Below are 1,153,433 nucleotides of genomic sequence, written 5' to 3'. Positions count from 1 at the left end.
TAGACGTGCCTGCTTGGCTACTTTGAGTGCAGTGAAATAATCCGGTTTTAATTGAAACATGGCATACAATACTCGTGAGAGTGATCAAACTCACTGATAACACAGCTACCCTGAAGGATTATTCCCAGACGTCACAAACATTTTTCGCTCTTTCTTGAACCAGAGAATCACTGAAGCTGCAATGGAGTCCCAGAGGATTGAGGCCCAGATGTCCATCCAGGAGAGGAAAGAGCAGATAGAAGCTCAAGAGGAGGCCTGGAAGTCGAAAGGTCACGGCGCTGCTAACGATTCCACCCAGTTCACTGTGGCCGCACGCATGGTGAAGAAAGGTGACAAGACACGCATTTCTCCATCCTTTACACACGTTTCAGTGCACAGCCCTTTTCTTAGCGGGTAGCTTGGGAGGCACAATATGCTTTAGTGGTGGATTTTGCACATGTAGAATGGGCAGTGGCCAAGGCTCATATAATGGGAGTGGGAAGCACCGCAAATATTAGTCCTCATTGGAGTGTTTAGTCTACAACATATTAAAGTAGGAAGCAATAAGTGTCCTTGTTACCTCTTAGTACTTATAAAGTGTGCCGTTGCTACACCACTTTCATGGCTAATTCAAGTTTTCAATTCTTTCTTGTATTTAGTCATTTTGTTTTTGCATGTACATTCATCAGGGTTGGCCTCCCCTGCTACGCCGCAATCTTCATCTAAACCCAAGAACAGTAGCCTCGCCATCTCCAAACCACAAGATGGTCAGTTTTTTTCATCCCTCGTTCAAATGATTTTCGCCTCTCTGCACCACCTGTCATATTGATATGAGTTCTATTTTAGAGCTGAAATCGTGACGAATTTAACTGGAGTATATTTTATTTTATTGTACTATTAGTAATCCCTCAAGGATAAAGTTCTATTTACACTCTGCTGTGTTTTGTATTTATCTCTAACAGATGTGGAGGACATGGGTGATGTCGAAGGTTTACTTTTTTTTTCTTTCAGTTTTTGCCATATGAAACAAACATAATTCCACAAACACGAACATGTCTGCTGTGATTGCTTTATTTTACCAGTCCAGTAGGCTATCAACTATTGGCATAATTATAGATTTGTCATTAATTGTTACAAATTCTGTAAATTGTGTGAAATTACATCTTAATAATAATGAGTGCACTATTATACTTGGCTGCAACAAGGAGATGTGCTGTTCATAGTCAGTTTGCGGTCTGCAGAGGAACATATTGTTAAATTGTTTTTGTTTAACTTTTAAAATGATTATGAAAAAAGATGGTCCGTGTAAAAATGTGGACAAACATATTTTCAACCATCTACAATGTATAGAGAAATATTTAAAACCTAACAATTGATTAATTGATCATGTGTGAATTTTCTTTTACGAACAGTTGGGACCAAATACATGTGGATGGCTTGTGTGATATTCATTGTTAAACGACAACAACATGCATAACATAGTGACTGCCTGCTCTGAGATGGTATGCGAGCTAAATGGAACACTGCTTAAATTTATGGTTCTGAAAGCCGTTTTCATGTTTTTGTGCAGAAATCAAGGCTGTACCGGATCTGAACCTGGAGTCGGACAGCAAACTGGAAAAGCTCGAGTCGTTCCTCGGCAAGATCAATAGTAAAGGTCAGACCTCAGCCTGGTGTACAAATAAAGAAAGTGGCTGTACTATTTTTGCAGTTTAGGGGGGTTCTTGGTTTACAACGGAGTTCCATTTCTACGGCCACAACAAGCTAAATTTGTACACAAGTTGGAAAGGACTGCAGTCTATCACTAATCTATGCTAATGCAATAATGAAGTAATTAATTACAGTACATATTTGGATGAAAACCATTTTGAGGCCCTTTATGTTGTCGCCTCAGTAGCAGCGCTGCCAGAAGCTACTGTGACAGTGACAGAGAAGAAAATTAAAGAAGTCATGACACTGGAAGATGAGACTTTTTCCAAGTTCTACCGCCAAGTGGAGGAGCTGCCGACCGTCGCCAACAAGGTGGAGCTTGTTGACGACTTTGACGCCATCTTCGGGCCGCAGGTTCCAACGTAAGTGTCACTGTTTGACATCATCAGTAATTACAGTTTCCTGCTAGAAAATCCCAACGACTGTGACCTCTCCTTAGGCTGATGTCGGACATGGTGCAGCACAAGCGAGCGGTGCGCCCAACGCGGAATGTTCAAGCGTCTAAGAACCCGCTAAAGATGCTCGCTGCCAGAGAGGACATCAGACACGAATACACCGAGCAGCGCCTCAACGTGGGCCTGCTGGAGAGCAGGAGAATGAAGGCTGAGAAAAGTGAGCAGAATTAGAATACGGTCAACCCCTCCCTGCTCTCCAGCATGTTACGACACAACGTGGTAACACACTGAAGGCTCGTGACTTTAAATTCAGAATTGCGGAAGTATTCTGTAAAATTTTAAGCACCACAAAAGTGTTTGGATATCCAAATTGTGTGTAAGTAAGATACAAATCTGAAATATAGCAGGTGTGTGACGAATGAACTGCGGTAGGAGAAATGTGGGCCATTGGTAGCAGCTTGCATTAAAAATAAATAAATAAATAAATAAATTCTCCCTCCAAGGAGCTATTCAAATAGCCCCGTGATTGAGTCAGCTGGAATAGGCTCCAGCCTCCTGTGACCTTGAGCAGGATAAACGGTAGAAAATGGATAGAGAAATGTACCGCTGTGTCCTCTTCAGCAAATTCCAAAGACTCTCAACGGGGTTAAGCTCTGGACTTGCTGGTAGCCGAGCCATGTGTAAAAATGCTTTCTCATGCTTCATGAAGCACTCTTTCACTATTTGAGCCCCATGAATCCTGGCATTGTCGTCTTGGAATATGCCCATCCCACCAGCAAAGGGGGGAAAAAATGTAAAAACTAAATCTATGGATTGGAACGCCATCTTCTCCTCATGTAATCAGCTGGCCTAAACGGTGATTGTGTGGTATGTAGGCACTAGGCATAATCCTGATGCAAACATCAGTCTAGAACACTGCAAAATCGGTACTCATCAGACCATGTGACCCATCGCTGACAAATACATAATACTGTGATGTTTAAAAACTCCCTGCTGACACGCATTGTAAAAAGGAAAGGCTCAACAGACACAAAGCTCCCACAGGACTTCAAATTACCGACATCTGTTTCCTGCCATTGAACAGAGCAGTCATCGGAGGATCAGGATTGTTTTTAAGCTACATGAACTGCAAAAGTTTGTTTTGAGAGTGTGACACCATCAGGGCCCCTCTTGTAATTTCCTCCTACATCTCTCGACGGCAATAAATCAACTATCTTGAGTGGTCTAGATTTACTTCAACCAGACAGATCCCTGAAATGTGGGCACTCCAAGGTCATGATCTCTTCCACGGATCATATGTAATGATTTAAGATTGTATGTTGTACAGATGTACTACTTTAAAGTGAATGCAGTCTGTGTGTTGTCCCCACCGCAGTGAACAAGAACTCCAACTTATCCGACGTTGCCCTGGCCGGTCTTGCCAGCAAAGAGAACTTCAGCAATGTTAACCTGCGCAGCGTGAACATCTCTGAGCAGATGTCCAACAATAGTGCCGTGCCCTACAAGAAACTGATGCTCTTGCAGGTCAAAGGTCAGTCACATATCACTCTTGGCTGTTGACATACACTCACAGCGGAGTTATAGGGGATCTTCCTGGAATGATTAACCATCGATGTTTGGTGGTGTTTGATGAACTGCCATATAGTGAAGGAATACTGTAATTCAAAGGCGTCGCCTTGTGTTTCCTGCATTTTGGATCATGACAGTTTTATGTTTTTGTGCTCTGAATGTTGTCCTGAGTACAAAGCGTAACAATTTATTGATGAAGGCTTCTAGTGAAGCCTCGCAATTGCCTGGCGACCAAACCAGTGTGTACCCGGCCTCTTGCCCAAAGTCAACTGAGATAGCGAATGAGGAAAAGTGGTATAGAAAATGGATTGATGGATGGATGAATGAATGGGCTTCATACAAGCGATACGTTGTATAGAAAAAGCCGTTCACCTGGACCTTTTTAAAAGCAATTTACCCTATGGGAATGTCCTCTCTTAGTTGTTTTAAATACCTTTTTTTTTTTTTACACAACTCTTGACTTAGTTATACATAGACAGTGGACAAACTATGTAATACTTGAGCCTTTTGTCTTTTTGCTTTGTGACTTAAAAAAAGTTATAATAATAATATTTTTTTAATTGGATTTCTACTAAGGTATTGTTTTACCAAAAAAATATATAATGATATCCTAAGATATTTGCAAAGAGCTTCAAACATATACACACATAAATATTGAGATTTAAGTTGTGCGGGGCAATACTTAGTCAAAGAATCAAATAAAGTATGGGCAAGAAGTATTTTTCCTTATCCTTCTTACATCTTATCATGATGTATAACATTCCATGTGCTGTTGATAGTGACTGTAGTACCTGTAGAAAGTTAATTGAAGCCCCCTCAAAACCCCCAAACAAACCAGAGAAGAGGCCGTATTTAGCAACTGTCCCATTCATTACTTGCGCAAGATGGAACTACAGATACCTACTGTTCTGGAGGATTCTGCTTCAAGTGTAACCTTTGCAGAGGAAATCTAAAATAGGCAAGAGACTGTCTATTTTAGTGTCTTTGCACCTCCTCCACGTGTCTGTTGGTGACAGCTGCGGCTCTAAATCCTTCTTCTCCCCAGCTCAGGTCACACAATCCCACGCTGATCCACTACGCCACACGCCCCTGTGGATAATCTAGAACAAATCCACTAAAACGGGGCTACCACTTTGTCGGGTGGTTAACTTGACGTTGTAGTTTAAGGTTAGCTGCTGTTGTAAACTGTCATCAACGCTCAGAGGGGGAAAAAAAAAAAAAAAAGATGATATTCCAATAAATGTTTGTTACACAAGGCCGCCGGCATATCCAGACCAGGCTAGTGGAGCCAAGAGCGTCATCACTCAACAGCGGTGACTGTTTCCTACTCATCACTCCTCATCACTGCTTCATTTGGACGGGAGAGTTTGCTAATGTCATTGAGAAGAACAAGGTGAGGCCCAATTGTGACCCAAAGCACTGCGTTTTGTGACCACTCTTAGTTGTATCAACATCAGTGTTGGAGCGTGCGTGCCGTTATGTAAACATATATTTTTGGTTATTTTTGATTTTGTATGTGTGTCAGGGGTGGCTGCAGGAAGCTGAGACACAAACAAACACAAAGGCGCAGTTCCCTCCGCTGGTCTCGCGAACTGACCAAACCGGCCGTTGACCTCAATCTGACACTAAACAAAAATTCGGAGCTTCCGATTTGGTTACAGTTCACAAACCTGTGTATTCTGTCTGAAATTATACTGTATCTTAGTTTCTGAAATGTTTTTTTTTTTTGAGTTTTTAGAAAATGTCTTTCAGAATTTAATCTGCTATCCTGTATTACCACTTACTGTCATTTGAAAGTTATTTGTTATACTTTAATGAACAGTAAATGGCAACAGCAGATGCCAAATTGTAATTGAAATGCACTTTGCTGAGATTTTGGCATGTCTCATTACCAAAATTTTATTAGTGATTCAATGATACATTACTGTAATTGTTTCTTTTTTTTTTTTTTTTTTTTTCCCAACGTTTTCCTTCCTGCTCTGTTTGTCATGAGCTCCATAAGACTGCTTTTCTGTGCTTTCAGGCTTCAGAGTTGGGCAACTTCATCCAGAGCAAGAAAGATCTGGGTTGCCGTGCCGACTACGTCCAGGTCATCGAGGAAGGCCTCAGTACTCACAGCCACGCTGTCAAGGAGTTCTGGAAGATCCTGGGAGGCCACTTGAGTTACCAGTGTAAGAGTTCAATTCCAAAGCTGATCCCTGTCCAAATGCCAATTAAGTTAAAGCCCACATCAGCTTCTAAGTCCCTCGTCTTTGTATGCATGTGTAGCAGTGGGCACGCCGGATGAAGATGAGCTTTACGAGGCCGCCATTGTAGAGACAAACTGTATTTACCGTCTTATGGACAACAAACTGGTGCCGGATGACGATTTTTGGGCCAAGATACCTCGCTGTTCCTTACTCAAACCAAAGGAGGTCAGACATTTACAAGTCATTAAACCAAATGTGTTTCCAAGTTACTGTTTGGAACAGACATTTATGTTGAAATGGGGAAATTGTGTCGTCTGCGCAGGTTCTGGTTTTTGACTTTGGCAGTGAGATGTACATTTGGCATGGGAAGGAAGTGACACTGGCATCAGAGGAAGGTGGCCTTCCAGCTGGCCAAACACCTGTGGAACGGAACATTTGACTACACAAACTGTGACATCAACCCGCTCGATCCCGGAGAGTGCAACCCCCTCATTCCCAAGTATGGAAAGTTAACGCATGTCCAGTAATGCAACAACACTGATGCGTCAGAATAACACACATTTTTCGAAACGTGTTTTGATCTTTCCAGCTACACGCAAACTGCACTGTAGGTGCAGTGTGTGCCATTATCACCTTTCTTGTCTATTTTATCAACTTTATATCAGAGTGTAATATTCAATGTTAAAGACACTTAACAAACAGTCCACAAGTATGATTTCCCTCGGATTTTATTTTCTATGCTTTGGGGGTCTAATTAATGTTATTTTTTTTAAGACGACGTAGCTGTGTATGCACCGTTTGATTACAGTCGAAGTGGCATTGTTACTACTTTTTAAGATTGTACATTGTCAATGTTCGAGTGCAGTTGACTCCATACTGATTTAAAATATTATGGCATTTGGTTTAGTTTTTAGTTTTAAATGTAAATACCACTTCTATTTCAGAAGTGCATCAAAAAGATTGGCATGGATTAACATGATGTATGACTACTTTGTAATATAGGAAAGGCCAGGGGCGTCCTGACTGGGCAGTGTTTGGCAGATTGACTCACCACAATGAAACCACCCTGTTCAAAGAGAAGTTCTTAGACTGGAGTGATTCCAGGAAAACCCCCAGTCCCACTAAAACCAGCAACAATCACATCAATGATCACAAGGTAGCAGAATGTTCTGTATAAAAGCGGGGGTGTCATTGTAGCGTATGCTCCACTCTCCTATACTCTTTGCTCCACTCGCATGCAAGGAGCAGCCCACCTCAGATCAGCCCCACGCATACGACGCCGCACTAATGATGCCACTGCACCAGGCGCCCGTCTGCACCGTAGTGGACGGCTTGAATGTAGGGCGGGGCTACGGTCTGGTGGAGGGGGACGACCGGCGCTGCTACGAGGTCACCACCCTTGCCGTGGAGGTGTGGCACATCCTGGAGTTCGACTACAGCCGACTGCCACGCCAAAGCGTCGGCCAGTTCCACGAGGGTGATACCTATGTGGTGAAGTGGAAGTACATGGTCAGCACGGCAGGTCAGTACTCAAATATGTGTTCTTTTCTGAGGTTAGAAACAGTCCACTGGAATCGCAGGGAATTTTCCATTATAACGTCATCACAGTATCTCTTATTTACAATGTCCTCTTACCAGTTGGGAAGCGGCAAAACCCTGAGCAGCTGAAGACTGCGGGGCCCGGCAAAGAGAAATGCTGCTACTTCTTTTGGCAGGGTCGCAACTCCACAGTCAGCGAGAAAGGAACATCGGCGCTCATGACTGTCGAGTTGGATGAGGAACGAGGAGCGCAGGTAAATAAGTTTGGCCTTCTATTACCTTGAATTTTTGCATTTCTGCCTTTTTAGTTGAAAACCTGCTAACTTTGCCGTCTAGATTCAAGTCCTGCAGGGAAAAGAACCCCCGTGTTTCCTGCAGTGCTTCAAAGGAAGGATGATCGTCCACGCAGGGAAGAGAGAAGAGGAGGAAAACTCACAAAGTAAAATCCTAGAATCATTCGTTCACCACAACATTGGGTCCACGTTCACAATCTAATCCGGTCCAATACAAAAGCTGCAGGTACATCAGAGGAAAATGATCTTCAGTTTTTATTCAATTCAACTACATGAGTGGAACAAAATATTAGTGGAACAGATCTCAGTATGATGCGGTGTAGATCTACTCCACTACATGAACATATTTTTAAATGTAATGTTCCACTAGCTATGACAACAATCATTACTATATTTTATCAATTTCTCAATAAGACAATTATCAACTAATATATCGACATTAATACATACAGGCACCTCTTAATAAATTAGAATATTGTGGAGAATGTCATTTAATTATGCAGTTTAGGTTTTACATTTAGTAGTGGGCTTGTCTTACTAATGTGGACATAGAGCGTACTAGTACGTGGACCTTAAGATGGATATCAAGTATATCAAATAAATGCTCAACAACTTTCCATAGCTCGCTGGTTGAACCTACTGCCTTGCGACCTTTCACCCCAGATGACTGGCGACTGTACTGTGTGCGAGGGGAAGTGGAGGTGGAGAGCCACCTTGCGGAGGTGGTGTGCCACTGCAGTAGCCTGCGCTCCAGGGTCTGCGTGGTACTGCTGAGTGTCAGCCAGTCCCTCATCTACCTCTGGCACGGCTGCAAGTCGCAGGCGCACACGCGGGAGGTGGCGCACACCGCAGCCAGCAGCATCAAAGACCAGTGAGTGGAAATGGAACCCAGAAATTGACATGACTGATTTTCAACTGCTTTGTTTTTTTGTTTTGCTCAGCTGTCCTCTGGAAGCAGGCCTCCACAGTAGCAGCAAGGTGACCATACGGGAATGCAATGAGGGAGCCGAACCTCTAGGATTCTGGGAGGCCCTTGGCAGGAGAGACAGGAAAGCATATGACTGCATGCTGCAAGGTGGGTGATCGTTATCGGTCCAGCTATTATCACAATGACAGCCAGGAGAGTGCAGACCTCTGCCAAGGCCAAACGACCTACATTTTTATTAGTACCAACTTGTATATCGTTATCCCAACTTCCGTATATGCCTGAAATGTTTATCATTTAAAACCAAAATGTTACTATTGCACTTAGATGAAATAAATACTTGAACAGATTTAGTAGAATCCGGCAAGGTTTCAAATTCTTATTATAAAGATTTATAATTTAAAGATTGTTATGATAAAGATTTTTCTGACTGAGTGAGTAAAATTTGATCAGCAGCTCTGTATTTATTACATTTGGAAGGGTTCACATTTGATGATACAGCTACAATGTACAAATGTTTTGAAAGGTGAAAAGTTGCGCACGATGAAATAGATATCTTTATTTTTTTCTCTGCCCCTCAGATCCTGGCAGGTTCAACTTCACGCCGCGTCTGTACCAGCTGAGCAGCAGTTCAGGGGACTTTGTAGCCGTGGAATTTCTCTACCCAGCCAGAGATACCCGGAAGGTTAACTCCATGCCCTTCCTGCAGGAGGACCTTTATTCTACCTCCCAACCAGGTACACATTTGTATACATGTATGTATGTAATCTGGTTTTATTTCGTCTGTGTCTAGAGGCCTTAAGATGAGAGGAACTCTGTTTACATCACAAGATGGCTGGTTTAATAAATAAATGAACTAAAATAGTCACAAAAGTTCTCTTTAATGCCTCGTGACTAAAGATAATTCCGTTTCGGAAGCAAAAATGTTTTTGTCCACTTTCTGGTGTGTCAGTCTGATTTGTGAATGTGTCTCATTAATGATCAGTTGTGATCCTCAAGTAAGCATTGCTTGAAAGATTGAGACAATGTGTCATTGACACAGAATTCATTCAGTATTATAATGTCAGCATAACAACACAGCGTTTGGAACGCTTGAGAAGGACGTTTTTATTTTCCCCCCGTAGGCTCCATAGGTCAACCAACACACAACGCTTTTTTTTTTTTTAATAAATATAACTGTGTGCTTTATAAATCGCACATTAGCTTGTAAACACGTTGTTGTCTTGTGTCCCCACCCTCAGCTTTGTTCCTGGTGGATAACCACCATGAAGTGTACCTGTGGCAGGGTTGGTGGCCTCGGGACAGCGAAAGCACCGGCTCAGCCCGAATCCGCTGGGACTCGGACAGGAAGTGTGCAATGGAGACGGTGCTGCAGTACAGTAGAGGTATTCCACTTCCTATAGTGACCTTTGCGCCGTGATGTCACAAGGGTGGCAAAAGACGAAAGTAAAAGAAATAACTTCATGTAATTTGAACAAGGCAACTTGATTGAGAAAATGGAGTAGATGGCTTGAATGATGATTTTAGCCTTCTTCTCCACCGACATAGATTGAATGTGTGCAGTCTCAGTCGGAAAAACGTGACGTGAGGTAAATTGCTTTGAAGGGAGATGACTGTAATTTACTTTTCAACAGATACATTGATTAAAATTTAAAAAAAAAAAAAATTGACCTTGTGGAAATTCAGACCAGATCATGGAGGGACTGGCTAATTAATGGACTTTTCTGTTGCTTCCACAAACCCGATGATGGTTTGGTTCCCAATCTGTCCCTTTAGAAGGAGATGTTAAGTACATAAAAATGCAAATCCAGGAACTAAGCTGATGACGAAATGTCTTGACATTTCTGTCAACGAATTTAAAATGAGACTGAAAGTGTCACTCACAGACGAGATCACATAAACTAATTTTGTTTGAAGAGGAGAACCAATCAGACCGACATGGTAACACGCACAGGTGAGCATGAAAACAGTTAGTTAAAAATACCTGTATGACTTTTTAACAGTCAGGTAGTGTATATGAGTCTGCTAGTCCAGTGACTTTCCCGCTGTTTTGCTAACCCGCCACCATTTGAGTTTGTTTGAGAACCGCTGATGTAGGTGAAAGTCACGACTTTCAGAAAGGGAAGCGAAAGTTGACTTACTTGTTTTGGTCGACTAAACCTACTGCAGGTTTCGTCAACTAAAACCAGAGTAAACCTTAAACAGTTTAGATGACAAAATTATGACTAAAACTAAAATTGGAGTCAAAAGACTTTGACAATCAAAATCTGCTGTCAACATTAACACTACATAAAAGCTAACGATCTGCACTTTTATCGGATTGTGCAGAAAAGAATCCGAAAAAGGCCCCGAAGGCGTATCTGATCCACGCTGGCCTGGAGCCGCTCACCTTCACCAACATGTTCCCCAGCTGGGAGCACCGGGAAGACATCGCTGAGATCACTGAGCGGGTGTGTGGATGAAATGACATTATCTCACCATCGCGCTGCGGTCTGATACGAGCCAGTGCAATGCTCATACAGTGAAACACATGCACATGCACGGCACTATTGTACAGAACAGATCCAAAGTGCAGGTCAGCCCATGTGGAAACCATTATCACTACTGATTTTCCTAATTCAATTTATTAGCCGCCATTCGACTCTTCTGGTGCTTTTAGCTTTTGGCATTAAAACGTGTGTGTGTGTGTGTGTGTGTGTGTGTGTGTGTGTATTGTCAGGAGGCCGAGGTGTGTAACCAGATCATCCTGGTGGAAGATGTGTTAGCCAGACTTTGTCAGACCACGTACCCTCTGGACGATCTCCTGGCCCGGCCGCTGCCCGAGGGCGTTGACCCCCTGCGCTTGGAGGTCTACCTCTCGGACGAGGACTTCCAGGTAAAAACCTGCACTTAAAAACCTGCCCTTCCTTTAATACAACTGCCCTTTTCCCATCTGAGTAATATTTTGAATCAGAATCATCTTTATTTGCCAAGTATGTCCAAAAACACACAAGGAATTTGTCTCCGGTAGTTGGAGCCGCTCTAGTATGACAACAGACAGTCAATTTACAGAACACTTTGGAGACAGAAAGACATTGCCAAAGAAAAAGTACAAACATTGCTATAATTTTGTTTTATGGTTTTAAAGTTGATTAGGGCTGGATGATATGGCCTTGAAATAAATTGCTTTACTTTAATCCTCCCCCTAGCCCCACTTATAGAAAATCAAATGGCACTTTTCCTGATACCAAACTATTTCGTTGTACAGGTGAGGCAGGCGACGCCAACAAAATCTTTGCATCTTTAAATACATACCTCTGGTCTCAAAATTCGTGCATGTCCAAGTCACTGCTTTTGAAACGTATAAATGGATGCCATGTCTTTGGCAAGGTTCAGCGAGACTGCTCTGTGTTTGCCTTCCATTGGCCTCCTTTCTTGTCGTATCGAAAACAATGTGATAGAGTCAGCTCACTCCCGTCTGAAAAATAGTCACTAAATATAATAACCAAGTAGCTTAGTGGGCAACACTGAGGAGGATTTTGTAAATTACCTCCTCTCTGTTAGCAGCTATGTTGTTGGTGTAAACAGTGCAAGTCAACAGAAGCGGGCTTTGAACTATGTAAGCAGAATTTTTTTTTAAATATATATCTATCCGCCCAGACAAAAACAAAACTTGAATTATAGTGAATAAGGAGCAAGTCCTGCCAGGAATAGTGAAAAGTCTGTAGATAATTGACACCTACCCAAGAAGGTTTGAAATTGCTTATGAAATCAAAAAGAAGGCTGCAAAGCACTTTTTCTTATTGGACAAGGCTACGACTCAACTAAATAAAGTTCCTCCCCTCATTTCAACATAGTTCCTTGGCCACAAGATGGTACCAAATATTTTTATATTTAGCATGGCTTTGGCCCGGAATGGGTCCCCCCCCCCCCCAAAAAATGCGCCAACTTGCAATTGCTGAACCGAGAATATGCGTGAGTTCGCTTTAAGTGACAAAATTGCCCAGCCCTAGTATTAACTGGTTCAGTTATTTCTAGTGTTATGCAACTGTTAAAGTGTTTATTACCTTAAATGCCTGTGCAGTTCTAAAGTTGTTTTGTTTGTTGGTGACCATTTGACCCTGGAACGGATTATCTTGATCAACATTTTATACGGGGACAAATCGTCGGACGTCTTATGTTCGAACTTGGAAGTTCGACTGTATGGCGTTTCTACTCTTGCGGGTAGCCTTACAACAATATACTGGAGTGTGTCATTCATGCAGAAGAACATTTGCAAGCGACAGGAGTTGCTAATGTTCGACCAGAGAGCCTACTGTTCTCGTCCCAAACTCATCCTGTCATGCCTTTGTGGAGCCCTTGTCCAACATATCTCTGTAAGATGATGAATTAAGAGTTAGGGGCCCAGCCCAACCATTGATTGATTAATTAGGCTTGTGGATTTTTTTTGTCAGTATAGTACACCTCCAATCCCACTGATTCCTTCTCAAGACAAATCCATCAAACTGGAGAAAAACATTTTGTTTTTTAGTCTAATTTCAGCTGTGCTTGAACACAATGTCACAAATAGTGATGGATGGCATCATCTTGTTTACCTCCACTCTCTGGAAAATATTATTTCATAAATGCCGTGACTCTCCTGTCTGCCTCTATTGATTATTTAGTAGCTCATCAGTTGTCTGTCTTCCATCATTCTTTGTGGATTCATTTTTCATTCCAAGTTTCCATTCTGTCTCCATCACCGTCCTCTTATCCTTTTTTTAATGTATCTGTTGTTCATTCCACTCTCCAGGGTGTGGGGGCTAGTGGAAAGGTGAGTGGTCAGAGATCAGCATGGAGCATCCTCACTTTTTTTTTTTTTTTTTTTTTTCCCCCGTGAACTAAAACATCCCTTTTGTTTAGCATGTTAACTCATCTAGCAGCTGGCGTGGACACCAAACTGACTCCGACATACGAGATGCACGTGTCTTCTCACGGCCTCCTGTAGGGGTTCCTTTTAATCTGATGCTGATTTGTGTGCCATTGCTTCCACAGAAAGGCTTGCAGATGACCAGAGAAGAGTATGCCAGGATGCCCCCGTGGAAGCAAATGAACTTGAAGAAAACCAAAGGGCTTTTCTAAATGTAGCAGTAAGCATGTAAACAGACACATACACCAGGAAAAGCCAGCGCCGTTCTGTATGAGGGTTTCGAGGCTCAGGAGCAGCCTCTCCTGAGTCGACCCTCTAATGGGGATGACATCGACAGATGAGGATGAGAGGTGTGCCAGCTTCTCATTTATTTGTTTGTCTTTCTGAGCTTGTGTTTGTATAATAAAACTGCACTTGGGTATCTGAGAGGACTATTTTACAGTGTGCATGCATGTACATACGATGTAGCATAGATGGGACACAGTCAGTGCCCTCACATTTGTCAGCCTCTTGTCTACATGTTTGACTTCTTGGTGCAAATAATTTATATTTATATTCATGTAGGACAAAAACTAAGCTAATGAAAATGTTATGAGTATAGAAAACTATGGTCGTGTTTAAAAAAAATGTTGTAATCCTCCATTGCTGTACAGGTATAACATTTTGCCATTTAACCATCAAAATAATGCAACTTTTATTATGCCTTTTTTTAATTGACCAACTAAAGACTGTTTGAGATAATGAAATGTATTTGATTCATAAAACCTACACTGTAGTGCCTTGCATTTGTGTACAGTTTATATACAGATCACAGTCTGCCTTTTGAGGACTTTTTGTGACAACTGTAATTGAAATAAACCCTGGATGTGGAAATGGATGGCAGATAATGTCTCAACTGTTTTTTTTTTTTTTTTTTTTCACATTTGAAATTTTAACTCACTAGTTTGTTGTGGGACAATTGCACTTGTCCAAATGGTTTTAGAGTGCTTGGGGGTACACTGCAAGTTATTTGCAATTGATGTGCAGCTGGGCCAGAAGCTGAGTAATTTCAATGCAGAGCTTTTTCATGTCAATTGGAGGGAGTAGGTTGTGCAATAATGAATTTGTAATGCAAGACAATAGAATCGTGCTGTGGCTACAGGGGAAAAAAAGGCTAAGTAACATTTAAATCATGTAGTGTTTTGTATTTTTGAAATCGGCCATGGATTTATGAGTGCACTTTTCTGAACCAACCACTAGATAGAAGCGTTGTATCACATTTGACTCATTGGTTAAGACGACAGAAAAAGGAAAAAAAAAAAAGATTTTACCAATCAATTATTTCTACTTGCTTACCTTCTGTTTATCTGTCCTTTTGGGGAATTGATGTAAACTATTATCAACATTAACCTGGACAGGTAATATTTTAAAACGACAACTACCTCAGTCAAAGAGGGTGTGCGTTCAAATGTCAGCTCGGTTATATGAAGTTTGCGTGCTTCCTGCCACATTCCAAAAACATGCATGCTCGGCTCATTAGAGACTAAATTGTCCATAAATGTGTAAATGTGAATCTGAGTGGTTGTTCGACCACTATCCTGCTGCGGTGCACACCTAGCTGTAATTATGTCATGAGAGCATGAACATACGTCTGCATGTAAAATTAGTCAAAATATAGATTTTAGTACAATTGGTTACAAAGTGGTTGACATGGACTGTGTCGAAATGTCATACAGTAGTGGAAAGAAACTCATAAACTATCTAGTGACAGCTGTGTGCTATTAGTGACATTTTATCCTCAATAGTAAGAATTCTACACCAGTAGAACTGTCTTACATTATAATTGTTTAATAGTATTTCATTTTTTAAAATGTAAATGTTATTTTCTATTCAGTGATTTAAAAAAATAATAATAATAATTTCCAGTAGAGAAAACCCGCATAACACTGGTGGTACTTGTACCACACGTTTAAAATGACTGCTCTAATCACTGCTTTATGTATATCCATGTACAACCCCAATTCCAATGAATTATTTCCCATTTTTGCTTGATGTACAGTTTCAGCTGTTCAACATTCTGGGGTCTCCGTTGTCGTATTTTACACTTCATAATGCGCCATACATTTTCAATGGGAGACAGGTTTAGACTGCAGGCAGGTCAGTCTAGTACCCGCACTCTTTTACTACAAAGCCACGTTGTTGTAACACGTGCAGAATGTGGTTTGGCATTGTCTTGCTGAAATAAGCAGGTGTGTCCATGAAAAAGATGTTGATTGGATGGCAGCATATGTTTCTCCAAAACCTCTATGTACCTTTCAGCATTAATGGTGCCTTCACGGATGTGTACGTTACCCATGCCATTGGCACTAACACAGCCCCATACCATCACAGATGCTGGCTTTTGAACTTTGCGTCCATAACAGTCCGGATGGTTCTTTTCCTCTTTGGCCCGGAGGACACGACGTTCACAATTTCCAAAAACAATTTGAAATTCAACCCTCTCATCTCCTGCCCCTCCCTGGAGCAGGAGATGAGAGGGTTGAATGTAGTTGTTGGCTTCAAAGGGAGAGGTTGGCTGGTTGCTGTAGAAAGACTCAGTTTGTGCTGTATGTGGGGAGTAAAGTGACATGACTGGTTCTCATCTCCTCATCTTGTTTACCTCACCCCCACAATATCTTTAAAAGCCTTTAGACAAAAAGCCACTAGTAGAACAAATAGGCCACTATTAGTGGGGGAAAAAAATATCTTACTCTTTAGACACAGTCTCCATAATTGTTCTATTGTTACGCTGAATTGTCTTGGTCGTGAGAACAAAGAGCGTACTAGCACATGTAGCTTAAACTGGATATCAAGGATGGCAGAGAAATCTTCAAAGGTCATTCCATACTTCCTCTCATTGTTCCAGTCCTGCATGTGTAGGATTGAATTGTCTGTTTTAGTGTTCACATCTCAGATGTTGTCAGTGTCAGCAGTTGGCCTGCGATGAGGAACAAGAGTAATTAGAGGGGAATGTTCCTGCAATCACACAAGAACAATATACACAGCAGGTTTCTGTTGATGGAGAGCCTGCTCTGCTCATCCAACTGTTGCTTGGAGTGTTGCTCAATATTTGCACAAGCTTCCTGACAGCTTGTCTTGAAACGGCAACAAGAAAGAAGATGTTGACCCTTTAAAAAAAAAAAAGGAAAAAAATGCTTACATTGTGGTTCTCGCTGTTTTTCATCATCCTGCTTTCTCTTCCATGCTCACTCGTTGGATGCTTCTACTGCACATGTGAACTCCTGTGGCCTGTGAGGAGTTTGATGTGTGACATGGTGCGTATCCTCCCTCCTACTCCTCCACGCCCACTCAGGGCAGCATGCTCCAAACTCCCCATCCCCGTCTCCTCCGTGTCTCCTGGAAGTGTGTGTGTGTGATCTGAAAGCCCATTTTGACTCTGATCCAAGTTTCTGTGGATTGCGCCTACTAGCATCTCTTGATACAATCCAATATGCAGCATGCAAATAAGGTACACGAATGCAATGTACCAGAATAAGGGGCAGCAAGCTCAGAAGTACAGTACCAAACACATTACTGATGTTCAATGCTACTTTTTTTCAGACTGATACCACTACGAGTATTCACTCTTGAGTACTCACCGATACCGAATATCGATACTACTAGTATTTTTTTATACATACAATTTAAATTAACACAATGACTTGTAATTGTGAGCAAGGACCTTTGTTTCTTTTTGATGCACGTGAGGATTCACTGATCTGGTGAAGCTGATGAAGATGAAATAATAATTAAATTACGCAGGTGTTAACTCCCCCTCCTTGAGCCGTCACCTCATCGGGGTGGAGGCGTTTGTGTGTCCCAATGATCCTAGGAGCTAAGTTGTCTGGGGCTTTACGCCCCTGGCAGGGTCACCCATGGCAAACAGGTCCTAGGTGAGGGACCAGACAAAGCACGGCTCAAAGACCCCTTATGATGACGACAAAAAATGGACTCAGGTTTCACTTACCTGGACGCGGGTCACCGGGCCCCCCTCTGGAGCCATGCCTGGTGGTGGGGCTCGAAGGTGTGCGCCTGGTGGCCGGGCCTGCACCCATGGGGCCCGGCCGGGCACAGCCCGAAAGGGTAACATGGGTCCCCCTTCCCATGGGCTCAACCCCTGTGGGAGGGGCAATAGGGGTTGGTGCAGTGCGAGTTGGGTGGTGGCCGAAGGCGAGGACCTTGGCGATCCGATCCCCGGCTACAGAAGCTGGCTCCAGGGATGTGGAATGTCACCTCTGGCAGGGAAGGAGCCCGAGCTGGTTTGTGAGGTCGAGAAGTTCCGACTAGATTATAGTGGTACTCGCTTCCATGCACAGCTTGGGCTCTGGTACCAGTCCTCTCGAGAGGGGTTGGACTCTCTTCCACTCTGGAGTTGCCCATGGTGAGAGGCGCCAAGCAGGTGTGGGTATACTTATTGCCCCCCTGCTCGGCTCCTGTATATTGGGGTTCACCCCGGTGGACGACAGGGTAGCCTCCCTCCGCCTTCGAGTGGGGGGGGGGTGGGTCCTGACTGTTGTTTGTGCCTATGCACCAAACAGCAGTTCAGAGTACCCACCCTTTTTGGTGTCCTTGGAGAGGGTGCTGGAGAGCGCTCCAGCTGGGGACTCGTTCTGCTGGGGGACTTCAATGCTCACATGGGCAATGACAGTGAGACCTGGAAAGGCATGATTGGAAGGAACGGCCCCCCCGATCAGAACCCGAGCGCTGTTCTGTTATTGAACTTCTGTGCTCATCACAGATTGTCCATAACGAACACCATGTTCAAGCATAAGGGTGTCCACATGTGCACTTGGCACCAGGACAGTCCAGGTCGCAGTTCGATGATCGACTTTGTGGTCGTGTCATCGGACTTGCGGCCGCATGTCTTGGTCACTCGGGTGAAGAGAGGGGCGGAGCTGTCAACTGATCACCACCTGGTGGTGAGTTGGCTCCGATGGTGGGGGAAGATGCCGGTCCGACGTGGCAGGCCCAAACGTATTGTGAGGGTCTGCTGGGAACGTCTGGCGGAATCCCCTGTCGGAAGGAGTTTCAACTCCCACCTCCGACAGAACTTTGCTCGTGTTCCGGGAGAGGCGGGGGACATCGAGTCCTCGTGGACCATGTTCCGCGCCTCCATTGCCGAGGCGGCCGACCGGAGCTGTGGCCGTAAGGTGGTAGGTGCCTGTTGTGGCGGTAATCCCCGAACCCGTTGGTGGACACCAACGGTGAGGGATGTCGTCAAGCTGAAGGAGGAGTCCTATCGGGACTTTTTGGCCTGTGGGACTCTGAGGCAGCTGGTGGGTACCAGCTGGCCAAGCAGAATGCAGCTTTGGTGGTCGCTGAAGCAGAAACACGGGCATGGGAGGAGTTCAGTGAGGCCATGGAGAAAGACTTCCGGACGGCTTCGAGGAAATTCTGGTCACCATCCGGCGTCTCAGGAGGGGGAAGCATTGCACCATCAACACTGTGTATAGTGCTGACCTCGACTCGGGACGTTGTGAGCCGGTGGAGAGAATACTTCGAAGACCTCCTCAATTCCACCGACACGCCTTCCCATGAGGGAGCAGAGTCTGGGTTCTCTGAGGCGGGCGCTCCTATCTCTGGGCTTGAGGTTACCGAGGTGGTTAAAAAGATTCTTGGTGGCAAGGCCCCGGGGGTGGATGAGATTCGCCCGGAGTTCCTCAAGGCTCTGGATGTTGTATGGCTGTCCTGGTTAACACGCCTCTGCAACATCGCGTGGACATCGGGGACAGTGCCTCAGGATTGGCAGACTGGGGGTCCGGGGACCGGAGGGTGTGTTCCAACTACAGGGGGATCACACTCCTCAGCCTCCCTGGTAAGGTCTATTCAGGGGTGCTGGAGAGGAGAGTCCGTCGGGAAGTTGAATCTCAGATTCAGGAGGAGCAGTCTGGTTTTTGTCCTGGCCGTGGAACAGTGGACCAGCTCTACACCCTTGGCAGGATCCTCGAAGGTGCATCGGAGTTCGCCCAACCAGTCTACATGTGTTTCTGCACATCGAGAGGAGCCAGATGAGGTGGCTGGGGCGTGTGATTCGGATGCCTCCCAAACACCTCCCTGGTGAGGTGTTCCGGTCACGTCCCACCGGGAGGAGACCCTGGGGATGACCCAGGACACGCTGGAGAGACTACATCCTTGGACTGGCCTGGGAACGCCTCGGGATCCCCCTGGAAAAGCTGGATGAAGTGGCTGGGGAGAGGGAAGTCTGGGTGTCCCTGCTAAAGCTACTGCCCCCGCGACCCAACCTCGGATAAGCGGTAGAAAATGGATGGATGGATGGAGGTGTTAACTCATGAAGTGGCCAATACACAGTATTATTACATACCTACAATATATACACTACTGTGCAATACAATAAATGAACGCTTAATGGAATTAGTGAATTCTTCATCAGTCTGTTGACACATTTGCTTTTTAGCTCTGAAGAGGTTCAGGTCAGTTTCTCAAGTTGCACGCAAATGCTCAGATGAGGCCCAAATGCTGTCAGTTTCATGCAGAATAAAGGGAAAATTGTAATCAGGAATATTTATTTAAGTGTAGTATGGCAGTTCATCCAAATTACAAAACGCATATTTCATCGATTTTTCTTCTCCTCAGTGTTCCTCCCCTCTGGCCTCACGATTGCATTCCTGACTCCACTGCCTTGCAAGTTCACCTCATGTCTTTGTGTTATAGTTACGACACTATTTATCCTTATGAAAAGAGTTCTTCCTTGGACATCAAACAATAATCCCTTAAAGTTTGACAGGCCTTCAATTACAACCTTGAATGCACTGAGAAGAATTCCATTAAAAGGCAGGCAATGTAAAAACAGTGCACCCCAGCATAATTGTGATTCAGCATTCACAAATTCACATTTGCCGTTTTTATTTTTTTTGGAACCTATCCAATTTTTTGTTGTTGAAAAACTCACCTCCATCTTGTGGCTTTGTGCCAAGGAACTATGTTGAAGAGAACTGAGGTTGAAGAGCTTCATTTAGAGAAAAAGTAGAGCGTTGGTGCCAAGGATGTGTGTTGAAGTGAGTTAAGGATCTTCATTTTGACAAAAGTAGTGCTTTGATGTCATCATGAGGACTCTACAGGCAAAATAAAACCTTTTTAAAAGGTTGCATCAATTACTCACAGATTGTCACTCTTCCCTGAAGACTCGATGCCCTTTCCACTGCGAATAGTGGGGGTTCACGACATGGGTAAACCATGTTAGTTAAACGTCATGGGAAACAATGATGTTCATAACGTTCGATGTTATGTTGAAGATGCTAAAAATCGGCGTGTTTATCTCGCATTACTTTTACTTATTGTACGGCCGCTTCAGCGACTTAACTTGACGTCTAGTCACACATTATTTTGCCATAAGTGTTGCAAATAGCTAGATAAAAAGCATAACACATGCATAGTTAATCATTTTATGCTTGACAAACTGAGCTCTTATCAGTTACGAGCCGTTGCTCTGTCAAGTTTGATTCTTTTGCGGCATTTTGAGCTTCAGAAACCTTTCCACAGCAAACTTCACAACATCCGACCACCATCAGTTTGCTTGATTAGCTCGCTGGGAAAATACAGGTGGTGTTGTGTTTTGTGCTTCCAATTTCCTGTTGTTGTTTTTTGTTCTTTTTTGCAACTATTTTGCCAAATTTCTTTTTTTCCCAACTATAGTTCCTAAGTGCTGCGAAGATTTCCATTGAGGCAAAGCTTGAAATAACAGAAAAGCATGATCAATGTGCGCATGTAGTCTACTTGGCAAAGCAGCGTGTGCATAGTCGTTCGACCATATACTGTATACTATACTGAAGCAGAAGACGTCGATAAAGAAGTTGACGTCTGGGGGGGGAAGGGGTGGGGGTGTTGGTTGCAGGTGTGTGAATTTCCAAATCACCATTATCTTCATTCAGATTATGATTGAATGCCCACCTCAAATTTGGATGCCTGGGGCCACCATCCCGTCGCCCCCCTCTGCACGCCACTGGAACAGATAAATGGCATTTCTATTCATTTCAATGGGGAAGGTTTATTTGATATACATGTGATTTGTGGGCACGTGGTGACTGGTTAGAGCGTCTGCCTCACAGTTCTGAGGACTGGGATTCAATCTCCGGCCCCGCCTGTGTGGAGTTTGCATGTTCTCCCGTGCCTGCGTGGGCACTCCGGTTTCCTCCCACATCCCAAAAACATGCATGGTTGGCTAATTGACAACTCTAAATTGCCCGTAGGTGTGAACGTGAGTGCGGATGGTTGTTTGTTTGTATGTGCCCTGCGATTGGCTGGCAACCAGTTCAGGGTGTACCCCGCCTCCTGCCCGATGACAGCTGGGATAGGCTCCAGCACGCCCGCGACCCGAGTGAGGAGAAGCGGCTCAGAAAATGGATGGATGTGATTTGAGTTAGAAGCATGGTCACGGAACAAATGAAGCTCATGAGTCAAGGTATCACAGTATTGGAGAACAAGGCCCGGCGCTCTTGACTGTGACCTTGGGCGAGCATATGACGAGAGAGTTTGGAGCTTGTTAGCCATGATGTACCGCAGTGGAAAGGTGAAACTAATGTGTGTGATTAATAATTAGATTATGCAAAGAGTAATTAAAATATCAGTCAATATTTACTGGGCCATATGCCGAGGGCACATTGGCGCCTTGGCTCACCTGTGAATTCTATCACGCCAAACAAGGGGCGAGCGGCGCCCTTTGGCAGCTCTCACGCTAATGCTCTTAACCATCTGTCGACGCTCATCGTAAAATAATGTTTTGTTTATGATAACGGTGTTAATTCAGCAGGCTTAGGTGAAAAGTGGCACATTGGGCTTTAGTGTCATTTATTCGCCAGTATTTGCATTTTGGCGGCGTGCCTGATGCGTCGTCCCCTCTTTGCTCTCGTCATTGCGCAGAATGGGACAAGTCGTGAACAAAGAGAGTCCAAATAAGGCTTAAGCGCATATTATTCTGCATGTTGTGTTTGCATTTTCCCCACTTTCTATTTATGTGTGGATTATCACTTGCTCACGGCATCACAATGCAGGTACGCTTTCCTCTCTTCTTCTCTCTTCGTCTTTAGGTTGGCAACGCTCTAAGCTTCAGACTTCCTGTCCAAAGTCGAAGAAAGCCACTTCAAAGCAAGGGGGCCCAGATGGCTTATGGGAAATGAATTTCAAGAAAGAAGACTTTTTTTCCCCCTTTTCTCCGGTGCCCTGGGCTCTTAGTGGTAAGCTTTGCTTGTTAACCCAGATTTAGATCGCTACTGTGATGAAGGCCATAAAAGTGGTGTGGATTTATTTTATGTGGAGCGCAGCCACGTGCCTCGGGTCCTCTCAGCTCGCCGCCACGCTCCTCGCCGTTGTCCAATTTCAACCTCGGACGGTCTCTTTTCAAGCTGGACGCAGTCACCAGAGGCTGCTCCTCTTTAGGAAAATGGGACCACACACTGCAACCTGAGCCCTACACATGTTTGGATTCACTTACACACAGATTTATGGCAGACTTCAAAGTGTTCCTCTGCCACAGCGTTGATTAACATGAAAAATTCTGCAATATGGGAACCGAACAGGATTCGAGATGGAGCTGCGGCGTTTTTATAGGGATAAAATTGGTGGGACAAAAACCATGTAGGTAGGCTGCATAGGAAAATGCGATACTAACTATTACTGTTAATGTGCTTTCTTAATACAGTCGGGGTTATATTCTCCCCGTAAAAGTTGAAAATCTGATATATAGAGACCATTTTGAAAATCTTAATCTTAATAAAACAACACAATTTTTAGAGTATCCTGAGCGCCTGTTCTTACTCTCTCTCATCCCAAAAACATGCATGAATTGGAGACTCTAAATTGCCCGTAGGTGTGAATGTGAGTCCGAATGGTTGTTTATTTGTATGTGCCCTGCGATTGGCTGGCAACCAGTTCAGGGTGTACCCCGCCTCCTGCCGGATGATAGCTGGGATAGGCTCCGGCGTGACCCTATTGAGGGGAAGCGGCTCAGAAAATGGATGGATGGATGGATGAAATAGAATTAAATGTGTTTCGCCTGGTCCTTCATGTTTTCTTTCTTCAAGAATTGTACACATCTTACAATTTCTGCCTAGGTAATCAAACATATGAGCACAACTGTGTGTTTTCTAATTTATTAAATAAAAGTAGGGCTGTGAATTTCAAAATAAGAGCAAGTAAATTAAAAAAGGATTAAGTGTTCAAACCAAGTGCTTAACTTCAGAATAATTCTTTGAAAAAAAACTGAACAAAATACAGATAATACTTCATGTTTTGATCATATGGGTAGAAGCAAAATCATGCATTGAAAAAATGCATTATACATGGGAAGAAGGGATTTCCAGAATTTTAGGGTCTTTGGGGGTGCGTATTATACATAGGTGTGCATTACACACAAGAAATTACGGTAATTTTGTCTAACGAAAGTCTGCTAGCTTAATGCTAACATATGATGCAAAACCCCGTAGACAGGCTTACGGAAATTAGTGCAGATGTTACGGTAATAATAAACCTATAAACAATTGCTACTATAACACATAAGAGCATCAACACAAACAGTAACAAACTGAGCATGAAACAATTTGACGTTCCCCTTTGCATTTAGTCACCTTGTGAGTAACACTGAAAAAAGTTAAGTTAATTTTAACATGTACATTGCTTATATTTAACAATAAAGTGCTCTTTTTCTTTATTAAAAACAATAAAAAAATGGTGTATTCCGGGAGTGGGGGGGGGGCTTAATGGACTAATGGCATTTCGATTCCTTTCGACTTACAATATTTACAGTAATATAAGTAAATTTAGTTGTGTGTTTTGCCACAGAATGAATTAAACTTGTAAGTCAAGGTCCCATTGTATCTCCAAACTAAAGCCTTTGGACCAGAGTCAAGCGACTGCCCGCCCACCACCACCTGGCATCACTGGCGCATCTGATCCTCTATAATCAGAACCACCAAACCACACTCCCTCATACCTCCTGTCCCTCCATCATCCCCGCCCCCCAATCCTGTGGCCCAGCCCCGGGCCTGGAGAGCAGACTAGTTGAAGGCTTGCGGAGTGCAGGGTGAGGGGGAGTCTGGCGTCATGGGCTGCTTACCAGGTGGGCGATGATGAAGGCAGACAACATGCCGGGTGGTGGTGAAGATGTGGGGGAGCAGTTGACTATAATTGCATTACCGCCTCCATGGCATGAAGGTTGCATTTTCCATTTCACAATTTACTGCAGACATGTTTGCCTGCTGGACTGCTCAACCTAAAAGTGGATTTGCAAAGTTGGAAGAGGTCGCTTGTGTCATCTCGAAAATACGCAGCTTGACATCAAACATTTCAGAGGAAAGGGGGGTGACACTTTTTTGGGTTTTTAATAATTTGAGACACATGAGGATCCAAACAAAAACATAAAGCGGTGTAACCAAGAGGAGAGAGTGACTCAGCCTCAGGGCACGTTCTGCTCGCCTTTGTTCGGTCAAAAAGACAATCGAAGCTGGGGAAACAAACACAAAAAACACAGCTCCTCTCTCTACTTCGAGAGAAAAAAAAAGACGCCTGTCATCTAGTGCCAACTGCTCGTGGTGATGAGGACACAAACACAAACACACTTCCATTGCTGTTATGGCAGAGATCACCCTCAGGTGGTGAGCAGGCTCATTTAAGCCCCCCCCTTGACCTATAAACACACACACACACACACACACACACACACACACCACACATACACTATAACTGGAGGGAAAGCTACATTGTGTAAACAGCAGGCTGCTGTCTGAAGGACAATTATTAACTAATGCGAGAGGCTAACAAGGACTCACCTGCATTACTTAATGGATGGCAGAACATACCTGTACAATTGAAATATAGAGTATAATTCTGTTTATATTTAGAATTGTAATATTCAGCAAACACCTGGATACAAATACAGCAAATCAAACCTCCACCTTTCGCAATTGTTCTTGAGCAGACAGACTGGAGTCACTTTTAGTGTATTCTAATTAAACCAAATGTCAAGATTCACTATTAAAAGTGCAAAAAAAAAAAAAAAAAAACCCACTAAAACCAGTTATACAATATCAAATATGAAAAATGGGTCCTCTTGATGACACCCTAGCGCTTGGAAAAGACGAAAAATGACACTCAGTCAGGTCGAGCGAATAGGGAGGCTACTCCAGCACGGCGTGAATCTTCTCAGCCAAATGTTGCAGGCGCTTTGTCATGGTCAAGCAGCCTCTTCTCATGCACTGAACTAAGCTAATGCCGCAGGATCTCCCTGTAGATGTGCTGTTTGATCGTTTGGCCTGCATTGAAGGAGAAAAAGTTTGTCTTTTGGTTGGGAAATATATCTGTAATGATGCCAGTCCCGGGACCTTTCTGACACATTTAAACATTCATTTTTACTTTTGTCAACAGTGGCTCCACACCACATCTCAGGGTTAAACTCCCGCCCCCCCCCCCCCCTTTAAACCTGATCTTGATCGAGGTCTCTAACCTTAGCTTAACCACAACCTCATTGCTTTTCTTTCCACGCTTCCAGCTCTGTGTGCTTGCTGGTCTCTTGTCCTCATCGAAGCTCCAGACCTCTGCTGCCATTTATTTAATGGGGCCAGAACTCGTAAAAATATATTTTAATATGTGAGAAATCCCACCATCTATGAAAATGGTTCAAACCCCAACTTATATTGATTTCTACAAAGAACTGGATACCCACTCAGGTCTCAGCCATGACCTGTGGAAATACTCGATTGTACCTGGGGCCTAGGACTATTAATTCTCCAGCGGCGGTCTTCGAACCCAGCTTGGTGTTATAGCTCACGTTTGCTTTATGATCACTCACTAAGCACTCATTCAGCCAAAATGATGCAAGCCAAAGCAATCCGCTGAGTGTGGCTGGTGTTTGTCGCATTCCCATTTACCAGATAGCTGTGATCCTGCATTGTCAGCTTTTAAGAGCTAATCAGCAAGAAGGTTATATATAAATGCAGTGTTGGACCCGAGACACAAAATAAGAGGACATTACTCATTTTAATAGTGTTTGAAGACCTTTGTGAGCTTGTGAGGATCGTGTTCGGCATGTTTTCTCCATGGTGATGTCATTGTTGTTAGGCAAACAACTGTGGCTGGTCAGCAGATGACCTTTTTCTCATGCAGGGATTTCATTGCCTTATTTTAATAACTGTAAACAAGAGCTATCTATCGATCTATCGAACAGTCGATCGATTGATCTTGTCCGGCTGTTGTTTACATCTACAGTGAAGCTTTGTTAATCACGGGGGATATATTCCAGACCCACCCGCAATAGCTGAAAGTCTGCGATATATCCACCATAAAATTATTTCAACACAATTTGCCCTCTATCACACACTTTAAACACATTTAAACTGATTGAAGCACTCCTAAACTTATTACAACGCACTTTAAAAAAGTATTCCTTAGTGCCAGGTCTCAGTCTTTTGCCAGTACAGTTCTCCAAAATGTTCTCTGGCAAAATGTGCTTGCTTTAAACTTTTTTTTTTTTTTTTTTGTCACTTCCAGTTGAATATGTCACAAAAAAAAAAAAATTTGCTGCATGAAACAAAATAAAATTAGACATTGTATATTTCAACACCTAAATGTTCCACCAAATCATATAATTTCATTTAACAAACTTCTGCTAGCTTATTGCTAACATATAATGCAAAAGACTACAGACTGGCTAACTGAAATTAGCATAGTCATTACAGTAAATATAAACGGTAACTATAAACCTTGGTACTGCACTGAAGGCGCGCAACTTTAAATTCGGACTTGCCTATTTCCTGTAAAAACCCATAAAAAACGATCACATAAAAATCTGTGACAGAGCAGGCCGCGGGGAACACTGTAATATGGTCCTGAAGTATACAAGCTCAACAAACATGCACGTGTGTTGAAAACCTAAAACAAATTATATTAAACATGAAAAAGTGAACGCCTCAGGGAATAGAAGGCAATTGCATTGCCAAATTAAGCATCATTCCTGTTGTCAAAGTCATCCTCCGCTTTATTGGTATTTTTAAGTCTGTATCAACCTGAGGGATGGAATAACCACGAAAGCAAACAATGCTTGTGTTTTCTCTGGCTGAGTGAGATATGCTGTTCAAAGGGAAGGAGAAGAGGGAGAAAAAATAATGAATGAATAAAGGAAGGAAGGAAGAAAGAAAGAGAAAAATAAAACACACGTGTCAGCTTCTCTTGTACAGAGAGGCGTCAGATGCGATGGAGGGGAGCCTGGAGTGCCTTCTCGTGCCAGCACATCCACATGTCATCTCTGTTTAGACACACCTTGGAGAATGTGACCTCTTTCCAACAAGCTTGGCCTGGCAGGAGGTCCGGCCCCAGATTGTTGCTAACCTGCATGCGTGCAAATGTCTGAGTCACCACATGGTTGCTAAGTGCGCGTTTGCTTGCAGTTTTTTACAGCTTGATGACGTTTGTTCTGGCATTTGGAGCAGTCACGGGGTCCTGCTACAGAAAAAAAAACTGTCCATCAAACTGTTTAGATGGTGTCAAACTCATTCTCGTCGTGGCCACATCGTAGTTACAGTGCCGTGAAAAAGTATTGCCGCCCTTCTCAAATTCTTACATTTTTGCAGTTCCCCCACTGTGTTTAAGATCATCAAGCAAATGTAAATATCAGACAGATATAACCCAAGTGATCTTAAAATGCTATTTTTAAATGGTGATTTCATTTATTATGGGGGGAAAAAAATCAGTTGCCTGGCCCTGTGTGCAAAAATAAGTAAATGACTGAAATCAAGCGTTTTCTAGAACTGGCAATGGGTCGTTCACATCTCTGTGGAGATATTTTGGTCCACACTTCCTTGCAGAATTGTTTGAATTCAACAAAAATGGAGGGTTTTCGTGCATGAACGAAATTATTATTTTTGTTGACTTGCTGGTGTGTTTCAGATAATTATGTTTGCTGCAGAACCCAAGTGCGCATCAGGTTGAGGTCACAAACTGATGGCTGAACATTCTCCTTCAGGATTTTCTGTTAAAGAGCAGAATTCATGGTTCCATCAACCACTGCAAGTTGTCCAGGTCCTGAAGGAGAAAAGCAGACCAAGACATCACACTACCACCACCATGTTTGACTGTTGGTATGATGTTCTTTTTCTGAAATGCTGTGCTATATTTACACCAGATGTAACAAGACAGGCACCTTCGAAAAACCTCAACTTTCATCTCGTCAGTCAATATAATATTCTTCCATTCTTCCTTCACCTTGGAGCTCGGTCATGGATGCCATTTTTGCCCAGTCTCTTCCTTATTGTTGTGTCACGAACACTGACCTTAACTGAGGCAAGGCAGGCCTGCAGTTCTTTAGAAGTTGTCCTGAGTTCCTTTGTGGCCTCCTGGGTGAGTCATTGCTGTTCTCTTGGGGTAATCTTTGCAGGCTGGCCAATCCTGGGAAGTTTTCTCCATGTGAGGTTAATGGCTTTCCCCATGGTTCGCTGGAATACCAAAGCTTTAGAAATGGCTTTGTAACCCTTTCCAGACTGGTTTGTCAGCTGCACTGGAATTTCACTGGATCGTGTCGTTTTGTTGCAGATTATTTTTAGAACTTTTTTTCCGACTTTATTTTGTCAGGACAGATTCTGGTCAAGTGACTTCTTGATTGAACAGGTCTGAAGGTAATCAGGGTTGGGTGTGATCAGTGAAAATGAACCAAAGAATGTGATTAGCCACAATGAATGAATAATTTAACAAGGGGGGGTAGTTAATTTTTCACACAGGGTCAGGTAACTTTGAAAAGTTTTTTTCCCTTAATACAGGAAATCACCATGTAAAAACTGAATTTTATGTTCACTTGGGTGCTATTTGTCTAATATTTTCATTTGTTTGTTGATCTTATACACTAAAGTGGGGAAACTATGCAAACGAATTTGAGAAGGGGGTAATACTTTTTCACGGCACTGTATGGTTACTCTCAGAAGGCCGGTTTGACTGTGAAAACCATCTGAATGTATGCAGTCATTAACATATTATTACCTACAGTGAACCCTCATGTGGGTGGAGCATTTGCAAATTCGCCTATTAGCGGATTTTTCCTCCGTTATCCACTGAAAACTCATCTATTCACTATTTTTTTGTGCTCACGCTAAAGCAATCGAAGTATTACTTTGGAATCGTGTTATTGTTTTCGCTGGGTTGAATTCTTTGATGACATATTTTTCGTCTGCATTTTAGATGCCCTTTTTTGTTGGCGGTGCTTGAATGCACCTTGTGCACAGTCACAGTGGAACTGAAAGTGAAGACCGTGTGGTCGACTTTGCCGTTCCAATTTGCCTTCGTTCCTATTTTTGTGTTCAAATGGCAAAAAGTGAGTTTAATGGCATACCATTTGTGTAACGTGTTTGTGCGCACATTTGTTTGCACGTATGTGCTGTCACCTCAGTTTGTGTTAGTGTGTTATTTAGGTTAGTATGCGCTCTAATGCTATTGATGAGCCTCATGTGAAGGTTATTTTTTGTTGTTGAATAATTTAACTACTGAATACAGCCGTTCGCGTAGCATGTGTTAATGATTTTGTCCACGTTAGATGTATGCTGTTGATGCTTTATGAGCCCCTTCATTTTAAGGGCTTTTGCCGCCATCTTGTGAGATTTATACGCAATTACAAACTCCTTAAAAGGAGGGGGTAGTTAAATATTTGCAGATTTTCGCTATTTGCAGCAGTGCCTGGTCCCTGTCCCCGATGAATAGCGGGGATTCATGGTGTACAGAATTGCCCCTGCGATGGGCTGTTTGCAAATAATGCTGTGACAACCGTGTGTGCATTCAAAGTCGAGTAATTAGCAGAGAATGGGCCTTATAAAAGATGTTTTTCCCCAAAAGCAGCACAAACAATACCATGAACATTGTTGTGTTACAAAGAACACGTCATCATCCAAATTCAACGGCGTCTTAATCAACAACGGATTTCCTATTAACCACAACATTTGGACGAATATTGACTTCTACTTTTATATCGGTGGGTTTAAGAAGAAGCATTCATCTTCAGGCACTTCTCTAAATTACTGTTTGGTGGTTCGTAGGAGGACGAGGACGATGTACGTCTGTGATGGTTAGTTTGGGTAAGTCCATTGATTGTTATGTTTATTGCTAACAACAAATTGAATGCAAAATCAGAAGTCATGAAACATTGTGGCATGCAAATATTTCAGTATTGTTCAATTTATGTTGAGAAAGGATTCGATTAAAAAATTATTGTAATATCTGCTATAAAGGAGGAAAATTCCAATTTTCATCCAGCTGTTCTGCCAAAATGAATAGAACAATACCATTTAGCAAGAAACATGAAGTTGACACACCTTCTTTTTTTTTTTTTTTTTTTTTTTTACTTTACTGGGCCACATAAAATAATGCGGTGGGCCAGATCTGGGCCTTGACCCTTGAGTTTGACACCTGTGGTTTAGAATGAGCGTTTAGTAGTAGTGACACTTGCTTGGAAACAAAGGTGGCATGAAAGAACACACTGCGCTTGTGGTAAAATTCCTGCGGGGAAACCATGTCTGAATGAGCTTTTTACACCGTTGGATATAAGATGGCAGCTTAGCAGCAAGGGGGCATCCACGATGGCCCGAGGCGTGTTGAGAGTTGTACTGGAGACAGGCAAAGCAGAAAGGCATTCACCTGTGTATAAAAGAGATAAGCAAAGCACAGACACAGCACAATCCTCCTTCCTGCCTGCCATTTGGCCTCCGGCATTGAGGGATAACTGAATTACAGTAGCAACAAAAAGCTCATCTCACTTCCTCTCTGTGGGGGTCACAATATGTGTGTGTGTGTGTGTGTGTGTGTATATGTCTGTTTGTAAGGCCATGTGGCCATTAGTTCAGGCTCAGCATGGATTTGGAAAAGCATGTTGTCCAGACAGTGAGAGTTTATGTTTACAAGATAAAAACAAAGACTGATATCTGTGTGGTCGTACAGTGAAAAGGTGTGTGCGTGCAGCTTGATTCCATATCGTGTGCACGCGTCCACACGGGTTTGAGCGCCGCACTTGTCACTCAACTTGATGCGCTGTCATCTGAAATGAGTCGACCGGCATTTGGAAATGCTCTGCACATGGCCAAGTGCAACAAAAAAAAAAAAAAAATCCCAAATCCAAAATAAAAATCTACGCGGAGAACCAAAGTTTCTGTTAACTTCTTTTGAAGGGAAATGCATTTTTTTTCTTACATTCCAAAACTTCTGGACTGACCACAATAAATCGCGACCATCTAATGTTCCATTTCATCACTGTCAAGTTTAATTCAAGTTTTTAAGGCAACAGGGGAACCTACGGTGCCAACCGACTGAAAGAAATGTCAAGAAAACCACTTCATTACTGTGATTTTTTTTTTTTTTACACACGTAATGGCATAATTATCATTGTACTTGGAAAATACAAAAAAGAAATGAGAAAAGGGGGACAACGAAATAAAAGGTAAGAAAACAAACTGAAAAAGAACTTGCAAGAACTTGGTGGGTGACTGTAATAATAGAATCAACGTCGCTTCATTTGCTCAGTAAAGAAAAAAAGCAGAAAATGACGTGTGAGTGAAGGAGCTGATCTCACTGGAAACTTTCAAATGTTTTTAAATAACTAAAAGCAGACACGGGCAGCACAGTGTGTAAGTGGTCAGCACATCTGCCTCACGCTTCTCTTGTTAGGTTCATTGAAGTTTCTAAATTGTCCACAGTTGTGAGCGTTGTGTAAATGGTCGATATGCGCCCCGCGAGTGGGCATATCGCCACTCGCTCGAAGTCAGCTGAGGTCGGCTGCAGGTCGCCCGTGACCCGAACGAGGAGAAACGGATAGATAAAAGCAGAAATATTCATTTGTTAACAGTGTCTTAAGTAACTCCTGGTGCAACATAAAATATTCTCATTAAAACACAACAAGACGAAGTCACAAATCCTAACGTGCGTGTGTGCTGAGTTAACCTCCTGTGGCATGTTGGAAGCATTCTGTTTCAATAAAGGTTTCAGGCTTCGGTGTCAAAAAGCATCTCGACGTGGAATTCAAAGGCAGGCAGTGATTTGGAAAAGCTTCATGTTGAAATCTTTGTTTTCTTGAGGTTCTGTTTTCCATCTGTCTCTCCAATGTGGTCAGGACCGGTTGACTGGGTTAGGCTGGAGCCCAGGTTCTCTTCCAAGCCCCTGAGAAGTGCTCTAGTTTGAGTTCGGTTGCATCTGTGGTTTGCGTTCTGAAGTGGAGCACGTTGGCTTCCACCCATGTGGCTTTTCCTTTTGGGTCGATACGGTAAGTTGGGATCTTCGCAGCTCCGTACGTGTAAGCAGACACGGGTGACCTGCGGGCCACAAATCTTGCATTCCAAACCACTTGCTTGGCAAAGAAGTGTTTGCGATGGTACTGTCATCCTGATCCAAGAACTAACCTGCTGTGGCATGGAAACATGAAAATCCTTCCAGAGACACAAACACTGAGGCTTCCCGGTAAAGGAGACATTGGTGCCTTGTCTTCGTTTTGCCAAAATCTCAAGTGTCTTACGATAAACTCAGGTCGAATGCTAGGATACTCCAATTTCTTTGGATTTTTGAAAGAAAATCCTATATTAGTCATTGGAACTGCTCTAAGTGCAAGAGGACCCTGCATCTTTTGCACAATTGTAAAAAAAACAAATAATAATGTACCGGCTTTACCAGATAACTAGCAACCTTTTATTGTTCAGTTTTTCTCAATGTCTTTATGTCCCAAAAGTGTTCTCTGTCAATTGACTGTCTGTTGTCGTACGAGAGCGGCTCCAACTACCGGAGACAAATTCCTTGTAGTTTTTTTTTTGGACATACTTGGCAAATAAAGATGATTCTGATTCTGATGACGACCAGTGTAAATGTAGGACAGTAAGACAGGTTCCATTAAATTTCCACAGGACGTTAAGCTCGAGAATTTCGGAAACATTCGGAATTGGAACCTTTCCATTGGAATTATGGGAATACGATAATTGAATGGAATGTCATAAGCGGACATCCATGCCAAATAGATATACACGGAGCCCACCTTGCCCACATGCGAGGGCGTTACATTGTTTTAGGGACTTTCTCTGAATGATTTTCCAGATTCTCTCAGCCTCACAATTGGTCGTTTTTCACCCATAGACAACCCTTTGGTTGTCATGCTAGCTATTCCTCTAACTAGTATGAATCCTTACTGGAAAAAAACCCAAAAGGAAACTGAGCAGAACAATTCAGCGCTATGTATTTCCATACCCCCACTAGCAGTCAAATGTTCCTATAATTTTGCTCACATGAGAAATGGGTTGGTCCAAATTGCTGTGTATCCGATCCAGATGTAAATACCTGGAAATAAACGTGGGAATGTTGATCTCTTGTCTCATATTGAACTTTGTATATCAAACCCAAAGGTTTTCAATCCACAGCAAAAATAAAGGAAGTGGCCTCACTGATCCAAAAGTTTTGGAGTGGAGTGTAACTATTGGAGCAGATCTTTATTTTGAGGGTTGCAAAAAAAAATACCCAAAAGTCAAATAAAAAGCAAAATCCCATCTCGATGTTTGTTTTTGGACTGATTAGGACGTATGTGCAAATAATGAACTGTCAACAAACCCCTTTGAGGGCCCTCATGAAAAGAATCAGTAGCAGCAGCACGATGGCTGCTTTAACGCTTGTAAGTGTCGTGAGTTGACTTCCGTGATTCAACACAGTATAAATCAAAGACGGGCAGAAATTTGGAGTGAGAAGGAATTTTCAGAAGTCAGTTCATCTATTTTTCACCCTACTTTCGCGTGTCTGATAAAACAGCTAAAAGCTGCCTCTCACAGAAAGCCTTCTGTCTTTGTAACAGCCAGACTGAGGGAAGAAAAAAATATTTCACGCAAACCTCCGTGAGATAAAAATGTCCAACTTTATCTTCCATTTCAAACCACAGCAGAAGGGGCCCTTTTTCCATTAAACGTTTTAGCCAGCCTATTCAGAAGTGGCAGCAGATGGAGGCTGTGTTGACGCTGTTGTGAGCAGTCTGGTGGAGACATTCTGTCACTGTTGTCATTCCTGCATGTGCATGCCTGCTGGTGTACATCGGCACACAAAAAGAACTCTTACAATTCATGATGTACACCACCGATGTTATTAGACTGTGTTTCAATAGGTCTGTGCTTCTTTCACTTACCTCTCTTTTCTACTTTACCCGCTTTGAATACGGGCCAAGGGCGGAATTTATGCAACGACTGCTCTTTTTTTCTTTTGCCTGCTCTGGTACATTGCATCAAAGTGAAGTGAGACAGAACCAAAAGAGCGAGCAAGATAGTGACGGTTAAGCCTTTACGGGACAAGGAACGTCTTCCGTCCATCTTCTATTCCGTTTATCCTCATTAGGGTCAAGAACATGCACACAACCTGGATTAATTGAATTGGACCATTCAGCTGAAGTGCACCTCAGTCTTCAGGCGTTGTTTGTGTAAATTTGTGTTTTATGGAGACCCCTCATCAGAGTGTTTGTGAGAGATGCCTCTCTCTGCACTTCTTTTTCCAGTACAATTTCTATACATTCGCCACTTGTCTTCCTTTTGCATACTTAGATGAAGAGAAGTAATGAAGAGCTGACGGCAGACAAGAGGCCATTTAGTCAAGTGAGGAGCATTTATTTCTTTTTTTGGGGGGCGGGGGGGGCACTTCAGACTTAATCCCAGAGAGATCTCAACTCACATCATCTGCTTTTGTGCCTGATTCAGCATTTAGCTCCCATTTATAGTGCAGCCTACCAAAAGTAAAAGCAGCGAGGACTCTCCATGAGATAAGACAAGATGTGGAACAATGAAAGCAAATCAAATCAATTGAGCTGAATTATGGCAGCATGGTGGACTAGTTTTTAGCATGTCTGCCTCATAGTTCTGGTTTTCCTTGCCTGTGTGGGATTTTCTCTGGGTACTCCCCCCTCACACACACACACATTCTTTCAGAGTAATAAAGGGCTACTACCCTAAATAACAGTAGAGGTGAACATGGGTTCAATACAGTGGAACCCTAAGTTTGAACACAGTCCCTTCCCTGAATTATTTTCCCGCAGTGTGGGGGGGGGGGGGGGGTATTTGCGTTTGGTGATATGTCCTCATATGTAGACCCTCACGCTGAAAAGTGAATTTATGGTTAGTCATGGAAATCTATACTCGCCCTTGACCTGGAAGTATGTGGGCAGAGGTGAGCCATGGATCACTTATGTGAACACGGGCTAATTTCAGCAAGACAAAAATAGTGTGTGTAAAGGCATTTTTTTATTAATGCAGCTCTTCTATGGGCTCGCATACGTGCTAAGGATACTTAATGAAGTCGTCTGGCAGAGGTCGCAAAAGTACTCACAAGCTGCCCTTAATAAGAAGAAAAGATCGTGTAAAAATGTGACCAAAGTAGAAGCACAGGTTCAACTCAAGTAAAGGTTTGAAATGATTGAAATGTGCTTAAGTACAATAGGGAAACATAAACCATATTTGTTTTAGCTGTCAATTATACAGGATACACATTTTAATAATAACATATAGAATAAAAATAATAATAAAAATAACACAAGGCAATAAAAAAAGCTAGCTAGCTTGCCTTGACTCAGTCGTTTATGCTATTGAAACAATGTGTTCCCGTCGCTTTGCTAACATTGTGAACTGGCTAACAGCAAATGAGCTAAATGAACTCATGGTTACAACAGAAAAAAATTCCGCTGGTTATTAGGCTAGCAGACACAAATCCTTCCAATCGATGTTTATTTTTCCTAATCTTTGCTGTCCTTTTCTCAGTTTTGCAAGATAATGTGGGTTGGAAAGGCCCACAATGTCCTTTTTCAAACCATTCCAGTTGCTCTTTATACGCCTGGCAGTTGAATAGGTCGGATTTCCCGCTAATATGCCACATGTAAATAAGCTTTGCTCGGATTGGATCGCTTATCTTGCATTCAATCGAAAAAGTGCGTAGACGTCGCTAAGACGACTTAAACCACGTCACAGACTCATTTTGACCTACCGTATGTTATGCATAAAACAGAAGAAAAAACGAATCTCTGCATCTGTTGCCGTCGTCATTATTGCTCCCTGGTTCATGTTTTTCCCGCCTTGTAAGACCCCAAGATTTCAGTCAATTAATTTCCATTTATCTTTCACTATTTACACCTTTTTGACGTCGCGTCATCATCCGCGGTGGTCGGAAAAATGATCAAATCTATTTTCGACAAAGGAGTAGAAGGTTCAGATCGCTGTTTTCGTATGTAGGTAGTAAAAGTAACAAGCCAAGCGCTCTGAAAAATAAATACTCAAGTAAAGTAATCAGTTAAATGAATTCCTTTTATAGATGGCTTCAACCAACAAAACCAAACTTTTAAGGCATTTCTGATGATTTCTGATGTATCGCATTGGCGCTGGTGTACCTAATGAAGTGTCTGGTGAGCGTACTGTGTAGGACGGCTCTTTTGAGGAGATTTTACTTCCCCTGCTATGTGAGAGTCGAAAGTGCAGGACGGTCAGCGGAAGGCTCCCGCACGCTCTTCTTATCTGCAGTCACCGACTTACAAGGTGAGCTCAAATCAAATCAGGGCAGGCTGAAGGGAACAGGGAGTGCTGCTTAAATCCTGTTAAATGCGTCTAATCTAATGTCAATGAGAAATGAGTCACCTCTGAACCTCTGAGTGGAGGTGGCGACCCAGATCGTCCATATGTCTCGACAGCACCTATGGGTCCTTGGAGAGGATCCGAGCAGAAGTCAGGAATTCTGTCTGACTGAGTGTGTGTCTATTAGATAGCCGTAACATCTGTCTCCCGCAGAGCACTCCGGGGAACGGCTGTTTTCTTTCACCGTCAACAGATGCAATTTTGGCCATCACTCACCTCTGCTCAAACTTGGCTGAATAAACATCAATCTGAGGGGGATTTGAAAGCACCCTAACATGGTTTCCCTGTACGTGAGACTGTCGAAAGGCCAAGTGATTAGCATAATGTTGTCACGGGCCCATGATGGATCCCGGCAGGAAAATCATCATAAAAAAAAAAAAAAATCTATTGCTCCTTCTGACAAGAAGCAGTTTCTCTATTAAGATGGCTCAATAGAATATATTTGTTCGTTCCAGCGATTCGTGTTGCAGTTAGTGAATCATACCGAACACATTTTTAAATGAATAATAATAATTTGAATTTACATTACATACGGACAAGATGCAGAACTCAAAAACATACAGCCGTGATTATGACTTTCAACCGAACAAGGTCATACTATTTTTGGTTTTACCAATTCAATTTTCTGGGGTAAACCAGATGAAGACAAGATGGAGATATAAAAGGCTCCCTGTTATAAGTGTTAATTATATTATAGAGGGAACATATGACAATGGTGTTGTTGAATGTCAAGCTTAACACATCTACGCTGACATAGTGAAATATCAATTTATATATATATATATATATATATATATATATATATAAAAGCCTTTTTTTTTTTTTTTTTTAAAAGCAAGCAAAATGGCACGTTTCTTTTTAACTGTGAGAAAAAGAACAACGGCGGATAGAGGCTCCTTGTTTTTAGTGTGATCTGGGGAATGGGCTCTTACGCCCCCAAGCCTGGTAGAAAACAGGTGCGCGCTTAAGTTCTTCTGTCCTGTCGCACTTCTTGTGCTCCGAAAGTTGAGCCAGCACCTGTTTGGCGTTCCAGAGTGCTTGTGAAATTGAAATGCTGACAGGGGAAGTAAAAAGAGTCAGAGCTTGTAAAGAATGAAAATGTTAACTGAAAGTAAATCACACCTGTTTCTCCTTGTCACAATGTTCCGCTAAACGCTTTTCAAGTGAATTCACTGTTTCATTTTGGGTTTGAAAAAAAAAAAAGCTCTTGAAAATGTTCTAAACTAGAATAAGACTCATTAGAACATTCACGTCTTACAAACCAAATCCTGTAAGGCAGATGCTCGGTTAATGACAACATACCGCATTTCGAGGTTTTGAATGTCGTGTGGCGTAAAAATGCAATGTCTTCCTTCCTCTTTGTCTTGCTGTTATTTACGCCGCATGTCTTCCAGTAAACCCGAGTGCTGCCCACGTGGTACTCCACTGAAGGCGCGACTCTAAATTGGGATTTGCCTTTATTACTGTAAAAACCCATGAAAAACTATCGCTTGAAAATCCAACATATTATTATTTCATTATCTTATGAAAGTTGAACCGGGTTCATTGTATGTGCACTTTTATTCATTTACAAATGATCCAAACCTCTCCACTGGTAAACAATCACAACACCAGTGCATTGTGGGTGATTCTGTGCTCTGGTCTCAGCTGTAGGGGCATTCTGATGTCATTTATAATGGGCGTCCATGGGGACGCAGGGAAGAAGGGATGAGAGAAACCAAATCCTCGAGGTGCACTCTGCTGCTCAGAGTGTGGGGTAAGGTTAACATGGAGCCACCTGCTGCATTCATACAGGATACTGCTTGTGCGATACACAACACAACATGGTTGCTTAACATTCTGCCACCCCTAAAAAAGAAGCTGATTATGCATAAAACATGCTTCTTCTTCTTCTTCTTTGTGTGTGTGTGTGTGTGTGTGTGTGTGTGTGCGTGTGTGTGTGAAGGAAGGAAGAAGACTGACAGTTACAGTGACTTAATACCACTTGATATTTCATGGCTGGGGGAATGCGGCGGCACTCCCTGCTTTATGGAGCTGGGCTGGATTATTTAGTTGGATGGAGTCGTGCCCAGAGGAACAGCTGAATGATGTCATGCAACACACACACACACACACAAACACACACACAGAGACAGACATACTCACGCTTACAGACACACACACACAGACACACAGATGCTTTGAGACTGTAATTCAAACTTGACGTGTTCGCCAGTATTGGTCTTCAGCAGGCATGTCCAAAGTCTGGCTTGCAGGCTGTAGGTGGCTTGTGGTGTTTGTGAAAATCAAATCAAATATCAACAATCATTTTTAGACTTTTAGAATACAAGAATATGTCTTTATTAGTTCCGCAAAGGAGAAAAAACAAAACAAAACATGGCTGCATTGTTCTTTTGACACTGGGTGGTGACTATTCAGAGTAAGCGTTCAGAGAAGACATAAAATAACACATTTCACTGGGGGGGTTTTTTCAATTTTTTTTTCACTTACTGTATGACAAAAGGAAGTACAAGTGTTTATTATGCAAGGATGTTTTTGTTGTTGCTACAGTAGACCTACAATTTTATTTGTCTTATTTTATTGATCATTGCTCAGTCTGAATGATGACATTCAACAATAATTGACAAATCCCACAACAATATTATTGGTAATAAAATCAGTAAATAGTGCATTTTTTGTGTGTGTCTAAACCATGATAAATCCAGATCTAAACTACTGGCAACAAAAGTGAGTACACCCTGAAGTGAAACTGTACAAATTCTGACATATTTGTATGTACAAATTTGGATTCTATCACTGCTGTAGGAAAGGTACCGAGGACCCCCTTATGCAGATATATTGATTGGTTTGTTTAATCAACTCAAAAGTGAAAAACATCAAAGTAGCGGTGGAAAAAGTTTGGACACCCTGATCTAGAGCATTTGAGTGGTTGGGGTGTTTTGGAGCTGAGGGATGCTGGGTAATCAGGAGGGAGCGCAGAAGTGGGTCTGGGAGTGGTGGGGTTTACTAATAAGTGCCTGGGTGGATTTCACACAGGAAAAGGGGTGGTGGCGGTGGTGGTGGTGGTGAGTTGATGAGAGCAGGGGCGCTGGGGAGCAGACGTGCATTTGGAGAGAAGGATGAAAGACGGAGGTGGGTGGTTTCAAGAGGGTCTCACTTTGCCGGTAAGCTGACCTCAAGGGGGCACGTGCTGTGCCACTTACACGCGTGCGTGCGTTTATTTGCGTGCGCATGATCAACGTCCGAACGCTCGATGGATAAAATCCTCTCCGCCGCACAGCAAGAAATGCGTTCTAGCGTCGCTCCTCTCCTTCATATAAGAGCCTAAATATGGAAACTGTGATTGGAAATTGTTTAGACAACCTGAAATGGTTTATCCCGAGGCTGAGCACAGCTCACAGATCAAAGCAGAGGAAACATGAATCATACAGTTTCTGTACGGGAAACAAGGCCTTTCTTCCTTTGACATACACTACATTCTGGCACAATGTGAAGGAAAACAAAGAGGGAGACCCCGACTTTATTTGCTCTGACTTTTTCTTCTGTTTGATCAGTCTGTTTGTCTCCCGTCACTGAAAGCTCTCACATCAATAATGTGTGCGCAGTCACCCAGAGCGACCCGCAAAGGAAAGTGATGATTCCCTTAAGAGATCACATTTCTTTCACTTTAAACGCCTCAACTCGCGGTCTACTCTTTCATATCTTCATCCCCTTTGTCATCCGTCCTCTGCTCAGCTCTCCAGGGGCGTAGCATCTATTGCACAGTCTCCATCCTCGACTTTAGTGATCACTTACGCGCTGTCTAGAGGCCTTTTCCCGCTCCGCCAACCTCTCTGCTTTCAGTCTCCTGGGATGGACCGGGAGAAAAAGTACGCGCAACCAATTGGACTGAATGACAGCCCGATTCCTCCGCAAATCCTCTCCACTGGCAAACCTTCACGCATGCATAATTACCTTCCTAAAAGGATGAAAGAACTCTACAGTGTCGTTTTTAGCACCTGTCTTTATGGTTCCACAAAAACACATCGCTGATTTTCATGAAACTTTGTGCTGGTGAATGAAGTGAAGCCCTGACGCAAAGAGCAAAACATCCACAAGTATTTGATGCCCCCGAAAGGAATTGTAATTGCCTAAAGATGCCACATGTTGGCGGCAAATGACGACTTTTGTCTAAATTAAGCTCCTCAAATCACTTGAAATGGTTTCCTTGCCACTGAGATCCCTTTTTAAGCAATATTATTGCTTTGACTTGAGCAGGTGAGTTTTTTTTATAGGTTCCCCCCAAAATCTGTGACTCGACAAATTGGCAAATGTTAAAGCATGAATATGCAGGGTTCACTGTATATACAGATAAAAATGTAGCTCGCGAAATGTATTTTCTCTGTTAGCCAAAAATGGTACGATCCTGTCAGCTTGTGTCATCCTAAAGGCTAACATACTGACAACAATTGCAGCACGTAAATATTATCAACAGGTGAGGCATAGGACTACCTTTATGCTTTATTGATCCTGAAGTAAATATGTTTTTTTTTTATATTAAAATATATATATATATATATATATATATATATTCAATTTATGTAATCATTTCTTTATTATTTGTAATTGCATTTACAGTTAACTCCAGCTATAGCACGCATTTTCATGTCCTTGTTTTTAAATGGGTTTTTACAGGATACAGACAAGTCTGAATTTAGAGTTGCGCGCCTTCAGTGTCGTATCACGTTGTCGCGCAACACTGAGGTCTACAGGATGTAGGTGCAGCATTATTAAGAGAACAAAGAAAAGGCAGAGAAGGTCTCCAATAGTTGTTCTTCCTACAGAGCAGAGAGGATTTAGGCCTCTACGTATCGCTGTATGCTCTGTTTGTATGTGTTGCTGCTCCGTGTGTATGTGAAAGTAGCAGTTGTTTGAAGGTTAATAATTACTGTAACATTTATGCTAATCTCATGAGCTCATCTATGACGTATCGCATTATACGCTAGCTCTAAGCTAGCGTACTTTCATTAGGTTAAATTATGTTGTTGTTTTTCTTAACATTTTGGTTTTTAAATATATAATGTTCAATACATTTTGGTTTTCCACTATACTATCTAATTCACCTGTTGTCAGCCTGTCTCCAAGTTATGTGTTCTAAATGCGGGTTTTCTCAATCTGGAGGTTATTTCCCACATTTTGAGGGTGTGAACTCTCAAAAGGTCAATATAGGGGAAGAATGCTTGGCAGTCAGCCTTGAAACAGCTGCACGTTTACTTGAACTGGGCAATAGACGTGTAACTAACATGTTACACAAGTCTCACGGCAACAGTGGGAACACAGTGAGAGTCATCTGGGGAGTACCAGCGCACAGAAGTGTAATACAGAAAGTCCAGCTTAGTCACGTCTAAACTTAGACAAACAACTAAAAGCACAGTTGATGTTCTTCTGCTTGAGTTAAGATCTTCCCGCTTGAATGTGGATCTTCTGCAGACTGGCATCAGTCATCTTAACCCCAAACATTTTTGCAACTTGTGATTTGGACCAAGTCGCTGATGGTGTAGTGGTGCACTCGCCTGACTTTGGTGCGGGCAGCGTGGGCTCAGTTCCCACTCAGTGACGGTGTGAGTGTGAGTGCGAATGGTTGTCCGTGTCTATATGTGCCCTGCGACTGACTGGCGACCAGTTCAGGGTGTAGTCCGCCTTTCGCCTGAAGTCAGCTGGGGTAGGCTCCAACCAGGACAAGCGGTGTTGACAATGGATGGATGGATGGATGGATGGATGTGATTTGGACCATCTCTTCTAACGCTCATGCTTGCTTCTTTAAACGTTTTCGAAGTTGACTCAGTTGTTCCAGCAAAGCCAAGCGTCATGGATGTCCTGCTGACAGGTGGAGCGGTGCAGCAAAGCAGGGATGGTGTCATCACACCGGCACGTCACTTCGGGCTGATGTCACCGGCATAACAGAAAATGTTAGGAAGCCAGCTAAACATGCACTGCATACAATATATAGCCTACTGTTTGTTTGTAATTTCATGTTGAATTCCCACCCTCCCTTGTTCACATATAATGTTATTACAGTGTATTGAATCATAGGACTACTGCAAGCCAGGGTTGTTTTTCATCTTAAAACATTTTTCTTGTTATCGTTTTAATGCTGAGCAACTGTCTTTCCTCATATAGTGGCTGGATGCATCAACATAACGTACCAGCTGTCTGTATATAAAGGTAGGACATGTAAACTTAAGAAAATACGCTTTTTAAACACATTGTGAATGTATTTGAACACACTAATACATAAATAAATAAAATAAAAACGCAAGCATAAACTGTATCAAAAATACTATACAAAGTGTGGTCTGTGCATGTGCCTCTAAGAGGCGGGGCCAGGTGGGATGGTGTGTGACATTGTGGAATCTGCATGTTAGTGTCTAGATATGAACTGTGAGCTGCTCCCCCCACAAATAAATAACACAACACAATAACACAACTTTTCTCAGGTGAAACATTTACATCTTTAAAATATTCCAGAAAACCAGCGCAGTTACTTCCCATGGAATCAGATTGCTTCAATGACAACTTTGTGCTGCTCACAGACACTCGGGCGCTACGCCGTGATGTGCAGTCCTCACTTCATCAAGTACATCCTCCTTCATTTCCCGAGAAGCATAAGATTTCTATCCAATCTATCTACATTTAGCGTCTTGTGGAATTGAAACTCTTGCTTGATGGATAAATTGGCCGCTTTAATCTAACAAAGATAATGTCACATGTCAAAGGTCAAGGCAATGCTTGTCATGTAGACATATTAAGATGATCGTAAATATACACTGAGTTCTGCTGGTGTTTCTCACATTTTACAGCAAGTACCACCTGAAGAAAATACTTATCTGTCCAAGTACCTCCATCATGACTAACATTAATATACAGTAGCGTAAGTAGGTCAAAGTTTTTTTGTTGAGTTAAATATATTTTTAAAAAAACTACTTCGATAACAATTGAATTATAATTTATTGCACATATAAGTTAAATAAAAACTGAACCTAGATAAAAGTATAACAAAGAAAAAAGGTTGATACTTAAAAGTTAAATACAACCGAACTGTACCGAGGCAGTGATTCTTTCGTGTACCACTAGAGGGAGCCTGCATACCACTTGTGGTGCTTGTACCACACTTTGAGAATCACTGCTGTACAAAATTGGCTTGGCTCTTTTAGATTTTGACCATTTCTTGGTCACTTTCCGCAGCTATGGAAAGCTGTTTAAGCTTTTGTTTGATAACCTTCATATCCAACTTAAGGTTGATATGCTCTTTGTTCTCAGTGGTAAGAAAATTCAGAACGCTAGTAGAATGACAGTGTACTTACTAATAACGTTTTTTCCACTATTTAGTGTCACTTTTGGCCTACTACTTACTAGTAAACTACTGTGTTGCACTAGTAACATTATTTGATGCCCATCTAGTTGGCATGTTAGCACTAGTAGCCTCCTGGACCATACTAGTAGCATCCAAATGCCCACTTGAATTTTTGCCTCACTAATAACATTTTGCTGTCATTTTGTTGATCAATATGCCGAAGTCGCCCCACTAGCGCGCTGAATTGGAATTGCCAGTGAGTACAACAAATAGGATAGGATATCGGCTTTCCATATGATGTCAGTTTGCAGACTTCAAAGTGTATTATATTTCCAAACTGTAGAGGGGGTCCTGGAGCAAAAAGGTCACTTGGTGGTTTCCTGAGTATGAGCAGGGACGTTCATTGTATTCACTGCCCTCTGTTAGCAACGGTTACCTCCGACCAGATTGTAGGCCACTTCAAGTATAGCTCTGCAGATGGTCATTTCATGGTCACTTGAACATACGAGGCGTTTCAGATTTACTGCCTGATTGTGTCACCTCTTTGTGATGCTCCAGTAAAGCAGCTTCAGGTCCGAATGAATTCAAGTGGTGAACAATGTCCTGCTTTGTATCTGCAGCAAGCGGTGGCTGAGCGTCACACGGTCATGGCGCTGACTAGGTCACGTGTGCCGAACCCTCTGCTCAGCCACACGCGCGCACAATGAGGGGTCATGTGGGGCTATGCTCAATCAATTTCAACAAATGGCCCTCCTCTTTTTATTTCTTGCAAGTATGTTATATCAAATTGAATGCCTTTGATCAAATTTGAATAAAATATAATGACATTGCATAAGTAACGTGCACCAATAAACTCTCATGATCCATAGAGTCGGTTTTTCTCTCACTTGTACAGTTCTCGAAATAGGAGCAAAGTGTGCTTGCTTCAAGCTGTTTGGCACTTCCTGTTGAGGTTTACTGTAAAACCTGACACATAAAACAACCAAGAGAATTAAACAGTGTATATTTAAACATCAAAATGTCGAATTGAACCATACAACTGAATGCTAACATGCAGTGCAAAAAGTCATAGATAGGCTAAGAGAAATTTGAACGATATAGCAGAGGAATACTGTACAGTAAACCATTTCAGGTTGTCTACCAGCTTCTTTATTTTTTTAACATGTACTATTTTTTTCACTAATCCTTAATGATTTTATTTGTCAATGTTAAAATTGCTTCAATTCATTTGGTATTGCCTGCACAGGCCTGTGTATTAAGCAGCCCTCTATATCGTAGAAGTCTGGAAGTAATTTCTTTCAACAGCACGAACGACTTCCAATTACTGTACAAGGCCATCAGCTCCTGCTTTTCCATTCAAATTGTCTTATAGCCACGGTTGGCATATACCAATTATTTCATTGGCCAATGTGGCAGTTTTGATTAAGGCCTATTAGCTCTGCCTAGCAACAAGTGGTCATGCAGGAAAAATACTCCGATAAATTGTCCATCTCCACATGGCTGTGTCTACTAAAAAGCTCAAATGTTTGTTCACTTGTAATGAATCACCAATGTAATTTCTTGTCTGCCATTAGAAGGTAAATTGGAATTAAAAAGAGAGCGAGTAATGTAATTTACCTGGTATGGAGCCAACTAAGTGGCTGAGCTAAGTGGTTGGTGCCCTACCAATTTATTTCATATTATATCGCCACTGCAAACACTCCTTTATTCTCTTATTCTAATACAGTAAATGATCAGCCAGTGGACAACAACACGTATTTGTTCATGTGTGCCCCCAAAATGTGGCGCCATGGTCGCCACTCTTCAACGTTTGCCTTGTCTTATTTGCTTCACAGTAAAAAGGGTCTTTAAATATTGAATATATGGCGTCCACCACATGGCATCAGGTGTAACTCACTCCTATAATCTCTCCCAGTTTGGTCGCACGACAGTAATTATCGTCAAATTAGCTGTGAGAGGCAGAGAGTCGACGCCAGGCGAAGCATTGTTGCTTTTATGTCTGCTTGCGAGGTTATGGATGTGCTGCTGCTTTCGCTTGCAAGCGCACTTTGCATCCGCTCTCCCAAACATTATTGCTTTGTCTTCAGATTAAATAATTAGCGTACATTCTGAGTGTAATGAACACGTTAAGCGGGGTACAGACATATCCGTAAACGGCCCAAATTTGAAAAAAGATTTTCCCTGCATTTGATCAAAGTAAGCAAAATTCCCGATTTATCAGTTGTCACTATAATATTATCATGATTGATTATCCTGTGGTGTTTTGAGTGAGTTTTACTCCCCAACAATTGTAAATGTTAAACCTGTTAAATAGTGCTGTGTGTTAGTGTAGCAGTTATTTGAAGGTTTATTCTGTAATTACCATTGCATCTATGCTAATTTACCTTAGCCTGTCAATGGTGTTTAGTATTAGATGTTAGCATTAAGCTAGCAGACAGGAGGTAAGGAAGTTTTGATAAGTTTGTGTTTAAAGCATGTGGGAGAGGTAAAACTAAAAAAACAAAAAAAGCATCATTATTATCAAAGATGTGCTTTTTATTTATTCCACTTGTGTGACAAATAAGAGCGTTACAAAGTACAAAGTGAGATTTTTGAGGCGTATCGTCATTCTTCTTCTTCTTTTTTTTTTACTGTTAAAAGCGGTTAATTTTCACATTTTGGACACGTGAGACAGTAAAGAATGTTAAAATCTTACTTTGAAACTTCCTTTAACGTAATTGTAATGGTGACAGTTTGACCCAAACTTCCATTATTCCTATGGGAATTTCAAATTTGGAACAAATTGTGAGCTTGTGTCTAACCTTTGAGGTTCCACTGTATAAATAAATATGCAATTAATCTGTGTGGTCCACATGCACACCTATTAACGCTATTTAGTGTTCCAAATTATTCATACCCTGCATGAATTGAACACTGAATTTGTATTTTTACAAGTCAGGTGGCGGCATCTTTTACCAGAAATGACACCAGAAAGTGTGTGTTTGAAGTTGTGCGAGAAGATCATAATTAAAGGTATGCGCAGTTTTCACTGTACTGTATTTTACGTTTGGAAAAGTTTTCATATCCTTGACAATTTCAAGGAGAAACATACTTAAGAATAGAATGTTTGAACTCAAATAAAAGAGTAAAACGCATTAAAGATAAATGATTCTCCTCCTGAAGAGGTGCACTGTTTCCAGCATTTCCACCAAACTATGAGCAGCATTCTTAATCAAGTCACTCCCAACAATATGATCCGCAGCAATGAGAAGAACAATAGGTGGCAGTGTTAAGCGTTTCCAAAAATGGGAGCCTAAAAAACCAGCGAGCAGACAATTGTGGCGCGCTAAAACAGTGACAGTGGGCGTCTGGTTGAGCATCAAAGCGTGCACTCAAAAAGACACAGAGAGGAGGATATATGCTTAAATGTCTGTTTTCATAAAAGTCGTGAATTTAATCCATTTAGGTGCAGAGCTCCTCCAAAAAAGATCCCTAAATATGTAAAGTGAGTAATAAAGCAAAAGGAAGGCACATGCTTTACCTTAATCCCACACATTCTCATTTTCTGTCAGTAATCTGACAGATTAACAGCCTTTTATTACCTGAATACGCCGCCTTCGACATCTTTTACCTCTTGCAGAATCCTGTTTAGAAGTATTTAAGTTCTCGGAGCATTTCTTCATGCTTCCTGAGAACCTGTTATCTCAGACAACAGATGAATAGAATGTGTGGAAAAAGGTAAAATGCTACCTCAACTAACCAAGGGAGAGACCTTTTAACTTTTAAAATCCTGCCAAGTGTTATACCAGAAACCCAACTTTAAATCCACATCATTATATTTCAGAGAGGATAACTTTCTTTTTATTTTTTCCTCTCAGGGATGAAGACAGTAAAACGCTGTTAAATTAGGAAACCGAGGAACTTTAAAGGTGCAACATAAGAGGGAGAACTCATTTTTCCAGCTATTTTGCCCAAATGTGAAAAGCCTTGTTTATCAGTAATTACAGTAATCCTCCTGCATATTCGCAGTTCACGCTTTACAAATTCACTTCTTCGCAAAATGTCATCAAAGCTAAATAGGAATTGGTGTCAAGGAAGTTCGCCGAAGTGATACATCTCGACTGAGAGACAAGCTTTGGATGTCGGGGGAGGAGTTAAATTTAGCTTGTGTTGTCAGTGGAAGTCTTCAACGTGATTTTGTTGTTGTTGTTGTTGTTGTTTCTGTTTTTTTGGAAGCTATCATCCTTTATTCACTGAAAAACTCCCCTATTTGCTTTTTGTGCTCAGGCCAAAGCCCTGTTTAATATAAAAGTAGATTTGACACCATCTTGGTAGCAAGGAATTATGAATAAATCCTTATGTTGACAGGCCATCGTATAGTAAAATAGTTCTTTTCTGCCATCTTGTGGCATCTATAGGCAATACAATCTTTTTTAGGGGCTCATTCATTACTTACGGATTTTCGCTGTTCGCGGCAGGGCTCGGTCACTATTATTCCCCAAGGTTAGCAGGGGTGCACTCTGGTCTCTGACAACCACTCATAATTTGCAAAAAAAAATGGCCACTTCAAGCCAAATTCGTAAGTGGACTACACACATACCATTTTTTAGCGTCTTAGCCAATTTTTTTAAATGTGAGAGACACCACACATGACAAGCAAAGCGGGTGGTGTACTGGCGAAGCACACCGAACACGTTATGATATATCCACCGACAATTGGGAAGTCCAGCGTGGTACTAAGACTGACCTGTGAGAGGCAGCATGGTGCTACAGGGGCTGCAGAAAAATATAAAGAAGAAGAAAGAGGAGTAGAAGTAGTAGTAGTAGGAGGAGTAGTGGAAGAAGAAGTAGCTAGACTGCAAACTTTCTCGTCATCTTTATTGTGGTGAATGACTTGGGAAACCTTTTACAGTTTTCCGAGCAGAGGGGGAAAAAAAAAGCCCTTTTAACATACTTTAGACCACAGCATAATAGCTCAGGGTAATCTTTCAGAAAAAAATATGAGACTGGCCTTTGCTGACTTTGATTGCAACAGAAGGAAAATGGTCAAATTTGTCAGTATATGTTCGTGTATCTCGCTTTAGGCACTGAGCAAGTGCTTCCCCCGGTGACTTTTTCTGGCTGCTTTTCATGCCATCTCATTATCTGAATGGATGATAGAGGCACCACCGCACAATCATTTCGTACTGTACCTCGAAGGTAGACTGGCACTGTATATCCAAAAATGAAAGGTTATCGCAATAAACATTCTCAATGAAAGGAGAAGTTGTGAATGATTCACCGCGGGTGCTATCTCGCGAATTGAATAATCACAAGATGAAGATTTCAAGGGAATGACCACATAGAGACTGAAAGTGCTTGACTGAGGTTCTTTCCAGGGGGAACTGACAGGCCTGTTTGTGTCAATGTTTTCACCGCACTTTCAGCATTGCCTCCGATGCGCAGCTTGTTCACATGAGCTCTGAAAGATGATAGAAAATCTCCAAGGTTGGATCGAGTGGGCGGAGGTGAGTTTTCGTGAAACAACTGTGGGAGAGGTGCTTGTTTCCCACAAGTCTTCAGGGATTCCCCTCTCCTTCTCTGCAGTAAAAGCACCACTGATGGACCTCTGTTTGGCAGGTGCTCATATATACTTGGCGCCTACCATTGCCCACAGCGGTGAGGCTGTCAGGACAGAGTGCATTCCAAGAGAGCAGAGAACATTACAATTCACATTATCTTGCAACAATAGGCTATTTGCTGCTTGTTGCAATCCAGAGAGGCTCATCAGGAGCTGCCAAGCGCCAGGAAAGGAGAGCTTGGAATCTTCACGAGGTGAATGATGGGGTGGGTGGTTTTAGAGTGGGTGGAAGCTGAGCTAACCTGTTAATGTAAGCAGAAAGAGCCATGAGGTTTATTTCAGGTTTAGTGGGAACAGAAACCATAACGCAGTCGTAACTCCAGCAAAATTAAGAGCAAGATCTATAAAGGTTTGTGTGGAAGAACCCGACAGACTTTTTTAACTTCTTGTAAGTGTTCCAAAGCTTTTATCCCGAAAGACAGTTTTTCAAAAGTAGCACAAGTACAGTAATAACCACTTTTGACATAATTGACACCCCCCAAAAAGGGTAACACTATAGCAAATCACTACTTTTCTTTTAAACAAGGTGATAGCCTGCCTAAATGAAGTTCCTCCCCTCATTTTAAAATAGTTCCTTAGCACCAAGATGCCACAGACGGCACCAAAGCACTACTTTTTATTAGACAGGTCTTTGGCCTGTGCTAAAAAAAAAACAACACACACAAATAGGTGAGTTTTTCAGCAAATAATAGAGGATAAATTAAAAAAAATAATAATTGGGTGAAATAGGTCAATTTGGGACTAGTGAATCGCAAATAAGCGGGGTGAACACTGTGCTACATTTTGAAATCCATTTTAGAAAGCAAACAAATAGAAATCACAGTCATAAAATTCAGTCATTAACTGTACAGGAATTTTTCTTTCAGTCCCACTTGGCTATTCCGCAGCTGTTGATATAGCATATATTATATAGAACATGTACCTTTTATAGTTTGCACACAAGTAGTTGGGTGTCTGGAGTTCCTGCCCATCCATCAAATGTGAAATTACAGTAATCAACCAAATAAATCTTTAGTTATAATGATTGATGACTTGTCCATGTGCCCTATACAAACAGTTTAGTGTAAGAACCGAAGTTTCCATGAGTTAAAATGCTTGTGTTGTCTTTATGGGTTTCGCCCCTTTGTTGACCCTACGATTGCACCATAACATTTGATTTGACGAGGGAAGGTCAGCATTTATTTATTCACAAGCATGTTTGCTATTGCGTGCATTGTTGCACATCTGCTCGCAAGGTTGTCCATTCCTGACCTGTTGATTTCGATGCCGCATCGTAAACATGATGTGGCCAGTCGAAGTACAAGTAGTAACTCGGATTACATAAACAACAAGGAGAGCGGCCGTGGTCCTTGGCTCACCTTGCAGCTCATCAGAAGCGTCCAGATATTGAGCCAAATACTTCACTCACTCACACATCTCTGGAAATACCTTTTCACTGAGTGCCCTTCTTTTTTTTTTTTTTTTTTTTGCTTTGTGTTGCGTAACCACTCTTGTGTTGTATTATTGAAACGTTTGGCTCCGATTAGAGGAGCAGATGAAACGGCTAAATGCTAATGTGTGATTTCCCGTGGGGCCGCCCGGCTTCATGAGCTGCAGGTGTTTGTCGAGGAGGAGGAGGTCTTTTAAAGCACATCGATGCCAATTACACCCGCCTTTGTTTGCATTTCGCGTTACTCGTCGGGCAGGTGGTCCAGGTTTGCATCAGAAATCCTTCAAACGGATCGACCCCCCGACACCGACCTGCTGTCTGCCCATGAAGTGGAGTTAAAATCAGTCATCTGTTAAATAAGAGGACAGTTGGGCGTAGCAGAAAACCTCTGCTTTAGCCCGTAAAATGCTATTGATTATCTTCATGTAAACTCAGAAAAGTAAAAAGTCCATTTTGTTAACGAAGGTAAGAAATCAAAATGTCTTTGTTTTAAGTCGGTAAATGTGTTTTTGTGCTCATTTACAGTCCATGGTAGGAGGGACGACTACTTTACAGACTGCTTTTGTGTTTTGGAAGGAAATGGAAAAGGAAGAAGAAGAAAAAAGAAGCAAGGACAGGGGAACGAAATGGTTTGAAGAGAAGAAAGGACTGGAACAAGGAAATTAGAAAGGAGTCAATAATGGGAAATAGGAAACGGGGATGAGGAATGATGGACGGGTGGTTAGCATCTCTGCTTCACAGTTCTAGGTCCTGGGTTTGAATCCTGGAAGCAAGGAATGAAAGGGAGGGAAGGTCAGAAGGGACTGAAGGAGTGGAGGAAAGAAGTTAGAAGAAGGAGGAATGGAAGAAACAGTCGTCAAAATTGTCTCTATAATAAATTATATTTTGTACTTTGTGTTCATGTAAATTTCTGATTAAGGTAAAAATAATACTATAGATTAATAAGTCTAAAATACAGGCGCAACAATTAATCAATTACTCGACAACTAATTGATCATCAAATTAATGGACAACTCTTTTGATAATCAATTGATCATTTATAGAGACCTTGTTTAATTTAAAATTGTCCAAATCTTCTCAATTTCAGCCCCACAAGAGTAAATATTCTCCGATTTTAGATGATCTTTGCCTTGAATGACAATATGACATTTGGAAACGTCTGCTTTTACTTTGGAAAATAATGATAATGATCAATATTTTACAGCTCTAACCAGTACCGGTAACTCAATCATAATCAAATTATCTTTGTGCATTTTCTGCACTGTCAATTAGAAAAAGTATGAATAATTTGAGACAAATTATGAATTCAGTTGTCACAAATTAGAGTATCGTTTTTTTCAATGTACACAAACCCTCCCGCATACTGTACTATATCAGCCATACAGAGAATTGAGTTTCACTGTTATTATTACAAAAATGCAGGGCCACATTTGCATTTTTTATTTTTTTTTTAGATCTCCAACCAAAAGGGAGCGCAGGCAGCTTCCACCTCTAAAATTTTCATTCAGCAGTGAGGCTCCGTAGGTGAGTTAGTGTCTCTTTAGTGTCCTGTGTCATCGTGACACTCCTCTTTTAACCTCCCTTCCTCATCTCTGCCCTTTAAGGGACGGCGCAGCCTTTTTTTCTTGCTGTGCTGAGCATGCAAAAGTGCCTTCTGGGGTTCCTTCTCTTCTCCTTCATTTATTTTCACCCCCCCCTCCTATAGTACATCACTGCAGATTTATCGCCTCACACTGTTTTTTTTTCTTTTCTTCCCGAAAGCATGCAAAAGGAGGGGAATTACTCCTGGATCCTGACAGGGGAGCCTCAGGTTTGGACAGAGTACGGGGGGGGGGGGGGGGGGGGCTAGGTGCAAGAGGTGTGCGCACAGTAAAGGGAAGAAGGAAGGAGTCTGAAAAAATGTGACTCATGTAAATGCTGCTGAGGAGAGGAGAAGAGGGAGAGGAGAGGGGGATGAGTATAATTGATTCTGACGACCCAAGTCAGATGGCGTTCTTCCCAGGGGGGAGACGGTGAGTGGATCCCAGCCAGAGTCACCGTTACGGAGGGGGAGGGAGGTAAAAGGGATGAGGTAGGATGAAGGTGTGGAGAACATCCCACTTCTAGTCAAATGCAAGGACATATACTAAAGGTGCGTTTAAATGCTTTTTTTTTACGTGACACTGGTAACGGTGTTAAAGAGGTAGTGCAACAGTTGTAAGGACTGTCTGTGTTTCCACCACATTTGCTCAGGTTCCTGCAGAAACATGCATGTTGGTCTTTGAAGGTTCATGGGGGAATCTCAAAACAGCGAATGAGCAAAACAGCATAAGGATCTTCATACATAAACAACATTGTTTGATAGTATGTCAAAATGGACCACTTAACATTCAATGTGGGCATTGAAAAGGAACAGTAAGTTTTCAGGAACACTAATGCAACCACCAAATGTCTTGCCATTTTCAGACAGGAAGTAAAATATTCAAAAAAGAAAAACAAACAAAAAGAAAAATCACAACAACAAATGGAGGATAATGCACCTAAGTATGTCTCCTACATACTCATGCAAACATTCAAACACATTTCTATGCAGAAAAACACTCCGCCTCTTATTACCCACGCACCCACGACTCCTTGGAGCCGGAGCCAGACTATAGAAGTGAATTAGCCATTCAGATGGCTTCTGACTTGCAAACCTTGTTAGCTTTTGCGCTACAGCAAACACAGACATCCTTGTTGTGAGTTGTGTCTACTACTATTGTATTGACGATGGTTCTTAACCACGCGTGTGGGAATATACGTGCTGCTCGTGTGGAGAGCGTGTTCGCCCTTCCAGCAGGCCTAATTCATTAACCTCATGTAGGAGACAACTCGGTGAATGTAGGTTACTGCTCAGTAATTCCCCAAAGGCAAAGTGTCGGCATTAGCATCCGGTTATCTCGCCGTATTCCCCCGAGCTGAGATGACGCCGGAAAGATGCTCTCCGTCTCATTTAAAGCGTTGTTGGACACACACGTGGAAATGTTGACTTTCACATGAATAGAAGCAGAAGATGTGATCCGAACTGGAAAGGTAATGGGGAAAAATGTGGCATGAAATAAATGTTTTCATCAGCACGTTTTTTTTTCAGGACAAAACATGACGGAACGAATCCATAAATAGTGTGAAAGATACGAGCCTGTACATGAAGCGGTTGGCAGACTTTGAGTCATATGAGAAGTAAGGGGAAGATTGGAACAGATGGCAGGAGTTCCCCTGGGCGAATGGCGCCTGCCCCGCTGAACACCGGGAGCGCTTGACCATATGGACAGAAAGGCAACGAGCGGCATCCCAGAGAGGATTCCCCACTGAAGCGACATGGCGAAGGAGAGAGGGGGCAGGCCCGTTTGGAGCAATGTCACCATCATAATGTCCATGAGCCATGTGAGAATCGGGTGACAAGTGGCATGAGGAGCCAACCACATTCAGCAAGGGGCGCTGTCTCTAAATGCGTCCATCCATTTTCTATACAGTAAACCGCCGCTATATTGTGGTTCATCTTTCACACCTCCGCTATGTTGCAGATTTTGATGGTGTTATGCTAGCATTACACTTGTGGACTTCTGTTATTAAATGGTTTGGTTCAACATTTTGGTGTTTAAATATGCATGTTTAATTCTCTTTTGTTGTATGCGCCAGTTTTTCATTAACTTCAAATGGGAGTGACATAAATAGCTTGAAGCAAGCACACTTTGCCTCTTATTTGGAAAACTGTGCGAGTGAAAGTATTCTTTTCCTCAAAGTGATGTGATACAAGAGTCTCACATTTCTTGGCATGAAGGAATACTTTAGAACGTGTATCTTAATGGGTTTAAATGGGTTTAAAGTGTGCGGGTGGGCTAGCTATATAAATCTTTTTTGATACGGTCTCTCTACAATGGGGATTTTCACCTGTCGCAGGTTGGTCTTGAAAGTAGCCTACGTAATGAACGGGGCGTCACTGTATTTCACTTTTTTCTTTGTGGCTTTTTGTATTACGTATATTAAAAGGTGGAGCACAGACATGCAAGATGTCCCGTGAGACTTGTACTTTGCATCGGATAAATTGGAATGAAGCTTTCCTCGTTCAGAGCCTACCTAAGTGTGTGCTGCCCAACCATTTTTTTAACATACACGCGCAAGGTTGAGTGATGCAATCCTATGCATTGGCAAACTCATGCTGGGTTACAGATGGAAATCAAATTGAAACTATAGCTACATTCAAAGAGTTGACTTTTAAAGAGTTAAACGTGACGTTTCACACACGCACACGTGCTGAGCATTTCTTGAATCTCAGTTGTGGAGAAGAAAAAAGCCGTAGTTCTGAAGCACGCACGACGGAAGGAAATCTCAGTAATATTCTGTCAACTGCCCATCACCTCGTGTAGTGGAAGCACTTGCTGGAATGTATGGAGCCAAGCTTGGCAGAAATACAAATCAAAGGCATATTTTTGGTTTTGGCTTCGTGAAGCGTGCAGTCGTCTTTCATGCTCCTCAGGATACTTTAAATGGATCCAGACTGGAAGTCAGGTGGGAGAGATGGTATGTTTAGTTAAGGTAGATGATTTGAACCAGAGAGTTAGTTTCTCTTGTCTTTCTATCATGGTACTTCTACACAAGGCGTCTATGAATATATAAACATGGAAGAAGGAGACGGGAGCTTCCGTTTTGTGCCTGGTTCATTTGAATTGTTTTTAGAAGCGCTTGAATGTTGATTTTAAAAACAATGTATCCATTCAGCCATAACCCAGGTGCTGCAGCACAGCCACCACAGCCATGATACAAGCTGCTACTATTCTTTACAGTTCTAACTATGATAACTACGGATGGGCAAGTATCAATACCAGGTATCAGTATCGGGTTGATACTTGCCTTATTTCAAGGTATCTGGTACCCGTGAATGCTGCCGATACCAGGCGCAGATACTTAAGGCAAAACAATCGGACATCGAGTCAGTCCTCCTTGCCGGTATTCGGCGCTACACTGTGGCAGTTTGACACAGCAGCAAATCCTCAAGTAGTACTTCAGGAAGAAAGGAAGGTTTTTGTTCACAATTATCTGTCACCGTGTCAATCGAAATGTTATGGATCAAAAGTTGATTTGATTGTCAGTATCGGTGAGTACTTACTAAAGTGGTATCAAACATCTCTAATGGTAACCGTCCATTACTAACAAATTTGTTTCTATACTGTGTTGAGACATGAATACTTTCTGAATACTTTTAGGAACTTCTTCTGGGCATCGTTTTGACCTGCCGTTTTGTTTGGACATTGTTGTAAAGTGAGCAATGTTGTTTGACACATACGTTCATTGGATCCAATTTCCGTCAGCTTGGCATAAAATGTATGAATACAAGTATTATTAGTACTTGCCATTGGTTGGTCGATTTTTTTTCTTTGTGTGGAAAGCCTAATCTTCAGATACGCCGCCACTCAAGTAAGGTGAAAAAAAACGACAAGATGACCTTTCAGTCATTTCTTGAATGATAGTCAAACACACATATACAACATGAGACTAGTAGAAAAAAAAGCTACAGTCAGCCTAAAGTCACATCCAGATGTTCACATGAAGACAAACCAGCCATGCATCTGATTTCACTCACGAGGCCCCGCCCCTTAAAGGAACACATACAAAATAACAATGCAGTCGTTGACACTCGGTTTGTCCCAACGTATGCTATTTACATGTTTTATACAACGCAGGTTCTTTATTAAAACGTGTTTATGGTATTTTGAATGGATTTTAAAATGGACTTTATACACCAGTCAATTGAGGTTTGAGTTCGGTCATGACACTAATTAAACTCGTGAGTGAAGGTACCACTATTTGGAACTAAAATGACACAAAGTAGTGTACAGACAGAACAGCGCTAAACATGATGTGCATGGCAAATTGGCAAAAGTGTTCACTTTCACTCCACTCCTGAAGGTGGCGTAATGCTGATTCTGACAGGTCCGTTGGTTGCATTGCAAGTGAATTGTCACAGTGAAATGTGTTTCAAGATCCGGATTCCTTGGCTCGTGCGCCAGCTTTTCATTTTATAGATGTCAGAAGCTTTATATGCACTGCGGTTGGCTGGCAATCAGTCCAGATTGTACCCCAACTATGTTCAACGTCTTGCTCAAAATCAGATGAGATACAGTAGGCTGCGGCTCACCTGCAACCCTAAAGAGGACAATCTGCATAGAAAATGGTTGGATGTAATCCAAGTGTTTCTAGGCCTCTGGCAGACAAAGGCTTTGATTTGGTGGTAGCCGTGCCAGCTTGGGCTCCTGAGGTGTTTGCCTCTCTCCTCCATTTGGAGCTCCAGCGGATCGATGACATTTCTCCAGCCGCCCGTCATCAATTATTCACCTGATCAGCCCTGCTGCTCATTAGATGACTAATCTTTGAGGGCCAAGGGAGACGGGACACTTTGAAACCTGAGACCAGTACAGAGGTAGCAGGGGAAAGGAAGGGCGGCTCACGGCTCCATATTGAGAAAGAGAGACGCAGGGAGGGAGAGGTCCTAAATATGGGCCTAGCGATTTGTACATGTAGGTCCTGACATGAAGAGGCTTTATAAATCTTTCATGTAACCATAGAATCACTTTGATGAATGTGCGCACATATCACCGACACGCCGCATGTGCCGACAGAGTCGTCACACATGTTAGCATATCAAGATAGACTGGCAACCAACAGTGGGGAGTGAGCGAAGAGGAGTCGAGCTCATGTTCAACAAAACACTGCATGTTGCACTCACATTACACCGCCACTTAAGATGTTCGCAATGGTCGGTGGATCACATTTTTATGCACCTATAAATCTCTGACGTTTCTCTCCAGTAACGCCGGCTTTCTTATTTCGAGTCTCGGCACGGATTGGTTGGGGTTTTACTTTCACCCTGTTGTACATATTGGGTCAGCAGACCCAAATAGACCCTTTCGTAATGTTTGTCAACAATGGGTACCAAGATATTTCCGGGGGGCAGAAAAGTGAGCTGAACTGAAACAATGACAAAAACTTGTTGTGTTTGGGGTCACTTATAGTCGTACTTTGTTTCCCCCGTTTTCTTCAAAGAAATAAAAATGAATTAAACGGAACCGGTTGGTGAGTAGGAGAAGGCGAGTGGCCATCGTAAATAGTTGTATGAAGATAATACCGTCTGGTGGTTTAGTAGAACCATAGCGTCACCATGGGCTTTGTGGAAGGTGTTTTCTCACAGGCATGTAAAACATGTTTAGTAGGGTTTGCTTTGAGTGATTTAGGTAAACAATAGCTAGCTTGGGCGGCACGGTGGACGACTGGTTAGAGCGTCAGCCTCACAGTTCTGAGGACCCGGGTTCAATCCCCGGCCCCGCCTGTGTGGAGTTTGCATGTTCTCCCCGTGCCTGCGTGGATTTTCTCCGGGCACTCCGGTTTCCTCCCACATCCCAAAAACATGCATGCTCGGTTGATTGAAGACTCTAAATTGTCTTCTTGAATGTGAGTGCCAATGGTTGTTTGTTTGTATGTGCCCTGCGATTGGCTGGCAACCAGTTCAGGGCGTACCCCGCCTCCTGCCCGATGATAGCTGGTAGAGGCTCCAGCACGCCCGCGACCCTCGTGAGGACAAGCGGCTCAGAAAATGGATGGATGGATGGATAGCTAGATTGTTAGCTAACGTCAGCTACAGTTTATGCAGTAGTAATACATTCAATCCATTTCAGCGTCAAAAGGTACGCTCCATGCCATTAATCCAAGCAGCAGAAAATGTAGGTATCATTGCCTTCCTAGTTCGATAACAGGGACCATCTTCAGTCACCAAAAGAAGCACTCATTGGTAGAGGCTATGCTAGCTTTTTGGCTACATCTACCATGACCAAGGTTAAGGTATTTAATATATTGCTATCTCCTAAATTCACGAGCCAGCCTCTCAATGATGTTTGCATTTCCACCACATGTATTTTCAAATCAACTTCAATGTTTAAAAGTAAAGTACGGCCGACGTTCTGTCTCCTTTCGAAGCAATTTACCTCATGTAACATCTTCTTTTCGACACATTCAGACTATGACGGTAGAGAAGAAGGCTAAAATCGTGATTCATGCCTTTTCCTTGGTTTTCGCTATCGCTCTGCCTTGGTCTAATGACTTGTTTGCTAGTAGCGCCATCACAGAAAGCTCAAGGATTTTGCCACCTGGAAGTACACGGGAAATGTCCTCTAGCCACCAAAAATACAGCCTCCATCAAAGGCCAACGCATAAGGCGTGCAGAAGCAGAAACCACACAAAGACTCTGACCCAAAGAAAGGAAAAAGAAAGCTCCACTTCTTCGTTCTCACTGATCTCGGAGTAGAGGGGGCTTTGATCAGACGGGCCCCCCTGAGAGCCACGCGGAGGTGAGAGCGCTTGTGTGATGGCGGTGCTGCGTGTTAACGCTGATTAAAGGGAAATATGCATCAATGTATAGCACACTTCTTTTCATCTGCGCCTGCCACGTGTCGCACCTTCAGCGGCTCAAGCACCACCTGAAGTCGCTCATTTACAACCTTTTGAGTCTTTGCGAAGTAGAGGAAAATAAAAGAGAATAAAAGACACGGTTGAGGAAGTTTTGTCTTTGACGAGCTGCAGAAATCCTGCCTTTGACCTGTGACACGGAATCATGTGCTTCCAAAACAATTAATGTCGAGGACCTGCATTCTACACGGCGGTGGCGAGGCTGTCGCTTCCACCCCTTTGACTTATTTCCCCCTCTGCTATCTTTTGGGACTTGGAAAAAAAAGTGGAGTTTCATGTCGCTCGAGAACAAGAAGACAAGCAGGCATCGGCTCTATTCATTAAATATGAAGCAATCAAAAGGAATACTGCTATTGTTCAAATGCTCCACTTAGATAACCTGATACCCTCACATTGCTCTGAACCTCTCCTTTTCAAGACAATTTTAAGCATAGAAAGTCCTTCTTTGACCCGTTTTTTTTTGCTGCGCAGATGGTAGTAGAATTAGTCCATCCCAGGGTCAAATTATTGCCACTCACCAGTGTTGTCACAATTTGAAACAGGTGCCTTAATCCTCTGGGTTTTACGCTGGCCGTTTGTGACCCCCCTCACTTCCTTTTTATGAACCATTTTAGCTGTGTTAATGCAATTCGAATGAAACTTCCCAAAACTTCCCAAGGGTGAGGGTTTTTTTTTGATTGTGTCATTTCCAACTTCAACTCTGTAAATATATCAATAATGTGGCCACGTTTGGCCAATTTAAACCCCACGAAAATAATGTTTTAATTCCTGGATTGAATCATAAAATTTAGGTAAATGGGTTTCATTCTCAACTTTTTAGTGTTTTATATTTTCCAACAGATATCATTTATCAATTTTTGGACAAGGGAGAAATTTAATGACATTCCAATGGAGCACTGTAGAACGACTGTACTACTGGCACATAAAAAAGCACACACAAGCCCCCATAACAGACAGTAAAATCAATAGGATTTTGACTCATGGAGGCAACACTTTTATCACCAACTGACATCGCCAAACGCATTTGTAATGTCACAGTTCGGCAAAATCTGAACGGCATTTCGCTCGCAGACACATTTTATACCCAGAAAAAGACTTGAGAGTGCAATTTAAGTCAGATTTACCTCATGTCCTCCCTTATGACACGTAAAAAAATAAATTAACTGTCATCACTTTGATGACAACTGATGCATGCATTGACCTATATAGGGTAGAGGAGACGCATCAACAATTAACAAGTTAACCACTGTTAATATTTAAAAAGTACTGAGTGAAATGGCTTACCGTGAGGGGTCTCTTCACATAAAGACCGAACAGATCTTGATATTTGACCCCAGTCATCTGGTGTCATATTTAAAATCAATAGTTCTAGTTTTGGATGTCAATACCTTGAAGCCTGAAGATCTGTTGAAAATTGAGCATCTGGCATTGAAACATAAAGTTACATGTGACCTATCTAATGCAGCCATTTTGTATCATATCCTTAGGTTATTGGCTTGACAAGACAATTTTATACCTAAAAGGTAGCAGTTGTAGTTAAAATAGTACTTTTTATTTTAATCCAGTAGAGTGCCTCGTAAGCCAAATAAGTACTTAAAAATGAAACACCATTAGCAGCAAAACGATCACAAAATTTCAGTACAGATCGCCATTAACAAATTAAAAAGATTTACAGCACACGATTAAATGAGTCATACGAAAACTGTCTCAGCAAAGCATTTCTTTATTTTCATAAACAGATTCTCAGGGTACACAAACACATTAAGCCTTATTTTTGGTTTTCTTGTGGATGTTACTCATTGATGCAGGATTCAAGCCACCCCCCCTCCCCCCCAAATTTGTTTGAAATTCAAGTAAGTGTGCCCCTCATTTCTACTACTTGTTCCTTATTGGTGTTGAGGCTTGAGAAGACATACACACACACACACACACACACACACACACACACACACACACGGGCATTCCATGAGGACTTGTGCACTGCTGTTTAGCCACTTCACAGTTCCATGTTTTGTGTCAAACTGAGGGCAACTTTGTGTTCTGTTGTGACCAAACAGAGCAGCAAATAATCTAAATTTATTTGTAAATATATATTTTTCATTTTCATAATATATCTATATATTGTATCTAAAGATGACATATATGGATACTATAACTAGGATATATATATATTTTTAAAACATTTAGGTACATTCGTTTGACCCTGTCATTTTTTTCTCTTCATATGAAAACAGACAGAACTCCCAACAAGTCCGTGTCTCGATGACACCTCATTTAACAACCATACTAAAAGACCTCTGTTTTAATCTAGTATAAAATAGCATATTTTCTGGACAACAGTACATGAAAACAAGAGACCGAGTCAATAGATTTCCTCAGGTGCATATGTGAGCTGGCAACATTTACTAGCTAAAACAGTATTGTGTCAGTGGTTAAAAGATAAAACACAGATGTACAATCACTTATATGAATAGAACCTTGGCATGTCACAGAATACACAAATAGGCAATCAACAAGTAAAGAAGTCTTGGCCATCAAACTGAAGCCACGTAACACATGGAGTACTTTTAACTATTCTTTTCAAGGCCACAAGGCAGTCACATGAGTGCTGGTCAGGTGTGTCGTTGGGTTCAAGTTGACAGCTGACCCTACGAAGGAGTATTTGAGGCATACTGAAGATCATTTTTATTTTTAAGTTCAAATGTCACTAAAACTATGTCAATATAAGAACAAATTCATATGGTAATAAAGTTGTAATATTGAGGAAAGAAAAAAAATTGTTGGAATATGAAGGAAAAAGTCATGACCATAAACCCATACCTGCATTATGAGGACTCTTGAGAAGCTTGTCAAGTTACACTACTTACAAATTTTACAAAAAATATTTTTGGCTCATTGAGACTGTCATCAGTTTAATGTGATTGTGCAAATGTTTGTTGATGAAGACCTACACTTCAGGTTATCATGTTAAACCAGAAATATTTTCATTAATACTTGGTATGACCAAATACATTTATAGTATGCTGCTGTTGTATTGCAAAAACTCACTCATTACAATTTCAACGCAATCCTTGTAATATCACAGTTTTTTCCCTCTCAAGTGTTGCCCAAATACTCCTACGTATAACCCCACATACCGCCTTTAATTCTGTTATTTTTTTCTATTACAGTAACAATATATAAATTCTGTCTTATTTACCTGTATGAATCCTAGACTAACATTAAATGATCTTCCAGTGTAGATAATCTCTTAGCTACACTACTTACACCCTTCGTCTTATACAAAGGACAACAAAAATAAAAATGAACACTTCCCCTATTGAGGGTGTCACACCATGCAAAGAGTTTAGGGTTGGTTTGCGATACCGTAAATGCACAGAAAGAAAAAATAAAAAAAAAGTCCTGTTTTCCTGAATTAACCCACAGAATAATCTGGGACCCTTTGTGGACTAAGGTGCTGTCGTATAACTACATAGAGAACTACAAGTATTTTCAAGAGTGTGAATGGAACAGTGTTAAATGCAGAAGTCCCAAACAAGTCGGACCAAATTTACATTCATGGCGACCACTACATTTATTTATTGGAAATAGAATTATCACATGAACATATCTATAAGAGTTTTAATGTTAAACAATATTTAAATAAGCATTAAATAAAAATAAAAATAAACAGTGCAACATATAAACTGAACAAGACCTTTGTTTATAAATGTGGAATCTTTGAACCGGATGTCCTTATAATTTTTCCACCCCGCCCCCCGAAGAATGGGAGTAGTTGTGAAACATGAGAGAAACAAGAAATCCCTGCCTTGCTAACAGTTACAACTGAGTGAATATGATGACAAGCTCCAGTAAATGAGCTCCATGGCCATTTTAAGGGTTGGGCAGGCTAATGTGGGCTTGGAACAGGAGTGTCAACATCCCTGTCGGCCTCATCGTCTTCCAGACCGGAGTAGGTGCTCAGGGCAGCCCACAGTAAACTTGGTTGCTTACAGTGGTGGTGATCCCTCCAGTGCTTCAGAACCCCTTCTTTTGTATCCAACACCTTACTGCAAAGTACACAGTTAAAGGCAGAACCTGCTGCAAGTACCCCAAGGTATCCGACAGCAGCTGATGTTGTGACAGTCTTGCTGTCCTGCCCTTCACTTCCACAGTGATGGAACATCATATGCCTCTTGAGTTTAGCAAAAGAGAAGAACTCCTCATCGCAGTTGCCACACTTGACCAGCTTGCGCTTCTTGTTGAGCTGTCGCCAGTAGTGTGCGGCGTGTTTTACCAGCTCTTTCTCAGCCTTAAGACGACCCGGCATTGGTTGATTCCCCCGAGGCTGGATCAGGACCTCCTCCCCATGAACATACAGAAGGTGCATCTTCATGTCGGCAAAATTAAGAGTGACCACTTGGCAGCGGCCGCATTTAATCTGCAGCTCGACAGATTCCTCAGGATCCAGCACATCTGATGCTTCAGAGTTGTCCCTATTGGGACATAATTAGTACATATCTGATCAATACTGACTAACACAGACAAAAGTGACACGTGACATAGAAATACAGTGAACTCGTATTTATCGTGGGGGATATGTTCCAGACCTGCATGGTGTATGTGGTAATTTAAACATTTCATGTGAATTGCCATAAATGGGTTAAGGTCAATTAGCATCAATGCTACGATAATTATAAACCAAACTGCTATTTCAACACACACAGCGCAGTAACACATACAAACAGAGCATACAACATTACTCACAAGCTTATACAGTATTCACGCTGCTATGTGGGAACGACTTAATGTTGGGGACAACAGTTTTGGTGGGAACCTTTTTCCAGTAGACCTCAGTGCTGCTCGGCATGTTGCGGAACAACATGGTACTACACTGAAGGGGCCAATTCGAAATTCGGACTAGCCTGTATCGTGCGAATTTCAAGTGGCTGCCATCTTTGTGGACTTTTTTAAACAGGGAATGAGCACTTCAAACGCCTCCATATTCCTCCATAACAAATTTACGAAAAAAACAATTACCGTATTTTCACGACCATAAGGTGCATGCATGCTACCGTGTATTTTACCATGCCTGCGCCCAATAATACGGTGAGCCTTAAGTATGTGTTAAATACAGAAATAGACCCCGTAACTGAGACTGCGCCTTTTAATACGGTGCGCCCTATGGTCGTGAATATACGGTACTAAAAACATGACCTATTCTACTGCCCGCACTGCTCTCCTCACAAATGAAACATTTGTGCTACTTAAGTCGAGTTATTAGGGCAAGTGACGGCATTTGAAAGGTTGCAGTAATTTTGACGCATCAACTTTGAGAACCCCAGAAATGTCGGCCCGTACGAGCTTATTGGTGGATACTTTTCACTGAAATTTGTCAGCTAACTGGAGAAGAGGTTCCCCGAGTATCAGACGAAACAAAAGGGTTGAGGAGCTATGTTGAGAAAAAACGGTTTTACTGTAATTTGAAGGTATCTTTTGACCAGATTTTCTATAGGCGATAGCACACAAAAACATTCCCCAAAAGGCAATTTTTTCCCCCAAACAAAAATCTCCTTTTCTTCAGAACCCATCATTTGATTTTCAAAATTCTTGTTGCGTTCCAACTTGTATCCAGGTTGAAGTGGCCATTCCAACCAGACTCGGCATTTATTTTGACTGAGTGTAATTATTGGGAAATCTTGTCACGCAGCTAGTGTAAAAACAAGTCCACGATATAGCGGGGGCGCGAAAATGAATCGCAATAAAAAGGGTGTTCACTATAGTCTGGACTATTGCTGCAAAAATGTTACCCATCCATGATGATTCCTAAGAGCTATATTGTTCAAAGAACTGGATAAAATGACGTTAGCATCATCTTACCACTCAACAGTCACATCCTCCTCATGATGTCGAATGGATGGCTCCACTGTAAGCAAGACCTTGTGCACCTCTCGCAGATGCCTGAAATAAACACCCACATATCCAAAGGCCTTTTCGCAGAACTCACAGCATAGAGACCGACGAGATGGAGCCTCAGAATGGTGAAGCTTCATATGGGTGCTCAGGCTGCCAGAATGCGCGTAGGCTTTGCGGCATACCGGGCAGACATATGGTCGACTGTTGGTGTGAATGTTCATGTGGCTCTGGAGGCGATGCTTAAACTGGAAGCAGCGGCTACAGGTGGGGCAACGATGGACAGAGCGGCTAGCTCCAGGAATTCTGGAATGGGACGTACCACTCAGGTTTAGAGTGACTGGGGGATGTTGGGGAGAACAATCTAGGTCCTGAGTTGCGGTGGAAGTGGGGAGCTGATGACTCGGTACATGGTCTGGTTCTTGACCATCTGAAGTACTAGCAGGCAAGCTAAGTAGATGGGGAAGTGCCTCCATCACCAACACTGGCTTGGGCTGAATGCTACGGTACTTCTTTGAAATGTCAACTTCTTTTTGCTTGGAACCAGAAATGACTATTGTTTTTTCAGGGACCCTTCTACGAAAAAAGGACAACGACCTCTTCTTTCGGGCTTCATATGCTAAGATGTCTTCCATTGTCTTTCTCTTTCTTCCTCTCTTCTTTCCTGGCAGCTTCTGAAGGTTCCCCAACACCGGGATGAGAGCGTTCTTATTCTGAGGCTGATGAGATGAGTTGGGCATCTGGCTACAACCCAGAGCTTCAGATTTCTCATGGATTGAGGATGTAAGATCTTTGGGGCTCATGGGACCTGACTGGCTTAAGCAATCCTTATCTTGGGACAAGTTGAGCTTGGCAGCTGGAATGAGTGTGGTCTTCATTTTAGAGTAGGGTAGAATGGGCAGTTTACCCTTGGGAGGGGAAGGGATAATGTGCACTGCTTTGCCGAAGATGGCTGGAGAGATAACAGTGATGCTGTTTGGAGGCTGAGCCGATGCAGGCTTAGATTGGCAGATCCTGATCTTAGGACCACTTTGCTCCTTGGATTTTCCTGGGGATATTTTGAGAGCAGTTGGGAGAGTAGAATGTGGGGATGGATTTTGAGTAACGCCTGTTGTTGCAGATTGTTCAGCTTTATCTGAGGCTTGTTCGAATCGGGAACCCGGGTACAGGACAGCATTGTCTGGCAAAAGGGCAGGGACAGAGATTTCAGAATGGGCCGGGTCTATAAAAATGACCTGCTCCGACACCTCCTCTTTTGACTTTTGAGTTTGAGTGACCGCACACGCCTCTCTCTTTTTCTTGATCAACGCCGACCTGCTGCTCACCAGCGTTTTTGTCTGTGGTGTCACAGCAGTTTTCACCCTTAGAGATATTGGTGGTGATCTAACTTTATCTGTAGTCCCTGCTTTCCGCACAGGCTTGTATCTGGGTATGGGCAGCTTGAGATTCTTTTGGATGGACTGGGTTTGTGGAGATTGTTGTCGCTGTGTTGTTTGAGAGGAGACAGAAGGGGGCAGTGCCACCAGAGAGAATGTGCCATCCTGACCAGCAATTTGCATCAGTGCATAGTTTTGAGTCGGCACAACGATGGATTTAGGGCTGGATCCACTATTAGCTTCAGGAAGGGCAGTGGGAGGTTGGCAGGATAGGACTGCAGATGATGGGCAAGGCACAATGACTGGGGCCTTGGGGGCGATGCTGCGGAACTGAAGACTCTTCATTTGAATGGCTGGATTCACTGGAAACCAGCTAAAAGACAAAATCGTAGTATTAGATATTTGGAAGTACACGTTCAAAGACTGTACCATAATAGCCTCGCAACACTACTTCTGTAACCTTTTTGTTAGACTAGCATTTTAGAAATGTCTCTGTGAATTTTTTTTAGGAGCATTTGGGCATCAATTCAGGTCATGGTGTACACCTCAAAGTCAAATACAAGACAACAAAAAAAGAAAGCATCTGCACGAGGGTGACAAGCTGTCCGTTTAGCCACATCTCTTTAGTCACACACACCAGTTATCTTGTCCCTGAGACTCAGGACAGAATGCCCTCTTTGATTTAAACTCGGCATGTAGCCATAGTTCCTGCTGGGCCATTGCAGTGGAGTCTTTGCATCACCCCCCCAACTCACTTCCTGGAAGGTACAGCTAGTAGAGCCTGATGGCTCTAAAAAGGCTTCCGCTGTCAGCTCCTGAACAGCAATAAGGATGACCCGTAAATCCATCCATCCATCCATCCATTTTCCGAGCCACTTCTCCTCACTAGGGTCACGGGCGTGCTGGAGCCTATATCCCAGCTATCATCGGGCAGGAGGCGGGGTACACACTGGACTGGTTGCCAGCCAATCGCAGGGCGCATACAAACAAACAACCATACGCACTCACATTTACACCTATGGGCAATTTAGAGTCTCCAATTCATGCATGTTTTTGGGATGTGGGAGGAAACCGCAAATATGGACAAAAAAACAAACAAAAGTCCAAATTACACAAAGTATAAAGTAACATTTTACAGTTGTCAATGAATTATACTTTTTAAAATTGATTTCATGGCTGTGGTGATATGTGACAAAATACTGATAAACTGTGACACAAATTAACAATCCTTTACAATCTCAAATGTACCCAATCTAACCACCTAAAAGCTAAATTCAAACTATTCTCATAAATCAATACTATATACTTATAACCAAATAATGACGGGGATTACGTTGGAATGCATCAAGGCCTAATAGTAAAAAGATGCAACACTGTATTTCATATCCGGACATTGATTTTCATAGAAGCAATCAGAACAGCCATTATTCTAAATCCACACGATAACATTCATTCATTTGCCGTCTCGCTTATCCTCATCAGGGTCCCAGCTGACTCTGGGCGAGGGGCGGGGTACACCCTGAAATGGTTGCTAGCCAATCGCAGGGCACATATAAACAAACAACCAGTCGCACTCACATTCACACATACGGGCAATTTAGAGTCTTCAATCAACCTACCACGCATGTTTTGGGGATGTGGGAGTTGTAATTGTAATGCAACAATCTGATGACAGTTGCCTTGATATTACGATTCATAATTAATTAGTAATTAGAAATGTTACATCGCTACTCATATGGGAACATAAGCCTCAACCAGTATTTATTAGGGAAGTGAAATAAAAGAATAGTTATAATTCTGGCGCTTTCAGTTGATAGGGAAACACAGACAAATAATACTCTACAGCACTGCTAGAACTGAAAGCGATATCCAAATGTAACCAGGGTTTTTCCTGCGTACAAAATTTGGAGTTGGCCGCCTTCGGCTCCAAAACTGCCTAATTTGACTAGAATTGAACTAGATGGGTTTTATTTTGAACTGTAATTACGAAAACTGTATGAAGCCATTCCTAAAACCAAAGACAAGAGCTGCAATGGATTTGTTTTCGTACTTCAAAATGTGTTGAACAATTTTGTGGATTTTTAAACAGGCAAATATTGTTTTTTTTTTTGTAACCAAGCATTTGTGACTTTAGAAAAGGAGAATTACACCGTGTTTTTGGCTTTTTCAAAGCAAAGTGGCAATGAAGGCAGGTTAAAACACAGACACTATAATTACAAACGCTCAATAAGATAGAATTAATGTGATTGAAGAAATGCAGCCATTTGTCAGGTCACAAAGTAGTAATCCTCATGAAAATGGAGTGGAGGTGGGGGTTTAAGACAGGACATGGAGGCAACACAAGGGTATTCAGTTGAGATTACATTAACGCAAAGCAGACGTTCATAACGTGATGTCAAAATCCTGCACTTTACGGTGATTTTGATGTTGGATGATATGATCAAATTACGCTGTACTGTATGTGGCCCCTGAACTACAATGAGTTTGCCACCCCTGCTCTAATTCGAATGTCAAAACACAAATCAGCCACTGATAATGTAGAGTATAATGAAGAGTGCTTTCTTTGACATTTTTCTTCAAAATGTGGGTTTGGAGTCAAAACAACAACAATAAAAAAACAAAACAAAAAAGAGGAAAAAAAAAAGGAAACTGACCTGAAATATGTTAACACATTTACCCGTGAGTTTTGCATATTTGCTGCTATCCGAACACCTCCTTGTGAAGCTAATTTTAAACCTAATTGCCGAAAAGGCCAATGCTAAATAACGAAAGAAGGCATGTACATCCATCAGACAGACTTGCAGTCTCCTGTTACCCTGACAGAAACAGCTGCTGCCAATCAGTCAGTCAAACCACCTTTGACTCAATACGTGCAGTCTGACATTTGCTCATCTTTTCCTATTGGACACAAATCTCTTTTAGCAGTTGAATGAGATCTGGATGAGGAGCTTGTTTGTTGGGATAGAATATGATCAAAACATTTTATCAATTCGAAATAGGTTAAGTACATTTGATATAGTTGTCCAAGAGTTTCTGTCTTTCTCTGTGGATTTTTGAGGCTCAAAGTCAAATCTAACTACACTTTTAGTTGTTGTTTTTTTTTTGCTCTCCACACTTCTTTTATTTCACTCCAATCTAAAGCAATCTTCCCTTGCCCAGCGCCAAATTTTATTGCAGGGGTTTATGAGGTGTCCATTGTGAAATAATACAGCAAAGCATTGGAATACTTGTGTAAATATGAGGTTTCAAACCGAAAACAAAATCGTGTGGAAAAAGAAAGGGACTGAATATCTTACAAAGTCAACAGTGAGCAGAAGAACGGTGTGGTGTCACATAACTTGTAAGGGGATCCAACCTACATGATTATTGGGATCTAACTGGGGAATCAAATCAAATATAGGGAATCAAATCAAATATAGGGGTTAAAAGACAGATACATGCGGAGGTCACAGATTCCACTCAATCTACCATGGGATTTGAAACACCATCAGGTTTAATCTGACTGGGGTCATAGGTCAGGGATGCAGAAACCCTGTTTTTTTTGTAGAGAATGCAGGGGACACAGGGAAAGGGGAGACAGATTAACAGGTGAAGCCAGAGGGTGAGAGGTGAGGAACGTATGTTTATGCATGGAAGAGGTCAGGGTTGAATAGGAGGGCAGTGTGTGCAGACCAAGCATGAAGTGAGCATATATAAAAAAAAAACAAATACCTCCCAAAAAACATTGGCTCACGTATTCAAACAAGTTGGGACACATGCAAAAATGTTGTCCTTGCAAGAAAAATATGATGGCAGACAAAACTGGCCTCACTTCGTAATATTTTCAAGCCAGGTAAAGTTGTGCTTCATATGGAATGCGTCGCCTTCCACAGTGCATTTTTTCCAGGAGATATAAAATTCCAAGTGCTTTAAAATACCACCATACTATATATCAAAATCAGTACAAGACAATTTACTGGAGACAAATTCATGATGGTCATCTCACTAATTGCCCTCAATGCGGACAACTTACAATGTATTATTTTTAAAACATCTTTAATTGTTTGGAAGAATCTGAACTTCTGTTTCGCAATCAATGTATGTTGAGCCTATTCCTCGGAAAACTATGAAACGTTGGATCCACTATGTTCGTTGGATCCACCGCCATGATGGTGGCCATCATAGTAGGTGCTTTGTACCTTTAGTTAGGTGCAGTGTTGTTTCACCTAAAATATCTCTTTTCAAACGATTCATCAAACATATCCTTCTGTAGGCCTCTTGGGATCCTTCTGAACCAGTTTCCTTTTATCTGTTAGTTTACTTTGAGGGGTTGACCAGTTCTTGAAATTCAGATGTGTCCTGTTTTATTTACTGATTATGGTCTTCACAGTGATACGCGGTGTCTGCGTGGTGCCTGAAAATGATTTAGTACCCTTCTCCTGACCGTTACCGCAACAAATACTGTAGACCCCTTTGAAGCTTTTTATATGGACCATGACTTGTTATGAGATCTAAGTTAAAGGTGATAAGCAAAAGTGGCACTTCTAAAGGTTGAACATAATTCATGACGGGATTTTCGTTAACTTCCAAATTGTTTGGCTTAAAAAACAAAAAAAAGAAATTTGCAAAATAGAATTAATCTATTAATCTGTTCCACACTCAAACTGTTGCCATCATAAAACATTCAATAACTGTAAAGGTTAACTTTTACATTCATTGGTAAGTAACATTTAAAATAATTTGTATTATTACCACTGTAATATCACTTAAAAAATTTTGATGATGAGGGTATGACCTAACTTTTTAAAGCATCATTTTCAGGTAATTAGAATTTAAAAAAATTAAGACATTTAGGGCATTCAAATTTAAAGGTTTTACTTTATTTACGGTGCAGAGCTGCTTGAATTGTTGGTGTGAACTGTCTACTGTTAGGCATGAGTTTATACATGATTGTGTAATTGGGTGAAAATTCTCTCTCGTGCAACCACACACTGTCAGTTCTTTCGTTTTCAAATTGAATTGTACTGATATTCCCAAATTTCTTTTAGTAATTTAGAATAACCAACTTAACTTTTTTTTTTAAATAATTTTTTTTAACCATTTTACTGAGTCTTGCTTTATATTCAATGTACATGTCCATTTCTTTTTAGAAAATAGTGTCATTTGCCACATTTTATTTTAATTTATTTTTTTATTTAACTTGTATTCTGAGGAGAGGACAGTAGAGAGTATAGTTGTGAGATTTGTTATCTGCTTGGTAGGGTAGAGCCATGCTCATCAGGGACCGAAAGATAGGACCTGGAGATGGAGCTGGTCTGGAATGAAATGTGTGTCCATGTTTGTGGGAGGGAGGGGTAAAAACACAGCAGAGGCCAAACTCCCCCAGGTTTTGGCGCAGATGAAAGGCCAGGATCTAGGCTAGATAAGAGGGCAGATCATGGGGGGGTCGGGGCCAGCCGGCTGTGAGAAGCCATGTCTCGCACCCATTTTTGACAATCCCCCTCCTACATGCAAACATGTAAGAGAGGTCAATACATGTAAACATTTTTACCAGTTGGTCTTTTTAGCTAAAATGGTTCAGTTTTATTCCACCTGAGCAAACTTGGGTTTATCTGTGTTGAAGGTGTTTTCTGTGTGAGATTGCTTTTTCCTGCAATCACTGCAGGAAAACTGCTCAATCACTGTTGGTGAAAACAGTCTTCAACTTAAGCTCAGTGTAAAACTAAGTGTGTATGTACATGCAGTGTGCGTGTGCGTGTGTGTGCGCGTGTGTGTATGCAGGAGAGTTAAGCTCTCCAGTGTCCGGAGCAAGGGCAGTCATGAGGAAAATCTGTGTTTGCAGAGGTCCTCGATTCGTCCCACAACTCATGCTGGATGAAACGGCTAGAAAGACACAAATACTAATTTGATAGCACCCAGCTACTACTACTGCTTTTTCATTGGACAACAATGAAAGGTGCTGCTCTCTATTACAGCACCACATGGTATGCATGGCATGTACAAACAAACACACAACCATATGTCATCCACTGTCACTCGAGCAAATCAAGGCACAGGAGAAATCCATTGCAATTAGGTCCATGCCGATTTAGCCTGCATGTGGATGAAAATGAATCGATATTGAGACCACACTGCACTACTCCTTAAAAAAAAATAAAAAATCTTAAATGGACTTACCTGTGCCTGTTATGCCACAGACAAATACAACTGTTCAAATAAGTTGTATAAATCAAAGGAATATGCATTTATGTGTGTGGCCGTTGGTCAAAAGCTGTGCCCTAGCAAAAACAACAGTTGCGGTTATTGAAGGCATGATGCTGTAAACCCCCTAACGACCAGTAACCTTTGACTGGCTGTTTAGCAAAGCATCCACAGGAAGTTTAATAATCAGTGTTCACAGATGAAGCAAATAAGCATATTTTAAAGCTTGAACATTTACAGTTAACATGGCAAAAGGATCTGAAGGTAAGTGGCTTCGATCTGGAGTGGAGGTGACAGCAGTGAGTCCAAGAGCATGTCTGGAAATGCATGTTTGTGGTCTCAAGTGTTAACACCCTATCCCTCCCCAGGCAGCTAGACTGTCTTCGTCATCCAGACTTTGCAACGCTAAACCTTTACCTGACCTTTCCTTTCGCGGTGACATTTGGACCCATTCGAATAGGTCAAACAGCACTAAAGAGTGTGGAAGAAAATGGAGAGGAGCTGGATGAACATAATAAAAGATGAGTGAGCGCTGTCGGCAGTGACAAGCAGAGGTGGACAGAGTAGACAAATATTGTACTCAAGTATGAGTACTGTTACTTGAAAGTAATGACAAGAGTATTCCTCCCAAAAATTACTAAGAGTAAACAAGTACTCAGTGAAAAAACAAGTACTGAGTAAATGGTGAGTAATTTGTCAGAGGATGAACATCAAATAAAATACAACTGAAACTAACTAAATAAAATGTGAATGTGCAGAGTGTGTGTGTGTTCAGTGCGTGCGAGATTAGCACGTTCCCCAAAATATGCATGTTTTATAGTTCATTCATTCATGCTTATCCTCATAAGGGTTGCGGGCATGCTGGAGCCAAGACCAGCCGACTATGGGCGAGAGGCGGGGCACACTCTGGACTGGTCGCCAGCCAATCGCAGGGCGCACATAAAAAAACACATGCACAACTGTGGGCAGGTTAGAGTTTCAAATTAACTTACCATGCATGTTTTGGGATGTGAGAGGAAAATGTAGTACCCGTAGAAAACCCACGCAGGCACGGGGAGACCATGCAAACTCCACATAGGCGAGGCCGGATTTGAACCCGGGTCCTTAGAACTGTGAGGTACGTGCTAACCAGTCGTCCACTGTGCCGCCATGTTTTACAGTTATGACCATGAAAATAGGGCTAATGTGGGCTAATATGCACAGCCAAAACAACAACAAAAACAAACTTAACCCAAGCTGTTTTTTCACTTAGAAGTGGGTTAGAATAGCCACATTTGGGCAGACAGTGCCAGGCAAATGTTTTTGTCGTCTGAAATGTAAACACAGTTGCACGCCATTGCCTTCCATGGGAACGGCGACCTTCCCAACATGGCCGCCACGTAAGCAGGTCGATTAGCCGGGCTGGCGTATCTAGTGTATATGCTTATGCCCTCAAAGTCCAATAGAAGACGTTCTGTCTTCTCACATATGCAGTCATGTGACCGTTTTGTGTTGTTTGATTGGTGAACTAGAGTCAAAGCGTCACTTGCGGTTATGTTGTATTGGAGCAAATGGCGCCAAATGTAAAATTCGTAGTCTAAACAGATTGCACACAAAAAAATAAGCAATAATTGATAAATAAAAGTAGCGAGCAGCATGTAGATCATTGTCACAGAGTAAAAGTATCGTTTCCTCTTATCATAAATACGTGAGTAAAAGTAAAACGCATGCAGTATTAAAACTAATCTGACAAGTATACTTGATCCAAAACGCTACTTGAGTAAATGTAGTGGGTTCCTACCCACCCCTGGTAAGAAAAGGTGTGCATGGACCGTCCAAGAACATAATACAAATTCCCAAGATTGAAACATCAAAGGGACAAAACGTGAGTTCTCCCAGAACATATTTTGTCCTTTGTTGTTGCCTATTAGGCTGGAAACAGCAAAAAGACCATTAAGTGTGACTGCATGGGAGGATGAGTGTAAAACCATTTTCCTGGATGCATATCTGTGAGAATGAGCACTCCTCAAAGGGTCTGTCATTGATGTTGACAAGTTGCCATAGGTGTTGTGCAGGAAATGACAATGATGGGTGGTTATTAAGCAAATTAACTTCACTGTTACGTCACAATCCGGCAAAATTCAGAATGGCTAATGAAAAACTTCAAATACGAGCTATGGTGGCAAAGTTCCAGGACTTGCATCATAAATAATGTAGTTCAAATTCAGACTCCTCAATACAAGTTTTACCCTTCAACTAATTCCCAAAACGCACTTTGTCAGCATTCACTTGCTCAAATTGAAGCAGCATCATTATCACAGTCATTTTGTTTTCGTCCTTGAGAAAGAGAGGGAAAAAATACACACAGCCAGGTAGAGTGAGTAGGGAGGTTGCTCCAGCACAGTTATGTTGTTTTCAGCCAGGAACTGTCAGATGCTCAGGACATTGTAAGCAGATGAGTTTCATGGGTGAAGCAGCCACGAGTTGTCCTACCACAACTCTCTTCTCACACACTGAATGAAGCAAACGCTGCAGGATTTCTTTGTAGATGTGCTGTCTGATCTTCTGGCCCTGTGGCAAGAACTCACATTGGATGACGCCCCTCACATCGAAGATTGTGATTGACTTTGAACTTCGACTATCGTGCTTTCTTTGGCCTCGGAGACGCTGAACTCTTCCACTGAAGCCTCTGGAGTCTGGTCTCCAGCTAGTACACGAACGCTCACGGCTAATCACTGGTGATTTCAAGACGGTCAAGGATGTCCTGACACACTTGCATGCATCAAGCCTTCTGGTCATCATTAGTTTCATCACCTTGCGTGGACTTTCCGCATGCCCACATTTTCAGTAATAATCTTGTAGACATTGTCCTGGTTCATGCCCAGCTCATTTGCGATCAATAGGATAGTCAACCGATGATCACCAGGCACCATCTGCCTGATGCGTTCCACGTTGGCCTCACTCCTGCTCGTGTAAGGCCTTCTGCTTCTGGAGTCGTTTTCTAGGCCATTGTGTCCCTTTTCAAAAAAATTGCAACAATCAAAAACATGTGAGCATGACACTGTCTCCTCTCCATGCACCTGCTGCAGCAATCCCAGTACTTCTGAGTTTTCCACTACCTGGCCAGGAACTTCAGGTTTGGTAATTAGCCCTGCACTCACTGCTTCATGACCTGACACAGATACATATAAAAAAAAAGTGGGGAAAATAGTTCTATAGCTGCAGAGATCCAGGATCACAGTTATATAATCCAATGTGATTACATTGAAGGTGAAAGCGGGTGTGGGGTTGGTTGAATAAATAAAAAATATTTGGGGTTTTTGTACTTTCTTTGTGGCCAGGCTATCCAGAGAACCATTAACAATAATTAATTTGTATAAAAGCAATTAAAAGGTCAATTGTTCTATATGTCCTCTAAGACCTGTAGAGGTCATTTTTAAAGTAACGTCTACCATTTGTTGCTGTCACGCGATTGTGAATTCAGGACTTCAGGGGAATTTGACTATAAAGATTATAAAGAACGGGAGACAATTTGGCCGTAGCCTGTCAACTTTAGTGAATGTGATGAAAATAATTCCATTGATACTGTATAATGACAATAACGTTTTACAGATTAACAGTCTTGCGTTTCATGTTCCTGAGGATACAAAAAGCATCAAAACTCTTCCCCTTTCTACCAAGCTCACAACCACTTTAGATTCATCAGCAATTCTTTATGCTGTTCTCCAAAACAAGCGGGTGCATTGTGTGATGTAGATCTAATATTTTAACGTTACAATATTTGAAATAAACCCTCCAACACAGGATCTTAGAGTTTTGTTCTTATTGGCACAGCCGAGGTGCAGGAGGGAGTCATTGCAAACTCTACTGGAACACAAACATCTTCATGATCGCTTGAATCAACGAGACAAATTCAATGGGGAATCTGAGAGGAAGGAAGCTGCCACCATGCTAATTTTAGTCCCTCTGCATCTCAGATGAAACACTGGAAAACGCAGTGGGATAGAGAAGTGGGAAAGTTCTGTGCATCTAATTTTTGACTTTTTGCATCATGTCGTTCTTACTATCATTATCTCATGCATCCAATATGAAAGAGTCCCTTTGATTTGGTGAATCATTCCTCCCAGTCTTCCTGTTTTCAGCCCTCATCACCTCTTCCTTTCCTCAGCTTTCTGGTTCCGACGAGCTCTTTCATTCTCACCACCCTCCCCTTCTCTCAGTACCTGAGTAAATAAACAGTGTTGTGTGAATGCTAATTACAGCAGGTTCAGGGACATGGAGGGCCCAGAGATAGATAAACAGCAAGGTAGGGAGGAGGAGAAATAAGAGGCAGCGGTGGGGGTGAAGGTAATGCACCTCAAGGGCAACCCAACAAAGACACACATCACCTATGTAGCGTAGGATAAACAAATATGGTTTAGAGCTTTTAACCCAACTTACAGTGACTGTGAAGAAAAGTGTGCATGCAAAGGCTTTATGGACTTAAATGACTTACAGTGGAGTCAAGTGCCAACCAGAGAAGGGCCACATGGTGGATTGTCAGCTTGAGAAACAAATGGGAATGTTATAAAACTTTAATGACAGCTGCTCCTAAAGACCGTGCAAAAATCAAAAGACTATGCAGAAGATCCCAACAGTTCTCGTGTTGAGGTGAGACTGGGCCTCTAAATGTAGGTAAACTGAAGACTACTTTATCTTTAGTTTAAAAAAAAAAAAAAAAAACATTCAAAGAAAGCCAACTTTGCAACTGTATCATCTTGTAAAGAAATGACCTGCTAGGCATAAATTGTGTTAACAATGGAGAATTTGTGGACTGGATCTAGACTCAATTTGTAATATTTGACATCTATGACAGCAAACTATTCAACAAATATGTTCGGAAACAGATCTGGACATGAAACAATGCAAAGATCTACATATCATGTTTCATGATTACTTTGATTCAAGTTGATAGGAAGCATATCTCCACTGTGTAAGCATTAAAGGTGATACCTGGATATAAATATTTTAATGAAAATAGATATAATGGATATAAATATATAAAAATATAATATTTATATTACATAAATATTTTAATGAAAATAGACTTTAATTCACAGCCCTATCTTTATTTAGTAAATGAGAAAACACACAGTTGTGCTCATATGTTTGATTACCCAGGCAGAATTTATAAGATGGGTACAAATCTTTAAAGAAAACATGAAGGGCCAGGCAAAACATTTAATTTTATTTTAACGGGATTCAAATTAAACTGTCAAGCATTTCAGAAAAGCATTGTCATCAAACAAAACATGACCATAAAGAAATTAATGATGGTTGTTGTTCAGTCAGTCCTATTTAAAACTAACAATATTTCACAAATTCTGCCAAGATATGCAAACTTATGAGCACAACTGTACATATTGTGCAGTCGTACGTACCACTGTCATATTGGAATGAAACTGTAGGCTTTTTCGTAACCTCTAGGTGGCGGTGGTGTATTAGATTGAAAGTGTACACCTCTCTCATAACCTCTAGGTGGCGGCATATGGGAAAGTTATTTTCATTTCCCCCTCTACCTATGTATAATGCACACCATTGACTTTTGACATTTTTTGAGGGGGAGGGGGGAAATGAACATTATACATGAGAAATTACGGTAGTCAACTGGTAAATGCAGAGGTTATCAAAACCATATCTGACAAAACATCAAAGACATGCTTATCCAAAATACTGTTGCCGCTAATTAATAAGGATGTGAGCACTCCAACGGCGGAAAGGAAGGTGAAAAGATGCAGGAGACCAGATAGAAGAGACGGTGAAAGCCCAAGGATACACAGCAGATTGATTTGTAGCTCGGGGACATGGTTGGCACATCACGGAACCACTGTTTTTAATGCTATCCTGAGAGGTTTCTTGATTAAAAGAAATCTTATGATCCCAGATTAGGACTAGATTGGTAATGACAGGTGCAGGAGAAACCTTAATGTTACAAAGACTTGCATAAGCTTTTAATCTTGTGATAAATCCACTGCAAACACTGACAGAGACAAAGTAGAAAGAGAAAGGTAGAAAGGATCACAATGTATAAGGGATTGCAGAGGAGAGGGAAAATTGAAAAAGTGATGGGTGGATAGATGAGCTATTTTTATAATGAGGTCAGTGTGAGCTATGGGATTTTTTTCTCTTGGGAATTGCACACACATACATACATACACAAACTGTAGTGATGTATCCTGCTGTGCAGGGCTACCTCCATCAACAGAAGAAATAGGCAAAAGGTAGATGATGCAACTGTGCAATACATTTTTAACAATGTCCTTTATGTAAGGCCAAGTCTTGTAAATTATGACAAATTCGACCCTCTGTGTTTGGGTCTATTAAATCCAGTTCAGATTAAGCCTATAGAAGATTACCTACTTGATGAGTTCCTTTGTCATTAGGTGGAGCCTAGATCATGGTCCTGCCCCCCAACTCTCCACACTCCCCCTGCAGAGAGATCAAGTATTTAACATTTTGAGTAAAAAAAGCAACAACAACAACAAAACAAAAAATCACCAGGTCAATTGTGAATATATGCGTACGGACAAACTTCAAATGGAAATGAGTTCACAGAGCTATGCTCCGGTACCAAGCATATGTTCTTCCTGATCAATGTCATTTACACATGGTCCAAACCAACCTACCAAATTAACTAAAATAAATAATTCCATAATGGTTGTAATGACATAGCTCACACAGGCTTTTCTGCAAGCATTCAACAAATGTTCCATTGCAGTGTGTTAGGCCGTAAAATTGTTACATTCACGAAAGCGACGATGACAAAGGTGAAAGATCTGTCATGCGATGTATTTGCATCAAAGTGTAAAGAGTAACACAGTGGGGCGACGAGTACATTCAGTGGGGACATGATTCGCACGTAGCTTTGCACATACACACAAAGGCACACTCCATTTAACAGAATGAGCGCTCGTTTAGCCAACAGTGTCTCGGCAGGCAGGGACACAGGCTGCCCACTCAGTCAGATCCATCCATATTAAATAAATAAGGAGCGCTCGTGTGTGTAAATTATTCATTTAACACGCCTTATCCTCTTCCAACAACCTTGTTAGAGCAACTCAGGAGTGGAAAGAGGGGTGTGCGTGTGGAAGGGGGGTGAAGGGGGGGGCACAAAGTAACGACGAGGCAGACACTGTGGCTCATGAGCGACTCAGCAGAACCTGTGGTGCATCTCTAAGCTTTCTGGGCATTCAGTCATAAGGGGGCTAATTCGGCCTGACACCTTTGTTTCAAGCACAAAAAAAAAAAAAAAAAAAGAGCAGCGTACACACAGTATCACACACGCGTAAGGGCACACAATTTAGTTTACATTGGCATGCACAAACTTGAAGAGAAAGAGCACAAGAAATGAATTTTTAGTGCATATTCATAGAATAATCATTCTACTTGTCTGGATAAATTATTGAAGTATGGGAGAGCAGGACACGTAATGCGGTAATGCAGCGGATGTTTTATTGTGCCGCAGATTGGAAAACACAGGAAGTCATCAACAGTTCACAAACTGATTCTAACAAGCCGCACAGTTAACACACTGTTTTACCTGTACCATGTGAGTTGTGCAAAAGAGGGAAAAAAAAAAAAAAAAAAAAAGCTTCATGATTTGTTTTTCCCCCACTTTTGTTAAAAGGTTTAACTTTTAACCTATTCCCTACTGATTGCCATTGTAATTTTCATCATGGAATTAATTTGCAGTGCGGATAGGCATATAAAATCGATTAATTCACCTGTAAAACTTTGCTCGATTGTATGGAATTGATTGTTGATCAATCGTGTCTTGAAGCAATTGGGGCAAAATTAAGTGCAGTACTTGGCTGCAACCAGTAAAAGCGCTGTTGTGCCAGTCTCAAGTTTGCAGTCTAAAAGTAAAGCTATGTCGGATGTCAGCTATGGGAAGTCAAAGCTACGTCTTCGCAGTCCTCAGATATGCAGCTATGCCGGGCAGGATTATTCTGCTCAAATCCTGTTTGACAAACAATATTTAAAACAATATATTCAAAGGATAGATTTTGAGAATTTATGACGTTTTATTTATGAAACAGACAAAAGAATGCATGTCCATTTTGTTTCTGTCCTGTAAAACCTTTTTAGTTTTACAGGACAGATTTTAGTTTTAGGATCAAGCTTTTTTATTTATTTATTTGGAGTTCACCAACGAATTTAATGGTCTATATTGTGTTCTCTTGGAATAGGAAAACTTGAAAGCTTTTGTCTGGTCAGATTTAGGATTTTAATTTAAAAAAATATATATATACACGACCTGACCTCAGATAAGCAGAAATAAATGGATGGATACCTTTTATTTGTCTAACACAGTTGTATAACGTTCCATGTCGTGCTCAACTTTGGACAGAAAATAAAAATGTAAATAAAAAATAATCTAATACCTTCAAATCTCAATTAAATGTAACAGGATCCATTTAACATTGGAAAAAAAACTTTCGATTTTTTAAACTATATATCTTCATATTTATCAATAGACTAATATGAAAAAAAAACACCGTGATAGCATTTTTTCCCGCATATTGCCCAGCCCTATGCACAATATGACACTTAAAATCAGGTTTGGAACATTGGGACATTTGCCTACACATACCATCAAAAAATATTGTTTAAACATTGTAATTACATAATCATTTATTTTCCCCAAAGTTGATTAGGGAAATATTGTTGAATGCCATCAAGGTATATTCGAATTAAATTTGTTCTTACTTTCAAATTGAATGTTAAGATTTAAGGTTCATTTTCGACTTTGATAATGGGTTTCAGATTACGGTACATCCACCAACACATTTTATGAATGGGATGTCTCACTGTATAACGAACCGATTTTGGTGAGCTGTGACAGTCAGTCCGGCTAAAATTCCACATTAATAGCAAAATGTATATAAAGATTTTAAAACAATTAAAATCCTGTACAATTCAAATGTTACCTCACTTAGTCTTGCGTTTTACTTTAGTGTTTTATCTCCGAGTGGGTGGTTGTTAAGTTAAGTCTGACAGTGCTCATTACAGGCCTCTACGAGCCGACTGGTTAAAAGACGCATGTTGAAACTCAATCACTCACATATTCTGCCAAATCACACTATGAGGTCTTTTTACATTACACACGTTCGAATACAAAATGAGTAATGACATCCACATCTTATTTTAATTTTCACATTAACATCTCAAACTGGAGGGGGTGATTTCGTCATCCTACAGGCCAAAAGCGGCTGCAAGGCATTTGACAATGGCTTGTTAAATAGGTGGTTTGAGAAGCTGCTCTGAATAGGCTTGCACGAATATTATATGTATTGCAGTTATATTAATGATGTGGTAAATTTGAGTAAAACTAAACAATAATAGATTAGCTGCTCATTAAGCATTACGAGGGTTTTTGTTAAATGACGTCATGACACTACCAAATTAAGTGCACTACTTGGCTCAAACCAGCAGAGGTGCTGTTGATTCAGTCTAGTCTCAGGTAGTTCGATGCAGATCACTGCTATTGCAACTCCACGACACAGGACAATATCTTCAAAAGAGAAGTTTAAAACATTCAAAGAGATTCTCGCATCCCTTTGAAAGTGATATTTTATTCATTGTTCCTATAGCCAACCACTTAAGATTTAGTGAAATGCTCATCCCAATCTAAAAATACCATTTCATTCACCTGGTCCACAGTCTCCAAGGTGGCTTACACTGGAGTCAGATGTGAAAAAGAAAGGAAGCACTGATTTCTCCACTGAATTCTTTTAAATGTAAAATTCCATGTTAAGGTAAAAACAGACTTTTCCATATTTTTATTATTATTATTATTTTTTTAATACAAAGGAGACATGGGGGGGCGGGGCGGATCGGTGTCCCACAGCTGCAAGACTGCAATCTAAATTTGCTGGGACCACATGAAAACATCGTCTCTATTCCAGGACAGGGCGGCAAAATTACAGCCTTGCTCGTTCTACTCTAGCATTAAACCTCAATTAGCACACAACTTCGCCAATGATGTCATCACACTGGGACTCAAGAGTCCCGAAGGTAAGGGTTACTTTTCTTTAGAAAGACAAATGCTTGTATCTGAGCCACTTCAAACTTTAAAGTTTTTCTATCTATTGTGGTTCTACAGCTGAGAAAAGTTGACTCTGAAGGAAAAAAAAAAAGGTGCTGTTCTTCAAATGTGGTTTTGAAAAAAAACAAGTTTGTGGTATGGTTTGGCTAAATTCACCAAGACTGGGAATACTACCGTGACAGGAATTTTCCAAGGAGAAAAACGGTCAGTTAGGTAAGACAAAAAACAACAAAAACAAAAACACATGTTGGACCTATAGCAATCTGACAGAGTGGGATACCAACCGCTATGGTAAAGTACATCTAAGGGAAAGTTGAGCTCCAGCTAAAGCTAGTCTTGTTATAATAAAGAACAATATACCAAAAACAATTATCACTAAACTCTGGACTTCATTATTGTTGTTTGTTATACTCAATTGCATTTTTCTTCTTCCTTGTTGAATTCATTGGAGAATTATATTTCGGTGTGCATGCTGTAAGAAAAAAAAATAAAAATACAACTGCTGCATTAAATGGATTGAAACCAGCTTTGTTAATGTTAACACTCTTTAAAAGCTGCAGTACACAATGAGGCCATTCGATTTGAAATCAAATTCCTCTTGCATGTATCAACTTAGATCTATTTGACTTAAAAGTTTTGAGTTAAAAAGTTACAACCAATCGGCTTGGTACCAGCAAGCCCCAACTTCTTAGCTTTGAAAGAGCTCCGCTACTAAACAAGTACAAATGTACTGAATGAGTTGAACAGGTAAGTTACATTATGTGATGCCACTCTGAGGTGGCAAACTAAAGTGAACTGTAGTAATAGATGGAATCTTGGCATTTTTAAGACTCCTAACAATAACCGTGACTGAAATTCTTTGAGAAGGCAATAATTTTCTAACTACGTCATAGATTAGACTAAGTGCAATGTTTAGCCAACTGATATTAAAAGGGGGAAACAAAACCTGATACAATTAACATTTTTTAAAAATTCTAGCAAGTAATAGAAAAAAAAGAAACCCCTGATGATTAGAGTGCGATAATGTAGTCCCTGTTGATGAAGGTGTAAACGACTGGCTGTCCCTATATGGTGAACAAAGGAAGACGTGACATCAACACACTCCTTCAGGGCAGCGCCTCCTACCTTTCTCTAACTGTTTCCTCTCACTGTAAATTATTTATTGCAGCTTGCAGCAACTTCTCACCCAAATATCACCTGCTGTAGAAGAGGGGGATCATTCCCACATCTTCAAAGAGAAATCAGTTATGTCTAAGATTTATTTTATTTTTTATTTTTTTTTAAAACACCTAGTGGCTTTACAAAACTTCCCCATCAGTACTTGATCACTCGCAGGTGCAAAGCAATGGGTTGGGAGGGGGGCACTTTTCACAGAAAGTGGAACAGACTTTTCTTCAAGCCAAGCTCCGGCAAAAACTTATAGAAGTTGTGGGTTTGGAGAGGCTGAGATCAAAAGCCTGCAAGTTTCTGGTGAGCGGATCCAATCAGTCGAGAGGGCCAAGGAGAGGCGGAGAGACAAGTATTTCCTTTTTAAATTGATCCCACTGAGACCCTCAAGGTTCTCCTTGCAGGACTCGCAGAAAAGCGCTAAAAATCTGGCCCCGTGGATCTGATGAGGAACTGGGAGATGAGGGGGAAAGAAGAAAGACTGTATTGGGTGGGGGAGACACAGAAAGAACAGAGAACTGTGAGGGAGTGACGCCAGTTGTGGCAGATCAAGAGAGGTGAGGTAAACAAGGAGGTGGGTTCATTCGCCAAGGGTGCATCCATGCATCAATGTGTTCCAGCAAAGAGGCAGTGTGGAGAGTGCAGGTGGTATCAGCTATCAAACCAGTGGTACACGTATTATGATGTGCTCAACCAATCGCATGTGCATCTTTATTCTGCCCAGGTCTTGGCATCCCAGACTCCGGATGGTTTCACGCTGGACTGAGATCAGACCCTGGACGAAGCTGGTGACATTACACGCACCATGTTCCGCTCTCAAAGGAACAAGCACTATCAGACAGACCCAGAGACTGCAGCCTGCCAGGATTGACAACAGACGATCCATTTGCCAACATGTGCACAAAATATACACAATGAAGGTGTATAATGTGTGTGTTTCCGTCACCTAGATTTTTTTCCCATTTTTTTTCAGGCCACTACATTTCCAGCAATCATCAAAGAAAGGAACATCCAAAATACAGTAATGCCAAATGAGAAATCAATCCTCTTGTAATTGTATGGTTAGGCTGGTAAGCTTTTAAGAGTTTGTTTGAAGTGTATTTAGGTTATTCGAGTTGTCAAGAAGAGTACATGCATGTTGGATGAAGATCAGGAAAAGTCCTAAACTGGCCACTGTGAGAAGTACCTTTAAACCAGACAAAGATTTCTACGTCAATTTCAAGTCTACTCATGTATTGAGCAGTGTACTGCAGGAACAAGGGATGATTTCCAGCTCCCTACCGGTGAAAATGAAAATCTGGTGACAAACAGTTGGCTGTGAAAGTGAACTTGCAGTTACAGCAGAGTTACAACCAGAAGTTACGATAGGCCTTTAAGGCCAAAGTGGCAACTTGCTGCCATTATTGCATTTTGTGTTCAAGTTATAAAAAAATAAAAAAAATAAAAAGTAACACCACTTTCTTGTTATTTAAGAACCATTTCGCAAAAGAGATTTATCATGGGGAAGAAAGCCTTCCAGCGCTCCCAAATAAAACCCTCCTTTCACCAATGTGGCAAACAGCCATAACATAATCCTAAAAAGCAAAACCAGCAAAAACACTACTCAGTATAGTACAGTGAAAACGTGTGTCGGGATGCACGCAAGCACATGCAAGTGAGCAACATTACCTCACCATTGCGAGGCTACAAACAGTATGCTCGCAAAGGGAATTGGCCACTAAGTTTAGAGTCTTTACACACCGGCACCAGAAAGTTATGAGAGACACACAGAGAGACTGGAAGAGTCACAGAAAGGCAAAGAAGTGGACATCCTTGGAAATGTATCGGTCATCCAAAGGTTTAGGTCAAACAAAGTTCACCTGTAAAGCGTAAAGTGGATTTTAAGGTTAGGGTTTCAGGTTCAACCTGAAATTTCATCCCAATGTCCAATAACCCTAACTCTTTGTGAGTAGTCTAATGGTGAGCAGGGTAAAAGTGCTAGGAAAAAGTGTTGTTGCTTGTCTGTATACACATGCTTTTCTTGGTCTCATTTGATACGGATTGAGCACAGTGATTTGTTAAACTTGATGTAGTATTAGCACACTCAGTGCACAAAGGGCAGAAACGTCTTCAATATTTGTTTTGCCACACTGAATACAGCTGCAGGACCTAAGAGGATCAGCAAAGATTGAAACAAACGAGAACTCAAGACGCGGGTCTCTGTTGGTCCCTACTTTGAGAGCACTTAAACTTTTGGTTTTGATTTGTCACTGCCAGTTTTTGTGAACGAGAATTTAAAAATACACCTCTAAAACTGAGGAATGTAAAGCGTTTCACAACAGACGCCAACAAAAATTTGGATAAAAACTGCTGAAGCGGAACTTGAAACAGACACAGCATCCTAATCAAGCCCATTTTAAATCCTACATGAAATGTAATTGAGTTGACAGGATAAACAAACATTTTCAATTATTTGATCAGAAACTCTGGTAGCACATTACTAGCTCTGTGACATTTATAGCCTACAATATACCACCTTAGCTGTGATGGACAGCATAAATAACTCGCAGCCTAATAAATAAGCAGATCTTTACTAATATCATTAAAGTACCCTTAGGGTAGCCACACCCCCTTATTCCTGATAGCCACACCCCCCAAGACAAATGCTCTGGAATCACATGACTAATCAGCGTCAATAATGTGACATTTCATTCAGCTGACCGTCCCGATGAAGCCATTTATTTAATTAGCTGAAAAATAATTGGCAACATAAGCAAATTCAAGTTACATGACCAGGATTCAATTGGCACAGATAACCTTTTGTGGTGGGAGACATGGCGTGGCCAATTCATTGCTGAGAGAGCAGGCTCATCGTGATTGCTAATTTTCAGCAGCGTACACAGTCTAGTAAAGAAATAAGATGATCTATTTATAACGGGGATGCAGGAGAGGTGGATTAGCTTGTCATTAGAATAAAGAATGAAGACAATCAATTCAGGCTTAAAAAGCTGCCAAATTCACTTCACTTCACTTATTCTTTAATGACACTTCTTTTCCTGTTCCTCAGAACTTCATGATTAAACAGCCTGCAACCCACAAGCAGAAGAATGCTAGGTCATCAAGTGTCAGTGTTGATGACCAGTTTATTCAAATTGTTTTTCCACTCAACAGGCTCAAAGCCATAGTTTCCATGCATACTAATGATACTCGTCAGAGGTGCGTTTGTTTTCTGCAAATAATATCCCCAGTTGTTACTCATTTCTAGTTTAAGAACACTAATCATACTCACTAGTCTTGAGTTGATGCCAAACTTCCAAAACAGCAACAAGTCAGAATTCCACGCAAAGATGATACCAAATGATCAAAAGGTTGGATACTATTGGCTGGATCAGAGGACCAAGGCACTGCCACGAATAGTGAAGCCTCCTCCCAAAACAGTTTGATATAATTTCAAACTCATTTTACAACTTAATCCTTTTAAAAAATATATCATAGATTATTTGATTTTGGAAAAACATACATTGGACTGAGTACTTCTAACAACCCAGGCTAATCCTAGCTCACATACAAAGCTTCTCTCTGTCAAGATAAAGCACTTTCACTATAACTAACATACTACGTTCCCATTTAGACAGGGCTTAAGCGGCATCTTAGGGCACCCAAAAATTGCAAATGGGCGACTTTTTTTTCCAGCAAATAGATTTGGGGGATAGATTTTACAGGGGGAAAAAAAAATCCTTAGAAGTGAGTCACCTTTGCATGTGATTCGCGTTGTATGGACAGAAGCCGCATTCGACCAAACAACAAAATGGCGACTAGAGCAAGCAGTCGCTGCAGTAGCAGTGTGAGGCAAGCAACCTCTACTTTTAAGTCTGTTGATTGTTGAGCTTTTAGTCAGAAACGGCATTATATTTTCATAATTGCCAGTCCATCTTGTCTACCTCCAGTTATTGACTTCCTTTTACACATAATGGAATAAACCTTTGAATGACCAGATATCCTTTGGGAACGTCATTAGAAAGGAAATGTGGTCATGCTTTTAAAAAGGTAACTTCTGCAGGAGCCCAAGCTGTCCTTTTAAGCCTACTGCCCTAAACCATTAAGAGTGATCACATTTGACCAAGGGCAAGTAACCAAACATGAAATAGCACAATTTCAGAACAACAGGACCCTCACAAAGCTTCCAGCAAAGTGAGAACATACAACAGATAGATATTGAACAAAGCAGGCTAAGCTTTTCAAACTTCAATTTTAGCAGGCCAGGAATGACACACGTATGTAAACTGTCTGGAAGATGATGATAATCCAGCTGTTTTGCCAAACCTCTATAAAATGAAACCAATACAGTGGTAGAAAAGTTTCACAACTATTGACCCCACAATCCGCTTACAGCACAGCTAATGAAATACAAGGAGGAAGCATATTATTTGTCTTGTCTGTGGAGTTCATTGACAGGCCCATTGATGCTGACATCTCTTTAACATGAGGTTGGAGGGTGTTTGGCCTCCCCTTCAGTCAGATGTGAGCTGCAGAGCCTGGAAATGATTAGGCCTGGGAGGGCAATTAGCCTGAGCATCGCTGGGCTAAATATAGTGCAGCTTGGCCCAGCTCTGCTCCTGGGTCATGTCCACAATGCGGCCTCCACGCACATATGTTAGCACAATCTGGATTGTTTCATGAGTGATGCGAAGGCTCCGCTGACTCAGACGAGATAACATAATTCAGCTGTCGATCAGGTGTCTCGTGAGGGAAGGAGGGAGAATGAACCCAAAAAGGAAACACTTCCCCTATCCTCTATATCTTGAAGTCAAAAAGGCTTATTGAAATAGTTTCTGAAATTGACTAATTATTCCTCTTTGCCAATTTCTTCAAAATTGCTATGGTTTGGATATCATACTTTCTCACACTTTTGCAGAAACGTAGTAGAAAGCAAAGAAAGAATGCTTTTCATCTCAGTCTCCTGATCCTTCAGTCCCTGTATATCCTGCCCCTGTGAGAATTTTGTATTTTTTTTAAAAGATTTGTATCCTTAAAAACAGGAGGTTCGCCCACTTGTTCACCTGGGACAGCCGTTGGACGGCAGAGGCAAACCAAGAAGGTTATAAGAGCCTGGGAATGTTTAACATCTAGAAAGCAATCAGAACATAGCCACTGCTCAGGGAATTGGACAGGAAATACGGAGAGTAACCCTGTCCTGCCTGAAAGGAAAGACAAGAGGAAGTCATTTAGGCTATGACAAATATGCAAACCGAAAGAGAGCCTACAAATTAAACACAAAGTAGAACCATTTCACATCAATACATACAGTGCAATGAAAAGTATTTGCCACACTCCTAACTTGGGATTTTTCTGCACATTTATCACACTTAAAGGGGCCTCGCAAAAAAAAAAGTTCAAACTGATATCATAAGTCTCATAAAGAGGTGCAACGATTAATCGATTAACTGACAACTAAGCAATTATCGAATTGATAATGATATTTGATAATCTATTAACCTTGCACTTTAGACATTGTTTAACTTAAAATTGTGCAATTTCTCGGAATTTCAGCCTCTCAATAGTAAGTAAGTATATTTATTAGAACAATAAAGTGGTAAATAATTATAAAATAAAGCAGGCTGATTATTTTTGTGTTTCATCAAAATAATATTTTACTTTGGAAAAGAATTATCAAAATGTTTGCCGATTTTCTGACACGTTACGGACCAAACCTGTAACTGAAGCATAATCAATTCATGTTTGTGCATTTTCGGCACTGTCAGTATGAAATAACTATATATAGTATATATAATAACTATATACATAGTGTTTAATATAAATTCGTTTTTGAATAAAGGGATGTAAATTGAAAGTTTTTTAAAAACAGTGACTGATCAGTTTGCATTTTAAGATGCCTGATGATTTTTTTGTTTGATATGGTGATGAATTGTATTTTTTCCTGACACAAGATGGACCTTCCCCGAGTCAGAAGACAAATAGAGGATTTTCTTCTCCAAAAGTGTAGCTGCTGACGACTCTCCTTCTCTTCCTCAAACAGGCTTATGTGGCAAGACTCGCGCGTGTGTATAGGTGATAGGAAGTTTCGTTTCCGTCCTGTGTTCCTTTATTTTACAGTCTTTTGCTCACTTTTATGGTGTATATAAACCATTTTACTTTACTGCTAATGAAAAGACAGTTGTTGGAAATACTTCTGTGAGGATCGTCCCTATTAATCCATCCACTAAGGTTCATAAATTTGCAACATTATTGTTTAGGCAACATTGCCTGTTTTAGATTGCAATGTATAGCTCCAGAAAAAGCTACAGTTCTGATATCACTTCCGTCAAAAGTTGCTTAAACTAAAGATAAAGATAATTTGCTGTATCTCGGAGCTTGTGTAGAGCGATTTTACCTGGGGGTATTAAATTTAGTATTACCAGGTACAATATCTGTTATCAGGTATAGACTTATTTTAGTTTTAAAGTTTACTGTAGCACCGCTGCCATTTCAATGCCCAAGACAAGCTGCTTTCCAAATATTTTTTATACATATGGGGTCTGTTTACAGTAACTTCACAGAGACATTGCTTGGATGATTAGAAAAAGTCAATATTCTACGGACAAATGATCAAGAGAAAATGACTAAAAGTAGGGGAGAGCAAAACCAAAACACAACCATAAAAAGAACACTGATCCTGATCAGATTTGAAATCCCTTCCACTTTTACCCACTAAATTCAATTCCCTGTGCACACTGAATTCATACGCAGCAATATATCTGCAGCCTGTAGCAACAGAATAAGAGAGACACATCCATCCATCACATGATGAGGTTATTGTGCCAGTGTGAGTTGTTGATAAAATGTGCTCAGTGCCCTCCTAAAGAAACTGTTTATTATTATCTATCATTTGCCACAAGAGAAATGAGATCATGCGGTTTGGCTTACAGTCAGTGTTGCCTCGGCAAGATCGAACAGTGTCCTTGGAGTGACATTATTTATTGAAATACGCCAAAATATGTGTAGCAAATGCATTATGAACAGAGCTTCTGTTGGAGCAATGTTGGCTGTAGCTCGGCTTAACATTGGCTTGCTTTTTCTCAACAGATGTCCCTTGTGCAACACGGTGGGGATAATAGTGGAAAGGGTCTGAACGGTTGATTTTACCCCTTTCATGAAAGGAAGGGATTTCCTTTTGATGGCCTATTAATGTATAGACAATTTATGGTCCTTCCTTGAGCAGAGATTTTGATCTTAATTACTTTGTTAATTAGCTGTGATTCACAGGAGAAGTCTTGGTCTATCGAAGTCCCTCAGCATTGCTGAGAAGGCTTCTCAGAATCTCTCACATCCTCTTTCCCATTTTAAAAAACACCCATCCTGCACTTGTGACCGATTTGCAAGTCTGCCTCTGCTGAAGGTGTATTTTTTTTCTTCCTTCAAATGTCAGCAAACTCCAGAGAGCTCCAGCTATCAGTTTCCACTGCCAGAGGAAAGCGTAGAAGAACCTGGCTCTCTTTCCCTAGCTCCTTATGTCCACGCAGTAGACTTGAATCACATGGACGCAGTCCACAGATTTACGTTTATTGTTTTCCAATGAACGAGTCAGAGATGTGCTCCTCTCCCTGGATGATGAAATGGCTCCCTTATTCCGGGTGCCTTACCTTAGATTCATGGATTGAAGATTTAGCTAATAAAAAAAGAAATAGCCACTGTTAAAACAATACAAATTGTCATAATCACAGGTGTTTTGTGAATTTGCCAGTTGACGCAAATGATGACGCGCTAATGAACACCGTGATGTTTACTTCAACACTTCAGTGTTGTCTGATCACCAGCTTGCAACACATTAAAACAGGTTGTTCGGAACATGAACAAGAAGTAGGCGTATTGGCACCCAGGCCTTCTTGAGAAGAACATGCTGAGAGCGAGGAAAGGCCAGGTCCAGCTGAAGCAGCTGCTTGCTATTACTCTCAAGCCCCCGCCCCGCCCCCCGGCAGGAAATGAGCAATCATTTAGTACTGACAGGTACATGCTGAACCACTGCTATCTCTGCTCTAAAACCACCCAAATAATGGATTACAGCAGTTTAGTATTCACTTTAAGCCTCTCAAGTATCAATGCGTAGGTTCATCAGTTTATAACTTTGCACGTTTAAAAGTGTGTTATTCTGAGCAGGCCAAATCATGAAGTGCTGTCGTCGTTAACTGAGAGAAAGTACGCCCTTGCATCAGAGGTATATCAGAATCTATATCTGCATGTGTAATGCAGGCTCAAAGAAAAAAAACAGCTCTTGAAATGTGACTCAAACATGTGAGATGCTTTTCTGGTTGTGAAAAGCAGTAATTTCGAAGTCTCTGGAGAGTTGCGGAGGGCTTAGTGGGTCCAGCTGGATCTGGAGTGTAGCTGTGGACCTGCCTTAATGCCATGGCAAGTAACAAGACCAGTTCACTTCCCTGTGACACAGGGTGCATGAAGAAGGTGGCAGTACAAACACCAAGAGCAGAGAAGACACTATATACTTGGGGTTGAACATCGTAAGAGTTTTTGTAGTAGACTATAATGAGATGAGAGTCAGGTTGCAGTCGATGAATTGACGTCATCGATAGTTTTTCAGCACAGTGGTCCCCAACCTTTTTTGCACCACGGATCAGTTTCTCGAAAAGGCATATTTGGACAGACCGCCACAGAAACAAAAACAAATCAGTCAAAAAAATAACTCACCATTACACGAAATGTAATAATAAGTGGTAGCGGTGAGCCTGTCATGCCGATGGAGTCGTAAAGTCGACTCGACTAACCGGTTAAACGCTTCTATAGACCAACTCAAGTTTGTTACTTTTGTAATCTGTACACTGCTCCCACTTTTTCTCTTGCTCAATGGAATGAGAGGAAAGCGGAGCAGAACCTGGCTTTCTTTCCCGAGCTCCTTATGTCCACGCAGTAGACTTGAATCACATGGACGTAGTCCACAGATTGACGTTTATCGTTTTCCAATGAACGAGTCAGAGAGGTGCTCCTCTCCCTGGATGATCTGTACACTGCTCCCACCCTTTCTCTTGCTCAATGGAATGAAAAACCATTATGTGATAATTCATACTTGATTTGTCCCCTACGACGTGTAAGACAGCGGGTGTAGGCTTCTGAGCCCCTCTGTGACTATGAACAGGATGAACAGTAGAGAAAAAGGGTGGGTGGATGGCTGGCAGGTAATAAGGGCTGTTCCTTTTCCACAGGCGTACATAACCACTTGTGAGGAGCTGCACTTAATCTGTATGTGGATGTACTCCATAATATGATATTGCCTGCAGTGAAATTCGCATTGTATCATATTGTGATACTATCGCAAGTTTAATTAATCGTTCAAGCCGAATCTAAAATATCCAGGTCCAGGAACTTGTAAACAAGCAGAGAGCTCTGTTGTTTAGTCTCTGACAGTCCTCTACAAACATCTCTGTTGTGCAGCCCCAGATGTCTCATTACTGCAAAACAAGCAGCAGGATGATCAACATAGAAGCCACTGGCGCTCAACGATGCCTCTTTTTCAATTAGAGAAGATTATCCCAGCCAGAGCGGGTCTTCCTGTGCAGTGATATGCTAGCTTGCCACACACAGGACGGCTATGTGTCATGTCAAGATAAATTTAGTGAGGAGGGGAATTAAAGGTGATTGTGTGAGGGGAGTTGTGGCTCCACATGAGTGCACAACAAGCTTAATAGCAGGAGGTTGCTCTGGCATCTATAAACTTTACAACCTATGAGAATGCATAGGCAGCGACACAGTTACACACTTACTACACCTCACTACCTCATAAATAAAAAGGGATAGCATCCCACAATTCCTTACAATATACAGTAGCTTTACCTGGCAGGCATTAATCACATTATAAACTTAAGCCAAGGGAATTTCTGCAGGGCCAAGCATTAGCTAAAGCAGGTAGATACATTCATCCTTAAAAGCCCAATGGAACACCACTGCCCTCATACCACTGCCTGCATCACTCACCTTTATGAGAATGTTGGGATTAACAAGACATTTAACCCATCAGGCAAACTGACATGACATGCACATAAAACAATGAGGACTACAAATTCATCAGCAAAAAAAAAAAAGAAAAGAAAAAAAGGAAATTCTTACAGAGCTGAAACATGATCAGCTTGTTGTGCAACCAAAGAAGGCTAGGCTTGAAATAGAAAATGCAGCTGTAAAACATTGTAGCTCACTGCCTGACACTAACTCTACATAACTTTCCAGAGAGGCTGCGCCATAGCTGGACCAACTCCACTGACCAGGGGCGTCTGTGGTTAAATTGTGCTAGTCTACAGGTCCGGAGGAGGCATTCAGGCTCCACTACTGCTGACATGGAGCACCATTGCAGGGGAATGACTGAGTAATGGCAGGGTAACGTGATCCAGGGCTCGAAGGGAGTGGGAACCACCATGACGCCTAAATCATAGCTCTGGGAAGGAGAAAGGGAGACACAAACTGTGTTTGCAAGACAGATATGTAGGGAGATGAGAGGTTGAGGAGACAAAGGGTGGAGTAATGGAATAAATTAACAAGGGGGAAGTATATTTGGGAAACCGCCACATAACACTGGATGCAAGGGAACACCTTTCTGTTGCCATTCATGAATGTACTGCACCTCTTGAAGTGGGAGGACCCTCAGAGGAATGACGAGGTGTGGTTTGGGTTTCATACTTTTTTTAGATTATGTCGGACAGAATAAACTTGAGGTCCAAAATGAGTTACATTTTAACTGATTTCTAGAGCTAATTGAAAAATTTGGCCTGGAAGTCATACCTCAACCTACAATACCTCTATTCATATAGCTAATTTAGATTCTTTGCTTCCTGTAGAAATGAATGGAAATTAATATAATCAATACCAGGGTCATAATGATGGCATCCAGGGTCATAATGATGGCATCATGAAATCTCAATTTTTTTTAGAAACATTTGTGTAAAAAATAAGTTAAACACTGAATTGTAATAAGCAGATAGAATAGAGACCCATGGACCGTTTTCATACTAGCACCCTCAATATAATTGCACTACCGAGAGTTGATTTCACCTCCTTGCTAACGTTTAGCATAACATAAACCCCTGGTTTAATATGTTGTTGTCTACCCTTTGCAGCTGTAAAATATTCAACTCTTGTGGGAAGGCTTTCAACAAAGTGTAGGAGTGAGTTTATAGGAATTTTTGCCAATTCTTACAAGAAGTTATTTGCGAGTTCACACACTGATGTTGGATAAGAAGGCCTGGCCACTTCCTGTTCAAACATGACTGTGCATCAGTACACAAATCAAGGTTCATAAAGATATGGATGAGGGAGTTTGATGTGGATGAACTCGACTGGCCGGCACAATCCTGACCTCAACCCTATAGTACACTTTCGGATGAATTTGAGCGGAGACTAAAAGCCAGGCCTTCTCGTCATCAGTGTGCAACCTCACAAATGCAGTTCTGGAAAAATGGTCATAAATCCCCATAAACACACTCATAAACCTTGTGGAAAGCCTTTCCAGAAGAGTTTAAGATGTTTTAACTGCAGAGGGTGGACCGATGTCATATTAAACCCTATGGAATAAGAATGGGATGTCACTTAAATTCATATCCGAGTCCAGCCAGGTGAGTGAATACTTTCGGCAATACAGTTGTGTATACCGGATTTCCATGTGATTGTAGTATGGCCTATGGATTATTGTGCAACCTTAGAGGCGCATTATCTCTGAAATGTTGAATTACAAATTGTAGGACTTAACCTTTGATTTCACTGTATGTCATCCTTCATGCATCAGTTCATAGTTCCTATTCCGCCTGGACCAGCATTTCTACATAAAGTGCATGTAAACATACACTGGAGGTGGAATAAAAATGGATGTTGAACTTTGGGTGATGTTATGTTTACAAAGGTCCCGAATCAAATATCGAATAAATAGCTGGCCAGCACTGTCACAGAACATAAGATTCTCTGAACACCTGGCTTGATGGTTCTACACAACAAAAAGTGGTTTAAACACACACAGACACACCAAACACAATTACACCATGAAGGCAGAATCTGGAGAACAATGCCTTGCTCAAGAGCAGGTTTGAAAGAAAGGCTAGGTACTGTACTTATAACCTAAAAGATTATACAAACACTGGAGTCTATTAATATTATGGCACTATCACACAATAATCTGACTTGTTGGATGGAACATAGCCGGTCCTAAAGAAGCACCTCAATAAAATGACTAAAGACCATCATTAGGTGTCGGATGTCATTTTCCTTAAAACACGTCTATGAAGACTTAGCTGAGAAAAAAAATATTCACGAACTATTACTGAGCCACAAAATAATTTTTCCCCATCTACCATATGGTCTTCATTCATTATTCAGACTTGAGATGCGCTTTCCTTGTTCTTCAACCATCTGCTCATGACATATTTGGGCAGCACTTACCCGACATGACACGTATAAGCAGACTAGTATAAAAAAAATAAAAATAAAAAAAGATGTTTTAAAAGGGACAACTTCAACAGTTTTGAGCAATTAGCTCAGAGCAGGGATGTCCAAAGTTCTGCCTGTGGGCCATTTCCGTCCCGCCACTCGCTGGCCACCCCACAGTATACATAAACATAATATAACATACATAGTGGCCGATGTGTCATCTCACTGGTGTGAAATATATGTAGTGGGTACAGAAAGTATTCAGACCCCTTAAATTTTTCATTCTTTGTTATATTTGCACCCATTTGCGAAAATCATTTGTTATTTTTTTTCTCCTTCATTAATGTACACACAGCACCCCATATTGACAGAAAAAAAACTGAATTGTTGAAATTTTTGCAGATTTATTAAAAAAGAAAAACTGAAATATCACATAGTCATAAGTATTCAGACCATTTTCTCAGTATTGAGTAGAAGCACCCTTTTGAGCTAATATAGCCATGAGTCTTTATGGGAATGATGCAAGTCACCGGGAGAAGCGGGAGTAGAAATGAAAGTCACCAGGAGCAGGAACTATGACAACAAAGTCACCAGGAGTGGAAACCACGACGGGAGTCGCTACCATGGTTTTCACACTATTCCGTAAAGTTTTGGTTCGGGATTAGGAGGGAATGGGATCGATTTCTGTGTGAGCGGGATTTTATTTTATTTTTTTAAACATTCAGTGTATTAGGTGGGAGTGATATCAACCTCTGTGGGGGTGGTCGTCAAATTCCACTCCTGTGTCAGCATCTAGCGTGCACGCACGTGCACGCACGCGCGCGCGCACACACACACACACACATACACACACACACACACACACACACACACACACAGAGAGACAATGCAAAGTCAATTGCAAAATTAAAAACCCGCGGTCCATTAAGGACATATTCGCCCATGCAGAGCGTATGGAAAGTTATTCTGTTTTAGCCCATAGTATTAACAAGTGATCCCTCCTAGACTTGAGGTCAAAAGTAAATTGCATTTAGCTTTCTTATGCAGAAAATAACTATCACACCTCTGCTGTTGACAAAGCAATAGGATTTTCCAACATTTTCAGCTCTTTCTTGAATAATTAATACTACCGAGACTTTCTTCAAAGCTCTGTGATTGAGTGGCGCCTGAAAGAAAAGTGTGCGTGCTTGTGTGCGTGTTATAGTAATATGATCATAGTTATGATTAAGCGGAAACGTTAGACAATCATCTAAGTTTCCTTTGCCTGCTTCCACCCTCCTCATCTCGCAACATGAGAAGCCACTGTGGAACTGTTCATTAGCCAAAGACAACATTAAAACCAGCTGTATGGCATGGATTTTGTTTATGCAAGGTGCCATGTTTACATGCCAACCCCTTACTCATGCTCAGAGGGATGAAAAATATGACAATGTTACTCTTCCCTTACAGCCATTGTATGTGACGCACCCTTAGAAGTGTGAGCACTTTGCCAAGGTGAGCGTGATAAACGAGGCTGTCACAGTCCGACTGTGACCAACTCCTCCAAAGAGCTGAGAGCTGCACTGGGCCTGTGAAAACTCTTATAAATGTGTCTGCTAACCAATTTTCCACGTGAGCAGTAAGCTGCTTTGAAATAAACCATAAAGCTAGAATCTAATTGTACGTCCATACTTTACGGATTGTGATTTAACTGACTTATTATATACTAGAAATGCATTCAGTACAGCGTACAGACCGAAGAAAGCGTGTGAATGTCCAACTATCCCCATCAAATACATTAGGTTATTCATTTCCTAAAGTGTGTTCCAAATTATATATTTTTCTCTGGTTTTCCTAAATAGTTGATAAAAATGACAGCCGGCATAATTTTCAAGTCATCAATGGGGGAGGGGGGCACAACATGACTCGCTCTCCTTCTATGCCCACAGCAGCAAATGATGCAAAGGTATACCTTGCGGCATGAGATTGTCCACTGAGGAGTACCGTGCAAGCATGGATGGTCCAGATGGATGGAGTAGTGGATGGTTAGTGAAAGACCACCATGTCCCAACAAAGCTGTGATGTCAGAAAAGCGGCGGCGGCGGCGGACTGGCGAAGTCATGTATTTGACCAGAAACATGTCAGGGAAAAAGATTGCCGACCCCTCTAGGGTCCCTAAATGACTTCTGAAAAGTCTGTGAACCCTCTGACTGACCACTTTCTGCCATTGTACCAAAAGAGGAACTGTGCTTCCATTACCAAAATCATTTTCAAGCATGACAATGTACCATATCAAAAGAAATTCAAGCAGAAACTCTTCCAACATTTAGGTTTAATGGAATGAAAATGGAATGAAACTGTAGAAAAGCTGAATCACAGTAGATTGACAAGAGACCCCACCGATGCCAGAGCTCAACAGGAAAACAAATTAGCAGGGGCAAGTGACGGTAAGTGTAGAGTACCCTTTTGGGGGCAACATGCGATGACAGCTAAACATTGAAATGGCAACAGCTCAGAAAATTGTAGGTCGGAAGGGGTGCGAAATGAAAACTTCCTCCCAGAGTTGCAGCATGTGGGCTTTGCTGACCTTTACGGCTCGTTATAATGTGACAAAACCTGACTTCCTGGCAGTGGTGAAAATAATATTTTGTACCTGGAAAGGGAAACCAAAACCCCCTCTGGAATATACACCACAGCGAGCGCTATTTCCAGCTTCAATATGTTGACTCTGCGTGGAGGGGAATTTCTCCTTCACTCTTCCTCCCCACAACACATCTTTACTTTATTACAGCTGATCATTAATATCTAGGATACGTTTCAACTATCACTACTACACTAACACATTACAAACATTCTAACAAAAAAAAATAAAATTCTTACGCCTATCAAGAATTGGAAAATGTAGATGTCCGCCCTCACCCCCACTGATTGAGAGAAACATCCATGCTGACATACTGCAAGCTCACAGTTGCCAACCGTGGCTGATCAGGCAGAAAGCTTCCAGTCATCAATCGATGAGGAAACTGATACAGCAGATGGCTTGTTTCACAAAATAATTTGTTTCACATATCCATCTGGTAAAGAGCCAATATAAACTACAAAAGGCAGACACTTCAAAAGACAAACTTGGAAGGTGATCGGACAAATGTTCTGTCTTTTACATCAACTGTGGGCCAAACAAATCAACAACATGACATAGTACGCAGAAACATGACAACTTGACAAGTAGCCAGTCAGTACTTTTGCGTGAATATTAAATTGGATGACATGCATTCTTCAAGTATTTAAAAAAAAAAAGAAAAAAAAAAGAAAAACACCATGCAAATTCCTTACCATCCCCCCTTTTTAGCAGACATTTCTGGTGAAGCTAGTACATCAAAAAAATATGTAAATAATCATACAAGGACAGGAAACTGCTATGACAGTAAACTAATTTGGAGAATGTAAACCTGATCATTTTATACATCATTTACACATTATATTAGGCCTCTTATTTTGAAGCCTAAACTGGTGGTCAGGATCCTGATCTTATAGCCAATTTGTAGACTGCCAGTCATTTATTTATTTCTTTTTAGTCAGTCAATCACTCAACTTGCTCTTAGTATAGCATGTACTGGGGCTTCAACTAACGATAACTGTGATAATTTATTAATCGGTTGATTATTTTTTTCGATAATTGATGAATCGGACAATAAAAAACATCTTTCAATTTCCGTCCCTCTATTAAAAAAAAAACTACATTATTTCAAACAGGTCGCTGCGTGAATGACCCAGAGCTCTTAAAGTAATAAATTATGACTAATTGAAAACAAAAATGTTGAGGTCAAATAGCTTTACAATAGGCCATGGACCGACACACAAAAACATTCAAATGTATGCTATAAAACAAATGCTAAAAATCTTTTTTTTTTGTATCAAAGTGCACAAAAAATAGGTATTTTGTGTTGTTTAAAAGTGACCTGAGCTATCAGACGACATATGTTGTGGAACCTCAAGCTTGTCCCGTCCGGGATGCCGTAGGACTACTGACTTCAACTTTTTGGCTGGCCTGACCGCAATGGGACTAAAGTAAATGGTATACGGGAGTAAACAGAGAGGGAAATCACAACTGTCGAGTTCTGAGCAGTTTGTGACCGTGCCCGACTGACCAATGGTCAAGCAGAACAACGGAGACGTGCCATCCTTGACAATTCACTATTATGACGACGGGGATTTTCAAATGAAAAGTCGGTGCTAGCAGCCTAATGTTATTGCGTTTTATGCATCAGCTGCATTTGCTTCTAGAAAGTTGCAATTCGTGATTGTACTTTGTAACACCATATTTATTGAGTTAGCCCTTGGTAAAGTAGTACTTTTTTTTAATTATTATTATTATCTATCATTTATTGTTATTTAAAGATGAATTGTGCACTGAAAACAGTCTACATAGTTTTTGGAAAAGTAGTACAATAAAGATTTTTCCCAAACATGAGGAATACTCATGATTAATAATCGTGATTACAATATCTATCAAAATAATCCTGATTATTATTTTAGCCATAATCGTGCAGCTGTAGACAGGTAGCCAGAAGCGCTAAATAATACAATTTTTTTTGCTTTGTGTCCCAGGCCTACGTTAGTTACGAGTCAGCTTCAGACACGGCGGTACTTGAGTGAAGTGGACAAAAAAAAAGAGCCACAGTGCATAAAAACAGACAAACCAAAAAATTGAAAACGACACCACAAGCAGTTACAGTAAGCCAAAATCTCACATCCAGTCACTCACACAAAGATGAACCAGCCATGTTGCTGCTGAAATCACTCACAGTAGCAAAGTGATAAGTTGCCACCATCTTTTGTCAAAAATAAATAAATAAATACTAAATAAAAACAACATGGAGTGAGCACTTCAAACGCCTCAAAAATCCATCCATCCATTTTCCATACCGCTTATCCTCACTAAGGGTCACTGGTGTGCTGGAGCCTATCCCAGCTGATTCTGGGTGAGAAGCGGGGTACACCCTGAACTTGTCGCCAGCCAATCACAGGGCACATATAAACAAACAACAATTCACACTCACATTCACACCTACGGGCAATTTAGAGTTTTCAGTTAACCTACCATGCATGTTTTGGGGATCTCGGAGGAAACCAGAGTACCTGGAGAAAACCTAGGCAGGCATGGGGAGAGCATGCAATGTCCACACAAGCGAGGCCGGATTTCAACCCAGCCAATTGGAAAGAGGTTCCCCGAGTAGCAGCCGACACAGAAGTGTCGAAGAGATATGTTGAGAAATAATGAAGTTAGACTGTTTTATTGCAATTTCAAGTTTTTTTGTTTTATTTTTTAAAGATTTGTACTGACGAAATCACACAAAAACGCTCCCCCAAAAAGGCAGATTTTTTTCAGACAGAAGAAATTAATTTCTCCAGAACCCATAATCCGATTTTCAAAATTAATGGTGTGTTCTACTCCAGTTAGTCATTCCAATCCGACTCAGCATTTTGAAATGTTGTCATGTTGCTACTCATTGTACAGACTAGGTTACTTCTTTGTCCATCCATCCATCCATTTTCTGAGCCGCTTCTCCTCACTAGGGCCGCGGGTGTGCTGGAGCCTATCCCAGCTATCATCGGGTAGGAGGCGGGGTACACCCTGAACTGGTTGCCAGCCAATCGCAGGGCACATACAAACAAACAACCATACGCACTCACAGTCACACCTACAGGCAATTTAGAGTCTCCAATTAATGCATGTTTTTGGGATGTGGGAGGAAGCCGGAGTGCATGGAGAAAGCCCACACAGGCCCGGGGAGAACATGCAAACTCCACACAGGCGGGGCCGGGGATTGAACCCCGGTCCTCAGAACTGTGAGGCTGACGCTCTAACCAGTCGTCCACCGTGCCGCCTTACTTCTTTGTATTCTTTATTATTATGTTTTAATAAAATTAAAAGTTATTTTCCTTGTTTTAAAAAAAAAGGGGGGTGCAGTTTGGGGGAAGCTGGAATGAATGAATGGCATTTTTAATTTATTTCATGGGGGGTGGAGGGTGATTTGATATGAGAGTACATTGAGCTTGGTCCTGAAACAAATTTAACTCGCAAGTCAAGGTACTACTGTACCTAATTTTGCCAAAGAAAGAGTCAACAGTCCCGTTGAGCATTGCCTGTACCTTGCAGTGGCAAAAGGGCAAGAGTTATTCATTTTGGTATCAATTTGACTGTGAAAACTGTCTCGTGGAAACTTGCTTCATTTAATAATTGTGCTGAAAGTGCACTAAAATAATAATAAGCGCCTGCATCTCATAAGCATGGTGCACTGGTTAGCACAGGCCTGCTCTGCACTAACTGTACACAAACTGGCAGACCGTTCGATAGCGTTCACCAACACGAAGGTCGTTGCATGTGCATATTCACGTCAGTTGTATAGTGTTGCATGTTGTTGTTTCTCAACTTTGACAGTGTTCTTCAAACAGAAAATGAAGACTCAATGCAGACATTCGAGCGACATGTACAAGCTATGGTGACAAACACTGCAAACTAAGCCCTGTTTGGCTTCGGTGACGAGACTCAAAAGCAGCGGGCTCCATGAAACTGTTGGATTAGCTCAGATTATGTCTCACCTGGATCTCCAGAGACCTGGAGGCTGCACCGTCACTCTATAGACGAGGTCATTTTCAAATAATACTTGGCAAAATCGTCGATTCTCATTTCTGCTTCGCTCCAGCCATTTTGGGTCAAACCATCAATGAGCTCATATGGGGGTGCGCAATATACGGGAGCTAATTACCCTCTCGTGTTTCTCGGATTAAATAGGCTCAAATACATTTTAGTCAGATAATATTATATCTATATTAAGTAGCTTGATTATTTTTTTGTTACAGAGTGGTCAGCGAACAGTGCTTTGAAGTACGTGTGCGTCGTACAACACCTCCCATAGGAAGACATGGTACAGCCCGCCTGTTGTGTGAGTCTGCTGTAAATGCAGTCAATGAGCTCAGCTGCTGAGTGAACTATGTAGCAGTGTTCCACACTTCCACTCAATGGCACGCAGTTGTGAAGCACTCAGAGATGCGAACCCGAGGCAAACTCGATCACGGGGCTTTCCACTTCCGTGTAATGGAAAGATTTGGGATATTAATGTTTATCCTCTACTTAAAAAAAAAAAAAAAGTGTGAATTTGAGAAAAATCATTCTATTTCCTAAACTGGATAAAGTCTTTAAAAAACCCTAACCCTTATTATCATCAAACAAGTGAATCATCTCAACGGTTTTACTGTAATTGATGAGAATATATAGTGTAGTTTCCCATTTTGACTGCTTCAATGCTCACATCTGGGCGACTCGAGTCACTCTCCACTAATTTCTACTGCAATTCTGCTCCTCAGCTGACACTGACAGCAGTGCTACTGCAACTGGCAAGTGTCTCTGGCCCTTGCTGTTATTGGTTACTCACTTTCGGTGTCGTGCAAACGGTTGAAACCTTTGATAGTTTTGATTTTATGTTTTTTTTTTTTAAACGGCTTTCCTCTCTCCTACTCCTTTTCCCCACTGGAATAATGTTCATTTTCCTCACGAGGTGGCAACAAGTTTGGAACTTTGTTTTGCTCCCGTCTTTGTGAATCAAGTCTGCACATGCGCAGTAAGAAAATGAAGTAGTCCATTGCATGAGACAGGAGGGGGGACCACTCAAAACTATCACGATAAATTAAGCATTTTAAAGTGTTTTTAAGATCTCGAATCAAGACAAACATGAATAATTGCTTTAAATCAGTTTTTTTGTTGTTGTTGTTTTTTTTTTAAATCAGCTTTTCTGAGACATTCGGGGGGGCCTGCAAATTTTGTTTTCCTAACGGTAAGTGTCCTGCCCTGTGAACAAACCATAACAGTAAAGTTTGTATTTTTTTACCTGCAAACCTTGCCAAAATGTAATTGAACATCACACATATATCACATTAACACAAAGCTTATGCAATACTGGGGGGGGAGGGGGAGTCGTTGCTGCAAAGAAACAACAAAATCAAGGTTCAATCAATAACTGACAGTGAACAGTGTAACGACAACACATCATAAACTGTCATGGGCAGAACAGTAAGTCTGCCACTGAATGTAACGTTATGTACCGTTGCAGCGCGACAATTAAATGGGCCACACACTTTTCTTGTAAGAATAAATAGACCAAAATTGAAGTCTGGTTCAATAAACGTGCAAACGTCAAACTATCTGATCAACTCTGATGTGTGCTATAATTCTAGACATTTTTCTATTGACTATTGTTTTGATTGGCTTGGAGTGGAGCTAAGGCCCAGCGCACATCAAGCGACGCGGCCGAAAGCGACCGAATTGTCGCGCAGTGTGAGCGGGGTCGTCAATTTATGTTGTTGTGCTAAAAAGGCGTTGAAATGTCCCAGATGTAACGGCAAACCAAAAATGTCATTTCGTATCACGTGAGCACGTATTTTATCGCGAGATCAACTTTCATCAGTGACATAACTTCTGTCTGCGATATTTAATTTGTGTTTCAATAATTCAAGTAAGGACAGTATATTACATGGAGCACTAATGATGCTTACTTTTTCTTGACATCTATTGAAGCCATAAAAAAAGACATTTAGATACATGTAAAGGTCCAGATACATTTACGCACCCCCTTTTTACTAGTGTTTCACACCGCGCTGTTTGGGCAGTGAAGCATAATGTTGTTAGTTTTGCAGTTTGAGTCACCTGGGGCTCCACGTGTCTTCTTCTTTTAACCACTGTCACAGCCTACAGAGTATAGTCTGTGACAGGTGCTCTCTGACAGTGTCAGTTTGTGTGTGTTGATGACAAACGGTCAGAAAGAAGACAAAAAACATGCATTTATGCAACTTAAGGATCTTTTTCTTGTTCTTTTAATACACTCACTCACAAAGAGGCAGCAGTGGTAGAGTGAAGGATTGAGAAAGCAGAGAGAAGCTCGGTTGCCTCTGTTTCATGCTGATAATGCTCTGTGACTCATATCAATATTTCTCATCTCTCTAAATAGGATATGAAATAGCTTTTTCTGTAAGCCTTGATGAACGACACAGTTATCACTTGCCAGCATTTGCCGAGCCGCTAACTGTAACTCTTGATTAAATCCTCTAAGTATCGCTGTGAAAGAGATGTTAACGCATTTCAAATTATATTCTAAGCCATCAGTAGTGCTTGGCTATATATTGAGCTACAAAGGCCACAGAAGCACATTGAGGTCTTAACCATCCAAAAAGTAGTCATGTCATCTGACTTTGTGATCAATAAAGGGATTTTTAGCTGAGGTCCAAATAGAATTAAGAATTGCTTTAGGATAATGACATTATCGACCAACATTCGGTAAGGCGTTTTAAGCTGTGTCAGGTTCATTCCCATCTATGAAGGTGTGCAGGGAGCCGGTCTGAATCGCATGGGATGGTCGATATAATTTTCTCAAAGATGGTGCCACAGTAGCAGCACTATCCTGCTACAGAACGATCTCTTCTACAACGTAGCCATCTGAAGCTATTGCAGTGTGTATTAGTACCTCCAAAATCCAATGTCCCTTTTTGACAAAATTGAAATAAAAATTCTTCAAACTGCGTTATCTCAGTATGTTGCGCAAGATCTCAGCATACCTCACGAGAGCTACGAGAGAGAGAGTGTGTGTGTGTGTGTGTGTGATTTTTATTCCAAAAGAAGGGCTACCTAATCTCAAACAAGGAAGGTGAAATGTTTCTTTTCACCCCGTAAATTAAAAGTGACCCTTTTACTGTTTATTTTCCATACACACATTGTATGTTCCGGGTCCTCGTAATAACTGTTTACATCAAATTATGAACAACTGAGCTTTTCAAAATGTATTTCCAGACGATAAATCTATATTTCAGTGAAAAAGAAAAGTGTCATTTTGCGTGTACTTGTTTTTGCAAATGTAGATCTCCCACCTGTGTCAAGGCACCTCTGTATAACTTCTGGTCCTTATATTCTTTTAGGATGTATGATCATTGTTATGCTGTGTTAGTCTTTCATTGTTTCAAGATTCCCCTAAACCCTTAAAAGACCAACAGGCGCATGTTTCTGCCAATGCGACCTGCGAAGTGCTCCCGAGCCCCCTTGAAAACAATAAAAGCATACATTTTATTTTCACTTGTGGAGGCGACATCACCACACCGAATTACACTCAATTAGCATTCCTCTTGTAGCGGATACATGAACAAACACGTTTTAGTGGCAACTTCTTTCTAGACTTGACAAGAGACAAGTAAAAATATTTGTTTTAAATGCATGATGCATGAAACGGACCTTAAATGCAAATATTGCAGATGCACAACATAACACCCTTGCCAGTTATCAAATTGTTTTTGTGTGTTAATATTAACAATGTTTTTGTTGTGGTTGCTATGCTTGAATGACCATCAGGCAAAGGGAAACAACTAAGAAGTCCTGTTTCATCTCTTCCATGTTTGTAGCTCCTATGGACAGTTAATAAAGATTTATTATAACCACGATGTCCCTGCACACATTACTTATTTTGGGAAGATCTGCATGAGTTGAGATACAGGAGATTGGGCAAAAAGAACTAGCAGTGACACTAATATTATACTAATCTAATCTTATGAACAAAGTTAACGTACAGGGCAAAAATCTCCCTCCCCCCTGAGGATGCATTACATTATGTGACAGCTTGATCTAACTTTAAAATAAGTTGCAGATGTGGATCCATTTCTTCTTTTCCTTTCTCTGCCAATAATTATATATATATATATTTTTTAAGGGAATGCACTCGGATTGACCGCCTCTTGTTTTGTATTCCCTCAGTGAATAAAAGTGATGTACTTTGGTTATTATGAGGGACAGAGGGATGTTTTGATGGTTGGGGATAAAAAATGCATTTGTTTAGTTGGCTTAATTATTTATGTATCCACTGTCGAGTTGAAAACTGCCGTTCATGTGAGGGATGTTTCAAGCATACCTTTTCGCCACTGGCACAGAATGCATTACTTTCTTATTACCGGCATGCTTCACGTTCCCTCATATGCAACCTTATGGAAATATTAAATGAAGTGTCTGCACACCTCAGTGGACACATTGAATAAGCATGAGCATTCTTGCTCATGGCCCACAATGTGAGGCTTAAGTTGATTGCCATTTTGGACTCGTTTTAGTTGACAGACTTCAATACCTATGAAAGTACAATATTTTGTGTTTTTTGGATGAAAAAAATAAAAGAAAATCTGATCCAATTTTGCATACATGCAATTAAAAGTAAAATTTTCACAATATGTCTACTTTAAGGTACATTTTACAGCTCAGGTACAACTCAGATATAAAGTGAATATTTTCTGTGAGGTTTTTGAAAAGGTTATCAAACTATCTACAATCTAATAAACCATGGTGTATGCATACACCGTGCATACTACAGCATGCCGGGTGAGTAGCTGGCAATGTCACTTGGTAAGGTAACTGGGTTCGTCGTTCTGGGTATTCTCTAAAAACATCTTTTTGGACAGATTTACACTAAGTGATAAAACTCAGATATTTTTCTCAGAAGTGACAAAGTTCAGATATGCGTCATGGCATCGTCAAATGCATGAAAAAGACAAAAAACAATTGTGTAGATGTTAACATGCAATTTGGGTATCTGTGTATGCGGGTTGTTTCATGTGTGATGGAAATGTCAATACGGTGATATCGGATATGCGTCATTTCAAATGTACTGTACATGTAAATAGAAAATGAGATGTAGATTGGAATTGGACCTGCACTGAAAATCCAGCCTTTAATACTCTTTGTCAATTAAAGGTTGAAATTTTGAGTAAGTAGTGCAACTCTGTTGGACACAGCAGCAGTGTAGTTCAAGTAAATGTACACTTTGCTGGAGAGGTGTAAAAAGCACAAACACTACAACAACACTTTGGTCTTCCATTAGAGTTTTGTCTGTTATTCAGTCACGCATACTAATCAGGAACACTTCACACCCGTGTGCATGTCCTCCATTTTCACAGACTAATGTTTTTAGCATTTACACAGAAATTGTCAGTCTTTTGTCAAAAATCTAAAAATATTTTGAGTGCATAGCAGTGTTTTTAGTCTACAAAATGCTGCTGTTAACATGGTCAAGCGTAAACAGATGGTAGAGGCAATAGGAAATGGTACATTTTTCAATAGGAAATAGACAGGTACCTGGACATCTGACCATAATGTGGATGGAGGAATGATGAATGCTTTCCTTTCAATCTTAAGTAACTCAAATTGACACATTTTAATCAGGTCTAGCAGACAAAAACTGTGTTAGGGAAGTGTGGGGAAAAAAACCAAAAACATTTGAATCATGTTAAGTGACAGAAGTCGGTCCAGATGATTTTAACCAGATTATTCAAAACAGTGGGGCCTTCAATTGTGTAGTGATTCACATGGCTAACATTCACGCGGTTTGAACGGCTTCCATTCATACTCAATGTCCCCATTCACAATCATCACGCAATTGACTAGCAACCAGTCCAGGGTGTAGTCTGCCTTTGGCCTAAATCAGCTCTCATAGGCTCCTGCTTCTCCTGTAACCTTGAATAGGTATCGGTAGCATAGCGAAGAGATGGATGGATGGATCCAAACAGTGTACTGTTTATGAAAAAAAGAAATAAATACTGGAAGGTATTCATTTCTGTTATAAATGTAATGGTATACACAGTATGTTGTTTGACAAGCCTCATTGATTGAACCCAATGTTGCCACATGATTTGTACAAGGTAAAATAGTCAAGAGACAATATGAGAGAGAGGTGTTTGAGGAGTAAGAATTTAACAAACCACCCTTTTTTTGGTCAATCGGAGTATCAAATGACTAAGGTGGTTGATCACCAGTTTGAGTTCAAACCCGAACTGATTATCAAAAGACGAAATTTGCCTACAAAAGTACAATTTGCAACCTGCAATATTGAAGCTTGAATCAAAATTGTGCTCCCGTGGTGCTGCTGTACTGTAATTCTGACCAATTATATGCCACCTCCATATTTTGCCATATTTAGAGATTGCTGTCATTTCATATATTTCACGTATTATACTGTATGTGACATCAGGTTAGACTTTCCTGTGTTGCGAGATTAGGTTGTGGCTAAAGGTAGTGCGGTTATGTGTCTGGATTTCCTGATTAGCCATATGCTGTCAGTGTGCCTCCACCTTCTTATTTTTGTGTCTTGTCAGATGCTTACTGCTCTGGCACTGTCACTGGTGTTGTTTACAGTAAATTTGAGGTAGCAGCTACTGAGGTCAACTTGGCAAAATTCTTTTACATAAGGACTAAGCATTATATCAATAAGTCAACATAATGTATTGCCCCCCCCCCCCCTTCCCCCTGAAAATCCTTATTCCTTTGAATGAAGAACACAGAATAAAAGCTTAAGCACACTATTTGTTTTTCCCATAAAACGAGAAATGTGCAAACTCAAGTACTTTCTTCAGCCAACTGCAGCCATCACTTACAGTTCTGAATCTATTTTTTGTGAATGAGTCAAACAAAGCAGCATACTGTATGTGACATGCAGATGTAAGATTTCCTTTTGATGTTTTAAGGCATGGACAGTGTAGTCTGCCTTTCGCTGGGATAGGCTCCAGCTCCCCGTGAACCTGAACAAGATAATGGATGGATGGGTTTTAAGTTGTGCGCTTGAGCTTTTTGGGCACATTCAATTCTGCTGTGGCTGTAACACCGTAACACATTTTGGTGTGAAATGCTCTGCATATGTTTCTAATAGTGACCTTGGCTCAAAACGTTGCGTTCAGTAGAAGATCCAAAGTAAAATTTTTAGTGTAGGGGAAGGGGGAATAAAAAAATAAAAACAAATATTTCAAAATTTGTTGTGCGTGATCTCCGTAGCTCTTACAAGACCTGAAATTGGGGTCTTCTGTTAGCATAACGTGTTTTTGGAATGTGGGAGGAGACACCTTTAACAGAAGATAATTAAGTTCCCCCTGTTGAGTGAGTGTCCCTCATCTACACAAATGAGGCCCCTCCCTCTACATTTTTCATTTCCAAAGCCTAAATGTTATTATTGCAGTCATTTCCTGGACTGGGGCTTCATTTTGGGACTCCCTTTTCACACCTAAAACTTACTAGCAGTCTGTCACCTTTTCAGCACCTCTCTCTGGCTGTTGTAAAGGTGTGGGTGGCCACTATTGGACCCTGAAGTGGTCACAGGGACGCTGGGCTATGAAATTACATGAGGCCACCAGCCTAAGGTCCATGCAGTCGCCCCTTAATGAAAACTGTTTCACAGTGCAGGCTGCTCAGAGTAGCGGAGACAATCTGTTTGACAACCAGGGTTTAATATGCAAAGGTTGAGTTAAGGGACACCCATAGTAATTGCTTGGCATTTTCAATGTTCATTTATAGTACTGCGCCACTATTCATGCATCTACCGTAGACAAATGTTCTGATGTACTGCGAGTACATGTGGGAAAAGAGTAGGTGTTTGGTATTCATATTCATCCAGTGAAAACAGTGTTGGCCTATCACACATTGAAACATAAGCAAACAAACCACCTACACATTTCTCAGATTGAGCCTTAGACGTCTACCAATAAACAACAACAAGGAAATGAGAATGCACACTTTCGAATCCTTGTGTCTCGATATCAACTGTGGAAAGATCACGTAAATATTATTTTCTGTAAAAATGTAGCTTTCATACCTTTATGAAAGTGTTTCCTTGTGAAGGTAAACCAAAAGCCTTTTCAGCATAACATTCATACTCAAGTTGGTATTTTTCCCCTAGTTCCCCCAACATTTAACTCAGTGGAAGGTTTTACAGTAGAACCTCCTAATTCGAAAAAGACAGAGATTGCACAATTTGTAAATCAACATTTTCAGGAGAGACTATGCCTTAAAAGCCACACAAATAATTGAAGGTCAAATCGTCATCATGAATGATAAAACATTAACAAATGTACAGTAAATCAGGTATTGCTTTTTAGTTGTGGTCCAAAAGTATTATTTTAAAAAACAAACGAAACTGACCTGAAAAAAAAAAAAAAAAAAAGGTCCCCTTTACTTTTGCACCACCTTTTGAGGGAAACACTGCGATCAGCTGATTTCCGTAACTCAATCAAACTTGCTCACCCGTTGAAACATATTTTGGCCCATTCGTCGTGAGCAGATTACTGTGCTATTTCAGAATACAGTGAACTGCCGCTATATCGCGCTTCACCGTTCATTTCCCCACCATATCGCTGATGTTTTTAAGCAATCATTTTTCAAGTTAGAGTTGTGTGCCTTCAGTGTAATACCATGTTCTGTTGCAACAATGTTCTGTTGCAACATAAGCAACACGATGATCTACTGGAAGAACTGCAGTGTGATTACGAGCAAGAAGAAGAAGCAGAGAAGGTCCCCAACCTCCAAGTGGCAGTAATAAGTGTTGTTCCCACACAGCAGAGAATTTATATATACATATATATATATATATATGTATATATTATATGGATTAGTCGAACATTCTAGTGTTTATGTTCTAGTTAATGTATAATTCTCTTTGGTTTTATGGCTGAGCTTTACAGTAAACCTCTACTGTGAGCGACAAACGAACAGCGACACATTAGAAGTATACGATTTTATACATGCAAAAACAAATTAAAGATAGTTATTTTATTAAGGTATAGGGTTAAACTAAATCCAGACAAGTCATTGCCATATCACTGCAGATAAACACCTCAGTTCACACAAATAATTTGACAGCACACTGGTTTCTAGTGCGTGATGTATCCAGAAACAACACCTTGATACTTTTGCAGTTTTTTATGCTTTGTTTGGTGTACACAGAGCACATGGACGCATCATACCCAAAATATAACGTTCCAATAAATACAATCTAAACGTAAATTGGGCTTTCTACAACTGACCGCCGTAAAACACGACTGGGGCAAGGCTTTCTGGGCCATTGTGGTTGTGTACTGTGTGTGTGTGTGTGTTTGGATAACACACACACATCCTCCTAGCCAAAACAAGTATATATCTTGGATCTCAGTGCAGACAAGCAGCGTTACATTCACCCGCAGGTCAGGAACTCCAAGTTTTGTGGCCACCCACCTTTGCAGAACCGTATGATCAGGCTACATACGTTTTTCGTCTTCAGTGTTATTCCGGGTGTCAAAACGTATATTTGGGTTCACCTTTCCTCTCCCGAACTGTTTGGGGTGTGGCTGCCCTCAACCTTTGTGTCAGCAACTTCCTGTCTTGAGAAACAAAAAAAAAATACAGGAGGAAGGCGGAAGTTCGCTAAAAAGTTGCTGGCTCGATGGGGGAGGAAAACAAAAAAAATCTGATTGACATCTCGTCCTCAAAACATTGTATTGTTGGGTTTCACATTTTGACAGCATCCATTCAACTGGAGCTGAATACTTGAGCTAATATTTGTTTTAAGAGTTTCCCCCACGGACGCTACACCCCCCAGAGGGAGATATATGAGAAAATTCTCAGGCCTGCAACAGGATCTGTTTATTTGCTGCAAGTAGGATCATTAGATTAGCGATTCTAAGGAGAGAGAAAAAAAACCTCACTGATCATTCTCACAACTCATTTTGTGCAGCGTGGCATAACACTTCACCAGTAGGCTAAAATGGATTCTTTCTCTCGAATCAGTTGAAATGTAGGCTCCACTTGTGCACTTTAGAAGTTTGCGCTTGTGCCTTTCAGCAGTATATCAACCTCGACTGCATTTGATCAGAATGCCAGTGTTGTGTGTGTGGGGGGGTTGGTGGTCTGCAGAAAGCACAAGAGCAGAACCTCACATTTAGCCGCCGTCTCTAGGGAGAGATTAAGCAGTTTAGTCTGTTCTGTGTCGCTCTATCACTGCCACAGCTTCTTGTTCCTCCTCACTGTATGGAGTAGTGCAGGGTGTACCTTTTTCCGTCATCCTCCTTGTTGCACTTTCTGTTCCTCTTTTCTACTTTCATTTCCTCTGTTCTTTACCTTGCTCTTCATTCCATTCATCCTGCCTGCCTGTGACACATAGCTGTTTCATTTTTCTCCCTCCAGACTGTTTCTATTTGACGTGCTCTGGCCCCCTTACCTTACCTCTTAACCTGTACATCCAGCTCCTGCTCTTAGCTGAGAGCCCAGATGGCAGTAGTTTAGTGAGGATGTACAGAACTGAATTGCTCCCCACCCTCTCTGCACTACTGCACCTCTGTCACCCATGGCTCAGCTATCCCACTGAGTTGATCCCCCTGGTCCTGGTGGAGCACTATGGAGCTCAACCACTTCTCACATTAATCTCCTAAACGATCCTGCACCTAAGAGGATCAATACTCATTTTCAGGGAGCAGCATGATCCCTTAATGTAGAAGAGGATGGCTGCTTATCCCGCTCTCATCCTTTCAGTTTCAACTCCACACAGAAAGAACAAGAGTCTGCCTTTCATTCCATTTCGTGGCTCGCATTAGTCATTATCGTGATAAAAGTATGCTTATATTGGTAGGGGTTATAGAGTGAGGGTGCTTTTACACTATCACCCAAGTCAAGTACGACCACACAAATCAAACTCGGGTGTGGACCAACTCAACCGGTCAGTGATCTCGGTGCAGTTACCAAACCAATCCAACCTCAATTTGATCAAACTGGTAAATGGACCCATCAGGTTTGACGAGAGGTGGGCAGTAGTGCGCTGGATTTACTCCGTTACATCTACCTAAATAACGTTTTGAATAAATTGTTCTTGTCAGAGTAGTTTTAATGCAACATACGTTTTACTTATTTTTGTTAAGATAATACACTGCGCTACATTCTGTTCGCTACATTTGTTTTTGTCTATCTGTTATTGCTCTTGTGCGATCTGTTTGTTTTCTTGCATCCAAAGCGGAGAGACTTCCGCCTTGGATCATGTCACATGTTTCACAATCCACCGTACCCACCAGTGACATTTGACTCGATCAGCAGAAACAACGGAGCGCGACTTTCAGTCAGAACAGGCATTCAGGCCGCAAATTTAATCTATGTTTACTTTACAGACTGCAAAAAGAACAGCTATGTCATGCGCTGAAATGCCTTGTCATGCCACGTAAATGCTGAACTTATTGTGTTGTAAAAAAAAAAAAAAAAGAATGTCAATTGCATTTGTTGAGAATTGGCATTTATGTTATTTTATGAAGATTACATATTTATACTGTTGATATTGTTTCAGTTAAAGTGATATCATTGGTCAGTATCTGAATTTGCACATTCCTATTTCACAATTTTGTCTGTTTGACGTTCATGCTCTCATTAAAAAAAAAAAAAAAAAAAAATCAGAAGTTACTCACCAATTACTCAGTACTTGAACAGTTTTTCCCTTAATACTTTGTCTTACACAAATAATTATTTGAGCTTTACCTTTGACTTTTACTTGAGTCATATTTTGAAGTAACAATACTCTTCGTTGAGTATTTATTTAAATGTGAAATACCATTACAGGCGGTAATTGTCTTGATGACACTGTGAGCATTGTGGAAACATGTTGTGAGAGGAACATAAATGGCTTAACTCATCATTATATTGACCCTTATTTAGAGTGATGACTGTGAACAGATAAATTCAGGCTACATTTTATGAACTACATTACTGTAAAACTATTTATTGTTCTCCAAAAACTGACATGCAAATATTCTTCATATTCAGTTTCTGCGATAGGGTCGAAAAAATTTTTATTTACCATCCATCCATCCATTTTCTTTTCCACTTGTCCTCTTCATCATCTTAGCTGCACCTATCATGGATGTTTTTGGAATGTGGGAGGAAGCCGGAGTACATGGAGAAAACCCACGCAAGCATTGTGAGTCAGTTTATTAGTTTTACATTTTGCATTTATTTTTATATTGTAAATTTTACAATATACTTTTATTTTGCAGCATATTTTAGTGTTGAATTTTGTTTATATATGTATGTATATATATGTTTGAACATACAGTACCTACATCGGTAGTAGTGCTGGAGTTTTATCGCTGCCATCAGTCTCCTATTGAATAATATTCCTCACCTTACACTTACCATCTCTCGACCTTGTTCATACAAAACAAGAGACATCAAAAACCTTGCATGTACCTAACAATTGCAGTCCCCATTTAATAGTGTATGACTGATCATGCCCGGTTCAATATTTGCCACAGAAAATAAATTATCCAGCTTTTCGTAAATCAAATGGTGTCTTCGGGCTGTTTTACATTATGACTAGTCGCACAATTGCTATTCCTTGTTTTCCACAGGCGCTGTCTTCATGCTAATAGTGGTGTGTTCCAAGGAAAATGGCAAAAGATCTGACTTTCCATTGGGTAACAAGCATCTTATTTTCCATGCTCAGCGTGCAAGGAGCCACTGCTATAGGACCACGTGGTTAGCTGAGAGTTTCACCATTGATCTTTGCTGATTCAGATAGTTTCTGGGGGCTTCTTTCAGCAAGCTATGCAGAGTCTGGGCAACCGCCCCTCCCCTTGTCAGACAATTATTGGAACAGTGCAAGTTTGGAGGTGTTGTTTATGCTAAAGCTATTACTCTCTGTCTGGTCAGACTGTCCTCAGAGCTGGCCTGCTCTGCTCTTACTGAATTATTCAGAACTGCCAATCGTCTGTGGGTATACAGTACATGTAGCTGAATGATGAGTTGCACTAAAATGGAGACTATTGCCTGGGGCCTGCAGATTTTTAGCAGCGCAATTTCCTCATGACATAAAACAAACTCATCGGCCACAACTTGAGGTACAACTGCACTATTTAATGGAATCCAAAGCATGAACAGTATCATAATTCTACCTTTATAAAGATAGTAATGCAGACTTCTGATTGACACTGTCAGAGATGTATTCATGTAACAATATGTTAATGATTATTGTTAATGTTTTCACAGGTTTAACACTGCACTACATCATATAGAGAGATGTTTGATATTATTTCGGTTGTGTTTTTAAGCCACACAAGAGCTGTAAAATTTTACCAGCAACTTTGGGGTGGACAGATCCATTATATCTCCTGAAAAAGCACCATTTTCCAGATCTTACCAAAATGAACTGGTTCTTCCTTGGCAACATGCACCATCCATCAAGTTTTGCGAAAATCAATTTTGCATTTAATCTCTCCGCACTACTACCCAGTAGCTACATACTTTACTGTCATAATGACATGCTGTGAAAAGGTAGTGTTGGATTATCTCAGTATTGTACATACATTCAGTAGTACTGTCATGACTAAGAAGTGAATAGACCACAAGAGATGCATTAATGTTGACTGAAACAAAGTATCACAGTGGAATCCATCCATGCATCCATTTTCTGAGCCGCTTATCGTCACTAGGGTCGCGGGAGTACTGGAGCCTATCCCAGCTATCAACGGGCAGGGGGCGGGGTACACCCTGAACTGGTTGCCAGCCAATCGCAGGGCACATTTAAACAAACAACCATTTGCACTCACATTCACACCTACGGGCAATTTAGAGTCTTCAATCAACCTACCACACATGTTTTTGGGATGTGGGAGGAAACCGGAGTGCCCGGAGAAAACCCACGCAGGCACGGGGAGAACATGCAAACTCCACACAGGCTGGGCCGGGGATTGAACCCTGGTCCTCAGAACTGTGTTGGCAGACGCTCTAACCAGTCGTCCACCGTGCCTCACAGTGGAATGGTATGATGAAAATCAGGTTTTGGCCTTGGGATATTTCTGCATAATGCATGAACAAATGTGAATCAGTTTAACATGGAAAGAGTGCAGTTTTGTCTGTAAAACTTCACTTCAATGATGACAAATCACGCTGGAATGACTACAGAATGTCATGTACCCATAAACCAATCACATTTGTCAAGACAGCATATTAAAGGTAATTCTCCTAATCTGAAATGGGTAACACAGTCCACCTCCAACAAAAATCTGACTGGTGATGAAACAGGCAGTAGAAACGTTATAGTTGTCTGCTTTAAGAATAGCCACCACCACACAGCAACTGCAGCTCCTTCGACCTATAAATGTATATGTGATTGGACCTTCATGCAGTCGATAAAGTTCACCTTTCCTTGAACAAAAACAATTCACCTCAGACTCAGGGTTTACAGTTTGCTCAGAGCGTGGTGTGATAAGCATTGTGTGTTTGTGCCCGGAGGTTTCATCTGATTGGAAGCAGCCTGAACCTGCTGATTGCACTGGCATGTCTGTGTCCTCCTCGTCTGTGGTAAGCGCTACTCAGAAGAACAGCGGGGTCTTTCTTTATGCAGAGGATTGAATCAGTGATGACAGTCTCATGACTTCTTCCTCTCGCTAACACACATTTCACACACACAAACACAGGTCAAGGATGGGTACAAAAATAAATAAAACACTTTAAAGGCGTTTACAGCATATGTGTAGGTAGAATCTAAGAAATTTGGCAGATAAATGAACTACAATTTTGCTAGTAATGACAAAACTACATATGACCAACTTAAAAATTACCGTAATTTATCACAACCAAATGTGTTAGTTTCTCTCAAATTGCGGTGTCCCTGTCATACGCCTTTCATCATTGATTGCTTTCTAATTTCCCTCTTAGACTCCCTTCTGAGCTACAGAATTGTCCTTTTTCCTTCCTTTCTTTCTCATTTCTTTCTTGTCATTGCTCAAAACAAAAGCAGTCTGTAAAGTAGTTATCAATCCTACCACTAACTATAAATGAGGACAAAACATGCATTTACCAACTTAAAACAAAGACATTTGGACTTCTTACTTTCGTTAACAAAGTTTCCTCGAGCAATGGAAATCTTTACTTTCTTTGGGATGTAATGGCCGACAGCAGAATGGGCTTTATGATCCACCCGGTGTGGCGTCACATAGTCACGGGACACAAAAACCTTTGTTTTGAAGTGATTATATCCATTCATTCGGTTTGAGAGGAGTGAAGTTTGCTTTCAGTATAAGTGAACACAATTTTCAATTAAACATGGTCATTTAATTTTTTTTCAGTGTAGGAAGAGTGTAGAACGCCCAACAAGCACAGAAAATATACACTTTTATACCACAAAGGAGTGCTAAGACCAGTTATAAGAGAGAAAAAAAAGCATACAAGAATAAAATCGACAATAAACTCCAGACTGACTTGCTGCTGCTGATATCACTCATGATGCCGTGCCCCGTAAAGGCACATCGACACATGGATGCAAGATCAATGTGATCATGAACTTGTTTAGGCATGTGGTTAAAGGACCGAGGGCGTCCAGATGGCCTATCCATCCATCCATTTTCTGAGCCGCTTCTCCTCACTAGGGTCGCGGGCGTGCTGGAGCCTATCCCAGCTGTCATCGGGCAGGAGGCGGGGTAGACCCTGAACTGGTTGCCAGCCAATCGCAGGGCACATACAAACAAACAACCATTCACACTCACATTCACACCTACGGGCAATTTGGAGTTGTCAATCAACCTACCATGCATGTTTTTGGGATGCAGGAGGAAACCGGAGTGCCCGGAGAAAACCCACGCAGCCACTGGGAGAACATGCAAACTCCACACAGGCGGGCACGGGGATTGAACCCCGCACCTCAGAACTGTGAGGCTGACGCTCTAACCAGTCGTCCACCGTGCCGCCCAGATGGCCTATATTTCACTAAAAACTTCTCTATGTATTTTTTGCTCAAGACAATGAAACTGGCAGTCATTTCCAATAACATCCATTTTGGAGCAATCGGTAAATGATTAATTTCCCTGGGAACGCCCCCTTTTCGCCAAAATCGATACGCTGCCATGTCTTGGTGTGACATCAGTGATAGAACTGGACACCATATTCGCTGTATAGGTGGTGTGGACAGTGGAATGCTCTATAGTACTGTAAAGCGGCACTATTTACTCATTTTATGTATCATCACTGTCGGGCAGAATCCCTGCACCTCCAAAACAACAACTTTTCAGGAAATTAAAGGGGAAAAAAAAAAAAAACATCTTGCTTGAGTTTTCAAAAACTGCTTTGATCAAGTTGGTATTATACCTTATATTGCTATCATATACAGTTGCACGCTCAAATCAACACAACAGCACCCCAAAATTATGCTCAATCATTAATATGCTTTAAAAAGAAATGCTAATTGATTACGCTGTTATTTATTAAAATGGTACGAACACGACAGCACTAGTCAGCCGTGGCCATCAAAGTCTGCAGAAGTCACACAACATCACCGACTGTACAAAAGGCCTTTAACTTCACAAATGCAAACGTGTTACATCATCTCCACACTCTTTTCCAAAGGTGAGTGATGCAATCAATACAACAATGAACTGACTAAACCTGATAGGTTGAAATTAATCTGCACGCACTTACCTCATATACTGTATCTAATGTGGCTTCATTTCTTTTGATGTGATGGATTTTAACAAAACAAGCCTACTCAAATGAATCTAACCTCACTATTTTCACTCATCGTCTAAAAAAAAAAAAAAAAACATCCAGACATTCAATACAGGCAACAAATACATTGCAGGCTTTCACAGAACGAGGGAATAGTCGAAGTTTTACAGCGCTCAAGCTTTTTTCACCATTTTAAATTGATTAATATTGCATAGAACTCAAGTGGAGACAGACCAGTAGTATTGGTTTGTGAAGCAACGAAGAACATGTGCTAGTATAAGGAAATATGCTTGCACACAGGTTTAGACCTAAATGTGGGTGGGACAATATCTGATCAGACAACAAGCCTACAGTTACTACTGAGTCAATTGCGGGAGGGGATTTTTTTCCCCTGCAGACATCATTTTTAAGTCCAGAACTATGGAATAAGTGTCAGCGCTCACACTATTAGAGAGGTCCTTTATGTTGTGGCCAGGCTAAAGTGTGATCGCTAACATTACTCTTTAACTATACCACTGAAGTTGTTGTGACTTTCAGCTTGTCCCATCAGGGGTGACCACAGCTAAATACTCACAAGATTTGTTTTACACCGTTTCTATGCCAGACGCCTTCCTGGCGCAAGGTACCCCTTTTGTCCAGGCTTGGGACCGGCTTTCATCTTCATCTATTTTCCATGCCGCCTTTCTTCATTAGGGTCGCGGATACTTCGGGCGAGAGGCGGGGTACACCCTGGACTGGTCGCAAGCCAATCGCAGGACACATATTGACAGACATAGACAAACAACAGTCTTCAGTGAACCTAACATGCATGTTTTTGGACAGTGGGAGGAAACCGGAGTACTCAAAGAAAACCACACAAGCACAGGGAGAACATGTAAAGTCAACATAGGAAGGCATGAACCCAGATTTGAACCCCTGACCTTAGAACTGTGAGGTGGATGTGCTAACCACTAATGTATGAGTAGACATAATTTTTTTATTGTATTGTATTATTGTATGAAAAAATACTTGAATGGATCCATCCATCCACCCATCTTCTATACCGCTTATCTTACTCGGGTCACGGATGATATGCTGAATATTTATTCCACCTTAAAGATCTCAATATGTTATCTTTAATATTTAATCATGCAATATGTTTCATATATTTAAAATGATTAGTAATTCAGCATGCATACTTTTCTGTGTGAAGTTATCTCTCTCCATCTTATATTAATATTAGAAAGGTACTTTCGATACCCAATTTTAAGACTTTTACTCAAGTAATATTCTACAAGGGGTGCCATGTTTTCTGTCGCTTTCATGTACTTTATTACAAGACTGGTTATACATAATGTTCAATAAAAATGTAACAGATATTTAAAAACAACTTTTTTATTTATTTACTCCAAATAAACAAAGACGAAATTTTCACCTAATGTTTGGAGGCAATTAGAAAAAAAAAAAAAAAAAAAAAAAAAAGTTTAGAAAAAGTGTCCCCCATGGTCACACATCTCCATGTGGCGAGTTGCTTTATGACGTTAACAAAGTGCGTCCACCTTCACCTTTGATGACCAAAACAAAGGCAGCCCTAAAAGAACAAACCTCAAACGCACTTCCAAGAGGCTGGTCAGGTATAGCGGTACACACAAGCTAGCGTCTCTCTCTTTCTCTCTCTCTTTTTCTCTCCTCCCTTGTGACTTGCAGTACTTCCTTCGACGGGACCGGTGTCGGCAAGTTAATGTCGGTCCGGGAGGTACACGAGAAGGTGATGTCGTAAAGTGTTAGTGTCGTAAACCAGGTGCGGTGAAGGGGAGGGAGGACGCGGAGGGGGAGAGTGGGTGAGAGAGGAGGTGACTCTCCCGCACCATTTAGACACAACGAAAGGATCATGGCGGATGGCCCCAGGTGTAAGCGCAGAAAGCAGGCCAACCCGAGGAGGAACAACGGTGAGTAAAAACTACTTCTGACGCGGAGCTTCGCGTTCGGGCGGACAGTTGGGAGGTTGTTGTGTTCCTCGGTTGTTGGGCTGAGAACTTTGGATGCGCAAAAGTGTGTTTTTTTTTTTTTTTTAGTGAGCGAAAGTGCTGTGAAGTAGCAAGTGAGCGCTGTATGCGGTGTACCGTTATACCTGGGTCGTGTCTCGCCCTCCGCCTAGCGGTCCACTGCACTCCAGACCGTTATTCGCACCTCACCCTTTTAGAAACGGACTCGCTCTTATCTCGTGTTTACATTCATTTTAGTTGACTTCCCCCCCCCCCCCCCCCCCTCTCTTTTGTAGATCCACTATTCACTTGCTTGAAGAACATTCTGACGAGTTTTTATCCCTCTTCACCGGTCCGCTGCACCCGTTATCCGCACCTCACCCCTGTGATAAAAGGGACAGCGCTTTTATCTCATCTTAACAAGTGTTTGTTCATTTGTGTACCCGTTTTCGTTATAGAAAGAGACACCATTGGTCATTTTTCGAGTTATAACCATCTTTGTCAAAGTCGGACCTGTTTCTATTTGGTTGTTCTCACAATTCTCGACGGGTTGTTTGTTTATTCCGCAAACGTTGTTGTGCTTCCGTGGACGGAAATATGTCTATCAAAGTTAAAAAAACAAACAAACAACACGACTCTTGATGCGCTTTCTTTGGTTAGGGAGCAGGTAACGTGAGGGACACTGTTGCTGCTCGGTTGGGCGGAACAACTCGTGCTCCCTTATCGACGCCAGTCAGCAATGTCCATCGGCGCTTTCAATAACTTTATCGAAGATACCGTAGTCTTTTTTTTTTTCTTTTCTCGATAGAAGTTATCAAAAATTGTTTTGACCACTTCTTTCCATCAGTCGTCCAACTCAATCGCCGTCTACCTCCGTCTTTCTTTTTTTAAATAAACGTTTCTTTTGTTTATTTATTCATTTATTATAATTTTTAAAACATTATTATTCTTATTTCTATCACGGTAAACAAGATACAGGAAGCTTATCAGAACCACGTCAAGGTTTGACTGAGGTTCCGGAACGCGAGGCACAGCTCACGCGCCTGTTTATGTGAGCTGCGCACAGTCCATATAAGGACAGCGGCTCTGCGGCTGTGCAGGCGTTGGGAATCCTTTTGATTCCACTGGGACAGTTGTCACCTAGCCAGCGTTGAAAACACAATATTCTTCATTTGGCGCATGTGTCTATGTCACTTATGTCACTGTCACACATACTTGCACACACATAATTTCCCCTGATGCTTTGCAACTGACACAAAAAAGTAACTGCTTCCACACGCTCTACTTTCCCAAATATGTGGGTTACACTTGCATCCTTTGCATGCCATTCTGCTTGTAAATGTGGAATAGTGACAAGTGAAGCGTTTCTTTTGCATGATGTATTGTGTATTGTGCCACCCAGTGTAGCATCAAGGAAGTAGGGTGATGCTGGAAATAATATATGTATATAATATATATTTCTTACACTCAGAATCACCTTTATCGGCCAAGTATGTTGAATCACACAAGGAATTTATTTGTCTTGGGTAGTTACAGCCACTCTAGTAAAACAGCTTTTAGGAAACAAAAGAGAGCCATTAAGAAATATAAAGTGTCCAGTAGTGTAGTAATACTGATTTTAAAAATAAATAAATAAATAAAGTACAAATAATGCAGAGTGACGGAGCTACGACGAATACAGTAATAATGGCACTACAGTTATGTGCACATTGGCAAAGCGTCACTCTGAAATTATGAGTCAACTGTTTAAGAAGTTGATGGCAAGGGGAAAAAATGGTATTGGAATGTCTGCTGGTTTTGGTGAGCATTGAAGGAGCTGGAAAAGTCAGGCACGATAGCTGTTGTGGGAGGAAACATGCAACCAAACCATGTTTATCACTGCTGTTTCCATTGGTGATTCGTCAGTGTTCTCCAAAAGTGTCTTATTTTTTTCCCACTGTCATCTTGGTTTGTTATGAGGCGTGTTGCTGCTTCGCCTCTGGAGATTGGGTGTAAATACGTGGACACGCCTTAGAAAACTGCACAGCTAATACGCGTTTTTTTCCCTTTTTTTCTCTCTTTGGGACGATCACTCTAGGACAGTTTGACAAGCTTGGGGTTTGTAAATGCCTTTTTCCCATTATCATCAAGAAGGCTTTTTCATTAGCTTTGTAAATAAATGCATGTTTCTCGCCTTCATCATTCATTTCCACAGTGCTGATTTGTGGAAATGCTGCCCAACAAACATTCAGAATGTGTACTTGTCCCCTTTAAATTGACAGGCTTTTTACACAGGCCTATTGATATTGAAAGTCTGTGACCAGGCAGATGTCTTGTCTGTTACTTTGACCTCATTTGCCTTAATATCCATACTTTCTATACTTTGTGACCTGTCATGCAAACCAGCATAATGGAATTTAATGGAATGCAAACCAGCATAAAGGAAGTTATATTTGAATCGTTTTATAACAATGTGAAATCCTCAACTTTTCCACTAAAATTAAATTAGTCATTGTTTGTGCACTTATAATTGTGCCCACATTTCCCAATTCATGATGGTCAGTGGCTTAAGCTAGGTCGCTCGCTATCATGTGTAGCGGTGATCAAGGTGAGCTCCATTCCCTGCTGTAAACAGAGAGGTGTTAACAGCTTGCAGGATGACAGGAGTTTGCAATTGGTGGGATACTACTGCTCCCTTTGTCGCTTCTCTCCATTCCGCTCCCCTCGGGAATAGTTGCCATTCCCCGCAATGGTAATTTAACACAGCAATTTGGGAATAGAGGAATGTGACCGGTGTTAACATTCTTTGCAAATATAAACAGGGCGTCACTGGGACGATTTTTGGACTCTTTCTCAATAGCTGTTGCATCAAAACATCGAATAAAGTGCAATCCTCCTTTCCTCTGCACTCTTTTATTTCACTCTGGTGAATCACCATCAAATAAGGAAAATGAGGTCGGCACTTGGCAACTACTTTGTGTGATGTTAAGCACTTGTTTATTGGCTTGATGAAACTACAGTATACTGAGTGCACTGGACTCTGTCACCACGCCTAAAAACTTTTGAATACAACCACATGCTGTAAGTTTGCATGGGAACAATACAAGCTGTGGATACAGTTTGTCAAGTGAAACATGGAATGGCATCGGAGGTGGTGGGGATATGCTCTGTAGCTCCACATGTTCACATTAGTGTGTTTAAAGACATGTTTACATTTAAAAGGTCCACCCCTGTTGTGTGAAGACTTTAGCAGAGGAGGAAATATTTCATTTATCTCACAGCTTTTCACCAATTTCCCCAGCAGCTTCATTTGAAAGTGCCAACTAAGAAGAAGTTGCCCCCGCCTCCTCACACTCTCCTCTCTCCCCAAGATTCTCTTTTATTTTGGGGGAGAAAGGAGGCGGAGGGGTTAAGACACAGTAGCCAGGGGTGCTGCTGATTGCCCCCTGACCTAGGCACCCAGCGTGCCTAGAGTATGACTTCACTTTCCTCCCCTGTGCCATTGTGAGGCTTCCAGCATGTCCAATTGTGTTTGTGTTTAAGTCTGTTCAATGAAAGGAGAAGAGCGGGGAAGGAGAGGGAGGGAGTTTTGGAGTCCTCAGCCCTTTCTCCTCTCCCTCCTTCTCTGTCCATTCTTTGGTGACCCCTTAAATTGTGGGCTATGTGTTCCCCATGGTTTGGCAAGTGGGGGATGGATGGAGTTGGTGAGAAGCGACTGAGGTGTCCAAAGACGTTTATAACAGGTGACAGCTGAAAGACTCGGTGACGGCAGATAAAACGCATGACACATGGCAGCAGCAGTCTCGCACAGTAGATGAAGACTGTGTCCGAGTTATGCTTTATCTCTTGCTGGTAACATTTTTAGAGGGAATTTTTTTTTCCCGGCAAACTGATATTGTTGAGCGAGAAGAATTACTTTTCTCAGTGAGCTGCTTCTTGAAATTTGAATTTTATGATGTACTATCCCACCTCTGTTAAGGCTTCTTAATGATTAGCTGCCCCCATGGAGGCAGAGAGCATTAGCCTATAAAAAGGTGCTCTTCCTGCATAAAGGAAGAGTTTTAAACCCAGAGTCAGTTTCAGTAACCCCCTTAACTGCGCTTGGATGTGCTTTATTGTGGTTTGTGTGGTTGAATGCGTAAATGAACCATTGTGTGTTGAGGCTTTAGTGAGAAAGCCTGAGGAGAAAGAGCCTAGTTACCTTTGCAGTTAGCCTGCGCTACCTCATTCACTTTCAGTGGCAGAAGAAAAGGCCCATTCAGCGGGCCTGGCATGGGGAGGGAGAGCCCTTTTCACACTGGGCTTGTGGGAAATTTCTCCTCCATACTGTGCATGCCATTTGCATATGACCCATTCTTTTCCTGAAGGTCCCCGCGAGGGAGGAATCCATGGAATATAAGCAGAATTCATCAAATCCTTCCCACAGCCTAAGGCCCTGAAGACCCACATTGTAGCACTTTGACATTTTTATCTCGTAAATGTAGCTTACATGTACGTCACGCCTGTTCCCCTTACATGCTGCTCATTACATTTCTATCCTGTGTATTTTAGTGGGCACATTGGTGGTGCCCAACAAGCTTTTTTTTAGCGCCAGGGTGAAGGCTTAATATGGCCCAGTAGGTCGGAGTTTTACTGAATCTGAAGCATGAGCCATGAGGACAATGTGACGGGGAGGGGGCTCACACCTTGAACCCTCCCTACACGAGGCTGAGGTACCCATCCAGAGAGCAACAATGTTTCTGAAAGGATCGTAATATTCTGGAGTTTGCGGGGTGCGGTGGGGGTAGCTTGTAGCAGCAACACGTCAACTTGATGAGCTGAACAAAACAACAGCCGTTGCGCACAAGCCAAATGTGCCCCCTCCCCTGCCCCCCTTCTTCTTGAAGGGAAGCATGTGGGCTACTTCTTCCCAGAGATTCCCTGCCCGTTGAGTACAGTCCATGATATCGTAGACCAGTGTTTAGAAATAAAGTAATTACATCAAACATACCGTAAGTTTATAATAAAATCAAAGAGTCAGTTGCTAGGAAATTCTGTGGCGATCAATAAAAGGCATTTTAAACTGACAATAGGTGACCCAAAAAGAATAAATTGCTCCGTGACGCCTTTTAGGCCCCTGGTTCTAAGCTTGGGAAACCGTCCAAAACAGCCACGACCCTGATACAGACACACGTAGTGATGTAGGCAGCGCAGCACAAGAAGCAGAGCTCAGTTAAGTGTATCATGTAAGCCTGACACCAAAGCAGTGAGTCATGGGCACAGGTGGGTTCGCAGGATGACTTCAGCTGCACAAAACTTGCCAACTTTTCTTTAATTTTCTTCACTCCGCCCTCTTAGCCGCTTCCAACAGGTGCAAGGGTGAGATAATGTTCTCGAGTGATGTGTATACTTAACGAGTGATTACCTCTTAATTGCCATCCTTAGTGGTAGAAAGTGTACAGTCATTGTGTATGGTGTCCCTATCTGTGCTGTCTGTTTATTTTTAATCATGCATTTGGTAGGCCAACAGTAATTCCCTTTGGGTCTGTCTGCAGACCCCTCATTGACCACCCCCCATCATTTCCACCACCTACTTTCTTCGCTCCCTCCTGCCCATCCATCCGTCCGTCCGTCCCCTCCCTCTTGCTTGTGGTCCTCAGTGGAGCGGTTAATGAAAAAGACTGGACGGACACAATAGGCAGAAGGCGGGCTCAGTAAGGCGCTCACGCCAGCTTGTGTTGTGTGAGGCAAAAGCTCTTTAGGGCAAACCTCTGCTAGAGCATCACTTCCTGATTGTCAGTTTGTCAACTTTTTTCTTTCACAAAGACGTTTGTCGGCGAGCCCCCTCTAATGTGCTTGACCTTATTATAATCCCACAGTGGCTGGGTCCACAGGGATGAAATTGGATGACATCAGATGAGAAGTAATCCGTTGCTGTGCATTGTGCTTTGAACACAGCCTACTGGCTGGCTTTTTGCCAGCCCATTATGATGACCATATTGATTTTCCTCTCCATAGCACACACAACTGATAATGGCCCTCCTGAGGGGGCACACATTCATATTCACACACTGATTTTAGTTGCGCAGCCTGACTTTGATGTCCCAAGGGTCACAATGACTAACAAATCGAGAGTACGCCTGTGTGTCCCCCCCCCCCCCCCCCGAGCTTGTACACTGAACGCAGGCGAGAGCCCTATGACAGCTCAAGCAAAGAAAACCTTAGTCACTCTGTTTGTTAGTCAGAAAGAGGGCCGTCTGCTATGCTGAATGTCAACATGGATAAACATCCACACAGGATTAATGAGAGGAGAATGGTCTGCCTGAAAGCAGAGGGAGGGTGTAATAGGGAGCCATGGAGCAACCGCGTCGCCCCATTTAACCCATAAGTATTTTTTGGAGCTCCCAGTGGCCCCTGAGTGTGACCCAATCTAAGAAAGCCAAGACTAGGCACACTCGCTACTGTAAATACTGTATGCTGTAGTGTGTGCTTATGAACTAGAAATACAAAGCAGTGTAGAAAGTGTTTTTTAGTGCAAGATGCGAGTATTTAGTTGGTCTGTAATCATCTTAAGTATTCCTTAATCACTACCCAGACTGACTGACCCATTTAACACTGCTACTGTACATGAAACATGTATGTGAAATTTGGCTTGAATTTTATCACTGCCATGACACCATTCTTTCAGCTCCACAGTGACCACTTATTCACACTAAAAAAATGACATGATCCATTAATATGAATATTGTGTAAATGTAGCAGGAGGATAAGGGATGGTACTCAAGCTATTGTACATCTGTCCTTTTATTCATGCTGATGAACAAGCCCCCCACCTCTCCACCCTCACCCTCACCCCACCTAGTTATTCTGGCGCCAGTGCTTTTGCCTGTGAGTCAATGAAGCGTGGTCTTTAATTGATTATGTTCTGAGTTGTACAACACGATTAATTAGCACTTCTTTGTCACTTGTTTATTTTGTCCTTCTGTTCCCATCATAATAACCTTCATTAGCTGCATAAGATGTTAGCTCAGCGGCAGTGTAATTTAACATCACCACATTATTACCCCAAACATTTTCAGCTTTCCTCATTGTTTTCCGACATAAACTCTCTTGCTCGTTGGCTTGTGCTAGATAGAGCCCCAAGTAGTCTTTCTTTCTACCCCTCTCTTGTTCTCTTATTCCAGTCTCTGGCAGCTGCCTTGGCTCGGATTCGCCAACACCAGCAGGTGCTGTAGGCATGCAGCTACTCAGCTATACACCACTCATAAATAACACCTGACAAAAGTATGAGAGAGCCACAGCTACAGCCAGAGAGCGAGGTAGAGAGGAGATTGAAAGTTTCCTCTGGCAACAGAACAGGGTGTGCCTCATGGTCGAAAGCTGGCATTCCAAATAGAGAGTGGAATGTGGACTTTCTTACATTAAGTGTGTTTCTCATTCTTCTCATGTGTGTACTCCTCCCCGATGCCAGCTTTCAATAAAGCCCTTTAATGCAAATATCTCGTAAATACATCTTTTTAAGCACAAGGCTCTTGCTAAGTGACTAAGGAGGAACTTGAATTTGGAGGAAGGAAGCACTACCTTTAATTAGAATGTAAGAGCTTGGAACAATGTTAATTATGCTTTAAAAGCAACTGAAGGGGTCAGAAAATAAACTATATGCACACTTTTATCATCATCACTGATGAACCAGCACTCAGAATAAATGAATCCACAAATCACCTCAAATCAAGGACCTTTATTATAATCGCAGTCATTCTGGCAGTCTCTTTGCTATTTAATGCTTATCAAATGCACAAATGCCAGACACACATCCGGCTTCATCCGAAGTTATTGATCAGCCTCTTGTGGCGAAGGTTAGTTTGTCATTTTCTCTCGCCTCGCCTTGAACAAAACCAGGAAGTGTGTGGGAGATTACGGCCCAGGATGCAACCTGAAAGCCCTTTATCTCTGTGAAAACAAGAGGCTTCCTGCGGCCCTGCTCCCATCCAGGCTACCACCCCTCCTCCTACACACCAGCCCCCAGCACCTGTGGCAACCTATTTAAGGCTCCTCGTCAGGCGCTGAAAGGACCACAAACCAGGATGTTACTGTACATTACATTTATGGCTTGGTAGTCCTTTATAAAACAAATCATGACAAGCTTGGATTCTCTCTTTCTTGGCATACTTTAAAAGTAAATGACGCAAACCAAGTGAGAGAAACAGGTTAGCTCAGCACCATGTGATCAAGATCAATTGAGCTCTAATGGTGGTAATCCTTGATCTTTGTCTTCACACGTGTAGACTGCTGGTCATGGTAGGTTACATAAGCTATGTAAATAGTATGGCATTGAACAATCATAAGAGTTTAAATTATTCATCAAATCAGAGGAACATGACATGGTATAAAACTGTGTGGTAACCTGAACTCTAAAACGCAAAGAACAACCTCCATGTTGTAATCTATTAGACTTTTAAAAATGTAAACTTTTGTGTTATTCCTGTTGATGATTCTCTGTTGATCAAGCAATGAACTAGAGCTACTGGATCTCCATCCTTCACGTACTGTGCCTGGAATGGAAAATTGGCGCATCAAAGGCATAACGGTACATTTATCTGCATATCCCGTTCGGAAAGATCTCATTGAAGCAGGACATCGCAATGTCCAAGTGAGCACTAACACAGCCGTTGCGGCCTCACGCTTTCCGATAATTAAATTATATGGCGCTTGAGCAACAGTAACAGCAACACAAGCTCTAGTCAGTTGAATGTACTGAAAGCTGAAAATTATTTGTTCTTGTTTTCCGTTTTTATGTGCATTTTACACAAACTCCCATCTTCATTGGAATTGGTTTTGTTGCTCGGAGGCCGGCAAATTCGCATAGAGACTTTTATCTGTAATCCCACATTGGTACCTTACACACGTGGTAGTCAGACAGGACAAATATGTCTTAGATGGCTGGTGTAAAAGTGGCTTATGACAGCCACTGGTACCCCAATGGGACTGTACAAAAAAAAAAAAAAGGTTCAGTGCAGAGCAGTTGATTTTGGTACCCCCTTTGGTACCCAGTCACAGTGGTACACTGTGAAGGGGTGATTGTAGACGTTGCTGTCCAGTGACTGACTGGCAGTAAATTGTCCATGGGAGTTGTTTGCCTTACCCCTCCTGTTTTTTTTTCTTTGCTTATACTATGATATCGAATGGTATGGTGTAATACTATAGCTAACACAGATATCACCATCCCAACCTTACACCATGCAATGTAAACGCAAGGTTGATCAGGGTTAACAGAATTAAATCATTATGTGGCAAACTGAACTGTACCGCTAGCTTGATGAAAATGTTGTTTGATAAAAGTAGTTATCGAGTCGTAATGTTGTCCAACAGTAAAGTCAAACTTTTACCTGTGGTTTATCTTTTGGAGTGTGCTTATTGTGAGTTGAGCAGACCACATTTTGCAAAAGGAAAATCATTGAGTACCACTGTTGCTGGTATTAAGATAGAGCTGCACTTATTTGGAACATTTGCACAACAAAACAGAAGATGCTAAAATGTCAACAATATGTGAACAATAAACAACAATGATCCTCAGAAAGCACTTTTTTTTGTCAGTCTCCTTATAAAAAAATTATATTTGACTGAAGGGTGACATGGAAAAAAACTGACTTGAAATCCTTTATTTATACAGACGGCTGTCCGGTAGTGACTTTTAAACACGAATGAAGGACACTGTTACTGTCGTGTCTATCCGTCTCTCTCAGCACTTACAATCACATCCACACAGAGCAGAGTGTCTTTACACAGTATGACAGACGCCGAACAGAAAAACAATAGCCTGGCCTGTTTGCCTGTCATTTCAGTGTCATCTTCCTCGGGAAATTCACGGCTTAAATGAGTCACATTTACAGTACATGGCTGGCTGGTCTACTTTAAATTCTGTCTTTTGAACCACAGATTACCATCTCGGAGCTAATATTTTTGCTGATCAAGCAGTGTCAGATCAATGATTCCTTATCTCCCAATGTTATGACTATAAACCAAAACTTGAGCCTTGTTAAACACCCCCACGCTCCATTGAGTTGCTGCCACAGCTGGCAATGGTGCTTGGTCTTGACAGTAGCCTGCGCAGAATTTCAATGACCTGGGTCCTCCCCCCTCACTCTTTATTATGCCATCGCTGCTAACTGGCTCCTATTCACTGCTGTGTCCTGACTTCCCAAAGGGACCTAGACAAACAAGGGCTATTGAGCCACTGAAAAACCCACCCCCTGCCCGCCTCGGTCCCTCCGTGTTTCAGTGCCAGGCTGCAGTGAGTCTTGCTTGCCACAGACGCCAGCAGCAATGGGCAGCGTGCCATTGATTCTTCTGCTCCTCACAGTCTTCTTTTAAAGGGATTAAACATAGACTTAACTCAGTGGACTGATAAATGGCTGTCGTTAATGTAACATCTGAATGATGAGGGAGGTCGGAACAGTGTTTGTTTGTGCCTTCCTCTACTTGGCTGAGTGTGTGTCTGTGTTCCAATGTGATGTGTGCGCGAGGGAGAACTCACTTATCTGTAGGTGTGGTGTTGGTTGCAGGCCGATTGCAAGCTGACTTCCTGTTGTTACGGTCCATCAGGGGGATCATGGGTGGGGGATGCTCCCATGAGATTAACCCGTGAGAGTCACATGGTTAGACTGTAATGTATTTCAAGACAAAGCTTTATGTTTATTTTCTCTGTTTGTGGTTCTGTTTCATAAGCAATCTTTCTGAGTGGATTTCTGGACCTCCATATGAATTCTGACCGGATTGTGACCATGTTACTGGCTCGATTTATCCTTTTTTGTATTATTCTCCTCTTCACTCCTCTCTTCTAATCAGCCAATCGTTATAGAAAATCACTCCTTTCCCTAGGGTGTGTAATCATCCAAAGTAAAACACTTTAATAGATGCATATAGTATAAAAACTGTGTACAATATAGTTTTCATGGTCAGTATCAAGTAATTCCAATTAATTTGTATCCCGCGTCCTCATTTTGCCATTGTTTTTATTATGCATTTTCCAAATATGGCTTTCTTAAGGCCTCTGATTGGCTAAAAGGGCCTCACTGTTTGGGGCTAAAGCATCACCGTTGGAGTCTGTAAATGTCTTCATGTGGATAGTTTTTTTTCTTATTTTTATTTTTATTTTTTTAAAATTGGTGTTCATGTAGACTGTGTGTGTGTAGGCTAAATGATTCCAGGCATGACAGAAGGGAGCAAAGACATCCATCCATCCATTTTCTGAGCCGCTTATCCTCACAAGGGTCGCGGGAGTGCTGGAGCCTATCCCAGCTGTAATCGGGCAGGAGGCAGGGTACACCCTGAACTGGTTGCCAGCCAATTGCAGGGCACATACAAACAACCATCCGCAATCACATTCACACCTACGGGCAATTTAGAGTCGTCAATTAACCTACCATGCATGTTTTTGGGATGTGGGAGGAAACCGGAGTGCCCGGAGAAAACCCACGCAGGCACAGAGAGAACATGCAAACTCCACACAGGCGGGGCTGGGGATTGAACCCCGGTCCTCAGAACTGTGAGGCAGATGCTATAACCAGTCGGTCTCCGTTCCACCGGAGCAAAGACAGTTGGTATTATTAGTGCCTTTTCCACATATGACTTTCTTCCGGCCTCTGATTTGCTGAAAGGGCCTCACTGTTTGGGGTCACAGCATCACTGCTGGACAGTCTTTTAAATGTCTTTTCATGTGGATAGTTTGTTTTTTTATTGGGATTAGTGTGGACTGTGTGTTTGTGGGGTAAATGATTCCAGGCACGACTTAAGAGGCCAAAGACTGTTGGTAAGAAGGCAGGAGTATCCAATGTGGTAATCACCCTGTGGTCTAGCCTGCCTTCATCTCCTTCTGACTTGCCTGCTAATTCAAAGCATTGCCCTACTGATCGAACGTCTTTCTGATAAAGCTATGGAATCAGGACTGATGTCCAGCAGGGTGTGGCAGTAATACAGCGTCTAGACAGGTCAAGAGGTGAGCAGATGACTCTTAACGTGATTCAGATCTTAAGGAATCTCACCTCTCCGCTGGTCATGTTAGGTGATGTGGAACGGCATTTGCTCCTCTGGAGTATGTAAGGGTCAGCTCTTCAGGAGGACAGGGAGTGTTTCTCACGGCGATGCACATTATTATGGACACGCACAATGAATCTTAAGTGCACCCTCAGAAATAACAGAGATGAGTGAAGCATACACCCTGGAAACAAGGTAGCAGGTTTATATTTCGGTCAGGCTTTATCTAGCCCTCTTCATAGGAAAGGGCAGAGGCCCAGGGGTGGATTCCACACAATAATTGTATTGGACCATGACAGATAACGTTGATGTAAAGCTGTTTATTGTTGGCGATGAGTCTATTCAACACAGCCATGTTCTTTCCCTTGGCCTTGTGGATCTTATCCCTCAGGCTGTGGTGACTGTGTTTTTATTAAAGTCCGGCTTTAAATGGACCAGATCCTCTGATCGACAAGCAGATTAGCCAACTAATAAAACATACAATCGCAATCACATAGATAGTCCGCCCCTGAGACTCTTGCTATTAATATACAAATACGGAGGATTACTGTCTGCTTGTGTCCATGGTCGAGGAGAAGGGATTAATGTCCTGGTCCAGACAGATTGGATTTAATGTGTGTGTAAGGCTAAATGATTGCTGTACTGCAAAGCCTTCTGTGGATGTACGGTCTGATCTCTGCTCTCTTCCTGTGACTTCGTAGCACCCTGCAATGTTTCTGGATCAGTTTCATTCAATACATTTGGGTCAGTTTGGATGTTCCATAGTGTCACAGATTATCACTCTCTGATTTCATCTGTAGCAACCAATCAGTCTTTTGGAAGTCAAAATGTGTTTGGATTAGTGAGAGAAAATGTTGTAGGCTTTTTTTTTATTTGTTGATTTAAAGTAGGCCTACTAAGTACACCAAACGACATTATGACCACCTGCATTAAAAAATGAGAAAAACAGATGTCTCAAATAATATGACTTTACAAAGCTTGTGATGCTTTGTCAGAATTTTGCAGATTTAAATCTTTATTTCAAAGGTTTTTAACATTTAACTAAACTTGACTACAAATTGTATTATTCCTTTGGATATGGCAGATACAACAACAAAGTAACACTTGTTTTATAAAATATACATTCTAAGTTACAAGGTTAGTGCAATGTGATAACTAATCATCAATTTCATAGCGTAAAACATACTTGACAAAGAGAAATTGGAGTCAGTCTGGCATACAAATCTATCAGACTTTTTGATTAACTGTTGCTCACCCTAATGCACTATTGAATTGGACAATTAAAGGGTACCACATGAAATAAGATGTGGATTAAAACAGTAACCTATATATATATTTATTTTTTTTGCAGAATATGCAGATACAAAATATAAGAATTAGTTTGTTAGGAAGTATGAGTTATGAGCATGTGCAAACTTCAAAACATCATCCTTACAACCAAGTCCTAACCTCTTCAGTCATACATCTTTTTGGAAGGTGCATGTGGGTATACTTTAAATAAATAAAGGAGAAAACGTGCAGGGTCCTACACCAGAGATGTCCTAGTGATAGCACAAGATATACAGTATGTCCTTTACCTGTTTTAACATGTGGACCACACACACACACCCTAGGCTATTTATTCCCAAGGGCAGCCAGCTAAAGGAGAGAGAGCCCCTTAATCATGTCCCTGTCCGATGTCCTCGTTATCACTCACGATTAATGAGCTCTCCATTAATGAAAAAAAAAAACAGAAGGTGCCAACCTCTTATGGAGGAGGGAGGCAGGTTGTGTATGTGTGTGCGTGTATGAGGGGCACTGATAGTAAACGTTCCCCAGGTGCAATGACATCACCTTCCAAGGTAGATATGATAGCTGTCACAGCTCAGCATTGTTAGAGATAACAGGACGTGTGTTTGTGTGTGTGTCTCCGCATCCTTGGCACTATGGTGTGATTGGGCCAGCTCAACCTCTTGGGTCTAATCTGTCATGGCTTTGTATATCTGTCCTCTTTTGTGTATCAGGAGGGAGAGAGGTATGGGATAGCAAGTGCTTGATGAGGCACTGGAAGAGGAGGAGGGCGGCAGGTGCAATGGACACCGGGCGCAATCACCGGCACTCTGCAAAAACTGTGACAGGAAATCAAGGTTGTCTTGGCAACCTGGCACTATCGATTAAGCGTGGGCCATCTCTGAGCTTCCATCAGAGTCCCGGTGGAAATGTTGCTCTGTTGGGGGAAAATGTGTTCAAGAAAATAAGAGGGCTGAGAGGAGTTAATGTCAGGGGTGTGCAGAGAGCAGAAGCATGCTGGAGCGGGTTGGGTCGTTAGAAGACTCACTCACAATTAGCCACGCTTGACCATTTTAGACATCCATTTAAAGCCGATGGTCCCAAGTCTCTTCTAGATTCATGAATATTGCTCATGGACAAGTCATTTCCATGGGTTAAACACTCTGAGAATACAACTTTACACTCTTCTCCATGTGAATGGGTTAATGCAAGCAGTTCTGTTTTTCCAGGGCAATGGGTCACATTGTGTAGTTTGATTTAAAGAGCATGTGGCATGCATGAAAGGTTTACCTTGCTATCTCTGCTTTGCAAAGCCCCACCTGCACACTGTGATTTCACCATAGTTGTACACCGAGGTGGGGATGTTGCATAAGCACAGTGGAGATGTAATCAATAAACTGTATTGATTTGTTAGGAGGTGTATTTTCGGCTTGACTCTCATGTATCGGAGGCAGACTGCGTTTCTCTTTCTCTCTGCCCCCTTTGTCTTAAGTCTCGCGTGACATGAGGTGAAAAAGCCCTGTTCCAAATCCCAAACAGATGTGTCCTCCCTCTGTGTCCTTAACACACGCAGGTGTATGGTCACAGGAAGAAAGCGGGGGATTTTCCTCTTGTATCATGTGTGACTTTTTACTTGTAGCCCTCAATAACCTCCCGCCACACACATACACACAAAATCAGTTGACCAGGCCAGTTTAACCCTCAAATGTCCCAACACCATTTTACAGTGTTGTCACACTTCATGCCTTAAACTGTAGAATGTCAGCATGCTATCTGATTTTGTCGCTGGCCACATGTGGTTCAAGATTCAGATCATAACTGTGAAACCATTTAAATGTATAATCGTCAAATCATATTGTTACATATAGACAAGAAATTAATGTATAAATAATTTTGAAATCAGAAGTCAAAGAAAATAGTATAAAATATTGTCCCACTTCTTGGAATTTGGGAATTGGGAATTTGGATTTTAGCAAGAAACAAAGTAGAAGCATGTGATTTGCTTTAGCGTGCTACATAAAATGAGTGGCCGGCCGGATCTGACATCTGTGATTTAGAGTATCATAAATAATTGGAGGATGTCTTTTGGGATGCATTGTGGTTATCAACAATGACTATTACAACAAACTGGGGGGTAAAAAAAAAAAAAAAAAGTTTAAGAAAAAATCCAAATATATAAATAAATATTACAAGAAAATATTTTGGAAAACCAATATTATAATTGTAATATTTCTTGAATATTTTGTATCATTATTGTGTTGTATGGTGTTGCCCCAATCCTCCCAGCAACTTACAATGGGTAATAACAGAATTGAACTGAATTCAATTGAGCGGATCATGGATCAGTAACATCTTACAGGAATATAGCAGGCGCCTACCCTCACCGCTCCACTCCCATCTCTCTTTATTTGGGGCTATTCTGGGCTGAACGAATGTGGTGGCAATGCTGCGTGCTGAGTGAGTCAGCGGTCATTAGGGCGTGCAGACAGTGCTCTGCCGGAGACCACAGGAGCCAGGCAGTCTAATGATGAGGCCATTGAAGAGCCAGGGTCCTGAGCAATCAGGACTGCCTCGAGCTTCATCCACTTAGCCCCTTTCCCTTGGACCCAAACTGTTGTTTTGTTATATTACTATATACAGTAGCTGCGACAGCATTTTTTTGTCATCCGGTCTGAGTGACTTATTTTCTAGCATGTGAATGCAATGCATGTGTAATTTAGTGGTGGCATGCTTATATTAAATGGTTATTTAGATCATTTGAATGTGTCAGTCATTGTGATCTGAAAGTGACTTGAGCCATGGGGAAGGGAGGCTCAGCCACACCGTTTGGTCCAGTCATCCTCCCCCGGGAGAGGCTGCCTCAACTGGAATGTAAACATTGCAGCTAAATAAACTGCTGCACACACAGAAGAATACAGCGAGGGCGAGAGAAAAAGAGAGCGGCTCAAACAAAAGGATACCCTATTTGAAGTGGACCGCAGTTTCCAGGAAATGATCGGGATCAGGACAAATGTGGTTTAGGCCTTGAGAGGTTGTAATCGAAACATTTAAATCAAGACGGCGACGCATGCGCGGTGCATGGAGAAGGGCCTACAAGGACAGCTCAGCATTCCTCTCCCTCCCTTCCTTTTAACATCTTATCTCAACCTCTCACTCTAAAATAAGAGGCACTCACACCATGTCACATGGCACCGGCAGTCAATCACAGCTCCTCAAATTCTCCATTGAACAAGTCAGAGGATATATTCATATTATTTTTCCAAATTGAGCAAGTGATGAGCATACAAGTAGAGTTCCAGCACTTTTTTTGCGTCGGATAAGGACCGACCCCTGCCGTAAGTAGCGAAAAATCCGCAAGTCATTGATGCCCCGCAAAAAAGGTTTGCAATGGCCTATATATGCCACAAGATGGTCTAATGAAACTCTTAACTCACTTCAACAAAGTTCCATGGCACAAGTATGCTGCAAAATGGTGGTAAAGCACTACTTTTGTCGATATGAAGCTACTCAATTCACTTCAATATAGTTCCTTCGTACCAAGATACTATAAGAGAGCGCCAAATAATTACTTTTATTGCTTTTGCATTAGCACAAAAATAGTGAATGAGTTTTTCAGCAAATAACGGGGGACAGGTTCTGAAAAAGATCTGAATTGTTGAATTTGCCTAAGTGCAAATATTTGAGGTTCACTGTATAGGCTGATTAAATTTGCTACGACAGATGCTTAACCATGTGGTGCCAGGGCAGTGACAAAAACATCTTGTGTGTATTTTGACTACGCCCCTCGCTCCCAGTAATCCCCCAACCTTGTTTTGATGTGGCAACTTGACAATTAAGCACAGGTGCCGCCAGCTGCTGTTACGAGCTCCCGTTATTTGCCGTAACTCAGGGCAGGTGGCAGCCATTACGGCTCTATCTCAGGCCGCAGACTGGCAGATTCTGTCGTCACCGTGCCAGATTCTGTTCTCGGTCCACTCTCCGCACAACTATTGGCGTAGCTACCGAAGCTCGGCCGACCAAGCACAGACTCCCACTACCACCAGTTTCTTTACAACATCACCAGGATTTTCCCAGAGGCACTGCTTTAGATCCCTCTGCTCTGGTGCCTGCTTTCTCTTGTATTGCTTCCCCCCCATGGCAGATCAAACAGTAGAGGTCCGTGCAGGCGTATGGTAGCAGATTCAATGCCAACAAGTAGCTTTTTATAACTCTGTATCCCATCTGTATATCCTCGTCCTGCTTGAATTTACTGCTGGAGAAGAACTGTGTTAGCAACTTTATTGAGAATAGTTACCGAACCAGAGTTGCACACAATGCATTTCGGGATGCTGGCAAACCTCTGATGTGTCACTTAACTTTTCAGTGGCAATAATACAATTAAAGGCATGTTTACTTGTAACATTTTTAAAATGTAAATACAGTGGTACCTTGACTTGAGTTAAATTCATTCAACGGCCAAGCTTGGACCACAATTTACTCATATCAAATTTATATTCACCATTGAAATTATTGAAATGTCATTAATCCGTTCCAGCCACCCAAAAACTACCACAGTTTTTTGGTTGTTTTTAATAAAGAAAAGTAGCGGTTTTGTATAAAAACATACAAAAATAAAAGAATGTAAAAACATAAATAGTTGTAAGTGTGCCTTTAGTGGCATGTGAGTAGTGAGTTATGTCACATGGCCAGTTAGTCTTCGTGTGATTGTTTGAATGTGAGTTTTGGCTCACAGTAGCTGCTTGCGAGTGTTTTCATTCTTACTTTGTGTGTGTGGCTACATTTGTTTCAATTGGATTCAATCGATGAGCATTCAGAAATTGTTTGTATCTCCGCCGATTTATTGAACAATCATAAGCAATTTGCCAGCCCCTTAATGAATCACAACATTCCACCACATTTTGCTGATTTCCTGCCCTTATCTCTGTCTTCGTCTACTCTGTACCATCAGCTCCTCCAGAACATGGCATCAAGCCAGAGGTGCTAAGCAGCCTCTTAACCTGGTGTCTGAGCCTCGACTCATCCTTTATTCATTCCCATTAAAGTAGCATGAGAGTTGTTCTCTGCCTGTAGACGCTGCTGTTTCCCCCTCCATTAGAAAGACAAACGGCCACAGTGTGAATTTCCCTTGCTCGTCTTCCATGCATAACTAATGTGCAGACATGAATGAAATATGCAGGCTAACCTACCCCCAATACCAGATACCTGTGAGCTTCATTTGTGACAAGACAAAGCGGATACCGACGCATTGATCTAAATACAGTGCTGGATTAGGGATGTTTTCAGGCTCATATCTTGACATTTCTTTAGACTGATGTCTTGCAATTATCAAAAAAAAAAAAAAAAACTGTCATATTTATTAAAACTGTCAGTAAGGCCTGACCGTTGTTACATTAACATTTAGTGTCATAGTAACACTCCATCACTAATGTGTTTTTCTGGGGTAACATGGTAACAAGTCAGCGTGAGGCCGCAGGGGGTGTGCATGCTATGAATACCCACGAAGACGCTACAAATGATGACACCTCGTCAGTCACGCCTTCTGTTTCTGGAACAAGATGGGGCGAGAGAGGGCGGACTTTTTTATTTTTTATTTTCCACGGACCATATTAGTCATGTACCAATGTGACATCATACTGACAATTTTAACAAATATGACAAAAAGTGATTTTTTTGGAAAATTGCAAACTCCCTTTGTCTTGTTGGGATAATTCAGCAGATACAAGATACACCATTTGCCTTCACATAGAGCATGCACATTTTAACTGACTATCAGAAGAATGTAAGCATCTTCCCCCTACAGTACAGCTCTTTTTTTCCCCGTGTTTTGGGAAAATGCACTAAAGAGAAAAGGGCAGCAGATGATAGGTGGAGAGGTTGCACATAGTGATGAAAATTACAATAAAAGTGCTATGCCAGCAACTCTGCCGGGGTGATGGACAGGAGTGTGCATTTTTGCCCTGCTGGAGGAATTTTGAGCAGGGAGGAGTGCGTGTGTATGTTCAGTGTGAGGGGAAAGCAGGTTAATTAAATATCAGCATATCACACAGGCTACCATTCTGAATTGTGTCTCTTTCACTGCCTCTGGCTTGTACAGGCTGCATGTCAATAACATGGATGGTAACAGCACAACATTTGCTGATCTGTGATGTAGAGCAGAAGGCAACCGGAGCTGTAATCCAGCTTTGGAGGAGCTGTTTAAAATGAGCGGAGCCATTTAAGAGAGGTGGATGAGGAGGTCGGGATTTTCCCTTAATCCTCACACTGCTGCTGGCAGAGAAGAGTGACGGGAGCAGACAGGCGGTAAACTTCACCGCTGTGACTGTGTGTCTAGAGAGGAGGGTCAGGCTGGCACTGTGCCACTCTTGCGCTAAGTGTCAGGCTGGTATTGTGATCGTTCAGCATGGCATCGGGTTATTGGCTTTAGGAAACTGCACAGACATGACCAAGGGGCTTCGCTTTCAACTCTATCTTGTCAGTTAGCATCTGCCATCCTATTATTTCATGGAGACATCTCATATGAAAACATGCAAACTCATGCAGTGTTTGTAGCACTAATCACTATCCCCATGGATAACGGGTCTTAGAGCAACATAGCAGGTGCATGTCCATTGATGATAATATATATTTTTTGTAGTGGGATCAAAGGCTCACGGCTCAAGCTTTAACAGGATGACAACGTATTATTGACATGTGGTGGTATACTGTACAATGAAAACAAGTATTTGTATGTGAGCAGGGAATGAGACACACACACATGAAACGTACAGTATATATTATATGCATTTATCCATTGTCTGCACCACTTGTCCTCACTATGACTTGTTCTGACATAACTCTGTGGTGCAAAAACAGATAAACTTGTGATTGACGTGTACAGATAAGGGGTGACTGGTTACTACAAATCTTTTAAAATTAAAATCCATCCATTTTCTATACCGCTTGTCCTCAAGAGTCATGGGTCAGCTGGAACCCCGAGGTGGGGTACACCCTGAACTGGTCGGCAGTTCATCACAGGACAAATAGGTTAAGATCCACACGCACATTAATTTTTTACAGCACATCTATATTTAAAAGTAGGTGGTTAAGGCGAATGCAGCAAAATGCGACAAATGTACAAGATTTATATTAAAAAAATAGAATAAAAAATATTTTATTTGTAACGTATCACACTGTACAGTTTGTCATCTATACTTGTTTTTATTTTGCCGTTTTCGTTGCTGTCGGCTGTCAGGTCGGCATTGCAAATCGCTGGTGTCACTGTCCAAATTTGGTCAGTCACCATATGGGTATGTTATTTTTCAAATTATTGACAAATATAAAGTGTTAAAAATGGCTCTCTCTCTTTTACAAAGCAATGCTAATGGCTTAACAAACACGTTTTTTGGGTTTCCTGAAAAGTGGTGGTTTTGGAGATGGCAAGGTTTCCACCCGACGTGAGTGAAATGTGAATCTGTTCTCAGTTGCTTTACCTGGATGAATAAAGGTGAAAAATTGTTATAGTCAAGCCAATGTAAAGTACATTGGATTTTTTGTTACATACATTTGCATTACTTACCATGATTCACCCAACATATCCAATAGACTTTACACCGACCTGATGGGCTTATTCGGTATCGGAATTATCATTTTATGCTGATGGGCTTTCGTGTCATAATTCACCGATCCGATCAATGATGTCAACGATCGGCTCCGCAAAAGACATTTTCTCCACGTCACCGTCACGTATGAATCCAAAAGCTAGTTTATTTTTAGCCTTGTCACGTGTCTTGTGGCGCAGTACTGTAACTATCTGACGGCCAATAAAGTTTTTTAAATCTTGTCGGTGAAAAAACACATCGTCGGTGGGGGACTATTTTGCAATGTCTCAGACAAACAACACGCAAGTTATTAGCAGCCTGTGCACAACTGAAGTACATCGTGGGGGATGTCATCTAAATGCGTCAGCACAACAAATTTGATCAGGCACCTGAAGAATGTACACGTGGAGCTTTCCGCGTTCAACCAACGCAGCGCTGCGTGGGGGGGGGATAAAATAAAAAAAAACTGCATGTACTGATGAAGCCTGCTCGGATGAGAGGCGAAACGTCTTCAAAGACACTGAGTAGAAAAGAAAAAAAAACTGGCAGTGCATTTAATCTACAGAGCAGAGTGAGCTCTCAATCACTTTTGAGGCAAACGTTCGGAACCACTTGGGGCACAACAGCTGGTCCATGATTGATTGTGCTGCTCCAACATGCTTTTTCAAACTCATGATGCATTGTGGGACATTAGCGTTAATAAAATAATTAATTTTTAAACTGTGATTGAAAAAGTGAGGGGGGCATGGTGGACGACTGGTTAGAGCGTCTGCCTCACAGTTCTGAGGACCTAAGGTTCAATCCCCGGCCCCGCCTGTGTGGAGTTTGCATGTTCTCCCCGTACCTGCGTGGTTTTTCTCTGGGCACTCCGGTTTCCTCGCACATCCCAAAAACATGCATGGTAGGTTAATTGACGACTCTAAATTACCCGTAGGTGTGAATGTGAGTGCGGATGGTTGCTTGTATGTGCCCTGCGATTGGCTGGCAACCAGTTCAGGGCGTACCCCGCCTCCTGCCCGGTGATAGCTGGGATAGGCTCCGGCACGCCCGTGACCCTAGTGAGGAGAAGCGGCTCAGAAAATGGATGGATGGATGAAAAAGTGAGTTAATGTTGGGCTGCAGTACTTGCCGTTCTCACCAGAGCTATTTGGTTGCTAACGGCTGTTAACTTGTCACAGTCATTTGTGTAACATGGGTGGATGTGCAATTCACGATGTAATGCTGCATCATTGTTTTGTATATTGTTTCTATTGAAGAAAGTGAGCAGTATTTATTGGTGAAAATCTAATGTTATGAAAATGTACCTATTACTTTGCAAAGAAATGCACAACTGAAATAAATTAGATTATAAAACAAACTTCTTGGAGTTACTTAGGAGCAAATACTTTTTTGGCTTAATTTTTATATCTTGTGACAGTCAGGCAACTCTGCTTAACACTGACATAAATTGTCTTCAGTATGACAAACTAGTTTAGAAATTCCCCTCTCTATGTCCAACTCAAAAATCCCCTCGTTTAAAATGAGAGCCTGGGCAGTGGGAAATAATTACGGTGCAAAATGGGCTGGTCGTTTTCTATAGGTAGTCACATTTCAGAAAAGAAGACAGTCTTCCTGTGTGTTCTAATGAAGACTTTTTTTCCCTTAATAAAACTGCTTCCATAGCAGCATCCATGCCATTTTTTTTTTTTTAACATGCTATTATTTACATGCTTTTAGTGTTGCTTTTGCAATGGGTAACCACTTCCTTTAAGGGACTGATTGGACTGCACCTTTTTGGATAGATTTGTCTAAAACTTGGCAAAATTGAGTTGTGAGATTATAATTTCAACATGTATGAAAGGTATGATGTCTTGTTGTATTTTAGTGTATTGTATGAGTTGGTTTATCCAGTGGCACATTTGGTAACTCGGCCCTTCAGTGTGGACTTCGGCCTGACTTAATCCAAATTGTAATAACACACATCACAAGCATAGAAAGCATAAATACTATATGAAAACACAACTGTGCCGCATATATCATCTGGAGTAATTCAGAAGTATTATTGACCTCTAATATAAAAACATTTTACTAAAATACCTCATACTCACCAGAGATGCTAATTATTACATATATTAATTTGACAGCATGTTTGCCAGTTCAAGTTGGCTGTAGCAAGTTTTGCTCAGAACGATGCTGACTGAACAACAGAAGACAGAAGACCCCAGAGCAGATTAAATTAACATGGCAGTAAACAGAGGGGGAAATATGATTGGGCAAAAAAGTCCAACTTCAACATATACTACTGGAAGATGTGCAGCCAACAGAATTTTTTTACGAAATTAAGAGAATAGACTGTTGGAAATAAATTCATACATTTTCACTGAGTAAACATTAGAATTTGGTTTATAAATATAGGTCAGTGCATCTGATAGTTTTCAAGCTGACAGAAGGCCTTGCTGGCCCTGACCACTCACCACTGGTATTACCCCTTAAATCCCTAAACATTTCCTTAATTTAAAATCTTGTCTAGGAATGTTAATGAAACCAACCTGGGCTCATTTACCACTTCCCTGCCTTGTAATACTATATTTGTATGATTCCTCAAACAATACTATAAAACCAAGGATATTTAATGTACAGTATTTTATGCTCCCAAATGAATTGTTCCTCACAAAAAAGAAAATCATTGTCCACGGCATAGATAACCTCATGTTGTCTTGCCTCACCTGTTGATGTGCTGTTATTGAGCAAGTCAACACAATGTCTAACAGGATTAAGAGAGAGTCGAGCTCCCTCCAAAAGTAGTCACCATCCAGTCTCCTCGGGCAGGCAGTGGAAGTGTGGTGTCAGCTCTCTGACGCCTCCCCACCCCCACCCCCACCCCCACCCCCTCAACTTCCTCCTGTTGCAAAGATAAAACTTCCCCCAAGCCTCCAGGTTTGGCAAGAAAAGTGTTGTCTTTCTTCTGTATTCAGAATATAGAAATGAAGGCTAATTATGAACACAGGCGGCAGTACCTGACCTATAATAGTCTTTCTTTCTAGAGAAGTCTCTGCTTTTTCTATTCTTCTGTGCTGTGCGTGTCTCCCTGTCTATGTCCAGCACCTGGGAGGAAGCCGATGTAGGTGGTGATTACAGTTCAGAGACCCCAAAATAACCTTCCCTCTTCCCTTGCTTACTTTCTTTCTCTTACCATTTTGCTCAGACAATGGCGTTTCAAGTCGTAGATTTTTTTTTTCAACATTCTTCATTAATACAAGTGTCCAAAAACAGTAACCACTGTTAATAATAAAACAAAAAGTTAAAGGTGATTTGCGCTGAAGTTGTGCCTCTCGCATGCTACATCCATTTTCTACACTGTTTCTCCTCACAAGGGTCACAGCTGGGTTTGGGTGAGAGGCGAGATACACCTTGAACTGGTTGCCAGCCAGTCGCAGAGCACATACTGTGTAGACAAACTCACATTCACGCCTATGGAAAATGTTGTCTTCAATTAACGTGGGAGGAGGCCAAAGTACACGAAGAGAACCACCGTAAGAAGGCCATACCCGAGATTTGAACCCCATACTTCAGAAGTGTAGCAAACATCCTAACCACTAGTGCTCATCTGACATCATACATACTAAAATTCTTACTCATCAGACAAGTGTAAATGCAAACCATGATTGATAGTGAAACTATACTAGTTAAGCTTAGATGAGATGACTGGCTGGAATCAATGTAATCATGTTCTACTACACTTCTAGCACAGGTTTGAAGATGTACAGTGATGCCTGATAGTCCAGATAATTTTCTCACAATTCAGAATAGACCTCAGGGGCGATTGAGCAGAAAACATTTTGTAGCAATTTGATTCAAGATTCAGTAATGGATGACCTTGTTTACTGTGCACACACACCAAAGGCTCAGCTCACTCAGATGAGTAACATTAGCTGAGCATTGCTGAATATGACCATGCAAGTTTTTTTTTAAACCTCTTAACCCACCTCCAATGTACAGACTTGTGTGCAGGAGTGCCCCTGTTGCTCTGTAGAAGCACATCAATCATGCAGCCTGGACCTTTCAACAAGATGCACGCACGAGACAGTAAAACATACACACGCCTTTGGAGTTTATTAAAAGCGTTATCACTGATCTGTCTGCAACAGCTGCGCACAGGAGTGCATAAACACAAACTACATATTGGATATAAACATATGTCTTCAGTCACACTCATGCTAGTAGAGTAGCAAAAATGTTGCATCGATGTCCATGTCAAATAACAAACACACATGGACAGAAATGTCTATATTTCCCTTTCCTCTGGACCTCTGCACATCAGAGTTGAACAGGAAGACCAATGTTTCGTTCATGCGCTATCCAGTGGAATTCCCCATCCATCCATCCATTTTCTGAGCCGCTTCTCCTCACTAGGGTCGCGGGCTTGCTGGAGCCTATCCCAGCTGTCATCGGGCAGGAGGCGGGGTACACCCTGAACTGGTAGCTAGCCAATCGCAGGGCACACACAAACAAACAACCATTCGCACTCACATTCACACCTACGGGCAATTTAGAGTCTCCAATTCATGCATGTTTTTGGGATGTGGGAGGAAACCGGAGTGCCCGGAGAAAACCCACGCAGGCACGGGGAGAACATGCAAACTCCCCACAGGCGGGGCCAGGGATTGAACTCGGGTCCTCAGAACTGTGAGGCTGACGCTCTAACCAGTCGTCCACCGTGCCGCCAATTCCCCATAAAGTACAAATCTCTATCACATGCGTTGAGAAAAAAAAAACATTATTTGACGCATTTCATTCAGCCTCCATACTAAACAACTTCAACCTTCTTTTGATTTCACTCAGATCGCAACATCTCCTGGTGCTTGTCATCAGTGTGTGAATGAGCGGTTGCTTTCCCATCACACTATATATTCCATTGTGAGACTGAGTGAATGAGGTGATGGTGTAAAATCACTTTGAATACCTTGAAAGTAGAAACGCATTATATAGTACAATTGAAGCTCATTTACCATCTGCTTGTCCTTGTAAAGTCCAGCTCTCCTCACAAAGGGTAAAACTCTCACTGGTTGCTCTAGGAATGTGTGTTAGGAAATGTGTCAAGAAGCTTTAACAACAACCAGAATGTGATTGGTCAGTATCGTTGCTGTTGCTGCTGAGGTTGGGTTACAGGGTCTCCTTGTGTGCCCTTAAACCACAACTAGGTGGTTAGTGTTTTGTAACAGTGGGTACTGCAGCCAATAGTTTTTTTGGTCATATTTTTTACTTGAGATGGCACATTACTTGGTACACTCCACATATTTTTTTTTTTATTAAAACATCTGGATGTTCCCTGACTAGTTACGCTATTGATGACATCACATGAAAATCCAGCCCAATGATTGCACTGTGCTATGTGTCCTGGAACCACCCTGTTGGCTGTTGTATATTGGAAAATATTAGACAGTGGCCTTCATCTTTTCAACGTTTGGGACTAGAAACTTGCATCAAGCGAATACTGGAAAGAAATCACAATTCTGTATATATGACCTTAATATAATATTTGAAACTTTAATTACACTTACCCGTCTATTACATTTTTCTTTGGAGTCTGGTTGACTAGCATGTATTCTCTTTTGGAGCACAAAATCAACAGTTCATTTTTATACATGCATAATACACAAAGGAGGAGCTTTTAACTGAAATGGAAAAAGATGCTGTTTTGGTTGATTGTTTGGCCCTTTTTTGAAAACAAAAGCAGCATCTTTTCCATCAAAACCCTATTGAGGACAAGCGCTATAGAAAATGGATGGATGGATCAACTGTGTCATTTTTTCTTTATTTTACTTTAACATACTGTAAGTGATGTGGTATAACACAGTCCTGACTAACTGTAAGCCCATTATCGTAGATGGCACTTTGGTAGTGAGAGATCTGTGACTATCGATTTGCCCCGGACTGTCAATACACCCGATGAATTCCGACATGGTGGACTAATGGTCTCCCGGGCCGGTGGCTGCCAGCGTACACACGCGCACACACACACACACGCACGCACGCACGCGCGCGCGCACACACACACACACACCCAACACTTCGGGGTGTAATGAACAAAACAATCCATTAATACATCAATACATGACAACCGGAGTTTACCTGCTGCCTCAGCCATTTCACATCTGACCAATGCGTTGGCCTATCAGGGCAACATATGTTACTCCAGCTTGTGAGTTTTCCTTTGTTTGGGCTGATGTTGCATATCACAATAAACCAATGAAACCAAGAAAGTGCAATGAGGTGGTGCTGGTTTGGAAGGGGGGGATCGGTGGGGCTCTATTGCGGTCTAGCATACAGTATACAATCACTCTCTTCTCGCCTGGTTTAACAAGATTTATTCCTGTAACTGTCCAACAGACAAGTCGTCTGCAGTACACACTCATGGTCATATAACAGCAGGGTAATGGTGTGTATGGTGCTGCTTGACTGCTCCTCAGCTCCAGTCGCCCTGGAGAAGGGTGTTAGGGAACATGGGGGCTGGAGGGAAGGTTTGTGGGGGGGTGGGGGTTAACCCTCCCTGATCACATGGGCAAAGACCACTTTGTAAGAGAGAGGATAGAATGAGGTGACAAAAGACCTTTTGTGGATGCAAGTTTACAGCATTAACCTCTCTCTCCCCCAGCATCACATGAAGGACAAAAAACTACTGTGACAATTTAGCAGTAGCCTGAGGCCACGTGTTTGATTATGCGGATTGTGTGTGTGTCTGTGTGAGGTTGTGTGTGTGTCAGGGGGTGTCCAGGATGTTTGCCCCCGGGAGTCTTGTGACTGAGCTGACATTCTGAGAAATGGGGAGTGTGGTCAGCTGTTGTCAAAATTCACAAAGGAGAAGATTTGCTCTGGAAGGGAAGAGCTCTCGCTGCACTTTTTGTACATTAGTGTCAGAATTAACAGAAGCCAAGCTGGGTTGTCAACATGCATCTGGACCTCCGCTTCATGAGAGGAGAAATAAGTGATGACATTTATAATTGTAAAAATAACTAATGAATTATAAGGGCAAACAGTCATTTCTGTGCATTCACCTGTCCGGTGCTTGCCTTGTTGCCTATGGCCTGTCCTCCCAATGAGACATGTGTCAGCCAGAGCCACAGCATCAACACCTGACCTTTAATAGAAGCAGGCAAGTAGAAAATGTATATGTAGCAATGTTTATTAATGTTTTTTCACCTTCAGTCTTCTGTCATGTACCATTGATGCGTGCTTTCATTTTATTAATAAGCACTTAGATTTATGCTTTCTAAAGCTCCATTTATTTCAACCCATTTAGGATCTCTTTTTCCAATCAGTCTCATCTGTGTTCTCTCCATCTTTACTCGTCGTCGTCTCGCTCTGACATTTTGTGACACTCCCTCCCTGGGGCAGCCATCACTTCAGATGAACATCGGGTTTGACAGGCCAGCTTTGTCTTTTTAAGCCATTAGCACTTCCTCTCCTCCTACCTTGCCATCATCCCCCACCCGTTTACATTTTATGCCCTCCTTTTTGTTAGGGTGAGCACATCTTTCACTTCTGAACTGACATTTTTTTGGGATGCTTCTAAGGTGGAACCCAATCCGTTTTGGGATGCTGGCCTCTGATTTTAAATTAATTCTTACAGGGGGTGAAGGCAATAGAAGTAATCGATTCCAGGTACTAATTTACACCATCATAAAACCTTAACTGTCAGGGAATTTTACATTTTAAAATGATCTGGTGTTGTACAAGAGTAAAAATAATTTATAATTATTAGCACTTATACACTAATTTAACTGTCATGATGAAGTATGTGTTGCAAAAAAAAAATATATATAACAATGTAGTGCTTGATTAACTGAGACCTTACATGGTATATTCAAACTTCTGAAGATTTTTTGTGGTTTAAGAGCTTTATTTTTCCTTGAAATGTTTTGTCTAATTCTAAATTGTATAATCTCAGGTGCATTAAACTTTCAAGTTAGAACGCTAATCTACGTTAAAAAACCACAGTCTACGCGAGGCCAGAGTTGACATTGCTGATGGCGACATTTAGTCTCTAGTTTGACTTTATTGATAGCCATGTCGAATGTGGTTTACTTCCAGGTAAGCAAGATTTAATGAGATTTTCCAGTTGGAGAGTTATTTGGCACTGTTACCTCCCTCCCCCTTAGACCCGTGTAATTCTCCTTGCTTTGCACTCCCCCACAGTAAACTGTCAGGCCTAATACAGGAAGGAATGTCCAGTCACCTGCTCCTAAAATGCAACAGCCCTGTGCTACACTAACCTAATATAGACCTGCACCACACAAGCAGGTTGGATAACGCTGTTACTGCTCATTGCGTATATTTAAACACACACCTCATCGCACCCCAGCCCAGCTGTAAGGCACGATCTAACACTGTGGAAATGAAAATTACAATGGGTAAATGCAAAGCACTGACTTGATTCTAAAAGTCAAATAAAATAAAACCTTTTATGACCCTAAACCCGGTGAATTTTCAGTATGTTTGTGTTTTGCCTTTGACACATTAGGAGAGAAATTGATTGGAACAACATTATCATAATTGGGGCATTGAGTCGAGAATTGATCCCACACAACCTGCACAAGTCATACTACCTAAGTCAAGAAATATTCTTGTCTGACAATACGGGAGAGACCATCTTCCTGTGCTGATGACAAAGGATAGAATTATCACATACAGTATCTTGAAGCTTGACAGTACAGGATGAATGTGTGTTACCCATCACATCACTGCAAGTCCATCTGGCAAAATCATACAGCCATTCCACACTCTTAACAGTGTGATCCAACTGGACAAGCACCCCAAAAACCAGAAGCAGAGGAAGCCGTCTACATGTTCTGTGTGATTTCTATCAAGAAAATGAGGACCAGCTGAAGACCGATCTAAAGGTGTTCCATTCCAGCTTTCCCTTGAAAAGCCTGCAAGAAATTCTCGCCACAGTGAAGGAAAACACTGGCCAGCTTATCTTTCCAACATTTGCGAAGATGGCAAGAATCTATGCAACACTGCCAGTGACAACAGCTTCAGTGGAAATATTTTAAAAACTGAACATCGTAAAGAACATGCTCGGGATTCTGCATGGGAAGAAAGACTGAGTCCTTCTCCTACTTGCCATTCAGCAAGACATAAGTGAGGCCATAAAAATCTTCCAAGAGATGGCACCAAGGATGTCAATCTCGATCCTGCTCCCTTCATTTCCCTTGTAAATAGCTGTATTTTATAAAATATATTGGATGATTTATTTTTAGCCCAACGATTGTGTGATGTCTAGCCCAGGATGTCAGATGGGTTAGGCTCCAGCAGACCCATGACCCGAGTGACGATAAGCGGTGTAGAAGATGGATGGCTATATTATATTTATTCAGAGCAGAGTTTTGACAAATGCAGAATATTTTTATGATTATTTGTTGCCTGTTATTCATTTATTCATTCAACTGTCATTATGTTTGTGATGTTCTGGTCCAATCGGGTTCAACCGCATTGCGCGGTGTGCTGCAGGCCTAAGATTAACTGAAGACTAAATTGTCCTTAGGTGTAACTGTGTGTGAATGACAATCTGAAACAAAAATATAAAATAAAGTTAAATATATCCTACTGTGTTTTTTCTTTAGTCTATTTTCTGAATAATTTTGGTGATGGGTGCCCTTTGTTTTTGGATTGAGCATCTGCTCCCACGCTTGACTAAATGATCTTCACATGCTCAGTATCTGCCAACCAAATCATATAGCTGTCATTTGTGCTGAGAATAAAATAAAATATGTTATGTAATGGATGCAAGTGGCTATTTAAACAGTCTGGATACCTTTAGGCAATGACTCTAATAATATCTTTACAGGGCGTCCACTCAAAATGTCAACCTGAGACAAAATTCAAAAAGGAGAAGGGCACCACTATACTACTCTGAAGCTTTCATAGTACATTAGACTACAGCTGCAGCCTGAATGGAGTTTGACAGCAGAGGTGACAGGGACATTTAATTTTCCCCAGGGCACTCAAATGAGGTTTGATGGAGACAAGCTCAAACTCAGATGAGCTTGTGGTTGATTTTCTGCTTGGAAATATAAAAGGTGATTTAAAACACTAACAGCAGTTTTACATCATTATACTTTCCAACTTTACTGTTCATATTTTGGTATCAGGTTTTATGAATTTAAGAGTCCTCATCTTTTATACATCCCAACCACCTTGTAAGCAATTTTTTATTTTATTTTATTTATTTTTTTTAATCACATGCCTTTACCGTGAATAGCCAGGTTAGCTTAGTGGTTGCACATTCTGACACCACCGATAACAGCAGCAGGCCTCTCCACCAAGAGTGGCACAGTTATAAGTAGGAGGTAGCATAGGGTTTAGGTGTTTGCTTTGGCCACTTGTAATGACCTCTGTTTTTTAAACGTTCTACAAGAACACACGGTAAGTGTCACTTAAGTGTTGCCATTATTATTATTACCATGGATGGTGCGGTCTCATTTCCAACATAAATATGGTCGTCATATTGCTACCTTCGAGGCCAACCAGATCTTATTTAGAGTATCCGTAAGTGAAACCTATTGAAGGAGGCACAGTGCATCAGAATTAGTTTTTTTTTGTCACTGTGCTTATCTTGATATAACAATACCATCTACTGTGCATAGGAGTCATTTAACTACACTATTAATACCAATTACTATGGGGACATAAGCAAAGTACATAGAGAATAGCAATGAAACCTATTAAAATAAAAAAAGGCATCCCAATATGCAACGTAAACAAAGGGAACGGCAAAGGGTATGGCTTTTCCTAACAAATGCCGACTTCACGGTGTCATCATCACGCAGATTAAGAGAACAATAGCTGCCATTAACATTAGTCTTGTCATGGAAAGTACTCTTCAGACAACAGATGAACGACCCACAGAGGCCAATTAACTACTGTGCTAAAACCTTGATCTGTGTCATTATAAAGACAAGAGCACTTGTCTTAACTCATTAAACCAAGAGCACAGCTTAATAGGTTGTTGAACTGTCTTAGGCAAAGTAGCCAAGCCATTTAAATAAGATGCCAAAACACACCAATGGGAGACAAGAGTATATCTTCCAACTGTAACATGTTTGTATTCTAAATTTCTTCAGAGACATTCAGAAAAGGGTCTTTCTTCATTCACTTGTGTGTTAATTCAGATCTGTACTAGTGCCTCAGTTAATCAATTAAACTTAAATGTACAATAGGTTAACTTGCAATGTTACAAGAATAAAGTAAAAAAAAAAAAAGTCATATGGCGAGAATAAACTGCAATATCGAGGTTAATGCACAGGGTACTGTTACCTAATTTTTTCCAAATTTGAGGTTTACACAAGATTCATGATTGGATTTCATGCACAGAATATTCATTTAAGGCATTAGTCTTGTAATACTTAACCTTTTCAGGCAAAAAAAAACAACAAGCACTTAATGTTCATAACATTATGACCTATTTCTTTTCAGTGTGGCACTGATATTCCCTCATAGAAAAGAAAGTAATGCATTGTAAATCTAATAAGATTGCCATTTGCCTTGTCTGATGAGACTTTACAAGCGCAAAGGGTAATTGGCATGGTTTCAGTCAGAAGGAAGGTATGTGTGGGGTTGTGAAGGGCTGCTGTTATTTTTTCACAGCTACATATGTTGCTGCTACTTGAAATACATATTGTCAGAATCAAATGAGCCAGCAAATTGGAGGTGCTCTCAGAAAAGGCTAAGCATGAAAAGTCTCCCAATTCTTTGACTTTGTTATCGACTCTTGAGTTGACCTTCCTGACTCTGTTGAAGGAAGGCTGTTATTTTAACAAAATCAGTGGCATTTACCTCGGCGCCTCACCTTGAGACGGAATACTTGAGGTTTTGAATGGCACTGCTTTGTTTTACTTTGGTTTGTGCTTTTTTTTTTTTTTTTTTTTTTGTCTGTCGTGGTTAGCTTCCCTGAGAAAATAGCATTGCCGAGCTCCAAGGGCAGACTCTGTGACGTCAAAATCTGTACTCTTAAGGAATGTCTGTGGTAGTTGCACCGCGACCTGTCTGCTGGCCCCGAGTGAGCCCCTAGAGTTTGACAAGTTGCCCGCCTCAGAGGGATCCAGTACTTAAAGAACACAGGAACTTGAAGGACAGACCAATAGTTGATTCTCATGATGATGAAAATACATGCCATTTAGAATTAGCAGCAAAGAAAACCCATCATTTGGTGTTCCTAGGAGCTGAAATGTGTCACGGTGCTGCACGCAAGACATAACATTTCAGATGTTGATGTTTGAAGACTACGTTTTCTCTCTGAGTTTTGGGTTCTTTTGCCTCTAGTCACTATTACTATTCATCAATCAGACCTGTCCTTAATCACATCAATGTATATGATTTGCGTTATCTGATTTGAAACATCTTCTGAATGCACTTAATTGTACGTATATATCATATCGGCATGTGTCTTAACTGATCCGCCTCACATCTCTGAGGTTTGGGGTTTGAGTCCAGGCTCCATCCAGCCTTTGTGTGTGGAGTTTGCATGTTCTCACCCTTGTACTCAGGCTTTCTCCCACATTCCAAAAATAATGCAAGTTAAATTCCTTGAAGACAAAAATAATCCTTAGGTGTGAATGTGGGCCTGAATACTTAATTGTCTATACAGTATGTGCACTGAAATTGGCTGGCAAACAATCCCTGTCTCTTGCCCAACATCAGGAATATGCTCCAGCTCACCAGCGACCCTAATGAGGATAAGCTGTTTTGAAAATTGATGGATGGATGGCATAATACCACACTTCAGAAAAAGTTTGTTTCTGGAAAAATGTTAAAAAACAAACATCCACAGTCATGTTCTCTGTTTTTATAGACTTCAGTTTTCAGCATTTAAACTACATTGCCATATTGTCATACAAACAAAAGTGTGCTTTTGTCTGCTTGCCATTAATAAAAGTCCTGTCTGAAAAGTGTCAATCATGGTGATCTCATGGTTGCGGGAACAATCGAACTTGGCATCAGTTCAGTTCATTTACCCGATAAAGACAACATCACAAGCTACACTACTAATCTGCGGAATCTTAAAGCATCATATGTCAGAAAAACAAATAGATGCATTTGAAACTAGGATGCCTGATCCTGCAATTGGGATATCCGTGGTCAAGTCATGTTTGGTTGAAGTTATTTAGCTTGCATTGATTGTGGCACATTAGTAAAATCAATCAATGCTTCAGTGAAGGAGTAATGTGTGATCTACGGCCACAGGTCACGGACTACACTTTCAGACTATTATTTTCGCTGGTGTTTTAGCGAGGGTTGCAAAGGGTTGGAACATTTTCATGGGAAGTTAAGCTGGGGAATTTTAGAAATAATTCCACATTGGTAAACTTTCTGTGGGAATTATTGTATGGTAATTTATGGAAATTAATGGGAGTTGAGGGTTATTTAATGGAATAGTATCACATCCATCCATCCATCCATTTTCTGCACCGCTTTATCCTCACAAGGGTCGGGGGCGTGCTGAAGCCTATCCCAGCTATCTTCGGGCGAGAGGCGGGGTACACCCTGAACTGGTCGCCAGCCAATCGCAGGGCACATATAAACAAACAACCATTCGTGCACACATTTACACGTTTTTAGATTCTACAATCAACCTACCATAAATGTTTTGGGGATGTGGGAGGACACCGGAGTGCCCGGAGAAGAAAATCCACGCAGGGACGGGTAGAACATGCAAACTCCACACAGGTGGGCCTGGGGATTTGAACCCCGGTCCTCAGAACTGTGAGGCAAATGTGCTAACCAGTCGTCCACCGTTCCACCAATAGTATAACATTCAAGCATAAATGTAAACATTTAGTTTTGTCGTAAATAGGCATCCTGTGCAAACATCTGTTTTGCCGAATGCGCAAGGTTGCTCATATACCAGATTCCCATGGAACCTTTCCAACTTTGAAAATTCCCAGAATGTTGTAAGACTACTTCCAACACAACCTAAGTTGAAGCAGTCTATGCATCACCTCTTCCACCTACCAGTGAGTTCTCTCTTGCATGCGTAGGAGTGGTCCTCCTGTTGTATGTTAGCATGCTAGCGCTAATGAAGGCAGCTGTCCAAACGCTCAGCCGGTCGGCCAGAAGGGTCTACAGCCTTTGTTGGTGCTAGGTGTTACATTGGCTGTCGGAACACACTTGTTGTGAGACCGACAACCATTTGGCACAGGAAGATTACACCCGCCACCACGCGGAGACACCTAACACTATCTACCGATCCTTTACTCTTCCCCTAACCCACTTGCGTGTTTCTTCATTCCACTTTGTGTAATCCTGCTGCTTTTGCCACCTCCCATCTACGTATTGATTTGCTCTCCACAGCCTCACAGTTGATCATTTTCTCTTGACACTGCTGGAGGGGAGAGTGTTGCTTTGTAATCGTTCGTGTTCCTGAGTGTTGTGCTCTTAAACAGCCGTTAGAAATAAAGTACTGGTATTTTCTGTTCCAGCATAGAAATGCCATCCGCCTTTTAGGCCGCTTAATTTTGCATCAGTCAGATTTAGGCAGAGAGGGAAGAAGGCATTGATATGAATCCATAAACTTAAAACCATGCATTTGTATTTACTACCTGCTGCAAGGAAGTTTTGTCTAGATTGCTAACCAGAGGACACTGTACTCCCTCTTATTTTAACGTAAATGTATATTTATTGGAAATGCAGTTGGGCAGAACAAACGGCAGATGAGGGGCTGGGGGGGGGGCGTCAATTAGATTTTTGCCATTCGCGGCAGGGATCGGGTCACTATCCAATGGACAATGTTTTATGCTGGGTCCCTTTCGTGACGCAACACTTAACATTTACAGTACAGCTTGGTACTGGCACTAGAAATACACTGGCTTGTGACCTTTAGTGGAGAGTTTCTCAGCCACATCAGGAAAAAAAAATAAAAATCACTTGAACCACATAGTATATGCTCTTAATGAAAAGATCCAGACATACAGTATGTAGGTGGTGTTTATCTTTGAAGTAATCCAAAGTAAGATTGTTCAGTCAGTGCTCCGCTGAGTGTGTTGGAAAGTCTCCCCGCTAGTTAGTTGTAAATGCATTCTCTTGGATCTTTTGGCTTTCTTTGGAAAAAACACAGCGGAGCCAGAGCTGGACCCCCCCAGCTGACTGGCTGAATGAGTAAAGGTTCTTGGGATTGCGTCATGGTAACACAAAGCAGATAATAGTGTAAAGTAGAAAAGAGATTGAGGGATGACAAAGCTCTCCTGATGAACCTCACTCCCTTCTTGTGACTGCAGCACAGCGTGATGATTATGAAAATACCACCGCTTCTTCACGCTCCTCCTCCTCACACACCTTTCATCTCAACACCCGCTAGACACCTTCAACCTCCTTGCCTCCCCCTCACTGAACCCTGCGTGATTCACTTTTGCACCCCCACCACTTGCGATGACCTACACGATGCAAAGAAACCTCCCTGAAACTTCATTGATTGAGACAGAGGACGGTGGTATTCCCAGATAAACCTCCTACTGACATTGGAAGGCTCTCCAGAGAAGAAGTGGGCGAGTGCAGGAAACCAAATGTTCAGGTGGTGCATATTCACCAAGTGAATCCAGATGGTGTGTGTGTGTGTGTGTGTGTGTGTGTGTGTGTGTGTGTGTGTGGTGTGTCAGAGAGTGATAAAGTAGCTTGGCCAGATACTTTTGAGTGTAGCGCTGACTGAGCCACTCTCACTAGAGAATTGGTTCGACCTGTTGAGTAGGCCGCTTAGAGGAACACAGGGATGTGAGATGGGCGGAGGAGTGGATGGAAGTTACACAGGTGACGGACAAAATAAAAAGTAGACAGCAACACATGCTTGCCAGTCAGGTGAATACACTCCAGCTAAAACCCCCTTTTCTGTGGGGGGGCTGTCCGTGTCTGTCTCATTCAGCTCATAACGCCACCAACAAGGTCACGTCAACTCCCACACAACACACGCATAGCACTTCAGACTGCAAGCTAATGAAGTCACACTCACACACAAACGCAAACACACGTGTTGTGTGAGTGTGAAGCCATCATGCCGCCTGTTGTTCCAAAGCTCTGTACTCAATTACAGTTTACTTCTTCAAGAGTTTAGAATATTTTACTTTATAGCTGCAAATTCTGTAAATTTCAATTAGTTCTGAGATGCTCGTCAAGCTCAGATTTATTGGGATTTTGAAACTACTGCACAGTGTAATCTTAACTTTTGACTGTCTCACCTTAATATAGCAGTCACTTGTTTTTTGTTTGCTTTGTATAGGTAGCCAAAATGTAAGTTACAAGCTTCAGATACATCACAGTGCTCGAGTAAAGTAGGGGGGAAAAAAAGGAGAGGTAGCTGATGGACTGTTAGCCATTTACCGAACGGAAAAAAACAGCCAAGCACACAATTACAAAATGAAAGCACTCACAAGGAACAGATACACCGAATTAATCGCATTGTAAGGCCAGCCCGAGCTGAAAGTCAGCGCTCCAGATGTCAATCACTAGGCCACGCCCCTTAAAGGCACATCAACACACTGTCATAGTCTGTGTTCTGACTTTCAGCGTAATTGAACTTAATAAAACCAGTTTATTTCTTTACATTCCATTTCATCATGTTTTTATATTTACATTTTACAATACAGTGCTATTTCTTCCTTGAAAAGCAAGAAACAAAAATTGTAGATTTTTGGGGGCAAAACATTAACGGCATTTCATTTTACTGATTGTATACAGAAGTAAATTGAGTTACGAGTTTCATCATGGAAGTTAGGTCAAGAATTTCCCGATTAGAAAAATGGAAACACCATTATTAATATGTCACCATCATAGTACCTGTATTAACTGTAGAGGCAATGGTTTTATTCCAAAACAAAACAATGCAAAAATAGTCATCCAGTGTGAACGGTAAAATAAAAACAATTGACTAAAGAAGTTGGACTACTTAATAGTTTAAACTATAATAACAGGAATTGTAATTCCATCAGAAATATGATTTTTGAGAAATGTTGAAGAATGCCGGAAAATGCGTCAATCCATGTAGATGTGCTCCCTAAGGGCTATGAGTACCATAGGGGATGATGACATCAGAGCAGTCCAAATGGACATTTAGTAAATCCAGCAGCCTGGTTGGATGTGTAATGTGCGCTATATTAGATGCAATGGCCCCATTAAAGTTTTTATTTAGATTAGCATACATTGTCCTGTGGGGAAAAAGTTGAATATTTCACATCGACTCACTTTTACTAATAACACTTTTGACAAATTGTTCTTTGATAGTTATTGAGAAATGGTGACGCTATTGTGCATTAATAACACTATTCACACGTTAAAAGTCAGCCATTGCCTCGGAAATTGTTATTTTCAGTTGAATACCTCCTCCTCTGTCCCTCCGTAAGCCATTTATCTGAGTAGTTTGGACATTTAATATTGTCACTTTTGGCCTTTCAAACTGCTCATAGAGTACAGGAGCACTGAACCAAGGACCACTACATTTAAAATCGACAAAAATGCTGATTATGTTTCACCTGTTTATCTCTTTAAAAAAAAAAATTATAAGAGAGAAAGCCTGCAATCTAGTCAGACTTCTTGTCTTCTTCCACCCATTTAGTGACCAACTACAATAATGTGGTGGAAGCTGGCACAGACTCAGATGATGAGGACAAGTTGCACATCGTGGAGGAGGAAGCCAGCCTGGCGGACGGGGCGGACTGCGACAGCACCCTACCAGACGACGAGCACCCCAGGGAGCACTGGGATGGAGGTGAGACCAGCTGCATGCTTGTGGGCCGCATTCTCACACGATCCTACCCACCATCCTCAGTGTGTAACATGTTGTACTTCACTCCGCTGACGAAATTTTTTTATGCTGCATCTCATTTCACCATTCTTATACAGTGATTCTCAAAGCTACCGCTTGTGGGACAGAAAGAAATCATTGCCCAAGTACAGTCTAGTTGTATTTCACTTAAGTTCAATACAACAGCATGCAATCTTAAAGAACTGTTTTGTTATTAAACATTTATAGTGGATATAGCCTACACTACCCTTCTTGAACTACATATCTTCAAACATTATGTATTTACAAACAAATCAATTTACAGGGTCTTTAAGAGAATTGGAAAATAAATATCTTTCTCCATATGAGAGCATTTCTTCATTCACTGGTGTCTTTGTGCAACAGTGCAAGGAAACAGGTACTACAGGCAGTTGGTTAGACAGGAAGCGCAATATTAAACAAAGACAATGCCAACAGAGGAGAGACCTTCAACTATACAAAAAAGCCTCGCGAGCAAAGAACCACTGGAGAGGTTTATGACACTGGTGGGCATTGTAGTGCCGCTATGAACGTTTTTTTTTTTTTTACCTCGACTTACTTGACATGACGTCAGAAGCAGCCAGACCCAGAGGAAGGACATGTGTCACCCCCCTCTAAAAACAATGATGTTGGTGTTTCAAGCTTGGAGAAGGGAATACAACACCATACTCATCGGCAAAAATATCGATGAAGTAGATTTTACATGGTACTTGTATCATTTTGTTGAGTTGGTTGGATTTCCAACAAAAAATTCTTTAATTCTCTTCAACCAACCCCAAAGGAAAATAATGATTGATGATGATATGACTAAAATATGGAGTTACTTTTCAATCACCCTGTAGAATGTGGGCCTCAAAACTTTGTTTGCCAATAGGAAAAACCAGGGGTTGCAGTTTTCCCATTGCAGCGAGTTAGTACCGTATGTGCGCGAGGGTTAATCTCCAGGTGTGCGGGTGTAGGTGGCTGACTAATTTGCTCGCGATTGCCCAGTTCGGTCACAATCGACTGGGTCACTTGGCGTGCTTAGGTTAAGTTGTGTTTTGCTGTAGTCTTAGGTTGAAAACTCAAACCAATTACCATTTGGTTTTGTTTAGCTGTAAACGCACACATTCCTATATAAAGTCAATTCCAGAGCTGTGGACAGTGTTACGGGCTAATCCCAAAGATGTGATGTCATTCCTCTGAGCAGCTCTCCAGCTGTATCTCCTTGCGTAAAAGTTGGAGGAGGAACAATGTCATTGGTTTTGGCCTGGAACTGCGAACATTAAACATTTTGAAAAGCATGAGTTACAGTGACACAGCTCAGCAGGCTGGCTCTGTGCCGCAGTTCGGCTTGTGCAAATGTTCATTTTGCCTCCCTTGTGTGTGCTCACACACATTTGCACACATACGTTTTCGCTCTTTGTTGCCTCAACTTTAACAGAAACGTCTTTTGCTTCGACTGATGAAACTCGGGGAAAGCGCCAATCCTTTAATTATTATTTTTTTGCCTAATCATGCTGATGGTTTCACTCCTAAGAACAGATTCCTGCCTTGAAACGTGAGCACCACCCACTAATCTTCTCAGCGTAGCCCGGTTTGCTTCAAATTAAAGCCGCGACACCTCTTCTCGCGAGACCGTCGTGCTCCAGTTGTTTTTTTTAACCTCTCTTCCCCTCCTCCTCTTTTTACACCCTTCTTCTCCCTTGTTGTTTCTCATATTCTGATTCATTCCTCTTGATTATATGGTATCATGGGCGCCTTGCTCGCTGTCATTACTCATTCCCTCCTAAGTGATTATGCTTTGGTGGGGCAGCCCAGTGTGGATGTACTCGAACCTAGTCCAAGATCAGGCTGAGAAATTCAGGGGAGGAAAAGGTAGAGAGAGTGTATTGGACACTCTCCTTTATTTTTGATGATTTGTAGAGCATGATTACATCTCAGAATGAACAGGGTGGAGTCGCTGTGCTTTAATATCATGAAGCACTTAGCCACTTTGAGTGTGCAAAGGCAAAGGCCTTCAAAAGATGAGCAGGTTGTATGTGTATGAGTTTGATTTGTTTGCATTAGCGCGCCGTAGTGGAAAGTAATTAAATACAAATACTTTGTTACTGTACTGGTCAATTTTTCAGGTTGAATACTTTACTCAAGTATTTATTTTTCCAGTACTGGTCAATTTTTCAGATTGAATACTTCACTCAAGTATTTATTTTTCTGTTTATGGTACACATCAGTTTATTTGAAAACTGATGTGTACTTCCCACTCCCTACTTCATCAAAAAGGCTTGTTATTTTACCCCACTAAACAATGTAAAAAAAAAAAAAAAAGACTAAAGTCAACCGCGGTTGAAATCTTGTTGGAGATTTTGGAGACTCATGAAGCAGGAGGAGGGGCGGGGAGGGGGTGGAGAAAAAAAAAAGAAAAGAAAGGGACAGCAGCGCAACAGAGGAGTATGAACCAAGGAAAACTATCGATGATGACGCAACTGATTCAGAAGCAAGATATTCCCCAGCCATGGCCATAGTTAGAATTGTTTGATGTTGTCAGCTCCGGCAATAATTTGTGGCGAATAAGTAATGCCTTGCTACAGCCTAAAAACCAACAGCTACTGGCATTCAAACATGTTCCATCTAATCTGAAAAATTACATTTTATCATTACCTAATTTTGCATTTTTGGTCAGTCAGTTGACAACACTCGCAAAACAATGGGAACAAGTTTTAATAGCGTCTTGAGATTTTTTCCCCCCCTTTTCAGTACTTTAAGTAACATGTTGGCATGACATGCATAGATGACATCGGTGTACTCTTTTTCAAATCTACCTCTTGTGCAGTAGGGACTCTCAGGAAAAAAAAAACCTACATTCCTGTGTGCATTATGTCATGATGTGGTGTAAAAGTGAGCCACCCCTCTTCATAGGAAGGGAATAATTTCATGCGAGCTGAAAAGACAGTCTAGCATAGACACACAACAATAGTTTGACAGAACAAAGCTAATGATAAGAGAGTGCATTCCTGTTGAGGAACATCTATTTTTGACATGGACGTTTTGCAGTCTTGCAAATGATAACGGCACATCAGAGCTGTTACTTGCATATTCTTATTGCTGTGACACAGCATATATGGAATGGTGAGGAACTGCAAATGAATCTGGATGCATAACCACAAGTGGCACATACCATCATGTGATAGAGAAGGAGAGTTTTTTTTTTTTTTTTTTAGCTGTAGTTTACCTCTACATACAAAACAGCACCAAATATTTTTGCAACATTCTCAGATTTGGTTTTTTTTCCCCCCCACCTTTAGTGCAGCAGTGCATTCACATGTCTGCGTCAGCACATAAACGGCCCGTGTGAGGTTTCATGTCAGGGGAGGCAGCCTTGATAACACGGAGCCGCTTCAGCCCTCTGGCCTCACTCGGCGCTTAACAAAGAGATGAGACCCACACACAAGGAGGAAAAATAAGAACTTGTCGCACCTTTTTCGGAGACCCCCAGCTGGGACCGCACTTCACACTCAAGCGCAACATTTTGGAGCCAAGAAGTGTGTTTTGGAGTGTGTGGATAAGCAACACACAGCAACATCAGCACTTCCCCTCATGTTTCCCATGTTTACCCACAGCCAATTAAAAAAAAAGTTTCACTTAGTCCAGGTTTCATAACTAATGGACATTCAAGTCAAAAGAATTTATAATGTAACTATTATAAAATGGACAACATTGTGTCACACAAAAAAAAGTGTTGCCTCTTTATATCGCAGTTTACCTATTGGGGATTCAGTGAATTGTGGATTTTTTTTCCGATTCATATCGTGGATAATTCATCATAATGGGGATTTTGAGTGTATGCTGTAATTTTTTTGTGGTAAAATACACAGTTGTTTTCAATAGATAATATCACTACTATCACTACTAGATATAATACGTACACTGGATTAGTCTCAATCGGATATGTGATATTGTATCTACCTATACTGTCACTATTCGTATAAGTTAGCCTGCCATAACAGCAATTGGAATGAATTGTTTTTAAGCCGCAGGAAGCTGGAGTTAATGAGTGAGCTCTTTAAACCATCTATAATCACTCCATATTTTTATCATATAAAGTATAAACCATTGATTGTAGCCTGTATTACATGCGAAATAGAAGTGCAAAAATGTCTTGGGATGTTCTATTGTTAAGGTCATGGGAGAAAAGCAGTGTGGTAGGGTGAGCAAGCACCTTGTGTTCCTGACACTCCACTGTGGGAAATGAATTCTGCAATTCTCAGCTGTTACATATCCGCACTCACGTTCGCCATTAGACAACCTCTTCTCTGGATTGTGGCTCGAGGTTTTATTACGGGGCCAGAAGTCCTTGTCCAGTGCTCCTAATAACCATAGCAACAAATTACTGTGCTCATATTGTTTTCACGGCTTTGTTATGGCGCACCGCAGGAAGCGCTTGGAAGATGACGGATATTCGAGTGTCGGTGCTACACCTGTTACCATCTCAAAGGAGAACACACAGCTGGCCTTGTCTGTCAACACACATAGCCCACTAAACACTATATTGAAGTCAGGGAGAATCGAGGAAGCGGAGAAAACACTGCAATTGAATTCGTACAAGGACACTTTTGCTATGGTGTCGAGACAGGCACGCAACATCTTCATATATTGATTCCCAAGCACATTAGGGGAATTTCACACATTTGGACTGTAAATTATTTATGCATCATTGTTCAACTGTCTATGCCAGTGACATATAGTGACAGACCAAATAATTAAATACCCTTCCACTAGATGGCAGGAGGAACATAAGTAACCTGTTCATCCCCTTTTGTGAGATTTGTTTTCAAATGTAAAGGTTGGGAAACATTTGTCTTAATAGACCAGGTGTGTCCAAAGTCTGGTCACGATCTTTATTGGAGCGGCACATATTTTAATAATAAAATTAAACCCAGCCCGCATCAAAGGGTTACAGGATCTTTATTTTAAAGCATTTTTTAAGGTATAACTGTTCAAAAATGGTGCATGGCTTGCACTTTGAATATTACTGTATACCACACTTTTTATTAAATGCCTAATGTTGAATGTTTCAAGAGAGAGTATTTTTGATGCCCAATAAGGTTAGGGTACTACTGGAAGAAAAATGGTCGCCAGACAAAATGGTGACCCTGCGTAGAATTTGGATAGTTTCACTTAGGGGTGTACTCACATTTGTTGCCGGCAGTTTATCTATAATAGCTGTGTGCCGAGTTGTTCACATATTTACACGACAGACTGCATTGTAGCAAAGTGCCATTTCTTCAGTGTATCCCATGAAAAGAATCAAATATTTACAAAAACGTAAAGAGTGTACTCAGTTTTGTGAGATACTGTATTTTATTTCAACAATATTTACTATTTATTACTTTTATACAATTAATTGCTGTAATACTAGCAACTGTTTTGTTGCCGATGAAACCAAGATGAGATTTTGTTTTTTTTGTTTTTTTTTTAACTGCATAACATGACAACCCAGAGCATATTAAATAGTTTTTAGCATGTTTCATAAACACAAGGGGCAATGGCCCCGCCCTTGTATTTTTCTGTATGGGGCCTCAGTGAGAAACGTTTGAACTTCCGTGTAATAGACAAAATGCTGGAGGTTAATAGCACACTAACCATGAGCAAGGCAAGAACAGGAAATAGAAGCTTGCATGCAGACACAACCTGAGCTGCAGGGTGGTGATTAGTGCTTGTTGTTAGGCTATTCTACTCATGTGATGGGAACAACAAGCTGGTTCAGAAATACTAAGCACAGACCTCTCAAGAGGGCAATGTGTGTGTGTGTGCGCGCGCTTCTATTCTCATGTGATGTACATACATTCATATACCAGAGGAAATGATTTCTCAAATTGTGTGTTCCAGACTAAGCGAGGACCTTAGGTAGTAACATTGTGAATACTGGTTTGCCATTCAGTTTTTTCAAAAGAGCATGATGGTCATACTTTGTGCAGTTTGTACAAAGGCCAATGTAGCTCATCCAGCCTTTTGTGGATTTAAAAAAAACAAACAAAAAAACATGGTGTTAGATTCTGTGCGAATGAGAGATTCACCATTAATAAAACCATGACATTGAGCGTGGCAATCACATTTCTTATGTGGTTACGGTTTCATAACTGCACCTCATGTCCACCCTTGGGATCTCTAACCAGAGTGCATTCTGTCACTTCCTAGTGAAAGAAGACTGTGTGTCAGACGGCGAGGATGACGTGAGCACAGACGCTTTGGTGGAGGAGATGCTGCAGCAAGGGGACACAGCAGTCATTTACCCAGAGGCCCCGGAGGATGAGCTGCAACGCCACGGGACTCCGGACGGCGGCATTCATGATGAAAATGGTACGTTTTTCACAGTGTAGAAGTGTTTGATTTATGCAGAACACGGAAGTGATATTTTTCTGCCAATTAATGTATGGCTCCACGATACATGCTATACAGTACTCCAAACAAAAAAAAGTTGTGAAAGTTGAATATTTTGGGACAATTTACAAAATAGACAGTATTGAATTTCACTGATCAGTATGAGAGCGAAACACCAAATTAAACACATCAGCGCCCCGTTCACACCTCGTACCACTAATGAGTCTGGGGGGGCTAATTGGGCACAATTTTGACATTTTCACTTAGGGGGTATACTCACTTTTGTTGCCAAGGAATGGTTGTGTTTGAGGGGACAGTACATTTACAGCTGTTTTAAGAAGTGTACTCACTTTTAAGAGAAATACTGGACAGTTATAAATGTACAAACTAGAGTCATTAAGCAATATAAAGTGTCCATTAGGGCAGTTCTACTGAGCAACAACAAATGATGCAGCGTAACAAAGCAACAACAATTAACACAGTAATAATGGCACGAAAGATGTGAAAAAGTATTTCTATGAAATATGAGTCAACTGTTTACAAAGTTGATTGTAAGGGGAAAAGGTTGTTTGCTGGGTTTAGTGTGCATTGTTCAATAGCACCTACCAGAGAAAATGAGCTGGAAGAAGTGGTGGGGCGACTCCCAAGAGAATTTTGCCTACCTTTTATTTAGTTTTTGCAGCATGAAAGTCCTCAAGAGTGGGTAGGCGAGTACTGATGAACCTCTTGGCAGTCTTAACTGTCCATTGGAGCCTGATTTTTGTCCTTTTGTAGCAACACCAAACCAGACTGTGATGGATGAACACACATAACTGACTCAGTGATCGAACAATCAATGTACTGTACTGCTTTGTAGAAACAAGGCTTTTCAGAAATTTGTTGAAAATTGTGTTCCAAAATACTGTAAAACCAAGTCAAAACTGTTTCATCTGTTTTCAGAAAGAATAATCGTGCGCAAACTACAGCCTGGGGGCCGTCTGCTGCCTGTTTATTCGGCTCCTGCGGCGTATACGAAAACAAACATTCAGCATGGCCTGTGTTGATGGCTTGCATTGTATGACTTACTTTGTACACTTGGTGGCAAAGTAGGAGAGGTGAACGTTATCGCTCACTTCCTTGTTTTCAACCAATCACACATTCGGTACGACGCCGGTGATGTATTGCAGCGCCGGCTCCTACTGCTTCCAATAACGATAATTTAATATAGCGTTTCAAGATTTGAAAAAAACAAATTCTTTCACAACTGAAATACAAATAACATTTCTATTCATGACCACCTCAATTTTTGAGATTGGGTTTTTGTGGTGTCGGTGCAAAGGCCCCGTTTGCAGGAAAGCGTTTTTGTGGTGTCGGTGCAAAGGCCCCGTTTGCAGGAAAGCGCGGCAGGTATGCAGGAGTCTCAAACAGGAATTTAATTTAAAAAACAAAAAAGGATCATGGAAGTAAACACTAAATTAACAAAGTCCAAAAATCTAAATTCCAAGAAACAAACACTCACCACAAAGAAACATGACATGAGAAATGATGACAATGCACCAACACAGAGTGAGTGAAAACAGGGCACTAAATACAAGCAAAGTGACAGGCAACGAGAAGCACCTGGACAAGATATGAGTGGCTGCAAGCAGCGAGAACAGGTGGAAACGAAAACCTAACGAGTAAGACAAGCCATGGCCAAGGGAAAATATGACATGACAAAAAAAAACTAAATCTAATCTAAACAAAATCAGCAAAATCACAGATCATTCCATCACAACAGCAAAGAGTGTGAAGAGCGATTGTGTGCTCCTCCTCCTGCTTCATGTCGAGGTTAACTTGTTAGATTGTTCTTGTTTTGGTTCAGACGTGGAGATGTGATTCTGTTGCTGCTCATACAGGGGTCAGGGCTCAATCTGGTAGCATACATGGCCGCTGGCCACGCCAAAATCCTGAAAGGTTGACTATATATACACACACACACAATATGTCAATCTTTACCTACACCGGTGGATTGGTTACCGGGTAATATATTTTAAAGGTGAAGAATGTCAAAGTAGCCCTTAATCCTTTGATTTTTCGGTCTGCAGCCCTTGGCAGAAAAAGTTTATACACCCCAATTTAAATTTAAAATGAAAATTCACACCAAATGCTAGCTGCAGTGGATCTCACACTCTTAATTCTCTATCTGGTTGCACCTCACTTCCAGCGCCTTAACAACACTTTGCAACATAATTACCCACGCCACGCTGCTATTTGTAATAGCAGCACACAAGTGCCTTTTATGGCCCCTAGGCATTTGGCTTTTACCTGCTACAACAAAAGGGAGGGGGGGGGTGAGGGAGGAAAAAGCTTAGCAGAGAAACTGCAACACCTGAACAAATCTGTCACATCTGTGAGAGCTCTGACTCATGGCTACCTGTGCGATAAGGTGTGTGCGTGTGTGTTCCCATCCCAAGGCCCTCACCTGTGCCGCAGGGAAACTTAATACATCACCTGTTAACAAAGTAATGTTTCACCTGTGTGGGAGCTGGGCTACTGCGAGATTCAGTCCTTATAGTTTAGGAGGCATAACAAAAGTCTACAAATAGTCAGTGGAGGAAATTACAAGTAGGAATACTTTGTAACTGTACTAAAGTAGAATTTTCAGGTACATGTGCTTTACTTGAGTGTTTACTCCTCTGCCAACCTTTTTCTTTTAGCCATTTGAAAACATTTGTACTTTCTACTCCTTACTTTGTCAGCATAACTTTTGTCAAAATAGGCTTGTTACTTGTTTTTAACCTCCATGGATGACGACAACGGGAAAAAAAATACATGAAGAGAAAGAGGTAAACTCAACCGCGGTTGAGATCTAAGAGGTAAACTCAACCGCGGTTGAGATCTTGGATTAATTTAGAGCTTAGGGTTTGCAAGGCAGAAAAGACAAGGACAGAAGCTACATGGAGGAACGTCACCCGATTGGGAGAACTAAAATATTTCCCATTCATGGATCCTTTAAAAGAATTATTTCATGTTGAAGAATGATACGAGAGACATGCGTTGTCTCGTGCCAGCCTAAAAAGCACCAGCTTCTGGATTTTGAAAATGTCCAATCTGGAAAAAAAAAAAAATTCAGGAAGTGTAGTGATTCAGATGATTATTATCAAATTTAACAGTTTGTTTTGGTAGACTAAAAGCTTGTGCCAAAGCGAAATGGCTATCAAAACAGGTATTGTGTATAACAGTTAAAATTCATTTTTTACTTTTGTATGTAAATACTTTTCAGAATCAGTACTTTCTTACTTTTACTAAAGTACAGGAGTTGATTCAGAACAAGAAAAATATCTGTACTTAGGTACAGCGTGTGAGTACTTTGGTCACCTCTGCCAGTGGTAGAGGATTTTGTTTGGTGCAATTTGTGAGACCAAAAGCCAAAATGGCATCCCCATGTTGTTTTTGCTTTTGGCTCGGTAATCAACTTGGAGCCATTTGGGTACCTGGGTGGTGTGGGGGAGGAACACTCACTGGTTGGTGAGAAAATGTAGGGGTGTTGTGGTGTTCTTGTTAAGCCACCTTCACCCTCTTTCACTCCACTTCACATCATTACGGCCTTTTTCTGACTTTTAATTTTTTTTATTCCGTCCAGGAACTCCCGATTCCTTCTCTCAGCTGCTCACCTGCCCCTACTGTTCACGTGGCTACAAGCGTTACAGCTCCCTGAAAGAGCACATCAAGTACCGGCACGAGAAGACAGAGGAATGCTTCAGCTGCCCCGAGTGCAGCTACACTTTCGCACACCGCGCACAACTGGAGAGACACATGACGGCCCACAAGCCAGGAAGGGATCAGGTAAAAATCTGATTGACAAGACAGTAATGATTAAAAAAGGAAAACAAATTAATAGTTTCAAGAATGTGTCTTGTCTATTAAGGTTGCTTGTTTGAATCCTTAAATTACATTGGAAATCATACCATCATTTGTCTAGACAAGGTTGCCCGCTATAGGGCTAGTAACAGTATGAACTAACTTAGTAATTGGAGTTGCAATATATAATTGAATACATTTATATATAAAATATTTCTTTCCCAAATGAAAGTGGAGAAGATTTTTGTCTGGGCCTCTACTGTGAAGTAATCGTCCTTCGACAAAGTGATTTGAAATTATACACAACCATCCATGGAAACATAGTGCCTCTTTTATTTTTTTCCAAAACATGACGATCAAACATGAACTTTTGTCCCCGATTGATTGATGACACTGTGTCATGAATTCGTAGCGGTTCAAAGGTTATGTTGTCATCGTGTATCTCGCTGACTGACCCTCTCTTTGTCTGGTTCTTCAGAGACACATCACACAGTCGGGAGGCAATCGGAAATTCAAGTGCACTGAATGTGGCAAAGCGTTTAAATATAAGCACCATCTGAAGGAGCACCTACGCATTCACAGTGGTGAGTGGCCAATCCTCTGTCACCATGGAAGTGGAGCGTGTGTGTGTGTGTGTGTGTGTGTGTGTGTGTGTGTGTGTTTAGCCAGTTCCTATAATTATCCTTGATGTTTTCCATCGAATGTGTACGCCTCGTTAATGTGCTATAACTGTTTCTTTAAGCATTATGATGGTGCAATTAAAGAAGGGCATTTCCCAACTGTGTCATTACATCAGCACTCCAACATCAGTGTAATGCATGAGATTTTTTTTCCATCTTGCTTCTCTAGCCTCGCCTGCTCATTTAGCTTCATTAACTAATAGATACACATCTTCTCTCTACCATTGCAGGAGAGAAACCCTATGAGTGTTCCAACTGCAAGAAGCGGTTCTCCCACTCGGGCTCATACAGCTCGCACATCAGCAGCAAGAAGTGCATCAGCCTCATCTCTGTCAACGGAAGACAACGACAGGGCAACAACAAATCCCAGACCCAGGTTCAGACTCCAATCCTTCCCACATCACCCTCTGTCCTCCGCACGCAGATTAGAGAGAAGCTAGAGCACAGCAAGCCCCTACAGGAGCAGCTGCCCCTCAACCAGATCAAAAGCGAGCCTATGGACTATGAATACAAACCCATGGTAATGACATCCCCAGCTGTGGCTGGCATGAATGCTGGCGTTTACAGCGGAGGGGCTGCAGCTCCTCTGCAGGGCACAGTGCAAGCTGTGGTCCTGCCCACGGTGGGGCTGGTGTCACCCATCAGCATCAACATAGCAGACCTCCAGAATGCTCTCAAAGTGGCCGTGGACGGTAATGTTATTCGCCAAGTCCTGGAAAGCAACGCCAAAGGCCAGGGCCAGGCCAACTTGGGGTTAACCACTGGAACGCTCCATCCTTCCCAGCAGCAGCTCATCTCAGCCATCAGTTTGCCTATTGTGGGTCAGGATGGCAATGCAAAAATCATTATAAACTACAATTTAGACCCCAACCAAGCCCAACTTGCAGCGCAAAACCTTAAGAAAGAGCATGAACCATTTTCAACTGCACAGCCAACCACAGAGCCGTCCAAGTGTCAGAAACTCCCTGAAGATCTGACCGTCAGAAGCAAGAGGGCCACTGATACAAAAGAAGAGGATAAAACCACTAAGACTTGTCTCCTGTGTGATAGTTGTCCTGCTGGGCTGGAAGCACTCCATGCCCTCAAACACTGCAATAAGGAGAGTCTCAGACTCAATGGAGAGTCTGCTGTTGCTGCCATGCTGTCAGAGGGAGGACTTTCCAGCCAGCCCAAGAACCTCTTGTCCCTGCTCAAGGCCTACTTTGCCTTAAATGCAGAGCCCAGCAAGGAAGAGCTGGCCAAGATCTCCGACTCAGTCAGCCTACCAATTCATGTTGTCAAAAAGTGGTTTGACAAAATGCAGGAGGGTCAAATATCACTTGGTGCCCCAACACCCCCTTCAGAGGAAGAGGATGCCTGCGATACCAACAGCGTAGTATCGCTGATCCAGGGGAAGGGGATGGCCTCCATGAGTCCTACTGTGACTCAGGACAGTCCTACAGAAGCAACCCCAGCGGAGGTCAATGGCTCCCACAGCTCTCCGGGCTCTCCTTTACCACTAAACCCGAGCGGTGACGGTCTCCTTCAGGACCGGACCCCTCACAGCACTGACGCACCACTGGACCTGTCCCTGCCAAAGTCTGACAAAGAGGAAACTGAGGGCGTGGTTGTAAAATCCCGCAATTACCCCTCACCTTCCTCATTCCGTACCAATCTGGATGAACCGTTGAACTTAACTTGCACAAAGAAAGATTCGTCGCCACTCTCATGTGTGGGCTCCGGCCCTGTCGCACTGTACGCCAGTCCGCCAAGTGCCAAACCCCTCAATATTGTGACCACTCAACTCCCCACGCTGGTGGCCATTGCCGACCAGAGCCCTATGCAATGTCTAAGGGCACTGACCACCAATAACAAACAGACTATCCTGATCCCTCAACTGGCTTACACCTATACCACTACAGCTAGCAGCCCTGCCGGAACCGAAACGCAGGAAACCATCCACCTCAACGGAATCAAGGTTTGTATCGTCCCGATTTCAAACACTCTGAAGGATTCTCTACCAACTCATTGACGGACATCCATATGCCTTGTTCAATCTTAACTCACACACCTTGTACTTCATAACTAGCTGGTACACCAATGGAAGGGTGTCAATAAGTGTTATAGTTTGGAATAATTTACTTACCCTACCCGTCACATGTGAATCAAAATGTGAACCAAACTACTTCTACCCCTACTGGAAAAAAGGGTTTTAGTGTTTTTAAGATGGAACAGGTGGTAGGATTTTGTTGCACACTACATCTGTTTTTCAGACATCTGAAAGCTAACTGATACACAAGTGTTTTCACCTTGAAAGAATACATGGGGTACTTCCATTATTTTCGAGATCTCGTCATGCATTGTTGTTTGACTTCAAGCAAATTCCTTTTTTAATTCCTTTTCCCTGCGGTGTTCATCCTCAGCAAACACCTTCATGTGGTAGGAAAGGGATGAATGTCTTACCATAGTTGATCATCATAGCAGTCCCAATCTTCAGTGCATGCCTTTTTATTTTCATTGTTCACCAGCTTCGCTATCCCGAGCTGTAAGAACATGACACATAGCCTGACACCAGCTAAAACTCATCAATAAGTCATATATAGAAATAATAAAATTCATCTCTTTATAAAAAAAAAATAATAATAATAAAAATAACAACATCGGTCAGTAATGGCTATTCATTGTGCAGGGACACCTTAATGGGCCAGCAGTGATGGATGTAAATGTTCTGGTCCGTCACCCAAAGGACACGAGGATGCACTTTACTGCTGAGACCCTTATTGATCTGCGGGAATCTTTTTAAATGCTGCACCTCTGCCTTTCTCATTGATTTATTGTTGTTGTATTTTACGTTTGTGTTAAGTGAATTGGCACAGGACTGCCCTGTAAAAAGAAACTTCCGTGTGTATTGGTTTCTTAATCACGAATCATTGTCTTTTCCAGCACCATTGGGTGGGTTTTAGAGGCTTGAAAGTGAATTGTGAAATGATTTTTTTCTTGACACACAAAATGCTTATTATGCCCAGGGTCTAAGATCTTACACCTTGGAAGGGTCACTGTTAAGATACCGGTTCAAGTTAAACATTTTCAATTAAGTGCATACTTAGCTCAGAAAGTAAAATTTTCTGTAGCCAATGTTGGTGTATTGATACTGTACCAAATGACCGATAACAATGAGATATATTGAGCTATCTTGTACCCCACTACCCTGAATCGTTCCCCTGTCAATCGGAGGGCAATTGTGAATGAGGCATTAAGTGGGAATTGGTCCCACACCAGCTACACAAAAGTCAGCTCTCTGAACCACCACAGCGGGTCCTCCGTTTACAACGGAGTTACATTCTTACCGCAGTGACATAACTAATTTTGTCTGAACGCAGCATCAATAATCTATGCTAAGGTAGTATAGCCATAATTACAGTAAGTAGGCGTAGGAAAACTTTTCTAGGCCGTAAAAATTAAAGTAACTGTAACTGAGCTTGTGCATTCTTTTGCAACTGCGCAAACTAGTTCAGTTGTCGCCGTTCGCATCCCGGTATCTCGGAAACCGGGGCCCTGCATTACATTACCACTGGCTTCGAGACAACTATTAGTTGTCATGACACAGTTTGACTCAGCACCTTCCTTCACTGTAGACGTACGCTGAGTCATTCAATGTTTTTTCCACTTTTGACTCCATCAGCGTTGCTAATCATGTCTCCTTTTTCCCCAGGAAGAGAAGCAGGACACAGGCTCAGAGGGCACGTCGGCCATGGAGGAACACAACGACTCGGACTCGGGGCCTCTGAGGAAGAAGATGAAGAAGACGGACAGCGGCATGTACGCCTGCGACCTCTGTGACAAGATCTTCCAGAAGAGCAGCTCACTGCTCAGACACAAATACGAACACACAGGTAATAAATATGAATGGTTTCATTTTCCAGCCAACAAAAACAGATCGCGTCTCACCATCAGTCAGCTTCAGGGGCTAGGAACATTGAGTCAGAGTGCAAGTGAAGGGGGATTTTACAGCGGAAGGCTGGACACCTCCTTCCAGCAGGTATTACTCAACATGCACAGAAGAGGTCTGAGGAGCTCTTTCCGCCAACTCCCCAACATCTGCACTGCCAGCTTTTCGAATGAAGCATCAAATGTTGTAAGAGGCGAGCTCTGGTAGTGATTTGGATTGCTTTGAGTCAAGTGCAAGTCAACGCTTTCAGAGGCTTTTTACCATTTTCCCCTCGTTTAGTTCCCTGATACCTGGCTAGCAACTGTTGTTTTCATCTCCAAATGAGCTCAGTTTAGGTGAAACTATAGCCCTTCCCCACCCTGGATTTAGTTTCCTCAAGACTGAAGCAAAATTGTTTTGCCTTCATTCCTTTATTTTCAAATTAAGTTCAAGTATTTTCCGCCCAATGGTACTTTTCTTTTTTTACACAACAATATTTTCCAAAATAAATTACACTCACAGCAGGGCAACCCATTAATTAAACCAGCACAATCAAATATGATTCAGTACAAGAGCTGTTATAAAAATCCTGCCTTTACGAATTTAAAAGCCCTCAGACTTAAATGACACTATCCTTTTTTTTTTTATATATATACCTCTTTTTAGGTTGTGAGGGATTACTTTAAAAATGTATTCTTACTAGTGTCAGTAATTACCACTTACCATAATGCAGTATTAAAATAATGTAACTTGATTACCTTCTATTACTTTTAGATTACTTCAATACCAAATATGCTAATAGAGACAAAACAGATATTTATATATATTTGCCTGGTTGGGAACACCCGCATTTCAAATCCAGGACCTCAAAACTGTGAGGCAGATGTGCTAACCACTAGTCCACCATACCGTGCTGCCAAGCTTCATAACAGTGGTTTTGAAACCCATCCACAGTGTGTTTTGTATCAGTTTAAATGGGGCGAGGGGGGAATGAAAGCTTTTGAAGGCAACCTTTGCAGTTAGCGGTAGCTTAAACTAACCAATCCCCAATGCCTGTACACAAGTATACTTCTGTTTAAGTACAGAGTGTGAGTGCTTTTGCAAACTGTGAAAGTGATTTTTGTTGATCCAATTTTATTTTTCTTCCCTCAACAGGGAAACGACCACACGAGTGCAGCATTTGCACCAAGGCTTTCAAACACAAACACCACTTAATCGAACATATGCGCCTCCACTCGGGGGAGAAACCCTACCAGTGCGACAAGTGCGGCAAACGCTTCTCCCACTCGGGCTCGTACTCCCAGCACATGAACCATCGCTACTCTTATTGCAAGAAGGAGTCTCAGAGCCAAGGCGGAGGCAGGGAGAGCCCGGACGAGGACGCCCTGAGACGGGCGCGGGGCTCGCAACGCGCTCCCTTCCAGATGGACTCGGACGAGCGAGGGAGCAGCACCAGAGAGGACGAGGAAAGCGAAGAGTTCGAGGAGGAAGAGGAGGAGGAAGGCGCGGTCGACATGGATGACATCCAGGTGGTGCAGATAGGGGACGAGGGAGGGGATGACGACAACCAGGCCGAGGAGAAGACGGCGGAGACCGAGGAGGAAGCCGACACGAGACAAGAACACGAAGAGGAGGGAGGCGAGGCGGCGGGGGATGAGGCGATGGACGGAGAACAAGGCGTGGCGAGCGAGAGAAAAGACGAGGTCATGAGAGAGAGCGGGGGCGAAGCGAACGCAGCTTGTGAAGAAAATGAGAGGCAGGAGAAAGGAGAACGTGACTGAAAGACGAGAGGAGCCATCAGACTCCTGCTCACTCGTGACAGCTTGCTTCATTCAGTTCACTACTGTGTAGAGATCCAGGTGTGCCTGAAAATTGAAAACAAACAAAAATACTGGTGACTTTTCCACAGGGGAAAAAAAAAATTTCTCAAATCCATTTGTAAAGAGAAAAATATGAAGAATGCAAATTTTACTTAAGGAAGGAAATGCATTATACAGACTTTGGAAGCTAGAGCCGACAAGTTTTAGATAATGTTTTATTACTAAAACACCTTGGTTCATTTCTTTGTATCAGTGTTACTAATTTTGCCACTCATATTTTAACCCTTAAATGCTGTACAGTTGGGAGATATTTCTATACCTTTTTATTGCTAATGAACATGAAAAAAGTCAGTATTTTATTAAGTTGGAAGGAAAATAAGACAAATCCTGTGCACTACAAGCGGCTTGGTTTACGTGAGGATCGAGCAGTTCAGTTGTGTTTTCTACCCTTCAGTATTAGCGCACTCGAGATACCACAACGTCACGCTTATTTTGGTTTCTACAAGTTTTCCGATCGGATTGTGAGCCTTAAGAATAAAAACATCGGTGAGAGGACGGGTCTTTACAGCCATTTAGACTTTTCAGGGGACTTTTTCTGTACAAATTGACATTTTGGGACAAACGCTTATTCGCATTCTTTCTCACACAACCACCACAGGCCAACTAAAGAGAGACAAAATATGACAAACCCAGACAAAAAATTACATTAGCAATAGTATTTTTATGAGAACCAGGGAAGATTTGTTTTTTTTTGTTTTTTTTTAATTTGTTATTATTTTTAAGTATTAAGGCAACACTCAATAGAGAATTCCAAAGATAAAGTTGAAAATAGAAGCATGAAGTTGTAATACTGTATTTGCAGCAGGAAAACAAAGAATTATATGAAGATTATAATTACCAGAGTTAAGTCAAAACAATATGGGAATAAAGTTGGCATATTATGTGAGGGAGGGAAAAAAAAATAAAAAAATAATCACATTTAATATTAGTCTCCATAATGTTGTTCTTGGAAAAGAACTCCAGACGCACAGGTCTAAGTTGCATCAACATTTGTGTGGGAATTTTGACATTGACTCAAAAAACAGCATATTTGTCATATTACAGTATTGCTGCTTAATTCTTGTAACATTGTGACATTTTAATTTGGTAATTTATAACGTAATTTTCCTAATTGCTTTTTTTTTTTTTTTTTTTATTTACAAAAAAAAAAAAAACATCTATTCTTACAATGTTATTACGGCTGTCTCCTGATACTTTATGCCAACTTTTTTTTTTGTTTGCTGCTTTTTTTCCAGTGTGATCCAGATACTATACTTTTGTATCGGGGGACCCCTGATCCCCCCCCCCCCCACACACACAATAGTGAAGTGTATTTGCTTTCATTTCCTTTTTACAATACAGTGACAAAATCCAAGAGAGTAGTACGCATGCATTTGAGTTGCCATGGCATTGATACTTATTGAAGCTGTCAAAAGGTCAACTATATTGTTGTTTAAAGGTTGATTACAAACAACAATTTTGAGCCTGAACTCTTATCACAACGGTGACATTTTGCCATAAAAGATTTGGAAGGATGTTCATCATATTTTACATTAATAAGCTTGTTAGTGTCCAGGGCAACACGATCATTCAATAACGTTTAATGAGTGGCCAGAGGAGGATGTCGCAAAACCTTACAAATCATTGAAACGTCTTCATTTTGTATCTTTACAAATGAAATTAAGATGCAACGTGTTTTTTGAATTCCGTGAGGCTTTTTTTGTGTGTGTTACTTTTCTAATGAAGCCTCATGGACAAGAGAGTCAATGGGCTTTTTTCCCAAAATGTCAAAACATGCTAAAAATGGTTGGACGCTAGCAAAAAAAAAAGATGGAGGGATTTGTTTTGCTTTGTTTTACATTTTTTAGGCATAGAACCCCCACCTTCTGAGCCTTATGCAAAAATAAAGAAAAGAAACAAGTGAAAGCTGCAGATGAAAAAGTGCCATTATGCTGTGGGAGTTGAGCAGCTAAGATCAGGTATGAGCAGATCCCAGATCAGCCAGTCAACGGAGTACAACCTGGCCTACTACAGTGTTACGTAGTACAACCAGAGCATCATTTTGGAAACGTATTTCTTCATTGGAGCAAGAATTAGCACACATGACTTCTAATTGTTGTAATTGTTTTTCTGCCTTCTCTAAGCTTGTTCAGTGCACTTGTTCAACACACAGCGATCAAACGTCTCTTCAGGTAACGTAGGCAAATTCCAGGAGTTTAATTCAACATGTCAGTATTATTTTTGACCTGTTCTTTATTATTTTTTTGTTCAGTTTTGTTCAGTGTGTACTGTATGTTCAGCAGTTGCAGTATTATTACCCCTTCCCCAAAAAGAGATGGGTTTGTCTGTTTAGTCATAGAGAACTTTTATATTTATGTCTTATTTTTTTATATTTCTTTATGGTTTATTTATTACACTATGTAGTGTACAATACTGTAGTTTGTATTAATACGATAATATATTTTAGTATGGGAAGAAAAAAGATTCAAAGGTAACATAACCACAAGCCTGAAACAAATGAGACTCCGGCATACTGAAGTGTTTTTTTTGGGGTTTCCCCCCCCCCCCCCCCCCTTCCCCTCCAACGAATAACCCCCTCCAAGCCTGAAAAATTGGAACCTGTGACCTCTTTGCATCCATGCTCATGTTACTTTAGTTCTCCTCTCTAGTATGAAGCTACTGAACTTTTTGAACAAATAATTGTATGTCTAATAGCATGAGTGTGCTGTTGTATTGAAGGATGAACCGTAACCACCCAAACTGTCCTGTTTGCCAAGCCAAAATAATATTGTTCCAATGCTTTTCTTTTTGTGCCAACATGTTACTTTCTACGTCATTGTCAAGACCATGCCCACTTTTATAAGCCCCTCTACCCCTTAACACCCTCATTTTTTTTATTGTGATTGTTTTCTTTCTTTTCCCTTTTTTAATGACTCCCCATCTCACAATAAAATACACCAAATACAAACTTGTGGGTTTGTGCTGATATCGTCATTGGGTTTACATTGTGAATTTATATTCCAATGTGGATTTTTTGATAGTATGTATTTTTTTTTAAGGACAGTGAGACCACTAAGGTTGAACACAGCCCATTAATGGCAAGATGCTTGCCAAGCTTTAAGATTCACTTAAAGCTTGGCACCCCAGATTCACTTATTAGTGGGTTTTTTTTCAAAATTGTTTTTCATTTTGTTTCTATTTTTGCTTTTCTTGTTTTGGGAGGGAAGAAACTCTGAAAATGCTTATTGGAGGTTTATCCTAATTTATTCAAGAAAGTTTGGGGTTTCAATTCTATACAATTATAATGGGTGTCAATTATCCGCAGACTTTTGCTATTGGCGGTCAGGCGCGTTCCCTATCCCCTGCGAAAAGCGGGTCCACTGTATTTAAAAACAGCATTTCCCATAGGAAATAATGGAAATTTGACAGTTTCTATAAAGGCTGAAGTTGAATTGTTAGTCAAATTAGCATGTTTTGCTAAAAAAAAAAAAAAATTGGTGGGGGGGAGACGGGGGTAGGTTCTACTAAGAATCTTCCTTTTTTTTTTTTTTTTTTTTTTAAAAATCAGAAAATGTTTGGAGATATGACTTCCTTGTATTCGCCGAATTGTCTATTCGTAGATTTGTATTTATTTTGTAAAGTTATCCATTATTCACTGAAAACTCATCTATTAAGTTTTTGTGCACAGCCCAAAGCATTAACAGTATTCCATGGCGCCGTCTGGTGGCATCTTGGTGCTGAAGTGAATTGAGGAGCTTCATTTAGACAACAACAGCGGTCCTTTGCTGTCATCTTGAGGCATTGATAGGCAATTGTACTGCACACAATTTGTCAACGCTAGCACCAATATTTTGGAGCACGAAAGACCAGGGTTGCCATGGCAATGATGCTATTCTCCTTGGTCCATTATGCCATCCTCACTATTTTGACACTTTTTAAGGTACAACCACTACATACTGTTGCTTCAAACCGCATCAGTGATCGATCTGTCCCATTCAAATCGGTGCAGTCTGCTTGTTAGCAGCCCTGCCCAAGGTCAACCCTATTGATCCAGATTAGGTTTCGACTGGGGTCAACCCTCCCCCCTCCCCACCAGCATCCAGCACGTTCCGCCTAACATGAATTAATAATGGAATGGACAATAAGAAATCCATAGTCCTTTGAGGAGTTGAAATTGATACAATAGTTAGTGGTCATATTTGATAGATGGTCTCCCCAGAAGGCCAAAGTACTTCTAATGTCATGTTTTTAAATGAAAGTAAAGGGTGGAGTGGATTTATTACAGATATACACCTGCAATAGGTAAAAAATCTTTCCACTTCTATATACAGATTTATATATACCCTCGCACACACTAAAGACATTTCAATGTAATAAGACACACTTGTTAAAACGTTTTATAATATATTCCGTAGCGCCTATCCACACCCTTTGGGTGTTAAAAAATGAGAGACTATCAGATAACATCACTTTGAAGAAAAGAAAACATGAAGACTCACACACAGCTCTCCCAAAAAAGAGGAAAACTGTGCTTGCTTCAAGCTGTTTATTTGTCATTCCCAGTTTATGTTGGTAAAACTGACAAAAGAGAATTAAACCTTGTAGATAAGCGCTAGAAAATGGACAGATATTTAAACGCCAAATAACGGAAGTCCGCTATCTTAATGCTAACATAATGTAATGTGAAAAATTATCGTAGATGTTGCAGTAACAATAAACCCTAAAACAACTACTTTTAACGACAACACATACAAACAGCCTACAAAAAAAAATACAAAAATGTTCTCTTTGCTCTGTTGGAACAAAGGAGATAAGTTGGGGGCCTTCTCTGCCTCCTCATCTTCTCATAGACCTCAGTGCTACTCAGCATATGTTCATGACGTTGTACTACACTGAAGTTGTGCACCTCCAAATTCAGACTTGCCTGTATACTGTACAAATCCATTAAAAAAAAAAGATGTCTTCAAAATCGGATACAGTGGAGGACGACTAACTACATTGCTGGGCGACCGTGTGTTTGTGTGCGCGCGCACCGTGAAGATTTCTTACCTGTTACAGTACGAGTCGGGATTGTGTCGGCTCGGCGAGAGAACGATCTGTCGGAGGTTTGATCCCGCCATCATCATCATCATCATCATCATGCCCAGTGGTTCCCCAGAGACTGAGCTGCGGGAGTGGAGGAAAAGTGGAGAGATAATGCTTTATAGTACAGCCCGCAGCATAACATTACTGTGTCAAACTGTCAAGCTGCATCTTGTAATTGCGCCTATTATCAACGTCTTGTAACAGCGGGCACAAAGCGTCGCTCTAAGCTCCGGAAAGGTCAACGGGTGTGTGGCCTGCAGCCGCACGTGCGAGTTGTGTGTGGATTTAAACAGGCTTTCACTGCCATCCAAAACTCAAAACATGGATATATTGCAGTGTGTTCTGCTGGTCTCAGCATTTCAAAGGAAAATTGAAAAGCTATAACTGCTAAGAGGATATGGAGCGCGCTTGCCAATAATGGCGCAACGGCCTGATGAAGTATGACGTGTGCCGGGACTCTGACACGGCGCTGAGCCCAGGGGACCGTGGCTCCCCGGGGAAATTTACAGAAAAGCCAAGAGGATGAAGGAGGAGGAGGAGGAGGAGGAGGAGGAAAGCCAAGCTTGAGTTGAGGAAATAGCAGTCACTTCTGGTCATGTTCATTTAGTCCGGCGCCAAATTCCGGGACGCAAACGGTGACGTCTCAAGCGTGTGCGGAAGCGTAATAGGGGCCACGTTAATCAAGCACCTTCGGCTGACCTGATGGATTGTTGCCATTCCTAAACGTAGCGGTCAGCACAAGCTCACTGAACATCGACAAATGTACCGATAAAACTAAAGACAACACAGCTCCCGGACAAAAATACATATACTGTACCATACTTCTTTAACTGATCACGTATATCACCAAGGCTTTAACCGCACATATGTCGTATATAGAGCCAGTACAGTTGTACCTTGATTTATAAATTTCATTTGTTCCGTGACCAAGTTCTAACACAATCGACTCATATATCAAATCGATACTCCCCATAGAAATGAACAACAATTGCATAAAAGGTCAGAGGACAAAGGATTTTAACATTTTTCTTGATAACTCATCGGGACCTCAACCGCCAGCAAGAGAACTAAATCTCGCAGCAGCGAAGCGGCGCAGGAAAGAGGTGAGGATTTCCTTGTGTATACCGACGACTCTATTATGGTTACTATGCACTGGGGAGTAGGAAGAAAAGACCCACGCGGTACTTTTCAGTACTGTCGTCTGTGCTTTTGCCCAACAGCCACAGCAAAGACTTTTGCGTGTTGTAACGCTGCCGAGTTCAGTCGGGTGCTCCTGGACGACGTACAGCATTAAAAATAGTAATAATAATGCAGGAGACAGTAGGATAAACAAGACAATAATGAAATAGCAATAAAACATATGGTGACAGCAACATCTAAACTTAGTTTAAATGAGTCAATAATGAAGGCGGAAGGCCCCCAGGAAAGGATCTCAGCATAAGGCAAAGCAAAAAAAAGCCCAACAAAAACTGAAATAAGGAAAGATGACATTTGACCGGGTTTTCCCTCTCTGAAATGTCACGATGACGAGTGCTGTACTAGCAGCGGTATTGTGTAAAACAGCATATTGGAAGGTCAGACCAACATTGATTGCTGGAATTAATGGTCAATATACAGCACAGACGTGCGCTGTATGTGAACATGTGAAGCGGTCCAAGGAATCCAGGTCACCACATGCTTGTGTGCGTTTGTGTGGAGCAAAGGCTTGATTGGATTGTCATTGTGCAGCATTGTGCAGCATTTAGCTCATACCTTCAACATCGCCGCAGCGGATTTACCCTTCAGCCCAGCAATATGACACCGATCGTTAAACAAGCAGATCCACCGCGGTTTCAGGTGTTGATCTGAGGTATGAGGTCATCATGCACGATCCTGGTCACACCTGTTCAGTGCCGTTTCAGTTTTGGCAAATAAAGCTGGCTTGGCTTTTGGAGAAATCGCTATAATCGACACGAATGGGGGAGAAAAACAACAACAACAACAACAACAAAACATACCTTCCAGCTGTGTCCTAGTCTTGTGTTACCATGTGAGCAAAATCTTTCAAATCTATAAAGTCCATGTGCTGCGGTCTATGCATCAAACATTTCTGCAGTGTCAAACTGAACGTTACTCTGTATGAAGCTGGGTAACACACATACACACCGATTTTTAACATCTTAACCAATTGTTTTTATTTTATTTTATTTTTTTTAAAAATCTAAGACACCCTGCAAAAAAACTGGCATGTGCGCGCTTATTGCCTCCTCTGTTTGCTTATCAGAAGCTCTGACCTCATTTCTATTTTGTACTTTAGTAAATAATTATTTGATAATGAGAAAATACATGTAAATATATCGACAAAGTGATCGTTTGAGCCGGTGAGGGACTCGGCCCGTGCCCACATGTGAACGGTCATCATGGTGCCACCTCTGCTTCAATCTGTGCCAGGAAAAACCCTGACACATGTACACAAATCACACGCACGCACGCACACACACACACACACACATCGCCATTGACAAATGTGTGTCCTTCCATGGCAGAACTTCTAAGGTTCGACACAATTTGTACACGTTTCCCTTCAAAACTTTGAAGCCGTTATTTTAAAAAGGTAAAAACGACTGCATGTTATTTGAAGGCGACATTTCTGCATGTTGTTGCTTTAGCGTTGAAGGCAGATTTTCATGCTTTTTATTTCAAGGTGAGGCTCAGGTTTAACTTTCACCACTTCCTCCCCTCGTTACCACACCGTGACCCGAGTAGTGCAAGAAAAACACCAACGGGGACCACATACTGTAGTACACATCGCAAGCCCTGCCTTGGTCTCACTTGGTCTCACTTGGTCTGTGCGTGTGTGTGTGTGTGTGTGTGTGTGTGTGTGTGCGTGCGTGCAGGTAGAGCCAGGCCTCCCACACTGCTGGGACAACTTGGAACAGCTCGCAGTCCTGACTGGAATAACAAGGAGCTGAAAAGAATTCAATTAAATAGTCCGCTCTCTGAAAAGCTACCGCCCACCTGCTTGTGCGCACACACGCACACACGCACACATCCTCCCCATGACCAGCTTTGGTCCTCCCACACACACACACACACACACACAGGATAATTTCACCTCACTCCTGCGTCCTTGTTCAGTGTGTGTTGTAAGTAATCGCATTGTCCCGTCATCCACCTCCTCAGAGAAGCCCCCCCCCCCCCCCTCACCCCTCCCGCCTCTTCTCTCATGTATCATCTCAAAAGCTGACACTTCATTGGCTGCTGGAGGTCATGGGATAAGCCCATAAAAAGGTCTCTTTACACTCCTTTAAAAGTTCACCTTTTTGTCCTTAAGATGTCTCATCGCTACGGGGGACCATTTTTTTTCATATTTTCCTGGTTTAACCAGCACTAAACTGTTATGAATTCATGAAAACTCTTGACTTTTACCGTCTGCGTCATTTTAGTCATGGCAAACGTTTAAAGCGATCCAAGCTCTTCGTCGTGCAGCGAGCTCGTACGTTACTCGGTAACGGTTTCAGGCCTAGAATTACGACGACACCGAGTCGGACGCAGAGAAGAATCCCGTACTTTTGTGATTCTTTGTTCATCTGTTTGTTCGTTAGCGGGCTACTTCCTGTTTCACGGCAAAGACGACCCTGAAGAGTTCATTTTCGTGCCGTAGAAAATCAATTCCTGCATCTGGAGCCTTATCCAGATGCTCATTCTTAACTTAGTTCGTGTTTTATTTCTCTCTTTTGTCAGAAGGCATATCCCATGTTTACACACTGCAAAAACACTCAATTTTACCTCGTGAATTTATCTTATTTTTAGAGAAACCAGTTCCCCCCCCCAAATTCTCAGCAAGACAAAAAGAGTTGTTTAATCACAAAAGATCTTATTTTAAGAATCTTATCAAGTCTATTCATACTAAATTGACATTTTTCAAAATGTCACTTGTTTTGAGGTCCAATGTTTTCCAGTGCAGACAATGTGCTAGTTTGAGATAGAGAGAGTGGAAAATTCACAGAAAGGGGTATGAAAGTGGACGTCCTTGGCAATTTTTACGCGTCAAACACCTGTTGTGAATCCAGCTCCTTTTTCGAGAACAGCAAGTCGTGCAAAAAGTACGGCAACGAAGAACAGTTGTTCTCGAGGATTCCAAAGTTTAGAGAAGTTCACCCGTAAAATGCATTTTAAGTTGAACGTCCTGAAATGTCACCCTATTTCCCGATTCCCCTAACTTTTTCTGACAAATGGAATGAGCACCAAAAACAAAAACAAAATTGATGATTCAGTGATCTTTTGATAATTGTGACAATAGTTTGAAAACGGTTGTCGATTTAATGGAGTGCGTTCGTCAGCAGTGGCGCTCAACTTCTTTGTCACCTGAAGAAGAACGACAAAACCTCGATCATTCTGCTCAACACAACATTGGCATAGAAACGGGAGTTCAGAACATTCAGAGCGCTTCCCCCACCCTTTGATTGCAACCCTACAAACTGAAAGGGGCCAGAAAGAGTATCGTGTTCAAACATTGGTGACTAATAGTTTACAAGGTCAAACCTTTGAATTATTACACATCGTCGGGTGAGCGATTCGAGTCGATGCCGCGGGCCCGCCGTCGTCCCTGTGGACGGGAAGTACTGCGCACCGACGGGAGATGCGAGCAACGGTCGTGCACCAAACCCCCAGATGGGATTCAAGCTTCTGAGTCAGCAGATGAAGCGGTTTTCAGTCCGCTCGCCTTTGGGTTAAATCATCCACCTCCTCCGTTTATCTGAGCATGTCTACTTACTGTCGCGCTGCGCTTGACATTTGACTCCTCCCCCCGTGTGTCCACCTCCAACCTCGGCCTTTGTCCGACTCTGCTGGGAATTGTCGGTGTACGGTATCTCGCTGCAACTCCCCTTTCTGGCTATTTATTGCTCTTCAGCCTGCTTCCACAATTAACCTATTACGAGTTGAACAAAGCTAGGTTTTGGATTTAAATGTCAAAATGGACAAGTACGACAAACCATGAGAGGTGCAAAACGACTCCTTGTGTAAAAAAAGAAAAGTTGACTCCATAGTGAGAATCAAATCAATGCTATCTTTGTGGGGGCTTGTGTGAACTTTGCAGTTTGCGCAGTCCCCATCCCTCCCTCCCGCCCCCCCCCCCCCCCCTCGACAACAAGTGGCTCCCCTCCTTGTCATGATGGTAACGAAAGCGGTCCTTACAATAATCCAGGGAGTTGTGGCTTTAATGTCTCCTTTAAAGGTTTATAAATGTTACTGTTTTCGAAATTCACAACGGCTAATAAGAATAGTGTTGCTTGAACGTGCTTCAGGAGAAGAAAATAACAGCTCAAACTCCACTTTTTCCAACTAACTCTTTTTAATGTGCATCATAAATTGTTGACGGAAACACCAGCATTTGTTAGCCACTGTCTTAGCTCTCTTTGCAATGACACCAAAACGCCTTTAAAGAACAAACAAGACCAACTCCTCAGTGGGTTGTAAATCAAAACAAATATTTCCAAAGCACATCAAGTTGGGTTGACAGTGTGTTTTTCTGCCTCAGGTGTTCTTCCCCCCTCATCTTGGACAACTTGTTTATTTCAGAAAATAATCAGATTTTCAGTGACGCACCACATCGTGAACATTCTTAAACCTTAAATGAAGTCATCATCAACTTGCTCCAGGGATGCCAAAATCAACTCGTCTCACTTCTTCCGCTGACAGTTTGACTGCGGCGTCCGCTAAAACGTTTGTAATGCTTGAGGGTTTAAAGAGTTCCCTTATTTTGTACTTGTCTGTGTTAAGAACGTTAAAATGTTACTTCAAGTAATTAATTGCCTGTGGACTTACAGGTTTGAAAGGAGATTATGATGCGATTTTTCTTTTACCATTTAAAACGGTTCCCGGTTGTTATAATAAAAGGTGTCTGAACAGCACACACTTGTCACAATTTGATTCGAGTCATGCTGTTTAGGGAGGGCTGTTCTGTCTCACGTCAAGGCAGAGTATGGCTTTCGTCACCATGACAACGGGGGCAGAGCTGGGTGTGTGTGTGTGTGTGTGTGTGTGGGGGGGGGGTCGCCTTCATTATGTAAATTAGCCCCACGGTTACGAAACTGTAGGGCGGGAGTGCAGAACGGCTTTTTCAGAAATCAAGCAAATGAAAAGTCCGCACACTCCGGTTCAAATGTCAGGCCTTTGCAATAAAATAATAACAATAATAATAATTTTTAAAAAATAAAAAAAATCAATACAAAAATCAAGATAAGTGATTTCAGATTTTTCGCCACTGTAGTCACATGTGCGTGTATGTCATAAGTTTCAACTCCTTGGAGAGAAAAAAAATAAAAATACTTGACTGATGACTTGCTTAACCAAAGTAATGCTTTGACTTGCTGAACATTTAGTGGGGACTCGACTTGCTTGATTTTAAGACTTGAGACTTACGACTTGCTTATGTGTGACTTACTCCCACCTCCGCTATTTGTGTACAGCCCATAGAGACAAATAACCATTATGTTATATACGATATCTATGATACATAATTAAAAAGTCAATTTTCTGTATTATAGTTTGACAGACAGCCCCCCATTATTTCCCATGGCAAAAACTTCTTTCCAAATCCAAACAAACTGGAGGCCAAATAGTGTTTTGAGATAAAGCGTGTTCGACCTTAGACGTTCGCGTGACGTTTGTCTGGATCAACAACTGTGCTTTCTCACATCATCTAATAAAACACAAATTCAGAAGTTCTTTTCTCTCGTTGCCATTTAACTCGCGGACATTTTCATTTGTGCTTCTTATCGCAACCTTTCAAATGAGCTAAAATGAGGCTGCAGGCCAGAAGAAATGAAGAGAGGCAAAATGGGGGGTGGGGGGGGGGGGGATTAAAGGAGATGAGGGCGATCCTAATCAGAGCAAGCAGCAGCCAGTCGTTCCTTCCTTCTCCATCTGTCCCCATTTCCTGCAGCTCTTTTCATTAACACACCGTAGGGCTCCCCCCATTAGCACCAGTGACCTTTTGATCCCAGACAGACCCAACCCACCCCCCCCCCCCCACCCTGCGTTGGGGCTCAGAGTTTTGAGTGTTTCCTACGTAGCCGGGGGTCCGTGCCCTCCGGGCAGTGTCATGCCTTCTGCCACCCTTGTCATCATTCAACTGAAGGGACCAAACAGTCAGTGTTGAATAGAACACAGACCGAGGAAGGCGTACTTAATTCAATAAGGTGTGATTTGGGCAGGGGGTGAAGGGGGGGGGGGTAAAAAAAAAAAAATTAAAAAATAAATAAATAAATAAAAGACCATAAAATTGAAAATATTCTGAGTAATCTGACCCGCCTTTTACCCCCTCATCCACCACTGGGAAGAGAACAGGTTGCAGGCCCATTTTTGCGTGCCAGATGGTTCCACATTGACAAATCAATTAAGCTCCACCTCATCATCAAGGGGGCCGGGGGGCTGCGAACGCTAGCCGCCCCCGCCACCCTGGGGTCTACTCGGTCAACCACTCCTCTGCCTCTCTTCGCCTTAATCGCTACCCCCTCCCCACCCCCCCCCCGCATCCCACAAAGCTTAGCCTGGGTGACAGAGGGTGAGGAGGCATGAAAAAAAGAAAGAGAAAGAACAAAGCAATTGGCAGCACATGAATCACCTGGGTGACTTCCACACTAATGTACCAGTGGAGAGGATAGGTGGCAAAGAAAATCGTGTGTGTGTGTGTCTTTGAAAGACATTTGCCAAGAAGCTCTACTTGTTGTGCTCCTCAGTGGAGGTGGTTGATCAGGAAGGAGGATCCTAGGGGAGGATAATCCAAGGAAAATAAGCAGAACAGCCTACAACAAAGTTATGGAAGTGAACGCATGTTCTTCACTACCCCCTAGCGGAACCAGAGAAACACAACGAGGTGACGACGGGATGGCAGTGGAGGACGGAGACGTGCCTAACATCGCCTTGGTAAAATGAAACCGACATCAATCCCCGTTACTGCGGCTGACTTCGGGCGAGAGAAGGCGTACACCCTGGACCCGTCGCCAGATTTCATATTCACGCATATGGACAATTTAGTCTTCAATTAACTTCAGCTGACCAATTTGCTGTTTTTGTGCCCAGGATAAATCGTCTTTATTGGCCAGCATGTTAAAAAGACACAAGGAATTTGTATCCAGTAGTTGGAGCCACTCTTGTACTACAGCAAACAAGCCACTAGAGCGAAATACACGTTTAGGAAAAATAAGCAATGTAAGGTGACCAGCAGTCTGGTCGTTCAGATACGATGACCATTGTGCAAATACGGCAGAGAGTCGGGGTGGAAATAAAAGTATTTATTTGGCGCTATGTTGGTGCCAAGGAACTACGCTGAAGTGAATTGAGGAGCTTCATTTAGACAAAAGTATTGATTTGCTGCCATCTCGTGGCAAAACAAACATTTTAGGTGGGGGGCGTCAATTTTCGCTATTTGCGGCAATGGCTTTGTCCTTATCACTGTGGTTTTTGTCGTGACGGGGACTCTGGGAGTAACTGGAGCCTATGAAACTCCTCACCTCACTTCAATAAAGGTCTACTGGCACCAAGATGCCAGAAGATGGTTGCAAAGCACCACCTTGGTCTAAATGAAACTCCTCAACTCACTTGGACATAGTTTAGTGACACTAAAATGCCACAGGATGGCACCAAAGTAATACGTTTGGCCAGCGGAATTTCAGCAAATAATGGAGGATACAGGTAAAAAAAAATAAAGAAATAAAAACGGAGAAAGGGTTTCGTTAATGGCGAATCGCGACTATGTGGGGGTTGGGGGGCTCCACTGTATTTTTCATGTCATCCCGTTGAGGTCGAGCAAACACGTTAGATCTTACCACAAACACTCCAAGTCGAGGCCCGGAGCGGAAGGTGGGAGGCAGGTTGATACGGGGAGGGCTGCGTGGGTGCCCTCCTGGCTCGACTCAATCCCCGCGTCCTTTTACTCATGCAGTCTGGGGGCCGCAACGAGCGAGAAGGCGAGAGCTGCTGCCGAGACCCCTGGGGAGAGATTAGCGCTGACAGCACAACAAAGAAGAAGGATGCCAGCGGCCCTCGAGCTCCTTCGACAAATTCAAATGTAATGTATGGCTTCGACTGTGCCAAGGAGGATCAACATAATATATGATCGACCCACTTTGCGGCGCGCTCCGTTGGCAGTGATGTAAAAGCGATTTATGCCCATAAAAGTGTGCAGGCTAATTAAGTAAGAGGCTGGCACGGGAGCAAATCCAATGAGCTTATTCGAGCGCTGGCGAAGTCGTTGAGTCCGCCCTCTCAAAGGTTTACCTGCAGCGAGGAAAAGGAAAACTTTCTTTGATTTCACATCCCAACTCTCATCCTCGACGTCCGTGTGTCACGGGTTGATGCTTTAATTCAATTCTTGTGTGATTTGTTTGGGGGGCACCTCCTACTCCCCCAGCCTGACAGCATTGCGGTGGTCTGTGTAATTATGCTCGGCCGTTTTCCTCCAATCAGGCGGCAGTGTTGAAGACGAGTCCTAATTACAGCCTCGGTGGAGGGAGTCTGCACCGGGGGGAACATGCGCCGTTAACATTCTGAAGCTAACAGTGCTAATGAGACAAAATGGGGCAGAGGTGGGGGGTGTCGAGGACAAGAGCGAAGCCCCGTTTTACATGAGCCAGTGCGCAGAAAAAGGCAAAACTGTCTTTTCGGCCGCAGTGCGAGTTGAGACGCCGCAACAGGGCAGCTAACGCAGGCAATTGCTGGAAGCTCACAACTTTGAAAGTGGTTCTCAAGCGTTGTACACCAAGTACCACCCAAATGATACTTAGCGCTCCATGTACCGCCATGATCTACATTCAAATAGCGTTGAGGCAGACGTATTCCGTTGAAAGCCACTGTAAGATGTTGCTCAGCTTGAATAAAAATCTATTTAAAAGTACATGGAATTTTTCAAGTCTTAAATAATGATGCCATTAAAATGGATTGCACTAAAGTTGTACCCTAAGCAATATTAAAAAATAAATGGTTCTACAACATAAAATGTCAATGCATTGAATTTAAAAGTTAAACGCAACCGAACTGTACGTAGGCAGCGATTTCTTTCCGCATGGGGGAGCCCGCATAGCACTGCACTTTAACAATATCTGCTATTGTCCGTTTATAAAGATTTTTACGATTGTTTGCATTTGACCTTGAAATGGATGAAATTAATTGAAATGGTTTCCTGAAGGAAAAGTTGTTGGAATACAAACTGTTCATGTGATTTGCACTCCTTAGTTTTAACCTTTGGCCAAGTTCACCCTGGGGTGACCACAAGTTTAAATGATTGAAATATAGTCATTACTTCTAGTTTGTCAAATGTTGTCACCGTGACACCATTTGACTGGATCTGGCCCCTTTAAGTCCTCCACAATATTTACCTTTCTATGTTATTCTTTTCGCTTGACTTGGTTAGAATGTAGAGCTCTTTGCCTGTAACTTTACTGGCCACAAGTATGACTTATTGTTGCTATTTTTCATATTTTATTCTTTACTTTTCCAGGAGGAATGACCCACTGCTGAATGTTTGATGAGCCAAAACCGAATGTCGGCCAAATCCCGCATTTCTGTGTCCAAACCACAGGTGCCTTCCTCCGTCTTCCGATCAGCGCCGTTGCTCTTTAAAGTCCTCCTCAACCTCAAACTTCAGGTCTGGCTCTGTTTTGACTGGACGGCCCGCCTCAGAATCAACAAACGCGTCGGAGGTTGGCGGCGCCGAATCTCGTGCCCCCGTTGGAAACCACAACCCGTTCCGACTGCAGACGCGAAAAGGAGGGCCTTCACAATTTCCAAATGAGAAAACAATTAGATCATTTCTATAATTCATGGGTGCGACCGCAGCCTGGGCGCGGAGAAGCTGGCTTTGAGTGTTTGAAGTGCTCCATGTGCTCGCGGTGGTTTCCCGGCCAGATCTCAGCACCGGCTCGGTCCGCTCGGCGGAGGCCGAGGTGTGGGCAGGTAATGTGAACATGCCATTATGGAACATTAAAGATTAATGGACTCTGTGATTTCTCCGAGGCCCTCCTGCCTTATTTGCAGGCGGGCTCTCGGCAAAGTGGCTGCGTGAAGAGACGAAATGCTCGGGAGGTTTTAACCGCGCAGCGATTAAGAGCTCGGTACCTTCGGCGCTACCTTTTAAAGCACGAGTCAGAGCTGTGGCATATCCCAGAGAAGGTGCTTGAACAAAAAAAGATTTGAAAGTGCAGGAACGCTTTCAGATGTATTGCAGTACGTCACAGTGCTCAAGACGGGCAGGTTAAGTGCATCAATCAATGGAGTACATTTTAATGATGCAGGATATTGACGCTGCGTGTGTGTGTTTTGGTGTGAAGGTTGCTGGGAGTTTCTGTTATTGTGTGAGAGAGTTCCTATGGTGGGTGTCAGAGGTAAATGTTATTTTTGACCCATAAGGTACCTCCTATTTAGACAAACAACCATTGACACGCACACGTATGGACATATTTAGCCTTCAAAGTTCCTAACGAATGTTTTTGGAACCTGGGAAGAAGCCGGAGTACCCATAGAAACGTAAGTGTGTGCTTTGCCCCCCGTCAATCACCCGTAGCACTGCTAATTAAACTGCTGTGTAAACTTGTCACCAGGAAGAAAAAAAGTTTTTTCCCTCTTTTGCATCAAAATTACGATGGTGGGAACAAAGGTGTGTGTTGTTGGGGGAAGAAATCAGAAAAAAGCTACCAACAACTCCATCGTGCAAATAAAACGAGCGCTGTTGGCCGCAGTGATGCTTTTAAAAACAACTTTAAGTGCAGTCCTATCTGTCCCCCCCCCCCCCAAGCCTAACATCAAACCAACACTCACTTTCACATTTACGTGCGCGCGCGTGCACACACACACACACGCACAATTGGAAACCACAAAACTCCAACAATATGCAGGGCTGCTACAAATTTATCAGTTTAGAGTCTTTAAAGAATTGCACTTGAGAATGGTGTGCTTGTTTACATGTTTAGGTACTTACTATATTTGGCATGTCAAGTTTGCACTAATGTAGCTCATTTAATGTGGCTTCAACTACACGAATATTCAAAGTTATTGGTTCATGTTGATGACATCATTCTGTAACCTGTGTGGTCTACAAGTAACGTGTACAGTTACGCGAATGCTCTTTTTGTACTGTGGTTACGTGATGTATACTTGGCAGCTGATGAAAGTAACTAAAAAGTTGCTTGCCACTTAGTTACTTTTGAAATCAAGTAATCAGTTAAAGTAACTAAGTTACTTTTTCAAGGTAACTGTGGCAACACTGGTTATTCCTGCCGCCCATGTAACTTTATCGACTGGAGCGTCGCAGCCATATTTCCCCCCCCCCCCCCCCCAATGCTCTCATCAGGCTCGATTGCATGGCAAACTACCGTGTGGGTTGCGTTCTCGCACGCATGCCGCCACAAGTAAGTATTCCAAATGTCAGGCCGGCTCCTCGTTGTTTTTAATGAGCTTCAGGCGGCGGGAGTGGATCATTTTCCATGGAAATCCAATGCATTTTAAATAGCAGTGGATCAACATTCCAGGACAGGATTTACATAAGGTAATTGCGAGGTAGTTGAGAGTACCTCCGAGCTGGCAGTGGATTTCTTTCCCTTTCTTACCTTCAGTAATGCAATCAAGTCCATTAAGTAGGCAATAAATACGAAGCAAGACTGTATCAGCGCTCTGTGACGGATAATGGTTCCGCTTCATGGTATCTCTATATTTATCTTAGGCAGTTACGGCAGCTTTTTGAAGCAGAGGGACCGTACTTCTCTTGCCTTTGTGCGATGTGTATTGGCGCTTCTTCCTCACTGTTGCTACACATTGTCTGAAAGAGCCAATCAAAAAATAGAAAGGAGATTATTCTTCGACGACGAACGTACAAATAATTAATGCAATGCAAACTGATTAAAAAAAAAAATCTATTGTTTCTGGATCTTTTGAAAATATACTGTATATACAAGGCAGCCAGTGATCAATACACCCTGCAAAGACAATACATATGTAAAGCTAAATGCAGTTTTTCTCCAAGGGCCGAAGAGCAAGCAGCTTTGCTCAGCACTCCACAGCCGCGTGCTTCTTAATCAAAGCTGGCACACTGGCAATTACCTAATTAGACATCAATTAATCCGCAGCCTTCAGGTCGGCAGCCACGTATGACCTGCGGAGTAATGACAAAAAATGGAAGCGCGGAGATTAATGGAAGCAGAGTGGCAGAGGTTGCCATACATTTCAGAAATATAGAGAAATATACTTAAGTGCTTTTCATAATTAACAGGTAGGAAAATAATTGATTGCGACAAGAAACCTTAATCACTCCACTCGATAACCAAGATATTAGTGTTGAGTACATTAATTCAATTATGTAATTAAGGCAGAGAGGCGAGTGTAGCTTTAGAGTTGATTGAAGTCGAACGGCAAACTCACCTTTGTGTCTTTTACATTTATGGTTTCCATCCACGCCACGCTTTTATCACGGAGACAGGAAATGCGCGGGAGCCTCTGCATTTTGTTTGTCTTTTTTTATTAGACAGAGCAATTTCACAAACAGCAGTTAGCCTGAAAAATTACATTCAAATGTGCAGCTGATCACACGGTAAACACTGCAGGAACAGGAGCAGTCTCTTTTTTTTTTTTTTCCTCTTTTTTTCCACAATCTGCATTTTGCCATCTTTTAATTCAAATGTACAACCTGGAAAATCAGCTAAACACACACAAACGTCAGTCACTAGAACCCTTTGTAACAACTAGCTTCCGTCAGAGTCAATGAGCTCTGAAATATCTTAAAAGGCTTCCATACAGGCCATGAAGCACTCTTGGTAACGCATCCAACCAACACCCCCCGCCCCCCGGAATACTTCAACATTAGCTGAGCGGAGGCTTATCACCGCAGAACACAACACAACATCGCACAACTCACTGTGGTTTTAAAAGCGACCGCAGGACCTCGGCAATGCATCCTGCCACAGGACAAACCAAACTGACACACATTTGAGTTCAAAAGAGCACATACCGCGCAGACGTCACCGAAGCACGCTGACACGACATTTCTGTACAAAGTGGCAAGACGAAAGATGCTGCTGTGCAGGTTTTAATTCACTGCCATGAACAAACACTGTTTTTGATTCCTCCATCGGGTTAACACTTAAAGGGTGAGGGTGAGGTTTAATGGGGGCACAATGTGAAACACTGCTCCAGTTCAGCCAAGTGCAAAAAAACAGAAACAACAACAACAAAAAAACATCAGCCTATCAACAACACTGATTATGGCATTACCGGCGTCACAGACGAAGCGCCACGACACAGAAGACCAACACAGTTCAGGCAACATCACGAGGTTTGCGTCTGCCTTTCAACGCCACCGGAGCAGCATCCATAAACGCTCCCCTACACAAGGAGGTTTTACAGGATTCAGTGACTGCGGCACCAAAAACAAAACAAAAAACCTGAATACTCCAAATTCACCAAATCATAAGAGAGGTTGTCCGTCTGCAAAGGAACCGCAGCGGAACGGAAAGGTGAGGGAGCTGTTGCCCTTGAAATTCTATTCACCTCCACAACTGGTAAGTGCAATGCCTTGTCATGCTTGTGTAAACGTTCATGTCAATGAGTTGTTGGATTTTCCAGCTGTCAGGTCCACAGCAACACTGAGTTCAGTCAAAAACAGCAACAAAAAAATTAAAAGGGCAAAAAGTGTGGAGCCCCTTTCTGTCTACCTGCCAAAGATGCTTTCATACTCGAGCAATATGAGCTCCACTATCTGGTTCTGGTAGACCATGTGGACCGCGATGTTGCCCGTCTCCGTCTCGGGCCGGAGGAGCGTGGGTCCGAAAACAATGGCCACGCTCTGCGTGGTCATGCGGTTGGCTTCGCCGTGGTCTATCACCCTGTGTGGGAGGGAGGGAGATGTGTTATAAACGGCTTTAGGTGAGGGTTTAATTTACCTACGGATTCAGCTTCAGGGTTTCATCTACAAAAACAAGATTACAAGCACTCCTACAGTCTCAACACACATCTGCAAGGCTCAAGATTGAGCGCGAAGACAAGCCTGCTGACGCTTCGGGCTGAAGGAGCGCAATAATAGTAGTTTTAAATAGAAGCTACATCCTTCCGTGTAGATGCACAAAACAATCACATATTTATGGGGGAGAGAAAATAAGATCAAATCCGCCCGCTTGATATAACGTAGTCCTCCATACACTGAATGTCACGCTGTAAATTTTGCCACTTCATAGGTACTAAATTACAGCAAATGCAGTGCCATATAAATGCAAATGGGAAGGCTAGGCAAATGTCACTGAGAACATACGATGTTGATGCTGGTGGGTAGAAAAAAGAAAAGAAAAAAAACAGCTTATGTGGAACCTCTTTCACGCGGAAAACCTACTATTCACTTGAAACATACTTTGAACTAACGCATTACGTTATAATTTAATCAATCGCGCTTTCTTCTCCCCATCAGGAGGATATTTGTTACAGTCAAACACCTAATGATGCAAATACGTTTAATTGAGGTCAACATTGTAGAGGAAGCTGCTATTGAAATAAAAGCGAGGATTAAAAAAAACATCTGTATTACATTTCTTTTTTTAAGGAATACACGTACAATGTGACGTGCAGGGCAATGGAAAGTCGTTAGTACATACATACATAAATGCTCCATGTACTAGTACACTCGTCCTCACTAGTAGGCCAATTAAGCACACTCGTAGAGCAACTAGGATGTACTAGTAGAACAACTGTGTCACTACTAACTTTTTTCCACTGCTGTATGACATTTCTGCGCACTAGTAGAATGGCTGTCATATATGAGGACAACTACATGTTACGAGTGTGGCAAAACTACTAGTGTGCATTTGGTGCTACAAATAGGGTCCATGAGACTACAAGTGCGTGACACATGCCTACTAGATGGGCCTAATAGTGTTACTAGTGAAGCACAGTAGTTTATGAGTAAGGCTCAATTGCACACTGGTAAGCCAAAAATTGCCGTAGTCATAGAAAAAAAAAAAACAGTTGTCCTAACTAGTGAGACACAGTTCTACTGGTGCGATGAATTGTCTTACTAGTGAGGACAAAGAGCGTACTAGTTCCTGGACCTTAATCTGGATATCAAGGATATCAAACAAATGCTCCAACGGCTTTCCGTAATGAGGCACCAATTCGTTAAACATGTAAACCGTATAATAATTGTCATGTGGGGGCGGGGACCGTAATTTACCGACAAAAAGGACTTACATTAAAAGAGTTTAGTAACATTATTATTTTTATATATATTATGAATATATTTATATATTATTAATAATAGGAAAACTAGAAACACATGTTCGTACATTACCAGTGTGTATACCACCTAGCATACAAACGTACCTTAAAAGTTGTTCAACAAAACAACAAGCTTCCAACGTCGGTGCAACCCAAATTAAACCTTTAACTAAAATAGTATAGCATTTTCCAAATTAAGGATAAGCTGCATTTGTTTTTTTTTTTTAAATATATAGTGCTATTTACAGTAAAAAAGATTCTTGCTCATCAACAGTTATATTAGCTTCTATAAAAATGGGGATTTTACTGGTAAAAAACAAAAACCAAAAAAAACTACAGTATATATTTTTTCAAAAATACTCAAACTGTATTTTATTGTATTTATTTGATTACTTCTTTAAAGCATTTTTATAAAGAATTCGTCATTAATTTCTTACTAATGCTGTGACTTTTTCCATGAACATCTGGTTGCATTGCTTTCTTTTTTTAAGTCATTGAAAAAAGTACTGTAAAAATATTAAGACTTTTAAGACCAAGAATTTGCGATGAATGTATAAAGGATCATTGTGTGAACATCTGACCTGCGCAGGTGTTTGAAGAGGACTTGCATTGTGTCGTGGTTAGGTTTTGGCAACTTCTTGATCAGGTCTTTGATTGAGTTTACTCTCTGCTTGTAGTCAGAACATTCTGGAGCAAAAAGACAGGCGCTGTTGAGTGAATTCATGGGCGTACAGCACCACCTTGTGGCTACGTTGGAGACCCAAGTCATTGCAGGTGGAATAGCTGAGGTCAGATTTGAAAGTTACTCACTAATTGCATTCACAAAGTCATTGAAGGATCCGTAAGTGAAGAGAGGTTCCGGAAGTTCCCTGAATAACATCTTGAGTGCTCCTGTCGTGACGTGGATGTCCTCCCACTTGCTGTCATCCAGCTCCACCTTCTCATCTGATGCAGGGAAGGAAATGGGACAAGACGTATTAAAAGACCGATCATACGGAAGACATTTGTGAGACATGTCAGCATATCTAGTAGTATTGTGTACCATTGAGTGTAGATATAGTAGTGATTTCGTCCTACCGTGGTTCACAGCAAAGCGTAGCTTCTGTATCACTGCCAAGTTCCCACTTACTCGATACAAGCCATCGATACTGAGACCTGCAGGACAATGATGGGGACAAAGACAGGGTGGAGAGACATAATGCTTTGTGAGAGTAAAGTCCGCCCGTCCACCCCCCAAAGGGAAAAATATATTGTAGACCACCAGGCATTGAAAGAAGGGGGAAAAACAGTTTTGGGGAAAAAATACAAAATTCAAGCTGTTTATTGGCGAATTATTTATCTTTTAAACTCTCTCAGCTAACTTCAGCTAAAAAAAAAAAAAACTATGTCTAAGAATCTCCACACAATTATACATTTAATGGTGAGCCGCTCTGGTGTCTTATTTCAATCATTTATGTTTGTGTCATGTTATTAGATAAATGTTGATTCTCAACTGCTCCAGATGAACGTGGTAGCACTGTTGGTTTCTGTAATTGTGACACAATAGTGGTGATACAGTACAGAGAGGTGGAATAAATTGGGTAAGTCCCCACCGAAGGGGACTGCCCACCATACCAAATGCAATGCCCATCACTGTAAAAAATAGAATATGATGCACATGAATGCTATTATGGCGCTGAAGGAATGTTACTTCAGGAAAAACAAAAGCATTCTATTGGGAACTGTAAATAAACATTTCTAACTGAATATTTGGTCATGATCTCAAAAAGAGATGAACCAGGTGATGATCTGAATCATACCCGTGTTCTCCACATGGTCAATACACATTTTGACAAATTTGGGCACAGACGTGTTCTCCCGCTGGCAGAGGCTGCTTAGACTGCAGCCAAAAACTTGATCTGAAAAACAGAACGAAATATGACATTCGTAAACTCCTACATTGTGTTCAGCGGAACACGCATTTCAAACGTGGTCCCGCTGGCATCGACCGTTCTTCCTGCACTGCTCTAGTGCGGCTACCTTTGATGTAGCCTTTGTCTCTGACCGCCTGGTAGGTAGGTCGACGTGTTAAGAACTTCTTGAGCTTCAGGCGAGTTTTTTTCTGGTCTGATGAGTCCATACTGACAGACGTCTTCATCACAACTAAAAGAACCAAGCAGATACGTGTATGTGAGTGCATATTTAAAACTATAACAAATACAAAAGTGTATTAGCGGTTGGCCTCACCTCTGTTCTTCTTAGAGTCTCGCTGATCTTTCTCTTTGTCCTGTTTCTCAGCTCCTGGAGATTCTGGCATATCCTCTTCAATGGCCTCATCCGACTCCCATGCCTGCGCAAGAGCCAAATTCGCACTTTTAGATGAGGTTACACTTGTTAAACCAATCCACCAGTATGACTAACTCCACTCACATGTGTGTTAATGGTCTCAGTCAGGGCCCGGTACCAGTCGTTGATGACACTGTCAATTTCAGACTGGATCAACAGATCAGTCCCCTGGCGTGTCTTCAACTAAGGAATCCAAAGGTTGGATTTCAGAGGAGCAATATACACTTATTCACTAAAAGTTAGGGATATTCGACTTTGGGGTGAAATTTCAGAATGAACCTAAAATGCCGTATATAAGAGCTGAGAGAAGGTCAAATCAAATTTGTCCGTAAAGGTTATAGTGCATTTTTGGTATTTCGCCCAAACGTCGAATATCCCTAATGCATTCTGGGTCAAAGTGTCTCTATGTTAGATACCTCAATGACGTGCTTCTTGCTGGACTTGTCCTTGGAAGCCCATTCCACCGAACCCCCGCGCAAGTCAACAGTGAACTCTGGCTTCGATTGGTTGCTGCCAAACTTCTGAAATGCAGTGATGCATTATTAGCGATAATGTCGTCAAGATGGGACCATAAGAGCAAGCCCGTTTGAATAAAATAACTGTGCTTAAAAGAAATTTAAATAAAAAAAGACAGGCCATTAAAAAAGGTGTGTTTAGGATAGAAATAAAGAATAAAAAGGTTAAGCTACTGTATTGAAGAAGTTACAATTATATATATTGTAAGGCAGGGAAATCACTGTTAGTAATGTTATTATGTCAAGTTACTCAGACACAAATATGGCCGCCACAATGATTTTTGGCACACATACTACATTATTAGTGCCATCTCTGGGTTGAATTAAATTGTTAACTATCATATGAATGACATTGAATTTACAAGAAAAAAACTGCCCTAATATTCATGTGATACCATTCTTTGAACATGTAGATATCTTAAATACACACAAAAACACGTATGACCTACGGCTCTGAAAATTGGTACGATATAAAGGGGACCCAGACGCACAGAAAAAAGTCAGTGCGGCCGATATCGTAACTCCAATAGGAAGTGACCTATGACCTTTTGAAGGAAAGAAGTGCAACATTTTTGCATTTTTTCAGGGTTGATACTTTTGCGAACTCCTACAGCTTTCACCCGATTCACTTCAAACTTGGTATGTATCACCATAACTCCTAAAGCGTGATGTTCAACCTACTACCCGGGGGAAATTTGCGGCCCTTCATCGTGCCAATACCCCAACCTGCCAGGACCTCAAACTGCAAGTACACCAACGGGGCCCGACTATAGCTGCGCAAAGCTCTAGTTAATCATGAAGCTTACATACATAAAGATGTAAAGGTGGTGTGAATGCTAATTCTTTCCCCAAAAAAGAGGCAAATTCTCTTCCTAAATTTTGGCTGACTTCTTAATTCCGCGTTTCTGTAGTTTTCATTTTGGAGGCAATCCTAACCATTTACAACCCAACACCATGCAAATGCACAGAAACAGAACATGTGACAACCAGTTGAATGTCACGTATTTATGATGTGCGCTTTCATGACATTGTATCACTTGTATAATCAAACCTACTAAATTGTCGTGTTTGGTTTCCTCCCACATCCCAAAGACATGCATGGTAGGTTAATTGAAGTCTCTAAATTGCCCCTAGGTGTGAATGTGAGTCGTATGGTTGTTTGTTTATGTGTGCCCTGCGATTGGCTGGCGACCAGTTCAGGGTGTACCACGCCCCCCTGGCCGATGATAACTGGGATAGGCTTCAGCACTCCCCTGACCCTTGTGAGGATAAGCGGCTCAGAAAATGTATGGATGGTACTATGCCAAAATAAACATTTAAAAAGTGGCACACATATTCAAAATGCTTAAGTCACATGACATAGAGCTCTCCTGAGTTAATAGTAGCCAGGTTTGTATTTTTATAAAGATGCAGTTAATATTAAAACTGAACCATTAGCACACAGTGACACACACACTAGTCTGTCAGTTAGCCAAAGCAGCGGTGACTGAAAGTAGGACGGGCAGCAGCAGCCTTTGCAGGGCTATAGTTTACATAGGAGACAGCAGGACGGGGCTTGACTGAATGCTTCCAGTTGCTAAGAAGAGTGAGGAGCAGCTCGGGGATGGAGCCATTGCGGTAATAAGACTTCAGGAAGGAGGAGAGGAGAAAGCAATGAACATAGGATGAGAATATTCTTTGTACGGATGCCTAAGAAAACTATGAAGATAGAGCTTGGCCAAAACATGAGGACCCATGAATACGTACCCAGCTCGTGCTTCCTCCTTGACCTTTTGCAAAGAGGAGGGAGGAGCCCTGTAACACCGTCCATGAAGATGCCCAGTTCTTCCTGCGTGTCAAAACCATTAAATATGCTTAGAAGATTACAGCAAAGTCCTTCAGCCCGGTGCTTCAAAGCTTCCTACCTGACTTTTTTCCCATTCTCTGTGATTTTGGTGACATTTAGGACCCCACACTTCTCTGATGGCTGAGGAGGAACAGATAAGCAAATCAGAACCCCGACACATGCATGAAAAAAAACATTCAACAGGCTGACTGACACGAGATGGGACCGCGTCTCTATACATATGGTCTGAAAAAATGGATTTTTGCTGGTAATACAGTGGAACCTCAAATGTATATGTGGGATGCTAGTTGACCAATTAGTTCATCTTTTGAAGTCATTTTTCCATACGAAAAAAATAAATGTATTACAACTGTAATAACTATTTTCAGTCATTAACTGGAATTAGGCATTCAATAAAAATGTGAGCTTACCAATAACTTCAATGACATGCAATCAGTGTGGAGGTGGAAGGGGGCGGATGCAAGTTGCCTCATGCCTGACATTGCAGTGTACAATCTGTTCTTGTTTTGTTATTATTGGCTTTTTTTTCCCTCGTATTGTACTGAGCAGCCTGGATAGAAATGTGTGTAACGACCGACGACAGACCATGAAGTTTATTTGCATACGAGATCATGTCGACTCAACGCAGAGTTATTTAATTGCAGGGACGGACACACACCACCGGTGCTGGTGGGCGGGTGTCGGGGTTTGATTCCATTCTATGGCTGCCGTCAATTCTTCTACTGAGCTGTAGTTTCACAAACTACGCTGAAGTCACACAAGATTTGCTGCGGTTCATGTGTGATGCCATACAAGCCTGCTGTTCAAATGCCAGGTAATTGCACAACTTGAGTTGTACACTATTCACAAAAAGCTAGGGATAGTCGCCTTTCAAGTGAAATTTCAGGACCCTGGTGAGGATAAGGGGTACAGAAAATGGATGGGTGCATGAACCTTAGATGCACTATACCCTTTACAGGGAACTGAATGTGACCTCATCAGCAGCTTGCAACAGAGATACAAAGAGACAAAAAGGCACAGAAAGACTGAAGTGGATATCCTGTGATAGCCTATCCCTGTTGAGAATTTTGTCTTTTAGCTTCTTGTTAGAGAACAGCAAGTTATACTGAAATGATGAAATGCTGAAACATTGAACAGTTGGATGTGTGCATTCAAAAGTTTAAAGACGGTTAGAGTAGGTTCACCTGTAAAGATTATAATGCATTTGAGGTTACTCCTTAAGTTTCACCTGAAAGTTGAATACAGTAATCGAATATCCTAAATTTTGTATGATTAGTATATATTTTTTTTAGACAATTTTTATTTATTTTTTCCTCCGTACCACATCACAAAAACATGCAGGGTAGGTTAATTGAAGACTCTAAATTGCCCGTATGTATAGTATATATTTTGCCCTAAAACTGTAAAGCAATTCAAAATCTGAGGTTCCACAGTAGATGTAAGAAAAAGGTTACATGTGGTGGTGCAGTTAGCTAGAGACGGGGACATGCGGAAGATGACCAAAAAGTCAATGCAAAAAAAGACGGGTTTCATGAGAGAGAGCAAATGAGAAGAAAGATGTGTTTGTACTTGGATGATGAGTGCAATGCAGTGAAAGCTGGAATACTAACAGTTGAGGGGTGCTTAGGAGATGATGGGCAGGAGTCAGAGTCAGGAGAGCTCTGCTTGGGCGCCGGAGCACACTCCTAACAACAAGAGGCATGACATGAAGATTTTCTGAAGACTATCAGGCAACTACAGAAGTCAATGAAGACAGTAGGTTAGTGGGGGAGAAGGAAATGGATCAGAAACCAGCAGTAAAATCAGAACATTAGGTTGCGTGTTACATAATAAAGAGGAACAAACAATGTGGATTTTGATTCATACAGAGGATTGTGTGATTTTTCCTCCTTGTGTTAGTTCTGCTAGAGTATTACTTCTTGAGCTTTACTTTCAAAGACTTGTGACTAAATTAACGAGTTTTTTTTTTTTTTTTTTTTTTTTTACAGAATACTCGGACACTGTATCAAGCAACGATCGTGTGGTACCAACTTTAGCACGGTAAAGAAGAGAGGTCAAACGTCCCCCAGAGTTTGAACGAGAACTGCAACAAAGCCATGAGAGCGTTAGCCACCCAGATGCTCTCCTACATCCCCAAACTATATTCCTGAAGAATATTTGATTTATACTCAGAACAAACAAGTACAGCTCATAAATATTACCAATTTTATTCACTAGAAATTACTACATAGCAAATTTCAAAAGGTAGGAGGTATCTATTTAATTATCTGCAGAGAGCACCACTTATTTATAAGTGGAGTTTATTAGGGAAGTGTGTGAATGACTTTTTGGGTCAAGCAATGTTAAACAGTTTTTGCTTTGGAATGGTCCTCTAGATACAGCGGCACTTATAACCCCGAGTATGCTTGCTCTTTGCTCTCAGGCCGTCAGTTTTGTAGTCGCAACGCCCCGAGGAGAAAAAAGGAAGTGTCCACTGAATGTGCTGTTTATTTGTTTAAATGTACAATTAGGGTTGGACATTGTTTGAATTTGAGCGATTCCAGTTCTGATTCCGGTTCCAAACGATTCTCGATTCAGATTCAGTTAGGGGGCTGGGTCAAAAACGTTTGCATGGTTTAAATAAAGGGTGTCCAAATTATGAACATCCATTTTCTTAGTAGGCCGCAGCATAGACTAAAATGAACATTTGACTCAAGGTTCTCTATAAGCAGTATCAATATCAATCCAATGAACTAAAAGGAAATGTGTGTGGAACTAACCCAATTGACTTAATATTCATTAATTAATTTTTCAGCTAAAAGTTCAATATAGCATTGTTAAAATATTTATTTGGAACTGTTTCATCACATCAAATGGTTTATATGTGCAAGTTTTAACCTGACTTCGTGTTTTAAGCTTGTAGCCTTTTATTTTGAAGGGTACACACCAGAACTCAGCATTTTGGTATGAAAAGTAAATTCACACAACACCAGTGATTATTATTATTATTATTTTTTTTTAATCGATGGAACTAAATGCTATAAAACGCTGATTCCTTTCCCTGCCCACCGATGAGGCACAAGGTTAGGGTTTGTGATACTGTGAGACAACGTTTATGTAAAATTTCTCCCAATTCATTCATGGTAAAGTTTTAGGCCAATGTTCAACTTTTTTTTTTGTCATCGGCGCTTACGTTGGTTTGAAGACGCAAATAAACGCTAAAAACCATCAGTGCAAAAGTGCAAGTGTTAGCTGTCTCAATGTTGGCACAGACGTATTTTATTGTTTCACTCACCCACTTGACAGTGTTGACTGCACCGAAGCTCTGCACGGTGGAGGCTGAGGCTCGGAGCGCCTCAGACGCTACACATCGTGAAAGCCTCCTTTGCACAATGCAATCTTACTTCAATTGTTGCACTGAGGCGACTGGTCATTAATTTTAAGAAAGTTAAGACACACTTTTGTTCGCCGCAGCCACCGTTGGTCAAAGCCATGTCATCGCGCGCTTTCTTCTTCATTGGTTTACGCCGCTTCATTGTTTTTCGCCACTACTTCTTCGCGGCTGGAGGACTAGGCATCGAAACTGGGAACCGAAATTTTTAAATTTGAACGGTTCCGGGAGAACCGGAACGCTAGTCCTGTTTACTAGGTTCTTGACTCTCGATGCCCAACCCGATGTACAACGCACCTTAACCTTATTAAAAAATATATATAGGTAAGTATCTTATATCATAAAAGCAAACAACGAATTCCAAGATTCCAATACTTGCTTGTTTGGAGAAGCAGCAGCCAGGATAAAGAGTAAGCAATGTGCTTTGCTTTCAGTTATGACAGTCAAACAACGGAGGTCAAGATGACTTTCTGAATGAGCAACACCACTACTTCGGTTCACAGAGGCAAGTCAAATGTCCACTTAGCTGAAGGAAGATCTTGCAGATGCGTGTCAACGGTGACGCAATGCCTGAATAACGACGATCGTAGTACAATAATCTTTTCCCTGCACCTTAATAGTAAAACCAGTAAGACTTCAGACATACAGTTGGTACTACACTAAGTCTTACGAAACTGGCTGGAGAGAACTTGATCATCAGGCCTTCTACTATGGACCATACCACACGTAGGATTCTTTTAAACATTTTGCTAACTGAAATTTTACATATTGGTTTTAATTTTTAATTTGACGCCACGTTACAGGAGGCCTACCTTGTCGTTGAGATCAAGGACATATGTGCTGTGTCTCCACTTCGTGAGGATGATGGGGTCCGGCTGCTTCCTCTCCAGGCTCCGACTCTTGGGGGCCTCACCAGACTGAGGGGAGATGTTGTACTGCGTGGAGAGAGGATCAGACCATAAAAAGTTTTAACTCCACTGAGTGCCCCATCAGCACCTGCACCCTCGCCCTACCTCTCCTCTTGCTGTCCACAGCAGCATTGGAGAGAGGGGTCTCTCCCACAGTCTACCACCATCACCTGTGAGGACCTCTAAATGTGCCCATGTCCGATTTTCAGAGTAGGCACTCAAACAATGGAGGTGCCCACTCCAATCTACTCTAAAGCCTCCAGATTAGTCGTAGCATGAGCCATTAATAGTCCTGCAGGAGGAGTTCAATTACAAAAGTGGGTCCTGTGAGCTTGCCAGACACTCATCCACTTACATAAACGGGCCTCAGATGGCACGCCAAGGAGACGAGCTATACTAAAGGTGATGTCATTTGAGAAGACTTTCAGGTGCATGGTGTGATGTAAACAGAGTGCAGTAAAAGAACATTTGGAAAGGCAACGTTAATATAGTAAACTCACCTTAGGTAATTCCCATTCAGACCTGGATCCGTCAGCATTGTAGTAATAAGGTCGGCCTTGCTCATCAATGTGCTTTATCCACTACAAAGACAGTCCGCATTTAGTAAATCCACTGCAGTGGTGTCATTAAGCAAGGCAGCAAAGCCTTAATTGCTCAGGCGTGTCTCAAGTCCTATAAGTACCGGTGGTAGTAGTAATATCTGCCTTCTTCTATGGATGAGTGATCACAATGAGCCATAATAAAATACATGACCTGGATCTAAATTCTGACTATAAAAGCAATCCAGTGCTTAATAAATGTATTTTAGACTACCATTATGTCAGGATTATGACACAGTTGCCCTAAATTATCCACATTGGTAATTACCAAATTCATTGCTTGTTCATGTTATAGAAGCCCTTTACCAAAATATGTTTAATGCTAAAATATACATTATTCATGAAATTTTCAAGTTGACACTTTTCCAAAACATGGGAAATTAGTAAAGCACATCATCATTTCTTGATTAAGATGTAAAATTACGAAGGACTACCTGCATCCCTGAACAACAACAAAAAAACGTGTTTTAGTGGTTGAATATTATCCTTCAGTTGCTCAAATTTGGGTGTAAACAGGTGAACTCAGTTTGAAATTTCTTTGCAAAAGGGCGGTTAAATTTTGTTCTTGAAAGACTTAAAATAATTCCGTTTGCTCAGAAAAGATACACATGCAGACAAAAACTAAATAATTGAAGAGAATTTAAATAAATATGGACACTAAAAATATCAATATTAAATAAACATGAAAACTGTCCGGCCTTTCCGTGTGGAGTTTGCATGTTCTCCCGTGTGAGTTTTGTCAAAAACAAACAAACAAAAAATAAGTACAGTACAACATTTTCATCAGAAATGCTGATTTAAAATGTATTAATGGCTGCAGAACACTATTGACGTATTTTACAAGTTGAACTTGGCTGAAATTAATTTTGCTGTGATGAACCAATCAGGAAAAAAAAATCAAAACAAAAAAATGCTAAAATGCTGACCATCGAGGGCCAACTCACTTTCCCCGGCTGCAGAGAGGAAACTGCTGGGAATAAATTAATAAAATGTTGTTGAAAAAATATTAGATATTTATTATTTTTTTGCCTCTGATAGCGTTGAATGTTAAAATGTCGCTGCACCTTCTCTTGTGTGTATTCCGAGACGTAAAGGATGTGTCCATGCTCATCAAGTTCCTCAGACCAGCCTCTTGGGGGCGACCCGTACTGGCTGTCAGACTGACTGGAATAGGTGCTGTGGCAGTTTTCTTCAGAAGAGAGCAGCTATTGAGAAAAGATCAAAAGGGAACGAGCGTATGTAGGTATATAATAAGACCAGGACACAACAATTTAGCAGGAAAACTAGAAAATGATATCACTATACATATACTGTATGTCTCTGTAAGAAGACCTAGGAGTTTGCGGACCTTGAACAGAATGTGAAAAAAAGGCCAGTCCAGTTTTATTCCAAAACAATCTAGTCTGCATGATCCAGAGCCCAAATAATTGTGATGAATAAAGATAAGAATAGGGAGCAAACCACTTTAATTTTGTGGCTGAATTGTTGTTGGCAAATAATTTATTCAGTCATAATTTAAGACTGCCTGACTGACTAAAACGAGCTTGCATTATAATCTATTAATTAAACCTTTGTCGGGAGCACAATGTTAATAAATGCCTTTCTCGATTACATAACGCAATGTACCAAATTACCACATGGTGGTGCTGTCGAGTAAGAATACAAAATTGCCCCCTATCTAATCATTCTACGCTTACAATAACCAAAAACTAACATTTAAAGTTTTGGTTTACAACCAGTATGCCAGTATTTCTAAGACTACCAATCATGTACAGCATTTAGTGTGGTCTTAAAAACTGGAGTCAACTGAATTCCTAATGTCCTTAATTTTGAATTTCAATTGGCCCACGAGGAATAAAATGTTCTGACTCTCAATGTGGCATCATATCTATTATGCACATTACAACACGCCTCAAAAGGACCCTCAATTGATGTTTTTGTTTTTCTTCCTCCCTTACCTCACTCTCTGCCATGCCTTGGCTTTCTCCTCGGAAGCTGTTAGTGCTGCCGCTGGTGTCCCGGGTGCGTGGCGGTTTCCACGTGCGCTCCCCCGTGGTCCGGTTATAGTAGAAATGTCTGCCACTCAAGTCTTTGTGGGTCTCCCAGTCGCCGAGGATGTGAAGAGGTGAGCCCGAGGGGACGGGCGGCAGACTGGACTGAGAGATCTTGAGCTCCTGGAGGTTGGTGTAGACAGGAGAGTCCGATCTGCCCTGACCCGCAGGCGATGTAGTCTGAAGAAGGACACAAGAACGAGAGAGGACGTCCGATTTGAGTCTTCAAATACCTCTTGATCACACTGGACGTACAGACACACAAGGAGATTCTCTGTGAGAAGGGTATCATGTTGATGATTTCAACAGCAAGCATTTAAGACGGAGATATCATCACACAATGACACAATTTTATAGGTTTTAGTTGTTTGATTTTTGTCAAATCACTATTACAGGAAAAAAAGGCACATTAAAATTACAATATAACACCTGATACCATATTAATGCCACAAATCCAACAAGCGTTTTGCTCTCAGAATCAGAATCCTGACAACATCCAAAGGTCACGCTACAAAAGCTAGAAAGCAAAATTTCTATAGCTATAACTTATTGTGTTCAAAGCTCTTCTGAATGCCTGCGAAAATTATCTTGGGGCTAGAGACCGATGCCAGTGCCAAGTATACTGTAAACGGTCGAGCAGGAAAAAAGGACAATCAAATGGTTCAATGCGTGAACGCAAAAAAACTTCTAAAAGGACTTTACCAAATCTCAGTGCTCTTGACATATCAGGAATTCAAACACAATTATAATTTTACAGTTAGCTAAACTAGAATTAATTGTTGATTAATCCTGTCTACGAGGCCAAATTTCATTTACACACATCGGGCCAAATAGACCCCCCGATGAATAAATGTATCATTTTGAAACTACATTTTGGATTCATTTGGGTTGCCAAAATTGGCTTGATGATTAGAAACATTTAAGTTCAATAATTATAATTAATTCGCACTCACATTCACACCTCGGGTCTTAGAGTCTTCAATTAACCTACCCTGCATGTTTCGGGGATGTGGGAAGAAACATGAGTACCCGGCGAAAACCCACGCAGGCACGGGGAGAACATGCAAACACCACACAGGCGGGGCCGGGATTTGAACCCCGGTCCTCAGAACTGTGAGACAGATGTGCTAACCAGTCGCCAGTCACCGTTGCCGCCCCACTCAAAATTGCCAATTCAAAATGGGTACAGTTGATACACTTTACAGATTATTAATGTGCAGGTTTACTTACTGTTGTCGAGCCAGTGAATATAACTAAATGAAAACCATTGGGCAGCTGTATTCTTAAAACCAAGGTCAAATTCAAAATAGAAGTGACGTCAAGACGACAATGGGTGCCCTCTTTTATATAAAGTGACTGTTCTTTATCGAATAAGGATAACGTGCTTTAAACCTGATGCACCATATGGTGAGACAAACCCCCAGTATAAATGTTTATTATTTGAAGTCAACATCAAGTATTTTCTTGGCAGACTGTAGTCTAATGCTATCTGTTAAGATATCAGTAAGGATCCCTGGAATTCAATTTAACAATTTACAGAGAACAAAGCTGGTGAAGGTATTTGTCTGACTGAAACTTAATAAAATGGAAAATAAGGGAAGGTACCAAACAAGACACCTGGAAATTGTTATGCTGTCAAAAATTCCCTCTGTGTCATCAAAGTCCTGTTCTAAATCCCTGTAATACACACATAACTGCTAATTACAAAAAAAATAAGCACTTTCATGAAATGTTATATTCATCTTTTCCTCTGCAGATCACCTTGTATTTGGAGATCCTCACAAATACCTCATCATCATCCTCGCCGGCCCTCCTGTAACCTTTGAATGCACGATGCATAGTGATGAGTGGTGGCTGCCAAGCAGGACGGGCAACACACTGACCCTTGCCTTCACCTCTCTAATGCGAGTAGCCGTCGCTGTGCAAGACAGAAAATAGAGGGAGCGGCAAGAGCGAAGAGGAATAGGCTCTATCTCTCAAGTGCACACTGCAGTGACACAACAGGAAATAGTGCTGAAATATTAAGATCCTTTCTTGCAAGATTTGGTAGCCTTTTATGGAGTGAAGAACCATATTTGGTAACTTGAGATGGTGTTGAAAATTAACCTCACGTCTCATTATGAGGTAGGGAAAGGGGATAATTTCATGCAGCTAATCTGAGAATACCCATTTTGAATGATTTGCATACAAATATAATCATGATATATTACGGGCTGGGCGATTATGAAAAAAATAAATCACAAAGAACCCCAAAATAAATTTGCAATAAGTCAAATAACATTACAAAATCGAAATTAAAACAATAAATACAGCCATGGTTAAAAACATGGGCACGCCTGGAGTGACTGTATTGTCTATATGAATGCCCCAAAATCGTCTCAATATTCGGGCATTTAACAACTAGAAATAATGTTGGTAATCCTAATTAACGTAAAACAGGAACATTTTAGTCTGATTTCATGTCAGCGGAAAAAAGCGTTTGTCTTTTTATACAAAGCCATGACTGCATCTGCTGTTCCTGCTCTGCACGCCTTGGCCTCTTAGGGGCGGTGTGGTGTGACAAATGCATGGAGCTACATATTTACAGTGAGTTAAAAAAATGTTTTTAAAAAAGAACTAAACTAACTTGTTTTTCACAGATAGGGAAGACTATATGCCTGTGAGTATTGTTACCTTGCCTGTATGCGTTACTGTGGCGTTTGTGTGTGAATATTCGTTATATGAAAAGTAAATCCTTTCATCTAATACTAATGTTGGCTAGCCCGGCAACAGGGTTTTCCATTGGCTGTTAGTATAAGCTGGCGGTCTAAAACGATGTGTGTCCTGAATATACAGTGGGCACAGAAAGTATTCAAACCCCCTTTAAATGTTTCACACTTTGTTATATTGCAGCCATTTGCTAAAATCATTTAATTTCATTTTTAGTACCCCATATTGACAGAAAACAAATGGAATTGTTGAAAGTTTTGGAGTTTTATTAAAAAAGAAAACTGAAATATCACACAGCCATAAGTATTTCGACCCTTTGCTCAGTATTTAGTAGAAGCACCCTTTTGAGCTAATACAGCCATGAGTCTCCTTGGGAATGATGCAACAAGTTTTTCACACCTGGACTTGAGGATCATCTGCCATTCCTCCTTGCAAATCATCTCCAATTCTGTCAGGTTGGATGGTGAACGTTGGTGGACAGCCATTTTCAGGTCTCTCCAGAGATGCTCAATTGGGTTTAAGTCAGGGCTCTGGCTTTGCCATTCAAGAACAGTCACGGAGTTGTTCTGAAGCCACTCCTTCGGTATTTTAGCTGTGTGTTTAGGGTCATTGTCTTGTTGGAAGGTGAACCTTTGGTCCAGTCTGAGGTCCTGAGTGCTCTAGAGAAGGTTTTCGTCCAGGATATCCCTGTACTTGGCCGCATTCATCTTTCCTTCGATTGCAACCAGTCGTCCTGTCCCTGCAGCTGAAAAGCACCCCCACAACATGATGCTGCCACCACCATGCTTCACTGTTGGGACTGTATTGGACAGGTGATGAGCAGTGCCTGGTTTTCTCCACACATACCGCTTAGCATTTAGGCCAAAAAGTTCTGTCCTCGCCGCAGCACAATTGTTTTTCTTCTATTATGTTTTTATGATCGTGAGAAGCCATAATCGACCAGCCCTATAATACTGTATATCATTATAACTGAATATAATTTTTACAATTAAAATAGTCTTGGCGTCAACTCCAATTATCTTTCAACGATTCAGATTGTGGCCACGGACTCATTGGCACTTTTATAGAAACTGACTATTCCCACCATTGACTTTAAATGAAATAAACTGGTGTATTTGGTGTGCTACGTTTTTGTTAGTGGGCCTTGTAAGTGCCCCACACAGCACTGTATCGTTTCCATGTTTGTTTGAGGCAAATGAGATGGTGCAAATGGGCTGGAAGCAACTGATCGACACCTCAGGTTGCTGGCAGGTTATTGAATGTGGAAAGGACACGTGGGGGAGGGGAAGTGTAAATGAGGTGTGGACGGAGTCAGATTCAGGGCAGCAGTGAATAGAGAGCAAGGTGTGCATTATTGAACGCATAAGACGCGGTAAGATGCCTGTAAGGCATCTGCTGACAATTGGCCAGCAAATGGAGCCCCTGTGTGTACTGTGTGTGCTTATTGCTAAGAACATGGTTTCTGTAGTTATTGACATGTTGGGACAAATTATTTTCCCAGCCTCATGTCCCACAGTGCTTGTAGAGTCAATGAAAAAGACTGGTGCCTCACACTGCGTTGTAAATTAAACCATAAATAACGAGTGTAAAGAGGAGCAGGTCAAGGTAAGGGCAGTGGGGATGGTGTTTTGTAGTACTATCACATGTCCACTTGGTGACTCACGCGAGCTGGGGTTAGAGGCCCGGGGAGCAGCAGGGTGTGTGTGAGTCTGCTTCCAAAGATTGTGGCCATGCTGAAGCAGTGTGAGGGGGAGGCGCTTCTATATATGCACACATCGAAAACCACTCTGCTGCATCAGTGTGCACTATTTGAGACACGTGGTGCTAGTGCAGCATTTTACACAAGAGCTCATACTCATCACTTACCTTGCTGCAGTAGAGCAGTTCTCCTTTCTACATTTTAAGTGGATGGACTGCCACATATTTAAAACATCTTGCTGTGACTATTCATCAGTGTAACTTTCAGCCTAAAATGCTTTGTGTCTTCAGTTGGCCACAATCTAATTTATTCACAATCACAGTGAATGGTGTGGCATGAAGCATCAAAAGCTTGTGGGGGTGGCAGTGGGAGGATTGACAGGTGGTCCCATCACAGTCGCATCATTTATGCATGACGAATTGAACAAATGGGGAGAGAGCTTGTGAGATTTTAAATGTGTCACTTCAAATACTTTACGGTGTTTGATGTAGTCACACAAGAGAAACACAAGAGTACGCATGAATGACAGTCATTAAAAATTCTGCTTTACTGCTCAGTATGATTGCCAGCATGTGTGGATAGACTGGTGAACCTACCACATGCAGCCCTGCACCCACATCTCCTTGGAAACATTGCAAGACAAGCACCTTGTTCCAAGCATACTGCTGCCAAATGCAAAAATAGTCTATGCCTGTTGATTGTGTTGCAGGATGCAACTGCACTGAAAAGCATGAATTGTGTTCTTATTTCTACATTACATTCAGGGCACCCTGATAACCTACCATCCACCGATCTATAAGTGAAACTGTCAAAACATCACAATATAAAATTAAGTTGTTGGTGGTTCAATTGTTTTGATATTGTCAAACCTCAGCTCAGGCAAGTACCAAAGTATTAATTCTGGTCACATGTTCTGAATAAGAACATTAGATGAGAAGACTATACAGAACGTTTTCGAAAGTAAGGGGATTCACATTCAAAGCAAACTAACTCTTTGAGTCTAATGATTCATTGTTACTTAAAAAGTAGCTGCAGTTTTAAAAGAAAAAACTGTCACTATATCCTGACAGTAGTACATGAGTGAAATTATCTGTTGGAGGAAAAAAAACAGCTCTCTTTGGCCCCAGCTTGTAACTATAATTACATTTTTAAGGAACCACCACACCAGAGGAAAAACAACCAATCAGAGACAAATGGCGTGACCGACGAGGTGTCAATCACTCGCGGGCACACCCCTGCAGCCTTACACTGACCTGTTACCTTGGGCTTCAGGAGATTTGCTGAAACTATGGTGGAATATCCACTTCCAGAAGAAACAAAGGGGAAAAAAGCTAATTTTTGCCAACAACTGGGCATAAGACTAGCAAACAGAAGCAGAATGACGATCCAACAGGACAGATCCCGAGACCAAACAAGGGTGAACATAGTTGTTACGTTCCAGAGGTGGAGGAAACCGATGATTCGTGACGTGGAATTAGCAACAGGTACATTTAGCACTTTTTATTTTTACTTGACTGTCCATTCCAAAAAACAACAACAACATTACAGTGATATATTGAAACTCCATTATGTATAAGTCGTGCTACCAATGTACAGCCGCGGCTAACATCGGCTTATATACAGTGCATTTTATGTACAGTACAAGTCTCGCGCGTGTTAGTGAGGGGTGTGGCTTTGGTCAGAGACTCGACGGGGTAGAGATTAGTGAAGTGAGGCTACATTCATATTTTGCTAGCAGTTTTGACACTGTAAATTCTCCCTTTAAACAGGGAATTTCATTTTTCAAATCCTAAAAAAAAAACAGAGGTCCATCAGCTTCAGGGGAATGGATCATGTTGGACCTTCCAGTTTCTACTGGAAGCCATGTAAACCACTTTCTTTTTGGAAATGTCAACACAGCAGGAACAAAATATTATTCTGCGTTTAGTGAAGGGTCTTCCAGATGGTGCCAAAATCAGTGTCACAGCTCAGAGCATGTGTTCATCTCTCCACTAACCATTTTGCATAATATGCCTGTGTAATTGAATTAGATGAAAACTGGTTAAAGGAAGAGTGGTGGTGTTGGCTAGTGTAGATTGAGGGCTTTGTGGCTATGGAGACATCCAGTAAACGAAGCCGTTTCCCTCCTAAGTGTTTGAGGATGGGCTGCAGGTTTTCAGAAGAGAATGCTGGGGGCACGCCCCCACCAAGGCGATACAGCAATCAACTTGGTTCCCTTTGTTCTTTTGTCCTAAATTGTAGCTTCTTTTTTCCGCACAGGTCTTCACCACTACCTTCTGTATATTCTCTCTACAAATAAAATGTGCCTTTTATTGATGTAATTCAATATAATACCTTGTTGGTCATTTTGTGCTTCCCTTTCCCCTAAGACAACGCCCCACTGCGCCCTCGCTTCGCTCTCTCCTGATGCTCAAGGAGGTATGATGGTCGTGCCCATATGACCGGATTAACCTACATTTCCACCTCGATGAGCATCAGTCAGACCATATTTGCCTACTCCCCCATCACCACATTTGTGGCATTTTGCAAGCCAAACCCCCTCCAAGCCAGAATGATGTTGAAACGTTAGCATGCACATGTGCACGACAAAGCATGCTTGGAAAACACAGACTGTTTAACAGACATCGCTAGCCCTACACTGCAGTTTTAAATCAGTTTGCATGAAACAGGTTGAACAGAAAAATACTATTTATATTCAAATATGGACTTCACTCCATCTGCAACTTCAAGCATATGGCAGTCAGAAAGACTAGGGTGCATAAGTTAAAGAAGCTGAAAGTGAGTCTGCATCTTTTCAGCCAGACTCTGCAAGATGACGACAGCTAATTTAATTTCACAGATCAGAGCATGTGACAAGGCTCACAACTTGACTGTGATGTGCGCAATTAACCTTTTGGTTTGAAGCTGATAGCATAAAATGTCAGTCAACACACAGTTGAGTTGAGTGAGAGTGTTGTTGCTTGGATACTACAGACAAAGCATCTTCAAGCTTCTAGAAAATACTAACAAAATTGAACAAACTATTTATGCTAAACTCTGAAAGCAATTGATAGTTTGCTCGAGCAACATTATTTCCCTTGCAACATCCATCCAATTAGCGTTTCCCCTTGAAATACAGGCAGGGATAGATTTTGAGGACAGGGGGAGCCTGCAGCCATGTTATATGTGCATATGGGCATACCGTTGTTAGTCAGGGAGCACAACATTCTTGCAGTGAAGCTGTCAGTTCCGCAGTATGCGTAAGATACACTGTGGCAAACACCCAATTTATATCTGGGACAAGATGTTCATGGTTATTTCAGAAGCACCCAATGGATCAAAGATTCTCACTTCTATTTGGGGCTAAGCGTAAAATCAAACGTCAGTGAGCCAGATTCTGACTGTCACCTCCTCTTGAGTACCGTTCCTCTTTTTAAAGCATTATGGAGACATTCCTTAGGCATTTAGGAAAATCTGGGTGAATGTTTCAAATATCAGTGAGCAGCAAAGGACAGTATAGCTTATGGTCCAAGGACCCACACATACAATAGAATTTGTCTGAGTTATTCTTGCAGGCGTCTGTCTGTCTGTGCATGTTATTTGTGTGACTGTCTGTCAGACCGTCTGTGTCTCTGTGAAACAGTTTCATACACAGCTTCCAACCAAGAAACACTGAAACATAATGTGTGGGTGACACGATGTACAAATGACAATAATCATGAACATATGCACACACTACGCTATTCCCTCTCTGGGGATGTCTCGGGCTGAAGATGAACACAGAAGGGAGTTATGCACGCACACTTCCCTCTCTATGGGTACTCCTCCTCTTCCTCCTCCTCTAATATACTCCATCTTTAAAGCTGTGTGGAAGCATAACAGCCACAAAGTACCGTCTGTTCTCCAAATAGTGAGAAAAAACAGCCAGACAGACATGGAAGGGGGGCAGGATGAAAGAGCTACACTGCAATCTGTTCCTCACATAACTGGACAAACAAAATAGACGAGCAGGAAATTATTATTATTATTTATTTATTTATTTTACACTATATAATGCTCAGTTTTGCAGTCAGGATTAGTAACTGCATCAGTGATACTACAACTACTTCTACAAACATAGTTATTGTAATAATTAGGGATAGTCATTTGATTAAATGTTCTTGATGGATAGCAGGGGAAGGAGTCAATTGTTATTTCTTTTTTTATTTAATTGGAGGTAAGAATCTCTCTCTAGATGTTCTTCTTTTGCTGCCAGTGCTGTGTTAAGCAGATGTACCTTAGCAGATGTCTGCACAGATGCCCGCCGTTGATGTTTACACATTTACACTTACGATGTTGATGATTGCTATGATCTCAAGCACTCTACTGTTATTAACACAAGATTTTAAATTTACATCTGGTGCATGATCCATCTACTCATTGCACAGGCTATAAATGGAACAATTCTTATTTTCAGTGTTTACTTTTAAAATAACTGTCACCTTTGTGGCAGGAATTGTCAAACGGATGCAGACCTAGCAGAAATCCACAGCAGACAGCTGAGATTTTAAGCCTCCAGTTAATGACTAATCCTGACCTCAAGTCTACAGCGTGATTGGTTTGAGCCAATTATACAAGGTCCCCTCCCTATTTGCTGATTGGCTGGTGAGAGGCAGAAAGGGGGTTGATAAAACTGGAGGTCCTTATGGTAAAGCTCAGACAATTAATCAATGAACATAATAATCATTAGCAATTACATTTGTGACAGACCATTTTTCATTTTCTTCACTGAATATTTATGATGCGATTGTGTCTGAAAAACAGTCATTCTGAATCAGTACTACATATCGTCACTGTCAGGCAGAAGGTCCAAATTTCGCAAATTGATACTATTGGTGAGTTTTGAGTTGGGTCTTTTTTGTTTGTTTGTTTGGTTTTTCTTTAAAAAAAAAATAAAAAAATTATTGATCAATATTAAGTATTGAAAATGGCTTGCTCCCTTTGATTATGTTATATAATGGCTCAACAAAATGAATTGCAAAATGATGATTATTTTTTTTTGTTTTGTTTTGTTTTTTTATTGTCCTGCAAAGTGATGGTTTGGAGATGCAAGGATTCTGCCCAACGCCAGCGAGAAAGAGAATCATTAAGATTGCTATTTCGTTTACAGCAGTCCAGCATCGTTAGGTAGACATGATAAATATTTTTGAAGTTATTGAACAAAAAACTATGGGGTTTATATAATGCAGCAAGCTGCATGCGGGTGTCTGGGCTGAGCCGGCATAAGTGTGCTCATTGCGTATTATAGTTCACCCAGCGTTCAATAAATGGATGAAATGTTCAGTGGTCACCGGTGGTGAATCTCCTTTTGCCACATGCGAGTTTTCCACTCGACAACGGGGAGTCACACAATAGACAAGTTGATGCGCTCTACAAAAAAACAAACAAAACAAAACAAAACTGTGATACAGCTAGCTGCGGTATAACACCATATACTGTTGAATTTGAAATGATGCCAAAACTTCCTAAAAGACTAAAATCTTGCAAAAGTACAATGGCGGGAAATGCCCAGTGTCTGAGGTGTGGGATAACGCTATCCCACTAAGCACTGAAGCCTTCAAAACTTTAGAAATTCGAATTTAAAAACTGGAAATCCAACGCTTGTGGGAAAGATGGAATTTTTCAAGTGACAAGAAAATGGACTATAGATACAGAAACAATTTGTTGAACAAAAATTAACATCGCTGAAGCAATTGCGTAATTCATTTGCAGAGGACAAAATTTTCATTTGCACTTCATTTCAATTTTATTTCTACAGTTTATCTATTTGAAACCATTATTGTTTTTATATAATGTTATTTATCAAATTGTTTTTTTTTTTCTAATCAGATATTTTAGAATGCTTCTCTTTTTCTGTGTAAAATCTAGTTAGTTATTTCGGTGTTAATAAGCCTGATTCGAGACTTTAAATGACAAGCTTTTAGCTTGTTAAACTGTAGCTAGCTGTGATTTAGTAAATATAGAATACTAATCAAACTTGAGTTACATCATTTAAACCAGTACAGTTTTAAATATTTGAATGGGCCCCTTTGCACAGGAAAAGTTGGGCCCCGAGGTCAAAAAAGTTGAGTATATTCGACCTAAATACATTTTGTTAAGGAAGCTGTAATGGAAAGCAAAGGGCATAATAAATAAATAAAACACAGGAATGTAGGAAACCATTTTATAGTAAGTTATTGTTTGTTAGGGTAACAAAGTACTGTAAATGGAAATCTAGGGAAACAGTTGATGATATTGGTCAATAGCATGTCAAAACATGTCTAGAATAAAAAAAAAAAAAGGAATGACTAAATACATAAAGGAACATTAAGAGTTTTAATTTACATTGAAAGTGGGGTTGATGATAAGGAAATTGAAATACCAATTGGATGCGTTAGGCAAACACTGAAGGAAATTTTGGAATTGTGGTTGTGTCTTCACGGTACACAACCGCTTTGGGAGCATATCAAGGGAGCTAGCTGTAAATAATGTTTATGTTATGTTTCAAATTATAAGATTTCAAGGCATAAGCAGCCGATCCCATCAATGATGCTCCGCACAAGACATTTAACTCTGTGTCTTTGTCGCATAGTTTATTTTTAGCCTTGTCACGTGTCTTGTAGCGCAGTACTGTAACTATCTGATGGCCAATAAAGTTTTTCAATCTTGTCGGTGAAAAACCACGTCGTCGGTTTGGGAATATTTTGCAATGTCTCAGACGAGCGACAGTTATTTGCAGTCTGTGCACAACGGAAGTACATCGTGGGGAACGTCATCTAAATGCTTCAACACAAGAAATTTGATCGAGCACCTGAAGAATGTACACGAGGAGCAAGTTCAAGCAACGCAGCGTGGCGGCGCGGGGGGAAATAAATAAATACATTTTAAAAAGTCAAACGGACTCAAACTCTGGACAACACCCATCCATATAGCTGGGACAATGAGAAAGTTAGAGTAAGCATGTCATTAACAGTATTTATTAAAGTAATTTAATTGCAATAAAGTCATTTAATTACAGTAAGTTAGCACCCATTATTTCTGTCATGTAATGTTGATTTGAGCTAAACATATGTCAGTGGCCTTGAATGCTCCCTAGAGGTCATTGGTGTTTTAACTTTTGTCTAAAATGCTAGAGAATAATTTGAGCTGGGACGGCTCCAGCACGCCCGTAACCCTTGTGAGGATAAGCTGACCAGAAAATGTATGTATGGATACAGTACACAATTATATACAATAAATGAACAAGTCATGTAAATAGACACATTGCTCCATCTTGTGATCGGATCGGATCGGTGATCAGTTATCGTTTTTTTTTTTAAGATGCGTGATCGGCCCCAAAAATCCTGATCGTGTAAAGCCTAGTGGACACCAAGTAGTGAAATAAGATAGAACCAACACATCATAACGTTGTCGAGGACGATGACCTATGTGTAACATTTTCAAAAATGGCTTAACCATACAGTACATATCTTTACCACTTTGATTAGATGTGTCGGTTTAAAAAAAGAAATGGACTGCCATTATCATTGACTATTTATCGACAGTGAATGATTTTGATGCATTATAGATTATCAGTAAAATAGTAGCTGCGTTGACCCTCTGGAGCTGATGAGACAGTATCTGCTCAAGGACATGCTGGCAGAGTTTTTGATGGTATGACGACATCAGTGACAATAGAGTGAGGCGATGTGAATGCAGAGACAGCGAGGGACACAAAGGACTCTTGGTACACAGTAAAACAATGGTAAGTCAGCACTGGTCATTTAAGATGGTATTAACAAGACACTGCAATATTCATACCAAGTGAACACTGTTTCTCTATGCATTTGTTTTCCGAAAGGTCAAAACAAAGCTTCGCCAATACAATTGGAGTAGATGCATTTAAAGGCCTTGTCCACACCAACATGGGTATTTTCTCAAAGTACATTTTTCAATGAGTCTCGCACCTTCCGTCCACACGCCAAATGCATTTAAGGGCACTCAAAACCAAACTTTAACAGTGAACAGAATGATGAAGAGGAGTTCAATAATTCTAATTGAACCTGGAAATGTAACTATGCAATTGTTTGAGGTGGTAGCTTAACACTACTGGCCCTTGCATTTTGTTTCTCTTTTATACAAAATTGAAAAAAAAAATTGAGGTCGTTTAACAGGTTGTTTGACAGAGGTGGATGGACAAGAAATGCAGGGGGTAAAGAGAAGTAAGTTTCACATGGGCCATTGATGGACCTGGGTAGGAATACAGCAAGATTGGAACTAATCGGACAATAGAGAGACTAACAAAATCACAGAAGGCAACCTTAACAGCTGCGGTTACTGTGTAGAAACAGGGATGGACAACATGGCTGTAAATAATTACTTGAGAGTAAGGTAAAAGGTCTGTCTAGCTTTTCTCCATTTACTGTGCCCGAAGGAAGGAAGCCAGGCAGGAGTGCCTGTGACTGGCCAAATGAATGTTTAGCCTCGTCTATGTTGAAGAAAAGCTTTCAATGCTGTGCCCTAAAATGAATACAATCACCTACACAGACATGAAGGCCCACACACACTACCTCAGGGCATTGTCACATCTCACAATATCAGCGCTGTTCACTGACAGAGTCGTTCCTCGTCAGCAGACCATCCAAGTTGAACTGCATTTGCACTGTAGTCAAATGAAGGGTACATCCTCGGTGTAACCCATCAGTTATGGACTCCTTTGAAAGACACCACCACAAAGAACTGTCAACCTCTTCTCTGATGGAACCAAACACCTTGACAAACAAACTGAAGTTACCAGGTTCTTTCAAACACACCCAGTGACTATTATAATATATACAATAATAATGTTTATAATATTTTAACCTGATTGGCCCATGAATTACCATTAGAGCAACATGCGACAATCACCGTTAAAATACAATTTGAAGAAGGGTTGCGCATGATAACTCACAAATTGATCATTAGAAATGTCTGAAGTACAACAACATGACATCAGATCAGGGCAGATGAGTTACATCCACCCTGTAGCACAACGCCTCCAGGTAACATTGGCAGCAAAATAGAATAACTATCAATAATGCTTACGCACTTAAACCATGTAGCTAAACCAATGAAAACATGTTTTAAACAAATATTTCCTCTGGCCCATGTATTTCGGCTTCAGATCACACCTCACCTTTTCACTGTGTTTTGAAGACAAGTAAAGACCCACAAGACAAGAGTCAATCACCCACTGTTTTAATAAACAGAGTGCTGACAACCTTGGAAAAAACAATGTGTGGCAAAAAAAAAAGTGGATTTCTCCAAAGCTGCATCTCAATTACACATGCGTCTGAAGATTCGGAGCAAATTTCCCACTATACTTTGCATTATGCTGATTTGAAAGTAAAATATCAATGCAGTTCTTTAATGGCATTGTAAGCATTGTGGAAACATGTTGTTCAACCAGGTACCCAGACTGCATGTCCTTTATTGAACAAGGGATATTCCAGACACATCAGCTTTAAACATTTCACTGAATGTGAAAAGATAAAAGCGGTCTAATAACATTGATTTGTTTGAAAGAAAGAATAATCTGACATACAGTTGTCACAGCGATATTACTTTAATTTTATGCAAACACCAGGAACTTGTAACAATGATTAAATGAGACTCTGTAAGTAATAATTACATCCAAGACACAGGTGCTCAACTGAACTTTACAGTCATGGCAATAAATGGTCACAAGACCAACTGACACCTGTTCTACTTTTACCTCACCCAAACAGCTTAAGCCTTACAGCACATTCACTCAGCAGCTCCTTGGACATTACAGAATGGTTGCTACTCACAGTGTAGTGTGGGCTCCTCAGGTAGGAAAACATGGTCCAAAAGTAAATTCTGGTGACAACAAAGGATATCCAAACAGGTACAAGGAGGCTGTGGTGGCTTATTCGCATTCAGAATGAGAAGAGACGACAGTGGCTGATTAAAGGATCTTAAGAGATCTATTTAGGACCATGGTGCTTAAACGGGAACACTCATTAGTAGACTGACCTGACTACCTCACACAGAAGGAGACAGAGAGACAGAGAATAAAAGAGATGGAGAAAGACATAAAAGTGAAAAAGAGAGAGGATTGCTTGACAGGTGGCCATGCTCAAAGTTCACTCAAAAGGCCAAAATAAGTCAGAGTTTGTGACCCTGGATCCATCATGTCTGAGGTTCACGCACTCTATTCGCACTCACAACTGATATCGGCACAAATTTAAAGGAACAATATATTGGCAAATGTACTGAAAGAGGATTCTTATTGTCATTTGGGTCAGTGTTTGGAGTTTGGTTTTGCCACTAGATGTAGGTAAAATGTAATGGAGTAAGTTATCATGGTATCTACAGTACTCTAGGGCTGGGTAATATGGCCTAAAAGTCATATCCTAGTCTTTTTTGGGCTGAAATGCGAGACAATGTATAACCTGGTATTTTCTCAAACGGGGAAAGTGTTAAAATTTAAGTCAACACAGCATGTAACAAATACTGACAGCTTTATTCCATATTTGATGCTTAATTGTGAAATGTTAAGTGACAGCTCACTCAAATAAAAATGTTCAATCTCTGGGCAAAATTTTCCATCTTTCCAACAACAACAATGATGGAGTGCAATTGCAGGTTTTGAAATCACCACATAAATAGCAGATAGCGATTAATACTTTGCAAAGAGATTATGACTTATTGCTGCTGTGAACAGAGTGGAAGCGTTTTAGACCATTTACATGCCAGTTGCGGCACAGGTGGAGAGGTGAAGCGAGAAAACAAATGCATGTGAAGCCGAAGTGTGAGTCAGTGTGTAGCATTCGCTTTGTGTCATGTTGTGTTTGAGTCATGCATATGTATCAGTGAGTCTGCTCTCGCCAATTTATGTTTATTAATCCACCTCTTGCGTATGTGACCCACATAGATGCCACACTGCTGCCTTGGAGGCTCCATGGGCATAATTCCACAGCCCTCCTCCACAGTGAAAGCACTCCGGTGCACTGCAAAGCCCCTTCACCCAACTTGAAGCAACATCAGTTACCATTCAGTACATTTGCAAGGGGTGTGATGGTGTGTCTACATGGCAACATAAGACCACAAGCTGAAACATTCATTTATTGGCTGCTCGCCAAACTCGGACTACATGACAGCCACCCACAAAGGAAATGAAAACGTCCTCACAGGCAAATCCCTCAAAACCAGCAGGTTGTGGTTACACATTATGAACACACATCAAGCCTTCGAACACATTTATACTAAAGAAGTGGTTGGCTTGAGGTACAAGATTGACAATTGCTTGGTATGATTATTTAAAAAGTACAAAAATACAACATTCATTTAAATTCAATTACTAGTAAATCGTGCATTGATTAGCTGGCAACCAATTTCTGGTGTGGCCTGCCCTTCGCCCAAAGTCAGCTGGCATTGGTTCCACTTCACCTAAGACCCTAATGAGTTATTATAGGAAATTGATAAATTGTAATTTGTTTTCTGTTAAATACAGTTTAATTTTAGTTTTGTAATATCATACAGTAGAGTGAAGAGGAGGCCTAACGCTTGGCAATGAGGAAACAGAAACAAGGTGGTAACGGAGTTGAGTGGACAGAATGGATTAGTTTATGAACTAGCACATTTCGGCTGAGAGAGGCTGTCAGCAGAGACCCCCTACTGAGTGGGCCGACATGTTCACAGCTCGTCGGCAATGAGGAAATGGAATTGCCTCATGCAGAGAAAGAAACCCCAGAACACAGTAGGCGGTCTGGTAAACTCATTTTAGTCCGCTCCCCCTTTAGGCATGGCATAGAGACCAAATAAATAACAACAAAATCATGACTAGCACAAATTTACCTTCAAGTACAAAATAATTTCCTGTGTCACCCAGCTAACTAGCAGGTCCCCTCCTCTCCATGCCGTATCCCTCTTCAACTAACCACAGTAAAGTTCCAGCAAGCTGCTACTATAAAACTATTGTTGAGGATGGTCCCTGCCAGAGAGAGGGCTGCCTTGTCATCTATACTGCCAGTCACATGTTCAGTTAGAAAAATAAACTGCATCATCAGTGCACCACAGCCAACATATGAGACTAAAATCAGGTCCACATACAGTATTTATTCCGGCGTCGTCACATTCTTCATGCTGACACTTCCTGCTCGACGATACTAATTTCCACACAAAACTTGCATTGATCTCAGATCATCGCCCAATTTCAATTACGAGTTTATGATGTTACAAGCTATTCCCAACATGACTGCTTTGACCTCCCACTGAACCATAAAAGGGCCATGCTTGGCAAGCAAATTACCACAGAACTGTTTCAGCACAGAAATATTCAATTACTGCTACCCGTCTTCTTGCACCAATCTTTCAAAATTCTAGTCTCCTCTACATGTAACATCCATCCAATTTATATCCCTTTCACATCACCAAAAATTTTTTTTAAATGCATCAAAAGCAAATGTGGGGATCTGAACTTTACACCAGGGTTGTGTCATATTTTAGATATGAAATATTATGTATCTTGAAACAAATGTATTGGTAAACGGGGGGGTACAAGCAAAGGTGCTACATATACCCTCAAAAAAATTCTGTCATTCGGTCTTTAAAAATCAACTTAACTAAAATGGTCACCCTAACCTTTCCCCAAACATGTAGCATCAACACCAATGGACTACACTATATACTGTAAAGGAAAGATTGCTGGACCATGGTGCGTGATGACATTAGTTTAAAGGGGGGTTACAGAGCGGTTTAACACAGGAATGTGTTGTACACAACCCCTTAATCCAGATATGTAAGAAGATTGCATTCTAGTATGAGTGTGAGGACGGTGGGAGGGTTTGCAGGGGTCTGTCGAGGCTCGGGCTGATCTGCAAGCTTCTCTGTCCCATGGCTGGTGATGCATGGTGCTCACCAAGAGCCTATAACACATTTTATATGATTATATAAAATCTGGTTTGGCCTTTGTGTGTGGTTTCATCCATAGATAACAATGCTTGGGTCAGAAGAAACAGTACAGAATTAAGTAGAAAACTAACTGTACACACTGACCTTTTCCATCACAGTCTGCATGTAACAGTTCATGACTGCTCCTTCTGGTTGCAATATTTACAATGTTTATAATTTACAATACAGTATATGTAGATACTGTAAATAATCAAAAAGGCTAGAAAATGATGTACCCCGAAAGAAGAGGTACAATTATGAAGTAGGTAAAGGCACCTGTTTGCTGAATCGGCAATAAATCTTTTAATAGAGTGTCTAAAACAAAGCGGCACGGTGGACGACTGGTTAGCACATCTGCCTCACACTTCTGGGGACCCGGGTTCAAATCTTGCCTTGCCGGTATGGAGTTTGCATGTTCTCCCTATGCCTGCGTGGGTTTTGTCCAGGTACTCCGATTTCCTCCCACATCCCCAAAACATGCATGGTTAGTTAATTGAAGACTCTAAATTGCTTGTAGGTGTGAATGTGAGTGTGAATGGTTGTTTGTTTAACCTGCAATTGGCTGGCGACCAGTTCAGAGTGTACCCCGCCTCTCACCCAAAGATAGCTGGGATAGGCTCCAGCACGCCCGCAACCCAAGTGAGGATAAGCGATACGGAAATGGATTAAAACAAAACAGGCAATTTGTGGCCAGAATCTCTGACACGGCGTTGTATAGTGCTAGGATAAGGCTCTTGTATGGCTAGAGAAAGGGTAAGATAAGGATTTTTTTCCCCCCCCTAATAGTGGCTACTTGCTATTGGTTAAATGGTGATGCCGTACATCAGGTAAATAGATTCTGAGGCCTTGCTTTGATTAAGTATTTGAAAACACACTATTATGTAGGCCATACTTTAAAAAGCATTCATCAGTTAATGTTAACGATGTCTAAATTGTTGTATATGGGCAGTTCTTATGTGGCCAAATAAAGTTTGATTATTATCAGACTGCTGTATTTTTTGCAGATAGTTTCACTGATTGAGCTGGGCAATCAGAGACAGTTGAAGAAACGTGCCGTTTTCTCACTAGAGCATGCTTATGTGGTTCCCATTGACTTCCACGGTCAACCTTTTCTCATTTTGCTAGGATTAGGGTTAGACAATACCTTATCTCCATTATCTCATGTCTTATTGGCATTTGTGAATCAATTCAAAATGGTTCACATGCATTGTGAAGCATCTAAGAATTGACCACCCTAAAGACAATAGATATTAGTATATCTTGGAAAGAAGCTTAGTAATTTTTTATTTTTTAACAGCTAAACTGTTAACCAGCCATGGCACAAGCCACCTAATTGTGTTATGGTGCCTTCAGAGTATGAAGTGCACAGAGAAATCTCTTACCGCTGGCACATTCATAGCCTTTACGGAAACTGAGAGTGTCGCTCCGTCAATCAAACACAAGGACACTGAATAATTGATGTCTTTGTGCGCTCGAGACAACTCTATCAGCCTCCCAGTATCTCTGTTTTAATCCATGAGCTACTTTGGTCAGCTTTAAGGAAACCTGCAGAGACATGTACTGTATCCCCAAAAGGCCGGGCTTTAACAGGTAGACCCCCTTGCCATCTTAAAGCCCAGCTGAATGCAATTATGCAATGTGTGCTGGTATAGTATTAGAATTGGATTTGCGGAGAAATAACTGCTACGCTACAGAACTATAAAGCTGGTGGTAGGCTCGAGACCGATCCACAGTATTGTCATTGTTTAGTGACAGGTGATTGGTGGAAATTTCTGTCTTCTAAAACACAGAGGCCCCGATTAAATTATAGCATTTACAGACACTGATGACATATAGAAAGTTAAGAAGGAAGTTAATACCTTAAAACCTCAAGGTGGGGATATTTTTTAAGTGGTTTTGTACTTTTGTCATAGATCCAGCTACCCCTTTGACACGTGACCACATGTTTGTATTTCAACAGTCGTGTCGGTGTTTAGCGGCACGGTGGAAATTGGATGGATGGATGTCTGTGTTTATCACATCAGACCAAAAGGACATATCAGCAGTCGATCCTACGACTCATTAGTAGTCCTCTGTCCAATAAACAAAGATGACAATGACTGAAAAATAAATGCAAGTTAGCAAATAATGGATATACCTTTCCACTTTACACCACTGCTCCCACAAGCTGGAACCAAACATGTACCCTTCCCAAAGATATAAAACATACCCCAGATACTGTAAACGGAAGATGGCTCAAAATGTTTCATTCAAATGTAACTAGATCATGGAATTTTAAATCTCTCTATCCAAAAACAGAGTACAAGCGGTCAAGAGAGTCAAACTGATGAGAAACCCAAGACAAGAAGAGATTGTTCAGACTTTCAGTATACAGACATTCCTAAATGACTTTATAGGCAACATCCTTAAACATGTTAATTATGCTATCTCAATCATTTACTGAACTGATTTTGGAAGGAAAAGATATGGATAAAAACACAAAACAACCATTTGTTGATACACCATATGAGGATCCTTTATTTCTTTGAAAGCAAGATTTGCAACAATATTGAAATTCCTGCGTAGGCAAAAGAAACAAAAGTAAAACTGAATTTTTGTAACCTGCTAACTCTGATCACTCAAAGTGCATTCAGAGAGGAGTAATTGGAAACAACGCACCACACAAAAAGCTTGGCACGAGGCAGCCATTTAGGGAAAGCTTATATAGCCCAAACACCATTGCTAAATGACTTCCAGTTCTCATGATTTATAGTTTCACAAGACAAATAAGGGAAAGGGAGAATGCAGAAGGCTGAGTGTACAAATAGCCTGACCTGTCTACTCACCCAAAGAGTTGGTCACTGGGGGAAAGGCTATCAGCTGTTCAACAGGCTGTGACAACATCTTGCATCAGTTATGTAATAGAGCTGTGAGCACCCAGTGTCTTGGGCATCCCTAATTACACATATAAACACAAACCTACTGTATGCTAGCGGGAAGCTACAAAATAAAGCTCTCACTGTATGAAACATGGTCTTGCATGTGACACACCGTGATGTGCAATCATCCCACTACCTAAGATTTGTTACACTGATATACCTACTACAACAAGGTATTTTGGATCAGAATGTGAGACACTCTAGTTACCTTGCTGCAGGTTGATCGCTAAGAAGGGCAGCAGCAGGAAGAAGCTCAGGGAAGATAAATCACTGCGCTATATCAAAAGCACATCAGCCAGGTGCCCTTACCTTCTCTGGATACATGCTTTGCCAGTCCACCAAGTTGCATTGGTGAGCCAGGCCCAGAGAGACTCACCATGAGAGACAGAAGAGGGGCTGAGTGACCCACATAGAGTATTGGGGGTGAGAGGAAAAAGAGAGAGAGACAGAGTGATGCTTCACCATCATTCGATCCCTAAATCAACACAAGGCTGCACCACAACTCGGTAGGCAGAGGGGATTGATGGAAAGCAATTAAGAGCACACAAAATTAAAACATCAAAGTCCAGGAAAATTGTCTCAATATCACTTCCAAATATATTAACAGACAACTAAAACAAACATCAACACTGATTGTATTGCTTGGTAGAGATTACATTATGCCCACAGCCTTGCATTTTGGAATTAGGCTGTAACGCAAAATGTAGAAAATGGATGCACTGGGAATTTTCTGGATGAACTGTACCTTGCATGACATTTGATGACATTAAAATGTTACAGAAATCACTGCCTGTACAGTAAGTAAAGGTTTCAAAGTTTAAAGTCAACTGAATCACAGTTCAAAACAGCGTCACGGAACAGATGGCGATCAAACTTTAAGGCACCACTATTTTTTTTCAGTCCAAAAGAATTCAAGTTTTGTGGAGGATTCTGAATTCTGGATTGTCAGTGAGATTCAAAACAGTTCAGGTCAAGAGAAGCCTAGTAGCTACATTATGGCTGTTGTCCTTCCCTTCACCAAGATTACTTCAGACAAGATCGTCAAAAAGAATGATTCAAGGAGAGAGGTGGGAGGTTGCAAAAAGGAAGCAGTACAGACAGCAGGACGAGTAGAAAAGAGCCTAACAGGGGTTCCAGACAGAAAGAGGAAAGGGGAAAGGAGGCAAGTGAGCAGACCGGAAAAAGCACTCACAGGAACACAAAAGATGCACTATTAGCTCAATTTTATATTGGATTAGATTATGGCCAGTCTGGTGCCTCACTTTTGAGGAGAGAACGGACTTTCATCGACTTTCTTTTCCCTCACTGTACAGTACTGTGTGTGTAGGCACTAAAGCAAGAATGTCAAGTATGCACTGGAAAACAAGCTCAGGCCTCCTTTTCAGCTGCCCTGGGAGTAAGCCTATTGGCTAAACAGAGATTACAGGGCACTAACAGACAAGACATTAATAGATGATATCTTTTTTAAAACCTTGCCATTGTGTAAGAGTATGTATTTGCGAGACCTCACTTCAAAGATGTGCACTTCTTGGAACATGGCTGAACCGCCCTATAAAATTTCAGAAACCTGCCAAAGAATACGTTTTTGTAAAAACGTGCACGAACTGTGTCGTTCCGTATATTTCGGACCATCTTGTTTCTATACAGTACACCAGAAACTTTCCCTGGAGACTTCAAGTGTTTCTGCCTGTTCGTTTTAAAAGACCAATACACCACTTCACAAGGAAACACTTCACCGCTTCACTTTAATTGTCCAATTCACTGCTTCAGAATAGCAGCAGTAAATTGTTCCACTGTTTCAAAAGGAGTGCATATATTTTCAGTGTGCACCTAGGCGAACTAGCAAACCCCAGTCTACATAGTAGTCTATTCACGTACACTGTTAATCCAAGACTAACATTCTTAGTTCTTAGTTAATTAAGCAATAAAATATGTGCCATATTTTAATTGTTTTGCATTTACATGAAGATCTTCGAGAGAGTTAAGAACAAAAAAATTGATAGGAGTGAGAGAACGAGAGAGAGAAAGAGACCGAGACAGTGCAAGGCCAGCAGTGATTGTTAGGAGTTTGATTGCGTGAGACTGTACTGTGGCGGGGGTGGGGGTTGGCTTCTCAAGGTCGTACACAGATTCACTCACATAGGGGAATGAGTGAGTGCACGGCTGACCACTGGCCCCATAGGCCGAAGCCACAGACAAAAACTCACTTTGGACCACCACATCTTCCCCTTGGTGACATCTTTGAGAGTGGAAAAATATGATTTGGTCTCTCACACATCACCACAGGGAACAGTGTCTCCATTCATTATGTCACTGTGCTTTGGAAAGAAAGCATGATGAAAAGATTCAAATCACACATATAATTTTCAACATGTAAAAATGATCATCCAAAATCAACAACCTCCATGGTGATCGTGTGCAACAGGATTCGAAAGCGAAACTAAAGTTAACATGTGACCTCAAGAGACCAAAGAGTGCATCATCCGCCTCTGCTGTTGCCAGAGCATCAGCGAGAACAATTACTAAAAGAAAGTGTGGTGTGACACAGTGGAGTTATTGGTCACCTGGAGATCAGATCTACCGGTATATCAATTACATGTGGCCAGATTGCGCTGCAGCAGAGGCATGATAAATCTTACGATCAGAGCAATTCATCCAATGGCTCCTACTGAGGCTTACAAAATGACAGCCACGTACTGGCTAAATCAACACTTGATTTGACTTCTACTAAAGCTATAAAAAAAAAATAAAAAAAACGTGACAACAACAGCACTTGAACTATTAAATTTTTGTTACTCTCCATTGTTGATGATTATTAAAAGACTTTTTCCAAAACAAAATGCAGTTAAGAGTTGTTAATATAAGGGGTCAAATACTCAATATTTTCTTGAATAAAAAAATTCTGGTGTAATGCTAAGGGCATTTACACAGTCTCAATTGTCATGCAAGTGTAAAACTTTAAAATCAAAAAACAAATTAACCATGCTAGCAGGTGACGATCACATAACTTACTGTATATAATCATCCTTTGTTGAGGATGGTCGCAACAAAAGGCACCAAAACCAAAGAAAAAGCTAAGTTACTCATTTGATGCTGGCTGAAATGAACTTCCGTGAGATACGTAAGGTATAGGGTAAATTACAGCAGGTGACATTTTGTGAGACTTTACAGGCACAATTGCTGGGGTAATTTTGGTTCAATTCCGAATTAGTAAGCACCATTACTGTATATTACACAAGATTACCGTATATAAAACTCAGTGCAGGATGGTATATATACACTGTTAGTGTGTTGAAAAAGCTTATTTTTCCATTTGTTTCAGGAGTCAAATTTTTTTGCGAAAATGATATTACAATTCCACAAGAAATCTATCAAAAATTTGCAAAAACAATGAAAATACCCCCTCACTTACAACTCCACCAGCCAGAGCTTATCTGTAACTTGGAGAAGCAGAGTAAAACCATTTGGTTTTTCTGCAGGGTCGCTCCCTTGCCTGGCAACAGGCCAAAAAGGACAAACTAACACAAGACTAGAAAGGCAGAACAGAGGAGGAAGGGGGAGTGGGTTCCACCTGCTGCGCAAACTACATACAGCACTGAGCTTCACACGGACTTTTGGCTGAAGCTGTCTGCTTTTTATCCGGCACTATTGAAGGCTGACCAACAAACAAATACAAAACAAACACAAAAATACACTCTTATAAGTTGGCCATGCAAATGTAACTGGCTATGAGGAAAATGTGTTTATTTTGGCACAAGTGGTTTGACCGGCGTGAAATTCAAAAAGGTTGGTGTTGGGCAGGCAGCAGCACAAAAACATTCATTTGCACGCCCCTTGGGGCTCTTTTGAAGGACGTCAATAATGACCTAGCTAACTATATGTTGTGGCTAAACCGTGATAAGAGTGCGTCCATTCTCACTTTTCTTCACTTCACGACATTCACACTTACACAGCCTCTTTCACACAGTGGTCCCCAGTGTGGACGACTGGGGGCTACAGACTGATCCTCCCTCTGATATGACCTACTTTCCATTCAAGCCTGCCTCTCTTTGTTCGTACCATGGTGGAGGAGGCTTCTGCTGCCTGTGGAACAAAGAGCACAAGGAGCATTTGGAGCCTTCACACAAGTTGACCCTGCCTGGATAAGCCTCCCAAAAATTGGCTTACATAGGCAGTCCTTCACATTGTCTGGACCACTGCTGCATTTTACTGAGGATTGGCCTGCAGTTTCTACATCAGTCTCTTTCTCAAACTGTCCAAATTCAGGGTTAGGACATATCCTCAAGAATGCAAAAGGGACCAATGTGAATCCAGAAGTGAAACTGCATCACCCAAACAAGCAAAGGAGAAGCTTTGGCTGAACATGGCTGTCAGGGAGGAATTATTCCTCCCATCCACACAAGGCCAGTATTGGTAGTCAATCGTTATTCACCAACTGCCCAATTTGCAGCTGCAGAGAAAATCAACACGAACTGAAATGGATCCAAAGTTGCCAGGTAACCAGTACGCTGTAGCACTAATTCTTGAGCAGATAAGTCCTGTAAATCACTCCCAACTGCACAAAGAAAAGTTTGAGAAATCATCACATTTAGTCACGTGTCCATATCTTACCTGCATGTGTTCTGTTGAACTGCTGCTGAGCTCATCGCCCGACTCAGAGTCGTTGCGGAGCTTGCTAAGGCCATTTCCTGGTAGGTCACATTGTGGGGAGCTCTTGTCACTGTCTGGACTTCTGTTGTGGTTGTTCTCCTCTTTGAGCGGCGGCGAGTCAGCTCGGGTCCGTGGCAGAGTTGAATTGTTGTTGTTATGAAGAAGCACCAGTTCGGCCACCACCTTGCAATGATGGGGACTTCCCAAATTCTGGTTAGCATCCTTGGGCAGAGCCGGCGGTGTGACACGGTCTGAGGAAGGTGATGGCGTAGAGGAAGGCGACGGACGCCCAAAGCTGGACATTTCAGGCTGTGGCCGGTTAAGGTTTTCATTTGATGCCATGCAGATATCAAGAACAGTAGGCTTGGCCCTCAGGTTGGGCTTCAGAGGGGGCATCAGGGCTCGCCGCACCTCTCTGACATACTGGGCTGGCACGTAGAAAGCCTTTGTGCCCTCATCCTTCCTCACCTGCCACCAGTCCTCGTTGGTTTTCTTCAGTAGCATATAGCACTCCCCCTGCCGGATGGTGACCATCTTGTCTTTCGCCTTGTACTCATAGTCATATTCCACCTCAACGTAGACTTGACCCGGAGCAATAGGAAGCCCATCTCTATCAGCCATGGCTGTCAGGACAAGTGTTTTTAATGCCGACCTCAGCTGCTCAGCGTTCCAGGCCTGCAGGGCTCTTCATGTCTGACCAGGGAATTGCTGGGCTGTGGGAGATAACGCAGCTTAATGTCAACAGCTATAATTTGACATAAAACAGTCAGCAAGGTCAGAAACAAGTACATTCAACTAGAGATAGGCAGAGCAATCCATTAGTTTAATGACTGTTTCTTAAAACTGTTTCAATTTTTTTTACTCGTATTTCAGGCTATACTTTATAGTAATCTACATCTTGAAGCAATGCAGACAAAAAAGGTATACTAGCTGGCAGCTCCAGCACCAGCAGAGGGCACAGACTCAACTAGTTTGCAGATTGAAAAAGACAAAGCCTGTTGTACTCAGATAGCAATACTCCACCAACAAAAAACTCTCTGAGGAAGACACTCCATTCTCCATTGAAATGTGATTAGACTACTTTAAGGACTGCAAGCGAATATATCTCAATTTATCTCAATCCTCGCAACGATTTTCAGCAGCTACTCTGACTTGTCATGTGCCTTTTCTTCAACTAGAAGTAAGTGGTGGAAATGGCAATGTTTTTTTGGTTTGTAGGTTTAATGTTCTAATTTAAAAAAAGCAAATCTACAAGTCACTTTCATGTAGCCCTTTGTGTAAGCCGGTGTAGTACAGAAGAATGTGGACCCCCTTGAAAATGGACCGCCGTAAAATAAATATGGAACCCCCACCAAGATTTGCATGTAATGCAAATAATGTTCTTGACAACAAAATCTACCAAATTTACCAAACTTAAGTAAATAGCAATATTAGGGTTACAGTTGTCTGTCAACATTTGTATATTATTACAATTATTACCATTTCTGTACATTTTAAGAGGGATGGGGGCATATTGTTGTTTGGAAAATGGACCCCGAAGGTCTATATACAATGTTACACTGTTCTCTTCTTTTGGTCCACGTATTTTATTGTAAGCATTTTATGTTAAATTGTTAAGGCATTTGTTGGAAATGCATTAGTGAAAATATATTCTGTATATAAATATAGTTATTTGTAATTATTGGAATAGTTTAGTCTCCTAAAATTACACCAAAAAAATGACATTTGTCTATTAATTTTCCCAATTGTCAACCAAGGAAATGTATTCAAACAACATTCACAACCTTCAACAAAACTAAATGACCTCAACCACAAAGTTAGCACACTCATTGACTGTGAAAGAAACATATTGTACACATTAGGCAGAGAGGTCCTCATTCAACAGACACCACAGTCTCCGGTGAAACAATACAACAGCTAAGGATATTTAGACGGGTAATTGATCCCCCTGTGTGGCGCTAAATGTGATGACAACATGATCCCACATACAGACCGCACGGAATTCCTGCACTGACCGCATCCCAAAATAACAGTTTGTGTGTCATCAGGTGTCCCTGTTGTGCAATTCCACATTATTACTCATCATCGAGGCTCATAAAAATGAAAGGGTTTTATTTGTATATCACCTCAAGTTAGTATGGTAGGTGAGGGGACAGGTGAAAGGAGGCAAGTCATTGTAAAATGTGGAAGACAGTATGCTTTTGTCAGTTTAACCCAGTAAATACTGGGGCTCTCCAAGAGCCAAACAGCAGCTAGTGACTCATTGCACCACGCAGATCAGATTCTCCCTCCTCCTCCTCCCGAAAATAGCAGCCACTAACATCCTTGATGTGTAGGCAGCAAAAGCAGGTGCTTTTAGTGAGGCGTGAGAACATGCCACTCTGAAGCTCAGACTGACAGCCTCACACCAAGAATAGATCGAGTGGGGAGAGCCGTCTGCGCCTCGATGTTTCAAGACCATGGGCAACACGCACAGTATTACATAAGGACTAGTCTTTGTGTGTGTGCCTTTCAGTAGTCATACATGCTCATGCCTCGATGACTAACTGTCTCAAGCGACGGGAGGTAGATCCTCATGCAACCCCCTGTCCTACCACACAGACAAGCTCTTACTTCAGTGTCACAGCCTCACAAAGTGTGAAGGAATTGCTGTTGATTTCCTAGAACAGTAGCATTGACATACAGTACAACAGATAAAACTTCGCAGTGATACGTAAATGTCGCGCTGTTAGTTTGTCTCACGATACCTTTATCGGTTTAGATTGCCAGCAGCAGTCCTCCTCATACCGCGAGCATCTGATCATGGATTCACATATCCTCGTACAGTGACAGCTCTAAAGTGGAACAGCACAGAGGTCCTACATTTCGAAATTCAACAAAAAATGTTTGGTAAACAAAGAAAATGCCGTAAATAAGTCACAAAAGTATCCAGCAGTTGAACTGCCGTTGAGCCAATGGGAAAGATTATATAACAACACTCCCATTTACACCTATGCTCAATTTCAGTCTTCAGTTAACATAACATGCATGATTTTGGAATGTGGGAGGAAGCTGGAGAAAACCCACAAGAGAGAACACGTAAGCTCCACACAGGAGGCCTCCGAGACCTCCCGACTGTGACGTAGACGTGCTAACCACGACTTCGCCGTGCTGCCCCTTGAGCAACATTGTACATCCATCTGTCCATTTTCTATACTGTACATATCCTGATCAGGAGCCTACGCCAGCTGACGTGGGCAAAAGGCGGACTACACCCTGTACTTGTCACCAGTTAATCAGCACACAGCCATTCACATATTACATCACCTATCATATTTACACCATCACCAAGTGGGACCTGAACCAACATGCTTGTACAGAAGTCAGGTGACTGAAGCACTACATCTACTACCATCAGTGACTACTCTGAGCAATATTTTATTTTTTCATATTGAAAACCATGGAAACCAGGTGCTCTGCAAGTGTATTATTTGCACAGAAACTACTGTTAGCATAAACAAATGTGAGACGGACACAAACAAACCAGAAAAAAACTAAATAAATACAACCCCCGTCAGTATTAAACCTGCTAGAGTGTCTATTTCTGCACCGCCCAGAAAGCAGATACGACAATTTTATGGAAAAACTAATCCCAGAGTGTCAACAAATAATGTAGCGTAATGGGAATTGAACAACAGTCTGGTGAGGAGGGGGGAAAAAAAAAAAGTTGTCTTTATATTTCCTTGTACAGTACTTTAAGATGATTCGCTTCCTTAGAAGTTAAAGTGGATTTAAAGGGGACATACAATGACAAATGTATTTTTTTTAATATTAGTAAATAAACAGTTCAGTCTGTCCAGTGTACCTACCCATTAAGTGTGAAATTTTAAAAAAACAAGTAAATATTTGGTTATCTGCCTCATTTTGAAAATGTGTAAGTGAGCCGTTCTGCTCTTCTGCCCCACTGTTACATAACAGGAACATTTGGTAGATATAGTTAAATCAGTTAGTGGTGGCAGATAAGCGTTATAACAGTATTACTTATTAGCTTCTAATAAACACAACACTTAGTATACATGATTGCACCGGGAAGTTGCTGGCAGGCTTGGGGGTTGTTTTCTTTTTGGCAACGTGTCCACACACAAAAATGTTTCGCCTTAGGCACTCACTTGTTCTCGACACTCTGGGTTCTGCTTACGCTAGTAAGAAGCAAAGAGCGTTCGCCCCTGCGAACACAACGTTGTCAGGGCAAAAGAGATGGACAAATGCTGGCACAGTGGAGATCCAGTCCACTGGTTGTCAATCGAACGAAAGCCAGAGTTACCATTGGTCCAGCAGGTGATGTGGCTGGTTGAGGGCTTGCATAACACATGAGACGGCTTCGCCCCTAAAACGGGTCCATTTAACCATGGCAAGAAATGTGCTATAAAGTCTGTAGCTCTTGATGGGTATTTGATTGGGTACTTTGACGAAAGCATGGCACAGACAGACATGTTATTGCAACACTTGGGAGCTCTTTTAAAATGTCAAAAAAAATGCAGAGTATTTAATGTCTCCTTTAAAGAGACCGAAGCTTTATCCTGACAGTCCAGCGTTATCTGTGTTGACTTCTCACGTTCCTGGCGGTACATATTTTTTTTTTTTTTAGTACTCCGGTTTCCACCCACAATATGACAAGCATACATGAACATAAATAAATACTTAAATGAAGACTGAATTGCCCGAAGTGGAAATGCAAGTGTTAATGCGCATCCGTCTCTAGTGACGCTTTTACTATAGCACAGATTTTTAAGCAATCATTTTTTTGCGTGCGTTTATTTGGTATACAGGCACATTTGGCTCTTTTTAATTTTTTTGCTCCCACAGAGCAGAGAGAATGCATGCCTGTGAGTAATGTTTTATGCTTTGTTTGTATGCGTTGCTGCTCCATGTGTGTCAAAGTAGCAGCTGTTTTAATTAAGGCTCATATTTACCATAACGTCTATCCTAAATTTCGTTACCCCATCTAGGGAATTTCACATGATATGTTAACATTAAGCTAGCGGCGTTTCATTCGGAAAAATTTGAGTTTGGTGTTTAAAGATACAATTTTGAAATCGCTTTTGTTTTATGTGCTGTACCAGTTTTACAGTAAACTTCAAATGGGAAAATAAACAGCTTGAACAGAGCAAGCGCCGCCTCTTCTCTTCGTTTCCTCAAAGTGATGTTATGCATTATCTTCCATTTCTTGACAGCGAGAGAGTGAAAACAGGTGCTAAAGAATAATTCTTTTTTTTTTTTTTAATGTGGCATGTACCAAAAGCAATGTCACGATACTTGGGGGGGGTGAAATAGAAGAAAAACAGGACTGCATCAACACTGGGATCACATCCTGCGCCTTTGTCTGCAGACATCTGCAGCTCGGCCACTGTGGCAGCATAAACAGCCTGGGACTCGGGCAACCTTTTGTCCCTGCGCTTCATTCAAAACAGATGTGGCTGAGCACTGAGCAGCATCGTCCACTCCAACATGTGCTCCGATATTACTGCGCGTGGATTTCAATCAGTCTCTGCAGGTTCACGGGTCGCGCTTCCAGCCCGACAACAGACAGCGGGAATATGGCACAAAGAAGTTTAATCCATGCGATTTCGTAACAAAGGCCACTGAGTCGACATCCCCCGGGGGCGAGGGAAGGGCCGCCGAGGAAGTCGCACCCCGAGCGGGCGCAGGCGCTCGAGGAAATCGCCTCGGACATGACCGCTCGGCGCGTGCCGCCCGCACAAAACGCCATCCCCGGGAATGTCCACTTCACATTTGCCATTTTGAACATTCGAAAGCGTCACAACTCTCAATTATATGATCCGTAGGTTGACTCATTGGGAGAACAAACACTCGACCTGCGGCAAAGTAACTCAAGACGCGAACCGATATTGGTTGAGCCCCACGTCGGCGACAAAATGAGCCGTACTAACCTTAAAGAACTCAAATGGCGTCTCTTTACGGGTCTGAAAGGTGATTGTAGAGGAAGCGTTTCTTCCTAAATGAATGTGGACAGTTCCGAGCTCCGTTTAGTCCTTCAGCGGATCTCCAAAGCTTTTCGGTCTGTTCACAATCCCCCGCCTCGCCCGCTAGCTAACAAGCCGCGTGTGGCGACGCACATCATATCCGGTCATTACTTTCACAATAACTCGACTTAAAAGTTTACGCACCAAGCGAGTGCCGATTAAAAAAAGAATACCTTTGACATATGATTACTAATAACTTGTTGTGTTATGCAAATCCTCAAATTCAAACGACCTTATAGCCAAAGGGGCATTTATTTTCGATGTCAACAATATCAAAGCCATTTGAGCATTTATTCTATATTCTTGATATCCAGCTCGAGGTCGTACAACTAGGCCAAAAGTGGCACTGCTAATAAAACAAAACAAAAAAACAACAACAACACATTACTAGTAAGACAGTCATTCTACCGCTGTATTGAATTGTCTTACTGGCGAGGACAAAGAGGAGGCTACAAGTACATGGACCTTAAGCTTGATATCCAGGAAATTGAATAAATGCTTAAACGTCTTTCCAGAGCAACGCGCTGTCATGGTGTTTTTAAAAGACGTTGCATTGGTTTATTTTGAAGGTGGGTTTACTGAAATTCCGGAACTAGTTGTGCTGTATTTTGTGTTTGGTGGAAGGCAGTACACTGGTGGTTTGTCGCCTCCACAAGAGAAGCGGGTCCGTCAATGTTGTGGACGCCACCAGGCGCTTTGCAAACCGGTCTATGCACATTTCCAGTTCTTTCCCGGTGGTGCTTTCTCCTTGTTTTGTTCAGGACCGCTCTAGTCACACAAAATACTCATTGTCAGTGACGCATAACAGGTGCTTCGCTGTAATATTTGCCAGTGGAAATGCGATCCATATTGGCATTCCTACTTCCCCCTTCCCCAATTTCCATACTTTTCCATCAAAAGCGCGTCTCAAACATGCAAATGGTCTCCGTGGTCTGATCAGTGTATTTTCTGTATCTCGTTGTTTGGCATGGAACGGTCCTTTTGTACGAGAGCGCCCCCTTTCGGTGAAAGAAAGAAAGTGACGAGAAATTTTTATTTTTATTTTCCTTCCTCGACCCCACTGAGTCGCACCAAAATGCCCACTAGTAGCTTTGCCTCATTAGTCACATGTAGTTTTCCTACTAGTATACCAAAGTTGTCCTACTGCTGTGCCGAAATGTGAGACAGTAGTGGGAGTCTGTTGTGTAGAGAGAGAGAGAGAGAAAAAAATATTACTAATAAAACGGAGAATTGTCTTATAAGTGAGGACAAAGAGCGTACTCGTACATGGACCTTAAGTTTGGATATCTCGAATAAATGCTCAATCAGCTTTCCATAGAAACAAGTATTGGCACTGACAAAGATTGCATTGAAAACTAAAATAGACACTTTTTTCCCTATGTTTTTAATGTCAGTCTTGATTTCTTCTTCATCTGCAAACAACAAAAACATCTTTAGGAAAAAAATTAAGAAGAGGCCCACTTGTGTATATTGATGATCTCACTTTGTCCAAATAGTCCCAGGAAATTGGGGTACTGTATAAAATGTCTGTCATTTCTCAATGTTAAATGTTTTGAGAAATCGCAAAAGTTTTTCTTGAAGACAATCTGTCACTGTGCAAATTGTTTTGGAGCCAACTTCATATACCAGTTAATTCTCTCGCTATGTTCTTTTATACAGAAATAAATACACACAGACACACACCACATTGTTTCCTGTGTAAATATATTATTTATTTAGTATAAATATGATTCCTAATCCACCAATGAGAATCAATATTCTGAATTGTGACAAGTGCAGATATTAAGGGTCAGTAAAACCTACTGCAGAGGACTAAGATGCGATTATTTCTCACAATGGTGCTGATGTGGCTCTGGAATCTGTATCCCGCATCCATTTGTTTCCAATTTATTTTTACCCAAATGTTAAAATGAAAGCACAATGGATGCTATAATCTCCCGGGCAAAATACAAGGAAATGTTGGGACAATGTTACGTTACATTTTTTTAATTTGCTATTAATAACTATGCATAAGGAATCAAATCAAAGCAGATTGATTTTGAAGGACAATGGTTTGTACAGAGAAGTGGAAGTTTGAAAGCGTAACTTGCACAGCCAATGCATGCAGGAAGTATACAGTATGTACACCTGGATGGAAAAAGAATGGCGCGTCTGAGGCTTTATCGTCATGCTTTGCGGTGAGCTGACCTTCATGAGCTGTTGGGATAAGAAGACACGAAGGATGACAATAAAAGTACACTCGAGGTCTCGTTTTGATAACGCATGTATAAATTGTGCAAAAGGTACCAAAAACAATTCTTCCGGAAGGACATTTGGCTTTGGGAACATCCACCCACTTATTAAAATATCTATATGGCCACTTAACTGGAGGATCAAACAATTGTATTATTCTTTAAGTGCAAAAGACAAACATTTAAAGTTCTAGTGGAATTACAGGCAGTTAAAATATTATACACAGCTAAAAAGAATAATTAGGGCTGCAAGTACCGATTATTTTTAAATAATCCATTAATCTGTATATTATTTTTGATTAAATGGATTAAAGAAAAGAAAGCGATTATGATTCAGTTACTGGTTTGCTCCGTAAAATATCAGAAAATACGCAGGGATGTTGATATTCGCAAATGTCATATTTTCATTAAACACACAAGATAAGTCTGCTTTTATGGAGAATTACAGAATTGTTGAGGCTTAAATCAGAGCATTTGGACAATTTTAAATTAAACAGTGCCTCTACACGATTCATCGATTATCAAAATAGTTGTCTCCCAATTGATTCATTGTCCCGCCTCTAATAGTAGACCAGTTTAAGTTCTTGTGTCATGTTTAACATTAACCATAGTAAAAAAAAAAAAAAAAAAAAAAAAAATTGTTTCTATTTGGTTGTCAGGCTTTACCCTACTCCCAAATGTATAAAACCCAGTCACCCTGGCAATTTCTGTTCAAATCTAATGACGGAAAAATACATACAGTACTGTACACATGAAACAGAACCTTGTGGAGCTTTAGCGAGAAAAACATTCCAGAATACATGTCTAGCCAATCCCACCCCTAAAAATAAATAATCGATGATGAATCGATTAAGTATGTTATTCCTCTCTTGCCTGTCATCCCCTTCCTTGATGCCACCATAACACTGGATGAGGTTGGACCTGTTTCCATTGGGGTTCAAGAGCGAGGCGCCTGGCAGCTGGCCTGGTCGAATGGGCTTGGCTGGGTTGGACACACAGAAAAGATTAGTCATGTATGCAGTCATGTTTGACGCATTGCTATTTTAGTTGAATATAGGATAAAAGTTCTCTCTCCGAATGCTCCTCTCTCTTGAAATGTCAAGTTTTCCTCACAAAATTCCAAATGTGTACGTAATGTGTGAATGTGGTGACGTTCGACGTGTCATTTTATTGTTGCCTTGCAGCGATTTGTTACTGCACCACCACTGCCCACAGCGACACACTATGTGTTCTGGGATTTGGTTGTTCCTACCTATCTGAGCAGAGCCTCTCCTCGCCATGTTTTTGGGCTTGGTGGCCTCCCTAATCCGCTCGACTTCCTCCTCGTGGCGTTTGCGGTCGCGGGCGGCACTCTCTTTGGCCTCCTTCAGAGCGTCCTCCAAGGCTTTGATCCGCTCAACTGTATTCCGCAGGCGCTTCTCCATTTTAGGAATCGCAGACTGGAGGGCAGCATTGTCCTGGAGTAGCTGCATGGAGGTGAACATACATTACAGGACAGAATAAATGGAGCTGGCACAGTTGCATGAAACAGGCCTGGCAGGCCTTAAACATGGGCTGATTTCAGCAGGACAAGAATTGAAGTGTGAAAGCTACGCTATAATTCTCGATCCTTAGTGTATTTTGATGAAAGCGTGCTAAACACACATGATTAAAAGAACAGTTATAAATTGTGATTTTAAAAAAACTGCATAAATGGTGTCCTTTAAATGGTCCCGGATACAAAATGACAGAGGGAGCCAATGTCAATGATCATATCATTTCTGCTCTAACTTCACTTTTCTATCAGTGCAACTGAAGAATAAAGAATGCAAAAAAAAAAAGACCAAAAAGCACAATTCTCAGGTTTTAAAAGAACATTTATAATGATGATGAAACTGTCAACAGCGATAACAAAGGACGAAGTACAAATAAACATCACCGCAACGCCGGAACCAATATCACAGCAAAGCTGGAAAAACAAAACCAGAAAAGTAAAAACACAAAATAAGAGCAAAGCTGGTAAAAATGAGGAACAAAGGTGGCGACAAAAGTTCGCTGCAAAGCCGGAGACAGAAACAAACTCAGGAAGCACTAGGAACAAAAGCATTAACGTGACGCAGAAATGCTTACGACGATGGCTGGCTCAGTATGAGACGGAAGACAAAACGTTCCGACAAAGGATGGCTAGATGCGGACTATTTATACAGGAGGAACTGGGACACAGGTGGAGACAACGAGCAGCGAGGCAGACAATCACGATGACGAGGAGGCATCAGGGCAGGAAGAAAAGCATCTGAAATTCGAGGCTTCAATTACTACAAAAAAAAAAGACAGGACTAAAAACTGTAAAACAGTAAACTGGGGACTTAACATAAACCACATGACTAACTTTCTTCAAAAGTGGGAACAAAATATTTACAGCGGATCTACTGTAAGTTGAAGTCAAATGATCCTGAAGTCATAATTCACGAATCAACCAACATTTTCTGGGGGAAGAAAAAAAAAAAAAAAAAAAAAGTCTTGTAGGACTTGAGGGCTCAACTACGCCTTTGGGTTTCCGAGTTTTTCTCAACACTTGCAGTTTTTGCACTTACTTGTTTGTGAGCTTTGGTGAGCTGCTCCAGGTTGTTTTCCAGGAAGCAGATCTTCCGTTTCTGCGCAGTGCTCACCTCTCTTTCTTCTGAGCTCACCTGAGCATTCTGCAAAGAAACACATTTATGTTGTACAAACTTCTTTCAGTAATTTTAATAATATATGCATCAAATAATAACCGGTTTATTTTACTCGAATTTGAGCTAATAATGACAGACCTTAGATGCAACATTGATGGCATCTCATCTCTATTTTCCAAGAAAGCTTGCTGTGCCCCTGCTTTGCTTGTCAAATCAAGCTTCATCCTGAGGCTTGGTGGATATGAGCGCCACGCTAAAGGCCGATTCCCTATTTACAGCTGCCACCTTTGAAGAATCAGATGGCCTACTCATTGCAGAAACTCTGTTGTGCGCCCCAGAGCCATTAACATTTCATCATGGTGCCGTCTAAACGAAGCAAATTTGGAGCAAGAACATAAATATAGGGGAAGGATTTCTCATTAGGAAGCCTCCTAGTACTTATATAAAATCAAAGATCTGATGGAGCTACGTAGTTTGATTTGGAAAAATCGACCATCTGCTGGGGGAAAAAAGCTTCCCTGGGGCTGCAACTGATTAATTCTATTTGCGTTCATTAAAATGGGGAAAAATGACTTGAACGGAAATGTTCTCAAATTAAGTTCACGGACTGAGGTTTGACTGTATTCGCCTCCCTCCAAGTAGACGCCTGCCGTTCCCCTTCAAAAATAAAAATGTGTGGCAACTTTACCAAAGCAGGCTACGCACGTACTGAATTGAGCCAAATTTGAGCACTTTTACCCCACTTGGTTGAAAGTCAGCAAAGGCCCGATTTTCGGCTTTCCCTATAGTACTGTGGCTTGTGGGTTTTATTTTAACTAATGTAGAACTGGACTAATATACTAATCTATATCATGTACGTTGCACTGACCTTTTTGACTTTAATGACCGAGTCTTGGACAAAAAGTCTTCTGAGGTTGTGAAGTGTCTGCAGCTCCCGACCCTGTTTAACACACAAATGGAAAGAAAAGGAATTTAGTGTGTGGGGATTAAAAGCATGGTTCATGTAAACATTGTAATTTTGGAGCAAGCAAACATGTAATTACACTTCTGCTCTGACTTTGGGACAGAAAGGGTAAAAAGCATGGAGCAGCTAGAAGTTACATTTAGTCAGCAGTTTCACATCTTCCTCTTTATAATATTGGTGTATTGCTGAGTCATTTGTTTGCTCCACTAAGCAGAAAATGGCTTCAGAATTATGTTTGCAACTTTTAACAGATTTTCACAGACTCTGCTGATGACTGGGCAATGGGCCAAAGAAGAACCCATTTAACCAGAATTTGTATTTTATTCTTATTTTTTTTTCATTTAGACCTTTACTACAAACACCTTGAGGATACAGAATGGGTTTTGTATAATTATGTCCTGCTAGCACACACACAAAACAGAACTAGTTGTTTTCACTGTCACTTGTTTCATAATAAATTGCAACAACAACGTTTGCCGAGCTATTTCAACAGCATAACCTTCACCTGAATTTGGCTCTCCGACACAAATATTTTCCATGTTTTGTCTTGAATTCAACTTAGTAATTTGTTTCAGAAGAGATCAAAAATATTTCACATAACAAATACTGTGAAACTGAAACTATATGAATTATCCGATGCCACATTGTGGGTTGTAATTTCTGTTTGTCTATATGTGCCCTGCCCAAAGTCAGCGGAATGGGCTCCAGTTCCTGTTTTAGTTTTGTTTTCATTTTAGAGTGTACCTTGATTGAATAGACACCATTTCTGACAGTTTATGTGGAGGTTTAGTTACACTGTAGTTTAAATGGAGTCCTCAAATCAAACATACGCCACTCACAAACGTTACAGCATATTGGGCTTTGGGGTGAAATTTCAGGATGAACCTGAAGTGGTCACTGAGCTTAGAGCGTCGTCAAGAGGTTGCAACAGAAATATAGGGAGACTGGAAGAGTCACAGAAAGGCATAGAAGTGGTCATTTTTCGAAGTGGATTATGGATTAAACACCTGGTGTGAATTTGGCCATTTAGCTCCTTGTTAGAAAACAGAAAGTTGTGGGGCAAAAAGTATTGGAATATTGAGCAGTTTGATTTGTCAAGTCAAAGGTTTACAGAAGTACAAATGAAGTTCACCTGTAAAGATTCTAGTGCATTTGAGGTTCACCCTGAAATTTCAACCCAAAGCCCAATATCACAAACCGTAACTTTCTGTGTCCACATGCTGGTAACTAACCACAGTTTCTTCCAGTCCCTTCAGGTCCTGCTTCGTTTGCTCCCGCTTGTCCTGCAGCTCTCTAGCAGAGTGGAATAAGTGTATGACCCAAAATAAAACCAACCCCATTGTAGTGATCGAGAGGCGGAAATGTTACGTGAGTTCTTGTAGCTGGCGACTCTTCTCCTGCTCCACTGTCTTGAGTTTCTCATGCTCAACTCGCCACCTCTCCTGTTCCAGCATGATCTCCTGGTTCTGACTGCACATGTGTCAGCAGCAGGATTTAGCACTTGTTGCGTTAAAATGAGTTTGAGATTAGGGAAGTCGAGGTGGTTTTCTTACTCCTGTAGCTCAGTGATCATCTTGTCTTTGCTGTCCACCTCGTCTCTCAGATTACTGATCTGCCTCTGATGGGCTTCTCTGTGAGACAGGATCTGTTTCTCCACAGCTTCCTAGAAAGGATCCAACAAACAGCTTGCGCATCCTCACAGCACAGAATACAAAATAATGGGGACATTGGTGGCAGAGTACCTTTACTTCATTGGCCGACTGGATCTCATTTTCCATAACATTAACTCTCTCTGGGGGGGGGGGGGGGGGTTAGAAAAATATAGAGAACATTTTTAGATAGTTCATATGCATTTTGGTTACCTTATCTAGATTCCAGAGGATGAGTAAATGGTAAAGAAAAAAGAAAAACAAAGACGAAAAAAAAAAAAAAATTCAAACTACCATACATTCATTAGTAATCTTGGGATTACAAAAGTAAGACAAATGAAAATATTAGTATGCAATAATTGGACATTTAAATGCAATACATACTCCTCACCTTGGGCTCTGATCCTGACTATTTCTTCACTAAGAGAGTCCACATTTTCCTCCAACTGTCTTTTCTTCTGCTCCACGTTCTGAAGACAGTCTGTCAGGGATTTTATTTTAGCTTCATACTGCCCGCAAACAGGCAAAAGCAAAAAAACACATGGAAAGAACTGTAAACATAAACTTGGACAATTGCAGTGACAGTCCTTTTTAAGCCCAGAATGCAGAAAACAATGTCAGTCAGTTGCGTAGCATGGGAGATTGTCAAATACGAAACTATTATAAATAGTAACATGACTAACTAGACAAATTGCTTATGATTGTTACCTTGAGTGTTTCGGCTCAAATCCTATTCAGGGATCGCTGCAGAAAATCATTGTCCTCCATCTCTCCCTGTCCTCTACTCTAGTTCCAGCTTTCTGCAACTCTTCTCTCACCACATACTTGAATCTCCTCTGATCTTTCTCTTGGCCTCCAACCTACCATCTCAATTTCCAGCATCCTTCTATCAATATATCCAGTGCCTCTCCTCTGCACATGTCCAAGACGTCTTAATCTGGACTCTCTTTGTCTCCAAACCTTCCAGTCTGTTACTGGCTGAGCTCATTCCTGATCCTGTGCATCCTTGTCACTCAGCAAATTCAATTTAGGTACTTCCAGCTCTGTATCCTGTCTTCTGGTCATTGTTGCCATCGGCTGTTCTCACTACCATCCTAAAAAAAAAAATTAAAAATAACAAAAAAAAAAACACTTTCTGTTGTCACAGATCACCTCCTGACACTTTCTTCCACTCCAGTGTCCTTCCTGTACTCTCTTCTGCCCTCTCTATCACATACCCCATTGCTCTGAACAGTTGATCCCAAGTACTTGAACTATTGCACCTTCTCCACCGCCACCCCTTGTAACTTTACCATTTCACACGCATACAGTCATGCCGCAACTGACCTTCATTAGTCTCCAGTGCATACCTCCACTTCCCTAGGTTCTATACCACCCGCTCCTTACTGTCACCGCACTTCACATTGACATGTGCAAACTTCATAGTCAATAGGTAATCTTGTCTGAGATAGTCTGTCAATCTGCCCATCACCATAGCAAACAAAAAGGGGCTCAGAGGCGATCCTTGGTCAGTCCCACTGCCGCCTTGAAGTCTTCTGTCACTCCAGCTGTACACTTTTCCTATGTCTTACTGTTCTCATCCATGTCCTGTCCAAGTCTAACTACTTCTCTGCCCCTCTAGATTTGTTCATACAGTACCACAGCTTCTCCGTTGGCACCTTTTCATCGGCTTTTTCTGAATCCAAAGACGAGACAGCTCCTTCTGACCTTCCGTGTACTTCTCTTTCAGTATTCTCAGGGCAAATGTATTTGTGGTATCATACTGTTGCTCTCAAATCTCCACTTCTTGTCTCAAACCTGGCATCTCCTACTTTTCCCAAGCTTTCATTGTAAAACTCATCAACTTAATTCCTCTCTAGTTGCTACATCTCATCACATTACATCCTTTCTTATCTGGCCTACCACCAGTTTCACAGTTTCCATCTCCTCTGTTCTTCTATGTCTTTCATTTTCCTCATTCGTAAACTCCTGAAAGTGCTCCTTCCCCTCTTCTACATCATCAGCTTGTTCGCTCGACTATTTGCTAAAAATGCTGGATATTCCGCCCGCACTGGCATCCCACACTACACCACTGAGGACAGTATCCATCCAACTTGACAGAGGAGATGCTGATAAGTTACCTGAGAGATACGCAGCTGGCGGGCAGTTAACTCCCTCTCAGTCCCCTCCATCTTCTGGGTGCTGTCAGCCTGGGAGCTCTCCAGCTGTTTGCTGCGTTTCACCATCGTTTTCACCTCCGACTTCATCTTACTGATGTAGAGTCGAACCATCGTGAACTCCTCGTCAATGACACCGCTGCTTTCGTGTTGCTGGTGGTCCAGAAACATACATTTGAGATGTCTGCAGAAACAACACGCTTCCTGTTCTGACATTGAGCCATTAGTGGTGATTTTTCTTGTTGTTTTTTGTTTCAAAGAAAACACGAGGTAATTTAGAAGTCTGGGAGTATTTCGATGATTTAAATTGATGGCAATGTAATAAACTGACATGGACCAAAGAGAAATAAATCGATACCAGACTGATTATTTCAAAACTGGTTCTGTATTAAAAATACAATATTAGCTTGAAATTATATATATCCATCCATCCATTTTCTGAGCCGCTTCTCCTCAGTAGGGTCGCGGGCGTGCTGGAGCCTATCCCAGCTGTCGTCGGGCAGGAGGCGGGCTACACCCTGAACTGGTTGCCAGCCAAATCGCAGGTCACATACAAACAAACAACCATTCGCACTCACAGTCACACCTATGGGCAATTTAGAGTCTCCAATGAATGCATGTTTTTGGGACGTGGGAGGAAACCGGAGTGCCCGGAGAAAGCCCACGCAGGCACGGGGAGAACATGCAAACTCCACATAGGCGGAGCCGGGGATGGAACCCGGGTCCTCAGAACTGTGAGGCCGACGCTCTTATTATATATATATATATATATATATATATATATATATATATATATATATATATTTTAGTTAACGCCAATAGACTTGCCAAATCAGAATTTTCACTGAACCATCTTGGCACAGGTATCAAACCAAAATAATTCCTACTTTGAAACTGTCGTGATCCTGTGATCCTGCCAAGTTGTGTTTGCCTCTTTTTTTTTTTTTTCAACCAGTTGGATGGGGGGGAGCCTCCTGCACGCACTGGTTCCACATTGTCCATCCGTTTCGCTCCATCCATCCACTTTGGATGTACTGTCCCAAACTGTACCACGCTGGACAAAACTACTCTAAATCCTACCACTTTGGTTTAACCTTAACTGGAATAGCGGGTTACCTTAATGTCATTGCTTCCCACCGCAAGGCCTATCTCTGTTAGGTCCTTTAGTAACGATGACATCATTTCTGCGACCCTTTTCTTCTGGTGGTTGGTCATCTCCTTCAGCTTCTGGAGTTCGCAGTCAATTGAAGCCAGAGAGCTCTGGTGAGGATATGAAAAACAGAATGGCAGTTTGATCCGTTTTCTTTTTTTTTTTTAATTTTATCCACAGTGTGAAAGACACGACGAACTGTTTACCGATTTTTCATTCAGTTCATCGCTGAGGGCTTCAAACTCCTGTGTTTTGTTCTCGACCTCCTGGCTTTTGAGGTCATAGTTAACTGCAAGCTCCTCCAGGGCCTGCAGCACCTCCTTCACCTCTTCCTTGGAAGCTTCATTCTCGGTCAACATCCGTTTCAACTCTGTCTGCAACCTTTCATGGTCTCGCCGGGAAGAGGCTAGGAGCTTAACACAGAGAAATAAGCAAAGAAGGGAAGACGGCATTGCTTGTGTTTGTCTTACAATGACAGCATTTGACAAGTAAGGGCATTGCCAGGGATAAAATGAGATAAATCAGAGGTGAGAGTGTGGTGTCACCTCCTCCTGGTCCAACATCTGCCCCTTAAGTGTCTCCACCATTTGAGACTGTTGATTAATCTCCTCGTCCTGGAAGAGGTGAAGGATGAATGGACAAGATGATCACTGCTAATTTTGTAACGAAAGTGTCCAAAAGAGACATCTGCTGGCCAAAAATGAAGAGGCACAATAATTCTGCGACAGTAACAAAACAAAATACATCAGTAATGTGTGATATTTGTATTGAAGTTTTTTTTGAAAAAAAAATTAGAACAATGTGTGCCTTTAAGCCAAACTCCTCATTGACACTAATACACTAATCACACTACGTTGGGGATAGAGTATTCAAATGAGATTTCAGTATGAACCGAAAATGCTTTATAATCTTTAGTGGTGAATTTAATTTGACCTTCTCTTCACTTTTGAATGCACAACGGCCAACTGTTCTTTGTTTCTTTCTGCACAACTTGCTGTTCTCTAACAAGAAGCTAAATGGCAAAATTCACAGCAGGTGTTCGATACATGACGCCGCCACCAGTGACTTCAAAATATCCGATGTGGTTAATTGCCTTGAGTTGAGTCTGATTTGTGACATTCCTTAACTGGACACGAGCTGAATGAGATTTTGAGAATCGAGTTACCTTGTCGTCCAACTCCTTGTAGAGCTTCGCTATCTCTGCCTCATAATGTCCCGTCTCTGCCGGAGTGAGTTTGACGCCAGGAAGGCTGCCTTGTGCCGGTGATGCTCCCGTCTTATCATTGTGGACAACGTCTGCAGCCTTGGCCTCCTCTTTGGCCTTTTCCTTGTCAAACTGTTCCTCCACTGGCACAGTCTCTCCTGTTTCAATTCAACGTCGTTATAGGATGTTACTACAAATTTGAAAAACTGCAATGACCACGAGCAGGTTTAGGACCATGTTCCCCCTCTAACCCTATGACCTAACATGGGAGCCCCTGCATGAGAAAGAAGCTGCCTGTATAGGTAATAAATGTTTCACCGTTTAAAATCGTTTCATATGGAAAGAATGATTAGTTCTTTTTAATTACATATTTCCATATCGGTGGATTGTTATACTTCCCAATTATCCGTCTGATGTAACTTTTCAAAAAAGAAAAATGCAAAGATACAGTGGCCTCAGGCTTGGTCCTGATTGTACATTATTCGAAACAATAATAATTATATGATCTCCTCACCCTTCCTCCAGCGGTTGATTTCAGTTTCCAGCCAGGTTACACTGGTCCTCAGTACCTTGTTCTTCTCCTTCTCTTTTTCATATTTGCTCTTCCACTGCTCCGCGGTGAGCTCCACGTTCAGCGTCACTGTGTTCTTGATGGTCTTGGCCCTGGTCAGAAAGGAAATTTAAGTGCAGAACTTACAGAACGTACGTATAAATGTACATACACGCCATGCACTGAAATAAACCATAGTCATTATTTGGCACGAGGAATATTAGTGTAGATGACTCTGTCTTAGCTGTGTTAGCTAAAGCGCAATTCCCAAGTGATGAGATGAAAAACAATTCAAATGTGGGAGATGTACCTTTGTCCAAACAGCAGCGTAGAGCGGGTCTCAGCATCATTATAAGAAGAGGGGGAACAGCAGATGACCATGGTGGTCCGACAGTTACCTCCCAGGGAGTCCTGCAGGATTCTGGTCATTTTACTGTCCCTGTATGGCACATACGTCTGGCCCCAAAATGTTTTCCAAAAACAAATGTTCATTAGTTAAAGAATCAGAATGAAATAATGCTTCTTTTCATTTGCTTTCATTGATTAGTAGTCATTTTAATCATTCACAAAGAGACAGTGGTAAGGATGCATTTGTTATAAAAGACATGGTCTAAAGCTAAACAACCCGAATACATGTAATAACATGTCTTGAAGTTAACATTGCCTTGGTATACTAGTATGAGCTAAATGTTGTACAAGCACCGTACACAACTGTGAAGATGCTACTCATTCCATAATTTGGGTGCTGAAATGTGTGAGGACAAAGAGCGTACTAGCACGTGGACCTTAAGATGGATATCAAGAGTATCAAATAAACCCTCAAATGGCTTTTGGGAAAGCCATGTATTAGTATGCACTTGGTCCTCACAAGTAGGACAGCTGCGCTTCTCTAGTCGTACGAGTAAGCACGCAACCTAAGTTATCTCAGGATATTCCCCATCAAGTATTCCTCCCACCGCTTTGAACAACATGTGCAGTTCCTTGAGTGCCGCAGCCCTAATGCCACAAAAAGTCTTACTGACCGAGCCCTCGGCCAGAGCTGAAATAACATTCCCAAGAGAAGACAGGGACTTGTTGATCATCTTGGCTTCATCCAAGACTGTACCCTCTGCTCCAGTTTTCCCCACCTTCAAAAAAGTGACCATTGTGACAAGCCATTATTAGCCTTTCCTTATACACACTCGACAACTTCAGTGGCAGGTTCCTACTTTTTCACTCCCAGCCAGATCGACAAGGTAGAGTTTGCTGGTGAGTTTCTGCTCGGTCTGAGTGTGCTCCTGCTTGATGTTGATTTGGAAGATGCTGTGACTCCTCGAGCTGTGCTCGTTCATGTCTGACGAAAACACAAAGACGCGCGCGGGGAATATCATCGATGTCATTTTATGCAAAACTACCATACATTGACAGGACAGCTTATGATAATTCTTTGTTGATTTACTAATCTGATTTAACTGTAAAGGCATATTTAAAAAAAACAAAAACAAAAAAAAAAGGGACCAGCCGCAAATAATTGACATCCCACACTAAAGGGTTTGCAATTGCCTATGAATGCCGTAAGATGGTGGCAAAGCACTACTTTTGTCTCAATGAAACTATTCAACTCACTTCAACATTTTTCAGCAAATAACAGAGGATAGGTTCTAAAAAGAAGATTTTGGATTCGCGAATGCCAGTCCGTGAATTTGTTGTGGTTCACGCGACTCCAAAATAAAAAAAAGGAATGTGTTCCTCAAGTAATCTCCGTTTACCTTCGTATTAATAAAGCGATTAACGGCAATTCCCAACTCAAATCATTAAAGCCAGGACATTTTGCACAGTTTCGAGCCAAGTGTCTATCATTCGAAATAATACCACATGACTTGAGCTCGCCTCGCCTCCGCAAAGAGCCAAGCCTCCTTGACTGCAGTTGTGCACTGAGGGCCTTTATCTGGCGGGGAGCAGTCAGGAGACTCGGTGAGGCTGAACCCATGAGAGGCAGGAGCACCGCGCCCGGCACACAGACTCACTTGTGACAGCCACGCTTCTGCTGTTTTTGCCTTCATCAATGGAGTCCATGACTTCTTCGGGACTGCACACGAAGCGCTCGGTACACCCCTGGGGACACATGCGCATCACAAGGCACAGGGAAGGCGTGTTCAAGAGCCCCTTTTGCAGGCTAGCTTTACAGAAAAGTGTTTATCAGTACTGGGACAGCGCGACCAACCATATTGTGTCTGGGTGATGTGACGCTTGTCAAAGGGAACATGAAGATGGAAATATTTGAAATTCTACAATCTATCACACTGTAGTTATTAATGTATCCATACAATCTAATGGGCCACAGTACCAACACTTCATATTCATCCTAATATATTATACCGATTCCTATCAGTACACTACTGTATATTCCTATCATTGCGCTCTCATTAACATGTACGTACAGTATATTATTAGAAAGTTCTTTTTATTTATCTATTGTATACAACCTAATTTACAATGCCCATTAACATTACTGCAACATTGTAGATGTCACATCACTTCATTGTGATGTACAATATATATATATATAAAAATACACAGTTTATATATAGTGTACTGTGCAAAGGCACTCGCTTTGTGGTTTTCAGGACCTTTTTTGCAGCAATCTTTTCAACATAGTAAAAGGGTCAATGTGGCATTAATGGATCTGTCCATCATCCCAAGAATCAAAATGGCAGCCTCTGTCTGTAGAACACCTGTCCGGAAGCATCATGCTGAAACTAACAAACAGATGGGCAAGTAAATTTAATTGTGACACCCTACAAATGTTTTTTTTTTTTTTTTTTTTAACCCCCCACCCCCCCCACTTGCTGTTAAAAGTTAAAATCAGTCTGGGCTCAAGTGAAAGATTTTATTGATGTTCAACAATAATATCAGGGGTGTCAAACAAAGTTTTTGGCAACGTCGTAGTTATGGTTTCCTTCAGTGGAAGTTAATAACAAATCAAATATGAAATCAGAAGTGATGAACAATAGTGGCATGCAAATATTTTAGTATGCAACTATTGTTGAGTTTATGTTGTTATGATTTGAAGGGGAATCAATTACTTAAAAAAATAAAGAAAATGTGCAATTTCGACAAAGATTTTCTGACAAAATGAGAAGAATAAACCTATTTAGCAAGAAACATGAAGTTGATATTAACATTTTTGGACACCTGTGCTATACATAGTTTGGTGTGCTTGGGGGTACGCTGCATAAAATGGCTTTAATGGTACGGTAGATTCTATAGTTATGTGTAAGCTAAATGTCTAGAGCAAAATATATCGTGAAATTCCGAAGCGAGAAATAACATCACACACATTTTACCTTGACATAGGGCACTCTGTTTTTGTCTTCATGGACTGAAAGATTGGTCTTTGTTGCTGTAGAGCAGGAAAAAAAGTAAAAATATCAGACAAAATGTATTGTGTCAAAAATGGGAAACCGCTCTGTTATGCCGTTTGAGCGTTTTTTCGATATCCTTGATATCCAGCTTAAGGTCCATGTTCTAGTTTGCTCTTTGTCCCCACTTGTAAGACTATTAGCTAATGCAACACACTAGTTTACTAGTTAGGTTTAATTGCTTACCAATAGGCCAAAAGTAGCAATAGGTATGAAATAAAGTAAGACATAATCGCTCTGCTAGTGCGCTGAATTGTCTCACTGGTGAGGACAAAATATTCCACTAGTACATGGACCTTAAGCTGTATATCAAGTATAATGAATAAGGGCTCAAACGACATTCCATAAACAGTAAGTCATTCGTACCATCCAGCAAGTCTTTGATTTTGTCCAGATAGATTTCAAAATAAGAAACCTAATAACGAGATGATTCTCATGAGATGTTATCAAACCAAAACAAAGAAAATTGCAGCCATTTGATTTTGGAAAAACATGAATGACCTACTTTGATGTGAAACTCCAGGTTTTCATCCATAGAATAAATATAATTAAAGATGTCCGTGACAATTCTGGGAATGATTCCCATCATGTCACCATCATGGAGATTGCCCTTTAGCAGAAAGAAAGAAATACGACCACATAACAAGCAATACAGTCGCTGTGCTATTCCGTTGTAGAAATGACATCATATGGTACAGTATTACCTCCATTGTGTGCGTTTTACCAGAGGATGTCTGTCCATAGGCAAATATCGTACCATTGTAGCCCCCGAGAACATCTATAATCACCAGAAAATATGTGTTATTGAGGCAAATGCTTGGACTTTGTGGATTTACACCAATACAATGGCTGTATAACAGCTGACCTTTGACAATCTTCTGAGCCACAGCATTGTAGAATTGCACCTGAGTAGTATTGGACTGGAACACACGGTCAAAGTAGTAGGGCTTGCCCTGTAAACGAGAAGAAGCGTGCACAGCATGTATACTGTATTATTACGTATTCTAACTCAAAAGGGCAAAAGGGCCATCAAAGGTCAAAGCGGATGACCATCAATTTATTGTTTAAACAGCTTATTGCACCGTTAATATTGGTACTGTAGATAGTTTGAGTGACCACAGACCTTTTAGTAGAGCAGGCACGATCACTGTATCAATATTTGCACATACACTTTCATATATTTCCTTTTATTTTGGTCGGGGTCAACGGATTAAAAGAAACAAATAGGTACAAGCAGGGTGTTGATGTACTTATTTCATGCAATGTGATAATAAGATTGCTTACAGATTACTCTGAATAGTTAAAAAAAAAAAAAAAAAAAAAAAAGGTAATGTGAAGGTGGTTTGTTTTATTGTACTTCAAAAATGTGTTCTGTTTGTAATTCTTGGGTTGTTCAAGTCTCAATTTCCTAACATTTGCTTATAATGGTGTGAAATTTGCATCTGGTGACTCATTCTGTCGCAACAATGCTTCTTACCCGCCAAAATATGCAGTGAACCCTCACTATTTGCAGGGGACAGGGACCACCCGAACCCTGCCACGAATAACAAAAATGCAAAAGTAATTGACGCCCCCCCTTAGAAGGTTTGACATTGCCTATGGTTGCCACAAGATCGCAGCAAAGCAATACTCTTGTCTCAATGAAACTCCTCAGCAAAAATCAATGTAGTTTCTTGGCACCAAGATGCCACAAGATTGCGCCAAAGTTATACTTTAATTAACTGAGAAGTAAATGTTGATTTCTTCACAGTATTTTTTTTTTATTCCTGATTTCGTGGGTTTTATGAGCTGGAAGCCCAAATTATGTAAAAATAAACAAATAAATACTTGAAATTGTTTAAATTGTGGGCCTTGAATCTATAATCTTTGAAAGTTGAACTTTTTCAATGGAATTATGGAAATAAATCAACTTTCCCATGATATTGTCATTTTTTTGGAAAGGGTCTGTTGGTGATTTCTAATTCTCCACCAATAGAGTGAGCAGGTGCATCTGTGTCAGTTGCGGTTCTTTAAAAAACACTGCTCTGAGCTTGTCGTGCTCCGTTATCTTCACGAAACATGAAACTATGCTTTATTTTACTACCGTTGACCATCTCTTGATGGTCTTGCCTGACTTTGACGCCCTCTGATTTCACAAACATACAGTAGGCAACAGTCCAACCAGTCAACATCCAGTATTAAGCAGGTCACTTGCGTGAGACGTGCAGTTGTAAGAATGAACCCGCTCGACTGCTAACCACTATCCACTGCGCTGCCAGTTCAAAACAAATAATAGTTGGATTTATAAAGTCTCGCTTCTTCCTTGTTACTGATAAAACTTCAATCATCCAATCTCCCACACACTGCGCCAGTGGCGGTAGCAGAGGCAGTGGATGCGTGTTCCTTACAAATGCTGCGTCATTTCAAATGAAAATGAGCAGGCTTTCCAATAGTGTATCATATACAGTGGAAATAAAATATTTACACACCCCTGCTCAAATGCCAGGATTTTGTGATAAACTAAAAAAAAAATTAGATCATTTCAAAACCGGTTAGTGTGGCCCTTAATTTGTATAATTCAGTTTAAAAAATGAAGTGTTTTAGTCCAGCTAAAGAAAAACAGCCCCAAAGCATGATGCTGCCACCAACATGCTTTACTGTAAGTCTGGTGTTCTTTTGGTGATGAGCAGTGTCAAACAGATAATATTAATTTGGGGTCAACCAGAGGCACTTTACTGTAAATGGCGGCAGGTTATTGCCCATTCCCATCTGACATGAGTTGGAATGTGATTGGTTAATTCCAATCTCAACACAGCCACATCTCAATGGAGAGGGTGTGCACACTTATGTAACCACATTATCACAGTTTATTCTCTCTCTCTTGAAAAAATAAAGCGTTGTACAGGTTATAGGTGACATTAAGGGTGCAAAAAACATTGGAAATGATTGATTTCGGTCTCATTTTTTAATATCATAAAAAATGGCATTTGAACAGGGGTGTGTACACTTTTTATATCCACTGAAAATCAAATCCACCAGAGAGGGAAAATACCCAAACTTTTACAGTGACTATAAATATATAAATGTGAAATAATATTAAAATTCCCCATTTTGTCATGTTAAAACCAAATACCAAAGTACATTAAATTAAAATGTCCCCTCAAAAATGTACACACAATACTCCATAATGACAAAGCAAAATGTTTTTTAACATGTTAATTCGTTTTAGGAAATTTCTCCCATATAAACAAGTGACTCTTAAAACAACAACATTTGTTTACACTTTGTCATTAAGGGACATTGTGAGTAGAATTTAAAAAAAATATATATCCATGGCTGGAAAGTGTAAGGCTGGAAAACCTTAATGGGGTGAATACTAATATAAGACAAGCAAAATATAAATAAATTTGTTTTGGGATTGAAGTTAGCAGCCAGAAGAAAACAACTTCTTCTTTAATAAGACTATTAACTGTTTAAATGTCACATAAAAAAAGAGCATGATGTATAAAAGAAAGACATGTTGACGAAAAGTCAGACTAGCAAAATAAACATTAAGTTCAGACCTTTAAATGCAAACATTAAGGTAAAAAAATAATAAAGATTAAAGGTGAAAACGACAACAGATAAGTCGTCATTAAAATCAAGAATCAATAGCTTCTTTGTATTACTTGTGTCTTAAGGGAGATGTAGACTGCCCAGTGACTCAGCACGTCTGATATCCTAAGGCAAAGCAAAAGTGTAGGCCCTAACAACACATCAACCGTACTATTTATTCTACCATCAATTTTAGCCAGCTGATCCTAATGAGGCCAGCCGATATGGAAAATGGATGGATGTATAGTCAATAAGTGAATGGGAATTTTTTTTTTTAGGTAACATGACCAAATGATTGTGTGGGGCTTAAAACAGACCCCTGGGGGACACCAAAGTGGATATAAACCAGGAAAAAGATACTCATACTGTAGTCAACTGTAATTTAATGTCTCAATAGTTAAATGACCCTCTTAAGGACACTTCAGGTGGTTTAAGAGGACTGTGGGAACACTTAACTGTTATCTATTGGAGAAATGAGTCACATTTGCTCGCTGAGCCAAAATTCTAACCAAGAATCTTTGACTGATCAGGCAGACATGCTAACCACTAGCCTACAGTGCTGAGGTGTCCAATTTAAATAAAATCCATCAATCAAATTATAAATGTAAATATCTAATGTGTGGCTAGTAAAAGACTGGACAAGGACATACAGAGCAATCATGTGGTAATGATGTCATGGCATCAAAACCCATAGGGGACAGCCAATCAGATTTCCTCGATGTCATTCCTGTCTTGATCCCAGACCCTAGAGGTGGGACCCTTAAGGGGGGGTGGGGGGGGGGGGGGCATATTTAGACAATTTCGAATACCTTAACTTCACGACAAAATCAATATATTGGTCAATTGGTACACTTATGGCGGCCATCTGGTTAGAGCGTCTGCCTCAGAGTTTTGAGGACCGGGGTTCAATCGTCTTCATCTTCCTTTCTCGGGTTATGGCGGGGGGATCACTTAAGTTACTATATATTGTACCTGAGCAAAATATTAAAAATGCCTCTCAGTATGAAACATGACAGTATCAGTCAAAACCATTAACATCAAGTCTGAATTATTTTTATACTGCTCTTGGATTTCCTCAGCCTATTCCGGTGTACCTTACGTACCTTAACTTTTATTCCTTTTCATAACTGTGAAAGCAAAAAAAAAAAAAATGTTGAATAGTGTCACCAACTCACCGCAATTTGCACGCAGTCCTCCCCTTGAAACTTTGGGACGCATCTGTCTCCGCGGGCGACCTCGGCTTTGTTCAGCGGCCTGAAACGACACACCACCTTGATACTGCACTCCGCCGGGTCCGCCATCTCCGCCGCGCCGCAAGGATGGAGAGCTCCGTGGTGCAAGTATTGCTGAGAGGAGGCCGCGCCCCTACAGCACAGTTGACGGTTGACGTCCTGGGTGAGTCTCGTGAAGGAGTCCTCTATAAGTTGACATCAGTAAATAGATAGAAAAGCAAACAACAAAAGATGGAGATGCAGGCGGCATCCAATGAGTCAAATCAGAGCTAGGAACGGAGACAAATGCAGCAGTTGATCATGTTGGAACGGGAGTGTAAAATGGTTGGGAGGAGGTCACAGGGTGTGAGGATCATGAGATTCAACCTCACTTTTGATTGAGGAACTCTGAGGTCAAGGTTGTTAGTGCTATTAATAGATCATACTTTCAAAAAACAAAACAAAATAAAACAAGCATTTCATTGTTTCACATTCACATTCATTCACTCCAGGAGGTGAACATTCAGTAAAAACAGGCGTGTAGACGTGTGCGTGTGCGTGCGTGTGTGTACGTGTCATTGCAGGAATAGCAAACAGTCATATGAGCTGCAAGAATAATAAAGGCATTGTCGAAACATGGTGTGCTCCAATCCCCCTCCAGTCAACCATCTCTTGTTCAAAAACCTGATGATATGCATCAAACACAAAATAGCTGTTTGACTTCTGTGTTTTTCTGCCGCAGAATTCACGGAACACAAAACTGTACTTGTGGCCGAAGTTTCCGCATTAGAAACGTACCGGACAACATTTTCATTGAAGCATGTCATACATGTACTGCTGTGTTCAAATCATTGGCACAGACATCGTACAGCTATCCTAGAATGGAGAGATTATACTTATGCCAGACTTTTAAACAAAGGTATTACTTCAGAGGAAGCTATACTAAGATATCTTAAGATATAAATCATTTATATCAACCAGACTTAAGCATTTGCCCTGACATCCAATACAAGACATGCATAACAACAACAACAACAACAACAACAAATCTCCGTTGACAAGATTTCAGTGCTCTGTTTGAATTGGTATTAATTAACATTGTGTTTCTCATCTACAGTATGGAATTTTGTATGGCGTGGCATAAATCAATATCATTGATATCCAGTTGAAGGCACTACTAACGCTGCAAAGCCCAACTAGTCGGCATGTGTCACACACTAGAACCTACTAGTTGCACCAAAATGTCCACTAGTAGTATGAAGTTGAAGTTCTGGTCCCTTTGCAGAAAAGCCGCCCCAAAGCACAATGTTTCCACCTCCATGCTTCACACTAGGTATCGTGTTCTTTGGATGCAACTCTTACAGGCCTCTCTCATCTTTTTAAGTGGGAGAACTTGCACAATTGGTGGAAAAAAAAAACCAGCGCACTGATGCTCTTTCCATACTGCGGTGTAGAACTGCACTGTATCATGTTGAAAGGCATCTAAATTATTTCCATAAACAAGGTGATTAACGTATGAAGCACAAATTACAACAGCAATAATCAATTTTATGTTGAAGAAATACATCTCTGACAGTTTCACTCAAGCGAGCATTTTTTTGTTGTTGTTTTGTCTGAGTGTACCTAATAAAATACTTAGTAAGTACATTTTCTAATATATACCAGAGGCATACCACAACAAAATATTTTACACACATCATGAAGACTATAACGCGGTAGTATAACACGACAATGATAGTTAAATCAAGTGGCATTGTTTTGGTCATACTCGTTAAGTTGAAACATATGCTGCATATGGTGCAGTATCGAACAAAGCCAGCAGGGGTCAGCAGAGTCCAACACATTTTGTGAGGCAATGAAGCGATGGAAATGTATTCCTTCGCATTGAAACAAATATAGTGTTAGTTTAACCATCATTATGGCAGAATGAATGATGTGGTGGAAATTGACTTCGACTTTTATTCCTCACCCAAAAATAATTACCAGGATTATCTATTAACTATTATTTTGCATAAGAGACCTCAACGACACCAAAAGAAATAACAATGACAGCAAAGTGCACATATATTTTTTAATATATATATATATATTTAAACGCTGGACAGCAAGACATAGCAGGTGTTCATCTTTACACACAAGTAAAGCATTTGTCAAAATCTCATGGGTTACCTAGGTTACACTATGAGGGTACCGTTACTATGTGTGTGCGAGGAGGAGGCTTAAAAAAACAGCAACATGGCTTCTAGTTGCTAAGTAACTAGTCTCTGACACAAAAGAAGCATTTCTTTGGAGGTCGTTTGAGTTCTAAATTAACAAGTTGAACGCTACCTCAACACGTCCACATTCTATTGCCCCCCCCCCCCCCCTGAACTGTTTGTAAATGATGGCAAAGTGTGTGTGTGTGTGTGTGTGTGTGGGGGGGGGGGGGGTAATTAAATGCACACTCCCAGTCCCCAAACTAAATAGTAATCGTAATATATGCACAATTGGCAAGTGAATATTTAACTAAAAATGACTTACAACTGTTGGAAATAAGATGACTGCTCACTGCAAGTTTGAGTCAAGAACATTGGAAGCTTAAAGCTTTTACAATTACAAAGCAATTTAGAGATACATGATCGTTCAAAAAAACAGTGTGTGATTGTGTGTGTGTGTGTGTAAAAAATAAAAAATAAAATACACCTTACAGACCAGGGTGTTTCAAACCATTCTATTTTATAGACGGGAAATATATGGTCCAGCTTATATTGTCCCAGGTCGCGTACACTGCATCTCTGTCCATGACGTTTCAGCAGCAAACAGCAGACAAACAATAAATACCTGACAATACTCATGAAAAAAGGTTCCGGTTATTATAATTCTTTTACAAACAAAATACATACAGTACTGCTTATTTAGACAAATATGTTGTTCCTTTGATGATACAACCATATGTACATTTTCAGTAGTTGTTACATAGCATAACGTTGTTCTAAGAAAGTTAAACCACACAGGGGAAAAGTGATGCATTAAAAGAAACAACAACAAAAAAACATCAGAGATGATGCATCATAGTTTGGCTGACATTTTGCTGAATTTTAAATACAAATCACATCTCAATTATGAGGAATTAGAAATGTGTAAAAAAAAAAAAAACCCTTCAACTTCCAATCCGTGATTGAATTACTAAGAAGAATTGTCTGTTTATAAAAAGCATTAGATGGGATGTTATTATAGAGGCTGAATCTCAATATTAAGGAATATCAAGACTATTTTAAATTATCTGTTTACGTTAGTGACAGTCCTTTCACTAAAAGGACTATGGGGTTAAAATGAACATCAATGGATTGTTTAACTCCTGTTTCGTTGCTAGTGATGCTGCTCAGCGAGTTCCAGTCTATATGGACGGCGCTCAACGAGCATAGCTGTTGCGTTGTCAACAGCGCTTCTGTTAGTTGTAGCCAAGTAGTGCATTTTGCCTCCATTGCTTCAAGAGAACATTCATCGCTAATACATTTAACACGTTTAACACAATTCTTAACGATCAACTAATCCAATCTGGGGCATTTTGGTTTGCAGAGGAGCCTTTTTCATTGGAAAACTGCCAGTCGTGTCCGGAATCCTGGTTGATGGGAAAGAGTCCGGAGACTAGACTGAAAGCCAATGAATCGAATGAAACAATGTTTAAAGCACTCCCAAAACCCCCCCCCCCCCCCCCCAAAAAAAAACATTTATGTGCTAGCCACACTTCTACGGAAGACAAAGCAGCAGAGCAAAATAGCGTTTAACACCTTGGACATTTGATGAAAGCAATGCTGAAAACAGTGTACATAACAATAAACCTAACAAGTGACCCTTCATACAGCACCATACGCTACTGTACCTCAATGCAACAGTGTTCCATTGATTTTTGCCCATTCAAAGTTGCATGTGTCAAACGGGCTTCATAAAAATGACACGATTATATTTTCTTGCAGCATACTTATCGCTCAATTCAACTACAGTAGAACCTCTAAAGTGGAACAGTTTTAAAAATGTAAACCAACATTTCAGAAACAAATACGCCTCTTGCAGAAAACGCAGCGTTTTCGCGAGGTCTCATCCGTAACACCAACTATGGAACCGAAAATGTCCCACGTCTGTGCTGGCAGCTAAGTAAAATATGGATAATTTGACAATTATTATTTTTTTACTCTTGTATGACAGTTGGAAACATCAAAATGTTGAACAATTGTCTTCAAAGTAAATAAAAGTTCTATGGTGGATCCTTTAACAGATTCCATTACCGTTAGTTGCCATTATTATGTATAGGAATTTAAAAACACATTTTTTTTATTCCAAGTTTGAACAAAATGGATGTCAACCAGCATCCCAGTGTTCTGTTCTGTTTCTATTGTAACAGTTAAACAGGGTATCCAACTTTATCTTAACCATTGAGATTAGAAAATTAAAGCTGGATTTAAACCGCATGATTCATGTGACACAATTCCGATTGCGACACATTTCGTCTTCTTGGTTGTAAAAAGCGACAAATACTGTTGAAATCGGATATCCCCAGATAAAAATGAGGTCTTTTCCAAATGTGGATAAAGATCACATATGTATCAGATATCTGCCAATCCAACTGCAGTGTAAACGGAGAGATCGGCTACACGCCATGAATGTTGTATGCCTGACCTCATGGAAATACGCTGATGAGTGACATACGCAGACCAGCGTCAAACACATCAAAAAGCACCTACTGTAAATCTTAAATACAGCGAAAAGCATAGACTATTAAATAGGGTCTAAGGGTACATTACAATGAAACATTACATGAGGAAAGTAATGCAGAGGTTACCTTCATTTAAACCAATGCGGGGGAAGAGTCTGTCCAGGCCAAGTAAACTGTAAGTAATGTTTCATATTGGTTTTCTTATTTATCATTGTTCACTTCTGTGCCACTGGGATATGAGATCTGGGTCACTAAAACTACAATTCCGATGCAGGCACTCTCTCGGGATTTGGCATTTAGAGCCTCATTGTAAATCCAGCCTAAAACTCAGCAAATGACATCTTGCATACGATCGAAGCAGAGGTTCAAGCCTACTAAAAATCCCACCAGCTAATCAACTATTGATTGCTCCCTCTCTTGTGTCACACAAAGAGAAGAAAAGTTGCCTGAAGCACACTTTTTAAGAAAAATTTAAACATTCACTTGGCAAACCTGTACAGTACATGGTATTATAGCAACATTACAGCAGTACGACACTCATCGCCGTAAGGACTATTGTCCTCCCTTGGCTGGTCTCACTCAAACTCACGAGTGCGTCGTGTTGTCTTCGGGAGGTGAGCGGCGCGATACCCCTTTGGTAACGGACAACACAGTTGTACTTGGATCTGGACAAGGTCATGCTTTCAGAAAGGAAAAAGAAAGGTTTTCTTATCAATAAAGATTTTGGATGACTAATGAATTGTTTTTCTTCTCCTGCTGAGGCAGAAACACCTTTTAGCACCGGGATTGATCCGGCCAGTGACAGCAACAATACAGATTTGACAGCACCAAACATACCATTGAGGTCACTAACGACAGACAGGGATAGCAGTGCATCGAAAACTTCAGCCGGAGACTTTGCCCCTGAATTGAAGGCAAGTGGCTGGATCCTAACAGTAGAGTGACATCCGACTGCGCCGCATAGCCTCGCTGATCAAATAAGCCGGGCTGACCTCTGGCTCCTCTGTCATAACCACAATGTTCTGCCAATCTCCACATTGGTTGGATTTCTTGATGGTATCCACCACACAGAGAGCATAGAGACAATCCTCAAAGGTGGCCGCCATCGTCAGAGGCCTCCCGTCCCACGTCCGCCGATCGTCCTGCTCCTGAAAGGCCTGCCGAACGGCCTGGATCATTCGGATCATTCCGGTGAGATATGGAGAAGGGATGTCACTGAAGGCTTTCTCTGGTAAGGAAGCCTTTTCAAGAGGTGTAGTGTCTTTGAGGAGACGTTCTGGGCCTCCTCCCCCATTGTTCTTCTGTCCGTACAAGTCCGTCCCCATGACCGATAACCTCCCAACTGTTCCTACGATGATCACTTCTTGTCGAAATTCACCGGGGACATTGAAGTTGAGTGTGACGGTGCAGCAGGCCCCTCCTTCCAGCACCATCTGGAATGTGCAGAAGTCGTCGCTGGTGATCTGCCGGATGCCTCGGATGTGGTCCGTCTGTTTGACGAAGGTCTTAAGGAAGCCGTGAACTTTTGCCGCTCGTTGGCCCGTCAGGAACGTTAGCAGGTCGATGATGTAACTGCCTACTGAGTGCAGGCCCCCACCTCCCATTAGATCGTCACAGCTCCAGTTGTATTTCTTCCCTAGTAGACTGCCGCTGTGGACCTTAAAACAAGCATAAAAACATATTCTAGTAACATAGTGAACCTTTTGATAAGCAAGAAAAAACATTTTTTGAGTTCTCTCCTGGAGTCAAACCAAATCATGATGCTACCGATTCTTGGGCTTGAATGAAAATGATTCCTGGTCTCATCATTGCTAAGAAAACGTAAATACAGTATGAGAAAAAGTAAGCGAAAGTAAATATGAATACAGTTGAAGCCCTGCTATACTGTATTGCGGTTCATCTGCATATGTCGGTGAGTAATGTTGTACCCGCTGGTTTGGTTGAACATTTTCATATTTAAATACCAATTTTTTCACTCTCTTTTGTTGTGCGTGTTGCTCCTCTGTGTGTGTTTAGTAGCACTTATAATAACCATACAGTCTATGTTAATTTCCATTACCACATTATATTAGCATTAAGGTCGCGGGCTTTTGTTATTTTACGGTTTCGTTGAACATTTTGGTGATTAAATATACGATGTTTAATTCTCTTATTTTATGTGTCAGTTTTACAGTCAAATTTAAATGAGGGGGACAAATCAACTTCAAGCAAACACGCTTTTGTCTCTTATTTGAAGAACTGCACAAGCTAAAGAGTGAGAACTAAGGAATACTTTAAAAAGTGCAACTCATATTATATGATTACTAATACTACAATACTACTAAGGAACACTAATAAAATGTGTTTAGTTTAAATGTGTTTTAAGCATGTGGGAGGGGTTTTAAAATCTCTATTTTCACCTGTCGTGGCTGGCTCTGGAACATCCCCGCGATAAACGCGAGTTTCCTTACAGTTTGATCATACCTGCGCCTCGCAAACCAGAAGCTCCCCAATGTAGCCTTCCTCCAACAGCTCCTTCATTCGAACAAAAGCTGGCAAGAAGCGTAGGACATTTCCCATGATGCTCAGCAACTTGGGGTAGTACTGGGCTGCAGACATCATTCGGAAGGCATCCAAAGGCGTTGCTGTCCTGTCACAAATCACGTTCTTTCCTATACCTTCAGAAAAAAGAGCAGAGTTTGCCAGTTAGGTTTGAAAGATATTGTATTGATCCACACGGAAATGAAACTTTCCTGTTGTATAGCAAAACACGTTCCAGCATGAAAATTCATACAGATCAATCATGTTTCATCACTAAGCACTCAAACAGGTTATGTAAAAAAATTTAAAAAAATAAAATAAAAAAGGTTGATTGATGACTCTAAATTGCCCATTGGTGTGAATGTGAGTGCGACTGGTTGTTTGTTTGTATGTGCCCTGCGATTGGCTGGCAACCAGTTCAGGGCGTACCCCGCCTCCTGCCCGATGACAGCTGGGATGGGCTCCGGCACTCCCGCGACCCTTGTGAGGAGAAGCGGCTCAGAAATGGGTTAGTACTTTTGATTACCCTGAAAAATTACAAGTCAGGATTTGAAAATAGCCCAGGAATTATTCTGATTAACTCCACTAAGGAGGTCAAATTTTCTGTTGTGTGGTAGTAGGATTAATCAATGACTTGTAAAACCTTGTGAATGGACAAAGGAACAAACCACTAAGTGCTATAGACTTTCCATAGATTTTTCAGAAATTTGATAAAGATTTTTTTGGGCAGAACTTTCAGCAAAATTTTAACGAAAAATAACATTTTTGTCTGTGCACATAAGAAAAAATACAGTGGGGTCTGTGCCAAGCTTAGCATTTTGGGCATGTGACATCTGTGATATATTTCTCCACCTCTACAAAATAGTCAGTAGATTTCGTATAAATGTCAGACAGAAACCAAGTCTTGGGGGGGGGGGGGGGGGGGGGGGCATAGTGGTGGCAGTATTAGCTAAGGGCTAGTTGTGAAAGTGAAACTTCCCATTCTAATCTGTCATTAGAAGCAATTGTCCAAGCATGGAAACTAATCCTTTTGACCCACATCTGAGAAACTCAGAGGGAGAACCAACCCACCACCCCAGCACCCCACCACCCACCACCCAAGCCTCACAGACACACAAAATACACACGCTTGTGTGCTCCATCCATTTCTGCTTGTCAGCAAAGCACACAAAGATGCATTAATTTGGGTAACACCCTCTGCCACAAGCCCTCAAGTGAATTGAACTCGCTCGGGTAAAGTGCTCGAGGGTATATCAGCAAACAACATGCGAGCCTACTTTGTTAGGTCACAGATTAAAGTGCAATTTAGGATACGTAAAGCTCTTTGCGCTGAGGAGGTGGGGGGCAGTCAAAGCAGCACAGACTGGTCAGTCTGGTAAGATATCTTCATGGAGATTCGTGTGAAGATAAAAAGGAAGGCAATGAGGCGTGTACAGATATATATATATATATATATATATATATATATATATATATATATATATATATAAAATAATATTTAGGCCTCAGTTTGTCTGGGAGTGCTTGTTTTGAAGTCGGCTGTCACTTTGCTGCCATCAGATTTGATGACGCAACGTGAGATTCAAACGAGTAGTCATCTGGCAAGCTTAACTGGGTGACAGCCAGAGTGGTGCTGTGGGGGAGTCGTAATGGAGCTGAAGAAAAAAAAAAAAAAAAAAAAAAAAAAAAAAAAAAAAAACTCCAGCACTGCAGCTTGGTCCCCAGACATCAATAATTTACAGACAGGACATACCGTTTATAAAAAGGACTGACTTGAATGACTAGAGACTCAGAGATGGAAAAGCATCAACTGCATTGTTTTATCAGAACTATGATTATAGATGGATGGATTAGAGTAATATAGTGATGAACACACATTAATTGCCCAATTGTCTGGTATTACATAGGTTGTCACTATAAATGTTTGACCCTGTGTTTCAACTTTGAGAAAATAAGCCCGTTCTAGCACAGGTCTTCTCGTGATGCCTTCAGGTACCGTTGATGCGTACAAAACGGACATCCTGAGCTGACCTCACAGATTGAAATCCCATGAGGCTGTTTTAGAGTAAAAGCCAGGTGCTGGAAACAAGTTACCATAAGCAGTAAATTGATGCATATCTGTTGAACATCTTTTACAAGTTACGATTGAGGATTTCGAAAGACATTTAGTCACAGACACAAGGGAGAGCAGCTGCGTCATTCTAAGTAAAGGCTGACTCTGAAGTCAAGCGTTTCTCTCAGCTGGCTTCCGTCCAGACCACCTGGGTCCCTGTGCATGGCTCCAATAGATCCTCCTGCACACTAATACTCACCAGTCCACATGCAGGACATGGTGACATAACAGCCTTTGTGAGTGTATGACACAGGGTGTTGAGAATGTAAGCGTTGATACCTCAAACGATTGTGCACGTGCTTATTGTTGAGGGAGAATGGGTTGGAAGTAGTTGCTGCGCAGGAAGTGAAGGTTGAGCAGAGGCCGTCTTATGGCGTCTTATGAGTCATGACTCATCTTTGTTTACTAGAGCGGCATAGAACGGCCATCTGCATGAGCCAATTCAGAGGCAGTGATTGTAGAGTTTCTCGGTCTGAAAACCAGAGATATAAAAATGATTGTCTTCCCAAAATGCATCCGAGAGACAACAAAAGCTGAATATCACCACAGGGGGGAGCCACGTGGATTAGGAAAAACGCTGCAATCTTGACTGGGACACACAATAGCCATCTGCCATGCAGTGCAACAGCATCTGGTGGGCCAGGAGGACCAAGTCCGGGTGGAGTCTTTGACATTCCTGCATAGTCATTGTTAACATTCTAACGAGTTAACTTTCCATCAGAATCCAGATTCTTAACTGTTAATGTATTAGTAGGTTAGTTCAGGGTCAAATATTGATTTTAATGCTGTACTCAATGTCACGCAGTAACTGCCATCAAACAATGGATGTCATTCAAGTCCATGCACTATATTTTAGTTTAGCATATATTTCAAACAATTTGGTTTTCTGCATTATAGCTTAGTAGCGGACAAGTAATTATTGAGCAATGCACAATTTAGTTCTCATAAAAAGTAACACACAAGAATGTAACCCAGGGCATTCTCATCCTAAATGTTTCAACAGTGATGTCATTGTTTCAGAATGCATTTGCTTTTGTAAAAGATTCTCAAGGTTGCCACTGGAAAGTGAAAAAACAAGTATATTGTGACAAATTTGATTAATGAATAATGTGCATTATATATTTAGAAGTATAGATTTAAACCCTTATAGTGTACTCATCAAAATCTAAATTTTAACCCAAGAAAGACCCTTTTTAAATGGTGGCAAATAATATCAATATAATGTAGTTGAATTCCATTACCAAATACGGCTCCTATATCACAGAAATAAATGACAACCTATGTTAAAAAATGAAAAATAAACCAAGTTTGTGAATAGGCTGAAAGGCAATTCAGATTAGAGACAAACCAGGACCCTCTTGCAGATGATTATCCCAAATTGAATTGATCTTAAATCAATTAGAAAGCCAGGAGGGACCGACACAGAGGAACAACATTAGCTCCACCTGCAATGAACACAAAATAAAATTCATAGTAACCATCTAAAATCTAAAACTGAACAATATAATCTTTGCAAAGGCTGACCAGGTGAGTGATGTCATGTTTTACACATAAACCAAGACTTTAAAATTTTATGTTGGGCTCTGGGTTGGAAATAAAGCAATTCAGTTATCTCCTCAGAATACATATAAAGACTGCTCTCCCTGCAATGACATAAAGTTCTACTAAATGACATATTGTGTCAGGGAATGAAAGATGTTTACGAGAACAAAGAGAGAATAAAGCAGTACGTCCAAAAGAGTATACGCGATGCAGCATAAAACACATCATGTATTGTACGCACACAATCAGACACCTAAGAGACCAGAATGACAGGATCTATTCATCTGATGAACTGACTAAACCAGATAACCAGGTTGCCTTTGAGAGATGTGTTTTACATTGTCTATATGAAGCTCCATCTCCAATTGCACACACATCAGAACAATGCAAGTATGAATGATGAATGGCATTAGTCTCACGCAGCCGGCTTTCCCCTTCAGCTAATGCCCTTGATTTGCGTGATTAGCATTCCTAAAAGTGCTGCCATTAACCCCTGCACCAACCCTGTTCACTGGAAGATGATGGCCCGATGACTAGTGACCAAAGGAAGGCTTTCATTGCAGGCCTCTCACAGCTAATGGGTGCACTAAAAGCATGCTAGTAATGGCAGAGCACTCGGCATGTTGTAAATGACACCATTAGGCTACATTGCATTGAGCCAAGTGAAACTATCAAAGTGTAGAGTATGTGCAGGTTGAAGGTCCAGGTCTTAAGACCAATTTGATTAAATTGAAGACCTCTCGTTCGTGACAAAAAAATGCTTTTAACGCTAGCACAACTAGCTTCTTTTCCATTAATTGTTAACAGAGTCATGTTGTAACCAAAATGTACTGTAATTTCTCGTGTATAATGTGCATTTCCCCCCCCAAAAAATGTCAAAAGTCAAGAGTGCGCATGATACATAGGTATAGGGGGAAATGGAAAAAAACGTTTATAAATGTATGCCGCCATCTAGGTGGTTATGAAAAAGCTGTATACTTTCATTCTAATATGCCACCGCCACCTAGTGGTTATGAAAAAGGTGTAGCCTACAGTTTCATTACAATATGACAGGGGTACGTATGCATATATGTACAGCTATGCTCACAAGTTTACAGAATTTGTGAAATGTTTTTTAAATATGACTGAACAACCACCATCATTCATTTCTAATTTCGAATTAATGATCATGCTTTTCTGAAATGCTTGACCGTTTAATTTGAATCCCATTAAAATAAAATGAAATGTGTTTCGCCTGGCCCTTCATGTTTTCTTTAAAGAATTGTACCCATCTTACAAATTCTGCCTGGGTAATCAAACATATGAGCACAACTGTGTGTTTTCTCATTTACTAAATAAAAGTAGGGCTGTGAATTTCAAAAAGGGAGCAAGTAAATAAAAAAAGAAAGTATTATGTGTTCAAATAAAGTGCTTCACTTCAGAATAATTCTTTGAAAAAAAACTTCATTTTTTGACCACTGAATGCAGTCATTTACTGTATGTGACATGGGTTCATGATTGTGTACATGCTAAAATGTTAGTGGTAAATTCTTGCACTGTATTGAGTGGTGTCATGGCAGGAGCAGGGCATACTAGCTTTTAAAAAGAAAAGAAAGCTGCAGTACAGCAGTTAATAGTCATGCCAAATTGTAAAAAGTGAACCATCCGGTTGCCCCAGAGCAACAGAAGTGCGTTATCAGGCTCAAACCTGCACCTCCTGTGGTGCCGGGGTCGCTTGGGGTTTAATTAACTGCGGAGCTGCAAGTCCTCCTTTCTAATCACTCTCCCACAGACACGTGCATACTGTACTGCATCCTAATCAGCGCACTTGCGCTCACAGCCTTCAGTACACACCAGTGAAACGAAAGTCTTCTGCCTTTATCAGGCTGAGGTCAAGCGCAACAAAATGATACACACCAGCATGTATTTTATTTTTTTCTTCTTCTTGCAAATGAAGAATGAAAGTGTCTAATTTGAATAATTGTTGGTTGATGTAGTACCAGTAATTCATTAATAAAAACACAGGAGTATGTCCCTTGAGTCTCAACAATTAGTATCATTTAAATAAGGAAGAATAGAAACTGAAAGAGATAAAGTAAGAAAGACTCAAAGCAATAACACAAATGATGCAGAATTAAATTTCATACAAGATGTGAAAGAGCAAATTATCAAAAATTAAAAATGCCTTATCAACTGTACTGGTTACAATTGTCAAAGAGTAATTACATTGTCAATGTTCATTTAAAAATGGTTAAGCAAGAACACTATCCATGTTTTAACACTAGCCAAAACTCTAAAAGGCCAAGACCATCAAACTCGTATCAGTATGTTTGTCGTCAGCTCTAATGATTTTCAAAGAGGTTAGATAAAAGATGACCGATAATCACATGACAACACTCAGGCCAAAGGTTAAATGCTTATTCATACATATTTTGGAATACATTTCATGAGGGGTGATTGTATCGTTGTTGTTGATAACGTGTTTCTCTCAATACACTGCAAGTCGTCACGAGAAGAAGAAAAAAAGTGCATTGACAATTCCATCTGCTACTTCAGCACCACAGACAGTGCCATGGAATTATCAATACACGGCTCAGTTAGGCAATTATGACATATTCCAGAGCCATGGTTGAGGTCAGAGACTCTTAACTTGTGAATCAAATGAATGAGTCATGCATTTTGGGATGTTAATAGGCTGCCGGGCAGTTCTAATAAATTTGTGTTTTGATGTTTTTGGATTTTTTTCCACATTCACAACCAAATGCAAAGTGGTCATGTCAAACCATTTGAGTTTCTTTATCTTCTGAGGGGTTCATAATGAGAAGAGAAGTTGAGTTAATTTAACATGAAATTAATCTCGAGAACCAAGAGTGATGTGACACCGAAGAGAGAAGACCCAATCTGATACGGCAATTAAAGACGACACGTCCACGTTTCTAATAACAGTAAACTAATAACCATGAAAACCCTTGGGCAGCTGGGTGACATCTTCACCACGGGGCCCGTGACACCTGTCCTATTTAGCTCGGTGTGAGGCTCATATCTGTGTGAGACAGATGAACTTTCGTAAAAGAGGAGAGCACACATTGCTGCTTGGTTAAATCTGGAGTGTTGTCATGGTGACAAAACCCCCTGACGCCCTCTCTTTCTGTCAACCACTGGGGTCTACAGAGGAAAGAGAAGACAAGGAAGAGAGAAAAATAGGATAGCATCATACGACTGTACTGAACGGGGTTGCACATAATGTTTGCAGTATATATAGTACAAATGCAGCAAATCAACATCAAGAAGAGGCACAGAAGGTCCCCCCACAACTTAAGGTCGGGTAATATTACTTGTTTCCTCAGAGCAGACTGAGTATTGTTGTATGCATTGTTTCTATGTGTTTTTATGGAGGGTTACGATTAGTAAAAATCTATGCTAATTTCCCTTGGCACATCTATATTGTTTTGCATTATATCTTATCAGGCTTTCATTCGAAATTAGATGGTTTAGTTGAACATTTTGGTGTTTAAATATACAATGTTTAATTGTCTTTTGTTTTATATGTTAGTTTTACAGTCAACAACTGTGACTGACAAAGAGCTTGAAGCAAGCACGCTTCACCTCTTATTTGGGAATGTGGGGTAAAACTATGTTAATGTTACGATTCTGTGGCGATGGTGAAAAAAAGATGAGGACCCCAGCGCAGGGAAGCAAGGAGGCGAGGCAGGATGAATCACAACAAAAGGATTCATTTTTAAAAACCAAAAAGCCAAATAAGGAATGTGGAAAATGTAAGTAAGTACATTAGCAAAGTCCCAAAAATCCAGATACAAAGAAACAAAACTAGAAAGATAACTTGCAGAAACAACAATGATCCAACACACACTCAACAAACACAAGGACCTAAATACAACCAAATTGACGTGACAATGAGGCACGCCTGGACAAGACGGGAGTGGCTGGAGGGAGCTGATTGGTTAACAATAGGTAGAGGGCTAACGAGAACAGGTGCAGACGAAAACTAAACGAGCACAAGGCATGAACATGTGACACAGAAAAACCTGACAAAACACGAAACAAAGTAAATCTAATCAAAACCAAGTCAACAAAAACATGTTTTAAGCCAAATAGTACACACGGTTAATTTGATTTTTGAATCATTGCTTATTTTGGTCTATTTCTCTCATATCAAAAACTAGGAAGCAGTTGATATGCGGTATGATGTGTAGACAATGATTTGTGAATCACAACTTGACTTTTTGGTTCAGATCTTTCTTTTTTTTTTTTTTCTTATCTTACACAATCGAAGACCAGATCTAGTTGAGTCATGGCAGGCAGCTGGAATGTATTCAAGGCCAGACAGAACCACACTAAAACTTGAGTCATGCATGAGAAGGACGGAAGAAGATATGAATTGTCTCATCTGTCTCCCCCTCCATCTTATTTTAAGAGGGAAGTTATACTGAATGATACAGGAAAGTCTTCATCAGAAACAGATCAAAAAAACCTCAAATTCACCAATTTGTGCATGCAACAGGAAATGAAACAGGCTCAAATAGAATTTCCTGTTGTGGATGGAAAGCTCTACTATGCAGTGAACAATTTTTACAATTTTTATTTTTTTTCTTCACTATTCACATCGAACCTTAAACAGTATTACTTCAGTCAGTATCAGTCTGAAAGGAAGGCTCCCTCCTTGGATATTCATGTTGTCCTTCCTGCCCCATGTGGCCAATTAAAAAAATCACAAAACAAGCCGATTCATGAATGCTGGAACATAAAAGACATCTGCACCTTTTTCTCATTATTATGGGCCAGCTTTGCCTTCAGAATAAAGTGTTCCCCTGCTACATCGCAGTTGTCCCCGCTGTATCGCAGATGTTAAAGTGATTGTTGTTTTGCGGGTTTCTATAGTATACACGCAAGTCCGAATTTTGAGTTGCATGCCGTAAGTGTAGTACCATGTTGAGTTCTACTGGAAGAGAAGCAGCGTAATTAAGAGCAAGTGGAAGAGGCAAAGACGGTCCCCAACAAAACTCCAGAAATTGTTGTTGTTCCCGCAGAGCAGAGAGATTATATGACAGTGAGAATTGTTATATGCTCTCTTTGTATGTATTGCTGCTTCTGTGTGTTGAAATAGCCATTTATAGTTACCGTAACATCTATGCTAATTTGATTAGCCCGTATATGGTGTTTTGCATTATATTTTAGCACTAAGCTAATGGACTTTCATTAGATGAAATTATATGGTTTGGTTAAACATTCTGGTTTGTAAAAACAACTTTTCAATGTTTAAGTCTCTTTTGTTGTATATGTTAGTTTTACAGTTAACTTCAACTGGGAGTGAAAAAGAAAGAGATTATAGCAAGCGCTACAATCTGTGCTTATTTGGAGAACTGTGTGAGCAAAAGAGTTTGGGTTTATGAGTTTAAATTGATTAAAATTCAAACTAGTATGAAAGGGTGAGAACGGGCGCTAAGGAATACTTTCAAGTTTGTTTGAATAAGTTTAAATGTGTTTAAAGCGTGTGGGATGGTTAAAAGCAATTTTTTAAAAACAGTTGCTATATCGCAGATTTTCACCGAGCGATAAATGATCAGAAATAAATTTAAGGTAACGAGAGCGAGATTGTCTGTTTGGCGTTTTGTGATCAGCCTATGAACTAAAATCCTAATCGTTCCATATCAAAAACATGCTCTCCCTGTTGGATCCTTAGACTCTGTGTTTAGTAGCACAATGAGATCCCTCAACCAAAAAAAGCACCGAGTTCACCACCATACACAACATTTCCTCCTAGTAGGTCCATGGTAAAGAAAGACACGGCTTAAAGGGGGCGGTGATCGGGAGGTTTTCTCCTTAATACAAGAATGCTCACTTGTCAGCGTGTCTGAAAGAGCGTCCCCTGCTCGGCTATTCATCAAACAGACAAAGGCAATTTCACAGGACGGCAAAGCTTTCTCCTCTTTACTCCCCGTTGTCACTCCATCATCATTTTCTCCGCCTCTGGGGCTTTTTCGCGAGCATGCTCCTAGAGCAGTCATTAGCATGTAAATAGACGTCTCGGAGAACATGAACGTTAGCCAGTGAGAAACTCATAGAGCTTACTTCTGCCAGCTATCCTGTGACATTCTCCTGGCTGGCTTTGAACCGAAACCCCCTAAACTAAGATTACTGATGAATGTAAGGTAAAGTCAGGCATAGCAAGTTTGTCTCAATGGCAAATTCCATACACAAAGGCAATTCGGTGTGCTTCAAGACCCAAAATATCCATCCGTCCATTTGCTATACCTCTTGTCCTGAGTAAATTGGACCGTTCCACCTAATCAGATGCCACTGCCAGATCGCCAACCAACGATAACCACCCAGAATAAAGACCTAAGAGAGCCCTGCACAGTTCCAAACACAGCGCACTTCACCTTGACCCTGGACTTTCTACCCCGCCCGGTAAGACTGTTGCAAACAAGATATTTCATGGACATCTCATACTCTGATACATCAAAATATTTCAGACTGTAAACTATGTGAAAGTATTGTGGGATCAGAAGGTAAACCCAAAGCGTTTATTTGGTGGCCATTAAACTCGAAAAAGTGTCAAATTTCATTTTACACAAATGATAAGTAACCCAACAAGAATTACACATAAATACAATCTGATAATTTAAAAACTGGAATTTCAGATTATAATCTCACTCTGGTTGCATGCAAAACGTATTATAACTAGAAACAAAATATAGACAGAAAACTGATACTTGTGCATGAGGGATTATAAAATGTGCAGATGGTCTCTACCAAATAAACAAACAAACAAACAAACAAACAAACAAGGGGTTAAGAAAACAATAAAATCTATCATGTTGGGACATTCTAATAGATGTTTTGCGTTTCTTTAAAAGAGTTCAATTCTCTGTCAAGGACCTCATCACCGGTCGGAAGTGCAATTGCACAACACCATCTGCAGTGAGGACACGTATTTATGATGACACCGACTTGCCCTTTCCGGCCAGATTATAAATAGCTCTTTGGGTAGTCTTTAGAGCAGGTGTCTCTGAGCTGATATATAAACATTTCCATGCCAATGCACAATGTTTAACTGTTGGCGTGATTGTCTTTTATTAAATACTGTGTTATTTTAATGCCAGATGTGACAGGCCGCACACCTTCCAAATAGTTCAACTTCTGTCTCGTTGATCCGCATTAATATACCTCCAAAAGTCCTGGGGATCATCAAGATTCCTGGATGAGTTGTAGTTACACTCCAAGTAATTTTGGTTGGCCAACCACTCTGAGGAAGGTTCACAAGTGTCCCGTGTTTTCTCCTTTAGTGGGTAATGGCTCTGACCGTGGTCTGCTTGAGTCCCAAAGCCTTGGAACTGGCTTTATGACATTTTCCAGACTGATAAATCTCAATCAGCTTCTCATCTGTTCTAGAATTTCTCTCAATTCTGCCATGAAGGATTTCTTTTTGACATCTTGTAGTCTACACAACCTTTGCCAGGATGTACTATTCATGTGATTTCTTGATTCAACAAATCTGGTGGTAATCAGGAATGGTGAAAAGTGAAAGTGAACTCCGTTTCCAAAAACTGTAGTGAAAGAGTTCACTCAGCATTGAAATAGGGGGTAATTACTTTTTCACACTGTCCCAGATACATTTGGATTTCTTTTATCCCCTAATAAATGAAGTCATCACTTACAAAATGCATTTTGTGTTTACTTGGGCTGTCTTTGTGAGGTATTAAAATTGTCTTAAGGATCCAAAACATTTAAGTGTGATAAATATGTGAACGCAATCAGAAATCAAGAAGGGGGCAAATGCTTTTTGATAGTGGCTGGAAGGCAAACGTCTGCCTCATGCACTCAAAGGACTGAGTCTTTGATCGCTTCCATGAATACATGACAATGATGTGAATCATGTGCATATCATTCAGAAAGGTTAGAGGAAGTGCTCTCTGTCAAGTCTACCCCTGATCTATGACCGCATTCATTATGAGTCACCAGATGGATATATTTTGAATCACTAAATTGTCATCACTCTAGTTCAATGGCAAGTTTGGTCCTTTCCGGAAAATATAACTTCAGCCTCAAAATATTGCAGAAATGATCTTATTACACAATACTGTACATTATGGAACAATGTAGGGATTTTACACTTTTGTCACAAAGTGGTTTTGACTGTTGTAGTAGTGTGTAGTAGCACGCAGCAAACACAGTACTGAAATCTTTCTACTTCCTATTTCAGCCCACAATATCTAAACGGCAGAAATAGCACCTGAAACGTCTTTTTGCAATGTTACTCTTCAGCACTAGTAGAGCGAATGTCACTAATAAAAAATGTTTTCCACTACTAGTGCTACTTCTGGCCTACTAGTATGCAATCAAACCTTACTTTCAAACTACTGTACTGCACTAGTAACACTACTAGGCCCACCTAGTAGGTACAGTATGTGTCAGGCACTAGAAGCACCAAAATGCCCACTAGTCGTTTTGCCTCACTAGTAACATGGAGTTGTCCTACTAGTATGGCGTGCAGAAATGTCATAAATGGTGGCATTTATCTAATGTGCTCCCATTTAAGAAGTCCTATTTTCACACACAGGAAAGATATTCTAAGGTCAATCTTTAAACACGCCCAAAAAGCTTGAGTGACATCAAAAGCTCGCGGAATGTCATAGTAGTGCGGCGGGAGAAAAAAAGTGAAAGGAATCCCAATTGGAAGGAGAGATGATGTTCAACAAGATTGACCAGTTTGGTGCGAGGACAAACCCAGTCAAGTAAAAACCTGAAAAACACGTGCAACGTGTTGATGACCTCTCTGATGGCTTCTTGCTCCTTGTCACCATGACTAGCCCTATTCTGCCTCTACCTAAGAATATTACTCCTAAATTAATGGTGCGGTGCAGGTATTTTATGGTCAACGCTGAAACTGTACCATACATGGCCAACAACAGTCATGCTACAAGCAAACATGACAGTCTTACTATCCTATATTTTTCTCACATCTGCAAGGAATCAACTAGCAGGCAAATTACAGGTGGGAGTCTGTACGTACAGATTTCAAATTCCGATGTCGCAGGACTCAGATCACACGCTTGTGTCGGCCACATGGAGATCACAATCACACGCAACAGGAAGTGAGACTGCCTTCTTACAATAGCGTCACTGCCTGCGTTTTCCATGGGCGTTGCGCATTTAGGAGATGTAAGGCAATTACAGAAGCTGAGGAGGAGAGGTGGCTGGGAATGAACGGGCAGTGCTCGCACAAAAAAAAGCTGCGAGGAAATGAGCAGGGAGGAAGGGGATGCAAAGAATGGCCACTGACAAGCAGCTACAGTTTACACGTTGTTCACTGGGACATGACTGAAGCTCATAATCTGGCTCAACGGCACTATCAGCAACGTTAGACAAGAACCCCCATAAAGACACCCAATAAATCACATTTTATGTAGCGTTGGCATGAGCAGATGTTAGTCTAGCCAGTCTGTGATTTAATGCACTGCAGATATTGACATAAGTGTAGCAATGGGATACCACCTATTGTGCACCAGTCCAGTCACTTGTGTTGGCACTCCACAGTGTTTAACCAAAGTCAACAAGGCTACAAGTGTGGGAATGCAAGAAGTGCCAAAGCAATTTATTTCTTTATTTTCTAACAAACTTGCAACACTCTCTTGCTCCCGCCTACCAAAATTGAATTTCCTAATTAGGCAGACACCGTGACTTGCAGTTGATATCAAAATCACATGCTTGACTGCGCGTGTGTGTCCAAACATAGTCATGTGATTTAAAAGAGTTGGGTGGTTTTCACATTGGCTGCAGTGACAAGATCCATTTCATGAGTGCCACTGGCATGACAAGCTGCTCTTTCTGCCATCGCTCACACATACAGACACACAGGCAGCAGAAGAGACTTTTTTTCTTTTTTTCCCTTTATAAATGAGCAGCAGCCACATTAACTTCACATGCTACCAAAACAACCTTACTTGTATGTGTTTTTCAGATAAGATGGAGAATTTCTGAATAACAGACGTTGGTGTTTTTTTAGGTTGCCATAAGACACAACACGTGCCAAAAATCTTTTTTGAAGCCGACAACATCACACAATTCTCTTAAACAATGCCACGGATGGTGAATATCTTGCTTCTCCGAAGCCGTTTCTGCTCCCTGGTACACTCTCAAATTGGCTATCCTTGTTGCGCTGCACCCAGTTGTAAGATAAGAATTAAAATTCAATTCGAGGCATTAGATGGGGCAGAGCAGGGTGATTTTTCAAAAGATTACTTTAATAACATTCTACTGCCAGGTCATATAGACAGTTTTAACATATATAACAAAAAGTGTTCCTTTAATTTGCACCACTGCTTACGAGCGTGGGAAAAGAATAACATACATGGACCTTAAGCTAGTAGTGTACATCAAGTACAGTGGACCCCAGCTATTCGTGGGGAATAGGGACTCAGATGAAAATCCACAAATAATTGATTATAATTGCAATGGAAAAAAAAATCAAAAAATAATTTAAAAAAAACAAAAAAATAAATAAATTCCTGAACAAGCATTGTCGGGGTTGGAAAAAATAAATAAATAAATAAATAAATAAAACATTGGTGGGGGTGGAATGTGTAAAAAGGGGAATCAGCAGATGCCGAACCTTGAATATGCAGGGGTCCACTGTACACTGAATAAATGCTCAGAACGCAACAACTTGTGTTCGTGGGTCAAACTCGCCTGCTTGTGGATGTCAGTAAGTCCACATTGTAATGGCTGGTGCGTGTCAACAGAGTGGGAAAGTTCATTCGTTGCGTCGTCTCACAAATCAACCATGATATATTCCAGCCACACCTATTTAGTCAAGCACACTGACCGTTCGTATCAGTCAAACCCCCAGCAGCGGCAGCATCCACGCCCCCCACCCTCACCACCACTCACCCAGGGTTTTGACGGCGATCTGCCGCGTCAGAGGCGGAGGCAGGTTGATGCAAACCAGATCCACGTCCTGGTGCAGCAGCACGTCGTCGATCCGGTTGGTGTAAAACGGGACGTCCATCTCCTTGGCGAGCTCCTCCGCCTCCTCCTGCGTGCGGCCCCAAAGCGCTTTGACGGCGAATCCCTCCTTCTTCAACAGGGGGACGATCACCCTGGCGGTCAGGCTGGTGCCGAACACGCCGACACCTGGAAGCATGATTGCGCTTGAAAAAGGTCCGGTGGTGCTTCTGGACGGTCGGTATTACAGAAGCTTTGCGTCAGCTTGGCCATCCACCTGCTGACAAGCACCCGCCGACGTGCTGCATTGCGAATCACCTTCAATCTCGCAACGTAAATAAACCGGCAGACCAGAACAGAAGCCGAGTCGTCCTCGGTGGTGTCACAAGGCAAAAGACAAACGCACCATTGCGGTGTTAAGCGCGCCCGTCCGTCCGGCGGACTGCACCAAACGGCGGCTAGCTTGGCACCTCCTCCTCCTCCTGCTCCTGCTGCTTGGCGCAAAGTAGACAAGAACGAGCCACAATAAGGACAAGTCGTCAAATGTGTTGTCATTGATGGAATAACGCCTCTTCTCCTTACGAGTCTCAGGCAGAGGCGGCGGCAGGCAAGGTGAGCGGGAGGCGGCGATGTTGCGGCTTTCAACCGATAGTCAAGTAGGCACGACTTACCGGAAGTTGCTGCTGCCGACCTTTCATAATAAGGATCCGAGGCTCGGGCCAGAATTGGAAATACAATTTTAAAGAATCCATCCATCCATTGTCTGAGCCGCTTCTTCTCACTTTTTAAGCGATCTCGAACAGTGATACAAGTGCCAAAAGTGGTATGCGGGCTTTCTCTGGTGGTACACAAAAGAATCACTCCCTTACGTACATGTGAGCTGGAGTTTTGAACTTGTAAATTCAAAACATTTGCATTTCACCCTCAAAAATGTTTTATTTTTATTTTTATTTTATTCAGGTATATTGTTCTTTAACTTTAGTGCAACGTATTTTAACTAAATCATTAAGTATTGTTTTATTTTCCTACATCTAAGTGCAGGGTAAGTAATGGTGTTGTTAAAATCTTGAGGAGGAGGAGGTATATGAGCTTAGCAATATCCATAGTGTTAGTAGAGCAGGCTTTTATTTTACTTTTTGAAAGCGTCCTTAGCGTTTTCCTGTCAATGCGTACTTGACACCTTCAGCTTCTCATTTAACCCTTCAACTTCCGGGTAAAAGGAAACCATAAACTACTGAGAGAAGGAATGACAACTCAACCCATCCATCCATCCTCACCCACCCATCATCCATCAATCGTTCTTCAGTCATTAGGTAGTAACAGTCTTGTAGTACAACCACTTTGTGGCTGTAATCAAGTTGCTTTGTCATGTGTCTGTACTTTACATTTTTATTTATATATCTGGCAACTTTCACTTCTACTCCCCCCACATTTCGTAGATAAAATGTATATTTTTACTTTAATACATTCCCCCATCTTTATTTATTAAAATAAATTTTAAAAAAAATCAAAAGACTAAATGCTCAGTTTTTCTTTTTTTTTTTGAAATAGAAAATTACTTTTGATATTTCTACAAGGTGACTGGCTTCTACCAAAGTTATTTTCTGCTACATAATGTAACATAAATGACCAGTGCAATTATTATTATTATTATGAAACAGTAGTGGGAAGTAACAAAGCGCATACTTCGTTAATGTACTGTAATAGATTTTTCAGGTATTTGTACTTGGGTATTATTTATTTTTCTGACAACTTGTAACTTTTAGTCCCTAGATTTGAAAACATAGACTTTCTATTCATTACTTTGTCAAAGTAGTCTTTGTTACCTTTTTTCAAACAACACCGATGACGCATTGAGTAAAAATAATAATAATAATCAAAATAATGACTTTTTTACTTCCGTACAACTCGCTGTGGCAACCTGTGACGGGACAAGCCGAAAGTCACAACAACTTAAGTACATTTCAGAATTTGTGTAGTAAATGAGTTGAATCAGTACTTGTACTTAAGCAGAATATATTTTTACATATACTGTATTACATTGATACAACATTTCTGCATGTGAGTACTTTTGCCACCTCCGTTATCAACTATCCACACCTGCTACAGTACCAAATACATGCATGCCCATTGTTTCAGATTTAATATTGATCAGTTAAAAGATGAGCAGATTATGAGACAAACCTAAATAAATCATTACGCTTCTGTGTGCCTTCAAGTTTTCCAACTTTTACACAATCCTTCGACAGTTAGGCATGGCCCCTATCGATTTGGTCAACAAGGGAGAGGGCAAACAAAAGACACGGGAGTGACTGTCGGTGAACACAGTTCAGTTCAACGTCCTGTGGACATGATACCAACTTCATGGAGGACTAATGCATCCTAGTTTACATGGTGGAGGACATTATTGCACGTCACCTATGGAAAAAGCTGTCATAGCCTTCATTATTAATCATGTTCAGTCAGAGCCTTGAACATTGTCAGTCATGTGGAAATTAATTTATTCGTTATTATTGATAAGCAGCTTGGGGTCCAATAAGGCCTACTGTACTTCTATGCTCTTTGTCCACACTTGCAAGACAATTCACTAGGATGCACTAGTAGAACAACTGTCTTACTAGTAAAAAAATAATTTCCACGAAAGCCTGGCTGGCTGGCTTCACCTACTGCATGACATTTCTGCAGACTAGTAGGACAACTTTGTTACTAGTCAGGCAAAACTGTGCACTAGTTGACATCTGTGTGATACTAGTGCTACCAGCGAAGCACTGGAGGTTAACTAGTAGAATTTTACATCACGAATAGTACTATTAAGCACCCAGTTGTCAACTAGTGCAGTTTTGCCTCACAAGTAACATGTACAGTGTGTTGCCCTACTAGTTAGGACAACGATATTGAATACTGTAAAGGTTGAACATATCTAGTAGAACAACTAGGGTACACTAGTAGAAAGACTGTGGCTTACATTTTACACTATTGTACTGCCATCCACAGTACTAGTAAGAAAAAATTACTTGTGGCCATTTTGGTAGGCTCAAGAGGCTTCCAGTGTGTGACCTGTGCAGTTGGGCCTAGTTCTGTTTCTAGTGCAGAACTGTAGTTTACTAGTACAGAAAATGGATGAATGGATGCATAGGCAAAAGGTAGGACTAGTAGTAGAAAAAGATGTTACTCGTAAGACAATGGTTCAACTAGTGCGCTGACTTGTCTAAGTAGTGGGGAAAAAGAGCATACTAGTACATGAAGCGTAAACTGAATATCAGAACTAGCAAATACATGCGCAAACGGATTTGAATGAATAATGCTGCTGCTGTTACTGCAACTTACAGTACTACAAATAATGTCGCTCATTTGGCTGTTTGTACCTCACAGTACAGGAAATCATACAAGGAGAAAGGTTAGCTAAGAAGAAGTGGAACACTGAGAGGACCGAGGAGAGGCGAAAGGAATACATTGAGATGCGACATACGGCAAAGATGGAGGTGGCAAAGGCCAAACAAGAGGCATATGATGACATGTATGCCAGGTTGGACACTAAAGAAGGAGAAAGGGATCTATACAGGTTGGCCAGACAGAGGGATAGAAATGGGAAGGATGTGCAGCAGGTTAGGGTGATTAAGGATAGCGATGGAAATATGTTGACTGGTGCCAGTAGTGTGCTAGCTAGGTGGAAAGAATACTTCGAGGAGTTGAGGAATGAGGAAAATGAGAGAGAAGGGAGTGTCGAAGAGGCAAGTGTGGTGGGACCAGGAAGTGGCAATGATTAGTAAGGGGGAAGTTGGAAAGGCATTAAAGAGGATGAAAAAGGGAAAGGCAGTTGGTCCTGATGACATTCCTGTGGAGGCATGGAAGCATCTAGGAGGGGTGGCTGTGGAGTTTTTGACCAGCTTGTTCAATAGAATTCTAGCGCATATGAAGATGCCTGAGGAATGGAGGAAAAATGTGCTGGTGCCCATTTTTAAGAACAAGGGTGATGTGCAGAGCTGTGGGAACTATAGAGGAATAAAGTTGATGAGCCACACAATGAAGTTATGGGAAAGAGTAGTGGAGGCTAGACTCAGGACAGAAGTGAGTATTTGAGAGTAACAGTATGGTTTCATGCCTAGAAAGAGTACCACAGATGCATTATTTGCCTTGAGGATGTTGATGGAAAAATACAGATAAGGTCAGAAAGAGCTACATTGTGTCTTTGTAGAGCTAGAGAAAGCCTATGACAAGAGTACCCAGAGAGGAACTGTGGTACTGCATGCGGAAGTCTGGAGTGGCAGAGAAGTATGTTAGAATAATACACGACATGTACGAGGGCAGCAGAACAGCGGTGAGGTGTGCTGTAGGTGTGACTGCATCAGGGATCAGCCCTGAGCCCCTTCCTGTTTGCAGTGGTGATGGATAGGCTGACAGATGAGGTTAGACTGGAATCCCCGTGGACCATGCTGTTTGCAGATGACATTGTGATCTGCAGTGAAAGCAGGGAGCAGGTGGAGGAACAGTTAGAAAGATGGAGGCATGCACTGGAAAGAAGATTAGCCGAAGTAAAACAGAATTTTTGTGCATGGATGAGAGGGGTGGTGGGGGAAGAGTGAGGCTGCAGGGAGAAGAGATAGCAAGGGTGGAAGACTTGAAATACTTGGGGTCAACAGTCCAGAGCAATGGTGAGTGTGGTCAGGAAGTGAAGAAGCGGGTCCAAGCAGCTTGGAACGGGTGGATTAAGGTGTCAGGTGTGTTATGTGACAGAAGAGTCTCTGCTAGGATGATGGGCAAAGTTTATAAAACAGTGGTGAGGCCAACCCTGATGTACGGATTAGAGACAGTGGCACTGAAGAGACAACAGGAAGCAGAGCTACAGGTGGCGGAAGTGAAGGTGTTGAGGTTCGCTCTCGGAGTGACCAGGTTGGATAAAATAAAAAATGAGCTCATCAGAGGGACAGCCAAGGTTCGATGTTTTGGAGACCAAGTTAGAGAGAGAAGACTTCGATGGTTTAGAGATGGGCTTACATGGAAAAGGATGGCACGCTGTGGCGACCCCTAAAGGGACAAGCCGAAAGGAAAAGAAGATTTGGCTGTCATAATATTCGGACGCAATGCTGCTCTCTGGTGGACAAATTTACTAACTTGACCTTTGGTTTGAAATTTGTTCTACCGCTAAATGTAGTCTTTGCAGCCATAACCCAAATCTATTTATTGTTCGCATAATAAAAGTATAAGGACACATGCGGGCAAAACAACAAACCTGTCACAAGCTCCAATTAGTTTTGCTGATATGGAAAAAAGGGTCGGTGAAAAGGATAGATGAATAACCCCAATACTATAAAATACCCAATAAGCAGAATAACACCAACGATAACGTAAGGTTTATTTCAGCACTTTTAATAGTTACTCAGAGAGGCACAAATATCATTTACAGGGCTACTGTCTCTCCGTTTGCTCCCACAAAGTGACTTCCTGTTCCAGCCAGTGAGGCCCACCAGCAGTCGGGCAGGACGACAGCAGAAACACAAATAGCTTCTTCACCTCTCAGAGCACACACACAAACACAACTTTGACGCTCACCTCACATAGCCAATGTTTTTTTCTCTTCCTCTTTTCCCTCCTGAGTGAAACTGCAATGTGTTTCCACAAGTTTTTTTTTTGTTATTTTAATTTTTTTCTATGTCTTCAAGCCTCCTTGACACCTTTGAGGTAGATAACATTCTCCAGTCACTTCCCTGCTCCCACTGAAACACACCTCCAGCACCACGTTCAACTCTTTGGACCATCTTTTTGCTCAAAGTGAGTGATATATTTGAGTACATTTGAAATAGAATTAAAAATAAAAATCAACTTTAATACCATCAGCTTGGTTTTAATTCCTTAAAACTAGACGATGTTTATTTCTTTTTTGGGAGGCTAGAAATGACAAAGAAAGACTGTAACAGTGTCATTATGTTTTACCCTGTTTGCTGCTGTATTGTGAAGGTAGCATTCGTGGCAAGTTAAACAAAAATAAGTAGCTGTACTATAAAACAGCTGTATTCATTTGCACATACTTCCTCTTCCTTCCGCTTTTGATAAAAATCAAGACACACAAAGTAACAGAAGTTCAGTTCACGTAAGAAAACACCTACAGAGACCATGACTATATCATTACACAGGCATACGACAACAACAGAACAAAAACACAACACAACAAAATGTGATAATAACCACTGGACTCACAATTTTAACATTTTCCTGGAAAGAACTGCAGGAAAATACAACTGTTATCACTTAAAAAAATACTGCTAATCGGAAGAAACTGCGGAGGTACAAATGACTGAGATATTTCTTTTGCTTTAAAAGTTGAAACACTTGCATTTTGTGAATAACAGCATATGAAAGAAACTGTTGCTCTTTATGTTGGATAATTCTATTTCAATTTTGGGGGGCAAAATTAAGACTTCCACAGTTTCCTTTTAAATTATTTTGGCACTTTCTCTTCCTATCTATTGAGCTAAACAATTCAGCGAATTCAATCTGGTGCTCAACGCTTGAATCCTTTTCGTCTGGTAAAATATATATTTAAAAAAAATGTATATGAGCAGTAAATAGTAGCTTTGTAGTTTTGACATGACCTAACAGCATACATAGCAAACTTGTGAGATTATGGATAGTGCAAAAGTCTGTGTATGATGCAATATGTGCTTTCGTTTACAGTGAAGGCCAATGTTGATGTCATTGAATAAATGATAAATGCATAAAGTAAATACATTTTCGGGCCATTACTACGTGATCTAGATGAGTGTGTTCGCATGTGTGTGATAAATAGCTTACAAAAGCCAGCAAAGGGTGGGGATGACCAATCACAGAGCCGTAGCAAAACAACTACCCACGATGCTTCACTTCACTGGGGGGGGACAAACTTCTCATGCCTCCCAGAGTAAAAGAGACTAAGAGCTTCAACATCAGTCAACAGTGAATGTTGACCTCATGACAACAACGAGGGAAACAAGGTGAAAAAACAAAATGACCTCGTCAAGAGTTGAATGAAAAATATAAAGTGTCTATGCTCTATTTCTGTTTGTTTGTGGGTGCACGGCGGCCCAGCGTGGGCGCGCCACGCTCGCTCGTTCACAAGCCCGCAACATGTCCCCTGCTGCCTGAAAGTCCTGCTGACTACCCATCAATCACTAGTGATTCCGCCATCACATCTCAGTAAGAACCCAATTAAGCGTCCCCCCTCCCTTCAAAATAAATGCCAGGTGACTGGTATCCAAGGCGACAGCCCATAATGTGCATAATGGGGTGGGAGTTTCTTGTTTTTTTCTCTCCCCTTAAGAATAGATGGTGATAACTTCCCGTCCACCGCCTCGGACAAGTAGTACTCGGTTCAGACCCTCGAGCAAAACCTCGAGGAATTCCATATCTGAGAGGAAGGAAGTGAAGGAGCTGGTAATATCAGACTACTGATTAGATTTTTTTTTTTTAACAATATCCGGAACAATCAGTCCGTAACGAGTCAAGGTTCAGTGATTTCCGTAAAAAAATATGAACATTCCGTAACATTTGGAAGCACTGGTGTTCCCCCATATATTCACGATTTGTGACTTTTAACTCTTTTAGAAAAAGAAAAAAGAAAAACAAAACTATGCTCTCTTCACCAGTTAACCTTTACTCCATTATTTACTGAAAAACTCACTTATTGACTGTTTTATTACTCAGGCAAAAATACGATGTAATATAAAGTATTGCTTTGCAGCTATCTTGTGGCCTCTTGGTGCCAAGGACCTATATTTTTATAGGAAATAATAAACCTCTGTTTGGCTGGTTGTCAATTACTTGTGGATTTTCTCTATTCACGGCCGGGCTCGGTCCCTATTACCCTCGGAAATAAAATAATTAAAAATTAAAAGTCACATTCTAAGGTTTCTGCACGAAGCAGTGAAGAAGACGTGACTTAAAAATACAATGCTTTTGGTCAGACAATAAAAGGTGCAAATAAAGGATACAGTTTTCATCTCCTCCTCGGTTCTTCGGCGGTCCGGGCATGTTGAGCAGAACGAGGTGGGCTCCCTGCGACTTGTTGACCACCACCTCATTCAATTTGATGGCCGTGTGCATGCGACGAACGTTACTCTGGTTCCTAGTTTGACACAAATAAATAAGCAAGTAAATTTTAATTATATAGCACTTTTCACAGTGAGGACTCACAAAATATTTCACATTGAAACTTAAAATACAGACAAATATTTAAAAACAGAATGAAAGAAGACTAGACAAACATGAGGCTCACAGTGAGGAGGGAGCGCCAATAAAAATGTGAAGGCAGGGAAACTTCATTGGAGATGTAATGAGCATTTAAAAATATTTTTTATGAATGAATGGTCACATTTAACTAAATTTAAAAGAGAAAACAAAGTAGATAGTGGTATGTATATTCTTTAAATACTGCATGTTAAATTAGGAAAGTTCGTAAAGAGAGTGGCTGCCAAAAACCTTCGGCCTCCACTGTATGTTAGTAATGGTTGGCCTCAAACACACACACACACACACACACACACACACACACACACACACAAACAAAACCAAAGTAATTGGAATTTTGATGCATTTGCTGACATTTTGCCATCGTCACTTGTCTGATGCCAAATAATATAAACACTTCGAGAAAGGATTATATGAAAAAGATAACAACGTTCTGCTTTCCATTGTAGTGAAACAGATAGATCACCAAATTTCAACAACGTAAGCAATTGTATAGTTTGGGGATGGGCATGAAATACTGTATATATTTTTTGCCCATATCATGACTTTTCTATGAACAATCGTTGAATTCAGTAATCGGCAGTGACCAACAGGGGGAAACGTAGGCCCAATTCGTTACATATTATGACCACTTATAAACTCTCCCCTTAAGAATAGATGGTTATGACCTCTAATAAACTCAAATACAAGAGCTTTAAAAAAAGAGAAAAATAATAATCTTAATAGGTAATACACAATGCTCAGTTTTCATTGAGATTGTCACAGAGGTATTCATTTAACAATCTATTTATTATTGTGGTTATAGGGCAGTATGGAAATCTGTTTAAGCATTTATTCGATAGCTTTGATATCAAAGTCAAGGTCCATGTATTCTTGTGCTGGATCCTACTAGATTGTGGTTATAATGTTGTAAACCTATAAAAAAAAAGGTGGAAAATGCATGGATTAAAGGTTCCCTCAGGTGGAAAAGTTAGCACTTCAGTATATACAGTATGCTGAACTATATTACGGTACCTTTGGAGCAAGTGTTTTCAGCTGCTAGATTGTTGTTCATATTTAGCAAAAATAATCAGTTAATTTTCTTAACTCACCATTGGCCTGTGTTTTTTCAAGTTAGGGTCATGTGATTATTGATCAAATTTCAAGGGACTTTATTCAAATTCCCATCCAGAGTATAGTTTCGCATTTACTCTGTTAAATGAGAAATGGAAAGCACAATTTTGCTCAGATAGTCATATTATATGCAAGTTAATCAAGGGATGCTCATGCACGGGCACACGATACAAATACAAACATGAAGGACACTGAGCAGAGTAGCAGACATACACATGCAGTTCTAGGGCAAAAAGAATGCAACTTACAGGTTCCCCCACTCTCTAGAACAAGAAAAATGGAACAGAACAAAGACAGGCTTTAGATGCATCTAAAATCAGCACCACTATGCAACCACTACTTATGCAAGCTTCTAACTGTCCCCGAAGATGACCCGGCTGAGAACCAGTGAGTCGTAGAAAAGAAGGTCTCTTTTTTTTAAGGTAATAATAGACAAGGGGTTAGTCCACATTAGTGCGCACATGGGCTGAGGGGGCTAGCCGTGCACTAAGACTGAAACAGCCGAAAGTGCACACACATGCATGCACGTTCAGTAGTGCAGCCTGAATGCGCATGCCATGCAAACTTGTCCCATTTGACTCTCGTCGTGATCTTTTTACCATCATCATGACCACACAAGCTGCTTTGGCAGCAGCCACGTGTTTTGTCCATATCAGTCAACAATTGCACTAATACTGCTATTGATCTGTATTCGGCAAAATGGGCACACAAAAAAAAACACCAATTTGTTCTCCCTACACCAAGGTTTTTTTGTATCATTTTGTTGGTCTGTTCCTTTTGGGTAGTGTGGATGAGTTTGTCTATAGTACTGAAAAATACCCCCCCAAAATCAGACTTTGACCAGTGTTCTAGAATGGACTGCGTTTGACCTAAGAGATTCAACTGTATTTTAAATATCAACTTTTATTTGTTATGATGGGTTTTATGTAAGTTGTTGTATGTTCCTCTACATTCTCGACAATGCAATTTGAACTTAATGTAATGTGTATGCATTGTCAGAGGTCAAATTGTAAATATCTATTTCAGGACCTGGACCAGGTGATCCAGATTCTATATTTGGCAGCAATGAAAATTCAACATAGAAAGATCAAATTTAACAGGCTTGGATTCTTATATTATTGTCAAATATATCAGATGAGGTTTTAATTTGTTGTGTTTCTATACGATCACTTTTTTACATGAATCCGGAAGTTCTGGATTTGGATGTAACATAACTACTTTTAGCATTTATTAGGACAAATGAGGTCTATACTCTGAGCGGTGAGTGTGCTTGTTCCTTAAGGCTACTTTCTGTGTATATCTATCTGGTCTTGACCTTAGTGAAAAGAGTCCATAATTATCCCAAAAATACAATTGTGTTAGAAAGCACAGTGCAGTAATCTTCAATAACATAACACAATTTATAATTTGAACATTGATACCATTAGTGAATGTGTCAAAGCAACCCTTTCATTAAATGTATTGTATTTTAAGCCTCCATGCATCAGCTATCAGCAACTTACGGCTTCATGTTGAAGAGGTCTCTCATGGCCACGTTGGAGTTGCACTCGCGGTTACGATGACGCTCCGTGAAAAGCTTGTCCTTGGTCCAGGTCATGTGAACCTGCTCAGGGCCAGTTTCGGACTTGTCGTTCATAGAGGCGTGGGAGGCTGTGTTTCTGTCATGGATGAGTTGGGCCTAGCAGAGACAGAGATGAGTTGAAGACATACGCAGTGGGTTGGCAGAGAGGCAGTCCATAGGTCAAGATTAGATATGAGAAGAGAGGATACACGCAATATGTAGCACAAAGAGAGAAAGACAAAGAATGTCCAAGAAAGATGAAAAGTTGAAAGAATGATGGACTGATTGGATGATTTCCCACAATTCAGAGAGGGATGGCAACCGAAGGAACAAACGCAAAATGGTAAAATGTATTGAGGGAATAAAAAACTGAGGAGGAGAACACTGGGTAATAGAAATTCTAAAAAAGTACATTACACATCAAACAAAGAGCATGATACAATATTAAAGAAACAACACTAATATTTCCACCAATTATTTTCTTATATTTCGAGAAAAATTAATGATGCAGTGTTGTTGATGACAACATTGTTCTGACAACAAGTTACAATTACAAATTGGTGGGGGGGAAAAAAATGGGGCGTTGACTCTGTGTATGATAAAATGGACAGTACTGTCAGCTCAGACGAAGGTTAAACCAACCAGATTACTATTTATTAAGTTGACATATAGGTTAGTAAATGAGGACAAATTAACCTGAGATGTTGCAAATTGCATTTGACATTAAAAAAATATTTGAGGTCACTTCTGGTAACAATACTGTCGATTCTTTCATCAAGGTATTTTGAGGTGATTTGAATGTGGGTTGGATATAAGGGCTTGGGCTGCAGTCTTGGGGTGTGACATGTTGGTATTCACAAAGCACAACAGAGCTCTTCTTGTGTTCAGTATAGAACAAACTGCTAAGAAAAGCTCAGCATGGCTGATTACAGCAAAACAATGAAAGAATCCCGACTGAAACTGAGCACACCTGATCTAACTTCGGCATATCCATTCACTTTGAAACGGTCATTATTTATTTCGTATATTTTGATTAAAAGTACTCTTGCGGCAATATCTACAAAAAAGGCTGTGTTCACACTTAATAATTTGGTTCTCTGGTCTGGACCATAGCAGGAAATGCAACCGTGTGCAGTACAGTACTTATTTTTTAAACCTATTTGAATACAAGCTGTAAATAATTGGACATTAAAGGTTTATGTTGAAAATGCAAATCAATATGGAAAAACTGCTCAATGACAAGCAAGGGCAATTGTAGCCAAAGATGATACTTTGTGAAGCCAGGCCATTAATCGTAAGGGTCAGTGGGGTTGACGACATAGACTACCTCATCCTCCTGCGTGTCCTCCGTTGGAGAGGACTGCCGACTGAGACTTGTGCACTCAGCAGCACCTTGGTTCTTCCTCCGGATTGAGTTACGTGATTCATCAGTGATACTCTGAATCTGAGTCGTGCGGCATAGCCCCGAAAGGCAGATAAACAGGGAAAGGGGCCAACTTTCAATGAGTGACACTGATGTTGATGATAGATATAAAGTTGAGACCTTAGTTATTTTTAACTGATTGTACATCCTTTTTGTACAATAATCAGGTGTGATGATGCTGGATGTGTGCTACTTATCAACAGCGAGAAAAATGCAAACACATAATCACGTAACCAAAAAGCTTTATTCAGTTAGTTTGCAAATTGTAAAGAGCGTAACAGAATTAGTAATGGTGGGCCTTACCTCTCGCTCCCTCTCAGTCTTTGAAAGCTGCATCTGTTTCAGCATCTGAGACCTCTGCTCCATCACGAGAGTCTTCTCATAGGTGAAGGCTGAGATGTCATTATCATGCTGCACACAGAGAAGTAACAAAACATCACCAACACGAGTCACAATGATGGCTTTCCAGTTTTAATCAAGTTTCATCAGTTCAGTTCAATGGCTGATTTAAAAAAATAAACCACAACATCGACTAATGTTATATGAAACCACATTTCAAGAACTATTGTTTTGTGTCATACATTCGTTAATGGCAATTACTCAAACAGGTCTTACCATTTCCACCACTTCAACCTCTGCGTTCAGCCGCAGGTGGTAAAGGAACGTCTGTAGATCTTTTTTCATCTGGATGCTGTTGTCATCCATCTGGGCCACAGTGAAAATGCGCATCTTGCACTTTCTCCACACCTGAGGGAGAATTGTTGAGGATGATGGGAAGACAACATTAACATTAAAGTATTATAAATGGGCTTTATTTGCTGTATACATTATCTCCCTGCATTTTAAGCATTCGGCATTCAACCTGTTTAGTTGTGCCATCACTTCGCTATACAAGACTGCATTACTATATGCTATTTTCCCCCCTCTGGATTAGCTCAAGTCGTTCTGTTTAATTTTATTGTGAAAGCCGGCAGTTATCATGATGATGAGCATTAACAATAGGACATATTTATTGCACTTGCATATGCTTGTGCGTGACCATGTATTTACGGCATTCATATTAAGCAAGGCTGCGATCATTACTATGGTAACTTGCAAGGTGCTATCATAATACAGTAAACATATGACAAGCCTACACTGTGGACGAATGTGCGTGTGTACGAGCAATTGTGTCACCTCTTCCAAGTGTGCCAGGGGAGGGAGACTGCACCGATCTTGAGTACCAATGGTTCGGATGCTTTGCTGGCATCAGTAGGCAATTATAAACCTTTTTAGAGGGCATGAATTACTTGCGGATTTTCGCTATTTGCGTCAGGGCTTGGTCACTAGCCACCAGAAATAGCAGGAGAACACTGCACTGTAGCCTGTGCCAACACGCAATTTCCTTTCTGTTACCATGATGGGGCGGAGCTGTTCTGAGCCTCAAATCTACATTTTACTTTCTAAGAAAAGTAACCTGAACTCCCATAAAAGCATCAATTGTATTTTCAGTCAGAGGCACATCATTTAATCACCAAGCCGCAAAATCACTCAGGAGAACGTGTGAGGGCCCGTGCATGCAGTGCAACAAACAAATATGCCCAGCCTATCTGTCAAGTCATTGCTAGAGAAAATTGGTGTGGAAGTTGTATTATTGTGACATCACAATCGGAACGAAATACGAACAACTTTGTTCAAAGACACATTTTCAGAAACAGGAAGTTCACAAGAATCTACTTCGTCGTGTAATTTCACACTTTACGGGTGAGCAGGCACTCCAGAGGGCCTCTTTAAAACATGGTCATGTTATCACCAACCTTGTGCTGTCGCAGGAGGAAGGGCAGCAACATCAACAGGCCTCCGTCATGAACCACCCACCACACATCGATGGTGCCCTCGCCAAGGCGGTCTTGGTTGGAAGGGAAGCTGTCCACATTCTTAGCTACAAGCAAGGCTTGGTGGGCAGATGTGGTCTCCCGCACCGTCTCTGGATGGACACAGGATGAAAGCATTGATGAGAACCTTCCTAACCTTGATTAAGAAGCATTCCAATATTTTGCTTAAATCCATCTATCCATCACTCAGTTTTCTTCTGCATATCTAATTCAGAGTAGCATGTGAGCTGGAGCCTAACAAAGATGACTTGGGTGCTCACCAGATACCACAACGTGCCACACTTTTCATACTATACACTCACAATAATTGAATTGCACTTAAGATCACATTTAGGTCAAAATTTCAATGTCTATTCCCATTTTCACTGTCTGGTTCTGTACCTATGAAATTCCTCCATGACTGTGGGTCATTGGACTGCTTCCAGGTTCCCGGCCAGGCCATTAGGACTGTGTTATGCTTCATGCCTCCCAGCCCGGCTGACTGGACAAGATGAGAGACTCCATCTCTGAGGTTGGAAGAAACGACAACATGGCAGAAACCCTTGGTCCGCTCTGCTGTCATGGAAGACTTTATGTTCTGGAGAGGATTACAGTTAAGAAAATAATAATAACAACACAAACACTTGAAAAGATATACACTGTATATGAATATCCTCTTAAGTTGTGGTATTATCTTGTACCTGCTCTGCCTTCTTTGCCTCAGCCTCTTTGGTGAGAAAAGTTCCCTCCAATACATTTCCCACAATGGTTAGGCCTTTCCCTGCCTTCAGCTGAGAAGTGAACGACAGCAGGCGAGGATGCTTGACCGCTTGGTCTGAGTCCAGGTTCAGCAGCACCAAACACTGAGGCCTGGATTTATGAAAAAGAATAAATAAATCATTTTTCGTTGCATTGGTCATTTTGTTTAGTTTAAATATTTAAAAACACCCACCAGTTACATACATAGTTAAACTATTTAAAACATTACTAACAGGACATACTGTAAAAAAGGCATGACTCAATTTCGATTTGTAATTAATTGGACCCAGCAAAGCAATTAATATACAGCTACAGTCTCAAAGATGAAAGGAGGTGAAGTTTCCTTAAAGGTCAGAATTCGCTCTGGATCCAAAGCAATAAGTTGGACTGTTGGTTTCAGTCTGCATGCCAGAACAGGTCTGTATCAAGGTTTATCAAATCAGTCCGTTTAAATTAGATATTGAAGAATGAGATTACTCAAATTCACTCTGAGTCTATTCTTGTCTTGATTTTATCTACGCCAGTCTAGCACAGAAACAGACGCCACAGTGATATACAGATGTTGACTCAGACTATACTGTACCTCCAGTTCTTGGTGTGTGGGGGAGCCTCCTCAAGACGAATGAGGGCGAAGCGGGCTGCATTTAGTGACAGGCCGCGGATGCCGTCACCCCATTCCTTCTCTGCCCTGGTAAAGCGCACAAATAACAGAATTACCACTAATGTTTAACCTCATGTTTGTGTAAATGGCACCACAAGTCTTATCAATTGAAAAATAGTAGATGAAAAGTTTTTTGTTTTTTTTGTTTGTTTAAAAGAAAATGTGAATATTCAGATAACAGAACTGTGCATGCAGATTTCCACAAAACTGAGTAAAAGATTGTGGGATGCACATCGGTCCAGTAGCTGACAACTCTCTACCAGCATTAGTTACTGGCCCGTCTACTCTCATTCATAATATTGGGCATTGGTGATTTGTCAAGGGTTCACCTAGCAATGTATTTTGTTGTGTCAAATGGTGAATATGTATTACTTGATTTTTGACTCTCTAAATAGATTGTTTTTCAGGGCGTATAAAGTATTTCAATACATATTGAAATTGTACTCCATTACTTTCTTTCTTTCTTACCCTCTATATTCAATGTATTTGTAGATGCAGCCAGCAATTGCCATGGCAACAATGGCGTAATACCAGGACGAAATGAACATGAGAGCCAGACACAAGCTCATTCCCAGAAAAGACAGAGCCCTGTGGAAGAAAAAACAATTAACAACTCTCCTCCACTAATTACAAAATCCCTCTATTTATAGAACCGGTGTCATGTTTTTGCCTCATTAGTGGAGAAACAAATAAACCCATTTCAGAATGGACAGCTGAAAACTGCTTAAAACTGGAGTAAAATGATGAAATTTTTCAGGACACAAGGGTGTTGACTGGTATTGTCTGCAGCCTTTGTTGTGGAATTAATCTTAATGGAGAGTTGTTCATGTCTGAGTGTGACTGAAAGTGAAAGAGGCGATTGGCAACACATTATAAGGAACATCAATTAAGTCAATGGTTGGAAAACTGACAAGTTTAAACGGACTTAATAATAACTCAATAACTTCTCCATATTGTAGGGTCTAAATATCCTTAATTATAGATCACTGACCAATGGTAATATTTGAAGCGTGGTCTCCAGTTTGGTGTTCGCAGTAAAGTCTGAACTGCGCAGGCCAAGTTGACAAACAAGTAGCACATAAGGAAAAACCTGTAGGAAGGTTAAATGTTTTTATCATCTTGATTCCCATTTTATGACTTACTGCATTAAGGCTCAAGAAGATGGAATGAAAACCTATGCAAAAAGACACCTACATGGAGAGGATCGGAGCTACAGCATCCAAAGAGGCAATGAGTATTCCTATCTCACAAATTCCAGTGGTCAACAGGAGAGCCCAGGTAGGTTCTCCGTTGGCTTTCCCGTGCCCAAATACCTAAAATTGCACATGGGAAAGTTTAAAAGCAAAGTGCTTGTCTGCTTTGACTGCACAGGGGTAAGTGTCTCACCTGTAAGAACGGTACTATGCCATCTCGTGCGATGGCTTGCAGCAGGCGTGGGGCGCCGGTCAAACTCTGCAGTCCCGCACCACAGCAAGAGAAGAAGGAGCCAATCACAATGACCCAAGGTGAAGGCCAAGACAGCGTGCCAATAACAAGGTTGCCTTTGACAGAGTCACCAAACCTACAAGAAAAACAAGGCGAGTGTAGCTACATGACGTGTGGGAATGGCATGTTGGCAGTATTCCAAATAGATCACTTGAACATTAGAAGAAAGGTTTTCTTCACCCTATCGGTGTTATATGAACCTTACACTTGATTTACATCCGTTTTTGTCATGTGACATTTGAGAGCCCGAACGTTGTACCTCGTTCATTTTATTTGCAAATATGAATTGTATTGAGTTGTCTCACAACCTCAATTTGACCTGATAAGAGCCTCAATAGGATTTAACACATGAGCACGTCAGCCACACAATTGAGAGGTTCTTCGTTCAGTTCTTGGCTGTGGCCGTATTTGTGTGGAGTTTGTATGTTAGGTTACTTGAAGGTTTAAAATTGACCAGTTGTGAATGTGAATGGTTTGTCTATATGGGCCCTGTAATTGACGAGCGAGCAGTCCTGCCTCTCGCTCAAAGTCAGCTAGCATAGGCGCTAGCTCACCTGTGACCCTAACCAGGGCAAGGAGGAGAAAGTGATTGAAAGAGTATTTCAATACAAAGGATACATCATTTGCAACAACCTTGTAACTCATCAGAAAACGGCAAATATTTCTGCGTACTGGGATGGAATTCTCATGAACATAAAGCGCCATGTCTGGAGAAAAGGTCAAATAAATGACTCTAATCAGCAGATTTTGAAATGTGTACAGAATATTGCAATGTGTGTTAAAGTCTTACTTGTCTCGAAGTAGAACACCCTCGATACAGGCACCAAATAGCACGACACAGGTGAAATCTGACGCAAACTGTTAAGGAGAATACATTGCTTTCACATGCACAGGCGATACAATTGTTCTGCTTCAGTATATTGGGGCTCTTTTCAAACAGTAACTTGTTCCAAGTTCTCCTGACAACAAAATATAAGCCCAGCAAATTGAAACATTACATCACAGTGACAGGAAATAATAGTTGCATTTTCTATTGGAAAAACTGTGGATTATGATTAAAAAAGTCATTCCATTCTAAAGCAACCTTCTACACCTCTTGGAAGGCTCGCCATTTCTTTTTTTCACCCGTTGAAGCTTGATTCGTACCTCCCACCAAACACACAACTGTTCCAGAGTACAGTGTTATTTCCACTACTTCACATGACACAAATGATGATGTAATTCTTCAATGCAGTTACTGAGTCACGCTGTGCAGTGTTTTTATCACTCAATGAACACTTCCCCTTAGCAACAAGACCACTTACATAAGAATAAAGAATATATCGAGAAGGAAAGACAAGAATATTCATGTACAACTCTCAAATTCATTGACTCACTTTTTCCACAAATGTTTAGAAAGGTAAAATGCATTGCTAGGTGTTTGATTTTATACAAGTGTGGTCATTGGACTCTATGAAACAAGTAAGAAATGTATGTATGCTCTCTTTTAATCAGCATAACTGGTCATCCGTCTAACTAGTTTCAGTATCAGAGTAAAAAAACAAAAGGATACAGATGACAGAGGTGGTAAAGATGGCCAGGATGGTTCCAACTGGGATGGACCTTTGGGCATCTCGCAAATCACCTGATCGATTAGAACCAGCCATGATACCTGAAAGGTCACAAAAAGGTACAATCTAAAAGCACAAAGCCCAATTTTGAACAACCTTGACCACAATCCTAAAAATAAAAACTACTGTCCAAGCGGTATTACGTGTTCATGGTTAGTACCACTCTCACCAGTGACAGAAGGGAAGTAGATCCCGACAAGCAGTGTAAAGAAGGAGGCAATATCATTGACGACATAGGGCAGGTAGATGTCCTCGGTGGGCTCTCTTCCTCCCACAGACAACAACTTCTTGCTTTCAACCAACATACCCAGAGGGCCATATTCTGACCACATATTTTCTGAAAGGAGTCAGAGAAACAAATTAAGAAACCCGTGTATTTCATGAATGAATCACCATGCATTTATAGCCCCTGCAAACAAATCTCACATCATCACTGTAATCCTTTTTTTTATTTTTATTTAATTACAACTAAATGTCCATGTAAAACATTTAGATAAAGTGATGGAGGAGTTTGTAGGTGAGAAGCTAAAAGTGTATTTTTTTTATTTTAATCAAAATGAAAATAATGGTAAAAAAGCAGAGCACATATATTGCAATAGAAACTGGAATTGCATGGTCAGACAACCACACTATATCCCACTTGGGATTCATCAGTGGTCTATAATAACACTCCGTATACAAATGTACCATGACATTGAATAGGTGACAAACATTTTCACACTCCAATCAAATCAACCAAACACATGTGTTCACACCTGAAATAACGCCACTGGTAAGTCCGGGAATGCCTTGAATCTCGGTCACGTTGTTGTTGAGGAAATACTCGTTGCAGGTAGCATTGAGCTCGGGTCCGTTACAGAACAGCTTCCAAAGCTGGGTGGTAGTGGTCATATTATCGAATATGTCCATCTTAAGACACTTGTCAAAGTTCTGGTTCTGCAGGGTACGGTTTCCCAACATGCAAACCCTATGACGTGAAAGAAGAGAGAAGCTGCACTACTCACGTACTGCACTTTGCTAGATTTAATTGGCATTGATGAAACTCGCTTGACAGCTATAATCAGTGCCAGTTTGAAATTGTGGCTCGTAGACAGTTGTGAATGCATATGCACTGATGTAAATTTGACTCACGGGAAGTCAGGTGGCTCGAAGATGGTCTTGATGACCCCGGCGTAGATGGCAAGGATGGAGAGAATGACACAGGCCAGGAAGACGAGAGCAAGTTTGTTGACATATTTGACTCCCACAAAGACAACCACGGACATCAGTATAAGGCAGCACGTGCCGTAGACACGCATGTTATTAAGGAGGGCATCAACTGCATCCTCCTTCTTTTCTGCTACAAAGATGGCTGCCTTAGGCACAATGTAGGTCTGAGCAGGGAGCGGAGACATGTTGCAGATCAGCATAGAGGTAAATAATTAGTGATAACACTGTACGGTGTGTTTTCTCACCAAAAGAATCTCTATAGTACCCAGGATGTACATGGAGCCAGCAAAAGTTGTACCCAGGTAGAAACAGAGACCTACAGCTCCACCAAACTCAGGGCCAAGAGACCTGGAAATCATATAGTAGGAACCTCCAGCTGTGGAAGAAGTTGAAGTCGAAGTTGGAAAACATTTTAAACTATTACTCATTAATGAAAGAGTAAGCAACATACCTGGCACAACGCCATTTGTGGCAATTGCACTCATGGATATGGCTGTCAGCATGGTCTGTAAGGAGAACGCAGGAACAAAATCACAAATCAATTATAGATGGTTTTTGTAACCATTCAATTTAAAACATCTAGATTGATTGTTAATTTTGTTTTATTTTATGTCTACTCATGATTGAACTGTGCTATTTGGAACATGGTTAAAAATGTTCACCATCAACAACAACATTCAGCTCTCACCTTGATGCTGTCAATACATTTTCAATGCTGGCATGCTTATATAATACATAAGAGTTGGGATCCTCCTGGGGTGTTTTAGGCCATCATTTAGTCTGTTCAAATACATCTTAAAGGCTTATGCTCTAAATCACTTGGATTGGTAATGGACACAAGCTTTTCTGTGAAATCAGCCCTTGTGTAGCCAACATTTTCGTCAGCAGAAGAAGGACAGGTCACAAGATAACAGTGACATGGAGCTTAACTTGACTTAATAACAGAACAAGAGGGAGGTGAACACGTGAAGGTGAGATAATAGAGAACAAAAAGTGGAGAAAGAGAAAGCGGACCACAGTAGGGCCAACAGGGGGAAAGACGTGACTATCCATGACCGAGACAAACCTCCGGCTCTTCATCAGCCATCCGGTTTAAAACGGCAGACAAGCTGGAGTAAAGCCAATTAGCTGTTAATTTTACCGCTCACGTCCTCTTAAATCCAAAGCAGCTATACAACTATACTTGTACTCTACCAGGAATACCTGACTCAATATACCACAAAGTAGGAGGAATTTTGATAACACGCACAAAACAATTTCTGGTTTACTAAAGTCTCACATTTCATGTCTAACCCGATATGACATTTATTTTATTCATGTGAAAAATACAATTGTAGCACTCGTGTACAAAACACAGTTGACCTTCGATCACATGGCACTGTTATTCTTTCTTTCTCATATGTATTTTATATTTACTACATAGCAAGGATTCAATTGTCAAATGAGCAATATAAGTAAACATGTCTCATCCTTATGGTTTAATTTTTTTGAGAACAGTAATTTCCTAATGGGGCAATTTTAAGTCAGTGTGATTGAATTCTGCCAGGCAAAAAGTGACTTGTTGAAAGTAACCAGGAAAAGAAATCGAGATAAATATTGTTCCTATACGTTGTTGCTGCTCTTTATTTTTTAAACATTGGTTTCAATTTAACATGAACAATAGAAGAGTTTGAGTAACCATGTCTTGTTTAGGGATAAATAAAATAAATTGTTTTAAAGCTTTGACATTTGCTTTTACCTTTGCTCTTTTTCCCCCACCACTAAAGGTTAGTTGGACTACACAGCACAAACTATGACCTATGAGCAGGTAGACCATGTAGATACTGTACCCAAAGTGGTCCAAGAAGTGAAAATGAACATTACTCTATTGGACGAAGCTCAGTCCTGTTATTATGTAATAGCAACAATGTGACACACAGGGATCCTTTCAAATGCACTTAATCTATGCAGTGGAAGTTTACGCCTCACTAAGGTTCCACACCAAAGATTTAAATCGCATATCAATGTGTCTATTACATCTCCTTTACATCTCCTTGAGTGACTCTTTGGCAAAATCAATAGATCACACACATTTTTCATGACAAAATTAAAAGTATGGGATTTTATCCTTCTACAGTTTCGACCTGTTTGTTTCATTTGTATTGTGTCATTTAAAATGCGATCATTTTATTTCACTCGTGGCGAATGCAATTGGCCATGATGTGTTAGGAAACATTCCTTCAGGAAGGCGGGGGAAAAAAGCTTTATGCTGAGATTGTACACAAGATTTCTGCATGTACTTTCCCTGATTAATTTGAGGTAATCCATTGTCTGCGGGAATTGGGAAATGTCAGCAAGGGTATGAGAGTGCACATCGCAGTTTTTCTGACACTTCGCAGATGGAGAGGGATTATGTGTTAAGCACATCGAGTGGAAATGTTGGTCCTTCATTACGGCACACAGAAAGACAAAAACCCATGCACTTGGATTTATATAATCTTCCATGTGACTGCACTAAATCTGTTGATAAAATACAAATGTTAAGAGAGAGGCCAGCGTGCTATTAGTTTGTCATCTTTTCAGTAGCCCCTTTTAAACTGCCTGTAAAATATTTTTCCACCGTTCTGGGGGGGTGTAATAAAGTAGACCCAACAATTTGCAGACTTTGAAGGTAGAGTCCAAACCATGAACGAGATTGGCTACACCCAAGCATGTAGGGAAAGAGAAAAAGGTGTAAACACTTTCGGGCGAAATTTCAGAATGACCCTAAAATGCACTGTAACCTTTACTTTGTTGTTACCGTCTGTTCAGTGATAAATGAAACAATTTGCTGTTCACTAACAAGGGACTTAATGGCAAAATTCACAACAGGTGTTTGATCCCAAAAAAAGGTCTAAGGATATCCACTTCTATTCCTTTTTGTGATTCTTCTAGTCTCTTTGTATCTCTGTAGCCTGGAAAGACGAGGAATTGTTGATCAATTGATAGGTGTCATCTTGGTTTCATGTTGTCACAATGTGAACGGCATGATGAAGAGGATTGTTTTAAGCGTTACTGAATATGGATGGATGGATAATTGAGCCAGAAAATTTATTTGTCCATTCATGAAACTAGCACCTGCTGTGAACAGGAACAATTTGCTTTGGGTTCTGTGTAAAAGGCAGATAAAGGCTGGAGCTTCTGTTACAGCTGTAATGCAGCAACGTTGCAGCTGAAACAAATCCTTTTGGTTGAATACTCACACATGAGCAGCACAAGCCAACAATAGCCAGAGATTCTAAGATGCCGGCCGTGCCGACTATCCAGGTAAGGCGAAGAAAAAGGATGACCCCCAGAATGTTCTGGAGGCAGGGGAGATAGACGCCCATGAAGGTTCCCATTTGAGGGCTCTGAAAAGAAGGAAAGGTCAGGGAAATAAATGCAATGTTGAAACCAGGCTTTATAGGTGAGTACTAATTTAAGCCCACTGAAAGATCCTCATTAGAAAGAGCTCAGTGTATGAAAAAAAAAAAATCTAACACACAAGCTTGCTGACTCAGTAATGAACTTCAGAGACACTGTAGACTATGACCTCTGTCTCATGACCTATATCACAGGGTCACAGGTCAAACCAAGAATGTGCATAACCCCCATATCAATAAAACAAAAACAAGAAACAGATAAGATTATTGGTAATAGATTGTGTTACGTTATACAGGTCAATAAAATACACAATAATTGCCTATGTAGAAAAAAAACAACAACCTTAAGATTCAAACATACATAGAACAGATGGAGCTACTCTAGTTCACCTTGACAGCTTTCTTCTTGGTGCTCTCATCGTCATCGGCCTCCTCATGTTCCTGGGCTCCCTGGGTGAGATTGGTGTAGTTTGCCAGTTTATTGAGAAGTGATGACACCATGGGGTTGCTGTCCATCTCCTCCTGCAACATGAAAAGGAGGATTTAACATACAAAATAATAAGATAAGCGAAAACTTAATGGTTTTCACTTCTCGTTTGAATGATTTCTTAATTCCTATTTTAATAATGAACACAAAAACATAATTTTCACATTGTTTGGGGTGAACGAAATATGATTGATAAATATCTTCAGTCGTACTGTAAGTGTAACTGTCTATATACAGTATAAAAAGAGCTTACTTCAAAAAGTGCCATGTTGGTCCCATCATAGCTGCTGCTCTTATCATTGTCTGTATTGTTGATGAAGGGGCTGTTTTCTTTTGGGACACCGTCACCTATGGAAACACAAAACAGTTTCGTCTTTAGGGGCTCCATCTGTGTGTGGCATAGAGCAAAAAGGTCATTTCCCCCCCCCCCCCCCCCCCCCCCCCACACACACACACTTAGGGCAGGAAATACTCTCCAGTTTATATATAAAAAAAAATTTAAATAAAAAAAAGACCAGTCAAGGGACTGGGTGTTCACGCTGGCGTGGCCGCCTTATTGTGCACCGTTGTCGGCTGTGACCACGTGCACACCACAGGAGAGTGGGAAGGAAATAAAAGAAACTGGGATTTTCTGACAGCAGTCAGATTGGTATCCAGTATGGCTTTCAAGGTCACAAATACAATATCCAACTGGCACAAGGAAATAATGCAAATCAAAAGTAAATGTAAAGCTAATGCACAGAGTTTAAGTGAACCACCCCGATGCCTGATGACAGACAAAAGACATGTTAATGAGCAACACTTCCTGTAAAGCTAGTAGGTCTGTATTTACTATTACAATCATTAAAGAGAAAAATGCTACACAAACATTGCCGACAGAAACACAGAGCAATCTTCATTAGCTTAGCAGGTCAAGCTTGCTACTAGTGCTGAGGATGCCTCGCGTTGGCATTGTTCACTATAATTACCTTTTAAAATAAAAGTAAATATTTATACAAAATGTAAAAACTAGTCAAATGCATCATCACTCAACAGAGCAGAGAGGTGCTGGACCTCTGTTCTGTAACCTCTCTTCAAAATTAATCTTAGTGCCGAACTAAGTCAGTCAAAAAAAATTGAGTAATGTAGATGCAACAACAAAGATGAAATACAAAGAATAATATTGAAGAGGATGATGAGAACAGCACTTAAAAACAATTAGGTGCATTAGGCACATAAAATGTTACTCATTTTATAATTTATTAACTAACCACTAAAATCAAATTCAGGTTGAGCTTTGAAACTGCCCATTGTTTAACTGGATTTGTTTTTGTCGCATAATTTTTTATCCAATCACCCCAATTTTGAAAGATATTCTCCATGTATTAAATTGTAAATGTATTTGCTTGGAAACTACCGCTGTGTACTGAGTATATTTCAAAATCAAATTAGGTACAAATTAGGTAGTATGGTAAGAAAAAAGCTTTTGCAAGCTTGCTGATGACATCAGTTGAGGAGCATACACAGGTTGCTTAAAATAAATTCAGGGAATGAAATATTGGGCAACATGGTTGGCTAGTTATTAGCACATCTGTCTCACAGTCGAGAAGTTCCAGGATCTCATCTTAAGAATTTCTGTGGAATTTGCATGATCTCTTGGGGTGGGTTTTCTCCTGTTATCGGAGTACTAATTGCTTGTTAATTGAAGACAGAATTGTAAGGTGTGTATGTGAAGGTGGATGCTTGTTTGTCTCTTCATGCATCTCACACAAAGACAGCTGGGACAGGCTCAAGTTACTCAAGATCCTAATGAGGACAAGTGGTACAGGTAATGGCTGGATGGCTGGATAGATTTGTCCACTGAAACACTGCCATTCATTTTTAAAAGATAATCTAGTTAAAAATAGACATATTTTGGTTTCATTCAAATTTCTGTAATATGTCAAACGCAGGCGGCACGCTGGCTGACTAGTTAGCATGTCGGCTGACTGGTTCTGAGGACCGGGGTTCAAATCCCGGCCCCGCCTTTGTGGAGTTTGCATGTTCTCCCTAGTGCCTGCGTGGGTTTTCTCTGGGTACTCCGGTTTCCTCCTACATCCCAAAAACATGTATGGTAGATTGATTGAAGACTCTAAATTGCCCGTAGGTGTGAATGTGGGTGTGAATGGTTGTTTGTTTATAGGTGCCCTGCGATTGGCTGGCGACCAGTGCAGGGTGTACCCCGCATCTTGCCCGAAGAGTTAGGATAGTCTCCAGCACGCCCGCGACCCTAGTGAGGATAAGCGGTAAAGAAGATGGATGGATGTCAAAAGCACCAAACTACACATGAATAAACTGTTGGTACCCCTCTGTTAATTTAAAAAAAAAAAAAAAAAAAAAAACACACACAAAGATCAGTAATATAACTTAAACCTGACAAGAAATAATAGATGAATATTTACTGGAAATTAATGAATAAATATAAGGCACTGCTTTATATTTGTTGTACAACAGAATAATTTAAAAAAAAAAAAACCTAATGAAAATTGCATGGTCAAAAAAGTTCGGTACTACTTAACTTAATATTTCAATTGCAAAACGTTTTGAGGGAATCACTGCAATAAAATGGATCCTGAAACTCTCATTGACACTTGTACCATATCTTGACAAAGTGTTTTGGCCCACAATTCAAGAGCAAAGTTCTCCAACTTTCTCAGGTTTGAAGGGTGCTTATCCAGACTGTATTTTCCAGCTTCTTTCACAGATGTCCAATAGTATATTATTATAATAGTATATATAGTTTACATTATGACTCTTCAGAATAGTCCAAAATTTTGTTCTTAGCCATTCTTGGTTTTTATTAGCTGTGCGTTTGTGTCTTTATCCTGTTGGAAAACCCACGACTTGCAACTGCGACAAAGCTTTCCGACACTGGGCAGCACATTTCTTTCCAGAATGCCTTGATAGTCTTGAAATAATTCACTGCACCCAGCACAGGTACAAGACACTGTGCCAGATTTAGCAAATCAGACCCAGAACACAACTGATCCTGCTGTTTGTCTCAAATAAGGTACAGTGTTCTTTTCTTTGTACACATGACACAGGGGAAAATTGTTGGTACACTTTTGTCACACCCTTTTTGGGTCTTGAACCTGCGCTGGGTGCAAAGAAGTCTCAAGACAATCAAGGCATTCTGGAATGAAATGTGCTGCCCAGTGTCAGAAAGCTTGGTCATAGTTGCAGGTCATGGGTCTTCCAACGGGCTAAAGACACAAACACACAGCTAATAAGAAAAAAAAATACATTTAATCAGAAACTGGAAGGTTTGTTGAACATTCAATATCATGTTTAAGCCAATGAAAGTTCTTTTATATACAAACAAAATGCAAACGTTGCAATGTAACCTACTTTCAGCACACGTAAAATCTGCCGTAAATATTATGTACCCGACTCAAATGAAATTATTTTCTTTTTACCTTTCACTTTCTACAGTTTTCAACATTTGTGAAACAAACTGTCTGCTTAATTGTTAACCATATTTTAAGAAAAGTAGATGGGTTATTTCTGCCAAATCCTGAAAAAGAAGGTAGCTTTTTAGGGATTCAGACATGTTAAATCAACTAGTTCTCCACCATGTGCTGTTTTTCTCTCGTTTCTTTTTTTTAAACAGTGCAGTCAACTGCAGAAGTCTGGCTGCAGTGGGGATTTTGTGGATATCTTTTACTGTTTGATGGAGGTGCACAGGGAATAAGAGGCTTGCACCATGGCTTAGTCTGGTTTAATCACAGGGAAAGTCACTATGTCCTTGTACTCTGCAGCACTTTCGACTTTTGTCAGTGGTCAATGAAATCAGAATTCACAACAATATTTTAAAATCAATACAATGTAGCTCTCTTATCAAATGTAGCACATTTGTAATATGACACGTGCCTATCATTTAACAGTGGTAACATTATACTCAATGAAAGCTGGAAACTAATTGCTCCTTAGCATACCAAAACATATCTGCATGGTTCCACCTCAATAACTATTCTAGTGACCTTGAGTTGCACTTATAACTGTAATAGGAGCCAGGAAAAAGGGCCAGCATCAACAAATTCTGTCAGTGGAGGCCAAATACCATAGTTAATGCAATGCGATATTAACACAAAGAAAGGACATTAACAACAGTGGCTATGAAATAACCAGGCTATGGACCCTATTCTAAATACAGTAGAGTAGCATACTTCTACTACATGTATGTTATTTGACTGAGTTATAGTATATAACAGTCATGATGACAGTTTGACATGTTACAGCGCATACATACATTCTATTGCAAACTGACACTATACACAAAGACATAAGAACAAACAGGACAGATGCTGTGTGCTGTCAGCAGTTTTAATACCCCGGTCAGTCAACACACACATGCAACAACGTGCAAAAGTCCTAGTGACCCAGCTAGCCTTGCAATCTACTAAATAACGGATGTAATAATGAGCGGGACAAAGAAAGAAACCCAAAAAAATATTACTTCCATGACTAGTAGGACTAGGACTTGTAGGAGGACTTTTTTCATATTCTGAGTGCATTTGTTTGATCTGTCCATCTACCATTGCTATTGTAAATATGGAGTCAGGCAATTTGGAGGTAAAAACAATGACACTGACGACCCTCCAGAAAGTTGAAACTGAGAAAGAGAGAAGCGAGGGTGTAAATTCTCAATCACTAAATCAATCAATGTAAATCAGGAGGAAATTTGTGACCAAAACCTTGAGTCTTTGGCAGAAAAATGCGCATATGTTTAAACAGGCCATTTTCAGATTTTTCAAAAGGTGGCGTCTGCTCGAGCCATCTCATTCCAAGCCACATCGAGAGCAAGAGACTCATCAGATGTACTTCAAACTTCACAGAAAACAAAAATAAATAAAATCGCTAACTGGAAATGATATTGTTGCATATGTGCAATAACGAAGCATACTTCATAAACCTTTGTTTGACTATATTATTTTGAATGCGCATTATCAAACACTGCGGCACCACCTTGCACCGACCTACCCACCACCACAGGTAAATTCTTAACATAGGGGAAACACTGCTGTATGCATTTATTGTGCTTGCGGGAAGCGCTACGAGGACCAGCTACACACAACTCTGACATCAGGACACGGACAATATATATTTATGTGACGTATCAAATTACGTTTGATTTGACTGCTTGGTGGCCGCTGTACTTCCATGTTGCACTTTTTCCGTTCCGCCAGCATTGCATTACAGTATTTGGTAATCGATTATTGAAATGTATTACGAGATTCATTTATGTCTTCATCATGATGGATCTAAGAATCCATTATTTCTCCCGCCTTTAAATGGCAATGTTAAGTAAAGTCTATGATTTTGCATAGCAGCTTTGAGAGGACATTGCAGGACTGCAAGAGTTTCTGACTGCAATTTGACAATTGCAAGACATTCTACAGACAAGTAATACAGCTCAGTAGTGCATTTGTATTGTTTTACAGATATAATTGCAAAGTTTTTTCAAATTTTTCACATTAATCACCAAGAAAGAACAGTTGTAGGAGACGGATATGCGCTGATGTGTCCTATGACATTATTTATCAAGACAATAAATAGCGCAAGATGTCTATGCAGGTTGTTTTTAATAACCAACAGTCAGACTTCAAATTGGTGTTGAAGATTGGGGACCTCCGGACTCCTACCTTAAGATTAAAAAGCCAAATGTAACTTCTGGACAAATTAAATCTCTCAATAAACACATCTGTATAACAAAGAACAACTGCTGATGGAAAAATGTAGCTTGTGTTTGCTTGCACACTTGTACCTCGTACATATGTATACATATGTTCCACTTGGGTTGTGGAGAGTCTCTTGTGCTAGTGTGCATGGGGTGACCCCTAAAATACGCTATTGTTTGAATCATATGTAGAAGTAGTATTATATAAACTGGCACAGAGAAATAACCCAAAATTGATGCAACATGGCAATATTGATTCAATTTGTACATAATTTTCAAATTCTGCAGATAAGCATCGGGGGACAATGGTGTTGACCGGCAAAATTGAAATGAGTCTCACTTTCAAATCTGAGCTCTAAAGGATGTTTACATTACAGTCAGTCTTTTTGCATAAGGGCATGGTATGTCCAGGATCTGACAACTAGGGCTATACAGGAATCGGTGGTGACTGGAATTGGGATTCGAGTGGGCATGGAAATGTGATCAGCGGCTCAGAATTTTCTAACTTGAATCAGAACGAATCTTAGAATATCCATCCATCCATTTTCAACGTCACTTATCCAGGTTAGGGTCACCGGACGCTGGAGCCTATCCCAGCTGACTTCGGGCGAAAGGCGGACTACACCCCGAACTGGTCGCCAGTCAGTCGCAGGACACATATAGACACAGACAACCATTTGCACTCACATTCACACCGTCACTGAGTGGGAACAGAACCCAGGCTACCCGCACCAAAGTCAGGCGAGTGTACCACTACACCATCAGTGACCTCTTAGAATATCATACTACTTATTTTATTCTGATAAGAACTGAAACTGCTGCCATGCTGCATTTAAATTTTTAGCCTTTTAGCCTCTGTTTACAGCCGACGGCATTTTGACTTACTGCGCCATAGTTTCTGCGCATTTGGCCTCAGTGGCTGCAGTGGGGACGGTGATGAAGTCTACAGCCCTCCATCGAGACGATGAGCTCCACGGAATTAGACATCCGATAGCCGAGCCCAAGGAGCTGCACGGATATTCATGGCAGCACCACAACAAAAGCCGCAAAGGAGAAATCGGTGGAGGAGGTGACCGTGGCCGAATCAATGGGAGAAAGTTGAACCGACACAGTGTGGCAGATAACAAGCCAGCTTGTCAGCCAACTAGCTAGCCACTGAGATAGCTAGCTAGCTGTTCCCAGCCAGCGAGAATTTACGGCACCTAATGGGCTCAAAACCAACCAATGTTCTATCTTTGGCCACAGTACTGCAATGGATCCAGGTTAAAGTAAGCCATTTTAAACTAAAAAAAAAAAAGTCCCAGAGCGAGAAGTGGAAGCCAAAACGGACCAGTGTAATCTCTTTCTGGTTCAATAGATCAAATTGGATTTTTAATTTGTTGAACTATGACGTCTTTATTTCAGAATAGCACAAGGAGTGACAATTCGATTGTGATTCAGAAGTCATACGTTACTGTGAACACGAATAACAGGATTTAGAGTGCGAGTTCAAGCATGACAATTATATTTTTTTTCTTCAGTTTTGTGTTAATTACAATATTCCTGATTAAAAGAGATATTGAATAGCTCAAGCTAGGGACATAGTCCATTAGCCCAGTGGTTACTGATTGGTACAGTTTCGTCATCAGGTAGAGGGAACATTGAAGATCTGCTAATGGACAGGTCAGCTTCTCTGGTCACTGTGGTAATAAATGACCAGGCATCCTATTTATATCGCCTAAGCTGTGCACTGTGATGATGCCTAAGCTGCCTAACGCTGCCAGAGTTAGCTCATGATGCACTCTACAAAGTGACAATACACTCAGCATACTGAGAAACATTACGACTCCCAGATATTGTTAAGAATCAAAAATCACTCCCATCAAGATAAAGTTTAATGGAGGATTTAGGTTCAAACTTGGTGTTAGCATCATTAGCAAGTTTTTAGCCAGTATAGAGTTGCGTGTCAGTAACAAGCTCATGTGTATCAGTGCAGTATGTAAATTGTTTAGATAATTTGTCAATTAAAAATGTTACAACTCTTTGTTGTCTAAGCCAAGATTTTGTGTAGTGTCAGTCTAGACGCTACTAAGAAACAGCGGACAGGATAGTTACGGTAGAACACCTTTGAGTAGAAATTCAAAACCTCAAAAAGAAGAAGCAAAGGATGCAAACTTTTTTTTTTTGCCTGGTCCATTAATCCATGCATGCGTTAGCGGCATTACAAAAGATTTTAAGGATTTCTATCGCTTTATCATTTTAGAGAAAAAAAACAATGCTTTAATTTCAAATACAGAATATGTTAGTGTTAACAATCATTGAATCAAGAATCATGAAACCTAATGCATGCAATCAAGGCCTAAATGATCTGACAAATTATTCCAATAAGATACAGGGAACATAAACATATTACCTGTACTATTCAGATAAATGTAATAGTGTCAGTAAAATGAAAATTTAATAAACTTACCCCTCCGACGAGAGCCTCCCCTGTGCTCCATTTTGAGGAGCAGGGCTTAAAAAGGTTCACGAGAGGAGGGGTCCTGACAGCGGTCTCAACGGAACTCCAGTAATAGGGGTCCAAAGTATAGTGATATTGTTTGTGAGGTGCAGAAGTCAGGAATGCTGCCTGTGCTGTGTGGATAATGTGAGGATCAGCTATTTCTGTGACTGGGTACGTGCGTGTGTGAAAAGTGGCCTGCGATGACGATGTCAGTGACAGCAATACATCACAAAGCACCCGTTACCCTCCCACCGAGACCAGCTTGCTCGCGCGCCCTCACGCACGCTCACACGCATGCGTTCCCTCAATCACCCTGAGCTTCTGATCCCTTCTACTCACATTAACACTTGGGTATGTATGTGTGAACGCACACACTGAGTGGGAGGAGCAAAGAAAGTGAGGGGAAACGGAAGGCTTTCGAAAAGCAAGAGTGTCAGGACAGGAAGGCACATGCATTAAAACTATGGATGATTAGTTCATTGATCAGCTGGCGAAAATTCATCAATCAACTAATCCAGGGGTTCTCAAACCTTTCATACCAAGTACCACCTAAAAAATAATTAGCCCTCCAAGTACCACCATCGTGACCAGCATTAAAATACAGTAGCACAGACGGCCTAAGTGCTAATCACAAATGAGACAAGTTTATTCCTAAAAGTATATTTAATAAAACTGAACTTAAATAATGATTGCAGATCAAAGTTAAATAAAAAAAATGCACCTAAATACATCTTTTAAAACATGAAACAGAAAAACAGGAATACAAATTTGAATGCAAATAAAATGTAGTTCAATTATTTTTTGCTTCATAAATAAAACTTTTATGAAGCTGTGATCCTTCAAAGTAAAACAGTATAAAATTTAAAAACAAAGAGCTATTTCAAACCACAGGCGCTGCCTGAGTGAGCAGTGTCATTGAGGTAACTAGGGCAACAGAGGTTGAGGGGGACAATCGATTGGTGAAACAGTCAGTGACACTTTGCAGAATATTAAAACCATATTGACTTTAACTGGATATTCCACACAGCAAAAAATGTCCACACTCTAGAGTCTAACTTGTGGACTCTAGAGTGTTCAGTCCCTAATGGACTGTCAATCATTCCAGACCATTTCAGTCCCATAGCAACAAGAGACGATGCAACATTTAACCAGACGTTGATTGTCACTGGCCAAATAAATGATGAGCACAGTGAGGCTGAAGAGACTTTAGGCAGCGGGGTTGAATGTTAGCTGCTTGTGGAATATTTTAGCTAGCTAGGTGTCAATTGGCTAGCTCCTATAGGTTTTTCTTTCAAAAGGTAATATTTTATCGTTCTTTCATGTTTTCAAGTGGTTACACTTGTTTGATAATTAATGTTTATTTTGAAATTAAATCAAATTGAGATGTACCACTGTATATCACAGACAGATTCAAGCAGTGCATATATAATTGCATTGTTATCCAATTAAGTTTTCCATTGAAAGTGTACACACACTTTCAAGATGGGACCTACATTTCTTGAATCATGCAGTGCAATATGAACCCATTTGGCATACATTATTGGCTAGGAACAGCCAAAGACTACTTGACTGCTGCAGGAACTCATCCCTTGGCTATATGACGCTACCTTTGTTTTAGCTCCTCATTAATCTCTCTGTCTAAGAGCATGTGAAGTGGACTCAAATCACTTAACCAGATTAGGTTAATCCTGAACTTTTTATAAAACACAGAAGCCACACCGGGGCTACAGTACAGCCAAATACTCCTTGAATGTGGACTTGTGCTTCAGTTCTCTGGCTACCTATCAGTCAGGTGAGTGTGTTACACCATGCTGGGTCACTGGCCTGTTTTCAAGGTGAGACACTGAGCCATGACCTCAACATGAATGCATCTTTGAAAATGAGAAAGTGCTTTGTGACCGCTGAGCCAGTTTGCTTTGAGAAAGCATGCAACAATATAGACAGTAATGCATACTATTATGTTTTAAATTTCAGCCATGGAAAATTGACCCACTGTTAATTGAATTCACAAACTAAAATGTCTACCAAATCACCAGCCTGTGTAGCCATTGAACATCTGCTGAAGGTATCATTAGATGTGTCAAAGCTTGAGCTTTAAGAGGGTCTATCCAATCACTCAGTAAGAAGGATTTAATCATATCAAGCTCCACTTGGTTTGGTGTCAGATGGCTGCAATTTCAGTGTGTATGAGTGCATGTGCGCGTGTGTGTACGTTCCACTTAATGATATCCTTGGCCCTTAAACCTTAATGCAAACAACATTGCTATGTAACACATGCCACAGTGTACTGGTGTCTCTTTAGGGTTGTACGTTCAGTAGATATTAAATGTGACTACTCCAGTGGTGATTTTAAACCATAGAGCCTGACGCACACTGCGCAAGGTGGTCGAACCAGACTGAATTCAATTTTGTTTTACTGAAAAATAACGAAAGTACAGTTTCATGAAAAACATATTTGTCCCCTTTCTGGTTTCAGTTTTTTTCCTTCCAATATATCACACTTAAACGTTTCGGAGCATCTAGCCAATTTTAATACAGGTATTTCGCAAAGACAATCTAAGTAAATACAAAATCCAGTTTCTAAATAAAAATCTAATTTATTAAAGGGATAAAAACTGTAAACCTATCTGGCCCAAAACCAAAAAAAGAAATCAATATGGGGCAAACACTTTTTTAACTTCTATTATCATAACTGTAGGCTGGTGTACAAACAGAGGGTGGCGCCAATGTACCAAATTTGCCAGCCATAAATAATACAAGGCTGACAAAATATAAATATACTACTACACTGGATTTAAAACATTATGATGTTGGGAGCTGCTATGTTTAGCAACACCACATTCAACTGTTCATCATATGCATATGCTATTCTACGAGCATGTTTCCAATGTTATCTGTGTTGAATGATGGCATTCCTTTACTACTTCATATTTTCATTCACAAATTCAGAAACTAATCACAATGAATTACAGTCAACAAGTCCTAAAAGACAAACTAAATCTACCAATGCATGAAATATTGGTGTGTAAATGAAGACAAAACACTAATGACGGATTGAATTATAATAAATGATTTATCTTTGGTCACTGATGGTGTAGCGGTACACTCGCCTGACTGTGGTCCGGGCAGTGTGGGTTCAGTTCCCACTCAGTGATGGTGTGAATGTGAGTGCGAATGGTTATCGGTGTCTATATGTGCCCTGCGACTGACTGGTGACCAGTTCAGGGTGTAGTCCGCCTTTGACCCGAAGTCAGCTGGTATACGCTCCAGCATCCCACGACCCTAACCAGGATAAGCGGTGTTGAAAATGGATGGATTTATCTTTGGCCAGCACGGTGGAAAGTGCTGTATCTTTGGCCAGGCACGGTAGTCGACTGGTTAGCACATCTGATTCACAGTTCTGGGGAACGGGGTTCAAATCCTGGCCCCGCCTGTGTGGAGTTTGCATGTTCTCCCCGTGCCTGGGTGGGTTTTCTCCGGGCACTCCGGCTTCCTCCCACATCCCAAAAACATGCGTGGTAGGTTGATTGAGGACTCTAAATTGCCCGTAGGTGTGAATGTGAGTGCGAATGGTTGTTTGTTTATATGTGCCCTGCGATTGGCTGGTGACTGGTTCAGGGTGTACCCCGCCCGAAGATAGCTGGCATCGGTTCTAGCAGCACGTGACCCGAGAGGATAAGCGGTAAAGAAAATGGATGGATGGATGGATTTATCTTTGGCAAATAGCTCTTGAAGATGGCTCTGAATGTTAGCCTCGTAATCAAGTCAAAAGGAAGGAAACAAAGAAAATGTGGATTCATAAGGGCCTCCTGCAAACATTAACAGACAAAGAAAGAAGAGGAGAAATAAAAACAGCAACTAAACAGTGTGTGTGAGTCTTATCACACGGACCACATTGACAGAAAGAAGCTGGTGAGGAGGAGGAGATCTGTGAAGTGGAAACAGGAAGTAGCAGTCAGAAAGCTGTACACTCTGCCTTTTTTTTCCCCTTAAAAATGCAGCTCACTGTAGCTCATGTATAAGTTGTTAAGTATTGGCAGTGATGCGTATACGTATATTGTATTTCTTCATCAAGCACAAAAGCCAGAAGGTCAGATTTTCAGCTGTTTGCGGGTAACCTGATCACATCCATCCATCCATCCATCCATCCATTTTCTACCGCTTATCCGGGTTGGGTCGCGGGGGCAGTAGCTTTAGCAGGGACGCCCAGACTTCCCTCTCCCCAGCCACTTCATCCAGCTCTTCCGGGGGGATCCCGAGGCGTTCCCAGGCCAGCCGGAGGACGTAGTCTCTCCAGCGTGTCCTGGGTCGTCCCCGGGGTCTCCTCCCGGTGGGACGTGCCCGGAACACCTCACCAGGGAGGCGTCCGGGAGGCATGAATCAGATGCCTTCGGCCACCTCATCTGGCTCCTCTGAATGCGGAGGAGCACTCGGCTGCGAACTGCTCCAGTGAGAGTTGGAGCACACGGCTTGACGAAGCCAACAGAACCACATCATCAGCAAAAAGCAGAGATGCAATACTGAGGCCACCAAACCGGACCCCCTCTACACCTTGGTTGCGCCTAGAAATTCTGTCCATAAAAGTTATGAACAGAATCGGCGACAAAGGGCAGCCTTGGCGGAGTCCAACCCTCACCGGGAACGAGTCCGACTTACTTCCGGATATGCGGACCAAACTCTGACACCGGTCATACAGGGACCGAACAGCCCGTATCAGGGAGTTCGGTACCCCATAATCCCGAAGCACCCTCCACAGGACTCCCCGAGGGACACGGTCGAACGCCTTCTCCAAGTCCACAAAACACATGTAGACTGGTTGGCCAAACGCCCATGCACCCTCGAGGACCCTGATCACATATCCAGGTAAAGTATTTTTAGTTATCATTCTAACAACTACAATCAACAGAAGACAGCTGTTGTTACTGATACTACTACTACTTCTACAACTGAAAACAATAATAATAATAAATAATAATTGTAATCATAATAATATTCATATACCATGCCTTTCAAGAGACCCAAGGATGCTTACCACCACCGGAAACCATAGGAAAAATGGTCACCTTTTTTAATATTCTATTCCCTGATGAGGCCAAGCAGCCCAGATGAATTTGGTTATTGAAACTGAGGAAATTATATACAAGTCATACAACAGCGTTAGCAGGGACGCCCAGACTTTCCAGCCACTTCATCCAGCTCTTCCGGGGGGGATCCCAAGGCGTTCCCAGGCCAGCCGAAGGATGTAATCTTTAAGGGAGAGCCCGGAGACCCTGCGGAAGAAACTCATTTCGGCCGCTTGTATCCGGGATCTTGTTCTTTCGGTCACGGCCCACAGCTCGTGACCATAGGTGAGGGTAGCAACGTAGATCGACCGGTAAATCGAGAGCTTCGCCTTCCGGCTTAGCTCCTTCTTTACCACAACGGATCGATACAAAGTCCGCATCACTGCAGACGCTGCACCGATCTGGAGGAGTTCAAGTATCTTTTTCCAAAGTACTCAATTAAAAAGCTAAAATAGTGACGAATACCATTTGTGATTAACTTTAAAATTGTAATTTTGACAAATGAATGAACTGTAGCTCATCAAAGTAAACCTAAATAGCAGCCAAGCAATTAGAATAATATTAGAATAATGACGACCCCCCCCCCCCACACACACACACACACAGTTGCACAAGTATGTTGACATGCTCATATTTTGCAACATGAGGATTTATTTTGTTGCAAATAGATCCATTTTTTTAACCTTTCTGTTCAAATTTGCAAAAAGATGTCAATGGTTTGCTGCATCTTTTTTTAAAACTCTGTCCAGAGTTTATTGGCAGGATTTTCCATTCTAAAGTTGAAAATATCAGTCATTCAACACAGAGTATTTTTTATTGGACAGCTTAAACGTAAATGCGACCCACTTGGTAAGACAATGCTCCAAGGATAGGAGAGTGCATGTTACAAACACAAGAGGGAGGTGGGGGAGACACACACAAATTATGAAAAATAGTATTAAACAGAACCAGATTTGATTAGAGAATAAACAGGAAACATGCCAAGGGCAGATGTACAAGAGTCGGAAAGTAATTGCGTGACATGAAATAACTTCCCTTTAGCCGAAACAAACGTGAGGGTTAAAAACAACCAATGCTTACATGTTTGCTGAAAGTGATCCTATCTTTTAAACAGCATAAATCAATAAGGCTTTATGTGGGTAATGAAGGCTAATTTGTCAAGAGGGTTCTGAGTGAACATAAAAAAAACAAGAGTGCTGCTTAGATGTGAATTGTTGACCACACCTAATTATGTATAATTTCAAGGGTATGTTTTTTAGACATGCGACTGATAGACGACCAGTCCAGGGTGTACTCCGCCTAAAGTCAGCTGGGGTAGGTTCCACCTCATCCATGTCCACATCTTTTGAATGACCTAATACACTGTACACGATGTGCCTCAGTACACAATTGCAACCGACCCCAGAAACATTTGCTAAATTGCGTGGATATGGTCCGCATAGCGTACTTGAGCAAATAAAGGCAGTCTGAAATGTTTTGCAACACATACTTTTTAAGTTTTCACGAACAAGAATTTGTTACTCTTATGGCGCAAGCATGTCATTAATTTTACTAACATTTTAACTCAGGGTGCCACAATCCCTACTACTGAAAGTAGCAATACTATCAGGACTTTACACAACTAGAAATGACACCACTTTAATTTTCACACAATATCTGTGCAAAATAACATAAAAGAGGCATTGATAACATTCAAACGTGATAATTTTAGCTAAAGCAAAACATGCTGGAAACTCCTCCTCCTCCGATTCCACTTGTCGGCCTTTCTCGCACCCTAAGCCTTCTGGGTATTGTTATATTGAAATATTTACCATCACAGCATATACAGTATCCATGTGAACATCTGTTCTTCTGTGATGAATATTAACAAAATATCACATAAGAGTCTTCTCTCTGATGAACACTTGTTAGTCCATCCTGAGAATCAAGGAAAAAAATGCTAATTATCCAGTTCTGAAAAATTGCATGAAAGCAAAGAACCTTGAAAGTTTTGATTCATTGTTTTTTTTAAACTTTAAGTACAAAAAAAAAAAAAATAATAATAATTTATATATGTATGTTAAAAACATTTTATTTTAGGTTTGTTAAATAATTGTTTATCTTGTTCGGCCCACGACTTAAAGTGTAGTTTGAGTTTGACACCCCTGCTGAGCGTACACAAATGTTTTTAGTCATCTTTTTTTTTTTTTTTTTTTTTAACTTTTAAAAAGCAAAATTGAGACCATACCAGTTCAACCACACTCAAGATGATACAGTCAATGGGTACACAGGCAAAAAACTAACTAGAAAGGGGAAACAAGACAAAGAGGGAAGAAGAAATAATACTGCTTCATGCTCTGGATATGCATCATGAGGTGTGGTTTCTCACCTCCCCCCACTCAACCAACAGGAAGCCATCCAGCAGGATAATCAATAGCAGTAACTGCTATTTAACAACCATTCCACCCTTCACTAATGCTCATGAGGCAAGAACATGCTTTCAGACCCTCCCTTGGATCTTATTCATATCGGATTTAACTTCCAAATCTGAACCTAGCCCATGACTTTCACTGTATCTGAAAATAAAAGTAAAACCCTATGGTTATTGTTTTTGGTTTTGTTAAATTTTTATTTGAGTATGATTCCACTGTACATGCCTTAAAGAGAAAGAATCAACCAAGTTGTACAACATTCAGTAACTGTTATTCTTCAATTTCCAACAGCAACACAAAATGTTTCTGAAAGCTGATGAGATTAAGGGGTCACATTAAAATACTGCTCTCTCACCTGAACTCTGTAAATATCTCTACCAGTATGAAGCCGTAATTGTGGCACCACAGTACATACTTAACACTGCCATCTGATTTACCCAGCCAAATGTGTCATGCTGCAAATACAAGAACTTCACCAACTACAATCTGATGTTACACTGTCGTGACAAAATATTACACATTAAGCAGTAGTTTAAGTTGGTTGTACAAGTTGGTCAATAGACAAGGACCACACTCCACAAAGTGACTCAAGTCTAATAGGCTGAGTGCTAAGGTTTGCAAAATGTCATGTGTATTTTTTGTCTTGACCCTGCTGGTTTGGAACGTGATTGTGTCATGTCTGAACCAAGACATTATGTAATGTTTGCATAACCTGAAATTCAGATGACCAAGGTCCTCCGTACTATGAGAGAGGACTGAGGAAGATAATCTTTACAGAGTTTTTGTTCATAGGAAACTGGTAATGAAAATTGTAATACGATGAGAAATGAGTAGAAAGGGAGTTGTAAAAGAGTAGGTACAGAAGAAAAAGATTGAGGCCAGAGACAGTCCGCCATAGAAGAACGTGCACGGCACTTGCTAGTAGAAACCCAATCGAGGAAATGATGGTGAAAAAATATATTTATATTATAACCTCTGACCTATAATCTCATAACAAAAGCAGTATTAAGCAAAAAAAAGAAAGAAACACCTTGGAAAACATGAGCCAGAAAATTTAGAGACTGCCCCCGCGCTCAGTAAATACAGTATGTGTTAAATGGCCTAAACATGGTTGTGATGTCAATCGGAATATCACATCAAAATAAATTACTAATTTAACTTGAAGTATTTACTACTAATCATCCATCCCAAAGATGCAACAAATATCTGCTCTCACCTGCAGCGTCTTCGTTCTCTTCCAACTCATTGCTTTCATTCCCATCTTCCTCTTCAATCCTCTCCTTTGCCTTTTCTGCGCTGTCTTTTACAGGGACCACAGTGAAATTAGTAGGCATTTTACACCATGTGCTTCCTCTCAATGTCTCCCTGTTGCCACAGCCTTATCTTCTCTGCCTCTCGCTGTTTTAGCTGGTCAACTCCCTTCAACAGCCCAGCTGTTTTCACTTTAGCCTTTGCTCTCTTTTTTCTTCCAAATGGGATTTTCCCAATTAGCTCAGTTTTAGCATACGTATGTTCCCATGGTCTTCAAAAGTTCTGTGTCTATCAGTAGGAGACTGCTCTGTTCCGTGAAATCCACAAACCCGTTATCCAAATAAGGAAGAGCAGGATTGGCCCGCCCCTATGGGAGGCAGTACCTACACACAGACACACACACACACACACACACACACACACACCACACACACACACACTAGCGAACAACATCAAACACATGTATGCTTGTGTGTATGAGAGCATGTCTGCAATTTTTTTTTCTGTGCCTGAGGGCAGTGGTCAGCAATGTCAGCTTTTGTTCAAAGAGAGAAGGAAGTCCAGAACGTTCCACAGAGGGACATTTCCTACACTAAGGACACACATTGAGTATAAAATTTCCTCACTTCCGATGCCGTGTTATTTTACTCTACTTGCATTTAAACAGTGGGCAGGGAAAATCAGTAAATGCTTTGGTTTATCACACAAAGTTCTGCATTGCTCATACTGTACAGTAATTCTTATTATTGCACTTGGAAAATGACGGCAACGTCAATGCGTCTATCGATTTCCCATACCACTTACCCGGTCAGGGGGAAGCATAGCCTGGCTGACAACATGTAGACTACATCCTAGAGTTGTCATCAATTCCAGGGTGAATATGTGGAGTTCATTTTGTGGGAGTCAAAGCTATGGGAACCACTACACTGCAAATGGCCCACTCCCAACTAATTACATCACTAAAACGGGATAGGAACGTACAGTTTACAAGTTGTAATACAGGTATGTGCCAAAAAATGTGACTATCGAGGGAAAGTCAATTTATTTCAATGATTTGTTTCAAAAAGTGAAACTTGTATGTTATATTAGTTCACCACACACAAACTTTAAATATTTCAAGCCTTTATTTGTTCAATTTTGATGATTATGGCAGAAAGACAAAAAATAAACCAGTATCTCACAAAATTAGAATATTTCATGTGACCAACAAAAAAGGATTGTTGTTCTTGGTTCAGGAGTGGCTTGACACATGGAATTCTACAGCTGTAGCCCATGTTATGCAGACGTCTGCATGTGGTGGTTCTTGATGCACTGACAACAGCCTCAGTCCACTCCTTATGAAGTTCCCCCAGATTTCTAAATCACCATTGCTTGACAATCCTCTCAAGGCTGAGGTCACTCCTGTCACTTGTGCAATTTTCCGGCCACATTTTCCCCTTCCTCTTAACACTCTGTTAATGTACTTTGATACAGCACTCTGTGAGCATCCAGCTTCTTTTGCAATTTCTTTTTGAGACCTTTTCTCCTTATGGAGGGTGTCAATGATGGTTTTCTGCACAACCGTCATGTCAGCAGTCTTCCCCTTGATTCTGAAGCCTACTAAGCCAGACTGAGACCATTTAAAGGCTGTGGAAAACCTCTGCAGGTGTTTTGCGATAATCAGCTGACAAGATTGGGACACAGGGAGCCTACAATGTTGAATTTTGTCGTGACATTAAAATTTTTGGAAATACTGCATTTGTTTTTTTTGTCTTTCTGCCATGAAATTTCACTTTGTGTGTGGTAAACTAATATAACATACAAATTTCACTTTTTAAAAAAATTACTGAAATAAATGAACTTTCCCTTCCCTTCTAATTTTTTAGCAAATACCTGTATTTGTGGACCTGCCTGCAGCGCATTGACTTATTCAAGTATTTGTTTGCATACAAGCCATCTTCTCCCCCTCCAAGCAACCACAAGGCTGTGATGAGCATAGCTCACATTCGGTTACGGTTCCCTCTATCATAGTCATTTCTATAACCCTTAAGAGCATCATCAGGCCCGCAGCACACTGAGTGATGCGGCCGAATGCAATTGAACTAGTTTATCATGAGTGGCTTACCGTCCACAACCGGTTTTGCTTCAATTGGAAATTTAAATCGCAGATGGAAAGTAGTGCAAGTTCATGGATATAACGGCCAGTGTGTTGCAGTTTTTCCGTTGCAGCAAGTTAGGATGTGGGCAAAGGTCAATCGGCAGGTGTGCGGGAGTGAGTCGCTAACTAATTTGTTGGCAATTGTTCACTTCAGTCACGTCGCTTAAGCAGCTGCATACTCATCCTCATACTGAAAATCATAAGGTGACAGTCACACAATGTGTCATTTGCTGGAAGGGGTAGAGTGAAATCTTCTTGGCCTCTGATTTCCCACCAAGCAACCAAAAGGGACAAGAAAATCCTGGATCCACACTTCTAGTGTGGCACCCCAAAGTATGAGGACTAACTCTTTGTGCAATCCTATTAATTAACAAACCAATAATTATAACCTTCTCCTAACAGGAATGATACTATTTAGAGCGCAGACATTTGCCAAGGCATAAACAATCCAACATGTTTTTCATGACTCATGAAAAATAGTTTCCTCTTCAGCCTTCTTTCCTCTTCAGTCTTCCACTTCAGTCCGGTAGGTGGCAGTAAAGCACATTACAAAATGGGTGGCGAATGCCACACAGTTTTTTTTCTTGCAGATCCATCCATTAGCACCTGGCCCAAATTCAAGCAGATTGTGAAAAGTAATCTGTCAATGTCTACCTTTATCTGGATCTACACAACATTGTATACGTTGTTTCTTGCCCCATACTCTACCTCTCTTCATAATTTGTTTGTTTATACAGTACTGCTACAAGTATGTACTACCCACAATGTAATTTATCAACCAACATGTGTTTCACTGTTAAAAGTTGGGTTATGTAGTAGGTCAGCAGTCAGACTCACAGGGAGATTTAACAAAGGAACAAAGGGGAGGAAAAAGGACTACAGTACTGTACAGTACATGCAGAAAGTATTCACAGGACTTCACATTTGGTTACATTCCAGCCTTATTCCAAAATTGATTGGATTACTACACACAACACCCCATAATGACAATGTGGGAAATATATGTGTGTGTGTATTTGTTGTAAATTTATTTACAAATATTTAAAAACTAAATTACATGAATGTACATGCAAGTATGCACAGCCTTTGCCATTAAGATTAATTCCACTGATCTTTCTTGAGGTGCATGTATCAGTTTCCATGATAATGCAATAATTGTGGTCACTCTAATTGTGATGAGATATTTTTATGTTTCATCAAGAGACGGCACTCATCTATGAGTAGTGACGTAACTGGCTAAGTGGCCAGACACTCTGACTACTTCTGGACAGTCAATACATCAAGGCCAAGGCAACAAAATCTATATTTAGATATGAGGTTACAAAAATGCACTGCAGTGACCGTGTACTTTTATGTATCAGCCAGTCATCTAAACTGTATGTGTCATCATATCTGGAATATTTATTTAACATGTAAAGGTCACGCTAGACCCTTTCATGATATGAACAGTATCTCAAATGAATGCAAAGGTTCTAGCTAGAACTAATCGTTGCCTCTTTGCATGATATTATGAAAATAAATAAAAGCATAAATCTCTGATAAATTAAGGCCTTAGTTTTAGTCAGTTAGTTAGTTAGAGCTCTCAATGCCATGAGGCGCATTAGGCCGCAACTGCGGTTTCAGTAATGTGTAGATTTTTTGCTTTTCTCCCAAAACAAATGCACTGATTGAAGTTAAAGAGGAACCATAAGAAGAGACTACATTTACAACAGAACCCGCAGTAAAGTTGACTCGCTCCTACCTCGTACAGGATAAGCAATATAGATGTTTAAGGATGCATGTGTAATGTTCCAGGAATATCAGACAACAATCCTTCTCCAGAGACCTGTGTCTACAGAACCCTTCCCTGTGAATATCAATGTAATCAATCAATCTATCAATTACACAAAAGTCGACAGTTAAGTCCTCATACAATTCTCTTTTAGTTATGTTGACTACGTATAAACACTTTTTGCAAATATACAAGTATTGAGGGTCATAAAGATATACCTTTAACACAACTGAAGGCACTGTTATTCAAGTTGGTTGACTCATACTTGAGCTGCTGTGAAGGTCTCACACACCATACAATTTAGTCGGCATGACTCTTTGTTGCCCTCTTGTGAACACTCATGGAAATACTGTACTATGCAGCATCACGTGACATAAGATGGCTATATAACCGGAATAATTCGTAGACTGACTAATGTAACAGGAAACAAAAGCTACTAAGCACACTGCACGTCTGTAAACCAGCAAACCAACCAATAGCAAACCAATTTCTCCCAGCACTGACTGTGAATTTGACGGATAACACCAGACACTTGTCTCAGTCAGAGTTTCCAAATCCCAGACTGGGAAATAACTAACTGAGCCATTTGGTTACATTAAAGAAGAAAAAAACCTTTATGACTTGCTAGTTGCTCATGGAAAAGGAACTTGTATACAAGCATAGCAAGCAACATAGTGTAAACACTACCAGTCATCAGCCTGTAAAACAACTCGTACAAATGGCCTTTTCTTTTGTGTTTACTGTTTAGCTGTGGTAAATTACATATTTACACAAATGATTTAACAATTCATTGAAAGGTAACACTTTCAAATGTGAAGACCTAAATCATGTCATAAAAGTCATCCAACCATCCCTTTTCTATGCCGCTTATGGAAAGTAGGAAGTATGTCACCAGTTTTTCCTTGTAGCTTACTTATTCCTCCTTGGTTGTATACAAATATATAAATTGACCACACCCGAGAGAATGACCATAAATATGCTTCAAAACATTCTGGACAGGCGGCACGGTGGGCGACTAGTTAGAGCGTCAGCCTCACAGTTCTGAGGACCCGGGTTCAATCCCTGGCCCCGCCTGTGTGGAGTTTGCATGTTCTCCCCGTGCCTGCATGGGTTTTCTCCGGGCACTCCGGTTTCCTCCCACATCCCAAAAACATGCATTAATTGAAGACTCTAAATTGCCCGTAGGTGTGAATGTGAGTGCAAATGGTTGTTTGTTTGTATGTGCCCTGCGATTGGCTGGCAACCAGTTCAGGGTGTACCCCGCCTCCTGCCCGATGATAGCTGGGATAGGCTCCAGCACGCCCGCGACCCTAGCGGCTCAGAAAATGGATGGACATTCTGGACAAATGATATAAGCAAGTAAACTGTGTACGGCGATATTATTGCCGGTGCCTCATGTTGCAGCAACTTGCAGGCCTTGGGGTGCCATAATCTCTGGACAATATTATCAGCCAGTGTCAAAAACAAAACAAAAAAGAGGTGTTTTTTGACAGTTCCAAATTCTTTTGGGCAGACAGCTCAGCACAAGTCATTAGAGTTGATGAAATGGAAATTAATGAAGCTCGAGTTCTACATTTGGCAACGGTGGCCTTACTTTACCGGACCCATTTCAGCAGCTCGTGACATGAGGGAGGTCAGGAGACTTAGCCATGGTCCCTTCATTCAGACACGAGCAGAACATGATATGTCTCCTTACACATTTCTGACATCTGATACTTACTGACGACATAGCTAGGAACCCTTACTGTCCCCTATTTCCTATTGCAGTTATTAATAAATTGTCTTCAACATGGAGCAAACACAACAAAGCCTCAAAGCCTTAATCAAATTTGCAGTTATTACAGGAAGGTATATTTATACCTCTCAGTACATTCTTGTTTGGTGTTGCTATAGTAAGATAAATGATCCAGAAGTAGTGTGTGTGAGGATTTATTACAATTGTGGTTGTGGAGATATTTTTTTACACCGATTACCAGCATTCTTTTCCAATGACCATTTTTCAAATTCCTTGTCAAATAATAATTTTCATTATGACAAATCCCAAGCAAATGTGCATTCATCTGGATTATGTCTTGGCAAATTTTACACTGATATGAACCAAGAAACTCAAATTTTCACATTGACCATATAAATCTAATTTCCAAAATGTTGACTGTTCTCTGAAAATGTCATTGTCAGACCATTGGGTGAGCCAAACCTTCTTGTGAACTTTGCATATAAACAAAAGCGAGGGCAAAAAACATGCCATGCAGAAAGGAGGCCACACAAGAGTAGGAGCAGATAAAGTGGATGCCAGGGCCCAGTTGGTGTGCTGATTGCATGGCTCCAAATAAAGCAAAGGTCAGCACATGACACCTAAGGTGCGTGCCTTTTTAAATAGGAATACAGTACGCACGCACGCATGCATACATGCATAAAGTGCATCTTAAATTGCATACAGGTACATAACTTGCATATCAACATAACTAGTATGCTCATATCACAGAACCACTTGTCGATAATTTGACTGTCTCTTGAATTAATTATTCTTTGATGTCTCTGAATCTCTAAGGGATGATGCATACAGAACAGTTAATGCCTACTTGACAGATATTAACCGTCAGCAACCCAGAGTGGTCGTGTACTGAGTTTACCTAATCAAAACTCGATGAGTCAGCGGACTGATAGGACAACTGGAGGGATACTTTATCACACCATCGCTTAAATCTCGTTCCTTGACGTGCTACGGTGCAGTTTATCGCCTCGACTTGGTGACGGGAGCACGGCTAGCTGTTGGAGCCGAGCAGCACGAAACAGGCAACGTGGCTCAAACAACGAGTGGAGTTGACCCATTTTACAGAGCATAATTAGCAGTCAAATAAAAGTGTTGTCATCCGTGTTTACCTTAATGTATCTCCGTTAATGTATCACACGACTGACATGCCTCCTACTACACCTGCACAGAAGCTGTATGTCTGGCTGGTAAAGCGGTACACCAGAGTTGTTGTATCGGAGCATTTTTACGAGTACTAGTATCAGTACTGATACCAGTAACATGGCATACCAGAATCAGACTATCGGTGGTTATGTGGTACCCTCAAAGGTTATTCTTTTGTACCAATGACATTTCTATAATTTCGGGATACACTTTTGGGGTCGTAAAAATAGAAACAATTACTTTGGAGTCCAATAATTAACCTTGTGGGGAATGACTGTCTAATAGTAACTAAGGGACAGAAATTGATGACTACTGTACTGCTGACAAGTATGTAGGTACCAAGGCAAGCAGAGTCTGGAATGTCCATAAGCTCTTAAGTGAAGGATCTTGCAAATTCTAGGCATTCATCATGTTTTGGAAATTTAAAATACGTATAATTCCGATGTGCAATTTTATTTGAACATGAATTCATTCACGTTCTACCGCTAATCGTGTTCACGGTTGCAAGGAAAAGGGAGTGTATCCCAGCTGACTTTGGATGAAAGGTGACTGACTGAAATTAGTCATTCTACTATTTGATAGGTTTATCTTATGTCTGTACATATGTCTGTCTATTCACATACACACATAATATAACTCAGTGCCCATGTCAGTCTGAGTCTTACAGCTGGCTACAGCTATGCTTAAAAGTAAACCATATTGTGCCTCAATCGTAACAGGAAATGTACACAAGTTCAACTACCTGTTCTGTCTTGTCCTATATTCCAGATTGAAAACTAAAACAGTTTATCTTCCAGTGCCTGTTAAGTAAATTATTTTACTCTATATTTGAGGAAACATTCCCTTCAGTACCAGTATCCTGTGATCTTAAATTAAAACTTAAAGTAAAATTAACTCGCACGTTGTTGTTGCTGTTTTATAATCACTTTCACTTATCATGTGTTACTTATTTATCTCAATAGAAATGTCCATTGTGTAATGCTCATAATGTACCAGAAATTGGTCAGACAAAATACTCCAGATGCACTGAGAAATATGACAGCTGATTTTGAAGATTTTCAGAATGATAAATTAAGTAGTGATACTTTTTTAATAATCACAATGTTAACTGACAATATCACCTTATTCATTGACAAAACAGAATAAGGAGGAAGAGAATTTTTGAATCGTCTTTAGAGCTACAAAAGGAATTAATCGCTTGAATAGCCACTATGCTTCAGTCAATCGTGTGTTTTCATCAATCGTTTCCATTTTCTGAAAACCACTGCATCCTCCTTACAACACTTGTTAGTCTCTCTCCCCACAGACCTTCTTTTGCAACCCTCAGCATGAAGGCAAAACAATTTTACACTTTAATTAATAACCGGTGTTATGGCATGACCGCAATATTTAGTGGCGTGAAAATAAAATTGTCTGTGTTGCATCATATAAAATAATAGCATATTAACATTCTCTCAATCAGAAGATCTTTGGGGTTCTTATATGATGCCTATACATTTACCTATTGACAAGGGATATTGGATCCAATGACAGATGATAATTTAAACCCAGGTGTGCATGGATCCATGGAGCTGTGATGATAACATCATCATGTGGAGATCTTCACCAAGTCTGACTCACGTCGAAAACCTAAGAAAAGCCCTGTGGCCACTACACGACGGTCACAGTCTTGTGTTGACTTTACAGACCATCCAACTAAACTCATTACCAGCCATATTTACCAATTTTACCAATCAAAAATGTAATTTGGCAGAGGCATCCAGGGGATACTACCAGTAAACGGATTAAAATAAATTATTAGGAACATAATTTGACCTAACCAACTGGTTACCACATCAGCCTCACAGTTCTGTGGACACAGGTTCAAATCCAGCCTCGCCTGTGTAGAGTTTGCATGTTCTCCCTGTGCCTGCGTCTGTTTTCTGAATGTGAGTGCGAAAGGTTGTTTGTTTATATGCGCCCTGCAATTGGCTGGCGGCCAGTTAAGGGTGTACCCCACCTCTTGCCCGAAGATAGCTGGGATAGGCGCCAGCACCCATGCGACCCTAGTGAGGATAAGAAAGAGATCTTGACACAGTAACGAGAACTGTCTGGGTTCCCACAACATTTGCACAGGTTCTCGCAGAAACATGCAACTGTTGGTGTTTGAGGGTTTGTGGGGGAATCCCAAAAAGTGGAAGCGTTAAACAGCATAAGAATGATTATACATACATACTGAACAGAAGTCATACAGAGGTCTGAGGGTGCTTTTACACAGGCACGAGATGGGCACCTGCAAAAACAAGTAAACCTGCAATTTTTTCTCTGAAACATTGGTGAAGGAATTACCATCCATTAATTAATATTACACAAGTTATTAATGCATTTCAAAAAGCTCTGTTCATAATTTGATATAGGCTATTATTATTAAGATATTCAATCAGCCCTGGTCAAATTTGACCCAGAAAATACTGTGTATAAGGAAAATGAACAGTATGCCCAAAGCACATCAAGTTTCTTTTTTACTTCTATATTTGTACCTCGTGTAGTGAAAAAAAAAAACAATTGCTGTTATTTAGATATGGCTAACACGGATGCTAACACAACGTTTAAATAGTTATTAGCTAGTTTGATTGTTTGGTTCCACAAAATAGCCTTAACGCCACCACATTAACATAAACATATTTACCAGTGTGCAGACTTTGAATGCTTTGCCTCAGAGCTCTGTCATAATGGAAGTCTACTGAAAGTCCAGCTTATGACACTTTGCATCTCACAGTAAGAAAAGACACAAAGACCCAGAGTGAAAAGCACACGGCTAATCCTAGAGTGGTTAGGAGAGATAAGAAGTGGGACACTGGAGTAATGTCCCGGCTGACTCACCGTATTTGTTGGGTTCCCTGTTGTACTCCAGAATGGGGACAACGTGGTTGGGGTCCTGCGTCTCGACCGCCGTGTCCTCCTCCAACTCCGGTTTCACCTCCCGGCCAACGCCGCCGGTGAGCCGTGTCGCTTGGACGACAACCGAGCCCGAGTGCTGCTGCCCTTCGTCGGCGACATCTCCTCCCCCGTCAACCGGGACCACTACAAACCTGTCGCCCATGTATTTCCCCTTATCTGTCGCCTTGGACCCGAAAAAATGGCAGGGGCGAAAGTCGGCCACGACAACGCGTGTGGCGGCAACAGGCGCGCACACTGGCAGCGAACAAGCAAACCCACGCTGACTCTCAGCACTTGATCGGCGGTTTTGATTACAGTTCGCACGTGCACGCCCCCGGCATTCATTCAATGGACGAGAGGACCGGGGAGCGCTGTCAATCATCTATCCCCGCCCCCGCCCAAAAAAAGTTTGCTGAAAATGTCACCATGACGTCACAATGGAAGAAACGCCTCTTTAATTAACGGTCAAGGCTTTAGGGGCGCTCATCTCTCGGCCAGGCAAGATACATTTCATTGTTTTGTTCAGTAAATTTTAACGCAATTTCATTTATGAAAGAAAAACAATACTTTTTGGGAAGGTTGGTGACTAAACTGTCAAATCTGATAAAGCTTGTTTCAATTTTTAGCCGCAGCAAAATAGAAATGCATTGGAACCATAAAATAAACATATTTTAACCCTACTTTCTGGGGTAAGGCAACTTATTTTGATACAGAAGCAGCTGTAAATGTAGATTTTTAGTATACAGTTATTTTCTGGATTAAACCAGCACACTATAGTGAGTTTTTTTTTTTAAATGGACCTTGGATTTATTTTTTGACTTTAAATTTTTTTAAATGCAATGCACAAAATGTAAAATACAATAAGAGAAATTGAGTTTTGTGAATACTCTTGAGTATTCTTAAAAGAGTAACAATGTCAATGGGATTCTAGTCAGTAAGCAAACCAGTAACAACCTTTCTAACAACATAAACAAATATAGTCAAATATAGTTCTTAATCCTACTTTCTTTAATTGATGTGTTAATGACATCCTTTAAGTTGAAAAGGTTGATGAACCTGTATATAAGTTCTTTATTTTATCAGCCACACTTGTCTCCCACTAAGTAAAGCAACTACTCTCTAATTGGGCTTCAATTCTGTAGAAACTGTATTGTGCCATGCAAAACCCTCGACATTTTATAATTGTAATTGCCACATATTGGAATCCCCACCACAAAGAAATGATCTAGTTCTGTTAAAATAATAACAAGTAATATCACTTTTTAATTTGTTTGTTGATTTTAAGCCTCAGGGCCCTCCGACCTGGAATTGACGTTTACAAATACCAGTTAGCAGAAAACAATGTGTTCAGGTTATGTGTTCAGGTGAATTCCATATTTGAGTTACCAGGTAGGTGACAAAAAAAATTCAGACATGTTTAATTTTCACAGTATCAATGGTATTTATTACAAAAAAAAGATCAACCTGTTACATCCTTTTCACCCATGACCTCAACCTACCAAGATTCAACTTGCCTCTAAACAATGTTGGCAGCCTGACATTTGCTTTTTCATCCCTCCAAAACCTCTCAAGTGAAAATATTCTGGAAAAATTCCAAGAAGCCACTCAGACAGTAATCACTTGAATGCATGTTACATCTAAAATAGACAGCTGGCCAACCAGTTGCATGACGGAGGAGTGGGAGTGAAAGTGTTGAATAACAGCTAAAGTTAATCCAGTTTTTGATTGCTCTTTGATTGTTTTGATAGAAAAGACCAAGGAAAAATTGGTAAGTAGTGCACACTGACAAAATGGAGGCTATCTATGCTACTGACTCACAATACTGTCACAAACTGTCTTGAGAGATGAGATATATGATATGTGATTTTGAATCTTGTCCTGGGTGGGTTTAATGGTTTGCGTTTCCATTGATCAATGTTCTGTTTAGTAAAATCACGAAAGATCTTTCAACTGGGATAATTTTGCAAAGATCTGGAATGTGTGATCTAAATGTTTGCTTTATTTTGAACAGTAACTGAATCTGTTGAAAATACACTAAGGTACATATTGCATTGAATGCGAGCAGTACCACATAAGTTCCAATTTTCATTGTTTTTTTTTTTTTTTCAATTTTAAAGAGAGTAATGGCCGAATAGGGTTTGTAAAATTGTGCTGGTATTGTGATATTCGATTTGTCGCACAGTCTCCATTAGCGTTCCTGTGAGCCACATTTTACCTTCTTGACCTGACTCTATTTACAAACAAGGTGAGTTATTCAATGAGATGATTCCAAAGGAGTCAGAAGTTGGACATGAGGCTCCGTGATTTATTTTTACGCATGGCTGTTGTGTTCATTCACTGTAGGTAGCCACTGATTAAAGGCTACCCGAAAGCCCAAAGACTGTTGTTGAAATTACTGGAGCAGTGATGTGTGCAAGTCTGGAACATACAGGATGTGGGTCAGTTATTATGCACCAATTGATGCTCCCTTTGTCACAAAAGATAGATGTGGGTAATTAATGGCCCATCTTTGGTTTGATTGTCTGAGGTTAGTTTCAGATTAGGGTAAAGTGTAAAAGCAAAAGTCCCAGAATATATATGTACATTTCAACATAAGTAAAATCTGTTTGAAAATTATAATGACATTATAATGACATGGAATAATGACATGACAGCTACTGCCCAGGGCAGCATATACGTGGAGTGGGTACATCTGCCTCAAAGTCTGGATGTGTGAATGTGAGTGTGAATGGTTGTTTGTCTACATATGCGCTGCAATTGTCTTCTGACCAAACCAGAGTGTACCCAGCCTGGCACCTAAAGTCAGTTTGGGATAGGATCCATCTCAATTCTCATCCGTCACCCAAATTAGGACAAGTGCTATAGAATGATAGAAGGAACAATATTTTAATAAGGAAAAAACTCATCTCTTTTAGGCAATGGTCTGCTGGGGCAGTTGCATCTCAGCTGCTGACGGGCAAAAATGGAAAGTCTCTAAAGAAGGCCAACTCAACTTTGTATGTTTTTGTTTTCCAGGGGAAAATGCCAAAATATAACAAATACAGTATGTCAGTGAATCAGAGCACATCGAACGTAAAACATTCTCCGAAGTGAACAACAGCAGCGATAGGGGAAGCACAAAGTCAACTTGTTTTTGTTTGCCTGCAGATGTCGTGCTGTAACGAGATCCCTTGGGCTGCACTATTCCATGGAGATAGAGTTGTGCATGTTAGAGAGAAATTGAGTATATTAGCACACCTGGATGGCTCTGCGTCCAAAAGTCATGTTGTATAAAACAGTATACATTATAGTGAGATGTGCTCATGTGGGTCACATATGGCTTCTTCTGCTGTCTTTAACAGCAAAGCGGCGAAAAAAACATTTCGATAAATATCAACAAATACAACCCAATGGTGCCTTGAGATAGGAGTGACTCAACTTCCAGGTTTTTTCGAGGTACGAGCTGCCGTTCGACAAATATTTTGCTCTGACGTGCGAAGAGACAAGAGATAGATGCGGTGTATGGTGGGAGTGACTCAACTCACTTCACAACAAGCTGCAGTTTGGCAGATACAATTAGTGGTCCATTGTACAATATAGCGTATAAATAGCTGCAAAGATAGATGATAACTACTGGTATACTGTATTATTAGTGGCCCTAGAGTTTGGCCATGTGGAAAAAAGAAAAAGAAAAAGTCTGTTTCAGCCCCAACATGTCAATGCTGTACTAGTACTATTTTGTCATGGGCCCTTAGAATCATCACCTTTTTACAGCGGCCCTGTATACAACCCCAACCCACAGTAAGGAAATTCACTGGTTACAGTACTTCAAGACAGTAAAATAATTGTCAAGGGGAATTGTGGTGTTTGAAAGTTGTAAAAAAAAAAAAAAAAAAAATGGATTCATTTTTGACATGATGGCCCATGGTGTGTCATCTATTCACGCGAGTTTATCCTGAAGCACATATTTAATTTTATCTAATCCAAATCGCGTAAAAAAATACGCGATTTAAAATATGCGTAGTGACTGCCCCCTACTGGCAACACAACATAGCGCTGACGGTCGTTCGTAACCTCGAAACGTGGTCGGGATGTCGTGATCCCTGCGCTCACTTTACGACTTTGTGTACTGCATTAAACAACCAAGAGGTGGCAATAGAAGTCTGTTTAAATTTACAGTCAAATGTTTCTCTCCAATAGACTATTTTGTCTCGTGACTGTTATCCTTTAATCTGACGCATGGGAGGTCATCAATCTTGACATACATTAGCTCAATGATCATTTTTTTAATACTAATTTTAAACCTTGAAAGGAAATTATTTTTCACTGCCTTATACAGAATATTGAGTTGCATAATTTTCACCACATAGAAAGGCAGCTCTCATACATGCAGGAATTCAGGCAGAGTTGTCAGAGTTATGGAAAGCATTTATTTGATATCCAGCTCAAGGTCCATGTACAACCCGAATTCCAATGAAGTTGGGACGTTCCAACTTCATTGGAATTGGGGTTGTACTAGTGTGATCTTTGTCATCACGAGTAAGACAATTTAGCATACGGAAGAAAGACTAGGCCTAGGCACACTAGTAGAATGACTGTGTAAGTTTTTTTTTTTTTACTGCCTTTTACTACTGTATATGACATTTCTGCACACTAGTAGGATAAGTCAAAGTCATTCCACGAGCGCACCCTCGTTGTTCTACGAGTGCATTGAATTATCTTACTATTGAGGACAAACTTACATGGACCTCAAGCTGCATATCAAGGATATTGAAAAACATTCTCAAACAGCTTTCCAGAATGTTTGGGTGACCCTGAACTGAGTGTGTGGGATTTGGTGCCTTCCTCATGGGCAACGTCCATTTGTTTGGTTTGTTTATTGCTTTCAAGTTTGACTATTAATAACAGTTCCCTGTATAACTTATTTTTGTACTGACATGATAATTAAATATGACATCTTTATGATATCTCCCTCTATTTCTTAGAGGGGAAAATGCTTTTTATAATCCAAAAAGTTGACGAGCTCCAAAGGTCTATGTTAGTTTTCTACCACTGTTGTGTACTGTATACAAACTGAAACACTCAGAAAATTAATCCCTCAAATGTCTTCAGCATCATTTTATTAAGGTAAAACAATAAACATTTCTGCTTTAAGAGAGAAATGAGGACAGACAAATCATATTAAAACATGGTTGCGTTACTAAATAAAAACACCGGTCTATTATTTATAATTTCAAAATGAATATACAGTGTGTTTTATCCCTAAAAACCCGTCTGCTGTGACGTCATGGCCGTCATCTCCATGGCAATCGCGATAGGAATGCATGTTACTCTAGTTTGTGTTCGCTTCCCCTCCACTGTTCATTGGCTAATGCGTGCATAGCTTACATAATCGGCACTTTTAACATGCACATTGTAAAACATTGACACACAAATAAAAACGGTTTTAGATTTCGGCAATTCCTTTTTGTCACGCAAGTGAACAGTTGCTATTTACTTCCACACATACAAAAGCCTTTTAAAAGATGTCGTACATTTTAACATGAATGAAAAGAAAAAAAGACTACAGTATGTGTTTACAATAATACTATTTATTTGACCGTTTCCTTCTGGAAGTGATATCACTATGTCCGGAATTTGTATATAAAGAACATCCTAAATTGTATATTTTGTCACATTACTTCTGTATAGTTTGGTTACCATGGTACCAAAGTGGTATCCTGGATTGTTTGTGCGAAGGATCCGGTATCAGACTGTTTGCACTCGGAACCGTGTTGCCTTTCGTGTAAAAACATTCCCGCCAAGAGGGCAAGCAGAGCATGCTGTGTGCCAGCGGGTTTACCACTAACTGTGCGGATACGGAGCATCCTGAATCCTGCATGCCTGTCAATGCTAAGCCTTAGCCATGGAAATGTCTCATGGGATTGGCAGAAGCAATCACCTCATCTTTTTTTCGACACGTAGTGTAATGTGAAATAAAAGGCTACGGATTTATACGCAACTAAGTGACTTAAACGCAAATCGGCTAAATTATCTGGGCCCAACTGCATAATCTAAGTGAACCCGCATATTTGCGGTTCGGCATTTGTGAATTTGACGTGTCGCAAAATGTTTTCGAACCTATTTGCACCTATTCACTATTTTTGTACTCGGGCCAATCAACAACAGTATTGTTTTGGTGCAATCTCGTAGCAGCTTGGTATCAAGGAACTGTTCAAATGAGTTGAGGAGCTTCATTTCGACAAAATCCTTTGTTGACATCTTGTGGCAATTTTAGACAATTGCAGGACAGTTTAAACACTTTTGTGGGGGGCATCAATAACGTATAATAGCAGGGCTCAAGCTATTTTTGGTCCGTGGCAAATTATATGATACTTTTGTTGTTAATATTTTCAGTTCTATTTTCATTATTTTTTTCCATCAATACAATAACAGTTCAATTATATATATGTACCCAACATGTACTTAGATGTGTATATTTTTTAGATTTAAAATGTACAACTGCCTATGTGTTGTCTTTCCCACGGTGTCAGACAAGTCAAACACAAAGCCTCCTTCCCACTCTCACTTAAAATAGTAATACCACCAAAATAGCAACATCTCCTAGACCTCTGCATAAGTGCCATTGTAAAAGAATGGCTTGTCTGTCACACAATGACCTATGACCTCTGGTGTCCACCGTTGGACTTTGGGCTTCCCGTCCGGTCCTGGTCGGACGATGACCGTGCTTCTGGATACTGTCGAAGGGTCCTCATCGAAGAAGTTAAAGGGTCGGAGGAAGAAGCCCACCGCGTTGCCTGGTGTTGCCGTGTTGGGGATGTCTTCTGAATGAGGCACATGCAGGAAGCCCACCGTCACCCAGGCAACCAGATCCTACTCACAGGAGAGTAAACATTACTCTCAGATTTGTCATCAGCCCACATAACATGTTCAATTTATGTGCGTAAAAGTGCAAACAGAAGAAAATGTCAGCATTTGCATTGACTTTGCAAGACCAGATATGACTCATGAAGTGTTCCAGACAGTCCCAGTAAAATTTAACCAATGTATACAAACAAACAAAAAACGTTTTCCTCTGACCAACTGTACCTCTAGACATGTGCATCAACAGTAATGATTCGTTTTGTGCAACTATAAGAAGGCATGTGTGTTACTTTTTTGCAACGGCGTTTTACAATGCAAAAATTGGTAGGGCCAAACTCTTTACACAGGCTTTAATGGAGTTCCTGGGCACCGGGGACTGTTACCAGGTGATACAAACACTTGTGAAACGAGTGTTATGTCATTATTATTTATTTATTTTTGTAAATAGGTTCAATTTAACCAAACTTAAATGTATATCACTTCAGATTTCCATTCAACCATTTTCTATAGCGTGTCGTTATTTGGGCCATGGGTGAGCTGGAGCTTATCCCAGCTGATTAACACTACCTAACATGCTTGTTTTTGGAATGTGGGAAGGAGTACCTGGAGAAAACCCAAGCACGCACTGGGAGAACATGTAAACTCCACACAAGAAGGCCAGAGCCCGGATTCAAACCCCCAACCTCAGTACTGTGAGGTGGATGTAACCACTCGTTCACCGTGCCACCCGAAATTAAATATATATATATATATAGAGAAATGAGGTATATATATATATATATATATATAGGTATATATATAGAGGTATATATGAGTATATATGACATACATATATTTTACCAACCAGATGCTATGCTGCGGTTAAAATACCATAAGCAGTACTGCACATATTAACAAAACCATCCACAGAGCTCCAGATGTGTCCTTATGCTGCCTGCCGACACAAAAACTACTTCCTGTAATACTCCCATCAGTTAGAATTAGGAGTGTTAAAAATCACACTTCAAATGTCTTCATGGTTAACAAGTTTTTTGATGCAGACTATGGAACTAATAAATTGACTTGGACGTCAACCAGCATCTGGGCATGGATTAGAGGTTCCACTACACTACAAAAACATTACCATAAAAATTGTAAAATACATGTCCTTATCTATTTTTTAACAGTGTTTGCATATTTATACTGGTTTAATGCTGGACTTAGGGACATTCTTGATTTTTGACATTGTTCCTCTCATGTGAACAAAATGGCAATGTTCATCAAAAACACGACTGAGTAATCTATGTATATGATGTTGATATTAGTTTTTTTGGTGTGTGTTTTTGGTTTTTGTTACCTGGTTGACGATCTCTTCATTGTTGCGAATGTAGTCCTCAAATGCCACCACAGGTTTCCAGGGGTCATTCTGGTTATAAATACTGCTGCTGGTGGCCTCACTGTCTTTATGGCGAGTAACAGCCAGAGGATATCTGCGACAAAAAATGTGTTTATTGTATTATCTGTCCGTCATAGACAGAACAAATTCATGGTCCAACACATGCTAAGTTACGGAAAATAACAATCGTGTTTTTCTTGCGAGAACTGTATTGGAACAGTCACAGTCCAAAATCAAGTTTGCATCCAAATGTTCAAGTGAGGTCCATTGAACCCCAAAATGTAAATGTACTTTTTCGCATATGTAAAGTAATTACCTTGACCAACTGATGCCATTTTCTTCTTGCCAGCCTCTTGGAAGCACACTGTCGCCGTGCGAGTTTAACTGAATACGGTAGCCCTTTTGATGTCCCCACTTATTTTTCTCATTAGGGTTGTAAAAATGTACATAGCGAGGGAACTTCTTGCCATAGCGGAATGCGGCAGAACGCTCCGTCTTGCGTTCAGTCCAACTGAGTTTGGACTGGACGATGAAATTCTTGGGGCTCCAGGGATTTGTGAAGTTGACATATTTCAAATCCAAAGTCTGAATGCTGTTCTCTCGACCTGTGTCAAAGCAAACATTGTCAGTAGAAATACACTTAGAAGCATCAGCCTTTACATTGCACACTAAAGCATCCATGGTGGTCAGCGCTTATCTTTTAGCAGATCTTCTCAGTGATTAGATTTAAGTTGAATGCGTGTAGTTTTGTTTTCAGCCTAGTGCTATGTGAGAACTCTGTAATCTTTATGACTAGTCAAATCAATCTTATTTGGACTGGGAACAATAATGCACTTCGTGTCCTTTCATTTGTACTATTTAAATGATTTGATTAAAAGTAAAAGTGAAACTTTGTTGGCCTCATGGAGCCAAGGACTTATTTTGAAGTGAGGGGAGGAGCTACATTTAGTCAGGCAATCAATCACATTATCTGATTGAAAAAAGTGCTTTGCCGCCAACTTGTTGCATCCTTAGGCAACTCCAAAAGTTTTTTGGGTGGATGTCAATTATTTGATTTTCGCTATTCCCAGCGGTGCTTGGTCCTAGCGGGGGTTCACTGTATTCTGATCCGTTTTTTTTCTAATATTGAATTAACTAATTTGAACAAGGAATTAGTTTATAAGACAGTTTTAATATTTCCTTCTTACCAGCAATATCCAGGTCAACTTTGTAATTGATAAGATGCGTGTGCAGGTTTCCCAGCACATAGTTGTACACCTTGTGGCCATACTGAAGTCCATTTGGCGTAAAGAAAGTAGCATGGATATAACCAGTGGCGCTGACCTTTACCTCCATCACCCCATTTTGATAGAAGATGAAATCCCAGATGTAATCATAGTTGAAAACAGTTGAAGTGGTCCGTAATACCAATACAGTGTTGTCTAGTCCTCCATAGAAGTTATACCCTCCACTGAATGCGTTGAAATGTCTTCTCAAAGGCAAAGCTGTGGTCATCTCAAAAATACAGAGTGCATTTCTATAGCGCACTGGTTTGTCTGTGTCAAAGTAGTGGTGAAGGTCAACAAAGGTGGCAATTTCTGGACAGTCGATTCCAGGGGCTAGCTCAAATGAAACGGAACCCATGGCCCAACCAGCATCAATGTATTTTGTTTGCATGGCTGCAGGGGTGTCACCAGAATAGAAAGCAATAGCTTCTTGGAGGCTGACCTCATAGGCAATCCTTTCTCCATCAAAACGGACGTCAAAGACCTGAAGACCGGCTGATGAACGCACTCTGTAGGCGAACGACCATCCGGCATATTCAACAAAGTTGCGATCAACATGATAGCGATGGCCCTGAGGTTCTACAAGTTTTGGGCCGTGGATATTAGTGGGAGTGTTGCTTTGACCCCGTGGAATGTAGGTGGAGTAGTGATCATTGTCATCATGATGGGGTAGACTGACCTTCTCCACAGCTCCTGATTCATACTTTTCTACCAACTCCTCCACAGTATCGAAGAACATACTGTTGTACCACACCTTCTCAACAGACCACTTATCTGGATCCAAGTCTTTATGGTTGAGCAGTATCTCAAATCCAATTGGATGGATATAATATCCTTCCACAAACTTGACCAACATTATCCAGGACCTCCTCTCACCCGATGCCAGCCCTCTTGGAGCTATGTCGATATAATACAAACAGCGATCAGCGCAGTTTGTGAATGTAAATCCTCCCGTGGTCTCGAACAGAAGCTTGTGAGCTTTAGCTGTGATTTTGCCAATGCTGTGATTGAAGTAATGATACTCTAATGTAGTCAAGGGCCTAGACTCAAATGGGATAGGCCTATCTCCTTTGAACCTCTTGACCTCATGAGAATTTGGAGACGGTAGCGGGCCGACAATAAACTCAGTGATATTCGGCTTGGCTTGGTTCGCAAACTGGATAATCACACGGGCTTGACGTGGAGGTTTGGCCTGACCACGGTCCAAAGCTCTCAAAGCTTCGTGTTTTCTCGGCACTTGGAGCTCCATCATCAAGATGCTGTTCTTTTTGAGAGACGAATTTTTAACATCAGCGAGTCCAAATTCTGCAATGCCATGGAGGTAAGCCCGGACGGCTTTCATCTCGCGAGGTGTCAGGTCAGCAAACATGGGCGCACCATGATGAGCCCAGTCTCTTCCTCTGGAAGCCACACAAGCAGCCAAGCAGAGCAGATACAGCAGATAGAGAAGCCTCATCGCTAAAAGTGGATAGAAAGAACAATTAGGAGAGACAAACAAAAAAACAAAGAATAATATCAATTGTACAATAGCAAGGAAAACAATCTCTCCCTATTTACCTCCTCTTCTGATCTACATTTGCAAATAAATTAACATAAGTGGATGTTTCACTCTCATAGTTGATAGTGTCATTGTCAAAAACAACAATCGAAACATTTCACTGTAAGTCGACGTGCTAAACACAAGTTCCACTCTGGCAGTATGCTTGATATATTCTATATAAATGATCATTTTTTTATTTCAAAATGGATTTTTATAGATTGCCATGCTATAACTTCACAACCGGAAAAAAAAAAAAAAAAAAACAGTTGGTAGTCACAGAACTACAGAATTGTTTAAATTCCCTTTCCTCGCTGCTTTTTGCTAGGCAGAATTTGTGGTTCACAATCATTTGTGAACCAAAGGCCAATGGTAAAAAAACAAAGAAAAGAAAAAAAACTGCAAAAACAGACTGTTTGACTGTCAAAACAGCTGCTGATGGCACTGTGCCCCAAGACAGTGAGTCTGCAAGAAAACACAGACAGACTTTGCATGGAAAAACTATTTTTATAACAGCACATGATTAAATTCTATTAATACACATTGATATCACAATCAAATCACATCTCTGTATTAAATATATATTTGAAAGCAAAACAGCGACTGCCTTTGTCGTTTATAAAGTTGTGGAAAAAAAAAAAAAAGACCATTACGTGGATACCGACAGAGCCCTTCTGGGAATAGCGAAAATCGGTGAGTAATTGATTCCCACCCAGAAAGGTTTGGAATTGCCTATAGATGTCACCAGATGGCGCGAAAGCAATATTTTTATCATGGACACGGCTTTGGCCTGAGCCCCCCACATAAACAATAAATAGTTTTCAGCAAGTAATGGAGGATAGGGCCCCCCAAAAAATCTGTAACAAGGCAAATTCGTGAATGCCGAACTGCAAATATGTGGGGATATGAGAGCAGTCACTGTTCACATTTGTAGCATAAGCACTGTAGCAATTCCTTTCAAATGACAATAACGAGTAATAATGGAGTATATTTTGAAAGTAACTTCTGTTACAATAAATAGTGGGGACGGGCCCAAACAAAGTGACCACTTAAGTGACCAAGTATTCAATTATGGGGATCTGATCTCTTTGAAGCTCACTTTTCAACAGTAGCTTGTCCTTGCTCTACTCTGCTAAAGTAAGGTGTAGGGTGGTGACAGCTGTGTTTGAGCCCTCATTCTTAGGCTGGGAGGTCAGACAGAATAGATTGGACACTCCCTCGCTCCCCACGCCTGTTGACAAGCTTCATTCAGTAAATGGCCCCATCACCCTTCCCCAAATGCCCCTTTTTACAGGATTAAGCTTGGACAAACATGTCTTTATTCTGCGACCGAGGCGCCGCTACCCCTGACCACGTTCTATAACGTTTGACGCTGTGAGGTCACGGGATGCGTCCGTCACAGAGCCGGCATCCAATTCCAGCGCTCAGGGCTGTGACCTTCCGCTCTTACCCAATGACTGAAGGCTCAGATGCTACTGTATATCCTTCAAGGCAACCCCCGCATTTAAAAACCATGCTTCCATCTCCTCAATAGGTAAAATATTACTTCACTGGAGACTGAATAACAAAGAAAAATAGTGTAAGAAAATTACAATTGAAAAAATGTAGATTAATTGCGGACAGCTAAAAGACGAAAGACATTCTGTGGGGAGGAAAAAAAAATATCAAAAGCACTTTGAAGGTAAGAATATTTTGATATTTGTTTGAGAACATTAGAGTAATATCTTTAATCTACTTACAGTATTCACATAGCTCCGGTGTCCCACATCAATTATGACATTAGTTTTCAGAAATTTCAAAATGATAAAGTTATTTCCTCTCACAGTCTGATTTGGTATTTTGCTTTTAATTATTATTTGCCTGAGACCTACCTATTATGAATGTAGTGTTTATTTTCTTTTTTCCCTCAGAGTGATTTAAGCATGCGTTGCTGGACTGTGGAGGCACTGCTCCTGACCCTGCTTGGACTGCAGACAGTAACGGGAAAAGGGTAAGCTTCGAAATACATATTGTAATAGGAGAAACATTGCATGCATAAATAAATAATGAAAGAAGGTCATCAAAATCTAACATACTAAAAATGGTAAACCGATACTAAAAGATAGTAAACAAATGTATTCATTTGATAGTTTTCCTGTAACTTTCTGTTGTTATTTAATGTACTGTGCAGTAAGATGTGCATTGGACGATGCATCTCAGTAAAATGTTATTCAGAAATTAGGAGCTCTGTATCCAACAAATCGGAGAAAGAAAAACTATAACGCACTTGATCAGTGATTCTCAAACTTACAACAAGTACCTCTTTAAAAAATACTTAGCGCTCCAGTACCATCATCATGAGCAACATTAAAATACAGGTGTGCAATAGGACTAAGGATTCATAAGAAAAATAGAGACAGAGATTTTATTCCTAGAAATTTGATTTTACAAATGAACTGGATTTAGCCAGTGATTATTTCATCTACAACTAGGGGGAGCCTCCATACCACAAATGGATACCACACATTTCAGACTCACTGCACTACAAATTTGTTTTATGCACGTTGCTACGAAGGTGCAGCAATGAATTAAATGACATGCATGTTCCAACAGACACTGGTGCGAACACACAGTGCAGCAGAAAGTGGATCGGATCCTGACCCCACGTCTGCAGCTGGAGGTGAGCTGCTCCGAGGTGTACCAGTACAACACCCAAGGCTGGAGACTAGATGTAGAGGCGATGAGGGCGAAGCACGGCGGGGATGATGGCATTGCGCTCTACTACAAACAGCAGGGTCTCAAGGCATCCTGCTCATTGTACAAGTAAGTCACTTGGTTTCACAGCATGGAGAGACTGGTCTTTGGAAATCTGCTGGAGCATTTATTCGATATCCTTAATACAGTATCCGCACCTTAAGATCCAGGTACTCTAATAGTATGCGCTTTATCCTCACTACTAGGACAACTCTGGCATACAAGTTGGACAATTACATGTCACTAGTGAGACAAAACGGTGCACTAGTTGACAACAGTATGCTGCTAGTACTACTGCTGACATCTAGCACTTCACTAGTAGTGCTAGTAATGCACAAATGTCAACTAGTACACGGTACACTAGTAACTTGTAGTTGTACTACTACTATGCCAAAGTTGTCTTACTAGTATGCAGAAATGTCATACAGTGCTCTGGTTTTCTACTAATGTGCTCTAGTTGTGTTACTTGTGCGCTGAATTGTCTTACTAGAGCGACAAAGAGCGTACTTGTAGTACATGGACCTTAAGCTGGATATCAAAGTCACTGAGTGGGAATTGAAACCACCAGCCTGGCGAGTGAACTACTATGACTATACCATCAGTAACCCTATTTTAGAGTAACTTTTAAAGTACAATTTCACATATATAAGGACAAAAATACATAAACCACAATAATAAAAACACTCAATCTTATTGAACGCATATTCAAAGGTTATTCATGTCAAAAATGCCCACTGCTTTTTTTTTTTTTGCACATTTCTACATTACAAGAGCAGTGATTTATCGCCGTTAGAAAATTTTGACCTGAGGTATGTGCTTCCAAACTTCAAATATTTGCCTTCTACATGGCAAAATATGTGAGAGAGCTGGAGCGGGTGCGGCGTTACAAGCCCTGCAGTTTGACGGTTTATTTTATGATGTTAAATTGTGGCACATGTAAAATGTTAATTTTTTAAGGATTATTTTTAAATATTTTTTTGGGTGTGGGGGGGGGGGGGGGACAAGGAAATAACCCCGAGTAGCATGACTACACAAAAAAGTCTGAGCAGAGATTGCATCTTGTGGCATCTATATGCAATTCTCAACCTTGCTTGCAGATTTTCGTTATTCGTGGCAGGCCTCAGTCTCAATACCTTGCAAATATTGGGGAATCCTATAAAGGAGACGTGCATTCATAGAAGATACATATAATTCACTCTGTCACATGTAAATGCAGATTTATGGCTTTCTTCACATGGGATGGCATGGGAATTGGTGAACAGCTACTCAGAATCGCCAATTCAGCAACTTTGTTGCTATATTTTGCGACAATTTAGCCAAACATTGATTGAATCGGGTCTCCGGTCCGTTAAAGATGATTAACTTCCTGTGCTAGTTTCCAAGGTCCATATGCACCTGATAGCAAGGTGAGCTATCAGTAACCTAATCAACATTTCAGTTTTTCACATAATTACGTTTAATCCTGAGCTTGTGAGCTTTTATCTCAAGTTTTCATTAATTAAAAGGTACAAGGGTCCGATTATTGATTCTATTTCCCCCCCCGTTACTACAATTAAACGTGACTCATTAGGATGACTGTACGAGGGGGTCGGCGGCACAGCGGTCGAGAGGTTGAGGGTTCGAATTCCTGTGTGGAATAACAGAGCATGCGTGTTTTCTTTGGCTTCTTACTCCCACATTCCCAAAACATGACTAACTGAAGACTAAAACTGCCCATTGGTGGGAATGTGAGCGTGAATGGTTGTTTGTCTATTTGGCAAACCGTCCTATGTCTACACCATCTCTCGCCCAAAGTCAGCTGGTTTATACATATATATCCAATTAGAATAAACAGAAAATGGATGGATGTCCACGGTTTACAACGGAGTTCTGTTTCTGTCTTTATTCATATGGTTACAGTAAATGTTTGCATGAAATCAATTCAATCAATCAAATGAAAAAAAAAAAACAGTAAATACGTCGGAAAGTGAATGCGTCTGGTCTTGACGTATGGCTACGTCGACATGCAAACTAGTTTATTATTGTGCGTCGCTCGTAACGTCGTATGTCAGACCCAAGGATGTGCTGTCCTGCGATGTGCATCAAAGGTGCACATGTGTTTGCATGCAACACATTTTAACTATTCATTTTTAACATTCAATATCACCGAGTATTGAACTCGTTTTCCCTTTTTTGTTGTTCCTGCAAGCAAGGAAACGTGCTGCATCGACTATAAACGTGAATATATATATATATATATATATATATATATATATATATATATATATATATATACACTATACACTTCTTGCTCATGATAGGACGTACTTGCCCGTGTCCACTTGGCAGCGTGTGTCGCGTGTAATCCCGGTCAGGAAAGTAATCATTTGCTGACGCGCGCGTCTCCAGGCATTTAGGATTTGGTCTGAGGTGACGTCACGGTGATGCAAAAAGTCTGGTTTCCGCCCAGTGCGGTGAAGTGAAGGGTTCGTTTGTGAATAATCCATATGTATCAAACGTCCTTTCCATTTTCAATAGGCTATAAAAAAAAATAAAAAAAATAAAAAATCAAATGACAACAGTGACTATTTTTTTTTGTTGGGTGTGTGTCGGAGACGGATATTAATTGATGTGGGGGGGAAAAAAATAACAAATCATTCATCATTTTTCGTTTTTCCTCGCTGAATTCACATCCGTTCGGGAAATTGCTATTGATTTAACCAATCGTGTTTTCACGTTTGTTTCAAGAGTTTAGTTTAATAAACCCTCGTGAAATTAATAGTTTCCCAACATATTCTTTTTTTTGCAGGAAAGCTTCGGTGCTTCATAAATGTTTCATTTTTCTTTTTCATATTTCTTCTTAGGTTGCTGTAACTTTTGCAATCTGCTACATGCAAGTGTCACATTTTCAGTTCAGTTCAGTGTTTAGTTCAGTTTATTTATTTTATTTTGCCTGGGGCTATACGTTGACCAGGGTTCCAACTGATATGTGACATTCAGTTGTTCTATCATTGGTGTAATCGAATTACACCAATTAAGCCTTAAGTTTTGCACATTAGCCGAAGGAAGTGTAAAACCGACTTTAAATAATCACTATTTACAGCGACAATGATGAACATGTCACCTAACGTTTGTGCTCACTTCAGACTGCCAGTGATGGAAAGCCAAATGTTAAACAAGACCGTGAGAGCATGCTGTGAAGGTTGGAGTGGACCACGGTGCTCAGATGGTAAGGGTAGTCTACTGATATATAACTCAAAAATACATTTGTACAATAAAATACAATGAATAAATAAATGTATGACCTTTACTTGTGTGCCAAACATTTAATGGATTGCTTAACACTTAAAACAATGTGATGACAGTGTTACCATGTTTAAGCATGACAAAAGAAGAGCATTTTACCCTCTAAACTACATATCCAAATTCAAATCCGTCTGGAACAATTGGGTGACTCTTGACTTATCTTTGCAATGTAGTACCAATACCGAGAGCAGTACTACAGTATGTTGATGACAATGCCCAGTTCTGCCATGTGTCTTTTTTATTTTATGTATTTGATTTAGTGTTTTGACCCTAATCCTTTACTAACTACAGCTGTTTTTCAACTTTGTCTCAGGTGTAGGAGTGTATGGCCAATGTTACTCCACATGGAGCTGTGTGGAGTTCCCTGGAGTCCATAACAACTCTCTAATGCTGATGGAGCAGTGCTGCAGCAGCCAGTGGGGATTAAGTTGGAGAAATGCCTCCGACCAGACCTGCTTGTCCTGCACTTACACGCTCCTGCCAGGTCCAAATATATGAACGCACGTGCACATATTGACACAGATGTTCCTTTTACTACCCTTCCAGCTGTTTAACTTATGACTTGCTTGTATTCTTCCGCACAACTCCAGACGCCCAGTTTTCCCCGCTTGTACGTGGGGGTCTTCTCGGTAGCGTCAGGGCACCTCAAGCCTCAGCCACCTGCATGTCCTGGGGTGGGTCCCACTATCGCACTTTTGACAAGAAGCACTTCCACTTCCAGGGAAGCTGCACTTACCTGCTGGCCTCATCCACTGATGGGACCTGGGCAGTGTATATTAGTACCGACTGTATTGGCGGAAGAGACTGCAGTAAGGTATGACAGGTTTCTTCTACACCAGGAATACTATTGATATGAAATATTTGCAGATATTGATCAAGCCTACCGCACTGTGCAATGAATTAAATTTGACATTTTCTGTGGTTCTTATACAGTCAATGTGTAAAGGGTTCTTTTTTTTCAGGCTCTAAGGATGATGATGGGCCTAGATTTGGTTACAATTCACCACAGGAATTTAACCCTCAACAACGTCCATGTTCCAAATGGAGAACCCCTCTTTCAAAATGGTATTCTTTTGCTCAACCTCACATTTACAAAAAGAATACGTTTATTTGTCCCAGGATTTTCAACATGCATTCTAACAATATGATGAGGTGAATCAAAAGTTTTGTCATGTTTTATGTCACTTAATCCTCACATTTACTACTAGAACATTTAAACTCGACAAAATATTTCACATGCTGTTTCTATAGATCGCTGCTGGAGCTTTGAGAGCAAGTCAATTTCAACAGTTGCGATCAGGTCAATAATTTGGTAAAAATAACAGACCCATGTGGGGAAAGACCAACAGTATACATTTGTGAAAATATATGAAATGGAGCGAATGTTGACATTGGAGGTTTCTGCCTGACAGTTGAAATCCACATTCACACCTATGGGCAATTTGTGGGATGTGGGAGGAAGCTGGTGTACTCAGAGACAATGAAGCCTTGTTTAAAACATATTGCAATCATTTATTTCTCATCATTTGTAGGAGTGAGTGTCCATTGGCTTGGAGATTTTGTGTTTGTGGAGAGTGGCCTTGGGGTAAGGGTGAAGTTCAACCTGGTCAACACTTTCCACCTGACAGTAACGTCTGAGCATCTGGGAGCCACTCGGGGGCTTTGTGGAATCTACAACCACAACCCAAATGGTGAGAGAGGCAAAACTCAGACAGAACTTTGACAACAAGTGATGATATTGGATTTTCCAATGGCTGTGTAATCAGTTTATATTCTCTGTTGCAGATGATTTCACCACAATGGGAGGAACTGTGTCCCAGTACGCTGCTAGCTTTGGCAACTCATGGAAAGTTCCTGACCAGCAGAATGAAGTACTACAACATATATATAAATTGACTGTAGCAGTATGGCTCTCCTTGCTGTTTGCTTCAAGTTCTCTAAGTGCACCCGCATACTTCTGAAAGGGCTGCAGTGATGCTGCGGAGCTTGGACACAGTTGTGACGTGACAGGAGATGCTTCCTTACGCAGGCAAGCAGAGTCCGTGTGTCATCGACTCCTAGGAAGCCCCTTCTTGCAGTGCCACTCCCGCGTGAGTGTACACACATGATACAGCACCACTGATAGTCACATGGCATTTTGCCATTGAAGGATCATACTGTATATTAAATCAAATATCAGATTTATTTTGGCATTGGGTCACTTGTACACCATATACTGCAAATTCTGCCATACAGATAAACATCTGGTCCAAGGTTTGCAGTGCAGTGTTAGTGTTTGTCTCGTGTTTTTCAGTTGGACCCAGCAGCGTACCTAGATACATGCCTGTATCTTTTCTGTAGCTTGCCACCCAAGGAGAGGGAAGCAGCAGTATGTGACACACTGGCAAGCTATGCCCGAGAGTGTGCCCAGCAACATGTCATCATAATTTGGAGGAGAGGCACCCTATGTGGTAATAGAATTAAAATAATTACAAGGCTACTAACACTTCTACAGACACAATAATTTTGGAAATGACATTTTTTCTTCACTTTTTTCAAATATTACGAACAGTTTTTTTTCACCAAATCCCTTCTTAACATCAATCGAGCAATAGTTGTATAACTTAAATATTTGCATAATATTCGCAATTTTCCATGACTTCTGATTTCAAATTATTAAATGTATGTATGTCTAACATTCAATTGCAGGGACTAATAGTATATATGTAATAATATGATGTGACCATACATTTATATGGTTTTAACAGTCATAATAGCTGTCTGAGGTAAACCATAACAACGGTGTGGCACCACAAAAATGAGTCTGACACCCGTTTTTGCACGACTTTGCAAAAAAAATCAAATGAGGATTAAAAAAAAAAAAATCAAACAAGGATATAAAAGGAGCATTTTTTTTTAGCCCTATTAAAACTTTTTACCACGATTTTTGACCTGCTAGAAGTAACACATGCTTTAAACTAATGTTAAAGATTGCTTTTTTCTAAAAGTACATTTGACCATGTAGTGGAAAAATAACAGTAAAAGAAAAATACCTGTGCAAAAAAATAAATCAATCAAAAAAATTGGGGGCATAAAATAAAATAATAATAGGAAAATAATCAGGTGTATGAATGTATACAGTACATGCAAAAATTTCAAGCACCTTGATTTAGTCCCAAATTTTTTTTTAGCTAAAATATAGAAGTTGACTGGTAACATAACAGACATATACGCACTCTTTCGGACAATCAGCCTGGGATTGATTTATGTTTGGTGACTATAGGTGTGAGTGTGAATAGCTTTCTGTCTATGTGTCCTGTGATTGATTGAAGACCAAAGCGGTAGCAGTAGAAAAAGGATGGATGTGGAAATGATCCTTACATTTTTAATCTTGTTCTCGATCACACTGCTTTGAAAAAAAATCTCTCATTGTCTCCCGATCATATGCATCTCCCCAGCTCGTGTCTGTCCTAGAGGGCAAGTCTTTTCAGACTGCGTGTCCTCATGTCCCCCAAGCTGTGCATCCCCTCAAACCTCAGGGCCAGCTGCATCAGTGGGTCAGTGCCGGGAGGAGTGTGTTGGGGGGTGCGAGTGTGTTCCGGGACTCTATCTTCACCAGGGACACTGTCTGAAAAGAGATGACTGCCCCTGTTTCCATCGCAGACATGCATACCAATCAGGAGACAAGATACAGCAGAGATGTAACACCTGGTGAGGTGAAAGTCTTTTGGCGTTTCTATTCATCTTTTTGTGCCTCTTTTTGACTTTTTCCACATTTCTAATATAGCGTTTGCAGAGAAGGTCAGTGGCAATGTACTGGGGAGAAATGCGCCGCCCAGTGCAGCCTGATGGGAGCGCTCCATGTCACCACCTTTGACAAAAAGAGATACTCATTGCAAGGAGGAGATTGTCCTTTTACCACTGTGGAAGTAAGAGAACTAAAAAAAAATCCATCGGGCAACTGTAGAGAAAAAGCTTTGTTGGTGATCTGAAACTGAAGCAATGACAAAAACATGTCATGTTTGTGATTCCGCTGCACCAGTCCCTCAATGATGATTTCAACTTTGTCTGAATTTTCCCCAGTGAGCATGCATTTTTCCTTCAGTTGTCCCCCATCTTTTAAATGCGTCAATGTGTTTTCAGGACTACGTCGACCGAAAGCTAGTAGTAACCGTGCGCTCTGGCGAGTGCACAGCAGGGGGAGGGGGAGGCGGTGCAACAGGCCTAGGTTGTCTAATAGAGATGACAGTCACAGCACTTCGCACCACGGTCACCATCACAGACACTGGTGAGTTTAAACATCGAAAGGACAGAAATGTTTTAAAAAAATGAAACCCACAAAAATTCACTACTTGACTACTTTATATTTTAACTGTTATCATGTATGAGTACATTTGACCCCAGTTTATGGTGGGGGATACGTTCCAGATCCACCCGCGATAGGTGATAGAGAGACGATATAAAAATAAATTTGTTAATAGTTTTACCCCTCCTACACACAAATTAAAAAAAAACAGTTAAACAAACACGCTTTGTTAAGTATTCCTTAGCGCCTGTTCTCAGTCTCTCGCTACATACAGTATAACATCATTTTGAGCAAAGGAGAAGAAGACTTGCACACAGTTCTCTAAATAAGAGGCGATGCATGCTTGCTTTAAGCTGTTTATGTTTCACTTCCGGTTTGTGTTCACTGTAAAACTGACACATAAAACAAAAGAGAATTAAATGTCTATTTAAACATCTAAATGCTCAACCAAACCATATACTGTCATTTCATGTAGCGAGAGTCCCCTAGCTTAATGCTAACATGAAATGGGAAACACCATACACAGGCTAATAGAAACGATCAGAGGTGTTACAGTAATTCTAAACATTCACACATCTTAGAAACATACAAACAGAGCACAAAACAAGTCTCAAATTCTCTTCTGCCTTGTTTATTCCAGGTACAGTGACGTTGAACGGCCAGAGGGAACTGTTGCCTGTGGTGACCGGAGACCTGGTAGTGTGGAGGGCGTCGTCTGCCTTTCTCCTAATCCAGACTTTTGGAGCTCAGCTTCTGTGGCATCTAGATGGACCCCTCATCATCATTACCTTGCAGCCTCATTTCACAAACAAGGTGGCCTTCACGTGTGACTTTCACTGTCCTTAGTGGAATTATACCAACATTGTTGAATATGCACGTACAGCCGTCTTTAGACTTGAAATGTATTAACAGGTAATGGAACGTAAGGATCAAGTAGGGTCAAATCTAGCACAGGGCACTTAGTTGAGAAATCGACTTTTTCTCAGACACTCGCAGTTCAACTACAAAATGACGTTTATTAATAAACTCATCATCCTTATAATACTATTTTTGGAGTATTTTTCATAGTGGTTGCCTTTCTGTCTTTTTCCAGTGCTTGCATAGGTTTTCAGACTATTCTTTATAATGTGTATATTTTGTCTTCTAGGTGCGCGGCCTTTGTGGAACACTGACCTGGAACCAGCACGATGATTTTATGACCCCAGAAGGAGATGTGGAGAGTAGCGTGTCATCCTTTGCTACCAAATTCACCACAGAACATTGTACTCTATCTGGAGGAGCCCCTCCAGACCCCTGCACCACTTACACGCAGAGGGGACACTATGCTGACACTGTGTGCGCCATCATACACAGCACCGTATTCCAGGTTAGTTTGCAATGTTATGTGGGTCATTCTGGAATTGAGGATAATTTAGGCAACAACATTTAAAAAAAATAAAAATAAAACATTATATATATATATATATTTTTTTTTTATTTTTATTTTTTTTTATTATTATTGCAAGAAAAACAGGGTTCACGAAAAAAACTTAGCTATACAACAAGAAGTACTTTGATTTTAATGCATTTTTGATTATATAAGTAATATGGTTACTGTAATTTTAAGTGACACACACCATTATGATAAATAAATAAAATATCTACCCATGGTAGGAGTGAAAAGCTTGATGAGATTTCCAGTCACATAGCTTGTTTTGAATTTTTTTTTTTAGGTTTTAGTAACATTGTTGTGTCTACTTGTATGTTTATACATCTGTGCATAATTACTACTATTTAAAATATGTCTGTAATAAAGAGTTCAAAATGTATTTAATACTTTTATTTTATCTTTTATATTTGATACTGTATATAAGTTGGTCATCAAGAGGGGGGGACAAGAGAAAAGAGCCATTTTTGGGCTTGCCCAAGAGCTATTTTATATTTTAAATAATATTTTGAAATCACTTTTACTACAGCTAAAGTTACATTTGATCTCAGGTCAACAGTATTTTGTACATGGATTATTTGAAATTTCTTAGAGGGAGCGGGGGACAGAAAATGTGCTCCCATTCTGTAATGACCAATGCGCTGTATGCCTGCTTCTCTGTAGTTCACAGAAAGTGCCACTCATTCTGTTCCTTTAGGCATGTCATGATGTAGTGGAGAGGGAGCCCTATTTGCGCCTCTGTCAGTCAGAGGTGTGCAGCTGTGCACCCCAGAAGGCCTGTCATTGCACAGTGCTCACTGCCTATGCCAGACACTGTGCTCAGGAGGGTATCGCTGTCCACTGGCGTAACCATACTTTCTGCTGTAAGTATAGAACAACAAGTAGGCTACTGATAGAAATTATAATTACCCCTGAAAACCTCTATTGCTAAGTCATAAGGTCAAATGATTAAATTAAGTGAGGGCCTACTCGGATCGTAAGTGGGTGGAAAATTTCATAAAAATTTGTATATTTCCCGTCAGGCCCATCCGCTGGAGAACCAGATAATATTTTTTTAATCAGCCTTTTGGGGCTTTCACACCACTCTTGTCTTGCTTGGCTTTCACTGCGGGGTAGGGCACAGGAAGGAGCTTGGCTCAAGCTTGGCATTTATGTCGCTGGTTGCTAAGCGACCAAACCGGTTTTGACCTTGAAGTAGGCTGCAGCTTTATATTTCAACCCAGTCATGCCAATGATTAACACATGTATCTATCTCCCCAGCGGTCCAATGTTCCGGGGGTCAAGTGTATCAGGAGTGTGGTCGAGCGTGCGGCCGCAAGTGTTCAGACCTGCAGCACGGCTGGAGCTGTAATGGTGACGACGATGACGGTAGTGGTGGTGGGCTGTGTGTTCCGGGATGCCGATGTCCTGCAGGTCTTGTACAAGACTACCAAGGCCAATGTGTGCCCACTACTATGTGTCCCTGTGTGCAAGGAGACAAGTCATATCTACCTGGGGATATTGTTCAGAACAGCTGTAAGACATGGTATGTTGAAAGAAAAAATACAAAACTGTTTAGCAAGCACATTGGTATTTTTTATTGATATTGTGACAGTAAATGAGAAACGACCCGGACAATTCCGCTGTTAGGCTAACAATGTAATCTCCGGTTTAACCAATGGTACAGAGGCTATCTTTTAATGCACAGCATAAAAATAACTCTTAAATGTCTACCTCTGTCCCACTTTAGTTGCGATAAATAATCAATAAGTAAGCCATTGTTTACACCACCTAAGTCTCCTGCCAGGTCGCCATAACAAATGACATTCTGTTTTTCACTTACCTTACCTAGATATACAACCCCAATTTTAATGAAGTTGGGACAGTGTGTTAAACATAAATAAAAACACAATACAATGATTTGAAAATCATGTTCAACCTATATTTAATTGAATACACTACAAAGACAAGATATTTCATGTTCAAACTGATAAACTTGATTGTGTTTCGCAAATAATCATTAACTTAGAATTTTATGGCTGCAACACATTCCAAAAAAGCTGGGACATTGTCATGTTTACCACTGTGTTACATCACCTTTTCTTTTAACAACATTCGATAAACGTTTGGGAACTGAGGACCCTAATTGTTGAAGGTCTGTAGGTGGAATTCTTTCCCATTCTTGCTTGATGTACAGCTTCAGCTGTTCAACAGTCCGGGGTCTCCGTTGTCGTATTTTACGCTTCATAATGCGCCACACATTTTCAATGGGAGACAGGTCTGGAGTGCAGGCAGGTCAGTCTAGTACCCGCACTCTTTTACTACGAAGCCACGCTGTTGTAACACGTGCAGAATGTGGTTTGGCATTGTCTTGCTGAAATAAGCAGCAGCAGGTGTTTCTGGGCGTTGTTGATAAATGGCTTTTGCTTTGCATAGTAGAGTTTCAAGTTGCACTTACGGATGTAGCGCCGAACTGTATTTACTGACATTGGTTTTCTGAAGTGTTCCTGAGCCCATCTGGTGATATCCTTTACACATTGTCGGTTTTTGATGCAGTGCCGCCTGAGGGATCGAAGGTCACGGGCATTCAATATTGGTTTTCGGCCTTCCCGCTTACATGCAGTGATTTCTCCAGATCCTCTGAAACTTTTGATGATATTATGGACCGTAGATGATGAAATCCCTAAATTCCTTGCAATTGTACGTTGAGGAACATTGTCCTTACACTGTTCGACTATTTTCTCACGCACTTGTTCACCCAATCTTGGCTTGTGAATGACTGAGCAATTCAGGGAAGCTCCTTTTATACGCAATCATGGCACCCACCTGTTCCCAATTAGCCTGTTCACCTGTGGGATGTTCCAAACAGGTGTTTGATAAGCATTTCTCAACTTTCTCAGTCTTTTTTGCCACCTGTCCCAGCTTTTTGGGAACGTGTTGCAGCCATAAAATTCTAAGTTAATGATTATTTGCTAAAAACAATAAAGTTGATCACTTTGAACATTAAATATCTTGTCTTTGTAGTGTATTCAATTCAATATAGATTGAACAACATTTGCAAATCATTGTATTCAGTTTTTATTTATGTTTAAGACAACGTCCCAACGGCGCCCGACTGGTTAGCACATCTGCCTCACAGTTCTGAGGACCGAGGTTCAAATCCCGGCACAGTCTGCGTGGAGTTTGCATGTTCTCCCCGTGCTAGCGTGGGTTTTCTCTGGTTTCCTCCCACATCCCAAAAACATAGTAGGTTGATTGAATACTCTCAATTTCCCTTAGGTGTGAATGTGTGCATGAATGGTTGTTTGTTCCTGTGTGCCCTGCGATTGGCTGGCGACTAGTTAAGGGTGTACCCCACCTCTCGCCCGAAGATTGCTGGGATAGGCTCCAGCACGCCCGTGACCCTAGTGAGGATAAGCGGAACGGAAGATGAATGAATGACGTCCCAACATCATTGGAATCGGGGTTGTAAATACTGGTTAAATAAATCAATAAAACAGTTTAGCACAATGGATTCTTAGCTTGCATAACCTTCTCATAACACTGCTTGTTGAGGCCGAAAACAATTCCCTAAAAACCCAAATAAAAGCAAAACGTGCAGAGCAAATCCTTTGATTTCCGCTTAACTGAGCTCTAGTAAGGTATGTGGAGGATTTGTTTGATATTGTTGTTGTGGGCTGGGATCCTCGCATCGCCGAACCCTTTTTTTATTTATTTATTTTTTATTTTTTTTAATGGGGGGGAGGGAACAGCACATTTTTTAAGTTATTAAACATTGTATCATAGAAACTCTCACGCTATTTTCAACACGTTAGTTTTTGGTTAACAATTTGTAAAATAAATCAATAAATAAAAATATGTAATTGACCACATCCTGACACAGGAGGTTTCGCCCCAGCGGCAACAATATGCTGACTTTTGTGCACAATGATAGTTCATCGTTCTAGAATAAAGTCACAAAAAGCCAAGTAAAAATCAAAACACAATGCACAATAATGTTTTGTAATGCTAAAATGTATTTATTGAATGGGGGAAATATTGCTGTGTAATGAACAATTCTCTTCTCGTTCACCTTTTTTGCAAAATAGTGTTTTGGTGTAGAATATTTTCCAACTCAATAATTAGGATTATGTTGCCTGTGCTAACTTTCACAGCATTGAAATACAGGTACAGTACTAATATCATAGTTTAGTATTTTCAAGGACAGACCGAGCCTTGCTGCAAATAGAGAAAATCTGCCAGTAATTGACGTCAGCCTTAAAATGTTTTTCAATTGTCGATAGGTGCCAACAAGATACATGAAGCTCCTCAACTCTCTCCAACATAGTGCCTGGGCACCAACATGCCACAAAATGGTGGCAAAGCATTCTATGAAGCTCCACTTCAACATAGTTCCTTGACACAATACTGTACTTAGTTTTTCAGTGAACAACAGAGGATAGGTTAAAAATACAAATATGCGAAAGCCAAACCGCAAATATGTGGTTCATATTATTAATAACTTTCTTTGCTGACTGGGACAAGTTATTCGGTATTTCATTTCAAGTTAAGATTAAGTTCCTTGTCCTATAAAGGGAAAGAAAAAGCCTGTACTGTATTACAATACTGGGTAGTTGCATTTTTATTTATAATGGAATGATTTTATGAGTGCAAGACCCATCCCTCCATTTTCTGTACCAACAATCTATAATCTTTCACGAGGAAGACATTCTTCAAGGCATAGTGTCTGGTGGTGCAAGAGCTCTGATGAAATCACTCTATGTTCCTGTTTCTTTAACAGGATAGGTTGATTTCATTGCATCGCTTCACCACATAACGGCTGTGATGATCACTCTTAAAGTTAGGAGTCGCAGAAATACATACTGTGATAATTACAATGGTGTCTGTAATGAAATTCCAACTGTAACACTACTAACTATACTATACTGCATCTGGCCCCTTACCTTTTCATCTGCAGTGTGTGTGAGGAGGGACGCTTTAACTGCACACAGGGTCCCTGTGAAGAGGTCAACAAGTGCCCTGGTTCTCTTATCTATGCTCCTCGTTCCTGCCTCCTCACATGCTCCAGTTTGGACCCGCCAAGTCAGCAGCAAGGTTCCGGCCTCCTGAGTTGCAGAGAGCCCCTATCTGGCTGTGTGTGCCCGCATGGAACTGTACTGCTTGTAGGTGAAAACACCACTTTTGAACATGAAAGAATGTCAAAAAAAACCAAACAAACAAAACAAAAATCAATTAAAAAAAAGGCTTAGGCATTTTTTTGGCTTTCATTTTGGTGGAGGCGATACCTTGTAACTGCTAAAGCAACATAGAAATGAAGTGGAAAAACATGGCTTAGCAGGTTTAATTTTCTACGCTACAAAAACTAAATTGTAACAAAAAATATTGTCATAGTTAAGTGATATTTATTGCCTTTTCGGCATTGTTTGGCTTTAGTATAGCAGTAACAGCTAAATCAAAACTAATGTCAGAGTAGCAGGAGTGCTGGAGTCTGAAAAAAAGGCAAGCAAGAAATTTAATAAAATCAAAACACTAAATCATCAGAGTCCAGAAAAAGCAAGGTTCAAAGTAAGCAAGAAACTCAGGGAAGAAACTCGCCATACAAAGGAAATATAACTTGGCTAGATTAACACGCCTATCAGCAACATCAATAAACAGACTCAGACTGCAAGAAACCGGGGAATGAAATACAAGCTAACTGATGAGATAACGAGGCACACCTGGACAAGACGAAGCTGGAGGGAGCTGATTGGTTAGCACAAGAAACAGGGCTAACGAGAACATGTGCAAATGCCAACCCAATGAGAAAGACAAGCCATGAATGTGGGACACAGGAAAACAACACAAAACATGAAACCAAACTTAATATAATCTTAACAAAAACACAGACCATGACAACTAAAGCAAGCAAGCAAGCTGAAAAATGTATCATTTGCTGTGTTACAGTTAGTGCTAACAAGAAATAGCAGCAGTGTGACAGATAATTTTTTGTATGGATTTGTCCCTCTACTTTCACCTTTCAAAAAAAAAAAAGCACATCTTGTCACGATTGTTATTTTAGAGCTGTTTCATTTGTTGTATTTTTTTAAACAAAAAACGTTTCAAAAGTACACCTTTTGAGATGGTTATGTGAAGAGTTTTAGAGCTAGATTTTTTTATTTGTTTTTAATATTTTAAAATCATGACAAAAGATACTGTGTTTATGTTGATGTGTTTTTTGTTTTTTTTCCCCATCCCCCATTTTTGTGTTACTCCGAGGGTGGTATGCATGCAGATGTCACTTGCTGTAAGGGGCCATTGGGGACATATTTGGGACGATAACCTTTCACACACAATACAGAAACACCCACGGAAGTGAAGTGCTCTTACACACTACTGTAATATGTTCTCAAACATGATACTGAAAATGTTCTCATATAACATACTAAAAGGCTTTCACACATTATACTAAAATGCTCATATAAAATAATGAAATACAAGTTTCAGTAGTGTGTGTGAAAGCGTTTTATGTGTGAGACATTTTTAATTTCTGTGAATTATGACTTTCCTGCAGGGCGATCAGTGTGTCGTGCCTGCCGAGTGCCCGTGTCGCCATAATGGCCGCCTGTACTACAACAATGAGACCATCACTAAAGACTGCAACACTTGGTACTTATACATGGTATCATTGAATCAAGTCCTTGGAACATTTACTTTTCAACCAGTGCTGGGCATCTTACTTCCAATTGCTCGAAACTGCCATTTCAATTTATTACTTGATATGTTAATAATCAATCATCATCAATTGTGGGCATTGACTGAAAACAAAAACACCAATACCGGTCCAGTCAGCTCGAACAGGAAGACCTGACTTGAAGAGTAATGCAAGCCACAGCTGAGTGGAATAATATGTGCTGAATACATTGGTGAAATCTGGCTGGACACTTTTTTTAGATTCTGAAAAAGTACCCACGTCTAGTCACGCTATTGTTAAAATGCTATTTAAAAAAAAAAAAAAAAAGCGATTGTATTACAAACTCCTTCCATAAATATTTGTTGTCTCATCTATACTTGATTACTTTTGCAGTGTGTGTAAGGAGCGCCACTGGCACTGCAGCCAGTCGGCCTGCGCTGGGTTGTGTGTGGCTACCGGAGATCCTCATTACGTGACGTTCGATGGCCGCTACTTCTCTTTCCTGGGCGACTGCCAGTATGTGCTGGCGAGGGAGACCGGTGGTTTGTTCAGCGTCACAGCGGAGAATGTTCCCTGCGGGAGCACCGGGGTCACCTGTACCAAGTCCGTTACCCTCAGCTTGGGGAACACCATCATACACCTGCTGAGAGGTAAGTAATCTTGATATACTCTTAGTCGTGAGACAATCTTGTGTTTTAAATTATTAAATTAGGACATTTTATTTATTTTATTACATTATTAAATTAAATTTGACCCATGGTGACATTTCACGACAATACAAATAAATGTCATTGTTTTACCTTAAAGTTTGATGACATTTCCTAAAAAATGAACCAAATACACAAGAACAAAATTATTTTAAACCCCTGTCTACGAAATAGATTTTAGATTTACCAGTGTGTGTTAAATCAAGGAAAATGGTGAGAATGGTGGGAATTTCGAAATGGTGTTTTTTACGTAGTAAGAGTGACAACATTGTTCAAGCGGGGGCTTGAAACAGTCTTGAAAACTGTCTGTGTTTCCTCCACATTTGCGCTGTTTGTTTTTGAAGGGTCAAGGGGGGGGGGGATGTTCTGAGGATGTTCTTGCCCCGGGTCAAAATTGACCTGGAACTTGCTCTGTGTGATCAGTATTGAAGGTTTTAAATAATCTCTGTAATTTAGGTAAAGCAGTGACGGTTAATGGGATGCCGGTTACTCTACCCAAGACCTACAGTGGGAGTGGTCTGACTTTGGAAAGAGTGGGCATGTTTGTGTCACTTTCCTCCAGACTTGGGGTCACTCTGCTGTGGGATGGAGGTAGGGACTCACACGCAAAGTCAGGAACCTTAAAGATTCAGTATATTTTGACTATAATCTCTCGATTTCAGCATGGCTTGCCATGAATGGATTAGATGGAGCTTGATTTGATTTGCTTTTCCACTGTGGGGCCTGTAGCCTGGATGACGATAGCTGTGTCAACAATGTCTCATATGCCTTAATCGTAACCCCCCCTCGCTCCTTGCTGCTTGATGCTTCATCCGTGACCCTGAAGTCGATTTCACGCCACCATATTATTGAGGATCTAGACTGTCTAAAATGCACACAAGGAGCGAGCATTGAGGAGGCTCCACTGAGGAGCTATTTTTGAACACTGACATTCTTTGTTTCCGCATGTATTTCTATACATTCATACAACCCCATTGTTTTCGTAAGATATGCAGGTTCCGTAAATGCAAGCTGTCATTCAGTGCGTGTTGCTTGCAGGGATGCGTGTGTACGTGCGCCTGGCCGCACACTTGAGAGGAAACGTCGGAGGCCTGTGCGGCAACTTTGATGGAGACACGGAGAACGACTTCACCACACGACAGGGTATAGTGGAGTCCACTGCTGAGCTATTTGGGAATTCTTGGAAGGTCAGCCCGTCCTGTCCAGATGTAGCAGACCAAGATCTGCGAGACCCCTGCACTGTGAGTTAACTCATGCACCTCACATCACCTCAATCAGACTCACATCAGCTGTGAATGATTGTTCGTCTGGCAACCAGTCCAGCTGGGTTTGACATGAGCTCACCCATGAGCCTGGACAGAAAAATACTCAGGTTATCTTACATTAAACACATTTTCTCACGCAGGTCAACTTGCACAGAGTGCCGTGGGCCAGGAAAAAATGTGGCATTTTGACTCAGGAGCTCTTCTCTCCTTGCCACCTTGAGGTGCCCTTCCAGCAGTATTATGACTGGTGTGTCTTTGATGCTTGTGGGTGAGTAACAACACTGGTTTTTACATGTATCTTAAATGGTTTTGCCCACATGTAGTATATTGGGCTGGTTTTCTTCAGAGGATGAGATCTGTGTGTGTTTGTTTGTAAGTGGCACTAGTTTACAGTTAGTATCTTTTATTAACCTGCATTTTCTGAAAGGTATTACAAAGATATCCCCATTTTATGAGGGTGAGGAGCCATTCAGTGATGACTGAGAAAAAAAAGATATCTCATAGTTTGGGGGAAAATTACAGTCATGTGTGAATTTGTGATCTTTTCATGTATCATGCTTTTTTATGTTGGGATTTTGTTTTCCCCTTTTAAGGAAATCTTGTTTTTAATACTGTAGATATTTCTCAGCCTCTGTAAAAAGTATGTATGTTTGCCTTGTATGTGATTGGTGCTTGATTGGTAAACTTACCTTGCCTCAGTCACTTTGCAGGCAACAGCAAATGTGCAACCACGGTGGAGGTCTGTGTTCTGAGTTTTCATTCTTTTGGCTTTCAGCTGTGACTCTGGTGGTGACTGTGAGTGCTTGTGCACAGCCATCGCCACCTATGCAGAGGAGTGTAACCGCCGAGGGATCTACATTCGCTGGCGGTCCCAGGAGCTCTGCCGTATGTCACCCGCACAATTGTACTATTTAAAAATGTATGTATGTTCCGGGAGACTGTTACAATAGTTCCCTCTCTGGTCCTCTTTTTGCTGAAGCTTTGCAGTGTGAAACTGGACTTGTTTACGACCCATGTGGTCCAGCTTGCTCCCCTTCATGCCCCAATGCGCAGCAGAGTCCACACTCCCAGTGTGACGCTCTCTCCTGTGTGGAGGGCTGCTTCTGCCCTGCCGGAACTGTTCGATATGGTAAGATTGATCGAACAAGGGCAGGCACATTCTTTCGGCAAATCTACGTTACTTGTAGGGGTCTACTAAACGACTGAGTATTAAATTGAAACATAGTAAATTATAATTGCAATGAAAAGCAACTTTCAAACTGATTAGATGTCAAATAAAGTTCACTTGTAAAGATTATAGTGCATTTTAGGTTCAAAAGCCCAATATCCGTAACTTTGCGTGAGTGGTGTCAATACAGTAAATAGTAAACATTTGACGGGAGGACATTAATAATCTGTTTTTCATTCTGTAGGTGACAGCTGCGCAGTTCCTACCCAGTGTCCATGTGAGTGGGAGGGCTCCATGTTTCCTTCTGGAACTACAATCACTCAACACTGCCAGAACTGGTCAGTCAATGTAAAAACGGTTCAAAGAAATACACAGTCAAAATGTGTTTTATCACACTCAGTGGCCTTTCTCTCCTTATATTCATTCAGTTCTTGCGAAGATGGTGTGTGGCAATGTGATGGCGTGTCTTGCCCCCCTCCTGCACCAGCCTGTCTGGAATCCGAGTTTTCCTGCTGCAAGTGGTCGCTGCATCCCCTCCCAATGGGTGTGCGACAATGAAGATGACTGTGGTGATGGCTCTGATGAGATTTGTCCATTCACCTGCTCACCGGAACATTTCCGCTGTACCAGCGCGCCGAGGTATGCCCTCACTCACTTTACTTTGGCATGGTACAGACATACAGGTTGGCATTTTTATTGTTTCAACAGATTGTTAAGTGGTAAGACCCACCGCAGGACAACAACAACAAAACATCACCATGTGTGTTGTTGCACAGTGTACAGTGTAGTGAATAAAAGGTTTATAATTGTCGAAAAAGGTGGAGCGCCTCCGTGTCTGGCCTGGTAACATGTCGGTATCCTTCTGGTGGAACTATAGAAGATGGCTAGATATAGTGAGGTCTGGGCGGACCAGTTCCCTGTGACCCGGACCCAGATAAGTTGAAGAAAATGGATCAAATAGGGCCACTCTGAGAAGGAAAATGTCATAGAAACAACCAAAAACAACTTTTCCAAGCACCTCCGTAAACTAAAGTAAATAGTAATAGTCAGTGTTTTGGGACATCAACACCATTCTCTGTACGAGCACTTAAGCATTTGTGACTGTTCCTGAGAAAGAACCACACGACTGAAATGGCATCTTTTGTTGGGTTTGTCAGTGGACCATGTCTGAACCTGGCTTTGCGTTGTGATGGCCACCCAGACTGTGCTGACCAATCGGATGAGGAGTTCTGTGGACCCGCCACCCCAGTGCCCCTGTGCCCACCGGGGGAGTTTCAGTGCAGCAATGGGAAATGTCTCTCAGCCAGCCGTGTATGTGATGGACGGCTGGACTGTGGCTTTGCTGATGGTTCTGATGAGCAAGGTATTCCAACTGGCATATTGACCAACAATTACCAGAATTTAGAGGGCCTTTAAATGCCATTTCAAGTCGTCCAACTTTTATTTCAATGTCGTCCAACTTTTATTGACTGCGAAAAATTGTGTTTCCCGGCCCAGATTGTGGTGTGGTGTGCGATGAAGGGGAGTTCCTTTGTGCTGGAGGACGATGTATTCTCTACCTTCATCGATGTGATGGCCATGATGACTGCGGAGATCTCAGCGATGAAAGGGGGTATGTTTGAAAATCTGCTGATAGTTCATTTATTTAAAATCTCATGTGTTGTCAAAATGATATAATATTTCTTGAAGTGCTCTCTCTAGTACATTTTTATGAATGTACAGTATGTCTGACTAACTGTTCAAACCATCAGGTAAGAAAAAGACTCGTGTAAGGAGCTAAATTGTCGATTTTTATTTATTTCTTTATTTTTATTTACAACAATGTCAATAGGCCCTTGCCATGGTATTGCCATCAGTGTTTGGGTCCTATACACCTGTATTTGTCGAATAGAGTAAATGATTCAAATTTAAATATTTAGTTTTGTTTCTAAATAATAGTTGTCACCTTTTTGCTCGTTTCTAGGTGTGTCTGTGCACAAACTGAATTTCAGTGCCCTGGGGACCAGTGTCTCCCTGCAGAGAAAGTTTGTGATGGTCATAGAGATTGCCCATCTGGAACAGATGAAGCTGTCTGTCCAATCAGAGGTAAAATGATCATACCTTAATGTTTTTCTACATACTTCATAGTGTGTAAATGTGACGTATGGAATGTATTCCTGAAACAGGCAGAAAGAGGAGTGAGGGGCCGTGTGTCACTGCCTTTTCGTTGTGTGTGTGTGAAAGCTTTTCAGGACTGTGTGAGAGCATTTCAGTAGTGTGTGAGAATGTTTCAGTTGTGTGAGTGAGAGCCTTATCATTTGCCTATGTGAGAGTGTTTCAAAGGTGGGCTTGAGAGGTAATATTGAATTATGTCCCTGACGGCCGGTCATACAGAAGTGTTTTTTTTTGTTTTGTTTGTTACAGTGACATGTGGCCCCGACCAGTTTGCCTGTAGTGACGGCACATGTGTTGCCATCACAACGCTGTGCGATGGAACACGAGATTGCCCGGCCGGAGAGGACGAAAAACGAACCAACTGCTACTCTTTCATAACCCCACTACCTTCACCTGTGACCCCGACTGAGCCTCCCTCAGGTAGTGATACGCTAGTAGAGAGAAACAAGAAATGGTGTGTAAACGCATCTGGTTGATGATCGAACAAAGAAAAAAAAAAGACTATTTCATTCTGTCGGGTTCATGGATGGATGGTTTGTCTCCCAACATTCTGACTTTAGTTTCATAAGACTTTTGTGATGATTTAATTTTCCTAATATAATGATAGGCAGCATTTGGTTATGGTAGTTTGCATGTCTACCTCACAGTTCTCCGACATCCTTCCATATTCCAAAAACATGTATGCTACATTAATTGAAGTCTCTTATAGGGATTGTGGATGCTGCACATTCATGGTTTCGTTTCCCCTCATGAAACTGGATCAAGACTCAGAGGTCGTTATTAAACAACACGGGACAGATTTTATTTCTGAGTCAACACACACTGGGGCTCAACATAGTGTGTCCGAAAAGCGATTTGCAATTCTGACATTGAACTCTCCCTCGACCCCCCCCCCCCCTGGGAATCACCACAGCATTTTTTTCATCTCATTTTACATTAATCCCAGAGCCTGAATCCACTGCAATAGAGTGCATAAAAAGGTAAACCAACCCATATCCCCTGACTGTTCCATTTTCATTCGGGGAGAATTCAACCAAGATTTTTTTCATTCGGGGAGAATTCAACCAACACGGATTTTAGCAATGTAGTATCTCACCGTCACCGCCAGTATGTTATGAATCGGTTTCAGCTGCATAGAATTTAGCTGTACCCTGCCTCCCGCCCAAAGATAGTTGGGATAGGCTCCAGCAGCCCTCAACCCTAGTGAGGATAAGCGGTAAAGATAATGGATGCATAGATGGATAGAATTTAGCTGCGCTTGCCCCTCCATTCTGCCGCAATGACCAAAAAACATCAAGCCGTGGGCCAAAGACAACTTTACAACTTGGCCTGGTTGCTTCAAATCAAGTCTTCTTGTCGACAAAGTGTCCTGTTACATTTCCCTCTGTGTGGATAACCTCATTTCAACCCCAAAACTATTTGGAGCCCACAGCTGCTCTGTGTGCGTTGAATCCCCCCCCCCCCCCACACACACACACACATGGGGGAAATATATTTTTTCCAATTGAATTTAAGTGAATTAAGGACAATTATATTTACAATAACATTGTTATTGTGACGTTTCTATGTTGTTTTGTGCTTAGGCCAACGCCCTTTCTAATAATTCTAAGCATTGCTTTGGCTCCTTGTGGTGCCAAGGAACTATGTTGAGGTGATCTGACAAGATCATTTGTAGTGCTTTGCTGCCGTATTGTTAGTTCTGTAGGCAATTACAGTATAATCAGTTATCAGTTACTTGTGGATTTTCACTATTCGTGGCAGGGCTTGGTCCCTACCCCCCGCTATTTGCAGGGGAACACTGTATTACAAATTTTAAAACGTATCTTAAAAGGTATCTTACTCAATTAAATATAAAAATAAACACTTTGTGTCGTCAAAAGCAGACATGCATGCAATGTCACATGCGAGGTTAGAGTACGTTCATTACTCAGAATCATTTTCCTTCTTCACTCATGCAGTGGCATATCTAAATCATTCTCGTCCCTCATGTTTTGGCTCCCAACACAGAGCAAAAAATCGACCAAGCGATGACTCATAACTCGAAAAACTCCCAAGTTGGGGCACTCCTAAGTAAAGGTACCACTGTACTGACATGAAATCTAGTAATTTTAGTTGGATTTATGCTAAAATCTATTTTCTCCAACTATATTTAAGTGCCCTATTAAGAGTCAACCTTTCATTTTGTATTCCTCTTTTTTCTCTTTTATTCCCAAAAATTCTCGTCACTCCCATGGAAAGTTTCCGACTTTTAAAGTTCCCGTAATTTTGCAATCCGAGACGCACTTCATGTTTGTCACTCATCATAGAATAACAAATGTTTTTCCAAACTCTCCCCAGCTTGTTGGTCTTATGAGTTTGCCTGTGCCACCGGTGGACAGTGTGTCCCCCAAACTTGGCACTGTGATGGCGAGTCCGACTGTTTGGACGGTAGTGATGAGCAGCAGTGTCCTTCACTCTGTGGTCCTGGCCAGGTGCCCTGCCTCAGTGGTGACCAGTGTGTGCATTACCAGCAACTTTGCAACGGCAACCCAGACTGCAGAGATACCTCGGATGAGAGTGTAGAGAACTGTGGTAAGTCCAACATGAGACAAATGTCATCTGGCTGCAGAGGTTGACTCAGAACAATTCTGTTTGTCTTCTAGGTTCTGCCCGGATCCCTCCCTGTCCAGGCAGCTTCTCGTGTGATAATCGCACCTGTGTGAACATGTCAAAAGTGTGCAACGGTATCCCAGACTGTCCCCGGGGTGATGACGAGCTTGTGTGCGGTGGGTTGTCTCGAGATACTGTGGGTATCGTCGGAGAAGTGTGATAAAAGACTGAGCTCTGTAAACTGTCATGTGTTCAGGTAAACAAGTCTCACCAGCGCCCTCTGGCAGTCCAAATACCACCTTCTCCTGTCCAGAATTCACCTGCCTGGATGGATCCTGTATCAATTTCAACATGGTAGGTTTATGTGTCTTTTCTTCTCTCTATTTATGTCAAAAAAAAAAAAAAAACACAGCCGAATTTATGTGAACGTGCAACATCTTCAGATTTGGAAAAATACCACCAAAAAAAGAAATAAAATAAAAAATATACTTGAAAAGGAAAATACAAAATGAATTGTACCAAATATCTGGGAGCGTGTCTCTATTACAATTCTGAGGTTGTGTTTTTTTTAATCTCAGCTCAACATGTCATGCATGCATTGTCATGCATGTTAATTGAAAACTCTATAAACTCTCCACATATGAATGTGTTGAATCTGTTGAATCATAACATATTATACATCAGGGATGTCAAACTCATGTTCATCGCCTGGCCACATTGTTGTTATGGTTTCCGAGAGGACTGTTGTGACTGTGAAACTCAGATACCAGGATAATCATCATATTATAACGCATACAACACAACACCCCTACATTTCATTGTCATTATATACTGTATATTTTTACCAATAAATTTAATTTAAAATCAAAGGTCAAAATTATGACAACAGAATATTAAAGTATATAGCTACTGTTAGATTTGTAGGATTAGTGTTAAGAAGGGATTTGGTGAAATATCTGTTAAAAGTGAAAGAAATGTGATTTAGGTACAGGTTTCCGAGCAAAATTCAAACAGAAAAATTGCGTTTAGCAAGAAACCTGAAGTCGACACACTTTATTTGCTTCAGCGGGCCATAAAAATGTAGAAGGTGACGCTCTGGGTCTGGACTTTGGGCCTTGAATGCGACACCTGTGCTGTAAAGAGTTGGCTTACATTCAAGGATTCAAGAAGTTTAATTGTCATACCAGCACACATTTACACATAATATGGCACAAAATTCAACACCCGAGGTCCTAGATTAGCCCAATAAGTCTCAAGACTTGTGGAGTATAAATCAAATAAGAAAAGAAGATAAAACAATGATAAAAAAAAGATACATGTAATTATTTGCAGTGGTGAATGTGTGCAAAGGTGCAAATGCATCAATGACATGGACGCAGGAGAAATACAAATGCAATCAGCTTGAATCGCACATAATATGAACATGATATGTGCATGGTCCTTTGTACTTGTGAAAGACAAAAGTGTTCATCGTGCAGGGATGACTACCCATGGGGGCATGGGCGAGGGCTGATGTCGGGGCTACAGAACACTGTGCGAGTTTAACAGTCTATCGGCTTCCGGAAACCTGGTGGTCCCGCACCAGATGCTTATAAGCCTCCTGTCTGTGGGCAGAGGATGGAAGAGAGGGTGTGTGGGGTGGGTTAAGTTTTTGGTGATCCATATAAGCCATTTAATGATTTTACTGGTGTGTTTAAAAAAAAAAAAAAATCAATAATAATAAACTTTTTTTTTACAGAGCTAAACATCTGTTTACTCATGAATGCAGTGCATTTGTACATGCATGTGTATAGGACACCATCACAAACAGTACATGAAATGCAGTGACCTAACTCCTTATTACCTTACTATGCAGATGTGCAACATTGTAGCAGATTGCCCAGACGCCTCATTAGCACCACTCGGAGGTCCCACAGATGAGCAAGGTTGTCGAAGCTGGAGCTCCTGGAGTTCTTGGAGCCCCTGCAGCACCACCTGCGGTACAGGCTCCATGAGCAGGCACCGATCTTGCCCTTCAGGAGACATTTTGCATCACTGTCGGGGTCAGGATGTCCAGAAGCAGCAATGCTTCAACACCACTTGCCCTGGTATGGACGTGGAGTTACTTTTTCAGAATATGTTCAAAGGTTGTGAAAGCATAAATATTCTAAATAAATAAAAGTTGTCTCTATCTGTCTTAACCAGTGGACGGCCAGTGGCTTCCATGGGTGAACTGGTCAGACTGTTCAAGTGAGTGCGGAGGAGTGCAAATCCGACACAGAGACTGCATCCTGCCTCAAAACGGAGGTCGAGACTGCTTCCAGCTCCCAGGAACATCTAACCTGAGCTTGGAAATTAGTAAGATCCATCCATTCATTTTCTACGGGGCTGCTGTGAATTTTGCTGTTCAGCTTCTTGTTAGAGAACAGCAAGTTATGCAAAAAGTATTGAAACATTGAGCACTTGGATATGTCAAATCAAAATTTTAGAGAAGGTCAAAAAGTAAGTTTGCCTGGAAAGGTAAGAGCACATTTTAGGTCCATCCTGGAATTTCACCCGAAAGCCCAATATCCCGAACCTTTTGTGAGTAGTGTAGCTACCGAAATAACGATGCAGCAAACACTGAACTTGACGTCGTCCGCTTGGCTCCATTTCAGAGCCTTGTTCTGAGGATGGCTGTTCCAACAGCAGCTGTCCGACAGGCCTGGTGAGACACAACTGTTCCCCCTGCCCAGAGTCTTGTGCCCACATCAGCAGCAGGACCACCTGTGATCCCACAGCACCCTGCTTCTCAGGTCACTCCAAGGCGGCACCCTGGATCCACTTGGAGATATCTTCTTCTTAATAATATATCTTTTTGCATGTTGCATATTGTAATGTATTCTCCCAGGTTGCTGGTGTCCAGAGGGTCAGGTAATGAGCCACACGCAGCAGTGTGTGTCGCCAGAGGAGTGTGCGTGTGAGCTGGCAGGTATGCGCTACAGGCCAGGTCAGCAGATGAAGGTGGACTGCGAGATTTGCGTTTGTGAGAGAGGAAGACCTCAGAGATGTCAACCAAACCCGGACTGCGCGGGTCGGTCTTAAAATGTGTTCTTTCGTTTTTTCCCCCATGTTCAACATAAACGTCATAATTCATCATTATAACCCCGTTTTCTTTTTTTTGGACCCAATCACTCAGTAGTACATTGCGTCTGGTCGTCATGGTCTGGGTGGGGGGAGTGTTTGGGGCCGTGCGGTGTCCAGAGTGTCCAGTGGTCATTCCGGAGCCCAAACAACCCCACCAACCATGGAGATGGGAAAACCTGCAGAGGGATCTATCGGAAAGCACGTCGGTGTGTAGCCTTGTCCTTATTCCTACTATTTTAACCGATTCTTTTTTTTACACATGGATAATAATGGTGATAATACTGTTTCTGTCAAGGCTTACTGATTGACTACCACTCAGAGGATACATTTCTTGGTACCAAGATGTCACAAACAGTGCTTTGGCCTGATAAAATTTTTCTGCAAACCCCCTAAAAAAACAACAACATGTGAACGGGTGTTTGGGTTCACTGTGATGTCGCCAAGCTGAAATCTTTTAGTTAATTAACTGAAAGCTATAAAACTAGTAAACTCATTTTCATTTTCGTTGTCGTACAACATTAGCTTGAGTCCTCGATTTTTTTCACTTGACACTCTCGCATGTATTTTCTTTATCGGCGTGTCCACAGATGCCAGACTGACCCCTGTGATGAGTGTGAGTACCAAGGTCAGTCCCATGCTGTTGGAGATAGATGGAGGTCCGACCATTGCCACTTGTGTCAATGTTTGCCCAACCTCTCGGTGGAGTGCTCCCCCTATTGCCCGTACGCTGTTACCGGATGCCCACAGGTAAGACACAAGTCTATTGAACTTTTATATTTCAAGGCATTTAACTTAAAATACAGTGATGCCTTGAAGTACAAGTGACCTAACTCACAAGTTATTCAAGATACGAGCTGTGGATTGTTTTTGCTTTGAATTGCGAGCAAAAATGTTATGTATGTATGGTGGCAGAAAATAGAAGCTGCAGCAGAAACTTGATTTGTCTGACAACAGAGGATGTAAGAAATGTGTCTTTGACAGGTCTCATACAATAAAAAAGACATAAACAAAATGTCCCAAATAAGGAAACCACACATTGATACTGAAAGCAGCAGATCAGCAACTAAAGTTGTAATGAATTATTGTTTTATGAATTGCCTTTCTGGCCATTGGGACTCTGTATCTCCTGATATGGACGCGTCAGTGGAGTTTGTGATGAACCAATTATATTTCCAGCATGCTTCGTTGCATGTGAGAGTTTTTTTGTTTCCTAGTGAATACGTTGTACCAGGATGTGATATTGAAGGTGAGAATGAATTCTCTGAGTAACTGGTAGAGCATCATTAAAGCTTTTTTACTGACATTAATATTAATCAACTTCCTGAGAAGGTGGAGGCACTGGAATGCTTTCTTGTAAATTGTGTTGGTCGGTGTGTGTTGGAAAACAGATTAAAGCCATTTCCATTCATTTCAATGGGGAAAGATCATTTGACATATAAGTGTTTTTAGTTACGAGTGTGGTCACTGAACGAATTAAACTTGCATTTCAAAGAACCACTGTATTTTTGTATAATTTTTTTAATCATCATGTTCATCCATACCTTTTTTTTTTTCTTGCTCTAATAACTGAGTTAGTTGCACATTTCTCAATTTTTGTAGGGCCAGCGTCTAGTACCGGGAGAGGGAGACACATGTTGTTCCTGTCAAGGTAAATTGGAGTTACACTCATTAAATGTGCCCTGGTATCTTTTGCCAATGGGAAGAGTTCATGCTTGCATTATTTTTGACATGTTAGAGAAGTACATACTAAAGCATACACTAATCACAAAAACAATATTGGGCTTTTGGGTGAAATTTCAGGATGAACCTAAAATTGACTACAATGGACCCCCGCGTACTTGCAGTTCGGCACCTGTGGATTCACTTAATCGCAGCCTTTTTTGTTTCTTTCTTTAAAAAACTTATTGGTGATTTATCCCCGCTTATTCAAGAATCTTTGGGATTTAAAAAAAATAAATACGGAGAAGTATATTGAATATACAATTCAATACGATTATAATGGCCGTCAATTATCTGCGGCTTTTCACTATTCGCGGTCCGGCCCTATCCTCCGCGAATAGTGGGGTCCATTGTATAACTTCATTTGACCTTCTGTGTCACATGTCCAACTCTTCACGTTTCAGTACTTTTTTCACAACTGTTCTGTTTCATCCTGAAATTTCAGCAGCCCAATATCCCTAACTTTATATGAGTAGTGTGTATTGCAGCACCGCGTGATTTCTTCTTGGTCTTTTATGTGCAGTAAGCGATGAAAGTTCTGCAGTAACAGTCAGCCCATCCCCCGTGACTTCCGAACCAAGAGTGGACATCACTCCCTTGATCCCCACCTACCCACTCCCTCCTGGTGCTCAGCGACTTCATATGAATACACAATCATACAGTTTCTTGAGAAGGGTTTTAGCACGATCCCATTTTTAATGTGTATGTTTTATTTATGAATTTTTTTTTGCTTTAGAGGAGTGCTGGTCTCCTTTGGGTGTTCAGTTTCTGCCGCCCTCCAGTTTCCAGGCCTCATCTCAGCAAACCGGTCACCCCCCTAAAGCAGCTCGCCTTCATGGATGGGACCCCCACACAGACCTTCAGGTACAATATATACTGTATATCATGGACACTCATTGTATGCTTCACATTTATGATTTGGTTCTGGTTATGTTTTATGGGATGTTTACAACTGAACCAAAATCAGCAATTATTGTACAATTATTGTAGTGGTAATGTATTTTGATATTCATTGTCCCATTGTAGGGTAATTTGTGTGAAGGAAGCAAAGTGTCATATACTGCCTGCAGTTCCATTATTGTAGCCGGGAGGGCGTTTTCTCTCTCTCTCTCTCTCTCTCTTTCTCTTTCTCTTTCTCTCTCTCCCCTCCCTTGTCTGTTTTCAGCACCTGTCTCCAATCAGCCTTATCCTCACCAGTATATAAACCTGCCTGTATTGCAGTTACTTTCAGTGGTACCATGGCCCTTTTACCTCCCGTAAGTCACCCTATTCCTCGTTCCCTTTTTGACTCCTGTGTCTCCTTGTTCCAGTGTGTATTCCCCCCGTGTTCCTGATCCACGTAATTCCTGCCGCCAAGCCAGCCGCCTGTCCTCACCACTGCCTTCCACCTGTCCACACCGCCGCCTGCCAACCCACCTCAGACCACCGCCATTACCTTTCATCAATAAACTATTCATCCTTTCACATTTGCCTCTGACTGCTCTTGGATCCAGCCACTCTCTATTCGTGTCACAAAGACTGAAGTATAAATGCAAGATCGTCAGATGATAAGCAGCAGTCTAATCCTACAGAATGCAATGACATGCATTTTAGTTCATTCTTGATTATAGGTTCTATTTGTGACATGTGCAGGGTTGGAGTCCAGAACCAGAAGAGTATAAGGATCTACCACAACGGAGCCCTGAGGGGCAGAGTGGCAGTTTACGAAGTCCTTACATACAGATTGACCTGTTAAAAGCGTACAACATCACTGGTACACCTTAATACCTGGCCGTACTCTCTTCCCAACATGTTACACTGTAACTGTGTGATGCTGTCAAGCAAATATTACTAATTGAAGTTGTTTAGTGATTGTTAACACCTACTGTTCCTTTCTCCAGGAGTACTTACCCAGGGCGGTGGTGTGTTTGACTCATACGTTTCCAGTTTATACCTGCAGTTCAGCCTCGATGGACGACAGTGGTACATTTACAAAGAGCTTGTCACTGACGCACAACCCAGAGCTAAGGTCCGACAATCACATTTGACTGACTTGATGATAATTATTTGTCTACTATTTGTACCATTGTCCCAACAGGTCTTTTTTGGTAACCACAATGAAGGAGGGGTGGCTGAGATCAAATTGGACAGGATGGTGTCGGCTCAGTTTGTCCGCCTGCTACCACATGATTTCCATAACGGCATCTATCTTCGTCTGGAGATAATGGGATGTGAAGATGGTTAGTAGATGTAGGATGCTTTGTATATTTTAACATTAACTTCGGAGCAGAGGCCTTTCGCAAACAGCGAAAAAAAAACAAACATGAATACTTGACACTCCATCTAAAAAGGTTTATATTACCTTATCTATGTCAAAAGACGGCACCAAAATACTACTTTTCTCTTATAGAACCTTCTCCACTTACTTCAACTTAGTTCCTTGGCATCAAGAAACTAAGTTGAAGTGGAGGAACATCATGATGCCAAAACACTACTTTTCTATTAGATATGCCTTTGGCTCCATTGTGTGGCATCTTAGGGCTTTTCAGAAAGAGCATAAAAACAGGTGAATTTTTCATCAAATAACGGAGAATAGTGTAACCCCAATAAATACGAATAGATGAATTTGCGAGTAGTGAATCACCAAAAGCCGGGGGGAGACGATCCTGACAATCAGTGTAATTGGACAGCTTATTTTTCTTGTTGCTATCAGACATTTGGCCACCCACTTGCTAGGCAGTTTGTACAAAGTCAAAGTCTCTCTTCGTTGCCCCAAATTTGGAATTGTTTACTAGCAGTATCTTTGTTGTTCTCGTCTCATTCAGGTTACCACTGGTCAACCTTACCCACACCGACTTCGACCGTCTCACCAATAGGTGGCTGCAGAGAAAAGGAGCTCCAGTGTAAAAATAGTCGATGTGTGCCAGCTGGCCCGTCAGGAGTTGTCTGCGATGGGGTGGATGATTGCGGCGACGGGTCAGATGAGATGTACTGTGGTGAGATTTTCAACTCTTTTCTCTAGTCAAGTTCAAGGAAATGCATCCATACAGTACTGCAGTTGTAACACCAACAATACTTTATTGATAACTTACAACAAGTATTTTCTCTGACCTCATTCCAGGCACGCAGACCTACCCGACAGTCACAACTTCTCACAGGTGTCCCAGCGGTCAGTACTTATGCATCCCACCAGGGGGCTGTATTGACGCAGGAAAACGTTGTGATGGGATTCCCCACTGTCCCAAAGGAGATGATGAAATTGGCTGTAACCTGCATGAGAATCTCACCACTCAGTCTGACAGGTAAGGTTAAAAAAAAAAAATGGATAAATAAAACGGCAACAAATTTTGCATTTAACATCAAAGTACAAATGTATTTACAAATAATATATTCATATATTCAGACCATACACACCCACTGCCGCCCCGAGCAGGACTCCTTCCAGGATTCCTGTGACCCACCCTTCAGTAAGTACAGTTGCCAAAGTCTCTGTTGCTTTGTGTGTTCATTGCTACTTTCTGCCGCTTGTCGGGCCCCTACTGGATTCGTCCGTCATGTTGCTGTTAGCTTTCAAGCTGGCCAGCGATCAGGTGGTGGCTGACGCTAGCGATTCCTCTGTTATCATGATGCTCCTAACATATTCAAAGTACCTAATAAATGTACTAAACCTGTAAACATTATTTACTCTACTATTATCGGACATAACTTTATTTATAACCTATTTCATCTCTTTTAATGTGATAACATATTATATGTCAATCTTTTCAAAGCTAGATAGAAAATGAAGTTTGAAAGCATCAATATGAACTTTATATGCCTTTTAATACATTTACAGGATGGTGGCCCTGGACATCGTGGTAAGTTCTTGTTTTTGATTAGGTGTCAAACCATGCACACTGTTCACTTGGGTTTTGTCTGTGGTATCTTCAATATGTCATACCTGCTGCATGTACATATCTTTCTAGGCATCTGCTCATCTGCACTTGGACTGGAGGATGGGAGCATTCGTTATGGTCAGTTGACATCATCCTCTTATCGTGAGAACAACCCAGCTGATGCTGGTCGTCTTAATATCATTCCAAACGTGTGAGTGATAATTTGGCTGGTCATTACTTTTAAATAGCTTTTTTTTAAGGCCATGAATTAATGAAAAGATGAGTGATATATTTGTTGATGGTGTTTGCAGTCAAGTTATGGAGCCTGGATGGAGTCCATTGCCTACAGACCCCCAACCGTATTTTCAGGTCGATTTCCTTGAGCCTACGTGGGTTTCAGGGGTTGTGACCCAGGGCAGTGAACGCATGTGGGGTTACCTCACGAAATACAGATTAGCCTTTGCACTGCACAGCAGCCTCTTCACCAACTATACACAGGATGGCAAGCCCGGTAGTGCTGCTCAGGTATTGAATATATGCAATTATGCTCAGAATTATAGCAATATGTTTAAAAAGAAAGTGAAGCTCGAAATCCTTTGCAGGGTTCCCTCGCCACCGTGAATAGTGAAAAAAGTCAGTCAGTAATTGACACCCTGCCAAAAAGATTCATAATTGCCTATAGATGTCACAATATGGCGGTAAAGCACTAGTTTTATATTAGGCAGGGCTATAGCCTGACTAAATGAAGCTCCTCCGTTCACTTGAAAATAGTTCCTTCGCATCAAGATGCAAAATTTTCAGCAAATAACGGGGGAAAGCGTCCCCCCCAAAATTGGTTGAATTGGCAAATTCGGGAATAGTAGAGTGCGAATGAGCCGGTGAACACTGTACAAAAGCTTTAATTGCCATGCGTGCAAATGCATTGGGAATACTGAACAGAATCAAATCAAAACATTAAGGAACATTTATCTTCACTCAATATTTTCAACAGCCTAATATGCCTTTGTCTTCACTTTGTGTTCAGGAATAACTTGCATTTCCATGCATGGAACTAAACGCATTATTATAACTGCATAAATGTATCCTTACTATGGGTAGTATGTGATTAATGTACTAAGAAAAACCTTGTATAATTGAAAAAGTATTTTTATTATGATGGCGCACTGTAGATATTTGAGGTGCGAATGGTGGGTCGAACCCCTGTGACCCGCTGGCTCAGTAGGCTTGTCAGGGCCCGCTACCTGCGTATCATCCCCGTGGAGTTCAGACACACGTTCAACCTGCGTGTTGAGATCCTTGGCTGCAGAGGAGGTGAGGAGTTTTCGTCCCTCACTCGTTTTCTTGTTCTTCTTTGGGGAAAATTGGTTGTTAAACTGAGCTGATGCAAAGTGTGATGTTTTTCTTGACTTGTACCACAGATGAGCTGGTGACCCCCAGCAGTGTTACGTCTCCTCCCGATGGTGGGAAAGTGACACCGCAGCGCTGCAAATCAGGCCAGTTTCCCTGTCAGCAGAGTGAACAATGCGTTCCAAATGCTGCGCTTTGTGATGGTCGACTGGACTGCAAGGATCATACAGACGAGATGAATTGTGGTGAGAATTTATGGACACTCCATTATACACTACTTACAAAACGTTAGGGTTATTCATCTTTCGGTTAAACTTTCCCAATGTCCCTCAAATGTGACGTGACCTTTCAAAGTGAACTGAATTTGACCTTCTCTAAACATTTTGAACGGACCAATGCATTTCCTGGTGCAACAGAGTTACAGAGAGAATGGAAGAGTCACAGAAAGGCATAGAAGTGGACATCCTTGGAAAAAATAAAAAATAAAATAAAAAAATAACACCTTCTAACCATTCAGCTCCTTGTTAGAACGCAGCAACTTGTTTGTAAAGGAATGAAACATTGAACAGTTGGACATGTGCTTGCAAATGTTTTGTCCAGGGTGTTTCAACGCATCAGTGACCCTAATAAGGACAAGTGGTGTTGAAAATGGTTGACTGGGTGTAAATCATGCCACTTCTTTCTTATCAATGTAGGATTTGCAGATCAAAACTGCATAAATAGTACAAATAATGAATTGATATCATGGTGAAGTAGTTCAATTGTTTACATATGATTATGTCTGTCGTTCATGTTTCTTCCTCATTATCTTCTACCCAGGTTCTCCAGGTTTACAGAACCAGACTAGTTCTATAGGGAGACCAGGCTTCCTTGGTGACGTAACAACAGGTGCCCCAGGCCTCAAAACCACCAAGTCACGAGGTGCTCTGCCCGGTGTGGCGACAGCTGGATTCACAGGACAACCTGGACTTTGGAAAGCTACCACGACACACATTGGTATAAATAGCTGTTTGCCCTTACATAATCTTGACATTTAGATTCAGCATATGTCAAATTCAAGTGTCAAATGTGCACCCCACCAAGGGCATGTACAATATCTCAGAAAAGTGAATACGCCATCACATTTGTTATAGCTTTTCATGTGACAATACTGAAAAAATGCTTTGCCCTAAGGAATAATAGTCAGTGTACAGCAGCGTACATTTAATGTCCCCTCACACAGAGAGTCGAAATTGCTTGCAACAAAAGCGAGTACACCCCAAAGTGAAACTATCCAAAATGGATAGTTTTATTTCCCTCCATGTGACTCATTAGTGTTACAAGCTATCATGTGTAAATGGGGAGCAGGTGTTAGATTTGTGGAGTTTCCGCTCTCAGACTCCCTCATACCGGTCCCTGGAAGTTTAATAAGACGTGGCAAATGAATGTCCTAGTCACTTTTGTTGCCAGCAGTTTAGACATTGATGGCTGTATGTTGAATTATTAATTTTTTTGGGGGGGGGGACAGTATCTTTACACTCTTATACAAGCTGTATATTGGCTCTTCTACATTGTAGCAAAGTGTCTTTTCTTCAGTGTTGTCCCATGAAAAGATATAGTAAAATATTTTGAAAAATGTGAGGGGTGACCGTCTAGTCTTGAATCTTTCACGGTCAGGTAAAAATTCATGAAAATGAAAATTACATAAATTTTTCCCACGAGAAGCGACCACTGGCCAGCCCGGACTGCACCTGACTCCATCGCACCAGCCTGGAGTTCCTGGCTTACAAACCACAAAGCGTGAGAGACACCAAACAATGTTGCTAGTTCTGCATCCATGATTCAATGCACCTTTTTCCAAACAGACAGACACTCTATTTTACAGCTCACTGGATCACCACAACCCCCCGTGATGGGGGTTTGCCCAGAGTGCTTTGTGTGGAAGGCCAGTTTGCATGCCGCTCATTTGGCTGCGTCGACTCGTCTCAGGTGTGTGACGGCAGGCGGGACTGTTTGGACGGATCTGATGAAGAGCGCTGTGGTACGCATGAACAATCTGTGAAATGGAATCACTTAAAATGACAACAAATGACAAAAACTTTAGCGGTTGAATTTCTTTGTTTTTAATGGCTATTTTTATGAAAACTCCATGTCACATATTAATAAGTTGCATTATTTCTCCCCCCCCCCCCAATGACTAATTAGGTTCCACAGTAAGTCCGGTGACTACGCAGCGCCCCCCAGTGCCGAGCCCCTGTTCTCCCAAGCAGTTCTCTTGTAATAGCGGCGAATGTGTTCACCTGGACCGCAGATGTGACCTGCAGAAGGACTGTGTGGATGGCTCGGATGAAAAAGACTGCGGTATGTATGAAATACATTATCATAAAAAAACAACTAATAAGAACTGACATGGAGGTAAAATACTCTATGCTGTCATCTTCCAGTTGACTGCATCATGTCCTCATGGACCTCATGGAGTCTGTGCAGTGTGTCCTGCGGTCTTGGTTCACTGTTTCGACAGAGAGACATTGTGAGGGAAGCGCTACCTGGAGGATCCTGCAGTGGAGCCCAATTTGACAGCCGAGCATGCTTCCCAGGACCATGCCCAGGTTTTTAACTGTGTTGTATCCTGCCCAAGGTCTACGACCTCTTTTCCAGACTCCTAAAATCACTGTTCTCTTTTTGCCTCTTGCAGTTGATGGTCACTGGTCGGAGTGGACAGAGTGGTCCGAGTGTGATGCTCAGTGCGGAGGGGGTGTCAAGCAGAGGAGCCGAACCTGTACCGCACCTGCCTCGAAAAATGATGGGAGGAATTGTGAGGGCATGAGCTTGCAGAGTCAGAGCTGCAACAGCCAACCCTGCACCAAAGACACTGGCACACAGACAGGTGACTCATTCTTGTATAACATATTTACTGTGGTTGAATTGGAATGCAACGTCTCATATGGCATTGCTGTACGGTCATATCGCAATTCTGTCCGCTCACATTTGACCCATTTTGAGAGCAATTAAGAATAACCTGAAATGTCATTCCTTCCCTCTGAAATTTGATAACCTTTCCTTAATTTGTGACCCAAAAAAATACACAGAAATTAACATATTTTAAAAATGCCATTCTTTTGCACAGGTGCTACAAGGTTTGTGGACTGAAATTACATGCCGTAAATGGTTTTTTTTTTTTCAATTTATTTATTTATTTATTTTTAATGGGACCAGTGGTAACAGTGTTCAAGAGGGAGCTTGAAACTGTGTTTCCACCACCTTTGCACAAGTTTCCGCAAAAACCGACCTGATGGTCTTTGAAGGGTCATGGGAGAATCTCAAACAGGCTTTTAATACATTTTGAAAAGATCTGTAGTTTAATATTTGATATAAACTATTATGACCAGCAACATACTATGTGTGCATTGAAAATGAACACTTTGTAAAGGTTAAAAAAATATTTCTCCAGGTTGTGTCAATGGCATGGTGCTGGTGTCTGAGGCAGAATGCCGGGCCGGGAGAGTCGAGCCTTGCCCACCTACATGCTCACATCACAGCTTCACTAACAACTGCACTGAAGAATGTAAACCAGGTTGGTCAATATATGCACTTGCTTGAGTGGTGTTCACTTATGCAAGTTACAGTACATGCAAATCACCTGATGTGTTGCAGTTGACTTGGGAATTACATGGTCAAGATTTACAGAGATGATATATGATATATATATATAGATGATATTTGTTTGTTTTCTTAAGTGCTTATGCTCATTAAAGTCATGGGTACTGTGTTATTAGATTAGCTTAATTCTTTCTAATAATGTGCAAGGCATGTGTGTAAATCTAAGATTTATGAAAAATCTGCTAGCTCGGATATTGAAAATCGGCGATGTATTGAAATCCATTTCAGTTTCTGGTTTCTTTAAAAGCATTATAGAGTCAACTGTGTAAAATGAAGGGTCACAGCAGGACAAATGATACTTTGTTGTAGTTTAGATTTGGGGATTAAAAGGTTTATAGGACCTCAAAATGTGCTTTTGTTTTTAGCCTAAGCTATTATACTTATTAAATGGACAGAGGATTGAATGCTTCACAGAGACATTTCAGCATTAGGCAGCAATTCTCGAGTTTCTGATTTGGAAAGTCAAAACTGCCGGCACTGACTCAATGCCAGTGTTTATCTCCTAATTGAAGCGAAATACAGATTGGGGTATTTATTCAGTTGTTGTTGTACCCAACCACCCCACCCCCCGCCCCAGGCTGCCGCTGTCCCAATGGAATGTACCTACAGGGAGGACAATGTGTGAGAGCAAGCCAATGTGTCTGTCACTGGAACGGCCAAAAACTGCAGCCAGGACAGACGATTAGCAGGGACCATTGTACTACATGGTGAAATTTATTTATTTATCTTTCACTTCGTTTGATCTATTCCTAGCCTTCATCGCAAAAGGCCTTTTAAAAACAGTACTCACCAAACAAATAAATCTGTTTTTAGGCTGGGGTCAGTAACACTGTACTTCTGAATATTGCTATTTCACGGTTCCTTCATATTATTTGATACTAGTGAACTATACTAGTGTGGTGTAGTGTTTTGAGGACAGTAAATTGTACGTAAATGTATATTTGTTTCCAAAAGTGTGTGCCAGGACGGACAAGTCGTCTGTAACTCCTCCAGCTGCGCAGCAAGCTGTCAATGGTCAGCCTGGTCGTCATGGTCACCATGCGATGTCACCTGTGGGCTCGGCCTCCAACAACGCTACAGGTGAACAGCTGCCAGAGACGACGACGTCTCAACTTAAATGCATTTGTATGTCTTTATCCAAACCCTGATTACTGTCAAGTTGAGGATTCGAACATACTTGTACCTCGTAGGGCTCCAGTGAACCAGACGGGATCCCTCAGAGGGCAACTCTGCCCAGGAGACTCCTCTGAAGTCCAACGGTGCTCCGTCCCGTGCCTCACCGGTACACATTCTCATACACCCACAGAGAGTAATGACACTTTAAGAGCTGACAATGATGAGACAAAATGGACGTTATCACACGTTATATCAGGTGGATACAGTTAGGGTCCGGAAGTACTTGGATGATGAAAGAGTTGTTATGATTTTTGCCATATTCAGCTACTAGAGAAACAAGCAAACATGTTGTCCAAAGAGCCCTGGAAAAATGGAAGTGCTCTAGCGCATAAAATGGTTTGAATACATTCATGTTTTTGTGAAACTTTTTGAAGTCGAAAGTCTGACTTTTAGTCAAATCTTCATTATTTTTATTTCTAAAGCATTATGGTGGCGTACAACATCATCTATGATTTTATATATTCATTTTACTGGGAGTGTTCTGATGACTCTGTCTCTCTTTTTTGATGCAGAAGAACCAGATGGAGTTTGGAGTAAATGGACCAGCTGGTCAGAATGCAGCAAGACCTGTTTCCGTCATGCAGATGATGTGGGTATCAGACGACGATTCCGCAGCTGCAACCACACCCATCCTCAGTCAAGCTGTGATGGAGATCGCGCAGAGCAGGAGCCGTGCAACATCGTCCACTGTGCAGGTATGAGTGACATCCATCCTCATTTCTTATTAGAATTTTCCAAACAAAAGTCGTTGTGTTATAATTCTAGTGGACGGTGGCTGGTCTGCGTGGTCTCCGTGGTCTCTCTGCTCATCCGAGTGTGACTCTGGTGTCCAAACACGAGAGCGATTCTGCACTTCACCCCCACCACAACATGGGGGCAGAAGCTGCCCCGGCCCACACGTTCAGACAGCAGACTGTAACGCCCATCCCTGCTCAGGTATTATATTATTTTGTTCCTAATCCTCAGCAAATGGTCCATTTACATTTCTAAATGTAAATACAGTGAACCCCCATTTGTAGTGGGTGATATGTAATATAATACTGGATAGAAAATACTGTACAGAACTGAAATGACCTGATAAGACAAACTGAAATCCACAGCAACAACAACTATACGTAAGTGCTGTTAATACCCCCCGTGGCAGCAATATCCAAGATATGGAGTTGAATAGGCAGTGAGAGTCAACACAGAACTTCTCCTCTCACATTCTCAAGAGATCTCTGTCCTTCCCCAAATTTTTATTTTCTCCCGAGTGGTCAGGCGCTCTGGCACTTCAGCTCACTACCAGAATCTTTCGCAGACGCAGGACGCTTGGAGCCATCGCAAGCCTTTAAATAAAGTGTTCTGTCCGAGAATATCTGACGCTACCGGCAGCCAGTCAGAGCCCAAGAAAAATAAAATCCACTGTGACTGCTTGAAATTTTGAATTTTTAACCCATATGTATGTTTTCATACTGTACAGTATTTAAAGTAATTCAAAACGCTGTAAAATCCATACAGCAGTGCCGGTAGGTGCAGTCTTGGGGGAAAAAATGGTTACAGAGCAGGAACGTGACGTAATGTGAGTTCACTCTTAATGTCACCCGTCTATTCTGTAATTGATAATAAAGTCAAAGTAAGTAAAAAGTGATTATTTATGACCAATACTCTTAAAACATAGATCTCAGTACTTCTTACTTAAGCATTATTCCCCTTCCTTTGCTTACAGGTGTATGCCCAGAAGGTATGACGCACATGACAGCAGCTGAATGTGAGGAGCAGGGAGGTGCATGCCCACGGGTTTGTATGGACATGACCTCCTCTGAGGTGCAGTGTGCCACTGCCTGTTACCATGGCTGCTACTGCGCACTGGGCTTCTACTTGCTCAACGACAGCTGTGTGCCTTTATCCCAGTGCCCGTGTTACCATCAGGGGGAGCAATACCCGACTGGGGCAACGCTACCTGTAGATGCGTGCAACAACTGGTATTCTCCCAATTCCGTCGCTGCCTAATCTAAAATTGTTCTGATTGATTGTTTAGTCTGGATTGCGTGTCTTCAACAGCACATGCGCTAATGGAGAAATGTCATGTGGAACGACTTCATGTCCTGGTGAGTAGGTTTGGCGTTTAATGTACCATACATGGCTGCACAAACGTAACTTGCTTAGGAAAAAGAAACCTTGAAATTATTTATTTTTTCTCCATTTACAAGAAAGAAAATTACATTTAACATAATACATACACATACAGATAATAAGAGTCTGCTTCCTAAATACTATCATTGATCTAAAAAAAAATGAGCTCGAATGGCTTAATATAATTGATATCAAATAATTGCTCTAATAAATGCTCAAGCTCTTTGAGCATTTATTCAATAACCTTGATATTCAGCTCAAGGTCACACTAGTAGAAAAACATTACTAGTAAGACACAGTCGTTCTACTAGCGCAGCCTAGTCATTTTACTAGTGTGCTGAATTGTCTTACTAGTGAGGACAAAAAACATATTAGTACATGGATGTTAAGCAGTATCGAGGTCATTGAATAAACGCTCAAACGGCTTTCTATACTCTTTCATTCATCGTTGTCCTGTGTGTAACTGTGTACTTCTTAGTGGACTGCGGTTGGAGCAGCTGGACTCAGTGGAGCGCCTGTAGTCGAACATGCGATGTTGGTGTGAGAAGGCGTTACCGCTCCGGAACCAATCCCCCACCAGAGTTTGGAGGTCGTCCCTGCGAAGGCGCCAGAGTTGGAGTCGACACATGCAGTATTGAGCCATGTTTTGGTGAGGACATATTTGCCCGAAATGTTTCTCATTTTTTGGGTTGGTGTTTTTTTTTTTGTTTTTTTTTTTTCCATGTGTGCCTGTATGTGGAAATCCAGCTCGTACCAAGTAGGTTAAGCCATCTGTAATGTGTACTAGGTGTAAGAGAACCATGGACTCAGTGGTCCGAGTGCTCAGTGACATGTGGAGGAGGTTATAGGACCAGAACTAGTGGGCCTATCCGAGTCCACGGGACAGCACAACAGTTCAGCGCCTGTAATCTGCAGCCATGTGGTACGAAACACACACCCACACATATACAAACTTAACTAGAATGGGTTAATTTTTGTGTTACCGTTGAGACAATCTATTAGTTTGTAGGATTTGCATAGCTGCCGATTGTTTTACAACAACACATTTTGCCACATGCGTTTGGGTAATTTCAAGTGTGTGTTTTTGTTTTGGGAGATTTCAAGTGTGTTTTTACCAAATTATTGGTAATTGGTAATATAATGATTACCTAACAAAGCACGGTTGAGCTGTCTACCCATGATTCCCAAAAGGTATATTTGGTGCAAATACAACACTGCTCATCACCAAAAGAACACCATACCAACAGTGAAGCATGATGGTAGTAGCATCATGCTTCAGGGCTGTTTTTCCTGCCCTTTGGAACTGGGTCCTATGAACAGTTCCAAATACTAGTCAGTGTCCTAAAAAAATTAATAGATAAACAAATAAAGTCAGGAAAGGCCTACTAGAATATCTGAACTTTATTTGGGGTTAATCACAGGCTATACATCTGGTTGCAGTTGTGTGCTGAGTTTGAATGTGATTGCTAAATTCTGAACACAGCCACAACTGCAATTATAAGACGGTGTTCACACTTGTGCAATCGCATATCAGTTGTCCATTGTTACTTCACCTGTCCAAAAAAACAACAACATTTTGTCAGCATTCACTCACAATTTCGATGGACTTTTGCAATTTGTAGTTTGGAAAATCTATAAAATATCAATTGTAATAAAGATACATGGTAATTCATTTAGTCACAATTACTTATCCCTATTTCAGGGGATGGCAGCGTGTGTCCGCCGGGGCAGGAATGGAAGCAGTGTGTGAGAGGAGCAGTGTCATGTTCAGACCTCATGATGGACCTCAGTCGGAATTGCACGCCAGGCTGCCAATGTCCAGCTGGAACTTTCCAACAGGTCAGTGTTGCGGTTCTTTTTGTAAATACAAAAAGTACTGCCGATATCAAACACCTGATTGTCGGTACTCAGGATGGCGCATGCATCCGGGAGTCTGATTGTCGCTGTGATGTTGATGGAGTGCAGTACAGACCAGGAGACATTATTTCTTCTGACTGCAAAAACTGGTAAGCAAATACAATGTGGTATTTACGTCCACCTTATCTTCATGTGTGTCTGACTTGAACTTGTATGCCTGTATTTCAGTACATGTGAAGCAGGAAGACTTGTAAACTGTTCTCAAGCCAGGTGCAATGGTAAAATAAATGTAGAATTTATTTGAATTATCTTATTTTGTTATTATTGTGAAGACTATTTGTTTGTTTCAAATTAATAATAGCATCCAGTTTTACAATTTTCAGATATATAGAATTTTCACATGATTGATTGATCCTCTCTTCCTTCTTTTATTATTCTTTTTTTTTTTCAACCTGTACATGCTATAGTTGATGGCCAATGGTCCCTGTGGACTCCTTGGGGTCACTGTTCAGAGTCATGTGGGCCAGGTATCCAGTCCCGATATCGGTTCTGCTCTAGCCCTCAGCGCTCCGGCCATGGCCTGCCATGTCTGGGGCCTAACCGCGAGGACCGAATCTGTGTCACCACTCCATGTGATCGTAAGTCAGTGCTGCCTTATATGTTGCTAATACCGCTGAACCAAAATATATCCTTCTGACTGCTTTAATTGTGCCAGGTGATATTGTTTCTCCAGGAAGTAGTTGGGTAGTCTAGATCACAACTTAAAAGATTTCAAGCTTTTTTCAACACAGCGCCATCTGCTGGATCTAGTGATTCGCTGCACACATGGGACATATGCTGTGTCATACATACCCTCCAGAATGTATTGTTAATTTCTCCTGAAAGTCAGAACATTTCATAGAAATAGCGTAGGAAACTGTTTAAATGTTTTGCAACGAATAAGACATGGAACATATTTGGCACCTTGGTGGTCATAGTTATCACCAGGGTCGCTCAAGTTATTTCAATGGCATAACATGTCATTGTGATGTTGTCGTCCCCTTCAAGGTGATGGTAGTTGGGGTCCTTGGAGTAATTGGACACAGTGTACCAAGTCCTGTGGCGGTGGTGTTCAGAGCCGGAGGAGAGACTGTGACAGTCCGAGCCCAGAGGGAGAGGGAAATTACTGTGAGGGTCTCAGAACTGAGGTCAAAGCCTGTAACACTGCCCACTGCCCAGGTAGGCTCGTGTGTTTTACTACCATGCATTTTAGAAAAACACTTGTCAGATAACATTATTTTAACAGACATGGTGTGATTTCAGTGGCGCCATGCTCCCAGGTCCCAGGCACAGCATTCAGTAGTTGCGGACCATCCTGCCCGCGCTCCTGTGATGACCTGGCAGTATGTAACACTCCAAACATGCCCAACCATTGGTCACAAGTCACCTCAACTCATTGTTTTCCACACTAATAAATCATGGTAATTATAAAGGGGTTATTCTTCCTGTTGAACAGCATTGCGAGTGGCTTTGTGAGCCAGGGTGCTACTGTACAGAGGGAAAGGTTTTGTCAGCTAATGGAACGGTCTGTTTAGAGCACGAAGAATGCCCATGCCTCGATCTCACAACTGGACGCCGGCTCGAGCCTGGAGATAGTACCGTAGCGCCTGATGGGTGTAACAACTGGTTGGAAGGATTCACACACATGCAGAGTGATGAATACAATGAAGCGCATCATAATTAATGTTGGAATCTCATATTTATTTTAGCACGTGTGAGGGAGGGAAGCTTAACTGCTCCCAAAACCCCTGCCCAGGTGAGTCAACAGCTGCGGGTCTCTGTATTAAATGGACTAAAAATCTGGGGATGTGGTGGTCTGTATAATGCAGCAGATAACTTTAGCCGGTCGAGATTCATCACCTCTTCTCTGTGTTTCCAGTATCAGGTGGCTGGTGTGAGTGGTCTACGTGGACTCCATGCTCCAGGACCTGTGGGGCAGAGTCGGTATCCCGTTACAGGAGCTGTGGCTGTCCCGAACCCAAAGCTGGTGGAGAGCCTTGTTCTGGAGAACAGGAAATACACAATGGTGTTGGCGCTCAAATCCAGAGACAGCCCTGTCCCGTCATCACCTTCTGTCCAGGCAGGATGTGAACTCTTTTTTTTTTTTTTTTTTTTTTTTTTTTTTTTTTTTTAACTTTGGGGCAGAACGTCCTGTCTGCGAACTAATTTTAAAACAATTGTTTCTCCCATATTCTAAATATAATTCTTTATCATCATAGTGCATGGTTCTTGGAGTTCCTGGTCGTCATGGTCAGCGTGTGACGGGTGCCCTGGGTCGTCCAATCGCACAAGAGACTGTAGCAGACCCCCTGCTAGATTTGGTGGTCTGCCCTGCCTCGGAGAAAAGATGCAGAGCCGCGGTTGCCATGACAACATGACCGTGTGCTCAGGTTAATTTAACAAAGGTTTTCATGTAAACTGTGGACTCACGTAGAAACACACTTGCTCATTAGAGGGAGACATTACTGGAAATGTCCTCGTCCATTGAATTTAGTTTATCAAATATAAAGGCTACCAGACCTTTATTATGGGTTGGTATTTGATATTTTTTATATTTTTACTTATTTAGCACTACATGAAGCTCTTCAAGTCACTTCAACATACAGTAGTTCATTGGCACCAAGATGCCACATGAATCAATCATTTTATATCAAAGTGGATCGTAAAGTTGTCTTTTACAAGACAACAGCTTTACTTGTTTATCAAAGCCACTCGTTCAAGACTGGTGGACTCACAGTCTCACACACATCTTTTTTTTTTCTTCATTACAGAGTCCAGTATGCACTTATTCCTTTTACTAAAAGATTTTCATACACTGACAGAGATGAAGTTTATACTGTACAGTATTTTCTTTTGCAGAATGTGGTGGAGGCCAAGAAGAATGGCTTTGCGGCAAACCCTGCCCTCGTTCCTGTTCCGATCTCCATGGTGACACGGAGTGCCTAGACTCCCCAGGATGCAGCAAGACCTGCGGTTGCCCCGGTGACATGGTTCTGCAGGATGGCGTGTGTGTATCCAGGGAGGAGTGTCGCTGCAAATACGAAAACAGCTCAGCTGCTGGTTAGGGGCTCTTTTTTAAATTCTGAAAAATAAAGGATTTATTTCAGGGTTACTTTTGCATCAATCTCCATTTCCATTTTTCTGATTAAGATTCCAGAAATGCATCATGGGTGTGGCCTGGTGATACTGATTGGCAGTTTGCAAGTCATGGAGAGGAAATCATCACTGACTGCAAAAATTGGTTTGAATCATTTTACATAAATTGATGTTATTCACGTGTCGTGGTGAGCATGTCTGCCCAGCAGTTCTGAGGTTCAGGCCGTCTTCTGTAGAGTTGTTCTCCCCATCCCATCATGGCTTTTCTCCAAGTGCTCGTGCTTCTGTTCCCATTCCAAAAACATGCATGTATAAGTTAATTGTAAATTTCTTTAAATGGTCCATAGGTGTGAATGTGAGTGTGAATGGCATTTTTTTCCCCTCAGTTCCTGCCAAGCTGGGGTTTTGCATTGTCACTCGCTCCCCGGCTGCTATGTCGACGGATGGTGGGGCCAGTGGGGTCTTTGGTCTTCGTGCTCAGTTTCCTGTGGAGGAGGAGTTCACTTCAGGAGACGACAGTGTGATAATCCTTCTCCTCAGAGTGGAGGGAGAGGTTGCCTGGGAATTGGCGACCAGCAGAGAGACTGCAACTCACATCTGTGCACAGGTATTCACACTTTTACCACATAAAGCAGATGATTTTCACTTTTCTTTATATAATTTCAGCAGGATTTGTCCCTGTTCAATTTACTGATTGACAGTAGTTACAGTATGGGTTTCAAATGATTTGCTAAATGTATACGTTTGCATTACTCAAATACCCTAAATCTTAATTTCAGTAACAAATTGTTGTTTTATATATATATGTGTGTGTGTGTGTTGTCCTAGTACAATAATGAGCCGTTCCATTACAGTTATTTTCATTCTTGTTGACTATATATTATTATTATTATCCCGAAATAGCCTGGAGATTTTATCGAACGGCGACAGATGCACACAATGCAAAGCTACTTGAACACTATATCCATGGTATACATAAGTTAAATTGAAAAAAAAAATTGCAGTTAAGATATATAAATGAATACGAAGATTTCAATACAGATTGCACTGGATGGCATCGAGTAAATTTATGTGTTTTGCACTACCTTAATAGCTGGTTAATTATTGCCATATTGCAGTGTTTCTCAAACTTTATTGTCCCCAAGCACATATTTACATGAGAAAAATCTCATAGGAAAACAAAAATCTAAAATGTCACACAAGTATATAAACTAAAATAATCAATGTATGATCTGGTCTGAATTTACTAACAAATTTACTGCGGTGTGAAATCTGGGCCTGGTTAGTTAAACACAAAGCACAAATCTATCCATCTGCTGCATGAATGGCAACAAGTGGAAAGATAGATGGATTAACGATGATTCATTATTTGTAGAAAATTAATATGAATTTTACAACAAATTTAGTGAAAATTTATAATTTTACGCAGAACAGCTTATGATCTTTCATGGCCCACTCATGTGCCTCGGCACAGTAATTAGGAATCACTGACGTAGAGTAGCTATTTAAGTACTATACTTCTGTCCCTTTTGTTTTGATCTTTCTTTCAAAAACATGAGAAGACATAATTGTGTATGCCGTGTGTAATATTATTGCCTCTAGACTCGGTGGGCCCTTGGCTACCCTGGTCTCAGTGGTCTGCGTGCTCAGTCAGTTGTGGCGGCGGCCAGCAGTCCCGATTTCGGACGTGCAGCTCATCGGCCTGCAGTGGCGTCAGCCGCCAAAGCAAGACTTGCAATACAGAGGTCTGCCTTGGTGAGTCGGGCGTCACATCGAATTGCTGGACACTTTATAAGGGACAGCTGTTTAAGACAGCCCACCCAGGATAAAAATGGTACCATTCATTTAGAGTGCTAATTGACAAACAAAAAAGCAGATACAAATTTTAAAAAATGAAAATGAATTGAAGACTCTAAATCAGTGGTCCCCAAACTACGGACCTGCCTCCACATTTGGCCCGGCCCCCTGAACAATACCAGAGACCCATTATGATTTTTTTTTTCAGTCTGTTTTTTTTTTTTTGTTGAACAGAGGTGGGATGCCCCCCAGGCAGGCTGTACAGGGAATGTGAACGATGGGAGGGCTGCCCTTTCAGCTGCGACCAGATAAGCGGCAGGGAGGGTTGCTACACCGATGGCTGTGAGGAAGGCTGCCATTGCCCCTTACACACTTTCCAACACAACGGCGTCTGCCTGCATGTGAGTTCTTTTCATATCCTACAAGCATGCTCCTGAATACGATGCGTACAGTATGCTAAACTGCATATTATGATCTTATGCGTCTCAGGAGTGTCCCTGTTTAGTCGATGAGAAGGTTCTAGCTTCTCTGCAAAGTGTCTCTATCACACCAGTCTCATCTCAACTCCTTCATAACGTCTCTGAGGGAGTAGAGCTCCAGCCTGGAGACTCCCTGGTCCACGACTGCAGCTCGTGGTGAGTGGACAATTTAGGTCTCAGGCCTTTTCACTATGACGTCACATGTTCTTCCAGGTGGCAAAAGATGACGTGTTTTTGATAGCACTACGAGTAAACATTTCATTTAAACAAGTAATTTGACCAAGGCAGAGCAATTGAGAAATAAGGGTAAATGGCCTTTTTTCTACCGCCAAGTTTTGGATGTGTGAAGTTCTCTGTCAAAAAGATGTTCCATGAGGTAAATTGCGTTGAGAGAAGAAGACATAACGCTGGCTGTAATTGACTTTTCAGCAGGTAAGTTTATTTAAAAATAGAAGTGGTTGAAATTCAGACATGCTAAAATGATCATTAACGGACTGACTGTTAAATTTTGTATTTTGCTTGCTGGGATTAATCTTACAGGGTGCTCTTTAGACAATGAAAGGGATAGCGTGATTTAGAGCTGATTTTAGCCTGCAGGCTAACCGTTACGTTTTGCTAAATTTCTCAAAGACAACCCGACCAAACATTTTATGCGTAACTGTGAGAAAATGCTCGATTGGTCACTCCAAGACAATATTACGATCTTCTCTGTACAACAATTTACTGAATTTTATTAGCTCGACTTCTCTTCCTCACAAACAAGATCCACTTGATGAATGTTTAAAATGTTTTTTATAAGGAACCTCATCAGACTTCAGAATAGCCACCCATGAACTGGTTATATCGGCTGTCAACAAAACAAATCACCCTTCTCCTCTCATAGTGTCTGTGACCACGGTAGATGGAACTGTTCTTTAGAACACTGTCCAGTTGACGGCGGTCTGTCACCCTGGGGCTCCTGGAGCCCCTGCTCGCTGTCCTGTGGAGGTCTTGGGCTGAAGACCCGCACCAGAGGCTGCACCCTACCTGCTCCAGCTCATGGAGGGAGAGGTTGCCAAGGGCCGTACCTTGAAACCACTTACTGTCAGGCCCCTGACTGTCCAGGTAAAAAGGGAAAAAAGTACATTTGGACAGAGTGGTTTCTTATTTTATTTTTTATTATTATGTGTGTTGATGGCTGGTTTAATGTTGTTGACAGCTGTTGGTCCCACAGAAGAACCCACACTGCCAGGTAAATGGCAGTTCACATTTCACGTTTAAATGTATGGTTTACTATAGCGATACCACTCACACGCCCAATTCTTTATTCCATAGATGAGGATGCTGGTTTCACCGTCTGGTCAACATGGAGTCCGTGCACCAAAACGTGCAGTGATGCTCGTTCTCCGGCAATCAAGTCCCGCCACCGTCAATGCATCAAACCCCCCTGTTATGGGGAGTCTCACCGAGACAAAGCCTGCAACCTCCCCCAGTGTCCAGGTATATACAGTACATATTCATTTCAGAAAACACATGCTCCGTGTCATTTTGCATTTGGCTCACCAAGCTGCATGTTTTGCTGGTAGAACAAAGACATTTGGTGAGCATTGACGGAACAAACATGAGTCCTGAGACCAGCTTCGAGTTTGAATGAAAACAAGAAATAATAATCATTTCTGTCACTCTAGCACAGGGGTGTCAAACTCATTTTTTTGTCTCGGGCCGCGTTGTCGTTATGATTTCCCTCAGAGGGCCATTAGAACAGTGAAACCATAAAATTGTTTCATCACCAAATCATATTATTACCATCACACAACAAATTGAGGGATAACTAGTTTTTAAATCAGAAGACAAGGATAATGGTTTGTTCAAGTATTGTTTAAGTTACTGTAGAAGAAGGATTTGGTAACAGAAAAATGCAGTGTCTCAACTTTATTGTTTATTATTATGACAAGTTGGAATTTGGGTACAGATTTGAGTAAAAATCCCAGAAGTTGACAAGCATGCTTTGCTTTCGCGGGCCACATAAAATGATGTGGCGGGCCGCATTATGCTCTAGCACAATGAAGTGTATTTCTACAGTATTGAATTCCTCACTATCGCAGACTCAGATGGTGATGAGCTCTGCATTGGGGACGACTGTGAGCAGAGGAACTGTACCTGGACAGATTGGGGGGCGTGGGGTTCTTGCTCACGTTCCTGCGGAGTTGGCCAGCAGCAGAGGATCCGAACTTTCCTCAGCCCTGGCCCAAATGGCTCCTGGTGTGACGACATCTTGGGAGGAAATCTGGAGCACCGCTTCTGTAACATCAAGCCCTGCCGAGGTGAGACAGTCAACATTCAGAGACAGTCTGTCATTTTCAAGAAGTGCACTTAGTGTACTAAGAGATATACAGTGAATCTGCAAATAATTGACTCACCCCTAAAAAGGTTTACTGTACTGGAATTAACTATAGATGGTAGCAAATGACGACACTTGTCTAAATGAAGTTCCTCAACTCACTCACTTGATAGCGCCACACCTGAGGACAAAAATGGCAAACGGTTAGGTTTTTCAGCAAATAACGGAGGATAGGTTACCAAAAAAATGGGATTCGCTGTACAATGCTGGTCCTACACCACCATTAGTTTTGGATGGTTCCTTCGACCCCACAGTGACGGCATCGACCACACATTTTTCAATCAAAGGTAAAGCAATTAAAAACAACAGCATTTACAGTGTGCCCGGGTGTATTGTTAATGTCTGTAGTGGATGCAGACTGGTCTCGATGGAGTCCATGGTCCCGCTGTGATAAGCTTTGCGGCGGTGGCCGCTCCATACGCACCCGCTTGTGCTCCAGCCCTCCACCCAAGAACGGAGGGAAGAAGTGCGAAGGAGAGAAGAACCAGGTCAAACCCTGCAACACCAAACCTTGCGGTGAGACTAACAAAATACATACGCACAAACATTGCATATGTGACTCGTCATTATCTGAGAACAAGTTCATTGTTGTAGAAAATGGTGTGTATTCCTTCAGTAGATTCTTTTTTCAGAATTGTCTGCGGGGCACATTATGTGACTTGAAAAAGCTTGGAGCATTTTGGCAAAATTTGCGACCTTCTGTTCGTGTCTTGTCAGATGAACAAGGATGCCCGCCGGGACAGGAGGTCGTGTCTTGTGCCAACGAGTGTCCACAGCGCTGTGCTGACCTCCAACAAGGCATAGAGTGCCAGACCAACACTGAATGTCAACCCGGATGTCGCTGCCCTAAAGGTACTGAAATGATTTTATTAACCGGTAAGCTTGCGTATGTACAGAGGGTATGAAATCTTTTTGGGAGATTATTATAATAAATATACAGTTTTGCCCTTTTCATGTTGCTACTTAAGATACAGTGGAATCTCTAATGTTAAATGAAATTCATCGTGAGACATTGTTTGCCTGTAATCTGTACAGAAAAAAAAATGTTGCGAGCATCCACTTAATACCAAATGAGTAAACGTATATCACTCCCCTCGTGTGTGCATCCAGGACAGTTGCAGCAGGACGGCGTGTGCGTGCATCTGTGGCAGTGTGACTGCGTGGATTCACAGGGACAGATTTGGGCTGCTGGCAGCGGGTATCAGGTCGACTGCAACAACTGCAGCTGCACCAATGGACAGTTGGTCTGCACCAATCACAGCTGCCAGGCCACATGCACATGGAGCTCCTGGTCCAGTTGGGCGTCATGCAGTGTTACCTGCGGGCAGGGCCAGAAAACCAGATACAGGTACAGTGCAGTAAGATGAATGAACTGCCACTGTTACCACCGACTTTACAACTGTGTTAATATAGCATCTGAATGCACAGAACACAGGTTTAAAGCTTAGTTTATTCATTTTGATGGTTTGTGTCTATTATGTGCCCGTTAATCTTCATTTAGTTTTTATCCCTGCTATTTTATATCCAGATAAGAAGCAATAACAATACTACGAAACCACTGTGTGTCAGATCTCTAATATCAGAAACCGAGGCAACAGATTGTGAGTTTGAGGAAGTCAATCATAAACCCTGTGAGCCAGCGCCTTGCCCTCCCCTTTGTCTCCATGACGACCGGGAGTTGTATGTGGGAGACACCTGGCTTCTGGGAGAGTGTCAACAATGGTAAGATGCATGTTTGTAATTAAAGGGAAAAAAATAATGGTAAATGTATTGAATATGAGCAAGAAGATTGAACATCAGCGATTTACCTCCCAGCACATGCACTCCAGAGGGAGATTACTGCCAAGACATCGATTGCAGAGGTGGGTCACATTTGCATTAATAACAGTACGTACAAACAGATTTATCACGTGCCTGTTTGGTTCAATTTTGAGAAACATAACTTACAGTCACTGTATTCATTTAAGTGAACGAGTTGTAGGGACACATCGCAACAAAGCAATTGAACAATTTGTCTTCTCTGTGTTAATTCCAGTGGATGGTGGCTGGACTCCGTGGTCAGTGTGGTCTGACTGCTCAGTGACCTGTGGGCGAGGAACACGAGTTCAAACTCGCGCCTGCATCAACCCGCCACCACGTAACAATGGCTCTCACTGTACTGGGCCAGAGAGACGGAACCAAGAATGTCATGCTCCTCCCTGTCTCGGTCTGCAGTTCGCACAAATGTTATATTTTAGTGTAAATACTGGATCTTAAATGAATAACTTCCTTACTATATTCAGATGACCTTTGCCCCTGGTCGCCATGGTCACCATGTTCCCGAAGTTGTGGGGCGGGGACTGTGGTGCGGCGTAGGGTTTGCGTCTGCGGGAAGGGAGGAACTGCAGCGTGTCCTGCTGAGATTGAAGCTGAGATGAACCAAGAAGAGAACCAACTATGTTTTAAACGGCCTTGTCCAGGTGCATACGGTAGAGGGGAAACATGATTTACAATTTACTTATTTAATTGTGGGATCATGTTTAAAAACATGCAAAAGCACGACACAGGAAGGCCGGACCCGATATTTAAACCCCAAACCTGCAAAGCGCATGTTCAACTATGCTGCTGCCTTTACCGTATTAGATTATGTTAGTTAAAACCACAGTTTGACTTGTTGTTTGTACCTTGAAACATCACGGTTTTTATTTCCTTTTGCAGAATGCCCCATGTCAGCATGGAGCGTTTGGTCTCAGTGCTCATGCGAGTCTCAGAGGCAGCAACGTTACCGTGTAGCTGTCACCTCGGCCACCAGGGGGCAGCAGTGCACTCCTGTTGAAACACAGAGCAAACCATGCAGCCTCAGTCACTGTGATGGTGAGGTGTCAGTGTACTCAATTCAGTCTTTACACTATTGCCTTCCACTACTGTGTGACATTTTTCCACACTAGTAGGACAACTTTGGCATGCTTGGACAATGACGTTACTATTGAGGCAAAACAACTACTGTGCATTTTGATGCAAACTAGTAGGGTCCAGGACACTTCTAAAGTGCGACACCGTGTTTCTTGGTTGGGCCTACTAGTGTTGGTAGTAAGGTTTAATTTCATACTTGTACGTCATAAGTGGCAATAGTAGTGGAAATAAACTACACACTGCCAGTAAGACAGTTTATTCCGTAACATTCTTCTAGTGTGCTGAATTGTGAGAGCAAAGAGTGACCTAGTACATCAACTTTCACCTGGACAGCAACGATATCAAATAAACGCCCACGCGGCTTCCCATAGGCATAGTTTTAAATGGATTTTGCCACAAATGTGTTTCAGAATAATTACATGTGTGATTTTATACATTGTGTTGTACGATGACACTCGATGCGTTCTCAGAATGTGAAGCGCCATTCGTGTATTCCCCCTGTGGCAAACCCTGTGAGAAGCATTGTGAACTCCATGGACGTACAGATCTGTGTCTGGGTGTCAGAGAGTGTACACCCGGCTGCTACTGTCCACCGGTAATTTCTTTGCAATGGTTTTGTTCTTAGTATAGACACCAGTGCAGAAAGACTAACCTAAAATTGATTTTCATGTCAAATGGTTGAGGCTTCTTAACATTGCTACCACATTTGAGAGTCTGTATTGCTCTCGTAGTGAATATTTGATTTATTGTGCAACTAACATTGAATATCCTACTTGAATATACTACAACCTTTTATACTGTACAGTGAACCCCCCGCATATTTGTTGTTTGTTGTGTCCTCCGTCATTCGCTGAAAAACTCACTTATTTACAGTTTTTTTGCTTGGGCTGAGGCCCTGTCTGATAGGATTTCCTTGTTGCCAAGGAACTATGTTGAAGTAAGGGGAGGAGCTGAATGCAATTCAACCCTTTGTAGGGAGCGTCAATTACTTGCCTATTTTTGGCCTCTATCTGACTTTATGGGACCACACCAGCATTAAACCAACATTCGTTTAACAAGTGAAATATGCCACGCTATATACTGTTGGTTATATATCACTTTGATATGTGACAATTTCATAATGTTATTTAGCTCGGTTTGCAAGCTATCAGCTTTGATTTATTGCAAAATGCTCTCTGGTAGACTGACAATATGCACATACAGCAATAAGGAGGGCAGGTAATGAAATATGGAACAGAAAGCTGCTACCTGCAGTTATAAAACATGACAGCACTAGTCACTGTGTGAACTTGAACAATTATGGCTTACCCTTTACGTAAGATATAAATCATCGAACGTCACCTACAAAATGCATCGATCAATTGCCAAACAGTTTAGTTCGCTGTTGTTGTTGTTTTATGTTTGTTTTCAAATTATCTTCATGAGCATTGTTCAAGAGATACACGCTCCAGTGCTGGAAGCAGAAGGATCAAGACAAATAAGAAACTAACACAGTTCCTAATCTAATTGTATAAATGGTGTTTGTTGTCCCTGCAGGGGTTGCTGCAGCAGAACGGTAGCTGTGTACTATCAGAGCATTGCGGCTGCATCTACCTGCAGGACCAAGCTTCAGGACAATCCCCTATACCGGTCACGGTTCCTCAGGGGTCGACAGTCGCCATCGGCTGCAGTACCTGGTTGGAGCCCATTGCTTTCTAAATCAATCCATATTTTATATTTGCTTGCAAGGCAGAAGAGAACTGTGGGGGATTGTTGTGTTAACTAATGTGTTTGTACCAGATACTGTATGAAGGAATCTGTTTATCTGTCTGTATGTCGTCAGCCTTTGCCATGATGGGACTTTGGAGTGTGACATGAGAGAGTGTGAAGGTAATCTGAAGATCTTTTGCTTGAATAGCATGAACATATTTCCACATTGTATCATAGATAGACCTGCTGGTTTGATTGTTTTGTTTTGCAGTCATCCTCAGTGAATGGTCAGAGTGGACCCCTTGTTCTCCCTGTATGCCATACTCCTCGCTGAACCCCAGTAGCAGCCTCCTGGATGAGGCTGTCAATGGAAGTCAACTGGTTTCAGTCCAGAGGCGTTTCAGGGCCTGTTTAGACTTTGACTCCGGTTTTCCAGTGTCCGGAGAGCAGGAGAAAAGTCAGTGTCCACACCCGCAGGTTGAAGACAGGCTGTGTCCCGATGCTGATATCTGCCAGGGTATCTTTCAAAATTTTGTTCAGTTATTTATTTCATTTTGTTCAGTTATTTACTCAGATTGTACCCGAGAGATTACTAGGCTGCTCTGGCTTGAAATCAATCATTCATGATGTGCTGTGTATGAATTGTTGTTGTTGAATAATGATACATCTTTTTTTAGTTTTCAGTTTGAATTTGGAGAGATCTGAGAACATAAACTCCTAGTTTGTTTAAAATTGAGATTCATGATTTGCATGTGTAATGGTGTTTGGATTTGCAGTCATCCACCGAAAGCCTGAGTGGAAATTAAAGTAAACATTTGACAAAATGTGTAGAATGAGAGCTTTGGAAAGTGATTTCTCTAAATGCCAGTCAACAACATATAATTGTGAAGCACAAAACGAAAACTCAATAGCTCCAATTTGCTTGAACACACACAAAAATGTCTCATTGTCATAATAACTACAATATTATTGGGATTGTGGCACAGATGACGATCAGTCAGATAATCTTTTCCATGTTTCAGATCTATGTCAGTGGAGTGTGTGGAGCGCGTGGACAGTTTGTGCAGAGCCGTGCAGTGGCGGAGTCAGGCAGCGCTACAGGCATCCTCTGGCCTCTCCCCCAGGACCCCTCTGCCGTAGCCAGCAGACACAAAGCCAGAGCTGCAACACGGGACTTTGCCCAGGTATAACCAACAAGACTGTCACGTCAAGCGGTCTGCTCTATATCTCTAAGAAACAAAATGCAAATTGTGCTGTGCATGCATGTATTGAACAGGCTTTATTCTATATCCAAGGTGAACGCTGTGAAGATAGGGGGCGGATCTACCAAGAAGCCTGTGCCAATCAGTGTCCTCGTAGCTGCACTGACTTATGGGAGCATGTACAGTGTCTCCAAGGTCGTTGTCATCCGGGTATGTGATGACTTCCGTCAATTCTTCATTAAAGCCCTTTCGATCACATTACTGTCATAGACGACACCCCACAACAGCCGTCATACTGATGGTAGTGTGTGGCACTATTTATTTTAGTAAACTCAATAAATCTGAGTAAATCATCATTATCATCTTTCATTTACTATTGATAGATTTGCTGGATGAAACAAAAAGTCGAGGAAAACCACCATTTCTGTAAAACAAGAAGAAATAATTGCCATATAAATCACCAAGATATAATTCCCCCATAAATCTTGAAATCACGTTCCTGACAAAAAAATTAAGTTCACCTCCTGTTGTTCCCAGTGGCTCAAATACAAAATAAAAACCCTCGCAAGCAGCTACAGTGGGCTATACTCACGTCCAGAGTCTCACACGAAGATTAATCGGCCATGTTCCTGATTTCACTCGTTAGTCTACGCCCCTTAAAGTCACATCATGAGTTATCTGTGCAATAATAAGTGTGACACAAATGTCTAAATTGCCTAATGCTTTCTTGACTGTTATCGAGTCATTTATTATAGTCATGCTTTGTCCTTTGCTGTATAATGTGATTTTTTTTTCATGTGTGGTACATGTAAATCTTGATATCTTTTCTCATCGCATGACAAATCATTTCATCTTTCCTAACTTTGTCACCTTGCTTTCCTTTCTGCCCTCCCAGGTTGTCGTTGTCCAGAGGGACAACTATTGCAGGACAGCCAATGTGTGCCGGTGGCAGATTGTCGCTGTGGTATCCCATCGGGCAATGGGACATTGGAGTTCATGCCAAATGAAGAGCTTGTCATGGACTGCAACACCTGGCGAGTAGAACACCGTAAAGCGCTGACTGACTGAAATGCGGGCACAAGAGCTCATTTTTTATCTCCACCTCTCAACCCCCTTTTGTTCACAGTGTATGTGAGAATGGCACTCTAGTGTGCACAAATCTTCCCTGTCCCTCATATGAGCCTTGGTCCGTATGGACGACATGCTCAGCTACTTGTGGGCGTGGCCAGCGGACACGGACGCGCCTCTGCCAAGACACAGATGGCGGCCCTTCCTGTTCTGACACCATACAGACAGAAAGCTGTGACTTGCACCCATGTCCAGGTCTTGAACATACTTACGCGTCTTCTAACTATCCCATGCATTTGAGACTTAACTTGGATTTGCATCTGTTATTTAAATACAATTTTCCATGCAGTGGGATGTTTGTTGAGCGAATGGTCAAGCTGGAGTGAGTGCAGCGCCACGTGCGGAGGTGGGTTGTCGATGCGAAACAAGACAATCCTTCAGGAATCAGAGCCAGGCGGAACCGCCTGTGCTGGGCCACTTGAGCAACACACTGTCTGTAACAGCAACAGCTGCAGAACTGGTAAAAGAAAGAAATATCAAATGGTGTACCTTCCAAAATTCGATGAAATCTGTCTATATTATAGTGGGTTAATGTCATAATTTAGGATTATTTTTCCAATATTTATTACAGTAGTTATTTTTACGGTACAGTATGTTTGGGTCATGCACTTTATCGCGAATCACGTAACCTTCACTTTCACATTTCGTTAGCCTAATATCATAGTTGCCTCAAGTCGTATTTGAATTTCTTCGGAGAACAAGGGAAAACTATTTTTAGCGAGCACATTGGTAATAGTAACTTCAAAACCACTTTACCATTTATGCGATTAGGCTAACAATTTAATATTCTACTTATTCTATCTTATTTTGATAAATAAGAATTGGAAAATGTTAGAAACACCTCTCAGTAGTATATACTGTATGTATTCTGTCATGCATTTCTACACCACGATAAACTGGAACTACAGTAATAGATTGTTGTAAATAAAAACAAAAAGCATTACTATTATTGTAAAGGCATTTTTTTTTTTTTTTTATATATTTACACAAAGATATATTTATTTATTTATATGAGTAAGTGTTTATTAAATATGGTGTACATTACAGAGTGTCCGGATGGCCAGGTGTTTAGTGACTGTTCAGGTTCCTGTCCATACACCTGTGAAGATCTTTGGCCCCACACTCAGTGTTTAGCAGGACCTTGCAACCCCGGGTGCTCCTGCCCACCTGGACAGGTCTGGATACTCCTTTATACTGTATGTGTTTATTTGAAAGTGTATTGATGTGATTGGATGGAATATGTAAATGTATATACCTGTATGATGGAATTTAACAGGGTTAATGAAATGTTGCTGAACTTCATGAAGCAGTGACAAAATAAATTACCATACTATAGTAATTAAGCTTTCATCTGCTTGGATATTGGAATATACGTATAATATAATATATAATCCAGACTTTCCACATGAGGTGATATACATTGTGCCCAGTCTCATGCATTGTTTTTGATGTTTTGTTTGTTTTTTGCATATATCTTAACCAGGTGTTGCAGAGAGGCTTGTGTGTGTCACGCGCCGACTGTCCCTGTTCACTACTCTCTTTGCCAATTGCCTACCAAACCTTAAATATCAGGACAGAGGAGAGGGCAGACGTCCTGCTGTCACCTGGAACGTCCTTCCAGCACCTCTGCAACACTTGGTACACAGATTATTTCAGGCGAGAGTCATTAAAGCTGGGATGGAAATGTTGTGAGAACCCATCTGAACCCAAGTGTGACATGGAAAGATAAGCACCACAGTCTTGGCAGAAATAGCAAGACAGACTAATGTTTGTTTGTTAATACTTCTTAAATCCTGCTTTAAATGCACTTTGTCTGAGTTAAGTTTCATGTCTCAACTATCCATTTTGATACTGTGATATCAAATGGAAAGGATGCAGCCGACACGACGTACTGTACTGTCCTCCATGTCCTGTTATTTCATATACTATAGTACGTCTCAGCCTTGTGATGTGATGATTGCTTAGTCATCCTTTCTTCACCAGTGTCAAGCTTAGCACTAATACAACTCTAAATTCTCCTAATTGTCCTCAGTGTGTGTCGAGGAGGAGTGTTTAACTGCACCTCCAAGCTCTGCGACGGTGAGTGATGCTCTGCCTCAGCTTCTAATGCCGAAAAGTGGTTCAGACACTTTGTAGGACCTCACTCTTATTGCAATGAAAGCACCAGGACTATAAAAAACTTCCATTTCTTTCAAGTGTCGAGAGGATGATGTATTTGTCAAACCGTTTGTAATAACAGCTAATGCACTCGTTGACCAATGATACAAGTGAGTAGTTAAAATGTGTGTGTGTGTGTAAAGTATGTAAAATAGTTTTGACCTTGCATGTGGACTCCAATTAACCATTTTTTAAAAATTATGATTATTTTTGCTTTTACACATCACATTTTCTCACCCTCTAGTGGACTGTGAGTGGTCCACTTGGTCCCAGTGGGGTCCATGCTCAGCTAGCTGTGGTACAGGACAACAAAGCTCCACCAGAACTGTGTTGCAACCCAGCCAATATGGCGGGGTCCCATGTGAGGGCCCTGACCACCGCACTGCTGCCTGCAAGGCCGCCGATTGTGGTGAGTAATAGGAGGAACTATCAAGTTACTTTGTGACAATTTTTGTGTTGTGCGTCTAGCTTTACCGGGAATATAATACATTCAAACCGCAGTACTTTTTGAGTTCCTACAAATGCACAACAACAATATCAAATTGTAGATAAAGACTATCATTCATGTGGGGTTATATTGAAACATAGTCCACTTAATTATGAAGTTCTGATTAAAAAGATGGCCTTCTGCTTTGAGTTTTCCAAATGGGTCCTTTCAGTGTTTGACAATGTTCCCCGCATATTTCCAAATTGGTACACACAGATTTTTGTAACCTACTCTATCCTAAGTTTTTCACTGGAAAACGTACCTATTTGCTGTTTTTGTGCTCGGGCTAAAGCTCTGTCTAATTTTAAAAGTATTGCTTTTGTTTCATCTTGTGGCATCTTGGTGCCGAGGAACTCTGTTCAGGAGCTTCATGTCGTGCTTTGCTGACATCTTGTGGCATCCGAAGGCAATTATAAACCTGTAAACATGTAACAAAAACATTCTGGTGCTTTTTAGGGGACTAGAAAGGATGAATGGTATTTCAATTCATTTTCATGGGGAAAATAGTTTTGGAAAGTAAATTGAGTTATAAGCTGGCGGCATGGTGGGCGACTGGTTCGAGCGTCTGCCTCACAGTTCTGAGGACCGGGGTTCAATCCCCGGCCCCGCCTGTGTGGAGTTTGCATGTTCTCCCCGCGTTGGTTTTCTCCGGGCACTCCGGTTTCCACCCGCATCCCAAAAACATGCATGGAAGGTTAATTGACGACTCTGAATTGCCCGTCGGTGTGAATGTGAGTGAGAATGGTTGTTTGTTTGTATTGTCTGTCTGCGATTGGCTGGCAACCAGTTCAGGGTGTACCCCGCCTCCTGCCCGATGATAGCTGGGATAGGCTCCGGCACGCCCGCGACCCTCGTGTGGGGAAGCGGCTCAGAAAATGGATGGATGGGAAGCTTGGTCACAGAACAAATTAGGCTCATAACTCACTCTATTGTATAAAAGCACATACATTTTGCCACTTGGACTAATCACCAAACACTTCAATAAATCCTCAATGCGCATCCACATTTTAGATATCCTAATTTCCTTTCCTAACTGATCTATCAATTCCTATTTCCCTTTTCCTCTATCCGTCCTGTAAGCTTCCGGTTTTATCTTCCCTTTCTAATTTCCTTTCTCCTGACACACTGGTCATCACTTACTGACTCTTCCCTCTCTGCAGCGTGTCCTGACGGGGAACAATGGAAGAGGAGGAGGAGCTTGTCGGAAGACTTTCCACTGTGCGAGAGGAGCTGCGAGGACATTTACTTCCCAACTGCCATCAACTGCAGCCACTCCTCAGAGGGCTGCGTGTGTCAGGAGGGGCTTTACCGAAACACCGATGGCGTGTGTGTCATCCCTGCTCTCTGCCCCTGCCGTGACCAGGGCATCGTGCAGGAGGTAAACTTACTTACACACAGGCGCGCAACAGCTCACACCCAAAGCAGACCTACGGCCGATCGTAACTTGTAACTATTGTGCCTGGGTCATTGTGGTGCGTCTTCACTCACGCTTTCCCTCTCATTCACTCCCATTGTGTTGTTTACTCATAAAAGGCCGATTAGAAGATGAGTGACGTGCCCTGGGAGCCATATTACACCACAATGCCTCTCCCGCCCATAGCACCATCAATTATGCATGGCGTGCTGTAGAAAGCTGGCACTCTGACCGCAACTGGGCAAGCCTGCCAGGAATAATTTATGAAGAAAGGGATATTATAGGCTTATGAGAATTAATCATACTCTGACAAGAGGTCAGATCCCCCCTTTCTTGATCTTTCTCCCGATGACTCTTTTTTTTTTTTTTATTATTATTCTTTCTTTGCTCCCGTCACTTTTCCTTTCCTCATTCTCTCTCACTTGTCTTGTCAACATGCGATGACAAATGTCCCTCGAAAGACCCTCAACGGCTTTTCTAATCAACCGCCTCATGGCCGTTATGCCAAATAGCCGAGTGTGAGCTGCAAAATCACCCCGTGGAGTGTACTTTTCATCTGCTGAACCTAAGAAGTCTCAGCGATTGCTATTGCCAACATATATAAATGTGATGGCCCTTGCAGTCTATATAACAGTTGTATTTGCTGTTATAATTACAATGTCATAATGTGACTCTTGCTTTTACAACAATGAGGGCGGTGTACTATATGTAGCGATGTCATACATTGATCCTAAGCTATCTGAGCCAGCTGCACTTCATAAAAAATTCAGTGACTGGGGACAGAAATTTGAGTGAAAATGTAAATGGCGCATATTTGTTTCTGTGTGTGTGTGTGTGTGTGTGTGTGTGTGGATCAGGCAGGATCAGAGTGGGTGGAGGACTGCCTGTCATGCCGTTGTGTGAACGGGAAGAAACTGTGCCAGCCGAGGTGCCCTGAACTCCGCTGTGATGAGGTGAAACACGCTCGCTGACGTTTAATCAAGTTCATAACATGATCATCTGCACTGATTCTCAATTATTCTCAAATTAGATCAGAGTCAGATTGATTTCATTGTCGTTGTAAACTCTGCCCACGACTGAATTACTGTGCCACACTAAGGTACACCACAGGGGGGGGAAAAAGTGGTAATAAAAAGACAACAAACCAAACTAATAGTGCATAATAGTGACAGCACTGCTGACTGTGCCCTCAAGAGCTCATATGAGGAATGTGTTAAGTAAAACCTCTGTAAATGTCTGTCTGGGTTTTACATCACACCTATTTCGATGATAGTGATTACAAATTGTGTATCACGGTCTTAACTTCCAAGTTTAATTTGTTCTGTGATCAAGCATGTAACCGCATTTAATTCTATACTTGACCCTTTTGTTGAGGTTGTTCAGTCTTCAACCTGAACTGTTTTGAAAAAATATCGTTTATGCTCTCTAAAGTATAGGACAGACTATTGTGTTTATGTTTGCATAACTTTCATGTTAAAATTACACATTTATTCCTGGAATATTCTGACTTTTTTTCTGTTAATATTCCAACTTTATATCTCATAGCTTTACAAAATATATTTTGTCCTAGGTTTTAACCTACCTTCTTGCACATGCAATAATCAATAATTATTTAAGTAGGTTCAATGTACGCAAAAACTCTGGGCAGCAATGTAAAAAAAAAAGAAATTGGTGGCTTATTCTGTGAATGATGTACTGATGTATGTTCACTGTTAAGAACAGCATAAAAATGTTCTTACCTTTTTAAAATGTACTTTTAAGTGCATTTATCTGCATTGAAGTGGACAACCATTCTGCTTTATGCAAGGCTGCTTTATTTCTTGTGGTGTACCTGGAGGACAAGTCGTAATGGTAGTTGTTCGATGACCCACATAGACCTTCAGTTTTCACCGTGTTAACTGGCTTGCAGGCTGCAGACACAAACAATAGGCTGCTGGGTAGCCACAACACAAAATACACCACGACTCAGCATCTTATTTTCTCCCCCTTCTCTGTAATTTGATTTCTCGTTTTGTACATTTCCATTTAGAATATAAAAACTTGGAAAAGCTGCTTGTCCTTGCTTCTTCTGCGATAAACGGTAATGTGAAAAAATACAATAGCCTTCATCAATTACTGTAATGTTAGAAAAATACGGTTAGCTGCTATAGCCCTCGCCCCTTACTTTATACTGGCTGGTAGTAGATTTCAAAAACGCTGCAGGATGTCCGATTGAAGACACAGAGATGTATGTACAGGAAAAAGTTGACTTTTCCTCTTCACTGCATCCAGCACATTCACGAACAGTTCCAAAGAGCTGGCCTCTTGATTGACAGCAGTAGAACCCAGTCGAAGTTAACAAACAATTTGGGCTTTACTTATATACATTTAGATCCCTGTTTAAGATATCATACTGTATCTGCAGAACACATAAGTAAAATACTATATGTAATTGTAGAAACAACTTTACTTATTTACTAGATTACATTTTCTTCTTAGAACTGATGACTCCTCCTGTTTTTTCTAACGCCCCCATGAATCATTTATCTCAGTCCTTCGTCGTTATTACATAGTTGAGTGATTGCCTGTGCTGTAGATGTGCTCGGGGCAAGTTGTAGTATTTTTTTTTTTAGCTTGGTTATTATCTAAACAGTGGTATGAGCAGAAGATTCACTAACTGGGGAAACGTAAATGACATTTTTGTTATGGTATCTGGGGAAGATGCACAGTTAAAATCTGGACCTGTACTTGTTCCAAAAAACACCACCTGCAAACAGACTACCTTCTCAGGCTGGTTCATCTGCTGAATGCTACCCTTGGGTGGTCCAGTTCTCACAATGTCTCAGGTGGTCATTTATTTTTTAGTGCACATTCTTGGCAATGTGGGATGTTCTCTAAAATTCACTGGCTGAACCAGATCAATATGTGATTGTCCCATCCACCCACAAGCGTGCACTCTGTGCTTTATTACACCCACAAACTCGTCTGAATCTTTGACTTTTACAAACACCAACAATAACACACCCTTTGAAAGGGCCACACTGTGTTTTTTAATCATAGCCCAGTGCACCTCAAACAAGACACAATTAATGATGCTGTTTGATTTCTGAATTTTTGTACACATTACATTTTACATATTACATTTCCTCCTCTTTTCCTAGAAAAGGATCTATACATGTCGGATAGAGAGGGGACTGATGTGCAGCAGGTTAGGGTGATTAAGGATAGGATAGGATGGAAATGTGTTGACTGATGCTAGTAGTGTGCTGGATTGATGGAAAGACTACTTTGAGGAGTTGATGAATGAGGAAAATGAGAGAGAAGGTGGACCAGGAAGTGGGAATGATTAGTAAGGGGGAAGTTAGAAGGGCACTAAAGAGGATGAAAAATGGAAAGACAGTTGGTCTTGATGACATAGCTATAGAATTATGGAAGCATCTAGGAGAGATGGCTGTGGAATTTTTGACCAGCTTGTTCAACAGAATTCTAGCGGGTGAGAAAATGACTGAGGAATGGAGGAAAACCGTGCCGGTGCCCATTTTCAAGAACAAGGGTGATGCGCAGATCTGTGGGGTGGGGACTATATAGGAATAATAAAATATTATTATTATAAAATTGATGAGCCACACAATTGAAGTTATGGGAAAGAGTAGCGGAGGCCAGACTCAGGACAGATGTAAGTATTTGCGAGCAACCCTATGGTTTCATGCCTAGAAAGAGTACCACAGATGCATTATTTACCTCGAGGGTGTTGATGGAAAAGTACAGAGATGGTCAGAAGGAGCTACATTGTGTCTTCGTAGATACGCTTCAGCTGCCCCCTGCTCCAGTGTGTTCCACTAACATGTGCATGTGTTCACTGTGATGGGTTAAATGCAGAGAACAAATTTTGTGTGCCTGCACGCATGGTCATGACAATAAAAGATGATTCTAAATATAGAGAAAGCCGATGACAGAGTACCCAGAGAGGAACTGTGGTATTGCATGCGGAGGTCTGGAGTGGCAGAGAAGTATGTTAGAATAATACAGGACATGTATGAGGGCAGCAGAACAGTGGTATGGTGTGCTGTAAGTCTGACAGAGGAGTTTAAGGTTGAGGTGGGACTGCTTCTGGGATCAGCCCTGAGCCCCTTCCTGTTTGCAGTGGTGATGGATAGGCTGACAAATGAGGTTAGACTGGAATCCCCGTGGACCATGCTGTTTGCAGATGACATTGTGCTCTGCAGTGAAAGCAGGGAGCAGGTGGAGAAACAGAAAGGTGGAGGCATGCAATGGAAAGGAGAGGAATGAAAATTAGCCAAAGTAAGACACAATATATGAGCATGAATGAGAGGGATGGAGAAGGAAGAGTGAGGCTACTGGGAGAAGGAAGTCAGGGTGGAGGACTTGAAATACTCAACAGTCCAAAGCAATGGTGAGTGTGGTCAGGAAGTGAAGAAACTGGTCCAAGCAGGTTGGAAAAGGTGGAGGAAGGTGTCAGGTGTGTTATGTGACAGAAGAATCTCTGCTAGGATGAAGGGCAAAGTTTACAGTGGTGAGGGCGGCCATGATGAGACATTGGCACTGAAGAGACAACAGGAAGCAGAGCTGGAGGTGGCGGAAATGAAGATGTTGAGGTTCGCTTTAGGAGTGACCAGGTTGGATAAAATTAGAAATGAGCTCATCAGAGGGACAGCCAAGGTTCAATGTTTTGGAGACAAAGTTAGAGAGAGCAGACTTTGATGGTTTGGACACATCCAGAGGAGAAAGAGTGAGCTAGAAGAATGATGAGAATGGAGCTGAAAGGCAAGAGAGCTAGAGGAAGACCAAAGAGAAGGTTGATGGATGTCGTGAGGGCAGTTGGTGTTCGAGAGGAGGATGCAGGAGATCGGCTTCCATGGAAAAGGATGACGCGCTGTGGTGACCCCTAAAGGGACAAGCCCTAAGGAAAAAAAGAAGAGTTAATATTTTACATTTAAATTACAGTTTTTAAATCATTCATATTTTTTTCTGAAGAATTCTCCAATATGTGTAACTGTTTTAGCATGCATGAGGACTTATGAGCAGTTTCTTTATTCTTTTGAGAGCCACTTTTCCGCTTCTGTGTGGAAGTAAGCAGTAGTAGAACACATTGGTGCTTAAATGGCCATCTTGCAGGGACCATCCGTCTGAGTGGTCAATCATGTATGCACACTGTACAGGCAAGAGAAGAAAAAAAATCGTCTCTAAATAAAATATGTATCCATTCTTTTAGTCCATTTGACAGATACGTTTGGTTTCCACATTCTGATTTTAACCAATCCTGCGTCCCGCAAAAACTCAGTGGTAGAAAAAAAAAAAAACATATACTCACCAACCGACATTATGAGCACTTGCAGAATATAATGAGTTTACGATATTCTCCCAAATATTTACTGGGTTGTTTATGTTCACACTTGATTGATTAGAAAATTGTGTGGTTATCAATATCAATTCTCATTTGTAAATGAACACCCAAAATGAATAGCAATTTATATTCAATCTCATCAAAACAGTATTACATGAGATGTTTGTCTTTTTTTTCCCCAGAATTTAACAAACTCAAAAAAAAAACTTAAAATAGCAGTTAGGGGAAGATCAAAAATCAAAATTGTGTTTCCTGCTGATGGGGCCATAACAGATGAGTCAATTATCTCCTCTATACAATTATGCTGAATGTATGTCTTTCGCTCACCGGTGCTTTATTAACATCAGGGTAAAAATAAAATCTGCTGACAGGTCAAACTTTCAAGGTCGCACGATGAGCTTCAAAGGTAGACAGTCTACTGAGAATTCCACCTACAGTATGATGCACACACGTCTGCGGCTGTTATTTTTTACTAGCATTCTGAATTCCATCATTCACCTTACAAAGTCAAAGTTCTGAGTCAGTGAAAGCGCTGCTTCTCCTGTTTTGGGATGGGATAAAAATAGTACATAACAATTGCTTTAGCTCCATCCGGTGGCATCTCGATGCCGACGAAGTTGAATAAAGTAAGTTGAGGACTTTCCTTTAGAAAGTAGTAGCGTCTTCTACAAACAATTCCAAACATTTTTACAAGGGATGAGCGGTGTCAATTACTTGCGGATTTTTGCTATTTGTGGCGGGGCTCGGTCCGTGTCCCTCACAAATAGCTGGGGTTCACTTACAAACTAAGAAGCCATCAGGACAAATTACCTCTTAAATCCCTTGTTGATCTTTTTTTTTTTTAAGTTTTTTTTTTTTTTTAAATAAACAGGAAACATTTCACACATCAGGCTGTCAGCTGAACGTTCTTCAAATCATTCTGCTCATGCACTCCCAACCTCTTAGCGAGTCCCTGAGGGAAGACGTTTGATAGAACAATGGTGCAGATGGCTGACGTTTTAGGGGTGCGCACAAGCTGGTGTTGGTAGCCCACTGTCAGACTTTGAGTATCTGTGCATTCTCGCAGCAGCTATTCTCAGACTGATGCATCATGGGACAGCCAGCCTTTCTTTAGACCAAATCTTTCCTCCTCAGCAGCTTCAGTTCCCTCATCTTCCGCACGTAGGCAAAATTGTTTACTATACATCTTTCCATTAAAGAAAAGAAAACCCCAATGGTCAGTGCAAAAAAACCCTGTGAATAACTTAAAACTGACAAAAGTATTACATAAGCATTTACTGAAACTTGAAAATCAGGCATTGCTTTGAAATAATGGTCGGACAGACTTATTTTAACCATTACATACTGATCATTTTCCATGCACATATAGTATGTTTTGACACGCGCCATCATTATTAAGTTTATTATTAACTAGTTTACGCTCACTTACCGCCGTACTGTGTGTGTTTTCATTTCATTTATGGCCCAGTGCCATGGTGATTTTGTGGCTAGCATGTCTGCCTTACAATTTTGAGGTCTGTAGTTCGAGTCTCTCAAATCTGTCTACACTGTTGAACAATTGCTTACCACTTTTAATCAATGGGCCTACTGTACTTGCTAGCTGTTCAAACGCCAGAGGGAATGTTAGTCCATTTATCTAGTAGTATTTGTGAGATTAGATGTCACAAATGTTGAACGAAAGGTTTCACTCGCAGTTTTTGTTGTACAGTGAACCCATTCACGGTCAGCATTTGCAAATTCACCTATTCATGAAGCATTTTGTCTTTGGAATCTATCCGCATTATTTCCTGAAAAAAATCACATTTGCTGTTTTTGTGCCGAGGCCAAAGCAATAACAGGATTGTTTTGGTGCCATCTGGCGTCAAAGAAGTATGTTGAAGTGAGCTGAGGAGTTTCATTGAGGCATAAGTAGTGTTTTGCCCCCATCTTGTGGCATCTATAGGCAATTTCAAGCTTTTTTCCATTTGGATCTCAATTAATCATGGATTATCACTATCTGCGGCAGCGTTGGGTCTCCCTATCCCACGCAAATTGGGGGCGTGGGGTGGGGGTTTCACAATAGTGATGTGTTCAGTGAAATGATACCTTTACCTGGTATCTGCTGTAAACTGTTACATTGAATATCCAATCAAATTAATCGTTGTTAATACAATGAACCTGGTTATTTATAACCATTCTAAACAAACTGCATCCTCTCCCTCAGGGGGAAGTCAAAGTAGAAGAGCCGGGCAGCTGTTGTCCAGTCTGCAGGAAACCGTTTCCAGGTAAATGTGAAATATACAGAAATTGCAACCCATACAATATATGAACCAGACAGTTTTGGAGAATTAGTTTGTGATTTGTTAAATGGCAGAGAATATGGTGCAGGCTGCTACAGTGGGCAATGAGCAAGAGATTGCATCATAAAATCTACACTTGACCTTAAATCTCTTGCATTCAGATGCTAAGGGACAACAGCAGTGTCACTTTGTTCCCTCAGAAAGAAACTATCAGGCTGTAGCCTCTTATGGCTTTGTCCTCTTCCTTTTTTTCATTCAAATTTAAGCAGATATTCTCAATTATTTCTCGCCTGTTCTTTTAACTTGACAATCTTTCCCTTTGCCTTCTTTCTCCCCTAACACCCTTCATCCGCCCCCGCTGCTTCTTTGTGAATCTCTCAGGTGAGCCTGTGCCAGAGTGCCGCCGCTACGTACAGGTTAAGAACATCACAAAGGGAAACTGTCGGCTTGACAACGTGGAGGTCAGCTTCTGCAGGGGGCGCTGTCTGTCCAGAACTGATGTCATCTTGGAGGTATGGATAAGCTGTTCTTGTGTGTTGATTATCCACAGTCGGTCATCTCAACTGTCTCAGAAGCAAGCTCTCCTCGGGGCGGTTTGGTTCAGGTGGCACAGTTATTGTCTCGTAATGTTGCTGGTTCGATCTCCATTTATCTTGTATGGTTGGACTTCTTACTTTCCTCCTTTGCAGCATGTGACTTCATCGTTGTGTGAGCAACTTTGTAAAAGTGTTTCCAGTACCTTGAAAGTAGGAAGGTGCTATTAAGCCCATTTATTATCACAGTCAAATTTGGAGGTCATATACAGTATTTTGAGATATCTTTATCCTTTTCTTATCGCCCAGCTCAATCTAAGACATTTTGACGGAGCGTCGTATAGCCGCTAAAGAGCGAGACTGAGACGCCCAGGGAGCCCATCGCCTCGTCGTTGGTTATTGATTTTTGAAAGGCCCACAATGGATGTGACGCACAAAATGTTCATAATTTATATATATTTTCTTGAGGACGGCAACTGACCATTAGAGTTATGCTCTTTAAAAAGGATCAGAACCAGTATTGATGAGTTCACTGTCTCGGACCGGAGGGGATCACACTCAGTCATTCTTGCTGTGGGTCACAGCAGCTGTGGTAACAGTCTTTCTTACGACAACTGAATCTCAGTGATCAGCAAATAGCCTGTGTATATGACTCCAAATTATCGTCTGTGCAAAGAGACATACTCTGTTTGGGCACATACAGTACCTCATTGAGGTGTTGAGTCACCGTTGATCTAAAAATAGATGGTGTTGATTAGCACACGTGAAGGAGAATGCTGGTGGTCACGTGTTGAGCTCGTTAAAGCTTCTGTCTACCTCTTTTGAACACCCTTTTTTTTTTTAGCTTCATCCTCCTCGCAAGTCAGCAGAGACAGCACCACATCACCATAGCGACATTGTTCTCTGTTGGCATCCATACATCCCCACTTTAAAAATAGAGTCAGTCATGCTGAGAGATTAGTAAAAAGAAACATCAGCTGAGCCAAATGTGTCATTACCTACTGTTACTGTGGTAACAGGGCACGGTAACCTGTGAAGAAATGGTATGCTGCGAAAGTCACCTGGGCCATTATCAGGAGGACTGGAACTAATATCATAATCAAATCGAATAATAGCAATGGAATAGAAGTCATTAAACTCAACACTGATGTCATCTGATCCAACACAAAAGCTGTGTAAAAGTATTTGCCATGACAGTGATAATAATACCCAGTTTCTTTATGTGTTCAGTTATGTGCATTAGTGAGGTTGTTTGTGGGCGTGGAGAAGTACAACTGGGGACAAATATTCGTGACGCCTCACCTCAGAACATTGAAGCGCAGGCCTGCAACCACTGCGCTCTCTGACACTGGCTGTCAAAAAATGTTGGTGGCATTATTGTCTTTTTAAAGGGTGATACAACTTCAGAAGTGTTTTTTGTTTTTGTTGTTTTAGTAGTAAATGTGTGAATGAGTAATTAAAGCAATATCTGAACAGAAACAAGTTGAAAGAAAGCTGCAAGTATATAAAACATAAAATAAGATACATAAGCTGCACACAGGTTATGAGAAAAAAGGGTGTGTATACTATGTAGGGAAAAACTATTGGGTATGTTGGGTATGTGGAGTGTATGTATAAACGTATAAGTGTTTTTATGTGGTATCTGTATTTTAAGTAAGTTAACTTCTTCCTACTCCTTTTCAGACAGACATCACAGTGTTTCAGTATGAAATATTTTTCCTTTTTTGTACTTTTTTGTATTTTTCTCTTTTTATTTTGGTACTGCATGTTTGAAATAAGATCAATCAATCAAGCAATCAATCACATTGAAAAATCAATGTATTTTCAGTTTACCATCATAGTATATTGTAAAGACAGCATGAATGATGTTTTTATTTGGTTATGTCTGTATGTCAGGTAATGTATTATCCACAGCAGTGTTTCAGAATTTTGTATTTGGCTTTATCAACCGTTTTTTTCCAAAAATTCTTAACCAAACCACTTGGGAATACATTTGATCTCTTCATGAAGTTTTAATAAGCTTCCTCTCTAATCTCTCCACAGGAGCCCTACCTAAGGTCCGTGTGTGAGTGCTGCAGCTACCGTTTGGATCCAGACAACCCCGTCCGCTTCCTCAACTTACGGTGTGACAGCGGCGAGAGTGAGCCGGTCGTCCTGCCTGTCATACACAGCTGTGAGTGCACCAGCTGCCAAGGTGAGGGAGAGCGAATCCAACCAAAGTGATTTGAATGTCCGTCTCATATTGTAATGCGGCGCAAGCATTTAGGTGGATGTAAAATCTTTGCATGCAGATTGTTTGTTGTGTGCTGCTTTCAGACTCGTTTTTGCCATTCAGAATAACTACAGGACATCGAGCATGTCATTAGAGACAGACAAACATAATGTTGCAGGGACCGAGCCCTAACGTGCATAACGAAAATCTGCAATTGACACCCTCAAATAGGTTTATAATTGCCTATTGATGCCACATCATGAAAATGCAATGAAACTCCTCAACTGACTTCAACATAGTTCCTTGGTACCAAGATGCCAAAATGTAGTGGCAAAGAACTACTTTTGTCGAAATGAAGCTCCTCAACTCACTTCTGTATAGTTCCTTGACCCCAAGATGGTGTTAAAGTAATACTTTAAGATGCCACAAGATGGCGGCAAAACATAACCTTTTTCTCAATGAAGCTCCTCAACCCACTTCAACATAGTTCCTCGGCAGCAAGATGGCACCAAAGTTATACTTTTGTCACTATGGCTTGAGCAAAAATACAGAAAAAGTGAGTTTTATTGTGAATAACCGAAGATATGTTAAAAGAAAATTCAACAAATAACTGGAAGGGTTTTCACTGTAGATAGATTTCCGTGTGTTTGTGGTGGTGAGATGTCACTGATGTTGGAAGAGAGAGTTTTTGATTAAGGACGAATATTCAGTGGAAACTATTTGGACCAAAATGCTGATGAATTAATCAATGAATTAATGGATTTTGTCTGTATAGAATACTTCAACATGTCACATAACAGCCATTGTAACGCTTTTCACGAGCGTTTCTTCTTCTTTCTAAACATACTCATTTACAATAACACTTGTCCAACGCTTTCACACAGCCTTATTGGAACGTACGTTTGCCTGAGCCCCCCATCAATAATTCAATCACAGATCCCACCTCCGATTGCATCAGCTAATTGGATGTAGCCGCCGTCCAACACGGAGCATCCCCCAGCTCCAATTCCCTTCTCATTGCAACAATCCCATGGACACCACATCTGACGGATTTGGCCACTATGGCAATCAATCTTTCACGCCTCTCTGCCATCAGTTGATATGTGTCAGTGCTCTCTTCTCATGATTGCAGCCACAAGCATGCAGATGATTCACATTGCTCCTTTCCCCCCATGTTGGTGTTTTTACATACAGTACTTGTGTTTCATGCAAATATAGCTCAGGCGTCTGCAGAGAATTTCCATATTATCAGTTTAGCATTTGAACAATAAACCTAGAATGCCACCAAGGCTTAAAAATCTAAAGCAAAGCAAATTTATTCATATAGTGCATTTCATACACAAGGTAACTCAATGTGCTTTACATGATTAAAAGCATTTAAAAACAAAGGGGGAAAAAAGCTTATAAATATTTAAAACAAAGAGGAAAAAAATAAAAATACAATTAAAACAGCATACAGTGCCAGAAATATCATTTAAAAGTGGAAACGCTCTAAAAAGCATGGGCAAAAAGAAGAGTTTTTAACCTGGACTTAAAAACATGCACACTTGGGGCAGACGTCACTTCTGTTCTTTATTCATCACAAAGGAATGTCAGTGAACTTTTTACGTTATCTTTTTCACTGTTTCTCTATCATTTCTGTGAATTCACAGGGGGTGACCTGTCCAGACGATGAGCACGTGCGGAGAATTTCAGTAACATGTAAATTCATATGTGTGCAATTCAGAGATGAGATGTATTTGGAAAAAAACAAATAAGAACCCAGTTTAGAGGGAATGCTTAGATGAACCGGTTGGGAAAAATCAGTTTTCAAACCCTCTTGATGTCCACATAAATATGTGGTCCTTAGTCATTATATGACTGCAAACTATACTTTTAATTCGAAACATACTGTCCCTGTGTTTATTCTCTGTCCTGTAAAAACTTTTTTGCTACTCTATTTTTATATGTATTATTAAAGGGTCTATGGTTCACTCTAAATATGGGTTTTCTACATTAAATGATTATTAAGACACATTGTTATTCACCACAAATCTTCTTTGTAACCATGTGGTGATTGTTGATTACATATTTAGAGTGCAATAAACTTTTGTACACACAGAACAACTATGGGCTATTCTTAATTTTTTTGTTTGTTTGTTTGTTTTTTGTTTTACACCTGCACGTTTTATCTGATACCACTTGATGTGACCGGACAATACATCAGCAATGTGGATCTGTACTTATTATTATACCACAGAAGGCTATCCGATATGGTAAAGAACGGTAATGTGATGTTTATATACTGTTAGTAGGAGTAATGGAAAAACATTACATGTCTCTATCCTGGCTCCTCATTACAATATTGCTGTAATAATCCAGTTGACTATAATAACAAGAAGAAGGTAAATGAACCCTGCCTCTAATCTGCGACAGACAAGAGGACAAGCGGTACAGAAAATGGATGGATAAAGGTTTTATACTGAACAAAAATATAAATGCAACATTTGAAATAGATTTACACTGATTTGTGAACAATATTTGAGGGAAAAAAATCATTCATCCATCCATTTTCTGAGCCGCTTCTCCTCACTAGGGTCGCGGGCGTGCTGGAGCCTATCCCAGCTATCATCGGGCAGGAGGCGGGGTAGACCCTGAACTGGTTGCCAGCCAATCGCAGGGCACATACAAACAAACAACCATTCGCACTCACATTCACACCTACGGGCAATTTGGAGTTGTCAATCAACCTACCATGCATGTTTTTGGGATGCAGGAGGAAACCGGAGTGCCCGGAGAAAACTCACACAGGTACGGGGAGAACATGCAAACTCCATACAGGCGGGGCCGGGGATTGAACCCCGGTCCTCAGAACTGTGAGGCAGACGCTCTAACCAGTCGTCCACCGTGCTACCTGGGAAATAGTCATATTGTGTACATCGAAAAAGTATTGGAGGTCATCTTATGAAAAATGGGAGCAAAAACAAAGTTTATATTTTTGTTCAGAATACAACGGCATCGGTTTATAATATGAGAAACACCTTTCAACCATGACCTACTAACCCTAACATGAAGATAAAATATAGTACAGTACCTTTTTTTTTTCCCACAGTATATTTTAGTTTAAAATCCAAATAAAGCAACAAAGCAGATTGTGTTTAACCTTAAGATGTTCCACTGTACAGTACTATGTATATCAAAATATAACCTTTGCACACATCAGGCAGTGGGCAGCTGCAGCTGTAAACAACCCGGGACCAATTCCAGTTCTCACTACATTTGCTTTGGTCAGGAGTGCTGACAGGAATATTCATTCTTAACATACTGTACAAGTCGTTTGGCCGAGAGGAGGAAACTGAAAAGCACCTGGCGAACACCCACGCACACATGATGTCACCATGCAGTGAGAGGCAGTGAGTTGTTTTCGATGATTATTTGAGATGCTGTAGAGGTGTGTGCAGTTATTATCAGAACTGCTTTTCCCAGTTCTTCCCAGTCTCCATTTTCATTTAAATGAATGGTTTAGCAGCACTACAAGTTACAGGAAAGATAAACTCTTGCCTTTTTTACACATACTGTATGTAATCGTGTATTGATCTGATTTTCATAGGGGGATTAAAGTTGGCGGCACGGTGGTTAGAGCGTCTGCCTCACAGTTCTGAGGACCGCGATTCAATTCCCGGCCCCGCCTGTGTGGAGTTTGCATGTTCTCCCCGTGCCTGCGTGGGTTTTCTCCGGGCCCTCTGGTTTCCTCCCACATCCCAAAAACATGCATGGTTGGTTAATTGACAACTCCAAATTGCCCGTAGGTGTGAATGTGAGTGCAAATGGTTGTTTGTTTGTATGTGCCCTGCCTGCCTGACGAGAAGCGGCTCAGAAAATGGATGGATGGATGGATTAAAGTTGAAGAGGAAAGGGCTGTTCAGCTGTGATAAGGTATTTCCAGTTAGCTCACAGAGCATTGCATTGTGTAAACCCAGTACAACTATTCTCGTACACTGCTTCAACATCAATAAACAATGATAAACTCGATAAAAGTACATGATATTCACGGCTTGCTTTGTAAACCGCTCACTCCCTTTTTGGCTCAAAGTTTGAGCATAATCATAAATAGAATTATTCTGATTGTGAAAATTGGAAATACCAAAAGTGAGACTTGGCTCATCTGCAGCAAGAGACCTGCCACATCTCTTTTTCCACCCTCTTCACCCCTCTATGCTTTCCTCCGCCTCCTTGCGCTCTTGTCCTGACTAAATAAGGGTGTAGAAGATGGAAGGCTGGTCAAGCCGCCTCCTCTGGCTTTCAAGCTAATGTAGTGAATACTCCAGTGTGTAATAGGAGTGGGAACTGATGCATTTTTAATTCATACTAAAATGTCATATTTTGACTAATAGCTCCTCAGGCCTCATCCAGCCTCAAGGCTGCAATCCATCACGGTTTTCCAATCATTAAAACAGTGATCAGTGGAAAAAAAAAAAAAGAGTGCATTTGTGATTGCAGGTCATTTTGATCAATGCAGTGCACCAAGTAGCGGTGTTGCTCTCGGGCCTGTCGCTGACAGACCTGAAAACAAGGCAGTTTCACTCAGTCGGGACATGACACATCCTGCTCTAACGGATGTAGGGAGAAAAGATCAGAATGAACCAGGGAACCGCCTCTGCTGCTGCGGTCTGGGGAAATGAAATCTACCCTGGCACACTTTCACACAATGCTGTCAAGAACCAGTGAAATCAGTAAGGGACAAGGCATATATGAATATAAGTGGCTTATAATCAAACAAGAGTCAGTAGTTATCAGTAGTACTAGTATTTAATAATCTCCAATTCTCGAGCACTCTTGTCATGGTGTTTGGTATTAATGGGTTAATCCATTCAGGTTCCAGCCCTGTAAGGGTGTTTTAAAAAAAATATATTTTACTACCTGAAAGTGATTTGTATACTGTTACTTATTCAGCAAAACATCAGCATCTTCTGCTCAAACCACAGCAATAGTTGGAGATTAATTTTCCTTCGCTACTCCCAAAAAAGTAGGGGAGTTTGGATTTTAGGTGAAAATTCAGGATGCACCTAAAATGGCCCATAACCTTTACAGGTTAACTTAATTTGACCTCTCTAAACATTAGAAAGCACATTATCTGTCTTCTAACAATGGCAAAATTCACAACAGATACTTTGTTTTACACTTGGACAATTGCGCATTCAAAAGTTAAGAGAAGGTCCAGTTACGTTCACCTATATAGGTTATAGGCCATTTTACGATCACCTTGGAATTTTACCCAAAAACTGAATATCCCCTAACTTTGTGTGAGTAGTGTACTGGTATATCCTGCTTATATTTTCCGAACATTCTCTCCCCTTTTAGTAGGTGCTCCTGATTCCAGAGCTGCAGCAAAAACTGTGTAACATTTATCGTTTATCAATTACATATATTGTAGATATGATCCTGTCTTTAGACCCTAGCATCTTATGTCATTCCTCATAAAATAGAAAGTAGCTGGTAACTAATCTAAAACAAAAATCAGTCATATGTCCACTTTTTGGGGGGTTGAGTCCTCCCAAAAGTGTTCCCCCTGCTTCACAACTAAACTCCCGTCATCTTACATCATCCTCCATGTATCACATATTGTGACTGGTGTTAATAAGATAGTTGTTGTTTCCATCTATCCAGACGTTTTCTATATACTGCTTGTCCTCGTTGGGCTGACGTGATCGCCTGCAGTCAATCACAGAGCACAGAGACAGACAACCATTCACACTTACATTCACACTGTCACTGGGTGGGAACTAAACCCACGCTGCCTGCACAGAAGTCAACTTGAGCCAACCAACACACCATCTGTGACAAGATTTCATGTCACACTGGTCACTGGTTGTATGAAAAACGGATCTAGTTAAATGAATGCTTATTTTACAACAGCTACTATTGTCGGGATTCCAAAATGTATATTGTTCTCTTATAACACCAACCATCCTTTCTATTTTCTCTGGGTTTTGGAAGATGAGCGTCCCACTCTGAGTCGTGGTTGTTCTCAAGCTCACCTTTTCAACACCCATTTATGACTTTACTTAGTCTTTTTTTTTAGTATCTGTACTTCTACTTAAATTTAGAGTGACAGTATTTTTGCCACCTCTGGAGAATTATTATCCGAATGTTTGATACGATCGTTGTGTATTTGCTTCAGTCACGAGACAGAGTCAGTGGCATATTATCTGTCTTTGGAAGCAGCTTCCCTGCCTGACGCGAGGGGAACCCCACGCTGTGACGTACACGACAAGCCTCGGAAGTAAATCCCCAACCCCAGCCATGTGCTAATTAAAATAGGTCAGCAATAGCTGCAATGTTGTTTGTTTGTATCCTTCCGCACACTGGCACGTTTGAGTGTTTAATAAACCTCTCGAATTCAGGCTCTAAACGCATGTCGTCTATAGGTTTAACCTGCTTTGAAACACAATGGAAGCTGCTCCATTTGACACCAGATGCCTCATAAATGCTTAAAATCGGACCGGGCCTTTGGGTGCCATTTCTCGTGATGAGAATTTTTGCTACAGCAGGGGTAGGGTCTATTTCCTTTGTGGCTCATTCCAGAATTAGATAACCATTTAGGCACCAAAAGGTTTTAAATACCGACCATTTATTTTTGATATGTTTTCAAGAAAAAAAACATCATATCATGACATTTTATTCTTTTTTATACTCAGCACCTATGCAAAATTTTATTAAAATGTATTGAATATTGCTGAATAAACCCTTTACAATTCAATAAAGACAGTTACATTTAATTTAAAATACTAATGTTAGTATTACGCTAATTACAGTAATTACAGTTGTTGCAAATCAATGCTAATGTTAGTTTTTGCTAACTGTGTTAGGTGCTAGGGTAGCTGGTCAAGAACAAACTTAAGTACATAATTAAAAAGAAAAACTTTGTTATTAATATCTGTTTCTGGTAATATGACTAACAGGGTTACAGCTAAACAAAATAGAAGAACAGAAGTCTACCCAGTTTTCCTGAGTCATGTAGCTTACTTCTTTTCCTCTTCCTCGAGTTAGCTAAAAATGTTTTAGAAACGAAGTTGCGTGCTTGTTGACAGACAAAACTTTGGAGTGTGATCACGATCATGTGATCACGAAATAAAAAAACACGTTTTTTTTACAATTACAAGAAAGAAATCAACAAAAGTATATAAAAAAGGCTGATGTAATACACATTTTAGCAATTTTATTTGATATGTAAATTGGTCATCAAGCGAGAGGTGTCATGATCCAGGTTTTTGTTGACTTTTCATGCTATGTGATGTTTTTTTATGTGTACCATGTTTGTCTTGTTGACTCATTTTTTCTTTTTTTTGTCCCCACCTGTTCTCGTCAGCCCTGTTCCTTATGTCAACCAATCAGCTCCCTCCAGCAACTCGCGTCTTCTCCAGGTGTACCTCGTTGTCTCGTCAATTTGTTTGTATTTCGTTGCCCAATTTCATTCAGTCTGTGTCGGTTCTTTGTTGTTGTTGCTGTCATCATAAGTCATGCTTTCTGTAGCCAAAAATGTATTCTTGATTTTTTTTTTTTTTGGGGGGGGGGGGAGAATTTGTTAGTTTAGTGTTTAGATATATATTTTTTCATGATTCTTGTTTGCTTTCTTTTTTGAATATTTTTTATTTTTTTAAGATTACACCTGGTGCTTTACCACCACAATCACATTTTTGACAATTTTGAAGAATACAAACAATAAGAGAAGGAAGGAAAAAAATAAGGGGGGGGGGGGGGGTCAAGAAGTATTTGCTGTTTTCAACAATATTTATGAATCACTTTGACAACTATAATTTACACAACTAGTGCAATGTTTGTGTACTTCGAGCATGGATTATTTATAAAAATCCACGGGTGGGGAGATTAAAACGTCCTCCAATTCTGAAGTAATTAAAGAAGGCTATGTCAAATGGCTCTTTTTTTTAAACTGCTAGTAGGGGGACTTATTTTTCTTAAACATTTCAAATCAATGGCGAGCGGTCGATGCAGAAAGGGTTAAAGAGGCGCAGCTAAAGCCGGTGGAGCTGAAGTCATCCGGCAAAAAGCGCACAGCGAAGAGGAAGAGCACGAGGAGGAGGAGAATTAGAGCTACAAAAAAAAAAAAAAAAAAAAACACCTCCGAAATACTCATCAAGGTGGATCTTCTATCTTTGTTTTAATATTAGTCTGCATTGAGGAGAAGTGGAATGAGAAGAGAAACAAAGGCAGCAGCCGTCCATGGCTCCAAGCACCGCGACGCTCGCAGCCAAGCTCCCCCAGTTCGCTTCGCAGGAGCGGGCTGTCGTGCGCCATGAGAGGAGAAGTGCGGCTCAGCTCCACTGAGAGGAGGAAATATCACCTGACGAGCGCCCTCCTCCCTCTCCATCACTACCAACACCGCCAAAGTGGGGACAGAAGCAGACACCGTCACTCCCCGCATCTTTCAAACCGGAGACGGTGAACGCTTCACATCAGCTGCGCGTTTTTAGGGAGGACAGAACTTTCTCATCGACCTGTGTGTGGGGGCGGGGGGTGGGGGGAACTCGGAGGAACCTTCATCCCCGACTGACTGGAGCGAGCTGTCAGAGAGTCTCCTTGTGAGCACTTCACTTTTTCAAGTCCAACAAAGTCCCGATTAAAGTCCTGGGGCCACTGTATCGAAGATGCCGGTCCGGAGAGGCCACGTGGCTCCGCAGAACACCTTCCTGGACACCATCATCAGGAAATTCGACAGTCAAAGTAAGTTCAAATGACATCGATGTCCAATAATAAGGAGAATAGTGTTGCTAAATAACCCCAGCCTGTTGACGAAACAGACCGGATCGAGTTCCTATTCTAAATCATATTCGGGATCATGGCAACACACATGATTCACAATATGTGTGCACTCAATAGCACTTTCGTGTACTTCAATATACTGTTCAATATTGTTTGAATGAAAAGGTTTTCCCTCATGACGAGCAATTATGGATGTTCTGGCTAACTAATGCAGAAGGTCGATAAAGCTTGATTACCATGAAAAACTGTTTGATCATTCATTTAGTATCCTTAATATCCAGTTTAAGGTACACGTGCTAGTATGCTCTTTGACCTTAGTACCACCGTTCAGCGCACTAGTAGAAAAACTTCACCTCGTAAATGTTTTTTTTTTTCTTTTTTCCCTCTACAAGTGCGACGTTTGTCTTCCTATAGTACAACTTAGCTGGATATGTGTGGATGTTGAATAAATGCTCAAATGGCTTTGCTATCCTAGTTCACTTTGTCCTTCATACTAGTAGGACAACTTTGTCACATGTCACAAAAAACTGACGAAAATCGTTTTTCAAGTCATATGAGCCATTTGAACATTTATTTGATGCTGTAGCTTTAATTATAAACTTAAGGTCCATGTACTTCTATTGTATGCTCTTTGTCCTCATAGGGCAACTTTGGCGTACTAGTAGGACAACTACACGTTACCTGTGAGGCAAAACTAGGCAGTAGTTGACATCTGTGCATACTAGTGAAGCGCTAGATGTTCCCTAATAGAATTTTAAAACATAAGTATATTACCACTAGTAGCACGACTGAATTATCTTACTAGTGAAAACAGAGTGTACTAGTGCATAGAAGACCTTGAGCTGGATATTGAACAAATGCTCCAATGGCTTTAACGCTTCACATTACGACGTCAATACTTGCTCACAATAAGGACAGACCTTTTCATTCACACAATACATAACCCATTTTAAAAAGTGCACAAAAGTAGTAAGTACACACAGAACAGGATGCACAATATCAAGTGAGCAGCAGTATCTGTGCACAGAAACCAGTAAAGTTTATGGTCAGATAATAGTGCAGTATAAAACAAAAAGTGACACATTTAGTGTCAAGTATGTTCTTTTAAATTTCACCTTTTTATGTATGTGTGTTTATTGCAATTGGCATTCATTTGTAGCACTTACAGAAGCGCAGTTAATAGTAGAGTGGCAGATTGGGGGAAGAAGCTACATTATCTTTTTTTTTTCTCTTTTCATTATTTGGACACCCAGCTAATGTTTCTCCAACTAGAACTGGAAAAAAAAAAAAATATATATATATTTTTAATTGTCCATCTATTTTCGAGACAACTTATCCTCAGTGGAGTGGCTGGTGCGCAAGATCGTATTCCAGCTGACTTTGGGTGAGAGGCGGGGTATACCCTGCACTGGTTGCCAGACAGTTTTTTTTTTTTTTTTTAATTCATTATTTACTACTAAATGTTTTATCGTGCCTTTGGACATGGAACTAGAAAGGTGTCCATATTGCAAAATGTAGCCAGGCTGCATAAGTACCCTTCAGCCCCTCCTGGATCTTTGATGCGACTCATTCATGTTCTTTTTCTCCCCCCCTCGTTAATGTGTGAGCAGACTTCAAACGAGCCTCTGTGGTCAACAATAGCACCGTTTCTCTGGAAATTCACCCCAGGCCATGATGAAAAGGAGGAGGGTTTGTGGTAGTGGTCTGTTGTATCAGCTCAGGTTGCCAGGTTGATTGCATTACTCCTCCTTACCAGCTTCAAAAAATATAAACACTACAAGTTAGCAGAGATTTAGTGCAAATATATTACACACTCGCTGGGTACACCATTAGAGATACCTGCACAATCTGACAGTAAATACAAAAGCTTCATCAATGTTGCCTTTACAATAATTCTAATGCTCAGTTTTTATTGACAGCGTCAGACGGATTTCAGTATCGTACAGTCAAATTATACACCACTGCAAAGTATAGCGTCGTCCAACCATATTGAACAAACTGAATGCCGTTCATTTTCATGTAATACGATTAATCATGGTAAAGACACAAGTGTAAATCTTTCCCATACTGAAACAGTCATTGTTGAAGTCCTATATTTTGCTAAACGTTACTGATGATTTAAAATTGTAGGTCAGAGTAGTAAAGACAATCAAGAGATACATGCACCAATTTCATGACAGTCCAATCCAAATATATGAACAGCAAGATTTTCTTAACTTGTATGGGAAAAATCATCAACAATCATAACAACTCGTTAGACTCGCCAAAAATCATGTGAGGTGCACAATTTGTTCAAACTCTGCACATTCAAGTGCATAAATGATCCTAACTACTCACACCCATTACACTCTTGTCTTTATACATTCAAGACATGCAATTGTTCTGACACTTTCACACACAAAAATAACACCATCTCGTTTCCTGTCTGCTATTGCATGAATGCAAAATGCTGGCCACATCCTGGCATTTCAGATCACAGATCCTTCTCTTGTATTGAAAAAACATAATGGGGCTCTCTCCAGTGACATGAACGATAAAGACAGCTTGAGGGACAGAGGAACCATTAAGAATCCCCCCCGAAAAAAATAATGCATTTGTGTTAGTTTTCATGGAAAAGGTATTTAAGCAATAGGAGAAAACTCTTCCATATCCAAAAATCCAATTGGTATCTACAGAAAACGAAATTACGGAATTTCATTTGGGACATATACAGTACCAAAAACATGTTGTCATTAAAAGTGTGAAAAGTATTATTAGAAGCAATTATTACCATGTAAATGATAACAATTGCCGATAATTCAAATACTTGTATCAGTAAAAATAATATTTTTTTTCAGAATAAAATTCAATAGGGTATGTCTTTTACTGTTGTTGATCATATTATATGAAAATGACTCATACACTATCCTTTTAAATTCAACATATTTATGCTGGATGACATTGGATTTTTCAAGCGTACTAAAGTGTGTACCTGTATATGTTTATTACCAAGCAGAAAGGTACAGAAAACACAAGGTGAATAGCAGACCTTGAAAGTGAGTACTCAACATTAATCCACAGGAAAGTTCCCCCTGCCCCCGCTCCTCTTTCCATCCTGTGACTTCGCAACTTTAGGTGAACATATTATCTCGCTTTCTGGTACACGTCATTACACATGGTGCATTTCTCCACTTGTGCCTGCATCACAGATTTACACCAATGACCGAGTGGGATGATTATTTATCGGGAGCAAAATGTGCATCTGAGAAGTCCATAACCACATATCAGTGGTTTCCAAATGTCTGTCAGTGACTTATTTCCCTCCGAAGAATTCTCACATGCTCGTTGCAGGTCTTTTAGTTTGCCTAACAAAGCATGTTAATGGGGATGGAGAACCCTGTTTAATGGCTGCGGTGTAATGAAGTGGTGGAGAAGAAGCATTTCAGTGGACACTTCTTAGGTGCTTTTTTTGGTCAAAACTGTACCAAAATGTTAACTATAGAGTGGCAACTACAATACATCTTGGTTGGGATTGGTGGTATCAGCGCCCCACCAGATCCAGCCAATGGTGTTGTTTTGCTTTCATTCCAGTAAGTATTTTATATTTCAATGGCACCTCCTGGGTCAAACACAAGCGTTTCTGAGATGCTGGTTTGATTTTTTTTTTTTTTTTAAATATATATATTTTTTAAATATTATTTTCCCCATAGGAAATAATATTAGAACTATAGTAGTGAATAACTATTTTCTTAACATCCATACACATGTAAAAATGGTCAAACTTAAAATATTGCTTTTAATGATGAAGACAATGATTACTCTTGCCATAGATGGGCCTCACTTTTGAATTATCAACAAAGATGTTGACCATTGTTAACAGCAAAACTGAAAAACTAAAATCTAATCTAATAATTGATGACACGTGATGCTAATGGTGTATTATCACTTCTCTTGTTTGTAGATTGTTTTTATAGCCTATTTTCTTAAAAAACTCACTATTTGCTCTTTTTGTGCTTAGGCCAAAACTCTGCCAATTAGAAAGGTATTACTTTGCCGCCATCTTGGTGCCGGGGAACTATGCTGAAGTGAGGGGAGGAGCTGTACTTCGTCAGGCCATAGCCCTGGCCATAGCCCTGGCTGGAAGTAGTGCTTTGCCGCCATCTTGTGGCACCTATCGGCAATTATAAACATTTTGGCGGGCGCCAATTACTCACAGAATTATATCGCACACGAATAGCAAGGGAACATTGTGTTTGATTCTTGTTTTTCTGACATCGTTAACCCCTTGTTTGACATTCCAATGCATGTGGTTTGCATTACAAAGTTTCCCCCATGGCCATAATGGGGAATTATGACTGAGCCCTTTGAACTCTGCCAGCCAATATGATTTTATGCTTGATGATGACGAATGCAACGAGACCAGGAAAAATAATCAAAGAAACTGTACTAGCTTGCTTGTAAAAAACAAAAGGAAAAACAAAAAAAAGTGTCAATTGTGAAATTTCTTGAAAGAATTGGGTTTGATTGTGTTTTCAGGAGATCTGGGTTTGAATCTCTGTTCAAAATCTCTGTGTAGAGTTTGCATAATTTCCCCAATGCTTACATGTTTTCTCTGAGTCCTGTGTCTTCTTCCCACGTTCTAAAAGTATGCAATTTGGACTAATTGAAGACTCTAAATTGTCCATAGGTTTGAATGTGAGTGTGAATGTTTGTGATCAGTCCAGGGTATACCCCGCCTCTCGCCTGAAGTCAGCTGGGATGGGCTCCAGTTACCTGTGACCCTGATGAAGACAACTGATATAGATTTGGCTTCTTTGATGGCTCTTGATAAACATGCTGGCTGGGCAAACTTTATCCTGGCGACAATCAGAAGAAGCAGGGCGATTGGGTTTGTCGTGCTATTCGTGATGGAAACCATCGCAGGTGGGAATGAGTCAGGAGAGAAAAGCAATCTCCACGCTTCAACGAACATGGCAGACTAATTTATTTCCACTGTGGTGTAGTGCTTTTTGAAATAATGTCCTAGGATCACACACTGTGGATGCTTAATAGTCAACCTTGGAGACAGATGATTGAGGACAAAGAACTACACTACATCGGTTGTCACCATGTGCCAGATAGAATATTCTGTATCGTGTGCTGGTCAAAGGACAGAGGAATTCTGCTACACATTACGGACAAAAGTATTTGGGCACCTGGCCATTCCACTCACAGGACTCAAAATGAAAACAAATACAGATATCGGTCCACCATTTGCTTTGCCTTCATTTTACTGGAAAAAAAAAAATATATATATATATATACATTATGAATCATTTTCTAAACCATCGATCAAACTGTCTAAAACTTGATTTTGACCCGTATGTGCTTCAGGGCTCTGCGATGGGCTCTAATAATTCATATTGCAAGAGCAATAATCTCCTGTAAACCATGCTGTCCTAATGACATCAGTATGAAGTATGCTGATCCAAGCACATACTGCAAAAACCTTTATTTCTTTTATTTCTTCTTTTTAGTCAAAACTCATTAAAATAAGACTCCTCGTGTAAAAGGTAACTTCTCTTGAGACAATTTTAACTTGTAACTTGTTACTTTAAGTTGTAAATTTAAGAAATAATGTAAGTAATAATTTGCTTGAAAGAAGTGAAAATTGTATAAAAACAATTTACTTTTTTAGGTGGTGTAATCAGATTAGATTTTACACTTCACTAGAATTAAGACAAATATTCTGGGTAAGATTTTGGGTTTTCACAATGTATGAATCAAGCAGGTCAAGGGTACAGTGGCTGTTAAACATGCCCTGTCAGAATATAACTCTTCATTGGCTAATTGGACAGACGTAAGTAAGAGGTCAAAGCTATTTTGCATGCATTTATTGACATGTCCCCTGGAGGAAAATCAATAGGCAGAGTGATGTTTGCTTCCATGAAAAGTTCCACAACCAACAGGATGGCCTTTGTATAAATACGTGAAAATTTAGATACAGCCAGTATGTAATGCATTCTTGCCATGCCCCCTCCGTAACATTTCATGGAAATCAGCAGTGTATTTTTGTGTGTGTATGACTAACAAATAATTCGAAAGAAAATTTAAACCAAACAAGGCAATCAAACCATTCAAGAGTGCACAGATTTGGCAATGGAGTTCCTTGATACCAGCGTGAGGACTTGAGGCTTTGTAATCAAAGAGTTTTTCAATGTCCTTGGAGCTGCTCATTCATTTATCTTGTTGTTAAGTGGACAATTATTGGAAATTCTGCTTGCAATGGTTCTGCCTCCGCGAGCATCGTCCATCCCCTCAGTCGGTGTGTTTTCCTGTTCTTCTTCCCTTTCCTCATTCTGTCTGCCACTCATTTTACTTCACATTGAATCACTATTGTCGGAATGCTCTGAGAGTAATAGTTTTTAGTAATGCAGTCATAGACCTTTATATAATAAGATTACCGTAACAAGCTTGCCACCTGGATGGAAGGAACTGCTCTACTGCTGTGAACCTTTACTGAGGATCACTACCACCTTAAATGGTTTTTAATATATCACTTTAACTTTCATTTGTAATTTCTTTACATTTAATTACATATGCAAATTAGTAGTGAAGATAACTGAAGGATATTCCTCACGATCACAGTTGGTACACATAAGAATCATCTGTTGTATTGATTTGAGTTCCAAATCAAAGTTTTGGCTTGGATGTTGGTTTCAGATGTTACTTCCAAAATGTGCATTTTGTTGTGGTGAAAATGTTCTCAAATCTCTCATTGTCTCATGTAGGCTCACTGTGAAATGTCAGTGTTGGGCCTGAGGGTGCGCAGTTTATTTGGAGACATTGAATGACTATGCATAATTCATGTTTGAGATCTTTATGTTTGCTGTGTTTTCTGCATGCTTTGATTCAGACTGATGTCATATAATCCATAAACCTCACTGTATGTGTCTTGCATCCACATTTGTATGCTCTAGCATCTGATGTTACATAATATTAATATTACAGATTACATATTAGGTGGGTAGAATAGCCAAATATTGTACTCAAGGAAGAGTACTGGTACTTTAGAATATGACATAAGTAAAAAAATAGTTCTCCAGATAATTACTAATTAGAATAAGTAACTATTCAATGAAAACCCCCCCCAAAAAACTACTCAAGTGCTGAGTAACATTAACATTAAATGGACAGAAATATAAAATAGTCATATGGTACAAATTCAAATATTTCCCAACAATATCACGTATATATAATATTTTGTAATAAAATAACATAGAGTAAGATAAATTCAGCCAGAAGAGATTGTCCTAAATGAATGTTCTTTGTTTACACACAGTGGAGGAGTTCAAGTATCTTGGGGTCTTGTTCACGAGTGAGGGAAGAATGGAACGGGAGATCGACAGGCGGATCGGTGCAGCGTCTGCAGTGATGCGGACTTTGTATCGGTTCGTTGTGGTAAAGAAGGCGCTAAACTGAAAGGCGAAGCTCTCAATTTACCGGTCGATCTATGTTCCTACACTCAGCTATGATCACGAGCTGTGGGTCGTGACCGAAAGAACAAGATCCCAGATACAAGCGGCCGAAATGAGTTTCCTCCGCAGAGTGTCCGTGCTCTCCCTTAGAGAGAGCATGAGAAGCTCGATCATCCGGGACGGGCTCAGAGTAGAGCCGCTGCTCCTCCACATCGAGAGGAGCCTGATGATGTGGCTGGGGCATCTGATTCGGATGCCTCCCGGACGCCTCCCTGGTGAGGTGTTCCGGACACGTCCCACAGGGAGAGACCCCGGGGATGACCCAGGACACGCTGGAGAGACTATGTCTTTCGGCTGGCCTGGGAACGCTGGATGAAGTGGCTGGGGAGAGGGAAGTCTGGGCGTCCCTGCTAAAGCTACTGCCCCCCACGACCTGACCTCGGATAAGCGGTAGAAAATGGATGGATGGATGGATGTTTACACACATGAAACAGCACAATAGGGTCACCAGGCAGAGATGATTTATTCTATATAATTGATTATGTATATTGAACTTCGCCAGGTGGATTCATCCACAGGTATTTTTCTCTATTACCCAAAAACAATTTGAGCTCTGCCAACTTGCATCTTTATCTTCAGTGCTGTACATACATTGCAGATTGCTTTTCCCTCTGCTCCTTTTGAAAGTGCACAAACCTTTTTTTACCGAGATGAGTTCTTGGAGACCGAAATGCCGACATGTAGGCAGATACAGATGACACGAGACATAGCTATTCTTTTTTTCATCTGTAAGTTAAATGCAATTCCTTACATTTTTCACACAACTGAGTCAATTTGAAAACTTTGCTTCTTTGAGGGACCACAGAGACCGTGCAGTCAGGTGACTGCCTGGCTCCGTTCGATTGGTGAAATGGAGTCAAACGTCACTAGTAGTTAAATTTGATTTGGTGAAACACGACAAACCAAAATAGATCGTAGAAACGATGATAAATACCTGGAGAGGACAATACAAATAGCGAGTGGAATGTAGCTTAATGTAACAGAGTAAAAATAGCATTTGTTCGAAACAAAAATGCTCAAAGTAAAATGTATGTTACATTAAAACTGTACAATTTATCCAAAAAGTTACTTATGTAAATGTAACGGAGTAAATGTAGCTCATAACTACCCACGTCTGCTGACTGTACGCTGATCCTCTATGCTTGATTTTCATGCTTTCTTTTCCACACACATTGGAATAAAGAGAGAGACGGCATGCCGTACCACAACAACAAACAGCATTTCTGACCTCAATGTGAGGCCACAGCAACCTTTTGGGGCTTTATGTTATTCGTTATACTCCTTAGAGAAGGACATTGGCCAATTACAATGCTTGAATCCGCTGTCCTCCCAAGAGGATTTTACCATTCGACAGCTTAAAGTACACACACACAGACATAGACATAAGCACGCTCTTCCATCGCCATGGCAACTGCCCCCCTCGACACCCCCACCCACACAACCTCCCACTGTGTCGCTCTCTCAGTACTACACACATGCACTCTTTCACAACATGCTGTAGCTATGCGGTGTACGGTAACCTCATTCTATCACCAAACTTTTACCGAGCAGGGATTCATGTTTTAAAGTGAGGTTCACTGACGATGATTACCTAGATGTTAAAATGGGAAAACAGTATTTCTAAAAAAAAAAAAAAAAAAAAAAAAAAAAAAACAGTTTTGAGACAGAACACGAATACTACAAAACTTAGACACAATAAGTTTTAGTTGCCTATTAAACTATACTAACAACAAATCAATCCACCTCAAAAATGTCCCCAATAAATAAATTCTATTCAAATTGCTAACACAGTACATTCATTGCTCAAGCTGCAATTCTACAATACCATAGGCGTCCCTGTCATATTCGCGAACATTGTTTACCAACAACAGAAGGTCGTCCACCAGGGTGTTTCGAGCTTGACGCATCGCTGCTTCATTGTACTTTGATGAACTCTGCAATGAGTTGCATAATACGAGAGGCCTTCATGTTCCCAGCTGGGGGTGGAGGAAGAGATGCCTTCTGTGGCCCTGTGAAAAGACATGGAAGTACGGCTGTTGAGTGCAAGCAACATATGAATTGCATACACACAGATTTTGGCTATGAAGATTCTATCTGCAAGTCTCTGTTTTTTCCTTCTACTCTAATACAACAACTCATACTGTTTTGTTTTGTTTCGCCCGGTACAGCTGTATTTTGTGTTCGTGCGCTCAGGTCACCTCTGCAGCTTCATCCTCTAAATAACAGGTGCAAAACCCAAGGCCTGGGGGCCAGATCTGCCCGGCCGCATTATTTTATGTGGTTCACAAAAACCTGGAAATGATGTAGCAAACAGGACACACCTACTTTTTTTCATGTTTGTTACTGAATGCATTTGAAGAGAACAAAAAAACTGTTCAATATATGCTTGTCACTATTTTATTTTCACTGACCTCAGGTGTCTAAAAATGGGTTATCCATCAATTTGTTGCTAAAAATGATGAACCAAAATACAGGGGCAATTATGGCTATTTGATAATATATGCACATTTTCAGTCATAAGTGGCCCCTGTGGGCAAACAGGACTGCGATGTGGCTTGTGACGAAAACAGGTTTGATACTCGTGCGCTAAATGAAGAAATGTTGAGGAAATGTGGCTCCGCAGGTCATTTTCTTGCAGCAATTACAGTACATGGATAAGCGAGGGGCTTCCCTGATGGCTTGGTTCATTCCTCTGCCACATCTGTTTCACTTGACCTTGTGAATAGAGCAGTAATGGAGCTACGTTTAGGATGCACTCTGTTTGCCTCTCCTGCCCTCTCTCTTGCCCTTCTCTTGTCCCCAGGCACACACGCACTCGTAAACTTGTGGCTCATGTAAACTCGGACTGCTTACCTCCCTCTCTATAATTCTTTCTTCTTCCTGCTCTTCATCCTCATTGACATCTGGTCTCATCCTCTATCACCTCCTCTTCTGTCCTTACTTTAGTCCATTTTCAAATTCAAACTTTATTAACTGTAGAGGAAAGGGTTTAAGTAACATCTTAATATTCCGGCCTGTCGCAGGGTTCTTTTCATCCTCCCCAAAAAACAATGGCATAGTGTAAATATACTGTAGCAAAGGTGTGAAATGTTGTGCTGGCCTTCATAAGTGCCAAAACAGTGAATATTTACAAAAGGTGGGGCAAAATATTTTTGAAATATGTTTTTCAGGTGTCTTTGTAATGCCGTATATGCTATGACAAAATATGTCATAAAAAGTGTACCATTGATGGTTGAGCGGGACGAATCAAATTATATGACGAGCTATTACGTTTTTTGATAACATAACAAAAATGTTGTCTGTTTTAAAAAAATAAATAAATAAAAATAAAATCTGTGCCAAAATTCCCCTCCAATTCTGGAATGACTCATATAGTCTACGTCTTTCCTTTACATAGTCTTCTTATCTTATCACCTCTTGTTGAGATTGTTTTAAGAGTAAGTGTAGAAAAAAGGCCACAAAAATCCAAAGGAAAAAGCATGCAGACTTAAATCCTTGTTTAATGCAAAATTGTTCTAAAGAAGGATGATCTGCATTCTAAGCATCAATCCAGTGAGTCACATCTTTCTTTTTCTGTGATTGCATTCTTATTTCATCATTATAAACTTGCTCTTTTTGTTTTTTGGTATTCAATTAAGTGGAGAGGATTGTGGCCTCATTAGACAATTGAACTTTATGGTAAGGTAAGCCCCTCAAACCAGTTTTTACAAAAGAAATCCACTTCTTTTTAGTCAGAGATGAGCCCTCTGATATTTTTTCTCAGTTCTTTAAATACATCACCTAGTAATGCATCTCCCTCCTGACTCTGTTTATAAAATTGTGTGCCTATTAAGGGAATGTGTCCAAGCCATAAAACATCAAATGCAAACATCTCTGCCAGATTTTCTTAATCTGCTTGGATGAAATAATAATTATATCAATTGCACCTGGTTAAGAAAGGTTCACAGGCATCATCAGCAATGGAGAAAATGTTCATTGTAAATCACAGTTTTTCAGGATGCAAAATACAAAACCTAATGGTCTGCTACTTTATCCTGTAGTTGAAACTTACTCAAATAAGAAATGAATCGTAGCACACATTGTTCTTGTTGAATGTGCTCTGACTCCAGCTATCTGCAACCTGTCCCTCACCGCATTCATAAATCTTCTCTTTGGTCTTCCTCTTTGCTTCTTACCTGGCAGCTCCATTTCGAGGATCGACCGCTATATCATCTCCACGTGCCTGAAACATCTCAATCTGGCCTCTCTATCTTTTTCTCCACAGCATGTGGTCTGTGCTTTCCCTCTCACGAGTTAATTCCTGATGCTGTCCATCCTCGTCACTCCAAAATGTATGTCACCATCTCCAGCTCTTTCGCCTGTCTTCTGGTCATCTCCAAACCATACAATATGACTTGACACTTTCCTCCACCTGCTCCTGCCTGTACTCTCTTCTTTGAATTTCTTCCACTCTTCCCATTGCTCTGAACAGTTGACCCTAAGTACTTGAACTCCTTATAACCTTACAATTCTGCTGGACCTCGCTTTCATTCACACACATGTACTCTCCAGTGCATACCTCCACCTCTCTAGATTCTCTTCCACCTGCTCTCTACTCTAACGCCAGATCAAAATGTCATCTGCAAACATCCTTGTCCACGGAGACTTCTTTCTGACCTCATCTGTCAATCTGTCCATCACCATAGCAAACAACTCTCAGAGCTGATCGTCGATCTTTGATAAATTGGCGCACAGACGACTATCCATCCATCCATTTTCCGAGCCGCTTCTCCTCACTAGGGTCGCGGACGTGCTGATGCCTATCTTTGGGCGGGAGGCGGGGTACGCCCCGAACCGGTCGCCAGCCAATCGCAGGGCACATGGAAACAATCAACCATTCACACTCACATTCACACCTATGAGCAATTTAGAATCTTCAATTAATTGTAGTTCAGTTTGGAGATTTTAGATAATCACAAATGAAACATTGCAATTAGAAGAGAAATTGGACCAGTGAAATTTATCTTCATTTAATGTAGGGGCTCAGGTCATTATTATTTTTTTTTATGTCTAAGAAGGCCAACAAATCTTTCAGAATGTGCTTAAGTGTAAAACTCAGCATAGCAAAGCGGTATGACAAGTGTCTTGACTTACTTGTTTATCACTGCTTCATCACCCTCCTGTTGCCCTTTCTCTCTTGTGTCAGCTATAAATTTGTCACCTCTTCATAATTCCTTTTCATGCTCCTTGAGCTGCTACGCTACCTTGAAAGGGGAACAGAAAAGGTCAGTTAACCGAATGAAAGACTCAGAAATCCACAGGGTCTTTAAGATTAGTGCTCCTTTGCATAAATCTTGAAAACCTCATTAAGACACAGGGAGATGCTGTACACACCATAGACTGAGACATTTCTGAGCGAACAAGCCCATTAAGGATTGCTGTGATTATGGGATTATTGCTGTTAATGACAGTGGGGGCATTGGGCCTGTGTGCCATGTTGCATGGAAGAAACCAGCATTTGAGCAAAGTCACCAAATTGCACATTATTTCCCTTAAGTTGGATGTACAATATTCTAAAAAATCCTTTCGAGCTCTATACTGGATGCATATTGCAAATGTTTTAGTTATTCATCCAGCTCGGGTGGACTACGTGGTGTTTGGGCGACTGCTCCAACCAATGTATGACAGATTAAATTTGTTTTAATTGTAAAACACTGTCTCATGTACAATAATACAATCGTATCTCGAAGGTTGAAAACACTGGTCAACCTCTAATTTGGGATCATTTTGTTTTTCCTGATAGCAAATAATAAAATAATAAGTAATCTGTTCTAGTGTCAGTCCTTTGACACCTTTGTTACCTGTATAGGGAAGTAGTAGGCAAACCTTTGTAAAATGTATGAATAAAATAGATAATAATAATAACAAAATTTAATTTAATCACATGTACTCTAATGTAATTAGTTATATTACCGTATTTTCACGACCATAAGGCGTACCGTATTAAAAGGTACAGTCTCAGTTACGGGGTCTATTTCTGTATTTAACACGTACATAAGGCGCACCGTATTATTGGGCGCAGGCATGGTAAAACATACGCTATCTTAAAACATACAGTAGCATGCATGCACGCTAAAACGATGTTTTTAAAAAGGCAGACACTGAACCCTAATTTGCTCCCAGTGGGCCTGGCAGTGCCTTGCATGGCAGCAGTCGCCAATTGCTTTATGAATGTGTGTGTGAATGTGAGGCTTTGTAAAGCGCTTTGGGCATTGTGATGGTGTAGATAAAGCGCTATATAACTGCAGTCCAGTTAACATTTATTTTTCATAAGATATCACAGAAACTACATTTTGTAATGCATCTCAAGATTCAAATTAACCTTGCTGGTTGCGTTCCTTAACCGAAGAGCATTGAGGTCCGTATAATTGGGAAGCTTTTATTTTGAAGGTGGCTTTCGCCGTGAGTTGGTGACTTATTACCATAATGCCTAGTATGAACAAAATTAGGGGCGGCCGCCTTTATTGCTACTTCACGAGTGGAGGCTGGCTTGACCGCAGTCATTTCCGGGTGGTCCTTAGGCAATCCGATGCCCATACCGGCTAACTTGTAACCCTAACCCAACTAAATTTCCAAAGTAATCTTCCCGACACTGTTAACAAGTCATACCATTGCACAATAGAAAACCATTTCACGTAGCAATTACTTTTGGGGGGGGTGAGTGGGGAACGCTGCCCTGTGTGGCCACACACATTGCACATGCTAGAAACTGCCACTGCCCAGAGGAGGGTGTATGAAGTTAAAAGACCCGAAACAAGTGATGATTCCATAAACATAATTAATGATGTGTCCAGAGGGATAAGCGGATGGATTTATTCATAAATACATAAAAGAAAATGTCTATATAGTTATACTATACTTGTTCTTGTTTTGTCCTGATCTACTTTGATATTCAGTATATGAGTCACGAAGTGTGAGTTACAAGCCTCGAGTGCGTCTACTGGCTGCGTGGCCTAATGAATAAGGCAACTGACTTCAGATCAGATGAGTGTGGGTTTCCCTTCAGTCACAGCCTCATTGGTGAAATCGTTTGATGGAGACTGCAAAATGGTGGGGTTTGTAAGCCACTACCAATGATGCACAATGAACCAAAGCACTGACAGGTTTGACATAAAGACCCATGTTTCCATTGTTCCATAGACTGTTTTCCTGCAAAAGTGACACAGTTGAAAGTAAATGAATTATTTTTATTCTGTATGCAGTAACGGGGTGTATTTGATTTATTATTACTGTACTAAAAAGTGTTTGTTTGGAACCTTAACTGGATAATTTATTCTAACAGCCCATTGTGTTTGGAAATTTTGTAATGTCAAACCTTCAGTTTCCATGGCAATAGCCCAGTTTGAAGTGGGAGCTGATACAAACAAAAATCTTCATCCTGTTGTGGAGTGTGTCTGCCACAGTAATGCATATGTGCTAATTCACTTTGTGCCTTTTGTAATATTCTTCTTCTACTCACTGTTTCTCTATCCTTTGTCTTTTTCTCCCTCCCTTTATCTTTCCATCTGTGCGGCGAGCAAGCTCAGAGACGCTGTGTGGATTTGCGCCTCTAGCACATGGGCTTCCCTCCTCATCCGCCTACGCACTGTACAAGGGAGATTCCAAGCAAACAACACTCATAGATACACATCCACGCACACAGATACACAGCTTGCACATGCGCTAACTGGCAGACTGCAGAGTAGCCCACAAAGTCTAGTTCTTAGTGAATTATTCAGTCGGCGTTGGCGGGTCTGCTTTAAAACACGTGTGCGCATCTAAGTTGCTTTGTACCCCTGTGTGCATTTACATGTGGGTAAATTCATTCGTGGGTCTCTGTGTGAATATTAAAAGGTGTTTTCCTTCAGAGCAGCAGTGAGTCTTTAATCAGCCTTTCTATCAGCCCTCTCTGGGCTTCAAAAGCTCGTTAGAAAGAAATTGCAGCGAAAGCTGGTTGTGGAGCTGCCAGTGATGTCATCAATAACAGAGATGGCTCGACAACAAATACTGATTGTTGTCCATATCGTCATGTCAAACATCCCCGTGTCAAATTCATAACAATATGAACATACATGTGTGTTTGGAATAATTGCAGTGCATTTAAATTAAAACAACAGTAATCCTTACAATATATTTTGCTTGATATTGGGAACAATGCACATTGTATTCAAAGTCCATCCATCCATTAATCAGTTTTTTGTACTGCTTGTCCTCATTAGAGCCTCGGGTGAGCTGGAGCCTTTCCCAGCTGACTTTTGGGAGAGAGGGCTGGGTACACCAAATCAAAACATGGACTATGTTTTTTTTTTATTCCTGTTAAAAAAAATAGCATTATCTGAATTTTTCTTCATCTCATCTTAATACGCTTCAGGAGGTCCTTTGTCCCAACAGCAATTAGACAGTGTAATGCCTCAAGTGAGGGCAGTGGCTCATGACTGGAATCAGTGGTTGATTATTGGCTGGCTGTCTCAAATAGTGTATTACTATTTAGGTATTTATGTACACTTATATATATTGTTTTGGTCCCTTGACTGTCATGCTGTGTTCACACCGGACGCGAAGCGAACTTTTGCCTTGCGCCTTTTTCATGCATTTGCATTGACTTTATATGTAATCACGTTGCGTGACGAGTTCAATTTGCGTCCATTGTGAACGCACCATAAACTGTGAGCTCCGGGATTAATAAAGTATCTATCTAGCTATCTATCGATCTATCTACAAACTCAAACATTGACCGTATAAACTGAAAGATACGCCTCGCACCTCCCTCGCTTGCTGTACATGTTTGTAGCGATTTGTAAATATGTTTGTTTCGCCGTCTTGCTAAAGATAAAGTGGAAACAAAATGTTTCAAACACTGACAAATTAAAACGATAGATTGAGACTACAGCTGTGGCATTATGAGGAATACAGTAAAACAACTGTTTCTAAAAATCGGATTAGATGGAATGCAAAAACAGTGTAGAAACAGCCAAACCTTTTTAAAGGTACATTTTATTTTCTTGGTGTGGCTAAATGCATTTCAGATTATTATTATCCTAAATACAGACTTTGTTTTTGTAGTAACCTTGAACCAGTATACTAACCGATACCATTTTTTGTAATTTTTATTATTATTATTATTTTTTATTATAAATGTCTGTCTAGTATTATTTCATATTTTGGTATTTACTCGAGGCTGGTAATCCCTAACAAATGATAAATTTCAGAGTCAAATGCAAAACCAAAGCAGAACCAGAACAATCATGACACAACCAACGTTTGGCCCCTATGAATTGTTTCATGCTGTTTGAAAATGGTTGACAACATGCATTCTACTGTTTTATCCATTCTCTTGATGTGCATCTTTATGCAGTATGTCATCACACATACACACACGCCCATGCACACACATAGTGTGTACAAAAACAAACAAGCTTTCTAAGCGAGTTGAACAGCATGAAACAACCCATCTTGCTTCCAGGCCATTATCAATGAGTAAAGACCAAATACTCAAAAGGCAGAAAAGTGAAATGTACAATACGCTTTCACATACATACACACACTCACATTTCTGCCACTCAATTACCAAGTGCAGCAAGACAAACCTATCAAGTTTTATGAGCCTCTGAGGACCACTGCTGCTGCTAATTCATGAAGGCGAGCTATCAAGCGTAACCACACAACGGATCTTCACTGTTTCCATGAATATGTGAACAGGCTTTCCATCACTTACGTCTCCTGTGAGAATGGCCGGTTGAATCCAGAATGTGCAGCTTTGATAAACTAGTCTCACAGAACAGTCCAGTTGCGATCGATTCAATGCCCTGAGAAGGAAATGACCTGGATGAACGAGAATAATCACAAGTGGTGTCGATAAACTATGTCATGAAGAAAGAATTAGGGAGCTTTGATAATTCTGTGCTTAACATTGGGTAAAATAGCTAAATACTTTGTTAAATATATACAAAAATATGTGTTTTTGCAAATGATTGGGACAGAATAAAAAATATCACAAAATATTTATTTTGATTTAGTTAGAGAAAAAGTTCTTATTTTGGCATTGTTGATTTATCAAAAGGTTCTGAAGTTCAGGGTTCCAGTCTTGGCTGTAGCCTTCCTCTATTTAGTTTGAGTCATAGTTTTTTTGTCAGAGTAGTTTATCCAACTTATATTAATTGAAGACGATGACATGGGTGTGAACGTGAAAGTGAACGTGTGCCCTGTGAGTTAGATGGCGACCACTCCGGGGACAATCGGTACAGAAAGTGGTTGGATGGATGTTTTGTTAAAAGTCACACATGGATTAATTGCAAATGTCACACTTTGATCAGTTGATGACAATCCAGCATGTCCAGTTAATTTAGCTAGGCCAGCCAGCAGTAATCAGATACCACTCAAAATCAGTTGCTGTCACTAAAATGAATAATACCTGAAAGGTTGATAACTGTTAGAAATTATGGAAATTATTCAAATGTAGTGATTTAACCTTTGACCTTTGATACCTTTGCTAACTGTTCTTGTTTTGATGAAGGCAAAATAATCCCTAAATGTTTGAAGACTGATGCCATGACATTGATAGGACCTGTAATCTATGCTGTCTTATTTTTTATTTTTTTATAACAAAAAGCATGGCACCATGAATTTGAAGAGGCCTAAGACAGATGGAAAACCATTTAATACTAACTGTATCAAGTCCAGATCCTTTTGATGATCATGTTGTGTTTTGGCATGAGTCACAGTAAGATCATTATGGTCAGGGTCTAAAGTCTTGCATACCAGGTAAGAACAATTGCTGGAACAAAATGAACCTGGAGTCCTTGAAGATGATTTATAAGACTCGAAGTGAAGATCTCCTAAAATGGAATTTGAATGACACAAAACGTTTTTATATACATGTTTTTTTTTGCACAACCGTGGTGTTTTTAATGACCTGCTGGCTTCAGATTCCCTGCCACAATAATCTTCTTGCTTGTATTATAGTTATTCATGATCCTGAATGCATTCTCCCAGTTGCAGTCTTCAATTGACAAATCTTTTTTTTTTGCCTTCAAGAATTGGTTGTCATGATAATAGACGTCTCACTTGAAACAGGGCCTTGTTAGTGGTAGCAAAATGTGCTTGCAGACTGCCTGAGTACCAGCTGTCCTGCAAAAAAGGAAAACTTTGAATCTTAAATGTCCCTTGATGTCTGCTTTCTCTGAATCTCACCATTTATTATCAGAGTGTTGAGGAAATGTATTTCATTAGGGAGCTTTATGGTCGAGTTTGTCTTCAGGATGGAGGCCGGGAAAAACTCATCAAAGCTTAAGTACGTTGGTCAGTTGGCATAGCGATACATTGCAAAGCATAGAAAGTGGCTTATACTGTAGTTGTTTTTCATGGATGTCCAAACCCCCACTTGGAATCAACTTGCCCTCTTGTTACAGTATTTCCCGATATTTTTCCTCCGGTTTAGTAACTTTAGTCTCAGTACATGATTTCACAACAGACCTTGAGCTGAGAAAAACAAGGAGTCCTTAAAGCACCTTCCATCCCTTTTACAGATCAACTGCTGTGTTTAATCGCTTGGTGTGCGGCACAGAGTAGCCAACTGTAATTTTTTAACGATTGGCTACTTCAGTTGCGTTCAGCCGCATCGCTCAGTGTGCATCAGTGTGCAGCGGGCCTTAGGGTTGCGGGTAAGCTGGAGCCTAGCCCCGTTGACTTTGGGCCAGTCAATAGCGGGGAACATTTTGACAATCATACTCATCATAATCATACTCACATTCACACCTATGGACAATATAGAGACTTAATTTCATTTAACATGCATGTTTTTGGAATGTGGGAGGAATCTGTGCTGCCTGTAGTCAGGCAAATGTTTAGCAAAATATGTTGAAATGTTGTCGTTTCAATTGGCAGAGCTGTCTTTTAACCCAGATTGTAAATATAACCACTTTTTTTTCCTTCAGGTCGCAAGTTCGTCATTGCCAATGCAAGAGTGGAGAACTGCGCCATTATCTTCTGCAACGATGGCTTCTGTCACATGTGTGGTTACTCACGAGCTGAGATCATGCAGAAGCCATGCACGTGTAACTTCCTTTACGGACCTGACACTAAACGTCTGGCCATTGCTCAGATGGCGCAGGCCCTACTCGGGTCAGAAGAGAGGAAAGTGGAGATCAACCTTTACCGCAAAGATGGTAGGAAAAGATACACCTTTTCTATTTGAGTCTTTAACAAGGTGTTTGTGAGTACATTTGTGACATTGTTTGAGTACTGACTCAGGATGAGTGAATGGGCTGAACATTGCAATTTGTTTAGAATTTTAGAATTAGAGATGTTTACAGCAAAAGTTGTGAAGTACTAGGCCCACACTAAAAACAAAAAGAAAGAACATGAAAAAAAAGAGAAAAACTAATTTTCATGAAAACAAAGTTATCCATTGTTTTAGAAAAAAACACAATTAAGTTTGTTATTAAATATTTGTTAAAACCTTATTTCAATTCATTTAGTATATTCTTAGGAACCAACACAGGTATTTATAACTATCAATACACAAAGATCCTCTAGCATTTAGAGCAGTTCGAATGACTAATCTCGCAATAGTCCGGTGCAATGACCATTGTGCAAAGGGCGCCGAGACTTCAATGAGTGTATGCATTTTAAAGTGACGAGTAGTGCGATAATCTGGGACAATGTTGATTGTGCAAATGTTGCAGATACTCCTCAATCAGTGTGCAAATGGGGCAGATGCTACTCTGGCATGAGTGGCCAGTATTGGTCAACAACAGATATGCAAATAGTGCAGCGTGACGAGACTACAACAGTGAGTGCACGAGTAGTATATAATTGGCCCGACAGAAATGTGACAACAAACTCAGACAAAAAAAAAAAAAAAAAAAATGGCGATGGTGTTAATGTGCCAAAACATCAACTATTTCATTGTTTTTGAGAGATACCTTTGTTCTGATGTGTAACGTAATCGTCAATGCTCCTCTAACACCAGGAATACATTCATGCTTTAATTTGATAATGATGATGATTTATTTTTTGTATTTTAATTTGTTCTATTATTCTCTAAAAATTTGGACATATTGTCATAAAATTAAGAAATTTTTCTTTTACAGACAATGACTTTGTTCCTTCATTTTCTCCGTTTGAATTCATTGTCATAATTCAGACTTTATTCTTTCAGTAATTTTTTGTTTTGTTTTCAGTGCAGTGCTTGCGTAGCTTCTGGCATTGACTACTTGGCATTGGTGGTTGAGCTGCATTGTGGGAATGTTTTGTAGGTGCTTGACTGTGGAACAGTTAATAATGTAGATCTTTGTTGCGTGAGTCCTGAGAGTCAAGTATTCTGTATTTGTTTTTCTCATCCTAAACACATTTTCCACAAAAAGATCCACAATTACATTTGGGACAGAAAAGCGTGTCGATGATATACTGGCATTGCCAGAAAATCACAGTTTTTGCTTAGATACCTTTGAGGACATAGTTGCCATTTTGCCCCAATGACCGCTTTTGTCTTTCATTTATCATGAAAGAAATTTGACTCCAAATCTGATTTCTATTCTTTAACAAAATTATCAGTATGTACCTGTGGTATTAAGAACTTTAAAAAATGGAAGTAACCAAATAGTATTTGAGTGTTTATACGCCAATTTCTGTGAGTTGGCCTCAGCATTTGTTTATCCGGTGTAATACTTGCTTAATCTGCATGCTCATTTTGTATGCGAGCTGTTGTGCACGAACGACTTGACTGCTTGGTTTTGATATGGTAATTTTGTGTCTCTGTGCCAGTGATTGTATTGCATCAGCCTTTTACCATATTTAAAGAGTTCTCTTCAACGCTAAGGAATTTCAAAGCAAGTGTTTTTCGTTTTTTTATCAATAATTGACGTTAACAAGACTAAAATTTATTTTTCTATAAAATGTTCTTAAAAGAAAGTTGAGGAAGAGTTAAGTATTGTTTCCAGTGGTTAGAGTGTAATTATGTTTGCACTCGTGCCTACTGGACCAGTACCAGATAACAGAACGCTTGTATTGGTATCAATAGGCAGCTTCCATGGCAATAAACTACTGCCTGTACTCATGCTGGCAAGTCCTTGAACCATTCAAAGCATCTACAAGATAATTTGCACCTGTGGACAAACACGAGAGCAGCAGAAGGAAGTAGAGGAGAGACAGATGGAGAAAAATCGTGCAGAAGATGAAAGGCCTTGAAAGAAATGGAGGTGAAACAAGAGGGCAAGAAGACATGAGGCGAGAAAACAACATAACAGGCAAAGTGAGGTATTGCCAAGGAAGCAAGGAGAGAAACACTGACAGTTTGAAAGTGTCTTTCGCACATAATCTGAACACACTGGTGGTGGTCAGAGGAAGAAGTAAAAGCCGCAGATAGGTGTCACCAGCTGTCTCTTCTCTGCACATTTTATGTTCTACTCTTTGTACTAGAGCCGCTCCAACACAAACAAGTTGCTAATCAAAATTCTCATTCTGTGCATTGAATGAGAGGTCTTGTCTGCCTAGTGGCTTATTTTTCCAGAGTGGTTTTCTAATCACTACTCCTCCTGAACTGCCACCACATGCAAAAGTGGAAAATGTATCATGTGACACCACAAATGTTCTCATCTTTTCTGTACTTCTGGAGATATTGTCGAGAGTAGCCAGCGAGGTAGGGCTTTTGTCGCTTATCCTGCTCCTTGATCTTGGAATTTAATCAACAGAAACAGATTTCACTAACATCCCAAAAAAAAAATGGAAAGCAAAAGCAAAAAAAAAAAACCCCAAACAAGCAAAAGTGTTTTTTTTTTTTTTTAGTTTTCTTCAATTTGGAGCAAAAATAATAATACATTTTGCAAAGATTTTGCTAGACTTGTTATACAGTACCCCACATGCAGTATTTGAAGGCTTAATCACTTTTGTCTGCTAGCGGTTATAATAATATATAATAAATAAATAATAATCACTGTATGTTATTTTATTTTGAGGGGACAGTACTGTAAATTTACAGTTATACAACACTGACTACATTACATTCGAGCAAAGTGTAATTTCTTCAGTGTTTGTTCCATTAAGATATAATACAATATTTATACAAATGCGAGGGGTGTACACTAACCATTGATGCCATTGTAATGGCCATTATGCCCTTCGTGCTTACAGTATTTGTTGACAAAATAAGTGAATATAATGTTTTTTTAAATTGTTATCCACAATAAAAAAAAAATGTTCAACCCAAAGTCTGGATGAAGGCAAAGGAGAGAATTAGAATCTATTGACAGTAACAGCTAGTATTCACTGTTATCGGTGTTCCACAGCTTTGTTTTGTCTCGTTCTTCAGTTTCCCAGCCATTGTTTAGTCTTCTCTCTTTCTCCAGTTTGCGCTCCTGGTTAATTTTCGTCGGGGACTCTTGCCTGTCTGCTTGTCTAACGGGATGATGTGCGGATGAACCATCAGTTTGAAGTCAAGCATTACAAATACACATTGCACATTAGAATGAGAATTTACTATACCTCCTTCAGCTTTAAATTAAATAAGTTTTTTTTCTGATATCTGTTAATCATAATAAAGATTCTTCCTTCTTTAGGAAACATAATTAAGCACTTTGCTCTGTGGGCTAGCTAACGAGGACTTTGAACCCAACTTTGAAATGTTTTCCCTCTCGTATTAAATCTGTTTACTGTATGCCTTGTATATGAAAATAAATACACTCATATATGTATATACATATATAATATGAAATGAGGATATGTCATAATGCATTTCAGTGAAATTGTGTTATGATATTCTGTCATTATTTAAAACAGGGCATCAAATCTTTGGTCTCCCTGCTTTTCTAAAGTGTTGTGATTTATAGATTTCCAATCAATTAAATGCAATGAAGAGGAACAACGATGACTTCCGAAAATCCGAGTCACACAACCTCAGTTGATGACTACTCTTTAGGAAACCTGCACGCACATGCACACAAACACACAAAGTGCATGTGGGGGTTTAGTAGGACAAGGGATACTGACCTAGGTGGGCGTTACTCCACTGAGAAGGTTCCACATCCCCAGAATTTCGGTTTATTGATTTTGTGTTTCCGTATTAACACTAACCAACCAGAGAGTTAATCATGATGCAGTCTGCTTAAAAGGTACGTAGGATGAAAAACCTCAACAGTAGAAAGCAATCTGTTCTTTGAACCTTGGCTGACCGCCGATGTTTATGATATTTCAGAATGACTTTACCTATAGGAAACAGTGGACATAAAAAAAATCAGTTCCAATTTTAAACCATCCTAAACTGTCACTAACATAAAACCATTATCAACTGTACAGGTTGTGTTTGAAGTTAAAATTGAGGTTAGAAATTCTCAACTTTCAAACAAATGTAAAAACAAGCTGAATAATGTCTTAACTATATGTTTAACTGGCAAGTAAAAATTAATTGAGGATATTAGATCCCACCTATGTTTGAAACGCTCATAGAACAAGCTATATATTTCAATATTACATTACAAATAAGACGGAAGGAGCATGTTCAGAAGTACTCTGTAGGTCATTAAAAAAAATAATATTTGGCATTTTGAAGCACACCTTTCAAGGTGAATGGTATTGAATATATATTTAATGTATTGAATGTTACAGGAAAGTCTGGCAAATATCATTTCAGTATTATCATGGTCTCGTCAGAATATTAGATAAAAATACACTTGAAGAATGGCGACTGATATGGCAATTGGAATGAACTGCCTCTATCCAGCTTTGGGGTTCCTTAGCTTTGTTATTTCATGTATATTACCAGTCCATTCAAGTGGAATTAAAAAGGAAATTGCTTCCACAGGTCTGTACAATTAGGTGTGACATTTTTATGACTGCAAACAAGAAACCAAGAACACGGTATGCAGATGATTACCGTATTTTCAGACTATACGTCAGTTTTTTCCATAGTTTGGCCGGGGGTGCGATTTATATTCCGGAGCGATTTATATGTGAAATTATCAATACATTATTATATAATTTCATGTTATTTTCACACGGACAACCGCAAGAGGGCGCTCTAAGGCCTGTGTATCTGTACCTGCAACTGACAAAGAGTCTGACAAAAGCGACGTAGGAGAGGAAGCGGCGGATCGTCTACCTCCGGAGTTAGCGGAGTTGTTTAGAAGTGAGACCGAGGATGAAGATTTCATTGGATTTTGTGATTTGGAGTGACACTGATGGTTTGGTAAAGTTGTTAGCATGTTCTTTATGCTATAGTTATCTGAATAACTGTTAATTTGTTACGTTAACATACCAGGCACGTTCTCAGTTCATTGTTTGTGCGTCATGTAACGTTAGCTGAATGTGTTATGTTAGCATACCGTACACCTATTCAGCCTGTTGCTCTCTATTCTATTTTTATTTTAAATTGCCTTTCAAGAATAAATGTTGTTTTTTGTGTTGGATTTTATCAAATACATTTCCCCCAAAAATTCGACTTATACTCCAATGCGACATATATATGTTTTTTCCTTCTTTATTATGCATTTTTGGGCTGGCGCGATTTATACTCCGGAGCGACTTATAGTCCGGAAAATACGGTATATATTTTAACATTTTAGGCTCAGGTTTTGAAAGGACACACTGAGCAGACTTGGGGACGTGAGCATGCAAGGAGGGTTACCTCAAAATTAATAATAGGTTGTGATTCTGATGGTCAGGACATCCTACGCACATTGTGTATTATTTTTATTGATTTTTTTGTTTTCTTCTGCATTCCAGTCCAGGCAGCAAGGTGCACTATGAATTTCTCATTTGTTTGCGTAAACGTCACAGTTCAGCAGAAGGTCACAAGAATTTACTGTAGAGGTGACTCCTCATCAAAATGCAACACTACTTCTTTACAGATATTGACTATTACCTGTGTGAATCAGCAAATACCCACAGCAAAAATATCTGCAGGAATTAGGGCTGCACCCCTCTGGGGCCTATCGCAGCGGTTTTTTCTTTTTTCTTTTTTTAGTTTTCTTTTTTTTGGGTCAGGCTTGGATAATAAATATTGAAGCCCCCCTATATGCTCTATATACTGTATACACAACTGTGCAAGAAAATCATTTAAACTAAGCCCGACCCTTAATCTTAACCAGTTCACTGATTTTATTTATTTATTTTTTTAAACTGGACTGTTGCTCTCCAAAATGTAGCAATTCTCACTCCCTAATAACACTGTCTTTGTAAATCCTTACACAGTCCCCATTTTCACAACAAGTAAATATCCATGATTTTAAAGACTTTATAGCTAGAGGCTCTGTTGGTAATTTGTTTGTGCATCCTATTCTGTATATGTTTTCATTTTTATCCAGTGTACTGAATGCACATTGTTATGTTAACATAGAGAATCCATTGGAACAGGCTGCTCTGTATGACTGGAGGGACTCTTAATTGCCTAGCAGCAGTAGCTAAGCAAAGTACTTAGATAGACATGCAACCTCTCGGGAGGGTTGGCACTCTCAGTCACCTGCCGTGGACCATCCCACCTACTGTACAGCTGAGTGCTCCTAACACACAATCACCACTAATGCTGTCAGCTTTAGCCCACACATCAAGTTTCCTTTGGTTGTTTTGGAGATGAGGCGTCCCTTTTCAAGACAGAGATTGAGAGCTTTTGTTGTTGTTGTTGTTTATAGCACAATTAAAGCAGATTGCGATATAAACTACAGACACAGGTGCACATAACTTTTTAGTTCTGGCTTTTACAGGAGAACCCATGGTTTTTGTTGGGGAGCATCCATTTCTCAGTAACTTTTTTTAAAGGATGGACAAAAGAAAAAACACGAAAAACTTCCAACAATCAGTACAACTAAAGAGAGTTGCATTTTTTTTTTTTTACGTACCCAAATCACCAGCGATATAAAATGTATGGGTACGGGGTAATAATCTTTAGGTTTCTGGTTGTACATTAGTCTTTGTTGTGTACAGAGTAACCACAAAACACCAGGACATGCAACAACAAAAAAATGATGTTGGACATACAGTTTTTTTTATCAGACAGCGATGATATGTAGCATCAAACTACAAGATAATCGGGGTTCCCACATCACAATTATTTATATCTCATTAACTTATAAGCGACTCCACTTGGCATGTGCGTTCTTATTGCTCATATATATCTGGTGTACTCAAAGATCAACGTAGCACAACACACGCAGAACAATATCTCTTATCTGACAAGACCTATCGCCTACCCCAAAGCTCGTTGTCTGTTGTATTTCTTCTTCTACTACTTCTCTTGCTTCTTCTTAATGCTACAAGAAGCTAGACTAACTGTTAGCTAGCTATCTTATATTGTGGTGACAAACTCTTGTTGTCATTTTTATGAGACTGAATGACTTGGGAGAGACCCGTTATACACACAGTCAAAACAACCAGTTGCTCCTCTATTTGTGTCCAAATCTACAAGGGGATAAAAATAAAATGCCAAGTTTGACCCAGTTGTGAGTATGTAGACCCCGCTTTTGTCTGTAATGGGATGTAAACACTGACAGCAAGCATTTGTCATGGTCATCACCGTCACGGTCATCTGTCGACTGACAAAGCTCTGTGTTTCTGGGTTACTATGAAGAGTCCTCGTTATTAATGACACCCAAATAATTTATCATGACACCTCTGATTGCATTAGTGCTGTATTGTGTTTCTGCCTCATTAGTACACCTAATGCGTTATGCCAGGCTCCTTGGCATGCTCACACATGCACCAGCAGTGACACATACCAGACGAAGACGCAACATGGCGTTGTCCAAACAGCATGGGAAACGATACATTTACGTGTGTTTATTAGAGACTAAAAGCAGCATCAATATTGATGTTAAGTACACAGCAACGACCTTTCCATCTGTTCATTTTCAGATAAGGAACCGAATGTAATTGCCTTAAAGAGTCATTTTAATTACCTTCTGTAGTATTACTGGTAATCTTGTTAAAAAAAGTAATCATCTCTTTCAGTTTGGCGGTACAGTTTAGCAATCTTCTGCTCGCCCAACAACAGTGACTAAAGACTAAAACAATTGGGTAAACTGTTCCATCAAAGCATATAATTTTTCCTGTGGTTATCACATAGGCAACTGGCCAAATTGTATTGTGCGACACGTGACCCACCTTATACTGTGTGTGCAAATCTATGCCTATGGTTTACAAAATGTCATTAGCGTTCAGTTTCTTTTTTTCATTTATTTTCATCCATCCATCCATCCATTTTCTGAGCCGCTTCTCCTCACTAGGGTCGCGGGCATGCTGGAGCCTATCCCAGCTATCATCGGGCAGGAGGCGGGCTACACCCTGAACTGGTTGCCAGCCAATCGCAGGGCACATAGAAACAAACAACCATTCGCACTCACATTCACACCTATGGACAATTTAGAGTCTCCAATTAATACATGTTTTAAGCTAGCATGCATGTTTTTGGGATGTGGGAGGAAACCGGGGACAGGCACGGGGAGAACATGCAAACTCCACACAGGCGGGGAGGGGATTGAACCCCGGTCCTCAGAACTGTGAGGCGGACGCTCTAACCAGTCGCCCACCGTGCCCATTTATTTTAATTTGGGTGAAATTTATGGTCTTTGTTTTTAGATACTGTGATTGGCTGGCGACCAGTTCAGGGTGTACCCTGCCCGAAGATAGCTGGGATAGGCTCCAGCTCGCCCGTGACCCTAGTGAGGATAAGCGGTCCAAAAAAATGGATGGATGGATGTTTTTAGATAGATTGGTAGATAGATACTTTATTAATTCTGAGAGGAATTCCATTTCCTGAATTCAACAGTAATAAAATAAGTCGTGAGTAGAAACCTGAGACTAAACTCTAAGGAGTAAAAAGTAGCAGAGGAGAGAATATAAACTACAAATCGTGTTATCTAACGACACAACCTTTTGAGGAGAAGAGGAATGTAATCATGGGCTGGTTGTGATCAGCATGGAAGCTCTTAATATAACAGTTACATTTGTTTGCTAGTGTGTGAATGAATATTTCGGCATGAAGAGCAGTGGTTCCTTTCTTTGATTTTGACATAAAACCCTTCCAGCCACTTAAGCAGTCCTAATATTTGGCTCTCCATGTTATAGCCATCCCTGGGCTGATACAATGTCCCCCACATACACATAAAAGTGCCATAGAAGCTTAAAATTATCCAGACACACCTCAGAGAGAGTCTGTGACAAAAATAGCTAACTACAAAGGGAAAGGTAGAGAAATTGTGTTCTGTATATTAACACAAATGATCCCTGGCAAAACTAGTATTTTTTTCATTTATATTTTTTAACCAATATTCTGACTGAAACGGAAAATATGAATATAGGGTTTCAAAGCGCTCCTCTTGCACCATTAGTCTCACACTTCATGCTAAACTGAATAAGCTGTACTTAAAAATAAATTTCCATCTCTAGTTCATATATGTGTAGTGGCAGTAGTCCAGCCTGCCCGCGACAAAAGCTTTTAAATAAATATCCTTACTGTTATTGTTTTATATGTTGCAGTTGGTGAAGTCACACATACAATTTTTCATGTGACTTTGCACATCAGGTCATGTGATCCTTGTTATTGGACAGGACTAAATAGAGCAGAGGTTGTCTGGTTGACAATCAAGTCATGTAAACATCATAAAAGGCAGTGCAACAGAGGAGCATGATGTGACCGAGTAGAATAGGTCGCTCCCCTTTTTTTTAAGGGCATACATGGCATAAGAACTCACTCCATTTTCACTCCTGGACTCACCTAACTGAACATTGGCCGTAAAGAGTGATCCACACACATAATGGGGTTCGGAGATGAGAACAGGATGAAAATAAACAACATCCAAACGGGTAATAGCTTCACTCTCATGGATTGAGCACTTCATTTGTCTTCTTGGCAGCGGGCCATCAGTGCCTGTCAATCAAAACCTGCAGTGGTGTGTGGGCCCTAATATCAATCCCTTGTGATTGAGTTTCCTCCATGGTGCAAATATCTTTAATTCTTAGTTTCCACTGAAAGTAGAGAGGATACTGAATTGGAGGAGGTTCATAATAAATCAAAATTAAAAGAGAGATTTTTTAATGTGGTATGTAAATTCCTAATGGCTCCGTACTTACCGGCGGTGATTATATAACCCCATTTTAAGCTTTGTTTATGTTTACAGGGGAAGTGGTCTCTTATTATAGTGTTATCTCACACTGACTGAGCCTGTGTGTTTACAGAAAGAGACTGAACATTTGCTCTCGCTACAAATCCGACTCCATTTGCAATATACAGCGTCTAGTGGATGTAGTAACACACACGTGTATATATTTCTATATTAATACTATACAGTGCTCCCGGCAGTATCACAGTTCATCGTTTGTGCTGTCACTAAATTGCAGATTTTTAAATGATCGTTTTCATCTGATTTTACAGTACTTTAGACTCTGTAGACTTCAGTGTCGTTCCACATTGAGCTGCGAGATGCTTGACAACGTTTGGAGATCCCTTTGTTGGCTCAAAGGGATGTTATACGCTAGTCTTCCATTTCTTGACAGCGAGAGAGTGAGAACAGGTGCTCAGGAATACTTTAAAAAACATGTTTTAAGATGTTCAAGTATGTTTCATGAGTTGAAATGTGTTTGCCTGTGAAACTATATTTTGTGGCTTTTCACCTATCGCAAGATGGCTTTGAAAGGTATCCCCCGCCATGAACAGAATTTCACTCTATACCTTTGGTTTTATGCCACCCTTATAAACTCAAACATTATCAACATGTCATGTTTTGGATACTGTTGCCTTTTTGGATTGCTTGCCTGCCCGTGTACCGACCTCTGCCAACATGCATTCAATTGCAGGCTGATCCTTGCCCACAATTTAAATTTATACTACTGTAATTTCTAATGCACACTAATGTAACTTTGTTCAGTACATGTACATATTAATACAAGACATTTATTAGCATTACGTCTTGATTTTGTGTTAATAATTAGCTGCAGTCCCTCATTCCCCAATGATGCAACTGAAAGAAATTTAAGAAACTTTCCACAGATCGAGACCCATTTGAGCAGTGGATCACTCATTCCAAATATTTAATATAATAAGTTCATTCATCTGCATATGTACCTATTTATTAGTCGCAATATTTTCGAAGTAAATAGTACAGAAATGTTTTTGTAACTTTAGCATTCTGGTGGGATTGTTGTAAATGGATTGAGATTATATGATGTTCATTTACCCTTTTATATTCAGGGATAACGAACTATTTCCTGGCAAAGCAGCTACAATAGCTTTGTTCCCAAAAAAAATAAAAAAAATATGAATACATCCATCAGTCCATTTTCTGAGCCGCTTCTCCTCACTAGGGTCGCGGGCGTGCTGGAGCCTATCCCAGCTGTCATCGGGCAGGAGGCGGGCTACACCCTGAACTGGTTGCCAGCCAATCGCAGGGCACATACAAACAAACAACCATTCGCACTCACAGTCACACGTACGGGCAATTTAGAGTCTCCAATTAATACATGTTTTTGGGATGTGGGAGGAAACCGGAGTGCCCGGAGAAAACCCGCGCAGGCACGGGGAGAACATGCAAGCTCCACTCAGGCGGGGCCGGGGATCGAACCCCGCACCTCAGAACTGTGAGGCTGACGCTCTAACCAGTCGTCCACCGTGCCGCCTATATGAATACATAGTTTATTCATTTTCTTTGGATTTAACAAGTGATGTTTAGATATACAGTATGTCTGCAAAATAATGTATTTTTTAAATATTTATTTCACAGTACAACAACAAAGCAACTATTAAAAGCATATTGAAATATGTACTGTAGTTTGTATTTTGGGGGATTTATTTTATTTAATTTAATAACAGCAATATGATCCTTTATTCTGTTTAAACTGTATATGGATGAATGTTCATGCCTGATAGTTACAGTATACGGCTTTTTATTGACAAATTTTAATTCAAGAGAAAATTGAAACCAGTGCCACAAAATGTGTTGGTTTGGATCACAAAAGTACCAAGGGAAAATCTGACATTTGCTTATCGATAGTGATGACATTATATTGTGAAGGTCTGTTAAGGGGATGGTTAATAACCCGGTGCAACTAATGATGTTTAACGCATAGGGTATTAGTACGCTTCAGAAATCTCTCTCTCTCTCTGTTTGTGTGTGTGTGAACTAATTCTTATCTGCTGAAATTGCCTTCCTTTGATCCGTGATATATTTTTCTTTCTCGTTTTTCAATGTTATTGCTGCACTGCACAGTTAACCACATCATCGCAAACTGACAAAAACTGTCAAACTGTTATTGATTTGTGTCAGTGAATGGGTGAGGCTTTTTTTTCCCCACCCGTGTTTAAGATTTAAATACCAAACGGAGCCAATGTTGTTGCAATGGTGTTTACTAGAGCACTCAAGAGGCAGGGGAGGTTAAAAATAGCACTTGGTGAGATTCAACTTATTGGATAGTATGTCTTTTCCAATGCTTTTAGGACTGAATGGAGGACAATTTAGAGGGAGGTAATGCAACAAGATGGACGTAAGATAATCGAACTGATGGAAAAGAGTGCATTTTTACTCCTAATAGTAGATTTTGAAAAAATGTAATGTGAGACCTTGACATATTGAACATTCACCAGTTGTAATGTAATTTCTTCAACTGCAAAGTCTTAAATATATGCTACAAGGGGAAACCCCAAATCATTCTGTTCTTTGGAATACACAGTTAAACCTCTAAGGTTGAACAAAGTCACATCAGAACATTTGTGAACAGTATTTTCAGAAAGTAATAAAATGTTCCTGTTTAACTGTACAGGTAATGTTTTCAATACCATTTTAATGTTCTTAACTATCAAACGGGTGTAAAAAGAAGTTTAAGAGTAACCCATTTTCTTCTTGTACTTCAGTAAGCTATTGGTGGTGGTGCTTTATTTTATTCATTTTATTTAAATTCTGAATGTACATATTTTGGCCTTTAATTTTAAAATATCAAGAGTCAGTACAGGTAATGAGAGGTAATGGCTTGTTTGTGGCTCATTAGTCAAATTGTTTGTTACGAAAATATTCACATTACGGAATTATGCTATGCAGTTGTTACTTGAAACTTAAACAATAAAGCAAATCTAAACACAAACACTGATAATTTATAAGGTTTTCTAGTGGTACCTTCAAAAATAATCATTATATACCTATATATGCAGTGCATAAATGCAGCTTAACTTGTTTTCAATTCACAGACTTATCGATTTTAGCGCAGACAGACCCACAAAGTGCTGCAGAGAAAATCTTTATTATTTCTACATTTGCTATTTGCTCAGCCTTCGCTTTTAAAATATTCTCTTGCCAGGCTGCTCCATTGATTTCCTATGGGGATTCCCACCACTTTGGAAAACACTCATCCTAAAGCCACAAAGACTCCACACTGTCATGCTCGAATCTGACTCCCTGGTGGCAAGATATGCACTTGGCGCCAGGTGATACCTCGATGCTTGCCAGCTGACCTGCTGACTTCAGATCGACAGATAACTCTTGATACCGAGTGAAACCCTAGGACCTCATTCCGCTAACCCTGCGGCCCCGACGGGGTCTCCACACACGTGGGCCGTGGCTCGCTTGGGGCCCCATCCGCATGCAATATTCACCACTCACAGCTTGGTGTAGCTAATCCACAGGTTCTGGAATTTATGGTTCATATTACAGAGGCTAATGAGGGGCTTCCAGCCTGTGTTTGCTTTGCACTCAAGTCAAAAAGTGACAACTCATTGTGCAATTCAGAGGCAATTGGAAGCACTTTACAAAGTACACAAGAAAAGGAAAAATCTGACAAAGCAAAGTATATTAAAAAACAAGACCAATACAAACAGAATCTAAACAAAATACCATTACCAAAATCAGTCGAACTTATAAAAAGTATAATAGCTGGAATGGGCTCCAGCAGCCTGCGACCCTAGTTAGGATAAGCGGAACGGAAGATGAATGAATGAATATTTAGCTTGAATACGAGGGCATTCCTTTCATTCAGTCCACATTATAGCTAGAGTATGTGCTGGGGATTTGATCTGATTTGAAAAGTTCTTCTTACAATGGGCACCTTTATTTGTAAATGGTAGATAGAAAGTCCCAAGCATTAAAGCTATTGCTCTGTTGTTTACTGGCATACATCAGGTAGTCACTCAAAAAAGGTCCAGGTGTTGAGTTTGCTTGTTCTCCTTGCTTTGTGGGGGTTTTCTGGCTTCTTTCCGTATTCTAAAGAAAAAACATAGGTTAGTTTAATTGAAGTCTGAATCATGTGTGTCAAAGTTCAAACCCATTTTCATCGTGGCCCACATCAGAGTTATGTTTGCCCTCAGAAGGGCCGGTTCCAACCGTGAAACTCTGTAAATGCATAAACTCTTTATTATTATCATTACATGACGGCCCTTGCTTTCGATTATTATTATTATTATTATTACAAAATTGATGGATAACTTGAAATCAGTAGTAAAGGGAAAATATTGGCAAGCAGATACTCTTAAGTAGTAGGAGTATGGCTAAATTTGAAAAAACGCTTTTCAATTCTTGTATGACAGTTAGGGCCTCATTAACTAAGATCCCAACAACCAGGCGCTAAATGGTGTAAAAGTAGATGAAACCACCCTATTTTTGTGCGCTTTAGGTAGCTCGGATGTTGGGATTTTTTAAATTAGGGAGAGCACCGCAAGCACAAAATGACTTTTGAAGCGATGGAATTGGGAGGGGTAGTAAAAGAGGCAAACTAACCCTTGATCTTTCACCACAATGTTTATGACCCGTTTTGAATCACACGCAGCTTGCAAATTCAAAGAAGACGTGTGCGCTTGCAATTGCAGTGTACTGTATAAACTCCTTTCTGGGAGGGGAACAACTTTCATATCAGTGCAGCAGTACTGCTCTGATCATTTTTGGGAAGCCAGCAACTGGATGAAAGTCAGGTCTTTTTTGCTTGTTGATTGTTGAGGTACCACTAGTGGTTGGACTATTGTGTGCTATTTATTTAAGACCAGGTGAAACTCCATTTGTTGTCTTACAATAAACAGTGGCACCTCTGGTAAGTAATGTGTCACATATAGCTAACATAAAGTGGCTATAGGTTACACCCCAATGCCTCTGGCCCATGCATTATTCCGTCAGTGTAAGCCCATACTGTATGAAGTAAGTCAGCTCGTCTCAGATGACACCATCTCCTTTAATTGCCTCACTACCCCTCCCCTCCTTCTCGCTAAGTCTCTCCCACTTCAAAGTTTCTTTTGGCCGGTGTTGTTTGACACCTGAAACAAGGCCAATTTGAAGAGCCAAGAAGAGGCTAACAAGATGTAATTGTCTACTATAAATATGTACAAGATGACCTCTGACTGGAATGACTTTAGACCATGGCAAGAAGGCTTGCGACATTGTTAGTCGGAAACAGTAAGAGAGGGTTTCAGTCGAATACAAATTGGCCTTTTCTTTGCATCGTTTCCATTCATGTCTTTAGCCATTATGCTTTTGTGCTTTTATGCTTATATTCACTTAACTATGAGGCTTGCATTGAACTTAACAGTCAGGACAGCGATTTCGCAGTCACTTCCGTTTCATCATACCATTACACGTTTACTCTTTGCCATTACTGTGACACACCTTCAACATCTGCAAAGCCAAAGCCAAATAATTAAGTAATAAAATAACGTTTTCAGTGACTGTTGTCCTATTTTAAAACAAGGGGTCTTTAAAAAGAATGCATCTCACCGTTGCTCAGACCCAAAACCCTTCTAATTTCAAATATGTATCACACAAGAGGTTGATTGAACTGTCTGCTAATCATTCATCTATATAATTTATGAACAATCTGTTGCATTTAAAATTAAGGATGACCAACAGTGGAAGCAATAATGAAAGCTTGATTGTACTGTAGATTAATTGAGCTTTTTTTTTTTGTCTGCATGTTTATACATAGTTTAAGCCAAGACTGGTGAAAATAAAAATGTACTGCAGGCTCATCAAGAAAGGCCGCGAGTCACCATATGTTGAGCAATTAAAGGCAAAGAGACAGTCAGGCAGAAACAAAAAAGGTAAGCAGTAGACTGATTTGTACTACATGCATCTCCCGCCACCCCAAAACACGGGTCCTCGAATCCATTAGGACGCAGAGCAGTTGTGTCCGCACACACACATGCAGCGCCAATTCTGGGCCAGACCGGTACTGAAGATGTTTGCTAATGTGTTCGTTTAAAATCATGCAGTCAACCTCTTGTCAGTGAAGTGAAGGTCCGCATCCCAAAAACATGCGTGGTAGGTTGATTGAAGACTCTAAATTGCCCGTACGAGTGAATGTGTGTGCGAATGGTTGTTTGTTTCTATGTGCCCTGCGATTAGCTGGCGACCAGTTCAGGGTGTACCCCGCCTCTCGTCCGAAGATAGCTGGGATAGGCTCCAGCACGCCCGTGACCCTTGTGAGGATAAGCGGTGCAGAAAATGGATGGATGAATGGACAGATGCAACACCAACACCATCTTTCTGATAATAAAATATTTGCACAAAGGCCTTATTCTGTGGCAAACAGAAATCCCAGTTTTAAATCTTTGCAATTCTGCACACATGAACTGTTATAAATAGCATCAGGGAGTAACTGTTTGAAATTTGAAGCTGTCGATGCCCAGAATAACATATTCTAATCAGATGAAGCCCATCTCCCACTACAATAGCTCAAAATCTATGACAGTTTACGGTATCAATCCCAACACCTTTTCATTTAAGTGTATTCCTACCCTGTTGGTTTTCATTCCTCCATATATTCATAAATGTGCTTTTCTGCATCGGAAGTAAATAAGGTGTGAGTTAAATTAAAAGGAAACATCTTCAGGATCATTTGCTGCAGTAAGGAAACTTTTGCAACTGTTCCTCGCCCTTCAAATATAGTGTAATGTAATGTAGATAAAAGAGAGTTCTATTAAACTCTCTGTCACACAACTCATACATACTCACACGCGAGCATAAAAACATGTGCACACACGCAGTATATATGCAGACACTGCTTGCATCTGTTGGTCACTCCATCTCCCATTATAGGATGAATCAATTTTAGTCTGAACATCTATCCACATACAAACACACCAGCCCAGACTAAGTCCAAACTTGATTTCCTCTATGAGTTGTGATTGTTTCCCCATTTGATGAAAATGACATTTTGATTTATGTCACACAAGCATTTATGACATCCTTGTAATTGCCATCATTGGAATCACAGAAAACGATAATAATTACATTATTGAAATCATCTGAGTATAGCAAGCTTACAAATGCATATTTTATAGTCTAAAACACAATTCAGATTTGTGCGCAGAAGACAAAACACCATATCATAATATTAACAGTAACAGAAAAGACAAAAATGCTGAATTGAACCAAAACCGTCAATGTGACTTTGAAGACAAATATACGATTTACTGTACAGTATGCATAGGATTTTTTATTAAATTTTTCTAAAAATCATATAGGCTGATTTAAAAAAAAAAAAAAAAAAAAAAGGTCTGGATTGGGTACCTTTTATTTAATTAATTTTATTATTTGCTTTATCAGACCAATAGTTCTGACAGTTCGTCACAGTTTTATACTGCATGCCCAGTTGTGCCACCCCAAAATATTTACTGTAGCTATTGTATATCTACTGTATATTGATGAGGATTGTCGCATCGGTTTGGTCTCTCTTCGTAATCGTCCACTGTATTTGGGAGAGACAGTTCAACTTTCTGGGCTGTTCATTGACTTTGTGTGTGCGTATGTGCGTGCATGTGTGTGTCCTGCCCTCCTGAGTTTCTTGCTTGATTAGAGCAGGTCTCGCCGTGAGCTAATCCAGCTCTCATGCTCTTGCTCGGCTTGCCTGGGCCACAGGGAGCAGAGAGGAATCACTCAATCAATCCCCCCTGCCTTTTGGACCATGTGAGAGTTCGGTCATGTCACACCTCAAGGTGACTGCAGCATACATAATCACACACTGGCAGAAACATGCGGTGAAGGAATGAGCACGGAATTAGAACCTCTCACATCAACGTGCACAAATATCATTTCGCAAGTCTTTCTTTGTTTTTGGTAGACTGCATCAGAACTGGACACAGACTTTAAGGGGCAACTGCAACATCAGCCATTGAAAACAATACTTCTTGCTCACATGCTTGTCAGAGGTAAAAATGATGATCACACTATGCTGTGATTTATTGATGTCATGAAATCCTTTGATATACGTACGGTTATGAGGAGTAGAAAATGTTTTCATGACGAAATGTAGGGCAATGAATTTCACTCGGCAACATCATGTTCTGGACTAAACGGGTTGCTATCCTTTGGCACTGTATAAAAGCTATACATTAAAAAAAAGAGACACATTACTTGACAATATCAATTAATTTCAGTTTTCACTTTCTATTGCCAAAGGTAGATGTCCTCATAATTAATTTAGGATATTTCTTTTAAATGTTCATCCTTACACTAATCACAAAATATCCCAAGGCTAAATCATTAGAGGAAGTCCTTAATATATTGAGGTGGAAATGAGCATTGCAACTAATCTTCCGCACTTAATTGCACTGTTAAAAAGCAAAAGCTTCTGCCAGGAATATTGATACAGCTGCACAGTATTGAAAATTATTCTAAAATAATTAAGTATACTTTCGGAATTAAACTGGGGCAGTTTTGGGGCTCGTTTGTCATCTTGCCTGCATGTGCATTATTACCCAACTCATTTCCTCTGTCTCACTAATCTTTTTCTTTCCCCAAACAAATTGTCTCACTTCACTATTTAAAGTGAGTGAGAGCTGATAAGGTTATAAGCAGGATGCATGAAACTTTCTGAGAGCAACACAGTATAATGGGATTAACTGCGATTGTCTGTGTGTGTGCATGCGTGCGTGCTGTGTAGCACCTAATGCATCCTGGGAAGAGGCTGTAAATGCATCCAGCCAATAGGATGACAGGAGAGCAGCAGGATGACAAAGGAAGACAAGGACCGACTGTTGACCTTGCCTTAGCCCAGTGTGGTTTCTGCTGAAGCAGTGTCATGAGGAGGCACCATGTTGACATACTTGTAATCACATTACAAAGTCTGTGGTCTGTACTGAAATGTGATTATAATATCCATTCTCATAGGACCAAGCAATTTGGGCAACCACACCCAAGTATACTGTAGTACAGTATATACAAATGTACAGCTGGGAAGATAAGAAGGAGAGCCTTTTTGTGTAGTTGCAGATGAGGCAGAATAATTCACAAGTGTTGGTGTGAGCATTGCTGACAGCAGAGCTATTTATGTACATTTGTGCTTAGTTCTTTTTTCTTTTTCTTTTTTTTTTCCAGCTGCTGCAAATTGTCAGGCAGGTCCTAATGGCAGTTCTGTTTCTCATTAGTGAGACCATTATCACTCCTCCATTATTTAATTGAATTGAATCTATGTTCCGTTCTGTCCTCCACTGCTCTGCTTCACTTTCGGGTTTAACACACACTGCCTGCTTCGTTGTTTACGCCGTGTTTTAAGTGACAACAAACAGATGTGAATGTAAAGAATTGCTCAATTCCTTATTTACTATTGAAGACTGAAGGCTCTGTATTCGTAGGCAGTGCATCTGTGGCATGGCGCAAATGCCGGCGGATCCTGATTTACTTGCAAGCACAAGGCTAGCTGCGCATGTTTGCTAATTTGGCAGACCGGTCCACTCCCAAGCTGGGCGTTCCGTCACAGTAGAGGGAGAGTAATGGGAGATGTGCCTGGCAGAGTGACAATTTGGTGGCAGAAAGTTGATCAAAACCTACGCCTGTTAGACCACGTCAAAGTCCTGGTGCAGGGTCGACTGCCGGTCTAATGCTATTTTGGTGAATTTGAACAGGGTGGAGACAGAAAGATACTGAGAGCCGCGGATACATTTAAGTCAGGTCAAGTCAAGTTTATTTGTATAGTCCTTAATCACAAAGGTCGCCAGCGGTTATGACCAGCTCATTCTGTATTTAATGAGGGTACCCACTCACATAGCCTCCCATGGCCAGAGCAGTGACAATGCACCAATCACTCACGGATCACTGCGATTACAAATCGTCCTTTTCCGCACATATAATCAAAGTCTCCGTTGAGACTCAATTGCACCACATTTTAAAGGGAATGAGAGGAGCTGCTTTGATTGGCGGTGACTGAAGTTGGCTGTAAACGTCCACTCTCAGATCCGCCAGCCTCCGCCCATCTACGAAATTACCAACACTGGTCGAACCCTAATTTTTATAAATTGCCTCTACCATAAACAAACTATACTGTCAATTTGATCCTGGAAGAGAGCTCTACCTCCATCATTTCCCATGACAAAAATATTTTTGCATGCAAACAAATCTGACCTGTCAGGTATTGTAATCAGACTGTAGCTTCCACTAAAATGCCCCCACTTTTTTGCCATTTTTCTTAACCTTTTAGTCTTATTGTGCAAATGCTGCAAGAATCAATCAAAATATGTGGCTCTTTCTAAGTAGATGGTATTAGTCTTCAAGGCCCAAACATTTATTTATTCTAAAATATTGTACTTTTCCCGCAAATAATTCAAAGTCAATATCATGGCCAGAATAGTAGGCAGCAAAAATGCAGAAATTACCACCTGGAAGTTTCACTGATCTTAGCACTATTCAAGCATCCAAGATTTCTATCATACTTCGCACAAACCCTACTGGATAAGATTTATATTTTATCTGGACATTGCTATAATATATTGTGACATATTAACAGACATTATCATCCTCAAATCATTTATTTCTTTGGAATGCCTTTTGTCGATGGTAATTTTTTCCTTCATTGTCTCGAAATGTCCAGTTTTCCATTTTTTTTTTCTTGTCTGATGCTACTCTTTTGCGTTGTTTACCTAGCAGATATACATGTCCCATAATTGTATTTATATTTGACGATATATTGGGTAAACACAGGGAAAGTTAGGGGGTCTGTTCAGGTCCTCTCCAAACCAGACGGGACCCGAACAGACTAAGGTCTTTACAGTAGAATGCGGCTTTATCTCAGCACCCACAATAAAGTCTCATTTCCTCTTTCAAACTGCATCAGATAATACAATTACTGTGAATTAGAACGTGTCCTGATTACATGCACAACACCGGGATCTCAGTACAGTCTCACACAAAAAAATGGCATATTTTTGTCTCTAGAGTTTGTGTTGATATGTCCTGTAAATACAATCTTTAGGCTGACAGCTACTCGCCTTCATACAGAGAAAAGTGTTTGATGTGGGTAATCGTGCATGAGAATCACAAGGCAGCAAGTGCGTGCTGAAAACTGGAGAGAAAATTGCCTAAAAAGAAAAAGACGGAACAATAAAATGTTGCCCATCAGCTTGTTGCTTCTCAGTACAAGATTATCATTAATTAAAGTCGGGGCCTGGAGGCGTGAACACACAAACAAGCTGCTTGAGTCCATGCAATATTAAACATCTAATTGGGGTGGGGGAGGAGGGGGGGGGGTTCACACCAGGCAATGAGAAGTTAAAATACTTTCCTGCTTTAGTTTTTGGTACAGTAGTTGCAATTGCTTGAAAAGTCAGAAGGGGGAATTACGTTTCAAATATACATTAGCTCTTGTTGTGAGAACCTCTTCAAGACACAAACAATGTGATTTCATAATAGAGAGAAATAGGAGAATGATTAAAAGCATCTACACATCTACAGTGTGCCTTATTTGTCATTGGTTAAACTTTGTTCTGACTATGGTCAGTCAAAATTGATACAATTAGGGATGTACTGATGACAGTTTTTGCACCCGTCTGAGTCCCTTGATTTTGAGTATCTGCCGATACAGAGTCCTGATCCAATAATTGAGAAGAAAAAAAAGAGAGTGTATCCAAATTGTTTCATCCATCCATCCATTTTCTGAGCCGCTTCTCCTCACTAGGATCGCGGGCGTGCTGGAGCCCATCCCAGCCATCGTCGGGCAGGAGGCGGGGTACACCCTGAACTGGTTGCCAGCCAATCGCAGGGCACATACAAACAAACAACCATTCGCACTCACATTCACACCTACGGGCAATTTAGAGTTTTCAATGATCCTGCCATGCATGTTTTTGGGACGTGGGAGGAAACCGGAGTGCCCGGAGAAAGCCCACGCAGGCACGGGGAGAAAATGCAAACTCCACACAGGCGGGGCAGGGGATTGAACCCCGGTCCTCAGAACTGTGAGGCTGACGCTCTAACCAGTCGTCCACCGTGCCGCCCAAATTGTTTCAAGTGTCTTAATTTTTAAATTATTCAAATAAAGGTATCCCAGCATACCTTTTTTACATGGCTGTAAGTCTGGAGAAGCAGGTCAAGTAAACAAATACACTCATTTTATGTTAAGCATTTCAGGGATGCAGCACAAAATAAAGATACTCTTAAAAAGACAAATTCAAATAAAATAAAATACAAATCCTCTTGGTGCAGTAACAAAGTAAAGATACAGCTATTCTTAAATGGTCAATAAATCAATTTCACACAGTGCAATATTGTAGAAAGAAAACAAAAGTTCTTAACTTCATTTCAATCAATAAACACCGACGTAACGATCATTTGGGTAATGTAGTTCTCTGCCGGTGTGTTGCGAAAAAGTGACGACGTCTCCTTGATGATCACATATGCTAATAGTTTGACACATTTGATTTTGGGCCACTTTACTTTTGTCAATCAACTCACTTTGTAATGCTAACTGTTGTGGAACAAATAGGTGCTGTAGAAAAGTCTTAAAAACTGCTTGAATAAGCGAAAAGCGTTTTTGTGGAATCCCAGCACTTGTGTGCACATGCGAACATCGGATCAGGAGTGGATTAAGATAAAATAGAAGATAAGATATTTTTACACATTGGCGTACACCACCACATCAGCCTGGCTTTGTAATATTAATTAATATTATAATATTACTAAATATTATATATTTACATAATACCAATATTAATAATATGTAAATATTTGACATACATATTGGATTCCATGTGGTTAAGAGCAGAATTCAGAAGTCACCCAATTTAATTAATTGGGTGTAGAGTGTCTCCATTCATTCTTATTGCCAGCTTTCCAAGAGATTTCAGCATAATGGCTCCACACTGCAGTCCAGGGGCCGGGTAATCATGTCAAGGGTCATTCATCAATGACAGCGGCCATTACTACTCGGCAATAGGAATAATGTTCTTTGACTTGGAAGCTTGGAGTTAGTTTTTAACATGGTTCTCTAGTCTTTGTTTCACTGTCACTCACGATGACTCTGAGCGGTTCTGCCCTTTCAATGTTTTCACCCACTCATGTCGGAATGTTGAATTGCACTTCATGAACACGTCGTATGCCCACCATTTGTCTCGCACTCGTGGCCAATTCCAATTGGCAGATGCTGCGGTGGCTAAGTGTGTAATTCAAACTGTCTGTCTGTCAAGTGCCAATGACTTTGCTGTGCTGGTCATACCTCTTTAATAGACTCTAACTGGTACCATCGTTCCTTCTAAATCTGGCCTTCTTTCATTGAAAATCAATCAGTAGCAAGCTGCAGCAAAGTCTAGGATGTTTTAAGTAATGATTGTTGGTTTGTATGTTTGCTTCTTTGCAGCTGTTGGCTACTCAGCAGCCATCTTAGACAGACAGATACATTTGTAATACATTCAAACATACAAATACAAAATGAGAACACCTGCTTGTAGGGCAAAATTCCTGTCCAGATGCTTCTACAAAGATTTACTTGGCTGTGTTCCTGATGTTACTCACTAGGCCACACCCCCTAAAGGCACACACCCAACACTCCTGTCATTGTTGTAGTTGTGGCTTAGCTTGTCCAGATGTACATTTTTACACTTTTATTTCTTTGCGTTACATTTTTATGTTTTATGTTTTTATACAGTACCGTGCTAGTTTTTGTAAATTAAAAATGCATAACTAAAAGGTTTTTTGTTGTTGTTGGGGTCTGGGGTCAAATTCATTTTAAACAGTGCTGTATGTTCCTATGTTCGAAAGCAAGCTTCTTTTCCTCTCTTCTTGATCCAATGACATTTCCCGCAACGGTTAAGGAAAGGTGATATAAATATTACGAAATTTGACTTTTCAAAGAAGCCCAGAGGTCCTAGTTTGAGTCACTCATTGAAAACAGCCTGCTGCTCTGTCTCATCTACTCCTGTGTGAATAATGATGCTGCCTCATCTCTCCTGACTGTCATTCCCAACCACCTTTAATTGGCCATTAGGAAGCTGTAAGGGCCACAGAAACAAAAAAAGAAGATTAAAAGCATACATGAGCAAAATAGCTTTTAACTGACAACACCATATAATAAAGCACAGTTGAGCATCGCTAAGGATATCATTTCAGAAAGTAATCAAAAGTCACGTGCAACCTCTAAATTGTGGTTGCTTTGTTTGATTACGTTTGTACTCATAAGTGACAAGCAGGGAGTTCATGGGACATCTGCCATTATACTGTGGTACTACTTCTGTCTCTCCTGTGTGGGGCAGCATAGCCCTCTGCCCCAAGTTGGTAAGAAAACAACAATGTGACGTGTTTTTTGCTGGTCTTTGCGATACTTATTGTGCTCCACAAAATACGAGCCTTGCCCTTTCTAAAAAGTCAATTATTTTAATTCACTGGTTCCAAAAGTTCCAAACCACGTTAATATATTGTTATAAGAGCTTTGGTATTACCCAGTATCTTTTCCGTGTCTTTGGAAGAAAAGACAAATTATAACATGATCTAGCAGCGTTTCAAAGCTCTCAGCGCACACTGCAACAGACGGAAAGATTACAATATTGACCCCAGACCCTCTCCCTGGCTGTGTTGTATCGATAGCCTGATGGATGAAGGTGATGTGTCACGGCAGTAAAAGGCACACAGACAGCACGCGGCATTGAGCAGTTGTGGTCAATGCTGAGGACTGAGCCTCAGGCTTCTGCCTTGTGATTGCTCTCCTTTCCTTTTTACAGCTCATTCCTCATCTGATACAAATGATGTCCCACCCATCAATGACTAAGCAGCAGATGCTTTTATCTGGTTCTCCATTTGGCAGATTGTTAGAGTGGCTTCCTCTACCAAACTTGGACATTTAGGCTTTTTTTCACTCCCTTTTTTTACTTTATTGTAACTTATCTATCATAAATGTATAAAGTATCTATCGTGAATACCTGTCAGTTTTACAGTAAAGTTTAACTGGGATTGACAAAGAACCTGAATGTTAGAATGTTACCCACGCGATAAATAATAGGGGTTTACTCTAATTTTCACACGACTCCAAGTAAGTGTGTTATTTATTTATTTATTTTTTATTATTATTTTTTTTTTAAATGGCTCTTCTACCCTCTTACTGGCTGATTAAAACTTGACAGAGCATTCGATACACACTTGAAAAGCCAGCTGTCCAATTTGCTCCGCTCAGTCTGTGGTCTCTGAAGTGCTGTTCTTTCCAGTTGTCTCGCAACCATTAAAGTGGCGCTGAAAGCTGACGCGGCGGTCTCATTTGACTGTCATGACATCATTGGGGCACGAGTGATTTTCCACATAATGAGACGGACCTTACTACCAACATTTCCATGCTGGGCTGCAGTGAAAGCCTCATTGAGATTGTAGCGACTCATCGTGTCACCCATTAAATTAAGGTTTGAGGTGATCTGTGTAGACGAAGCGTTCTCTCCTGCGTTTTCAGGGTTTCACAACAAGTGTGCTGACAATGACGGCCTGTGTCCTTGTATTTGTACCCCTCTGTTTATTACTTTTGTCAGTAAGGTAATGTTCTGATCAACATAACGTTGTCCATTTACAATTGAAAGACTTTTAGCATCGCAAAGTGTCTGGGCAGAGCAACTTTAACCAATTTTCCATGTCAGGTTGACCATTTTATGTTATTATGCACTTATGTTGGAAATACAGGTTGATACAGAATTTAATTGCAATTGAATTCAATGTTTACTCAGGTGGTCTGAAGCTTTTGCCAATGCAGCAGGACCCTTTGTGTGAGCAATGTAATTGAATTTGTATCAGCGCAAATCAATTGCAGCTGTTGAAGCCAGTGCGTTTGAGTTGAGACGAGTAATTGTATAAACTGTGGGCTCCTCATTCACATTGTTGAGATCATCATGAGTGAGCGGGAATGATCACTATGAGGTTAAGTAGGAACCATCAAGCCGTTGTCCTCATTATCTACCTCATTGTTTGGCATTTTGTACTTGACGAGTTTGTCAGTTCTGGCTTTGAAAAGTACACTCTTTTTGCCCCAAAACCTTGGTAGTCACACAATGTGGAAATTGTTGTGAAATATAATATGGATTTACTTTACACAGTATGTTTTACACTACACTTAGAATCTTTGTTTTATTCTACAAAGCTTTTTACTATAAAAATAAATGTGTACAATGTGTTATTAATTATACCAGTTATATTGTATATATGAATGATTGGATTGGTTACGGTTAATACAATGTGAACCATTGGTCTAAACTTATCTGCAGAATATCTTTAATTGGGAGTTGACCACACCGATGCCTTCATTATCGTCTATTCTGACGCTGTCCTTGGTGCTGAATTCACTAAACACCACTGTTTCCAACCATTCATTCAGTTTTTAAATTGCTTATCCTCATGAGACTTGCAGGTAAGCCAGAGCCTATCCCAGCTGACATTGGGCCAGAGATGGGGTACACCCTGGATTGGTGGCCAGCCAAACACAAAGCACATACAGCCATTCACACTCAGATTCACACCTGTGAACAATGTTGTCTTCAATTGAGTGAACATGCATGTTTTTGGAATGTGGGAGAAAGTTGAATAAAAACCCATGTGAGAGGGAGAAGATGCAAACTCAAAGCAGAAAGGCAGAAACCAAGATTCAAACCCCAATCTTTAGAGCAGGACACGTACTAAACATCCAATCAGATCAACTCGGCTATAAACCCCTGTCAATCTCATGGCTGTTAGGGGAGGCTTTCTGTGATATGCTGTGATATTTCTTTCTTTGGCATTCCAGCTCATCTTCAAGTATTTCCACACAATGTTTGATAAAAATGCAGTGTCCAGTTGATAATACATGTCATTTTCAAGCAAAACTGTGGGACGTAGTTTGGGTTAATCCCATGTTTATCTCTGAATCAAAAATATTAGTCTCCAACTATGAAGTTATATTTCAGATCATTCTCACACTTTCTGTCTACTGCTATTAGACTCTCTTTAACATAATCATCCATTCTTCTACTTACTAGCCCCTGGTGTGTGTAACCGCTTCCACTCTGTCCCATTCACTTTTTCTTCTTCTTTCCCTCTTCTGCTTGTGCCGTTATACTAATGCTACTACTGCTTATCCCAAGCATCATCCCCTTCCCATCACGTCAGTGGAACATTCTGACCGACTGCGCTCAGCTTTCAGTTTCTTTCCATTCAGCCATCTATTCCACCTAAAGGCATGAAACAGCCTTAGCAGCTCATTATGCAAAGACATGACTTGAAACCAATTCAAAGTTTTCCAAGACACGCATGCCACCTTTACCGAGGGTTGTTTGTGTGTGTGTTTGGGAGAGAAAAGGACAAGAAGAGGACTGTCATTCATAATGTTCACCGATCTTCCGTTTCAAAGTGCTATCATTTTTACCATTTGTCATGAGGTGCCCTGCGGTGAAGGGGAGGGCTTGGAGAGAGCAGGTGGACCGACTTACACCAAGCTTGTTGGAGCGATAAATAAGACCAGTAAAGAGCTGCTGGGTCATTGGTTGCGTAGTGGTTCACATAGACAACTTTCATGCAACTGGCGTGGGCTCATTTAACACTCAATGCTTCTCGCAATTGCCCTGTGATTGACTAGCGGTCAGTCCAGAGTGTCTATCTCTATGTAAGAACTGAGGGCACGTTCACACAGAGCCAGTTACCCTCGCTACCCTCCGCTCAGACTGTGCTGCACTCATCTGTGCTTGAGAACATTCATGTGGGCCATCTTTCTGATGCAATACTCATGACTTTGTGGTTTATTTTGAGTTCCTCAATCCATCTTTTTCCACATCTGTCGTCAGGTCTCAAGGGTTGCTTCCCTGTCCCAGCCACTTTATCCAACCCAAGGCATCCTCAGGCTTCCTTCCTGTGAGACATGCCCAGAATACCGTACCAGAGAAACATCCAGGAGGCATTCTAACCAAATGACACAGGCTCCTCGTCTCGCTCCTCTTGATGCTCAGAAGTGGCTCGACTCTAAGCCTTTCCCAGATGATTGAGTTTTTCAACTGATCTCTGCGGGAGCCCAGAAATCCTGTTAAGGTGGTATCAAATTTGGAAGTACTGATTCTCATCTCAGCTGCTTCACAATCGCTTGCAATCAGCTCCAGTCACAGTGGAAGATCACATCCTGACGAAGCCAACAGAAACGCGTCATCTGCAAAAAGCCGAGACGCAATACTGATGCCACCAAACCAGAACCCCTCAACTCCACGGGTGCCCCTAGGAAATTTGTCAATAAAGGTTTTGAATATAATCGATGACAAAGGGCAGCCTTGGCGAAGTCAAATGTTCGCTCCAAGTCCACAAAGCAGATGTACATGTCTGGTGGGGCAAACTCCCATGAACCCTTCATGACCGTGCTGACGGTATAGAGTTTGTCCAGTGTTTCACAATCAGGATTAAAACCACACTGCTCCTCCTGAATCTTCCATCCATCCATTTTCTGAGCCACTTATCCTCGCAAGGGTCGCGGGAGCCCATCACAGCTATCATCGGGCAGGAGGCGGGGTACACCCTGAACTGGTCGCCTGCCAATCGCACGGCACACATAAACAAACAACCATTCGCACTCACATTCACACCTACGGGCAATTTAGAGTTTTCAATTAACCTACCATGCATGTTTTTGGGATGTGGGAGGAAACCAGAGTGCCCGGAGAAAACCCACACAGGCACGGGGAGAACATGCAAACTCCACACAGGCGGGGCCGGGGGATTGAACCCCGGTCCTCAGAACTGTGAGGCAGACGCTCTAACCAGTCGCCCACTGTGCCGCCGCCTCCTGAATCTGACAGTTGAAATTTCAACTCAGTACCCCTCAGCTGCGAAAAAGGCCTGATAAGACGAATATTTTAGTACTTTTTAGTAAAGATAAAATTATGGATAGCCCTGAATTGTGGATTAATTGATACAGTATTCATGAAAAAATGTGTATGAGAATGTATCCATCCATCCATGCATCCATATTCTGAGCCGCTTCTTCTCACTAGGGTTGCGGGCGTGCTGGAGCCCATCCCAGCCATCATCGGGCAGGAGGCGGGGTACACCCTGAACTGGTTGCCAGCCAATCGCAGGGCACATACAAACAAACAACCATTCACACTCACATTCACACCTACGGGCAATTTAGAGTTTTCAATTAACCTACCATGCGTGTTTTTGGGATGTGGGAGGAAACCGGAGTGCCCGGAGAAAACCCACGCAGGGACGGGGAAAACATGCAAACTCCACACAGGCGGGGCCGGGGATTGAACCCCGGTCCTCAAAACTGTGAGGCAGACGCTCTAACCAGTCGCCCACCGTGCCGCCGCCTACTGAATCTGACAGTTGAAATTTCAACTAAGTACCCGTCAGCTGCGAAAAAGGCCTGATAAGACTAATATGTTAGTAAAAATAAAATTATGGATAACCTTGAATTGTAGATTCATTGATACAGTATTCATGAAAAAATGTGTATGAGAATTTAATAATAAAAAAAAACTTAATCCCAGATTACATGAAAGATTAGCTATTAGTGTACATTATAAAAGACAATAATTCTACTACAACAACATATTCCACAATTCTGCTTGTAACTTGTTATATGGTTGCCTCAGTGTAGCCTTTAGAGGCCTCTGTCGAAAGCTGATGTTTCACTGATTATTTTAAAAAGCTCTGATGTTGCCAGGCAACATACAGTGTGCAGTCTGTGGATTTTGTGGTGATGGTGCAGAGATATTGCACAGCTTTCCAAAGTGTTAATTACTGTCCGTGATGATTACTTTAAAAGTTGAAAACATTTCCATCTTTTCATATAATTTGTCTGGAGTGTTTTGATGAAACCTTGCGACTCATTGCTCCATCCTGTCATCGTTTATGTTCTCTCCTCTCCTTCCTTTTCATACCCTAACTCATTCCCAATGGTCTTTTCAGAAAAAGATGGATGTGGAGGCAGTGGGTTGTTTATTCCGCTATTATTCTAAGTTATGGTTTTGCCTGGAAGTGCTTGTTTCTTTTTGTATGTGTGTGTAAAGGTCCATGACAGCAAAAAGCTGACTGCACAGTACTGTAAACAATACCCCTGACCTGGGACTCAACTAATGGACCTCTGGCTCAAGGCTGTCTATGTGATTGCAGCTGAGTACGGGACACCCGTCACAGTTTGTATCACTTCAGGGCCCAAATGGCCCCCAGCAATACGTTGCCAAGTGGCAGATTGGCAGATAATCAGGGCTCTGTGATCGACAGTCTCAGAAAGAGTCCTGAATGTCCGTAAACAACTTTCTCAGTCCAGCTGACCACAACTAAGGCAAATGAGTAGGTAGCGGGTATTCATAATATATATTATTATTCATCATTTCCGACCATACCATTTTGGAACGCCCGATTTTTGGCGTTCGTGGAAGCTAAGCAAAGTCTCGCCTGTAAGTACTTTGATTGGCGACCAACTGGGAATGCCATGTACCATAAGCTTACCTGGTGTCTGGTACAGTACCTGGTCCTGCTGGCATCCAAGCACGCAAAGCTAAAACCATATACTGTAGGTGATCTAAACCATTGCTGGCTGCTAATTGGTTGAGCAGATTAATCAATGCTGTAACATTGTAACATTTGAGGATACAGTAAAATGTGAGACAAGACACACATGCTAACGTTAGCTTCATTGTTGCTGTGCCTTAGCTGTAGTATTGTTGTCCACAGTCTTCACTTTGCACTAAACGTTTGCTTGCCCTCAGTCTCCTCTTCATAATTAGCTTCCTCACCAATGCCAACGGCCACATTCCGGAAAAATTAATACAGCAACGCCTCAGTCGCCTCTACTGTTATTTGTTGGTGTGTCTTGTTCTGACAGCGGTTCAAATAAGAGTTTTCACTTTTTTCTTTTTTTCTTTTTCTCTCTGCAGTACATACTACTGTGTTTTGAACCAAGGTGAGGAGAATTAAGCCCAGCAAAACTGGTATTAGGCTGTGGAAAGGCAGCATCATTGAAGCATTATACAGTATGCCACAAATAAAGAATGCTTGAAATCATGAACCAGAAAAACATCAGATTGAAAGCAGGATGGCTCAGGAGGTGAATTTTAGAATTCAGACTTCCTCTCAGTCATGTCAGAGTATCCTTGAGCAAAGATGCTGAACTCCTGGGAGCTCTTTTCTATGGTGGTCTCATGGTCAAATTTCCTATGTCTGCACTCTGTATTTTTTCCATTGCTGCAATTAAAACAACATGTATTTCGCTTAGGAACAAAATAAGCAAACTAATCTACAGTTCCAACTTTGTGAGAAAAGTCTGGGAAATGTCCAAAAATGTATTTGACTCAGTGAAAAATAAGTAGTGGTTCACACCGTGAAACTGCCAAGTTTTAGGACAGTGGAACGATGGATGGCAGTCTACATAGATCATCATGAAACACCATAATATATGAATATTTGGCCTGTATTACTGTATTTTGCACAGTCCTACACTATAATGAAATGTGCATTTATATTTTTTAAAAAAAAGTTGTTTTTTTTTAGACTTAGTAACAAAAAAAAGTACTTATTTGTACTGAGTTATTTGAAATTAAAGGGTCTTGGTTTGCCCTTTTTTGCCCAACTAATTTCCACCTCCACCCATAATTAATCCAGGTGTTGTTTAGGGCATTTACATAATTTGTCTTGCTAGGACAAGCTTGAAGGCTTTACCTTACTTGCTTTAATGATCCAGATTTGAAGCTATTAAATGAAATTGAATTAACACCTTATAAAGATTAAACAACTCCCAAAACAACATTATACAGGGGTGTGATCACGGCTGTATGTTTGCAAAAGTAGTCCTTCGGAAGAACTTTATTGGGCTTCTTGCTTCCTTTTTTCCTCTCTGCCGTCTGCATTAAAGACAGCAATAAATACATATGCTATCAAAATCAGAATCATCTTTATTTGCCAAGTATGTCCAAAACACACAAGGAATTGGTCTCCGGTCTAGTACAACAGACAGTCAATTTACAGAACACTTTGGAGACATAAAGACATTGACAAAAAACAATTGTGCAAAAAGATGCAGAGTCCTCTAGCACTTAGAGCAGTTCCAATGACTAATATTGCAATAGTCCGGTGCAATGACCATTGTGCAAAGGGCGCTGAGACTTCAAGGAGTGTATGCGGTACAAAGTGACGAGTAGTGTGATAATCTGGGACAATGTTGGTTGTGCAAATGTTACATGGGCAAATGTTACTATGGGTACCAAATGACTCTGACTCCACAATGTGGATGGAGTATTACATATTTTTAGTGGTCTGGAGAAAGATGGGAAATAGCATCCAGCATTGAGTCATTTGCTATCCAATACTAATACAATCTGGGAAACAGACAATCATCAAGGGCAATACACTGGACTGATTGGATTGCAAAGCCCGCCCTATGTTCAGGGAAGTATAAAATCCACTACAAAGGAAGTATCCAGTGTTGGGGAGATTACTTCCAAAATGTAATACTAATACAAACATATATTCTCAGTTAATGCATGTAATTTGAATTTAGTTTGAGGGATTATAGTTAATATAGTATGTTAAAAAAAAAAAAAATCAATGCCTAATTACGATTTACTCTGCAGAAGTATGATGAAGTATGAACTTGATGGCATTTTACAAAAAAAAAAAAAACACGGCTGAAACAATGGACAAATGACACAGTCTTCTATTTTTGGGCTTTTTCAAAATAAAGTAAATCAAATGAAAAATGAAACAGTGAGAAAGTGTGCCTTTACAGTAGCACACTTTAGTTCATTGCAATCAAACTCGAGTTCGTTTCCCCCTTGCTGTGAAGCACATTTTCAGTTACCACCTGTTAAGTGCTCTAGTTGTGCTTTTAAAGTACGTTTGACGATTTGCTGGATTACTGTAGCCTGCTTGATTGTCCTTACAGGTATTTGTTATTAACGAATGTCAGTTATGCTCCATTTTGTGTTTATTTGTGCTGATTTATTCATTATCACTCATCCCATATAGCAATCCTCTTGTTTACATTCTTTTTTACCAGTAAAAGAAGAGAGCGACACAGAGCCACATGTCACAGATTAAGCGAACTATGTGTGAAAGTATGCACTCTATTATTAATGCCTTACATTGCTTTGGTACTGAAAAAGTAACACATCATAGTACATGGTTTAATTGTGTTACTGTTACTGCAAGTAACAATATGGCATCAGCACCAGGGTGCCGTGTGGCCATCCCACATTTTATGAAGTCATAATCATATACCGTAAATGTAATATTTGCATCTTAGACCTAATACTGTACCTGCTGTACTGTATGTTCTTATCTTGGCACGGATACACACGCACACACTGTTCGTCTAGTAAAAGACTGCCTTCTCCTTTTTATTCATCAGCAGCCTCTTACACTTATTTTCTCCCTCTCGTCTTCCTCTCTGACTCAGCCATCTCTCTTCCTCTCTCCTCCAATCTGTCCCTCCTGCAGGGTGATGATGGTGTTCTTTTATTTTTTTATGAACCCCCCGGCCCCACCACTCACCAACCCCTCCTCTTGCTCAGCAAATAAAGACAGCAGGAGGCAATGATGATAGATGACGGGGGGTTGTCTTGCAGCTCTGCTGAGCCCTGTCTCTTTAGAGAAAAATGAAAACAATGGTGTTAATATTTTCGACATGGAACATGATTCCTATCACAGATCATCCCCCTTCTGTTTCCATTACTGGTACTGTAAGTTGATAGGCATGGATGGATATAATATAACATTATTGAAAAATGTGTTTTTGATGCGTTGTGGTTTATTTTTTTTCTGGTGTGCAATGAAAACTTTTTTATACAGCGTCTATAGAATGACTCTGTTTGATAGATGTAACATTAGAGACTAAACCTCACTGGTAGGAAATGTATGGATGCAAACTGCTCAAGTGGGTATCATAAAACAAATATGGCACCTCTGTGAATCATGCAGCTCTAAGCTCTAATACAGGCTCACCACAAACCAATGAGCCAAACTAAAATGCCCATTACATTTTCTCAGTAAATGTTAAACTGTGGTTATGAGCGATATGAAAAATAGACCCTTTCAAAAAGGAACTGAAACCATTAACACTGATTGATTGATGTAGAATGATAATTAAGGCATTAATAGACAGGCATTTTACATCACACTGACCTGCTGTACTCAGTTAATAACATGGCTTGTGACAACACGCTTTACCCCATCACCAACATGCATAAGAAAGAAAGAAAGGGAGGAATTGGAGACATTTGAGAGGTTATTTCATATATATAACAAGGAATAATGAGCAGAATGTTGGGAAAGGAGTGGGTCATAGTGGCTTGAAAGCTACAGTAAAGGCTAATTGAGAGAATTTCCAAGTAAAGGTCACAATGAGTAAGGTGAAGATGGAATTGAAGTTACTTGGTTGTATTGACTTTGTACTCCACACCGAGAAGAGTAAGTGATCAAATGGAAAAAAATAGATAATAATGGGTACGGGATGTAGTGAGAAACCGAAAAGATTGAATCTTTAAACCAGTGACATTCAGTCTCAATGTCTCATTTCATCTTAGTTTCTAATGACTTTGCTGATGAGCATTTTACAGACGGATTGGCTGATATTATTCAGAAACTAACATGAACATTTTTAATCATAAATGCAAAACTTAAAACAACACATTCTCTGCAGAATGCTGCCAAATGAAAGGTTGAGGCAGCACTGATCTTCACAATGAAGCAGCTACAGTGCTGGCAACAGTCACCATGACGATACCGAGTCAAAAGGGCCTTTTGTATTCTCTAAGAGGTCCAACAAGTGTGCTGTAATTATAATTTTGGTTGCACTTGATGGTGAAAATTATACCATATTGTAACAGAGCTACCAGTTAAGGTGTTCGAGTATTCACCGTATTTTACTTTCTCTTGCAACAAAATGTATAAATATACATGATAAAACTTTGCAACTGAAGTAAAATATTTAACTAAGAGCATAGGTATATTTTTTTCTTGGTCAAGTCACACGTTAGCATCTGAATTATTGCTCGGCAGAATTTGGGGATCATGATCATTTGTGCCCCAAAACCAGCTTGCAAACTTAATATGGGATTTAATAGATATTATTGTTCTTCAGCAGTCATTAGGCCAACTGCTGCTGGCAGAAAAAACCTCCAGAAACAGAAATTAATTATAGTGTTGCAGCCTCCATTTTCAAAACAATTGTGTGCAATGATGACACACTACCTGTCCAGATTGTACTGACACATACTGTTGGTACAATGGCTATCTCCCTTCAATTATCAACAGATACAAAAGCACACATGCATCATTAGAGTGTATTTGGGGTACCACCAGTTAATCAAAGCTTGGTGGGGGCTTGGTGGTGTTCCACTCCGCTCAAAATAGTTCTCTTTCACCTGGTTTTTGGACAAATTCTGAGTTAAATCATTTGTCTCAACAACATTTAGATTCACATAAACAAAGGCAAACTTTAGCTCTCCATACTCCTGCCAAAGTTCCCTGCTCATGTCTCTTTTGGCTCTACAGTCGCTAATATCTACTTTGAAATACACTGTAGGTTTTAAATCAGCTTTGGATGAAGAGACCTGTAACAATTGTGTTCCAACTCCCTTTTTTATGGAATACCCATACAGTTTTGTTTTCAGGGTGAGTGCAGTTGCAGTTACAAGAGCAAAATAGCATAGCAATTTTAGTTGGTGGGGTTTGACGTTGAGATTTGAGCACGTGGGGTTTTAAGAAAAGTGTAACTCTTAGCGCTGATGTTGTGTTCGCACTTTTGTCTTACACATTTCGGTGCGCTGGTCTGGTTGTGTGTCGTTTGCTCTTGTTAATGAGTACATTTCTGATCATCTATTGGTCAATTTAGTCAACACATATTTGCTACTCAATTAAAGATTTGCATCTGGAACTCTATACAGTAAATTCCAGACCCACATGTGATAATGGTAAAAATCTGAGATATGGAGAGACCGTATACAAATATTTTTCAAGTTTTACTGCAACTGCTACTTGTTGTGGATTTATTGATTAAAATAACAATACCAAAAATTTTTTTTTAGAAGTAGTGGTTTTGAGAGTGTGTAACAGTAGGTTTGACAGCTGGAGAAGTCTGAAGATCTTTATCTTGTCTCCTTGCATCAGTGAACCTGTTTTGATGTTGCCTCATCCTTTGTCAGTGGGGTGGAAACTCGCTGACCTTCCTTGACATCTGTTCCTAACAAAAGAAACTCACCTGTGCAGGAGCCAGCTCTCTAACTTTTACAACCCCTTTACAGCCTTTCCCAGAATGGAATCTTCATTGAGCAGTAAAACAGTGGCAATCCCTAACTTGCGTAAGCCACACTCTTCATGCATATGTAATTAACTACATTAAATATTTTTACCATTGGCAAAAACAAGTGAAGAAAAAAATCACGCTTGCATACTTTAACGCGCTGGCATGGTGTGTAGCATTTACATGTTCTCCACGTCCTAGCATGGGTTCTCTGCTTTATCCAACTCTCTAAAAACATACATACATACATATAAATTCAGTTAAAGATTATATTGCCCGAAGGTGTAAATGGTTGTCTGTCATCCCTGTGATTGACAAGTGAACAGTCCATAGTATACCCCATCTCTCACATAAATGCAACTGGGAAAGACTCAAACTGGCTCCCTTGACCCGATTAACTGCACAGAATATGTATGCATGGATAAATGTTTATTTAATAAGCCAAGAGCAGCTTTTTTGCGGTACAATTTACTTCTGCAGTTGTCTTACTTCTCACTCTAAACCTCATGTTTCAAAATAAACCTGGCAAGCTGCAGACGCACACATCTGGCAGCTTCGTAGCAGTCGGTGATGTTAAGTACGGTATCCCTCAGGCCCTGCGTGGTGGGAGCCAAGCCTGTCTCTGTAGAAACATGGACTGATTTCTTTTTTATCAATGAGACATACGATTTGAGCGGTGTAAAAACTGCTATTACCTTGGAATTGTAAATGATGCAGAACCAGGGAATGTCTCAGTAAACCATCACAATGTTTTATTTACTAATTATAACACAACAATTTCTATTTTTTAACTGAGTAAACAGATAAAACAGTTGACTTTTTGTTATATAAAAGGCTATGAACATGAACTCAGCAGCCCCAAAATAAAGGAATTGGTAAGAGTAAGAGGTACTTATAAGGGTCTTGTAAGCTTTTCTTCCCTAAAGTTAACTGCTAAGGCCTTTTGGTGTGTTTAAAAAGTGTCACTCTGTTCATTTTTTGTCAAATCTGAAATCGTAAGCATCAGTACCAAGTACCAAACATGCTTTACAATGAGTAATTTTGTCAGGAAAGGCAGATATTTTTACTCACGGGATTTCACATCCCAGCTCCTTCTCAATTTTGAATACAAAGTACATCACAGTCAAGGTGAACAGTCTCCGTGAAAATGCAACTCCGACAGTCGCTCTGAGGTCTCCGAGTTAATGGACTTTGCGAGCAGCTGCCTCAGCCTAACCATGCATTATGCTTCAAATAGGTACAGTGACCCTTCCCTGAAAGCAACTTAAACGACCATTCTTCATATGCTGCCTCAGCTATGAGAGGGGTCAAGTGGTCATTGATTGCTTTCTATGGCAGCACATGTAAAGGTGCTCACAAATCAAAAGCCGATGTAAAGAGAGCAAAGACGCGATTGAAACCTTACTGCCTGTCATCCACTGACAGCTTTTGCCCTTTCCATCCACTCAATTTGGTCAGAGAGATACTGGAAGTACTTCTGACAGCACAGTCTACAGTCCAGTCGAGACACAGTATAATGGAATGAAATTCCTCAACCTCGCCAGCTGAAATTTAATTCTCATCAGTTTTGGTCTTTTGTTCGACAGCTATAGCAAGGTTTGACTATTGTAGGGGTGACAAAAGTGACAGTTCTTTTTGTTGTTGTTTTTTTTCCCACAAGGCCAAAAATCTGGGTGGAATGCCGAGATGGATTCATTTTGCACTTTCTTTAAAGGCTTGCTCCACAGGCTCTCTGTCAGAGCCATTACAATTCTCATCTGTATCATTCAACTGCTTCTGCTCAGCCATCCATCACTTAATCAGTGGACAGCTAGAGTGTCATGGAGTGCAGTTGCCTCACTTCCAGTGAGATCCTGTCTTTAGATTGGAGTGTTTTTAGGGACTGTTCGGTCTTATAGTGTTACCAATAATCTCTAGAGAAGAATTGAGCTTTAGTTTTTCTTGCCATTGTAATTGATAACCCAGGAGAGCATGTTCAGGTCAATCGTTTGTAGACCACTTTGCTTGGAATCAAGCTGAGTCACAGGTGCAGAAGAATGTCTTTTTGTTTTTGGCAATCAATGTCGAAAAATATGCGTCAGTATGTCTGTTAATTATCTGTCTTCTAAGTCCGGCTGTCCAGACCAACCCAGAAATGTAAATTGTCATCTCTGATTCTGGTTTGTGTACCCACCTATGCACAAGAAAAGTGTAAAATGTATGAATAATAAATGAGTCTACTCACTGATACACAAGGTAAAAGTTAATGCATAACCTCATCATCAGTGGAATTTGGCTCAGTGATTTACCGCGGGACACACTATGGGCGTCAGGTATGAGAAGTGTTGGTTTCCCCACCGACAGTATATATAGTCCCTTTATATTTTTGGCTGGCAACCTGAGGACACCTTCATTCCCTTCCCCTCGCAGTGTGAGGGCCTGCTTCAGGTGAAATTTGAAATTGCTTTCCTCAGGTGTAGATTAACGCTGTAATGGCAGCCCATAATTGAATCAGTTGGGTATTGAGTGAATTACTGTACACTATATATTGACTCCTTTGGGTCCATCACCATTCTTTCCCCGCCAATGTTCTCCACTTATCTCTCCTGTGAGTCATCATCAGTATCATCTCGATGACTGAGGATATAGCTGTTGTCTGAGACAATCAGTAATTTTTGCCCCAATCCGTGTCATCTTAATGTAGAAATTGATGCTCTTGAATGTTGTGGGTTGACATTGTGAATTGTTTCAGGGGTTCCCCACTGAAAAAAACCCAAAAACAAAACAAAAAACTAAACTGTTGGATGTGACTGGAAGCATCTGATTTTGTTCTGTTTATATAAATCTAGTGTGATGATACTCTGAATCTCAGAGGCTTGTTGATCCACTGGCTACTTTATTGAGTGACAGTTTCAGCAAATCTGCATTAAAAAAAGAAGAACTTTAGTTGCCTTTAAAAAAGGAAATTCAGAGAGTCATAAAGTAGATAAATAAGTGCTGTGAGTGGAGAGACCACAATGGGGACCACACAAGATGATGGAATATGATACGGGGTGGACATATACATGCAGAGCCTGAGGGGGTTAAAATATGTGTGTTTATGCCCCTGAAGACATTATCAGAGGCCTCCGCAGGGAGAGCCTGTAAGTTGTGTGTGTTTTAGAGGAGGTCAGGAGAACACTTAAAACCTTATCTCTCGAACAAGGATAACCTAGGTAATGGAAACGTCCTACAGCATGCAAGGAATGATAGCTTGTGCAATTTTACTGAATGTATCAATTCAAATGTATGACAAGCCATCCAGCCAAATACTGTAACATGCTTAAGTAGAAAATGGACTGCACTTTTCTATTTTCACATCACTCCAAGGGCACACAAAAGTGTTACCTCATTAAAATATCAATAGATTATTTTCTCACTTGAATTGTTACCATCAATCGTCTTATGCATAACAACAGTGAAGCGGTTGACATTGCTGCCTCACAGGGCAGGGAAAGAACAGGGACAGTTAGCAGGAACACTGACAAAATCAGACAAACACACTCAGGAAATAGTAATACAGACAATAAAGATTATGAAAAGTTTACATATACAGTCACGTTCATTTTGCAGTGGAATTACTACTGCATAAAAAAAAACACTGGCTTTTTTTCACCAAAACATCATTTGCCTGGTCAGCTGGGGCATTGCCTCACCTGCCCTTTATAAAAGTTGTCACTATTATTATTATCTGTAAATGTTCTCTATTTTACATTACATAAGCCATTGTAGCTACAATTATGAACTTGGGTTACGTTGGGGTCAACAGTACCGGCTTCATGCATTTATTTAGGCTAATTTCCCCCCCAAATATATTTTATTTAAGGGGAACTAAACCCAATTATTTTTTTCAAGAATACATTGTATGTGTCACCACTAGTCTAAACACAGTATTCTGATTGATATGAATCTTTGAACCCAATCTTGCTAAAATTTTGTTCAAACCATCAAGTCATCAACCTGTAGTCATGCTAGTTTGCAGCATACACGGGGAATCTGCTACCTGTTTTCCGGGTTTGGTCAGGTGACGTTCACAGCGCACGTGCGAGAGCAGTTGTGACATTCATTTTGGTCGACAGCTGAGAGCGGTACTGCCCTGAGATGAATGAAAATAGATGAATTTATCAGTTAAATTCTTTTTTCCACGAATGCAATATTAGTCAGAATATTGTGTTTAAACTAGTGGGTTCACATACAGTATTCTTGCAAACATTTCAATAATAAGTGGGCCGGTCCATTGATATTGCAGCCATTTTGGGTTGCTACAACCATGGACTGATGCTGTATGTACTCAAAGTTGTTGCATTGAGGAAACAAAAACGCATAACAAAGGTTCAAGAATCACAATATTAGAGTTAATACATGATGCATTTCTTTCTGCAGAGGACGTACAGTAATTGCAGTGACAGCATAAAAGACACAGCATAAACCGGCTCTAGTTATATTGCTGAGTGGCTAAACTTTAATATCAGAGGTGTATCAGGGCACTCCCTTTCCGTAATGAGTCATGGCCCTTATGCTCCCTTTGACTCTGAGGTTGGCTCTTCATTAGCAACTTGGTCTTTAGGGTTTGTTAAGAGGAACTGACCCCGTTGGACTAACGAATAAACACTGCATCATTTTCAAACCATTCTTTTAACATTTCCCAGTCATTTGAAATGGATAGCTCTGATTCTGTCCACTGAGAGGTCAGCGGGGGTGTGCCCCTCCAGTTTGGGATGTGTGTGAAAGTGAAAGCAATAGTGAGAAATTTAGAGTGAGCAGACAGAAAAAAAAAATTCATATGTTAAGGGATTCACGGTCATGTTGTCTCTTGAAGACATGTCATGATTTCGTAGTTGTTGAGTAGAATACAGTCGTGTCACATTGACTTACCTGCAAGTAAGTCTGTCATTGTTTTGCTTGAGTCAACCCCGGATGGGTGTTTTTGCCGATATGATATTTGTGAAAGGCTAGCAGCTCAGGGATCGTCTGTTCCCTTCATAACTGGGCAGGCGCCAAGCTTGGTGGAAAAGCAAGGTGGTGGCTGATTTTTATTAAGACTCGACCAATGTTTTCCATTTCATATGTAGTCAGTCAAAAGCATCATCACTGTTAAAATGTGAAAGTAGCATAATTCAGAATAAGGTTTAGCAGAATTTGCAGTTGAAATTCTGCCTTAAATTTGAGAAGTGTATATTTGAAAGCTTTCTCAAATGTCAATTACCCTCAATATAGGACTCTGACCATTCATTTATTCTTCCCTCAATAAAACTCACCTAACCAATTTGTACATGCATTTTCTTCTGTGAGTACACTTCCTTCCCTCCACAGTTGGTCTCTTAATTGAAGAAATAATTGAAGTGTGAATGAATCTCTATCTCTATACATCAGACCTGCGATTAAATGATGATCAGTCCAGAATGTGTCTGCTGCTTCCTCGTCACCCTGAGCAGGATAAGTGGACTCAAAAGAAGACATTTTCCAAATCGGGCATGTCTGACAGGTCCATTAAAGGTGAGGCCAAGGTGGTTCAGTTGGGCCGAAGGACTCTCTCTGTTCTTTGCCTGGTCGGCCCTCCATAATCCATAAAGTCCTTTTTATCCCTGTGAAGCAGCCACCCACTCATTTATCTGCTGCTCCCAAAGGCTACGTCCAATTCACGTCGCCACTCTGATTTAATTGTACAGTTCGGGATGACTGCCTTTCACCTTCAGCTTCCGCCAAGCAAAGCACAGCTCATCCCTATTCAGTCCAATGATTCACCTTAAGTTATAGGGAGAGGGAGGCTGTGGCACAAGGCTTAGCTGCTGTCTATTATTCATTGTGAATATGCAACATCTGCTCAGGTCAAAGGGGCAAAACAGAAGTTTTTTTCATTCACGGTTTTTAATCCTTTTAATGGTGCAAAAGTTTGAGTTGATCAAATTTACCTTCACTAACATATAATGGATACGTTTCAAACTAAAACAATAAAAATGGCACGTTTTTTTAATCCTCTTATTTTAACTTTTTTAAAGTTGTTGACACTTTCTTGTGTCATTTGGAGACAAAAGATACCCCTTCAATAAATACAAATTTACTCTCACTCAGAATTTTGTGAGGGTATAAATCATTTCGGCATTAACTGTGTTTACAATGATTTCCTCACTACTATTGAGCGATTACAGTGCGTGGACAGTACTATATAGTTTTTGACTTAATTGACTTTCCATTGCATTGTTTGCGCCTAATGGAATGTGAGTCATTGGTCTTTTTGTGTAAACCAAAGTTTGAGACTAGGTAAGTAGGTGTTGTTCTTTAGTCTCTTGCTCTCTGAGAATATTTGAATGAAAATGCCAAAGCACAGGCAGAAGACCACATTTGAAATGATACAGAGAGAAAATGAGAATACACTTATTCTAAAAATCCCATTAAACCTTATTTTCTAAATGTCACTGAGCGCCGAAAAAAGGATATAAGAAATTGGAGGACAGCAAGCGTAGTTTCCTGTTGCTGGATAATTGGTCACAGAAAGAAAAAAAAAACACAGTTTGAGAGCTGCATGCGATTTAATTATCTCCAATATTTCAGTCATTAAAGTGGCTTTTCCTTTGTCCACTAAGGCTGAATGTTCCCTTCCGGCTTTTAGCGTCCAGTGTGTAAAGTTGCCAAAGTGTAACTCTACTAAAGCTCCTTTGAACCTTTAGTAGGCTTTATGGTATTGAAAGATGATACAGTATGAAAAGAACACATGAAGAGGTGAGAAAAAAATGATGAGACACTTCTGCTTGCTGGGTGAGCAGTTATCCTGAATGTTGAGCGTGTCTGTGACATGTATGTTTATTTTCAATCCGGATTTAATGAGCTGTTTGCTCACAGGCTGCAGCTGTTGTTGTCCTAATATATTTTGCTGATATTGAAAACATGATTATCTCTGCAGGGCACAAGGAAGGACCATGTACGGTTCGTTTATGATATGAACTGTAGAATGAACCCATCTTATTCACGTTTTTTTTTTCCCTCAGCTTTTTGCTGAAAAACTCTTAGGTCTTTCTGTAACACCCTCACATTCCACAAGTTGGCGCCAAGTCCCTGGCTAATAAAAAAGTAGTAATTGGTGTCAAGGAAGTATGCCGAAGTGATACATCTTGACTGAGAGACTATCATCTTTGGAGGTTTGGGGAAGACTAAGTTTAGCCCAGGTTGTTAGGAGAAGTTATGTTGAGTTACATATTTTTTTAGGCATGTTCATAAAACTACTGCACAAAAACCACCATCATAAATATACATTAAAAAATGAGTAAAAAAAAAATACTGTACTTCCTACGTGTGTAGGTTATCAAGTATGTCAGAAAATGTCTTCAAATATTAAACCCAGTATTGAATAGTTGCTCCAACAGAGATTTTAAACATGTTCGCTAAATTTATGACTTTTAAATTGACCATAGGTGCCAGTGTAAATTTTGGTCTGTCTCTAAGAAGAGCTCTTTTCCAAAATGGTATCAATCCCTTTTGAATATAACACCATCCATTTTACTGCTTTTCCTCATTAGGGTTGGGGTAATTGAGCCTATCCCAGCTGGCTTAGGGCAAGAGGTGCAGTGCACCCTGGATGTGTTCAATTGATCTAAGAAGCTTGTTTTGTGGGACACAGTACAATTCAGTGGATTTGTATGAAAGAACTCTTAAATCTTTTATCTACGATATTTTGCCCGATTGTGAGTACTACAAACCCTTAAAGCCAATTCCTATGGAGACCCTTTGTCATTATTATGCAAATGATGGACTATCCTACTCTGCAGTAAATAAATTGCATTGTAATTAGGATTGTGATTTATTTGCATAATGGCATGCTCGCTCTCACCTGGTCTGTGTGAGACAAATTGGCAGGTTGAAATTTGTAGGTTGAAGTGCTCTTCTCTATAGAGGCTGCCAAGGACAGATCAATGTTTTGACTTGAAGTACAGTTATATTTTATCTAACGGCTCCTCCAAGTGCTCTCTGCACTTCAGATTTTAATCTCTGCAAACTATTTTCAATTGCTTTGAAAAAGGACACTGTCTACCCCACAGCTGTCACGTATATAAGTTATTGCTTTGCAGTTTGGTGCACTCTCTAGCTGATATTACCAAGCTGCTATCATACAGAACTGCCCCTAAAATGGTCAGTCAGTATCCTGAAATTCACTTTACACCTGATATTAATACAGTGTCTTGGCACACAGAAAGGTGGTGATAAATGGTAATTGCCATTTTTTTAGCACTTGCAGTCTGTTGCCTTTATTGTCCCCAATCTTTTGCTCGGGGCTGCAAACCGTAGTTCACAGATTGTATGAATCACATCATACACAACACCGTATGGATTTAGTTTTCTGTCAAAGTGTTTACTTCTCTTCTAGCTTTGCAATACAAAACAAGGATGATGAAAGTGCCGGCACTGAAAACGCTGCGCCTTAATCACTTACCCTAAAGGCAGGCATACACCAATTCACACTTACTATTGGGCCGATTTCATTTCTCATTGGGCATCGTTAGTTGTGCAGTGTATAAGGGGGCGAACAAAAAAAAGTGCCTGTGAAAGTCGATGAACAGTATGCATCAATCATGTTATAAATGGTCCTGTTGCTTGTCTTTATGCTCATGTACAGTTGCAAGAAAAAGTATGTGAACCTTTGGAGTCACCAGGATTTCTGCATTAATTGATCATACAATGCAATCTGACTTTCATATAAGTCACAACAATAGACAAACACAGTTTTCTTAAACTAATACCACAGAAACAATTATATTTTACAAGATTTTATTGACTCCAACAGGTAAATATTACAGTGCAGGGTGAGAAATGTAGATTTAAAAAATTTTGAGCCTCTATTGGCAGCAATAACCTCAACCCATCATTTGGCTAAGACTGCCCCCTTTCCTCTGATTGGTTGCTTCCATGTAGAAGACCCACCTGTGAAAGCACATGTTTGTTATGTTGACAGCGCTGGCTCGGAGCAGAGAGGTATGCAGAGATCTTCGCTAGTGACGTAGATAAGTTCAAGAAATTCAATTGATCTGATTTCATGCCTCTGGGCAGAAAAACATCTGGACCTCAGATTTGATTGGTTTATTTTGAACAGCGCCATCCCCAGGGCGTATAATTTTAGTTACCCTATCAAAAATATTTTTCTTTGTATTTTTTTTTCTTTTCTATTGAGTTGTCCTGATTATTGCTCACATGAATGGTGGAAAAACGTTTTGCAATCATTTATTTTATTTATCTCATTTATTTTACATCACAAAACCTGGCATTTTAATAGGGGGGTGCAGACTACCAAGTAAAGACCTTTTCTATGCACTGTAGGTTGGCTGACTCCAGACAAAGATTAGCTCTTGGAAATGTAATTAGCCTCGGGGTTCACGAAGATTTTACACACGACACTGTGAATGTTTACATTGTGTGTCCAATAAAAACAAACCGTGTGGTATTAATTTCAGCAAACTGTGTCTAATGTAACTGAGTTTAGATCACATTTTATGACCAATTTATGCAGGAATCTGTGTGTATGCCTTTGAGTTTTTCGTACTGGTCAATGTGACCTCTATTTAAAAGAGTGTCCAGGTGGGATTTTAAAAACGTTCTGTATTTTATTACCTCAGTCAGCATGTGTTCTTCTATTGTACTGTGCTTCGTGTTTTTTCTTTGTTCATGCTACAATGTCTATTCCACGTTACCATTGAAACACCAATGAATGATTGGTTCTGTCCCAGTTCATACAAACAATTAGTAAGACTACTATGTGAGTCAATACTTGTATCACTCATGATTACCCTTAATTACAGTTCGCAGTCACACATAGGACTATCCTGTGTCAATAGACTGTCTCTGTACCACTGTATTATGTTGGCTCGATGTTGAATGGTCCAAAAGATGGTGTTTTGGGAAAAAGTGTCATAAGATGAACTTGTGGAGAGCTAATGAGTTCTTAGTAATTAGTTATGCAGTTATTTGCATTCACAGATCATCAGGAAAGGGGCACTTCAAGGATGTGACGTTCCTTTGTCAATGTTGTCTACTATTTTTTAGCTGTTGTTTTTCAAAAGAGGTTCCCTTCTTTTCTGGCACTTGGGTCAGCAGGCACAATCAGAGAAAAACTGGCACTCCATTCATTGAGAAAAATGCTTTCTCTAAAAGGTCACATCTCAATTAACTGGATGAAGGATGTCGACATGCATGTGCTTGGGCATGAGCAATCGTGCCAAGCTCTCCAAGCTGTGCTTGGGCCAATGATGTTTACTCTGTTCGAGCGGGACACAGAAGACGGAACCAATACAGACTTTCAGTGTCAAAAGTGCCCAAAATTGCCTCTTATGAGTACCTACAACGTACGTTTATCAAGAAAGCTCCCCAATCACTGGTTATACAATGTAGGGTAATCTTATCATGTATTAACGTATGTCTGGTCCCTGCATAAAACTTAAGAATGCCAGACTTGCATGAGAGGTGTCGAAGCTAGGTCACCAGTATTATATTTTACCATTGCCTAAAAGAGGCACTATTTTTTTTTTATTCTTCATTTTAAAGTAAATAACTTTGAAGTTTAAATTTTAAGGTAAGAATGATACTGTACATAAATGCTGATTTTATTACAAGACAATGGGTCTTCTTTGCTTGAGCCACATAAGTTACATACACATAGGAAATGCCAACCTGCTGGAGAGTGTCTTTATTCAACTGTCATATGAAAACATAAGATGTTCTCATCACGACTGTCTTCTTGAGTGATAATTTAGGTAAATGGTCTGTTAATCTTGAGGGAAATTGGATTCGACCACCGCTGTCTCTTGGGAAATTTCCACCTTTTAAACTCTCAGGCCTTTTGCTTTGATTGGAAGACCAATCTCCTGTTTTACTTGATTAGTAAGATACATTTCCAGCATGTTAAAATGTTTTTTACCGCTTGGATACCAGTCTTAAATGCATTTATGTGTTTCATTATTTCCTACTTTGTATAATTTCCGTTTTAGCCTTACATTCTTCATCCTTGTAACTTTGCAGAGATTAATGTAACCAAGAGGCTTTCCCTAAAGCACACTCTCATTTTAACGGCAGCCATAAAATCTCAGCCATCCATATTTTGACATTTACTTAGTGCCTTTGGGTAGCAATGGCCAGGCCTCTCTGGGCTTAACGGTATAATGTCCAGTGATAACCTTCTGGATAGATAGAAGATACAGCAAAAGAGGCAGAGCAGCAAAAAAAGAAATAAAATATTGACAGTGATAACCCCCTTTTGTCTGCACTGGCATGAATCGTTTCACACATCGATGCAGCATTTATGTGATTTCGAGTAAGATCAACCACACTGTGTCACTTTACACACATCAGTCTTATTGCTTGAACATTTTTATTGTTTAGCATCAAAGTCAAAAGATTCTTGGGTCAAATCTCAGCTCAGGCATGGAATTGGTTTGCTACCTCTGGGCATGCCGGCTTCCTCGAAACATTAAACAAAACATGCATGTTTGGTTAATTGGAGAATCTAAATTGTCCATAGTATGTGAGTGTGAATGAATGTTTCACAGGTGATAGTGACCAGTCATGGGTGTACTCTTGCCCAGATTCAGTTGGGATGGGCTCTACCTCACCTACGACCCTAATGAGAACAAGTGGTTTAGAACATTGGTGGATGGATGGATGGACAGATGGATCTTAAATAGCTGTTGTAGTAGTATTAGCATTGCATACTAATGTTGAATGGCGCTCGGGAGTGTGCAGACCTATGCCGAAGCCTAATAATCCCATTTTGGAGTAGGTCCAAATTGTACATATTCATAGACAGCCAGCACCAGCATGTGTCTGGATTTTGACATAAGGGTCCATGCAATTTGAAGAATTGGGGGAAAATGTAAAAAAAAAAGCCCTATGCACAATATCCTGTCTTTCAATGTTAAACGTAAAAAAAAAAAAAATGCTGTTAATTACAACCAATGCAGATGACATTTTTAAAGAAATCGTTATCTACAAAATCTTGCAAAGTGTGAATAGCTGTGTACGGAGCATGCCAAAGCACATCGCCAGCGTTGCGTCAATACATTTAACAGAGAGAGAAGATTAACAGTGTGGACCCTGATTGTCCAATCAACTGTGAAGTAAACACTCATTAACACATTTCCATTGATAACACAATGGAACGCACGTGTCTGTGTACACACATACACACGCGCACACAATAAATGCATGCTTGAGTTGCCACATTAAATCAAATGCTAAACACACTAAATAAACAAGTGCGCAAAGTCCATGTATTGTTGGAGTGAGGATGTACGAATTACTATAGAAGTCAATATGCATGTAATAAAAAAATACTTGAAAAATTGTTTGTTTTCCAGTGACAGTGGCAGTTATCAGGGCTAGCTCAAAAGTGTGGAGATATCATTTACTCAAGGAGGTATCATACATGCTATGATCCCCGTACTTAATGTTCATCTGAGCAATGTTGAGCACAAAGATTTGTATAATTCTACAACTGTAACAACTGATTCCATTTAGCATCTACCTCAGCATTAATTGAAAACAGATTAGCTACACGTGGCTACACGCTTGTAAATTAAAACACATTATGTTTGCGTGAGTGATCTGTAGCTGCTTCGGTACCTTAATTTAAATCTCTTCAGATTTAAAGCGGGACCCCTTGTTTCCCCATAAATTAAAAGATCATGATTGACTTGCTTCTCTGACGTGTTTAAGTGCTCTGGGCCATTTAAGTGGCTCAGTCAGGCAAGGAGCCTCAATGTGTGTTGTCAAATCCTGATGTCAAGGTGTTTACTGGCTCATGAAATGAATTGATTCTGGGAGATAAGTGGGATTTTACTTGTGTCAGCCCTACATGAGTAGGCCTGGCCTCGGCACAGTGGCACCATAAATTCTGAGAGAGCAAATATTGATCTGAAATGACCTCTGCAACAATAATACTGGATGTACCAGGCTAATGGGAGCTTTGCATCACTTCACAGGTCTTTATTTAGAGCCACTAAAAGCTAACAGTTTCAACCTAAAATGATAAAATCTATTCAGAACATGGACAGACAGAAAGGTTCTGCCGGGGAATGTAGAAGGCTTTGGAAGAAAAGCCAAGGCATTGGCATGGTTTCAGGGTCCATAAGGTCTCAGATTAATATTTGCCCTGTTCATCATTGAAGTACGGCCAGGACGAATCAATGAGATGACTTGAACCTGGCTACCACCACATGAATTAACCGTAGCCCTTAAAGGTTCTTTCCAAGATGTCATGATGATGGTCCGAGGTGCAACTCTAGGTCACTACTTTCCGAAGTTAACAGCCCGTAGCTTAGGTGTGTGTGTTTGCGTTCAAGTGTTCATGCATGTGCTCTTGGGGTCAAAAAGTTGCTGAAGCAAGGGACTGAGTGATACCCTGGGTCCACACTGTCAGCCAGGCTAATGGAGGGCGTCGCACTTGGCTGCCCACTGATTGACAGGTGCCAACTTAGGCCTCTGTCAAGCAGGCACCGGGTCGGCACTGCCATCTTACTTAAACCAGCGAGGGATGATGACACAGGGATTGCTCACTCGACTAATGCTGACATAAATGGTGTATGCACACACTCCCGGGCCTATCACTCAATGTGGAGCGTAGGCTGCAAGATGAGCTCGTCGCAAAATTCCTTGACTCCATCCAGCCCAAGTCAAGAGGGTCAAGTTGCATCTTTGCAATAGAGTCACCATTATCTGGGCCATTTCATGCTGGTGACTTATGACCTTTACTGGCTCATGTCCAAAAAAGACCAGAGCTTTTCATATGATTGCCAGATTGCTTTGAGCATTGACACTGATAGTGTATCTCAATCCCTGTCTGTTGTCTGGACTTGAGCACTTTTCATTTACGCCCGTTCGCCCATCCTGGACACACCCAGCACACGTAAGTGGTGAATGAAGGCGGCCTTATCAAAGAGGCATGATTTATTGACTTTGGAGGCAGACTTTGCTACGATCTCATTTATTTCGGCTGGCTGAAAATCATGGAACATGGAGTTTTCCCAAGACTTTTGAATGCCATTGAAATCCATGAAAAAGATAAAGCACACTTTAAATTTTGAAAAGGCCTCAAACCATGAAGGAGAGTATCTTTATTAAATTCATAATGACCGTGAACCCCAGGATGTCCAAACGCAGTAAATATGTGCACAGTCACTTTGTGTTGTGCTGTTATTGTGCTTTCCTTCTCTCCCATTCCTGCAAAAACACAGCCAGGTAGAAGATGGCCATTTTTGTTTCTGGTTGCTAATCCACATTAAAATAATTTTAGTTTTTTGTTTTTTTGTACTAACCAATTCATGTCTCCAGGTGTCATCAATTTTAGTGATCAGATAACTGACTGGTTGATAATCACCATTAAAAATAATAATAATAATTAATTTCAGCTTAATGAATGGTGCAGTGGAAAGAAACGAAAAATGGGTTAAAAATACAGTCAGTTACCCCGCTAAATTTTATATACTGTATATTTTATATACTGTAGCTTACATGCACTGAAAATCAAAGAAGCTAATTACCAGGTAAGATTGCATAACAGTGTGTATCTGGAACGAAGGTACTTACAGTAAATGACAGACTGGAGTCGATGCAATAAATCGCTCAGCCAGAAAAGCCCACGAGTGTATTTCTTACCTTCTCGCTTTAAAAATGCCTGACAATGTCACTTAATTCATTCAGTCATTCAAACAGTGTGTAACAGTGTTGAAATACTGTATTTTACCACTCAAGGACAGTCAAAAAAGCATTCACACAGTGCTGACACGGCATTAGGAGCAAGAGCAGGATATTCAGACTCATATTCAGAAGGGTTATTGTGCTCAGCAATACTTTTCCCCATGACTTTCCACTCTACCACATGGGCCAAGCCATTTCTGTTTTCTTGTCTGGCTGTGTCTTAAGCAGCAGGTTACTTTCAGGTTCATGGAAAAAGAGAGGAATAGGACTCTACCATTCGCATTCTTGGGCAATGGCAAATTGGAAGTGTTCTATCATAAATCAAATGGGAAAAGAGCAATTTAATATGGCATATAAATCACTTATATTATTTCTGCTTAATTCTGCTAATGAACCAGCAAAGAAAAAAAGCAATACCTCTACATTTGTGCTCACCAGAGATGTAAATAGCAATATAAATGACCGAATACGAAGGAAGGGGTTATTATTTAAGTGCACAAGCAAGACCGTCTAATTATACTCAGTCAGTATTGTGTGAAAATGGCTGTGTAATTCTCCCCATTATTATGTAGGCCAGCTGCCGACAGCATGTCTGACACAAATTTCCACCCAACATGTCTGTATGCCACCAACAAGTCAAACACAATACAAGCACAGCGTTTCTAATCCTTAATCAGCCTGACTTTTTCAAGGAGATATATTATTATTCACATAGCAAAATAGGATGACCATTTTCACCAGCGCCAGAGACAAAATGGTGTCTTGAAAGTAAAATAAAATGTTAGTGTGGAACCTTTAAGGGTACCATAAAATATATTCCGAGACTAGTTGACCTCCAATTTGTTCAGATTTCAGTTTCTTTTTTTTTTTTTTTTTCATGGCAAGCATCCATCCATCCATTTTCAGCACCACTTATCCCAGTTAGGGTCGCGGGGCGCTGGAGCCAATCCCAGCCGACTTCGGGCGAAAGGTGGACTACACCCTGAACTGGTCGCCAGTCAGTCACAGGGCACATATAGACATGGAAAACAATTCGCACTCACATTCACACCATCACTGAGTGGGAACTGAACCCACGCTGGCAAACAATGGAAATGAAAGCTGTTGCTATCACAAAACCTTTATTAAACATGCATGTCATTTCAAGTAGCATTTTAACATTCTAATAGTCATACCAGTGTAAAACTATGTTAACCACTGTAATATTAAAATGTTTTAACATTAAATTACACTACTCACAAAAAAAGCTATTTTTGTTTGGCTTTGCGGTGAAATTTCACAATGAGCCTAAAATGCTCTATAACATTCGCAGGTGAACTTGATTTGACCTTCTCTAACAATTTCAATGCACGTCCACCCGTTTATTGTTTCAGTACTTTTTGCACAACTTATACGTTATAGGGCATCTTGGATTCATCCTGATAATTTACCTCTAAATCTGAATAACCTTAACTTTTTGTGATTAGTACAAATGTTCTCTTATATGATAATGAATGATCGATGAGGTAGATTTTTTTATTTAAAATGTTTTATTTTTTTTAAAAAACATTTACAATCACAAAAACTAAAAAGTGAACCACAAAGAATAATGTACAAGGTTATAAAATAAGTAACATTAACTTCAGCACCTAGCCAACTGTCTACTATCCATTGTGCCGACCGGGGACATGGTCGAAATGCTAGGTTTTCTTCACATCACAACTTCTTCTGCTCTAAATGCTTCTTGTTCTTGTCTTTGGCTTTCCTTTGGAAAAACTGTCACAAAAAGTCATGTGAAAAACCAAAACACATCTCAATTTACATTATGAGATTCATGACAGTATCCTTTTTGTATGACTTAAGTGGTGCATTTTTTCCCTAAAAATCTAAATTGTACAAACTTAGAGGCATTCAGTTTTGGTTCCATTGTCCTTTCCATCGGCAGGCCACATTTATCATCTTCTTTTTTCAAAGCAGTTTCAGTTTCAAAGCAACCATGGCTGGAACGAGGAGCAAAGAAAGTAAGGGCTATGAGGGGGCCATATGAAAAGGAGATAAAACATATGTGGTAGTTTGGAAAAAAAAAAAAAAAGATGTGACGCAGAAGAAATGTTGTGAAGGGCAAGTGAAAGACGAAAGAATAAAGGACAATGACGGAAGAAGAACCACAAGTTGTCACCTTATCTAGCACTGTGTATCGGGTTCCTGGTAAAAGATGCAGCAAGTGACAGAATGAGACCGGCTCAGTCAAGCAGGCCAATGAGCTGTTTGATTTAAGTAATTGAGGTTTCAGAGGGAAAGCCGGGTCATCACTAGGAACCAAACCAGTCTGGGCCAAGCATCAGGACACATACGTTAAGCAAAGCATACTCAACTGCTTGAGGAGGCCTTTCAGAACAGCACAGCCCAACACTTTTTTTTTTATCACTCGTGCTTTTCATATGCTGGTAAACTCAAATAATTCCTACTTCTATGTAGTATTTTTTAATTCAATGTCTTTTTATTAGGTTGTATTGAGGGATTACAGAAACTTAAAGGATCATGGAACATTAAGTTATGTAATAAAATGATCACGCCAATCATGGATACCCTATCCATGGTTGTGTAGCTCTTACAGTATGTATATTGAGAAACATTTTGCCATAGGTCCAAGTGCATCTCAATTAAATAATGTTTTTTGTACAGTACAACAAAGTACATAGAACATCGATTTTTGAAAAAGATAGGTATGTGTTTTGCATTTGTATCCCTGAGGAATGAATACAACAAGCAGAAAACAGATGAAATGAAATCCAATATTGCAGCAACAGAGAAGGGTTTTATGTTGTTTAAAACTGTAAAAAGAAAAGTGGAATACTGGGAGTGATGCACTACACTGTAAAAGAGAGAAAAACTAATAGCTCGCCCAAGTCGGGGGATGGAATGAACAGAATGAAAAAAGGAGGCCTCGAGGAGCAGGACCGTGACCGCATCTCATCTTAACGTTGCCATGAGCCTGTAATTGCTCCGATTAAATTGGTCTCTCTGCATATACTGAGGGATAGTGTGAGTGTGATAGCCTGTAGCACTATCATTGACATTGCGATAATTGTTTAATTGCAGTGCGCCTGAGCTTCATGAAGACTTCACCTCATATTGGCCTTTTCCCTCCCCATCGTAGCAGGAGAGATATATTCTTCCACTGGCATTAGCAGCTTCTTTTCTTTACTACATTACTGTAGACCTCGTCAAGTCTGATGTGGTTTTAAGAGTTGACTGTCTCATTCTGGTCAGAGTCTAAAAGTAATACCTGGGCTGCAGTTGAAAGAAAAGTACATCTCTCTGTGAATACATATATTTGAATAATTATCTTTTGCGGAGCAACTGGTGTAGAGGTGCAACAATTAATCGATCAAATTAACCAACAGCTATTTTGATAATTCATTACCGGTCTTTATTTGGAAACATTGCTTAACATAAAATTGTCCAAATCCTCGGAATTTCGACCTTTCAATAGTAAAGATTTTTGTAGTCCTCCATGAAAGCAGACTGATTATCCTCGTATTTAATCAAAATTAGACCTTTGCACACATCTGCTTTTACTTTGGAAAACAGTGATCAACATGTTTGTCGTTTTCTGACATGTTACAGACCAAACCAATAACTGAATCATAATCCGTTTATGTCATTTTGAATTAATGTCCTGTTTTTGGATAACGGGATGGCAACTTAAAAATGTATTTTTTTCCTTAACTGATTAATCAAAAATAAAAATAAGAAATATCAACAGATTGATGTATTATTAAAATAATTGTTAGTTGCAGCCCTAAACTGGTGGCTACTTATTTGTAGACGCAGTCAATGGGAGATGTCTTCAAGAGGTCATGTTGAGGTCACCAAGCTCCATCGCTTTCATCATGAGACCACTGAAAGCAGTCAGCCACGCTCTCATTAACACTACATTCCATAACACTTTGTTGATGACAGCAAAGTCGCCTGTTTGGTTGGGGGGGGGGGGAGAGCAAAAGCGAGATCAGTGCCATCGCCTTCCTCTCATGTTGCATCTGTAATGGAAGCTGTAATACCACCTGCTGGCTTTTTTGATGTTTAAACGTTTGTTGAAATCCACCTGCTACTTCACATACTGAGGTATTTTAATGAGACAGGTTATACTAACTAAAATCATCCAAATCGAGCCACCTGTACTGCTTGTTTCAACCCTTTGCATACTGTTCATTTTCCATGCGCATGCAGTATGTCCCAGGAGAAAATTGACCCGGGCCCAAGAATATTCTCAAAGTAATTGTCTCTGTCAAATTATGAACTTTCAAAATGTATGAAGAGCTGACACTAACACTTGGATGATTAATTCTTAATTAATGTTTCTGTGCAAATGGAATTTGTATTTTTTCTATGATTTAGATCACTCGTTTTCAGATAAAAACATTTACTAACGAACAATCTGACATTCTATTTTACTAGGATGACCAACAGGTACAGTACATGTTTCTGCGGGAACGTGTGTTTCAAGCTCCCTCTTGAACATTGTTACCACTGTGCCCTGAAAAATAATCACGTTTATATCATGCACCATTTCAAAGTTTCAAGATTTCCACCATTACCACCAAAACAACAGTTCAAAATATTTGTGAAGGTTTGTCCATTTTGGAGTATGTAAGAACTGAATAGCACACTCGAGCGTCAGTGAAAACATGTACAGTCTATCCATGTTTCCATGACATACACTATCCATCCATCCATTTTCTGAGTGCTTATCCTCACAAGGGTCGCAGGAGTGCTGGAGCCTATCCCAGCCATCATCGGGCAGGAGGCGGGGTACACCCTGAACTGGTTGCCAGCCAATCGCTGGGCACATATAAATAAACAAACGTTCGCACTCACATTCACACCTACGGGCAATTTAGAGTCTTCAATTAACCTACCATGCATGTTTTTGGGAGGAAACCGGAGTGCCCGGAGAAAACCCACGCAGGCACGGGAGAACATGCAAACTCCACACAGGCGGGGGTGGGGATTGAACCCCAGTCCTCATAACTGTGAGGCAGACGCTCTAACCAGTCGTCCACCGTGTCGCCTGACATGCACTGTGTGAATGTATATTACCTAGACAAATGCATTACATTGTGATGACAGTTTGCAAGAAATGCAGATAGGGGATATGTCAGAGTCCTGACAGTTTAAACTTTCCTTTAGGAAATGTGCCATTAAAGGAAAGGCACAAACCATGCTGTATATTATATTTGTTTTTGACAGTCAATTTTCCACGCTGAGGGACTGTGGAGTTTTTTTCCATTGGATTATTTTCCAGCGGTACCTATGCTTGGCAGCACAGGAATGATTTAGAATGTGTGTGCCCCATGCTTCATTGTGCATGCATTCCCTGGGCATTTGACTGTAGACAGTATGTGTACTCTGTTCTCCTCTGAGGTTTTTTATTATGCCCACTAAAATGCTAAACTACAGCGCATGCACCTGTACCTTGTTTGTGTCATGTTCCTTGTGGTACTGATTGTATCTATTGTTGTGTAATGTAAAACCAATATGCACAAATACTATGAGCTCAATGAGCAGGCGAGACAGATGCTTCACTTCATTGCAGATGGTATCATCAGAGACTTGTGTGTAGTCGTCTAACGCTTTGAAGCACAAAATACAGTGAAGCATAAAACTTGTCTTTTTATTAGCACAAAGACAATTGTGCTCATTTTGATGACCAAGGGAGCTAAGACTGAAGACTTCAGCACTGTTTCTTCTTTTTGTAGCTTTGGTCTATCCTGAACATTTTCTTGAGATTCAGGATGTACCAGTATGTTTCTCTGATTTCTGTCCTGAAGCTCCTTTCTCTAAAATCTCAAAAATATTACCAGTTTCTTTGGACCTCTTAGCCCAAATTTCTGTGACATCATCCTTTAAAGATGTTTGCTAATAAAGGTTTGTGATATGGACAATATTACTTCAAAGCACAGTGGTGTACAAGCCATCGCGTGGTCTTTTTTTTTTTTTTTTTTTTTTTTAGAGATACGACCAAAGATTTGAGATACAATTGAGCTTCGGACCCTCCTACTAGATGGTACCAGCAAATTCCATTACATCCAGCCATTATCAATGCACAGTGGTTTCCTTGCAGTGAAATGACAATATCAGTTAGTGGCGGTAATGCACCATTAAGGTGGTTTGCTAACCCCCAATAGACCCCACAGAAGAAGAAAAAGGAAGGATGTTTTGTTCTCACATTTTCCACATTTCCAGGTTATGTGGAGCGCAAATGTCATAACTGTTTTTTTATGCAGTACAAAACTGCTGAGCTCAATTTGATATGAAAAACTGTGTGTGTGTAAACTCTCGAACAGTGTCACGTTTGTGAAGGTCCCCTATCTGATCCGATTTACTTAATGTTGCGACTGGTGGTTTTGCATTAATCCTTGTTACATTTGCTTCAACAATATGCTTGGAAATAAGGACAAATGCAGATGCTTTGGAGTGAGGGTGTAGCGATTTTCCACATGGTCTCTGTTGGAAACGTCTGTCTCACATTCAACACATTCTGGCACAATTGTGCAAATACAATTTAACAACCAAAAATATGTCTGTTCAAACATGAGCATGAGCCTCTTAAATATTTTAGCCTACCTGTCGCTGTATTGAATTGCTCTGTGTGAGTGAGTGTGTGTGTGTTAGGTGATCAGATATCCTTTACTGTTGGTAACTATTTTGAAGACAACATAATCTAGCATGTAGTTGGCCAGTACCCTGCCGGTAGACTAATGAATGACATTTCGCAGGCTCATGTATATTTAAGCCCCACAGGAGCCTCTATAGTTGAACACAATCCATTCGTTTACACAGGTTGGATTCCAGATTGTTCTAATTTAGAAACAATCTTACCCTGCTTTTCACGGGGGATAGGGACCATGATGAAAATCCGCCACACTAAAAGGGTTTATAATTGTAATCATTCAGACAAAATATTTTGTCTGAATGAAGCTCCTCATCTCACTTCAACATTGTTCCTTGGCACCAAGATGTGTGGCCGAGCCGAAGGGCCCCAAATTATTATATATTATTATTGTACATATAATATATTTTTCAAACTGAGCGCTTTCTTGGGCACTGATTAATCTAGAAGGCTCCCAGTTTTATACACACTTCTGAAATAACTAATTTGCTTAAATGACTTTTATGTTATTCTTTTAATGAATGATATGTGAACACAATCATGTTAATGAATTTTCACGATAATTATCAACAATGACTTAACAAGGTAGGAATCAAATAAATGTCAATATACAGCACTTTATTTTTTATATATCTCTGCAACTGTTTACATTTTCAAATGATCACTTCTATCACATTCGTAGGAAATCACAATGTCCCATCACTGGCGAGCTATTTTTAGAACAGGCCCATATTGTTCACTGATTTGAAGTCTCACGAGCATTGTTTTTATATTGACTTTTGGGGCCTATTTTTCCAAAATGTTAGTTGACGTCCAAATTATCCCCCTTTTGCCGACTAACTGTTGAGTTTCCAGTATACTCAATATAACATCTGATTCACTGACAATCCCATTCACACGATCAGAAGTGTCCAATCACACACTAAATAACTCATTCTCACAACCAGCCTCCCACCCTCTACCCCATCATCACATACTGCTTACGCTGTGAATACTCTTTCAGGCTACAGGTTGCGCTGACTGAAAGTCATGCTAGTTCACGCTTGTGCCAGGCTGTGATCTACCGCAGCTGTTACTTGTTTTAGAGGCTCCAAGAATAGAATAGTGACATTAACCACAATTTGAAGCCGTTCATGAGGTGATGTAGAAAAATCCAAAGAGGAAACAAGTCAGATGATTAGGGACCCATGTGGATAACTCCCTATAATCTAACTGAGAGCCTTAATGCGTATTAGTGTTCATGATTCTTGTTTGTCCATAAATCACCTGATGCGTAGATCTTACAGCTTCATGTCAGGCTGCCCACAGAAGGTGTACTATTCATTATATTACCGAGGCTGGGTGCGGTAACTGATAATGATAATTAAAACACATTTTTCACTTTGAGAACTTGATATGTTGAGTCATGCTGTATTAGTTATGGATCATGGTTATGAATGAAAAGGAGAGTAAAATATACTCGCATGATTCCAGGCTCGAGATATGTGGGGATGATGTATTTTACTATATATTTAATGCAGATAATTTACTCAATAATATCTATCAATAAATGTCCTACAACCCATATACACTGCTCCTCTATTCGCGGGGCATAGGGACAGAGCCCCGCCGCAAAACAGGGTCATAGAAGAACAGTCATAGAAGAAGATGAGGAAAGAGCAAAGAAGAGCTTTAGGATGTGGGTGCCAAGGATTTGTGTGAGTAAGCATTCATCTGAGTGTATGGAACATAACAGCTGGAGCATCTGAGCTTCAGGCTCTTGTTGTTACATTATGGTATCTATCAGACAGCCTATAAAACTATGCCTGGTGACAGACCGCAATAAAGAACCAGAACCAGTGACAGTTTACTATGTGTTTTAAAATGTCCGGTTAGGAATTGAACACCCAGGAAACCACAGATGTATGCAGAGGTATAACTTTGGATTTGGGTCTTTCGTATTAATGCATTATCACTCCCAAATGGGGGAAACGGACGCAAAAAACTGTCGAGCAGATGTTTCTTATGAATATCAAGGGACAGTAAACATGATTTAGTTTTTCTAATTACTGTAATGCTGTGTACAAGGAACACATTTGTAAGTTTGTTGTGTAATTGTTTCGTGTTACATAGCAGGCAACCAATCTGAATATTCACACAACAACCTAGTAAGAACAGGCTTTGCTTTTCAGAAAAGAAAACAACACAGTCCTGCCAAATGACAGAGAGAAAATGCTAAAATATTCATTCTGGGTCAATCGTTTGCGAGGTCATACCACAACGGTACAGAAACAGTACATAAATGTGCCCCAACTGCTCATTATCATTGGCTTATGCACTAGACTAAAGTATTTTGAATGCCCTTGTATGTTGTATGCTGTTGGATTAAAATTGTACGCGTTTATCTGATTCATCTCTGCTGGTCATAGTTGATGTGTAGTAAATGTACTCCACCAATGTTGTTGTTTTGCTTGTGATACACTTGCGTGGCTACAACACACATGCGCTCCGTTTTAAGAGACTGACGAGTGATGACTATTGCTTTGACACACAAGAAAAAACAACTTTGAGACCTGTTTTTAAATGATCTGGCACCACAAACAAAATGTGTTCTCTGGTTAGTGTGAAGGAGCTATAACTTAGTCCACACAATTACCAGTACTGGAGTTTTTTTTAACAAGATATTGAGGAGGTAGGCTTTTCAGCAAGGCCCACTTACTCAAGCATGAGTTTTCAACATAGGGTCAGTGGTGTCAAACATACGGCTCCAGGGCCAAAAAACGGCCCGCCAAAGGGTACAAGCAGGCGCAAGGATGAATGTAAAAGTGAAAAAATACACAAGAAATTGTGGTGGTGGGGAATAAGGTTAATTTTGAGAATTATTATGCTCATGTCGAAAATCGAATGGTAATAATTCTGAGGTATTCATAAAGTGGTTTAATTTCAAAGTGCAATACTGTATTTTTCAGTATTCAAAATAGTGACCCTGATCAGTTAATACGTACATGTATGTGACAAACTGAAGCAAAAACCTTAGAAGAAATTGAGGTTGTTTTGTAAAATAATAAAAAAAAAAGACAAATCTACACATTTTCCAAATGTACTTGTTTTGCATTAAAACAAAGGGAAAATGTATTCTGACATTAACTATGGTGTGATAGTTAGTGGTTTGATGTCATATTAGGCTGGATGTGGCCCCTAACCTACAATGAATTTGACACACCTGGGTGGGGTAGATAGTAATGATAACTGCCATCTTGTATTACCAGTATACAAAATACAGAATGACTCAAAATAAGCCACAAAGTCAGGAAAGTTGCAGTAATGCAGTGTTGTATCATGAAGTGATATTGCACCTAACAAACTGAAGCACTGATGAGTGCAGGCTAGTGAGGGGTAAACCCTCGTAAACCCTAGACGTCAAAACGTACTGTTATATTCTAAATGCGCATATCTTCTTTACTTGATGCTGTTTACTTAAATCTACAAAGCATTTATTCTAAAATAAAATAAGTTTAAAACAATGCATCTACTCACCTACGGCTGCCGCCATTTTGAGTCACGAGAATATGACATGTATCATTTCTTTCAGCTCATTGTATTTACTGACAAAACCTGATAGAGTTGGTATATTCAGCAACGACAAGCAATACAGCGGTCAGCTAATGGCGGATGCGTTGACTTGCAATAGCTGTTCTCCCAGCAGTCGCTGGCGTTAGCAGCTAGTGGCTAACAGCTAGCTGCCTTGGCCATTCGCTTACGGCGCTTTGCCAGAGAACACGGCCATTCAGCCACTCTATGTTACAGATTTTCTCCTATTGCGTGTGGATGTGTAACGTATCCCCCACGTGCAACGTACATAGTTATACAAACATGACTTTAAGACGGCGATACAGGTTGATCTTAAGCAGAGAGAGACCAACACACACACTTCCTAGCTTTCTTTGCTTGTCTCGACAGAAACACTGGGGAGATTTTGAGATGTTACGTAACCTTATCCAAACCAGTAGGGAGGCAGTGGGAGAGAGATGGTGAGGAGGGCAACACAGCATCCGAGTTTATAATACACACTGTGGAACAATCACAAAGAAAAATAGAAAGCGATTACCTGTTAGTAAAATTTGTTATTTAAGTTATGACACCTGTAGTAAACGTATGAATTCTTGAAGGTACATTCACTACATGTTGGGATAATTGCATTTGCTTGTTGGCTGCATTCTATGCAAATACCCTAAGTCCTGCCGTCTACCTGTTTATCGACTGCGCTGTTATTTGATGATATACAACCTACATATTTCCCAATCAAATAAGCTCAACTGACTCACCTCCACCCCACCCCCCCACCCCCCAACACATACTCCCAGGAGCAAACTTTGGGAAGTTGAAAGCTTGGCGTCTGCTGCTTGAAAACCTAACATAGGCATTTGTACAAATAAAGGCCTCCTCTCAAATACCTGTATAAAAGCCTTTATTCGCTTTGCAGTTGAATATACCAATGCCCCTGGTCACAGTTTAAGAAAAATCACATTTGTTCTGAAAATTTCACATTGAGCATTATGGATCTACGCTTCATTAGTCCAATGATGATAAAAAGCACACACCATGAATGATAATATAATAACGGTGTTCCATTGCAGCACTTCACCCACACCAGGACTTGCTATATATTTATAGTGTATTTAGTTCATACAATAGGGTAAATGGTGTGTACTGTGTCTCTGCCAGGTGCTATGTTGGGTTTATTCAATGGCCTGTGGTTGATAATTAAAGCTGTACACAATGGAACATATCAAGGGGATAAAGATGCTTGCTGGCATGACGTATGAAGGCCTTTTCACTCATCGAGTCTCTTTAAATCAGGGTGTCAAATTCATTTTTGTCGCGGGCCGTAATGACTGTGAAACCAGAAAAATGTTTAATCATCTCATCATATTATTACATAAACACAACAAATTGAAGGACAACTAGTTTTGGAGTCAGAGTACAAGGATAATGGGTTTGTTCCACTATTTTTGAAGTGAATCTAAAAGGTGTTTCTGTCCCATCCATTTTCAACACCGCTTATCCTGGTTGGTAACAAATAATGCTTGCAAAATCTCAGCATTGCTATTTATTAAATATGACAATTTAACATTTTGGTAAAGCTTTTAGCTGTAATCGTGGACATTGACGCAGATGATTTGCTTTTGCGGGCCACATCAAATGATGTGGTGGGCCAGATCTGGCCCCCGGGTCTTGAGTTTGACACCTGTGCTTTAAATAAAGAGTTTCTCAGTATGGATAATAACGTCCTTTTCAATAACTCCCAAGAAAATCCTGCTCGGATAGTGAATGTTTTGTGACATTTGTAAACAACTTCACATCATAGTTAAAGTGTCCTGTGTGGAGTTTGCATGTTCTCCCTGTGCTTGCGTGGTTTTTTTCCCTTCCCATTTTCCAAAAGCATGCACATTAGGATTATTGGAGACTCTAATTTGCCCATAGGTGTGACTGTGAGTGCGAATGGTTTGTCTGTTGCCGATTGGCTGACGACCACCATCCCCAGTAAATGCCCAGTCAAGGTGTCAAAAAGAAAAAAAAAAAAATATTACAACCCAAAAAGTGTAATGAATCACAGACTACAGGTGCATGTCACAAGTTCCACAAAATTGAGGCTTCTCTTGAAAGGTGTGGCGGACTGAATTTGTGGGGCTTTCCATGTGTGCAGCGCTGACATTTCCTCTGTTAATAGGAGTGTATGTGACATGAGCCGTGTGGGTTGTTCTGCTGTATGTGTTTGACACCACAGTTTTACTTGGCCGTCTTTCGTCGGCGCATGTAGATCGTGTGACTATTGATCCGTGTCGTCTCAGGGACTAAGGGGTTTGCTCCCTAGCTCAAACTGTAGCGTCACAACCATGCAACACTGAAGTGTGTCGTTTGGTGCATTTTTGTAAGGCTAGTCTTAGTCTGTTGCCCCACACGATTCGTAATGTCCAGTACCAATGAAATGTGTGGAAACACGTTTTCATTAGCTCTAATAAGAAGGTTCTGTGTTTTACTTTAAATCCAAGATGGCCATTAAGAATAGGAATGGTCAGAAGTTAGTACGGCCAAATTAATCAAAAATATACTAACTACTAGTACTACTGTTTTAACCTGCTGTAAACCTTTGTCAGGATCACATGGAAGTCTAAGCTGTGTCATTTGTGCAAAAATGTGTGTTGTAGATCGAATATCTGAAGTGTCTGGAAGGGGGAAGTATGTGATTCAAGATCACCATGACAAGGCAGTAATCATTTTAATTTATTTGAGACATATGGTTGTGGTGTATATGTCAACGGTAAATTTGTGATGAGAATTACGGAATTATCGCTGTCAAGCACAAAAGTGAGAGTGAGAAATACAGCATTGTATGTTCCTTTTGGTTGTCAGAAAAGCCTACTAGAACATTTGAACTTTATCTGGGTTTAACGAGAGGCACTTTAAATGAGGGAAGGGTGTGTGGTGCAGTGCACCTCTGCTTACCTTTTTTCTTTGGCACAATATCGACCTCACTGTTATGTAACAGTGGGGTGGAGGTGCAGAACATCCCTTTCGCATGCAGACACAGTTTCAGAAATGGAGTTACTTGGTTGCATAAATTCACACTTGATGGGTGGACAGCCACTCCAGATATTACAATTATTAGCAATTCTCATACAAGCCAGTAAAGGTCTATTTTCCGTAATATGTCCCCTTTAAAGCAATCAGTACTCTACATTGTAAGGAGGCTCAGACTTAATGACAGTCGACTCCAAAATCAAATCTCTGCCATCCACTAATTACTAAATTTACTGAGAGGACATGGAAAGCCTCTCGCCCGAAGATAGCTGGGATAGGCTCCAGCACTCCCGCAACCCTAATGAGGATAAGCGGTACAGAAAATGGATGGATGGATGGACATGGAAAGATGGGTTGATAATAGGAGGGAACCACTTTGATTTTTTTTTTCTTACTGTATGTAATTATTTTCTTGATTTTGTTATAAATCATTGACTAAACTGTTGATTGCTATAGTATGCTACAATATGTGCTGTACTGTTTTGCAGGAATATATTTCTTAGAATACAGCACTTTATTTTGTTCTCAGCTGAAAGACTGTTTTTTTTTTTTTTTTTTTTTTTTTTTTCTTCTCTTCTATGGGTATCTCTAATAGCAACTGAATTCCACTTTCTCAAAGCATTTCACCAACACCCCTTTAAAAATTCACCTTGTTTTTGCCAAGGCAGTTGTCTTCCTCAAGGTCCCCGCGGAGGCCTCGGTAAATACATCTAGTTGGCCCATCGTTTATTTAGGACGTTCGCTCTGGGAATCCCCCATCCGCCCCCTTACATCAATCTTACACAGTGTTCAACTGTATCACCATTACTTCTAATTTTCCACCAACTGGTTGCAAGATGAGGCATCCGCTGTGTCACATGAAAGTGAAATACACAACAATGTGCTCTAAATGGACTCTCAATGGGGCAATGCATTTACAATCCAACTTCCCGATTGGCCACGCAAACACACAGCACAGCATGTGGTTATTTGTCTCTATTAAAGGTGAGGGAGGCTGATGAATTCAGTTCTGTCAGGAATAGTTTGTGCTTGAACTTCTTCTAATCTTGAACAACAACAATCTAGAAAAGCGTGCTGTGCTTCAACTTGATTTCAGCCTGTGTGACTGTGTGTGTTTGTGTTACTTGGATTAATGTTATATCACTTATCAGAGGACAGCTGTTGGCCCCTATCTGAGGCACAAGTGGTTGTCAAAGTCCAATATTAATAGTCGATATGACATTTACTCAGTGAGGAGTCACACACGCAGACGCATTCACGGACTTAATTTAGTTTTCCATTTGCTATTCCAGCGCTGTGCAACTCTCATATCAACAGACTTTGCGTTCTGATGTAGCAAACTCAAACTGATAATAATACTCAATGCAGGCCACTCACCCAGGATGTTGTGTGTTCGTGTGTTTTTGTGTATCGGTGGCAAATCTTCACAATGTGTTGTGGTGCCCTGCCACCTAGTGGTGCAATAGTAATTATCCATACCGTGGTGAAAATTTGATTCATGTAAATTTGGACTGCGTGAATGAGTACCTTTTCACTTGATGTGACACAAGGAAGTGGTAAAAGACTGTAATATGTTGTGCTAAGATGTATTACTTCAACATAATCATTGTTTTTGCTGTTTTATATTTTTATTTTTTCCTGACATTTTGGCAGCATGTTCCTTGTCCAAAATTATTCATAACCTTTTGCAATACAGGCATATCCACAGTTCAAAATTTCTAATTGATGACAATACTCTCGTGTAGGTTATGATAGAAATTGGGATTGTTTAGTTTAAATGGTCCAATAAGATCCAACACATGAATAATTTTGAAAAATGACCCAAAATTTTAAAAAGGCACATATTCTATTATTTCTAGATATTTGTAAAACAACTTCTTTAATGCTTGTGTCTTTTACAGTCAGGAATCAACTCTAAATACAATACAAAGCAATAAACCGCAATCTTTTTTATTAACTTATTTCTGGACGTACCACAATACATTTTCTGTTACCTACTTTGATTAGTGCATTATCACCTTTGTTCATGTTTTTTTTTGTTTTGATTTAGTGCTTGTGTCTTGTGTAATCTACTTACAATCTAAGGGGTCCATTAGTGTATAACCATGATCTATTGCAAATCACATTTTATTACAGATAAACATCAACTGTATTATCTTTTCCTTATTTTATGACTGACACATTTGAGCAATATGGAAAGTGTGGTTGTCAAATCAGTACGAGTGTTTTGGATTGGAGGTTCGGAGCAAGGATTCACTCTGCTCCCTTCTTTTTTTTTTTTTTTTTTTTTTACGTTTACGAATGATGTGTCAGAGGAATGAATGTCTGTGTCTCTTCGCTCCCTTTTGTCCCACAGTGTGTGAATGTGTGTTTGTGTGATATTGAGCAGAACAGCACAACAGGACACTAATGCCGGCTCTTCCTCAAATCCACTCTGCAATAACCATGAGATAAAGGGCTTTTGGTGCGCTGTATTTATCCCAAAAGACACAGCGGTACCAGTACTATGCATTTATTTTAGATATGTCCACTTATTGCTGCACACCATACTTGCATTGGTATAGATCTACCACCTTGGTTCGTCGTTTTTAGTTTAAAGAAACAAAGCATATGCTGTATATTTGAAACACGGTGTCAGACAGACACACACACACACTCACAACCCATTCATTACTTTGAACTGATTACACTTTTCTGTATTAAATACATACACCTCAGACAGAATGTGAAACAGTTCTGCCTAGTGGGAAACTGTCCCTAATGCAAGTATACAATAAAGAATTATGTATCCCTTTATTGTGTGTGTCAATTCAAACTCAACATTGTTTTATTACATTTTATGTTAGGGTAACACTCAAAGTTTCCAATGACTCTCTCGTTCTCTCTCTCTTTCTCTCTCTCTTTCTCTCTCTCTGTAAGCTACACGTGACAATTATAGTAGTTGTAATTATAGAGGAAAAAACATTGTCTGAAACAAAATCATAATTAATACATTAATTAGGCAATCACTCAATAGACATCAATTAACACTGTACAATTTTTATTTGGAAATGTTTTTTTTGTTTGTTTTTGGTTAATGATTCTCAATGACTATTTTTCATATACAATACACGACTTAATTACAATAATTCCGATTTCATAGAGTCTCTTTCTAACATGCATTTTCATTCAATGTTGTCTTATCTATGTTGTATACCATCACTAATTCGATGTACATCCAGACGTGGTATATTGACTGTGAGTAGAATGCTATAGATCCCAGCAATAGTATTCAATCATTCTCAGTCTAATAATGTGTCTAAAGTGACTCTTAATACAATGTTTCTCCATCTATCCATCTTCTATTTCTCACATAATTGTGACCATATGCTCAGGAATTAGCATTGGTACTAAATAGACCTGCCTTAAACATTGATCCCAATTCCTTTGTCTTGTCTACTAATAATCCAACCACCAAAACAGAACAGATGGTCAGGTTTGAAGGTTTGTGATTTTGTTGGCTTTATAATTGAGGGCACATCATCGTATGATCACCAGATCAGTGGACCTCCATAAAAAGTTTGCCCCCTGCACTTTATTTTATTATTATTATTTTTTTAATAAAAAACGTGTTTAGAGCGTTTTGATAATCTCCTCTGGCTTTTGTAAATCAGCCTCACTGAATCAGATTACCATCTGGTACACACTGAATTGGAATATATCCAAGGGGATTTTTTAGATGAAATGGCATTTGCCCTCTGAACCTCAAAGCTGACTTTATGTCCAGTTTTGTACGTATTACAAAATATTTACAAAATACTCCCCAAAGAAAACCATGTAAAATAATATGTTCCAGGTCAAATGGTCACCATCATAAAACCTTTATTAATAGTATGGACAGTCACATATTGTCCTAATAAGTTAACCACTGATCAAAGTAAAATGTAAATGTATTCAAGTAAAATTCAATTTTAAGTGACAAACGATTGTAACTTGACAGTACACCTCATAAATTTCCCTTGACTTACCTTATTGTTACAAGTCTGTCAAATATGTGAATGAAAAATAACAAACACACTTCCTTAAATCATTAGAGCACCACATGCAATGCCACTTGTTAAAATGTGAACCTGCCTAAATGAAAGCCGCTTGAGCACATATTCAAAATCCATGAACTTGTATGCTTTTTGTCCTTGCTCGTATGGGTCCAGTAGGCTCCTTGTAAATAACACATGCCGATTAGTTCTGCCTCGTACGGAATTAAAATGAAACCTTTAGAAAGCTTTAAAAAAAAAATACAGTATTTCTTTATTTCAGACAATTTGATCAGTGAGGCGCTGACAAAATCCCAGTCCCCAATGGGCAGGCAGCTGGGCAGGCAGGTAGGCAGCCAGGAAGATTTTAAGTGTTTTTATGCATAATAGTCTACTTTTGTGTGTATTGTGATTGACTCGGGGCAGGTGGCATTCAGGCTTTAGCGGATGCCTTGTGCAGTAACACCTTCTGCTATTAAAAAGGGACCAAAGACAACATCGCAGCTGTTAATGAATCCGGCCAGACATGAATCGAGATGGCCCAGAAGCTCATGAATGAATGTGAGCCTCTGCAAATACCTCTACATGAGCGCATACTGTAGGCGTGCACACAAACACATGTACACGCACACGCTCTCGGTGAGATATAGCCAGATGGTGTAATCCTTTCCTTCTCCGTGTTTCATATTTCCCCCCTCCTTTGTGGGGATTATGCCGTCATCCAATCAGATTTCAGCCAGTTCCCCGGGCTATGATGCGATATGAATGACCGACACGCTGCATGTTCGTGCATTGGTTATAAGGTTTTCATGTTGACAGAACCGCTTTTTGTGGAGTTGCTCGCTTAGCGTCACTAACCAGGTAAGAGACATGACCCATAGCAGGCAGATATGCATATACTGTATGTATTCCTTTTAGGGCAGGGGTGTGCTTGCTCACAATAAATTCAGATATTAAACTGTAAAATGTTTGTGGGCAGCAAGAGAGAAGTGGTTAGCACGTCTACCTACCTTCCGGGTTGGAATCTTGGCTCAGGCCTCTCGTCCCGAAAGATTTGTGCCCTGCAATTGACTAGACTCACTCATCCAAATTCGGCTGACATAGGCTCCGTCCTGATCACCCAGGCGGTATAAAATGGATAATCAATGTAAAGTTGAAATGTTGGTCTTTTGTCCCAGTCATGTTTTGCTCTCAAACCAAAAGGTTTTCAGTCTAAAGCAAATATAAAGGAATCGGCATCACTACTGTTGTGTGTCATACATGTTGTTAATTTCCTGGGATTTCATTTGATGTTGCCAGGGTCTTAACTTGAAAGCCAGGTCCTGTGTTTTGGCAGTGAGTATATTCAGGCCTACTGAACCTCCATAGTCCCAACCACTTATTGTTCTGCCCAATCCAATTTCACGCTAACTTGCGGCATAATTGTCCTCATATGGAAGTGTGTGCATTATGCACAGAGGAAAGGCCATTTAATTAGGATTGTGAGTCTTACGACGTACCCAGGGCCGAAATTTGTTTTACAAGAGGCCGCAGCCGCCACGCTGCTACAAAAACAATACAAAGAACAACAAAGACATACAACACACATTCAAACACGCTCTTTGTTGTATGAAGCGGTTATAGATGAAAGAAAATTACATGTAAACATCATTGACTTTATTATTTAGGCACAGGTTACAGTTAGGGAAGCTAAAGTAACAGCTCAAGATAATTCTGCTCATTTGGCTACAAGGTGCCTGATTTCTAAAGCCATGCACTTTTACTTTATAAGCTATAAAAGCTTCCACTGATTGGTTTCAGTGAGCATTATGTATGTGCCCCTGCAGGCCAGTGCTTCCTCTGTATGGTGGATGTGGTGCCCGTGAAGAACGAAGATGGCATGGTGATCATGTTCATCCTCAACTTCGAGGTCATGACTGAGGAGTCACTGCAAGACGGCAAACAGGAACTCAACCACCGCCTTCCCACCTGGCTCGTCACTGGTAAGCTATTTGCTTGACTGTTGTTTGCACTATACTGAGGGGGCAGAGATAGATAACAAAAGACAAACTTTAGTTGACAGTTAACTATAGCATCACGTGTGTTAACTGTATTGCAATTGCATTACTTAATAGATTTCTCTTCTGTCGGTTAGCGTATTCTTTATAACTTTTTTTTTTTTTTTACTTTTTCACTTTTAATACAGTCTAACACAATCATTCTGGGTTGCTGGTTGATCTCCGATTTGAATGTACCCATAGGAAATAATGAAAACAGAAATAATCACACTATCACCATCACTAAATCTTTAAGTGCACAGGCACGTAACATTTCACCATTCTTTCAAAAATACATTACCTCAGCTTTTATAACAAGTGACAAAGCATGATGACAGTCTGACCATCTTACTCACTCATTGACTGTGGAGTATGTGCTTACCTTCACATCTCAATTATTTATCTTCTAATTACTGGAGTTGTTGAGACGGCTCCTTTTGGAGTTGTGTTGCAAAAAAAGCTGATCCAAAGAATCCAAAGAAAAAGCAAAACACAGACACACAATTAATTCTTTAATCCTCACTGAACTGGGCTCCGGAGGTTCAGTGTTTTACGCCGATAAGCTATCTGTTTACCCAGCTAGAATGCTGTTCAAGTACTCCTAAAAGGGAAAAACCCAACTCAAAAAAATAAAATAAAATACATCTGATTTTTGCAGAACCCAAAGTCTCAGTTTGACATCCATAAATCTGTTCTCCGTTTTGTTTTTTGGGTACTGCAACCTTGTGGTTTTTACCTCAATGAAGGGTGCAACTCTTATTTTGGTACCTTTCACAACTGCTGACAGTGGGAATGGAGTAAGCTGTGTATCTCATGCAACAGGAGCAAACTGTTCTGCTTGGTGGTAATGGCATCAGTGTAATCCACCTAGATCAGTGTTCATCATTCATCCACACATACAACAGGTGGCCGGATATTTGCAAAGTAATGTGATTTTTTTTGAATCCTCCTTTTTTTTTTGTGTACTATAAAGTTTGACAGAATGTTTATTCTAAGCTGTCTCTGGACTCAGTGTTCTACAGAGATAACCTGAGGTAGCTGTGGGTCAATGTTAATATTTTTAATGAAGTCCTGTTCTGAACTTTGCAGTTAAATTGTAATCAATGTCACTGTCCCAAATTCCTCTGTGAAAGCCTATTACGGCTCAACATGATCACAATCTCCTCTCCATCATGCTCTGCTCTTCTTTCTGTTTTTTTCCCTAAACAAGTGGCTGCCTTCTTCTTCATCAGGTCGTCCAAGAGGTTTCAAGTTGCGCCTTCCCCTGCTGCGGTCCCTCTCCAACAGTAAAGTGTCTCTGAATGACGCGGAGTCTGGTCTGATCCCTATTGCGACGCCTTTGCCACTGCACCCAGTCGACCACTGTCACGAGTCCCTCGGCTTTGGGGAGTTCCTGCCCCTTCCCCCTTTACCGTCAGATCACACGGAGCAAATCAGTGAACGCAGGTAGATCGCAAAGATTTGTTTTCATGAAGACATGTGGAGGATGCACAGGGGTTACATTTATTTGAATAGTGTTTCCCTGCTATTCACATGGAATAGGGACCGAGCCTGCCGATAGCAAAAATCTGAGTAATTGACACCCCTCAAAATGTTTAATAATTGCCATTATAAGCCACAAGATGGCAGCCAAAAACTACTTTTATTAGATAGTGCGATGGACTGTCTTAGTGAAATTCCTATCCTTATTTTAACGTAGTTTATTGGCACCAATATGCCACATGGTTGCACCAAAGCAATACTTTTAGATAACGCTGTGTTTGGGCCTGAGCATAAAACAGTGAGTCGGTGAGTTTTCCAGCAAATAATGGAGAAGAGGTTCAAAAGGTTTGTGAATAGGCGAATCCGCAAATAGCATATCACACATATCTGGAGAACATAATAATAATAATAAAAAATAATAATGTATTCTAAAATATATTTATGCGTTAATAAAGGGGCAATCTTTGCCATAAAAACCATTGGCATGCTTATGTGTGTTAACGTGTATATCCCTACAGAAATAAAGGCGAGATCATTGACATAAAAAGCAATGATGTGCCCATTATGACATCACCTTAAAACAGACTGTCCAGTCACAATTGCTTTGTCATTCCTATTCTGCTCACAGTGCTCCAGGGGCTTGTAGATTTTTGGGGGGGAAACTAGTCGCTCTTATTTTCTGAAAAACCTCACCCATTTACTTTTTTTTTCTGTTACTAATCTAAAAGTTGTTTTGGCACCATTTTGTGGCATCTTGGTGCCAATGAGCTATGTTAAAATGAGGGGAGACGTTTCAGTGAGTCAGTCCATAGCCCTGTCAACCACAGTAGAAAGTAGCGCTCTGCTGCCATTTGTGGGATGTAAAGTTGAGTTATGAATATTTTTGGGGGAGAGGGGGGCGTCAATTACTCCCGGGTATTTACTTTTTCTGGCAAGTCCCTAAAATATAGCACGCTGTATACTGTTTATAGTCTTCTAGTGTGTCACCATTCACACCAGCAGGATCTCTCAGTAACCAAATCCAATTTCTGAGGGAGTTGTAATTTCCAATGCATGATCAGCATCGTAGTTAAACAGGTTGTTTTTCCTGTTTCCAAGGTCACCTCTACAAGGTTGGACAGAAGACCACGTGGAGGACCACCGCACTTTACTGGACTCAGTGTCTCCTGTGCCCCCTCCTTTACCTCCTCACCACGTAATCCACCTTGTGGGACCCCTGACCCAGTCGTCCTCTTGCGTAGCACCCCACCATCGCCTCAGCCTCAACCAGGACGCCTCCGGCTCTAACTGTTCGCTGTCACGAAGCCGCTCGCGGGAGAGCTTCCACAGCATGAGGCGTGCATCCTCTGTCGACGAGATTGAGGCCATGAGGCCTGACTGGGACCGGAGAAAACGGAGAGCGAGTGTCCGACTGGGAAGCACTGGTGCGATACGGAGGGGGTTGCAAAACTAATGACATTTTTATTTTTCATGTACGCTATGATTTTAACCCCATTGTATACCCTGCGTGTTTCCAGGTGCAGTCAATAGTAAGTCCAACATACTGAACTCCACGTCAGACTCTGACCTCATGCGGTACCGTACCATCTCCAAAATTCCTCAGATCACCCTGAACTTTGTGGATTTCAAACCCGACCCCCTCATCGCCCTTCCCACAGGGGAGATGGACATCATTGCGCCTTGTAAACTCATCGACCGTACGCACAATGTGACAGAGAAAGTTACTCAGGTAAGGGCTGAGTTTCTTTCTAGTGCGGAAGAGGTGCATGAACGAGGTGGCGCTTGTGTCATTTGTTGTTGTTAAGGGGCTGCCTTGCCTTATGTTGCATTTGAAGAAGCTCCTCATTTCATCAAGTTATTTTTTTAGATGAAATGTTTTTTTAAACTGGCTGGGATTATGCCTGGTTGCAATCTGTGGTGATGTTCACGTTTATAAAAAAAAAAAAAAAAAAGGTGCTTTTGTAGCTGAAATTTCCTTTAGGTCTGTGCTTTTTTGGGTGCAACATGATGGGTGTGTGTGTGGTCATTGGTGACTAAAGAAAGAAGGATAATTATTTCAAAAACGTGCTTGTGTTTCCTGGACTTACGTGATGAATAAGCAGAGTGATAATAAACTCCTTTTAGACATTTGGTCTGTAGCAGGCCAAGCATTTGGCGCCTGGGTCTTACCCAACTTAATCCACCACTTAATACCGCCACTATCATGTTCCAATTATAGAAAATGCAATATAACAGCTTGGAACTGGGACATGTTACATCTAGAGCAGTACACAATCAATAATTATCTGATAACAGGACAAAAATGTCAGACTAATTAAATGAAATGCATCATACTCGCCAGAGATGCTGATTATTAAATCTTTTAATAGGTGCAGGTTGCTACAGACGTGTTTTGCTTTTACAAGTTGAAGTTGGCAGTAACAAGTTTTGCTCTGACCGACCAAATCGGAGTCATGGAAAAATGCTGATGTCCGCCTGTGATGATGAATTTGAAGTCTGACTTTAACCAATCCGACCAGTCCTATTACTAATAAAGTTTAAATGACATGGGCCAGCACTACTGATTCTGAAGGCCCTGGGCAGATTAGATTCACATGGCAGCACAAAGAGGCTGAAATTTGATTGGATATAAATGGAAAAACTATCCAGATGCAGTTGTGCAAGCAGTGCAGCCTCAGAAACACTGCGAGTTGAAGAGAATAGAATTATACTTTTGGGGATGAATTAATACAAACAAACAAATATTTGAATTTAGTTTTAAAATGTAGTTAAGCGCTTTTGGCCAGCAGAGAAGGCCTTGCTCACCCTGAATGCCTATTACATTTTTTTGCTGTTGTTGTTTTATTATATATATTTTTAAACATGAATACCTATTGGTCTTGACTTTGTTTGGCTGACTTTTATGGAAATCTTGCATATTTATCATGTATTGGTTTGATACTGTGTGATGAGTTCTTTTAAAACAATGTAATCTGCAATGGCCCATATTTTCAGGATCAAAATATACTACGCATACATTATCTTCTAGTCGAACCAAATAGAAGAGATTTCATTAGATAGTAACATTCGTCAACAAGTGCTGTGTTTCAACCGTAAAAAAAAGGGGGGATTAAGTTATTTAATAATCAATTGCATCTAAGAGTCAATTATTTATTCCACTATTGCTAAATGCATTTATTGTGCCCATCTCATTGGCTTACTGTCACTGAAGTCCCAGTTAGTGCAGGCATGATGGTACATGCTGCGTCTATGACTATGCATGAACTCCTTAGTGTATACCTAGAGAATAATTCAAATTGATATTTTTAGCAGTGTTGTTGTTGTTGTTTTATCTTTAGGGTTGAATAAAGTCACCTCTTCTCCAAGCAGCTTTTAATGTTACTCAGGAGGAATTCTGCATGTACAACACACTATTCTGAAATTAAAACCTTTTTTTTTTTCGTGCAAAATTTTAACTTTTAACTATCAGTATCTGTATGTATAGTCTTTCCACTGTGGCTTCAACACTTCATACCTCTTAAAATACTCAAAAACCTTTATCTTTGGATACCAATTAACCACTTCCTAATCTTTTTTGGGGTAAAGAAGTAGTTGATACTCATTTATATAATCCAGTTGCTTTATTGATTGCTATCGTTTTGCTATTGATAACCACTGGCTGCTCTGGTTTCTATTTCAAGATCTCCAGTTGAATTACTTTCCGTTCATTTTGCTTTCCAGCCTTATAACCTTGAAGGAACTCATATAAGAGCAAGATAAATAAAGTCAAAGTAGTATTTAAGATTAAGTTAAGCCCTCCGTTAGGGCAGTAGCCTACAGAGAGTTACTAAAGGAATCGGAATGGTTTGATCCGATCATGCTCTTTTTTCCCCCTCTTGTTCTCAACAGACAATAATCCAGAGTTGATGATGTAACATAATAATGTAATCATGGTACAGTATGTGAGTTGCAGATGGCAAGGTCAAAACAAATCCCAAGTTGCTTTCCGTGTGTGTGCGCGCATGTTTGTGTGTGTGCGCACATGCATGAATGTCATTTAATCCATACAGTAGTTACTGTATGTTCCAGCACCAGCTGTGTCTCCGAATGTTATTTCTAGACAGAATAGAAAAAGTTTCAAACTGCATATTATGTATGATATGAATTGAATGTTGATATACTCTTTTTCGTTGTAATGAATGTTGTTGATCAATTTAAAATACGACTAATCTGAAAGAACACATGAAGATCTGAATGTTTAGCATGTATGAAATCAGATCAAATTTTAGACGTGCTACAAGTTTTAACCCTCATACGCATTGGTATGTGTACCATACTGTATGTCAGAGATAACTTGCTTGTGATGTGCAGCTGTAATGTCATGTCTGGCCTGAAGATGGCAGCATCTCATTGAGAGGTTGGATGACAGGTTTTGGTATTCCCCTCAGAGCTACAGTACATTGATGTTCCAGGCAAACAAGATGCCCCATGAAACTCTAAAGGGAAGACTGACCCCTTTTTCCATTTTCTTGTGTTTTACTTCTTGTGTTGACCAAGCTCTCCCATTTACATTGATTTGTTTTTGTTGACTCCATTGCTTCCCTGCACAAGCAAATGACCAGAAAGGTAAAATCTAATGGAAACAGTAAGGTGCTCGACTCACTTTAAATGCACACAATAAATGGGTGGAGTATTATGAAGGCATCTAAAAATGACAAGAATTTAATGATTAGTTCTTCATCTTCATCAAGTTCTAAAATGAAGATTTCTGCCTACAAAGACCCTCATAGATTAGTTGCATTTATACTGTGATGCATTGTTCGAGTATGGATTAGGAGCGAGAATACAATTTCATACTGATCTTAAAAATACCTTGTAATTGTTAAGAGGGTCATATCGGTGTATAATGCTTAGCTGTAATTGTTTTAGTAGTAGTGAGTCTGACTGTAAACTTTCTTCTCACTTCATTCACATCAACCTCAATGTAGGTGATGTGAATGCTGCATTATTCACCTCAGTGACGAATGATGGGAGGGCCCATTGTTCGAAGGGAATCATGGGAAAATCCCTTTTGCATATTTCAGGCAATGTCAGGCAATACGTACATCAAGAACTCACATTTTGTATGGTGAATCCTTTAAGACAACATCAACTATATAGTCAGTATACTGTACAGCCCACATACTCTTGCAACACTGATCTCATCCAATAGTCCTAGCAAAAACTGTCAATCTTTGATAAGGTGGACTTACTGTAATACCTATAAGTAGGATTTTTGTTTTATCACAGTTGCATTGTAGAATCTTGGATGACAACCAATGTTTTTTGTTTTGTTTTTGTTTTTTTTAAAAGAAAGAAATCTATATATAGCACATGCTGTGACATCATCAGCATTACATTAAGTGAAATATAGGTTATACATACTTGTTTGATGAGCGGGCATTATGGCTTGATGAGCGGGCATTATGGGAAGGCTTTCATCAGCACAGGGGACTTCTCTGTGGAGAAGTCACCAGTAGTGCTTCTCATCCTTATGGAACATAAACTGTTTCAGAGTCATATAGTAATCGTGTTACAGGTATGGTAGGAATCTAATTGCGGCACAAAACGGGCATATTAAGTACTTAAGCATATTAAGTAAGACTCAAACTTAGAGTGCAGGGGTTCCGTCTCTGTGGAGTGAAAATTCTCACATGTTCTCTTACTGTAATGAATGCGAACCAAACTGACTTTAAAACCAAGGTACTTTATGTACCCAACTGTGATTTTTGGCTCACTGTTACAACCCTTCTGACAGACGCAAATACATGCAGTTGCAGATAGAAATACTAAAAGTCCGACATTTAAAAGGTGTGTCATCGTAGAGACATTTCAGATCGCAACAAATATTTAAGAAAGCACTTTTACTGTATCTCTGAGGAAATATTTTTTTCTGAGGAAAAGGCTGCAGAGCCTGACACCTCATCACTATGTGTTCACATTTAAATGCACCAGCCAACTGTAAGAAAAATGCAGAATACTTCTTCTTCTCTGAGCACGTCAACCAGCAGCAGGGAAAAACTATAAACATGGAAGCTGCAACAAATATTTTTCTTTTAGCAGTACCACATGTTTTTGTTTTAAGACTGGACTCAGGATTAGACTTGTTATGGTGAGCTACACACCTCTGGCAACATCTCGGCAAAGCACTATGTTCGTGAAGTAGGGCAGAAATTAATGAAAACATGGGCTTTTCATCTTCACAATGAAAACCGCCCTCAGTCTACCTGGAGGTAAATAACTTCATTTATTCTGTTTAGAGCTGTGGATCAGACAGACAAGACTGTGTGTTGGTTTGATTTCACCCCCGAGTTACCAGTACCTCTTTATATATGCATGCATTGTGTGGAATAAAGAAAGCACGGTTCTCATAATGGGAATCATATTACGAGCAGGCTGCTATGTTATGTACTTGAATGCCCTTGTCCCCTTTAACTTTTTTTTTTTTCGCTTGGAGTGCTTTTGTCCACATGTCACTATTATAATATTTAGCTAACAAAATCCTTCCCTACTCTGGCACCAGTGCCAAGTTCTCTCAGCTAAATGGGCTGGAATGGAGTCAAGGAGCATGTGGCACACTTAACCTGCAGGACTGTAATTTAGCTGCCCGTTCTGTGGCTCTGCCTCAATAACTCAGACTGATTGAGTGTTTCCCCCATGTGAGTTCAATGACCCACAAAGTAGAAAAGCATCTTGTCAGTGTCTTCATGCTATGCATATATCCACCATATCTACTCTTTATACAGTAAATCCACATGGGCAAATTACATGTTTTGAATAGATCCAATCACCGTTCTTTTGTGTATTTCTCAGTCACACAGGTGTGCTTGCTCCGATGATGTTAACTGTTATTCCCATTGATGATGGATAAAATTATAAGCATTACTGATTTAAAAAAAAAAGATGCAATCACAATGCCAGTGTAATACTGTTGTTTCAGTATGTGCCTTTTGTGTGCCAAGTCTTTGATTTCAAGATATTTCATGTGTGGACTTAGTACTCTTATGTCCATACATCCATCAAGCATCTAAGTACAGTATGTCTGGTGTTATTATTTAATATATCTAAAATAGATTAGCAAACCTTTTGAATCAATGTGCTGTATATTTGCGTATATAACTCAGCAAAAAGGGAGGTCAGAGAGAGGCATGTGTTCTGAGAACGGTTTTAATTATTAGTGGAAAAGATCCAAAAGGATTCAAAAACCTGGATGAGTGACTAACCGAGTGTTTGATAAGGTGCTGTTGCAGTGTCTCCACCAGGTATTCGAAGATGTGACACCTGATAGGGCTACACTGATTTACGTTAATTCGTTTTCCCTTGAATGGCTGTTAAAATGGTACTTCATCATTTTCTAAGGGAAAAATGGTTTCCTTGTATTAGGTCAACTAAGGTCCCACAATTGTGTTCAACGTTTTATGTTACATCCATCCATTTTCTCTACCGCATGCCCCAATTCGGTTCAACCAAAACCAGCTGACTTCAGGCGAAAGGTAGAGTATTCCCTGGACTGGTCACCAGCCAATCGGAGGGCCTGCAGTATATAGACAAAACAACCATTTACTCCTATCAACTGTGTAGAGTCTTCGTTGAATTTAGCACACGTTTTTTGAATGTGGGAGGAAGTTAGAGAAAACTTACGCAACCTCAAGTAGGAGAGGCAAACTCTACATAGAAATTCGAGCCCGACTGCCTCGACTCTGAGGCAGACATGGTAACCACTTGGAGGTTCCAGTCTATCATTAATATTTCACTCCAACAGCATATTCACGAGAGGAACATCTTCACTACAAGATACACTGTATCACAGGAGCCTTTGAGACAGAATAATCAATCCAGTGACACAAACTGCCTGTGACTCCGATATCTCACTTTACACGTTCCTTCAGGTGAAAAGGGTTATTATGCTAATCTGACTAAATTGAAACAAATACATTTCTCAAGATCTTCCATCTCCCATAGCACATTTGAAGTCTGTACACAAATTGATAGACAGGGTACCCTGCTGTCATGCGAACAAGTCATGACAAAAAGGAAAAGAAAAATGTGGCAGTTGTGGAACATTGTCCGAAACAACTTTGCAAACAGTCTCTGCTGTTCAACTCAAGCAGCTAATCTATACCTAACTAATCTGTTTCCCTTCCTGCCTCCCTAAAACAGCATTAAGCAGACATTGATTTTGCCATTTGTAACGCTCTACATACTGTAACTTTAGTTGTTCTAAAGTAAATTCGGACATGGTCTGTGAAAGAACATGATGACACTGTCCCACGGGGCAATCACAATTGATTTGAGATGAAATGGAAAATGTTCCATCATTAACACGTGTAGGGTATTACTTCTAAATTAGGAACGCTGTGGCTTGACTTCAAGGTTGCATGGATTTAGCTGCGCATGTGAAACTTTAAGAGTTTAACATCCACGTCTAGTTGCGCGAGCAGATCAAAAATGTTTGCGCTCGTATTGTGCTGACTGACTGAAAGGCTCATTCCAGGCATTACAGTTCCACTGGTTTTCGAGAGACTGTAGCAGTAATGGGTGTTTCAAAATAAGTACACTAGTTTCAATAGTTGTAACAGAAAAAAGGGTGTTTAAATAAAATGAATGTAAAAATGCTCAAGAGTTAAAAAATAAAATATTCAAGGTACTCATAAAACCTAATAGCATTTTGTTCACTGATGCCACTCTATACAACATGCCCGCATGTTCACAGTTCACATTCACAAATTTGCCTATTCATTTGATTTTTCATGGAGAATTTATCCTCTGTTGATCACTGAAAAACAGTATGGTATATAATATACAGGTAGAAATATTGCTTTGCCGCCATTTGGTGGCTTCTTGTTGCAAAGCAACTATGTTGAACTGAGGGAAGGAGCTTCTTTTAGTCTGGCCGAACCCTTGCATAAGAGAGAAAACGTTTTTGGCTGCTATTTTGTGGCATCTAGTGGCAATTACAAACCTTTTTCGGTGGGTGTCAATTACTCTTGAATTTTCATTATTCGTAGCAGGGCTCGGTCACACAAGGCCATCAAGCCTGTTAGCAATCATTCACCATTCTGTCAATTTTCTTCAGTTTCCTCTTCCTATTTCTATGGCTTATGTTCTTCTTTCTTTCTTCTGTTTTTTTTTTTTGGTAAAACTACACCTGTTATCCTTGAGCACATCCCCATTATCCCCCTTGCCTACATCCCTCTGCACTGTTGCACTGTGTGACCCATTTCCTTTGCCCTGGCTCCATTAATCACAGGGCTCCTCATCATAACAGGTAATTGAATCAGAGAGCGAGCAAAGTTTTATAAAAACACAACCACTGATTAGTTGGCCATTTCTGTTGATTTCATATAAATGTGTACTGCTTTTTAGGCTGGATTTACACTCCAGATCCAAGTGCCCAATTCCAACTTAATACCTAAATCTGATTATTTTGATTACTTTTTTGTGTTAGGTCAAGCAGAAAGGAGGATCTGTATCCCTTTTATGCTAGAACAGTTTTACTGTGTCACAGTGGACTTTTTTCAAGCTACCGTGATGGTTTCTTTGTATTTTGATGGATATTTATTGAAAATTACAGTCGTTCAGTCGAACACAACAAAGTTTTTAAAGGGGAGTGACAGAAAAAACTAAAAGGAGAGAGTGAAAAGCTAACTAAATAATGTAGGAAAAGAAGACAACAAAAGACAAAGCACTAGCTATAAACAAGATAACGAAAGTAAAGCATTATATACCTAATACAATGACACATTGGATTTGTGTGTTGTATGGGTCAGTAGTGCTACATCCTGTAAGGGAAAGATTGGACAATATAGGACAGGACAGGGACAGGAGGGCAAGCATGCAGGACAGTGTTTGTGGACCCGGCTGTACAACTGAAGTGTGAAGGGAGTGGCTATGTGAATTATAAACATTTGTTGGACCAGAGTGTAAGTGAGGCGATACCAAAGAAATTCGCATCAATAGGTTATTTGTTGCAATGAGTGAGTGGCCCCACACCCAGCAAGTAAGTCCCCAGGGCTGTGTGTCTGCGGACACATGCAAGTGAATTGACACTGTTTCGCATGCACAATAACCATCAAAGTGTCCTGTAATTGCTGTGCTTCCACCGCGGGGGCTGAGAGCCCCACACCACCCAAACAAGAGGCGGGTCGGGCCCAAGAATCCACCCAAGAGCGGCGCGGTGGACTGGACACCTCCCACCGAGGGACCAGGGTGCTCCACCGGCACCACCAAGGCGCCCCAAAAATCAGCCACTCAGAGGAGGTTGCAGGGAGAACTTACATTTTATCACTGAGGAAATTTGAGGTGAACCAGGAATTTAATTTGGACAGGCATGAGGTGAGAGAGGAGAGTGGTAATGATATATTTGGTTTGCAGGAAAGGGTCTCATCCGCAAAACAATGAAAGTGAGTGTTGAATTTACGGAAAATAAAACTGAGGGGGGAGGAGGTAGATGATGATGAACAGGGGCCCCAGGACGCAGCCTTGGGGCACACCTTTACTGGGGAGGGGTCAAATGAAAAGGACTTTAGCTAAATAAATTCAATGTGGTCTTTGAGGTACAGTTTGAATGGAACCAGTCAAGGGTGTTGTGTGTGATCATTGTGTGAGATACCAATGTCTATTGAGGAGGATGGGATGTGGGATCGTGTCACAGGCCGCACTGAGGTCGAGGAGGGTGGATATGGAAAATGAACCAGGGTCAGCTGCAGTGAGGTCATTAGTACTTTTGATGAGCGCAGTTTCAGGACTATGAAGGAGACGAACACCAGACTGTAAGGGCTTGTAAAGGCTAATTAATTTGTGCTAAATGAGAGAGGAGTTTTTATTTTATTTCTTTTTATTTTCTGCAGAATGTTGACGAATTAGGGTAGATTGGAGATGGGTCGGAAATTATTGGAATTATTTTTATTTTTTAGTATGTTGTTACTTGTATCCTTCGTGCAGGACACCATCCCGCCTTCGCAATAATGGTATGCCAGGCAATGTCGTTCCTACTGTCAGCGATATTTACAAATGAAAATGTGGCTCTAACAAGTACGTCCTAGGCGTCTCTGTAGTCATAATAGTGCATCACAAATATTTATATTTTTCAACATTCACCTAGGTTGCCGAATATCCATCCATCCATTTTCTATCACATTGTCCTCATTAGGGGGATGGCTGAGCTGCAGGCTATTCCAGCTGACTTTTGGGTGAGGGGCACGTTACACCATGGACTGGTAGGCTCCTGCATGTGCAGAGAGCTTATTAGAATTTCTGAAAAGAACAGTCTTGCGTTCTCAATTTAAGTTACCTGAGGTGCACCCCGTTATGTCGTACAATCATTCCCCAGAGGTTCGATGGTTGCACCAAGATCAGGTACAGTAAGTGAGCCAGTCAGGCACCCACCTCGGACCAATCCATCATGCAGACAGCGAGGGGGAGGGCGGGCCAGTGAAGCCGGCTCATCTCAAAAGGTAGTGGAGTGAACCAAGTACAGAACCATAGTGCTCCATCTCTGACACACAAGCATACACATATGCACCCTGTTTTGTTGATCCCCACAGCTAGCATCTATTAGTTTGTAGAGCATTATTGCTATTACTTTGTGATGTTGTGCACTACATCAGTAGATTTGTTATTCTGCAGTTCACTTTGATAATTATAAGCCTGTCAGGGCATTTTGAAACTTATTTTGTCACGTGCAATGGGGCGCCATGGCTCGAATGGTGAAGAGGTCATCTCTCAACCTGTAACAAAATTGTTGGTACCCTTCTGTTAATGAAATAAAATCCACAATTGTCACAGAAATAACTTGAACCTGACAAAATTAGTAATGAATACAAATTGAATGCCAAGACAGTCTTTTGCTTGAAAGTTGAACCTACAAAGCATTTTGGCATACCAATTATCCTCAGTGATGTCACACATTTGCACAAGCAAACATATACAGCGTGCTTACAAGCAACTGGATGTGAACTTTCTAAGTCACCCATAAGGTCAACACTTAGTGTGAATCAATAGCTGACTCAATGTGTTATATCTGTCACGCACATGCACACACAAACAAACAGACACCCACCCACACACATCACGAATTGTGATTAGATTTAACAGCACGGCAGGCCCTCCGGAGAATCCAAAACCTCTCCAGAGATCAGTGCGGTGGTGGCTCCTTGTCGTTTGACAGGCTCTGGAAGTAGATGCTGCCATTTAAACCCAGTCATTATCTAGGACCCTTGTTCAGACCTTGAACCCGTCAGAAATATCAGGGTAAATATCAGCCAAGCTGTATTGCAGCTTCACATTTTTAAGCAAAGCAATAGCTGTACAATACAATACCCAGAAAGAGTGGAATGTTACTTGTTTGTTGCATGTTTTACCCACTGAGTCAATGGGTTTCACTATGTTGACTTTATTCGTTGACTGCATGTGAACTGAAAAATAATCCCCTAATACAGCTAAGCGACTGAAAAATAAGTCCTTGATAAAGTTAAGACTCCTAATTCTGAGGTGCCCTTGAATAATCTTTTCAAATAGAAGGAAGTATAGTCAACATACTTAATACTTCAATGACACTGTCACAGCAGTGTATAATGTGACTGTATGTTACTGTTGTAGCGAAAGAAGTGCATCATATACTGAGGCGTGTATCAAATATTGTGGCCCTTTCATGTAGCTGGGAGAGTCAAACCTAGAACTTCTCACTGTGACCCATATGTGCTAGCGACATGCCACTGTGTGGAACAAAAAAAAACAACAACAAAAAAGTAAGTCCCGGAGTCATAGTGACATCTTCATAAAACCATTGTGTTAGTCCATAGTATAAGTACGGTACCACTGCAAGTTGTAACAGTAATTTGTAAAATAGCCATATTTCTGTATTCTGAACAGTTTCCACAGTAGTTTTTTTCATTCCTGCAATACACCACCAGACTCGCAATAATATATATTTTTATTAAATGATCAAAATTGAACATTATTATTTTTGTGTGTTCTCGTATTAGTTTGGCCAGGAGATGTGAGCATGTGTGTATGGGGATTCTCCATTGTCTGCCTATTGGCTTGTGTGTGGACCATCTGCATGAACAGCTTGCACTGTGATGCTCACAAGACTCAAGATTTCTGGTTCATCTGTGTGCTCACAAATTACAGTGCACACAAATCCCCAAATACCTGTGCACATGTACAGGTTGATAAATGGAGAATTCACCAGTACATGGACATGTACACAGAACAAACATATAATGTAGCGACAACATAAAACCAGGCCTCCTTGCATACAGTACAGTGACCAATAACTGTCCTGTTCCTATTTAGGTTAGCTCTTTTCTTGACAAGAGAAATGCTTAGCACGCCACTTTCCAATCCAGGAAAATGACCAAGGCATGCAGAAATACCATAGAGATTTGTTTCTCATCTGTGTTGTCCTACTACTGTCCCACCAGTATGTCCTTATTTAGCATCCGAATGCATGGTAATCATAATGTGCGTGTCCTGTCATGAGTTGCAGCATGGGCTCATAAGAGTTGAGATTCTTGGCAAAACACCTGCTGTGGTAAACTAATTTCCCCAAAAGTTAAACATAGTGGGAGGCTTTTCTCTGCAGTTGGCTCTCGATTATACTAAATTTCCCGTGTGGCTTTCTCACTTGGCCTGTCCACCTTAATCTCTCAATGTCATTTAATTTGTTTGTGCCCTTTAGTTTCGTTACTTCTTGCATTTGTGGTTTTTATTAGACCGTCTTGGAAGGGGGGAGAGAATACAGAGTTTTGGGAAGGATTTGCAGTTTTAGGTGTAGATGACCTACCTTGAAATGAGCTAGAAGGCCAAGCGGAGAAACAGACAGAACTTTTCAAGAAAAGGAAAAAAAGCCACATGGACCAAAGTACAGTTCAGCTCGGGGACACGTCTCCAGGGTAATCTCGGGACTTTGACACAATGGCTTATTGCCGCCCTGATGTTTACCATAAAGATTTGGGATTACGGCGCTGGAGTCACTTTTGTTTTAAGACAGAGTTGCAGAAAGGGTATTCTTTGTGCCCCTCATGTGACTTGCCCTGAGCCAGTTAGGCCAACATTTAATCCTCCCATCGTCCCATCCTGATATTACTGAATGCTATGGGGGAAAGCCTGCAATTTCAAAAGCAAAAGTTGGAATTTGCATTTCCAAGAAACACTGCTAAAGGGGATTTTACTTGACTACAAATAAAACAATAGTTCATTGTTTGTTTGTCTCCCTCATAATAGCTTCTCACACTGGTGGGGTCTGATATAAGGTTAAGCATTTAGGACAGCAACAACATAAACTCTAAAACAAAGTCATTAATATTATACATTGCTGCAAAGAGTTTAAAGAGCATTTAATATTTGGTAAATTTGCACTTTAGAGACTATGGGCCTGGTTTACAAAGAGCGGGAGCTTCGGATTAAGATGTTGCGAAACGGGCAGTTCTGTCATCTATAATCCCATGTGAAATTTTTAATATGGGACAAGTATATGTACATCCTGATATTCATATCGTTCCACCTCACTATCCTGTACAAAGTCAGTAGAAAGTGAAATATATACGGTAACAATGTTATGGAGAGTAGCCTTTTGAGTTTGATTTGTCTGTTTAAATGAACTTTGTAAATCCTATTTCTGGGCCACATCGGAACGCGAGACGTTAAATTAATTAAAGATGACATTTTCCATAGGTGTGGATATAGTATAGTATAGTAGTATAGTATAAATGGAAGTCAGCTGGAATACGCTTCTGTTCACCTGTGACCCTGAACACGACCATCAAGCAGTAGAAAATGAATTGATCAATCATATGTTCATCTCAGTAAAATATGCATCCCTCATTTCTCAGTCCAAAATATGTGGAACAAATCTTTCTTTTCAAGTGATGACTTAAGTAGTTAAATTAAATGCATATGTAATGCATTGTGACTTTGTAACTACAAATGTAATTAATTTACAGAAATAATTTATAACAATTCTGTTGTGTAGGGCTGTTTCTTCACAAATTCAAAGGTTGACATCAGTGGGGATCACAAACTCCGTTGGTGGGAACACCTAAATAATTGGTTGAAAAATCATCTCTGGTTTTGGCCCTGCTCAGTTTCTCTGTTAGACAGAAAGGGGTCCAACTCTGTCATACACACCCCATAGACTTAAAGCTGGCACGTTCTGGACAGTATACATATTGCCGCCAGTCATCTTCTCTGCAGAGTAAATGATCGGCTCCACTTTGCCCTTGTCCTTGGCACCAGCTGCAGAGAGAAAGATGGTGATGGAGGTGAGGATTGGCTTCATTGTGGGTGTTTCAAAGTGCACTTTTATCACAATTGCCAGGTCAGGCTTCCTCAACTGCAGCATGGTACATCCTCTGGGATGCCTGGGGAACCATAGGGGATGGGCCAGACTGTGCTCTTATTGAGGCTACAGGAGTAGCATTAAGGGTCATTAAACAGTGGTATATACACAGTTATTTCACTGACCTGTCACTGACCACCATTATATTATTTTAACTCAAAAATGTGGAAGAAGTCACTTTTCCAAGTATTATAATGTACAGAGAGGTGAGAAACATTAAGAAGGATCAGGGAAATTCAAGTTGACATTCAAAAAGTTTTTTCATGACAACAGCATAAAATAAAATTGCTGAGCCACCATCAATGGTGATCACTGTAACCTCCTAAAATAGGTATTGCAGTGACAACAAATGGACAGTTTTAAGACAATTTGGCATGTTTAATGCAGTCTCTCTCTTTATATATGCTTAAGTGCACACATTACTCAAAGGTCATACAGGGGTTCAAACACAAGTCCTGTCTCTCTATATATACACACACACACACTTAAATGCACACTTTACGCAAAGGTCACATATGTCCTGCAAGTAGTTTTAATATTGCACTTATGTGCTATACACATCCCTCCAAAATTAATGGAACATTGTGGCCCATTCATTAATTTTTGCTGCAGTCTGAAAACATTGTTGAGTGGAAGTGAAAAAAGCGTACATTTTAACCATAACAACATATGTGACATTTCTAATTTGTTCTTGCTATTCTCAGCACTATAGTGTGTATAGCAATGTTGTTGACACCAGACACTGGGGAAATACTATTACAGATGAGGGATTGCAGTGTTTATTAGCATACTGTAATAGTGTCCCATGAGACTGCTTAGATACATTTTTTGTTGACTCAGCCGTGACAGGGTGTGGGGGTCATTGCAGGGGAAGGGCAAGCTATTTGTTGAGAATGTTTGTAATATCAGCTCTTTTAAAACAAAATGTTTTACCATCATCAAGTGTGTCAAAAGTGACTCAAAAGGGAACTGTGATGGTTCGAGCTTGACATAGTGCTTTTTAGAGTCCTGTCATCGCTTTTTGTTCATGGTTACGCACACATAGTGTGTGGAGTAGGATGTCCCTTACAAGGTAAGGGGAGACAAACATTCACTTCAAATCAAGTGTTTTCCAGGAAAAAGCTTTTAGTCACCAGCTTTTAGTTGCCAGTGAATTCCACCTGAGGCATTTTACAGTATGACATTCAACCTCGAAAGCAACCCTTTCTTCTTTTTAATCAAACTAATGTGAAAAGACATTTATGGTATATGGTGTATTCTTTGTCTTAAAATGCCAATAACATAAAAAAAACAACAACAAAAAACAACGTGCAATGTCATGTATTTAAGTTTCCGATGTAGCTATTGCAGCACGATTAACTGGTTAGAGCGTCAGCCTCACAGTTCTGAGGACCGGGGTTCAATCCACGGTCCTGCCTGTGCGGAGTTTGCATGTTCTCCCCGTGCCTGCGTGTGTTTTCTCCAGGCATTCCGGTTTCCTCCCACATCCCAAAAACATGCATGCTAGGTTAATTGAAAACTCTAAATTGCCCATAGGTGTGAATGTGAGTGTGAATGGTTGTTTGTTTGTGTGTGCCCTGCGATTGGCTGGCAACCAGTTCAGGGTGTACCCCGCCTCCTGCCCGATGATAGCTGGGATAGGCTCCAGCACGCCCGCGACCCTGGTGAGGAGAAGCGGCTCAGAAAATGGATGGATGGATGGATGGATGGATGGATGAAGTTTAACCCTTTACATCACTTTATATAATGGTAACACGAAACCACTGATCGCTGAGTCTAAAAATTTTATCCATCAGATAGTTAATTGAGCCCAACTAAAAATAAACCGATATGAAGGCCAACAGCGACATGCAGGTTATCATTTCACAACCAATAATAAATAATGAATAAATGTCACTCAGTACTTAGTAAAACATAGATACTCAAAAACAATTTGTAATACCTTTATTGCAAACAACTTTTTATCCTTATTTCTGGACTTGCTGCACCTTAGGCAGCCATTACCAGGTGATCAGCAACTTTCACCACTGCTAATAGTGATCTGCAAATTGCTCTGCGTCATCTTAAGAAGTTTACCATCTTGCTGTCTCTGGCATCAACCCCAAAATTAGCCTCTACTGGAATCTTCCATTAGGCTGCTGTTTGCTTTCAAGCTGGCTGACTATCAGCTGGTGGCCATGATTGATGTCTTAGAAGGAGTAGTGTGTGTTAGCAGGGTTACATAAGGGAGAGCACAAACATATGTGGATAGGCATAGAAAAGTGCCCTTTTGAGCAAATAGTTTTCATAGGGTTCTAGAGAAAAAAATCACAAATGGTACATTTGTAAATTGCCATGCTTTTACAGTAAATGTTTTGTTGTTTTGAAAGCATGTCCATTTACTGCACTGAGCCTTTAATACAAAACAAAGCAACTATTTTATTCCATTACTGTCGCTGCAAGGAGCAACACTTTGAGTGCCCTGTGGTACTTTTTAAAGACCGCCACAGTTTAAAAGAGCAAATTCTTCACAGCCTCAGTAACTCTATGGGGGTTTCACTATTCCTTCACTGTTCACACCTATTTGTTCCCTCTTTGTTCCCCCATTTCTCCATTCCATTACTTCTGTTTGGCTGTCATCTTAAAAGGTCATTCCCACCTGGAGCAGGCTGCAAAGAAAGCTGTCATATCCGATCTGTCACAACACTCAACACTATTGTGTGTGAATGCGTGTGTTACACATTTTGACACATTACACACGTTACACAATGACATCCAATTTCCGAACCGCCTATCCTCACTAGGGTCGTGGGTGTGCTGGCACCTATCTCAGCTGACTTCGGGCAAAAGGCGGGGGTACAGCCTGAACTGGTCACCAGCCAATCGCAGGGCACATATAAACAAACAAAACTCACAAACCCCACACAGACATGGGGCGAACATGCAAACTCCACACAGGGAGGCCGGATTTGCATCTGGGAGCTCAGAACTGTGAGGCAGATGTGCTAACCATTCGTCCAACGTGCCGCCACACAGTGACATCACAATTGATATATAGTGGCTTCCCGCATATTCATGGTTCATGCAGCCTTTGCAAATACACCTATTTGTAGATTTTTGTTTTAACTTATACCCTGTTATTAGCAGAAACCCAATCCCCCCTTTGACCAATCCCGTTTATTTATTTATTCACCCGACCCGCACTTATTTGTTTTATCTACCCGATTCTCAGCTTAGTCGGATGTTTTTTTTTTTTGTAACCAAAACCCTGCTTATTTGCATTTCTTTCATGGCAACAATTATAATGAGCGTCATACTTACAGATTTCTGCTATTCGCAGTCATACTCACTCCCTATATAGATTACTAGAATTATCATAAATGAATAATTCATAATTACATTATACAATAACATCGTAACTGTTATCAGGGCAGAAGCTGAAAAGTAATCCTTTAGTAGTGTAATCCAGTCCTTGAACCAACGGACATTTTTCTCTGCTAATGATCAAGGTCAGAAAGACTGCTTCACTGGAGTAAATGTCCCTAATGTCATGCCCATTTCCAAATTAAGAGAGATTTTAAGTATTTTGTATGTCTGTTTATATAATCAATGCAGACCTGATGCCTACTTAATGAGGTGGGAGAATCATTACATCTATAAACATATTTGATGATTTTAATATTTTTAGGAGTCATGACCATATTAACACATTCACTGCCATTTGACGGCTTTACAAGTCAAATATCCATGCTAACTGGGAAGGCTGGCAGTGAATGAGTTAATATTTATTTTGATCTGACTTCAATATCCAATGACAAAAATAGACAATTTGGGTGCAGGTAAAAGTGCATGTTTGGAGACATTTGCTGTGTGATTAATTATCATGACTCTGTAACTAGTTTACCTGCATAAATTTAAACACTAACACAGAGTCTCATAATGAGTAGGTTGAGTCACTGTGTAGTCAAGGCTGCTGTAACACGGTGGTACAGTGACATAAATACGTGGTAATGGATTGGCCAGGAGCAAAAGCAGACTCCCATTAATCCCCAAGAGGCTGAATTAAGGTTATGTAGATATACAGCCTTCAGTCAAATTTGTTGGTCCTTGTGACCAGTGTGACAATCATCCCAGTTTTTTGAAACAGTCTTTGGCATTTATTAGAGAGCTATGTTATTTAATCCCTGATAAACAATCATCTCTGACCTTTATATGTTCTGCAACGCATGCCGTGCTACGACTGTTAAGCACTTGTCCTCCTTGTACTGAAATGCTTGCTTATGTATACAGGGACACCACGCACACACACACACGTTCCTTGGCACACAAATGGATATTTTAGCATTGTTGAGGAGCATGGGAGCTGGAAGTTCCCTAGGATGATTCAGTCATCAGAGTGGAAAGACAACCTCAGCCACCAATTGGTTTGTTTACATGCCATGTTCCCTTCTAAAGTCTTATTCATCTTGGATATTTTATGAAGGGTGTTACATTACTTCTGTCACCTCCAGTTCTCCTCATATGCTTTGAAAATGTCTGTATCCAGACCAATTACCTTTACTATTTCTATTCATTGTCTTGCCTAAAAATAATAATAATAATAATAATTAGAAATCCCCATGTCAGTATAGCTGCATTCTGCATATTAGTTATTGTATATTTGCTGGTTTTGTGTTGGGTTAGCCAGTTATATTGATTGTTGTTGTAATTCTGCAGCATCTGCTCAACTCATAGTGCACATGTATAGTATAACCAGAGGAGATGTTTCTTTAAAAAAAAAAACAAATTAAAAAATGAAAAGGTTATGCAGAGAGGCCACTGACAGGTGAGCACAACATACCCTGCCAGTATGTATAGTTGGATTTTGACAGATTATGTTATGTTATTCCGTCGTTGGCATTACCGGTAATTGTGCCCCTAACAATGTTTTGACCTAAAGTGATAAATACAAACTACTTCGATACTGGTTATCTTTTGTTTGGTCTCAGCGGGGCCTGAGACTGTCGCAGATGACTGAGGATAAGCCCACAATGTAGATTGTCAGTCACAGGACTGACACAGTGAGTTTTTGTTAAAGTCGCCCTCTCACTAAGATTTTGAGGAGATCTAATTCCGCCAAGTATCCTTTACCAAGTGTTTCATTGAAAGTGGTAATAACAGGTTTGTTCTGTAGGTGACACTGGAAAAAAAACAACTTCTCCTGATGGATGGATTTCTTAATTGACAAAGGACACTCACTTTCTAAAAGGTTAATTTAGGAATGTTCACATCCATTACTTGCGAATCAGACTATAAAGCAGACAGTAAGCAAGTTGATAAGAGAAAAATAGTTCATTGTTTTACTTTACTGAAGAAAATGTTGTCGTTGGCATGTGTACATGTTCTCAACAGTTAATCAGTAAACATGATTCTGATTCTGATCTGTAAAATGAATTTCCTGAAGCTGAAAACACTTTTTTCTTTGAGCTACCTTTTGGCTTCCATCATTGGAGTCATTGCTAATTTAAAACTAATTTCTTGCTTAAATCTTGCGTGACTGAATTTCGATGGTCACCTGCTTCCGGCATTCTCCACATGCATCACCGTCCTGTTCATCCAGCCTAATACGGCACATGCTCTTTACATTGCCCTCAGCCAACCCTTGACTTCCAACTCCCCTCCCACTTCCTCCCTGGAGCTTTTTCCTCTGCCACGCCATCCTCAACGTCCTTCCTGATCTTACCGTCTACCACAGTCACCAGAGAATATCCTTTTCTCAGAAATCCAGTTTTTATCTCATTTTTCTTCTTGGATCAATCTGCTCTCAATAGAACATTATTATTGAGCGGTCATCCTTTGCCTGTCCTTGTGACTTTGGATGTTACATTAGGGGCTCTGTAATCCCTTCCCATATGTTGCTATATGACAATTTATGAAAGTCATCAGAGGTAATGTAGGTTTTTCATTTAGCCACATATCCTTCCTGCAGTGATGAAGGTCCCATTCCAAGCTAATTGGTGTTTTCCCTCACTGAGGTACACCTGGACTCTATTCAGAATGCAAAGTTGGGTCAATGAAAACAAGTGTGTTTGCCAAAGCCTGTGTCACTCAATATCAATAAGTGCCAGCATTGGTGTTGTCATCTTTGAACACAAATTGCGCCGAGTGGAGTAGACCGGTCACGGTCTCATCCCAGAGTTGTAAGACACCGTAAACACTCACTTGGTCACAGTTTTTGATCGATGTTGTCAGAGAGGTTTTCAGTGAATGACTTTGTGTGTGTGAACAGTACAGCAAGGCGTTATAATGACGATATTTGGAGCCTGGAAGAAATTAATTCACATTTCAGGATACAGTATTTTATGTGGTTGTCAGCTCTGCCCCTAGTTGTCACGGTAATGAAATCCATACTTGCCAATGGCCCAGCAGTAAGTTAGTGGAGCTGGGTGAGGGGCTGGCTCACTTGCATGAGACTTTGCTGCGTCTCTCAAACCTTCTAGTTTAAGCACGACAAAAAATAGGGTCTGTAAATCATCTAATTCTTTGTCCTTGGGATATTTTGACAAAAGCATATCACAGATATGTTTTAAGACAAGTGGGAAGTGATTTAATTGTGAAAAAAAAAATACATGACGACACTTTTAAGACGGCAGCACAGTGGACCACTGGTTTGAGCGTCTGCCTCACAGTTCTGAGGACTGGGGTTCAATCCGCGGCCCCGCCTGTGTGGAGTTTGTATGTTCTCCCCGTGTCTGCGTGGGTTTTCTCCGAGCACTCTGGCTTCCTCCCACATCCCAAAAACATGCATGGTAGGTTAATTGACAACTCTAAATTGCCCGTAGGTGTGAATGTGAGTGCGAATGGTTGTTTGTTTGTATGTGCCCTGCGATTGGCTGGCAACTAGTTCAGGGTGTACCCCGCCTCCTGCCTGATGATAGCTCGGATAGGCTCCAGCACGCCCGCGACCCTGGTGAGGAGTAGCGGCTCAGAAAATGGATGGATGGATGGATGGACACCTTACGACACTTTTTGCCATGACAATACAAAATATTGACGCTCTGGGCATTTTCACTTAGGGGTGTACTCACTTTTGTTGCCAGCGGTTTAGACATTGTGGTATTTTGAAGGGACATTGTAGATGCTGTGTTACTCATAGACACAACTATACTTTAAGCCAACCTCCGAGCAGTCCATAGTTACCAACTGCAAATTTGAAGCAACTGCGTTGAAAGCAATGAAGGTGACACACACTTTCAGTCCATAATTACAAGGGCAGCGTATAACCATTTATAGAATTGATGTCACAATGTCGTATGAGCACCTGGCATTCTCAGCATATGGCCCGCAGTCAGGGCAGGGCCCCCGTAGACTATCATCACATGCATGATCACACACAAGCGTGCGTCCTCACGGGAACGCAAATCACGGGAACATGTAAAACTTCAACCACACACATACTTGGGAGGCAGGAATGTTACACATGTAGGATGCTTAGGAAGATACATGATCCTGTGTTCCCCTTTCTCCTCCCTAGTGTTGTGAGCCTCCATCTGAGGGGTAAGGACATTATTGTTGGAGACTGAAGGGGTGGGGCGGGGGCTTTGCGGTTGGGGTTCAGGCTGCACGCATCAGCAATACTCAAACGTTAACTGGGACACCAAATGTGCCTCATAGAGGGAAGCTAATGATGTAATTTTTTATCAGCACATGAAAGGAAGGAGTGTATATGTTTGTGCATGCGTTTGGTTTCTTTATACTGTAACTGGAACACCAACATATTCTCGAATCACCCTATGAGAATCTGCCATGTCAGATACATCTTTGACAAATTTACTCAACTCACTGAACTCGATATACAGTATGATACTGTATTTTTTTTCAAATTTCATAATTGAATGTTGTGCATTTACTTCTAAGCTAACTATGTACGCTCATGGACTGGAACCACTCTGGGACATTTCTGGTTTTGAATTTTTAGAACAGTCTCTCTAAGGGGTACTAGTTTGGAGATCACATAGAGTAACAGTGAGTCCAGTATACTCAAAATGAAAACATCTTGCTCTATATTGGATTCCCATTCCTACTTTTTAAGCTGTTTCATTTCAGAAATCCATCTGTGGAAAAAAATAAAATAAAAATCCGATAGAAACTGTTTGGAACAAAGCGGGCAATTTCAAAATGGAAGGGGATTGGCCCAGTCCTCTCTCTGTCACAGCTATTACGTCTTTCAGAGAACCCATACGGGGTGGTCAAGGTGATGAAACAAAGTTATACCAGAACAAGATTCCCATTTAATCAGTATAATTTGTGGGTTCTGACACCATACAGAAAGCTGCGCCATAAAATTCTTATGACTTGTCAAAAAAGATTATTGTCCAAGCTATTTTTCTTTACACAGTCACAGTAAGCTTCCAAAAGGTTTAACCTCCCAATGTCCTTCCAAGACATTTCTTTGGAAATGCAATCACTGCAGGAAGTTGGCTGGCTCCCTTTTTTTCCCCAATGAAGCCAAATCCAAGCAATACAAAAATATGAACATTTTGGGCAGCTTGGAATTCTTTGTGCCACCAAGAGAACAGATCTGTTTTTTAAACAAAAGTGCATGTTACTGTAAAGAAGACTTACACACCAAGAGACAAACAGTGGGAATCATATATTAATGACATACTCACAACAACAATAATAGTCTACCAATGTAGCTTTTTTTCCCAATGTATTTTTTTTTTGGGGGGGGTTGTACATCCGAATCAGCATACTGATACTTTACTGACCTGAATTTGATGTGCTTGCAGCAATTAAACTCACTTTGACAGAAAGAGACATTTCTTTTCTATTATCGGGTCAGAACATGTATATTATTTTCCAAGACTGTCGGCACTTCAGCTTCAACAATCAGCATTCTTTTATCACGTTGATCTTTTTTGAATTGACAGCATATGGTGTAAAACCGTGATTTAAGTGGTTAACTAAATGCATCTTTGTTCATCTCTTCATTTGCATGTCGACACAGCACAAACACAATAAATGTTAGTTGTGATGACATTGTTTCCTCCACACATACACACACAAATTCTGTCATTGCAGCAGCAGCCACACGTCATTTATCCCGGTCCCCTTAGCAGCCTCGACCCAGGGAGCGTTTGACAAGGCAACAAGGTAGTACCTGACATTGTGATTATGTAAATCATCCTCCTGAGCCAATTAAGTACAACTGACCGCGCTTTTGTGTGGTGGAAACGTAACACAGTGATAACAACAAGCTAGGAACAAGTGAGCTTTCCTTATTCGGAAAGTGGCAGACAAGTGCAAAAGTAACAATTTGATCAGTCTGATGATGGTGATGATTACAATAATATAATAACTATAATAACAACAATGGCATTTGTTATTTCTATGGCTCCATCTGATGTGCTACTGGGAACTGATGTGCTACTGGGAACTATGGGCCGTAACACTGTAGTAGTAGTATCATTTGTGTTCATCTTCTAACTAACAAACGCACAAATGAAACTTAAAACCAGAGATGGAAAGTATATATCTTTGTTTTCTGCACTTTCACGTTACGTTGTTGTGAAATACTGAGTTCCCAACTATTTCATTAAGTTCCTTTAAAGGGCTCAACTGGACATACAGGCATTTTACCGTGATTTTGGAGACCATCAAAAGGACTGATGATGCCGAGCCGTTTGAGAATAATAGAACAAGAGACCAGGGAGCCGCCATAATGTTTGTGACTAAAGATTCATTTATTCCTCTCTGAAAAAGAGCCACGGTTGCCTCCAGTTTGGTGGATAGGTTAAAATAGAGACATGGAAAAGAGAAGTGCATAACCTGCTGTCGATGATGAATTATGTCGGTGATCCAATTATCACCAAATGGAGGAAGATGGAGGGTGTAAAGCGCATTGTTACTGGGACCCCATGTATCTGACGTGACGTTTGACTCAGGATGCCCAATAAATACATTTTTTGTTGTTTGCTTCCTATTTCGGTAAGAAGAGACACAGAACGTGCCATGGCTTTTGAATGATAACTTATTTTTATAGTCACTGAGGAAAACCAAACAAATTACGTTGAAAAGTCTGTTGCCAATGTCTGCCATTCTGACAGCTTAGCTTATTATCTGAGGATGTTGTTTTCCCTTCAGTGTTGGGCCCTCCTTGGTACTGCAAATAAACTGATAATGCGAGTAGTAATAATTGACATGCAATCCAGCCAATGTCTGTACAGACTGTGAGCTATATGGCAGAAAATGATGGCGTAAAGTTTCTACATTCAGAGATTGTAATGATCTGCAGAAAGAGATATGTGTCACAGAGTAGTGAAAGAATGTATGCTAACTGAGGTAATGAAATCCTGGATCACTTTATATTCCTATCCAAGCACTCTCAAGTCCCGGAAAGAGGACACGTCCGTTGAAAAGAAGATGTCCTCCATCTCCTACAACCAGTTCCCGATTTCTTCCTCAGGTCCAGAGTTAAGTCCTTACAGCTTGACCTCGTGCCAGCTCAATGGATTCTTCAAATTGTGGCCCTCTTTAGTCCTCCAATTGTTATGACCTGCTGGATTGCAGACACTGCACTGCCCTCTTTTACTGACCCCTTTCTAATAACGTTAATGTTAGCGCCTCTTCATAACGGTGCCATGAGCACCCGTAACGCTGCTGCCTCTTCTCCCGTTAACCTTCCTTTGACCAAATGCAGTAGTTTGTGTTTGTATTGTACATACCAGTGAAAACCCTGCCACAGTCACAATTGAGCATAATCATGTTTTCGTCCTTCACACCGCATTCATGAACTAAAATCAGTTTTACACCAATTCGTATGAATAGTTTCAGTTCAATACGGTACAAATTTGGGGCTATTTCCATTCTAAAGGGGCTAAGAATATGAGGGGTATGCTGGTGTAGGGTAGAACTAGACACACTTCTGTCTCTTGATTGGTTAAAAGATAATGTTAACTGTAATGGAATAGCAACAATGGATTGGGACCTATATCAGAATCAGAAACATCTTTATTTGCCAAGTATGTCCAAAAAAACACACAAGGAATTTGTCTCCAGTAGTTGGAGCCGCTCGAGTACGACAACAGACAGTCAATTGACAGAACACTTTTGAGACATAAAGACATTGAGAAAAACAGTCACTGAACAATAAAGGGTTGCTAGTTATCAGGTAATGGTGGTACAATTTTTCATTTATTTATTATTTTTTTTTTTTTTACAATTGTGCAAAAAGATGCAGAGTCCTTTAGCACTTAGAGCAGTTCGAATGATTAATCTCGCAATAGTCCGGTGCAATTACCATTGTGCAAAGGGCGGCGAGACTTCAAGGAGTGTATGCAGTTTAAAGTGACTAGTAGTGGGATAATCTGGGAGAATGTTGATTGTGCAAATGTTGCAGATACTCCTCAGTCAGTGTGCAAATGGGCAGATGCTACTCTGGGATGAGTGGCCAGTATTGGTCAACAACAGATATGCAAATAGTGCAGCGTGGCGAGACTACTACAGTGAGTGCACAAGTAGTATATAATTGGCCCGACAGAAATATGACAACAAACTCAGACAAAAGAAATTGGCAGCATGTTGCAATGGAATTGTAGGTTAGCTGTTTAAGAAGTTGATGGCAAGACGGAAGAAGCTGTTGGAATGTCTGCTAGTTCTAGTTTGCATTGATCGGTAGCGCGTACCTGAGGGAAGGAGTCGGAAGATCCGGTGACCGGGATGTGTAGGGTCCGAGAGGATCTTGTCTTAGTTCTGGCAGCGTGCAAGTCCTCAAGGTTGGGTAGGGGTGTACCGACAATCCTTTCAGCAGTTTTGATTGTCCGTTGCAGTCGGAGTTTGTCCTTTTTTGTAGCAGCACCAAACCAGACTGTGATGGAACAACACAGGACTGATTTGATGAACGCTGTGTAGAACTTCCTCAGCAGCTCCTGTGGCAGACAAAAGTGCAGTTACAGGAAAATTACTTGAATTCTTTTGTTGTTCAGTCAAAACTGATAGGGACGTTTGCCAAAGAGTTCAAAACATCAACCTATCTGCAAGCCTTTTGTGTTCATATGCAATTTTTTTTGTTTTTTGGGTTTACTTTCAAAAGTCGGAATTGGGTCACTTCAACTAAATGCAAGTGCAAATAAGGCCGAAAAGAAAAATGAAGTTCCTAATTCATCGGACACCGTAAGAGAAGCAGAGCCAGAGGAAGTGGCCATCTTGCAAAGACTTGTTGGGACAACGCAAGAGCCAAATGCCTTTTGCATCTCAATTGAATTTCATCGACTTCATTGCTGTAACTTGTCTAAATGAAGCTATTCTCCTCACCTCGTTGTAGTTCCACTATGATGTCACAATATAGCGTGAAAGCAATGCTTTTACTATCAGACAGGGCTTTGGCCTGATCACAAAAACAATGAATAGCTGAGTTTCCCGGCAAATAATGGAGGACAGGTTCCAAAAGAACAACAACAGCTAAACAACCGACCACACAAAGCCAACAAACTCTGCCTTTGTGGTAAATAACAAAAGGCTATATTGTGCCATAATTTAAATTACTTTTGGATGTTAGGGTAGAATGTTTTTTAAGATTCTTAAATAAAATCATAGAAGTTTTTCCAGGGTAACTACAATAAATAGGTTTCTACTGATAACATTTTGTGTACTAGTTTTAGTAATAAACTGCTTGTGAGAATAGATCGTGTGTTGATTTGTGTGTGTGTCCAATTGCTCCAAGCTAGGCGCTCCATGGTCCCTGTTCATGCAGCGCCAGCAAAGCCCTCACTCGGAATAATTACCAGAACTTGTCAGTGTCTCACAAACTCACACTGCTGTGCCTGGAACAATTTTGGTTAGGTAATGAGACTGAAAAAGCATAAAGACTATTCTCAGTGCGATTCATCAAAGAATATTTTCAGGCTATTAGATTTTTTTTTCATTTTTATTCCTCGTTGGATGGATATACTGTAATTTCAGGTGTCTTCCTTTGTAAAGAGAAAGGCATGTTTGAGAAAACAGACCATGTGACGCACTCACATCTATACACACAAATAAGCACACACACCTCGACTTACACAAACTAGGTCAGCAAAAGGTAGCGCCATTTGGTATGAATCATAACCTTCCGTCAGAGAATTAGGCTTCCAAAGAATCTGTATGATGCAAAGCTTCCTAAGACCCATCCATGACTGGCTAGTGTGACACAAGTCGATGCCAGCGAGCAATCATCTGCTCAATTGCTCTTGATTGGTCATTTTCATCTTGTCAATTTGACACTCATGGACAGATGAAGAATCAGAATGTTAATTATTTATTGTATGGCTTGTGCCTTGTGTGACTATCCCAGCTATCATCGGGCGGGAGGCGCGGTACACCCTGAACCGGTCGCCAGTCAATCGCAGGGCACACACAAACAAACAACCATTCGCACTCACATTCACACCCACGGGCAATTTAGAGTCCCCAATCAACCTACCACGCATGTTTTTGGGATGTGGGAGGAAACCGGAGTGCCCGGAGAAAACCCACCCAGGCACGGGGAGAACATGCGAACTCCACACAGGTAGGGCCGGGATTTGAACCCCGGGCCCCAGAACTGTGAGGCAGATCGGTCACCGTGCCGGCCAATTTCAATAAACACTGAAATAATCAATATAATCATTGCCATCATAAAACCTTAATTAATTGTCCAGTTATACAGTTTGTAGTGAAAAAAAGTAAATTGACCCATTTCTAATGCATTACAAACATGGTGATGAGCAAGCAGACGTTGCATAAAGGCCTATATGAATAAAATAATTAGTTTTGTCTATGTGACATCTTAAAAGGAGGTAGCGCTCCTATGTTAGAAGGGAGCAAGAGAGCTTCACCAGCAGAGAGAGCGACACGAGGAGAGGGGAGGGAGGTTGAATAGACGAGGGGGTGGAGGCGTTAGCTGAGCGGAGAGAAGTCTAAACAGCGGCAGCAGCAGTTAGTCTGAGCATTCACTCTGAGCGCCACAGCTGTGGATCTGATATGAGCTTGATCCTCTAGCAACCCCTTAAGACTCGCTAAGACTCAGACTGACTCGTACTGAGAGACGGACGCGCAGACAGAGAAAGGGGAACCCAGCACAGAAGAAGAAGAAGCCGAGGGGCCAACCACAGGAGCCTAAACATTGGGGCCCCGTCAGTGATAAGAGTGGTAAAAGGGGGCGGCGGAGTGGACAAAGGGGCCGAGGGGGCCACAGAGACGGCGCTGACTGTAGTACCAACTTTTCCCTTTTCACCTTTGGGAGAGAGCCGAGAGGGGAGGACAGCCGACGGAGTGGCAGGACGGGCAAGCGTAGATGGCGGGCGGGTACGGGGGGGCAGCTGGGGAGGCACGGGCGAAGTCCGGCGGGACGTGTCCGTGCCCTTGGGCCGAGGGTCCTGGGCCGATCAGGTGAGCGAGATGTCGCTGAGTGGCAGAGACAGCCTCCCTCAGGAGGGAGGGAGAAACGGCAGGGTCCGAAGGGCTGTCCGCATCTCTTCCCTCGTGGCCCAGGAGGTGAGTGAGGGGCGTGTTCTCATTTGTGAGTGTGTGTGCGTGTGTGTGTGTGTGTGTGTGTGTGTTCCACTGCTGATTACACGATCAAAAAATTAAGAGTGTTAGGTTGTGAGACAAGTGTGAGGACACAGTGTAAGCAATCAGGGGAAATACATGCTCCGCATATTACTGATTTGCATGTGTGCATTTACATCCATCATCTGTCTGGCCGCCGGTACACATGACCCTTGACCGCATCACTGAGAGTTGCTTGTAATGTTGATGTCTAGGAATGTAGGATAAGATCATTCCGCCTCAAATCCTTTTGTGCATCATAGAAAAATGATTTCCTGTCTATCTCACTTGGTGTAGACAGAAATATTACATGTAATTAAAAAAAAAACATTTGAATGTTATGAAGAATCAGAACGAGATGCTGCTACAAAATTGTATTTCATGTTTTTGCCCAGATGAATTGCTTTTTTTGTTATACAAAGCAAAGCAAAACCAATCTTAATGACATACATTTACATACAAAGTCAATTTATGATGCAGCTCTTGCATACATTGGATCTCATTTTGGCCAATGATTGTACCTATACAGTATTGGCAAGTACTGCAAAAGACTAAAACAAAATTTAAAAAAAGTCACTGAGAGTGGAGCACCACATTTCCACAGTTTGGCATTAGCAAATTTGTATATATTCTTTATTCACCGAAAAACTGCTTTTTGCTGCTTTTGTGCTCAGGCCAAAGCATTGAAAATATCACTTAGGTGCCATCGTGTTGTACCAAGGAACTATGTTGAAGTGAATTAGGTACATTCATTTAGTTTTACACTTCCACTTGCTCTGTACGATGAACAAACGCAAACAAGGCTTAAACTTGCTTGAACACAAATGCATGCCCCCAGCTCATTTTGGGACAACTTGGTTCAGTCGAAGACCCTTCTGTTAGGCTACAGAAGGAGATGAAGAATATTAATGTGGTGTTTGAAATACATATACAGATCAGATGATTAGGGCTAAGAACATATTTTGCATCATTCTACGTGATTCTGATATTTTCTATTTTCTAACAACTGTAAATTTTGTATACTGAGATTGTGTGGCTTCTTTTGAACATTAAACATTCTGTCAAAATGTAACAGATTGAAACCAAATAATGTTTTATGAAATTAGTATTTACTTACCTTTTTATAGTCTTTGTGCCATATGTTCGGTGTCATTTCTATTTAAAAAAAAAAAAAAAAAAAGCCATTCACCAAACAAAACAAAAAAAAACATAGATCTCTAAATTTAGCCCAGGTATAAATAATTTTGGACTTTCCAGTATATGTGTGTGTACACTAGGTATAGTTGGGAAAAGACACCAAAATGAAAGTCAGTGTAATGTCCTCTGCAATGAAAACACTGTGAACATGTGTATTTGGGTTGTGTGTGTGTGTGCGTGTGTCAGGCAGGTCCCCCGGCGATTCACGTTTCTTTGTGTTCATCCCAATGTCGTTTGCGTAAAGAGACAACACATCTGCACTAAAGCATCTGGGAACATCGGGTCCAAAAGTGCACTGAACGCAGCTCTTGTCCTCCCAAGTTGATGAAGACCCACTCCACAGTTCTAACAAAAGACCTCCAAATTGGTCCTCTTATAGCAATTGTGGAAGTGCCATTGTTTTGACATAATGGTGCAGGCTGTCTTTTAGGGTGTGTTTTCAGTCCTGATGATGGATTTTTTTTTTTTTTCTTCAGATTTGACTATAGTTATTGCTGACAATTCAAAAGTGCTATTTATGCTGTTCAGCTGCTCTGTAATACTGGCACGGTTGCACTATTGAAAGTGATAGAGAGGAGAGAGATACAACAAATGGAAAAAAAGTGGACAGCAAAAAGCCTTGCGTCTCGACCAAAAATAGAGGTGATTGTTCTTTTTTCATGTCAATATTTCCCTTTGTGGTTAATAATGACAGACGTTGCAAAGCTGAACGAGTCTTTATAGAAGTGATTGTGTCATTTTTCACTTGCTTAAACACTATTTTTATCACATGACACAGGCCCACTGAGACTTTTTTTGTTCTAAAAACGGCACGAGCACCTAATTTGTTCATGTGCGTGCACGTGATGCTCCATATTTGTATGCGTGTGTGTGGCATGCACATGTGTATGAGGGGCTGTCAGAGTTGTGTGGACGAGAGTGTTTCAACGACTGAAACGTTCTTAACACACACTACTGAAATGCTCTCGTTCACACAACTGAAACTCTCACGATTGTAGTTATCTCATGCTCACGACTGAAACGCTCTCGTACACACGACTGCAAGTCTGTTATACATGACAGAAATTCTCTCATACACATAACTGAAATGCTCTCATGCGCACGACTGAAACGGTCATACATACAACTGAAACGCTCTCATACAGACGATGGAAATGCTCTCATTCTACCGAATCGCTCTCATAATGCAACTGAAAAGCTGTCTTACACATGACTGAAATGCTCTCATGCACAACTGAAATTTATTTTGTTCTCACACACTACTGAAACATTCTCTCTCGCTCTCTCACACGCACACACACACACACACACACACACTACCGTTACACTCACACACATTACTGATTTTTCCTTGCTCTCACACAATACTGAAACACGATTGTACACACAACTGAAATCCTCTCTCACACGCAACTAAATTCCTCTCAAACATAATACTGAAATGTGCATGTATAATACCATGAAATAAGCCTTTCATTAGTGTATATGAGAGTGTAGTGTTTGTGAGAGTGTTCCTGCAGTTCTTGTGTTGTTGTGTTTTTTTTCAGGTACTGTGAATCCCTCACACATTTCATCAATATGCACGTCAGGTTCACTGAAGATGTCACAGTGTATTAGCTGGTGTGTATGGTTGATTGTCTGTATGTGCCCTGCGATTGGCTTGTGACCAGTCCAGGGTGTGCCCCAAAGTCAGCTGTGATAGGCTCCAACTCACCCGCAACCTTAATGATGATAAGCAGTATGGAAAATCGATGGATGGATGGATGAAAGAATGAAAGTCAACCTTTAACACATTAACAATTATCAAACGATTATAAAACAAACAAAATACTTTGCTAACTTTCTAGGTGAGAGCTGACTTTGCAGCCAAATGCATTCTTTCATTAATGACTTTGAAGTTGTGGTCGGTTTAGCTTTTAGTCTTGTTCAGAGCATCCAGGACAGATGTCGCTTTCCTACCTCACATAACTTCCATTTCAAGTTTGATGGTTATCATCAGACTTTTTGTCACTGTTGTGGCACAACGCACTCGTTGAGCTCATTCTGAAGTTAAAATTAAATGCATCATTTTCGTGAAAATTGGTGGTGAACTCCAAATTGTAATTGTATTGTGTTGTAATTGTATCCTCTTTGTAGGTTAGACAATAGTGGGTGCTGTTAGAACTGCTTCTTCTGTTTACTTCCTTGTAGCTGTAATTGCCAGCTGTCCCAATGCTTTGTCCAGTCCACTTATAAGTGTTTTGTATACTTTTTTGTGTTTTTCTTTTGTTGAGGTGAGACATACTGTTTTGCAGGTAATTTTCTCTTTCCACAACAGATACATGTTGTTTTCTCATTCATCTCCCCGGAGGCAGCGCACACAATCCACCTCTTATGTGGACTGAAGTGAGGCAAAATAAATCAGTAATCGCGTCCAGGACAAATTGCTTTTTTTATTGTCCAGTCCCCACCTTTTTTTTTCTTGCCTATGGGAAAAGTTATGTTGGCAGTTTCCAGGAGTGTCTGATTATGACTGTGTATGCCTGTGGGCGAGAGAGAGAGAGAGAGAGAGAGAGAGAGAGATGGAGAGAGAGAGAGAGAGGGTGAGAGAGAGCAAGAGAGAGAAACAAAAAAAGTTGCAAACCATCCCCATCCATCACCTTTACCAGCAATGCCCTTGAACGTAGCAATCAGTACCTCTGGACAAATAAATCAGGACTCTTCCGTCTACCTTAAATTGTATTCTCTTACCACACACGCATACACACACGCAGCATCCATTTATGTATAGCTTGATGATGAAGTATTGCTGCTCATAAGCGAATTCTCAGGAATATTCAATTTGAAATTGAATATGGCGTGTTCGCTAAGCCTGTCGAATGCTCTTCACGGAATATTGACTGCAACTCAAAGTGTTTTCTCCACAGCAGAAGTGAAATTCAGTGTTCGATGTAAAAAAAAAAAAAAAAAAAATGATGCTTGAAATCTTTCAGTTAAAAGATATATTGCTGCATTAAAATATGTGGTTTACCTACCATGCATGTTTTTGGAATATGGGCGGAAGCCGGAGTACCCAGAGAACAGCCACAGAAGCGCAGTGAAAGAACATGCAAACCCCTCACAGGAAGGCTTGAGCCCAGAAGCTCTCAACTGAGGCAGATGCGATAACCACTATATCCTCTGTGATGCCAGCTATAAAGCCATTAAATTTGAAAAAAGTACATATACTCACAGGAGACTCACCCAGTTAAATGAGCTCTAATGCAAAAGCTGTATCAGTAATTCTGTCCCGCAATAAAAGTCCTACAAAGAAAGAGAATAATCCTCCGTTTGGATTTACTCTTGTCAGGGAGGTATTCAACTAATAATAATTGTTGTCGGTGTAGTTTGCAATCAAGTAGAGGAAGTGTTACAAGTAAGCTGTGTCTGTCTCGAAGCTAAATCAGAACACTAAAATGCAATGTTGTTTTTTTTAACATAGAGACCCTAACAGTGTGAAATATTTTAGTGTGATTTAATAACAACAAACCAATTATCCTCACAATACCTAGTGTATTATTCTGTTCTATTCGACAGACAAACTACCTTTTTTTGTACTAGAAGAGTGATGTAGTGATGACGTCAATAAAGCTTTGAATGCATGTTGAACCTCATATATTATTTTAGTACTGAACCACAACTGTCATAGATGAAACCCAGCTGAGAAAGGATGGAATTTAAACATTAACATGATTTAATTACCAGCCTGCTAGGTGTGCGTCTCTGAGGTATGAGGCGCAGAATCATTTTTGTGTGTAAATGACCATCAGCCTCGGATGACAGAGGTGGTAATGGGAATAATAAAAAGGTGTTTTCATACACCTACATATACCTGCACTCTCTCCTAATGAACATATGCTGCTAACAACACTTGATTGTCTGAACTTAACACAATCATTTCCAGATAGTGGCAGCGGTTTTACACACATACACCCAACCACATGCAAGCACACAAATAACAGCATGCATTGGTAGCGGTCAAGACCCTTCACGATCCAACCAGCGGTTTGTCTCACCGCCTCCCACAGATCGTGACAACTTGTCCTCCGTGGCTCACGCTCTGACACTCACGCGCGCGCACACATACGCAAACATACAGCTAGTTCGATGCCATAATTGCCTCTGACTTGCTAAACACATCTTTGTCTAGATTAACGTGTCTATGAAAAGTGAATGGGAGCATGCGTTGTTTTATTAATGTTTACATACCAGTCACAACTCGTCCTTTGTCATTGTAGCAAGTACAGGAGGGAAAAAGAATGCGTACTTCTTTCCTATGCTTTTCACTGCTCATTGCTCATTTCTTGTAGCCTCATACTACCGTCTCCTAAAATCTCTGGCACTAAAAAGTTCCGTCTGGGTTTAAAATCTATTGCACTTACTGTTCAGCCACTTCATTTATTGTGCTTGGAGATGAATTCTATTCAGAAATAATGTAGAAAATGTGCATGCAGAGTTGATGACATAATTGTATTAAGTACTGTGGATGGGACATGCCACAAATAAAGACAATGTGCAAATAACTGATGCCCCCTTGAAAAGGTTTATAATTGCTTCTAGATGCCACAAGATGGCTGCAAAGCACTGCTTTTGTCTCAATTAAGCTCCTAAATTCATTTCAACATTGTTCCTTGGCACAAAGATGGCACAAGTGCCAAAACACTTTAGTGTTCAGTGAATAGGTTAAACCACAAATCGCAAATACGCGGGGGAACACTGAGTTAAATGCTTGCATAGAGACGGACGATCATTCACACTCACGTTCGTATATATCATCACTGAGTGGGAACTGAACCCGTCCTGCCTGCACCAAAGCCAGGCGAGTGAACGCCTAGTGCCATAATATCATTGTTATTGTTTTCCATGCAATTTACAGTTTTACAAAAATGTTTTTAAAACAATTAAAACACTACTGTATTTATTACATTATAGGTATTTATTTACATTTCTGAATGTTATTTTGAATGTAATGATTAATTATGTTCTTCTCAGATAAGTGCAGTGAGCTAGGTGAAATATGGGTAGCTTAATTTAGTTTGAAATTTCTCTTTCCTGATTAAATGGTAAAACTTCTACATATATGGCAGGATTTCCTAATAAGTGCTGTTTTTTTTTTTTTTTTTTTAAATTGGCACTGTGGTTCCACCAACTTCAACTTCGTCTATCACTGCAATTTGATCCCATAGGCAGCAGTCGGAGCTTTATAAATAAAGTATGCATGCCAGATCTGATAAGTAATGTTAAATTGTTATTTAAAATTCAAAGCATTCCATACATACAGAGGTATATGTATATTTATATATATATTGTTATACCATATATCTTACTTTGGCATTGTAAACTACATGTTTTAGCTTTATGATTTGTTATTAGTATATAACATGTTTTAACCCTTTTTTAAGGCAGTGCACATGTGAACTAGCGGCTCCAATTAACTCAGACAGAAAAACAAAAACAATAATGACAAATATGGATTTTGGCCAACAAAATCCTGAATGGATATAATTTATTTTGCAGAAAATCATCAGAATGTCTGCGAGCTTGAAGAAGATCTGATATGTGTTTCTTTTTAAAAAATGACACTATTCTCTCAATGCATCCTTCCATATTTTTTTTTTATTTTTTTTAACCCAGTAGCATTAGTGACGCACACACACACACACACACACACGATAAAAAAAGGGAAGTGAGACAAATGATCTGACTCTGCTGGTGCAGCCTGGGTGCAAAAGCAAAAGCGTGAGGTTTTACTCTCGTTAGACAGGCCGTCTGTAAGTGCTGACACTTTTTAGAGATGCTCACTCAGACACACACATACACATGCACCAAAGCTTTCAGACAGGAACCCATTTTGTTTCTCCACTAAATTGAATTTTTTTTTCAGCCTTGTTTTGATTGATATATGGCAGGATTTCCAAATAAGTGCTTTTTTTTTTGGTTTTTGTTTTGTTTTGTAATTGGCACTGTGGTTTCACCAACTTCAACTTCGTCTGTCAGTGCAATTTGATCCCGTAGGCAGCAGTCCGAGCTTTATAAATAAAGTATACATGCCAGATCTGATAATGTTAAATTGTTATTTAAAATTAAAATGTCTCATGAATATACTGATATTGCATGGCAGTGAAGAGGGTCTGGATAGCGTTTCAGCGTCTCTTTAAGAAAGTTTGAAAATATATAGGCGTTCCATGTGTGTTTGTACGCTATTCCTGTACTGGTTCGTTCTGTTTACACTCTAAAAGCATTTATGAAATTAGTTGAAGATTCCAAAGCTTTATTTATACCAAACATGTGGTTTGGGTCTCTGTGCTCCATGGTACACTTTTACAGGTAAATTTGTTGGTGTTTAAGGGAATCGGTTATCCACTTCAAAATAGTACAGCAGAAAACTGTGAACAAAACACAGCATTAAGCGCACCATTCAGAATGGGACGAATGGTGAAACAACAGCCATGAAGGGAGTGATAGTATTCTGTATTTATTTCTTGGAAGGATGAGAAATTGTATTCAAAATGAAACTGAAAGCAAAAAAGTGAAGCGCGTCGCGTGCAGTATACTATTACAGCTTCAGGAACAGAGCCTCACCCATGCAACAGTGCTTCTTGACATACTTTATGTTTTAATATACTCTAATTTACTGGCCACTCATACAGTAACTGTCTCGCTTTTATGATGTCACGCTATTGACATAGCTGACACTGCTATCAGCATATATCACAAGCTTGTTTGGGGTTGACTGTTCCAAATGATAGTCTAAATGTGGCATCATCAAATTAAAATTACATAAGGAGGGTTTTACTTCTCTTAATGTTTCTTATCTTTTCTCCCATGATAGTTGAACGGCGGCTCTGTGTGTGTTCATGGAAAATGAATGAACGGTATGTAAGGGTTAAGAGTAGCTGCTTCTCTGAGGAGATTGTTGTCCATGGGTCCCCTGGCACAAAAGAGTATTATCACTGCACATGCTTATATCCACCTCAGTGGCGGGCTTCGGACTCGCTGTTGCGCCCTACGCTCGTTCATCAAAGCAACATCTGTCTCAAAGGGGGGCGTGTCTATCTATCACCATGAGGTTACCCATCGGATGATAGCGTGACTGTGAGGCTCTACTTCATATTAGATCATCAGTCAGGGTTGGTGCACTCTTTAGAATGACTGCAATAAATTTGAACATAACTTTAGCAAGGACAAGTTATTTTATGATATGCCATTTATGATATGCCATCAAACACATTGCTGACATTTTCCAACTGCAAATGGAGTTTGCAGGCAAAGGTATTCCTGTTTTAATCAAGCGGGACCCATAAAAGGTGACTTCACCCCAAAAATGGGTGTTAGGAAGAAGAGGAGCCAGCGAATGTACGACTACGTGGTCTGCATATATGAACATTATTATGAACTGTCCATGTCTTTTGTTCTATTTTCGATATCCAATTATAAGTCCACTGAGGGCGGTTGAAAGTAGCCGAGATGACCACCTCTCAACCACTTTGCTTCTGTTTAAGTTTAGTTAGTCACGAATGGCTGTGTTACATAATAAGAGTGTCTAATAGCTAGGAACAACACTACAAAAAAAAAAAAAAAAAAAAAAAAAAAAAAAAAAAAGGTAATCCGCCCCCGTGCTTTAAAAGATTGGTGTCACACTGCGGAAAAATGTGGTTGTTCGACTGATATTTTAACAAGAACTCTCAAGTAACTGTTTTTTAAGTGTATTTCTCACCCGTTAACCAAATGGGGACAAGAGGTACAGAAACATGGATAGATGGTGATTAATGATTTGAGTGATTCACATCTTTCTGAAGTGTGTGTATGTGCGTGCGTGTGTGCGTGTGTGTGTGTGTGTGTGTGTGTGCGCACGCACATGTGAGTGAGAAAGAGCGGGCCAGAGAATAATTTCTCCAACCTCTTACTTATTCTCACTGTATTTTCATCAATTTTCTGTTTTCCATTTATACATTGGTCGGAAACAATTAATAAGCAATGTTTACATCTCTAGGTATTTAAATGTGTATGTTGTGTAAGCATTGAAATACCTGGGGAAATACACAGGGTTAATTACTATTATTGTTTAATGAAACATAATGCTCTAATGGTCAAATTTCATGAGAGTTTTCATTTTCAGTTTTTCCCATCATCCTCCTTTCTGCAGTCATCTGATTCGAGGATAAAAGATATTAAGTGGAAAAGTCCTTCCTGGTTGCTGGCCAACCTATGATTTGTTCAAATTTCAAAAACATCTTTTTTTTTCGAGATTACGAAAAGAATAAACTGTCCCAGGATAAAACTGGCAGCGTAATAAACACTTTGGTAACTTTACTGATTTGTTGTTTAACATTGTGACATTCCTACTTGGTCATAAAAGTGGAAAATAAGTTAACCACTGCTAAGGTAAGCGGAACAAAAAAACTCTACCTTTACTTTAAAAAGTGATGCCATGCATCGTGATGCTGAGTCACTACACTACAATACGTGGTAAAATGATCACAGACTCATATTGAAAGTGACACAAAGATTAGTATCACTTTGAGGCATATCTTCTGAAGCGTCTGTCACTTCTCATCAAACTCTCATCAGCTATGGACTGAAAGTCTAATATTGCAAATTAAACTTTACACATTATTGATGACTGAGGTCAAGTTGAGTCTCCGTAATATGAGTTCCACTTGCTTTCAGTTATGACATAGCTTAGCAATTATTTTAGGGAATTATATATTACACTCTCTTAATTCAATACCTACTGGTGTAGAGGTGATGTAATTTGATGTGGAGTCATTAGCCAGGCTGAGAAAGGGAGGCAGGTGCCCTTCACATACTTTCTTGCTGGGAACGATCGGCTCATTTTTTGAAGCACCATGATGGACGACGACTTCATCTGCGTACGACACGGTTCATCCATCACCGTAATATATTGAACTCACACTGACTGCCCTTAGAAAGCTGATTATGAGATACGGTTGCTCCTGTAATTAAGTGAGTTTGAACCCTTGTTCTTTTCAGCAACAATATGTATAACGTTGTGCCATAAAACAAAATTAGTAGGACCAAGGATTGACTGCGTCTATTTTAGTTTTCTCTTGGGTTTTTATTTTATTTTATTTTTTTTACCTTTATTACAAAACAATCAAGGGCAAAGAAGCCAAAAAAAGTCACTCAATCTATTATACTTTATTCACTGAAAAACTTGCAAATTTGCTTTTTTGTGCTCAGGCCAAAGCCACGGTCTCGTAGAAAAGTATTGCTTTGGTGCCATCCAGGTGATAAGGAACTATGTTGAAGTCAGAGGAGGATCTTCATTTAGACAGGCCATATCCCTGTCTAATAGAAATGCGGTGTGTTGCCGCCATCTTGTGCCGTCTTATCTTATTTGCAGATTTTTTGCTATTTACGGCAGGGCTCCATAACCGCAAGTGAACACTGTAGTTAAGTGATGCAAGCAGACTCACATTCAAAGCAGTAACACTTTGCCACCATGTGTGTATCTCTATATCTAAATTTCAGGAGCCTTTTTTTTTTTTTTGCATTGTTTTAAGACACTTTCACATGGCACATTCGTCATTAAAAACGACGACTGTTATAATCTTTCACAACTTAAAATGCATTTATTTTTGCACTTTTACAGTGTTATTGTGTTACTTACAATAAAGGTTTTATGATTGTAAAGGTTTGACAAAGGAACATTATTTTCATCATTTCCTATACATCATTTCACCAAGACATCGCACATACTTGCAGGTGGCAAAAGCTCTGATGGAATCACTAGTAAACAAACGCTTATATGTCACTTGACCAAAGCAGAGCGATTGAGAAAACAGGGGAAACAGCTCGAATGTTGATTTTAGCCTTCCTCTCTACTGTCATAGTTTGAATGTGTGAAGTATCAGTCGAAAAAGACTTTCTGAGGTAAATTGCTACTGCCGTAATTTGCATTTTACCAGCTAAATTGATTCAAAAATAGATGTTGAAATTCCGACAGTTAACGTGATCATTGAGGGGGCTGACGAGTTAATTTACTTTTCTGTTGCATGGATTAATGGCAGGGACATGCTCTGTTGACTCTGACCTGGATAGAGCTGACGTTAGCTAGCAGGCTTGCCGTTGTTTTCTAAATCACTCAAAAAACAGCCCAACCAAACAGTTTATGCAGACCTGAAAGAGTACCTTCTACAAACGCTATGATGGAGGTTTGGTTCCCAAACTTATCTTCAGTAGTGGCTACTACGCCCTATCTTCACTGTACAACTATTTACAACATTCACACAATGTATCCTACTCACCTACAGTTTCTGCTAGATTATCTAATTAATTTGCTTTTTTTTTTTAAAAGGAAGAAAAATGCAAAACCTTTTGGGGCGTGTCTGGCAGAGCAACCTGAGTAAAAACAAGTTTTTGTCATCGCTTCAGTTCAGGTCATTGGTAGCCAATCACTTTTATGCCACCCAGAAGTACATTGGCATCTTTTGTTTGACAAACATTATGAAAAGATCTGTAGGAAAATGGTTTGATCAATTCAGAGATGTACCAGGAGCATAGAAAGGATTATGTTCCTAAACATTCCACTGTAGTCTTATAGTTATTACCATAATGGTAGAAGTATGATTGGGTTGTACGTGAGAGAGAATAAAATGACTTGTGCACTGAAAACACACACATAGGAAGCATGCTGTGCTGTGACTTCCTGGCCAGGGAGGGGAGCTGCTGACTCCCTGATGGAAAAGACCCCAGCCCAGCTCTGTGTAATATCGAACCTTATCATGCAATTTCCCAAACCACAGCCATTAATTAATGATATAATTGATGCTCTGTGTCGTTCTGCATTTATAAGGAGACCGTCTACTACAGGTCAGCGCGTGTACACAAAAAGTCAATTGAATAATAATAATAGAAGGCACTTAATAAAATGCTTTGTGTGTACTGTATATGTGTAAGTCGTGTGTGACCATGCCATACAAAATCACTAAATGACTTTTAGCATGCATATTGGTGACCCTCATACAGTGTACTGGAAAACGTGCCATATACATATGATTATTATTCCAAGAAGTCTAGCGTAAAAAATGTTTTTTTCCACCTCTCCTCTGGCTGTGATGGCAATACGTGTTTATTGAGGAGCTTAGCTGTAAGAGGTGTGATCAGTGTGATCCAGCCTCCTTCTTTTTTTTTCTTTCTTACACTCTCAAGCAAGCTCCAACCATGTACAGTATCTACTGTACATGTTGTGTCTTGTCCACTGTCCTCCTTTGTCCACTTTCTGCACCCATGACCTCTTATTTCTTCCATCATGTCTATCTTTCGCTCTCTTTCATCTTTATCTTTGCAATTGCTCCTCTCTGTAATCCTCTGTATCCTGGCAACCTATCCCCATATATAAAAATCCAACAGTCCAATTCCTCTACAAAGTGTCTTTGTTAACCTTCCTCCTGTACTCTTACTATGAGACTAGTTTTTCTAACTCAGTGTGCATGTGCCCAAGGATAGGAGCGTTCATGTTATATTAATTGAATATGATGGAAATTATGAAATGGTCAAATGCATGTACACACTCTCCCACTGCCACGAATTCACGTAGACAATAAACACAAAAATCAAATCATATAGTCAGGAAACAGTTATATCAGAAACACCTACATGCACTGTAGTAGTGATACAGCTTGGCAAAGGTATTCATTTAACATCATTACAATTGAAGTATTATGATTTACAGGGGTGTGACCTGTACTTCATTATATGAAGGTATTTCTAAAATGTTGCCCCTCATGTAAATTATGACTGTGAAAAACTGTCAGACAAAGTTAGAATTTTTTATGCATTTGCATGGGTTCTCATAATGTCGTGCAGGTGTATTTAATGGGTGTTTTGTCCAATGGCTGTGTAGACCAAGGGCTAGGTCCAGGAGTGTTAGAAATCGATTTGAAATTCAACAACCAAGAGATTGCCGACCCGCCTGTGTGGAATGAAAGTGCAGGGACATCCCCTCAAGTGCCGTTGAAGTATCCTTGAGCAAGATAATGACGACTCAATTTTTCCTAATGCTGTCATCAGTATGTGTGAATGAATGATTAACTGTCCATTTCAATGAAATATCAGACCTATATTAGAAATGATTGGGGTACGGTTGACCCCTGCGTACTCGGCTCCCACAGATTCATCTATTCATGGATGGCAAAAATGCTTTGTTATTTTTTCAATGCAGTTCTGTTGGGCGTCAATTTTCCGTGGATGGGCAACGGCTAACTCATCTTGACCTTTATCACCGAAATGTGTGCATTTGTGTTTTAAGGATGTGAGTTTGTGTGAAGCCTGACTTGCGCTGTACAGAGCACAGCGCATGGCAGTTTTAACCACACATGCACCAGACATTCACAAATAGGCAGAGGGCAGTGTGGGCAAACTGTCACACTGATTTTGAGTGGTTGACAAATTCCCTGGGAGCAACACCCCAACAACACCACACAAAAATGGCACATTACACACACATCAACAATTATCGTTCCTCCACCAGCTACTATGCATCTATAAATTCTTCTCCCGCCATATTTTCTGCAGTTATATCAGATCATGCCGAGCCCTTTTTTTCTTCAATTTAGTCCGGTTGCTAGGGTCGAGCCACAAAGCTGGGCAATAATGTGTTCATACTTTGCACATTTTCTGACCCAATAAACACTCAAGTCTGGCAGTGGGCAGGCCCTTTCTTTTCCCCTTCAATTCCTAATATGTCACTGTCTGTCTGCACGCCCACAGCAGTGTAAATGTGATATATTTGGTGTGATATTGGGGAAATCATCCTGTGAGCTTCCCCGATTGAATATAATGCATTTTATTTGTCAGTTTGTTGACAATACTGTCCTCAGGATTCCTATACAGTTTGATCCCAATGCTGAATTATGTTACAGTATCATGTATGTGAATGGACGGACATAAATTGACATTAATTGTCAATGTCGAAAGATGGCGTATGTTTACGATATGTCATGTAAATGTGCAGACACGACAAAACAACAAACAACCATTATGTGTTAGCCTTACTTTGCCGAGCACGAGCAAGAAGTATTGTGGCCTAAAGTGTGAAAAGATGTCATTAGTTAGTAGTAAATGGTTAAGCTGTAACACCGATACTGTAGTGAGAAACATGTTATGATGCCTACCTTTATGTAGTCTACAATTTAGGTTTCCTAAAATCTGAACTCTGCCATCCCCCATTTATCAACTGAATGTACAACAAAATACACTCGAAGCTCAAAAGCTTGACTGTACTGTAAGAAAAAAATGAGGAAAGCACAGAGAATACATTTAAGAGTAGATTTAAAACAGATTACTTAGAATTTTGTCATGGCTATGACCTGTTTTCGTCCATTTTTAATTTATAATGCCATCCTCCATGAACTGGGACATAGGTAACAAGCACAAATACAGCATGGTTCTTCTAAATGCCATTCTAGTTACTTTTGTGAAGCATTTCAGTGTGGTGTATAATTGCATTGCACACACAGTGCCAATCAAAACTGGACTTTATTATTCCTAGAAAGCCAGATTTTAAAAAAATTATTTTTCTTTTTTTTAAAAATACAGTTCTCGTATTGGATCTCAGGAGAATGTGCAGCTCTATTTATTGTTGTCGTCTCTGAGATTATAGTGATGCTGTTGAACTAATGCTTAGCATTAGTTCCTTAGTAATGGTTACTTGGTTACTAATGATAACTAGGGTTAAACTAGTGTCAAGTTTGAGGGAAGTTAAATAGTGCCTGAACAGCGCATTACCTTGGACGATAAACATTTTATATGGTGCTTTCACAAATTCTTCGCTGGTCTGACGAAATTGGTGCGTTTGAAAAGATTGTCTGTCTCTAGCATGTTCGATCCACGATTACTAAAAAGTAGCACATGTACCAAATCATTGCTGGACAAGAATGTAAACAGGAGGTACACTGCAAAAAATGCAAAATCTTACCTCGTGAATGTTTTTTTCTTTTTCATGAACACATCTTACAGTACTTAAACCGTTTTAACTTTTTTCTAAATGTTCATCAAGACAGCATTTTTGTTAAAATCAAGTCATTCATACTAGTTCCATTGGTAGATTTTGAGTGAGTGATAAGTGAATAAAATGACACAAATAAACACAAAATGACGCAAAACTAGCTCAGGTTGATGACTTCAATAGCTATCTCAGCAATCTAGCTGACAATATTACACCAGCGAAAAGCCGTGCGCGTCACAAAAGCATGATTCGAACACATTATCCTTGTTCTTAACGTGAAAAGGTGTAACCAAGCTGTATTTAAAATTACCCATTTAGGCAAAGGCCTAATTTCTTGACGAGTCACTTGCAGGTACCATAATGATTTTTGAGCATTTTCAATAACACCTACCTACCTGTTATTATTTTTGCCAATGTGCTGGATGAAGCCACTGAAACGCTATTAATGATAAGTACAGTTTCAAACGATATTAATAAACATTTTAAATCATGGTTTATCAGGCAACATGAAAAGAATAGTCATCGTAACAATATCGTAAGTTTGCTTGTGTATATGCTTATGTACAGTATGCAAATTGCCTTGCCAGAACCTGAGCCCCCCAACATTTCCCCACCACACACGCGGTACAGTTTCTTCCTCGCTGCCTCTCTTCATCTGTGATTATTCTCAACACAGCACATGATTTCTTTAGTCCAGACGTTTAACTTTTTTTTTTACGAAACCCTTGCCAAATCATGTTCCTTCTATTTCCTCGCTCTCCTTCTGTGATGTTCTCACTCCACCTCTCTCTCACCACAATAGCAGTATAGCGGTATTACCCCGCAGCAGCAGAACAGCATCCCGGCTTCATCTCCAACTAATGGGAAACAACTCTCCTGTTGCCATCATCCATTTTTTTTCCCTCATCGTCCTCCTCCTCATTCTCCTCCTCTGTTGCATGCTGATTTATTGAGTTAACAACCAAGCAGCTATCAGCAGTCACGCTGTGGGTGGATGACAGGCGAAGAAACTCAATGAGAGGTGACGCCAGCGGTGGTTTAATCAGGACTTGAAAGCCAGCTGTGGTCTCATCTGAGGTATGTAAAAGGAAGCCATAGTAGAGCCAGACTGAAGTGCACTAGGCAGAATCTGTTGAGAGTGTGAGAGACAAGAAGCCAACCAGGAAAATGATGAGTTTTTCCAGGAAGCAGTATGCAGGCTCTTCCATGTGACAAGTGTCTCCAGGCATGAGGATTTTTCCATGTCACATTCCGCTGTCAATGGCTGCTATGGTACTGTGACCTCCTTGGTGTTGGGGAACCACTTTATCAAGTCTTGGCGAGGGTCTGACGAGCCAGCGGTCACGGATGCTCGGGGGGCCGCCCTGACCCTGACCCCACCACGGTGAGCCGCCGCTGAGGACCATGGTCTTACCATTGCTGCTCAAGCTCCTCAACATCTTCCTGCGCCAGTCGACCCTCGCTAAAGCCCTCGACGCGGATCACCGCCGAAGTTCCTGCTGCCCTCCCGCTGTAATGCCGCGCCCGCCCGGCCTGCCGCTCTCTTGTCGCCGTGGGTGGGAGGCGAGAGAGCACCCATCGCGTCTGCCCACCGAAGGGAGAGAGGTGAGATAGAGAGGGGCAACAAGGAAATTCTACTTTGTTTAATTGGAGAAGTCTGGATGCCAACTGAATATCCCCATCAAAACTATATTTCCTGCATAGTTCTATTTGTGTCAAACAACTAAAATTGAGTACAGAGAAATGTGGAGCTTCATGGATTTGGATATTGTCAATCAGAATTAATAAAATGCTTATTTATTTTCCCTGAAGCATCAGTTTTGTTTTGTTTTTTTTAAATCACATACATGGTGTTAAACAAATACGACCTTGGACATGAGTGGAGCCAGCCCATCTGTCAGTTTTTCTGACTAAACAAAAAAAAAGCAAAACACATCTTGGTAAGTGTAAAGCATTACACTTTTACGGCTTTGCTCGTTGGATCTACTTTGGTACAAACGTTGATATCGGTCCCTGTATTATTGCTGCTGTTGGTTTCTTCCCCGCTGTTTCTCCAGGCCGTATCGAGTCACTTTCTATTACGTCATCTTAACCAACAGAACGTAGGGGCAAAATATGAGAAGCCACTGTTCTATATTTGGTGTTTTTATTAACAGGAGCATTAGGGGAGTGAGCTGATTCGATAGCAATAAACATTAACTGTGTGTTAGATTACAGTTTAAAAGGGCGAAGCTAAATTGTGGTGAAAATGCTTCTGCCTAAAATGCAGTGACATATGTGTAATATTTCTTCATCATAATGGGACATTGGTTAACAAACGTTGAATATGTATTGTGGCTTACTTACTGCTAACAATTTAAGTAAAATGTTGTTAATGTTAATGTTTTAACCAAGCAGTACAGCTTGGTTCACAAAGGCTTCCATTGTCAAATGTAAACGTGTTAAACTTACTGCTTGGTTCCTTAATTGTTTCTGTTTGTGTTAATGTGTGCACAGTACAAGATCAAGTTTACAACCCCCAGACTGTATCCATATGTTTTAGTGGTGTATCATAAGTTAATTGAAATGCCATTCATTGAATACAGTATTTAAATCTATCTCAACCAGAGGACATGATTGGTTTTGCAACAAATTTAACACATACACTGACATTTTATCGTGTTTGTTTATTTAGTAACTTTTAGTTTTTACATCATTGTAGCCACATGCATAAGAACTTATAGAAGTCTGACAGTGTATAAATAGAATGGCACCTACAGTCAGCAAAATCTTTGTCCACCTGTTTGCTTGTTAGAATCCAACTTCACGGAGGAGGATGAGCAGTCGGCTGGCTGCCATTTTGATTATGGGGAACCGATGGTTTCATTAACGCGATGGTTTCGTTAAATAGTTTAAATATATAAATTGTTGTATCTGCACCTTCATCCAGACCCTAACCAAATTGTTATTGAGTCTTTCTTGGCCCATGTACGATCCCTCTACGAAGTTACATGGAAATTAGTTTTGTATTTTTTTAGAGGAAATATCTGTCTGACTGTTTAGCTATGTCACAATAGCTGTTGTGAAAAGGTCAATGAAAACAAATCAAGTGTTGACTACTTATACTTACTTTTGATTTACTGTAGCTAACACTATTCCAGTTATAAGTTGTTTGTGTTGATTGAAGTTCATACAATTCACATAAAGAAATTCCAAATGATGAGAAAGTCAGAAGGACACTTACAAACAAGACGTTGAGGTTGGAGCTTCCTGTCTGGTATACAACCAAAGTCAAGGATCAACCGTCTAACAAGGAGCATATTCTCTTTCTGTATATATATATATATATGGTTTGTAGTCGTGATGCTGACTAGCAGTCAAATATCCACTTTTGGCTTCATCTCTGCTGCTTTCTTCTTTTCGCTCTTATCCTGTGTTCCTCCCACACAACTTTCAGACAGGCCCTGTATGACACCTGAAAGCCCCCTCAGCTTTAAATGTACCTGCTTCCTCTGTTTAAAGTTACGCAACAGTTTGGCAAACCTCAAAATAGGACACAACCATTACGTGAAATGTGTTCTCTCTTTATTCTTTTAGAGGCAATTAAAATCCACCCTCACAAATTTACAGGATCTCATGAGCATATGAACAATATCTCTGTTGTGCGCAAGCCGTTGTAAACCAGAAACATCCAAAGATGCAAAACCATGCTATACAGTGTTTGTTTTTATCATTTTGTCTTTTTCCCGTTTACTATTGATTTATTTATCTATTTATTTTGGGTTCCTTTTTTGTTAGCTTCATTTATGTATGTATATAGGTATTTATTAATTTTTCCATTTCAATGTGATTGTTTTGGTCTGGCATTCTGACGCCTCTGTTCCTGACTAGGTATATGTCCTGCAGCCATCCTTGAGGAGGAAAAAAATAATAATAATCATGCTTGGGCTTGCAAAATAGAATTGAATTGATTCACACTCACCTTGAAGGACATAACATTTTTAATTTAGAATGAGTATAAAATATTAGTTTATTTTTTATTAATTGTGACATCATGCACTAGTAATGGAGTAGTTTATTTTAAGTCTCCTCACTGAATAAAAGTCATTTTTCAGTGACCCAAAACTCCTGGGGTAAAAAGGACAATATGCACATATTCTTCCCTTAACAGTGGATGTTATCAAATATGTGCATTCTGTGAGAAACACTTCAAACGTGTCTGTGTGTGTGGCAAAGCGTGTCAAGAAGTGGACTGACATACTTTTTAACATGAGTAATGTCCAGGATGGTCCACCAGTACTACTAAAGTAGGTGATCCAGGGTTACCATGACAACAACAAAGCTGTTTATCTCATTAATACAAGCCAGTGAAGCATCAGACTGTTGAAGTTAAAAGACAAAAAATACAGCATATTTCTTCAAAAGCAGAGTACACGCATACAAATAATTGGGCTCATGTTGTCCCATGTCCCCTCTTCCGATCAAAGTCAAGTCAGATGATGATCAGATGACTTCACTCATTCACTGTCATTGACGGACTTAGAATCCAAAAAGAAAAAAAAGGTCAGGGCTCGCCGAATGAGGACAAGCAGGATAGGAAAACTGACATCTGCAGTAAAATCAAATCAGAGTAGTTTTGCTCGCTTTGTAAAGTTCCTCGGCAGTAGGAAAGATAGTATAGAGGAAGAAACATAACTTCACACTTTAAACTTGCATTACCTAGTTTTCAGGTAACTCACTGAACTGTTTCATGTTTTATTACATTGAACACGATTTGCTACATTGCTGCTATAAAGACAAGTCATTAAAAGTCACAGTAAAGATCTAGTAGAGACGACACCTGATGACAGTTACAACCTGTCATCCGCTCACATACTCTTGTCCATGTGTTTATCCTGCCATACAGCACCACTCCTTGCTTATCAGTACTACACTCTACTGTCCAAGAGCTGCTTTCCAAAACAAGATAAAAGCCAAATTTAAAAATGATCCATCTTGCCATGCCAACATTTTGTATAGACTCTTTTGTCGAAAATGTCCAGACTGAATTGTTTCTGAAATTTGTATGTATCGGTAAATGCATGTGATCAAATTTGTATGTATCAGTAATAAATGTCAATGTCAGAATATATTTCCGCATACACTCTTTCTATTCAAAATTATGACCAAAAACATTATTGTAGCACATTAAAATACTTTTTTGTTAAGTAGCAGTGTATTTATCGTGATATAGAAAAAGCACATTAAAATACTTTTTTGTTAAGTAACAATGTATTTATCGTGATATAGAAAATATAAAAATATCATTGTCCTGGCTTTTGCGCACTATTAATACTCGTCAACCAGCCCAGACATCTTGTGTTGCTAACATCATCACTGTTTGCTCCACAATAGTGACTCGACGCTGTTCATTTATACCTATATTTAACTATAATAGTTTAGCACAGACAAGTTTTATGAGTGTTCATCCACTTATTTAGTTTCTTACAGTGTGTTTGTTGATGACAAATGTAGGTTTACCACAGTGGATTTGTACTTTCCGCTGGGGCTTAAAAGTCAATTACGCTTCAACTTTATGTGGAGCCCAGGAGGAAAAAGAATCCAAATTGCTGGTTTAATTTCGAAATATTTAGATACCAGTGGTTGCCTGTATGTGCATCTTGTCTGGTACATATGCTGCAGTTTTTCATATATGTACCGTAAATGCATCTGGAGGAGGCTGTCTAAACCAATGGCGATGTATTCATAACAAGCAAAGCTTCAAGGAAAAAAAATAAATAAATAAATCATGCTCATCGCCTCTGCATGCTTTCTCCTGACTCAGCTCAGCTTGGTTTAGATGTAGAAATCCTCTGGGGAGACATATGCACCCGGTGTCTGTCACCCAACTGTTAAAGAGCTGTATTTTCTTTTCTTGACTGGAGAGAGAAGGATGGAAGGGTATTGTGTAGAGGAGGTAGACTAAACTTTACATTTATATCCAGTGCCGAGATGATCAAATATAAGACTTTTCTACCTGAACTCTAACTTTTATTAGCATATCTTGTGTTAGTTATGTCCATATATAATTGGGTTACTATTAAGATAATGTCAGAAATGATAATGTTCAAAGAACCTTTTAAACACTTGCATTTGATTGCCTCTCAATCAATAACACAAGTCCCAATGGTTGTTTCAGAATTGTGATCGCTTGTTACAAAAATGAAGTTAACTTTTAACTAACTTGGAAGGAACGTTTTGCATCTGTTGTGAAAGATGATTGATGAAACGGAGCTGTTCCACATGTACAGTACGTCCATGCATCTACATTGCTGGAGCTGCGTGAATCACTGTGCTTCTGAGATGTCAGTGACTTGGATATTAATAAATCAATTAGAACATTTCAGAGTTGCTGGGAATGAATCAAGTGATGCACGTATACATTCTTAATGTAAATTAATGTGATGGCTCTGTAGTTGCTGAACAGTTGCTATTCAGTCAGTTGTTACGGGATGGGCTTACAGTGAGTGTGCAACCATGAAAGGTGTTGGAACAGTTTTAACCACCCTTTACACCAACTGCGCTGCTGCTTTCATCTCATAAATAATAAGAATAATAAATGCCATTATTGTAGCGCTTTTACGAAAACTCAAACACATTTATACTCTGACAACGTCAATGCATTTTCGCAGGTGAACTTTCTGGATTGTTTCATTGATTAACTTGTTCTAGAAAATGGATGGCTTGATGGATGAGTTTTAATCATGGTTAGTAAGACTTGGTGCCTCATAATAATAAGATGTCTACGTGGTTTCTCATTGGGTACTCAGGCTTTCTGCAGTCCAAAAACATTTATGTTAGGTTAATGAAGACTCTAAATTGAATGTGAGTGTGAATGGTTGTCTGTCTGGATGGGATGTGCCAACCCTGTGATCACAATCTTGCCCTAAGTCAGCTGGGGGCCTTACCCAACAACCCGCTGCTCAACGCTGACACTAATGTGTCCGCTTGCTGTGTAGACGCTGAAACTACGCAGTGTGGACTTGAGAAACATCTTTCACAAGATACACTGATTCCAAAGTGAGTTTATATGTTTATGTCAGTGTTATTACTCAGTGGCATTTTGCCTTCAGCGGGCATTTACCCGACTTAAGCCACCTTAATACCGCCACTATCACGTTATAGAAACTACCAATACTATACAAAAGCACAATACAACAGCACACAACCGTCCCAGGGCCATCTGGAGCAGTTCAGAATCGATCGTTAACTAATAACGTGACAAGAACGTGCCAGGGACATCTGGAGCAGTTCAGAATCGATCGTTAACTAATAACGTGACAAGAACATTACAAAAAATTTTTTATACCATTCATCAGACTCACCAGTCATCACTCGTAAGCGCGAGAACGACTAGGGTGCACTGCTAGAGTAAATGTTTCTTACTCATTCTTTTCCAGGACTGCATTCCATTAGGTGGCCGAGTGGTTGGGACATCCGTCTTGCAGTTCCAAAGTTGGTTCAAATCCGGGCTTGGGCCTTCCTGTGTGCCATTTTCATGGTCCCCCTGTGCTTGCATGGTGTTTTTCTGGGGTATTACACTTTCTTCCCACATTCCAAAAACCTGAATCTTAGGTTCATTGAAGAAACTAAATTGTGCTTAGGTTTGAATGTGAGTGTGAATGGTTTATCATTTGTACGTGCTTATCTATAAACTAGATCCTGCCAATGCTGTGGCCCTGAACGAAGACCATACATGGAAGTCAAGACACACGCTTAATGGAATGACTCCCAAAACAGCACAATAGGGAAAAAGACGTGATTTTAATTCCACAAATTAATCATTCACTACTCTGTATTGAATGTAAAATGTGTATTGGAAAGAAACATTTTGATCTGCTGTGCTTAACAGACTTTATTAGTAGATAAAGTTGCGTTGCTGTTTTCAGCAGAAAGATTTGTGTGTGATGAGAAGTGGCTTGATTCGTATCAAATGGTCCGTTTTGAGATGAGTCATGGTCAGATCGTGATGCAGCATTATGAAGAAAATTGCTGTGATTCAGTAGAAACAGCTGCTTCAGGTTGTCCACAAAATGTTGGAAATTGTGTTGGATTTGTCTAAAATATGATTGATTGTTCAAGTGATAAGCAATATCATCTATCTGATAAATGACAGACGGCACGGTGACTGAGTGGTTAGAGCGTCAGCCTCACAGTTCTGAGGACCCGGGTTCAATCCCCGGCCCCGCCTGTGTGGAGTTTGCATGTTCTCCCAGTGCCTGCGTGGGTTTTCTCCGGGCACTCCGGTTTCCTCCCACATCCCAAAAACATGCATGAATTGGAGACTCTAGATTGCCCGTAGGCATGACTGTGAGTGCGAATGGTTGTTTGTTTGTATGTGCCCTGCGATTGGCTGGCAACCAGTTCAGGGTGTACCCCGCCTCCTGCCCGATGACAGCTGGGATAGGCTCCAGCACGCCCGCGACCCTACTGAGGAGAAGCGGCTCAGAAAATGGATGGATGGATGGATGATAAATGACAACAACTAGTTTTGATCCCAAGGAAACTGGGCTTCCCTGCAAATCAAATGTAGTGGGATGTTTGTTCTAAATGTGAAAGGCGTCCATCAGATATGATTGAATTGATTTTCTTGCTGCAGTACATACACAATGAAGGCAAAAGCAGGCATTAGTATACAAATTGTAACGTCTGTACCAGCATGACAATGATCAAGTGCACAAACAACGAGCCATAGAATCAACGTTGGACCTGACTGGCCTGCATAAAACCCTCATCGATCACATATGTGACAGATTTCCCACAGAAAAACTGTAATTTCCAGTTCCCTTTGGTTTAATACCCAAGTGACACATTAATTCTGTCCATATTGTCTCCCCCTTTCACATCAGCAAAAGCAAAGCAAAAATATGTTAGCACCAACAGGACATACAGCAGGCATTGAAAGAAGCACATTAAATGTTCTGTGTACTGTAGGCTCCGCACAGCTGCCTCTTTGATTCGAGTGGCCTGATTCCATCGTTTGAATGTTAATGCGTGATGGCATCCCCCTGATCACATGACCACCCTTACACGAGGTTAAATACTCGACTATTGCACTTTCTCTGTAAGAGAGAGAGGAGATTAAAAATTTAAGATGAACGGCCGACTCAGAAGTCTCTTATGTTCTGTAGATTAACACTTCAATGCATGTGTGTGAGTGTGTCAGCAGCATCCACACAATGTCAGTGGTCCTACAGCAGTTATTAGTGTTTCACTGCAGCTTTAATATTTCACGCCATGCTATCATAGAGATTGAGAGAGAGAGGCTTAGGCTCAGTAGGAGTAAAAATATGAGGTTAGGGCAATGAGATCTTGGAACAGATTCAGTATGGTGCGCAAGACGATAGAGACATGCTGAGAAAAATACATTTGCAGAGAGAATTGGAGAAGGGACCTGTGGTGAGTTAGATAGAGGGAGAAGCGTCAAGGCTGAGGAAATGTGTTCCTTTGTTATGCCTTCAAGAGAACTGTCGGGGCCGGAGAGAAAAAGGTCAGCCATGAAGGCAATTGAGGTGGCAGGCAGATTTAAAGTGCATGCACACACACTCGCTCTCTTTCTCGCTCTTTCTCTCACACACAGTTCATGTTTAATTCCTTATTAATTGTCACTTGTAATCTATTGTTTTTGTTTTTTGTTGTTTTGGACATCGATTTAGTCAAATTTGCATGTCATACTTGAAAAATACTAGAGCACCAAGTACCTTAAAACTAATACAATCAATCAGTCTAGCACGGGGATGTTCAGACTTTTGCAAGTGCCACTTTGAAATACTTTGACTCAGTATTAATTAGTCTTAGTCTTAGTATTTGTCTCAGGCTGCTGAAAAATGGACAGTAATGTGTATTGACACTTCACAATTTTAGGTTGCTTCTATTTGAAGGGCGGCAAGCAACAGGCATCCATCTCAGAATACTCGTATCCATTGAAGTGAAGGACTGCTGCGGGGAATTGATCATAAGACTAATTTTGGCATTAGGAATGCATGATGTGGCTGTCACTTGGGCATGTGCCTACTGTATAATGCGATTTATTAGTATCATGGCATGCCCAAAATCCTATGCCACCGCTACCTTTATTTATTCATGACATTTTCACAGTAGTATCACAGCACCATTTTGGTAAGGATCTGGAAAAATGTACAGATATAGGGAGTTATTTTCACTGAAATCAGATGCTGACCAGTCCACGGTCATTTGCTATTCATCCGAAGTCAGAGGGATAGTCTCCATCTCCCCGTGACCTCAAACGGGCTAAGCGGTCAAGAATAATAGATGGATGTTATTAGTTAGTTTGGCCTTAGTGGAGTTCTGTGCGCTACTGACTATAACAATGACCTTAGACTTTTGCAGAGCACTGTGATTTAGTTCATGTATATATATATAGCTTTACGATTTAGTTCTGGTTGAGACTCATCTTTTTGAGGAGCAAGTCATTACATTTTAGGATTTAATATTGAGATTACAGGATCATTGTATCAGATAAATGAGTTGAAGAAAAGCTTTATCATTATGCTAATTAAGGTAAGGAATTTTGATGAAATAGTTGGTGAGCGATAAAAATTAGGATTATAAATCATTTTCCAGGACAGGAATGGGTACAAGCGTTTGCTGCCCAAAAAAAAAGCTACTCTTTACTTTGCCACAGAAATGTTATTTTGTTCTAAATTACAAGCAATTGGGGCCAATTGGTTAGGTTTGGGTCATATGATAATCAGAACATAGTAGTAGTGGTAGTATTAGTCGTAGTAGTAGTACTGTAATTATTTTGGTTCCTGGACTGGACCTCTTAAGTTAAATATATCCACATACTAGTGTCTTATTTGTGTGCTGTTGGTCAACATATTGGGTAAATTCCCCAGGAGCAAACACATCGCCCTTTAAATATCCAACCAACATGATTGAATATTGCATTATTAAATGGTTATCAAACTTATAAGCTGAATTGAGCCCAAAATAATGTTCACACACTGGTCTGTTTACAGGAGAAATTGAATTTGAAGGCCTCTCAAATTTTTATGTGCTTCTTGCCAGGGCAGGGTTTTCGTAATTGTGAGTATAGGCTTGCATGAGCAGTGCTGTTTGACTGACTGTTTGACGATAAATTATTGACCAGTTTCTATATTTGAAGTAGTGATCATGTTTTCAGAGGCTTTTGAGGCAAAGTTGTGTATTGGGTGTTTTAAAGGAAATCTCATGAATTTATGAACAGGCCATGTGAAAGATGAACAGATGATGTCACCTTATTGGCACAAGCATTTTTTTTGTTATTTTAAATATAATGTGTAACGTGTTATCTGTAAGGACTTTGATTTGGACCAAAGGGTTGCAGGTTAAATACCTCCGACAGAACAGAATGAACTTGTTTAAAAGAGCTGTGGTGTATGTAGACTTCAGCCTCATATTAGCTCTGTTTTCACAGAGGCAGCGCGGTGTACTAGTGGTTCACACGTCTGCCTCACAGTTGAACTGTGACAATTCTGAGGTTGGAATCTCTGCTCGAATCTCTGACTCCCATTTAACATGCATTTGAATGTGAATAGTAAATGATGAACACGGCCAGGTCTCAGGTGTGCACACTTGTACAACCACATTTTTTGTTGTTTATTTTTACCTTCCCTCTCAACAAGAGAATTGAGTTGTACAGGTTGTATTCATGGTGGAAAAAGCTTTGAAATTATTTATCTTGGTCTCATATTTTTATACCACAAGAGGGGTGTGTAGACTTTACTGCATACGAACGACGTGGCCCATCTGTCTGTTCAAATGTGGCACTTGAGTACAAGTTTGCCCATTCATGGTTTAGACTATGTGAAAAAGTAATTAATGTTGCTGTAATTGATTCAAATAAACATTTAATTACGATTGAGCATTGATGAGTTATTTTGTTTTGTTTTGTTTGTTTTTTCCATCTTTGTGTGCCGGAGTGAATTTATTTGAAGTCCACACCCAAGCACATCCTTTCAGTAATCTCAAAGTGAGAACCAGCATTGTAAGCAGATGCATGACAGCATGCTGTCTTGGTGCCTTTAGCTGCCGTTAACCACATGGATATTTTTTCTGTCAACCGCTTACCTTTGCAATGCCTTTTCAACATGTTTATGTTTAATGAAAGCCCCCATTTGACAACAAATGGATGAACAGATAGGTGGTCTTGGGTCACTCAGCTCTACTTAGCTCCTTTTCTGTCTACCAGGTACTTCTTTTTAGACATCAAATTTAAGTGCTGTGGGCTTGTAGCAGGTTGTTAATGCACCAAGTTTGAGCTTGCAGCATATGAAAAATTCTCCAAGGTACAATCTTTTAGTTTTTTTAATTTGTCTGACTTGTTGTCAGAAAAAACCTTTAGAATATAAAATTATATCTGATGCAAGATGCTGCAATGGATCAGGTCAAATTTCAGTTCTTTTATTTTTCAGTGTTATTTTTTTGTCTTTAAACTTAACAGAAATTTCACTGCTGTGCAAAGGTTGTTGTGTTAATGATACTATAATGACCATGTATAACTTGAGGGCCACTCATTAAGGTTATAAGTGCAGAACGTTTAACAAATGTGCAGGGGAAAAAAAATATATGTACACTTCTTGATTCATTGAGAACAGACACGCAGTGCCAAATTTTATAGGATATGTTTCCGGCTCATCAGCAAAGTCGCCTCGCCTGTGTGGAGTTTGCATGTTCTCCCCGTGCCTGCTTGCGTTTTCTCCGGGTACTCCGGTTTCCTCCCACATCCCAAAAAACATGCATGGTAGGCAAATTGAAGAAATTGTGAATGTGAGTGTGAATGGGTGTTTGTTTATATGTGCTCTGCGATTGGCTGGCGTGTCCAGACTAATGGCATCAGTGTCCTTTAGCCCAGGAAACAATGTACTTCATCAAAAAAAAAAAAAAAAAGCAGCCTAATTGACTTAGATTCTTCAAATTCTCAGAGAATATTCCCCTATTATTATTCAACTCCAGTGGCATATTCAAATAATACATTTTTGATTGTATTTGACATAAGTTGGCGGAGGTCAGATCATTTGGTAAATGCACCTTGGCAGTGCCCATCACCTGATTCTGCAGTGCTAATGAGCTCATTTGCAGGGACTATATACTGTTGGTTTAAATTAAGAAAGTTTGACATGTCTATTTGATTTATGTGTTAGCATAAGTAATGTTCCATTATTCTGTCATCTCCTCATCTTCCTTTCACATAAACCTAACAGTCGTAAAGCAACAGCCCTGAGCCGAGGTCGGTGTTTAAATTTCAAATGACAAAAATTGGCAGCATGGTGAGTTTTTGTTTGCACATCTGCCTCACAGTCAAGAGGTTCTGGGTTCGAATCTCAGCCTGTATGGAGTTTGCATGTTGTACCCGAGCGTGTGTGGGTTTTTACCTATTTAGGCTCCAGTACACCTGCAAACCCTAATTAGGACAAACGGTATCGAAGATGGATGAATGGGTGACAGAATTCCAATTATTTCTTCATGTACTTTTTCATCAGCATTGACAGTATAACATGGAAACGGTACACGAATTATGGTCACACGTCTAATTTAATTGAATTTTTAATTGCCTACTAAGTCGAACACTTTCCGACAATAGTGGCTGCTTGCTCCACATGGGATTGGCCAGAGCAGACTTGTTGATGCAGGCGGAATGAATCCCATCAACTTCAGGGTTAAATGTCAAAGATGATTTGAAAAATGTTTCACTGCACTAGGGATTCTGCTCTATTGACTGCCAACAGTTTGATGTGGGCTGACTTTTGAAATATATCATCTTGATAGGACTAACAGCGGTACTCAAAGTCAACTCTGCATCTCAACACACAAATGTGCCTCGACATCTGCACTTTTAACTGTCCTCTTGGCGTTGTTTTTTGCCTGGTATATTTCCATGGATTGCTTGGTTCAAACTAGAAAAGAAGAACATTTTTGATATTATCCTTTGACAATATGACATTTCAGAATCCAGCTAATGTACAAACACTGATTATCATATACAGGGAGAACATGCAAGTTGCAACTCAACAGAGGCAGTCCTGAGCGGAGATATGAGCCGAGGCCCTTTTGACTGTGATATTGTAGTTTATGGTGTGTAGAACTACACTGCATCATACTTAGAGCCAAGGTGTTTCTAATAATTTGCCCCATTCACGGAGCTTAAAAAGCTAACTAAAATATGCAAAACACTCATTGCAATGTAGAGCTGCCTTTAAAGCACATGGTGTGACATTGGGCCGCAGCTGGCCGATTGTAGATGGATCATGGGAGTTATAATGAGAGTAAAAGTGAAGAGAATTTTACAAAGCGAATTTGCAGAGGAGGAAAAGAGATATTGAGGGAGTGGGGATGGGGGGGGAAAGCTGCCTTTCTAGCTGCAGCAGAACTGAAGGATAGCGAGACAGGAGGCTGGAATAATGTTAATAGGTGAATGAGAAAAAAGAAGGGCTGCTGGAAAAGATGAGACATGCAAATATGGAAGAAGAAGTGCTGGACGCAGTCACAGAGGCAGGGAACAGAACATAGGATACATTTTACGGCTCAAACAAAATAAAACCAATCTCTCATTTTCTGGGCTCAAGCAATTGCAATATTTGTAACCATCATCATGAAGGCATGATGATGGTCATCAACTGTATTTCGGAAGGCAACAGCTTTTTGTTCCACTTTGTTGTAAAAAGAAGAAAAAAAAGTCACCTATTGTAAGTTTTGGCATTGCATTATGTGTTTGAGTAAGTTTGTTTCCCGGGCAAACTTACTCAATTTCAGTCATACCAACTTCCTGTAATTGCTGCACTCCAGTTATTTAAATGAGCTAATAGCTTTAGGCAACCACTTTACAATTGTATTATTAAGCTTATTAACAATTTCCTTCATTGCAATGCATTGCTCATAGGTGTGTTGTTTTAGGTAGATGAGACTTTTGATGCTTTGATCTATTTTAAGTACAGATGCATTAGAAGATATCCTCGAACCCACATTTGGCTTCATTCAGATTACATGGTTTTGTTTTTTTTCTTCACTTCACCATAATGAGTTATCCGAACTGGGCTAACGGCAGCAAAAAATCGCACCTCTTGAAACTGATAAGAGAGCCCCCCCCAGAAAATGCATAATAACAAACCACTGAAATGAAACAGACAAAGAAAAAACCGATATACCTAATGAAGCTCAGTTACAGGATGTTCTGGGGCTGAATTGCTGCATTTGGCACAGGACGACGATTAAAGTCCTCTGGAGCGAAGGTTTCTGCCCAGTGTCAGAATATTTGTTCTGCGCCACAGGTTACGGGTCCTGGTTCCAGTTTTGCCATTGTGTGTAAATCCAGCATTTGAATCACCAAAGGGTCAGAGATAATAGACTATTTACAGTAACATGCCATATAGGGAGCAAACCCTTTTATTAACTCTTTAAAAACACTTTAGAGGACTTCCCCTCAGTGGTCTACCAGTGGTGGAACCATCTATATCTGGTTTCACAACACCAAAATATAGATCATCAACACACACTGTAAGATCTGATATGCGAATGATTGTATAGGATAATGTTGTAGTTTAAAATATTATAACTCCACATTTTAATGACCAAAGATTAAGAACTGCCTGTGACATACTGTGAGCCTGTCGTGACGCACAAAATGGATTTGCAGACTGATGAAATATTCCCACCTAAGTTTACGAGCATCAATATTTTGCTTCCAACTAATTTTAAATAGTCATGCAATATTCATGGGTCATATAACATTAATTTCAACAAGGCAACACAGTGTGGACAATTTGCATACAAGTTTGCGGTGTTGCATTCTAATACATTGTACTGTTTTGACACAATAAAAAAGTATGTCATCTTGTGAACATTACAACAATAGCGCAAGATTTGCAAGGTAACTTATTTGTTTATTTGTGTGTGAGTTATGCATTCACTTCACAGCTGGCTGACATATCTGCGTGCACAATCAAAAATGCATTTTGGTGCTCGGTATTCTTTCAGCCAGAGGCTGCGGTTCATGGTTTGATTCTATTAGGCAGAGACACAAGGCAGGCTTCCCTGATGCCTCTGTCACGGATTCATTCCTGAAAGTGCAGATGCTTGAATATATTACAGCTAGTAAAGTGATTAAGTTCTGCACCATAATAACCAAAATCGTATTCCTTGCGTGAGTTTTAATGTGACTGCACGTGGGGAGGAAAGTACGGTAAAATATCGGTAATAGGTTTCTTCGTATACAAAGGGCATTCTGTCACTGAGTGCAGTAAAGTGTTAGGATCAGTACAGATGAAAATTCATGAGTCAGTGGGCCCTTGAGGTCGTAGAATTTGAAATTTACCAAAAGAGAAAATGGGCCTTTACTCGCATAAATCTTAGGAGTTCAAACCGTCATCTTGTGAGACATCAGCATATCCTGTGAAGACTGAGTGTTACATTGTTTTAAAGAGTGGCTAACTTCATTGTACAGCCATCCATTTGTTATAGTGATTGATCTCATTAGGGTCCTAGGTGAGCTGGAGCCTATCACAGCTGACTTTGGCCGAGAGGCGAGGCATACCTTGGTCACCAGGCAATAGTGGGGCACAATGAAAAACAACCATTCTACCTCACCTTTTTACTGTTTTCGTGTTTTGGCCAAAACCCTATCTAATTTAAAAATACTGCTTTGGCGGCATCCTGTGGCATCTTGGTGCCGATGAACTATGTTAAAGTGAGGGGAGGGGTTTCGTTTAATCAGGCTATAGCCTAATAGTCCAAATAGACCCTATAGTCTAATAGAAAAGTAGTGCTTTGCTCTCATCTTATGGCATCTAATGGCAATTATAAATTTATTTAGTTGGGCATAAATTGGTCACAAATTTTTGCTCTTTGTTGGGACCAGGGGAACACTGTGCTGTCATTTAACTTTGCAGTTAACTTTTCTTCTCCAACTTCATTGTTTGTTAAATTGAGGAGTTAGCCTACTTATGACATAACGGCACAACGGTTTGGAGTAATGGCGTTTTTGTGATGTAATAGTTTGTCTCTGACACAAAGTAATTAGTAATTAATTGGACATCTAGTTTGTTGCTTCTGTGTAGGAAACAAATATTCTGCATAGATTAAGCCGACTGAACAACATAATCTTCATGATACAATACATGCATGATTCATTTAATGCCTTATGATTAACACACATAATAAGCATGATTAGTTTGACGATAATTGATCAATCAAGTCAATCCCTATCAGCAGGGAATGTTAATAGAGCGCCCATCGTCATGTAGGATATACAGTAAATACACACCCACTGACTACAAGCTTCAGTTTGCCTATAATTTACGCTCTCATGTAGCCAAATAGGATTACAAAATATTAGAAATATAGCACATTGCAATGCAGTCCTTTCGTTGAATCTTGTTGTGTCAAAATGTTGTGGCCACTGATCATACAGTGTTTTTGTGTAAGCCTGTATGACGGCAAATGCATGTACGTCGGTCGTCATGTGTATGTGTCTATCATTCTCATTGTGTGAAAGGAGAGTGTTCTACTGTAGGGAGTGTTGGCACCTTCACAACAGTTTTTGTCATCTTCAGTGAATGCTGGAAAACTGTTGTGGTCAAAGTGTTAGCTCATTTTCCACCCCGCACTCATCCTCCACTTTTCTTTTAGTTCTGCCTAATTGTTCCATGTTGGAGCCGTAATAATCCTTTTGATTGTCTGCCTCCCTTTCTCCCAGGTGCTTTCTCTCGGTGCAGATGTGTTGCCAGAATACAAGCTCCAGGCTCCACGCATCCACAGCTGGACAGTGTTGCACTATAGTCCTTTCAAGGCGGTGTGGGATTGGCTCATCCTGCTACTGGTCATCTACACCGCCATCCTGACACCTTACTCAGCTGCTTTCCTCCTGAACGACCAGGTGGGTCTAGAGCCGGATGAGGAAAAAGGAAAAACTATTGTACCACGTGTGACCATACTTCGCAGCCCCGGTGTTGAGTGTATATTCATTGCACAAACTCAGATAGCAATCAGCACCACATGGTGCGAGACTAACACCAACTCCCTGCTGGTCCAGGTCGGGGGCGGTGACCATACTGTGCATGACTGACAGAAGTCCTGGGAAATAAAGTAAAACAGTAAAAGACACAATCTATTGCCGGTCCAAAGGGGAGTATAAAGAAGTTAAAAGTTATTTAAATCGTACTCACTAAACAGTACCTACAGTGCAGTAAATTATCCATGAAGAAATGCAATCCGAAATATTGTACATAGATCAAAATCAGAATCATCAAGTATGCTAAAACACACAAGGAATTTCTCTCCGGCAGCTGGACCCACCCGAGTACTTCAGGAAAGAAGCCACTAGAACAAAATATGCATTCAGAACATGAACTCAAAAGTACATAAATTCATTTAGTATATAAAGTGTCATACAATACACATACAATGGAAATAAAAAGTCTACACACCCTCTGTTGAAATGGCTGTTTGGGAGATTTTTTGATGGTCCATTGAAAGAAAGGTTGAACTTTTTGGCCATAATTCCAAAACTACTCATCACCAAAACAACACTCTCACAATGGTGGCGTAACCATGCTTTGGGGACGTTTTTGTTTTTGTTCAGGTGGAGCAAACGGGCCTTGGACAAACATATCTTACATAGCTTATCTCTTTTTATCCTCTTTTCGTCTCAGGAAGAAGCAGCCATGCAGAGCTGTGGTTACTCCTGCTCTCCTCTCAATGTGGTGGACCTCATAGTGGACATCATGTTTATTATCGATATCCTCATCAACTTCAGGTCTGAATTACATCAGATACATACACACTTACCCATCCACAATTGGAGAAGTATTTTAATTAATAATAGCTTTTTTGTCCTAAATAGACTGTATGGAAAGGATAATATCTCACAAAAAAACAGTACACCCTTCACATTTTGTGAATATTTGATCATATCTTTTCATGGGATAACATTTAGGAAATGACTTTGCTATAAGTAGTCACTGTGCATCCTGTCCCCTAAAAATCAATGAAAAGATACCATAAATATTAAGAGAAATGTGAGGGGTGTACTCACTTTAGTGAGATACTATGTACAGTATAACAATCGCGGCCAATAATGATGCTTGGTTTTACCTGCTGTCTTGTTTCAGGACAACATATGTGAACACTAACGATGAGGTGGTGAGCCATCCACTGCGCATCGCCGTGCACTACTTCAAAGGCTGGTTCCTCATTGACATGGTGGCCGCCATTCCCTTCGACCTTCTAATTTATCGCAGTGGGGAGGAGGTAAGTACATTTGAAAGTGTGATGCTCGAAAGGCATTTAGCAAAATTTGGGCTAAAAGGTTTTGCACAGCATTTCATTTGTAAGTACAGTATGTGATGTTCTTAATTGCGCCTTACAATACCACATTGCTCAAACATGATTGTTACCCAACGGTGAAAACCATCCATCCATCCATTTTCTTCACCGCTTATCTTCACCAGGGTCACGGGCTGCAGGAGCCTATCCCAGCTATCTTCGGGCGGGAGGTGGGGTACACTCTGAACTGGTCGCCAGCCAATCACAGGGCACATAGAAACAAACAACCATCCGCACTCACATTCACACCTACGCGCAATTTAGAGTCTTCAATCGACCTACTACGCATGTTTTTTGGGATGTGGGAGGAAACCGGAGTGCCCGGAGAAAACCCACCCAGGCACAGGGAGAATATGCAAACTCGACACAGGCGGGGCTGGGATTTGAACCCTGGTCCCCAGAACTGTGAGGCAGATGTGCTAACCAGTCCAGCACGGTGGAAACCACCAGATTTGTTTTTTTTTTAATTCCAGAAAAAAAGCAATGAAAAATTGTCAAGTAGGTGGCAGTATGCATGCCATCTTCAATTGATAACATGATCACTCCTGGCGATAAATCCATTGCATCATCCTTGCCCCAAGGAGTAACTAAATTAATAAATGAACATCAACAAAGCGAAAGTAAATCAGCAGCAGACAAAAAAATTTCTCTGCGTCGGGGAAAAAGTACCTTAGGGTCATGAAAAGCAGATAAGATTACTTCTTTCAATTTCGAAAAACATTATTGGAAGTAAAAATGCACTCCTTTGAAACAACCACATGCATTACAAAGGTATGATCTTGTACTTGTGGTGGTGGTAGTGTCTTGCACTATTTTGCAATAACTACAACAATAGTATGAGACAGTAATCGTGATAATATTTGGAAATCATAATACAGTATTTACTGTATGTAGCAGAAGCAAATATGTGTAGAAACCAACCCGCCACCAACCCTTACATACACACTATACATAAACATTTATATTTACATGAAGGTAAAATGGACATCGTAAAGTAAATGTGATGCGACGAAGGCGAGGTTAATGATGTGGGGTGGCTGTAGGGGGCTGGAGCAAGAGATGGAAGAGGCGAGGAAGGAAAACCAAGAGTCAGAAAGTGAGAGACCCTCTGATGATATGTCCTAATGAGGACAAAAACCACTGAGGCCAAAAATGATTGATTCACTAGACAGTGCAGCTCGCCCCAGGCTAAATCTAAGTGGTACTTAATCTCTCTGTAATGACATTTGAATAAGTTTAAATATTGCTATTTATCTTATTTATTGCAAAAAAAAAAAAAGATTAAAAAAAAAAGTTATACTTGTAGAAACTCCCCAACATTCTAATGGTGCCTGTGATGGTTGGCCAGAAAAGCCACTGAGCCAATAAATTGCAGATTATTCTCAGCAGACAGTTATTATTTACCATGAGGACACACACACACACACACGCACAAGCACACACAGCAGGACTAGGCTCTCTGCCAATGCAGCATTTATCATTAACTGTATTCTATGGATATAGTGGGGCTCACAGTAATGAATGGAAGAGGGAGATGTTGCTGGCCCACCAGAGTAGATCATATGTCCTCAAAGCTTCATTGTGTGCGTGTGTTTGTGCGCACGCGCGTGCGTGTGTTCGGATGAGAGTGTGCGCGGTGTGTTTGAAGGATGTGAGCAGGTGCCCACACAATCCACAATATCAGAAACCCACATAACTTTCTCACGACATATTCTCTCTCTTCATCAGACCACCACTCTGATTGGCCTGCTGAAAACAGCTCGTCTCCTCCGATTGGTCCGCGTAGCACGAAAACTGGACCGCTACTCAGAATACGGCGCAGCTGTCCTCTTCCTCCTCATGTGCACCTTTGCCCTCATTGCACACTGGCTGGCCTGCATCTGGTACAATACCCTCATAATAGCCACGCAGGAATTGTGCACAAAGTGTACATCCATCAGGACACTTAATGGGCATTTACTTGAACCTGCTAAATATGTTATTCAAACCATTAGGAACAGCTTTCTGTATAACATAATGCAGTTCAGCGCCACTGCTAACAACAACCACAATAATAAACATATTGCTAATGCCTAATCTAGAATTATAATCCCCAGGTATGCCATTGGTAATGTTGAGCGGAACGGCTCGATTGGGTGGCTCCATACACTCGGGGACCAACTGGGAAAACAATTTAATGACTCCATCCCAGGTACTGAGAATCAGAATGGTTTTGATATTATTAGTATGATATGCGACAAATAGTTTTGCCTTAACGATACATCTGTAATGTCTTTGCTGCACTAGGAACAGGACCCTCCATTAAAGACAAGTACGTTACAGCTCTGTACTTCACCTTCAGCAGTCTGACTAGTGTGGGTTTTGGAAATGTCTCCCCGAACACCAACTCAGAGAAGATATTCTCCATCTGTGTCATGCTTATAGGATGTAAGTAGTAATATTGTTAGGTATCTAAAACAAAAAAAACAAAACAAAAAATCACATACTTTTCTAAACTTGTGCTGATAATTTACCATTTGACCAGCCAGATGCCAATTTATTTTGTTTGGATGAAGTTAATTTGAGCTTCTCTAAAGTTTTAATTGCACGTCCAGCACATTTTGTACAACTTGCTTTTCTCAAACAAGGAGCTGAATGACAAAAATTACAACAGGTGTTTGATCCATGAACATTTCCAAGGTTTTCCACTCCTGCGCCTTTCTGTGACTCTTCCAGTTTCTCTGTATCTCTGTTGCAACCTGCGGATGACATTCTGTGACACACTATATTCTGAGGCCACTTCCCTTCGAGAAGCCTCGCACTGGCGAGGTACTGTTGATCAATTGTTAGGTGTCTCATGATGTCAAAACGTGAACAGCATAATAATGAAGACAGTTTCAAATACCAACTGCACAAGGAAATCTATTGGTCGATTCAAGGTTTAAACACCTGCCGTGAATTTTGTCGCTCAGCTCCTTCCTAGGGAGCAGCAAGTTGTGCAGAAAGTCCTGCCACTGATGCAGTTGGACATATGCATTCAAAGGTTTGGAGAGTTCAGGTTATATGGTGCATTTTATGTTTATCCTGAAATATCAACTGAAAGCAGAAATGTCCCAGTTTAACAAATCTGTCTCAACTAATGGATTATTTCTTACGACCAGCCCTGATGTACGCCAGCATCTTTGGGAACGTCTCCGCCATCATCCAGCGGTTGTACTCGGGGACGGCCCGTTACCACACCCAGATGCTTCGAGTCAGGGAGTTCATCCGCTTCCACCAGATCCCCAACCCGCTCAGGCAGAGGCTGGAGGAGTATTTCCAACATGCCTGGTCGTACACTAATGGCATCGACATGAATGCTGTGAGTATCTCTGATCCACATGTACCAAATTGCTGCGTGTGCACACCAAGTCTCTGCATCAAATTGAGTGAGTTTTCCGCATGAATACGCACATAGAGGCTAGAGGAGTATTTTGAGCCTGCGTTGTACATTAATAGGATGATTGGAAGACTTTGTCTCAGCATGCATGGTCCCACACCATCAGAGAAAATAGGAATGATGTGAGTATTATAAATAGCACACACACACTCCCTCTCATGTCCAATTAAAGAGCGTTGGACATGCTTGGACCAACACAATCTGATATGAAGGCGAGTATATACACCGTTTCTCTTGCAGCCAATCATGACACACATATTAAACCCATGGGTGGTAAATGAAACATGCATGACTGGCGATCGAGTAATTCAATTGTGCTGACCACAAAGGCGGTATAATATAATAAGAATGTAAGTTCATGAAGCACACCTGTCGGTGCACACAAAGGCACCAGGAATGCTGGTACACTCACTCCAAAGAGTCGTTATAATGAACTTAATGTATACAGGGTGACCTCTGCCATCTCAGTCGACCTCGTCTGCTTGGTACCCCTGGCAAGATTGCTTTGACGCAGATATGACACACACACGCAATTGCAATCATAAACAATTCACAGTTCAGTTTCGCTGACGCGACGATATTCAGCTTGAGTCAGTGGATATCATCTTTATAAGTCATCACATAGTGTAGTACACATTAAAGTATATACCTACATTGATTGATTGGGAACTCTTTTGTTCAGGTACATTTTTTTAGTTCACCTTAAAAGGGGCACTATGATAAATGCCACCCCGCAATAGAGCTCATCAAAGCCTAATAATAGCTACTTATAAAACAAACAACCATCATGCCTGGCCTGTAGCTCTAATCTAACACAATAATGTATTTAATTATCAACATTTGACTTGTTTTCTGTATAATAAGTGAGCCATTGAAGTGGCGGCTCAGTGGTTTGATGAGACTCCAGTGGATCATTATTTCGCCTTATTTGGGGCTCAGAAATGAGCAGTTTAGCAAGCAGCCGGGATTAGGGAATGTTTACAGTAATGGTTGTTAAGACCCAGTTGGTCTTTCACTATGACTAATTCCATTCCCTCTGTCTTATTTTCTTCAGGTGAGGAATATTGTGTTTTAATTTATAGTAATCCGGGACCGAGCTCTGCTCCGAATAGTTCAAATCTGTAATTGTAAAAAGTAATTGACAACCCCACAAGAACGGCTGGCGGCAAAGCACTACTTGTATTATTTGGCCTTAGCACAAAACCAGCAAATAGTTGTTTTCAAGTGAATAATGAAGGATGGGCTCCCCCAAAACATTTGCTAATAGTTGAATCTGCGAGAGTGGGGCAAACCAAGACAGGGCTTTGGCGTCATCTGGTGAGGTCTTAGCGCGTTTCTGAGAGCACAAATACAGCAAATAGGTCTTTTTTTTTTTAGCACATAATGGAGTATAGGTTAAAAAAAAACTTTAATATAGGTGAATATGGGGGGGAACACTGTCTAAACACATACACACACACCAACTAATTGTGTATTGGTGTCTTATCAGAAGCAATATCTTTCGTGTATGCAGGCTGTGAGTTTATACAGTAATACGTTTTTTTATATATATATATATATATATATATATATATATATATATATATATATATATATACAGTATATTATACTATACAGTAATAACAATAACAAGACTTACAAGACAAAACATTACTTTTACTCTTAACATTAGCTGTGGTCAGAAAAGAAACTTCACAGCAAAAACACAGTGATGCATTCTGACAGTGAATATTCATGCAATGTGAATGAAAAGCATTTCCTTGAAAGTTAACAGTTCGGAAAATGCTTAACGCACCATTAAACAAAGAAAGGTCTCCTACAGAAGTCAACTTCAGCGTATTCTAAGAGCAGGCTTGCACCTTTCACAGCAAAAGGTTTGCAGAGTGCAAGAAGTAGAAGAAAACCAGGAGTTTAATTTACATAGTCCTTCTATATGGGAAAAAATAAACAACACAAGCGCATGTGTAAATATCTTCTCAACAGAATACTAAAACATTTGATTAGGACTGGAAGGGGACGGAAGCGTGAAGACAAATTACTGCACCGCTGGTGTCAGAAAGACACACAGAAGTGGTCAGCAAACGTCCTGTAGTAACCATCAACTGACTGAAACCCATAATGAAAAAAGCGCCTTCAAACATGAGGAGAGAAACTACTCATGGTGAGATGAAGAGAGAAGCCAACAAAGTTTGAAATGAATGAAGCAGCTTGGGAAGAATGCAAGGGAGAATCATGGAGAGGCAGAGATGTAGTATGGGTGATTAATGCGCACTTGTGCTTTGCGCAGTCAGAGTTATGAGTGGCCCAAAGTTTCCGCCTAAAAGGGCGTGCAGTAAACTCATTAAAATTGCACCTCTTCGTCACAATAATAACACTCTACAGGCTTTGTCAGTTTGTCCGTGCTGAAACATTGGCAACAACTTCCACAGCTTAATTTTGCAGTGAAACTCCAGAAAACAATAGACATACACTGTTAAAACTCACAAACTGCTGATGTGTGTCCTTTCAGGTAAAAGTAGACCAAGACTAACTCAGTAGAGCGCAGACCTACAAAAAGTATGGCCGACCACTTTGCGGAGTGCGGTAGTTTCTGCAATCAGAGTCCACTCTGGCACGAATGAGGGAGTAGATTACATTGTGAAGTCAAACACAGATATGGACGACTATCCTGCTAATAGTCAGTTAACATCCAGTACAACATAATGAACACAACAAAAGTGAACCTTTGTGGTTTGAACAGTGTTTGTATATTTTTCCACTTTTTTATTCCTATAAGCCCCAAAATTGAATGTGTTCTTTCTCTGCTGGAAGCCGGATGTGCAGTTTTTTTGCATTTCCCTGCTAAATTAGACAAAACAATTTTGTAATTAGTCAGTACTAAAACCATAATCTTAATGTGCATTGTTTGTCGGGTGTTGTCAAACGTGAGTTTTCACCAATAATAAAGATTCCAGAATCCGATTCAGATCCCTTCCAGAAATGATGACAGTTAAGGCTCTATGTTCCTACTATTTATTATCTACCATCTATGACATTTATTAGCTGAATGACCTAAGCCAGTGGTGATGAAACCTTTTACAGCAAGTACCACCACAAAAAAATACTTGTAATGACAACATTAAAATAGTAGCGTAGTAGGCCCAAGCGTTCATCAAAAACAATACAAATAAATAATGATAAAATAAGAATGTATTTCACATTAAAGTAATTGTTTTTTAATTACCTAAATAAATATTTGAAAACAAACCATACTAAAGCATTAAATGCAAATGTACTTGAAAGTTAAATACAACTGAAGTGTACTTAAGATACAGTATGTACTGTACTGGATTTAAACAAGTTGAAGCCAAGTAACATGCACAGTTTGAACATGAGATTGTTGATGAGATGAACGTGATCTTTCACTACATGCTTTGAGAATCGTTAATCTAACATTCATCCGCTAGTCAATGCTAATGGCATATATCCATACTGATGTAACCCTCCTCTAATCGATTCCACTGCTATATTTCTAACACCTCTTAACCTTCCTTCTTTCCCATTGTCTCCTCTTCACACTGCTTACCTTCTTTTTACCCACCTCAATCTTTACTTCATCTCCTACCTGTAATCTTTCTTCCACTCTTCATTTATTTTGGCTTCTTTGTATCTCGTCCTCTTTGTCCATATCTTCCATTACCACCAACCTATCCGCAGGTGTTAAAAGGTTTCCCGGAGTGTCTCCAGGCGGACATCTGTCTCCATCTCAACCGGACTTTGCTGCAGAACTGCAAGGCTTTTAAAGGCTCCACCAAGGGCTGCCTCAGGGCACTGGCCATGAAGTTTAAGACCACCCACGCACCCCCGGGTGACACGCTTGTCCACGCCGGGGATGTCCTCACTGCAATCTACTTTATATCCAGAGGATCCATAGAGATACTAAGAGGAGACGTTGTGGTTGCCATATTAGGTAAACCAAGGCTTCTTTTCTTTATATTTGTGTATTTGTTTTCTTTTAAAACATTTTTTTTGTTGGCGTTACCTTTATGCGAACATACATAACAGTACTGCTGTTAGCAAAAATAAAATATGCATTAGTTTTAGGCGCCCTCTGCTGAACATATGAGAAATGTTTCTTGGGAGATGAAAGTGCAGGAGGCTACATTACGTGTTTACCGAAAATGCACAGATTCAGTTGATGATAGTTTGACTTTGTATGGTGGAATTGAATTTAACTTCCTAAGTGAATATTGTTAAATCACAATACCAATTGGCTGTTTGATCACTTGGATTTAAAGTAGTGTGTAAATAAAATGTTACCATTTTGACATAATCATATCCAGAATTATTCTCAACCTTTCTCAATACATGCTGATCCAGTGATCCTATTTCCTCAAAATTATACAATAAGATCAGGGATCTGATTCATATTTAAAGTTATGTTTCTCCTTTATTTGTTTATTTGTATTATTTATTGATTGGTTTGTATGATTTTTCTTAAATGTGCTCAGATTTATTTAAACCTAATGGTACAGCCCCACTACACAGAACAGTAATTGCCACAGCAATAGGCATATCTGCACAATAAAAATAAGTTCCAATACAGACCTCTTTCAAAAATACAGCATTTATCAAAGTAATGCTACTCAGTCTGTATTTATAATCTCTGCAAAATGTTAATTACTCTGTCATAACATTTTATTGTGAGTTTGGTTTGCAGTGGTGTAACTGACATGTGAATATTGTACATTCTTTATATTTATGATGCATTGTAGTTGTAGTTATACGCCATAAAAAAACAACAACAACAACAATCGCAGTGAAACATATTGCTCAGTTAAAACAATTTTAATGTGAATAAAAGGTTTGTGAAGGTGGATTCTTGTTCACGTTGCTGTGGATTGTTTGAGGTGCATCTAATACAGTGCCATATTAATTCAAGATATTGTTCACCGTTTATGCAGGCTTACCAGTTGCCTTTTTTTTTTAAACAGATGTCTTGCTGTATTCATATTCCTCTCGATATATTTATCTGCTTATCATTATCAGGAAAGAACGACATCTTTGGTGAACCTATCAACCTGTATGCTCGACCGGGTAAATCCAACGCAGATGTGAGGGCTCTAACGTACTGCGACCTTCACAAAATATTCAGGGAAGACGTGCTAGAGGTGTTGGACATGTATCCTGAATTTGCAGAACACTTCTGGAACAACCTGGAAATTACCTTCAACCTCCGTGATGTGAGTTTTATACTGCAATATATGAATAAAATATATATTTGTTTTGTTGTTAGTATTGCTATCTAATAATGCAATACATTTAATCCCACCTCTGTCATATATTAAATGTTGGTTCCGCCTCATTTCAGACCAACATGATCCCAGGCTCTCCCAGCAGTGATGAGTCTAAATGTGGGGGGTTCAACAAATTACGCAGACGCAAATTATCATTCAGGCGACGCACAGAGAAGGGTAACACATTCTCTCTTTTATTGGAACTATATGTGTGAAAATAATACATTCACCCCCTTTTACTTTTTCACAAATGGGATTCCATGACCAGATGATGCAGATGTCGGCGAAATTAAAAAGACCCACAAGTCTGTAAACAGAAGACGAGAGAGAGAAGCAGCCCACAACCAAAAACGTCAAGAGGCAGCAAAGAGGCAGTATCGGAGCTCAGTGTCTTCCAATTCCAGCGGTGATGAGGTACAAAATCCCTTTTGTTTTTTTAATCAATTACTGTACGTATTGTGCAAAACAAGTAATGTGATTATGTCCTGATCTGGAAGGGAGAGGATTCAGTTGTAACCAGCCTCGCTCCTTCATCGGCAATGTTGGAGAACCATCATGTACAGGCAACACACAAAAACACTGAGAACACAGATGTGGATGGAGAAGTCAAAACTGGCAACACCTGCAACGCATTGTCAGGTATAAGTAAACAGTCACACTGTTGCGTTTAAGTGTAAACTGTAACCGAATCATTTCGAAGTGTTTGCTATCATTCAGCCTTCTCTCTTTTGTCTCCAGGTGCCCTCTCAGGTGTGTCCAATATCTTCAGTTTCTGGGGGGAAAATCGAGGGGGTGGTCAGTACCAGGAGGTTCCTAGCTGCAGCCTAGCCTCTCCCCCACCCCTCAGCACACCTTTGCACAGCTTGAGCCGCCAGCAACGCAACCTGCTGGACACACGCCTAGACCTGTTGCAAAAACAACTTAACAGGTACTAGCAGTTGGGGGTTTACTGTTTTTTGGAGGGGCTTTTTTTTGTCTTGTAATAAAGATATTCGAGTAGGTAAGCACTTAACCCTATCTTCAAAAAAGGTTGATTTGTTACAGCTAAATTTATTAGCAAGGTCAAGAAATATTAGGATTTCGTACAAACCTTAAATGTTGATTTGGTCCTATTTCCAGTCTGCAAGGTAGTTGCTCCCAGCAACTATACATGAGCACACAAAAAAAACACATTTACCCACTTAAAACAAATACATTTTGAATTTTTACATTTATTAACAGAGGTTTCTCAAGTAATGGACTTCTTTACTTTCTTTACTATGTAATGGCGGAAGGCAGAAAGGGATCCATGGTTAGCCTGGTGTAACATTACATGGTCATGTGACATGAAACCTTTGGTTTGATTTGAAAATGCTATTTAAGTGAAAACTATTGCTTTTCCTTCAGTTTAAGGTGAGTGACGTTTGCTTTCAGTGAACGTGAATGGAATAGGTTTGAACTAGAAACCATGATTAATACGAAAAAGAAACTAATAAGTACATTATATGTGAGGCTTAGGGTGTGTTTAGTAAAGTACCGACCCAAAATGCAAGTTGATCATTAAATATTGTGTGCAGATTGGAGAGTCGCATGTCAGCAGATATTGGAACGATCATGCAGCTGCTGCAGCGACAGATGGCTCTTGTCCCCCCTGCCTATAGTGCTGTATCATCACCGCCTCAGGTAGAAACATGACAATGTACAATTTATGCACAAAGTTTCCCGTTGGGATAATTTTCAATGACACTAAGTGACAGGTCCATAGCAAGACTACAATATCCCACCCTCCAAAAAAAAAAAAAAAAAAAAAATGTTGCGAAGAAAGTGGGCAACACTTCCTGCTGTAATAATGCTATCTCGCTCACAGGCCTCCCCATGCGCTGATCCAGGTACTGGAGAGAATCTGGTTCCGCCTGTTACACATGTGGAGACAAACACCCTGGCCTCCTTATCACAGGTGCAATACATTTTTAGCAGTCACTCTGCATACCTCAGTTTGCTGCTACTAATTGTTCATGTAGCTGAGATTCCTGGAGCAAGCACGGGATGGATTGCCACTCGTGGATTGGATAAATGGCTGCATGGACGGATGGTCTAATTGACCTTGTGCTCTCTTTCCCCCAGATCTTGGACTCTCAGGACTTCAAGGAGTTCCCAGCGACGTCTCCAGAATCTCGGGAACTGCAGGACTCACCTTTGTTCAACACCAGCCAGAACCAGCGCTCCTCTTCTGGACTGGACATCTTAGGACAGCATTTGGAGCTTGAAATTGGATTGGAAATTGGAGGTGCAACTATTTTACAGCCAGCAGCAGATTTAGATTTAGGCAGTGGTGCAGGATCAGGTTCACAATCAGAGATGGGCACAAGCCTAAGAAGAACAGGGTTGGACTTTGTTTCAGAGTTGTGTATCAATGTTGGGGTTGAGCAAACAGCTGAAGCAGGGCTATTTTCCCAGGATTCTGAAACCCAAAGGAGGTTGTCTCTCCAAGAGTCGCATACACCTCAGGACTCACGGACACCACAGAGACACGGCTCCGACCCAGGGGGGAGCTAAGGAAGAAGCGAAGGGCGCAGAGAACGGGAAGGTTCTACGTTGAGAGGGAATGAGCGACATGTTGTATCCTACTTGCCCTATTTAAACCTTTGGAACCAAAACCCTCCTGTGACCTTAAATGCAAAGATGCACCATTCAGTAAGGCTGTCTCAACCCAGAGGGTAAAAGTAACGTTGATGCCTCTCTCTTCCAAGGTCCTCCCCTTTCCACATAAACACCCAGAACTCTTCAACAGTACGACGTTGAATCAAAAACCCCCAAAAGAGCAGAGAAGAGGCTCTGACACTCAGCCCAAAGGAAGCTTAAGGCTAACATCACTTCACTCTCAAATGACTGCAAACCTTTAGGAGTATGTTTACCTTAGGAGTAGCCCTTTACTGCTGAACCCAGTCTTGGATGACTTATCACGGACAAGCAAAGACAAAATAACAGCAGACTGAATAATAATGAAACAAGTAGCCATCACGTCTTGCACTGAAATCTATTCCATGCATCAGTGGCGCTTCCAAAAACTCACAAACTGGTTGGTAAAAATGTAGTGTTAGCTGGCCTAACAGGAAACCCGCTGTCCCATTGTGTCAACGGTTCCTTGCCCCCGATGTCCTGCGCCAACAGGTCGAGAAAATGCTCCCCCCTAATTCCTAAGAGCACACTTGACTGGCTGGTTTGCACCTCAGGGGTGGGTACGAGAGGGTTAAAAAGCCATGAATTTTCTTGATGAACATATCAGCTGCCCTACCAGAACCAACGTCGACATTTGCTCGTGGGTGACGAACCCTCAGCATGCCTAGACGGTGGCACAGTCATGTAATAATTGGCAAAACCAAACATGTCAACAAAGATGAAATCCCAGTTTTCTAACTTGGTAAGCGTTGAGCTGTTGCTGAAGAGTTGACGTCCGCAGTGGGTTTTAGTTTATCATTGTTGAATTTGCTACCTCAGATTTCACTGGTCCATTGTTTTTCACCTAAGCACCCAGAATGCTTATAAAGTGTACATAGCAGTCATGAGCTACTGAAATATACACGTTAGATGGTTTACGACCAGACGAATGCGCCATTATTTTATGTACAGTACAATATGCAAACACTGGCAAGAAATGAGTGAGTGTGCTTTATTATTATTAGTGTGTGCTAACTTTTGGTCCAAAATCTGTGTGTGTGTCTTCATTTTGGTTTTCAATCTGCAAAGTATAGCTCAGTATGTTGTTTTCACCCACTGTAAATGGACACTGGTCTGTTTTTTTAAAGGCAAATTTGTTTTAATTAGGGAGTCATTACAAGCGAGAAGTTTTGTTTTGTGGATCTAAGCAGCTCATGTAAAACTCCCTTTAATATGAAGTTACAAAATAGTTACAAGGTCAACGGAGTCTGCCCAAGACTTTTTAATCATTCAACCTAATGTTTCAGAATTTATAGTACCAGACATAAACATCATATTCCTACCTAAAACCTGGGAACACAGATCCTCTGAGGTATGAAGATGCTTGGATACACAGGGTGACCAGAAGTCAAAGAAGAAATGTAATGTATGTACAAATGTGCTTGCATGCAGTGTGATTCATCTTTATAGTTGCAAAGAGCAAAATATGCAGGGTGTCCCATAATTCACTATACACCTTTTTTTTTTTCTTTTTTTTTTAAATTCCGTTTCAGATACCGTTTGGACAGATGACAATGTTAATTGTCAAGCAGTGGGCAAGGGAAAGAAATGCTTACAAAAACTGCAAAGCCTGAACTCTCTAATATTGATGACCTCACATCTGTGTGAATGATACCTAAAATGAAATAGAAAAAAAAGAAGTGTATAGTATTAATGACTTCAGACTCCCTGTACATAACTAAGCATTGATTTAATTCTGACCAACCATTACACTCCACCGCCTTAGATTGTGAGAGTTTATAGCTTTACCATTACAAAACGATACCTTGTCAGGTTTCAGATAGCTCAGTGCAACTACATTATTTGTATTCGCAATGCAAGTGATATAGTTTGTCCTCAGACACATACCTGACTCAAAAAAGAAATGGGCTTCTCTTAGCTTCATGAGTTTGGAAACATCAGGGCATACCCACTGACGGATTAATTTAAAGATATTCATGAGTAGTAGAGTTAAAGATTTAAAAAAACATGTATGATGTACAAAAAAAGCATTTGAAAAATATATATTACTAGCATAGTATAGTGGAACCTCAAGTGGAATGCCCCTGAGATTGTACAATCAAGGGATAGCTGCATGTGTTTCACATTTGCGCTTTTTTGTTTTGTCTTTATTTATTTAGTTAGTTTTTTGGGCTGGGGGTGTGACACTTATTCCGAAAGAAAGATGAGATGAGATGTTAAAAGAAGAAGAATGATACAATTTCACTTAAAACATTGCCTGCACAGTTAGACATGGTGGGGACAGTTTGAGACTGCAACTGATTATTTTTATTTCCTTTGGTTCCCGGATCAACCAACGTAACAAAATGGCTTGCATTCGGCTTTAGAGGTTTCACTGTAATGGACAAATGTATAAAACAGTAGTGTAATAGCTCTGCAGTGCTAAAGCAAAAGAAATACATAATACTGTTAATTTAAAAGGAAAATGCTCGAAAGTAAAATCTAGTCGGCCTCCAGTTCCAAAATGAATGCGTGTTTTTCCCTCAAGGCAACTGAAAACAATAGTCCTGTGTATCTAATAGACAAATAATTAATCACTTATAAGTATCAATACACCGCAATTCAAAAATATATATATTCCCGATTTATAACCCCTCCTCCATTGATTGTCTTCCCTGAAATCTTGTGCATGAAGTAATTAAGCCTCTAAAAGGAAACTTACTGCAATAGTCCTTTAAACTGATTTGTAGCAGCAGAAACATTTCCATTCATGTTTTAGCACTTTATATTTGGATCAGTGCAAATGTTTAATAAGAGACTCAGGAATGTGTCCTTTGGTTCATTTTCTTTTTAATGAAATGATGTTATTCATTAAAATAGTCATCATTTGCAGAGTCACACCCTAAAACTTAAATTCTGGTGTAGTTCCCCTTTAATGCAGCATTTTGAAGATTGTATCTTGCTGCTTGCCGGTTGAAGCTAATTTATTTGTGTATTTTTTTTTTGTCCTTTTTTTTTTTTTATCTGTGAATTATTTCATTATTGTAAATGTCTAATCATGTTTCTTCCATAGATTCAGGTTTTGTTGTTGTTTAGAGTGTATTTATGTATTTGACATTCAGGCAAGTCCAAAGTGATAGAATAAGTGATTAATGAACAATGTTGTCATTATAATTGAGTTATTAGTTTCCCATGCTAAAGGGATTATAGAGTACTTTATTCTCAGTATGTCCTCATCAGTGTCCGTAATTGGAATATGTGGCTGTCACGCTTTGTAAAGGTGCACTTTAGTATCGAACCAAAGCAAGTGAGTGATGTAACAAAATGATCATTGAAGATATTTTTACCTTACGTGTGATTCAAACCTTTTGAAGGACTTGAGTGAAAGAAAATGTTGGTGTGACTTGCTCCCTCTAACCTGCGAAGGGAGTCTACCATCCATCCATCCATTTTCAACACCGCTTATCCTGGTTAGGGTCGCGGGACGCTGGAGCCTATCCCAGCTGACTTCGGGCGAAAGGCGGACTACACCCTGAACTGGTCGCCAGTCAGTCGCAGGGCACATATAGACACGGACAACCATTCGCACTCACATTCACACCGTCACTGAGTGGGAACTGAACCCACGCTGCCTGCACCAAAGTCAGGCGAGTGTACCACTACACCATCAGTGACTGGGAGTCTACCAATTTTTAATTAACAACCCTAGTGAGGATAAGCGGTATAGAAAATCCATCCATCCATTTTTTTTCTGAACAAAAAGCTCCCCGCCAAAATAAAAAAAAGAAAAAAAGTTGAACTATTACAAGGATAAACAATGAAGGACTCTAGAGAGACACAGCTGCTATTCTCACGCAGTGTTATGTGGTCATTTTGATATTCACATAAACAAATTACAACTTTACTCATGTAACATCAAAACTTCTTTTTTTTTCTGCTTTTCAGTGTGGCCCAAATTCTCCCTCAGCATCTTTAGACAACAAAATTGTATTTGTGCAAGTTCCCTTTTATAGAGCTCACAGCTGGGAAATTGCAATTTACTTTTCACCATCGCGACAGTACTTCTGTTTTGGTTTTTTTTCTTCTTCAGAATGTTTGCAACGCCCCAAAATATTGCTCCCGGGGCGACGGCCACCCCTATCCTCTCTTTATGCTGCTTTGCCTTCTCTTGTGCGCAGTTTGTCTGCAACCATTCGAGAAGCACAGAAATGGTTTGTTATACGTAATTTTTAAAATCATTTCTATATACAGTATGTCTTGTGTGTCAGTGAGGCCTGTAACTAAAGACTACTGACTTTAAGCCAGGTTATATTGGCTCTCCTTGCCATCTCATGTACTGTAGGGAATGTTTGTATTTTATTTGTTTTGTTTGTTTGGGTACAATAAGTCACCTAGTGGCCTGAACTGTAACTCTATATTCAGAACTATAACCTCAAATCTAGAATGTGGTTGTATCTTATTTGACCTTGTAAGTGTCGGTAGACCTAATCGTAATATTCAAAGCTAGAGAATACATGATGTAATGCATACTGCATCTTAAACCACTATGGGTACACTTTGAAAAAGAAGACAAATAACTTAATGTTTGTGCATGAGATGGGAAGGTGTGTTTAAGTTCAAGATGTTTAGGAGTCTTCTAATTCCCATTTTAATACGCAAAACAAACATACTCGCTTGCCAGCTCTTCCATACTGTTGAGCATTTTTCAGCTCTATCCAACTTTCTTTATGAGTTCCAATAGACTCGTATTTGTAGATACATTGAGCACTTGAGGTTTACACAATTCTGGATCTACTCGCGTCACGCTTTGTCTGTACATACCAACTTCTTGTAAAGGTATCAAAACTTTGGCACTCGTATAGCCAGCACTATGCAGAAACCGAAACATTTCTTTGGCATGCTTTGAAATGCAGAATACTACAGATGATATTGTGAATAAAGTTTTGCTCTAATTTCCTATGAGAAAACTTGCCCTATTGAAAAAAGAAAACATGCTTAAAGGCAGAAGATGACCAAGCGAAAGACTTTTAATATTGTGCACATTTTTACTTGCATGCTGCACTGAAAATCTGTCAGAAAGAGAGGATTTGATGTGCAAAACAGCTGACTTCTGCTGTATGGTTGCAAACTGTATGTAGAGTGCATCACGGAAATCTTCCAAATTATGGGAGAGTCATATTTATATATACAGTACAGTACTCATATATGTACCACTCCCAGGTTATGGGAGAAAGTGATACTGACTAGCTGCAAATCTAGTGATCTAGAAGATACAATATTATTGTATATTTGTATCTTTGGTTGCAAACTGCTGTAATGGAGTGATGCATGTGTGGCAGTCCTGGACCGAACAGTTTCCCACGTTTTAGGAGCACTTGATTTAGTTGACCTGCTTATCGGAAACTAAAGAAAGTGCACCTAAATGATTACAAACCCTGCTTTAACACTGCGGGGGGTTAGAGGGTAAAACTCTTGGAATGTCTCTTGCTAACACATCTGACTGCAGTTTTCAGCACATAGGCTTTATGCTGTGTTTTCCCATTAAAATTTGTTCAGACATTTGGCTTGAAAAATTAATAGGTTGTGCAAAAAAAACACCTTTATAATCTTGATTCAATGTCAATGATTCAATTATCTATTCAGAACACTCACCTATGAAGAAATGTTAAATTCAAAGTGCATTCTTCTGATTTCATATCATATTTTGGAAAGATTTTAGGGGGAAATTGTGCAGCTCCAGGTTTCTGATTGTGAGCATTATCAGTGGTTGAAGTTTATAAAATTTCAAAATATTTATTTCAATAAACATCTTTGAAAACAAAACCATTATGTCTGGAATATTTTTTTTTTGACTTAATATAAAACCTGAACGAAACAAATGGAAAAGAACCGTATATCACAATCTACTATTTTACTGACTATTGGGAGCTGATTATAAGAGCGGAAAAGGGAAAATAAAAGTGTCAAGTCTTCTCTTCCTCACTTGTATTTGTCCATTGTTTATTTTCTGAAACTAAACATGCTACATATATTTACTGTTTGTATGCATCATAGGCTACTAATAGCACATGTACACAGTTTTGTATTTTTCGTTTGATTTGTACTTTGCCCGAAAAAGGACCACAATCAACAAGCAACAAACGCTTTTTAAAGACTAACTGCAAATGTATTTACTAAAAAGTTAAATACAACTGAACTGTACAGGCAGTGATTATTTTACATACCACCAGAGGGAGCCAGGATACCACTAGTCACTACCACACATTGAGAATCAATACTATAGTTATTTCATATCGTTTGTAATCAATACTTCACACATTCAAACACTAATGGTACAGGAAAAGACTTAACCCGTCATTTTATTTATTTATTTCAGTCGCTACCTTGGTCAAACGACGTGTTTGTTCACTAATAGTTACGAGCTTGCTAGGTGATAGTAGTGGTATTAAGAGGTGTGTTAAGTCTGGTAAGTCCCCTCTGAAGGCCCAAGGTATCAAATGCATTGCCCGCAGCTGCCTGAAACACAAATAGTGATTCCTCATGCAACGATGACATCATGAACTGATTACCAAATAGGAGTTAATGAGGTCACACGTCAAGGTACCTTGTGCCAACAACTAGTCCTTGCCATTTTGGTCACAAGGTGTCACTGTAATTCAACTTGTCATATGAGACGCGGGAGACTCCTCTGCGGTTAATCCCCTTCCACTCACTTTATTTTTTTATACCGAAGAGGAAACAGCCGAATACGTTCAAAATTGGATTGTTTAATACGCCTTCCCTCTTTTGTCGCCGTGACATTGCAGCGAACCAAACGGACGTCTAAGGGCGTCTTCCAGCCCAGCCTTGCCCTGTTGCCCGTATCCTCCGCTGCTATCCCGGCGATAGGTCCGGCCCTACCGTAAAAGGAGTCGAACTTTTCCATTGAAAGCACCATGTGTCCGTCAAAAGTCCATTTGTTGACGACGACGAATCTGCTCAACATTTGGAAACTATGATTGGCCGAGCGTCTTGCCATGCGCGGAAAACGATTAATGTGATTGGCCGGAAGACGAGTCAGTCAAATTTCAAGGCTGTGATTGGCTCCGAGTCTCCACATGGGCGAGCAAGTTCGGCTGCGGCCGGGGCAGTGCTTTCTCCAGTGGGCGGACCGTAGCGGTGACAGCGACGCTCAGAGTCTCCCGACAAACTGCCAAAAAGCAGACAACAAACGGTGAGTCATGCTGAAATATGAGTATTATGTTGTGTCTACGATTCGCGGAGGTGTGCGGGGTTAGCAGTATGTGCAAAGTTTGTCGGTGGGTAGCTGGAGTCAGTGGCAGTGACACGACGGTGATTTTGGATGAGGGTAATGGTGCCTTCAGGTGCTCGTCGGAAACCCGTACTTTCTGTTTGAGTGCGCAGTTGGAATGTCCGCGCCCTTTCTGTTCGCTAGTAGTTGCACACTCTTATATTTTGGTCCGTCGACGCAAACTCGACACTTCACGTGTGTTGCATATCTGGCAAGTGCATCCAGTAAATCCGATGTTGAGGAGCTCATGTGGCAGCGAGGTTCCAAGCAAGTTACGCAAGCGAGTTTGAGTGTCACGCTGTCTCTGGTGGATCATTCATTTGCAGTCTGGGGAAGACTTGGGTATATGTTTATAACTAAATCCTAAAGAGCATTCACACGTAGTAATGCATTAAAAAAAAAAAAAATTAAATAAAAAAGAATTGCTATTATTGTTATTGCAATTTTCGCCGTTCTACTCATGGTTCTCCAGATTTCTCCAACGATTCAAAACATTCCCAGTTCCAACTTGAATTTACATCAGATTCATTCATCTCTATGACATTATACACAATAATAATGATGTATAAATCCCTGTTGTGTTCCATGTTTTAAATGATTTTTTGTAATGTCTTCCATGAACGTCTTGTGTCTTTGATTAAACATCTTTGGAACTATTGATAATACAATTCCCAAATTCTGTGAGATTTTGCACATTTACCTCCTCCTCCCACATTTGACCGATTCAACCAAACCATTGCAACCTCCAAAAAATTCAGCTCTTTCAAGGAAAACCTCCAATTTTCTTTCCAATTTTTCATATGAAAATTCTCAAATTTAGATATTTTACACATTTACCTCCTCCTTCCACAATTTGTGGTCGATTCAAGCCATAACAACCTCAAACTGTTCAGCCTATTTGGGACATTTTGGGAAATTTTCCCATTCCCCAATTTCCCAAATCGTCAGATTAAATAAACATATTTACATACTCCTTCCACATTTCTTGACCGATTCACAGCATTCCAAAGCCCACATCTCTTATGAGACATTTTAAAAATTCAATTAATTCTACAGTATTTTCAACGTCACTTTTTCAGCATTCACACTCAATTTCTACATAAATTGCATTCTCAAATGACATGTCTTTGAGCCACCACAGCCGGTATATTGTTTTTCTAAAATCAAATCTGGGGAGCCGCTAACATCATGGTCATAGACCTTTCACTACACAACGAATTGATTTATTTGGATAATTTATTGTAGGGTGATAACTCGTAGGATCACCTCTTCATTATTCCTTTTTCCTGATTCGACCTTAGTGAGGAGAAGCGGCACAGCAAACGGATGGATGATGAGGTGTTTGGTCCAATATGAGGAAAGAAACCTGAGAGGATTGTCACTCTCCTTTGCTCCCTGCCTCAAGACACCCAGATTATTCTCCAATCCTCCACTGTCAGTGTCAGATTACTGAGTTGGGAATCAGAGGTGGGACTGATCTAAAATCCAGAACATCTGATGAACCTGATCCAATCAGCATAAAATGGTGCACTCTTTCATACTTTGTCCTCAGATCTCAATATGATGAGGTATTGTGCCCAAGGTTCTGAAAAATAACAGATCCTTTCAATTTACCCACTCAAATGAACATTATACACTGTTACATATAGTATATAGTTATTAACATTGTATACCTACAATGGAATTTTTCTTTCTTTTTTTTTTTGATTTGGTGACAATGTTAGCTCTGTTACAGCTTGTGGCTTGAAGTGTTCTTTATTTCTTTTTTTCATTCTTATTTTTTTTAAATCCAGTGTCTTTTACTCTTATCATTTATACTCTGACACATTTTGCACCCTTTGGACACCTTATTTGGCAAAAATGTAGAAGCACAAAACATGCCCGTTCATCCATCATTTATCATTCACCTGTTTTTTGTTTTTTGTTTTTTTTCCATGAATCGCTGAAACAACTTTACACTTAGACTTAAACCTTAGCATAGTTTTAGGATTTTTAAACTCTTAAATTCCGGTTCTATTGTTTGAATCATTGATTTATTTATTTTTAAATACAAAAAGTGGTCTATTTTCCATATAATAAATAGTAGGATGATAGGGCTTTGATACTGATTTGATTTTATATGGTCTCTTTGTATCTCATAATTTCGCAAGTGGGTCTGGAATTATACCCTGCGATAAACGGGGGTTAACTGGACTCTAAAACAACTGCTAGTGTGTTTATGCACCATACAGCTTTAACAGCCAAAGATAAACATGTAGCTTGGCTGAGGTGTCATTTCATTAGTGAGCAGAGAAGTGCACTCTCACTCAAGTGACTTACTGTACATCCGGAAAAGAAATATCCTTCTGAGAAACAAACACAGGGAGCGAGCTAAATTATACATCAAGGAAAGAAGCACAAAAGATTGACTACAATCACTGCAAAGGTGGCCTGGACAACCTTGACGAGGTATGTGATTGTATGAATTTCATTACTTTATGAATGGATTCTTGACTTTTTATTCTCACTTTGTTTAAGATAAATACTACATGTAGTTATAATGACTGCTTCTTTTTCATAAGACCTTATGAAATATGTAACATACTTGTGAATTGAGGGAGGAAGGACATTTATTTATTTCAATTCTTCTCTTCTTTGTCATTTATAGGTGATCAGCACCTTCAGCTGTCGGAGGCGGACCCATCGGTAGCATCGATATCTCCGCCTTCAATGCTTTTGCGCTGTTCACTGCTATCGATCCCTCCTGTTACTGTAACCAGCAAAAAACATACAGACAGATTGTATTTCCGGGAGCTGGGGAAATCCAAGGTGATCATGTGGAGAAGGTGAAACTTAGCACAACACCCACTCTCAAATACATTTATCTGTCCATAGAGTACACTGTATGTACATTGTTCATGTTTAATATATTCTGTTGTGTACTCATTTGTCCCAGTTTGCACAATAAATGTTCATATTGATGAATTACATGTTGATTAAAAAATTCATTTGTCACACAAATCACACTTGGGGCCCCCAGATAGTCACACGGCTCCGTAATATAACGGGCAAAAACATTTCATGAGTCAGCCTTCAATGGCAAAATACTTGAATCTTGAATATGCTGCAGCTCCTTGCCAACATCAGATACTTCTCTGTCGTTGTTTTGGAATGCTAAATGGTCAGATCAGGTACACAAAGAAGACAATCTTTAGATGTCATCTATATCTAATCAGAAAATAGAAAGGGACACATGTAGGTAATTAAAACTCCCTTGTAAGGTTGGAGGTTTTTAGGACACATAAACAAGTCATCTCCCAAATCTTGGAATGGGAATCTGTGCTGGTCTCAACTCTAGCAGGATTTAAAGTCACTGGCTCGCCTTCTCCTAGTCTCGGTCTGTGAGCAAGGAAACAGAAAATGAATCCATCATCACTTTGCTTGTGGTTGTTGCCAATCAAGGCCTCTCTTGCTTGTGGATAAATCTGAGACAAGGATTATATTATCCTCGTGGACCGTAAAATCTCCTCTAGGGTTGCTGATTATGCTTTTTGTCTTAAAAATCAAATATTTTTTTAAAAAATGTAGATGATTCATTAATTTGATTGATTTGACTGCGATTGGCTGGCGACCAGTTCAGGGTGTACCGCGCCTCTCGCCGAAGATAGCTGGGATAGGTTCCAGCACGCCCGCGACCCGCGTGAGGAGAAGCGGAATGGAAGCTGAATGAATGAATGATTGATTTGATTTAGTGACTTAGGATTTCCAGTGCTTTGAAATTTATTAGACCACCTGTCATAAAACCAAGAGCAGACCATGTTTTGTATTTTTTATATTTAGATTTTTGCTGCAATTAAAATGTTTACTCTGATTTCTTTTTTCAAAAAATTGTAATTACTTTATCTGCTCATTTAGTTTTTTTGTTGTTGTTTTTTTTTTTTAATACGTACGACCCCATTCAAGAAAATTTACCATTGGGGGGGGAAAAGTCCTTGTTTCTCCACCATTCTAATAAAATATGTTATCGTTCATTGAAATAGGATTTTGGGTTTTACAGGGCATTATCTCAAAGGCAGCCCAAAACACAGATGTGTCTGACTATGTCGCAGTGTATGTGTGTGTTTATTTTTGTGAACACCCCAGCATGTGTGTTGTGGATGAATGTTTGAACCCTGAGATTGCGTGTCAACTGCAGATTGACTGAATGAAATGATGGAGGGATAGATGGCATAGAGGAGTAGGATGGTGCAGGGTGAACCGCTCCCTGTAATCCCCTGTCACAACAGCAGCAGCTGGAACAGCGTGTCAGCAACCGGGCTTGGCCGCTGTTATTCGGCCTGCTGGGACTTGGATGTAGAGGTGGGGTCACTTGGCACTCAGGGCCATGGAAGGGTTGATGGTGGGACTCACTTAAGCGATGCTATTGAGCATTGTCTTTACACATTTCGAGTGGTAATTCAGTGCTTGACGGAATTAAGAAAAAAAACAAAACAAAAAAAAAACAAAAAGTTCAAATTGACTCAAGACAGAAACCTCTATGTTCTACTCTGTGCTGTTTAGTACAGGTAAAGATCAATTGAAAATTGAGAAATTACTAATTACAACTGTATTGTATTTCTGTACAAAAAGGAAAGTGACATTCAACAGTCATGATTTCATGTATTGATTGAATCATCCTAACTATGCTGATAACAGATTGTGGGATTCACATTTAAACCCTCATCATTAAAATGAGAAGGGCTAAGGAAATTTACAAATGCATGCAGCCAAAATTTGAATCTTACGTTGACCCTTCTGTGAAGTGACCTTACGCAACACATTGAGTGCATTATTCTTTTACCAGATAATACTCTGTCAATTTGTTTTTAATGGATTTTTATTTGTTTTTAATTTTAATATATTTTTTATATACTTAAGGGCAAACTTATTTCAGAGCTAAGAGAGCCCATACTTCATGCTGATGGCTATATGGAAGACGGACATCACTAAACGGTTTGAGTATGAAAATACTCTGACGAACTAAATAAGCACCTAGGTATTTTCATGTTTCCGCTTCACGTTTGTTTTGGAATGAGTCTGACCTCTGTGTGTTTGTGCTGCTATGCATTCCAGTGCAATGTGTTAAGCCCAGCCCAGAAACAATAGGGCATAGTTCCCAAAGAGATACTGTGTGCGTAAATGTGTTGAGCTGAAACCATTGTGCTCATACAGGGAATTCATTCATCACTGTGTCCCTTTCGAAGGAGAGAGAGGAGACAATCATGAGGGGTTGAGAGGACAAGTCTACCTGTCAGTATGCTCCCGCATGGGCTTTAGTAGTATTACATTCTGAATAATACACGTTTGCTTGGAATTCTGTGTAATTCACATATGAAACAAGATAATATTTCTCTCACGGAAGCAAGCACAAGTTTTGCTCTTTCACTCTATTAAGGCCCACTGCAGGCACAAACTAGACTGTTGATGTATAATATGTAATACAATTAATTATGTATTCCTAATGTGCAGTACACATCATTTACAATTGTCATGCTATTAAATTATGTATGTTAGTGGCATATTTTTATATTTATTTTTTAAGTTTGGAAAAAACTAACTTTTTGCACCTCTTTTTATAGGGTTCACGTTAAATAATTATGATCATAATTTTTTTATGCCGCCTTTATTTCTTTATGGTTGGAATAACCATTGAAGTCATTATTTATCTGTATTTACATGAGTAAACGATGTAATAACCGAGTGTACTCCTGCACATAATTTCAACTATGTTGGTCCATGGGAAATTAGCCAAATTTATTGGATTTGCATCTGGAAGAGAATAATGATGGGTTGGTGAAAATTAATGTCATATTGTGTGTGTGTGCGTTCAAGCTTTTCTGACCTGTTTATTTCCAACTAATGGTTCATAAAAGATTGCAACATGAAATATATTTACAACATTCATTCATCTTCCATTCCGCTTATCCTCACTAGGGTTGCGGGTGTGCCGGCTATCTTCGGGCGGGAGGCGGGGTACACCCTGAACCGGTCGCCAGCCAATCGCAGGACACATAGAGACATACAACTATTCACACCTACGGGCAATTTAGAGTCTTCAATCAACCTACCACGCATGTTTTTGGGATGTCTGAGGAAACCAGAGTGCCCGGAGAAAGCCCACCCAGGCACGGGGATAACACGCAAACTCCACACCGGCGGGGCTGGGATTTCAAACCCTGGGCCCCAGAACTGTGAGGCAGATGTGCTAACCAGTTGTCCACCATGCCGGCCACTTTGAATCAGTTTATCATTTCAAATTTTTACTATACAGCGATGCATTTATTTTTATACATACTAAACAAGACCATTAAGGATGTTAAAGGTGTGCACAACATTAGCTAAAATATTGTATCTGCACTTCAAGTATTATGAATGTATTATGGGAAAGTAAGAGACAATGAACTAAACTCCATAAATGTTATTATGAAGAAAAAATACAGTATATCAAGGATTTTATTTCGATAATACAGAGAAATACAAAGAATAGACATCTTATTGTGCAATAACCAGGTTTAGCAATGCCTGAACAAGGACAGTAGAAATGTAGGAATTGCAGACTCACACTTACTTGATACTGTATGTGTTACGAGACTAATTACACCACAAGTCTGTCTTCCCTCCTTGCAGCACTGCGCCACTCCCAGCATTGGATAACAAGCCAGAAGCCTGTGGGCGCTGTCTTTGTCTCCTCCTTTCACCCTTTTTCTTAGTCACTGTTGGAAGTTTCATCACTTGTTGCAGAGCCTGATGGCTGGACATGCCAGCTCCTTTATTCTCACCTATGTTGTATGAGTGGCTCCCGTTGTAGGTTTTGAGGTTCATGATTGTCTGCTGCGTTGTGCATGTGAAATGAGAGAAGCGTGTGCTGTTACAGAGAACGAGGGTGCGTGCTTTTTGTGTTTGTGTATGTGTGTTTAGGCGTGTCAGATTTCGGGACACTGTTATTCAGTACTATTCAAAAGTAGGAAACATTTGCATAAAAGTGTGGAATTATTATTGCAATGTCAGAATATTTACACGACAGGATATGCATGGAGTCAATGGTACATTATAGTGAGTCATTCAGTGATGTATATTGCTGAATACACACACTGAGTTTATGATCTCCCCAGAATTTGAATATGAATAAACATGCATCACAATTTACATTATCTTCTAAATGGAAATTGTGAAAGCCTCTTATAGTGCTTATTTCTTGTGCTTCTTGAGTTAATGGAGGCATTGGCATGTTTTTCATACAGTGCAGGTTTTTCTGCATTTTTTGAAATTCTATGACTACAAGCTGAAGCTTTGCTCAAGATAGAAGAGATTTGACCATGGAGAGTAAGCATGATTTAAATAAGAATCAAGCAGTTCCATTGTACCAGCAACCTGACACGCCTGGTTTGTTTCCAGTAAGTTGCTAAGTGACTTTATTTATTTATTTTATTTTTTTAATGAGCTACAGTTCAGATCTGATAAAACTGCTCGAAACTAAGTACATCGACATCCCTCAGGATGCGGATTAGTGCACACATCTTTTTAACTGTACACTGAGTATCACCAACCACACATCAGTTTAAAAGTTGACAAGCTGGATTTGATTATGTACACACTCCGGGATGTATTTGCAAACTGCCATCCAATTGGCAAGCTTAATGGATGCTGATCTGTATGTACTTTTAAATTTAACATTGTAAAATACCTGCGATTGGCTGGCAACCAGTTCAGGGTGTACCCCGCCTCCTGCCCGATGATAGCTGGGATCGGCTCCGGCACGCCTGCGACCCTAGTGAGGAAAAGCGGCTCAGAAAATGGATTGATGGATGGATTGTGAAATACATCGTGTATGATCAGAAATCTAGAAATAGATACACTGATAGATGCCGTGAACAATCCTATAACAGTTGTCACTTCATTCAAAGAATTTCTGGGATTCCTACCTTACATACACTTTGTGTGCATATGTGTGTGCGCATGCATGGATGTGTGCTGACAAAGCTGTGATTGTGAGCCACGCTGACTGGCTGGCATGGAATGTTAGTGAAAGCATCTTACTCAGATTAGTGTAATGGCAGCTGGACACATGGACACTTTCGATGTAATTGTGTGCACTCTCAAAGGCAAATAGTTGACAAAATGGACCAGAGTTAACATTTTATAACCTAACAAAAATGTAACTAATTTTACCTTGGCTTTGCAAATCATTACCATTTACAGCTGGGAGGGATTTTCGTAAGTAAGTAGGTCTTAATGGGATGACAGTTGGAGGTTCCCCGTTTGGCCTTCGTGGAGTTGTGATTTGCATGGTGTGAGCAGGTATCACATGACAGTCTCCTATTTCTTCCCTGCCCCCATCTACTTTCATGATCTAATTGAACAAGGTTAATGTTGCATGTGTAACTGGGGGTACATTTCTCGGGTCTTAGATCTGATTGTTGACTATCTTGCTAGCACCACAGCAGCAATGTTACAGTTAACAGTTTAATGCTTTGCTCATACATAATACTATCATGCTTTGTTAGTGGTTGCACCTACACTCCCCTCCAGTACCTTTGCTCACATAAAAAAACAGATGTATTCAAACGAGAAATGCTTTCTTCTCAGCAGGGCTGGGTGATGTGGCCTTTATTTTATTTTATTCTTCACAAAAATGTGATTTCTGTTTTTTATTGATTTTTTTTTCATCCCCTTTGCTTATAGAAAACGTAATTGACAATGACATTCAAAACAAGTTTTTTTTCTCCCTTTCTGGGATTATCTTAATTTTTCCTGATACCACACAATCTTTAAAACATTTTTTTTCTCCATTATTGACTTGCATCAACTTCCCAAGCCCCTTGTAAGCTGTATCTGGAAGCAAAAACAGAAGTAAGGCTGCGAAAAAAGGGGAAATTGCACGCACACGTATACACAAAGCAAAGCAAATTTATTTATATTGCGCAATTCATACACAAGGTAACTCAACTTATCTTTATGTGAATTACGTGATTAAAAGCATTTAAAAACAAAGAAAAAAATAGATTATAAACATTTAAAACAAAGAGAGAAAAATAAAATACAATTAAAACAGCGTACAGTGCAAGAAATCTCATTTAAAAGTGGAAATGTTCTAAAAAGCATGGGAAAAAAGAATAGTTTCTAACCTGGACTTAAAAACATGCATACTTGGGGCGGAGGTCACTTTGTTGGCAACTTATTCCATTTGTGTGCAGCATAATCGCACAATCACAAACACACATTAATCAACTGTTTCTGACCTGTCCGTTTCCAAGCCTGTCTCTAAAAAGTGATTGATCCTTTAATGCAGGAAGTACATCAATTTAGTTGAAACATCAGTCCTTGATCCTCCTGTTTACATTTTAGCTCCTTCTACCTATTCCCATTGCAGAGTCAAGGAAATCACAAAACAACGAGCGAATGAGACGTTCTCTCCTCGGTTTCATCATTGAATGAAGACGTCAATTGGGTGTCACAAATCAATCATCTCCGTGGTGGAATTATTAGAATCACAACACTTTATGCTTTACGTTTAAAAGGGCATTTAATTTAACTCAAAGATCAACACTGCGCAACTGTATGCATGTAACCAAGCAGAGGTGATTGTGTTGAGCTTCCCTAAACTCAACCCCCCATCTTCCTAAATAAAATAAAAAGGACTCAGGAAATCATGAATGTTTAAACAAAAACAATTGAGAAGTTACAAAAACAAAGGCTGAATGAACTATTTAATTTGTGAAGTCCTGCTTTGCTTAAAATCCAGCTGTTATATGCCCATTTTTATACATTGCTGTCAAGGAGCTAAAATTTTTCTGCAAAGGAAAATTCTGTTTCCTCATCTATAGCGCCTCCTCGCTCTTTGGTGCACATTTAAGACAAATAAGATCCTCGATAATATCGCAGTGTGAGAACGATTTCCAGGTCGCAGTAGAAGCATCAAGGAGCGAGGAGGGTTGTAATTAAGAGACCTGAGAATAGATCCACACCAAGTGATGTTTTTCAGGACTTTCTAAAATGCCCCATACCTACGACTCGGTGTGAGCAAACTCTCACAGGCATATGCTAGGGGGGGGGAATAATCATTGTTATAGTTATAGCCTGCAGTCAGTCACGCAGTCAGTTGAGATATGGTATACTTCAATCCTGACCCTGCACTGGATAAGTGGAAATGAAACTGGATGATGACTAGGTTATGTTTTTTTGGATTTACATGTGGTAATTAGGATTTGTGTTCTTAAGTTCAAAGTTAGACTCTTTACCCATTTGATCGTCCAACCATCACTGAGACTATAAAGTACATACCATTGACGTCACTATTATACCCCAGTGCTCCGGCTATGCTCGCTCTCATAATTATAGGTTCACTCTGCAGTAATGTAGGGATATTAAAAACGGATTGCCCTCTATTTATTTTGCAGACAAAACCCTCAACTGTTGACAATGTACTTCACCAATACTTAAAGGAACAGTTACTGAAGCTGAAGACTTGGCTTTGGAATGGAGTAGTTTCAATTTTCTCTACCCATTTTTATTTATATCTGTGGCTCCCGATAGGTGGGTGCAGTGTTGTGTCCACTTGTCAACTTTTGTTTTGTGTTGCAATCACGAAACTGTGCTTGAGGGAGGTCACCAAAAAAGGATTTCTTTACATGTTGTTACTCAAGCAGAGTTTAGAGAGCTCACATTATGAAAATCTTTCTTCATTAGCTACTTGGGCACAGTTTATTTTTGCATTTATCTTGAATGATATCCAACACAAGATTACTAGAGGTCACACCAGTACATGTTCTTAATCAATACTTTACCTGTCACTAGGGTTGGGAACGATAAACCGAAGCAGTATATCCATTTGTAAAGGCGAGAGATACGACTGTATCGCTAGCAGACTCCGTTATCGATACAAAATCTGCCACGAATCCTTAGATACATCGGTTGTAGGGCTGGGGACCGGCTATCACGAGGCTAGGAATCGGTTCCCTGAGGTTTTTTTTCAAAAAAGTTTTCAAGCGCGAGCGGTCTCGTGTTGTGCTCCGCAGGTAACATTATGTTTACAACCAAACACAGCAGTGGTGGATACTTGCGACACTACTAGTTTAACTGCATTTCTCCGTAGCGTCACTATTTCAACATCAAATAGCTTTTCAGTAATTCAGCTACTTTTGCATCACTCAAAGTAAGAGTTGGAATCTCTAGCCGCCTCCAGATTTACGCTTCAAAAATTATTTATCGATGCATTACACAAAGAAATTCCACTCACACCACTAACAAAAGCATCGCACACTCAAGCCTCTTTCACACAGGAAATCTAAGTCACCATTTTCACAACTTTTTCCTGGCTTGGTTTATGAGCCAAAGTGGAGTGAGGAGGTTAAAGTCAGCCTGAGAATTTGACTTCCAACATTGTAACAGAGGTGGAGCGCTGCCAGCCATGACCAAAGTGTCAAGTTAACACCAGAGACTCACTGTCCACACCCTTGTGTAGTAAGCAATTGTAGCTGTCACACCACATATCTAATTATTTATTGCACTTTATTGCACACGTATCGACAAGGTGTCCCTCTTCAGTGTGTTCTGTCTGAAAGGGATATGCGAATAAATCCTAGGCTAAGCCTTTTGGATTACAGGTAAAAACGTCTTCAACAATCAAGAGTCCCGTTGCCTAGATTCAACTTTTGCAGATGACCGTGACCTGGATGACTGAGAATCTACACAGACATATTTTATCATCCATTTTCTGAGCCGCTTCTCCTCACTAGGGTCGCGGGCGTGCTGGAGCCTATCCCAGCTGTCATCGGGTAGGAGGCGGGGTACGCCCTGAACTGGTTGCCAGCCAATCGCAGGGCACATACAAACAAACAACCATCCGCACTCACGTTCACACCTACGGGCAATTTAGAGTTGTCAATTAACCAACCATGCATGTTTTTGGGATGTGGGAGGAAACCGGAGTGCCCGGAGAAAACCCACACAGGCAATGGGATAACATGCAAACTCCACACAGGCGGGGCCGGGGATTGAACCCGGGGTCCTCAGAACTGTGAGGCTGACGCTCTAACCAGTCGCCCACCGTGCCGAATATTTTAATCATATATTATAGTTTGTTTCCAGCTTGTTTCTACCTGGTCTTGCGTGACATGATGTTTTGGCGGAATTAATTTCGATAGCTTTGCTATAGAGAATAGCTATGAAGAGGAATTGCATGTGCAAGATACAAGCGAGTGATTTCTGTGGCCATAGATTGATTCTAATGTGGGTAACGTTAATAAAAATGAATGATATTCATTCAGATGGCTTGTTATATTGGTTGCCATTGATAGTTACACATTTTTGTAACATAAGGCCTCTTAATTATGGAATTGAAAATTATTTTGTGGACCCCCATGAGTCCAGAAATTCATCAATGGCTATCAAGTCACTCCCCTTTTAAGTACAAATTTAAAAAAATCATCGCCAGCACTGGCTGAGCTACTGCTGCATTGCGCTCACAAACAGAATGTTGTAGCTAGAACCCCAGCCTATTTGTGGTTTGTTATTTACAAATGTACCTATTTGCGAATGGTCTGTGGAACCTATCTTCAGCTGTTCGCTGCAGAACTCACAGTCGTGGTTTTTGTGCTCTTTCTCTAACGAAAAAAAAAAAACATTTAATTTTAAAACCATATCGCCCCAGCATTTAACATGAGCTAAGTGATTTATTATTTCAACTTTTGACAATCGTAACTGTCTTTACTTACAAACATAGCAGAGAGGCATCCTGATTAGGGAACTCTCAGGTTATTAAAATCTTTATCTTTTAATTTGTGTACTTGTTTTGGTGTGTTTCTGTTTACGTACAATAGTGATGTGTTGGGAAGCAGATTAAAACGCAGCTTAACCTTCACCTCTGTTTTTTTTTTTTTTGGCAGCCGGCAAACACTTTCGCTCCCATGAACCCAAATGAGCCAAGCCACCACACACACAACTGCGTACGAGTAATCCACAAACGCATGCGCAGACACACAAACACGCACACACACATTTTTGAAGCAGACAACACAATGGAAAGTGGCTTTTTCATTGATTTCCTTCCTTTGCTGAATCCAGATTGTTTCCGAGTGGCCACACCAAAGCTGTGAGCAGGATGTGGCAACCAAAAGCTCTGTTTAAAAAAAAAATAAAAATAATAAAGGTCACAAGATAATTACATTCATGAAAAATAAAGACAGTGGGAGCAACTTATACTGGATCATATATCAAATTGTTTTTAGATTAAATGACTACCGCTGTACCAGTTTGCTGGTTGAATTTGTATACTATAGAGATAACGCACACACACCCAGATGATGTTGGGTTAAAAATGGTAACTAGGGCAGTTTCTGACTAGTATGGTCTTTGCGGTGGAGGCAGTATGCAGCAGTCTTCCTGCAACACACCCTGATGCAGTGGAGGAGCTGGAGGGGGATGGGGGCTATCGAGTAACTTAGCCCATACGCTGGTATTCAAACATGTAATGCCTCATTTTCCCGTCCAGATCATATGCTTTTAATATCTTGGTTTATAACTGCATGAAAAAGCCAAGCCTTGTTTTCTAATTTAGTCACAGCCATGATTCATATTTTCAGAGTAAGGCATGGCTATGCTACTGGTGTGTGGGTTTGTGTCAGCCAGTGAATGCCAAAAAGAATTTTAAGCATGTCATGGTAAAATAAACATGTAGTCAGTGTGTAGTCCAGCAGATGGGGCTGCAGAGTTGTATTTGAGGTTGAGCTGTCTTGTTTTTGTCATTTTATTGGGTAAAAACAACAAGACTAATCATTTTGTAGGTTTGTTTTGAAGGTATTTTGGATTTTGGTGTTGGGTGATACAATGTAAGGATCCTAATCATAGTAACAGTGCAGTTGCTACAGTTGAAAGCTATACATTTATGACTGAAAAAGCGGATAGGATTTTGGCAGCAGATGCGCTCCCTTGCATTGCCCTGGAGCAACAACTTGACCCACACCCTGCTCTGAATGACAATGAGTGTCCTATTTCAGCAAGGTAGATTGTGTGAGGTTAACTGAGAGCCTTCACAGGTGACGGGGCATGTCAGGAAGATGGGGACGATGGCGACGAGATAAATACAGACAGTAGCTGAGCAGCAAAGTAAGGTGGCAAATTGGGTACCATAGATAATCTGGCATTATATTTAAGATAGCACAATATGACTCTGCAAATTCTGTTTGTCTATCCATCTATCTATCTCTATATATCTCAGTGGCGGCTGGTAGAAATGTTCTCGGGTCAGCTATATACTGTATATTTTAGGACTGCAACTAATTATTTTAATAATCAATTAATCTGTGGATTATTTTTTTCAATTAATCAATGAATTGGACCAAAAAAAACTATATTTCCATTCCTTGAATAAATAATGGCACATTATTTCAAATTGACAGTGCGGAAAATGCACAATCATGAATTGATTCTAAATCAGTCAGGAAAAAATTTTAATCTTTTTTTTTTTTTTTTCGAAGTAAAAAGCAGAAGTTTGCAAATGTCTTATTTTAATCAAAGACAAATCAAATTAATGTGCATTCATGGAGGATGACAGAAATCATTTTCTGTTGAGGGATGGAAATCCCGAGCATATTTGCAATTTTTAGTTAAACAAGGTCTCTAAACGATAAATCGATTATCAAAGTAAGTGTCGATTAATTTGATAATCTCTCCACACCTCATGGTTCGCTTTGATTACGGTCATGGAGGGTTGCGATTCAATTGCTGATTATCAATGCATCTGAATGCATCTTGAATTGACACACCTAAGAATCCATTCGTTGTCCCACCCCGATCAAGCATGACACGCTGCAGCAAATGATCATCACGGAAACGAATCAAGTCAATACATAGAGTAAACATGTTTAACCAACTCCGTTTCCACCTCCATTGTAGATGTAATATACCGGGTGATTTTAAAGTAACTCCCTATTTTTAAGTACTTGTTCATTTCTTGTAAGAATTATAGATCAGAAATAAATTACATGAGAAGAAAGTGTATTGCATGGAGTTTTATTTAAAATTCGATATGGGCGCCAGCATTAGCCACCAGTTTCTCAAGCCGCCTGGGAACTGCATCAACTGATTTCACAAGGAACTCTTGTAGGATGGAAGACAGCTTCTCGTATTCGCCCTTCAAGTTCTTCCAAAGTCGTTGATTTGGTCGAATAGACTTGCTCCTTTAATCATGGAACACACACAAAAAATGTAGACAAATATTACAACATATGAATAAATTATAAGTATTTTAAAATAGGGAGTTACTTATCAATCACCCTGTATATTTCAATTATTCACTTTGGTGCTTGATGCACAAATGCATCCGCTGACAATGTATCTATTTTTTTGGTCTTTTGTCTACAGCCATGGCAGAGTTAGACTTGAGTCTGAGCGACGCTCTGGTGGACAGTGCTCCGCAGCAGGGTCCAGAAAGCCGAGTGGAGAGGGATTTTGTGGCTCAGTTGGAGGCCGAGACCTTCGACGATCAAATCGGGGAGACAGTAGGCAAGACGGAGTACATTCCTCTGCTGGACAACGATGATGCCACTGCAGGTGTGTCAACATGTCTTACATGCAATTGATTTTATGAGGAGAGACAATGATTACATTTACAAACACCATGATCTAAAAGTGAACCTAACCCTAACCCAGAAGCCATAGTTGGGTTAATGGAGTAGCATGGATGTAATGATAATTATAAAAAACTTCAAACAACTGCTACTTTTACACACACAAACACATACACAAACCAGCAGCACGTATCCAAACAGAGCATACAGGAATACTCACATGCATAATGTAGTTTCTCTGCACTGTAGGAACATTTAATACAACTTGGTAGGGGACCTTCTCTGCCTTTTCTTCTTGCTGTTAATTACGCTGCATCACTTCCAGAATGCCTCAGTGCTGCCTGGCATGTTGCGACAAAACGTGGTAATACACTGAAGGCGCCCAACTCTAAACTTGGACTTGCCTCTATACTGTAAATACCCCGAAAAATGACTGCTTAAAAGTCTGCAACACGGCAGGGGCACAAACCGAAATGACTGCAGTGTCGTGGGGGGTTCACTGTAGTATCACAACATACACTTCAACTGTAGAAGGGTTCACAACAAACCAAATTTCTTTCAAAATAAGAATAATTGGTCAACAGGGCTTTCTGTCCAGATACATCATTACTAGTTTAGTGTGGTATTATTTTGTTGTCATTATGGATATGTATATATTTGAAACCCACTATGGCCATGTTCCATTTTAATCATAAAGTATGCTTAATATCTTGACAAGCAACTTTGTATTAACCATCAAGACCTCCATTCTTAATAATTTCGGTTCATCTGATGTTTAATTTTGTCATTTTTTTCTAATTATTCTATTTTTCATATTTTCTTGCTGCTTTGACTTGTTTACTGCACTACTGGATGTTAATGTTTATAGCTAGTTGTTTATGTCTTGCTACGTTCTGGTTGAGATTTGGCAGTTTTGTACAGTAGCAGCTACACTTGAGGGTTGAGTTTTTTTGTATGTCATCTGGCAATCACTTTTCCTGAACAGTTGGCCTCATCTGTTTCCTTTAAAACCCTGAGTATGCATAAGCATGATAATTAGTTTTATGTAATACTGTATGAACCGCAGATGCCCTTAAATGACGGATGGTATCAGGCACTGCTGGACCCTGGCTGCCATTCTGGATCTGCTTGGATGTCATTCAGCCACAAGGCATGTAGTCCGAAGATAAACAGACTAGCGGCCACCGCTTTGAAAATACCAGCTTTCTGCTTAAGTTTTGTATACCATCAAGTTGTGTCTCTGCAGTGAGAAATTACCATCCAGATGGTCATGGGTCTAGTTTTAACCCTGCAGAGTTCATTATCTGACATAGTTTAGTCTCTTCACTTGTTCATGTTTCTCTGCGAAATCCCAGTTTTCATTCACTGGGTTAAATCCAAATTTTAGGCAAACTATCTATCTCCAAACACTAGGTAGCGATAACGCTCCTTCCCACTCGTTTGACGGTGGCGGTTCAACGAAGGCATGGAGCTTGTTGCTACTTTCTTCTTGGTCACTGGTACAAATCGAGTAGTTACAGGGATACATTTATAGATATAAATTGTTTACATTTCTACCATTAATTGCGAGTTCTAATGAAATATGAATAGATGTAAGGTAGATAGAGACCGACTATCAAATTCACAAAGTGACAGTTAAACTGGCGATGACTCAGCTTTCAGAGATGTTGTGGCTCCTCAGACACTCGGGTCAGACAGTCAGACTGTGTGTGGGCACTGGTCAGTGACAGCCAGCTCCGGGACAGGCTGTGGGTGGTGTTGCCAGTGATCAGCTCTGGCACGCTTTGCACATTTGGACAAATGCAGACATGCTGACATGCAGTGCAGCACGGTGAGGCAGTCTGCTTGTTATTGTCCTCTGTCTGCAGGCAAGTTGAACGTTGAAAGCACACTTTTTTCTTTTTTTTAATCACATTTGCTATTTTGGCACACTGCTACAAATGTTCACGTTTATTCATGTGCTCATAGCATCTTGTATGTATGAGTGTGGTCTACGAGATATGTATTCGTGTCACTGGCATTTACTGTATCTATGGAGACAAATAGCCTTGTGTCTGTGTTCTTGCATGTGTTTAATGTACTTACACGTATGTGTCCCAGACTTTATGGTTTGAGGAACATGGCCTATTTTCCTCAAGTTGTTCATGTAAGGTACTTGTGCTCTTTAAAGACCAAGATTCTTTTTTTTTTTTTTTTTTTTTTTTTTTTGCTGCATATTTTTGTGCAATTCTTCCTAAATCATCCTCAAAGGTCAATGTCTTCACACCATCATAGTGATCAAAGCCGTGAAAAACCCATAAATTTATTATGCACAGTTTAGACCATAGTATGATATTAAATGTCTTCCCTAATCACTGTTTGATGAAGACTAATTTTCATCATATTATTTGAATAGCTGCGCATTCACAATTTGAATGTATATAACTAGACTTTACACCGATCTGATCGGCTTGATCGTTATCGGCCGATAATTCACATTTTATGCTGATCGGCTTTGTCATAATTCGCCGATCCGATCCGCAAAATGCATTTACTCCGTGTCGCCGTGTACAGTATATTTGAATCCAAAAACTAGTTTATTTTTAGCCTTGTCGCATGTCTTTTGACGTAATATCTGACCTCCAATAAAGTTATTTATTAAAAAAAAAAAAAATACGTCGGCGGTGTGGGACAGACAACACATCTGAGACAGACAACACATAATGCCTGGATCAGACTACAAGACAAATTTTGTCTTTCACGGTTGCACTATGTCAGACTACTGCAATAAAATTTTGTTTTCCGATACCACTGCATCCTGTCTTTTACGATCACTAGGCTTTATCTGGTCAACTCAAACGCCACCGGATACACTGGTTAACATGGCGAGGACAACAACAATAGATCGCGCAAATGTATTGTGTGGGGGGGGGGGGGGGGAATTATAAAATAAGGAAAATCGTGTGGTAGTCATCACTGATGCTCAGGAGAGAGGATGTTCATTCGCGGATTGCTTGAGGTATGTTCACGTACTTTTAATACGATACAGCTCGCAAGCAGGCAACAAAACGTTCTGTAGCCTAGCAAGCTAGTGCTAGGACTAACAGTTGTAGGTAAACATGCCGGCGTGATGTCGAATCATGCTCTAAAGTTTCGGTGTGTGCGAAGTAATTTCATTACAGTAAAGTAATTTAATGACACTAAGTTAGCACCCATTATTTCTGTCATGTTGTAATGTTCGTTTGACCTGACTGAAAACGTAACCCTTTAAAAAACCTTTTTTTGCTGACTTTTGTGTGGAAGCATTTAACACATTCAGTGCCACTGACTTTAGAAGTCAAATATCCATGTTAACTGAGAGGGCTGGCACTGAATGAGTTAAGCACAGACACAGAGCCAAGCCACTGGGATGACTATATAGAGTGAAGCAATTATATCCAAATTATTTTGTGCATGTGATAATTATGTAAAAGAAAACATGCATTTTTTTCCCACAATTTAAATCATTTCTTGGGTCTCTGACATTCTTAAGTCAAAATAGGCAAAGCATAAAGAAATAGAAAACTAAACATCCTCTTAACACACTGGTTGAAACCACTCCTTCCAGGGGAGGGGCAGTTCTGTCACATGCCCTCTGTGACAATTATGTTACCATGACGACCAAATCTACTTGTTCTCACGTGAGGCAACACTTCACTCCGAGCTGCCGCATTAGACTTGCCAATTAGTTTGCGGATCCATACAAGTGTAGCATGCTGGGATCAGACGTGTATATACCCCCCCCCCCCCCCATTTTTGACAACTTTGTAGAACATTCAAGTGTTTTCCACTTGTCGTAAGCTGATGGTGATAATGCTATTGGCTAATGCTGCTCTGTGCTAACACTGTAGCTCTGTTTACATTTTGGCTTTGCATGATAGTGCTTCTGTGTTCAGTGTTCCCCTGCATATTCAAGATTTGCAACAGATGGCTTCCTCTATTCACAGATGGTTTTATGGATTTATTTTTTGCATATTCATAGTTGTTCCTTTAAAGACTCACATAATTACTGTTTTTGTTCCCTGGCCAAAGCCCTGTCTAGTATAAAAGTGTTTCCTTTGGCCCCATCTTGTGAGAGCTTGGTGCGAATGAACTATGTTGAAGTGAGATGCGGAACTTCCTTTAGTATTTGTTTTTATAATTTTTTTTGTATATATAAATAACTAAACGGAACGGTGGGCGACTGGTTAGAGCGTCAGCCTCACAGTTCTGAGGACCCGGGTTCAATCCCCGGCCCCGCCTGTGTGGAGTTTGCATGTTCTCCCCGTGCCTGCGTGGGTTTTCTCCGGGCACTCCGGTTTCCTCCCACATCCCAAAAACATGCATTAATTGGAGACTCTAAATTGCCCATAGGTGTGACTGTGAGTGTGAATGGTTGTTTGTTTCTATGTGCCCTGCGATTGGCGGGCAACCAGTTCAGGGTGCACCCCGCCTCCTGCCCGATGACAGGTGGGATACGCTCCAGCACGGCCGTGACCCTAGTGAGGAGACGCGGCTCAGAAAATGGACGGATGGATGGATATAAATAACTAGCTAACAAGATTTACTCAGTTATATAATTTTGCACTTGATAGCTGGAGGGCTCTCCACAGACCCACCTATTTGTATACAAAGTCAATTTTCTACATGTTCCCATTAATATTTTTTTTAACCATTTTGCCTCATCATCTGCTGTACTGAGTCACCAGTGTTCACATGAGACAGAGAAGCTTACCTTGCGTTGTGACACCTGTCCCCGTTTACATTTATGCCCCAATTAATGTGGTCTTTTGACTTGCGGCCTGTTTAACTCGTTCTGAGTTGGCCATACGTGAACGATAAATCAAGTGCAGTGACCTGGCAGCCTCGCACAGTCATACTACTTCATCTTGCTTCCGCATCCTATAGCAGCACCAGCCAATATGTGCTGCTCCTGCCTGCCTTTGACTGGTCCATGTGGTATTAATAGCATTCATAGTGTAGTTGTGCCCAGTGACTGTAACGAGGTGCCCTTTAATAAGACTTGTGGTTTAAGGGTCAGTGGTTCCACTTTATTTCCAGGCTAAGTAATATTTCTATTTCTGGAATCAATACTATATGGTGGGATTTTTTTGTTTTGTTTTTTGTTTTGTTTTTTAACTTGTACAGCCACTAGCAATCTGATGGACAGTAATCTGTTTGCTTGTTTCTGTGCTTCCATATATGTGTGTTTGTGCACACACAGGTACAGCATTGGAAAATGGAGAACAGCAAGCTCAGGGGGTGCAAAAACCTGGTAAGACAGAGCCCACAGTTCCCTCTGCCAACAGAGTTAGAACGCTACTGTCGCTCGATCATCTGCATATGCTAGTTATGGCCACATTTCTCTTTTCATTATGTCCAATTTACATTTTATGGGTGTTTGGTGTGTGAATATAGGCAAGGGGACCAAAATGCAAGAAATAAAAAAGCCAAACAGCTCAGCTGGAAATAAAAGTTGTCAATAGAACTGTTAATTCCATTTTAAAAAAGCGTAGACTGTTTAATTTAAGCACTCGTGATACAAAAAAATTGTACCAATGCAAGGTATATCATAACATATGAATACAAGTTGTTGTTTTTTATTAAAGATTGTTATGATTCTTAAAGGGGATATATTTTGCCAAACAATCTTTTTCTAGTATTTGGGATGTTATATTGGGGCTATGGTGAGACTGTAAACGTGAAATATTAATTAAAATCGTCCACGCATTCCTGAATCTCGGTCGTTTTTCTGCCAAGAGGCCTGAAATCAGGTCATGGAAATTTCTCAAGCTTTTCTACGTCGCTAGCGAAGCTTCTGCCTTCCCTTTCTGGTCCCAAGCCAGCGCTGTCAACATAACACGTGCTCTCACAAGTGGGTCTTCTTCACGGAGGCAACCAATCAGAGGAAAAGGGGCGGTCTTAGCTAAATATGGACAAAGCGGATACAAAAATGAGTCAAACAGAAGTAGCTGTCAGAGGGACCTTTTCTGGACACTTGTATGACAAAATCAAGGTAATTTTTGCAATGAAATTGACACTTTTCCAGTTTATATTAGAGAGTCACTCTATAGAGGTCTAATTAGCCAAAGTACGGAACCTAAAAATAATGCTACAACATTTAGTCAATTATAGCATTCGCTAGTTTAATTTTTATTCTGCATTAGTATCTCTCCGCCTCAAAGGTTTAAGTCAGGGTTGTCAAACTTATTGAAGATCAGGGGCCACATACAGCGTAATTTGATGTCAACTCAAATTGGCCAGACCAGTCAAATTAATCAAGTTTGTAACTCTAAAAATATAAAATAAAATTTGAAGAAAAACTTAAATTTACACTATATTACACAGCTCGGAAATGTTCAGTGTTCTAGCAGGCAACATGAACGGAATATCTGATTTCATTAAAATTCCTGTTTTGGCAAATGCCACGACCATGACAAATCAGTGCACTCCTGACAACCCCTTTGCGCCTTGCAGCCTCACTTTGCGGCCAGTTTATTCATGGTTTAACAAATTAGAATTAATAACAGGGACAACATATTCACATTGCAGCTTACTCTTGAGACCGTGAGCCTATTCGGAGACATAGATATACAGTAGATACCCTTATTAAACACTAAGCCATGTTGGCATGTTAAAAATAAACAAAAAACACTAATACACTATTAAGCTGAGCTTATTTTTGGTTTCGCGACCTCCTTTTTGCCTTATTCACATCCTGATTTTGGTGTATAAGGCTCCTGGGTGTCTCAGTAGGGATAAATATCGGCGACAGTGTTCTGCATGTTAAGTCGCCTGCCTGTGGTCTTTTGCTGCTTTGCATGGCATGAAGGAATGGGCAGCTTTTGTCTCCATGGTTACCAAGGTGTATATGTGCATGTGAAAGTCATTAATCAGACTTCACCAAGCCGATTCACATATTGTATGAGTGATATATGAGACTGGATTTAGTGTTTTAAAGTGAGGCACCTATAGTAGACAGGGCATCTGGCCTTGCCAACCTTGTCTAGATGCATTGAATCAATCCCTCATTATTTGCAGCAGACCCTAGGGATACGAATTGTTAGGGAATTGAGAATACAGCTGTGCATGTATGTATGCATGCTTGGAGATGCTGCATGTCACTGCTCAACGACATATTTGAAATATTTTATTCAAATCAAACATTCACCACAGATGTGCACAATGTACAGTACATACAGGTATATTGGATTTTTTTTTTGCATTTGTTGACAACTGAATTTGTGAAACCTGACTAATTGCTTTCTTTCCTTTTCCCCTGTATCCCTTATTTACTTACTTTCACATCAATGTTACTTTTTTGTATTCATCCTGGTTTCATATTATTTCTCTTGTTGAACATTTATTTCAATTGTTCTTTTTTTTCAACTGCTGCCATTACACATCTTTTACTTTGCTTCCCAATTCCTTTTTTTCTCTCTCTCCACAAATCCCTAATGTTTCAGAGGACTAGATCCCGCCTTCATCGCTACACTGACTGTCCATCAACTGTTTCTGCTTTGATGCATCTATTTCTCTCTGCAACATTTACACAAACACTATCTAATATCTATCCTATCGTGTCAATGTCTTCCTTTATTCAACAATGGGGGATAGTCTTGAGTTATACATCCACGATTACTACTGTAAATGTTTGCGTCTGAATAAACCGGCGCAAACTTGATTGCGCACACAAAGGCACGTGAAATGAGAGGCGGTGGGAGAATGTTTTTGCCCCTGTAAACATTTTTGTAATGCCAACCAAATTTATTTATATGTTGTCTATTGAGCAATGCAGCTTTGAAGCTTCTGAATGATCTAAGAGTTGCTTTGGAGCCAGTCACAAGAAGGAGTCATATCATATAAACAATTACAAAACTCCATTTAACGGTGCATATCTGCACGTGTGTGTGTTTTCAGCATACTGTGACAATTGGTGATCGCCTCTCCAAGTGCAGTTTCTGTGGGTTGACTGTCCCAAGTTTTAAACACAATGTTAGGCAGAATAAGCACATAGTTGTGCATACAATTGCCACCCCCTCAGGGCATGTTAAATTAACCAAAACATGGCTTTTATGTGGTTGCTGGCATCCCCAGGAGTTTCTGAGTAATTTAGTAATATGTTTGTTTGCCTCTTCCAATAACACTTCCACTTCCATCACTTCAAACTGGAAAACAAAAAAACTTAAATACGGGATACGAGCTGGCGCAATGTTTCATTTGCAAAACTCACCAAGAAGACTACAAAGCAGGCTGGAGTGTGAGCAAAATAAACTGGGAAATATGGTGATTTAGTTTGCTGGGAAGATTACAACTATTAACTCGAACACACACACACAATCTTTTAGAGTGAGTGGACACATAATTTAACACCTGCTATTTGGAATCTTATTAATTCAGGCCCATAATGTGCACACACAGAGTTTTGAGTAGTTGCCCAAACTTCAGCAAACACTGTTCCTCCAAATAATGTGTTGGAAAATTGTATATCAGGGTGTTTTGGACTCACAGTCAGTCTTACTTGAAGCTAAAACATATTTTTTTTGGGGGGGGGGGGGGGGGGGGTGTCTGTCAAGTCCTTGCCCAGTTTATTTCTTCCGTCTCCAGTGAAATGTTCTCTTGTCCATTTCACTCTCATCACCTAAAAGCAGGAGGGTTATTTGCAAATCAACGTCTGACACACGGAGACACACACAGTAGCCATATTCTTAGCTTCTACTTGCATAATCCTAACTAAACTATTGACCCTCAAAGTAATTTAACCACACACAGCATTTGTTCCCATGTGAACAAGCCATCCGCAATCAACCGGTATGAAATTTGGTTCCAGTAGTGGAAAAAGTCCTAACCAGACAAACTCACACACATGCACAACTACGCTCAAAGGCATGTCTGAAACCTTTCAAACTGATTCACCAATGCTGTGAGACTCATCTGTCATCACCCGGCAGGGAGGCTGTTTTTCCCTCACGCGTGTGTGCGTGTGTGTGTGTGTGTGTGTGTGTGTGTGTGTGTGTGTGTGTGTCTGACAGAGTATGTGTATATAAATATCCCCACTGACTGATTATTTATACTTCTGTCAACGTGTTAATTTTTTTTTAATGCTACTCATGCCTCTTGTGTTGATCACCTTTCCATAAATTGTCAGTTGCCTGAAGTTCTGGACTTCTTCCTTCCTTTGCACTAGTTTAATTAATAAACCAAATAAATTCTACTTTAATATACTGTCATTTGACAATCAGTAATGTGAAAATGTTTTAATAGAAGTTAGTTTTCAGTTTTTTAGCATTTATGTTGCATTTGTGTATGGTGTTTTTTTTCAGTAGATTTATGTCAACTATTCAGGACTTTTGTCTTAGTCATTCCTACATGAGTGTTTGCTCATTTTATTTTTTTTAGTCACTGTATTGACTCATTGCAATATTTTTTCTTAAATGTTATTGTAGTTGTTTGGCACTGGAAACTGGAAACAGCCTGGTAGATTTTCTAACTATATACTATACTCACTTGTCCATTCAGGTGTCATAATAATAACAATACAAGTATATTAATAATTATGATTAATTAATAATAAAGTTGATAATTTTGGAACACAGAATTCTTGGCCATTCAACTTAAAAAAGGGACCTGTGAAAAGGTTTTGGTTTAGTTCAAAGCTGTTGAGTTAACAAGCTTGTCATTCTCACTCAAGCCCTTTCAACATATATTTTTTTAAAAGCCTTGTTTCCACCAAGCGGTCACTTTGGTTTACCATTGTAAGGTTCTCATCTGTTAAACCCTAATCAGGTTTGAATGTTCTCCACCAGGAGTGGGGGGTGAAAAAAAAAAGAGCGAAATGAAACTGAAATCGTGGGGCTCTCGTGTTCCACGGTATTGTTTTTAAACAGCACTTTTTGGTTCCTCCCCATTCAATTTATTTTGTAAAATTTAAGAAGGACGACTCTCTGTCAACCAATCGACAGTTGTGTAACCTTAGTTCACAGACGCCCATCTTCAGGGAAAAAAACAAAACGGTTTATGATCAATGCCTGTTAATATTAAATTTAATCAATCGCAACTGGAAAACCAGTAGTGTCCAGTGCGATTGATTCAGTGCCCTGGGTTTACGATCAATATATTCAGACAAATTAGAATTTTTCACAAACTATGTTCAGTTCGCAAACAGTTAGAGCATCTCGTGCAGAATGCTCAGTTGTACTTTCGTTCACATACACATACGTATCTGTTGTTTGCTCTAAATTAGACAATTGTATGGTTCCCAAGGAAGTACAAAGTGCAAGTGATTGTGCTATTAGGAAACCCTGGAAAGTGCTGTGGTTCCGGTGGCGTCCAATGAGTTCTTGCTGGCGGGACTGAGCACCAAGCGTGCTCGCCCACACCCGGGTGCTTCGGTCGGGGGCCCCGGTATCTGCTCCTTGGTGGGGAACTATGCTGCAGGACACAAAGGTAACTTGGTTCTGGGGCTGGAACCGAGACACTGTGTTTCCTTTCAGTTTCATAGCAAAATTTGTTTTGGTTCACAAACATTTCAGTTCATGACCTGAGTCTCGGAACGAATTAAGTTGGGGTTTTTTAAAGGGTTTTGCTATATGTAGCTCTACATCCACAAGCTTACTGAAGCACACTAATGCGACCAGCACCATAACAAAAGTGCCGGTTTAGGTGGCTATTTTGGGACTCTGCCAACCCTACCGCTTGATGGAAATTAGGCTTTTCTTTAATATATTTATCTATACTGGTTGGCTGACCTGATTCCATTGTGAACCAAGCAGGTACCCCAAAACCTGGGCCTATGATAGCACTAAACAGCTGAGTCTTGAAAGACATGATTTGGAGACAAACACATTCCATCTGTATGTTAATATTACCAACTCATGTATGTATCAAAGTGAGTAAAACCCATCCTCTTTTGGTTTTATAGGTTATCTATCACAGAGCTTCCTAATACTCTCACCTGTCTCTGCCTGCATATTGTGCTAATAAACTAAAACCTAACACACTCACCTTGTCTTACTTTATTTATTTCTTCTTCTGACCAACCTGAAATAATCATTTTATCTAATGTCTGAACTGCTTATTGTTCCAATTCTATTTCCACCCTTGAAGCCTTTTCAGAAATTATACAGTAATATTTTCTTCTCAAAATACATATATATCGTCTTATAAAACAGAAGACTTTGTCCTCTTGGATTTGGAAAGAGTGGCATTGTACAATCTAAGAGGTGAATGATTACAGTGTGCCCCAATGAAATGTCTTTGAATGGGTCTGTGATTGCAAAACATATTCCTGTTATAATTTCATATTTTTTCCTTTGTGGCTCAAATGTTTCAAATTAAGTGTATTTTCTAAAATAAGTCAGCTCTTTAAAATGTTAAGGGTCTGTTTCAACTGATTGTAGTTCTTTAGCCAAAGAAAAAGAAAAGCGTATTAACTTAAGTCTTGTGTGATTTGCTGGGGTATTGCGCAACATGCTGATGTCGTGTTAAGCACCTGACATCATGCCTGACAGTCGTTCAGACGCCAAACTTGTGTGCGTCCAATTTGTACAACCTTATGTGCATTCATTAAGAGATTCCACTGAAGATAACTAGTCTAATTTTCTATTCAGTTATTTCAGAAATTGTCAAGCTAAACCAGTATTTATAAATGAGTTTTATAATCCTGCGATTGGCTGGCAACCGGTTCCGGGTGAACCCTGCCTCCCGCCCGAAGATAGCTGGGATAGGCTCCAGCAGTCTGCGACCCTAGTGAGGTTAAGCGGTAAAAGAAAATGGATGGATGGATGGATGGATGGATGGAGTTTTATAATCCCCTCAACTAACATAAAGAAGGTCTTGTAATTCTGGTCGCGTCAGAGATGCTCTGAGTAGCTGTTGCACCTTAGCATCAACAAAACGATCACATTGTCACTGGTGTTCACCTCTGACAGCATATGAGAGAGAGAGAGTTGTGATACAGTAGAAGCTAAGAAAGGAAGAGAGTGGTGTGAATTACATTGGTCTGGCACCTGTATTAGGCATGTACCAGGATGGAGGAATTGTACCATTTATTTGCCCAAGTATAGGGTATAGGGTGATGTATAGGGTTATGTAACTTTTTGGTTCAGCACGTCACCTGTATCGTTCAAACTTGAAGTGATTTCGTACAAATGCTGAATGAATCTCCCTGAAAACACGGAGGTTTAATCCCCAAGCTTGAGGGAGAAAAGCCTAAAGCCGCTTCTATTAAGTTGTCTCATTTGGCAGAATACTTTTCATCTATCTGAGCTTTTCACACGTGTGAATTGTGTGGGTTTAAACTGAAAAATCCTGGCCTTCTTTGTGGCTTTGTCTGTGTGTCCCAAAAATGTGTACAGAATTGATTAGCTCTGAGGTGAACGCTCAATGTGAAGCTCGAGAGAGGTTTTTGAGGATGAGATTTATTTATTTATTTTTCAGCAAGATAACGCACCACACAACCAACACATTGCCATTGTATAAGATTGTACATTGAGGAAATATTTCCATTGATAAATTTGTTTAATGGGCATACCCAAAATATTACATCTAAGCAAAAAAATAAAATAAAAACAATAGGCACCGTTTACTGAATTAAAATTTGCCATTAAGGTGTGTGCTTACATTGCTTAGCATTATCAGCAGTTGCTGGACCAGAACCGAACAGATGTTTTCAAAACAATTCACATGTATACTTTATGATTGCTCTGCAACATCCATAGTCAAACACAGTCTTTTCTGTGATGCTGGTCAAAAGTCAATTTGTTTGAATTTCAAAATATTGTTTCATGTAGTGCTCAAACAGTCGCCACTAAAAAGGCATTAATTGTAGCCAACTTAATATTGAGTCACAGTTTAACATTCCCAAGTGTCACATAAGTATACAGTAAGTATACATTTGCCAACCATATTAATATGTTGGAACAAAATGTGTAATTTTGTGAATTTACAGTAAAGCCTCTACCAGAAAGACATCCAAGCAAACCACACACACATCCAACGCAGCTTGCTTCTCGAGGAGAAGTGAGGTTTAATTCAAAGCAGTGTACTGTATTGTGAAGTTTCACACACTCACATTATTTTGCTTTTTAGGAAACACATTGGCTATGACAAGATCTCATCCTGGCACGCATGGTGCTAGAGGCATGTTACATGCTGTTTGCCAGTTTTTGTTAACGCTGTTGTCATAGGCTAGGATAGTATGCAATGCTTCTACCATGAAAGTGCATGCAAATAAAGTAAGACTGAACAGAAAATGATATTTAGGTCGGAAACTAGCAATTTAAGTGGGTAATCCTGCCATAACCATATCTATAACCCACTGTTTAGATGGCTCAATTAGCTCCCAAAATAACAGCATGGTCAACACCGCATTATGTAATTGTTGATTTGACAAGTTCACTCCCAGAAGATCTGACTTCAATGTGTACTCATGTTGTCACGATTAACTGACACTGCTAGCAGCAGCCAGCTTTTGTGCGCTATTGTGTCAAATGTCTGTAACCACAGGCATATCAGCTATGTAGGGTTCATTGTGTCATTTCTTGTCTCATTAAATCCCCTTTACCACACACACACACACACACACACACACACACCCGTGAAATATTTATTTACAATAGCAAATTCCTTCATCCACTTGTGCACTGCTTCTTTGGGTTTGGTAAAGGTATGTGATCAATTATCAATAGTGTCATTCTAGTTTAGAATTCATTTAATGTAGGGGTGATTCATTAACTGTACTTAAACCTTATGTGCCTTAAGAGTAGGAGCTCCAAAAAGGTTGAGCTAAATTTGGCCAGATTAAATATAATTAGGCCAAGCTTTGATTTCTAAAACCAACAGGTAAACACTTTGCTTTACGGTGTTCTTAGACATGATGGGATCTGAGTGCAGTATGTTTTGTTTGGAGTCATTGTCTTGTTGAAACACGATCAGGCAAATTTCCTTTTCGGCACAACACAACGTGACCTCGTCTAGTATTCTGATGTATTCAAAGTGATCCATGATCCCTGGTAGGCATAACACCATCGTATGATGTGCGCACCACCGTGCTTCACTATTTGGATCACTGATGTCAATCTCAAATGGGTGTGATGGTTCATTTACCATATGATCCTAATTAAAGGAAAATTACTGAAGGAGATTGTTCCACAATATTAAGCAAGTCACAGTTTTCTTCAGTTTTCCTTCCCAGTGAAAAATTAACACTTTTGAGCCACAGCTGGACTATGCTGTCTGAAACACTACCAGGTCAAAGCAAAAAGGTATTTAGAGCTTTTAACTCTGCCCCCTTCATCAAGATAACAAAAGCCATACTCGCCATTGTTTTCCCAGTACCGCAGGAAGAGTAAGCGGACGCTCATTTTCTGTAAAAAAGGGAAAGAAGTAAAAAAATGAATTGCCCACCCATACTCTATAGGGTATAAATTAAGAGACTGACTTGGCCAGTCTGTGTTTGGGGTCATTGCCTGGCTGCACGATGAAGGCTCGCCCGATCGTTTGATCGCATCTTTTCTTTAAATTTCTGCAGACTTCTGAATTCATTTTGCTGCTGTATTCATTTGTTACAGCAATGAATATCAGTGATCCCGTCCCAAAACAAGACATACATGGCCAAGCCATGACATTGCCAATATGTTCCACAGATGAGCTTGTACAGTATGTTTACGATCATGAGGAGATCCTTTTTTTCTTCAAACTTTAGCCTTTCCATCACTTTAATAATCAGTACATAAAAGTCTCCCCAAATTTGTTTGGGCTTGTATTTGCACTTTTCAGCAAATTCTAATCTGGCCTTATTCTTCTTGCTAATGAGTGGTTTGCATTTTACTCATTGTATCTTTAGTCATTCAGTATTCTGCCCTCTTTTTATTGATACCTCTGCTCTTGCCCTCTTGAGGCTCTTGCAGATGTCACTAATAATTGATTTTGGGGCTTTGCAGCAGTCAACTGTCTTTGTTTTCCCTGGTGCACCCCTTAAACATATGTTACTTTGTACACCAGGGGTTTCTTTCTTCTTGAGGGTATTCCAAATGGTTTCACTGCTATGGCCAATATTTATAGTTGTGTGTGATTGCACAATTGCTTCTTTTTCACTAATTGGCAGCTCGCTGATTTCCATGTTGATTACACCTAGTTAGTATAAACTGGTACTGTAGTCTACACAGGTGATTCACAAATCTGAAACTGAGCATAGACAGTCAGCCGTATTTATTGTTTGAATAATCTATGTAATAGAACAGATATAGGCAACAAAACATCCTTGTTAATCACGTTGCAATAGTTTTGCTTGTATTAAAAATGTGACTTCACACAAACATTCTATCGTCCAGGTTGTGTATCCGATCCAAATGTAAAAGTTGAAATATTGATCTCTTCATCTTTTGATGTGAAGCCCAAATGTTTTCAGTCTACAACAACAAAAAATTAATCTGCCTTACTGTTCCAATACTTATAGATGTGAGTTTATGTGCGAACACACCCATGTACCGGAAAAAAAGAAGGCTTAGGACTCCATATGAATGATGTTGAAGAGTGAATTCTGTACGATGTTGAGGAGTGAATTCTTTACAGGTACCAGCATCCAGGTAATGGTTGACATAAAGTAAGGATAAGTAGCTGTTGATTCAAAGTGATTCTTGCTACAGGATGACATTATCAAATGAACAGGAGAGTGTATAGTTGTCATCTTAAAAGAATTGCAGTCTGTCCCTTTGATGAAGCGTCACAGTTTGCCTGTGGTGGTGTGGCAACCCTGACACAAGGGCCAAGGCAAGAGCAGGGTGAGACTGAGGTCAGATGGAGGACATTCAACTATCCTGCTGGCTTATCCCTGATTATATTCTTCTGGTAATACTAACCACTGGGCACCCTCCTGAATCTGGGATGGAAATGGTTTGAATCCTTCCTGGGTTTGGTATACTGTGTCTATGGGGAAATATGCAATTTTATTATTAATTTGGTATATTCAAAAATCATTGTTATTTCGTATGTTAGCAGACCACATCCTTGTTTAATGAGGATTAGCTAAATGACAGGTCTGTACACTTGTCAATTTGTGGTCAGCGAAAGGTTTCATCAAGACTTAAAGCATTTGTGGTCTGTTGTATTTGTCTGTTTCTTTATCCGTTTGATAGTTAGCAGGATTTATGTTTCTATCATTTGCTTTCTGGGACAGTGGGAATGGTTTCATTGTGACTCAAATGCAAAAGAATGTGATGAAATAAAATTCCTCATCTGAATTTTCATCCACAATTGGCAAATTTTGGATTCTTCCATCCTCTCCATGTAGTTTCATAGAAATGGATTGTGTAGATTTTGCGAAGTTCTGCTAATTATAAATCTAACGAACCAACCAAAACATAGTGATTAAAACAAGACTCTACCTCTCAAATTTCCGGTTGTCATAAATTAATAAGGACTTCACTATTGCATACCAATAAGCTAACTTCAGCAAAGAACCGTAACACCCATAAACTCCAATTTAGTGAATAACATTGGGATCTTGAGTCGTGTGCATGGCGGATGTGTATACAATATGAAACACTATACGAACAGCTGCCTGAGTTCTTTCCACAACTGAAAGGCAACTCCCTGATTTACCCTTGCTTTGTCTCAGGGTCTGTCCAATTCCATCTTTTGTTCTTCCTTCGCTCTGCTTCTTGCAAACAAGAGATGGGATTTTTATTTTCCAGAGGTGTATACTCAGGGGCTGGCCGCTATGAGTGTTCCCGCGAGTGCACGGCAAATGATTGGGATCTCGTCGATCAGGCCTTCTTTCTCTGATTCATTGTTTTTCCTCTGGCGCTGTGTTTTCTTAAAAAGCCAGAGAAGGATGATTCCCCAAATCCCCCCCACAGATCATTTTACTAATGTACTCCTGTCAGGTCATACTGACAGTTTTAACAAATATTATTACAAACTCCCCTGACATTATTACAAACTCCCCTGACTGAAAAAAAAGAGACAATTTGTCCAGTTGGCCCTGACTGTCCTTACAGCGTGGCTTAGCGTGATGTCAGCAAGTCAGACAGCTCAGCATCCGCTTGCTTCCTGCCATCTTTCCACTTCAACAATTTCATGAGACACATTGTTGACTGTACTCTTGGAAAATAATTTTTTATGTCTTCCCAGAAAGACTCTCAAACATGCGCACGTTCCTTTGAAAGCTAGAGGATACACTTTCTTGCCCCCATGTTTCATAATAAATCAGTGACCCTGTCCAATAAGCTTCTTGCCTTTTGTTGAGCCAAACAATAAGCCCCTTTCCATGGCTCCTTTGCATGTCTGTATGTGGAAGTGTTTGTGACTTTGGTTGGCATCCTGTCTGTTCGCTTCACTGTCATCCTGTGGATGCTGCTGGGAGAGGATTGCCATTGGCGCCTCCCTCCTTCTCTCTTGTGCCCTCCTCCCATCATGTACGCCCTTCCTGCAGATTCTCATTCTTAAGATCCCCAATAACATGTTGTTATGGTAGTTTAGTCTACTTCATCATTCTCACTATCCCGTTCTTTTCTTTCCAACCATGTCTTTCTTCCGTCCTCTGCCCCTGACAGTCAAATCGATCATCTAGCATTATGGAATCAACTAGTCAGGGCTCTGATCCTGCACTCCATTTAGGACCAATGGATGGAGACTGGATAGGGTTGAGTTTACTAGTCAGGAAGGCAAGGGGAGGTACTAATGGCCACGACCCGGGACGTCACACCCAACCCAGACGCCCTGACTGCAATCGCACTCTTGTTTTTGTGTGTGCGTTTGTGTGTGTGCATGCGACTGGGGGTTCAACGTGTTAGTGGCTCAGACAGCTGAGGCTGCAGTGGAGACTAAGACAAAGGCACTCACCCGCATATAAGAAATATCCCTGAACAATCAGTTAAATGGAACAGGGACATCATTTGGGAGACCATTTGCCAGGTGAGCGTTTGGGTACAGAATCAACTATTTCTGACGGTTGATATTTTGTAAATGCCTTAACAACCAGTGTGCGTTTGGACGAACGCATGCTCTCTACAACAACACTTAAACCAATGTTGTTGTCTGTGTTACTGCAGGTTTTAAACTGACCACAGGGGGGCAGACATCAATGTCGTCACTCCCAGAACATCGGGGAGAGGCGCAGCCACACAAACTTGACCACCAACAGTTCTTGGCAGCAGACTTCTTATCAGGTATGAAAGGAAGAATCTTTTTCTTTCTCAGTGTGTGAGAAATAGTATAATCCTATACTAATGGAGATCATTTCTGTATACCTGTTGTCCCTTGTAAATAACATCGAATATACCAAAGTTTCAGAACTGTAATACCCTCACTAAAAGCAGCAGTTAGGAACTTGGGACAATATTTGAGATGTTTTTTTATTTATTTTACCTGTGTTACATGCAAACAGGGTTGTGCTCCTGAGCTTAGGTCATTGTGCGCGTTGTTCATAGGCACATCAGCAGTGCTAAGGAGGCAAACTGGTATTGGTATACTGTCAACACGTCCTGATATCCACATGACAGGTCCTTAGTGCTGAGGTGGTGTCAAAGCTAACAGCTTCTTTGCTTTCAGCAAAATATTGAAAAAGATTTGACTTCAACAGTATCTTCCTCCGTCAAGAGTTTTTTCCTCCATAAATTCAAATCCTCAAATGGTCTTGATTAAACCTTTGGGGATTCTTGTCATGTATGACAGAATCTACTAGTTACAGCATTCAACCAACTGTAACTGCTTCTGTATCTCCAAGTCCCCCAAATCCCTGTTTATAAATGGTTGTTTAGTGATAGATTGTAAGTTTAAACAATGGTATCCAAGGATATATATTTTTTTCCTTTCCTCTTGTATTTCCATCATCCCTGTCGAACGTTGCTCATCCATGAAAAACTGTAAGTTTCTCATCTACAACCAGGGCTAGTTGATATGGCCCAAAATTCATATCCTGGAGTTTTTGGACTGAATGGTAATAATAAGTCAATATACATACTTTTATTACCTAATTTGTAACATGTTAAAATTTAAGTCAAAAGAGCATGTAAGATGTAAGATTCATATGCAGTTGCCCATCAAACACATATTGACGGTTGAATACAATGAAACAATACCACTTCTTTGTTTTTAACAATAACAGTGATGGAGTGCAATTCCAGGTTTTCCTTTCCTGTAAGTTATTCAGTAATGTAAATAACAGTACAAATCCAAACAACAAAATATTTATTGCGTAACAAAATATTACAGAAGATAACAGCCTAATACTTAAAAAGTAAATAAATAGTTGCCTGCTGTTATACTCTTTATCAATAATAAAACATTTACATACTTAGTCTCTCCTTGAGCCGTCACCTTATCGTGGTGGAGGGGTTTGTGTGTCCCAATGATCCTAGGAGGCAAGTTGTCTGGGGCTTCACGCCCCTGGTAGGGTCACCCATGGCAAACAGGTCCTAGGGGAGGGACCAGACAAAGCACGGTTCCAAAAACCCCTATGAAGAATAACTCAAATGGATCTAGTTGTCCCTTGCCCGGACGCGGGTCACGGGGGCCCCCCTCTGGAGCCAGGTCTGGAGGTGGGGGTCAAAGCAAGCGCCTGGTGGCCGGGCCCAAGCGCCTGGTGGCCGGGCCTACACCCATGGGTAGCCCGAAAGGGTAACATGGGTCCCCATTCCCTTGGGCTCACCACCTGTGGGAGGGGCCATAGGGGTCGGAACGAGAGGGTAGCCTCCCCCAGCCTCTGGGTGGGGGGACGGGTCCTGACTATTGTTTGTGCCGATGCACCAAACAGCAGTTCAGAGTACCCACCCTTTTTGGAGTCCTCGGAGGGGGTGCTGGAGAGGGCTCCCGCTGGGGACTCCATCGTTCTGCTGGGGGACGTCAATGCTCACGTGGGCAATGACAGTGAGACCTGGAAGGGCGTGATTGGGAGGAACGGACCCACCGATCAGAACCCGAGTGGTGTTCTGTTATTGGACTTCTGTGCTCACCATGGATTGTCCATAACGAACACCATGTTCAAGCATAAAGGTGTCCACACGTACACTTGGCACCAGGGCACCCTAGGTCGCCCTTCGATGATCGACTTTGTGGCCGTGTCATCGGACTTGCGGCCGCATGTCTTGGACACTTGGGTGAAGAGAGAGCTATCAACTGATCACCTCCCTGGTGAGGTGTTCCGGGCACGTCCCACCGGGAGGAGACCACGGGGGCGACCCAGGATATGCTGGAGAGACTAAGTCTGTCGGCTTGCCTGGGAACGCCTCGGGATCCCCTCGGAAGAGCTGGAGGAAGTGGCTGTGGAGAGGGAAGTCTGAGCTTCCCTGCTAAAGCTACTTCCCCCGCGACCCGACCTCTGATAAGCTATTTACCAGAGTAGCTGTTAAGCTGCACTAGTTTATGATGCCCAGGTCTAGCAGGACTAGACACACATGCGAGCGTACATCGTAAGTTGGCACTCCACCAACCTGGGTCAACAAGCTCAAAATGCTTTGCTTTATTTATACACACTTCGTGATGTTTATTTTGAAGATGTTTTACTAACCACTATAAAAAAATTTTATTTTCCAAACCCTTCAGACAACAAATAGTCAGGTGTAATTGGAGCTCACTTTGTTTACCAAGATCCACCCTGCTCCTCTTCTGATTGGTTATACATATCCATGGGCTGGGGAGGTGGTACTGAATCCAGTATCACTTACACAGATATAAATGGTATTATCTCTCATATATGGCGAAAATATATATATCGTAAAAACTCCATAACGCCGAGCCCAAACCATTATACCCATCTTTTTTATAACATTGCTAATGTTATTCCTTTGGCTTTTCCTCCCTCTTTCTTCCCCTCCCTTCCTTTTACTCTTCCCCCTCTCTTTTTGTTCTTATGACTTCCTCCTGATGGTTTACCCTTTCCTGTCAGCCTCTATGGGAGGTTATTCAGACCCCCTCACCTCCCTTTTCAATCCTGTCAAAATGATGCATTCAAGCCTGACGGGAGTATTTTCAGGTATATGACAAGTTTTTCTCAGAATTTGTCATTGTTAGCCATACTTAAACTGCAAGAAAAACCAACATAGAGAATGATGGCAACATTAACAATGACTGTGTACAGTTACTGTATATCGTCTCCTCATTCACCATTGACAGTTATGACCTTACTTTCCGCAACAGCTTTGTGTTTCATCCAAACCTACCTCATTTATCATTTTGACTTACAAATATTGAGCTCTGAATTGCAAAGAAGAGTCTTTACACCTCTCCAGAATAATGAAATTCAATAACAAAAAACAATGTGGGATTTTTTTATGGTGTTTCAATGTCTGAACCGCAACGTACCAGGGGAGGACTGTCATCATCACCATATTTTCATCCACATTTAGAAGAAGCATGATATATTATGATACTTTATGTTGTGACACTAACCAGAATTGTAAACCATCAACATTCTAATATAAATCCACCCTAACATGCAACCTTGTATTAGTACCCTGATTAGTGCCACTTTTCACATCACATTGCTTTCTCATAACTATAATTAAATCTCATTAAGTTTGTCATTTTTATAATCACGCAAATGCAGTGGTTAATACTAATCAGAATCATCTTTATTTGCCAAGTATGTCCAAAAACACACAAGGAATTTGTCTCCAGTAGTTGGATCCGCTCTCGTACGACAACAGACAGTCAATTTACAGAACACTTTGGAGACAGAATGACATTGACAAAAAAACAGTCACTGAGCAGTAAAGGGAGTAGGTTAAAGGTAATCAGATAATTGGCTTGTGGGGGGAGGCATACAGTACAAACACACACGCAATCACACACATTATATGATATGAGGCCGAGTTATGCCTTTCACAATGCCAACCTCTACATACTCGGATATCACTGTTGTTTTGATGAGACCTGGCATCCCCGGGCCCCTGAATTACTGCTCCAGGCTTCAACACACATACACTTGACATTTTGTACAAGATAGTAACCAGAAGAGGCTTTATCGCATTAAGCACATATTTACATCTTTTCTTTGGTAACTCTTGTTCCTCAGGTTTCTCCCAGCCTGCAGGCCCAGGGTTGAATATAGAGGTGGGGACTGCTGCTCTCACTGCAGAGAAGTCTCCAAGTATCGCTGATCCTCTGCAGCCCGCACCCTCAGCAGGGTCAGAGGCCCCTAAAGTGCCCCACACCCCCATGCTGCCTGAACCACAAGCTCCTCGCAGCCCCCTGGATCTGTCAGCAGGTAACACATGCAGATTTACTCGCATGTCATAGACATTTAGTGTTTGCTTGGCTCGCAAGATGAACCTCCTCCTCCTTAAGAATGCTTTATCTCAAAAGAGCGGTATTGTAATAACGCCCAATTTTTAACAGTGGCCAAAAGGTATGAATACTATGTTTATCATTGATTGTATTTGGTTTGAGTTTTTAAAACAGTTCATTTATATTGCTTAAGTGAAGCTAATAACGCAATGAGAGTATGTGAAGTATTTTGCAGCCTAGGTTCCACACTAAATTACTCTCTCGCTGTTGATATGCTGTATATTCCCAGATAAAGAGGTGAGTTGTTTATAGTGCAATTAATAAACTCTGAATTCCGTTTAGATCCAAATTCCCTCACCAGATGAAAATATCAGATACTTAATGCATTCTATGTTCCATTATTCCCCAGTAAACAGTATTGTATATGTGAGTTTAATAACTAAATTGATTTAAAATAAGTATAGACATTTGGAATAATTGTAATTTCATTACATTCTGCCATTTAGTATAAATGATGACCTTCATGTCTCGCATTCTTAGTATGGGTTTTTTCTAAAATGTATCATAACAAACATGTCTGCTGTTGTTTGCTGCACTGGAGGCATTACCCAGATCAGCTGTCTGTCTTCTTTTCGAGCGCTTCTTCCTCTTGCACGCATACCAGTTCAGATCAGATTTAATCATCGGGCTTGAGGTCGATTCATATCTGATGCTGTCATGAATACAGTGGCCAACTTTGCAATAGCCTCTAGTACTGCCTCCATGTATTTGTGTGCTTGGTGATGTGTTTGTATTTATTCTACATAGGAGAGCTTTCTGCGCTATAATTGCTGTCCTGCTGCAGGCTTCTATGCTAAATATCCATAAACTTTATTTCAAGGTCCCCTTTCAGGAATTAATGCCAGACTCCTCCACAGCATCGTCCGACTTTATCTCATGGGCACCTAGCACCTGCATTTGTCATTTCTACTGAGATTTCATGGTTTGGGATTGTGATTTAAGGATACAGACAAACTCCTTGGTAGTAGAAATTGACAGATTGTGACGCATTATCGTGGCAAGCACACCAGATTATGTAGAAAATATTATATATATTATATTATATGTTGAGATACTTCAACCATGTTTGACTGTTGTTATACAGTTAAGTGAAATACACCAACAGAAATGCATTGCTGCAGAAATGGAATACACTGAAATGGAGTGTGATAAAGGTACACTAACTTCATCAAAAAGGGGTCAAATGACAACCCTTAGTTTAATCTTTCCATTCATCTTAACTCATCTTCTTATCAAGACGCTTTGGACAGTTCTGTCTTCAACTTTGTAATGATCAGTTTGTGGAAGCCCTTTTCAGTTTTTCTTTTTTTATTTACAAGTCCTGTAGCTGTCATTGCTGTGTCCCACTAACATTGTCTATTTAGTGAACTTTGAAAAAGATCCCTAGCAATTTAAACAAAACTTACAGGTTTGCCACTGGTTTGCCACAGTTAGATTTTCCAAAACATTTACTTATTTAAGAAAAAAAAAGTGTTTGAAATATTAAGTGAGTAAAGTGTCATATTTGAAGCCATAAGCTAAGCTAAAAATTCTATTTTAAGTAGCCATACTAGGTTTATCCCATTGGACGCTGTTTAAAATGTCTTATGAGTATTGACAGGCAAATGTCCCTTCTAAATTGCTGCTGTGTCCTCTGAAAATGTTTAACTTGTACTCCATTTTCCCTAGCTGTGAGACACTTCTTTTCCATGTTGTTCTTTATTTTAATGAGGTTGTGTAAAACATGATTTAAGTCCCACTGAAGATTCCTCAGCTACTCCCAATTATAGTGCACAGGCAGCAGAATTCTATAGGCTTATTCTTGAATTTACGGCCCTCCAGAGAGTCTGTGTAAAGTATGGGCCCGGACAGGTGCCCCACTTATTGGTATTAAATAAATGTGTATATATGTCTGTGTGCACTGGAGCTAAAAGTAACTAAAACTAGTTCAACTTCACATGTTCCATTTTTATATGATTTAAAAAGAAATGCTATTTGATGTTCATGATTGTCAAATGTAGAAACAATGCCCCAAGTATGGAATGAACCAAGTAAAATGAATTATATTCGAAGATATTTCAATAAAAAGCACGTTTGAACGCTTTATATAGCAATTTATAACTGTAGAATTTTTCTGTTTACTGAAGTTTATTTTCACCCCGACCCTAACAACCCCAACCTTAAACTCTTCCCTCTCCACCCACAACAAGGTGCCTTAGGTGACTGCTGGCCAGACCCGACTGGCTGCCTATCAACAGACCTCCCTTTCACCCCCAGTGTCACCTCTGTCATCAGTCGCCATGCTAACAATCTCGCAATGATTCGTGACGACCCACCTAAGACCTGGCCCAGCAGAGAAAGCACCGCGTATGCCGGAGGTGACGAAAGGGACGGAGAGGAATCAGACAGAAAACAGAAGAAAAAGAAGAAAAGGAGACAGAAAGAGGAGGGCTCTTATGAACACTTCGAAAGCAAGGGTCACCTTGAAGTGCAGTCACAGGGAGAAAGCATTCCCTCGGAAGAATTGTTCTACCAAAGGACTGAACCGAAACGAGATAGTGGAGACGGTGGATGGGAGGAACAAATTTGGAAAAGCGGAGGACGAGGTAAGAAGGGCAAGAGCAGGAAGAAGATTCCTGAAGAGTGGGAAGTGTCTCCAGAGCCATTTGCCACATCATCCACAGGTAAAATCACCCAAGAGGTTATGAAGGACCTTGGAAGTTCAGCTCCAACAACCATGGAAGTCTCCTTTGCTGACATAAATACAAACCAGACCCCCTGGAAACAGGAGAACTTCACAGAGGAAGGTCGAGTGCCTTCTCCACTATCCCATGATATATTAGCTCCTGCAACAGTTTCCATCAGCCCACTCGTCTTGAACAGCGAGCTGAAAGCTACAGCAGCTCCATTTACGATGCCCTCCTCTACCAATGCTGGCCCAGTTGACTCCTTCCCCATGGCTGCTAATCCCAGTGAATCGTTTGAAGTGCTAATTGACACTGAAAATGCTGGCTTTGGTGACATGGTTGACAGTGGGATGTTTGACAACACGAGTTCCTTCCAAGAGCCTGTTGTGCAAGTCATATCTGAGTTAGATACTTCTGCTTTTAGCCCTTCTTCCCAGCCAGGCTTGGCCCTTTCCCCAAACAGCGAGGTGTTAGCATCAGCTCCACCCCTTTCACCGTCAGATGCTTCATGGCTCCTGAACAACTCCCACACTAGCAGCAACAGTGAGCCATTTGACTTCAGTGACATGAGCCCTTCCAGTCATTCTATACCCATAAACCTGGTATTTGACACCCCTTGCCCAGCCCCACTCCGCTCCCCCAAAACCACAGCACAGGAATGCCAAACCAAAGAGCACAAAAATGAGCAGTCGGAAAAGAAGCAATCCAAGAAGTCTCGTTCGTCATCATCTTCCTCTGTTAAGAGTCCCACCTCCTCAGAGGCAAAGAAATTCACTCCTAAAGAATCTCCAAGTGTCAGTCCCTCTTCCTCCCCATCAGTCATCTCTCTTGGAATTCCAGCATCTGGCCTTAACCCTGCAGCAAAGCCCTTCTTTCCCAGCTTTGCTGATACCGTGGAACAACCAAGTGTGGTTTCCCCCATCATCGAAGGTTGGTTGTGGATGAAATACTGTAGCAGTTCATTATAGAGTACAATGTACATATTAGTTGTTAGCATGATGCGTGGTATTCCCATCCAGAATGCGTTGGTAGACGTTTCATTAGATACACATATTTATATTGTTTCTTGCATGAAGATAACTAAAATTATGGTAGAAGATTTTTGGCTTGTCCATTTCAGAGTGTTTGTGTGTGACTAATGACCTTAAAGCTGTGGATTCCATGATTTTAATCTGAGAGTATTTTAAATTATTGTAAAGCACTTCCCTATTTGTAATTAACCATGTTTCTGATGACAGGTATGATGCTACTAACCAGTCAGGCAAACTTTCTCCTCAGTGGATCTACTCTACTGTCATTTCCAAAACCAAACCTTTTTTGTCCACTGTTTCATTAATACAATAATTTTTTAGTAATATTTTCACTGCATCAAGGGCTTGGATGTCACTATTTCCTTCCACCTGTGTCTATTAACTTTCTTGTCTTCTCTAGCAGCCTTTCTCTTTACACCTTTTCTAAAAATGAATAATGAATGGCGTGATATTAACTGTTTTGAAATATTTATACATTTGTGTATGTTTTTTTTTGTTGACATTTTTAAAGAAGGTCAAATCTTCAACTATTTGTATCTTTTATTTTGCATGCGCTGTGCCTGCTGATTTGGACACATCGCCACCATAGGTGAGTCTCCCTTTATTTTCTTTTGTGGTTATGACAGTCAAATATTGTCATTGGACCATCTCCTCTTAACATTTCCACCCATTGGAGATTATATAAAGGTAAAAATAAGCCTTCAATTCAATAGTAGAACAGCATTGTTTGAAATTATACAGCTTGGTAGACATGGAGACAAAAACTTTCAAGGATAACTTTTCTACATTACTAATATTGCTCAATATCTTGTCGGCAAAGTTGCTGTCACGTGTGGGGGGTTCATTATGGTGTAGTGCAGGAATTGAAGACAAGAGTTCAGGGGAATCTCAAAAAGTATTTATTGCAGAAAACAAAGGCACAGGGGTCAAAGAAATGTAATGCAAAGTACAAAACAACTGGTACACAAAGTAACAATCATGGTGAAAGGACTCACCTCCATACACAGGCAATGCGGCAATCAACAGGGGTCATAACTGACTGAATGAAAAATGGAACTAAATACAAACACTAACAAGGCAATGAAGCACGCCTGTACAAGATACGAGTAGCTACAGAGAGCTGATTGGATGACACACGGGGGAGCAGGGCTGACGAGAACAGGTGGAGATAGTGACATAACAAGGAGACAGGAAGGACACAGGAAAACAAACCAAAGTTATCTCTCAACATCATTAACTAAACTGATCTGAACCAATCTTATGGTACCCTAAAAGAAAAACAACACAGATCATGACAGATATTTTGCTAAATTATTGCTTTCTGGTTGCACATGTAAGTTGCTGCAGTATGTACTAAATAAGGATTTCATAAAGGAGGAATATGCCAAATTTATTTTGTCGTTAAGTGTGTTTTCAGACATTTGTGGGGGGAGGTGTTTCTATGAAAAGCACTTAACCTGTTGTCATTATGGGTGGGTCTGTCACCAAGAGTGTTATTTAAGCCTCATAAGATATATAGAGAATAATTCCAATTTTAAAGGGGGTGACATTAAGAAGTAGTAATTATATATATATATATATATATATATATATATATATATATTTAAAAAAAAGACATCTCATTAATCTGTCTATCTGTGCTAGTGACATACAGTGACAGGCAGAACAACTACATGCTCTTGGTACTCATACTGAGTACCGGTAAGTCATTTTGTAAGTAAATTGAGACGAGATCATCATTATGTTAGTATTTATAAAAAAAAAATTATAAATTTTTGTTCAGTGGTTTACTGTCAAATATTTTCAAAGTAAAATGGGTGCCTTGGCTAAATGGTTGCGAAAATGTTATACAGTATTTTTTGTCAAATTCAAAGCACCTCTGTCCACGGTGCTGAAACGTGAACTGAATCATCACTTGGTTGGTACAGTTTGCCATTACTCATTTTAAAGCACATCTTGTAATCCTTTGCTGCATTTTTGTCCAAATACGTTACGACCTCTGAAATACAGTGCATTGAAAAAGTCTCACTCAATAAAACTAATTTTGTAGATCTCCATTAAACAAGTCGCGTCTAAACAAAATCCATAATGTTAGAAAGGCTAGAAACTTATTTTTGTCATTGAAATATACACAGTATAATTCATACTATACACAATACCAATACATTCAGGTTTTTGTAAGTATGAAAAGATCAACAGAGACTCTTCCATAAATGTGATAAAGGCATACTTGACTTTGATTGAGACAACCACAGAGAGACCATTAAAACAGACACTATCTGAAGCAGAAAATGCGCCAGCCAACAAAGCGGAAGATAAAGAGATTAATGGAAGCAGAGTGATAAAGATGCAAGTCAAATCCATGTGAACTACTGTCAAAGTGTAAAAGAAGGCAAATGATGCCGGTCATTTGTATGGTTTGTGAACAGATTTGCTCTTTATGCCTCAGCTACTAAACTTGTACACCGCAAACGGATTTGTCATTTTGCAGTTTGTCTCTTTAACACGATTTTCTGACTGACTGAGAAACACAGCTTGTCATGAAATCGTTTATTTTCTTGTGTATGGGGGTTTGCAAAATGAACCGTTCTCTAGATTAAGTGTTGTAGAAGGGCAAATTAATTATTTTTCATTTTATTTTAATAGACATATAATCATTATGTTGCTGTTGGAACAGAAAAAAACTGCTTTATTTATCCTCTGCACTGACGGTACACTTTCATTACATACAAGATGGTCAAAAAAAGATTTCTACCAACACCACTTTATCATTGCCTCATTTATCAAGAAGCTAAACTTCCTTCAAGAAAGTTAGTATATTGAATCTGAAAAACACATGAAAGATTTTAAAATGCAAAATTGTAAAATTTTAGCATTTTTGTTATGTCATGATTTTCATATCAAAACACTGTTGTTGATTAGCATAAACATTGCTGAAACTTGCCAATTGTTGTAAAAAAAGAAGAAATTACTAAATATTAATGTGGCAGTGGCCATAATTTGCTTTGGCTTTGTTGTATTTGCACAAACATCCCCAGACCTTCTCTATTTAATGTCTTAATTATACAAAACAAACAAATTCCAATAGGAAGTGGTTTCCAGAGCAAGTTCCAGTGAATAAAGCTATACATGTACTGTATGTCACCGAATCCACCAAAACATGAAAGAATTTTTATTTCTGTGGTTTGCAGCCAGGAGGTGTGCTGGATGGATTCATTTTGCACAAACTGCTGCAGTGGCTCTCCATCATTTAAAATAGACCCATTAGTTGTAGTAGTAGTAATAATACTAATATAGTATTCATCAATTATCTATTTGACAATCTGTGCCATAAAGATCCGAGGGTTACATTGGCATTCGTTAAGAAGTTGTGAAACAGAAGTAACCCAAAATGTGGTAACCCTCAATTTCACCACAACCATGTCAACTGTTATTGTTAAGAACAATTAAAGAAATGTGGTGATTTCTTAGGCCCAACCAATGTGGATTTTCTTTTTTTTTTTTTTTTTAAGGCTGATGCGGATTGTGATTGGTGGCAGAAAGAAATTATGCTAACTCAATAATAGGCCGATTAATTAATAAAAACTTCCCCCCCAGATCAGATTCAAAGTCATAGCACTTTTTGGCACCTTTTTTATGTACTAACTGCTGCTTGTGTGGAGTTTGCATGTTCTCCCCGTGCCTGCGTGGGTTTTCTCCGGGCACTCCGGTTTCCTCCCACATCCCCAAAACATGCATGAATTGGAGACTCTAAATTGCCCGTAGTTGTGAATGTGAGTGCGAATGGTTGTTTGTTTGTATGTGCCCTGCGATTGGCTGGCAACCAGTTCAGGGTGTACCCCGCCTCCTGCCCGATGACAGCTGGGATAGGCTCCAGCACGCACGCGACCCTTGTGAGGAGAAACGACTGAGATAATGGATGGATAGATGGATGCTGCTTGTCTGCTGTACAATGTTATTGTAGTTTCTTTTTTGTTTCTTGATTTTTTTGCATTATATCAGCACTACATTGTGTTGTGTTCCTCTTCTTAAATTTTTTGATTGACTGAATCTATTTATCTATTACTGAATTGATGTGGGGTAATATTGTATAAGAATAAAATAGAATAGGCATTTATTCTGCGACTAATGGGGAAAGTCCAGTTTTACAGCAGCTATGTAATATGTACTTCATATACTGTATGTATGTACTGTGTACTGATATATGACCATTGAATTTATTAAAAAAAAAAAAAAAAAAAATCACTGGTGATTGTTGAATATATGACCAATGCAGCTTTGAAGTGATTCAGTTATCACGTCTTGGTTCAGAGCCCCCAGTCTTCTAGAATTTCCAGACAATACAATAACCATCGCCACCGAACAGGGCTGGAAAAGGCACACAGATGAGGAGTCGGTCACCATAGCAACAGGAGGCAGTTGCTTTGGCAACTAATGGGAAGAGGGTCCATTGTGGGAACAATAGATGTTTAGCGAAGAAAGGGGTGTTGTGACTGGGCTAGGAAGAAGATGAGATTGAGCCATAAATAGACATCACTAAAGACTGTCTACATCATCTATATCTGTGACACCCCTGCAGTGATAAGTGTTTTCCTTTGCTTCTTTATATCACTGCTTTTTAGAGGCATGTAATCGCAAAGACAGTATTGTTCCCAACATCGAATATATATTTTATGAATGACAGTTTAAAATTAATTCAGTACTTCAGAATCTTGTTGTGATGAAAATGTTTTATATAGAATTATCCATCCATCCATCCATTTTCTGAGCCGCTTCTCCTCACTAGGGTCGCGGGCATGCTTGAGCCTATCCCAGCTGTCATCGGGCAGGAGGTGGGGTACACCCTGAACTGGTTGCCAGCCAATCGCAGGGCACATAGAAACAAACAACCATTCGCACTCATAGTCATGCCTACGGGCAATTTAGAGTCTCAAATTAATGCATGTTTTTGGGATGTGGGAGGAAACCGGAGTGCCCGGAGAAAACCCACGCAGGCACGGGGAGAACATGCAAACTCCACAAAGGCGGGGCCAGGGATTGAACCCGGGTCCTCAGAACTGTGAGGCTGACGCTCTAACCAGTCGGCCACCGTGCCGCCTATATAGAATTATTATAATTTTTTTTTTTGTGTGTGTGTGTGTGATTCACTCAATATGAAGGGGTTCTGTGGCTCTGTTATAACACTATTTTATCCCCCTTGTCTGTATGCCCTCCTGGTGGCTTACATGGGCTATTAGGCGCAACATTTAGGTCGCACAGTGGGATTATATAAGAATTGCACTTTTGCCCTGGCAACCAGTCAGACAGGGGTGAGCCCATCATTTTGGTTGCCTCTGTTTGTCCTGTCCCCATAAACTTAAATGTCAGCTTTGCAAGCAAACAGAGAGCGAATAAATCGGCCAGGATACTTGACACACAGATGCAGTGACAGTACACCAGCTGTCCTTCTGCCTGCACCTCAGGACCTGTCTGGGCTCAGATGCCCATCTGTCTGTCTTGAATTTTTCTTTTATCTGATGGATTGATATACTTGTTTCTTCATATTATAAGATGTATTAGTTGGTTTTCGTATTGATGCAATATTTTTGCTACATTTTTTGTCATATTCTGTGGGATTTTCGGTTTTTAATGGATTTGGGGCCATTTCAGCTTTTCAAATGGTAATTTGTTAATTGGCTGTTGTTGCGTTTTTTTTTTGGTTTTGTTTTTTTTAACCGCCAATTGAAATATGGGGTGCAGAAAACAGAATCAGAGCGCTTTCTGGTAGCTATGCTCCTTTTAGGCAACATGAACAAGACATGTCTGTCGCAGCTGTCAATCATGGCTTCACACCCAAAATTTACACTCAACACATATAAGTCCAAAACAAAACAAAAAATATGACCTTGCAAATCGTAATTATATCAAAACCGGACAAAAATAATTATTCTAAGCCGGTCTTTTTATTAATGATTACTGGTTACTTGGTATTAAGTGATATGATTGTTCAGACCCATACAGTATATCTTCTTTTTTTATCTCTTTTTATCTCTCGCTCTCTGTCTCTCTCGCTCTCTCTCCATAGGCTCTCTACAGTATTTGTTTAGCTAATTGTATATGTGTAAAAGCGGTTGTACTACTAGTGGGGGTAATGGAGTGTGATTCTCCATAATATGACCAGAGTCATTGTGACAGATAACAAGGTCTCTTTACCAGAGGCTTCCTCTCCATCCCCTTCTTAACTGTTGCTGTCCTCTTGTAATGAGTAGACAGACTGCAGATGTTCACTATTATGTCTTGCACAAACTCACATCCCAATCCTGTGATGACAAATGAAAGGTTATATCATTCACCAGCCCATACTCATCTTTTAACTTGGAAAACAAGGCTGTATTTATTTCCCAAAATGGTATGTAAGAAAGAAAGATTACAAGGGAAGGTAAGGTGATCATAAATTAAACTAGCCCTTCAAAAAGCCTTCTGCTGCCCTTGCTCCTTACTCCTGAAGGAAGATTCAAGGGCACAGCTGTGTGTGTATGTGTGTGTCAGGCGGAGAAAGACGTGAAGGGAAAGTGAAAACTAAAAAGGGAGGGGGCTTACTCACTCCACCATGAGGGGTGGGATTTGGGAGTTGGAAGTAACCAGTTAGCATCCACAACTGGGTCACGTGACAAGCACAGTATGCAGTGTGTGAAGCAATGAGGGAGAGAGAGAGAGAAAGAGAGTGAAGTGCACACCGAGTACAGCATCAGTTTGTGTTTGAGATACAGAGGGACTTCCCACAGATAAAGAGCATACTTGTGTAACTGAGTAAAAGGACTTATAATGCAAAGAAAAAAAACGTTGGAAAGGGAAAAGTGAAGATAATTTTTTTAAGCTCCTGAGACCCAGTAGAAATTGCTAAGGAGAGAAACTAGAGGACTAGAGGAAAAGGGAGACAGCATGTCGTCTCTCTCAGATCAGAAGACTGGCTCTCCCTTCACAGAGTATAGTGAGCTCTGTAAGGGGGCGTCCCTGTCATCAACAGGATCGGCTCAGAGTTGGGATTGGCAGCGTCACTCAGACTTGGGCGTGGACACACCAAGAGCCTTGGGAGTAGGTTGTGGAACCCTAACACCTACTGGCCTTAGCGGCGAAGAAAAGCTGCGCTTCTTTGAGCAGACGGAAAGGGCCAATACGGACGTTGAAGTGAGGGCACCAGGCGGGGTTGGAACCATGCCTGGGACCACCTCCTTGGGTAATGCTTCATTGGGCAGTGCTGGAGAGAGCCCAGAGAGCCCCCAGTCCTTTTCCCCATTCCCATCCCCAGCTTCACCCGGCAATCTATCCTGTACACCTGCCCTGCAATGCGGTGTCAATAGTCGGGTCTCTTTACCACCAGTTCCTCAATCCCCAGCCGGTCACATGGAAATACTGACACCCACCACGTCCATGCCTCCACTCTCATTGGGAGTCGCCTCAATTGAGGCATCTACTCGAGGTGGATACTCTTCGTCCGAATCATGGAACAACTCCAATTTTGCTGAATCCAGCCCAAAGGTTGCCATGCCCCAGGTGCCTCCTAACTATTGTACCATAGGCATTAGCGGTGACGACGACTTACAGAAAACCAATGAGGATGTGGTTGGAGCCAGAGAGACCCTCGAAGAGCAACTGTTATCTGTGGGTTCTTCAGAGGAAAGTAGCGAGGAGGAAGACATTGAAGAAGGTGAGGAGGAATTAGAGCCTTGTTTCATGGGTAGAGCACAGCAGCAGAGGATGGCGATCCGGCGTGCAATGTCTGACTGTTCCCACCTGTCAGTGCCCACCAGCCTAGAGCTTTCTGATAGATATCCTGGTGGTGAACTGGCAGGATTGGACCAGCTCGTGTCACCAGTGAGTGGGTCACGACGGTCCCAGCATTACATGCAGCGCTCGTTGACCGTTGCAGAAGATCAGCACCCTGCTACACAACCTACACTCTCGGCAGCCGGGACCACACACATCGACCTGAGGCAAACCCCCGCTGAGCCTCGCCTGTGTCTCTCCCCATTCCTACCACAGAGAGACAACAATATGACCCTCCCTAGCTCCCTTGTAGAACCTTTGGAAGGGTTTAGGTTGGAAAAAGATCAAGGCAACATAGTTCTTCCAGTGCCCACCACCCCCAAAGGTGTCAGTGACATGAACTTCACTTCTGCCTTCTCAGTTGGCTCAAACAGTTTTGGTAAACTAGCTACAGATAAAGAGTTGGACTTTACTGAACCCAATACTAAGCTTATTTCTGATTCAAAAGTCAGCTTTGAATTGGGCAACAAACCAGCTGTGGAACCTGGTGTTGATCTTGTCGTAAGTTCCTTTAACAAGCTTGGCCTGAACTCTATTAACCCCTTCATCAAACTGGAAGGTAGGTGGAGGTCCAGTTTATTATTTCATATGTAAAATGCTTATGCACCCTTTAAATCTCATTTTAAAATATTTGAAATGTAAAATTAATTGTACCAATGCTTTTATTAGGTAGGACATTTTACATGGATATGAACGTCAGGTAAACACTTTGCAAATCATCTGACAGTCTATGTTTTGAATCTGTAGATTCTAGATTTGGATTCAGTGGTCTAGATTGAAGTTGTAGTAGAATAACAATTTATTTAGTTGTGTACGAGGAGACATAATTGCACTAAAAGGGGTGTGTCTAATGGTTTGCTATAAGGGAGTGAAAGACGAATTTAAAATATGAGTTCGACATTAACACAGCAGTCTTGAAAGATGTCTGCAAGTATCCGAAGTTTAGAGGGAATACCTTATGTGAATGGATGACATTGTTTCCGATATAATTTCATTTGAGTGGTGAAAGATTCCCCATCCCTCTCGGCTCTAGCATGTCGGCCTGATTACTTTTCCATTGCTGCAGAAAGTTCAAAAGTAGAAACAGAGTGTGTGTATATATAGTGAAGGGGTATTATCACAAGTACTATTTTTCTCAAACACCATTCTTCATGTTAGCCTCCATTGATTTTCTCTCTGTTCACACTGATATGATTTGTAGTATTATAGTATTATTTTTTTAATCCTACAACCCCAATTCCAATGAAGTTGGGATGTTGTGTTAAACATAAATAAAAACAGAATACAATGATTTGCAAATAATGTTCGACCTATATTTAATTGAATACACTACAAAGACAAGATATTTAATGTTCAAACTGATAAACTTTATTGTTTTTAGCAAATAATTATTAACTTAGAATTTTATGGCTGCAACATGTTCCAAAAAAGCTGGGACGGGGTCATGTTTACCACTGTGTTACATCACCTTTTCTTTTAACAACATTCAATAAACGTTTGGGAACTGAGGACACTAATTGTTGAAGCTTTGAGGTGGAATTCTTTCCCATTCTTGCTTGATGTACAGCTTCAGCTTCAACAGACTGGGGTCTCCGTTGTCGTATTTTATGCTTCATAATGTGCCATACATTTTCAATGGGAGACAGGTCTGGACTGCAGGCAGGCCAGTCTAGTATCTGCACTCCTTTACTACAAAGCCACACTGTTGTAATACATGCAGAATGTGGTAATTTGTGATTGAATGAGTTAGAAGTTAGCCAGTGGTAGGAGGAAAAGGATTGCGAGCATGTCAGTGAGATGAAGGCATATGCTGTTGAAATGTTTGGCGACATATACACGTTCATCCGTGCATTTTCTGAGCCGCTTCTCCTCACGAGGGTCGCGGGCGTGCTGGAGCCTATCCCAGCTATCATCTGGCAGGAGGCGGGGTACACCCTGAACTGGTTGCCAGCCAATCGCAAGGCACATACAAACAAACAACCATTCGCACTCACATTCACACCTACGGGCAATTTAGAGTCGTCAATTAACCTACCATGTTTTTGGGATGTGGGAGGAAACCGGAGAAAACCCACGCAGGCACGGGGAGAACATGCAAACTCCACACAGGCGGGGCCGGGGATTGAACCCCGGTCCATAGAACTGTGAGGAAGACGCTCTAAACTATCGTCCACCGTGCCGCCATATACACGTTCATTTTTACAATAAAGAGGTTATAGATCGACCACCAATTGTTTTAATTTTGTCGTCTAAGCGGACGCTGATGTTATTGTCTGTCTTTTCACTGTTACAGGAGGGCATTTGATGAATTTGATGAAGGCTGACATGATGATTTAAGGCTGTTTGTCAGCTAGCGTTAGCAGGTGACTTTTCAAATGGGCCCGCATTTATTATATTTGCATATTTTTCAAGAGTTGCGATTGTCTGCTTTAGTGTATGTTCTCTCCTGGTTTCAAAACATGGACAGGGTGTTTGGTTACTTGAACACTGTCAATTGCAGTGGGAATGAGTGTTAAATGATTGTCATTATGTGACAACCCTAAATCTGGATTTACACTTCAGGTTTAAACTTGCAGTTCTATTTCAGAGACACACACATTTGACACAACCAATACTCCAGTTCTTACATTTCCTGAACACATAAAACATCCAATGTGTATATGTCTAGAATGCAGGTAAACGACACCTACTACAACACTACAGTATGAATACCTGGCAGCAACAAAACAGAAGTACACATTGACATATATCTGATATTTTTCTCCACATTTTGAAGAGTTCTGACTCCGATCTGAGGATATCCGATTTCATGTTTCATTCTGTTTACGCTGCCACACTCTGAATTGTGTCACTTGAAGTAGAACCATGTATTGTAAATCAAGCGTATGTCAACTGGCATACGCTCCTCCCTATTGAATTAGAAGGGGTTAATTGGACAATGCACATTCTTTTGCCCATCTAATTCTGTCTTTGTTGTGGCCTGTGATCAATGCGAGGCGTGCACCCGATATCATGATGGTGAGCTCCTTATTGATCTCCACCTAGATCTTTGTGGGTTATTGATTGGTGTGCGTAGATTTTGTACATCCCTGGTCATGGAGTGTTTCCAAAAATACCTGCCAATGCTAATGACTGTTGAATGATGAATGTGTCAAATTCAATAGGTAAGAGCAACAGGGAATCTTGTTTACTCCCTGTCAAGCTCTGTCGCAAAAAAATGGGTCAAAGCACAAGTGTGAACTGTATTCTGCTCAACCCAGCATGAGGTCATCATGTCCTGAGGTCGGCCAATGCAGATGTTTCATTGAGTGAGTCAGCATAAAGAAAATATGTGATTTGTGTATGCCGTGCTGGAGCTGCTGAATATATTAAGGCATCGTCACTGTCCACATTGATAGAACTTTTTTTGTGCATGTATTTATTTATGTACAGTGTATTTCAGAGTTACAAATGGTTTAAATGTTTTAACTTTATTGCCCAAATGATTGCTTCAGCTAAGTTTCATCAGTTTGAAGTGATGCTCCAGTGTGTGCTAGATGACACAAACTGGATTATTGTAAGTAGTAAAGTATATAACATTACTAAACAGCATTTGTCAATGAGGTGCTTTGTCTTTTACTAATTAAAAAAAACAAAAAAAAAGAATTTTCTAAAAATGTACCAAAAATGACTGAATGCATGTAAGTCACTTGATTTTATTTTTTTATTTATTTATTTATTTGTGAACCTTTTAGCATTGCATATTGTACAATTTTGGTATGTGAATGATCTGGAGAAGTCGACCATAACTTAAGGGGAAATTATAATGAATATTTTTATTCTTTTCCTGTCAATATAGACAATGCTGCCAAGGGTGACAAAAAGGAGGAGAAGCTAGAGGAAAAGCCCAAGGTAGACCTTATGGATTCAGCTGAGCAGAAGAGTGTAAAGGTTGGATTTGCAATTAGTGAGACAGCAGCCAAGGTGGAGAAGGATGTAGGAACAGAAAAACTAAATCAAACAAATATCAATGTTTGGAAAGAGCCCGAAAATGTTCACCAGAAGGAGAAAAAGGCAGAAATGGTCACAGAGGGAGAAGAGCTTAATGCGAAAGAGAAACCCACTGTGAAAGTTACAGAGCAAAAAGACTCTGAAAAGGTCCCTAATGAGAAAGAGGCAGTGAAAGTTAAAGAGGAGTCCAAAAGAGTGAAAGAGAAACTAGCAGAGAAGGCTGAAGAAAAAACGAAAGAAAAAGAGCCAGAGAAAGTGGAATTAGTCCAGCAGAAAATAGAAAAAGTGGATGAAACAAACAAACCTGATGAACCTGCAGACAAATTGGTAAAGACAGAGACATTTGACAAGGCAGAAAAAGCAGAGAAGGTGGCCATGACAGAAAAAGTCGCGAAAAAAGCAGAGGATGTAAAAGAGATTGAGGCAAGTGTCGAAAACAAAATCACTGAAAAGACAGAGTTGAAGGACAGCAACGAGCAACACATCGAATTCAAAGTGGAAAAGACCCCCGAGCAGCTGCCGACACCTGTCAAGCTTGACGCCACTCTTGACAAGGCGGAAAAGAAGGCTGACATCGCAGCTGATGTGGAAGAAGCCACAAAACCTTCGGTTCATACACACAAAGCTGAGAAAGCGCAGAAAGTAGATGAACTGGAGAAACCTTTAGAGAAGCCAGCGGAGACAGCAAAGCAAATAAGTGGAAAGGAAGAGAAGCAGGAGAAAATACAGAGTGACAAAAAGCTGGTGGAGAAAAAGGATGACAAGAAGGAAAAGGCTGTGAAAGCAGATGGAGGAGAGACGGCCAGAAAAGCTAAACCTTCCACCAATGGGAGCAGCCCAGCACCAAGCAAAGACTTGGCGAGTGCAGACAAGAAGACTAAGGTAAGATTTACTGGAGGTGTAAGAATTATACAGAAGGTCCTTGGTTTTGTTCCTGTGATAGTCTCCATTGACACGCGTAGTCTCCATTGCTAACCTATGCTGACACAGTAGTAAAGCCATAATGAAAAAGTTACAAATTGCTTCAAAGTCACTTCTGGGCCATAATCTAATGAAAAACGGAACCAAAACAAATTCTTTTGTAGTTTGGCGTGGCTTGGAGTTTCAACTGTAACCAGTAATTACTCAAAGATCAACACAAAGTTTAGGTTAATCTTTCCCTTATTATGGTGAGATTTCAAATGTTAAGCGTGGTTCTATTTATTATACAATGCATCCCTTAACTAGGCATACACATTTACTGGCCACATACGAGAGGTATGCTGTTTTTAATGCAAAACCGAAGAAGAAGAAACGCTTCCAGATACGCGCCGATGTTTCCCGAGTGTTTCCGAAGGTTGCCGGAGCGGAGAGCCTTGTAATATGGCAATGTTCTTAAAAAATGACTTGCTTTTGAAAATACTTCTTGCCATCTGGGGAACCCACTTTTCTACATAAAATCACATCTGGTAAGACATTTTTGTTTTAATTTACGGTCTCTTCCGCATTCGTCAGTCTTGGTTGCTTCTTTGATTGGCTACATCCAGTTCCTCATCACCATTCTCGGCGTCATGACTCTAGAGAAGTCAGCGTTCCCCACACACATGAACAGTTTTGGTTGTAAATATTGAACACATTCATTATTTAAGATTGCCGGCCCGACCTGTTTCTGACCCTAAAATCGGGACGAATCCACTCTTAACATACATCAGACCTAAGGACAATCTTATAGGATAATCTTATAAGATTTAAGATTGTATGGCGTTTGACGTGCAAGGTTGAGAAGGGGCAGAATCGGCACAAACTACGACTCCAACTTCAACTGTGAGTGCCGCCCCTTATCAAGAGTGATCTTTCTATTCAAATAGGTGTAAAGACAAAGCAAAGCGCCCAGCGACTTAATCCTTTGAGGTACGTCGAGGTTTGAAATATGAGATTTTATGCCACTTTGGGGTGGTATTTTTCTAGAAAATTTGGGTTGAATTCAGGATTACCCAATTGGTTGGTTCCACTGACTACAGTACAGGGTATATTTTACATGACCAGCAACTCTTATTTTAGGTGTATCATGATTACACCCAGTTGTGGTTTGAATTGCTGCTTTTGCTATGATTTTTCCCTTATTTTATTATTTCATTTGCTTTATCTTTTATTTATGTATCCTTTATTGTTTTGTTGTGGTTGTTGTTTTTTGCTGCATCCATCCTGTCTCGGCCACACATCTCAGCCTGCTGCCGGGGCAACAAAACCGAGCACCATCTCGAAAACACGGCTGGTCACAGCCCCCACTGGTAGTGGTTCTGCTGCAGCACCTATTAAGCGCCCCACACCCTCCTCAACCACCTCCACCTCAGAGAAAAAAACAACAACCAAGGCACCATCAGCAGCCGCTAGTGGCCCAAAGAGGCCCTCTACCAATACTGCCAGCCGTCTTTCATCCTCAGCCACTACCACTACACGTGATTTTAAACCCAAGGTAAGCTATCGGAGCAAGGTTGCTAATATTTTGACTCTGTTATAGAAACCACTCTCATTATGATGCCATGCAAAAAGACTCATATTTTGATGCAAGCAACTCCAGTTTACCCTTTGAATACTGGATTTTTTTATGTATATAATTTTTGAAGTATAAAAAATTTGATTTGAGGTCAAAGGTTTTTTTGAAGAGTCATAGCCAGCCCAACTTGTAGGTGCAAAGCAAATCAATATTAGACTGCATTATTCTTCCGAACTCCGTGAACTGCCGATAATATATTAAGTATCAACTCATTAATTGATATTTATTGTGGGAATATATTCCAGACCCACCAGCAATTGGTGAAAATCCACAATATATAGAGACTTTGAGAAATAGTTTTACCCTTCCTGCACATTTAAGCATATTTAAATTTATTAAAACACACTTAGGCTTATTACATCACCTTTTAAGGTATTCCTTAGCACCTATTCTACCTCTCTTGCTCCCACAGTTCTCTAAATAAGAAGCAGAGAATGCTTCCTTCAAGCTTTTTATTTGTCACTCTAAGTTGATGTTTATTGTAAAACTGACTCATAAAAGACTGACTCATTTTTTAACAGAAACGGTGGCCCACTGGTTAGAGCGTCAGCCTCACAGTTCTGAGGACCCGGGTTCAATCCCCGGCCTCGCCTGTGTGGAGTTTGCATGTTCTCCCCGTGCCTGCGTGGGTTTTCTCCGGGCACTCCGGTTTCCTCCCACATCCCCAAAACATGCATTAATTGGAGACTCTAAATTGCCCGTAGGTGTGAATGTGAGTGCGAATGGTTGTTTGTTTGTATGTGCCCTGCGATTGGCTGGCAACCAGTTCAGGGTGTACCCCGCTGTAGTTATGGATGGATGGATGATAAGTTTAGTGTGTGTGGGAGGGTAAAACAGTTGAAATAAAAGGTGTATTTTAGCTGGTTTCTAGCGCAGATATTTAACCTATCACAGGTGGGTCTTGGGGTTCACTGCAGTTGTTTATCTGCATTTTTATGCACACGCAGGCTGTTACATGAGTTTAGTGAAAGTAAAGACAGGGTTATCAGATATGGATCACTTTCAATTTACATGTAAACAGATTAGGGCACTAAATCAGAATTGGGCTGTGCAAATCCATCCTTCGTTTGTTACCAGTCTGCCTCGGATCCTCTCACCCACCTCTTGTCACCCTCTTTCGGTGGCCTCCATAACTACAGCACGTGGTGACACTACAGATGATAAATAGGCAGTCCTTTTTTAGCAGCCCAATGCCCACAGGTGCAGGGTGACTCAGTTCATCATGGCCAGCTTGTAGTAGGCGGGGCTCAGCTGTATGTGGAGCGTGGCATCATCCCCGGAATTGTGGGCTATGCAGCTGAATGAAATCCGCAGTCATCAACATGGGCTAAATTTACATGTTAGATGCGTGCTTGACCCAGATTTTCTGTGAAGTCAAGAATAGGACAATAATTGCATAATGGCCCTTTATGTGCTGCATTTGCATGTGCTGCTTTCTGTGTTGTAACAGTCACTGCTGTTACAATTTTGTTTCTTTTTTTAGAGTGGAATCATTAACGTACAAATACTTTGTTACTGTACTTAAGAAGATTTTTTTTAGTTACTGTATCTGTACCTGTGTTTTTTCTGACAACTTTTTACTATTACTCCCTACTTTAAAAAAAAAAAAAAAGGCCATTCTACTTCTTAGTTTTCCAAAATAGCCTTATGTTTTTCAATTTCAGGACATGACGTAAATAGAGGTAAAGTCAACTGCGGTTGCAGACCATGAGCGTCTACCATTCAACAATTCTTCATCTAAAAAAACCAAAATGTCATTTTGCTTTTTTGTTACTCAGTTCACAACGTTAGCAAGGCCATGGGAACATGTTTTGATAGCATAAACGCATGAGCCAATGCTAGCAAGCGCTGGGTTAAAAAAAAAAAAAAAAAAAACATGCAAAGAAAATGTGAACTTTTTTTGTTTTGTTTGTTTTTCCCCCTCAGTACAAGCACTATGTAAGTGTGTAAGAGGGGAACTATTTTGTGTGCAGTTTTTCTAACTTACTGAGTATTTGCCATTCGGCATCTGCGGATTCATCTAGTCGAGTATATTTTTTAATTTTGCGGTGAGGGCGCCTACCCCTGTTTTTCCACGAAAACCGCTTATTGTTATTTTCCCAGTTCGGCAGTTATAATGGCAATGACAAGTTATTTCTTGCTTTTTTTACCTAAGTACTTTTTTTTTACTTTACAGTATGTCCACTTTTATCAATCTTGTGTCTGTGAGTACTTTTGACACCTCACTTTTTTTTTTTTTTTTTGAAAGCCCTTGTTGTTCCTTCAAGCTTTGGCCCATGTTTTAACAGACCCCCGCAGAAAGGCGCCCTCTCCTGCCAAAGGCCAGCACCACCACCTCAAGCCAAGCAGGCTCCTCGGCTGCTACCAAAAATGGAACAACCACCTCAACAACCAGTAAAACGACTGCATCGACACGCACAACTTTGACAGCCCGCAGTGCGACCACCACGGCATCCAAAAAGCCCCTGGGTAAGGCAGACTTGCCTACGTGCAGATCTTTCATTATAATGTGACATGACAGCTTGTTTCTAGAAAGCTGATTTGACATATTTGACCTACCCTGCTGTGGTCTGTTAAAGGTTTACACAAATGTGGTTGCACATCACTGTCAGCTTCAAACCCACGTTAAATACGTGTGTTTTATATCTTAAAGGCAGGTTAACATTATGGAAAAGAATTAATCAACATGGATGATTTGGTCCCTCTTAACAGACAAGATGCACTAAGGATTTTTCATTGCATGTATTTAATTTTTTTAATATAAAATAAAAAGCATTTGGTACTCTATATACACCCAAAATAACTGGACAATTGGATTCTCATTGCTCATTTATGTTATGTTTTTATCATCAAAAACACATGGAGGCTGGCCAGTGGAATACATTGTGGTTATCAATAGCCATAGTTTGGATTTAATTGTTGTGCATGCATACATGAATTTCTTTCTTACTCATTAATTTTATGTTCAAGCCTCTAAGACAGACAGCCAACCAAGTGGGGAGAAGAAGCCAAGCACTCTAAAGACTTCCACAGGTACAGCTGCACTTTATCCTCAAACATTGTGTTCCATGTTAAAATACTCCTGCAAAATGTGAGGTGCTTGTTTTGACAGCGGTGCTTTTATTTTAAAATCTTTAAAAACAAGATAGCAAGAGTAACAACTTGAGTCTTCAGTGCTGCAGATTTAGCAACATTCTTGCATTGTGTTCCATGTTAAAATACTCCAGCAAAATGTGAGATGCTTGTTTTGAAAGCGGTGCTTTTAGTTTAAAAACTTTGAAAACAAGCGAGTAAAAGCAACAACTTGAGTCTTCAGCGCTGCAGACTTAGCAACATTCTTGCTATATTTTGCGACTTTTCCGACCACTCGACTGACTAGTTTTCAAAAAGCGACTAGCGACAATGAAAACACTGGTCTTTATGTTAGTAACATTCTGATTTCCTGTACGGTTGGAGGGAAGAAGGGGATTTGCCCTGTTAATGATTTGGGAGTTCACAACTAGGAATGGCTAATATGAGTAAGGGGTTGGTGCTCATAAGGTCAGCACACTATACAATTATAGAACAAATTATGCACTGTAGACAATTTTTTGATGAAAGTTGATTGAATAGTGATGTAATTTTGTTTTACTTTTCCATTTCCTAATTATAACATATATGGAATATATACACAAGTAAGAGTTCATTAATATTAATATTACAATATAAAGATTTATATAAGGACATTAAATTAATATGGAACACAATTGAGGTGAGCATGTTGGCGTGGCCCTCGACACCTGTTCCAGTTTCTCACATGGCGCCTTTGTAAGATTAACTGTCCACCCCTGGTGCATACTGTAAAAACCTATTCAAAATCTGCGATATATCATCAGCAGTTCCAGAAACAGTGACTGTGCACTTTCTGCTCTTTTGCTCTTTGCATATGTTGTTATCCTGTCCCGTTCGTCCCTCCCATCTCATGAGGCTTTTGCTCGTTCTGCAGACAGATGAGTTTACATTATGGCAGCTGAGTGGCTGTTAAGAGTATGACATGTAACACACACACACACACACAAACTGTCCACTAATGACAATGCTGGAAGGTTTTGAAACTGGGGTGAAAGAGTTCATGCTCTAAGTTAGAAACCTTCACCATTGCAAGCGAGGGATTACTGTGCCGCTACCGTTGACAGCAGTTCACAACTCCTGCTGATACAGCTCGTGGCTGTTTAAGCTGCCATGGTTCTTACAGTCAGGCAAATAACACTTTAAAGTGGAAGCAAGGGGAGGATTTCCTCCATTTAAAACGTCTTAGGATGAGCTGGAGATATGCACGCGGCTCCCAGGAGAGATTATCAGCAGGACACTACTCTCCATATCTCAGCACTCTAAAGAAAAAGCTGGCGTGTTACAGCATAGATGTGGATGAATAAATTATAATTGATGCAAATGTTGTACTGCCTCCATGTTCCATGGTCAAGAATAGTAAACAACAGTGGATATAAAAGCACACCTGTTCAAATGCCAGGTTTTTGCGATTCAGAAAAAGGGCACCAAGAACTTTTTCTAATCTTTTCACCTATTTTGAAAAGGACATTCAGATGAAAAAAGTAACAAGCCTATTTTAACAAAGTTTGGAGTCGAAAGTATAAATACAGTATATGTTTTCAAATGTAGGGAGTAAAAGTGCAGATACTTGAAAAATCTACCCAAGTACAGTTAGAAAGTATCTGTAATTGTTTTGATTGAAAACTCCAAAGATTCTCGATTCCTCTTGCTTTCTTCACGTTTGTAGCCGATTCCACCAAACCCAAGACCACCGCCACCACCACAATGCGCAGCTCCACTTCCACTACCGCCTCTCGCACCCGAACCACAGCCCCCAAAACGACCACACCTTCCAGCACTGCTGGTGCGGTGACAGAGAAGAAGCCCCTGGTACCCCGTGTTCCCAGGACCACCTCCTCTGCTACAACTAACACGACAACCAGCACCTCGAGGACCACGGCTCGTCCCGGCACCGCGCCGGCCCCCGATATCCACAATGCCCGCTCAAAGATCGGCTCTACGGACAACATAAAGCACCAGCCAGGAGGTGGAAAGGTTTGTTCTACACGCAACATTAACTGCAATTTTCAAACTTGGCTGTAATTCTTCTTTCTGACAAAAACTGCCTCTCAACCATTAGAAAGTGTGTTCATAATGTGTTAAATGACTTATTTTTCATCAATTGTGTTATCTTGATGGAATAACCTGCCTGTCTACAAAGACATTTAATAACCTTATTTATCTATTATAATGTACATTACCAGCAATACAAAAAAACTCCTCACCATCCCAAATTCTGTTTTTAATTTGCTTATTTTGACTATCCAATTCTGTTCATTTGACATCTCCTGCTCACCCCCCATGTGCTCATTTCCTACCGTTAGCACCTGTTTTCCAATCTATGTAAAATTCTAAGATTTGTTTAGATGTTTTTCATCCCTGTGCTCGATCAGTAAAGCTGGTTTATTGTGGTTCCCACAAAGCAATTGCACGAAAAACATCCATCGTTTTCTCATCAGATATCTTATGGATACCATTTACAACTCTTATTATTTCATCTTGGAAGGAACTGTGGACTATATGACAGCAAAAAAATTATATATATATATATATATATATATATATTTATCGTTGTTATTGGATAAATGCTCGAATGGCATCGATATCCTTGATATCCACTTTAAAGTCCATGTACCAGTATACCGGTATACGCTCTTTGTCATCACTAGTAGAACAACTTCTGCATACGAGTGCAGCAACTGTTACTAGTGAGGCACAACTGTGACATTTCACTAGTAGTAATAGTAATATGCAGATTGTCAACTAGTGCATAGTTTTGCCTCACAAGTAGCATGTAGTTGTTCTACTAGAATGCCAAAGTGTTCCTACTTTTAAAAACAGAAATGTGCAGAAATGTCAGATACAGTTTTGGACAAAAATATTACTGGTAAGACCCATTCATTCTACTTGTGCACCCTATTTGTTCTACTAGTCTGCTGAATTGTCTTACTCGTGAGGGCAAAGAACGTGCTGGTACATGGATGTTAAGCTGGCTATCATGGATATCTAATACATGATCAAATGGCTTTCCATACATTTGGGCCAAGATCTTTATTGATATACAGCATTTAACAAATATACATTATTAGACCATGTGTCATGAAAATAAAAAAACAAAACATTCAGCATCCTGAAGTAAGAAGGAAAAAATTAATCAAGCATAAAATTCAACCTCTAAAATGATTCTTTATGTTCAGGAATGTAAATAAGACTATAATTTGACATCTGAAACAAGAAATAACAATTGTTTGCTTTACTGTTGTTTTTCCCATTTTCAGGGGATAGAACAGTTAATTTGAAAATTCGTGGATACCAATGATTGTATCTTAACATTAAAGGTATCATTTTGGTTTCATAGCGGTAGTACTTGCTTATCTACTATTAGAGAAACAAAAAATGATTTTGGTAATTACTAATGCCCTTAATTTAGGGCAACTGTGCCATAAACCTTACATTAGAGATCGCTTTGTGGGACTGTGTGGCACAGTGAGATTGCTGCAATGAGGTTCAAAATCCCATGATCAGATGTGGTCCTCCTCCATCACCTCCTCTTCCTGTATGTCGTTGACCCTGGGTGGGCCTGTCTCCCCAGGTGTCAGCCGCCTCTAAGAGCAGGGTCCCCGCCTCCAAAGAAAAAAGCCAGGTCAAAGTGAGTTCCCGCTCCATCCTCGCCACCTTCCCCTTTTCCTCCCTCCTCCGCTCAGACTGACTTCATTTGTATTCCCATTTTGTATATTTTGCATTTCATTTTCTTTGCAGACCCTGTTCTTTTACTTCCTGTTCACTTATTTTTAAGTCTTTTTGCAGGTTTTAAGGTATAAAAGAGTTTATCCTCAACTAAATTGTGCGCGTTCTGCTTCCCTTGAAATACAACAATTACATAATAAATGTAAATTTTATATGTTTTTATGTGCATGTTACAGCTAATAGGATCTAGTAAAAATAAATATTTTGGGGGCGGTATAAATAATAGCTCTGATGATGAAGAGCTCTGATCCACTGCTGTGTGGTTTTCTCGGTCTGTATTTACAAACAGTGGTACTGGTAGATAGATATTAACTAGCAATAAACCATCAGTTATCTTGGGCCTTTTTCTGTGTGTATGTGATGATGTGACCAAATGTGACCATTTTATTAACAAATACTAATTAACGCAAAAAGATTTTCAATAATAACAAGATTGCTAATAAGTTTGGGGGCGTGTCCATGTGCATGTGAGTGGTTTTAACATGATGTTCCTAAATGACACTGAATAGTGCAGGCCTCTGCCAAGGCCAAACTACTTCAGTTTGTTCAATGGAGGATGAGTTTGCCAATATGACATAACTGAAAGGAGGTAAAAATATATATATATATATCATTATATATATATATATTGATTCTGGATGACATGGGTACGACATAGTGACTCAACGATGAGAAATATTTTTTTTATCTTCCATGGCCCATGCACTCTCCTGGTTTATTTTTATTTATTTATTTTTTTTAAGCAGGGCCTGTTGCATTTAAATGCTAGTATGTGAGTCAAAACAGCTAAAAGTGAGAATAATTTACACCTTTTATCCAAATCATCACCTAAATCCAATTGGTTCTTGTGTTCTGACAAGGTTTTGTCGAAATTGGTTGTGTAGTTTTCATGTAATCCTGCTAAGTAACAAGTAAACCAACCAATAACATAAATACCAGTGAGAGTAAAGGTCACATGATCAGTTTTGCCCAAGTGAACCCGACTGCAACCGTCTGCCCTTTCCTACCTAGCCATACCTATTACGGTGACCTATTCTTTACTTTTCCTTCTTCATCCTTTTCTCCTGTCCTCTCTTCTGTTTTCCTGTCTACTCACCTCCCCTGCCCACTGCTGCTCTCCTGTCCATCTCTTGCTGCTACGCCGGCTCCGTTTAGGTTCAGATAGTCTCCAAAAAACTGGACTTCAGTCACGTCGGCGCACGCTTGGGCTCCAAGGACAATATGAAGCATGTTCCTGGTGGAGGGAATGTAAGTACAGCCTGGCCAACTGCCTATGTTTATAGGTGCAGGGCAATTTATGAAATACTTAAAAGACACTTGTATGGAGTGTGTTGCACTTGAGTGTCAGCATACGAAAGTTGTGCACTGATCGTGTCAACCAGTAGCACCTTTGAAGCCTTTCCACAAAGTGCAGATAAGTCAAGAGTATCCATCCATCCATTTTCTGAACCGCTTCTCCTCACTAGGGTCGCGGGCGTGCTGGAGCCTATCCCAGCTATCGTCGGCCAGGAGGCGGGGTACACCCTGAACTGGTTGCCAGCCAATCGCAGGGCACATATAAACAAACAACCATTTGCACTCACACTCACACCTACGGGAAATTTAGAGTTACATATGTAAGAAAAATGCATGCAAGCAAGACATCGCAGTCACTTCCACTTCCACTTGCTTCCTTAATTTATTCCTGCATTGCGCCATCCCCGTCCTATCACTAACTCATTATAGCCAAGAAAACTTCACCAGGCTTATGTACAGGACATAGAGTCAGCCATCCCAGACAGATCAAGAAAATGTGCGTTTCCGGTTTCCTGATGCTGCGCTGTCCTTTTGCTACTTTCCCTTGTATTTATGTCTTGTCCAACTGTCTTTTTTTTTTTTTACGTTTTTTCTCTTATAATTGAGATTCATTCTTTGCATTGTTTTAAATAGGTCTGTGGACACCACATCTGGCAGCAGAGATATTTTTGTGTGTGTGTGTGATTAAAACATGGGTCACGGTTTTATTTAGTTGACATTCCAATGCTGCGTTTGTAGAAGTACTCGACTACTTTTGATGACTTGTTTTCCCCGTCAGTTCAATGTGATGCACATGTTGGCGTCATTTGAGCTGACTTCATTATTGGACGTTTATTGAACTTTTTATCGTACATATGCAGTACATGTACAGGATCATAATCGATTTGAGCATTGTGGTCATCTATTACCGTGCCTCTCTAGTTGTAGTCGATATTCACAGAAACACAAAACACAAACAGAATTGATATTATTTGTAGTAGAAATGGAGAATAATTAAGACTACAGTTATCTGCAAAGCTGGACAATCTATCACTTTGTTTCCAGCCTAATGTTCTCATTAGCTCTTGTTTTTCCCCCATCCACCAAATGGTTGCCTAAACATTTATTTCAAATTGTGACACTTAAAAATGCCTGTGTAATATTTAACAGGTACAGATTCTCAACAAAAAGGTGGATTTGAGTAAAGTGACGTCAAAGTGTGGCTCCAAGGACAACATCAAACACAAGCCTGGTGAGCTGGGAAAGTTTGTTTTGATCTGTAATATCTAATTGTGCTCGTTGCTCACTTGGCTCCTAACAAAATCTGTGGTCCACCATATTTCTGGAATAATCCTCAGTGATTATGCATTTGTGCTGCAGGTGGTGGTGTCGTGAAGATTGAGTCACATAAGGTCAATTTTAGGGAAAAATCTCAGTCCAAAGTGGGATCTATGGACAATGTGAGCCATTCACCTGGTGGAGGAAGCGTCAAAGTGAGTGTCTCTTGTGTGGTCAATAGTCACCTTAACGTACACTACTCGCAAATAGTTTGGGGTATTGGGGTTTGAGGTGCAATTTCAGGATGGACCTAAAATCCACTGTAAGCTTTTTAAGTTTTGAATGGTTCAGTACCTATTGCGTTCCATAGTTAAAAGGTCCATTTAAGTTGACTTGTAAAGGTTATAATGCACCCGAAAGCCAAATATCCCCAACTTTTTGCGAGTAGTCTAGCAGGATAGGCTTCATATTATTTCTCTGTATTTCTCCTATAACTCATTGTATCATGGCGAACCTAAATTACTACATGAACAAGTCGTTTTGCCAAAAATTCTGTTTTTCATTTACCTGGTAGTTGCTGCCTCTGCTGTCAACTTGTTCCTCATTAAAGTGCTCCAATTCACTACATGTTCATCTTACCTATTCTCAAAAATGTAACAATTAATGAGTAACTTTTTTAATATTTCCATTATTCCAGCTGATCACCATAAGCGTTATTATTGTTGCTATAATTACAGTTATGCAGATTTTCTCATCTCTGTCTTTCTCTCAAGTCAAAGTCTTGCCAAGTCTCTGTTCTGTTCAAGGTTTCTTCCTTAGAGGGAGTTTTTCCTTTCCTGAATTGGCACAAAATAAAAAATATATATATTTTAATATAATTATGAGATCAAGTTTAAAAATTACACTTTGGATGTTTTGTTGGGTAATCTTGAATCTGTGATGTCACCTGTCCCCTCAGCCTACAACAGTCCATCTGTGTTTCATGATCACTGCATAGTCATGTAATTATTTCACGGTGTCATCTCTGCACTACTTTTTGGAGTCAAGTCCTGCGCCCTCACTCAGTGAAAAACAAATGAACAGCTAAGAATAGACATTTTTGCACATTTTCAGACAGCTTTTGAATTCTATTTTAGTGGTTTATTAATATGCAGTCGAGCACCCTAGGTCTGTGTAATATGATGTAATGTGATCCTTGGATAAGCTTTCTCTCTGCAGTCCATAAATAATTATAATTTAAATAAAAGAGGAGCCATAGCTATTTCATTTCAGTTTAGATGCAGGGCTGTGATCTAAGAAATGAGACAAGTATAAATAATTTCACATTATTGAGGGTATCGTTAAATTTATGAATTATGTGAAATCTGTATGTGCCCCGTGATTGGTGGGTGACCAGTCCAGGGTAGAACCCTCCTCTCTCCAAAAAAGTCAACTCGAACAATCTCCAACACACCCGCAAACCAAATGAGGACAAGTGATATAGAAAATGGATCCATGGGGAAAAATACATTAGTCTCTTTGCATAACTGTGCAAATGCTTTTATTGAAGCAGCATTTTGTAACAGATTTCAGTTATTTTGTTAAAGGAGTCCTGATATGGAGTTAATATAGTATGTATGTAAGAATGTGATATATTAGAATTATTTTGCACCTTTTCTTTTCCCATCTGTAATATGTCTAGATTTTGAGATTATTTTCTGTCATCACAGTCACTTAGAAATATTCCGTTTGTAATCAGATTTTCTTCAATTTAATTTTGACTATTCTTTTGTCCATCCTTTACCAGTTTGGCTCCAAATAAAAAAAATTTTTTTTGTTTGTTTTTTTTAACAAAGATCAGTGTCTGCTTTCATTATTTTTAGATTTGCTCTTATGGTTCCTCTATTCTGAAATTGATGTCATTTTTCAACAGCAGTTATATTAGATTTGGAGCCAGGCTGTCCCATCCCCATTCAATTGACACACCCTGCTATGTGTTTTTAGGCTGAGGGGCCCCAAGAGACAGACGAAGGTGTTGGGACACCGTCCTTAGCCCCTGGCCCTGAGTCTGGGCAGTTGGGGAGCCCTGCTGCCCATGAGAATGGGCTGAAGGAGGGAGCTTCCTGTGATGCTGAGGGTCACCAGGAGCCCCAGGCCCTGGTTTCCCACATCCCAGAGACAAGTAAGTCATATGCCCTTTGTACAGGGTTTCATTCCCAAACATGGGTGGATTCACAAGAAAATGTATCAAACAATGAACACTGGTCAATGTCTGTACGAAGTTTCACTGAAAACAGAAAAACATATGTTGATTTGGCCATTCCAATCTGTAAAACCAGAAAAGTGTTCTGTCTGGGCATCTACATGGAGAGTTACGCCTTGATTTATGAGTTTGATTCGCTCAATTTACCATATATAAAATATATATTCCGTTTTGAACTGAATTAGAATGTCATTTTTGTGTTCCAGCAAAAAATAGCAGTGTATTTATATAAACATAATAAAAACAATGTAAATTTTACTGTTTACTGTACGTTGAGACAAACCAAAAAAAAGTCACATCAACAACTGAAGAAGGTCCGAGCTGTGTGCCTTGAAAGGGGGGCGTGGCCTAGTGAGTGACATCAGGCCACGGCCTGTAAGTCTTTGTAGCGTCCGCACTCAAACTCTGGCGTTCTGTATCTGCTTGCGAGTGCTCCCATTTTGTATTTGTGTGGTCAATTTAGTTGTGGACAATTATGGGAAAAATTATTGATTGATTTCAAAAGTAAGTATTTATTTAATCAACTTTAAATAAAACTGAAAAAACAACCAGGAAATAAATTTTAAATTAAGTAAAATAATACATTAAAAAATAATAATAAATAAAAATAAACACCTGATTTTCACGCTGTGTGCATCCTGTCCTCTTAGGGGCAATGTGGTGCATGCATGGAGATACACACTTACATTAAGATAAAAGGAGTTAAAGAAGAAAGTTGGGCTGAACCTTAATATTAATGTAACTCGTTTTTCACAAATTAAGAATATATGCCTGTGAATATTGTCTGTATGTGTTACTACAGCATTTGTGTGTGAATATTTGTTACTTGACGGAAAACCCCTCCAGTGAGTTTTGATAGCCCATCAATAGGGGTTTCCATTGAGTGTTGGCATTAAGTTGGCGATATTTCTAAAATGAAGTGTCTTATATTTAAATATACAACGTGTGCAATTCTTTTTGTTGTGTGAGCGGAATGTTGGTGTGAATCATCTTGAGATGGATTTGTGGGCTTTTGCATTTCCACTGTGAGGTTAGCATTAACTGTCAGTGTATGTCTTTGTTGTGTTGTCCTGGTGCTAGTCTCACATAGCTGATCACACCAATATCTTTTGACTTCTTATCTTGCAGGCATCTAATTCTGCTGTCCCTCTGCCTTCCTCATCTCATCGCCCCCCCCCCCCCTTTCCTGTCTACCCCATGCTCCTCCTTCCTTTTCTTTCCAACATTTCTGCCACAGATTGAGTCTTTCAAGCTCAACTTCCGCGAGAAAGCTCGCTCTCGCACCGACCACGGCGCCGACATCATCACCGGATCCTCCTAACAACAACAGACGCCCCCGCCCCCACCCACGTGGTTCCTCCTTGTCACGTGCACCACAACCCAGATCCATACAGCGTCCGACATGACCTCTGTTGCATCAGGTCCTCCTTTGCTCCCTTCCTTGCTTCAGGGTGGAGGTTCAGGGGCACAAAGGGATCTTGCCCACCTTTCAACCTCTAACACCTGCGTTCAGTAAAATCATGCCCTGTTGTCAACCCAATCTTTCTATTTTTAGCTGAACTGTTTCTTGGTTGACTGGACTTTGCATCACCCTGCCCCTTTCTCTCTAAATGTTAGTCAGCAGGACAGCCCCCCTCCACCCCATTATATACATAACCTACTTGTCCCCTGGTATCAACAACCAACTCTCTCATATCTTTGCTTAAGTATAGTTCATTCACTTCTTCACAGTTTCACTCTAGCTTAGAAACATAAACAGGCTGACATACACACAAGTAACATTTTAGACTATTTAACTCTTGATGACAGTGTTTCGAGTGACAACCCTAAAAAGTAGCTTTTGATGGGTCCTTCCCATTTGCATTGATTACCTCTTACCCTTTTAATTTTAACATGCTTTATTTATTGTCATTTGACGTTTCTTGCTAGATTATAGCCGCAACATTAGCTCTCAGAGAGTTCTGGATCAACTTTTTATAAACCAAGAGCGCCCTCACATTTGGCAGTCTATACCGTGCTCAAGCGAGTATTATTCTTCGTCTTTTGTTTTATTATGGTAAAACCCCAGACTGATCCGTGCCAGGAACTTGCGAAAATCTGTGTGTAATTGATGCCTACACAAAAGAAGGATTTGGAAATGCCTATATACAACACAAGATGGTGCCAAATGACCCCTCTTGTCTAAATGAAGCTCCTCAACTCACTTCAAATTGTTTTCTCTGCACCAAGATGGCACAATACTGTTTTTGCCTTTGCCTGAGCACAAAAACAGCAAATAGTTGATTTTTCCTGCAAATAGAAGCTAGGATCCAGAAAAAAACAATTATTTGCAAATGCGAAACTATGAAAATGCGACAGTTTACTGTAGTTGGAGTACTTTGCTGAAGCATAGGACATTTCCCTGCCCCTCAAAATCATTGGCAGAGGTGTGCTCGGGCAGGATTACGGTAAATTGCAGTAAAGCTGTGTTGCATCACAACACGACACAATAGATGAGCCGAACTTGCTTCTGCTCGTTTGAGTCTAGCGGGGACAGCAGGTGACAGGAAGTAGAGGGTTAACAGTGCTTCAGCACGGTATTGGACAACTGACCCCATGTGAGTGCGCCCTAAGGCACAAAATGAAGGCAGAGGTTAAATTTAGGTGGCGTTAAGAGGAAAGTGAGCAAAGAAATGTGGGGAAATGGCAAGATGCGTGTGGTTTCTGAATATATTTTAATGTAACAGTAATTAGAGGGGTTTTAACTGATATTGCGATCTAGAGGGAGATGAGGAAGGTGGTTGCGAGAAGTATGTGCCTCCTTCATGAGTTTTCATTCTTGTAAACTTCAGTAATCCCGGAAGTAACCTGAATGTGTTGTCAAAACTGGCAGAAATATAGTGGCATGTAATTTCATTTGAATCCAGGACTAAATGCATTACGACCCTTAGTCTTGTATTGGCTTATTGTAAGTCGGTGACAGTACGGGGAAGTAGTTTCAGATCATTGTGGTTTTCTCTTTTTAGTTCTAGGATTAAATTGAACTAATGCAGGCAAAGAAGAGATTTAAATCAAGTGGCCCCATGTCTCAACTAGAGTACTTATTAGCGCTGAATCTCGAGTTATTTTTGTGTTTATTGGTTTACTGGCTACTTTTGCTCTCCTCAAAACAAACAAGCCCTTGCAGTTTTCTTGTCACCTGTCGTGTTTAGTCTGTTTTTTTTTGTCCACCTGGGGGCAGAAAAAGCTCTAAAATGCACCATTACACATGGGTGGCATACACCATGTCTGGCAGGTTTATTTACAGTAATAAGAAGGAATGGATAGAGACTGTCATTTTGTCACCTTAATAGTGCAAATGCAGTGGCTCCATTTAGGTTGATGGCAATCCAACTCTGATGTGTTTGTTTAGAATAAATTTGTCTATAGAAAATATTGGAAATAAGTTAGTGTTGCTATTGTAAAACCTATTAACCATGCTTAAGTAACATTTTCTGTATCTTAATTGTTATACAAGTCAAGTTAACCACTGTTATCAACATCAGTACCTAATGTGTACTCAAACATGATTTATGTGCAACAAATGGGAATGTGTGTAAGTTAAACTTCTGGTTATAATCACATTTTCCTCTTTGCTATCACAAAAACAAATTTAAAGAAAAAGCAGAAAGGTCAGCTTTTAGTTTGTCAAGAGCATATAGTATGATGGCAGTTCAAAGCCCATGGCTTTTTGCAACTTTAGTGGCATTATTTTTCCCTCCAAAAAATTTTGTTGATTTAAATCGAATTTTCAGTGTAAGTCAAAATAACAATTTTTCACAGGAAGCTTTATTTTAATTTAAAAGGGAATATTTTTTTTTTTAAATTAACACTGATTTGGTCTTTTCAGTTTTACATCCTAAGTATACTGTATTTTAAATTCTGTGCCAAACGTCCAAAGGTGAATTCAAACCAACTAAACACTCCTTAATTTTATATCCAAATCGTCACTTTAATGCTTGGCACAAACATTGCACCTTAACCCTCGGATATACAATAGGCTATTCTATCAACGTGGACCCTCTCTTCCACCAAAACATGATCCAACAACTTTATTTGAAGGACATATTTTCTTCATGATGTGGACAAAGAACAAATATTAAATCATTCACTGCTAGCCTTCCCAGTTAACTTGGATATTTGACTTCTAAAGCCGTCAATGGCAGTGAATGTGTTAATTTCATAATGAACAAATTCACAAATATAAGAACATGTCCCCTACTATCAAGCCATCACTTTAAAGACCGTTCCATTCAATTTGAACAAGTAAAATTTGTGTGAATTTTGCATTATGCCAGTTTGTGGCCATGTTTTAGCTTTGCCTGTACCCCAGAGTTTTTTTTTTATTTTTTTTTATGTTTTTTGGTTTATTTGTTTTTGCTTCATGCTACTATGAGACTGCACACAGATGTATATAGGTATTTTATTGCTGATGCTCTCTCTGAAAAGAACAACACCCACAGCAGGTTTTTTTAAAAGACAGAAATAGCTTTTACGTCGTCGTACCTTGATTTCGAAACGGGAAGGATGCTTTATCATAACATTTAACGATTTATGTGGCGAAAATTACTGTTATAAAATGTTAGCCTTTTTCATTTGAAAGGGGCCCTTGAAGTGAAAGAATGTCTTAGACCTATTGAACGATTTTTTTTAATTTTATTTATCATTGTGTTCCTGTAGCCTCACAGCGGGTGTGCTCTTGTGGTTGAACTGGGTGAAAATATTCTCAAAACAAATTTAGACAAGTCAAAAAGAAGGTAACCAGGTTATGGTTTTGTATATTAACATTAGGGATGGGCATGTTAGTTCGTTAGCAATGCTCTCGCTAGCATTGAATCGAGGAATCTTCTTGATTATGACAGCAATATTGAAACAGGCGTTCAGAGATTCTCACATCACATTAAAAAATATTCAAGTAAGAAATTGTGTCTTTTACCAATATTCAATCAAGGATGTTTAACAAAATGCCCATCCCTATTTATTCCTCTACAGGTTTCTGGGATAACATATCAGAATACTGTGTAGGGTTCCAATTTATAATCGGTTAATGGTTCAAAACGACTAACTATACCTGTGTATGTTTGGCTTGTTTCACGAAGGCTGCTGTGTCATCTTACCGAGTGCTGTGGAGCGTCATCTCCCGCCGTAGCACTCATAGCAGACATACAAGTGTAAACCTAATAGCTCCTAAATAGCTGTTGTAAACCTGCAGAGCATGCTGAAAAAACAATAGGATGTGTTCAGTAGACGTAATTCATGTCATTGGCAGAACCTCCTTGTTTTTGTGTCGATTTTTTTCGTTCATTTGATTTTTTTTTTTTTTTTTTTCGGGTTGGAAAAAAAAAGTGTTTATTGTGACTACCTGTTAATTAGTGATGTGACAATTAAACAAATGAAAATGGATTAAAACTCTTTGAGTCCAGATATACTCCCTTGTGGTTGTTTAAATTGTGATATTTATTTTAAATGCAGCCAGACAGAACAAGGTTTGTGGAAAAAAAAAAAAAAAAACAGAACCATGGCAGACCCAAGTGGGCCGCCGCGGGGAAGGGGGCTGTGGATGGTGGCAATGCATGGCTTTGGATTTGAGCAGCTTTTGAGTTGAAGATAAATATTAGGCGGTGGATCTCTGCTTGTCAGGTCAATTATGAGGGAGAGTAATGCCAACACTTGGGATGTCGGACAGGTTTAGGCACCTCACTCTCGAGTATGTACAGTATATGTACGGTATAGAGTATGTGTTGCTGTAGTTAATAAAAAGTGTGTCGATCGTGGGATGATGCAATTCATGGAGTGAATGGCAAACGCCAAGTAAAGTAAAAAAAAATAAATAAATAAAATAAAAAAGCCACCTCAGCGCATTTCTTAGTATCTAAATAGTTTTCCCATCAAAAGCCTTTCTCAGTCTTGTTTTTTATTTTATAGTGTGAGGTGTCACAAAAGACAGAATTATTGGCCTTTAAGTCACTGTTCTGCTTCACGTTTGTTTTTACTTTTGGGTCAGGAACTGGTGAAACAATTGGTACAAAAGCTATGTGGTGCATCAAAAACAGTTGGGGATAGCTAGGGTGAGCCAAAGGGAAGCCGAGAAACCTGGCCTGGTGTCATCCCACACCAGATTCTGTTTGCCCCCAATGATGACGATATAATGCATTCAAAACCGGGAGACTGGCAGGGAGCAGAGCAGCTGGACCAGCACAATTGCGCCAAAACCTGGTCCACCGGCCGCATTTAAAGTGTTGGTTATGGATAAGTGCTAGACTCCGGCGGCCCAGGCCAGTCCAGCCAAATGACCGCAGAGGGAGGGGGCAGCCATACCCTGCCCCATACCTAGCCCCCCCACACAACACCCAGGGCCAGCATCCGGCGCCAGTCCCAGAGCGCAGCAGGTGAGTGCACTCCCAAATTCGCCGGCGCCAACCCTCTCATCATACCCCAAGGGTAGCGGGGTACCCCACCCCCACCCGAGAGAGACAGGGTAGACGACCGCAGGAAGGTGCACAGGGACCAAACCGAAGGCCGGAAGAGGGTCCCCAAAGAGGGACCGGTTGGCACTCCTCCGGTACCAAGGGACTGTGAGCAGATCCAATGCCAGGTCGTACCAGGAGGGCAACACAGGCAATGTACCATCTGTGAGGAGGAGGAAAGAGCTCCGCCCCCCGGGAGCGCACACCGCAAGTCCAGGTTCAAGAAGATAGATGCTCGAATACATGTGAGTGACCCTTTGGCATGCACAGGAACTAGAATGAGACCGTAGGGTGTATTTGCATTACATTTCAAGATGACATTCTTTCACAGGCCAACAGGAGTCAAGGATCTAGGTTCCCCATTTTGATGAAAGCCAATCAGTTTTCCAAAAAGTTATTCATTCGGTTATGTTTTGCCAAATTGTTCTCTAGTCTTATGTATTTTATGGCATAGAAAGAAGTTTCCAACTCAATTTGAAGTGTTGTAGGTAGTTGTTCCCATGTGGTGAAATAGAGGTATTTTGTTAATCTTGAAATCTGAAATATTTGATTGGGAAGAAACATAGAGGATGTTAACCTGAGATTCTGTGACCTCCAGATTTTTCCACCAGGCACATAAAATGGATGCGATTCGCGGGTCTTTGAAACAGTTGTTTGCGTTTGAGGTTTGCGTTGATGAACGAGAGGTATCAAGGTCAGTTCTAGTTCAAGTTGTCTTTTCTAGTTCAAGACAAGATGAATGCTCCTCGTTATGGTGTATCCATTGAAAGAGGTATTGTATTTGGCTAGTTTAATAATGTCAAAGATTCAGGTTCATTTTTTCTGATAGGTGGACAGATTTCATATTTTTAGATTAGAAATTCATTGCAGCAGTCTGGTGTTTTGTAACCACTTTAACGTGGGTTTGAAAAGTATCATGAAACATAAATTATTTGAAGTAAACTTTTCCTTTTTACCGTATAGGTATGGGGAACCTATTACCATATTCGTATCAAAAGTGAGCTGGGTAGACAATTCCAGCATTTCAAGTCTGCACAAATCTTTTCCAAAAGTGGTGATATAGATTAGTGAACTGTTTTCTGTTTGCCGCTGCTAATATAGTTTAGTTACATGGTCAGCACTACTGACTATGAAGCCCCTGGGTGGATTAGATTGACATTGTAACACATATAGGCTGAAATCCTGTTGAACAAAAAATATCTAACATCCACATACATGTAATGTAAGTAGTGCAACCAAAAGAAATGGTAAGAAACAAAGGAATAGCCCGTCTGGAGTAGATTAATACAATTTTGTGGAACAACTATTAGAATTCAGTGTAGAGTCTTCAGTTAAACTAACGCATGTTTTTGGACTGTGGGAGGAAGCAGGAGTACCTGGAGGAAAACCACACAAGCACCGGGTGAAACTGCAAAGTCCACACAGGAGAACCTGAGCCGAGATTCAAACCACGGACCTCTGAAATGTGAGGCAAGACTGCTAACCGTACCTTTCTCGATAGCTCTAAATGATGTCATTTTCCTTGTCATACCCTTACATCGTCCACCATCAAGGACTTAAAGGCTTTGTAATGTCACCACTTAGCATTCACTGACCTTACTGTCACTGCATTTGCTATATTTTGCTTTCGGGACACTTTCAATTGAACAGTCCTCATGAAAATGTTTTGCTCCCAAATACACCAAGCATCTTTCCTCACCTTTCAGGCAGCTGTATATATTTTGACAGGTGATTATGTTTGTCCATTTTAATTCCAAGCCCAAACCTCAGATGCTGCAGTCATATATTTTTTTCCCCCCCCCCCACAGTGCCCTGACCACCTCCTTTGAATGAAGTTCATTAGCTTCATCTTCCAGACAGCAAGTCCTTTTACTTGTTGCTAAACTCATTCATCTCAGGTATGAGCAACATGATAGGGTAGTTATCTACTGTAATATATAAATCTGAGTGCTAATAACTGGTAAAATTGTGGCATATGCATTTAGCCAATTGAGTCATAGCATAGCTGCCAGAGTCTTGATATCACGACAACATACAGTACTAGAAAGTGGTTGATTTCAAGAGGGCTGTAAAAAGAGTATGTGGTATATTTTTGTTGTTTAGGGACATTATATTTAACAAATTGGACTTATTGTTGAAATAGTGAAATTTTTTTATTATATGTCCTTTTGAATTGGATGCCATGGTTCACTTATGTTGTTCTTGCAGAGCACTAAAGCTAATCAACTTTGCATTCATATTTGCACAAATTGCAGAGTTCAGTTCAAATTCAATAAATGTATGACGCAATTAATCTTGCTAAAAATCTCCTCACCAGATGACCCCAGGGATGCCATTCCTTAAAAAAGCTCGACTGAATCTGCCGCGTTCAACAATATTAGATAATAGAGCAAAGAAGTCAGGGCTTCGTGGAACAGTATTTTCAGTCAACGGAGACAACTACACTGGGGAGTGGCTGGACAATAAGAAACATGGTGAGTTAACATTGTTTTTGTCCCAAAATCATGTGGAAATATGTGACATGTCGGCTGCGTTACAAAGTCTTTACTTATGTTTATTCAAGGTTGGGGAACCCAAGAGTGGAAGTCGTCTGGTGCGATTTACAATGGCGAGTGGAAATTTGGGAAACATGATGGATATGGCATCTTCAGTGTACTTCGACCAGACACGAAGAAGTATGCAACGCAGTACTGTGGCGAGTGGAAAAATGGAATGAAACACGTATGTATTTTTCGAAATGATGCTGCACCAACACGTGAATCACACATCCCAGATTTCACTGAAGGAAAAATAATCTAATAATAATTATTACATTCTGTAATTTATTGAAAATAATCAATGAAAATAGAAATAATTAGCCCACTGAGGACAGAATTTTCAGTCACACTCAAATGAAGAGGCTGGTCCAAGACAATATGTAATGTGACTCAGTAGTGTGTATGACCTGCCGGCAATATCTTTGGCCCTGAGCATTTTCCAAGCAGACTGGGAGGAAAAATATCTATTAACGCACCCAACACTACATGATAATCATCCGGATAATCTTTTGTGTGTGTACCCTGCTGTGTTGTTGCCCTATTACGAACCCCTCCACCTCTCCTGGTGTACCTGTCTCTGTGGTATCGCTTCCACACTTTGTCCATAAAGCATATTGATGTGCCATCCTGGATCTCAACTCCCTGAGCGACCACTTTGGACTGCAGATAAGCTACCACTCGTGACGACGATACTAGAACATGCAAACCGAGTCAGGAACCGGCCAGGGAGGATGCAGAGACGGAAACCGTCTATGGCCATACATAGTTTATAGTTTTTTTTTTCTAGCTAATTGCCTCTCGTTTCCAGCCGTTTACCCATTTGCACAACAGCATGTGAAATTGCTTTAGCAACTCCAGTATTGCTATTGCTTTCTAACTGTCAAGGTTGATTCCACATAAATTTCAATTACTTACTATTCGACTGTTGACTGTCATTTACGCTTCTGTATAATCCCTTCAGGGGCACGGTTCCTTCTTTGATGTGCATGCAACTTATGAGGGAGAGTGGAGTGAGGACAATCGCAGTGGTTGGGGGAGACGCTGCTATAAGTGTGGCGATCACTATGAGGGGGAGTGGCTCTGGGATAAGGAACATGGAACAGGCGTCATTCAATTTGGTAAGTTCTTTGTTTTTTAGTTCATCATGGCTGAATGACTTTCGAGATCGGAACTTTGATCTGTCTGTTTAAAGCCAATGGAAACTGGTACGAAGGATCTTGGAAGGATGGAAAGAAAAATGGTCATGGAAAGTTCTACTATGCTGATAAAGGTCTCATTTATGAAGGCCTTTGGGTAGACGGTGATGCAAAATGTGGGACTCTGTCTGATTTTGGGAGAGAAGAAGCACCACACCCCACCAAGTATCCAATTCCAGAGGTAACAGTTGCAATTTTCTCATCCCCTGTCACAATGTATAAGATCTGTTATTTAACGTTGACTTTCGGAATGTACTTGTGCTGACTCAAGCTAAAATATCTTTTTTAACCCTAGGTAACACTAATGGACATGAAAATGGTTTTAACGGAAGCCGAGTCTGCATACCTGGATGAAAGTTGATGGGAAATAAGAGGAAGCATGGGTTTCATTGACTTTTGCCCCACCCCGGTGATTTTTCTGTGTGTATTCACAAACACACATAATCGTTTTGATTTATAGACAAACGTGTCACGACAACTGGCCATTACACTAACAAGAACTGAAAATGTGGGAAATGTATTTGGCCTTGAATGGCTATTATGGATTCTCTTGAATGACTCAACTGTTTTTGAGTGTGTGGCAGACTTTTGGGGCATTTATCGAGAATTAAGTGTTTGTGGTTAAAGTTAATGTATTGAGGGCTAGTTCATCCATGCCTTGACAAACCTTTGTTCACACAAAAAATGATTTTTTTTTTTTTTAAAACAAAACAGTTCCCAGAAAGTTGAATGGATTGGACTGTCCAAAATGTATTTAGAGAGAACTTTGACCCCAGACTTTTGAGAGTTTCGTCTCATTCACACCTTTACACGAACACAAAATATGCTCAAAGGTACAGTGGGCATGTCTGACAGGAGTGTGGACCAACCAACTATGAGCACTTGCAACTGAGTGAACGCTGTGACATGTCTGCTTACTGGCCCCCTTTCGTGAGTTATTTTACCAATTAATTTTCCAATGGACTGGAACTACGGCACACTGATTCATCCACAATCTCCCTAATTTTGCCGGCAATTTGACTGAAACAACATGTAGGTGCAAAAGGACCATTATGAGCCGTACCTGTTCTTTTTTGGCTATGTGCACTACCTGGTCTGGCCACTTGGTTGCCTGTATCTCTGCTTGTCTGGACTCTGCAATTCTACCTCATCCCTTGAGCTGCAAATGGACTCCTGCGGTATTTGGCTATGTCGTCGCCAGTCGATGACCGCTTCAGAAAGCTAAAGGCCTTCAACTAGAGCACCATTGCAAGCATTGGACTCACTATTTGTGAAATGTATTTTAACCATGTTTTTTACAATACAGACAATTTTTCATGAATTGTTATATATCAATACTGTATCTGCTCCAATTATTAACAGGCCTTCTATTAATCATCTGCCGCATCCCCATGACTCATCAATGTCATTTTTAATGATAAAATTCCCAAGATCAGCAACTAAGGGAATACATTTCCCTCTGCTCATTTGATTTTAACCCTTTCTACTTTGTACTGTCTCACTTTTCTCAAATCATCTGTAAATCAAAACAACTGCCAACAATTAGATCCCATCTACAGTCCTACATAAAGCCTGCCTACTCTCGATTGCACTATTTCTGCTCCCCTCCACTCGTCACTCACCACTGGAATGGTTCATCCATCCATCCATCCATTTTCTGAGCCGCTTCTCCTCACTTGCGTCGCGGGCGTGCTGGAGCCTATCCCAGCTATCATCGGGCAGGAGGCGGGGTACACCCTGAACAGGTTGCCAGCCAATCGCAGGGCACATACAAACAACCAACCATTCGCACTCACCTACATACCTACGGGCAATTTAGAGTTGTCAATTAACCTAACATGCATGTTTTTGGGATGTGGGAGGAAATCGGAGTGCCCGGAGAAAACCCACGCAGGCACGGGGAGAACATGCAAACTCCACACAGGCGGGGCCGGGGGATTGAACGGTCCTCAGAACTGTGAGGCAGACGCTCTAACCAGTTCATACCGCCTCAAAACAGTAACAATCACCAAATATACAGAAAAAAGGGATACAATCCCAACAATTTCAATAGGTTCTATGCATAACCTTTCTCTCCAGCATCCTTGAGAAAATAGCTGACCTAAACTGGGCACATGTTGTGAGTGCAACCACAGTGGTTCAGGGAAGACTGCTCTAAGAATGGGGATATTTATGGGTGAGTGCTAAAGGAATGATTCAAAGTTGACTTTCTGAATGTAATTATGTGTGGACATGTGAATATGCAAATGGTTTTTAACATAAACCGGGTCAGCATACCTGGATCAAACTTGATGGAAAATTAGAAGAAACTCAGTTTTCACTGACTTCACTCCAGCCCAGTTATTATATCACTTCTTCAAAGTCAATCCGGAGGTCTCACTGGAACTCAGCATACAAAAGCTCAATTCAGTGGATAATTTGAAGAGTGATCAAGGTTTACCCATTCACTGCCTGTGAATATTCTCATTCATCCAGGTCATTTCATTCTCATGGCATTGACTCAGTTGCAACTGGACTGTTCTGGTTGTCTTAGAAGACGTTTTGCTCCAAAGCAGCAAGCATCATCAGTTCATGTAACAGTCTTTACCCGTAGACTATACTGCCTTTAGGTTGTTCAAAGGCTTCAAGCGGTTTATGCCATTGTGAAAATCTGTGAATCACGTAGAATCCGAATCAGATCAGATTCTGATTCTGAGTGATAAGACATGGTAACTGGGCACTGGGAGCCAGGAACTACAACTTTTTTTTTTTTTTTTTTTTTAAATCAGAGCTAAGTAATTAGCAGTTCCCAAGTATCCATTTTCTGAACTCTGAGTTTTAGTTTCAGAAAACTTTATTTATCCCCATGGGGCAATTAAGGGAGCAGAGAGCAATAGTTATTTACCTGTTTACCTTGCACCTTTGACTTCATTGTACCTGTTACAATGATAACAACATTTTTATTCTTAAATAATTCCATACATTCCTTTCATTTTCTATATTGCTTATTCTCAATCACAGTCACATTCATACTTAAGGACAATTTAGAGTCTTCAATAAACCAAACATGCATGTTTTTGGAATGTGTGGGGGGGAAACACACATTCATGGGCAGAACAGGGAAATTCCACACAGGAAGGCCAGAGCCTAGATTTGAATCCCAACCTCAGACAGTGATGTGGATATGCAAACCACTAAGCTACCTTCGGGATAAGGGCAGTCATGCTTTGACCCTGCTGCTCATAAACTGTTGTCAGGAAGCGAGTAGGAAGTCTAATGATCCTGGATACTGTGTAGGTGGTTCTTCTCCTGCAGGTTGATAGAATGATCCAGCAGACCATTGAGAATGACATGACAGGCTTGATGAGGGCATGTAAGATAAGAATATCAGTTGGATCTTGTTGCTGACAGAGAAATTCAGCTTCCTCGGCAAGTACGTCCTCTGGTGGTACTTCAAGATCAACTGTGTTGGAGAACCTCAGGTGGTTATCAAAGATGGTCGCCCAGGTGTTTGTACTCGTCACATGATGAGCTAGCTCTGTCTTCTGGGGAAGGTAGCCACTATCTCCTTGGTCTTGCTGGGAGGTGTCAACAGCTGCAGAGCAGGTCCATAGTGCTGAGCAGTGCCACACGAGAACTGTCTCAACAAAAAACTTCACCCTGAAACAGTTGGGTTATGAGTTCCTGTGCTCCTCGATGTAGAGGATGAAGAGCAGTGGTCAGAGGACAACCCTGCGAGGAGTTGTTGATCCGGACTCTGGTTTCTGTGAGCCAGGAAGTCCAGGATCCAGAGAATGAGCCGATCATCCAAGTTGATCCAGGCTAAGATGTGAAGCTGAGAATGTGCATTTAACAACCTTCTCTATGGCTTGGTGAGGGCGGGATGAAGATGAAGTGTTTCCACAGCTTGGGAACAGTACAAGTGGGCACTGAGGTCTGAAAAAGGCTCTGGAAAGGACATACAAGCTGGTCAGGCCAGAGTTCGGATAGTTGACACTTCATTGATAAGGTTGTGTGCCGACTGAATAACTGTGTAGTTAACAGAGTGGCTTTCTGATACCATCCATCCATCCATTTTCTGAGCCGCTTCTCCTCACTAGGGTCGCGGGCATGCTGGAGCCCATCCCAGCTGTCATCGGGCAGGAGGCGGGGTACACCCTGAACTGGTTGCCAGCCAATCGCAGGCTTTCTGATACATTTATTCATATAAAGACTAAATAGTACTGGTACAAGCATGGATCCCTGTGGGACAGCATGGCTAACTTCTACACGCACGTTGTTTATTACCAATAGATACAAACTGTAAACCTTTTTTTTCTGTGGATAGATACAAACTGTAAACCTTTTTTTTTGTGGAAGCGATTTATAACTTCCTGACGGGCAGGACACAGCAGGTGAGGCTGTGTCCTGCCCATCCACACCCAGCATCAGCACTGGAGTGTCCCAAGGTTGTGTCCGCTCTCCGCTGCTCTTCTCTCTACACGAACGACTGCACCTCAACGCACCTGGCTGTCAAACTCCTTAAGTTTGCAGATGACACCACCGTCATTGGCCTCATCAAGGACGGTGACGCCCAAGGTTGTGTCCTCTGCTGCTCCTCTCTCTCTACACAAACGACTGCACCTCAATGCACCCGGCTGTCAAACTCCTGAAGTTTGCAGATGACACCACTGTCATCGGCCTCATCAAGGACGGTGACGAGTCTGCATATCGACAGGAAGTGGAGCGGCTGGAGCTGCGGTGCGGCCGACACAACCTGGAGCTGAACGTGCTCAAGACTGTAGAGATGGTGGACTTCAGGAGGCATCCTTCGCCACAGCTGCCCCTCACGCTGTCCAGCTGCCTTGTCAACCATCGAGACCTTCACGTTGCTGGAAATTAAAGTCTCTCACACCTGGCTGTCAAACTCCTTAAGTTTGCAGATGACACCACCGTCATTGGCCTCATCAAGGACGGTGACGCCCAAGGTTGTGTCCTCTGCTGCTCCTCTCTCTCTACACAAACGACTGCACCTCAATGCACCCGGCTGTCAAACTCCTGAAGTTTGCAGATGACACCACTGTCATCGGCCTCATCAAGGACGGTGACGAGTCTGCATATCGACAGGAAGTGGAGCGGCTGGAGCTGCGGTGCGGCCGACACAACCTGGAGCCGAACGTGCTCAAGACTGTAGAGATGGTGGACTTCAGGAGGCATCCTTCGCCACAGCTGCCCCTCACGCTGTCCAGCTGCCTTGTCAACCATCGAGACCTTCACGTTGCTGGAAATTAAAGTCTCTCAGGACCTGAAGTGGGCGATCAACATCAACTCAAGTCCTCAAAGGCCCAGCAGAGGATGTACTTCCTGCGACTGCGCGGGCTGCCACAGACACAGCAGTCGACTCAGTCCTGTGTTCTTCAATCAGTCTGGTTTGGCGCTGCAACAAAAAAGGACAAACTCCGACTGCAACGGACAATCAAATTCGACTCAGTCCTGTGTTCTTCAATCAGTCTGGTTTGGCGCTGCAACAAAAAAGGACAAACTCCGACTGCAACGGACAATCAAATCTGCTGAAAGGATTGTCGGTACCCCCCAACCCACCCACCCTTGAGGACTTGCACGCTGCCAGAACTAAGAAAAGAGCATGTAAAATCCTCTCTGACCTTCCGCATCTCGGGCACCAGCTCCTTCCCTCAGGTAGGCACTACCGATCAATGCAAACTAGAACCAGCAGACATTCCAACAGCTTCTTCCCTCTTGCAACTTCTTAACATCTTGCAACTTCTTAACACCTAACCTACAATTCCATTGCAACATGCTGGCAATTTTTTGCCATTTCTGTCAGGCCAATTATATATTACTCGTGCACTCACTGTAGTAGTCTCACCATGCTGCACTAGTTGCATATCTCATAGTTCACAAATACTGGCCACTCATGCCAGATTGCATCTGCTCCATTTGCACACTGATTGAAGAGTATCTGCAACATTTACACAATCAACATTTTCCCAGACTATCGTACTACTCACTTCAAGTCTCTGCGCACTTTGCACAATGGTCATTGCACCGGACTATTGCAATATTAGTCATTCGAACTGCTGTAAGTGCTAGAGGACTCTGCATCTTTTTGCAACATTTGTCAAAAAAATAAATATACGTACTGGCATTACCAGATAACTAGCAATACTTTATTGCTCAGTGACTGTTTTCTCAAGGTCTTCATGTCTCAAAAGTGTTCTGTCAATTGACTGTTGTCGTACTAGAGCGGCTCCAATTACAGGAGACAAATTCCTTGGACTTGGCAAATAATTCTGATTCTGATTCTGATCCAACAAATAGGATTTAAACCAATTTAAGTCAGTTCCTTTAATGCTAATGACATGTTCTAATCTCTGTATTAAAATGGTGATCCAGTGTCAAATGTCACACTAAGATCAACAGTACAAACACAGGAACAAAACCTGTCTGAAAAAGGTCATTCAAAACTAACTAATGCTGTTTCAGTACTATGATGCGTTCATTCAAAACTAACTAATGCTGTTTCAGTACTATGATGCGTTCTAAACCTGAAAATCCACAAATTGCTTTACGGAAAGTGATGTGAACTCTCTCTGGGAATCTTGACGGAAGGTTAAGGTTGTATATTGGATCTATATTTGGCCAAAACATCTGGATAATGATCATCTTTTTTAAAGAGTTTTGGTTACAGCCACTTTAAATGACTGGTGCATAGCCTGTTGATAAAAAACCTATTGCTCACATTGAGTACAGTAGTGCCAAAGCGCGTTGATCATCCTTAAGCAAATGCGTAGGGATCGCATCAAATATACATTTGACAAATTAGAGCAAGAAATGCCAAAGGTCTGGTACACACAAGGATTCCTTCTTCTTTCTCATGAGATCTGGTACACACAAGGATTCCTTCTTCTTCTCATGAGATTGTGTATCTTACAGACCCCACACGTGAAGATAAAAATGTAGGCATTTAACAGTTCTATTGTACTGTGTGTGGGGTGCGCTGATAATCTCAACACAGCATACCACACGCATAAAGATTGTTCCACTACCCAAAGTAGAACGACCAAACTCAAACTCCTCGTGTGTACCAGGCCTAAGTATACATCAGTCATTACCGCTTCATTCATCACAGCTGCGCTTGTTTGTGCCAATTGACAAGGTGGTGATTGTCTCTAAAAGGGACAATTGTATTGTCAGAATATGCCATGAAGTCATTATTGCTTAGTGATTGTAATAGATGGACTGACAGAGCTATATTTGTCAGCCTGTTTTTTTTTTTGTTTTTTTTTTTTTATTAAAGGTGAGTAATGGGTTACCCTGGCAACTCTTGCAGGCTGAAGTTGTTCTAACAAAGTGTTTTCAAGTTAGTATACAAACTTTCTTCCACATCAATATTTAAAAATTTCTATGTAATTGTAAAATATACTATCGAGAGTATAACATAATTCCAAAATATAATTCTGACAATTATACACAGCAGTGAGTGCAAATGTGATCCAGCACAGTTCATTATGATTTTCTCCATTTCTATTCTGGTATAGTGCTCTTGTGGCAGCAGAGCGGGTCAAATGTATTGAGTGATGGCTTGTTCAAACCAGCTTCCTCATCGGACCTGTCCCAAATATTGTTCAGCAAGATGCTGAACCCCTAGTTGCTCCACAGTGTGTCAATAAGATGGTTAACTTCCTTGGCACCCTCCGATAGCAGCATTCTTGAAATTAAGTAAATTAAGTGACATTGACAAGTCTATCCAGCTCCTTTAACAGCCTAATCAAGGGCCATTATGATGACACATTTCTTTCCATTTTTTAAGGTCCTCCTTCAGAGCCTTATTCTGATTTTCAAGCTTTGCCACGCGTTCCTCCAAGCCTTGCACGTAGGCCTTTCTCCTCCTCCTATATTCACGAGCAGCTTCCCTGCAAAAATAGCAAATGTTTAGGCTACGAAATTAAGCAAACACATTCACTGCCATTGACGGCTTTAGAAGTCAAATATCCATTTTTGCTGGGAAAGCTGGCAGTGCATGAGCTTTGTCACATCTTCCAGTTTTAACTCTTCGTGCCCTCCATTACGTGGCCCAACAATGCTAGTTAATGTCATTCGGTAATATCGAAGTGTTTCATTATTTCTAATCAAAACAGGTACAAATGAAACTACACTCAGGCTAAATTGAAGGTAACTGGGCTTCTTGAGTATTGGAGCTCATGGGTAATTTTACAAGAAGTTGGGGTCAAGGTAGGACTGATAACACACAAACCCCAAATGGGAAGGCCAAAGCTTAGACTAGAACCGCCATTCTCAGAACTGTGAGGCAGAGATGCAAAACCACTAGATCAACATGCTGCTGGTTTCAAACGAATCCTTTATATAAATATATTAATAGTATATTTTCTGATCCTTTGTGGGTCACCAAGATCTGGATGGAAAAACATAAATAAAGAAGACAATACATTTAATGACAACTGATCATAATACTGTAACTTCTTTCCTCTGTACCTGTTTTTCATCAAGCTGCGTTCCGACTGGTTACGAGGACCACTGCCCTGTGCCACACCCTGTGGGAGGATGGAGTTGGCGTATTGTAGCTGCGTGGCTGTCATGTCACCTGTCGAACCAGCACACACACAAACACAAAAACTACTTTTCGTATTTCAAATTTGATGCTTATTTCTAAGTTATTGCTTTTTTTGCTAAAATGGAGTACAGCAGAGATGGAAACAGGTCAAACGTGCTCCAAGTCTCAAGCAAGTACCAAGTCCTTTTGTCTTTGGTAAGTCAAGTCAAATAAGTTATCGCAAGTCAAGTCATGTACATCCCCAATTCCAATGAAGTTGGGACGTTGTGTTAAACATAAAAACAGAATAGTGATTTGCAAATCATGTTCAACCTATATTTAATTGAATACACTACAAAGACAAGATATTTAATGTTCAAACTGATAAAACTTGATTTTTTTTAGCAAATAATCATTAACTTAGAATTTTATGGCTGCAATATCTTCCCAAAAAGCTGGGACAGGTAGCAAAAAAGACAGTCAACAAGAAAGTTGAGGAATGCTCATCAAACACCTGTTTGGAACACCCCACAGGTGAACAGACTAATTCAGAACAGGTGGGTACCATGATTGGGTGTAAAATGACCTTCCCTGAATTGTTCAGTCATTCACAAGTAAAGATGGGGCGAGGTTCACCTCTTTGTGAACAAGTGCGTGAGAAAATAGTCGAACAGTTTCAGGACAATGTTCCTCAACGTACAATTGCAAGGAATTTAGGGATTTCATCATCTACGGTCCATAATATCATCAAAAGGTTTAGAGAATCTGGAGAACTCACTGCATGTAAGCGGCAAGGCCGAAAACCAACATTGAATGCCCGTGACCTTCGATCCCTCAGGCGGCACTGCATCAAAAACCGACATCAATATGTAAAGGATATCACCAAATGGGCTCAGGAACACTTCTAAAAAAACAATCAAGTTTATCAGTTTGAACATTAAATATCTTGTCTTTGTAGTGTATTCAATTAAATATAGCTGGTATACTGTATTTATGTTTAACACAACGTCACAACTTCATTGGAATTGGGGTTGTAATAAGTCCCAGTCTTCATAGAGCGAGACCAAGAAGGTAAAATAATGACATTGTTGGCCAAATTTATCTAACCTGTATGCATATACTTTATAACATCTCTCAAGATAATGTACTCCAATTCAAACACCATTTTATAACACAACTTCAATAATAATCATGTAGTTTTAATATCAGAGTGCCAATTAAAAATGGTTGAAAAGTTGTTGTATGTGCAAAATATGCTATTAATATATGTATTTATATATAGATGTGGCCTCGTGATGATTCCACCATGGCTGAAGACCGCACCAACTGGGGCACTTCATGCTGGTACTGCAAGTACTCTCAATGCTTCTCGGGAAAGTAGTTTGGAATAATTCATTTGATTACTTTTTGAAACAAAATACCATGTCATGTGTTTGTTTTGTTAAATTTTAAAATCCAATTATTTTTGTAATTTACTTCATACTCCTCTCATATACTGTTTTTCAAAATCCTTTTCCTCCCTCATGTACTGCACTGTTTTTAACTGAAATGTACCCCAATTGTTAACTGTTCCTTTCAGAGCACATTTCTATACCGCTTTTCCTCATTCGGCTCGTGGGTGACTTGGAGCCTATCCCAGCTGACTGGGCGAGAGGCTGGCTTCAGCCTGGACTGGCCACCAGTCAATCGCAGGACTCATAAAGTCAAACATTCACATCAATGGAATGTGGGAGGAAGCCAGAGTACCCAGGTACAACTCAACACAAGCACAGGGAAAACTCCACACAGGAAGGCCCGAGCTGAGAGATAGACTCAGAACATCTCGACTCTGCAGCAGATAACCATGCCAGCATCTTTTCGGGGGGGGGGGGGGGTACCTTTTGTGTGGAGTTTCACGTGCAACCCTGCCTTTTCTACGGCTTCCTTGGATTTGGTTCCACCAACCTCTGCCTCAACACCACAACCATAACTATAACTTTTTGCTCAAAAATACTTTTTTTTTTCTTGTAATGTTACAACTTCATTACAGTTATAATACATATTACTAATCCATTAATTTGCTGAATGATTTTATAGATGTTAAGTTAGTTTCCACCTTTTGTTTTTGTGCCATAAAATCAATTCGGTATTTGTACCTGCCAGCGGTTGAGCAAATTGCATCTGCAAGTTATCCTGCCTCTCAGTGCAGTATGGAATGGGCAGAGGTTGTGTTGGTTGTGTACTTGGCATAGCCATTGTTGCCACCGTCTGTGCTCCCTCATTCTGATAACAGAAAGGACCTCCTTAAAATGAAAGAAAAGGTGGTCATTTTTTCACATATTTTATTATACATTTTGGTTGGGCTTGCATTTTTAGTAATGCACCCCAGGAGTTGCTCTGACACAGAAAATATCCCCACTTAGCTACAAACCTGTGTGTTAGCTTGTTAGCGCACAGTACTTCTGTGGCAATCACAAAGGCAGTGATGTCACTGGGATGTCACCGGCACGTATTAAAAGTCAGCAATGGTCCGATTATTGAATGTCTCTAAAAGATCATCCTAACCGATTGTCCTGTGTTGTGGGGTGTGTTAAAGAGTCAGGCACGTACACACATAGACCCCAAATGGTGGCTCAAGCACCTGCCAGTTTGCCCTGGATTAAAAAAAAAAAAAAAAAAAAGAGCCCTTTTCACTGCAGCCCATTTTATTCCTCATTGATCAATATTAAAAAAAAAATTTAAAAAAAGAGCCCTTTTCACTGCAGCCCATTTTATTCCTCATTCATCAATATTAAAAAAAATAATAAAATACCGTATGTGTCATCAATTCCACCCAAAGTGTTTTGATATGACAGGCATTAACATGAGAATAATACATATATGACATTGATGCTTTTTGCAGTTTTTTGTACCTTTCTTCTGACAATACCTTTGAGCAATGAGACCCCTCTGATGCTGCGGAAGCTCTCTGCGGACCATGAAGACAGTGCCCCCCCCACGCCCCCCGCCCCGTGCAACCATGTTATCACAGTTGTTTATTTTTACTTCCCATGTCCATGTTATAGGTTAATTAATATTGGGGATTTTTTTTATATTCACAAAAATATTTTTCTAGGTCTCCCTTTTGTACATCACAAAAACCTGCCATTTGAACAGGGGCGTGTAGATTTTTTCATATCCAACGTAGCTTCCCTTCACCTCCTTTGTTAGTAGCTGTGTTATTGTATAAACAAAATACATAATGCATACACAAGTTTTTTTTTTTTTTATTGTATACATATTTTTGTCTTGAGCAGCTGCCCCCACAATGTCTGTATGTGCCTGTTAAGAGGAATTTATCATCCCAAATTTGCACAGAAAATGGTTGTGGCTGGCAACTGGAAATGTTAAACTTGATCAAGACTTATGACCACAAATCCGTATGCGTGTGGACTACACAACCAGAGGCTGATCGTGACAAAAACGATAGCCAATTAGGAAGCGACCTGACACTTTTACGAGACACAAATCAAGAAACTGGTTGTACGTGACAAATCGTATACGTGTGTACCGGGATTTACAGAAGGCAGAGTTGAAGAAGCAATGATTCAGACCCTCACTTCATGACAATTTGTATGAGTGCACTTACCTTGTATTGAAGGGAAATAGTTATTTGGATGATTCCACATGTTTTGGTAGTAGCCAAAAGCATTGGATTCAGGGGCAAGTGTCTGCGGGTTGATTGTCGTCATGGCTGTCAGCGTCTGTGTCCCCTCAGTGTTTAAATTGTGAGACTGAGGAGGCTGAAAAAGTGGAAAAGAAGGTTAACAGCAAAGCAATTACTGAGAGAAGGTTCAAAACACCCTGTGCTGGGATTTCGAAAACCAGCCCCAGAACGTACCTGACCCTGCTGTTTGTTTCACAGTAGGTACAGCGATTTTTCTGTGTGCACACGACACGGGCAAAATCAACGGTACTCTGATGCAATTAAAAATGCACAAACACCACAGAAATAACAGACGAATTTGCTGAACTGCATATTGACAAGACGCAAACGTTTTTGGGGCAATGTACTTGACGACTGAGGGTTTTTCTTTCACAAAAAAAGTGTACCAACAACATCGTCTATGCCTTGTTTTCAAAGAAAAGAACATCGTATCCATTGTGAAACACGCAGCAGGCTCGGTTATGTACTGGGACAGCTTTGATTCATATGGAACAGAATGTCTTGACCCTGTGCTGAGGGCGCAAAGAACTTTCAGAGTCAAATGTGTTGCTTTGTGTTCGAAATCTGGGTGGCGGTTGCAGGTCATGGCTAGGTAAGAATAAGCATCTGAAAGAAGTTGAAACATACATTCTGTAGATGGCACCTTGACGACCGAGGGTTTTTCTTTCACAAAAAAAGTGTACCAACAACATCGTCTATGCCTTGTTTACAAAGAAAAGAACATCGTACCCATTGTGAAACACACAGCAGGCTCGGTTATGTACTGGGACAGCTTTGATTCATATGGCACAGAATGTCTTGACTCTGTGCTGAGGGCAAAGAACTTTCAAAACTATCAAGGCGTTTTGGAGTCAAATGTGTTCGAAATCTGGGTGGCGGTTGCAGGTCATGGCTAGCTAAGAATAAGCATCTGAAAGAAGTTGAAACATACATTCTGTAGATGGCACTCTTCAAACCTGAGCTCTTTGATCACGAACAGTCCCCCAAAGTTATCAGTGGCAGATTATGCAAGTTCATAGATACAGTCGACTCACTAACAAGCATGATGGATTCAAAGCACACTGGTCAACCGCATAAGCTCTAATTGAACTCATACATATACAGTTTACACAGACTGGATGATTTAATGCTGGGTATTCTTCATTGTTTTATGTTGAGTTCAAAATGATGGGGGGAAAAAAGGACATTACCTTTGTCTGCACCTTAAAGATGAATAACAATGAGGCAGATCTTGCTTGAGACAAGAGTGTGAAACAATATATCTGTTGTATTTGGGCATGGAGGCACCATCAAGTTTATGATGTTGCAAGAAAACCATTGCCTGCTTACTTTTGATCGAAATGACATTTGAACATTAAATTCATGTTTATTTAACAGGGACATTTAAAAGGCTTTAAAATAAGAACATGGGAACTGTGATCCCAGAAAGAGTCAAGCTTCAGAATAAAATGAAAGATTTTTCTTTTTTAAATCGTACAGTATTTGTATGTATTTTTTATTTTTATTTTGTATTTCCCTGTTTGCACGTCCAAATAAAGCACTCAATACATCCATCAATACACAGTCGGTGATTTTCAGTTATGGGTAGAGTGACGCATCACAAGTGAAGTATTTAATTGCATTGATTTATTTATTTTATTATTATTATTTATTTTATTTTTATTTATTTTTTGCAAATAGGTAGCGTGATAGAGGGCGTCTTTCCGTAACACCTGCGCCAAAATTTGAAGGCATTGAGCCTTATATGGAAGGTCAGAGAAGTGGAGGAGCCCTTCGCAGAAACATTTGGAGAACACGCGTCCACAATGGCCACCGCGAAAAGGCCAAAGTTGAAAATGTAATAATAATAATCAATGTATTTATTGAGTTAATTACTTATTACTGCAGCACCGTAGACCATCTGATTTGGTATCATTTTTAACAAATATGCACATGATTGGCTCCAGCACTCCCGCGACCCTCGTGAGGATAAGCGACTCAGAAAATGGATGGATGGAAATCTGCACATGTTCTTTCCTTTCCTTTAACCAAATATGAACCATTTCATGTTTTTCTTATTGAAGTTTTCAGTCGAATTATTTGTGTGTGTGTGTGCGTGTGTGTGTCCGTGTCCTGTACGACAGAAATGTCGATTTACCAGTCTAAACTAGTTAATAAAATATTAGAACATTTTGGGAATATGCATCTTACATAATAGACTTTTACTGTATTGTGATATAACATAATCAAGGTGAACACAAAACAGCATGCTATAATAATGCCTTTATGGTTTATTTAACCTGCAGAAATGGAAGCACAGGAAAAAATAAACAAACAAAAAAAATCAAAGAATCAAACGAAACTGGTATTTGTCCTCACTGTTTTTGATTTATTAACTTCTGGAAACGGAAAATTCCATTTGTCTCATTGACGGCCGAGTCTCGCGTCCTGGTGGCAAATCATCGGTGCACGGTGACGGTGCGTGCTACTCACATCCATTGGGCGAAGAGACGGAGATCGATCTCAGCTGATCGTTTCCTTCTGAAGCTGCAGACTTCGCGTGTCTCTTATGTCCTTTTGTGCGTAATCATGGTCTTCCCTAAGGTAACGCTTGGGGCGACACACGGCGCAAGGCCAATCCGGTTTCCCTTTCAAGCCGGACTGTTTATTGCGTCAAAGCTTATGTCACCAAAGCTCTTGTTGACAATATTCGTATCACATCCGAAATGTTGCATAGGACTACTTTGTTGGACGTCACGCAATTCATGCGTCAACTCGAATTTCCGCGAAATTCCCCCCGAACAAAAAAAAAAAAAAAAAAATCAAGATAAAAACATTTTGCGTGTTTGAATGTGATTATTTTCTGTCATTTGCTTGCGACACTGTCCGAACAAAGGGGATTGTTGCAGGCCCAACATGATCAAACGTGTGGTCTTAAGCATTTTACGTAAGACTTGTGAGGCATCTGTATGACTTACAATTACACGAATAATGCGAATTCGTTCATTTATTTTAAAGGAATACGCACATCGACCACTCGGGTGAATGAAAAGTTCAATGAGGACAGATAAAGACATTCACGTCTTGATAATTTACATGATTTAAATATTTTTGTTGGTAGTTAAATATTTTATACCGCTACCTATTGTAAAAAAAATAAAATAAAAAAATAAGTCAGAGCCGAGAACACAAACACACGCGTACACAGCACAGAAGAAAACAATCTTGTTTATTTCACAAACAATTTCTTAAACCCATCCCTGCGAGATTTTGATTTTATTTTACGCCCCCATCCATCGGCGATCGACAAAGTCATCAAACACAATCATTTTTTTTACCATTGTCTTGAAATTATGAAATTAACATTTTGAAACAGAAAACGACATTCAACATTTATTATTATAAATGATAAAAATGAATAATCTAATTTCTACCCAACATATTTCTACCGTGCGTATGTAATATAAATATTTTTTTTCTCGTGCATATTTGATTAGATACAACTTTATTGTCAAGACCGTGAAATGTTGATTAGCAGATGCAAAGAAGCAGTAAAATACCTTTTAATATGGCACATGGGAATGCTAAGTTATTGAGTAGAATACTACTACTATAATAATAATAATATTAATAATTAATAATCACTTACGTTCAAAAACAATTACCATGCCTCAGACATTAGGAACTGGAACACAATTTACAACTTCATAATCTGATAGGCTATGTAACGGGGTTAAAAGGAATAGCATTTTGGTTTTCTATTTAAAGTGGGGAAAACATTAGCTATGGCCAGAAATAAATATATACAGCACAAAAAAATAATAACAATACAAGCCTACATTAGGCCAATGTAAACACCCACTGAGTATATAGGGATAATATCTCAAATTGATCTATAACAGTTAAGACCCCTTCATTGCCCCAAAGATGCAGAAATATGAAAGTGGTTATTTATTCATCAACATATCGAAACTTAAACTAAACGCGAGATGGGAGTTGCAAACAAGTCTCAAATCTCAATATTTAAGATTCAAATTTTACATAAATCCAAAGTTACTGTGGTTTGTAATCGTTTCATGCTTTTCTTTTTTTTTGGATTTTTCAACAGAGACGTCCAGGGCGACTTGGAAAAGTCGCATGTCCTCTACCCTTTACGCCACTATTCTTTCAACTTCGTTCAAAACGTCACCAGGTAAATGTGTGAGAAAAAGCCTATTTTTCGAACATACGAAGAGACAAACGTGTTTTAATTTGACTTCACTTGTCCAACCTGACGTGAGCACGCGACGGCGTGTTTTGACGTAAACGCATCAAACGTCAACCTATCGAGCCCCCTCACACGTATGTGGAAACTTCGTTGGCCAAATGTAAATATTTCCGCCCATAAAGCATTATGGGTAACATCATTTCCTTACGTTAAGTTTGGCCAAAATTAACCTATGCGAAAAGTGGGTTAAAGTTCGACACACTTCTCCTAAGCTTTTTTTCTTTCGTTTTTCTTTTTTTTTTTTTTTTTTTTAAGTCCTCCAAGTACTTCCGGGTCATCTCGCTCTGATAGAATAGGAAAATGAAATACTTGGGGGGGAAAAAAGAAAAAAAAGAAAAGCAGAATCCGAAAATCAGGCCCAGTAATCCACACAGCTCCTGGCGTACCATTGCAAAAATATTACATTAAAAAGAAATTTTAAAAAGAAATAAAAATAAGAGTTGCTGTAGCTATTTGCCCCCGCTCGTCAGCATTCCGTGCGGATAAGAAGCATATCTTCCGTGTCGGACGTTTATGTAGTGGAGATCTGAAGCCCACTACAATATCGCTTCCACCACGTTTTCCTTATTCCCACAACACTTCACATACTACATTTACGCAAACTCGAAACGTATCATTGCTGATTCCGACGCACTGGGAGACCGTGAGAGTGTCGCGTATGAACTTTTATTAGTTGCAAACAACACGATGGCGACCATGTCATTTTGCGCTGGTAAAAGTCTACCAATTCGTAGTTTAGTAGGATAAAAAAGGAAAAAAAAGACAAACGCCCAACAAAGGCCTTGGCTCGACGTAGCGGAACGAAGAAGTGTCTCTTTTGTTTTCGCCAGCATTTAATACCGATTTTACTTAATTACACTTACAATAAAAGTCTGTACTAATTAGGATGTATTTTTTTCAAATCCGTTGGGCCACATCAAGAAAATAAAAACGTTTTTTTTGTTTTTTGTTTGTTTTGCATTCCACGTAATACACAAGCAACATACTGTATAGCTATTTATTGAGTCCCTATATCTGCAGATATGCTGATGGATTCCCCTCACGATCGCTATAAAAGGGAATTTTGGAGTTTTAATTACACTTAAAACCTAAAGCATAAAGTGGCAATGTGTGTCTGTGATCGTAATGATTCAGCCGGCCACGGAGACGAGTCATTGCGTGGTGCGCGTCAATTACCTGACGTGATCTTTATTGACGTCTTATCGAAGTGACGAAACCGACACACGACGTGGGCACACAAACTTTTCTTTCAAACACATAAGCCTCACAATCTTGAAAATTCATATTTTAAATGTCAACAGTTGACTTGTTTAAGTCATCTTCAATTTGTACTATAATAAATTGGGCGTTGCTTTATATTTGAATCTATGGTAGCTTTTTCATTTTAAGAGTTAATAGTCATCACTTGTTTCAGTAAAATTAAAGCCAGTGCTGTTATAGTATACAGTATTTATATTACAGATAAATGACAGCGGAATACATTTCTGCCTTTCTTAATACTGGGATTGCCACCGCCGTTACGAAATATTGACAGTTGGGGGCAGTAGTTTAAATTATCCTGTTTAAACGAAGCCAAATTGTCAGAGAAGAAGAACGTTGCCCGGGTAACAGCAGCAAAAGCCCAAGGGTTTGTTTTGCCAGCTCTGCGGAAACAACCACATTTGAAATAACTGGCGAAAAGGACAAAACGGCATTAAAGGTACTTCATTCGGAATATTTTTGCAAAAGATAATGTCACCGATATAAGTCTGAGTGGCTTAGGTTTTGGTAAATTCTCTGGTATAAAAAGTGAAATGTAGCGATACAAAGCACTAAGTGAACATGCATAGGGTGGCCAAATGTATCGATACAGAACAAAGATATGTCTGTATACACCTATATACCTAAACAATAGGAACCTCACATACGTGGAGGTTTTACTTGTGTGGCGATAGCTTTAGCTATGTTAGCATGTTTCGCTATTATCTTCTGTTGTGCAGCGCTACACATTTAACTAATCTGCATTTGCATCGACAGAACGAGTGGGTCAAAATGTAATAAATGCATTGAAAGTGAAGAAAAATTGCAGTTTTGGGCCAGATTTTCTGCTAAAATGAAAAAAAAAAAATCATCCATTTAGCAAGAAATCTTACAGTAGACACTTTATTTTCTTTAGTTGGCCACAAAAAATAATGTGGTAGATAATTATTGATTCTGAAGGAAATTATGGTAACGAGTTACACAACACGCGAGCACAGTTACAAAACAGTACAAACATCACAGCAAGCAAGAAAACACTAATGTACATAGGTATACTAGTTAAAAGGCCAAGTACTGTAAGCACTTGTAATACAAAGCAATGTTTTTACTTAAAAACAAATGAAAAGTGTTTCATAATTTGAGAATACTGTGAAACCCAAGAATGTAAGATGAATTTCATAATAATTCATACATGGCCTTAGAAATGTGTTGAACGTGTGCTGTTTGCATTTAATTTACACTTTTAAAAAAAATATGCATTAGCTTTCTGTACATCCATCAGTTTTGTATGCCGCTTATCCTTATTAGGGTTGCAGGTAACTGGTGTCTTCCAATTGACTTTGAGAGGCAAGGTACACCCTGGATTCATTGCCAGTCAATCGCATGTTCACATTGACAATTTAGAATCTGCAATTAAATCAAGAAGCATGTTTTTGGAATGCGGGAGTAAAGGAGAGCCCCCGAAGAAAACCCACGCAAGCACAAAGTACACACTGATGATGTCCCAAAGGAGAATCAATCTATTTATTTTATTTGTTTAAGTTGTTAGCTTTAGTTTGGTGCCTTCTCATACAGTATGGCACTTCAAACGCTAGCCACAAAAATACAATACGCTTCATAAAATGCGTTTACAGGTTGCGGCGCTATGGCGAGTCAGCGGCCTCCCTCCAGCATGGGTCGGCCTCTGAGTCGTACTGGATCAGTAGTCCCAGGAAGCGGAAGACCTTTAACAGCAGTTCGACCTCCTCCTACAGCTATACGCATACCAACTGGGGTAAGCCACTGTTTTGGACATATTTTAGCTATGGTTTTCAAATGATGATGATGACATAAATACACCGATAAAATAATTTCATTTGGGGAAAGTCAGTGGTTCCAAACCTTTTCTATGCCCCACACCACCTAAAAACTACAAAATTGTTATCTCATTTGCTAATGTATACTAAACTCCAGTGTTGGGCCTTCTCTGTTGACCGACAACCCAAGTTCTAATATTTGTTCCATAAAAATGATTTCATTTTACTCCCAGCAGTCTATTGTCTTCATTTCCTCCCATTTTTGTCTTGGTTGCACTGCTTTCAGTACATGTACGTGTGTGGTAAATAAATTTTTTTGTGCAATCAGATTCAGTCTCTTTTCTGCAATTCTTTGTAAAAACTGTGACTTCTACTTATTATCATTCAGATGGTTCCGGCTACAGGTGTTCATCCTGGTATGCGGGCTCTCACGACCACGCCTGGAGTTCTGTCAGCACAGATCAAAGTGACCGATAGGCCTGTGACTCAACAAGGCCTAAGTGGTATGAAGACTGGGTTAAAGGGTAAGCACAGTTTTTTTAAGCTATGTTTAAACACTCAGAATCAGCTCTCATTCGGCGTTATCGCAGGATAGGCCCACTTTTTGCATAGCAACAGTGTCTGTATAGCAACTGTCGATATAGTGAAACTGCCCGTACTATATAGATTCCTTAGAAGCAAATAACGAGTTTGTCAGTATGCATTCAATTTGCACTTTCTCTTCTCTGTCTGCTGCAAGTTACATAAAGTCAAAGGTGCATGGGCATTTGTAGTAATGTGTAGTAGTAATCGGCAGTTGCATTCATTGTTGTGAATAACTGCATGTTTAAATAACTGTAAATAGTTACTAGTGCGTATAGTCCATTGTACTAGTGCGTTGTACTTCTTTTGATTTTCTTGTTTAATTAAGAAATTCCTTTAAGCATTGTCCTGGAGAATGTGACAAAAATGTACTTATGGCCTGACTACTTGTTATTAGCACTTTTTTTCTTGTGGCATTTATCAAGCAATTATGATGTAATGAATCATCTTTGTCTTCATTTTCTCGCTACTATTTCAAATCTGCCTCCATCCCCCGAAGGACCTCAAAGACAAATTCTGGACAAGTCTTATTACTTGGGTCTTCTCAGGTAACACACAGACATCAGTCTTTCCACCACTTAACTGCAAGTCAGACATTAACTGAGCAGGTTGAAGTATGTGACTTGCTGTTCTACTTTTTTTGGGATAAAAATAGGTTTAATTTTCCTTAAATACTTTTTATTCGCCCATATGAAAGTGGAGACAGAAGCTGCCTGCATGGCACAAAATATATAGGGCAAAAGAAAAGTACATATGTAAAATATGATTTAAAAGCCATTGCATACAAGCCCATCAGAGGACCTCAAAGTAATTGTTGTCACGATTGTGCTGTTAGGAGTAAGATCAACGAGTTAACCACAGAGATCAGCAAACTCCACAAAGAGATCGACACCTTCAACCAGGAAAACTCTGTCTATCTGTCCTACGAGAAAAGGTCAGTGTGCAGCTCGGTTGGTAGAGCTGACAGAGTTGTATGTGATTAAACGAAAAAAGCAAAGTATTTGCATTCGTACCATCTGAAATAAAACTTTCTGTCGTACATTCTCCCCTTAGAGCTGAAAGTCTAGCTGCAGAGATCCGAGATCTGCAGGGCCAGCTTGCTGACTACAACATGGTAAGCAATTTGAACTCTTTAAACTGCATTTGCCGACCTACACAATGAAACGTCGTTTATCCTGTTGTTTTGCCAAATTTTCCCCAAAAGATAACCATGCAGACTTTATGCCACCTTAAAAGAATACCAAAAGCCTCACTGCTTACAGCGGAACCATAATTTAACAGTGCACGGCTCCTCCTGATACATAGCCATCCGAATATAATTTTTTTTTTTGTCATTTTATTTGTAGTTGATGGACAAGCTTAACACCAACGCAGACATGGAGGAAATGATCAACGACTACAACAGTGTAAGTGTTCACGCGTAAACATAAAATCTAAGCATCGCTGTCATTAAATGATGCAGAGATCAAAGAACCTAAAGTAAACAATGCACAAGTAAAGAAATGGCAAATGATCCATTGTAATCTACTTTCGCTTTCTTTCCTCCAACTAGTTAAAAGCTCAGAATGAAAGAGAGGCTGAAAGCATTGACAGCATCTTTATTGAGAGAAGAGAGTAAGTATTTTGTAAGAGTTTAACATGTGCTTTTGAGCTCACTGACTCTAAATTTAATGACTGTCTTCACGTCATTGTGTGTCCTTTGCTAGGGTTTCGTATGTTGGACAGGAACAGGCAGCAAAATGCACAAAACTTAGGGGCCCATTTAATGCTGGAGGTCCCTCAAAATAACGGGACCCCCATATTCCAGCTCTAGGAATATAAGATAATCAGATCACCAAAGAGCTATAGTTTTACTTGCAAATCGACCAGTGGTATGAAGATATACATCCCAGTGAATAGATTTGCTTTCATTTCTTAAATTGATATTAAAAGAAAGAAATAATGGTGGTATTTTTTGGCAATTTTGGGTACTATAATAATTCTGTGTGGTCCACTTTGCCTCAAATCTTTGATTTCATCCTCAGGGTCAAGTAGTTAACTGCTTGTCCTTGACACACTTATCTATTTAGGTTACTCCTCGGTCTTGATGTAAGGATCCTCAAAGTAGTGCACATCCTCTTCGCCCTCAGCCCCATGGTGCTCAAAGGTAAACGTCTGATGGTTCATGTATCTCCCCGTCTCTGAATAGATGCTTGAAGCCGTGCGCCCCTGTCGGTTCTCTTCTTGCCGCAGTCGTCTATGTCTGTAATTGCCGAAGAGCCGATACCAGGAGGGGCCTTTGATGGCGCACACGATGAGCATGGATGTAGTCAGTGCCAAGGCTGCAACACACGCTGTGAATCTCCACGTGTTTCCGGACACAGGCTTTTCGTCTAGTTGGGGATTGAAGACAGTCCGTGCGACAGTTTGTTATATATGCATCCACATACTTCATATAAAATTTCAGAATTCCTACCGCTGTTGTTTGGGCTGGTGGTCAGCATCATTTTTGGCACCTTTGGTTGTTGAGAGTGCCCTGTTGTGCCAGATGGTGGGTTTTGGGGGCCCACAGTGGAGGAAGGTGATGATGTTGGATAGCACTTAGTGAGAGCCTCAAAAAGATGCATTCCAGCCTGTTGCTCTGGTGAAGCACATTTAATATTTGACCCCACTGTGGAGCAAAACATGACCGAATCAGTCATTTCCTGCACTTTTACGACTACTTACTAGTTTTGTTGGTAATATTTTTTTAATGAACTCATAATGTGATTGTTAGGCATTTGTTACCAAACTCAGCAATGAAAAGTATTACCAATGGTGACACCTGTGGCTCTTGTCTCTTCAATGGTGCTCAGCAGCTGGCAGGAACAATTCCATGGGTTGTCTTGTAGGTCTACCATCTAATAGAGTCCAGAGTGGATGAGGATATTTAATTAAAACTAAGATACTTTCAACGGCTGGTGTTCAGATGACAAAGAACACGTTTACTGTCCAATTATCCATGTGTGGACAATACAAATTTCCATAGTGAGGCTGCCTTGAAGCCATGCTATGAAGTAATTTTACAATAAAATAACGGCAAAATAAAAGCTCTGCGCAGTTCTGTACACAGGTTTTAGGGTAACATTTAGATTTGTTGTTTTAGTAGTACTGTATTTTTAGGTACTTGTTTCCTGAAGGATGACAAACAGATGTCATTATGATTATGGGAATGTGAACGCTTCTTCTTACGTCAAAAGTTACTTAAACTCAAACGATAAAATAAATCTGCACTTTTAATTAAATGTTCACCTACATTGAATTAGTGTTGACTTTTGAATTGTCAAAATACTGTGAAAGCGTTCTCTAAAACCACAAAGCTTTACCTGGCCCAAAACGTTTTGCACAATATTGCAAATGTCTAGGGGTCCAGGTATATGATTTGTTACCTGTAGATTATTAAGCTTGCTGAATAACATTGCAGGAAGACTCGTCAGCAGGTTGTGTGACAGGTTCAGCACTGTGAGGTCGTTTAGTCCATAGAAAGACTCGGGTTGGAGGCTGTGAAAAAATAACCCAAAAATCTAATGTACAGTAATTGCAGTTTTGCTTTTGGCAAGACAGTAATAAAAACATGTTACTGCGAATACCACTATCTACGAAACAGCTTTTTCAGAACTCAAGCAACTCTAAGCGTATTCGGATACAGTCACAATCAAACTGGCATTCACACCGTCACTGAGTAGGAACTGAACCCACGCTGCCTACACCAAAGTCAGGCGAGTGTACCTTTGCACCGTTAGTGTAATGAGCATTACCATTAATAAACTTTCAGGTTGTTCAGCTGACCAATCTTCCAAACTGACGGTCCACTCTAATTTAGCTTTAGCTCTCAAAACTCTAAGCCATATGTAGTGTACAGTTTTTCCTTTTTTTTAATTTATTTTTTTTATTTACCTGCTGATTTGATTCCTTGATAGTGACAGCATGCTGAGTTTGGGTACAACAGACAAGTACCTAGCTGGTATATGGGTCACCTGGTTACCATCCAGGTGGAGGGCCACCAGTCGGGGATAGCTGGCCAGGCAATGTCTATCCCCACTGGTTAAAGTAATCTGATTTCTCTCAATCACAAGACTAGTAACAGATGAGTTGCTGATGCTAAGAGGGATCGCCTTCAGAGATTTGTCGGTTAAGTTATGGACCTGCGACAGAATACATGGACAGGTGGATGGTTAGAGCATGAAAACTATGTAACTACTTTGACGAGCTGGGAATGTTGTATCTTAAACAAAAAAAGAGATATTCTTACATGTGTATCTTCCACAGCAACTGCAGCATCGTTATTCTTTGTATATATTCCTACAAAAGAGACCAACCACAGCAGGCGGAGAAATTGCTGGGGCTGGCCCATGGTCCCCCTTGAAAGGGAACAAAACAAACGTTTCCCTTCACATTAAGACAGTGACCATGAGGTCATTTGGATAAACAGAAGTATCAATAAACAGAAATCTAGTGACAAACTATATCTCCCTAAAGATCATGATATATATTAGCTGAATAACCTTTGCCCTCTCCATTGTTCAATGTACTTACCGTTGCTCACCGTCATTGATGGTAATATCAGTTGTATTAAGTATTAACACGAACCACATACCTTTTGTTCTGCTCGCAGTAAGATGATGAATACCCGCGTCACCCTTGGTGCAGCCAGCGCAGCAAAGGACCTTTGCCCTTTGTTGTAAATTCTGAAGGCTTGCATGCAACATTTTACTGCCCTGAACAGTTTGATCAAGTCAGTTTGCATTGCACTTTTCCTTGTTCCCGTCGCGGCACAGCCCCGAGCGACGTTAAGTAAACTCTTTTATTACTTCCTGCATATACCTGCATATACAGACAATATAGAAAGTGAGCACAATCAGGTTAAAATCTTTTTTTATCCCCTAATTTTCCCCCCAAAAATGACACCATGATAAATCTGACCTATAACCTGTAGAGTTCAGTTGAAAAACAAGGAGGGAAGATATGAAAAAAAACCATTAAAACAAATGCACAAAATTTTGGGCCATAATTGACTGGTATTCAGAACGGTTCATAATTCCATCCACCTTGAATACATCTAGAGATGGGCGAGTACCGATACCGGGTGTCAGGATCGGGCCAATATCGGCCTTATTTCAAGGTATCAATTACTCATTAAGGCTGCCGATATTTATAAATAAGAGTCAGTCCTCCTCGCCAGTAGTTGGCGCTAATCTGCGGCAATTTGACATATCGGCGAATCATCGTGTGTCAAAAAGAAAGAACGGTCTTTGTTCACAACTATTTGTCATTGTGTTGATTGAAATTGTATGTATTGAAAGTACTAGTGGTAACAGTACAGTACAGTACTGAAAAAAAGTGGTTTTGAACATCCCTGACTTCATACCTAATACCACCTGCAGAAAAAAAGATCCCCAACACATGAAATAGTTCAACTTTGGTTTCATTTAAATGTACCAAATGAAGTGCACAGTGAATGTATTCAGATTTCCTGTGCATTCTTGTTTTCTTTGCTCTGCAGAAGGGAGGACGCCATCAGGGTCATTGAAGAAGAAATCAAGAAGGAAAGGCGTGTTGCCGAGGAGATTGTCCAAGCCATGCCAGCTGCAAAGCAGAAGAAATATTTCACCATGACGACAGCCAATGAGGAACTACTACAGGCATGTTTTGTATCTCTTATCAGTCAAATGTAGGATTTATTCAGACTATTTTCTTTATAAAAATGTGCCATTAGTGGTACATTTTGTTATTGTGAAAAAAGGTTGTAGTCCTACTTTTCACAACCAGTACTAACTACTGCCTTACTTTCTTGTTCACTCCCAGGAGCTGGGTCTTCTCCAAGAGGAACTGGATGCCCTGCTGACCCGGAAGGAGGAGTACGAAGCAGTGAGTTGCCTCAAAACAGAAACAGGGGAAAAAGCAGCAAGAAAAGATTATAGATGGCAACATGCCTGATCAGTGGACTGAGGTTAGAAGCGTCTCTAGTTTTACCACAAGCATTATTTGTTTTGTTGCATGTCCCTTATGTGTAGGAGCTGGCCCACTCACAGATAAAACAGGAAGTGGTTCGACTCCACGAAACTTTGTCAACACTGGAGGCGAAGCGGGACAACATGGATGCGGAACACAAGAGCTTCAGCACGCCTCAGGAGGAAAGAGAGAAACTGTTGAAACAGGTTGGTTTATTATTCATAATAATGATATTAATGACGGCAGCACAGTGTGCATGAGGTTAGTACATCTGCCTTACACTCAATAGTTCTCAATTTGAGACTCAAGTTGGACCTCTCCATGTGAAGGCTACTACGAATACATAATAATGATAATATTAATAATAGTAATGTTTTTGTCACACCTTCATGCTTTGTTTTTCAGGTGAAAGAGGACAATCAGGAAATTGCCAGCATGGACAGACAGTACGTATTTGATGTTAAAGCCGTTGTGGGCTGGGTCATGCGCCTCGAAAACAGCTGACATTCTGTTAACATAGAAACATAGATTGGGTAGTTGTGTTGTGACTTGCTATGTAACGTTTGTGCGTGTGTTCAGGCTGGTGGAGATCAGAGACAGGACCGGTCAAATCGCAGAAGAGATCCGCCAACAAGAGCAGGACTCAGAGGAAGCTCAAGGTAATATGGTGAAAGATGTTATTCTTTTTTAATTATTTTTTTTTACTTAGGATACATTCACACTACAGGACATGATGCCCCATTCAGATTTTTATTTATTTTTTTAAATCTGATCTTTTAATGTAGTCGTTCACGTTACAAAAACAAATGCACACGAGTCACCGTGTTGATGGAAGTAAATATCGTCACTTTAAACCGCATACACTCCTTGAAGTCTCGGCGCCCTTTGCACAATGGTCATTGCACCGGACTATTACAATATTAGTCATTCGAACTGCTCTAAGTGCTAGAGGACTCTGCATCTTTTTGCACTATAGTCAAAAAAAAATAATAATGTACCGGCATTACCAGATAACTAGCAACCCTTTACTGCTCAGTGACTGTTTTTTTTTTTTGACAATGTCTTCATGACACATTTGTGGTGATTTCAAGGATTTTTTGGAACCGGAGCCAACATTTTCTTACATTTGTCTACTTCGTCGTTTGGTGTGTCTGTTTTGTCCAACAATTGTGACTTTTGCGCCCCCCCCCCCCCCCCCCCCCCCCCCCGTGAGCGTCTATACTGCGCTCGCGTCGGATACATGTCCCATTTATATCCAGATAGGAAAGAAACCTGGGTTGGATATGAAAAAAAATTGTACTAAAAAAAAATAATTATGCTGATAATTTAATGTTAAATATTAAGAATATTGTTAAGCTTGTCCTTTTTTGGCCATTCAAAACATTTGAACATATTGGTACAACACACAGTATTTACCTATTAATTACGAACCATCACAACATGATACAGTAGTACGTGGATAATCTAATTACATCCAATATAAGAACTATTTTAAAAGTCAACTTTTACCAAGATGATAATGGCCAGTCTGAGAGGTGTTAATTTGACAATTATTGCAGTTGTAGTTTGTAGTGGCGTACAACTGCCCATTTTTTTAAACAGTTTATGTATTGTACCTTGTTAGATTGCGTTCTGTGCTATGTGTACAAAAGAGGCCAGTGTGTAAATATTAAGCAGATAAAACCAGCAGATTTGAATATACTGTATCATCTGAAGAACATTTTAATGTATGTACTTGTGCATGTCATCTTTTGAAGGGGAATGTCAGCAGAAGTACAAGGAGCTGAAGAGGAAAGAGGAGGACATTGATGGTAACTGTATACTTATATTTGTTTCTGTTCCCAATGTTCATAGAGTGCAAAGTACAAGCATATAGTAATATGCATAGCACTCTATATACACAACCTGAAGACCAAAGAGCAGCATTGCACACAGCAGCCATTGATGTAAATATTTGTATATTTATTGGAGGTGATAAATATAATACAGAATGAGTACAATTTTGAGAGTTTTTATCATTATATCGTATCATTAACTCATTATAGATTTGTAAATCTACAAATCAATATGTATTATTTATTACACAATATTTTTTAGAAGTGTGCACTTGCAGTGGAGCATTGTAATTTGTACAAAACATCACTATATATCATCATATTAAATAATATAGTATAAACAGGGTTGTACAGAAACTGTATTTATTGAATTTCTTCTACTTGGTCTGCAGGGCAGCAACATTAAAACCTATTTTATATATCCTGTGTAAAATTTCTTTGAATAGAATATTCCATCAAAATGTTTTTTAAACTATTCATTCTATATGGTGCCTTATTTGGCTATCGCATACAGAATGCAGCTCTGTGTAACCTGAACTATGAATTGCCCATTCGCAGGATTCCTGCAGGCCTTTGAGGATTTAAGGACCCAGGAGCAGAGTAAGATGGCCCAGAGCCAGGAGAACATCGTCTCCCTCTTGGAGCACTGCAGCAGGGTCAGTAAAGGAGGGGATGCTAAAGTTCCGCTGGTTTTTATATATTTGTTTTGAATAATAATCATAAAAAAAGACAATTTGTCCCATATTTTTTAAATTTTAAAATAAATTTGTATTTTAACAATATTTCACCCTTTTTTTAAATTAACAAAAAATGTATATCGCGCTCATAGTACTTTGTACTCACTTTTTCACCGATAACACCAAGCTGAGATCCCCCCCCCCCCCCCCCCCCCCCCCCCATTTTTATGTGTTTAAGCTAAAGCATATTGAATTGGTTTTAGCATGTTTCAAAAACACATGTTCAAGTGACCCCACCCATTCCTTTAATTTCTCTGCATGTGGGCATCAGTGGAAAAGTCTGGACATGTAGTAAAAGCCTGTGTGTGTTTATATGCGTATAGAACATGTTGCGGCTCCGTCGGGTGGACACAATTACAGCCAGCGAGCTGAGGAACATGCAGGACGTGCTGGTCAACAAGGAGACGGAGGTGTCGCAGTCAGCCAGCACTGCCAGGGGACTGACCACTGGTCAGCGACGCAATGTAGACCCACACGTGACCCCTCATGAGACAGACGTCAAATAATAATAGCGTGTTATGTGTTCCCGTCCCAGAGTCCCATCGCCTGCAGCAGGACCTGGAGAAAGTGCAGCAGCTGGAAGGCAAGATCACGGGAGAGCTGTTCACATTGAAGGAAACCGTCAAACAGATGGAGTCGGAGCTGCTCACCTACAGGGACCTGGAAAGCCTGAGACACACGGCAGACGAGAGGAAGATGGTAGGAAACTTCGCTATATACAGTACATAAAATGAGTACACGTCATGACAACAGATTTGTGAGAACACTTTCGGGATCAATGTACATGTAGCGAAGCCCTGCTATGTCGCGGTTTGTAGCTATCGCTATATCGCAGATTAAGCGATCAGTTGTTACGCAGTCCAAATTTAGAGTTGTGTTCCTTAAGCGTCTTACCACATTGTGTCACATGTTGGGTAGCACTAAAGTCGACTTCAAGCTATGCAGCCAAATTAAGAGCAAGAAGAAAAGGAAGGGAAGGTTCCCATCTAAGCACTGTGTGTGTTAAAGAAACAGTTGTTTAAAGGTTCAGTATTAATGTAACATTGATGCTAATTTCTATTAACCCAACTACCACGTTTCGCATTATATGTTAACATTAAGCTAGTGGACCTTCCTAGAGGAAGGTCGGTTGAACATTTTGGTGTTTAAATATTCAATGTTTAATTGTCTTTTGTATTGTGTGTCAGTTTTACAAGCTTGAAGCAAGCACGCTTTGCCTCTTATTTGGAGAACTGTACGAGCGTTAAGTGAGAACAGGCAATGAGGAATACTTTTAAAAGTGTGTTTTAATAAGTTTCAATTTGTGGGAGGGGTAAAACTAACTATACAAACATAAATGTATTAGCGCCTCATCATATTATTACACATACACCACAAATTGACAGAAAACGGATAACTAGTTTTGAAATCAGTACCGGTAGTCAGTGAAAATAACGTACGATCTTGTTGTGCAGAGACTGCAGGAAGAGCGAGTTTCCCTCACACAACGGCGAGATTCATTCCGACAGCTTTTGGAGGAGTTGAGCCAGAAATATGAGGCGCTGAAGACCAAACTCGAGGAAAACGAGACCCATGCGCAGGTTTGTACACTAGGAAACCTGACATACTCTGACATGTCTGCAACGACAACTTTTCCATACTTGTAGGACTACATGTTACTAGTAAGGTAGGTAGTACTAGTATCATGCAGTAGTTAAGTTCAAGTTTGGCCTCACTAGTAACATGTCAGTGTTGTCCTACTACAACTAGTATGTCAGTGTTGTCCTACTAGTGAGTACAAAGAGCATACTATTACATTGACCTTAATTAGGCTTCTCTGTCCTCACTAGTAAAGACAATTCGGCGCACTAGTCTTACTAGTAAACATTTTTCCACTACTCTATGACGTCTGCAAGGACAACTTTTCCATACTTGTAGGACTACATGTTACAAGTAAGTTAGGTACTACTAGTATCACGCAGTAGTCAAGTTCAAGTTTGGGCTCACTAGTAACATGTAGTTGTCCTACTACAACTAGTATGTCAGTGTTGCCCTACTAGTGAGTACAAAGAACATACAATTACATTTACCTTAATCTTATCAAATAATTGTTCAAACGGCTTTATGGAAGGCCTTTTCAGCATTTATTTAATAACCTTTATCTAGTGGGAATTTTGGTGCTACTAGTGTGTGACATGGCTACAAGTTGGACCGAGTAGTGTTACAAGCACAGCACAGTAGCTCACTAGTAATATTTTATTGCGTACTAGTAGGCCAAAAGTGGCACTAGTGGTGAACACAACTCATTCACTGTCATTGACGGCTGTTGAATTCAAATATCCATATTAACATGGAGGACTTGCAGTGAATTAGTTGTTCCGTGTACTAATGCACTCTCTTCACCTGTAAGATGATCCATCGCACTAATAGAATGACTTTCTTAAGCTATCAAGGAAATCAAATAAATGCTCAAAATGGCTTTCCATCTTGGCATGCTCATGTTGGGGTTTCTGTTTGTAGCTAGCTAACCTGGAGAGGAAGTGGCAACATTTGGAGCAGAACAACTTTGTCATGAAAGAATGTATCCTTCCCAAAAGCATGCTCGTGTGTGGTTTTGTGCAGATGGTTTCCTTTAACGGTAGTATCAGTCATCGCCTCGAAATCCCAGGAGAGTGACTTCGCCTCCGTTTCCAAGAACGTCTACGAACAGATAACCGATTACAACAAGTGCCTCATAGAGTCACTGCAGAACATCAGGAGCTGAATACACATATAAGTGATGCAGCCAAATTAATCATTTCTGTATTGAATACAAATTCTAAGTTATAGTTTTTTTTTGTGTGTGTAAAATAGGTTTGATACCATTACACTAACAGCATAGTTGCCCAAGTCATTTTCAACTTACTGTCACAATATTGTAAATCTTATCAAAACTACCAATGTGTTTGCTAAAAATATTTTTTTTCTTAATGTAGAAAAATGTCAGTCATCCAGGTTGTGGTAATCAGCAAAAGTTGAGTTGAGGTGACTTGAATCGTTTTTTTTGGGGTTTTTTTTCCCCTTGTTCAAAAAGGTAATTATGAAATGAATGAAATTATGCAAATTGGATTGTTAAATCAGAAAACCTCATTTTAGATAAAATCTGGAATTAAACCAAAATTTCCAAGAATGTGCAAGCAAAAACGTTTTGAACAGTTCAAACCGCCTTATTACCGTTGCATTTTTACAGTGGTTATTTTCTAGTAGCGTGACATAGCTCAAACGTCTTATGGTTTGGTTCTTTGTACCCTTGTAATACTACGGAAAGCCATTTGAGCTTTTATTGGATATCATAGCCGCCAGTCAATCGCAGCTCACTTGACCTGATGTCAATAAAATGGAAATCCTAATTATGCAATTTACAGGCTTCCCTTTTTTTCTCCATCGTCCTGACAGATGACACATCAGTTACAGGTTTATCTATCTAACTTTCAGTGGACACATTTCTGTTGTGTGGTTCTGGGAAAAAAAACAAAAAAAGATAATTTTAATGTGGCATTTATCCATAATCGGTGTTAAAATATAAATACAATAATTTACAGGTTCATTCTGTCCAAGCAAAAACCCTAATCATACTACATACAATTTTTTCCCCCTCTCCTTTTATTGCTTTTAATTGAAATGAACACATTTTGCATAAAACCCCAATTCTGCTTTAGAAATATATCTGGCCTTCCAGTATCAAAAGAGTACAGTAAACATTTGAACTGAGTGGGAAACAAAAGCGACGACCTCTAGCAAATGAACATGATGTTTTGTTTGTTATTTTTAACACCACTGAGGTTTAAGACCCTATCACTACCCCTCCTCCTGCACACTATATTTACACACAACTTCCCTCTTCACAAGTCTAACTGGTGCATTACCAGTTAGCGGTGCGAGACACTGACAACAGTGTCTCGCACCGCCATTTACGATTTACAACCTAATGTGAAAGAACACGCATAGTTCATTTGCAATAGCAAGCAGCCCTCATGAACACAACAGAGGTGGAGACAGAACGTATCAGAGCATGATATACAGTATTGTTACCAAAACCAAACCAATAATGGAAAGCTGTTTCAGCATTTATTCGATATCCATGATAGCCAAAATTCATTATGAGTAAGACAGTGGTTCTAGTCTTTATCAGTGGCTGAATAGTCTTACGAGTGACCTTAAACTGGACTTTGTTTCATTCATAAGTTTAGCCAAGGTCAAATTAAGTTCACCTGTCAAGTGTATAGTGCATTTTTTTCATTCTGAAATTACACCCCAAAGTCGAATATCTAGCTAATGTATTCTTTAAGCTTCATCGTACTTTAGTTTTAATCAACTATTTAATCTACTTGACGAAAATTCAACTCAACTCTGACTTGTTGGGATGATCTAATATTTAAGTTTTGCAATGGTTCCCAATCAGGGTTTCCCAGACGTTGGATGCAGAATTATTGAAATATTTAATCTTTTGCCACTGACATTTGCTGTCTGTCAATTAATGATGATAAAGAACACGTTTGTGTACCTGCTTGATGATCAATCATATAGCTTGATACATTTTGAAATTGGTGCGGCAAAAAAAGAAAACTGCGCTTGATCGTGTGTGCAACTTTGTGGGTCACAAATCCAGACCCACAGGGCAAATTATGTGTCACCAGCAAAGTTGAATGAGATTTTGTTTGAATGTAAATGCACCTGAAATGAACTAAATGTATAAAGCATTTATACATAAAATACATTAAATATGAATTAACAATTCTATTCATTAACTTGAAAATTTTGAAACACTGCAAGTTGAACCTGATCCACGTTAGCTTCCAACGACTGGTCGGTTGCCCACGTTAATGTCCTTTTGACACATTTGAAGCGTGCTGATGCTTTAGATACTGCACTTCCTAAGACTGTGTTGTAGTCCTATATAAGGCCAACTGGTCAGTACAGTGAACCCCACTACTGCCAATACCAAAAATAGCCTAGATGCCACAAGACGATGGCAAAGCATAAAATGTTTTTTCTGATTGAAGCTCCTTCAACTTAGTTCCTAGGCAACAAGATGGAGGCAAAGCAATGCTTTTATTGGTTTGGCCTCAGCAAAAAAACAAACAAAACAAAAAAAAGAGGTAAGTTTTTCAGCAAGTTTAAAAAAAAAAAAAATTATAACATTTGTGAACTCGCAAATGCCAAACCATGAATATGAGGGGGTTCACTGTACTTACTGGACCAAATCAAAACTAATTTTCTTTTGTGTGTTTACAGTATCTGCAGGCAACAAACAATGTTAACTGTACAGAGTAAAGGCCTGGTTGAGATTCGTTTCCCCTCTCATTTTGTTAGTGCACATTAGGGAAAAAAACATCCATCCAGTTTCTGTACCACTTCTCCTCACTAGGGTCGCAGGTGTGCTGGAGCTGTACAGGTGGTGTACATTCAAGAACTTACAGTGAGGTCAAAACAATTATTTTCTTAACAATGAATTAAATTTTGATTATCGTTCTTTTAAAAAAAATAAAAATAAAAATCAGTCAAACAAATCAAACCTTTCTAAGAACAGTAATGTTGACAGCATAAATACGCAAAGCTTTTTGTTTGTTGTCACTCGGGCTTATCTTCACTTTAAAAACTAAAATGTCTCTAAAAGCGCTCAAGTAATAATAACAACCATGATAATCAAGTAGTAATAAGTTAAACGTTTTCCAACCCTCAGTGCAAAAATAGCCAAAATCAACTGAAAGGGGGGAACTCGTGTGCATGAGACATTGAAATCACTTCCTGTGAACAAGGTTTAGGCACAAATACTTTTTGTCCGCTGAGCCCTTAGCAGGTTACGCTTTCTCTGAGAAGGCTCCTGTATTTATGTTGTTGTCGCTCTTTTTGAGCACACGGAAGTGTCAGGAAGAAGGGCGGATCACTGTCACCGTAGAAACAACTCTACTTTTTCAGTCAGCGCCGTCAAGTGCCTCTGCAGCGTGTGAAGCTGCATACTTTAACCGGAAGCCACCTGGAGAGAGAACACAAGCGTTCAGGGCGAAAATGAAGAGTATTTCAGGCACTACGGCGCTATGGGACCTTAAAATACTGCTACATTGGCTTTGTAATGAGAACAGTTAGTGTCTGTTGTTGTCATGACGAACCCAGATAATATTCGCGGTTAGGGATTTGCAGATTTTTTTTTAGGGCAACCTATTCTCTGTTATTTACTGGAAAACTCACTTTGTGAGTTGAGGAGCTTCATTTAAACCAAATTTGTGGCAATAGGCAATTACAGTACAGTATAAAGTGAAAATGTTTTGTGGGGTGTCAACTATGGATTTTCACTATCGTCACACTACTTTGTACTAGAGTAGAATTATAAAGTATAAGTAGTAGTACAAGTATAAAATGGACTCTGGTAAAAGTATACATTAAGTACTGATTCAACTCCTGAAAAGTACAAAAGTACAGATTCTGAAAGGTACAACAAGCTGACATTGTGAGTTTTATTTCTTTTTTTTAGTGAATAATGAAGGATAGGTTCCAAAAGTCAAAAAAGGGGAATTAACAAATAGAGACTCGTGACTCGTTTGGGGGCGAACATATTTTACTGTCATAAAAAGAGAAGTCCCTGTCGTAAGTTGAAAGCCTCTGACATCCGTGTATTGCAGCTGTGTTACCTTGCTGTGTGGAGTCGATGGAGGGTTGGTTGCAGTCCTGAGCGTAGTGTCCGCTCACACCGCAGTTAGAACAGGACACGCTCCCATTCTTCTTGTTGACTCCGCCGCCCCCCAGAGTAGCAGCTTGAAGCATCCCCAGGGGATTGGGGTAGACCTGCTGGTAAATGCGTTGGAACGACGCAACGGGCGTCATCTGCTGCTGGAGGTTGTAGCTCGTGGCCGCCGCGGCCGCCACCACTTGCGTGCTCAGCATGTGCGACGGCACGTCCGCGTGGCTGTGTGAATGTGAATGGAGGTGGCCGTAGGCCGAAGGGTGGCCGGGGGGTGGGGCGGTGGGGTAGAATGTGGGCAGGGTGGCGGCCCCGTTGCCCTGGTGGGGTGGCTGCCCCTGGGTGAGGTAGCTGTTGATGCACAGGCTCGTCAGTTGGAAGAGAGGTGGCGGGACGCTGAAGACCTGCCGCACCGCTGCCGCCATTTGGTGGCTGGGGAAGAACAGCGGCGCTTGGCAGCCACTCACACCTCGGCCGCCGCAGTTGTTGTGGCAGCCGCAAGTGCCGCAGCCCATCAGATGCTGTTGCTGCAGTGGTGCTGGCTGCTGGGGGGGCACTTGCTGCTGCTGAGTTTGTTGAAGAGCGACAGGATTTTCACAGCCACTTCCACAGGAAGCACTGGGATTGCTGTAAGATCGACAGTCACTAAGTGCCGTGCTGTGAGCGAGTGCTGGACTGGGAGCAGGGCCTGGGGTGTGCGTGGGTACAGCTGGGGGAGTGGGTACTAGTCCGGTAGCTGCAGGTGCACCTCCAGGGGACAGAGTGTAGGGAGATGGCAGAGAGAGACCAGAGGGTAAGGTTAAACCAGGGTGTTTGGCGTGTGAAGCCTCTCCCAGAGGCAGTGAGCGTGTCAGGCCCGAACTTAGAGCGCCGGCGTCCTGGCAGGGCAGCGAGGAGGGGTACATAGCGAGTCCGGAAGACGTGGCGCCGATAGCTCGCACCGGGGCTTGTTGTGCGGACTGGGAGGCAACAGGAGTAGAAGTGCTCTCTGACGAGGCATCATGACCACCTTGGCTAAATGGCAAAGCTGTTTTGAACCTCTGGACCATAGGCTGCACACCAGGTTGAAAGCCCATAGACAGAACGCCGAACGTTGGCATCATGTCCCTTTTTTCTAGTTCACCGAGGGCCGGCATAACTGGAACCCCAGGAGGCATCGGCATCATCAGCAGACCAGAAGGTGGCTTTCCATCTGGGAGAATGCTTTGGTTGGGAGGCGGAGGCCCTGTCAGTGGAGGGTCACAGGCGCCATTAGGGAGCACGTCAGGCGGAGGATGCATGAAGGAAAGAGGGGGGAACTGGATGTTGTTCTCAGGGCCGGGGAAGTCTATCTGGGCTGTGTGGTTGTTAGGGGACAAAGGGTGGACAGACATGGGGTTTCCCGCGACACTCGGATCAGTTTGATGGGTGAAGAACATGCCGGGGCCTGGTACTTTGCAGGAGTCATCAGAGTGGCTGTCAGTATCTGAAATAAAAAAGCAGGGAAGAACAAGTTGGAACAAATGAATATGAATGAATGAATGTGTCCCATCAATTCATCCTTTTCGTTTTAGATACCAAGTTAAAAAAAAATGGTATTGCATAAAAACAACACTGATGCCTGCAAGTGGACCATTTTAGTACCAAAAGTCTTTTTGTGGTTGTTACTGTATGTTTCTTCAAAAAAATAATAATAAAAAGGAAGGTTTACATAGATTCAATGCCAACAATGTCCACCTGTAATAATGTCTCACAACGAAGCACACGTAGTTAAGAGCTGTCCTTATTTATCTCCCTCTTAGATAGTGAGGAAACGTAGCTCAGCAAAATAAGTTCAAACCATTGCAGTGATATTTTATAATGCAATCAGCTATTTATTGGCAAATTTGGTCACTCAGTTTTGTTTTTGCATCCATCAGACATCAATTCATCATAAAATATACTCACCCATCTGGATTAATGAATGTTACTGCAGACATTATCCAAGTTTGTCGTTTTTTTTTTTAAACTTGTTAGTGTTTCCCTGTGCTGTCTGTTTTTGGTTCTCCATACAAATAAACAAGGGTGGAAGTATGCAGGCAATAGAGACACTATATTCAAATTAACTGTGCTGTCGTTTAGCCACGTGTTGAATATTAAAGGTGATAGTCACAATACATTTTGCAAGAATCTAAATCCATTTCATTGAACGACTAAATACTTAGAATAAAGGACAAATACAACCAGCACACAAAGGGATTGTCTTTGGCTTGCTTACCCACCAAATGTGTAGATGGCATATACAGCCAAAGAAGTCCAACCACACAACCGCCATGTGTCAGTGATAGACTCCGGCACGTTCCGAAATAAGTATACATTCGGGTTACGTCACCGCCATAGGAACGGAACCCTAGCGAAAAACTGATGATCGTGTATCCAATCTTTTTTTCTTCTTGAAATGTTTTGGGCCTTTTTGTAACTTATTAAAACTTTCAGTAGACATGGAAACAATCAAGTGCTTGGTAAAGGTCATAACTAATACAACTCAGGAAAATTGTGCCTCATCCTGCCCTATCTTAAGCTTTATAAAAAGGTTTAAAGTCTTGACTATAGAGATTGTTTAATCTACCAGATCTGGACTATTTGTCCACAAGAGATAAATCGTTATGCTCTCGGAGAATCTGGAAAGGACGAGAAGATCTAAACTCTGGAACTGCAATTTTTTTAGTGGGGTGATGACACACTTAAAGATACGAATATGCTCGAGTGTTTAGAGGGAGAAACGCTGCTCATTGTGCCGATCCAAGCAGCTGAATTGCTGAATGACTTCTGTATTAGCTGATAAGTAATGTGATAAAGAATAGACTAAGACCATTATGGAATATCTTGTTTACCATCGATGCGGTCCAGGGCAGAGACAGCTATGTAAAACATACTATTGGGAGTGTGCTGCACTCCCAATAGTATGTTTTACATGTCAATGTTTTGAGCTGCTGTTTATAGCTGTAAAAATATTTGCCTTCATCTATTACTGCAAATTGTGGTGAGCAGGATTCACCGATAGTCTGAACTTGATCAATGTTAAACTTAAATTACTGATAAATCTGCAATTTGGATTGCATGAAACAGTTTTACAATACAGCTCTTGTTCTTACAAACAAGGATAGTTTTACTCAGTTTTGTTTCTTAGTACTGGAAAATGTTTGTTTTTACTCATCTAAAACCCACATTTTGATGCATTATCAGCTTTCATATTTCAGACGATAATACATGATCACAGTAATAGAAAGGTCTTAACAGTCTGACTTTTTTTTCTTACACAACAGAGTGAACTTTTAGTTTTTTTACCTCTATTATGATCATCCTCACTATCTAGACTTTCTGCTCCTCTGTGTTGAGGACTTGATGGAGAGCTGTAGCTCTCTGAAGATGTTTCACCAAAGGTGTCCAGACCAGAACCCGCAACAGCTACCAAACCTGCATGGTGCATAATGGCCATATGGTATTCAAAGAAAGTGCATTCGTACATATTTGACCGACTACGATTATTTGACAACCTTTGTAAAAGCAAAGAAGAAAACAAATCATTTGATATAAGCAACCAAGAACACAAGGCTCATAGAAAAGAAATCTTTTAAAATTAAAAATATCTCTCTAGAATCCATCCATCCATCCATTTTCTGAGCCGCTCTAACCAGTCGTCCACCGTGCCGCCTCTCTCTAGAATAATTAAGAGTATTCAGAAAAAAAAAAAACAGCAATTTCCAGCCACGGTAACACAAACACCCACCTTTCTTCTGAGGCAAATGTGCTGGTGCCAGATTACCATTGGTCACATATGAAGATCCCCTTTCTGTGTCTCTGTAAACAAAGAGATATGAAACATCAAAACAGACTGATGGAAATATAAATGCTGATTAGTTCCAGGAACATTTCTTTCTCGGTAGATCGAAATTAGAGAGACGCAATGGTCAAAATGATCGCGGTTAACAGTATTATCACAATGTTGTAACTTTCGGCTTGTCCTATCTAGGGTGGCCACATTTGCAAAACAAATCACAAACACATACACTGAAAGCATTGCAACAAGTTGTACCAAAATGATAAAATCAGCACTCATGACTCTTTTTACACATTAGTAATTGTAAACAGCAACAACAAAAATGAATTTGATACATTTAACTTACAGGAAACTGGCCTTCGTGTGCAACGTCACTACGTGAATTTTACTTATTATAAATAATGACTTGGCTGGAGGTTGGATGTAGACATAAAAAGACAAACATTTGGAGATTATCAGTGACCTACCTATCTGCTGGGAGGACTCTGCTCTTTGTCTTGGCTCCTGGGTGGCTTCTCTTCTCTGTATCCTGAAGGGACAAGAACAAAAATAAAGTTTTATTACAATCTGCATTTATTTTTGTTTTGTCAAGTTCTGATCAAGTTGAGTTCAGTTCTGATCAGGTTTTCCAAGTAGTGTAATTTCTCGTGTATAATGCGCACCCATGTATAGTACGCACCCCCAAAGTTGACCTCAAAATTCTGGAAAACCCTTCTATGAATAATACATTTTTACAATGCATGATTTTGCTTCGAGGCGGCACGGTGGCCGACTGGTTAGAGCGTCAGCCTCACAGTTCTGAGGACCCGGGTTCAATCCCCGGCCCCGCCTGTGTGGAGTTTGCATGTTCTCCCCGTGCCTGCGTGGGTTTTCTCCGGGCACTCCGGTTTCCTCCCACATCCCAAAAACATGCATTAATTGGAGACTCTAAATTGCCCGTAGGTGTGACTGTGAGTGCAAATGGTTGTTTGTTTGCATGTGCCCTGCGATTGGCTGGCAACCAGTTCAGGGTGTACACCGCCTCCTGCCCGATGACAGCTGGGATAGGCTCCAGCACGGTGGTTGTTTTTCAGTCATATTTTTAAAATATATATTTCACAAATTCTGCCAGGGTATGTAAGCTTATGAGCACAACTCTATATATATGCAGTATATAGATACTGTACCCCAGTCATATTGGAATGAAAGTGTAAGCTACACCTTTTTCAGAACCACGAGGTGGCGGTGGCATATTAGAATGAAAGTGTACATCTTTCTCATAACCTCTCGGGGGCAGTGGCATTTTGGAATGAAACTGTACAGCTTTTTCATAACCTCTAGATGGCGGCATACATTTATAAAATGGGAAGGTTTTTTCCCCCATTTTCCCCTATACCTATGTATAATGTGCACTATTGACTTTTGACCATTTTTTGGGGGGAAAAAATGTGCATTATACATGAGAAATTACGGTAAGTGTTGTGTCATATTGTGACAAATATCAATGGAAATGACTTTAGTAGCACAGAAGAAATAAAAAGTTTCAAGCAGTGTGACACTACAAGTTTGTTTGACGCATCCTGTTCACCTGATCAGGTTCTGGCACGCTTCTCAAATTGAAACCTCTCTTCCTCCTTTCTGCTGGACCACTGAGCTCAGCGACATGAGGCCCCCTCCGATTATCTCCCTGGGGGCCTTTTGCACTAGACAGACTGAAGAGAAGTCTTCCGATTGTAACCAATTCTGAAGGAGCTTTTGTTTGAGGTTATTTTCCATTTTACAACATTACCTTTGATTTATAATCTTGGCTCCATGCTTTTTCTTGTGGCCCTGGCTGTAGGATTCTATACCTATAAAATATAAAAAAAACAAATGGTGCTAAAATGTAACTACTAACTACACAGACGTCATTGAGAAAATTTCAGAGTGAGCGACATTTTATTTTAAATTGTATTTATTTTGATGACAACCTACTTCAGAACACAACAACCAATATATTTTATTAGCCTAATGAAGAAGAGTGGTAACGTTATAAGAGATAAGCGATTTATAACGCTCAAAATAAAAATATTCATCTTGGATGAGAGCTTGTTATTGTTAATCACACACACTGTCACACATAACAATGCAAATGAAGTTAGAATATGTATACATTTCTAACAAGAATATAGTTACTCAGTTCTTCCCTCCATGCAACCCAAACGTTCCTTTGGAACCACAATCTCAGCTTTACTGTGGGAAATGAGGAGCAAAATGGTGAGTTCTCACCTTCGTCCTGACTTGAGACATCAGAGCAAACAACTAGTAAGTTTTTCCCCAGCTGACAGTTGCCTACATAGAGAAACAACCCAAAAATTGGACTGTATTGCTTGGCAATGGTACAAGTCCTCCTTACAGTAACAATAAGATCCATCTGACAGGGTGTATGAAAATATCCAACAACAAATATTTTTATTTAATATAATAATATAACTTTTAAATTTGTTAGTGTCAAAATATTCCAGTTTGGACGTTTCGATAAGATGTCCGAATCTAAAAATTCCCATCCTAAACTGTGTGTCTATACTACCAATTTTATTTCGTTATGTTTTCAACATTTGTTTCCTCCTCTCCTTGACCTTCCATTGTTTTTTTTTGGTTGTAACTTGACAATTGACCATAATTATTAATTATGGAGAAAAACATCATAACACTGATAAAAATGTTGCAACTAGCTATTAATTATTACTGTTAAAAGCTTAGAGAAGCATAAAATTGAAACTCTTTGCTTATCTGGAGGTGCCTTTAGGTATGTATTCTAGGGCGCAAGCAAGTCAGTTCACAAACTTCTAAACAAATATACACATAAAATATACGTGACATATGACTAAGATAAAATTTGCATTTATGTTATTTAATTTTACTTTATACATCTGATAACAGTCATCTGTGTTGTGAATGATTTGAATTAATTTGTTTCCTCGCTGCTGAAAAACTGAAACACACCAGCAGTTCATCAGACTATCAGGAAATATGAAATGTGTCCTAATTAATTTTTTTGTATTCTTAATGTGAGTGTTTCACTGCTCCTTTCACTTCATTGACATTGTGATGTATAATGTCGCTTAATCCCTGGATCGTGATATTATTGTCATCTTTGGCAAAATACAGTGAGTCACTCAGTGTATGATTTAATCAAAATATTTGCTCCTGGTTGTTATGAGTTACTTGACTGACTGATACATTGCTTGAATAATTGGCTACTTACAACGGCAATTTGATGGTTTTGTAGAGTAACTGGAGTCACAATTGAAGAAGCTGCACACCTTCCTGGTCTGTCTGAAAACTGGAGGAGCAGCAAGGAACTTTTCCCTGGAGGTAGGTGTAAAAGGAACATTGAAGCTTTTATTTATTTATTTTTGTGGTGTAAATATATCACGTATATCATGTTCACATTAACTCTCAAAATCCCATTACATTACTGACACCAATTATTAACTCAAAAGGTCAGGCCAGCACAAGAGCACAAGCACAATGAGGTAAGCCAGATAACTTATGTTTCTTTTAAGTTTCACTTTCAGTGAACTGAAACTGATGAGCTCTCATGCTGTTTGTGTGTCTGCATGCACACGTAAGCATGGTCGAGTGGTGGTCTTATGCCAATGAAATGTACCTGAGGCTTTTGTCGCCCTCTCTGCTTTCATAGTGGTCGCCCTGGCTTAAAAGTCTCAGGAGGCCCTTCTTAAATGACTCAGTGCACTGATCTTTAGGAAGCTGCAGAGAGAAAGTTTACGGAAGTCACTACATGTTCACATAAATCAATCTGAAGGAACAATTTAAGGTTGTTTCAATTATGTATTTACATTCGGATCATGTAAAAAAAGTACATAACACAACAAACGTCTCCCTCATATGAACATAAAATGGACCCCAATAAAATATGCGGTGGGTTTTGCCTAAACTTCATATGTTAGCTTCCAAGTAGCATTCGTGTAACAGACCGTTTTTCTTTGTATGGCTGTGGGCAATGCTCAGAGTAATTGGAATTGGAATTGGAAAGGGGGGGGGACAAGATGTCAAAGAAATACTTGGCCTGTGTGGGTGCTTGCAAAATGTAAAAATACTAATAATTTTATTAAAATGAGCTTACCTTAAAAAGGAAATTTTCCAGTTCCAGATGAGTTTTGGTCACATTACTAGAGGAGGAGTCTGACCACTTCACCTGAAACAGTGTAGAGGCAGCAGAAGTTAAAAAGGGAGGGAGAGGCACATAAATTGCTGAAGGTGAACCAGTAAACCTATATTCTCTTGTAAGCAGAGACATACTGCTGATATAACAACAGTGACACACTTTCAATAACCATGTGTACAGATATATTAATTTTGACATGGATATTTAGATTATGGTGGAGACAAGATCTCAAAACGTTTTTAGACGACAATTACTTAGATGCAGATTCATTTGTAGATAACTCGCACTTGGCACGGCAATTAACCTAATTAACCACATAAGCAACTTGTTGCGACAGAAAAACTGCGACCCCAGGTGTTATTATTGGCAAACAAAATTTGAGGCACCACATTTACTGAACTGTAATATTTTTTTATTTAACCAAAGACAACATGACACGATTGTCAAGGAAGAAGTGGATTGCCCTAACCACCTTAGCATTCATAGACTGCACTTGCGTATTTTGGGCGAAAGAGACTCTCCACACTTCACTTTTTAGCCTCAAGTACATATGGTATTATAAATAGGGTGAAGTATTATTTTAAAACACAATATAAACATATTCTGTATTGGGTACGGCTTGGCAGCGGTCATCTGGACCTCATTTCAGACCTGGAAACTGAATTTTTGTTATGAAAGCCCATGTGATATGACATGGCGTTTTTGACTGGCCATTATTAAATCTCTAACATTGCGATGCTGTTCATCTGTGATTCAAATTTCTAATTGCAGCAAAACTAGTGGTCGACAGTCAGGCCAATCATCCAAAATAGTTGCAGAATCCCGCACAGTGCGCGATAATTCATTGGCGTAGGTTCGTGTTGTTCGGTGTGCGGCGGGCCTTAAAAAAACCTCTGTTGGGTGCAGCACTCCATTTTTTCTCGTTTGCTTCAAGGCACAATTAATAATCAATTACAGTTCTTCATGATCAATTAATCGACTTGTTGATTATTATACCCATCCTAAATCTAATGTGGATCGGTACTGTATCTCTTGAAATGTTATCTTAGTCACGTATAATTACATAAAGCATTTTATAAATCAGGTTATGAAGTTCTGTGGGATTCAAAAGTCTGTCTCCAAGAAAAACAACACCAGCCATGTGTTTCGATTGTTTGGCCCAGTAGAAACAGATGGAAAATGACTTGACACTGTGCTTTAGATGTCACACCTTGAAGACTGTTTGTTTGTAATATCCAGCTGTTGTTGTATATTTTAATTGAAATATTAAACAGTCACATTTAAGAATACATTACAATGTATATATTCTACGTAAACATATGTGCTTTTTAAAAATAGTGTCAGATGTGCCCTTAAAAAAAGGACAACCACAGGCCATGTAAAGCTTAGCAGTTTGTAAATAGACTTATTTGGTTACCATAACACTGAGGGCTACTGTTTAACAACACCAAATATTAAGGTCACTGAGCTAGAGGCTTAAAAAAGAAGCAAACAGAAACAACTGTTTACAGTTGTTGAGAAGAGAACAATGCACCTGGACAATATACTTAAAACAAGCAAAATTGTTCCAAGACTGTTAAATATTATTAGATTGCAGTGGATATCTGCCTCAAAAGCTGATTAGATAACCAAATGCTTTGGCATTTTGGAGCACATGGCTGAGTCCCAAGTGAGACATGGGCATAAAGCAGATACAGTACAGTTAAGCAATGGTGGAAAATAATAATAATAATAATTAAAAAAAAAAAAACAACAACATGAACACCAAACCTATTGATTTTAAGTAAGTCTAGAGCATGGACTCTACAAGTAAATGATGGGCATTTAAATACATTTTCTAGCTATTTTACTAACTTTGACCATTTCATCTTTATTTTTAAAACATTTTTATTCTGTTAGTGTGGTTGTGTTGCCCTTTACGAGAAGGGAGCACTGTGTGCATAAGAGTGAAGTGACATCAGTGGGTTTAGCGATAGCAGTGTGCCTGTGCTGTCAACAACATGAAGCGTGTAAATAAAGACCACACAAGGGTTTAGATTAGCAAGATGAAGTTGTTTTCTTTAGCCAAATTCTATAGGTGCGTTTTGTTCCTTTTTTTTCTCTGGGTGCTTTTCAACATCGATGGTATTGCTCAAAGTCGTACTTCTTGCTTTACTTGCTCACTCTTGTAATGGCGGATTGCATAGAGGGACCCAAGTTGACCAGACTGATTTTCTATATGCAAGTCTTCCCTCAGTGCATCCATAAATCTCTTCTTTGGTCCTCCTCTTTGCCTCCTACCTGGCGGCTCCACTTCCAACATCCTTCATCACTGTTCCTCCTCTGTACATTTCCAAACCATCCCTATCTCGCCTCTCTAGCTTTTTCGCTAAACCTTCCACCTACTTTGAAAATAGTAACGACTCTTATATGAAGGATTAAAATAAATCAGAAATACATTTACTATCATTTAGTAAAACAAAATTGAATCAATGTATGAATTATGACGAAACATATGTCAAGATATGTTTACAAAACGCCAACAGGTCTTTCCATTGTCCAATCAATCTTTTTTTTTTTTTTTTAAATATCGCATGGTGCCAGTGATTTGGAAACTTTTGACTTTTGGTATGTGTTTCCACGCTGCAAATAGTTGGTCGAGTTTGCCTTGCCTCATCTGTTCACATCTATATGAGGAAAAAAAACATGACAGCTAGAAATGCTGTATGCATGCATGGATGTCAGATATGCAGTATGTGTTACCTCACAATCATAGCAGGTTTTATTTGCCCCAAAGGTAAACAGAAATAAATGGTTTTGTTTAGTATAAACAACTATGGAATATAACGTCATTTTTACAAGTCCTCAACACATTTCCAGTGTATATACAGTATGCGAGGGTGTGATAAGAATCCTCACCTCAAAGTTGTATTCCTTGTCTATTCTGGTCAGAGAGATACACTTGAGCACGATTGCCTCTATATGCACCGCTGGGGGGGGGGGTAGACAATACACAACTTTAGAGATATAATTGCATTTGCAATTGCAATTGATTTAGTGGCTATCACAAGACAGTATCAAATTAGTCAAATGTTTACAGTGTCTTAAATGCCAAACTTTATCATGTAAAATCAAGTTGAGACAAGCTATAGCATTTTTCAAGCATTTTTAAATTTGCAACAGACCATCCAGTTTTGCTGTCGCACCTTTAGTATTTATGGTATGTTATCTTGTTGTGTTTATACTCACCTTCTCTTTGTATTGCACCGCGTCTGGAACGTCGACTCTGGCAAGGAGGATGGGAGTCTGCACATTCCCCCAAACCCAGAGATGAAGATGGAAGATATTCAACCTTCTGGCCTGGCAGCTCCTGGCATTAAAAAGACACACCACACACAGTTGGATACATGGTTTGTTTTCCTTTTAATTATGTTTGGGATAGGAGAATGTGCTGCAGCTTTTTTTTTTAAACATTAATTTTGTCCCAAAGTGTGCCTATGTCAGCGCACTCACGCTGGCCCAAACGTACAATTAGTATTTTAGGTGTCAAGTCAGCTTGAAGCAGCTACCGAGCCAAAGTATCTATCTCAGCGTTCACCTCCCTTATCATTAGGTATTCTTCTCATGCATTCATTAGTGTTTTCTTATGTATGGGCTTCAAAACATTTTAAATCCAGCCTCAGCCCTTGTTTCAAAGCTTATTACCCCACTTCCTCTGTACATGAAACGTGGTTACATTTGCCCTGACACAGCCCAGCACTAAACATGGCACATGTATTTCATTAGCAGCAGTGCATCTTTAGCACACATGGGCCCCTTCACTCATATTGATGATGACCCTAATTGAGTATAACAGGACCCTTGAAAGATGTCCTCTACATACAGGTGCATCTCAATGAATTAGAATAGTGTCCAAAGCTTAATTTAGTTCCATTCAAAAAGCGAAACATATTTTAGAGATGCACTACATACACTCAATGTGATTTTTTTCATTTATTTAATATTATATAATAACCTAATGTTATTGCAGATTGCTGTTCGGGGATGGCCACAGGTCAACAAAAGTAACTATGATAATGTGCAAATAATTTCAGGTGTTAGCTCATCTGACTCAATAAACTATTATATGTACAAGGCTGATGCAAGGCTTGCCAGTCAATGGCTAAATGCCAAACAGGTTAATTGGTTAACAATGTCATAACTGGATCTGGCAGCGAAACCACCTTTAGTATCCAATTGTTTCCCCTTTTCTAGAAGTGTAACTACATTTGGAGGGACTAGAAGTTACCCAAGTGGTGTTGAATTTGAGTGCATAATATTGAGAGGTGTTACACATGCATACAAGGTAGATAAATTGCCCAATAATAGGGATATTTGATACCACTTTTTTCCCCAGACCGATACCAGGGATCAATACCACTAGTACTTTTGATACATAAAATTCCAATTAACACAATGACATAATTGTGAAGAAAGACCTCTCTTTCTGACGCACGATGATTTGCAATGTATCAAAATGTCGCAGTGTAGCACCAAATAGTCAAGAAGGACAATATCAGATTTTTATTCGCATGGAGTATTGGCAGCTGGTATCGGCACCTTTTACAAGTACCAGATACCTTCAAATAAAGCAGGTATCGGCACGATACAGTACCTAGTATCGGAAGTAGCCCATTCTGAGTCAATAATATCGTTATTTGATATTGTTGGACTTCTCTCTTTATGAAGACAAGACACTGCAGGTAAGATTGCCCGAATATGGTGACTTGGCTTGCCAAAGACAAAATGACTTGAGGTGGCGTGACTCAGAGGGTCGATTTATTCTCTGCCAACCTGAAGATTACGGGTTTCGATCCTGATCACCTGTGACCATGTCCAAGTGCCCTTGGGGAAGATAGTGAACCCCCAGTTGCTGCAGATGCTGCACCAGCAGTTGGTCAATGAGGAGAAAGTGTTAAAGCTCTTCGAGTACCTTATTGCAGAAAAGCGCTATACAAGTAAAAGGAAAAAAAACATTTGGCATTTACTCGAGAATTGCACGTGTGTAACTTGATCCCCCACCTCTGCTGTGTTGTAAAACTGTTGTGACGGTGCGAGTTGCAAAACTTCAGCCTGCTAGCAAGCAAGTTAGCCTTTTACCTACGTTGCAGGACCAGCTGTCAGTCATTAGACGAGAATTAACAGCAGCAAATGGGGGATTTTTTTTTTTTGCTGGTATTACTTACCTAGTAGTGACGTGCACATTTAAAAACAAAATAAAACAAAACACAAAAACGAATTTTATGAAGACGAAACACGGTGAAATGAAAGTACGAGCTGAATCTGCGACTCGGACGCCCGTTAACTTACTGTTGTTGTTTGTTCGTTTCTGTGAAGCTGACGTCCGCCCTCTTCTATTGCGAGCTCAATTTTGTCAAGTTGAGTCCGAAGCGTCTCGCGCTGGTGAAAATGAAAAGCTGGGTGCAGCGAGGCCATACTGAAAAGCAGGGCTAACTGGTCCAAAGGTCCTACGGGGATCTCGTTGCTCGAGACGCCGCACGTTTGTTTGCAAGCGTTCCCATCCGGATGGAACGAGTGGTGGTGCTCGGGGTCCCTGAATGAACGAAGGGAGTAGTCGTATTTTTTGTAGAACAGGGACGGATCTACATGGCTCAGTATGCGAAAGAGTATCCCGGCGCTTTCTCTGCTGTCAGACCCGAGGAGGGAAAGACACACCAGTAGTTTGGACCTCACAACCGGGTCGATTAAATCCGTTAAAATCCCCAACTCGTGTGGATTATTCGCACGGAACTCAAAGTCCCGTAAAACGTGATAATCCCTCCGAGCCAGATCCTCCAGGTAAGATCCTAAAAAGCGAAGCTCCAGGGGTTGGCACATATGCATCAGCCCGCACATGAACTCGATTCGCTTGGCAGGGTTTACGTGAAGGCCGAACCATTCAAAGACAGTCTCCTTGTCCAGCTGGGGTGGATACGCTTGGGCTTTGGGAGAACGCTCCAGCCTGTTGGACACGGAGGTGGGACAGACCACACTGGGAACATGTTGGCGTTCCGACTGATCCAACGCATCTTCCTCGGTCGTTTCGTCGCCACCTTCCTCGCCCGTTTTCATCCGTAGTTTCATCTTCGGCATTATCGAGCGTAGTGAGAACGATCCCCAAGTCGGAATGGCGGAGCTAAAATAAAAATAAAAAAAAGAAACTACATTATTGACGCTTTTCGGCGTTACAACACATCCTAAATCAGTGTAAGTCGCTTATAGTGTTGCTGCTGTTAGCTCGCCATTAGACGGGGCGGCCCCATAGTGGGATACTATTTCCTTCTTCTACTCCATTATTTCCGGTAGAGTAACCATTAACAGTCAGCGCATTGCTGCCACCTTGCGGTTTATTTGTAGTATTTCAACCTTTTCAGCAAGTCATCTCACAACACAGTAGAAGTGCAGGCACAGTGTTGGACAGTAAATAATTACATGTAACCAGATGACGCAATTGAATTGCAACATCTATGTAACTGTAATCCATTATATTTCTTGGAGAAAATATGTCATTCAATTACAGATGCTTTTTCTAACTTCCATGATTACAGTTTTAGTTACATTTGACAAATAGCTGCAAAACACATATGCCCCCCATATCACTGCCTTGTAAAGTCGACGCTTGCCATTCTGCAAAAGTCTCGAACATGACCTTTTTTGGTGGTCTTTTCAAGATACGAGCTTGAAGCGCCACCTTGTGGCGCAACCTATGAGATTGTCAGAGATGTAAAGATTAGTCAGTTACACTTTTGAACACATTAAAAAAAAAAAAAATTGACTTTTGAACAGTTTTAGCTTTATAATTTTGGACTTGGTTTGTCATACAGGATGAAGCGATATTGTCTAAATTGTACTCATGTGTCATTAGGTCATCATGTTTTCCACGTTATACGCATATAATGCAACAAATAAATTGTTATTTTGTATTTACATTTCATTATTATTTTTAAATGTTTGGTATTTGTGTAAAAAAATATCTGCTTATTATGGTTAATGATCTGTGGTTTTAATCCATTTTTCTTTTCTTTCTTTTTTTTGCCATTACTATCTATAGCTCTGACTGAGAAGATGAAAAAAAAACCGTTACATGTCCCATGGTGTTGTTTAAGAGCAATAGTAGGACAACTTTGCCACACTAACAACTACGAGTGAGGAAAAACAGTCTATATTTTGGTACGTTCATCATAGATTTATTGAAGATTCTAAATTTTCCACTCGTTGCTTGTGTCAAAAAACACCTTGGTTGCTTATAATGGTTGCTTTGCTTCTGTATCTTTCAATAGTATTCCAGTCTGGATGCATCTCCGTCTCACTGTCCTCATTGTAAATCTCCAGTAGGGGGCACCAGTAGCTCAACATCCTTAAGAATCGTCTGTGCAAAAAGTAACTAATTCAACTTTTTTTCCCCCTACCCAAGACTATTATAGACACAAATTGACTCAAAAACAAAATGAAGGCTATCATCCCCAAAATACTCAGCGTATAGTGTAGTGGGATACTTTCAAAATGAAAAGAAACATGCAAAATTGTCATTCCCCCCCATTTTTTCAAATGTAAATCATCAGTCGTATATAAATGCTTGGCTATTTGCTGATGTGAATGGCTTATGGGGGCGATAACCGGTGCAGTATGTCTGGTTAGAACATATTATTGTGCATTTGAGCAATAACCAGGACAAGTCTATAATGTTTACTCTGTGGTTTCTGTAGAACAAATACAAACACAAATCAAATAACCATGAGCACTGCATGTAAATGTCTCATCCATATTATGACATTGAAATAACATGAAAAAAAATTAAAATCTTATACATTTACGAAGTTAATTGTCCACATAAGCTGTGTAGTTCTTCTTACTTTCCAGTAACTTACAAGAATAAATTAACTAAATAATTTTCTTCACTTTTCAATGTACAACAGATGTGATCCAAAATGTATTGCCGAGGCTGTAATTTAATGAAACATTTTCATGGTTTTCAGTTAAAGCACACTGGTTGTTTACACAGTTCCAGTTTACACAGCATTAAAACCTTTACATATGGTCCCTTTAGGTCTTAAAATAGGAGCCCACAGTTGGATTTGTGTGTTTAGTAGGTAATTTGTGTTGACATCCTCTTTTCATACTACGATCCCTTTGTAAAATCCATTCTTAAAGTTATAAACTAATGAGGTTTCTCACATCGCATTTGATACAAAATTAACACCAAAGGATGTGTAAAACACAAAGACGAAGGCATATGTATTGCTATGGTCCACGGACATGTCTTGTGGACGTCAGCGTCCCGTCTCTGGCTACATTTTGTGGTGAAGCCTGCCACGATTTCTAAAGGCCTGCCCTGACACTCCTACAATTCCGTGTGCCGACCAGAGGGAGGACTGTCACTACCAATTTGGGACTTCATTCTCCTCACTTTCTCATCACAGTCACTTGTGAATACTTGAAGCTGAAGCACACACACGGCGCTGTCATCACTTCTTCCCTGTGCTTCCAAAGAGGGTAAGCAAACTTTTTCTCTCACTACTGTTTCATGTGCAGGGGGGCTCCCCAGGATATATGATCTAATTTTATGACTTACAGAATAAAAGGTAGTTGGAGTTATATGGAAAGCCGTGTGACGAAGTAATATTAATTTGGATGATTATGGTTATTGCTTATTAGTTTGAATGTGTGCTATAACAATGCCGATGTTTGGGTAACTTTTTGTTGCCCTTCTACGTTTTCATGGCCTGACTTTGGTTTAGCTACAAGTGACCAACCGTCAGGACAATACGGGAAAAATGCTAAATATACCGCAAACATGAACCACTGTGATTATAGGTCAGTGAAATTCTTCCGTCTTTTGGGAACAGCAGTTTCAGTCCTTCCCGTCACTTCTTTCGGTATTTCAAAGACATGCAAGTTAGTAAGTCTAAAATTCTCTTTCACCATAATTATCGGATGTGCAACTATAATCATAATTGCGATTGTGGTTTGATCCTTCCTGTAGTTTCTGCATTAAAAATCCCTATATGTATTTGACAGCAATATGACAGAATTTTTTAAGGGTTGCAAATTCAAATTAGATTCCATGTCAACTGCAACATTGGAAAAATGGGTTTTCCTTTTGTCGTCTTATTTATCTTTTGTGGACATTACTTACGTTAACGAATGTTCGAAATTTTAATGTGTGTCAGACTTATTCGCCAAGCATGTTAACACACAAGCAATTTGAATCTGTTGGGTCTTGTTTTATAGAATTATAAAGGGGGTGAATAATTATTTGATCCTGTGCGGATTTTTCTTTTTTACATTTGCCTTCCTTAAGTCTCCAATGTTTGTATAATGGTTTTATTTTAAGAGATAATATCAACAAGAACTTGAAAAAACAAAACACACATACCATTTAACAATGGTAATTTTCATTAGAGAAAAAAAAGTATTCGAAACGTTCACAAACTGGTTATGTGCCGTTGATATAAGCAAAATAGTTCTGTCACCTTAAGAAAGTATTCCTAATCTTAATTGGTTAGGTGTTGTGACCCTGATATTTGTGTAAAGTATATATGTTCAAGATTCAAGAATATGCAATATCTTGTCACACGGGTTAAAGATGATTATGAAAAGGGTTAGTGATGAGCCAAGAACTAGATTGGAGGAGCTTGCTAATCATCTCAGGGTAGCAGTCACCAAGAAAACTACTAAAGTCATCCTGTTCACGTACCAGCCTTTCTCAAGTTAGAACACCCAAATGATTTACAGAAGGCTTAGTATCTGAGCACAATTGACCTCTTGATATTGATTCAGCTTGCTTTGTTTTGAGGTAGCGAACTGCTGACTGTGATCTGAAGTACATTGTTCCGCATGAACAAAAGTGGAATTGTAAACACGCTGTTTCTCTTTTTAACATACGGACAAGGCGACACAAGAGTGGGTCAAAGAAGAAGTACTTTAGTGTCATGGAGTGGGCAAGCAAGTCTCCAGACTTTAATTCCATGGATCTGAAGCTTCAAGTTACCAAGCAACAGCCTTAGAACATGATGGATTTGGAGAGATTCTGTAAAGGTTAGTGGACCAACATCCCTCCTGAGATGTGTCCAGACTTTTAGAACTACAGTACATCTCCATCTGTGCTTTTCCAAGTTCAAACTCATGCTTTCCTGTGGGATTTGAAATGCTTATTTCCCTTGAGCAAATGCAAGTTAATTTCTACACTTTCTTCAGACTTGATGCTTCCGATCCTGCTGTTCAATTATTAATTGAATGGGCTACAATATTATTAGCCTGTTAATAATCTCTCGGCCTGTAAAGCTGTTTGTAAACTATTGCCCCATTGACAAGCCACCCATCATTTCCTTATTCTAATCCGGTTCAGGGTCACAAGGAAGGTGGGAGCCTATCCCATCTGATTTAGGCCTTTAGCCAGTTATTTAGTGTCTCCAAATAACCTAAATATGCAGACAGGCTTTTGGAATCTGAAAGGAAGCCTGATTACCCAGAGTGAACCCACAAAACCACAGCCAGGACATCCAAAACACACAAATGTCTCATCCGAATATTCAATTAAATCCCTTCTTGCTGTGGGGCAACAAGACCATTGAACTCATGAAATTCCACATGTTATTAGTAATAGATACATGCTAAAAAAGTGAAGTATTGTGTCACAGGTGAAAGTGAACCTTGTCAGTAATAGAGCGGTTATACAGGAACAATGTCAGTAATATATAGAGAACTTAAAGTGGTCTCTTGAATTTGTGGACAAAACCAAGCAAAGGGAGTCAGCGACGTTTGTGCACAAGGAATGTTGTGTGATTCAGAAGCCAGCGGAGGTGGTTGATGTGGTTGCACACTGCGCCATGACTTTGGGGAATGTACTGCGAGGTCAGGAGGAATTTAGCGTCAGTACCCACCTATCCATGCTGTGTGTACATCGTGAATGACATGCTTAAAAATGAAAGCGAGAAGTGACTGAAGGAGAGGTTGTAAAGATGCAACCCAAAAGAAGAGAATTTGGGGCAGGCATTTTTGTCAGGATCCCTGGAAAGACATTTTTAGAAACCGTGTTTTGTCACGATAATTACTGTTTCCACCCCTTGTAGAGCCAACACTTGATGACACGATTACCACATTTTTGAACGTTTATTAATAGGCACTACAGATCAAGACCAGTTGCATCCAAGCTGAGTACATGTGGTCAATGGTTGCACAACAGTAAGCAGTGCAACTTTTCATGGACAGTTGTTTGTTGGTCTTGTGATTTATGAAGAGTTCTCAAACAGAGCCGTTAAAACGATGACCATATAATTTTATTTGAACTCCTATAATATTATGCCACTGCAGAATCATAATAACATTCTCACTACTAAATGTGCGTAAGTAATATGTGGTGAGCACAACATGCTTCTCGAAAAGCGTACAGTGGGACAAAATAATAGCAGTGTGCAATACTCTATACATAAGATTGAGAGGGATTTCAAAGGAGTTTTGACGTTGTTTTAAGTATTTGATCGTTTTCTCTCACACTCTTGTATATACTTCTTATCATGATCTTATGCAATTAATTTCCGTTTCGAGCTTCCATTTATAATTAATACTGACACAAGGTTCAAATGGCAACAATCCAATTTCCCTCCATCCTATTTCTTTTTTAAATCTTGTACTTGATATAAACGACATGAGCAGCATCAATAGTGCTAGGACAGAATTATAATATATGTAGACTGTGGACAGTACAATTGGCAATAATCTTACTACTTTGGATTTGACTCTGCACCAAATTGCACACAAGAGATGATTCCCTTCAATATGTATAATAATTTCTTAACAAAGATCCTATCTGAGGGATATCTGCGAATGGTAAAACCAAACTTGATCTGAAAGGAGAGCAATTACGCTTTTTTTTCTTTCCCATTTTAACCCTTCCCAGGTGTCTTCATAAAATGTCTGTGGCATGCTTTCGTCCAAATACAGCAAGAATCAATAATTATAGGCGTACATTTACAGCACATTTCTTGCCATGGTGAAATGGTCTCATTTTAGGAGTGTCTATTTCCCATGCAGTAAACTAGCCCTCATCCTTCCTCGCAAACTGCTGGGCCAATGGCGAGTCTGGCTTTCGTTTCAAATGATCAACAAATGGGCAGGATCTCACCTGCAAGTTCCTGGCCGTCTCCTCTTCCGCCTCGTTCGGTGGCGAGTATTCTCGGCAGCCAGCCGCTTGTTTCTACTGGTGGAAGCAGAGACCAGAGTGTGGAAAACAAGTGAGCGTCCAAGACAATGAAAGCATTTTTTTTAGTGCACCACATTGACAGTATTCAGGAAGTACACTGGCAGCCACAACAACCTGTCACAATTTCCATATTTTGTTTAATAGTTGCTCTCAACCAAGGCTTGTCCTTCACTTACATACTGATCCCACCTTTTCCCTGGATTTTTAAAAAATCAAAAGTTCCATTATATTTCCTGAGGAAAAAAAAGGGCGAGAATAGTGCTTCTCACATTACAATTGCAACCCCAAAGATTTTAGAGTTCCATTTTATTGATTGTCCCCAACATCACTCACATTTGCGCTAGCATTGCTGTTCAGAGTGTTTTTGCCCCGAAGGAGAGTAAAATTTCTCTTACAATTCTCTTGAATACTTTCGTTGTCATGTTTATCGATCGCTTGGATATTGCCGCACTTCCATACATGCTATAGAATAGAATGCTTTTTCTTGACACTATACACGACGAGATGGAAAGCAGCTCCTTCTCCAGTGCTAACATATATGTAAAGTAAAAAGTTTGGCTTAGAAAATCTATCCTGCCCATGCTGCTGTAGTATTGTATTGGCTCACATAGCGAAATATTGTGCAGCTGTGATAGCATCTATTCCAATGCAATACTCTATTCACAATTCCACTACTCTTGACTAGCGACCGGTTCAGGTTTTAACCAACGTCAGCTGGGATAGATTTAGTCCCAGTCTCACCTGTGATCTTGAACAGGAGAAAAAATTAAATTGATGGATGGATGATAATATGAAAATAATTTGTATTACCAGAGCATTCCCCCCCGTCTTTCCTGACTGCAAAGGAAAGACTTTTTGACTTCACAAACACTGTGGAAACAGAGAAAGATGTTTATAGTCCATCATATAGTTTCTATATTCTTATATTCTCATGTCATTTTGACATTTTACAGTGTTCCATGTTGTCATAAAATTATTTAGGTACACAATTAGGTATAATTGTACGAGAGCAAATTCCATCAGACATGCCAAAAGTGAGAAAAGGGTTACAGATTTTGAGAGACTTTGTGGTATAGCGCTGTCATCTGTTCAGCTGACTGATCCTCCCATGCCTTTAAAAGGCTTGCCAAAATTCTGCAATGCCCTCTGCCATGTTTATACTGAAGTTTTCCCATCGCTGCTCTGCATAGTGTGCACATTGTTATTTAGTTTAGCTCGGCATTGTGGTTGGTGGAAGCATGTCTGAGCTGTTCAGTGAACACAAGGAAAGGCTCACATCATACAGTTTACGTCAGAAATTACTATACCACAATGAGGGGTGCAACGTGAAAATGTATCGAAAGTTTAACATGGCATTGTAGGAAAGAAGATGTCATATGAGTATTTTAATGTATACACACAATCTATTATTCATGTGTGCATCTAGATACAATTAAGAAGTTGCCATTGAATTTATTTAAAATTTTCAGTTTTTGCAAGTTTTACCTTGACAAGATGCTTTTTGTAGCAATCAACAAGCTTCTGAAATAATTCTGGCTGGATATTTCACTACTTGCCTTGGCAGAATTGGTAGCGTTCAATTAAATTGGTTAGTTTGCTGGCATAGACTCAACATTTAAGCATAACCCACAAATGTTCGGTACGACTGAGGTCAGGGCTTTGGGAAGGCAATTCGAGAAGCTTCATTTTTGTCAGTGTTATCCATTTTAGTTTAGGATCATTGTCCTATTGGAACACTCAGCTGTGTCCATGTTTCAGCTGTCAAGCTGCTAACCTGAGGTGAATTTGAAGACTTTTGAGGTTGTTCTCCTTTTATTAGGTTTGGATGTTTAGAAAAAAAAAACAGAAACCACCAAGTCTCAAGCCTGCCATGAACGGGAAACAGCTAGAACACAATTGGCGCTGTCCACTAAATACACCGTAACAATACACCACTATCAATGTGAAAGCTACACAGACTATACTGATGAATTATGACGGACAATAAAATTCTGCCAACATAAACTACTAAATCTTCACATACTGTATTTTAATTGCAACACGAACAGGAGAAAATTGCTGATTCACAGTCTATGTATATATATATATATATATATATATATTTTTTTTTTACACTACCCTCTCATGGTCAGAAGGTCAGTGGACAGTGATGTGTTTTAAATCAGTCAGAATATAGTTCTAAATCTTCTGAAAATCAGCAGCAATTCCATTGATTTAAGCTTTAGCCCGTCTCTTGGAAGTACTACATCTCATTCCTGACACTGCTGCGACCCTGAACAGGATAAACGGTATAGACACTAAATGGATGGATGATAAGTATAAACTTGATTTTAGAAACAGCCACTCATACAAAGCATGTATTTGTATGGAGATGGATGCATATTTTGTATTCTCATGTTGTTTTCAATCATGGTTTAGCCAAGTTGGACTGAACTGAGGGGACCCGCCCCCCGAAACCGCCATGTTGCTCTGGGCAGTGTGGAGTATAATTTTGTTGCTGATTCCACTGGATGATGCAGAAAAGGAAGAGGATGTCCGAGCAGGTAGAGATGATACCGTTCCATCATGAGACTTTCTGGGATGAAAATCACAATACATTTTAGTTAATTATGACAGCATTTACAATATTTTCTTGTGACATGTATGCTTTAATGAGAATAAATCTCTGTGTTTGCTTGTTTTGTTTTTTCAGTGCTCCTTTGTACTTTTTCTGTTCAGGCTGCAGCACAGCAGTGAATGACTTGGTCTTTATTGTTGATGGCTCGTGGAGTGTTGGCGTTGCTGATTTTGAAACAGCCAAGCAATGGCTAATCAACATCACCAGCCAGTTTGACATCAGTTCCCACTATACACAGGTAGAGCAACTCACTATTTCTCGTATGCACTTAGTATTTAATTCACAGCTTTATACAACAAAGCTGCACAGTGGAAACTCAAAGATCAAACTCAATCCGTTCTGCTTCTCTGGTCGAGCTCTGATTTACTTGGATTTCAAAAAATTTCCAATGAAAATAATGGAAATAGATTTTCATAATTTTAACTTTAGAGACGAGATAAAGACTTCCATTGAGTATTACAAAAGAGCCCCAAAAACCCATAGAAAAAGAAAGTTAAAAAGTTAATCCTTTGATGCTTGCTGAGTTGCAGTATCATGAGTTACACAAACTTCTTGAATGATAGGCATTATTTATTTATTTATTTTTTACAGAATGTGTATCATCACTTAGGTTTAACATCTTGATCAAGGCCAGCAGAGCACTATTTATGTCTGATGTGTTCACTGCAGGTGGCGGTGATCCAATACAGTGACACTCACCGTCTGGAGATCCCTTTGGGAAAACAACAAAGTGCAGCAGAACTCATTCAGGCCATAAGAGGCATCACTTACATGGGAGGAAACACACAGGCAGGCACAGCATATTTGTATTCTGATTATCAATCCTAATTTTTCTTGTTATAATATGGGAGTGAAAAATGATTATTAATGCTATTTTTCTATTATCAGATATCAAACAATGTACATTCACTTCCTTCCAAAAATATTGCAACAGTGAGGTCAATTCCTTTATTTATTTTGTTGTTGTTGTAGAGTGAAATCATTTGGGTTTGACGTTTGGGAACATGTTAGCTTATATTTCAAGGTATTTACATCTGAATAGTATTTATTAAAACAACAGAGCTAAATGTCAACACCTGTCTGTCAGTTTCAGATTTATCCCACCTTTTGGTGGGGGGGGGGGGGAGAAACAAGCAATTCTGAAGCTGCAGAGGGGATGGAAAAGCAGTGTACATAGAGGGGAAGCAACAAAACATTCAGTTTTGGAAAATGTTATACTGTAGTTATGGCCGGTCCAAGCTGTCATGCTACTGTAAGAATGAACTGCCATGGAAAGTATCAATTCAATGAAACAAGGTACTATGAACCCAATATGGTTCTGTTTTCATGATTATGTTCTGTGAGTTATTAACTAAATGCTTTTGGTAGCCCAAGTCCTTGCTCATGAACACAGTTTTGGTGAAAATTCTAGAATGGATGGTGTTGTGTCACGTATAGGGAGTAGCTGGATCCAAGAGCAGGTGGAGGCAGATGTAAAATGATGAACAGTTTATTGAGGGAAGGTAATGGCGGTAGTCCGAGGTGGGTTGGCAGGCAGTGGTGAGGACAGGCGGCTGGCTTGGCGGCAGGAATGACATGGATCAGGAACACAGGTGAAAACACTGACAACAAGGAGACACAGGAGTCAAAAAAGGGAACAATGAATAGAGTGACTTATGTGAGGTAAATGGGCCGTGGTACCGCTGGAAGTAACTGCAATACTTTGGCGAGGATTTCCTGGAACAGGCAGGCTTATATACCGGTGGTGATGAGGCTGATTGGAGATAGGTGCTGAAAACAGAGAGGGGAGGGGGGAGGGGGGAGAGAGAGAGAGGATGCCCTGCCGGCTCCAATAATGGAACTGCGGAGTAGTATAGGACATGTTGACCTGTTCTAAAGTTGAACACTGCGATTGGCTGGCAACCAGTTCAGGGTGTACCCCGCCTCCTGCCCGATGACAGCTGGGATAGGCTCCAGCACGCCCGCGAACCTAGTGAGGAGAAGCGGCTCAGAAAATGGATGGATGGATGGATGGATAAAGTTGAACATGTCTGTTTTGCAGACTGGCAGAGCCATTAAGTTTGCTGTGGACCATGTTTTCGCCACATCCCAGCGAGCCAGCCAAGTCAAGAACCGCATTGCTGTTGTGGTCACAGATGGCAAATCCCAAGATGATGTAGTAAATATTTTTGATTGCTTGAATGACACATTGTATTTTATTCTATGTCATAATAATTCCAAACCACACGATACATCTGCAGTATAACAAGTGATTCTGTTCATTCCCTTTTACTCCTTGTCCCCGCACAAACATATCCTGCTTTTTAATGATAGTTCCTTCTTTTTTTCTTTAGGTGGACGCCAGTATAGAGGCACGAGCTCAAAGCATTACAGTGTTCGCAGTGGGAGTCGGTAGTGAAATCACGAACTCAGAGCTTGTATCGATTGCTAACAAACCATCTTCCACCTATGTCCTGTATGCTGAAGATTACACCACCATTGACCGTATCCGAGACTCGATGGAGCAGAGGCTCTGTGAGGGTAAGAGTTTTTGAACATCCATTTACTTACAATATAATATGCTAGTAAAGATAAGCACTCCTTTTGTTGCGATCAAGACGCAACAAGTAACAATTTACTGTTTTGGTCCAATTAACACAAGCATACAAACATGATTTAGGAGAGGCCATAATGCATTTATTTCTGAACCAATGATGTTTTCATACAGGTGGACAGGATTCCCAAGACATTTGAATATATAGTGGCAATGTGTTAAGGCCTCTGTGCCGTGTTACCAAAATGCGTTTTCTCACCACCTCATGGCTGTCTAACTGAATTACCATTTCCCCCTTTAGAATCTGTGTGTCCCACAAGAATCCCAGTGGCTTCTCGAGATGAGAAAGGCTTCGAGCTAATGGTGGGCATGAATATTGAGAAAAAAGCCAAGAAAATTCCTGGCTCTTTGGTGTCTGAGACTGCCTTCGCCCTTACTACCTCAACTGACATTACTGAGGACACAAGGTATCATGTTGTTGAAATGTAATCATGTTCCATTAACAGAATGGGTCTTCATTATGCTAAATCCTCATGTACATATATTTCAAAACAATTGTTTAGTTACTTTGCAGTTTACAGGACATTATGTTAAAAATGTACTTCTTTTTACCAGAGAGATTTTCCCAGAGGGCCTTCCTCCATCCTATGTATTTGTAGCCACCATTCGTCTCAAGGGGATTGCTCAAAAGTTGAACTTCGACCTTTGGAGGGTGCTATCAAAGGACAAAAGGATCCAAGCTGCAGTGACACTAAATGGAAAGGACAAAACTGTCACCTTTACCACGACTAAAATAACAAACAAGGAGCAGAGGATTGTCTTCAATTTGGGATTTGAGGTGGGTGGAGTGAATTTTGCAGAGGTGGCAAAAGTACTCACACTTTAGGGAGAAGTACAGATAGCCTTCTTGTTTAAAAAAAAAAAAAAAGGTAAAAGTAGAAGCATTTTTTACAGTCAATTATATACAATAGCCATTTTGAGAACTTGGCACAATGTCTCTATTTCCATCTTTTGTAGGCTGCTCTGTCTGCAACAGAGTTTATTTGCTATGTTCACACATGCAACATTGGAACAAGGAGGGAAACAAACTAGTCAGCATAAAATTAACTAAAGGGAATTAGTGTTGATGCACCTTATGTCTTCATTCTCATAAGAAAGTGTTGTTCGACTGTAAGATGGAAAGAACAAAAGAGTTTAAAGAGCACCCTTCCTCCTCAGATATATGCTTACCACGGTGTTGCTTGTTTAGCAGTAAAATTACTTCCAGATAAAAAAAAGCATTAATTTAATTAATCACTAAGGATGAAATATGAAGGATGCCAGAGGATGGCTCAAAGAAAATCTTTCCGAATCTAAACCGCTACATTTCCCTGTGGAAACTAGCTGGTGGATGTGTCGCACTTGGAACGTGTGCTTCTATTTCCATGGCAGTTTGAGGTAATAACATATCCTGTCAGACAGCAACCAGGTTATTTTTCCAAAAGCACACTCCCCCTCAATTCTAACACACTTTGACTGTAGCTTGGCACGCTGAACAGGGTTGCAATTATGTATTGCAATTATTTTAATGTAGCACCAAGTGGTAGCCTGTGATTTGTTATTTTGAAGCTGTTGGCTATGGCTCAGCCCAAGTGAAACAATACCTGCTCCGTTTTTCTCACCTTTTTATATGGTTTAAGCCTTTAATAAAGGACAGTTAGAGAGAAAATAAATAGCCCATGGGATCTTTTAACAAATACTCAACAGTATTTTTGACGATGTAACAAATAATTTTATTGTTTTTAAACAAATAATTTGTAAACAAATAATTTAAGTGTTGGTGGAACAGTGGGTGACTGGTTAGAGCATCTGTCTCACAGTTCTGAGGACCAGGGTTCAATCCCCGGCCCCGCCTGTGTGGAGTTTGCATGTTCTCCCCATGCTTGCATGGGTTTTCTCCGGGCACTCCGGTTTCCTCTCACATCCCAAAAACATGCATGATAGGTTAATTGAAGTCTTTAAATTGCCCCTAGGTGAATGTGAGTGTGAATAGTTGTTTGTTTATGTGTGCCCTGCGATTGGCTGGCAACCAGTTCAGGGTGTACCCCGCCTCCTGCCCGATGACAGCTGGGATAGGCTCCAGCACGCCCGCGACCCTAGTGAGGAGAAGCGGCTCAGAAAATGGATGGATGGATGAATTTAAGTGTTTTTAAACAACAAAAAAAAGGGAAGATCAGTTCACCTTATGTACATCACACACGGTCACCACAGACGAGGGAATGTGTTAAAAATAAACAATATGATAGAATAATGTAATATCAAAACACTGTAACTCCAGCAGAACTTAAAAACTGACTTCTGGCTCAGCAACAATCTAAACGAAAAACATTTTGCTCTTGGTGGAGTGAATAGATCAGCTGCACCCGTCATTCAAAGCTACAACTAACATTTGATTCAGATTCCTAAATGACCTAACAAAGATCAATAACGGTTCATCAACATTGACACAATTTTGAAATAATTCTTTTGTACCTCGCGTCAGGCTCTATATGATGGAATGTGGCATCAGCTTAAACTCCTGGTGAGGCCCAGCCAGGTCAGCAGCTTCCTTGATGATCAGCGCATTCAGGAAATAACACCAGAACCAATGGAAGCCATTTACATAAATGGCAAGACGCAGGTGGCAAAGAGGCGAGGAACAGATGTCACTGTCCCTGTAAGTACGCATCCTAATGCTGAATCACTGCAATAAATATTAACGAGCTGAAAATTCCATTGGCATCAGAAAATATTAGCAAGTATGATACAATTAGTTAAGCGTGCTAACATGCAAATATCTATTTCAGTGTGATAACCTTCTACCTAGTACATCGTCAGGTAATGTATATACAAAAAACAAAAGGGAATGAAGGTTAATATTGAGTGATACTGTTGCGCAGGTATTTATTTCCAGTTGTTATTTATCTTATTTGCAGTAGAATAGGCTGACAGGATTTCATTTCATTTTTGTTTCTTGCCTGATGAGTACACATTGTACAGTATGTACATGCATTGTATTGTACACCTGTCTTTGCCCTTGTACGGTGAATGTCAACAGTATTTAATCAAACTGTGAGAAGAATCCTGATACAGTATTTAAATTAAACTGTTAGCATACCTAAACATTAATGCTTAAACTGAAAATATATGAATTTATTACAGTAATTAGAAGTAAGTGCCAGTAGAAATAGAGAATTATTCCTATTTAGTGTCATCCAGCCTGTGATCCCTTTCACCATAAAGACGACATTGTGCTTGAAATACATTTTTGTTTGAAGATGTGCACCACTTTAATTATAAATTGGAATGTTGTCTGCTGTTTGCTTTTTCTTCCTCCTCATCATCACTTATTTGTGCTCATTAATTTCTTTCTGTTATTTGTCTGAGTTCTTTGTGAGGGAAACAATGGCAGGATAATCATGTGCCAATACATTTTGAAAAACAATGTTGTTAGGTGAAACATACGTTTTAATGAAGGTCAGGCAAAGTCATGTTGCTCATGAACGAACAAACTTTTATTGATTTTATTTAGGTGCAAATCCAGAAACTGCGTCTGTACTGTGATCCTCTTCAGAGTGAGAGAGAAACAGCCTGTGAGATCTTCTATGTGGTAAAACCTTTAACCCGATTGTACAGTAATACAAAAGCCATATTTTTCTGCTTTTTTGTATAATGCTATTCTGAAAATAACTTTCCTCTTTTATTCTCTTTTACCTATGGTTCACAGGATGATGAAAGGGTAAGGGAAATTATATGAATAATTATTATTCCAAATTTGCGTAATTTTACACATTCAGCCAGCTATCTAAAGAAAGAGTAATCTACAATCAGTAAAGGTTTGGCCTTGCTTTACAATCATACAGATTAGCCTATCCTTGTTTTCTCAGTGTCCTCTGAATCGAAAAGCCCCAATTGCCGAAGTGGAAGACTCTGATGGTGCAGTTGGACCTCCTGGGCAGCGTGGCACACCAGGACTCATGGTACAAATGCTCCTACGCCTGAACAATTTTACTCAATTTAAGTCAACAGCATCAGATGATTCTCTGAATTTGTCTGTGGCTGGGTATTTGGTTTTAGTATATGTGGAGGTTGATTTTTGTTTTCACTTTACATCTAGGTTCCATCGTCTCACCCTTTTTGTAGTGACTCCCAATTTTAATTTTAGTTTAAGGTCCCTCTTTTGTCAGTCTGTCATTTTGATTTAATTAATGGCTCTTTGGGTTGAATTTGATTCTTCCAATTTCCTTTCAAAATTTTTTTTTTCAGAGCGTTAGTGCTTTTTTGTTGTTTTTAGTTTCTCAACTAGCAGCCCGGTAGAAAAATTAGTTCAAGGCGGAAACATAACAGATCCCAACACACACACACACACACACACACACACACACACACACACACACGCACACGTACACGTACACGCACACACACACACACACAGAATCATGACACTGCAGAGAATAAGATCTAAAAGGACTGGATTCAGAATTTCATGTTCAAGTTGTAGAATGTCATTCATGATATTTTGAGACTGAGCCCTACTGTGAATAGTGAAAATCTGTGAATAATTGAGCCGCCCCACCTCAAAAAGGTTTATAATGGCCTATAGATGTCACAAGACGCTGTCATAGCCCTTCTTTTATCTAACTGAAGCTCCTCAATTCACTTTGACATAGTTCCTTGGCAAAAAGATGACATCATAGTAATATTTTTGTTGCATTAAAATGAGCACAAAACAGCAAATAGGTTATTTGTTCCCCAGCCAATAATGCAGGATATGTTACAAAAAAAACAAAAAAAAAGTGAATAGATGAATTTGCGAATGTGGAGCCACAAATATGTGGGGTTCATCCAAGTAGTCATGTATCTGCTGTACCCAAAGTTTTGCAAAGAAGAATGCTGGTATAGAATACAACATGGGACTTGAAATAACACCAATTTAGTTTGGCCCGAGTCAGCTGTGATAGACTCCCGCTTCCTCTTGATCCTAATCAGGATGAAGGGTAGAAAGCGAATGAATCAATGTACAGAGTGATCTGATTAGCAACTGTGCTAAGCTAAACAGCATGATAAGAGGGAGGAACACGGCTGTGCTTGCAGTAGACCGCAGATAAGTGCCAGTAATGATTACCCCCCCTCTTTTTTAACTTTCTCTGTAGATTGTTAAGATGTGGCCGATTTAACAGTTTATTGCAGCTCTTGTCATCACCCTTTAGATGTTGCAACCTTTAAATAGTGATTTAGATGTGTGTCCTTCTGAGAAACAGCAGATGTTTTAGATGTAGTTTGGGACTTCGGGTTGCTTTCTGGATACTGTTTTCCGATAATGTTTAATTCTTAAAACAATTTTATTTCGTCTCCCCTGCAGTGTTTTGTTCTGGTGTTCGGTATATTTAAAGTGTATTAAGTTTTTGCACTTCTGTATAAAGATTTTCTTTATTTTTGCAGGGCGAGAAAGGGGAGGCAGGGTCACCTGGAGCTGATGGTAAGCCTGTGAGTACGCTGTTTATTTACATCATGATTTTTTTGACTCTCACAAATTGCTTTCAATAGTATCTCAATACCTGCCTTATTTGCACATTTGGAAAACACAGAGCAGAACAGGTATTCTGATTCACCCAAAAAAAAAAAACATCAGTCATTGAATTTTCAAATGTATTAGTAAACATTCAACATATGAAGTTCGTGATTCATATTTAGCTATATTTTGCAATGTTTTTCTCTCTTAGGGTGAAATAGGGAAGCCTGGCCCTCCAGGAATAATGGGGAAGAAGGTAAATTTACTAATTAACAAACAAACAAACAATAACTAACTCACTAACTGAGGCCATTGTCCTTTTGTGGTCCTAAATTTGTCATTAGAGTGCTTTGTTCATTATCAAATCCAGTGTGTTTAATATGTGATGAATTTTCTTATTTTGTTAGTGAGATGTTAGAGTTTTTTCTTTGTTTTGAAATGGATTTTGTACTTTTATTGAATTAGATCACTTATTTCTTCTCTTGGTTCTGCAGGGTGTCGATGGCTCACCAGGACCAAGAGGACAGCTTGGTATCAAGGTAAGACTGTGAAGAAGCAGATAAATGAGTATTGGGTACTGATGATAATAACATCTATATTAAACCTGACTCTAACCAGGGCGACAACGGGATGACAGGCTTAACAGGACCACAGGTAATCTCTTATAGAAATGTTCAAATATGAATTGTATATGTACATACAATAACCTCAGCTACATTTAAATATAGTTATATTTATGTGGAAAATACACAGGATTGTTGCAACAGAGTAGGATGAAAGCTATTGTATGGATGCATTTTGGAACACATGGTTTATTATTCATGCCATGGCCAAATTTTCATTTAAAATGTATTTCATCTTCAAACTCTATTTTGGTATAATTATCATAATCCCTCAAGAGAAAATTCAACCTGCAGTCTGCTATACATTTTTGTTTCACACCACAACAACGGACTGGATATTTGTATTTTTTAAAGAAAGTGGCAAAATACTTAACATGTTGTGTTAGAAATGATCATTTTCATTGGTTTTTACCTTTGAGAACAAATATTTTGAGAAAATGATATTTTCCCCCCATTTAAAATGACTCTGGGCACTTGTTGCATAGTCTAGAATTATATTCTAATCCATTAAAAAAAAAAAAAAAAATAGATCTTTGTATTTAGAAAGAGAATTTAAAAATTGTCAACACTGAAATTTCAGAGAAAATGTAAGGCATAAAGAAAATAGTTACAACATGCTGATGCCTGATAAATTCAATTAATCATATTTCTTGCAATCTTTTGCCTCTTTTGCACTTCTGTCATTTCATAACAGGTACCATTCACTCGATAAAAGTACTTTACCATAAATGTGACCAATGTATGGATCATTTTGGGCTAAACTGGTCAGTAGTGAGCTAACTATTGCTATATATTGCAGTTTACGGTGGACATAAAACAATATATTTCGATATTTATATTTGTCATGCTTCGTCTGATCTGTTTGCGTTATCTTCAGAATGAACTCAAGGCAACGCTTAGAAATAAATATTATTAAAATGTAATATACATAAATTGGCTGGCGACCAGTTCAGGGTGTACATCACCTCTCGCCCGAAGATAGTTGGGATAGGCTCCAGGCTCCGCGACCCGCGTGAGGATGAAGCGGTACAGAAAATGGATGGCTGGATATACAGAAGTGAGCATATTCCCTTGAGGGCAATTGAATTGCAGCATCACTGTTATTGCCTTAGTGATCCTGGCAATTGTGCGTTACACAGATAAAGAAGTTAATTGCAACATGCAAAGGATTACAGTGATCATAATTATTCATGTACTTATTTTTTTTCTCATACAGGGGCTTCCTGGGGAGAGGGGTGAACCAGGACATCCAGGAGAAGCGGGTTTAAAGGTCGGTAGGATATGATTATGTTCAAGCAGTCATGTGCCAACTATAAACACACAGGGGATGTACTGACAAGAAAAGGTGTAAACGGTTCAAAACATTTTTAAACATTACACCAGATTTAGCCAACTAGACGTGTGTGTGTGTGTGTGTGTGTGTGTGCATGTGTGTGCACGTACATTTCCCCAATCACTGCAAAGTTATTGGTATTGGCTGTGTTGAAGTGAGAACAAAAACGAGACAATTACTATAACAATGTTGCGTTTGGCTGCATTACCGCTCAGAATCTCTAACCAGGTGGAACCGTCCGGGACTCATCATGATTATGCATCAGTGGGTGGGTTGAGGCCACCATGATCAAGGGTCAGAATTATTGGGGATAAAAAGTAAAACAAAAGTAAATCTTTCATGGTCCTACAGCTGAGAGAGTCACAGTGATGACAGAGCAAAATTTTTCTAGCTGCTGGGAGACACATGCAAGACACATGACATAGTCATAACAGCAGTGTGTAATTGAATATGGCTCAACTTAATAGCATTGGATAGTGGTGAGGATAGTGCTGTGTGCCAGGGGATGGCAAAAGTTTGACCCACATACATGTAGTCAATCTGAATAGTTCCCTCACTGAAACTAAACGTGACTACGACTCCACACAGTTTGAGCAACTCGAAACCAGCAGGTGACAAAATCAGCGCACACGGAGACATCTGTGAGCACGCCCACTTGTTACATGTGTGCGCTTCTATTTTCAGCCTTCTCTGAACTCCTTTGAGTGTTCTACCACTCTGACTTGCAGCCTAAGCCTACTCAGTAATTTGGGACTCTTCCTGCTATCATAATAAACCATTTCCCCCCTCTGGAATCTGGAAGTGTTTTACGCCAACTGGAGGGTGGTGTACATAAGCCCTAAGTGGAAAGTTAAAAAGAATTAATATAAACCTATAAAATATTTATTTGAGGAATGGTGTCGTGCTGCACCTGGCCAAAATAAGCATTGTGATGAAAACTGTTAGGATACGAGGTAAATTGGAAAATTATCCTGGCAAAACCAGAATAATTCCACTATTTATTTCCATGGGAAAAAAAGCAAAAGAGATTCCAACAGTTGAGTGCTACCTTTTTCTCCATTTGTGGAAATTAAAGGAAAAAAATGGATGCAGGGATAAAGTTGCTCGAAGCATAACACAAAATGAACTATACTAGCATTCAATAGAGTTTAGGACTGTGCTAAAAGGTTCAACTGTTTGTTGTAGCAGCATGGGACACGAGCAGCCCAGCCTCACAAACACCAACAAACAGATCAAATGTCTTTCTGCAATAATGTCAGGGAACATTAAACACTAACAATTTACTGGAAACAGTCTGCTTTAAGCAGATCACAGGGATAGAAACACAGTAATTGCCTCTTGAGTGTAACTTAATAATTATGTCTAGATTGTCTTCAGACCATATGATTGTGCTCTACTGTAAGGTTTGGCATGTTGGATGATAAGTTTTATTATATTAAAAGAAGAATATGCTGTGGCGTGTGGCGTTTACCCTGCTAATGAGACCTAATGACGATTAGCTGAATAGAAAATAGATGGATAGATACAATATTTATTTAGTACGTATTTTTGTAATTACAGTTTGCTTCACATGCGTTTCCTGTTCTGACACTGAACCAACTAAACAAACCAACATTAGGTTGACGTACAGTATTTGAAGTATTTTGGGTGCACGTTTTTGGGTTTCTTTTCCAATTTTGTTGACATTTATTTTGGAGCAGTCTGAGTTTGAATCCACCACAGGTGAGCTGAAGCCCTCACGACTCCAACAAAGACTCAGTTCATGTCTAGTGCAAGAGACCAACTGAGCTAAGCGGTTGCATCTTCCTAAAGCCAAAGTGAAGGAAATGTGGAGCTGTTTTCATAGAGACAGTAGAATTTGAAGGTGAAATGTTGACGTATTCCCTCTCTTTGTAAATGGAACAATGCATTAGGTAGTTTTGCAGTGGATAATATGATGTTAGAATTTTTGCTTGATTTAGTTACATGACAATTTCAAGCTTACACTGTTAATTCTTCACTTTCAAATATGAGAAGAATGTAACCGCAAAGATCCACTGAATAGCTTGGACGCTTATCACAGTTCCTGACAGCCCAGCTATTATGGCTTGGCAATGTCTTTCCAAGCCAAGTTAACGACATGGTTGCTGGGTTGTGATGGTGCTCTGACTGCTAGGTTCACACTTGCAATAGTTTAAAGGTTATCATAAAGGTTCTGTCAGAACACTTAGTACATGAATTATCTAGCTAGCGTATTACGACAAAGAAAAAATAAAAATATTGATAATAATAAAAACACTCATTCTTAATTCACAATATTCAGATCAAGCCACTCTCTAATTGTTGCTGCAGTACATCGCTACCAGATAAGGACTTTGATTGCAAAGTCACTCTAACTTCCAATTAACGCAAAAAAAGGTGATGCTGTAGATTCCCGTGCTACTCGTTTAGTTATCACAAGTTTGTAAGAACACCCAGAAGTTAGCCTTGGAGGATCAAACAAAGTCAATGTGTTCATCGCCTGGGGAGAAAGAACTCCCGTCAACTGATAAACATGTCTGGCCCCCATTCATGACAGCTCCATTGACTGTTAATGAGTCGTGAACGTGAATACACCATAAAGCCCGAAACATTGGCTTTAATCGTGTACATGTTTGAATTTGCTTTCCCACCGTAAAAGTCATCAACCTTCAAACGTTGGAATGTGAAGCAACCTGATCAGCTTCCTGTCTGTTATTATACATTTTTTTGACACATTACAGAGAGATGCCACCTCTGTCATTCTGCCTCCTCTAATTAATGGTAGTACAATTTCTAAATGCAGTTGGCATCTTTGTGAACCTTTGACTGATGAAAGCGTCCCCCCCCCACCCCACCCCCACACGTCTTCTCTACCTATAAAACGTTCACGTGGGAAGATTTTGGATGCCTGCAATTTTGCTGCTTAGATAAGCAACACTTCTCCCTTTTGGGACAAGCATGGGTTTAATGGAAACATTTTTAATCTTTTCTCCTCTAAAAAGTTCAGAGCAATCCTAAGTTTTAAGTTAGTTTGTTGCACCCCGCCAACATTGATCTAAATTGAAATATTGACTATAATTAAATCATCAACAAGGAGTGGCCGAATTAAAATGGAAACTTAGTTTGTTCTTTCACTGTTGGTATAAAATGTGTCCATGCAGAATTCTGCTGATTCAAATTTGTCGCGATAAAATAAAACCTCACTGATCACAACTTCTACAGAAGCAATATCCATTGTTAATAATCAAGTCCAGGACTTTTAACATCTTTGAGACATTTATAAACCACTCATTTGAGTTGAAGCATGATCACGCTTAGGACAACTAAATTAATTCATCACAATAATAGCAGGACTGGGGATGGCCTGCTACTCTAAAGTCGTTTGGATGGCTCCCAAAGGACAAAATACAAATACAAAACACAATTACCATATTTTCACGACCATAAGGCGCACTGCATTAAAAGGCGCAGTCTCAGCTACGGGGTCTATTTCTGTATTTAACACATACATAAAGGCGGACCATATTATTGGGCGCAGGCATGTTAAAACATACGCTAGCTTAAAACATATGGTAGCATGCATGCACGCTAAAACATACGCTAGCATGGATGCTAGCGTATGTTTTTAAAAAGACAGCGGGAGCAAAACTGAGTTCGGTTGTACTTTTTTGAAGCATTTAACAATGTACTCACGTTATTTTTTGATCAATCCTCATCCACAAATCCATCAAATTTCTCATCTTCTGTATCTGAAATGAACAGCTGGGCAAGTTCTCCATCAAACATGCCGGGTTCCCTCTCGTCATTGTCGCAGTCAGTCTAGTTGCCAGGGGGCTGTTCAGCAATGATGCCGGCTTTCGCGAAAGCTCGGACAACAGTCAAAGCAGATACCATAGCCCAGGCATCCAGAATCCATTCACATATGGTGGCGTAACTCGCCCGGCGCTTCGTCTTCTTGACTTGGCGAAGCTCCTTTTCCTGCTTCCTCCACTTGTGAACCATGGATTCGTTGATCTTGAATTCTCTCGCAGGTGCTCGATTCCCATGTTCCTCCGCGTAACTGATAGCTTTCAGTTTAAACTGTGCTTCGTAAGCGTGTCTCTTCATAGGGGTTCTTAGCCAAACTGATGTTGTTTTGCACAATGCACATACCGGCGCTATATACCTACTGGGGGCATGCCTTTAGCGTCCTCTGTCACGCGCACCATTCCCCCGTTAACATCCGAATGCTGTCCTCATTCATGTCCGCCTTTCCTCTATATAAGCAGCGTGTCGGCAGGGAATGCTCCCAGTCAGTCAAGCGTAGCACTCATAAAAGTCACACAACAACATTTACAGATTTTGGAACTCGGTGCACACATAAGGCGCGCTGCATTATAAGGCTTATAATTTAAGACTTTTAAGTGCGCCTTATGGTCGTGAAAATACGGTACATTTGAGAGGGCAAACATTAGCAGAGGCCCAATATTCTCCAAATGAACGAGAGACAGTCCACAAAACACTTAACTGCAGCCCCGTAGTCTGATTAGTGGAGCAATTAATTAAAGTGATAATGAAGGAGGTTGGCCATACTCATGAGGCACATCCTCTGACACATGATGACCTTGCATCCATAAATCCGAACCAAAGGATATGCTATTATTTAACACATCATAAGCTATAGCTGGGTGTCATTGGCACAGGACTGTAGGTGACGGTAATATGCATCACAACCTTCCAACCACACATGGTAAGCTTTTTTTCCCGCTTAATTTCTATCTGCGGGATCAGGTTGGTCAGTGTCAGTGTTCCACATGGCCAAAAATGCAAGCAGATCATAATTAGGAAATTGGTCAGTCCACGTTTTTTTTTTAAATTAGGATCTGCATCAAAGTTAATCAGTTTGTCCCTGTTCCATGCGCTATCCCTCTATAGTTTTGTTTAGGAAGACGTCCTTGGGTTTTTGAAGAGAAAGTAGTCAGAGGGAAAGCAGCGGTGTCCGTAGAGGGTACAGGCCAAAAAAATGTTGGACGCTCTCACTGTCTGTGCCAATTATTGCTGTACAATATTAGAAGGGAGGGCAGAGATGGAATAATACTGGCGTTATGATGCTGATGGGCGAACAGCCAATTGAATAAGGGCAGGTTAGTTAGTTAGGAGATGACAGGATGTAAAGAAATTGCATGTATCACACAGGTAGTGGGTAAACAAAGTAAGGGAGCAAAGGAAATTTAAACTGTATCGGAATCTATCCCTCAATGTATTTTTAATGCCACCCATCCTGGTCAAGGTCACCGGGAACTGGAGTCTATCCCAGCTGGCTTTGGGCTAAAAGCGGACTAAACCCTTAACTGGTCACCAGTCAATCACACGGCACATCTAGTGACAGACAATCGTTCATATTCACACCGTCACTGTGCGGGGACTGAACCCACTATGCCTGCATGGAGGTTAATGTAGTTAACCATAGATGTGTAAACCTGTCTCTCCAGCTGTAGCAATATATAGAAGGGTGTATCCAGTAAATGTAAAGAGCATGTTACAGGTCAGCTATCACTGGACTGTACTTGTATATTTGCTCTTACTTTACATGCCCAGAGATGTGATTTATTGGGTTGTGATGGTCTTCTTGACTTTATAATTATGAAGTCTGCTGCTCCACGTGCTTTGTGGGGGAAACACTGACGGTGTAGAGAGCTAATTCAGTTGTTTCTTCCCTGCCAGCATTCCACGTTTTTCACTTCAAATACATGGTTGGTGAATTTGAAAGCCTAGGGGCCACTCCAAGTCCCAAGAGGTGGAAAAATTACAGCACACTTTTTTTTTTTGACTTATGAATAGACAATTTAATATTATGTTGGATCTTCCACGACAGATTTTTGACACTGAATTACAGTGGATTCCTTTTTTTTCTTTTCACCTAAGCTTGTAAGCCTATTTGAAAGACAAGTTAATCGTTTACTAAGTTCAGTTAAGTAAATAGGCTGGATGGTTTCAGTTGTGGATTTAATGTCTGAATTCTCGTGTGAATTGGCAAATGAAGCAACCTTCAATTTTGAGTGACATGCAAGTAGAAAGGTGCTACACAAGTGCAATGAACTGATTTTTTCCACATTTCTACTTTACGTACATATGATGACTTGATTGTGTAAGTTTTCTCCGGGTATTCTAGATTCCTAGCTTACTCCAAAAAGTTGCTTGGGAGGTTTATTGAAGACTCTAAATTGTCCGCATTTGTGAATGTGTGTGTGAATGCTTGTATGTGTGAATGTCTCTTGGTCAAATTTAGCTGGCATAGGCTGTTGGATGTATAATCTAGGATATGTATACTGTAGATAAACAACGTGGATAGTGTGGACACATGAACACCTATGAGAGCAGAGTCTTCAATGCACCCATTGTGGGCTTTTCTCCAGTAAGGGAACTATACAGTCTTTTCTATTCTTATTTTAGAAGTTTGTGTATTCATTTGAAACCCCCTTGTATCAGAGCTGTTCTGTACACATCTTAAAAACCAAGACACAAGCATATTATCACTGTCGGGCAGAAACTTCCTATCTCCAAATTTGGTCAATTTAGTATTTTTTTCACGATTCTGAACTCTTAATGCATCCCCACGTGGGTCTATTATTTTTTACAAATGACTAAAAAGTGATGGTTCTTTTAGATACGAGGAGTCCACCCAACGCCAGCGATATGAGATCTGAATTTAACAGCCTGTTTCACATGTTCATTGCCAGTGAAGCGCACTGGAACAAATTCCCTTGCAAGTGAGTAATTATACAGTATGCTGGTGCTGTTCAACAAACAACATACAAGTACTGAAAGGTTGGAGAGCAAAACCAAGCAATAGAATCTTATGACTTGGGGCTGGTTGAAACTTTAATTATATGCTATGTTGTGGTAAGGCATGTGTTGGATTGTTGTGTCGCTGGCCACAAGGCTCCCCACAAATTAATTATACTCTGCAGTCCATTGAAAACAGGTAGCACAAATTAGCTGCGGGGATGAAAACCTAAGGCAGGGGATGAAAATGTCATAGTGCACTAAATAAATAAATAACCAGACACGAACTATGCTATTGGCTGATACAGGAGGACCGTCTTACTGATATTTTCGTTTTGTTGGAAAATCTCGAGTGAATAAGAAATGCTGAGTAGGCAAAATAATACCTTTGAAAAATGAAAATGACTTTGTAAAGCAATGACTGTTCTGTTGCTCCTTTCAACTCTATAAAATATGTGCATTCTTGTTTTTAGTGCATTTGTCACCTTCTGTATATGGTGCCAGATCGTGGGTATAGTTTGTATGCATGTATATTTGTATACAAAGAACACTCAAAATATTTAACATTTTTAAAAGATTCAAAAATACTTTTTTCTTTCTTTTTTTGTCTTCTGTAGGTGAAAATCTGGTGCTGTCAAATGTTGGAAAAGTAGACTGCAGCAATAGGAACTCCCCATTTAATTCTAAACTACCCTCTTTTGTCTCTCCTCAGGATGTGTTTGATGAGTCCTTCTAATCTTATCCTCTTTTCAGCGGTGTTGACAGGATTACGTGACGAAATCTCGCTTATCATCACACATTATTCAGTGAGCACACCGGATCTTGTAAAGCACTGACACATGTGTCATGTCCTCAGGGAGATCCTGGTGCTGTTGGAGCTCAAGGAGCCCCGGTGAGTAGATACGTGACAGACATTTCATATTGTATTACACTGAGGGGTTGAATTATTCAATGTTAAATTAAATATATGCGGAAATTCTCTATGATCAAAATAGCATGACTGTAGAGTGAGGCTTTTCATAAGCGATACTGTAAAACATACTACAAAATAAAACTGCAAGTGTTTTGTGGGTATGTGACTGGGCACATAAAGATTTGAAGGAAAAAGTAATTAGGACATCACCATGAGGACTCTTATTAACATACAGCCTGCATTTAAACGAGCACATACGCACGCACGCACGCACGCACACGCACACGCACACACACACACGCGCACGCGCGCGCACACACACACACGCTAACCCTAACCAACCCAAAGCACTACCTTTTTTTATTAGTTATGGCTATGGCCTGACAAAATGAAGCTCCTCCCCTCACTTCAACATCTTTCCTTGGCACCAAGCTGCCACAAGATGGCACCAAATCAATACTTTGATATTTGACAGGGCTTTGCCCTGCGCACAGTGAATAGGTGCATTTTTCATTGATGGTGGAACACTGATTATAATGGAATCTATCAAATTTTGAAGCAAAACAAAGAATAATAACAGCAATATTTTTCTATATAAGATCATAGTGACACAAGGAAATTATGTTATAGGAGAAGCTATCTAGTCTGTGTAATCAATGTCATACTGATGCAGTCGCTCCAGATAAGAAAAAAACTGAGATCATTTAAGTTAGGTTAAAGCAAATGTGGGTTTACATTGAGTTGAATAAGGGGAAGTTTTTTTTAAAGTCAGAACATTTTAGAAAGTTTCTATTTCACCCAAGTGTTATAGGAAAGCCAAATCTGCCTCCACTCTCACATGTGGTTTTTATTTTAATCTCCTGCTTTGATGTTTGAGTTTAAATAAAGCAGTGTGTATTTAGTGCAATGCTATTTCTTTTTTTAAATACTTGATGAATGGAGCATGTTCCCATGCCCTCACTTAATTCAGACACCTGGAAGCTGAGAGTAGATACAGGCGGCTCTGGTGTCCATCGGAGGAGGTAAGGGTGAGAACTCTTAGGCAAGTTGGAGTGAGTGACGAGCAGCATCGACTGAGTGAGGAATAGTCGGCTTTGGGGTGAACTTTTCAGGTGAACTGAAAATGCACTACAAAATTGACAGGTGAACCTAATGTGACCTTGTCTAAACTTGTGAATGCGCTTCTCCAACTGTTCACTGTTTCAGTACTTTTTGCACAATTTGTTGTTCTCTAACAAGGAGCTGAACGGCAAAATTCACAACAGGGATTTAATTCATGGAACTTTCCAAGGACTTATACTTCTTTGCCCCTTCCAGTCTTTCTGTATCGCTATTGCAACCTGCTAATTGACAATCATTGACACTCTAAGCTCATTGGCCACTCCCCTCTGCAATGGTGACGTACTATTGATCAATTGCTAGGTGTCGTCTTGGTCTCAAAATGTCAAAATGTGAAACGCATGATGAAGATGACTGCTAAATGTCTTGGTCCATTCAGTGTATTTTTTTTGTGACGAGCCCAACTCTAGTAGAATAACCAAATGGCAAATGTTTGCCCTTTAAAGGCATTGTACCAGAGGCCTCCATCTGAATTTCACAATGTTTGAAATCATCATACTGTACATCTCCACAACAAATGTTCTAATAGCTCTTACTGTTGATTCAAGTTTATTTGTAGAAGCTACACTGCTAGGAGATGCATAGGGAGATTCAAAGCTGGGCTCACTTCTCCATGTTGGAAATAGGGAAAACATGTTATCACCTTAGTCATTGCATGCAATCTCAAATTTCAAGTATCAACTCTGAAATCTGAATTCCACATCTGCTTCATTTTATCTATTCGTATTGATATGTTTTTCTTTACCGATAAAGGGGAAATAATGCATTTGATAAAATGCCTTAAAACACAGAAACAGCACTGATGTTATTGAAGTAACGCCACAATGTCTAACACCTGCAGGTTACCTGAGTAAAAATATATTGTAGATGTTAAATTCACTGCTATGACTTATTCCTTATTGGTGAAATAAGCAGTTTTGCATTTCTTGGAAGTGGTTGACAAATTTAATAATTTGGCTCCACTGCTGTTTAATTATTGGAACACAATTGCCTTTGGTAAAGCTTTATTCATGGGATTTTAAATAGCTTTTCTTTCCACATTAGAAAAGTTCTTTTTTTCTGTCTATAGAATGGTGAAATGACTATGAGGGAATAAAGTTAGATTCAATTTCAGAACATGTCCAAAGTTCGTGGAAACAAATGCCTCAGTTTACACTTAACACATACTTGTGTGTCGATTGCAGTTAAAAACTGCGATGCACGAGGCGCATCCTAAATGAGACTTACAGTAACTTGTATATTACATAATTCACATTAGGCTTGCAATAAATGTGAATGTAAGAAAATGAAGGCAAATTTTTGGACTTGTTAGAGGGAATGAACTGAAGCACTGATTAACGCTGGTTAATCAGTGAGCTTAAATGTTTGATCACTAAGACTGGAACCATTGTTGGGGTTATAGTCAATATTTTCTTTAAACCGTAAGGATGAGTTAAACATGACTAAACACGTTGCTCTGACATTAACAGGGTGCCCAGGGACCTCCAGGAGAAGCAGGCCCACTGGGACCTCAGGTAACATCACATCCGAATGGATATTGGCAGAATGATGCCGGTGACTTCTAATAAATGTATTGTTTGTTTGTTTTTTTTGTTTTTGTTTTTTTTGTAGGGAGAGAAGGGGTTGCAAGGACCACCTGGCATACAAGGAACACCGGTTGGTTTGACCTTGCTTTAAAAATCTTTAACTTTGCTTCATGGCTTTTACAAAAATTTAGTATAAAGGTTCAATTGTTTTCCTAATAATGGTCCCTCAGTCATGTTGGTGTTGTTTTGTTGTCGCAAAGGGTACTACAGAACGTGACTACTTATTAGTTATTGTGTGTAATTGTATACTGTGTGTCACTGCTGTAGGCTTCCACAATTATCAAGCGACACATTTCCTATGTGTTTGAACAGTCTGGATAATTGTCGAGTATGTCGTCCTTAGCTTTGCTGCCCTCTTGTGACATGTCTGTAAACCGAGGTGCTAGAAATATGAAGGGGAGGAAATTGCAACAGTTTGACAGTGATTTTGTTAAAGTATAGCCTTCTGTAAACCACAGCTACATCTTTATTAGTCCCACATGAGAGAAATTCAAATTACAGCAGCAAATAGCACAGCTACTATGAAAACATAATTTATCAAGATAATGCAATATGTATGTCACTGATAATTTGTCTGACTTCCAGCGAGCAGAGGGTTCAGTTCAGCTCAGTAATGGTGTGAATATGAATGTGAATGGTGAATGTAAATGGTTGTCTTGTGATTGACTGGCAAACCAGTGCAGGGTGTAGTCTGCCTTTTGTTATTAATCAGTTGGGATACGCTCCAACTACGCGCAACTCTGTGGTTTTCGAACATGGATTGCAGGAAAACAAAATTGGATGCCTTAGAAAAATGAAGTGTGACTTCAACATACTTCCTTGACACCAAGATGCTACCAGATGGCACAGATTGTTTTGGCCTGAGCATAAAAACACTGAATGGGTGAGTTTTTCAGCGAATAACAGAGGATAGGTTTAAAAGAAAAAAAAAAAAGAAAAAAAAACCGTGAACAGCAGACTATGCGAATGCCGAATTGCAAATATGCATGTGTTCACTGCAGAATAATGCTGGCAAACAACACAGGTCATGTCAGTTATTCAGTCTCTTATATGCCACTTATTTTAGTTTGGGTAACACTGTGTTAAATATTACACAATTATCCGAAAAGGGATGAAATGTATTAATGTTGACAACCTTTGGGGAGGGGACTAGGAGCAGGATTTAATGACTGTACCATCATTGCATCTTTCTGGCACTGTCGGTGCTGTCAGAGGATGCTGCATGGGATGAGAACTTGGCCGGCGTTCTCCTCTCAGACACCCACTCCACTGGGTCCAGAGGTTGATCCAGGACATGGCTGGCGCACCGCTCTGTTTGTTAATCCCACTTTTGTCTGCAGTTGAGTTGCTGCTTCCCAACAAGCCACATCATAAAAGATGTCTGACGGCACCGCTGTGTCGGAGAAGGTCTTTCAGAGCGTCCCATGGACTCCAGATGGCCTGCAGTAGCTATTGTTAGACCTTGTTAGGAGAATAAATCAAGTAGCATGTCAAGTGCCCAAATCAGTGTATTCTATCCAACAGGGAATTGAAGGACGTGTGTGTGTGTGTGTGTGTGTGTGGGGGGGGGGTTGATGTGAAGTTCTTGGAGTTGTGTAATTATAGTCATGTCACTTTCACATCAGATTGTGTAGCTCAGCTACAATTAACATAATTTGATCCCTAAAATCATAAAATTCTATGATTATACAGTCATCAGATTTCCCACACTATTATCGCCGGCTTGGAGAGTCACTCATCACACATGCAGTAACAATTGAACAATGTTTATGTTTACAGACAGAAAGGGAGGAAGGGGTGCATTCGCTTGAAGTTTTGCCACTGAGTCAAATTTATTGTTTCACTGATCCTGCTTCAATGTTAATGTTTGTGATTCACCTTGTTTCTGTAATGTTACAATGAACAGTTAGAATTTGTGTTCTATAATTATAATCAATATACAGTATCTGATGAACAAATGACTAAACAAAAAAAGAAGAAATGTGTAAAAATAGTATTTAAAAAAAATCTGTTTAAAAACACTGTAAAGCACTGTCATGCTCACATCTTTATCCTTACCCATCACTCATTAATTCATTCACATCCTTACTCATTAATTTATCAACATCCTCCTTGTTACAAAGACATCATAGAATCTTGTTAATTGAAAACTCTAAAGTGGACCCTGCTTCTCGCCCAAAGTAAGCCCTGTGACCCTGAACAGGATAGGCGGTGTATAAATGCGATGAAAATTTTAACGTTTTGGATAAAAACAGGGGGAGAATCTTGCTTTTCATTAACCAGAAATGCATTTTATGAGTGGTGTTATACTTAAGTATATAGTGATGGATGACCCTAAATGCTATTTTGGCACGCACTGAAAGCTCAGTCTTTTAATAAAATATAATTTCATATGTCTAAGTTATGTGTTCTACCTATTACATGATGACATATAAAATTAAGGACCTTTTGATGATGTCGCATAAATCATCCATGTGCGAGTGTGCAACTCAACTCCATGTGTTTTTTTTTTTTGGTAAAAAATGGGTTTTGTAATACAATTGATATGTGCGTTGACTTTAAGATATAAAATGCAGTGGTCCCCAACCTTTTTTGCGCCTCGGAAAAAAAACAAATGATGAAAAATACACCTGGCCTTTTGGCTGAATGTAGTAGTTGTAGCGAAAGCGCTGTGCTTGTTTCTTTTCAACATGCCAGTCCCATCTTGGTGTAATGGGAGACAATGACGTCCCAGAATTTTTGGGGAATCAACTGCGGCCCAGTAAGTGGGGACCACTATTTTAAGGGATACCATACTGTAGAACCTAAATGAGCAGATAAACATACTGTAAAGCAATGATAAAGTATGAGTATGGGGATTGTTTTGGGAATTTCATATTACCCATCCGCCTTTAACAAAGTGTGTTTGGTTTTTCCTGGGCTGGTGAATGCAGGGAAGACACAGTGAGAAATACACAAGCCGGGCTCTCAATACAGTTGCAACGCTTGGTTGCATATGCATAGGCAATGTGTGTCTACCTACGACAGAATGCAAATACAGTGTGCGTGTGTGCGTGCGTGTGTGTGTAGGTGTGTGTGTCTGCATGGACCAGAGCCATCTCATTTCTCCCCAGTGCCTCCTGACGAAGCCGCCATGTACTCAGTCACATTCAGCCTAAAGCACAGTGTCTCTTTTATCCAACTCTCTCTCCCCTCTCATCCCTTTCCTCGCTCGTTCCCTCGCATCACTCCATCTCTTCTTCTCCCTTTTCTTTTTCTCCTCCAATATCTACCCTCAATACCAGGGGATCCAGGGGCTGCCGGCAGGGATCGGCCAAGATGGTCCCAAGGTCTGTGTGTTGAAAGTTATACTTAGTTATCAGCCGATTGGCTATCCTCAGCCTGTTCGGATATCGCCGTCTCCCACTTTATTCACTTCATGTTCCTGAAACGTCATTTCGTTCATTTTGCAGAGATGCAGTAAGCATCGTCATTCTGTTTGGTAATGTGAAAATTGCCATTCTGTTTACATTTTGAATACACACACACAAAATTTTTTTTTTTTAAATCCAGAAACCTTATTAACAGTAATAGCATTGTTAAAATTTGTAAAGGCACCCTGACATGTAAACATTTTTTCAATGCGTATACACAATCCAGTACAGAGATGGAGGGTGCAGTGGAGTTGAGTTTCTTTTCAAATTTCTTTTTCAGAATGCAGATCTCGTTTGTTTTCACAAGAATGATAATTCATAATTTGTCGATTCAATCAGCCAGCACAAAATAAATAGCACATTTGTGTGGCATTTTCTGAATGCTTCGCAATACTTTTAATTAACAGAGGAGATGCGTTTTGAGTGAACTAGCAAGTTTTCAATCGATTTTATGGTCATTCTTATCAGTTGATGTCATCCTTGCATGCTTTGGAAAGCTTCAAAAAGCTAATTGAAGCCCTTAATCACTGAAGAAATACAATCTGTGTTTAGTTTTCATTATCATGCTGTAGTACAATCCACGTATATTTCGCACCATAACACCGTCTTTTATTCATTTGAGTCCAATCAATGGCAGCATTTCACTGGTGGACGACAAAGGTCATTTGGCAGCAAGCAAGGATGTTCAGATTAGAGATAAAGCAAATCCTAAAACTTTTTTGTTTTTTTTCCTGGCCCAAATACGACTAAAGAAATTGTTATTGTGTGGAACATTTAGTTTCAAAATAGTTTCATTTCATTCACGTAGTGTTCTGTCTAAATAGAGATAGCTTTAACCTCCTGCATAATGCATACTCCATCTAATGCACATGTTAATACTGTCGCAGCTGTATGGTCCGTCCCTCTCTCACTTGTGAGCAACATTGTTCAGATAACAAATCTGATGTGTTTTTTTTTTGGTTTTTTTTCAAGGGGAACTGCGGTGATTCGCGGGTTAATACTTGTCTCGGTTCACCAGGGCAGAAGGTGAGTTGAGCAGATTATATTGTTTCTGTCATTGTTACGATCTGACCTTTTGGCTATACAGTGGATATAAAGTCTACCCACCCCTGTTCAAATGTCAGGTTTGTGTGATGTAAAAAGATAAGACCAAGGTAAATCATTTCAAAACATTTTCCAGCATTAATGTGACCTATAAACTGTACAACTTAATTGAAAATTAAACACTCCAAATCTGTCAGATCACAGGGCATCTCCTGTGCACAACCCTCTTCATATCACTCCGCAAATGTTTGATGGAACTGTAATTCCCTCCACCTCGTCTAAGGCTCCTGTTCAAACTCAGGAAAACAGCCTCGGAAAGAAAGTTTAAAAATAAATAATAAAATAGTGCTAAGGTGTTATTTTAACATTTTAAATGCGTCTGTTACAAATCAAATGGCAAATATAGTGTCCGTGTTTTAGCTAACACCATTAAAAAAGCTCATATTTCCCAAACTAAAATAATACGAATGAGCAAACTAGCTCATTGACAACAACGACTTGTCATTGCCACATATTTCACCTTTTATATCACACTGCTTAAAAAGCTAAAAGCACGACTTCGATAGTGGCTCTTGCTGCTACGGGTTATGATAACTCCACCAATCTGCTTGCTTTCCCATTCTGCAAATACTGTATATATGTGTTATAAATAAAGCATCAAATGCCGGTTTACCATTGCCTGCAGTTAAGTTTCACTTTTAAACATCAACTGTACTTTCATTGTCCCTTCATTATTTTGGTTGGCTACTTGTTTGATAGATTGATCACAATCACCTTTGGTTGCCTCCGAGTACAGTATTTGTACGTTAGTCAGGCAATTGTAAAGTGTATTGCATTTTAATTTCAAATGCGCTAAATGTCAATGTATCCCACATCCTGCATATCAAGTATCCATCCATTCATCCATTTTCTAGGGTTAGAGGTGAGCTGGAGTCTGTTACGGATGACTTTGAGGGAGAGGTAGGGCCCACTCTGGACTGCTCCCCAGTCAATCACAAGCCACATCAGATGAACAATTCCATTCACTTCTATGGGAGGTTTAGACTCTTCAATTAACCTAACATGAATTTGTTTTTAATGTGGAAGGAAACTATAGACTCCTTTGATACCCCGCGAGACAGATTTTATGACCACACACTCCATCGTGCCCACCCACCAATAGAAATGTTGCGAAAAAGGCAATCTCGTACCAATTTACTCCCAAATTTACTAACAAAGTGTGAAATCTGGATCTGTTTAGTTGAACACAAAACTATTATCCTGTTGTATGAATGACAACAGGTCGAAACACAGGTGCTTGTATCGTCTGCCATTTAGTGAACTAGCATTTAATTGTTCTTCCTTTAACTATAATTTTCTGGAATATATAAAAGAACAAAGATACATTCTTTTTTTTTTTTTAAATAAATGAATGAAACGAACTTTGATAATTTCCCACGGCATACTAATGGTGGTTGGGAAGAAATGCAGTATAATGTACAAGTAAAGCTCAGTGCTTTTGGATTCCATTCAGTTTTGACAAATGGTCAATTTACAATCCAGATGTTTTTAAATGCCTTTGCCTGAATCCCTTTTACATTTCCAGGGGTCAACAGGGGAGACGGGGTTTCCAGGGCTACCAGGTGCCCCTGGGCACCCGGGGTACAAAGGTCATTGGGTAAGAGTCCCTAACAATAGACATAAGCAAAATGTTTTAGCCTTAAGTAAAAGATAGGCAAAAATTCCAAAGTTGAATAATTTATTGGTTTGCCATGAGGCGTCTACATTTTTCAGTATTCTATGTTGTGTATTATCCTTTTTACTTTAATGACATTACTGCAGCTTAACGTCATCATTATGCATTGCACCAAATGCGCTGTAAACCATATTAATTCCGTCTGTTTTAATACTATAGTTTGTTTTCTTTGTATTGTTATTCTAGGAATTAACATAAATATTTTCCATAGGGAGAGGTGGGAAAGACAGGCCCAAAAGGAAATAAGGTAAAATTTTTTTTTTTTTTTAAATATTACTCATATTTTATCGAAGAAGACCTAAAGCAGTCATACATCCTGTAACTAAACTAAGACATATTAGGATTCTGCCCAATCTAAAACAGTTCCCAGGTGTCCCAATAATGTCTCTGACATGTTTTTGTCAAAATACCCCAAAAATAATTTATGTAGCATGGTTTTATGGAAAGTCACTGATGGTGTAGTGGTGCACTCGCCTGACTTTGGTGCGGGCAGCGTGGGATCAGTTCCCACTCAGTGACGGTGTGAATGTGAGTGCGAATGGTTGTCCGTGTCTATATGTGCCCTGCTACTGTCTGGCGACCAGTTCAGGGTGTAGCCCGCCTTTCGCCCGAAGTCAGCTGGGATAGGCTCCAGCGCCCCGCGACCCTAACCAGGATAAGCGGTGTTGACAATGGATGGATGGATGGATGTTTTTATGGAGTCGCCCTGTCTCATTCAAATGAGCCAAATATCACCTCGACCCCTCTACTGCATAATGTCCTCAAGGTCAACTTTGTGACTTTGTCACTGTATTTAGCAAGTATTTAGACACCTATTGTGACTTTTTATCCATAAAGTGGCATATCTAACGATTCTATCAAGTGTTATTGGACACTTTTGTTGACTCAAACTCTAACAATAAAGAGTGAAACAGCAGGAATGTTCCAAATATTGCTCATTCATGTTTGCAATGTTTTCAAATGTACAGTATGATTGAGCTGTGGATATATTTGAATTTCCCCAATGGATACCTCAAAATTCCAAAGGCAAAATATACTGGGTATGCTGACATGCATCATATGGAAGTTGAGTCTGCAAACTTTTTAATGGTTTTCAACAGACAATGGCTGTTCCGGAACAGTGGTTTTAGAACTCTTCTTAGCTTTAAAAGCAGCAGCTCGCTAACAGAAGAATATACATTCCTCTACAGCAACAAGTATTTTATCCATTGCTTCATCCCACCCCCCAATTTATTTATTTATTTATTTGAATTATTGGTGAAAAATGGACGTTTAACAATTGAAATAAAGCATGGAAAAAAATAAATCCTCCTCAAACTCAACAATTTAGATGTTAAAATTTCCCATCTGGCAACATTGGCAGGGGGAATGACTGACTTTATACCGCAGCCAGCCACCGGGAGGCAGTTGAGGTCTTTTGGCTTTACTTTTGATCAGCTCTCTATATGCAGTATTTTTGAACTCCTTCTCCTGTATATGAAAGCCTCACATCAAACCATGGCAACAGGGCAGTGAACCAACAATATTATTGCACTTAAAATGAGACTGATGATGCATTACTCCATTCCAACTGATACATGTGTCCATGACATATGCATGCTGATGTGTAAGGCGATTGCATTCCATTTCTGGCTGATTGCTGAATTTCCATTCATGAGCTACAGTTGGGCACATTTAGTTCATCACTGTTGCAGAGGAGCTGAGCATGAACACATAAACTGTACGTGGGTAATTCCAGAAATTGAGCACCTTTTCTGTTCCCCCCATAAAATCCCAAAATACTAAATCATGCACTTGTTGTGTAAATAATACTTGTTCTGAGACACCTTCCTAAATATTATTTAGAATACCAAATAGCTATTGAGCACCCCCTAAAATGGCCTTCTTTACTTGTCCCTTTCTCTCGATGACCAACTTAGCGTACATATCAAAATTATAACAAATAAAATAAGTTTTGAGGAGGTTTTTGGTCTGATTTTGTTTATGTCCTCCTTGTCATTGTTGAAACATTTTCTTGAATAAGATATGTGAGTATTACGCGAATGTGTCTGAAGATGTCTCAACATACGAACAAGTCTGCTCCTAAAACCTTTTTCGCCATCTCGAGGAAGACAAAAAAAGTGAGGGACATGACTCAGCAGAAATGATCATCAAGTTACATTTTCTCTTCTGTTTTCCCCCCAACAAATTCAGCAGTAATGGAGGGTGTCATCAAACCAGTACAAACAGACATTCATATAATTTTTTGTTTTGTTAGATAGCTAAAATTAGCATAGCAGCTAACAAACATTGCATGTTGTCTTGAGCAAAAACTCTAACATTAGCATGGATTTTCACTGTAATTAGAGTGGTACTGAAGTTCAATTAGTATTCAATTAGTTTCACTTTATTTATTGTAAAGGATTTCTTCTGCAATATTTTTAAAATATGTGTTTTTCAGGTGCCTGATTATCATTATCATATCAGAGTTATCATATCAAACACAGCAAAATACATTTTATGACAACTAAAATATCTCATTAAATATGTACCATTGATGGATAAGCTGGATGAATGCAATTATATGATGATTTACTGTCTGTTTTTCTTAAAAACATAATAAAATACAAAATAAATTCAAACATGTTGGTGCCTTAATTGTCCTCCAATTCTGGAACGATCCCAATGCCACAGGATTCCGATCAACCTTTTAGTCGACCACGCTCCAAATATAGCAATCAAAGCACGTGATGAATGTTCTGATTCACTTTCTGCACTCTATATGCACGAATGGTGAAGAGTGTGCTGGCCCAGGGGGGTGGAGGAGGGAGTAGTGAGTATCAGGGCTTGCGGATGTGTCTTTTGTAAGTCACATACAAGATAGAAAGAGTCGGGTTTGTTAAAGGTCACTGCTAGCTACTTCTATCCCTTCTCTCTGTGGGGTTCTCTTATTGGTTGCGAGAGGTAAGCATGACCTTTTCTCCTCTTTCTGTCTCTCTGACACCCACACACAAACACACACGTGTGCACACACACACATGTACACACACACTTCCATCCGTTGTTGTATGCATTCAGTCTCATCTACACACACACACACACACACACGCACGAAACAACACAAGAAGAAATTCACGTAGGATGTAAACAAACAGACACAAACTTTTACCTTAATTGTGATGTGTCTCTTTTCAGGGGGACCGAGGGAGAGATGGAGAGCCAGGGACTCCTGCTATACCTGTAAGTCTGGGCTTCTTCTGCTTCCACTAGGTGACAGTAAACTTTATGTTTTTGTAGCTGCTGCAGAGGGACTGAAATGGGAATGTGTGTTTGTGTGAATCCTAATGCGTTTATGGAGAACAAGTGTGTGCACATGGGCACGGGGATGAGGCAAATCCTGCACAAGAACAATGTCTTGGCTTCAAGACCTGATTTGGGAGTTACAGCCTTTTAATTTGGCTTGGGGATCATATTTCTACCCAGAATCCAGTCCAAGCAGTGACCGTGCCCGTGCTGAGCCCAAATCATGGAGTGTTTCTTTTTTTCCACTCTGTCTGTTCAAAATGTAAAAATAAAAACAAGCCATAAAACAAAACTAACAACGAACACAAAACCCCACAGTTATATTATGGGGATTTGACTGGTTATTGGAGAAATATAGTCTTTTCCCAAACCACTGCTGACATGCCCTTGAGCAAGGCACTATACCCAAGACTGTGTGACAGATGTGTGACAATATTGGATCTTCATCATCTCCTCAGGGAATAGAAAGCATTAATCATCCAGTATGAATATGAATATTATTAATAGTTATACATTTTATGATGATAACCTGATTGCCATTCCTAAATCTAGTCTGATTATTTAAGATTGTTCAGAACTGGCTCGTATTTGTTCCTGTCTGACCAGGTACGCTTACAATACGATAAGTACGACAGTGGTGCCTTGAGATACAAGTGCAACAACATTGCCTTAACAGCCCGTTAGCTTAACGCTAACATATAATGGAAAGTGCCGCTGACATGCTAAAGGTTAGCATGATTTAAGCAACAGATATTTGATCACAAACGATGAAGCAACACATGTAGACAGAGGCAAATTTTCTTTATCCTCTACGAAAAATGACTAATATTACACCATCTTACTGAGTCACGTACAGTAGTAGTAGTAGAAGATGTACGAGTCTTCCTCGTTTGTGTCTGCATGACTGTATTATACGAAGACATGCACACCAGAAGGAGCAGCACAATGGAATGAATTGCAGCATTAAATCATAATGCACAAACTGTTTAATTCTTTACATTCTATTTAATTATGTTATTACTCTGTTTTTATCAAGTACAATATTGCAGAGAGATATTTTTACTTTTTTCGGGCAGAGGCTGGAATGGCTTAATGGCATTTCCATTCATTTGAAGGGTGAAAGATGATTTTAGATACAAGTGTTTTGAGTTACGAGTGTGGTGACTGGACAAATTAAACTTGTATCTTAAGGCACCACTGTATTTGATACGGTCAAATTGTAATATAAAGAATTTTTCAAGATGCTTTCCCCTAGAACAGCTTGGACTGGTGAGTGAAAATACAGTAGAATGTTGAAACATGCTTATGTATGCCATCACTGTCGATAACTTGTGGCGTTATGATGATACACATTTCTGTGTGATCTGCAATTTCCAACTTCCAAGCCAAGATTTTTATTTCATTATTTTCCTAATGACACTGAATAAGTTCCATTTGAGACAGAGTCCAAGTATTGATTACTGGGGTATTGATCTTCACATCCCCCGAGAAGGATTAGGCAATGAATCCAATCATAGTGCGTGTGCAAGTGTGTGTGTGTGTGTGTGTGTGTGTGTGTGTCTGTGCGCGTGTGTGTGAGCCACTGTAGTTTGTGTCACATGGAGACATAGTTGTGTAATCTGGCCGGTGACACTTGAGAAATGTAAAGCAATTATATTTCTCAGTGTGCAGGTTAAATGTTGACTCTGTTAAGTCAGTGTTGGGAGCAGCACAGCCTCCATGCAGCAAACTCCCAAAGTCAAACATATCAGCAGTGAATCACAAATGTGTCACTGCTGCAACGTGCATGACGATTTGTCTTCCAAAAGACTTCCTAATTCCCACGGGGTAGAATAAGTAGGGCTCGGCAGTGCCTGGTTTTCCAGAAAGAAAACAGGACTTTTGTCTTCTAAGCTGCAATGACTATAATAACAATATTCATAATCTTTTCGAAATATTGCATTTTTAAAACAATGTGGTAAGTCAGTTGTGAAATGTCCAAAATATTATTCCAAGACAGACTCATAGACTCTACAAGGTCCTAAAGGAGAACACAATTCCACAAAGCCAAAACACAACAGAGAGGCCAGCTGAAAACTTTTTTTCCTTTAAAAATGTCTAGCCACGTGACAACAAAACGATGCCGATAGAGACTTCAGGATTTATTTGTTCATGTTTGCATGTGCAACTTTGTGGTTTTTGTTATAATTTGTACACTACAGTATATTGTTTCAATCACTTCCCATTACATTTGACCATTGGTTGCATAACATAATATCTACATCCCTTCTATTACGAAACTTGGGTCCAAATGAGATTTTATTGGTACAAGTATAAAAGTTATGCTTGTTTATGATATATCCATCCATCCATTCTCAACACCACTTATCGTGATTCGGCTCGCGGGCCCATCCCAGCTGAATTTGGGCGAAAGGCGGACTACACCCAGAACTGGTCACCAGTCAGTCGCCGGGCACACATCGACACGGACAACCATTCGCACTCACATTCACACCGTCACTGAGTGGGAACTGAACCCATGCTGCTAGCACCAAAGTCAGGCGAGTGTAGCACTACTCCATCAGAGATAAGATATATGAAAGAAAAACTATAAATGATCATTTGTTTATTTGGAATAGTAGATGATACATATATTTCAAAGAAATATCATAGAAGCACTCAGCCATACATGAAATAATATGGATCCTTTTGTCCTCGTTTGGGTTACGGTTACAAGTTACATTTTGTTCGGACTTTGGAACAAATGAGAACAGAGTGGACCATTCCCGCCTGAAGTGTTTTTGCTTGCCAACTGTGGGAGGGGGCTGCTGAGCTTGTTCAGTTTTCCGGTGCCCCGCTGTGTGTGATTTTGAATCATCAAAAGTTGGGCCTGATTCACATGGCATCTCACGTACTTTTGGGCCGCAAGCAAAAAAGAGAAAGATCAACTAAAAACGGGAAGGTTTATTTGCATGTGTTTCAGACTTTGTTTTATATTGCATTGACATCTGAAGTGGCGGCACGGTGGATGACTGGTTAACACGACCACTCCACAGTTCTGAGGTCATGGATTCATATCTGGTCTCTGACCTTCCTGTGCAGAGTTTGCATGTTTTCCCCGTGCTTTCGTGAGATTTCTCCAGGCAATCCGGTTTCCTCCCACATTCCAAAAACATGCATGGTAGGTTAATTGAAGACTCTAAATTGTCCTTTTGTGTCAATGTGAATCTGAATGCTTTTTTTGTCTGAATGTGCCCTACAATTGGCTAGCATCCAGTCCAGCGTATCTCACCACTTGCCCGAAGTCAGCTCGGATAGGCTCCAATACACCTGCGACCCTAATGAGGATAAGCGGCGTAGAAAATGGATGATATCTGGAGTTATGTGTTTTTTTTTCGTTTCTTGTGGGTTTTTGCCTCCCGTGTCTGTTCCTTGTCATTGTCTCCCCTTGGTCAACTCTGCTCTTCCTGTGTTGGCTACTTCGTTTCCCTTGTGGCTTCCCAGCAATCCCTTGTCCTTTGATTCGTCACTGAGCTTGTAGTCTCCAGCAAAAGTGGCACAAAGGGCGGCCGAACACGAATGAACTGTGGGCCAGCGTGTGGGGTTTTACAACTAGTTTTCATGATTGGCTGACTGTCATCAGCTAGTTTTGCTGTGATTTGAAATTTGCAGGTGAACGGCGTCGCAGAACTGCAACGTAACGGCCAATCAAAAATGCTATGTTGTATCCGCCCAGTGTCTTTTTGTTTAATTATGACGAAAAAGTGGTTAAAGTAAGTTTGATCTCCTGACTGCTTTACTGCATTTGGGCTCACTGGCCTCTGCTTTCACCACATCACATACTGTAGAAGAAGGACCCAATCGTAACTATCGACCCAGCAGACTAGCAAGAAATTCACGTTACCAGCATTGAAATGGAAGGAGACATTCATACAGGCCACATTTCTGACACTTAGTGACACTGTCTAGGCCATATTGGAATCAGAGTCCCTAAGAAAATTTCAAAGGTTTTTGTCAGCACACCCTTGGCCTGTTAACTCCTCAGTCTGCAGGCATAATGCCTATTCCCACGTCACCTATGCTGCATTGACCCAGCTCAATAAATGAGCCTCAACTCTGTAGATGATGACGCAGGAAATGTAAACAAATTAACCCAAGTACTGTATGTCAGAGCGTGACGTACACCTTTACCTCTTCACAACTTCCACAGTCAGGACCACTGTAGTTTGTGTCCCATTTACAGTTTCATACCTTCTTCTTTGTTGGGTCCTCGTCAGCTGTTTGATGTTGTTCCTCATGCGCCTTAGTATTTTGAGCTTTTTTTGATCGATTTTTGACAAAGGATTTTGTGTTTTCCTTTAAAACAGGGGTGTCGAACTAATTTTTGTAGTTTGTATTGCATTGTAGTTATGATTTCCCTCAGAGGCCCATTAGAACAGTGAAATGTTTAATCACCAAATCATATTATTACCATATTACCAACTAGTTTTGAAATCAGGAGACAAGGATAATAGTTTGTTTAAGTATTGTTTAAGTTACTGTAGAAGAAGTGTTTGGTAACAGAAAAATGCAATATCTCAACATTATTGTTTATTATTATGAAAATTTGGAATTTGGGTACAGATTTTAGCAAAAGTCACAGAGGTTGACAAGCATGATTTGCTTTCACCAAAAAAAGTTGAATAATATAAAAGAATTATATTGTAACACATAATAATAATGATAATATATTTTCCTCCCATTCAAAATAGTCATAATTTTAAAATACTGTTATAAACCCAGCATGTTAATGTTCCAAAGACGCCTGTGGTCTGCACAAAACAGAACAAAATCTGCAACAAACTAACATAATCAAAACACACGTATCCCTTTGGAATGCAATTTCCACAAGATAGCCTTTTTATTTCTAATCAGCAAACATAAGCTCGGTCAAAAGTTATAACATTTTATAGCTCAAAATGTTCAATTTGTATTGCAGGTCCAGAAGCTGTAATGTCCAGCCAGGTTTTACCCTGATCTGACACAGATATTGGCATTTTGTTAAATAAAATCAAATTGAACAGAGAGTCACTTTTAACATTTTTGGCTGCTGTTACAAATATAATTGAAACATGTAATTTGTTTATGCAGTTTTGCTTTGATTCAATGGGATTTTACTGCATTTATTTCCCATGGATCCATAAAGACTTTCTGTATTAGATGCAACATTACCTCCTTTTTAGCTATTAAGATCCAGTATCACCTTTTTTTTATATTTTACATCAAAGGAGACAGGACGCATCGTGCTCAAAATTAAATTCAGGACAGCACAGCAACAAAGTGAACTTGCCTCAGTGTTCGCTACCAAACTGTTGCCACATATTGGTTCATTAAACATCTAATCTAAAAAGTAATCTCCAAAGACACTTTTAAATACTTTGAACAGACAAAGCTTATTTTCTTCGTTCAGCACTTGGATGGATAAAATGACTCGCCATGGGGCCTGTTTAGAAAAATGTAATTTGCAAGCTTTGATTTGCTATGTGATATTATTTCCTCTTGCAATATCATTGCTAATCCAAATAATGTTTGCTACCCATGCTTGTGAATAAAAGGGCCTCAACTGAGGCAACAATCATTTGTGAAACATGACACTGCCTTCAGAAAGGATTTGTTTAAAAAAAGGCATTTGGAGGGGAAATTGAACACTCTGAGAGTCTTAGATATATGTTAAAGTGTTTAATTCTGCAAAACAGCCTTTACGAATTGGTGTTACCGGCAGATGGTGCTTTCCAAGGAATAAAAGATTCACGAATGCATTTTTTCATTACGTTACAGCAAGTACAAAAGGAGTGTTTGAGATTGCATTGGAATAAGCAATCTAAAACGTTGTGTAAGCCAAGGGCTTTGACAGGGGGAAAAAGAGCAGCTCTGCATCACCAATGCAGAGCTGTGAGCATCGCTCCTCTGACACTCTGTCTCAGCCTTTGATATGTAAGCACTCATTTCTAATGTTTCTCCATTTCTTCCTCTTTTTCTTTTTTCATCCCCATCCTCTCTGCTCTCTTTTCTTTTTTACATCAGGGCCAAGTGGGACCCAGTGGAAGGGAAGGAGAGGTATGTCAAATTAGACTTTGCGGTATTAGATATAATCCATTCTCTCTCATTCTGCCCCACAGTGAAGAGCCCTGACAAGCTTGTGTGCAGCTTCTTTGGAAGACTTACAGAGCCAATACCTTCAGGCCTGGGGCCTGGGGAAATCGAACCCCACCCCCCCCCCCGGGCATAAATATACATCACAATAGCATTCTTTCCAAAGCCAAACGCATTTGAAATAGCATGCACTTACTGTACTGTCTGCAGTATGAAACATTTATGGAGTTACAGCGTCCCCCAGTTATGAACCTGCTGTCTGATTTGTTGAAGATGTATAAAACACACATTTCCTCCAAATAACCACTGCAGGCTTTTTTACCATTACATAACCATTTTATGAACGAAGAAAAAAACCTATTAGGTTGGTAGTTAAGTGGTTAAATGCAGAAATTTCAGTGGAAATTGTGAAATTACATGTTAAACTACAACCTGAATGGAGCCTGATTTAGTTTTCGAATTGTCTGTGGTACTATTTTAGTTGGTTTGTCACCACCGCTTGAGGTTTGCGTAAAAAAAAAAAAAAAAAAAATTTGATTTTTTTTTTTTGCATCAGGAAGGCTGATATCAGAGTATCGATATTTCACTCTCGATCCACCTAACAGAAGTATTGATATACTTTTGTTGTCTGGCGTCTAAGTGTGTGGGGTTTCGAATGGCTTTTTAATGTGATTATGAGAAATGCTCACATTCCTAGTGGGGGTGCGAATAACATAGTAACTCGTGATATGACATTATTGCAATATTATATGATAACGATATAATTGATATGAGAAACAAAATTACCTTGTTTTTATGGAGTGACCCTGTCTCATGTAAGTGAGCAACGGGTCACCGTACCCAATATGTCATCATCACCCACACGATATAATGGATGGTAGATAGAGAAGTATTTATATAAAAAAAGAGATACAAAGAGCCCAATTAAAGTAAATCTTGTCATTAAGTGTGAAACTGCACGTTTGCATTAGTACTAAATACAACTGCAGTTTACATTTTCAGTACTGTGCTTTTAATTAGATTTGTCGTTTTACCATTCATATGATGACGGCATCAAGGTCATCGGACTATATTGTCCATCTACTTTTATTGGCTGTCACTATAGTTGTGATGAGGGCACTGTTCCAATTATGCCTTTGTAACTTTGAAATTATATTTCTTTTAATTTACCTTTTTATCCGGATCCTTACCCTCTTCAAAATTGTGCAGGAACCTAACTGTATCCATCCTACCGTTTATTGTGCTGTTTACTATGTCAAAATTCCTGCTGTTGAAAAGCTCTTTGGAAAAAAACAAAGCTAGAGTGGCCTAATACTTTTCATAGTACTTTATATGTAATCCATTTATGGCTTGCAGAAGGTTTCATGAAAGATTAATAAACAAAATGAGGATTTCAAAGCTTGAAATCTGCGTTTTGATTAATTGCTGCAAAAACAAGTTCTATCACTATACACAAGGTTTTCTCTCATCTGTCTTCCTTCAGAAAGGATTGAAAGGGGGTGAGGGCCCAAGAGGGCCTGAGGGAAAGAAAGGGGATATGGGCCACAATGGCCACATGGGTGCTGTTGGTCCAAGGGGATTTCCTGGCCTGGACGGGCTGCCAGGTCAACCAGGTCAGCCTGGATTTCCTGGAAAGCCAGTGAGTGAATTTGTTTATTCCTATCTAAGTAATTGAAAAGTCAAGTTTGGGGGCACTAAGGTTCCACTGTGAATGTCAAGGCTCGATTAAGATTAAGATCTTTTAAACCTGTAGCTTGTTTGAGATTTGGTTCTGTTTGTTTTTTGTTTTTTTTTAGGGCAAATCAGCATCGGATGAGCATCTTGTCAAGCTCTGCACTGATGTCCTGCGCAGTAAGTATCCATTTTAATGTCCCTGTGCAGTATAAAAGTCAGTGTTGGAATAGGATTCAGACAGATTCAAATAAATCAAATGCAACATTCCAACATTCCAGTAACAGAGGAATTGGAAACTGTAGATTGCACATAATTTTATGAATTGCAGAAAGACTGGATAGAATGCAAAATGCTAATTATTTTTACTCATTGCAGCAAGAGAATGCGGCACTGTGGACGACTGGTTAGAGCGTATGCCTCACAGTTCTGAGGACCGGGGTTCAATACCCGGCCCCGTCTGTGTGGGGTTTGCATGTTCTCCCCGTGCCTGTGTGGGTTTTCTCCGGGCACTCCGGTTACCTCCCACATCCCCAAAACATGCATGGTAGGTTAATTGAAGTCTCTAAATTGCCCGTAGGTGTTAATGGGAGTGCGAATGGTTGTTTGTTTGTATGTGCCCTGCGATTGGGTGGCAACCATTTCAGGGTGTACCCCGCCTCCTGCCCGATGATAGCTGGGATAGGCTCCAGCACACCCGCGACCTTAGTGAGGAGAAGCGGCTCAGAAAATGGATGGATGGATGCAGCAACAGATTTGGACAAAAATCCAACACATTTATTGGTTCCATAATATTTGGCAGTACTGCAAGAAGATTGACACTGATATCATGGACATGCCATGAATAATGTAGTAATTGTGTCAAGGAAACATATTAATAATATGATGATTGATATGGTATGATATTCTACTCAGAGCTCTTCAAGGGCATATTTGCAATTTACTGTGATGCAGCGTTTTGAAATTCATTTGGTAACAGACAAAATGACTGTCAGAAGTACAATTCCAGTTCTTTAACATTTTAATAACAATTAAAAACATTTTTAAAGCATTTTTGATGAGAAGGGGAGTGTCATAAAGCGATAAATGTTCCACCAAAGCTTAAGGGGTATACAGTAATAATGCATCATGCATCCAAAAATCTCATCAGCGTGCCACACTTGATTTCAGCTTCGCTAGCATCAAATGATGACCTAGGGGTGTGTTTTGCTTTTTCTTTGCCTTTCTTCCCCCCTGCAAAAGAAATGCAATACTACAAAATTGCAATTGACTTTCTGAACGTGAATGATGAATAACACACGTCCTTCACTCACTAATATCCCATAATGTTACAGAGATTTACAAACAGTCGTTTGCTACATACTGACACTGTAAATGACGATTCTCCTAATGCTGGTATCATAGACTGTGATTGAGTACAAGTTGACAGAATAATGACAATGATGTTTTTAAAAAATACATAAATTTCGGGGGTAGGATACCAATGACGTCTTACATTACAAACTAGCAGCTGCAAAGGAAGTCTCAACAGACACAATTAACTTGAATGAATAGACGTGGTGAGACAAAAAGAAGGAATGACAGAACAAGAGCGACGTGAGGAGGGGCAGCTGTGTCGTTGATTTGGATTGGTTATCCTGGAAATGTGAGACAGTGAGAGACAGCATGGAGAATTTTTGTGTGCGCTCTGTGATTCATGCACACCTGTTGTTTGTTTGTAACAGGTGATGGAGTGTATGCATTGGTGTTTCAATTTACAACATATATATTCTCTATATTGTACATGAAACATAACTCCCTGAACTATATTAACGTCTATCAATCCATTTTCTAGACTGCTTCGTCCAGTCACACAGTGTACATTCCCATCTATGGAAGATTTAGACTAGAGTCTTCAATTTACCCACCGGTGGTTGTGAGGGTTTTCTCCAAATACTTCAGCTTCCTTCCACATTCCAAAAACATGCATGTTAGGTTCATAGAAGATTCAAAATTGGCCGCAGTTATGAATATGAGTGTGAACGGTCGTTTGTCTACATGTGCCCCACCTCTCGCACAAACTTGGCCGGGACAGACTCCAGCTCACCCGCGACCCTAATAAGAACAAGCAGTACGGAGAATGGATGGAAGAGGTTCTTCTGAAAGTTATGTCAATGAAGATGCTTCTAATGTTCTGTACATAAATAGAGTTTTTTTTTTCAAAGTGCTGTACCTTAAGTCGACAGAACTTTATCCACTCCCATTTCACCTGAGTGACAGGAAGTGGATAGCCAACATCAGCAGACCCTTGAGGGGAATGATGGAACGCATAATTAACTGTGGCTGAATGGTAAACAGAATCCTGATTGGCTTCTCATTCAAGTTTGGTGGCACAGAAAAGGAGAGTTTAAGAGAATGATAAATAAGATCAGTAAACTGGTTCTCACTATGTTTATGTTTCTTATGGACTTTAAACTGTGTTTGGAGATTTAAGTAGCTATTCACAAGACACCATTGGACTAAAAATGCATAAATATTGCCTTGACTCGTTTGGGCCCTTCAATTACACAACAACGGGCTTTTGGAGCCTGAAAACACAAACATTTAAAAGTGGGTCTCAAAGTGGAAGGTTTGGAAAAACAACATCGTTAAAATCTGGAAACACTAAAAATAGTAATCTATGAAAATGAAAAATGTGTTTAGTCTGTAGTGATTTCCAACCACTGCACTGTAAAATATCATCAAGTGTGAAATCATCCAATTTCATTTAATTGGTCCAAGAATTCATATTTATTTACGACAAATAATGTATCTTTGTGCATCTATCTATGCCAGTGGCTTATAGTCACAGGTAGGACAATTATCTGCTTTTCCATTAGATGGCAGAAGATACAATGAAAATGTGTATCCACCTGTTGTCGTTCATAAACAGAATAATAGCTTTGTGTTCAACTAAACACAAAGGTTTTTTTGGGGGTTTTTTTTTGGGGTGGGGGGTTCCTGATTGTAAACAGATTGTTGTCATTTGACGTTTATTTAGGCACTGTTTGTTTGTCTTTGCCCTTTTAGTTCAACTCCCTGCACTTCTCCGGACCATGGATACATCAGCGTGGTGTGAACCCTGCCATATCGTGAAGGGCCCCCCTGGTGAGACAGGTGCTCCAGGACCCAAAGGCTCCATGGGAATCCCTGGATATCCTGGCAGCACTGGCTCCCCAGGATACCCTGGAACTCCTGGATTGCAGGGTTCTCCGGGCCTCAAAGGTAAGCAGTGTGAAATGACTCCTTTAGGCACCAATGTACAATATTAAGAGATTAATCCTGGTCACAGATCAAAAGTATTACACAATGATGCTTCTGAGTGCGTGGTCTGACCCACTTGCTTAGGTCTGAGTGAAGATGTTCAGTTCCCCAACGGCGAATGCAAAACAATAAATGACAACACCTCTTCCTGAAAACCAAGAGCTTGGGCAAATTTACAACTCGCTTTCAACAACGATTAAAATCAAAAGAGTGCCAACAGCTAATAAATTGAATGTGTTGATGCTCAATGCACCCCGTAAAACAAGCTTATTAAACAAATGAACACCAGTAAAATTCAGCAACGCAAAATAAAATAAATATTGCATGCAAAACCAACTTAATGAGCTACTTTTGATTTATCATCCCTTCTAATCATCTGTGAAAGATGCCGAACTATAATGTCTCACTGCGGAATGTGATTTCACCTTGTTAGTTCAACAGATGACAGCTATAAATAAATAAAAAGTTTTTGTCTTGGTGAATAATATTAGGAGGAAGCGAGACGGTTGATTAAGAGGCAGCGCACCACCCTGAAAAGTAACACAAGATGAACAGTACGATATACAGGTAGATACAAATGACAAAGAATTAAACAAAATACCGCACATTTTATTTTGACATTGACAAAAAATGACTTACCGAGGCAGATACAGTACATTACATACATGCAATTTCACAAATTCTCAGCCTTTCAAAATGATACAGTATATACAGTATATTTTAACTCTTATATACTATTCCCAGGTAAGATTTGACTAAAATTTATTTGAGGCTTAACAGCTGAATCAAGTAAAATGGTGATAATTGTGGGAATGTTAAATCTGGGAATTTTTTAAAAAAAGGGACAATGGTAACAGTTTTTACAAAGGGACAGTGGTAACAGTGTTCACGAGCTATTTGTTTCTCCACACATTTGCACAGGTTCCTGCAGAAACACGCACCCATTAGTCCTTGAAGGGTCATGGGCGTATCTTGAAACAATGAAATGGCAAAACAGCATAAGAATGATCATACTGTACATACTACACATTAGAAAAATAAGTCATACCGAGGTCAGAGGGTGCCAAGACACAGGCGAGAAATCTGCATCTGCAAAACAAGTGGTTGCACTCTAGCAAATAAAAATACAGTTTCCCTTTACTCTCAAACATTTAGGACTCATAGTCCATGTACGTCACTGAGGCTGTTAATACGTTTGGGAATGATTTGTAGTTCATAATTGAATATTGACAATTATGATGATGATGTTCTTGGCCCCGGGTCAAAATCTATCCAGAATACACTGTGTGTGTGCATGGAAAATTAACAGTAAGGGTTCAAATACGACTGCACAAAGTAATTAATTTTCTGCAGTGGAAAGTCAAAGCCACCCTATAAGCAGCATGGAATGCCTGAGAGCCATGACTAGACAAGACTCACATTTTAGATCATTGATATTCCACATAACTCCAGTAGATGCTGATAAAATGCTTTCAAGCTGTTGTGTGCATAATTATGTTTCAGCTGTCTATGGACTGACTGTTTTGCATGGACTGTTTTGCATTCATTATCAATATACAATAGCAACTGTAATATATACCCATATTCTAGTGCTTGTCCTCATTAGGGTCGCTGGTAGGCATGTTTTTGGAGTGCGGGAGGAAGGCACAGTATCCAGAGAAAATCCTTGCAAGCACAAGAGAACATATAAAATCCACTTAGGACTCTATGGTTAGGTTCAGGGTTAGGAAGTCTTAGTAACAGAGTTTTTGTTTTTGTTTTATCTTTGGCTATGAAACAGTTATCCCAAGATCTTTTTATTTTTCTATACCGCTTGTCCTCAATAGGATCGCGGGTGAGCTGTAGCCTATTGCAGTTGACTTTGGTTGAGAAAACAAAGTTTTGTGGAAAGATCTCAATGAAAAGTAGGCAGGTTAAATCTCCTCAATTTAAATGACAGTAAATTGTAACTAGTATTGCAGACAAAGTGGAATGTGTTACAGTTAAGAGACATCTCATCCATTGTGACTTTTAAAGTAATCTTACTGTTGTGATTTAGTTAGATTTTTAAGTAGACATGATATGTTCACAGGTGACACAGGACCAAGAGGGTTCAAGGGCAGCAAAGGTGAAGGTCACCAGGGACGTCCAGGACCACCCGGGCAGCTAGGTATGTAAAAGTACCTCCTGAGTCATTTAGCTTACTTTACTGGCCGACATACATTACTGCGTTTTCTAGAGATGCAACTATTTCAGCAACTGACATCTGAGCTCTCATCAGTACACGAGAGCACTTTTAATGGAAACGCATCTAGGATGTTCCATTTTTAACAAATATGTGGGCAGATGCTTTTTGTGAGCACTAACATAACATTGTTTGGTGATGCTTTGTATTTGTGTTTTTGCATAAGTTGTAACAGTCAATCAACTATAATTTGTTTTGCTCCTTCATGATATATAAAACCCAGTAGTTGTCTGTATTTATATTCTTTGTCCCTACTTTTTCTTAACTAAAGGGGCTCAAGGTCCTCGTGGCTTTGATGGAGTTGGACAGCCGGGCAACCAGGGAATTCCTGGGAAACCAGGAGCCCCTGGAGATCCCGGTAAAAGGGGTAATCCAGGGACACCGGGGGTATGTGATTTATCCATGTGTTATCAGACCTACAACCTAAGGGAACATTACAGCAAAGGACCCAATATCTGATGGCATACGCAGCAGCGAGGGACAGAAGTGCCACTGGCTTTAACACCCACATGTATCCAGAGGCCATTTACTGTATCACTGATTCATGTGTGACTGTTGACTCCTGCAGAAGCACGTTGTGCGCAGCACAACAACACTGGTGGCAGAAATAACCTCATACGTTGAGTCAAACTGAAATGGGTGGCACATGATTCATAGTTACGGAATTAATGGTCAAAACATCAGCTGAGGGAAGTATTCTGGGACACAAATTGGACTTTTCAGTTGGAGCAGGTTTATTAGTTCAATGTAAAACAGATTAGCACTAATGTTTATGACTTAGTTGTGTTTTGCTTTTGTGTAACTCGACAGATTATTAGTGGACGAGATTGAAGGTTAGGCTAGCAGCAGTCCAATGAGTATTAACACCGTATGTATAATACTCCACGACAGCGGTTCTCAAACACCACCACACCAAGTACCATCTAAAAAAAAATACTTCGCACTCCAAGTCCCAAAATTAAAATACAGTAGCATAGTAGACCCAAGTGTTCATAAAACATAGACTTAAAGGTCAAATAAAACTGCTCTACGACACTAAATTAATTTCACATGGAATCAGGAGGAACACGAAAACATAAAAACAAAATCCAGCAATAGATTTTCACTATGTGGAAGGATGCATTCATTCGATTAGTGGAAAAGATGGATGGTTGTGGGTGTAAAGTGACAACAAGTTACCTTTAATTAATCAAATAATCTTACTTGTTGAAAACATTCTCCAAAACATGAACGCAACTCCAAGGTGGCATTAATGGGTTTACAGTATCAACAAGTTACTTCTGCCTTGAGCACTTAAGTGCTGCCCCGTAATAATGATTGTATGAAATGTGTGAAAATGTCAGCACGTTCTTGAAAAGTGAATCTGTATTGCGCGGATCAACATACATCAAGTTCATCTTGTTATTTACGTTGAACTTTTAACCTAATGGAAAAAGGATACATATTCAAGTGAGGGTTACTGCATATATTTACTTCTGGAAGGTTCGGACGATAAGTTGTCAATGATTTTTGCCCATATACACCATCACTATGTATTTGAAAGAAAACAATGAAGGTGTCTATGTAGACTTTCATCGTTAAAAATATGACATTTACCATTTCCAAATAACAATCTCTTTATGCATAGTATCTCCTTTATCAGTGCATCAAAAGTATTTGCGCAAAGTGACATTGTTCTCTACAACTGTATATTGTTAGCTCCTGTTAAACGTCCTTTCAATCATATCATGCTTGTTAGCATAGCATGCTGATTTCAAATCAATTGTAATGGTGTATAAAAGGCAAAATCACAAATGTTGTCATTGTCTAAATATTTCTGGACCTCAGTGTAGGGTTACCATCCAACCATCAGACCTCCCTTTTTGGAACACGCTTTATGACTGACAAGGTATGCGTTCATCACATTGTAGTTGTTATGTCGTCTGCTGCCTTTCTATCCCCCTCTTTGTCTTAAGCACCAAGGTTTGTGCTAATCCAAATATGTCCATGTGAAAAACAGGCTACTAAGAATGCTGTTTTTTTTTACATATTTATATTGACCCGCTAAGCAATACTGACTGGATTTGCATGAAATGTCTGTGCATGGATAGAAGAACACTTTTAAAATCTCTAATTTACCTCACCTATACAATAGGAGCTAGGCATGTACATGTATTTACGTTTTAAAATTGATATCTTATCATATTTTAAATAGAGGCCTGTTAACTGCTGAAAACCTCCCCCGCTTTTTTAGCACAAATTCAATGTTTATGCTTTTCAGATTTTTGATCAAATAAACGCACACCATTTTTATTTATTTTTTTTGGTAGTGACCAGGAGCGTTTATTTACTCAATTGTCTATTACAAGACCACTGTTTGAGGAAATACAATAAGGTTAGATACATACCAGTCTAAAATCATAGCAGTATAATAATCAGCGAAAAACTGAATTGTTGCTGCTCTGTGTTGCTTTCCTTTTTGTGCATTCGAAATCCTCCATTATCACTCTGTTCGTATATTTCTGGGACATGAAAAACTAGGAGACTTTGCTTACTGTCATTTGTCTTTAATTGCCAAATTACAAGCTTTCCAAGCCACAAAACGATTTAATCCACATAATTCCTAGTAGGTTTTCAATTCCTAAACATCCAAGCTGAATATCATATTGCGCTTGTTGGTTGCTTGCCTACATTTGGGAATACAACAACAAAAAGCATGCATAATAATGGATATGCTGACACATTATTTTTAGACACTGTTGGAATTTTTTTTTTTTTTCTTTTTCATTTCTATTCATAGTGCTCCACAAATGTTCCATGAAAAAGGGTTAGGTGGAGCATTGTCAGCACATCACTAAAGGATGTTTAAACCTTTGACATCTTTGCACGATTTCCCAAGCGGAGTCAATTCCAATACAAAGTAATTCTGCATGGAGCTTTTTGTTTTGAGTGCAACTGAGATTTTTCATAAATTTTAACGGTAAATTCCAATGTCATTTGTGGATTGCAGTGCTCGTGATAGTCTAGATGATATACAGATTATTGCTTTTTACTTTACATACCAGCTATTTTAACTTCCTCAGTGAGTATAAACTAGAAAAGGTTCGATTACAGTCACACAGGAGTACATGGTGCCAATTTGTATTTTCAATACATTACAGAAAGTTGAGCGCCAACTAATCACCTAGCTTCCAATTATTGCCACATCACTTCAGTAAAGCAAAGCAGATTCATTGAGTCTCGAGATTCGAGAGATTTCCAGTCATCTATTTTGTTAGATGTTTCAGTGTTTTGCCCTGTTTCATGTTCTTGCCTTCGATGTGAATTGGTGAATTACAGCAGCAGTCGTCGGTAATGTAACATTTGAATTGCCCGTGATGCTTCCAAGGTCTTAAAAGAGGGAATAGAAATGAGTTCAGTCATTTACAGCTGTAGAGACAAACAGCACCTATTTCAGACCCATGCAGATAGATGCATTTAGCATTCATATTAACTGCTCCAGACAAAAAGAAACACATTTAACTATAAATGTAGGCAGCATAAAAAATGGGTTTGCAAGGAGCAGAACAATTTTTGTTCAAACCGAGATTATCACCACCCCACATTTAGTTGCGGATTAAATTTAGTTGCCTTGTAAGAAGTGGTTTCTTTCTCACTTTCCACAGAAAAAGGTTTGAGACAAACATCAGCGCAAAACTGTCATATGGAAGCGTCAAAAGTGCCTCGAGGGATAAGAAACCTAACAAGCGCCTCTCCCTGGGGTTTGCGCATCAGGAAGCCGTTTCTAAACTGATACTTTTCACTTTCATACGGTACATTTCTACTTGTCAGATTTGGCAAGTTTCAAAGTAGTCCCCAAAGAATAGGTAACTATGGCGTCGTTATTCACAGCACACGGATGACTTTTGGTGTGCAAATACTCCCTGTTATCCCACTTTTCATTATTGCCTATTGATCTAAAATATTTCCTCAAATAGTGATCATGGATGTTTATTAGAGGTAAGAGGAGGCCTTTTTATGTATAAACATTTCTCAACGAGTTTTTGTTCACAAATAATTGCAATTGTTAATTAGAATATAAATTTAAAAAAAATTACTGTACAGTAATACATTCTTATAACCCTAACCCCCACCTTTTAAAGATGAGGTGCTTATTTGATCAAGTGGGTGAAACACCCATTGAATAATTGAGACACAGTGTCTATTAGAATGTTTGAGCAAATAATGGCTGGTTATTAAAATTTTGACCCAGAAAGGAAAACACTGAAAGCACAACATGACACTCATGTCCACGCTGACCATCATAATTTTGTGCTAACAAATAATGTGGACTAAAGTTAGTTGACCCAACAACATAAAATGCAATTTTGATTTATTACAAAAGCCATATAAGTGGTATTATCCTAAAGCTATTAGATATTGGTGGAATGACCAGAACAATAATTTTTAGTTTTAAAAGTTTTTCCTGCTGAGTTTGCCCCCAATTTTTATTACACTGTGACTGAGTTTGACAGCTATAGCAATTATATTGATATATTCTTAGACTGTTCTTTTAGTTAATTATTTATAGAGGTTTTTTTTTCAAACCTGGTAGTGCAATGATTTATCACATTAAGCCTTTGTAGTTGTTTATTATTTTGAAGTAGTTTCACATAGCCACAAATGTATTTGTAATATATCCTGAGATGATAAATCATAATTTCTATTTTGTTGGGCATTATTTATCTACATATCATTTGGTAAATGTTCATGTTAATATTTGGAAGATATGATTGGATTCCATTTGCAATGTTTTTGTTTTTTACAAATGTATTTTATATGACAATAAATATTGTTGACAGAAGCTTTTAGACCATCTTGTATTATTTAAGACCGAAAAAAGACTTCTACATATACACCGAATCTATCATACATTATTACTGTACACTAGATTAATCAAACTGTTATTAATACAACTGAAAATAGATCAAACACAACTGAAACATCCACTTCAAAATGGTGGGGCCATAGACTAATCAGCTCTCCATTCCATGACAGCCAAATTTAATCATACGCTATTTTTTTTTTTATAAAACTGCAAATGACAAAGTGACTAAAGACTCTGATGTTCTGCTAATTTTGACAAAAAGTTCCATTCCCCAAATTATTTTCTTCATCAATGTAGGCATATTGCAATGTTTTAAATATATTTCATCCCTCCATTTCCGAAATCACTTGAGAGTCACGGTTAAACTGGAGCCTGTTTTAGCTTGCGCTGAAATGTGCAACAGATTGCATTTCCTCAGAATGCCAGGGATATTATATATAAAAACAGAGCAACTGTAGACTATTTTTAATAAATATCTAATCTAAAGTCTTGGAGGCACGGTGGAGGTTGAGGGTTTGAATACGAGCTGCAGTCTTTCTGTGATTGAGAGGGAGATGAGTACAAACGGATTAATTCTAATTTGGGGCTTATTTGAATTTATATGAATTTAAAATGCACACAGATCAAAGCTCAAAAAGCCTCATCGAGCAATTGTTGTTGCGTTCCAAAAACAAACAGGAGTCACGCACACATTACTACATTATTCTCGGACACTTCCTTCCCCTTGCCGGCTGATTTATCATAGAGTGACTTGAACTCACTGTGAGTCAGCTTGCTGCTCCGCTTGAGCCCTCGGAGTCAGAAAACAAGGACGAGGCCAGACGGTAAGTCAGCTCTAGTTAGCATGATATTCACTCAAACAAATTTGTGCATTTTTACGAGAGGTCCCCTAAAGGTTATTCAGTTTTGAGGGCTGTTTGGTAGTACTGATGCGTTTGCTTCCTCTACCGACAGAAGCACACATTCAGATTATAGTGGCTCAAATACGTACTCACACATCAGATAAATAGTGCAAATATTATTTGTTTCTGTGTTGTATTTTACTTCTTACAGTCAAGGTGAAGATGGAAACGACAACATATGATTATGACTACGATAACTACAGTGATGATCCGGCCACACTTGTTGCACCGTGTAATCGGGATGTCGACAACTATGTGGGAGCTCAGCTGTCCGTCCTTTACTACTTCATGTTTCTCGTCAGCCTCTTTGGCAATGGACTTGTCTTGACCATCATCTATCGGTGAGTGGACGCTTGAACAAACATTGGAACTGCTTAAGTCCATGCAAACGAAATACAGTGAGAAGGATGTGAGCATAAGAGATAATGTACAAAAGATTTAAAAAAAAAAAACACTTGTGACTACAAGGAGGGCCACAAGTTTCCAGACATTAACATGTTCTTTTTAAAAATTCCCTTAAACAAAAGATGTGGGTAAAACAGGTGTTGGGCAAATATATTGTTTGTAAGTCTGAAAACGTATGGCTCACCTCGCACTTAATAATATATATTTTTTAAATTAGCATTTTAGGGCAGATCTTTGGGATACCACCCTACGTTGGCCCATGGATATAAATAAAGTTCTCTAAATCTGAATTTATGGGATAGTGTTTAACCTTCGAGGTTCCAGTTTATCACTTTAATGAATATCAATGCTTACTGAATTTGTTACTTTTAAATAACAATGAGCCAACTGCAGGGAGTTTTTTAATAAAAACAGTAGATAAATATATAATATTCTTTTTTGAAACATGTCTGTCAATGAAATATCCTCTAAATGCACAAAGAGACTTTCCGAACACCTTCTATAATTTTAATCTGCACTATTACTCTGAGTAGGGCCATTTTGGAATGTGGTGTTGGCATGAGCTGCTACTAGACTATCCCATTCATAATCTTGATTACACTGCCATACAGAATACACATCACTACTTTTTTTTCTGCTGCCAAGCCCCAGAGCCTTATAATGCAATTAAAATGTTGCAATTCAGTTTAATAGTTTCACCCACAGCTACTGTAAAAAAAAAAAAAAAAAAAAGCAGAATCTTTGAGGCCAATCCTTTTTTCGTGATCAGTTAAATATTTTTAATTATTACACAGTTTGTTGCTTGGGTTGATTATCAAAAATGAATTTCACCAATTACTGTATATAACTAGGTTGTCAGAAAAAGAATCCAGGGCCAATGGTAAAAGAGAGTAGAGATGAACACTCCACCTGCTCAATGGCGGTACTTTCAGCCTTTCGAAAACACGCCGAGGTCACCTCCACATTGCTCACCAGCTACCGCAGTGTTCTCTCTGCAGTATTTTGCAATAAAAGAAAATAGGCTTTAGGAAACCCAAAGAAACATGTGTGGCAAAGACTTGGAAACTTGTGTGGAATAACTTTGTGCTCATCATCAGTAGACTTCCGTATATAAAAGTGCCATGCAAAAACCCTGATGAGAAAGTCAAAAGGGAACCTAGGCACTTGGTGGTTTAATGTTTAGAACTTTAAAATAATCACTCAATGATTAGACAAACACTCCATATATGGCGAAAAGACAATCAGATTAACTATAAGGTGAATGTTTCTGCAAAATTAAAATAATTAAAGCATATCACAAGGTTGAGACGCAGCCAGTGTTTCTTGATGGAGTCAGTGAGGAGATTAGATATATATATATATTTTCAGTCAATAAAAACCTTCATTTACATCTAAACCATGACTGTAGCTTTATCATCTCAAAAGGATACTGCTTGGTCGTCTACCTTTTTTTTTTTTTTTTTGACTAACCACAGTCCTGTCAAACATCATATCTTAATTAGATTGAATCCTATTGTATCACATCCTGCTTCGGTGATGCATATGCACATCCCTAATCCCCAGACTTTGACTTATTACAGTCAAAGGCAGTGTTTGTTTACAAGCTAAGTTCATAGTTTCACAGTAGGAGTCCAGCACTTGCCCCTCAAGGTGCAATTTTCCACTAGTAGACTCTAATGGGTTTGTCTAACGACAAGGTGACAGTTTGTCTTTTCATGGGCAAAAAATGCACAAATAGGTCCCCAAAATGAAAGAAAATAGTCAAATGCCAAGGATAAAGGCGTTACCTTCTTAGTGTACCACTCCACGTTTTACCATTTTACACTCATTACTTTCGGGTATAACAAGTGGTCAGTCTGTTTGAAATAATGGGTGGTGGTACACATATATTATTCACAGTTACCCCTCAAAGTTTAAGTTTGTCCTTGTAATTACATAAAGACACTGACAGCAAACAGTGTTCATTGACCGACTGAATGTCCTTTCATTTAATTAATGCTATTCGCAAAATAGACTCCATCGGTTTTCAAGGTTCAGATTTTCTACAGTGAAAGCGTAGATGTAAAACGTAGGTTAATGATAGACTACCACGCGTTTCGATTTACACTGTACAAATTTGGGGTATGTGGTTCCCTTAGGAATGGAAGGAGCGAGGAATTGTATAAGGTGTTCAACCTTTCAGTATTGCTGGACTCTGGAAAGTGAAAGACATTTAAAGCAGTTTAAAAGGTTCATGTCACACACAAAAAAAATGCATGCATGCAGCGGTTACATGGCTTGTTAACACCAGAGGTGGGCAAATGATTAACTGATCGTCAAGAATGTGCTCAATTTTGTGGAATTGATTGTTGATTAGTGGTATCTTGCAGCAACTGTGGCAAAATGATGTGAACTACTGTTGTTGGAAACAGGAGTTCAGCAGTTTAACAGGGATTTACATCTGCTTCTCATGCAAATTTAGAAGATAGCATTATCTGTAACGAAAGACCCCATTTTTAGGTGAGCAAACATACAACGGACAGCAACAAACTTAAAATATAATGAAGTGAATATGATTAACTAATGAAGAGAATAATATTTACAGCAGTTGCAAATAATCTGCTTGCAATAATTGTATCGAACCACTGACCTCACCAAACTTCAAACGTTTTTTGTGATGCTTTTCCAGGTTTTCAGTTACTATTTGTTTTGGTGGATTACTCCATTCAAGTGTCAATATTTATCAGATAAAAAGCCAACCATGTACAGTACAGATCTGTTGTTTTTCCAGACTTTAGGCTTTTCTCACACTTTTGGTGACGATTAATGTTTGTCTCATCAGTCCATAAAACGTTGGTCCAGAATTATTGAAGCTCGTCTCTAAACCTATTATCATTGCTGAGGAGTTATTTCTAAATTGTGGTACAGCCTCTGTACTTGACTTGATTGAAGTCTTGTGATAACAGTAGATTACAATAGTGTACCTTTACGCTTGAGGTTGTTGCTGATGTCAGCTCTAGTAGTGTTTCTGTCCCTAACGACTGCTGTCTTCCTTGATGTACCTGCTCGATGTCTGTTAGCAGTGTTTTCCTTCACCCCCCCCCCCCCCAAGACATTCCAAATGGTTGCACTGGCTATGGCCAATGTTTCTGCAATGGCTCTGATTGATTTGCCGGCTCTCACCAATTGCTTGTTTTTCAACCATAAGTTAGCTTTCTGGTTTTCACACTGGTTACACCTTTTCTGAGTAATCAATAGAATGTGAAACACATGGGCAATTGCATAGAGCAATACTTTTGTTGACATGGAAAATGGGATGGATTCAAACAAAAGTTGTGCATCAGATCCAGATGTAAATATCTGGAATAACAGAAATAAATGTCACTTTAAATGCAGGGGAATAATGACTGAGGGAATGTATTTAAGTGAGATGAATTCAATGAGAATGGCAAAAAACAAATGATGTGCATTGTACATGTGACAAAGTATTTATTAAACTGCACGGGACGATTAACATATGATCCGCCATCACTGAATTTTGATCTGGTCCTTATAGGTTCGAGAAGATGACCACTGTTACCAACATCTTGCTGTTAAATCTGGTGATGTCCTCGCTGATCTTCATGAGCAGCCTTCCATTTCTGGGAGTCTACATGCAGCTCTCCAACTGGATATTTGGCAAAGTTATGTGCAAGATAGTAGGCACTGTCTACTATCTTGGTTTCTACAGTTCTGTCCTCTTTCTTACTCTTTTGACCTTTGACCGCCACCTTGCTGTTGTTTACTCCTTGAGTACATCTCGAATTAGGAACCGAAGCTATGCATTTGTCTCCTGCTTTGTGGTTTGGTTGATCAGTAGTTTGGCATGTATTAAGCCCATAATTCTCCACACTACTTTCAGTAATTACATTAACAACAACACATACTGTCAAGAATACCCTGGAGACTATCCTTCCATAGATGTGTCTCAGTTAAGAATATCTGGGTTTTACTTACAGCTTTTACTTTTCTTTCTTTTCCCCCTGACAATTATTGTGTACTCCTACATTAGAATTGCCATCACTGTCATATCATCCAAACTGGTGACAAGGTTCAAGACAGTGAAGCTGGTATTCATCATCGTGCTGCTGTTTTTTATTTGCTGGACCCCATTCAACATTGTACTCCTGATACATAATGGATCTGCAAATTGTGAGCAAGCACAGAGACAGAGCTATGCCCTTCACATAACACGTAACTTTGCTTACATCTACTTTTGCATCAGTCCCATCTTTTATACATTTGTTGGGAAAAAATTCCAAACTTACTTTCGACAGTTGATAATGAAACACTTCCCACAGTTAAAGAAGTATTTCAGAAGCTCACAATACAGCCAAAGCAATACGTCCACTAAAAGTACACCATACTAGTTTTAAGAATGTCAAGGTTTCTGTTTCTCAGAACTGTTAGACTGCATTTTACAGTGTCTAATTCTGTCTTTGCAAGCAACAGAAAAATGCGTCATAATAACGGAGTTCTAGAAGGGATGTAATGTTTTTTTTTTTTTGTTTGTTTTTTTTTGGTACAATGTGACCCTGCATGTTTCCATACATTTTCTATACCGCTTAGCAGTATTTTAAAATATACATATTTATCAATGAAAATAAGAAAACACATACATTTTTGAGGGTGGGGGGTGTTACATTTATTAATTTAAGGATGGCCCATTTGACGCCCAACATAACATGTTGAATTAATAAATTAATTCTGAATAATAGAAACAGATGAAAGAACAAGAGGTGCCCAACTCTTGCGGATGATCAGAACAATGCCTATGAAATTATGTGGCGAGTTTGTCAACAAAAATAAATACAAAGCAAAAATAAAACACAAACATAAATAAGTAAGAACATTCCTACTAACTGTATGAGTTTACTGAAATACACATTGAAACTGAAAGTCCATCCAAATCAATTGGATATAGAAACAACCTGTTTCTATCATAAAACTCTGTACAGGCATTTTTAATAATTTGATATTTTATAATTCCTAACGTCGTACAACGGTTAAATGACGATGATTAATAAAATAAGTTTCACAGAGAAAAAGCAGCATGTTATATGCGACCTCAGGACTGTTTAACTTCAGAGGTTTCACTGTAGTAGTTCTCGTAGCATGATGGAAGAAAGAGAACTTGCTGGTGTTTTTTTTCCCTTTTTTGTTTGTTTTAAACATTCACTTCCCGAAAACCAACTCCAAAAATGTTGTGCCAGTGAAAGCTATGCAAAATTATAATTTGACGGCCACAGTTCCATCAGTTAAGAGACAAACCACAAATCCTAGACTATGCCCAGCAAAAAAATAAATTAATTAACTTTCCAAATTGTTCGCTGTAAGCACATTGAGAACTTTATTTGTCACAGTGATGAAATAAAGACAGAGGAGATACTTTTACAGTTCTGTACATAAAGTACATCAGTTCACTTACACCTTGGCTATGTCCGGCTGCTTCATTATATTCACTTACAAATGAGTAAGTGTGACATTTTTTACTCTTGTGATTTAAATGAACTTGGGAAATAAAGCCAGTAATGAGCAATTGCACGACCAGAAATATTGCTGACAGAAAACAAGGTCATGGAAGGATTGTGTTAATAAAAACTACAGACTTTGGTCAACAACCAATATTGCAGGACATATTTTCTGTGCACCAATATAACTTGATGCCCTGCCTGGATCCACAGTTTATGACATTTTGGACGGCAGGTCGACTACTCAGCATAATTATGATTTTAAATTTGATTTTTGAAAACTATCTTTTTTTATTATTTGTCCGTAAATCATCACCTGGTCATCTTCATGCTTTTTATTATGTATCATTGCGAGTATGCGTGGGGTTGGTCTCGTTCCATCCCAGATTTAAGAACTAACTGATTCACCCTATTTTCTATTTCTTATGGAAGCAGTTGCACAAGTTGATTCATGGTTTTCATATTTGAAGTAGAACACAACCATTTCCTTCACGAATTTAGCAGCACTCAAAGAAGATGCCTCTCTTGTGTAAATAATGCTGGTGTTCATCATCTAAACTCTAGTGGCAGTAATTCCAAAGAAATATTAGAACCTGGCCAAAGATTAGTTGAGAAAATATAAAGCCTACACGGCACCAGCAAACCTCATCTCCAACATACTGTTGTCTTTCATTTATCACATTCCCATTGTGCAGTCCCAGCATGAGATCTGATTTCAAACAGAGGCAGATCACCCACAAAACTACCCTCCAGCCTTCAGTGGCTTTAAATCCCTTCGACTGAGCTTCACGCCGTGTATGCTGTCTGGTGATAAACTATCCATCCATCCATCCATCCATTTTCTGAGCCGCTTCTCCTCACTAGGGTCGCGGGCGTGCTGGAGCCTATCCCAGCTGTCATCGGGCAGTAGGCGGGGTCCACCCTGAACTGGTTGCCAGCCAATCGCAGGGCACATACAAACAAACAACCATTCGCACTCACATTCACACCTACGGGTAATTTAGAGTCGTCAATTAACCTACCATGCATGTTTTTGGGATGTGGGAGGAAACCGGAGTGCCCGGAGAAAACCCACGCAGGCACGGGGAGAACATGCAACCTCCACACAGGATAAACTAATCACCTAAATGCCCGTACCATTTTGATTGACTCAGTGGGGTTGTTGGGGTGAATTTTATCACTCCATTTCTTTTCAGAAACCCAATTTGGTCTGAGTTTTTGTGCCTTTTTTGTTGTGTCGTTGTGTAGAGTAACAGTGCTGATCATGTTTGAGTTTTTTTAAAAGTATATAGTGGATGTGTTCTGATGTTAATAATTCATACACAGAGAGGAATAATTTGTGTCACACATCGTTATTAATTGACCTTTCATTTTTAATAAAATGTTGATATTGAGGATTGGACATTTCATTTCTCCAAAAGTGTCCCTCCTCGTTCCTTAGGTGACCTCGACACCTCAATGGGATCTGTGGTGGAAGGAGCAAAGATGTAAACAGAGGTTTGAGGGCCAAGGAGGTTGAAAATAAATTAGATTTAGGCTTTTTATATCTTGCATCAGCATTGCTGGCAGCACTTCCAGTTAACAGAAAGAAACAAAATTAGGCAAAAATAGGCTGCTGTCATGACTTTTTTTCATGACCCTTCCAAAGATCCCACTTTACCAGTTTTTAACTTTGGTCTGCAGTTAAAAAAAAAATAAAATAATGCAGCTATTAACAGCCAAGTACACTGTTCCCCTGGGCTACAGTCAGTCAACTCCAATAGTGGCCTGTTGGAAGTCATCCAGCACCTACAGCCATTACTGTGGCAGTCATCTAATCCAGCAGCTCCTGAATTTGTCAGCTAGCCAGCACACACACTTGCAAATCGTAAACAGCCAGACTGCAACACTAAGCTGCTCTTTTACTCTGTCGTATTGACTCTACATGCCTTCTTTTAGTTTCCCTTTGAGAAAAGTGCTATTGTGCTATTGATGTCCACAATCAATGTGACGTATAAATAATGTTCGAGGAATATCAGGAGTAGTATCCTTTTGGTACCATCGGCATCACACACCAAAAGTTAAACTCCTGTATCGAGACACAAAGCATAGAGAAAGTGAGGTATGAAACATTATTCATTTACATTTTGTTCGGATGAAATTAACCCAATCAAGCACAGATGGCTTGCAATGGCAGAACATACAATACCCAATCAGTGATGTACTCTTCTTAAATCCCATTCCATGGAGCCATCTTGTTTACACAATCAAAACATTTCACATTGAAGTCCGTCTTTTCACAAAAAGTTTGTTTTCTACGCTTTTTGATAATAAACCGGTGTTTCTGGTGAAACCAACACATTTTCAGCTGCTGATTTCTAAAGAATGTAAAAAGGATTTTTTTTTTCTGGTGACAGAAGCGTTTACTCTTGGTAGGTTTTGTGAGTCATAAAGGTTCAGTCAAAATGTTCAAAAATGGGGCACCTCTGCTTTGAAAACGGCTGGCTGCGAATGACTTAACTTGGGACTAAATGAACAGTGAATAAAAACCAAGGCAATGACAGTATAGTTAGGATTATTTAATGGGGACTTTAAAAGAAACGTAACCCGTTGTGTTGTGAAAAGGTCTATGCCGACTCAGATAATGAAATCCCAGCTGATGTTCACTAATCAAATAGTAACAAATAGTGCACATATGGTCAAGCCATAACAACTGCTTATACAATGCTATATTTTGTTCATAAAAGTACACTATCTTTTCACACAGTGTGTGTTGTGTAAACCTCTTCTTGATAAGCAAGGCAGACATAAAAAAATATCTCCCCAAAAATTGTTCTTTCTTTAACCACATTGTAACAGCGAGACCTTATGGGTTGGGGTTAGGAGATATGATTCATTAATCAAGCTATGGCAAGACGAGACTACCGTCAGGTAGGTCTCGCAAAACCGTGGCTCCTAACTTATTATCTGTTACAGACTTTGGTGATTAGTTATATAATGTCGATTTGAACTAAAATTATCCTGTCTGCACTGAGTACCTGGAAAAAGATTTTAGGGGAATCAGTGTAGGACTTTAAACACATTGCAAGATGATGTGATATAACGTGGCTGCTATTGGGTAAACGAGAGGAGATCCATCGACACACTTTAGAGGAGAGAGAGGAGAGAAAAGGAGAGAGTGAAGAAGGAATTTCAGAGCACCATGGAATGTCATGTAAACTGATTGGTCAGACAGTAATGTCAAGCAAAAAGGAGAAGAGTCTGTGCAGTACAATAGGAAATTGAGTCTCTGTGTAAATTATAGTATGCAGATAATTTGAATTAACCACTGATAAGGACCCATTAGAAATGTAATTACTATTTCTTCTCCAAATTCTCCTGCCACTGGAGAGAAACACTTTCTGTTCTGAATGCCAGCTCGCCCCTAACTCTTTTCATGCATGACAGGAGGAAGAAAGAAAATAAGAAAGAGAATTTAAGTGCTTGCCAAAAACTTTCCTCTCCATTAAGATGGGCCAGAAGAAAAGAGATTCCTCTCATACTCACCTTCATGCTGTGTTTCATTTTTACTTTTTAATAGAAGTGTCAAGAAAATTCTCAGGGGTCATCCATTTGAGGGGAATGAGAATTAATTGGAGGATTAAAGCTACATTCACCCTGCACCCAGCCTTTGCTGATAACATGCCTTTAGGGAGTGCAGTGCTATGGCTGACTGACAGGCTGACTGACAGACTGACCGACTGACTTGCGGGCGCATGCGGATCCACATCAAGATTAAATTTCTCTGTTTCGTCTGTCAGCTCTCCTGTTCGATGCAAAGCCACCTGGAGAACTATGAATATCCCTGCCCGGTGTTGGCACTGAGCATCGCACAGTTTTCTCATAGCCTTTCTTTCTTAAAGAGCAGGTAGCTCCAGGCAAAGCGTGAGTATCTTTTTGGCTTGAAAGGAACATTTCATGTCTGTGTTCCAAAACTCTCAGACATGAAAACTGAGCATACGACAGACACCGACAGTGAATCTTGCATTTACTGCAGTTGTAAACAATGCAGATATAGCATAAGACAGCTATGACCATTTTCCAATGGAGTCCCAACATGGCCACAGCTCTCTCAGCTACTGACCAGGGTTGTAATAGTTTGGAATTGTTCATTAGTTTAAGTCAGGAAAGACGCACAGCTCTGTGCTTTTCTGACTACACAATTCCACAGTTTGCGCACCTTCTGGCCATATACGCACTCTGAGTGTAGTAACCCTGTAGTGTGGGCGTTCTGCCAAAGACTTAAGTGCGTTTTCTCATCCGCACTCAAGAGGGTGTAGTAAGTCTACCGCCCTAGGAAGGTCAAACATCATCCATCCATCCATTTTCTGAGCCGCTTCTCCTCACTAGGGTCGCGGGCGTGCTGGAGCCTATCCCAGCTATCATCGGGCAGGAGGCGGGGTACACCCTGAACTGGTTGCCAGCCAATCGCAGGGCACATACAAACAGACAACCATTCGCACTCACAGTCACTGCCTACGGGCAATTTAGAGTCTCCAATTCATGCATGTTTTTGGGATGTGGGAGGAAACCGGCGTGCCCGGAGAAAACCCACGCAGGCACTGGGAGAACATGCAAACTCCACACAGTCGGGGCCGGGGATTGAACCCGGGTCCTCAGAACTGTGAGGCTGACGCTCTAACCAGTCGGCCACCATGCCGCCGTCAAACATCATATTGGATGCTTTGATTCGCTGGGGGCGGCACGGTGGATCTTTTTCATATTTGGGGTATGTAGACACAAAATGAACCCTTGGGGGGGTTGTAAAGGATGTAACGAACACCACTGTAAACTTTTGACATCGATATAATGGATAAATTGTGGTCATGTCACACACAGACGTTCCAGGATATTTTACTGTAATAACTGTAAGGTTCTAAGCAATTGAGCCTCAAACAGCAACAACATTTTAAATCTCAGTTTATGGTAAAAGTACTGACGAGAATTATACATGGTGAATTCCTTTAACCATGGTAACAAGCAGTCTTGCACTGAGATTTATTGGACGCACAGATTAGCATGAATTAACAGCATTAGCTTCTGCTAAGCGGCACTTTTGCTTATTGAAGCTGTTGACGCAGTGGCAGTGCAGGAGGGTGTTTGTGTTGGGCGATGTCTTCATGCGCCGCATGCACATACTACATACAGTATGGTTTATAGTTTAAGAAATGCTGCCTCCGTCAAAAGTCAGTGAAAAATGCTTTCACTGTTTTAACGGCGCTCACTTTTTTATTATTATTATTATTTTTTTCCCCCCACTCCACTCTGCATACTAAAGTAGAATTAAACAGCCGTCAAGATCCAGTCCACTGGTTTCCATTGTAATGAGTGCTGGGCTGCATGTGCCCAGCAGCGTATGGGGTGGATGAGGGCTGGAGGCTTTATTTTACCAAGACAAGAAAAATAGTTTCTAGTTTCCTTAGGATATTTTCAAAGCATCTCACAGCTGTGTTAAAACAAAAGGGAACAATTCTGTTGTATTGACAACTTCAATGTGCAATTAAGTTTGTGCCGCATAATCAGACACCGTTTTAATTCATGCTAATCTGTCCATTTGACAAAATATAATGCAGCTCTGCTTACCATTTTGGCTTCACATAGTGTTTCAGATACTGTAGTACAGTGTTCCCTCGCCACTTCGCGCTTCACGTTTTGCGGCTTCAGTGCTTCGCGGGTTTTTCCAAAATATTCATTAAAAAAAAACAAAAAAACAGTTGATCAAAAAATAAAAATGAAAAAATACAGCCATATCAGCAGCCATATTGCGGAAAGACGCGTTGTTTCATGTTGATGCACAAGAGAGAAGGTTTCCTTGCATGCCAAACAAACTCAGAGGCTTTGTACATGCCTGTACTGTACTGTACATGCCACGGGCACTCATTCAAGGCGCGTGATTGGTTCCCGGGGCGACATCGACCAATGAGAGCATGAGTGGATTTATCCCGTTAGCTGATTGGCTGCACATCATCGCAGCCTGACCCAGCTTCTTCCCTTGTTGTGTCTCGCTGTTGACTGTCTCGCATACTATATCTTAGTGTTGTGTTCGTGATAAAAAAATTTTCTTTAAGCGATAACTTTTTTTGATTAGTTAAGCCCTTACAATGCCACCTAAGCGCTGTGCCCCTGTGAAAGCTTCCTCCGGGGCGCCCAAGAGGAAGAAGAAGATGATGACCATCAGCGAAAAAGTGAAACTTAGATATGATCAAAGAGGGCCGAAGTTATGCATCTGTGGCATGCCATTATGGCGTGAATGAATCGACAGTGCGGTACATCAAGAACGAGGAAGCAAACATCCGCATAACTGCTTCAATAAGGAAGCGAAACGTGTGGTAACTCCGCGTAATAAGAGACGGGGTTATGTCCTCGTACAGGGGAATTTTGAAGCAAAAGAAAAAACAAAGACAACAACTAGCCATCACCATGTTTTTCTCCAAGGTAAAACCCCCGCTACACCATCAGCGCCTCCAGCAGAAGAGTCTCCGAGGGAACCTAAAGCCTCTACGAGTCAAGTGAGAGCCTCTCCTCCGCCACCAACGCAAGCCACTTCGCCTCTCTCAGAAGGCAATGTTGATGAATGTTAATTACTGTACAAGGTTTTATTTATTAAAGATTTAAGTAAATACGTGCACTGTTGTAATCTTTGTCTCAAATATGTAAACTATAAATACTGTTTACATATTTTAAATATTCTGATACCAACATACAAATACACGAAATATTCATGGGGGGGGGGGGGGGGGGGGGGCAAATCCTACTTCGCGGTTTTTCACCTTTCGCGGGTGGTGGGTGAATGTGAGTGCGAATGGTTGTTGGTTTATATGTGCCCTGCGATTGGCTGCCGACCGGTTCAGGGTGTACCCCGCCTCCCGCCCGAAGATAGCTGGGATAGGCTCAGGAAAGCGGTCAGGAAAATGGATGGATACTAAACCATGATTTTTTATTTTTTTTTGTGTATCGTTACATCCCTAGTACATACACTGCAATACAATAGTACCGCTAACATTGACAAAGTCAAGCTACCATTTCCACAATGAGGAGCGCAACAGAGGATTCACTTCATCAGTTAATAAACAATGAAAAACCACCAATATTGTATACTTTAAACTCCATAATAACGAAAACTAAATACATGCTGCCACAACACAATCCTAACATTCTATCAATCCTAATATTTTCAGATTCAAGCATCGCGCTCTTTTCCATTTCTTTGAGCAGTGCCTTGTTTCATTGCCTGGAACTACTTTTGTCTCCTTAAAAGGTTCAGTTTTTCTGCTTCACTAGCTCATAAATATTGTTATATATAGCTCATGGCTTCTTTGCCCTCTTAGTAGTGATTCTTACCACATTGCATTTCTTTCTTTTTTTTGTTTTGTTTTTGTTTTGTTAGCTAGAATTGACAATGAGGCAATGCAAAATGAATTGTTTTGCCTCCAGTGTTGTGACTCAAAAGAAAGACCAGAACCACACCATCAAATATTCCTTTTTCTTGGTGCACTTAAATGTAGTAGAATACATGCAAACTATAAGAAAAAAGCCGAAAGAAGTTGTCTTCTGTAGGCAATTATTATTATCTTTTTTTTTTGGTGGGGTGGGTGTCAATAACTCTTATATTTTCGCTATTCGTGGCAGGGTGAATAGCAGAGAAAGTCATATTTTCTATATGTCAAACTTATTCTGCGGAGTTTGGAATGTCTGTGTGAATTTTTGTCCATTCATCCAGCATATTTGTGATGTTAGCTCACCATCTCTGATGTACTACCAAAGGTGTGAGGTGGTCTTGAGGTTAGGATGATGTGAAAGTTCTTTTTCTCCTGCCAATCTATTTATACAGTATTTTAGGTCAGCTGAATCAGGTTCAACTCCCCAAACGACATTCTTCTTCCTGAGTTGGCTTGAGGGACTTTCTAACTCCTTTGTAACCCCCCACGTTTCTAGAAGTTACACATTTTATTCCTCTCTACTGTCACTCCACCTTTATCATCACCACCGCTGAGTTACATGCCAGATTCATTTTCTGACTCATCACTTGCCTCTGCTATCCGTTGTTTACTCACAGCCTCGTTGCTGGCCAACCGACTATCGCAAGAGGCACTGCATGAACCTGAGAGGTGAAAACTGAATACAGTTGTCTTGACAGTAAGTAAAGAATTATTTTAATATTGATGTCAAAATATGCTAAAGTTGGCTCTAGCGTTTGGATTTCATCATTTCATTATTTGTTACCAAATAAAAAACACAAAAGCAATTTCCACAAAATGTAGAGGGGTGTGACATGGGGAAAAACAACAACAAAACATTACATTTTGATAGAGATCCAGGACTTTTCTGCCCGCTACTTGGGTGCACTTTTTACCTTGTATCGTGACATACATGTTACCATATCCACATTGTAGTAATTCAGGGACTGAATTATGAAGTCTTCTGGCTTCATTAGTTTCATTAATTGCCTGGTTCAGGCTAAACATCGCCCTAATGAGGCTTCATTGTGTTCATCAAATACGATGGTAAATTAATGAAAGTGACTGAAATGAAATAATTATGAGCAATATGCATATTCTAATGGCCAAACAGCATCAGAAGCAGCTGCTCTGCATTATGTTATTTTTACAAATGAAAAGAGACACACAAACCCCCCCGCCCCCAACCAAAAAAAAAAAAAACAGTCGTCCTTACCTTTGGACAATTGTGTTACCTTTTAAAGTTCAGTTGCCAGTGTCACAGCTGTGAAAATGTTTTGCATGTTTATCCTTTGGCTAAGTTCTCCATTTACCCACCTTAACTATTACTATTGCATCTTGCATATGGCTATGGTGGTCTTAAGATGTTTTCCAGCCATCCCCGGCTTGGGGGTTATGACGTTTTTCAGCTCTTCACTGCCAATAACTTCTATGTGGATGGTACGGTCCTCCAAAAGGTTTGCTATTGTCTTACAACGTGTGCTCATTCCTTACGAGGGGGGTGCTCTGTTTGGATTCTGTGCTGATATCTGATTTGGAGTATTTATATCTAGCTGTACTTTCAACAATACATTAAAAAATGCATATAAGCTCACTGACGAGGTATAGCCGGTCTTCTGCTTATACTGCAGTCATCTTCTTGCAAATATCCGATTCATATACTGTATATGCTGACACAAGGTTTCACAAGCTCTTCAAGAATAAGGAACTGGTAGATGGGTTTTTGTAGCCGGGTTCATTGGTCTTTCTATGACTATGCTTCTTTTGGATTACGATTCACCTCATGGGAAAATGACTTGTTCTTACCATACACGCACTACATAGTTTTTAGGGCCAAGATTGTCATCTCTTATCCAACTTTGGGAATGTACAGTATAAATACTGATTGCCTTGTCGATGCTTATCTTTTACATGTAGATGAAGCAGCCAAGCAAATCATGGAAATCAGACAAGATGACAACCAGTCAGCGGACATTAACTGAAAAATTTTTACTTCAAGTATCTGTTAGCAATAATAAATGAAGAGGGCTCCAAAAGAGAAGTTAGGGCAATAGCTGCAGTAGCAATTGCAGCTCCAGCCAAATTAAAGGCCAAGTTACATGTAAGACAAGGGAGTTCTTAAGATCCCATGAAATCAGTAAATTCAAACTAAAATTATTTTCACTGGTGATTGAATACTGGCTACTCCTCACTAAAAAAAAAAAACAATTGTTAGTTGCCTTTCTTGAATCCAGTGGCTGGGGGACCTTTCGCTAGAGGGTGCTATAAAAAATATAATATTTACATTGCATATATTATTAAATACAACTGAATTACAATAACAATCAGATCGTCGTCAATTACCACAATCATCAGTCTTCCTGAAGGGATGGAAACTGACCTAAAACAGTAAGATGTTGTAACCAACCAACAAAAATACACCATCGCAACGTCAATGGACTGAAAAAGCTTTTCCTACTCTCAACTGTTTCTGTTTCTGGGTCATATAAGTACTACATTTTTGATAATGAGAGGTTACTACAGTATATATCAGAACAATTGCTGTACAACTCATTTTAACAGAGCTAGGAAGGTTTCAGATGTATTCCCACAACACTAAATTGCTCATTTCTCTTCAAGACTATTCAAGGATTTGGTATTCCACTTGTATCTGCTTCTCTAATAAGAGACGTGTGGAATCTCAAAATGCATATCTTTATTGCTATGCAGAGGACAAGATCTTAATTAGACTATCTGCTTGACAGCTTGTGTAACTGTAATTACCATAGTGATATATAAAATAAACAACACAGCTGAAAGTTATCCGAGGACAGATGTTTGATGACTTGTCTAAGGACACTGAGGTTTACCCATGTGGTGCTTTTAACTGTTTACAAATTACAGTTCAAACAAGTCCAAAATTAGTATGCAGGAAGCTATCACAGACTGTGTTTAGGGGGGCATTTATCCACACTACAAGCTGCCTTAATGACATCTTTTAAATAAGATTTTTATGTTAAGGAATCCTATTTAAATAACTGTGTAGGCATTGCGTGGAAGTATTAACCTCCCACAAAATGACAGAGAATAAAACTATTGACTAATAACTTTTGTCATGATTTTAATCTGAATTTCATTTTGTTTCCCTGTGACTTCACTCTCATCCCTGTTTCTTTTCTCTGAGACCCACCCGTGATTTGTGAGAATTTGTGATATAGATAAACCATATAATACACATTTTTATATAGTTATAACGTTCCCACACACTTTTAACAGATCAAATATTTTCCCTTAGTATTCCCTCGCGCCTGTTCTCACTCTCTCGCTGGCACAGTTCTTCAAATAAGAGGCCACTAGTTTAACATCTTCACGTTCAAACAGCTCCTACTTTAAGCAAATACAGGGCAGCAACACATACAGCAATATTCACAGGCATATAGTCTCTCTGCTACTATATTAAAAGAGCAAAAGATTGGAAATGTATTACACTAAAGGGGTGTCCCTGTCTTCCTCCTATTAATTAAGCTGCTTCACTTCCAGTAGACCTGAGTGCTGCCCGGCATGTTGCGCCTGTTATGGCTCTTGCGAATAACTACGAATCACAAAAAAAGTGGGACCAAATAATTTCACTACAGGGGAAATCCTTGCCTTCCTAGCTCCGTCCTCTTACCGTATCCATCTCTCCTCACTGTAAATCTCTCTCTCTCTCTCGGTCTCTATACAGTATATTATTATTATTATATTTAAGAATATTTAAATAAGAAGTGTAAGTACTGCAATAAATGTGAATATCACTGCGATTCAATAATTCAATAACTACCCTACACTCCTCTCCATTGTGGTTTTGACATCCAAAGATGCGATAGGAGATCAACACTGTAGCATTTATTGTGTGACACGAATAAGTATAATTAATTCAAATTCAAAATTTATTTCCAGAAATTGTCCTCCTTGGTGAAAATGGGGCACGTGAATGTGTAGCAGTTAATATTATTACTCTTGATTTATATCTCTTTTGTCACCGAGTATATGTGAAACCAGCTTAATCCACACTGACAAGATTTTATCTGCATTTGTACATCACTGGTTTGTTCACGCGGTAATTGAAAGAGTCGTTCCAATTTAGGTTCAACAACAGATCCATAATGAATGTACTGTAGCTCTTCAAATATTACAGAAAATACTGTTGCACATTATGCTGAATATTGAAGTGTGGTTCTTTGTGCAGAGATGTTTCTCTTTCTCTCTAATTTACTAAGATCTTTAATGGGAAATTACTTCAGCTTTATAGCAAGGGTGTTATGACACAGAGCCTGACTGAGCTTAAAGTTGACCTCAGACACCAGTCACGATCTTTTAAAAACCACCAGACTGACCAGAAATATGAGTGTGTATTTTTCTCAAAAAAAAAAAATTCAACTCAAACAAAATGTAATTAAATGAAGTCTTACGAGAAATTCAGAAAATAAAACACCCCAAACAGAAGTGGTGAGGTGTAATAAAACGCGGTATAAAATTATTTTGGCATTTGACAAATAAAGTACAATGCAACGAATACAGCAAGGCTTGATTTACACTGCGTGGGTCTTCCAAATGTGGATACAAAATAAGCTACATACAAGATAGCTGTCAACATGAGTGCAGCGTATAAACATTGATCAGCTATATCCCTTCAGTGTGTGCTACGTATTAGAAAACACAAACACAAAAGCAGAGACAATTAAATGTTATCTAAATCTGGTCAATTAATTGGGATTTAATATTTAGCATTAGTTTTCTTCTCCGTTGTTACTGCCCCTTATTGATGTTTGTGGAGTTATTTCCATGAAGATTGGGCATCTGTGTTTTTTTTCGTGTTTTCCAAGAATGTGAACACAGCCATATCTGATATGTCATTTGAAATGTACACGTTAAAAAAAACTGCCAAAACCATTGGCTATTATTATTGGATTTTAATTGGGCACTTGGACCTGCAGCGTAAATCCATTTCAAGACGTGTGCATGTATGTCTCTAAATATGAGTTAATTTGACATAATCTGTAGGCTCAACGGGCATGAGATGAGGCATTAACCTTACTAGTTAATGGCTCATCTACTTTGCCTCAATTACATTGATTCCATTTCACCCAGAAATGCACATTGGCATATTATGAAATCCATGGCTGACTTTTGGCATTAGATTTTGCTTTGCATAAATTTTTTTTAGCTGATGGAATAAATGATGTTTTTTTTTTTTTTTTTTTCTTTCTTTTTACTTCAACAGTGTACATGGAAAAGCCATTGACTCCAGCATAGCGGGAGTTCATGTCTAAGGGTTAAAGAGGCTTTCCCTACACGACTAGAAAACCAGCGTGAACACAATAGGTTAGGCAGGATGTGTGAGAGTCAGGGCATTAATGTGCATGCACGACTCTGAGCTTCTCGTTTCTCTTCAGGCTCATGCCGGAATCAAGTCTCACAGGCGCGTCTCAAAACACATCATCAGTCCAATTAAACATGCTGCACACAGACATAGTTTCTGTTGCCCTTTTGCGAGAACTCTGGAGGAAGCCAGAGCTCTTACGAGACACTAAAAACCGGATTATGTGAGCTAAGTGGTAATAGCATGTCTGAACAGCCATTCTTGAAAGCAGAGTGCAAAGCTAGATGTCAAAAGCCAGCAAGCAGCCATGATCAAGTTTGTATATACAAGTATTGTATATTTTTGGACCTCTCAATTTGAGTGTGCCTTTTGTCTTTATTACAAGTCTGCTGCAATAGTACAATATACAGGGTATTTAAAAAACAAATATTTCAAAAAGCTCGGTAAATGTTAAAAAATGGGCACATAGACAAGTTTTGCTTTTTGCTTCACTCATTGTTTTTGTGCTATGTCCAAATCTTCTTTCCAGTTGGAGTATTTTTATTGAATTTCTTGAAACTCTCGTTTGACTGTGTTTGTGCATACTTTAAAACACAAAATGACTTTTCATTGCCAGTGAACGTAATTCTTCACTCCGAACAAAATGTAAAAGTACAACATGAAACCAACATTGAACTTCAACTCAAGTTTAGCGTTAACTTTTAGCTGTTTTTCCACCTTATTAAAATTTCAGCAAGCCTTAGCTACTTTATTAGATAACAAAATTATGTCTTTTTTAAAAAATTATTATTAATTTTAAACCACCGCTTATTTTCATTGAAGTACAGATGATATTATTCAGCCTTGAAAATGTCCAGTACCATTTAGCTTAATCAGAGCAAGTACCCCATTTCTTTTTGAAAGGTATGTTGAATGGTCTCTGTGGGAAGATGACCAAGGTAGCGGAGGTCAAAGGGCAAAACTGTCAGGTGTGTTGTCTCTGCATCCTGAGCGCTGACCCTTCCCATGTGTGCGTGTGTGTGCGTGTAATTGCAGGTTTGGACACAGGCTTGATGGTGCTAGTCAGCAGCTGCACCTTGTCCAACTAATTAGTAGCTACCTGTCTTATGCCGGTGGCATGCAAAAGGGGATGGGGCTGGATAAGGCGGTGGTCCCATGCATTCACCCGGGCATATTTGTTAAAATATTTTGCCATTTCGGTAACTTTAATCAATAGACTCGAGTGCAGCGAAATCCTTCCGGGTATCTGTACATTGGTATCCATCTTGTTTTCCTCAATGTTTTCCTCACTCAGATCTCCCTCTCTCATTCCCGCATATCTCTATGTCTCATCAGCCAGTAGGTAGTCTGAAGTGTGTCGACCACCACTTGCGGCTACAGACACTTCAATTCCTTTGGCAGAGTAATTATTAGGCTCTTTTATTGTGGGATGTGTTGCTGACGGTTGGCCTGGGGTGAAACAAATATATCTTTTTGCCACAAAATTTCTTGCACTCGCCACCACAGCCCCTTGCTGCTTTGAACGTATTTCTTTCTTTCTTTTTTTATTTTTTACCTCGGGAAAAGAAGAGATGGCCACATTCACTCACACTGTCAAGGTCTGCTCCATATTTAAATCATATTTGGTCCGTGTATTCTTGCAAATGCAATAAAGAAATGGCCTAAAACAGTTGCTTGTGGACATTCAATTTTAATAGTGTCATGAATGGATAATGTAATTTTGTGTTAATCTATGGAATTGCAATTCTTTTGTGTGCATGTACTATATGTGATAGAAAAAGAGAGCGGTCAAATATAATTTCAAAAAGTTAATTAAATTATGGTGTGCCCCTAATCTGTGTTTAAATATTAGTTGCATTAAGGATGCTTTTGCATTAATTGATGCTTAACGTGATATGTCATTATGGTCTGTTTAGCAGCTGTATCTCATTAAAGATGATGAGCAATGAACATCTTAAATGTAATGTCTTATGAATGAATTAAGAATGAATGAATGGAGCTGTAATTTGTTTTTGCCTGGAAAAAAAAATAATCATTTGTGCAAATTTAACTACACTAATCCAGGGTGGGCGGCACGGTGGAGGACGACTGGTTAGAGCGTCAGCCTCACAGTTCTGAGGACCCGGGTTCAATTCCCGCCCCCGCCTGTGTGGAGTTTGCATGTTCTCCCCGTGCCTGCGTGGGTTTTCTCCGGGCACTCCGGTTTCCTCCCACATCCCCAAAACATGCATGAATTGGAGACTCTAAATTGCCCGTAGGTGTGACTGTGAGTGCGAATGGTTATTTATTTGTATGTGCCCTGCGATTGGCTGACAACCCGTTCAGGGTGTACCCCGCCTCCTGCCCGATGACAGCTGGGATAGGCTCCAGCACGCCCGCGACCCTAGTGAGGAGAAGCGGCTCAGAAAATGGATGGATGGATGGATAATCCAGGGTGTGCCACGCCTATACCCCTAAATCATCTGGGTTGAACTTCAGATCACCTGACCCTGAACTGGATAGAATGGATGTTTAATTCCTGTGGAACAAGGAGATGAAATACAATCACTTCAGGTATTTTGGTTTAAAATTGTTTTTAATACAAGAGGATAGTACTGTATTGGATATAAAATGATAAAATCCTTATGTGTGATTAGCACAGAGGTCAACTGAGCCACGGATTGTGACGTAAAGCGGAACGGTAGTCAATAAGGACGCAATCGGAAGCTTGAGGTGTTGCAAGACACAAAGAGGAGCAACATTTCAATGGAGAGTGTTTCTATAACGTGTCCCCTCAAGTTGTTCACCACAGTAAAAATGACAAGTAGAGTTTGCAACTGCTATGTACTTAATCAGATAAGCTAACAGTTCAATCGAAAAATGTTGGCATGCATTTTTCATTCACAGTTCTTGCTTTAGTAGGGCATTATCAGCACTGTTGCCTCACAGAAAGGCTCCCTGTCCAAATCTGCCAACCAAATGGGGCACTCATTTCCGCGAAACACTGAGACAAGTAGAGGAGAAATTAATCAATTCATTAATTAACATGTTTGGCTGACATGAATATAAATAAGATCATGTCATACAGGGTAATAGCTAAATACAAAAACAGCATTCTGCCAAATACAGTATAGTAGTACTGTACATTACTGTGAATAGTGTTAAGTGAGATTAAATCAAATTGACAAGCGAAATCACATCAGTGGAACTAATTCTTCAAATTCAAGGGCTACGTACTTTATAATTTAAATTGTATTTGTTCTGAGGAACACCTCATGTTTTCCTGTTTGCTGCTAGACTAAAATCAAACAATACCAATTTTAAAAGCTGTGATGGGGAAATGTCATTAAAGATAATAATCTAAATTTACACAGAGGAACTCGGTAATAAACATCAATGATTAGTTTAGAAACATCATGTATTTCCTTATCTCAAATAAAAAAATATGTTCCTTCACAAGATCCAAAAATTACGAAAATATATTGTGTATAGAATAAAGCAGCCATTTTCTCAAGACGTTGTCTGCCTGCATGACAATCAGTAAATTAGACTATTGCCTTTCACTCCAACAATCAGTGACCCAATAAAAGCTGCCATTCTGGGTCCTGACCCTAAACTAAGTTTGTTTTATTAACGAACCTGTTCTGGGCCCGCTCCATGGTAAAATTTACACATCATCCTATATTGTCCCTTTCATGCATTTTCTACAATTTATCCTGTTCAGGCTCACAGGTAAGATGGAGCTGATCTCACCCGATTGAGCCAGTAACAGAACAAACGCTACATTGAATGGAGGAAACCGCATATTATTCCAATTGAAATATTTTTCTGGTGGAGTATTCTTTTTTTTTTTTTTTTTTAACTGAAGATGGAAAAAAAATACTGAGAATTCATAAACTCAGTTTATAGTTTTAAAAAAAAGGGTGGGTGAGCCTAGAGGAAAAGGGGAGATAGGAACTGTAATTTTCTAGCATGTTCTGTCATTCAGTCCATGTTCAGAAAGAAGTGATATTTTATCTTTTTTACAAGGTGAAAAAAATAAAGTTGTACTGCACATGGTGTTGCCTATCAATCATTTATTTTTATTTTTAACTTGCATGGACAGTAATGTAATCAACTTTGTTCCAGACAGAAATATCTGAACTGCTGGATATATTGCAGTGCAGTGTAATATCTTTTTTTCAGGTATCTGTGATTTCTTGGAGATAGTCAGTACTTACTTATTTACATTTCTTTCTTCAAATATTTCTTTAAAAAAATAAATAAATATATATATATATTTGAAAAAAAATTGCTACTAGGACTGGTAAGATTCAGCTCTTGTATTATACCGTATAGAGGAATAATAATAATAGCTCATATAGTATTGTGCATGCCACTGAATTGAAAGGACCAAAGGACAACATCACAGCATGATGTGTGCCAGCAATCAAAACTGTTCTTGCAAAAGAAATTTTTTTCAAGGGCATGACCAAACTACAAGGTATACTACACTCTTGAGAGAAATGAACACAAAGCACTTCTATTAGTGTTTGGTGCTGTGTTGGCATATCATTCTAAACAGGTATCTCATAACCCTCATTTCCTCATATTCCTCAATGTTGTGTTCGCAAAATGTCTGTAGCACGCAACAGCTCTAAATGGCAGTGACTATGTTAGTGATGTGGCAGTCATATCTCTTCATGAGGCATCACCATCTTCCCTACAAATGGCGAAATGCTCTCTCCAGAGGCTGAGGCGCTTGTTGAAAGCCAGCTGGGCAGGGGTCATTTCAGGCTATGGCTTCATCAGCCGTGGTTGTTGTGGATAGGCTGCATGATCTAACTGGCATGTTAATGCCTCCAAACCACTGCGACATCAGGAAACATGAGAATTTTTGCTTCAATGACCATTGGAAAATGTGTTACTTACTCATGTTGTGTTTTACGCTTGATATATTTTCATTAACTGGCTCCTGCAACATTTTTTCCCCCTTCAAAACAAATAAAACTATATTAAAGGTCCCCTTCCATCTTAATTTTTTATAATCTTTGATGTCCGTTTATCAGTTTTGATAATCTAAAATAATTTGTGATGAAAAAGCCCCAAATCTCCTTTTTCAAGCTATTCCAGTTAGTCATACTTTTTCTACAGTAATGGTACTCTTACTTGAGTACAGTTTTTGGCCGCTCTACCCACCTATGCCCATATTCATCTTTATAGGTCATATGCTGTGTGTTTTGCCAAATGTTAGCAACATAAAATCATTGGACACACTCTCCCAGTACTTTTGGAGGGCAGTGTACATCGTAATGCAAATAATATGACTCCTGATTTATTCAAACGATCACTCATTTCATAAAATCGAGCCTTGCGTGTCTGCTACTCGGAAAGAAGAACATATGGCTTCTGGACTTTGCTCAATGGCACATGCTGTTAGACAAAAACATTCAACTTTTATTATGTTGACTATATTTCCCTGAGGCTTCTACTGAAGATCATTACAATGCATGTAAGTGTTGAATACTTTTAATAAACATTTACACTTTGGCAGTGATTACGACATGTTTTGAGTCCAGAAACATTTGAACACAAATATAAAGGCAACATTTGTTTTTGCTTTTGTTTGTGAATTAAACTTACGGCACTTGAAGATTTGTGACTTTTTCTACGTAGACAAAATGCCTCTTTTTTCCTCACATATTTTTAACAAATCTGCCTAAATCTTTGTCTGTTCGCACTTCTCCTTTGCCGAGAATCCATTCACCTCACAGGTTTGGCAAGATGCAGATTAGACAGCATGATCACTGCACAGGTGTGCTTTGGGCTGCCCATAATAAAAGGCCACTCTAAAATGTACAGTTTTACTTCATGTGGGGTGTCAGAAAACGAGTCAATATCTGTCATGACCACCATTTGCCTCGCACAGTGCAACACATCTCATCCCATCGCATATTGAGATTCATGAGGAGCTTCTCCGAGACATTTTCTGACAGTTTGTGAAGAAATTCTTTTGTCATGCAAACAGATTGCTACGGCAGCTGTTCGGGCGGTGCGTCTCAGCCGATTTTGGAGATGGAGATGCTGGATGCGGAGTTCCTGGGCCGGTGTAGTGACACATGGTGAGCGGTTGTTGGGCTGGAGACGGCTTATGGAGAAAAAAACCAAAACATTCCTGCAATCAGCATGCCAGAGGCATGGGCAGAAAAAAAGAGACCTTTTGTGGAAAAAAAGTCCTCTTTGAAAAACAGGAAGAAAAACAAAATATTCCATTCAAATTGTTGTTCAATATATAAATATGCATGGCTATGTTCATTTATACATATGTCCGTTTTACAGAGGTTAGCATAGAAGCAGCAGAAAATATAAAGGGTAGTGATGACACTATGACACCAGTATATTTCTTTACAATCTCTATCGCTATGTTTTATTGTTTTTATATAATACAGTGCTATTTTACTTTATTAAAAACACGTAACAAAAAGATGTTTCTTTAGGGGCTGGAATTGATCAATGGCATTTCAATTCATTTCAATGGGGAATATTACATACTGAAATTATCCGATTAAATTGTGTTACCAACTTGGTCATGGAACAATTTAAACCTGTATGTCATTGTACATTTGGAATACAATATATATATATATATATATATATATATATATATATATATATATTGCAGGGGTGGGGTCCATAGACCCTGCTGGGAGGCCAGTTTAGTAGTGTACTCTCACTCACTCACTAAGAGGAATGGACTCACTCAAGCTCATTAGTACAACCACTCATATGCTATATATCGGGAAGTGTAATGTCGATGGGTTCCTTTCTCCTGATGCCTCATTGTAGAGGGATTTGGGAGGCAAGGCAGGTCTCTGATGAAGCCTTTTACATCATACTCTGAGACAGAGGTTAGAAAGACAGAGAGGCAAAGTCAAGGCGACAATGTTGAGAGCAAGAAAATGTCAGGAATGACTCAAAGCGGGAATAATCACTTTGTATCACCGATGACACAGTGCCCTATGAGGATGAAATAAGTGTCTTATAAGAATTTTGCCTGTTTGCATACGAAAACAAATGTCACATTTGAATCACGATGTATCAACTTGGCATTGTCTTCATTTCTTTGGGTGAACAGATTTTCCTAATTCAAGCATAAATTAACAGTGAAACTTTGAAGTGTGTTCATCATAGGTCAGTTGTAACTGCTGTCAGCAACGTGTGATGTTTTGTATAATTGTGTATCTTTATTGTAGGTGAAGCAAGCATCAGCCATTAAACCCTCAGCCTTGCTGAGGTGATAAAAGTAAATTTTGACATGAGTGATATGCAATAAAATTTTGCTGACATGTCAAAACTTCTCAATGTTTTACCTGTTCAATTTCCCACTAAGAGAGGGGAGGTCTCTCCTGTATCCCTTTATATTTGCATATTAATACTCCCTTCAAATATATAGATGGCTCTCACTCCATGTTCAAGTTCATTCAAAAGGATTTTTGATTTTGTTCAGGTAAAAATGATCTTCTGCAAAAAACTTGTCTGTGTTGTTTGTTGTTGTTTTGTGGGGCACAGTCAATAGTCAATTTGTCTTCCTTTAACTGCCCACCCATAGTTAGCGGTATTAAATTGTTATTTCTTGGTAAGCAGAAGAATTGAATTCCAAGAAGAAAAGCCGACTCAAATTGATTTTGAGACTCAGTTATTTTGGATATAAAGTGCATGATTATTTGTCGCTCCACAGTGAATGACGCAACTCAAAGTCTTGATTTTTGGCTCCTTCAAACACTGGCAGGTCTCCTGATGGCAGGCCAAGGATACACAGAGATAACTAGAGTATCTCAAAACAAGATACCGGAAAGCAAAATGAATTATCGATGAAGTTGTCACAACAAGCAACCATTTTCTTATGACACACAGTGATGAAATATGAATTAGAAAAGCTTTAACCTCAATCAAAAAACTTTACCCAACATTTGCATTAACAACTGAACCAAAACTCTACGGTCATCTCCCCCAATCATTATGAATTCATAGCAAGAGTCTATAAAAAATGAAAAACAGGACAAATGATGAAAACGAAAGACTGAAGGAGACATTGCAGACTTTCAGACTCTGCTGCCAAAAGATGTCACCTGTGAAGCCAAGAACAGGAGTGTCATTAGTGGCAAGCCAGTGGAAAGAAATACAATTTTGCACGGTTATATTACATTAGCTTTTATTCACTTTCCGCTGTTTCTTGTACCCTACATGAGGTTATACATTGTGCAGTTCTCTGGGCTGGAATTAATACCTGAACATGCATGTGAAAAGAAAGGCACAATGTATGGGTGAAGACATTGAATACATTTGTGAGGGGAAAAAAATTGTGACAGAAGAATGTATATCTGAAAGTGGAACATATATGTACACAAAAGTTATGATGCATGAATGAGGAAATAAGACACAGGTAAGGCAGTGACAGGATAAAAACACAGGAAACCAAAACAAACCAAACCAGGTTCTCATTAAAAAAAACAATGAAAATACATAAATGCACAGTCCAAAAAAGAATCCTAACAGTCGGATGTAATTGTGCAAATGTTTGTGTGTGTTTTATAGGTTTAACAATTCATTTATAATAATCACTGATGAACATGTGGTTAGTACATCAAGATAGACAATGGGTGGTGGCCTCAGACTGTTGGATTTGGGGTGGCGTGGCAATTTCTGTTCTTCTGTTATCACCATTTTGTTCATGTAAACTGAAAGCATATTAAGTTTTTTTAACAATGCACAACTTTTTTTTCTCATGCATTAATCATGTATGAATACAACTTTTTTCTTAGTTTCTGACTGCTTGATTTGGCAGCCACTGGCTCCTCTTCTGATCTCTGTGTGTGCGCGCGTCTGTGTGTGCGTATGTGTGTAGGTGTGTGTTGGTGTGTGCACGCATATGTAAATTAAAATGGAGTGACATTCAAAACATGTCACCATAGTGCTCATGATGCCTTTTTTTTTTTTTTTTTGGAAAACCACAGAACCATGCTACTTTTATCTCAACGCCCACTTTGGACTATCCAAATGTGAACACTTTGTTATGCCTTTGGCTCGCAGACGACAATGGATTGCAACATTTCAGACTCAGCAGTAGTCCGGGTGATGAGTTGGAGCACAGCTATTGAATGGAAATAATGGTAAAGAGAAACCAGGAATGTCTTTACCCAGTAAAAATCATTGTGAATATATATATATATATATATACCGGCTGAGTCAAAGCATAGTGAGATCATACATTATACAGTGTGCCCTTGAAACCCAGTATGAGGAAAAACAACATCACCTGTGGTCCAGAGGTAAATGTACAACACTATTAGTATGAACATGCCTGTAATCCCTTCTTCTCATTGGACTACAATCTCAGCATTTCCTAAATTTTTTCAAAATACACCGGAATAACATTCAACATTGAAAACAACTCATCCCTTTGAAGTTAGTGTACAGTATATTTGAATGAAAACGGACCTAATGGTAATTTGACTTTTTAGCTGCTCGCATTCAATAGTTGGGTGTCTGGAGTGCCTGAGTGTGAAATTAAACCAAGTGAGGATGAGCCGCCAGACACAATTAAAATCTTTTCAGCACGGCGAACACAAAATCTCACACAACTAGACAATTAGTTTGCCAGTAAACAACTAGGCCAAACTTGGTCACTATCATGACATCAGTGTTTTCAGGACTGACCAATCAGTGATGGGTATTGTACAAAGGGATATCATATTGAGTATATTAGAGTAAATTAGTTTCCTTATTGCTCATCAGTCTTTCCTGGGAGATGCTTAAACAAATTTGTGCTCAGCCATTTGAGAATGAATTCTTTGTGATCATATCCTGCTTGATCTCCAGCCAATTATTCTATTTTTACTTAAGCTTCAGAGTCTTCATTAAAGTCTAGGACACAGAATATGGGAACCGGATTTCATCTTTCCAGCTTGACCACCGCGGTTTCAGTCGCTGATGTATTCCTAATGCGCTTGTTGATCTCCTCATCCAGGGAGAAGTTATCGGTGGTCCCCAAATATGTAAACTGCTGGACGACCTCCAGCTCAGAGTTGTCCATGGAGATGACGAATGGGGCTGCAACACCTAGTCCCATAACATTTGTTTTCTTGAGGCTGACGGTGAGAACAAAGTCCTTGCAAGGCCTGGAAGACGTGAGTCATCAGTGTCTGATGCAAACACCATATCCCTAATAACGACCACCCTGCACATTTTATTTTGGCTCTAAAGAGGGCTAGATTGAATAGCTTGGCATCTTATCTTGTGTGGGGGTCGATGCCTCTGTTGTAGCCCCAAGGGCAGGGTGCAAAGGCAGGGCAAAGAAAATCCCAAAGAGAATATTCCTCATGGTTATTTAGTGACTTGGATTTACACTCTTTTCTTTCAAACCTCAAACAAACAAAAAAACAGATGGTATATCTTCACACTGGTGCTTGTGTTTATCAACTTGTTTCATAATTCTTTGGCACTATCCAATAAAATAATATGCATCGAATGAGCACAAAAAGAGCACAATTGCACCATAATCGGAGCATTAGAAAACTCAGGCTAAAGCGATCATGAACTTCTTAGTTCGATGCAGGACAATAGACCCCCTACCGTGCACTTTCAGATTTTAAGTCAAACAGCATCAGTCACCAAAAGGACAACTAATAACAAGTTCTTCAATAATAATATGAATTGCCTGAATTTACACCACATAAATTTTTTAATCAACTCAGCACTTAAAATGTAATTTACGGCCGACGTTGTGTCTCACTTCGAAGCAGTTTACCTTAAATAACATTCCTTTCGACTGAAATGTCACAAATTCAAACTATGGTAGTAGAGATGAAAGATGAACTCATCATTCAAGCCATTTACCCATTTAGTTTTTCAACTGCTCTGCCTTTGTTAAATGACATGTTTGGGTTTGTTTACTTGTGGTGCCATCAAAGAACACTTCGCCTCTTGCCACCTGAGAGATCGCGTGAGGTCATGGTGAATTGGTCGATAATTATATGTGAAGGACAAAAAAGGTCCAGCCTGTGGAGACAATACCTGACAATTGTACATTCCTCTGAGGGCTTCAACTTTTTCAATTTTACTGTAGAAACAAGTCAGTCGTTAAATGTTTCAACTTTTACTGCATGCGATTGTGAATAATGCTTTGAAGTGTACAAAAAAGTCTGACAGCAATATACTGTTGTGGGGGCTGAATGGAGAAAAAACATGAAAAATATTGTGATACACAAATAAGATGGGTTGAATGCAAGAATCTATAAATATCAAACATTGGAGGAGGAGTAGGGTGGGTTGCAGAGCGGGTAGGTACACAAAAGAATAAAGTGAACTAAGGGGAAGAGAAAACAGAGGAGCTGTGATTAAAAAATAAATAAACAAAATCGAACTGCAAGTATTGTGACCACCCAGTGAATTTCCGTCAAATGATAGCGGGTAACTGTCTCAAGATCTCAGCACTGATAATAACACAACTCAAGTAGGAATTGGAATCTTCGCCAAATTTGAAAATCATATTTTTGTAGATTATCCTAAACAAAACAACAACGGAATGAGACAACTTGCATGAGAGACAAATGGAACGGGTGGAGGTCAGGAGTAGAGTGCCACATAAATACTGTGCACGGAAAGTGTGATGGGGAGAGGGAGGATTGATTGTTGCCCTGCAGCCCAGGAAACCATCATGGAGCTGCAGCAATCATGACCTCCTGCAGAAGACTTTATAACGTGTGTTATCCGCTGTTAAAAGAAGCTGTGTTTTGATGCTGAGACATCTTTCAAAGCCGTGCAGACAATTGCGTGAACCTTTACTTTTAAAGCAAGTAACTGATTATGTTCCAGTCACGGGCCATGTCAGGAACTCCATATACTAAGTTTATCAAATATTTTCTTGTGGAACATTATCCATCCATTTTCTGAGCCGCTTCTCCTCACTAGGGTCGCGGGTGTGCTGGAGCCTATCCCAGCTATCATCGGGCAAGAGGAACTGGTTGCCAGCCAATCGCAGGGCACATACAAACAAACAACCATTCGCACTCATATTCACACCTACGGGCAATTTAGAGTCTCCAATTCATGCATGTTTTTGGGATGTGGGAGGAAACCCACGCAGGCACGGGGAGAACATGCAAACTCCACACAGTCGGGGCCGGGGATTAAACCCGGGTCCTCAGAACTGTGAGGCTGACGCTCTAACCAGTCGGCCACCGTGCCGCCTGTGGCACATTAATTGTTTGAAATAGTTTAATGGAAAATTGAATCACTGAATTTTGACACAAGTATCAATTAGCCTGGGTTCAGCAATTTTGGATCTTTATCGTGAAAAATCTGTTTTAAACTTTCTGTTCATTTTCCCATGTTGGTTTATGAAAAAGCAATGACTTAACACCATTCTTGACCAAAAAAAACAAAAGAGAAACAAGTAGTGTAGCAGAGCAGCCCAATGTTATAAATTGCATTCAATAAAATATATTTTCATTAAACATTTAGATACATAGCATTGACAGTACATGAATGAGAATAGTAAAATTCCCACATTGAAAAGTCAAACTTTTCAACAATTGCGCAATTGCACATATAATGTTCCCCACAATTTGCGACATGTGGCTTCACCTATTGACAGATTTATTTTTGTCTAACCTGATTACAAAAAAAAAAAAAAATTAAGAAAACGCATTGGTGCCAAGAAACTACAGTATGTCAGTTGATCTTCATCAGTAGTGCTTTACGGCCAACCTGTGGAATGCTGGTGCCAAAGAACTATGCTAAAGTGAGCTGATTATCATTATTTTATTTTATTCATTAGTAGTACTTTGCTGTTCAAAGGCATCTACAGGCAAATATGATGTTGTATCAATACTGAGTCATAGCAATATACATGTGATAGCTATTTTTATCACAATTCACAACATAAACATACAACATCATCAGCTTCTGTTACCTGTCTGCTGGATGTGTGTATGCAGCTTGCAGGCCAGGTAACATTTACCAGTTTACTATTTATTAGTAGGGTATACTTGGGAAATTCAGTGTGTTTTTATTTGGAATACATTAATTTAGTACGAGGAAAATGTGGTATATAAAATGGTTAAGGTCGTACAGAGGTACCTGAGAATACAAATTTCCCATTTTGTTTTACAGTGACATTCATGTTAAGCTGATAGCACAGGGAAATAATCACAGATAGAGGTCAACATGCCTTCATTTATTAAAAAAAAACAGACTATCAATGCATGTTACTTTTTATTTTGGAGGAGAAAAATCCTCTTTTTTAATTAGTCTGTTTTTTTTCTCTTTAAGAAGCACATGGAATCACAAATGGGTCTTGATGAGCAGGAGATTCCTGGAATTTGATGTTTTTTTTTTATGCAAAGTATAAACTCACCTTCAGTGCATTGCACTCCTTTGAAGTTTTACCATTTATTATCCCAGAGGAAGAGAACTGTTTGTTTCAAGTTTATTTTCATAAGAATGCCGTGCGATGCAAATTAATTTCATCAAAAGACTGCAAGCCTTCATCATTAAGTGATGACAAAAATAAAAAAATAAAAAAATAAAAAGGTGATCCATTCAAATGTGGCTTCCAACCATTTGACCAAATATGTCTCAATATAAAACCATTTGCAGACAAGATTCCCTTTGTTCTTCGGAAAAAAATATTTGGCAAATCTATAAACTGCAACATATTTTTTTTTCGAGACTAGTCAATAATCTGTGTCCAATGTGTTGACAACTTCTCGGCAAGGAATGTTGCTATTGGCTGTCGCAAAAGTCGCTTGAAGTCATCCAAGTGGAGGCAAGGCTTCATCACCAAGCCTCGGAATTACATTTGTCAATTAGTCTGCATCTGTGCATGTGGCACATGCAGTAAACCCACTGTTTTCATGCACTAAACACATGGCACACCTGCGAGCAAAGGCCGTCTTGCGATCTTCTCTGTTTGTTAACACTGTACAAACGATCCCATTGGGGCAAATTAGCAGATAACATGGGGCAGTGGACACAGATCTGTGTCGGGGTTCTTACATAGTGATAGGCCAGTGACAGACATAAATCAATAAGGTATTAATGGTATCGTGCTATGTGGCAGTTGAGTACACCATCCATCATGCTGACTCGTTTTTTCAGCATGCAGTCTTATCTCACCTGCAGACTGAGTGGGGAGACAATACCTTCAAAGGAAACTCTGCATCCTCCTTTATGTGTGTGTGTGTCAGGGAGAGAGAGAGAAATCGAGAGAGGTGTGCCGAGGGCGAAAAAAGAAAATGGCAAGCAGGTAGATAGACTTAATTCCTTGGAGGGTTTGAATGAATGCTGACTGCAGGAAAGGAAATGCTTGTGAAAGTTATACGCTGTTGAGAAGCTTGCTCAGGGCCGTCATGCAGATGGACACACACACACACCTACACGCACACACACACACACTAAACTCCTCATATTCAAGTACAGGCACATAGTCACTTCTCATAGACCCACACATAAAGGGATCTTTAGACTTGCATCCCCACTCTTCCTATCTCACCAAAAGCATAGGGAGATGAAATATTCTCCCCAAAAAGCTTTCATCATTGAGGTGTGTGTGTGTGTGTATGGGCTTATGTGTATGTTTGTGAAAAAATGGTTCCCCATTAAAAAAAAAACACAAAAAAAAACTGTGCGGCACTATGTTAGCAGAGTTTTGTAACTGACTCTTGTGGCGTCTTTAGAGACATTGCAGTCTGTAGAGGATCTTCTTCCCTGTGCTACATTAATGATAAAGGTCTTGGCTGGAGACTTTCGTATGGAGGACTTTTCATGGCACCAAAACGCACACACACACACACGCACACACACACACACACACACACAACTCGGTTTATGCTCATCTTTTTTTTTTTTTAAATCGTCTGTCCATTTTTTTTAAAATCACTTTCACCGATATTTTTTGAGTACTAAAATAGTCACAATTCCCTCGTGAAGTAAACTTTCGAAGTAACGTGTCATGAAAGAGACACAATAACTTACTTTTGAATTGTGCTGTGATCCGCTCGTCATTTCCTTTGATGATTAATCTATGGAGCGGGACCACAGCTTTCTGTGCTCGGCATCAATAGGTGATGACCCCCTGCTTCTCTCCTTTAAACAAGATTGTGTGGAAAGACCTTTCTGTGCAGGGAGACCAGAAAGTTCTCAGTGAGCTTTTGGTGCATTTGTAGCCTATAACCGCATATCTGTAACATTAAGTTTAGTGTGATTGGCGTTTGGTTTTTGCTTCTGTTGTTGCTTGACTGTTGACACCTTCCTTCAGTCACATTTTACCGATAAAGGAGCAGACTATTTTATAGACGAGAATATACTGGTACATGTACCCAGAGGTTTTAAGGTGGTCTTATGCTGTAGCTGTTCAACCACCCCTGCTCTGAGCATAAAGAAATATATATATATAAAAACACCTTGTAAGTGTATTGTGCGTTTGTGTCATTGACTGGAGTGTTTTATTTATTTATTTATTTATTTTATGAGATTGATTAGAACCCTGCCAAATTGGTTATACCTAAATCGTGATTCACCGAAGCTGGTAGCTGTGCCAAGATAAATGGGGGTGGCAGCAATAAACTGGCCAACACACTGTACAGTTGAAAAGTCAAGGAGTTGCTTTGGTTTTCATCGTGGTGCCGTGAAACCCAGACCCAATGGATGTCTCACTGCTGTTCTCTCCGACCGCCACCACACGTACGATATATAATTATTAATTTAAGTACGCAATTCTTGATTTTTCAACTAGATCCCGCACAGACCTACAGCTGTATATTCTACAAATAGTCATGGAAATGTTTCAACTACTTAAATAAAGCAGAGTAAAGATTTTTCCCCTATGTACAGTATGAGCCTGTCACAATCCCTTCGCGATTGTTTTTGTTCCGACTGTCTTTTGTAGATGTGGAAGCAGCTAGATTTAGGTTGCTATTTAGTCTAGAATTCTAGTGGGAAAAGTTTTTGAATGTGGCATACTTGTAATATTATAGGTAAATTGGGTTCACGTCTCCAATAAGTTAAAGAATGTGTTTGCCCATTTGTGTCAAATTGATCAATGTCAGTCATTTGGTGGAAAACATTCACATGGTCTTTGGAGGGAAAACAAATCTAGCATTTCTCAACTGGTAATTACCGCATACTTGATGAATTACACCAGCTACTTCTCGGTTATTTGCATTTTTTCAATAAAATGATGCATCGATTCTGTAATTCACATGTAAAATGTGAAATTCACACTATAATTGCAACCTAGTGTTTTTATGTTTTGAACTCCTGCTTTAAGTTATAGGTATAGCATGTTCTAAAGATGTAATTTTATTATAATAGTTTGTTGTTCAACATGGCAACACAGTGGGTTGTGGTTAGGACCTGGAAAGTTTGCATGTTTTCCCCATGTTTGTGTGGGTATTCTTCGAGTAAACAGACTTCTTCCCCCCCAAAAAAAAAATTTTTTAGGTTTATCAACACTTCACGTAAATGTGAAGTGTTGTTTTTATGAAATTTCAGTAGGTTCATTCTGAAATTTCACCCAAAAGCTAAATATTCCAAATTGCTGGGACAACTTGCTCACAGGGGAGTGGGCCAAAATATGTTATCAGGTGCTGAAGTCTCATCGAAAGTTACATAAATAATTGTATTGCCATGATTGTCAGTCGGTTGTGCCAAAAAAAAATGAAAATAAAAAAATAAAATGAAAAAACTTGGGGTCTCACAAAGTCTGCTAAGTCTACCTGTTATTTCTCACCACAAGCTAGTGTGGCTCATTAAGGATCTGTAATTACAAGTGGAGCCAGAAGCTCACAATATATTTGATCGAAACCACTCAAACAATGACAGTCTTTCCCATTTGCACATCTGGATACACTAAATCCCTGCGACAAAGGGCTGCGATAACAGTAATTGCAATTCCAAACACAATTATAGCCCTCATTTATCCATTTTCCTCCGAGTTGTTTGTGCTCATTATATTCTTGGGGTTGGAAAGGAACGGGCAACGGATGTAAATTGAAAGTAGGCAAGCAGTCTTTGTCACTATAGATTAATTTTGATGGTTTCCCACCAAGACTAGGTCAGATAATAACAAGCCTGAGTCACAGTCATCCACCCAGGACAACAACATCTTTAAATGAATCCAAGTTTTTGTTGGTGATATACTGTAATGCAGACTCCACTTGTCTATCTGTAGATATGTAATATTTTAAATATAGACTTGAGTACTTATAACCCCTAAAACATCCAAATGAGGACTTAAAATGCTTTTAGCATTTCCACAGAACATGCCATTGTTTAGAACTGCTGAATACAGTGATCCCTTGTTTTTTGCAGTTAATGGGGACCAGAACCCCCCACGAAAGGTGAAAAATAGGATTTGCTCCCCCCCTAGGAATTTTCGTGTATGTGGGTACCAGAATATTTAAAATATGTAAACAGTAGGCGGCACGGTGGAGGACGACTGGTTAGAGCATCAGCCTCACAGTTCTGAGGACCCGGGTTCAATCCCCGGCCTCGACTGTGTGGAGTTTGCATGTTCTCCCCGTGCCTGCGTGGGTTTTCTCCGGGCACTCCGGTTTCCTCCCACATCCCAAAAACATGCATAAATTGGAGACTCTAAATTGCCCGTAGGTGTGACTGTGAGTGCGAATGGTTGTTTGTTTCTATGTGCCCTGCGATTGGCTGGCAACCAGTTCAGGGTGTAGCCCGCCTCCTGCCCGATGACAGCTGGTAGAGGCTCCAGCACGCCTGCGACCCTAGTGAGGAGAAGCGGCTCAGAAGATGGATGGATGGATGGATGTAAACAGTATTTATACTTTACATATTTGAGACAAACATTACAACAGTACACGTATTTAGTTAAATCTTTAATTATAAAACCTTGTACAGTAATTAACATTCATCAACATTGCCTTCTGAGAGAGGCAAAGAGGCTTTCGTTGGTGGCGGAGGAGAGGCTCTCACTTGACTCGTAGAGGCTTTAGGTTCACTCGGAGACTCTTCTGCTGGAGGCGCTGATGGTGTAGCGGGGGTTTTACTTTGGAGAAAAACATGGTGATGGCTAGTTGTCTTTGTTTTTTCTTTTGCTTCAAAATTCCCTTGTACAAGGACATAACCCCGTCTCTTATTACGCGGAGTTACCACACGTTTCGCTTCCTTATTGAAGCAGTTTTGCGGATGTTTGCTTCCTCTTTCTTGATGTACCGCACTGTAGATTCATTCACGCCATAATGGCGTGCCACAGATGCATAATTTCTGCCCTCTTTGATCATATCTAAAAGTTTCACTTTTTCGCTGATGGTCATCATCTTCTTCTTCCTCTTGGGCGCACCCGGAGGAAGCTTTCGCAGGGGCACAGCGCTTAGGCGGCATTGTAAGGGCTTAACTAATCAAAAAAAGTTATCGCTTAAAGAAAGAAGTTATCACGAACACAACACTAAGATACAGTATGCGAGACAGTCAACAGCATGTATGAGACTGACGAGACACAACAAGGGAAGATGCTGGGTGAGGCTGGGATTATGCGTAGCCAATCAGCTCACGGGATAAATCCACTCGTGCTCTCATTGGTCGATGTCGCGCCGGGAACCAATCACGCGCCTTGAATGAGTGCCCGTGGCATGTACAGTACAGTACAGGCATGTACAAACCCACTGAGTCAACACATCTCTTTGTTTGGCATGCAGAGAAACTTTCTATCTCATGCATCAACACGAAACAGCGCGTCTTTCCGCAATATGGCTGCTGATATTTTTATTTTTTGATTATTTTTTTTTTGATGAATATTTTGGAAAAACCCGCAAAGTACTGAAGCCACAAAACGTGAAGCGCAAAGTGGTGAGGGAACAATGTAATCCTAAATGACACTTTTCTAAATCCTCTTACCAGTTTTTATCTGTGACTTTTGTTAAAATATTTCAGTCATTATTGTGTTATCATCTTTTGAACTGATAATGTATTCAGAGACTGTAGAAAGAAGAGTCATTCATTGTATCCACCTAAAAAAATAGTTGCTGTTTAACCACAGGCCAAACCAAAATTGGATGGCCCACCACATAATGGATGCTGTTAGTGGTCCAGATTTTAAGGTCATACAACAAAGTATGATCCTAACCGGAATAATGTTTTCCTAATAGAATTACAAAGAGGTGTGCCATTTCTATTTAATCACATTTACAATATCTATATTTTGTTGATTATCAAAAATTACCAAACATACCCATACATTGCAGTAACATTCTACGGAGGGTTTCTACGTTCAAACGTTTCCCGAATTTTTGCAACCGTGTTCACCATGTTCATGCTCGTACTCACAGCAACTTATTTGTTCAGTCTGCTATACAAATTTCTGATTGCATTTAGTGACTTGTTCTCATGACATCTCTAAGATGTAGTTGTCAATCATTCTGGTGAGAAAAGAAAGCAGCTAATCAAATGATTCTCTTTCATTCTGAGAAACAAGGTGAGCTTTGTAATCAAAAGAATTCGGAAAAGCCCGAACATTCCAAGCACTCCCTGCAGACAGGGTTAACAATTTAACTCCACTCAGAGACACTACAAAAAGCATTCCGTTGCATCTTTGCATGCACGGGCTTTATTAATGGAGTCAGAAATGGCAATTTAGAGAGAAGAGAGGTTAAAGGTTGGTTAAGATGAAAGATTATACGCAAGAGAAATTAGAAAAGCATATTCAGTCACGACAGCAAGTGACACAGGTCTGTTCCGTCTATCATGATCTGGCAATACTGGTAAAATGAAGTGCATTGTTGGTAGGAATAAAGCAATTGCCTGAGACTAGAACAACTAAATCCAATACAGTGATTAAGGACAGAGCATAAACCTCAATAGTCATGTCTGGCCATCGTATATATCAAATCTTTCAGGTGGCTGGGACAGGCAAGTGAGGTGCCATTTGTTTAGGCCGGGTCAGCTCAGGTACATTGTTTCACTTCTTTGTGGACACCTTGCAGCATCTTGTCTGCAGGGCAATGACAGTTTTTCCAGACAGCCCCAAGGGTGGTTATGAATGATATTGATATTCCTGTTACCTGTGCATAGTTTGCGGTACAGTATACAATTGCATATCTCAAGCTGGCATTGATGTCATACCAATGAAAGTTCAGAGCATGACCCGAGGAGGAAAAACTGTCACAGGGTAATAATCGTCCAAATCCACACTTCTGACAAACAGAAAAGGGTGACGCACGGCCAACTGTGTGCTGCAAAATGCTTGCATATTGAGAATGAACAGCTGTATATAGTGTGGCAGTGCAGATAAGCCACAGGTTTGCTCTTTATTTTCCATTCAAAATTGCCATCAAAGCCATCCAGTGCAGTAGGGAAAATAACACAGCCTTTTTTTTCTTTTTTTTGTTGACAAGCAAATGGGTTTTGTCATTTCTGTAACCCATGAGAAATGAAGAAATACAAAAATTGCATAATTTGTGACTTATTATCTGGTTGGTAATGTGTCCGGGTGACTCGCACGCCCTACCCTTAGATGTTAAGAAAACATAAAATGTTTACATGAGCAAAATCTGGACTCTGGGACAAATAAGAATTTAATTCATGTTACCACACTGGATATTAATTATGCATCAGTTAGATGAAAGATTTCGAGGGAATCCACTTGCAACTACTAGTATGAAAAATGTGCACACACAAACATTCTGTCCCTTTCTTCAAACAGCATAGACTTGAATGAGAAATAAAAATCTAGCCTAAATAAATGACTGCAGGGAAATATTTGATCAAGTCAGAAAGCGCTCTACCTTTATAATATTCATAGGATCCTCTTGCTGCAGAAATGTGAATAGGAATGTGTAATGTATTGTAAGTAATAAAACAAGTACTGTGCCACAAGAGACAAAAGAGTAGCTGAGGTAGGCCTGCACAATTCAATTTCAAAAACAAGGCATTCAAGACAGGAATGATGAAAACATACTAATAATAGGAAAAATCTTTTTTAAAACTATGATGAATCCATTACTTTTCCACCTATTATCTACAATCAAGTTGCAGTGTTAGAAAACAACTATTGAAAAAAAAACCCAAATGAAAATAAGTAATTTTCAAATGTTTATTCTAAAGAGGACTCAAATGATGTCATTATGCAGTGGGGAGGGTTTATTAACTTATGAGCATGTGTTCTCAAATAATCATGAGCACTTTAATAATTTTATTTCACAATGTCACAAATTTAAAGTGACATTTTAAATTTTGAGTAAGTGTCAGGGTTTATGGTGCGGGAGGAGGACCCCAGAGCTGACACATGCAGAAATGTTGATTAAATCTGAGGGAAACCAGGGGGTGAATCCGGGTGGGGGTGTCGAAAGGTCGACAGCTGCGTGAGTCGAACAAGCAAGAAACAAGGAAGAACCGGGAAGGCGTGCAGGTTCTCTGAGCAGAAAACAAGAACATGGGATAGGATTCAAAGTAGCATAGAATATGCAAAAGCTGAATGTTACTCACTGGGTGACAGAGTAAATTGATCTGGTGAAGAGGTGAAGAGAGTCAGGGACTGGCTTAAGTATGCCACTGAAGATTGTTTGCACCTGGCCTCATCTACAACTCGTCTCTCCAATTCTACATGTTGACACAGAAAGGGTGCTGAGACCGTAGATCTGACAATAATAATTTTAATTGTCTCACTACAAATAAAACATTCCCTTTACAGTGTATATTTGCATATCTTGTAGCAGCAGCACCCTCTGATTTCAATATATTTAATAACAAAAAGTAAAAGTATTATAGGATGTATAGAGGGGTAGTCACGAATATTTCATCTTCACAGTCATTTTTATAAAACTGGATTCCAAATGTTTCTCTTTGTAGCAAAGGAATTATGCAGCAAAACAATGCATCTCTCTGAATGGCTTGAAGACTTTTACCTACTTTGCTGGCAAATTAATTCGAGAAAAGGTTATGAGTTTGTAAGACTTCGGAATAACAGAAATATCGAGAAAGTGAAATTCTCAACTCGGGAATCCGTCATATTGCCAAGATTTAGTGGTGGAGGCACTTGGACCCAAATGCAGACAAAGCAGCACAGGCAGACCGAAAAATGGAAACAACTTTATTTTTTAAAACAACCAGTCAAGCATTTGACTTTAAAGCCAAGTGAAGATAGAACAATAGCAAAAAGAAAAGAGAAAAAGACCCAAAAACGACTGATCGCCACTATTTCATCTTAAATGGCGTCAGCTCAACACAAAATGGTTAAGCTGCCAACTTTTGGTTAAATGAATGCCTAAAAGAAGTGACTTAATTTGTACTTTCCCGTTCGGTTAGGTCATATTCTATGGAGTATCAGGTGTGATCCCCAATACAACAATGACTTTGACAAGACAAAAACCCAAAACAACAGATTTCACAAAATAATAATAAGCTTAATAGGCATAATTTCCATTGAACTTTTGTAACGTACTTTTGTATTATATTCCAGTAATCTTTAAAAATGTTTCAGTCAAAACAATGACAGTCGAGCTTTTCTATTTACTCAGAGCACCTTGTTGAGATTGGCCTGCTTAGATCCCCATCTGGTCTGATATTCGGTATATAGCATCTGTGTTCAGTAAGACTGCGAGAAGAGGTTATTACACTCTACTATCTGTCTGTTCTGATCTGTTTGAAGTATACAGTAGTTGCATGCTTGATTGTATGAAGAGAACCAGACAGGTTCTGTGTGGTGTCAAAACTTTGTAAGAGGATACAGGTACGTATTATCTCATATAAGCACAATGGTTTTGTTTAGGATGTTAAGGAGTGATCTATTGCTAAAATAGAATATTTGAGTTGAAAAAAGAATCAGAACAGAAATGCTTCAGTTTGACCCCCTGTTGGTGCTGCAACAGTTTTGTTGTTGTTGGTAACATGCTCAATACATTCCCTTGGGCTACGTTTATATCCACAGTATCAAATGGTTTTCCATTGACAAGTTTTATTAAATTATTTTGATAGCATATCATATATCCCTTAGAGATAGGGTGAGAAGCTCGGTCATCCGGGAGGATCTCAGAGTAGAGCCGCTGCTCCTCCACATTGAGAGGAGCCAAATGAGGTGGCTGGGGCATCTGATTCAGATGTCTTCCCGGACGCCTCCCCGGTGAGGTGTTCCGGGCACGTCCCACCGGAGGAGACCCCGGGGATGACCCAGGACACGCTGGAGAGACTACGTCTCTCGGCTGGCCTGGGAACGCCTCGGGATCCCCCCGGAAGAGCTGGATGAAGTGGCTAGGGAGAGGGAAGTCTGGGCATCTCTACTAAAGCTACTGCCCCTGTGACCCGACCTCGGATAAGCGGTAGAAAATGGATGGATGGCTGGATAGACTTGTCAATATTTCCACCAGAACACCTAATTTGAGACTTCAGACCAAGCATTGCTAGAGGTATACAATTGTTCCTTTATAACCTATGATCCCTGTCAGATCGATTGTGTTAAATGACTTGATGCTAGTGACCTTATTGTACTTGACCTGGAAAATCAAATATCAAATCGATCAATCTTGTGTAAAAAAAATAAAAATAGAAAAAGGCAAGAGAGGGAGGTATTTTGTGAGACACAGAGGGAGGTGAAAAGAAACTGACCGCCAATAACAGCTTCAATATCCTTTTTTATCATATTGGAGTATCATAACAATGTAGGAGAAGAAAATGGCACCTGGTTTGGCAATGTTATATGTTTCATGTCAGTCTGTTCACTTGTCAAAAAAAAAAAGTTTGAAGCGCTGATTGGGTCTCTCAAATTTGAGATGTTGCTAGTTTAAAAGCCAATTTGACGCTCCTCCTCTCCAAACCCCCCCAAATTGATATTGTATAGTCTCAAACTGGGCAGCACGTTGGACGACTGGTTACCACATCTGCCTCACACTTCTGAGGCACCAGGGTTCAAATCCGGCCTCGCCTGTGTGGGTTTTCCCTGGGTACTCCGGTTTCCTCCCTCGTCCCAAAAACATGCATGGTAGGTTCATTGAAGACTTTAAATTGCCCGTAGGTGTGAATGTGAGTACGAATGGTTGTTTGTTTATATGTTCCCTGCGATTGGCTGGTGACCAGTTCAGGGTGTACCCCACCTCTCGCACGAATAGAGCTGGGATAGGCTCCAGCACCCCGCGACCCTAGTGAGGATAAGCGGTACGGAAAATGGATGAATGGTCTCAAACTGCTAAAAATGATTGAATGAAGCAATAGATATAGCAGTTGTGAAATGGACCAGATGTCGCAAGAGCAACACTGCAAACTTGTGCACATTACTGCCCCCTGAAGAGACACAAAAGAAACAATAATTAAAACAAAATTTGGTGGTGGCAAGGGAGATACTGGGGTCGACAAACCATTAGCTACAGGATGAAATGTAAAAAAAATAAAATAATAATAAACAAATAAAAATAAAATAAAATAAGGTATTTAACAAAATCACAATGCCAGAAACCAAAATCCCATGTAGTCAACGGATCTTAATAGGCTTATTTTCCACTGAAATGTTAAATTATTTTAATTGAATTAAACAGTAGTGATTATGGGCCAATGCATTATCTCCAGCAGAGTGATTATTAGTGATGCATTTGTTTCCAGCATACTGAAACTGACAAATGTGTTCAGCAACTTAACGATTTCACACACTGATCTTCTGCATCTCCAGTTTGAAGTTATTTCCTGGAAAGTGAATCTTTCCCTACTGCCTACTCCCTCAGGTAGCCGCTATCGATCAATGCAAACTAAAACAAGCAGACATTCCGACAGCTTCTTCGCGCTTGCCATTAAATTGCTAGAGGACTCTGCATTATTTACACAACTGTAATTATATCAGCATTACCACATTACCAGTAACCTCTCAGTGTTTTTATGTCTCAAAAGTATTTTTTTTTTTGTCAAAATGGCTGTCTATTGTCGTACTAGTACGACTCCAACAGTAGGAGACAAACTCCTTGTGTTTTTTGACATACTTGGCAAATAAAGATGATTGTGATTCCGAAAATAAGTTAGTAAGCCATTGCTGAGGTAATGTGGGCATTAATATGTTGTGTGGCTCTTTGCGTTCAGGTGGCACATTTATGTTTTAGCTCTTTATGATGGTCAAGTTGGCCATCCCTGCCATTCAGGTTATTTTCCATTGCTGTCCATCTCTATAAATATCAACATTGTGTCAGACTGGATGAAAAACAACCAGGTCATTTGAATTCTTACTTCATTTTGTCTGGGAGAAACCGATAGAGAAGCGCAATTTCCATTTAGATTGTTTCAACAGGAGTAAATTAACAGGAACAACGCACCCCAGCCGATGTACTTGTTTGGAATAATATCTACTGTAGCTAAGCAGTGGAGCAATGTTACGACAGGACTCTGATCATTTTTCAATTTAGCCACCAATTGAAATGTGCCACTAAATTAATATACTAAATTCATTATACTCATGGATCATGGTTGACTAGTTGAACCAGAAAATAATGATTTAACCAAAGGTGACTCTGTGGGTACGGTGTATAAAAATATAAATGTGGTTTGGACAGGATGTGTCTCAGATTGAACTAAGATTTAAGTCATTGTTACAACCCTTTTGAAATGAAACTGTGGAGTAGACACGAGAGCAGCTGTGAAGAGAGGTGGAAGAAGGACAGAGCAGACGCCTATACCTTTGCACAGCAAGCGACAAACCACAGCGTTTTCTGGAAAGCACCAGAAATTCTACAACACTAAATTAAACAGAAGCCATTTAAAATTCATGACAATGAGGAAGGAAAGAAAGGAGCACAGTCATCCATTAAGACATTTGTCGCAGTCTTCATGGGTCCACGGGGTAAAACGGATAAAAACACAACTGTATGGCCGTTGATAAGATACTGACAATTGCTATAATTGACATTAGAATATAAGAATGATGGAGTTTCGAAATGGATGGCTCTGGAGCAAAAACATCACAGTTTCTGACAGCGGAGGCGGAAAAAGACAATTTGATGTGTCTCACTTCTCAAACTACAACCGTTCAGTGCTTTAGTATTAACTTTCATGATTGACAGGTCACAGAAGAGCTGGAGCGAAAGGATAGTGAGCCTTGAGGTGAAAAAAGGTGCTTAGAACATAGCCCACTCAGGTTTCCTTTCTCTGACAGGAAATCTTTTACCTTGTGTGGTTTCTGAGTGCAGACAATGGGAACAGACAGTACAGACAGCCAGTGTACCTAAATGGTAAATGGGCTGCATTCACAGGCATATTGCGCATTTCTTCAGAGAGGCACTCTAAGCGCTTTTACAATGTCGCCTTTTTCGCAAAATGATAATGGTGCATGTTGTCTGATGACAGAGCACTAGGGGTTCATAATCTTGTTCAAGGACACTTTGACAGGACTTGAGGGATAACTGGGAATCAAACCAGATATTTTACCAATTGTTAGAGGGCAATTCTTCCTCTTGAGTCAATAAAATATAGGGTGACTGTGACAATCCAATCTGTTGATATTGAGGTGTTCTGGTGAGCCCAGTGTTTGTCTCAGGCCTGTGGGGCCAGGGTTTTCGTTGTAGACCAATTTTTAAATAGCCAATTCCTTACTACAGCTTTTGGCAGGTTTCAATTTAACGGCAATATGGAATATGGCCTTTTCCAGTACAACTCACATAAATTGGACTCCTCAAACAACATTATACATATGCATACAAAATTAACAAATGTTTAAGGCACTTAAATTATAAATATTTGCATAGCTACATAAACAAAAACTTACTTTGTGGCCATTTTCTTTCTTCTTCTTTTGCTTCTTCTTGCCAGCACTGGCCCATCGGGGAAATCCCCGGATTCCCCGTAAGCTAGTCCCCCCCCTGGGTGAAAGCTCATGCATATTTTTGATTGTCTGTTACATCTATGACATTCAATGCTGTTCACTGGCGATTCCAATTTTTGAATCGGATCACACCCAGCGGCAGAACCTTGCACTCTGCATGACTATTAAGTCCATTTTAACTCTGTGTGCAGCAGGCCATATAAACGTCTTAAAGTGGAATACAGACAAAATAATTAAGTTTTGCACGCATGATTATGTTGGCAGTGGAGTGCAGTGTTCCATTTCAATTCGGCACTGCACAGATTTTCATCTTCCAAAAGCACTGATTACTTCACTGTCTTTTTCTGTGTCAGAATAAACATGATGCAAACTGCTTACTTGCAGCCAATAGTCGATGATGGGTATGCAGGAGTGAAAATAACCAGTGTTCGTTACTTCCATCTCCTCTTCCATCCCCAGGATGGGAAATTTGGAGACACCAGGTATCCACTAATTATTTGCTTCACTGTCAAATATATTTACCATGGCTGAAGAAACAAAGCAGCCCCAGGATTGAAGCAGTATCAGAAGCTTTGGTTTAGTCACACTTTGGCAGAGACTCGGTCTGCTCACAATGCTCTACATTTCCCCAGGAATTATTCGGGAGTAATGATTCATGGGTACAATTGAGAGGCTGCTGGAGTAATCATTAATACTTGCTTTTCCATATTTAAAGCTTTATTCAGCATAGGAGCTTATAGAATCTCTTTGTTACTTGCCAATAGTTCCAAAACTCTCCCTAGAATATTTAATTCGGTATTTGATCAGAATGTATTATATTTGGTTTGGGACATAAACAAGCTTCAATTGGAGAGAATTACATTGACCAGTCTGTCTGTCCATCTGTCACAAATGGAGTCCACAGAACTGTTATAATGTACTAAATTACGTACTGCAACTCTCTCTTCTCCCCAAAGTTAACCTAGACAAGTCAAGTCACTAAGTCAATAAGGTGAGTAGTTGTTTCACTGCTAAGCATACATAATCGGACCATAGCTGCTTCTACTGCGATTTATTCTTCTTCCATGTATTTTCTAGCAGCCTTCTGGCACCATGCTGTCACTTTCAGGTCAGTCTGGTGTAGCGGACATGCACGCCGCAACTTTGAGGCGTCACAGAGATTCGCGACCACCTGAGAACTCCCACTCCTCCACGCTGCCCTGATGTGAGACGGTGACTAGGACAGGGCCTGGTGCACGTCAACTGGACCTTAACCTAATTAGCAGCTTCCCGGTAAGTCTTGATTCCTGTCTTCAAAAGACCCCTTCCCGGACCAAATGGTTGGGGAAGACTATGTGGTTAATATCCACCGATGCGCGTGAGGCTCCACCCACTGGTGTTGAGAGGAACTGCAAACGCCAGAACTTGTGGACGTGTCTATGATGTTTGTTAACAGAAGATAAAATGTCTGTTTTTATGTCTTGCAAACTCTGTAGATATATTCCAAATGTATGCCTTGGTGTGTCCCCATTCTCACTTTGACAGGTCCTCTGCATGATTTTGAAGGCTGTTCATGATTTGAAATCAAACAGTACAAAATGTTGTATTGAACAATAAGCAACCCATCTGCCACAACCAAAGTTTAAACAATGATCCTATGCGTGAGAGTACAAAGTTGGGAGTGCTTTAGATTAATATTATTTTAAAATTCCATTTACTAAAATTTGTAGACAAGATTCAGGCTGATGGGTGTGGTCTTCTCCAAGTCGGCACTCCCTCTTCCAACGCCCCGCCCCTGGGGTATTTAACTCTAAACTCACACCTCTCTCAGGGAGTTGAGTTCAGGCTAGTCTTGTTTTTCCTCTCCTCGTACCTTGCGGGCAGCTTGCCAGCCGGGCTGGCCATCGGCCACCCCTCCCCCGTTTCCCCTTTTGTGCGGGCACACGGCTTGGTAAACGCGAGCCGGGATCGAACGGACATGGCTTCCCAGCTTAAACGTGGGCCTTCGCGAAGCGATCAGAGCCGCTACTATGAAGGTACCGGGTCCGCTCCCAGCCAAGCGGGATCGCTCTGAAATTGCCAGCGAGCCACGAAAGAGGGAGGAAGAGAGACGTCCGGTTCTCCCAAGAAGGCGTGACGACCAGCCATTTTTCTTCCTCTTGTTCCCTTTGTTTGTATTTTTCCACATCTTTTTCGTCTGAAACCAAATCCGTCGCTTGCTTCCGGAGCCGCTTCCAAAGGAAGACCACCCCGAAAGACCAGCTGATCAGCGTTCGTGGGTCGACACTGCAATCCTTACTATGATGTACAACATCAGTTCGTAATAATTGTGGGGAAATTACTAGCTTCATAGGAAATCCCAACTTTGCCTTCTCTCGCTCTGACTCAACGCATTCAACGCTCAAACACTCATTTAGTTTAGCCCAGCGACCACACACGATGTCCTCTTTTCCATTTTCGTATGCCTTATTTTCTTTCTTTACCCTTAGTGTTATTTTCTTGCTGTAGTTTGTAGTTGTAGTTGTGTGTTTCATTAAATATACCATAAAATTCCACTCGTGGTCATATTTTGTGTGTGTTCTGAATTTAAGTAAACCTCTGTAATCTAGGACTCAAAATGTAATAGAATGTGGCAACCTCCATATTCTGAGACTGATTGAAAATGGTTTGTCGTCATTTCGCCAAAAGTTAAACTTCAAAAACATGACGTGATGCCCTCTGAGACATTAGTTTGATTTTAATAATCAAATCGAATTTTATGATAAACCGGAAGTAACGCAAATGTAGCTCACGGCTTATTACTTTATCCTAAATGAATTACAATTCTTATTTTACATACATAATCGCTACACTGGGTACTATGCCAGACTTCTGGGTTGAGGGACCAGACTCTTGATTGTCAACTGAAATAACATTAATGCTGGACTTTGCAGTTATAAAAACAACACAATATTTTTTGTCATATGTTAAAACTGTCTCCATGACCTTACAGTGTTATATTATTAAAATGATCAGCAGGTGTAGAGGTAGGAAGAGTGAATGAAGATATGTAAATCATTATTTGCTCACGAGCCTCGTGGGGACACAGCAGCCTGCCACAAGAGGGAACTATAGGGAACTATATACTGTAGTTTCTTGGCCGGTTTATTTAGCTCCGGTTAGCAACAAAAGTTAAAAAGAAGGAATTGAATAACTCTCTTCTCCAAATCAAGCGTAAATGTGGTGTCCTATACACATAGGGCTGCATATTGCTGGGATTGGAAAACCACCAATATAAAAATGAACGGTGACTTCATCATTCTCATCAGGTTGTCAGGTAAGTTGATCACCTCTCTTATATTTTTTTGTTAATTACTGTGTCTCAAGTATTTTAAGTACATCACACACTATAAGAATAAGAACATTACACATTTTATGTTGTGTGTGGGGTCTCTCAAAAAAAACAACAACAAAAAAACATGGTCCAAGCTTTAGTTAAATGCTACATGAAGTTTCACCGCCATCATAAGGCTGCTCGAGGGTGCATCGATTCCCTGACAGGAATTAGTAGAGTCCACACTCCAATGTAAATTTTTGCTGAAGTCGAAAAGAAGTTACCATCATCCCATCCTATGTACGTCGGCATTAAGGGCATGACCACGTTTACAAAATCAAGAATCAGTCCCTTGCTGACTCAGGCCCAAAACAAAAGAGCCACAGCAATTCCTCATCAAATGAGTATGGATGCCATTTCGCCAAGGGAAAACAACACAATGAAGAGTCAGGTGGGTTAATGATACTTGTAAATAACGCCCCATTCAGGCTATTTCAAGTTAGCTTTTGTAGGACAGCAAGATAAAGAAAGGGTAAAAGCAAGAAAGAGGATCATGCTCTGTGACAGTGATCTGTGTTGTATTTTCAGTCACTCCTACTTTAGGGATTAAAAAACAATTAAGAAAATGTATATTTAGAAGGCATTATTATGTATGAGATGCATTGTTCTCCTTGAGAACACGTAACTGTAATTAAAGCGAACTCTGGGTTATATTCGACATTGTTTTTGATGGCAACAAAGAAGAACGCGTGGATATGTTAAGTATCTGCATATGTTAACATTTTCCACTTTCAATGACGAAGTATAAAAATATTTTCTGAGAAGGTAAGCAATGTCGGAAGATCACGGGGGGTTGGGGTCAGTTAGTTTTAGTTACCTACCATATGAAACACTAACTATTCAGTGTTGATATAATGAAGGGTTGGCATTCTAACTGCAAGCAAATGAGGACAGAAAAAAGGGCAATTCGCCTCTTGAAGTTTATGTCATTGAAATGTTTAAAAGTTGAAACAAAACCATGATTATAATTATAAACATGACTACTATATTCAGTCAGACAGTAGGTCTGAATTAACCGTTCCACTTGAGAACAAATGTCTCCAAATAAACACTTTATTCCTCTGAGTTGTAGGTGGGGTTGTGGGTGAGTTTGACGACAAGGACATAAAAGACATACATGCTCATCTTTTCACATGGACCTGAAAGAGTTAACTATTTAAACTCGGTTGTGAACTGAAAAGAGCTGCAAAGCAAATAAACAGTCTTTTAGATGAATTAAAGTGCAGTGCCTCAACTGCTATCAGTAGGATGCTGTAAACAAGATCCCTATACAGGATTAAAGATGCTTTTACGCCTCTGTATGCGCCCTGCAGTGTTGTGTGCGTCCTTTTTTTTTTTTTTTTTTTTTTTAAACAGAGCTACACATCCTCAGTTTAATTCTGCCCTGTTTGCCTCTATCCAGCCTGTCTATGTTCTTGCATTTACTTTATAATTGCTCTTTTATTTAGTATTAAATTGTGAGCACTGGCAAAATATAGTAATATACAGTAATTACTTTATATTATCTAACGTGAATAATAGTACCAATATAATAATGAAGTGATGATCATTGAGTGATGATGTGAATATGGCCAGGGAGTCTGAATTTCTAGTGTGAGGTGGAAGAGTGTTCCAAAGGTACTTGAATACTTGAGTACTTGAAGTACTTGAATGTATTAGAATGACCAAAGACACAGGTGTCAAACTCAAGGCCCCCAGGCCAGATAAAGGCCTCCAGATGATTAATGCAGCCTGTTAAAACGCTCCACAATTCTTCCACAGTTCAAAATTAGTTATTTATCATACAAATGCATGGAAAATTACATATGTTGAAGCAATGGTAGGGTTCTCACACAGAACGTACTGTAAAGGCCTCTTTATACTGCCGCGGTCGCGCGGCCGACAACGCCCGCATTGCATCACATGACCGATTAATTGCCCCGCATGTCTGCATAGCTTGCCGCACACCCGACAAAAATAGTTGCTGCTCGTCGAACGCCGCGGAGATCATCTCTCGTGATTGGTCCGTTTTAGTCCCATGCTGTGATGACGTACAAGCGTGCCCATTGGTTCTACATACCATCTACGTCACCGCCTTCTCGATCGATTTTGCAGCATAATTAAACGTATCATCTGGTCATCTAGGTCCATTTGGTCTGTAGCGGTCGCCATTGTTGTTGCTTTGTTCCTTGTTACTGAAAGGAAAGGAAAAACGGCTACAGGAAATGGCAAAAAAAAAAAAATGCAGAGGAAACTCCACCCTGTGGTGTCCTATCCAATAACAGCTGTAGCGACACCCCCGACTTGGAGGAGAACTGCAGCATACTTTTAAAACAGCGCGCGTGGGTTGCGTTCGAGTATAAAGGCAAACTACGCGTGGGACAGCCGCAGGACGTCGGCGTGGTCGCCGTCCGCGCGAGTAAAAAGAAGCCTTAAGAATAATAGAGAATAAGAAGTGTGACAAACTTGTGCTCTAGCCACACATCCATTCAAACAAATACAGTGCAGTGCAGCTTCTGACTAACAGACTGTATGACTAGTGACATGCAATTGGCAGGATGTCAAACAGGTTAACTAATCTGAAAAGGCATCACTGCAATGTAAATATCAGTGCTGCATGATACAAACGCAGCACACAGTGGCATTTCAACAGCTTCTCAGCTCTTGAGCTGGAGCCAAAACAATAACAAATCCCATTGTTTGTTTTTATATAAAAAAAACAATTTTGTTCAAACTTTTAAGGTTAAACTTGTCTACATCCTCCATTTCTTAAAAAGAAAAAAAACTATTGATGTATTTATTGTACAACCCCAATTCCAATGAAGTAGGGATACTTTGTGTTAAAGAAATAAAAACAGAATATAATCATTTGCAAATCATGTTCAACCTATATTTAATTGAATACACTACAAAGACAAGATATTTAATGTTCAAACTGCAGATGTTCATATAAATTAGAATTTTAATCATTAACTTCGAATTTTATGGCTGCAACACGCTCCCAGAAAAGCTGTGACAGGGTCATGTTTACCACTGTGTTACCTATCACACCTTTTGTTTTAACAACATTCAATAAACGTTTGGGAACTGAGGACACTAATTGTTGAAGTTTTGTAGGTGGAATTCTTTCCCATTCTTGCTCGATGTACAGCTTCAGCTGTTCAACAGTCCGGAGTCTCTGTTGTCGTATTTTACGCTTCATAATGTGCCACACATTTTCAATGGGAGACAGGTCTGGACTGCAGGCAGGTTTCTCCAAAACCTGTATGTACCTTTCAGCATTAATGGTGCCTTCACAGATGTGTAAGTTACCCATGCCATTGGCACTAACACAGCACTCTTTTACTACGAAGCCACGCTGTTGTAACATGTGCAGAATGTGGTTTGGCATTGTCTTGCTGAAATAAGCAGGGGCGTCCATGAAAAAGACATCGCTTGGATGGCAGCATATGTTTCTCCAAAACCTGTATGTACCTTTGAACATTAATGGTGCCTTCACAGATGTGTAAGTTATCCATGCCATTGGCACTAACACAGCCCCATACCATTACAGATGCTGGCTTTTGAACTTTGCGTCCATAAAAGTCCAGATGGTTCTTTTCCTCATTGGCCCTGAGGACACGACGTCCACAATTTCCAACAACAATTTGAAATGTGGACTCGTCGGACCACAGAACACTTTTCCACTTTGCATCAGTCCATCTTAGATGAGCTCGGGCCCAGAGAAGCCGGCGGCGTTTCTGGGCGTTGTTGATAAATGGCTTTTGCTTTGCATAGTAGAGTTTCAAGTTTCACTCACGGATGTAGCGCCGAACTGTATTTACTGACATTGGTTTTCTGAATTGTTCCTGAGCCCATGTGGTGATATCCTTTACACGTTGATGTCGGTTCTTGATGCAGTGCCGCCTGAGGGATCGAAGGTCACGGGCATTCAATGTTGGTTTTCGGCCTTGCCGCTCACATGCAGTGATTTCTCCAGATGCTCTAAACATTTTGATGATATTATGGACCGTAGATGATGAAATCCCTAAATTCCTTGCAATTGTTCGTTGAGGAACATTGTCCTTAAACTGTTTGACTATTTTCTCACGCACTTGTTCACAAAGAGGCGAACTTCGCCCAATCTTTGCTTGTAAATAACTGAGCGATTCATGGAAGCTCCTTTTATACCCAATCATGGCACCCACCTGTCCCCAAATAGCCTGTTCACCTGTGCGATGCTCCAAACAGGTGTTTGATGAGCATGCCTCAACTTTCTCAGTCTTTTTTGCCACCTGTCCCAGCTTTTTTGGAACGTGTTGCAGCCGTAAAATAAAAGTTAAAAAGTAAAAGTAAATGATTATTTGCTAAAAACAATAAAGTTTATCAGTTTGAACATTAAATATCTTGTCTTTGTCGTGTATTCAATTAAATATAGGTTGAACATGATTTGCAAATCATAGTATTTTTTTTTATTCATGTTTAACACAACCTCCCAAGAGCCATGGTGGACGACTTATTAGAGTGTCAGCCTCACAGTTCTGAGGACCGGGGTTCAATCCCCGGTCCCACCTGTGTGGAGTTTGCATGTTCTCCCCGTGCCTGCGTGGTTTTTCTCCGGGCACTCCGGTTTCCTCCCACATCCCAAAAACACGCATGGTAGGTTAATTGACATCTCTAAATTGCCCGTAGGTGTGAATGTGAGTGTGAATGGTTGTTTGTTTTTATGTGCCCTGCGATTGGCTGGCAACCAGTTCAGGGTGTACCCCGCCTCCTGCCCGATGACAGCTGGGATAGGCTCCAGCACGCCCGCGACCCTAGTGAGGAGAAGCGGCTCAGAAAATGGATGGATGGATGGATGGACAATGTCACAACTTCATTGGAATTGGGGTTGTATGTAGAACAGGTGTGATGTGATTTGTGTGAGGGGATCTTGTGAGAATGCGAGTAGTGGATTTCTGGACCAGTTGCAATGTACAGGTGGATTTGTTCGGTAAATCCACGAGTTGCATTTTTGCTTTGACTTGCTTTGTGGTCTTGATGTGTTGCATGTATTGTTAATATTATTTAAGTTTGTACTGGAAAGTAATATAAAAATAAAATAGTACACCATTTCATTATGCAGCCACTCATTTCCTATTGTGATTATTGTGTTCAGGGTTGCGGAAGAGTTGGAACCTATCCCATCTGACTTCTTCACCCAATCAATCACATGGTGTGTGGCATTGTCAATAATTAAAACAAAACCTTTCTTTCAACGAAGAACATATCTGACCACAGATTTTAATATAGCAGTTTCAGCTGGAGGCTTGGTCTAGCAAATTTTCCATCAATGGATGTGTGGTAGTTAGCCTACCAGCCCTGTCGCAGAAGTTGAGGATATTGTCATCTTTCTCCTTCACCGACATCATTTGATTTCTCCTAGTGCTTTCAACACCCTCCACCCTGGACTTTTGAGGGGCATCTGGAGCACACTGGCTTTGACAATTATCTCTACGGCTGGATTTGGCTCTTCCTCACAAACCACTCACAGTTGTGAGGTCAGTGAGCTGCCAGGCATTGAATGAACACATTACTGTGGCACAGAAAAGAAAATGCATTGTTGTGATCATTTTGGGGAAGTCAGCAACCGGATAAAAGATATGTCACAATAATTTTTGTTTCTTCTTTTTGAGGTATCGAAAATGTCACCTTTCATTTTGCCGACGGTAAACCGGCATAGTTTTGCGTGCTGGTTTACACCTGTCTTTTGGGGGATGTACCCAGTTAGTAGATCAGTTTACACATCTATTTGCATGAGCTCCATACAGTATTAGCGTATTTCACAAGATGATTTTTAAACATAGATATATTTATTATGAATTCCTACCCCTGTCATTAATTGAATTGCATTCCTTAGCCTGCGATTATAACTTTTTCAGTTAAGTAAAAACACAAGTACCACTGTTCCCACTTTGTATTCACCACGATTTGTAATACCTAACCATTGTAAAGGGAGCCTGCCTTGGAACAACAACTGTTCCCTACTCCCACTTGAAGTAGTTATGTTGGCAATTTAGAAAAATACTAAATTTGAGCACATAGCCAATTCTAAAAGCCAATCCTATTTCGGATGAACACTCAGACAACCACATGGGGATCACATCAGAAGACCTCAAGACCCCCCAAAAAATAATTTTCTGTTGACGCGTAAACACAATAATTGCCAAATAAACTCATCCTTAGCTCCCCCTCTCTCTTTTTCCATATTCAAGCATTGCATGCAGGCAGACATCAAAGGCAAGTCCGCCTCTGTGATTTGCCGGTGGTTGTCAGAAACTGCTGTTTTTAGCATCCTCCATGTGGAACATGCACAGTATTTGCACAGTGCGGATTCATTTGCCAGAACCAAGCGGTGACCGCGTACTTTTGCTAACTGCTGCAATGTGTTTGCTCGGCCTAATTGGGTCCCGAAATAAAACACCCATAATGAATTTTCTGCCGGTGCAATTATGGTGTTATCATAACACACCACCTTATCAAAAATGACAAGGAAGTGGCAAGTTCCCAAGACTTAAACAAAGAAGCCATTAATTAATCATCTAACATGAGGCGTCAACATATGTGCAGGTACCCTCTGGGACTGACTAAGTAAATTGAATCGTTAGCATGCACTGTGTGTCATCACAAGCAGTAGAAAAAGAAAATACTTTGAGGGCAAAAATGAACTATAACTAATTATATATACACAGCTACCCACCAGAGCAATCGTTTGCCTTTTTTCTGACAGTCCTTCTGGTCTCACCTGAGAAGCTTGGTTATCATGTTGTAGAAAAAAAATACAAATCTCGTTTTGATATATACCCAAAATAAATCTTTAAAGACAAAGTAACACTATACATTGTGGCAGGCATTATGTCGGTTTTTGGCCCTGAAGAGGTCCCAAGCACAAATGTTTATACCTCACCTCTAGGAGTTGAACCGATTTAGTCAACTAATCGACGCGACAACTTCACTACTCCGCATCAATATTTAAAGCTTGAAAGTGATTAATGGCGAAACAGATGTTTTTTGGCTTCTTGACTTCCAATTGGCAAATTTACAGACGACTTTCGACTGGCCCTTTCGCTGTCGTCACCGGACTATAATGCTGTGTGGAGCACCGAAATGACGTCCGACAAGGCATTGTTTTCTTTTAGTAGTTTGGTTGGATCTCATGTTTACATGTTCCTTCTGTTCAATGAAATTCTATGTAACTGGTCAATCTTACCAGTCTGCCTTGGGGTCCAAGGTTCGGCAGTTATGCCTCATTACAGCATGCAGCTTTTTCCACTTTAATATTTGGTGACAGGTTCGAAGCAGACACATGGTAGTCACTCCGTCATCATCCAACTAACCCAAGTGTGGCTTCCTCACAGTTCAGTATTGAGGGCCAAGAAACACAAATTAATTTAGTCCTGGTATAAAATATAAAATTTTCTATGACACATACACCAGAGGTGTTATGCATGTAGAGAATTATAGGGACATACAGTACATTAACTAATCACGTATTTCTCGAGTTCCCTCGAGATCTTCATCTTACGAAGACATTTTGGACAATTCTACACAGGGGTGCCACCAGGCATTTGAGGCTCCCTGGAAAAGAATCTCGTTTAGCATTTTCTAGGGACCCTGCTGGTCACAGGGTTCCCAAGCATACGCCAATAAAAATAAATAAATAAACTCTGAACAATACTGTCTAATTTCAGTGTCTGTAGTTGTAATGGTGTGTACTTCGATACATGTTGTGTGTCATTGTGCAATTTTTTTCCATTAGCACAAAATGTTTTACATGAAATCTTTATCTGACAAGATAAAGTATAGAGACAAGCCAACAAAGAACACCACACACTTTTGTGTACAGTATAGGCTGTTCTAGAACATGGTGTTTCAAAGAAAGAAATATCTGACTCAGTCTTCATGTGTTCCTTTTTTAAGTTGCTGTCGCGTGCCTTCTTGTTGGTGTTTGTCAACCACCACAATGTCTTGTTGACTGACCACCATGTGGATTCGTGGAAGTCCCACAGGTGTCTTCCATCATGACGCGAGGGGTTTCCAGTCCATAAATGTTTCTGTCTAGTCTGCCAGATACATGTTGATGGAATTCAATATAGGCTTTAGTGGACTGCATCTTACATCTTTAGATTTATTTCAGGAGCTTTAGCAACACAAGAAGCTGAAAAAAATACCAATGTCTGAAAGAAGCTCTAGAAAACATGTGGAAAGGAAATGAAAATTAACAGATAATTAAATCACATTAAGTGATTAAGTGGGGATCTGCCACATAAATACAAGATCCGATAGTATGTAAATACAGTTATTGTAAAAAATTTCCCGTCTTATAAATTTAAACATAAGTAGCTCTTGGATGCTTTCATTTGGTAGTTCTCACAGTTTAAAAGGTTGGAGACCCATGCAATAGAGGTTTACTATCAGCACTTCACAAGTTAGTCACACTTAGTCACATTTTCAGGGATAATTATCTAACAACCAAGAAAAACAAATATTCATTTTAAATGAAGATGAAATGAATCGAACACAAAAATGAAATGAATCTATCTGAGATCAACCGCTCAATACTTTCAACCAAACCCAATCCATTGTTCAAACAGCTTCTTCGAACAATTTTGCTGCATTTTTATTTATTTATTTTAAATTAACCTGTCCTGTTCACCTGCTTTGCCTTGCAGAATGGTGGATCTGTATGCCCTTTGTGCTGGAACAGTTTTGCTGTGCAACAGGGGATTGTGCTTCATTTTCAATGTCCTACTTGGAGCGAATTTGGACCTCAAAGTTTATTCCCGTGAAACTTCAAAACACATTTGACACCCAAAAATGTCAAAATTGATGTTTTTTTTTAAAACACATTTTACCCAATAATTATATCACAATTTCAAGATGATGTGGGGTTATGTTCATACTTCATACAAGGGCCATTATTTTGGGGGGATTTTGTTGAAGTCATCAAATAGAAAAGCCTCCTAATGCACTTGAGCTCGTCAGTGAGATACCTTCCGACCATAATGGATACAGTGCAATTCTTGCTCACCTCCCTGACCAAGGCCCTTCTCCCCGATCGTTCAGTTAAGATGGGCGACCTGCTCTAAGAAGAGTACTGGCGGTTCTGAGCTTTTTCTATTGCACAGTGCTCACTGGGACCTTCAAAGCAGCTGAATTTTTTTTCTTCACGCTTCCCCAGATTTGTGCCTGTCTTAGAGGTCTCCAAAGACAATTACTTTTACTTAATGTTTGGTTCGTGCGCTGACATGCACTGTCAACTATGGAACCATATATCGGGAGGTGTGAACCTTTCCAAATCATGTCCAAGGAACTGAATGTACCACAGGTGGACCCCAATTACGTCGTAGAAACATGTCAAGAGCAGGGGAAACAGGATGCACCTCAGCTCGATTTTGAGCTTCATGGCAAACGCTTTGAATAATTATTTAAATGTGATTTCTTAGTTCTTAAATGTTTAATCAATTTGAAAAAATCGCAAATAAAAACAACTTTGGGACTAGAGGTCGCTGTGAGTATAATTTTTATGGAAAAAATTAAATTCATCCATTGTGGAATTAATTTATAAATAAATGTGGAAAACGTAAGCACTCTCCTGATGCACTGTCTACTACTTCTTTTTAGCAATTTTGCCCTTGTGAGTGCAAAGAATGATACAATGAGTAAGTAAAGTACCTTGTGTGAATACTGACATTGACTGGCTTGCTGCTTGACTGGACACACAACTAGGTTTTTCACTTTCTCTCAATGGTGGGGAATTAATGGAGAGCAATTTCTATTGAGTTGCAAAATCCAGGGTCAGTCAATATTATTTAAAAAATGCAGTGCTGCCCTGCACCCAAATTCATGACACACGACTTTTACCCTTTTCATTGCTTGTTAGAATGTGTTCTTAATTCAAGAGATCCAACTAGGGTAGGTTGTGGGTGTCCACAATCCAGCCACCTGAAGCACATTAAGAGTCTTACATGGCTTAACACCGCCAACAGCCTGGTAGTGAAACAAAGCGTCCAAGCTACTCACAGTATGACTTTGGGTAAATGTCCAGTATGTTAGAGAGAATGTAACTCAAAGTTAGAATAATCCTTTTAAACACGGGAATAAAGCAGATAGTTGAATAACCTGCAATGGAGATTGAGGGGCGAGCGGAGTGTCACAAAAGGCGAAGGGGTCGAAAAAAAGGTCTAACTGAAAACGAGGTATGTAAAAATAGGCCAAGTCTTATCAATTTCCCTCCGTGATGGGTTTCAAGAAAGGCCTATTAGTTTTATCACACGTGTCAGGTACAAATATTGCTTCCATTCACTGATCTCCTCAGTCATCATGCAAGTGATATTTGTTGGACTGATATATAGAACTATTATATGGTATTTTGCCATTCCTGGAGGTATGTGTAGTTGAATGGCCACTGTCTGAAGTGTCTATGGGAATAATTGACAGTCACTGGTGTGTGTTACAGAACTGAATGGCCAGTTAGTGCTAATGTTTTTTTTTATTCTTGATCATCCATCCATCCAACCATCCATTTTCTGAGCCGCTTCTCCTCACTAGGGTTGCAGGTGTGCTGGAGCCCATCCCAGCTATCATCGGGCAGGAGGCGGGGTACACCCTGAACTGGTTGCCAGCCAATCGCAGGGCACATACAAACAAACAACCATTCGCACTCACAGTCACACCTACGGGCAATTTAGAGTCTTCAATCAAGTTTTTGGGATGTGGGAGGAAACCGGAGTGCCCGGAGAGAACCCACGCAGGCACGGGGAGAACATGTTTTAATTCCATTTACATATTTGCTAAATACTGGTGAGGCTTTAGCTTTCCAAAACTTACCTTTTAGCATTTGCATGTAAATGGTTAAAACTACTTTTTGGCTTGTTCCCAATTAATGGCAATTGGGTGTTCTATTAATTTTTTTAAATGAACATATTTAACAACAAATGCATTAATGCTATTGCCTCACATAATCCAATTTAATTTTGTCTAATGGCAGGAATACAAGTGCTTATTTCAAAAATATTTTTAAAAACTTTGTACTAGTACATCTTGTCATGATGTGTTTTTCACTTGGTTTTGATTAGATTAAGTTATTTTTATGTTTTATCAAGTTTTCCTGTGCCACATGTTCATGTTTTTTCTGCTAGTTTGGTTTTCATCTCCACCTGTTCTCGTCAGCCTTCTCTCTTGTACTAACCAATTAGCTCCCTCCAGCGACTCTCGTCTTGTTCAGGTGTGCCTCGTTGCCTCATCAATGTAGTTGTATTCACTTCCCGTCTGTTTGGGGTTATTTCTGTTGCTGTAGTCATGTATCACTTTTCAAGTTATGTTGGTGAGTTTATTCCTGCTGTTTCTTTGTTACTTTGATTCTTGATTTTCTGGGAGTTTGTTAATTCAGTGTTAGATTTTTTCCATGATCCTTTTTTGTTTTTGAAAATAAATCCTTATTTTGATATTCCTGCATTCCCGCCTTGCTTCCCTGTGCAAAAAAAAACTGAGGAGCCCAGTCCTCAGTTTTTTTTTTTTTTTTCCCATCACCTCAAATCATCCATGCATCCATCCATCCATTTTCTGTACCGCTTTATCCTCACAAGGGTCGCGGGCATGCTGGAGCCTATCCCAGCTATCTTCTGGGGAGAGGCGGGGTACACCCTGAATTGGTCGCCAGCCAATCGCAGGGCAACCAAAAAATCATATCACATCTCAATAGATTGTGAAAAGGGGGGAATGTGTATCTAAAGTGGTGGCTTTTTCAGGCTTCTGGTGAAATAAAACAGCATTTCAGAGCCTGCAAATGCATCTTTATGTTCTTGTGTGCCCATGGTGACATTCCTCTCGATCAGGAGAACTCATTGTCTCTGCCATAAACAAGTGATGAAAACCAAATATGTATGACCCTTTGATTAAATTTACTAAATATCATTTTTGAAATATTAATGTGCCACAATGATATATTTACATTTCAGGGTCTGAATATTTTATCTGACGGTAATAAGATCAGCTGGAAGCAAATCACATTTTAGGAACACAAAATCAATTCGTTTTGATATTAATGGCATTTCTTTATTTTGTTTTCTTAGCTTATGAAAGATACGTGCCCATGATTATATTTGACATGGTCATTTGTAATCATCAGCCAGTGACAAACACTCATACCTCAACTTGTATTCCCTTACTCTTTAATACAATTACAATGGCGGTGATACACAAAAGCAGGGAGGATGTAAATATATTTCATTTTGTTGCCTGTGTTTCATGCACTGTAAGAGAGAATATTTTGTTAGATAGGAGCAAGAATGATGGTCCAACAAGCTCAGTGAAGAACCATATCACTTATCGGTCCAGTAAATTCTGTGCATACAACCTACATGATGACCTTTATGACGTAGTTATTTGTTCAAGATGTTTTTTTTTTCTCCTATTCAGTATTTTCCTAGGTAGCACATTATTTTAGAATGAAAGCTCCCCTCGTAGATACGTTCATGATATTGCATTTTTTGCACAGAACACTGATTAATACTTTTTGTTACGGTGAAGGTAATGTAAAAATGAAGGGAGAAAGAAACAGACAGACATTCTGCCGCTGTTATTGCATTTATAAACAGTAATTAGGGAGTGCAAACGTCAATCTGACTTGAGTCTCATGTTAACTCATCTTCACTGTAAACGGGATTCATGGTGAACGAAAACTACATCGTCCGAGTTCAACACCATTTTAGCTGCAGGAGAGCACATGAGCACCTCATGTTTTAAGATTTTTCGAGATTGTAACACAACGGCGGAGAAAAAGGAAAAAAAATATTTAACTGGGGAAACGTTACAATGCAGGTTAAAAACAGGATCCCACACAAATCAGAACATTCTGAAAGGGGATTCTGTTTGATTTTGGCATCATTGACTATGACATGAGGAACAGAGTGTGGCCAAGAGTCCATTACCCACTTGAATTAAGCACGTTCATTATAAATACACTACTCACAAAACGTAACAGGAGTATTGGGCTTTGTCGTAAAAATTCACAATAGCCTTAAGAGATAAACCTAATTTGACCTTTGAATCCACATGTCCAGCTATTCAGTGTTTCAGTTCTTTTTGCCCATCTTCAAATTGAATATTAACTCCTCTACTATACGCTCGCAAAGGCATTCCAGAGAAGTTTGGCAGTGCATAAAACTGGCCTCACAACCGCAGACCACATGTAACAACACCAGCCGAGGACCTCTGCACAGGACCATCTTCACCTCCAAGATTATCTGAGACCAGTCACCTGGACAACTGCACAAACTATCTCAGGGAAATAAATAATAGGTTTAATTGTGTGTTTTTAAAATTAAATTCAAATGTTTTTGAAATGGTCTCTCTATAGCGGATATTCACCTATCGCAGGTTGGTCTAGAACATATACCCTTTGATAAACAGGGGTTGACTGTAATTATATTTGTATTTTTATTTCTTATTTTGTATTGGTAACAAACCAAAAAACTTCCAGAAGTTATTCATTAGCAGGCTTAACAAAGTCTTTCATGCAGACAAAACAAAAACTGAAAGTCTTACATCATGTACAAAGTACAATACAATACAAACTTTATTTGTAGCAAATTGCAGCTTACCATTTTTTTCCCTTTTGAGACAGCTAAGACATTCCATGACTCTGATTTTACCTCTAGAAAATGTAATTCATAAAGCAAATGTTTAATATTTGATGGTTAAAATTCAATTTCCTCAGTGCAATCAATGCTATGTACACAGTCTTGTTTATGAATTGCACACAAAGGTTGGCCCGGTATTTATTATAAGTATTTAAAGAGACTGTAGAAAAAGTGTTACTGTGAATTCAATGCATCCATCATTTTCGAAAACGGCATCCTGTGCTCCTTTGGGTAATGCTTTGTCTATTTAGTGTCAGTAACCTTGTTCTAATCATCATGGCTATCCTAAACTTTGGGGCAATGTTGTTTCTAACTCCAAACCTCTGCTGGTGTGCATTTTCTTTTTCCATTGCCAAACAAACAGTGCTTGACATCACTGATGACATTGCCCTAGTCAGCAGCAGTAGCACCACAGGATGGTGTCATTTGAAATAATGTCACTGACCTGGGATTGATAAATGGGTCCAATTTTTCTTTCTTTCTTTTTTTCTTTTTCACCAACAATCCCCTACCAGCATGCGATCACACTGATTCGCAATACTGATTGGACTAGACAGTCACCCCTTTAGTGTGCTCATTGCAATGACAGTCAGTCAATTGGCCAACTGAATCATTTTGTATTTTTCAAATTGGAGATAACTTGGATAAAAATGTGGGTCTCTGGAGTGTCTTCCTAACCATCATGTGTAAAATTTATACATCTTTTGTCAGGTGTCCATTTAAAAAATGTGTCAGTGAGCAAGCCATTTGGAATTTGAAACATAAGTGTTACATTTAAGTGGAACAAATTAACACGATAGGTGTTTGAACATATTACCATTGACTATCTGCGTTATCAGTATTTGCTTCTGATAACCAGCACATACTCCAATGTTCAGCGAAGTTGCTGCAACGGGGGCAGGGATTATTTGTGTTTTCCAATGTGTCAGATCCACATGTGGGGCATGTAAGTGTAATTCTGCGGCTCAGTAATAACGTGCTACCTCCATGAGTGAAAATATTTACGGGTCCTTGGGGTATTCTGACCTAAAAAAAAAAAAACTTTATTAAATCAACTGGGACCTGTTTTTAATTGTGAACAAAATATACATTACCAGTGTGTTACAGCAGTGCAACAAGTGCAAATCTGAATATAAATATAATAGTTTATTGTTAACCAATGTCACACTTGCCCCTTATAAGGAAAAAAAGAATAAAAGGACAACCAATGAGAAACTGCAAATGTGAGACAGTTAAACATTCAATTGCCATTGTAACATGGAATTAGCAACTATCCATCAACTAATGAACGGACATCGTTAGCGTGTAAAACTCCACCTTTACACAAGCATTACCACTCGTAAATAGACACCACCTGGTGAGTGGTAAAGGCATATTACGATACCTGAAAACAAATTCATATACTGTCTGATTCAAGGTTTTCTGTTCCCACAAAATTCGACATCTGTCATCTTTCCGTACATGGAAACACTGACCATGTGCCCACAAACGTTTACATCTTTGCATGTATTTATATCAGTGACCAAGCACATTTGGGTAAAAGAAATCCTCTGCCATTGTGAAATAGTTGCAGCAAAATTTAATTTCTTGTCATTGTTCTCAAAGTAATGCTGATGCAATGATGAAGATACCACATCATTTCCTCAGTGCAGATAGTGTCAAACACCTCTGAATTGCAACCTTATTCTAGCAAGTTGTGTTCATTTTAGCAAACTGGGAATGTTTTCGTATGCTTGGACTTCTGAGTGGATTTACACTCATCCAAGCCCCTATATCTAATTTTCTGTACTGTCTATTTAAACAATCTTTAAACACAAATGTAAACTATTATGAGGAATACAAATGTTAAACAATTAGATGCTTTTAATGTGTTTATTTGGACAGATGTGAGTGTGCCACGCCAATCATGCCACATCAATTTTAATACCTCACAATACAACCCAAGTAAATATCAAATGCAGTTTCTAAATCATGATTTTATTTACTATGGGGGAAAAAACAATCCAAACCTACCTGACCCTGTGTGAAAAAGTAGATGCCCACTGAACCTAATAACTGGTTGTGCCACCTTTTGGCAGCAATAACCGAATCAAGTCTTTGCGATCACTGGTGATAAGTCTTCACATCGCTTGTGGAGGAACCTTGGCCTGCTCTTATTGGCAGAATCGCTTTAACTCAAACTTTTGAGGGTTTTTGAGCATGAAGAGAATTTAAGGTCGTACCACAGAATCTCAATTGGATTTAAGTCTGTACGACGCACTGGAAAAAGCTTTTGTTTATTTTTAGCCATTCAAAGGTGGACTTGCTGGTATGTTTTGGGCAGTTTTCCTGTTGCATAACCCAAGAGCACTTGGCACTTGAGCTTTAGAGCACAAACTGACGGCCACATGTTCGCCTGCAAGATTTTCTGGTAGATGGCAAAATTCATTGTTCCAGTAATCACAGTAAGTCGTCCAGGTCCTGAAGGAGCAAGGAGCCATAAAACATCACACTGCCACCACTATGTTTGACTGTAGGCCTGATATTCTTTTTTTTTCAAATGCTGTGTTATTCATAAACCAGATGTGATGGGCTGCACACCTTCAAAAAATTAAAAATATTGTCTTGTCAGTCGACAGACTATTTCTCAAAAGGATGGGGATCATCAAAATGCTTTTTGGGGCAATTGTGTTACAAGTCTGTGCTGCTTTTTGTCAGCAGTGGTTTTTGCATTGCAGCTTTTCCATGGATGCCACTTTTTCCCAATGTCTTTCTTATGGGTGAGGGGTCAGTGAGGCGTGCAGTTCTTTGGATGACATTTTGTGTTCTTTTAATGCCTTCCTGGAGTAATTTTGGTTGGCTAACCAGTCCTGGGAAGGTTCACCATGGTTTCCAGTTTTCTCCATTTGTGTGTACTGTAATGGCTGTGATTGTGGTTCGCTGGAGTCCCAAAGTCTTGGAAATGTCTCTAATCTTTTCCACCCTGCTTTAGATTTAAATAACGTAGTTTATCATTTGTTCTTGAATGTCTTTGGACCATGGCTTGATGAATTTTATTTTGAGATCTTGTAGCCTACTTCACTTTGTCTGGCAGGTTATATTTACAGTAAGTGTTTTCCTGATTCCACAAATCTGGTGATAATCAGAACTGGGTGTGGTCGTTAAAATAGAACTTAAAACTGTGGTTAATCACAGTTAACTGATGGTTTAACAAGGGGGGCAATTCACATCGGGCCAGATAGGTTTAGATTTTTTTTTTTTGGTTAATAAATACAATTGTCATTTAAAAACTGCATTTTATTGCACTAATATATATCCACAGTGCTTCTGGCTTCTTAGGTTCGAGTTTGTATTTACCTTTTAAAGTCAGCTCATGAGGGCCAGAGTCCAGAGGTTCTGGGTTCAAATCTTGGCTCGGGGCCTGTGAAGTTTGCATGTTGTACCTGAGCTTTTGCGGGTTTTCCCCGGGTACTCCAGCGTTCTCCCATGTTCCAAAAATTATGCATGTTAGATTACCTGAAGACCTTAAATTGCCTTAAGTGTTACTGTGAGTGCAAATGATTTGTCTGTACGTGCCATGCGAATGACTGACTCAGGGTGTATCCCAGCTCTCACCCAAAGGCTCCCGCTCACCCAAGATCCTTACGAGGACAAGCAGTCTAGATAATGGTTGGATGTATGGTTTCAATGGTGAGGTTACTAATCCTTTAGGTTTGAACACCGATGTGTATCAAAGTGTGACTGAAAGATACCATGTTAGCCCAGCATGCCCTGCCTCATAACTGTGAGTCATTTTGACGAAAGACAAATCAAGGTGAATAGTCTTCTGCAAAAGTACATCTGGTGTCGTGATGAAAATGCATCAGTGCTTTAAAAGTTTGTGTACCCCATCTTTTATGAATGAAGGGTCTGAATGAATTATCTAGATGTCATCGATTGCCATTGACGTCTGCAGATTTGCACACATATCACAGGGGACTTTTGGGGGTTATAGTCAGTTGTGGAGGTAACATGTATTTTCACCCTGGAGGCAGGGATGCAGAAATAGAGCACGGATGAATAGACAAGAGTGGACAACCAGGGGGGAACTGTGATAAATGAGCTGACAAATGCTGTTTGTGTAAGATCATGATAGCCGTGAGAGATCTATAATCCACACTGGCAAACTGAGCCAGTGGGCCACATGTGGGGGGTAGAAAGCAGGAAGAAAACAGAAGATTGTGTGTGTGTGTGCGTGTACAATGTTGTGTCAAGTAAAAAACATGCGAAGAAGAAAAAGCTACACCCAGAGAAAGAGACAGCTAATCCATATCTTCAGCAGCCTAGCTAAAAGGCATTTCTTTAGCTATGTTGCAACAGGCTTCATCTTTTGTCCAAACAAAGAGCAGTTTGATGAACCGTGTTTACAAGACCACGTCATCAGCGTGTTGCTTCACAGTCAAACGTCTCCAGCTGCTTCCATTTACTTTTAGAATGTGTATAATATTTCTCTGTATCATCTGCAGCAGGGAGCCTATCATGATGTTTTGGCTGAGGATACATTCAATACAAATGTCATTGCCCCCCCACCTGCAATAATAGTTGCAATTCTTTTTCTGCGCCAATTGCCAATTAAATAATCAACAGTAAATAGTTTTTTGCTTTTTGTATAGCAAGTGAAACAAAAGTCAGAAATGTTCTCATACCTCTGTGGAAACCAAGCCATGTTCCATAGAAACAGCATGGTATGCTTTGCTATTAATTATATTATAATTGTTATTGTTGTGCTGTTTTCAGACTAGGAGGTGGAATGGTGGGTGACTGGTTAGAGCGTCTGCCTCACAGTTCTGAGGATTGGGGTTCAATCCCCGGCCCTGCCTGTGTTCTACCCGTGCCTGCGTGGGTTTTCTCCGGGCACTCTGGTTTCCTCCCACATCCCAAAAACATGCGTGGTAGGTTGATTGAAGACTCTAAATTGCCCATAGGTGTGAATGTGAGTGCGAATGGTTGTTTGTTTATATGTGCCCTGCGATTGGCTGCCCGATGATAGCTGGGATATGCTTCAGCACTCCAGTGGCCCTTGTGAGCATAAGCGGCTCAGAAAATGGATGAATGGATGGATGTTTTTAGACTATATATGAGACTATGTTATCCAAAATGGTAGGTGACATAAACCAGTGGCAGAACCTGAACTGATCACAACAAAAACAACAACAGCTAACTAAGGGCAAGATTTGGGATATACATTGGACTAATATCCATGCAATCACAAATTTCTTGATTTTGAGTACTGCTTAGCCAATGCCAAGTTTCACTTTTGTTACTAGGATGACTGATTACCCCACCTGATACAGCAGGTTCTGATATTTTTCTGTCATTCTAATTTTGACATCATTTTACAGTGAATCCAAAAGTTATTCAAAGTGCATTATTTCTTCTACAGGTTACAGCCTTCTTCTATAATTAATTAATTTCCTTTTTAAATCAAAATTCAACACGCACAAACCCATAATAAACATTTTTAAAAAACATTGTGGAGATTTGTGCAAATGTATGAAAAGAAATCACATAAACACAAAGCTAAGCTCAGATGAATTGTTTCCAAGTTTCCACTGATCACACATGTGATTCTTCTACAGCTAAATTGGAGACCACCTGTGGTTCATTCAGTTGATTGGACATGATTTGGAAAGGCACACAACCGAGTGGTACTATATAGTCAAACTATGTCGGGACACAAACCAAGCATTAAGTCAAATAAATTAATAGTAGACCTCTGAGACAGGATTGTCTTGAGGCACAGATCTATGAAAGGGTACAGAGTTGTATGAATTTATTTATTAAAATGTTTGCTGCTTTGAAAGTCCCAATGACCATTGGCCTCCGTCATTTGTAAATGGAAAACGTTTTGAACCACCAAGACTGAAAACCTGCTCCAGAGCACTGTTGACCTCAGACTGGGTGACGGTTCATCTATCAGCAGAACAATGACCCTATATGTGCACAGCCAATATATCAAAGGAGTGGCTTCGGGACAACTCTGTGAATGTCTTTGAGACTTGAATCCGATTGAACATCTCTGGACAGATCTGAAAACTGCCGTGCACCGACTGAGATTGAAAGGTGCGGCAAAGAGGAATATGCAAAACTGCCCATATATTAGTGTGTGAATACATACTGGATGTAAGGTAATGTAAGCTTTATGTTATGTAATGTATTGATGTCTAAATTTTTACATTCATAAAAAAAATTCCAAAAAACGACAAAATCTGTATAAGGGAATCATTTTAAATGTTCAAGAAAATCCTTTCAGAATTATAACCAGCAGAAAGCACATCAAATAAAAGTGTAGACGTAGTTTAATATTGTGATGACAGGTGCCAATAAAAAACATTACACAATGACCTTTAATTTCAGCCTTTTTTTATTAGACTATGAGGACTTGGTGCTTTGGAGACACGACATTTGGAATGTCATGTGTGTGCCTTCACAACCCCTCCCCCCCCCCCCCCCCACCCCCCCACACACACAGACACACACAAGCACAAACACACACACTTTAAACTGATATGATATTATTTGCATCTGTAGAGTAGCTTTGGTCATCAAAAACAGGAGCAAATGGTTCATGATGTGATTGAATAAACATGTCCCCAAAACAATGCAATGCAATGGGAGAAGCACACGCTATGGAATTGGCATTTAGTATTTCTTTCCATCACTCATCCTGAGCCTTATCTACTTTGTCAGCCGAAAAAGGTTTTAGCAGTTCAATGATATGCTGGCTCTTTTAACTTTAAATTGCAAGTTCTTGATAATCCAAAATCCCCTGATCAAAGGTTTGGTTCCATAATTCTGATAGATCTTCTACACATCCGGACAGGCAAACTGGTTGCTGCTGTAAGCTCAGTAGGAGGGTAGTAAAACGCAAAGCAGCGAGTCCAGACAAATGTTTAAAGCAGCATGATTTAGTTTGTACATTGGTGATGTCACAACTGTGGTTTGTGGTAGGGGTGCTAAGTTGCAAGAACCATTTCTGAGAAAAGAAAGATTTAGTATTATTGATAAATAAAAAGTATATCTGTATGATTTTAGCTGCTAAGTGGCAAAATTATCATCTTAATTGGAGACAATTTAACCATTCCCATGTGTCTTGATAAAAGGTTTCTGACATTCTTGTGTCAAAATATACAAAGGATGGAAAAATACAGCACACTTATCATCCACTTTTAACAATGCGGGAACATTTATTAATTTTTGGCTGGCAATTCTGTTTCGTGAAGATGGGCCAGTGCTCAACCTGCTCCCCTGCACAGCTGAGCCAATGCCAGTTACCGTGATGACCAAGAGCGGCGTGAGAGCGTTGCGACGAAGCAAACGGCAATTAAGATTATATTTTATTTTCACCTATGGAGGCAACACTTCATCTCCGACACATCATATTATGCTTGTCAATTAATATAGCACATTATTATTATTATTATTATTATTATTATTATTATTAGTAGTAGTAGTAGTAGTGGTAGTAGAACTAGACTTGGCTTTGACATAAATGTGCTTCCATGTAGTCCGGGCATGACTTGAAAATAGTGTCTCCTCACCAGGCCAAATTGTCAAGTCTTGGCCGGAAAAACTCGCTGATGGGGCAATAATATGAAAGGCAGGGTGTCGGGTTTACTTGGGAGAAAGCTTAACCAAGTGTCCTTGCATCAACCAGAGTAAAACTCTCCGTTTCCTCAGGTAAAAGCAACGGTTCAGCTGTGTAAAAAGTCACGTTCTGAGATACTAGACTACTGATACCATCGATCTTGCTTCTGAAACGGTTTGCAAAGTCCTCGCAAGAGGGGCCCTGGTGGTGTCATGGGAGTGTTTTTTAAAAAAGAGGAGAAAATGAATTTGGGATTATTTTTATTTTCTGTGATGAGTTTTGAGAAATGGGAAATTTTTTTCAGTTTGACTGCATTATTGTAGGTTTTGAGTTGTTCATAGAATAGTTCTTGGTGAACTGTCAATTTGCTGTTTCTCCCACCTCCTCTCTGCACTCCTGCAATTTTGTTTTAAAATTTTGATTTCGCCATTTCTCCATGGTGGTGTAGGTTAAATGTGGGGCCACAGAGTTCAGTTTTTAATTCAGTTTGTAGTTAAAATTGTCGACAATAAAATCACATGGTGCAGGTAGCATGTCAGCAGGAGTGCTCTGTATATATAATAGTGGCAATGTTAAAATACACACAGTAGTGGTCAGACACAGCCAGGTCGACCAAAGAGGACACAGAGATTGACAAACCGTACGTTATGATTAGATCCAGGGTATGTCCTCTGATGCGAATTGGCTATGTGACATACTGTCCAAAGTCCATGCAGCTTAAAAGGTTAAAAAAATGTTCTAAAAAGAAAAAAAAAGATCTACTGAGTTGCTTTTTCTCATCTTTATTGAATATAACAGTAGGTGCAACACAACCCAAGCCTCCTGAGAGGTGCCTTGCTCACTCACGAATGATGACTGTTCACACTGACTGAACTAAGTGGTGTAATTTTTTTTCTTTATAAAACTTTACACATACTGTACACATTTTCTACAAACTTCGAGGTCTGTATTTTTTCCATTTGGTCAGTGCACAGGTCAGTGCCAGTACCAGTCACATTTATAAATGTGGAGTGATTGACTGATTTATTTTTATTGAGAGGTGCAGAAGCTGGTATGATGCTGTGGGCAGTCTCAAAGTGGCGACACGATGGTGCAATCCCGTGAAACTGTCACAGTCCTGGTCGCCTAACAAATGCCCACCTACTTCCACAGTTAAATTCCCTTTGGATTCAGTTACCATTATTCTATGCTATTTTCTAGACAGTGTCGCAGGATAAATGACTACAATGCAAATCTCTGTGTGCAGCCTTGCACCATCTGTTTTGATCGTTAGAATGCTTTGTTTGTCTGTGTGAATGTGCAAAAAGAGGTCTGCCTGTCTCTGGTACTTTAAAGTTAAACAAAACTGGCGACGGGAGCCATTTCTCTCAATGTATTGGCATGAAAAATACATCTCAAACAATGGCATTTTAAAAACGGTAAAAAAGGTACTGAGTTTGAATCATTTTGGTTATAGCCTGCCAAATTCAGACGTCTATTACTGTCGAGAATACAGAAACACTAACAATGTTTTAATGCTTTGACTTTCGCCAATATCTGATCTGCCGTCTTGTACAAGCATGCTAATGCTAATTCAAATCTAGGTTATACTCAATACAACACACACACAAACACACACACAAACACACACACTCACACGCACACACACCTACACACACACACACACACACACACACGGCCTAAAAACCAGGTCCGGCTTACTGCATCATTTTATGTGGACTACAAAAGCTTGGCACAGTCTTTCCTTGACTTTTGGTCAAAACTATCCATAAAGATGATTACAATGTGTCATGTGGGTGATTATTAGTGTTCTTACATGGAACATACGTATAACATAGGTAAGGGACAAGAAATGTGTAACTGCATGCCTCACTCCAGTCCATTGACTTAGAAAGCTTGGACCTGACTTTTAAATAAGTTTTAAAACCACTGATGACAAAGTATAATGGATTGCATAAGTCAGCAATGAAGTATAAAGTTGAAGTAGTGACCCACTAACATTTTATTGCTAGTATATTTTGGAAAAATATCCAACTGTAATGCAAATGTTATTGCTACAGTATGAAATTGTCAATGCATTCATCATGCAGTGAGAACAAAATACCACCTGTTCTCCGATGGCATATGGTAATAAAAGTTGCTGAATGACAAAAGTATTTAATGAGCTGTACACCTTTTTATTGCAATTAAGTTTGTCGTAGTCAATAGTTATTGCATTCTTGATCTTGTCTGTGTTTCTCTGTGAGTAAATGATATATTTGAATATGAAACTGAAGATAAAATGTTCCTGAATACACTTGGGAATACACTTGGCCACACTGGGCTGTGCTTCAATGATTAGTGGGTAGACAGTAATTAATTCCCTAACATGCACGTTTCTTGACAAAGTGCTACACTAAGTACTGTTTTTTTTTTTTTTTTTTTTAGCATTTTCAGATGATTATGAACCCAGACTGTTTTGAAAAGGTCATCTGTACATGAAAGGTTTTGAAAAGGAAACAAAACCAACATATTTTTACTCGTTGGATGTCATGTATATACATAAATACATACCCTAAGCCAACAAGCTTTGCCAACTGTCCTCTTTATGAAATGGTTTGTGTTATGCTTAGCAGAGTTAATCCCCTTAGCTGCACAGTTAGTGGCACACTAAAATAGAACAATAAATCATATCCTAAAATGTTCTTTATGACAGCAGAGTTGAATGCATGCTCAAGGAATGTTTATTTGTAGAGAAACCTGAGAGCTGTAGCTAACATGCAAATGTCATTGACTTGAGTGAGTCACACTTCCAAAACTTTTTTCTTAAGAAACTGAAGACTAAAACTCATTACTAAAGGTTTTTCCTCGTGGAAATGATGGTTTCACTCTCCAACAGACCCGAGCAGACTTACAATGACTGCTTGTCAAGCTATACAACACATTTCTTCAAATAGCGACTGGGGCAGACGGTACGCGATGTTTATTTGAGAGTAGGCCTTCAGTTGTACAAATTGTGTTTTGGTGTGGAATTAGACATAATTATTTCCATTGATTGGTCGAAAGAGAATTGCTACTTGCCCGTTGTAGTGGAAATGAAATGGGTAACTTTCTCACATTAACAGTGAGAGAGCAATATTTTGCAATATGTTTGTGAATAACAAGATAGTTTACATTTTCATTTTCATTAGTCATTAGTGGATTAGTGAACTAGTCAATCATAGAAAACTAATATTATAAATCAATTATTGAGCGGCAGTATGTGAAAAAAAAAAACCTGCGCTAACGCCAACACTGGAGGTGGGCTTGGCAAGGGATCTTCATTTGACTCAGCCTTGGCCACAAAAATGCTCCAAAGCTGTCCGCCCGCAACGTTTAATCAGTAGTAAGTCTTGACAGAACAATAAAAAAAAATGTGAGGGACCCCATCAAATCTTGAAGGGCCAGGCGGGAATGTATTTGCATCTGTGGTATCCTTCATGGATACGATGATTGACTGTGAGAAAACTTGAATAGGGACAAAAACAATTGGCAAAATCCTATGGCACACTACGTTTCAGGCAAACGGGGCTCTCATAGCTGGCGAAAACATGGCGTAAAACGCAGCCTTAATTTCTATTAACAAAACAGTAAAGAAGGAACCATTCCCTACTTGTTTCCTTACCATCACTTGAAGTAGATATACCTCCTGAACAATGCAACTGAAAAGGTTTATGTTCCTTCTTGATGTGATCCTGGAAGAAAGGATGAGATGCATAGGTAAGGTGCATTTACACATCAATTTTTCCTCTGACTCGGGGCAACACTGGCTCAATATAACACAAAAAAAAGATGGTAAACAGTATCCATCTTCTTTAGGCAATGGCGAGATGCATTCATAAAGGGCAAATCACCATAATCCAATCAAATGGAAAGGCCCTGTCTGAAATAATTCCATTGCTTAGAGGGGCTCATAAGATGAATTTTTATAAAAGAAAACAAACTACTGCCATAGTGTGAACACAAAGGCTAAATTAAAGTGGGGGCTTCTCTGTGTCAGCTTTTGAGTATATAAGCTTAGTAACCACACTCTTGCTATTTGATACATATAGATATACTGTATGTGGCAAATAAAGACGCACAATGAATACTTACAATTGTATAGAATTTATGTCGTGGTGACAGTTTGATAAGATTTGTCATGTCATGATGTCAGATTGGATAGATAGATAGACAGACAAATCGCTATAGACCATTACATTTTAAGTTAAGTCACGTGTAAACAAATCAAAACACAGCACATATTATTTTGGGGTGTGTTATAGAATAAAAAGTGGCCACAAATACAATTCAAAACCACACTGACAAGCATCCTCCAAATTCGACTGGAGTCTGTAATTACCTCATTTTATCTAATCATGTGGCTTCCCAGAGCCGTTGATACAATCAGCGGTTTTCTCTGTTTACCACAATTTCCCTAAAGTAGGTTACATGATTTTTTTTAGGCTTTAGACATGGCACATTTTGCTTGCAGAACACCGGTTAATGGAACTTTATAACTCAAGAGCCGTGGTGTCTACAAGGCTGGATTTAAGGTGCAAAATTCAGATTCAGTGCTGACTTTACATGTATTTTGGAGTCACCATAGCAGCAGGGGCGGCACACCCATTAGGCTGGTAAGTGGCTTCATAGGCGGCCGCTAAATCAGGGTGGAAAATAATAATAAAAAAGAGTAATTAACTTCCATCCATCTATCCATTTTCTGAGCCGCTTCTCCTAACTAGGGTCGCGGGCGTGCTGGAGCCTATCCCAGCTGTTATCAGGTAGGAGGCGGGGTACACCCTGAACTGGTTGCCAGCCAATTGGAGGGCACATACAAACAAACAACCATTTGCACTCACATTCACACCTACGGGCAATTTAGAGTCTCCAATTCATGCATGTTTTGGGGATGTGGGAGGAAACCAGAGTGCCCGGCAAAAACCCACGCAGGCACGGGGAGAACATGCAAACTCCACACAGGCGGGGCCGGGGATTGAACCCGGGTCCTCAGAACTGTGAGGCTGACGCTGTAACCAGTCAGCCACCGTGCTGCCAGTAATTAACTTAATACGGAAAAATTAACATAGGTTCGCATATAAATCAATGCCCAATTGATATTACTAGAAATGACAAAAGTAAGAAATTTTTGAGAAAGTGTTACTTTTGTTGTTGAAAGAAGTTATACCGAATATTTTTGTGTCATGCACTCTGCAAACCTGGCAACTCATTTGAAAAGATGTTATGTGAGGTTTAATGCAGCACTATGGGGGCACAAGTCAGTGCAAACTGTAGGCCGGTCCCAAGCCCGGATAAATGCAGAGGGTTGCGTCAGGAAGGGCATCCGGCTTAAAACTTTGCCAAACAAATATGAGCGTTCATCCAAAGAATTCCATAACGGATCGGTCATGGCCCGGGTTTACAACCTCCGCCATCGGCGCCGTCAACCTGCAGGGCGCCGTTGGAAATTCAGCTACTGAGGGTCAAAGTCAAAGAAGAAGAAGAGGTGGAAAGCGGGTTCTTCGGCAGAAAGAGAAGAGGAAAGCACAGAGCCTAGAACTGAATGTGGGAACTTTGAATGTTGGGACTATGACAGGAAAATCTCGGGAGTTGGTTGACATGATGATTAGGAGAAAGGTTGATATATTGTGTGTCCAGGAGACCAGGTGGAAAGGCAGTAAGGCTAGAAGTTTAGGGGCAGGGTTTAAATTATTTTACCATGGTGTAAATGGGAAGAGAAATGGAGTCGGGGTTATTTTAAAAGAAGAGTTGGCTAAGTTGGCTTCTTCGAAATAAGAAATATTAGGAAGACACAGGTAGAGAAGAGAAGGTGGTGGAAGCTGAGACAGGACGAGTGTTGTGCAGCTTTTCGGGAAGAGGTGAGACAGGTTCTCGGTGGACGGGAGGAGCTTCCAGAAGACTGGAACATTGCAGCCAAGGTGATCAGAGAGGCAGGCAAGAGAGTACTTGGTATATCTTCTGGCAGGAAAGGAGAGAAGGAGACTTGGTGGTGGAACCTCACAGTACAGGAAATCATACAAGGAAAAGGTTAGCTAAGAAGAAGTGGGACACCGAGAGGACCGAGGCGAAAGGAATACATTGAGATGCGACACAGGGCAAAAGTAGAGGTGGCAAAGGCCAAACAAGAGGCATATGATGACATGTATGGCAGGTTGGACACTAAAGAAGGAGAAAAGGATCTATACAGGCTAGCCAGACAGAGGGATAGAGATGGGAAGGATGTGCAGCAGGTTAGGGTGATTAAGGATAGAGATGGAAATATGTTGACTGGTGCCAGCAGTGTGCTAGCTAGATGGAAAGAATACTTCGAGGAGTTGATGAATGAGGAAAATGAGAGAGAAGGGAGAGTAGAAGAGGCAAGTGTGGTGGACCAGGAAGTGGCAATGATTAGTAAGGGGGAAGTTAGAAATGCATGAAAGAGGATGAAAAATGGAAAGGCAGTTGCTCCTGATGACATTCCTGTGGAGGTATGGAAACATCTACGAGAGGTGGCTGTGGAGTTTTTGACCAGCTTGTTCAATAGAATTCTAGCGCGTGAGAAGATGCCTGAGGAATGGAGGAAAAGTGTACTGGTGCCCATTGTTAAGAACAAAGGTGATGTGCAGAGCTGTGGGAACTAAAGAGCAATAAAGTTGATGAGCCACACAATGAAGTTATGGGAAAGAGTAGTGGAGGCTAGACTCAGGACAGAAGTGAGTATTTGCGAGCAACAGTATGGTTTCATGCCAAGAAAGAGTACCACAGATGCATTATTTGCCTTGAGGATGTTGATGGAAAAATACAGAGAAGGTCAGAAGGAGCTACATTGTGTCTCTGTAGATCTAGAGAAAACCTATGACAGAGTCCCCAGAGAGAAACTGTGGTAATGCATGCGGAAGTCTGGAGTGGCAGAGAAGTATGTTAGAATAATACAGGACATGTACGAGGGCAGCAGAACAGTGGTGAGGTGTGCTGTAGGTGTGACAGACGAATTTAAGGTGGAGGTGGGACTGCATCAGGGATCAGCCCTGAGCCCCTTCCTTTTTGCAGTGGTGATGGATAGGCTGACAGATGAGGTTAGACTGGAATCCCCGTGGACCATGATGTTTGCAGATGACATTGTGATCTGCAGTGAAAGCAGGGAGCAGCTGGAGGAACAGTTAGAAAGATGGAGGCATGCACTGGAAAGAAGAGGAATGAAGATTAGCCAAAGTAAGACAGAATATACGTGCATGAATGAGAAGGGTGGTGGGGGAAGAGTGAGGCTACAGGGAGAAGAGATAGCAAGGGTGGAGGACTTTAAATACTTGGGGTCAACCGTCCAGAGCAATGGTGAGTGTGGTCAGGAAGTGAAGAAACGGGTTCAAGCAGATTGGAACGGGTGGAGGAAGGTGTCAGGTGTGTTCTGTGACAGAAGAGTCTCTGCTAGGATGAAGGGCAAAGTTCATAAAACAGTGGTGAGGCCAGCCATGATGTACGAATTAGAGACAGTGGCACTGAAGAGACAACAGGAAGCAGAGTTGGAGGTGGCGGAAATGAAGATGTTGAGGTTCGCGCTCGGAGTGACCAGGTTGGATAAAATTAGAAATGAGCTCATCAGAGGGACAGCCAAGGTTCGATGTTTTGGAGACAAAGTTAGAAAGAGCAGACCTCGATGGTTTGGACACATCCAGAGGAGAAATAGTGAGTATATTGGTCGAAGGATGATGAGATTGGAGCTGCCAGGCAAGAGAGCTAGAGGAAGACCAAAGAGAAGGTTGATGGATGTCGTGATGGAAGACATGATGCCAGTTGGTGTTCGAGAGTAGGATGCAGGAGATAGGCTTACATGGAAAAGGATGACGCGCTGTGGCGACCCCTAATGGGACAAGCCGAAAGGAAAATAAGTTATGTGAGGTTTACATTTCAAAAAACAAGTTCATTCTAAAATAGATTTGGTGGAAATTCAGCAGTTAACATGATCATTGAGGGACTCGCTAGTTCATTGACTTTTCTCTTTCTGTGGTTAATGGCACAGATATACTGTTATGGCGGTGAAATGGATAGTGTGCTGTAGTCTACTTAGCAGACTAGTCATTATGTTTGTTTATATGCTAAATTATATGAAGACAACCCAACCAAACATTTTTTACACGGGCCTACCTGTGAGAAAATGTCTGTGAGAAAATGTCTTCCATAAACCTGATGATGGAGGTTTGGCTTCCAGTTTGTCCCTTAAGAGATGGCTACTACGCTACCAGGTAGTCTTGCGATCTTCTCTGTTCAACTATTGATGAAATCCACTTGATTTATCCTCCTGACCCACAGGTACCGCGAGATTAATTTAGATTTTTATTGAGGGAAAAAAAACCTGGATTTTATCTAGCAGCAAAACTCCAAACGCAACAAGATGATCGTTTCATTTCAAGTGAGTGGTAGTCAATAGTTTTTCTGCCACAGGGAAGTGTCCTGGCAACCATTGTTTATGAATGATATAAAATGGTCCATTGTATTTCAACAAGTTAGGTGAATTATTTAAAATTTTGAATTTTCATATGGATGTGTCATTCATGTACAAATAAAGCCATTAATCGTGGCCACATTCGTTAGGTTTAGTGTAATGTTTTCTGTACGGTGCACAATGTCACACGGTAGAGTGCCGTCTATTCAAACATAACCCATGGGGTATTCTTTTGTAGATGTATGTGTGTGACCATGCTGTGTGGCATTTGGTGCCTTTGCTTATCTGGCTGCCGAGAGAACTATGAGAGCTCGCTGTGTAATTGAAATGTCATGCGTACAGGAGTTTGACTGAACGGGGAGCCCTTAGCCATGCCCCAATGAGCCCATGACAGATGAACAACAGCCTCCCCAATGAGAAGTGGCATTCCCCAAACCCATTCCTCCTCCTCTGTCTTCCCCTTCCCTCATCCGTCATCTCATCTTGGGCCACTTTCCAATCTTGCTTTCTCATGTTCCCTACTACCTCTCTGCAGTCTTAAAGTGATTAACGACAGCAGTTGCTAGTTGCGGCGATATTAAAATTAATGGACGGCTTTGTCAGGATCTGAAGGAACACCAGAGGTAAACTATTGTGTTATTGATGGGAGCAGTGAACATTCAACTGTACTAATGTAGGTGGAGAAGAAACGCCCCAAGTTTGATTGCTTGACAAGCAAGGGGACAATACAGTATTTGTCATTTTCACATAATCAACAGTGATTCATAAGACTCTATGCATCGTTTTTAATGGGAGCCAACACCTGCCCTCTTCCACTCACTGCATTCTCATTATAGGGAGCTATAATAAACAATAAACCTATAATGGGGGTTGGGCGTTGTTGGGGTCAATGTAATCACATCTCAGCTCCATGATAATCCATCTGCAAAAACTTGCACCATTTTCCATTAGGCTGTCAAAAAACAGGGCATGATTTTGAGAAGTCATATGGTACAGATGTCTTTACTGGAGTGAATTACTACTGAAAAAAAAACATTCAGATACATTTATGACACTCACTTAACAAAAGCTCTTCAAATACTGTAGATTCAGTAGCAAAAAAAAAAAAAGAAAGAAAAAAAGTATTTTTTTTAACCTCTATTATAGCCAAGCAGTGGTAGAATTGGGATCAAATGGATAATTCAGTGTGTCTTCATCCCTGTGTGAGACATTATATTTTGCCACTATAAAAAATATATATTTTTTTAGGTCTGAGTCTACCTCATTTTTTGCATTTACCAGATTCTCAAAACGCCAAATGTATAAAAGGTAGGGGGTTAAACCCTGATGTATATTCAAATGATGTACAATGAATTCCATCACATAGCTGTTTTGAATGTGAGGAATATAACAGCTGCCTCAACTGATTGCGCACAAAAGAGCAATTTGTTTGCATCTCCCCAATGGCATTCTGCACCCAGTGGCATACGTCTGCTGTGATTTCACCAGCTGCTTTCAGCAGCAGGGGCTTCTTTTAGTCAAGGTGAGTTCAAGAGCTGCAAGTAAAAGCAAGGGTGCTTTCTGTCAGTTCAAGTTCAACCAATCACTTGCCTGACCTTTGAGAGTAATCTTTTTGGAATGCTACTGATTATATCTGAAGGCAATCTGTGAGTGCTCATATTTTCAGCAGTATCAGGCATATGAGTGTTTGTTTTTTTTGTAGGTAGGTACTCTTCTAATGATTAGGCATTAATTTCAACTTTGGGTTGCAATTAATTCTGGTTCAAAGTCTTGCATTGTTGTCAACAGTAAACAGTTGAAAAGATAGAATTAGCAGATTTATATATTTATATATTTATATATATGCGGCACGGTGGATGACTGGTTAGAGCGTCTGCCTCACAGTCCTGAGGAGCGGGGTTCAATCCCCGGCCCCGCCTGTGTGGATTTTGCATGTTCTCCCCGTGCCTGTGTGGGTTTTCTCCAGGCACTCCGGTTTCCCAAAAACATGCATGGTAGGTTAATTGAATACTCTAAGTTGCTGTCTAAAATGATGGAATGCAATAACAGGAGCATATTGAATTATTGAGAAGCTCCAGTGTTGTCAGATGTGCTTATTTTAGATCCAACTATTTCAATGACAATGTACAAGGCACAGATATCAAATAGTCATTATAAAACATGATGACTAAAATCAAGTTTTAGCTCACGAGCAGATGCAGCAAAAAAATTCAATACAATCGCTTTAACTCCTAATCATGTCCCATATCAGCCACTTGAAGAGTCGTGGTTAACAGCTGGCTCGGAATTCACTTCCAGTTGGCAATCTATTCACAAATGTACTGTGTTTTGGACATACTTGGCAAATAAAGATGATTCTGATTCTGATTCTGATAGTAGTGCTCTTTTGCCCACAGTCACCTTGGCTAGGCTCCAGCCAACCTCTCGCATCCCTGAACGAGAGAATAAGCTGTATAGAAAATAGTTGGATGGATGCCAGTCACGCTGACTATGCTTTTTCTTTGGCAACCAGGGGGCAGAGGGCTCTGGTCATTGAATATGGTCAGGAGTTTCACAATGGGCTATGCTGACTGGATGTAAAGCATATATTTCTTTTTTTTTTTTTTTTAGAAATAATGCATTATAATATGCCTTTGTCATTGTGACCCACTTGAATTCACAAAATTGAACTTAACTGTACATTTGGGCAGTAATTTCACAGAGTCTGAATTAGAGTCCGCTTAGTTTGAAATAATCTTATTTACTGTATTTGATAAAATTGGAAAACATCATGTTTGCTATATTGCAGCCATTTGCTAAAATAATTCAAGTTATTTTTATTACTCATTAATATACACACATGACCCCATATTGAATGTTTTGCAGATTTATTAATAAATAAATAAACAAATACAAAAATAAATAAGTAATATATGGCAGCACGGTGGGTGACTGGTTAGAGCATCTACCTCACAGTTCCGAGGATCGGGGTTCAAACCCCGGCCCCGCCTGTGTGGAGTTTGCATGTTCTCCCCGTGCCTGCGTGGGTTTTCTCCGGGCACTCTGGTTTCCTCTGGAAAAAGCTGGATGTAGAGCTCTAACCAGCTCTCTCTCTATATATATATATATATATAGTCGTCCACCGTGCCACCTATATATTACTTATTTATATATCTATATAGAAAGATATAGATATATATAGATATATATATATAAACTAAAGCGAGTGATATATAAACTAAAGCGTTTGGTATTTAATTTCATTTTATTTTTTTAACATTACATGTCAAATCAGTTTCTAATGTAAGTGAAATGGTATTTCTGGTAATCTTTTAAGAGTTTACGAATGAAAATGATGTTCTACTCACAAGAGATGGAAGTCAGGTCTGGCAATGCATCTTGATGTCTCAAAGGCATATTGTGCAGGAAATACAGATAGATGTGGCTCTCATGGGCTGTAAGCATGTGTGTTCCCACAAAGTGCTTAAAATAAGACATGCATAACACACGCAAGTGGTTGCGCACACACTTACCCATCCTCACCAACTGATGAGTAATTTTTTACAGCCCGTGGTTCTCCTCAACTCAAAGAGAGGCGGCATGCTGTTACTTCCTTTAAATTATTCCCTTTTACAATTTTCTGCGCACAGGACAGCACACTGTGATTGGTATTCATGTATGAGATTTGTTGAAAGCCTGAAAGAACTGAAAAAGATAAAAATGGCTTTGTTAATTACCTTGACTGTATGAGTGCACTGAGAAAAAGAAATGTCCACTTAGGGCAAGAATAGATCTTTTGGCGAAACATTCAGAACATCTATCTTTGACCTTTATGAATTCTACAGGATGATATTTTAATTTGATTATCTTTCTTCACTGAATTTTTTTTTTTACTCTGGAGCACTCACTTTTGAATTGTATTCTACAACCCCAATTCCAATGACGTTGGGACATTGTGTTAAACATAAAAACACAATACAAGCTATCTTTAATTGAATACACTACAAAGACAATGTATTTAACGTTCAAAATTAACGTTCAAAATTTAGCAAATAATCATTAACTTAGAATTTTATCGCTGCAACATGTTCCAAAAAAGCTGGGACAGGGTCATGTTTAACACTGTTTTACATCACCTTTTCTTTTAACAACATTCAATAAACGTTTGGGAACTGAGGACACTAATTGTTGAAGCTTTGTAGGTGGAATAATTTCCCATTCTTGCATGATGTACAGCTTCAGCTGTTCAACAGTCCGGGGTCTCCATTCAGCCCCAAACCATCACAGATGCTGGCTTTTGAACTTTGCGTCCATAACAGTCCGGATGGTTATTTTCCTCATTGGCCCGGAGGACACGACGTCCACAATTTCCAAAAACAATTTGAAATGTGGACTCGTTGGACCACAGAACACTTTTCCACTTTGCATCAGTCCATCTTAGATGAGCTCGGGCCCACGCACTTGTTCACAAAGAGGTGAACCTCCCCCCATCTTTGCTTGTAAATAACTGAGCAATTCAGGGAAGCTCCTTTTATACACAATCATGGCACCAACCTTTTCCCAATTAGCCTGTTCACCTGTGGGATGTTCCAAACAGGTGTTTGATGAGCATTCCTCAACTTTCTCAGTCTTTTTTGCCACATGTCCCAGCTTTTTAGGAAGGTGTTACAGCAATAAAATTCTAAGCTAATGATTATTTGCTAAAAACAATAAAGTTTATCAGTTTGAACTTTGTAGTGTATTCAATTAAATAAAGGTTGAACATGATTTGCAAATCATTGTATTCTGCTTATATTTGTTTAACACAACGTCCCAACTCCACTGGAATTGGGGTTGTACATCTTCCACCCTATAATGCATTATGTCCATTGAAAACAAAACATTTTCCACCTATTTGAGAGGCCGTCAAAATATTAGCTGCATTAGCTATCCCTAGGTGACAATATCACTCTGCAAACACCTCCCTGTTCCCTTTCTATTAAGTGTCAGCCAGGCATCTTCAAAGGGTAATTTTTTTTTTTGTAAGGGTGAAAAGTTTTACTTTATAGACCTTTTCACCATGATGTCTAGCGTACTTCCGGGTGGCAAAGGTCTGAGTCGGAGCCTTCTTCTACAAGTATACAACAGTAGTTTTTAAATGTGTGAAGTGTCAGTCGAAAAGAAGATGTTACGTGAGGTAAATTGCTTTGAAGGGAAACAGAACTCAGGCTGTAAATTACATGCCAACAGGTAAGTTGATTTCAAAATAGACGTGATGAAAATTTAGACATACTAGATCATTGAGGAACTGGCTTGATGAAAGCAGTCTTGTGATCTTTTCTGTACAACTATTCACGGTATCCACTCAATTTATCCTTCTCCCCCACAGGTTCCACTGGATTAATTTTAATTTTAAACCCCTAACAATTTGGGGACTATATGGAAGTGTAACCCAACCTCAAACACAACAAGGTTTTTGTCATCGTTTTCAGTTCAGCTGTAGTCACTCGCATTCTGCTACTCCAAAGTACCCTGGCACTGATTGTTTAAAACATTGACAAGGGTCTAGTGTAGTTATAATGCAGTTGTTAACTCTTTATACATGGATGACTGTTACAATTGTTAAAAATATTATTTAAAAATGTCCTTTAGATTAATTAATTATTAATTAAATTAAAGGTTTTCTGGTAGGGACTGTTGGCACCTGGAACTAATTTGCTTGACATAATTTGCATTTATTTTGAAATTAGAACTTCAACTAGGATAATAAAACAGAGTGTGGAGGTTTCACTGTAATTGGCTTAAGACAAGGCCAAGCATACATTACATCCATACACAGCCAGGTATTGTGAACATGGCACGATACACCTTTGGCTCAAGTAAAAAGAGGATGTTGGTTTCTGTTGCTTTCAAATGAATGTTATTTGAAAAGTCTCACCGTTCTCCGGAGTCTGGCATGAACTCTCACCACTGGCACTGGCAGTGTATAATGCTGATGTTACAGCTTGACACTAGATTTAATTAAATGATACCAGCATGCATAACGTTCTTTATGATTTTAATGATGTCTCATCTTTGAAGTCATGACAAGCTTATGCACACTGTCCCAACCAAACATTTCATTTATAGTTATTAAAACAGTATTAAGGCATGTATATTTGTTGTGGAATAGTATGCTGTTTTTTTTTTAATATAACAATTCATAGTTATTGATATTATGATGCTAACATACATTTTACTCTGTATACATACACATAATGTCACTAGAAACAACAATACAGTATACAATGCCTCTCTTAAGCTCAAATGTCCTATGATTTATTCAAAACTATTAATTAACATAACTCCAGATGGTCATATCATTTATATTGTTTCAATGGTTCTTTGATGGCTTCAAACTGAACATTTTGAACGTATAAAGTGTATCAAAGTTTGAGACTCAATTTTCTTCCCATTTTTAGTTGATATGTCAGTCATGTTTAAAGGGTGCAGTATTTCTATGATGCATTTTGTGTCTTTGCATTATAGGGTTTAAGTGATGAAATAAAACCTACGTTGCATACGCAGGTGTATTCAAATGTTTTTTTTTTTTTCAACCTGTTCAGGTTCTTGGTCTGACAAAATAGTGAATATGTATGCCATTTTATACTGGAACAGTTTTTGTGTCTTCTGTGTTTGAGGAACTCCCTCAGTGGTTGTTTGTATTGTGCTCTTTCCTGGAAATACAGACAGACAGAACAAGATATGTGAGGGGACAGAGAGAACACCATTTTCATTGTAGGTGACCAGTTTATCCAGTTGGTTGTTCCGTTTTGCTGAGATTTTCCACTAGTGTTGTAGCTCTAGTGTGGTCTCATGGTTTAGTACAATCTTTCATGTGGACATTTCCTTATTGACAATGTTTTGTCATAAGGCTGAGATGTTTGAAGGATTTTGTGTTTCTATGTGGGTTTGGACCAAATTTGAACAATACTGAACTTGTTTTGTAAACAGAATCTACTTGTTTTAAAACATACTACCGTCGTGCATGTGTGTTTTCCGTCCAAGATGAATTTCTGCAAGACAAGGTCGTAAACTACAGTATACTGCGTGTTTCTGTGAGTGATGTTACAAAGTGTTGACACTTGACAGCCAAGGATGATAAAACACAATCAGTTATAATCAGTGGATCAAACATTGAACATGTGGTCGCAATGGACAAAATCTTCCAACTTCAATGGCAGGATGATCATTATTCTCAGCGAGTATATTCCCATTTCTGTTATCTGAAACATGCACTAAAGATCAGTTCATCTTTTTTTTATTTCATTATCATATAAGATTTTCAAAGGGGAAACCCAGTAGTTCTGTCCTCTAAGGGCCAACCTTTTCCACAAATGAAAAATGAGAAACTTAGCAAGCTACTCCATATTCTTCCACCTCCTCTTTGTTCATGGTCTTTATATCTGCTATACTACTTGCTGATGCCGGGCGGATATTAAATGCAAGATAAAATAGGGAGTACAAGTGGTGCCAGTAAGGTGGACTCTCTATGAAAATGACTGCTCGCACTTCATCATGTAGAAAACAATATTCTTTTCGCCACGTCGCTCTTGAGACTGTATGATCTTGCGGTCACTTGTCTGATAAGTATTGACAAATGTTTTGTCTACCTTAGACAAGGATAACAGAAGTGTAAGCTGATAAGCTTACTTTTACTTTTTAATCAGGATTGTTTGCTATTGAGTGCATTCCTACAGCTTCTTGTACATCTGTAAAGTGATGCTGCTTCACTTCAAGTCAATGTTCCCGCGATTCTTGCATGGCTAGTCTTTATAAAACATAAACATACATCACCCTAACCCTGTGAAAGTGTGACGAACATGCTCTTGTTACCTGCTCACACGCCAAGTCAAAGCGTAACCGTTCCTGAGGTCTGAAAGGAACTCAGTGCAGTGGAGCAACCATAGTCACACAAGGACTGACTTTTGTTCCCTTAAATTTGCAACAATAGCAACAACAAAATCTCTGTTATAAAAAAATAATAACCTGAGCCCTCTTTTTTTAAATGAAATCATTTGTCCTTGTAATAATAATTATAATAATAATGATCAAATTACGAACCATTAAACCCTGAATGTGGAATTCCTTGACAACAAAAGCACTTGCCTTTACTTACATTTGGTTGGCAAACAGCCATTTATTGGTCTGGAATATGCTGAGAGGCAGCTAGGTGTTTGCTGTCAGGATGTGTTCCCATCTGTGAAAAAACTAATTAGATAAAGTACAAACTGGAATATCTTTACAGACAGTCCACACTTTTGGAAAATGCAGGAGAGAATTAGAAATGACTTTCACTGGTGAGTCTTCCTTCTGCTTGCCTGTCTCAGTGACCTAAAATGAATTGCCTACCACAAAAGGGGAAATACATCATTACAAAATTCAGTTCAAATAAATGGCAATGGCATCTATCTAGGGGCTATTTTCTCTGCCTGGCCCACTCCTCATACAACTGTGACTAACTCATTGAGACAAGACATCGCCTGTCATGCATATTCACTGAGCATCAATCTCAATCCCTTCACTCTGATGCTGTCTCTCCCTCTGCACACTAAAATAAGGCTTTGTCAATACCAATGAGAGAACCTAAGAAATCCTCAGGGATGGTTTTATGTGTTAAGCTTTATTCAATTTTGTTGCTCTTTGCTACCCCCTCTTTCAACTGTTTCCTCCATTCCATTTAACAATGTGCATATTTTCCTTGCTTGAAAAATTACATTTTATTATCATAGTATGTTTAAGCAGATCATTACTTCTGTTATTTGTGTTTCTCTTAGCCCATCTCTGGTGTTTCCAATTGTGTGCTACCATTAAGCTAGCAGACGAATGTTACGCCAACGATCAAGTTTAAAAATGTTCTTTGAATGAACATTTATGGTGACGGAAAACAGCTTGAAGCCGGATCACTTTGCCTCTCATTTGGAAAACAGCTAAACTAAACATTGCACGTTCAGCATTGCGACAAAACAAAATCCGACAACTATAGGAAATAAATCCAATTGGAATCAGTACAAGTAACTTCAAGCACAAATACTGCTTGTGCTACAACTAAATATGCACTACAAATATAAGGTCCGGAATCTTAGGATTCAGCTCATGTTTATTATGCTGAAATAGTCTAATTTAAAAATCTATTGCACCTTAGACCAACACCATAAACCAGCAAGCCATTGTCAAGGGCACAATGTATTTTGTATTACTGTTTCTATTACTTTAAAAAAATATGTGCTACAAATTATTAAAATACAATTACAAGGTCAGTTGCCAGTTCCCTTAAAACTAAAAGAAAAATGAGGCCATGTATTTGCTAGGCACTAAATGACCACTCAAACCATCATGAAGGATAATTCATACATCACGACATTTATCACTATTGCTGCAAATGAATGATGTGTAGACAATCCGGTGATTGCATGAACAATGACAAACAAATGACCAAACGGTGGTACAATAAGATCACAGGAAGGCAGGGCCACAGAAATGCAAGCCATAATTCAGTACAAGTACACTACAGTCCAATTATAGTCCAAGCCAAATCAGTTAGTGAAATGCTAGACAAAGTCATGTAGGTCTCACAAAGTGGATGCATCATTCCCGAAATATTGGATTCCTGTTGTTGCAAGCCAGTGGTCATAATAGAGGTCTCCGGTCTCAGCAACAGCCTCTGGAGGATGCACTCTCTAATATTGTCTTCCCTTTGACAAATTATGCGATGATGTAGTCCCATCAGGGAGTACTTACACATCTCATGGCCTTTGCCTTTTAACCAGACATGCTCAAACTTCACTGACGAGGGAGCCGTTACCGTACAATCAACTGGAACCTTGATGTCTGAGGAAATTTAACGGGTATTAAAAATGATATAGCAGCAGCTGATTTGGCCATACAATGTGTAGTCACAGTTTAGGTAAGTTCTATTTTCCTGCTCTCTCATCCTTGTAACAGCAGTTTTCTGAAATATGCACTATTAATAAGGTGCTGTCGTACCAGCCTTCAATCGGGATTAGGATTGTCAAATTGCACCTCACATGCATTCACATCTTCAAATTAACATGCCACTACTTACAAAAGTATTGGAAGGAATGTTTAATACATCTCTCGATTTAGTTGGGCTGGTGAATGGGAGCCTCGTCTGAGAGTTTCTTCCATCTGAAATGCTACAGCTCATCGAGACAGACTGCATAGACAGGACCTTTTTCTCCTGACAGGTGAACTTGAAGTGAGTCCTCTTGAGACTTGATTCTTATCCTGTTTTTTTTTTTTTTTTTTTTTTTTTTTTTTTTTTTTAATAATACAGTCTCACAAAGATGTCTTCAATGTATTGAAGACTTACACAACCTGCATAGTAACAAGGTAAAGAAACGTAACTCATGTGACAACCCTGTATGACAAAAGGCTTCATGGGCATCATATATCAATCAAATTTACCAATTGAATGGGTCTTCCACATATTCCTGCCACAAAATATTATTGTTGAGAATCATGACAAGTGTCCATCCATTTTCTCTACTGCTTATCCTGTTAAGGGTTGCGGGGAGCTGGAGCTTTTTGTAGCTGAATTCGGAATAAAGGCAGACTACACCTTGGATTGGTCGGCAGTAATGAAAATTCTATTGGAGCAACAGAATCCCGTGTTGATTAAAATTTGCTGGTAAAATTGTCAACAATAACAAAAAAAAAAAAAAATCAGAGGAAGAAGGTAAAATGTTGGACCAAGTGTCCCATAAATACAATTTGCAATGATTTCAGAGTTAAGATAGCAGTTCCTTACCGCTCCTTAAGAGATGTTTTCCTGATAAAAAAACATTGACAGTAAAAAATAATAAATAAATAAATAATAATAAATAAACGATAACTTGCTGATTCGTCTGGTGGTGATAATAACTGTGATGTATCATGCCTCTCATCCAAAGTCAGCTGGGATAGGATCCAGCTCACCCGTGAGGACGAATCTACAGAAAATTGAACAGATCGATATTCCGAAACAGAGCCCATGAAAGTTATACATTTTCTCAATGAAATTGCTTAATTGTTATTTGTTGGCTCGATTTCAATCTAATACAGGGACTGGCTGATTAAAGCACTGATGTTGACTTATACCATTTATGTACTGTAACATAGGCTACTTACCTATAGCGCAATAAAGACGATGCTTAAAATAATTATGTTAATAGTGATGGACATAACTCAAAATCAAAATGCTCGATGGTCACCAATCAGTTGATTGTGATTAACCTGTCGATCCCTTCCTGATTGGTTCAATCCTGTATGCTTTGAGGAATGCATTCATCCATTTTCCGTACTGCTTCTCCTCACTAGGTTCGCGGGCATGCTGGAGCCTATCCCAGCTATCGTCGGGCGAGAGGTACACCCTGAACTGGTCACCAGCCAATCACAGGGCACATATAAACAAACAACCATTCGCACTCACATTCACACCTACGGGCAATTTAGAGTCTGCAATAAACCTACAAAGCATGTTTTTGGGATGTGGGAGGAAACTGGAGTGCCCGGAGAAAACCCATGCAGGCACGGGGAAAACATCCAAACGCCACACAGGCGGGGCTGGGATTTGAACCCCGGTCCTCAGAACTGTGAGGTAGATGTGCTCACAAGTCGAGCACCGTGCCGCCGCTTTGGAGAATGCATTTCGAAAAAAATGTGTTCTTATTTTTCACAAGGCACTGCTATGACAGCAAAAGTAATTTTGAGCGTCACTACACCAACAACCACAAGTTTTAGCAAGGAAAAAGCACACATACACTTTCTCTGACAATAGTTTAGAATTTAATAGACTGACGAAAGAGTGATGTTACCAATAATTTATGAATTTATATATATTGAGCAGTAAAATGAATCACATTTAGCTGTGAAAATGTACATTTTCACTGTCATCATTGTAGATTGTCTATATGTTTAATGATTTATGTTTGTTTTATAACGCTTAAACAGACTTTTTTTTTTCACACAAAGTGGACTCCTAAAGACAAATCCTTAGTATAGTGATACAGTATTCATTTTAAGATGGTTATGAAGACCATTGAGTATTAGAGTTTGCTTTTTGAGTGAATTTGAAAAGATTTACAGTAAAATATTCCATGTCGGATCCATACATATTTTAGCATTCATTTAACACTCGTGAACGTCAAGTTAACCTCACAAGTTGGTATGCCTGAAAATTCTCTGATTAAATGCAAAAATAAAAATTAAATCACAGCCCAGTGTAAAAATAAATCCATCCATCCATCCATTCATTTTCTGAGCCGCTTATCCTCACAAGGGTCGCGGGAGTGCTGGAGCCTATCCCAGCTATCATCGGGCAGGAGGCGAGGTACACCCTGAACTGGTCGTCAGCCAATCGCAGGGCACATAAAAAACAAACAACCATCCGCACTCACATTCACACCTATGGGCAATTTAGAGTCTTCAAATAAATAAATAAATAAAATAAAAAATCCCCACAGCATTTTTTTTTCACAACTGAGTGAAGTCAAGCTTGTTGCCCTTAACTACATCACTCATGGTGATGTGGAATGACACCAGCTGGGGCTTGCAGTTCCCAGTCATTGAATTCCATTTCCCCCTCCAGAAACGCTTTCTCGCAGTGCCACTTGACCAGGAATGAGGACATAAATAGTCACACTAAGATAAGAACAAATACGAGATAAGTCTCTCATCTGAAACTATGAGTCAATGTATTTTAGTGTCAGGAACTACTGTATACTATGAGGTGCATCAGAAACTGATGTTACAAGCTATGCATTTCAAATCCAAACTACAAGTTGATTCCTTTGGAGTAATACCAATGGAGTCTAACGCACATCTTGATTTCGTCCACATCATCAAAATGGGTCCCCTTGATGACTCCCCTCTGAGCTTGGAAAAGAGGAAAATAAAAATCACACGGAACCGGATCAGGAGGTTGGTCAACCACGGCAATGTTCTTATTGGTCAGGAACTGTCAGATGCTCAGATTATTGTCAGCAGGAGCGTTGTCACGGTGAAGCTGCCACGAGTTGTCCTGCCACAAATGGCAGGGTATCACCGCACAGATGTCTGGTGAAGTGAAACACCGTACCAAGTGGATATTAACAAATACACAAATGGAATTCATTTGCCCATATTCCTCACTTGCTATGGAAACATTCCATTGTGGCTGACGGTGCAAATGATTGTCAAACATTTGTGTAATTAATTAGAAAAAGATGGAATATGGCAGGTAACAATGCTGTGAGGCAGCAGTACTAACCAGTCTACCACCACGGTAAAACTGACACACAATATACCTCTGAGCTCAGTGTTGCATGGAACATGGTGCCAATATAGAGAAGACTGTATGGGAGAAATGTGGTCTCTTCTTTAAGTTCTAGTTAGGCCCCATGCAGCAGCAATCTTGTTGAGAACTCTCAAGATGCCCCAAATTACAGCAACCCAGCCTAGAGATCACAAAAGAATGAACACGTTTTTTGCAATATCAAGATTCTTTTTTCGAACATTTTTTTTTTTTAAAAAACATATGCAATGATACAAGAGTAAAATAAATTGAGTGATATGGTACTAAGTATGGTTTACACCCTGAAGAAACAAAGCAAAGACCTAATACCTGATTGGGCTGAATCCAGATTGAAGTTTGACAAGGAGAAAGTAATGGTTTTAGTGGATGTGGAGTTTGCAAAAATACAGGGATCAGATTATGAAGCGCCTCGATAGAGAGAATCTCGAAATCAATTGAATTGGGAGCCAACAGTTATTTAAGATGAAGAAAGATGCATTCACTGGAAGGAGTTCTCAAAGTACAGTAAGCAGTTTCTGAAATTACTTGGAAGGGAGAGTAGATAAGAGAGAACTGTAGTTTGTATTCCATGTAAACGTCAAAGGCACTGCTGACAATGTTTGACAATGTTTGTCAATGTATGGAAAGTGTAAATTGGTGGAGTTTTAACTAACTGCTGTCTCCTAAACTCATTTTGATTTATGTTCACTATTTCAATTCATTGCATCATACAATTGCCTTTGATTTCTTTTCATTTCATTGCATCACATACCTCCATTCCATCTCTTTTTCAAACTCTTCATCATTGGTCATCAGATTAAGACAAGGGACAGAAAGGCGGAAGAATGTTTCTCATTGCACTTCTGAAATAAATGTATGCATTTTTCAATTCTTCACAGTTTATCTGATATTTTAAATGGTCATGGTCTGAATTGATTATTTCCTAAAACACTGTGTAGTCAAAAAAGGTAGATACCTCTTTTTCTCCCAATAAGATTTGCATATAACTTCTGCCATTGATCCCTGCTGAAGTCTCATAATCAAAATTACAGAGACGCAAAGTTGTGACCTCAATCCTGTTGTCAGTCTTTGTTCAAGGGATTCTTGAAGTTCCATTCAACCACATCGATGGAACGTGTTAGTATGGAAGTCGGAACACATGGAGTCACTATTAATAAATAATGCTAATACATTAGTCAAGTCATAATTGCAGCACTTTTTTATTTTTTATTACAACAGCAACCAACAAAAGAGAACAATTGCTTACCTTTTGTCCTGCGTTTGCTTGCATACTGGAAGACGCACAAACTCGCACAAACTCGCTGAGTATTTAAATTGGTGTATGATTATTAAAATCTTGAGTAAATGTTCAATAATAAAGACAGTTTATTTGTATTACAGCCTGTCCAAACACACATTGACATAATGAAGGGGACGATCTGATTCACCCATATTTTTTTTATCTTGGCGGTCAGACATTGGGTTAGATGCTGGGTTTCTATTAAGACAAGACATAAAACCTGTTGTTGTGATGGTTCTCATGGCTGGTTTATTTTGAATGATCCCTTAGTTATGGTGTCACAACTCCTAGGGCATTTCCCATGATGCGCCTCACTTCGATGTTCTCCTTGACATCTCTCCCTGTTCACATTGACATGCTGTTTATGTGTGTTACCAACGAATGAATACATTGCAAAATTGCCACTATGACTGCAGTTTAAGCAGACATCCTAAGCATACCTGAAAATTCACCAATCAATGATGTACAGTATGTACACACGCACAGACTAAAAATAACCCACTTGTGGTGAGCTACAACGAAAGCTCAGAGATGACAGAACATGAAATGTCCGATGGTGGCCAGTGGAGGGCAAAGAAAAGGGTATGAAATGTTTCGTATAATGTTTCTTTAGGTCAATGTTTTCATTGTCACTGTCATGTAGCAGCATTTAGTTGCTTACCTGTACTTTGTGCTTGTGTGCAAATGAGCTGTTTCAGATGTTCAGTAAATGTAAACACATGATACTGGATCTGGGTCAGTTGAATTTAAGACAAAGTCAGAATTGGACATTGTTGTGGAAAAACTTCCATTAGAGGTCGTGCTGAACAGCAGCCTGCATCAGTTGCAAGGAAAAGTATGGGAACACGTCAGAATTCTGAATGGTTGGCCTATTAAAAAGACTAGTTTTGATTTTTCTTTTCTAAAAAAGCTTGCTAGATAATAATCATTCCTCATACAAAAGAAATCTCACAAAACCTTATATTAAGAAATGTTCACTACCATGAAACTGGAATTATTTTCTTAAAAGTCATGCTGTTCATTAGTCCATGTTAAGACTGACTGTCTGTAAATGGAAAAAGTTCCGCATTGTTGCAACTCTCCCTAGGAACTGTGACTGCAACAGCACAGTGGCGAATGTTCAAGAGAGGGGATCATGGTTTGTGGCTGCTTTGTGGCTCTGGGCCTGCACACATTACTCCCATTAATAGAAAAAAAAAAAATGGATAATAAGTTTATCAAGACATTTTGCAGGAGAATTTAACAATATAAGTCTGCCAATTGACGATTAAAAGAAGATGGGTGATGCAACAGGGCAACAACCACAAGGACAGAAGTAAATCATCAACTGAATCATTTCAACAAAAGAAAATACGCCTACCGCAGAGACCCAGTCAGAGTTCTGACCTCAATCCGACTGTGATGAGAACAAGATTGAAAACAAGAAAGAATTTCACACCATGCATCCAAAGAATAATAAAATGATGACAAGCAGTTTTGTAAAATTCTTCCTGCTCATTGTGCAGTTGTGATATGCAGCTATAGAAAACATTGGGGTGAGGCCTTTGCGACCAAAGGAGGGTTAGCCTGCTTTTACATCTCAAGGTTGACATGTTTTTCCCTCTTGAGCTGTGACGTTAACAAGTTGTGTTTAGTAAAACCATGGAAACCTATCATTTCTGGTTTGGTATTAGTTTAAGAAACCTGTGTTTGTACTTAATAATAATAATAATAAATACTTTTATGTATAAGTGCCTTTCAAGGGCCTCAAGAAAGCTGTACAAAAATAAAGAAAAACAGTTTTATAATAAAAGAAAAAAAAAAGCAGACAGTAAAGTTAACGAGTAGGCAATTTTGAACAGATGGAATTGAACAGAATTGCAGATTCTAAAACTGAGGCGGGCATGGGGGTATGTCAGGTGGATGGAGGGAGGAAGATCTGAGGGTGTGGGCTGGAGTTGCGACAAGGATGGAGTCAGTATGTGGGGGTGAGTGAGGGTTGGAGTTGATTGATGTTGTGGAAATGGAAGTATCCAGACTGGTTATTGATATGAGAATGGAATGATAATGTGCTGACAGAGATCCAGGTAATTCCAAAGTCTTTACATACTTTTTCCAACATAAGATACATATCCCTTTGCCAGTTGGGGCGGGGATTCAAACTTGGAGCCCTCTGGCTGCATTCTTAACTACGCAGTTGTGGCGAACTCACAACACTCACTTTGCGTGCTAAAACAAACAGCCCAGCCTTGTGGGAATCTTCCCTTTTCACCTGATTAGCCACTCTGTCTGTGGTTTTCTCACAAACAGATTAAATTAAATATTCCCCTAAATTAAAGCGGTATTTGACTCGCTGCATAACAGCTGCTTACGCGTAACAATGATGATAAAATAAGCCCCTTAAAACCCCGTGGGAACCACCTGGCTAAAGTGAATTCAGGTTGAAGCTTCAACCATGAAGACAGAGTTTATTACAAACACTTCATCGTATAAAATGCTGAAACAATAATGTGCAACTGAAGAAAAGTGGGTTTGTCAAAGAACATGGGTGAATCAGGTGACGTACACTTGCAATTACAGTCGTGTTCACCAACAATTCCCTGGCACTGTTCACTCTGGCATTTTAAAGACAAATCATAAATTTATTTTGCAGCTGTAAAATGGGTTTGTCTCAAAGGCTAAGCATCTATATTTGTGTGCTTCTGTGTAGAGGTACTGTGAGGTTTCAACTTCAACCTACCACAGATCTCATTTAAACAACATTAATATCACTTCAACAGCTAATATGCTCAACTGATAACGTGAGTGAGTGTCACACAAAGCAAAATCAAATTGCACATTTCTTATTTGTCAACAATCTGCACCATCTAAGACTCCTCATTCATACAGCAGCCATCTTCCTGACAACAGCAAATGTATTTGCCAAAACAGATTCTGTTTATTTATAGTGTAGCCTAGCAATCATAGTTTGAGAATATGTTTTCAAAGAGGCCTCAATCAGGTGACGAAACTGAAACATACTAACTAACTATATATATTTAAAGATAAAAAAGAATGTGATTTTAATAAGCAAAGTGTCTCAGTCAGTAGCAGTTTCCTAAATTTTAATCAAAAAAGGACTCCAGCGAAACTAACATCTATTTTCTACGGTGTTTCCTATTCAGATGTGTTTGTTTTGTTTTTATTTTTTTGAGGAAGGGCACTTTTTCTGCAGTGAAAACTGTACCGTATAATCCATAGCATTCTATAGCATTACTCTATACGCTCTATATCTTTTTGGGATTACATAAAACAAGACGGGCAGTTAGTACATGCAGTATCTTTTCAACAGCCAAAACACAAAAAGGGAAATCACATTAGATTAGAATTAGTGACATTTTACATAACATTATCTCCCTCTCAGTAAGTAAGTAAGTATCTCCTTGTTGTTGTTGACATTTTGACACCAGGAGGTCATGCCCAGAGCTGATACTCAAATTGTTGACCAATTAGTTTTAGGAATTACTCGTCGGCACCACTTGAGGGTTCTCTGTAAAAATAATCCTTCAAATATCGCTAACTTTCATCAATGCCTACTGAGCATTTAATCATAAGCAAGTGTCCAATCTACGCAAAGCAATTATAAATGCCTGCAGGCGAATTGTAACAGGTAGTGACGGCTGTTAATGGATTCATTTTGATGCAAAATGGATGGACCCCCTGCCTCAATCGAAATTGTTATTTTCTGCATGTTTTCAGTGCACCCCCATTGGCTGCATATGGAAATAATCTGTTCCACATTACATTCCTTATGTGATCCTACAGAAATTGAGAAGGGATAATAATCTGAAAGGCAGACAAAAAATAGTTTTGAAAGGACTTCTTTTTTGGTTTGACATTTTACATAAAAAAAACAACACACTGCACATTGCAAGAAATATACAGTACTTTGTCATCCTGTCTGCCATGCCTTTGTTAACTTTGTTAACACAAACTTAGTTTGTGTCCAATAACAATAAATAACCAATAATAGCCTGTTTGATTTATTAACTCTATCCATCCATTTTCTAAAACTGCGTATCCTCGTCGGGGTTGGAGGCAGCCTATTCCAGCTAACTTCAGGCGATAGAAATTCGTTGGGCTCTCAAAGCCTTAAAAAAAATTTGATTCAAAATTTATGCCACCATGTCATTTCTTTTAGGACTGTGATTGAGGTGTTTTTTTAACCTTGTAATTTCATAATCACTTGTCAGTATCAAATTAAGAAATAAAAGTAGTTTAAACCTCTACCCAATAATTGATTGAACTCCAAATTCCTATAAACTGCACTCCACCCATTTGAGTACTTTAAAAAAAAATCAAAATCTTTCTGCTTCATGTCGCCCTAAACTTTTAAGCCCATTGATTAACACGATTAAGTCTCATCAAATAAAAATAACACAATTCACCCCCACCTGAGTGGGAACAGATTCATCAGACATCACTAATCATCATCATCACCAAAGTAGCTACAGTTGGATGCAAGTGTTAAGCCAATCATGTTTAGCCTTTAAACTGGGAACTAATCAGTAATTTAAAGTTAATTTCTTGCTCTTTGTTTATTGCTCCTCAAAAGTCACAAAGGGGTCATGGTGACTTTAGGTTGGAAGATGTAAATCAGCATCAGCATCATTTAATTTCCCTCAAAGGATGAATAAAGTACCTATTTAGCTATCTATTTGTTTGGATGTACAGTATACATTGCATGTTTTAAATTGTTTAAACTCACTTGTCAACATTGTCTGCCTGTAATAATGGCTTCCTTTGGTCATGTATGGTCCTCTGACTTTGCAACAATAAGTAGCAAGATAAAAGGACAAGTATCACAAAGCTCACATTGTAAGCAAAGCATCACATTGATATTTACTTTGAAACTGGCATCAAAGGGTAATGGGTAATTTAGCCACACACCATGTTGAACTATGAACATCAAACAACCAAAACTGCTACGTAAGAACAGTGGTTCGATTAAAAGGGACATACTGTATTATGAAAAAATAAAAATACAAATGTAATTGCTTGGATACAAATACTTGGGTCTATGGAGGGCCTGCCCACCCATAAGATGTGAAATTATAAAGACAAATAAATCTTTCATCTGCCTATTCCTGAAAATGTGTGAGTGAGCCGTTTTGATTTTCCGCCCCACTGTTACATAACAACCAAGTTTCTCTGCCAATGACTTGGCAGCTAAGCTTTCAAGCGACGGTTGGAGTTTGGCCACCAAACAGCAAACAGTGTCTGAAACACTATCTCAATTAAAGCTAAATGGCGAGCAAAACTGCTATAGTTTAATCGGATGCATCCATTGGCGTTATCTAACAGTGTTAACTTCTGACAAGCGGCACATATGTGATTGCTCAGTGAAGTTGTTGACACAGTGGAGGGTGGGAGATGTTTGTGTTTGACTATGTGTCAACTGCATGACACGTATGTGACGTGTATAATGTATAATGTGATGCCTCCATGAGTGAATGTATTAATTGTCTTATGGACGCTTGCTTTTTTCACACTCTGGGCTCTGCTTTTGCAAGTAGAAGCTGCTTACCCCATTTAACCTCCGAGCTCTGCCCCTGGTCGTCATGGTGACAAAAGCCATACCCAGCATCGGTTAACAGTCGCTCATTTTCCTGAGACAGGGCCATGTGCTATAATTCTTGATCTTTGATGTATTTGGACAACAGGATGTTACAGACATCCATCCATCCATCCATTTTCTGAGCCGCTTCTCCTCACTAGGGTCGCGGGCGTGCTGAGCCTATCCCAGCTATCATCGGGCAGGAGGCGGGGTACACCCTGAACTGGTTGCCAACCAATTGTAGGGCACATATAAACAAACAACTATTTGCACTCACATTCATACCTACGGGCAATTTAGAGTCTCCAATTCATTGTTACAGACATATTATTTAGAAACTTGGGTTCAAAATTTTGTGAATAAAAAGACCAAAGTCTCTGTTAAAGCTTGTAAGTTTGCAATTTTGACAAAAATTTGCAGGAAATGTTTGTGTGTTGACTTGACCTTGCTCAGGGGTATGTTAACAGTAACCAGGATGCAAACTGACATTTCTTCAACAACTACCGTAGTTGCAATTCCCTGCAGCATTGTACCATTTAAAATCTTTTTCCTGAAAATATGCTGCTGATTATTTCCTGGTGGAATTTTTCAACCAAGGAAAATCACTTATGTGTGGAAATGTTCGATAATAATTGCATACTTCCCAAAGCCGATTAGTGTAATTTAGTTTTTGTGTAACACTTATTCAAATTACACAATACGTGTGAAGTTGCTTCAGAGTCACCCAACAGTTCATAATGCTGACCCTTAATTTGATAATTCCGGGTGTTTCATTTAGCGATGTGCAAGAGTTGCCAATAAACAGTGATGTCGCTTAATCTCATGTCTTGATAATTCTTCTGTAAAGAGGCTTTACACAGTATTTGAAAATTGGGCGACGGAAAAATATGGAATCGGCAGATATGAAAGAAGAGACAATGCTGTCACAATAATTTAGGGTGCTATGGCTTCTACTGTATAGTCCTATTTGAGTATTTGTAGTTTGCATGTTTCTCAATACCACAGGGCACATCTCTCCAATGCATTTTTATGAGCTTTCTGTCGTGTCACTCTGTGCTGGCGGATGAGTAAAAAAAACGGTCGACAATCTTTCAGGGATGCTGACAATCTGGTAATAATGCAACCCTCGAAGGACAAAAAAAATCCCATATGGGACAGTTCATTTACACATTCAATCTTTCAGTAAATGATGTGTTTACACATTCAAGGTCAAGATTCTTCTGATTGTTTTGAAGCATGACCAAATATTTACAATATCTCCAAGATAATAATCATGACTTCAAAGATGCATATCGTTCATGTTGTGCTTATTGCTTGAATAGATGGCTGGAGCCAAAGCAGAAACACATGCATTGCAAATTGATATCGAATGGATGTTTACTGAATACATACAAATTAAAACTTTGGGGCAGTTGTTGCGTTTAGCTGGAAATTGAGGAAAGTGTTGGACATTATCGCTGACAAAATTCTGGAATTACCTCTGTTTGAAATGAAGCTCAGACACACGAGGACATACAGTACCTCAGTATAAGAGAAATCAGCCCCAATACAAAACACTAACTGTCCATTGGAACGTGTACAAAAGCATTCATCACACACAGAGGCGGACGAACGGGTGGATCCGGGGGCGGGCAAAAATGTTGCGTTTTGGTGGCTGGTTCTTTGTCAACCTGAAATTGGCTGAAGTTTTTTTTTTTTTTTTTTATTCATACATGTTTTAAACTAAAAGTTCATGAGTTGACAAGTGAAAGCTCTTTTTCAGGTAAATTATGTGCTGGTGAATGAAATACTGTTTCTCTGCATTTTCCATTTGTCACCAAGAGAAAAGCATGCAAGCACAGGTAAGAACAGTGCAATAATATTTCAAGGTAAACGCAGGGAAAGAAGGGCCCTCACTCTCAAAGACGTCCCTCACAAACTGACAAAGGCTCCAACGAGCAGCAACAAAATCTACCTTGATGGAATATGTTTCATTCAACCACACCTCCTGTCTGATGGCCTCAACTGTCTGACTTCTGCTGCAATATTTATCCAAATGGAGCCTATTTGCTATTCGTTTTGATCTCGAAAGACACTGTAATAATTAAATATATGTAGCGCCACAGTGCATAATACATGGTGGGGAGAAGGGGGATTGTTAACCCTCTTGAAGGAGCACTTGAAGGAGAGATTATCGTGCTTGTACAGATTTTGGCATGTCACATCTCTGGCCAAACGTCACACACACGCTCACGCACACACAGAAACATGCATACAAGGTGAGATGCATGAAGAAGAGGTTTGGTGGGCTCCTGCATCTTCAGCTTCCCTTAGCTGGTAGCTAAAGATTGACAACATACAAACATAGCCAACTATCCATCCTATCCAGCCAATCGCAGGGCACATACATACAAACAACCATTCGCACTCACATTCACACCTACAGGCAATTTAGAGTCTCCAATTAATGCATGTTTGAAACCGGAGTGCCCGGAGAAAACCCACACAGGGACGGGGAGAACATGCAAACTCCACACAGGCGGGGCCGGGGATTGAACCCCGGTCCTCAGAATTGTGAGGCTGACGCTCTAACCAGTCGGCCACCGTGCCGTCCATAGCCAACTAATTGAATAAAAACATACAGAGAAACACTCACATGCAAAGTTGGAGGCAAGTACATATTCACAGCCAACCGAATTTGGCTGTTTTTGAAACCAATATTAATGGTGCTGAATGTGTTCAATCATGCCTCAAGTTTCTCCAGGTCCAATAGCCCTACCATCACCTTGTTGACTTAAAATGATGTTATTAGAGCACAATATTTTGGATGAAAGCCACCTGCCGAAATTATAGCTAAGTGCATGCTTCCAAAATGTCATGTAGAGAGAGGTTATAAAGGTGCATATTTACAGCAGAATTGTGATCTTTTCTTTTATTTAAAAAGAAAATCTGTCTCATATATTTAATGAATGAAAAACTAACATATTAGATTAGCACATTAAATAACTGTGACATATATTTGTATGAATATGTGAAAATCTGTAAAAGCCGCAAATACTTTTGTTTGAACAGATTGCTGTCTCCTGTCTTTCACAGACGAACACCCAGTTATGTCCTCAGCTGAAAATGGTTTATCACCGGCCTCTTGTTTGCCTGTGATTATCAAACCTACTCGTGTTCTATTTCTACCATGCATTAACCTTTGAAATAATAGCGTGTCGCTCACACCCCCGTTCTCAAAGTGACACCAAAAGAGCAATGTAAACCACAGTCGTTTGCAACATATGGGGGTCATTTGTATCACAGATTCAACATTTACATCATCACGCACTACATGCTAATTATACATTTGCAAAAAAAAAAAAAAAAAGCCTGCATCAGAGCAGATACACAGCTCATTGAAAAGAAAAGACAGTGCTGGGTTGTGATTCATAACTGAGTGCCAAATAAAGGATATCCAATACTGTTTAATGTGCAATGTAAAGGTACTGAGACTAGATTGCGAATACTAAAATTCTAAACTGAATGACTGGATGATTTGGATCAATCCCGAAGGCAAATATAAGTGCTGTTACAAAGTGTCATGAGCTATTCGATTAGGGCAGCTATTTAGTTGCATTCACAATCATTCACACTGTTATTGCACAAGATGTGCAAGATCCTAAATCATTTTAACAGTGCTCGACAAAGGATTACCATTTCTCAAATGGATTTGAACTCAGACAAAGAACTTTTTTGCTAATTTTTGATGGGTGAGGTTACTATGACTATAACTCAGTACAGGCTCAACATTTAAGAAGAAAGAATAGAAATTCAAAGGCAAGATCATGGCCTGGTTATGTAACAATGATGACATGGCATCACAGAAAGGTCTAATCACATTGCAGATATAAGATATAATTATAATTCTATTCTTCATTTAAGTCCGGCAAACGCATTTCTCAGCATGCTTTTTGAAAAGAAAAACTCTTTTTATCATTGTTTACATTTATATTTAAACTTATGACAGCTACATTGCATGTGAACTAAGCACTTCCTAAAATAACATGCAATAAATATTATGTGCAACCAGGAGTATGCATATTAGTACAGGCATACAGTACATACCATCCTTATTCTAGTATATAGTGTTGTCTTCCCTCTTGCGATCAACTTCTTAAACACCTAACCTATAATTCCATTACAACAAGCTGGAAAGTTTTTGACTTGAGTTCGTTGTCACATTTCTGTGGGGCCAATTATGTATTACTCATGTACTCACTGTAGTTGTCTCGCCATGCTGCACTATTTGCATATACTGGCCACTCATGCCAGAGTAGCATCTGCTCCATTTGCACACTGATTGAGGAGTATCTGTAACATTTGCACAATTATCATTGTCCCAGATGATCGCACTACTCGTCACTTTAAACCGCATACACTCCTTGAAGTCTCAGCGCCCTTTGCACAATGGTCATTGCACCGGACTATTGCAATATTAGTCATTCGAACTGCTCTAAGTGCTAGAGGACTCTGCATCTTTTTGCACAATTGTTTTTTGTCAATGTCTTTATGTTTCCAAAGTGTTCTGTAAATTGACTGTCTGTTGTACTAGAGCGGCTCCAACTACCGGAGACAAAGTCCTTGTGTGCTTTGGACATACTTGGCAAATAAAGATGATTCTGATTCTGATTCTGATTTATCTATAGGTTATGTTAGTATTGTCATGACAAGTGCAACGTACTGGTGCATGTTTTCGTTTCGTTCGATCAAGCCCAATCTAATACGTTCCATATTAAAAGTGAGGAAAAAGCTTTTTTCTTTCCTGTTGCTATGACATTCTCACAGTGTTTCAAACAAAGAAATTCCCTTCCCTTAAAAATGTCAAAGACTATCTCAGGACAGCATTAGAAATTGTGACATTCGAGTTGACTAATTTTAGTTAAAAAAACTATTTTTGGACTTTTTCGTTCTTTAGGAATAATTACATTTTGGAAATATAAAGATGTTGCTTGTATAATGAGTGTTATGATGGGTGGTCTAATCCCACCATACAGTTCCCAACCATCCTATTGTCTTGAAATTGCTATGCCAGCCTAGCAATAATTTATTCTGACTGCCGCTTGAGCCGCAAAGCCTCCTGCCCCACACCCCCTTCATTCAAAGCGTTCATCTTAGATAAGATGTGCAGGTGCCACCTTGTTTAATAAGCACTAAAAGTGACTTCTCCAAGATCCCCCCCAAAAAAAACCAAAAGCTTCATTGGAAAATGTTGCAGTGATGCTGAGTTTGAACAATAACTATAGACCATGAGGCAATACCATGTAAAGCGTATCAAAAGATGGCTCAACTAAAACGTACACACAGTGGAACTTAATTATTGTAATTAATAGCTAAAAAAAAAAAAAATGCAGCCCTATGGGGGGCACAAGCCAGTGCAAACTGTAGGCCGGTCCCAAGCCCAGATAAATGCAGAGGGTTGCATCAGGAAGGGCATCCGGCTTAAAACTTTGCCACACAAATATGAGCGTTCATCCAAATAATTCCATACCGGATCGGTCGTGGCCCGGGTTAACAACGTCTGCCACCGGCGCCGTCAACCTGCAGGGCGCCGTTGGAAATTCAGCTACTGAGGGTCAAAGTCGAAGAAAAAGAAGAGGTGGAAAGCGGGTTCTTTGGCAGAAAAAGAAGAGGAAAGCACAGAGCCTAGAACTGAATGTGGGGACTTTGAATGTTAGGACTATGACAGGAAAATATCGGGAGTTGGTTGACATGATGATTAGGAGAAAGGTTGATATATTGTCTGTCCAGGAGACCCGGTGGAAAGGAAGTAAGGCTAGAAGTTTAGGGGCAGGGTTTAAATTATTTTATTATGGTGTAGATGGGAAGAGAAATTGAGTCTGGGTTATTTTAAAAGAAGAGTTGGCTAAGAATGTCTTGGAGGTGAAAAGAGTATCAGATCGAGTGATAAGGCTGAAACTTGAAATTGAGGGTGTTATGTATAATGTGATTAGTGGCTATGCCCCACAGGTAGGATGTGACCTAGAGGTGAAAGAGACATTCTGGAAGGAGGTAGACGAAGTAGTTCTGAGCATCCCAGCTAGAGAGAGAGTCATGATTGGTGCAGATTGTAATGGACATGTTGGTGAAGGAAATAGGGGTGATGAAGAAGTGATGGGTAGGTACGGCATCCAGGAAAGGAACTTGGAGGGACAGATGGTTGTAGACTTTGCAAAAAGGATGCAAATGGCTGTAGTGAACACTTTTTCCAGAGGCAGGAACATAGGGTGACCTACAAGAGCGGAGGTAGAAGCACGCAGGTGGATTACATTTTGTGCAGACAATGTAATCTGAAGGAGGTTACCGACTGTAAGGTAGTGGTAGGGGAGAGTGTGGCTAGACAGCATAGGATGGTGGTGTGTAAGATGACTCTGGTGGTGGGGAGGAAGATTAGGAAGACAACCATGAGGTGAAAGCTGAGACAGGACAAGTGTTGTGCAGCTTTTCGGGAAGAGGTGAGACAGGCTCTCGGTGGACAGGAGGAGCTTCCAGAAGACTGGACCACTGCAGCCAAGGTGATCAGAGAGGCAGGCAGAAGAGTACTTGGTGTATCTTCTGGCAGGAAATGAGAGAAGGAGACTTGGTGGTGGAACCACACAGTACAGGAAATCATACAAGGAAAAAGGTTATCTAAAAAGAAGTGGGACACTGAGAGGACTGAGGAGAGGCAAAAGGAATACATTGAGAGGCGACACAGGACAAAGATAGAGGTGGCAAACGCCAAACAAGAGGCATATGATGACATGTATGGCAGGTTGGACACTAAAGAAGGAGAAAAGGATCTATACAGGCTGGCCAGACAGAGGGATAGAGATGGGAAGGATGTGCAGCAGGTTAGGGTGATTAAGGACAGAGATGGAAATATGTTGACTGGTGCCAGTAGTGTGCTAGCTCGATGGACAGAATACTTTGAGGAGTTGATGAATAAGGAAAATGAGAGAGAAGGGAGAGTAGAAGAGGCAAGTGTGGTGGACCAGGAAGTGGCAATGATTAGTAAGGGGGAAGTTAAAAAGGCATTAATAAGGATGAAAAATGGAAAGGCAGTGGGTCCTGATGACATTCCTGTGGAGGTATGGAAGCATCTAGGAGGGGTGGCTGTGGAGTTTTTGACCAGTTTGTTCAATAGAATTCTAGCGCGTGAGAAGATGCCTGAGGAATGGAGGAAAAGTGTGCTGGTGCCCATTTTTAAGAACAAGGGTGATGTGCAGAGCTGTGGGAGCTATAGAGGACTAAAGTTGATGAGCCACACAATGAAGTTATGGGAAAGAGTAGTGGAGGCTAGACTCAGGACAGAAGTGAGTATTTGCGAGCAACAGTATGGTTTCATGCCTAGAAAGAGTACCACAGATGCATTATTTACCTTGAGGATGTTGATGGAAAAATACAGAGAAGGTCAGAAGGAACTAGATTGTGTTTTTGTAGATCTAGAGAAAGCCTATGACAGAGTACCCAGAGAGGAACTGTGGTACTGCATGCGGAAGTCTGGAGTGGCAGAGAAGTATGTTAGAATAATACAGAACATGTACGAGGGCAGCAGAACAGTGGTGAGGTGTGCTGTAGGTGTGACAGACGAATTTAAGGTGGAGGTGGGACTGCATCAGTGATCAGCCCTGAGCCCCTTCCTGTTTGGAGTGGTGATGGATAGGCTGACAGATGAGGTTAGAATGGAATCCCCGTGGACCATGCTGTTTGCAGATGACATTGTGATCTGCAGTGAAAGCAGGGAGCAGGTGGAGGAACAGTTAGAAAGATGGAGGCATGCACTGGAAAGCAGAGGAATGAAGATTAGCCAAAGTAAAACAGAATATATGTGCATGAATGAGAGGGGTGGTGGGGGAAGAGTGAGGCTATAGGGAGAAGAGATAGCAAGGGTGGAGGACTTTAAATACTTGGGGTCAACTGTCCAGAGAAATGGTGAGTGTGGTCAGGAAATGATGAAACGGGTCCAAGCAGGTTGGAACGGGTGGAGGAAGGTGGCAGGTGTGTTATGTGACAGAAGAGTCTCTGCTCGGAAAAGAAGAAGAAGAAGAAGAATAGCTAAAAAACAAAACATGACAAAATCGCAAGAGCAATAATTATAAAAAGTCTATATCGCTGCTGTTTATGTCCATCCACAGGCTGATGCTCAGTCCTTCTGAAATCGTGACTTCATTCACAAGACTAAGGGACGTTAATGTTGTTACGTTTCCTCGATGAAGCAAATGTCAATTAACACCACACGCACACACCCTGAAACAAAGAACAACTGAAGGAGACTGTGGTGAAAACCTGGAAAAGAATACAAACATTTCTGGCAGAAAAAGTAATTTTGGCTTCCATACCTGCTTCCATTACTCCCACACTTCATGCTGAGACTTTTTTATTTATTTTATTTTTTTTTACGTGGAATGAAGATCTAGCTTTGCTGGTTACCCTGTCTCTTACTGTTGAATGCCGCTTCATTGACTGTGGTGAGGGTTCCTTCATTCTGAGAAATCTTTAACCACAGACTACAAAATATTTCATCCTTGGGTGGGTTTTGGCATTTTGAAAGATGTGAGGTGCAATGCTTTCGCAGAGTGCTAAGGGACAACAAGTGTTAATGGATGGAGTTATTTATTATTTAGAACCGTTAATTTTGATAAAATGGAAAAAAACTTCCTTCATGCATGACGTCAGCATACCCCACACAACAACCATTCAGTGGACATCAGAAAATTATCTATGCGCACTTTGTACCCAATGAGGACATGCAGTATGGAAAATGGATGTTTACTTCTGTGTTGTCGCTGTTCAATGATGACGTTTGTTGAGTTATTTGCGGGAGTTTGGGCCAGTTTGGTTGGTTTCAGAGGTTTCAGAGAAAACGCAAGCATATAGATATAGAATGGTCACTTAATAAAATGGGAGAAAAAAAGGATAGTGTATAATGAAGTGGGCAATTACACCTGCAGTGTAAATTCAGCCTTAAACATGTCCCTGACAAATGAGATTGCAATAGACTGTCGAGGAGAAAAAAAATAAGGCTCATTTTTATTGTGGAAGGTGGTGTCACCTTGGCAACAGACAGTTTGAGGCTGTAGTGAGTGAGAAAAAAAAGAAACTTTTTTTTTATTATTGGGGAAATCTGGGTTTCTTACCTTCTGTTGTTGCAAGTGCAGTTTTATTTGGGACCATCGGTTGGGGCAGCAGTATCAGATTCAGAAGCACTGAATATGAACAAGCTAATTAAGGCTTTGTCTTGGATATGCTTTGAAATACTTGTATCTATAGATGATTATTAAGAGGAAAGGATTTTACACAAACCTTTGGCTTATGAATAACTTCTGTGTAACTATTTACAGTAGTGATTTTTGTCTAAACAATTCAATTCATTATGTGACCATGTATCTCAAAACATCACCTGTACCTCAAATCATCTTTTCCAGTTGAAACAAATTGAAATGCAATTAATCCGTTTCAGTACAGCAAAAATAAATAACTACATAAATAAATAATTGCCCACTTGGAACTGAAGTCATTGCTCTCAAATCAAGGCAAACCACAAGAGTCTAAAAAAATGTGTGTTCCCACTTTAATTGTTTTAAGTCTGTGGCATTTCAATTCTTAATTATGCCCTAGAGCATTGACAATAAAACATCCTTGAATTAACACTTTGAAAATAAAGCTGCATAAAGTCATTCCCTATCTTCGTAATAACAATGAATGAATATGCAAATGCTTGTGTATCCCCACTCACACTCTCGCCCGATACACTTTTATAATTTAAATAGTCAATCCCACCCCACTTCAGTTGTACAGCCGGGTTCAAGACCCTTGTCCTGCATGCTTCTTCTTCTGTCCTTGTCCTGTTCTATCTTGTCCTGTCCTTCCCTAACAGGGTGTAGCACAACAGCCCCATGCAACACTCATATTTAATGTTTCATTGTTGTAGATAATGCAATGACTTACTTTTCTCCTCCTGTTTACAAGTAGTGCTTTTTAGCTTTTGTCTTCGTTTCTCTCTCCCCTCTTTGTTCTGTTCAACTCTGATTCTCAATAAACTTCAATTATAATACTAAGAAACCACAGCGGAATGTTAAAAACTCCACTGTGACACACTAAAGCTGTTACGGCATAAAAGCGATACATATCTTCCATTCTGCTTGACCTTGAAAAAATAATATAAATAATAGGCTTTGTATTTGTTTTATTTATTGCTTATGCTGATGTACAGTGAGCCCTAAAATGTACATAACCATACAAATATGCTGAAGATAGCCAAGAGTTTAACATCCATCCATCCATCCATCCATTTTCTGAGCCGCTTCTCCTCACTAGGGTCGCGGGCGTGCTGGAGCCTATCCCAGCTATCATCGGGCAGAAGGCGGGTTACACCCTGAACTGGTTGCCAGCCAATCGCAGGGCACATATAAACAAACAGCCATTCGCACTCACAGTCACACCTACGGGCAATTTAGAGTTGTCAATTAACCTACCATGCATGTTTTTGGGATGTGGGAGGAAACCGGAGTGCGCGGAGAAAACCCACGCAGGCACGGGGAGAACATGCAAACTCCACACAGGCGGGGTCAGGGATTGAACCCTGGTCCTCAGAACTGTGAGGCAGACGCTCTAACCAGTCGGTCACCGTGCCGCTAATTTATATACAAATTAGGCATTAGTGAGCCATGGTCATAAAGTGAAACTGTAAGAGGAAAGAATACAGAGAATTAGCCTGCTGCCAATTTTTTAAACGTACCACCAATAACTCCTCTCCATTGCCCTGCATGTTTCCACACTCTTTCACAAAGGATAATTAATTATCATGTTTACCTTTTTCTTGTCCCAAAATAATAGCACTGCAGATGTGCTGTTATTCACTGTGTGCCCAAAATATATAATGTGTTGTTGTTTTTTTTTTATCAATTTCTGTTTATAAAATAATGTCCATTATTTTCCAGGAAATGCTAATAACATCAGTAGTATAATTTAAAGTGAAAATCCATTGTTCAACAGCAACTTTCAATTGACTCTTGTAATAATAAAATTATCCTGTACATGGTGGTAGTTTCGAGGTTCCCCCCCAAAATAAAGCTGCTCATTGTAAAAGACCGTTCATGCTTCACATAATGGCAGACTGCCAGAAAGAAGAGGGAAACAATGCATGAAATCGGATACCGTCAGATCAGAATCAGGCCTCTTCCAAACCTAGATATAAATCCACTATGAATCGTATACCTGCCAATGTGACTGCATCATAAATGCAAACATTGGATACAACCTACATTATTTAATGTGTTCAGTGAATGTGAACACAGTAGTATCACACATGTAACACTTGAAATGTAAATACACAAAATATAGCCAATAATTTCAAATTAGAATTAGGGACCTAATGTCAACTGAGGACAAATCAACTGCTGCGTCACTAGAAACCCCAATAGGACATTTGATGGAATCAATGTTTTTCATTAAGTTGAGCAACAACAACAAAATCAAACAAACAAAAAAAATAATTTCCCCATGTCTGATATTTTCATACACTTTTATTTAATTTACTGTATCAATAACTCAAAGTTAAAATGTGTACAACTCATATCACTTGAACACATCTTGTTCTGTTTTACTCTGACCTGCAAAAATTGTCAAATGCATGCTAATCTACAGACAAAGAGAATAAATTAACCCTGGCAATGATAATGTGTTCATAGCGAAAATATTGGACGCAAATAGACGTGATTAGGTGAAAAGTTTGTTGGTTTGGATACAACAAGGTTTAAAGCAAATAATTGAACCTCGTTGTTTCATTGCAATTCAATTTAAAACTTCCATGGGGTCAGAGAATCCTTTGTACAGGAAAAATGTTGGGTAACGTGTACAGTGTGTTCAATAAAGTAACTTCTCCCCCTAACTTAGAAATGTCCTTCTCTTTTAGTGTGTATCTATAGATACACAAATATATACACAGTACATACATATATATATTGAATCTACAACATATTGGATATAGTCATGCACAATCCAGTACAACATACTTCCCTTTCAAACAAATCAATATATTATTGATGTGGACATGCATTGGATGTTTAAACTACTCATGCTATCAGAAATGAACATAATTTTTAGTGCTACAGGCTGAGTGGCTACATTCATGCTACTTTCTACTTCTAGCCCATCCTCTCTCTTTGTCACTTCATTTAGAAGTCACATAAGGGCATGACAGATCTGAATAAATCCACCACAAAATGGCTAGGGTACCTAATTGTAGTTAGTTCCTTAAGTAGTTGGACGGTGACAGAGTTTTTATGATTTTGGCCCCATACATGGATTTAAAATGAAACAATTAAGATATGATTGAAGTGTGGACTTTAAGCTATAATTTAAGAGGTTTCAAATCTGACAAAATATTGTAATTAACATTCAGGAATTACAGCCATTTTATGTTAAATAGTATGTTAAGTTTAATGCTTTAAAATATTTAGATATTTGATCTAATTGGGCGGCACGGTGGCCGACTGGTTAGAGCGTCAGCCTCACAGTTCTGAGGACCCGGGTTCAATCCCCGGCCCCGCCTATGTGGAGTTTGCATGTTCTCCCCGTGCCTGCGTGGGTTTTCTCCGGGCACTCCGGTTTCCTCCCACATCCCAAAAACATGCGTTAATTGGAGACTCTAAATTGCCCGTAGGTGTGAATGTGAGTGCAAATGGTTGTTTGTATGTATGTGCCCTGCTATTGGCTGGCAACCAGTTCAGGGTTTACCACGCCTCCTGCCCGATGATAGCTGGGGATAGGCTCCAGCACGCCCGCGACGCATGTGAGGAGAAGCGGCTCAGAAAATGGATGGATGGATGATCTAATTGTATAACTGTATGCATAGTTTCAATTCGTTAAGTCGATCGAGCAGCATACACGACTGCACTGAACATTTTAGCCTTTTAGCTCAGTCAAACGATTAAGTTTGGATGCTCATTATGTTTTTTCTTTTACTGTTTGGAATAGTTGCTCCCAAGTGAAAACACAATGGACTATCGGTGAAGGCAAGTCCAATAGAAAAGAAGAACTTTAAAAAAAAGGATCTTATCATCAGCATATCACATGGACCTCAATAGACTTCAATAGCCAACATCAAAGGATTTCCACAGTGTGTTTTGCTTTTTTCCTTTGGCTTTTTGGGACAATTTCTCAACTAAGCTCAACTTTATTTACAGTGTATCACAGAAAATACTGCAACTGTAACAAAGTGCTGTACATAAAAAAAAGATTAAAAGAGATAAATATTAATTATAATAAATCATAAAAAAATATATTTTCTAGTTCAACGATACAAGCGCTCACATTGATATTTCGCATAAGGAGTTGCAGAGATTCTGAGTGATTAAGGGGCAGTGCGTTAAGAGTGATTTTTCTTGCCTCCGCGATCTGGTCGGGAAGTGGGCAGGAAATGATAAACCCATTGAATATTTACGCTCACAAATCTTTTTGCGTGATCTCCTCTCTGCACTGCACAGCATAAACAACCCCTCTGTTTGCTTCTAGGGATTTTGTCCTTGGGATGAAATAGGTTTTGTTTGAAGATGTTGCTGGGTTTGAAGTGGATCACAATGTTATGTTTGGAGGACATTATTCCCAGTTTCTCTGACAAACCTTCCACATGAAAACCATCACATTCCACTTCCTGTTTTTTTATCTCAAGGATTGGGTGTAGTGGCCCTTCTCCTGGTGGATTTTCCAAATACCCTCCCATAGAACTTTCCGGATGTATGTCTTCTCAATCTGTCTTCCATTGTCTTGACTGGGATCTTCTCTGCTCTGTCTTGAAGGATTTTGTCAACCACTATCTTGTGTTAGTGTGGAGTCAAAGAGCAGGTACTGGTCTGTTTGGCTAGGTTTCCTGTAGACTTCAACATCGAGGCTTTCATCCTTCCTCGTCCCAAATTTTCACTCCAAGAACAACAATGTGTTCTGTTTGATGTTTTCCCCAGGGGAAACTGATGTTGTTGTCCTCAGTTAATGTGTTCAGTGAAAACACTTTACTTTGAAGGCTTTGATCTTAACCCATACATCATCCATTCTTCTTAACATCAGGTGTCCTTACCGACGGATCGGTCGAAGGGGAGATTATCCCAGCTGACTTTGGGCAAGACGGGGGTAGGTACATCCTGGGCTGGTTGCCTGACAAACACAGTGAACATATAGACAAACAACCATTTACACTCATATTCACACCTATGGGCAATTAAACTCATACGCATGTTTGGGGAATGTGGCAGGAAGCCAGAGTAGCTGGACAAAATGGGGAGAACATGCAAATTTTACACAGGAAGGCTGACAACAAGATTTAAACCCTGAATCGCATAACTGTGAGGAACACGTGCTAACCACTGCCATGCTACTCCTTTACAAAATCCTACAATGAGTATGTGTAGCTTGGGTGACTTAGTGTGTATAGTGTGTTCGGTTGCTTATTGAGAAGGTTTACAATCAAAAAAGAAGTTGATCTCATGTTTTTTGCATTGAATTCCATGTGCACAGCTGTGTATATTTGTTAAAGTGACCTGATTGATGCATATTCATCTGTGCTTCTGCATATTCTCACAGCTGAAAGGGGAAAAGGAAGATGGAGAGACAGAATTGGGTCAGTAAGAGGCAGAGCTCCCCTAAGCTCCAGTCAGAGTGCTGAATTCTGAGGAGGGACTGCAGGCAACAATGTCGTCACCAGCTTGACCTTCCCATTTTGGCAAGGGGGACATGTAAATATTACAACTGCAAACACACACAAACACGGATACTAATACATCGTGAGGGGCTAAAATATTAGTTTAGAGGAAAATTGCTTGTATTAAAAAAAGAAATATTTAAATGAAACATTTACACATCCCCACGACCCTTGTGAGGATAAGCGGCTCAGAAAATCGATAGATGTATGGATTTACAGATCCACTTATTTTGGCTCATTCACAACATTTCACACTGAAATTGAGAAAAATGAAAACATTCATGAAGGTTAACACATACAAAAATTAAATTTAGTTTCTGTGCTACAGTGTTTGGCTGTATTTCGCATCATTGGATAAAAAATCTTTTTCTATTGTTCTGTCATTGAAACATAAACCACCGACTTCCAACGGTACCTGAATATGCATTTCACCATTGTTTCCTTTTGGCTTGCAGGTTTCTCATTGATTTACTAACTTAAATTGAAAAAAGATATTTGCAGATCAAGTTACATAAGGGAGGCCGTCTTCGATATTACTTTGACAATTATAAGACCATGGATAGTTTCTGTCTGAATTTCATTTTGAGGATGCAAGAATAGCCTCCCAGAGCTGCAGTTTGGAGGTAAATATACAGTCTAATTTCATACTTATTCCATCTAAGGATGTTCCACAGATTCTCATTAGCGTTGCGGAAATGAAGTTGTCACATAACACTTGATTTCCATCGCAGATGGAAAATGTATCTATCTATCGATCTTCTTTTCCCCCCCTACTTACTCACAGTAGCTAAAGCTTCAATGGTACTTTTTGCAGCGTAAGATTGTGAATTGCATTTTGGATGACAATTATTTTACTTCAGAAGACGCTGTTCTTTTTATGGAAGCAAATAGTCCCTAGAAACTCCACATATTTTGCAGAGGTCATTGATACAGGTCAGACACCTTCGGGCACCCTACAGGGTCCTACCATTTCACTCCCCGTATTCGAGCCCATAACATCACTCCGCCACCTCCTTTGCCGACATTGCAGCCTTGTGAGGACATAACAGTCATCCACCAATCATCCAGAATTCCATCGTGACCATCCATGTAGCATGGTATTTATCAGTGAATAAAATTGTTTCAAAATAAGTCTTCATTTATTTGAGCCCATTGGAAATGTTTTGCTTAGTATGTGTGATTGGTTAGTGTTGACCGAAATACGGCTTTATGCATGACTGCAAGCCTTGAAGTATCCTGCATTAAGAGGTTCTTGGGCTTCAAGAGACATTTGTCTCATAAGTGTTTCTTTTATTATGACTGTCTACTGTCTTCCTGTAAAACCTTGCAAGACTCCACACTTTATCTGAAAGACAATTTACATGCGGGACCACTATTTGAGGAAATATGTTACAGTATTTTAAGTGGCTGTTATGATCCAATCTTGGAGTTTCTTTGAATTCAACTATGCATCCATCCATTCTCAACACCGCTTATGCTGTTCAGGGTCGCAGGGCGCTGGAGCCTATCCCAGCTGACTTTGGGCGAAAGGTGGACTACACCCTAAACTGGTCGCCAGTCAGTCACAGGGCACATATAAACAAAGTGTGTATTTTTTTGTATTCTTCAGTTGTACTAGCAGTGGTGATAATGCTTGTTTGTTAATGGTATTCTAAAAAATACTATATACTACTTTACTATCTTCTTTTTGCAATTGCCTTTGGAAAGCATAAGATGGCATGTGATTTATTCATCCATGCACGTTAAGGCTGGCTTGTTCAGTGGCTAGATATCTAATTTCAAAATACAAGTAACAGTATAGAAAATTCAAGTTGTTTTTGTTTCTCTGCCATTTAAGGCAATTTCCATAAAATGAGAGTGGCTGACGTCCAAAATCAATAGATGTTCCCAAACCCCCAGTCCTAATGGGGTAGATTGCTAAAAGCACAAGTTAATTGTTCAGCATTGTCCTTGAAATCTTCTCTTCTTCTATGTCTGTCTGCCACTTATTTACAATGCGCTCTTGACTGGTTCTTGAGACGTGTTTTCCCGCAGGATTTGTAATGACTTGAACATTTTGGAATTGATTAATCACAATCACTGGTATGCGTGGGCTGAAATGTGATGATGGACAGCCCTCTTATAGAATTGAAAGCTATATACCCTGGTGCCTTAGGATATAAGTTAAATCCGTTCCGTCAACATGCTTGTATCTCAAAACACTTTCAATGCAATAATCTTTTTCATTAAAAAAATGCACTCAACAATATTGTAACCTATAAAAACACACAGAGGTATAGAAAATAAATCACTCTGATGATTTGGGGGAAGCCAGCAACCATATAAAAGCCATGTTTCGTGTTATTTAACTCACCCCAGGTGCGTTGCCCTACTGCAAAACCCGAAAACCATGATCAATAAGGACGTATTGTACCGTGCAGTGTACCAAACAGTAATTGGCTTTAACCTGCACGGCTTGGTGAAGAAGCCACTTGATTGTTAGTGGAAGGATTACCAAATGCATGGTGTGTTGTGTTGGTCATCTCGATTTCAACAAAAATGATAACAACAATTCCTCTTGTTAAGGCACACAGAAGTCCTCCTGCAATCGTAGCCTTTACATTTGAAATAGTGGATTAGACTGGGCATGCCCACTTTTCACCCAGAGGTGAAAAGGCAGGTACACAATTCAAATGTATTAAGTTAAATTTTATTAAGATAAAACCAAGTATTTTATTTCCAAACTGCAATGCATTTATACGTCATTACGTTTAGGTTTTTATTGGTATTTATTTGTATTAACACAACACAAAGTAATAGACTCATATTGCTTTTTCCCTTATCTCTTTAGGGGTTTTGTGTTCTGGTCCACGGCCCTTGATGTAACTTGACTTCATGTCCGCCGTGCCGCCTATTGTAAATCTGTTCAACAAAAACACGCAGAATTTGATTCAACTGCGTATATTCTACAGGCAGCAGACAACGAAATCAGCAAAGCAAAATGACAATTCCCTCTAAACAAAGCAATCTGTGATGACCAGGTTCACAGCTAATATATACTATTTATTTATACATTTGAGTGTATTCATTACATTGCGATATCTAATATAAAATATGTTCGCTTTTGTGCTGCACTAGGCCCTTAATGATTGTCTGATTGCGTGACAGCACTGTATAAAAACTCAAAAGATGTCATTATGGATCTGCAGGTTTCTCTTCAAATCTTGAGTAATAATGAGAAAGAGGTTGCATGCATTAAACCTTTACTCACAGAAATATTGTCATCCTGGGTCTCAATTAATCCTCTGGTGTTTCATCCACATAAAGAAATTAATACGTATCAAATAGACTCCTCCTTCTTTACCCTCAATAAAAAATAGCTGATGATGCCACTAGGCATCAGAATTACATTTACGGTAACAATGTCTTCACGTCGGAGTACAATTTGTTTCGGTACACTACAACCTTATTTGGGTACCACTGCGGTTGTGTAGGTGGGACGCCACTATAGCTGCATGATTTTATAATCCACTAGTAGACCTGACTAATTCAGATGTTTGATGCTGTTTTGATTGGAGTGTTTTCAGTTCAAATTACACTGGTGTGTTGTTATAATGAAAATAATGGCTGAAGAATGAAGAAGAAAAAACAAAAACAACATTGCAGTCATTGTGGAATCAACATGAATTGGTTACAGTACATCTGATTGAATTGCAATCCACATATATGATCCATCCATCCATTTTCCGAGCCGCTTATCCTCACAAGTGCTGGAGCCTATCCCAGCTAACTTCGAGCAGGAGGTGAGGTACACCCTGAACCGGTTGCCAGCCAATCACATCCACATCCATACCGAGGGGCAATTTAGAGTATTCAATTAACCTACCATGCATGTTTTTGGGATGTGGGAGGAAACCGGAGTACCCGGAGAAAACCCACGCAGGCACGGGAAGAACATGCAAACTCCACACAGGCGGGGCCGGGATTTGAACACCGGTCCTCAGAACTGTGAGGTAGAAGCTCTAACCAGTCGCCCACCGTGCCGCTACATATATGATAAATATGCTAATTATATACAGTGAGAAACAAAGTGTCCAAAGAGATACTGTAGGCTGAATCACAATTACTATTATTATTATTACAGACCTACCCAATTGCATCTGTCATGAGGTTTGAAGCATGCAATGATTTCACATGGTCAGCCAGCGTGTTATGCAGGCGGAACAGGAATTAGCAACAGCTTGGGCAGATGCTCTCATCACCGATGCATCAACTCTGAGTGTGACAGAGATTCAGTATGAATCAGTTTGAAACTTGAGAAAATAGTCACACTGCATATGTGCATTAGTCCAGTACTTGGAGGGTCACAAATGTTTAAAACTTCCCACATCCTCTGATGGTAAAAATTATATACGTAAATACAGGGAAAAATCCCTATTTGACACGTCATTGAAGGACGCTGCGACGCAATGTCTCAGACAGAGATCAATATTTATTTCCCCTCTGCAACAACGTTTTATGTATTTTTCATTTAAAGGGTTGTTTTGTTACATATTCATATTACTTGCACCTACAAAATGACAATACTGTACATCCAACCTCGTGCTATCCAAGATAAAATATACTCCCACACATTAATTTAATGAATCGTACAGTATTTTAATCAATAAATTGACCCACAACACAACATATTCCTCTAGAGATTACCATCTGAAAACCCTCTGTGATCCTATATGTGGTTCATTGATTTTGAAACACTTCTAACCTTCAGTTCGTCAGCCCTGAATAGATAAAAGGCTAAAGTTGCCTCATCTTTCTCCTCTTAGCTTACCGATTGTGTCACAATTTGCAATACTGCTGTATCCAATACTGCTATAGTGATAGATGAGATGATTAGTGGACATTTCCAGTGTGAGAGTGGGTGGGGGATTGTGGGTTTAATGGTCTCAGCCCTGGGAGCGTCTACTCTGCTAATCTGATGCTGAACAGCTAATATGTATTGTCAAGAGCTCATTTGAAAAAGTGTCAGGTACAGAATCTGACCAATCTTTACCTTGATCAATGTAATTGAATCACTTTGTAATCAAGTCTTAAAGCAGCAATCGATGGTCTTATCACTATGGATTAATTTCAGAAGAGTTTTAAGTGGTGTGAATCCAAATGGTTAATTGTCGGTGTGTGCTTTGCAATTGACTGGCAGACCAGGGTATACTGCGCGCCCGCCCAAGTTCGCTGGAATAGGCTCCGATTAGTAGGACTAGTAGTTCTTGCCAATTCTTTCAGATGAAAAACTTAGTCTCCAAATTTTATTTCATTCCATTCCAGCACAGTGGAGTACAAGTAGTGGTTAGCACATCATCCTCACAGTCAGTAGATCTGCGTTTGAAATTCAGTTAGATGATCGTCGGTGTGGAGTTCGCATGTTCTCCTTCTGCTTATGTGGCTTTCTCCCACATCCCACTTTTTAATTTAACTGAAGACTTAAATTTTCTAATAGGTAATCTGGACCCTATCCCAATCGACAGCGGGCAAAAGGTAGACTCCACTATGGATTGCACACCAATAGTCGCAGTACACATAGTCAAACAACCATTCAGACTGTAATTAACACATAAAGTCTGGAGTCAGGTCAGATTTGTACCATAACATCACCACATGTGACTCAGAGCATTGCACTGTTTAAAAGTTACACACACAAAAAAAAACATAAAGTGGACCGAAGAGGGTTGTCATCAGACAGCACTTGTAGTAGTGGAGTGTTTTGTGATAATCAAAATAAATTATATATAAATATATATATATATATATATATATGTATATATATATATATATATATATATATATGTATATATATATACAGTGATCCCTCGTTTTCGCAGTTAATGGGGACCAGAACCCCGCGTGAAAGGTGAAAAACCGTGAAGTAGGATTTGTCCCCGAGGAATTTTCATGTATGTGGGTACCAGAATGTTTGAAATATGTAAACAGTATTTATACTTTACATATTTGAGACAAAGATTACAACAGTGCACGTATTTACTTAAATCTTTAATTATAAAACCTTATACAGTAATTAACATTCATCAACATTGCCTTCTGAGAGAGGCAAAGAGGCTTGCGTTGGTGGCGGAGGAGAGGCTCTCACTTGACTCGTAGAGGCTTTAGGTTCACTCGGAGACTCTTCTGCTGGAGGTGCTGATGGTGTAGCGGGGGTTTTACCTTGGAGAAAAACATGGTGATGGCTAGTTGTCTTTGTTTTTTCTTTTGCTTCAAAATTCCCTTGTACAAGGACATAACCCCGTCTCTTATTACGTGGAGTTAGCACATGTTTCGCTTCCTTATTGGAGCAGTTTTGCGGATGTTTGCTTCCTCTTTCTTGATGTACCGCACTGTAGATTCATTCACGCCATAATGGCGTGCCACAGATGCATAACTTCTGCCCTCTTTGATCATATCTAAAAGTTTCACTTTTTCGCTGATCATCGCTGTCATCATCTTCTTCTTCATCTTGGGCGCCCCAGAGGAAGCTTTCGCAGGGGCACAGCGCTTAGGCGGCATTTTAAGGGCTTAACGAATCAAAAAAAGTTATCGCTTAAACAAAAAAGGTTATCACGAACACAACACTAAGATACAGTATGCGAGACAGTCAACAGCGTGGACGAGACTGGCGAGACACAACAAGGGAAGAAGCTGGGTGAGGCTGCGATGATGCGCAGTCAATCAGCTCACATGATAAATCCACTCGTGCTCTCATTGGTCGATGTCGCGCCTGGAACCAATCACGCGCCTTGTATGAGTGCCCGTGGCATATACAGTACAGTGCAGGCATGTACAAAGCCTCTGATTCAACTCATCTCTTTGTTTGGCATGCAGGGAAACTTTCTATCTCATGCATTAACATGAAACAGCGCGTCTTTCCGCAATATGGCTGCTGATATGGCTGTATTTTTTATTTTTTTTGGATGAATTTTTTTTTTTCGATTAATATTTCGGAAAAACCTGTGAAGCACTGAAGCCGCAAAACGTGAAGCGCGAAGTGGCGAGGGAGCACTGTATATGTATATATATATATATATATATATATATATGTATATATATATATATATATATATATACATATATATATATATATATATATGTATATATATATATATATATATATGTATATATATATATATATATGTGTGTGTGTTGATTATATGTTCAATGCCATCATAAACACACTCAGCCTTTCATATTTTCACATTCTGCTGCACCAGTCTTTGTTGGCATCAAAGATTTAAACAAAAACAAGTTGACATGAAATATGTAGTACACTGAGTTTCAGGCTTCCAAATTTTAGTACAGATAACATATTAAAAATAATATACAAATCACCCCTTGCTACAACCGCTCAGGCAAATTGTGCAACACTATATTGTGAATGTATCATCTTGTTCAGTGGCACACACATTTGACTACTTTAAAAAACAATTTGAATACAGAACAGGCGGCACGGTGGATGACTGGTTAGAGCGTCAGCCTCACAGTTCTGAGGACCCGGGTTCAATCTCCGGCCCTGCCTTTGTGGAGTTTGCATGTTCTCCCCGTGCCTCTGTGGGTTTTCTCCGGGCACTCCGGCATCCCAAAAACATGCATTAATTGGAGACTCTAAATTGCTCGTAGGTGTGAATGTGAGTGCGAATGGTTGTTTGTTTGTTTGTGCCCTGCAATTAGCTGGCAACCAGTTCAGGGTGTACTCCGCCTCCTGCCCGATGATAGCTGGGATAGGCTAAAAGGCCCGCGACCCTTGTGTGGAGAAGCGGCTCAGAAAATGGATGGATAGATGGATTACAGAACAAGTCGAGGCTCAAAAATGAGAAGTATTTGCTTTTATTTGCTAGAGGCCCTTTAAATACTTAAAAATGTTGATGGAATCCAATCTGCTTTAAACACAATACCAGATCAGGTTGTCAAGAGGAACATCTCTAAATCGTTACTGCCAACACAAATTTAAAGATAGACAGTTCCATGTTACAAGTTTGTTCTAGGTTTAAACTTCAAGCCCTCATTTCTCAATAATAATAGAAGAGAGAAGTTTTGGAGCTAGTCTCATCTGATTTCAATCCCCATTGGATCCTACCATTAGTGGGAGCCTGTGCTCCATTTGACCCCCCGTATCCTAATTACAAGTTTGCCACCCTGATAGTTACAATACACACGTAAACACCAGTCAGTGTTTCAATCGCACTTCCACCAAGTTGCTCTGCAGCTGGCAGACCTCATGTATAAATGGTAGTGGTTGTGCTTTCAGGAATTAAGTCCACCTGTCTGTATTGAAGCTGGAAACTAGATATTGTCTCTTGCTAATTACTATCACAAACGCTCTCTATTTTGTTTTATTGTTTATTTTTTTTACAATGAGGAGACTGGCACCCATGACTTGAACAACGTATTTGACAAAATGACATCTAATAGAGTCATCTGGCAATCTGCACTTCAGTAGGTGCACTACCCTGGTTATAGCAGGACAACGGGCTAGGTTTCCCGTCTGAGCCACACACATATTCTGGTTTACATGTCGTGGGGACCGTATGGGCTCTTCTGCATGCTCCTGTGGCCAGCTATAACGACATCTCATCGGTAGATGTGACTAAATCTGGGCGTTCATGTTGGCGAGGCTGGCCGAAGTGCCTCATCGTCGGATGTGGTCATCAACAAGCCCGGGGCCAAATGAAACCATGAACAAGATGACCATTTTATCACAAGTGAATCGCTGTTAGGTTTTTTTCCATTATCTTTTTTTTTTTAAACATTCATTATTTTTCATTTATTTTTCTACATTATTTTACCTCGAAATTGGGGCCTACCTTTCAACGCTGCTTTTGTCTACTTGTAATGGTCATCTCTCCCTGTTCGCTGTATCCTCTGCTCTAACACCATCGATCTTCGGTTGCCACATACCTAAGTCTCCTTTTTGGTCTTCCTCTTTGCCTCCTTGATGTAGCAGTTAATCCCAAGTACTTGAATGTCTGCATCTCCTCCACTTGTACTCCTAACCACAGCATTCCTTTCATTCAAATGTCTGTGACTGACCTTCATTATTCATCTCTTCAGTGACTACCTCTACCTCTACTTAGGCCAGTGGTTACGATCGTCACCTGCCACCGAGGGGACCCTGGTTCAAGACACTGACCGGCAGAAATAACGTGAGAAAAAATACTCATTAATTTAACAGAGCTGAAGAGGATGTGGCAGAGGAAAAAGGACCTACAATTGTAGAGTTGTTGAGCAAGATATCCCCAACTGCTTCCTTGAGTGTGTTGAGAGGAGGAAAAATTGTGGGTGCATGTGTTCACGACAAATAAAGATGAGTCTTCTTATCTCTAGGTTTACTTCCCCCTGCTCCCTGTTCTCAATGTCATTTGCAAACAAACATTGTCCATGGAGACCCCTGTCTGACTTCATCTGTCAGTCTGTCCATCCCCTTAGCAAATAAGAAGGGGCTCAGAGCTGATCCTTGATGCAGTCCCACCTCCACCTAAAAGTCTTATGTGACTCCAGGAGCACACCTCCTCCACCCGCTGTCTCACTGTTGTCAAACATGCCCTCGACGATTCTAACATGCTTCTCTGCCAGTCCAGATTTCTTTACACAGTACAACAACTCCTTTCTTGGCGCCCTGTCAAAAGCTTTTTCTAAGTCCACAAAGACATAAAGCAGATATTTCTTTCCTTCCCTGTTCTCCTACATTAGCATTCTCAGGCAAACATGGCATCTGCACTGCTCTTACTAGGCAAGAAACCATACTATTGATGTCTACGCAGCACACTTTCCTCACTTATTGGGACATTTTCATCTCTATCTTTAATCACCCTAACCTGCTGTGAATCCTTCAGTTTGAGGCCTCAGTTTAGCCAATCTGTACAACTCTTTTTCTCTTTCCTTTGTCTCCAACCTCTTGTACCACTAATCACTGACTTTCTGTTTGTCCTTTGCCACGTCGCTCTTAACCTCATTTATCATCACACATATTTCTTGCTTTACAATCATCATCCTCACCACAAAATTATTTGGATACTCTTTCTTTAGAATCACACCTACTCCATTCTTCTTCCTATCCAGACAGTTTGAACCGACCAATCCTGTATGGAAGTCAAGCTTGTGATTCACATATTTGTTTTGGGCACTATTTTATGTCTGATGTCCTTCCTGAGGTAACTCTTACCATTTATCCTGGCTGGGCATCATGACTAAAAATACTGGCTTGTTGTTAACATTTTAGTACACGAATCATTAATTTTATGAGAGTAGCAAAATTTGGTCTACATTTGTCACCGTCACTCATAACAACAAGCTAGTCCTAGCTACATTTAACGGGGATGAGGCTATTTCTCTGTAAATATTAACACATTTTCCTACAATCACAATAGCTATGCTTCTTGTCCTTATGCTATCAATTTCTTTAGCTCACCTGCCCCAGAACAGAAAACAGCAAGATTTGTCACATTGTTCTTCTGCCATGCCACATGACAACGGCAAAGGATTTGCAGTCTTCTACGCCGCATAGAAGTGGAGCACTTTTGTGGTGAAACTGTTGTTACTCCTTTGCTTTGACATCAGTGTGTACGCAGGTCTCTGGAGCTCAGTGTCTATTTTACTGGTACAATCAAAGTACAGTATTAAAGTATACATCAAAACCAAAAAATGTATGGGGGTGTCTTCCCTTATCCTACATGTCCTGTAGGTGATCACATTTTAAGTTGGAAATAGCAGCCATGAAAATGTAATTCTGCAAGCTACAAGCTAGTTTTCTTAATTCATTCATTCATTGTAAATATTTGCTGGTTTAACATTCATACAGCTATATTTGAACACTGCATCCACACAACAGTGTTTGTTTAATAAAAGCTTGACATACTCATTACTAGCATTGCCAATAATATCACAAACTCAGTTTTACATTCATTTGACACTGTGTGTGTGTGTATGTGTGCGTGTCAATGCTGTAACTAACTTATGAGTCATTGGATGAGCCCCAGGCTGTGATACTAGCACTGCTTTTAGACAGACATCATGGTAGCTGGTTAGCGGTCAGATGGAAGAGAATGTTTGTTTTTAAAATAAAGAAAAAGGAAACCCCCCCCCCCCCCCAAAAAAAGCTGCATGCTGGCAGGGGGAACTAAGAAAGCAGGATGAATATATGATGTATTTTAAAATAAACTAAAGATAATTAAAGTATTTATACTGTATGTCTGGCGGCACGGTGTACGTCTGGTTAGAGCATCTGCCTCACAGTTCTGTGGACCGGGGTTCAATTCCCGGCCCGCCTGTGTGGAGTTTGTATGTTCTCCCTGTGCCTGCGTGGGTTTCCTCCGGTTTCCTCCCACATCCCAAAAACATGCATGGTAGGTTAATTGAAGACTCTAAATTTCCCGTAGGTGTGAATGTGAGTGTGAATTGTTGTTTGTTTCTATGTGCCCTGCGATTGGCTGGCAACCAGTTCAGGGTGTACCCCGGCTCCTGGCCGATGATAAGTGGGATAGGCTCCAGCGCTCCCGTGACCCTTGTGAGGCTAAACGGCTCAGATAATGGATGGAGGGATGGATACTATATGTCTTTATACTGATGATGAACACATTGGCTCATTCTGTGGAGTATGATAGGAAGAACTTTTATTTATATCCTTCAACCTGCTTGATAGCTGTTACCTGCATGATGCTGTTACAAATGCCACTGTATTAAAGTCCTATTCCTATTCTGCCCACATTATCCATGTTATCCAGTTATCAGTAGTATTAATATTGTTATTATCATTGTGTTTATTGCCACTATAAGCAAATAGAAAATATATGTTCCTAAATTCAAAACAAAAACACTTTGTCACAATATTTGCAGAATAGCTGTTTTACAACTTAACATTATGTTTACAAGTGCAACTTGAATGCTATCGTAAACAAAGTGTTTCATATTTACTGGACTCTCACTTTGTAACCAGCATGTGACATTAATATTATGATTTAAAAACAAACACACATTTTGACATAATACTGAACTTACATATACAACTATTTTAAAACCTACTTGCTTTCCATTCACTTGAATGCTGAAGAGTTTAATCAAAAGTGTGTCAATACCCGAAATAGAAGTACAAAAGTGCACGAGTCTGACTAGCTTAACATTTTGCTACTGCTAACCTCCTAGCTAAGAGTGCCACAATTATCAACGGCTTCGACCTTACGAGTTACTATTGACAACAATATTTTCCACTCATACTGAACAAAAATAGTCTTTGAATAATTTCTGATCAATAAAAGCCTTGTTATGCTTCAACACACCTTCCTGAAATGTAAGAAAAGACAGTAGGAGAGACATGGCTTAGATGAATTATCACACTTTATTTTCTGTATGTACAGTCAGTTAACCACAATCACACCATGCTTCATACTGGCAGCAATTTGCGTAACTATCTGGGGAACTTCATTTATCGACCACTTGGCAATACACAGTACAAATTGATTGTTTTCAAAGAAAATAAACCATTCCAGCAATAAAACATTCTGGAGAACATTAAAACGTTATATAGAAATGACCACACTCATATTTACAGTCCTTCAACAACAACAAAAAACAAAAAAAAAGATAATAAAAAGCTTAGTGCTTTTACTCCTTCCTCCAACATCTCTCCTGACTTCCAATATGCTAATCGGACACACCTGCGAATAAGACCTTCTCCAGACAGACAGACAGATTTTCCCATTTTCCCACCCATCTTTCATGATCAAGAGCCACTTTGTCCCAATCCTTCACCTACTGTTGAGTCACCAAGATGTATAGAACAAATTTATTCAATTTACAAAATCTTTTTGTGATCATAGACAACAAATTTGGGTGACGTCGCCACCGTAGGAATGGACCGCAATCATAAACCCCCTAAAATCTATATTATTACTCTATTAGTGGTGCCTTGGCTTGCAACTTTAATTAATTCCATGGTCAAGCTCTTAACTCAATTTACTCTTATTTACTCATATCAAATCTGTTTTCCCCATTGAAATGAATTGCAAGTCTATTAATCCATTCCTGCCATCCAAAAAGAACACCACCATTTTTGGTTATGTGTTTTTAATTAATAAAAATAGCACTGCAGTATATAAGAACATAGTACAAATATAAAAGAGAATGTAAATAAACACACTAGTATTACTAAAGTGTAATTACTATTACATTGGGACAAAGTCACAATAAAAAGTGTAGCATTTTATATGTGCCTTTAAGAGGCGGACCTTGTGAGTGACATCATAAGCTGCAGTAGAGTTGGCCATAGTTGGCCAGTTAGTCTGTGTGAGTGTGTCTGGGTGTCTGTTTTGGCCAACTGTAACTCTTTGTGTTTATTCTTATTTTTGCCTTTCTGTGTTTGACTTAGTGTCCCATTCAATAAACAGCTGAAAGTGTATCAGCGACGGTTGCTCATAAAACTCATCAATCAAGGCACTCGTACAGTACCACTGTATTTCTAATCTTGGTTGCTCCCTACAGTGAGTTTTGATTTGCTTTCGTGATGTTTCTTTCAAAGAATTACATACCCCTAACCCAATTCACACACCACATACTGTATGCACCAGGAGCATAAGTGTATGCAAGGGGCAATGAGAATGAGGAGTTTGGAAGGAGGATCAATGCTTTGCTGAAGGGCACATTACGAGTGCTCAGGAGGTGAACTGGCATCTCTCCAACAACCAGTAGGTGTCCCCATATATTTAGTCTACAAGCTAATGGCCTTGCATTGAACCTACAAGCTGTGATATTCCATTCCCCTAGCCAAGCCCTTACAGAATGAGTTACTGTCACCCTGAGCTCAACGCTCTAGCCAAGAGTTGTGCATCCAAATAAACCAAGAATGCAGTACAGTAGCAGTGTAATTAGGCATATGTTAAGTTAATTGAAGACTCCAAATCGCCAAGAGGTGTGAATGAGTGTTCTGTCTCTGAGTCAGCTTTGTAACTGGTTGGTGGTGATTTCAAAGTGTACGCTACATCTTGGTCAACGTCAGCTAGCAGGATAGGCTCATGTTCTTCTTCTCCTTTTTGAGGGATGGTCATTCTTGAAGAAAGGGTGCTCCAAAAAGCCACAAAAAAAATCATAATTTGATACTGGCCAAAATGTCAAAGAAAATAGGTTTTCACCAGTAATGGTGCACTGTCAGTCCTCTGGAATTATTCACTTGATGATGTAATCGAGTTTCCACATGACTAGTTATGCAAAAACAAAGTGTGTTCGCAGTGCCACAAAGTGATTACATTGTGGCTTTGACATTCGAAGCTCCTCCTGCCCGCCCCCTCCAAAGTCGACCCATAACCGATTGCTCACCCTCTTCACCTCCAATAATGACTCATTTCGGCTATGGCTATACTGAGTCTTGGCCCAGGGACCCGGCAATAATCCCCTGCATTAATTAGATGACCCCTGGAGATGTCTGCAACTGCGTTGCGAGGCACAAAGACAGTTTCTCTGCTTATTGTTTATAGCTGGCTGTAAAGGGTTCAGCAGTGGGAGAGATTAAACAGATCAGGAAGATGAGAGTGGTGGGGATGGTCAGCTAGAGGGCATCATGACATACTGAATGGTAATTATGTCAAAATATTATTTGTCTCTTTGAGTTATTTTCTGTTCAATATGGTCATTGATTCTATCTTCCCTCATTCACCATTTGATTGCTTACGTACATCCAAGCTACGGTCCATCAGTAAACACCAGAAACTCTCCTGAAACAGTGGGTTTCGTGCCCTGCAGAGAAACTGTGACATTATTGCCTTACTTGTGTCACATACTTAAGGGAAACTGTCTTAAATCCTGACCTACTTGGACCGATTAACCAATAGGAAAGCCCATTAGATAAAATGCATAGATAAAATGCCCATTAGATAAAATGCATTTCTTGATGGGCTCTTCAAATCTCACCTTTGCTAGCTGTTTTCCACCATTACTCTAGCTCCACCCACTGCAGCAAACCCCCAGCCAATCATCACCCCTGATGGTGTTTCCTCATTGCCATCGCAGTACATGTCATCCAATCAGGTCTCAGCCTTATCACTGTCATGACCTGATACTTTTTTGCTTGTTCGCACACAACAGCCCATCTAAGCCATTTCACTCAGCTTTAAAAGCAATTATTCAAACAAAACGGTTCATGCAGTGAACTGCTGCATAGTCGTAGCTAATTTTTTTGGAACCTATCTTGTGCGTAGGTCACCTAATGTAGGTCACCTAATGTGAATTTTTGCCCTCCTTGTTAGAATTTTGCCCTCCTTGTTAGAGGACCGGAGGTTGTGCAGAAAGTACTGAAAAACTGAACAGTTGGACATATGCATTTAAAAGTTCAGAGAATGTCCACTTTAGTTCCCTTGTAAAGGTTATAGTGCTTCATAGGTTCATCCTGAAATTTCACCTGAAGGCCCAATATCCCTAATGTTTTGTGAGTATTGTCTTGCATTCAGAGGCAAAGTTATACTATCGAAATGTAACTTACAAGTAATAAGAACATACCTCCAGAAGAAAGAGAATAGGAATCAATTCTGGGATGATGATTGACTTCCAATATGTCAGGCTGGAATTGTGTTTTTTTTTCCAACAGAAATAATTTCAAATAATGAGTTTAATCCTAAAACTGCAGCACATTCTTAACTGTCTTGCAAGTGTACAGCATGTACAATATAACTCAGCTGTTGTTAAGTATTTTTTTAAAAGTAACAAATACCCACCCGTCTTTCGTGAGGATACAAGTCACAATAGCATACACGCAGCTGACTTTGCTTGTGCAATAAATAATTTAAATGATCACTGAGCTGAGGTCTAATCAGATGTGCTTACGTCTGTGTGTTTAGTGCACTTTCAAGTAACATTTTGGTTGAATTCCAAATTGAAAGACATTTGGGCCATTTGACCTTGAAAACATGCAAGTATGCATATAAATGTACAATAGTACTAATAGTTAAGCTGTCGTTTAAGATTACAGAGGGAATATGGTAGGAAGTAAATTCTAATAATCTGATGCCTTGGTAACAAGCAAAAGAGTAAATGAAGGCTCAATGTGAAAGCAAAGGTCAGTCAAGATTGAAATTAAAATTAAATGTCCTTCTTGTGTGTGCATCTTCTAATTGTTTCATTTTTTTTGTGTTTGAGTTGCACACTCTATCATGCAACATCCTGAGTGCTTCATTTGGTTCTCATCAGGGGTCATCAGAGTGAAACAGATTCACAAAGCTGCTGACAAACACACACACACACACACACACACATATTCTCCACGCTATACACTTACTTCAACAACCTCATAATTCACTTATCCGCTCCATATGTACACTGTATGATAGTTGGCGAAGACCTATTGAAACATTAATATGAGGCTGTGGTATTGCAAAATACTCCAGCATTTCATGGTGCATCACAGCATTGTTCAATGTGATCACAATTCGTATTCACAAGCTAATAAAGATCATTTAATAGCTATGTTAAGTAGGGAAAATGCTTTATGGATGTACCGCAAGACACAAGGTTACACACTGCCGGAGTGAGGCACTGCTTGGAGTTGGAGTGTAATTCTTGTGAAAGTATTTAAATGTTTTAAAGTAATATACTGCATTAAAGTGTAAAAAGAATTCTCACGATATATTCTTTTTCATATCGGCCAATCTTGATTATTATCAAATTTTTTTTGTTTTTAAAATCTGTACAGTCTTGAGTGTTTTTACAGGTAAACACAGCCCATGCTCAGAGTGTGGTTATGTTTTATGTCACTGGTTATTTGATGAAGGGGGGGGGGGGGGGGACGGGACGTATTATGGTGTTAAAGGATGCAATGTCTTACTATGACTAGCAGAGGCGAGCGTTCAGTGCCATATGAGAGACTCGCATTCCATGTTCGAACAGCGTTATATTTCAGAGTTTTACTGTTCGAACAAAATAGAAACTGAGACAGACTGACAAATCCTTTAAGCACCACGTAACACAAAAATTCGAGCAGGAAAAGGTTGACTTTAAATTGCCTGTTTTCGCGCCCATTTCCACCATGTTTGATCAAGTAAATATGCTCACAGGTCCTGAAGTTTATTGCGATCACTAATCGCAATCATACAATCGCTCAGCCCTACTTTAAGGGGCACTAACTAGTTCATTGCACGTCACTTGTAACCACGAAAAGTCAAAGGTTAAGACCACCAAAAATCGAAGACCTCCTGTATATAGACCGTACTTTGAGGACAAAACATGTGAGAAGCCATGTGGGATTTTTATCATAGTGGAGTTCTTACATCAAACTTTCCTTCCGCAGAATGTAATCAATTATGTTCATAGCAATGTTATGATACAATCTTATCACTTATCAACAACTTGCATTGGGAATACTCACAGTTGTCTGAGTTGATTTTGTGATTGGGCTTTTTTTGTTTTGTTTCACTGTGGTTGACGAGCTTAAGGTTTCCACCAATTTCTATCTATTTGACCTGGTTCGGTTTGTCATAGAGGGTGGTGGAGGCAAGAGCCCAAGAATAAAGCTATTATGGGCCGATAAATAAAACAAGAGCGAGTGCACTCTCTGCATGTTTCTTATGATGGCGTTTCTTCACAGATGTGATGTTAAGGGGCAGTTTGCGCTTCTGTCTGTCAGACAGCATTTAATGTCGATCTCTTCACGTACAACAATGCTATCTTCTGCTGTATTTGTGCAAATTCCTTTTATGTTGTATGTGTAGTCATTACTTAGACACAGTATAATGTCTTGAGCCGCTTGTTGTTTGTCATTCTCAAGTGGTCCTGTCAGCTTACCCTGCCTATTTTATAGGGTTAGGCCACACATGCAAAGATTTTTAACATCTTAACCGATTTTTAAAATGCCATAGAACCCCAAACATGACGATTAAACAATTTAACTGCTGCAGAGTGTTAAAAAAATAAAACGTTTCCTTCTATTGTACAGAATTACAGCACGCTTCCTTGACCTTAGCATGGTCAGGAGAGATCGGCATGGCACAAACAGAAAATAGACATGATTTAATTGATCGCTTACCACATGCTGTCATATAAAAATCTTCGTGTCGTTCGATCAAATCTTAATTGCTACCTTGCATAAAGAAGAAAAAATAAAGATACTCCGCCTGTTGGTTTATCTCTATTGTGCTGACCCTGGGGCCTCAAGGACATTATTCAGATGGCTTATCTTTACAATATGATGATGTAAGGGGAAGAAGTAACCATGGTCATGCTCAGTTGAGTACAGTGTAATGGCAATGGCTGCTTCTGCGCTAAATGTATGTGTACCTTAATAGTGTTGACTCATTAAATATAGCACTTTCGACTCCTTATTTGATTCCAACCTGGCTGTCTTATTTGTCAAGATCCTTTTCTTTATCCTTTACAAAACAGAAACTACCACCGTGCAATATTAGTATGTATAGGAGCAACAACAACTATCCCAGTGCACTTTGCTCGTCAACAAATTGTAAATTCTCTTTGTCCACCTCAGTTTCTTTTCGCTCTCATTTTTGCCGTCTCTCTTGAAAGGGATTTTTCTATCAGGACTATCCAGACGGTTGATCAATACCCTGTGCTCAGGTATGTAATAGGTTTGAGCTTTCTCCTCACACACATGCCCTGCAATCAGTCTCTCTCCTTTCTGTGACTCACATTTCAAATAAGAGCATTAATGGATACCTTTGCCGAGGCTGAAATATTTGCCACTTACAAAACCATACCGGCAAACGTATATTTATTTTAAGTATGTTCTAATGAATCCAGAAAATGTACGGAATGTTAATGAAACTTTATCGTTCAGCTATAGAGAGCCTTGATGATCACAGCAAATTACAGCTTGATCAGAATCAGAATCAGAATCAGAATCATCTTTATTTGCCAAGTATGTCCAAAACACACAAGGAATTTGTCTCCGGTAGTTGGAGCCGCTCTAGTACAACAAACAGTCAATTTACAGAACACTTTGGGGACATAAAGACATTGACAAAAAACAATTGTGCAAAAAGATGCAGAGTCCTCTAGCACTTAGAGCAGTTCGAACGACTAATATTGCAATAGTCCGGTGCAATGACCATTGTGCAAAGGGCACTGAGACTTCAAGGAGTGTATGCGGTTTAAAGTGACGAGTAGTGCGATCATCTGGGACAATGTCGGTTGTGCAAATGTTACAGATACTCCTCAATCAGTGTGCAAATGGAGCAGATGCTACTCTGGCATGAGTGGCCAGTATATGCAAATAGTGCAGCATGGCGAGACAACTACAGTGAGTGCACAAGTAATACATAATTGGCCCCACAGAAATGTGACAACGAACTCAAGTCAAAAAATTGCCAGCTTGTTGTAATGGAATTATAGGTTAGGTGTTTAAGAAGTTGATCGCAAGAGGGAAGAAGCTGTTGGAATGACTACTAGTTCTAGTTTGCGTTGATCGGTAGCGCCTACCTGAGGGAAGGAGCTGGAAGAGCTGGTGACCGGGGTGCAGACGGTCCGAGAGGATTTTGCACGCCCTTGTCTTAGTTCTGGCAGCGTGCAAGTCCTCAATGGTGGGTAGGGGGGTACCGACAATCCTTTCAGCAGTTTTGATTGTCCGTTGCAGTCGGAGTTTGTCCTTTTTTGTAGCAGCACCAAACCAGACTGTGATGGAAGAACACAGGACCGATTCGATGACCGCTGTGTAGAACTGTCTCAGCAGCTCCGGTGGCAGGCCAAAGTATCTGAACATGTTAAAAAGGACTTCAGAAAATCAAAAGCCCTAAAAGGAACAACGAATATAGAAATGAGTACAAAAAGTCGACAATGACTGGGAAAAGAAAAATAATGAAATCCAACAGAACTGACAAAAGGTACAGCAGAGAGAACAAAGACATAACTGACACAGGTGAAACAAAGCAGACACAAAGGGATTATCCCATTATCCAAAACATAGATGGAAGCCGTTTTGTTCATTCATTTATTCAATAGACAACCTATGTTGGTAAATTATAACTTTGTATCGAGTTTCCAATAAATGCCTACTCTTTGAAATGGTTTGTAGTGTGGTGTAGAGCAGAGCAGAGCAGCCACAGATGACTGCAGCTTCTGGGAAGGTGTTTAGGGATGGAGGAGCTCTCTTATTTATGGTGGGGCCAAGGCATGGAGGGATTTGTAGGTAATCCGGAGAAGTTTTAAAACTACATAGAACTTGATTGGGAGTCAGTAAAGGTTCACTGGCTCCTCATCAATAAGGAGGGGAAGTTGAGTTTAAGCACCACGTAACACAAAAAGCTGGGTGTTGTCTGCATAGGAGTAAAAGGTGAGTTATTGGTATCGAATAATCTGGCCGAAGGGGAGCCAATAGTTGGACATGTTGGTGTAGTTGTTTGGTAATGGCTCCTCGGACTTTCTAAGGAAAAGTAAGTTTAACAGTTGCCTTTAGTTGTGAGCTTTCTTGGGTCTGGAGCTGTTTTTTGTGGTGTGTGAGGGCTTTTCTTGATATGATGTTACAAGGTAATGGTTGACCTTTAGTGGGGTGGTAGATGAGGTATACTTGGAGTGAGGCAGACGCAGCCAAGGGCCAAAGCAAGGCATTCTATTGAGGTGGTCTTTGGAGTTGGCAACACTTTAATCACAAAGTCTGCCTGAGCCAACCAACCACACTGATACACAGACTGAGTTTTCTGAACATAAACATACACTGGTGGTGTGGCTTGGTTAAATGTAAAGAAATCCATCTGGTGTTAGGCAGGGAAAATCTGGTTTCTTATCATCAGTTTTGTCACAGATGAGTGAGCTTTTCTGTTGAAGGAGTAGGCATTTTGCAACAAAAAAAGGAGGCTGTGTTGCTGGCCCAGAGGCTGGTGGGAAAACAAGGGGAATGGGAGGGTTGATGCTGTCCACACAGATGAGAGATCTAAGTTTGCCTGTTAGCATATGATGATTGTTGTGATGATGTATGTGGGTGACAGAGTTAGTGAGTACAGTGCAGCAGACACGTTAGCGCTTGCATGAGAATGTGGTGTGTACACTGGTTGCTCTGAAAAATCTCCTAAGTATTTTAATTGTGTGTGTCACAATCACTATTAAAAAAAAACAAAAACAAAAAAACGCGCATGGTTTGAATGGTTGTGCATGGCTTGTTTATGGAGCTTACATTCCCGCCAGGCTGAAACTAAAAAGGCCATCGCTCAACACACCAAGTTTGAAAGCGTTTGAGGAGATGAGTGGATAATTACTGAGTCATAATCAAAACGAAAAAAAATGTTTGTCTTTTTTTTATTGTTGCCATTGTGGTTGTTGTTGTGACTTTCGGTTTGTCCCACCAGGGGTCGCCACAGTTAGTTACTGGGATCATTCATTTGGCACAGTTCTTATGCTGGGGGGAAAAAAATGCATATGTCATATATCAATGTAAAAATCAGGTAAGTGAGCACATACATCTGACCAACCTTATGCATAACAGACACCTGGGGCCAATCTAATCTGAAAACCACTTCCATTACATGGCTCCTGCCTTTTAGTGTCGATGGCACATGGCCATCAAGATAACAATGATCAATTCAGCCACCTAACTCAATGCAGCTGGAGATGGTTTATTGACGTCCTCACATTCTGTGGAGCAAGGATTATGCTGCTGACTGCTGGACTTGCAGGTTGAGACTGTGGTTGTCTGGAATGCTAAGTGGTGAAGTTAACCTTTTCATTGCCGAATGTGGCATTTTTACATGGGTGTAATTCCATAAACAAAGTGCCAAAGATGGAGTCTAATAGGCTGGATGACTTTCCAGTGAACGTAGCAAAGAGTCACTTATTATCATTGTTGAATTGTGGAATACCTAATGTAATTCACTGTGTGGTAGATTTTTTCATCTTAAATTATTTCTTTGTCCTACGCTGTCTTAAGGCAAGTCACTGGTATTCATCATCAGTCATCAGTCATCAGTGCTTTGGTGTTTAATTTCCAGATTTGTATATTTTTGACACCACATTGTCTTTCTATTTTGCCAACTTGTAAGGCTGTCCTTCATAGTAACATTCAAGGAGCACAGTACTGATCTGCAATTGTGCAAAGCCTAATTACCATGATCATTGTAATGATTAGTCTGCTGAGCTACAGCTGTCTTGTGTTAATGTGTGAAGGTGATGAGTCTGAAGGACAGAACGCTGCTTGGTTACACCTTTGTATTCGTTATATATATATATATATATATATATATATATATATATATATATATATATATATATATAGAGAGAGAGAGAGAGAGAGAGAGAGAGAACATGCAAACTCCACACAGGCGGGGCCTGCGTGGGTATTCTCTGGGTACTCCGGTTTCCTCCCAGCTCCCCCCAAAAAACATGCTTGGTTGGTTGATTGAAGAATCTAAATTGCCCGTGAGTGCGAATGATTGTCTGTTTATATGTGCCCTGTGATTGGCTGGCGACCAGTTCAGGGTGTACCCCGCCTCTCGCCCGAAGATAGCTGGGATAGGCTCCAGCACGCCCGCGACCCTAGTGAGGATAAGCGGTACAGAAAATGTATAAAAACATGGAAAACAACCGTACATCATGCCCCACTATTTTGTCACTTGGTGTAATAGCCTTGGCACTATCTTAATGTGAAGACAAGAGCACCTGAGTAATTTTAACATCTTATTCGCTCTCTGGACAAAGTAATGTAAAATGTGGAGGGGGGGCAAAATGTGTATTCAACCATACAAAATTGAGCCTAGCATTAGTTAAGGGGTGGCACAAGGTCAAGCTCATCTTATAACTCTGCTCCAACAAATGAGCCAATGCCAGACTATATCAACTCTTATTGCCCTGGAAGCACTCAATTGGCTCAGCTGATTATCTTCTACAAATTCCATGGATGACTGTCAATCAATACACAATTTTTAAATGGCCTCAGACTTCTTACTATTCTGGCTTTCTTTGCATTCTTAAGCTCTACAGTATATGAGCCATGTATAGCTCACTATACATGCTGTATGAGATGAAATCAATTCCTGTGAAATGTTGCCCTTTCTGTACAGAATATGAGTGAAAATGGACGCGGCGAGTCTCGATGAATGTGGTTCTCTTAACTATGATTACCGTATTTTCACGACCATAAGGTGCACCGTATTAAAAGGCGCAGTCTCAGTTATGGGGTCTATTTCTGTATTTAACACATACATAACGCGCACCGTATTATTGGGCGCAGTTATGGTAAAACCTACGCTATCTTAAAACATACGGTAGCATGCATGCACGCGAAAACAATGTTTTTAAAAAGGCAGTGGGAGCAAAACTGAGTGTGGTTGTACTTTATTGAAGTATTTAACAATGTACTCACGTTATTTTTTTTATCAATCCTCATCCACAAATCCATCAAAGTCCTCATCTTCTGTATCCAAAATGAACTGGGCAAGTTCTCCATCAAACACGCCAGGTTCCCTCTACAGATCATTACCATAGGTGAGGATGGGAACGTCGATTTACGGGTAAATAAGAGCTTCAACTTTGGTTCAGCTGCATTTTTACTATGACAGACTGATATACTGAAGAGTCCGTATGACAGCAGATGTTTCATCTCCAGCTCCATTCTTCCCTCACTCATGAACAAGACCCCAAGATACTTGAACTCCTCCACTTGGGGCATAATCTCATCCACGGGCCGGTGAGGGCACTCCACCCTTTACCTACTGAGGGCCATTGTCTCGGATTTGAAGGTGCTTATTCTCATCCCAACCTCGTCAAATACAGCTGCAAACAGCTCCAGCGAGAGTTGCTTGATGAAGCCAACAGAACTAAATAATCTGGTAAACAGAGGGACAACACCACCACCAAACTGGACCCACTCAATGCCTCAGGTGCGCCTACAGATTCTGTCCATAATGTTTATGAACAGAAACCATTAATAATTGGTGACAAAGGGCAGCTTTGGCAGAACTCAACCCCTCAAACACTTCTGGAAACAAATTCGACCAATACGTCCACAGCACCCACCGCAGGACTCCTCGATGGATATAGTCAAATGCCTTCTCCGTGTCTACAAAGCACTTGCAGACTGGTTGGGCGATCTCCCATGCACCTCCCAGGACCCGGAGGAAGGTGTAGCGCTGGTTCACTGTCCAACAGCTAGGATGGAAACCACATTTCCCTCCTAAATCTGACATTCAACGTCGGGATGGATCCCAAAAAGGGGAGGCTGAGGAGTGCCATCCCTATGTTGTTGGAACAAGCCTTCAACCGAGGAGGTGGTCCCCCTTCTTAAAAAGCGGCCAATCCAGAGGGACTGCCCCTAATGTCCACACAATAATGCAGAGGCTTGTCAACAACATCCAGAGGCTTTGGGAAATCTGGACATGTCTCAGCTGTCATTAATCGAGCAAGAGTTGTATGATAATGTGTGTTTTGTCTGTATCAAATAATTAAATGCCCCTAAGAAAGGAGTTTTGTCTTTCATGCGTCTAACATTTTGCTAGATCGACTGCAACAGTAGCTCTAATGGGCAGTTTGAATGGCTTACTCGTGCTGCTGACAGTCCTCCATCTGGTTATCTAACCCTGTGATAGATGGGCTGTGGAAATGTCCTCTCCCTTGTGAAGCTGCAATCAGTTGGCCAATCGCTACTGATAACACAACATGCCAAAAACACAACCTCACAATGCTACAGGGCCTCCCAACAAACTAGGTTAATGATTGCAGGAAGACTGGGGGTCACCCTTTGGACTCACAGACATTGTGTTGTATTTTTCTATCTATCTGAAGAAATTGCTTCTCTAATCTGTTAGTGTTTTGGGCTGACAGATGCAAACATGACAGCTGATGTATTATAAAAAATATTTTTGAATGCCTTATACAGGTATGATAAAAAAATTTTTTTTTTACATAAATCATAACTATCCATCCATCCAATCTCTATTTCCATTTCTGTCAGAGACCTTTTTAATATATCTGGGAATTATTTCAAATGGTGAAAAGATATATAATGTCTCATTTTTTTGTTTTTGTTTTTTGTTGGTCTTTTCTTTGATGTCGATACTATTCAATTATACACACAATCAGAGCAACATCCTCCAGGTAGGAAGAGGTAATTGGTTGAATTGTTGATCAGTTGTGAATGTAGTCACGCAGAAGTACATTTTCTAGATGTCAACAGCCAGATGGTGATCATGTTGTACTTGTACATGAAGGACAAAGGGGCACACAAATTGTTGGGATGATGACCTAATGGACATAACCTACTTTAACCAACACTAAATCACAGTAAGTGATGAGAGTGGCTCTTTGTTTTTAACAATAGTTGGCTCTGTTCTCACAATAAAAATCTGAGTGACATGGATATTCTCAAAAGAAGTACCATAGTAAGGCATGGCCAAATAAAGGCAGCGTTGGAATTTGAACTAGAGCGGTAACATTTAATATCTGCCCAACAAGGAGACAAACTCAAGGACACAACAAGATTGAACACTTACGTTGCAGTCATATGATGGCCTCAGGGCATTGGATTTATCATGTAATTATCTGCTGTTTGCCTATGGTGCAGAGTCTGCAGACCCATGACGTGGGGTGTCACAATATTTTCCTTGATAATGCAAACACTGTTTCTACCAGTCTGTCCACATAACATGGCCAGGGTAAACCTTCAAGACACTGTTAGGAGTTTCGGGTCATTCCTGGTAACCACAGACCAAACCCCCAACTTTGGGTCACAAAACAATTATTCAGCCCGTTAGAGGCAGATGTACTAGCAAAGATGTGGGTTGGATCTTTAATTTAGTTTCTGTACATCTACATTGTGGACTACAAATGAGTCAGCATTACAGATTGTTAATCCCTACTGGCTCTGCTGACCTTGCTCGTATGACATCGGAAATGCCGATCCTATTTCAGAGAACTTTATGACTCACCTGAAGTTACACTTTTATAATGGAACAATTTACTAAAATGCCACATGTACCTGTGCAAACAAAGACAGGTTTATTTGTTTGCTTGTTTTTGTGAAATAGTTATTGCACACAAACAATTTTGTACTCTATTTTATAGCCCGCTGGAAGGAGATAATTTATTGCTGCACCACACATCTTTCTGTCCTTGAACATACACTCTTAGACATAGATGGCTGAAGCAATATCTACCTTCATGATACACAGACCTAAATCAGAATCATCTTTATTTGCCAAGTATGTTAAAAACACTCAAGGAATTTGTCTCCAGTAGTTGGAGCCACTCAAGTACGACAACAGACAGTCAATTGACAGAGAATACTTTTGAGACATGAAGACATTGAAAAAACAGTCACTGAGCAATAAAAGGTTGCTAGTAATCTGGTAATGCTGGTACAATTTATTTTTTATTTTTTATTTGACAATTATCCAAAAAGATGCAGAGTCCACTATCAATTAGAGCAGTTTGAAGGACTAATAGCGCAATAATCCGGTGCAATGACCATTGTGCAAAGGGCACCGAGACTTCAAGAAACGTATGCAGTTTAAAGTGACCAGTAGTGCGATAATCTGGGACAATGTCAATTGTGCTAATGTTGCTGATACTACTCAGTCGATTGTGCAAATGGTGCAGATGCTACTCAGGCACATGACTGTTCTGTTTTTAGTAGGCTTTTGTCAGTGAAATATTCAAAGATCCCGTTTAGAAATGGCTCCCACACGTGTCATGAAACACCAGACCTAACTAGTTGTGTGTCCAGTGGTGCCATTCAAGCACTCACAGTCCACAAACCCACTCACTCTTTGCCTCTGCACATTTCGTCTCAACAACCTCTCCCAACTGACACAGATATGTAGGAAAATCTCATAGCCAAAAAGGTCCTCCTCTCAAAAGCTGAGGTGAACTGATACTTTTACGGATCTTGATACTTTAAAATATTTGGAGAAGAGCCATGTGAGACATGCAGTTGTCCACTCGTCACAATGCCAAAAATCTGTAGTTTTGTACAATGATAATCTTATATATTTAATTGTAACTGTAACATGCTAATGTTTTTAAAGGTGAATTTCCATTAATATAATTTAAGGCTTAAGTAATAGTCGACGATCTGCTGCAGTGAATAGCTTGTAGAAGTCAGGTGAGGTTGTGTTTTAAATTTTTTGGAATGTGAGATTCTGCAGTCTATATTTAGAATAGAAGTGGGAATGTTTAGCTACCCCAGAAATCAATTCGATTACCAATTCTCCATGCATTCAGATGCTTCTTGAAACAATGCATTTATTCTCGATATATAATGTTTTTCTTATTTTGTGACTTCTTACTGCTTTTCAAACAATATTTGTAATGATGCATATTTCCATGATTAAAATAAATTACACTTAACTTACATCAGTTATCTTTTATGTATGGTATATAATATTGCCAACAAATGTGTCATGATCAGTGTCTTTTTTTTTGTGCTGTGTTTTGACATGAATTTATATTTGTTCACATTATGTCTTGGTTCCCTTGTTAAAGTCTTGTTTGCTCATTAGGTTTTCATCTCCACCTGTTCTCATCAGCCATGTTTCTTGTGTCTACCAATCAACCTAATTCAGCCACTCGTGACTTGTCCAGGTGTTCCTCATTTCCTCGTCGATTTGTTTGTATTTAGTTCCCTACCTTCGTTCAGCCCCGGTTGGTTTGTTGTTGTCGTTATCCTACGTCACGTAGCTTTTCTCATGTCATGCTTTCTGTAGTTGTTATGTGTTTAGTTTCCTTGTTCCTTTGAATTTTGATTTTAGGAGACTTTGTGAATTTAGGATTTAGGTTTTTCCATGAAACTTGTTTGCTTTTTTATAAATAAATACTTTTTGGAAATTACGCCTGCTGCCCTGCCTCCCAGTGTTGCAAAAAGCAGACAGAAAAACAAAATGTATTTGGCAAAAGCCGAATCCTTGGAGTGCTGTATCCAGGGTGCCGTGATATTTCATCAGGAGTGCCCGAAGAAAATAGTACAATAATTACTTTTTATTTGTTATAATACATACAGGTAACACCTGTTCAATGTTTCAGTACTTTTTTCACGTTTGTTCTCTAACAAGGAGCTGTAAGGAAACATTCACAACAGGTGTTTGATCCATGAATGTACCAGTACATTTCCTGTTTTAATTATAATTGGTATTTAAACAGTCCCCTATCTCATACTGTTCACATTTTGACATCATGAGACCAAGAGGATGCCTAAATATTGATCAACGGTAACTCGCCATTGCGAGGGAAGTGGCCACTGATCTTAGAGTGTCATCAGCAGGTTGCAACAGAGGGGCATAGTGGACGTCCCTGGAAATGTACCGGTCAAGAAGCTGAATATCCCTAATCTTATGCGTGTAGTCTGTATTTCCACAAACACACATACGTGATCACAAGCATGCCTGCACACATATACAAACTGTATTTCATTGTATTTCATAGAATACCCCGTAAATACATGTACAAAATACATTCTACGTTACCTGTGTATGATCTTTGAATTAAAATGACAATATGCAAACGATAGCACATTAATACAACTTAATGACACAAATGTTTCTTTTCTCTATTTAATTTTTTTTTTCCAATGATAAACAGTCTATTACAAGGGGAAAACAGTCTTGAGTCTTTAAAATAATTCACTAATAAAACAAATCTAAATAGATATTTTAATATTTAGATAATAGTGGATCATTTTACACAGTAAATATATTTGTACATTAATTATTTTGTTATTTCTAAATGTATTCTATTCAAGCACTTGAGAAATACAGCATTTTCAATCTGGCTTTCATCTGTAGGGTTTGGAACATTCCTTGGACCACTTTGCATTTTGTTCCAGCACCATGCTGCTTAATGACCGAAAGCTGTTTTCCCCCTAATTGTATTTTACTCAGGATGCCACAATCACCGGTGCACAGTGGAAGGAGCTCGGGTTCCGTGTCTCTTCTCTGATGGATGTGTCCTGTTTTCAGCTGCCAACTGCATCCCCACTGCAGAGGCCACCCCCAGCTGCAGGGGATCGGACTGGTGAGCAGCTGGGACACAGAGAGCATGAGTCAACTTGGTGAATATTCAAATAAAAATGGGAAGCCAACATGACATTGTCATTAAATCTGTATTATTCTTGATGATGTTGATCAGCACATCTAAACTGATCAATATTTGTGGACATCTTTTAGATAAAGATAAAAACATGAAACAAAAACATGCATGTTACAATAAATGAAGACTAAATTGTCTGAATGAATACAATAGATGTATACGGATGCAATAGTTTTGTATGCAGAAATTATTTACTCGGGAGCACGCAAAAATGTTTCCTGTTCCTGTGTGTCACTTTTGCTTTTACATTATTTCGTTCTGTTAGCTTGTTAAAATTAATATTCTGAGAACATGTAACAGTACACATTATAGTATATATATATATAGATATATATGTATATATCTATATATATATATATATATATATATATATATACCACTATATATATATACAGTATATAGTAGAGATCTCCCGATCCCATTTTTTGCCTCTGAGTCATCGGATTTTGAGTATCTACCGATAACCAAGTCCCGATCCGATACTTCGGCAACGCAACGATCAAGCTCTGGGGACAGATAACAAATGAAACATCTAACTGAAATCCCCTCTAAATCTTGTGAATAATGTGTTTCTAGGATTGTACTGTTAATTTGACTATTGTTTTTTTTTTGGGGGGTGGGGGGGGGGGGAATCTGCGTAAAAAGCCGTAACCTTAAAAGTTGTTTTCTGTTTGTACACACTTTCCAGTAAATTCACTATTATGAAAACATGCTTAAACTGGAAATTATTTTACCTTTTCTCACATTTGCCAAGGTCATAGAAAGACTGGGTGGTTATGTATTCAAAAGGTCGGACTTGACATATGCCTCGTTTATCGTTCCATTATGAGATAATTAGTGTGACAAATTAGAGTTGGGAATTGTGTTGGAGTTCCATCTACATGCTTCAGGGCCAAGCTTTTGTTCATATTAGCTCACCGTCATGCACATTTGAGGTTTTAAGGAGTTCAATCATTTTGTGTTGGCCCAATTTATATAATTCACATATACCCATATAACTTATACAGTGGCTGAAAATGCTGTTAGTATTCAAGACCGTTATGAAAAAGATTATGCCAACACATTTTTTCTCCTCATTGCTATGTATGATATAATTTGACACACTCGCCGATCTGGGCTTGTAGCAGGAAGATGACATAAACATAAAGATCTTAACGAAATCCACCATGGTGGGACTGGTAATTATCATTAAGGAAGAAACTGTGTTGAGATTGTCATGCTGCTTTCATTTACCTCATCACCTGGCTGGAAGTAATACATTGCCATAATGTGTCCCTGTAACTTTTGCTGAAGAGGCTGTTTATCATCACGGGTTGTAATTATACCTGAGGCTCGACACATTTAAATGAATTTGCTGTGGAGCTGATAGCTTAAATATTTGATTAGATGTCTTCATTGATGTGTGACTGGCTTTGCATTTTAGCCTTGGAGAGGCTTAAAGATTCCTCTCACCACTGATTGTGTTTGCTTCAATCACTCTTGATAAGATGAAGGACTTGTAGAGACAACATTACACATTTTACTGAGGCACACAAATATGGCATTTGTCAAAGGTCACAAAGGTGAAGCAGGTTCCCGGTTTACAAAAGACTCCGCCTTGAGTTAAATTCACTTATACATGCAGAAACATATTAAAGACATTTAACGGGGCCCAGATGTCTTGATTCCCTGATATTGGGGAAACATTTGACTACGGGGATGCATCAGGTTTTCTGAATAATAAGTTAAAGTTGTGCTGCTGTTAAAGTTGTTCCAACTGCGACGTAATCATGTCTGTGACAGCATTCTTTCGGTGGTATTGACGTAATTAATCTCAAAATCTGATTAAAAAAACAACAGTACTGTTAAAGATCGATCAAAGTCACTTGTGATTGGGATAGAATGACATTTCTTGAGAATTTCCATCCTTTTTCAGATGTTGTACTGTTCAGGGTCCCAGATTACCTAGAGCATATCCCAGCTGCCTTTGTACAGCCTGGAATGATGACCAAACAATCGCAGGGCACATACGAGCTCTCAGAAAGGTTCCAGGAGTGGTGTCCCAAAAGATATATTTCAACTACAAATTTCCGTTTCAACGTATCACTCTGGAGTCTCACCCACTTTTTTCAGCCTTCTCTGCCACCCCTTCATGCATTCCTTGAAGGATTCTTCTGGGATCCTCCACAGCTCTTTTGCCATTGCCATCTTGATGTCATCCACATATTCAAAACACTTCTCCTTGATGACCACCTTAAGCTTGGGAAAAAGGAAATTTTCACACAGTGAGAAGGGAGGTCGCTCCAGCACGGAGCAGCATGTTCTGTTTATGTAATGTAGGAGAACAATTGAATACCTGAAGAAACTCCAGCCAAGCACAGGAAGCACATGCACACTCTACAAAGAGTGGTTGCCACGGTGAGCCAAACTTAGAACCTTTCAACCATGAGGCAGGTGTGCTAAATGCATGCTCCACCACACACCCTCATTTAAGAACATTATAAGGATTTAATGTTACAAAATGAGGGTGCATGGTAGTGCATAGGGTTATTGCGTGTCGGGACCATAAACTACTGTAAGTAGTAAGTCTAATTTATATCGTAATTAAATACTGTAAAACAGAGACACTGCTATGTACATGTACAGGTGCATCTCAATAGATTTGAATATCATTGAAAAGTGTATTCATTTCAGTAATTCAATTAAAAACAAAAACATATATGGAGTCACTAAGCATCAAAAAATACTTTTCAGAGGGCCAATTCCTACCTAATTTCTATACTGGAAATCATTTTGATTGTTTTTGATGTTATATTCTAATTTTTTGTGATTTTTTTGTCTCCCCCAAGTCTTTGACCACAAAATGGAAATTGAAAGGAAGGAGACAAATGGGGAAGAAATTGCCTCTGCATTGGAGTTACCAGATATGCTAACCATAAGCTAGCCTTGATTCTTCTTATTCATCTGCTACTGCTCCTACGAGACTGTATCTACCCCTCACCATTTTATGGTGGTCGGAATGCTCAAGCAGCTGGATTACACTTGTCAATTTATGTGTATGCGTGTACCTCGGCGTTCACTTTTAAACTTGTCATTGTGTTTACTGAACATTTCATTGAAATTTGAGTTGTTCTCCACATGAAGATATCACGACCATGAAACCTTGGGAAGAGCTATGAAGAAAGATGAGAGTTTGGTGGAAAGCAATATTATTGTGATAGTTACATTAATGAACATTGCTGAATGCAAAAGCAATTAATTATTGCTTGCATCATCACTCTGGAAAAGTGTTTAATTATTTTTTTGTTGCACTCTGTTGCACCCGGAGAGCATCATGGAGTGTGCTCAGGCTGACAAAATGGATCCTGGCAGGGAACCAGGTAAAGTGTGGTTTCACTGCCTAATGGCCATTGTACTGGCAGACCAGATGGTCTTGGTCGTGCACTGAGTTGAACTGAGATCGACTGCATCAGAAGTGACTCGGCATCACTCTTATTTGTCTGTCTGGTGAATGATCAAAGCGTTGAAGTAGTACAACATCATAAAAAACATTATATAATATTAAGGTTGCCTCGAGTACGTTTTAATGTGAGCAACTATTTGGCTGGATTTACCAAGCAATCTTAATATTCTCGCCATACCGTAAAACACTCTTAATGCTATATTACAGCTGTTAATGCTCTCGTGGTTGTTGTTGCGATACTCTTTGCCCATTTAGGCATAAAATGGGTTCAGGAATTTACGTCAAGAATAACTTTTCCCCCAAAAGAACATAAAACCCCATTTTAATACCATTTCCCCCAAATTTAAACTTAAAAGATACATTTTATAAATGTGATCACAATCAATACGGTAATAATTCTCATGTGTCTTGAATAACGTGTCTTGGCAATGTTTTCAAAAATCATCCCAAGGATAGTAAAAAATTACACTCTCTCTCTGATTCTGGCTAAAGTTATTCTGTTCATCTTCACATGCAAATGACCCACTGCTTACTCCACCCCTCTAACTGCTGGTCCAATGTGGAGTATGGCTTTTGTTACCATTATGACGGGGGGCAGAGCGAGGGTCTGACTACTTGTCGAGTGTCTCAACATTATTCAAGCACAAAAGTATTCATAGCCTGGCTAGTATGGTCACTGGTTGTTAAATTTGTGTGTGTGTGTGTTTGTGTGTCTGTCAGATTTGCATTCCTGGAGATCCACAACCCTGCCTCCACCAGTTTATGCTCTGCGGGGAGTCTATCACATACTTCAAAAGAGAACCCCCATGCACCACATTCATACAAAGGCTCCTGAAAGGGAGCAGCATAAGGCTAATGTGTCCTTTCAATAATAACATAATAAAGACATTAGCAACAATTTTCTTTAGTTTTCTTATTACGGTATATATGATGAAATTGATTATGCACCATAGCGAATGAATGGTTAACACTATTTTCTCATGGAAAGAAAGGACTCGGTTTCAACCTTAGACTTTTGCACCTGTTTTTGCAGATGTATTTTTGGCATATTTAGCACACAGAACTTCTTTGTTTGAAACAGTCTGAAAGAGTTTTTGCAGACGTCCAGGGGCGGACCAGCTATTGCAAGCGCCGTGAGTCTTTCCAGTGGACTGTGTCGCTCTCTGGGCAGTCAAATTTATGAGAAGCTGTCCGACTTGGCCAACCGAGGCACTTATTTATGGGTTTCCCCCCACTAAAGAAAGCAGGTGCTCGCTTGTCACAACCATTAAAATAAAAAATATATATAGGAGACTGTATGGAATGCAGCAGCCTGAACCTCCCTACTATGTTGAGAAAAGGACAGCTGGCTGCCAGTGTACAAGTATCATCATCCTTGGGAAAGTTCATTTCCCACGCGAACTAGTTCAAAGTTCAGTTCACTGTTTCAAAATTGAACTAGTTCAGTTCATAATTCTAAATTTTGAACTAAGTTCACTGTTCCAAAAATGAACAACTTCATAGTTCTGTTTTTTTTTCAATACTGTATGTATACTGATGGGGTATTACCCTGAAAACACTGGCACTTCTTCTCCCCATTGTTGCCACCCATTCAGTCCACACGAGTAGCCAACTGCAACGTTCACCCTACAATCTCAAAAACATGAGGAAAATCTGCTTGAATGTTTTTGGCTTTTTTTTATTAATGAGGAATTAAAACAAAAACAGGACTTCTCCCCTTCATGTGCAAACAAAAACACGCAACACAGTATGGCAGGAATGATGGTGAAAGGACATTGATAACTCTGGCTGATTATATTAACAACATATTTTTTGTCTTATCTAGTCTTATATTACATTAAATTCAATGAGTGATCGTACAGTGATTTAACTAAAGCATTCTGATACAAATATTTTTTCGAACAAAGAACAAATTCTCTACCATTTACGGAGTGTCCCTGAATGCACCTTGCGCATGGTAAACATGAATGGTGGCAGCACTGAATCAATTGCCAAATAAAGCGTTTAGCCCTCTACATTTGAAGGCCCATATACAGTAGTTTCTTCTGAATTTCGCATGAGAGCAATTAAAGTGTGTATGTGAATTGTTGCTTCTGTTTTTTAGAACAATTAAACCAGTTCAGATAAGGTGAAGTCAGGTTTGAGAGAGATTTGCAGATGAAGTCTGAAAATGTTGACAGCTAGCGGAGGTTTTTTTTAGGGGAGGGCTGATTTGGTCAAGGGTACAGAGTATGAGGACTGTTGAGACTGCAAGCTGTAGAGTTCTGAATATATTGTTGTTTTTTGAGGGATTTGGATGAAGGATCCACACATGAGACGCTTACAGTATACAGGTAGTCGAGTCTCAAGGTGATGAATGTATCACTGAGGATTGCAGCAGCCTCAAAGATGATCGATTGTTATCACAGTCTATGCAGACATGAACAACTAACCCAATTATTAACTACGTTTGTAATATGATGAGTGACACCTATAATCCCTTTATATGTTACGGGACATCATTCAAAGAAAGTTTGATATTTACCTCACTTTGTTCATGAACCATCTGTATTTTCTATAGCGATTGTCCTCATTAGGCTCACGGGTGAGCTGCAGCCTATCCCAGATGACTGAGTTTTTGTAATGTGGGAGGAAGCCAGAGTATCCACAGAAAGCCCACGCGTGCAAAGTGAGAACATACAGTACAGCACCTTTTCTTTTAACAACATTCAATAAACATTTGGGAACTGAGGACACTCATTTTTGAAGCTTTGTGGGTGAAATTATTTCCCATTCTTGCTTGATGTACAGCTTCAGCTGTTCAACAGTCCGGTTCCTCCGTTGTCGTATTTTACGCGTCATAATGCGTCACACGTTGTCAATGGGAGACAGGTCTGGACTGCAGGCAGGCCAGTCTAGTACCCGCACTCTTTTACTACGAAGCCACGCTGCTGTAACACGTGCAGAATGTGGTTTGCTATTGTCTTGCTGAAATAAGCAGAGGCGTCCGTGAAAAATACATTGCTTGGATGGCGGCATATGTTTCTCCAAAACCTGTATGGATTTGTCAGCATTAATGGTGCCTTCACAGATGTGTAAGTTACCCATGCCATTGGCACTAACACAGCCCCATACCATCACAGATGCTGGCTTTTGAACTTTGCGTCCATAACAGTCCGGATGGTTCTTTTCCTCTTTGGCCCGGAAGACACGGCATCCACAATTTCCAAAAACAATTTGAAATGTGGACTCGTCGGACCACAGAACACTTTTCCACTTTGCATCAGTCCATCTTAGATGAGCTCGGGCCCAGAGAAGCCGGCGGCGTTTCTGGGTGTTGTTGATGAATGGCTTTTGCTTTGCATAGTAGAGTTTCCAGTTGCACTTACGGATGTAGCGCCAAACTGGATTTACTGACATTGGTTTTCTGAAGTGTCCCTGAGCCCATGTGGTGATATCCTTTACACATTGATTTCGGTTTTTGATGCAGTGCTGCCTGAGGGATCAAAGGTCACGGGCATTCAATGTTGGTTTTCGGCCTTCCCGCTTACATGCAGTGTTTTCTCCAGATTCTCTGAACCTAAATTCCTTGCAATTGTACATTGAGGAACATTGTCCTTAAACTGTTTGACTATTTTCTCACGCACTTGTTCACAAAGAGGCGAACCTCGCCCCATCTTTGCTTGTGAATGAGTGAGTGATTCAGGGAAGCTCCTTTTATACCCAATCATGGCACCCACCTGCTCCCAATTAGCCTGTTCACCTGTGGGATGTTCCAAACAGGTGTTTGATGAGCATTCCTCCATTTTCGCAGTCTTTTTTGCCACCTCTCCCAACTTTTTTGGAACGTGTTGCAGCCATAAAATTCTCAGTTAATGATTATTTGCTAAAAACAATAAAGTTTATCAGTTTGAACTTTAAATATCTTGTCTTTGTAGTGTATTCAATTAAACACGATTTGCAAATCATTGTGTTCTGTTTTTATTTATATTTAACACAGCGTCCCACCTTCATTGGAATTGGGGTTGTATTTGAAAATGTTAATATCATTAATGTTAACATTCTACATAATTTGCACTATGTATCTCCGAAAGAACATTTTAAATATGCCTTCAAAGAGAAAACAAAAAAACATGCAAAGTCGATGTGTATTCTGTTTCATCTTACTAGTCAGTGTAGTTAATAAAAGAGAAAAGGTGATTTATCCAGATGGATGCCCCCAGATTGTACTCTGAATACATTTCCACGAATCCAAGGAGTGGCACAATGTGTGCATAATGCAAAAGGACTGCATGTTCTCAGTCTGCCCATGAGACTAATAATATTCCAGCGGGATCCTTTCTATACTAATGACTTATGACTTGCTGCACTTGCCCTGCCGGCCCAGCCCCCCTTTTCAATTTTACGCTACAGGACTGGCTTTCCACAGCTCAAGTACCCTGCAAGCTTGGCCACGCCCACGTTAGGTTAAACAATATTGAATTTAAGTATACATACACATTATTTGGAACTAGTGAGCTGGGGCGAGTGTCAATTTACAAACTGCAAATTTGTTAAGCATGGTGGTTTTCGCAACATAAATAAAAAGGTTGACACGTGAGCATTTGCATGAAATTATGAAGATGTGCTATGTTTAAATGAAATAGGCCTAGGATGGGGAGCTGAGAATATGCAAAAAAAAAAGTCAAGTGCGAATGCCGCACAGTGATTCACCAGCAGACTGACTGACGTCTCTCCGGTGTTGCACAGCAAGTCCCGCAGCCCGCTGCTTATTTTGCACAGCCGAGCCGAGCCGAGCAGTCGACAGTCGCCGCCGCAACAGACACACGGGGAAAAAAAAGAAAGAAGGACAGAAAGAAGTTCAGCAACGACTGGCGCTAGTTTTGCGGCATGTTCAACCTGCGGCAACCTCCGTTTAAAAACACCAACCCAGCAACTATTTGATTTTTCTGTGTGCTGGCTCTATTTGTTTCGCCTTTTCTTGCCCTTACAGCTCATGTAAAGAAACCTCTCAACAGTGCAACGATGTGGACCTCTCATGATACCGCTGGATTTATTTTCCTAGCTGGGTTTTGTGTGCATTTTGGATTCTCCTTTGAAGGTAAGACTTCCAAGGCTGCGGGGTGCGAGAAACTGTTAAAAAAGTGCGCAGTTTTTTGTTGTTGTTTTTTTTTCCCTGCAAAAGCAACGAGGCTCTTTGGAGGAAAGCGCTAAATTTTTGTAAGTAAGATGGCTTATTAAAACGTCCAAGAAAAGGGACAATGCCATCACGATGAAAGACCAACGCAAAAATAAATCAAATAAATAATAAAATGCAACTGGTTATTGCTTGGTGTGTTTCAGCGCTCGAGTCTCAGATGCTCTCATAATAAAACGTGTTCTAGTTCGAAGGAAAATTGTGTGGTTATCAAACAAATCTGTCTCATTAAGAAAAAGATTCAGCAGCACAGCTCGCTGCTAAATGTCACTGTCCGAGGTTCTGAAAAGCATCTGCCCTTCTTCATGCATTGGTTCCAATTCCTCGATGCTTCTCGTGGGCATTATAATTCAAAACAACGAACTTCTAGACGACCACGAGGAAACAGATATATTTCTTTTTTTCAAAATTTCCTCCAAAAGTCATTTTTCACTCTTTCACTGTTCCTAATTCACTCTGCGCAATACCTGCATCGCAATGACATGCAGAATAGTCAAAAGCTTGTGATTTTCTGTGTGCATTCACTGAACAATGTAGTTCTTTTGATGAGAAGACAGGAGGGGGTGAGACGATGACAAAAAATGCCTAGGTAGTTAATTCCTGCTTATTTCTATGCGTGCAGACATCACCGAATTATACCCACAATGCTTTCTCTCATTCCCCTGCTCTCCCTCTTTGCTTCACTCATTATCTCTGCAACTCCCGCCCCCGTGCATCTCCCTTCCATCTTCTGCAGGTCGCTTCACTGATCTACCCTCTAACATGACGGTTAAAGAGGGACAAAACATAGAGATGGCGTGCGCTTTTCAGAGCGGAACCACGTCAGTTTATTTGGAGATCCAGTGGTGGTTCGTGAAAGCGCCGGAACCTACTGAGGCTGTGGAGGATGTGGACGCTGAAGAGGTAAAAAGGGCCGCCTTTTAAGAGATGTGCTGGTTGCGTTTTTAAGGCGTGCATTCATTTGAAGAATAAGCCCAACTTGAATAAGCACGTCAGTCATGTTCAGCTCCAACGTGGGGAAAACGTGACCTTCGATTGATATAAATGTGGTCCAAAGGTTTGGAGTCAGGCTTTAAGATAACCTCATGTGACACTGGCACATTGCTATATTGAGAAAAATCACACATGGACAGATCAGTATCCCCACATTGGATAGTCAACAGTATTAACAGTTAGGTAATGAGTTTTGTTAAATCAACCAAGGAAGAATAGAGGGAAATCATTAATCATGAACTAATCCAGGGATAACAATAAAGAAACATTTTGCTCATTTGGGATATTACTTCCAAGATGACTCCGAGAGTGAGCCCAGCACTTTGTGCACAAGCACCCAAGAGCCTCATTTAAAATCGCCACAGCGTCTTTTGCTGCTACCGCCGGGTATGACGTCTTGATCTTGAGCCAATGAGCCACCGCTGAGCAGATGAATGTTTCAAATATGTTTACTGCATCGAGATGGGCGGGAACGGCTTCTTACGTATTGTATGGCAGGTATCCGTATGTGTCAAGACTGATAATACGTTGGATTTATTGTGACAAACGTCAACCTGAGCTCTTTCAATCACCATGACTACAGGGAGTGATATACAGTGTATGTGTGTGTGGGTGCGTGTGCGTGCACGCGCGCGCAACAGTATTTTGGAAATCCATGAGGCTTTAATTATTGTTCCATTGTTGCACAGCTCTTATAACATCATTGGCCAGGCTTTGATGTGGATTTGATCCCCACATGACTCTTGGGTGTTAGGCTTAAAAGGCCTACTGATGCAGACATTACACTGTTGCCCACATTTATTACTTGGAAGGCTGTTTGTCCGCTAGGGGAAGGGAGAGAGTGGAAATTATTGAAACTATGACACTACAAGATGAAAACAGAAGCATGTTAAGTAAGTGATGTTTTTGCAAGGGTGACATTTTGAGCAAACTGGTAGCAATTAGTGAGTGAAAAAATGTTGTCTGGTAGCGGGATGTGTGGGTGGATGCATTTACTTTCAACATCCAAGGATATATATTTGGTGAGGACGTCAACAAATGTTGCTGACAATTTGCTTCCTGGGTTACTTTATTTCACTCTGTGTAAAAAGCTTAGAGTTAGAGCCGTCGTTTGCCTTCACGGACGGCTGCCTTAATTCTTCATTGCACATATTCAGCAAGGTGTGGAATTTTGGGGTGGATACTCGCTTACCATGTCAGCATTAAGCTGTTTCTGCATATTTGAAGGCTGCTCTTTAGAACTGCAAATCCCCCTATTCATCTCAGCCAAAGTACTGGCCACCTTAGGTACATCTGCACAGTCCAATGAGATCTCATACATGAATTTAGTGACGTTCAATACCACTTTTATTCAGACCGATACAAGTACGAGTATTCACTCGAGTACTCACCGATAGCGAGAACCACTGCAGAATCATAGAATTATATAGAATTATGAACAAAGAAATGTTTTTCTTTCTTTCTGATGCTGAACATGACTCCCCTATATGTCAAAGTGCCGCAGTGTAGCACCAACCACTGGCAAGGAGGAATTACTCAATGTCAGATGATTTTGCCTTAAGTATCAGTGGCTGGTATCGGCAACCTTCATAAGTACCCGATACCTTGAAATAAAGCCAGTATCGTCACAATACTGACACATGGTATTGGTACTCGCCCATACAAATATAATTATGCCCAGTCTTAGAGTGGGAACCAGTTCTGTGTGTGTTGAAGTGCTGTTCTGCACCACTGTGAACTACAAACACAAAACAAACATTTGTGTATAACTAATACATCTCTTGACAGCAAGGATCTGAAAATGAGCATTATTATTGATTTTTTTCTCTCTGTTATTTAACTGATACAAATTCAGTGCTTGTGTAAGAAACCAGCCAGGGAAGATATGACATTTGAGATGTATGATGTTATGCTCAGACGAAACAATTGTGAACTACCTCTTGAGATTTTACTAGCAAATTACACATTAAACTCTAGATTATGTTCAAACTGGACTATTTATCAGCAATATTCGAATCACTGCTCCTGCATGAGTTTAGGATGCATGGTCTCTGCTGTGATGTATTTTCAAAAGGGTGGAAAGTCAAGCAGTGCACTTCAAACATGTTTGTACAAATATCCTCATTTTCTTCATCATGTTGGCACAATTGTCAAGTGTCCCCAAAATATGTCTTTGTTACGTAATGACTGCTGCTCCACACCAGCCTGTCAGTATGTGATACAAGGCAGGGTGGATACATGCCCTTATTTTGTTTAAACATACAGTAATTCATTCCCGACCATGAAAAATGAGATGTGTTGGCGCGTGTCCGATCTTTTGCGGTCTTCTACAAAGCAATGGGCCTGACCCTTGGCCAACAGTTCGAAACCTCATATTTCTTTTTCTTAGAGAGGAGCAGCACTAATTACGGTTTCTGCAGATTTACAGTTCAGTGGCACCCTGACTTATGGCTGCCCAACTTGTAAGCTTTTCTAGTTGCGAGAAGTCGATTATTTGATATTTTGCTTTGTGTCGCGAGCCAAAATTTAAACTTCTACTTTGTACTTTGCCACTTGAGTAAAGTCGATGGTGCAATTTCAGCCATTGATTGAACAGTACAAACAGTCAAACAGAAATGCAAAATACAAACACAGAGATAAACTGGGAAGGTGGACAGTTCCATTTGTGCCATGTTAATTAAGTGGTGAATAACGTTTCCTCCACTTTGTTCAAAATGATATAATTTTATGTGTAAGCCTGCCAATTGTATCTGTCTTGCTGTTTGATTTTGGACCATTTAAAAAAAAACATTTGTCAAAATTCGTGCACCATTTAATTGTAAAATAAGCAGTAGATGGCGGCACGGTGGATGACTGGTTAGAGCGTCAGCCTCACAGTTCTGAGGAGCGGGGTTCAATCCCCTGCCCCGCCTGTGTGGAGTTTGCATGTTCTCCCCGTGCCTGCGTGGGTTTTCTCCGGGCACTCCGGTTTCCTCCCACATCCCAAAACATGCATTAATTGGAGACTCTAAATTGCCCGTAGGTGTGAATGTGAGTGCGAATGGTTGTTTGTTTGTATGTGCCCTGCGATTGGCGGGCAACCAGTTCAGGGTGTACCCCGCCTCCTGCCCGATGATAGCTGGGATAGGCTCCAGCACGCCCGTGACCCTAGTGAGGAGAAGCGGAACGGAAAATGGATGGATGGATAAGCAGTAGATATTTAATTAATTACACATTTAAAATGTGAACTATTTAATGTGACTTTAACAAACTGCTGACGATTAACGTTGACTGTGAAAGGTTACACGCGATAGCACATTCAGTAATACTGTATAATATTACTAAGTCATTGAGAATTCAGTAAATGTCACAATGCCAGTGATGCCCTTACAACATTAGATATGCAGCCTTCATTAATTTAACATAAAGTACAATGTAGCCTACAGCTATGATATAAAATGTAAATATAAGCATAATACAAGCAAATGTTTTGTTGTAAAGTATTATTCTATATGTCCATAAAGGAGAGCCACACTATAAATTATTAAAAAAAAAAAAAAAAAAATGCCAGTCCTTAGACTTCTCACTTGGCACTGGCCTTATTTCTGCCAGTTAGTTAAACCTTACCAAATGTACAATATATGGGCCTGTGTGGGGCCGATAACACATCAGAAGAGCACTTTCTAACCTAGGGGGGCTGTGGCGAAGAAGGGGGTAGCTGATAAATGTATTTTTTTTTTTAAGTCCTTGAAAAATCCTCACTAAATATAAACAAATTGTTCTCAGTTGTACACACGCTTACTTCTGGAAGCACGACTCAAATGACTCGGTACATGATAGACCCCCAAAAACAATCAGTCATGCAACAGTGTTTCCTCAGAACAATTTGAATGGGTGCATATGCACATGCATTGAATATTCTTCAAAGCAAAAAAAAAAAAAAAAAAAAAAAAGGCATCCCAACTCTAAAGCTGCTTTACACACATAAAGTGCACACATCTCAAAGAGAGAAGACAATTCATGGCACTGTTAGTACTCATATTTCCCAAATGTTTTTTTTTCATTTAAAATGAGATACTGCTAAAACATAATCACGCACAAGCACACACACACACACACTGACAGGAAAAAGCATCAATCGGAAAAAAAAAAAAAAGTCGTTACGCTGCTGAAAGGATTTCCTACAACTGTGATGATGTTGATTCAAGTCGGAGCAAAAGAAACAGAGGAGCGGGGCAAACCAAATGTGAGCGAAACGCTTGTTACGAAATGCAGAGATTGCTGCTTCATTAGTTATGGTATGGCAGTTGCAGCTCTTATTCAATCAGGCAATAAATCAAGGTATTCCACAAGCCCCTTTTTTCCCTCAACAAAATGGCATGTACGTTGATACAAAGGCAGAGAGATAGTGCTCATTAAAAACAAAACATAGGATTACTCATTGCTACGGTTCCCTATATTAACGTGTCTCTACAAAGCGACTGCTTAATGGGCGGTGCATACGAGAATCCCCTTGATGATAGTAAAGTTCATGGATGAGGCGCGTCAGGAGTCATTTCATTTTAATCAATATAAACACTGGCTTGTATGTGAAGAATAAATGTATTCAGTGGGTACTCTTGTTGGTATTTGTTTATCACATATCAATAAATAATTGAGGTATACCACTATGATTATATATGTGTATGCAGTGTGTTTTTCTGGACCTAATACTACAATAATAAAAGTAATACAAGTAGGGAAGAGGCTATTCCAAAGCACTTGGGATAGGCTCCGGAAATCTGTTACCCTGAACAGCATAAGTGGGATTGGAAATGGATGGATGTAATACTATACAGTGTTAGGGGAATCGGGATTGAGTCCTGCTGCGAATAGTGAAAATCCACGAGTAATTGACGCCCACTCAAAACATTTGTAATTGCCTATACTGTATATCCTGCAAGATAGAATCAAAGCACTTTTATTTCTATTAGACAAGGCTGTGGCCTGACTAAATGAAGCTTCTAAACTCACTTCAACCTGGATCCTTGATTCCACAAGTTGAAGTCAAAGCAATAATTTGATATTAGACATGGCTGTGGCCTGAGTCCAAAAACAGTGAATATGTTGAATATGAATATGAATATGCACATGCATTGCATATTCTTCAAAGCAAAAAAAAAAAAAAGGCATCTCAACTCTAAAGCTGCTTTACACACATAAAGTGCACACATCTCAGTCTCGGCGCCCTTTGCACAATGGTCATTGCACCGGACTATTGCAATATTAGTCATTCGAACTGCTATAAGTGCATCTTTTTGCACAATTGTAAAAAAAATAAATAATGTCCCGGTATTACCAGATAACTAGCAACCCTTTACTGCTCAGTGACTGTGTTTTTCTCAATATCTCTATGTCTCAAAAGTGTTCTCTGTCAATTGACTGTCTGTTGTCGTACTAGAGCGGCTCCAACTACCGGAGACCAATTCCTTGTGTGTTTTTTGGACATACTTGGCAAATAAAGATGATTCTGATTCTAACGTGAGTTTTTCAGCAAATAACGGCGAATTGGTTCCCCAAAGTCATTTGTACAAGGCTGCCGTAATATAAGTATATACGTATACAGTACCTGTGATAAGATGAGGACTGTTTAGGATCTTTTCAAGTTGGACTTGCAATTTCAAACAATGAAGTACTAAATTTTTGGCATGTAAAGGGTATGGACACTTTAATGTGCTTGTGAAAATGATTGTGTTGATGAGGATTTTGTTGCAATTTTGACAGTCACTGAAAATTCACCTTTATTCTCATAATATTATTATATTTCTAACTTTATTATATAGATTTAGTTATATAATGTGTTACAAAATATTTTTGATAAATTGTACTTAAACAAAAAAAATTCATTTTCATTGTGACACTAATTTTCATTCATAGTTAAACAAAAGAAAAATGACAATTTGATTTCGCAACCTCTGTCTTTTATTCTGATGGTGTGGATTAAGTTGATGTCAAAGTTGATCATCCTTTTTTAGCCAGTTAATCCGGCCTTTGCTGTTTGACATGAAGTCAATACTCTAAGTAAATCTCTACAATCCCTTTCCACAGCTAATTCTATTTGATTTAGGATTATGCTTGGATATAACGGGGAAAAAAAACTAAATGCCGGTCATTTATGTGAAGGGGGGCACGGTGAGTGACTGGTTGGCACATCTGCCTCACAGTTCTGAGGACCGGGGTTCGAATCCTGATCCTTTCAAACAGTACTCGTAGAGTGTCGTCCAAAGCTTGACAATAAGTACACAAGGAAAACAAACTGCTCAGAAGAGATTCATGTCTTTATGAAGTGTTGAAGCAAAATGAAATCAAAACAAGGACATTATATTTACTGCAGTTATGTAATAGTGCATTCCTTTTAGCTGTTTTATTTGTATTGAGTATTTAGCATATCAAAATATAATGAAAAATTAGGGTGATGGTTGATAATGATAGCCATGTTCAAAAAAATAATAATCTTATCGTGTCTGATTGTATTTTTCTATCATATGGCTATAACCAGCAGTATCATATACCATAATTTTCTTTTCAGAAAGTATAGGACTGGTAGGTGGAGAAGCAAGGCAGTGAGATAACGTGCTAAAATATTGGCTTTGAAGCAAATGTACACACCCGTAATATTGAATTTATAATAAATTCATTTTACATTTAATATCTCTAACACTGCCTGAAGTGCATTTCGGCACTGCAGCTGGATTTACCTGATGTGGAATATGCTAAACTACATTTCCATTTCAGTGAGATACATTAAAAAAATAAAATAAGTGAGTGGAAATAATGCAAGACTGCCCAGCAGCTAAATATGGGATAAGTTGGATCCTGCGGTCAGAATATAAATGTACTATAATTGACTATTACCTAAAAGATGCACTGAGACTCTTTGACCAAAATGCAACCGAATCGCAGCATCAAGTCATTTATTTTGCAAGCAAGTTAGTAAATCGGGTGGGAGTAACAATAAAGAATAATTGAAGCCATTAAATACTGTGCTATTTGGTAACCTTACCAAATAGCCGTGCACTTTCATTGCTGCCCAAGTGCAGCCTCCTCCAGCGCTTGAACTGACATAACACCACCTGGAGTCGTGATGCACGATGCCTCATTCTGGTAACTACTGCCATCAGCCTCAGTCCACAATCGGTAATGATTGTAATGGTTTTCAAATGGTTTGCAGTGAACATGAGCTCTCTGCAGGATAACTGCTGCTTGCGTTTTGGTAAATGCACGCATACGCACACACACACACACACACACACACACACACACACACACACACACACACACACGTGTTGACAGGTGCTTCCTGTTCTGGTTTCTCTATGGGACTGCTTGAAGCTCACTGTCAGGCTCAGGTACAGAAATCGGTCACAGAAACTCTTGTTCTTTTAGAATCAATCGTAGCTACTCTGTTACTGAGTTGTGGCGCTGCAACTCACTGCCTGTGTTCTAATTACCAGGGGGAATATGGCATTTGATTTTTCATTTTTATTTCATTTCTACCAACTTTTAGAAGGTTGACGCAAGATTAGTACACATGTAACGGTGGTGAACCATTTTCTTTCTTACTTTTGTTTTTCTCCTTTCTGCCCAGTCAATTTTTACTCACACATTTCTGCATTAACCCATAAAACCCATAAACCCATACCATTTAACGAAAGAGACATTTGTACAGTAAACCCCTGCATAAGATGCATCTGTTTGTAGCCTGTTTGGAGCCTTTTATTTACCATGTGCTATGATGTAATGTAATGTATGATGTAACTATTTCACATACAGTTTGTTGTCCATGTATTTTTTTTGTTTTGCATTGTTACTCTCTATCTGCTGCCGGGTCGGCATTGCAAATGGGTATCAGTTTCTCATTTACATTATCTGGATACATCAAGCTTTAATGAATACAATAAATGCATATTCACAGTTTGGCATCTGCAAATGTTCCTGCAAATGAAACCTATCCTCCTATTTGCTGTTTTTGGGTTCAGGCCAAAGCCATGTCTAGTGTAAAAATATTGCTTTGGCGCTATCTTGTGGCCAAGGAACTGTGTTGACGTGAGGAGGGGAGTTTCAATTAGTCAGGCCTCAGCCTTGACTAACAGAAACAAAATGCTTTGTCGCCGTCCTGTGGCATGTATTGCTAATTCCAAACCTTTTGGGTGGTTGTCAATTAGTAGCCAATTTTTGCTATTTATGGCAGGGGTGAGGGGAGGTTGCCTTTCTATGCCATGCAAACTAAACAATGCTATCAACCATGGCTCAGCTTAGGCTTTTCCATGACTGTTTATTGATTTCCTATCTGTGTGCAGATTGTCAATTTGATCAGTTTGAGTGGTCTTGCTCTCGTGTCCAACCACTCACTTCCCAACACCTCTCTTGTGTCCACTAGTCTCATTATGCTACCAGGACTTTATTGCCTCTTCATGGAGGCTTTACATTATACTCTTATACATTAGTCTGTAAAAACAGAATGTATACTTGTTGTCTGCTCTGCTTCTCATGTACCTATTTTGTATTAATTCATTATGTATTGTACATTACCCATTGCACTTATTCCATAATTGAATTATTTAATACCAATTGCTGTGTGTTCTCTTCAGAAAGTGTATTTTCACTGCAAGGTGATTGAATTGAGGTTTAGAGAGTATGCCATCGATTACATCGCAGGGGAGAAGACAGTCTAGAGATAACCGTAAAAGAGTTTATTGCGATAATAACAATTACATAGGTATACATATATATACACACACACACACGTATATGGCAGGTAGGGCTGAAAATATGATGCATGAAACAGTGAGAGTGTGAATCGTTGCCTCTCTGTATGTGACCTGTGATTGAATGACGACAACTCCAGGAGGTATCACGGTGTGTATTTATAGAAACTCATTTCGGTATCTTAATTGATATTAAAAGAAAATGAATTGTGCAATGTGCCGCTTGCAGATGTTAGATATTTTTCCCCTCTGAAAACCCACATTGAGTTACACAAGGCAATGCCACTTTCAAAATCCACCTAATTAGTCAAATACCCATTTGTGTCTGAAGGTCTTTCAGAATGATTAATTACAGACTTAATCTGAATACACGTTTCATACTAGGGCCTCGAGTAAAAACATGAAGGAAAAAGTCTCATTTAAAACTGTGTCTTTTATACTGTACATTATTTACTGCTGACACTTTTGACCATGTTGGTGTGATAGTTGAAAGAATGCATGGCTTTATGTCAGTACCATCCATCCATCCATTGTCTTCCGCTTATCCGAGGTCGGGTCGCGGGGGCAGCTGCCTCAGCAGGGAAGCCCAGAATTCCCTCTCCCCAGCCACTTTCTCTAGCTCTTCCGAGGGGATCCCGAGGCAAGCCGAGAGACGTAGTCTCACCAGCGTGTCCTGGTTCGTCCCCGGGGTCTCCTCCCGGTGGGACGTGCCCGGAACACCTCACCAGGGAGACGTCCGGGAGGCATCCTAAGCAGATGCCCGAGGCATCTCATCTGGCTCCTCACAATGCGGAGGAGCAGCGGCTCTATTCTGAGATCCTCCCGGATTACCAAGCTTCTCACCCTCTCTCTAAGGGAGAGCCCGGACACCCTGCGGAGGAAACTCATTTCGGCCGCTTGTATCCGGGATCTTGTTCTTTCGGTCACGGCCCACAGCTCGTGACCATAGGTGAGGGTAGGAACGTAGAGCGACCAGGTAAATCGAGAGCTTCGCCTTTCGGCTTAGCTCCTTCTTTACCACAACGGATCGATCCAAAGTCTGCATCACTGCAGACGCTGCACCGATCCGCCTGTCGATCTCCCGTTCCATTCTTCCCTCACTCGTGAACAAAACCCCAAGATACTTGAACTCCTCCACTTGGGGCAGGATCTCATCCCCGACCCCTTATGTCATTACCTCCTTATGTATTCCAAGAGCATTTTCTCTGCTCCTTTTTTGAAAGATTATTCTCTCATATGAGATCTCTAAAGTCTGATGTTTTGAACTGTAGCGAATTATGAGATCCTAACTGTATGGACCTTGGCCTTTTTAATGACTATGCTTCATTTATTAAAATAAATCCTCTGATACACTGTTATTATAATCTGTAGTAATTCAAACGCTATTTTAACAAGTCCGTGACTAAAATTTGCTTTTTAATGTTTTTAAAATGTTTTCATTGCTGATCGCATGAAACAATTGCCAACAACAATACTAAATCAGATTCAGTGCTGTTTTGATGTCTGACTTCCTTCCCTTGCTTGATTTCCTCTGTGCAGACCGATGTGGCTTTTATCAAATAATAGCAATTTATTGTGGAGCAGAAAATTGGCTGGCAGCTGTGGTGCTACATCTTCAGTGCACGGCAGCACTCATGGCGAAGTCGCAATGATTGTCTTGGTTTGATTGGCTCCACGTCCGAGCCACAATGTGTCACAGTGTGACCCAGTGGGATCAAAGCTCTGTTAGCAGCGTCGTGTCACATCAAGAGCCAGTTACCAAGCATCACTTTCTGATGAGCTCAGAGTGAAAACGGGCGGGGACAACAGTGCTCGGACATCTTTGGCACAGAATTAATCACCCTTGGAATAATACTAATGATTTTCATCTGTTGCCATTCATCCAGAATAAAACATGATCGCAGATTAACATAACGATAAGTATATGTATCTGGATGTAATTCTTTTTGTACATGCCAACAAAACTTTTACAATTTTTGTTCATTTTAAAATTTAATTATTGTCCGAGCAGCGACTGCTTGACCCATGTTGATTGCATTTATCTTCTTGTGGATGAATAAGATGGTGGAGCTGGGAGGAGTGAACGGACAAGCAGATGGAAAAAACATATGGGAGCTGTGATGCAATAAGGGTACTTGAAGCCTCTAGGGAAATATGTAGAAGATTCGTACATGCGTGGTAAATAATTCTCATTTACTTTCCTATGTGAATCAACACAGCTCTTTTTATGAGGAAGACAGTGACATGAACACAGTTGACGCTTGCAGCAGGGAGGATTAATTCAAGCAAGATGTCAGTACTTCTTGTTCAGGATTAAATAACAGTGGGGACACAAATATTCATCTTATACTCTTATAAGTATAATGTTTGGGGCCCACAATAATATAACCAGATCAGTTATGACTCTGCATGAGGGGCTTTGACCCTCCAGACGCAGCAGTGAGTGAGTTTGTCTTACTTTAGTAGTATTATTTAAATTAGGAATAAAGCTGTGTATAATAACGTCTTGAGCAGGAAAAAGAACCCGGCCAACTCAGTGATCTGGTGATGCGCCTCCTACAAGCTTGCTAAAGCATATATTAGTTGTTAAGGGGGAGTTTGCAATTTAACATAAAAAATATCCAACAACAAAAAAAACTGTTTTTCATATTTGTTAAAACAGTCAGTATGATAAAAATGGTCTGTGAAAAAATTTGCTGTCTCTGGCCCGATCTTGTGTCTCAAATTTGAGATACAAGAAACTTCTACACCCGAGGAAAAACAACCAATCAGAGACAGAAGATGTGACTTTCGAGGGCTGAATCATTCGTTGCCCACTCTCGGTTGCCCCCCTCCCTCATAGTTGTGTGCCGGCCAGAGGGATGATTTAAATATATCATAATGATGGTAATAGTAATAACAATAATAATGTGGACCTCGAAAGCTGTCTGCCCGTGCCCTGATCAAATTAAGCAAACTCGTGTTGCGACCCACTGCCACCAAAGAAAATGTGGTTGTCCATTACTCTTACAATTTTATATTATTTATATTATCATGAGAACATATACAACACTGATCTTCACACAACAACACATTCACTGCCACCAGTGTTTTATAATACCAATGCACCAAACTATTTTCTGTCTTCGGATATACAGTATTAAAGTGATGGCTTAAAATATGACTTTGATGTTGGGCGTAAAACGCCATTGAAAATATTCCACCTTGATCTGCTTTTAAACCAGTGTGATTTATAACTCGACCTTTGACCCTTCCTTGAGTTGTGAAATACAATATTCTCGAGGCATTTTCTCCTCTGTTAAATCCTACACATATTAACTCACACAGACATATTTTCAGTTCTGCATTCAGTCCTGTTGTACTGTATGTGACAGAGGTTAAACCATTGTCACATATAAGGGGTCAGCAACTGTTGGTGGCCCATGTAGAAGCCGATCTAACGCTAGATAAGACCATCTGGGAGATGTAAGTCTATCTATGCTGTCATTATTAGTCCTGACACCACTGGTACACTGTCAACTAAAAGAAAGTTAATCCAATTCAGTCTTGAAATATAACTTGTCCGATCCACGGGGCTCCTTTTCACAATGGAGTAGAAGCTCCTTGAAATGCTTCTGATTTGACAGGATACTGAGACCAGTGGGATGGTGACCTTTCAGTTGCATAGTCAGTTGCATTGTAGCGCTTAGTTAATTAATGTGATTTAGAGAGTCCATTAAAAATTGAATCATTCCATATTTGTTTTTTTTTTTAATCATTATTATACAGTATATATTATATATTTTGTATGAGTAGTCGTATTATCATGCTACTAAATGTGTCTTCTCGTGAGGAATTCGACTCATATTAAAAACTCACAATAAACCTTTTTGAAGCTAGGACTCGCAGAGCGGATTAGGAATGTCTGTTGTGTCTTCATTATGAGTGACTGATGTGAAATTACACATTAACATTTAAAACAGACAGACACTAGAGACAAACACTTGGTTAATGTATTTCATCAATAGACTACATGGCTAGACTTTTCATTTGAAGAGACCGCCCGCTATTCGAGAGGCCGAGACCTGCCGCGAACAGCACAAATCTATGAGTAATTGACGTCCTCCTAAAAAGATTATTACTGTAATGTAATTGCCTGCTGATGCCACAATATGACAGCAAATGACTTCATGTGTCCAGATGCAGCTCCTCAACTTACTTCACCAGTTTCTTGGCACCAATATACTACCATATAACACTAAGGCAATCTTGTTATTATTTCTTTGGCGCATATGCAGGGGTACACTGTATATATTTATCAGCTTCTTACACTTATCTGTATTTGGTTCATGAAGGCAGCAGCCCAAGCAGAGAGGCCGGGACTTCCCTTTCCCTGGCCACCTGCGTTCTTCCCAATCATGGCCTTCCAGTTCTCACTGTCCACATGAGCTTGAAAGTCCCCCAGCCGGATTCCTCTAAAAGCAGAGGGTAGCTACCTTCTCCTGCTCAAGGGTGAACCCCAGTGTACAGGTATCAAGCTTGTGGGCTATCAGAATGTCCACACCTGCTAGAATTGTATAACGTTGCGTATTTAAACCAGAACATCTAAACCTCGTACTACAGTTCAGGCTACTTCCTTGCCTACAAGTGTTTTTCAACCAAAGGAAAGAAAATAAGATATACCTGTTGTTCTTCCTGAAGAGTTAGACTAATCAAATAACTTAGAAGTCTAATTTTAAGTTGCTCCATTGGAAGTCTGTTTGACCTTCACAAATTCACCTATTTGCATTTGTTTTTATCAATCCTGTTTTACACTAAAAAACAAACCTATTAAATGTGTTTTGTGCTCAGGCCAAAGTAATACACAGATAACTTTGGCGCCATCTCGTAGCATATTAGTCCCAAGTAACTAATTAAGCAACTTTATCTAGACAAAAGTAGTGATTCACCGCCATATTGTCTGAGAGCCCTGCTGAAAAGAAAATGGGAACGTTGACATTTACCCATCTATCAATATTCAATCAATATTCATCAACCTTATTCTCTGAACATAACTTTTATTTTCTTGTAATTTGTATAGATTTTGCATGTATTTTTATTGTCTTTTCAAACGTGGCCCTAATTGTCTTTTTCAGTCAAGCAATGAAATATTGACAAAAACTTTGAGTCATCCAACTTCAAAGTATCGGTTGGAACACAAGATGGCTTGACGTTAAGGAGGGACGAGGGAATTTCCTTGAGATTCAAAATGGCAGCTGGCCCTGGCCCTGAGGAAGTGCAGAGGATGATTTGTCAGCCCATAATGCTTTGCCTGAGGAGGCTAGATCTAATGTGGAGGACTCTTATAGGCAACCACGATACATTTCTCTAATGATCTGGAGTCTTCTTATTCATCTTAACATTAAATAATTAAATCACATTTGTCTGATATAAAATATGAATTGTATTTTGTAGCCATCAGTGAAGAAATTTATCTTTTAATCTTTTTTGATCCATTCAAATGATAGCACGATATTATTTAATTAAACTAATGCTCAATCAAATTAAAAAGTGAGTAAAGATAACTGATGAAGTTAACTCTGACAGCCATGATGATCAGAATCAGAATCAGAATCAGAATCATCTTTATTTGCCAAGTATGTCCAAAATACGTAACGTTATAAACAAGTTATTGCCTCGGTTGCACTTTTTGTTTTCTTTTTCTTGATGTACTCCGCATGTGTTTCTATTTAACTATTGGCCCTAATGAAAATTAACTATCACTAAAAACTTTACTTGTCAGTCTCACTTGCCATGTGGGAGTTTTATCATTTTTTTCAGATAAATCTTTTGGACAAGGGATACGAACACAAATAAATAATCTGATTATCAGGGTTCCTGGGAGTTTATTTTATTTTTTTAATTACAAAGTAATTCTACATTGAAACTTCCTTATAATCAAAGAGAGTGGTACTTAACTTGTCATAATAACCCATGAGATGGCTTGCAGTTCTCGATAATTAATTAAACTGTATCTAATCCTACCCCAGTTGATGGCATCAAAATGAATAAAACAAATTAGTCATGAGAGGATGCATCAACTTTGGATTTGCCAGCTTTATTTTGTTGTGTGGAATGATAAATGTCACATGCAGATTAATTTTCCAGGCTAATGGAGCAGGAATACTGCAAAAACTTGACAACGTAACAATGCTCACATGTGCTTGTTGCGTTTGGGGGGCCCCATGGCTTGCGTTCGCCTATGAATGGTATCGCAACCATGCAGGGAACGCGTCCTCATCATTCAGCAGTGTCTCTGCAAGCTCCGGTTCAAGTGGAATGCGGGGGACTAGGGTTTGATTTGACAGTTTCCCAGAATAAGTCATATACAGTAACTGTGCCATGCAGTTCCTGATAATGTGACTGTGAATGTTTTTTGTTTTTTTTCCGACATGTGCCCTGTGGGCGGCACGGTGGGTGACTGGTTAGAGCGTCAGCCTCACAGTTCTGAGGAGCGGGGTTCAATCCCCGGTCCCGCCTGTGTGGAGTTTGCATGTTCTCCCCGTGCCTGCGTGGGTTTTCGCCGGGCACTCGGGTTTCCTCCCACATCCCAAAAACATGCATTAATTGGGGACTCTAAATTGCCCGTAGGTGTGAATGTGAGTGCGAATGTTGTTTGTTTGTATGTGCCCTGCGATTGGCTGGCAACCAGTTCAGGGTGTACCCCGCCTCCTGCCCGATGACAGCTGGGATAGGCTCCAGCACGCGCCAGCGACCCTAGTGAGGAGAAGCGGCTCAGAAAATGGCTGGATGGATGTGCCCTGTGATTGACTGGTGAGCGGTCCCGGGTGTACCCTGCCTTGTACCCAAGGTTAGCTGGGATAGTCTTCAGGTCATCCGCGATCCTAATGACACCAAGCGGTTTAGAAAATGAATAGATGAATAGATATGAATAGATAGTCTCTAATATGGCAGTCAGTTTCAGTGTGGTTTGCATCAGGACAAAAATACACTACTCACCAAAAAATTGTGATATCAAGCTTTCGGGCTAAATTCCAGTCTTTCTGTATCTCTGTTGAAACTATATATACTCTATATACACTCTAAGCTCAGTGGCCACTTAGAATTTGAGAACATCCTGTTTAAAAACCCGCAATGCGGAGGTAATGTTGATAAATTGTTAGGTGTTGACTCGGTCTCATGAGGTCAAAATGTGAACAGCATGATGAAGAGGACTGTTTAAATGCCAATTTTAATTGAATCAGGAAATTGGTAGATTCATGGACCAAACATCTGTTTGAATTTTGCCATTTAGCGCCTTGTTTGAGAACAGTAATTGGTAATGTAAACTTTAATCACCGACAGGGGGATGTCGCATCAGCATCAGATCAAAATTTCAGAGTATTTCGATACAATTTGTGCCATAAAATAAAAACTTTATTCTGTAAGGCTTCTATGGCTCACTTTATTCTCCTGTAGGAAAGCAATCAGAGCCCTGACGCTAAGACTGATTTTACCGGCTGTATGTTAGCTGGATCGCTATTTTCAGGCAAGAAACTAACCCATTCCTTAGTTTCTGCTCGGAATTTGTGATCACTGCAATGTTTTCTTTCGAAATACATTAAATACTGTAAGTTTGAAAAAATGACAATGTACAAAAACAGAACAATATACTATTGAACTGTTGAGATTTAGCTTCAAATTTGTGTAGTATAAGTATATAGTACAATAAAATGTTTCATTCCATGTAATGGAATGAAACATTTAATAATAATATTTATATTTATAATAATATTTATATTTATAATAATAATATTTAATAATACTGTTATTATTAATGAAACATTAATAATACCAGGAATGAAAATAATAATAATACTGGTATTATTACCATTTCTTTTGAATAATTATGTATGCTAAGGAACCTATGGATATGGCTTGTTAAAAATATTTCAACTTTTATGTTGTTGTTTTTTTCCTTTTTTCTCTATGGCAGCTGAGGTTTTGGTTGGTTTATTAAGCGCATCAGAATACAATGTGAGTCAGACATCCTTCGCAAAGCTTTCTTTCCATTCATTTAAAGAGCTGTGCAGTTTCACGTGGTCAATGAAGCAAAATATTATGTGTCAAAATGAGCAAATGCAGACAAGAAGGATTTTTATCTTTTGGTTCCTTGGAGGACGAGGTGGATGGAGCACATGAAAGAGTGTGATTAGATAAAAGTGCTTTCAGTGCTGATTCGATGTCAGGCTGGATGACAACAGCCGAAGTCTGATGCTGTCAGAAAGGGAGAAATGAGGGAATTAGCAAAAGTATTGAAGAACGAATTGGAGATTTGGATAATCTCTCTGTTAAAAATCAAATGGAGGGTAATGCTTGTGATGGCACAGTGGAATACTTAGCCCCCCTACCGCAATCCGTGCTTGGACCCTCATTGACATCCAAATTGTTCCAATTTCAAATAATGTTCAATTCATAACAATCACTGACAGTCAAAACAATCAGTTAGTTCCCATGTCAAACTGTTGTTGTAACTATGTGATACAAAAGGAAGTGCATGATCGTGTGTTTGTGCACGTGTGTGTGAGTGAGTTTGTTTTTGAGTGTGCAGACACACAGAAAAATGAGACCCCACTAGGCCTCCGACATCCAGGGATAATAGAGCTGTCACAGTGTTTGACTCGGAGTATTGATTCTGCTGTTAATTGCTTTTGGGCCCGCTAGCTGGATAGCAGTCCAAGGATATTAAATATAATGTATTGTTGCACTAGAGCAGTCATAACAGTGATCATACACCTGATATGGACACGCGTGTCATGTGTGCACATCATTGTTGGGACTGCCCCAAAACATCACATCACATCAAATTCAGAAGGAGCAATTTTGTTCCCATTCAATATGCCAAACTGATGTATTATTTTATTAGTCTCTCACATTTTCCTTTGTATTTCATCGCAGGGATTTTCAAATCAAGTTGTCTGAAATATTTAGACATCATAAGAAAATTTACTGTGATACGTCATCCTTTTTTTTTGCATAAAAAGATGAACATTTCCTTTCCTTCATCATTTTCTTACATAATATCTACGGAATGCTAAAGATTGGCTCACATTTGAAATATACATTTCTGTAACCCATGACCCTTGTTTCTTAAAATGGATTACACTTTTGTGTGACAAGGGCTTTGATCATACATACAACTCTGACATGAATGGGACATCTGGATAAGAAGACAGATCATATCTTCCATTCCAGGCTAGATGTCAGTGACTGTGCCAACCGATAAGTAAATGTATGCACAGTGGTATTGAATATACAGAATGTCACTTAAAAATAGATGCACGTGTCACTTATTCACAAAGACTCAGTCGGTGGTGTATTCTACAAACTGATATTTAAAAAAATGTCCAACATGTTTGAAAATAATACCCTTCGCCTTCTTGTGGAATGTCATGCGAAAATTGCTGTCGACGTTCAAGATGTCATACACCTTTACAGTTGTTGGCTCTTGTAGTTTAAGAAAATGTATAGGTAGGTCTCACAAAAGTAATTACATCTCTCATATGTTGGTCAATGTTATGAACCAACACACCTCCAAGATAGCTGCTGCCTTCCTAAAGAAGCTGAGGGTAAAGGTGATTCACTTGCCAAGCATGTCTCCAGATGTAAACCGTAATGAGCATCTGTGGGGCATCTTCAAACAGAAGGTAGAGGAGCACTGCATCTCTAATATCCACCACCATGTATTCATTGTTGTCCCTTGAAAAGATATAATCAAATATTTTGCAAATGTCATCACTTTGGTGAGATACAATATATTGCTGATTGCCAGGCAATCATAAGACAGATTTTGAGACAGAACCATTCACACTCATTCAAACTGTCACTAAGATCAAAATGAATCCACGCTGCCTGCAGTGAATTCAGGCAAGAGGACATCACATACAGTATGCTGAGTATTTCGTACGTTACACCCACACTCAGCAAGATCCATTCAGATTTTGAGGTCGCCTGGTGGTTTGAACCAAAGCCTCAGTTCCATAGCAGCAAAGCAAGGTGCTTATCTTGACTGTGTGGGCCTTAATTTATTGCTGAAAAGAGACGCAGGCACATACTGTGCTGCTTAGTTTAATTCATAAATATAATTACTTTTTTATTGATATTTGTTATCTATTAATCATCAATGGAAAGCCTGTTGTACAACAGAATCAGGCTCTTTTTTTTATATACTGATCATAAAAGGGGACATTTATTTTACACTCTCTTGTATATTTTCTCTGTTGCACACCAGACAGAAACTTCTGCTACTTTCCATTTTTTATTTTCTTGTCTACGGCAAGACTCAAACCGTGACCATCTGGTTCCAAAGTCCAAGTCCTTACAGATGAGATCCTGCTGCCAGATTTGCACAGTTTATGCCCCGTTTAAGATGACTGATTGGTTTGACCATTTTTTGATTGGCCACCTTGGACTTGACAAGATGGATTTTTGATCATATTGCTGTATTTCATGCATTCAATACATTAGCAGTGTACTAAAAAAAAAAAAAAACAGAACAGAGTGCAGAGCCAGGTGCAAAATTAAAGATGAATTAAATCCAGCCATCAATTATGTGTATTACGTGTATGTGCAACATTTGCCAAATAAAATAAAAAACTTCACCAATTATAATTTGGAAGATACACAAGTGCCTTTTTACAAACCATTCTCCTTGCATTCATATAATCAGTACTTCGGAATGTAATAATTTGCCCATCATGTTTTCAATTTATTTTAGATTGACTTTACCATGCTAAATATTTTTGATTTGGGATTGTACTGTATACCCATGTACGATGCTTCCCTTGACATGTGCAGACATACACAGTAGTTGAAAACTATGTGTGTGGACTTATATCACACGATTTGGGATAAAATGTTCTGCATTGCATTTTAGTTAAAAGAAAGAAAAAAAATTACAAAGGGAGTCAGGTAATAGTTTTGACACAGCTACAATAACTGCTGTCTGTTCAACTTTGTTCTCCAAAGACTTGCATCACCTTGAATACCTGATCCTCAGCCAAGTAAACTATCAATCAAGGTAAAGCAGTAATGACTTTAAGATGTATACTGTTGTAGTTGTGCTGTCTGTTTTCCCAGATGAGAAGCAGTTTGACTTTCCCACACTGTGTTTGTAACACTTTGGATACTTATTCTTCTCTTTAATCCAGAGGACACACTGTCTATGTTTTCTCAAATCAATTTCAATCTAGACTTCAGATTATAGCAAAAACTTCCTCCACCGTGTGTACTTTTTGTGTCGGAATAGGTTTTCTGTGGGTGCGCCAACCTCCATCAGACCAAAAACATCAGTTCAGGTTAATTGGAGTCTCTCAGTTGCCTGCAGGTATGAATATTAATGTATCAGTCTGTCATGACTGCAGGTCTGGCTAGAATCGACACCCTTTCTTGCAGTATGAGTGGGGTTACTTCCAGCTCCGCACAATATGCACTCATGCATGAATGGATGGAAACGAAAGGAATGCAGGCCGATTTATTTTATTTTATTATTATTATTTTTTTAATGCACCTAGCCTGATGAAGATGGGTCACTTTTACCACCTTCAAAAAATATTTTTAGACAATCGTCTTTATTGACTAACTGTAGCTGTGCAGTGAAACTTTGGGTGAGAGTCAAGCATCCTGCCTACAGCAGCTAATTGCTTTGCAGTGGGGTGTGTGCTGCTTATGACTCGAGTGGGATACATAATAACACATGGCTGCACAGTGCCAGTGTCGAACACTTTCTTTGATGACTCCAAAAAAAAAATATATATATATATATATTTTTTAAACTCATGCCAGTAATGGAAAGTTTAAGTGGTTTTGAAACCATGACTTTTTAAAACCGTGGTATACCATCAAACCCGTAACCGACCCATGCTTAATGTAGACACAAATGAAGAAGAAAAGTGTTTCTTCTTCTTCTACAGGACTACTACTGAACGTGACTCAGTAAGACCCTGTAGTATTAGTAATTTTTTTGTAGAGGCTAAAGAACAAATGCCTGGGAGTATTGTTATAATATCTGTGTATGTGTGTTGCTCCACCATTTGTGTTTAGATAGCCATAAAACATTTTACTTTCATTATTTATTTTTTATCTTATTCAAGGTAACTCAATTGAGTGGTGGAGCGGCACCCTAACGCCCTCTATTGACCAGCCGCCACCGTTTCTAATTTAAATGAATATGAATATCTACTGCAGCTTCATGCATGATTTCAAAGACTTCTTCTCAAGCTGCTGCTCCTTTATCCTCCGGGTTCTCTTGAACAGGCTTGCATAATAGATTACAGTAAGATGACTGCAGCCATATGTGGTGCTTTGAAATGCCGCTCCTGAAATTTACATCACCTACAACATCATCAGGCATTGAATTAAACAGTTTCGTTTCCTTAGGACATAAATGATGCCGATAATGCTGTCATATTATAATTTATGAAACAATGATAATAAAAGATAATGTCATAAACGAAATGTCTGAGTCAATTTCTTGCTCTCATAGGTTAAAAAAAAAATACAAAGCTGGAGAACTAGAGAAGCCTCTGTTTGAACAAGGGTGCTGCAGTTTCACTGATACATCCAATGTAAATGGTTTTCTCATCTTTGTCGATAAGAAAAGACTTAATCAACACTCATCTCAATTAGTTTTCCATCCAGCCATGGTTTGTCGAAACACGCGACTATTAGTTTGTTACCTTAATAATATTCTAATTTTTTTTCCCCCAGCTGAAGCTTCCAACATGTAGCGAGGTTTTCAAAAAGTGCACTAAATCTTTCACAATTTTCTATTATCTTCAAATGTCAGCTCGTTGTCCTTATTAGACAACCCAGTTGTGTGGACTAAGTATTCACTCGAAATAAAATTTCACTCATTGTCTCTCATTTCAATCAGTATTTTCTGGGAATACTTTTGCCTCTCTCACCTCATTTCCTGCCTTACGATTTCACCTTTGTGTAACCCTGGAAATGGATTAGCCAGTCGGGACAAAATTACATTGGCAAATCTAGTAGGGCTTTTCATGGGGTCAGGGTATATTTATGCTAGTTCATCATATCCTTTCCTATGATTGTCACTATCCATCCTTGGATATTGGCTTTTGTTTTTCTGTTTTGTGTAACATTGCTTTCTAGAATGGTCAGAGATGTCACAATACAGCGACAATATCTGTAAATTGTCAACATTGATTCTCAGCCTACATCAGGGAGTAAGATGGATAGATAGATGGCTGGATAGATAGATGGATAGAAATACCAAAATGAGATGAATATGAATACATGAAAACTCAGAGAAATGAATCTAACGGGATCGCTGAAATAACCAGTTTAATTTTGTTTCTTCCCTCCAGCTGCTTCTCTTTCCAACCTACTGCACAAAATAAAACATTTCCAAGACCTCCCAATGTATCTACAGTATATTTTCATGCAGTATGTAAAAGGGTCACTTTAATATGCACAGACAGAGAAAATATTCTTGACTAGAATGCATGACCGGAAGGCACAGCTTGGCTCGCTTTCTCTTTTAAAGGGCAACATAACCACAGTCATAAATTCTAAGTATTTGTATATGTCTGTCTGGTGATAGTATATTTCATAAAAAAAGAAAACAAATAAAACACCACAAATATCAAATTAAATGGATTTACAGCAAAGTTTGTGTGTAAATTAAAGGATATTTCCAAGTGAGGGATCTCCTGTTTGTGTTTGTCTCAGCTTGTAATGATAAATTATAACAAAGCTTCCAATCTCAAATCATTGCTAAGAACTCTGAGAAGCAGTACCCTAAACTCAGATTAAAATCAAGGTCGATTGGGTTAAAGATTATTTGCACCGAATTATTTTTGAATTGTTTGCTAGAGGCCAGCTAGCTATAGGTGCCCCACCCCCTATTTCCCGAGTATTCCAACGACCTCCAGAGTCCATGAGTCCTTCCACCAGGAATCAAGAATTGGACCTTCCCGACGAGGAGAAGTGTCAGAGCCCCAATAAGGTTTAGGCAATATTTGCGAACAGCGCTAGGGGTAGAGGTCTATTTACGCGTTTTGTAAAAAAAAAAAAAAATCATTTAAGGCATATGTATAGTGTTCCCTAGGCGAAGGTTAGGGCTACGCCCCTGCTGCAAACAGCAAAAATCTATGAGTAAGAGACATCCACCCAAAAATGTTTGTAATTGCCTATAGATGCCACTATTCAACAAGGCAATGACTGACTAAACGAAGCTCTTCCTCTCACTTCAACAAAGATCTTTGGTCCCAAAATGCCGCTAGATGGCACCAAAACAATATTTTCAAATATGACCTGGCACTGGCTTGAGCCCAAAAATTAAGTGAATTACCGAGGATATGTCCCCCACCCCTAAAAGAAATCTGAGAAATTAGTGAATGCCAACCCGCAAATATGTGGGTTCACTGTATAGTCCTTTATTATTGCAATTTAACAGCAAGTCTCCTCAGCTACCCTTTGCTCCCAAATTGAAAGAAGATGAATATTGCTATTGATATCTCCCACTGACAGTCACTGTCGGCTTGAAATGATGGGCTACAATGACTTTCTTTAAAAAAAAATTATTACTACCCCTCTTATCCTCTCCTTCAAATTTAGACATCTTTACAGATGTTCCAGCCTTGCCTGCCACAGACATAAATAGTCAGAAGCTGTATTGCCTTTTGGCCTGTGCAATAATAAAGCTGCCAACTGAAGTGCGCTGTTAAAAAATACAAGAAAACAGATGAGCTGTATTTTTAAAGTTGGCTGTGGATTGGTTAAACTACAGATTAGAAAAATCTGTGATATAAATTGTGACATACAGGCACATCTCAATAAATCATACTCACATTCACACATATGGATCATTTAAAATCTTCAATTAACCTAACATGCAAGTTTTGGGGGTGTTGGAGGACCCCAAATCTAGGAACTGTGGTACACACAAGTCCGGCTTGCACACTAACACTTTGAAAGAGCATGTTTTTTTTTCTGGATGAAATATATCTCATGAAAGTATTTAAATCTGAATGCTATGCTTACTTGCCTGCTGTTCTACAGGGTGATTGAAAAGTAACTCCCTATTTTAAAATACTAATTCATTCATACGTTGTAATATTTTTCTCAGTTTTTTTTTTGTGTATGTTCCTTGTTCCTTTTTTCTGTGGGGTTGGTTAAAGGAGCAAGTCTAATCTACCAAACCGATGACATTGAAAAAACTTGAAGGGCGAATACGAGAAGTTATGTCTTCCATCCCACAAGAGTTCCTTGTGAAATCAGTTGATGCGGTTCCCAGGTGGCTTGAAAAACTGATGGCTAATGCTGGCGCCCATATCGAATTTTAAATAAAACTCCATGCAATACTCTTTCTTCTCATGTTCATTTCTTGTAAGAATTATAGTTCAGAAATAAATTACAAATACTTAAAAATAGAGAGTTACTTTTCAATCACCCTGTATACTGTAGCTCAGCGGTGCCCACCTTTCCTTGGACCGCCGACTGGGCTCGTAATCTAAACATATTTTGACGACTGGCGTTGAAACAAATACAAACTAATAATTAAATATCTAACTCTCCGCTGCGCTATTGTGATGAACGTAGTTGTGGTAAGAATGGGAATCTTGCACGTTCACATAACTCCAAAGGCCTGTCTTTTATTGTTGGTCGCTGCCACCATGTTTGAGTTGGAATTGCTCCTCGCAGTTATAGGTGTAAAAAAGTCAGCAGGTGCCAGTCATTGTCCCAGCTAAAATGTAACCGCTGACTCACAGTGCCTCTTTCATCAGCTCAATAGAATATTTTTTTTGCTCAGTCTCTATATACATTTGATAGCTTCCTGGAAGTGGTGATGTATGTTGGAACAGAATCCAAAGTTCAAGTGCAATATGATGTTATGAAGGGTGCTGCAGTTATTACAGCCTCTGGAGAAGAAAAGTGCTCAAGTCAACAGACGAATACGCATAACGTCAGATTTGACGGGGAACCTAAGTTAAACGACAGACTTAAGTAGGATGGGAGTGTCCGTGCAGCCAGAAAAGGGCATAGCGACGCGTCTTTTCTAACTTAAGCACATGGGAGAATATGGCCCTTAATGTGCAAGCCAAATTGTGAATCTCTGTCCTTCCCAGTGGCAGAAATCTCATTTATTCGTATTACTCTACATCTATTTCCACAATAGTCAGGATTATGTATAAAACATCTGGCAACAGTAAAAAGAAAGCAACCATATTTTTGTTATTTCTCTTGGCTGCAGAGCCAGACTGTTTCAAAGCAGGAGATTTTGACTTGGGTGGTTGTATTGTTGAAAAAGACACAGCGTGTCGTCTTTATCTCAAATCAGGGTACTAGTTTATTGAGCGGCCCATCTCATACGGCATGCTTGTGTTTATTTAATGAGTGAATATAGCCATTGCATTTGGCAAGCAGGTAATGAACTAATTTAAGTGAAAGGCAGCACGGTTACAGTAAATACAAACTTGAATCAGCATGGTTTAATTAATGTAATTATTTTAAAGATAATTTATTGGGTACCGAGGGGACTGATACGTCTGCATGCAGTGGCAATCTGCACTTGCATATACAAGGTCACACAATCAGATACTATAGACAGAAAAATCAGTTGCAACTGAAGAGTCATCTGTGCATATCGGAAAATTGAGTAAATTAGTTAAATGAAATTGTCTGCATGTTTTTTGTTTTTTTTATGGCCATGCAAATTCAATTAAAAACTTCCCACTCCATGTTATTAAAAGAAGTAGAAGGATGAAATGCCAATAAATTGCAGGCTGAGATTATTAATCACACTGTTAAATCAAAAAAGCCTTTCATAATCATAGTCAGTATTAAAATAAACAAAAATATGCCAAACTATTGGAAAATGTCATGTTACAAAAGCAAACTGTTCCAATTGCAATCTGGTTTATTTTCTGAATTCTGAAATTGTTTGTAACTCAAGAGATTGCATTGTATGTCAATTGAAATGTTAAAAAAATTAAATAAAATTAAAAAAATGGCTAACAACAGCGTTGTGTTGTGATTCCAGTGGTTAAGCTTACCTTAGTATTGGTGACACTGTTGTTGTTATTTGATCCCAGTGCTATTCATTCAATTTTATATAACTTGGAAACAAGTTAAATTTGACATATATGCTTAATGAGAGACCGTTTCCTCAAAACCATTATCCGTCCATCTTCTATTCTGACAAGCAGGGCAGGCTGCGAAATTGTTTAACAATACTATGCCTGTGGCAAAAATGATGCACTAGTTGCCAATCATGACTTGAAAGAAGATCAGTTTGCAGTGACGTCATACTTGACATGTTTGTGTAGTGGTTTGAACTATCATACAGTTAATTACTTCATTTGGTCTTAACTTCCTTTAATGTTTTACTTGTCAGGGGATAGCGTAATAGTGCACTTTGATGTATTTACATGTACAATTGAAGGCTTTACATGTAATTAACATATCCCTTGTCATAAACCAATGGGCTGTGAAGGGGATTAGTGTTTGCATGTGAAAGGAACTCCTGTCAACTGTGGGCTGTAATTAGGGTTAACAACTAAGCTGAGACCCAAAAACATCTTCGAGCAGGAGTCAGTGAATATTTTTACAGTTCGCTACGACTGTGATAAATGTTCTCTATAACATTGCCCTTGTTATTTCCCACCTGTTTGGCATGAAGAGGGTGTGTTTGCGTCTCTTTTTGTATGGAAAATTCCAACAAATCCTCTGTCCCAAAACGTCTTTCTACATGAATTTCTTTGTACCAATGCATGGTAATATTATTTTATTGTGATTAATTCTCCTCTTCGTGCCTTTTCATTCAATTTAAGCGCAACTCTAAACACGGCAAACGCACGGTGACACACTGGTACAACACACTTGGATTAAATATGCCATCTCCTCAAACCCGTGGGGTGGTTTTTGAAACTCAGTGACTCAAGTGATTTACTTTCAAAAGCAAATAATCCCTGGAATGTGGAATGCTTTTGTGAAGTTTGACACTTGGAACTGCTCTCCAATAGCTATTTATCAGTGTCAACATTTTCGTTAACTTAGTTTAGTTTATGCTTATAAACTCATGCGTATTGAATAGTATTTAAAGAGTCACTGTCTATTCATAACATCGTGATTCCAATTTATGATTTATTGTTTTTGTGTTGTCATCAATGAGTTTACGGTTTTAATAGTGGAAAGTTCCCAAATTGTCTGGTCCGATTGTTTTACAGATTGTGTCTGTGCATAGCAACAATCCTGAGATATATTTGTTTGCAATTAGCATATCATTCATCACAGTACAAGTTACTGTTTTGTGTTTTTTGCCTCATTCCATGTTGGACTTCTTAAATCATGGTTGTTGTTGTTGTTGTTTTGTTTGAAATAGTATTATGTCACAGTTTGGAATCTACTGTATATTGTACCATGAAGCACAACCAGAAATGCATACAGTTGCAGTGGACTCAGGTTTATGGTGTTTAAAAACAGCCAAGAGAAATGTGTTTTTATCTCATGTGATAGTTTATGTAATTTGTAGACAATATATCAAAGGCCTCACACAAAAGATCAAGTGCTTTTGCAGTGTTACCTCATTGAGTCAATCACACGATCACGGTGTAAGTCATTAACACCTTATTGGGGTGAAAATATGAAATAGAAATGATATAATCTGTGTGAAGGTCAGACAATTGAAATATTTTCAGATCGTAGTCCACATTGTGACATTAGCATATACAGTATATTATTTCTAGGAGTCCAGTGATATCTCGAAGTTTGACCACTATGTAGTTGTGTTGTTTCTGAACATAATTACCCATTAACAACAATTATATTGGGAATAATTAATTCCAGGGTCCAAACGGTCTCCTCATAAAAACCTTCATTTACCTAACAGACAGTAATACAACTAAGACAGGAATTGTCATAAAGTAGTCAGCATTCATATGTTTTAATCATTTGTAACAATAAAAAATGTACTCTTTAAAATCCCATTTAATTTAATGACCGGTGAGGATGGATAATACATGCAACTCACGCATTGCATCACACCATTATTTTAATTAACTCACACACAATTATAAAATGAAATTAACCACTAATGTATTGTAAAACTTTAAATTATAACACACATATAAAACACCCTACCATCACCCTACTTCAGTGCCAAGAGAGGATTGGCAAGAGACTTCCAAAATTGCCTAGAATGTTTGTGAACAGACACTTTTATATATTGTCAAAAGAATTGTTGTTGTAATTCATTGCATTGTATTCATCCTCAGTGTGTGGAATTTCCCCAAAAAAGACAATGATGAGTTAAGGCGCAGTCTATCAAATATATCTCTCAGATTGAAAAATAAAAGTGTCCTGTTCCACACAGGCGAATTGACGGGGTGGGAGTTTTGAGAACTCAGCGGGCGAGTGATCCTCCACCCAGCTGTCTTCCCTCCTCTCTAGTCTCTGTATTTGTTAACCCAGAGAGAAGGGGAATCCGTGGTGCTCAGTTCCCGAGAGGAAGAACAAAGCTCGCTTTATTCCTCATTCATTCATTCACGTCAAAGTTCCTGGTTTAGCTGACGTTTGTTATCTGAATCAAGATCTAATGACTTGTAATATGAAAATCACGTACGAGTACCATTTTTATGCACAATAATTCAGTTATTTGGACAGGTATGGTTGAACTAACGAGTTAAGTTTTGAACTTGAACTTTTATGAGTGATACTTTGATCACGCACTTAACTAGTCATGGATGTCAATCATCCTGGACTTTCACTGTCGTGTCACAGCTGATTGTTTAATTTCTATTCCAGTTGAAGTCATGAGAGTTTTTCTTCATGTGATGATATTTGAGTTTTAGGGTGTCAATTAAGATTTTGAAGCCCAGTAATTGTAACGCATATTTTACGAGGACTCAATGAGACATTTTTCACGAAGAATAGCCAAGTGTCACAGTGGACGGGCTTCAGAATGAAAAGATAGAAGATTGAATTTGCGATAATTTTAAATGGTGCTGGCTTTGACGAAGAACGCACTCGTTGCGAGAAATGTAAATGAAATGGTGGAAATAATGACGCTTCACTCCTGACTGAGTCACTGAAACTACACCATCGCTATCACAGACCAAAATGCTATCTTAAGGAACATGCTCTACCAACTTGAGAGCAAAAATAGACCTCATTCACCAAGTTTCATCCTAAAAGATCTCTTCTAGATGTGTACAAGTATGCTTGATGATGACTACTTATGATTCCCACGACCTTGGTACATTGGCGTTCCTCAATGCTTTGGCTTGCCTTCCACCAAATAAACTAAACTAAGACAAGATCATTGTGAATTCCAACTTTTCAAAGCCTTAAATAGTATAAAATAGGTCTTTTTAAGTCACTTTTTTTCTCAAAAAGTGGGACAAGGGGTTGTCGAGATGGTTACCGAGATGTAAGCAGACAGTTCTGCCAGTGTTCAGATACTCTGGTTCTGGTTTGTTTTTGGATTTGTGTTGGCAGATCTAATCATCATATTTAAAGTTATGAACTGCATCTTTGCTAAAAAGAAAGAAAAAAGGAAACCATTTGATTTTAACAACAGTTCTGCTCACAACTTATTTTCAAACCAAACCTGATTCAAAGTGATTCATTATCTATGCTTAACTAGAGCTGTAACAATGAATCGATTAGTTGACAACTAATTGATTATAAAATTATATTAATTTCATGTGTATCTAATCGGGCGGCACGGTGGACGACTGGTTAGAGCGTCAGCCTCACAGTTCTGAGGACCTGGATTCAATCCCCGGCCCCGCCTGTGTGGAGTTTGCATGTTCTCCCCGTGCCTGCGTGGGTTTTCTCCGGGAACTCCGGTTTCCTCCCACATCCCAAAAACATGCATGAATTGGACTCTATATTGCCCGTAGGTGTGCATGTGAGTGCGAATGGTTGTTTGGTTGTATGTGCCCTGCGGTTGATTGTTTAGAGACACTGTTTAACTTAAAATGGTCTTAATCCTCGGAATTTTTAGCCTCTCAACAGTAAATATTCTAAGATTTATCTAGTTCTGCAGTGATCACCTTTGTGTTTAATCAAAATAAGATAATTGCAAACATCTGCTTTTACTTTGAGAAGCAATTATCAATATTTTTGCCGATTTTCTACTATCTTATGCGACAAAACCAGTAACTGAATCATAATTTGTTTTTCCCTTGTCTTCTCCGTCAATTTGAAATATACTTGTTTTTGAATGAAGGGATTAATTTTGTATTACATTTTTTATCTGATTCATCAATTCATTGAACAAAATAATGGAAAAATTAATCAATTATTTTAAAAAAATTAAGTTGCTGCACTACTTTTAACATTATGCTACAGCAGTGTTGTGAGAAAAAAAAATGTCTTCACTTGTACATGAAAATTGTGTCACAAAATGCTGGATGCCTTCCAAACGTGCTGCTTCATGTTTAGGCAGGTAAAGCAGTTCTCCTCCAGTGAAATACTCTAACTTTATCCTTCTCATGTAACAAATATAGACTGCACAGATAGCCCATAAAACTGCTGTGAAGTTTGTAAAGGGGAGGCTGAAATTAATGACATGAAACCGTCTAATGCCACGCCCGAGGGCAATGAATTATGCTTCCCCATTAAAGACATCTCTTCAATACAATAGAGTATGTCAGGTCCATCTGTGAAATCAAGATGTACGAGTCACGCTACATGCGGACAGAAAAAGCTGGATCCAGCAGTAATTCTGCTCATTAATCACATGTCTATAGAGCATCCTCCAGAGAGAAGCACTGGTTTCTCTGTGCTAATTACAGCAGTTGAAGGAGTGCTCTCTGCAGCAAGTGCTGATAAGTAGCCATGTTATCCTTCTCCTACCCTTCTCTTTTCATCACAGTCATGGAATGCATTAGATCGTCCTCATGTCTTCCTTCACCACCCAAGCCTGTTCTGGGACATCACATGACCTCCTCTTTAGCGTTTTTGTTACTTGGCATGACAAACATCCATATGATAGCCATTGTAACAAAAAAGGAAAAGTCATGTCTCTAAAAACAATAAAAAGCCGATCATATAATCTTGACATATGCTAGCATGGTGTAAAAGATTTATATTTTTTTTCCCCCCCTGTGGCATAACTCCGTCATGTGTTTTACTGATTTTCACGCATTTTATTATTGTCATAAGCTTTATTGGGTGATAATACTTTTACTGCAGTGACTGATGATGTTGAGGCATATTTCTTTCTCTGGAAATACTATGTCATACAGGATCCTGGTTTGAAGCCCCTTTTATGTTTCTACAGTGTGTGGAAGCTGCTTGTAGTTATTCCACAAGACAAACAAAAAAAGAAAAATGATAAAGTGTTATAGTTTCAAAAACAGTGGCAACAGGCCCTCATGCAATTACTGCTGAAGGCAGAACAAAATATATGGAAAAAGACTAGCTATTACAACTACCGAATGTGGTCACTATTGCTGAAAAGCTTGGACAAATCTGATTTAGTTGCATTATAGCACATCTATACAACAGAATGACACTATAGTACTGTAAAACCTTGTGTCAGTACAGCAAGATATATAAAGAAAATGCTTGTCAGTATCCAGCCTACTGGTATTTTTCTATTTATTAGGTGTTCACTGGCAGTGAACATTTCAAATATGAGTCGAAGATGAACTAGATTTAGATATACTATTATAATCCTGTAAGGGCCTTAAGGAGATGCCTACACAGAGCATAATAGTAATTATGCTCTGTGTTCTTACAAAAAAATTACGTATGCACTTGAATTATGCAGTTATAACGAGAGCTTTTGTCATTGTAATGTTACATTTGTCAACAATGATAGATTCATACTGTGCTTAAATTTAGTCCAAGTAAATGTAGCCATTACTGGTTATATCGATTGGCTGCTTTCACAATCCTAAATCTTTCTTTCTTTGTTCACAGATGGAGATAACACCAGAGCCTCACCCTGATGATGAGGGGACAAAAATAAGTGTAAGTCCAAAATCATTAAGGCAGTGCTCTCAAGGTCCAATTATAATTTAAATCAGAGTAGTAATTGTCAGAAATTGGACAATTTAGAAGTACTGGGATGCGTAAAGTTAATGGTTGTGGGGAGAAGAAAAAAAAAAAAACATTCACTGGCCCTAAATAATTTTTTCTCTATTCTAATGAATGATAATGAGGGAGAGTAAATACACACTCTCCGAGCAGTACATTTCAATTCAATTTGCCATTGTATGGAATTTATCATTCTGTTTTTGCAAACTGAGGGGTGGCAGAATGGTATGTCGATAGCTTTGTCATCTAAATATCATACCCGTGTGACTTCATAAGCTGCCTATGACTACAAGAAAGTGGAAAATCATTCAGTAAACAAAGGACATCAATGGAGGTCCATCGATGTTTTGTTTGTTGTTGACATGTACAGTAGTTATTTATTAAAGACAAGCGCTGTTTCAGAAAAGCCACGTTTTTCATGTTGCACTATGTACAACAGAGTAGCCCAACGGAGGCTGCCAAAATGTTGTTATGCCTATTTCATGCCAAAAAAAAATTACCATCACAAAGTTGCAACATGGGCAAATTAACTCTACTACTCACAATTAGCAAACACTATACCAAAAGACTGTCAGTATCAAATAAACTTGAGACTAGAGAGCTGTAGAGGCTGTGATGCTGGCAAACTAAATATTGGGTAGCAACAAAAATCAAAACTCATAGATAACTAGATGCAAATGAAACAAAAAATACCCCCAAGCAGATATGATGCTGGTGAAGTCTTTAATAACCTAGGAACCTTCCACAAGGTTCCTAGGTTGTACACCTCGCATTCAGCCGTCTCACTGAGTCCTATCCTATGGTGATGCACTACCAACTGCCCCCCAGGAGGGTAGAAACTGAGTCTTCGTCAAAATTCTAGTGGGGTTCAAATGACAACTGTGGCCTAGGAAATGTGAAACATAGGGGAATCTGGTTAATTATGTACATTGGCTGACAAACCCATGAACCAGCTTGTGACAATGTGCAGTTGTAATCCCTTCAATGGCAGTATCTAACAGCAGTCCAGACCAGTGTCCTCGTACTTGAGCAAAATATCATCAAAGTGTGTATCCAGGCCAGCTTTGCCAATTGAATAAAGCAAACAATTTTTGTCAATTTGTCAATGTCATTTACCACCTGAGTGAGGAAGCCCAGTGATCAAGACTAAAATTTTAGGACTGGACACTGGAAGGAGACAAAAGGTGCCTTGCTGGTCATTTTGTCTTTACCTAGTGCACAGCCCTGGAAACTTACAATGTACTGCCCCACCTCACTTTCCATACCAAGTCACCAAAAACCACTACTCATCATATCCTGGCTGACAGGCAAAAACATCAAATTTTACTCAGCGGATTGTGACCACACTTGGACGTGCACAAACAGCCAGACAGTACAGGAGAGCAACCTGAATCTCTCTGCCTCCCAAGTTTCTGTGCTGACAACTGATGATAAAGTCAGGATCTCACCTCCTGGTCCTATTCAGATAAAATATCCCCAAACTCTCAAGAGAGAGCTTCTTTTTGATTTAGATTTTTAAAACGAGAGGTGAAACGTTTTAATGAATTTATTTATGACACAGACCCATTTGTAGCTTTATTAGAAGTGGCCTATTAGATTTCTTTCTTCTCTTCCATCAGGCGCTTAACCACCAAGCATCTGTGCCAGTCCCCACTCAGTAAATGAAGTGCTCATTGGCTCCAGAGTTCAGCAACATCTATATGAGAGGGTCCCATTATGTCCAGTTATTTTATATCTGTCAATGGCTGCTGGTCAAGGACAGATTACCAGAGTCTTAGCCCTGTACTAATTCCTTGCTAGGCGAGGAGCCATAAAATAAATGTCCACTGTAAATACAGCCTCCCTTTTGCACGTGCCACTGTTCTTCCTTCACAGGCTCGACCTAGTGGCAGTGGTTCCTATCAGGAGGTGCGGCTGCCTGTGGGAGAATTGTAGCTCTCAACAAGGGCACCGCATGGAAGACCTGAGAGAGACAATCATTCCTTTGCACAAAAAAAGGTCCCAGCTACAAGAAAAGCAAAAGTATTACTTAGAAGTCAGCATACACAAGCACATTAGTTTTACATTTTGAAAGAAGAAAAATACCTTGAGTGTAAGGAAAAATGCATGGTGCCAGCTTTAAAACATGGTGGAGGTCGTGTCCTTATGTGGGTTGCATGGGTGCTGCCGTGGGAGCTACAATTCACTGACAAAAACATAAATTTACAACGGTACCACTATCATTACTGAAAGAGAAGATGCTACCAACACTTTAATAATTGGTCGTCAGGCACTTTTCCAACATGTCAATGATCCATCCAAGACAAACTGTTGCATTTCTAAAAAATATGGTGAACGTGATTAAGTGGCCAAGTTTGACTCCTGATATGAATCCAATCAAACACATGAATAATTTTGAAGACACAAATAGAGCATCACTGCCAATTCAGTATCCTGCCTCTGAAATAAATTATTCTTCAAGAATGAAAAAAAATATATATATAGCTGTACCAATATCTCACCAAAGACTTGTGCTGTCCTTAAAAACCATGGCGCTAATATATAATACTAGATTTAAGTGTTATGTAGGGTGTATTTATCAACAGATAATTTGAATATCATTACAAATCTTGTAATCAGAGTGCTATTATTCATCATACTTCAATTTTAAGAATAAAATGTTCTATAAAATTCTGTTTTGTCAAAATCATTCTTTTCAAAGCAGTTGTACTTATTTAGGCACAGTACATTTTGTCACAGCTAGACATGGACAAGGTGCCTTAAACAGAGAACTGTCTGCAGCTGGTCACCAAACCGATTCACTTGACTGCTGATGGTGAACCTAAAACTTTCTTGCTGTTAAGACAGTCTGTTTAACCTCTTAACCCAGGGTCCATTACACAAAAAGACAATCAGTGTGGAAACTAAACCAAACTGGCTAAATCCACACTTGGGAGGCAATTATTGACACAGGAATGGGAAGAAACAGTAACACCAAACCATAAACAAGAAACAACATTGAAAATAAAATTGGGAAACATCAGCTCAATTTCAACCATGACACTGCATGCCCAGACTGAATAGTATTTGTTGTTGGAACATTGTTCTCTGTAGAATTACAGTTCATGTGTGTGATCCAATAAGGTGGCCCTATATACAGACATAGCAACACCAAATTAACAAAATACTTGGGGTATTGGAATATAAAAAATGAAAACAAATAATTGGGTAGCTGAAGACAAAGTTAAAAAGATGTAGCAGGGTGAAACAATTACGGCAGGTCAGATTTGAATGATGAGGCCAAGACTGACAAGAACAGACTGTGAGAAGTGAAAGTCATCGAAACGGGGTAAACCACAGACATCACCTCATGGACATTGTCACTTTGGTCATGAGGTTTTCCAATCCTGAGAGTACACAAAAGCACAGTATGTGATCCTTCTTAGCAGACAGAGAGTGGTGGGGCCAGTAGTGAGGGCTGAGCATTTTAAAGTCCATCAATACCCTTCAAATTTTCAGACAAGGAAATCGTGTGTTAACACCAGTGAACTGAAAATCAAAAAGATCTTCTACCATGCCATGAGCTGCTCATATTTTTTCATACAGTCAAAATACATACACCAACATTCAATATACATATGAAGGATCCAACTTAGGGTTAACCCAAAAGTAAATACATATTTGAAAGTTTCTACATTATAACTTACTCAAGTACATTTGTTGCATTGGTGAAGTAAACACCGCAACTATATTGGAACCTCAGTGATGCATGCAGAGAACGCACAATAGCAGCTGATTTCCTGAAACTTTCCAAAGGAGCTAATCAACAAAATATAGAGGCAGGGTATTATTAGAATCAAACGGGCTCCATTCATTTATTCATTCGCAGTTACTAGCATTCCTTTTCGACTAGCATGCATGCTCTTTGTCTACTGAGCCACACAATTCTCTTCACCATGGGCATCCGACAAGATTAATATATTCAAATAGACATATGGAGGACAAATGGAAAGGTCTGAGATATGAAATGTCAATTACTAAGATTATACTATTGAACCTTCCTGAAACAACAGGAGTCTTGTTATAATGGTGGTCACTACATTAGAGAAGTTAAAACTGCAATCTAAAGATTTGTTTCGTGAAGTTGCAAGCTGTATTATGACTGTACTTTGTGGAGATGTTTCCGCTTATGGAACATAATAAGGAACCCAGAATACTAGAAAGACCTGCATCTATGATGCAGTACAATTGTTATCACTGTCAATTGCAGCCCTAAAAATAAACACATTATTAAACAAAAACCAACATAACATAGCAGTACTACCTTTGTAAAAACAGAAAATTGACAGCTCTTGTGTGCTTGATTTCATTCAATCATACAGCTGTCTCCTTTGTCACCAGTTGATTGCACAGCACATAACAGAACTTTGTACTTTTCAGTGCAATGACATTAGTCTTCTTCTGGTTTTATTCTTACAGACAGTCAAAGTGCAGGGCAACGATATCTCTCACAAGCTACAGATCTCCAGAGTCAGCAAGAGTGATGAGGGCTTGTACGAGTGTCGTGTGACACAAGCCAACTATGGCGGGATTGTGGATTACAAAACCCAAGCTTGGCTGAGGGTCAACGTCTCAGCCAGAGCCAGACGTCCATTGCAGCCTCCCAAGAAAAGCTCCCCTCTGCACCTGACAGACAAGAAACCACGAAAGCCCACCTCATCGTTGGGCCAAGACAGCACGAGTTCAGACCAGAGGGTGGACTCCTCATCTACCTCTCACACATCCTCCAATACCGCTAAACACAATCCCAGCTCAGGTATATAAATGAGGACATTATTGTTTATTTATTTTAAGTATAGTATTTGTGACCTTAAACTCATGGGAACTGGGAAGGTTTACGTACTAAACATGAAGTATTATTAATAATCAAAAAGGTAAGTTTATTTTAATGTATAAGGAATTATTGCATCGAGCTTTTTATTGTATTTTTTAACACGGTCTTTTCATGTACTGTTAGAGCATCTGTAAGGGCACGTCTCAAAGGTCTCCTATCATTTTAAAATTGTTTTTTTTTAGTCATCTTTGATGTCCTTTAACTGGGTTTGCAAGATAATTCGGGTTGGAAATGCCCAGAATTCCCTTTTTTCAAGCTATTCTGGTTGGTCTTTCCCCCATCTTTAAGATGGCCGGATTTCTCATGAATATTCCATATGTAAATAAGCTTTGCTCCTCTTGGATTGCTGTTATTCTAATTTAATTAGAGCGTTTGTCTGATTGGTTCTTGGCGATATTACAGCGTCTAGTGGGTTGGGGAAGCCAAGCATTCATAGTGATGTCACATTAGGATTCTTCAAAGGTGTTACTGTCGGTTAGGGTTAGGGTTGTTCAGAAGAAAAATTCAAGCGTTGTATTGTTGGCCCACTTATAGAGGACGTGAGCTGAAATGGTATATGGGTGAAAATTAAAAGAGGGTGATATTTTGAGGTTAAGACTCATCCTCTGCTCCCATTCACTTGAACATTATGTTCATCACACACGCATATTTTGGCGAACAATGACCGCAAGCTTGTCTATTTCATTCACTGTTACATCATATATTATGAATATGCTGTATTTAAGTATTGTTGTAAGCTTGGTAGAGGCTGACACCCGCTTGCTTGTAACCAGCAAATGCCGTTCAGGTTAGTTGAGTGAGTGGGTACCAAGTACTTAGTGGGTAGGTACTTGAACAATTATTAAGTTTCTATGTCACGAACACACGGAAATTTGATCCAGTTGTTTGCTAGCCTTGTGCCGTCAATTGCCTTTTGCATTCAATCAACAAACCGCATAGTCACAGACTTATTTGGACCTATGTTATACTGACAGAAGTGCACCTTTAAAAACTGTCCTCGTGTCAGTCTTGTCACTTCATACATATAGTTTTAAAACATTACCTTTACCGTTCAGTTAAAGACACAAATAAAAGACAATTGACAATGAAATAATTTTAAACTGACTAAAGTTATCACAGTTTTGATCTATTATCCCGTTGGAGGATCCATGACCTGTTTTCTGACACTGGGCAGCACATTTCGCTCCATAGTGCCTTGGTAGTTTTTAATTTACCCTGCACAGGTTTAAAACATAATAATGTTTTTGCTATCATACTAAAACTGTAATATAAGTAATCTAATATTATGTCTTTATCATAGACATTCCTCAGCATTTTACCAGTCAGCCAGCCTGCAATAAAGTTCAGCAAATTGCAAAGGAATTGGTCACATTTTAATGTTAATATGTGCTTAACTACATCACGGTTCCAGAGTTCCTTAAAGTTAAGCTGAAAGGACAGCAATCATCTGAAATGCCTACACCGGACAGACTGATAGTAGAAATTGACATAATAAGTTGAGCTATTTCCATAAAGCTTCCAAAGGAAGAAATCATAATTTTTATTAGCAGTTCAATTGACTTAATTTTCCAAATCAGTCTAGCAGGCAGGGGGGGTAAATATGCCTATACCGAACAGTCGCAGCTCAAAGCCACAATCAGAGGCTTGATCAGGGTGAGGGGATAGTGTGCATAAGTGCAGAAAATAAGAACAAAGGGAGCTCTGTGTGGTCTGATTAATGCATGTCTCACGCTTGAGTCTGGGAGAACAAAATGGAAATGTCTAAATTCCGAGGGTTTTCACACTTCAGTCATCTAGATTAAGTCAGAGTGGTTATTTACGTGCGTATGACACACTCCAAATTAACCCGGACACTGCTGAAATAATACAAATTGAGACTTCCTCCACTGGTGGTTCTTTGGTTTGCATGATTTGTGCATCGTGAACAAGACAATTCAGATTGAATTTGCCTTCTCTCCATTGTTCTTGTGGCCTTTAAGGTATATTGTAGGTAGATTACATGATATTGTCTGTGACAGATATGGCTAGTGAGAAAAAGAATGATGTACTGTAAGTGGAGGGGGTAAAACAAGCTTTGTAAACCTTGAACAAGTTTAAACAGTGAAAAAGATGTGCAAGCCCGGGTACATCAAACTCAAAATATCAGATAGACTGTCAGACAGGCTGTTGTGTTCCTCAGAGCTTGATAAACACTACACAAGTGACCAGTGAAATTGTTGATTTTGGTCTTCAGGTTTAAATCAGGATTTCGGGCCAGACACCATGGACTGATCACCAGAAACACACAACCATTCACACCTACATTAAAATTTTAAGTTCAACCACCATACAAGATTTTGGATTTAGGCAGGATTGCCTCGACACAACCCACACAAGCACAGGGTGAACAGAAACTCAAATCAAAAAGCTTGAGCTAGTTGATAACCATAACCTTTATGCTGCGAGGCAACAGTGCCAACCACTTGCCCAGCGTGTGGCCTTTGTATAGTTAGTACAGTGAACAGCTTCACCTTCAGCATCAAATACCAATGAACAAGGTGCCCTTGTGTGTCTGAATGTGATGTGGTGTGCTTTCAATCCAGACAAATGTGAATTCATCTTGCATCAATGCAATATGCTTTGAGAACGAGCTCGGAATTGTGAGTGGAAAAAAAGCAATCTGTTACAAGGGAGACACTTGCACTTGTAAACAACTGAATAGCCGTTATCTCGGCCAGATGGCAAAGACTGCTCTTGTACACAGAAACCAGAATGGGCATGACAAAACATAATTATTTGACCAATGAGAAGCATAGTTATTCAACATTATTATCACATCTATTGCATTAGAACATTTCTTTTTTCTCTCTTCAATCTTGATCCGTAGGTATTCTTCAAGAAGTTTAATGTACTTTTTGTACCCCTATTTTCTAAGGTTATATTTCAGTGTTAACTACCTCTGTGTTTGTATACAAATACTTTATATTTTGAACATAATTAAGTATATTGGGATTAAGCAAAATAAAAAAGTACCTTTACCCAAAGCCAGAAGTATAGCTTTATCAAGAGTAGTTATAAATAGGTTAGTGCTGTCTACCTATACGGTACATGATGTGTGATTAACAGAAGCGAACCAAACTGTAACTGCATTAGACAGGCAATTAAATAACTAATTTATCATCTTATAGCAATAAATCTTCAGGAGGCAAAGACAAAAAGGAAAATTTGAATCACAGAACGTAGTTGCCATACGCAACATAAAAATAAATTTAAAAAAAATTAAGAAAAATGCGAGATGAAGCCAATGACAGAAATATATTAATCCGTTTTTTATGTGTTGAGTGGTTAACAAAGAAAAGTCACATCTGTGTTATACAGAGTATAGGAAAATGAAATAACTGTTGAAAGATATTGTGGATTACTGAAAACTATTCGCAATTTATGTCCCTAATTTACACCCAGCAGTGAAAACGCAAGCCTGCTTAAGGTTTACCGCTCCCAAATAACCCATACGGTGGTGAACCAAATTGAAATATTACTATTGTTTTAGTAATAATTTAAACTTCAAATAAATAGAAAAGTTATTTTTAATTTTTTTTTGACAAATTAAAAGCAATATTGCCTCTTTAAAGTCATTTTTGTAGTAGAATTCTTTTCTTGTTCATCTTGGCAAAGTAGAGTTGCCCTTGTACTGTAATAGTCTACATTTTATCCTCAGGAGATTAAATTCTCATTACCTCCATATTTTTCATTTCTCTCCCTATCAAACTAATTTCAGTCATAATTTTACTGGCCCACCTTTTAATGACAATCATTTCCGAAGCGGTCAGACAGTTCAAACATTAACTCAGTCATGCTCTGAGCTCGGCTCACCTCCTGCACCCATACCGAAACACAGATAGATTATTACTGAATGAGGTAAAAAAGTTCAATAAACCCCATTATCAGACAGCAACATTATGCTGACAATTATATGTTGCTGTGTATCATTTTTTGCTGTGTGTTTGACACTGATAAATAAGTTTCTTTGGGTTGGACAGCGGCACGGTGGCCGACTGGTTAGAGCGTCAGCCTCACAGTTCTGAGGACCCGGGTTCAATCCCCGGCCCCGACTGTGTGGAGTTTGCATGTTCTCCCCGTGCTTGCATGGGTTTTCTCCGGGCACTCCGGTTTCCTCCCACATCGCAAAAAACATGCATTAATTGGAGACTCTAAATTGCCCGTAGGCATGACTGTGAGTGCGAATGGTTGTCTGTTTGTATGTGCCCTGCGATTGCCTGGCAACCAGTTCAGGGTGTACCCCGCCTCCTGCCCGATGACAGCTGGGATAGGCTCCAGCACGCCCGCGACCCTAGTGAGGATAGGCGGCTCAGAAAATGGATGGATGGGTTGGACACCCGCCACAGCCATAGGCAGCTTTACTAACAGGACGAGACGTGTAACCATTGAGGTTTTTATCATGTCTCTGTTTAGGCTTTAGGTACAGTAGATAAGCGTCATCACATGAACTCGTTGCACTGACAAGTTAAACGGTAGGGAACTCAGAATCAGAATCATCTTTATTTGCCAAGTAACGTCCAAAAAACACACAAGGAATTTGTCTCTGGTAATTGGAGACGCTCTAGTACGACAACAGACAGTCAATTGACAGAGAACACTTTTGAAACATAGAGACATTGAGAAAAACAGTCACTGAGCAAAAAAGGCTTGCTAGTTATCTGTTAATGCCGGTACATTTGTTTTTTGTTTTTTTTGACAATTGTGCAAACTGATGCAGAGTCCTCTAGCACTTAGAACAGTTGGAATGACTAATATTGCAATAGTGCGTTGCAATGACCACTGTGCATTGTGTCTGATCTGATCTTGCCCTCCGTCGTTCCTCCTTTCTTGTCAAATCTCAGAGGTGACCACGGTAAAAGGAAACCTTTTGTGAATGACAACAGATGCGCACCGATGAGTAATACAGCCAGTGCATGGTTTGCCTTTTTATGTATATTTGAATGCTTCCATGGATCATTCTGACTCACATGACCTGTATTTATATCTACCAAACATTATAATTACACAAATGAAACTGAATGGAATGGTACTGGATTGATCTCGTGTGGGTTAAAAATTAATTTAAATCATGGTACAAGTTACCGACACGTCTGTGATTAGAAAGTGCTATGAAATATTGTTGAACAAATATCTGGATCACCAAGATGTCCATAAAGTTTCACTACTCCTCTGAAACTTGCCATGATCTGTTGAATAAAGCCCTAGCTGGCACAAACAAACAGCACTCAATCAAAATATGTGTTTTTGGACTTTTGTTGTATGTAAGATGGATTACCAGAGAGAACTCATGCAGGCCGTGCATGCAAACTTGTCGGAGAAGGGCCCAAGGCACGATTCCACCTGAGACCGTTGGTGTTGGGCCAATGCTAATAATCAGATCACTGTGTTATATGTCACTCTGTCATCTTTAATATCATCAGCGATGTTTCCACCAGGTAGTAGGAGTTTGATTTATTGCAAACGGTCCCATGATTTCAACACGTACAACACCACTATTAAGCACGCTTTCGTTTAGGTTACCGGTCACAGTCGTATGCTACGGTTGTGTGTAGCGTGGGGTTCATCTTGCTGCTGTCTGTTGAATGTTGGGCAGGGAATTTTCACTTCCATGTTACACAAGTTGGCAAACTCACGCTGTTTATGATTATGTCACGCTATTTGTGTTGTTGACACAACTACACAAGTCTCATCAGGGCTTACTGATCTGATCAAACTGAACTACACCGCTGGGTGGGAGCGTTTGTGATTTCTGCTTGCTCTGCCATCCTTGGTGAATTTTCTCCTTTGTATCTCCCCCATTGTGCTTAACTTCATCACATGCCTCTCAATCATTGTTCCTACAGCTGAAATTTTACAATAAGCCTCTTAATGTCTGTCTTCAATTGCAAGTGGAACTGTTCATTTTATTTCAGTGGGCAACCATCCAGGCCCATGATAAAAAGCCAAGCCTTGTCAAATCTCAACAATCTCTCCCATCTCCAAGTTCTGTCTCCTGTCGACACTAATAAATTGCTTCTGTTTAATTATATAATAACAACAAAATGGAGCAATGTAATTTCAGCTACTGGCTTTAGTACATCACAGAATCTGCACTCACGGATGTTTTTAGGCAAATGGAAAAATGCTTGCGTCTAAAAGGGTTTTTTCTTCAACGACAAAGACTGAACAACCAAATTTGTAAGCAGGCAGAAATTTACAAATGGCTCTGCCAATGAGACAGACTTCAAACTAAGCAGACAACACAGTTTACAACAAATTTACCAGACAATAAGGCAAACAAGTGGAAGAGACACGTACCTCTTCAGCCAGCCAGGGGATCATCAGGGACAGATCAAACTGGCTCTAAGCCAGTCTGAGTTCCCCATGGAGGTGCTAGTGATTCAGCTCATTGTCTTGTTGAGCCTCGTTGCCTCGCAGTCCTGAAATAGATATTTCACAGTACCATCTCACTGAGCCAAAACCTTTTGGCAAACTTTGCAATGTTGTGTTAGGTTAAGTAGAACAAAATGAAAAATATCCAATCTTTTCCAGCCCAGCAGATGCAGCTCTGACAGAGACTCACTCTGAGTATTCAGAGGTATATTTTGGATTTTTTTAACATCATGAATATTAACTACCAGTGACTCCAAACCTTTAGAATAAATAAGGGTGGCTGATAAGCAGGTCAAAATCAAGAGGAGAAAATGATAGACTTGGGATGCTGGAGAGGTGAACCTCTAAAATAATTCAAATTAAACAATTTATGTGAAGAGAATATGAACATGTATTTTAGATCATCAGGCTTGGCATGTTTCCAGTATGTGTTTTTCTCACATCTAATCCCAAATCCTTCCCTGCAAAAATCAGATTTTAGTTTATAAAAACAGAACTGTTCCCACTGCTTCTCTTTCGTGGCCCGGCAATCTTTATTGAAAAACATGACATCCTATGTCTAAATAAATAAAAATGTCATGCTTTTACTTATACTGATACTTTTTTGACATCACATATTTTCAAGACTCAATTAGCAAAAGGAGTGATAATATTTAGGTAAAAAAGAAATAGGCCAAGGGTAAAAATGAAATGTGTTGCATTTAAGACCTTGAGATTATGTTAATAAATTCATCCATCCATTTTCCAAAGTGTTTATCCAGTTCAGGGTAGCACAGCGCTTGAGCCAATGCCACCTGACTTCAGGCAAAATGTGACGCAAACCCTGGCGTGATCGCCAGTCAATCACAGGGCACATATAGAGACAGATAATATTTAATCAAAAATATTTTCATACAAAAAAAATGCAGCTCAGAGCACTTCATATGAATTAAATATATAACAATTCAGACTTACATTCACACATCACTGAGTGAGAAATGTGCCCACGCTCACTGCAACGAAGTCAGGCGAACAAGGTCATGCTTTACAAATGACAGCAAGAATTTGTATTAAAATATTCCGTAACAAGCCAACATGATGTAATTTCCTGTCATGTGTTACATTGATGAGATTATTGTAAAATTAACCAATAGGAAATAATAATTTAGCTTTAGGTTTTTGAAAGTGTGTGCGTTTTTATAAAGATTTTATTTTCATATTTTTGGTGATTGTTTCTTTCCTAAATGGGCCAGGTATACTAGAGTAATTCTGACGGTTAAAACCTGGAAGGCCTGCGAATGAAGGAAAAAAAATGAACACGACTAATCTGTTATCGAATGCTACTAACAACAGATGAATTAGCAGTGTGACAGATTTACACTGCCAGGCTCTTCTTTTCTGACCAAAGAAACATTGGAAAATCAAAGCAAGGACAGACACTCCACCTCAAGATAATAAAACTTTATCTTCCATCCACATACTAGTAATTGTGCTTTAATTGCAAAAAGCTCAGGAGCTTTATTGAGTTAGTGCCTGGTTTTGCAGAAGTCTCTCATCTGAATGTATTATTTTCTGTGAAGGATATTTGTAGCTCATCTGTGGCACTCCTGTTTTTATATCACCTTTTTTATATATGTGTTTATGCATTGTTTGTATTGTAAGGAAAGCATAGTTTGGGGATTTCATAGAGCAGTGTTTTGGACCTCCACCCAATGACACCAATGTACTTTTGCCACCTGACAGCCCAGCCAGGCCTCATTTCATACATGCGTAGTGCAAAAAAGACTGTACATTTAAATTCAATAGTGATGCTTATAATGTGGGGTTTACAAAGTCTAACACCCAGTCTAATGCCAACACAGGTAAGTATTTCTTTCAATCATGCATCTATTATCATGCCTTGAGTCTAAATAACTTTTTTTTCATTTTTTCATTCTGTTCCATGACAATGTTATGAAGATGAAGATCATAGGGCATTATTTGTGATTCATCATAAAACTTAACAATTCCAAAAAATAATAACAACCTACATTCATTTTAGTTTGTCTCAACTAGACTGAGGTACATTCATACAGACTTTCGCTATACCTTGGCAGTATTATTTGTTTAATTACATAACGATGACCCTAACGGATCATTTCACTGACACTGAAAAGGTACAAATAGCAGTCCCACGTAATTTTTTTTCCCGATAGTTTGTCACGAAAATTGTTAATGCCTAAGTGAAGTATAAAGTTGCTCTGGTGTCACAGTTGTGTCCTCTTAGACACACTTCCATGCAGAAAATCATTAGCATGTGATTTGCTATATATCAATTTCCAGACTTTCAAATTATTTTGATAAATTATGTCACTGCAACCTAATGGACTAAAGCTAATGAAATAATGTTGTGTTACATTCGGAATGGAAACCATACGTTTGTGAACTGCATATGCAGAACCTCGTTACAACTTCTAATATGAGATGTGTTTTTCATACATTGTATGGTTGTAGGGTTCCTTTTCTGTTGTGAGATGAAAAGTATGGGTTAGCCAGTTAGGCTGGATTACCACTGCATTTATTTTGATGTTTGCCTTTTAAGTGGCAAAATTTGGATATGCACCATGGCAAGCTAAAGAGGAAAAAAATGGAATTTGATTCTTTCGCTTGTATATATACATGTAAATAGCCAATAATTTCAGATATGGGGAACTTGGACCTGCAGCAAAAAGACAACTGAAGTTAAAGGGTTTCTAGTTTCCATTTGGACCTGCCTTTTAATTATTCATGAGCTATTTTCATCAATAATAATTATTCAATAATGATTACACTACACATACATTTGTATAGAGAGGTTTTCATTCTCTGATTCCGCAGCATCTTGTTGACAGTTTTGTGTCCTTGACTCGCAAGCAGTTAAAGTTGGTCTTCTGAATCAGTCAAAGCTGTTGTTAACTCTCGTGGGCATGTTTCACCCCCTTTCATGCAGAGGAACACGACAACAGCAAAAAAGATTTTCTACTCTGTGAATTCGGGGCCTGTGTTTCAATAAACCTAATGAAGTGAAAGACCAGTGTTGAAAGATCCAGATATAATGCTGATTCTGTCAATATACTTTGTAAACTTCATATTAGCCTGTTTATTGAGTCCCTTCTCACAAGCGGTTTAATTAAAAATTGGGGCTAACAGACCGCATCGTTTGTCTCTTGCGAATCCAGTTTATTTTAAATGCACAAAGATGCATATCACATCAAGACAAATTTACCTGTAGGTGTGAAAGTGAGTGTGGATACTTATCTGCCTTTATGTTTCAGCCATGTGATTGACTGGTGATTAGTCTAGGATGTACCATGCCACTCAATTAACCCAGAATAGGTCCCAGCTCTCTTTGGCTCCACCCAGGATAAGCGTTTTTGATGTATGGTGGATAAATGGATTAGTCGATCGAACTGTGGTTCCTACCTTCGAGCAACCACAGTTTCCCAAAGATCTCCTACTTAGCGTGAATATTTACGTGAATGTGTGGCTAATTTAACTTTTGTGTTTCTTCTTTTCACAGGTACAAGAATATCAGCCGGCTACCGACTAGTTGTCATCCTTCTGGGTTATGGTTTGGTGAGGGAGGCCTTGTTATAATATGCAGAGGGGATATATATGAGGAACTGACTTGGTTGAAACCATATCTCACTTTCTCTCATTTGCTCTTAAAGTGAACAAGAGAACTGCTTGTTTTATGTCCTCCTCCGACACTATCATGCGGACATCACAGTATAGCCTCATTTCCCAGCCACTACTACACTTGCACCTTTCCCAGCCACTACTACACTTGCACCTTTTTTAGTGGCTATTATTAGCCACTAAAAAAAATAAAATTTAAAAAAAATTTAAAAAAAATCTGCCTCCTTAGAATCAGATGGATTACCTTTTGTACAAAGGTCATCTTTATATCACCCAAGGTGCAATGCTCCGATGTGAAAATGGACCCCTCTTAGATTACTCACATGGAGGAATCACTTTCTTATGGTTTCGCTGTTCCAGGTCATGTGTTCATTTGTCAAAATGAACAAGGAAAAATAAGAATCTATATTTGTGTTATAAATATCTATATATATCTATATATATGAAGTTATATATACATCTGTTTTATTTTAAACACCTAGAGTTAATGTTTGTGCCGTATACATAGCTGACACTGACGCCTGGTGGCTCTTGCATTTCATTGTGAATAGGCGCCCTCATCAACTGAAAAAAGATCAACACAATTTAATTTTTGACTGTTACATTAACATTCATTTATTTCATTTGTCTTTAAGCTGTTCAAACGATCTAGTGTGCAACCATTTACATCTTCTTTGTGATACAAATGTGCATGCTTGTTGATCAAGGCTTAAAGGAGAGGAGTCTACTACATTATTTGAACATGAGTCGGCACTTGGAGTTCAGTGTTTCAGTATTTTGGATTTAGCTTTATTTCAATGTGCTAGCTTTGATGTGAAAAAAAAGATGTCCTTGTCATTTCTATTTGTATTGCACCCTCTGAATGAATAAAATGGATGTCACAATTCATGAATAATTCCCAGTATATGACCACTGAACATTTAATTTAAACTGACCAAGACTTAGATGTGAAAGGAAAATGTTTTGAATTCTATGCCTTCCTGTGTGCTCTCATTACAAAGATAATTTGAGTATTTGGGCATAGGGTAAATGAGTTTTGCCAACTTTGTAATTTGCTGATACACGTTGCGTAATAAAATGCTGTATGTCTGGGTCAATTATAATAGACTTTCTCATTCTCAGCAAATGTGTTCTATGTTCGGCAGGAGCTAGTTCTTAATTTAATATCTAAAAAGTAATACAAATCCACGCGGAGCATTTATAAATCGAACGCTTTGACAATCTGACACAAACAGGCCAAACTGTTTTGACTCCAGATAATGACTTTGACATAGTCTGAGCTCCATAATGGGCCACTTTCATGTGATGTCAGACAATCTCCACTGTCTCTTGGAGAAACTATCGTCACTTCCGCTACCCATCTTCATTAAAAGTAATGAGATGTAAACAAATGAATAACAATCAGTGGAATTAATTATTTACTGTTTACAAACATCCATCCGTTTTCTATAGTGCTTGCCCACATTAGGGTTGTGGGTGAGCTGGAGGCTATCCCAGCTTTTGATGCGGGGTACACCCTTGACAGGTCGAAAACCAATTGGAAAAAAGCCATGGGGAAAAAAAACGTTCATACTCACATTTTCAGAATTTGGAATGTGCAAGGAAGCCAGAGTACCTGCACAAAAAAAAATGAATATATACACACACACACACATATATATATATATATATATATATATATATATATATATATATACAACACACACACACAATCATAGTATCATTTTAAAGTAAAGATGTAGCGCCACAGCCATTTCTGGTGTGAAATGATCATGTCCTGGTGTGGCAAAATTTTACATGAAATTGAGTTCTGCCCTACTGAGCAAAGCGATAATAGCTAAAAGCAGTGAAAGACTGAGAGGAGACAAGGGCAGGAAAACAATCCGGTGGTGAGGTTGGACGTGTTTAATGGCTTGCTAACCAGTCTTAGTACTATCCACTGAGTGGCTTTTCAAACCTCACTTCCTGGCAAACATTCCCTTCTTAAATAGCCGTCTTCTATTAAGCTTCAACTGGCAGAAAATTCTCCTGAAAATATCTTGACACTTGAGAATTCATTGTTCCCTCAATGATAGCGCTGGGTCCAGGCCTTGACGAGGAAAATCAATCCCAAACCCTGAGGCCAAACCATGGTGGATATTTCACAGTTGACTAAGGTTTTTATGATGTTGTCCATCCATCCATCCATTTTTTATACTGCTTATCCTCACTAGGGTCGCGGGCGTGCTTGAGACCATCCCAGCTGACTCTGGGCGATAGGCGGGGTACACCCTGAACCGGTTGCCAGTCAATCGCAGGGCACCTACAAACAAACAACCATTCGCACTCACAGTCACACCTACGGGCAATTTAGAGTCTTCAATCAACCTACCATGCATGTCTTTGTAGGATGTTGGAGGAAACCGGAGTACCCGGACAAAACCCACACAGGCACAGAGAGAACATGCTAACGCCATAGAGGCGAGGCCGAATTTTAACAAAGGTCCTCTGTGCTAACCAGTTGTCTACCATGTGTAATTGTTCGAGTGGTATTAGTTTAAGCAGAGTGTGTCTATTTTTGTGACTTATAAGAAGATTAGATCACATTTTATAACCAATTTATGCAGAATTCTAGGTTATTCCAAAGGTTTAACATGATTGAATATTGTCAGATTGCCTTGTTGCGAGAGCTAGTTTGGACAAAATTTCACCACAAACTTTGATACAATTGTTTAAAGTGGACATATGGAAAAAATATAAAGGTACACAACTGAGTAATTATTTTCGAGAGCTGCCTATTTCTGAAAATGTGTCTGTAAGCAAGCTGTTCATATTTTTGCCTGACTGACTGTGACACGTGCAACATGACCATCCAGCCTGTTTTTCTATTGGAGGTATGCGAGGTCAGGGAGCTGTAACTCAGACATAGTGATCTGCAGTACTGCAGCCCCGCAATGAACCATCCTGGTACTGTTCCTCTTCACCTCGTACATTGTAAATATCATGTAGAACTCTGGCCGCTACAGAAGATCTGTAATGCCTCTGCTATCGTCTGCCATGTCAGGGAGTACAGAGAACTGACTTTGTGGATTGGTACCAGTCGGAACACCTCATCATTAGCATGGAGAAGATGAAAGAGCTTGTGGGGCACAATCCCCCCCAACCCCCAAACACTGTTGAACATCCAGGGAAAGAACGTACTGCACAGAGAGTGGATCCTTACAGGGACTTGGTTATCACTTGAACAATACAATGGACTTGTCTATAAACACACAGCATCATTACACAAACAGAGTAAAGCCCTTTGGCATCTACCTGAGTACCTGCTATGACTCAATATGACTAGTGGCAACAGCCTTTTTTAAGTCAATGGTCTGCTGGGGCAGTAGCATCTCAGATGCTGACAGGGAGACATTGGGCATGCTAATAAGAAAGGCCAGCTCTGTTCTGGGATGTCCCCTGGACTCATTGCAGGAGAGTGGGGGAGATGAGAATGGTTGTTGGGCAACAACTCCCACTTAATGCAGGACACCATCATAGCACTCAGCAGCTGCTTCGGTTGCAGATTTCTTCACCCCAAATGCTTAAAGGAGAAGTACTGCAATTGCTTTCTTCCTACTGCTGTAAAACTTTCGCAGTTGCTGATCACAATCAAACCGCCATTAATGGCATATACATAATTGCATATATGTTTTATTAATCGATCGATATCATTTTCAGGTTTTTCAAGTGCTTGAGAACAGAATATTTATTTTTACATGTATTGTTTCCTTCTTCAGTGCTGCTGACTAATCTTGCTGCTGTCCACAACCACTGCTGTACAGTATACTGTATGCTGTGGTACAGTATCAATTTATTCACTGCTGTTCTCACTCTGCTTTCTGACTGCTAGTGTAAATATGTAATTAGATTGAATTCATGATGCGACTGTCCACTTTGCTCATGAAAAGCTGACTATCCCCATTGCATGAGTAATAAAGGCACATTTCTATTTTATTTTATGAACAGAACTGCACACTAATCAAAAAGACCTTCCATTTTGAACAGGCTTTTATTTTCTTGTACTTTTAGATCTAATTGTGTTGGTGTTGATTCATGGTTTTGTTGCATTTCTATCTGAAAGGTATTTATAATGAAAGGTGCTTTAAAAATATTACTTTATTATGAATGGTTGTTTTTCTATGTGTGCCCTTCATTTGGCTAGCAACAAGTCCAGGGTGTACCTCCATCATTATTTTGATTATATTCGTAGGCAAAAAAAAAAAAAAAAAAAAAGTTTAACCCCACATCCTTTGATTATTAACGTGTCATGTCTTAATTGATTCGTAAATAAATAAGAAGATGCAACCTGAAAGAGACAGAGTGGAAGTGATCTTACATCACCCTGGAAAGGGTCTATAAACAAAATTATGTTGTTATTCAATTACTATCTCTTCACATCATCCACCATAAAAAAGACCTGTGCATGGTTTTTAAGTTCACGAAACACTGCAAAGCAACCATCGGTCTAATAATGAATATGGCTATGGTGTGACAATTGTCCTGCAATGAGATAAGCACATACTGTACTGCTTGCTTGGGTGCTCAACATTTAGCCCATTAGCTATTTAGTTCCTGGTTAGTTGTATGGTAACATTCACAAGCAGCCAGCATAAAATAACTGACTCTGAGTTTCTTCTCCACTTGCGCTTACAAAGCAAAAGTTTCGCTGCGCTCTCAAAAAAAGAGGAGAAGGACATGAACTTCATTCAGCACAGTGGTTCAAAGACTGATAATGTGTCAAGCTTTGCGATAACATCAGAGATGGCTGCTCATCAAGAGCCTTCTAGCCTGGGAGCATGATGTGTGGGCACTGAAGGGCAAGCCTATCTTATCCTTTGAATTTCAAACATCTCCAGGGTGTATTTGTACAGTTGCTACACTTTACTATACTTAGAACAGATACACATGGGCAGATTTTCAGGGTGTTTGGCGTGGGAAAGTATAGCATCATTGGATAAATAAGGTTTGGAAAATGTGCTTGATTGTAAAGAATAAAATCTGTACAACGTGTAAACGTGCATGTTTTTTTTTTTACTGTAAAAATTGTGCCATGTAATCATTCAAATGTTATCAATTCAAAGTGGGATTTCTTCTCTTCAAAATGAACTTGGGTAACGTATTTGAAAAAATGTAAAATTCTCGATACAAACATTTCCTTTCATTCATCTGTAGTAAATCTCTTGACTATGTGCTCTTGATACAGATGGATGACGAATATGAATTGTAAGGCCGTGTGGCTGGACTGGAGAAAAATTTATGTTTGAGAGAGGCTTGCTCTTAGACAGCATGGTCTTTGTTACCAAAGACGGAAACTGCTTGTAGCAAACTGTAACAGCTAAGTATGCCTTTTCCTTCCTCCATTTATTTTCTGTTCTGTTTTAAATGTCATACGACTTATTCACAGTGGATGTATTATTTTCTAATGTACTTCACGTTCAATGTAGTCTTGTCTGATAAGCTGTTAAAAGTTCTGATTATTCTCTTTAAATTTGGTGTTGTGTATTAAAACATTTTGTATTATGAAGATATCAGACATGTTCAAAATAAATCCTTTTCACAGGTGAAATTTCAACCTCAGGGATTTAATTTGTTTAATATCATACTGTGTCAATACGCATTACGAGAACTGGAGTAAGTGTATATAGCAATATCAAAAACCTACAATGGTATGCAGTATATTTAAAACTTACTGCTATTTTAGTTTTAAAATGTAATAAAATTGGCAAACAATATTTAGCACCAAAATAATCCAAGGAGAGCGTGTGTTGAGAAATTGTGAACCGTGAGATTTTTTTATTTTTTTTTATTTGGCGATAAACAGACTGTCATAACGTAATTGTATTCTTCATGAGAAGATATGAATCCCGAAAATAAAATTACAGGTTTGTTTGTTTTTTTATTCACAAAAATTTAATTTCCGATTTCAACCCACAATCAAACCGTGATCAAACCGTGATCAAACGACATGGCATACCTGGAAGAGACACGAATGAAAGAAGAGTGCTAATTTGAGGAGGCACGAGGAGCAGGGCAGAAGCAAGAGGAAAATAACAACACATAGGCTAAACTTGTAACAAGACATTGAGAATTTCAAACTGACCAAAAGGAAAGGAAAAATAAAATTGGCCTCACATACTGGTACTCTACCAAGCGCTCTTTGCTCTAACGCCGATCACTGCAATGTTGTACTGCACCGCTTCAAATGTGGTTGTCAAACTGACAAGATAAAACTCAGCACTGCTGAACAATGGCATCTGAACATTTGTCCATGGAAAAACAAGAAAGCTTGTCTGTCCTCTCCTTACCCTCTCTCTCTTCACCTCGACACGGTCCCTTCGATTAAAGTTGTAACTGACATGTTATAATGCAGGCCATTTTTTATTGCCAATTAATAACAAAAACAATCACATTTGATGACTTTGGAAGAAGAGATTATTTGTACATTGCAAGCTGACGCTTAAGGGAAGTTTAGGTTTTAGGTTTTCCTACCCATCTCCTACCCATCACCTACCTTTTTGAAATGTTTTTTAAAAGGCTTCTTCTTCCACTTTGGGTAATTGAGAAGCAGTGCATAGGTAAATCCAAAGACAATTTACATCGCCTGCTCTCAACATCCATCCCAATGTTTCCCTCCAAGATGATTCCTACTGAGGATGCAATGTGGTTGAAGGAATGGCATGTGGAGTGATGTTTTCCTGTTCACTGCAGAGGATCCCGACTGGAACATCATTGTACAAACCTTCCTCATCATCAATGCCCTCAAAAAAGGAACAGGGCATGATCATATCAACGTGACATGGCGCTGCAAACATCCGCTATAGATATACTGCCTGCATGTCTGCCAGTGTCCACCCACTGCTCAGTGCAGCGACCGCTATGGAAAATCACTCAGGACAGGTGCAAGAGGCATGCAAAAATAATCTAGGGTGAACACAAATCGAGATTTTTTATTTAATAAAAAAAAGAAAGAAAGAACAATAACAATAAAAATCAAACTATTAACACATGCACACTTTACAAAGCTATGTACTGTCAGAAGAGAGGAGGAAAGGTAGATAACAGGGGAGCTACAAATGGGAGGTAGAGAGCAGTGAAGGGAGTTAAAGGGAGATGTAATAAATTGGGGGGGGGAGGGGGCTAGGAAGGGGAGAAGGAGGAGAGGAGGTAGAGAAAAATCAGTTGCCTACAAAGCAGGCCTTGAAGTAAGTGGCTGGATCATCACCGAGAATGACAGGAAGCCTCCTGAGGCAACTGACTTCTGTCACATCTGAAGGCTGGTGGATTGAGGGAGCAGAGAGGAAATTCACACATTTAAAATAGGGTCCATATTATGATACCCTGAACCGGTAGCACCAGATTCTGGGTCCCCATGCAGCACCTTCCTGGAGGGCATCCTACAAAAATATTTTGTGCACCAGAAAATTTTGGCAAGAGGGAGTTTGTTTGACGCCCCTGCTCTGAACACAACACAAGAGAAATCAGGATCAAAACTGAGAAATTGAAAGAGAGGAACATTGAAAGAAAAGGGGAGGAACTTGGATGGTGGGAAGACAGGGAGTAGATTGATGTCGACAACTCAATTTGCCTTTGTGTGATGTAAAACCACAGTCAACAGCTGACCAGGAAGGCCTCTTTTTCTTCCTAAAGAGGTTCATCAGGCTAGGAGAAAAACAATCAAGTGAGTCGAAGTTTCCCTTCAGATTTTTCCCGACCTGAATTTGTTAAAAAAAAACATGAAACATAGCAAAAAATGTATAATCCAAAGCCTTTTCTGTAAGCCTTAACAACACAATATTACATAATTCCATATGATTATATTCACCAAAACATTCAAAACGAAGATGGCTTTCTGTGAACAAAAGATGGCTGTTGTCTGGCTGACGTCAGGCTGGTCTGTGACATCTTCTTTACTTCAAAGAGCAAATCTGTGTTAATATAATGTTCTGACCTCAGCATTTTATTACAATGTCATCACTTTGTCCCATGCATTAGATAAGGTGTCACCTAATAACACATTTGCCCAAATTACCTTTATTTTACCTTTATATATTTTATTAATTCATGAAGATGTTTATCAATGTAAATCTCTGCAAGTGTTTACATTTCCAAATCATCACTTACCACGTTTCTTGGTAATCACAATGTCCCATCACTGGTGAGCTACAGATTTTTAGAACAGGCCCGCAGATCACTCATATTGGTGACTCCTGCAAGATTCACATTAAATTGTTGTATTAATCGTCTCAGAGAATGTTACCTTAACTGAGTCTATACCTTGTTCCTTAAAAGCCTCTAGATCCTACTTTGGAAAAGGATTGCTTTTCGCGTGCTAATATAAGCAAGTCCCCAAAGAAATCTGAACAAAGGGTAAAGCAACCTCAGGCAGTGAACTTTCTCTTACTTGCCAGAATGCTTGTGCATGTGTGTGTGTCTGTATATATGTGTGTGTGTGTGTGTGTGTGTGTGCATAACCTGCATTATTTATTTTCACTCATTAAAAGTAATCAATTGTAACGGGCATTGATGAAACGGTCTTTATTGGGCTTTCCAGAATCCATCACTGTAATGTCCTTGTTGACTTTCAAGCCCAGCTTGATTATTTTGTTCCACAAAAGGCCCAAATGAATGAGAATGTGTTTGTGTGGGCAATGCTTAGCACCCCTCAATACTTTGGGATTTATGAATCCCACAGGCAGTGGAAGAAAACTGCATTGGCTCATCAGCCAAAAATGCAGATGGCTATCACTGACTGAGCATGACAACTCAAACTATGTCAACATGTTAATGCCTAATAGCTGTGTCAAACCCACACATTGAAGAGAAGAGCAATCACCTTTATTGACATAAATGTCATGTTATTTATTGTCATTTGAACATTTGTTCCCAGCATTTATCCCATCTGACTAATGAACAAACGACACTTACATAGGAAAAGGTGGCTACTCGTAGCTGTTGTAGTTTAATTTGAGTATCTTGCTAAAGGACACGTCAGCCAAGGTGGCATTCTCATGGTGGCATTCTTAACCAATTCGCCATGGGGGAACAAATAAGTGCGAGACCATCTATGGCAGGGGTGGACAAACCTTTTGGCTCAGGGGCCATATTGACTTATAAAATTTGACAGGCGGGCCAAGCCAGGACTAGATGCTTACATATAAAAAATAAACAAAACAAACAAACAAAAAAAGACATTGTAGTGTTAATACTTAGATTTACTTTTAATGGGAACAGTCTTGTTTTGTTGATCACCTTTTTCGGCCAGTGTATCAAATTCTCAGAACACATCTGAAGTGTTCATCACTCAGCTGTGATCTGTAGGATGTTTTGTTGGTGTTCATCACACTAAAACTCTGTTCACACACATATGTAGAGCCAAACACCACCAGCATCCTCAATACCATCTTCTGGATTTTTGGAAATTTGTCTGCGCTTCATGAAGCATAAAACTCTTCCAGTTTGAGAGTTAAACTTCTCTTTTAAGACAGTATCACATTGGAGCTCAATCATTTGCAGCTCCCGTGGCGCTGTTTCAGGGTCTTGTGTGACTGAATCTAGGATGGCAGTTTGTCAGATCAAGGTGTTTTGCTGAGCCTGCAAGCTTGATTTTAACCGTTGAGCCATAGCCATCAGTTCCTGCGTTGACTGGCTGTTAGCATAATCAGCATGCTTGGTAGAAGAGTGACGCCTGATGTTATATTCCTCTAAAACCGCAATGGTTTCTTAACAAATTAGACATACAGCCTTTGACGGGACTTCAGTGAAAAAGTATTTAGTAGTCCATTCTACATCTGATCTATGGCATTTCACATTATATGGTAGCATTAAGATAGCAGATGTTAATTAATATATTGATTTGGATGACGATTTTGCAGTTGAAATATACAATGCTTACGTTTTTGTTTGTTTTATGTGTTAGTTTTACAATAAACCTCAACTAGGAGTGACAAACAACAACAGCTAGAAGCAAGCACACCTCTTATTTGGTGAACCGTGCAAGCGAGAAAATGACAGCTAGTACTCGTACTAGTATTACTAATAAATCCTATATTGATAAGTTTAAGTGTGTTTTAAAGTGTAATTGTTAATTTAAAGTAAGTGTGGGAATTATGAATAGTTCACATCTTGGCACAAAACCTCCAGGCATCTGCTAGAAAGCTGAAAATGTATATGGGCAGGAATTTAAATGTCTCTTTTTGCAACTCAATGCAAATTGAAATGAACAAAAGAATGGCTTCACCAGAAGAGGATTAAGGTTTTGGAATGGCCTGAAGAATCTGTTGGTTGACTGGCAGAAGGCTGTGCATAGGAGAATCACTGCCAATTTGCAGTGTTTTTCTACAGGGAAGTTGGGTATTTATGGTCAAGATGTGCCATACATGCTTAGGCCAAAAGACTGCTTGCTGTTATAAAATTAAAAGGTACAGTTATACAACCAATTTTTTAGGGATTTTATAAACTTCATTTTTCAACTAATTTGTACAGTGTTTTCTGGATCTTTCTTCTCGTTCTTCCTTTATTTTTCTTTCTTCAGTCTTACTTGTTACAGTCAATATGTCTACGCAGTACCAACATTGCCATTCTGGTGAGTGGACTAGCTTTATTATTTATCAGTCAGTCAAAAATGTGCTTGTGTAATGGGATTTGAAAAAAAAACAAAAAAACACTATTTAAATCTTGTTTGTTTATAGTACGCCATAACAAGAACCCTCCAAAAAATTCTCATTTCTCCTCATACCCACAGGGACCATGGAAGAAGTAAAGTGCATGCACATAAGAACATGAAGGTGACACCTTGCTGTCAGATTAGTTCAGATTAGTTCAAGTTCAATATGCTTTGGGGCATTCGGGTGGCAAGATGTATCATGCGGGACCTTATCCTTAATAATGTAGTAAAAGTTTCAACATCACATGACGGACATGGCTCACTCAAAATACACTTTGTGAAGTTAGAGTATGCTATGGTGATTAGCAGTAATAATGGTACCGCCAGCTATTACTCTAGGAGGACTCGAGTTGTGACTTGGACTCGAGTCGACTGAAGTCACTGTTTTGATGAATTGTGATTGTGACATGACAAATATGAAAAGACGTGATTTGCGCATTAATGACTGAGGACTTGACTTGCTTTGAGACATGACTTGGAAGACTTGGTTGTTGCTCATTTTATACTGTATGTTTAGAGACAAAATCCATCCATCAATCCATCCATTTTCTGAGCCGCTTCTGCTCACTAGGGTCGCCTATCCCAGCTGTCATCGGGCAGGAGGCGGGGTACACTCTGAACTGGTTGCCAGCCAATCGCAGGGCACATACAAATGAACAACCATGCGCAGTCACATTCACACCTACGGGCAATTTAGAGTCTCCAATTAATGCATGATTTTGGGATGTGGGAGGAAACCGGAGTGCCCGGAGAAAACCCACGCAGGCACGGGGAGAACATGCAAACTCCACACAGGCGGGGCCGGGGATTGAACACAGGTCCTCAGAACTGTGAGGCTGATGCTCTAACCAGACCGCATTGTGCCGCCAGACAAAATCAATCAAATCAATTAATTAATGCTGCTATAACAACACAAACTGTGATGGCACTGTCATGATTGGCGCGTTGCCCTGTCAATCAGTTAAACCCCTCAATTTGAACCACGTCCTCTTATAACAGACAGACGGTTTTGTCATTTCATTGTCGGGATGCTGCTGCGATCTATCTATCGATCGATCGATCGATCAATCGATCGATTGATCGACCGATCGATCGATTGATCGACCGATCGATCGATCTATCTATCTATCTATCTATCTATCTATCTATCTATCTATCTATCTATCTATCTATCTATCTATCTATCTATCTATCTATCTATCTATCTATCTATCTGTCTGTATATCTGTCTGTATATCTGTATCTCTGTCTGTTTGTGTATCTGTCTGAGTGAGGATAAGTGGTTCAGAAAATGGATGGCTGGATGAACTTCACTATGACTAAATGCTAAATGGGCAATTCGGAGCACATTAAGAAACTGACCGTTGACATGTTCGCACTCACATTCACACCTACGGGCAATTTAGAGTTGTCAATTAACCTACCATGCATGTTTTTGGGTTGTGGGAGGAAACCGGAGTGCCTGGAGAAAACCCACGCAAGCACAGGAGAACATGCAAACTCCACACAGGCGGGGCCAGGGATTGAACACAGGTCCTCAGAACTGTGAGGCTGATGCTCTAACCAGTCCGCATTGTGCCGCCAGACAAAATCAATCAAATCAATTAATTAATGCTGCTATAACAACACAAACTGTGATGGCACTGTCATGATTGGCGCGTTGCCCTGTCAATCAGTTAAACCCCTCAATTTGAACCACGTCCTCTTATAACAGACAGACGGTTTTGTCATTTCATTGTCGGGATGCTGCTGCGATCTATCTATCGATCGATCGATCGATCGATCGATCGATTGATCGACCGATCGATCGATCTATCTATCTATCTATCTATCTATCTATCTATCTATCTATCTATCTATCTATCTATCTATCTATCTATCTATCTATCTGTCTGTATATCTGTCTGTATATCTGTCTGTATATCTGTCTGTATATCTGTATCTCTGTCTGTTTGTGTATCTGTCTGAGTGAGGATAAGTGGTTCAGAAAATGGATGGCTGGATGAACTTCACTATGACTAAATGCTAAATGGGCAATTCGGAGCACATTAAGAAACTGACCGTTGACATGTTCGCACTCACATTCACACCTACGGGCAATTTAGAGTTGTCAATTAACCTACCATGCATGTTTTTGGGTTGTGGGAGGAAACCGGAGTGCCTGGAGAAAACCCACGCAAGCACAGGAGAACATGCAAACTCCACACAGGTGGGGCTGGGGATTGAACCCCAGACCTCAGAACTGTGATGCAGACGCTCTAACCAGTCGTCCACCGCGTCACCTGTACAGAACCTCATCGATCCATCCATTTTCTGAGCCGCTTCTCCTCACTAGGGTCGCGGGCGTGCTGGAGCCTGTCCCAGCTGTCATCGGGCAGGAGGCGGGGTACACCCTGAACTGGTTGCCAGCCAACCGCAGGGCACATACAAACAAATAACCATTTGCACTCACAGTCACACCTACAGGCGATTTAGAGTCTCCAATTCATGCATGTTTTTGGGATGTGGGAGGAAACCGGAGTCCCCGGACAAAACCCACGCAGGCACGGGGAGAACATGCAAACTCCACACAGGCGGCGCCGGGGATTGAATCCGGGTCCTCAGAACTGTGAGGCTGACGCTCTAACCAGTCGTCCACCGTGCCACCTTGCATTTAATTGTGTGACATTATTTTGTCAAGTGAGTGAAATAGCAAGGATGAAATCCAAAAATGACATTTTCTGGTATCATGTTCGGTCTTGTGCATCGTTTGACTCTACTTACCATGCTGAACTATTGATTCCTGAAACAAGTCTAGTCTTTTGACCCTAAAGCCTGTCATGCAGCAAAGTGTTTATGTTTCAGGTCAGTGAAGTGGAAATGCATTATCTCTGTTTCAGTGTGGCTCCTTGTATGGCGGTGATGTGACTGTCGTGCCTGTTCTGTGTTGTGTTTTTAAAATGGAGCTCAGCAAAAGCTCAGAGGCAAGACCATCCACTTTCATTACACCATTGGTTCACCACACTTACTCCTTTGTTATACATTAACCTTCGTCAAGATTGAATCAACCTTTGAAAAATTTATAGATTAATCTCGTAAAATTATTGTGCTTAATTCAAATAAATTCCCTTACAGTCCAGAATAATTCAAATATAGCTTAAAGAGAAAAAGTAAGAGCACTTTTAGTAAGCACATACTGTATGTTGCAGATTCATAGCTTACTTTCATTACTTGATTTTTAGTAAATTTTTATGAATTATTACCTATTTCATTACTTTTGCTCATGTGTGAAATCTTCATACTCGGGCTCTGTAATCTTAATGGCTCAAATCAAACAAATCCTGAAGCATAACAATCAAATATTGGAGGTGCCACAAGTGGCACGATGGCGAGTAGTTAGCCCATCCGGCTCAGTTCCGAGGTCGGGTAGCGTGTGTCTTCTCCGGATACTCCAGCTTCCTCCTACATTCTCGAAATATGCGCGTTTGTTTCATTCTTTACACTAGATTGTCAAAAGACGTGAATGTGAGTGTGAATGGTTGCTTGTTTGTATGTGTCCTCCGATTGGCTGGCAACCAGTCCAGGGTATTCCCCACCTCTTGCCCAAAACCCACCTATGACCCTCGTAAGAGGTGTCAAACTTTTCTTGAAAATGTTGGTCTCATTCAAAATATCTTTAAAGAGAAACTAAAATGAAAGCAATTCAGTAGTTATGTGGTTGCTCAATCTGATGTCACCTAGCTTCTAAAACACAGGGTTTTAAAGTGCCTGGGATAAAGGGGGACATTTTGTAGGATGCTGAAATGTTGGAAGTTGATTTAAGAGCTTAGATTCGAGTCCTTTGCATAAGGACACTTGGGACAGAATCAATGCGGTACAGTGCTCTCGCTCTATTTGAGAAATGATGTTGCAGATGCTTATCTTTGATTATATGTTTCTTGATCAAGTAAGCTAAAACGTTCAGATGGTATTTTGTGGTAGAAAATGTAGCCTTTCTTATTTATTTAAATATATTGAAATATCTACAAATAACCATCACACAGCTTCTTTATACAGTAGTTGCCAGATGGCTGAGCCAATATTTTTAAATGAAATCTGCTATCGATATCTGTTCACCATTCAGGACCATGATTTACCTCTTTGTAAAAGCATAATCTATCCACAAATGACTCTGATAATGGAAACTTCTTCATGTCCTTCATGTACCAATTTGTGTGCACAGATTCATATTTGCACATCTCTGAGAGTCGTTAAATTGTGCCGCCATGTTTTGTTTGAACTGCATAGTGTGAGGATGCATAAGCTGATGCAATTGCAGCAGTGTTCTTGCATGAATATGTGTATTCACTACATTGTTTTGATTTGGTACTGCTTTGGTCCCCCATAAGGGAACAGAATACTATCCTCCTTCCAGCTTTCTGAGTTGGATCTACCTACTTCCATGTATGCACAGCTCTTAATACTGCTCTTATTTGTAGAGACTTAGCAATAGTAGACAGGTACCCCAAGTCATGGTCAGAAGTCTGAGAAGGTGACAGAGGCCAACTTCCGAAGATCAGCGGTTGCTGGGCTCTCCTTAATTCTAGATGATTCCTGAATGAATTGCCACTCAACCACTTCTAGCTGTATCTGTTCTTAGTCTCTGTCGAGAAAAAAATATTTTCTGGCATGGGCTTGGCCATGCCTCTGGAGCACAGGTCAGTAACTGGTGGACCGCAGTTTGAGTCTTGAGCCAGAAGCTTTTCCATTCGGACCGAGACCTAAAGCCAAAGAGGAAGGGCTTAGATTTGGGCACTTCTATTTAAAGTGATGCAGCCATCATAGCCTTTCATGGTAGCGGTTTAGTTGATGATGAAACCCACAGACCAATTACATGTGAGTTAAGCCACGTAACCATACTAACTCAGCCAATCAAATCTGCATTTCAGGGGGTAAACATTGACTTCACAGAAAGGACCAGACAGAGACAGATGGAGAGGGATGAAGCAGGGGAGAGAGATAGAGAACACTGTGCTGGAGAAAGCTGAGAAAATTACAGATAAAGGGAGAAAACAAATGCAGAACAACAAAATGAAAATGGAATGGCTTTAGTCATTTCTGTGTATATTTCCCACTGGGAACACCTACTGTATTAAAAGTACAAATGTGACATTCCATTATGAGATACAACACACAAAAAGGTTTTGATATATCTACTGTGTGTATATATATATATATATATATATATATATATATATGTATATATATATATATATATATATATATATATATATATATATATATGTATATATATATATATATATATATATATATATATATATATATATATATATATATATATATATATATATAGGCCTCTTTCTTACACTCTTTTTTTAGCTATACAAGCAGACTTAGTTTTCTGACTTAGCTTAGGACTGATGAGTACTGATGTGCTCCAATGATTATTTGAGAGTTAGACTGTCACATGCATCTGTCAAGAAAAATCGGGGGGTACTTTCCGTTGCTCAACTTAAAGTTTTTGTCAACAATAGAATTGTATTTGCCAAAAACAATATAATCACGATTCTGGGGTCAATGTGGTTTCTTGTAGTTTAATGGCATTCTACATTTCTCATGGATAAGACTGATGACAGTCATACTGAACTCCTGATTCTCAATCATTCATTGACATCCCTGCAAGTTTGGAGATGATTGTACACCCAGGTGTTTTCCTGGTACCTTCCATGTTCTAATATTCAGTTGTTTTGACTTGAATGTACAAAGAATCGTGTTTTGGTCCTTTCTTAGCATTGCTTACACCAGTATGTTCAGTCATTGAACACTAGAGCAGTGAGTTGGAAAGTGGTGTTTGGCATGGAAGAAATGAGCAGCTATCATAACTGTCTACTTAAATTGTTTGAATTGTTTCCTTTATCTGTGAGTCCTTTCTGCTCGAAAGTGGGGATGGTTGGAATGACAATAGATGAACATGAACAATATGATGTGCAATCAATTTATATAGGTTCGTATACATCTTTACTTTTCTTTATTACGATGACAATAAAATAATCCCTCCATTATCATCCTTTAAGGCCTTGAGTTCGACCTGTATAAATTGAGTTGTAGTATCCTTAGTTATGAATGTAAAATAAAAAATTTGTATGCAGGTGGAATGAAGAGTGATGACACTAAAGCCTTGAACAGAAATGGCTGCAACGACTTTTGTTTTGTATCCCAACTCTTGTTTGTGGATGCATTGCAGGCTTGCAGAAGGCATTAAGGTTTAACCTAAATCTTAAAAAACCCTCACAAGCCATATATTTGTATTCAGGGAATGTCGGCAATGACTCTGATGTTATCTACTGCACATTTTGCCCAGAAATAAATATATAAAGCAGGTGAAAAAGATTAGAGCAGAGATCCATGTTATATAAGCACCCTTGCTTCTAATATAGCCTATGTATGGCGTGCTCTGATCATGACAATCACTTGTCTTGTTAGTAATGACCTCTTTGTGTTTTTCACTTCTTTGAATCATTTTTCTTCCCATATATTCTAGCTTTTATTATGTATTCTGTTCATTTATATGGAGCTATTTCTTGCTACACTTCAGAGAAATAAAATGAGGCTGAAGGAGACAGTTAGCTTATTACCCACAGTTTTATCTGCTTATTTATATATATGTATAAACAGAGAGAGAGAGAGAGAATAGAGACCGCTCAGCGGAATTGTACTTCCTTATTCATAATAACTTGGCCCATTTCTACCAGTATAGTGTGCTGCAGTTAGTCATCAAACTATGCATACAATTAGAAACAAAAATACATCTTCCCTGTAGTGTTATGTTCTTTATGTTATTTGGGCGACAGTTTATCTGCTGTGGTGTGCCCTCACACGTCGCGCAAAAGCAAGGCAGTGGCGAAGCGTCCCTCACCCTCGCGCAACGGCGTTCGGGCCGTCAGCCTCACAGTTGACGACCGCTGCTTCACAAGGTGAGGGGGAGGAGGAAAAAATAAATAAATCATCCACGTGGACCGTGCTCCATCGAACTGCTGTGGGCGCATCTGGTCCACCCTCCGGCGGCCACAGCAGTGTGATGCACTGCCCGTTGAATTTCTGTCCTGGCACAGGGACTGCCGGTCATTATGCCGGGCCTCTTTGTGGCCCGCATGAACGTGTATAATGTGCATTCAGTGATACGCCCACAGCACCTGTAAGCTAAAAGAAAATCTCAGTTCTTGACCATTTTGAATGATTTCACATAATTCAGTTTTGTACGGCTTCTTAATAATACTCTTCTCTGAAGCGTGTCAAATTTGTGTCAAGACATTTTTTTTGTCACTTTAGCGGGCCTTTTATATTTCAGAATATGTATGTATTGACTTAAGCAGAGGAGTTGAATCACTACTTTTACCAGACTTTTAGTATCTGTAGTTGTACTTAACAACACAGTGTGAGTGCTTTTGCGGCCTTGTTCTCAGGCAACTTCGAACAGGATAGGCTGACCTTTAGTGCTGCTTATATACCACCTGGAGTCCAACTGGAAAAGAGACATCACAGTTTCTCTCCTGCAGTTTATTTTTTCCCCTTTTGTCTGTTGTTTGTCCTTCATCTGGTCTGATTCGTTTCACCTGCCCTGTTAGATTTCACCCTGTCCTCATCCCTGCCCTGCTCTTTCCATGACAGCCAATCAACTCCTAGCCTCCCACCACCTTCTACACAGCTGTGTTTCATCTGTATGATTAGTCAGAGAGTATTTGGCTCACCGCTTTCAGATGCTCCTTGTCATCGTGGCTGTCAGTGGTTTGCGACGATGGCTTTTCATACCACGATCCTAAGCTCTTCTTTAGCTTGTGCTTAACTTCCTGTTGCTGCATTTAGGTACATTTGGGTACATTTACCTTGACCTTTACCTGGACCACACGCGCCACATATCAGTTGGTGACCAACATATACCCGACTACTTGTTACTGGTTGTTGGTATAGGCCACTTATTTACCTTGTACAAGAGGCAAGACACACAACCATTTTCCACCAGATGTCACACTTTTAATTGTAATTAATTACAGGGGGTCCTCGGTTTAGAATTAATATCCATTTCTGTGGTAGTGACATTACCTGAATTTATAAGTACGTAAATGTCTGTATAAAATGTTTGTATTCAAAACAAAAATAAAACACTGAAATGAAAAACAGTAAGTATGGCAGTAACTGAGCGTGCCTCCTTGTGCCGTATGATATGATGTGTCGTTCTTAACCTCAAAATGTCGTATGTCAGGACTGTCATAAACTATACATTTTTACAATTTTGGCTGATATGTGTCCTAAAGTCCACCCAAAGAGTTCAAATAATAAACAATATATACTGTATTGTATAATCAATCAATCATCACATAATTTCCCAACATAATATTTTTTAAGTTTATTTTCGATCATACCATTTGAGAAAATGATCCCACAAAAATATAGAGAAAAAGCCCAAACCTAAAATATACATTTACATTTATACAATATAGAGATAGCTCCCATTCATCTTAACCCTATTCAGGGGTCGGTACAGTGAATCATCTTCCATCTTTCCCTGTCCACTGCATGTTACTGTTATGTGTAACAGTATTTGCCAAAATATGCAAAATAGATGATGAAAAATGTCCTTCTTTGCTGTTTTCTCGAAAGTCAAGTCATTAAAGCTGTATATATGCTAAAGCGCGGCACGGTGGACAAACTGGTTAGAGCGTCTGCCTCACAGTTCTGAGGAGTGGGGTTCAATCCCCGGCCCCGCCTGTGTGGAGTTTGCATGTTCTCCCCGTGCCTGCGTGGGTTTTCTCCGGGCACTCCAGTTTCCTCCCACATCCCAAAAACATGCATGGTAGGTTAATTGAAGACCCTAAATTGCCCGTAGGTGTGAATGTGATTGCGAATGGTTGTTTGTTTCTATGTGCCCTGCGATTGGCTGGCATCCAGTTCAGCGTGTACCCCGCCTCCTGCCTGATGATAGCTGGGATAGGCTCCAGCACGCCCGCGACCCTGGTGAGGAGAAGCGGCTCAGAAAATGGATGGATGGATGGATACACTAAAGCTGTATATATACTGTACATGTATGCTAAATCCATATTGTATGCCTTGAGGGAGTTAAATCCATGTCAAAGAAAAAGAAAGAGGGTTTCATAAGCATTGGATTACTTTTATCACTGATCACTGTCCAAAACAAATGGGATATCTAATTTGCAAATTACAGATGCAGAAGATTTATGCAACGGTAAACAAATAAATATTTGATAGCTTACGAGCTGATGTTACTTGTTCTGTATGCCAAGGTTTATTTCATTTGCCTCCATTATTTATTGATTTATTTATTTATTTATTTATTTTTTTGACAGAAGCATCCCTGCAGTCTTTTTGACAAACTTTGTATTTACGAGGCTCGGATTTTTCTCTGGTTGGAGATGGAAGCAGAGGGTATATAAATAAAATAATAATTATAAAAATTTCTCGTTTCAGCTTAGATTGACGACAAAAAGAATACTTCTCAGTTAGATTACAATTTATAAAAGGCAGACTCAGGCTGGAAGATGCGCTTTACTTTCATCACGCTGACTCCTATTTCCATGGATTTATCTCCCTGTATCTCTCTACAATGTGACAATAAATTTTCCAGCTGCACAGACATGAACACTCAGTCCTGCGGCAGAGTTAACATTCAGCAGTCTTGTGTAAATGGTGCTAAGACTGCAAAGCTGCATATTAGTAAGACTGAAATGGCACCACATTATTATAAACTGAAAACAAACATTGCGCTATACTGTAGGTGCTCTTGTGAGAAATGATTAGGATTTTGAACCTCATTCCCACGGGTCCACAACTTTCATATCTTTCTCATGCTGAGTACTCTGAATATGAATATATTTTCTCTGTAACCAGTAATATAACTGTGTGATTGAAACAATTGCAAATGATGAAGTGAGCATTAAAAAGTTAACCGCAAATAACGTATTCTCTTTAACAGGAATTCTACAGTATAAACACTGGTGTTGTCATTCCAAAGTAATAAGATTTAAAAAAAGCTTCATTAGTTGCAAGGAAGATTTTGAAATGTTGGAATAGTCAGGCCTACTGGATCTACCTGGGCCAGAAAGGCGGTCTTAGCCAATGACACAGTTGGGTTTCTTTTGAAGGATGCACCTCTTTCGAGTGAAGCATTTGTTTCAGTGTACTCTGCACTTGGTCAGTGAGAAATGACTTCTATTAGAGTAGAGGCCACCACTTTCGGAAATTTGGTCTAGACCTGTGTAGGGTGCCCCATGCCTCTCACCCAAAATTAGCTGGATCAGGCTACAGCTCACCTCAACTCGAATGAGAACTAATGATAAAGAAAATGAATGCTTTTGTTGGGCCTGATAGTGTTGTATTACCCTGTAACTAATGTGTGGCTTCTTTACTTTATCAGGGGAATAAAATCAAATGTCCTACATTTGATCCTTCACACACATTTGATCGAATACCCCCTCTTATCAACATTGGTTTAATTTAATTATTATTATTTTTTTAATTCAATTAGAAAGATTTTAAAAGCAAACATATCCAACACAGGTGTTTATGTTTCAGTGACGTTGTGTTGTTCACCTTTTCCCCCTGTATGGCATACATGTAGTTTATGCAGCATAACACTAATTCATGTCTCGCTCAAGTCATCATATCCAAAGGCACAGAACGTCTTTAGGCACTATTACACTGGGTGCTAAGAGAATATCAGAGCATCACACATTGCCTCCTCCTCTTCAGACGTCTTGTCTCTTGATGGTTTCCAAGTTCCCTCATGACTGTCTGCTCTTCTTGTGACCTTTTTGAAGTTATACATACAAATGAGATTCTTTCCCTTCAGCAGCATACCATTTTTTGAGTGATCCCATAACCTCGACAGCACTTTCCAGCACTCCTCTTCAATATGCCTATTGAGATATACTATACAAGACCACCCCAATTGCATGTGTGTGTGCGTGTGCGTGTGTGTGTGTGTGTGTGTGTGTGTGCGCGTGTGTTCATGCAGAGTCACTGATGGTTCACTCGCCCTACTTCCATGCAGGCAGCGTGGGATCAGTTGTCACTTAGTGAGTTAAAATAATGCTTGTCTCTATAGAGTATGTACCATGTAAAGGGGCCCTATAATACTGAGTCTGGACCACGCTGTGGCCCACCCTCCGAAAGAACTTCTGTAATTGCAACAATTTTAAAATTAAATTAAAGAAGGTCGACACGGTACAGCCACAAAATCCCTTAGTGGGTTGCACCACTGAAAACAGCGGTCAAGTATAAGTTATGATGATGTACAAAAGGCGCTAAATGTTAGCGGCATCCATTTGATCAAACTCAGTCAGAACCAGCAATAAACGATTACTATGAACAATATTATAACGTAAGATGTAATGTTGTTGGCTAACTATTAATTATAATAGCAGCCATGATAAACAGGGGTTCACTGTAATGGATTTGTGCTGTATTTAAATAAATATTAGATTATGATCAATCTAATGCATCTCTCCTGTAATTTTGGACTATTAGATCTCAATATTAAGCTTTTTTTATTAATTTTTTTTTTCAGTGCCGCTTGTAGAGACAAATTACCTGTTGTGGAAACATTGTCAACAGATGGCAAACTTACTCAAGTGGTGTGTGTCAGACACGCCTGGGCAGTGTAATGGTGGAGGGTCTGCAGTGAGATACTAAGTGACGCTTCGTCTTCGCACAGCAAACATCACTGTTAAAAACAACAACAACAACAATAAAAATGTAATAGATATTCCAGAGTCCCCACTTTGACAGCATCCCCACATTAGTAAAATGTGTGCAAGTTTTTGCATTTGTGAGAAAATGTGAGCGAGATGAGATGTGTATTTTTGAGTGTTTTGTTTGCACTCACATCTGTTCAGTGCAAATTATTGCCATAGATCATCATTTTCAATTTCTTAGGATTATTATTTCTCAAGAGCGTTGTTCTCTGAACACGCGCACACACAAAGCACTAATCACAATGTTCATATTGAACTGAACAAGTTGCGCTATATTCGTTGTTCAGTCATGTTTCACTGCTTCCTGTTTCCATGTATCCACTCATCCATCCATCCATTTTCTATCGGTCTACCACTTATCCTCATTAGGGTTGTGGGTGTGCTGGAGCCTATACCAGCTGACTTCGGGTGAGAGTCAGATGACGCCCTAGATTGGTCACCAGTCAATCGCAGTGCAGATAAAATCTTACAACCTTTATCACTCTCACTGCCAATGAGTGGGAATTGATACCACGCTGGCTGCATGGAGGGCAGGCAAACAAAGTGCTATACCTCTCTAAAAGCTATATTTGTCACACATTTACAATACTCCTTACTGATTGTATGATGCTGATGGGGTGCTTCCACAAATTGTGTCACATGACAAAATGATTAGAGAGTTTATTTTGAAAAATGTTGATGCCTTGATGGTTCATTGGTTTTGCTTCTGTTGCTTCCAATCGTGCCTTTGCTGCTTCAACTGTCTTCTACTTGACGTCACTTAGTGAACATTTAATGGATACGTATCACTTGCTAATAGGCAATTGACAACACTTCTTTTTTTCACTTTTTCCACATTTTGTGTTGTAGCCTTATTTCAAATTCTTGTCAATTAATTTTTCCCCCTCCAAATTCAACACACATCCCCCAATAATTGCAATGTGAAAAATGTTTTTCATTAGATTGTTGCAAATGTATCGCTGACTTCAGAGACAGGATTGTCTTGATGCACAGATCTGGGGAAGGGCAACGAACATTTTCTGCAACTTCCAAGGTCCCAATGAGCATAGTGGCCTCCATCATGCATAAAGGAAAGTAGTAAAGAACCACTAGGAGTCTTCTTAGAACTGGCCGTGTTTCTAAACTGAGCGAACAAGGGAGAAGGGCCCCAGTCAAGAATGTGACCAAGAACACAATTCAAAAAATGTTATAATTGAGTTTAGCCTTTATTACAGCATACAGAAATATACAGTGTGTGTACAGTATATGTGCATATGGTTGTCTTGTACTTTTCACAGTGACTCAAATATGCCACCTCCATTCTGTTTTAAATCATGAAGCAGTGCCTTGGTCCCAAGAGGAAAGCTTGCTACACCCTTACAATTGATTTTGGTTTGGGCAAAGCACAGCTCTCTCTGTTAAAGTTAGTGCACCTGTGTGCGTGTGATCTTCTCTTGTTCCTTCTGTTTTCCCTCACATAATTTAGTTTCATCATAAGTCCTCACTAGCCACTGTCCCTAAGTTTTCTACCACACCTGCTACATTAATCATTATAGGCTGGTGGTCGTATCACAAGCTTTTTGGTAAATACCCTAAAATAGAATACACTGTAACAGCATTGTAGGGGCCACTCACCTTTAAAAAAGAAAATCCTCATACGCTCCATAAATGAAGGTTGTGTGTCTGAGATTGGTCAGGCCCCATGAAAGGCAGCCTGATTGCAACAGCTCTGGATATTATCGTCAAGTGTATGTGAAACAAACTCTGAATATTTTCATCCTTTCTGCTGCAATTTGGTCATGCAAGTCGAGGAAAAGCCTGAGGAAGGTCTGTTAACATTTTTGGGTCATGGTCTGATTTGGTGTCAGTGTGTGATTTCTGGAGGATGCTGCCGTCAGCACTGAAAATAATGTGTTTGCAATCAATGACATTACATCCAACAGCTCAGGGAAAACTGTTAGCATTAATATTATGGCCTGGGGAGATTTCATCTCTTCATAATATGGTCTTGTAGACCTTTTCTTTTTCTTTTTTGTTTTACACTGGAGGGGTAAGAGATTATACAGCCCATTTGGAGTTCCTTTCCACACATTCTGCACATCCATGCTGCAAGCACAGTGGGATGCCTTCCCTTGCTTTGGGTGGTCATCGCAGCAGAGCGAAGCAGAGTTTTACTTGAGTAAGAAACACTTCATCCAGTTTTTCTTCTATTGGAAGATTTCAGTATTTTATGTGACAGGTGTGGATGAACCTCATAGTTTGAATCTCTGTTGTAACAACTGTGTGGAGTTTGTATGTTCTCCTTGTGCTTGTCTCTCATTTTCTCCAACATCCCAAAAATATGCTTTTTTTAGTCATTTCAAGACTCTAAATTGTCCATTAGTGTGAGTGAATGGGTATTTGTCTATATATACCCTACAATTGACTGGTGACCAGTCTAGGCTGTACCCTGCCTATCGCCCAAAGTCATCTGGTAAAGGCTCCTGTTACCCGTGAGCCTAATGATGGATGGATTGGCATTAGAAAAAGTAATGTTCCATCCCCTTCTGCTTTGTAAGGCCCTATGTGTACTTAACAAAAGTTTAGTTCCTGGTCCAAGCTTACTGTCCATTGACTTTAAGTGCAGTAGCTGGGAAATTACATTTTAAAAGCATATTGTCCAACAAACAGTTTTCATACCCAGAAAACCAAGTCCCATTGCAGACATGCTGTGCTTCAAAAGTTTAAATGGTGTGTGCAGAAGTCATAAAAAAAGATATACATATCTTACGATGACTTGGAAAAATGAGGAAACTCTCCATGGAATTTAAGCCCTTTGCCTTAAACACATTTAGTGGGTGGAAAAGGGTTAGTAATATTGCTGCATCACAGACTGCTAGGAAGTAGGAAATATTCAAAGAAGCATCTGAGGTCTGACCTCACAGCATTATATTTGAAAGGTCACCAAAAAAAAAAAAAATAAAAAAAAAAAAAAACTTAAACTATGACTGATGACCTCAATGACTGTGCTGCTTGGTATTAGCGGTACACTGAAGTCAGTACGTTGAAAACTAGTGGGTATGCTGGCACATTTACTTATTTTGCATTTTTCACATTAACTTAAAACAGTGATATATATTCACAAATAAATCCCGTGAATGATGATGATGATTATTATTATTATTGTAATTACAATTTTAAATGAAGATGAAGTTTCACTTTGCCGTTGTCCACTTTCCTTGCTGCCAGGTCCGAAGTATCGCTGCTATGATCGTATAAGGCTAGCAGCAATTAGAATAGCCGAAGCGACACTCAACCACCACCAGGCTTTCGTCGTACACTCAGACCCACGAAGACGCATGAAGACCGTGTCACCTTGTTGGACCGGACATTTCGCTGCGCCACAGAGCATCATAGTCCGCCGACAGCAGCAGATGGGTGAGTCAAAATTACTCTCTGTGGAACACAAGATGAGACTGGCTAGTTCGCGGAAAAGAACAATGTGCAGGACTCACATGAAACTACAATTACTGTAATGCTGATTTCTATTTTTAATCATTAGTTTTTACTTGTTTTTTCTGCCTTTCTGTCGAAATGTGTCGAATCTGTGGTGCAAAAAAGGGTGGTACCACTGTAATGTGCTGAGAAAATATCCGTGATGTCAATCGATTAATCGATTTTAACTAAAATTTCCTCAGATTATAGTCGGCTACAATAAATTTTGCCGTTAAAACCATAGTGTGAATTCTTCAAAATATAAAGGATTAATGCAATCCTTCAATGATGTAACCGCCCTCTGCTTTTGTTTATGCTTGACCTTGAAGTCTCTTCCCTCTCTGTGCCAAATGCGTTAGAAACGTTAATTCACTACATTTGTAACATATCTGGCACAGAGAGTCTCGAGTATAGGCACTTTCCATTGTTGTACAGAATTCAGCATAAATGCAAAACAAACCTTTGGTTTAAATGAGCGCAGGAGGTGGAGGACTCAAAAAGCTAATGACTGAGGAATCTCCCTTTACAAGATGTAAATCCTCAAGCAACACAGCAGGTGTCCGATCTAGAGGGAGATAGCAGCACAGTTCTCAGTTTGAAGTTATTTTCAGACATAGCAAACCTCGAAAAAATATAAAATTAGATGGGAGTAAGGGTCGACGTTTCACAACAAAGTGGTTAACGGCAAACGGCATCGCTGTGCATAACAATAATGAGGAGGCACAGGTAAAATAAGAGGCGACGGGGAGAACGGATAGTGTTTTTAAAATGTAACAAACAAAAATGATCTCTTCAGCAATGCAGTTTTGGAGCTTCTGAATGACCTAAGGGCTGACTTAGAGCCAGTCTCAAGAAATGGTCTGAAATGAATTTTCTCACGGAATATCACTTCTGGGTGTTGAGAGTCTACTGGAGTCACTTTAATTCTTTGTTTCTCTTTCTTTCATTTCCCTCCATTTGTTTTTTGTTGTTTTTTTGGTCCAAGATGTGTTGCAGGGGTGTGTCAACATTGTCATACTTTTATGTCCCCACTTGTTTGGTGCGCGCTGGGATTCGGACACTTGATTAGTCAGTACACAGCGCTCAGAGCAGTTTTGGCAGTTTTTTTTGCACACTAAAGTTTTGTCTTTTTTATTTTCCTTTTTTTTCCATTCCTTGTTCATAGTTTAATGGTTCATATTGTGAGCACTGTCATTAAACATGGAGACTTACTGCAGTAGCATAAGGTATATCGTTAAGGGTCTAAAGATGTAAATAAACAATTTGATAAATAAATGAGCTGTAAAATACAAACGATCTAAATAGAAATGCCACTGTGCTGTGTTAACAAAAAATGTACTCGATATTCACTCCCTAAATTGTAAGTGAAAATTAAAGAGAGTGTCAATGCATATCTGTTATTAATTATTTATTTATTTTGTATTTTTTTTGGGGGGGGGGGGGGGGGGGGAACGTCTTTTTCTTTCCATTTTATTCCTGGACATTTGTGGTTAATAAACCTAGCGCGGACACACTGCCATTCCATACCTAGCTACAGGAATGGTTTAATTAACATTTTAATTAGCACAAAATATTGTTAACTGCAGGCCATTCTGGGAGCCATGTCTGCGACAGACTCATTACATTCAGTCATAGCCTCTCTACAGACGCTCTCCAGAGGACTACCTGCAAAAAATGTCACTCTAGAGTAATGAGGAGACGTGATGGATTTTATTACACTGTTTCTTGGCACACAAGATTTTAAGTTCCAAGATTTGCATACATATGTTACATTTAACATAAAAAAACATGAAACATTACTTGCTTGCCTGTGATGAAAACTAACAATGGATTACTGCAGAACAGGAGTATTAATTGTACTATAGTGGAGCCTCAAATGTAAATCATTTGTGTCTGAAATTCAGATATAGTTAACATGATCATTGAGGGAGGGGTTACCTGACTGACTTTTCCGTTATTCTGATTAACGGCCCTAAGATGCTCTTTTGACAGTGAACTGGATACTAATGTAGAGCTTATGTTAGCTAGCAGGCTATCCGTTACTGTATGTGTTGACAACCCAAAAAAAAAACATTTTATACATGTGAGAAAATGCTTCCCACTAACCCGATGATGGAGGTTTGAGTCCCAGTCTCTCGCTTTAAAAGTGGTTACTCTTCCAGCAGGCATTCTTGCGATCTACATTGTACAACTATTTTTGACAGCCACTCGATTTATCCTACTCACCCACAGGTTGTGTTGGATTAATCTTTTAAAAAAATTATTAAAGAAGTAAAAAATGGGTTAATGGTATATGTGGCAGTGAAAGTGTTGGTCATTGCTTCAGGTTAGGTCTGAGGGGTACACTGGTGCCTATTATTTACCTTATGATACACGATTATGATTATGATTACACATTATCAGAATTCCGTGAGCATTACTATGCTGGTTGCAGCACAGAGTTCAGAATACCTCTTGAAACGTCTTGTTTCTGCTTTTTGAGTCAGGTTCAATCAATGTTTCACTGTATCAATGAACTCCTGCTTTGGAATTACAAAGCTACAGCTTCAGCTAGTGGCTGATCTCTTTGAACATCACCATCCGTCATTGTACAAAGGTAGAAATCAGTGCCGATCTTGTGACTTTTGCTTTGTACTGCTGTGAAAGCATTTCTTTCAGTTCCATTTTTTTTTTTTTTATCTTTTTTTTTTACATTGCACAAGTTCACAATCATCTTCATCTGAAGGAACTTTTTTGTATGGTGTGTAAGACATTTTCAAGATATTGTGTTGAGCAGCCATCTGCTTTGCTCAGCTGTTTTAAGAGAGAGAGTGATACATAGAACAATGCCCATCGTAGTACCAGTAGTAGCAGTGGCATTATGTATTATGCCGTAGTAATCTAAGGATGGTTTCACTCTAGTCCACTTTGATAGACTAGTTTTTTTTCTCTAGCTTTGTGCAGTTCATTTTGTAAGGTGTGAACAGGTGCAAAAACCAAATCGAGCAGTCTGAGGCCATCTAGAAGAGTCTACAGTTCCAAACCAACTCTGTTATTTTACTTCTGAGGTAAAACTGTTGTGGACTTTCAATTTGTTTGGATATAGGCTTTTTTCACTCAATTTTTGTGTCAAACTGTTACCAACATGAAACCATGTTTAATCATTTAAGGCAATGTTTGAAGTAATATTTTACAAATTCTACTACTAATTGGAAGTTGTTTTTTTTTTTTTTTACACAAATACAATTGTTACTATGCAGCACAATACTGTATCCGCATGTATGAATGAGTAGTGTAGTTTAAAAAAAAAGTGTTTTGCTTTTTTGTGTTTTTGGAAAAAACAGACAACGTTGTCAAAGCTATCCCTTTTCACCCGGAGATGCAAAAATGCCTGTCGGCACATCATTTGCATATTGTCCATATCACACACTTAAGCATGAACTACCTGCCTTCTTGAGCTTATCCAAAATTGTTTTGTTTTTTTTAATATTCGACTAAGCATTTTGTTTGTGTTGAGAATGTAGTTATGGGATTCATGTGAGTGTCTTTTCTGGTCTAAGTACACTTCGCTGGAGTAGCATTATCATACTCATTATGTTACGGTACACACATAACAACAGTCTATAGAGTTTAGACAGATAGAGGGATAGTTCCACTGAGAAAGGAAAGTAAAATGTCATGAGTAAACTAAGCACCTTGTTAATAAGCCATACGTGCAGTTCCCTGAGGACAGTGGCATTTGGGATGTGTCCTGTACTTCACTTTAGTTATGAAACAGAACAGGAGAGCCAAAAAGCTTTTACATCCACGGAGACTGTACTTGTTTTAGAACATGAAGTACGGAGTCAAACAGCAAAAACCGCAAGATATTCTCTAGGTAGAACAGACAAGGTTAACTAAAAGCTGGAAATTGCTGTTAATTTGCTGAACTGTGTCTGCATCTTTTAAACTCTAGCAACCTGTTGTCAGCTTTTCTCGCTTGCACATTTAACACATTAAGGACGAACCGTTTTCTTTTTTTTTAAATCCCGTTCCAAAGAACTTTCAAAGGTGTGTGAATGCAAAACAAGGATGCTCTGAGTGCTAATATAGTCTGTCTTTGCTGTTTGAACAGGAAATCAATCAAGTCCAAGGATGTTATCGATATATGAGCTTTCATCTGTAAGACATTGTACAAATGATTGTGTATTTGTATACACTACTGCCAAAAGTGCTCGCTCACCTCCCTTGTCTCGCATATAAAATTAGGTGACATCCCATTTTTAATCCATATGGTTTAATGATGTTGGTCCACCCTTCAACGCTTCTGGCTTTCCACAAGGTTTAGGAGTCTGTTCATGTTTTAAAATTTTGTTTTGTCCGCCGGCACGGTTAGAGCATCTGCCTCACAGTTCTGAGGACCGGGGTTGGATTCCCGGAGTTTGCATGTTCTCCCCGTGCCTGCATGGGTTTTCTGCGGGTACTCCGGTTTCCTCCCAGATCCCAAAAACCTGCACGCTAGGTTCATTGAAGACTCTAAATTGCGAATGTGAGTGCAAATGGTTGATTGTTTATATGTGCCCTGCAATTGGCTGGCAACCAGTTCAGGGTGTACCCCACCTCCTGCTCGTTGACAGCTGAGATAGGCTCCAGCAATCCCGCGGTTCAGAAAATGGATGGATGGATGATTTTTTTTTCCATTCTTACAGAAGCACACTTTAATCTCGGTCACTGATGTTGGATGAGAAGGCCTGGTTCTTAGGCTCCATTAAATTTTTTTTTTTTTTTTTTTAGTATCCCATACATTTTGCCTGAGGATTTAAGGCAACCTATGAGAATGGTTGTTTGTCTTTCCTCAGTGTCCTTGGTGATCATTGGTGGGCAGAGTTTCCGGCAGCAAATCTGAGACTAGTATCAATCAGCAGGTTAAGTGCTATTGCTGCAGGTGGAAGGCACTGGAGTATTATGGTGTGTTGGTTCCGTGCTTGCCACCATTACTTTTCTAGTATACGATATATAATTTTACCAGTTTTTCTGTGGCGGTTAGTTTAATCTGTTGTGTTTATTATTTATTTGCCTTCTGCCTCTGTTTTTTCTGATCTTGTGTATTTTACATTCTGTGTGTATCTTTATTTGGGCGTTGACCTTTTGCTGTGCCTCATCACCCTCTCTTCTTAAGTTCTTATTTTCTGTATTTAATTGCTTTTACAACAATCTTTTGTTGATGTCGTTTTTAGCTCCATCAGCATTATTGTATTTCATGTTTCATGCTCATTAAATTCTCTTTCTTTTGTCAATCCTTTTGAGTGTTTTTGAGGTCCGAGATTCGGTGGTACGCCCCCTTAACACCCAGTTTGTAAATTGACCAGTTGGTGTTTATGGCTTCACCTCATTCCTTGTGTGAGGAATGTGTTTCTAAAATTGCATTTTTTACAGAGCCAGACATGAGCAAGACTGCCACCAGAAATCCGAACCTCCCACAGAGTAAACCCAGCATGCATCACTTATATGCTGGCATGTTTTTGTTTTGTTAACTATTAAAAGCATTGACGATTGCCCTTCATTTTATCTTTAAGTTTATCCACGTTTTGGCAACTACAATTATTTTTCGCTGATGAACTTCCCGCTTTGCTGATGTTGTTAATGGTCTTCTGTATGTGTTCACTCTGGCTCTTATTTTCCTGGCTGTGTATGAAGTGGAGGTTTTCGTTTTTCAGCCAGGATATATAATGTGGAAAGTGGGTCATTGAGGCCCATTGGATTAGCCAGACCACAGCCAGCTCATCAGGTCTGTTTCAGTCATTGCCATCTGGCAGCCTCAGTGTCCAGACACTTATAAACCATAGAGAATCACTGCCATTTGTTCGGTTGTTTGTTTCTTTACATTTAACACATACAATTCAACCCTACAGTAGTCCACATAAATATCCTAATAAGATCATACAAAATGGGATTTGACAGTGGTAAAGTACAAAGTACTTTATACAATAATGGTACCCCTACAAATCAAATGTTCACATTGCCACCAATATTTTCAGGACCGAAATATGCCTCACCACTTGAACTGAAATTGTGTATGCTGTCAATGTACCTCACCAGAGATCAGTTCAGTTATGGCAGCATCAAAACATTAACTTAAAGCATGAGACTCCAACGCGAGCGATACTGCACACTAAAAAGGTTTTTTTCAACAAATGGCAGAGAACGATGAGGAAGACGAATCCAGCTTAATGGAATGACCATTATTAGAGTATTTCTGTGTCACGCCAGGCAGAGATAAGTGATGTACAGACAATAATCCGGACGATTAAATTTAGCAGCTAGCCACCCACTAATTGTATAGCTGCAATTGTCACTTCTTATCAAATGTAGATTAATACGATGAATTTGAAATTTACAGTGACAATGGTTTTCCTTTAACCTATAAACGGGAAATTCAATTAAAAGAATTAGATTTTTACATTCTAGATGTAATGTTTATATTGTATTGTCAATTTTTTAAATGTTTTTTTATGTTGAGTAGAGTTGCACGGTTTGTAACGCATCCTCATATCATTCATATCAATGCCACGCCTGGGCCATGTATGCCAAGGTTGTCCTTTAACAAACCTCTGCAAAGCTGATACGTCCTTTCTCCTTGGGTGCCCCGTTTAATTTGTTTGTTTTGGTTTTGCTGGTTTAATACAATAGAACCGACAACACGCACAACGCACACTTCGACCAACTACACTTCAAATTTTAAAACTGAATGAACACTGAATGTTATTCCTCAAACTTCATGATTTTTCTGGTTACACAGAAAAGTCTTGAGGAAAGATCATGCATAATCAGCCAAGAAACAATCCATAAAATTTGGGGCTCATCTACAATGTATTGTGGCAAAGATGTGCTGCGCAGACAAATTGGGCTTTTAAACGTAACCATACAGGTAGTACGTAATATGTAAACTCTTTCAAATCGATGATGTCAATTTTGCAGTGTGATAATATTTTGAGATTGCTTTTAGTTATGGTGATGGAAGTAAATGGTATTCACCCAGCTGTCAAATCAGAATCAGAATCATCTTTATTTGCCAAGTATGTCCAAAAAAACACACAAGGAATTTGTCTCCGGTAGTTGGAGCCGCTCTCGTATGACATAATATATAAATTGTGGTATATTATACTTTTTCAAATTTTTTTCAGAATTCACACACTGATGCCGTAAACATAACATTATCTAACCTAAGCCAGGCGCCCTTCCTCACAATGTCCAGTTTTTCTTGAAAAGTCCACTTTGAAAATAAGTTTTTAATCATGTCCGATATTCGCCTGTCTCGGCACATGCGAGAATATTATACATATAATAAATATTAATCATAATATAGGCCAGCATATAGGCTAACCCTAACCCTAACCCTGCACACCACTGGTGTTAGCTTATTTTATAGGTGACAGCTATTTGATTCCTTCATGAAGTTGTTGGCAGGCTGGAGAGCTGTTTGTGTATGCCGATGTGTCCACACGCCACAAAAATGCTTTCATTTTTTAATTTTTATTTTTTTAAAGCGTGCTGGCTTGTTTTCCACAGTCTTTGTTCTACTTGCGTTAGTAGAGGCAAGTAGCTGGTCGTTGCGATGACTCACGTCGGAGCGAGGTCAAAGAGGAGATCGTCAAACGCCAGCAAGATTCATCCCACTGGTTGTCTATCTATTGAAAGCCGGGCTTGGCGTGGAATGAGGGCTGGCGAAATGCATAATATACAGTGGATCAGCCCCCTAAAAACACGCTGATTTTACCATGGCAAGAAATGTGCTGTAAAAATGTCTATAATTCTGGTATTTCGACAAAAGCATCCTTTCCACATGTTTTAAGATACATGAGAACTCTTCAATTGTGGCGGGGAAAAAAATCATAATACTGGATGTCTTCTTAAGGGGCAAGTGAGGGAACAAGTGAGGGTAGCTTACCTTATAAAGGAGTTGTAGCCCCGAGTGGTGGTTAATTTAGTTCATTTTATGGACTTGTGTTATTCAGAGTCATTCACTAAAGCGATCCCGTTCACTTGAGTTGAGTCACAAATGCCAATCTGTGTGCAGAATTGGAATATAGACTAAGAATGTAACATTTTAATAATGCTAGATTGGAAGTACAGAGAAGAGCATTGAAACAAAGACTGCTTATAAATGGGATGTTTTAAACATATGCAAATACTGCATATTGCAGCTAGCACAGACACAGAGTGCTAATGTTAACACCAACTGCTCGAGTGCCAGCAAAGCTTGTCTTTATTTGATTAAATGTGACTAATTGTGATACATTACAAAGCCTGCTTTAAATTAGATTTGAATAAAGTCCAACCATTACATTTAACGTTCAATTTAATTTAAATTTAAATTATTCAGAATAGACGCAATTTCATTGTATTAAATTTATGACTCAGTATGCTGATTACAAGTTCACGTGCTGTGTGATTCATTGCAATTTATGCGTCAGATTTCTGAGTCACGGATGCCGTAGTGGTACATTCACCTGACTTTGGTGCAGGAAGTGTAGGTTCAGTTCCCACTCAGTGATGGTGTGACTGTGAGAGTGGATGGTTTTCCTGTCTCTATATCTGCTATGTGACGGACTGTGACCAGTCCAGGGTGTTGTCTGCTCCCTGTGACACTGAACAGGGTAAGTGGTATGGAAAATGGATGGATGGATAGTTTTCTTTTTTTAAATCAACTAACATCCCTCATATTGTTTTCTTTTTTCCAATCCATATCTTCCAGTGATACCACTCTGTGAAATCTTTTCTGATTAAATTTGATTTGTGTAGTCAGATCACATGCTGTCAACCAATCTGATATGCAACATATTTCACATCACAACAAGCCTTTCAGTTACCTAGCCTTTCAAGGTGCAAGCCAGCCCACCTCAGTGCCGTTCCCAAGTCCGTAAAACCGATGTAAAAAATCCAATGCAAATGAGCCTTGAAAAAAAGCTAGGAGTAAGAAGTAGACAAAAGGAGTGCCCTTCGTGGGAACATTTGAAGACTCATCCAAAATGGCAAAAACGAAAGAGCAGAAGAATTCAGTCCCAATTATCCTATATAGGAGCAAAATTGCCAGGTGCTTTATGCCCCTGGTATGTTCATGCCGGTCGAACAGATTCTAGGTGTGTAACTAGACAAAGCACAGCTCAAGAACCCATATGATGAATAATAATGAAACTACTTTTCCTTTGCTCAGACCCGGAGTTGGTGTGTGCGGTCGAGCGGTTCCGACGAGATATAGTTGGCCTTGCTTCAACACACAGCTTGGGCTCCAGAACTAGTCCTCTCGCGAGGGGTTTGACCTTTTTCCATTCTGAAATCGCCCCAATCGAGCAACGGAAAGAACAGTTCAACGTTCTGCCCTACTCGTCATGCAAACCATTGGCAGTGGACATTGATTCATAATCCCTCTGCTCCATTGTAATTGTCTAAAGAGCTGACAAAGCTTTCAGAATATGTGGCAGTTGATATCATGCAGTATGTCCTTCACACTTTCAATCCCAGCCACCATCTTGTTGTTAACAAAGGTTTGAGAGGAAGTTGCTTCACTTGTTCTTTAAGAATTGTCCAGTGTTTCACAGATTAACTGAATAGATTGTGGACTATTTGCAGCACACCAAAGAAGGAGATAGACAGGACTAAAGACTTTGCAGCATCTGCTACAACCAGATTGAGAGTGTGACTGCTGCAGGGGACATAAAATGCTATGCTGTTATGCTGCAGTATTCTTGCCTGAACACATTTTTTTTTTTTTTTTTTGGTCCCATCATGTTTCTACCGTTGTCACATGATTGGCCATGAGAGTCACAAATGTTTTAACTGTGTTTCTGAAGATGTACCAGTAGAGTTTCAGTCTAACCATTACAAGTTGTGTTCTTGAAAAATATTAAAATAAAAAATTTCAAGGAATGCTCAGCAATAGAGACACCAACTGATGCTTCACACTTTTCAGTAAGTTTTTTTTGTGACAGAAGTATTTTTGCTTGTCTCCTATGAGTGTTGTTTTTTTTTTTTTTTCATTTTGAATGGTCCTAATCAAGTAGTGTATCTTTCTTTCCTCATTTTGAATTCTTTGAACTGTGCCATCAGTTCCACTAAAAAGAGGAAATTATCATTGTGATGCTTTTAGATCACATTTGAATTTCCTCTCAAAGTTTGATTGCGCTTAGTCAAATGACAAGTGATAGATATCATACTTACAATGCTCACTCTCAATCCTGCAACAGTCTGTTGGGTTTTATCCATTCCTGTCTTTGTTTGCAGTTTCTATTGCAGAGCATTCCAAGTTCGTATATTCTCAAAGTGTAAATATGTGTCCAGTAGTGCGGTATTACTGGTCAGCAACAGTTAAGAAAATAACGCAGTGACAAAGCTACAACAATGAATATGGTAATAATATCACAACAGAGATGAGCAAAATTGGCAAAAATTGGCAAAATGTCAATATGGAATTATAAATCAACTGCTTAAGTTCAGGGCAACGGGGAAGAAAGGGAGTCCCTGAAAGTTGATTCATACTGAAAAGACCCGCAGCTTCCATAATGTACCTTTAGAATAGTTCATTATTCAAAAATGCATTGTATTCATTAAGTGACTTTTTAATGAGATAGGCTGCACGTTGTTATTTTTGCTTAATGTCAGACCGCTGTGTAATAACGCATGCACTCATTTAACTGAACCCAACCCACCTCAATTTTATTTATATAACACTTTCACATCTATCAGTTAATAATACAAGCTAACTAAATAAAATCTCAAATGAAAATTTACCATTACTCCCTTTCCACTGGGATTTCTCAACAAATCTCTAAAAAATAAAATAGCAAATGCCATTCCTTTACAGTGTTGTGCGTCTGTATTTTTACTGCCCAACCTCCTTATGTTTGAAGGATGTGGTGTGATGTTTGACTCTGGGCTATTTATGTGAAGTCTGTCCTATTTTCTTGATGTAAACGAGGTTGCTCATGAGGGCTGACAGTGGGAAGGGGCTACTCGACCGATGAATCAGTTGTATATAAATAGCAAACTATCAACCTAAGAAGGAAAAAAATAATGCTGCCTCAGGTGCCTGTCAAACATCAGAATAAAGCACTTTTTAAACTAGGCAATACATGTGACAGGAACAGCAAGAACAAGCTTATAATCTGTTTCTTGCTTTTTTCCTTCGGATGCGTTTTATATATATTGAATGCAAAGACATGAATAGCCCAGACATAAAGCAGACCAAGATGAAGAGAAGGTCATTAAGGGGCAGTTGAGATGATTACCTAATTGGTTAAATTCTAGACATTTCAACTCAAAATTAGGTCAGGGTATTAATTGTTTTGGTATTAACTATATCTATAATAGACCCCATTTTATGATACACATTCATACCAAAATCAATGAAATTGGACACACAATATCCCATGATGACAAAGTGAAAAAAAAGAATGTTTGGAATTAAAAACAACAACACTAAATATCATTTTAGCAAGTGGTAACATCCTTTTCTTAACACTTACTATGTTGACTCCCCCTTGGCAGCAATTACAGCCATATGTTTCCTTGAGTATGATGCAACAATGTTTCACACCTATTTTTGTGCAGCCACTTCCATTCTTTGCAGATCCACTCAAGCACCATCAAATTAATTGAATGGTGCACAGCCATTCTCACATGACTTCAGAGGTGTTCACGTTTGGGTTATTCAAAGGCATTCACAAACTTGTCCCCCAAGCCCTTCCATTATTATCTTGACTGTGGGCTGTGGGTATTGCTGTCCTGTTGGAAAGTGCACCTTTGGCCCAGTCTGAGGTCCACAGCCTTCTGATTGTTTTCATTCAAGATCTTTGTGCACATTGCTGCCTTAATCTTGTTCTCGATCCTGACTTGTCTCAAATTCCTGACCCAAAACATCACCTCATCACGGTGCAGCCACCACCATCATGCTTCACCGTAGGAATGATATTGGATGAGTGAAGAGGAGTGGCCGGTTTCCTCCAAACATGATGTCTGGGATTCACACTCAATCTGTGTTTCATCAGACCAAAGAACTTAGTTTCTAATGGTCAGAGAGTCCTTCTGGCACCTGCAGGCAAACTCCAGGTGGGCTGCCATATGCCTTAGACAAAAGGAGTGGCTTCCATCTGCCCACTCTACTATACATGTCTGTTTGCTGGATTGTCGAAGAGATAATGGTCCTTCTGGAAGGTTCTTCCCTTTCTTCAGAGGAACACTGGAGCTCTGACAGAGTGACCATGGGGTTCTTGGAATCCTCCCAGACAAAGGCCCATCTTCCTTGATCGCTCAGTTTAGACGTAATAATTACAACAGAATCATAGTTACTTATTGGGGAACTACGAATATGTAAACTATTTTATTTTGCTGTTCCCACCCTGCTAAACAGTGTGTGTGTGTGTGTTTGTGTGTGCGTGTGTGAATGGAGAGATGAATATATTTTGGCACTGGCACTCCAGTAGGCAGTGAATTGCCACAGTCCGCAGTCCTGTGGAGAAAATAATCTGTCGGAAATCTGTCAATCTGTGCATTGAAAGTACTGTACCCAGGACTTGCCTTCAGTGTGAAGTAATTTTAGTGCATGAATACCACTCCGAGTAAAGCCGTGTCTCTAGCAAATGATGTCATACTATAGTATGGGAACCCAGCGATTAAAAAAAATAAAATAAAATAAAATCATTTGTGGTACCATCTGAGCTTGGCTTGCATGGTGTGGTATGGTTTCATTTGGAAAAATTGCCAAAGGTTAAATAATACTACCTATTACTAAAAGCAGGGGCAAGCAGAGACCTTTTGAAGGGCAGGTCCTCAAAGTTACAAAAGGGGAATATGAGAGTTTGAAAAACATTACAGAAACAGACTTTACACTCTTTACTCATAACAAAATTCATGATATTTCATTATGATAATGTGAATGTAATAAATATAAATATATACGTAATTCATATCATTACAGCTGAATATTTGTCAGTGGCCTCATCCGCATTCTATGATTCTCTGTGTTCTCCTTTATGTACAGTTAAATGTACATAGCTAAAATACTCACACCAAAGAGAGACAAGCGAGTCAACACTTGAAACAGAACACGTGAATCACCTGTTGTAAAGAAGGTTCTCTGGTGTTTTCTTCATAAAGGTTCTATTTGTTGAAAGTCACAGGGCGTACATTCCATTCAACTCACCGTTTAATGAATGTCTCTAATAGCATTAGTGGTCATTAAAAAAATAAAAAATAAAAAAATAAAAAAGTAGGTGCCCTGGGATTGGCTGGTGACCAGTTCGGGGTGTACCCCGCCTCTTGCCCGAAGATAGCTGGGGTAGGCTCCAGCACGCCCGCGACCCTTGTGAGGATGAAGTGGTACAGTAAAGGGATGGATGGATGGATGGATAAAACAGGAAGCAAATGTGCACCATGTAAGTTAAGTTACGATTATTTTTATTTATTTTTTTTCTCCTGTCTCTGCTGCCTGGTACCAAATCATCCATGGCCTGGTACTGGGATGCAGCCCAGTGATTGAGGGTCCCTGATTTACTTTGAGACCAAATAATTAAGGAGTGATTAAATTCCTAGTGGTAAAGTGAACTGTCCCCTGTGTAGACACCACTCCGATCTTAGATTCATCAAAGAGCACAATATAATTCTAACTCCTTTTAAAAGATGAATGGTTTGGGATGTTTATCACACCCAACACACAATTAGAGAAGCAACCCTTGCTATTAGCCTGAAGCAATTCCACTGCATTGACACATGACTGTACAAAAGAGACCCTACAGACCAAATTTCATTAGCAACATTTCCCCTTAGAGCACTTTCTATGTGTCATAATTACTGAAAGATTTAGTGAGGCAGACGTAAAAGGGTGCGAAAATGAAACTGATGTTCAAATAAGAGAGCAGCTGTCAGTAGCAGCAACCTGCAACAGAGGAAGCTTGGAATAGCAGGTCTTCTATTGATGAAGATCTCACTACAGCAAGCGTGACTTTGGTGGGTTTGTAACGCGAAGAACTGTCTACTTTCATTAGTATACTAGTAAGTTGGTCACAAGAATGTGTGTGCGATGCTCCGTTTGAGGTTCAGCAGATTGAGTGGACCTACAACATCCAAACTGCTCGAAAAACAAATCAAATGCACTATACAATGATTCAGTCACAACATTGTTAATGACAGACAAACAATTATTTCTTAAGGATTTATGTATCCTCTGTAGAAGTAGCAGTTACAATTTCCAAGTAGAATACCAACTTACAGCATAAGTAGTCAGTGGTTACTGACTATGGCTGGTCATTCAGTGTCAAGGCCAACTAACACTGCACAGGTAAACAACAGAAAGTATGCCAATGATTGAAGTGCTCCCACAATACTGCTCTTCCACTTGAGTCTTGTGGATGTCGATAGTGCACATAATCAAGAAGACGTGATTGTGACCTGGGTGAGTCAGCCCCTCACCCAACGTCAGCTGGGCAACATTACAGCTATCTGAATAATGGATGGATTGATGTGTAAAATTCTATGTTACCAGGTGGATGACATGAATGGATTCAGAAACCTACATAGAATGTAAATGACTGACTTTGAACACATTACAGAGAGAAGGATATGCTTTCCATTAAATTGAGGTTCCTGGAAACAGGTTAGACTGCATACAAATCCAACTACAAGAAGGCCAATACACAACAAGCTATAAAGTTCACAGATACCACAAATACCAGATTTATAAATCATGGAAGTGTGATTCAATGACTATCATAACTTGTGCTTGCTTTGCTTAGTGCAGTTAGTGAATCATGGTAAACCTGAAAAAGTGAATGCACCGAGTTTTGAACGAAGGAGAAATGTGGTGGTGGCGGGACGGTGGACGACTGGTTAGAGCGTCAGCCTCACAGTTCTGAGGACCCGGGTTCAATCCCCAGCCCCGCCTGTGTGGAGTTTGCATGTTCTCCCCGTGCCTGCGTGGGTTTTCTCCGGGCACTCCGGTTTCCTCCCACATCCCAAAAACATGCATTAATTGGAGACTCTAAATTGTGAGTGCGAATGGTTGTTTGTTTCTATGTGCCCTGCGATTGGCTGGCAACCAGTTCAGGGTGTACCCCGCCTCCTGCCCGATGACAGCTGGGATAGGCTCCAGCATGCCCGCGACCCTAGTGAGGAGGAAGCGGCTCAGAAAATAGATGGATGGATGGAGAAATGTGGAAAAAAAGACACACTGTATGCAGCTGCTATGTCCTTTTTGAGGATTACATATACATCCTGTACATATATGACTGAGCGTGCCAACTTGAGTTATGTAACAGATTCTTACGACACACACCATCCAATATCTGCTACCAAGCTTGAGAGTGGAAACAGAAATCCACACTTATTCATAAAAAATATATATTTTAACATGCTGACGGCCTCATGTTCGGGTTAATGAATCAATGAGTAAAGCTATGCAAGTATGTATCCTCTAATCAAAATGTATGTGTGTTTTTTTTATTTTGATCAGAGAGAACAGAACAGAAATGGAAAAATAAGGGAGAAAAGCAGAATGATATGGTATATGACTACCATATTATTACACTGGAGTCCCGTTCTTATCTGTGAAGAAAAGGAAGGGATGTGAGCAAGAGATGAACTGGAACAACTAATGAACAGGGCAGGACAGAAGAGGGTAAGCAAGGCAGTGGTAACAGTGTGTGGTGGGAGTAGTTATGCAATCCCTAAACATCTGTTGGGACTTTAGAAGGCAAAAGAGAAGACTGTCCTGGGAGTTGACGTCAAAATACAATACCATCCACGCGCTTGGACCCTGAGCGGTACGCCGGCCCGCTGAGACCCCTTGGCCTGCCTCCAAGAGAGGGACACAGGGACCGACCGGCCGCACCCCCAAGCCACCCACCAGCACACCCCACCACTGCCACCACCTCAACACACTCCACCCCAACCCCCCATCCCAAGAAAGCAAATGAGGATGGCCAGTAAAATAGAGTGTAAAAATATTCTACTGGTGAAGACAAAAGTGCTTTTTTTCAGAAGTCAAGGCTTAACTGGCTGACAGTTTTGACTCATGCTCCTCTTCCTCCATCTCTATCTTCCACATACTCCTTCACTTTAGGCATTGACTCATGACTACAAAATTTATTCTTGGCCATAGCAAATGTCTTGCTGATAGTTATGCTGTAACATTGGAATTTGTCTGACTAGTCACAGCGGATACTTTTGGAAGACGAGTGCATGTGATAATGGCCCAGAGGTGTGCATATGCCAGACAGGTGAAAGATGACAAGCATTCTGTCTTTTTTTTTTTTTTTTTTTCAGGGCACTGCTCAGCTTGCTTGGCTGAGCCGAACAGCAGGTACATACACAGTGGCACGACACCTAAATTGATAGTTCATCCTCTCTCAACTTGGCAGAGTCAAAGAATTATGGTAGGAGTGCCATGGTAGGACAGGTAGAAAACATGGCTAACTGTAGGGTGGGCAGGATGTTTGATGAGGGGAATCAAAGCAGAGGCCAGGAGGTTAAAATGGATGGATTTAGCGGCGTTATCACTAAGGCTACGGAGGTGCTGCACCCGACATCATTTCTGGCACAGCATCAGATCCGATTGGTTGCTCCATCTTTTATTATGTTCCCTAAATGACTGATGTTCCGCCTTTTTGGATTTAAGAATGACCCTTGGCACTTAATTTAAGAAGCTTGTTTTATTGGTTAAAGTGAGGTCAGAGATAATTTGTTCCTGTTCTGATGACTGATGTCACCTTTTAGGATTTAAGATCTTTAAGAGAAATGACCCCTTGCACTTAATTGAAGTAGTTTATTGTATTGGTACAGTGAGGTCAAACATAATTTGTTCCTGTTCTGATGTTTTTAAACAATTGCTGCAGAGGAACTAATAGGTGAAAAAATAATCTGTCGCAAGGTCAAACTGTCACTATCATAACAGTGATTTTTTTTATAATTTAACTCTACAGGCATTTTTAGGAAATCTGTATTCCACATTCTAAACTGTCATACCAGTATTAAAAAAGCTAACCACTTCCAAAATCAATATGTAAAAACTATAAGACTCCACATATTTATTTGGATCATATACATACTATAACTTAGAATATAGCATTACATTTTTTAAGTAAGTAAAGGTTTTGAAACAGATAGACTACACGATGAAGGATCTCCATGTCTGTGTCGTTGCGTCTAACTTTCACAAATGAGCGAGAAAATCTGCACAGGCATGGAAAGAACCTGTAAACGCCACACAGAAAACACAGAAAGTACTCAACTGGGACTTTGCATGGAGTTGTATGACGAGGACAGAACACTTTTGGATATACGTACTTATTATAGCGACATGATTAAAACATCCCAGATCAACATGGACAGTAATGGCTTAAATATTAACATAATATAGCTGTCCATGATAAATGCCAGCATGCATTTTTCAGACAAAGACGTTAAATAATTCTGACTACAATGGCATTCAATAGAGCGTATACCCTTGCCAAAGTCCAGCAGTCCCCTTTAGTTCAATCAATAAACCATCCATGAGAGCTAAATCACAATTTAGGATCATTTTATGATTCAGAAAACTATGAATGAGACACAGCTGGAACAACCACTATTTTATAACAATTATTACAACATTTGTTTAGCAAAATATAACGTAAGCTAGTGAATCATTATTTGGCTCAAAATCGAATTACTGTATGTATCTATCAGTTATTATGATATTTGGGATATTTGATCTTGCCACCAAGTGTCACAACTTTAAACACTTTTGCTTCGGGGCAGGTAATATGTAAATACCCAAATACAAAGTACAATTTAATACAAAGCATCCACATTATATATATCAATATATTATATATATCAATTATATCAAAGACAAATAGTTTGTGAAAACTGGTTGCTGTATCACTACATACTCATTGGCTGGTGGCTGACTCGTTCAAATACTTGATAAAGGATTCATTGTGTTATTCCTTTACAGCAGCCAAGTAAAATTATTTAGGTCTTCTACTATGTGAATGATCTAATCAGGACCACAGGCATCTGAGGTTAGATGGGAGGATGAGAGAAGAGCCTAATGAAGCATTTAAGACTGCTGCAGAGTTCAAATCCCCCTGATAACATCAAGGAAAGCCTTTTGTTCTTTATCAAAGTTTGAAGGTGACAGAGCAGAGATGCGTTAATACCACCAGTGTCCCATCAGAGTGAGATTTGCTCCCCCTGATTCTTGATGCCACATCTCATTTAGACTGTCTTGAGTGCAGAGGTGGTAATAACCACCAGCTACAGCAAATGTTATGTGGGTTGATTCTGGAGCTGTCCAGTGTATTTACATTCACCCAAGGCCCTCGACATTTTCGGTGCCACGGCACCCTGGTTTGGAATCGCTGATCTACAATATCAAAGGCTGCACTTCAATGATACAGCACACCAAAATAGAGAATTCACGCCCATCAGTAGCCATCATTTTGTCATTTGTGGCTCTGACAAGAGCAGCTTCAATGGGTAGTCTGATGGAATTGTCAGAAGAGGCATTTTTCCTTTTGTATGTATGTCTTACCTGTTATTTAGTCTTTACCTCCACCAAGATATTTTTCCAGTATTTGTCAGTAAACAAGGTACAGTACCTCAAAATGTTCTGAAAATATATCAATGAAATAGAGATGTCGTGGGTAACAATTTGGGCAGAGGAAGACCTGTTAACATTTAAAGGAAACTCCAAATGTGGGTAATAATAGGAAGAGTTACATTGGGGAAAAAAATAACAGTTCAAGTAAATCATTAAACCCCTCAAATTAATATGAATATTAATAAATTGTTCACGATGTTACATTGCAGCAGCTATCCTATCTGTGAATGTTCACTGTAATACATGCATTTCAATGTGCTTAATAAGTGCTGCCTTGTTGCAGCTGCTTTGAAGTGGGGAGGGTAGTTAGAGACTTCTACCTGGATAACACGGGTCACCTTCTCTTGTGAGATAATGGATGTGGATGGAGCATCAGTCCCTAGGCTCTTTCTTATTGCAGCACTAATAGGCAAAAAAGCTGGGAAAATGCATCAGAAGTTCACGCCTGAGCCACCAAGTTCACAGATGTCAAATTGACAACTAATTTCTTTCTTTCCCTAGTCCGTCTGTCTTGGTCTTGTTTTTCCAGAGTTCTGATCTCAACATTAAATTGTTAAATTGTATAAGCACTGCTTTGCAATGACTATGAAAGGGTTCAGCACTCTTAGGTGCAGGTGCTCAAGACAAAAAAGGGCATCCATTTCTAAAATTATTCATATAATTAAGGGGGAAAAAGGTAGCAGAAGGATTATGTCATCATATTTATTTCTTTTAACACATCAACACAGCAAATAATACATCTTGGAGATGAAGGGAAGGTACAGTGGAAGTCTACATATTTGGGCAAAAATGTTTTTTTTTTCCTTTTTCAAATGTGATGATGTTACCAGCTTGCTTAGAAAATAATAGATTGTTTCAAAGATGCACAGTCTTCATACTCACCAACAAATCTTAGTGTAGCTCCACAAATATTTTAATTTCATTTTACCTGCTCTTTGACAATCTTGACAGTAGTCGATTGAACTATGAACCTTTTTATTATTATTATTATTGTCGAGTGTAGTGTTCTGAGACTAGAGAATGATGCCCTAATATAATTTATCGCAAATTTAACTAATTCATTTAATATTAATCAGAATAATCATGATTATGAAATGTATTTATCCAATTTTAAGTAATTAACCCAATAATGGTCCAGTGGTAACTTCAGAGGAAAAGACAAACATCATCCATAAAGCTAATTTTCTGTTTATCCAGGCTTTTTGCTTTCTTATTGGACCTTCTTAAAAAAATTGGCCAAATCAGAAACATCTTACAAAGTATTTGCCTCCGAGTTACTAATCAATTGACTGTGTGACTTAAATTGAAGGCAATTTTGTCAGTTAGGTTCCACAAATTGTAATGGATTGCTCTACTAAAATTGACATAATCCATCCAGGCATAGATTGCCCCCTTTGGCAGGAATAAATGTTATCCCCAGGAGAAAGGTGCCTGTGCAAAAGGTATCAACAAAAATGGCACGAAATGCATATACCCGAAGAGAATTCATGATGTTCTTAATGTAGTTTATAGAGATTAGGTGTGAATCTTGGAATTAAAACATCATCAATCATAACATGGTTTTCATTACAGAATATTAATTAATAGGCTACATTTTGGTTCTGGAAGAATGATGGAAAAAAGGACTAAAAGTAAGGGGCCCTACTCATTTTTATTCTGGGAATCAATTTATCCCTTGTAACCAAATGGATAAAAATATATCCACATTTTATCTACTATAAATCTGAACAGTGATTGAAAATCTGACCAATGACAGTATAACAGGACTGTGCATGGAGGCAAGACTTAAACTGAAATGCACAGCAGGAAAACAAGGATGCCTGGTCACCTTAATCTCATAACAATTGCAAATCTCCATCCCTAACTCAATTGCTTCAGAAAGCTTTTTCTCTTCAAGAATGAATTCATGTTGTGAACGTTTCCTCATACTCCTGAGCAACAGTATCCAGAGTCTCCAATATAGGAAGTAGCCCTGCTGGCATCCTGATAAAGGTAGGAAGCCCTACATGCAAACTCCACACAGGGCTGAAGACTTTAGGCTCTTAAAAGAGGGTGAAGAATTTAGTGGGGCGAACCTGAATTCCAAAAACGTGACAACAAACTGGCAACAAGAGTGTGACATATTAGAAAGAAGCGAAGCAAGAAGAGAAATGGAAACAAACGGGAACAGAACTCATATACACAAATGGTTCACATACTTTTACGAGCAACTGTATGAATTCATCCAAGACGACAACACACTGCTGGTATACGGTCTGGTGCAACAACAATTGTTGTTGCATCAGTATATCAGTATGCCCAGTGAATAAACGGCATAATTTAAACAGTGACCATAAAGTCAGATCAAAATTATGAAGAACAGCGTGTGGGAATGCATTCCCTTAAAAATTCAACTTCAGCCATCTCCCGAGGCAGATGCATGTAAGACTGAATCCATTCCTTGAAAAAATATATTTTCTTCTAACTTTGTTAAATGGGAGTTGTTAAACAGCATCAAAGAGATAAAACGACATTTACCTACTGGTATTTTTCTGACCGTTCTATTTTATAAATGAGATGATGGAAAGAGATTTCAACTAGGAATGGTCAGACTCACCTCCACTAACAGAATGTAACTCACTCCTGGAGAAAGCCTTTGTGGGCTTCATAACAGTATACCTGCTTACTGCTTATCTGTTGTCCCTGGTAACAAAATTGTTATTGCCATGGACTTTTGGGTCAGGGAATGGACACTGACTGTGGTTAGTACTTGTGAGCCAAACAGACGTCGAGAATACCCAGTCTTCTTGGCGTTCAATCATGGGTGACAGGGACTCAATCGTTTTTCTAGGAGACTTCAATACTCATACGTTGGCAAAGACAGCGTAGTCTGGATGGGTGTGATTGGGAGGAACCGTCTCCATGATTTGAAATTGATGGGTGTTATGTCACCGGACCTCTGTGCTGACCACGGTTGTTCGACTTTGTACCATGACACCCTAGGCTGCAGGTCAAAGATCTACAATGTAGTTGATCTACAATATAGCAATGGTCTTTGCAATATTAGTCATTCAAACTGCTCTAAGTGCTAGAGGACTCTGCATCATTTTGCACAATTGTCAAAAAAATAAATAAATAAATAAAAAATTGTATCGGCATTACCAGATAACTAGCAACCCTTTATTGCTCACTGACTGTTTTTTCTCAATGTCTTTATGTCGCAAAAGTGTTCTCTGTCAATTGACTGTCTGTTGTCGTACTAGAGCGGCTCCAACTACCGGAGACATATTCCTTGTGTTTTTTGGACATACTTGACAAATAAAGATGATTCTGATTCTGATTCTGATCAAAACTGTGACGGCATGTCCTGGATACCAGGGCAAAAAGAAGCACATATAATGTATTTGAGTCCATCCATGCATCCATTTTCAACACCACTTATCCTGGTTATGGTCGCGGGGTGCTGGAGCCTATCCCAGCTGACTTCGAGCGAAAGGCGGACTACACCCTGAACTGGTCCTCAGTCAGTAGTAGGGCACATATAGACAGGGAAAACCATTCGCACTCACATTCACACTGTCATTGAGCGGGAACTCAACCCATGCTGCCCGCACCAAAGTCTGGCAAGTGTACCACTACACCATCAGTGACGTATTTGAGTCCAATAAGAAACATACATATCTCATCGCAGCTATTCATTCATTCATTCATTGTCTGTCTGTTTAGTCCTGTTTTGTCTTTTTAAACGCTGATTGCCAAGCCTGTGTGTGTCTACTTGATGCATTCGGCGAATAAAATTATTCTGAATCTGAATACTTAGACATGCTCCTATAAAATGACTTGAATTTCCAGTTTTTTTTTTTTTTTTTGTCTAAAGGAAAATCAGAGAAACAAACCACCCACTATCGTAGCATGTTTTTAACATCACTCATGCGGCGCCTGCAAGTGATGAAGTGAAAACATGTATAATACATGGCCATGCTCATTGTATTCCAAGCTTTTTAAAAGCAGTCAGTATGTGTGGAAGGTAAATGTCAAATGGACCCACTAGCATTAGCATGTAGTAGCACAACAGCAGGAAGCAGAATAATTTAAGTTTACAATGCCAAGACATCAGGCACCCCATGATTAACATCCCACGCTGTTTGTTTTGCTAATGGATGTCGAGTCAAATTCAATATTTAAGAGACTTGTGTGTTGTAATTTCAAGAATGTAAAGTGCATCTAGAAGAAAGTTTATCCATCCATCCATTTTCTTTACTGCTTCTCCTCACTAGGGTCGCGGGCTGCTGGAGCCTATCCCAGCTATCTTCGGGCGGGAGGCGGGGTACACCCTGAATCGGTCGCCAGCCAATCGCAGGGCACATAGAAACAAGCAACCAATCGCACTCATATTCACACCTACGGGCAATTTAGAGTCTTCAATCAACCCACCACGCATGTTTTTGGGATGTGGGAGGAAACCGGAGTGCTCGGAGAAAACCCTCCCAGGCACGGTGAGAACATGCAAACTCCACACAGGCGGGGCCGGGATTTGAACACCAGTCCTCAGAACTGTGAGGCAGATACGCTAACCAGTCGTCCACTGTGTTCTAGTAGAAAGTGAATAGAAATAATGTTGCTCAAGGGGCATTGTACTAGACAAATGGGAAAAGATAAAGAAGTGCAAAGACAACAAATAAGGCATGTTGTTTTGAACAGTTTATAAACGCTCACAAAGTAGATCTATCAATACGATGTACAACACACGCTGTTGGTATTTTTCCACATTGTGCTAGTTTTCAAACAAGTGGCATTGCATCAGTATATCTGTATGCTCAGTGCAGACATTTCACAATTTTTAAACACTGACCATAAATGCTAGCTGGTTATGAGTGTGCAGACCAGTGAGGGAACACATTCTCTTAAATACCCTTCTCTTGAGGCTCTTCCTTGCAAGACTGCACTGTTTGAAAAAGTTTTTCTTATAATTTATTAAATGCAATTTCTTGTGGAGCATCAAAGACATTGCATGGCATTTTTCTTAGATGTTTTAAAAGTATATTACTGTATATGCACCACAACTATACAAAGGATTTTTTCTTACTGATAAAATCCAATTGCAAAATGAATCAATAAATAACTAAATTTAGAAGGTACATTATATTGATGCTTTAATTTCCTAATAATTTTCTAAATTATGATAGCTTTGCACTGACTAAACACTGATATGGTCATGTTCTTATTCATTTGAATCATTTATCTTTTGCTGCCTTCATTTGAAGTCCCTCTGGCCTCCCCTTCAAACACATTCTGTCAGATCAGATTTATAACACAACTGCCTCATACAGCGTGGGTGTCAGAAAGGCAACAAAACATTGTAAATTAACATTATATCGTAACTTATTATTTGTGTGCCCTACCTATGGTGTTACAACACCTGCTCCACCGAAACACAAAACTGAATGTTCTTCGTTGTTTTTTAAGTGCTCTGTAAACTTTAGTTGACTTCACTTTATTCAGGCCTAATGCACATCGAGCGATGAGCCTGAACGTGACTGTACTGTGGCGCAGTGTGCGGGGTTCTGCAACTAGCTTTGTAGTCTTTGAGTGGCCGTCGGCAGCTAGTTTTGCTGCCAACTGCCACTCAAAGACTACAATACTTGTTCAAACAGCAAGGCGAGAGATTAAGTTAAAAATAAAAATGTGAACAGCTGTATTTCTTTTTGTCTGCCCATTTGTTTGCTACTTCCTAAAACGTTAAACATTTTACTGTATAGTGACTCATTATTTTCTATTTGTTGTTTTATCGGGATTTGCATTGAAATTTCGGTCAGCTTTTGAGGAACCAAAATATAAACTGTAACAACTACGAATAACTAAACAATACAACAATAGCATCTCAACATTGTTGTGTTGGACAGCCGGTGGCCTGAGACTTATTTAAAAGTTTTTTTAAGTATAGACACACAAAATAAATGGATAAGGGTAAAAAAAATAAAAGGCCTATCAATTCGATGATACTGTCTGTAAAACCAGTCTACGCAACCAAGCAGACTTTATTGACCAGTTCAAGTGAAAAGCGGGTCCAAAGCAGTGCCTGCACATTGACAGAGGATGCTGAGAGTTTTACAGCAAAAAGCACAACTAAAGGTCACTCTTGGCCAGAGGGTGAACAGAGTAGTGAATTGAGATCTAAACTTTCTCTTGGGTGTAGGTGGAATAAAGAAATAAATAAAAAAGTCCAACGTAAAAAATTAAGTGCTGCAAATATTTGATATTTGTGCACCACTCGACCACACGTCTTGATTACCAAATCATGCTTTGGAAGCATTGATCATATAGTTTAAACATTTCACTCATTACCTTTGTCTTTCTGTTGCAGGCAATTAACTCATATTGTACAGTGTGAGTTTGAATTTAAAACTAACATTTTCTACTGCAGAGACAGTACTGCAGTTGTAAGTAGGATGGTTTTGTAACCAAAAAATAATACTACTTAATATTACTTATATTTTACTAATGCAATCCAATTCATCCAATTGACAATTTCGGACAATAGATGGTAAAATTACACAATCTTTGCAAATGCAATGCTTTAAAAAGGAAAACAGATATTACTTAGTGCTTATCTCAATTTCTGAAAAGTCCAGTCCAAGCAGTCAAATACATTAGACCTTAAGTTTGCTGTCAGTTTTACAAATCTGCCAAGAAGTCAAGTGGAATTGAAGCCAGCATTGCACTTTGACACCTATTTGCAAAGCCATTACATTCTCAGATTTAAAGCTATTATTAATACTGATTGCTAAAGCTCAATGAGGCTTAGAAAGCAGGATTTGTTGCCATCAAGAGGGACTCAATTTAAACATCCAGCGCACGGCGAGGTTGCAAAGTACCATAACAAGCGTTAATAGCAATGACTGAATGATGTTGTTTCACTTCTTTGTATGTTTAACACAACATAATTTATGCAGGCGTTTCTCATCAAGTCATCCTGTACTAATTAATGAGTGTAGTATTTTAGGAAGGTATGAGTACCATAGAAAGTTTGATTATTCGTCACTTTCTTGTGCCATACACATACGCGCACGCACACACAGACGCACAGACTCACACACACAAGCCTGGATTCATAAGTGACGATTGGTCATTAGACAAATGAGCGCAATCATGTGTAGATAAGTGCAGTCTCACACGGACTGGAGACTCTTCTATTTGGGTCAAGTGCTCCTGCTGGTGTCTAATAATGACTGATGGGGAATAAAGAAAGCATGAAAAGGAAAACACTGCACCAAAAAAAGAGACAGTTGGGGTGCTGTAGCTCAGTACATAAAGACTTGGATTTGGAGCCGAGGTTGAAGGTCTGAATCACGATGTGGATGGAAAAACAATATGGAAAAACAGGGCAGGTTGTTGGATAGATTGTCCTTCGATGCACGAAATAAATCCTGGATTGTCTTCGGAATTGTTTTGCAGGCCAATGAATATAAACATCAAACATCTCAGAAAATGTTCAGTGAGAAACTCATCAAGGTGAATGTTTGGATTTGTTTTTAAGTAGACATTTTCCCAATAGAAACATCAAGTCGTACCTCACTGTCTTTTCTCTTCTCTTTATGGCACATCATTGAGAACATGATGTACTGTATGCCAATTTTTGGGGGAAGGTTAGGGATATATTAAGTCATATGAAAGACAACCAGTGTGACAAAAATCAAGTGCTATTTTTGGGAGGTAATGAGCAGATGGTAAAAGTACATTTTGACAATAAGATTGCAAGCTGAAAAGAACATAGACAGATTTGCAGCATCTTCGGTACTGTAGGTCTCAAGTACCTTTTCATTATAGAAAGCCATTTGTACATTTAGACAATTGTACTGCTGAAACAGTTCAAAACATTAAATGTATATAAAATATATAGTGACGATGTGAATAGTTATAATATTTGTTTCTCTGCTGCTCAAGCACTCTAATATTAGTGGTGCGTTTCATTAAATTCCATCATCAGAAGAACACCATCCCTACATTGAAACATATGGGTGGCAGCACCATGCTTCAGAGCTGGTACTGGTTAGGGTTATTCGGCTTTTTTATTTCTGGACAAACCTAAAATGGACAATAACCTTTACAGGTAAACTTTATTTGACCTCTAAACCGAACGACAAAATTACAGAAGAGTGTTTGATGCAATATTTGACCAATACATTTTCTTCTCAATTAGAATTTGTATTTTACACAGTCCTCTTGATAATGTTGCTCACATTATGACACGATGAGACCAAGACAACGGCAAATGGTTGATCAACCGTCCATTGCGAGTCTTCGAACACAATGTTGTCAGATGGAAGTGGTCGCTGAGCTTAGTGTCACAGAGTGTCATCAGCAGATTTCAACAGTGATACACAGAGACTGGAAGAGTCACAGAAGTGGACATTGCAAATTTAAAAAATATATATATATATATATATACAGCATATACATATTATAGTGTATTTTAGGTTAATCCTAAAATTTTACCCCAAATCCCAATATCCCTAACATATTGTGAGTAGTGTACAGATATACAGTACCTGTATGTGATTGGTTAGCTGGTGACTATCTCTATGTAGACATAAACAAGATTCACCCGCTTACGCATAACCAACCGTATGCTTCTCTATTTTGTGCTAAATGAGTGAGTTCATGTTCAACATGAATTCAGGGGACACTCTGAGGACACCGTGAAGCACATGTCTTACAGCCTTAGTGGATTAGTCTTCCAGATGAGCCACGTGAGATGCTTTTGCACTGATGAAGGAGCTCTATGCTTATGCACTGCTCTGAGGGCTTGCTTGTAAACTTGATTACCATTCATTTCTTTTGGAGTGAGCAGGAATCCCTGAGCTCTCGACTGAAGGATATGATGTCCTATCCATTTCAAACTTTTCTCTGAACAGGCACATCGGAATAACAGATTTAATTGCATGACGATCTACTTTTTTTGCATTAAAAAAGCTACAATAAAGTGGTGTATCAATATTGCAAATCGGCACCAGATGTTTAAAGCAGCTGCCTTCTTATTTCTTCTGAAAACACTCTTATAAAGAAAGCAGGGAACATTTTCCAATGGGGACAAAAAAAAAGAAGCATTTCCGGGATGTTTTTTTTTCCAGGTGTTTCTTATTAATAGTATCAGTAACGGTATTACTGATGTTTATCAGTCTGTCTTATTATAGAGGGATTATTGCAGCGTGTGCCACCATCGCAGATGCAATTATATTTGTTTGTGTGATCTACTTTCCATTCCCTTTGTACAATTCCATCAATTAGTGCCACAGTTGATATTAGGAACACAATATTGAGAGATTGCGGGAGTGGAAATCTTTGGAGAAGAGGAGACGATGTGGGTGCGGGGGAGCAGAGATAGGAGGCTGGGCTATAAAGGGAAAAAGGGAAAAAATTATCATGGGTGTGATTGCAAATACAGATGGTTATGAAGCAGAAGCAGATGGCATGTCAGATTGATTATTGTTGCCAGTGTTGCGTGATAGATACAACGTGAACACGGACGGAGCTCTCTCCTCATTTAAGATGACACATGGTGATAGAGACATGCAGTGTTTATCTCATTGTCCATTTAGGCCCATCCATGTGTGCCCATTCATCCATTGCTGACAAGCAGAGAATGCTTGTGCATACGCATTGTCTTCCACTTGTGATTATGCATTAGATAGGTGGAATATCGCAGCGGTGGATGTGTGTGTAATTGTTTTCGGGCTACACAACCATCAGGGTAGGAGTGTGGATCACAGAGGAACTTGTCTTACTATCATTTTGTTGATATTAGTCGTTTAAATACTCAATTTTGACAGGACATGGAGAATATTGAAACTCACATCACATTAGAAAAATGAAACTGTATATACTTGAGGGGGAAATATGATAAGAGCGGCTAGTTAGCCAGCAGGCTAGCTGGAAAGGCGAGGATCTGCGATGATTTATGGCACTAGTGACAAGCGCAAAACAGAGCACGCCGGGATTCTACCTGTGGCCAAGCTACGGCAACGGAGCTTACTCGTGAAAGTAAGGCATTTTAAACTAAAAAAAAAAACATTTCTGGTCAGAGACGCGGTAGCTAAAAAGCGTCAGTCAAAAGTCAAAACATGCGATCATCCTCCCTTATTGGTCCAACAGATAGTTTTCAAGTGAAACTATTTTTCATTTGTTGCAATCTTGTTTTGGAATAGTACAAGGAGTAACGATTTGAATTGATTCGATAATCATTCGCCAATGACAATACAAATAGCGACTGGGGTTTTAGAGGGTGAGTCCAACCACTAATTAATATTGTACTATCATGTCATACAGACAGTTTTAACATACCGTATATGATAAAAAGTATATATATATATATATATATATATATGTATTTTTTTTTTATCCCAACCTTTAAGTCAAAGTATGTGCTTTGTTGTCACTGGGTCTTTGTCCTTTTGTAGTTCTGAAAGAATATTCTCTCGCACTGGCAATATATAACAATACTAATATTTTGTTCCACCCATACTGAGAAGATTGGTTTTGGTTTGAACATTTCAATCCAACAGCATTTCAACTGACCCGTGTGGGAACAAAAGCAGCTTATGGCTACATCTCAGCCACAAGGGTAAAACATCAAGAACCAAATGACATCTGACAATGTTTGATGTAAGTTGTCCTGTATGTGCAGCAGTATGAGGATGCTGTCTACTTTAATATCTATTTGTTCCATGTGAAGAGCAGTACACAAATCAAAGAGACATCTTGATTAGCGCAAATGGGAGTCCCATATGGAGACTCACACCTCATTAAGAGGTGCTGCTCACTGTAATTATTGACCATTATTGCAGTTTCTTACCACTGAGTTACTGTTGTTGTCTGACAAATTCCTACATGCACTTACCTTACAGGAAAAGGAAACAGTTGGTTTAAGACTGATTCCAATTCTTCGTTATTTAGTAACTCAATTGAAACTGCTATCTATGCTAAGAAAGAACACAATTTGGATAAAAGCACACACCATACACACAGCATACACACACTGGTGGCTATGGAACATTGACTTGATGGAGTTAAAACATTACCTCTTCTTATGTAAATAGTTCCAGCAGAAAAAAGGGCTCACAATATTATCTGATCAAACTACACATCTAAGCAGTTAATGATCTGTGAATGATCTTCTATTAATCAGTGACCCTCATCCGCACTATACATTTAATTAAGGAACCATAAACCAAAATTGATGTTGAAAACGAGAATATTAGTAGTTGCCGTAATATTGCACTACATTAGGTGTTAATGTTTAAACCTTTTGGAATCAGAACCAATGTTATTGTCTCAAATATGTATTTATGTACTCATTGCAGGTATCATGCCTTTGTCTGTTATGCAGAACTGTTACCATCTTGGATGAGACAGATGGCTGGCGTGTCATCTGCAAATGTCCGCAGTGGCGAGAGGACATATGCTTGTACGTAATATCCGTGCAGATGATGAGAGTCACTGCTTCCTGATTTGTTGTTTCCTGTTAGCCAGGAAGCTGGGAATTCTCACCAATCTCTTTATATGTGTGCAATCTTCAATTTATTATACCAGTGTTGGACTTAAGATGCATCATTATTGCTGCTTAATTACCATTGCCGAGCAAGATGTTTCACATCAACTCTGACCTTGAAACTGTGCAGGCTTGAGGAAACGAATACACATCCCCACAAAGTGGTACTAAGAAACCAACAACTGCATTTTCAACAACATTCCTGAACCTTGCTAGATAATTTTTTTTTTTAGACTTTTGCTTTATACGTGATTCAATAAGAATGAAATTGTATAAATGTATTTTAAAAAAGTGGCATGTGCCTGTAAAAGAAACAGCACACAACATCATAGTCATTCTTTCAGTTTATTCAGTTCTATGGAAAATCAGCTAATGTCATTTCTGCAAAACAGTGCGACAGTGCTGCAAGTACTACTGGACACAGTCAGTGGTGAACAGAAATGCATTTCGAACATGAATCCCTACAGTGTTTGTTCCAGATATCAATTATTTGCTCAATCAATAAGGGGTGAAAGGTTAGTGCAGAGGTGCGGGTTGTAATAGTTTTCTCAATGCCATTCCATTCTTGTGACGACAAAAGCAATGCACGTTCCGCCGCATAATCTCAATTCCCATGTGGTGATAAAAATGTTCAGTAGTGTACGTCAAGATCACTGGATGTTTCCTTAATTAAAATAACAATCTTCAGAAATCAGTGACATGTGAGACCGTCCAATGATTGGACAAGAAAGGCTTGAAATGCTGTCCAATCACAGTGCAGTCACATCATAGAGGAAGGCAGCGCCAAAGGATGATGCTGCATATGTTTGCGATACTTTTACTTCTTTCTCTTTTGTGTATTTTTCGTTTAGTTTGTGAATATAGTATCTATGAACTGCAGAGGAATATTAAGGATTTCTAGATAATTAAGCCACATGCACGTGCACATGGGTGCACATGAGGACACTTATATTAAAAATGTTTCTCTAAAATATAAACACCAACCATTGGGTTTGAAATGAAGATACACATATTTGCATATAATCCATTAAGGCCACCAACATTCTCATTCCAGATGTAATTACAAGCATTTCTAATTTGAAACTCGGTGCCATAAATTGCATGACAAAATAAATAAGAGAGAATTTCTACATTCCATCAAGGTTCCAACCAACTATAAACAAACCTATTCTTTCACACTCAGGTATATAACACAGATTTTGCATCCAATTGATCGGTTATTTTCTTTTGTAAGCTTTCACAACCTCTTGCAGACCTTGAAAGTAAGCATTCACTCCCTTTAGGTTTTCTGCTCACATCTATTTCACTTAGTTGCTTTTTTACCTGAATGAATGTTACATTTGTGTCTCCTCCCTCATCACCTCCAGTCACAGAGCAGCTCCGTCTAGCTACGAAAGGAGTCGACAGAGCCTTGTGCCTGGGGTACAATCACTGTTTGTGTCATCAACAGCATACAAGGGCTGTTTTGATTACTCTAGGGAGACTTTCGTTGGAGTTTCTGTCCCAAAGGTGCTTGCCTGCAAAGTTCACATAAAAAGTAGGCAACAATTTTGCTAGTATAAAAAAAAAAAATTATCAGGTAAATAATTCCTCCGAAGGTTGTTTTCTCTAATAGACTATTTCTGAACATCAATCCCTTTTTAAAATCCAGTTATTAATTGACAATGGTGTGAAAGAAAATATCGATATTGTAATTTAATATATATCGTTTTCTCGCACAGTACTGTATTGTACAGTATATAAATGTCAACATCAGACGTCCATGGCAAACTTTCTAACAAGTTTGTCTTATTAATATGATTTGAATCCTTCTCATGTACGTAAACAACACTATGGCCAATGAAACCATATTCTATTACATTGGGTTTTTAACATTTGGGTGAACTGCTGCTTGTTGCTCCTTTGATTTTAAAAAGTGAGTCCCATCACTACTAAGAATGGAGCGGTTCGCAGTTTTAATAATTCAAGTCCTGACAATTGTGGCTCGTTTATTTAATGATTTGAGCGGATGGAAGCTTGTCGAACACAGTCTGGTGAATGTATAAATCTGCTACTAATTTGGAAATTAAACTAATTTAAAAGTGAAACATCAAAGCAATTTTGTGACAACATCATGGGCTTTGTGAAAATTATGTCCTGCTATCATTTAAAGCTGGAAGAAAAATCTTACTCAGTTGTTCCTCTATGTGATTGCGAAGTTTGTAACGTCTTAATAACATGTTTAAAGCAATGTTTAGTGTGGTTTTCGCTACACTAGGATAGTAATAGTATTTTTGGAAAAATATCAGCAGCTCATTCAATGGTTTTTTTTCCCTCCTTAATATGTATTATGTATTTTAAATGCTATATCAAAACTAAGTACATTTTCATCAACAGAAAAAAAGTTTTCCGCATATTTCATAATCTGTGATAGGATATACAAAACAAGACCTTGATCACATTCCTATTTGCATCAAAATGAATATTGACATTATGATTTTATGCTTGCTTGTCTGGTGCAGCGCTTCCTGTGTTGATATCTGTCCCTGGACAGCACGTTTATAAGCTTTCGTAATTAAATTGGTTGAAAAAATTGTCCCTGGAAAGGCGACATCTTAATTGAATCATTATTGCATTCATTGTGAATAATAATACCCGTATTCTGTGCAAGGGGCAGTTTTCTCCATATGTTTTGTTATCGTTAGGAAAAGCAATAAGTGAAGATTATTTTTTTCCTCAAACATTATATACAAAACATGTTCATGAATTTTAGTGGTAGCAGCTTTTCATACATATTGGGGTATTTCTGCACACCTTTGCCTACTATCATATCAAAAACTCACTCACTTTGGTAGGAGCCAAAGGGGTTGGGTGCATTGTGACCTTGGGTGTCATCTTCGATGATTTTCTGATGGCTTCAAGGAGATTTTGGTCCACCATCCAACATTTTAGGCAGGGGAAGTGGTGTGATATATCTATTTGTATGCTGAGGATAGGACGCTATTGACCTCAACTTTGGATGTTGTGTGTTGGTGAATGAAGGAGATTCTTTAAAGAGCTCATCACTCCCACCGACACACCTCCTGACTCAAATGTGTGCTCTCCTATCTCTAGGGCTGATTTCATTGATGTGGTTAAACAAACTCCTTGGTGGCAGGGATCAGGTGGTAGATGACATCCAGAGTAGAATTACTCAATGCGCTGAATTTTTGGGGCTGTTAGTTGACTCGCTTCCACAGCGATACATGGACAATGGCGACTGCGCCTCTAAATAAGCAGACCAGGGTGGCGATGCCCTCTTTTCAGGGAAGGGGCATCGAGGGTGGGGTCCGTTGAACAATTAAACCTTGGGTTTAGGAGAATTGGTGTCATCCTGGGTGGCTTCATTAGGGTCACCCAACCAGTTTGAATGCATTTTGTGGACATGGACGTTCTGTTCAACTGTCTCCCTTGGGGAGTCCTGCATTACAGTGTTCTGTAAATTGACTGTCTGTTGGACTAGAGCGGCTCCAACTACCGGAGACAAATTCCTTGTGTGTTTTGGACATACTTGGCAAATAAAGATGATTCTGATTCTGATTCTGATTCTGATTAGGTGCTACCAAAGTATGGGATAATAAGATATTAGAGTTTCCTACTCAGTGATGGTGTGAGTGGTAAATCCGCAACCCTGAACAGGATAAGTGATACTGAAAAATGGATGGATGGGTAATTCCCAGGACAAGATGCTGATTGCTTTTTTTTAGGAGGGAAACATTGCCTGGTATATCAAAGTATGAGTTTCCAGGAATAAGATCAGAGCACAATTATATAATCACAGCCCCTTGCCTTGGCTGTTTTTCTTTTTTTTCAACGTTGGTTCAACAAAACCATGTATTGACGTACAGTATATAGTATCAGGGCGGTTTAATACTAAATATCTTGCACTAATCTTGGTTTGACAAAGGCCTTGGTCTCATTCTGCTTTTGTAATTTAAATTTTAAAAAAGAATTTTTTTTCCTTCATTAAAAATGAGTATTCATCCTCTGATGATGGGTTTAAATATAAACTCATGTATTCTGTTTGCATGAACAGGAACGTCTGCATCGCGATACTGGCACCAACAGTTATTGCTGAAAGTCAGTTGGAGCAACGCCTTATCCAGGAAATTAAAGAGACACATCTACTATACAGAAAAGACTGGAGAGGGATGTTGACTTCTTTTTTGAGAATTATTTATAAGTATTATTTCTGCTTCTGTTGTCTTCTCACACTCCACTGATGTGCCCTGACCACTAACCCCCCCCCCCCCAAAAAAAACAGGCAATCAATAGAAAATCAAAAGATAGTGTTTTACTAATTTTAATGTCTTGCATGACGTCACGCGTGATGACAGTTTGACTTTCAAGTTCTGCTGCGATGCGTTGTTTTCCACATCTTGCTCGAAACGATCTTTATATATATATATATATATATATATATGTGGGTATACAAGTATTTACATTTTCAGTCCCTCAGACAATTCACATCTCATGAAAATCTCATCTGCAATCACACCTTGACATATTTCAAATCTATTGTGGTGGTGTTTAAGGCAAAAATCATGAAAATCATTTTGAATAAATGTAATCGTTGAAACATTTGGAACAGTCAGGTGGTTTAGAAATGATTACTTTCAACGTTTTTAATATATATTATTTATTTATCATAGTATAAAAACTATTATTTGATTCACACTTGAAATGTGGGCTTCTGATTAAGTTTTGTCTTTTATACTTCAGTCATGACTAACTGCACTCCTGGTGAGAGGTTAATTTTGTTGACAGATCAGCTGGCCCCAACCAGTGTAGCTCGAGATAGATGTGTAATATTGAACATAAAGTGTGTCACGGGCTTTTAGAAGAATGAGGAGTTAAATCTGCTTTGCATCCATCCCATCTCCGAAGAGGCACCCCATAATCAACATCTCCTACTTAATATGTGTCAAAGAGGGTCTATGTTGGCATGTTATTTACTGCTGAAGCGTCACAGTATAACCTCTGTAGTCTGACATTGAAAAGGGTTTCTTGTGTGATCATTTGCACCTCATTTGCGAAAAAGGTCCTGTATAGCTTCAGTGCATGACCATGCATTTCATGTCATTTTCCTTTGAGAAGCACACACACAGGCTCGGTTACGATGTTGCAGCAGGGATAATTTACAATAAAAGTGCTTATTCTGGGCAATAGCAAACTTCTTCCAATTGTTGATTTGTCATTACTCGTCTGAGTTTTCGTCTCTGTCTGACCCAAGGGTTTGGTTTTAGGTCCAATTTTATTGTGATGTTTTTTTTTAAATAACTTATACTGTAACATATTTCAGTCCACATTTAACATGATATTGATGTTTTGGTGGAAGCTCCTAAAAAAGCCAATGAGATTGCAAGTGTAAAGTGACTGGTGCATCTGCATGTAGCGGTCTTGGCACCGATGGGAGTTAATGTTTCAATGGTCAGGGGTGTCAAAGTGGTTTGCTAGCTCTTGGCGATCCCTGTTGCATCTAGAGTAGATGAGTCACAGTGAAATCTAGTAATATATTCATATGGATTATCTGATGTAGTAAAATTTAAAGTCATCTTTTAAAGTGCTATTTAATATGAATTCAGTTGCATTAATTTCAAAGACAAGTGCTGTAGTTCAGGCTTTATGACTGTACACAGAGATTTCATACTATGGTACACTAATCATACCCTGAGCTAAAATAAACTTGGTATGAATGCAGTGGAGCTATGTTTCAGTATATACAGTATATGTACAGTACATATAAGCAGCTTCGACTTGGTTTCCTTCTCCTTGGCACGTTACAGGGTCAGCAGGCTGTCTTGGTGACCAACTACAAAGAGACAGGCTTCATGCCTATACGGATTTCAAGCAACGTGTCAGGTGACAAGCGCTGTGCTTCCTGTGCGAATGAAAGCACTCTTAGACAAAGTCTTCGGTAGAAAAACAAAACGCACAATGCTCAGGAGAAAGCTGCTGCATAGTTTTTGCCATAGTTTTGTTTTGTGGAAATTGCTTTGTGTTGTGTCTGTAACTTTTTTATTCCAATAATCAAAATATCAAAATATAAGAATGAATTTCTATAATTTGTTCATTTTAGGTCTTAAAAAGCATTTAAAAATAAGGTTATGAAGATATTACCCCATTAACACTGTTTGTGACAGCTGGAGTTTGGATGAACTTTCCTTTTAGTAAGTGTCTGGTCTATCTTGCTTGATGTACTTGATTATTGTAATCCACTAAATGACAGATAAACTGCAAGGTAAAGCACATGGCTGAAATCGAATTAGTCTCCAGAGTAACGGGTTTTGGTGCGTACGAGTAGTAGGACTGAGGCTATTGCCTTATATTGTCTCATTGTTTGTGGTTTTATGTCGAAAATGTGATAGCCCAGTGTACCTCTTGCCCAAAGTGAGGGTTTCAGCTCACCTGTAACCCTAATTAGGACGAATAAATAACATTGAATGATCTGAGTGTTACATAATTATCTCCCCATGGGCTCATCACCTGCGGGAGGGGCCATAGGGGCCGGGTGCATTGTGAGCTAGGTGGTGGCCGAAGGCAGGGACCTTGGCAATCCGATCCCCGGCTACAGAAGCTTGCTCTAGGTACGTGGAATGTCACCTCTCTGGCAGGGAAGGAGCCCGAGCTGGTGTGTGAGGTCGAGAAGTTCCGACTAGATATAGTCGGGCTCGCCTCTACACACAGCTTGGGCTCTGGTACCAGTCCTCTTGAGAGGGGTTGGACTCTCTTCCACTCTGGAATTGCCCACGGTGAAAGGCGCCGAGCAGGTGTGGGTATACTTTTTGCGCCCCGACTCGGCGCCTGTAAGTTGGGGTTCACCCCGGTGGACGAGAGGGTATCCTCCCTCCGCCTTCGGGTCCTGACTGTTGTTTGTGCCTATGCACCAAACAGTAGTTCAGAGTACCACCCTTATTGGACTTCTGTGCTCATCACGGATTGTCCATAACGAACACCATGTTCCAGCATAAGGTTGTCCACACGTGCACTTAGCACCAGGACACCCTATGTCGCAGTTCGATGATCAACTTTGTGGTCGTGTCATCGGACTTGCGGCCGCATGTCTTGGACACTCGGGTGAAAATAGGGGCGGAGCTGTCAACTGATCACCACCTGGTGGTGAGTTGGCTCCCATGGTGGGGGAAGATGCCGGTCCGACCTGGCAGGCCCAAACGTATTGTGAGGGTCTGCTGTGAAAGTCTGGCAGAATCCCCTGTCAGGAGTTTCAACTGCCACCTCCGGCAGAACTTCACCCACGTCTCGAGGGAGGCGGGGGACATTGAGTCCGAGTAGAACATGTTCCACGCCTCTATTGCAGAGGCGGTCATAAGGTAGTCGGTGCCTGTCGTGCCATCAAGCAGAAGAAGGAGTCCTATCGGGCCTTTTTGGCCTGTGGGACTCCTGAGGCAGCTGATGGGTACCGGCTGGTTAAGCGGAATGCAGCTTTGGTGGTCGCTGAAGCAAAAACTCGGGCATGGGAGGAATTCGGTGAGGCCATGGAAAAAGACTTTCGGACGGCTTCGAGAACATTCTTGTCCTCCATCCAGCGTTTCAGGAGGGGAAAGCAGTGCACCACCAACAATGTGTATAGTGGGGATGGGGCGCAGCTGACCTCGACTCGGGACATTGTGAGTCGGTGGGAAAAATACTTCGAAGACCCCCCTCAGCTCTTGTGTTTTGTGGACTTGGACCGTGTCCCTCGGGAAGTCCTGTGGGAGGTGCTTCAGGATTATGGGGTACTGAACCCCCTGATACGGGCTGTTCGGTCCCTGTATGACCGGTGTCAAAGCTTGGTCCGCATTGCCGGCAGTAAGTCAGACTCGTTTCCGGTGAGGGCCCTTTGTCACAGATTCTGATCAGAACGTTTATGGACAGAATTTCTAGGTGAAAAAAAATTTCAAGGCGTAGAAGGGGTCCGGTTTGGTGGCCTCAGAATTGCATCTCTGCTTTTTGCAGATGATGTGGTTCTGTTCGCTTCATCAAGCCGTGATCTCCAACTCTCACTGGAGCGGTTCGCAGCCGAGTGTGAAGCGGCTGGGATGAGAATCAGCACCTCCAAATCTAAGACCATGGTCCTCAGTTGGGAAAGGGTGGCGTGCCCTCTCCAGGTCGGGGATGAGATCCTGCCCCAAGTGGAGGAGTTCAAGTATCTTAGGGTCTTGTTCACGAGTGAGGGAAGAATGGAACGGGAGATCAACAGGCGTATTGGTGCAGCGTCTGCAGTGATGCGGACTTTGTATCGGTTCGTTGAGTACGAGGGGAGCCAGATGAGGTGGCTGGGGCATCTGATTCGGACGCCTCCCTGGTGAGGTGTTCCGGGCACGTCCCACTGGGAGGAGAACGCGGGGATGACCCAGGACACGCTGGAGAGACTAGGTCTCTAGGCTGGCCTGGGAACGCCTCGGGATCCCCTCGGAAGAACTGGAGGAAGTGGCTGCTGAGAGGGAAGTCTGGGCGTCCCTGCTAAAGCTACTGCCCCCGCGACCCGACCTCGGATAAGCGGTAGAAAATGGATGGATGGGTACATAATTGTTATAACTTATCCTTTTTTTCTCCCCAGGATCGTAAAGAAAAAGCAGCTACCTTTTTGCAATTCTGAAGGATCAGTTGATAAATCAGCCATGCTGGAACTGTTTTTGTGGCAATTAAATGGCCTATTGGTCCTAAACTGGGTCAATTATATTCCATTCTCTAATTTCTGATATTATTAGTTCAAATGGGAACAATTACCATCATTGTTTTGTGTTTTAGAAACCCCAAAAAGGTTTTACATAGGATTTTTTTTCTGTACAGATCGCTAGCACAGGTGGGAAAAAAAAACAGCACAGGAAAGGTTAAAGACTAAATGAAAGCTTCCTGTCAGCCTGGTAATGAGATTAGTGAGTAATGGGCTGCAACATGTTTATTTGTCATTCTTTGATATATTAACTGTGGACAACTTTATGTTATCCAACTATATCTATGGGCTTGTACTGCTCCCAACTCCTTGTGATCAATAGAAAATAATAGTTTCTGGGTGTGTTATTGATTTGCGGAGGGCTGTTCTTTCACCTTTATGTGCTGTTTCATGTTTATGTTTTGTGACTGCACGTAATCTATTCTTAGAACTTGCATGTCAGCCATCTTAGATAACGCTTTACCCTGCTTTGTCCCTCCATGACTGAAGCTGTTTATCAGCGATGGGGTTTCTTCTACACCTTCCATAGATGAATGACAGTTCGGTGACACACATGGACATATCAATTCCAAGATTGCATGCCCGCAAGGGCAGATGAGATTTGCACAGGATACTTTATCAGTGTCTTGGATAGTCATGAAGGTTTGCCCATACAGACGAGCAGTCATCATCTCTACAGTAAATCTGAGGCTGTGCTTCTACTGCCACTTCTGGCACTCTCACATGTAGAATCTTTATTTGCCAAGTATGTTGAAAACACACAAGGAATTTGTCTCTGGTTGTTGGAGCTGTTCTAGTATGACAACAGACCATCAATTGACAGAGAATACTTTTGAGACATAAACAACATAAAAACACAGTCACTGAGCATCCATCCATCCATTTTCAACACTGCTTATCCTGGTAAGGGTCACGGGGCGCTGGAGCCTATCCCAGCTGACTACGGGCAAAAGGCGGACTACACCCTGAACTGGTCGCCAGTCAGTCACAGGGCACATAGACACAGACAACCATTCGCACTCACATTCACACCGTCACTGAGTGGGAACTGAACCCACGCTGCCCGCACCAAAGTCAGGTGAGTGTACCACTACACCATCAGTGACTCAGTCACTGAGCAATAAAAGGTAACCAGTATATGTGGTAATGCCAGTAAAAACATTTCTTTTTTTACAATTGTGCAAAATGATGCAGATTCCTCTAGCAATTAGAGCAATTTGAAAGGACGAATAGAACAATAGTCTGGTGCAGTGACCATTGTGCAAATGGCGCAGAGACTTCAATAAATTTATGCAGTTTAGAGTGACTAGTGACTGCGATAATCTGGGACAATGTCACTTGTGAAAATTGTGCAGATACTTCTCAACCACATGAGTGGCCAGTATTGGTCAACAACAGATATGTAAGTAGTGCAGGGTGGCGAGACGGCAATAGTGAGTTCACGAGTAATGTATAATTGACCCGACAGAGATGTGACTACAATCTCAAGACAAAAGAGGAGTTGGTAGGTGATGGTGTTGAACGGCAGGGCTGACGTCCACGTACAGGATCCTCGCGTAGGTCCCCGCGCCGTCGAAGTGTTCTAGGATAAAGTGCAGTCTCATGTTGACTGCATCATCCACAGACCTGTTTGCTCAGTAGGTAAACTGCAGCGCCACCAGCAGGAGACCCGTGATGCTCTTGAGGTGGCCCAACATGAGGCTTTCAAAGGGCTTCATGACCACAGATATCGGGGCGACAGGCCAGTAGTCATTCAGACAGGAGATTGCAGCTTTCTTGGGGACTGGGATGATGGTGGAGCATTTGAAACAAGATGGTACTTCACACAGTTTCAGAGATCTATTGAAGATCTGTGTGAAGAGTAGAGTGAGTTGGTACGTGCAGACTTTGAGGCAGGATGGGGACGCAAGGTCTTGGCCTGCAGCTTTGTTGATCTTTTGTTGTTTGAAGATACGTCTCACCTCCTTTTTGTGGCTGGTCAACACAGGATGGGGATTCAGAGGTGTGATTGTAGTCGGTGGTGCGGCTGGGTGGGTGCGGGGTGTGAAAGTGTTCTTTTCAAATCTGCAAAAGAAGGTGTTCAAGTTGTCAGCTAGTGTTTTATTGTTCTCAGCTTGGGGGTCGCTTGTAACTGGTTAGCGATTGTAATGCATGCCAGATTGATTTAGAGTCGTTAGCAGTAAACTGTTTTTCTAACTTTACTGCATAATTTCTCTTTGCGATGTTAATTTATTTAGTCAGCTGGTGTCTAGCGCAATTATACAGGGCTCTATCCCCACTTCGATATACTGTACATCCTCTTTAGCCTGGCAAAGTTGCCCAAGCTTGACAGTGAACCACGGCTTGTTGTTACTGAACGTGTGAAACCCGCACATGCAATCATGCAAATGAGGGATTGTCCATGTGTATCTGGACTGTACTGTAAGGTACTATACGACTTCCATTAAAAACAAAAAAAACAACAAAAAAAAGTTTTGAAATTTCCGTAATAAATTGGAGTCACAGGACTCCAATTTACGCAAGTAATGCATAGTGCTTACGCACGTAATGCATAGTGCTGTAACGCAAGTAATGCATAGTCTCTGTGGAGAAAGTTACAAGCAATATTTACAAATCCATTTCATGGTGATTTGTAAATGAAATGTCCCACATATGGTTACACTTACAGTGTGTATTGTGCTTTTAAGGTAAAAAAAAAACTTATCCACAATCATAACTGCCAGGAGTAAATAAATAAATAAATAAGACTAAAAAGAAATACACTGGGTGTCTTGCTGGCATACACTAATCTTACTTTCGTTGCCCACTTTTACACTGCATTTACATTGGCACGCTTGATTCAGCAATTAAAAAATGTCATTTTTTTCTGGTAAACTAGACCCAAAGTCAAGGTAACAAAGTTAGTGCAACACCCAGGATATTTATTCATGATAAACCGAACAAATCTCCACACCCTGGAATTGGCCCCCAGGGTAGACAGTTGTCTCCAGCTCGCAGAAATACAGTTAACAGAGTGACAAATTCAAAGTCACCTGTTTTAAGGACCTTCCTTTTTACTATGTGTTTAAAGGTTAAGGCTCACAAGTCACACTGCACATTTAAGAATATGGCAGTGAAAATGAAAACGTTTTTAAAGTATTCACTCTTTTAGGTCAGAAAGTGATATGTTTGCAGTTAAAGTTAAGTCAAATGCATTTGAAGTTCCCCTATATTTTATGGACAGGTGACCACACCAGACTGTGACTCTGAAGTTTGAAGGCAGTTAGCACTAGTTTTATATCGTAAAATAAAATGCACGAATTGACATGGAAACTAATTTTTTATGCAGTTTCCAAACCTTATGTAGCTTAAAGTGAGAATGGAAGAAAGTTACTGAGCCTCGGGAAACCACAATTAACAAGACACACAAGTATGAGTAAGGAACAGTCATAGGACGTTCAACAACTTGGGAATGAAAAAAAATTATATTATTTAATAGATGTTTTCGCGGGTCACATTTTTGTGGGCTGCGTTGGATATCAGGGGGAGTGAGTTTGACATGTGATCTAATTTATAGATGCATCCAGTAGATGAGATAGGAGCCATATCCGTGACAAACCAACCCACAAGCACTTACACATGCACACTCATACTAAGGAAACATTGGGAAACTTTGCCTCAGTCTAATGTACGGTTGTAAGACTTGCTGGTTGATTGCTTGTTGTAACAATCAAACCATCTAAATAGATAATGGCGTTGCAATCTTAAGAAATCTGTTATTGACACTGGTCTAGTTTGTTCAGTGTGGAATGTTTCACAGAAACACCTAGAAGGTGCATAAATTATTACTATTTATGAGGTATCTTAGTGACAAAAGCTGTAACACATACATTCTACACATGTAGAATGCGCTTCTATATTTTATGCATGTATGCATTTTATTTTACTGCTTACAATGATTTATCTACTACACTGACTAGAGATGCAGCATTGCCATCTATAAAACACACACACAACATCCCCTGTCACTTTTATTTTGACACTATCTCCACCATTTTATCCCAAGAGTACAAGACAAGGGAACATGTCGGCGGGTTACAAAAAGCTTTCATAATGGTGACTGATGATAGAGAGTGGATGGGTGCATATGGAATGCTATGAATCCCCGGGGAGGGATAAATGGTATGCATGGGCAAAGCAGTCAAGCGGTGCCGAAAGGCCTCTGTGTACAGATAAGCACCAAGGTCTCAACCAAGTGAAGAAGGGTTGTATTTAAGCCTTTATTTATATCAACCTTTCTCGGTAACATTTGTTTACAATAGCAAACTGCAGGGCTTCACTCGAGTATTCAGTTTTAGTTCAGTTTGATAGGAATATTTAAGGGCACATTATAAACAGAAACGCAAGGGCGATTCTGGGTTCTAGGTTTTATGGGACGTGCAGCTAGAATTGTTTTCATTTGATTAGGTACACATTCCAATGCAACTTTCAAAATCAATCTAATTATTTAGATGGTCTGTTACAGTGTTAGAATAAAAACTAAAATTCACAGACTCAATAACCCTTCACTTAACTGACCATTTACCTAATGATATTGAAGCTCATCGATGTTAGTCAACATGACACGTGCTCCTCTGTTCGGCATATGCCATCTAGCCATTGAGCCATATGTCTATTTTGTATATCCAAGAGTATCCTAACAGCCCTAACTGAGTCACGTTCTTGTCGTTTTCAGTGTTGGAATTTACTGTCTCATCTCATAATTACTTGCCCACAAAGACCCATAAAACTACACTCCAGCAAGTGCAACTCAAAGTCAGCAATTTTGTAAATAAAACGGTGATCCAAAAAATCGAGTCAAGCGACATGTTTAGGTTGTCTCTGTTATTGTAGCTTCAGTTTAATACACTGTCACAGTTCGAACCCAGATCAAAATAATTCTTGCTACCAGTCATTTAGATAAAACATTCCCTAAACTAAGGCATTTCTGAAGGTCAGAAACAGATACAGGCAAGTCAATATTCTCTTATTTAGTATATGACACTCTGAAATGTTAACTCTTGTGCCGCAGAGGAAATATCAATATGAAGTGATACACAGTGCTGTTGGTCCAAAAATGCATTTATCAGTGGGGACAATTTCACTATGGAAGCATGACAAATGAATGTGTCAAAAAAGAGAATGTCTCAAGCACTGCAAGCTTTTAATATAATTATTTTTCTCTTGCCCTCATTTGTCATACAACTCTGGATGTTGAACTGGGTAGTGTAGCCAATGTCCAATGGTAGGTTTTGTGAAGTTGAGAGCTTCAGTGTGCTTATTGAATGGTTTGCAATAGAGAAAACATGTCATTTAGTTGACTTTCCTCTATATACTATTTAAAATGCCCTTGACATGTTCTGCTATATTCAAGCATGAGTTCTGAAGATTATGTGTATAGCTTGATACAGCGATAGATGGATGCAATTGTCCAATACGTCTTGTCCCTATTTAGGACAAGTGGTATAGTCGATAGATGGATTGTTGTACTGTGGTACTGTGTGAGTAGACGACTGGCTGAGTTCTAGATGAGATGAAGTTTCAGAAGGATTTATGAGAATAAACCGTAAAGCAGGCTGTTGCAGTAACTGGGTATGGCTGTGATGAATACATGTACTGTATTAGAGTTTATGCAGTGGAGTAGGTACGTGTGGGGTGGAGCCAGGTTGTGGTTTTTACTGTAGGTGAATGAGGGCACTTTAGTCACTTAGTAGAAGTGTAGTTTAAATGACAGGTTGTGGTTAAAAATGACAGTGATAGTTTGTTTATATTGGCAACGTTTTGGGGTTATAGGAGTCAGCATGAAGGAGAACTGAGTAGTAATTGGCTTTCTTAAGAGCATTATTGTATAATTGAGGGTGGTCAGTGTAGGCTTGGCTGGGAACTGTTAGGTTTGTTTTGTTGAGAGCCTTTCCAGTTGTCGTTTCCAAGATTTCATAGTGTAGGGTTTGGGTTTCTACCAAGGGGAAGAATGAGTGAAGGTTTTTTTTGTTTCTACGGTAGTGATTGAGGCCGAGAGAATTGAGGGAGTGACGGGGTTAAGATTTTTGAAGGAAATGCTGTGTCTTTTAAAGGGATGTTAATGATTGGCATTTGGTCGGAGATATGGAGGTTGATGCTGGTGAGTTTAGGTGGTGGGGAGACTGGTAGATGACAGCAGAGAGCAGAAGGCCACGTATTTAAATGAGCTAACACAAGCAGTGGGAATGTCAATTATTTTGGTGTCTCACCGATGGATAACAGCAACACAGTGATGGCTGGAGCCAGTCGGCGAGCTGTGGTGGGAAGTTATATTCTGAAATTAGAGGAGAGTCTAGTCAATCTTGTGGCAGTGGCAGCGGGAGAGTACGAAAAACGTTCTGTAAATTAGCTTTTAAAATTCGACTGTTTCAGTTACTAGGGGGTAAACTATTAGATCAGAAATTTTTTTTTTTTTTTTTAAGTTCTAGAAATGGAACAATATACTGCTCGGTACAAAAACTGTATTGCGCTAGCTAAGTGTTGTCTGTCCCTCAGAGTCATTCACAGGATAGGGTACCATCGGGAAACCAAATAATTCCACATGTAATGTACATTTCTTGTTGCTTTACAAATAAGGTTGATTTATGAATAGCAAACAATCTGTTATGCTGCAAGCTATGTAGGTTTTAGGGTATGCAACAATATTATGTCTTCAGAGAATAGACACAACTGAAATGGTAGTCATGGTTTTAAAAGGAGACTTTCCTGCCAAGAAATTGGAAGAGAAAGCTCGACATGTCCTCTAGCTACAGAATACTCAGGTCTGTTGAGGCTACTGTCACTGTAAAATTGGTATGTCTGCCTTCTCTGTGATGGATGTTTTCCAGTGTGCAGGCTGAACGGTAGCGGAAAGTGACAGCTGTAGAGAGAAGTTGCGACCCTTTGATTCTGAGGCAGACACCTATCCCTGATGTTAAATTCATGTTTTGACACAAACTGTCTGCTAAGAACATATTGTACCAACAGTACCAAAGTATGAAATAATAATGAGTGGTGAGTGAAACTGGATATCCCGCAGCAAAAATGATGAGTCACAATGAAGTCACTAATGTGTCATTTATGAGTTGCAGGTTGCATGTAGCTACTATTTTTTTTGTCTTGTTGTAGCCGGCCTGATTCTTGTGTTAAAGGAGACATAACTTTTTCACAATTTAAAATACTTCCTAGTTGTCTTAATAAAGTGTCTGACAATATTTGGTCAAAATACTCCAAGTACGAATTCCAGCACACCAAACAGCCACTTGTTACACTTCACTCTTTTTTGGGGTGGTTTTGACTCAGGTGAATACTGTCTGCCCAGAGTGAACAGAAAATTGCATTGTATAGTAGTTTGGGTTTGGACCTAATCACCTACATAAAGAACCGTTAAGGTAGAAGGCTTATCGCGCTCTACCATCTGACCATTCTACGGTGTGAGTGAGCTTTTGTTCCCATGGTGACCGGGGACGGCACTATGGCGTTGCGACTAGACAATGAGCAACTTGTTCTCAAACAGCCCAGAGTCTGAAGCGAAGGATGAGCAGGAAAAGAACCGACAAAGTGGATATTTTCAGTCGTGGAGGCAATGCTTCAGCACCAAGCCGCCAGATTACACTACTCAATTAGTGTACTGATGCCAAACACAATGTGCCACTTATCAGAAGCTAACGCTGATGCTAATCTGTATTCGTACTGCAGTTCTGCTTACCTCTTGGCTTCGACATGTTGGTGCTGCTGTGTCGGTTATTATGGTTATTATGTAAATTAGCGGAATTCTTATATCACTAAGTTTTTCGAAAAATTCGGAAGGACTTGCTCACAGACACATTTTCAGAAATACACTATACTGCCAAAAGTATTCGCTCATCTGCCTTGACTCACGTACGATTCTAAGTGATATCCCACTCTAAATCAATATGGCTTAATAAGATGTTGGTCTAGCCTTTGTAGCTCTAACAGCTTCAACTCTTGTGGGAAGGCTTTTAACAAGGTTTATGAGTGAGTTTATGGGAATTTTTGCCCATTCTTCCAGTAGCTTATTTGTGAAGTCACACACTGATGTTGGATGAGAAGGTCTGTCTCACTGTCCACTCTAAATCAACTCAAAGATGTACTATCGGGTTGAGGGCAGGACTCTTGTGCAGGCCAGTCAAGTTCATCCATACCAACCTCTTTCATCCATGTCTTAAAGGACCTTGCTTTGTGCACTGGTGCACAGACATGTTGGAACAAGAAGGTGTACTCCCAAAAGTGTTTGATCTTAATCTCTCGGTATGCTGAAGCATTCAGAGTTCTTTTCACTGGAGCTCGGGGGCTAATATTTCAGACATTTCCAAGTTTGTGGGAACAGTTTGGAGATGGCACCTTCCTGTTTCAACATGCCTGTGCATCAGATCAGAAATCAAGGTTCATATACACATGGATGAGAGAGTTTGATATGGATGAACTTGACTGGCCTGCACAATTCTGACCCCAACCCTGTAGAATACTTCTGGATGAATTAGAGCCGAGACTGAGAGCCAGGCCTTCTCGTCCAACATCAGTGTGTAACCTCCACACATGCGCTCCTGGAAAAATGATTATAAATTTGCATAAACACACTCATAAACCTTGTGGAAAGCCTTTCCAGAAGAGTTTAAGTTTGTTTTAATTGCAGAGGGTGGACCAATGTCATATTAATATAGATCACATCTGATATCATGTAGTATTTGATACCATGGTGTGTACAGGTATGAATACTGGTACTGGTACTGTCTACCCCTTATAGTTGGTGGTGTGGTTTGTTTTACACAATGTGGTTTGTTTTACACAATGTTTCTTCAAAATTAGCACACCAGAGACGTAACAATAGAGTCGGCATTGATTCATCTATTTCTTTTGATACACAATTCAAAATAGGGGAAATATTGTTGTATCTGTGAACTTCCCACAAGAAGATAATTAGATGAGTGATGTAATAAGCACCAGCGTTTGGTGTGATGAATACAAAACTTCACTACGACTTTAGGACTTTTTTTACTTTACCCACCCGCCATCTCGCCTCCGATGATATCTCAGACGCTGGCAAATTCACAGTACAAGGCAACAAGGGAAAATGCAGTAAAAAAGCCATCACTGAAGGGTTGAAGTAGAGTCACGACAGGACTTGTCAAAGTTCAAGTCTTTCCCTTTCACTTCACCCACATGAATTAGATCAACATTCAAAAGTCACGACTTGAGTGATGTTGTAGACAGAGTCAATAGAAGAAGAACTTTAGATGGACAAACAGAACACTCCAGTTGGGATCGATTCAATGCCCTGAGAATGAAATGACCTGGATGAATGAGAATATTCACAGGCAACTTTAGATAGAATAGGATAATAGGAATATAATAACTCAGCATAAACAATTCGTATTTTGACCATCTAATTGTAGTGTGCGAGAAGGACATATGTATTGACGTACTGCACAAATAAGATAAACACAAAACCTTAAACCATAACCTAATTTTCTAACAGTCAGTAAAGCGAAGGCCCAAATTGCATCTCTCAGGACCTTGTGGAGCAAATCCACTGCAGTGGAAAAACACACACATTTGTGAAAAAAAGTTTTTAGAAAGTTCCATATCATATGCAGAAGGATCAAATTGATTTACATATTTTTGGGGCTGTGCTTTTCAGACAAAACGCACTGTATTGGAATATTTCCATGTCTGTAGTTTATATTCACACAGCTGATGAGACTTTGCACAACCAGATACAGTAATTAGATGTGTGAAGTGCCTACTTTTGTATCTGTCTCCTGCTTTTTCCTCCTGATAGAGCTTTAGAGACCAGTAGTGCTTCTAAAGTTCTGTATTTGCTTGCCACGTGTCGTCCACACCACAAAGGTGACTTCGATCACAGTTGTCTTACGTGCCTAACACACTTCAGGAGCTGGAAGTTCTTTTCAAGGAAACATGGGTTTATCTTTTGTAGAAACCTTAACTGTCCTCATCCATGGGGTATAAAAAGTGACATATACCAGCTGTACTTTAAAGAGACATTTATTATTTGGAGCATTATTTATGATATGTAGTTTTATAACTTTTAGTTCTGCACCTGAAAGTCAGGAGGTAAACAGGAAGTGTCATTTAAGGTATTTAAAAAAAAAAAAAAAAAAGAGTTTGTCATATTAACTGAACTTCATGAACAGCACCCCCTACTCCTGGTGTGTGTAGACACTGTGACAAAGCCTACATGAAAGCTAACTTTTGTTTAACATTTTCTGGCTTTTGCAAACCCCAAATTGGTTGTCAACCAGCGTCATAAAACAGATATTGTTTATCTTTCGCAGTTACATTCTGTGTAATTAATGCATATTCTGTACAGTTTTATGCAGATTTAGACTACTCGATGAAATGGCAGCATTAGTGAAGTTATGAATGTAACATCAAAATGAGTCACCCAAACAGTGGAATTTAATTAGGCTTGACGTTTTTAGCATCTCAAAGTTTTGGAGTTACGTTACAGTCACCTAATTTCCCCAGGCTATTATTTACCATTTAATATTCAACCAATTATTTTCAATAGAGGTGCTATTAAATGATTTCTGTTGATTGACATAAGCACATAATGCAAGGGAACAGATCCAAGAACCCATTCTGTCCCATGCAGATTGTTGTTAGGTGACAGACAAGGCAGGTAAGGATTTAGGACAATACACTGTACATATGGATTGATGAATTGAGAGCTTGATGTCACATGGTAGTATGTAGTCAGGTCGATAGCTGTTTAAATTTCATAGTCGGGACAAAAAGTAGAAACTGTTATTATTGATATATTGAATATTCCAATTCAAATAAATTGTACGTCGAGGCGTCACCTATATGAGGGCACTACATACACCTTTAACATGGAACTACAACTTTTATTTTCTTGTAATAGTGCTTCTTGACAAAACCTTTGTATATTGGTGGGTACCCTTTATAAATAATCATGCCCCATTTGAAATAACGGCCCATTTGTAAGGCAATTGCATTTGTGGGACATGCAGGGCAACTGAGTACAGTGTATGTGCTTTGCAGCCAAAGCATGCCGAATTGTCACTTCCTTTGCTAAAACAGCTACTTTGGTGTTTCTACTGACTGTAACCAACATAAAACTTTTTGTTTCATGTTTAGTTTATTAAGAATAGAATAGAATAGAATAGAATAGAATAGAATAGAATAGAATAGAATAGAAGGCCTTTAATTGTCATCGTATGGTGCAAAATTGGGGTACATCCCCAACTTTGTGTTAAGAATAAGAATAAAAAAGTAGAATGAGTGGCACGGTGAGCGATTGGTTAGAGCGTCTGCCTCACAGTCATGAGGACTGGGGTTCAATCCCCAGCCCGCCTGTGTGGAGTTTGCATGTTCTCCCCGTGTTATGTGTTTATGTATACATACATATTCAAACCTCTATGCAGTCAGGGTATATGATGAATTGGAGAAAAAACAATATAAGCAAATACAAATTGTCACGTAATTTAGGGTGGTGAAGGAAACCAATGTGATATTTTGGGAGGTTACCTGTCAAAAACTCACAGGTTTGAAATGAAAAACAACAACTTTGTATACCATTTGAAGCATTATCTAAAAATAGTCTTGGTCAAAACGGTCCTCGCATTACCTCTTTGACTGCTACACTCCCGCCTGGTCTCTCAGGTCAGCTGCTCCTAGATGCACTGAAGTGGAAGCTCAGAGGGGGAAAGAATCTGAAGAACCATTTGCCTTTGCATGTTAAGACTCATCTTAAAACCCACCATCACTCCATGGCTTTCAATTAAGTGTGAGGTATTATTCTACTCTATTCATTTTTTTTAATTTTTTTTTTTTCATAGAACTATTCTTTGCCTTGTAATTTGTTGTTTTTTATGTGCATGTTGTATTGTATATTTCACAAATGTACTTGACCATTCACTTGCATGTATCTTTCTACGTTCTCAAACACCAAGTACCACCTCTATAAATTACTTGTCTCTCCAAGCACCACCATAATGACCAACATTAAAATATAGCCAAGTAGGCTAAGTGTTCATTAAAACAAGGCTAAAAGATTATAATACAACTGTATTGTAATTCAAAGTTAAGATACATGTACCAAATGTACTGCACTGGATTTAAAAAGTTAAAACGACTGTAACATGGAAAATGTTAACATTTAATTCAATGATACTTTGCGTTCTACTACAAGGAGCCTGTGTACCGCACTGACCTCAGACATTCAGGGTCTCCTCGTTTTGAAGACAACATCAGGTGCCGCTGACTTTTTCTCATTTTTTTAAACTTGTTTAATAACGTGTCACTAGCTATATTTTAAAGGTCCCATATTTTGTCTATTTAGACCTCCATAGAGTGAATCTCTAACATGGACGTAGTATAAAAGTGTCAATTTCATTTAAAAAAACACAATGGTTTTGTCATACGAGTGTCCAGTAAATGCCCCTCTGAAAGCTATTACTGTTAGACCCAGTTTTGTATCCATTTTGTCCATATTTGGCTAAGACCACCCCTTTTCCTATGATTGGTTGCCTCCGTGTCGACGAACCACTTGTGAGAGCACACCTTCGTTATGTTGCCAGCGCTAGCTCAGTAGCGGGAAGGGTAGGCGGAGAATTTTGCTAGTGACGTAGATAACCTCAAGAAATTCGAATGACTTCATTTCAGGTCTCTCGGCAGAAAAACCCTCTTGAACTCAGGAATGCATGGACAATTTTTCATTCATATTTCACATGTTTACTGAGGCACCATAGAGAACATATTTCATCCCAAATACTGGAAAAAGTTGGTTTGGCAAAATATGGGACTTTTAATGAACAGAAATAAACATAATTTCAAGATTATCACATAACCAGTTTTGAAATAAGACTATATAAATCTTCATACGTATGTACACGACGTGTACAAAGATTTCCCAGATTATTTGTGTGTCACTATACCTATGTTGTAAAACTAAATCGCATTTAGAAAAGATTGCAAGAAATAAATAACCTTTTTGAACAACTGTGTGGAAATAAAATGAGCTGATCCTCTGGAGGTGTTGAAGTGGGTGGGATATATCTGGCTGCACCTTAAGCTGATTATTCCAAGCACGTGCATGCTTGTATATATAAACACACTCAAGACCACATTTTAATAACAGTGAGCCTACACATGTAATGCATCCTTATGATAGTAGTGCAGTTTTACTATTATTGAGGTTTAGCTTTGGTTGTTTCCGTGTTGTCAGTTTTGAGCTTTGTATCTTTTGCTCCGTGAACATATTGAGGTTTAGTTCTTAATGCGCTCACAGGCAGGTGTCCAAACATTAGGAATTTTGCTAAAAATACAGCATGTTAACATTATTACTGTGATAATCATCTTTTGAATGACAAAATGGTACGTGACATTTAGCCATTGGGAAGTTATTTACATTCATAGCTAAAACTGCAGATGAACTACAGGAGATTCCCTTTATTACAGGCACTATGTGAGCATTAAAGAACCACTTTAAGAATCTTCAAGACAATTTTACTTTTATTGTAATGTTTTTAATCCCAGTATAAAAAGACTTTTGTGACTGAAAATATTGAAATTCCCTGAACGAGAGACAATAATTTTTTAACTTTCTTACACAACTTATGTCTCAAACATCCCTTAAAATTAGTGACACTATACTTCGGGAATTGTACTTTAGGTGTCAGTAATTCTGATTTCCATTGAAGGTGCTATTAAAGAGCAATTCTGACTGTTCCTCAGCACTCCAGCATTGCAATTTCTGTTAATCACTAAAGTGAAGTCATCAAACGAATACAGCCAACCCCTGCATATTTGCGATTTGACATTTAAAGAACAAACAACATTTGGTAAAATATGTCTTGTATGTCTTATATGTCCGACACGTGGGCGACTGGTTAGCACATCTGCCCCACAGTTCTGAGGGCCGGGGTTCAAATCCCGGCCCCGCCTGTGTGGAGTTTGCATGTTCTCCCCGTGCCTGGTTGGGTTTTCTCCGGGCACTCCGGTTTTCTCCCACATCCCAAAAACATGCGTGGTAGGTTGATTGAATCCATCCATTTTCAACACCGGTTATCCTGGTTAGGTTCGCGGGACGCTGGAGCCTATCCCAGCTGACTTCGGGCGAAAGGCGGACTACACCCTGAACCTTTCACAAAATTAACCTCAACTTGTACAATCGTCCTAATGATGCCTACCTTTACATGCATTGCGCTCTCACTGGAATTCATATTGGTGCCTGCTGGCAAACAGCTGCTAAATGTCAACTCAATACGTGTAATAAATATATAAATGTTGGATATTCACCTTGACGTGAATAGGAAATGGACAGTACCTCTGTGAATGGCATATTTTTGTCAATCCACCTAAATTAAGGCATAAAGTCTGCACTACAATCACATTTCAATTGTTTGACAATGGAACGCTAAGTCTCAAACACCTTAAAGCGTATACATTTTGCATTTAAATTTTAATTTGGGTAAAAAAAAAAACAAATTTTAAATGAAAAAAAAGGCTTTGTTTGGACAGCAGACATCCTCTGACAGGTGTCGTTCATGAGTCCATTTGATTGTGCCTTTTGGCAAGAGGGGGTGGTCAATAAAGATGGAGGCTGCTTTGTTAAATTTTTCCACTAACTACTAACTGTCTACCTGCCAAACTACCGGTATATGCTTCTCATTCGTGCTTAATTTCATTTTATACTTCTTTGACACTTAATGTAAGAAAATGTCGCAACACTTTTTTTTTTGTAATCCATCCTCATTAGCCATACAATTTAGAGTGTTTAACTTCTTATGACTGCCTATATCGCGTGCTTGGAAAGTTACTGTGACATTATTAAAAGACATGTTTCAATACAGAATACAGGAGGTATACTTTGTACATAATGTACTGTATCTATTCTATATGGAGTCATGTCTGTTCATAAATTATTTAAGTCCACAGTGACTTCACCAAACACAGTGCTTGTATGACAGTTAATTGTTAAATTTGTGCTCGAAACAGTGCCTGTACAGATAATCCATCCATTCATTTCTTCATACTGTATATACCATATAATTTATCACAATGAAACATTTAGTGCATCGCATGTAAATGTGTTACATTTTTGAGGTTCCACAGTTTTTCAGATCCATTGTGATGGTGCATATTGCCCAAACCTAACTGGACAGAAGAAGTTGCCAGAATCAAGCACTTCACCAATCGTAAGATGTGCTGCATTTCCAGTCCACTATTGTGAGCATTTTAACTTTGAGCAAGATCAATCAACTTTTTCATGGATAATGGTTACAAAATATACAGGAAACAGGAAATAATGATTCCTGAAAGAAAGGAAACATGAAATGTGGGACCATTAGAGCTCTGACAAGGAACAGAATTACATGGAAGGGCCATCTAGAAATAAAGTTATTTTTTATGTCAGCATAGCAACAGGAACACAAACATGTCTGTTGGCTTCGGAGCTCTTTGACAGAATAAACCACCTACAAGCTCCAGCAGGCACCCATACAAAGCCCTGCATTGTTGACAGCTGGCTTTCAGTTGAATTCATATCTTGCACAGTGGAGTTGTCATGTTGCTCAGTAGGACTTCCCAGAGGGAGACAGATGTTCTTTCACGAGCATTTCTTGAAGAGGAGAGCGAAGTAAGGCACTTGAAGAGGATGCAAATGAGGTTGCAAGCAAAACAGACAGAAATAGGCAGACATTATTGTCATTTATTTAAAACAATCAAACAACTTTGCCTTTAGAATGCCCCCTGCTATCTTTACATCATAATATAATAGTAAAGGCCATTCATGGGCTAACGATTCGCATTGATAGTTGCGGTGTTATAACCCTTTAAGTAACGAATATTTGAACACAAATGGTCGGGCAATACATGGTTAGACAATTACACAATATTCACACGCATCTATTCTTTATCCTCTGCACACAAAAAAAACATTATTGTAGCTTATTGAGTCACTGAGAGAAGTGGTGACTCTTTGTTTGTCTGGATGACTGTAGCATACCTATAATAAACCTATAATTCCATTACACCAAGCTGGCAATTTTTTGACTTGAGTTCATTGTCACATTTCTGTTGGGGCCAATTATGTATTACTCGTGCACTCACTGTACTTGTCTCGCCATGCTGCACTATTTGCATATACTGGCCACTCATGCCAGAGTAGCATCTGCTCCATTTGCACACTGATTGAGGAGTATCTGTAACATTTGCACAACCAACATTGTCCCAGATGATCGCACTACTCTTCACTTTAAACCGCATACACTCCTTGACGCCTCAGCGCCCTTCGCACAATGGTCATTGCACCGGACTATTGCAATATTAGTCATTCGAACTGCTCTAAGTGCTGGAGGACTCTGCATCTTTTTGTTTTTTGTCAATGTCTTTATGTCTCCAAAGTGTTCTGTAAATTGACTGTCTGTTGTACTAGAGCGGCTCCAACTACCGGAGACAAATTTTTGGACATAATTGGCAAATAAAGATGATTCTGATTCTGATTCTGATCATACTGCCCCTTAGTGGGCAAGGCAGGTACACCAGAAGGAACACCACAGTGGATTGAAAGGAAGCAGGAAATCATGACGCACAAACTGTTTAATTATTAAAAATCAATTACGTTTAAATGTTTTTTTTTCTTTACAAAAGTACAGGTGCTGCTTTCCTCATTAAAACATAAAAAAAATGATGATTTAAGATATGAGTGTTTTGAGTGACGAGCGTGGTCATGGAACAAATTAAACGTATCTCAAATGATCATTGTCTATATACATGGTTTATAATACCATTGTACATTGTACTACGTATATTGTGCATGAGACAGATTGGCCTGATCTTTTTAAATAATAAAAAAAATGTGAAGTCGTTCAAACGTAATTAGCAATTTCTTTGACGAAAGCCGTTACATTTCTTGACAGCCTGCTGCAGTATAACAGGGCAACTCGTTATCCTTCATCATCAAATCAAAAGGTCGACATGTAAGTCAACATAATCAACGGCTCTTGTTCTCTTTTCTTGGGGAAAAAAAAGCAATTTTTCTGCATCAAATGGTTGACATATGCTCACATACTGTGTCTCGTTTGGCTTAAAGTTACTTCATTTTCATTATTTCTTCCTTGCGACCATTACTGTGCTACCTTCTGTGGGTTTTCATTTGTGTCTGTCTATAAATGAGCATAGTCTAATACCTTCTATGAATCGTGCCTAGTGATGATCATTTCTGATTTAGAGCTATCTTTCTAAAAATAGAAATGATTTGTCTATCATAAAAATTAACATATATAATCTAAGTAATGATGATTTAATAAGTAACTTAAAATGCAAGGACATGAAACTAGAGGCAAGTTGTGAAAATGCAAAAGAAACATGGAAATATAACCACGAATAATTCAAGATATGAATAACCTTCTGGAATTTAACTTGTTCATGGGGAGGATAGTGTCTGTATTATACTACCACGATTAAGAAAATGCACAATGAACAGACCACAATGAATAGAGAGCAGACCATTAATTTAACTAATATGATAAGATCACTTTAATTATGTTTGTATTGGCTGCATACATAATTTTGGCTTGTTATATTCAGAAAATGTGCTAAAATGATTGACAGTGACAAAAGAAATGGCCTCAAGCATGCATCATAATTTATGGCAGTGTTTCCAAACAGTTATTGAGGCAAGAAATATTTTACATGAGAAAAACTCTCACGGCACACCACAAAACAAAAATGTCACAAAATGTGGACAGTCTTTACCTTCTGCCATCTCGTAGAAGCACATTTAATTGTTTTGCCTGTCACAATATGTCACTGGCATAGATAGTTGAACAATAATTCACCATTCATAGTCAATAAACATTTTGCGGACCAAGTGAAATTGAATAATTTGTTATTTATCGACCATGTTGCCAACCAAATTATAAATAAGATAAAACGGATAGATTTTTAGTTTATTCAACAGTAAATTATTATTGTGTTTGTGTCTTTAATCTGTGTGTGCTGGTGCTTTGTTGAGAATCCTCAGTTGCTCCTCCCCTGATTAGTGTCCCTCGTCCCCGACTCAACCCACCAATTGGTGCCAGGGAAAAAGGCCTGATCATCAATTGGATCCCAGGAATGCCAACAGCTGCACTCGTTATCATGACTCATCTTAAAAAGGGCTGTTTTGCCTTTAGTGCTGGCTGGCTGTGATTTAATGGGAGCAGTCAGTCACAACACCTCTTGTGCATATCGTCTTGGGCATTTTACTGCAGACTGGATGACTATGTTGGAATTGTATTTGTGTAGCACATGCCGACAGGCAGGATTATTGTTCACTCTTGTTTGTGGTGTATTGTACCGTTCCCTTTTTTGCTAGTAGCTGGGGCACTTGTTGGCCTTTTGTCCTGTGGCATATATAGGCCACTTGTGCATTTAATTTATTTGCAAACTGGCGCAGAGGAACACTAGATCTGTACTTTGTTTGTTATAGTAATTGGATAGGATCAGTTTGTGTTGGATTGTACAACATTGTATGGTAGTTATATATGTATATGTCATCCCCCCCCCCCCCCCCCCCCCCCCGCCACCCAATATATAATGATTGGATATTCGTAGAAAGAGCAATATCCGCCCAGTTACCATGGCTGCACAACCCCGTATTGGGTAATTTCCTTTGTTGTATTTGTCTTGCAACTGTAATGTTAAGTTAGTTGCCAGACAGAAAATCAAATGAATACCAAGCAAATGCACTGTTTCACTGTAAACCACAGAGGTACTGTCTGCAAGTTGCTATCTTCGAGGTGCCAATAAAGTTGAAAAACAACGACTGCCTTTAATCCAGGCACTGACATAATGTTACAATTCCTTAACAAACAATAGTTCCTGTCTTGAAAGTGTGTTTCTACTGTAGTTGTGACAATGGTTTGAAAATGCTCCCTTGATAGATCTTCTGCCTCACACACACTTGGGAAGACAGTATGCATATTTTGTAGTACAAAACCAAAGCCCACCCCCTGATTTGTTTCTACCTGTTATGATACTTCTCCAAGATCATAAAACACATTTTCCCCCGTTACAACACTCTGTGGCCATCATGAGTAGAAGCCCCACTGAAAAGCACATAATGTATCATGTTGATGCTTTTGCAACAAGAAGGCCATTCTTTTGAGACCAAACAGAAATGTTTTTCAAAAGCGCATTGCTTCCTATCACTACATATTTGCGTGTATCGAATGGGACTGAGGGGGAAAAAAAAAAAGTGATCCCAGGATATTTATATAGAGGCTCTTGTTAATGTGTGCTGTAAACAGGCCTTCTTCACTCTGGAATTAGCTCTGCAAATATTGAAATGCAGCCTCAGAGACTGTTGTGCTTAGCAAAGGTGCTAACATCACATATTTAGAAAAGCACTTAAAGGACTAACACACAACTTCTGTAAATAAATCTGAGAGAGAGGGTGGTTACAACTCACAATTTCAACATCACTCAAGCATGAAACAAGATGTCAAACTGTAAACGCTTGTAGAAAGGTGTGTTCTCTTGGCTCAACAGCATATTCCCCATTGAGTTCACTGTTTTAAGGTTGTTCCATTGTCAATGCATTCCCTCAATTTGTCTCTTGTTCAGGTATCCTGTACAAGATAGCACTACTTCCCAACATTGTGATTCAGACTGTAAATATTGTAACGATTATAAAAAAACGAATGATAGCTAGTCACTTTATGATTCAGTATGATCATTTTGAATGTGTATCTGATTTTTAGGCACACTGTCCACAAATGTGAGTAGTCAAATGTGAAAGAAGTGCATTTTTTTCATTTTTGGGTTGTAAAATTAATCCTGATGTGTTAGTAGGTTTCCAGGAAGTCCTTGACATGAAAGTATTTTTGGCAACCCTAAAAATTGTAGTTTTTGCATTTGCCGCTCGCCTTATGTAATTGATAAGAACTTCCCTCAGACATAGGCACTTGCCAAGTGATGCAGTTTTACACCTCATTTTATGGTGTGTAATTGTAGAACATTTTTAATTGTATTTACATACAAGTGCATGTTCTGACAAAAAGGACATTTTCAATAAGGAAGCACTCATTTTCACATTATGAAAAAATGCTATATTTTTATTACTCTATTTCTGTGGAAGTTGATTCAAGGTAATGCTGGGAGGGGGGGGGGGAAACACTTTAAAGCTTGTTTGGTATCAGGAGAAATACAACAAATCCAGGGGGTGTACAAGCAAAACTTGTTTTGATTAAAACTCATGCATTGCCAGCCTTCCCAGTTAACATGGATATTTGACTTCTTAAGCCGTCAATGGCAGTGAATTTAATGTAATTAAACGCAAAGGGCGGAAAAAAAAATCAGAAATCAGATTATAAATTGTTTTTATTTCAAGGCCACATCGCCCAGCCCAACTTCACACAATGAGTGTATGACTAAAACAAGGACTTAATCAAGGACTTTGTATATCCTGTATCTCCTCAAAGGCTGAATCGATGCAACTGGACTGTTGTTTGTTTCAGACATTTCAGCTTTAATCCAAAAGGCTTTTTTAATTTCTACGTAAGTGTAGAGCATATGTGTCAAACTCAAGGCGTGGGGGCCAGATGCAGCCAGCCACATCATTTTATGTGGCCCGCGAAAGCAAATCATACTCGTCAACTTCCGTGATTTTTGCTAAAATCTGTACCCAAATTCCAAATTGTCATAATAATAAACAATAATGTTGAGGTATTGCATTTTTCTGTTACCAAACCCTTCTTCTACAGTAACTTAAACAATACTTGAACAAAATATTGTCATTGTCTTCTGATTTCAAAACTATTTATCCCTCAATTTGTTGTGTAATGGTAATAAAATTATTTGGTGATTAAACTTTTCACTGTTCTAACGACCCTCTGAGGGAAATCATAACTACAATGCGCCCCGAGACAAAAATGTGTTTGACACCCTTGGTGTAGAGTATCCTTATTTCTCTCGGGGTGGTCACAATAGGGTGGTTGTTGTTGTCGTTAGAGCTGCTGCCAGGCGTGGCTGGTGAACAACTGCCCTGCATAAGCAATTTTGGGCTGTTTTGCACCAGCCAGGTGAATGACCATGCAGGATGGTTCATTCTTTGTTATGAAAGTGGATTGAAAAGGTCACACTGTAATATTAATATTAACCATAGTTAGCGTTCCATAAAGATTCCCACATGCTATATTAAGAATGATGACATGTTACTTTAAAAACTACCTATACAGTAAGTTCCTGAAAACTGGTTTTACCAATGATAAAATTAAGTGACATTTTTCATCTCTCATCACTGTCATGGTCAGTCAATGCCAGAATTCCTTCATCGTCAAAGTCATATACAACAAAAGTGACAAAATGTCATGTCAAAATTATGTCATGTGCTCGTCTCATTACAACAGTATTTCTGCGCTTAACATCACCATGAAGTCGACTATCAAAGACCTCATTAATGCGTTTGTTTTCTGCATTTTTAGTCCCCCTCACATAGACTGTACCAACATAGTACTGCAATATTTATTTCCCATTTATATTTTGTGATATCTTTGAATTAAGAATTTATAGGTCCCAGATGTCATTTGATCTGACAGCACGCTAAAGATCATAAGACTACAGTAATTCCTTTGGACAGATGAACAGTTGGCTCCATATTAAAGATCTAGACAGAAAAAGAAAAAATCATCACCCCTCTATCCTAACGACCTGCTATGGATTACAATTCATTCTAACATGGTCAACTATAGTTAATTAGCAAAAATTGTTTACTTAAGACGTGCAGTTGTACGATTTAATTCAGTTGTGCCTTGGTAGGGGCGCATTGTACTACATCGCCTTTTATTGATTGTGAAATGATCCAAACTTTGGACATGTTTTTTTTTTTTGTTCAAATCTTTCCTCCTGGCTTGTGCTTATTGCTACATGAGTCTGCAGTAACAGTCAATGTGGGTAAATCTAAATAATTGTTTAGCATTAAACATAAACATAGTGATTTATTCAAACATTATTTTTTTGTAAATCATAGTTTTATTCTTTTACATTTATGTTGTTGCAGTTGCAAGACAAGCTAATTTATTTTTTAAAAAGTAGTGTCAATGTTGTTATTTGTTTGTTAGTCTTAGTGTGTTGGTTTTAGTGGATAGTGTTTTTCTAAAAAAATAAATAAATAAAGAGTACTGCTAAGAATACCGTTAAAGTACCGGATCGATAAGCAGTATCGTTAAGAGTAGTAGTATTGTTAAAATCTTAACAATATTCACCCCTACTAGTGTTGATAGACTGACTGAAAATATTTTTTTATTTTTCCAATTACGAAGGTTTTTGTGATTACACACATAAACCCTTTAGGCTTCAGTACCTCCAACAAGGGTACGAACCAGTGATTTAGAGTTTTTAGCTAACCTAACGTGTGTTTGTGGGATAAGAGGGAAAACCGAAGGAAGAACATGCAAACTCCAAACTGGAGAGCCTAAACTGAGACTGGAACCCCAAACAATTGGATACGCTCCTCCGATGATACGATGATTCATCCTATTGAGTCTGAGGAATTGGTCTTGCTACTTACCATGTACACAAGTCTACTTTCTGTGATGTATTATGGATGGCCTGCACATACATATTTCTCAAGAATCAATAACTGTCTCGTTCATGTTTTTCAGAGACACACAGATCTCTGAGCTTCTTTGAAAAGGTTCCTGTCATGGGGAATCAATAGAAAATCATGTTTGCTCTAACTCACGCTTGAGTACTTACTTCGTCTCTGGAAAAAGTGAGTGTTGTGCATGATTTGCTGAGTAAGTTCTCTCTTGAAAAAGTAGTGACAAAAGAAAGTAAAGTAATGTAGATTGGGGAAACGTCATGCAAATTAGACCCTGGCTTTGTTAGATCTTAATTGATCTTTCGATAAAGGCTGGTGAGAACAATTCAGTGTGTTGAGATGTTCTTTAGCTATACCGAAACTTGGTACTATAGCGCTTTTGTAAACTATTTTGTTTACAAGTAGTGAGGTGATGTTTAAATTCTTGGATTTATTGAAACAGATGAATGTGTACTTGTATTACAGTTGCTGAAGATCCAATGTTATTATTTTTTCTTACACAGATTCTTTAATTCTGGCTCACTATGATGCTGGAGACAGCCGAGCAAGCTAAGTAACAAACATGATTATACAGTCACAAAGAAATTACATAGGGTGGAACAATTTCAGTTTGCCGATATTTTGTGGGAGGTAAAGACTGAACCGGCACTATTTGAAACCAACCCCTGCGATACAGTTCAAAGGTAAAAAATATAAACCACACTAAACAAAAAAGTAATAATTAATTCACTTCACTCTGTACAAGTAAATTTTGAAAAGTCAACCCTTTGAGTGCTCATGCTTGTACAGCCAGATGGAGAACCATGACGTGACAGCTCACATGATATGTTCAGCTGGGTAGTCTTCCAGTCAAATCTTCAAGTTTGTGACTGTTGTGACTGTGACTGTCATCACTCGGGTACCTTTGAGGTACTCACTCATAGCAGTTTTCAAATGCCACCATTATTCATCGCTCAACATTTTTTTGTAAATTACTTTTTACAAAGTCAGAATCATTGATATTGCCTCTATGTTCTTCCTCATTACAGTAGTTTCAGCAAATGTACCTAATATTGTGGCCAGTGAGTCATGCACAAACAAAACTATTTATGTATAGGTTTAATTGTTCTGTGTCACCTATAATTTGTCAATTTGAGTGAATCGTGAATTTGATGTACAGTACAAATGAAAGTGTCCCTTTTACACTTGGTACCAATAGTAGTATGATACAACCCCAATTCCAATGAAATTGGGACATTGTTTTAAACATACATTAAAAAAAAGAATGCAATGATTTGCAAATCATGTTCAATCTATATTTAATTGAATAGACGACAAAGACAAGATATTTAATGTTCAAACTGATAAACTTTATTGTTCTTAGCAAATAATCATTCATTTAGAATTTTATGGCTGCAACATGTTCCAAAAAAGCTGGGACAGGTGGCAAACAAGACTGAGAAAGGTGAAGAATGCTCATCAAACACCTGTTTGGAACATCCCACAGGTGAACAGGCTAATTGGGAACAGGTGGGTGCCATGATTGGGTATAAAAGGAGCTTCCCTGAATTGCTCAGTCTTTCACAAGCAAAGATGGGGCGAGGTTCACCTCCTTGTGAAGAAGTGCGTGAGAAAATAGTTGAACAGTTTTAGGACAATGTTCCTCAACATACAATTGAAAGGAATTTAGGGATTTCATCACCTACGGTCCATAATATCATCAAAAGGTTCAGAGAATCTGGAGAAATCACTGCATGTAAGCGGCTAGGCCGAAAACCAACATTGAATGCCTGTGACCTTCGATCTCTCAGGCGGCACTGCATCAAAAACCGACATCAATGTGTAAAGGATATCACCACATGGGCTCAGGAACACTTCAGAAAACCAACGCCAGTAAATACAGTTCGGCGCTACAGCCGTAGGTGCAACTTGAAACTCAACTATGCAAAGCAAAAGGCATTCATCAACAACACCCAGAAACGCCGCCTTCTCTGGGCCCGAGCTCATCTAAGATGGACTGAAGCAAAGTGGAAAAGTGTTCTGTGGTCCGAAGAGTCACATTTCAAATTGTTTTGGAAATTGTGGACATCGTGTCCTCCGGCACAAAGAGGAAAAGAACCATCTGGACTGTTATGGACTCAAAGTTCAAAAGTCAGCATCTGTGATGGTATGGGGCTGTGTTAGTGCCAGTTGCATGGGTAACTTACATATCTGTGAAGGCACCATTAATGCTGAAAGGTACATACAGGTTTTGGAGACACATTTGCTGCCATCCAAGCAACGTCTTTTTCACGGACGCCCTGCTTATTTCAGCAAGACAATGCCAATCCGCATTCTGCACGTATTACAACAGCGTGGCTTCGTAGTAAAAGAGTGCGGGTACTCGACTGGCCTGCCTGCAGTCCAGACCTGTCTCCCATTGAAAATGTGTGGTGCATTTGATGAAGCGTAAAATAACGGAGACCCCGGACTGTTGAACAGCTGAAGCTGTACCACAAGCAAGAATGGCAAATAATTCCACTTACAAAGCTTCAACAATTAGTGTCCTCAGTTCCCAAATGTTTATTGAATGTTGTTAAAAGAAAAGGTGATATAACACAAACATGACTCTGTCCCAGCTTTTTTGGAACGTGTTGCAGCCATAAAATTCTTAGTTAATGATTCTTTGCTTAACACAATAAAGTTTATCAGTTTGAACATTAAATATCTTGTCTTTGTTGTCTATTCAATTAAATATAGGTCGAACATTATTTGCAAATCATTGTATTCTGTTTTTATTTATGTTTAATACAACGTCCCAACTTCCTTGGAATTGGGGTCGTACAACATATGGCTGCACACTTGTCTTGTTTGGAGACAATCAATCCAGGGACTGATGGGCTACAGCCTGATAGAGCAACTCCTCCCGTTGTCTTCTTCATCCGACACCTATCTGCTACGCTTGATACTGTCAACCAGCTGATGCGCCTCATCAGCCCCACTGCCAACCTGGGCATCTCTTAAGGATTTCTTCTCACCTGTCATGTCGCACTTACCGGATATAATTGAGGGAAGCTCCCCAGACTGCACCTGGTTCCTTCAGGGCTGGGCAGCCTCCCCACCCTTCCCACCCCTTTTCTCTTTAATCCCCTTTGCATGGCCCTTCTTTCAAATTGCTGAGCTCCTCGACAAGATTATTTTCAATCAGTGCTGACTAGAGCAGCAACCCAGACAGCTGAGAATCTTGGCAATAGGCAGGAAACCAGACTGACACGACTGCTGACTGTGTGACCTGGACCTGACAGTTTGCATCCATGTAATCAGAGGTGACTGAGAGCAATTCCTTATTCAGTTTTAAAACCTTTGGTTGGTTCAATTGAAGATACATAATGTTCTCATTTGTCTTTATTTTGTTGTTAAGGAAAATTTTATTGTGTTGCTGTTTGTGGGCACTGCATTTTAAATTAAAATCAGTTTACTAATCTCTTCCGTAGTAGTTAACAAGTAATTGGGTTTTCATGCTCGTGGGTTCTTTTTTTCTTTGAGACATATTTTCAAATATTACAATTTTGTTTTGTGTTCGTACATTGTTATTGGTTCAAATGTATTTTAAATGTCCTTACTCTTGTCTTCTGGGAGCCTACAGATGTGGATCAGACATCGTGGCAGTGTTAGGATTTAAAGCAAAATATTTTCAAGGGGTAAACGCCAATGAACAAAAGCAGCACAATGTCTATTGAATTAAAGCATAAAATGGCAAACGGTGTTTAATTATACATTATGTACTTATGTTATTACTGTATGTTTGTATAAAGTACAATATTATATAGTTATTTTTTACTTATTAAAACTTATTTGGTAATGAGCATGTTATTAAACTCATATCTCGAACCACTGGATAGAGATTTTCCTAAAGTAATTGTATTGCTTTACATTAAAAAAAAATTCATATGAAAAAAAATACCTGCTTAAGATTTTTTATATCAATTATTCTATGAAATTATGATTTTATGATTACTGGTCAACTATACAGTGGAGCCCTGCATATTTGCAGTTCGTCAGCTGGGGATTCACCCATTCGCGGATAATTTTTTTTTTTATAAATAATAATAATAATTTATTTATTTTGGGGGGATGACAACCAACCACTGTTTTTTTGTGGAAAACGCTTATTGGTGGTATATCGCCGCTTATTTGAAAAAAAGTTGGGTTTTTTTCAATGCTGGCCGTCAATTTGGCCCTATTCACTGAAATTCTTTCTATTCGCGCTTAGGCCCGGTCCCAATCCCCACTGCATGTGGCCTCTAATTAACGAATAAGTTTGAACCCCCTGAAAATGGCTTGTTATTTAACATGCTTTAAATGTTTTTGAAACGTTGGAGGCAGACAGCAGACTCGGAGAGAACCCACACAAGCACGGGCGAGAATGCAAATTACAAATTCTCAGGATAGTCAAGCTTAGATTGTCTTGACTATGAGGCAGATACTAACCACTTTATGACTGTGCTACCAGCCCTAAAAACTACTACATACTGGTAGTTTCCACCAGGAGACAATATACTCCTTTGCAACTTTTAAATAAATCTCAAATGTGCCACTGCTCATCTCTGACCTGTCAGTGTATAACTTCAGTCCCAAAGGCATACGTAATTCAAACAAACCAAGATTATGTGGCCGACACGGGTGTTTCACAAGAGAGACATTTTCACCAGATGCTCTGTGTTTATTCCTTCAGACTAACTAATCTTCCACCTCACGATTCTCTTTCTTTTTCTACTGCCACACACACTGTTAGTCTTTCAGATGGTACAGAGGCTGGCAGAGGTCCTCGGGGGAACAGTGATGTCCCTCCAGCAGCCGGCCTTCTTATTTACAGTTCGCCTTGGAGAAACCAAAGAGAATACTTGTGATAAAACACCGATGATATTTGTCTGAGTCACGTTAAATGTCGTTGATAAATTGGTAAACTTATGAAGTAGCTTTTTGCATTCAAGGTTTTGAAATATTGCCTCCAATCATTGCTGTCCTGGAGAGAAAAATAAACCCCACCCTTTTTGACAACTTTCAAACTTCCAGTTGCAAAATGACCATTCTTGGACCTACGCCTGAGCTACATTTATGATTACCCACATAATTAACTAAATAAAAGACAGACTGTCTGATTATGATGACCAGAGCTGGACTCGAGGATCAGATCAACCTGTTAAACTTAGTTGAATACCATATGTATATGCGCTACCAAAACCCTGTGCTTTGGCATGGAACAGACTCTTAACGGACACAAAGTCAGCTTGAGGCATTTTCATATATAGGAGCACACCCACTATCTGCTGCTTGTGTGTTTCCTTTTTCTTGTTCATGACCATCATCTGATGCACTGAACCCATCAGGACTGAGTCAACACCAAGTGCCTTGTCTTGGTCTGTGACTTTCATTTAACTGAAGAAAATGAAAAGAAAAAAAAACGGAGAAAAAAAACATGACCTTCTCCTCCAATTCCATATTTGTCTTTATTTTAATCAAAACATATATTGTTTGGCTTCCCCATGTGTCACTGTCACTGGAACAGTATCTATCTGAAGAAATAAATGAAGTTGACTGAATATTCTTATTCATCCACGTCATTTCATTCTCAGGGCATTGAATCGATCGCAGCTGGACTGAATCACTAAAGTTATATTATGTATATTTCCCCTGACAGATAGCTTGATCATCATGGGTAAAAACATCTTTTTATTGTATTTTTTTTGCCCAACTGAGGCCATCTGTGGTGAAGGCCGCAAAGTGGGGGGGCCCCTCTCCTGTAATCCACAATAATTATTTTTGTGTCCTCTCCATAGATGGTGATTCTGTGAACCAGCTCCCTGTATGCAGACTCGTCCCCTCGTATGGTTATGTCTATAAGTACTGGAAGTTTCTCATTTCTAGATGTAATAGAAATTGTAGGTAATAGGTAATAGGATGGATGCTCTTTTGTCAACAGTGTTTTGACCAGTCAAATTCTATCAGCTTGAAGTAGCGAAACCTACAATCCTCCTAGTCTACCTTCTGACTAATATGACCAGACAACGTAACATAATATTCAGAGTTGGAACAGATTATTCGAGCTGTAACATTTTGAATTACTGCAACTCTTAATCTGTGGTTTAATTTTTACTGACAGTAATTAAGTAATTGGGATCAAAAGGTGAGGCTGGTACATAATGTATTTATTAGACTAAAACATCATTACCAGCTTCTAACTCTAGATTTTGACGGCATTTACCAGTGTGTGCCCCATGTTGGTGTATGTTTGCCATTGTGAACACTGTGATAAATGGGATTTTACCTATGTGGCACTTTTCTACCTTTAAGGTCCTCAAAGAGCTTTTATCACTGTCTCCTCATTCACCAATTGATGATGCATCATCTGGAGCTACCGGGAGATCATTATTCATGTTCAAAGACACTCCGAAATGGTCACAAGGGCTCAGGATTGAACCGCAACCTTCGGGTTGGGAAAAGACCACTCTGCTACCTGAGCCATGCTGCCACGAGTGTTTTAGAAGGCATAATTAGTAGATTTGTGAAACGTCTGTGTGTCTTCAGAAATCCAGATAGACAATTGGGGATATGGGGATGTGTAACCAAAGGATCACTTTGATGGTGTCCTTATTTGATCATTTCATATCAGAGACTCTTAAGAATCTCTTTTCTTACAAAGACTAGAAAGCCAACAGTTATGACTTTGCATTAACCATGAGTGGGATCAGAAAAGAAAAAATATATATATACAAGGGCAAGCAATTATGAAGGTAAATGAGGAAGGAGGCGCATACATGTATTTTCTGTTTAATGAGCCTTTTTTTCTCCTAGAAGGACACAGCCTTGCTTTTACTGCAAAATCTCTGTGGATAAGAGTTTCTTTTATTCAGAAATGTGTCAGTTGCTGTACTCGGGCTGCCTTTAGACAATTACCGCTATATGTCATCGTTCACAAAAACAAAATGTTTGAAAATGTCTGTGTGAATCATGAAGAGCAAGTGTGGTAACCAAAAAGCACTTACAGCTTATTGCACACTGGCTGCCCAATGGGTGAATTTACGAATAGCGTTGGTGTTGTGGTGTTATAACACTTAAAGCTGCAGATATTTGAACACAAATGGCGAAAGCAACACATGTATACTGACAATATAACAATACTCACAGGAATGTATTTGTTTTATCTTTTGCAAATAAATAAATAAATGACTCACATTACTGCATTTTACTGAGCCAGTTGTGAAATTCTTCTTCGTGTGTCTCTCTGTCTGTTTTGCTACCCCCAAGTGGCCAAGGTGCACACACCAGAGGAAGAAGCAAAATGACCATTGAACTGAAACAAAAACTCTTGCATAAACTGTTTAATTCTTTAAATTCAATTCAATTATGTCATTGTATTTTTATAAATTACAATATTATAGAGTGCCATTTGTCTCATTAAAAAGCACATTACAAACAAATTAATGGCGTTTCCATTCATTTCTATGGGGAAAAAAGATTCGAGATGCGGGAGTTACGCATCATGAAACAAATGTAACTAATATCTCATGGCAACACCGTATTTGTATTTGTATGTGAACCATTTGTCTAAAATTTGGGAACAAAACAAATGTTTATTCAAAATTTCAAGTAAAATAAAAAGAGCCAATTGTACTTTTATTGCGAGGCAGACACTGCTGGATGAATGCTAGACATCGCTTCTTAGTTTATGCACAGCAATTGCACACTGGTGAAATTAAAAAAATACCACTATTTGTCAGACTTCAGACATGTAAGCAACCAAAACCACCTGAACATTGAATACTCAAACACCATTTCAGTAATTGTTATTTACCTAAAGTAGGTGTGTTAAAACCGGGGGGAGTTTTTGTTGCTCCAAACCCCAAATTACTTACAGTACTTTGACTTTAGTAGCGAGAGTGGTGAAGAGTCACTTATTCGTTTTGCTTGAGTAGGAACACACGTTCAAATCAAGTAAAGTGGCAGTGTCACCACACTCTAACTATAATCTGTGTCTCATGTAGCTCTGGCTCTTTTGCTTCTTGGTTGTTTGTGGCTCCTGTTGTCAATGGCACTGTCATCTGTTTGTTAAATAAAACATGCGCTGCTGATGAGAGAATCTCTTTTTCACCCTCACCCCCATCTCATATATGCACACGTTCGACAAACATACAATATCATGTAAATGTATTATCAGGCTCGACCAACCTGACAGAGAGTGACTTTTTTTTGCCCTTTCTTTTAATAGGAGAGTGAGTTGTATGTTATGAGCTCCAGGGCCATGGCTAAAGCCTGATGTAACCTGTACTCTATCTTCTGTTGTAGGATAAAATACGTTACCATTTAATTGACATAGTGGAGTGTTTCTCTTATTTCTTACCCCCAAAAAAATATTTCGGTCGCCAAGTACCACCATAGTGACCAACATTAAAATACAGTAATGTAGTAGGCCTAAGCTTTCAATAAACCTGATACAGAGGTTTTATTTGTGAACAGAATATTTATTATTTTAAGCCAATGTTACATTATGCAGTTTGAACTGCGTACAACTTCTAAAATCGCAGCAACTTGCAATTGACTCATTTTCATCTTTGTGCCTTGGGCAAAGAAACACACACAAATTACACTGTAGGTTTACACTTTCTTAACATGATGCATGTCAGGGCTATTTAGAGAAAAGGCACTTCTCTCCATGCTGTGGTTACTGAGGTACAATTCCCTGCAATTAAACAGTTCATGGATTGGCAAAAGGCTTTAACTTAATCCCTTTAAAAAAAAAAAAGTAATTTTGTAATGATTTTTTTTTTTTGCCTTGGTTCATGCATGATTAAAAGTGCTGATAGTTTGTGATAAATTAGGCTCAACATAATTTGCAAGCTTTCATCCATCATCAAACTAAGCCGAGACAGCTGCTTGCAGTTAAAAGAAATCGCTTAAATATCGCAGACAGCGTATACTGGAGATGATGGTGAAATAATTCAAGCCTTTGGAGCCATAATAAGGCTGGAGCTGTTTGGGTAGGTAGTGTTGAAACAACAATATAATCAGAGAGCAGAAAACACACAGCCTGCGTACGCTGTTTCCTTTTTGGGCAGTCTATCCCGTCGTAGTTTTTAGCATCATGCTATTAGTCTTATTTACTTATAATGTGACAGAGATAGAAAACACCACACAGCAGCCTTTTATTACAAAGCCTCGAGAAAGTAGAGGTCATGCATCACTCTCCCGGTCTTTTGTCTGCTCTTTCTGTCTATCTCCTCCAATGTTTTCCCCTCTATCATCCATCAATTTTCCACTTTGAGGCTGAGAGGATGCATTGTCTTAAGTTCACCTATGGCACACTGAGGTTTTGCTTTCCATAACCTTCACCCCTTATCTGTCTACGTTCCGCACCATAATTCACTTAACAGTGGCAAGGCGCAGTCAGAAAATGGAAGAGGTGTTTGTTTTATTGTTCAGCAGAGCAGCTGGAGAACAGGCATGATGAAGTTTTAGAGACTACCTTTTCAGCAGCGACAATAACTGTAGATCAGAGCTGATATTAAAATGAAGGCACAGGCCAGAGTGCTGCTAATGTCTCCATTTGTATTCGCCACCATTACCATTAACACTTCATACTCGATAATATAAGAAATGTTGCAATATTTGTATTACTGTTATACATCATTGGCTACATTTTTGGCTCATTTATTCATCCACTCTTTCAATTTAAGTGAAATTGACTATTCAATGCCTTTGGTGATATAATCTGAAGGTATTTTTTACATAATAAAAGTTATTATTAAACATTCTTACACATTTAAAGCATCTATTTAGAGCCTATTTATTGTTTTTTTTCTTTGTAATTTCACTTTAACATGAAGAAAGTTAAGACAAAATGTATAAATAATCGTGTATCACAATCCATGTCTGATTCTTGGTATATCTTATTTAAGACTGTTAAGGTAGGGGGAGTGGAAAAATCATATATTGAGTCCCAACATGGTTTTCACTCTTTCATCCACTGTGTAGCCCATTTTTCAATCAAGAGTATGATGTCAAACGTTATTTATTGTTCTTTTGTAGTGAATATACAAATTCAACCGAGGCTATTACAATACACTTCATTATACAGTAATGTCTTCAGATGATATTCTACAAACAACCCTTCATGCGTGTGTTTGGTTGTCCAAAGAGTAGCCATGGCCAGTACTCAACATTTTCCATGGATTGAGTGTTGAGTTAAAATAACTGCAACATTTGTTTATTTTTTTTGCACTGAGGACTAAAACTGCTAATTGTAATGTTTGTTTATGTTTTGGTTACCGAGGACTAAAACCGCTAATTTGTGTTGCAACATTGTAATAATTGGCATCACCTCTGATTCAAACATTGTTTACTTCTGCTGAGAGTTTCATTGAGGCAAGACTAAATGGGCCAAGAACCTCCATGTTATTTATTGATTGCTTTGGAATCATTAAATGAGACAGATAGATCCCTGGGTCATTCCTGCTACAGCTCTGATTGGCTTACGTTGATCATGAAGGTAATGTGGCTTGAAATAAGTTGAATTTCTTCTCTTGCACTTACTAGATCAATTCAAAGGGTGGCTTGTTTTGTTGTTGCAGGAGGGTCGCAAGATACTTTCATTTTAAAAGTAAGTGGCACGCGTTCTGGTTTCTCTGCCAGGGCTGGGCTTTGGTCAAGGCCTTCTTCGCATCTAGAATTAAAGCGTGGCGCATTCCTCACGACTACTAGTATTATATTAGATCATGTACGTTAGTAGACAAGGCATAATGAGAGGTGAACCAAAGGTAGGCATGTTCATGCACGTCCACATGTCACCAATTAGGGTCACTGACTTGTTTTGCCCAATGTCTTTAATGACCTTCTCTCGGGCATCTCGAGTTGATCAGTAGGACTTAGGTGTTGTCCAGTGTTTTTTAAAAAGGCTTTGAAAACTTTGTGTTCTATCACAGTAAATAGCTAAGCATCCAATACTAATATGTCCTCCAATACCAAGTAAAATTAAGCTTGTCGACCATAGAAATAAATTATATGAAAACTATAATCGCCGCTAGCTTTTAAATAGAATGTTTGAGAACCACTGTTTTATGAATACAAGACTAGGTTACGCTTGAAATGATGCACCGTGTCTCACAGATCAGCAATCTCAAGCTCAAACCAGGAAAGAAGTGAGCGTGAAGCTGAAGAGGCCAAAGACGATGCTTTCAAATGCTCAAACATTCGGGTGTTTGCCATTGATGACATACAACTTGTATTATGGTGACCATCCATTGCTCACATATGATGTTGTTCCTCTGGTATGAGACTCGCAGACAACGATTGCCAGTGGATTGTTCTGGAACGCTAAGAAACATCGATTAAAGTTCAATCAAACTCACTGTTTTGCTTCCGTTACCTTGTTTTAGCATGCGCCAAATAATACGGCGCGCCTTATGTATGGCTTAAGTACAGCAATAGATCCCGTAATTGAGACTGCGCCTTACAATCCGGTACGCCTTATGGTGCAGAAAATATGGTAGATTATCAGTGTGTTATCAGAAATTCTTATAGTGTGTGGGATAAGAGTGTGTGAGCGATACATAGATGTCCAACAATTATAGTTATATCAAATTTATCATTTCACAGATATGTTTTATAGCCACTTCAATGCGTTTTGTAATTTTCATTTATCCAATGTGAAATAAATTACTTTCGCTCAGGTGCTCATTAAGGCAAATTATCTTTTTCTGTAGAATTTGATTAGTTACTACAAAACAAGTAGACACATTTGCATTAAAGCCTTCCTCATTACCCACATTGTTGAAAATTTGATATCTTTTTGCAAAGCATAGCTTAAAAAGAGACATTTTATGCTTTAAGATTGAATTCTCACATACTGTTTATTATGGGTTTATATTTTCAATTGAGAGTCATCTCTCACCGGCACGCGAAGTTCAAGATGACTGCCCCTCATCCAGCACTTACAACTTTGTGAGTCTTGGTTGTACAAAGGCCTTGTTCACACTGCAGATAAAATCCGATTTGCTGTGCAAATTGGATCTTGAAGCTGTACTGTCTATCATTTTCAAGTGACCAGATCGGATTTGTTGCATGCGTCCACCACACATTAACGCTCTGTACTGATCCGTCTGCATGGTAACAATGGCGGAACAATGGCGATGCCACATACAAACATGGAAGTATGAGCAGTGAAACAAAACATACAGTAACTATAAAAAGATGGCAATGCAAACTAAACTTTCCCTCATTGTTGATTGGACTTTTGGACAACTTTTGCTGCAGTAAAAACCTTGTGTCAGCCTGTGTGTCAGCTTACTACTTTTCAGTACTGTATTTATTCATTTGAATGTGCAATCAAATTGAAAAAGAAAAATTATGTGCACTGGTAACCCTGAATGTGTCCGAGAACAGCCATTGTGTTATTTTGTAATGTGACAAAAACAGCAATATGGTGCAATATAAATCTAAGACATTATAGGTTGAAGAAATGCAATTCACTGAGAACTAAGAGGCCCCAGCAAAATTAACTATATACTGTTTGTCAAGGTTGTCTTTTACCCCCTCTTTACTTACAATACATGACTATTGCTCAGGTTTGAATATGCAAACAGATATTTGGCAGCCAATCGTTAACACGCACACACGCATGCACACAGACTTATCATGAAACCTCATGGAAATAAACGCCAAATCTTTCTTCTTGAATGGGTTAACACATCAATCTTAGAGTTCATGATAGGACTTTTCTCAGAGGTCATAGACACCCGTCCGTCTGCACATCAGGAAATGGTGCCGCACATGATAAGCAACAGACTGTTTGCTTCCGTAGATTACGGTAGGTGTTTTGAAGTGGTGCCAGGCAACAAACCGTGATTCAAGGACAAATGCCAGTAATTTGCTGCACTTCCCTGCAGTCCTTTACACCTGCAAAAGATTCGATCTGAGGCAACATTTTGAATTATGTAAAATCATCCAAAATGACAATTATTTTTGGAAAAACCGCCAAATATTTAGTGTCACTACAAAAAGAAGTGCCGCTGTTGAGTCAATGTTTTACACAATTCGAAGAGAATCAAATTAACTACAAAGATATTTGACACAATTTATAATGTTTTTCAATTGAAAATCGATTTTGGTTGGCAAAAAAAGACACATTTGAAGTAATGGAAGAATCACTTGTCCATTAAAAACTCAAGTACTGTATCCTGAGCAAAAAAATGCTGTTGCAATAATAGTGTGATAAACATTTTCGTGTGAATTGAAAGACAAAAACCCAATGGACTCACAATATTTGTAAGACCATTTTTTGAGACAAAACCAATCTTGCTGGTAAGAGAATTGTGTCTGCGCTCACTGTCTGGTGGAGTTTCTCTCCGCTATATAATAAAAATACATATTCATTTATTCATATTTGTGTTTTTATCAATTTTAGCTTTGGTAAGGTATTACTGGTATATAACCTGTTTGTAATATTAACACATAAGATTTCGTCATTTTGTCATTTTATTTGGCGATATATGCTATTATTGTGAATTCCACTGAATAGTGGAGATAGTGAAGTGAAGCGACATTCAAATTTTGTGAGCAGTTATAACATTGCAAGCTACACCTTGTACATAAAAGAGGAAACAGTATGTATGGAGGTAGAATTGTCTGGTAGACAAGAGGGAAAAAGTGTGTTTTGCCCCAGTGCTTTTTTTCGGAGCTATGTAATGGAGCTTTATACTTTATTTACCTTTCTGGAAAATTGTCCATTTTGTTTTCCTCTCAGTCATCAGGTTTAATGTAGCAAGGAGTTTCTGTTTTGGGAAAAGGCTCTTATAAAAACCATTCACGCAGTAACAGTGAAAATACCTTTTACACTTGGCAGAAGATCATTTTGGAAAAGTCAAACTACTGGACTTGATATTGTGTTAAGGTCCTGCTCTGACTCACAAGGACTACAGTTAAAGTACATTTTAGACATCATCCATCCATCCATTTCTGCCTCAATTATCAGCAGTGGCGGAAATTGGCATGTGCGAAGTGTTGGTGCAAGCCAACACCCTGTTGACGAATGGCATTGCAATGGAATAAAATGTCTATTTGCCGATCACATCGTATTCGGAGTCGGAACGTCTTGGAATGGTGAAAATTCACCCCGCCTGTCATCGACGAATCGACTTTCATTCGACTTTCCTGACATTTGTATTGACCATAAAAAAAATGGTGTATAATAATGTAACAGAGGACAAATGCTTTGTTACTGTGCTTAAGTAGAATTTTCACATACTGAGTCTGTATTTTACTTTGTTATTTACAGTATGTCTGGCAACTCTCACTTTTACTCCACTTCATTTCCTAAATGTACACGTTTACTCTGATACATTTCTTCTGTTCATTTTTTTAATGCTTCTACTTGGAATTCATATACTTAAACATATACATTTGATATTAGAGAATGATGCTAAGTTAGTAAATGATCACAACTTAACCAATACATCTTACATACATGTATTTTTATTTCTCATCTAGACACTGTGGTTCTTAAGATGGCACAAGACAATGCACTGGCTACGAATCGTTCTTGTAGGCAACCTCATCAAACAATTTTAATAAGGCCGTGGATGGTGGAAAATCTTCGTTCTTGAAATCTGTTGCCATCATCATTGATGCTCTGAGATTCACTACTGTCCCTTTTTTTTCCACCTTATAAGAAAAAAAAATGCAACTGTACCTTTACCTCTTTTTAGTTACGTACGTTTTTTTGTTTGTTTGTTTTTGTCCATGGAGTTTGAAAAAAAGTGTCATGCCTATTTTAACAAAAAAAGTATAGAAATAATTAAAAAGTACATAAATATTCAATAGAAGCACAGATATGTGGAAAATCTTGTAACTTCCCATCACTGCAAGAGAAGCATTGTTATGTAAAACATCATGTACTGTACATGCACAGATCATTCAAATAAGAAAAAGATCACGGAAGTGACATTTTCTTTTCCTTTTAAATCCTTTTGAAAAGATGAGTAAATGCTGTCTTTTCATCCACAACTCAACCTTCTTTCACCCAACTGCAATCACTAATCTATTGTTTTTGAAAACAACAAGTATTTTTCCTTCCTCTTCTCTATGAGTTTCTATTGTCTAATTTATGCGTCATGCTGGCCTTTTTCTTTTCAGTTGTTATGTTGTCCCAGAGTTGGTCTGACTTCTCTATCAGAGACTGTAAATTGGCTGTTGGTGTGAAGGCTGAGGTTCCAGCTTTCTATGACCCCGCACGGGATTAGCAGTAAAAATAAAGGGTGGGCTAGTGACTGCTTTGCTTATTAGAATCAGAAATTGAAATTGTAATTTGTATTTCTACTCCAGTGATTCTGTATCCAGGCAGTAAGAGTCACATGTATTCCAGCGGCCGCAAAGGTAACAAGTGCACATAACAGGATCAGGGCTTAAATCCACTCCAATGACAGAATAGAATACTGCACAATTCAATCTATGAGTCCATCAGTGTAAAGGTAATTTTATGTCACACATCATACTATCTTTAAGAATAGGGGATTATTACTTTTAAGACTGAAAATCTGTTTTGTTGAACCTTTTCAATAAAAAAGCAATGATACAAGTATTAAACATTAAATAAAATATTGTGACAGACATTACTTTTCACTATTGCCCCTCCCCACCTCTCAAATAAATATTTATATTAATAGGTAAATGCTGTATTTGCAGTACGATGCACAAAATGTTTTTTCGTGCTTAGTTGCAAATGGAAATGTTTTTTTAAAAAAACAAAGTGACGCTGGGTGCTTAGTGTTCACAGTGCACAGAGACAACTGCTCCACAGACAGACAGGCATCAGAATTTGTTTGGAGTTTTTAAATCTGCGCAAACAATGGTGACTAATCACTCTGGGATCATTTGAATTGCTGGAAGTGTGAAAACACCCTAACATTGCAAACAGTAGAGTATGTAGAGAATGGTGGATTACAAACTGCTTAACAACTGTCAACAATTATTTTGCCATTTTTACCACTGCCTGGCTGTTTGAATTTATTGGTTCTGTTTATGAATGTCAATTGAACATGCCGTTTTAATCGTATTTATGCCTTATAAGTACCGGAGCTTAAATCTGATATTTCTCAATCAGACTCCATGGAAATAATAAAATTATGATGCATAAAAATCTTTGGAAAATAAATGGACAGATTGCAACTGTATCATAAGTTATTAATCATAACCAGGCAGGTTTGTTTTAATTATAAAAACCAGGTGAGTGCACAAGCGTATTCCCCATAAAGCGACCACTGAGGAAAGTTACAACCAAAGAAAGATGTCAAAAAGATGATTTGATATGACATATAACACATTATACCTCAAGTGTCTTCGATACAGTTTGGAATAAACTAAAAAGAAAAGTGTCAAAAGTAATATACAGTGAACCCCTGTCTCTCACACCTACTTGGGTTTTCTTCTGTGGAACCGAACTTAAAGCTATTTGCTGAAAATCTCATCTATTCACACTTTCTTTGAACAACGAACAGCAGCGTGATAGACGATTCTAGGGTTCAATGTGTGGGTGTTAGTTAGCAACTGTCATTTTTTTTCATGAGGGTCCATTTCAGTTGTGTTTGGCTGCATCGAGCGGTCGTCCTTATCAAAACAAAATCAATAACAGCACTAATTATCGCTAAAAACCAAATACTTATGTTCAGTCATTTTTCTTAATGATCATTTTTAAGACTGGGCCTCCTTTCAGAAAAAGGGTTGTAAAAAGTCATAAACAGCAGATGGAAGAAAAAGACAGTTTAACAATTGATGATTGGCTGACAGTTCTCCTAAGTTCACTGGTGATTTCTAGCATGTTCTTTATATATGTGGGGCACTCTGCAGCATTTCTGAGGTGGCAGTAACGGGCCCTGAAAAATAAATAAAATTTCTGTCATAAATATTTTTTTTTATTGACATGACAGATCAGTCATTGGTGTTTTTATGGGAGCCATACTCTGCAGAACAGATGCAAGGTTCGGGTGGGGGAAATGATGGGAAATCCGAGTTACACCTACAGTAAACATGAAGCGAGACGTAGAAACGAGCAAAGGCTGCAGGTATAACGACAGCTTTATTCATCATGTGTCACATAAGAAACGATGAAAGGAACTTCAGCTTTCTGGAAGAAGAGACTCTTTATTTAAGCAGGCAACATCCATCAATTTATGACAGTCCTATTTTCAAAATGTTTGTTGACATACAGTATAAGGCAGTAAATAAGTACTGCACGACAACACCGGCAATAATGGTAATCCTTTCATTTGTGATTTGTCATTAAAGAGACAAGAAAAACTTCTGAAAATTCTTCTTCTTTTTTGGTCTCAAATATATATATATATATTTTTTTATTATTACTGTGTGTGTGTGTGTGTGTGTGTGTGTGTGTACAAGCTTCCCTTTTGATATCTTGGCAGTGTGGACAACCCATCCACACAAAGTGACCCTTTCCTCCGCAGTCTCCCCCACCTTTCTACCTATCATATTTAGCAGAATTAGATGCCACTCCTGAAGCCATGCCTGTCTCCCCTTTAATTGGCGTTTGATATTCTGTGGTTGTCATTTCAAGAGGGAGAACAAGGAGTTGTCATTCATCATGGCTGCTATAAAGCAGGGCTGGGTGAGGTGTCACTCAGCCTGATGGCTCTGTAATGTGCTTTGGGTTACAGACATCCCTGAGCCGCCTGTCAGTTAGCTCAACGCTCCATCTTCGCCCTTATTTAGGGGACCGCGATTTCATTTAGCCACCCTGTCCATCAGTGAAACGCTGTCCTTTTAAACTATTCACTTATAAGCCTTATTTTCCTGGATGTCCAACGGTAAAAATCCATTCTCACCACTCCTTTTCCTCTTATCTACTTCATTCCCAGCAATAAGACAATAGAAGATGAAAATAAACTTCATGGAACTATTATATTTTCAAGAGCAATGCAATTCCTTAGTTCATTAAGGTAAACTTCTTTAAATTAATTGAGGTCACTAATCACTGCATGAGGCACACCTGCACAAGAGGAGCAAATACACTAAAAGTATTGAATTTTTTTTTTACTTTTGATTGACTCTGTCATAGAGGTATTCATTTAATGTTATTTATGGGTATTATTAGGGTTATAGTCCTGTGAAATGGTAGTTTTCTTATGTAGCTTTATGAGCACATTGCCAAATCTACATATGGAATGTCCTTTTTGCAAATTACAAAAATCAATAGCTATGGCTAAATTGGTAAAAACACTAAGGAAAAGGCAAAACTTGAGTTCTTTCTTCCCAGACAGAATGTGTGCCAGAAGTGATAAAGATGGAGGAATGAAGTCCCAAAGTATCAATAATACCTCGCACAATAAGCAATACTGGAAAATCTATGATAATAAGATCAATAAAACACACTTAATAAGACACGACCAAATGAATAGGAGGGTATCTACGTTGCAACAATGTCGAGATGAACCAGTGCAAAGACCAATGAGCCCTGCACAAACACTTGATACAATACAATATATGTTATCCAACACAGCGACGAGTGGTAATCGGTAAGTAACCAGAAATCAAGGATTCACTCAAGGCGACAGTCGACAGGAGACTGAAGTTGCTTTTAAACAATACCATATATTGTGGGGGGGGGGGGAAATAGTGCATGACACACAACAAATAATGGGCAGCCCCACTGAAATTGGTCTACAACCACCAGTGTCCTTCATAAGAGTGAACTATTTTAATGACTTGGGCTTTATTTCTTTTACTTGTGATGTTATGATGCTACCCAAATGTTTATTACGTCCTTTTTTTGTGGAAAGAAAATTGGAGGTTAATAAAGTATTGCTTTTGTTTAACATTTTTTTAAAAAAATATGTTATTTTAACAACATATATATTAATCTGTATTTAGCCTCCGACCTCAGCGTCTTTACAAAACAATTTGTTTTAAGGAAGGGGAAATGTCATCTTCAGACAATCAGAGATTGTTCTGCCATTAAAGACCATTATAAATTAATTAAGGCATGATTCAGCTTGGAGTGTGGATGATTTCTGTCATGATAGTATGTTAATAATCAACAGGCAGAAACAGTTTCCGAGAATCAGTAACTTCATATTGAGGAGAAATGTAACAGGACTGCTGTGTTAATACCGTCAGAGCTGTTCTAGTGCTGGAAGCCAAAATCCTTTGAGGTATGGTAAAAAGCTCATAAATGTTCTACTGAACCCAGTACACACAAAGATAGCCTGGCTGATTTTTAACCTATTCTACCATTCCATCTGAAATAAGCAAATGCCAGATCATGTCTCTGAAGACGATCCTGACAGATTGTGTGGTGTGAGGTGTGTTGATTTACTCTTGCTCTCCAATCTGCTCAGAAATTCAGGTCACATCAGGACAATCATAAATGTTAAGCATTCAATACTCAGAATAATGGACATCTGAACCACTGTCAGTAATTGTCTTGTGGACCAGAACATTAGCTAATCAGGAAGCATACACAGCGTCTTCTTTAACAACTCAATTAAACATCTGCTTTATAGTGTAGCTACTGAATACATATAATATTTGCTTTCTTGTTTTGTTTAGACATCTGACAGTAGCACATACAGTATTATTATAACCTGTGGGAAACAGGTGTGGCAGGGCTCCTGCCTACACTTGTCCACCGCAGGTCTTGAGACTAAGGACTTGGGCTTTGGAACCGCAGCGTCGCACAAAACATGAACTTCTCAACCATGTGCTGTTAAAATCATTATTGCCATTGTAAGGCAACAGTACAACATATACAAGCCACAACATTGTATAGATTGCTAGAGTTACAATTGGATCAAATAAATACGCTAGATCAAACATGTTTACTGAATAATCATTTCAATTGATTGACACTGTCTGTACACAGTTGCAGAAAACAGAATCATTTAATGGAAAACAAAGCTAGAGAATTGCTATTTGAAACTGTCACCCATTCACACCGTCCTAATTAGGAACTGAACCTGTGCTGCCTGCACGGACGTCCGGCAAATAAACCACTGCAGAGCTATGTCTGGAATTTTTAAAGAGCAGATGTCTAAAAAGAGGGCCGATCGGCTACCTAAGGCTTCAATAAACCTCAACAGACAAATGAGTGAATCATTTTGCCTGTAAGACTGAGCTGCAATGAATTTAGGAGGATAATACCCTACATTGTAAATGCTGTGACTAATAGTAAAAAAAAAAACATGACTCTTACAGATGCACAATTAGTGTGATTTAACAAGATAGGAAAGAGATAAATAACACTATGCAAACACTTTTTTTCCCCCCTATAAACCTCTGGAAGTGTCTACATTTTCAAATAATCACAGGACAGATTACTATGAAAAAAATCATCCAATGAGGAATCAGGGTATATCTTGAAGGAAATAAAAACATTATATGGGGATATTCAGCTCTTTGCAGTGACTAATTTATGTAAACAGAAATATTCAAGAAAGATGGAAAACATACACTCATCTTACATTGCAAACAGATACAAATCTGCAATAAATTACAATAAACAATGCCCTCATTTTAATAATGCAGAGAGCTTTCTGTCCGCTTTTTCAACTGAGGGAACAGAGCCAGTCGTTCATGTTGTTGGGGTTTTGAGTATGTTTCATTTTGTTCTGTTCAGCCTCATCTGTGTGAGTCTGTTTTCGATTGTTCCCAATGTCATGTGTGGGGCGTGTTGAGTAAGGACATGCTCTGCACGTATTGATTTAGTTTGTACTATATTCTCTGTGAGTTCTGTCTAAAGACAACACACTGTTTTCGGATCGAGACAAAGACGCTACTCCCCGTCCATTTGGTCACATGACGGTCATACGGTACTTTGTCGAGTCTAATTAACAAAAAGGAGCTGACTATAGTTGAATTCCATTTGAAATCATTATTTACTCAACACTTTAGTTAAATAATGGTAGAAAGATACAAAGTTATGTAACCATCCGTTTTCTATGTGACTTTTCCCAACAATAAAAATTCGCCCAAAAGATACTTCATTGACATTTTTTGTGACTTCTGCAAATGTACGTGTTTTTAATTAAAATACTGTGAATGTTGAGGTTGTTGAATAACCTTCCGAACATCTATAAATACTGAATAATTGATCGAATATTAATGAATTTGAATATCTAGTGACCTCTTGAATTGAAAATATACTGTATGTCTAATACAAAATATTCAATAATAAGGCAAAACTTTTGAAATCGCTTGAATTCAAAACACTAATGGTTATAAAAAATAAACATGAGATAAAGTCTCGAGATGGATAAACTAATTCAATGTAACAAATCAAGTGTTGACACCTGAAACTTCATATTTCATCTTATTTTAGTTGACAGATCCTTGACTGTATGACTCGAAGCCAAACACCCCCATTCTTGCAGTGACAGCATTTGTCATTACACTGTTTATTTTGCAACCACACAATCTCTAAACCAACAGAAGAGGAGCAAAACATCAGCAAAGAAAAACATCAATTATGTGAAAGTGACTCATTTAAAGAATGTGGCATCAAATCCCAGATGGAATTAAAAAAAAGGAGGAAGTAAATGAAAATGAATAAAGAAAAAAAACATGTTTTAGTCAGGTGATATTTTGAGTGTAATTAATTCACCCATAAAGAAAATTAATCTTGGACTGCTAAAAGGCATTTCAAGAAGGCAAGGGAAGGTGTCCGTTTTATTACAACAGGCTTTGTACTGATAATTTTCCCAATTATAGTGTGGTAAGAGTTGTGATCCCTTGCCTTTTGTGTGTGCATCAAGATATAGGCACAGTATACTGTATCACATACAAATGTTTTCATTACATGTTTGAAAATGTAGAATTGACTTGTAGGTTGCTTGACACTATTATTCAAAACTAGTTAGCCATCCGGCACGGTGGCCCGATTGGTTAGAGCGTCAGCCTCACAGTTCTGAGGACCTGGCTTCCATCCCCGGCCCCGCCTGTGTGGAGTTTGCATGTTCTCCCCGTGCCTGCCTCCGGTTTCCTCCCACATCCCAAAAACATGCATTAATTGGAGACTCTAAATTGCCCGTAGGTGCGAATGGTTGTTTGTTTGTATGTGCCCTGCAATTGGCTGGCAACCAGTTCAGGGTTTACCCCGCCTCCTGCCCGATGACAGCTGGGATAGGCTCCAGCACGCCCGCACCCCTTGTGAGGAGAAGCGGCTCAGAAAATGGATGGATGGATAGTTAGCCATCAGTATTCTTGGTGAAATGATTAACTCTAAAAGCGTTTTTCATTTTCTTTGGTCAGCACTATGAAAAGCACAACCTAAATTAAAATATTTGTTCCATAAAATCAGATTCATATCTTCCAAACAATTTTTCTTCATTTTGTAGCATTTCTCTTGACCGCACTGCTTCCAGTAAGTGTAGATTTTTATTTTTGTTTGGTGTTTTTTTTTTTTTTTCTTTTTTTTTGGGCCAATCAGATTTCATCCTAAATGTTCTGCCATGTCAATCTAATCTGTCCAGGGCCATCAGAATCATAGTGCTGGCCAATGTAAATTACATTATATAAGCAATGAGACTGAGCTGGCTCTTGATGACATCAGCATTTTTTTCCCAAAACGTTTTAGAGTTAACTTTGACTAGCAAACGACATCTGTAGTGATCGGCACACATGAATAATATATTACATAATCAGCATCTCTGGTGTGTATGGTGTAATTGATCTAAATTGTTTTCATTATGTTATGAGGAAAATATTGATTCTGAACTGCTCCAAATGATGTACGTGGCAAAGTTGCATGCTGTTACATGATTTTTTTTTTTTTTATTGTATTGATGGGTTCTATAATTGCAACATGATAGTGCCGTTATTAGTCGGGTAAATCCCCACTGATTGCCCATGTACTAAACACACGACTTGCAAATTAAAGCTGTATAACTGTGTCTGTTTTGGCCAGCAATTTTAAGGCAAAAAGAACAGAAGGTACTGTACACTCACCTCCAAAACATATTTTTTTTTCCCCTCTGTGAATTTGATTCTATTCAGATTATGAGTGAACATTCTCTCCCTCTGGTCACCTGACAGATTTTCAATTATATTGAGGTCAAAAAGTCCTGCTTTTGTTTATCGGAATGTATGCTTTGGGTCACTGTCATGCTAAATGCTGAAAGGCTTCATGGGCGCTCGGGTTACTTCTTTGCACTTCATCCCTTGGTCGTCATACTAATGCAAAGCCATATTGGCAGGAGAAGGGAGAGTCGTGTTTCATTTGCATGAGACAGAACGGCTGAAAAAAATTAAGAAAAGAAATTAAGAGAGTGTGGATATTTCAGAGGTTGTTGACGACACTCATGCGTTTCCGCGACAGAGACTCTCCCCGCTTCGCTTTATACAGCATACAGCATACTGTATTGGTATGTACCGGATCTTGCTTCATACCAGGAAACGACATGGCAATTTTGTTGGGGCGTTACAACCATGACATTGCAACGCTATTTAGCTGATCGTGATCAAGACAAGTGTCCGACTGTTCCCCACTCGTGAAAACTACTGTAGTTGCCCGCACAATGTGAGACCGAGACAGTTCGGTCCGGTTCGCTCGGTGTGCGGCGGGCCTAAGTGGACTTTTGGATAATATGTTAAACTATGATATATTCAGATTTAGTACGACAAAGTTTCCTTAATTGAGTCTAAAGGATCAAACTCCGCTGCTATTCTCGGTAGCATCTCATTTCTCTCCTGGCAAATCACTAGACTCCCCTGACTCTTTTTGTAATGAGTTCAGGAGTTTTGAATGATAATTAAGTTTGACTTGTCACCTGTGGACCAAAGTAATAACTGACTGATAGAAAAGGCTTTAAAGGTTCAGTTGTGTAGGGGAGTAAGTAAGAGACAAAAAAGCCTCTGCTTCACTTCTCCGTCCTTTTCTGTATGTCAGCTTTTATAAACGTTTGAAACGATTACAGCTAATGGCCATTAGGCATCATGAAACGTTTCACTTTGTTAAATAAAGATGCGTTAAATTCACTTAGCATTGGTTTATTTGCATGTGTCCATGCAGCAGTCACAATTGGATTCTGCTGTGGGCCAAATGCTGCTCATTACGATGGTAACAGGTCCTAAGGAGATACAGGGTTGGTCATTATGATATTATTGGAATGATTTGAAAAAGCGTTTGGTACAGAGCTTCACCAGAAGATGAATAATATTACATTTATGGAACCATTGTTAGGACTGCAGTACCGGAGGAAATGAGAAGCAACAATTTTTTTGTAATCATATTTAAAGCTCTTGCAATAGTCAAGACTGTCAGCTTTTTTAAACTAATCCCACCTCCTTCACAAATGTGTCACATATAATGGTCATGAATATTTTGGTTAAAACATATATTATTACTATGGCATTTAGGAGTAAACAGAATATTAAGTTTACTTGGCATTAGGATTATGAGGCAAAACGAGAAAAGGATTGAGAAAGGATTGGAAATTTGTGGGAAATTAAATTGTTCTAAAAAAAAAAAGTAAAAGTAAAAAATGTATTAAATACAATTATCTGAAGCCATCATCTCTCTTATTTATTGGGACATGCTGTGTTTTAGTTATTGTGTGAATGCTGAAGCATTCACACAATAACACTTTACACAAAATATTTTCACATCATTCTCTTTCACTTTTAAAACATTGAGCTCATTCAGAACTTCTTCAACACACAGTCCCGTATTCCCCACATTCCACATTTTACACCCACATTTTACTGTTAAAACACCCACATTCTCTCCCATTCCACTCTATTCTGCCTTCTTCCCCCCTGCTTCCACATTTCTTCACCAATTCAAACCATTCCACTCACTACATGTTTTCACATTTCCACATTACCCACATTCTGCACTGTGCAACACTAAAATACCCACACTTTAGCCACAATAAGACAAATTCTACATTTTTAGCTACAGTTTCCTTATTTCTCAACCGATTCCCACCGTTCCAACTTCTACGTGTTCAGCGCATTCATTCAAGCACATGATTGCAATCAGCATTGCAGCATTCACACGCAATTTATCCAGGAATTGCACCTTCTAGTTTATTTTGAATCTCTTTTGGTCAATCAATCGTACATGTGACCTGTAAATACGAGCCGTTGTAATACAATGTTGGTCCCTCTTGTTTCTTCACATGAATGGCCTCGTTCGAAAATGCAGCTTTGTTCCCTCCCGGGGATGTATGAATCATTCACAATGATTAGTTGCTGTTACAGTGAGGGTGCAGTGTGCCCATCGAATACAGAATCAAGTCTCTTAAAGCGTGAGTGAAAGCTGCAATGTCAAGATATGCTTTTACTTCACATGATACAAGCTGTGCCAGTGCAGTACATTTATTGCATTTATTTCACTATTCAACAACATGTTTAATAAAACAGTGTTGTTGTGCATCAACCTAATTAAATCTTAAATGTTCCGATGACACAGAAAACATTGTGGGTGGGTTGAATGTCTGAAAGTATGAATTCAAGTGTGAAAATTTAAGGTGAAGTGTAATAATTGGGCTTGTCCTTAAAGTTCAAGCTTTTACTTGATATCATTGATAAACTGCTTAAGGTTCATGTAATAGTACGCGCTTTGTCCTCAGTAACATGTAGTTGTTCCACTAGTACTGTATGTCAATGTTTTCCAACTAGTGAGGGAAAACTAAGCAGTAGTTGACAACTCCATGCCACTAGTACTACTATTGAAATAAAATTCTACTAGTTAATTTCTAGCGCTTCATTAGTAGCACACAGATGTCAACTAGCACACAGTTTCACTAATACATGTTGTCATTCTAATACTGTATGACATTGCTGTCCTACTAGTGTGCAGAAATGTCATGCACTAGTGGGAAATCATGCTGCTAGTCAGACAGTTGTTCTGCTAGTGCGCTGAATTGTCTTACTATTGAGGAGGAAGTACGAGGCCCTGAAGCTGGATTCAATAAATGCTCAGCTTTTCCACTGCACTGTTCAGTACGCGCACTATTAGGCTGGATTTACACTACTTGGTTCAAGGAACACAATCCCATTTTTCTCTCTCTCTAAAGTGACAGATTCCTGTCATTGGAGCATAAAGACAGAAAATGATGCATAAAATTGGATATCCTCAGATTATATGTGGATGATATGTGGGGGGCGGGGGAAATCAGATATGTATTGAATATTTACCCCATCAATGCCAGCTTGACCACTTCGAAAAAATACGCCATTCGGTGACGTATACACAATCGCATCTGCAACCAACACAAATAATTATGTTAAAGACATCAAATTATAGTGAAAATGTAGACCACCCTCATTAAAATCTATTTTAATCTAATGCCGAAAGAGAATGTTGCTCATTTGTGTGTTGGGTCTTACATTCTATGTCCAGTGTGTATAATGTTTCACAAAGAGGATTCTCCACATCCATATTTAACCACTGTTCTTTTGCACTCTGTTTGCTCATCCTCTTGTAGGAGAGATAATTTATCATACTTTGCAGTTGGAGATTAGTCCAAGCTTCCATCCGATACAATGAAAAGTCTGACATGAATCACTTTTTAAAAATATTAAACCATAAGTTCAGAGGTACAGCTACTTCTCCGTGGGAGGTTTGTCTGACAGTATATGATGTTGAAACTTGTAGGAGTCTTGATTTTGAGCTCTCCTAGCCAAGGTAAAAGTGGGTCCTGTTATTGACTGTGGTAGCCCCACCATTTCCTTGGTATGTATTAGTACAACGCAGTTAAGAATGACTCATTCTGAATAATTTCTTTGAAGAAGTCTAAAATAACATTTCAAGTAAGGAGTGTTTTTTTTTAAAAAAGCTAATGGACAGCAAATTGAGAGATCAGTTCAGTTTGGGCAGGTCAATTTTTAACTACAAAAGAGGATAACCTGAATAAAGCTTGTCTGTCATGGCTTTTGATATGAATTCCATATCAGCATATCATCTTTTCTGAGCATTGTCATGTAACATTGCTTCTGCTGAGTTTTGAAAATGGTTGACAATTATTGTCTGTTTTGCCTTTGTAGGTGTGTATCTGAGTGCAGCTATGCTCTGGCTTATCAAGCTCAAATCTAAATGGAGTCCCCAGAGATCTGCCAGTGATGTCTCTGCTTCCTCATCCTTTCAAGGCACCACGAACCACACTGTTCATGTCCACTGCTGCTTGCACACCCACTCAACTTCAGTAACTGTTTTTTAACTGAAAAAGTTGCCTTCTGGTTGAAATCATCTGGATCAAAGCCCAACATTTTTAGTTAGCTACGTTTACACACATTTGGTGTGGAGAATTTTTTTTTTCTTCTTTTCCCGGGTTCGTTAAAAAACAGTATATTGAATCATGTAAGGTAAGCAATTATGCAGCTATTAACAAATTGTACAGGTATCGGGTCTGATTTACTAAGATCCCAAATAGCAGGCTCTAAATTGCGTGTTCACTCGAACAGATGACGAGTGATGTTCAGAAGCTGTGCAATTGCATTGCTGAAAAGACATCACTGTCGCGCCAAAGTTTGTTTCTATCATTTAAAAACTGTTAACACGAGCGGAAAAGATCCGTTCTTCCCGTCGCCTCGCATTTTGCCTGCCCCTCCTTCGTAATGGTTACGCACAGCGATTCTATCTGTTTTCACTTGCCTTTCAGTATTTGAAAATGCAAAATCAGCTCGCACCATTGGTCTTAGGTTTGCTAAATCACATTACGCATGCTAAATACATGTATTTGCATATAATTCTCCCAGAACATGCAAAATCAACTGTGCGTTTGTCAGACGCGATCCTTGGTCCGTTTTTTTCCACTTGCAAACCTTTTGTAAATCAGGCCCTCTATATTGTTGGAATATGATTAACATTTTAGAGAAACACCAACAAGCGTTTACCCACAAAAGATCGGGCTCATTGGAATATGATCAAATCTTTTTTTCATTTGGTTCTAAAATCATACATATCTCTCCTTGGAGTATGACAATGGATGTTATGTACAAAATGATCTCTCTGAAGCACAGAGTAAGGAAGGGAAATGTCTTTTTTTTAATATAAGCTTAATTTTTGTTCTTCATTTTCCAGAGTTAAAAAGTAGATATTGGGTAATGTGGAAAATTTTAATTGCTAACTAAATGGCATGGCCTACAGTGTATTGTGGGGGGAAATAAAAGACAATAAAACCTCAAGAAAACATTATACTATGGATTAACAGTACAACAAACATGATTGGGTCTGCCAGTAAAATAATTTTTTTAAAGGTCAGTGAGTACTCGCCCCAATTAAACTTTATTGCCACAATGTAGAAATTGCAGATCATAGAGCTATCCATCCGCCTTACTTCACTCATGCAGGTTCGAGGTCTCAAGGGGCATTTGCCTAGTAGAGAATCAGAGACTCGCCTATCCTCAGACCCTTTATCCAGTTCCATTTCCATCTGAGGACTACAGTCTCAAATTTGGCAGTGCAAAAGAATGACTTGAAGATCATGGCCTAATGAACCACACCACCTGCAAAAAGCCCAGACAATACTGAGGTCATAGATTTACATCATTATTTTGTGAGGGCTGGAAAAAAATTGACTGAGTCTGACCAAACTGTAGATATACTGTAGATAGATAGACCTCGACTTAAAAACATGATAATTCTTAAGCCGTTCTAAACTTGGCTAAACTGACAACTTTACGGAATTTATTCTCTGATTGAAGAGTCTCAGACATTCCAGAACCAACTTTTTTTCTTTTCTTTTCTTGCTGCACTGCTACTTGTGCTTGGTATACAATGCATAAGACAAACATATCTTTCAATCCAAAGCAACTATGCCAGTAACTTTTATGAACATATCAATGGCAGGATCAACACCTCAGAATATTTTACATGTAAATATATGTAAATGAGTGTGTAAATATACAGTGTACCAATATATAGTAACAAGTAGTCAGATAAAGCAGTAATATAACATAATATATAATATAATAAAACAGTATATAGTAATTTTGTATGCATGTATTGTGGTGCTTTCCAGTTATCTCCACGTTTCCTCCTTGTTTCCTTGAGCTGAGTTCCTCCCTGGGATTTTTTTTAACACGGGCAATTACATTTCTAGAAAAAGATTCAAAGAAAGAAGAAACATGGGCACATTGCATGTTGTTATGTTTTACTGTACAATATTATGGGGGACTTATAGAGCTAAATTTAAAACGTCTCACCTCATAGGTGCAAACTAGTGAAGGTGATAGAATCAAATGTATTCATCCGCTCTTTTTGTAGACCGCTGGAGCCTATCCCCGATACACCCTTGACCTGCCGCCAGCCAATGGCAGGATACTTAACAATAATTTTGTCTAACTTTTACAAGATGTTGTCAAGGTAGAGTTTATCATGGTGGGGAGAATAAGGCAAGACAGGGTATGAATGCAAGGGAATTTCAAAAAGAGTATTTATTTACGGGTAAGGCAAACATAGGTAGCAGGACCTTAAACCAAAACACAACTGAACTGTTTCAGAGTAAAACTCTCAAACAAAAAGCTTAACAAAGACACAGATCATATGACAGACATAAGCAGCCACATAGTAGTCTAGTAGTATAGTAGTAGTAGTCTTGTGGATATAAATATAATATCCATCCATCCATCCATCCATTTTCTGAGCCGCTTCTCCTCACTATCCCATCCCAGCTGTCATCGGGCAGGAGGCGGGGTACACCCTGAACTAGTTGCCAGCCAATCGCAGGGCACATACAAACAAACAACCATTCGCACTCACAGTCACATCTACGGGCAATTTAGAGTCTCCAATTAATGCATGTTTTTGGGATGTGGGAGGAAACCGGAGTGCCCGGAGAAAACCCACTCAGGCACGGGGAGGACATGCAAACTCCACACAGGCAGGGCCGGGGATTGAACCCGGGTCCTCAGAACTGACGCTCTAACCAGTCGGCCACCGTGCCGCCAAAATATAACATATAAATATAAAATAAAATATGAAATGAGCCTTCCATAATTTTGACTGTAGCTGCCAATGTATGACAGATAGATAGATAGATAGATAGATAGATAGATAGATAGATAGATAGATAGATAGATAGATAGATAGATTATAGGTTATAACAATGATATAGATATATAATTACATATGTATAGGTCAATATTTGAATTAAAAAACATTCATAGCAATAAATGTTTCTATGGTTTTGTTTTCTTTCATTTTGTTTTGGGGGGGTTTGAGTGTACACTATGTGAGCATTATCCATATTTATGATCTTGCGCCTTCCTCAGGGTTTGCTGTGTTTGGCTGTATCACAGTGTTGGTATATAACTAAAAAATCCTCTGTGCTCATATCTGCACATGAGTGATATACATGTTTAATTTCAAACTGACAGGCTCACTGTGTCTTCACCTTCCAGCCTTACTTGGAATCATGACATGAGGTAACGCACTTTTAGAACAGATCCAAATGAAAAACTGAATCTTTACACAAACATTACGAGGCTGTGTGGGATTTGTCTACAAATGCAGCTTTACAGAAGTTAACTTGTTCTGAGTTCAGTGTGGGTTCTGGAATCCATTAATTATAATCCTGTCAACATCTTTCCCATATGTGTGTGGAAGGTTGCCGCTGTCACTGTGCGCCTTGACAGTTTGCGGCGTTGCGGCTGGTTCAGTGAGGGTAGTGTGGGCTGGATATGCTCCCTTTCACTGGCAGGCAAAGGCTGCATTATGCTAATGTAACAAACAGAGGGGGGGAAAAGAAAGTCGAAGGAGAGAGATAGAGGCTGAGGGGGAAGAAAACTGAGAACGTTGACTGCTAAGAGGAGACGAGAGCGAGCATGAAGAGAGGAGAGGGTCCATGGTGTGAAAACAAGTAAGAGAAGTTGCATTGCCTATACATGCGGGGGCAAACAAGTTGTCATCTATTGCATTTAGATGTCCCCCGATTTTTCCTCTCTACGCACCATTTCAATTGGGTTAGACAAATGTTGCTGAGCGAGTTCAAACGCATTTACAAAAACAGCAAAATTATTTCAAGAGAGATATGAAACATAAGAAACAGACATTGTGTAGCTGATAGCTCAGGTTAGCCACATCAGTTTTGTTTTGTGTGTGTTCCTAACCTAATATAGTCATATAATTATGAGAAACACTCCCCTCCTAAAGTACTGGACCAATGAGGATAATTTTATTTTTGCTTTAGACTAAAAAACATTTGGGTTTGACCTCAAAAGATGAATACAAAATAAAAGGTCAACATTTCAGCTTTTAAATCCTTTTCCATTTTAAAGTCTTCCATTAGTCCTCATCTGCAAGATCCATTACTCCGTTTTCCAGATTTTTTGTCTTTATTAAGGTCGCTGGTGTCTATCCCAGCTGACTTTGGGCAAAAGGTGATGGACCCGGAACTGGTCGCCAGCTAATTACAAGGCACCAAAAAAAACATCCATTCACACTCGCCTTCACCTGGAAATAAAAGCTTTTGTAATATAAATATTTTCAGTCTACATGAATTGGCCTCACTTATACTAATACCGCAATACTACAGGGGCAAGTATGTACATTTTCTTTTTTCCATTCACATTGAACTTTGGCCTTCCATACATACTGTATAGCTGCTGATGAAGAGATATAGAAATGCATCGACTGTAATGGCCACTTTCAGACACAAGCGAGTCAAAGATTGCTACAGTAAGCCATAACTACCTTTTATTAAAGCTTTTTATATTCGATCTTTTGTTCTAAAGCATGGGTGCCTTTTATGGCACTATCAAATCCAAGCTATATGGCCTGGTATAGAGAAGAGAGAACGTTCTCTTGCAGTAATGTAAAATATGTCAATGCACACTCAATAAGGCAAATGCAAAAGCTAGCATGGCCAGCATATCCAAACAGAAAGATTAATGTTTTAAAGCTGCAGTGTTTTAAGGGAACATGCATATCACTCTGACTGAAGGTGAATTACATTCATCATCATTTCTTCCTTCACATGGAGTCATTTGCACATGAAACGTCGGAGTAGTTAAAAATAAAAGAAAGAAACTTAGGAGTAGATATTTGACCATTCTACAATGAAAAAAATTGTAAAAAATTATTAATTCTACCGTGATGTTGGGTATTTCAGAAAAAAAATAGCTGTGCCTTTTTTTCACTTTGCAATAAACACAAAACCTATTTATAACAGCATGCAGCGTGTCAGCATGAAGGAAGTACAACTGTGATAAATTGTTTGTCAACTACTTAGTTAATGTTTTGTTTGTCACATGCCTCCTGGAAAAGGTTACTTTTCCACTTGATGCACACACACACACACATACTCTTTTCATTGCCATTTAAAATGGCCATCGGTTATTAAGTCTGTTCAGAAGATGGAAGTGTAGACATTCCCAAAGGGTCTTCTGTTTCACCACCTTAAATTAGCCACTTGACCATCCCAAATTGGCATCACAGCCCTTGACTTGTTTGACTTTCAATTTTATGTGTACAGAGGTTGCGTATTTGTATGCTAAATGTTTTAACAGCCAGCTACAAGAGCCCACATTTGTGCACTTCGGCTGGTATTCTCCCATGCGTGCAAGGGAAAAGGCATGCAGTTGCCTGCTCTTCTGACTGATTTCAGTCGGTCGTTTAAGCACCTTAATTGCAGAAACGCGCTCTGGGTGGAGAGAACCTAAAATGTGGACGTTTCCTGTCAAATCTGTCTCTCCGCAAATTCTTCCATCGACTTAGGCCCGTTGCGCATATAAAGAGAATCGGTCACTTTTTGTGCCGATTTTGCAGCTTCCCGACCAAGCGCGTCAAATGCCAGACAATCTTACAGTAAGTCTAATAAGATTATCCTATAAGATTGTCCTTAGGTCGGATGTGTGTTAAGAGTGAATACGTCCCGAATTTTAGGGTCCGAAACAGGTCGGGGCCGACATCTTAAATAAGGAATGTATTCAATATTTATGACGAAAAGTCTGTGTGTGGGGGTGAGCCGACTTCTCCCGAGTCATGATGCCGTGAATTGTGACGTGGAACGGAGTATAGCCAATCAAAGAAGCACCCTGACTCAAGAAAAGGAAATGATTGTAAATAAAAACAACCATGTCTTACCCAATGTCGATTTTTGGTGTCAAAGTGGGTTCCCCAGATGGCAAGAAGTATTTTCCAAAGGAAGTAGTTTTTTGGAGGACAACGGCATCCGGCTCCAGCAACCTTCGGGAATGTTTGGAAAACATCTGCGCAAAGCCAGAAGTGTTTCGTCTTCTTCGGTTTAATGAGGTCACATATGAGCATGCGAGATTTCGAGTTTGCCGTTTGAACAGAATCTTTATGGTGTGTGGTGTTCTGTGTTGATATTGTCGGAGCACACCACACACAATATGACCAAAACTTCTTCCAAACGCAAGATTAATTATCATTCTATGTGGAGTATCCCACAAATAATCTAATTATCTAAAAAAGTAATAATTTTCATCTCTCTTCTCCATGTAACATTATACGAACATGAAAGTTTGTTCTATGTAGTAGGCCGGGGATACCCTCTGCTACCTTGGTTGATGACACCATTCCATACCCCTAACACTGAGAATCAGGAACAGCACTATTTATAAAATGTTTACATATTTGATGTTTTTCATCAATACATTTTCTTTATTGTTAACCACTGTAAAAAACTGGGTCACAACTTCGCAATCATAGGTTCCAGGGTAATAACAGTTGAGAACCGCTGATTTAGAGCACAGTAGGCACACCTTTTTTTATTGATAACCCTACAAACACACATTCAGTCATAAACATAGTGTTACGATTAAATTACTTTTGATTTTATTTAATACAAAATAAATTAAAGAAAAGGTACTCTCCCTTAAAGTGGAAGGACTTTTCAAATTCAAAGAGTGCTTTATCTTTTTCATGGATTTCAATGACATTCACAAGTCTTAGGAAAACACTATATTCCCTGATTTACAGACAGCCACAATAAAAGCAAGCATAGGAAAGATCATGGAAAAGTCTGCCTTCATGAATCACAACTCTTTGATAAGGCCACCTTATTTCACAATTTACGCGTACCGTGGGCGTGTCAGAAGTCTGGATGGGAGAATCCTCATAAATCAAAACTGTGTAAGGCCAGGCAATTAAAAAAGGATTTACACATGAACGGGAGAATCGGGCTCTTAAAGAAACACTCACAAAGCCCAGCAGCTTAAAATTCGCCAATGTTTTTTTTACTTTGGCGTCAAGTCAGTGTGTCGCCCCATCCTCTTTTCAAGACAGTCCTAAAACAAAAAACCTTCTATCATAAGGCATTCAGAATCAGGATTCTGCTGCTTATTTAATTTTTACAAAATAAATTTCTCACTTGTGCATTTAATGACTTCATTTTATGGTACCCAGGGATCCAATGTGAGGAAGGGACATGACGATTTACAGGTATTTTGCCCAAGACCATGCCATAATTACTCACAGTAGGCCTCAGCACTCTCTGGAGGAGATGGTGTAGTTCATCAGCCAAAGTCCTGGAAGCAATGTGGGCAATCGGAGCATGGATGTGCTCACATGACAATAAATCCGAACAAATCCTTTTGCCCTCACCCAGTTATGAGTGTGATGCCTCTATTTTCTCAGAGTCAAATGGGCTCCTGGCAGCTCTAACTCACTGGAGTGCTATTTAATATTTCACATTCAGGTTGTGTTAAAGAGAGGAAGAGCAATTACTGTGATTCTAAATGAATAAAAATGTCTTAAAATGGACAAATTAATTTGTAAAACTCAAATCCAATACATAGCATTAATTGTTTAAAAACAGGATATCCTTATTTGAAATGAAAATGATCGATCAATATGTTTGTTGATTCCAGTTATGCCAAATAAAAATAAATAACACATAGGGTAGTACTATATGTTCCACAAGGTTTTGTTGTACTAAGTTATAGATAAGTTAAATCTAAAATAAAATATATTTGATTAAACAAATCGGAAACCTTTGATTTGATTTTCACTTTTAACATCCATCCATCCATTTTCTTATCGCTTATCCTCACTAGGGTCGTGGGCTGCTGGAGCCTATCCCAGCTATCTTCGGGCGGGAGGCGGGGTACACCCTGAACCGCTCACCAGCCAATCGCAGGGCACATAGAAACGAACAACCATTCCCACTCACATTCACACCTATGGGCAATTTAGAGTCTTCAATCAACCTACCACACATGTTTTTGGGATGTAGGTGGAAACTGGAGTGCCCAGAGAAAACCCACCAAGGCACGAGGAGAACATGCAAACTCCACACAGGCGGGGCCGGGATCTGAACCCCGGTCCCCAGAACAGTGATGCAGATGTGCTAACCAGTCCCACACCGTGCCGGCAGTTGTAATATCAATCAGTGTAATATATTATCTAAAAACAAGATCAGAATTCATTATTGATTTTGTGCGATAACATTTGTGCAATCAGAGACTAAAACAAAAAAAAAAACAGAATCGAGTTACATTTACTGCTACTTCATTAAATCTAAACATGGCTGTTATGTCAGAGGAATTGCAAAGGATTTTCGTCATACCATACCGATGCACTTCAAAGCCAGCAACACCCTGAGACAAAATATGGTTCACCCCAACGACAAAATCCCTAGAAGCAAACTCAGCAATGTTGTTTATGCTGTGCAGTGTAGTAGGACAGCTTGTGCGTGTCGACAGTCAGCAGTTAATTTGCATCTCACAAAGAAAGGACATTCTTTAAGGAAACCATGTCCATATTCTGGAAAAAGAGGACCACTGGTTTTAAAGAGGTGGAAATATAAACTATGTCAAACTAGAAAGTCCTTCTCTAAACAGAGAATGAGGTTTAGACTATTGCTTGGCTTTGCGTCTGCTGACAACAATGTCCTGACATCTCTCTCCCAAAGATTGTCTCATTCCATTTAAAAAGTAGTCACTAACGAGCAGTTTTGCAACCAGGCAGGCGAATGGCCGGTTGGAATGCCAAACGATAACTACAACCCCGATGTGACTACCCTCAGGGGACACACCCACCAGTGACAATAATGACTCCACACATAAAATTCAGAATTGAACTCATCTTTGGGATTCAAGGTGAAACATTCAACAACCTAGCAGAGTTCATTTGCCTTGATTCAATTTGTGTGGATTACCATGGCCTGGATGACTGAGAAACTACACTGACAAATACACACAGTACATATAGTGTATCTTCAAATATGTGCATTGCATGGCACAATCAAATTTCTCTCAATTGTATGTAAAAAGAAATAAATTGTGCACTGCACAATACTACATTCTGTACAGTATACCAGTATGGTATTGGTGTTGGTTGTACGCTGCGTTTGGTAGTCTCTGTATGGTACACCTGCCATATAGACTTCAGTTTTTCAGTTTTTGCATTGACGCTGCATGTGCATGTGAATGCGTCTACCCACTTACAGTTGTAAGTGTATCTGACTTCAAAGTGCAGCTCATGGACGCGGTAAAACATTAGAAGGACTAAAATAACTTAAGGACTAAAATGTTAAGATAACATTCAACTTGAAATAAGTTATAGCGAGTACACTACAAAACGCAGTTTTTTTTTCCAATTTGTTACCTGCAGGAAAGCAGGTCATTAACATGCTTCATGGAAAACCAACTGACTATTGTACAATTTTAGAAAGGATTTTCAGTGACGACAGAAAGCTATTAAGCACCAACTCAGTTCATTTCTCCAGAGGGCTTCGAATTCCCAGATGTTTTACATATCCCACCCACATTTGAATATTACATTGTTACACTCAATGCTCACCCTCATAAACTGTCAGTCTGCAAAATGCTTATTGGAGTTTATATTGGTTTAAGATTCAACTGTCAGCATAACACATTAGCTGCTGATTGAGCATAATGCGGGATATGTGATAATGGAGATTATACAGCTGAGAATAAACAAGTGAAGAAGAAACAGGAAGACATCATTCCATCCATATTTACAAGGGGTCACTGAGTGGTTTGATGAGTATGAAAATTATTATGAATTATACACAGATTTTTCCCAGCAAAGCACATTTAGAATTGATTTCCGTTGACATTCACCAATCGTTATTTTATTGCAAAATAGTTTTCATAAAGGAAGTGGTCTTCCAAAGATGTAAAGAATCAATGTGAAAGAAGCCTTGGGGTGGGTTTGAAAACAGAGAAAAATAAAGCTGAAAAGTGGTACAAAAATATAATTGACTCTGCTCCTACATTTGACGAATGCTGCTAGTTAATGGAAACATAAACACAGGAAATAATCATACTCTTATTAGGTTTCACCTCCAATATACATGTATATTTGAGTAAGTCACTAATTACAAACGTGGGCAAATACCATCCTTCAAAAAAATCCTACAAACATTTTAAAATACATCCATAGTTTGAGACCCTCTGTGCCAATCACGTTATTACATAGCGTATGAAGTACCCAGGAGCCAATGGACATCCCACAGTTTGTCACAATATGTAAGGACTGAGCCCTCATTTCCTCTAGGTCCTGGCCACGCAGCACCATTTAGACAAAATTCATTTTTTAAGGAAACTAAAACTATTGGTATTTTGAGGATTATTATCTATTCCTTCTTTTCAATACCTGTTGTTCCATTTGATTGTATCTTTGTGATTCTAATTTGAATAAAAACAATTTGAAACTTAATGCTTTTGTATTTATCCAACATAAATATATAAGTGTGCATGTAAATAAACAAAATGTCATCTTTAACTGTGCCTTTTGTTACCCTCACCCATTACCACTCATTCATAATCAGATAAGGTTTGCCCTGGGGTGAATGAATGGTGCAGCATATGGAAAATTCTCTCCATTGGCCTTCAGAGAATGTATCAAGACCACTCTTCAATGAATCGTTGTGATTCATAGCAAAAGACGAAATCATGGGATTTTCAAGGAAGACAGGGTTTGTGTTTGTGACGAAGGAAAAAGTCAAACAGATTTTCTTGGATGGGAAGGTGTTTCTGTGTGAGCTGTACACCATGTTACAGGGTACAGCAGAGTGGAATGAGAATTTCAAAACTGCGGACTCTGGCTTCATTTGGAGACCCAACGACTGGTGACATTCTGTCAATGTCCGGAACATTCACAATGAAAGAACACTAGCTGATCTGAGGGACCCAACTGGAAATTCTATAAAATAACCTGTTGAGTGTTATCATCAAACTGCTTGGCCATGATTAAATTTTGGTCCTATGCTGGCACACTGGATGAGGGATGCTCATCTTGCTTGTATGACTTGTATTTCTTAATTGAGGTCCGGATCACTATTGGGAGTGTTGTAAGTTAACAGCATATTAGCAGGTAATGGCTAGCTGCTAAATATAAGCTACAGTATATGCCCAACTAAAAAAAAAAACAGTATTTTGATATACAGTATGTATTTTTTTTTTTTTAATTATAGTATCACAAAGTCAAAAACAGTAAAATGGTTAAAAGGAAAGTAGCAATTGGTATTTTTACAGGTTGCGAAGCAATAAGCGTCAGCGCCCTCGCACTTCTGGTCCATTGTTTAGAAAAATCCTTTTATTTATAAGATTTATGTTGAAAGCTGTGGTTGAAATTATGTCAGTGTTTTGCGTTTGTAATTTGGGGCATATTTAGGGTTTAAACAAATGTTGTAGGCAATTAAACATTTTTAGTTGTGGCAGGGCTTGTTCCCTTACCCCCACATATAGCGAGGGTTTACTGTACTTGGACTATTGCTTCATTTCCTTAAAGGAGACGTTGTTTTGTTTTCATCTTAGCTGCCAATTCATGGGTGGAGAAACTAGGTATGTGGGTGGTAGATTAGCCAGAAGTAGGCAGTTAATCAATAATTAATCGTGTAATTTCACCCTGTGTGTAGGCTTTCCAGAGCCCAAACTATTTGTATACAAGCAATTAAAAAGTCAACTTTCTATAATATGTCCCCTTCAAGGTCAGCACCATAACCCATTTTCGGTTTGCTGGAATTTCATGCCCGGGTGAGGAGATGAGCCAAAAAGGAAGCCTGCGGAACGGGACAGATGTTTTGGCTTTTATAGCACTTCCTTGCCCTGTTGCCAAAGGGTGGGCAGTGTCACTTGTAGAGCGTATGCTACGCTTGACTTGTTTTGCCAGCCTTGTCCTGGCATTCTGAGTGGTGACGACCTTTTCTCAATTGGCTATTTGGTGAGTCTTTTTTTTTGTTGTTTTTTTTTTGTTTGTGCGTAACTGTCTCTGGAAGTCACCATCTGTCCAAATATTAAGCAAACACTCAGTATCCACATCATACCAGTGTGCAGTGAATGAATGAAGCAGATGTTTTATAACACTGTGTTTATAATGTAGTCACTGATGTGGACTGACCAGTGCAGGCAGTGTGTGTTCAGTTCCCACTCAGTGGCCGTGTAAGATGTGCGTCTGAATGGTTGTCTGTCTTTAAATGTGTCGTGTGGTTCACTGGCAATCAATCGAGGGTGTAGTCCACAGCTAGTCGGACGTCTGCTTGGATAAACTGCAGCTTCCCGTGACCCTGGACAGAAAATGGATGTTTATCATGCATCTCCACTTTCACTCCAGACTGTCCTTCAAGCATGTCCTCCCACTTTAGAGCACACGTCGCCCATTCAATTTGTATTAGACAGGAACAAAGACATACAACACAAAATGAGGAAAGTTGCTTGGATTTATGTTTTTAAACCAAGTGTTGATAACCTTGGATTATGAATGTAATGTTTTCCACAGATGATTGGCAATGAAGTATTTTGATTAAAAATGCAAAAACATTGCTTGCTGTTTTGCCTTGCTGTACGCTGTGAGGAACATAAATGACTCATTAATATCGGGTTGTCAAAGAGAGCCATAATTACATGAACAAAGAATTCATCCATCCATCCATCCATCCATTTTCTGAGCCGCTTCTCCTCACAAGGGTCGCGGTATCTCCGCTGTCATCGGGCAGGAGGCGGGGTACACCCTGAACTGGTTGCCAGACAATCGCAGGGCATATAGAAACAAACAACCATTCGCACTCACAGTCATGCCTACGGGCAATTTAGAGTCTCCAATTCATGCATGTTTTTGGGATGTGGGAGGAAACCGGAGTGCCCGGAGAAAATCCACGCAGGCACGGGGAGAACATGCAAACTCCACACAGGTGGGGCCAGGGATTGAACCCGGGTCCTCACAACTGTGAGGCTGACGCTCTAACCAGTCGTGCACCGTGCCGCAACAAAGAATTCATGTAATGTAATTCAAAGAATGCGTATGTCTACTTCAAAACGTGAAACGGCTATGAAAACACACGTATTTCTGGTGCTGACTCCATTTAATAACAGTTGTCTGTGGTGTTTTTGTTTTGTTGTTGTTGTTTTACAACCGTTTTTTAATTGCTTAAAGTGTGACATTTGTCAAAATAATGATTATAATCAATTAGAACTAATACAACAAAACAGCTTTAGCACCCTCTCGCTTTCCCTGTTTTTTTTGTTTGTTTTTTAAAGCAAATGACCCTGAACTTAACTTGCCTTCCTTGCAGACACCCACTCGCTCTTTACATACAGTACATTTCTTAGCATGAAGACCAAAAACAACTCATGTAAATCTCCAAGAAGTTAAACTTCAAGTGTTTGTCAAAATGTTCTAAGAACAGATCTGGGCCTGATTTCCTATCACAACAGAAACTATACCTTTCAACTTTCATTCATTCATTTCATATTCAATTAAGCTTACTTAGTGGTGTTATGAGCCCTATTTTATTTACCTATATAAGACGTGGTATACATACTATTTTGTTACTATGCTTTCTGCGGTGTTCTACTTTCATTACCCTTTGGGTACAACTAGCCTGTCCCATCCATTATTTGTTCTTAGATTAAGAGTGCCATGTGTGGGTGAACTCAGAATAGCAGGTACTGACAGTAGCTATTTATAGATGGATGCTCAAATATGGAAGCCGGTACGAATAGCTTTAGAGAAGCCAATTTGAAAAATAGCATTGAATCTCACACAGCTTCTTAACTACTATATTTCCCCCACTCTGTTTGCATAGACTGCACAGTACATTTGCTGACAAATGTAAAAGGTCCAACTGACATTATGGTGTCTAATTTTCCTCCACTTCTACACAAATGGCTGATCCATACCAGACTCCTCGAAGATTAAAATGTTAAGTGGTTGGCTTGAGGCAGCTTGAGGGCCCTCATCACTTCTCGTGCGGTTTCATAAAAGTAATTCACTTATTGATTCACCAGTCAAAAGTGATATGTGTAAGAGACCAGAGGGGTTTGACAAGGTTGATCTATGGTGGAGGTGAAAGACACAAGTGGGCAATGCGGCGAGGAAAGAGTTGGGATAAAGGAGATAAGGCAGGTTGAAATAATTAAGTCACAAATGCCAAGTCGATAATCTGCACTGTGGTGATATGACAGCTACTTTACCCCCAGAAAAAGGATGTTGACAGTCTCACACATAAATATAGAACCAGTCTTACAAATACCAACACAGGTGACGCCACCAAACTGAATCTGATCCCATGTGCTCCTGGTGGATTTTTTAAAACCCAACAGCGAATTTAATTGTAGGGAAAACAGAAGTTTACAGTTATGGTTATTACCAAAGCCAGTGACATATTTTGTCATTAAAACTTTAGGAATGTTAACGTTCTTTTCGTCTTCTTTCTTTTAACTATTTAGACTCATGTTCAGCCGCTTTTATGCAGTGACACTGTCATTAATTCCGTATGTTTTTGTCTTTGTTTTGGATGGTGATGCAATTGCTGAGGCGTGGCCTTTTCAGCTGTTTTCAGCAGAGAAATGATAAATTAGCAATATTTGATGAGTTCTTTCTTGTCTTTACCCCTTTCAAATTACCATTTTTAATAACATGAGCGGTAGTATGCCAAAGTTTGTAAACCTTTTTAATGTCTTTTGCGCAAACATGAGTAAAATAGGACTTTTGCCTTTTTTTCATTTGGAATTTGGGAGTTTATTGAATAGAATGTTCATTTTACAGCAAACATATATCGATAAATTTAAGAAAAAAATAATAATAAATAGATAAATAGAAATACGGAGAAACCCGATAATTTTGCAATGGTCTATAAATGTTTTCCAGTGCTGTAAACTATAGGAGCTCTAAATTGTTTAAATGCTAAACGATCCAGTTTCTAAGCGTCAGTGTTTAATCAAATGTGTTGACTGCAATGTCTTGTTAGTTACCTGTAGAATTCGTGATTCATAAATGAAAAACTAGGAATCAAAGTGTGGAAAGGAGTGTGTTGTTCTTTTGGGTTCCAAATGAATTAAAGGACGACATGATAATGTATTTTATTTGAAGCTGATACCATTGAAGCCTAGAGCCTTGTTGGAAATTAACAGCATCCTTCCATCTTCAAAAGGCACAGCTTCAATCAGTGAGAGTCGCTCAAAGCTGCGCAGAGATTTTTATATCACAAAGATCATGCCAGAGTGCAGAGAGCCTGATGGTTTTAGGCCTGTGCCTTCCTTATAATATCCATACGGTATCTTTGGACAGATCACCATCTAATTGCTCCAGCAAAGCACTGATGATGACGGGAGTGGAAGAAGTAGAAGATAAGGGTGTCAAATCCGTAATGATCAGAGCATGGCTCTGGTATAGTAAGACATTGGGACCGTGGAAGGTAATTAATTGTACAACTCGTGACTACCCCCCACAGAGTCAGTCTAAAATCTTCCGTATTTCATTGGCCCTCTGTATCTCTTCAAATCAGAAAGAGGAAAAAGGGCTTATTTAAAAATATTCCATGTGAAAACATTCGGGAACCCAACTTTTTTTCACGGGAAGTTGATTAAACCAGGTGTAGTTTATGATTATCGTGGGTCGTTAAGGATTTTAGGAGTGTAATCTGTCAAAGAGACACCAAACTGGTTTATAAATTGCGTTCATGGTTCGCAAGTCCCCCAGAAAATAAAACCAAAGAAATCTAATGAAAGTGAACAACCTATATTAACATTTTGGGCTCTATTTTTGTGACCAGCGCAAATCCGGCACTGCGTTTGGTGTAACTCTGAGAGGAGGCGGGCTCGACCCGATTTTGGTAATTTTGTGGACCGGCATACCCCCAGCGCATTTAAAAGGTTTAAAAGTCTGCGCAGGTGTGTGTGTGTCTAATAAATTTGATCATTGAATAGAGTCCCACCACAGTTACTGATAATACAGTGGTACCTTGACTTATGTGTCTAATTTCTTATGTGAACACACTCATAACTCAAATCATCTTAGAAGTTTGAAATGAATGAAAATGCCATTAATCCATTCCAGTCCTTGTGCTCCTGGTGTGTGTCTTGGCCAACAGGGGGCTGTACTGACTTACTTACTCATTAAGCGTCAATATTAGTAATATTAGTCATTATTCGCAGAGGATAAAGAATATAACCCTGTTGGTATTGTTATATTGTCTGGCTACAGTGTTGCTTCACTGTTTGTGTTTAAAAATCCGTTGCTTAAAGGGCGATAACACTGCTACTATCGATGCTATTGTCAACCCATCTATAGTGTTTTACATTGTGTGTTACCATTAAGTTAGCAGAGATTCCTAAGGCAAATTTAAGCAAAGTTGCATGGTTGTTTTAAATGCACAGCATGTGATTGCCTTGGTTTTATATACTGTATAGTTTGATAGTAAATTACAACTGATCGTGGCAATAGACCGCTTAAAGAAATGTTCACTATATATATCCCAAGCTGCTGCTTGTTGTAAAGTGAGTTGAGTTTGCTGCCACCATCAAGTATTTTTGGGGTCTTCTTTCATGCATGAAAATTTGCTTTGGTAGTTGTAGGGTAGAGCAGTGGTTAGCACGGGGTGTACCCTGCCTCTCAGTCAGCTGGCATTTGCATCTCTGCAAAGTAATAATTGCAACACTGGGGATTTGTGGAAGTCCATCTATTTTCTAGACCTCCTGTCCTCAGTAGGGTTATGATTCTTTAATTACGATTGTTTGTAATGTGGGAACGCAAAGGGGGAACATTGCCGTACTGTGCTGCAAAAAATAAAGTGAAAACTTATTTTTTTCTACCACTAAAGAAACTACCCTTGTATAATAATCATGTACAGTATGTATTAAATGACTTTGACTTATTTTATTCATCATGTTCATCAATTTCAATTTCACTAACTTTATAAAATATGTTTACGTTGACTTCCCCTTATCGAGCCTGCAACATATTGAATTTAGGTATGCTTTTAAGCTACATTCTCTCAGCGGATGAATGTGTCCCCAGCTCTCAGTCCCCTCACACATGACACAGATCTTGATGTTATTCAAAAAGTGTGAATTGCAAGGATATTGCTCATAGAGTGGCACATTTTTATTCCTTCTGGGCCGTACACGTATGTTAACACGTGCTGCCAAATCTGTTCCCAGAGGCAAGTGACCTACATGCAGCTTAATTTGGAACACTGCCATTATAATTTGTCAAAGTCTGTGTCATGTATAAATACTACGTCATCCACTTACAGAGATACTTGGCTGAGAAACAACAGTGAGATATAACACACAATGAATATGAGACAAATGTCTGTGGTTTTAAAATAAATAGTATTATTCAACTGAAGGTCTGCTGCGTGTATTACCATGCTGCTGCAGATTGTTCTTTATTTGTAAGCATCAACCAACAACTGTCCTAAAATCTGGGAAACAGCAATAAATGCATCCATATTTACCACCATATAAAATACAAACAATTCTCATTAAAGTAAATAATCCTTGCCTTTCTTTATCACCACCAACCTCTCCCTTCCCTTTCAACCTCCTACTGCTCTTATTCATGTTTTTTTAATGTTAAGGGCTTGAGCAAGGATTTTGTTTTCCAAGAAAATAAAAGAGTTCCCACCTCTGAGTTCAAGAATGATCATAGCGCAAAGCCCTCAATCGCATCCATTTGAGGATGCCAACATGTTTAGATGCAACATGGAAGAAAAATGTGAAGGGTAGAAGACAGCCCTGGGAAAGGATTGTCTAATGATTTTTCTTTGACAGCTATACGGAGAATTAATGATTCTGACAAGATTCCAATCACAGATTGTTATTTGCTTCTGCTGCTACGTATGAGGCACTAGTGCTAGCATTACATTGAGTAAGCTTTTTATCGCTGACTATCATATTTTCATCCATCCATCCATTTTCTGTACCGCTTATCCGCAATCGGGTCGCAGGCGTGCTGGAGCCTATCCCAGCTATCTTCGAGTGGGAGGCGGGGTACACCCTGATTATTAAAATTGACGAGTAGTATTTTTAACCCAATTTTCATTGGTTGGTTTGTCAACAGAGTAAAGCTTTGTTTGAAGCCGCTGCAGAATGGGTGGAACACAAAAGTGCCCTGTAGAAAAGGTTGTTGGTTAAGAAAGAAAACAACTGAAATATTTTATTTTATTATTTTTATCTTCTCTTCTTCTTGTTTAACTTCACAAGCAGTTACATGTTGTCCTGCTGCGATGATGTCCCATTATTTATGGAGCTCATGCTTCTGGACCCGCTACTGCTCATATCTGCCTATCAGTTAAACACCTAGGATAAAACAAGCCAAATCAAGGTGTAGTGTGCCACCAGGAAGGAAACTGCACCCACTGGTGGAAAGTTGTTATTTTGTATTTTGTGGGGAGGGAGAAAATTATGTTTATTTGGTGAGAGGTCTTTATTTATTCAAATAACAACTCAAGCCAATGTCAAACTTAGCAATGTGACTGAAAAATTCAGTAACACAATAACCCTCATGCCTCATTACCCTTTCAACGGGTTCATGGTCATTTTTTACACTTTTTAAATTTCAATGAAGTTCTTTGAAATTGCGTCCTTCATTTTCTCCATTGGAGTGCAATAAACCATTGAACCAGCTCAGGAAACATCATGAAATTGCTCCCTTGTCCAAAAATCGATAAATGATGTAATCTGCTAGAAACCGAAAAACAAAAATTTCAATAGCCTAGAATAAAACCCATTTTACCCAAATTGCATTAGTCGTTTCAGTTAATAACAAGTATTTCAAAAAAACCTTTTCATGGGTTCCAATTAGCCATAGAGCCAAATGGAATAATTTGATGTTTTTGTAAACATTTGATATATTTCAAGAGCTGAAGCTGGAAATTACAAAACCAGACAATAATCCCCATCAACTCAGCTAAAATGCATCAAAAAAAAAAAAAAAAAGGAAGTTTCGATTTGATCTACTAACATGTCTGAGAAAGAAACACGTAATCCTTTTGGCCCGGGTTCGGTGTTTTGGTGACATTAGTGTGTTGTGTGTTTGTGACTTATTTTCACACTTTTATGTGTTTTTCCATTTGGTTAATACCATATTGTTACATCAGTCTTACTATGGTATGTGTCATGGGAATCCAGTCTCAAATCAACTAGCTGTCTTTGTGTAAGAGCACCTCACTTCATTCATATGCCTGTAAGCAGTAAGTGAGTCTGCTCGATGTCCCCTCATCTTCACAAAGAGCTTGGCAGAAAATTTGTTATATGCATGTGCAGCTCATTGTGATGATCTCTTGTGGCTCCCAATCCACAGGTGTTACCTGTCTATATGTACTATATATGTAAATCAGTAGTATACATATCGATGAAAAGCATACAAATACAAATGTGTCAAATAGGATCACAGTGTAGACAAATAAAATAACAAAATTTTCTGCATTGTGTATGCATGTACCATATAAAATTAAACCCAAAATTATCTGTCATCTTATTTAGAAATGACACATGAACGGTTGATCGAGTACACACTGCTCTTTCCACTTCACAAGATTTTTACATATGATACACCAAGTCTGCAGATAGTTTATTCTACAAAAGAATACTTAAAACTGTACACACAGTGGATGGTCATGGTTTGCAGAGAGCTTCCACAGCATCAGAGGGATCTCAAGCTTCAAATTTATCAGTTAGGAGAAGTGTACAAAAGAATTTCCAAGGCATTAAATACACCATGGAACAGAGTAAAGACAGTCATCATCAAGTGGAGAAAATGTGGCACGACATTGACATTACCAAGAACTGGAGGTCACGCCAAACTTGAGGAAAAGACAAGAAAGGGTGTGGAGACTTTTTAAATCCACTGTAAGAGTCATTTTTATTCCTTAAAGCAGACATATCATGCAATTTTTCCACGAATTAAAACAGTTCCTAAATGTCTTAATAATATGTATGTGACATGCTTCAGTCAAATACCTAAGGATCAAGAATTTCAGCTACTTTCACTCTCTTTTAAAACCCGTCTTGAAAGACATCAAGGTGTATGGAACTGTTTCATTCAAATAAGCCCAAGCAGGTATGGCTTTACATCACCATGACGACCAGGGACAGAGCAAGGGCGGGGCGACTTTGTGCTCAAGAAACAAGTGCAAGAGTGCAAAGAGCCATCTGTGAAGACAGCGCCAAATGGTATTTTCACTGGTGGAGGCTGCTTTTCATCACCAACATGCTAAATTAAAGGGATCCATGCATGTGGTGCATGGAGCAGGCACATAGGCAAACACAAATACAGCCAAATATCATCCACGTCACACTAACAGCTCACAAAACAGTTACTTGGTTATTTTCTCTTTTTTTTCTCATTACACATGATGAGTGTTCCAGCATTCGAGGGACACACATATTTGTACAAAAACAATGACATAAATACTAGTACTAATGCATAATATCTGTCATTTAAAACGTTTGACTTGATTTATCATCCAAAGTAAATGACTTCACCTGAAAACCCACTAAAATAATACAAGACGCACTATCTGCTTCTCCTGACAGTAAATTCATCATTTCAGTTCAGCAGACTGCTTTTGTCTACACTGTGGCAGATGTTAAGTGCTGAGATTCATGCATTAACTTATCAACTAGAATTTATTTAAGGAGGACTTCATCAATTATGCATTGATTGATTTACTCCTGGCAAGGTAAAGTCATAGGTACATTGATACAAATTGGATAAACATCCTTTAATAAAAGTCTGCATCTGACAAAAAATTTCTTTTTTATTCTATGTTACTATATCCGTTACTCTCTGTTGATCAAGAATGGGTCTACGCTTCAAGCCTTCCAGGTTTCTCCCTCCAAATAAGAGTAAAATAGTTTTCCAAACTATATCTCAACCTTTAATGCGGTACTCCATGAGAATCATTTCTTGATCGATGGGAGCCCAGAGGTCATACAAGGCTCCATTCCAAAGAGACGCTTTATATTCATACCACCTCCTGAAACCATCTTGCTGCATCTAGAAATGTCAAATTTAACTCACATTTGAAGTGTGTGAAAGTACTGTAAAAAGGCAGCCTTGCTGATCTCCTGGACACAACCGGATGACAATTTAAAAGAGGATTGACCCGAAAGGGCTTCCTAAAGATATAGCCTACTTATTTATACGAGATGTTTTAGAAAAGTTCCAGGACTGGTATCACAAAAGGTATTTTTTAAATCCAAATGACAAACTGCACGTTTTACCCGGGGGAGTCTAACTCTCTTTCCCAGCTTTGTCTGCCAGGCCTTCATGCACTGCTGGAAGGATTCTTCCGGGACACCCCGTAGCTCTGTCGTCACGGCCTTTTGATGTCGTCCACGTCTTCAAAATGGGTCCCCTTGATGTCCCACTTGAACTCCTGCATTTACTTTTCACTATGACAAATCGTTTCACAGTGGAGACTGAGGGCTTCAAGAAAATTTACCGGTGCCGCATACTGGAGAGTGTGGAGTATGAAACTGCAGCTACACCAGAGCTAAGCGCAAGCAAAGGGGTAATCTAACGTTAGTATGAGTTCATTTGAATTCACACCCTCACCCATATTTATTTCCTATGACAAATGTTAACTCTAAATCCCCAGAAATCTGAGTTCACCTTGTGTCCTGGAACAAATTTGTCTTTGACTTCAGCGAGCCCGCGAGTCTTAGCATCGATAGTAACAATATATATATATATATATATATATATATATATATTACCACTGCCCCCGCACCATCAACCTCCTTTAAAGACGTTTGTTATCAAGGTTGAGCTAAAATAAAGCCTTTTACAGTCTTATGTCAAAAATGATCAGGAACAATGTCTGTGATTGGCTCCTATATTGGGTATTGGCTCGTAAATGTATTCATAGCTAATGATGATCAGAAAGACTGAAACATGTATCACTTAATTGTATAAAATCAACATATTTGTCACATTACAATAAACTATCCATCACTAAATAATTAGAATTGTGTGTCCGGGATGAGCCAATTCATTTGTTATGCAGCTGTATGATGACCGTCCATTGATTTTTAGATAAAAGTGATACAGTAGCAGTCACTCTACAGAAAGACTCCTATCTCTATTTTATTGCATCTCTCCTGCCTGTTAAATTTAAGAGGGGTGGGGACTGTCAGCTGTCTGTTCTGGACTAGCTCTCGTAGGGCAAGTGACAGGTGATATAGCCAAGGATATTGCACCAGTAGTGGATGTAATGTTATATGTTAACTAGTCATCTGTCCTCTCCCTGGTAGATGGCTTCTTTTAGTTGACTTCTCAAAGTTTCCAGGAAGAAAGTCTGGTTCAATGTGGAGCCAAGATGTGTACTAAACATACTAATTGCAAAAGGACTGGATCCGGAAGGATCCTGAGCTGGCCAAACTTGCAGACCCAGTTTTCCAAGAGGAGGAGAACCGTTTGTTCATCAATGGTTCACGTCCTCATATGTGGTCAAAAACACTTCCGTAATGTGTAATTAGAGGAAATGGGGGGGTTGGGTTTATCACAGCAGAGAACACATCAGAGTGCTAAGATCCTTGTAGATAAAGATAATTGCCTTCTGTTTGTCTTTTTGTTGCATCAACAATGAAACTCCTGCTAACACCCATGAATATAAAAATTATAATTTCTCTGCAATCACTTATAACTCACAGAGCTTTTAGTTGCGGCGGCTTTCAGCGCCTTTCCCATTACCATAATTCAACAAGTTCTGCTGGCACTGAAAAGAATGAGTCAACTGGGTGAAATGAGGCTGAATCCCATGTTGAATGTGGCAGACAGTGGAGAGGATGAACAGGAAGAGAGAAGGGAGTCTGGGCTGGATGGTAATACACACAAGCAAGTCTACTCTCTTTGCTATATGCCACTCTTTTTGAGCAGTGCAGAATATCTGAAAAGGCCATGATGGCGGCCAAAACTATTATCATTGATTTATATATGCCTCGGAGCGTTGCTTACTCCCCCTGATGCATCACCTCTCAAACACACAAAATAACCGTATCTCACAATAGGTAACGCCCTGACTCGAATTTTGATAGATTGTCACATCATGTCTGCGATCCTTCCAAGTGACTAGTCTTTTGATTTTCTACACTTGATTGGATCTTTTAATTTCACCCAACAAATTAACGAACCAACTCATGAGCAAGATTAGACACTTGACTTGATTCTGAATCATTTATTTTCCAATGTTGAAAGACCTGGCGATAGAATTTTAATGTACGAGTAGTATAATACTCTTTGATTGTACCTTTGTTGCCATAATGTTACTAACCACTCATTCACCGACCCGCCCTTCCTATTCATAGAGTTGAATATTAATTACAATGTAATTATTTATTTAATTTTAGTTAGTGAACAAAATGTCATTATTTGTATGAATGATATCAGTATTTCTCAAACTGTTTTACACTGCTGAAACATATTTGTATCTACCCCCATTGTTGCCAGTGTTAATCATAACAGTGTACCCAAAAACCTTTTCACACAGTCTGCATAGGATGTTCATGTATTCCTAACATTTATATTATTAATTGTATTACGGATAACTGTGCTGTACTTTTAATATGACAAATTAAAATGGCACTCAGCAGACCTGCGCCAAGGTTGAACTGCTTGCTATGAGGACTGCTGAGTGAAAAAGAACGTATATATTTTCATTGATAAAGGCATTCTCATTCTCATCTTCCTATTCAACTCAGCAGACTTCCTCCAAGGTTGAACTGTTAGCTTGTCAGGTGCCAATGAATTTGAGCTGCTCGTGCAACATGCTTTTCCCAATAAAGCGTATTCCATTTGACAAAGGCCTCCAAGAGCTGGAAAATGTACACAGCTCTACAATAGTTTTAGTCTGAAGTAGTTTGCACAGTAAAACATTTTTCCGAGCTGGGCCACTCTCTTTATGCTGAACATAAACAAGCAAATTGGCCAAAATCTGGGACATCGGTAGACTCATCTATGTGTGGACAAATAGTGGCTGCTGCAGTCTGTGTTTATTTAATGTCCTCTGCCATGGCTCCTATTCTCCGTAACAGTGTCATTTGAAATGTTCTCCAAATTTACTGTAGCGGTTGGGCAGCCTCTGCTCCCCAGATTTTATTTGAAGGTTGAAGCTTTCGCTGTTAAGGCTGACACATTATATTCCTATGCTTTGGCGTTACCAATGTAACACAGTGCTGCCTAATGACTATACACCACTCATGATGAACTGTACATGTATTCTTCTTTTATTATTATTAAGGACTTAGCCATATTGCACTGAGCAGCCTGGCCAGCATGGCTAATTTCTGTCAGTTTGAAGGTGCCTCAAGGCTATGTTTACCCTATGTTCCTGGTGTCATGGTAAACCGTAGTGCACTGTGTGATATTGGCCATTTTATTCTTTGTATCCGATAGTCTTTGTATCAGTAGTCTAGTCAAAGATGGCGCCTTTGAGTTGGCAACCTGTTTCAAGAGCTCTGCTAATTTTTCACTTTAATTTGTATTTTCTACCCTTTTTTTGCCATTTGCTGTTTATTGTACGTCGCGTGGACCCGTTGTGGAGTGTTTTATGCATTTTTGGCCGTGACATTCATTGGACGAGAATATCGGCGCTTGATTTTGCACCTTTAGGGCAGCATGTTTGCAACAGCACTGATTTTGTTTAGGAGATCGTCGGTGCTATTGGACTGCCACGGCTTGACTGCAATTTGTGGTTGCGGTGGCAGAAAATGTTGGCGCTGTTGGACTTACTTGCCATGGTACGGCCAGGAGGAGCATCTAAAATGTGGACCCGAATGTGTCCGGGAAGAGATGTGGAGTGGAATAAGAGTTGGCACTTAAAAGTAGAGTGAAGGAAAAAACATGACGAAACGGGACTGGAAAATTGAACCATTCTTTCTGGACTGTATGTGTAATACTCGCCGACGGCTGTTAGAAAATCACAATTGATTCTTTACTTATTTTTTGGTTTGTTTGTTTACTTTCAAACTCAGCTTTAAGTAAATGTTATGCACACTGTGATCACGACATCCGGCGTCAGTGCCCCTGCACTTGTATATTGCTTATTGCTGTCCCGTATACTGATTAGCATTTTCAGTCCACAGACAGTAGACCTATTGTCAGACCAATAGCACCACCCCCAACCCTGAGTAACAATTTTATTTCAAATTTGATTTATGTGCTTGAAAAAATACTATCCAACTGTTTGGACAGGAGAAGGGAAATCCATGTTTCAGTTGACTGTATTGAACTGAATGACATGAACCGCACCTGACTCCATCTTCCATCCATCCATTTTTTGAGCCGCTTCTACTCACTCGGGTCGCGGGCGTGCTGGAGCCTATCCCAGCTGTCATCAGGCAGGAGGCGGGGTACACCCTGAACTGGTTGCCAGCCAATCGCAGGGCACATACAAACAAACAGCCATTCGCACTCACATTCACACCTACGGGCAATTTAGAGTCTCCAATTAATGCATGTTTTTGGGATGTGGGAGGAAACCAGAGGGCCCGGAGAAAACCCACGCAGGCACGGGGAGAACATGCAAACTCCACACAGGCGGGACTGGGGATTGAACCCGGGTCCTCAGAACTGTGAGGCTGACGCTCTAACCAGTCACCCACCGTGTCGCCCTGACTCCATCTATTGAACGGAAAATGAAAATGTCACAGACCCATGGAATTACAGTGCTTACAGAGCGATTGGATTCTGTTTAAAGAAGTGATTTTATCCAAAAATAAAACATTGATAGCACTGATTCTTGGATTATAACAACTGACGTTAAGTTCTTGGAGGAGTTGATGTTTTGCAGCACAGTGAAAAGTTGAGATATAAAACAAAACTTGGTGTGCAAGAGTACTGCTTTCACAGATCCTCAGTTTTTTCGAGAGGGTGTCTGAGGTTATTCACTTCATCAGCGCTACATTCTTAAACTTTGCAGCCAAGACTGATACATAAGACCTGAAAGAATAGGGAGCAAAGGGAATCAAGCTGTCACAGAGACCTCAACTATAACCCGAAGAAAGCTCCATTCTCCAATTCTCAGCCCTCCTAACGCTCTCTTGTTGCCGTTTCTCTGTTTTGCAGCCTCCTCATCCTCAACTGTCTGTTTTTCTTTCCAGGTTGGCTCGCTTCTACTGTCCACATTTCCTAGGGAGCAAATATTCAACAACACATACAATAACTCAGCCAAGACCCAACAGTCTCCTTTAACGCAATTAATTAACCATAGATGCATGATCCAAATTCAAGCTCTGTGAATGTTTAACAGCCAACCGTTGTTGGCAACAAAACAATAACTTTAAACTCATCCAATATAAAATACGGTTGTGATGTAATCCTCTTTTTAAAAATCCATTCATTCGCCAGCTTGCTAACAAATCAACCAAGTACACAATTGGTGGTTCAAAAATCCTTTCATTGGTGTAATATACATATATTATATAAAACACAAATCCATCATGGTGGTGTATAAAGGACAACATTACTAAAATTTCTCAAACACTTTTTGACCTAACTTAACCATAATTGTCAGGGTCTTAAAAGTATCTGGACAATTGATTCGCAGGAGCTTAATTGGCTTAATTTCCTTGTTACTTCAGGACAACTGAAGTAGAAAAATGTCTGAAGTTGAAATTATGTACTGAGTGTGCATATTGCAGCTGTTTGACCAGAGCAACGAATATGAAACCACCCACAACAATTATTTAGCCAAAACCTAAAACAACAAATGTGATGACATGGAACATTTTCACAGCACAGTATGTTCATGCTGTCATGTACTTGTTCTCTTACTGTGACCTCGCAGTCAGCACCTCACTGTGCCTACAAACATGTTAGGCGGGAGGTGTCACTTCCAGCTGACGGATGTGAAAGTGATAACTAAGTGGTTTCACATCCATGCACAAGGTCCTTCGGGGATACGGCAAGACAAAGCGGTTGCATGGAGATGCCTGCCAAGTCCATTCGTCAGCCAATAATGCAAAACTGAATCTGGGTGGTCACTTGTTCAGGTGAGAAGCTCTCCAAATTAGAGCCTGGATTTTGACAGATACTGGAGGCGGCTGTGACAGGGGGAAAAAGTCACGCAATGTGAAAAATTTGACCTGAAATAAAGAAGATCTCCACAATACACAATATTTGCCTTTCTGAAAGACTAACACAAGTAACTTGTTGTTTATTTTGTTCACTTTTAGGAAGAAAAAGGTGAAAGGAGTTTTTCCCCTGTTTTTCTTTTCATGTTAAAGACTAGACTATGGATAATATTCTTTAAAAATGGTCTTGAGTTTGGGGATATTGACTGACAATGCAGCTAAAAAAAATTAAAATAAAAAAACTATGAAAAACATGAATAATGGATGCTGCTGAACATTTTTGTAGGGGGAGATATGCTTTGCACAGTTTATTAGAAGGCTAAATTCAAGCACTTCTTAAAATATTTGTTCTGGAATTAGTAAGCTTACGAAGACTTTTTTTGAACACTGACCTGCATCATCTGCTTAAGCTTTGAAGCATTTTGATTTGGAATTGATTTTATGAACATAATTGTAGTTTTAAAAGGGGGCAAAAACAGTATTCTGTTTTTTTTCTGCTAACTGCTGTTATGCATTTTTTTTTTGGAACCGTCAGTAAAACTGAGTGGGAAAAAATGTGTCACTGCAATGCATTATTGATGGTCGCTAACAATAAAATGACACAAGAATAGAAACTGCTAATTTGGGATTGTTTCACATTCTATTCCCATTGTAACACGGATGTAACAATACTCTGTGTTGTTACATCCAATACTCAATGCACATCACCATGTCTAGCTCCACCCATATGCAAGCGTTTGTACAAATAAAGGCCTCCTCTTTATAAATTAACTTTGAAGTTGAATCTGTAAATGCCCTCAGCCATGTCCATTTGAGGAACTACATTAAATTTGCAAAAGTTGAGGTTCTGTTTGTTTATTATATTCACCTCTGTATATAAACCACAATAATAGTTTGTTGAAATAACTATTTTACTATAGAAGTATAGTGGTCCCACGACTTACAAGGTTTTTTTTTTTTTTTTTGTCTTGAGTTGAGCAAAAATGTAGGCTATGAGTGGCAATACAACAAGCAGCATCAGTTTAGCACATAGTGATCAATTCTTCAAAATAAAAAGGTGAAGTGCTTGCTTCAAGCTGTTTGCCACTCCCAGTTAACCAAAGCACATTAACTTTGTGTTACAAACGTTTGCTAGCTTAATGCTAACACACAATGCAAAATGCCATTCATGGGCTTCAAAAAAAAACTAGCAATGATGTTGGTGTTATTGAAAACCTTATACACAATTATTATGGGAACACAAATAGGTAGCAACACATGCAGAAAGAGCACACAACAATACTCTCATGAGAAAAACAATTAATAATAGTTTAGTTGAGATGGTCTTCTGTCAAATTTACTTGTCGTATGTCTGTCTGTTATATTGCCCTCTGGCGGTCAATGCATGCACATCAGAATGAGCAGCACAATGCCCATTGAATTTTCATGATGCACAAAGTTTAGCAAGTGGGTTTCTTGTTTTCTATTCCCTCAACGTGCACAATGCTGAAATTATCAGTATAGTCAATATTACAGTATATGCTGTCTCAAGGTGCATTGCCAATTTACTTGACTACTGCATCGAAACCATATTAGATTATCAAAGTCCATCAATCACCAGCCATCCAAGACCGTTTAACCCACATTATCCCAATTGAGCCATAAAACCTCACTGCCAACATTGATGGATGAGCTGTCGTGATGAGAATAGAGAGTTTAGAAAAAGCACAGACTTGAATAGTTATTTCCCTACCTGCCTCTGATTGTGCAAAACATCACATTTAAAATTATAACATTCTATAAATGCCCCGATTCAATATTTTTCTCTCCATAAACATATTTACATCGCTCGCAGAGCTAAAAATATTTCTTTGAATGTGAAGTTGAATCATAATTTCCCTCCCCGTAGGTCTGACTGCTGCTGCTACCAGTCGCGAATTTGAAGGGAGTGCAGATGAATGAAGTCATTCTAAGACCAGGTGTTTCATTTAGAATGGGAATTACGGCTCACTCAAAGAGCAATTTTACTAGTTTTTGTTTACAGCGGCACAAGCTCCAATCAGGAACGGAATTGCACCCAGCAGCAGTGGAAGAGTGCTGAAAAGAGAGAAATTTTCACTCGAGCCGTTCCTTGAGAGATCAAATTAAAATATGTATTGGTAACAAACAATCTCAATCATTTTTGGATGAATTATCATGATTATCACATCCAGTGAACATAATTTCAAGCATAATCCTCTGAAGTCTTAACTAATTTCTTGTTTTTCTCACGACAGATAACATTTTACAGCTCAGTCTATCTATAGCCTATACTGGAATCATATTGTACACTTGCAATCACTGTCAAAATACCCAACAGTGCAACACCAGTGTTTAACCTATTACATTGCCCTGTATGTTTACTCCTACGACTTGTTTCACCGACAAGGCTTATGCCCAAAACTAGGCTATATGCTATATATGATATACTTTCTCCAACAGGAGGTATGTCTCAAACCTCAACTTACAACCCAAGTTATAAGTAAAGTCGAGTCCCCTCTAAATCTTCAGCAAGTCATAAACTTTTGCTCACACGCATGCAATATTTGCACATTAGCCACTTTGCAGTATCTGTACTTGTGTTAGTTGGCTGTGCAACACATTCAAATACATTTTTTTAATGTGCCAAACCAATCCATATTGTCCATCCATCCATCCACCCATCCATCCATTTTCTGGGCCGCTTCTCCTCACTAGGGTCGCGGGCAGGCAGGAGGCGGGTTACACCCTGAAGTGGTTGCCAGCCAATCACAGGGCACATACAAACAAACAACCATTCGCACTCACATACGGCAATTTTGAGTCTTTAATTCATGCATGTTTTTGGGATGTGGGAGGAAACCCGAGTGCCCGGAAAAAACACACGCAGGCACGGGGAGAACATGCAAACTCCACACAGGGGTCATTCTCTCAGCTGCGGGTACATGTGCTCGATCCTGAACTTCCATCAAAGGAAGAACTGCAAATGCTGCCTCAAGTAGTTGTGCTGCACAGCTGTTGCAATAATCATTTGGCAGCATCTTGCAGCGGTCCAATATGTTGTCTTCTCTGAAACCTAATACATAACAATGTGTTCGGAAAAATCCTTGAGTCACGAGTTGCACCTTTTCAATAGGAAAAAAAAGGGAAATGCCAATTTATGAGCACATACACAGACTGAACATTAATAGCAAAACAGTTGTTATGCCTGTATCCCTTAGAATCAGGGGTTGATGGACATTTGATGAGAGGATCAATATATACTATGCAGTCAATAACTTGTGGAAATTGTCGATATTCGTTTTCAACAATGCATCATTTTTTTTTTTGAAAGAAAAGTTATTTTAAACTTGGGACCTCACCAATTTGCTATGATACTGAGTGCCGCAGCCACCTCATGAAGCAAGAATGACGGAGGGAGCTCCCACGATGATTACATTTGGATTCAACTGTAATGTTTTTGATCAAATCAGGAAAAAAAGAATGCAATTCAAAGACAAGAGACACGAAAGCAGGCAAACTATGCTTACTTCACAGTTTAATTTAATGATAACTGGTCAAGCATAAATTAAGTTTCATGTATTTAATTGGGAAGACAATAAATTTAATACAATACAACGAGGGTGGCACGGTGGGTGACTGGTTAGAGTGTCAGCCTCACAGTTCTGAGGACCAGGGTTCAATCCCCGGCGCCTGCCTGTGTGGAGTTTGTATGTTCTCCCAGTGTCTGCGTGGGTTTTCTCCGGGCACTCCGGTTTCCTCCCACATCCCAAAAACATGCATTAATTGGAGACTCTAAATTGCCTGTAGGTGTGAATGTGAGTGTGAATGGCTGTTTGTTTGTATGTGCCCTCCAATTGATAGCTGGGAAAGGCTCCAGCATGCCCGCGACCCTAGTGAGGAGAAGCGGCTCAGAAAATGGATGGATGGATGGATAATAATAATAATAATAATGTTGCTGGTGCTTTCTTATTGCAGGCAAGAAGTAATTTTAAAATCAGTCCTTTTTATTCTCATATTTCCATTAACTTATTTAGAGGCATTTTAAGGGTATAAAAGTAAATAGCAGGCATTTAAAAGAGAACTGCAGATAACTATGAGGCTACATCATCTGTCCTTGTTGTCACCTTCAAACTCAAAGTCAAATTTAAGCAACGTTCATGAAAGCTATCTAAATGTTCTGAATTGAATTAATTATCTTAACTAATCCAAATTAAGGTCTTCTCCAAGTTTAAAATAAGCCTTGTCTGTAGAACAGGCCCATTGACAATTTGTCACAATCGCTCAAATGGACTATTATTTGTTTAAAGAAGAAGCCAAATTTTTGCTACAGCTTTTGTATTGTGTCCCATTACTATGTGCTGGCGTACCAAACCCAGTGCTAGATAAATACTTGATGTTTTTTTTTTTTAACACCATGAGCTGACTACTGCTACATGATTAGAGACTTGGCTGTTTAAAGGTTCAGAGTACTTTTTCATCTTTAAGAGAGAGACGTTAGAAGCTGAACCTGAAATCAGCTTATGCGACTCTTAGCTCGGTAACTCCCAGTGGAGCTTCATTTTAGATGTGCTCATAGAAATGTTTATTTTATAATGACGTTGTTGATGTTCTTCTATTAAATCAATTAAAAGGTTCTACTGTTATGTTGTGTTGCAACAGTTCTGCATCTGTTTGAGCAATTTGCACAGATTCTTTTTCTCCATATCCAGTTTGTTGACTAAAGACTAAATGCCCATTTATGATTTTATCCCTATTTATCCCTAGTAATAAATAGCAATCAATAATTAATTAATTGCAGGTTTTCCTGTTCCTTGCTGTTTCCTACATAACTAGGTACATAACTAACTGTTTTTTTCATATAAAACAGTACTGGCTTTCTCAGACAAAGCTCCCTCGGGCAGCGCCTGTTTGAAGGCAATTGAAACGTTAGCGTGACTCTTCCATTCTCCCTTCTCCGCACTTCATGTCACGACAATGAACACAATGCCAAGTCGGTTCATTCTCAGTGTTTATGTCCAAAGGGTTTACATAGGTCAACACCGTATGATTCCTGACACACTGAAATCTACCATAGGCATGTAAATGGATGCTCGAAAGTTGTAGGGTTAAATTTCCTGTTGCAACTGTTACCAAGATTATTTCTATATAAAACCATGGGTGCTGGAAGCCTATCCCAGCTGATTTTGGGTAAGATGTAGCATACACCCTGGACTGTCTTTCCAATGGTCCAAACCATAAAACTTGCCTTCCCATCTTCAGTGATTGTCTTCTTTGTTGTGTCCATTTATTTAGTATGCGTCCTTTTAAAGTGAAAGTTGGGGCCACTGGTGTAGTAGTCATAGGACCAATTTCCACTGCACTGTTCACAATCGCCTTGTAATTGACTGGCAGCCATTAGAGGGTACAGTGCATCTTTCAACCAAAGTCAGCAGGGATAGACACCAGTCCCTGCTAAGACATTGCAGTATTGACATTTTTTATCTTGGTATTTCAAATTTTTATAAGCAAAACCACAAAGCAATGTCCCAGCCCACCACACCATTCTGATAAGCCTTAACATGGACGTTTTATATGGCTCTAATTGAGCTCTTGTTTATGTTTACAACCAAAGCTAATGTCACAAGTGATTAGGTTTTATTTTACAATTGTGAGACGTAACGCCGAGAAAGCAAATTAAGATTGTGTAGATTTAGCCCGGTGTTTGTATGTGTGTCTTTATCTCGATTACCTGCAGTACGGGAATATAGCACAGACTGTGGAATTGTTAACTGAAGTACTTGGTGTTGCTTATTAAAAGCAGTGTAGCCATTATACTAAGTATACTAAGTAATTGCAGACTCTCTTCCACGTTAACTGGTCTAAAAACTGCATATACACATTTGACAGCTTATTTAGTATATTTACAATGTACTTATGCCAGGTTGGTTCTGTCATAGTGTAAGTACAGGCTTGCGAGGGACTGAAGAGGGAGGTACAGTAACTCAATCACTCAATACAAACAATGCACCCAAATATGAGTGAACTCTTTGGGTTATGCCCTCAAGCCAAGCTTGCTAAAACATATAATAACATAATTTTTGTCCACAGAAGATATCAATCCTTGTAAAATCCCAAAAAAGCAATAAAGATGGATTCTTTTTTTTTTCTGTTTTTAATGTACAATCTATATTTACATGTTCTCTTGATGCTTACATTTGTTTGTTTTTTTTTTTTTTTTGCAGGTTTCACCTATAAAACAAAAACCTGTTAGGTTCATTTCCAGCCACTTCCCTTAATCAGGATGTTGACCCAGAATCCAGATTTGGTGCCAATGCGCGACTTCACGGCTCGGCAACTTGGCCTCGGCCCAAATTTTTCATGACAATTCAATTGTGGGCTGAAATTATATTTTCAAATAATTCTAACCCTTAAAAAAAAAAAAATTCTCATTTACACTATTATATCGAGTAGAAAACCTACAGATCCAGAGGAGATTCCAATCATAATGTTCAACCTTTTTTCTTCAAATTGTATTTTTTTTAAATTTTCAAAACACTATTTCTGCATTGAGGTCTCCTTTTAACCTTAATACATCAGATAATTGCTGTCCTAACCTGTCCCCTCTAAATGTCATTATTATTCATGCTATATTGACATACATGTTTACGATGAAGCATTATTCATTACAGCTTTATTACATTTGAAATGACCCTGACCGAGCCTTTACCTAGTTGATATGTTGATTAATTTTATTGGGAATATTGAATGCATGTAGTGCTACAGAAGCTGCTTGTCCCAGAATATATTTTGCGATGAGATTCAGTTTTTTATATAGTGTGCAGTTGATCAAGAGCAAGTCACGCTATGTAAACTCCCTTTATTATGCTTCCACAGCTGCCTTGCGACACCTATTGACTGAGAGTATGACTAAAATGAGGAATGGCAAATGTGAAATAATTTGAAACATTTATTCTTTCAGTGCATCAACTTCAGAGTGAGTAGAAACTCAACATTCTTTAATCAGCATATGTTTGGGTATGTTGTGGATTGTATGGACAGTCACATTTTGCCTCCGTGTCGTATCATAATGACTTCGAGGTAGAGCATATTGATTTTGGAGCAAAGGAGGGTAAAATAAGCAAGCAAAGTTTCTCTAAGTTTCTGTTATGTTACCTAGCAATTACCCCAATCTTATATCTATCATACCTTTTAGCTTCATCTCTTTCATAGATTTTAATGACATTCTCAGGAACGATCCATGTTTCCATGAATTGAAGTCAGTCTCAGCTGTCACTTTATCGCACCTCTTTGGTGTTTCCGCATTCATTCCCAGCTAACCAGTGTTGGGTGCGTCAAAAGTTTGGAAGGGATAAAATGTGTAAATGAAAAGTGCTCAAGTCCAAGCGTGTAAAAAAAAAACAAAAAGGACTTTCACAGGAACGGAAGATAATGGCCCTATAAACCGCCTATATTAGGAACCTATCACCAGCTGTGCAGCGGTCTGCTTCCTGAGTCCTTCCAATATCTGAGATGAACAATACGTGTATGCAACTGTGACCTGACCTCGACTTGTCTTTGAAAGATGTCAGACTGCGCTGTGCAATTTATTTTTTGTTACATTTGTAGATCCACATCATAACTACCTTTGTACAATCCATGTGTGAATGAACAATGTGCCAACAAATCCTTATCCCTTTTGTAGGGGAAATCCATTACTTTTATTGCTCACTTCCTTGAGAAGCAGAAGATGTAGCTGGAGAGTCCCTCTAATCTCCACAACAAGCTGTGTAGTTGATTAAAAACATACACAGCAAAAAATAACAAATAAATTAAAAAAATACACAGCATAGTAACACAATTTACAGATTATATTTTACATTTACTAGTTAATTTATAAACGTATGCTCACCAGCTACAACCCCCCGCATACAGTCCCAATAGAGATTTTCACTATTCACACATATGATTCAGTATTTAACAATGCTTTTGAGATTCAAATTATTCAATTTGAATTACAAAGTTGTGCAATTGTTGCAGCATTGAATGAGTGTTCTGCTTCCAGTGAATAGTGAAAGGTGAGCACACCACCCAAAAAATATGGTGCGGTAATTGGTGCAGTGGGTACTCGGCATTGGTGCAGTGCCTGAGCGTCTTTTGTAATGTGTACAGTGGACCCTCGCTATTCGTGGGGGATAGGGAACAAGCTCTACGGCGAATTGTGACTTTTCTGTGTGTTGACTTTGGATGTTCTCCCCATGCTTGTGTGGGTTTTCTCTGCGTACTCTGGTTACCTCCCACACTCTCATAAAATGCGTATTTGGTTAATTGAAGACTCGAAAGTCTCCATAGGTGTGAATGTGAAGGATGAATAGATGTCTGTTAATATGTGAGTCCGGAGGATCTAGTGTCGTGTTCCAGGTATGCAAACCCCACATCTTTTCCTTTCGGCTTGTCCCTTTAGGGGTCACCACAGCGTGTCATCCTTTTCCATGTAAGCATATCTCCTGCATATCTCCAGAATCTTAGGGTCACAGGATGTTCTCACCACATCATGCTGTCTGTTCACGACCTCTGCAATAACAACTTTGCAGAAGACTACATTGACATGTGGTTGTTGTCCTTGGTCAATGTTAGCTAAACTCGATTATATGTGATTATATTTTTCAGCTGAATCAATATTATTATTTTCTTAGTCATTGTACTGAATACGGTGAAAATGTTATGGAGACTTGGGAGGTTAACAAAGCACACTCTTCCTATTCGAGCCATCGGCAAAGCCTTAGGCTATGATGCAGCGGCAAACTGGTTCTGCTTGCTCCTCACAAATCCCCCAAAATACACTCTTTATGCCGAAGAGTTTAGAACAAATGGCCAAACTTCAGAAATGCTCTTTCTTAAGGTGTTGTGCAAAATAGAAACCATATAAAGTGTTGGACGATTGATTTTGGAGATAAGCGCTGTCAACAACTGCAGACAGACCTCTGCCTCTCTTAGCACAGTAGACAGGGCCAAACGTTAGTGAGCCGAGTCAATATAAAAGATTTACACCCAGGGAGAAGTGCAGAGAGAGCTACTGAAGGAATGATGAGGGGAGAAGACATCCCACAGCTTTGTGACAGCTTTATGGGGAGCAAAGTGCTAAACCCCACGTTTAAACAGCTTTTTGAGGGTTATGACATAATGTAAAGGGTATAAGAATGATGTTTTGGTGTAAAGCAAAACTATGTTTTGAGCTACACTTTAAGTTGCAGTGCTTGGTATGAGCAAGGATTGGGTACAGCGCAAGAGAATGTAGTCACACAAGTAAATGTGTGTGTGACTGTACAGTATGTGTCCAAAAGCCCCTTCCAGGTTCATACTCAATGCAATTACTAAACTTGAAATTGTCATGAACGGAAAAGAGGATAGGACCCGAAAATGCACGACTCCAAAATAAATGGACAGTATCAAAAAAGAGAGGTTTAACATACGGGCATAGGTCGGTACACAGGCAGGCAATCCAAAAAAGGCAACAGTATCCAAAAACATGAGCCAAAAAGGCGAGGTCGATAATCGGAACAGGGTCTAGTCTTACTGTGAGTCTGTGACGTGGAAACAAGGAATGCTGGAATGCGACGACAAGGTACAACGAACTGGTGACGAGAAAGAATGAGACATGAGGTTAAATGCACGGGGTAATTAGGGTGAATGAGGCACAGGTGGTGAAGATGCTCTCAGGAGCAGGTGTGTATGAAACAGGGGGAAGACAAAAACCGGAACACACACCCATGACAGAAATTAGTTACTCCAAGTGGACTACTGATGACCTTCCTCACGCCTTTGTCAATGGATCTAACAAGTTTCTTCACTAAAACTTCACTTTTCAGCACTCCCCCACCCACCTGAAATTTACGAGGTGTGTGTGTGTGTGTGTGTGTGTGTGTGTGTGTGTGTGTGTTTTCTCAACATCAACACCTCCTCTTCTAATTTGCTGGTCCTATCTGGAAACACCAGCTCTATCTCAAAGGGCCACTAACATGTCATTTCTCTTAACTGGTCCCTGCATAATGGCACTTATTTCAATAGAGGGCATTTGAAGCAGCTTGTTACTTTGCAGTTGTGTAGGCAGGTTAGACTTCAGAGACATTGCACAGACTATTTTTGAATTGTGTGCTTCCCCACTCTTCAACCAACTCTCCAAATGTAATGCAATATTTATTTCCCTCTAAACATTGGACTTTGGGCTACTGAGCAATAGTCCAGTTAATATTCTCCTAAAGGTCAGGTAAGATGCTTCCCGACAAAGTCTCTGGTTCAGGAGTGGCTTGACACAAGAACAATTGTATCCTAAATTCCTTGATACCGATATGCACAATGGCACTCGATAAACTGACTTTAGCCTTGGTCAAGTCCTTGTGACATCCCCCCAAATTCTTGAATAGATTTTGGTTTACAGTTCTCTCAAGACTTGTGCAGCTTTTTCTGTCACAACATTTTTTCCTCCAGTCAACCTTTTATTAATTTGCCTGTGATACAGAACGATGACAACATCCATGTTCTTGTGCAGCAGCCTTTTGTGTCTTGCCTTTCTTGTGGAGGGCATCAATTACAGTCTTCATGGAGATCTGTCAAGACCATGCCCATGATTGTGGAGGATACTAAAATCACTTTTTTGCTATACATAGACACCGTGTCCTTCGCAATGTTCAGCACAATTGGCTCTTTTCTTGTTATAAGGAAAATCAATGTGAAAATGATTCGGCTCATGTTGTGTTTCTTAGTGGAAATGAAAGTCAGTACATAAATAGTCGCAAAAGGGGTGAGAAAAGTCACAAAGTTGTCAACACAGTTTGTGCTTTTGTGAACTAGTTTCTCTCTATTCATAGTAATGTCGTTAGTGGCAGCAGTGCACATCAGTGATTATAGATAAATGTTTAATTGAATTCATTGAATTTGGTTAACTTCCTTTTTTTAAATAGGTCATGATTATTAGGGTTTTAAAAATAAAAAAATATCATCCCATTTGTGCATTGGTCTACATGATAGTTATTGTATGTTTAATCTGCATTAGAATTATTAGGGATGAAACATTTCTCCCATGTCTTTATGGGTCCCTGTACCCAAAAGGTTTAAGAAACCTTGTTGTATATAGTTTGGTGTGCCTTAATTATCTGTTTTATAATTCTGCTGCTAAACCAAGCGCTGCTTAAGTGTTTTCCATTGATCAGCAACAATGACAATAAAGAGTATCATAATACTTTGGTCTTTGTGAATAATTACATGCCATTTTAAATAGTTTTGGACCAATCGATTTTTTAATGTTCACACATTACTCTCAGCATCTTACTGTAATTTTATTATTCTACCATTTTGCATGCCACTTTATAACATTTAACCCTCTGCGCATTACTTGTACATTGCACGAATACAAATTTGTCAGATGCCTTCAATTTCTTTGATTTTCTGCAAATACAGTACAGATTATGACATTATACACATTAATCAACATGAAATACATTGACTGGGCTTCTAAGATCATTTACCTTTCAAGTATTTAAAAAAGTTACAATTAACATGTAACGATGAACAACTGATTATACATGAAATGTACATAATCGTTTCATGGATAGCTTCATGCTCTGTGCTTGTACAATATGATACACAACCCAATCAGGCTCAGGGACATGACATTCTTCTCTGTTCCACACTGGCAAGAAGATTTATTTCTTTACTTCAGATATTGTTTGCTGTGTGTATGCTCCACCGTTATTTGAGACTTTGAAAGGCATTTTCTACCATCATAGAAAGACAGCTCAAATGGTAGGTGAAGTTTATTCGCTGCTCACATGTGGGTTCCCATACATTTCTCTATAACCTTTTCTCAGTCTTATCCCAGACACAGTATACATGGATGTCTTGATAAGGCCAAACCCTATGATTGGTCAAGATTGACTGCATCTGTTTGCCAGCATAACAACTATTAGTTTGATAGGACTCAGAAGACATGATTAAGAGTTGTGTATTCGGTTACAAAAGTATTTTTAAAAGTCTTAATGTTCATAAGTCCAAAGAAAGACAGACTGTCTATTAATAATGTTCAGCACTGTTGCTACTCTCTTTACGAATGCACAGCGCAGAATGCTGAATGAGGTGAAGAAAAATCTCAGTGTTGGCTAAAGACTTACAGAAATCTCTGGCAAATGCTAATATCTCTGTTGTCAAATCTACTAGAAGTAAAATATTATTAAGAATGGAGGTCATGGGAGGGCACCACCTAGGAAGCCACTGCTGTCACAAAAAACATTGCAAGGAGTATGAAGGTTGCAAAAGAGCACTTCAATGTTCCACAGCGCTACTGGCAAACTACTGTGTGGAAAGATGAAACAAAATTTGAGTTGTTTTAAAGAAACACACAAAGGTATGTGTGCTTGGGGGGGGAAGGCACAGCATACCATCATTAAAAGCTCATTCCAAATTTGAAGTATGGTGGAAGAGGCATCATGTTTTGGGGCTGCTTGTTCCCTCACGGCCTGGATGCATTGCTATTGTCAATATAAAAATAAATTCCCCAAGTTTATCAGGACCTTCAGTATGAGAGCTTCAGACCATATGGCTAACAGTTTTAGGTCAACAGACGATGGGTGCTGCAACAGGACAACAACCATGTTTACCATTTAGGAATTATAGCCAAGTCACTGACAATGAAGTGGTTGACTTGGTTAAATTCTATGTAGGCAGCATATGTTCAGTTCTCACTCAGTGACTGTATGAAAGTGAGTGTGAATAGTTGTCTGTCTCTATATGTGTCCTGTGATTAACTTGCAACCAGGCCAGTAGGCTGCCATTCACCTGAAATCACTTGAAGTAGGCTCCAGCAGTCTGTGACCCTGAACAGGATTAGTGGGAGAAGAAATGGTTGGAGTGACATTCATTTTATGCAGAATAACAACATTTTCAGGGTTATGGTAATATTTTTAAAATTCCAAATAATGCCACAAGTTGTAATGTCTAAAACCTCAAGACTTTTTAATTACAACAAAATACTTTTCAATGGCCAAGTCAGTTCTGTCTGTTTATTTTTTTTTTTCATATTTGACATTTTCCGAGTAAAAAAAAATACACAGCACCCGAATGTAAATTTACCTAATCCATTTGTGGGTGAAAATATCAAACATTTTTAATTGGCCATTTTTTTCTCGAAACTTTGAAACCCATTAAGAGTCTCACTTACAAGCTTAATTAAAAATAAATGAGTAAGCAAAAATATAGGCAATGCAAATTTCTGTATGTGCTTAAAGACCCACTTTTCACAGTATGCAGTCACACTAAAATTCAAGATTAAGTAAGCTTTTGCGTTACATGCTAGTGGATAAGGTAACTATTTCTATTTACCAGTTGGCAACCTTTCGATTTTTTTTTCCAATTTAAAAAACATACTTTTGATAAGGCAAATCTCCTCTGGAGATGAAGAAAATATTCCTCCTGCTTCCACTCTTCCCTCACTTGATTCAAGTTACTTTGCCAGACACAAGGGAGAGACTGAAAAAGCAGTGAAAAATAAAAAATACAAATGGAACTCTGATTGTGGTTTAACATGACCGCCATGCCTTGCCCAGGGCCGTCCTCCTTGGGGGATCCCTGCAACCATCTTAAGTGCCCTTCCATTTCTCAAAAATACGTGAATTTTGATAAGTGAAAAGTCTTCAAGGGTAAAGGGATACGCATAGTTTATCATTTTGTCATATGGCTCTGCTATGGTCATTAGATATAAACACTGAGTCAAGATTTCAGGATTACCAGCAATAAGTAGTCATTTGATCTCAAATGAATCTAGAGTGGCAATTAGCACAACCAGTGACTGACTGATTGTTCTATCAATACTCGCATAAGACGTTGGCTCTGATTGTACTTAAGGTATTGAACCACAATGGGAATGTGGTCTGTAAAAACAAGGAAGCAAAATCGAAACATACACTTCAAAATATTGTGAGGTGAGGAATGAAGAAGTTCTCCTCAAGAGTAGAATGGCTCAATAAATGTTTGTTGACTTTCTAAAAAAAAAAAAAAAAAAAAAAAAACTCATAGTTGACCTCTTTCAGCATCCTCCTGCAGCACCATAGCTGCACTTCCCACAGTACTCGCACCTGCCTAGTCAACAGACAACTGGGTTTTGGTTAATTAAACTCTCAACTACCTTTAAGGATATTAATGTAGCAAACACGCATTTGACGTCATCTATCAAGTGTTCCAACAGTCCATTTCAACAAATTGCTTCTAAATCTGATTAGGTCTGGTAAACTTATTAGATAGACTAACTGGCAACATTAAAACATTGTCACCAACACACAATTCCCTCTTAATAGTGATCGATCACAACTCTTTTATCCATGCCTGTCCAGAACAAAAAAAATGTATTACACGTTGCAAGCCACTCCTAGAAGTCACCCATGTTTTTAATATGAAAAAAAAAAACATTGTTTCTATAGTTTTACCCCTTCCACATGCTTTAAGCACATTTAAATGTATTAAATCACACTTTAACGTATTGCAACACACTTTTTTAAAGAATCTCTTTGCACCATTTTCTTACTCTCTCGCTGTCAAGAAATGGGAGACTAGTATAATCCATCCGATTTCTATGTACATATTTACTGCATATAAAATGTTTTAATATGCCACTGTCGTAGTCGCATCATTTTTTTAAATTTTTTTTTACTTATGTTACCTTGCTTCTGTAACATGCGTTTACATAAGTGTGGCTTTTGGGGCTATTTAGCAGCCCCTTGACATTTGTTGGGACATGAGGTAAACACCAAAATATATGCCTGTGAATAAAACTAAAATGTGTTGCCTTTATTTTAATTCCACTCTGAACTTGAAAATCAGGGGGTAATCTTGCTTGGTTATACAGTATCTGATAAATGCATTCTCTTTGATTGAGCTCAACTTAAACCCAATCAACTGCCTCCCCTCAGAAGCTTTCGTTATGCTTTGCTGATTAAATGAGCAATCTTTATTTGGGTGCTCATGAATTTCCATCTAGTTTGCTCGCTGAAACTTTTTTTTTTTTTTTTTTTTTTAAATGAAGCATGTCTGTTCATCTTGAACATTCAAGCACTTTTCCATTCCAAGCCCATTCATCATCTAATCTGTTTACATCAGAAGATGATGACAATGATTGTGACGGATGAGAATGAGGCAGAGTGGGAATTCAAACACGCTGGTACAATATATTGAGTTCACTCAGATTTTGAACTCAAGATGCCAAACTATTTGTAAAGTTGTTTTCATTTTAGCGAGATAAGAGAGATTTGTGCGACTGAACTTCTCTGTCACTCCATTCTGTCCTCCATTACAAATACCACAATGGGCTGTGTAGTCTACTGTCTGCTGCATGTTTTGTTGTCTTCTATGAAGAAAAAAAAAGACACTTGGTCAACCTTATTTCAATCAGCATTAAATGATTAACTTTTTCTTTTTTTTAATTAGTAACTTTTGGTTATTGATGCAAATGAATGTATTCTGCTTGTTTAGTATTAGATAAGTTTCTTGCAATGCAAGGTTGACCCATTGGTGTGATTCAGACGGGCCATAATAGTGGTTGTGACGTGTCCTTTGTATTATAATTAAGTATAATATTAAGTATAAGTATTGTAATTATATCAGTAGCACTGTAACTGTGGCTTTAACAGTTATGATGACAAAGCCGAGGCAATTTAATTTTCAGTGACTGATGAAGCATTCCCAAGCCTCTTCTGGTGTGTGATTAACACGTATGTCATGTCTGATAATATCACCCGATTCAAGTCTACTAAAGTGTCTGGCTTTATAATGCCATCTCGGGTTTTGAATAGTTTTATATAGCTAAAATTTCAGCATGTTTCAGCTCAAGCCGAGCAGTGGTTAAGGTCGAAGACAGGCAATGAGCACAAACTACATACTGTAATTGCCGTGGTTGTCACTTTTTGCAGTAAAGCGTGCATCAAAACCCGTTCAATGTTTTTTCCTGCTTACATACTCACAACAGGGGCATTGCAAAAAGTAGTTCACACAGAAATCCCCACTGTGATCTTCCAGGGGTTCGGAATTTAGTAGACGCCACGTGAGCCTGCTTTTGGGAAATGGTTCTTCGTTTTTGTGTCTGTGAATTTTTGGCTAGGTTGCTCGAGCAGCAGTTGAACACAGCATGTACTAATGTTCTGCTGGGCATCCAGAAATGAGAGCTATTAATAATAGAGAGCCCATTGGAGTGTGCGGCCCCTATTATCTCGCTGAGCAGTCTTGTGGGGATAATGTCAAGGGTACTGTATGAGTGTCTCAAATTAGTATTCATATGTGATATTTGCCTAAAGCAACCTAACAAATTTAGACGGGTGCAAAAGGGGTTCACAGCAGAATTAGCAAGCAATCTTTGATACGGTAGATCATATTGAGTTATTAAGCCGTGTTAATACCAATAACAATGACAGAGGAGGTTTTCCTTGAGTCCAAAAAATATTGACCAGATGAAAGTTTATCTTCCTAACTTCATCTTTACAACAAAGTCCTGGGCTACCTTGACTTACATGTGTTTTTCGCTTGGTTGGTCCGGATAAAATTAAAAATAAATAACCGTTGCCGATCCACTTTTAACTATTTTATTTATTGGATGGCACAAACAGTCGAACACACAAATACAAAATGAAAACACTCACAAGGAGTATGAAGAAGTTAATAACACTGAACTCACTTCAATCGCTAAGACACATCCTTTACAGCCACATGTCAACACACAAATATGTATATTATTACATATACTGTACAAAATTGACAAAAAAAATTGTGATAGGCGGCTTTCGGGTGATGTTTCAGAATGAACCTGAACTGCTATAACCTTTACAATATAAACTTCATTTGAAAACTTATTTGACACTCTAAACCATTGAATGCACATCCAACTGTTCATTTTTTGTTGTTGTTGTTGTTGTTTTGTTTTTTTGCACAATTTGCTGTTCTCTAACAAGGAGAAAAATTGACAATTTTACAACAAGAGTTCGATCCATAAAATTTCTCAGAGCAGTAGATTGTACAGGTGGTCAAAACATTGTTGCCATTCAATGTATATACAAGAAGAAAGCCAATCTATTATTTTGACCAACTTTTATTGTCCATTTCCAGTACTGTCAACAATTGGAGGATGCCCAGTGGGATACATTACATCTGGCTATGGCCATGTATTTGTCAGTTATTGCTACACAAGATCCAGAAGCGCTCGCAAACTTTCCCATCACTGTCGGATTCAAGTGTTATGTCAACAGTAGTAATGTGATGGACTACAGTGTTCATTAAAAAAAAATTATTTTCTGCCCAATGTTTTTTGTTTGTTTGTTTGTTTGTTGGTTGGTTTTTTTTAACTGAGGTCCTGAAGCAAACAGAAATCCAACATGGACACTTTCAAAACTGTGACCAACTTTGATATTTACCTGCAGTTCAGGCCATTTCACCCCAGGGATTCACTTGGTGACTACTTAGAAACCTGGAGTGCTTCTGTAGCTGGTCGCCTGAGCCTGAATGTGCTGTCCATCCAGAAAAGCATAAACACTAAGCATCGCTCTTCTTACTCTTTACATTCCATTTTCTGCCCCACTAGTTTTGGCCTACTGAGGTTTGCAAGTTGCATATTTATGCAACATGTATTAGTGCAGGGGTGGCCAACTTGACAAACATAAAAGCCCAACAACACAGCCCACCACAAACATCTACACAAGAAATCGATGCAAGCAACAGTAACTTCCAATATGCGGCCACAATGTTAGGTACACTTATCGCTTTTTAATATTTTGGTTAACCTATCCACCACCATGTAATGTCAAAACGTTAGTAACAACTCTCGGTATTAACACATTTAACTACCGCTAAATAAAACATTGTTAAATTTTTACCTCTTCCCTTTCTGAAACTTTTCGTTGATTGGATGTGGGGGAGTGGGGGGGGGGGGGGGGGGATACTATTTAGCAGGTCAATAGCAGTATCTCTCACTTTGATTCTCAGGATTAGAAGTCTGTTTTATAAAGTAATCAAAATAAAATGTTTGATATTTTTAGGAGTGCTAATATGAAAATTAGGACAATTAAGTGAAACTTTGTGGGTCAGGATAGGATCAAAGACTATGAAAACTGTCGGAGAGAAACATATTCATGCTTGCCTGATGTAAAATGCAGAACCTGGGGTGTGAGCAGACATAACCTCCACAAACTTGGTCTTCATGTTGTATTTATGTTGCAGCTGCTACAGTGGCTTTGTTTTCAATTACAAGGAAATCATAATCACATTTAACATTAGCTGAGTGTTAGCCAGTTGAATGCTTGTATGGGGAAAAATCATTTGAAAACACAATACATTTGTCATACTCATTTGTTTTTAATTTATGGATCATGTCACCAGTGATATAATTCGCCATCTATGTTCTCACCCCCTCATACCTTTTCACTGTTCAATTATACATACATCTGGTCTAGATTCTGCAAGTATGAGTCGCTGGCTTTGCGCTCATTTGATGTACGGATGAAGGAGAATCTGAAATGCACACATGCACATTCACAACTGCGGCTGTGCAGAAAATAAGCCCTTGATTTGGGAAGTTTCTGGCATCTCTTTTAAAAAAAAAATTAACTCAGTCCATCTGGATCACATGGTCAGCCATTTGTCCTTCAAACAGTGGTTTTATCTGTAAAATGATGAAACTGCGCAGCAACAGTCCAAACTGGGTCGTCCCATTGAAAGACACCACATCGCAGTTTTTAAATCAAGATCTCTCCATCAAAAAGGCGAGGGTGCGGCAAAGTATGCTATGATCTGAAATAAGTCATCAGAATATTTTCATTATTAATCTTGATGTAAAATGTTTCGCAAGAGAGCAGGGTGCAACACTTTAGGAGCTTTAACACAAGTTTCACTTCGCGTGGACGAAAAACAGTGGATGAGATCGCCAATAAGTACAGCTCTGTGCCCTCCTCAAAGAGGATTATGTCCTCTTAGCAGTGTGCGGGCTTGTTAAAATACAACAGCAGCAGTGCTTAAGGGTCTGCTCAGTATTTCGTTCAAGCACATCTTAATGCAAGTGTCTCATGTAACACGTACTTCAGAGTAAGTATTTTGCATTGGAATAAGCATTTCATGGTAAGAGCATTGGGCAAAAGAAGGCAAAAAAAACCATGGTCCTCAGTCGGAAAAGGGTGGCGTGCTCTCTCCAGGTCGGGGATGAGATCCTGCCCCAAGTGGAGGAGTTCAAGTATCTTGGGGTCTTGTTCACGAGTGAGGGAAGAATGGAACGGGAGATCGACAGGCGGATCGGTGCAGCGTCTGCAGTGATGTGGACTTTGTATCGGTCCGTTGTGGTAAAGAAGGAGCTAAGCCGAAAGGCGAAGGCTCTCGATTTACCGGTCGATCTACGTTCCTACCCTCACCTATGGTCACGAGCTGTGGATCGTGACCGAAAGAACAAGATCCCGGAAGTGGCCGATCCCGGAAGTGGCCGAAATGAGTTAACATCCTCCGCAGGGTGTCCGGGCTCTCCCTTAGAGATAGAGTGAGGAAGCTCGGTCATCCGGGAGGATCTCAGAGTAGAGTCGCTGCTCCTCCATATCGACAGGAGCCAGATGAGGTTGCTGGGGCATCTGATTCGGATGCCTCCCGGACACCTCCCTGGTGAGGTGTTCCGGGCACGTCCCACCGGAAGGAGACCCCGGGGACGACCCAGGACACCCTGGAGAGACTACGTCCATCGGCTGGCCTTGGAACGCCTCGGGATCCCCCCGGAAGAGCTGGATGAAGTGGCTGGGGAGAGGGAAGTCTGGGCGTCCCTGTTAAAGCTACATGTTGGACCTGGTCTTCAATCTAAAAAAAATCAATATTCCCCATTCAAACGAATTGAAATGCAATTTTTCCACCCTCCCAAAAAAGAAAGAAAAAACCACTGTATTGTAAACTATAAATATAAAACCACAACAAAACATAGTAAAATAGATATCATATTTTATTTTTGAGTTTTGTGTGTGTGTGTGTGTGTGGGGTATTGATGATGGTTAGCATAATATTAAGAAAGGGAAATGTTTGGCTTGAGGTTTATTTTTATTAAATTTTTTAACTACATCAATAGCACATTTTTATACAGTTTTAAGACCAAATTATTTAACTTTGTGTTTGGATTTTTGGGGGGGGTTTCACTTAGTTTCAGGTACCACTGCTGCTTCTTAATTAATATTCTGTTTTGTAAACCTTATACATTTATACATAGCACCACATTGCCAGTAAACAACAGCAGGTTTGGCAATGGCAATTTAAGTGAATAATGGAAACTACTGTATTTCTGGACACATCGTTCAGTCCCGACGGTCCTTTTTATCCGATGTCTGTCCAATCCATGAATAAGAACACACTTTGATTGGAGTAACATTACTTGCGCTCAAATATCTAGAGTAACTATTCTTCTGCTGTGGTTCATTCTGTCCCTCTGTCTGTTCCCTAAAACACTTTTCTGTCTGGCTGCATTTTCAAAAAAAAAAAAAACATCAGAATAATAAAAACATAAGCACAGGGAGCATTTCAAACTCCACTGCTGCACAGCAAAACAGCAGAAAAGACATACAGTTCCACCATTCCGCATGGACATGCAGCTGAACATGACAGGTTAAAAAAAAAAAAAAAAAAAAGTAGTGTACCTTAAAAAGTGCTACACTGACTCAATGATTCATTGACCTAGCAGTCTTATGGCCTTAGGTGTTATGTAATTTTCAACATCCTTTAGACCCTTCTGGAGATGCTGAAACCTGTGTATATAAAGGGCAACGATGCTATTTTCACGTCTCATATGTGTGAGTGTGAAGTTGTAGCAGAACATGTTATTAGTTTCCTGATTCCCTACAAGAGTGCTCACTTTTGTTGTGAGAAATTACCTCTGACAAATTGTGGCTGTATTTAGGTATGTTGTCTTTTTTGATAAAGTGAGCTGTGAATCTTTTGAGTGGAACATGTTGACATGGCTGATATTTAATGCATGGAAGAAAAAAATAACTGTTTCATATTTGAAAAATGCTGTCAGGTAATCTTAGTGATTTAAAATGTTGTCTTTTCTGTGCCATTGGTATCCCCAGGAAATAAAATGTATAAATGCATGATAAGATTTACTGTTTTTTGTTTTTCTTTAAGCTAATTGTCCTGCACATCAATCTGATTGCGTATATTAAAAATCCATCCATCCATTTTCAATCCCATTACACTAACACATTACCCCCATGGAATCAACATGCCTCAACTTGTTTCAGCAAAGTAGTGTCTCAATTGTTTGAAGTTGTGATTAATCTATCAATACAACACAATCTAGAGAATTCTTAACCATGCCATTGATTTACAATGGACCTCCGCATATTCGTGATACAGCATTCACAGATGTCCCCCACGAATAGCTCATCCAAATTTCATAATTATTTACATCTGATCAAACTGACTGCAGAAAAGCGATTTAACGCAGTAGAGTTGAATTAAAACGGATGAAAAGGGTGCTTGTGTGAAAGCACCGTGAGACTTCATCCAATGGAACTTAGTGTAGGAATATTTACTTGAGGGAAGAACCAATTCGAAGGACGTAATGGCTGTGGAACTGCTGTTGAGGTGGCGTGTGGGCGGATGAGGGTCACTGTTTTCACAACGCTGTCATGATGGTTTAACAGCAGCAAAGTGAAAGATAACACATAAATGTGACAGTGTAAAAGTAATTGGCTTGAAAGGGCATCACGTAGAGTGTGATTGGAATACATGTGACTAAACTAATGGACCGTAGCAGAGAAAGTGGGAAAACTGTGCTGTGACTTAGAGGGCATTCGCAAGGAGATGGTCTTACTCGCTGAACTTTTACTAAGCTTCATTTGTTCTAGTAATCATGGCAGAAGCTGTAATGGACAAGGGTTCAATCAACTGTCATGTTGTCAACATCAGTATTTTTGACAGTCATCAATTTACGTGAACGATTAATATTACATGAAATTGCTACCTTGTCCAAAAATGGATAAATGATATAATCTGATAGAAATACATTGCTGCTCTAGAGCGAAAATCCAGTAAATAACAAGCAATTTTTAAAAAAAAGGTAGCTTTCATAGGGTTCAATTTTCCAAAGTGGCCATGAGAGAGCCAAGTTTTAAAAATTTATGTAAACAGTATATCACTGATATTTTGAAAGCGCTGCAAAAGCCAACAAAAATCCCCACCCTTGGGAAGTTTCATTACATTTTCATTAACACAGCTTAAAAGTTTTTTTTAATTATTATTATTATTTAAAGGAAGTGATGTGGACTCAAAAGGAAACCATAGAGCCCTGAGATTTAAAAATAACAATAAAAACAATACCACATTGTGTTAGAAAGCCTTGTTTGAGCATAACTCCTACATGTATTGAAAAAGCACAAGATGAATATCGAGGAACGACAAAACGGATGAGGAGAGTTAAAATATGCGTTGTACAATGCAGCAGATTGTGTGCCCTGCTGCTGTTGGCCAGCAAAGACAAGTCAAAGCAATACAGAAGCACGCACACACGTCCCCTTATGTAAATACACGATTCTGCACTAGTATAACAGAGGCAGATAGATAGAACTACATGATGCTACAGAGAGCACACAGCAAGGCTTCTCAATACTTCAACCTTAGGGAGGGGGTGGGGGGGGGGTTGCATCTTCAGGCGAGAGGAGAGAATGACCACACTCCCCCCTACAGGTGATAGGGGATACAACATTGAGGCAGCAGCAGCCCAGTTTATCACTGCAACACAAAACAAGTGTCATTCAAAGAATAGCTCTAGTGTGAAATATGTGATATACAGTGTACACCTAGTAGTCTTTCAAGGATGCTGTATCTCATGTGTAGTCATACAAGTTCTGTACAGAGCATTGATAAAATCCATTAACCAATAGGAGGCGGTAAGGCAATAGGGCCACTTCTAAGAATAGTCTAGCCACAGTACTGAACATCTATTGGCCCACATCAAATCTACTGGTTTTAGGCAAAGTCCTTGAGAAAGTTGTTCATCACCAAGTCTCTCTCTTCTACTGAATAACTATTTTTTACAATAATGTTTCAGGCTCCATCAGAGCACTGAGACCACTCTAATGAAGGTGACAAATCACTGTCTGATCTCTGACGCCGGTAAATTGTCACTCTTCATCCTTCTTGATCTGATTGCTACGTTTGACATAATCAATCATTTGATCTTATTACAGCAGTAAGAAGACGGGGTAGGTATCTCTGGTCCTGGCCTAAAATGGTTCAAGTCCTATCTTGAGGACAGGAAGTACTTTCTTCAAATCAGAAACTGTTGGTCAGAGAAAACAGCAGTAACTGGTGTGGTCCCCCAGGGGTCCATCCTAGCACCCCTTTTGTTCAATCTTTACATGCTGTTCCTCAGTAATAACATGTCCTACCACATCAACGCAAACATCACCCAGATTTAAATCTCACTGACAGCAGGTGAGTATGGACCTTTGGACTCTCTCTGTGACGCCTTATAAAAGATCACCATGTGGCTGCAAAACAACTTTCGTCAACTAAACTAAAAAACATTGCTAGAAAGGTTTGGTGTCTAAGCGAACATACAGAGACTTATCCATGCATGCATTTATCTGACTAGAACCAGGGGAGAGAAGCCAGTTACACCCTGGAATTGTAGCTAGCCAACTGTAGATCACATACAGACAAACAACGATTCACACTCACATTCATACCTATGGACAATTTTGAGTCTTCAAATAACCAAATTTGAATGTGGAAAGAGAAAACCCATGCAAGCACAGGAAGAACACTCAAACTCCACACGGGACATGAGATTCCAAACTGTGAGGGAGACGGGGTAACCATCAGTGCTGCCAACTGAGTAAATCTTGTAATTGAATCCCTGGTGGAGCGTGGAACTTTATTATCTTTGTAATGGAGCTTTTTATATTGCAAGAAGGCCAATAAATGTTCTTGTGTACTGTATGTTCGCTACAGGCATATCTCAAAAGCTACTTACCTGGTTTCCACAAAGCGATGTGGCATAGGGTAAAAGGGGAAAAAAAATAATTTCGTTATTGGTCCTGGATATTTTTTATTATGACCTGTCTTTGTAACAGCTGATCGACTGAATACATTGGACATATGTTGGTGGAGGTCTTCGTTCTATGAAGTACTGTAACTCTACTTGTTGGAAATGTTCAAAGAGCTTGATTTAGGCGATTCTCAATGATGATGACGAAAAGATGATTATATATATACTATGGTTTCAGATTGTAAGTTACTATACGTGGAACATATTTTGGATAATAGTTTTACACATTACACATAGCAATATAATACAACACAATAAATTTATATAAATTCAATAATTAACCATTTAAATTGTATGTATTGTACTTATTAAAACCCTTTAAGGGAAATCCAATAAATGGGTCATCTTTACTGCGATTGGCTGGCAACCAGTTCAGGGTGTACCCCGCCTCCTGCACGATGATAGCTGGGATAGGCTCCAGCACGCCCACGACCCTAGTGAGGAGAAGCGGCTCAGAAAATGGATGCATGGATGGGTCATCTTTAAGTATTTTGATACATCAGCCGTCTTTTTTTATTTTAATGTTTCTTTTAAAACATTAAGCTGTCAATTTATGTAAAAAACAAGGAGCTGAGTCAATGCTTTGTGTTATTTTTAGCAATTGAAAAATGCATATGGCGCTGCTAGAAAAGCAACGTACATGATTCTAATAATTTAAATCCGTTGTTAATGTGTATCATATTACTTTCACGACTTACATTAAACAGAACCCCCTTGATGTTTAACCTCCAGTGACTACAAGCCATCAAATTCTATTGATTGCATTATTAATAATATTAAACTAAAGAATGAAGAAGGTTTTGTGAAAAGATATATGCCAAGAAATACTTCCCAAAATAAACACTTTTCAGTGTAGTTGCAAGAATCTAAGGGGATTTTGCCATCTACAATTCATGATTTTAAAAGATTCAGATGATTCTGAGAAAACACAAGGCTGGAAATAACACTGAATTCCTAGTTGAATATGGTGAGAGACTCCCTTAAGTGGGACTACGAATTCAAAATGGATGTGCGTGTCTTAAATGAGGTTAGAACTTTAGTGACGTAGTCGAGTTCACAAACCTAGTAGACACTGGTACGAGTATTTGAAAGGAAGCTTTTTAACGTGTTTTAGTTCAGAGGTGGCGGCATGGTGGGCGACTGGTTAGAGCGTCAGCCTCACAGTTCTGAGGACCCGGGTTCAATCCCCGGCCCCGCCTGTGTGGAGTTTGCATGTTCTCCCTGTGCCTGTGTGGATTTTCTCCAGGCACTCTGGTTTCCTCCCACATCCCAAAAACATGCATTAATTGGAGACTCTAAATTGCCCATAGGTGTGACTGTGAGTGCGACTGGTTGTTTGTTTGTATGTGCCCTGCGATTGGCTGGCAACCAGTTCAGGGTGTATCCCGATGACAGCTGGGATATGCTCCAGCAAGCCCGCGACCCTAGTGAGAAGCGGCTCAGAAAATGGATGGATGGATGGATGAATTCTTTGTTCATGTAATTATGGCTGTCTTTGACAACCCAACATTAATGAGTAATTTATGTTCCTCACAGCGTACAGCAAGGCAAAACAGCAAGCAATCTATTTGTATTTTTAATCAAAATATTTCATTGCCAATCATCTGGGGAAAACATTACATTCATAATCCAAGGTTATCAACACTTGGTTTAATAACATAAATCCAAGCAACTTTCCTCATTTTGTGTTGTATGTCTTTGTTCCTGTCTAATACAAATT

At 40.0% G+C, this 1,153,433-nt stretch overlaps 19 protein-coding genes across 46 annotated transcripts in view; 10 read left to right on the top strand and 9 right to left on the bottom strand.

Annotated features, from left to right (window-relative positions):
• The window catches only part of LOC133396342 (supervillin-like), a 45,599-nt gene extending 31,241 nt beyond the window's left edge, over positions 1 to 14,358 (top strand). Inside the window, 23 exon segments of the mRNA XM_061666108.1 lie at positions 164 to 329; positions 669 to 746; positions 942 to 968; positions 1,550 to 1,636; positions 1,874 to 2,051; positions 2,129 to 2,301; positions 3,460 to 3,615; positions 4,910 to 5,046; positions 5,677 to 5,824; positions 5,922 to 6,067; positions 6,165 to 6,227; positions 6,229 to 6,341; positions 6,845 to 6,998; positions 7,085 to 7,364; positions 7,481 to 7,635; positions 7,718 to 7,820; positions 8,338 to 8,545; positions 8,616 to 8,749; positions 9,181 to 9,336; positions 9,841 to 9,984; positions 10,928 to 11,049; positions 11,319 to 11,474; positions 13,613 to 14,358. Of these exon segments, the coding sequence (XP_061522092.1) occupies positions 164 to 329; positions 669 to 746; positions 942 to 968; positions 1,550 to 1,636; positions 1,874 to 2,051; positions 2,129 to 2,301; positions 3,460 to 3,615; positions 4,910 to 5,046; positions 5,677 to 5,824; positions 5,922 to 6,067; positions 6,165 to 6,227; positions 6,229 to 6,341; positions 6,845 to 6,998; positions 7,085 to 7,364; positions 7,481 to 7,635; positions 7,718 to 7,820; positions 8,338 to 8,545; positions 8,616 to 8,749; positions 9,181 to 9,336; positions 9,841 to 9,984; positions 10,928 to 11,049; positions 11,319 to 11,474; positions 13,613 to 13,699 (3,171 nt within the window). The 3' untranslated portion in view covers positions 13,700 to 14,358.
• A 47,292-nt stretch (positions 14,359 to 61,650) lies between these two features.
• znf438 (zinc finger protein 438) lies at positions 61,651 to 103,704 on the bottom strand. 2 transcript variants are annotated; one of them, XM_061666978.1, is made up of 4 exons: positions 103,598 to 103,704; positions 79,768 to 79,836; positions 65,801 to 67,582; positions 61,651 to 64,416 (listed from the first exon to the last, which is right to left on the bottom strand). In XM_061666978.1, the coding sequence occupies exons 2-4, from the start codon at positions 79,785 to 79,787 to the stop codon at positions 63,831 to 63,833; spliced, it is 2,388 nt and encodes a 795-aa protein (XP_061522962.1). In that variant the 5' UTR covers positions 79,788 to 79,836; positions 103,598 to 103,704; the 3' UTR covers positions 61,651 to 63,830. The 2 variants fall into 2 exon arrangements, with proteins under 2 accessions (XP_061522962.1, XP_061522963.1); XM_061666979.1 differs by lacking the exon at positions 103,598 to 103,704 and having other exon boundaries at positions 79,764 to 79,829.
• Positions 103,705 to 121,864: 18,160 nt separating this feature from the next.
• On the top strand, positions 121,865 to 180,459 carry zeb1b (zinc finger E-box binding homeobox 1b). Its single transcript, XM_061666011.1, has 8 exons — positions 121,865 to 122,215; positions 160,664 to 160,816; positions 167,048 to 167,209; positions 170,835 to 171,037; positions 171,531 to 171,636; positions 171,963 to 173,689; positions 175,424 to 175,604; positions 176,795 to 180,459. Exons 1-8 carry the CDS (start codon positions 122,158 to 122,160, stop codon positions 177,418 to 177,420), a joined length of 3,216 nt encoding a protein of 1,071 aa, XP_061521995.1. The 5' UTR covers positions 121,865 to 122,157; the 3' UTR covers positions 177,421 to 180,459.
• Positions 180,460 to 196,145: 15,686 nt separating this feature from the next.
• arhgap12b (Rho GTPase activating protein 12b) lies at positions 196,146 to 241,385 on the bottom strand. Of its 9 annotated transcripts, none has more exons than XM_061666387.1 (18): positions 241,267 to 241,385; positions 235,298 to 236,049; positions 210,338 to 210,610; positions 209,444 to 209,584; positions 208,281 to 208,361; positions 207,685 to 207,807; positions 205,113 to 205,187; positions 203,561 to 203,622; positions 203,403 to 203,484; positions 201,558 to 201,662; positions 201,226 to 201,324; positions 201,043 to 201,145; positions 200,836 to 200,958; positions 200,616 to 200,714; positions 199,894 to 199,971; positions 199,627 to 199,761; positions 199,398 to 199,503; positions 196,146 to 197,438 (listed from the first exon to the last, which is right to left on the bottom strand). In XM_061666387.1, exons 2-18 carry the CDS (start codon positions 235,955 to 235,957, stop codon positions 197,264 to 197,266), a joined length of 2,520 nt encoding a protein of 839 aa, XP_061522371.1. In that variant the 5' UTR covers positions 235,958 to 236,049; positions 241,267 to 241,385; the 3' UTR covers positions 196,146 to 197,263. The 9 variants fall into 9 exon arrangements, with proteins under 9 accessions (XP_061522371.1, XP_061522372.1, XP_061522366.1 ...); XM_061666388.1 differs by having other exon boundaries at positions 201,558 to 201,659; XM_061666382.1 differs by having other exon boundaries at positions 199,627 to 199,971.
• Positions 241,386 to 243,062: 1,677 nt separating this feature from the next.
• Positions 243,063 to 262,419, bottom strand: LOC133396627 (kinesin-1 heavy chain-like). 5 transcript variants are annotated; one of them, XM_061666660.1, is made up of 26 exons: positions 262,064 to 262,419; positions 258,181 to 258,268; positions 258,020 to 258,093; positions 257,821 to 257,925; positions 257,682 to 257,730; positions 257,241 to 257,296; positions 255,921 to 256,008; positions 255,123 to 255,247; positions 254,937 to 255,041; positions 254,225 to 254,370; positions 253,879 to 254,027; positions 253,326 to 253,522; positions 252,706 to 252,774; positions 252,367 to 252,573; positions 252,127 to 252,270; positions 250,975 to 251,163; positions 249,246 to 249,363; positions 248,948 to 248,997; positions 248,759 to 248,868; positions 248,574 to 248,675; positions 248,438 to 248,498; positions 247,110 to 247,181; positions 246,164 to 246,268; positions 244,843 to 245,056; positions 244,464 to 244,572; positions 243,063 to 243,555 (listed from the first exon to the last, which is right to left on the bottom strand). In XM_061666660.1, the coding sequence occupies exons 1-26, from the start codon at positions 262,187 to 262,189 to the stop codon at positions 243,549 to 243,551; spliced, it is 2,865 nt and encodes a 954-aa protein (XP_061522644.1). In that variant the 5' UTR covers positions 262,190 to 262,419; the 3' UTR covers positions 243,063 to 243,548. The 5 variants fall into 5 exon arrangements, with proteins under 5 accessions (XP_061522644.1, XP_061522642.1, XP_061522643.1 ...); XM_061666658.1 differs by lacking the exon at positions 243,063 to 243,555 and having other exon boundaries at positions 243,583 to 244,572; XM_061666659.1 differs by lacking the exon at positions 243,063 to 243,555 and having other exon boundaries at positions 243,583 to 244,572; positions 249,246 to 249,324.
• Positions 262,420 to 264,520: 2,101 nt separating this feature from the next.
• On the bottom strand, positions 264,521 to 284,679 carry gfod1 (glucose-fructose oxidoreductase domain containing 1). 2 transcript variants are annotated; one of them, XM_061666936.1, is made up of 4 exons: positions 284,318 to 284,678; positions 283,858 to 284,100; positions 269,256 to 269,449; positions 264,521 to 268,450 (listed from the first exon to the last, which is right to left on the bottom strand). In XM_061666936.1, exons 2-4 carry the CDS (start codon positions 283,973 to 283,975, stop codon positions 267,722 to 267,724), a joined length of 1,041 nt encoding a protein of 346 aa, XP_061522920.1. In that variant the 5' UTR covers positions 283,976 to 284,100; positions 284,318 to 284,678; the 3' UTR covers positions 264,521 to 267,721. The 2 variants fall into 2 exon arrangements, with proteins under 2 accessions (XP_061522920.1, XP_061522919.1); XM_061666935.1 differs by having other exon boundaries at positions 283,858 to 284,679.
• A 4,583-nt stretch (positions 284,680 to 289,262) lies between these two features.
• On the bottom strand, positions 289,263 to 334,605 carry slc12a7b (solute carrier family 12 member 7b). Of its 6 annotated transcripts, none has more exons than XM_061665835.1 (26): positions 334,262 to 334,605; positions 307,926 to 308,020; positions 307,576 to 307,707; positions 307,027 to 307,173; positions 304,257 to 304,311; positions 304,051 to 304,181; positions 303,728 to 303,969; positions 303,352 to 303,563; positions 302,766 to 302,933; positions 302,539 to 302,637; positions 301,777 to 301,834; positions 300,888 to 301,062; positions 300,696 to 300,814; positions 300,493 to 300,591; positions 299,970 to 300,089; positions 299,424 to 299,528; positions 298,783 to 298,951; positions 298,484 to 298,679; positions 298,025 to 298,194; positions 296,844 to 296,975; positions 296,532 to 296,639; positions 296,133 to 296,249; positions 294,747 to 294,922; positions 293,493 to 293,507; positions 291,876 to 292,009; positions 289,263 to 291,292 (listed from the first exon to the last, which is right to left on the bottom strand). In XM_061665835.1, the coding sequence occupies exons 1-26, from the start codon at positions 334,479 to 334,481 to the stop codon at positions 291,201 to 291,203; spliced, it is 3,486 nt and encodes a 1,161-aa protein (XP_061521819.1). In that variant the 5' UTR covers positions 334,482 to 334,605; the 3' UTR covers positions 289,263 to 291,200. The 6 variants fall into 6 exon arrangements, with proteins under 6 accessions (XP_061521819.1, XP_061521821.1, XP_061521825.1 ...); XM_061665837.1 differs by lacking the exon at positions 334,262 to 334,605 and adding an exon at positions 324,540 to 324,927; XM_061665841.1 differs by lacking the exon at positions 334,262 to 334,605 and adding an exon at positions 315,817 to 316,190.
• A 4,795-nt stretch (positions 334,606 to 339,400) lies between these two features.
• On the bottom strand, positions 339,401 to 350,459 carry aoc1 (amine oxidase copper containing 1). Its single transcript, XM_061666669.1, has 5 exons — positions 350,379 to 350,459; positions 343,724 to 345,259; positions 342,853 to 343,141; positions 342,498 to 342,630; positions 339,401 to 341,170 (listed from the first exon to the last, which is right to left on the bottom strand). Exons 2-5 carry the CDS (start codon positions 345,255 to 345,257, stop codon positions 340,901 to 340,903), a joined length of 2,226 nt encoding a protein of 741 aa, XP_061522653.1. The 5' UTR covers positions 345,258 to 345,259; positions 350,379 to 350,459; the 3' UTR covers positions 339,401 to 340,900.
• On the top strand, positions 347,261 to 421,608 carry sspo (SCO-spondin). Its single transcript, XM_061667054.1, is given in 118 exon segments — positions 347,261 to 347,328; positions 347,931 to 348,140; positions 351,197 to 351,279; positions 351,670 to 351,840; positions 351,947 to 352,170; positions 352,319 to 352,421; positions 352,889 to 353,047; positions 353,142 to 353,227; positions 353,321 to 353,446; positions 353,650 to 353,806; positions 354,794 to 355,046; positions 355,123 to 355,264; positions 355,479 to 355,623; positions 356,282 to 356,454; positions 356,789 to 357,007; positions 357,765 to 357,930; positions 358,328 to 358,592; positions 362,004 to 362,208; positions 363,597 to 363,691; positions 364,110 to 364,366; positions 364,880 to 365,014; positions 365,462 to 365,664; positions 365,829 to 365,956; positions 366,464 to 366,573; positions 366,668 to 366,817; positions 367,101 to 367,194; positions 367,285 to 367,369; positions 367,371 to 367,495; positions 368,014 to 368,219; positions 368,354 to 368,468; positions 368,820 to 368,941; positions 369,260 to 369,430; positions 371,348 to 371,581; positions 371,653 to 371,775; positions 371,856 to 371,953; positions 373,455 to 373,686; positions 373,784 to 373,936; positions 374,236 to 374,373; positions 374,469 to 374,651; positions 374,760 to 374,910; positions 375,292 to 375,451; positions 376,304 to 376,352; positions 376,947 to 377,048; positions 377,160 to 377,287; positions 378,056 to 378,176; positions 378,304 to 378,431; positions 378,501 to 378,642; positions 379,228 to 379,398; positions 379,524 to 379,704; positions 379,806 to 379,881; positions 380,238 to 380,259; positions 380,368 to 380,488; positions 380,589 to 380,802; positions 381,447 to 381,588; positions 381,696 to 381,911; positions 382,444 to 382,632; positions 383,326 to 383,403; positions 383,489 to 383,644; positions 383,809 to 383,964; positions 384,048 to 384,212; positions 384,299 to 384,490; positions 385,055 to 385,177; positions 385,841 to 385,970; positions 386,218 to 386,343; positions 386,454 to 386,545; positions 386,952 to 387,134; positions 387,205 to 387,375; positions 388,148 to 388,403; positions 388,483 to 388,529; positions 389,033 to 389,203; positions 389,342 to 389,476; positions 390,257 to 390,393; positions 390,466 to 390,560; positions 390,640 to 390,689; positions 390,879 to 391,049; positions 391,459 to 391,629; positions 391,714 to 391,793; positions 391,907 to 392,076; positions 392,160 to 392,206; positions 392,330 to 392,530; positions 392,670 to 392,840; positions 393,310 to 393,510; positions 393,601 to 393,691; positions 393,933 to 394,153; positions 395,149 to 395,301; positions 395,578 to 395,744; positions 395,833 to 395,978; positions 396,706 to 396,926; positions 397,021 to 397,053; positions 397,137 to 397,310; positions 397,913 to 398,125; positions 398,551 to 398,718; positions 398,920 to 399,054; positions 399,313 to 399,550; positions 399,772 to 399,924; positions 400,018 to 400,064; positions 400,238 to 400,408; positions 400,485 to 400,661; positions 400,900 to 401,055; positions 401,565 to 401,689; positions 402,631 to 402,770; positions 402,917 to 402,963; positions 403,055 to 403,300; positions 403,806 to 403,967; positions 404,079 to 404,195; positions 404,881 to 405,019; positions 405,112 to 405,308; positions 405,403 to 405,573; positions 406,161 to 406,288; positions 406,597 to 406,751; positions 407,146 to 407,192; positions 407,515 to 407,679; positions 408,918 to 409,135; positions 410,029 to 410,124; positions 416,719 to 416,779; positions 417,176 to 417,306; positions 419,371 to 419,521; positions 421,192 to 421,608. Coding segments are annotated over 118 exon segments (17,283 nt in total). The 3' UTR covers positions 421,215 to 421,608.
• A 6,032-nt stretch (positions 421,609 to 427,640) lies between these two features.
• kcnh2b (potassium voltage-gated channel, subfamily H (eag-related), member 2b) lies at positions 427,641 to 601,172 on the top strand. Of its 2 annotated transcripts, XM_061665725.1 has the most exons (22): positions 427,641 to 428,260; positions 447,747 to 447,977; positions 517,941 to 518,096; positions 519,383 to 519,596; positions 520,731 to 521,056; positions 521,150 to 521,361; positions 582,417 to 582,596; positions 583,372 to 583,475; positions 583,831 to 583,969; positions 585,773 to 585,927; positions 586,141 to 586,235; positions 586,331 to 586,471; positions 587,185 to 587,384; positions 591,159 to 591,411; positions 592,491 to 592,684; positions 592,813 to 592,915; positions 593,007 to 593,152; positions 593,236 to 593,377; positions 593,477 to 593,666; positions 594,295 to 594,400; positions 594,585 to 594,674; positions 594,842 to 601,172. In XM_061665725.1, the coding sequence occupies exons 1-22, from the start codon at positions 428,185 to 428,187 to the stop codon at positions 595,271 to 595,273; spliced, it is 3,885 nt and encodes a 1,294-aa protein (XP_061521709.1). In that variant the 5' UTR covers positions 427,641 to 428,184; the 3' UTR covers positions 595,274 to 601,172. The 2 variants fall into 2 exon arrangements, with proteins under 2 accessions (XP_061521709.1, XP_061521710.1); XM_061665726.1 differs by lacking the exons at positions 427,641 to 428,260; positions 447,747 to 447,977 and adding an exon at positions 516,912 to 516,975.
• Positions 601,173 to 602,510: 1,338 nt separating this feature from the next.
• Positions 602,511 to 675,606, top strand: LOC133396859 (microtubule-associated protein 4). Of its 7 annotated transcripts, none has more exons than XM_061667127.1 (17): positions 602,511 to 602,588; positions 618,045 to 618,233; positions 623,472 to 623,522; positions 636,301 to 636,417; positions 640,263 to 640,454; positions 642,724 to 644,130; positions 655,876 to 656,909; positions 658,234 to 658,482; positions 660,852 to 661,032; positions 661,534 to 661,596; positions 663,341 to 663,648; positions 665,246 to 665,302; positions 666,556 to 666,648; positions 667,846 to 667,927; positions 668,056 to 668,168; positions 669,937 to 670,114; positions 671,433 to 675,606. In XM_061667127.1, exons 2-17 carry the CDS (start codon positions 618,047 to 618,049, stop codon positions 671,435 to 671,437), a joined length of 4,317 nt encoding a protein of 1,438 aa, XP_061523111.1. In that variant the 5' UTR covers positions 602,511 to 602,588; positions 618,045 to 618,046; the 3' UTR covers positions 671,438 to 675,606. The 7 variants fall into 7 exon arrangements, with proteins under 7 accessions (XP_061523111.1, XP_061523110.1, XP_061523113.1 ...); XM_061667126.1 differs by lacking the exon at positions 671,433 to 675,606 and adding an exon at positions 671,324 to 671,425; XM_061667129.1 differs by lacking the exons at positions 623,472 to 623,522; positions 671,433 to 675,606 and adding an exon at positions 671,324 to 671,425.
• Positions 675,607 to 679,009: 3,403 nt separating this feature from the next.
• On the top strand, positions 679,010 to 681,835 carry LOC133396614 (MORN repeat-containing protein 3-like). Its single transcript, XM_061666638.1, has 5 exons — positions 679,010 to 679,154; positions 679,244 to 679,401; positions 680,179 to 680,335; positions 680,410 to 680,594; positions 680,709 to 681,835. The coding sequence occupies exons 1-5, from the start codon at positions 679,010 to 679,012 to the stop codon at positions 680,772 to 680,774; spliced, it is 711 nt and encodes a 236-aa protein (XP_061522622.1). The 3' UTR covers positions 680,775 to 681,835.
• Positions 681,836 to 687,705: 5,870 nt separating this feature from the next.
• On the bottom strand, positions 687,706 to 695,218 carry LOC133396653 (cyclic AMP-responsive element-binding protein 1-like). 2 transcript variants are annotated; one of them, XM_061666711.1, is made up of 5 exons: positions 695,101 to 695,218; positions 692,551 to 692,704; positions 691,079 to 691,225; positions 688,886 to 688,994; positions 687,706 to 688,305 (listed from the first exon to the last, which is right to left on the bottom strand). In XM_061666711.1, exons 1-5 carry the CDS (start codon positions 695,104 to 695,106, stop codon positions 688,161 to 688,163), a joined length of 561 nt encoding a protein of 186 aa, XP_061522695.1. In that variant the 5' UTR covers positions 695,107 to 695,218; the 3' UTR covers positions 687,706 to 688,160. The 2 variants fall into 2 exon arrangements, with proteins under 2 accessions (XP_061522695.1, XP_061522696.1); XM_061666712.1 differs by lacking the exon at positions 695,101 to 695,218 and adding an exon at positions 692,803 to 692,843.
• A 3,237-nt stretch (positions 695,219 to 698,455) lies between these two features.
• Positions 698,456 to 712,401, top strand: ift74 (intraflagellar transport 74). The gene is made up of 20 exons (XM_061666040.1): positions 698,456 to 698,573; positions 699,748 to 699,887; positions 700,298 to 700,433; positions 700,991 to 701,039; positions 701,327 to 701,425; positions 701,545 to 701,605; positions 701,838 to 701,897; positions 702,044 to 702,105; positions 706,013 to 706,151; positions 706,315 to 706,377; positions 706,524 to 706,667; positions 706,867 to 706,907; positions 707,041 to 707,120; positions 708,219 to 708,272; positions 708,855 to 708,952; positions 709,357 to 709,483; positions 709,569 to 709,732; positions 710,488 to 710,613; positions 711,533 to 711,593; positions 711,661 to 712,401. The coding sequence occupies exons 2-20, from the start codon at positions 699,759 to 699,761 to the stop codon at positions 711,774 to 711,776; spliced, it is 1,809 nt and encodes a 602-aa protein (XP_061522024.1). The 5' UTR covers positions 698,456 to 698,573; positions 699,748 to 699,758; the 3' UTR covers positions 711,777 to 712,401.
• Positions 702,333 to 704,893, bottom strand: LOC133396316 (leucine-rich repeat-containing protein 19-like). The gene is made up of 6 exons (XM_061666039.1): positions 704,762 to 704,893; positions 704,407 to 704,654; positions 703,899 to 704,010; positions 703,283 to 703,370; positions 702,947 to 703,141; positions 702,333 to 702,863 (listed from the first exon to the last, which is right to left on the bottom strand). Exons 1-6 carry the CDS (start codon positions 704,861 to 704,863, stop codon positions 702,562 to 702,564), a joined length of 1,047 nt encoding a protein of 348 aa, XP_061522023.1. The 5' UTR covers positions 704,864 to 704,893; the 3' UTR covers positions 702,333 to 702,561.
• Positions 710,543 to 729,956, bottom strand: zcchc2 (zinc finger, CCHC domain containing 2). The gene is made up of 13 exons (XM_061666038.1): positions 729,008 to 729,956; positions 726,908 to 727,028; positions 726,578 to 726,648; positions 723,638 to 723,709; positions 723,161 to 723,261; positions 722,756 to 722,859; positions 721,298 to 721,358; positions 721,097 to 721,220; positions 719,997 to 720,058; positions 719,479 to 719,549; positions 719,037 to 719,165; positions 715,681 to 717,195; positions 710,543 to 715,028 (listed from the first exon to the last, which is right to left on the bottom strand). Exons 1-13 carry the CDS (start codon positions 729,788 to 729,790, stop codon positions 714,967 to 714,969), a joined length of 3,276 nt encoding a protein of 1,091 aa, XP_061522022.1. The 5' UTR covers positions 729,791 to 729,956; the 3' UTR covers positions 710,543 to 714,966.
• Positions 729,957 to 732,120: 2,164 nt separating this feature from the next.
• Positions 732,121 to 784,415, top strand: si:dkey-225n22.4 (collagen alpha-1(XXI) chain). The gene is made up of 30 exons (XM_061666291.1): positions 732,121 to 732,190; positions 738,318 to 738,442; positions 738,618 to 738,754; positions 739,186 to 739,305; positions 740,558 to 740,674; positions 740,850 to 741,036; positions 741,351 to 741,516; positions 741,665 to 741,887; positions 743,571 to 743,744; positions 744,600 to 744,677; positions 744,795 to 744,806; positions 744,955 to 745,047; positions 746,510 to 746,554; positions 746,791 to 746,835; positions 747,074 to 747,118; positions 747,198 to 747,233; positions 748,419 to 748,472; positions 756,157 to 756,192; positions 758,802 to 758,846; positions 758,944 to 758,988; positions 763,304 to 763,357; positions 764,961 to 765,032; positions 765,322 to 765,357; positions 768,285 to 768,329; positions 774,435 to 774,467; positions 775,987 to 776,142; positions 776,300 to 776,354; positions 779,223 to 779,417; positions 781,528 to 781,605; positions 781,952 to 784,415. The coding sequence occupies exons 2-30, from the start codon at positions 738,361 to 738,363 to the stop codon at positions 782,137 to 782,139; spliced, it is 2,652 nt and encodes an 883-aa protein (XP_061522275.1). The 5' UTR covers positions 732,121 to 732,190; positions 738,318 to 738,360; the 3' UTR covers positions 782,140 to 784,415.
• Positions 784,416 to 787,300: 2,885 nt separating this feature from the next.
• LOC133396496 (C-C chemokine receptor type 3-like) lies at positions 787,301 to 794,628 on the top strand. The gene is made up of 3 exons (XM_061666407.1): positions 787,301 to 787,350; positions 787,580 to 787,769; positions 791,369 to 794,628. Exons 2-3 carry the CDS (start codon positions 787,591 to 787,593, stop codon positions 792,219 to 792,221), a joined length of 1,032 nt encoding a protein of 343 aa, XP_061522391.1. The 5' UTR covers positions 787,301 to 787,350; positions 787,580 to 787,590; the 3' UTR covers positions 792,222 to 794,628.
• A 143,267-nt stretch (positions 794,629 to 937,895) lies between these two features.
• Positions 937,896 to 986,965, top strand: vstm2a (V-set and transmembrane domain containing 2A). Its single transcript, XM_061666987.1, has 5 exons — positions 937,896 to 938,315; positions 939,148 to 939,314; positions 971,045 to 971,095; positions 975,620 to 975,956; positions 985,963 to 986,965. The coding sequence occupies exons 1-5, from the start codon at positions 938,240 to 938,242 to the stop codon at positions 986,037 to 986,039; spliced, it is 708 nt and encodes a 235-aa protein (XP_061522971.1). The 5' UTR covers positions 937,896 to 938,239; the 3' UTR covers positions 986,040 to 986,965.
• The last annotated feature ends 166,468 nt before the right edge of the window (positions 986,966 to 1,153,433 follow it).

The sequence above is a fragment of the Phycodurus eques genome, chromosome 21 (genome assembly GCF_024500275.1).
Source record: "Phycodurus eques isolate BA_2022a chromosome 21, UOR_Pequ_1.1, whole genome shotgun sequence".
Classification (NCBI taxonomy): Eukaryota; Metazoa; Chordata; class Actinopteri; order Syngnathiformes; family Syngnathidae; genus Phycodurus; species Phycodurus eques.
Note: the sequence above shows the minus strand (reverse complement) of the source record. Positions and strands in the feature narration are given on the sequence as shown.

Coding starts and splice junctions, on each gene's coding strand:
- ift74 (XM_061666040.1), top strand. CDS start 699,759: ATGGCGAGTCAGCGGCCTCCCTCCAGCATGGGTCGGCCTCTGAGTCGT. Junction 707,121..708,218: donor GGACTCAGAGGAAGCTCAAG/GTAATATGGTGA, acceptor CATCTTTTGAAG/GGGAATGTCAGCAGAAGTAC. Junction 709,733..710,487: donor CGGCAGACGAGAGGAAGATG/GTAGGAAACTTC, acceptor CTTGTTGTGCAG/AGACTGCAGGAAGAGCGAGT.
- kcnh2b (XM_061665725.1), top strand. CDS start 428,185: ATGCCGGTCCGGAGAGGCCACGTGGCTCCGCAGAACACCTTCCTGGAC. Junction 587,385..591,158: donor ATGGCATCGACATGAATGCT/GTGAGTATCTCT, acceptor ACCTATCCGCAG/GTGTTAAAAGGTTTCCCGGA. Junction 594,675..594,841: donor CCCTGGCCTCCTTATCACAG/GTGCAATACATT, acceptor TCTTTCCCCCAG/ATCTTGGACTCTCAGGACTT.
- LOC133396627 (XM_061666658.1), bottom strand. CDS start 262,189: ATGGCGGACCCGGCGGAGTGCAGTATCAAGGTGGTGTGTCGTTTCAGG. Junction 252,574..252,705: donor AGATGTTGGACCAGGAGGAG/GTGACACCACAC, acceptor CTCTGTGTTAAG/CTCCTAGCCTCTTCCCGGCG. Junction 244,573..244,842: donor GAGAGGCTCTGCTCAGATAG/GTAGGAACAACC, acceptor TGTCCAACCCAG/CCAAGCCCATTCGACCAGGC.
- slc12a7b (XM_061665835.1), bottom strand. CDS start 334,481: ATGGGCGACAGGTTTGTAGTGGTCCCGGTTGACGGGGGAGGAGATGTC. Junction 300,592..300,695: donor GTAGCTCCGATCCTCTCCAT/GTAGGTGTCTTT, acceptor ACCTTCCTACAG/GTTTTTCCTTATGTGCTACT. Junction 296,250..296,531: donor AGACTGAGAGGGAGCGAGAG/GTAAGGCCCACC, acceptor CGCACGACTCAG/ATTCAGAGTATCACTGATGA.
- gfod1 (XM_061666935.1), bottom strand. CDS start 284,110: ATGCTTCCAGGTGTCGGCGTGTTCGGCACCAGCCTGACCGCCAGGGTG. Junction 269,450..283,857: donor GATCGCCGTCAAAACCCTGG/GTGAGTGGTGGT, acceptor TTTTTTCTGAAG/GTATAGGAAAGAACGTGATT. Junction 268,451..269,255: donor TTCTGGTTTGCGAGGCGCAG/GTATGATCAAAC, acceptor GCTTGTTTTAAG/GTCCACAGCGGCAGTCTACT.
- zeb1b (XM_061666011.1), top strand. CDS start 122,158: ATGGCGGATGGCCCCAGGTGTAAGCGCAGAAAGCAGGCCAACCCGAGG. Junction 160,817..167,047: donor CAGGGAGCACTGGGATGGAG/GTGAGACCAGCT, acceptor GTCACTTCCTAG/TGAAAGAAGACTGTGTGTCA. Junction 171,637..171,962: donor GCACCTACGCATTCACAGTG/GTGAGTGGCCAA, acceptor CTACCATTGCAG/GAGAGAAACCCTATGAGTGT.
- LOC133396316 (XM_061666039.1), bottom strand. CDS start 704,863: ATGGGCCAGCCCCAGCAATTTCTCCGCCTGCTGTGGTTGGTCTCTTTT. Junction 704,655..704,761: donor TTGCTGTGGAAGATACACAT/GTAAGAATATCT, acceptor ATTCTGTCGCAG/GTCCATAACTTAACCGACAA. Junction 702,864..702,946: donor CACCAGCCCAAACAACAGCG/GTAGGAATTCTG, acceptor ATCCCCAACTAG/ACGAAAAGCCTGTGTCCGGA.
- LOC133396859 (XM_061667126.1), top strand. CDS start 618,047: ATGGCAGAGTTAGACTTGAGTCTGAGCGACGCTCTGGTGGACAGTGCT. Junction 640,455..642,723: donor CCCCCTGGATCTGTCAGCAG/GTAACACATGCA, acceptor ACCCACAACAAG/GTGCCTTAGGTGACTGCTGG. Junction 663,649..665,245: donor ACCAGCCAGGAGGTGGAAAG/GTTTGTTCTACA, acceptor CTGTCTCCCCAG/GTGTCAGCCGCCTCTAAGAG.
- vstm2a (XM_061666987.1), top strand. CDS start 938,240: ATGTGGACCTCTCATGATACCGCTGGATTTATTTTCCTAGCTGGGTTT. Junction 939,315..971,044: donor AGGATGTGGACGCTGAAGAG/GTAAAAAGGGCC, acceptor CTTTGTTCACAG/ATGGAGATAACACCAGAGCC. Junction 975,957..985,962: donor TAAACACAATCCCAGCTCAG/GTATATAAATGA, acceptor TTCTTTTCACAG/GTACAAGAATATCAGCCGGC.
- si:dkey-225n22.4 (XM_061666291.1), top strand. CDS start 738,361: ATGTTGCTCTGGGCAGTGTGGAGTATAATTTTGTTGCTGATTCCACTG. Junction 738,443..738,617: donor GGAAGAGGATGTCCGAGCAG/GTAGAGATGATA, acceptor TTTTCTGTTCAG/GCTGCAGCACAGCAGTGAAT. Junction 779,418..781,527: donor GGGTTCTCCGGGCCTCAAAG/GTAAGCAGTGTG, acceptor ATATGTTCACAG/GTGACACAGGACCAAGAGGG.
- LOC133396496 (XM_061666407.1), top strand. CDS start 787,591: ATGGAAACGACAACATATGATTATGACTACGATAACTACAGTGATGAT. Junction 787,770..791,368: donor GTCTTGACCATCATCTATCG/GTGAGTGGACGC, acceptor TGGTCCTTATAG/GTTCGAGAAGATGACCACTG.
- arhgap12b (XM_061666382.1), bottom strand. CDS start 235,957: ATGGCTGATAGAGATGGGCTTCCTATTGCTCCGGGTCAAGTCTACGTT. Junction 210,611..235,297: donor GTTCAACAGAACACATGCAG/GTAAGATATGGA, acceptor GTCCTTCTTCAG/ACTACATCGCCTGCGGGTCA. Junction 208,362..209,443: donor CGGAATACACACAAGAGAAG/GTGCAGCGACAT, acceptor CTGTCTTTGTAG/TGGATAAAGCACATTGATGA.
- LOC133396614 (XM_061666638.1), top strand. CDS start 679,010: ATGCCATTCCTTAAAAAAGCTCGACTGAATCTGCCGCGTTCAACAATA. Junction 679,155..679,243: donor GCTGGACAATAAGAAACATG/GTGAGTTAACAT, acceptor TGTTTATTCAAG/GTTGGGGAACCCAAGAGTGG. Junction 680,336..680,409: donor AACAGGCGTCATTCAATTTG/GTAAGTTCTTTG, acceptor GTCTGTTTAAAG/CCAATGGAAACTGGTACGAA.
- zcchc2 (XM_061666038.1), bottom strand. CDS start 729,790: ATGCCGAAGATGAAACTACGGATGAAAACGGGCGAGGAAGGTGGCGAC. Junction 727,029..729,007: donor GAAACGAACAAACAACAACA/GTAAGTTAACGG, acceptor TTTTAATGCCAG/GAGCTGCCAGGCCAGAAGGT. Junction 720,059..721,096: donor GCGTGCCAGAACCTGATCAG/GTGAACAGGATG, acceptor TTGTCCCTTCAG/GATACAGAGAAGAGAAGCCA.
- aoc1 (XM_061666669.1), bottom strand. CDS start 345,257: ATGAGGCTTCTCTATCTGCTGTATCTGCTCTGCTTGGCTGCTTGTGTG. Junction 343,142..343,723: donor AGTTGACCTGGATATTGCTG/GTAAGAAGGAAA, acceptor GCTTTGACACAG/GTCGAGAGAACAGCATTCAG. Junction 342,631..342,852: donor AATGGCATCAGTTGGTCAAG/GTAATTACTTTA, acceptor TTTTTGTCGCAG/ATATCCTCTGGCTGTTACTC.
- znf438 (XM_061666978.1), bottom strand. CDS start 79,787: ATGACAAAGGAACTCATCAA. Junction 67,583..79,767: donor ATGACAAAGGAACTCATCAA/GTAGGTAATCTT, acceptor TTTGTCTTTTAG/CTGGTTTCCAGTGAATCCAG. Junction 64,417..65,800: donor GAGGATGTGACTGTTGAGTG/GTAAGATGATGC, acceptor ATGTCCCAATAG/GGACAACTCTGAAGCATCAG.
- LOC133396653 (XM_061666711.1), bottom strand. Junction 691,226..692,550: donor CTATTTCCCTTCAATACAAG/GTAAGTGCACTC, acceptor TTTCATTTTAAG/GAGGTCCTTTCTGTTATCAG. Junction 688,995..691,078: donor ATTTGCTCAACCGCTGGCAG/GTACAAATACCG, acceptor CTGGTTCGACAG/GTGACATGACAGCCACGCAG.